This window comes from Ambystoma mexicanum, chromosome 13, assembly GCF_040938575.1.
Source record: "Ambystoma mexicanum isolate Mex_15411 chromosome 13, UKY_AmexF1_1, whole genome shotgun sequence".
NCBI lineage: Eukaryota > Metazoa > Chordata > Amphibia > Caudata > Ambystomatidae > Ambystoma > Ambystoma mexicanum.
The window spans coordinates 672,374,028-673,527,460 of NC_090938.1; the positions used below are offsets into that span (position 1 = coordinate 672,374,028).

The window sequence follows — 1,153,433 nt, forward strand, 5'->3', positions numbered from 1 at the left end:
TCATCGAGCACGGTTCCGGATGAAAACTTGTGGACATCTTCCTGAGACTGAAGAGACTCCATACTGATCCTAGAAGTCCCCTCAGAAGCATCGAGGACAGAGAGAAGGAAGGAAGTCTGCCAGGTGACAACCGTTGCTGCTGCAACGCCTGTGTCAAGCTTCCACAACCAAGTGCTGTGAAGATTGTCTGCTGGGCATCCCTGTGACTGAGTCTGACCATCTGCTCTTGCCAAAGTTTCTTCATCCAGCCACCAAGGCCAGATAGCCGAACTGGAGCTGCAGTCGTCTTACCTTGGGGACCCGGTGGTGACATCGCTCTTCATCATATAAAGTACTGTGTAACTCCTGGGTACGTCACTAGATCGTTTTGGTGTTGCTGTTCACTCCTCCTGAGCTTGAGTCACATTGGGTTGGACAACCCAACCGTGTTCTCCCATGCCCAAGGACGTCCTTCCTAGGGCCTGAAATGCTACCAGTTGTCTGCTTAGAACCCTTTGAATCCAATTCCATTCTGCTATTTGACAACTTTGACAGCATCTGCCTTTCTTTGTTCTGCTGTCCAAGGGTCACTGGTCCCCCAATGCCCCATATGAATTTTCAAGACACTTATTCCCCAGATAGGGTTGGACTTCTAAAGATAAGACTTTCCTAGAGTTGTTAACCTACCAGTATTGCTAATTCATTAACTATTGGTTAATGTATGATTCGCTAACCAGAAACTACTCTTGTTTGTTTTGTTTATTTATTTATATAGCGCACCAAACCGAGAGGTATCTGGGCGCATTACAGGTAACTTTCAAATATTCAGGTTGCACAAAGGAATGGTTACAGACATTCTATACAAAGAATACGGCAAGGCGCACACAATATAATACATATGGTGGGTACCTCGCAGCAGTTTATTTAGCAGAGGCCATTGTGTTGAAGTGTTGGGACATCCGTAACTATCCTAAAGAACATCATGGGTCCTTAATAAGTAGCCAGCTTTTAGTGTTTATCCTAAAGCTAGGGAATGACGGGTCTGTTCTCAGAGAAGTAGGGAGGGAGTTCCTTAACTGGGCGGCCATAACAGGAAAGCTGCTGCCACCTGCTTTTTTCAATTTAAATCTGGGCACTGTAAGGCAGAAAGAGTTGGCAATCCTCGTAGGACGTGTTTAGGATTTTTTGACTATTCTTTCCCTTAGGTATTGAGGGGCAGAGTTATTTAGGCATTTGTGAGTGTGGGAAACCGTGTTGAACTGAATTCTGTCCTTGATAGAGAGCCAGTTCTTTCGCCTAGCCTCTGAGATACGTTGTCTCCTGGGAATACTTGGGGCCGTTCTAAGTGTGTTATTTTGAAGTATTTGAAGTTTGTTGACAATGTATTTGCTAGCACCTAGGTAGAGGGCATTGTAATAATCAAGTTTTAAGAGAATTAAGGCTCTCGCTAAAGTGATGCAACACTCTGTGGAGAGGCAAGGTTTACAAGCCTGTATCAGTTTACAGGTGTAAGCTGTTGCTGAGGCAGTGGCGTCTACTTGTTTGCCTAGATGAAGAATTGAGTTCAAGTAGAAACCTAAGGTTTTTACCTCCTTTGTCACTTTAATGTCAATACCGTCGATGTTGAAGGAAGGTTGGCCGTTGCTCCTAGGATCAGGAGCTCTGTCTTATCATTCAGGCACAGGCCGTGTGAGGTCATCCACGCCTGAATTATTAGATAGATTTTGGTCACTAGGGCCAGGTCCGTATCATAGTCTTCAGTAAGTGGTATGAGGTTCTGGGTGTCATCTGCATTATATGTGTAGGTGACACCCAGATGGTCAAGTTGCTTCATGAAGACATTGTACATCGTGGGTGATACATAGGAGCCTTGTGGTACTCCGCATGTTATTGGTGTGGGGTCTGCTCAGGGTGAAGGAGAGAACTCTCATTGACCTGTTATTCAGAAATGATTGAATCCATGCTGTGGCTTCCTGGGAGAAATCAGCCGCAGTGGACGGGTGTTTACAGAGCACTTTATCCACTAGATCAAAAGCGACTGATAAGTCTAATAAGAGTAAGAGGGCAAGTTTCCTATTGTCTTTAAGTTCGTCGATTTGGTTCTTCAGATCTATCAGAGCCGTTTCTGTGCCATGATGTGGTCTAAAACTAGATTGCCAAAGCCCTAAAAGGTTATTGGTCTCCCAAGAACGCTTGTATCTGGAGGTAGGCTGCTTTGTCTATTATCTTAAGTAAAAACGGGACTGTTGTAATCGGTCTGTAGTTCGTTGGGATAGTCGGGTCCAAGGATGGTTTTTTAGGAGTGGTAAGACCCAAGCATCCTTAAGGTTGGTAGGGACACTGCAAGTTCGAAATGAGGCATTGATTAGTTTGGTAATGAAGGGAGCCAAGTATCTGGCTGCTTCTTTGATAATCTGGGCTGGGCAGGTATCTCCCTGACATCTTGAAGGTTTGAGCGAAGCAATGACGTTTTCCACCTCGTGGGTAGTGACTTGGGAAAATTTGAAGCGCTGAAGGGTTTTAGAAGTGTGATATTGGGCTCTGTGATAGGTGACGGTTTTTGGAAGGTTCAACTTTCTTTAATGATATTTTGTTTTGGAGGAGGGAGATTTTGTTGGACAGTGCATTTTGGATATTAGTGCACCATACTTTATCCTTTGTGCATGTGTCTACAAGAGGGATAGGAGCTTCGATTTTGCTCAGATTAACAGAGTTCCTTGGTGCTAGAACTATCATCTAATGGTCTACTGTTTGAAATGAGTATTGATACAGCAAATATCTAGTGTAAATGTATGAACTGTTTTTACTTGCCTGAATTATTTTGAATTTAACATTGGCTAGTATATATAATAAATACACATTTTTATTCAACTACAGTGTATGTGTCTGCTCAAAGGTCTTTGTACTCAACTGCAGCCCTTCTCCCTTTGAGATAATCCTGGCTGCTCAGCCATTGCTCCCAACATACTTGTGTAGTTCAGGCCTATACTAATAGTTGGGAGCCCTGTGCCACAAGTGTGAGTCTTCTACGGTCCTACCACAAGTGGACCTTCGTAAAACTCCCTAACAGCCAAAAGGCCAAAGACCTGGGGGGAGAGAAGCTTTTTAGATCCATCTTTGAGTCTTTCTATTAGATAATGGGATGAGGATTCATTTGAGGCAGACTAGGTCCTGATGGTGTTCACTTAGGATCTGTGGCCTTTGTCACTTTTAGATAGAGATACATGTGGTTGGTGTATTGATGTAGTATTTTCTTTGAAAAGTAACCTCTGCCCTCTCCACCACCAGGAGGTCCATGTAACGTTTGAATTTTTGCAACCGGTAGGATTGAACCCTGGGGAACACAGCAGTTAAAGGAATTTGGGGGCAGTGTAGACCAGGTGGCTTCTCTGTAGATATCTATGGGACCATGCATCTGAAAACTAACATGCAATAGCCCTGAATCGTGGCAGTGAATGCCTTTTTATAGGTGGGGGCTGAGGGGGTATTACATCCTGTGAGGTGTAACCCGTTATGATGAGAAATTGTTTTAAATGATATTTTGATGGTGGTTTCCTCTAATTTGGTGCACCAGATGGTTAAACATAATTGATAACATTGTTTCATCATCTGGCATTATTGTTTCATATTGGGCAATTGGGACCTCACTGGGAGAGACTCCCCCACTCTGCCCCTCCCCCCCCCTTGGTCCATTCCCCCCACCCTGTTAGGGGACAAGGACTCCCATTCCGCTGATGAACTCCCTCCATCATTCCCCATGATTGCATGCATGCGACTGTCCGATTTGCAAAAGCATGTTAAATTCCAAGACTTGGCAGAAGAGAAAGCTAACTTGTACCATTATAAGCAAGAAAGAGAAACTGTCCCTTTTATATAAATATAAAAAAAAACCTTTTACACACATTGGTCGATCACAAGGTCAATGACAGTATTGACATATTTTATTCTAATCGGAGAGCCATTTCATTATTACTAATGTTAATGGGTCTCTCACATGTGCTACTAACATATTTAAGCAAAAGACGGGTGACATCACAATTTGTTTCGAAAGTAACTTGCATATGTGTATGTTTGACACAACATTGAATCTGTGAATTTTTTCACTTTTTAGTGTTTTAAACTTGGTTTTTGAATAAAATATGTCAATACTGTCAATGACCTCGCGATCCTGCTTACCAACGCCAAGTAGTCTCACACACTCTACTGACTCTTAATGCCCACGACCATTGTGTGTAAAAGCGGGTTAGCTTTCTGTGGAATCTATTTATTCCCTTAAGTTCTTGTCCTCATCCACAAGCCCCCCACAATAAAATAGGACTGTTATGCTCTAATTATACTATACCCTTTAAACAAACCTCGAATGAACTGCGACAAGGAGGTTGAAGGAGTACACGCCGAACGAAGGTGAGAGAGGAATGCATACGCACGCAGGTGAGGCCTCCTGGAAGCGTAACACCTGAAGAAGGCGGAGCTAGAGACACACGCAGAACCTGCGATGTTCAGAACTGCTCAGTTTTTGGTTCTCGTGTTCAGAAGAGCGGGCAGGTGCAGATCCTGAGAAGCAGAGGGAACGGAAAGCCAATACCCGCTGGTGGCGTGACCACGATAAAGTTGTGGTGGGCAGGCTGCCTGCATAACGATACTGCAACGCTGACGAGTCAGCTAACAGTCCAGTTGGCAGAAGGGATACCGAGAGTTTGAGAGAGACTGGAAAGAAGAGGACGCTAATGAGAGAGAAACAAGAGAAACTGAACGGAAGAGGAGGTCCCAGGCAATTACAGGCCCCAGAGACATTCCCCTGCAATATTGGAGGAAACTGGGGAGGATATCGAGGGCTTGTTATATAATCCGAGAGACACATCCCAGCATAAAGGATAAAACCTTGAAAGAAAAGTTGATGAACTTGAACTGTAATGATTGCACAGAAGTCAAAGCAGATACCACAGCGAACATTGAGGGGGAGATTAGTAAAAGTTGGGTAACCCTCTCCTGGGAAGGGGGGAAGGCACCCTATTAGTCAAGAAGCACAGAGTGGAACATTTCAGAGAGAATACTATGAAACGAAGAAAAGAGGAGTCCATAAGATGAGAGACACACAAGACACCAAACCGGAAAAGGGTGAACTGGAATTACACAGGCAGCAAAGTACAAATAAGAAGTGGTACTTCACAAGACTACTGAAAGTACTCACAACCCACAATACCAATGAAATTCAGAATAAAGGACACATCCCAGTAGGGAATGAGACCACGAGAGATGATTGCGAGTTGTCAAAGATTTATATAAAATTCAGCATCCAGAGAACTCTGCTGCCTCGAAAGTGCTCTGGCAAACAATACAATATGCTTTTAAAATGTTACAGTGTCATCAGTGATGATTTCTATACAGCCAGCAAGTTACAATATCATTGGTTAGAAGGGAGGTGTACATATAGTTCTTTAGGGGCCGGCTCCACGGGATTGGCCGATGACTTGGCGGGAGGTTGGCCATCATGTGATTCAGCTGGGCCGGTCCGTGTAAGGTGAAGGTTAGGCCAGGTCGGAGAGGCGGATCTGTACACTTATTCTAGACATGCAATAAACATCGAGCATCAATATACCTTTGAATAAATCTTAGAGGCTTATAAGTTGTACATACATAACTTCATCATCTGACATTGGGTCATTCATAAGGTGAAGGGTGCGGGGGTCTTGCCTTCTGTGATAACCTGAGGACTAGGCAGGTCTGGCACATCAGGGCGAGGCGGGGAGTGGAGTGACATGTTAGTTTAGGACAGGATATACTGTGACAGGGGTCTGGGTTTATTGGGGGCACTCTGGGGTGGTCAACACAGTGGAGGCACACTTCTGTTACATAAAGAGAATACCTTAGGAGGGCACAGGGTTACACAAGCAGTCATTTTCCAACAGAGAGGGTGAGGGGTGCAGGAGCAGGTTTGTGGAGATGGATGAGCTACAAGTTATGGCTCAAAATGGTTCACACACAGGACAGTGATCTCAGAGGAAGAGTGATACGATACATCGTTTTAATTGTATCTGTTAGCTTCAGCGCATGCATGAGAAAGGGACTTGGGCCGCGCAGAAAAGGTGGGGGCGGTTAGTGCTCGCTGGGCGCAGTGCTGCAGAGGGATGAGGAGACTTCATATCATCGAATTGCGGCCTAGTCCAAAGATGGAGTCGAGGGCACACAAAATGGAGTCCAAGTGTGTCTTGCAATAGCCCCACCTCTGCTCCAGCCGAGGCCTTATTCCTCATGGCAGCAGAAGGGCGATGGAGGCGTCCCCCACTAGTGCAAGAGCAAGAGGTTCATTTCGCGTAGAATGCATGGGGAGGGCTAATTCGCCACTTACTTCCTTACACTACCCAGTACCCCTGTACCTGGATCGAAGGATGCAACAAAGGTCAAGAAAGGAAGTTTGGAAAGCAATCCCTAAAGAGGCGGGAAAAGCCAAAACCCTTGTAAGGGAGTTGGACGAATTGATCAAGAAGCTGACCAGAGACTATCTGAAAATTGTATATTAACAAGTAAGTGAAAGAAGACGAATACAAGAAACAACCATCAGGAGAAGGTAGCCATACTCCTGACCTTCGTTTTTTATAATAGTGGTAGTTTTGGACAGCAGACTTATTTATTTGAACATTTCCTGACCAGCTCCTTAGTTATTTACATAGTGATGGGGAAAGAGAGGCCTTATTATTCTTTAATACATTTTTGGAAATGTCTGTGTGTGTGTGTGTGTGTGTGTGTGTCCTGACCCGCCACAGCAGGTGAAAGTGGAGGAGACAATCCTAACATTTCTCTTCACTACCTAATTTATATTATGTTAACTACCTCCTGTATCAGAAACAAAGTTTCTTATTAAGTTCTTATAGTTGCATGCGAGTATACCTGGATGCCCTACTGAGCAAAAGAAGTCAATGACACAATCGCGTGAATAATTAATTGGTGTAGATTTCAGACCGTCGGACGCATTGATTACTGAGATTTCAGTGAGTGGAACCAAAGTGACCATGCTTGAGTATTCTACTGGGAAAACCAATATTGCGTAGAGGATTGATGCATGTTTCTACAGTGCAGAGGAACATCTTATTGAAGATTATATTATATAACTTCCAGCTTGAGAAATTTCTGGATCTCAAAGAATGTTAACATAGCATGTAGAAATGGTGTAGCATAATCCACCAAATAGTGTCGGGATAAGTAGAGATGCATACATGTAGTAGGTAGGTGTATGTGCTTTCACCGCCAACGTATGTGCAAGCAAGGCAACACCATGATGTAATGACCAACGATGCTCAGAATCACACTCGCAAACATGACGCATGTTGCTTGCATCAGAGGGCGGGATGTAGTCATACATACTTGTTTACAGGATTCCCAAAAGGCCACATCAAGATCAACAGAACAAGTCTCATTGTCCCAACATGCACTTTCACTAATACAGGAACCTCTTCCTGCCCCCACCTCCTCCAACATTCTTTTTTTACAAAGTCGTTAATGTTAACCAATTACATTTTCGGAAACCTGTACTTTTTTTTTTTAAAGGCAATTAAATAACGTCGACATTAAAAACACAGAATACCAGATAGAATGCAGTGCCCTTGCCATAATCGGCGTTGCTTTACCTCACTTTACTAGAAGGGTTATATATATATATATAGTGCTCTTCAGACCTGAATTGGGGCCAGGGTTCAGGATGTCAAGGGGTCTCGAATTCTGCCACAGTTGGGAGGGAATCCTTTCCACATATTTCAGGATCCTCCACCATTGTATATATTTGATGTTCAATGCTTTCCCCAGCCCTCCTGTGAGCTGTCACTGCTGACTGTGGCAAGCCTGCCTATTTTCCGTCTCATTGTAGGCCTCTCCACCTTCTTTCGGCTTCAGACTTGTGGTCTCCACTCTGTGTTGTTGCTGAAGTGCCTCTTTGTTCACGATCTGAGGATGGCATTAATTTTCAGAGGCCATGCCTACTTTCCTGTCCCAGTCGTAAGTTAATTATGTCCACTCCTCCTAATGCCTCATTCCATCCTACTTTATTCTGAGCTGATAAAATGGCGGAATACAATTGGAAGCCATGCCTTTCTTGTGGCTCTGCACCCGTCTCCAGTTACGTCAGCTTCAGTGTACTCACCATGTTTGGCATGGCAGAGGGGCATTACATGGGCACCCATGCCTAGGTGACTGCTGCCCAGTCTCCAGGCAAGCTCTTGAACTGAGCTTGCCTCTTTGCGGATGCGCGGTAGCACAGTTTCACCTTGATGCAACACTTACCTCAGAATTCGCCACAGCAAGGATGAATGATGGTGTGCTACTATGCAGCTTTGGGAGAGCAGGCTGCTTCCGCTTTCTTCCCCTCTTCACTCGCCTAAGGCTGTTTTTCCCTTGGGCACTATCTTTGGTTTCTTTATGGGACTAAGAACAATGCATCTAGGTTTTTAAAATGTATATAGCATTTTATGTTGTACGCTTGGCTGCCTTCCTGACTATGTCTTCATAGAAGTCCACCCTCCTGTCGACTGGCCTCTGTGATTATCCTATAGACCAGTGGTTACTTTTATCGAGTTTGACTAAAATCAACCAGCAGAGACTTGTGTTTGGTGTGGCCCAGTCCTTCGTTCAAAGCTTAGGGACAAACTATAGGTTCTCTTGTCAGCAAAAACTCGAACCACTTGAACATAAGATGATCGTCTATCCATGCAGGAAGACTATGTGGGGCCTTCCTACTTGTAACGACAATTACATTCACACAGAACCTCATTCAAGAAAGTTTGACAACCCACTTCCAAACGAGACTTGCACTTTTCATTATTTCAGGCTCCTGTTAGGGACATGGGTAACCTCACTCTAGAGGTCTGGCGCAACGATATCTCACGCTCTGAGGAGACGAGAAACAAGCTATTCATAAATAATAATAGCTGACAGACGACTTCTATTCTGAATGCAAATGCAATGCTCCTGAAACGCTATTGACACAGATGACCGGAATAAACCATATTTCCAATATGACTGCAGTACACATAATGTGTCTCCTTCTCTGCACTACAATACAGTTCCGTTTGCAATGCTTCAGTACAAGCACACACCCAGAATGTGTATCAATGGGTATTCAGACTAAGTCTGCTTAACATTACAGATTACAAAATCGCAGCATTATTTTTATGCTGGTTTACGTTTTGAAATGTTTTGAAAACAAATACATTTTTTTTTAATGTCATGTGATCACAAAATTAGGAAATAAAGATAGTAATGGGATCAACAAGTCGTTCGCTTTTGAATCAAAGGCGTTCACTTTGATCGCTGTGCTGTTCTGAATTGCAATGCTGTATGCATTGGTTTTAAAATTACTGTATTTTTGTAGGGAAAAGGAAGGGGCCAAGCCAACCCAGCCACAGGTTGTATGCAGCCCCATTAATGACATGTTTTATTGGGCATTTGCTAGGCACCTATAGAACCAATGGTGTTTCCAGGCACCACAAGGCAAAGTGGGGAGGGAACAAGGGGAGTAAATAACAATGGCAACAGTAAATATACAATCATGGTCCTACTAGGCCTTGTGGCATTTGAACGTGCAAGTGCAGTAAAGGAGTGCAGGAGATGGGGCAGGGGTGGGTGTGGGGGGGGAGAAGGTAGGGCAAGTGCTGGTGGGAGCCAAGGGGTGCCAGGGAGGAGGCCACTGGTTAAGAGCTAGGGCGGAGGAATCCCAAGGGTGGGGGATGCACACTGCCAGGCGGGGGGGGGGGGGCTCACAAGGGAAGCGCTGGGGTGGAGGGGTTGCTGGTGACGACTGGATAGGACCTGGTAACCTGTGAGATTCATAAAGGATCAGGCCGCCAGTCACAGTGGGGTGATTAGCAGGGAAGGGAAAGGGGGAAAGCAGTAGAGAAAAGCAGAGTTGAGACGTTTCTGGAATTTAAGGAGATCCAGCTCAAGTCTGAGAGCGGCAGGGAGGTTGTTCCAAAGAGGTACTGGCTGAAGAGAGACCTGCCCGCCACTCTCTGCTTAAGCGTTTGATGAGCAGAGAGTTTATTTTATGGAGCACTTATTAGGCACCTATGCAACCAAATGGGGTTTCCAAGTGCCACAAGACAAAGTGGGTAGGGAGCAAGCGAGTAAAATAGTGGCAACGAAACAGTATATATACAATCGTGGGCCAACTAGGCCATGTGACGTTCGGCCGTACAAGTGCATTGCAGATACGTGCAGGAGATGGGGAAGGTATGGACAAGTGCTGGTGGGAGCCCAGTGGTAAGTGCGAGGTGAACCAGGGTAGAGGCCAATGGCAAGTGCTAGGGCGGAGGAATCCTGCGGGTGGGATGCACGACTCCCAGGCAGGGGGCCCGTAAGGGCAGTGCTGGGGGGAGGGCACAGAGGTAGACTGGCTCAGAGGGCCTGATAATCTGGGAGATTCATGAGGGACCAGGCCACTAGTCTCAGCGGCAGTGGGGCGATTAGCAGGGAAGGAAAAGAGTTGGAGGAAAGCAGTTTTGAGAAGTTACCGGCACTTAAGGAGATCTGACTCAAGTATCAGGGAGGCTGTTCCAGAGGGAGGCACCAGCCGAGAAGAGAGACCTGCCCCCTACTGTCTGCATGGATAAGCTTTTGACAAGCAGAGTTCAAGGAGCAGAGGGCTCTAGCGGGGGAAGTATTTAGGGAGGGAAAGATGGAGATAGCGTGATCCCAGGCCCCAGTGGATGATGCAGAGGGTCTTGAATTTGATCCTTAAAGCGACCGGGAGCCAGTGAAGAGCTATTAGGGCAGGAGAGATACAGTCCCCGGGCTTGAGGCCACGGATAAGTCTTGCAGCTCTATTCTGGATTAGCTGAAGGAGGGTGTAGGGAGGAAAAGGGGAGATTAAGGAAGAGGCTGTTTGAGTAGTCCAGCATAGAAGGGAACAGAGCTCTGGAGACATTGAACTTCTAGGGAAAGGTGAGGAAAGGGAGGATGCCTCTAAGGAGGTAAAGCTGGAAGTGGCCCTTCTTGGCAAAGTACAAGATATGAGGGGTGAAGGAGAGAGCAGAGTCAAAGATGACCCCAAAGGTTTTTGGCCTTACAAGATGGTGGTAAGGGTAGAGGGCCCAAGGAGGGTGGCCAGAGGGTAGGCGGGAAGCAGGGCACAAGGGTTCCAATGAGAAAGATCTCCATCATACTGGCATTAAAACAGATTGTTATCTGCACACCATGCATGGATGGCGGTCAGAGAGTCGGGGATGAGAGAGGAGGAAGATTAGGAAAGTTCGAAGGAGAGCTGTGTCATCAGCATAACACAAAGGGAGGAGATGAGGTGAGCGAGATAGATATTGAAGAGCCACAGCGATAAAGCCCTGGAGGATGCCACAGGTAGAGAGTGAGGTGGTGGAGGAGAAAGGGCTCAGTTGCAGCTGGGAAGGGTGGTTAGTGAGGAAGGTGGTCAGCCGGTCCAGTGCCTGGTCCATGATGCCAAGGGTATCGCAGAGCTGTTTAATGAGGATAGAATGGTTGACTGTGTCAAAAGCAGAGGAGAGGTTGAGGAGGAGAACAGCAGGAGAGTTGGAGTCAAGATTTGCAAGCAAGTCTTCACAGGTGTACAGGAGAGCCGTTTCCGTGCCTCTGGAAGCTCAGAATGCAGATTGATGGTTGTGGAGGCAACCAACAAGTTCATTATGAAGGATCAGTTGGGAGAGGGCTAACTTCTCCAAGAGTTTACCCAAGAAGGGGGTCTTGGAGATAGGGCGATAGTTAGCCAGGCATGAGGGGTTTTAGGAGAGGGTGCACAAGGGATTGCTTGAGGGATAGAGGGAACGCGCCAGTGGCAAAGGAGTGGTTACAGAAGTCAGCAAGAGCAGGGATGAGAGAGGAGATGATGTCCTTAATGGTGCTAGAGGAGCCAGGGAGCACCTGTTTGGATGAGACGTTCATAGAGCGCACAACTTTACAAACCTCAACAGGTGCTATGGGCATGAGGGAAGACAATGTAGAGATGGAGGGAGAAGAGGCAAGGGAGGCAGGGGAGCAGGAGTCGAGAAGGTGGTGGCTGAGAATGAGGACAGGATGTCCTGAGTTTTAGAAGTGAAATGGGAGACCAAAGCAGTGTAGAGGGTCTGGGAAGGAAGGGGAGAGGTGGAGACTACAGTTGGATAGGCGAGTTCCGTGCAGATTTTGAAATGGTTCTGCCGTCGTGTTAGTGGATCCAGAGATGCAGCCTTGGATGTGGGCCCTCTTCTTGGAGCGGATGGGGAGACTATATTGTCTTTGGTGCAGGTGACAGGCCAGTTTGTCGGAGGGTGAACCTGAGGTTGGCCACTTCCATTCAGCAACTCTGCATTTGCATTTCAGAGACACTAGATGGGAGTCATACCAGCTGTTGCACTTGGAGGCAGGCTTCAGGTAAATCCTCATGATGGGCAAGGATGTTAAGGGTGGTGGAGATGGAGAGGTGAAGGTTGACGAGGACAGAGGGAGTGCCAGATGCAGGGGGTGGCGGAGTGATGAAAGTGGAGGCAAAGGCAGTGACTGACACTCGCTTCATTGGTAGAATGACAGTGAAGGAGGCTGGAAGTGTGGGAGGTGGCTCTGACAAAGGGCTGAGAGGCCCCAAAGGGGAGGAGAGGCAAGAATGGTCGGACCAGGAGTGAGGGGTGGTAACCAGGTTAGTGATAGGGATGTCACCAGAGATGAAGGCATCCAGATTGTGTCCGGCTGAGTGGGTCGCACCAGAAGGAAGGATAGTAAGAGACGGGGTCACAGAACTGTGAAGCAGCTTATTCAGGAGAGTCGAGGTGGATATTAAAGTTACCAAGGAGGAGGAGTTTAGAAGTGGTTTTCTGAGAGGGGTTGGGGCAGTGGGGGTTCTAGGGTGTTGTACTCCTATTGGGGTTGGAGAGGATAGGGAGGGGTAGGAGGATTTGCAAGAGAAGGGGGGTTAATAGAAAAGGGCAGGTGAAGGAGTAGAGTAGGTTGAGAACCTTGGGCCCTGATAGTGGCATTTTGATAGACATTACATTGGAGTTAGAGGAGCAGAGGGCTCTAGCAGGGAGATATTTATGGAGAGAAAGTTGGAGGAAGCATGGTCCCGGGCCCTAGAAAGCCTTTTGGATGATGCAGAGGGTCTTGAATTTGATCCTCACAGCCACCGGGAGCCAGTGGAGAGATTTTAGGGCTGGAGAGATATGGACCCTGGGCTTGAGGTCAAGGATAAGTCTTGCAGGCCTATTCTGGATAAGATGAAGGGGGCATAGGGAGGAAAGGGGGAAGATTGAGGATGAGGCTGTTGCAGTAGTCCAGTTTAGAGAGGACCAGAACCCCCGAGAGCTTCTGGGGAAAGGTGAGGAAAGGGAGAATGCCTCCAAGGAGGTGGAGCTGGAACTGGGCCTTCTTGTCAAGGTCCAAGATGTGAGGGGTGAAGGAGAAAGGAGTCGAAGATGACCCCAAGGTTTTTGGCCTCACAGGATGGTGAGGGTAGAGGGCCCAAGGAGGGCAGTTAGAGGGTAGGAGGGAAACAGGGCGCAGGTGTCCCAATGAGAAGGATCTGTCTTACTAGCATTAAGACAGAGGTCGTTGGCCGCACACCATGTCTGGGTGGCGGTCAAACAATCGGGGATCAGAGAGGAGGAAATGGAGGTAGTAGAAGTTTGAAGGAAAGGTGCGTCATCCACATCACACTGGAAGTGAGGAGAGAAGGAGGAGATCAGGTGAGCAAGAGCGGCGAGATGGATATTGAAGATAGGATAGAGGGATGAGAGTGAGGTGGTGGAGGAGAAAGGGCCCAGTTGCAACTGGGAGGGGCAGTATATTGAATATCTTTGTCATTGCTTCATATATTGGATGGAGTACCCAACCCTTTCTTGGTCATTGTTTGAGCATGGACATTTTTTTCAAGTGTACACTATTTTGATTTTCTAATCCAGTATCCCTTTGTTTTGTTTTCGTTCATTTTGAAGACTGACTTTTATTTTATTAATGGCGCCCAATGTCTGTGTGAGTTCCTCTTTGGTCATTCTGTTTTACATTTGTGATTTCAATTTTTCTAAATCTGAATCCAGTTTTCTTTTTATAATTCCTCAGTACAAGTTGAATTCTATCTAAAGAACATTTAAGTCTATTGTGGCATTTCCTTAAAGATTCTCTGCTGAAGAGTGTTTCAAATAGATCTAGAGATGGTGCAGAATCACCTGGGTATGGTAGTATTGAACCTTGCAATCTCTTGTTCTCGTCTCTTATTCAATTTTCAATTTGTTTGACAATCTGTTCCAGATGTAAGTTGCGCTCTGTATCCTTCGATAAACCAAGAATTGTATTAGCTTCCACAAAGAGGAGTTTCTGCTAACTGTGATGCTGTTTACCTTCAATAATCAGACATTTTGTAATAGTATTCAAGCATATTTCAGAGAAAAAGCAAACAATCATGTATGACCTTCTTTAGTATTGAAGCGCATGTTGCGAACAATTACGAGTCAAAAGCAGCACAAACGTATTCGTTGTTTTGCACACTGGGACAATATTTTTGCTAGCATGGATTACATGGCATTGAACATTTGTAGTGGGGGAATCCTTGAACCTTCTCAAAGTTGTTAAAGGTCACTTGATGAGTAGGGGACATGCAGGGATTAGAGTCCATAGTTACTGAAACTACAAGAAGAAATCAATAACCTAAATGAAAATGCTCACCAGAGCAGAATGAGCAGTAAATCAAGTCCTTAAAAAAACCACCATGGTGTCTGGTCCCAAATGGTGTGAACAGGCTTCAATGTGCACTTGCATGAATCTGTTATGCCTATAGTATGCGGGGTGTTGAGTGAGAGGGCATGAAGTCCATGATTTGCAATGTGTGCATTGGGGTGTTAAAAACATAGCAATTAGTTGTGAAATGGGTATCCAGCAAAACAGAGTCAGTAAAGAAATGGTTAAGAAAATATCTCCAAGGCGAAAGTTACCAAACGAAAAGTAGTAAAAAGTGCAATGCTGCTAGGGTAAGTGTTAAGTGGGCTTGTGATTGCTTGGGTTAGGATAGGGGTTAAAGATTTGGGTTAAGGTGGTTTAAGTGATGATCTTGGGGGTTGGTTAGTGCTTAGGGAAGATTAAGTGTTGGGGTACGTTTTAGGGTAGAGGTTATGGTAAGGTTAGAGTAATGGAACATTGGATCCACCAATGAGAAACTAGCATTACATACATATGTGCAGTTCGCTGGGCCGTGATACAAATTGATCATAGACACGTTTGAGACCTTAGTTGCTGCACAGGGCAGTGAAGATCATCTTTTTTTGTAAGTCTTTTCATGTTGTAGTCGTTTGTCATTTATATAGGACCATTAGTATGGCAATTGTATGGGGGAACGCCCTCAGGGGACCGAAGTACAATGTATGGGAAAGTTGTCAGAAGGGTTAGAATGTGTGCGCGCATTTGGCTAATAGGGAGTTGGGTGGGATGGGCGAGCCCCAGTAAGCTACCCATAATGGTTAGGTATGTTGATGGGTTCCGAGAGGTGGCCAGGAGTGTACGAGACTTGTTATGTGCTCAGCTAGGCTGAAGTTTCTATCATTGGACTTAGCACAATATTTCTGCCATCAGAATGTCGCTATGTGTTTTAGTCTGGTGTATGGAGGCGAGTTTGTGCGGGTGGGCTGCCGTACCTGCGGCTGGTGTCCACCAAAGTGGTGCGTAACTTTGTACCTTGAGCCTCAGTTTGAGCTTTGCTATTGATGTGGGCATGGAATCAGGTCTGCTCCAAAATTAAACTTTACCTTGTTCTGGAGAATATACTGGGGAAGCACTGACCGTGTCGAGGCCTAGACGTCATTGAGGTAAGCGTGAAATTGGGAAAGTTCATCCGGTTGCTGGAGGGAATAACCAGGGTTTGAGGGCCTTCCTGAAGGAGAGGTGGTCCTCATTGCGGCAGATGTAGAAAGGAGAGACAACTTTGATGCTATTGGGAGTCATCCAATGCCTCGTGTGGCGTATCTGGGAAATTCATCCCTTTTTCCCCGGGTGGGGCGGGGGGGGGCACCCCCTTTGAGGCTAGGGAGGTGAGCCAGCTAACTCTGCTCTAAAAGGACAGGTTAACGTTGGAGATACGGTCCTAGTAGGCAACTTTATTCGGAAGTGGGATGCACTCAGATTTACGGGCCCCTACACCATTGCAGCAGTGGCAGATAAGGCTGTCTGACTGGAAGGAAAGACAATATGGAATCACTTGTCTGACATCAAGCCCTACAAAGCAGCAGTCTCGCCTGGCAACAAGTTCAATCGGGCCAATGATCAACAGCAAGAAGAGCAACAAAATGATTCTGAACTTAAACTGCCGAGTGGAGGACACCCAATGGTTACTCGCTCAAGGACAGAAGAGTTAGGTACTGCACTATTGATCAATTTAGAGCGAGGATACATTGTTATTATTTTCTACATACATTCTTCATGAAGGCGGACTGCAATAATAAATGATTGTTCATGTTGCCTGCTGACTATAAACCTAGTACTTTCTCGAACCAATTTAGTGGGCCTTCTTACAGTGTCCACAGTTTCTGAGCACGATCACCTAGAGTGTATTATGCAATCACCAAGAGTGTATTATCTAGCCTTTGTAGAATATTTGGCCCAGGCTTACCCACAACTCAAACAAGGCGACCCTCCTATTCTAGCCACACTGAAAGACCCAGCCATAAGGGCAGTGTGGGAGCAAGTGATGAATCCCAAGTACACCTATGACCGATAAAGTACACTTAAAGATATTCTCTCAGCCAGCCATACAGACCGCATACAATGCAAGTCTTCCCATGTGTGGGGAAAGAGCCAATGATTGTGGACAGAGACACCTATATGGACAGCCTCTACTAAGCACCAAGAAGCCCTGGTATTGACGTCATAAGTGACACCACAACATAGCATCGTTCGACATGAAGAACATGTGCAGTCCGCACTGCACCACATAAACAAACACAAGTATACATGAAGAATATGAGCGCACAGTTCTAGTTAGAGGAGATACACATACATACTGTGAATGCTTTTATTTTTTTGTCATTAGCCAAATGCAGTACCGCAAGGCACTAGCAATCCAGAGCAAGCTTGCTGATGCTTTAAGCTAATGTTTGCGTGGACATACAGGAGTATATATGGAACCTGATCGTACCATGTATAGCTAACCCATAGGGAACGTAACATAGTATGGACAACATGGAAAGCACTTTATAAGGTTTAGGAAAAGTACAGCAGGCCTCAAGCCACTGAGCAGGAGATGAACAGGGCTAACTAAGGCTGCACAGAGAGCAAGGCGCGTGAGACAGGCCCACAGCCAAGGTCAGAGATATGAAGACACATTCCATTCCCCAGACAATAAAGGGACCAGCTGCAGAAAAGCAGGATAAATCCTCCTAATTCTGAGCTGCAGATCTCACATTTCTGGTCTCTAAACATGTGATGCAGCCAAGCAAGACAATGGACAGTCGCCCTTGGTGAGAAAGAGGAGCCGGTCTCAGCAACCAGACGCAGATCGCAACAAGTGTTGCTACTGTACAGAGAATATTCTCATAAGGCAAGGTGGTGTACACTAGTTACAATACAGACACATAATCGTTCACATCACCTCAAAGAGGTGCACAGAGAGCTGAGAACTTAATTGAGTCCCAGGCCTAGGGGCAGTCGCTCTAACCAATCACAGTTTATTATTCTAAGGGTGGATGGCAAAGGGCATGAACCAATGGTAAGCCCCCTACTCTGCAACATTGTAATAGAATCGTTTTTGGGGACAGGACAGGCCAGCCAACCGACATGTAAGAGCCAGTAGAATAACACATATAGGCGATCGAATAGGTTATGGCATGCTGGATACCCCATCCCTCGGCCCGATAGGTTTCTGGAGACAGGCCCAGACTGTGACATGGAATTCAAACAAAACTGGGCGGCGTGCCATGAACCGGTGAGAGGTACTGGAATCTTTGTGTTCTTGATTTGATCCCTGTTGGTTTTATTTGCAATAAACCGCAGTTTGTACTTGCCGTCTGACTGAGTCCTCGGTTTATTCTGCGGTGGGAGTTATGCCCTCCGAGTCTGCGGACCCCCAGCATCACTCTGGCATACCTTGGGAGTCCTACCTAACTAGTTTGAGGTCGCTATTAGTCTAATTCCCAAGCCCAGCAAAGATCCAGAGTTAGGTGATCTTACAGTCCCATTGCCTTAATGATCAAACATTCTTATGTTTTGCAGCCAGTGGAGCCGAGAACGAGTCAATGAAAGAGAAAGCTGTCACTGACCTTAAGACCTGACGTGAGCAAGTCCTGCTGAAACAAACCTGGCGTACATAATGGCACATACTTGCCCTGCAAAAGTTGTCCAAGGGCCTTACCACATTTTCAAATCAGTGGAGACTCTTGCTTCTTTCCTGGCCTCTGACCCATTTTCCTCACCACGTGCAAGCTATTAATCTATTTGATAATCAGGTATGGGGGGTTGCAGAGGGGGAGACCGTAGAGATGAGATAGCAGCTAAGTTGAGCATTAATTTGTCCATAATATTATCCCGTGAAAGGGTATGAGCCCTACAGAGGTTAATGCTGTAAAGTTGGTTTGTTGGCCGTTACTCAACATGGTTTTTCATTGAAGGTCTTATTTCTTTCTTGACAGAGTGGGGAGGGGTATACTCTGGACTGCTGGGGGGCTAGGGAGGGGTATACTCTGGACTGCTGGGGGGTTAGGGTGGGGGGCTTCCAGTTTTTCGTCAATGTTTGTTGGTATATATTATATGGTGTCTATGCCAGCCTATAGTCACTTGTACGTTTAAATTAAATAACATTTTGGACAAAAGTTGGCACCAGTATTAAAACAGCCCCCTCTCCTTCCTCACAAGAGGTCGTCTATGGTATAATGACCCAACGTTGTCGTTGACTTGAAAATGGTCCTGTTGGCTTAATTTAAAAAAGTCTAACTGCAGCTCAGACAGAGTGTTGTAGCAGAAACTGGGTTATCCGTATAACTGCTAAGAACGCTACATGCATCCCACTCCCCACAAGACTGCTAACAGGCCTACTGCTTTCAGCCATCATACCAGGGGCACCGATTTCAACAGAACCGCCTTGCATTTCCATTTCAAAAGGTACTTAGTCCCATCATTTTTCACTAAGAATCTTGATGTTCGTGGTGAGCGAGTTGAACGATGGAAGGGTTTACCCTTTCCTGGGTAATGTCTGAGCCCATAGTCATATATATATATATATAGATCTCTGTCCAATTGTGAGATCCTAAAAGACTCATTTCTAGTCCAGCTAATGCTAATATATTTGTCTAGACAATATTATCAAAAATGCCTTCAGTTTATAAGCTCATCCCACAAAAAGTATTTAATCCACCATGTGACTTAACAGTGTCTTTAAAGACATCACTGAAGCAGCAGTTCTGTGCGTAGTTTGCACTAACACGACCAAACATGACCAAATTGCAAGTCTTGCAAAATAATGCAGTTCATATTGTGTCTAATATCAGCCTTATGGTGCACATTACTGCAGCCCGCAGGGACCTTCATTAGCTTCCGGTGAGAGAGCACCAGACTTTTCATATTCTCTCCCTCACACACAAATGTGTTTATGGCAAGAATCCGGTGTACTTGAAAAATAGGATTCAGGAGAATTGTTACATTCGCTCTCTGTGATCATGGGTAACTTGCTAGCGATACCATATCCTAAACTGGAGTTTAATTTTCTTGCACCTACCCATTCGAACAAGTTGCCAGTTTCTCAGAGATTGGAAACTTCTTTAGTCTTTTAAGAAGGCACTGAAGACCTTTTTTATTGGATTTTTTTGCCTTCGCTTGGAGTTTTGCTTTAAATGATCATGATTTTGACTGCGTTTCTGTTTCATGTTTATTCTTCTGTTTTTATCTTGCTGATATTTTAATATTTGTTCCTCCTGTTTTTAACTATTTGATTTTTATTTCTTGTTGCATACTATTTTCACTGTTTTGTGGTTGTGTGTTGGTGATATTTGTGCACCCATTTGTTCCCGGGCCTAGGGCAACTTATACATTACTAAACAAACATGATCCATGAAGTTGAACGCGCGCGATAACATTCCTGAATAGATTATATCCAAAGTCAACTACATATACAGCAGTTTGATGAAGGCTAGATTACACATTATATATAGACACAGCAAGAACCATACTGCCATCTATTATGCTACCTAATGATATTAAAACAATTCACAAATGCATTAACTAGTATTTTGTTTCAACCAACATGTTTCAGTTCATTCCCTTCTACTGATGGGACTTTCTTGAAGGGCGTTAAATTGAATATTAAGACACTATCTTCTTGCTGGACCAGATTTACGATGTTCTCCTGTCTGTAGTATCAGACCATCTGCACATCACATATCAATTGAACTATTAATGTGTGTTGAGCTATTCGCTCAAATTACTTTCTTGCAAATCAGAGGCAATAAATGTACCTGTCTCTCGAGTAAGAAGACTTACAGTAGTTCTTTCTAATATTGACAAATTCTTTGGATGTAGTCCATTTCTAAGTAACAGAAACCTACAAATCAAACAGCAGGAGAAGGTTAAATCCAATCTGACCTATGAAATATTCTTGCAGGTGAAATGTGCACTTGGCAGAGCCATGCACAGATCCCTTTTCCTACCAGAGCTGGCACCAGGGACACAGATACCTAGGGTGAGGTTTGTAGTGGTCACATATGACTCTCTGCTTCTCAATATACAAATATGCAGTTTTCAATTAATGCTCAACTTAGCTGCTATCTCATCTCTACAGTTTCATATGTTTTGCAGCCAGTGGAGCTGAGAACGAATACATGAAAGAGAAAGCCGACACTGACCCTAAGACCTGAGGTAAGCAAGCCCTGCTGAAACAAACCTGGCAGCAAAGTTCTGCTGCAGTTACTCCATAAATTGCACTCTCACTCTCAGAAAGCGACCAGGTCAGGTTGGACTCTTCCCTTACTTGGCTGGACTAGTATCAACTGCTCAATCCCTTTAGCTTCAGGTATGCCTTGCTCGCCAACTTCCTGCACAGCTCCTCATCAAGCAATTATAAATAAGAAAAGCCCTGAGCAAGTATTACCAGCAGCCTAACCACACAATGATAGAGCAATGTGGTCCAAAGGCCTATTTGATCAACCAGCGCTATTGCTCAATATTAGAGATTTGAAAAGGCAGCGTTCAGCATGAAAGTGTGAGGGTGCCAGGACCAAGAACCCTCAGAAAGCAGTAAGTTAGATGTAATCAGTGAACTGCGCCAATTATCAGTGATACAGTAACAGTTGGGTTATATTTTTAATTCCCTTCCACAGCCTGACACGTGTTTCGAGCAAGGCTCTTTTTCAAAGGCTGTACAGAATAGCAAATATACAACCAACAATACATTCATAAATGAATTTACAACATACCAATGTAGCAAACATCAAGGGGTTACAAGGGGATTAGCCAAAAAAAGGAAAAAATTATAAATGTGTATTACATAATGCCATATCATTGGATTTAAAAGAACATTTCATGAAATAAAACATTTTCCATGCAACCAATTACCGTTCAATAAGAAGATCCATCCGTTTACAAACCCAGCAAAAAGGATGACAAAAATGTTCTACATGTTTGCTACATTGGTATGTTGTAAATTCATTTATGAATGTATTATTGGTTGTATATTTGCTATTCTGTACAGCCTTTGAAAGAGAGGCCATGGTCTCTCTATAAAACACTGATTCAAAACCTGTAGAGTCGATGTAACATTCTCTTGGATCCCTGCATGGGTTTTGCTGGTACATTTGTGCATATTATTTTGAAGGCTTTAGGTTAGACTTTGTGTTTTCACTTCACTTCATGGCCCAAAGGATAAACTACCACCAGGTAGTTCTACCATTGACATTCTTACACTATGCACTGCCCTTACAACACACAGTTGGTTCTACTGGTACAAAGGGTATGAAATCCACACTTTCCAGATGTTACACCCACTCAAGAGTCCTGAGAAGGGACAGCATTTAGCAGCGTGTAAATTCAATCAGTGCTAGGCAGCATGCCCACCTTTTACCACATGTGGTAGCCCCTGTGCTTTTTGCTAGCTTTTATGTGGCAGTAACTTCAATGGTTGTTCAGTAACCACTAGGCTTCAGATTTGTGATTTATTTTGTCCCATACAGGCTTAGTCTCAAGTTTAACAGAGAGTGTGCTCTGCCTGAACATCCCTTATGACGCTTAAGGTATTCTAAAAGTACCTCAGTGAGAGTACCATAAATCCATTAATCATATGGATAGGCGGGTGGTGTCTTTTCTTCACTTATGTAAAATGGTTCCACTGGGGGACACCACTTTATCTTGCTGTGTCCCTTTCGACTCCCTTCTATATTCATCCAGATGGCGGTTGTAGTTGCTGCCTTAAAGACCTGAGGGGTCACATGGGCATCCATTATCCCACGGTGTGCAAAGTGGCCATCTTTGGTCACAGGATGTGTTCCACTCTCAGGACTGGGGTTGTAGTCCACCAGAAATCAATTCTGAATGACATATGCAGATGCCTGCATGGGACCGTATGATTCATCCCTTTCCATGCAAGACCCTTTCAGAATGCATGGGTCTGCTTGGAGGGTGTGTCTGTCACTGGCTGACCACCCCCCTGTTTGAACGATGATGTGTGTGTGTGTGGTTCACTCCCTGATTCGCGAGGGGGATAATGGCACAAAACCTTGCTTGCTCACCTTGTCTGCAGCTAGATAGCTGAACCAACACTCCAAAAGGTATACTGCATGAAGGACCACCACCCTTTCATGCACCAAAGGATACAGTGATTAAACGCTGCCACTCCAAAGACGACCAGAAGGTACCCGCAGCTGCACTCCCTTCCCCAGATTTGATAGGGACAACGGGATCAGAGCTTCTGCTTGAAGGTCTCGTCCCGAGACCTGCTCACCATACATGCTTTGATGGAGCCAGAATTAGGCCCCACTTTGCTTTCAAGACCCCAAAGACTGAGGAGTATCGACCAAATAATCTTCATACCAGAACATGAGGCAAGCAGTCTGGTTCCATCTACCCTCATCTGAGAAGCACACCACTGAACTTGCCTTCTTGGTCCATCTCCCATGGCTGGCTTCTCTGAGGTGCAAGTTCTTAAACTTTTCTTCAATATCCACTGTTCCTTGGGGTCTCTTCAGCCCGACACCATCAAGAATAAGAAGACTACCGCCAACTGCAACTGTCCCTCCTGTCCGACACTCTGGCTGCAACCTAGGACTCACTCGATTGAGAAGAATTGCTCTTCCCAAGGGTTTAAGGGTCCCCATGCAGTGGTGTACTGATGCCGGAGCATACCATGGTCACTGAACAACTCTTGGAGTAACGGGCATTGAAAATCACCAACTGCATCCTGTAGAACCACTTCCTGAAGAACCGTTTATTCAGTCCCTTGATATTGCTCTTCTAATCCTCCAGTGCTGCTGCCGGGTCTTTTCTTAATTTCTTTCTTCATCCCCGTCTCCCTTCTTCATTTTCAAGTGACTTTATCACAAATGTAACTCTTCCCCACCAAAGACTGCCCCCTATTCACTCCACTGGTCCCTCTTGCCCATGCCAGCATAGAAAGAAAAGCACTTTGCTAACCTAGAACTGCTGTTTCCTTTTCAGGAAAGACTATGGATTCGAAAAGAAATCTTATTCACAATTAGTAATTACCTGATACATTGTGACCTCCGTTTTATAAAGTTTTACTTACCTGTTAGTGTAGGTCTTTCTCCAGCATGGGGTCTGGCATGGATTCACATGCTCATGAATATTCCCCGTCGTCAGGCTGGGAATCCTCGGTAAAGAAAAAACCAGTATCAGTTTCGTTTCTGATGTGTCTATCGTAGTAGTAACCAATCACTGATCTCTGCGTCATACTGACCACAGCCAATGACTGCCCTCTACCGAAGCCCCGCCTCTGGCAGCCATCTTCAGATTTTTACCACACGTTCAAGTGTTGGGATCCTCGAGCTATTGCTCTCGAGCGTTAGTGCTATTTTTTTCATGTTTTTTTTCTCAAAAACTTTTTTGGTCAAAAGAGCCTCAAGCTCCACCGTTTCTTCATCCGATCATCGGGGACCCGTGTCGGATTCGTCTACGCCCCTCAAGGGTGAAGATTTCGTCGAGCCACGCTTTTGGAGGACTCCAGAAGTTTCTCAGGCCCATCTCGGACATGGCCCAGGAGAAGGGAAGCTCGACGCCCGGAAAGCTGTTCAGGGTCTGCCCTGGATGCCAGCTTCAGAATGTCTTTAAGGAGGACGAACACTCCTTTTGTCTGTACTGCCTACATGAGGACAAGACGCACGTGGAGAAGGACTGTGCGTTTTGCGGCAATATGTCGGAGCGGACCATGAAGGACCGCCATCAACGTCTCGCCAACTGGCTGGAAGGGAAGAGCCCGTCCGGCGAGAAGAAGAAGAAATCCGAGCGATCTTCTAAGACCTTTGAGGACGCCCTGGCGACGGGGGTCCAACACAAGGCCAAGCACCGCGAGTCCGCTGGCACCGGGAGCGCCGAACGGTCGGGCTCTAGGGGCGCCAGGCAGGGCGCATCCTCCCCGGCACCATCAACCACAAGCCAACGCTCTGGTTCGGGTAAGAGGAAGGCCGAGCACCCGGCGAAGCTCCTGGAGAGGCCCCGGTCGAGCTCGAAGGCCCCATCGGAGGCAGTGACCCTCCCCCCAAGGAGAAGGCGGTGAGCGCACCTAAGGTGGTGAAAGCCTTAATCCATCCGGCCAAGGTCTCTATCGAGACAGTCGCGGCGGCCCTGACTCAGCCTGTGGAGGCTACACCAGTGGTGGCGACCTCGGGGCTCAGAGTCTCTCTGCCACCGCGGAGGGAGTCTTCTTTTATGCCCTTCGACAGGACCCCCGTGAAACTTCCGACGGAGAAGAAAAAGGGGGGGGGGGGCAGGAGGTCGTCGTGGATTCGACCTCAACCTCTGAGGAAGAGATGATCGAAGTCTTATGCCACGGCGTTGGCGTGGAAGAAGACCAGCCCGTCGGGAGGGACCCCGACGTGGGAGACGACGATAACGTCGAGGGTGCCGACGGGGCCCCTGACCGCCCGTCGGAATCCCCTCAACCAGTGCAGCAAGACAACTCGGCGGCCATTTTGTTGGCTATACAGTCCTTATGCTCGGAGATAAGGACGAGACTGCCGTTACCACCAGCGGAGGAACCGCTCCCGACGGGGGACCCGAGCCCTCCCCCTAAGAGAAGAAGGATTCATCCTCCACCTCCTTTTCAGCCATCGCGCCCTGTTCAGCCCTCCTCCCCGTCCACGACTCGTGGGGATGATACGGGGACTGACACGGCCGCGACGGGTACGGACGACGAGGTTTACGACGAGGATCTGCCGTCGTCACCTCCCACCCGGGCTTACCCGCCCGACGAGATTGGATCGTTTCACTCCATGATCGCCAGGGCATCCAAGCTTTTCCAGCTCTGCCCAGAAGAGAAGAAGAAGGAAGGTTTCCTTTATCAACGGCGCGAGGCCAAGAGGAAGACGGTCCTCTCCGTACCTCTACTGGATGATATTTGGGATGAGGGCCTCGCCCTCCTCAAGAGCCCATCCACGACGCTGGCTAGAAGGGATCGGTACGAGAAGAAGTACCGGGTCCCGGACGCGGCCCCCTTGTGCCTTCGGGCACAGCCGACCCCGGACTCGGTCGTCTCCGCGGCGGCCAGGAAGAAAGCAGGGGGGAGGGGTGCGGCCTCTACGTCGACCTCCCCGCCGGACGGCGAGGGAAATAAATTGGATACGATGGGACGCAGGGTCATCTCGTCTGCAGCAACGACGAGTCGTAGCCCGCTACGACAGGGAGTTGTGGTACAAACTGGCCCCCCCTGCTGGACTTCCTACCGGACGACAAGAGGGCGGATGCCCTAGAGATCTTGGCAGGAAGGAGAGGTGGCGTCGGACCACGCCATTATGATTGCGACGGACATCGCTGACACTGGATTTCGCCAGTTGGGCAACGGCGTGTGCCTTAGGCGGCGTGGATGGCTCAAGGCTACTGACTTCCGTCAGGACGTGCAGACCAGAGTCTTGGACATGCCGTTCGACGGAAACAACCTGTTTGGGAAAACAGTGGACGATTCCCTTCAAGCCATCAAGGCAGACACAGAGACGACCCGGGCTCTCGGGGTTCTCCAGCAACGGCGGCCGCCCTTTCGGAGCGGCGGAGGCAAACAGGGTGCCTCCAAAGGTTCCGGCGGCGGATTTTCCACCTACCGTCAAGCGGCCCGTTCGTCGTCGCAGGAAGTTTACAGGGGATGAGGCAAGTCAGGCGGTCCCCGCTGTCGTCGCCAAGGCGGCAAAGCTTCGTCGAAGCAGGACTGAACCGGCCGTGGGGTCGGGCCCCCACCGAAGCACCCTGGTGGGAGGCCGGCTGGCGAGCTTCGTCAGCGTGTGGGAGTCCATCTCCACCGACCGTTGGGTGCTGGACGCCCTAGCCCAGGGTCACGCGCTCGAGTTTCTAAAGAGGTGCCCGCGCGTCCCCCCTGTGGCCAGGAAAGAATATCACGTCCCTCAACTTCTCTTGGAGGTAAAGGCGATGCTCAGGAAGGGCGCCATCGAGCTCGTCCCAAAGAGGCTTCGGGGCTCTGGAGTTTACTCAAGATACTTCCTTGTGAAGAAGACGACGGGAGGATGGCGTCCCATCCTGGACCTACGACGGCTGAACAAGTTCATCAAGGCACAGAAGTTCTGGATGGTCACCCTCCAACACGTCCTGGGTCAGCTGGAGGAGGGCGATTTCCTGTCGTCGTTGGATTTGGAGGATGCCTACTTCCATATTCCCATCCTAAAGGGACACCGAAAGTTTCTCAGGTTCGTGGTCCAAGGGCGTCACTATCAGTTCAGAGCCCTTCCCTTCGGACTGAGGTCGGCACCCAGGGTGTTCACCAAGTGCCTCGCACCGGTGGCGGCGCAGCTGCGCCGAGAGGGGATCCAAGTCTACCCCTACCTCTCCATAAACTACGCCAAGCCCACCTGGTGCCCGCGCAAGACGCACTGTTTCTGGGAGCGAAGCTCGACACAGTGTCGCTTCTGGCCTATCCCTCGGAGGAAAGGACGAGGGCCATTTTGGGCAAGGTGCAGCGGATGCTGGTTGCGGGCGCGGCCAGAGTGAGGGCCATCAAGTCCCTCCTCGGAATGATGTCTTCTTGCATTTACCTCATCCCCCTGTGCAGGCTCCGGATGCGCCCGTTGCAGGAGTTCCTGGACGCGCGCTGGATCCAGACGACGGGCAGCTTCGAGGAGAGGATCACACTCGACGAGAGTTTCAAACGAGCGATCCGGTGGTGGGGCACCCGGGCGCATCTGACGGCAGGCATGGACTTCCAGACCCCCGGCCATCAGGAGACAGTGACCACGGATGCCTCCCTGGAAGGGTGGGGAGCGCACACTGAAAATCTGCACGCGAGAGGTCTTTGGATCCCGACAGAGTAGTCCCTCCATATCAACGTCCTGGAGCTCCGTGCAGTGTTTTGGGCCCTCAGGTCCTTCCTTCCGTCCCTCAAGGGCAAGGTGGTGAGGATCTTCACCGACAACACCACCACCATGTTCTACATCAGGAAACAGGGCGGAACCAGGTCCCCAGCCCTGTCCAGGGAGGCGCAGGATCTGTGGCATTGGGCCGTTGCCCAAGGGATGTTTCTGGTGCCGTTTCATCTGGCACACCACCGCCGACTCACTCAGCAGGGAGCTGCGCTCGTGCCACGAGTGGGAACTACGACAGGATCTAATGGACCGCCTCTTCCGACGGTGGGGCACACCCCAGATCGATCTGTTCGCGACGGCGACGAACTCCAAGTGCCGGAGGTTCGCCAGCAGGTTTCCCCAGCCGAGGAGCATGGGCGATGCTTTCTCGTTCCCTTGGGAGGGCCTGTTTCTATACGCGTTCCCTCCATTGCCATTGCTGATCCGGCTCATCAACCAGCTCAAGAGGTCACGGTGCAGGATGATCCTCGTCGCACCTGCGTGGCCGAGGCAGATATGGTTCCCGGACCTTCTGGACTTGTCAGCGTCCCCGTCAATCAAGCTGCCAGGGGACGCGGATCTTCTCTCCAGGGAAGGAGGCGCCATCCTCCATCACGACCCGAAGTCGCTGAACTTGCAGGCCTGGCTCCTGCAGCACTAGAGTTTGGAGGATACGACATACCGGCCGACTGCAGAGAGGTTCTTGCAAAGGCCAGGGCGTCCTCAACTCTTACATGCTACGGACACAAATGGAAGAGGTTCTCTGTCTGGTGCCACACACAGAAGATTAACCCTCTACGGATTACGGCTCCCCAAGTACTGCCGTACCTACTGACGCTGGCCAAGGCTGGACTGACGCACGCGTCCATCAAGATTCATCTTGCTGCGATCTCCCGATACACCCGAACCACGGGGCGGAACGTCTTTGTGGTCTCATCGTCTGGTGAAAGAGTTCATGAAGGGACTGTTCAGATCGTTCCCGCCGGTGAAGGCTCCGGCCCCGGCGTGGGAGCTCAATGTGGTGCTGACCAAGCTCATGGGACCTCCGTTCGAGCCTCTGCACTCGGCTCCGTTGAAGTTCTTGTCGTGGAAAACAGCATTTCTTGTGGCCATCATCTCCGCACGACGGGTGGGAGAGATCTAGGCCCTTTCCTGCAAGGTCCCGTACTTGACTTTTCACGACACGAGGGTAGTGCTCAGGACGCACCCCTCCTTCATGCCCTAGGTGCCGTCGGACTTCCACCTCAGCCTTTGTCGCCGGCTGAAAGGACTTTGCACTCGCTGGATGTGGCTAGAGCACTGAAGTACTACGTGGACCGCACAAAGTGTTTTCGGAAGACGTCGCAACTCTGTGAACTTTGGACCTGTCAATCAGGGGAAGGCTCTCTCGAAGGCTTCCATTTCCAGATGGCTCTCCGGCTGTATCATGTACTGTGATCGGTTGGCAAACCGACCGCTGCCTGGCCGTCCGAGAGCCCATTCCACCAGAGCGATCGCAGCTACCACGGCGTTCCTATCTGGTGTGCCCTTGCTGGACATCTGCAGGGCTGCTACGTGGAGGTCGACGCACACCTTCACGAAATTCTACTGCGTCGATCGGGATTCCGGGGAGGAGTCCAGGGTCGGCCAAGCAGTGCTGCGCAACCTGTGCGCCTAAAGTGAGCCTGGTGAGGAGGTAAGATTTGCTTAATGTTGAGCCTTTGCCACCTCCCGTGGTTGTGCATTTGTGTACTGATATGTATTCTTTATTCATGAGCATGTGAATCCATGCCAGACCCCATGCTGGAGAAGGAACAAGTTACTTACCTGTAACTGTTGTTCTCCAGCATGGGTCTGGCATGGATTCACATGCGAACCCTCCCGCCTACCCCTCTGCGGCTCTTCACTTGGTCATACTGCCACTTCATGTGCTACCAAATCTGAAGATGGCTGCCAGAGGTGGGGCTTAGGTAGAGGGCAGTCATTGGCTGTGGTCAGTATGACGCAGAGATCAGTGATTGGTTACTACTACGAAAGACAGATCAGAAACGAAACTGATACTGGTTTTTTCTTTACCGAGGATTCCCAGCCTGACGACGGGGAATATTCATGAGCATGTGAATCCATGGCAGACCCATGCTGGAGAACAACAGTTACAGGTAAGTAACTTGTTCCTTCTCTTTGCCTTTTCTGTAGATAAACATAATTTTATACAAATCTAGCATGTGGACATTCTCTCTCTTAGTGGTTATTAACAAAGTGTGTACAGTACTTGTGCTATACTGTCTCAAATGCCACTGGGAGCCAAGTGGGCTTGAGGGAATCAATATTAGTACCAGAGTCTGGAAGATATACCTGAAGGCCCGGACCACAGGGCCTTAAGGAAAATCTCTAGAAACCAGAAAAGGTTCTTTCACCTCCCATGATAGTTTCACTGGTTGAAGCAGACTGGCCCAGATCCTACTTCCAAAGAAGCACTTCTTAATTACATGTATTCATCCTCTCTGTACAGGCTCCAGGAAAACATGTAATCTGTAATGTTCAAGCCCCTGCCCCATTCTCTTTAGAAACTGCAAAGATTCTCTTTATTCTCCGTATTTGACACTCTGAATATCAAGGTTGGATCCCATGATCTGTTTGGCTAGTACCATCTATTGATACTTTAATATGACAACATACGAGGGGGGGCTCACCTTGAACAATGAAATACACCTGTGTTTGGAGCCACTGTTTGATGAAGTGGACTGAATCATCTGTCAATGTGCCACTTGGTAACCACAGGACCCTTAGGCCAGACACAATTTTACAAATATTCATGTTGATGGGCTACGGCCTTTCTTTTATTATGACATTCACTTTCTTGTCTAGCTTCTCTGCCATGTTAGTACATCCAAGTAAATTGACATTTGGATATATATCTACTGCAGTGGATTTCTCTTGAATACTCATTTATTTTCTTGCCTGGAAATAAAAGGTTTAATGCGCCATAGACCCCCCCACCCAACCCCCAAATCAATTGTTCCATCGGTTCTATGTAGTGCATAGGGTTAATGCTCCACTTGTCTTCCTGGGGGACGAACGGGGGAGAGAAGATTCACCATCCACCACCCTTGTGTTCTTTAGCAGTTTCATGCTCTTTGCAAACATGGCACCCTCCGACCCCCCACATCCCTCCTTGCGGATTTTAATATGTCCAACACAAACCTCCCAAACATACACTTTTGCTTTTCTCACTCTTTCTGGGGTTCACACGTGTGTTCACTGTCACTGAGACACTCTAACTAGACCATCTTCTTTCCCTTTCCTGTTGGTGCAGTTAGGACCACCGGCAGTGAAAAGGGACTCTTGCAAAGGCAGTATCCATTGCACAATGTTCTTAAACTCAACATCTGAGTGTCCCAGCAGCAGGTGCTTCTATGGTTCAGTTGCTGAGGGACAAATATTTTCGGGCCACACATCAGAGAAATGGCGTCCTTCGCTGAGCACCTGAGGAAAAGGACACCCCACCCTGCACTCTCCAGGTGAGTCGATCCAAGGGCGCGTCAGCGACACTGATGCTCCCCCCACTCCGACCGTAAGCTTAACAGGAAAGTTGGCATTTTCCAGGTAAGCCTGCAATGAAGCCCAGTATAAGTTTCCAGGGAAACAGTATTTTTTACAGGTATAAGCCAGTTGTAGGTGAGTGCTAGGGAAAGGGGCCCCCTTCCAGACAAAAAATGGTACCTGGAATGGGTAGGTGTTGCCAAAACACCAAAGGCCACCTCGAAGCAGGCAGAATATACAGCTATATTATATTGACAGGCCATGCCCCTCAGAATTCCTGGTTTTTATGTCAAAATGACATGAATTTTTTGTTCGCATTTTGTGACGATGTATCATTGAGCTGCTTTACAAACGTTTTAATAGAATTAAAGAGTTCAGTCTCTTGGCGTCCTACACGTCGACAAACCACAAAGCAGGGTAGTTTGAGCCGTCTCCATATACCCATTTCCTACACAGCTCAGCCCCCTCACATTCTTCCTTACAAGTAACCCTTTTGGTATGATCAACGTGCAAACTTTATATCTTATCTTGCAGTGATCAGTTAGACACAAATCACTAACTCATTCCATCTGCAGGTCGTTTTTGTTACACCTTAGGGAAGAGCACAAAACTAGTGTTTCTTGAACAAAAAAACAAGGGAATACCTTGCATTCAAATTGTAAGAGCCATTCACAAAGGACCGGATTAAAATGTTCTTAGATGGGGACGGGGACTGTGGCTGCTTCAGCAGCAAGATGAATGAGAGGTTGACTCTCTCATCCACATCTCAATCTGCAAACAAATCAGACATCGGGGAAAAGTCTGACGATGTTGATGTACGCGTGGCATTGTGGGCTTCCACTTTACATACGGAGTGCGACACCCTCCCACAATTCTCATTTTAAGAAAAAGAAGTTTCTGGTCATATTCACTGGATGGGAGTTTCAGGACCCATCCACGATGGGAATGTTACGGAAAGGGCTAAATCTATAACCGTGTAATGCAGTTAAACAAATCAGTGAAAGTAAAGGTCAGTCAAGTAGCACACATTCCGAATCATGCGCTGTTTGAGTGATTCCATCATAGGAAGAAGCATTCGAGGAGATCAACTTGAAACTCTAATGTAGTTTTATTTTGCAGGAGAGCCCAATTTTGCTCACCAGGGCCTTGCGCCGGTGTTTGACAAAGTAAGCTGGCATGGGTGGTGTACTAGCATCAAAGCACCGGGTTAAGAGCTTCACTGACGGTTGCCACGGAATAGTGGAGTACTACTGGCCTACGCTCACATTCCTGGGCGGGGTAATTCGGGGTGTTCTGAGGATGTGACAAGTATGCACGCCCTTTCCGATAGAAAAACCCCTCAAAAGAATTGCACTGCAAAAAAGGTGCTAGAAATTGCAGTTTCGTTTGGGATAAGTTTGCCAGAAAGTGAGAAGTGGTGTAATGAATGGTCTTTGCGGAGGAATTGGGAGACTGAGCCATATGAATATTTAAGTTTGACACAGAACATTGAAATTTGGGGAAACGGACTGTTGCTCAGAACACTATATACGGCCAGATGTAGTCCTGGTGCTGGGAAAGAAGATGACGAGGGGAGGATGCGTCTGGACCCCCACTGAAAGACCGAAACACAGCATGTGTGCTATATATGCTCAAAGATATCATTGTAGAACTTGTGATCTCGAGAGCTTGACCCTACCCACATATGCACTGTTTGGACTATAGGAATCGTAGCATACGCTGTTAGGTTGAGTTCATTGGGAGATGGAGTATGAAAGGGCGCCTGTATAGACGTGGTTTTCTTTTTAATGAAATGTTGAAAATGTTCTTGTTCAGGAACTATAACCCCACATTACAAAAAGATTGAATCGAGTTATATCTAATTTTATGTAATACAGTAATGTTTTGTAAGCTGCAATTCAGAGATCGAATAAAGTGATGGCCTTTTCTCCGAATTAATCAAATACACGAATATGGAGTGGTCTTCAGGGTGGTGAAATGGTTTCCTCACCAAATTCCCCTATGCTATTTCCAGCAAAAGGCTTCCGAAATTATAATTACGTTTTTTTAAGTTTTGAAGATATGCCAGCCTCACTTTGGTTGTCTTTCCCGTGCGCCTCGAGTCCAGGACGTGTGGGACACGAGGCACTCGTAACAACATCACGTTGACTAGCAACGGCGTCAAGAGAACCTTAAACATTGGATAGATGCTCGAGGCCCGAGCTTTCTCCTACCTGGTGGCATGCAACAAACCCAGGCCACGGCAGGTAAGACCACATGTCTTGCTAATCGCGCGACAGATGGATTTTTTTTACATGAGTGTTTTTTTTACACATTGGTGGGTTACTCCATCAGCGATTTCTTTTTGTTCCTTTGATTTAGCAACAGGTAGAGATGGACCATTCTAGATAGTCACTAGTATGGCTGTATATTCCCATGTAAAGATCAACTCACACGATATAGATATATTCTATTATTTCTTTTACTTTTTGAACATATATCCACACCACATTGTACATCTGTTACATGCCATTGTTTTGTTATGCTTTTGTTTCCCTATAGACGCTTAAAGGCTTTTACACAGTCAGGTAAATGATGGTTACATGTCTTTATAACGAAAAGAAAAATAGTGACACTTTCAATGACTAAAATAACAAACACATGTCAAATGTGTTTCTCTTTTATTTTGGGCCCCCGGTTTTACCTGCTTTACTTTACTAACGTCCTCCACCTCCAAGCCCCCCACCCTTTTTTAATCCTTAACACCCCCACATATACTTTTATTAAAAATTCAACATTTTTGTTATTTACGTTTCACTGAAAAAGTGTGTCACTATTTTAATTTCATTATACACACTGTATACCGTAAATGATTTGATCTTCAACTAGAGATCGGGCTGTAGAGCTCAAATAGATGAACTCCCTATGAATGATGACTTTGTATGTTTTCACTCTGGTATTCTTTCCCTCATTTTGTGTATCAACTGTATGGTGTTATTGACAATTGTGGGGTATGAATTTGTTTCTCACCATAATGGTATTTCTGATGCTTGTATCTGCTTGGATTCACATGCTATGCATAGGCTGACATCTAGTGGAAGCTGCAGAGTATTACAATTGTTTGTTCCCATTTTGCTGTAATGTCATGTTTATAGTGTCCAACCCTGATGACAACTCGGTCTGAAATGCATTGGCAATCACTTTTTGGACACACATTTTGGATGCACACTGCCTTTCACGAAATGAAAGTGATTGGGATATTTTTACATGGAGATTTATGGACTAACATTTCGGAAGCCTTGTGAATATTACTTGGACATTTAGCAAGCAGCTGCAACTTGTCTAAGGGGACAGTGCTAGTGTTTTACGAACTAGGAAATCTTTCCTAGCTCCTCTTATTTGGATACGATTTTTTTAACTACTGTTCAATTAACTAGTGGTGCCCACCCTTGCCTTCTTTCAGATCTCCTATCTACCTCAGCACAACAAATGTGCAGTGTGAAAAGACTTCACATCCCCCAAATACCAAATAATCAAAATATTTTAAAATGAATAAAGGAGACATACTTTGTATTACGTGCCATACACATGGGTAACTCCCAAAATACAGCATTGCAATTCTTTGTATGTCAACACGTTACAACGAAAGATGTAGTGGAGCGGCTAGGTCTTTCACCTAGAAGACTAAGCAAGAGTACAAATGGCTCAAGCCATCACTGGAACACCCAGGCTCGCGTGACACAAAGCATTGTGTGACAGTGCCATTATTGACTTGTGAAAATTGAACCTGTGTAAGAAACTGAAAGTTGAGTTGCTTGGTGGACCCTTTGTTGTCGCACGTCCAACACTTCTTTCTGGATGCCACTGTATGTATTAAACTGCTAATACTTTTTAAACAAATATTGTACGACCAATCATTTTCTACGTCAGTTTCGCTTGCATGAAGTCAATGCATTTTCTTGGAAGGGTTCTCATTTCCTCAGCCAAATCCCTTAATATGATTGGTTCTTCGCTACAGTGGAGTGAGGTGCACATAATGCAGTGGTATAACTGTGGCTGCAAATCAGGCGCGGCCTAGCAAGGCTTAAAGAAGCTTCACAAATCTGAATTAAACCCTAAAGCTTTCTCTTTGCTCTATCTCCCTCACCCCCAAATTACTTTTCTTGATAGTTTGCCCCCCAAACCTAGTCTCCTACGTGCTCTACTGCTCTGCCATTTCTGCTCTTCTCCCCAGTCAGATCCACAAGGCGAGGCCTAACAAGTGAAATGAAGGCTAGTGAGCACACACGGTAGGTTCTACTACCTTAAGGTTTTCTTCGTTGCTTTAACACTGGACGATGACACAGGTGTGCATAACGTAACCCAGAGGAAATAGCTTGTGCATGCTTGATCTTATTTCCCAACATTTTGTCCATCGCCCCACTTTTGTTGCGAAAGTAGAATTAATAGGACGTTGCCTGGCCCAGGCAGCAGAATCCTATTAAAATAAAGTCATATGTCAAGATCGGGGTCTTGCCCATTCTTTCAAGCAATATTTTTTTCCAGCATAAGGCGGATCCGGCCAAGGTCCGCTAAAAAGGAACCCCACTTTTAACACAGTTATCCTGAAAGTTATATGCCATATTTCCAGATGTAAAGAAAAAAAGGCTTACTGCCAAGAACAACAACAAAGCAACATTCGGAGCAGGTGATAGTTCAGCAAAACAACCAGGCTATCACGTCTCTCAACTATGTTATCCATTCCTGGGTGGAACAGAGCATTTAAGAGCAGTAACACGACTAATGCCACACATTCGGTTGGTTGTGTCTCAGTTTTATTTCGAAGGCAGCTTTAGCCTTTGCCTGCTATAAAGACTGACTGCAAGTATGCAACAGCGAGGGCAGTGTGCTTCCATTTTGGGCGACAAGGGGACATTGCTAAACCCAGTCTACTGTGCAGAGCTCTCCCCTCTACTCTACATGCCACAGAGAAGAGTCACTTTTCCACCAGAAGCCAGTTTTATTGCAAACGCTCCGTACTGTAAAGGTTCTTAGCAGGTCCTTCAGGGGTGGAAATACATCTACATCCAGACCAATAAGACGACGAGAACAACACAATCATTAATTTAAAAAAACAAAAAAAAATTCAAGTTCACAAACTGTATAAACCATGATTAATATTTCTTAAATATTTAAGAATAGGATGACCTAGTACAAGATTTTAACAAAACAAAAATATGCAGAATCCCTTTTTAAAACAAATCAAGTTTTCATTTTTTCTTTGTTATTTAACTGTAATAAAAAAAATACTGTCTAAGCAAAATGAGCATTTAAACATGCTACCTGTCAGAAATGTAAACAATATATAAAATGCTTTGTTAAACAAGTTTATACCTGGTAATACATTTTTTTCCTCCTTAGATGATAAAATTGCATTTCATTTTTTATTCTTTTTACACATATGGCAACACGACAACAAAAAACAGAAGTGCTAAAAAAAACAGTTTTTTAGGGCATAAATAATACCAGCAAAGAGGTACAGACAACCTAGGTTCTAATTAATTTCTTTCTTCAGGATTTTCCTCACATAGAAAGCAACATTTTACTTTAGAAATTGTAATCCTCCTGTATACACAGGCAGTGACCCAGATCCTGCTGTGGAAATTAACTGCAAGTTTACCAACAAATAAAAGGGCACATAATTAAGGTTCTGGCAACTTAATGCTTTGAAGTCACAAGTGAAAGCGTGCTTGCTTAAGGAATGAAGCTTGCACAGCAGCGCCAAAGTCTCATGACTATTCCTAATACCACGCAAGCTTCACCAAGGCTCTTTTTTTGTGCATGATTTTTGCATATTCATAAATCAAAATTCACCCCCAAGTATGGCTGACCTATTTCATAACATAAAAATGACCGGGCAGGGAAGTGGCGTGCTGATCACAAACAGAGTAAAGACTTTGCGCATGGCACCAGAGGAAAAAAGACCGTCATTCACTGTGGGAAGAGGACCACTTGGAATGCAGAGACTGGCAAAAACCTTCCTCTTTAGAATCGGCAACTAAGTAACAGGCGTGAACACTATGGTTACATGAATGCACAGCAGGTCCAGGCCACATAATGCTTGGCTCAAAAACTATCCTGTGACATTAATGCAAAGCAGACGCTGACGACTCAAGTCATCTCTGCCCATAAGATGGTTTCTGGGGCAGTAGACCACCTTAAATGACATCAAATGCCAAGGGTAACTGAATATTTCAATAAAGTCTTCATTTTACATTTAAAATTCTCAGAATCCAGAAATAGGCAAAGTGCCTGCACAGAGCCATCTAGAGTAGCTTCTGGGTGCAATGAGCATAATCGGTGACATCACAGCAAATATAGCCCTCACATCTCTCAACGTTAGAACATTGGGGAGTCATTACAATTATAATATTGACCATTTACATACATTAAATATTAGTTGCTTTCACTTTAACCACCTTGAAATGTTAAAAGGGTCAGTCCCATATCTTCCCTCTCCCCTTCCGAGGCTCGCAGGAGAGTTTTCCACAAGGTGTTTGCCTATACATGCACTCCCTGGATCACACTGCTTAATCATTAGAGACTTCATGGTAATGTAAAGTGGCCTTTGGCCATTCATATGCCAGGTCATTTACCTGGCCACTTACATTACCAGAATCTTGCTAAAACTGATACAATTACTCCTAATCAACTTAAAATTTTGAAAGCGAGTTAGAACTTTCAGCATTCTTGATTGAGGTAAATATTCCCCCAATCTGTTTAAAATGATCTATGCATATGCCGCTTAGTGCAGAGGTTCTTCCTGGAAGGAAGAAATGAGAGAATGCATTGCACGCGGTTGCATCACTCTGCATCACGCTTTGGAACTGGGGCTCTGATGAAAACACCTCAATAAACCGGCTTTAAGGCTAAGGCAGTTCCCATGTATCATGCAGGGGAACGACGCACAGCAAGCAGCTCTCCAACTCCTCGCCCCCAGCACATGAAAGGTAGATCAAATTCATGCCTTTCCAAAACAGCTGGATTGCATTTCTGAAGAAGCATTTTAACCTCCTTTACACAGTGCAGATTTTCACATAAACGAAGGCTTCTGGTTATCAATGTTCATTCAGAAGACTGGCAGCAGAAAACCACTAGAGCGTTGGTGTCCAGAAGCTTTCTTATAAGGGGATATCACATGGGCACAGTTCAGCAAACAAATTTGTCAAATCTGAAAACATGATTGGACAACAATTGACGTTAGACTCACAGCTAAAAAAAAATAATGATAGCCAAGAAACATGATCTTTTTTGTTTTTGTAAGATTGCTCGGTTTCAATTCCTGTGTGAATTAAGGGCCCAAGTGTGGCTCATATTAGCCATCCCTGTCAGACGACTCTAGAATTCTTCCTATTTTTGACATAATTCGTTTTTAAGAAGGGCCACGTGGCTTCTTCATTCACACCCTGCTCAGACAGAGCAGTACTTTTCAGAAACATTACAAAGTTCTTTTGTAGTGGTGACAGGGAGGGTACTAACCCTTTGTCCTGCAGTCACAGGCTACACTGAAAGTGATGCCTACTACAACGTTTCGCCATTCGAACTGCCATTCCTTCCTCAACCCTACCGTTATCAAAAATGCATGATACGATGAAGTAACCCCACCATGTCATGGGGAACGTTCCAAACCAGGAAAAAACAAGCAAGCAAATCACTGAAATCAGCAGCTACAGTCCCTGCCGACCCCCAAAGTACAGAGAGAACAGACTACATGTGGAGCATTGACCTGTGCAAACAATATTTACAAAACACTATTAAAAGCGGAGTGCACATGTAGGAGGGTCTCCAACACCCATGTTCAATACAACGCTCAATGGCACCCAACTTAAACTCTCGTAACACGGACTTCAAATCCTAATATGCCAAGCTGATAGGCCAGAGAGCAAGGCTAATGGGCAGATGATTCAAGGCAGGTAAGGACGAATCCAAGGCAGGAACCAAGAAAGCTCAAGAGTAACCAAGTCAGGAGTGAAAAGTGAATTTCATTGACCACCCCACCAGCACAGCATCTCCCGGATACAGGCAGCATGCCTCGGTATGGTTTCTTGGGACTGCATTTCACTGTCACACCACTGACTAAAGGCTTGTCCTGACCCATGCATCTTTAAAGAGGCTGGGTTGGGTGAAAAGGATGAGCAGCTCAAAAAGGAGCAGCAGGACATGGTTGGGTATGGCGTTTCTATTTGGAGTGAGAAAATGGGATAGCAGAGAAATCCCCTCCCACGGCATCTGCCTGGGTAAGGCCGCTGTCCTCAGCTCTACCATCTAGACACCGTATGAGCACTGCACCTAGGAGCCTAGCCGACTGCTGATGTGTTTGATTCTTTAACTACCGACTATCCCCTTTCACAACCTTGTACCCATATCGGGGACCAGAGGATTTGCACGGCACAACTGCCATCACCCCACTCTATACATTCTCCTAGTAGTAGGGTGATCTTGGAGGGCTAAAGGGTGGAGACGTCTGTGCTGGAACATTGCCTTTCCTTTTATAACAGCCGAGGTTGGCCTAAGACCAAAAATAGAATTACCATTCCGAGGCAAGATAAAAAAAAGTGTATAGTCCATCAGCCGTTTAAAGATTCAGTAACTAACTTCCTCTACTAGTGACTTTGAGAAGTGGGGAGGGAAAAGCAAGCTGACAACAAGAACGGCCATCACTGCATTAGGACTCCTGTTAAATGAGCCGGTGCTCGGATCTCAAGCTGCTTCAGTCCTCTGGCCTCCTTAGACTTCTGTTCACACTATTCATTTAATCCGCAGGTTTGAGAAGAGAATACTACCTGGATTAGAAAGAGCAGCGCTAGAAGCAATGAGATTAAAAAAACAACTGTTCTTCAATGCAGGCAGTGATCGTCCATAAGCAGAGAAGACAGCCTGCTGAGCAGGGGCAGCCGGAACCAACATCGCACAACTTAAAAAACAAGGGGGGCTTGTAGAGAGATGGTCGCAACTGAAACACTGCAGACACGTTCTCTGCTCCCCTGCAACGTCCCAACACACACACACACGCGCACGCACATCAACAGTCTCTGCTTTGCATCACAGATTGCACTGGGGGGGGGCTTGGAAGAAGTCTCTGGGGTTCTCTTGCAAAGGACTGGGAAGGTGACTATGTGACGATGTTGGACATGAACTCGATGAAGCGTTTGGAGTACTGCTCTGGATTCACGGTGGAAATCTCTGCACCTGCCTGAAACACACAAGAGAGAAAACTGTGAGAAACGCAGTATCAGCTGTAGACCACATGCACACCTGCTAAAGGTGTGGATCTAAAACTGCAAAAGGCAAGTTTCCTTACAACACAGACAATCATGTTTAGTGTTATGTAGCCACTGGTGTTATGGCCAAGACCCAGGGGTGCACAATTCTAAAACGTACCCCAGGCCACTAATGGGCCACCGGATCCCAGACCAGCTGTTCCAGTGAGGCGCTGAGTAACATGGGATTTCAAGATGTTAGTACACGAGATGGGCCACAATCCTGGCTACCTGATATTGAATAAGGCACAGTACACAGGAGGGGGGAGTTTACAGGCGTTTATATTAAAATAAACTCTTATTAAAAAGGTACATGTATAAACTTTATTCAGCCCCACGCATGCCCCATTTCAGATTCCTATTCAGTGTTTGTGGATACATTTTCTAAGAGTAGTAGATCCTCTTTGCACAAAGATCTCTTTGTGAGAGCTTCACACGGTCTTTGACCCATCTCCTCATTCCCAACCTCCCACGCCTTTCCTACTGTACATTAAATTTGCCTCAATACGTTTGGCAGCTGCAGTCTTGCCCTTAATATCAGCAGGGGTCTCCAAACTTTCTGTTAGCAAGAGCTACCTGTTAATGGCCAATATGCAGCAGCTACTGGTGAGAGCTACTGTGGTGGCGATGTCCACAAGTATGAGAAATTGTAACTAGATGTTTTTGCTCTTTATATAAAAAAGGATCATATGAATTTACTATGATATGAATAACTCCAAAAGCATCTGTATTTCATTAAATGTTATTAGCTGCTGTCTACTAAATATTGTCAAGCATATAAGAATGTAGGGAACCAATTAAGACATTCAATGTGATGTCTCACATGGCATGCTATCCACCACCAGTGCTCAGTAATCTGGTGTGTGGCTCGAAACAGCAACAGCCCTCATATGCCGTCAGATGGGATCAAAGTTAGGATTTAATTAAGTTCATATCTGAAACAGGCAGATAGTCAATCGCATTCAGAATTTCAACAATAGTAGTTTGTTTCTTTTGGTGCTGCATGTGTAAAATCAATCGTAGGCGTATTTCAATCAATGTGTTATACGGTTTTAAAAAAATGCAGCTATACCACATTCTGCTTTGTTAAAAATAAAATCCACAGCCTCTTTACATATCCCCAAATTTTGCAAATTGCTCACATTCCAACTCACAGAATTTAGCCAAGGAAAAGTAAGCCAAAGCCTACTTTGTTGACAACCCTTAAAAGTGTTTGTGTCAAAATAATTGGCAAGATTGAATAAAGGAACACGTGGAAACCTTGAGATCAAGTTACATGCAAAAAGTGTAAATCGGAGATAAAATAACATTTTATAGCGATGACTTGAAATATGCACAAATCATATAATAGCCCAACATGACAATAAATGAATCATATTAACATTTTGCATTTTGAGCAAAGAGTATGTTGTAGCGAGGGCCAACTTATCAGTAACGGTTGGCGACCTGCCACCCCATCTGCCCTTTATGACAGAGGCAGTATCACAGAGAACAGCTCACAAAATCGCTGCCTCTGCCTGCAGGAATCATGCAGGTCATTCTGGTGCATGACCAATGGGCCATGCCTGGCTTGCATGTACAGCTCTCCAACATATTGGGGGCTCCAGCATCACAAAATAATAAAGGCATATTGTTTGCAATGGCACCAACATGTTTCTTACAGTGGCAGTGCTGGCACATCCCGAGTACTGTTGGTGACCTGGAATCTATTGGAATTTTCACTAGAATGCAGCTGCAGCTAGTAGTTTTCCTCATTTACTTAAATGTAAAATTGCTGTCAACACTTGAATTCCTGTACTGGGACACGCATAGAGGCAGACTCCTCCATGTCACAGCAAATTCCATCTTAATTGTTAATACAATTGGGGTACTACTGCCTAAAAACAAAACTCCAAATAAAAATAATTCACAGTTGTACCATAAACAGCAACCCGTACTGGATGTACCTTCTTGTTGCAAGCAGGGACTCACATGGATGGTCTTATTTCTAAACACATGCATGAATGCATGCGCGCACTGAGCAAAACATGGTTACAGCTGTGGCTTTAGGTTCCCATTCTGATTGAAAGCCTACTATTACCAGCATGGAAAGTAATGCCAATATCATTTTGAAGGTTTGCTTTGCAAGAATAGGAGGGGGAGGGGGCTGGGGAAGGAGGCACAGGGACTTCAGGCACCACAATAAACACGCACTGCTCATTTTGAGGTCTTATTTGAGGAGCTCCTCGGAAGCCTCAGGCGAGCTACCAGTGGTTCGTGATCTACTGATTGGAGACCCTGGCCTTAATGGTTAATTCTCCCCAAAACACAGTACCTTATTGTCAGGTATCTATCTTCCCGTCAGCCCTAGTCCTTTTGAGCGTGGTATGTGCCCGCTCTGCCACGGTTGGCTGGCAAGGAATAGCAACTGCCATTTGGAGGGGCAGCCCATGCAGTGTGTTGACTGAAAGGGTTTATGGAGCCCTGTCCTTTTGAGGGCTTTAACAGCCATGTTTATTTCCTCTGTGGTGGTGCATGCGTTCTCTGGGCTTTCTGAACCCTCAACTTTTCCTCTGTGGTGGCGCTCCACTTTTGATTTAATCATTCAGAACTTTGGGAGCCCTTTTATCAATTTCCTCCGTGGCGAAGCTCGCTAGCAGGTGGGGAAGTCAGTGGAACACAGATTAAAGGTACGCAATAATGTTTTACACTATTTTAGGATTGCATAAAGCAGACCAAGTTAAGTAAAAAACCACAGTACACTTATTCAGAATGGCACACACCTATTCAATGTAGGTAAAACCCAAGGCAGACTTAGTCTAGAGAGGATATACAGTGGGTCAGGGGAAGCAAGACCCAGTTGGTAAACCTATACACTTATTTTCTGTAAGAAATAATTTGGTCAAGCCAACGGCATTACTTTTGGGAAGTGTTAAGAATGGCAAAACACATTCAAAGGATAGTAAGAACTTTTGTAACTGCTCATATTTCCGAGGGACAGTTATCAACTCTTTCACTAGTAACTAACTTTTTTAACACTTGTTACATTTCAGGGCAAAAGGCCCAAACCTTGTAAGTCTTTCCCTATTCTTGAAGCTTGAATGTTCTCAGTGGCAGGAGGGGTCACTAGTGCTCTAGAGGCCAATAGGCAAAGTCAGGCTAGGCCCGGATGTAGGAAAAGTCAGAGTTCCTGAGGAAACCTCTTCAAAACAAGTGGTTATTTCACTTTAGGGTTGTAGATTGGTTCCAGGGACTTCAGAGAAGACACCCTAGAGGGATTCCAGCATTGGGCCTGGGCGAACTTGAGAACTCCAAATCACATGAATCACCCCAAAAGCCTCACAGGAATCACATAAGGCTTAAGGCAGGTAATACCCCAGGCCAACACTACCTCAGCAGAGAAGAGGAGTTTGCAGCAGGACAACTTCAGGATCTGCAGCCGAAAACCCTGTCCTTTAATTCCTTGTCATGGTGACTGAAGAAAGGACACTGGAAGGGAATCAAAGGGGAAGGCTCCAGGCAAGAGTTTCCTGGAGGCTGGTTGCGGTTCTGTGGTTTTGGCGCCCTTTTCAGGAGCCAGGAGAAGACTGAATATCGGCAGTCGGATTCTCTTCGCTAATATGGTCCAACACTCTGGTGAGGGGGCTTCAAGAATTCAAATCAAGTCTCTGGAGGTCCAGCAGGATGCCACCAAAGTTTTGGCACGATTCGGAAGACTGTGCACCGCGTAATAGCTCGAGGTCCCAGGGTATTGGTGTATTGCAGCCCAGCAAGGTAGCAGCATGTCGTGGGATTGCTCAAAATGCAGGTCTTCTAGAGTTTAGTGGATCTCACCAGGCTCTTGGTCGTCGTTTTCAGGACCACCCGGCAGGTCGCCTGGAATGAAGGGTAACAGCAGGCTTTGGTTAATCAGCAGGCTCTCCAGTTGCTGGAAATCGTCTCAGCTGGCTTTTCTTCACCTTCCTATTCGGATTTGGTTCCAGTGGTTTACTACCTCTTGAGCTTCCAGGATCGACCTTTATACAGGAACCCAGCCAAACAAACAGGCCTGCACCATTCAACCTAAGGGGGGTGGTAGTCCTGCCAGGACAGCCAACTTGCCTGTTGGAACTGGATCCCCCGCAGCATCCTGGAAGACAAAGGGCTGCAGAGATTTGAACTCCCTTGCTTCATGCCTTCCGAGACACTCTGAAGCCTGGGCACGCTTGCCCGAGATCCCAACCTCTAGACTAGGGGAAGGACCAAGAAAGGACAAAAAAAGACAAATGGCAAAAAAATAAGACGGGGGCCATTTTTGGAAAAATGGGCACCCATGGGTGCCTTTACCGTAGCTGTGGAAACTGTCTGCGAGTAAGGTGCACCGAATTAGGATCACTGCCATCAGCCATTTAGGTTAAACTTGTCACTAACCGAAATGTTACAGCTGTATGGAGAAAAGGTGATACACTGCATCTCCCCAGCATCCCACATAAGGTGGGGGGTGCTGGTCTTGCCAAATAATGCGTAGAGAGGATATAAATACCCTTTCTACCCTTGGGAACAGTAGTTCTCACAAGTTAAGCCAGAGAAAATAAAAAGGAAAGCCCGAGGGCGAAACCCAGCAACACTGCACAGAAAGTGCTGCATGCTGCAACAATAAAATGTAGATGCCAAAAAGTTCTTGAAAAAGATAAAATCAACAATACACTATGGAGAGTCATAAAAATGACTAAAATGACATAAAAAGAGTAAAACAAAGGGTAAGTGAGGAAAAGGATGCCCACCCACTGGGTAACAAGGAAAGGAATTCTTAAGTCCAGCAAACGTTTCTGGGAGTCTCACAAGTGAGGGAGATTTCGCACTAAACTAAAAATCTTACCTAACAGTTGCTTTCAACCTTTGTACTGTCCTTGGTTCGTTTGCTGCTTTCATCCTTTGTCCATTGAAGCCCCGGAAACCGCATTCACAGGCTTGCACATCTTCCTGAATTCTCCCTCGCAGAATTTTCAATTTCTGGCTTGACGTAGGATACTGTGGGAACAGCCTTTCCCTTTCCTGGGTCACTGGCTCGGGGTGCAAATCCTTAGGAATCGAATCCTGGAAACCAGTCCCTGTAAAAAAGAAAATCTGTTTTCTTACTGGGCTGTTTCATGAGGCAGGGGCCATTTTCGACTAAACCTCCCGACAGGACAACCTACCTTTGGGTTCTGGGGTGGGCAATTATTTGTGATACTCCCACTCCGTTGTCCCTCTGGTCCATGGTCAAGATTCCTTAGAGGCGAGTCTTTACCATATTTCCCATGAACTTTTATCAGGGTGCCTCCTGCTCTGCTGCATCTTCCTGTGGGGCTCAGAGCCCACCCTTTGACATCTGGAACACTTATTTGGGGTCGGCTTACGCAGGCTAACTCACCGCCTATCCTCACATGTGGGGTTACACATACTCTTCTAAACTACTTACTAAAACAGATGGCTCACTGACTTCTCCCATTCATTGATATGAAACTTGACCTGCGCTGGAGAACTCTTTAAAAATGTACTCTGGGGTACCTACTGTGAGGAAAGTGTTCTCTTTGAGCAACCTTTTGCTTTTGTTTTTACACCTTCTCCTGACTTCAGCTTCACTCTACTGGCCTTTTGCTCACTTGTTATGGGGAAACTGAGTAGTCAGTTATGGAAACTATGTTTCCCTAAGTCTTTTGACTTTGTGTTTGGGTAACATTTTCATATTCAATGCAGTGCAATGGTTGATAGGTACGAATTGGTGCAGTCACACTGTGAGAGACTACACAACACGTAATTAGGTAACCCACATTTTGGTATAGGTCTGTGCTACATAAGTTGGCAGTGTGAATGAGCAGCCTCGCCTATCTCAGGAGTGTGAGCTGTAGAGCTGTACAAATGAAATTCGTAAATACAAGTAACCAAGTAATACTTACACTCAAGGTTTCAGTTATAAATAGTTGTTCATTTAATTAACATACATTTTTAAATAAGTGTTATTTAAAAAGGAAATTCATGTAACTATGTAAACATACTTTAAAATTACTTTTCAGAATTAGTTAGTGGATAATCTTTGGATATGCTTCTTACACAATGCCTACACCCCGAGGAAACCTCAATCCCAAGGACAGTAATGGCATTTATATATCACACTAGTTACACTTTGCAGATTATGAGGTTGCAGAAAGGTAAGGTTTAAGGAAGGAAAAGGTTAAACAGGTTCTCAGTATATGTGAGGACACTTAAATCTTCCAATGAAATCTAGACAATCTGTTCCCAGCAGTAACAGTATACAACAAGCTACCACCTATGAGGGACAAACAATATCAAATACAATGGGCTAGAAGAGTCTGCAGGGAGCCAGGACAACCAAAGTCAATGTGAAACAGTCTATGGAGATGAGGCACTTCTTAGAATCAAAGTCCTGCACAAAGTTAGAGAGTTTGTTAGAAAATCACTTGTAGTGTTTAAGCCTGTGAAAACAGTTGAAATGAACTCTAAAAGTAAGCCACTGCAATTCCCAACTAAGAAAAGCACAGCTAAAAGACAATGAGGTAAGTACCTCAAGTCTAAACAGTACCTCTGGTTTGAAGAAGAGTGGTCCAGCTGGATTCTGTCTTACAGCATTGCAGACCCCATGTTCCTGAGCCTCAATCTTGGGGACAAGAGGGAGGACGTCTGGAGGGCTCCTGCGACGATAGTTGGGAGGTTGTCGGCAGCTACAGGCTCTTTTCGGTTCAGCAGCACTTTGCGCTTAGCAAACAGCACCGTCCCGGATCTCGGAAACCGGTTGGGCTTTCTTCACTCCTTGGGTCCTGCACTCTGGTGAGGGGACTCGAGCTCTGGTCGTCCTGCTTCTGGAGGGTCCTTGGGAGACTCTTAAAGCTTCTAGCCGGATTTCAGGCGTTTCACTCGACTATGGATTATTCGCCCCCTGGACGCGGTTCTTGCCGCAATGAAAGAGTACACCCAGTCAGGGAAGATGGGTCCAGTGTAGTTCGTCTCGGGGTTAGTTGGTCCCACTAATCCAAGGGCAGAAGTTGTCTCTTCCGTAGCTTCTCTGTCGAATTGAAAAAGGAGTTTTAGCACAGCAGCAGGGCTTCACCGGGCAATACAAAGGTCCAGGAAGATGTAGCAAGCTTTGTTAGACGGTTTCTTTGTTGGGTGTTTCTGCCAGTGGTCAACTCTGCCTCTAGTCCCAAAACCTTTGCCTAGGCTATCACACAGCAGGATGGATTTCCTGAAAAGAGAGCCAACCAAGACTGGTTGCATTCAGGCATTCCTAGAGACAAAGCACAGGGGAGATGATTTTGGGACCCTCCCTCAATCCTGTCCTTACAGACACACTGGAGTTAGAGGCAGGCTTTAGGGCTGAAGCCCGCCAAAAGGCAAGACAAACAAAGGGCTTGAATCTGTTTCGACGCACAGAATAAAACCCAAGAAAGACCTGACAAACAGAAAATGTTGAAAAAATAAGGGTGTACTGCAGCTGAGGGTTCAGCCTGCGGTAGAAAAGCACAATGGTAGGAAAATTAAACCACTGCCACCAGCCACTTAAAGTAGGGAGGGTAATATACATTTTTTACATGAGAATGTAGGATAAGGGGCTATTAGGTAACACCCCAGCACTCAGCATAGGATGGTGTGTGCTGGACCTACAAAGAGAAAAGGTAAGTAAAGTCAATTTCACTTTACTATTCTTGGGAACTGTAGTTCACACAAGAAAAGGTGTTTAAACCTTATTTCACAGTGACACTGCACTGAAGGTGCTGTGTGTCAGCAAAAGTAAATGCCTATTGAGTTTGTCGCAAAAACAGTGAAAACACAAAATCCAAATTGGGTAAAAACACATGAAAGTGAGAAAAAGGTCTCACTCCCTCCAGGGTTAAAATGAAAAAGTCCTAAAGTCCAGCAAAAGAGTCGGGGGTCTCTAAGATGGGAGGAATTAAGCACTAAAATGAAAATTCTCCCTAACAATGGGGATACTTTTGTATCAGGCCTAGATCTACACTCAAAGGATTTTTGGTTACTTTTAAATGTGCCTAAATACAAACTGGTGTAGGCTGTTACATTTTTACAATTGTTGCTATATTTTTAGTTATCCTTCTCACGTTTACCACGTTTGGCTACCATATGTGGATACTGTTTTTTCGCTTGTTCTTTGGCCATTTTGTTCTTTGGCCTTCTTCCTACCGCTTTAGGTCAGGAAATTCCTTTTATGGTCATGCAGTGCTTTTCGCGGGCTAGTGCAGCCCATGTGCATTGGAAGCCAGGAAGAGGGTTGAAACTGGCTGGTCCCAATCGACATACTGGATTTGGTGTGTCTCGAGTGTATGCATGAGTTTGCGCCACAATGGTCCCCGATATGATATGATGACATACATTACTTACCGTAAAAGCATTTGAGGATTGTATCTGCTTAGATTTATATGCTGTGCATATAGTCCGAAATCCAGTGGTAACCGCGGAGTATAGCATCTTGTCTTTCGAGAATGGAAAGGGGACGTCGCCATGGGTGTGCCTTTAACACTATCCCTAACGTGACGTGTAGTGTACCGAAAATCCCTCACGCGTCGAAGTCCCTCTGATTGTATTATGCCGTGAGGGAGCCTTATGACTATCGTGAGTGAGTACAGAAAAGAGAAAAGCAGTACATGTCTATGTTCCTTCCATCCGAGCGGGGAGGAAGGGTGGGCGCATGTGAATCTAAGCAGATACAATCATCAGAAATGCTTTTACTGTAAGTAATGTATGTCTTCTGATGCTCGTTAATCTGCTTAGTATCACATGCTGTGCATAGACTAGTGAGCAGTACCCGGAGTTGGAGGTGGGTTTAGAGAAGGAACAGTGGTGAAAAGATGTCTTAGTACTGCCTGTCCCACCCGAGAGTCAGACCTAGAAGGAGTGTCTAGGCAATAGTGTTTGTGTATATAGAACTCCAGGTTGCCGCTTTGCAAATGGACTCTATGGGAACATTTGCAATGAATGCTATGGAAGCACCCGTGCTCTAGGCTTGAAGGGCAGTTCCCTCTTAGCAAGAGTGTAGCAGAGTGTGATGCATTTCACAATCCAACTAGAGATCGTAGATTTGGAGACAGGGTCTTCCTTCCTACCCGCTGCCACTGAAACAAAAAACTGGTTTGTCTTTCTTAGTGGTCGAGTTCTTTCCAGGTAAAACATGACTGCCCTGCGTACATCCAATGTATGCAAACTTCTTTCTACCACGTTTGAGGGGTTCTGAAGGAATGTTGGTAGTTCTATGGACTGGTTCACATGGAACTTTGAAATTAATTTATGCGCAAACCTAGGGTGAGTGAGCAGAACCACCTGATCTCTGTAAACTGTCACAAAGGTGTCTAGAACTGAGAGTGCCTGTAGTTGACTGACTCCTCTTATGGAAGTGATAGCTATTTAGAAGGCGGTCTTATAGGTACGATCCTTAAGATTTGCTTTATGCATGGGCTCGAAAGGAGACCCCATAAGTCTAGTCAAAACCACATTTAGGTCCCATCCGGGAGCCGGGTTAGAAATGGAGGGGTGAATTCTTTTTACTCCCACCATGAAAGCCTTAATAACTGGTATCTTCCACCACAACACCTTTTTTGACAGTGTAGGCTGAACGAGCAGCTAGGTGAACCTTTAGTGAGTTAAAAACCAGGCCAGAGTCTAGTAAGTGATTCCGGTACAATACAATGTGGGTAGGAGAGCAGGCAATGGGGTTGATGCTCTTGGAATGGTACCAGATGACAAAGCGCTTCCACTTACTGGAGTAGCAATATCGGGTGTTAGGTTTTCTTGTTTCGCTGATTATGTCCATGCATTACTGATGGAGTTTGTGGGCACGAGTGAAGCGTTTCCTCCTTGTCTTGATTATATATATATATATAGAGAGAGGGAGAGAGAGAGAGAGAGAGAGAGAGAGAGAGAGAGAGAGAGAGAGAGAGAGAGAGAGAGAGAGAGAGAGAGAGAGAGAGAGAGAGAGAGAGAGAGAGAGAGAGAGAGAGAGAGAGAGAGAGAGAGAGAGAGAGAGAGAGAGAGAGAGAGAGAGAGAGGAAGAGGGAGAGAGGAAGAGGGAGAGAGGGAGAGGGAGAGAGGGAGAGGGAGAGAGGGAGAGGGAGAGAGAGGGAGAGAGAGGGAGAGAGAGAGAGAGCTCCATAAGATGAGCAAACCAGGATTGGCGTGCCCACATGGGTGCCACCAATATCATGGTGAATGGTTCTTGTTGAGTAGGGGAGGCGGGGGTGGGGGGGATTGCTACGGGAAGCGTAAACCGTTCTACAGAGATGCAAACAGGTCGATCTCTGGGAAGCCCCATTCTGCGAAAACTTTGGAGACGATGTCTTTGTGTAATCGCCATTCGTACTCCATGGGTAGAGGGAAATCTCTGCTGAGTATGTCTGCCAGAAGATTGAGTTCCCCAGGAACAAGTTGGGACAGCCAGAACATGTGTTTGAGAGCCCATTTCCAAATGTTGTGGGACAGTTCGACAGCCCAGGAGAGAGAGTGCCCTCTTGTTTGTTCAGATAGTACATGGCTGTGGTGCTGTCTTCCAGGATCAGGACTGTCTTTCCCTGCAGCTGTGTCTTAAAGGCTTACAGAGCTTTGAATACTGCTAACAGCTCCAACAGGTTTATGTGGTTGGATGCTACTTCTGGGGACCAAATGCTGTGCGCCGTCTGCTGAAGCAGATGAGGCCACCCATCCCGTGAGAGATGCGCCTGTCGTGAGAGTGGCTTCTACTGCGGGGGTGGTGCAGGACTTTCCCTTCAAGAGGTTTTCCCTCGACCACCACTGCAGAGGAAGAATAAGGGCTGGCGAGTCAACCACTAGATCGTCCCATTGTCCGCTGGCCTGACACCACTGACTGTTGAGCCACTCTTGCATTGGACACATGCGCAACCGCTCGTGAGAAACCAAACAAATGCAGGACGCCATCATTCCTAACAGTCTCATGGTCTTGCATACCGTCACCTCCTGACTGGCTACATACTGAGGGATCTGAAACGTGTTTTGGAATCTCTCGTTGCAGGGGAAGACGAGGCCGTCCTTTGTTCGGATTAGTGCCCCTAGGAAGTGCTTGACTTGACTGGGGTCTAAGCTGGATTTCTTCTCGTTGATTGAGAATCCCAGGCTGAATAACATATCTATCGTCTTTTGAGTGTTTGTCAGGCATTTACTGTAGGAATCCCCTGTTATGAGCCAGTCGTCGAGGTAAGGATAAACTGCGATGGATAGCCTGCGCAGGTGTGCCACTGCCAGTACCTTTGTAAATATCCTCAGTGATGAGGCAATGCCGAAGGGTAGTACTTTGAACTGATAGTGTTTGTCTTCTATCATGAATCTGAGGTCTTTTCTGTGCGCTGGCAACATTGAAATATGAAAGTATGCATCTTTCATGTCCAATGTTGCCATGTAGTCTCCCTGTGTGAGCAGGGGGATTACTTCCTGCAAAGTCACCTTACGAAGTTTGAGGTTTTACAAATTTGTTCGCTGGGCACAGATCTAAAACGGGGCGCATGGTTAGATCCTTTTTGGGTACAAGGAAGTACACTGAATAAATACCCTCCTTTACCTGTGACAGAGGCACCACCCTCTATGGCTCCTTTTTCCAGCAGCGATTCTACTTCCTGAAGAAGGATGAGAAGATGATCTGATGTGAGAGGTCTTCCCTTTGGAGGTCTGAATGTCGGGAACCGGCTGAACTCAATGCAGTAACCGTGGGCTATTGTTGACAGTACCCAACGGTCTGTGGGTATCCCCTCCCATGCCTGGAGAAAAGATGTTAACCGACTCCCGACCGGGGAGGAATGGGAGGGGACCTGAATCTTCGGGTCATTTGGTGATGGCGGCCAGGGAGCCTCTAGGAGTAGGGCCCTGACCCCTTCCCTTGCCACAACGCTGGCCTCCTTGGGGGGGAGTGGGGGGGAATACGGTATGTTTTAACCACTGGTTCCTTGAGGGGAGGACGGACCAGTTGCTGCTTGAGGCATACTGCTGCCGAGGGAAACGTTGTCCACGAAAAAGGCGCCTAATGCTCAATCCGCGCCTGTTGGAGGGTTTTGTGATCTGGTGAAGGGTTTTCAAGGTGTCATGTTCCTTTTTTGCTGTTTCCAGGGTGTCATCAACCGCCTTTCCAAACAAGTTGGAATCCTCCAGGGGCTTGTTAATGAGGGACGCCTGAGTCTCTGGCTTGAATCCCAAATTCCTAAGCCATGCATGCCTTTTGAGGAGTACACCCTGGACTAAGGAAAAGCCGGCCGTTTCTGCAGCACCTAAAGTATTTTTAATGATGCTCTGATTCACTTGAGTGCCTTCGGTAACAGTGGCCAAGAGACAGGTGCGAAGAGGCTCAGGAAACTCCTGTAGGCCTTTGCGCAACAGGGCCCACTGGGCATCAGCATAACTAGCCAACAGGGTAGTAATGTTGGCAATACGCGTAGCGAAAGCTGTCGAGGCTGTAACCTGCTTTCCAAGTGCATAGAGCTTCTTCCCCTCCTTATCAGGGGGGTGCTTCGCTGGTGGACAGAGGAATACCCACCCTCTTCCTCGTGGTGGTCACCACCAGAGAATCTGGGATGGAATGACCTAATATATAGAGGATCCGAGAGGGAAGAGCTAAACAGCTTCTCAATCCGTGGGTTAACACCCTTGACTAAGGCTGGTGCAGACAAAGAGAGAGCGAGGCGCCTCTTGATGGAGGCAAGGAGAGGAATGGCCTGGCTAGCCGGTGGCTTTTCTTTGATGATTTTCTCCACAAAATCAACCTCGGGGGCAGTCTCCCCCGTATCAATCTGAAAATGTGCTGCCGCTTTGCGTAGCATGACATTAAACGTGGGCTGATCGTCCACAGGCAAATGCTCCCTAACAGGAGTAGTCTGTGGAGAGGCCAGATCTAAAGCATCAGGGTCAGTTGACGCCCCAGGAGACTGCCATGGCTGTGGGTCACATATGTCGGGGTCTGCCTGAAAGCCCCCTACAGGATCTTGTAAGTCCTCAGTATCCATGAATTCATCATCGTCCTGAGTGTCAACATGAAGGTCATCTTCAGTGAGGTCATATGCGTACAGTTCCCCTTCCTGGGGGTCAAAAAGTCTTGGAACCTTAACTTGAGGGTCCCGAGGGCTTTCATCTCTTGGCCTTTTAGGTGTAGTCTGCTCAGAAAGGGAAACAAACTTATCCAACCTGTTCATACAGGTCTCAAATCTCTCCCTGGTCCAATGGGAAGACCCAGAACGGTCAAGGGGCGGAAAGGTTTGTTTCTCCGCCTCCAGGCATCGAGATTTCTCTCACAAAGTGGAGGAAATCCCCCATGTCGCCCTCTGAGAAGCTGTCCCACGGGCCAGATGGCGGAGTAGTGCCTCCGAGTCTCTCCTTTGACCTAGGGGAGAGTTCCGGCACTCCTGTCGACCTTCGCTAGGTCTCGGCGTCTCCTTGACTTTTTCCACAGGCTTTGGCGAATCTTTCGTCAGCCGCTTCTGAGCATCTTTGGAGACAATCCTTGCGATGCTCTCGGCGACTAGTTTCCCAGACGGGAGTTGATTGTATGGAGCCGTCTTCGGCAGAGCCGAAACCCTGCCGTCGACGGACGCCTTCTTGCGATGCGCCTCGACGGATGATACTTTAGGGGTAGCACCCTTTGTAATCGACGGCCCGGTCACTAGGCGCAAATGCGGCTGTGGGGAGGGCTGCCGACCCTTATGGTCGGCGTCCCTGTTGGCGCAGAAGCCTTCTTCGAATTATTCGAGGAAGGGCCGGGGTTTGTGCGCTTTGCGACATGTAATTGTCCATCAGCGTCGCCGGGGTGTACATCCCCCAAAGCAGGGCCAGAGCCGTGCCTGTCGGGGCCGGGGACAGACACCACAGAGTGAGAGCACTCCGTCGAGGGGTCAACAACCTCTGCTACGGATGTAGTCATCACTATCACCCTCGTCACATTCAGCGGCGGGCGAGGAATCAACCTTCAACATCCCGTAGGCTGCCCACCTTTTAACCCTGCGTTCCTTCAGAGTTTTCGGACGAAGGATCTTGCAGGCCGCGCAACCAGCTTCATCGTGCTCAAGGGGAAAGCAGCGGTTACACCGCCTGTGCTTGTCCTTCCACGGGAATTTGCCTTTACAGATGGGGCAAAATCTATAAGGAGTCCTCTCCATAGCTGAGGACGTAACAAGTGACAACGACCCGAAAGGAAAGGGGGGAGAAAGGGAAAGGCATTCTAGTATGAGACAGAAATGTCCACCCCGACCCCACTCTCCCTACTGTGTAGGCCAGTGAAGGCCGGGCCACGTGGTCGGCAGTGCCGATAAAATCACCGTCCGTCGAGGGTCTGGTCTCAGCGGAGATGTGGAAGGGCCGTCGAAGCAGGGCTGGAGGTGATGTTAGTTAACAATTAAACAAATTGACCCAGGGTCAAGGGGACAATGGCAATGTCTCTTCACGAGCTCCGCTTAAGGCGACCAGTATTCCGGGCGGAAAAAAACAATCGGAGGGACTTCTATGCGTGAGGGATTTTAGGTACACTACACGTCACTATAGGGATACTGTTACAGACACGCCTATGTAGACGTCCCATTTTGACTCTCGAAAAATAAGATGCAATACTCAGCGGTGACCAGTGGATGTCGGACTATATGCACAGCATGCAATTCTAAGCAGATTAACAAAAATCAGAAATATAGTATTATTATACTTATTGTCCAAGTCTAATCATTGTGTGCTCACTGTGTGGACTCATTGTGGACCCCTGATCCCACCCACATCTCCCGAGACTTTACATTGACCACTCTGCGTGCTATCTTGATTGGTTTGGCTACACTCCCAGAGTTTCCCCAGTTCACTATAACAAGGGTGGCCTCCTAAACTGTCTCCCAGGCCAGAGTTTAGAAATCCATCTTAACAGCTACCTGCCCCTAGACATTTCCCTGGATCCCTTCAGGAGGCCAGTGAGCTCTGGACAAAGTTTTATAAATTTAGTACTTACCATTGATTTATTGATTTTTTATTCATTTTAAAAGTCATGCTCTGCAGTTCATATTTTTTTTACATTGTGACTTACTATGAGAAATTGTAATGAATTCTCATTGAAAGGTATGGACAAGGTAACTTTCTAAAATGTAATAATTCTTGAAAGCATTTAGCTGTGGTTTAAAATTGGATTCCGCCCTTTAATGCTTTGATGTATTATCAGGTGAGCATTAGTATTAATTTCAATATTATCCTATATGGGATCCAAATCCAAAAGAATGTGCAGTATTGTCATAGGCATTGGGGATTTTAAACATATTGTTTTTCTCTCTAGTAAAACTGTTGGTTTCCCTTTTCCTCCCATCCTCTACTATGTATGTTTTGTGTCGACAACCAGGCATAGGGCTTCCACATAAAACAGGGGTGGTTTGTGTTTTTAGGACACTGTACATAATTATGTAGGCCTGTAGGGGCTTACCTGCTAGTTAAATGTTTTGGTTCCCTTAGTCTAACCACCCCAGTGTTATTTTATGTTGGATGCCTACCTCAGTTAGTGGACCACATATAGAATGAAGTTAGGCGAGTCCTTTAATCAACAACATTGTTTTATATTGTACTGGGACTTAATACTGTGTACTTAATTACCGAATAAAGATATATGTGTGAATTAAAGTTTCAGAATAGCAGTGTGCTGCATTTTATAGAATTAAGTGTGTGGACTAAATACACCTTTGTGGTAACCTACTACTTCTACATGAGAGCTCAGCCTTGTTGCTCTGTCCACGTTACCCACACTGAGATGTTTGGCTTCCCTTTCTTGTTAGGAGCATTAGCCTCCCATACATGGTAATGGTTGTATCATCCTCAATAGAGGGTGCTACAGAAACTGCCTTAACACTTATTAGCATCTGGGGCAAGAGAGGCTACCAATCCGGTTGCTTGGATTGCGTGCTGAATCTACCGATGCAAGGCCGCGTTCCAAGCAGCCTAATGGCTGCTTCCCCCACCATGCTATCTTCCCTCCACCCTCCCATAATTTCTAATTTCCCGTCCATCCCACCCCCATCCCCACTTACCTTATTACTTCAGGGCCAGCAGGCTGCTGCCGTTCTGTGTCCCTCGTGGCTGCCATGGAAATGGAAGAGGGACTCTGTATGGAGCCCCGCCTTCCCATTCATTGAAACATAATACATTGCTCTTAGCACCCCTGGTTTCCGGATTGCAAACCCAGGGTGACAATAGCCATAACCACCCGTTCCATGGGCTGGAACGGGTGGTAACAGCATCAGAACCCTCGTTAAAGGCCTTTAAAAAACAGTAATGAACTTGGTCTAGAGACAGAGGACCTTCTCAACTCCAGCCCTGCGTTACGGCTTCCACATATGTGGTTGTGGGGGTCCCATCTGCCAGGGACCACTCCACAGGGCATGGATTAGCACGGTCACTGAAATGTTAGCCTTCTGATGGCACCCCTCAGCAATCCAGGATCTGCAGAACATCTCTTTCAGGGGAAGAAAAGTTCCACGTGCTGCTTCTGCCAACGGGGTTCACTGATACGGCAAACAGTATTTCAACATGCTACGCACATTTTGTGAAGAAAATGCATTATTTCCCAGAGCATTTGTTTCAACATTTATCTGACATCATCATTTCTTAATAAATGTTTTATGGGGATTTTATTCAAGTCCACCTGTGGCAGGGCTTCAGAAGACTCACTATTTGGAGTACAGGGCTCCAACTCTTAGGTTTGGCCTGAACTAACCAAAAGGTTTGGTAGCTATGGTCGAGCAGCCAGGCTTAATCTGGGAGGGGAGAAGGGCTGTAGTCGAGTACAAAGACCTTTGAGCACCATTATAGTTAAGGAACACTTACAAACTGTAGTTTTATTAAAAAAAATACTAGCTGTTCCCAGTGTAACATAAGCCGTTGTAGCATATCTTTAAGGTCAATATCGGTCGGTAATTCATAGGGCCACTTCTGTCTCCCTTCTTAAATATCGGAATTACCACTGATCGCTTCCAGGTAGAGGGCGAAGGTCCCTGTGACTTATTAATGGTCATTGAAAAGGCTAAATATATCAGATGGTATGCACGGCAATAGAATGGTATCTAGGTTCCATCGATCACACAGGCCTCTATGATGTGTCTTTTGTAGATGCTTAATTGTCAATCTTGTTCCATTGAGAGTCCCTGTGATGGCATAATTACAGCACCTACTTTCAGTTTTAGCCTGTGAGGAGGCATTCGTCCTACAGTGTTTCGCTCCGTTTGTTGAAATGGTAGCTGTTGTTAAAGTGGTTGCACTTTGCCATTTGGAAAGCAGAGGGCAGCCTAACACTGATAAATTGCATCAGCTGAATACGGAAACCCACATAGCGTTTTATATATAATGGGATACATTGCTCACCGTAATTGTATTTCTGATGCTTGTATCTGCTTAGATTCACATGCTGTGCATAGGTCAACATCTAGTGGAAGCTGCAGAGTATGACAGTTGTTTTCGAAACTCGAAAAAGGATGTCGACAGGGCATGTCTGTAATACTATCCCTAGTGTGAGGTCCACTGTACCCATGATCCCTCACACGTCTAGGTCCCTCAGATTGTTATTTTTCTGAGATGCGGTGTAGCGTGAGTAGTTGTATCCCAGCAAATACGTATCAGACAAGCTCATAAGCCTCCATGCACCTTCTCTCCGAGGGGAGGAAGGGTGGGTCGCATGTGAATCTAAGCAGATACAAGCATCAGAAATACAATTATGGTGAGTAATGTATCCCTTCTGAGGCTTGTGGAATTCTGCTTAGATCACATGCTGTGCATAGTTTAGAGAACAGTGGAAGAAGGAGGTGGGATGTGAGAATGTTTATGAGCGAATAAATGTCTTAAAACTGCTTGTCCCACTTGCATATCTGTTTTGGAATGAGTGTCAATGCAGTAGTGCTTAGTGAAAGTATGCACAGAGCTCCATGTAGCTGCCTTGCAAATACAGTCTAAGGGGACATTTGCAATGATGGCCAGAGTGGCTCTAGTGGAGTGAGCCCTGGGCGTAAAAGGCAGTGTTTTATCTGGTAGGGAATAGCACAGTTGGATACATCTGACTATCCACCTAGAGATGGCATTTTTAGAAATACGGTCACCTTCTCTGCCTGGCGCTATGGAGACAAACAAGTGATCTGTTTTTCTTAGCGGTCTGGTCTTGTCTACGTAGTAGAGGACCGCTCTCCTCACATCTAGTGTGGATTTTTACCTCAGCTGAGCTGTTGGGTTCCTGGAAGAAAGCCGGTAGCTCAATCGACTGGTTTACATGAAATTTGGAGATGAATTTAGGGGAGTACCTAGGGTGTGTAAGTAAAACCAGCTTGTCTTTGTGTACAACAAATAAAGGATCCTGCACTGACAATGCTTGAATTTCACTAACTCCTCTTATGGAGGAGATAGCCACTAAGAAGACAGTTTTATAAGTCTGGTGTTTGAGACTAGACTTGTGCATATGCTCGAAAGGGGGTCACATGAGCTTAGCGAGTACCACATTGAGGTCCCAACCTGGCGGCGGGTTCGAAATTAGGGGGTGGAGTCTCTTTACTCCTTCCATAAATGCCTTGATGACCGGTACTTTCCACCACGAGACCTTATTATGAGAGGTCGTGTAGGCTGAGACAGCCGCCAGGTGGACCTTTAGGGAGTTGAATACTAACCCTGCATCTAGCAAATGGAGCATATAAATTAGAATGTGGGATGGAGTACATTCTATGGGGTTGATGTGTTTAGACTGGCACCAAATTACGGATCTTCTCCATTTGTCAAAGTAACAGTGCCTAGTGTTTGGTTTTCTTGATTCTTTCAAGTTATCCATGCATCTCTGTGGCAGGTTGAGATGGCCTAACTATGACTTCAGGATTCATGCTGCCAAGTTCATCGAGTGCGGTTGCGGGTGCACGGTTAGTCCCTTGTGCTGGGTGAGTAGGTTGTACTGGCAAAGGAGTTTGATGAGATCGCACATCGCCAGTTTGCGCAGATGTGGATACCATGGTTGTCTTGCCCACATAGGAGCAACTAGGATAAGCGTCATCGGTTCCTTGTGTATCTTGTTCACCACTTACCTCATGAGAGGTGTTGGGGGGGGGGGGAAGCGTAACAAATTTCCCTGACCAGTTCATCCATAGGGCGTTCCCCTTGGAGCCTGGCTGGGGGACCTGGACGCGAAGTCTGGGCATTGACTCGCTTGTGGCGAATAAGTCTATAGTGGGGAAACCCCATTGAGAGAAGAGGTGGTCTACGATGCCTTCGTGTAGACACCACTTGTGTTCCCCTGGTAGGGGATCTCTGCTCAATAAGTCTGCCAGAGAGTAGGAACATGTGACGACAGCAACATCTTCCGTCTGAGCGCCCACTTCCAAATTTGCTGTGCAAGTTTGGATAGATTTGGAGAACGTGTACCCCCGTTTGTTGATATAAAACATCGCTGTAGTGCTGTCTGTTAGGATCTGCACAGATAGGTTTGTTAAATGGGGGTACAAATGCCTGAAGGGCTTTGAATACTGCCAGAAGTTCCAGCAGATTGATGTGGTTCTGAGCTATGGTGCAAGCCCCCCCCCCACCCCGCCAGTGAGGCATCCATCGTGACAACCACAGCACCTCTGGATCGTAGAAGGGTTTTCCTTTCGTTAGATTTTCCCTTGTCCACCAGTGAAGATTTTGTACAAGTGTTGGTGAAATGACCACTAGATAGTCCCACTGACCGCTTGCCTCAGACCACTGTTTCGCGGGACGCAGGCGCAGGCGCGCTCGGGGAACTAGTTAAATGCAAGATGCCATCATGCCTATTAAACGCATAGCTTTGCGCACCCTTATATGGCGACAGGGCTGATAATGTGGTATTTGCAGTAACACATTTAGGACTCTTTCCTCTGATGGGAACTGTTTTGAAGTGCCTGGCACTAGGCTTGACTTTTTCTCATTGATGGAGAAGCCCAAATGAAAGAGAAGGTTGATTGTTCTCTGAATGTTTTTTCTGCAAATTAGGGGGAGGGGGGATTCCCCTGTAATGAGCCAGTCATCAAGGTAAGGGTACACTGGGATTGCCTCCCTGCGCAGGTGCGCTTACACCACTGCCAGTACCTTTGTGAATACCCTTGGAGCCGACGCTATTCCGAAGGGCAGCACCTTGAATTGGTAGTGCTGGTTCGCCATCTTGAAACGCAAGAATCTTCTGTGCGCTGGGAACATTGAAATATGAAAATAGGCACCTTTCATATCCAATGTTGCCATGTAATCCCCCTTTTTTAGTAGAGGGATTACCTCTTGTAGCGTAGTCATGCAGAACTTTTGTGGCTTGACATACTTGTTTGCAGGGCGCAAATCTACTACTGGGCGCATTGTCAGATTTTTCTTTGGCACAAGGAAGTAAGTTGAGTAAATACCCCTGTTTACCTGGTTGGCCGGGACGATTCGATGGCATCCTTTGATAGAAGTGTGGCTATTGCTTCGAGAAGGATACGCTGATGTGCTTCTGAGTGGGTCTTCTGTCGTGGTGCGTGATCGTGGGGACGTTGGAGAAGTTCTATACAGTATCTGCCTGCTACTGTGGACAGCACCCATCTGTCTGAGGAGATTCCCTCCCATGCGTGAGTGAGCTGGAAATGCATCCTCCTACTGGAGAAGCATGGGAGGGCACCTGAAGCGTAATGTCACTGCATTGGAGGTTGTGTGCCACCCCGAGCAGGGCCTCTCCCCCGACCCCTGCATTGTCCTCTAGGATATCCCTGGGAGGATTGGCCTTGATTATCTCCCCAGGAGGAACCCTGGCCCTGACTGTAGTTGGATCATCGTTGGGTGTTTTGGCCTTGAAAACGGCGAAAATTGCCATTACCCCTCTGCCCGGAAGATTTGTTGGTAAGTTGACCCAAAGATTTAAGTGCGTCATACTCGTCTTTTGCAGTCTTAAGGGCGTCTTCTACGGCCATGCCGAAGAGCACATTTGGTTCAACAGGCATGTTTATTAGGGTGGCCTGTGTCTCTGGTCTGAACCCTGACTGATGCAGCCATGCATGCCTCTTAATAATATTCCGGTCCGCAATGACTTCTGGCATTGTCTGCCGCATCAAAGTTGGTCTTAGGAAGACAGGTAGAGACCACCCTCCCCTCTGCCGCCACTTGTGCTAGCTGGGACTTTAGTGGCTCTGGGGAAGATGAAAGTAAAGCCGACATTTCTTCCCACTTGTGGCAGTTGTAACTGGCGAAAAGTGTTGCATTGTTCACTATTCTTGTTTACTAAGCCGCAGAGGAGGCGACTTTCCTACCCATGGCATAGATCCTCTTGATCTCCTTGTCGGGTGGAGCCTCAGAGGAAGCAAGAGGTGTGCCCGCTCTTTTTCTAGTTGTAGTCACAACTAAAGAGTCTGGCTTCAGCTGCCCTCTAATATATCATGATTCTGAAGGTGCAGGTCTGAATAATTTCTCTACACGAGGGTTTACAGCCCGTGTGAGGTTAGGTGCTTCTAAAGATGGTTGAATTCTGCGCTGCACTGACTTCAGTAGCGGGATAAACTGTGCTACTGTGTTTTTGTCCCCCAGAATTTGTTCTGCAAAGTCTATCCTCCTGTACCTCCTAGGTGCCAATCTGAAAGTGCTCGGCCGCCTTGGCTAGCACCTCATTAAGGAGGGGTTGATTATCAATAGGAGACTCGACAACTGGAGTGTCTTGGTAGAGGGGAGTCTATAGAGTACATAATGGCTTCTTGGCCAGCCTTTTAGTCCTCGACATCCCCATAATAACAGTCTGCTGTATCCTCTATGACTGTACTCTGTAAAGGAACATTTGAACAAGACCTCTTAGAAGGGGGTTGAGTAGGTAAGGCAGAGGCTTGTGAACCAGATGGAGCTGTGGTGGGGGGAGTGGAGTGGAAACTCTGAAGGTAATCAGGATTCTTTTCGAAAAAAATTGGCTATAAAGGTCATTCTTTTCATCACTCCGTCAATGTCTTGTGAAGACCATTCTTTGGAATTTGGGATTACAACAGATTGAAGGGAAAGTCCTAAATCTTCATCTGTGGAAGGTACCACCTTAGGCCTAGATTTATTAGGTTTCTTTATGGGCCTGGATTCTCTAGGCTTTTCCTTCTGAGGTGTTTTTCCCTAAAAGGACTTTTGTCCCTATGAGGAGTTTTTGAGGTCTTCTTGTGATGTCCCCCCCACCCCCTGGGGCAAAGAGGAGTGTTTAACTGACTTTCTGGGGCCTTGCCATTGTTCGACGGTTGGGTCCTGTCGTGTGGCGATCTCAAGCGAGATTGCCCAGAGGACTGGGACTCGGCGGACCTTTCCCTGGGTGTTGAACGTTGTCGATCACTCAACCCATGTGTCGAGTCCCGAGCTGGGCTTATGTGCTTAGTGGTGTGTGTCTTTGTAGCGCTACCACCGCCGACTGCAGTCCCCACGACATGGCCGCCGGCCTGTCCTACGAGTAGTTGGAGCTACTTCGTCGCCCTTGCTGTTCAAAAGGATGGCGTCACTGCCATTGCTAAAGGCACCTTCTACCTCCATGGCCTCGAGCTGCCTGGCGTAGTGGGCCCAGCGCTTTGTGGAGCAGTCCTGGCTTGAAGAGCCTGCACGCTCGACAAGACATTTCGACGTGGTCTCTTGGGAGACACAAATTAGAAACTAAATGTTTGTCTACCCACGGGAATTTGCGATTACACTTGGGGCAGAATTTAAAAGGGGTATTTTCCATAATTACAAGTTATGGCAGCTGGGCAAAAAAAATGTAGGAAGGGGGGTATATACAAACCCTAACATGCCTTCTCCGCTCTCTCCCTACTGTCTGGGCTGAGGCCCGGGGCGGCCTTCCAAGGCCAAACGGTCTGTCGCGGTAGTCCTTTGACGGGCAGTTGTCTTCAACGGCGTGATGTTTCGGAGGTCGGTGAAAGGATAGAAAGAAATACTATTGATGATTTAAATAGTCAATGGCTTTACGCCGAAAGAGTAACTCCACTAAATGCGCCCGTCTAGAATGGCAGAAAAAAACTATCTGAGGGACCTAGACGCGCGAGGGATCATGGGAACAGTGGACGTCACACTAGGGGTAGTATTACTGGCACACCCTGTCAACGTCCCTTTTCGAGTTTCGAAAACAACAACTGTAATACTTTGCAGCTTCCTCTAGATGTCGGCCTATGGACAGCATGTGATCTAAGCAGATTCCACAAGCCTCAGAAATATATGGCATGCATTACTTACCGTAAAAGCATTTCTGATGATTGTATCTGCTTAGATTCACATGCTGTGCATATAGTCTGACATCCAGTGGTCACTGCAGAGTATTGCATCTTGTCTTTCGAGAATCGAAAGGGGACGTCGACCTGGGCATTCCTGTAACACTATCCCTAACGTGACGTGTAGTGTACCCAAAATCCGTCATGCTTCGAGGTCCCTCCGATTGTATTTTTTCGGCCGTGAGGGAGCCTATGACTATCATGAGTGAGTAAAGAAAAGAGAGAAGGTAGTAATACGTCTATGTTTTTTCCATCCGAGCGGGGGAGGAAGGCTGGGCGCATGTGAATCTAAGCAGATACAATCATCAGAAATGCTTTTACAGTAAGTAATGCATGTCTTCTGATGCTTGTTAATTTGCTTAGAATCACATGCTGTGTATAGACTGGCAAGCTGTACCCGGAGTTGGAGGTGGGTTGTGAGTAGGAACAGTAGTGAAAATATGTCTTAGTATTGCTTGTCCCACCTGAGAACCAGACTTGGAATGAGTGTCTAAGCAATAGTGTTTTGTAAGGTGTGTACAGAACTCCAGGTTGCCGCTTTGCAAATGGACTCTAGGGGAAGATTTGCAATGAATGCTATAGAAGCCCCAAAGCGTCCAGTAGAATACGCTCTAGGCTTGAAGAGCAGTTCTCTCTTAACAAGACTATAGCAGAGTGTGATGCATTTGACAATCCACCTAGAGATCGTACATTTGCAGACAGGGTCTCCTTCTCTACCTGCTGCCACTGAAACAAAAAACTGATTTGTCTTTCTTAGTGGTCGAGTTCGTTCCATGTAAAATATGACTGCTCTGCGTACATCCATTGTGTGCAGGATTTTTTCTACCATGTTTGAGGGGTTCTGAGAGAACGTTGGTAGTTCTATGGATTCGTTCACATGGAACTTTGAAATTAATTTAGGCGCAAACCTCGGGTGAGTGTGCAGAACCACCTTATCTCTGAACTGTAACAAAGGAGTCTAGAACTGAAAGTGCTTGTAGTTCACTGACTCTCCTAATGGAAGTAATGGCTATTAAAAATTCAGTTTTGTGGGTGAGATCTTTGAGACTTGCTTTACGCATGGGCTCGAAAGGAAACCCCTTTAAGTCTAGTCAACACCACGTTTAGGTCCCATCCGGGAGCTGGTTAGAAATGGGAGGGTGAATTCTCTTTACTCCCTCCATGAAAGCTTTAATAACTGGTATCTTCCACCACGGCACCTTTTGTTGTGGTGTAGTGTAGGCTGAAAGAGCAGCTAAGTGAACTTTTAGAGAGTTAAAGACCATGCCTGAGTCAAGTAAATGAGTCAGGTACAAATAGATATGTGTAGGAGAGCAGTCAATGGGGTTCATGCTCTTAGAGTTTCACCAGATGACAAAACGCTTCCACTTACTGCAATAGCAATACTGTGCGTTAGATTTTCTAGCCTCTCTGAGTATGTCCATACATCTCGGAGGGAGTAGCAGGTGCCCGAACTCTATGACCTCAGGAGCCAGGCCGCTAAATTCAGTGTTTGCGGGCATGGGTGAAGTGTCTCCCCTTTGACTTGCGACATGTTGTACGGGCAAGGCAGTTTCATTGGAGGAGTTTGGGACATCTCCATAAAATGAGCGAAACATGGTTGGAAGGGCCACCAATATCATTGCGACTAGTTCCTGGTGCTTCTTGCGCACTATTTTGTTGAGTAGGGGACTCAGGGGGGAGGGGAAGAATAAACAAATTTCCCTGACCATGCTATCCAGAGTCCATCCCCTTTGAACGGTTCTGGGGGTACCTGGAGGCGTAATCTTCGCATTGAGCGTTCTCCAGAGCTGCGAACAAGCCGGTCTTTGGGAAGCCCCATTCTGCGAAACCGTTGGAGACGATGTCTTCGTGTAATCACCATTCGTACTCCATGGGTAGTGGGAAATCTCTGCTGAGTACATCTGCCAGAAGATTGAATTCCCCTGGAACATGCTGTGACAACAGGAACATGTGTTTGAGAGCCCACTTTCAAATATTCTGGGACAGTTTGGACAGCCCTGGAGAGTGAATGCCCCCTTGCTTGTTCAGATAGTACATGGCTGTGGTGCTGTCTGTGAGGATCAGGATCGTCATTCCCTGCAGTTGTGTCTGAAAAGCTTTCAGTGCTTTGAGTACTGCTAACAGTTCCAACAGGTTTATGTGGTTGGATGCTATGTCTGACGACCAAACTGTGTGCTCTCTGTTGAAGCAGGTGAGCTCCCCACCCTGTGAGAGATGCGTCTGTAGGTAGAGTGGCCTCCACTGCGGGGGTGGTGAAGGATTTCCCCTTCAAGAGGTTCTCCCTCGACCACCACCGTAGAGAGTGAACGAGGACTGGCGATACAACCACTAGATCGTCCCATTGTCCGCTGGCTTGACACGACTGGCTGTTGAGCCACTACTGCATTGGACGCATGCGCAAGCGAGCGTGAGGAACTAAATAAATGCATGATGCCATCATTCCCAACAGTTGCATAGCCTTGCGTACCGTCACCTCTCGACTGGCTAGATATTGAGGGATTTGAAATGGCATGTTCTGGACCCTCTCGTTGGAGGGGAAGACGAGGCCGTCCTTTGTTCGAATTAGAGCCCTTAGGAACTGCTTGACCTGACTGGGGTCTAGGCTGGATTTCTTCTCGTTGATGGAGAATCCCAGACTGAATAGAAGATCTATAGTTCTTGGGGTATTTGACAGACATGTTTCGTAGGAGTCCCCTGTTAAGAGCCAGTCGTCGAGGTAAGTATAAAATGGAATGTATTGCCTACGCAGGTGTGCTGCTGCCACTACCTTTGTAAATACCCTTAGTGCAGAGGCTATATCGAAGGGTAGTACTTTGAACTGTTAGTGCTCGTCTTGTATAATGAATCTGAGGTATTTTCTGTGCGCCGGCAACATTGAAATATGAAAGTATGCATCTTCATGTCCAATGTTGCCATGTAATCCTCCTGTGTAAGCAGGGGAATTACCTCTTGCAGAGTGACCGTACAAAACATTTGGGGCTTCACAAATTTGTTCGCTGGGCGCAAATCTAGTACCAGGCGCATGGTGAGATCCTTTTTGAATATAAGGAAGTACACTGAATAAATAACCTAGTTTACCTGTAGAAGAGGTATGACCTCTATGGCGCCCTTTTCCTGCAGGGTCTCGACTTCTTGTAGCAGGATGCGCAGATGTTCTGGCGTCAGGCGTCTTGCTCGTAGCGGTCTGAACTGGGGGGTCCGGCAGAATTCTATACAGTACCCGTGGGCAACGGTCTTTAGCACCCACTGGTCTGTAGTTATTCCCTCCCATGCTTGAAGAAAAGATGTTAGCCAGCCCCAGACCGGAGGTGCATGGGAGGGGACCCGAATTTGAGGGTCATTTTTGGCCTGCGGCCAGGGAGGCTCGAGGTGTAGAATTCCATCCCCTTCCTTTACCACATTGTTGCCCCCTTGTGGGATATGGGGTGGTGTAGCTGCTGGTTCCTTTGGGAGAGGACCAGTCATTTCCTGAGCTGTACTGATTTTGAGGGAAACATTGCCCATGAAAGGAATGTCCATTCCCGCGCCCCCTTCTTTGTGAGGGTCTCTGGGTGATCTGATCCAGAGTCTGAAGGGTGTCATGCTCCTTCTTTGCAGTTTCGAGGGCTTCATTCACTGTCTTTCCAAATAAATTAGTCTCTTCCACTGGTTTATTTATAAGTGAAGCTTGTGTTTCTGGCTTGAAACCAGAGTTCCTTAGCCATGCGTGCGTTTTCAGAAGGGTACCTTGAGCCAAAGACCTTCCGGCCGTCTCTGCTGCATCCAAAGTATTTTTTAGCATACTTTGGTTAACTTGCCTGCCCTCTACCACTGTTGAGAGCAGGCGGGCTCGCAGCGGTTCCGGGACTTCTTGAAGGCCCTCCTCTAACTTGGCCCATTGCGCATCAGCATAGCTGGCCAGCAAAGTTGTACTGTGAGTGGAGTAAGCCGCTGCAGTGATCCCTTTCTCCAAAGCATAAAGCCTCTTACATTATTTGTCAGGGGGTGCCTCCCTGGTAGATAGGGGAACCCCTGCTCCTTTCCTTGTAGTTGTAAGAACCAGTGAATCTGGAGTAGAATGACCCCGGATGTAGAGGGGTAGGGTCGAAAGAGTTTCTCTACCCTCGGATTCACTGCTCTAGTAAGTGCAGGTGTTAACAAAGAGGGGGCTAACCGCTTCTTGATTGAATTTAGAAGAGGAATAGCTTGGCTGGCAGGTGGTTTTTCTTTCAAAATTTCCTCCCCAAAATCAGCTTCTGGAACGGCTTCCCGAGTAGCAATGTTGAAGTGTTCCACTTTCATCAATATGGCATTGAAAGCCATTTGATCGTCAATTGGGGAGGCCTGTCGAGTGGGGGTGGTTGGACTCCCAAGCACAAGGCATCAGGTTCCGGTGTTGGAGTAGGTGACTGCCAAGGGCCTGGATCAATGGGTTCAGGGTCCACTCCCCAACCCTCATTGAGGTCTCCTCGGCCAGCTACACAAAGGGTATCGATAAAGGCATCATCATTTTGAGCCTCCTCCTCAGTGAGATCATCAATATACTCCTCTTCTTCTCCATCTTGAGTAGGGTCAAAGACCCTCTGCAGTTTAGCCACAGGGAGAGGGGGATTTTCCTCCCTAGACCTCTTGGGTGTGGACTTCTCAGAGTTCCACAAACCTCTCTAGCCTGTCCATACATCCTTCACATTTTTCTCTGGTCCAAACCGCTGAACCAGAGCGGTCCAGGGGTGGAAAGGGCTCCTCTAGTGGATCACCCGTTTGCAAATGTCAAGATTTCGCCAAAGAAATCCCTTCAGGAGCTTCTGAAAAGTATTTTCGGGGTTCTGGCGGTTGACGCGTGTCCCTTTGTTTGTCTGTGGGCCTTTCCGTAGGCTCTGGTAAATTCTTCGGCCTATCCTTGGATCTCGACAAATCCTTGTGCTTGTCCGTGGGTTTCGATGAATCCTTGGTTTTGTTTCTGAGAATCCGCCGTAATGATCTTGGCGATGCTTTCAGCAATCACCTCAGAATCGGAAAGTTCGGATGTTCGGGCCTCTGGTTGCGCGACTACTTTCGGCAGAACCGGGGCCTTTTCGGCCATGGACGCCTTCTTCCGATGAGTCTTGACAGGTGGGTCGATATTGGGGGCAGCGCGCCCTTAATTTTAGACGGCCCAGTCGCAAGACGTGTCTGCAGTTGCAGGGAGGGCGGCCGACCTTGACTGTCGCAGGGCAAAGCCGAAGTTTTCGGGGTGCCCGTTAGCACTATGGACCGCTTTGACTGTTTCGTCGAAGACATCCCTGGGGTTGTGTGTTTAGCATGTGTAACGTGTGTCTATGTCACCAGGGTGTAGATTCCCCATAGCAGGGCAGGAGTCTTGTCGAGCGGGGCCAGGGACAGAATATGCGGAGCGAGAATGCTCCGCCGAGAGGTCAATCGCCTCCGAATCAGAGGCTTGTTCGTCACTCAGCCCCTCGTCACAATCGGTGGTTGTGGCAGCGGGAGAACTAGACTCGGCCTGCGACATTCCGTAGGCCGCCCACCGCTTAACACAGCGCTCCTTTAGATTTTTCGGGAGCAGGAGCTTGTAAGCCGCACAAACCGTTTCGTCGTGATTTCAGGGGTAAACACTGGTTACATTTTCAGTGTTTATCCTTCCAAGGGAATTTGGCCCTGCAAATAGGACAAAACCTAAATGGAGTCCTCTCCATAGCTGAGGACATACATGGTGACGAGGAGACCCAGGGAACAAAGAGGAAAGGGAAAGGCATTAGAGAAATGAAATGTCCACCCCGACCACGTGGTCGGCAGCATCCGACCGGAACACTGTCCGTCGGAGATCCGTGGAACCGTCACGTCACGTTAGGGATAGTGTTACAGGCATGCCCATACCCACGCCCCCGTTCTATTAGCGAAAGACAAGATGTAATACTCTGATGTCAGACTATATGCACAGCATGTGATTCTAAGCAGATTAACAAGCATCAGATTATATGGGATACATTACTCACCGTAATCGTATTTCTGATGCTTGTATCTGCTTAGATTCACATGCTGTGCATAGGCCGCCATCTAGTGGAAGCTGCGGAGTATTACAGTTTGTTTTTCGAAAGTCGAAAAAGGGCGTCGACACAGGGCATGCCAGTAATACTATCCCTAGTGTGACGTCCACTGTACCCATGATCCCTCACGCGTCTAGGATCCCCAGATTGTGTTTTTCCTGACATGAGGTAGCATGAGGAGTAGCGTGAGTACAGATAGTCCAAGCAGATAGACAGAAAGGTAAGACTACAAGCAACCATGCGCCTTCTCTCGGAGGGGAGGAAGGGTGGGTCGCATGTGAATCTAAGCAGATACAAGCATCAGAAATACGATTACGGTGAGTAATGTATCCCTTCTGAGGCTTGTGGAATCTGCTTAGATCACATGCTGTGCATAGATTAGCGAGCAGTACCAGAAGAAGGAGGTGGGATGTGAGAAGGGTCATGAGCACACAGGTGTCTTAGAACCGCTTGTCCCACTTGTGTATCTGTCTTGGAATGAGTGTCAATGCAGTAATGCTGAGTAAAAGTGTGAATAGAGCTCCAAGTAGCTGCTTTGCAAATGGTGTCGAGGGGAACATTTGCAATGAAAGCCAGAGTGGCCCCAATGCCTCTAGTAGAGTGGGCCCTTGGTGTAAACGGCAGAGTCTTTTCAGAAAGAGAGTAACACAGCTGTATACAGTTGATAATCCACTTAGAGATAGCGCCCTTAGAGACGCGATCCCCCTCTCTGCCTGTAGCTACGGAGACAAACAGTTGATCTGTTTTCCTTAGCGGTCTGGTTTTATTTACATAGTATAAGACCGCCCTACGCACATCTAGGGTGTGTAGTTTCACCTCAGCCGAGCTTTGTGGGTTTTGGAAGAAAGCCGGAAGCTCGATGGACTGGTTTACATGGAATTTGGATATGAATTTAGGTGAGAACCTAGGGTGTGTGCGTAAAACCAGTTTGTCCTTGTGGATAGTAAAGAAAGGATCTTGCACTGACAGAGCCTGAATTTCACTGACCCTTCTTATGGAGGTAATGGCTACTAAGAAGGCCGTTTTATAAGTCAGGTGTTTGAGACTACTTTTATGCATGGGTTCGAAGGGGGGCCCCATGAGCTTAGCTAGCACCACGTTGAGGTCCCATCCTGGCGGTGGGTTCGAAATAGGAGGGTGAAGTCTCTTTACTCCTTCCATGAAGGCTTTAACCACTGGTACTTTCCACCACGAGACCCTGTTATGGGATGTGGTGTAAGCCGAGAGGGCTGCCAGGTGTACTTTCAGAGAGTTAAAAACCAACCCTGCATCCAGCAGGTGGAGCATGTATGTTACAACGTTGGAAGGAGTGCAATCAACCGGGTTGATTTGTTTATTCTGGCACCAGATAACGAATCTTTTCCACTTGTCAAAGTAACAGTGCCTTGTATTTGGTTTCCTGGACTCTTTTAGAATGTCCATACACCTCTGTGGTAATTTGAGATGTCCAAACTCTATGACTTCAGGAGCCATGCTGCTAGGTTCATAGAGTTGGGTTTCTGATGCAGTGTTTGACCTTGTTGCTGGGACAGAAGGTTGTACCAGGCTGGGAGTCTGATGGGGTTGCACACCGCCATCCTGCGTAGGTGTGGAAACCATGGTTGTCTCGCCCACATGGGAGCAACTAGGATGAGCGTCATTGATTCCTTGTTCATCTTGCACACCACCTTCCTGATGAGGAGTTGGTGGAAAAGCGTACGCAAACTTCCCTGACCAGTTCATCCACAGGGCATTCCCCTGGGAGTCCGTTTGGGGGAACCTGGATGCAAATCCTGGGCATTGTTTGTTTTCGCTTGTGGCGAATAGGTCTATAGTGGGGAAACCCCACTGAGAGAAGAGATGTTCTACTACGTCTCTGTGAAGGACCCATTCGTGTTCTTCTGGGAGGGGGTCTCTGCTTAGAGCATCCGCTAGGGAATTGAGCTCCCCTGGAACATGTTGCGATGACAGGAAGATGTTCCGTCTGAGTGCCCATATCCATATTTTCTGGGCAAGCTTGGACAGATTTGGCGAACGAGTCCCTCCTTGCTTGTTCAGATAGAACATGGCTGTCGTGCTGTCCGTCCTGATTTGCACCGACAAGTTCAGTAGATGGGGCTCGAACGCCTGCAGCGCTCGGAATACTGCCAGAAGCTCTAGCAGATTGATGTGGTTCTTGGCTACTGAGTGAGACCAGAGACCCTGCGCTGTGTGGTGGAGATGGTGAGCTCCCCAACCAGTCAGGCATGCGTCTGTAGTAACCACTGCCTGTACTTCGGGATCGTAAAAGGGTTTCCCCTTTGCGATATTCTCTCTTGTCCACCAGTGTAGGCTCTGTACGAGTGTTGGCGAAACGACCACTAGATCGTCCCACTGACCACTTGCCTGAGACCACTGTTTCGCCAACCATTCCTGCATGGGACGCATGCGCAGACGCGCGTGGGGGACCAGGTAAATGCATGACGCCATCATGCCCAGTAACCGCATAGCTTTGCGTACCGTTATCTGTTGACCTGACTGATAATGCGGAATTTGCAGAAGTATATTCCGAATTCTTTCTTCCGAAGGGAAGGTCAATTCTCTCTGAGTATCTAGGATCGCTCCTAGAAACTGTTTTGAGGTGCTTGGCACCAGACTTGACTTCTTCTCGTTGATAGAGAAGCCTAATTCGTGGAGGAGGTCGATAGTCCTCTGAATGTTTGATCTGCAGATTCCTGGGGTTTCCCCCGTTATGAGCCAGTCGTCTAGATAAGGGTACACTGGGATTGCCTCCCTGCGTAGGTGTGCAGCTGCCACCGCCAGTACCTTGGTGAATACCCTTGGTGCTGAAGCTATCCCAAAGGGCAGTACCTTGAATTGGTAGTGGCGACTGTCCACCTTGAAGCGCAAGTATTTTCTGTGCGCCGGGAGCATGGAAATATGAAAATAGGCATCTTTCATATCCAAGGTTGCCATGTAATCCCCCTTTTTTAGGAGTGGGATTACCTCTTGTAGCGTGGTCATACGGAATTTTTGGGGTTTGACATACTTGTTGGCAGGCCGTAAGTCCAATACTGGGCGCATTGTTAAATCTTTCTTTGGCACAAGGAAGTAAGTTGAATAGATACCCTTGTTTACCTGGTGTCCTGGGACGAGTTCTATTGCGTCCTTTAGGAGCAGATTGTAGACTTCCTCGAGGAGGATCTTTTGATGTTCCAAAGAGTGGACCTTTTGTCTTGGAGGGTGGTTTCGGGGACGTTGCAGTAATTCTATACAGTACCCCTTGGATACTGTCGACAGCACCCATCTGTCGGATGTTATCCCTTCCCATGCCTGGGTGAAGCTGGATATTCGTCCCCCTACTGGGGTTGCATGGGAAGGGACCCTGAAATGAGCGTCACTGCTTCGGTGGAGGCGTGCCGCCTCCTTTACTGGGGCTGCCTCTGCCTCTACCACGTCCTCTTCTACTAGCCCTACCATACCCCTGGGTAGACTGTTGTGAGTTGGTGTTCCACTGTGTACCCTGGGTGTGGGAATAGCTATTACCTCTATTGGAATTTTGGCCGCGGGGGCGACGAAAATTGCCGTTCCCTCTTTGGTTAGGTGGTTTAGTAGTTAACTGGCCAAGGGATTTGAGGGTGTCGAATTCCTCCTTACGTTTTTTAGTGCGTCCTCGACTGCCTTTCCAAACAGGAGATCACTTTCCACTGGTTTGTCTAAGAGTGCAGCTTGTGTTTCTGCTCTGAATCCCGACTGCCTCAACCAAGCATGTCTTTTGATGACAGTCCCCTCTGCTATAATTCTACCCGCATTGTCTGCAGCGTCTAAAGTTGCTTTTAAAATGCAGCCTGAGACGTTTCTTCCCTCTGCACAAATGCGAGCTAGCTGGCCTTTAAGGGGTTCGGGAGCGGAATCTATTAGTGCTGCCACTTCTTCCCACTGATGGCAGTTGTAGCTGGCCAACAGTGTGGTGGAATTCGCGATTCTGGTTTGGTAGGCTGCCGTGGAAGCTACTTTTCTACCAAAACCATAGAGTTTCTTACTTTCCTTGTCGGGGGGAGCCTCCGAGGAAGATAATGGGGTTCCAGCTCTCTTGCGAGTGTTAGTTACGACTAGAGAGTCTGGCTTAAGTTGGCCTCTAATATATAGAGGGTCCGACTGGGCTGCTTTAAACAGCTTCTCTACTCTCGGGTTTACAGGTCTTGTCAAGTTTGGGTTGACAAGGGATGGTGCTATTCTGCGTTGAATAGATTTCAGGATGGGAATGGTCTGGGCTACTGTCTTCCTTTCCCCTATTAGTTCCTCCGCGAAGTCCCTCTCTTCTTGGACACCTTGTGTGTCTATGTGGAAGTGGTTAGCTGCCCGAGAGAGCAGTTCATTTAGGAGGGGCTGATTATCTATTGGGGAATCAGACACTGGGGCTTCCCTTTCGACTGGTGAGTCCATTCTGAAAATATCTGGGCTATTTTCTTGCTCATCCTCGTCTTCGTCCTCCCCGTAATAGTCTGACACTGCGAGATCTTCTGGTGTCTCAAAATCCTGGCCCTCTATAAGGGAAGAGTCTCCTTGGCCTGTAGGGAAAAGGCAAGAATAGGGTTGGACCTCGAAGGGTTCTGAAGCCTTTACTGGTGTCTCGACCCGGGGCCTTTTATTTGAAGGGATAGGGTCCCTTGAACCTGAGGGAGAAGATTCCTGAGGGTTTAAAGCTATTAGTTGGTCAGGGTGTCTTTCGAAGAAATTTGCTAAGGAGGACATCCTTGACATTACTCTGTCAATGTCCTCGCATGACCAGAGTTTAGAGCTTGGGGTGACCCTGCTGGAACTCTCTAAGGACTGTCCCTGAGAAGACTTGGACGGGGAAGTCAGTTCTATTGTTGTGGGGGATTGCAAGGGTTGTTTCCTTTGTTGCTTACCCCCTTCCCCGTGGGTGGAAGTGTGTTTACCCTTTCCCCTATTTTTCGACGCCTGGCGTCGAGGATCGGATGTGGAATCCCTGTGTTTCGAACTAGGCTTCGAAACTGGGCCCTCCTCACTCCCAAGAGATGTACCCTTTCCCTGGGGTGTGGGCTGGGGATGGAAGCCGTGTTCGTCTCCGGACGAGTGATCTTCCGTGATGTTAATGGGCGAGGCACTCTGTGCAAGTGTGGAGGCTTGCCTGACGTCGTGCGGCGACCTCGACCGGGACCGCCCAGAGGACGTCCTTTCGGACCGCTCCTTTTGTGCCTCTTTCCGAGGTTTCGACGACGTCGAATCTCGGGTGGGTTTTTTGTGTTTAGTGTGTGTATGTGTAACGCTCTTGTCGCCGGGGGACTTCCCCATAGTCGCCGGGACGGACGACCTTCCGAGGCCGGGGACGTGCGTTAGGCTGTCTTTCGACGCCTTGGTGCCCTCGCCGTCCGAAAGTCCGGCGTCGCTGCCGTCGCTGAAGGTACCCTCCGCCTCCATAGCTGCTAGCTTGGCGTGGTGGGCCCAACGCTTGGTGGAGCGGTCCTTAAGAGTTTTTGTCTTAAACCTGCTACAGGCCCTGCAACCCGCCTCGGGGTGGTCTCTGGGCAGGCAAAGGTTGCACGTAGCGTGCTTATCTACCCAAGGGTATTTTTTATTACACTTGGGGCAAAACTGAAAGGGCGTACCCTCCATACGCACCTGTGGGCAGCGGGCAAGTGTGTGTAGGTAAGAAGGTGTTTCTAACCGAGTGTGGAAGTGTACCACCCCCCACTCTCCCTACTGTAGGGCCGAGGCCAGCGGCCCAGGCCCGAGCCGAGGCGGAAGCCTCAAGGCCCAATCTGTCGGGTTTCGACGTTGATCTCCTCCCCGGTTCGGCGTCGAGATGCTGGTCGACGTAGGGGTGAGAAAATGGGGCAAATTAGAATTAGTTTAAGTGTAAATATGGCAAAGCCAGGGAACTCCGATGAAGTGCTTCCGACCAGAATGGCGGAAAAAAACAATCTGGGGATCCTAGACGCGTGAGGGATCATGGGTACAGTGGACGTCACACTAGGGATAGTATTACTGGCACGCCCTGTGTCGACGCCCTTTTTCGACTTTCGAAAAACAAACTAATACTCTGCAGCTTCCACTAGATGGCGGCCTATGCACAGCATGTGATCTAAGCAGATTCCACAAGCCTCAGAAATATATATATATATACATACATATATATATATATATATATATATATACACACACACACATATACACACACAGATACATATATATATGCACAAACTAAGGTAATGTTAAAATCCATATGCAATTCAGGTAAGTAGAAATAATTCACACAGATATTTACAGTAGGTATTTGCCGTTGCCGTACTCAATTTAATAGTAGACCTTTGGATGAATAATAGGCAAGTAGTAAGAGTAGCTTCAGGTTAGCAAATCATTTTATTAACCAACATTTACTGGCAGGTAAATAACTGTAGACCTCAACTGTAGAAGTCCAACCCTATCTGGGACATGAAAGTCTGAAATGTCAGATGGGGGCACTGGGGGACCAATGACCCATGGGTAGCAGAACAAAGGAAGGCAGACACTGTCAATGTTTTAAGTTCTCCGAAGATGCTTTTTGTAACAGGTAAGTAATGGAAATTGATTCAATGAATTCAGGGGGTCTAGTTGGGCCACCTGAAAGATTTCAACCCCTAGGACGGATGTCCGGAGGCCTGGGAGAACACAGTTGGGCCGTCCACCCTTAACATGACGACTCAAGAAGCCAACGAGGAGCACACAACGACTCAAGTAAGCACCTGAGAGGGAGACAGAAGCTTCTTTAGCAAAGAATAATAATGTCACCTGCGGGTCCCCAAGGTAAGATGTCAGCAGCTCTGGTTTCAGGTCTCTGGCCTTGGTGACTGGAGGAAGAACTTTTGGCGGGAGCAGATGGTCAGACTTGGTCACAGGGATGCCCAGCAGACAATCTTCAGGACATCAGGTCAGGTTGTGGGGGCTCGACACAAACTTCGTGGCAATGACGGTTGTCACCCGATGGACTTTCTTCCTTCACTCGGTCCACGGCTCAGCTGAGGTGACTTGTACGATCGGGATAGGGTCTCTGTAGACTCAGAGATGCCCACGAGTTTGCAGGTGGAACCATGCTTGGTGAGATGATGCACTGCAGCCGTACTCCCAGGGTATTCAGATATTGCGGGTCCAGAAGGTTGCAGCTCATCGTGGGATGGCTCAAACTGTAGCCAGCCTCGAGACAGATTATGCCCACCAGTCTAAGGGAGGAAGTTGCCCGGTCTGGATCTTCCCAATCACACAGAAGAGAGTGCTGGAACTGCAGCAGTCACTCAGTTGGCTCTGGCGGTCGCTGGAGGTGACTGCAGCCATCCTTCTTTCTTCTTCGAAATGGATCTTCCAGTGGCAGACTCTGGCTTCTGCATTAAGACCCTCGCCTTATATGATAGGTTATTGATGTCCTCGGTCTTACCGAGACGTGGTTCGCGGCCAGCTGTGTCACAACTTTTGACACTCTTCCCCGCGGACGGCTACAAGATCCTCTACGCCCTCAGATCCAACCGGCTCTGCAGGTGTAGCCCTGATCTTCCCTGAATGGATTCCTGCCCTATCATCCAGACTAAGACTTACTCCTCTTTTGAATGCCTCGTCTGCAAGCGCTCTCTCTCTCTCTTCTTGCCACTCTTTTACTGTTGCTACTCTCTACCGGCCCCCTGGTCAACTCATCTCTTTTCTCTCTGAGTGGGCAGACCTCTCCTCCTCCCTAGTTGCCTCAACCACTCACCTCCTCCTCCTTGGTGACCACCTCAACATCCATCTTGATTCCCCCTATTCCTCATCTGCCCTCTTTCGCGACCACTGCGATTCACTCTCCCTCTCTATTCTCCCCTTCCAGCCTGACTCACTCTGCTGGTCATAAACTTGATGCCTTGATCTCCTCCGGCCTCCCCCTCACCACTCCTCTCTCCTAGAGTGATCACTGCCTCCTCGCCTCATCTTTCCATCTTCTCCCCTCATGCTAAGCCTAGCCCAAGATTGCCACCCACCTTCTCGGACATCCGGCCCATGAAGCGTGTATCAGTCGAGGCGTTGTCACCTTCACTCCCCCTCCGCCACCTCAGGATGACTTGCACCCTGACACAGCCCTGTCCCAGCTCTGCTCTATTTCTGCTACTCTTGATGTTCTTGCCCCCGTCATGAGGATCTGTTTGAAGTCCAAAGCCAAGTGCAATTCTTGGTATGACTCTGACCAAGCTACACTTAAACACAAGTGTAGGGCGGAGGAGAGGAAATGGAGGGCTTCTTGCGCATCCTCTGACAAACTGGCCTGCCCCAAAGGCAATACCGACTCGTCGTCCGTACCAAGAAGAGAGTCTACATTCAAACCTGTGTCTCTGCGGCATCTAACAACTCTGCCGAACTCTTTAAAATCTGCAAGGAGCTGCCAACCCTGCTGCAGTCTCCACCCCTCCTCTCGCCTCCCAGGCTCTTTGCAATGCCCTTGCCTCTCCCTTTATTTCTAAAACCCAGGGAATCTTGTCCACCCTCTCCTCCTCTCCCCCTTGGCTTGCCGGCCCTTTCTCAGCTACCTCCCCTCCCTCTTTCTCCTCCTTTCCTCTTTTGTCCCCTGATGAGGTTGCTAGACAAGTCAGATATATGAAATCCTCATCAAAACAGGTCTTTCCCGGTTCCTCTAAAACCATTAAGGACCACATCGGCATTTGAGATAGTAGATCATAATAAACTGTGTTCAACTTTAGCAAACAATTTCCACTTCTCCAAGGAAGCCAATACTTGGATTAAATCATTTCTCTCTGACCGTACGTCCAGAGTAGCCATAGGCGATATAGCAGCAGACCCCGTCCCAGTCCCACTAGGCGTTCCTCAGGGATCCTGCCTCTCCCCAACGCTCTATAACGGTTACACCAAATTACTTTTTGCAGCATTAGATGTAATGGGAGTAATATATACCAACTTCGTGGACGACACACAAATACCTATCCCAATTTCAGGTAACCTTGAACAGGATACTATCTGTGTCAATAAAATGCACTCCATCATCCAGAACTGGATGGTGGCTAATAGCCTATGTTTAAATGGAGAAAAAAAATCTGAAATCCTCATAGTAGGCGCTTCCGCCCAACTAGCCAAACTTGATCCACAATACACAGCCATAACCATTGACGGTTCCCCCATTTCCATCTCTTACCAAGTAAATACCTTAGGAGACTATCTAGACTCAAGTCTCACTATGTGCAAACATCAGTGCCTTTACCTCTTCCACAGCATACACTGCCAAACTTATTGCATTGAGTCGACCCTTCCTTAAACAACAAAATGTTATCACCCTCGCGAGAGCCATCATTCTAGCCAAAATCGACTATTGTAACATACTGCTACTAGGCACCTCAAAAAAAATATAAACAAAATGCAACTTCTAAAGAATAAAGCTTTAAGAGCAGCTCTAGGAATGAAAAAAGGGATCATATATCTCAACATAGGAGAGAGGCACATTGGCTCCCCATCCAGCCAGGATACTCCACAACACGCTCACCCTCGCACATAAATGCATCTCATGCAATGCCCCACCTATCTCAACAAAAGCCTAAGATGTAAAACTACAACCATACCTCTTAGATTCAATGCCAACACACAGCTAGACATCCCTCGCTTCAAGACACGTCAAAGAAAGCAATCTATTCGAACAACTGGAATTAACAAAACCCTCAACTACAGAACTGGAACTAGCGGACCTAGATGGGAAAGCAGAGATTCTGCACAAATGGATCGTGGAAACAATCGACAAGATCGCCCCGGAAAAAACGTTCACCCCATCAAAAAAAAGAGCAACGGCAAAATGGTTCACCCCACTATTAAACGACATGAAAAAGGAAAACAAAAAGACGGAATCAGAATGGAGGAAAGAATACAACCCAAAAAAAAAAAAAACCCTGTACCAGAAACAAATCCGTGCATACAAAAAGAAAATTCAAAAGGCAAAGTGAAGACATTACGATGACAGAATCAACAATGCCACCAACACCTCAGAAAAACTATGCAACGACCTGGCGGACCACTTAAAAAAAAAAAAAAAAAAAATCAATGACATCCGTCAAACCATACAAAAGCCACCAACCAACCACAACATACAACCCAACGAACCTAACACAGAACCACAGCACAAACTCCAAAGCTTTCCTGAAATATCAGCAGAGGCATTCGCAATGCTGGTAAAACGAAGCAAGAAAGTGGTATCACCCATGGACCCATGTCCCCCAGACATCTACAAATCGATCCTCGCGCAAGGATCGCTAGTAGAACACTACAGAAACCTTCTAAATCTATCACTATCAACAGGGACTGTACCGAAGATCTTCAAATCAGCATACATCAAGCCACTCTTGAAAAACACAAGTGGTGATGTAGATGACCTTTCCAACTACAGGCCGATCTCTAACATCCCCTACCCAGTAAAACTTCAAGAAACCTACGTATATATAAACTAAACCAAGAACACGTAGAAAAACACCACCTCCAGGACCAAGCTCAAATCGGTTTCAGACCAGCGAGAGGAACGGAAACAGCACTACTATCCATCTGGGGCGACCTCAAAACTAACACAGACTTAACACTACCTCAGCCCTTATTCTGCTCGACCTCTCCGCAGCCTTTGACACAGTTAGCCACGACACCCTGACCAAAAGACTAGAAGACATAGGCATAACTGACACCGTACTACGCTGGACCAAATCATTCCTAGCAGACAGAATGGAAACCGTATGGATCAAACCTTTCAAATCCACTCCACAAGTTGACTGTGGAGTGCCACAAGGATCCTCACTATCCCCAATATATTTCAACATCTATCGGACTCCGGTCATCAGAATCTTCAAAAAACACAACATTACATGTTACAACTACGCGGACAACACTCAGATCATCTACAAAATCGAAGACACCGATGCCGACCATTCAACCCTAACTGACTGTCTAAAAGAAGTCTTCAACTGGTTGGATGCCAACAACCTGAAAATCAACCTAGGAAAGACAGAAATCATGATTGTATCCAAAGACCAAGAGAACGAAACCACCATCCCATGGCCTACGGAAATGGGAAACATACCAACACCATCAAAGGTAGTAAAAAATCTGGGAGTCCTAATGGACAACACCCTAACCCTGGAACCACAAATAAATGCAACAGTGAAGAAATGCTTTTTTCTCCTCCACACGGCAAGAAGAATTCTACCTTTCCTCTCCTTCACGCACAAAACACTCACTATTGCGCCCTAATCATGTCAAAAATCGACTATGCCAACAGCCTCTACCTCGGAATACCAGAATACCTCCTAAAGAAACTGCAACAGATCCAAAATGCGGCAGCAAGACTACTCCTCAAACTATCCAGAAGAGACCACATCACTCCAGCCCTAAAAACACTACACTGGCTCCCAGTAAAACAACGCATCACCTTCAAAACAATGTGCATAACGCACAGGGCAATCAGCGTACAAGGAGCGGAATTCCTACAAAGGAAAATAACAGTCTACAAACCAAAAGACCCCTCCGATCAAGCAACGAAATCCGCCTGTAACTCACACCATACCTTAAGAAAAAACTTGGAGGCACCTCCTTCTACCACTTAGCCGCAAAAACCTGGAACAACATCCCAAAAGAAATAAACACTGACGATCACCTAAAATTCAGGAAATCACTAAAAACCTGGCTCTTCAACACCACAGACTAAATCTGGAAACCAAAACCGGAAAAAGGACGAATAAGCCGGAAAGGACACGGACATCCCCGACCCGAGAGGGTAGCTCCCACGACACCTGGACTGGTGACTCCAGATATATTGGAACACAGGCGGCACGCACAGAGACTGAGTCAACTATCCCAGACAATCCCACCAACACTTTCGCCCGCCCCCTTAGTTACCGCCAGGTACCACAGTAGCGTGGAATTGTCGGATATTGGCTATCACCACACTACCGGAGAGGCTGACATAGGCAGGTGCACTGACCACAGGAGTTGGAAGGGAGGATAAGGGGAGCTATGAGAGAGCATGTTAGAGGTGTGGGCCAGAGGAGTAAGGAACCCTGTCTACCAATTGGACCCAGATCAGGACAGAGCCGCATCAGGGGAAGACTACGCAAGCCGAGCGCCTCAATTCAGGATAGAGACGCAAACTAACCAACCCTACTAACAATCTCCCTTTCTGCATACACCTCTCAAACTCCAAACCAAACACAACCAAAACCTACAGCACAACAAACAGCACAAACTTCACTACATTGCAACAACAAAACAAAAACACACATAATCTTGCAACAGTACACGACGACTGCTGGCCGCAAATACCCCAGGCCCAGCCAATGGACCCACCGGGCTGGGGCCTCCAACAGCACATCACTGCTCTCTTGCACTTTTCCTGCTTCCTTCCACTAACTCAACCTCCCCTCCTCTTTCAGAGCCGCCAGAGCGCCGGGGGACCACTCCGGTGGTGATAGTGCGAGGTACAAATGTCCTTTAACATTAACAATGCAAGAAGAGGTAGCTCCAATTTCCCTGTAGCAGCTCCCAGATTTTGGAACACACTACCTCCAAACCTTATTAACGAGCCCTTCTTGATCAAATTCAAGAAACTTCTCAAAACTTGGCTCTTTAACAAATACTAACTTCTAGCACATTCACAGCAAGACAACAGCCGAGCACTGCATAGCCCGGATAACTTTCTGCAAAAACCCCTTTGTTCGCATATTAGGATTGTATCTAATTTGAAATTCAAGATTTTAAATGTACTCATTAGAATGCCATTATATTTTTGTTTATCTCGTCTTAGTAAATATACTGCACCAATATAAATTATTTTTGATACATTTTCACACTGTACTACTGTAATCTGCTGTACATGCATCTATCAAGACCAAGTATACTTATAAACTATGCCGTGATGCCCCTAGGTTTGGGCGTAAAATAAATGCAATAAATAAAAATAAAAAAAATAAAATCGATACCCTCGCTCCGCCCTTTGCCCATTTCTGTAACCTCTCCTTTGTCTCTGGACCTTTCCCCTCCCCTCTGAAGCACTCCCTTGTGCATCCTCTCCTCAAGAGACCCTCGGCTGATCCCTCTTGTCTGGCTAACTATCGCCCAATTTCCATTACCCTCTTTTTGGGTAAACTCCTGGAAAAACTGGCCAACTCTCAGCTTAACCTTCATTCCGACTCCGTCGGCTCTCTCCATAATCACCAATCCAGTTTTAGAGCTGCCAGAAGCACGTTAACTGCTCTCCTGAACATCCGTGAAGACCTGCTCTCCAACCTCGATGCTAACATTCCTGCTGTCCTCATCTTACTTGATCTCTCCTCTGCTTTTGACACAGTCAACTATGCCATCCTGCTCAATCGTCTCTATGGCAACCTGGATATCACCGATCAGGCTCTGGCCTGGCTGACCACCTTCCTCTCTCATCGACCCTCCCCGGTACAACTTTGGTCCCTCCTATCTTCTATCTCCCTCTCTACCTGTGGTGTTCCCCAGTGGTCTAACCTCTCGCCCTGGCTTTTCAACCAATACCTAGCAACTCTGGCCTACTGCATTTCCATCTTCTGCTCAAACTTCCAGTGCTATGTTGACGACACCCAACTCATTTTCAGGCTTCCTTCAGCCACCTCCTCCCCTTCCCTCACCTCCGATTGCTTAATCGCTATTCAAAATTGGCGTGCTGCCAACGATCTATATCTAAATGCTAACAAGACAGAGATCCTCCCCATTGGTACACCCTCAATCTCTGGCCCGCCTCCCTTGGCCCTCCTCCTACTCCTATCTGCGAGGCTAAGAACCTCAGGGTCATCTTTGACTCCACACTTTCCTTCTCCACTCACATCTCTGAGGTCTCAAAAAAATTAACTTAACTGCACCTCCTTAGAGGCTCACTCTGCCTTTTCTCTCCTTCCCCCAGAAGCTCACTGTTTCCCATGCTCTGGTTCTCTCTAGGTTGGACTGCTGTAACAACCGCTTTCTAAATCTACCTTCCTCCACTCTCTGCTCTTTACAACTAATACAGAAAAGGAATGCAAGACTTGTCCTTGGCCTTAAGCCCTGGGATCGTTATCTCTCCAGCTCTGAAATCCCTTCATCGGCTCCCAATGGATGCAAGGATTACATTTCAAACTCTTTGCATTGTCCACAAGGTTTTCTGGGGGCATGGGTCCAAAATACCTTCAACTATCCCTCTGTAAATAACTCCCCTCCTGAGCCCTTCACTCCTCTACTCCGGGTCAGTCGTTTTTCAAAGAAACGAGCTGGGGGTAGATCTCTGTCCTCAGCTGGGGCCTCGCTTTGGAACAGCCTCCCGGCCACCTTGAAACTTGAGGAGAACCATCTCAAGACCTTACTCTTCGCTTCCGCCTTTGCCTCTCTCCTTCTCTGCTGATCTGTTTACTCTCTCGGCACCGTCCACCTGGCCACCCTCTGTTCTTTCGGGCCCAGGTACCTGCTCACCCAGCCACCCTCCTGCACTGCCTCTGGGCCACCCCTTGCACGGGGGTCTGTATTTGTACCCATACAGTCCCCATCCCACTTTCTTCTGCACTTATCAGTTATATCCTATCTGACAAATATAGCACTTGCCACTTGCTGGCTGCACTACCTACTACTGTCCATTGCCTTTATTTATTTATTGTACATATTTATTCTTGTATCTCCTCTGTTCCGCACTTTCCACCTTATCCCCCCTTCCATGCACTTTTCCCCCTTTTCCATGCACTTCCGCGTTCTTTAATGTCACTGGGCCTAGTAAGATGCTTGTTTTTGCTCTCCCTTGTTCTCCTCCCTTTGCCTGGTCACGCTCTGAAACACTTGTGTACGAGCGCAATATAAATAAAATATCATATCATGGAGGAAAGCAGGCTCCATCAAGGATAATCAAAAACGGTTTCCAGAGTCACAGAACAAGACTGAGTGAGGAAAAAGGTTCCCACTCACTCAGGAGAGTCAGAAAAAATCCAATTGTCCATCAAAAAGTGCTGGGGGACTCACCAAGAGGAGAGAATTACATGCAAGATGGAAATTCTACCTAACAAAGGCCCAACAATCATCCACCCGAGCGACGACTAGAAAGTCTGGCTACTGCTGCATACCCCTTAATGCCAGACCTACTAATTTGGACAGAGAAAACCATGCTGTCTTTCTCTTTTGCTCAGGGACGCCATTTCACCAAAATGCCAGGGGGAGCGGAAATGACATCGCATGCCCCTTGACCTCTGATGACATCACAGGAAGTGATGCCATTTGACTCCACCCTGAAGTGACATGTGAAGCGATGGAACATGACCTTTCACCCCTTGAAAAAACAGGAAGTGGCACCACACAGCATTGCTTCTAAGTACACTAAGAAAAATATGGTGATATCAGTGTAAAGTGGTATACATTTCATACAAGAATGGATCACCATATGTATCGTTAATATCTGTGCGTATAGGCCCATATGACCAAATTACTGTGAATGCAAGCAGACATCCAAGGCCAAACGATAATGATGTATTATTATATAGCACTTATGCTCATGCCCTTCATACAGAACAAGTATACATACAATATCACCTAACCTGTGTTAGTACTCATTTATCAACCTCAGCAGGATGAAAGGCTGCGTTGACCTTGCCAGGAGTCGAACCTGCAACCTGCAGTTCACACACACATTGTAGCAGCAAGCGCTCAACCCACTGAGCTATCTTACCGCTATAGGAAAACCAGCCACTCCGGAAACAAAAAGCCACATGCTGCTAGCCACAGCCCATGAGCCTCAATTTAAAAAGCAAATGTTTTTTTTTTAAAGTTTTTTTTAGAGTTAGCAAGGGAAATCTCAGGGGTAGCAAGGGAGCCCTTAGGTATCGCAGGTGCGACCCCTAAGTGACGCCCATGCTTCTGGTATGGTCAATACCCTGCAGTAAAAGAAGACTTTCCCCATGATATTGTCAGCACTAGCACACATGTTGGCTCCATCAGAATATAGAGTTCCTCATTGAAAGGTAGCATAAAGCACAATTAGGTACCTTGTTGGAGTATTTAAAGTCCTGTTAGCAATGGTTTGAACAAACCAAAGCGTAACTATGTTGATAACTCCTATTAAAAAAAAGTTATCTGCCCGTAACAGTACTTTTCAGCTTGTCCCATAGTTTAAACTTCACATGTTTTGTACATCCCATGATTTAATTGTTAGGTTGAGAATTTTTATTGTGCTTTCTTAAAAGTTGAAAATTGGGCATATGAACACTCTCTGCCATTTTCTTGGATCTCTTAACATCAGCTGTTGCAGCCCTGCACTTCCTTGAACCACCCTGGTTTAGCAATAGCACAAAGGATGCGAGAAACTCAAATGCAGTGTAACCCCTGTGGGCTACTGGTTGTGGTAACCCATGATGGTGCAGCTACTTCTGTTCAACTGAGGAGACATCCAAATGGTGCATGCTACCTTGTTTCTAGGGAGGATGTGCCTCCTACAATGCTGTGGAGTGGGTGCAGAGGAGGAGCATGTGATGCTTGACACAAGGGCAATTATTCAGAAGACAGCCGAGAACCTTGACCATCAGCACCAAATGGATGAAAAGCAGATGTCATAGTGATTTGCAACAGAGAATTGATCATGGAGTGCATCACTTGCAGGCAAAGTGAGCCTCTGATTCGCAAGTAGACCGGATTAAAGTCTCTGGGACCACATGGGGATTTTTCAGACCTTGACTGCATGCCCAAGAGTAAAAGGTTGCTCTTCACTGACCCCTCCCCCCCTTGCAGTCCACCCCCCGTGAGACCTCAACGATGTGAGAAGGGGACAGGGCCCCTAGAGGAAGTTCTAGAGTGTGGACCAAAGGACGGAAAGAAGGGAATGTAAACTGGAGGGGTATTCTTAGAGGGCTTCGGGAACATAAGTGGCAATCCCTAAGTTATGAGAAATGCACCTGCATACAGGAAGTACATTCATGAACTAGTCTGGACTTAAATCACAGTAAGGGCTAAGTGAAGTTCCAGCTGGTTTGAGCACAGTGGGGTACAACTGACTGTGGGGCATCTGCCAAAGCATCAGGAACGGCAAAGGCAAGATTCACATTTGTATCACTACTCCCCCTGTCAGGTTTTCTTGGAACAATTTGTGGTTAAAAGATCCACTTTGATGGCTCCAAACACGACTGGTGTTGGGGCAGCCGCTTCTTATCAATCGGTTTTGACTGTGGTGGTTGGTTTAGTGAGGTTATTTTGCTTCAAGCACTATGCCCTTGTCTGGATGAGGTAGGTTTTGTTTATTGCTCCGGGGCATGTCTAGTTTGAAAACATGGCATCCTCCCTTCAAATGTTATCTTAGGAAGGAGATGTGAGCTGTAGGTAAGTACAATATACTCTGCAAACGCATAAATTCCAAAGAAATTCTTATAAACTTGTAATAAAATAGGTATTTATTTTATATAAAAAAGGTAAGGTTATTCGGGTAAGTACGCACTATTTTAACTAATCAACAAAATAGAAAACAAATGCAATACTTCAGGTTAGTAAAACATAAGTAAAGAATTATACAATTCATGAACGCAGTTCAAAGTAAGTAAAATCACTTGTTATAACAACTCAGAAAATGTTCTGTTGCAGGAATAAAAAGGTTAAACCACACCAACGATAGCTGGGCAATACATTGAGAGAACTGTATTACCTTTCAGAGGCCTTTAGGCTCTAGCAGTCCATCCTTATCTAGGTATGAGTTCTTCAACGTCAGATTGGAGGTAAACCAGTTAAGGCACAGCAGCAGAAAGGGCAAAGTTTCAGAGGATTCTTCACTTACAAGTGCAATGCTTTTGTGGGCCAGGGACCTTGGAAAAGACTCACTAGCCCTGGGCAAACACCGGAATCAGCACTCCAGCAGCAAAGGAGAGACAGGATGACTTCAGGCATGTACTAACACGAATCCCACAATACCTAAGGAGTTGTGAAGAAGTTGCAGCTCGATGCTTTCACAGTGCAGCAGCGGTGGACCCGGTCTCCTGTTCCTTGGTCATGGTGATGTAAGGAGGGACGCTGGATTCTGGAAGGGCTGTCGCAGCAGCAGTCGGGAGAAAGGACTCGCAGCAAAGGATTCTTTGTGCTCCAATGTCGGTCTGCAGTTTTGGCGCCTTTTCACTGGCTCCAAGGATGAAGGTTTACCGCTCGGTCAATCGGACTCTCCTCTTCAGCACTCTACTCTGGTGAGGGGACTTTGAGAAGGGAATCTTGTCTCTGGAGGCCACCAAAGTTCTGGGAGGACTTGTTCATGGGAAGATGATGCACTGCAATATGGTCCTCGGGTATTGGCGGTTTTCAGCCCAGGAAGGTCACAGCATATTGGGGGATGGCTCGTCTTGCAAGCCATCTTATGGCTAGTTGGTCACACCAGCCAAAGGGAAGGAGTAATCCTCTTTGGAGCCCCTCTATCGATTTGAATACTGGGTCAGGACAGCAGTGGCCTAGTTGCAGTTGCTGGAAGGGACCGCAGGGGTCTCTAGTCATCGTCGTCTTCCGTCCTTCTCTTCCAGTGATCGACGTGTCTTCTGCCACAAGATCCTCACCTTTTATTAGGAATTCACACTCCTCCTCTGCAAACTCTCCCTGCAGTTTACAGAAAGGGGCGGGTGGCTCTCCAATCAGGACAGCCAGCCCCCCAGTGGGAACTGTTTTCTCTCAGGCACAAAAGAAGACAAAGCATAGTGGAGTTTCAGGATTCTCCCTTGCTTCCTGTCCTCACATACACACTGCAGCCTCGGCCGGCTACACAAAGGGTTCCTGTCGAAGACAAAACTCAAACCCCAACCTCCTCGACCCTGAATGGCAGAAAAAGGACCAATAAAGGACAAACACAACAAATGGCAATAAAAGAAAACAGCCCCCATAACCACAGCTCTGCAGACAGCCTGCGGGCTAACATTACACAAAAGTCAGTAGAACAAGTCCACTGCCACCATCCATAAATGTATGCTTGTCACTGTAACAGAAGTGTTACAGTAGCAGTGAGAAAGGGGATACTAGTTATCCCTTCAGCACTCCACATAGGGTGGTGTGTGCTGATCTCACAAAAGGAAAAGCTAAGAAGGATACAAAGTATGCCTCTATCCTTGAGAAGAACAAGTTACTTTCTTACCTGGTAACGTTCTTTTGATGGGATGGTCCGACTACGTATTCCATATCTATGACAGACTCCCAAAGCAGTACCAGAGCAAGGGGAAGAATTTAGAATCAAAATTTAGAATAGCCAATCAAATAGCAGAGCAAAGGACCGCCTTGCCAAAGGCCAGATCCTGTCCTCGGATGGAATCGAGGGAATAGTGACGTACAAATGTATGTACTGAAGCCCAGATGGCTGCATCACAGATGTTGCGAATAGGAACACCCCTCTGCAGGGCAGTAGATGCAGCCATACCCCTGGTAGAATGGGCCCGCAAGCCAGCCGGTGGGTCCTTACCCGCCAAGCGGTAACACTCAGAGATGGCCAAAATAATCCAGCGAGACAGTCTGTTTCGTCACAGCTTGCCCCAAACGCTTTCCAGCGTAACCAATAAAGAGTTGATCGTCCACTCTGACCCGGGACATGCGTGAAACATAAAAGCTTAAAGCTCTCCTAGGATCAAGCCTATGGAGCCTCTCCTCTTCCTTCCCAGGATGCGGAGGATGATAGAATGCCGGAAGAACAACCTTCTGGGCCAAATTAAATTCCGTCACTACCTTCGGAAGAAAAGAAGGACAAACTCTAAGGACAACCCTGTCCTTGTGAAATACAGTGAAGGGTGGCTTAACTGAAAGTGCCCGTAACTCACCCACTCTGCGAGCGGAAGTAACCGCAACTAAAAACACAGTTTTCAGAGTTAACAGCCTCAAAGGGCAATAATGTAAAGGCTCAAACGGAGCACCCATAAGAAACTTAACAAGGTTTAAATCCCAACCGGGCACCAGGAAAGGTGACGGAGGGAACACATTAGTGAGCCCTTTCAGAAACTGTGAAATGAAAGGGATTTTAAAGTAAGAACACTCTTCAGACGAGCGCTTAAAGATGGACAGCGCCGCCAGGTAACCTTTAATGGTACCCACTTGCAAGCCCCTGTGGGCCAAAGTAAGTAAAAAGGACAGAACCATGGGGATGTCACATGCAAAAGGATCCACATTCTGAACTCTGCACCAGTCGCAGAACTTATGCCAACGGCAACGGTACAGAGACTTTGTTGCTGGCCTTCGGGCCGAAAGCAACACCTCCATCACGTCTTCAGGGAGGTCCCAATCCTTATACCTCAACCTTTCAGAGATCTGACCTCTGGATGGAGAACCTGATCCCCCTCCCGTGAGAGCAGATCGTCTCGGTAGAGAAGACGACGTGGAGGGCAGATGGACATGTCGAGAAGGTTCGGGTACCACGTCCTCCGAGCCCACGCCGGGGCAATGAGGATCATCCGGGAACCGAACTTCCGTAACCTCGGCAGCACTTGCGGGATGACGGGGACTGGAGGAAACGCGTACAGCAGCGGGAATCGCCACTCCACCACAAACGCGTCTCCCAAGGCTCCTTTTGGAGGAAATTCCCGCGAGCCAAACCTTTCGCACTTCCGGTTGACACTGGAGGCGAAGAGATCCACTTGAGGGGTCCCCCAAAGGGCGAAGATCTCCAGGAGAATCTCCTGAGCCAACTCCCACTCGTAAGAGATCGCGCTCTGCCTGCTCAGAGCGTCCGCCGTCACGTTTTCGTCTCCGGCCAGATGAACTGCCGAGATCGAAACTTCCTGCTGGATGGCCCAGAACTCGAGCTGCATCGCCTCCCTGCACAGAGGAAGTGACCCTACCCCCCCTTTTTGTTGAGGTAGTGCATGGCCACTGTGTTGTCCATCAGGATCAGGACACTCTTTCCTCGCACAGTCGGCAGAAAAGCCTTCAGGGCTAGCCTGGCGGCCCTCAGCTCCAACAGATTGATATGGAGTCTTCAGCCATATCAATCTGTCAGCACGTTGGCATGAGCTCCCCATCTCGTGAGGGATGCATCCGTCACGATCGTCACCTCCGGCCAGGGAAGCCAAAATGGAACCCCCTTCATCAAGTTGCCTTCGACGGCCCACCACAGAAGGTCCCGGGAGACCGAGGGCAGCACCTGAACCGGGTCCGACATCCTGCCGGAGGACTGCGACCATTGTGTCTTGAGTGCCCACTGCAAAGATCTCATCCGCAGGCGAGCCTCTGGCACCAGAAGAATGCAGGATGCCATGAGGCCGAGCAACCTCAAGAACTCGAACGCTGGGAGCGTCTGGGCATGCTGAAACTTGTGCACCATCCGCTGAATGTGAAGAGCCCTCACCTGGGGAGAAAAACACTGCCCCAGGGAAGTGTCGAGCACTGCTCTGATGTACTGGAGCCGCTGTGTTGGCGTCAAATGGGACTTCTTTAAATTGAGGGAGAAGCCCACCCTGTGAAGGGAGTGGCAGGTGACAGACAGATGATCCAGGACTTGCTCGGGAGAGCTCCCCCTGATCAACCAATCGTCCAGGTAGGGGTAGACGTGAATCCCCCCTTGCCTGAGATGCGCTGCCACCACCACCATGAACTTGGTGAAAACCCTCGGGGCGGAGGTCAATCCGAACGGCAGGACCCGAAACTGAAAGTGCGAGTCGCCAACCGCGAACCTCAGATACTTCTTGTGCTTGGGATGGATCGGTACATGGAAGTAAGCATCCTTGAGGTCGAGTGACACCAACCAGTCCTGAAGCTGAAGGGCCTGGAGGACTTGAGAGAGAGTAACCATCTTGAACTTGTCCTTCCTGAGGAGTTTGTTCAAACCGCGCAAGTCCATGATGGGTCTCAATCCCCCGTCTTTCTTCGAAATCAAAAAATAAGGGTAATACCATCCCTTGTTCCTCTCCGCTACAGGCACCAGTTCTATGGCGCCTTTCTCCAGCAGGGCTTGAATTTCCTGCGCAAGGAGCGGATCCGGACTCTGCAAAGAGAGGTTCCCCGGTGGATTGTCGCGAGGCCTGTGCCGAAAAGGAAGACAGTAGCCGTGGGTTATGATCTCCAGAACCCACACATCTGAAGTAATGGCTTGCCACTCTACAAGATGCTGCGCCAGCCTTCTCCCAACCGGCGAACCATGGGACATGGCCTCATGACTGAGTGGGAGCGGCGTTATCTGAGGGCAGAGGCAACTGCCCGAGCGGCCTTGGCACCACGGGTACCCTGTCGTCCACTTCTGGTACCCCTGCGTTGGCCTCTTTGACTGCCAGCTCCTCTCGCTTTACTGAAGGACGAGTAATAGCGAAAGGAACCACCCCTCCACTGCTGTCCCCTAGGACGAAAAGGCGGAGGTTGGCAAACTGCAGCGCCCAACGACTTTGCTGCAGCTTTTGAGGTCTGCAACCTCTCAAGGCTCTCGTCAGCCTTGCTGCCAAAAAGGTGTTCACCGTCAAAGGGCATGTTGAGGAGCCGGGACTGCACATCAGGAGCAAACCCCGACTTCCGCAACCACGCAAACCTGCGTATCACGGTGCTCGCCGCCATGGACCTACTGACGCATTCAGCTAAGTCCAAACCCGACTGAACGGACTCACACATGGATCCTTACCATCCTGGACCATAGCAAGGAAACCATCCCGTTCGTCCCCTTCGGGAATATGTTCAGCCGCTAACGCAACACAGTTCCACAGAGTGTGTGTGAAACGAGACAAGGCACAAATGGAGTTGGCCGCCTGAAGCGCCATACCACCAGAAGAAAACACTTTCTTCGCCCAGCCATCAAAACGTTTGTCGTCCCCATCAGGAGGGATGGTAGGGTACGACGCCTGCTTTGCCGGGGCCGTGTCCGCTGCACCACCAAACTCTCCGGAGTGGGGTGCCTGGTCAAGTAGCAGGGGTCGCTACTGGCTGGACGGTATTTTCGCGACAAGGATATGCCCACCGCCGGGAGACTCTCCGGAGCAGTCCAAGCCGCCGCCACCCTTCTCTGTAAAGCCATATGGAACGGCAGTACCGGGTCAGTTGGGGGACCAACATCAAGGATGTCCGTTAGATCATCCTGCACAAACTCCTCTGGGGGAGCCGACCATCCCAAGTACTCAGAAACCCTAGCCATAAGGCGCCGGTACGAGGAATCGGCATGAGAGCCAGGCTCAGGCCTACAAAACTTCACCTCCGGAGAGGTGTCCAGTCCACTGGCATCATGCAGTGACTGCCTCAAATCATCAAACTGACTATGGCCCGAGACAATTTCATCTGGAACCTGACTAGGAACCAGGCCATCAGAATCCTCATCCGCCTCTGAAATATATTCCAGGTGGCGAAAAGAAGGCACCCGAGAGTGCTTGCTCTTAACCAGAGCCTTCCTAGGGGGTTCCCCCGTGCCACGGGGTACTTCCGACGCGAATCGGCGCCGGCGTCGAGAGAACAGGCATCGGCGCCGAGAAAATCGGCATCAACGTCAGATGCAGCGCCGCCAGCATCGGCGGCGTCGACACAGCCCTCGAAGCTGGAGCGTGTCCTTCGACGACTTCCTCGGAGCCTCGAGAAAGCCTGTCGACGCCCTCGACACCTCAGACGTCGATGTCCTCCTCGAAGACCTCACAGGTGCACACGGTCTCGAACGCGTCGAGGACCGGGACCTGGAACGGGCACGTTGAGAACGAGTCTCCTTGTCCGAACGGGACCTCTCCCGTGACTCGTGCCGACCACTCTTGCGAGCGGTGTCTCTCGACCTCTCACGACCGACCCCACTCGGGGGCGCTGACGGCTTAGTACCCTGCGACTCAAGAATCGCCAGCATTTTCTTCCCGAAGGAAGCCCATTCCTCCGGCGTCGCACGGCTGGTGGGGTAAGCGACGTGCTGGGCAGAGTCCTCCGAAGAGGACCTGGAAGACGACCGGTGTCGGCGCTTCCGAGAATGCCTCGAAGAGGCTGAGGAGTGGCGAGACCGACTCCTAGAAGGAGACCGAGACTTCCGACGATGACGCGGAGAGTCACCCCTCGAATCATCCGTCGAAAGCCCCGCAGACCTCGACTTCCGGGGCTTGGACACCCGACCTACCGATAACTTCTTCTTACGTTCGCGTAAGGCTTTGGACGTGAGCGACTGGCAGTCGATAGTCATCCGTGTCGTGGGCCTCCCCGAGGCACTAGGGGCAGGCGTCGTGCGAGTCCGTCACCAACATCTTGGACCCACACTCCCCGCACTTCTTGAAGCCCGGACACGGGGTCGAAGACGAAGTAGAAGACATCTTCACACGAAGGATTTTCACAAAAACTAACAGATTCGAAGAACCGAGAAGAACAGAACTCCAAAGAGTCGAGGCGTTAACCGAGATTCACAAAGCAACACGTTCGCGGAAAAAACCGAACTGAGGCTACGGGCGTCGTGCGTCCTACTTATCACATCGGATGACGTCGGACGAGGTCCTCGACGACAGCGCATCGACGTCATCGACGTAGGACGCAGAAAAAAGTTTCCGAAGCAGCACAGCTGTGGTGATTACATGTCATAGATATGGAATACGTCGGAGGACCCAATCCCCTCGAACAGTAGTTTCTCAAGACAAACAAAAGAATATAAAAAGGAGAGCCCATAGGGCTCCCTGCAACAAAAGGTGATTTGTATTTTATTTATTTGTAAAGCGCTCCCGGCCCTGGGGCAGCTGGGCGCATATCTTACAGCTATTACAGCTCTTAAGGCAGTACAGTTATGCAGGATTATTCAGTTACACATTACACTAGGTTGCGACAATAGTAGGCAGTACAAAGTATTGAGTGCAGACAAACACTGAAGGGTTGACCGCAGCCGCGGCCATGCTTGTGAGAGCCATAAGGAGCCTGGCGTCCAGTTAATGTAACCAGAGTGTGGATTTTCTTTTGAAGATATGGAAGGAGGGCTCAGATCTAATAGGCGTTGGAAGCGTATTCCAGAGCTTACCCGCCTGGACAGGAAAGCTGTAACCCCTGAGTTCTGCAGCTTGAATCTAGGAATGGCCATAGTGTGGGCTTGGGACGATTTTAGGGGCCTTGAAGAGGTGTCTGACAGGAGTCTGTTGGAGAGGTATACTGGGGCGAGGTTGGCTCTAGCTTTGGGTGTTAAGGCTAGTGTTTTGGGGGCGATTCTGTGTTTGACGGATAACCAGTTCAGGTTGCGTCTAGTGTCGGATATGTGTGACTTTTTCGGGATGTTAAGGGCCACTCTGAAAGCTTTATTCTGTGTCACTTGTAGTTTGTTCATGTTTCTAAGGCTAGTCCCAAGAAAGAGCGAGTTACAATAATCATTTTTGGACATAACTAACGTTCTGGCCAGGGTGATGCAGTTAGGTGTCGTAAGGAAGGGCCTGCAAGCAGTGATTAGCTTGCAAGTGTAGGCAGATGCTGCAACCACAGTGTTGGTTTGTCTGTTGAAGGATAAGGTGTCGTCTAGGTAAATACCAAGGGTTTTAGTGTTATTGGAGGCCGGAATGGTGTTGCCGTCAATAATGAAGAATTTGAATGATGGGTCTAGTTTGTTCGGTCTAGAGCGGGAGCCAAGTATTAGTATCTCAGTTTTCTCATCATTTAGACAGAGTCCATGGTGTGCCAACCAGGCTTGGATTACTGAGTAAATACCGTTAAGGACTTTAGTGTCTTCATAGTGGTTTCCAGAGATTGGGATCAGTATCTGGATGTCGTCGGCATAGTTAGTATACGAGACACCCATGTGGTCAAGAATATCGAATAGAGGCTTAGTGAAGACATTATAGAGCGTAGGGGAGACGCATGATCCTTGAGGGACCCCACAGAGTACAGGAGATGGTTCAGCAGAGGATGAAGATGAGAAGACTCATGGTTCTATTAGCAAGGAAAAACCTTATCCAAGAGGTAGCAGAGTCAGAGAAATGTGCGGCTGATTTTAGGTGTTGGCACAGTATTTGATGGTTAACAAGATCAAAGGTGGCCGATAGGACGAGTAGGAGTACCAATTTATCCTCGTCTTTCATATCATGTATTTGGGTTAGAAGGTCAATTAAGGCCGTTTCAGTACCATGTCTAGGGCGGAAAACCAGATTGCATAAGGCCGAGGATATTAGTTTATAGATATGCTTGAATTTGTAAGCAAGCGGCGCGGTCCAGTATTTTAAGTAGAAAAGGCACCGTCGTAATATGTCTGTAATTCGAGGGGTTACTAGGGTCAAGTGAAGCTTTTTTGAGGAGTGGAATGACCCGGCATCTTTTAAGTTGTCGGGTACCGTGCCTGTTTTGAAAGAGGCATTGATAAGGCTAGTGATGAAAGGGGCGAGGTCTTGCGCCGCGGCTTTAATGATTGGAGCGGGGCAGGAGTCACCTTGATAATTGGACAGTTTTCGTTTCCTGATGATGTTTACCACTTCCCAGGTGTCTAGTGGTGAGAAGCTAAATGGTTTAATGGAAGGTTCAGGGCTGGTGTTGTTAGTGGTGAGTATCTTATGATCAGGGTTGGTCAGCAAGAGTTGGTTTTTTTGGTTAATTTTAGTTTGGAGCATTGATATTTTATCTAGTAGAGCCTTCTGGATGGTCGTACACCACGCGGCATCTGTGCTACAATTGTTGATAGGGGCGATGGGCGATTCAAGTTCTTTAAGAATCTTGACCAATTCTTTTGTATTAGATTCAGCTAGCGTAATGCGTTCGTTGTAGTTATTTTTTTGGCTTGAATGATAGCTTCTTTGTAGTTAGGGGATGCTATGGTCAACATGGTTTTGTTGTTAAGTGAGTGGCAATTTTTTCAACGTGCTTCTGCATTTCTTTTAGTTTTGCGAAGTTCTTTCAAATTAGGTGTGTACCAGGAATTGAGAACCTGTGCTGCAAAAAGTGAAACACTGATGCCGGTAAAAATTATTGAGGAAAGCAAGACTTCATAAACCAAAGTAAAAACATAATGAACATGGTTCCCATGGTAGGAGCAAAAATAATTAATGAGGTGAAAAATGATCCCCCTCATTTAGCAGAACAAAAAAAAAAAAGGTACCAGAAGTCCAGCAGCAAGTGGTGGGGGTCTCACAGGTAGATGGGATTTGGCATAAAAATGATAAATGTTCCTAATGCTGGGTCTGTTCTACAGGGGTTAAAAGTTATCCTTTTTAAGTAATACCAAGACAAAGGTTTATTTAAAAATAAAAGGAAAATGTTGTGGGCGTAGTTTAGGACATTGACAGAAAATCCCAAAATGTCCTCAAGCCATAGCCACCCCACATGTGATCTTTGTTTGTTTATTTGACATGCGCACCAGAGCCGCGGGGTATCAGGGTGCAGAGGAACAGGAAAGGACATGGATACTTTCAGCTTAGAGTTACACAGTTACATCAAAGTAATACAACGTTTAAAGATATAGTTACACAGTTACATAAAGGAATACAACATTTACAGATATCATGCAGTAAGAAGGCCGTAAGCCAAGTATATACATACAATAGAAATAATAAGTGCGTAATTTGAAGTTCAGCATATAATAAACTTTGTAATATCTATTTACAGTAAAGATTAATAAGTAGTGTAGAGAAGTGTAGAGACGGTGGGTCAGTCATTGGAGTGGTCTTTTTCTCTCAGCCATTTAGTGATGTTATGTTTGAAGTTCAGAAAGGTTTGGTCCACCCAAGAGGGGTGGGGGAGGGAGGAGTTCCATAACTGAGCAGCTTTGACTGGGAAGCTGCTCCCTCCGGCTTTGGTCAATTTAAACCTAGGTACAACTAGACAGTTTGTATTAGCCATCCTGGTGGGACACCCAGAGATTTTTCTGTTGATTCTCTCCATAAGGTAGCGGGGTGCAACGTTGTTTAGGCATTTGTGGATTATCAAGACCGTTTTGAGCAGGATTTTGTCGCTAGTGGACAACCATTTATTCTCTCTCTTTACCTCTGAAATGTGCTCTTTTCTAGCAATGCCCTGTGCCGCTCTCAAGACATTGTTCTGGAGAATTTGAATCTTGTTAACAATGTACTTCCTAGCGCCCAGGTATAGGGAGTTGCAGTAGCCCAATTTGGACAAGATTAAGGCTCGGGCTAGAATGGTACAACTATTCTTGGATTGTTTATTAATACCCATACTTTCCATCTATTTACTAACTCTCAACTCTTGAGTGCAGCTGGTTGATATGAAGCTGCAAACAGACTGTTACAGGCAAGCAAAGTCATTTTTGCAAGGTGAAGCAGTTCTAATGTTTATGATTTTGAAATGATATCTGCAATGCACAACGGAGAAGGGTAAGAGAATTTCTAACACCTTGTAAAGAGGTGCTTGTGTCCTCTGGGCCTCAAATGTTTATGTTTATTAATTTTATATAGCGTTTTACAACAAACAAGATACAATAATGGAGAAGCAAGTTAACAAACATGAGACAAACCAGCCTAACAACATGTAGAACAATTTCCTTGGATATTGGAGATGAGGGAAAGTGAGAAGGAAGGGAGAGAAGGGAAGGGGATAAAGTTCAGTTATGTGATATAAAGTCGAGTGGCTGTGAGAAGAAGGGGAGGTATGGGTATGGGGAGAAGGGAGGAGAAAAGGTAGGAGGTCAAGGGCGGGGGGAGTGGAGAAGAAGGGCTTTCAAGGAGGTGCGGAAGGAGGTGTAAGTGGGGGTGGAGCGGATAGAGAGGTAGGGCGTTCCAATGTAGGGGGACCAGAAGCTGAAAGGAGCGGAATCGAGAAGCAGCACAAGGAGACGGGGGTAGAGTAAGTAGAAAGAGGTCAGTGGAGCGGAGAGAGCGAGAGGGAGTATAGAAGGAGAGGAGAGAAGAGAGATAGAGGGAGCAAGGTCATGTAGAGATTTGAAGACCAAGCAGAGAAATTGATATTTAAGGTGGGAGGGGAAGGGAAGGCAGCCGAGTTGAGAAAGTGAGGAGGAAACAGAGTCACGAGGGCTGAGGAGGCAGAGAGTACGAATAGAGGAGTGGGTAGATGGATTTGAGGGGGAGGCAGGGAGTCCAAAGAGGAGAGAGGAACAGTAGAAGAGTCGGGAGAAGATGAGTGAAGAGATTAAGAGTTTAGAAGCGTGGAAAGTGAGGGAGGTCCTGATCTTGCGTATGTTGTAGAGGTGGTGACGACATGAACGATGTGAGAGAAATGTGATGGGAGAAGGAAAGGGAGGAATCTAGGTGGATGCCAAGGTTGCGTGCAGAGGTGGAGATAGGAAGGGGGAAAGTGGATAGAGGGAGGAGGGGTAGGGGAAAGTGTTAGAAGGAAAGAAGAGGACTTCCGTTTTGTCTGTGTTGAGGGAGAGAAAATGGGATGACATCCAGTTTTTTTTATAGCTGTAAGGCAGGAAGATAGGGAATGATGAAGGTCAGAAGAGAAGGAGGAGAAGGAGATAGTTGTCATCAGCATAGAAGTGGTGGGAAATGCCGAAGGAAGAGATGACGGGAGCTAGCAGGGAGGTATAAAGAGAGAAAAGAAAAGGGCCTAGTACCGAGCCTTGGGCGACACCGAAGTCGAATGGGATGCTGCATGAGGTGCGGCCACCCCAGGCAACAGTGTAGGAGCGATTAGATAGGTAAGAAGAAAGCCAGGCGAGGACAGAGCCTTTGAAGCCAAAAGAGGAAAAGGTACTGAGGAGTAAGGGGTGATCAGCGGTATCAAAGGCAGCGGACAGGTCAAGGAGGATGAGGATAGAAGATTGCTTAGCGTAGCGAGCAGTAAGGAGGGAATTGAGCACAGAAGTAAGGGCTGTCTCTGTGGAGTGTTTAGGGCGGAATCCAGAGGGAAGTAGGAGAGAGTGAGTTGTTACGAAAGCTGTGAGTTGAGAATAGGCAAGGCAAGGCGCTCAAGGAGCTTAGATAGGAAGGGGAGAAGCGAGATTGGGCGAAAGTTAGAAGTGAGAAGAGGGTTAGCAGAGGGTTTCTTCAGAATGGGACTAATAGTGGCGTGTTTGAATGTAGAAGGAAAGGTGGCGGAGGAAAGGCAAGTGTTAAAGAAAGAGGTTAGGTAGGAGATGAGGTTGGGGTAGATTTTTAGGAATGAGAGAGCTGGGGAGGAGATTAGAGGGGGCAGCAGTAGGGTGGGATTTGGACAGGAGAAGGGAGACGCAAGATGGAGTGACAGGAGAGAAGTTGGACATGCAAGCAGAGTGGTTGAATGTGGAGGCAGGGAAGTTGGAAGTGCAAGTGGGGGTAGGGGAGGAAGAGGTGGGGGGAGGAGCGTAGGAGTGGAAAGGAGAATATTTTGGCATGGGGATTGAATTTTGGATGAGAAAAAGTTTGCAAAGTCAGAGGGAGAGAGAGAAGAGTTGGCAGAGGGATCAGGAGTTGGAGGGGAGAGGAGGCGAGAGAGGGTTTGAAACCATACATTCAAGACTCATTGTAAATTAAGGATAATTGCATCTTTTTTGGTAGATTATTAAAATAATCCTCTCTAGTCATAATTGTGCATGCAGGTAAACCTCGTCTTTACTTGTATGGCAAACATTACTTTTTTCTGCTTTTCTCCTTGTTAAATTTGTTAAATGTATTAGGTGTGCATGAGTCGAGCTGAAGTCGCCATCTGATTGGGGGCCAGAATATTTCAGTTTCTTTATATCAAGATTAAAAATAGGTAGACAAGGACTTATACGTAACCAGGTTATTCTATCACCAATGCTCCACTAGTTTCAGATTGCATTTACTTTACACCTAATAGAATAACACATCTAGAAAAATAAACTTGCATACATTATTTGAAAAAATATGCATACAGTATGCAATCCCAAGGTAAAATAAGTAGGTCAAATGTGAACGCAAAACAAAGATGCAAAAATAATATTGCATGCAATTTCTGTCTTTTCGTGTGAACCTTTTCAGATACAAATTCTGTGCAGAGATTACCAAGATGTCTCACACCCATTTGGGAAATCTGGGCAAGGTTGAGACGGCTTTAAATACTTAAATACTGTTAACAGTATTTGTCCCACCTGTGAATCTGTTTGTGTATCAATGCTATGTAACCATGCAAACCAAACTATATCGAAGTCTTACTAATGTTATATAAAGGCCCATTTGCAATAGTTGCTCTATTAGCCCTTGTGGATTATGCATTGATACAACAAAAATTACTCCTTTTCCTAATCATCAAAGTCCTATACAGTAGCACATGAATGTTTTTAATTATTCAAAGTGTGTTCACCATTTAACAGCAGTCCTTTAAAAAAGAACAGCAACTCAATACTTTCATTTACCTGAATTGTATAAATCACTGTGGAAATCAATCTAGGAAAGGTCCAAAAAAACAGTCTGTGAATTAATAAAAAAAGTTAACCCACAAATGTTGTTAAATTTCTAGTATTTTATACTGCACACATCACTAAAGTAGTGACCATGTAGAGGTGAATTGCGATCCCACCCAAAGGAAGAACCAGACTGTGGTTTGTGGAGTGAAACGGAAACTGGGCCAAGGTGAACAGGAAACGATAAGAGGGGGAAGTCATGAAACAAAACCTACTGACTTAACCAGCAACATACAGGGCAAGAGAACACAAGAGTGGGCGATAGTGATCATTGGGATGTATGTACAACTGTTGGTGTTTTGACCAGAAGAAAATGTGTTCAAGGGAAGAAATAAAGGCTGGCCATAATGGACAGCAAATGTTCATGAAGACTGTTACTAGAGTGGTAGTGATATTTAAGTCTCCTGGTTTTATGGTATTTGTTTTTCGCTCTGCATTTATCCATATTGCTTTTATCCATAAAAAGATCATTTGAAACCAGAGCATTTCTGTATTTATTAGAAGGGAAAAATTAATTCATTAAAACACACACGCAGCCATACAGCACACAAACCCTAACGGGCTCTGTCCACATCAGCTCAATTTTTTCCATAAAAACAAATGGTTGCTCCTGACCTAACATATGTGGTGAGCATTTTGAAGTACTTTAATACTATTTTTCTAACAACGTTTACACTCTCCATCATGCTGCCAATTTGCAATGAGGACAAGGGAAATTGGGCAAAGAGGCCAAAAGATACCAGCACTCGCAAGGTAATTCTAAGACGGCTGTGCGGCTACGGTCAATTGTTAGTATGTGAATGCCTCGCCCAGCATCCACAGTGTAAGCAAATTAGACCAAGTATAACAATCAAACTGCGCCACACACAAAAGATTTCTGCCACATATTCACTCAAGCCGAACGTGTAGTGTCAAGTATGAAGAGAGCTGATCTGCTAACACCTAAAAATAAATACAATTGTGCTCAAGGGCGCCCTCACAAAATAAGACTTATTACCCGTTACAACAGTGACAGCAACAGCATCTATGCGATTCTAAAACGTCACTGGCATTTACTGCAATTAGATCAAGATTTAGCTAAATTTCTTGAGCCCAACCCTGCTATTACTTTTAGCAGAGCACCGACCCTTAAGAATATCTTATGCCCATCCTTTCTGTCTCCACAATTAAGTGGGGGGACATGGCTTTCACAAGGCAGCGTCAAAGGATTCCACAAATGTGGGAGCTGCAATATGTGCATGTATACTTCGGAGACTGAGACTGTTGATTTTGGAATAACTGGCAAACATGTAATCATTGCATTTATAAATTGCAATTCGAAATTCGTAGTTTATTGTATTATTTGTGTTTGTGGTCAAATGTATATTGGCTGCACAATTAGGCCTCTCAGGATTCGTATTTGTGAGCACTTTTCTACCTTGTCTAAACAAGACTCTAAATATCCACTGGCCAATCATTGGCAGACCTGTCAACAAATGGATCATGCCAAGGATATAAGATTTACAGGATTAGATCAGGTCTCTTTGCCCAAGAGAGGGGGCAATATGGAATTTAAGCTTAGACAACTTGAAGCACGCCTCATTTGCAAACATAGAATGGACACCAGAGGCCTTAACTCAGATCATGAGTTTCATGTAATCTTGTGATAGACCTATATTTGATACATATGATGTTGCCTTCTTTCCTCTTTCCTTGACTTTTATGAAGTTTTGTTTGATGTAATAACTACAGTATATCTTTAGTTCTGACAAAATGAATAGTTGACATGTGTTTGCTATCCTTAATAATGTTGCCAGTGAGATTTCTGAATTGCGAGGGCTTTTTGCTGTACACTAAGCTTCTTGCTTTATGGAGCATATACTATTTACAGTTGAGTGGTTAGGCACTCGTGGCGAGTTCTGTGTAAATAACCATGGTCTTGTAATAAATATATCAATTCAAAGAATTGCTTACATTTACATAATAATTAGAAGTGCAGTGATTCCCCATGGCCGTGGTGACAAGTTGTTCTTTTTTCTTATTATTTGTATATATATATTTTACCCTTTTTTCTAATGGTTTTGGCCAATATTTTCTGCTAGCTTAGTATCCATAGCTCAATAATATTATGAAAAATATTTTCTTCATTTTTTCCAATTAGCTGGGCTCCATTGTTGTAATTTACTTTTAACATTGGATTGGGTGCATTATGACTGCACCCGACACTCCCAAGATGGCGGTGTGAGTGGTTCGCCATTAGTATTGCAGTAATAGGCTACAGCTTTTAGTTATAGCTGCTTGGAGACACGGCAGCGCGCTCTCCCTTCGATTCATTTTTCGCTGACCGGCAGGTAAGCAGGATGTGTGAACCTGCACACGATCCCTGAATTAATTTAGTGCCTTTAATGGCTAATTATACTATTTTTGAGCTAATTAGGCAATTGCCATTTATTTAATTTTGTCTTTACAATTGTTGCACGTTGGAATTACGGACGCACACAACTATGCCGGCTCTCCGGGATCGCTGCAGCCCGCAGATATTTATTTAGAATGACAACTACAAGTTAATCAAGGTAACATTACTTTGATTTATTACTTTTAAATACATGTCTCCGCATGGTGGAGAGGACGCTTATTAGCGTATATTGTTATTTCTCTTCTAGTTACGCTTTTCTGAGTTTGGTTTTGATTCATTCACTTATCTATTTGGTAAGTGATATTTATTTTCTATTCTTTGCTTGCAAATAGTGTCACATACCATCTCACATTGGAATTATTTCGGGTTTTGATCCACACTCATTTTTTATTTCTAATAACCAGTGTTTCAATTTGGGGCAGAATACGTGGTAAATATGCAATTTCCTTCTGGCATATGTTATTGAATTAATAACTAATGGTTATTGAACAAACTTATTCCACAACTGCCTACCTACCAACTTTGCTAACTGCAGGTTTTGTTCTATTTCTCTCTCCTTTGTTTTGGACTACCTTGGTGATATCCCTGACTGGGTAATATGAATATCGCGTATCTCTTTTTTTATGAATGGCACATGAAAACTCTTTGCTAAATGCATAATTGTTTTCTTTTAATCTGTATTATGAATGACAATTGATGCTTGTTAATTATGTATTTGCTGATTACAAACTATGCTGACAACTTGTTGCCCACCAATACCTGGCCCATGCTTTCTGAATGGATGTGCTTAACTATTGTGTACATCTCTACATATGCTTGACTGTATGTACTCTAACAGCCTCAGAGGAAGAGCTACGCTCGAAACACGCGTCAGGCTGTTCATGGCATTGATTAAATAACTGTACACTTGTATTTTGTGGCAGAAATCTTTTGTGCGTGGCGCAGTTCGATTGTTATACTTGGTCCAATTTGCAATGAGATTGGCCTGCAAAACATGGTTGACAGCATAGGGAATCAAGCAGAAAGACTGGCTTTTCCTTTTTTCCAATTTTTATAAATAAATACACGCAGAAAGCAGATTGATTTCTGTCTGTGTTGGTGTATAAAAAAAATCAGTAAAAACAGAAAACAAGGGGTTTTGGCGATATTATATTGTCTATTTGTGGATGCGTGATGGCCTTGATATGTGCTCAACAGTGCCTGTAGGGTTTCCGTCACATTGGCTTCCCTCCTGCTGAACGTCAGTGGGGATTTGATAATGCAGAGCCTACTGACTGAGTTGTCGGGCAAAAATTGGCTGTTTCCAAAACTGTATTTGGGGACAGAATACGTAGAGAAAGAATCTCACCCTCCAGGAGACACAACAGAATGGCCTTGGGCGGAGAAGAGAGGAAGTGTTGAATTGTATGTCATGAATTGGTATTTAATGATTCTACGATGCAAGAAGCAGGAGAAATGATCCCGAAACTGCAAGAATGTGTGGTGTTAGACCTACCCGATTTTGATCAAACAACGACAGGTGAACTTTTATTCTGAGGTATGGCCCACTTGCAAACTGGGACTACTCAGCAGCCATTGAGGGGGGCACAACTAAGAAAGGTAAGCAGTTCTGAGAGGAATAAAACTTTGGCAAATCTTGTACCAGAAACCGGTTTTGAGTAATCCCAAAACCAAAACGAGAAACCTGTAATTAATAAGGCACATGAAGGCTTATTTACAAGGAGAGGGTTTGGGCAGTGAACCTTTTGACAGCCTACCGGTGGGGGCCCAGAGGGTTTAGGCCAACAAGTTACTCACTGGAGTGACTAACGCACTCCTAGTCCATAGTCTCCTTTCCTCCTTCCTGTATGGGCGTCCCTCTGGGACAGCAACTGAACCTTTTTCACCAGAAGATATTGCCTTTCCCTTCCAGGCGCATGCACTCCTTTGACCCTGCCAACCAGCGAAACACCTCAGTCTCCTTTGACACGCCAGCTGTATTAAACAGCCTATGGACGATATTTATTTTAGGATGAAGGATGGTGGGACGTATGGAGGAAAGGGGACCAGAAGTACTTTAGTCATTCCGGTAAGCAACTTGTAATTACTCCTACGTCCGGTCCCCTTTCCTCCATCTTGTATGGGCGATTACCACAGATTGAAGCCCTGAGAAGGAGTGTTGTTGTCTAAGGCCGCGTCAGCCTGTGCACTGGCATCCAGGCAGTAATTCTTGCAGAAGGTTGATGGGGTGGCCCATTATACCACCTTTCTAATTGCTTGCCAAGGTACGCGACTTTGGAAAGCGACCACTGTTGCCTTGGCCCCAATGGCGTGAGCGTGTATGTGCTTGGGAAACTGTTAATGCTACACCTTTTATGCTTTGTGAATGGCTGATACCATCCATCTAGGTAGAATTTCAATGCTCTCCTGACATCAAGACAGTGATGGACTTTCTCTGCCTCATCTGTGGGATTAGGAAAGAAAGTGGGACGTAAGATTTCCTCGCTGAGACAGAAAGATGAGACCACCTTTGGGAGAAATTAAGGATGAGTGCAAGGCACTACCTTGTCTTGATGGAATGTAGTGTAGGGCTCTTTAGCCACTGGAGCCTGAATCTCTCTAATTCTGTGTGCCGAGGTAAGGCTCACCAGGAGCGCTGTCTTTATTGTGACTTATTTGATATCTATCACCGACTTGTGCTCGAAAGATTTATGCGCAAGGGCGCTGAGGACTACATTGAGGTCCCAGACTGGGTGCGGGAACCTGACAGTTGGGTACATCCTTGTCAATCCCACCAGATGTCTTTTCACCACTGGGTTGAAAGTAGATAAATAAATCCTGTCCAAGTTTCTGTAGGCAACTATTTCTGCCAGGTAGCTCTGGCATGTGTCTACCTGGACCCCTGACCTAGCTAGGTGCGCTGAAAATGATAACACATGGTCTAGAGTGCATAATAGGGGATCCACTCCTGCCTCCCTGGCCTAGAAGCAGAATCTGGTCCATTTGCTTTTGTATTGCCTGCACGTAGCATGGCTTCTGGCGCCTCAGATGATTTGTAGATTGTCCTGAGACAGCTTGAGGTGCTGTAGTGTTATCTGCTCAGGGACCAGGCTGCTAGGGCCAACTTCTCCGGGGAGGGATTAGCTACCACCGCCTCCTCCACAACCCCCCTCCTGCTGCACCAGAAGCAGGTCCATCCGATAGGGGTGGGAACCAGAGGCTGATCTGCCATTTGCAGGAGGGCGCTATTGGGATCAGTCGCAGTTGACTTACTTCTCCGATTTTAACTGCTGCCATCTTACCATCTTAAGCACCGGTCTCTTGGCTCCATGAGGCAGAAAAATAAAGCTGCAGCCTCCTCATTTTGAGCCTGGTGTGAGGAACCTCCAGGAGACACGCGGCCATTATCCCTAATAGGTGTTGATAGCATCAGGCCGTGGTTACTGCTCTGCTGAGGAAGTATTCCACCGTCACCTTGATTGCCGCTATTTTTTCCGCTTTATCGGGAATATCCTCTGCCTCTGTGTGTCCCACAAGAGTCCTAAGAACACTAGGGTTTGTGTAGGCTGAAGTTTTGACTTCCAGAAGTCAATTGAGAACCCCAGGTAGTATAGTGTGCACATGAGTTTGTAAGTTGTGCTTCTGACCTGCTCTGGCGACTACACTCCGAATAGTCAGTCGTCTAGGTACAGATTTATATGGTGGTCCTCTGCCCTGAGCAGCGCAGCCACCGCGTTCAAGAGCCTCCTGAAGACCCTTGGTGCCGAGTTGAGGCCAAATGGTAGTACCTTGTATTGAAAATGCAGTCCCATTACCTGAAATCTGAGGAACAATCGATGAGGCTGCCAAATCGGGACGTGTAGTATGCATCCTTCAAGGAGCACGCCCAGTCTCCCCTGCACAGACTACGCTATTAGAGCTGGCGTAACCATTTTGAACTTCTGCAAGGGCAGGTACATGTTTAAGAAGGATAGATCTAGGAACACTCACAGGCCTTCCTGGTTCTTCTTTTAAATAGCAAAGATGCAAGAGTAAAATCCCAACCCTTGTTACAGGATTGGGACTTCCTCAACTGCCACAATCACGATAAGCAAGGTATCTCTGCTAGGAGTGATGGTGTCCCGATCTGGGGAAGGGGGAGAGAACAGGAGTGGGGGTGTGGGGGAATACAGATACTGTTTGTTTATTAATTTGTATAGCGCACCAAACACAAGGGTAGCTGGGCGCAACAGAGAACAGAATACATGAATACTTAAGCTTAGTTACAAAGGAAAGAATGAAAGATGCATGGTACATGAGGAGGAAGAAGTTGTTCGCAAATAAATAGTAGCTCAAAACAGTCAATATACATATGTACAATCAAAGAGGTAGATGTTTGGGCAAGATTCGGGGCTGAGGGTAGGTCGCAATGAGTCTTAAGAGTCATTGGAGTGTAGCCATCTGATAATATTCCGTCTGAAATTACGATAGGATTGGTCTATTCTGATATCAAGTGGGAGAGGGTTCCAATACTGGGCTGCCTTAAGCGGGAAGCTACCACCACTTGTTTTTTGCAGCCTGAATCTTGGTGTCTGTAGGCAGTAGGAGTTGGAGGCTCTGGTAGGACTGGTAGACATTCTTCTCACTATTCTCTCTGTGAGGTAGGGGGAGCTGCATTATTAAGGCATTTATATGTAAGTGAGGCTATTGTTAGGGAAATCCTATCGCTAATTTTTAGCCACTGTTCTCTTCTTACCTTGGAGGTATGTTCTCTAGTAGGTAGGTTGAGGGCCGTTCTCAGGACGATATTTTGCAGGGTTTGAAGTTTGTCAATTATGTATTTGTTGGCTCCTGAATACAGAGCATTGCAGTTGTCGAGTTTAGAAAGTATGAGGGCGTTAGCGAGAATGATGCAGCTTGCTTGGGTGAGGAAAGCTCAGCAGGCCCTAATAAGCTTGCAGGTGTAGGAGGTGGAGGATGCTAGGGAATTTACCTGCTTTTTCAACGTGAGGGTGGAGTCGAGGTGAAAACCTAATGTTTTCACTGCTTCAGCGACTTTAATTATGTTGCCGTCAATGTTGAATGCAGAATAGTTGGGGTCGAGTTTCTTTAGGTTGGTGGCAGAACCGGTAAGTAAGATTTCAGTTTTGTCATCATTCAGGCAGAGGCCATGATTGGACACCCAGGCCTGAATGATGAGGTACATTTTGTTTACCAAGGCCGTATCAGAGACAAAATTGCCCGAAAGGGGAATGAAGATCTGGGTGTCATCTGCATAATTAGTGTAGGTGACTCCTAGTCTGTCCAATTTGTCAAATAGGGACTTGGTAAATATATTGTACATTGTCAGCGAGACGGACGAGCCTTGGGGTACACCGCAAGCTATTTTGATGGGGTCTGCAGATGCTGATGTGGAAAAGACTCATGGTGCGGTTGTCCAAAATGGATTGGACCCAAGCTATGGCCTCACTTGAGAAATGGGCTGCCGATGCCAGGTGTTTGCACAATACTGTGTGGTCCACCAGGTCAAAGGCCGCCGATAGGTCAAGTAGGAGCAGCATGGCTGTGTTTCCCTGGTCGTTGAGCTCGTCAATTTGGGTCTTGAGGTCAATCAAGGCTGTTTCAGTGCCATGTTGTGGTCTGAACCCAGACTGACAGACACCTAGGAGTTGGTTGGATTCGAGATAGCACTGGATTTGCAGGTAGGCTACTCTGTCTTTTATCTTGAGAAGGATCGGTACCGTGGTGATGGGCCTGTAATTAGTCGGGATGGAGGGGTCTAGGGTTTTTTTTTTTTTTTTTAAGGAGGGGTAAGACCCATGACTCTTTTAGGTTGCTTGGTATAGTGTTGGTGGAGAAGGAGGCGTTGATCAATTTAGTTATGAAGGGGGCTAAGACTCTTGCTGCATCCTTAATTAGTTGGGCTGGGCAGTTGTCACCTTTGCAATTTGAAGGCTTGAGGGATGCAATTAATTTTTCTGTTTTCTGGATGGAAACTTTAGTGAATTTTAAAGGAGCTAAGGTAGGGGTGTTAGTGGTGGGGCTGGTGGAGGATATCTCGTTGTTAGGCAGGTCAGCTTTTCTTTTGGATATTTTAGTTTGAAGTGTAGACATTTTATTAGTTAGTGTGTGTGTTGGATGCTGGTGCACCATTGTTTATCTTTAGGTGTATTGTCAGGCGGGGGTACTGGGGATTCCAATTCCCTTAAAGTAACAAATAGTTCTTTAGTGTTGAAACTTGAGTTAGATATTCTTTCATTGAAAAGGTTCTTTTTAGTGCATAGGATGTCTTTTTTGTAGTTATTAGTGAATTGTTTGAGTAGCAATTTGTTTTCTTCAGAAGGGGTATGTCGCCATTGGGTTTAAAGTTTCCTTTTTTGTAGTCTAAATTCTTTAAGATGAGGGGTGAATCAGGCATTTAGGTAGGCTTGTTATTTGCTTTTGCGTAGCTTTAGTGGTGCAATGACATCTAAGGCTTTATTCATAGCGTTATTGTATCACTCCACAAGGTGTTCTGGATCCAGGTTATCAGGAAGAGCTTTGATGGTGGGGAGTAGGAGTGGCAGGAGGTTCTCCGGGGTGATGTTTTATTGGGATCTGGTAGGAAGTGGGGGGGAGGGGATAGCTATGGCTTTGGTGATTTGTTTATCAAGGGCTAAGGAGAAGTCAATGAGGTAATGATCTGTCCACTGTTGAGGGGTAACTTTATTAATGGTGGTATCGCAGTTCAAGGTGGTAACCCAGTCAAGGGTCCTTCCTTTGTTGTGCGTTGGGTTTAGAACTTTCTGGGTTAGGCCATGTTCCTCTAGCATGGTAGCTATAGATAGTGCTGGTTTGTCTTCAGGATCATTAAAAGTTGAGGTCTCCTAGTAGTAGGAGTTGGGAGGATTATTTGGTATTGTTAACAATGAGGCTAGACAGGTCCTCTTCGAATGTGCCGATGGGGCCAGGTGGCCTGTATATTAGGTAAATAGTTAGAGTGCGACAGTTAGAAATGGGCAGTTTGGCTGTGAGTAGTTCGAATGATTGAAAGGAAGGTTGAGCGAGTGGTTTTAGATCCAGGTTAGTTTTGGCTATAATGGCTAGACCGCCTCCTCTATTGCTAGGTCTGTCCATTCTAATTAGTTGAGTTTTCTGGAATGGCTAGAGATAGTGCTGGGCCTTCAGCTTCGTGCAGCCAAGATTGCTTGACTGCCAAAAGGTCGAGGTTGTCTGAAGAAAGGATGTCTGCTATTTCTGTGGCATGTGCCACTAGGGATCTGGAGTTGATCAGGGCGCAAGATACTTTAGTTGGATTAGGTGTATTCTGGAGTTTTATAGGAATAAGTTTAGGATTAGGGGGTAGCTCATTGTATATTGAGTTAGTTTTGTCATAGGCATTAGGGACCTTGTGACTATAGACTACGGGCTCGTAGAAGCGAGTTAATCTAGCTCGGAGTCTAACATTTCTGTCCACAGTAGGGCATGGTACATGTTTAGAGAGGGACATGATTAAGCCGATTAGAGGTAAGGTGAGGCAGAACAGATGGTTCGCTTGAGTTTTTCTAAGGCACATGGTTGTAATAACAACTCAGAGCAGGGCAAATAGTCAGTTTCAACTACGAGCAGGGCACAATAGGCAGTTTCAACTACGAGCAGGGCACAATAGGCAGTTTCAACTCCGGCCAGGGTACAATAGGGAGTTTCAACTCCGAACAGGGCAAATAGGCAGTTTCAATTTAGTTGCAGGGCACAAATGGAAAGGGTACTTGTAATGGCGTGAGACTTGGTTATAGGTTGCATTGTATTCAAACAGTACATGCCAAGTAGGTTATGATGGTGCTTCCTAGATACAGTGCACAAACATAATATTGGTCCATGAGTGGCCAGCTTGGGAGACTAGGTAATGCCAGCATACAGTGCAGCTAACAGGAATGGTTATGGCCCGGTAGAGGGCATTTTGTTAGGCATGTTAAAAACTACACAATACTTGTTTACATAGGTAGGCAGTACACGTTAATAGGGGGGTCTGCTTACCAGCTTTCCAGGATCAACATGCATGCACTTCCTGGGGAGCAGGGTGCAGAAAAAAGGGGATGGGCACGGTCCTATACTGTCATACTACCCACAGGTCTGCAAACAGTGTCCACCAGGGCTGGTTGTGGAGGGCTAACCTGCCTCCTCACTGGGGTGCTATGGATCTGAAGCAACCGTCATTGTTTCTTTGCCTCTGAGGCTGGTGCTTGGAAGGGGGACTGGAAGAACCCTTTTATGGGATGATTTTTGTTGCTTCCGCCGATGCTGACTGGGAGATCGTCTGGCTGACTGGTCCTGCGGTCCTGGAAACCCCAGAAGCACCAAACGTTTGATCTCTATCTGTTCAAGCCTGTCTTCGCCCAAAGCTTTCAGCTGCTAAGTAAGGTAACTGCACTATCTGAGCTGCCAGTGAGCTGGTTTAAATTGTTTCTTTCAAATAGAATATATAGAGTCAAAGTGAGTGACTGCTTTTTGGATCCAGAGGTGCTAACCTGCGGAATTCAGCAGGGCTTATAACGTTTACATGACATGCTGATCGAACAGGGTGTAATTGTTCAGAAATATGCTGATGACACTCAGATAGTTTTTCAGCTATCTGGTCCATATGATGACGACAGGGCATTTATTAGAGAGACGAGTTGGGACATTTCAGGGTGGAGGTCAGCAAATTAGATGGTCCTTAATCATGCCAAAAATCTCCCTTTTTAGGCCACATGCAAAGAGCTCCCCAGATTTGTAGTTTTAGATGCTGAGTGTACAGTGCAGGTCCTTGGGCTAGCAAAGTCCCTAGGCATAATCTTCTACTCCTCATTGTCCTTTGCTCCTCACATTGACAAATTGCTGAGCTCTGTTTTAAAAAAAATGTAATTGGTGTATTTTAGTTAAAGGTAAACTTTGCACACCACAATATCACCTAATGATCCTCAGACAGATCAGGCTCTTAATTTCACAAAATAATGTGCCATCCTAGCCCAAGCCATAATAGGGGCATGGACTATTGCAATAGTCTCTTTGCAGGTTTAACAAAGCAGTCTATTAGATGTCTCATGTTGTTTAAGGAAGGTTTAGGTTTTCTAAAATGTTTGGATTCTTTGAAGCTATAGTTTACAATCGTTTGATAAGTGCTTGCGCATTAATACATATATAATGCCCTGGGAATCCAAATTATTCTGGAGTATCTTTATAGGCCTTAGAGATTTTTTTTTTATTTTTTTTTTTTTTAAAGGTTTTCCCTGTTGGAAATATTGAGTTTTTACCTTTTTATCATATACCCCATCATATGTGTTCGGGGCTGAACACCAGATCTAGGTCTTCCACAAACACTAGGGTTGGGGCGATAGGGCACTATACATTATTGCGCAGGCCTGGCTTATTGGGAACTTACTTGCTTGCTAGGGTTTATGGTTCCCCCACATTTTGTTATTTTATATTGGGTGTTCACCTCTGTTAGAGTACTGAAGAGTCCTTGTATAGCTATTCTTGTTTTTATAAATATGCTTGGTATATTGCAATGCGCTGTATACCTGAGCATGTATTTGACCCGATATGTTTTGTGTTAAAATATATATTTTTCAGTGTATGAGTGTGGTGTATTTTTGGGAGACAGGTGTGTGGACCAATCGTACCTTTGTGCCAGTCTATTACCCCCCCCCCCCACCGTTCTTCTGCCACCATTAAGGCTAGTGGTTGTAGTATCTGAGGGTGGTACAAAACCAGCCTTAACAGTAGTGCACCTAAAAATGTTTAACAGAGCAGTACCACTGAACAGCCGGTCAGTGTTGTACTGGCAAGAGTAAACACACAAAAGATAATGAAAGGGAATTTTTTTCCATGCAGTACTTTCTATAAAAGGGGTAATAATGCAACACAAAAAGGATTTGTGTTAGGGAGTTGTACACAAGTTACTGTCTGTGACACAACTTAGAAAAGCCCACCTTGGATGTACAGGGTTCCAACTCTTAGGTTTGACCTGAAACACACAAAGGTTTGGTAGAATGGCAGCCATTCGAGGGCCTCCACCTTGATGTCGACATCATTGTTATCACTGGTAGATATACAGCGCGTGCAGCGGCCGTTGAATTCAGTTCTGTTTTGATACGTTCTTTCAATACTATTTTTGGGTGTACATTGCACAAGACAGTGTTTTGCCCTGAAAGAACGTAAAATGTAAAAACAAGGATATTCTACCTCAGGGTCAGTTGGGAGGGGCGATGAGGAATACGTGGGAGGAACATCCAGTCAAAAGAACGTTACCAGCGGTAAGTAACTTATTCTTCATATGGATTGCATCCTCCCATGTATTCCTCATCTTTTGATAAACTCCCAAAGCAGCGTTGGTTTTGGATGGAGGCGGGGGTTCCTTATGGGTTTGAGTGAACAGAATATAACACCGCCTTCCCAAATCATCCTTCCAGGCCTGAGGAACAGTCCAGACAATTATGACATGTAAATGTATGAACAGAGGACCATGTGCCCGCCACACAAATATCTTATTTTTATTTATTTTATATTTATTTCAGCACACAAAACTCAGAGGCATCTAGACGCTAGTTACAGAAATTGCATGTTCGCATTGGTAGTTTGGTTTGGGACTCCTCTCTGTAAAGCAGAGGATGTAGCCATGAACCTTAGTTGAATGAGCCCTTAGACCTTCAGGCGGATCTTTTCCAGCTAGCCTATAACATTCAGAAATTCATAAAATAAGCCATCTAGACAGGGTTGGTTTCGTCACTGCCATCCCCAATTTATGGCCTGTATAGCCAACAAAAAGTTGATCATCCTGTCTCAACTTTGACATTCTTGAAATATAAAAACCAAGTGCACGCCTTGGGTCAAGCGTGTGCAATCTCTCCTCCTCCTTCCCAGGATGAGGTGGATAAAATGATGGTAGTTCAATGAAAATCAGATACAATCTTTGGCAAAAATGTAGGTTTACCCTTTTCTCTTGTTGAGGAACTGTATGGTCACTGTGTTGTCCGTCATTATTAGGACATTCTTTCCCCGTACGGGGGTAGAAAGGCCTTCAGCGTTAGTCTGACTGCCCTCAGCTCCAAAGGAATGTACTTTGGACTCCGACGGAGACCAACTGCCGCTGATTGTCAGCATGTGCTCCCCACCCCGTGAGAGAGGCGTCCGTCACTACTGTTATCTCTGGCCATGGCTGCCAAAAAGATTCCCCCTTCAGAATATTGTCCTCGCAGGCCCACCAGAGAAGATCTTGTGTGACTCTGCTTGGAACCTGAAGTAGGTCTGACATCTTGCACGTGAATTGAAAACACTGCGTCCTGAGAGCCCATTAGAGGGAGCTCATTCTCAGGCGAGCCTCTGGCATCAGGAAAATGCAGGATGCCATGCGGCCGAGCAAACTAATAAAGTAGAAGGCCGGAAGACACTGGGCACTCTGGAATTTGGTGACCATCTGCAGAATGTGTTGAGCTCTCACCTCGGGTGGCGAGGCTTTTTCAGAGGATGGATCCAGGACCGCTCCGATGAATTGGAGCCTTTGAGATGTGGGACTTCTTGAAATGAAGGGAGAAGCCCAGTATGAGGAGGGAATGATCGGTGATACAGAGATGTTCCAGGACCTGTTCGGGAGAACGAGCCTTGATCAGCCAATCGTCCAGGTAGGGGTAGACGTGAATCCTCCCTCTCCTGAGACTTGCTTCCACAACCGCCATCAACTTGGTGAAAACCCTCGGTACGGAGGTCAGCCCGAATGGCAGAACTCGAAAATTGATCATGAGAACCACCAACCGCGAACCTCAGGTACTTTCTGTGCTTGTGATGGATAGGCACATGAAAGTAAGCATCATGAAGGTCCAATTATACCATTTAGTCCTGAAGCTGGAGGGCCTGAAGGATCTGAGAAAGGATAACCATCTTGAACTTGTCCTTTCTGAAGAACTTGTTGAAGTCGCTTAAGTCGAAGATGGGTCTCAATCCTTCTTGGGGATTATGAAGTAAGGGTAGTATCAACCCTTGTTCCTCTCCGCTAAAAGTACTGGTTTGATAGCACCTTTCTCTAGCAGGGTCAAAATTCCCTGCACAAGGAGCTGATCTGGAATTTTGTAAGAGTTGCTCCCAGGTGGATGATCCGAGGCCTTTTTAGGAAGGGAAGGCAGTAACCCTGGGCTACTGTTTCCGATGCCCATGCATCTGAAGTAATATCCCGCCATTCTTGCAGATGCTGTGAGAGTCTGCCTCCCACTGGGGTCTTATGGACTAAGGCATCAGAGAGGTTTTGAGGCGGTTTATGCAGCAGCTAAGGGAAAAGTAGCCACTGCCTGGGCATCTCTCCCACGTCCACCACGGGGGAATCTTCTCTGACCTCTTTGACTCACCAGTCCCTCTCGCTTGTCCAGCTGAGGAATAAAAACCAACATGACCTGTCTATATAACACCCTCCCACCCCCAAGCCGTTCCACTGGGGCGAGTTTGCAGTTTTATGATCGCAGCACTAAGGGATTTGGCTGCCGCTTCAGAGGTTTTCATCAGCCTTGCTGCCAAATAAGCACTTGCCGTCAAAGGGCATGTTAAGAAGTCTTGATTAAACATCCGAAGCAAACCCATACTTTAACCACGCAAATCTGTGCATCATTGTGTTAGCCACCATCGATCTGCTAATACTGTCCGCAGAGTCAAGCCCAGTTTAAAGGGACTCGCACATATCTTCCTTCCCATGTTTAACAATGTTAAAAAAGTCTTTCTTTCCCTCAGGGAATATGATCAGCCGCCATTGCTATACATTCCCATAGGGTAAAGGAAAACTTGGCCAGTGCACATATGGCATTTGCCAATTGAAGGGCCATAATCCCAGCAGAGCAGATTTTCTTTGCCATGGCATCATAGCGGTTGTCATCCCTGTCTGGGGTAATTGTCGGGTAGGAAGTCTGTTTTGAAGTAAAAGTGGCTAAAGAAAGCAGAAAAGACAACACCATAGGAATGGAACACTGGAAAGGATCCACATTCTGACCCCTGCACCAAACGCAGAACTTCTGCCAATGGCAACGGTACAAGGATTTTGTTGCGGGCCGCCTCGCCGAGAGCAACACCTCCATGACGTCATCCGGGAGGTCCCAATCCTTGTATCTCAACCTTTCAGATACCAAGCATGAAGGTTGAGAGACCTGAACTCTGGATGGAGAACCTGACCCCCCCTCCAGTGAGAGCAGATTGTCTCGGTAGGGAAGACGGCGTGGATGGCAGATGGACATGTCGAGAAGGTCCGTGTACCACGCTCTCCTTGCCCAATCCGGATCAATGAGGATCATTCGGGAACCAAACCTCCGTAACCTCAGCAACACCTGAGGAATGACGGGGACTGGAGGAAACGTGTACAGCAGTGGGAAGGAGCACTCTACTACGAACGCGTCCACTAAGGCTCCTCTTGGGGTAAATTCCTGCAAGCTGAATCTCTCGCACTTCCGGTTGACACTGGTGGCGAAGAGATCCACTTGTGGGGTTCCCCAAAAGGCAAAGATCTCCAAAAGGATTTCCTGAGCCAACTCCCACTCGTGAGAAAGCGTGCTCTGCCTGCTCTGAGCGTCCGCCGCCGCCGCGTTTTCGTCTCCGGCCAGATGAACTTCGAGATCGAGATTTCCTGTTGGACGGCCCTAAACCAGAGCAGCATCGCCTCCCTGCACAACGGGAGTGACCCTGCCCCCCCTTTTTGTTGAGGTAATGCATGGCCACTGTGTTGTCCGTCATAATCGGGACAGTCTTCCCCCGCACAGACAGCAGAAAAGCCTCCAGGGCCAGCCCGATGGCTCTCAGCTCTAACAGATTGATGTGGAGTCCGGACTCCGACGGAGACCAATGGCTGCTGGCTGTCAACTCGTAGGCATGAGCGCCCCATCCTGTGAGGGAGGCATCCGTCACGATCGTCACCTCCGGCCAGGGTTGCCAAAACGGTGCCCCCTTCATCAGATTTTCTTCGTCGGCCCATCATAGAAGATCCTGGGCGACCGAGAGCGGAATCTGAACGGGATCCGACATCTTGCCAGAGAACTGTGACCACTGCATCTTGCGAGTCGACTGCAGAGATCTCATCCGCAGTCTGGCCTTTGGCACCAGAAAAATGCATGAGGCCGAGCAACCTTAAGAATTTGAAAGCCGGGAGACTCTAGGCACATTGAAACTTGTCCTCCATCTGCAGAATGTGATGAGCCCTCACCTGGGGAGGCGAACACTGCCCCAGGGATGTGTCGAGCACTGCTCCGATGTATTAGAGCCGCTGGGAAGGTGTCAAGTGCGACTTCTTTAAATTTAGGGAGAAGCCCAGCTTGTGAAGGGAATGGCAGGTGATGGAGAGATGATCCAAGGCTTGCTCGGGAGAACGCGCCCTGATCCGCCAATCGTCCAGGTAGGGGTAGAAGTGAATCACCCTCTCCTGAGGTACGCTGCCACAACCACCATCAGCTTGGTGAAGACTCTCGGGGCAGAGGTCAATCGGAATGGCAGGACCTGAAAGTGCGAGTCACCAGCCGCGAACCTCGGGTACTTCCTGTGCTTGGGATGAATCGGCACATGAAAGTAAGCATCCTTGAGGTCCAGTGAAACCAACCAATCCTGAAGTTGGAGGGCCTGGAGGACTTGAGAAAGAGTGACCATCTTGAACTTGTCCTTCCTGAGAAGCTTGTTCAACCAACGCAAGTCCATGATGGGTCTCAATCCCCAGCCTTACTTTGGGATAAAAAAAATAAGGGGAATACCATCCCTTGTTCCTCTCCGCTACCAGCACCAGTTCTATGGTGCCTTTCTCCAGCAGGGATAGGATTTCTTGCGCAAGGAGCAGACCCAGACTCTTCAAAGAGCTTCCCCGGTGGATTGTTGTGAGGCCGCTGAAGGAAGGGAAGGCAGTAGCTGTGGGCTATGATATCCAGAACCCACACATCTAAAGTAATGGAACGCCATTCTCCAAGATGCTGCGCAAGTCTGCCCCCAACCGGCGAACCATGGGACATGGCCTCATGACTGAGCTGGAGCGGCTGCGGCAGTGCCGGAGGGCAAAGAGTCAACTGCCCGAGCGGCTTTGGCACTCCGAGTACCTGGTCCACCACGGGTACCCTTATAGGGTGGCCCTTTTGACTGGCAGCTCCTCTCGATCTACCAAAAGAGGAGTAGAACCAAAAGGAACCTCCCCTCCATTGCTGTCCCCTAGGACGAAAAGGCGGAGGTTGACGTACTGCAGCGCTCAAAGACTTTGCTGCAGCTTTGTAGGTCTGCAACCTCAAGGCTCTAGTCGGCCTTGCTGCCAAATAAATGAATGCCATCAAAGGGCATGTTCAGAAGATGGGCTTGCACATCAGGAGCAAACCCCCACTTCCGCAAACACGAAACCTGCGTAGGACGGTGCTCGCAGCCATGGACCGGATGACATAGTCTGCCGTTTCCAACCCCGACTGAAGGGATTCACGCATAGCATCCTTGCTTGATGCAAAATGTCAGTAAGAGCATCCTGAATAAAATCCTCAGGAGGACTGGACCAACCCAGGTATTCGGAGACCCTAGACATGAGCCGCCTGTAGGAAGAGACTGCATGAGCCCCCGGCTCAGGCCTACCAAACTCAACTTCCAGGGAAGTATCCAGGCCACTGGCATCATGGACTGCCGCAACTCCTCCAATGGACTGTCACCCAACAATCCCAGAGCCTCATCCTGAGAAACAGGATCTTCAACATTTGACCTTTCCTCCTCTTCAGAAATGTCAGAAAAGGTCCGGAAAACCCAGCCATAGTGACAGAAGAGGGCCTGGGGCCCAATACCGTCCTCCCAGACGTAGAGGAAGCCCCAGGAAACTCCTCAGACATATTACGCCCAAAAAGTGCCGAGGGCAGTGAGTTTGCAGAAGGCCTAGACACCGAGGGCCTCAACGCTGAAGGAATCGAGAACATTGACGACAAGGGCATCGAGAACATAGACACCGAGGGCTTTGATGCCGGAATATGCGCACTGCGGGTGTCGATGCCGAGATCCTTTGCGTCGACATCGCCACTGGCGTGGGCTGATAGGACAGTAAAGCATTGTCTGAGACCGAATGGGCTGGCGCCGAACGAGTCGACGACGGCACCTCTAAAGGCTGAAACGGTCTTGCAGGGGACAAGGACCAAGACCTGGACACACGTCTCTTGCAACTGCTCTTGTCCGCATGGGATGTCAATGACTCCTGGTGCAAGTTGCGGCGCGATCCAAAGGCGTGCAAGCTGCGGATCGAGAGCATTCTCTGCCGGCTTCGTGAGAATGCCCGACAGAAATCGTGCTTTGCAACTGGAAAATTGCCAACATTTGTTCTTTAAATCCGCCCACTCCTCAAGGACTTAGTGGGACAGGCTACCTTACGCACGGCGCCATCCTCCGAAGAGGACGGGGAAGGCGACTGGTGCCAGCGCTTCCGAGAGTGCCGCGAGGACGAGGAATGGCGGGAACCACTCCAGGACCGAGAAACTCGGGCTTCCTCCCCATGCGAAAAGTCGCCACTCCAGTTGTCGGTGGAAACCCTAGACTTCGATCCGGACTTACGGGACTTCGAGGGCTTACCTGCCCAGAGCATCCCCTTCTTTTCATGCAAAGCCTTGGCTGTTAGGGACTGGCATTTGGCACCATAAGCAAATACGGTGCGGGTCGGTCTACGACATCTTGGATTTGCAGTCCCGGCAAGTCTTAAACCCGGACCTTGGAGTCGGAGGGGTCAAAGTAATGGACATCATAAGTGATCGATGAATCCACGAGGCTTGCTGAGTTTCACGAAGCTAAACATGTTCGCCGTCAGAAAAAAGGGAACTGAGGCAACGGGCGCCGTGCGTCCTATATATAACATCCGGTGACCCGCGAGGGACATCGGCTCGACGCCATCGAAGCAAGACGCCCTCTGCTGAAAAGTTTCCGAAGTTCACAGCTGTGGACATTACATGTCATAGATGTGGAATACGTCGGAGGACACAATCCCTTTGAAAAGATATTTACTAGACAATCTTTTATTCACCGCTGGAATTAACTCTGACGTTTCCCAGTTGGCACCGACCCACCTCTGTAAGGCCACATGAAAAGGTAAAATAGGATCCTCTTGAGGTACCTTGTCCAAAATACCAGTCTGATCATCCTGCTCATAAGGTGGTGCAGGCCTGCTCCATCCTAAATATTCAATGACTCTAGTCATTTGCTGTCTATATGACCCATCTGCGTGTTCTGAGGGGTCTGGTCTGCCAATTTCAAGCTATGGGGATGTATCTATCTCACTTGCTGTTTGCAGTGTCTCAAAGATCCTTCATCCTTGACTCTTCTAATATCAGAGCCTCTGGAACGCCTGGTGTTCCATACTCTAAGCCAAAAGGACATGCTTCATCCTCAGATGGTTCATGCTCTTCATATATTGAAGAGAGATTTGAAAAAATCTTTTCTTGGCATTGGAGTGAAGGTTTCCCTAGATTTTTCAACTTATTTGTCACGTTTGTCAATGATGTCAACATTTTCGACACCGTCGACGGTTTCGACGACCCTGGCGTCGAAGATCTTTTCAGCAAGGGGGTTGACTCTTGTCACGAATGTCAGAGCTTTTGCCTTTGCAGGCATAAGCTCTCGACTTGATGGTTCACAGGTAGTTTTTTTTATGGACACCGTGCTCGATGGCACACAGGGTTTGTCCTTTGCCCTTTCTTTGTTGGGTTTCTCCTCGACAGGGGAATGGCTGCTACTCTTCTGCTTCGAGAAGGTCAGGCTGCATTCTCAAAGACATGGAGCATTTTTTGGCGTAATCTCTCCCATTCAGCCGGAGAGGCTGATTTCGTCGGGCAGGTTATACGTTCAGTAGAGTAACTCGAGGAAGAAGACTGAGTCCTGCGATGACTTTTCTTCATATGTCATGAAATTGAGTGGTGAGATCGACTCCTGGCTCGAGATCATCTTTTAGCTTTCTTCAGATGAGGAAAGTCGTCCCTCGACTCGTTGGCAGATCGCTTTTTCGACAGTCGTCGAAGGGGATTTATGTCACCTACCTGTAGCCAATTTCCATCTATGTTCTTTTCAGCGCTTTCACGGTCATCGAAAGGCAGAATCCACACTCTGTCTTATGATCCGATCCCAAGCACCACAGACACACCGGATGGGGGTCCGCAAGGGTCATTTTTCGCCCAGCAGTCGTGGCAATTTTTAAAACCCGATTTTGCAGTCTATGATGCCGATGAAGATGCCATTTCTCAAAATTCAATAGGTTTCTGGAAGGAACCAAAGCGCGCCGATCTTCTGAAGCAATAGCTCTCACAGAAAAACAGAACTGAAGCCAACGGTCGCTGCACGCGCTATATGTACCAGTGATGACATCAAGACGGATGCCCTCGAGAGACATCTAGTCGACCGGCATTGACGTGCAGAGCCCCCAGCTGGAAACTTTATACAACGCAGCTAAAACTGAATATGGATATATCAAAACAACAAAAGAAGAGGAATACGTGGGAGGACACAATCCATTCGAAATTGCTTTACTTGGCTGGGCACTAGACTCTACTTATTTTCGTTTATGGAGAAGCCCAATTGGAACAGCAGATTAATCGTTTGCTGCGTGTTTTGAAAGCACCGCTGGGTGAGTCCCCGGTAATTAGCCAGTCATATATGTAAGGGTACACTGGAATGGACTGCCTTCGAAAGTGGGCAGCCACCACTGCTAGGACCTTTGTGAATACCCTGGGAGCTGATGCAATGCCGAATGGTAGCACCTTGAATTGGTTGTGCTAGTTTCCCGATTTAAATCGGAGGTATTTTTTGTGCGCTGGCAACATTGAAATATGAAAGTATGCATCTTTCATGTCCAATGTTGCCAAGTAATCCGCTATTTTCAATAGTGGGAAGACTTCTGCAGCGTGGTCGTCCTGAATTTTCTAGGTTTCACATACGTGTTTGCATGGCGCAGGGCCAGCACTGGGCGCATTGCTAGATCTTTCTTTGGAACAAGGAAGTACATTGAATAAGAGAATGCATTACTTACCATAAAAGCATTTCTGATGGTTGTATCTGCTTAGATTCACATGCTGTGCATAGGTCCGACATCCAGTGGTCACTGCGGAGTATTGCATTTTGTTTTTCGTAGTCGAAAAAGGGGACGTCGACAAGGCGTGTCTGAAACACTATCCCTATAGTGACGTGCGTTGTACCCACAATCCCTCACGCGTCGAGGTCCCTCTGTTTGTATTTTTCTGCCCTGAGGGAGCCTTCTAGACGTGAGTGAGTACAGAAAAGAGAGATATATAAAGGAAGTCTATGTTCCTTCCATCCGAGCGGGGAGGAAGGGTGGGCGCATGTGAATCTAAGCAGATACAACCATCAGAAATGCTTTTACGGTAAGTAATGCATTCTCTTCTGATGTTTGTTAATCTGCTTAGAATCACATGCTGTGCATAGACTAGCGAGCAGTACCCGGAGTTGGCGGTGGGTTATGAGAAGGAACAGTAGAGAAAAGGTGTCGTAATACTGCCTGTCCCACCTGGGAGTCAGATCTAGAGTGTGTATCTAGACAGTAGTGTTTTGTAAAGGTGTGCACAGAACTCCAGGTAGCCGCTTTGCAGATGGACTCAAGGGGAACATTTGCAATGAATGCTATGGATGCCCCCGTGCCTCGAGTAGAGTGTGCTCTTGGCCTAAAGGGCAGTTCTCTCTTAGCAAGAGTATAGCAGAGAGTGATGCATTGGACAATCCATCTAGAAATAGTGGATTTTGAAACCGCATCTCCTTCTCTTCCTGCTGCCACCGAGACGAAGAACTGATTAGTCTTCCTCAGTGGTCTGGTTCTTTCCATGTAGAACATGACCGCTCTGCGTACATCTAGTGTGTGCAGAGTCCTTTCTCCCAAATTGGAAGGATTTTGAAAGAACGCTGGTAGTTCTATAGATTGGTTTACGTGGAATTTAGAAATAAATTTCGGAGCAAACCTAGGGTGAGTGCGTAGAACCACTTTATCTTTGTGAACTGTAACGAAGGGGTCTAGAATAGAAAGAGCCTGAAGTTCACTTACTCTCCTGATGGAGGTGATAGCTATTAAAAAAGCAGTCTTAAGCGTGAGGTGTTTAAGAGATGCTTTGTGCATGGGTTCGAAAGGAGAGCCAATGAGTCTGGTAAGTACCACATTAAGGTCCCATCCGGGAGCTGGGTCAGCTATCGGGGGGTGTATTCTCTTTACTCCCTCCATGAAGGCCTTTATAACAGGGATCCTCCACCACGACACTTTGAGTTGGGAAGTGGTGTATGCAGAAAGTGCTGCTAGGTGTACTTTAATAGAGTTAAACACTAGACCTGAATCCAATAGGTGGGACAGGTATAGGACTACATGTGTGGGAGAGCAGTCAATAGGGTTGATGCTTTTACTCCTGCACCAGATGACAAATCTTTTCCACTTGCTAGAATAGCAGTGGCGAGTGTTCGGTTTTCTGGCTTCCCGGAGGATGTCCATGCATCTTTGCGGGAGTTGTAGATGTCCGAACTCTATGATCTCAGGAGCCAAGCTGCTAAGTTCATGTTCTGGGGGCATGGATGTAGAGTCCTGCCCTTGTCCTGAGACAGCATGTTGTACGGGCAGGGGAGTTTTACTGGGGGGGATAGAGACATCTCCATCGAGTGAGCGAACCATGTTTGTCGTGCCCACATTGGGGCCACTAGTATCATGGTCACTTGTTCCTGGTGCATCTTGTGCACCACTCTGTTGAGAAGGGGAGTCGGGGGGAAAAGCGTAAACAAATTTCCCTGACCATTGCATCGACAGACCGTTCCCCTTGGATTGGTTCTGGGGGTACCTGGAGGCGTAACTTAGGCATTGTGAGTTTTCCAGGGTTGCGAACAGGTCTATTTCTGGGAATCCCCATTGTGTGAAGACGTCGAAGACGATGTCTTCGTGCAGGCGCTATTCGTACTCTTTGGGCAGGGGGAAATCTCTGCTGAGACTGTCTGCCAGCCGATTGAGTTCCCCGGGTACATGTAGTGATAGTAGGAACATGTCCTGTTTGAGAGCCCACTTCCATATATTCTGGGCCAGCTTGGACAGGCCTGGAGAGTGGGTGCCCCCTTGCTTGTTGATGTAGTACATGGCTGTGGTGCTGTCTGTAAGGACCATTACTGTTTTGCCTTGTAGGTGTTTCTGGAAGGCTCTTAGCGCCTTGAACACAGCTAGTAGCTCCAGAAGACTTATGTGTTTGGATGCTACGTTCGGAGTCCACACTCCGTGAGCAGTCTGATGGGATAGGTGCGCCCCCCATCCTGTGAGGGATGCGTCTGTGGTTAGAGTGGCTTCCGCCGCGGGTGTGGCAAAGGGTTTCCCTTTTTCCATGTTTTCCTTTGTCCACCACCGTAGCGAGAGAACCAAGGCTTGCGAGACCACAACTAGATCCTCCCATAGTCCGCTGGCCTGACACCACTGGCTGTTGAGCCACTCTTGCATTGGGCGCATGCGCAGGCGCGCGTGAGGTACCAAATAAATACACAACGCCATCATTCCTAGCAGGCGCATTGCTTTGCGTACCGTCACCTCTCGACCGGTTACAGATTGAGGGATTTGAAACAGCATGTTTTGGACCCTCTCTTTGGAGGGGAAGACGAGGCCGTCCTTTGTTTGAATTAGAGCCCCTAGGAATTGCTTGATTTGACTGGGGTCTAAACTGGACTTCTTTTCGTTGATGGAGAAGCCCAACTTGAACAAAAGGTCTACCGTCTTTTGGGTATTGGAGAAGCATGTTTCGTAAGAATCCCCTGTTATGAGCCAGTCGTCGAGGTAAGGGTAAACTGGGATGGACAACTTGCGCAGGTGGGCCGCTGCCACTGCCAGCAATACCCTTGGTGCTGATGCTATGCCGAAGGGTAGCACTTTGAACTGGTAGTGTTTGCCCTCTATCATGAACCTGAGGTATTTTCTGTGCGCTGGCAACATTAAAATATGAAAGTATGCATCTTTCATGTCCAATGTTGTCATGTAATCTCCCTGAGAAAGCAGTGGGATCACTTCCTGTAAGGTTACCATACGAAACTTTTGGGGTTTGATAAACTTGTTCGCTGGGCGCAGATCTAATACAGGGTGCATGGTTAGATCCTTTTTGGGTACAAGGAAGTACACTGAATAAATACCTTCCGTTACCTGAGATAGAGGCACAACCTCTATGGCTCCTTTTTCCAGCAGTTGTTGTACTTCTTGGAGAAGGATGGCAAGATGTTCCGGTGTCATGCGACGTCCCCTCGGGGGTTTGTAGGATGGGGAACTGTTGAATTCGATACAGTATCCGTGGGCTACGGTGGAAAGTACCCAACGGTCTGACGTTATTTCCTCCCATGCAGGAAGAAAGGATGTTATCCGGCCCCCGATCGGTGTTGCATGGGAGGGGACGCGAATCTTCGCGTCACTTGGAGTTGTTGGGGGCTTGGGAGCCTCTGGGGGTGGATCCCCGACCTCTCCCTTTACCCCGGCGTTGGCCTCTTTGGCTGTACTGCCCACTATTGGTCTGGTAATTGGTGGCAGGGTATAGTTGATGCTGACTTTGTTGTTGTTGGCGTTGGCCACGAAAAAAGCGTTTGTTGCCATAGCTGCGTCTGGTAGTGGGCTTAGAGATTTGGTCAAGAGTCTTGATAGTATCAAACTCTTTTTTAGCCATCTCTAGAGCTTCATCCACCGCTTTTCCGAAGAGGTTAGAGTCTTCCACAGGTTTATTTATTAAAGACGCCTGTGTCTCCGGTTTAAACCCTGAGTTGCGTAGCCATACATGGCGTTTTAGGAGTATTCCCTGTACCAGGGAACGTCCCGCTGTTTCTGCCGCGTCTAGAGAGTTTTTTACAATGCTCTGGTTCACCTGGGTTCCCTCGCCAATAGTTGAAAGTAGGCGTGTACGTAAAGGCTCCGGTGCTTCCTCGGCGTCCTTGCGCAGTTTGGCCCACTGCGCGTCTGCATAGCTAGCAAGCAAAGAATTGTTGTTGGCAATTCTTGCTGAGAAGGCAGCCGAGGAAGTTACTCTTTTTGCAAGGGCATATAGCCTTTTGCCCTCCTTGTCAGGGGGTGCCTCACTGGTGGAAAGTGGTAACCCTGCCCTCTTTCTAGTATTAGATACTACTAGGGAATCCGGAATGGAATGTCCCCTAATGTAGAGCGGGTCTGAGGGAGAAGGAGAGAAAAGTTTTTCAATTCTCGGATTGACCCCTCTGATCAATGCGGGAGTGGCCAGCGAAGGGATGATTCTTCTCTTCACTGAAGCTAGGAGGGGAATGGTCTGGCTGACCGGGGGTTTCTCTTTAATTACTTTTTCCACAAAGTCTAATTCTGGAGAGAGCTCCCCAGTGTCCAGTTCGAAATGTGCTGCTGCTCTGCGCAACAGTGCATTGAAAGTGGGCTGATCGTCAATTGGAGACGTGTTCCTAACAGGTGAATTATCAGGAGGATTTAGGTTTAGGACATCAGTGTCGGAATATACTGATGGGGATTGCCAGGGGTGCGAAGGTCGTTCTTCAGTGTCTTCTCTGAAGCCTTCTTCTATAATGTCTGGCCTGTCTTCCAGACATTCCTCCTGGTTCTGTCCTCCTTCATCGTCCATGAAATCATCCTCCTCCAAGTATTGTTCCTCCCCAGTGAGGTCGTATATGTTATGGAAGTCTGAGGCTGTGTCCACCTGGGGATCGACTAGCCTCGGATTTCTGGCCCTGGGGTCCTCCTGAGGCCCTTCTCTAGTCCTCTTGGGAGTTTGAGAGGTCTGGGTATTCATAAACCTTTCCATCCTCTCCATACAGAGGTGGAGTCTTTCCATGGTTTCATGGGGTACCCCAGAGCGGTCTGGCGGGGGAAAAATAGAGTCATCTAGCTGGAAACGGCTCGACCTCTCCCAAAGCGTCGAGGAAAGTGTCCCGTCGCCCTCCGAAAAACCTTCAGGTGTGCTGGGTGACCCCCCGATTTGTGAAGGGGGTAGTCCCTGCCTTTCTTCGGGCTTTTTCGGCGTGTCCTTTGACTTATGCGTAGCGCTCGACGTGTTCTTCGGCGTACGCTTCTGGCCGTCGGCTACAGCGATCCTCGCCAAGCTTTCGGCGACTCGTTTGTCGGCGACTAGTTTGTCGGCGGAAGCTTGCGTTTTCGACGCTATGGGTGTCGAACGCTCTACGGCGGTATGCGCCTTCTGTTGATGCGCGCCGGCCGATGGTTTGGGGGCGGCGCCCTTATTTGCCGAAAGCCCAGTCGCTGGTCGCGGCTGCGAGAGGGGCTTCGAACCCGAACGGTCCGAGGAGGCCGCCGGTGGAACCTGCGTCTCCTTGGGCGCCGAAGCTCTTTTCGTCTTAGACGAAGAAGAGCCGTGGGTTGTGTGCTTATGTGATTCTTTGTGTGCGTCAGTGTCGCCGGGGTGTTCATCCCCATAAGCAGGGCGTGAGCCGAGCCCGTCGGGGCTGGGGACAGACGACGAAGCGCGCAAGCGCTCCTTAGAGGGGGTTTCGACTTCCGTAGCGGAGGTCGTGTTATCGCGTTCCTCGTCACTGTCGGTGGTAGCAGCGGCGGGTGAACCTTCGGCCTTCGAAATCGCGTAGGCCGCCCACCTTTTAACCCTACGGTCTTTTAGAGTTTTAGGCTTAAGAAGCCGACAAGCCGCGCAACCTTCCTCCTTGTGATCGAGGGGCAAGCAGCGGTTACACCGTGAATGCTTGTCCTTCCAAGTAAATTTGCCTTTACAAAGCGGGCAAAACCTAAAGGGTGTCCTCTCCATAGCCGAGGCAATAAATCGCGATAAGCACCCCAAGGGAAAGGGAAAGGCATTCTCAGAAAAGACCCAGAGATGTCCCACGACCCCACTCTCCCTACTGTATATGGCCTGCGAGGCCAGGCCACGTGTTCGGCAGCGCCGAAGGATTTCCTCCGCTCGACCCTCCGTCGAAGATCTTGCTCGGCGGAGAACAGCTTACACTGCGTCGAGGGAGGTATTTATTAATATTATGAGAAAAAACAACCAAAGGTCGAGGAGTTGCAATGTCTCTCGAGGAGCTCTGCGTGAAGGCGACCAGAAGTTGGGCGGAAAAAAACAATCTGAGGGACCTCGACGCGTGAGGGATTGTGGGTACAACGCACGTCACTATAGGGATAGTGTTTCAGACACGCCTTGTCGACGTCCCCTTTTTCGACTACGAAAAACAAAATGCAATACTCCGCAGTGACCACTGGATGTCGGACCTATGCACAGCATGTGATTCTAAGCAGATACAACCATCAGAAATACCTTTATTTTGTTCCATGAAAGGCACCAGCTAGATGGCTCCTTTCTATAACAGGATTTGGATCTCCTCCTTGAGGATGTGGAGGTTTTCGGAGGCTATTCGTCCTGTTTGCGGTGGATGGTGGCAAGGTGTTTTGAGGAACTCCACGAATATTCTTTGGCTACATTATCGAGGACCCAGTGGACTGACGTTATTCCCTCCCACTGCTGGGCAAAGAATGTTATGCGACCCCCAAATGGGGATGCATGGGAGGGAACGTGGATCGGCACGTCATTTGGAGGCAGTGGCTGCTGCGCCCCTCTAGACTGCAGCTCTGCCTCGTCCTTTCCCGCTGCGAAACCCACACTGCTGGTAGTGGTAGGATGTCTGAACATGCGGGCTGTAAAAGGAGGCACCAGACGTGCTTGCTCCGGCTTGGCATTATTTTCCAGAGCCTTGCGCCTGAGAGTTATGGCGTGTTAAACGCTTCTCTAGGAATGAAGGGCTTGTTGGAGATTTGACCAACAGTCTTTATTGTCTCATGCTCCTTTTTTGCTGTCGACAGCTTTGCCAAAGTGGAGACCCTCCTCAATGGGCATGTTGATTAAGGGTGCCCGTGTCTCTGATCCACAAATGTCTTTTGAAGAGGGTACCCTCTGCAACAACCCTTCCGGAGGTGTCTGCGGAATCCAAGACATTTTTGAGGATGTTTTGGGAAGCATGTTTGCCTTCGGTGGTGATCTTGAGAAGGTGGGAGCGAGCTGGTCCTGGTACGGAGTCCAGATGCCGAGAGACCTCATCCCACTGGGTGATGCTGTAGCTGGCAAACAGGGTGTGCTATCTTGGTCAGGTACACAGCGTAGGTCGTAATACGCTTCTCCATCAAATTAAGTCTATTGCAGTCATTGCTGGGGGGTGCCTCTGAGGTTGAGAGTGGAACACAAGCTCTCTTTCTGGTAGTGGTCACCACTAGAGAATCAGGCTTGATGTGACCCCTAATGTAGATGGGCTACGAAGGAGAGGGCAAAAAAGATTTCTCCACCCGTGGGCTAACTGCCCAGTAAGAGAGGGAGTAGACAGGGACTGTAGGAGCTTTTTCACGTTGAGAATATTTTTAACAAAGTCGGTGCATGCAGGACTGGATTCCTCAGTACGGATGCCAAAATAGTGAGCAGCCTTTTTAAGCAGCTCATTGTAGAGAGGTTGGTCTGCAATAGGAGACAAGTGACCACCCTCAACTACGGAAGGGTCGACAAATATGATGTCTGGGTTGTCCTGGCCTTGGAAGTAGGCGTCTTCATCCGCCTGGCAGGGGTCATCGTGGACATCCACCCACATATCCTGGTCAGCCTGTGTGGACAGCATGTCCTCCTGAAGAGATCCCTGTGAAGGCTGGCAGGGCTTGGCCCAGGAGAGAAGGCATAGAAGGCTGCTCAGCACGCCTTGAGTCCATAAAGAATGACATTTTGCCTATAGTGTCCTCAAACTGATTGTGTCTAAGGGGCAGTAGACAAGATGGATCGGGCAGCTCAGTTGTGACTTTAGGGGCCACAGGAGATGCTTCCACTGGACAAACTGCTCCAGGGGTGTCCTCGGGCTCCCGAGGGTGCTTCACGGAGGACAGAAGACAAAGGTGACGATGGCTCCTCATAACGTCCGGAGGCCGATTTGTCTTGAGCAGAACGCTCCTTGTGTTTATCTGGGCGGAAAGGTGATTTGTGTTTTTCTGTGGCTATTGCAGCATGTCCACCTCAAGCGTCGAGCAGCGTTTGTGCACGCCCTTTGCCGGAGTGTCTGTGTGATCACCTTGTGGTAAGCGCATAGGCAGAGCCACAGGGGCGCGGTCGGCGTCAAATCAGTGGGCCGGGAGGTGTCAACCAACGGCATGCATCCCTCTGTTGACGGATCTGTCGAGGGACGGTTAGGGGGTTATATTTTTATGGGAAGTGTTGGGGACATGCGTGCGGGAACTAGATTGTTCCACGTTGTGACTTCGAGCTCAGAATCGGAGTCTGGGCAGCCTCAGCCTTTGTGATCCAACTCAAAAATCCCAGCAGCTGTTCCGACTCGGCCGACATGCCGTATACTGCCCACCACTTGGTCCAGCGTTCTTTTAGGGTCTTGAGCCTAAAGAACTTGCACGCTGTGCAATGGGATTCGAGATGGTCACGTGGAAGGCAGTGGTTGCAATCTCTGTGTTTAACGACCCCCAGGAACTTTCTGTTGCACTTGGGAAAGAAATTAAAAGGGGGTGCGCTGCATAGTGGAAGGGAGAGGCAGCAGGACAAAGGTAGTAGGGGCAGGACATGGGGGTGTGCATTCTTTAAAAAAGAAGGATCAATCTCCCCCGCCCCACCAACTCACCCTACTGGTTGGGCCGAAGCCCGTTGTAGGCCAAAGCCAGTTGCCATAACAGAAGGTCTGTTTCTGAAGCTGGGGATCAGCCATCAAGATGTTTAAAGGGACAGCTGTCGAATTAGTGCATCGAGACGCAAACGACAGAAGAGGTTTTGGAGGACTTTTAACTCACAAAGTAGCTCAAACTATGGACTCCGCGAATGAACAAGTTGCCGCAATGGCGGCAAAAATTTATCTGATAGACCTCGACGCGTGAGGGGTCAGGGGCATAGGGTACGTCACACTAGGGATAGTCTTACAGTCACTTTGAAAACTTCATATGCAACTCCGCAACTACCACTAGATATCAGCCTATGCAAAGCATGTGATTCTAAGCAGATCCACAAGCCTCGGAAATATATGTTTATATACGGGATACATTACTCACCATAATCTTATTTTTGATGCTTGTATCTGCTTAGATTCACATGCTATGCATAGGCCGACATCTAGTGGAAGCTGCAGAATATTACAGTTGTTTTTGAAATTCAAAAAAAGACGCCGACAGGGCGTGCCAGTACTAGTATCCCTAGTTTGATGCCCACTGTACCCATGGTCCTTCACGAGTCGAGGTCCCTCAGATTGTTTTGTTCTGACATGAGGTTGCATGAAGTGTAATGTGAGTACAGTTGTATCTAAGCAGATAAAGACAGAAACCTCATATACCATCTAGGCACCTTCTCCCAAAGGAGGAAGGGTGGGCACATGTGAATCTAAGCAGATACAAACATCAGAAATACGATTCCGGTGAGTAATGTATCCCTTCTGAGGCTTGTGGCATCTGCTTAGATCACATGCTATGCATAGATTAGCAAGCAGTGTTATGAGAAGGTGGTGGGTCATGAGAAGGAGCAGAGGCAAATAGATGTTTTAGAACCGCTTGTCCCACCTGTGTATCTGCTTTGGAATGTGTGTCAATGCAGTAATGCTGAGTGACAGTATGTACTGAGCTCCATGTAGCTGCTTTGCAAATGCTGTCTAAGGGGACATTTGCGATACAGGCCAGAGTAGCTCCAGTGCTCCTTGTGGAGTGAGCTCTTGGTGTAAAAGGCAGGGTTTTGTTTGATAATGAATAGCACAATTGAGAACATCTTACTATCCCATCTGGAAATGGCATTTTTTTTAAATGCGGTCTCCTTCTCTGCCTGGTGCTATGGAGACAAATAGTTGATCTGTTTTCCTAAGCGGTCTGGTCTTGTTTACGTAGTAAAGGACCGCCCTCCTCACATCCAGTGTGTGGAGTTTTACCTCAGCTGAGCTAGTTGGTTTTTGAAAGAAAGCCGGAAGCTCAATAGATTGGTTCACGTGGAATTTGGAAATGAATTTAGGGGAAAACCTAGGATGAGTACGTAAAACCGATTTGTCTCCAACGTATTCCACATCTTTGGCATGTAATGTCCACAGCTGTGTATTTCGAAAACTTTTTCGGCAGAGGGCGTCCTGCGTCGATTTCCCTCGAAGGCCTCCGTCGAGGGTGACGTCACTGGATGTTATAAATAGGACGCAAAGCGTCCGTAGTCTCAGTTTATGTTTTTTCCTCCATAACGTGTGACATGAACATATGCAATGCCTGCTTGACTGCACATAGCCTTGCGGGAACGTAAGCTACAATAGCACAGGAAATTCTCCACAGGGGCAGGCTCAGAGGGGGATGTGGAATACGTTGGAGGAACATCCACTCGAAAGAACGTTGCCAGTTGGTAACTAACTTGTTCTTCAAATGGATTGTGTCCTCCAACTTATTCCACATCTTTGACAAACTCCCAAAGCAGTACCAGAAAATGGAGGGGATGAATTTTGAATACCCAATCATATGGCAGAATAAAGAACCGCTTTACCAAAGGCCATATCTTGACCATGGAGCGTATCCAAGGAGTAATGTTTGACTAAGGTGTGGTCAGAAGCCCATGTGGCTGCGACACAAATATTCCTAATAGGAACTCCCAGCTGCAGGGCTGTGGAGGTAGCCACGCCCCTAGTGGAATGAGCTTGCAACCTTTCCGGAGGGTTCTTGCCCGCCAATTGGTAACATTCAGTAATGGTGAGGATAATCCACCTGGACAAGGTCTGTTTGGTAACAGCCTGGCCCAATCGGTGTCCAGCATACCCCACAAAGAGTTGATCGTCCACTCTGACCCTGGACATCCTAGAAATATAACAGCTCAGAGCTCTCCTACAGTCCAACCTATGGAGTCGCTCCTCTTCCTTACCAGGAGGAGGATAGAAAGACGGAAGAACCACTTTCTGTCTTAAATGAAATTCAGATACAACCCTATCCTTGTGGAACACAGTAAAGGGCGGCTTAGATGAAAGTGCCTGCAATTCACTCTCTGCGAGCGGATGTAACCGCAACCAAGAACACCGTCTTGAAAGACAACAGTCTCAAATGGAGCACCCATTAAGAATTTCAAGACCAAATTCAGATCCCAAACTGGCACCTGGAACGGGGACGGCGGGAACACATTAGTGAGGCCCTTAAGAAATTGGGAAATCAAAGGAATCTTAAAATAAGAACATTCTTCAGACGAGTGCTTGAAGATAGACAGCGCCACCAGGTAACCTTTAATGGTACCTACTTGAAGGCCCCTGTGGGCCAAGGAACGGAAGAAAGAAAGAACCATGTGAATGGAACACTGAAAAGGATCAACATTTTGACCACTGCACCAGTGGCAAAACTTACAGCAACGGTACTGGAATTTGGTTGCTGGCCGCTTGGCTGAAAGCAACACCTCCATCATGTCATCTGGGAGGTCCCAATCCTTATACCTCAACCTTTCAGATACCGAGCGTGAAGGTTGAGAGTCTTGACCTCTGGATGGAGAACCCGACCCCCCGCACCCCATGCGCGAGAGCAGATCCTCTCGGTAGGGAAGACTGCGTGGAGGGCAGATGGACATTTCTAGATGGTCCGGGTACCACGCTCCCCTGGCCCAATCCGGAGCAATCAGGATCATGTGGGATCTGAACCTCCACAACCCCCTTAACACTTGAGGAATGACGGGGACCGGAGGAAACAGAAGTGGGAATCTAGTATGAAGGCGTCTCTTAAGACTCCTCTCGGAGGAAATTCCCTTGAGCAGAATCTCTTGCACTTCCGGTTTGCACTGGTCGCGTAGAGATCCACTTGCGGGGTTCCCCAAAAGGTGAAGATCTCCAGAAGGACTTCCTGAGCCAACTCCCACTCGTGAGAGACTGTGCTCTACCTGCTCAGAGTGTCCGCCGCCGCATTCTCCTCTCCAGCCAGATGAACTGCTGAGAGTGAGATTCCTTGCTGGATTGACCAGAACCAGAGCTGCATCGCCTCTCTGACCCCCCCCGCCTTTTTTGTTGAGGTAATGCATGACCACTGTATTGTCCATCATGATCAGGACACACTTCCCCCCGCACGTTCCCCCCACACAGACGGCAAAAAAAGCCTTCCGAGCCAGCCTGATGGCCATCAGCTCTAACAGGTTGATGTGGAGTTTGGACTTTGACGGAGACAAACGACCGCTGGTGGTCAAATCTTCAGCATGAGCCCCCCCATCCTGTGAGGGAAGCGTCCGTCACTACTGTCACCTCCGGCCACGGTTGCCAAAACAGCTCCTCCTTCATCAGGTTCCCCTCGTTGGCCCACCACAGCAGATCCTGTGGGACCGAGAGTGGAATCTGAACAGGAACCGACATCTTGCCTGAGAATTGTGACCACTGCATCTTGAGGACCCATTGCAGGGATCTCATCCTCAGTCTGGCCTCCAGAAAAATGCAGGATGCCATGATGCCGAGCAACCTTAAAAATTTCGAAAACCAGGAGACGCTGGGCATGTTGAAACTTGTCCACCATCTGCACAATGTGATGAGCCCTCACCTTGGGAGGTGAGTTTTAGGCAGAATCCTGTGCAGTTCCCTTGGGGGACACTGCAAGATGATTAAGACTACAGGAGTAAGCTATAAACCCAATTGGTAGCGGTCTGCACCACCCAGATTTACCTGGTAGCTGTGGCTGAGCAGTCAGTCACACTTCTCTCAAGATGAGTAGGGCAGTATACAGAGGTAACCCAATAGGGCTAAAAACACAGTAGAGCAAGCAAACACTGACCAGAGCTTGGTATCAAAAGTATATAATTATTTATTTAAAACACACTTTAGGAAATACACTAAGCACTATAGATCAAAGCAAGTTCAAACACAATCAGAAAAGTATACACACCTCCCTTAATTATTAGACAAGTCTAGGTCAAAACACCACTATTTGTAAAAACAGAAGTGAGCGCATAACTTAGATGGCACTCCAATAATTAAGTTAAAGGGAGAGAAAAAGGCAGGTCATGAAAATAAAACAGTTCCCAACACTTTTCTAAGTCCACAGCAAGTTAGTGAAGACAGAGTCTACTGTAGAGCCAAAGTTCATAGGCCAGGCCCACTTTAAATGGAGCAAGGCGGAATGTGCCCAAGATCACACAGTTTAAAATGCACTAAAGCCTTTGCAAAAATGTTCAAAAGAGGTTGGTTTGATGCGAAAGGTAAAGTTAGAAGGTCTGGGGGCCAGCCCAGTTGGAAAGCCAAGGATTTAAGGGTCACCTTTAGCAAACCGTGGAAAGGGAGGCCAGGTGGAACACAGTACCTTTAAAAGAAATGAAGCTCCAGCGGTGGCAGTTGTTCCTGGCAGCGGGTGCAGTTCGTGGTTTCGACCAGGGGAAGAGAAGATCTCGTCGAGGAGGAAACGTGGAGTCGTTGCACTGCCCAGGGAAGAGACCAGCCGTGGAGTTCGTTCAGTTAAAAGGTGCATTCCTTTTATTCGCGGTCACAGTGGTGAAGCTTGGCTATTTGGCCGCCGGGGTGCTTGGCATTGGCGATTCGACCAAGGGATGTCCTGGAAGGTGAATGGCGAACTGGTTGTTCCCACCAGCTCAAAGGGAGAAAACTCTTACAGCAGAAGATCTTCTCTTGTCGTCGGGAAAGTGGTGAGGTCGTTGCAGCAGGGCTCCACTGGTGGTGTCGTCGTTGCAGATGGCTCAGCTTCTCCCCTCTCCGGATTTCTTAGGTCCTGTGGCGACTTCTGAAGTTCCAGTTCCAAAAGCCCTGCTTTTATGCAGAAAAACCCCCATTCAACAGCCTAGCTGTCACTCATACATGCTAAGTGGTGAGCCGGGCGGCTCACCACTGGGCCAATCAGAACAGAGTGCGACTTGGGTTGCTAAGGCAACGCAGTCCAGGGTGCCAATTCCCCCACCCACACATCCTGTGGAACCCAGACAGCGTGGCGACAGTTGGAGGGCTTCTGTGGAGAAGCCCGCCAAAAAAGTGGAACAAAGGGCCCGACCTTGGTTGGAGTTAGAGACGGACACAAATGCTATTTTGGAAAAGAGTTCTGCCGAAAAGACCCAACCGGTGATTTTATATTAAATAAATAAACTGGCGGTATCTTTAACATTGCACCAAAAAAAGTGGTGCGTTTAAAATCAATGGGAAAATCCCATCGGAAATATTCCGGTGGAATATTTTGCGTGGTAACCACTGCCACCAGCCAGAAACTCAACAAGGGGAGACTGGACAGTGCCCCCTTGGAAACAGACCCAGGGGCAATCTAATTAACCCCTTCCAGTACTTCCACAGTATGATGGTTTGTGCTGGTTCTGTTCATAATTTTGGACTAATAAAGCCAATGGTGACTTTACATGCCCTAGGAGACAGTAGTCAGTCCCAGGGTATGGAGTCTATGTTTGGGGGTCACTATGACACCCCTGTGTTACTGCACTGAGGGTGCTGTGTAACATACACTAAAACAGATGATACCCTATGGAGTAAAAGACCCCATAGCCCATAAGCACACAATAAGTCAAAGACATACCTCAAATCATGCCTAAGAGTGGGAGGAAAAGAGTCTCGCTCTTAGCAGGAGAAAAAGAATAATCCCCAAAAATCCAGCAAAGCTGCTGGGGGACTCACTAGGTGTGGGAAATTAGCCTTATAAGAGAATTCTCCCTAACACTGAGCATTTCCCCAATGATGTCCCCAACACAGCCCAGATGTACTGGAGCTGTTGCGAAGGTGTCAGATGCGACTTCTTGAAATTGAGGGAGAAGCCCAGCTTGTGGAGGGAGCGGCAGGTGAGAATGAGATGATCCATCACTTGCTTGGGAGAACCACATGGATCAGCCAGTCGTCCAGGTAGGGGTAGACTTGAATCCCCCCTCACCTGAGAAACGCTGCCACCACCATTAGCTTGGTGAAGAACCTCGGGCGGAGGTCAATCCGAATGGCAGGACCCGAAACTAAAAGTGCGAATCGCCAGCTGCAAACCTCAGGTACTTTCTGTGCTTTGGATGAATCGGCACATGAAAGTAAGCATCCTGTAGGTCCAGAGACACCAACCAATCCTGAAGTCGAAGGGCCTGGAGGACCTGAGTAAGAGTGACCATCTTGAACTTGTCCTTCCTGAGAAGTTTGTTCAACCAACGCAAGTCCAAGATGGGTCTCAATCCCCCATCTTTCTTTGGAATCAAAACTATGGGGAATACCATCCTTTGTTCCTCTCAGGAACATGCACCAATTCTATAGCACCTTTCTCCAGGAGGGTCAAGAGGATCTGGAAGCTTAAAAGAGATTCCCTGGTGGATTGTTGTGAGGCCGGTTTAGGAAGGGAAGGCAGTAGGCATGTGCTATTGTATCCAGAACCCAGGCATCCCCATTCTTCGAGATGCTGAGACAGGCTGCCCCCAACCGGCAAACAATGGAACCTGGCCTCATGATTCTTTTGGAGTGGCTGCGGCAGCGCCTGAAGGCAAAGAGGCAGCTGCCTGAGCGGCTTTGGCATCCCTATTTCCCCAACCACCACAGGTACTTTTTCGCTGACGGCGGCTGGCGGCTCCTCTTGTCCTCCCAAAGGAGGAGTAGTACCAAAAAGAACCTCCCCTCCACTGCTGCCCCCTAGGATGAAAAGGCAGAGGTTGACGCACAGCTGCGCTCAAAGATTTTGCTGCAGCTTCTGAGGTCTGCAACCTCTCAAGGCTCTCGTCAGCCTTGCTGCCAAACAAATGTGTGCCATCAAAGGGCATGTTCAAAAGACGGGCTTGCACATCCGGAGCAAAACCAGACTTCCGCAACCCTGCAAATCTGCGTATAACGGTGCTGGCAGCCATGGACCGGCTAACACTGTCGGCCGTGTCCAAACCCGACTGAAGGGATTCACACATGGCATCCTTGAGGAATATGCTCAGCCGCAAGAGAAACACAATTCCACAGATTGTGTGAAAATCTTGCCAAGGCACAAGTGGAGTTGGCTTGGCTGACTTCAGCACCATACTCCCCGCAGAAAATACCTTGCATGCCCAACAGTCGAAAAGTTTGTTATCCCTATCAGGAGGGATGGTAGGGTACGCCGCCTGCCTCAAGGTGCCCGTAGCTGCCTGAACCACCAAACTCTCGGAAGTGGGGTGAGATGAAAAGGTAGCTGGGGTCGCTACCGGAAGGGCAGTATTTTTTAGTTAACGATTTGTAAACTGCCGGAAGAGATTCCAGTGTCTGCCAAGCAGCCACCACCCTTTTCTGCAACGTGAAATGAAAAGGTAACGCTGGGTCAGAAGATGGACCTTGATCCAAAATATCCGTTAAGTCCTCCTGAACAAAAGCTTCTGGAGGATTAGACCAACCAAGATACTCAGTGACCCTAGCTTTCAGTCGCCTGTAGGACGACTCAGCATGAGCCCCAGGCTCAGGCCTTCCTAACTCCACCTCCGGAGAAGTGTCCAAGCCACTGGCATCATGAAGATTGCTTTAACTCTTCCAACTGACTGTCCCTGGAAAAGACAGGAGCCACATCAGGCTCAACAGGGTCAAACCCTAAATCTGACCTCTCCTCATCCTCAGATGTCATCCAGAGGGATGAAAAACTCCTGCCTCGGGACAGAAGAGGGTCTGGAATCCTTAACAGGTCTCACAGACTTGGAAGTAGCCTTCCTTGGAGGATCCACAGTACCATGGACCTCCATGGGCAATTTTCGGCCAAAAGGCCCTGAAGGCGTCAAGGGCGCCGACGGCTTCGGCGTCAAGGGCACCGACGGCTTCGGCAATGGCGCCGACGGCTGGTGAGAAGGCAAAGCTTCAACATCCGTATCCGACGGACACAGCACCGACTGAGTCGACACCATGAGCCCTTACCAGGTTTCTGCGGTCTCGCTGGGGACGAGGACCGAGACCTGGAAGCACGTCTCTTGCGATCATCCTGAACCTTGTCCGAACGGGACCTTGAAGGTTCCCGATGAGAATCGTGCAGAGGACCCGAGCCCGAAGGCACGCGAGCCACGGATCGAGACTGTTCCTTGCCGGCTTCTACCAAATGCGCGGACGGAACTGTGCCCTGGGATTGGAAAATCGCCAGCATCTGCTCCCTGAAGGCTGCCCGTTCCTCCGGAGTCGAGGATTTAGTAGGACAAGCCACTTTCCCCACGGCTCCATCCTCCGAGGACGATGACAGCGCTTCCTGGAATGCCGAGACGAGGACGACGAATGGCAGGAACCACTCCGGGACTGAGATCCTCGAGACTCCTTCCGACGCGGAGGGTCGCCCCTCGAATCGTCAGTGGACGAGACTTACTGGGTTTAGAACCCCTACCTACCTGGAGCTTCCCCTTACGCTGCCACAAGACCTTAGCAGCCAGCGACTGGCATTTGGAACAGTCGTCGGTGTCATGACTCTAGCCCAGGCACCACAAACAAATGCGATGCGGGTCCGTAATCGACATTTTAGACTTGCAGTCCCGGCAAGTCTTAAAGCCAGACCGCGTTGTCGGAGGGGTTGAGGAAGAAGACCTTCACGAGGAATACACGAGCCACGCCGAGTCTCCGAAGCAAACACGTTTGTGGAAAATACGAACAGACTACGGGTGCCGTGGGTCCTATTTATAACATCTGGTGACGTCGCCTTCAACGGAGGCCTTCGAGGGACATCGACCCGACGCCATCGACGCAGGACGCCCTCTGCCGAAAAAGTTTCCGAAGTACACAGCTGTGGACATTACATGTCAAAGATGTGTAATACGTTGGAGGACACAATCCATTCAAAAGGGTCCTGCTTGCAATTCACTAACTCTTCTTCTGGAAGTAATAGCCACTAAGAAGGCAGTCTTCTATGTCAGGCGTTTAAAGCTTGACTTGTGCATAGGCTCGAATGGGGGCCCCATGAGCTTTGCTAGCACTACATTGAGATCCCATCCCGGTGGTGGGTTTGAAATAGGAGGGTGGAGTCTCTTGACTCCCTCCATGAATGCTTTAATGACTGGTAGTCTCCACCACAAGACTTTGCTCCGAGAGGTGGTATAGGCTGATAAGGCTGCCAGGTGGACTTTTATAGAGTTAAAGACTAACCCTGAGTCTAACAAGTGGAGCATATAATTTAGAATGTGTGATGGAGTACATTCCACTGGATTTGTTTGGTTTTGACTGGCACCAAATGACAAATCTTTTCCACTTGTCGAAATAGCAGTGCCTAGTGTTTGGTTTTCGTGCCTCTCCTTGAGGATATTCATACACCGGGGGGGCGGGGGTGGGGTGGGTGGGGGCTTCAGCATAAGAAAATTTCCCTGACCAGCTCATCCATAGAGCGTTCCCCTTGGAGTCTGGTTGGGGGAACCTGGACGAGAAGTCTGGGCATTGCTTGTTTTCTCTTGTAGCGAACAAGTCTATTTTAGGGTAACCCCACTGAGAGAAGATGTGGTCAACAACGTTTGAGTCTAGTTGCCACTCGTGTTCTTCTGGTAGTTGGTCTCTGCTCAGAGAGTCCGCTAAAGTGTTGAGTACCCCTGGAACGTGTTGGGAGGATAGGGACATCCCTCGTCTGAGTGCCCAATTCCAAATTTTCTGAGCCAACTTGGACAGATTTGGAGAGTGTGTGCCCCCCTGTTTGTTGATATAAAACATGGTAGTGGTGCTATCTGTTAGAATTTTAACTGACTGATCTGTCAGCTGTAATTCGAAAGCCTGGAGTGCTTTGAAGACTGCTAGTAGTTCCAGTAGGTTGATATAGTTCTGTGCCGTGACTTGTGTCTACAGACCGTGTGCTGTGTGGTGTAGGTAATGAGTGCCCCACCCGGAAAGTGACGCGTCTTTTGCGACAATCGCTTACGCTTCTGGTTCGTGGAAGGGTTTTCCCTTTAACAGATTTTCTCTCGACCACCAGCCTAGGTTTTGAACCAGTGTAGGCGAAACAACCACTAGATCATCCTACTGACCACTTGCCTCAGACCATTGTTTCGTCAACCATTCCTGCATTGGTCGCATGCGCAGACGTGCGTGTGGGACCAGATAAATGCACGATGCCATCATGCCTAGTAACCGCATTGCTTTGTGTACGCTTATCTGGAGACCGGCTTGATACTGGGGTATTTGCTGAAGCAGGTTTTGTACCCTTTCCATGGACGGAAAGGCTAAGCATGTCTTTGTGTCTAATACAGCTCCTAGGAACTGTTTTGAGTATTTGGTACAAGACTTGACTTTTTCTCATTTATTGAGAAACCCAATTGGAAAAGGAGATTAATGGTTCTTTGTGTTTTTTGTTTGCAAAGATGGGGAGTTTCTCCTGTGATCAGTCAGTCGTCCAGGTAGGGGTAGATTGGGATTGATTCCCTGCGCAGGTGTGCTGCCGCCACCACCGCCAGTACTTTGGTAAATACCCTTGGAGCTGAAGCAACTCCGAAGGGTAGGACCTTGAATTGGTAGTGCTGGTCTGCTACCTTGAATGGCAAGAGCCTTCTGTGCACTGGGAGCATTGAAATATGAAAATAAGCATCTTTCATATCCAATGTTGCCATGTAATCTCCCCGCTTTAGTAGGGGAATTACCTCTTTTAGCGTTGTCATGCGGAATTTTGGTGGCTTTACATAAGTGTTTGCAGGGCGCAAGTCTAACACTGGGCGCATGGTCAGATCTTTCTTTGGAACAAGGAAGTACTTTGAATAGATACCCTTGTTTACCTCATTGAACGGCACAATCTCGATGGCGTCTTTGGAGGAGTAGTGCATTTACCTCTTCCATAAAGATGAGCTGTTCTTCTATTGATGTCTTCCTTTGGCGCGGGGGAGGTTTGATGGTGTTCCCAGGAGCTCCACGCAATAACCTCCCACTACCGTTGAGAACACCCACTTGTCCGTTGTTATACCCTCCCATGCGTGGGTGAACTTTGTAATTCTTCCCCCCTACTGGGGAGGGGACCTGTAGCGGGGCGTCACTGTTTGGGAGGCGTGCCTTCACCTCTGGAAGTGGAGGGCCTACCCCGGCCGCGGCCTCTGCTCTGGGCTCTCGGATAACCCTGGGACGCTTGTCCCTGGTTGTTATTCCATGAATTATTTTGGTGTTGCCCGTATCCGGAGCCTCTTTGTGTATTTTGGATGCAAAGACAGCGAAAATTGATTCCACCTCTTTGTCCAGTCTGTGTGTTGGTAAATTGGCCAAGGGACTTGAGTGTATCATACTCCTCCTCGGCCGAATTCAGAGCTTCCTCCACTGATTTGCCAAATAAAACATTGGGTTCTACTGGCATATTGAGCAAGGTTGCTTGTGTCTCGTGTTTGAACTCGGACTGTCGAAGCCAGGCATGGCGTTTGAGAATAGTGCCCTCTGCGATCACGCGCCCGGCATTATCTTCTGCGTCAAGGTTATTTTTAAGCAGACTGCTGGCGGTGGCTCTGCCTTCGGCTGCTACAAGGGCATGTTTTGATTTAAGAGATTCAGGAGCAGTGTCAACCAGGGCCATAACCTTGTCCCATTTAGTGCAGTCGTACCTTGCCAACAGTGTGGAATTGTTGGCAATTCTAGCTTGGTCGGCTGCAGAAGTTGCTACCTTCCCCCCCATAGTGTAGAGCTTCTTGCTCTCCTTGTCTGGGGGAGCTTCAGAAGAGTGTAACAGCCCTTTTCCGGGTAGTTGTGACTACCAGTGAGTCCGGCTTAAGCTGTCCCCTTATGTATAAGGGATCAGATGGTGCTGGGCAGGATAGTTTCTCTATTCTTGGGTTGACTGCTCTAGTTTGATTGGGGGTTTCAAGTGAAGGTTGTATCCTCCCCTGAACGGAATTTAAAATTGGTATAAACTGGGTGGCAGCTATCTTGTCCCCCAGGATTTTCTCGACAAAATCTTTGTCTTGCTCAGTCTCATGAGTTTGAATGCTGAAAAACTTGTCTGCCTTGATTAGGATATCATTGAACAAGGGCTGATTATCCACAGGGGAATCAGGTAAAGAGGGGTCCTGTGGAACTGGAGAGTCCATAGCATAGACCTCTGACTCATCGTCATCATTTTTGTTATCATCCCCATCGTCATCCTCATCATAGTTTTGATCTTCTTGATATTCCTCAGCCACTTCATGTATATCATAAAGTTCAGTAGAGGTGCAAGACTTTTTTTGCCGATGGCATATCAGAGATCAGAAGAGATGAGAGATCGCTTACCCGATGGCTGGGATGACGGACGGGGCGGAGTAGTTGCAGGCAAAAGCTGAGAACTGGAAGCCTGACCAGTTTGGGGTGGGGGGGCGGGAGGGGAGTCTTTTGTAGGCTATCCAAAGCATGGGGATGGTCTTCAAAGAAGTTAGCAAAGAAAGACATCCTGGGCATTACTCTATGTCCTGTGCTGACCACTTGGCTGAACTGGGGATAAGCCCAGGGTGAGGTATAGCCGGTGTGGGCAACTCCTTATCACCCTCCTCATCCTCCTGTAGGATCTCTTCAGTCTCCTGTACAGTGTCTCTGTTAGGGGTAGGATCCTTACTATAAGGTTTCTTTTTATGGGACTTTTCCTTGTCCTTCTGCTTATCCTTGTGATTGGAGCTTTTAGAGGACGATTTATTTGAGCTAGAAGCTTTAATTAGGTCTTCTGGGACATGTTTCTTAATAAGTTGAGAAAGTCCTGACTCTTTCGGCCTCCCTGCAGGTTTAGACGAAACAGGTCGAGCTTCGGTACTGGGAAGGGCCCCCGGCGCGTCCTTCGACGTTCGGCGGTTGGTAGAAGGGGTTTTGTGGGCGGCGTCTTTAGTCTTATGGGGCCTAGCATGAGGTGATCAAGACTTCAATTGCCAGAGGACAGTGAATCCTCAGATCAGCCCCTAGATGCCGAATTTTGGCGTGTGTCGGACACATCGCCGTGGGGTATGTGCTTTGTGTGGGGAGATGGAGTGTTTTTGCCGCTGGGTGTAGTCCCCACAACAGAGCCGACGGCCTGTCTTCCAGGGTCGGGGGCTAGCATGGGGAACGCGGCTGTTCCCCGTTACACTCGCCGTCCGAAAAGACAATGTCGCTGCCAGCGCTGGAAGCTCCCTCTATGGCAATGGAGGCCTCGGCCTGCATGGCGTGATGGGCCCAACGTTTTGTCCTACTGTCTTTAAGGGTCTTAGGTCGAAAAAACTTGCAAGCTCGACAGTGCCCTTCGTCGTGGTCACGGTTAAGACAGAGGTTGCACACTCTGTGCTTATCAATCCACTGGAATTCTTTATTACAGGATGGTCAAAATTTAAACGGTGTCCTATCCATGTTTGGGACAGGCAGCTGGGCAACAAGGCAAAGGGGTGGAAAAATACATTGTGTAGTGACCACTCCCTACTGTAAGGGCCAAGGCACGTTGAGCCTTCCAAGGCCAAAAGGGATTAGTCAAAGTTGCTTCATCCGACGGTTCGTCTTGTCCTTCGGTGTGAATCTTCACCGCGTCGAGACACGGTGGTCGAAAAAGGATATGAAGAGTAAGGAACAAGTTACTTACCTGTAACTGTTGTTCTCCAGCATGGGTCTGGCATGGATTCACATGCTCATGAATATTCCCTGTCGTCAGGCTGGGAATCCTCGGTAAAGAAAAACCAGTATCAGTTTCGTTTCTGATCTGTCTTTCGTAGTAGTAACCAATCACTGATCTCTGCGTCATACTGACCACAGCCAATAACTGCCATCTCCCTAAGCCCCGCCTCTGGCAACCATCTTCAGATTTGGTAGCACGTGAAGTGGCAGTATGACCAAGTGAAGAGCCGCAGAGGGGTAGGCGGGAGGGTTCGCATGTGAATCCATACCAGACCCATGCTGGAGAACAACAGTTACAGGTAAGTAACTTGTTCCTTCTCCATCATGGGGTCTGGCATGGGTTCACATGCTCATGAATATAAGAATACATAGCAGTACACACATGCACAACCACGTGAGGTGGCAAAAGGCTCAAGATTAAGCAATACAACGACTCAACATTAAGCATCTCTTACCTCCTCACCAGGCTCACCTTAAGCGAACAGGTTGCGCAGCACTGCTTGGCTGACCCTGGACTCCTCCCTGGAATCCCGATCGACGCAGTAGAATCTCATGAAGGTGTGCGCCGACCTCCACGTAGCAGCCCTGCAGATGTCCAGCAGGGGCACACCAGATAGGAACGCCGTAGTAGCAGCGATCGCTCTGGTCGAATGGGCTCTCGGACGGCCTGGCAGCGGTCGGTTAGCCAACCGGTGGCAGTGCATGATGCAGCCGGAGAGCCATCTGGAAATAGAAGACTTCGAGAGAGCCTTCCCTTGATTCACAGGTCCAAAGTTCACAAACAGCTGTGATGTCCTCCGAAAACTCTGTGCGGTCCATGTAGAACTTCAGGGCTCTAGCCACATCGAGCGAGTGCAAAGTCCTCTCGGCCGGCGACGAAGGAGACGGGAAGAAAACAGGTAACACCAGGGGCTCGTTAAGATGGAAGTCCGACGGCACCTTGGGCATAAAGGAGGGGTACGTCCTAAGCACCACCCTCGAGGCATGGAAAGTCAAGTGCGGTGCTTTGCAGGATAGGGCCTAGATCTCTCCCACTCGTCATGCAGAGGTAATGGCCACCAGGAATGCAGTCTTCCACGACACAAACTTCATCGGTGCAGAGTGCATCGGCTCGAATGGGGGCCCCATGAGCCTAGTCAGCGCCACGTTAAGTTCCCACGCCGGGGCCGGGGCCTTCACCGGCGGGAACGACCGGAACAGTCCTTTCATAAACTCTTTTACCAGTCGTTGGGACGACGGGGACGTAAGTCCTGTGGTTCTAGTATATCTGGAGATCGCCGCCAGATGAATCTTAATGGAGGCATGGGCTAGCCCAGCCTTTGCCAGCGATGGCAGGTACGGCAGCACTTGAGGGGCCGTAATCCGTAGGGGGTTGATCTTCTGTGCTCGGCACCAGATAGAGAACCTCTTCCACTTGTGACCGTAGCATTTGAGAGTCGATGACGCCCTGGCCTTTGCAAGAACCTCTCTGCAGTCGGCAGGTATATCGTACCATCCAAACTCTAGCGCTGCAGGAGCCAAGCCTGCAGGTTCAGCGACGCCGGGTCGTGGTGGAAGATGGCACCTCCTTCTCTGGAGAGAAGGTCCGCGTCCGCCGACAGCCTGATGGATGGGGACGTTGACAAGTCCAGAAGGTCCGGGAACCAGATCTGCCTCGGCCACGCCGGTGCAACGAGGATCATCCTGCACCGGGACCTCTTGAACTGGTTGATGAGTCGAAGCAGCAATGGCAATGGAGGGAACGCATACAGGTATAGGCCGTCCCAGGGGAACGAGAACGCATCGCCATTGCTTCTCGGCTGGGGAAACCTGCTGGCGAACCTCGGGCACTTCGAGTTCGTCGCTGTTGCAAACAGGTCGATTTGGGGTTTGCCCCATCGTCGGAAGAGTTGATCCACCTGATCCTGGCGCAGCTCCCACTCGTGACACGCGCGCAGCTCCCTCCTGAGCGAGTCGGCGATGGTGTTTCTTTCTCCTGCCAGGTGGAAGGGAACCAGGAACATCCCCTGGGCGACCACCCAGTGCCACAGATCCTGTGCCTCCTTGGATAGGGCTGGGGATCTGGTGCCTCCCTGCTTCCGTATGTAAAACATTGTCGTGGTGTTGTCCGTGAAGATCCGCACCACCTTGCCCTTGAGCGACGGGAGGAACGATTTGAGAGCCCAGAACACGGCTCGGAGTTCCAGGATGTTGATGTGCAGGAGCTTCTCCTCCGGGAGCCAGATGCCTCTTGCGTGGAGGTCTCCGGTGTGGGTGCCCCAACCTTCCAGGGAAGCGTCCGTCGTCACCGTCTCCTGGTACACCGGCGTCTGAAAGTCCTTGCCCGCCGTGAGGTGCGCTCGAACGCCCCACCACTGAATCGCCCGCCGGAACACCTCGTTGAGGGGGACCCTGTCTTCGAAGGTGCCCGTCGCCTGCATCCAAAGGGCGTCGAGAAATTCTTGAAGAGGGTGTATCCGTAGTCTGCAGAGGCACACCAGGTAGATGCGAGAGGACATCATCCCCAGGAGGGACTTGATGGACCTCACCCTGGCTACGTCGTGGCTAGCAGGCGCCGCACTTTGCCCAGAATGGTCTTCGTCCGTTCTTCCGACGGTGCCGCCAGGCGCCTCACTGTATCGAGCTTCGCTCCCAGAAACAGGGCCACCTGCGACTGCACCAGGTGGGACTTTGGGTAATTTATGGCGAATCCCAGGTCTGTGAGTAGCTGGACGGTCCTCGCAGTGTGTTCGACGGCGAGTTCCCTCGTCCTTGAGCGGATGAGCCAGTCGTCCAGGTAGGGGTAGACGTGAATCCCCTGCAGGCGCAGCCGCACCGCCACAGGTGCTAGGCACTTGGTAAAGACCCTGGGGGCCGACTTCAATCCGAACGGCAGTGCTCTGAATTGGTAGTGGCGTCCCTGGACGAAGAACCGGAGGAACTTTCAGTGACTTTTGAGGATGGGAACGTGGAAGTATGCATCCTCCAGGTCCAGCGACGATAGAAAGTCGCCTTCCTCCAGCTGTCCCAGCACGTGCTGGAGGGTGACCATCCTGAACTTTTGTGACCTGATGTATTTGTTCAAACGACGAAGGTCCAGGATGGGGCGCCAGCCGCCCATCTTCTTCCTGACGAGGAAGTACATTGAGTACACCCCGGAGCCCCGGAGCCTCTTCGGACGGGCTCGATGGCGCCTTTCCTGAGCATCGTCCGTACTTCCAACAGCAGTTGCGGGACGTGATTTTCCGTCCTGGCCACAGGTGGAACGTGAGGGCACTTCTTCAGGAATTCAATAGAGTGTCCTCTTGCCAGGGTATCCAGCACCCAACGGTCGGTGGAGATGGACTTCCACACGCCGACGAACTTCGTCAGCCGGCCTCCCAAAGATGGCGGTGAGGCGCTCCCTGCTTGCCGCGACCCCTGTAGGCCTCCTGAGACGAGGAGCGTGCCGCCTGGCGGTAGGACGAGCCACCGCTGGATCCCTTGGAGGCCCCCTGTCTGCCTCCGGAGCTCCGAAAGGGCCGTCGTTGCTGAAGGGCTCCTAGGGCACAGGCCGTCTCCGTCTTTATGGCTTGGAGGGATTCATCCACCGCCTTCCCGAACAAGTTGCTGCCGTCGAACGGCATGTCCAACACCCTGGTCTGGACGTCCTGACGGAAGTCGGTCGCCCGGAGCCAACCCCGTCGTCGTAGGAAAACTCTGTTGCCCAGCTGGCGGAACCCGGTATCGGCAATATCGGTTGCCACCGTTATGGCGTGGTCCGACGCCACCTCGCCTTCTTGAAGTATTTCCAGGGCCTCGGACCTCTTGTCGTCCGGTAGGAAGTCCAATATGGGGGCCAGCTTAAACCAGAGCTCCCTGTCGTAACGGGCGACGATCGTCAGGGCGTTGGCCGCTTTGATCGTCGTCGCCGCCGACGAAATGACCCGTCGCCCCATGGCGTCCAACTTCTTTCCCTCGCTGTCCGGAGGGGAATTCGACGTTGAGGCGTCTGACCCCGCCGCTTTCTTCTTCGCCGTTGCCGAGACGACCGAGTCTGGCGTTGGCTGGGCCCTGAGGCACAGGGGAGCGGTCTCGGGGACCCGGTACTACTTCTCGTACCGGTCCCGTTTGGCTGGTGCCGTGGAGGGGTTCTTGAGTACCGACAGGCCCTCCTCCCAGATGTCATCGATTAGAGGCACCGCGATGACAGTCTTCCTCTTGGCCTCCCGGCGCTGATAGAGGAAACCTTCCTTATTCCGCTCCTCCGGGCAGAGCTGGAACAATTTGGACGCCCTGGCGATCATGGCGTGGAATGAGCCAATCTCGTCGGGCGGAGAGGCCCGTGCGACGGGAGACCCGTTTCGTCGTCGTCGCCCTCAGAACCCATCGTCGAGCCCACCGCACCGTCATCTCCCGACTCGTGGGAGGATGAGGAGGGAACTGCAGGCCTTACGGGGGCGAGCAGAGGAGAGGGTTGGGTCCTCCTTCGTTTGTTCTGAGGACTTCCCGACAGGCCAGGTTGCGGGTCCTCCGGCCTGGGCCGTGGTAATCTCATCCTTATCTCAGAGCATAAGGACTGGATCGCAAACAAAATGGCCACCGAGCTATCCTGAGGCCTAGGTTCCAGCTGCGCCGGAAGGGAAGGCTGCTCTTCCTCGCCATCGTCGTCTTCCTCGGTTATCTCCCGAGGATCTTCCTTGCGGGACCGAACCTTCTCGAATTGGACTTTGAGATTCCTCGTGACCTCGGTCAGTTCCCCCTCCGAGGCTGACTCCGAGCTCGAGGAGACTACCGTGCCCCCCCCCTTTTTCCATCACGGGGGCCATGAAGATAGGCTGAAAAGAGGATTCCCTCCTTGGCGGCAGGGAAACTAGTCCCGGAGGCAGTCTCCGCTGGCGGGGTCTCTGCCGGCTTGGCCAGAGTCGCCGCGATCGCCTCGATAGAGGCATTTGCCTGCTGGGTAGGGGCCTTCACCACCTTAGGTGCGTCCTGGGCCTTCTCCTCAGGGGGAGGGGCGATGCCTCGCTCCCCCTCTCCCGAGATCGGACGAGGCTTCTCCCGAAGCTTACCCGGGGTCTTGGACTTCCTCTTCCCCGAACCGGAGCGCTGGCTCGTGGTTGACGGTGCCGGGGAAGGTGCGCCCTGCCTGGCGACCGAAGAGCCCGACCTTTCCGCACTCCCGGAGTCAGCAGACTCGCGGCGCTTGGCCTGGTGTTGGGCCCCCATCGCCGGGGCGCCCGCACAGGACTTAGAAGCCCGCTCGGACCCTTTCTTCTTCTTCTCACCCGTTGAGCCCTTCTCCAACCAGCTGGCGAGACGGGATCAACGATCCCTCATGGTCCGCTCCGACAAGTTCTTGCAGAATGGCAGTCCTTCTCTACATGAGTCTTGTCCCCATGAAGACAGTAGAGGCATCGCGAATGTTCGTCCTCAAACACATTCTGCAGCCCGCATCCAGGGCAGCTGCGAAACAGCTTGGGTCCGGGTGACGAACTTGCGTCTTGGGCCATCTCGAAGTAGGCCGTGAATCTTCTGGAATCCTCCAAGAGGTTGATTCGACGAAATCTTCACCCTTGAGGGGCGTAGGAAAATCCCGCAACGGGTACCCGTTAACGGGAGTAGAAACGGTGGAGCTTGAGGCTCGATTAACTGAAAAAATTTGAAAATTCACCTGAAAAAACGCGAAACACGCAGCAAAAGCTCGAGAGCTAAGCACGAGGACTCCCAACACTTGAACATGCGGTAAAAATCTGAAGATGGCTGCCAGAGGCGGGGCTTAGGGAGATGGCAGTCATTGGCTGTGGTCAGTATGACGCAGAGATCAGTGATTGGTTACTACTACGAAAGACAGATCAGAAACGAAACTGATACTGATTTTTCTTTACCGAGGATTCCCAGCCTGACGACTGGGAATATTCATGAGCATGTGAATCCATGCCAGACCCCATGCTGGAGAACTATTATTAAACTTTGTCGAAGTAAATGGCGTGAGCCGAAATTGTACTCCGCGAGAAGCGACCGCTCACGATGGCGGAAAAAAAACAATCTGAGGGACCTCAACGCGTGAAGGACCATGGGTACAGTGGACGTCACACTAGGGATAGTATTACTGGCGTGATAAATTACTCATCGTAATAGTATTTCTGATGCTTGTATCTGCTTAGATTCACATGGTATGCATAGGCCAACATCTAGTGGAAGCTGCAGAGTATTCCAGATTTTGTTTTCAAAACTCGAAAAGGGACGTCGAGAGGGCGTGCCAGTAATACTATTACTAGTGTGACATCTACTGTACCCATATTGGTTCAAGTGTCGAGGTCCCTCAGATTGATTTATTTCTGACATGAGGTTGCATAAGTGTAGCATGAGTACAGGTGTAGTAAAGCAGATTACCTATCAGAAAGCCCAGAAAACATCTATGCACCTTCTACTCCAAGGGGAGGAAGGGTAGGCGCATGTAGATCTAAGTAGATACAAGCATCTGAAATACGATTACAGTGAGTAATGTATCCCTTATGAGGCTTGTGGAATCTGCATAGATCACGTGCTATGCATAGACTAGTGAGCAGTGTTTGGAAAAAGTGACGGGTTGTGAGAAGGTACAGCGGCAAATAGATGTTTTAGCACTGCTTGTCCCACTTGGGAATCTGCTTGAGTGTCAATGCAGAAGTGTGGATAGAGCTCCATGTAGCTGCTTTGCAAATGGGGTCCAACAGGACGTTTGCGATAAAAGCCAAGGTAGCTCCTGTACCCCTGGTGGAGTGAGCTCGGTGTGAAAGGCAGCATTTCATTTGACAGAGCATAGCAGAGCTGTATGCATCTATCCATCTGGAGATGGCGTTGTTGGAAACGTGGTCTCCTTCCCTGCCTGGAGCTATGGAGAAAAACGTTCTGTTTTTCTTAACGGTCTGGTCTTGTTTACATAGTAAAGGACCGCCTTCCTTACATCTAGTGTATGGAGTTTATCAGCCGAGCTGGATCGATTTTGGAAGAAAACTAGTAGTTCGATGGTCTGTTTGACATGGAACTTTCAACTGAACTTAGGTGAAAACTTAATATCAATTTCTATAGACCCTGCGCTGTGTGATGAAGGCAATGGGCTCCCCATCCAGTGAGTGATGCGTCTGTTATGACAACCGCTGCCACTGAAGTGTTGTGAAATGGTTTCACTTCAACAGGTTCACCTTTGTCCACCAGTGTAGAGCTAGTACTAGGGTTGGCGAAATGACCACTAGATCGTCCCACTGACCACTTGCCTGAGACCACTGTTTCGCCAACCAGTCTTGCATTGGGCGCATGCACAACCGTGTGTGTGTGTGTGGGACCAGGTAAATGCATGATGCCATCCTCCCGAGCAAGTGCATTGCTTTGTGTACGGTTATCTGGCGACCGGCTAGATACGGAGGCATTTGCAGCAGTATGCTTTGTACTCTTTCGTTTGACGGAAAGACTAGACCCTCTCCTATTTATATGACATCTCCTAGGAACTGTTTGGTCTTGTTTGGTACAAGGCTTGATTTTTTCTCGTGGATTGAGAAACCCAATTGAAAAAGTAGATTGATTATTTGGGTATTTTGCTTGCAAATCTGAGGGTTCGCCCCTGTGATCAGCCAGTCATCCGGGTAAGGGTACACTGGGATTGACTGCCTGTGTAGATGTGCTGCCACTACCACCAATACTTTGTTGAATACCCTTGGAGCGGAGGCTATGCCGAAGGGTAGCACTTTGGTTCACTATTTTGAAACGCAAGAATCTTCTGTTCGCTGGGAACATTGAAATATCAAAGTATGCATCTTTCATATCCAAGGTTGCCATGTAGTCCCACAGCTTCAGAAGTGGGATTACTTCCTGTAGCATTGTCATGCCGAATTTTTGTGGCTTGACATAGGTGTTTGCAGGGCGCAGATATAGGCCAGGATGCATTCTACGGTCTTTTTTTGGCACAAGGAAGTACATTGAATAAATACCCTTGTTTACCTGGTTTGCCGGGACGATTTCTACGGCATCCTTTAGTAGCAGCGCCTTCACCTCTTCCAACAGGATACGTTGTTCTTCCGGGGAGGTGTTCCTTTGTCTTGGTAGATGGTTGGCTGGTTGTTGGACTAGTTCTATGGAATAACCACCCACCATGGTGGAAGTACCCACTTGTCCGAGATGATTCCCTCCCATACGTGGCTAAAGTATGAAATGCAACCTCCTACTGGAATGGCATGGGAGGGAACTTGTAGCAGGTGGCCATTGCTTGGGGGGGGTGTTGAGCCGCCGCTGGAAGAGGATGATCTGCCTCTACTTCCAGACCTCCTTTGGCTGCTTTGAAACCCCTGTTGCGAGTCCCTGTGACGAACTGTCCACTGAGTTGAACTTGGAATAACAGGGGGAATAAGGGTAGGGGGAGTGGGTGTTGGTTCTGGTGCAGGGGTTCTTTTATGGTGCATATCCCCAGAAATAGTGCCCTCTCCTTGGGTCCTCGAAGACTTATGGTTTTTCGATGCCCAGCTTTTTAACAGTGTATCCAGGACGTGCTTTTTGATGAGCTCGCTCATCTTTGAGCTTGGCTTTTGAGGAGGCCTCCGATGCGTCCTTCGACGGTCAGCGTGTATGCAGGCCGTTGACACGTCTTTCGACGCCCGGTCGACGGCATGTGAGGATCTCGTGGCTTTAGACAGTGTCAGAAATTAACTTGTCTGTGTTTCGGGGGCCTGTCGTGTGGTGATGGCGACGGCCCAGACGACAGGGAAAATCTCGGACCTCCCCCTTGATGCCGTGTGTGGCTTTCCAGTCGGCTGCATGGTAGACTTTCGGCTGTGGGAGGTGGGCTTTGTGTGGTGAGACTTGGTCGTGCTAGTGCCGCCGGGTGTAGTACACGTAGCAGAACCGCCAGCCTGCCTGTTGGGCTCAGGGGCTTGCACACGAGTATACAATGGATTCCGATCGCCCTCGGTGTTACTGTAGACGTTGCCATTGCTGGAGGCTCCCTCAACGTCCCTGGTGGCCTCGGCCTGCATGGCGTGGTGGGCCCAGCGTTTGGTTTTGTGGTCCTTGAGTGTTTTAGGCCTGAACAGTTTGCAAGACTTGCACTGTCCTTTGGCGTGATCCCTGGGGAGATTCCGTGCACACTCGGTGCAAGTCTTTCCAGGGGAATTTTCTATTACAAAAGGGCAAAACTTAAAGGGTGTATTTTCCATTATGTATGGGGGAGGCAGCCTGGAGTAAAATATGGGAGGAAAGGGGAATATGCATTCTCTTAACGAGACTAAAGTATGAACCGCCCCCCACTCTCCCTACTGTGAGGGCCAAGGCCGTCTAGGCCTTCCGAGGCCGTGACAAAGGATTGTCGAGACGAGTTGTTGTAGCCATCGACTATAGTAATTCGTCCTCTATGCCATCACCGAAGATCCCGCGGTAGACGGATATCGAAAAGACAGAAAGAAATACTGTAGTTAACTTTTCTAAGGATTGGCGATAGCCAAGGAGGAACTTTGCGATATGCGTCCGACTATGATGGCGAAAATAAACGATCTGAGGGACCTCGACGCGTGAAGCACCATGGGTACAGTAGATGTCACACTAGGATGGTATTCCTGGCACACCCTGTCGATGCCCCTTTTCAGGTTTTGAAAACAAAAACTAATACTCTGCAGCCTCCACTAGATGTCGGCCTATGGATAGCATGTGATCTAAACAGATTCCACAAGCCTCAGAAATATATATGGGATACATTACTCACCGTAATCTTATTTCTGATGCTTTTATCTGCTTAGATTTGCATGCTGTGCATAGGCCAACTTGTAGTGGAAGCATTACAGTTGTTTTGGAAACTCGAAAAGGGACGTCAACAGGGCGTGCCAGTAATACTATCCCGAGTGTGACATCCACTGTACCCATGATCCCTCACGCGTCGAGGTCCCTCAGATTGTTATTTTTCTGACATGAGGTAGCATGAGTACAGTTGTATCCAAGCAGATTTTTATCAGACAAGCTCATAAGCATCCATGCACCTTCTCTCCGAGGGGAGGAAGGGTGGGTCGCATGTGAATCTAAGCAGATACAAGCCTCAGAAATACGATTACGGTGAGTAATGTATCCCTTCTGAGGCTTGTGGAATCTGCTTAGATCACATGCTGTGCATAGATTAGCAAGCAGTGTAAGAAGGAGGTGGGATGTGAGAAGGTTCATGAGCGAATAAATGTCTTAGAACCTCTTGTCCCACTTGCGTATCTGTCTTGGAATGAGTGTCAATGCAGTAGTGCTGAGTGAAAGTATGTATAGAGCTCCATGTAGCTGCTTTGCAAATACTGTCTAAAGGGACATTTGCAATGAAAGGCGGAATGGCTCCAGTACCTCTAGTGGAGTGGGCCCTTGGCATAAAAGGCAGTGTCTTATTTGATAGGGAATAGCACAGTTGGATACATCTGACTATCCACCTAGAGATGGCATTTTAGAGATGCGATCTCCTTCTCTGCCTGGCGCTATGGAGACAAACAGTTGATCTGTTTTTCTTAGCAGTCTGGTCTGGTCTACGTAGGACCGCCCTCCTCACATCCCTACTGCTGGGAAGCAGTGCCCAGGCTGCCTATTCAATCAAGGTAAGGCCGTGAGCACTGGCCTACATGACGCCGCCGACATCCGCGCTGCCATCCGCATCCTGCATCTATTGAAATATAACCTTGCCGCCACGCGCTACACGACGCAGCCCATTATATCTATGTGCTCGTAATTTCGGAGCATTTAATTAGTCTGCATCGACTTTGCCCCCTTATGCAACCCACGAGGGTGCACCACTCCAAGATGGCCGCCTTCACATTCAGCGTGGCTTTGTGAGCCTATCTTCACCCATTGCCCCGGATTGGCCAGCCTACTGCCCTTAAGCCAATCACGAACGCCGGAAGGCGTAGCCGGTGCAACTAAGGTGCCTGACTGAGCCTGACCGAGACGCTGTGCGCCTGCCAGGACCCCTGCTCAACTGTGCCTTTAATTTAGCTAGTACTTGAACTTATGCTGGTCCCTGCAACCAGACCCCGCTACATCACCTTGCCGCCACAGGACCTATAAACCCTGCTGTTAAGTGACACCCCAACACGATATGAACTTTTGCACTTTTACTGTGTCTGAACACAACCATACCGATCGCGTGCTGCTGACTGTGATATACTATTACATCGCTTCGTGCCTCTCTACCGTCGCTACTTTGATATCTGCCTGTCCCACTGAACTCTCTACCTTCGACCTTATCCTCTCCTAGCCTAGAGTCAAACTGCTATGTTGTACCATGATCATTGCGCTGTGTTGCTGCTTGTGAATACCGCTTTTAGACGAGCGTCATCTGCATGCATTTATACGAATTCGGCTATAACCACTACATCGCTGAGCGGTCACTAGCCAGTGTCGGGAACCCCTCTCACAACCTGTGCTTGGGTTTGCACCCCTCTGACTCCATCTTACGCCACTGCCACTCGATAGCGGCCTCAGCGAGTTAACTGCTACTTGACATTTGTACTTAGCTTGCCTATACTCTGCTATCAGATAATTGCACTTCGCATGCTGTTGTATACTGCCATTTGATAATTTGCCTTTGTTAACTAGCACACTGCCACCTAATACAGACACTACACTGCTTGTACACTGTTTGATAATTGCACTACCCCCCCTTCAAGAACTGCCTACCCACCCATTACTTGATTGTCATATTTAGCTACTATCTCTAGCTTAACTGCATTGTGACCCAACTGCCACTTGACCGATGCTATCTATGCCCTGCCTGTTGCCCTACGATAACTGCCACACGGCATTACTGTCACAGCCTTGCCTTGCATTGTGATCAGACTGCTACTTGCCTGTTGCTTCTTATGCTCTGCCCGCTGCATTACGATAGCTGCCTCGTGGCATTACTGTCAAAGCTGCGCCTTTGTCTTACCTTTGCCTGTCTACTAATCGCCTCATCATAGTCACTTAACCACATCATGTGTGCTCCACTCAACTTTTCCACAACTTTTTCGAAGTTTCAGATAGCTAGACAACAGACCACGTCATGTGGCCACTGCCTCTTGCCTGTCATCACATCTCTTACTTGGCCACCTTTGTGTACCTAATTGTCACTCACTGCATCTCCCCTATTAGCACTGCTAAGACACACCGCTACCACCCTTCCATACACTCCTGCATCATAATGAACAGTCCCAACATCTTAGCCAACCCATACCTCAACGACCCAGCCTTATGGCTTCAACATTTTGCCACCAAACCTACACCCAATCAACCTTGCACTCTCCAGTCTAGGAACCTCAAGACTCAGATCTAGGCTGCCCTGCGCCCCATGCGCCCAGCGCGGCAGCACCTATAACACAGTCCACCACACATGACACCTCACCTCCCTACCTCTATCAATGAACTGAAGGGCACCCTCATCAACGCCAGATCCATCACGGCCCATGCATTGGATATTACTGACCTAATTACCGTTCACAACCTTGACTTAATCGCCATTACTGAAACCTGGCTTCATGCAGCCTCTGGCCCACTCCTCGCCCTCGCCATCCGATTGGTTACACCATCAACAGAATAGAAAGACAGTCCTCCTCACCCAAAGGTGGTGGAGTTGCATTCATGCATAGAGACTTCATCACTATGAGAACCATCTCCAATACTCAATTTAGCTCTGCTGAATCGTTATCGGTGAACACCTCATTTACAGACCTCCAGGACAACTTGGCTCATTCACAGACGACATCACGTCCATCCTGACTGACAACACTAAACCCAACTCAGGTGATGCTACTAGTTGACCTTAACCTCGGCCTAACCGACATTAAGGACCACATCGCCACCGAGGTCGCTACCACATTGGCCAACCTAGGCTTCCAGCAGCGCATTCTTGAACCCACCCACAATAAGGGCAGAACGCTTGACTGGATTGCCAATCTCAATTGCAGCATCTCGATTAGTTCTAACCTTGCTTGTGCCTGGTCTGACCATCACATCATTATTTTCAAATTACCAGCCACCAACCCTCACTCCAAACCCACCATAGCCCCTGCTATCCCTACCAGGAACAAAAAAGACATTACCAAGGACAAACTACTCCCTCTCATCCTCAACAACTGTGCATCTCGGCATAAAGACCCCACTGTCCTAGTAGACACCTTTAACCAAACATTGCTTAGAGATATCGAAACTATTGCTCCGCTTAAACTTCGGAAAGCCAAACAACGAGCCCATCTGAACTCTTGGTTCACCCCACAGCTTAGAGTCCTGCGCAAAGAAAAGCGCAAAGCTGAAGCTCTCTGGAAAAGCCACCCATGTGAATCCAATAAAGACCGCCTTGTTATCACCTCCCTTAATTATAAGGAAGCGATCTTTTATGCCAAAAAAGAGACCTACAATCAGCGGATATCCCAAGTGGAATCCAACACGAAGGAGCTATTCACAATTCTCAAAGAATTGGAATCCCCTTCCCCTGCACCTGATACCTGTAGTAAGGATAGCACGTGGTGCAACAACATCCAAAGCGCTCTTCTCAACAAAATAACCACCCTTCAATCCAAAATCAATGCCAAACAAATTACTCTAACTCTCCCCTCTCCAAACTAGTGTCGCCCCCTACAGCTTCCTTTACCCACACTCCTTTCAGCTTCACCCCTCTCACCATTACCGAGTTGGAACTTATTATCTGCAACTTAAAACCATCCAACTGCCAAGGTGACGCCTGCCCAGCACCTATCATTAAAGAATCGGCACATGACCTGCCGCCCTTTATAACAACGTTCATCAACTCATCGTTCCAATCTGGAATGGTACCCAACAACCTGAAGGATGCCTGGGTTATCCCTCTCCTAAATAAAACGACTTTAGACCCTGAGATACCCACTAACTACAGACCCATCACTACTGTCCCATTCCTTCTAAAAAAATATTAGACAGAGCAGCATATCTACAGATACCGAACTATTTGGAAACTAACAACCTACTCGGCACAAGACAATGTGGTTTTAGACCAGAACACGGGACAGAAACAGCTCTTTTAGACCTTAAAACTCAAATTGAGGATCTAAAAGACAATGGCAAACTAGCCCGCTTACTCTTATTGGACTTATCCGCAGCTTTCGATCTGGTCAATCACCAAATTCTATGTCCGCATCTGAAATCTGCTGACCATTTCTCAGACAATGCTACTAATTGGATTAGGTAATTCCTAGACAATTAGGCATATGAGAGTTTTTTCACCTACCTCCGCTGCAGATCCTGCTTCAGTCCCTTGCGCAGTCCCTCAGGGGTCCTGCGTCTACCCTACCCTCCACAATGTATTTACCGAACCATTGTTCGATGTGCTTGACTATCTGGGTGTCACCCACACTAATTATGCGGATGACACCCAGATACTCATTCCCATCACCGGTGATTACATTGTTGACTCCAAAGCTCTGAACGACATTTACCAAGTCATCCAAGCTTGGATGGCCCATCACGAGTTGTGTCTCAATGATGATAAGACAGAGCTCCTCATTTTGGGTACACAACAGAGACTAAATAAACTGAACCCTTTGTTCAGCTCCTTCAATATTGACGGCAATTCCATCAAAGTATCTAAAGATACTAAAACCCTCGGAATCTACCTTGATTCCACACTCTCCCTTACCAGACAAACCAATGCAGTTGTAGCTGCCTCGGCTTACACTTGTAAGCTGATCACAGCCTGCCGACCATTCCTCACCACACAAAACTGCATCACAGTGACCAGGACACTGGTTATGTCCAAATTGGACTATTGCAATGCTATATACCAAGGTACCAATCAATGGAACCTTAAACTCCAGATCACCTAAAATAATGCCATCAGGGCGGCCCTCAACATCCCCAGATCAGCCCACAACTCAGAAACTAGGAAGAATCTTCACTGGCTTTCAGTCCCCCAAAGGATTTCCCTGAAAGCTCTGGCCCTTACCTACAAATGCGTAAATAACCAGGCCTCCACTTATCTAGCTTCCCGCTTCACCCAGTACATTCCAACGCGGTCGCTGAGATCTGCCCAAACTCAAGGTCTCACGATCCCCAGGTTTAAGCTGCAAACTGCCGAAGGTGTCAGCTTCCCAGTCCAGGAGGCTAAACTCTGGAACACCTTGCCACTCACCATCAGAAATCTACCCTCATTTAACTTATTCAAACACAAAGCTAAGCTCTGGCTTGCCTACTCACACAAATTTATGGGTACATCTTGACGCTTTGCATGACCGAGGGGACTACTTACTGCTTCTGTATGATACTGCTCCATTGTAAATAATTTGTTTGCAACGTTAAATGTAGTTCTGCCGTGATTGTAACCACTTGTCTGTCTATATGCCATCCTTGTAACTTACTATTGAAGATATGCGCCCGGTTGCCTTCGGGCCTGGCTGCGCTATACAAATAAAACAAATACAAATACATCCAGTGTGTGGAGTTTTACCTCAGCAGAGCTTTTGGGTTCTTGGAAGAAAGCCGGTAGCTCAATAGACTGGTTTACATGGAATTTGGAAAATAATTTAGGTGAGAACCTAGGGTGAGTGCGTAAAACCAGTTTGTCCTCATGTTTAGTAAAGAAAGGATCCTGCACTGAGAGCTTGGATTTCACTGACCCTTCTTATGGAGGTTATGGCTACTAAGAAGGAAGTCTTATTATTTAGGTGTTTGAGACTAGACTTGTGCATAGGCTCAAAGGGTGGTCCCATGAGCTTAGCTAGTACCACATTAAGGTCCCAACCTGGCAGTGGGTTAGAAATTGGAGGGTGGAGTCTCTTTACCCCTTCCATGAATCCTTTGATGACTGGTATCTTTCACCATGAGACCTTGTTATGGGAAGTGATATAGGCTGACCAAGCCGCCAGGTGTACTTTTATTGAGTTAAACACTAACCCGGCATCCAGTAAGTGGAGCATGTAGGTTAGAATGTTTGAAAGAGTACAATCAATGGGGTTGATTTGCTTATTCTCGCACCAAATTACAAATTGTTTCCATTTATCATAGTAACAGTACCTAGTGTTCGGTTTTCTTGACTCTCAAGATATCCATACATCTCTGTGGTAGATTGAGATGTTCGAACTCTATGACTTCAGGAGCCATGCTGCCAAGTTCATTGAGTGTGGGTTGGTTGTGGGTGCACTGTTAGTCCTCCGTGCTGGGTGAGTAGGTTGTACTGGCACCGGAGTTTGATTGGTTCGCACATCGCCAGTCTGTGCAGATGTGGATACCACTGTTGTCTTGCCCAGGAGCAACGAAGATCAGCGTCATTGGTTCTGTGTGTAACTTTTTCACCACTTTCCTCATGAGAGTAGTCAGGGGGGTGGGGGGGGGGGGCAGAGAACCCGAGCAAGCAAACTTACATACCAGTTCATCCATAGGGCGTTCCCCTTGGAGCCTGGCTGGGGGAACCTGGACGCGAAGTCTGGGCATTGACAATTTTCGCTTGTGGCGAATAAGTCTATAGTTGGAGAGAAGAGGTGTTCTACGACTTCTTCGTAAAGACGCCACTCGTGTTCCTCTGGTAGGAGATCTCTGCTCAATGAGTCTGCTAGAGCGTTGAGTTCCTCTGGAACATGTTGTGATGACAGGAAGATTTTCCGTCTGAGTGCCCACTTCCAGATTTTCTGTGCAAGTCTCGATAGATTTGGAGAGCATGTACCCCTGTTTGAGGATATAAAACATTGCTGTGGTGCTGTTGCGTCAGGATCTGCACAGACGGGTTTGTTAAATGGGGTTTGAACACCTGGAGGGCTTTCAATACTGACAGAAGTTCCAGCACATTGATGTGGTTCTGAGCTGCAGTGTGAGACCACAGACCCTGGGCTGTGTGGTGAAGGTAGTGAGCCTCCCACCCTGCCAATGAGGCGACTGTTGTGACCACTGCTTGCATCTGTGGGTCGTAGAAGGGTTTCCCCCTTCGTCAGGTTTTCTCTCGTCCACCAGCGAAGATTGTGTACCAGTGTTGGCTAAACGACCACTAGTTCGTCTCACTGACCGCTTGCCTGGGACCATTGTTTCGCCAACCACTCCTGAATGGGACGCAGGCGCGCGTGGGGAACCAGGTATATGCAAGATGCCATCATGCCTATTAAACGCATTGCTTTGCGCATCCTTATCTGGGGGCAGGCCTGATAATGTGGTATTTTCAGTAACAAAATTCTTATTCTCTCCTCTGAGGGAAAGACCAATCCTTCCTCTGTGTTTAGGATAGCTCCTATGAAGTGCTTGGCACTATGCTTGATTTTTTCGCGTTGATTGAGAAGCCCAATTCAAAGATGAGGTTGATAGTTGTTTGGATGTTTTGCCTGCAAATCAGAGGCAATTCCCCTGTTATGGGCCACTCGTCCAAGTAAGGGTACACTGGGATTGCCTCCCTGCGCAGGTGCGCTGCCACCACCGCCAGTACCTTGGTGAATACCCTTGGAACCGAGGCTATTCCGAAGGGCAGCACCTTGAATTGGTAGTGCTGGTTCGCTATCTTGAAAAGCAAGAATCTTCTGTTCGCTGGGAACACTGAAATATGAAAATAGGAATTTTTCATATCCATTGTTGCCATGTAATCTTTTTTAGAAGCACGATTACCTCTTGTAGCATAGTCATGCAGAACTTTTGTGGCTTGACATACTTGTTCACAGGCCTCAAATCTAATACTGGGCGCATAGTTAGATCTTTTTTTGGCAAAAGGAAGTAAGTTGAATAAATACCCCCGTTTACCTGGTCGGCTGGGACCACTTCTATGGCGTCCTTTAATAGAAGCGCTGTTATTTCTTCTAGAAGGATCCGCTGATGTCCTTCTGAGTGGACCTTTTGTCTCGGGGGGTGGTCGCGAGGACGTTGAAGTTCTATGCAGTAGCCCCCTGCTACCGTGGACAGCACCCACCTGTCTGAGGTGCTACCCTCTCTCTAATGCGTGGGTGAAGTTGGAAATGTGCCCTCCTACTGGAGATGCATGGGAGGGTACCTGGAGCGGAGTGTCACTTGCTCTGATGTGGGGTGCCACCTCGAGCTGGGCCTCTGCCTCGATTAACACAACCTCTACATTGTCCTCGTGGATAGCCCTGAAAGGCTTGTCCTTGGCTGTTGCCATAGGAACGTTGGCCTTGGTTGTATCCTGATCCCCTCTTACACTTTTGGCCCCGAAAGTGGCAAAAATTGCTGTTACCTCTTTGCGCCGTGGGCTTGATCGTGAGCTGACCCAAGGACTTTAGAGTGTCATACTCATCCTTTGCTGTGTTAAGTGCATCTTCTACAGCTTTGCTGAAGAGCATATCAAGTTCCACTGGCATATTTATTAGGGTGGCCTGTGTTTCTGTCCTGAAGTCTGATTGGCAAAGCCATGCATGTCTCTATAATAGTGCCCTGTGCGATGACTCTCCCTGCATTGTCAGCTGTGTCGCAATTTCCCTCGAGGAGACAAGTAGACACAGCTCTTCAGTCTGCGGATACCTGAGCTAGTTGAGATTTAAGTGGTTCCGGTGCGGATGAGAGTAACGCGGAAACCTCCTCCCCAATTATGGCAGTTGTAACTTGCCAAAAGTGTAGCATTATTCGCAATTCTTGTCTGGTAGGCTGCAGAAGAGGCGACATTTCTGCCCATTGCATAAATCTTCTTGCTCTCCTTATCCGGAGGAGCCTCGGAGGAAGCAAGGGGTGTGCCTGCTCTCTTTCGTGTGGTGGTAACCACCAAACAGTCCGGTTTTAATTGGCCTGTTATGTATAAGGGGTCTGAAGGTGCAGGTCTGAGCAGTTTTTCCACACGAGGGTTAACAGGCCGTGTGAGATTAGGTGCCTCCAAAGAAGGTTGGTTTCTGCATTGCAAAGATTTTAGCAGTGGGATAAACTGTCCTACTGTCTTTTTTTCTCACAATAATTGTTCAGCGAAGTCTCGGTCTTCCTGTAGTGCCTGTGTGTCAATGCGGAAGTGTTCTGCTGCCTTGGTTAAGACTTCGTTGAGGAGGGGTTGATTATCTACAGGGGAGTCTACCACTGGAGGGTCCTGATTAATAGGAGAATCTAAGAAATACATGTTCGCCTCCTGGTCTGGGTCCTCATTGTCCCCATAATACAGTTCCTCTGTGTCCTCATCAATAAGTTGAGGGTCAGATTTTTCTACAAATGAAAGATCGTCCTGGTCTTCTGGATCTATTTCAGGGTCATATAGATCTATATTTCTGCCCTGTGCGGGGACATCAGAGCGAGCCCTCTTAGTAGGGGGTAGAGAGGCAGAGGGTTGAGAGCCAGAAGGGGCTGAGGTGGGAGGGGTGGACTGAAAACTTTGAAGGTAATCTGGATTTTTTTCAAAGAAATTTGCCATAAAGGTCATTCTTCTCATAACTCTTCGATGTCCTGCGAAGACCATTCCTTTGGACTTGGTATTACAGTGTCGGGAATGCCCATATCTTCATTAGTAGGAGGAATAAGCTTTGACCTAGAGTCCTTTGGTTTCTCTATGGGCTTGGATAAAATTCCCTTTTGTGAAGACCTGTCCCTAGTAGGACTCTTGTCCCTATGAGGGGTCTTAGAGGATTTATTATGGTGTTTTTCCCCACCCTGGGGCCCAGAGAAGTATGTAACAGACTTTTTGGGGCCTGACGTTTTACTGGATGAAGAAGGTCGAACTTCGAGTGCGGGGCCGTGGCTTCGTCCGCGGATGAACGACCTTCGGAAGGTGTTTTTCGTGTGACACCCTTGCCGTCTTTTGACATCTTAGCCCTGTCATTTGGTGATCATTAACGAGATTGCCCAGAGGACTGGGACTCAGTGGACCTTTCACAGGGTGTCGAACGTTGTTGAGTAATTCGACTCATCTGTCGAATGTGGCTCGTGTGTTATGTGGTGTGTGCTTTTGAAGCACTGCAATGCAGGGTGCAGTCCCCACAACATGGCCGCCGGCCTGTGCTACGGAGTCGGGGGCTTGCGCTTGGGTAGCTGAAGCTACTTCGGTGCCCTAGCCGTCTGAAAGTGCAGCGTCGCTACCATCGCTGAAGGCTCCCTCTACCTCCGTGGCCTCAAGTTGCCTGGCGTAGTGAACCCAGCACTTAGTGGAACCGTCTTTCAACGTCTTAGGCTTGAAGAGGTTGCGCGCTCGACAAGATGTTTCGACGTGGTCTCTCGGGAGAGACAAGTTGCAAACTAAATGTTTGTCTACCCAGGGGAATTTACGGTTCCAGTTAGGGCAAAACCTAAATACTGTTTTCCATAATTTTGGGTTAAGGAGATGGCAGCTGGGTGAACAAAGTGTAGGAAGGGGAGAATATGCATTCTAAAATGGCCTAACAATAGCCTCCCCCTCTCTCCCTACTGTCTGGGCCAAGGCCCGGGGCGGCCTTCCAAGGCCGTACGGTCCATTGCTATGTTCACCGACAGCAGTAGTCTTTCTCCTTCCTTGGCGTGGTGTTACGGCAGTCGATGAAAGGATAGAAAGAGAAACTATCATAATTTTACAAAGTCAATGGCTTATCGCCGAAAGGAGCTCCGCTATAGGCGTCCGTCTAGCATGGCGGAAAAAAACAATCTGAGGGACCTCGACACGTGAAGGATCATGGGTACAGTGGACATCACACCAGGGAGAGTATTACTGGCACGCCCTGCCGACGTCCCTTTTCGAGTTTCAAAAACAACAACTGTAATACTCCGCAGCTTCCACTAGATGGTGGCCTATGCACAGCATGTGATCTAAGCAGATTCCACAAGCCTCAGAAATATATATATATAATAAACCAGTAGTGTATGTAGCCGAGTGCATAAGTGCTTCCTTGGACCATATGTATGCTACAAGTTCTTTGACATCTCTACAGCCCTCTCTCCCTTCTAAGATAAGCCTGCCCGCTCTGCCACTGCTACCTCTACCTTGAGTGGTACAGGCCTATACTAGAAATTGGAGTTCTGCATTGCCCAGGGAATAGTTTTATAAAGTCCTAAAGGGTGGACTTTAGAATAACTGCCCTAACAATGCTCACCATTTAAGTAGACAGGAAAGCTGCAAAAGAATGTCTACCGTTCTAGAGCTACAATAGACAGGGAAGGGAGCAGGTGCTGTTGATTTCCTCATGAAGGAATAATTTAAGGCAAATGAAGATGTGTGCCCCCTTCCACTACAGATGTATGAATGCTATTTTAGACTAAAAGCACGTTCCACCATCATGGAAGATGGCTTTGATTGTCCATGTGTAAACAAGGACCAATGGATTAAACAGTTGATTAAAGTCTATTTCATTATTTATCTCTTAAAAAAGGGAAGGGATTCACAGGCAACATTCAGCCAATTAGTTTTATATTAACATTTCAATCTTAAAACCACTAAAATGAAAACAGTGGTAATTGTCATAGAATCACAAATAAATTATGCATCAACAGCAGAGCAGCCACAATTAGTGTTATAATTATGTGCCCCAATTATTTTTACTTTTATAATTTATTGCATTTGTGTAACGCCCAGACCAGGAGTTAACACAGCGTTTGTACAGATGACATGAACAAGTAGGAGAGAGAAGTGAGATGGTAATTAGAAACAATTAGTCATATTTGTTAAAAAGCCATGGTTTCACAAGTTCTCTGAAGGTCAAGTAGGAGCGCTTGTTCCTGATGTTGGATGGAAGGGAGTTCCGGAGGGAGGGTGCTGTTACACATCGCCGCAAGTGGTCTCTATGGGCACGGACCCGCTTGTGCGGCGCTTTGATTCCTAACACCTCCAAGTTGGAAGCTTGTGATTCTCCCCGACCGGCTGGTAGCGGTCTAGTTGTTGCACGCTCCTTTGACGTGCGGCCGATCGATCACGTGATCCTTTATCCGGAAACAAAGCGGTCAGTGCTTCGCGTCGCTTCTGCCTTTGACGCTCCGTGAGTTCGCTTCTGAATCCTCCTCCCTCTCCATGCTTGCATTTCCCTCTGTGCTTGCGGTTCCGACTTACCCTGTGTTTACTTTCCCTCTTCAGATCCTTCCCTCAGCTTTCGCTAGCTTCGTTCTCAGTCAGCTTTGCGGATCAATCTCATTCGTTTCCCGTTCTGGCCAGTCTCCCATCTGAGTAAGTTCCTACCCTCTAATGTTCCCTTAAGTATTTCTACCTGGTTCTCATCTCCGGTTATCCTTCGAGATTCTCCCGAAGCTTTCCTACTCAGCCAGGTTCCAGATTCGAACTCTCATCCTCTTCCCTCAGTCCTTTTCGGGTAAGAGGATTTCTATTGATCTCTCTTTCCTTTTCTGTCCATGGGCTCTCCTCTAACCTGCTCCCTATTTCTTCCCTTCTCATAACTACAGACAATGTGTCTTATGTGATTCCCGGGGGTTCCTGTCGGAGACATCCAACTTTCTACCATCAGCCTGATCTGCACGAGCGGGATTTCGTCCAGGGTTTTCTTCCCATTGAGGGTTTCCCTGGGAGTCCTGCCCTCTCACCTGGGTCGCTTTACCCTGGGCTGAGTGGCCAGGGCTGTCACTGGGAAATCTTCCCATCTGCTTTGGTTCTCCCAGTTGGAGTCATCGATTGCCAAGGTGAGCTGTTTGTGGATTCTTACCTAAATTTGTACTACAACAGCTTTAATTACTGATATATACAGTGGAATAACAGGTGCTGCGACACAGAAGCTTACACCACCTGCTCTTTTATTGTTGAATGTAGGGGTGGAGAGGGAGAGGCTGGTGGAGGATCGTAGGGGGCGCATGTTAAGCCAGTTTTTCTCAAGTCCAACCAAGGGCTTAAGAAAACAGTCTCAGGTAATATCCCCACAAATGTCGCAATATATATGGTTGCTGGGAAAGACCATAGGCAACATTATTTGTGGGGATAATTTATGGGGTAAATGGGAACGGTGGTTCCAGGGGTATCCCCCGCAGGTTCCATGGGTTAATAATCCCACTCTTGTATGGCGATATTTTTGCGGGGATATTACCACATGGAACCAAAAAAACATACCTCTGAGGCAGTACAACACTGCACTCTTAGTATAAGTTTGTACCACCCGAGTACTTGGTAGCGTAGACTTATCTTAGGAGAGAGAGCTGTAGGAAAGCACAAAGCAAAGTACAAAGAACCTGTAGCAGAAACACTTCCACCCAGAGGCATTATAAAAAATAAAGGTGCGTAATAAATGCAACTAGTCCAGATAAATCCTGGGGGTAAGTACTTTGCACAGTATTAAAAAGCACAACACACAATGCTTAAGGTACACAGACCAAAGAATAGACCTTGTTTAGAATAACATTAATTCTAGGTAAGTCAGACCCAATTATACACATTTAGAATAGGACACACCTGGGAGGGGGGACCATAAGTTACTTTTAGCTTACTTTAAGTAATTCAAGGGTAGTAGACCATGGCAGTTACACAGTGATACTCCGTTATAGAAATCAAATAGTAAACCAACCCTGTTAAAACTATGCTTTTTTGAATAATGGAACACAAATTCATAGAACAGTATGAACTTACAACTACATTTAGGATATCCTTCAGTTAGACCGGATAAATAAGACTTAATGTTGTAAAACTATTACAGTTGCTGTTTAAGTCAGTGAACCACAGAATAAGGTAAGCAATACCACCTTACACTATTTTTGGATTGCACCAGGCAAACAAAGGTAAGAAAAACCCACAGTACACGTATGGCACAAAGCTATTCACGGTAGGTAAAACCCAAGGCAGACTTATTCTAGACCGGCTATACAGCAAGTCAGGGGAAGCAAAAAACCCAGTTGGTGAATGTATACACTCATTTTCTAAACAAAATAGTAAAGTGAAGTCAACAACACTACTTTTGGGAAGAGGAGGGTCCAACTCACAGGCAAGTCAAATAATCCTATATGCTTTTAAGAATGGCAGGACACATTCAAAGGAAAGTAAGAACTTTTGTAACTGCTCCTATTTCACAGGTACAGGTACTGAACCAACACTATCACAAACAATTAACTTTTCCACACTTGTTACATTTCAAGGCAAAGGCCCAAACCTTGCAAGTCCTTCCCTAATCCTGAAGCATGAGTTTTCTCAGTGGCAGGAGGGGATCACTAGCGCTCTAGTGGCCAACAGACAGGTCAACATAGACACAGATGCAGGGAAGATCAGAGTTCCTGAGGCAAGCTCAAACAAGTGCGTGCTTTACATCAGAGTTGCAAAAAGGTCCACAACACTTCCAGAGAAGACACCCTAGAGGGATTCCAGCATCAGGCCTGGGCAAACTGGATGAGAACTCCCAATCACATGAATCACCCCCAGGCGTAAGATAAGTAATACTCAAGCCAACGTAGTACCTCAGCAGAGAAGAGTTTGCCGATGTATGTCTTGAGGATACTGCAGCACAGAACCCGGTCCTTGGATTCTTGGTCATGGTGACCGAAGACAGGAACCGGATCGGAATTTGCAGCGGGGATCAACGGGGGAAGACTTCATGCAAGCGTTTCTTCGAGGCTGGTTGCAGCTCTTTGGTTTTGGTGCCCTTTTTCAGGAGCCTGAACATCGCCTGTCAGATTCTTGTTGCTAATTTGGCCCAGCATTCTAGTGAGGGGACTTCAAGGATTCAAATCAAATATCCGGAGATCCAGCAGGGTGCCACCAAAGTTTCTGCGAGATTCTGAAGTCCATGCACCGCACAATAGCTCGAGGACCAAGGGTATTTGAGCACAGCAAGGTCACAGCATGTTGTGGGATGGCTCAAAATGTAGGTCTTCTTGAGTCTAGTGGATCTTACCAGGCTCTGGATCGGGGGGTGGAGGGGATGTTTTCTTGACCCTAAAGGCTGCTTGGAAGGAAGGGTAACAGCAGTCTCTAGTTACACAGCAGGCTCTCCGGGCACTTAAAATCGCCTCAGCTGGATTTTCTTCATCTCTCTCTTCGGATTCGGTTCCAGTGGTCGACTACCTCCTCAGCTCCCAGGATCTGAACTTTATACAGGAACCCAGCCAATCACTCAGGCTTGAAACATTCAAACCTGGGGGGTAGCTGTCCAGAAATGTTACAGGAGCAGTGAGACAGGGGATCCGCTATCTCCCCAGCACGCCTCATAAGGGTGTGCTGGTCTCGCAAAATAGACTGTAGAGAGGATACAAATATGCTTTCTAAACTTGGGAGCAGTTCACACAAGGTAAGCCAGAGAAAATTAAAAGGGGAGCCCAAATGGCTACCCAGCAACACTGCACAGAAAGTGCTGTGCTCTGCAACAATAAAAAGTAGATGCGAAAAAGTTGTCCAAAAGGATCAAATCAAAAATACATTATGGGTAGTCAAAATAAATGACACCCTTAAAAAGAGAAAGAATGGGTGAGTGTTGAAAAAGGTTTCCACTCATTGAGGAACAAGGACAAATAATCCATAAATCCAGCAAAAAGTTCTGAGTGTCTCACAAGTGAGGGAGATTTAGCACTAAAATGAAATTCTTGCCTAACAGCGCACATGGTATTTCAGGGCGATACGGTTAAGGTAGAGTGAGGCCTCTTTGTAGATGCACCTGCGTGCTATGGTCAAAGTCTTGAATTCGATGCAGGCTTTGATGGAGTTTGGCGAGGTGTTTCGTGGAGATGCCCATAAGGAAAGCATTGCAGCAGTCCAGTTTGCTGTTTATAATGGCTCGTGCAAGTGTGAGGCAGTTCTCTTGAGAGAGGAATTGTTGCTCAGAGGAATTAGCTTGGCGGTGTAGGTTGTGGATGAGGCCTGGGCGTTGATATGTTTGGTCATTGAGAGCTCGGAGTCTAGATGGATTCCCATTGTTTTGACATGTTTCGAGAATGGTATGATGGTGCCAAGGGCGGTCCACAATTAACAGTTTTGTTTCGACGTTGTTGAGACAAAGGTTATGAGTGGCCAATATTGGATGATGCTGTAGACCCTATTCATGGTGACAGAAACATCAGAGTGGTTGCCTGAGATAGGGATAAGGATTTTGGTATTGTCCGCCAAGTTGGTATAGCTGATGCCAAGGAGCCAAGCAGGTCGAACAATGGCTTAGTGTACGTGTTGTAGAGGGCCGGTGAGAGACAGGAGCTTTGGGGGACTCCAATAGAGACAGCAAAGGGCTTGGCTGCTGAGTCCCCAAGGAAGACCCTAGATGTGCATTCACTGAGGAAGGATTTGACCCAATTGGTAGCTTTAGTTGAAAATTTGAAGTTCACGCCGAGGTGTCGGTAGAGTATGTCATGATCCACTAGGCCAAATGCTGCAGGGAGGTCTAGCAGAAGAGACTGGCCAAGTTATCCAAATCACGGATGGTGTCTAATTGGATTTTAAGGTCCGGCAGGCCTGTTTCTGTGCTATGTTTGGGACGGAAGCCTGATTGTCCAGCACCTAGAAGGTGGTGGTGTTCGAAGTAGTGTTGTACTTGATAGTAAGCCACGCAATCCAACATTTTGAGGAGGAAGGGTACAGAGGTGATGGGGCGGTAATTGGTGGAGAGTGTAGGGTCGAGTGCTGCTTTTCTGAGAAGAGAAGTAACCCAATCAGTTTTAAGGCTGAAGGGGACTGAGCTGGTCGAGAAGGAGGAGTTGATAAATTCAGTAACAACAGGAATCAGTGTAGTGGCACAGAGCTTGACGATATGGGCAGAGCAGGTGTCGCACTTACAATTTGACGGTTTGAGTGTTAGTATGGATTTGAGTGCATTTGCTTGGGAAACTTGAGTGAAGCTGAAGGGAGGGGGCAGGGGGTTAATGAGAGCGGGTGGATACACTGGAGCATCTGAGTGAGGGGGGTTCTGCGGCAAGTTGTATTTATTAGCAGTCGTTTTAGCTCTTAAAGTGTCAATTTTGTTGGCATGAGCGGATTGGATGGTGGAGCAACAATCTTTGTCTGAACGCATCTGGGGGCAGTTTGGGACTGGGTTTTCAAGCTCTTTTTTGTTTTTAAAAAAAATATTTGTATTGGTTTTACAACAATGAACTTCTAGTCCTCCCCTTTCACAACCTCCCCTCCCCCCTCCCCCATGGGATATTCCACCTGTCGGCTCAGATTTCCAGAATGTCTGCAACTGCATAACTGAACATGTCCAATATCATTATTTTGTGTGGGCACCACTGTTCCATATAGTCACTTTGAAGGTATTCCAGGGTTACAGCCCAATCGTCTCAAAATGTTTGCTAGTTCCCCTGCAGGTTGTAAGTGATGTTCTCCATTGTTATATGGGACTCTTCTTATCCAATTGATTGCCATAGGCGGGAGTTTCTGCTTCCATTTTTGGGCTATCTCCAACCATACTCCGATCAGTAGCCCCAATGAAGTTTCTTTTCTGCGCTTTGGTTAGTTTTTTGTCTTTCGGGTCCCATATCCCGCATAGCCATACTTCCTCCCCCAGGACTCCCATGTCTGGGAATATTAACTTCATGTGAGTCTTAACGTCACCCCAATATTGCTGTAGGTTTGGGCAATCCCACCATATATGTCGTCAGTTCCCTTCCCCTCCACATGCCCTCCAGCAATTGTTGGGGGCTCCCCGGAACATCATATGTAGTCCTTCTGGCATGTAATGCCATTGCAGGAGGACTTTCATCCACATTTCTTTATTTCGCTTTCATGAGTTTGGGTATCAACTCCCACGTGTATTCCCACCATTCCCTGGGGATCGTTCTTAATCGATGAATGAGGCAAAGATGCTGGTAATACATAAACAGGGAAAAGATCCAGAACTTCTGTCATCATACCACCCAATAGCGCTGATAAATCAGGACGCAAAGTTGTATACCAAAATCCTAGCCACCAGGTTCGCACAAGTCCTCCCGAAGTGGATCCATCAGGATCAGTTGGAATTTGTCCCCGGAAGACAAATGCACAATAACATCAGGAGGGCCCTCCACTTAGTGGGAAGAATAGGCATAACACAAATCCCAGCGATAATATTGGCCTTGAACGCAGAAAAGGCACTCGATCGAATTGAATAGTTGCTCCTGTTTCACACCTTGAGGAGAATGGGGGTTGGGGACTCCTTCATTAAGATGATTAGAGCCAACTACAACTCGCCTAACATTAGAGTTGCAGTGAATGGAGGCTTATCCAACAAAATTCAAATCGAGAGAGGGACGTAACAGGGCTGCCCCGTATCCCCCTTATTATACGCAATCTTCCTGGAGCCGCAATAAAGGGCATAGATATGGCCGGCACCATCCATAAAATAGCAGCTTACGCTGGCGACATGTTGGTGATATTGGGGGACCCCGAAAACTCCCTCCCACTCCTCATGCAAGAGATAGAAACATCTGGCTCCCTATCAGGGCTAAAGATCAACAGACAGAAATGAGAAATCCTGGTACTGGCGAGAAATAACATGCAGATACAAATAGTCGCAGATGAACTGCATCTAAAAGTTGCAAACACAGGGTCAAATATCTGGGAATCACCCTGACACATAGAATACACCACCTATACTCCCAGAACTACCCATTTCGACTAACAGAAATTAAACGTGACCTGGAGAGGTGGAACCCATTATCAATAACTTGGCAGGGCAGATAACGGTGATCAAGATGTCCATCCTACCTAAACTCATGTACCTATTTCAAGCGTTGCCAATAAGACTCCCAGCAGCTTTCTTTTAATCTCCAACAAAAGCAGTCACGGAATACATATGGCAGGGCAAAACCCCAAGGGTATCAAACTACACCCTCCATGGGCCTCACCAGACTTAAGACTCAGAACTAGAACCAGACCCAACCACCTTGTGCCCAGAACCACCAAAACTAGCGACATCTGTACAAAAACGAAACACACATTCTCCAATAGACATCTCATGGATCCCTCCACTGAACAAACCAAGCCAAGGAGAGGAACCAAAAATGAGACTCAGCCTCCCAATTTAACACCAAACTCTCCTCCAGCATCCACCCCGAGCATTAAAGGAGTACTCATCAATGCTCGTTCTCTTGTTGCACATGCCACAGAAATCCATGACCTCATTATAGACCAAGATCTTGACATTCTAGCAGTCACTGAAACCTGGCTTCACCCTGCCGCTGGCCCCCTCCTATCTATCACCATCCCTCCTGGGGACACTATCATTAGATCAGATGGGAACAACACCCAAGGAGGGGGAGTCGCCTTAATAGCTAGAACTACACTGCAACTTAGAGCTTGCCCACTGGAACAAATACAAGGCTATGAACTTTTGGTAGTCAAATTCTCCCCCAACCCTAAAACCACCAACCTCATAGTAGTCTACAGATCGCCAAACAAAACTAGCCACCCCAACCTGGACATCCCCTTATTAATCACTCCACTCCTCAAGCCAAAGACTAAATGTATCATTCTAGGGGACATCAACCTAGGCTTTTTTTTTTGTTTTTTTTGTTGTTATAGCTGGTAAACCAACTTTTCAAATATTAAATACATTTTCATAAAACAATTCATTCGGATTTGGTTTCAGGAAAAATTAAATTTAATAATTGTACAATTGCAATCTGTATAGTTATTCTTGGATTAGAGAATAGAAGATTCCATACTTGTGTGTAGTCTGTGGTGCTCTTCACAAGTAATTTTTCCCCAAAACATTTCACTCTTATATCATATAATGCAGTGCACTCAACCATAAGATGTTGTAACGTTTCTTTTTGCTCCTTAATTTGACAGTGTCGACAGAAATTCTGTTCCTTTGATATAACTTTTCTTCTAAACAAGATCTCATTTGTTTCGTATTGATTTAATCTAAATCTTAGATATTTCTGTCGGCATACATGTGATGGAAATTTCAACAGATATTCAAATATAACTCCATATCTTTTGGTACCAAATGCATCAGAGTTGAAGTCTTTGAGATTTGTACAAAGTTCCATATTCCTGATCCAATCTGCTTGATGAATTTTATTTTTTGCACGATCAGGATTTGTCAAAAGAAGCTCAATCGATACCGAGGCATCAGATGCTTCATTTAAAGTGTGATTTCTCCACTTTGTTGATATGCCATTTTTTGCTGTTAGTAAATTTTGGGCCAGTACATTTAAAAAGGTAGGTTTCTCTAACCCCTCCAGCATTTTTCGTAGAAAGGCACACTGCTTCCATAATGCATAAGCATACAGAGAAACCAATCCCAGTTGAAATCTTAACCTAGGCTAAATGACCCCCAGGATGTAGACACCTCTGCCGTCCACACAGTAATGGCAGACATGAACTTCACCCAGTTAGTAAATGAACCCACGCATTTGAAAGGTAGAACACTGGACTGGATCCTATCCCTCACCTTCCAAGTAACCATAAACTCCATCCTTCCCGTAGTATGGTCAGACCACTCCATCATCTCTTTCACCTTGGAATACAATAGGGACAATACCACCAGACCCAAGACACCTTCGATTCCAGAAGCATAAAAAAACTCACTCCAGATCTCCCATCCTAAAACAGGCTCTCGCCAATGTCACCCCTAACACAAACAACCCTAACTACTTAGCTGAATTCTATCAACAAAGTCTCACCAGTACCATTGACTCACTTGCCCCGATCATCACTAAAACTCGTAAACCAGACAAACGCTCATGTTTTTGGTTTGACGAAGAACTAGTCTCCCTTAGACGTACCAAAAGAGCACTCGAGCATCTACATAGGAAAACCAACCCCAGCAAATCAGCAAAGGCCTTCCAAACAGCTAACAAAAACTATAAATCTGGCATAATCTCCCATAAAGCCAACGCCCTTAACACACGCATAACCAATGCTAACTGACTGTAAAGAATTGTTCACCATCCTTAGAGAGCTTGAAAACCCTTGCCAAGTGACAGCACCCCACAATACGAGCAAAACTTGGTGTACCACAATACAAGACGCCTTAGCTTCTAAAATCATACTATGGCAAAAGAAAATCTAAAGTAAAAAAAATATCCTCGCAGATAAAGCATCTACCAATATAACCCCTAACCCCTCCACTACCTTCAACTGCCCCCCTTCTGCTTCACCCCAGTCTCTAACAAAGAAGTACTAGATACCATAATGAAACTAAAAGCCTCTAATTGCAAAGAAGACCAATTCCCCTTTCACCTAGTCAAACTCTGCACCCACACCCTAGCACCACTAATCGCTGAATTTGTTAACGCATCCTTCAACGCAAACAGTTTCCACTAGCATCAAAAAGGCATGGGTAACACACCTCCTCAAAAAAGCGTTGCTGGACCTCTCCATCCCCACTAATTACCGCCTCATAACCACCGTCCCTTTCCTACTGAAAATCATAGACAAAATAGCCTACTCCCAACTTCAAAACCACCTAGAACACCACCAACTAGCCCTCCTCCATCTAAAGATCCAAATGGACGCTATGAGAGAATCTGGCAAACTCTGCTAACTGATGCTACTAGACCTTTCCGCGGTGTTCGATTTGGTCGACCATGACAAACTCTGCGCCACCGTAAACAACAATTTCAATCTAGCTAACGACGCCACATCCTGGATCAAATCATTCCTCACAGACAGGACCTCGAGAGTGGCCATTGGGAAAGAATCAGCCGATCCCATACCAGGCTCCTGCCTATCCCCCACATTATACAACGCCTACACCAAACTGCTCTTCGCTGCCTTGGACGACATGGGTGTCATCTACACAAACTTCGCAGATGACACTCAGATCCTCATTCCACTTGCAGGTAACCATGAGCAAGATACTTTGCTCATCAATAAAATCTACTCACTAATCCAAAATTGGAAGGCCAATTATAGCCTATGCCTTAACGACGACAAAACTGAGCTACTTATACTAGACTCTTCATCCAAAATCGCTTCCCTTCAGCTGGTCTACGCATCGTTCATCATTGACGGCACCACAATCCCAGTTCTTAAACAAGTTAAAACACTTGGGGTTTACCTTGACGCAACGCTTACCATGTCTAAGCAAGTAAACACACTAGCCTCATCCACCTCCTACACAGCCAAGCTCATATCTCTCAGTCACAAATTCCTAACACCACAAAACTGCATCACACTAGCACGCGCACTTATCCTCTCAAAGCTTGATTAATGCAACATCCTTTTCCTAGGAACGTCCAACACCAACCTAGCCAAACTCCAACTCATGCAGAACAAAGCCCTCTGTGCCGCACTTGGCTTAAAAAAATCCGAGCACATCTCCGACATCAGAAGGCAAAATCACTGGCTGCCCATTAAAGCTAGGATACTTTTCAAAACCCTTAGCATCACCCATAAATGAGTTAACTACAAAGCCCCTAAATACCTCCTCAATACAATCACTAAGAAAACCCAGACCAGATTCCGTAGATCCAACAACAGCGACAACCTCGAAATCCCACGATACAAGAGAGAAAAAGCAGGGGGCAGCAGCTTTAAAGTACTCGCCCCCAAGCACTGGAACGCCCTACCTATCAACATCAAGAAGGAATCATCCTTTCCACACTTTAAAAAATTACTAAAAACTAGTTTATTCAACCAGTTTTAACACAGCTCAGTCACCCATTTCCCACATTACCTCTGTACCCCCATTGTATATAATTGTACATATTGTAGAAATGTAGAAATGTAACCAAAACTGTACTACCTATCTGTAAAAAGCATCACTAACACTGTACCCGACGACTAACTACGCCGTGATACCCTAGGGTCTGGGCGTATAACAAATGTAATAAATAAATAAACATGGTTCTCAATGCCTCAAGTAAGGACGGGGGAAGGGGGTTGTGCACTCCCGCAATTTAAAAGATATTATGAGGCTGCTCAATTATGGGTGTTGAAAGAACGGATACCAGATAACTCCCAGAAGCTGTGGGCAGCGCAAGATAGAGCGGTGGCAACTACACCCATGAGACACTTGTTATGGGCGGGGAGGAAACAGACACCCCAATTTACAAATAAGTGAAATCATGCAAGCAACACTAGAAATATGGGATAGGGCAACATAGAAAGGCACATTAACAAAAAACCGAGCTTTATGCCTCCGTTTAAAAATCCGGAATTCCCGCCAGGAATCGAGAAAAAGGCGTTTCAAAAGTAGGAGGAAGCAGGTTGCAAAATGGTTGGGGACATGTTTCAGGGACAACAGATTAGATTGTTCGAAGAATGTACTCCTCTGCTGAATCTGAATGCAAAGGATAGATATAATACGATCAATTCTTCCACTGGTTAGACTCGCCCAGAATAAGAGAAGCAGCCTCGAGAGAGCTAACTCCTCTTGAAAAATACATCATGACACACGATGGAACAAAAAAGTTTGTCTCAAACACATAAAGATGCATAAACACCCCTGTGGAGGAAGTAAAATGGCTATACATTAAGAGGTGGGAAAAGACCCTAAGAAGTTTTCAAGCTTTTTAAGGATGACAAAGAGTTCTTTAGCATTAGAGCTAGCGTTAGAGATACTTGAGTTGTAGGAACTTGCTTTGGAAGTAGGAATTGGCATTAGTAGTGATGAGGGCATGTTTTAAGTTTTAGCAGCATTAGAGAATTTTTCACAGTTGTCAGGGTTGGGATGTTTCCTCCAGAGGTGTTCTAAGGCTCTTTCGTCTGCAGAGGGTAACAAGCGCACCTGTAAACCAAGAGTTAGCCAAGTTATGTGGTTTCAGTATTTTGGGTTTGAGGGGGGGGCATGCTGATCCATGATAGAGCAGAGGCTCTGATGATAGAGGTCAGCAAAGATTTGGGGGTCTTTACAAGCCGGGTCCAAGGGAGTAAGTAGCGTCTGTAGGGTGGGCCCAAGTGTCGTTTTTTCAGAAAACGTACGGGGCTTATGCATCAGTGTAGACATAGTAGGGGGTGTCCGATTAGTCGCAGAGTGAGGGCGATGCTAACCTCTATCCGGGAGTGATCCGACCAGGTACAGGGTTGATGGCTGATATGTCTATGGGTGCATTGGTAGTGAGGATCCAGTCCAGGGTGCGCCCTTTGTCATGGGTGGGAGAGGCGACATGTTGAGTGATGTTCATTTCAGCCAGTCAATTTTGCAAGAGCAGGGCTTTAGAGTCGTATAGGTAACTGAAGCCCAGATCGAGGTCCCATAGTAGAATACATTTAGTGGTAGGTTTGATGAGGGGCGTGAGTAGCAGAAGTATGTCAAACTCTGGGTAACTTGGGAGTTAGATTGCCGGTAGAGGAACAGTAGGTTGTATGTGATCTAGGGGTTGATACCGAGTTTGGTGAGGAGTATTTCATAACCAGGTATGGGTGGAGTGGCGATCTGTCTAATGTTAAGGGACAATTTGAGGGCAACACCACCTCCAGGTGCGTTCGGTCGGTCAGCTCTAATGATGGTGTAGCTAGGGGGAATGGCAAGAGAGAGTAAGGGACCAGAGGCACTGTGAAGCCAGGATTCTGTAGCAGCAAAAATATTGAGGTGATGGTCTAAGATGAGGTATTGGAAAGCGATGGCATGGGCTACGAGGGATCAGACATTCAACAAGGTGCAGTTGATGGACATATCCTGTTTTAGGGGTGGTGAGGACTGTGAATTGGAGGGGCGATTGAAATGGGCAGGGGGTAGTGGATGGGGGGGCAGTGAGCGAGGGTGGTACGCGTGGAGAGCCTGGAGAGTCTGAATTCACTTTCAATGGGTAGTGTGAAACCAGTCAGTAGCGATGCTGAACTCCGGGTTCGGGCAGGAAGCTTGAGTCGTGTCCCAGAACATAGGTATGAGTGGCTAGTATTGTGTGGATTGGCGGGGGAAGGGTAAGAAGTTCTAGCCTGTGTTGTTGGGCTAGGATGCATGGCAGCACAGTGCAGCGCAAGGTTAAGCAGAGGCGGGCTCAAGGCAGAATGGTGGCAGGAATGGAGTAGGGGGTGATAGATCAGAGGGGATGAGGTGAGCTGGCAACATCTGCTAGCATAGATAGTGTAAGGTGGGCAGCAGCACAGTACAGGCTTGAGTAGTGAGGTGCTCAATGGAGCAAGATCAAGGCGTATTAGCGGCAAAAATGGGGTGGGTAGGTTAATTTCGGTGAACAGGGTACATCTACCAAAGCAGATGGGCTTAGTTGGGCCATAGTGATGGCAGCAATTAGCTCACAGGTTGTAATTACGGTACAATGGTTGTAAAAGTGGTGTGGAAGGGTAAGTGTCAATCCATATGGAAGGAGCATAAGGCGTGCGGCTGGAAGCAGCAGCACTCTCCTTACCCTTCAAAATGGTGTGTAACCCAGAAGCATCATCCGGTTTGGAGTTGATTTCCATTTTGTTGGAGGGAGCCTGATCATGGGTGGATGCATGTTTAAGCATGCAGGACTGGGGGTCAGGACAAACAAGGCCGCCGGCTGTGCCAGGCATGCCAGGACAGGCCAAGACAGGCGTGCTGGGCTTTGAAAGTGGGCCTTCAAATGTGTTTGCTTTGCCTTCCAGCTCCGATTTACATGCCCCTTTAGTGCACGTTGCATCCAATTGGTGCGCTGGTCCAATGAGGCAGCCTGCAATGTCGAGGCGGAGGGATGCGGGTATGGCGGTGGCCATCTTTCCATGGAGCGGCGGCTCCTCTGTAATCAATGGGATTGTGGCTTGCATAGAAGGATCTTCTGGCTTACTCTGCTGGCCAGAGCAGGGATCAGATGTTTGGCCCGAGAAAAGCATGCTGGGCCTTGAAAGTGGACCTTCAAATGAGACTGGCTTCACCTTCCAGATCGGGGATGACAATTATAACAATCATCTAATGGCAGAGATGTTTTCACAAGTTGTTAAAGCATAAAAGTGTTGACACGAGGTGTTTGTGCCCTTCTGGAGCTCCACCCTATTTCGCTTTGAGAATTTGTGGCCTTCATCAGGACATATTCATTTACAGAGATTAGCGTATGCTTGTTAACCATAAAAGGTATAGCCATTCACTGTTTGGTTGCTTCTTCTGTTCTTAATTGAATAGAAAATGTGCTACTAAGCTACCAGCCCATCCCCTAAAACGAAAGTGAAGGATATAATAAACATAGGGCACAAATAGGGTGCATACAAAGCACCCCCGGGCTTTGCTACAAAAACCACCAAAATAGGTCAGTGATCCAAAATGTTTGAAGGAAAAAATAAATCAGAAAGTCCAGGGGGAACCGAACAAGACCCTACAAAATTCCCATGAACGAAATTGTCTTTACATTAAGTCTGTATGCTTGCCATACCTTAACTAAACATCTTTTCGAACGATGCAGATTAGTTGTTACAAGGAATTAGAGCAGATGTATCCAAGTTGAGGAGTTCATACTCTTCTGCACTTTTCAGGAAATGCCATTATCCTTTCTCAAACTGAACTTGTAAGGATTAGATTAAGGGTGTCGATGTGTATGGTTCCCATAAGAACCTTAAATGAATGGGTCAAAAATGTAAATTATGAGAATGGGTTTACTGCAAATGTTTAGGCATAAAATATTGGTGGATTTGGTGGCACTACGTCTATTGACTTGCTAGGATAACGTGAGCATCCACTTACTGCATCAGCAGTTTAGACTCCTGCAGTGTTAAAAAGCACATAAGTGTTAAGCAGGTAGGGTGGCATAGGGGTGAGAACAATAATTGGAAACGTAGTAGTTACTCTACCAAGGACCCCCTTTGGTGATAATTGAACAAAAGCTGTACAAATTGCCTTTTATTGAGCAGATTTATGGGGACATTGCAGGGACTGGCTTCTAGTAGGTGCAGAAAATGAGTTTCTGTAACCTCCATTGGGTGTTCCAGGATCTACCTCAATAATTCTGTTGCATGAGGGGCGGGGACTGAATAATATAGAGCGGAAGTAAATCTCGGGCTGCTCTTGTTGTGGCCAAGAAGGTGGGCCAGACCTGGGCTCTCCAAATAACATGATCATCGCCAACATTTCAAGAATATGTAGAGGGCGACAAGTGATTTCCTCAAATCAGGTGTTTGCTCTCCTTCACTTTTGGGATCACCCAGGGTACAAAAACTGCAGCGATACTAGGCAAGTAAATAGTGCTTATTGGGACTTTAGGGAAATAAAGTTGACATGCAAAATGAAATTTAGGACAACAATCCTATTTTGAGGATAAAACTGTCACGAGTTTGAACCACATTTTGAAATAATGCTTAGCCGGGATACGTGCTCCCAATTTCCAGCTATTACTACCCTTCCTTTGGAGATACAGTAGGAAAATGGCAACACAAAGATCCCCAGGGGAGCTTCTGTGGCATACCAGGAATAAAACTTCAACCTTCATTGTGGCCGTCCAACTTCTTGCAGTTTGTAACAACCATCGCTTTGCTGGAACCGGTAAAGAAATTCAAAGTTCCCAAATGCAATTGTCCTTTGGTAACCGGAGGGGTATCTGGTATTTCCATCTAATGCTATTCCATCGAATTATTTCCATCTAAAAACTTTGCATCTAATGCATTTTTTGGGGGGTAAATGGTTAATTTTTGTTTCAGTGCTTTATAAAGGGTAAAATACGGGTTGTGGGAGGACATTAGAGGCAAAGCCTTTAGATGGAAACAATTCCATGGGATGGCATTAGATGCAATGACCATAAACCAACCAGAGGTTACCAAAAGGCCAGAAAAAAGAGATGCAAAGGGACAATAGGTTTTAACTACAAGGTTGTCGTAGGCTTACAGAGGCGTATGTTTAAATGTGAGCAACTGTAACATCAAGAACCTTCTCCCACACAACCAATCAGCTGCCAATTGTATTTCCCCTCAGAAAGAACAGTCACGGTTGAGATACTACAGGGCCTGATACTTGCAAAATGCCAAAAGCCCTGACTGCGCTAAACATTTACAGACACAAGCTGGTAACTCTACACTTAACCAGAGACTGCTCATCAGACTTAATTGTTACACATACCTGCTACAGCATAAAGGTTCTTACAGGCAACCGTATATATAGAACTGTAGTCTTGTGTATAGATTCCTTTATTTGAACGAATAGTTTTTATACTGTATTTCAATCACACAACATTGCCACTGGAGAAGTGTGCATTGGCTGGTCACCCATAGCTACCTAAGGTGGGCTAAGGACACTTGGAAAGTACACTAGAACCACAAGCTTGCTTGGATCAGGTTGGTGATCGGGTGTTTAAACATAAGCAAACTCTCCCTTAAGGCTGCGGTCTTCCCCTCTGTGGTTTCCTTTCTTTGCAATTACAAGCAAATTCAGGTCTCACCACACCCATATATACACTAAAAATATGCTTGTAAAACTATTGAAATACAGTTCAACTTGTAACCACGTTCTGCATGCTTTGAGGCACATTTCCAAAGTTTGGGGATTCCCGCCTTTACCGTTAACATACTTGAATCTGGCAAATCCCAATACCTACATCCCCTACTCCCAAGTGTCACCCAGTTCCTCAGTCTCATCCAGTCTCCTGCCACACCCCTTTAAACTATTTGCATTACCCTGCATCATGGCTGTGCCCGCCCTCTCCAAACGCTATATCTCTACCTTAAACTCTCCCCGCTGCCGATCAGTTTCGTCCTGCACCTTCTCACCTGGTTCTCAGCCAGTCCCCCCCACTCTCCTGCCTGGAGGCTATATCTAATCTGCATTACTGTCTCACAGTGTCTACTGACAATCCTTGTCGTTCCCTACATATCATTGCCACTTACCCCATGTTTCACGGTTTTGGCAGCATGTGCAGCTTTCTTCTTAGCATCATACGGTGTCAAAATGTCTATTATGGCCATGAAATAAACTTCCTTCTTTGGAGCATCTGTTAAAGAAAAAGTAAAAATTCTTCACATTACTGGACAGAAGCAGCATTAATATTTACAGAAATAAACCACCACACACTCAACACACTCTCAAGGGCATCTGCTTGGCAGACCAATATTTCTACCTTCCCACACCTCAGAAGGCTATCATACCCTTATATCTAATATGAAAGCTTGACTTAATGCCAAGTAGATTCAGCCTTACAAAGGCTTTCAGTAACACAAGTCACTGGCACACAAATATCATTCAGACGTTCAATGTCTTCAGTTGGTTAAGATACTATCTGCTTCTCGGCTGTTGCACGCCGGACTAGAAGTGACCTGGTCTAGCTCCGCTCCAACGCTGCTCACAACGGGCCTCGGAACCTCCAAATGGATCAAAAAGGAGCCTATTTTGGTTAAATAGGAGAATTAGCCAGGGAGAAGCCCAGGCGAAATCATTCCCCCGGGGTATATTGGATTGAAAATAATCCACCAACACGCGATCGGCCCTGACAGAGCCAAAAGTGGGGTGCGACATTAACCACCAAGGCCCGGAGACAGAGGAAACAACAGAGTGGTGTGGTAGGGATCAGGTCAGTGGGGAGCACTCAGACACTTGCCTGTGGCTCCGGTGCTTGTAGGACCGGGACCGCGCCGGAACACAGGAGGGAGATCTCCTCTGCGGCGCTTCTCGAGGCAGCGGAGCGCTTCAGCAGAAAGTAAGGAGAGGAGCATAGAATGACACCCCATCAGGGAAGGGGATAGGAATGAGTGATCGCCGAATACAGGGGACCTAAACTGATCGGGCACCCCCTCGCCCCTGTGGGAGAAGGCAGATGTCAGGCCGCCTGTGGCAGACTTTGTGTAGCTGCCCGGAGCATCGATATTAACAGGTGGTTATGGCTCAGGAAATGATGGGTGGAGGTCAGCAGCAAAGCATGTGTGATTGAAACTCCCTATGTGGGATAGTGCAACAAAGGACTCTTCCCTGTAAAGGGCTACATAGCATCTGCACCACAGGGGCAAAGCAGGCGGGGGCAGCTGATAGGGAGGCAGTAGACATCATGGCGAAGGGGAAGAAATCTCATTTGCAGGTGAAAATGTACTTCTTTGCAGTACCCCCAAGAGAACTAGTGAAATGCGGAGGGGGCAGAAATGAGGTTGATGTTGAGGCAAAACCCTTGTTGGGTGAATTACTCCTCGCAATCAAAGAATCCAAATCCTCTCTTGAAAGAAAAGTGGATGCAGTGGCGGTGGTGGCGAGCTTCCTACAACAAGACCTGCAGAAAATATCCACGAGAGTGGGAGAAGAAGAGCAATAGATCTCGGACGTAGAAGATGCGCTGCAGCCAATGAGAAAGGACATTCAAAAGCTCAAAAGTAAGATTGAAGGTCTTGAAGGAAAGGGTGGAAGAGAGGGCCCGTCGCAGCAACATCAGGATACTGGGCCTTCCGGAGAAAACAGAGGGGTCCCTCCATGGAGCTGTACCTTGAAAACTGGCCGACACACTGGATGAGATCTTAGGGGCTCTTTCAATTCTTCAGTGGAAAGGGCCCACAGTGTCCCATGTAGAGGGGCAGCCCCGGGGGCCTAACACAGACCGGTGTTAGCGGAACTTCTGCATTATAGGGATCGCAACGCGATATTGCAGGCATCAAAGAAAAAAGGGCCCATACAGGTAAACTGATTCTCCAAATGAACGATCTACCCAGACTTCACGAAACCGGTTCAGAAAGCCAGGCACTCGTATGAGGATGTCAAAAAAAGGATCAGAGAAGCAGAGATAATAGGTAATGCTCTTCCCAGCCACCCTCTGAGTGTCTGGCCCGGAGGGAGTGCAGTTTTTCCAAAGCCGGAGAGAAGCCTGGGTACTGGGTCGATGGAACCCCTCCCGAGAGGTTCATGAGAACACCCCAAATTGATTAGCGGGGCTGAAACAGGCAGAAACCATAACCAGGGCAACCGGCAAGGGAAATAACATTTCAGCAGGCCAGTATCAGTATGAGTTTCATAGTGCGAGCCGAAGAGGCATGACGAGCACACCCCCAGATCGCCTACCTGCCGGGGTGGGGAATCGCCATTTGTTTCATGGTTGGGGACTGGGGTGAGCATGAGGGGTGTCTTGATGTTTGTTAAGTTTACGGTTCAGTTGATGTTGTTCTCAGTACAATCATGTGGTGGAGGAAGAAGCCAATGCCAATGGTGAGGGTGCACCTACTGGCCCAGACAATCGGACAGGAATTGTGGGAATCGTTGAGGTGCAACACAGGACTTTTTGTTTTTCCTGGAATGTTAATGGCTTACTAGACAAAATCAAGAAAGGCGTAGTAGCAACGTTTCTTGCTTCCACCAAGCGGACATAGTACTGTTACAAGAGACTCATATGGTGGTGACGGTGTGTATATTCTTAGGAAGGACAAAGTACTCTGTGGTGGAGCATGCAGGTTTGCCAGAGGCAACATGCAAGAAAAGGTTAGTACAGGTCTGCTAGTACACACATTTCTAACAGGCTTTTAAAACAAAATATAGGTTGTATTTTGTATTCATTGCAATAGACAAAAATAACAAATAATTATCAAATGTTTGCAAAAATATGTATGAAAATGAACGTGTAATGCAAAATATAATCAAACAATACCCAACCCGGAAGAGCATAGCAAGTTGGAGAAGAGAAAGAACTCTCCACCACCAAAAAGTACCAAGAGCCTGTGCGCTAAAACAGCAGGCTGAAACAATTATGTGCAAGAGAAAAAGGAAATAGGGAAAGAATCATGAACCAATAAGCAAAACCTCAAGGAAAATGCACCTTAGGCCACACTTGTGTTTGGCCCAGCACCTAAACCAGGTGTCTAAACTGGAACATACAAAATAGTCCATCACCTAGAACACGCAGATTTACAGAAAACAAAATGCCAACCCAAGTTTCAGCTCAATCGGCAAAGCGTATTCCAAGGGCCGAGCCTTCCTCAGGGCAGCAGGAAAGAATAACGGGTGTTGTGCTCCCATCAAAAAAATACAGAAACATGAACAATGGTTGAAACGGACCTACTCTACTGCAGAACAACAATATTTACAACAATTCAAAATAAACCACACTTAGTTAAGTGCTGTATTCCAACGAGTAAGGCTTGGGTCCCCCAACTAGATTCATATATTATTTTTTTTAAACAATTTTTATACATTTTTATAACAACCAAACATACAAAAAAAATGTAGCGGTGCATTTTATACATTATTGAATATTACGTATCTTGTTAAGCTATAACCGCTACCTACCCTTTACCCCGACCCCCCTTAACTTCAGCCTACTCCATTTCGCCTTCTGCCGTTACATCCTCTTGGGATGATCTCTTTTCTGTCTTCTGGGAGGTGGTATCCTCGCTTAAACATACCTGGGTGGACCCAAGCAATGTAGCCACTAAATGCCTCCAATGTATCTGCCGCTTCCTCCCCACCCTCTACTGGCTGCTTTGGTCCATACCACCGTTTCTGTTTCAGCCCACCTCTTGAGGTCATTCCACCACACCCCTACCTTTGGCCCATTACATGCTTTCCAGCCCATGGCAATCCTGCGCTTGGCCAATATGTAAGTAAGGTCTTTAAGTTTGCTCACATGCTTTAGCTTGCCTGGTCTAGGGAATCCCCCAAAATATCCACACCGATTCCCCATCTAGCGTGATCCCCTTTTCTGTCAGGGGGTGGGCCACTTCTTTCCAGAATGTACTAATTTCCGGGCATGCCCAGAACATATGGGTCATTTCCGCATTCACTTCTCCACATTTGGGACAGGATTGTATTTCTGCGTTTTTAAAATCGGTCTATCCTCTGGGGGGGGGTCATGTATGCTCTATGAGTTACGTATAGCTGGATTTGTTGCAGCCTTGCATTTCTGGGCACCTTCTTATGATACCTTTGAGCTCTCTCCCACAGCCCGTCATTCATACATTCCCCCACCTCCTCTTCCCATTCCTGTTTTAGCTGGGTTGCCTCTTTCTCAACCCTGCTCATCAATAGTTCATAAATTCGGGAAACCCAGTGCCCTCCCTCTGTGAAGTGATAGATTGTTTCAATGGTTCTATCTGGCTGGTCTTCCAGCACTATTTCAGACCATGTTTCTTTCACTCGTCGCACCAGTCTGGTATATGTGATATGTTGCCCTTGATGTAGGCCCGTTTCCTATGCCAATGCGTTAAACTCCAATACCTTCCCATCTTGCCATATGTCTCCCATTGTTGCATTGCCCACCGATAACCAGTGCATGCGTATTGTTTTCCTCAGTTGCACGTCCCCTTTGGTTAGTGCTACTAGTGGTATCTGCGGGGAGCACAGGGTCGGGTTTTCCATAGCCTGGCAAGCTTTCCGCCACATTTGCCATCACAAATCCAACATTCTCGGACCTCCCTTTATCACCAGTTTGGGGAACCATATCCATTATTTCAAGAAGAATGGGGATCTCAGCAGTCTGGACTCCGCTGTTGGGTCTTCCAATAGCCATTTGGCCACATATTGTAGCTGACTGGGCCAGTGATAAATCTCAAAATTGGGACGTTTTATGCATCCTTTGTCAAATGTGTTTGTAGTTTCCACAGGGCTATCCTATTCCTAGTGTTGTGAAAGATGAAGCTTCTACATATGCTCTGGAGTTTGGCAAAAAAAACGTTTAGGTATCATGTATGGTATGTTTCCAAAAAAGTGTATCAGCCTTGGTAATACAACCATTTTCAACAGGGCCACCCTCCCCACCATGGCCAGAGGGAGTTTAGACCAGAATCTCATACTGTTCTCGATATTTGTTATAGCCTTCTCTGTGTTGTGTTTGTGTTCGTCCTCTACTGTGTGATAGATATCTATCCAGAGTTATCTAAAGGCTGTGGTCTCCCAGGGTATTTGTAGGATGGGTAATTGCTCCCGCGGGATCCCTTTATATCTGCCCAGAGGGAATATGCACTATTTTTTAGGGTTGACTGCAATGCCCGAGAGCAACAAAAATCACTCCATTACTTCTAGGATATATTGCAAGTTTTCCTATGGGTATCTTAAATATAACATATCATCCGCATACAACGATATTAGATGTGGTCCTCCTTGCGTGTGAATCCCCACCTCTTTGTACTTTTGTCTGAGGTATATCGCTAGGGGCTCTAATGCTAGGATATATAACATCGGGGACCAAGAGCACCCGTGTCTGGTACCTCTACTAAGTTGCCACCTCTCAAATAACCGCTCCAGTCTTTACTCTGGCTAGTGGTGAGCTATATAATAGTTTAACCCATTTTAGATACTCAGGCCCTATACCATATTCCTGTAAAGCTGCTATCAACCATGGCCATTTCACAGAATCGAAGGCCTTCACCGCGTCCAATGAGACTATTGCGACCTCTTGTGCTTCCCCCTCTCTCTGCTCTATGACCCGGTGAAGCCTTCTGAGATTGTCCGATATATTTCTATGTGGGACGTATCCAGCTTGATCAGGATGTATAAGTTTGCTTTATAACCCGTCTCAGTCTCCCGGCCAACATAGCCGTGAGTATTTTACTGTCCTGGTTCAGCATGGAAAGCGGTCTGTACGAACTGCACTCCATGCTCGGCTTGTCAGGTTTAAGAATCGGGAGTATTATCGCCTCCCTTAGGGATTCTGGCCGCATTCCGATTTTGAAAGCTTCATTTAACATGGCCAGTAGTGGGGGAAGCACTTCTGTCTTATATGTTTTATAGAACTCACTAGGGAGTCCATCCGAGCCTGGGACTTTGCAAGTGGGCAATTCTTTGATCACTGTTTCTAGTTCCTCTAGTGTGACAGGGGCGTCTAAATTCTCTCTCTTCAACACTCAATTTCGGTAGGCCGATGTCTTCTAGTGTTTCCACCATCTCGCTGTCTTTCCCTTCATCTATATCTCCATACAATAATTTATAAAACTATAAGAAGCCTTCATTCACTCCCCCCTGGGTACCAAGAATCTGTCCTCCTTCTCCTTGTATTGCTCTAACCATCGGTCTCGGTGTTTCGCTTTTGTACAGGGAGTCAACTCCACTGCGTATAGCTGCCTCAAGTTCTGTCATGATCTCTGCTTCCAAAAGATCAGGACTTGCCTGACTCCCTTGGAAGCAGACCCATAACCCCAGTTCCGAGTGCCAGCCAGTCCCAATTGGTACCTTTTGGACCCTGTCCTGGCGCCAGTGGCACCAGGCTCATAAAGATGCCCAGTCCCAGCGCTGGAAGCGCCGGGCTCATAATGCTTGGGTGGACTTACCTGCAGCAGACCATGCTGCTTACTTACCTGCCAGTTGAACCCCTGATCCTCTTCTGTTTGGGACTACTTTTCCTGTTGGGTGGGGCAGGAGCCACTCCCTAGGTTCAGAACACTGGAACTCTTCTGGAAAGCAGGAACTCTTTTCTTACCTAGGCGTGGCTGTGGAAGGAGACACCTAAGCACTACAGGAGGCTATTTAAACCACACCCGATGGATTAATCTTGCTTTGTGTTATTCTGCATTCTCTGCAGCAGAACGCTCATCGTGTCTTCTGCTTCTGATCCTGGGCCTAAGGGAACAAAGGCTTACCATCCTGGAATCCAGTCTTCAGCAGCACCTGTAAAGACAAAGAAAGAACAGGTTAGCACTACGGTCTTCAGTGGCAGCGCATCTCTTACCTGGTCCATTGGCTGTCACCAACGCCTCGCGCTGCATTCCGGCATCTGAAGACAAAGGCTTACCTACTCTTCGCATGCTCCGGAGGTCTTCGCACTGCATTCCGGCATCTGAAAGACAAAAGCTTACCAGCTCTTTGCACGCTCCGGAGGCCTTCGGCGCTGCATCCCGCATCTGAAAGACAAAAGAAGGTGCGTTTAAAGACATTGGGCAACTTTATTACTCACGTACCATTACTCCTTCCCACGCCGAATCCAGTGGGTATTCCAGCACCCTTCAGCTTCTCTAAAGCTCCGAACTTGTACCTGCAAGATAAAAGGGACAGTTAGTGCGCATCGTGTAGCAGGCTACAAGCGCTTACTTACGTGCTTCCAGGCGCTTCTATTCCTCACGCGGGTTCGATCCTCAACTCTCATCAGCCCGCCATCCGCCATCGCCGGAACCCTGCAAAACAAGAGATATCATTACAAAAGACTTTTAAGACATTTGAAGTGCCCAGAACTTACCGTTCGTGCAGTTAACGACGGACAGCAGTCCTCTGAGGTCAAGAGGCCTGCACCCTTATCCAGTGAAGAAACTGGTTACGGCACCCTGCCCCGAGGCAGATGGAGAGCTCGGCGTTCACTTACCTAAGGTGAGGGCGTTAACCTTTGGGGTTCTACAGGAGAAGAGAAAGGGAAGAGGAGAGAGGCACCCAATAACCCCAGTTCATTAATCCCATATTTTCTATCTGCAGACATCTTACTCTTCGAGTCAGACATACAGTGCACAGAGGTCCAGCCCAAAGAGCCAACCGTGTGTTACACATCACCTTTGAAGATACGGCATTCACCCAGTCAAGACCGGCGCCTCTGCGGGAATCAGGTGAGCGTTACAAGTTCCTCCTCTGCCTTCTGCAGGTCTTGCAATATGCCCCCTGCAGTCCTTTGGATTTAGCTATCGCTGATCCCCTTACCACCACTTTGAATGCCTCCCACAGGGTGCCTACGGATTTTACGCTTCCAGTATTGTTTTCAAAATATTCAACAATCTCCTTTCTCAGGTCCTCTCTGAACACTGTCTTTTAATGCTTCGGCTCTTTGCCGCCACATAGGAATTCTAGCTCGGGGGCTTGATGCTGCCATGTTAGACCAGTGGTGAGTGATCCGAGAGGATTCTCGCTCTATATTCGGTCTGCACTATCACTCCTATCATTTCCGGGGAGGCAAACATGTAATCTAACCGTGTGTACAAATTATGTGGGGCCGGGTAGTGCGAGTAATGTCTATCAACTGGGTGGTGTAGCCTCCACATGTCTTCTAGCTTAAAGTCTTTCAACAAGGTCTACAAGGTTCTGGCTGCCGGGGTGGGTTTGTCCAATTTCCCATCTGACCTGTCCACCCTGGGATTTAGCGTGCAGTTGAAATCGCCTCCCCATATAACCGCCCCACCACCCCAAAAGTATTTGGTTATTTTACTGTATAGGGTCTTGAAGTAGGCCACAGTAAATGGTTCGGGCGTATGTATTAAAAATCCACATCTCTCTGTTGTCTATTAGTCCCTGTACCGTCACCATCCTCCCATCTAGCTCCACCGCAGATTGTAGCAGCTGAAAAGGGACATGCGGTGCCACCCAGGTGATTACCCCTCTAGCATATGCAGAGTATGTTGCCCCCACTGTGGTCCCTTTCCATTTCTTCCCCATCACCTCTTGTTTTTCTTTTGTAAGATGGGTTTCTTGTAGTAAAGCAATATCTATTTTCTGCCTCCTCAGGTGCATCATAATTTTGTTTCTCTTGAGATAACTATTTAGCCCCCTGACATTCCAGTTAACTATCTTGAGGTCCTCCATCATTATCAGTACAAAGTTCCGCTCTTCTCCCTTTTTGTCCTCTGTACCTTGCGCTTTGGCGCATGGATGTAAGCTTGTTCTTTTGTTAAAACCACAGCACACCCTCCAACTCCCTCCCCACCCCCCACCTTTCCGGGTTCCCAACTGTTGCCCAGCTCCATCCCTGGATCTCAGGCCTTCCCGCATTTAGTACCTATTCGGCGGTGCTGATACTAGGGACACAGTAGGGGGTTACCACACTACCGGCAACCCAACTATCCTATCTATAGGGGTATAAGAGTGAGTCCATCGTGTCTCCTGTTATTATGCCACATTATGTTATGCTCATTCAATACTACATGCTCAGCCCATAGCCCATTACTTCCATGTCTACCCTGCGCTATCTTATATTCAAGTCCCAATGTCACAGTTTATACAGAACCTCGGCTTTGGGATAACGCCTCACTTATCCGTTCTGTCCTCTTTCTGGCTGTCTGTCTTCCGGGGTCTCAAAGAACAGGGCTTTGTTTTTATGAAACACTTTGTTTCGCCGGGTACATCAGCATATATCTGTAACCTGCTTCACGCAGTCTCTTCTTCACGGTCCCATAGTTCAATTGCCGTCCCTGCACCAGAAGTGTGTATTCTGGATATGCTGTGATGGTCACGGATGCTCTTTGTTTTGTGCCTCCTTTCCGGAAGTGTTCCAGGATCTTCTCTCTGTCTCAGTAATTCAGTATCTTGGCAATCATTGGCCTCGGGGGAGGGGGGGTGGAGGTTGAGGGGAGTGAATGGGGGTTGGTCTCCTTGTGAGAGCTCCGTGTGCTCCCTCCACCGCAAACTCTTGGGTGAGCGCCCATCCTCCTATTTCCTGAAGCAGCATGGTCTCAACGTAATCTGTTGGGTTAAGGCCTTCCTTGCCCTCCGGAAGACCCACTATGCGTATATTGTTCCTCCGGGCACGCCCTTCGGCTTCCTCTGCTCTACTTTCTAGGTGGCATACTTACTGTTTCAGTACGTGGATCTCTGAGGCATGGGATGCGCGAGCTGCCGTATTTGTGGTCACTTCTTTCTCCAGCTCGTCTGTGCGCTCTGCTATTGTTTGTACGTCTTGTCTGAGTAGGTTGACCTCCTCCTGGACTGCGCCCACTTTAAGTTCCAGTGCTACCTTGAGTTCGGCTGTGGCTCCCTCCAGTTTAGTCTCCCATGTTGCCTTCAGGTCCGTGATCGCGTCCAGGATTTGCTGGTCATTGGGCGTTGCGGTTGTGTCTATTTGTGGGTTCCTGTCTTTATTCCTGGCCCCCTCCGTTGGCTGTGGGGTCTTCATAAATTCCTCCAGAGTGGATTGCTTCCCTTTGGTCTTAGGAAATTTAGATGCCATTCCGTTACCTCAGTTTGTTCCAGTTCTAGATGGGTGGGGTCCAATTTCTGTCAAGTGCACAGTGGAGCCCCGCCTGTCTCCTGAACTATAGACTCAGACCGGGAGGGTTAGGATGTACTTCTCCGTGTTGTGGGCGCTCTGATGTTCTGATTAAGCCATGTCTCTCCCCTTCTTGACCCGTGGCACTTCTGGGCCCCTTTCTGGGGAGCAAGGGATTGCTTACTTCCTTTGGTCTACCTCAGGGGTAGCGCTGTAGTTCTTGAGCGCAGGGCACTTGGGGGCTACTCACGAGTTTTGTTTGGTGCGAGCAGTCTTGCCCCTATTCGACCTGGTTTTTGTGCATCTTCCCTGCGTGCTCTCGCTCCACGGCCGCGTTTGTTTAGGCGTGGGAGGCCCTTTTAATGCAATATTTCCTTGGCTAATAGTGCGGTGGATATGCATCTTTGTTGCAGGCGACTTGTCATGGGCTGGCATCTGCCAGTGGCCGTTCATTTACTGCATATAGTTGCTCAGGCTTTACCGCCGAGACTGGTTATTCTGTCACAAACTTGCTACTTAATACTTCCACCTTGTGTGTTTCTGTGGCTAACGGGTGCTTCCTCTTGAGGCCTGCATGACTGAGTAGTCTGTATCTCAGGATGCTGGTGCTCGTAGTAGAGTTCCCAAGCTCTGCAGCCCTTCCGGTATATTAGAGAATATCCATGTATGCCCACAGTCTATGGTTGCCAGTCCGGTTTAACAAACAAATGGCTCAGTCTCTCCTTCCACAGTCATGCCTACCCTGCCGGGAGGGAGTCCATATATCTCTCTTTCTTGCCGAAACAATTGACCTCTGTGTCCAGTCTTCAACAGCTTGCTCTGGCACTTGACAGGGCAGCACTTTCCCTTTCCCCCTCCAGGGTTCGTTTACGTCCGGTGGAGGCTGGTCATAACCGGTAATCCCCACTTCAGTCCCCTTCACTGAGTGCTCTTGCGGATGTTGCCCTTAGCCTCAGTTTTCCATGTTTATGTCCTTGCCCTTGTGTGCTGGCACCCACTCTGTGCTGGACCTCCGGTTGTCTTGCGTGGCAGTCTGTTGTTCCAGTATGCCTCGCCTCCTGGGTGTATTAAATTATGATGCTGGTAAATGGCTGGTGCGTGTGTACTTCATTCTTTTAATAGACTGATGCGTTTAACCGTTGTGGCACATATCACATGCCCAGATTACTTCCTCAGGCTGTGCTTATGTGAGCATCCACTGTGCGCTACTGCCGGGGCTGCAGTACTTGGGCCATTGATGTTTGTTGCCAGTGCGTGTCATGTGTATAGGCCAGCCTTTCACTCTGTCCATTCCCACATTGTAAACCGGAGCCTGTTCCTACTGAAGTCCGCCTCCAAATGCATGCTGTAATCTGTTTCCAATGCGGTCCACTTCTCTGTTGTGAGCAGGGCCAGTTTACTCTCTGGTCTGCCATGTCTGCACAGAAGCTCGTTTCCCCCGCAGTCCACCTTCATATATTTCCGAAGCCAACCTACTTTACAGTTCGCCTCCGTTATACTGTTGTTGCCTGCAGCTGCAACATGAGCGCACCCGGTGCGCTTAGGCTTTCTATGGGGTGACTGCAATCATCAGTCGTGGATGTTATAGAAAAAGCACACCGAATGAAGTCCTAAATACATGCCTTCATAGACCGGCTTTTAGTGACCAAGCATAGATGTAGGTTTCCAAAAAACGGCAATCATGAACCATGAATGTTATGGGGGAAGCACACCAAGCCGAGTTCAAAGTCCAAAACAGGACTAAATGCATACTGTGAAATCCACACTACAGTTTAGATCCTGCACACTCGACCCAATACCCGGGTATGAACTGCGACACCTCAAACTTACAACTGACCCTAGAACCACAACCTACTTCCTCATCATCTACAGAGCACCTAACAATGCCAACCACCCCAAAACTGATATTCCCTTACTCCTCACCCATCTCCTCAAGCCAAATACCAAATTTATAATTCTAGGGCACCTTAATCTTGGATTCAACGATAAACTAGACCACAAAGCCACAGCATTCCATGCAGCCCTTCAAGAAATGCAGTTCACCCAATGTGTTAACACACTCACGCATTCCAAAGGCAGAATCCTTGAGTGTATTCTCACCCTTAATACCGACATAACTATCGATTCCATCGCCAACATATTGTGGACGGACCACTACCTAATCAGCTTCAGCATTCTGATCCCGATCATTTAGGTTGCCCCAATACACCCACTGGCTCCCAAAATGGTAAGAAACACCTGCAAACTCACAATAGATAAACTCACCCCACTATTGTCTAACTCCCTCAAAACATGTCCCACACACTCGCCAAACCTGACACCATTGCCGATCTTTACCATGACTGCCTAACAGCCACGATCAATACAGTTGCCCCGCTCACCTACAAAACACCCCGCTACGCCAAGCGAACCAACTTTTGATTCAACGATGAGCTCATTGCCCTCCGCCGCCACAAAAGAGCACTGAAGCACTCGCACAAAAAGAACCAACCCCTGACTCAGCCAACCTACTTCCATTAGAAACCAAAGCCTATAAAGCAGTAGTCATACCACACAAAGCCAACTCCCTGAACTCCTACATAGATAATGCCTCCTCCAACACCAAGGAGCTATTCACCATACTGAGAGAATTGGAAGCCCCCATTGCCTCCACCACCCCTACCAACCCAAGCAAAGACTAGTGTACCACCATCCAAAATGCACTTGCCTCCAAAATCCTCAAGCTTCCAGACAAAATCCAAAACAAAAAGGAACCTCTTAGCCAACAAACACCTGCCCCCACTTGTACAGGACACATGCTCCTCTAAAAATACTACTACCCAATTCAGATTCACCAACGTCTCCCAAGACCTGGTGCTGAAAACCATCTCCACCCTGAAACCAACCAACTATAAAGGCGACAGATTCCCGGCTCGCCTTGTCAAACTTTGTGCCCCCAATCTAGCACCCATCATCACCCACTTCATTAATGCTTCGTTCAACACCAACACGGTGCCAGCCAGCATTAAAGAAGCTTGGGTCACCCCGCTGCTTAAAAAACCTAGATTGGACCCCACCTTACCCACCAATTACCGCCCCATTACAACTGTTCCTTTTCTACTGAAAATAGTGGACAAGATCGCCTACTCCCAAATCCAAGACTACCTTGAAAGTAACCTGCTTCTGGAGCCAAGCACAGTACTGAAACTGCCCCTTTAGACCTCAAAATTCAGATGGACAGCAAAAGAGACTCAAGGAAAATGTGCATCCTTCTCCTCCTTGACCTGTCTGCTGCTTTTGACTTGGTCGAACATAAGCTTTGCAACGCCCTTGCTGATCATTTTAACTTCTCCCCAGAAACCACTCTATGGGTAAAATCATTCTTAGCTTATCAATCTTCCAGAGTCTCCATCAGTGTTGAGGCTGCTGACCCCATCTTGATCCCCCTAGGTGTCCCCAAAGGTTTGTACCTTTCTCTCACCCTATAAATGGCTTCACAAAACTAGTGTTCGAAAGCACTGGATTCCATGGGTGTCATCTACACAAACTTCGTAGATGACACCCAGATCCTCATCCCCATCCCCATCTCGGGAGACTACGAACAGGACTCGGCCACTATCAACAAGATCTACACCATTATCCAAAATTGGATGGCCACCAACAGTCTTTGTCTTAACGACGAAAAGACTGAGATATTCATAGTAGGTCCCCCATCCCGATTAAAAACCCTCCATGCAAACAACCATCACCATCAACGGCACTCCCATCCCAGTACTTAAACATGTCAAAACCTTAGGCGTCCACATAGACTCCAACTTCACAATGAGCAAACACATCAGCAGCCTTGCTTCGATCACTGCATGCACTGCTAAACTCATTGTATTTTGCCGTCAATTTCTCACACATCAAAACCGCCTCACCCTAGCTCGAGCCCTAATCCTATCAAAACTGGACTATTGTAACATCTTTCTACTGGGAACCAGCAATACTAACATCGACAAAATGCAATTGTTACAAAATAAAGCACTAAGAGCAGCTTTTGGACTGAAAAGATATGATCATATTTCCCATATCAGGAGAGATGTTCATTGGCTCCACATCAAGGCCAGAATCCTATTCAGGACTCTCATTACCACCCACAAATGTATCACTAATGTGGCCCCACTATATCGGAACATCACAGTCTCTCAAAAAAGACCACTAGATCCCTCAGATAAGGCTCTAGCACCCACCTCTTCGTCCCAAGGTTCAAGTGCACCACAGCGGGAGGGAGCTTCCCAGTAGCTACACCTACAATTTGGAACTCCGTCCTCATGTACAAACAAGCCTTCCCACCAGCGAGTCAAGAGCATAATAAAAACTCTTCAATAAGTTCTAACCATGAGTCCGCCCATTGAGCCTCCGAGTTCCTCACTTCCCTGCCCTACACGTCCAACTGCCTTGTCTGTGCTGCACTGCCTCTATTGTACAATAACCATGCTATGCCTGGACATCTCATCTTTTCTTGTTGTAATCATTTGTTTAACTCTGTATTCCTCCCTGTAACCAGTTAAGCATTTCTCATGTATCTTACTCCGTGATGCCTATGGGTTTGGGTGTGTGAAAAATGTTATGAATAAAATAAATAGATACCGGCCCTAAACCCGGATAAGTGTTCAAAGAAAAGCAGGCAAATCTCAGTTCAAAACCCAAAGCCGGTGTCTGAAAGGCGAGTAGGGGGCAAATGCCACCCTGTAGGGGAATGAGATGAAACTTGAATGAACAATCACTCTCTACAATGAATACACTATCAGGGTCGGATGGCTGGCCTGGGTGAAGGAAAGCTGGATCAAACCGCAAAACCCACTCCAAGGGCATCTCCATATTTCTACGCACTACCAAGGCTTAGATTTACATAAGTGCACTCCACGTAACTCATTGTTGCGCCCATCTTGATGCGATTTCAACCGAAAAAATCAATTTTTATAATCTGGGATCTGTGTTCCCCAATTCTAGCAAACACTCGCCTGGTAAGTCATGCCTACATAGACTTGGGGGCAAGGACATTTCACGATGTAGATCACATTAGCAGTGTTACACTTAGTATGTGATTTTAATGTCCATGTCACATGTTTAAAACGGAACACTTGGCTCGTGTTGCATGGGGCACACGTCCCACATAAAGTGACACAAGACAGGTTGCTGTGATATGTTCCAACAGTCTTCCAAGGTGTTTGTGCAAGGTAAATCTAATGTTAGTCAAGATTGAACCAACTGGTCCCTAATATTCTGCCTCCTCGTTAAGGCAACAGTGGTTTGCCAGAGGCTGCAGGGCGTGTGGCTATTCTGGACAAGAAATCATTACCGCTGGAAGTGACGCACCTTGAGAGGGGGTAGGGCGATTTTAGTAAGTGGTACACTATGGAGGAAAACAATGTGTATAGGGACTGTGCATGCACCTCCAATATTACAAGAAGAAATGTTGAGGCAGGTACAAAACCTGTTAGCCAAACATGGGGAGGGGGTGTTCATAACACTGGGGGTTAGGGGGATTTCAAGGATACGGATACAGCACTACCAGAGGAAGATGGATCACCCTATACATTCCCCTACATTGCTACATACGTTCATCGAGGCCATGGGCATGTGACTTGTCTGGAGAGCCCTACACACTGGTGAACAGGTTTTTTTTTTTTTACTGTAATCTGCTCTCCCCTCCTCCTTGCAGATAAATTATGTACTTCTCCCGAACACAATGTTGGGTAGGGTGGAGATGGCCAAATTCCTCCCAAGAGGCATCTCAGACCACGGTCCAATCATTAACAGTTTGCGGGGAAAGGAAACTAAACAGACTGGGTACTGGAGGTTTAACCAGCTCTACCTGAAAAAAAGAGGGGATTGCGGAGGCCCTCTGCAACGAGTCCGAAATCTACTTTCAAATTAACTCTGGAACGTAGGGCAGTCGATCAATGTTGTGGGAATCCTACAAAACAGTTTTGAGGGAGAGGGCGATGCAAGTTATAAGGCAGCACCTTAAAGACTGCAGGAACTGGATGGAACAGCTAGAACAGGAAATGGAGGTAGCAGAAGCACACCGCATTAGTCAGAATTCGGATGAAAGCAAGAGGAAGCTAATCGGATGAAAGCAAGAGGAAGCTAAACAGGGAAACAGCCCAGTATGGCACAGTGGCCAAAGAAGAGGCCAGGGTGGCCCATTGGGATAAACAGGCGAGGATATTTGATGCTGAGGATAAATGTGGTAGACTTCTCGTATGGCTAGACAAAAGGGACGAGGGGGTCAGCTGAGTGAGGGTAAATCGGGGACATGAGGTGCAGAGTGAGGATATTGCAGAGGGGTTTGCGGAGCGGGATCCGGCTTTAGGGAACACTGCCATGATCGCTCAGTATCTGAATGATAGAGATTTACAAAAGGTGGGTGTGGAGCAGCAGGACAGGCTTGAAGTAGACCCGATCCCCGAGGCGATTCAGACAAGCCATAACCCAACTCCAGTCTGACAAATCTCTAGGGCCTAATGGGTTTTCCGGTAGACACCTGGAAATTGATGGGGGCATGCGCCGGCGGAAGAGACGAGGGCCATGTTTCTGGAAAGTCTGGAGGGAGGTGGTAGGTAAGATTTTCATATCAATGATAAATCTTCCTGACCTGTGTCAACCCCAAAACATTTCGCTTTGACCATGTAACAATTTTACCTTGTCCCCAGGTGAAGTGGAATCTCACCTAGTGACTCGGTTGTACCTCTTTCCAAAAAGCAATGCTTTTAGCTTCACTATTTCTTTCAGAGAATAGGTGTGTACGTTCCCCAACTGGGTCTTGCTTCCCCTAGCCTGCTGTATAGCCTGTTTAGAATAAGTCTGCCTTCGGTTTTACCTACCTAGAATAACATGGAGTCATTCATAAAGTGTAATGTTGGGTTTTGCTTTCCCTGGTCTGTTTTATACAGATACCTAAACAGTCTTTGGTATATACAAACCTTAAAGTTGGTGATAGCTCCTTTATAAAGTATATAGGTTTTACTCACCTTGAGTTAGCTGTGTGCATCCTAAAATAAGTTAACGAGTTATTGCTTACCACAGGCTGTGTTCCACTGAGCTAAAAAGCAAGTGTAATTGTGTATTACACCAAAATCACCTAGAATAACTGTTATCCTCAAAGTAGTTATAGGTATGACAATGCATTACTTACCGTAAAAGCATTTCTGATGGTTGTATCTGCTTAGATTCACATGCTGTGCATAGGTCCGACATCCAGTGGTCACTACGGAGTATTGCATTTTGTTTTTCGTAGTCGAAAAGGGGATGTCGACAAGGTGTGTCTGTAACACTATCCCTATAGTGACGTGCGTTGTACCCACAATCCCTCACGCGTCGAGGTCCCTGTTTGTATTTTTTTCTGCCCTGAGGGAGCCTTCTATAAGTGAGTGAGTACAGAAAAGAGATGTAGAAAGATGTCTATGTTCCTTCCATCCGAGCGGGGAGGAAGGGTGGGCGCATGTGAATCTAAGCAGATACAACCATCAGAAATGCTTTTACGGTAAGTAATGCATTGTCTTCTGATGTTTGTTAATCTGCTTAGAATCACATGCTGTGCATAGACTAGCGGGCAGTACCCGGAGTTGGCGGTGGGTTATGAGAAGGAACAGTAGAGAAAAGATGTCTTAATACTGCCTGTCCCACCTGGGAGTCAGATCTAGAGTGTGCATCTAGACAGTAGTGTTTTGTAAAGTTGTGCACAGAACTCCAGGTAGCCGCTTTGCAGATGGACTCAAGGGGAACATTTGCAATGAACGCTATGGAAGCCCCAGTGCCTCGAGTGGAATGTGCTCTTGGCTTGAAGGGTAGTTCTCTCTTAGCAAGAGTGTAACAGAGAGTGATGCATTGAACAATCCATCTAGATATAGTGGACTTTGAGACTGCATCTCCTTCTCTTCCTGCTGCCACCGAGACAAAGAACTGATTAGTCTTTCTCAGTGGTCTGGTTCTTTCCATGTAGAACATGACAGCTCTGCGTACATCGAGTGTATGCAGACTTTTTTTCTCCCAAGCTGGAAGGGTTTTGAAAGAACGTTGGTAGTTCTATTGACTGGTTTACATGGAATTTCAAGATGAATTTTGGTGCAAACCTTGGGTGTGTGCGTAGAACCACCTTATCCTTGTGAACTGTTACGAAGGGGTCTAGAACAGAAAGAGTCTGTAGTTCACTTACTCTCCTAATGGAGGTGATAGCTATTAGGAAAGCAGTCTTAAGAGTGAGGTCTTTAAGAGTTGCATTGTGCATGGGTTCAAAAGGAGGGCCCATGAGTCTAGAAAGTACCACATTTAAGTCCCATCCGGGAGCTGGGTTAGCTATCGGAGGGTGTATTCTCTTTACCCCCTCCATGAAGGCCTTGATAACTGGTATCTTCAACACGACACTTTAAGTTGGGAAGTGGTGTATGCACAAAGTGCCGCCAGGTGGACTTTAATGGAATTGAACACTAGACCTGAATCCAGTAAATGGGTCAAGTACAGAACAATGTTTGTGGGAGAGCAGTCAACCGGGTTGATGCTCTTACCTCTACACCAGATGACAAATCTTTTCCACTTGCTAGAATAGCAGTGGCGAGTATTAGGTTTTCTGGCTTCCCTGAGGATGTCCATACATCTCTGCGGGAGTTGTAGATGTCCAAATTCCATGATCTCAGGAGCCAGGCTGCTAAGTTCATGGTCTGAGGGCATGGATGCAGTGTCCTGCCCTTGTCCTGTGACAGCATGTTGTACGGGCAGGGAAGTTTCACTGGGGGAGATAGGGACATCTCCATCAGGTGAGCGAACCATGGCTGCCGGGCCCACATTGGAGCCACTAGTATCATGGTAACATGCTCCTGGTGCATCTTGTGCACCACTTTGTTGAGAAGGGGAGTCGGGGGAAAGGCGTAAACAAATTTCCCTGACCATTGAATCGACAGACCGTTCCCCTTGGACTGGTTTTGGGGGTACCTGGAGGCGTAACTTTGGCATTGTGAGTTCTCCAGAGTTGCGAACAGGTCTATTTCCGTGAATCCCCATTGCGTGAAGACGTCTAAGATGATGTCTTCGTGCAATTGCCATTCGTACTCTTCGGGCAGGGGGAAGTCTCTGCTGAGTTCGTCTGCTAGCAGATTGAGTTCCCCTGGTACGTGTTGTGACAGTAGGAACATGTTGTGTCAGAGAGCCCACTTCCATATATTCTGGGACAGCTTGGACAGTCCTGGAGAGTGGGTGCCCCCCTGCTTGTTGATGTAGTACATGGCTGTGGTGCTGTCTGTAAGGACCATCACCGTCTTCCCTTGTAGGTGTTCCTGGAAGGCTTTTAGTGCTTTGAACACCGCCAGTAGCTCCAGTAGGTTTATGTGCTTGGATGCTACATTCGGAGTCTACACTCCGTGAGCAGTCTGATGGGATAGGTGAGCCCCCCATCCTGTGAGGGATGCGTCCGTGGTTAGAGTGGCCTCCACCGCAGGTGTGGCAAAGGGTTTCCCTATTATCAGGTTTTCCTTTGTCCACCACCGTAGCGAGAGAACCAAGGCTTGCAAGACCACCACTAGATCGTCCCATTGTCCTTTCGCCTGACACCTCTGGCTGTTGAGCCACTCTTGCATTGGGCGCATGCGCAGGCGCGCGTGAGGTACCAAATAAATACACGACGCCATCATTCCTAGCAATCGCATCGCTTTGCGCACCGTCACCTCTCGACCTCCCACATATTGGGGGATCTGAAACAGCATGTTTTGGACTCTCTCGTTGGAGGGGAAGACGAGGTCGTCCTTTGTTCGAATTAGAGCCCCTAGGAATTGTTTGACTTGGCTGGGGTCTAAGCTGGACTTCTTCTCGCTGATGGAGAAGCCCAGTTGGAACAAAAGGTCTACAGTCTTTTGGGTGTTTGAAAAGCATGTCTCATAAGAATCCCCTGTTATGAGCCAGTCGTCGAGGTAAGGGTATACTGGGATGGATAACCTGCGCAGGTGGGCCGCTGCCACTGCCAGTACTTTTGTGAATACCCTTGGTGCAGATGCTATGCCGAAGGGTAGCACTCTGAACTGGTAGTGTTTGTCCTCTTATCATGAACCTGAGGTATTTTCTGTGCGCTGGCAACATTAAAATATGAAAGTATGCATCTTTCATGTCCAGTGTTGTCATGTAATCTCCCTGTGATAGCAGTCTGATCACTTCCTGTAAGGTCACCATACGAAACTTCTGGGGTTTGACAAACTTGTTCGCTGGGCGCAGATCTAATACAGGGTGCATGGTTAGATCCTTTTTGGGTACAAGGAAGTACACTGAATAAATACCTTCCATTACCTGAGATAGAGGCACGAACTCTATGGCTCCTTTTTCCAGCAGTTGGTCCACTTCTTGGAGAAGGATGGCTAGGTGTTCTGGTGTCATGCGGCGTTCCCTCGGGGTATGTATGTTGGGGAACTGTTGAACTCTATACAGTAGCCGCGGTCTACGGTGGAAAGTACCCAGCGGTCTGATGTTATTCCCTCCAATGCTGGAAGAAAGGATGTTAACCGTCCCCCGACCGGCGTTGCATGGGAGGGGACGTGAATCTTCGCGTCACTTGGTGGTGTTGTTGGCTTGGGAGCCTCTGGGGGTGGAACCCCGGCCTCTTCCCTTGCCACGGCGTTGACCCCTCTGATTGTACTGGCCGCTATTACTCTGGTAGTTGCTGGCAGAGTACTGTTGTTGTTGATTTTGTTGCTGGCGTTGACCACGAAAAAAGCGTTTATTACCAAATCCCCGCCTATTAGGGGGTTTAGAGATTTGGTCTAAGGTCTTTATTGTATCAATTCTTTCTTCGCGTTCTCCAGCGCCTCATCCACTGCTTTCCCAAAGAGGTTGGACTCCTCTATGGGTTTATTAATAAGGGACGCTTGCGTTTCCGCCTTAAATCCGGAATTGCGAAGCCAGACGTGACGCTTCAGTAAAATTCCTTGTACCAAAGTGCGGCCAGCCGTCTCTGCTGCATCGAGGGTATTCCTCTTTATCTGGGGGTGCCTCGCTAGTCGATAGTGGGACTCCTGCCCTTTTCCTGGTGTTGGTCACGACCAGGGAGTCTGGGATTGAGTGACCCTTAATATATAATGGGTCTGATTGAGAGGGAGAGAACAGTTTCTCAATCCTCGGATTGACCCCTCTCACCAATGCAGGAGTGGAAAGAGAAGGTGTAATACGTCTCTTAACTGAGGCGAGGATAGGTATAACCTGGCTAGTGGGGGGGGTTTCTTTGATAATCCTCTCCACAAAATCGGTGTCTGGGGTGACGTCCCCAGTTTCGATTTCGAAATGTGCTGCTGCCTTCTTCAGCAGTGCATTGAAGCTGGGTTGATCGACAGGCGAAGGGTTCCTGACTGGTGTAGTTTCAGTAGACCTGATGACTATACTGCTACTGCCTGTGTCAGTCGACCTAGCCGAGACTGCCAGGGATTTTGGTCGCCCTCGCCTGTGTCTTCCTGGAATCCTTCCTCACATAGGTTAGTTTCCTCGTGAAAACCTTCCTCTTCTTGTTGGTCCTCAACATAGGTGAACTCATCTTCCTCTTGGAAGAAGGGATCTTCCTCAGTGGGATTGTAAGTGTTTATGTCCTTCTGTATGGGGTTATAAAACTTCTGGTATTTAGCCCTTGGACTCTCAAGGGGTGCCTCCCTTGGTCTCTTGGGTGCCCTGTCTTCTGGGATGGACATGAACCTATCTAGTTTGTCCATACAGGTCTGGAACCTTTCAAAGGTCCACTGAGGTCGGCCAGGACGGTCTAGGAAAGAAAAGGGGGTTTCTTCCTCCTGTAATTGTCTGGTTCTGTCCCATAACGTCGAAGAGAGAGGGCCTTCGCCTTCTGAGTAGCCTTCTTGCTGGCTAGGGCCTTCTGTCGGCGTTAGGAACTGGCCTGATCTGTTTTCTGGCGCCATCGGCGTATCTTTGGCCTTGTGCGCGGTTTTCGGCGTTTCACTCGCCGTACGTCTTTGGCCGTCCTTAGATGCTATGCGCGCAAGGCTTTCGGCGATCATTCTCTCTTCCGAGGGATCGGTCGCTGTCGCACTATGGAGCGTCGAGCCTTTGCTCGTCGAGTCCTTGGTCGTCGAGTCCTTGTTGGCAACGTGAGCGCTCTTGCGATGCGCAGCGCCGGAAATTTTGGTGTTAGCGCCCTTATTTTTAGAGTGCCCAGTCGCCTGTCGTGGAAGCAGTGGCGGGGAGGGCTGACAACCCTTACAGTCGGTGGAAGATGTCGGTGGGCCCGGCGTCCCCGTTGGCGCTATGGCTGTCATTGTCTTCGACGAATGTGTGCCTGGGGGTATGTGCTTTGGTGTTTTTCTGTGTGCGTCCTTGTCGCCGGGGTGTTTATCCCCATAAGCTGGGCGTGAGCCGGGCTTGTCGGGGACGGACGACGAGGAGCGTGAACGCTCCTTTGAGAGGTCTACAGCCTCCGTTACGGGGGCCGTGTAGTCACTGTCCTCGTCACACTCGACAGCGGGCGAGGAGTCAGGCCTAGACATGGCGTAGGCCGCCCACCTTTTCACCCTGCGGTCCTTTAGAGTTTTGGGCTTTAGTAATTTACAGGCCGCACAGCCGTCGTCCTGGTGATCGAGGGGTAAGCAACGGTTGCACCGTTTGTGCTTATCATTCCAGGTATATTTACCCTTGCAAAGCGGGCAAAACCTAAATGGCGTCCTCTCCATAGCTGAGGGTAATAGGTGTGACTACGACCTCGAAAGAGAGGGAGGGGAAAGAGAAAGGCATTCTTAAAGAAAGAAAGAAAGACCACAAAGCCCCACTCTCCCTACTGTGTATGGCCGGCGAGGCCAGGCCACGTGTTCGGCAGCGCCGAAGGATCTCCTCCGCTCGTCCTTCCGTCGAAGATCTTGCTCGGCGGAGAAACGGCTCTGCGTCGAGGGAGGGATCTACGTTATTGATATCAATAACAAACGACCAAAGGTCGAAGAAACTATTTGGCAATGTCTCTCGAGGAGCTCCGCATAAAGGCGACCAGTAGCTGGGCGGAAAAAAACAATCTGAGGGACCTCGACGCGTGAGGGATTGTGGGTACAACGCACGTCACTATAGGGATAGTGTTACAGACACGCCTTGTCGACGTCCCCTTTTCGACTACGAAAAACAAAATGCAATACTCTGCAGTGACCACTGGATGTCGGACCTATGCACAGCATGTGATTCTAAGCAGATTAACAAACATCAGAAATACTGTTCCTTGAATCTGTGTTCCAGTATTCAGCAAAGTATCCTGGTAACAGGGTTGGTTTACTATGCAATTCCTTTGCTCAGCGTCACTGCATAACTGACAGGGTCTCAAACCCTTGTATTACAGAAAGTAATCCGAAAGTAACATTTTTTTTTAATAAAGTGTGGCCTATACTAATGTTTATGAAAAGGACTGACTTCTCTAGAATTACTGTTGGGTATTCTGAAGGTTTTTGGTATGTGTACCTTCAAGCATTTTGGTGTATTTTTTATAAATGTGTGTATGACCTTATGACCAGTACTTACCACAAGACTTAATTTGGCCTACTTGTATTTATAATAAACCTTTATTTTTTATAATACTTTCTATAGCCCTCTCTCCCTTCTAAGATAAGCCATGCTGCTCTTTCTACTCTATATATACTCAGGTGGTACAGTCTAATACTGAGAGTGGAGTCTTGTACTGTCTCAGTAGAATGGTTTTAATGGACTTTAGAAAAACTGTCCTAACAGGAGGAATTTTACCTGAGGATATTAGACAAGCAACGGTAGTAGTGATACATAAAAATGGAATAACCCCGGACCTTTGTAGCACATACCGTCCAATCTCTCTAACGGGAGACTAAGATTTTATCGAAGGCTTTGGCCAATAAACTGTTACCAGTGATCTGCCACTTAATTCATCAAGATCAGTGCAGGTTGTGCCAGAAGGCTGACCAGAATGAACATTTGAAGACTGCATAATGCTCTAGGTGTTAGGGAGAATTCTCTCTTTAGGCTGAATTTCCTAACCTAGTGAGTCCCCCAGCAGCTTTGCTGGATTTCTGGAGTTTGTTCTTTTCCTCCTGCCAAGAGTGAGACTCTTTTCCTCCCACTCTTGGACATGATTAATGGTATTCCTTTGACTGGTAATGTGTTTTATGGGCTCCTTTACACCATAGGGTCTCATGTGTTTTTCCTATGTGTGTTACACAGCACCCTCCGTGCAGTAACACAGGGGTGTCATAGTGACACCCCACCATAGACTCCATACCCTGGGACTGACTACTGTCTCCCAGGGCATGTTAAATCACCATTGGCTTTACTAGTCCCAAATTATTAACAGAAACCAGTACAAACCATCATATTGTGGACGTACTGGTCGGGGCAATTTGAGTGCCCCAGGGTCTGTTAGTCGAGGGGGCACGTCTCCATCCCCCCTGATCGAGTTTTGGCTGGTGGCAGTGGAAACTACTTTTTATATTCGACGGCGAATACTTTCCTATGGGATTTTCCCATTGTTCGAGGCTACCAACCAATTTAATTCTCATAGCCTCGAACATACCGCTGGTTTATTTAATTAATATTAATTCTCCGGTTGGTATTTTTTTACCAAGACTCGATTCTAAAATGGCGTTTGTGTTCTCTTCTGTGACTCCAACCCAAGTCGAGCCCTTTGTTCCACTTTTTTGGCGGGCTTCTCCACAGAAGCCTCCAAAAGTGGTGCCACTCTGTCTGGGTACCACAGGGGATGTGGGAGGGGTTTAGGCACCCTGGACCGAGTTATCTTGGTAACTCAGGTCGTACTCTTGTGTGATTGGCCCAAGTGGTGAGCCGGCCGACTCACCACTTAACATGTTTGAGTGACAGCTAGGCTGAGTGAATGGGGGTTTTCTGCATAAAAGCAGGGCTTTGGGGACTGGAACTTCAGAAGTCGCCACAGGACCTGAGAATCCGACGAGGGAGAAGCTGAGCCGACCTACCACGACGACACCACCGGTGGAACCCTGCAGAACCGACTCACCACTTCCCGACGACAGAGAAGATCTCCCGGCTGGAGAGGCTTCTTCCCCTGACTGGTGGGCACAACCAGTTTTCCTTTCTTTCTTCGCACGCCAGCCCGGTTTGTGGTCGAACTGCCTGTGCCAAGCACCCCGGCAGCCGGATAGCCACTCACCACTGAACCGCGAATCACCAGACCGCTCCTTGTACCTGAGAAACTCCACGGCTGGTTTCTTCCGTGGCAGTGCAACAGACTCCTGTCTTCCTCCACGACGAGATCCTCTCTTCCCCCCGACAAAGCACCGACTTGCACCAGCTGCCAGGAACAACTGCCCCCGCTGGAGCGTTCTCACCACTTTAAGGTACCGTGTCCGCCAGGCCTCCCTTTCTAAAGATTGCTACAAGGTAATAATAACTCCTTAACCTTCTGGACTGGGCTGGCCGCCTTGACCCTCTAACTGGTCCCTTTCTGTGGTCCAACTCCTTTTTGAACCTTTACAAGACCTTTGTGCACTGCAACCGTGTGACCTTGGACACATTTTGTTTGGATCCTCTGAAAGTGGATCCGGCCTCTTGAACTCTAACTTCACGGTTTTACTTTGCCTTCCTCCCTTGTTGTGTTCTTGAAAAAGTGTTGGGATCTGTTTCAATTTGTTCTCTGCTTTTTTCTCCCTTTTTAAAACCAACTATTAGAGTGCCATCTACGTTAAGCGCTCACCGCTGTCTGAAAATAAGTGGGGCTTTACTTAAGACTTGTCTAATATTCTTTTAAGGGAGTGTATATCTTTTAGTGACCGTGTTTTTGAATTGCTTACTATTAGTGCCTGTGTGTTTTTCTAGATGTGGTTTTAAATAAATAATTATATCTCTCTTACACCAAGCCCTGGTCAGTGTTTACTTGTTCTATTGTGTGCTCTTGACCTATTGTGAATACTCTTCTTGAGGGAAGTCTGACTGCTCAGCCACAACTACCAAGTGAATCTGTGTGGTACAGACTGCTACCAAGTGGGTTTACTGCCAAACACCTGTAGTCCTAAATCTTTTACAGTGGTCCCAGAGGGAACTGCACATGTTTCTGCCTAACACTAGGGGCGGCTTCCTCCCTAATGGGCCTGCATGCAGTGAATGTGATAGACTCAGGAGAGAGCTTTTGACTGTGGGATGGGAATGTCTCTCGGCAATTATGTCAAAGTTTGGCTTCGAGCCCAGATTTGTGAGATGGGTAGAGTTCCTGTATACCAACCCGGTTGCTAGATTGAGAGTTAACGTGTGTACCTCCGGCGCCTTTCTGCTCCAAAAGGGATGCCCTCTCTCACCACTTTTTGTTAGCGATGGAACCCCTGGCAGAAAAGGTAAGATCGGATCCCCAGCTGGCTGGCTTTGTGTGGCCACAGGGAGGGGAAGACCGCATATCGTATGACAACTAGGTCATTTATTTGGGGGACCCCAAACACACCGGCCTGAGAGTCATGGAGGTATTTCAGAGGTTTTGAGCGGTCGGAAGAATAAAATGGGATAAGTCCGGACTCTTGCTGATAAAGGATGGGGCGGAAGCGATACCGGAGGGTTTGTATGCTCAAGATAGTGAGCAATTTGATTAGATATATCTGGGTATCAGAGTGTGTGTGGAAGACGTTTCTCCAGGAGAATTTGGACCTGGTTTTGGACAGGTTTTAGGGCGATGCCAAACATTGGGCGACCCTTCCCATATACCTGGTGGGGAGGGCAAACCCATTTCATATGTTATCGTTACTGCATCTCCTCTAAGTGCTCCAGAACCCCCCAGTGCAGGTCCCACAGTGGGTCTTCTGGACTATTGAGAAATTGCAGAGGGACATTTTATGGGGGAATTCATGTTTTTCTCTTGTGCATACTATAATTCCCAAGAGTAGCAAGATAACTTTTCTTGATTACCTTTTTCCTTCTGGGTCCAGCACACCCCACCTTATGTGGGGTGCTGGGGGTTACATTGCAACTCCTTTTCCCACTACTCAGGTAACATTGTGTTACAGCGACTAACAACCCTGAATGGCTGGTGACAGTGGATACTTTTTCTACCTTTTTGTGCAAGTTACTAGCAGGCTGATTTCTCAGCTGCAGTACAGCACCCATGGGTGACCATCTTTTTTCACCATTTTCAGTTTGTAAATTCCTTCTAGGCACGCCTATCTTTTCATGTAGGATTGGGTCCTTTGTGAGTTTTGCCTTCAGTAGGCTTCACCCCCTGAAGCACGCCCAGGCTCCAGTGTGTCTGGCAAGGCAGGAAGTGTGGAGGGTCCCTAAACTTCACTGTCTTTTGTTTGTAGGTGTGCCTCGCTGAAACTGGATCTAACTGGGCGGCTGGCTGTCCTGCAAGACAGCCAACCCCCAGGTGATTGACAGCGCCATAAGAGTGAATGAATGGATACCAGCATAAAAGGCAAGGATGTTTGGACTACAGGCAGAGTCAACCACTGGAACAAGGAATCTGAAGCAAAATACGAAAAGAGACGCCAGCAGTACCTTTCACAGCCGTGGAAATACTGGTGAAGCCCTGAAGCTGTGCTGACCCTATTTTCATCTTGACAGGGAAGCTCCGCCAACGATGACTTCCACCCTTAGGCTGGTGGGACCAACTAGCCTCAAGTCCAACTTCAGTTTTGGGCCATCTGTGAGAAACCTGAAGGAGTCTCACCCGTTAATCCCCGGGGATCTGTCATCCAGATGGCCAGAACACAGCCATCCCTTTTGGATCCAGTTCCTGGGGTGAACCAGTGCAGGAGGATCACCTGGATGAAGTGTCTTCGGGGAGTAGCAGTGGGACACCAGACGGCGAGACGCAGTATCCCCTTCCCTGTAACACCTTTTCCCCATCCTACAGATAGGATACCTAGGAACTCAAAGCCCTTTCCCAACACAAACTCTCTCACAGACAGTTCACTGTGAGCGACAACGAACTAACACCAGAACCGTATACCTGACATGTCTCAACATCACCGTCAGGCAAGGTCAGGCAATTACGGATCATTATACACACCCGACTTCCTTCACACTTCACCACATGGATAAAAGGCGGAGCACGAAAGCACACTGAGTGGGGCAAAACACACAAGAAGATAGCAGTTCCAAGATACCAGTTTAATACAAGGAGAAAGACGACAAGACCAGAGAGAGTTGCAAGAAGGGAAGTACCCTTGAATTCTAAAGACTTACTTTCGTGAATGTTGGAAAGTAAGAAACCGAAGACCATGAACGAAGGCTGATCAAACCTGTACGGTGTGTTGGGGTACTAAAGGCTCTCCCGTGTCGATAACCCAGGCGGGGAGGAGCGGCTTACTGTCGTTGGCTACTACAACAAAGCGGCGTCAGAAAAGACAGCACAGCCAGTGAGTCGGAGGGACTGATATCAAACCAGCTTGTGTTTCGAACCAAGGTTGCAAGCGGCAACTGTGTATGAAGAGAACTGTGTGAGAGGCATTTGCGATGAGTGACGCGAAAATAATTGAAAGCTATCAAGACTGACTGAACTTTTGGAAGGTCAAGCAAAGATACCATATACAGAGTGTTCGGCAGCCACGTGGGTGCTCATTCGAAAGTCTCTGTTAGGCGTAGAACTAATGCTTTATGTTAAAAAGGAAGATTGATATCGAAGTGGTCATACAACGGGTCAAGATAAACCCTGTGTACATTTGAAAGTCTTTGACATTGGTCTGAGCTCAGCTGAGGGAGATGAATTGCTGTGAAAGGGATCTGAGCCCACAAGAGGGGATCCCGGATGAACACCCTACCAGTGGACCAGTGTAAGGAAAAGAACATTTGTTTTGTACAGAAGGCCCTTTGATTCAAGAGACTGGCAAGAGGTAAAGAGGTGCGGCCACTGAAGGCCCGGACTAGTGGAAAATTGAACTGTATCTTCTTGGCGCATAAGCCAGAGTGTGCGCTTTGCTCGAGTGAACCGCCTTGCCCCGTAATGAAAACGTGGGGAAGAGAGGCCAACTGGCCAATTATCCTGACTTATCATTTTGTGAAAACTTCTTTTTTCATGAACTCACACCACATTATTTTAACTCAGTAGTAAGGATTCGTGTTAGGGAGAATTCTCAGAAATGTGCCAATTCCCTCTACCTTAGAGACCCCCAGAAACTTTGCTGGATTTTGAGGACTTGATTTTTTTAATCAGGAGAGAGTGAGACCCCTTTTTTCCACTCTCTCGTGTGTTTTAATATGATTTTGTACACTGTTTCTTTTGGTTGTGGAGTCTGTCAAACTCCATAGGCATCATCGTTTACATTGTGATACACACCACATTCAGTGCAGTGACACAGGGAAGTCTTTCAGATTTCTCAAAGGTTTAAATACCTTCTCTGGTATAAACTACTGTTTCCCAGTGCAGTAAAGTGAAATTGACTTTACTTAAATTTTAACTTTCTAGATCCAGCACACACCATCTTACAATAGGGTGCTGGAGGGGTTACTTATCCCCTTTGTCTAGCTTCTCATGTAGCATTTTTATGTTACCCTTTCCTCGATGAATGGCTGGTGGCAGTGGTTTACTGTTAACTACCATGGTGTGCATTTACCGCGGCTGCGGTCGCAACTGCAGTAAAGCACCCAAGGGTGCCATTTTTGTCAAAATGGCCCCAGTCTTCCTTTTTCGCCATTTCTTTATGGAAAGGTAATTCTTGAGATTTACTTTGCCCGCCAAACCAGGTTTGGTTCCTTTGTTCATCTTTTTCTTTGGTGGGATTCACAAGTGAAGCCCGCCTGTGGCTCCAGGGTGTCTGGCGGGGGCAGGAAGCAAGGGAGGTGCCCGAAACTCCCTGTGCTTAGTCTCCTAGGAGGTAGGAATGCTCTCTTAGGTGATTGGCTGGCTGGCTGTCCGGCAAGGAAAGCCACCCTGCTGGGTGACTGACAGCTAGGCTCCGGACTCCCAGAAAGCAGGACTGACTGAGCCTGAGCCCCCTCAACAGAGTGCGCGACACCAGTTGCAAGGAAAGGCCATCTTGACAGCCAGGAACCGCAGTGTTGCTATTTGCGGTAGATGCGAGAAGCTGAAACACTGAACAGCTACTTGTTTTAAGTTTGCCAGTTGCGAGCGATTACCATCCCATTGCAGTGCAGGAGTCCCCTGAAGTCCTCCCTCTTGTCTCCACGGCTGAGTCCCAGGAACAGCGAGATGTGCAGAATTGCACAGGAACAGAAGTCATCTGTTGCACTTTTTCTTCAACCTAAAGGTATTGTAAAGTCTAAGAGAACTTTCCTCTTGTTGTGTAGCCACTTGTCCTCGTTGGAGACCTGCTTGGTTGCATGTGTAGAGTTGCTGTCAGCTTCTTTACTTCACAAGCCTAATCAGCTTGTGGCCCTACTTTGATTACTTCTATTCTACAAAGACTTTTTAAACATTGGAAAATACTTTCTACTTACCTGCAAGAAGGGTTTTAATTCACCTTGACTTTTGCTAACTTAAAATTGGCTGGTCTCGCTCCCTGAATGACTTCTCTTTTCTGCTTATGTGATTTGCCTTCCTTCCGGGAAAAGGTTAACTAACTTTGCATTGGGGGGTTGGTTTGAAAGAACTTGCCTACTTAAGAATAACTGTGAATACTTGTTTTATTCTGAACTCTCTTCTCTTTAACACTACTCCCAAGAATATTCTAAATGCAACAGTAATCTATTAATGTCAACAGCACCCTAGCTATTGAAGTCACCTGAGGGTGTAGGTAGTGCCTGTGTGTCATCCCAAATGGGTATTTGCTGATTTAGATAGCTAGGAGTGTGTATTTTCGGAATGTATTTGTGTGTTTTATATTGCTCCCTTCTGAAGAAGGCTTACTATAACTGACTGGTAAATAAATTAATAATAGTTTACTCAAGAAACCTTGTGTGTAAGAGTTTATTTGCATACTTGTCACTGTGAATCTCTGTAACTCCCCTACAGCTCACATTGGCCCCTATAGAGATAAGCCTGGCTGCTCTACACGCGTGTAGTGCAGACTTATACCAAAGATTGGGGTTCTATTGCCGGGTGTTCAGGGTTGTTGTAGTTCACCCAAAGGGCACTGCATACAATCTTGCCTAACAATCGCCAATAGTTTTTTTGTAGTATAGGCCCTTTTATGTTGACAAGACTCAACTAGGACTGCCTTCTTTAGTATTTGATTGTAGCCTTTTCCCATTTTTAGCTTTAGCTAGGCGTTTATCACACCATTGCTAAAGTTCAATAAACACCCTTGAACTGTGGTCACTTTTGTCCGTCTTACTATTGCCACCATGCCTTCCTTACACATCCCCCTTTCCTGGGCTGCAGGATACCAATACCCGGGGTACATTGACCATTGGCAAGTGCATCTTCTTGCGAACATCGAATCTCGCTGAAATTATGCAAGCATCCATGTAGACCTCCAGAGGCAGGAATTCTTCACAAAGTCCCCTCACCAGAGTTCAGGAGTGAGTAATCGAAGAGCATCCAACCATCGATATTCGTTTCTTCTTGGCGCTAGGAAAAGGGTGCCAAAACCACAAAGAGCAGCTGGAGTGAAGTGAATCCTTCACTGCCGACCCCTTCTCTCGAGTGCTGCCGCAGAAGCCCACCGAAGGACCCCCCCCCCATTCGTCACAACGACCAAGGAGCCAAAATCAGGGTCTTCATTAGGCAAGATTGTATGTAGTAACCCTGTGGGAGACTACACCAGCCTTGTCCTCTTCGCGATAGGTAACCCCAACCTTTGGTATAGGCATGTACTACACAAGTTGGTAGTGTGACTGAGCAGCCAGGCTTATCTCAGGAGGGGTCAGTGTGAGCGCTGTAGGGTTGCAACAGAGGTTCACAGTGACAGGTATTCAAATAACACTTCTACTCAAGGTTTATTGATTAAAATAATTATTAATTTAACAACAGTTTTAAAATAAGCCTTCTTTAGAAGGGAGCAATATGCAACACTTAAAATACACTTCAAAATACACTCCTTCAGTTCAATAAAGTAAGTAGATACCCTATTGGGAAGGCACACAGTTATTCCTACACCCTGAGGTGACTTCAATAGTTAGGGCACTGTTGACATTAATATATGCCTGAATGATGATAAACAGAACTCATCATCCTGGGTACCTCCACCAACCTAAAAAAAACTAGGACCCGACTATTCCTCATTCATAATTGACGGTAACCTTATCGAGGTAGCACAGGAGGTAAAAACATTAGGTTTTTATCTCGATTCTACTCTCTCCTTTTCCAAACAGGCCAACACGCTAGCGTTCTCTACGGCAACACGTGTTAACTCATTAGAACCGGTAAGCCATTTCTTTCCAATAACAGCTGCACCATCTTGGCCAGAGCCCTCATCCTGTCCCGTCTGGACTATTGCGATGCCCTATACATAGGATCTAACAAATCCATCATTAGAAGAATACAAACCCTACAAAACAATGTCCTTAGAGAGGCACTAGGTATCTCCAGAAGAGAGCACATTTCAGAGAGCAGACGACAGAATAACTACCTCCAGACCAATGACAAAATCCTCCTAAAAACTATCGCTTACCCATAAATCTCTTAATAACTCTGCCCCTATCTACCTCTCTGAGAGATTCCACAGACATCCCTAAGACCAACCAGATCAGCAAACAGGGATCGCTTGTCCATCCCTAGATTCAAACTATCCACGATTGGAGGTAACATTTTCCCCATTAAAGCGGCCAAACTTTGGAACTCCCTGCCTCCCACACTGAGAATAGACCAGTCTTACCAAAACTTTAGAACCAATACTATCTTGTGGCTGAAATCCAACTACCACTAACTCGCACAATGCATAATCCTGTGTAACTGAACTAACTAGTATGGTTGTAACTGTCATTTTTGTATACTATGCCCTTAATATTTGTAAAAATCTGTATATCCTGCTTTTGTAAGAAATGTAACTCACTTCATGATCCACTACCGGCTTACCCCCACGGTGGTAACTAATTTTGCACACAATGCCTTGTAAAATTTGTATACCCTACTTTTTAAGTAATTTATTTCACTTTATGATTCCCTGTAACTAAGCTTCGCATTTTCTTTTATCTGCTGTGCCCTGAAACCTTTGGGTCTGGTGCGCATTATAAATAATAAAACAAACAAACATATCACTTTTCACACTTAAATTGATAATACTGAATTTGTGGTAAGAAGGAAAAGGTTAGGGAAGGAAACAATGGCTAACAAGTTTCTCAAACAGGTAAGCACTTTAGAATCACCAATGCAATGTAGGTTAACCCTCCCAGCTATACAAGTAAGGTATGTATGACTTTTTGGTGGGACAGTTCAACACAAAGTCAGAGGGTAAGAAAAGTATTCAGGGAGCCAGGAGAGCCAATGTCAATTGAGCAAAGTCGAGGGGAGTTGAGGCACTCCTTGAAGATTAGCACAAAAGTCTTGCACAATGTTAACTCTTTAAGTGCCACCGACGAGCTGGCTCATCGGTGGAACCCGCTCCAGGTTGCCACCGACGAGCCGGCTCGTCGGTTTTAGCACTCTGTTTTGCTCGGTCCCTGCAACGCAGGGATCGAGCAAAATTGTAATCCAACCCCCGGGCTATGTGAGGGGGAGGGCTCCCCTCACTGCCAGGGGGCTGGATTACCTTCAGTTTCACATCGGCGTGCGTAAAGCACGTCGGCGTGAAACCGAAAATAATTTTCACTGCAGCAGCCATTTTGGGCTGCTGCAGTGAAAATACAAGGCGAATCTTCACCTTTCTCCGCATCGATCTCCAGATGTATTTCAAGCCGGAGATCGATGCGGGTATCGTTGGAAAGGGGAGATTCTCGCAGGTGTGCGATCCGTGTGCAGCAATGCCACCGAATCAATACAGATCCGTTTGTGACGTGGCGGAGGCCGCTTACTAGGTAAGCGGCCCCTTTCCCCCCGTGGCCCCTAAGTATGGGGCCACAGCGCCAGAGACCCCTGGGGGCAGATCACTGCCCCAGGGGTGAAAAAAAAGAAGAAAAAAAAGAGAAAAAAAAGGCGAGGGGAGGTGGGAGGGTGTTTGGGGCCCTGGGGCCCACTACGCCACCAGGGATAGAAGAAAAAGTGGTGTCCCTGGAAAGGGGAGGTTCTCCCCTTTCCAAGGACACCACTTACATGACGTATTGCTGGTCACGGATCCGTGACCAGCAACCACTGGACTACCATGGAAACGTTTGTGAGGTGGGAGGGGGGGGGGGAGCTGCTTCAAGTAAGCAGCCCTCTTCCCCCCACCTGGCCCCCAAAGCATGGGGGCACATATGTGCACAACCCTGGGGCAGATGGCTGATCAAAAAAAAATATAGAACGGGGGTGGGGGGTGTGGGTGGGAGGCCTGGGATTTTTTTGCCCCCAAGAAAATGTGGTGGCCCTCCCCCTCCCACACCAAGTGGAAAAGGGGGGGCCACCCCTTGTAGCCCTCCCTGGGGGCAGATTTGTGGCCCCCCATTAAAATGGTGGTTGGGGGAGGGCTACCAGGAATTAGTGTACAGGCCCCCCTAAGGATGGGGCCTGCAGATTAGGCCCCCCGGGGGCAGATGGCTGATCATCTGCCCCAGGGAAGGGGGCAAAACCAAAACAAAAAACGAACATTTCTAAAGGTTTTTTATTGTGGGATTGGGGGGGCCACTAGCCACCAGGGATAGATTTTACAGAAATGGGGGGTGGCCCTCTCCCCCTCACCTCCTAGGAAGGGGCATCTGCCCCCAGGGAGGGCTGAATGAGATGCCCCACCTGCATTTGGTGGGGGGGGGGGTAGAGGGTCACCCCCCATTATATTAGAAAATTACCTGGCGGTTTAGGGTGCCCCTCAGCCCGCCCTAAAGTGTAGTGTAGCATTTTTCATTTTTTTCTTTGTTTACGAAACTTGCCTTGGCGCAGAGGGTCACATTAGTGTGCCAATCTGCCGCCGGGGGGCCTAAACCTTACTGCCCCACCCACTGGGGGGCCTGTCCCACCATTTTTGGGGCCCCCCCACCCCAAATGGAGGAGGGGTGTACCTCACGCAGCCGTTTGTAGGAGGCCCAGCGAGGCCTGCATGAGGTGAGGGGGGAGAGGGCCCCCAAAAATGGTGGGACAGGCCCCCCAGTGGGTGGGGCACTAAGGTTTGGGCACCCCGAGGCCAGATTGGCACATCAATGTGCCTCTCTGCACCAAGGGGAGTTGGGTTACCAAAGGAAAAAAGGTGGAACGCTTTTTAGGGGGGGCTGTGGGGCACCCCAAAGGGTCGGGGAATTTTCCAATGGGATGGGGCGTTGACCCCTCCACCCCCCGCAATGGAGTGGGTGCCATGTCATGCAGCCCTCCCTGGGACCAGATATCTGCTACTAGGAACGGACGCCTGAGCCCAGGGAGGAGTGCAGGACAGCCCCCCCCTTATCTGCCCCTGGGGAGGGCTACATGAGATGGGCCGCCCCTCCAATTGGGGTGGGGGTGGATTCCCACGGGTGTCCTCTTTTGGGAAATGCATGGGGTTCCCGGTTTTCCTTGCTGGCTTCGGCACCCTAGGCCCAAATCTGTAGGTTGCCCACATGAACAAAATGGGCAGTAGCGAAAGGCTTGGGATTCCCAGTGGGTTACCGTTTTCCTTTTGCACCCCCGGTAGGTGCACCCACACATGTGAGGTACCGTTTTCATCGGGACACGTGTGGGGACGCGGGAAGGTAGGCCATGTGTTGTTGGCGGTGTGTTTCAGTGGGTGGCCAGAGCGAAATGTCTGAGAATTGTCTTCATTTCCAGCCAATTTCAGAGACATTTCCCTGTGTCCACTCACCGAAACACGTCACCAACAAATGTCATACCTTCTCGCGTTCCCACAGGCGTCCCGACGAAAAAGGTACCTCACATGTGTGGGTGCACCTATCGGGGGTGCAAAAGGAAAAGGGTAACCCGCTGGTAACCCCAAGCCTTTCGCCACAGCACAATTTGTTCATGTAGGCAACCTACAGATTTGGGCCTAGGGTGTGGAAGCCAGCAAGGAAAACAGGGAACCCCATGCATTTCCCAAAAGAGGATACCCGTGGGAATGCACAGAGGTCTGACTTGCGTGAAGCGGCCCAGAATCTACTACCCAGAAACCCTGGCAATCTCCAAATTTGGGGGTAAAAAACACAATTTCCAGACATTTCACTCTGCTCAACCACCAAAACATGGCGCCAACAACAGATGTCATACCTTACTGCGTTCCCACAGTTGTCGCAACGAAAACGGTACCTCACATGTAAGGGTTCACCCATCTAGCCGCAAAGGGAAAAGGTTAACCCACTGGTAACCACAAAAGGGTTTGGGGATATAACCTACAGATTTGGGCATAGGGTGTCCAAGCCACCAAGGAAACCTGGGAACCCCATGCATTTCTGAAAAGAGGGCACCAGTAGGAATCCACAGAGGTCCAACTTGCGCAAAGCGGACCAGAATGTTTTACCCAGAACCCCCGACAAAGTGAAAAATGTGGGTTTTTCCCCACATTTCGGACTTTGCGGGGGTGTCTGGGTAATTAAATTTTGGAGCGATTTGGGCAAATCATACCTCTGCGGAGTCCCACGGGTGTCCTCTTTTTGGAAATGCATGGGGTTCCCCGTTTTCCTTGGTGGCTTGGACACCCAAGGCCCATATCTGTATGGTGTGCCAGTCGGCAGAGCGTCTGAAATTCCGGTCTGAAAACAGACTTGGGGTACTTGCGTTTTAGGCTTTCCCCTTGGCGGCCAGGTAGGTGCACCCACACATGTGAGGTACCGTTTTCATCGGGACACCTGTGGGAACGCGGGACGGTACGCCATGTGTTGTGTTTGTGTGGTTTTCATAACGTTTTGACCCTTTTGCTGGTGCCCTTTGTCACACAACCCTTTAATTTCCCAAATGTGACCTACATTAAGTCGCTGCTTTAGGCACCATAGACTTTTGTAACCTGCACAAGTCACCTACCCTTGAAAAGGTCTGCCTGTGCTCTTTCAAAAAATGTATGCTTGCCGTTCCTCACCACATTGGTTTTCCAGATTTACACATGCTAAGTGCGTCTGTTCAGGACGTGAGCGTAAAACTCCTGTGTACCATGGCTCAGTGTTTGGCTTGTGGTATTGCTTGTTTTGTAAAACACTACAAAAATGTGTGCTTTCCTAACTGCAAGAGTCAGGGGAATGTAGCGGAGCATTGCTTTTCTCAAAATTCATAGAAGCCATTGCCGTACCAAGTCAACCATGTCCAACATACCCTTTTTTCGGTCATTTTCCCGCTTTTCCCCCAATCTATGGCATTTTCCCCTACCTAATGTTTGCCTGACCTACGCAAATCACCCCTTCCTAAACTTGGAATTTTGTCTACTTTTCAGAAATATATGCCTTTCCGTCCTCCAATTCGGCTTTCCTACCCTTTTCTCCCATTCCGTCCATGCATGTCCAATTGGCAAAAATGGCCAAAATCGCCTCTCACAAAACAGTTGATAACCACATCAAAATATTTTTTTTTCGTTTCCACTCAAACTGTTCTTGAAAGCCAGGAAATTGTGGAACTCAGCACAGCAAACCATTTGTTCCTAGCTCTTACAATGAAAAAAAACACAGGCTTCTTTGTACATCATTTTTTTGCCATTTTTTGAAAACCCCCAACATTTTCACCTTTTTGCTCATTTTCTCTCACCCCACTACAGCAACCTAGGATTCCTGGGTGGCGTTACGACCGCCTACATGTAGGAAAAGAACGAGCCAAATTTGGCCGAGATATCTCATGTAACAAAAAAGTTACAAGCCATTGAATGGCCACATACCGAAATCACCAAAAAAGGCCCTGGCACTGGGGAGAAATCCCCATGGCACTTAAAGGGTTAAAGAGAGTTTTGTGGTAAAAGAAACCACTGTGGGAGGCTTGTAAAGGGCAAAGCTGCAAGCAACTCTGCAAAGGGCAGCCAATGCAAGTCTCCAGTTAGAGCGAGCAAGCTACACACACGAGGTGAGTACCCCTTAGTTCACAGTACCTGAGAGTCTGAAGAAAAGTTTTCAGCTGGCTTCTGTTCCTGTTGTAGTCCTGCGGATCCTGTTGTTCCTGAGCCTCAGTCGTGGGGACAAGAGGGAGGATGTCTGGGGACTCCTGCACTACGGTCTGAAGGTCGGCGGCAGCAATGGGCACAATTCACATCAGCAGCACTTTGCGGTTTCAGCTACTTAAAGCAGAGAGAGGGGTGCCATTCAAGTTCGTCTTGGGGCTGATTGTTCCCACCGACCCAAGGGGAGAAGTCGTCTTTGCAGGACTTCTCTAGTTGATTAGAAAATCGGAGTTTCAGCAATGCAGCAGGGCTTCACTGGGCAAACCAACGGTCCAGGAGGTTACAGTAAGCTTCTACTTTGGTTCCTTCGTCGAGTGGTCGACTCCGTTTTCCTTGCAAAAGACCTCGCCTTTTATACAAGTTTCTCCCATTCATTCGCAGCCTAGCGGTCACTCACACAGCAGGGTGGCTGTGGTCCAAGGACAGCCCACCAGCCAATCACCTTTGGGTGCATTCCTGTAACCAAGGAGACGAAGCACAGAGTTTCGGGAACCTCCCTCGCTTCCTGCCCTGCCAGACATGCTGGAGCCAGAGGCGGGCTTCAGCAGTGAACCCCGCCAAATACGAAGCAAACAAAGGGACCAAACCTGGTTTGGCAAGCAGAGTAAGTCTCAAGAAGGACCTTTCCAGCAAGAAATGGCGAAAACAGAAGACCGGGAACATTTTGACAAAATGGGCACCCATGGGTGCGTTACTGCAGCTGCGAACGCAGTGCGTGGTAAAAACTGCCAATGGTAGTTAAAAGTAAACCACTGCCACCAGCCATTAATTGTAGAAAGGCTAACATAAAAATGTTACATGAGAAACTAGACAAAGGGGTTACTAAGTAACCCCTCCACCACCCTATGGTAAGATAGTGTGTGCTGGGTCTAGAAAGTTACAAATGCCAAGTAAAGTCAATTTCACTTTACTGCTCTTGGAAACAGTAGTTTATTCGAGAGAAGGTATTTAAAACTTTGGGAAATCTAAGAGACTCCCCTGTGCCACTGCACTGAAGGTTCTGTGTGTCACAATGCAAAGATGATGCCTATGGAGTTTGTCGGACTCCAAAATCAAAAAGAAAGTGTTAAATCACAGAAAATTACACGAGAGCGTGGGAAAAATGTCTCACTCTCTCCAGGTTGGAAATGAAAAAATCCTAGAGTCCAGCAACAGTGCTGGGGGGTCTCTAAGGTAGAGAGGAATCAGCACCTTTCTGAGAATTCTCCCTAACAAAAGCAATAAGTAAAAGTGCAGCCAGCTGGTGCCAAGGGTAAGAGTAAGTGCAGACATCAGGTGTCAAGTGCTGGTAGGGGGCTGTAGGGATACAGAGAACAGTCCACAAGTGCGGGGGAGGCCCTGGCGCTGTGCAGGGGTGCAACTGGTGGGGAAGGGGACCTGGGCCCGAGATCACAGGGTAGCCAGGTGACCAGAGCAGTTTCAGATTCAGCCAAGAGTTCTGCAGGTGAGCGGAAGAGAGAGAGCAGAAGCAAAGAGGAGGCTTTTGAGGCGGTCCCGGAATCTGAGATGGTTCCCCTCAAGTTTCAGGGAGGCTGTTCCAGAGGGAGGCCCCAGCCTAAAAAAATATCTACCACAAACGTGTTTCTTAGAGAAGCAACTGACCCTGAGGAAGGCGGAGGCGGATGAGCGAAGGGCTCGAGAAGGAAGATATTTAGGAAGAGAGAATTGAAGGTATGTATTAAGGCCCAAGGCCCGAGAAGGCCTTATGGACAATGCAGAGGGTTTTGAACTTAATCCCTGCAGACACTGGGCGCCAGTGCAGAGATTTCAGTCCTGGAGAGATACGATCCCTCGGCTTGAGGCAAAGGACAAGTCTCGCAGTCTGGTTCTGGATGAGTTGCAGAGGGTGGAAGCAGGCAGAGAGCTTCTGGGGGAAGGATAGAAAAGGAAGAATACCTCCAAGGAGATGCAGCTGGTAGTGTGACTTCTTAGAGATGTCAGAGATGTAAGGAGAGAAGGAGAGTGGAGTCGAAGATGACCCTGAAGTTTTTAGCCTCACAGATGGGTGCAGAAAGAGGGCCAAGAGAGGCCGGCCAGAGAGTGACGGGAAAGGCGGGAGCAGGTGTACCGATGGGGAGAATCTCGGTCTCTGGCACTGGCATTAAGGCAGAGATCATTGGCGGCACACCACTCCTGCCTGGACAGCAGACAGACAGAGATGAGAGAAGGAGAGGAAGCGGCCGAGGGGAGCCTGCAAATGAGTTGAGTGTCATCCGCATAGCACTGGAATTTGGGGCAGAGTGGCGCAATGCGGTGGGCAAAAATTGCCAGGTATAGGTTGAATAGCCAGGGAGAGAGGTTAGACCCCTGGAGAACACCAGAGGTAGAGTAGAGGAGAGGAGGGACCCAAGTTGGACCTGGGAGGGTCGATCAGAGATGAGAGTTCAGCAAAGCCAGGGCTTGATCGGTGGTAACCAGGTTATCACGGAGATGGTTGAGCAGAAGAGAGATCAAATAACATGAGGACACAGGGGGTGTTGGAATCAAGGTTGGAGAGCAGGTCTTCACGAATATTCAGGAGAGCAGTTTCCGTGCTTCTGGCAGCTCTGAAGCCAGACGGGTGGTCATGGAGACAACCAACAGATTCAGTGTGAAGATTAAGCTGGGAGATGGCCAGTTTTTCCAGGAGTTTGCCCAGAAAAGCAATGATGAAGATTGGGTGATAGTTAGCCAGGCAGGAGGGGTCGGCTGTGGGTTCCTTAAGAAGAGGGTGCACAAGGGAGTGCTTCAGGGGGGAGAAGGGAAGACGCCAATGGCGAAGGAGTGGTTGCAGAAGTCAGCCAGGGCAGGGGCCAAGGTGTCAATGTGGTCCTTAATAGTTTTGGAGGAACAGGGGTGAACCTTTTTTGACGAGAATTTCATAGATCGGGCTTGTCTAGAAACCTCATCTGGGGAGAACAGGGGAAAGGCAGAGGACGACGTTGGAGAGGTGGCCGAAGAAGGGCAAGAGGAAGAGCAGGGAGTAGAGGGGGTAGGAGGGAAAGAAGAGAGCGAGGGCAGGATGTCCTGAGTTTTAGAGATGAAATGAGAAGCCAGGGCCGTGCAGAGGGCCTGGGAGGTGACAGGAGAGATCGAGACTGCAGCAAGATTGGCCAGCTCCTTGCAGAATTTAAAGAGTTCAGCCGAGTTGTTAGATGCCACAGAGATGCAGACTTGGATGTGGGCTCTCTTCTTGGTGCGGAGAGAGGGCCGGTATTGCCTTTGGAGCAGGCGGCAGGCCAGTTTGACAGAGGATGTACATGAAGCAAGCCATTTCCTCTGAGCCACCCTGCACTTGCGTTTAAGGGTGGCGAGGTCTGAGTCGTACCAGGAGTTGCACTTGGCTTTGGGCTTCAAGCGGATCCTCATGACATCCTCCTCATAAGATATGCCTGGCTTCTCTGCAATTCTACCAATCATTTGGGTACTACAGACCTATACTACAAGTTGGGGATCTGTATACCAGGGGATAGTTTTATAGAGTTACCTCCAGGTGGACTTTAGGAAAACTCCCCTAATACTTAAGGCGCCAACTAGATGAGTATGGGATGGAGGGCTGGGGATCCCAAATGTACAACATTATTGGCCCTCCTTGTTAGGACAGTTTTTCTGAAGTCCAACTAAGGGCTAAAACCATTCAACTCGGCCAGTACAAGATTCCAATCTTAGTATAAGGCAGTTCAGGGTAGCGTAGACAGAGCAGCCAGGCTCATTTTAGGAGGGGGGAGGGGGAGGGGGCTGTAGGATCAGTACAAATGAAATTCTAATACAAAGGGTCCAAAGAAACACTGCAAAACAATGTATTGTAAAAAATAAATGGTTTATTTAAATACAAGTAGGCCCAAATAAAACATGGGGGAAATAAGTAATCACATTATATATATCACCACAATTCTAAAAACAACACTATGCTTGAAGGTGCACAGACGGAAGCATTTAACCTTATTTGGAACACCTAACCGGAGTTCTAGGAAAGTCCAAACCAATAGTTACTTTTAGATTACTTTCAGTAATACCAGGGTAGTAGACCTCATCAGTTGTACTGTGACACTCAGTAGGAAATCACATAGTAATATCAACAGGACGATATACTTTTCTTATCTAGTGAAACACAGATCTTAGGAACAGTATAAAACTAACTCTGATTCAGGATAACACAGTTATTCTAGAGGAGTTGGACCTTGTGGTGTAATATTCAATTACAGTTGCTTTTCAGTTCACAGACTAAGGGAACCAATATAACTTATATTAGGATAACACGTTATACACAAGGTAAGTAAACCCTATACACTTTTTACAGGAGCTATAAGTCAGCTAGAAATCTAAGACTCTTTTTGTGTTTGTCTAATACAGACCAGGGAAAGCAAACCCCAGTGCTACACTTTATGAATGACATGGTTATTCTAGGTAGGTAAAACCTAATGCAAACATATTATGGACAGGGGGAAGCAAGACCCAGTTGGGAAACCTACACACTTATTTTCTGAAAGAAATAGTTAAGTGAAGCCAACAGCATTACATTTGGCGACGAGGCACACCCAAATCACAGGTGAGTATAATAAGCTTATATCTACTTTTCAGAATGGCAGAACATTTCTAAGGTAATCACTTTTATAACTGTTCACTCTCAGAGATAGTTACCAACCAACTCTTTTACAAGTAAGTAACTTTTAAACACAGTCTTTTTTCTAGGCAAAAGGGCCCAATCCTTTAAAAGCCTTTCCCTTATTCTTGGAGCATAAGTGTTCTCAGTGGCAGAAGGGTGGTCACTAGGGTCTAGTGTTCAATAGGCAGTGTCAGGCTAGGTTCTTAAGTAGCATAAATCAGAGTTCCTAAGGAAGACTGTTCAAATAGGTGAGTATTTTACTTTAGAGTTAGTTCAGTGTCCAGGGGCTTCACAGAAGGCACCCTAGGAGGATTCCAGCAGTGTTCCTGGGTGAACTGGACGGGAAGCCTCCCAATCACAGAAAACACCCCATAACTACACAGGAATCACAACATACTTAAGGTTAGTAAATACCCAAGCCAGCACAGTACCTCAGCACATACACAAAGATTTTGCAGCAGAAGGAGGATCTGCAGCCAACAACCTGGTCATTGAATTCCTTCCTTAAGAAGACAGGTGACTGGAAGGACTTTTGCAGCAAGGATCACGGGCAGGCTCTAGGCAAGGTTTTCCTCACAGCTGGATGCGGCTCTGTGGATTTGGTGCCTTTTCAGGAGCACAGAAGAAGACAGAATACCGCTGGCCGGATTCTCGTTGTTTGCAAGGTCCAGCACTGTGTTGAGGGGACTTTTCGGACTGGAATTGTGCCTCTGGAGATCCAGCAGGATGACCACGAAGTTTCAGTGAGATTCAGAATTCGGAAGACCTTGCACGCACAATAGTATGGCAAAGTTTATTTGTAAAGCGCCTATACACAAGGAAAGGCACTCAAGGAGGGAGGGAACACGGGAGAGAAACAACAGTCATTCAGAGGCCTTGGTTTCTGAACGATAACCAGTCTGCTAAGGCAGAGTAAGTGCATATAATACAATTAACAGTGTAAAAAACAACAAATAGGTCTCACGATTATTCTGTAGTTTTTCCAAGAGCATAGAGGCGCCACCATGCAGGAAGGGAGACAGGGAGGAAAAGTTAGACCATCTTCAGGGCATGGTACGTTCAGATAGTGCAAGTGGCTCGAGGTCCCAGAGAATTAGGGATTTGCAGCCCCGCAAGGCCGCAGCACAGCGTGGGATGTCTCAAAATGCAAGACTTGGGTCTAGTGATTCTTACCAGACTGGGTCGGGGTCGCCGTTTTCGTAGTCCCCAGGTCGATTGGAAGGAAGGGCTACAGCAGGCTCCAGCTACACAGCAAGCTCTCCAGACGCTGGAAATCATCTCAGCCGCTTTTCCTTCATCATCCTCTTCGGTTTTGGTTCCAGTGGTCGACTACCTCTTCAGCTTCCAGGATCGGACTCTTACGCAGGAACCCAACCAAATACCCTTGCCACATTTAAACCTGGGGTTGGCAATCCTTTCAGGACAGCCAGCCTTCCAGTTTGAACTGGAATCTCACACTTAGGCTGGAAGACAAAGGGCTGCAGAGTTTTGGACTCCTCCCTCGCTTCCTGCCCTCTCAGACACTCTGAAGCCTGTGCGGGGAGTCCACAGAACTCTTGATGAAGATAAAAATCACACAAAGGAATTTCCCGCCCTGGTTGCCAGGGGAAGGAACAAGAAAGGACAAGGAACACTAAAATGGAGAAATAACAAGATGGGGTCCATTTTAGTAAAATGAGCAACCATGGGTGCCTTTATCAGGGCTGTGCAAACAGCCCGCGATAAAGGTGCACCAAATTAATAAAAAGGTTCACTGCCACCAATCATTAAAGGAAAGTTTGTCCTTGCAACATAAATGTTTCATTTAAAATGAGAAAGGGGAGACTCAGTATCTCCCAAGCACTGCACATAAGGTGGGGGGTGCGGGTCTCACGTAATAAAATGGAAAAGGGATCCAAAGATCCTTTCTAACCTTGGGAACTGTAGTTCTCATATGGTTAACCAGAGAAAGTTAAAAGGGGAGCCCCAAGGGCAACCCAGCAACAACAGGCACCTATTGCCAAAAAGATGTCAAAAAGGACACTATGGAGAGTCTTAAAAATGACACCCATAAAAAGAGTAAAAGATTCTGTGAGTGTGGAAAAAGTTTCCCACTCACAGAGATAGAAGGAATAAGAATCCACCAGTAAAAGCAAAATGTTCTGTGGCTGACACAGGTCAGAACGATTTATCATTAATATGATAATCTTACCCAACACTCCCAAATGATGGCAATAAATGAGTGGCTGTTTCATGGAAGGGGTTTGCCTCAAATCGCACTGAAAATGAGTCGAATGGGAACCCGTCCTCCCTTGCAGGTATTATACTGGAGCTGGCCGACACGGGATATGACACAACCCGGGGCCTGTACTATTGCTTCTTGTAAAGCGGCTCTTAAAGCAACGTGATTGAGGAGAGGGTGGAGTCATGACCCTGGAGGCAACCTTATGGGGGAACGCAGATCTTACTGAGGTACAAAAATTGGGTTTGCAGAGAATATTGTAGGGTAGGGACATCCGGAAAGTGAAGGATATCTTAGTGCAACATCAATTAGCCTCCTTTCAACACTTACAGGATGAATATGGCCTACACGAGCGGGATCGTTACACCTGTACTATATTGCAACATGCAGCCCTCCATCCCATACTGATCTAGTTGGAGTCCTGCGCGATACCCTCAGAACTTTTTCCCCATAACGTTTTCCTCTGCAGTTTCTCAGTAGTCCAGAAGAACCTCTGTGGGACCTGCACCAGGGGATGCAGGAGCACAGGAGAGGTACGGTACCAATACAATTTTAAATGGATTTGCCCTCACACCAGTGATACGGGAAGGGTCACCCAGTATTTGGCATCTCCCTTAAGCCTGTCCAAAACCAGGTCCAAATTCTCCCAGAGAAACATGAAGTCCTTCACACACACTCTGATACCCAAATATATAATCCTATCCCTCACAATCTTGAGCTTGTAAGCCTCAGCTATCGCTTCCTCTCCTTCCTTTATCACCATGACTTCAGACTTACCCCAATTTATCCTTGGGCCACTGACCGTGCCACACCTCTGAAATACCTCCATGACTCTCGGGCCGATGTGTTTGGGATTACCTATATAAATAAAGGACAATAAGTGCAACAAGATATGTGCAACCTACCTGGAGGGGGGGAAATCAAGGGTAAGACCATTACGTAATTTGATCAGGTGCTGAAGAGTTTCACCTCCAAACCCATGCAAAAGCTCACAGAGAAACGGGAGGAAGATTTGAGATCCCTGGAGGAGGAAGACTGGGTTGAAGCAGTGAGCTCACCAAGAGACGCAATCATAACTGCCCGATTGCGGCTAATACAATACAAGGTGCTGCATAGAGTATATTATAGTAGAGACCAACTATATCAGATGAGTAGGGCAGTAGATCCACTGTGTTTGAAATATAAGGTGCGCATGGGATCCTTCTTCCACATGATATGGGAGTGCCCCAAAGTGAAGTCCTTTTGGGATCTGGTCAGAACTAGGCTGCCGGGAATGTCAGAAGGTCGCTGCTGGACTCCCCGAAGTTGCTACTGTTACGCGTTTAGGGGAACTTGGGTTTCAACACCAAAGAGAAAAGTCTGATTAGAACTGCCATGATGGGTAAGGTGGTGTTGGCTGTGCAGGGGCGCTGTTATATCTCTATACATACACAGGTTGCAGGAAGGGATGGATTATAATGGAGGAATGGAAAGTAGGGTCGACAGGGGGTATCCCCATAAGTAAGAGAAAATATGGGCTTGATGATTGGAATTGGGTTAAACAGCAATCAGAGGTAGGACCACCGGGAGTGATGGGTGGTAAAACAGTCCGCTGAGAGGGGGCAGTTGGACATTAAGTGGGGACATTATGGGGCGAAGGGTGGCAGTGGCATTAATAGGAATGATGAACCAGGTTTGATTATGTATGATTTTGTACTGAAGTTTATTGGTAAAGTTTTCTTTGGTTTGACTGTTAATTGGAAAACATTAACATTTGTTTTAAAAAAAATAGACCGTCTGCTTCTCATATCTTGCCAAGCATTGTATGGGATACATTACTCATCGTAATCGTATTTCTGATGCTTGTATCTGCTTAGATTCACATGCTGTGCATAGGCCGACATCTAGTGGAAGCTGCAGAGTATTACAGTTTGTTTTTTGAAACTCGAAAAGGGGCGTCGAACTAGGGTGTGCCAGTAATACTATCCCTAGTGTGACATCCACTGTACCCATGATCCCTCACACTTGTAGGACCCTCAGATTGTATTTTTTCTGACATGAGGTAGCATGAGGAGTAGCGTCAGTAGAGTATCCAAGCAGATAGATGAGACTACAAGCATCCATGCGCCTTCTCTCAGAGGGAAGGAAGGGTGGGCGCATGTGAATCTAAACAGATACAAGCATCAGAAATACGATTACGGTGAGTGATGTATCCCTTCTGAGGCTTGTGGAATCTGCTTAGATCACATGCTGTGCATAGATTAGCAAGCAGTGTTAGAAGAAGGAGGTGGTGTGTGAGAAGGGTCATGAGCGAACAAATGTCTTAGAACCGCTTGTCCCACTTGAGTATCTGTCTTGGAATGAGTGTCAATGCAGTAGTGCTGAGTAAAAGTGTGAATAAAGCTCGATGTAGCCGCTTTGCAAATGGTGTCAAGGGGTACATTTGCAATGAAACCCAGAGTGGCCCCGGTACCTCTTGTAGAGTGGGCCCTTGGAGTAAAAGGCAGTGTTTTTTCTGAAAGAGAGTAACACAGCTGAATACATTTGACTATCCATTTAGAGATGGCACCTTTAGAGACGCGATCTCCTTCTCTGCCTGTAGCTACGGAGACAAACAGCTGATCTGTCTTTCTTAGCGTTCTGGTCTTGTCTACGTAGTAGAGGACCGCTCTTCTCACATCTAATGTGTGTAGTTTCACCTCAGCAGAGCTCTTGGGTTCTTGGAAGAAGGACAGTAACTCAATGGACTGGTTAACATGGAATTTAGAAATTAACTTAAGTGAGAACCTAGGGTGTTATCCGTAGAACCAGTTTATCCTTATGGACAGTAAAGAAAGGACCCTTCTTATGGATGTAATGCATGACCTATATGAATTGGTCTGATCCAATTGCTGATGTTTGTGTTTGGACTATTGAGGATATACGTATGGCTATTGTTAAATCCAATGGTTCAAGAGCAGCCAGTCCGGACGGTATTCCACCATGTTTAATCAAACTTAATCCAGAATTGTGGGCTTTGAATTTTAAAACCAAATTTGATGCTATTCATTATTTCGGTAGAATTCCAAATTCTTGGTGCTCCGCTATCATTATACCGGTTTACAAGAAGGGCCCCATGAATGAGCCAGCCAATTTTAGGCCTATTGCTCTTATGGAGACTGCTGCAAAAATGTTCACTGGGTTATTATTACAATCCATTCACCAACACATCAGTACTTATAATCGCCTGCCTAAATTCCAGATCGGTTTTCGCCGTTATATGGGCTGCCAATTAAATGCTACGATAATTGCTCATCTACACCAGCTGACTAGGTTATCTGGTTCTGGGCCAATTTATATGGCAGCCCTTGATCTTACGGCGGCCTTCGACTCAGTTATTAGAGTGTTACTGTGGGCGAAATTGATTAAATATGGTTTTTCTCCCCAATTGGTTGCAACGATTGTCGCCTTACATAAGCAAACTACTTACAGGATTCGACTGACAAAAGCTGGTGCCCTTACTGATTCCATACCTACGGCAATAGGTCTTAAGCAGGGCTGCAATCTTGCGGCAGTACTGTTTAATCTGTATCTATTGGATTTAGATGAAGAATGGAAAGAGGCTTGTATTTTTCCCGTAAAATTAGGAGTTTTATCACTAAATTGGATAAGCTTTGCTGATGACCTATTTTTTTGATCGAACACCCTTTGGGCTCCACATTAGGTTGGGTTTATTCTATTCTTTTGCTAACAAACATAATTTACAAATGAACCCTGAAAAGTCCTTTATCATTGTCTTTGCTGACGGACGCAAAAGATCGGCTAGATTTACATGGTGCCTTAATGGTATCGCGATTCCGAAGTCACCTTCCATTTGTTATCTGGGTTACCACCTATAAACTACATATTCACTCGCTGGCTGGAAGCCGATCATTGATACCAAAGTTCAATCACTGACTGTTCAAATGAAACTGATCTATAATTGATTGGGGAAATTTTCTTTGCTTCCAATTCTTAAATTTTATCTACAGAAAGTTGAGCCGATTCTACTTTATGCCTTGGATATATGCCTTTATGATATAGAGGGAATATTAGACATAATTCAGGGCAAAATGTGGAATAAAGTACTGGGTTTGGCCATGTCCACGCCAAATGTAATCATCTGCCAAGAGTTAGGTTTGTTGCTGTTATCTGTTAAATGGCATTGGAGATCACTAGTTCATTGTGCTAAAATGTTATCACCCCCTAAAGATTCATTATATGAAGATTTAGGGATGATGATTGTCCAAGGCTATCCGCCATCGCTTCTGAAATTTAGGAATAGGATGGAGGAAATACTAGCTTCTACTTTGATTACTCATGAGGATCTAATACTAGGACTCCCTTCATTTAAATTGAAATATTGTCGCTACTATTGGTGTCTTTTGATGGATAAAATAAATACTTATAAATCCTTCTCTGAATATGCAAAATTCTCCAAGCAGTGGGGTTATCGTCCACAGTACCACATAATTTTTCCATGCAGTCTAGCTCGGACACTATATCTGAGATTTCGTATGAATCAGTTACAAACAAATGAAAAATTGATGAATCGGAATCAGTACAAAGACAAGAGTATTACTGGTTACTGCAGATTCTGTAACAGTAACAATACTATAGAATCACTCAAACACTTAACTGTATATTGTATGAATTTTTAATCTGAAAGGAAAGTGATGTTTGGAGAGTATCTCTGCGCAGGATTCATGCTGAACAGGGAGAATCTATGGCAAAGGTGTATGTGGGGCAGGTCGCAAAGCCTTATTTTGAGTTTAACCAATTTTTTGACAATTTTAGAAAGAAAATTATCTGAAAAGTCAGCGTTTACTTCGGTTTCGCAATTGGTATGAAGTGAATAATGAGCACGAAGGGGTCTACTATAACTTGCCGGTGATGTAAAATATGTGTTACTTTTGTCTTTGTTTCGAACTGATCCGCTGCTATGCTTTTTAAATCAGGTGATAGAATATGGTTGTGTTTGTAAATAGGTTGTCTATTTATTAATGGCAAAATTAATTGTGATCTGTAAACTTGTGGTTTAAATCTTTTATATGAATTCAAGAAATGTGGGATTATGAATTATTGATGACCGCTATGTATTGAGATGGTTGTTATTAATTTGGTTTTTTATGATTTTCTTTTCCTTTTCTTTGATATGCTAATTGTTAGTCTATTTATATTGGCATTGCAAAGGTTTCTTTTAACCATAAACAATAAAAGAAAATGGCTACTAAGAAGGCTGTTTTATAATTCAGGTGTTTGAGACTAGCTTTATGCATGGGTTCAAAGGAAGGACCCATGAGTTTAGCAAGCACCACATTAAGGTCCCACCCTGAAATTGGAGGGTGGAGTCTCTTCACCCCTTCCATAAAGGCTTGGACAACAGGCACCTTCCACCATGACACCTTGGTATGGGAGGTGATGTAACCTGACAGCGCCGCCAGGTGTACCTTGAGTGAATTAAATATCAACCCTGCGTCCAGTAAGTGGAGAATGTTGGTAGCAATATTGGAAGGAGTGCAATCAACTTGGTTGATTTGTTTATTCTGGCACCAAATAACAAATCTTTTCCACTTATTAAAGTAACAGTGCCTTGTGTTAGGTTTTCTTGTTTCCTTTAAGATATCCATACATCTCTGCAGTAAATTGAGATGGCCGAAGCTGCCAAGTTCAACGAGTTCGGTTGAGGATGCACCGTTTGTCCTTCGTGCTGGGAGAGTAGGTTGTACCAGCACGGGAGTCTGATGGGGTTGCACGCTGCCAGTCTGCGTAGGAACCATGGTTGTCTCGCCCACATAGGAGCAACTAGGATGAGCGTCATCGATTCCCTGTGTATCTTGTTGACCACCTTCCTCATCAGAGGGTTTGGTGGAAAAGCGTAGGCAAACATCCCTGACCAGTTCATCCACAGCGCGTTCCCCTTGGAGCCTGGCTGGGGGAACCTGGATGCAAATTCTGAGCATTGTCTGTTTTCACTTGTGGCAAATAAGTCTATAGTGGGGAAACCCCACTGAGAGAAGAGATCTATGACTTCTTCGTGTAGACGCCATTCGTTTTCTTCTGGGAGGGGATCTCTGCTCAAAGTGTCCGCTAGAAAATTGAGACCCCCTGGAACATGTTGAGACGACAGGTAAATGTTCCGTCTGAGTGCCCATATCCAAATTTTCTGGGCACGCCTGGACAGATTTGGCGAACGAGTGCCCTCTTGTTTGTTTATGTAAAATATAGCCGTCGTGCTGTCTGTTAGGATTTGCCGGGTTTGAACACCCGAAGCGCTCTGAAGACTTCCAGAAGTTCTAGCAGGTTGATGTGATTCTGAGCCACTATGTGAGACCGTAGACCCTGAGCTGTGTGATGAAGGAGGTGTGCTCCCACCCTGACGGGTATGCATCCGTTATGACGAAGGCCTGTATTTCTGGGTCGTAAAAGGGTTTCCCCTTTGAAAGATTCTCTCTTGTCCAGCAGCGAAGACTTTGTACTAGTGTTGGCGAAACGACCACTAGATCGTTCCACTGACCACTTGCCTGAGACCACCGTTTCGCCAACCATTCCTGCATGGGTCGCATGCGCAGGCACGCGTGGGGAACCAGGTAAATGCATGATGCCATCATGCCTAGCAAAAACATTGCTTTGCGCACCCTTATCTGGTGACCGGACTGATATTGAGGAATTTGCAGTAACAGATTCGAATTCTTTCCTCTGATGGAAAAGCCAACCCCTCTTTGGTGTTTAGGACAGCTCCTACGAACTGGTTGGAGGTGCTTGGCACCAGGCTTGATTTTTTTTCTCGTTGATTGAGAAGCCCAATTGGAAGAGGAGGTTGATTGTTCTTTGAATGTTTGATCTGCAAATTACTGGGGTTTCCCCTGTGATGAGCCAGTCGTCCAGGTAAGGGTACACTGGGATTGCCTCCCTGCGTAGGTGCGCCGCCACCACCGCCAGTACCTTGGTGAATACCCTTGGAGCCGAGGCTATTCCGAAGGGCAGCACCTTGAACTGGTAGTGCTGGCTGTCTACTTTGAAGCGCAAGAATCTTCTGTGCGCTGGGAGCATGGAAATATGAAAATAAGCATCTTTCATATCCAATGTTGCCATGTAATCTCCTCTTTTTAGTAGGCGCATTACTTCCTGGAGTGTAGTCATGCAACATTTTTGTGGCTTGACATACTTCTTTGCAGGGCGTAAATCTAATACTGGGCGCATCGTTAGATCTTTTTTTGGAACAAGGAAGTAAGTTGAATAAATACCCCTGTTTACCTGGTTGCCCGGGACGAGTTCTATCGCATCCTTTGCAAGAAGAATGGCGATCTCTTCGAGGAGGATTCTTTGGTGCTCCAAGGAGTGTATCTTCTGTCTTGGAGGATGGTCGCGGGGGCGTTCCAATAGTTCGATACAGTATCCCACGGACATTGTGGACAGCACCCATCTGTCCGAAGTGACCCCTTCCCATGCGTGGGTGAAGATGGAAATTTGCCCCCCTACTGTGGATGCATGGGAAGGAACCCCTAAGCGGAACGTTACTGTTTGTTGGGAGGTGTAGCGCCTCTACCTGGGCTGCCTCTCCCCCTACCACGGCCCCTCTTTTGACCTCTGGCAAAACCCTGGGTAGCTTGTTGGTTGCCGCCCCACGATGTTCCTTGGTTCTGAAAGTAATGGGACCCTCTCTGGGAGTTTTGGCCGCAAGAGTGACGAAAATTATTATTTCCCTGCTGGTTTGTGGGTTTGTTAGTTGGCCAAGGGACTTTAAGGTGACATATTCGTCCTTAGCCGTTTTTAGCGCTTCCTCCACTGCTTTTCCAAACAGGACGTTTGGTTCCGCCGGCATGTCAATGAGGGTGGCTTGGGTCTCGGGTTTAAACCCTGACTGCCTCAGCCAAGAGTGTATTTTGATTACTGTGCTTTCTGCTATCAGCCTCCCTGCATTGTCTGCTGCATCGAAGGTAGCCTTGAGAATGCATCCGGACACTGATCTTCCTTCCGACACAATCTGGGCCAACTAGCTCTTTAGAGGTTCTGGTGCAGAGGCAATGAGGGCAGCTACCCGTTCCCATTGGTGGCAGTTGTAGCTTGCCAGCAAAGTGGTGGTGTTGGCAATACGTGCTTGGTATGCCAAAGTGGATGCACCTTCCTTCCTAGCCCATATATTCTCTTGCTCTCCTTGTCCGGGGGAGCTTCTGAAGATGCTAGTGGTGTTCCCGCCCTCTTCCTGGTGGTTGTAACCACTAATGAGTTGGGTTTTAGCTGACCCCTTATGTAAAGTGGGTCGTAGGGAGCGGCCCTGAATAACCTTTCTATTCCTGGGTTAACTGCCCGGGTAAGATTAGGGGTGAGCAGAGAAGGATCGATTCTGTGTTGAATAGACTTTAGAATGGGGATAGCCTGGGCAATGGATCTTTTATCCCCTAGAATTTGCTCTGCAAGATCTCTCTTTTCTTGGGCCCCCTGAGTGTCAATTTGGAAATGGGCTGCAGCCTTGGCTAAAACTTTGTTAAGCAAGGGCTGATTGTCAACAGGTGAGTCATTCAACGGGGGTCCTTGGGAATAGGGGAGTCGAGACTATAGGCCTCAGCCTAGTCTTCCTCCTCCTCTTCCTGGTCCTCATCATCTCCATAATAATTGACCCCGACCTGGTCGTCTAGTATTTGTACTTCTGAATCCTCACCATACTGCTGGTAAGGTTCAACACTGAAAGGGTCTGAAATCAGCCCCTGAACTGGAGTCTCAGTACGGAGTCTCTTAGGTTGAGGGTCTTTGGATCCAGAAGGGCCAGAGGTAGCAGGGGTATTGTGATAGCTCTGGAAGTAATTAGGGTCTTTTTCGTAAGTATTGTGATAGCTCTGGAAGTAATTAGGGTCTTTTTCGTAAAAATCTTCAAAAAATGACATTCTCCTCATTACTCTGTCAATATCTTCAGAGTTCCATTCTTTGCAACTGGGAATTACCCTTTCTTGCTGTGGTTCCTCCTCTAATCCCATATCCTGGGGAGTGGGAGCGACAATCTTTGGGCTAGGGACAGGGTCAGCGGCCTTGGACTTTTCTAAAGACTTGGGGTGTTTCTCCTTCTGAACCTGGTGTTCAGAGGCTTTTTTATGTTGTTTTCCCCCCTTCCCATGTGTAGAGGAATTTTTTTCCTGACCCCTTGGGTTCTCCTGAATCTTTCGACGCCTGGCGTCGAGAATCAGAGGAGGGATCACGAGATTCGGGAGTCTTGGCAGTGGGGCGTGGAATCTCGGAAGCAGACGTCGAACGAGCTACCGAAGTAGCCTTCGAACGTGCTGCATGGGGGTAGCGGTCGGATTCGTCTTCCGACCACCATACCTCCGTGACTTTAGATAGTGTGGCACTATTAGCAATCGTGGATGGTTGCTGTGTGTCATGTGGCGACCGTGACCTGGAACGCCCAGAGGACACTGATTCGGCGGACCACTCTCTATGTGCCTTCTTATTGCGATCACTCGACACACGTGTCGAATTTCGGGAGCGGTTAGTGTGTTTAGTGGAAGAGGTGTGGGTAGCGCTCTTGCCGCAGGGTGCTGTCCCCATAACTGACCCGCCGGTCAGTCCTCCGAGGTCGGGGGCTTGCACTTGGGTGCCTGCCGACACCCCTGTGCCCGCGCCGTCCGAAACAGCCGCGTTGCTGCCATCGCTGACGGAACTCATTGTGTCAATGGCCTCAAGTTACCTGGCGTAGTGGGCCCAACGCTTGGTGGAGCGGTCCTTAAGTGTCTTGGCTTTGAAGAGCTTACAAGCTCTACAATTTGCCTCAGGGTGGTCCCTTGGAAGACACCGGTTACAGGTGTTGTTTATCTACCCAGGGGAATTTACGGTTGCACTTCGGGCAGAATTTAAATGGAGTACTCTCCATATGTCAACATCTGGCGGGTAAATGTAGGAAAACAAGTGTGTGCGAGTATGTCCAACCCCCCACTCTCCCTACTTGCAGGGCCGAGGCTAGAGGCCTTCTGAGGCCTGGGCCGAGGCTAGAGGCCTTCCAAGGCCCAAAGTCTGTCGTGTAATCTCGACGGCTGTTCTTCCTTGGTCTCAAGTACCGGCGTCGATCTTCGACGTGGGGTTTGAGAACAGGGATTTTTTGATAATTCTATGATAAATGGATAAAAGCTAGGGAACTCCGCAACTATGCTTCCGATAAGTATGGCGGAAAAAAACAATCTGACGATCCTACACGCCTGAGGGATCATAGGTACAGTGGACGTCACACTAGGGTTAGCATTACTGGCACGCCCTAGTTCGACGCCCCTTTTCGAGTATAAAAAAAAACAAACTAATACTTCGCAGCTTCCACTAGATGTCGGCCTATGCACAGAATGTGATCTAAGCAGATTCCACAAGCATCAGAAATGTAATTACAGAGAAAGGGCATCTTCATAATGTATGTAGCCAGTTTAAAGCTCAGCTAAAAGATGCAGACATCCTCCTCACAGTCAGAATTAGGCACAGACACATTTCAAAGTGTTCATCATAAAAGATTCTTTACACTTCTCTTGTTTACAATTGATCACAGAGCTCTTGCTCAACAAGCCCCTGGAGCAACGTTCCCCAATAGATACTCACTGTCGTGGCTTCTCACAGCGTAGACATCGACTGATGGGTCGAACTCTCCCGGCCCAAAAAATCGAGGAAAGTTCAAGAGATTGCCAGGGCTATCGGGTGGAGTCCCATAAGAGCTTATGGGGTTTCCAGACATGCCGTCATTCTCACATTCTTCATCCTCTGCACGCTCCTCCACCTCCATTTCCTCTTGCTCGGCCCGGTCCACATCATGGATCCCCACCAACAGGCTATAGTCCATGATCTTCAGCTGTGATAAAAACTGAAGAGAAAGGGACAAGGTGAACGGGACTACAAAGTGACCAAACAAGACTATGTCAAATCCCACTGTGCTATTTATACTTTTTAAGCCACCCCATTTTGTTAGGTAAGATTTTCATAGCAAGGATATATTTTCCTGGCCAGTGTCAACCTCAGACCATTTTGCTTTACTGGTGGATTATGTGTCTCTAGACCTCATCAGTGAGTGCAAGCCTTTTTTCCAGGCTCAGAGTCTTTTACTCTTTTTATGGTTGCCATTTTTAAGACTCTCCCTAGTGCCTTTTTAATGTTATCCTCTGACAACTTTCGGCACATAGTGCCTATTGTTGCTGGGTTGCCCTTGGGGCTCCCCTTTTAACGTTCTCTGGCTAACCTTCTGAAAACTACAGTTCCCAAGGGTAGAAAGGATCTTTGGATCCTGTCTACATTGTATTAGGTGAAACCAGCACACCCCACACCTAGTGCTGTGGAGATACAATGTATCCCCTTTCTTTCAACATCTTTTTATTCACATTTTTAACCAGAATAATGGCACAACACAAAAGAAGATGAAGGTGTGACTCTACATTGTAAAGTTCAAATCAAATTGTATGTTTACAAGCCGAGCTCAGGGGGGCGTGGCTTGGAAGCCATGTGAAAGGACGTGCCTGTACGGGAGCTCCCGCTGATCCGTACATTATCCGACTGATACCGCGCAAGGACCGCTGTGATTTGGCAGAAAATGGGAAGACTGTGAACATGAAGTCCGGCTGCACCCGAGGACACATTTTTACACGGGTTCGTGGTGCGCACGTGTACTTAAGAGCCGAATGAAGCACTGGTGGCGAGATCACAATTGACGACAAAATGGCCGCCTGACGAGGGGACAAAGGAGCGGTAGATTGGGACCACAGCATACGTGCGCCCTCTCAGTGGAACGAAGGGGGCAGCGCAACCTGGCCCATCTGGAGGTGCGCCGTACAACAGCGGTGCCTGAGGCTGTGGGGCGAGCTGGGACTCTCAACTGAGTCGTGGTGTATGGGCACGGTGCCTCCATGGTCTGGACCGGAGCGCGGCCAGAAGGACGCTCCTGACTGGAGATATGTCGAGCAAACCTCTGAGGGCGAAGAATAAGCAGCCTACGCTCGACGAATACGCCAAGACGTCACCTGGCCTGGAAGGTGCCAGGAGCAAGGATAAAGCTCAGACCAAGGAGATGGCCGCCGGGGGTGCGAACCAAGAGGTCCTCGCTGCGATCGCGGACCTGAAGGCGACGTGGGAGACCAAACTCCAACTTGCTGTGGTCGAATTGAAAACTGCGTTGGAACTACAGGTCGGGGCGGTGCAGGAGGACGTGAACCTCCTGAGGCAGGATGTACGAGCCCTTGCTGAGCGCACGGAAACTCTGGAAAAGGAGATGGGCCCTACTGTGGTGGACTGCACTGCATATAAGAGCGATATCCATGCCCTGGTGCAGCGGGTGGGTAACTTGGAAAGTAGGGCCGAAGAGGCGGAAGGACGCGCTCGGAGAAATAACGTTCGCATCGTGGGCCTGCCGGAGGAGGGGGCTGAAGGCCAGAACCCCACGGAGTTTATCGAGAACTTGCTGCTGCAGGAGATCACTGGGGGAGCCCTGTCCCAGGGGTTTGCGGTGGAGAGGGCGCATAGGGCCTTGAACAGAAGACCACCGCCGGGGAACCCACCTAGGCCTGTGATCGCCAAGATCCTTAACTATCGGGATCGGGAAAGGATCCTTGAGCACTTTCGTAAGGGGGGTACCATACAGCGAGGAGAGGCGACCATCACTGCTTACCCCGACTACACTCTGCAAGTGCAGCGAAGTCGCATGAACTTTGGGGCGGTCAAGAGGCGATTGCGAGCAGCGGGGTATAAGTATATGTTGCTTTACCCGGCCAGATTGAAAATATTCTTTAAGAATAAGACACTGTTTTTTGACACTCCGGAGGAGGCCATGGAATGGCTCGATGCACAAAATTGTCCTCAAGAGCCAGATGAGCGGATGGCGGATGGAACTGGAAGAGATAAGTGACGCTGCGGGCCCGGTTGGGCGATGAATATTGGGACTGGAATATAGTCTGTGGGACTTTGTCATGATAGTGTATGCGTTAGGACTTCGAAACATGGTCCATGTGTGCGGATACGGTAGTGTGGGAGGGGAGCCTCCGGGGACTGTTCTTTGTACCCCAGTTTGAGTTTAGGTTAGTCACGGTGTGTGGGGTGACACCCTGTCGGGTTCTCTACTTGGGTTCCAGAGAGAACCGAACACAGGGATGCCTGAGATCCAGGGATGGAGCTGGGCAGTTGGTTGGGTTAGGGGGGTGGGGTGGCTCAGTTTATATGAGCCTGGGAGAGAAAGTGGGGATGGGGGCCCTTGCGGTAGGGGGGAGGCGAGTGGACCTGGGAGAGGGATGGGAGCTACTGATGCATCATGGGGGACCTTAGGATACTAACGTGGAACGTTAGAGGGCTTAACAGCTACCTTAAGCGTAACAAGGTCATGTTGTACTTAAAAAGACAAAAGATAGATATCGCCTTGTTACAGGAGACACATCTGACACGGGATAAACTGGAACTGGTGGGGAGAAAGTGGAGAGGGACTGTAGTTGGATCTACATATTCTGCCTATGCTAGAGGTGTGCTGATTTGGGTTGCACCACATGTCCCGTTTAAGCTACTTGGGGAGGTTGTGGAGTCTGATGGGAGGCTGGTCATGGTAAGGGGGCTTGTGGAACATAAAGTAGTGTGCGTCATAAATACCTATGCCCCCAACCGGGACACGGCGACATACTTCAGGACACTGACCACTAGACTGGGTGAGGGGATGGGGGGGTCCTGTGATTTGGGGAGGGGACTTTAATTGTGTACTGGACCCCAAGGAGGATAGGTCAGATGACAGGGTGGACAGGCCCAGCCCGGCGGCTAGGGTACTGCAGGCGTTGCTGGTAGACCTTGGCCTGGCAGACGTGTGGAGGACGAGACACCCTGGCGTGAGGCAATATTCACATTACTCGGCCCCGCACCAGTTAGACACAAGGCTGGATTACTTTTTCGCCACTCCGGACGTTGTCGCGGAGTGTGACCAGATAGACTACAGGGCGAGAGTCCTTTCGGACCACTCGCCCCTGGTCATGCGTTGGCAGCTTTGTCCCCCACGTGCGCGTATTCCAACATGGCGCCTAAGGGCGGAAGCGCTCAGGGATCCAGTCTTCAGGGAGGAAGTGAGGGAGGAGATTGTTGCTTATTTTGAAGCGAACACAGGCAGCGTCAAGTCGTCTGGCACTTTGTGGGTGGCCTTTAAGGTTGTAATGAGGGGGGTTGCCATTGCTAAATCCAAAGGATTAATGGGAGGAGTCCTGGCAGATCTGCGTAGAGCCGAGATTGAGTTGGAGAGAGAGCTGGGGGAGGGGGGGACGGACATGGAGGAAGTCATTAATCTGTAACAGAGGTGCGCAGAACATTGGGACAGGCTTTGTAATCTGAATTACAGGAAGTACATTGAGAGGTTGCATGCCGGGGGAGACAAGACGGGCAGGCTTCTTGCTTGGCTGTATAAGAGCGAGACCCCAAGATCCCCGATCCGATCAGTTATCACTGAAAAGGGAGTGGAGCAGGACACCCAGGAAGGGGTGAATGGAGCATTCGCAGAATATTATCAAGCATTATATGAGGATCGAGAGGGGGGAAGCCGGGAGGAGATAGAGGTAGTACTTGAAGACATAGGCCTGCCCAAGATAAGTGACGAAGAGTGAGAGGAGATGGATGCTCCGATCACTCTGGAGGAGCTGCAGGAGATTGTGCGGCAGCTGCCCACTTGTAAGCCCCCGGGTGCAGACGGGTTCCCCAGTGAATTCTATAAAGCGTATGGGGAGGAGGTGCTCCCGCCCATGCTAGAGATGTTTAATGAAGCGTTCGAGGTGGGGCGGCTGCCGGAATCACTTAGGGAGGCGATTATAGTACCGCTCCCCAAACCCAATAAACCGGGGCATGATTGTGGCTCCTACCGGCCCCTGTCGATGCTGAACCAGGACAGCAAGATCCTGACAGCGGTTCTGGCGGCCAGAATGCGGAGGGTAATAGGCAAGCTGATCCATCCTGACCAGATGGGCTATGTCCCGAACAGGAATATTACTCACAATCACAGGCGCCTTCACAGGGTGGTGGAATGGGGGGGCAGTGAGGACAGCGAAATGGCAATAGTGGCGCTGGATGCGGTTAAAGCGTTCGACTCCGTCCGATGGCCATGGCTGCTGGCGGCTATGGGGCAGTTCGGACTGGGACCATGCTACATGAGGTGGGCCGAGCTATTATATAGTGCGCCTCTGGCTAGGGTCCGTACGGGTGCAGTAGTGTCAGACAGATGGCAGTTAGGCAGAGGTACCAGGCAGGGATGTCCTTGGTCCCCAATGTTGTACATACTGGCCCTCGAACCCTTAGCGGTTTACCTCCGGCAGCAATATGATCCGGTGGGCATAGAGGTGGGAGGAGAGTGCCATCTCATATCCCTGTATGCAGACGATATGCTGTTATACTTGAAACATCCGGAAGAGAATTTGCAGTATAGCTTGGAGGTATTGGAGAGGTACGCCTGGTTGTCCGGCATAGCGGTTAACCCTCAGAAATCCGTATTATTCCCGCTGGGCAGTTATGTGGGGATACCGGCGGAGAGGTTGCCGGTGCTGCGGATTCCGTGGGCAACAAGCTCCTTCCGGTATTTGGGCATTGACGTGTATCACACGACCGAGGAAGAACACAAGTATAATACTGAACTAGCTGTGGGAAAGATTGAGAGGTGCATGAGGTTCTGGGAAAGATTGCCTTTAGCAATGATGGGTCGCGGAGCTATGCTTAAAATGGTGGTGCTGCCCAGGCTCCTGCATTACTTTAATAACATCCCGCATATGATACCTAGGAAGTTTTTCGCTAGGCTACATAGCGTGTGTAGGAATTTCCTGTGGCAAGGCACGCGCAACAGGGTCGCATTATGGAAATTGCAGAACTCTTACGAGAAAGGTGGCGTGAAGCTGCCGAACTTTGAGGCCTATTATATCGCGGCGCAACTGCAATATGTAGCCAGGTGGCTTTCAGATGAAGAGACCCCCGAAAATAGGCTGCTAGGGAAAGACTTTTCCCCCTTCTATCTGCGGGAGGTGATTTGGTTGACTGGCTCATGGATGAGGGAGCGTCCTAAGATGCTGGCCCTTGGCAGGAACATGTGGCGGCGCGCCTGTCGGATGATGGGTGACCCCTTGCCGTGTATGCCGCAGTTCCCTCTGATCGCCCTGGCAAAGGAGGACGGGCAGCTGAGAACTATTATCCGGACGTATTGGGAGTCAGTGGGATTGATTACAATGAGCGACATCTGGCAGGATGGGACCCTGATGGAGTTCGATGAACTGGAGGCAGGGTCGGGACTACACAGGGGTCAATATGTAACATATCACAGGATGGTCCGGGAGGTCCGGAGCATGTGGCCCGAAACTACTTTGGCCGATGAACCGGATGCCACACTGGAGACGATGTATGACGCATCAGAGGGCGGACACGAGGTCTCTAGGTTGTACGAGATGTTGATGACAAAGGTTGGGAAGGATTTAGGGCACCTGAGACTGGAGTGGGAAGCGGAGATGGGGGCCCCGATGTCAGATGGGATGTGGGAGCGTGCCCTGGGGTACCACAAAAAGGTATCGAGGAACGCCAGGTTTAAGCAGATACAGCTCTATATTACGCACAGGGCATATATGACCCCCCCTAGAATTTCCAAATTCCTAGGTAGTGGGCGCCAGGCGTGCCCCAAGTGTAACGAAGAGAATGCGGACATGATACATATGTTCTGGGCGTGCCCAGTGATTGCAGCTTACTGGGGTGAAGTGGCGCGGAAGCTGGCGGGGAGGGGTATCACGCTTAGGGTGGATTCGGCTTGGGCTTGTCTGCTGGGAGGGTATCCCAGAGCGCGTAAGCTTCGACATGTTGATAAACTTAAAGATCTGGCCTATGTGCTTGCCAAACGCAGGATAGCCATGGAGTGGAAGAAATGTCACAAGCCGCGAGTGGAGGTCTTGTGGAGGGATCTCCAAAAATGGGCGGATGCCGAAACGACAGCGTGGCAAGATGGCAGTATGGCAGGGGATGGGGAAGAAACAGGCTCCCTCACGGCATGGAAGTTGTTGTTAGCTGAGCTGTTTGGTGCGGGATCGGCCTCGACTGGACTTGAGAGCGATGAGGCCCCACCGCACGGAACGGACACTGATGGCGAACACTCTACAGGCTCATAGGGGGGAGGGATGGGGATTGCAGTGCCTTACTTTTTGTTCGTTTGGTTTTGTTGTTTGAAGTGTTTTATTTATGTTTCGTTGTAATGTTGTTTGGTTGAGATAAAATAAAAATATATTTAAAAAAAAAAAATACAAGCCGAGCTCAAATGTAACCAGAGTTCAAAGCATATGGGCCAAATTACCACCTTCACCCAAGAATTGTCCATTCATACCCTCGGTATATTCAACTGACAACCACAGCATTTACGGATATAAAGTGTAAACCTCCCAAAGAACATAAAACCGTACACCCCCCCCCCCAGGTAAGTCGCACAACAAACACAGTAACTGACAGGAATTAGTCGAGCAGGTAGATCATCAACAAGTTACTCAGGGGCTTTGCACATGTTACTTAACCATCAAATTCAGAAATGAACAAGCAGGAATGAGAGGCAGAATATTAAACAGACTCAGGAGTCTGACTCATCTCCGCTGTCTCGGCTGTCGTACAAGTATGCCCGTAATGGGGCCCAAATGTCTTTCGGTCTGCACACCGTCGGCACGGATCTAACATATAGCTCTTCAACCTATTGGACGTACACCAAGTCTTTCAGCCAGGCTTTATGAGTAGGGGCTGCTTTAGCTTTCCAACACCGCAGAATGTTGTTCTTGGCAACCGCACTTGCAATAGCTACAAGGCGAGGGATCCTGACAGATGTCTTGCCAATATCTCCCAGTAAGTGCTTTAGCGGAGTTGCTGGAATGGACAGCCCAACAATATCACTAACCGTTTCAGCAACTTCCTCCCAGAAAGCGCGGACTGGGGGGCAACTGCAGCACATGTGAATAGAATTTGCGTCGTTAGAGCTACACTTAGGACATTTAGACTGTTGGTCTGGGTTAAATTTGGAAGCTTTATGTGGTGTATATGCAGGTGTATCAGGATCTTGAATTGTATCAATCGAAAGTTGGCATTAAGCGATATGGATTTAGTGTGTTGACAGTATTTAGACCATTTAGCATCATCTATCGTAATACCCAGATCCCGCTCCCATTTTTGTTTCATACAGTTTTTGGAAGGGGAATGTGTCTGCGCTGCCTTGTAGAGGCTAGATATAGAACCCGTAAACCCGTCTGGAGTCATGGTGGCGGTGATAAATTGATGAGTTTCTGGGGCATCTGGGAATGTGGGACACTTTTTCTTGCATGCAGCTTTAAGCCAATAATATTGCAGAGTAATAAGGCCGGTCCCCAGTTTTTCCTGCACCAATCGCAGCGTGGCAAACTTTACCCCAGGGCTATAGATTGCCCAGTCTCATCTCCTTATCGGGGTCCCATCTCTTTTGGAGTGCCGTATCAAACGAAGGTACCAGCCCAGGGTAGTGCCACAAGGAAAGGAATGGCCAGAAAGGGGTTTCACATCCCACCCTAGCGAACAGGGACGACCAGGCTCTGACCGGGGAATCCACAGGATCAATATCTTATGTTCCTTTTGACCGAGCAGAACGGCATCGCCTGAATATTGGAAGGGGCTGCTACAAACTTTTCAGCCCGAACATGGGCATGCGGCTCAGCTGTGGTAGCCCAGTATCGAGCGTAGTGCGCCTGGGCTGCGTGATAGTATAGTAAGTAGTCTGGGGCCGCCAAACCGCCAGTTTCATATCTTTCGCACATTTTCGGGCAATTAAGTCAGACTACCCTCCCTCCCCACACAAATGCGGTGGAAAGTTATTGTAGTCTTTGAAAGAAGTCCCTTCCTGGCCAAACGGGGACCCCACAAAACAAGTAGAGGAGTTTAGGGACCACAACCATTTTAAGTATGGCAACTCTGCCATAAGTAGATATATCGTTAACGCCCCCTAAATTTTTAGTTTGTGTTCCAGGAAATTCAGGTACGCTTCATGATTATTTACGAGGAGTGTTGGTCTGTCTGTAGCCATTATTATAACCAAGTAACGTGCAATAGTCGGGGACCATTTAAACCCATTTAATGCTGGGAACTGCGTGATGACTGGAGTTAGCGGGATGACCTCAGACTTTGCCCGATTAATTTCATAGCCTGAGTAAGTAGAAAACGTGGACATCGCATTCATAATAGGGGATAGATGCACCTCAGGGTTCCCAACATAGACCATCGTATCATCAGCATATAATGAAAGGAGCTGTGGGGAGCCTCTGATACGGATGCCCCTCCAAGTGTGTTTGTGTCTAATCTTAGCAGCCATTCCCTCAATAGTGAGGGCAAAAATAAAAGGGGAAAGGGGGCAACCCTGACGCGTGCCTCGTTCCAGCGTAAAGGGGGATGACATGTTACTGTTTGTTCTTACCCTAGCTGTTGGTAGCTTGTACAGCATTTGGATATACCCTATAAAAACTGGACCAAACCCAAATTTGGCTAAAATCAAAAACATATAATTCCACGAAACAGAATCAAAAGCTTTTTCAGCGTCTAGGGTTATGGCAGCTACTTTAGCTTTGGGGTCTAATTGTGATGTAATGGCGAAGAACGTACGCAAATTAAGCGCCATGGAGCGTGATGGGAAGAAACCCGATTGGTCTGTATGAATCAGTTTATTCATATAAGGGATCAGGCGACTGGCTATAGCTTTGGCAATCATTTTCGTATCCGTGTTAATGAGAGATAAAGGGCGGTAGGACGAGTGATCCTGGGGAGGCTTATTTGGTTTAAGCAGTACTGAAATGACAGCTTTCCTCATTGTGGCTGGCAGCATACCTCTCTCAAGAGTCTTCCCAGACCGCAAGCAGCCTAGAGGCCAGCTCATCTTTGTACGTCTTGTAAAAGTCAACTGGGATCCTGTCCGATACCGGAGCTTTCCCAGCTCGCAAGTCGGCAATAGCCTGTTCAATTTCATCTATTGTCAGCGGGAGGTCCAACCTCGTCCTCTCCTCATCCTCCAGCTCAGGGAGCGGGATAGAATCAATATATCTTCTGAGGTCCTCCAGATCGACCAAGTCAGCGTTAGTATATAGTGAGGCGTAAAACTGCTTGAACACTTCATTGATTACTTCCAGGGATGTTTGTACCGACCCAGTAGAGTCTAAGATGCTAGTGATTTGCCTAGCCCCTGTTTCTGCTCCGATTAAATCTGCCATGGCCTTGCTGAATTTGTTCCCTTCTCCATATCGTGTGGGCTGTAAAATAAATGGAGTTCTCTGTCAGCTAGAGCTTTGAATGTTTCCATTTGGGCTTGAATTTTCAGAAGATATTCTCTTCCCTCGTTGGCAGGCTGATTGACCTCTAGTTTGCAGAGCTTTCCCTCGGCTTGCGCGAGTTCTCTCCTGATTTCTCTCCAGATGCCATAGGATGTTCCCATCAACTTACCCCTAAGCCATACTTTAAACGCCTCCCAGATCGATTGCAAGGAATCAACCGACCCTTTGTTGCGACGAAAGAACTCCCCAATTTCAACTGTGAGGGGTGCTGACACTGATTCATCCCTCAACATGTTAGGGGGCATACACCAGGATCTAACGGAATGAGCCACATTCCTCAATGACAACCGCATAAGCACCGGGGAGTGGTCCGACAATGTTCTGGGAAGAATTTCACAATGTTCCACGTTAGCAAGCAGCCCCGGCGAACACAACCAATAGTCAATTCTCGAACTGGAGCCATGAGCTCCGGAATAAAATGTATACTGTGCAGTGGGTGCAATTCACACCAAATGTCTACCAGTGGCAGATTAGCAATCGCCTGATGTAGAGTCAGCGCTGCTTTAGTGTACTGTTTGCAGTGCCCTGTAGACTGATCAAGCCTCAGATCGAGGTTTAGGTTCAGATCTCCTCCCCAAATCACTGCTGCAGAGCCGACGGGTGACAGAAGCTTCACAATCCGCAGGTAAAATGCTGGATTATCCAGATTCGGACCATAGGTATTAACAATAATAACCTCCCGACTGTTCAGATGCCCCCATAGGATCACATATCGCCCTTCTTCATCAATAATTTAGTCAAATGAAAGTTCAGGCGCTTGTGAACAATAATAGTCACACACCTAGCCATCGTGGAGTAGTTTGTGGTTACCGTTTGGGATCCCCAACTGTTCGCAAATGAATCCATCTTTTTGGTCGCATGAGTTTCTTGCAGGAGGAGAATATCCACCTTGTGCCGGTTTGCATATGCCAAAACCTTTCTGGCTTTGATGGGTGGGCTAGTCCCCTAATGTTCCATGTAAGCAAATTTACTGTTTGTCCTTTAGTTAGCATCCGACTTGACGTGATCGAACCTCCAGGGATTAAGTTCAATCGAATATTGCATTGTCTTAGCGATGTATCTTTTGTGCATGCCTATATTACAGGGTGTTAGTTCTTGATGCGAGATCATCTGCGCAAGACAGATCGCTGTGTCGCTCAGACCATCATGCCATGTCGTGTGTATTGCAACTCGCGGGCAACATGCCCTCCAGTGTTCCCTCCCCACTGCCTCACTATCCCCCCAACTGGACAGTGTAGACCCCAAACTAAAGTTCAACATTTGAAAAATATATTCGGGTGGCACTGGTTGGAGGGTACATCCTCGTTACCATACTGACCCGACCAACCTGACAACCACTGCGCCATTATCTTCTGAATTCAGGTGACCAGTCTTCAAGTGTTTAAGCCGGACTGTGCATTCTTATTTCGTTGTGATTGCTCGATATACTTCATAGCCTCTTCTGGGGATTCAAAGAACTGTGCCCTTCTTTCATGTAGAAGTCGCAACTTGGCAAGGAAAAGCATTGCATATGGGATGGAACGTGCCCTCAGCACCTTCTTGACGTGGTCAAAGGTACGGCGAGCGGCTTGCACACGGTTTGTAAAATCTGGATATATATGAATCTTGTTGGAATCATACAGCAATGTGCCCTTCTCTCTCGAGAGGCGAAGGGCTATGTCCCTGTCCCGGTAATTTAGGAACCGGGCAATAACCGTCCTCGGTGGAGCCCCAGGTTTAGGAGGAGCAGTCAGGGATTGATGAGCACGCACAATTAAGAATTGTTGCGAAAATTGGGCTTCCGGGAAAATGGAACGCATCACCTCCTCAAGATACACCTCCATTGAGGTGTTGATTTGCTATTCCGCAAGCCCGACACCCCTCACATTATTGCGGTGTCACCTCGATTCAAGGTCGTCACACTTCATTTGTACCTGAGTAAGGGCCTTTTTGATGGAGTCAATCTCCTTGCTTTGTGTCGCCGTTACATCCTCCAGCGTGCCAACACGGGTCTCTGCTTCAGTCATACGTGAGCTAACCTTGTGTAAGTCTGCCTTAATAAGTGCCATCGTGGACCCCATTTCATCCAATTTGGAGTTTACAGTTGCAAATCCAGCCTGTAGGGACGTCATGTATGGGTCTGGTGTACCTTCTGCCAGGCCCAAGGGCGTCGCGTGACTGTTGTGCGGGCTTTCCTCACACCTGCCCTCCTGCACAGTGTTAGTAAAAGCATCCATCGGGCCCTTTCTGTTAGCTCTACTGTCTCTGGTTATACCTTCTAACAAGAGGCTACGATGGTCAGAACGCAGGAGTCAGGAGGGGGCCAAGTGAAGGAGACTCTGATCTTCAATGAGGAAAAGTATTGTTGGTTCCACTGTAAAACTAGGGTTGATTTTGATAGTCTGCAGCTACAGGATATACACAGTGCGCTTGTTAGTAGCACCGTCGGCTCTCCACCTTCAGTACCTCCCTCCCCAGTGGTGCATACTGATGGGCGAACACCCCACCCGACTGATGGCCACTGCAGGATGTATACACAAGTAGGGCGCACCCCCAACCCCAATCAGCCAAGATTTCTCCTACCTGGCCATCCAACCGCGTCAGGAGTTGGGGGAAAGGGCACAACCAAAACCCAGCAGGCCTGTTGCTCGCACACAGTGCACACGGCGGCCACTGGGAAGGGAATGTTGACTCCAACCACAGCAAAGAGGGAGGCAGGAGATCAGCGATCTGGCCCACGTCGTCCAGCCCCCTACCCTATTCAATTGAAGCCACCAGCTGCTGCTCCCCAAGCTCATCCGCTGCGTAGCCTCCTACGGACGGCGTATGCCATATGACCGGGTAGATGCACAGGTGCCCCAGATCGCCTCCACAGACGGCGCGGGTCCCAGCAGCAAGACCAGCAAGCAGGAGGGGAGTCACGCATCCCCACCACAGGGGGGTCCCTCTGCGGCAGAAGCCCGGTAAGTACACGCCGCAGGGGCTCAGCGGCACCCCCAGACAGGTCTGGAGCGATCTCCTTCCCCGGCGGCCGCAGCCCGCAGGGGAGCCTCGCCTCCACCGCCCCGCAGGCGCTCAGCTGTCGTCCCACCGGGGGGCAGAAAGACCGGCACAAGCGCCGACCAAGTCAGAGGAGGCAGCTGCTCGGTGCACGAGGACCGCCCCCAGCAAGCTCCCGGCGGGCCGGAGCTCCGCAGACACACCACCAGGCCTCGGACGGGGTGGGAGGCACAGTATGTCCGCGGCTCCAAATCAGAGAGCCCGCGGCCGCCTCCGATCGCCACCTCTCCACAAAACTCCAGATCGGGGCAGCAACAGACAGTCCAAGCGGTGCCCAGGGGGGATAAGGCACACAGTCCACGCCGAAGATAGCGAACAGTCACTCTGAATTCACAGGATATAGGCTCGGATCTTCTATCGGTGGTGCAGCTGCTAAATCAGGCGGCCATGTCAGTCAGCGTCCAACAGCGCCCCCCTATGCCCTTTCTTTTTTTTTTTAACTAATTCGGTGCACCTTTTCAGCAGGCTGCTTCCACAGCCCTGGTAAGGCACCCATGGGTGTTTGTTTTACCAAATTGGCCCCAGTCATTTTTTATCACCATTTCAGTTTTCCTTGTCCTTTCTTGTTCCTTCCCCAGACCTCCAGGATGGAAACATCATTTGTGTCAATTTTGTCTTCGGCAGGAATCCTGTGGATCCCCCCACGTTCAGGCTCCATAGTGTCTGTGAAGGCAGGAAGTGAGGGAGAATACCAAAACGCTGCATCCCTTCCAGCCTGATGCAAGAATCCAGTTCAAACTGGGAAGCTGGCTGTCCTGAAAGCACTGACAACCCCCCAAAGTTTGGATGTTGCATGGCTGTTTGATTGGCAGGGCTCCTGAATAAAAGTCAGATCCTGGAAGCTGAAGAGGTAGTTGACCACTGGAACTGAAACCGAAGAGGAAGATTAAGAAAATGAGGCTGAGACAAATTCTAGCGACCGGAGAGCCTGCTGTGTACCCGGAGCCTGCGGTTACCCTTCCTCCAAAATTGACCTGGGGACTCCGAAAATGACAACACAGAGCTTAGCGAGACAAACTTGACTCAAGACCACCCTCATTTTGAGCCATCCCATGTCGTGCAGAGACCTTGCGGGCTGCAATACCATGGGGCCTCAAGCCATTGTGCAGTGCACGATTTTCCAAATTCTGAATCTTGCTGAAACTTTGTGGGCATCCTGCTGGACCTCCAGAGACATGAATCTAGTCCGAAAAAGTCCCCTCACCAAAGTGCTGGACCTTGCAAATGACAAGAATCTAAACCAGTGATATTGAGTCTTCTTCTGGCTCCTGAAAAGGGCGCCAAAAGCACAAAACCGCATCCAGCCGCAAAGAAACTCTTGCCTAGAGCCTTCCCCGTGATCCTTGCTGCAAAAGCCCTTCCAGTGTCCGGTCTTCTGTCTTCATGATAAAGGAATTCAACAACCAGGTTTTTGGCTCAAGATCCTGAAGTCGTCCTGCTGCAAACTCTGCTTCTACTGAGGTACTGTGTTGGCTTGGGTATTACTTACCTTAAGTCTCTTGTGATTCCAGTGTAGCCTTGGGGCGTTTCCTGTGATCGGGAGTCCTCTCGTCCAGTTCACCCAGGCCCATGATGGAATCCTCCTAGGCTGTCTTCACTGAAGTCCCTGGGCCCTCAATTAACTTTGAAAGCGGAATACTTACTTGTTTGAACAGTCTTCTTCTTGAACTCTTGACTTTCCCTGCAACTGAGCACCATCTCACCCTGCCTACCGCTGGCTCCTATACCACTAGGGTTCTCCTTCTTAATCTGAGAGAAATCATACAATAGATTAGGGAAGGGTTGGATATTTAAAGGGGTCTGCCTTGAAAAGTGAAACAGATTTTGAAAAGTTTACTTATTTGTAAAAGAGTTAGTTGGTAACTGTAGTTCTTAGAGTGGACAGTTACACGAGTTCTTATTTACCCAGAAAGTGTTCTGCCACTTGTAAAAGTATATGCAAGGTTATTTTACATACCTTATAAATGTTCTGCCATTCTGAAAAGTATATATAAAGTCTTCCTTTGCTTAGAAACTGTTTCGCCATTCTAACAGAAAGTAGATGTCAGGTTAAGTTACTCACCTGTGAATTGGTTGTGCCTCTTCCCCAAAAGTAGTGTTGTTGGTTCTACTTTGCGATTCCTGTTAGGATAAATCTAGGAGCGTACCCAATTGGGTCTTGCTTCCCCGGACTTGCTATTAGTCTGTCCAGAATAAGTCTTCCTTAAGTTATACTTCCCTCTTAAATTTCTGATAGCTCCTTTAAAAAGTATATAGGTTTTACTTACCTTGTGTTAGCTGTGCCATCCTAAAACCAGTTAAAGAGTTGTTGCTTTACTCTGTTTTCCACTGATCTAGAAAGCACCTGTAATTGTATATTACACCTAAAGGGGTTTACTCCCCTAGTCTGTGTGTTATCCTGAACAATAGTTGTAGGTCGTTATTGTCCCTTGAATAAGTGTCCCACTATTCAGAAAAGTATATCTGCAAGTTGGTTTACTATGTGATCTCTTTGCAGGGCGTCACTGTGCAACTGCTAGGGTCTACTACCCTGTATTACAGAATGTAATCTAAAAAGTAACTCATGGCTTTTTACTCCCCAAGAATAGGTGTGACCTAGACTGAATGTGAATGAACAGGTTTGACTTACCTAGACTACTGTTTTCTAAATAAGGTCTATGCTTTGGTCTGTGTACTTTAAAGCATAGTATTGTGTTTAATAATGTGTTTATATGATCTGTGATAGTACTTCTTTCCCTACAAGATGTATCTGGGCCTACTTGTATTTAAATACAAGATGTATCTGGGCCTACTTGTATTTAAATAAAGCCTATTTGTTTACAATACATGGTGTTTGTGTTTCTTTGGACCATATTTGTATAGCAATTTCTTTGTACCGATTCAACAGCCCTTTCACCCTCCTAAAATGAGCTTGGCTGCTCTGTTTATGCTCCCATACTCGGGTGGGAAAGCCTTATAGTAAGAGTGGAGTCTTGTACTGTCTAAGTTGAATGGTTTTACTAAGCCCTTAAAATTGTCCTAACACACTTGTAACGTTCCTATGTTCTATTGCCACCTGATTTTTTTTCGATGTCATTTTTTACAAAAACATCCCATCAAAAAAAAAACGCCCAAAATCTTTTTTATTAAAAAATATTGCTGTTCTCCCCAATCCCCCCACCCTATTGTATCCCCATTCCAACCCCCCATGCCTTTTACCGTTACCCCCGACTATATTTTTTGATGTGTTTTTGAATGTATTTTTTTGTAAAAGAAATTATATAGAAACAAAAACCTGGCAGCAAAACCACGGTATACCATTTGTAACCAAATCGGTGCAAGATTGGAAGAGTCAAAAGGTATGCCTCGTCCTTCATGCCATTTGTCCTTTATCCTGCACACAGCCAGATTAGTCTTAAAGCACCAAACCTTGATCATGTAGAGGCAAATTGTGACCTTGTCCAGAGCAACGCCAGACCATGATCTGTGTTTGGGAGGGGGTGGAAGTTAGGTCAAGGTGGACGAGTGGGAGGCAAAAAAACACAACATAACTCACAACATAATGATAAGTGATAGCGATCGGTGGGATGAATTGTCTTTTGACCAGAACCGAATTTAAGCAAAATAAGGGACGGCAGCTAACTTCCCTAATTGGCCAGCACAACTTTCATGGAGGTAGTTACTGGTGTGGTGGTAGTATTATATGGAGAAATACTTGGTGTGGCATCCAATGCGGACTGCCCAATCCTACTTGAATGTTGCTAGAGTACAAGGAACAATGCACCCCAGTTGGCAAGGTTTTGCCAACTTCTTTATAAAAGTTATGTTACTTATTGTAGTTCGATAAAAGTGCACCACTTTTTCCAATGATTTAGGTTTGTATTTTGTATGTGCGCTGTTTCTACATCGCCTTTATTGCTACCTTTTACCCCATTGCAGGTACAATGCTACTTGCGCACCTACACCAAGAATTCTGTAATTTTTATTAATGTATTTCAACTATTTTTGCATTGTGGAGTGGTTTTGCTATGATTTAATGCAGGAACATGTTTTCACAAATGTATTGTTCAGCTGCATTTTGTTTGTAGTTACCATCTTTTCACTATACTTCATACGTAAGAGGGAGAAGGTTTCGCTGTACACAAACAGCAGCAAATCACTGAAGCCTCGAAGCACATGTGGTGTATTGAAAAGAATGGGCTCTCCTAGATTGCTTTTGCAGGTATGTCGCTTGGCTTTTATGTGAACACTAAGCCTTGAACTGTACAACAAGAACAAGTTACTCTCTTACCTGGTAACGTTCTTTCGATGGGATGGTCCGACGATGTATTCCATATCTATGACAGTAATCACCACAGCTGTGCTGCTTCGGAAAATCTTTCGGCGTCTGTGTCCTGCGTCGATGACGTCGATACGCCGTCCTCGAGGGCCTCCGTCGAGCCGACATCACTGGATGTTATAAGTAGGACGCACAACACCCGTAGCCTCAGTTGTAGTTTTTTCCCCAGAACGTGTGGCACCAAACCACTGCCAGTATGACCACAGAAAGCCTTGCGGAAACGTAAGCTGCAATCGCATAAGAAATTCTGTAGCGGGGCAGGTAGAGAGGGAGTGATATGGAATACGTCGTCGGACCATCCCATTGAAAGAACGTTATCAGGTAAGAGAGTAACTTGTTCTTCGAGGGGATTGGGTCCTCTGACGTATTCCATATCTATGACAGACTCCCAAAGCAGTACCAGCGTATGGAGGAGGGAAAAGAATTTAGAATATAGGACCGCCTTGCCAAAGGCCAGATCCTGCCCATGGATAGAATCTAGGGAGTAGTGACGTACAAAAGTATGGACCAAAGCCCATGTGGCTGCTTCACAGATGTTACGAATAGGAACACCCCTCTGCAGGGCAGCAGAGGCAGCCATACCCCTAGTAGAATGGGCCCGTAAGCCTACCGGAGGGTCCTTAGCTGCCAGACGGTAACATTCAGAAATTACAAATATAATCCATCTAGACAAAGTCTGTTTAGTCGCAGCTTGTCCCAAACGCCTTCCAGCGTAACCAATAAAGAGCTGAACGTCCACTCTGACCCGAGACATGCGTGAAATGTAGAAACTCAAAGGTCTCTTAGGATCCAACCGAAGGAGCCTCTCCTCTTCCTTACCAGGATTTGGAGGAGGATAAAATGCCAGAAGAACAACCTTCTGGCTTAAATGAAATTCCGACACCACCTTCGGAAGAAAGGAAGGACGAACTCTAAGGACAAACCTGTCCTTATGAAACACAGTGAAGGGTGGCTTAACTGAAAGTGCTTGCAACTCACTCACTCTGCGAGCGGAAGTGAATGCAACTAAAAACACAGTTTTAAGGGCTAACAGCCTCAAAGGACAAGAATGTAAAGGCTCAAACGGAGCACCCATAAGGAATTTCAGAACAAGGTTCAAATCCCAACCAGGCACCTGGAAAGGTGACGGCGGAAACAAATTAGTGAGTCCTTTGAGAAACTGAGAAATGAAACGAATTTTGAAATAGGAACACTCCTGAGACGAGCGCTTAAATATAGACAGCGCCGCCAGGTAACTTTTAACAGTACCCACTTGCAGGCCCATGTGGGCCAACGAAGGCAAAAAAGACGGAACCACAGGAATGTCACATGAAAAAGGATCCACATTCTGAACCTTGCACCAGTCGCAGAACTTTCTCAAACGGCAACGGTACAGGGACTTAGTTGCCGGCCGTCTGGCCGAAAGCAACACCTCCATCACTTCTTCAGGGAGGTCCCAATCCTTGTACCTCAACCTTTCAGAAGCCAAGCGTGAAGGTTGAGGGACCTGACCTCTGGATGGAGAACCTGACCCCCCTCCCGTGAGAGCAGATCGTCTCGGTAGGGAAGACGACGTGGAGGACAGATGGCCAAGTCGAGAATGTCCGGGCACGTCCTCCGGGCCCATGCCGGATCAATGAGGATCATCCGGAACCGAACCTCCTTAGCCTCCGCAGCACTTGCGGGATGACGGGGACTGGAGGAAACGCGTATCGTAGTGGGAAGGACCATTCCACCACGAACACGTCTCCTAAGGCTCCTTTTGGAGGAAATTCCCGCAAACAGAACCTTTCGCACCCTCGGTTGACACTGGAGGCGAGCAGATCCACTTGAGGTGTCCCCCAAATGGCAAAGATCTCCAGGAGAATCTCCTGAGCCAGGTCCCACTCGTGAGAGATCGCGCTCTGCCTGCTCAGAGTGTCCGCCGTCTCGTTTTCGTCTCCGGCCAGATGAACTGCCAAGATCGAAACTTCCTGCTGGATGGCCCAGAACCCAAGCTGCATCGCCTCCCTGCACAGAGGCAGTGACCCTGCCCCCCCCCCTTTTTGTTGAGGTAGTGCATGGTCACTGTGTTGTCCGTCAGAATCAGGACATTCTTCCCTCGCACAGTCGGCAGAAAAGCCTTCAGGGCAAGCCTGACGGCCCGCAGCTCCAACAGATTGATATGGAGTCTGGACTCCGACGGAGACCAACGACCGCTGTCAACTGGTTGGCATGAGCTCCCCATCCCGTGAGGGATGCGTCTGTCACGATCGTCACCGTCGTCCGGCCAGGGCAGCCAAAATGGAGCCCCTCTCATCAGATTGCCTTCGACGGAACACCACAGAAGGTCCTTGGCGACAGAGGACGGCACCTGAACGTGGTCCGACATCCTGCCAGAGGACTGTGACCATTGGGGCTTGAGGGCCCATTGCAGAGATCTCATCCGCAACTTGGCCTCCGGCACCAGAAGAATGCAGGATGCCATGAGGCCGAGCAACCTCAAGAACTCGAACCCCGGGAGCGTCTGGTCAAGTTGAAACTTTGGCACCATCTGCTGAATGTGAAGAGCCCTCACCTGGGGAGGAAAACACAGCCCCAGGGATGTGTCGAGCACTGCTCCATTGTACTGGATCCGCTGGGTAGGTGTCAAGTGGGACTTCTTGAAGTTGAGGGAGAAGCCCAGCTTGGGAAGGGAGTGGCAAGTGACGGACAGATGATCCAGGACCTGCTCCGGTGACCGCGCCCTGATCAACCAATCATCCAGATAGGGGTAGACGTGAACCCTCCCCCCTTTCCTGAGATACGCTGCCACCACCACCATGGGTTTGGTGAAGACCCTCGGGGCGGAGGTCAATCCGAACGGCAGAACCCGAAACTGAAAGTGCGAGTCGCCAACCGCGAACCTCAGGTATTTCTTGTGCTTTGGATGGATCGGCACATGAAAATAAGTGTCCTTGAGGTCGAGAGACACCAACCAGTCCTGAAGTTGAAGGGCCTCTAGGACTTGAGAAACAGTAACCATCTTGAACATGTCCTTCCTGAGTAGTTTGTTCAAAAAGCGCAAGTCCATGATGGGTCTCAATCCCCCGTCTTTCTTCGAAATCAAAAAATAAGGGGAATACAATCCCTTGTTCCTCTCCGCTACATGCACCAGTTCTATGGCGCCTTTCTCCAGCAGGGATTGAATTTCCTGCGCAAGGAGCGGATTCGGACTCTTCAAAGAGAGATTCCCTGGTGGATTGTCGTGGGGCCTCTGCCGGAAAGGAAAACTGTGTGTACAAAAGGAGGTATTGTCCTGGCTGTGACAGTCTAAGCTAGTTGCAACTTATTCAAATGCAAATAAAATCTTATTGTGTGTTAACTACCTATTTGTGGCACTATTTATGTGTATCCATAGGTAGGTGTACATAGAAGACAATACTAATACACATGCGCTTACTTTTACCTCTTTATTTAGGGGAGGTACAGCTTTTATTAAGTTGCTGCCCTCATCTATTCAAGCATTTGTTTTATGCAAATACAATATAGAATGGTGCAGTCCTTGAACATATTTAGCAATCATAAATGAATAGGAACTAAAAAACAAACATTGCATAGAATCAAACAATCAAATACAAGAGTATGTTGCATAATACTACTCTGGAGGGAGACATGTATACAAACCGTTTCTAATGCCTTCTTTTCTCCTAATTAAACATGACAGGATTAAACACGTTTTCCTAACCCAAATTAGAGTTAATATCACTTTGTTATTCCTCTAAAAAGGGATAGAATATAGTTCCCCTTTTCCACACATGCGCACTTGCCATTTCGAGACACAGCTCCATTACGTGCTGTTTCCAGTTCCTGAACACACACGCTGACAAAGACTTGTGTATCCTACAGCTTGCAGGTATTCCATGCCCCCATGGCAGACCGCTTTTCGCTTTTCACTTTAACTAGTGACACAGGTACTTACACAGGGACTTCATTTTGTCATAGATTCTTCCAAGCAGCTTGCAGCGACACCGCACTAGACGCTTCCAGCACGAACTTTGAAAACTCCAATCTCCCTGAATAGAAAGGGCTTCACAGATCTCCATCTGAATTTCCCACAACACCAAGATACGGTTTGGTTTCCGAGTGTAATGCCCGACTTCAGAACTTGCTGATGTCTTCTCACAAGCTAGGTAACGTTCGCTTACTATAGCATTTCTTTGCTTTTCCTCTCTACCCTGCTTCACGAACCAAGGCTATTTCACCTTGATCCAGATGAGGATCATACCAGGCCCCATACGCTTTTAGCCATTGGGCCTCCACCTAGGACCCAGTCATGTGAAAGGTCAGTACGTGACCACCAATATGAGAAAACTAGAGTTTTTAAACTCATCGAGTCCTTTCCCTTTTTGCATACATTTGATATTGTAAAAGGCATTTTATCCACTGCGCCTTACTTCCCCTTTACCCTTTCCTTGTTTTTGCATTTTTTTTAAAGACATCAGGTTTAGTAACCTTAGTTCCCCTTCACTCTTTACAGGGGATACCGTACCTTGGCTCCATGAAGAAGGCTGTGACCCACCTGAAAGCCGAAACATCCTGGGACCCATCCATCCGCTCCCGGACGAGGTCGAGCGCGGCTCACGGCGGAGCATACGGCCGCTGGCTCCTGGCTGGAGAGCGCGGCTCGGAAGACCAGCTGAGGACACCAGAAGATGATGGTACACGGCTTCGTAAGGCACGTGGGTTGGAGGTTGAAGAAAGCCTCGTCGCCAGTGTAATAACGGAAGAATCTGGTAGGTTGTGCAACTCTTTTTATTCTTCAACCCGTACACCGTGACCATCAATCCCCTCCCAGCTCCTTCCAAGATCAACTGCCGCCACGAGTGTGGAACTCGGAGAGGTTCCACGCACATGGGACACAAGACAAAGGCACGCGAAAGCGCAAGCCACTTACAACAAACTTCAAGTTAAATCCATTTTCGAGTTCGCAAAAATGTATTCCATTACGTCTGCCAAGATAAATTTAACCTGCATACCGGCATCGTGGTCCGTAAGCCAAAGTGCTGTCTGTCTTCATGCACTGTCCACTGAAACTTCAATGAGCGCAGGACCCGATTTCCAAAATTCCAAAGCGGAGATGCCTTAACAAACAGCTGTGTACTCCCCGTATCGAAATTACTCTGTTCAACCATGTTTTTTTTATTTATTTCCAGCTGTGTGTTCCAAATTCCCATTTTCGACCGATACTTCTTGGCTTCATGTTTCATTTCACCTCTCTGCCATGAAAGATTAACCCTATCAGCTGCCGGCAACAGGAAACAACTTCTTAAAACACCAACGTTCGTCCTTACAATCGCTATGGATCACGCCATCACGCTGTCACGCTGCCAGCACCCTTACTCTAATCCTCCGTGAATGCTCCGGAGTTCCAAACAATAACAATGGTGAGGAAACTATGGCGCAGTGCATTTTCCGTGCGTTCCAGCCCAACTGCAGCGGCTGGGACGCAGGAGGACACCATTGAGCGCGCGCCACCCACGGTCCTCCAGGCTCCCTAATTGCCCAAAATATCACCCTTAAAACGGCCCAAATTTCATACGGCCATGTGTTTCTCACTCTGGATTCCCCACAGTACCTTGAATAAACGTGGCTGCAGATCTTAGCATGGATGCGTTTTCTCATTTTCTCAGCGCACTGTGCTCTCACGACTTTAACTGGTGCCCAAATCCTCCAGAGTACACCGATGCCAACATTGTATGCACGATTCTTCAGGCTGCCTGCACACTTACTTGTGCCCTGCAGGGCTTACACCTATAGAGAGCCACGCAGACTCCAGCTGCCACACGGCCTCCATCCAGCAAAGGCTCAATACTCCTCCTGCTGCTTTATGACTGACCACAGGCTTTTGCCCTAGCCTGACCGATGCTTCCAATGCTACAGTCAGTCACCTCCTTCGACGGCGCCAACTCCACATTTAATTCCAACAGCCCACTGACTTCAGAGATGTTTGGCGCTGGTAAATGGCCATTTCTCTCCCTCCAACCTTCACTCCAAGGTTCGCTTCTTTAAATCCTCGTCGCCAAAATGATGTATCCTGCCTCCTGCAGGATCTACCCAGGGCCAGTAACAACAAGGAGCAGGAACCAGGCTGACCCAGGTAGGTGAGAAAGGAAACACGCTTTATTCTCTTGGTTACAGGTTCAGTATAGAATATAGGAGAGAGAGATCATCAGTAGCTTCTTCCCTGGTTCCCTGCCCAGCTCCAAGTCCTTAACCGTCTCTCCTGGAATCCCCAGGTTCCCCAACACTCCAAGCTCCCCTAGCATTCCAACACAGCTCTTACACTGACTCAGACCTCATTCATACATATGCAGGATACAACAAATACGCATAAATAGTGCCACAAATAGGTAGTTAACACACAATAAGATTTTATTTGCATTTGAATAAGTTGCAACTAGCTTAGACTGTCACAGCCAGGACAATACCTCCTTTTGTACACATTTATTTATAGCTCTTAGTCCTGGATTTGTATTGGGCACTCCCTCCCGTGAAAATTGGAAAGGAAGGCAGTAGCTGTGGGCTATGATCTCCAGAACCCACACATCTGAAGTAATGGCACGCCACTCTACAAGATGCTGCGCCAGCCTTCCCCCAACCGGCGAACCATGAGACATGGCCACATGACTGAGCTGAAGCAGCTGCGGCAGTGCCTGAGGGCAAAGAGGCAACTGCCCGAGCGGCCTTGGCACCTCAAGTACCCTGTTTTCCTCCTCTGGCACTCCTACGGTGGCTCCTTTGACTAGCAGCTCCTCTCAATTTAATAAAGGACGAGCAATATCGAAAGGAGCCTCCCCTCCATTGTTATCCCGTAGGACGAAAAGGCAGAGGTTGGCGAACTGCAGCGCCCAACGACTTCGCTGCAGCTTTGGAAGTCTGCAACCTCTCAAGGCTCTCGTCAGCCTTGCTGCCAAAAAGATGTTCACCATCAAAGGGCATGTTGAGGAGCTGAGCGTGCACATCAAGAGCAAACCCTGACTTCCGCAAACCACGCAAACCTGCGCATTACGGTGCTCGCCGCCATGGACCGGCTGACGCAATCAACCAAGTCCAGACCCGACTGAACGGACTCACACATGGCGTCCTTGCCATCCTGCACAATAGCAAGAAAACCATCCCGTTCCTCCCCTTCGGGAATATGATCAGCCGCTAAGGAGATACAGTTCCACAGAGTGTGCGTGAAACGAGACAAGGCACAAACGGAGTTGGCAGCCTGAAGCGCCGTACCCCCAGAAGAAAACACCTTCGCCCAGCCGTCAAAACGTTTGTCGTCCCTATTAGAGGGATGGTAGGGTACGACGCCTGCTTTGCGGGGGCTGTAGCCGCCTGCACCACCAAACTCTCCGGAGTGGGGTGCGTGGTCAAGTAGCAGGGGTCATCACTGGCTGGGCGATATTTCTTCGGCAAGGACTTGCTCACTGCCGGGAGACTCTCCGGAGAAGTCCAAGCCTCAGCCGCCCTTCTCTGCAAGGCCATAGGGAATGGCAGTACCGGGTCAGTTGGTGGACCTTGGTCGAGGATATCAGTCAGATCATCCTGCTGAAAATCAGGGGGGGGCAGACCACCGCAGGTAATCCGTGACCCTCGACATCAGGCGCCGGTAAGAGTCAGCGGCATGCGTGTCAGGCTCGGGCCTACCAAACTCCACCTCCGGAGATGTGTCCAGCCCACTGGCGCCGTGCAACGACTGGCCCAGGTCCTCAAGTTGGCTATGACAAGAAAGGAGGCAATCAGGTACCTCACCTTCCTATGACCCCTCATCCACCTCAGAAATATAATCCAGAGGCTGGAAAGAGGGTACAGAAAAAGGAACAAAGACATGTTTAGCCTTGGCCATAGCCTTTCTGGGGGGTTCCACCGTGCCACGGGGTACCCCCGACAAAGCCGCCTCGAAAGGCGTTGACGGAATCGGCGTCGAGCGTGGCGCCGTCGACACAGGCCTCAAGGGCGGAGCCCAGAGCATGTCTCTCGACAGCCTGGGCGCCGATGGCATCGACGACTTCCTCAGAGGCGGAGCCTCGAGAGAAACCATAGATGACCTCTGCGCCGCCGGCGACGATGTCTTCTTCGAAGATTTCACAGGTTCTCGCGGTCTCGAGGGTGTCGAGGACCGGCAACCTGGAACGGGCATGCCTAGAGCGACCATCCTTGTCCGACCAGGACCTCGAAGGCGCCCGGTGTTCGCGGTGACTGCTCAAGCCTGAAGGCAGGCCAGCGGTGTCTCTAGCACGGCCACGCCCGGAGTCCTCAGACAGCGCGGACGGACCGGAGCCCTGCGATTGAAAAATCGCCAACATCTCCTTTCGGAAGGAATCCCATTCCTAAGGAGTGGAATGCTTGTTGGGACAAGCAACCCGCCGACGGGCGGAGTCCTCGGACAAGGAAGGCGACATGTGATGGCGCTTCCAGGAGTGCCTCGAAGAGGCAGATGAATGGCGGGACTGACTCCCAGACCGAGAACCCCCAGACTCACGACGACGATGCGGAGAGTCACCCCTTGAATCATCTGTCGAAAGACCAGTAGAACGCGACTTCCGGGGCTTGGCCACCTTACCGACCGACAGCTTCTTCTTACGCTCCCGCAAGGCCTTCGATGTGAGCGATTGGCAGTCGACACAGTCATCCGTATCATGGTCCTCCCCGAGGCACCAGAGGCAAGCGTTGTGCGTGTCCGTGAGCGACATCTTGGACCCGCACACCCGACACTTCTTAAACCCAGACCGCGGGGTGGACGAAGCCGAAGACGACATACAATATTCAATGAAGACCAGGATTCAGAAGAATCGAGGCGCGCCGGTATTTCCGAAGCGAACATATTCGCGGAAAAAACAGAACTGAGCCTACGGGCGTTATGCGTCCTACATTCGGTGACGTCGGCTCGACGGAGGCCCTCGAGGACGGCGTATCGACGCAGAAAGATTTTCCAAAGCAGCAGAGCTCTTGGCGATTACGGTCATAGATATGGAATACGTCGGAGGACCCAATCCCCTCGAAACAGCTTTACTGAAGACCGAGATCAGTAAAACAATGAGAATGTGTTTCAAGCACAGTATGTCAACATCAAAGTACATCTGGTAGTTCTTATCTGTGTATTAATATTATCACAATGCTACCCTGTAGTGGGGAGTTCTCCCTTGACAAGGATCAAGAAAGCCCTTTAATACAGCAGTCAAAAAGCAGGGTAAACCTCTTGACAATAATGACCAGGACTTGTGGCTCATCACTGAAAAAATATTAAGTGCAAATTATAGTGCTTTAAAATAATAAAGGTAATGACTAGTGTGAGCTGGAGTCCTTCAAGGGACAGTGTGATAGAAAGGCACAGATGCTGCCCTGCTGTGGTTCCGGTGCCAGCAATGTGCAGCAGTTAACTACCTCAGAGGTGGAGCAACATTACCCACCTCCACATCTCGCTTTAGCTTCTCTAAGAAGGCTTTCTTGTTCTCTTCTTCCACGTGCAGCTTCTGACCCTCATTAATGAAATCATTGTCCTTGAAGGTCGGCAATTCCTTTGCCTGTAAATAGAAAGTTGACAAGGTCAAACAAGACTCACACAGCTTTCAAACTGGGCTCAGATAGCTTGCTTTAACTCTGAGAATTCCTGTTTGGTCGTTTTTTTGCAAATAAGCCATTTTGACAAGACACCCACCTGACACTTGCAATCACACCGAACAGACATCCCAATGAGCAACACGTAGTGCGGCCCTTTTTTCTTTTTTTAAAGTGACCGAATGTTGCTTGCACACCCTCAGAGGTCATATTGGCGCTAATCTATCTAGTTAACTGGAGAGGGATACAAAGTCACCTGCAATTCAGACTCTAAACTAAAGATATAGTGCACTGATTTAACAGGCCAGTGAAATTGCAATTTACAGGGCAAATTACGTGCCTCTGCCTAGCAGTCGACATCAGAGCATATGGGGCTGGTTGGTGCCCTCTTGAATTCTCTTTCGGTACAGACCACAAAACAGTAATGCAAATATTCACTGAAGAGGAATGGAAATATTCAATAATGAGGAACACCAGATTGACTTGCAGTATTTAGATCAATTTTATTTAATAGCAATGCTGGCCCGATCTATCAGTAAACTTGTGCAGAAACCAAACTATAAACATAAGCAGATAGTTACTTTTGCTTCCCATGGATTACCATTAGTATTTTCCTTTGTTTTTACTGTGCAACACAAGCCACCTTCAGTGGAGTTTGACTGGGATACTTTGGGTCCCTTTTTATTTTTGTCTGGCAACATTTTGTATGCCTTTAAGGGCGTAGGATAGGCTAGTAGCAGTGAACTGTGTTGTACAACTTTTTGTGTGGTGCACTAACTTGAATAGTCTTTCTTTATGCAGTAATGTTATTTTGGGTACCATATACTCAACTGCTGATCATGTTTCAAGCACGACCTTCCCCGTGGCCATTTTGCTTTTTGGCCATCCTTCTGCCTTCCAAGGTAGGAACCCTCGCCCAACAAGGACATGCATTTTCACAGGCTCCCGGTCAGTGGTTTGCGTGACAAGAACTGGTTGGGACTGGGATTGTGTCCAAATTCACATTTCTCCCAAGGAATGTCTGTTGCTGAGCAGACAGCGGAGTGGGGGGAGACAGAGCTACTGGCTGGCTGTTCCTAACAGGACAGCCCCTTCTTGTATGAAGGGTGCAGATTATTCCATTTGGTGATCTAGCGCAGCCCCAGCCCCGATTTTGGAAAAGAGGAAGGGGGTCTGCAGTCATTCGCCCGCTAAAGCCAAGAACTGGAAGAGATAAGACCAAGAGAATTGCAGCAGAAGCAACCAGCATTGCCCAAGCCAACCAGCAGGAATCCTCTGCTTCATCTCCAGCGTCCAGGGTAGATCTTTGCTGGTGGCCTTGCTCCCCAAGTTGGTGGAGCCTTAACAGTCTTGTGTCCTGCCATTTTGTCCCATCTTCATTGGTCTTTGGGAATGTCCTTGCATATTCGTGGGGGCTTACTATCCACTGAAGAGGTACGGTCTCAGTAGTGGATACTGTCCAGAGTTAGAGCTTGGAAAACGGCCGACCTTTAGCTTGGGGTCCAGGAGCCTTCTTGCCTGCAGCCGCTGCCACTATTTGGAGGAGGGGCCAGTCCTGAGCCTGTGTTCCACCGCCAAGCTCAGAACATGCAGACACCCTGACCTTTGTCTCTTAGCCACCTCCCTGTGCCTGCAGTGTCATGGGAGTCCATCCTCATGGGAGAAGCAGTGGTCATCTTCCACAATCAGCTGTTCTGTTCAGCTGTGGAGTCTTCAGGAACTAAATCTGCTTCAGTGATGGAGTCGCTACCGAGCTGCACCCAAACCCGACACTTACTTCAACCCCCTGCACCTCCTGTCAATGGACCAAGGGTATGAGTGAAAGGCCCCAGTGATTCTGACTTACTTGGGGATAGTTATTTCTAGAATCACAGATCGGGGCTTGAGTCTATATACCACTCTTGGTACTCTATTTGTCCCATAGGGTTAGCATGGGTGTAAAGTCCACTCCCTCACAACACTCTTACCTGGCCATGGGAGGGAGCATCCAGACTCTCACTCTGGATAAATCAGACAGACACACTAAGGCAATGAGGATGGGGGGGGGGGGGGTTAGGCCGCTACCCGATAGTCCCCTTGGGGGTGGTACTCAGCGGGCATATCTCATGGGGAGGGAAGCCCTCCACGGGACCAGTGACTATCGCCTTGAGAGAACGTGGTATTCACCTCCTTTATTTCTGTCCCCTCTTTCCTCACAACCCACTCAGTCCCCTGTGGTCCCCCACACCTCTATGCATCTCTGTAGAAGACTTAATTCACACAAATCCTACTGGGACGAGAAAAGATGAGGCTTACCCAGGTGGCATGCATACAAGCATGGACACCAACAATATCAGGCAAGGAGGCAAAATCCCACCGATGAACCAACATATACAGTACAGTCTACTAGAGGCAGCCCTGTCAAAGCAAGGAAGGAATGTGTACCTTGTTCTGTAGCGAGAGAGACCAGAGGAGACTGAGATGCTGTCATGGAGGGACGAGTAACTCCAGTAGCTCCATGGAACAGGGACCTGTTCGATGATGGGGAAAGAGGAAACCCGACTGGCGAAGCCAAAGGAAGGAGAAGGTGCACAGCCGAGGACTCGAGATGGCGAGCCTAAGCTGCGGAGATGCTGAGGACAGGACACCGAACACAGAAGCAGTACAGAAGCACTGCTCTACTTCTAGGACAGACAGGAGACATGGGACAGTGACATTTCCCGAAGGTAGGAAAATGGTCATGCTGACTGGTGGAACACAGAGGGGGGCAAATAGATTAAAGAGACACTTACCAAAACCCCTAGAGACAAACGGACAGCGAAAGAACTTTAAGAACTGGAACAAACTTTACAAAATATCCTATCTGGAATAGTACCTGGCAGGGGAGTACATCCGGTGTGTTCAATTGGAAATTGAGTGAAGCAGGGGCAGAAGGCCCGCAAGAGCAGCACACCAGGGTCTGGGACCCATATGACGTCGGCTGAACCCACAAAAGCAGCACACAGGGGTCAAGGACCCATATGAAGTCGGCTGACCCCGCAAAAGCAGCACACAGGGGTCAAGGACCCACGCAAGCCCGAAGAAGCACACAGTCAAAGTGCTGTGGCCCAGAGTAAGTCAGGGAGATCCGGAGATAATATAAAGGGGTCTAAGACCCACAAAAAAGCGGAACAAGTTATAGAACAAGTCAGGGAGATCCTGAGACCGCTCATAGGGGTCTGGGACCCACGTTAAGAGAGAAAGAGAGGTGCAAGAAGCTAAAACAAGGGGCCGAGGACCCACTGCCAAAAGAAGAGACACTTCATAGAATTCTAAGATCTATAGTCAAGTCTGGCAGGATAGTGAACCAGACTTGACACTACACTTGTGGGCTGGAGAAATAACAGGAGACGAGTCTCCCCACTGATACTATTTTGTATACGTTTGGAAGAACATTGAAGATCAAGAAGTTAAAGAACCACTCGTGTTTTCTCATCAAGAACTAAACATTTGAAAACTGCATCTAGAGCGAGAGAAGCCTCTCTTCTGGATGAAGACACTGCACAGTTTTTCCTTAGTCTAGAGTGTAAAGGATGCAAATAGGTGTGGACACAGGACGGTGGACATTTTACTTTACTAGACATCCTGACAAGAGTCCTTAGCATTTTTGTTGAGGCAGGGCAACCCCTCATAGAAATAGGGGAAGATAGGTTTTTCCTTTTCTTTTACTTTTATATAAATAAAAGCCTTTGCCAACAAACATGCCACCACTGTGTCGGACTAATACTTCTGCACCCTTACAGTTACTTGTGATGAATCCAATGAAGTCATAACTAATTCCCCAGTGGTAACATGGCCGGGGGAGGGCAGCCACTATCTGATCCTGACCCTGGGGTCGGCAGTATGAGGGAGGATGATATGGGAGGAAATGGCCTCCAGTGGGATGTCATGACTTCATTTGATGAGACGTGGCATCCCCTATTTGCCCGTGAAGCTGTCCAGTTTATATCCAGTGCCCTTATGCATATTGAGATACCTCTATAACCCCAGTTAGGGAACTTGAGAAACCCTTTCCTGGTCTAAAATGTAGAAGATCCAAGATAACCTTGTCCAGCTCCAATTGTCCACCATATAGAACTGATACAACAGCCTACACGTGCAAATTGATTCATGCTTGCAAACCATATCTATCCACCAAGAGTTGTACTACCTTAGCTAAAGCCTTATTATTGTCGAGACTTGACTATTGCAACGCCCTCTACGCAGGAGCCAGCAAACAGACTACTAACAAGCTTCAAATCTTACAAAATAATGCTCCAAGAATCGCACTAAGCATTCCAAAGAGAGAACACATCTCTGAGGCCAGAAGAGTAACCAAATGGCTATCCATAAAGGATAGGATCCATCTTAAACTAGTCTCTATCACCCACAAATGCCTAAACAATGCTGCCCCACAGTATCTCCAAGAAGAAATCATCAGAAAAGCGTCATCTCACCCTACTAGAGCTGCCCAATCCGGCTGCATTGTAGTTCTCAGATTTAACCTGAAAAGAGCAGGGGGGAATAGCTTCCCAGTCCAAGCCACCCAACACTGGAATGCCCTCCTCGGGCACCTCAGAACAGACCAGACCTTCCTCAGCTTTAGGAAAAATATGAAAACCTGGCTCGTCTCAAACGACATCTAAATGTAACCATGTCACTCTGCAAGTGCACTTTGTTCTGAAAGTTCTCTTTGTACCATATTGTATTATACTGTACCTTAATTTCGGCTACTTCCTTGTACTGTTAATAGTAATAACTTATCTGTAACGACCCGTGTACTGTATATATAAACTGCATACCTTTGTCGCGCCCAGATAACTTCGGGTGAGGAGCGCATTACAAATAAACAAACATCATTTGGAACTGTTGACAATGACTTTCCAAGTAATCTGCGTCACCCGAAAATCATGGACTCCTTTTCCACAATCACCCAAGTATGGGTAGAAAGGAAAGAACAATACAGAATGAAGAAGCAATAAGCTCAACAAGCGTGCTGGTTGTTTTCAAAGTACAAGTTTCAATGTCTTGGGGGAGAGACGGCTGCAGCTGTTGAGGTTGCTTGGAAGAAGGCATGCCTCATCTGCAATGCTCGTGAAGCCCGGATACGTGAACCGGTGTGGCGGAGCCGAGCGGATCACCAGAAGGGGAGAAGAGAAGCACTGCAGATATGCTAGGAGGCAGAGAAAAGCTCCTGAGCATATGACAACCACGGAAGGCAACATTTTCCCTACCGTGAATGAGACGGGAGTGCTGAGGCGAGGCTGCGGGAAACACTGAAGAGAAGACATAGAAGGCAAGAGCAAGCAGTGCACATTTGCTGCTGTGGCGCAAATGGGGCAGGGAGAATGGAGCCGGGAACTCCAACAAGAGCCAGTGAGTGGGCCCAAACACTGGGGACCATCGGACATTTCGGCGGCCGCTTCAGATACAAACTGTCATTAAAACCACAGAAGGAGAGGAAATACAAACTCTGAACGAGAAACAAGAAAGTATATAATAAATAAGACCCCTAACAAGATGTGATTGTATAGAATACACATATGTGGGGAAACCAAAGCAAATGGTGTATCAAGGAGATTTAATATACTAAAGAGGGTACACACCACTGTTGAAGTAAAAGAAGAACAAAGTATAAAGATGAGAAGTCATGGCAGGAAAGTAAACAAGGCAGTGTCAATTGTTGTGGAAATAAGAAGCCCTGGCAAGAGAGCACACCAGGCTAACACAAGTGCATGAGAAGTCCTGGCAAGGGAGTATACCAGTGTTAAGGAGAATTCTCAGAAATGTGCTTCACCTTAGAGACCCCCAGAAACTTTGCTGGATTTTGAGGACTTCGATTGTTTAACCTGGGAAGTGTGTGAGCCTTTTTTCCCCACTCTTTCATATGTTTTGATGTGTGATTTACATTTGTGTTAACTGATTATGGAGTTTTAGATAACTCCATAGGCATCATCTTTTCATATATGTTACACAGCACCCTCCGTGCAGTGATACAGGGATGTCTTTCAGACTTCCCAAAGGTTTAAATACCTTCTCTGGGATAAACTACTGCTTCCCAGAGATTGTAAAGTGAAATTGACTTTACTAGTCTTTTCCAAATTCATAGACCCCGCACACACCATTTTACAATGGAGTGTAGGGCGATTACATAGTATCTCCTGTGTCTAAAAACTCATGTAGCAGTCAAATGCTACCCCTTCCTATTGAAAAGGGCTGGTGGAAGTGGTTTTACAACAAACTACCATGATTTCTTCCGATCGCGAACACCGGTAGCTAAAAATCACGGCGCCATGTTTTTCAAGATGGCGCCTTAAGCCCCTTTGTTTAAACCGGTCCTGATCGTCTTTTTTGGCCATTTCTTTTTGGAAAGGTCCTTCTAGTGTTTGTCTCTGCATGCCAAACCAGGTTTGGTCCCTTTGTTCGTGTGCCTTTGGCGGGCTTGTCCGCCCTTGGCGTCTTGCGTGTCTGGGGTGTGCAGGAAGTGAGGGAGGTGCCCGAAACTCCCTGTGCTTATTCTCCTAGGAGACCCAAATGCACTCTGGCGTGAATAGCTGGCTGACTGTCCGACAAGGATAGTCACCCTGCTGGGTGAGTTGACAGCTAGGCTGGAATGAAAGGGAGAAAACTGTTTAAAAGGAGAGTCTTGTGGAATGAAAAGGAGAGTCAACCACTGAGATGCAAGAACCAAAGACTAGCTGGAAGAGGACGGCTGCTGCGACCACTGGTCCGTTGGCTTGCCCAGTGAAGCCCTGCTGCATATCCAAATTGACAGACTCCAATCGACAGAGAAGCTCCTTCAATGACGGCTTCTTCCTTTGAGTTGGTGGGACCAATCAACTCAGAAGACACCTGGATACCATTCTCAAGGCTGGTTAGGTTTAACCAAGGAGAGAGAACAAAAGTTTGTGTTCTTGAATCTACGGCTACTGGAACTGAAGTGACTCCATTTTGTTTGCTTTCTTCAACGATCGCGTACAGTGCAGGAGTCCCGACATCCTCCCTCTTGTCCACACGACTGAGGCTCAGGAACAGCGAGATCTGCAGGAAATGCCAGGAACCACGACTTCAGCAACATTTGTTTCTTTCATACAAAGGTACTGTGCCAACCCGATGGAGAGAATGCCACTCTTACGGATAAAGTTTGTGAAACTTTCCCAACTTGCATGCCTAATCAGCTTGTGACCCCACAAATGATTCTTTTTTGCCTAAACTACTTTTGAGAACGTTTGCGAAGACTTTACCGTTTCAAATCAGAACTGCTCTTTCCTATCCAGAACACTAGCTCGTTGACTTTGGCCTAGCCTATTGACTTGAATTGACCTATTCTGGTGAACTGAAACTATTTGACTTCCTAGACAGTATATATAATCTATTCTACTTACATTTGCCCTTTTTACTCACTACTAAGTAACTGAACTGCCATTTGGCACCTTTTTCAGGGGAGCACAAACTGTCTCAAAAACATTTTGTATTGAAGTGTATTGGTCTATAATATTAAGTTGTCTTCTAGTAAAATGTGTTTTACCAAGAAAGCTTGAGTATAAGTGGCTACTTGAACCACTGTGATTGAAAGTCCGCTGTGTAACTACTTGTACTGCTCGCATTCACTCTTGAGATAAGCCTGACTGCTCAGCTCGCTACCAACAAACTGTGTGGTACAGACTTATACCAAAGGTTGGTCTTGCTTAGACCTGTAGTCCTAATTGTGAGTGGTGATCCCAGAGGGTACTGCATGCAATTCTGCCTAACAATCAAGCAGTTGCATATCTACTAGAAGAAACATAGAACTGTGTTTATCAGACAAAAGGAATTTGATCAAAGAAATGAAAACACCAAGCTAAACCGCTTTTTAAGGAACAAGTTACTTACCTGGAACTACTGTTCTCCAGCATGGGTCTGCCATGGATTCACATGCTCATGAATATTCCCCGTCAGGCCGGGCATTCGCGGTAAAAGAAAAAACTGCCACTTTCACTTACAAACTGTATTTCTCCTCTAAACCAATCACTGAACTCTATGTCATGCTGCCCCCAAGCCAATGACTGCCCTCTCCCTAAGCCCCTCCTCTGGCAGCCATCTTCAGATTTGGTAGCACGTACAGTGGCAGTATGACCGAGAAGGGCCCCAGAGGGCAGGAGGGATCGTATGTGAATTCATGCCAGACCCATGCTGGAGAACAACAAGTTACTCTCTTACCTGGTAACGTTCTTTCGATGGGATGGTCCGACAACGTATTCCATATCTATGACAGTAATCACCACAGCTGTGCTGCTTCGGAAAATCTTTCGACGTCCGAGTCCTGCGTGGATGACGTAGATACGCTGCCCTCGAGGACCTCATCCGACGGCACTGGATGTTATAAGTAGGGCGCACGACGCCCGTAGCCTCAGTTGTAGTTTTTTCCCAGAATGTGTGGCACCAGTCTTCTGCCCGTCTGACCACACAAAGCCTTGCGGAAACGTAAGCTGCAATCGCATAAGAAATTCTGTAGTGGGGAAGGCAACGATATGGAATACGTCGTCGGACCATCCCATCGAAAGAACGTTACCAGGTAAGAGTAACTTGTTCTTCGAGGGGATTGGGTCCTCCGACGTATTCTATATCTATGACAGACTCCCAAAGCAGTACCAATGCAAGGAGGTGGGAAAGGAATTTAGAATACAGAAATGTAGAATGCCCAATCAAATTGCGGAGCAACAGACCACCTTGCTAAATGCCAGATCCTGCCCACGGATGGAATCGAGGGAGTAGTGACGTACAAAAGTATGGACCGAAGCCCAGGTGGCTGCATCACAGATGTTACGAATAGGAACACCCCTCTGTAGGGCAGTAGAGGCAGCCATACCCCTGGTAGAATGGGCCCACAAGCCGACCGGTGGGTCCTTACCCGCCAATCGATAACATTCAGAAATGGTCAGAATAATCCAGCGAGACAAAGTCTGCTTAGTCACAGCTTGTCCCAAACGCTTTCCAGCGTAACCAATTAAATGAAATGATATTTTATTTATATCGCGCTCGCACACAAATGAAGAGTTGATAGTCCACTCTGACCCAGGACATGCGTGAAATATAAAAGCTTAAAGCTCTCCTAGGATCGAGCCTATGGAGCCTCTCCTATTCCTTACCAGGATGCGGAGGAGGATAAAATGCCGGAAGAATAACCTTCTGGCCTAAATGAAATTCCGACACCACCTTCGGAAGAAAGGAAGGACGAACTCCAAGGACAATCCTGTCCTTATGAAATACAGTGAAGGGTGGCTTAACTGAAAGTGCCTGTAACTCACTCTGCGAGCAGAAGTGACTGCAACCAAAAATACAGTTTTAAGAGTTAACAGTCTCAAAGGGCACAAATGCAAAGGATCAAACGGAGCACCCATCAGAAACTTGAGAACAAGATTCAAATCCCAACCGGGCACCTGGAAAGGTGACGGAGGGAACACATTAGTGAGCCCTTTTAGAAACTGAGAAATTAAAGGGATTTTAAAATAAGAACACTCTCCAGGCGAGCGCTTAAATATGGACAGCGCCTCCAGGTAACCTTTAACGCTACCCACTTGCAAGCCCCTGTGGGCTAAATAAAGCAAAAAAGTCAGAACCACAGGAATGTCACATGAAAACTGATCCACATTCTTAACAATGCACCAGCGCAGAACTTTCTCTAACGGCAACGGTACAGGGACTTTGTTGCAGGCCTTCTGGCCGAAAGCAACACCTCCATCACGTCTTCAGGGAGGTCCCAATCCTTATACCTCAACCTTTCAGAAACCAAGCTTGAAGGTTGAGGGATCCGACCTCTGGATGGAGAACCTAACCCCCCCCCTCCCGTGAGAGCAGATCGTCTCCGTAGGGAAGACGACGTGGCGGGCAGATGGACAAGTCGAGAAGGTCCGGGTACCAGTGTCCTCTGGGCCCATGCCGGAGCAATGGGGATCATCCGGGAACCGAACCTTCGTAACCTCCGCTGCACTTGCGGGATGACGGGGACTGGAGGAAACGCGTACAACAGCAGTGGGAATGACCACTCCACCACGAACGTGTCTCCTAAGGCTCCTCTTGGAGGAAATTTCCGCAAGCAGAACCTTTCGCACTTCCGGTCTACACTGGAGGCGAAGAGATCCACTTGAGGGGTCCCCCAAAGGGGGGAGATCTCCAGGAGAATCTCCTGAGCCAACTCTCACTCGTGAGAGATCGCACTCTGCCTGCTCAGGGCATCCGCCGTCTCGTTTTCATCTCCAGCCAGATGAACTGCCGAGATCGAAACTTCCTGCTGGATTGCCCAGAACCAGAGCTGCATCGCCTCCCTGCACAGAGGAAGTGACCCTGCCCCCCCCCCCTTTTTGTGGAGGTAGTGCATGGCCACTGTGTTGTCCGTCAGGATCAGGACATTCTTTCCTCGCACAGTCGTCAGAAAAGCCTTCAGGGCAAGCCTGACGGCCCTCAGCTCCAACAGATGGATATGGAGTCTGGACTCCAACGGAGACCAACGACTGCTGTCAACTCGTTGGCATGAGCTCCCCATCCCGTGAGGGATGCGTCCGTCACGATCGTCACCTCCGGCCAGGGTAGCCAAAATGGAGCCCCCTTCATCAGATTGCCTTCGACGGCCCACCACAGAAGGTCCTGGGCGACCGAGGACGGCACCTGAACAGGGTCCGACATCCTGCCGGAGGACTGAGACCACTGGAGCTTGAGTGCCCATTGCAAAGTTCTCATCCGCAACCTGGCCTCTGGCACCAGAAGAATGCAGGATGCCCTGAGGCCGAGCAATCTCAAGAACTCGAACACTGGAAGACTCTGGGGATGCTGAAACTTGTGCACCATCTGCTGAATGTGATGAGCCCTCACCTGGGGAGGAAAACACTGCTCCAGGGACGTATCGAGCACTGCTCCAATGCACTGGAGCCTTTGAGTTGGCGTCAAGTGGGACTTCTTTAAGTTGAGGGAGAAGCCCAGCTTGTGGAGGGAGTGGCAGATGACAGACAGATGATCCAGGACTTGCTCAGGAGAGCGTGCCCTGATCAACCAATCGTCCAGGTAGGGGTAGACGTGAATCCCCCCTTTCCTGAGATGGGCTGCCACCACTACCATGAGCTTGGTGAATACCCTCGGGGCGGAGGTCAATCCGAACGGCAGGACCCGAAACTGAAAGTGTGAGTCGCCAACCGCAAACCTCAGGTACTTCTTGTGCTTTGGATGGATCGGCACATGAAAATAAGCGTCCTTGAGGTCGAGAGACACCACCAGTCCTGAAGTTGAAGGGCCTGGAGGACTTGAGAAAGAGTAACCATCTTGAACTTGTCCTTCCTGAGGAGTTTGTTCAAACCGCGCAAGTCCATGATTGGTCTCAATCCCCTGTCCTTCTTGGAAATCAAAAAATAAGGGGAATACCATCCCTTGTTCCTGTCCGCTACAGGCACCAGTTCTATGGCGCCTTTCTCCAGCAGGGCTTGAACCTCCTGCACAAGGAGTGGATCCGGACTCTGCAACGAGAGATTCCCCGGTGGATTGTCGTGAGGCCTCTGCCGAAAGGGAAGACAGTAGCCGTGGGCTATGATCTCCAGAACCCACACATCTGAAGTAATGGCACGCCATTCGACAAGATGCTGCACCAGTCTTCCCCCAACCGGCGAACCATGGGACATGGCCTCATGACTGAGCTGAAGCGGCTGCGGCGTTGCCTGAGGGCAAAGAGGCAACTGCCCGAGCGGCCTTGGCACCTCGAGTACCCTGCTTTCCACCTCTGGCACTCCTACGGTGGGCCCTTTGACTGGCAGCTCCTCTCGCTTTACCAAAGGATGAGTAATAACGAAAGGAACCTCCACTCCATTGCTGTCCCCTAGGACGAAAAGGCGGAGGTTGGCGAACTGCAGCACCCAACGACTTCGCTGCAGCTTTGGAGGTCTGCAACCTCTCAAGGCTCTCGTCAGCCTTGCTGCCAAAAAGATGTTCCCCGTCAAAGGGCATGCTGAGGAGCCGGGCATGCACATCAGGAGCAAACCCCGACTTCCGCAACCACGCAAACCTGCGTATTACGGTGCTCGCTGCCATGGACCGGCTGACGCAATCACCCATGTCCAAACCCGACTGAACGGCCTCACACATGGCATCCTTGCCATCCTGGACCATAGCAAGAAAACCATCCCAATCGTCCCCTTCGGGAATATGTTCAGCCGCTAAGGAAACAGTTCCACAGAGTGTGAGTGAAAGGCACATACGGAGTTGGCCTCCTGAAGAGCCATACCCCCTGAAGAAAACACTTTCTTCGCCCAACCATCAAAACGCTAGGCATCCCTATCAGGAGGGATGGTAGGATACAACGCCTGCTTTGCTGGGGCCATTGCCACCTGCACCACCAAACTCTCCGGAGTGGGGTGCTTGGTCAAGTTCGAGGGGTCGCTACTGGTTGGGCGGTATTTTTGCGGCAAAGACTTGCCCACTGCCGGGAGACTTTCCGGAGCAGTCCAAGCCGCCGCCACCCTCCTCTGTAGAGCCATATGGAACGGCAGTAGCAGTAGCGGGTCAGTTGGTGGACCTTGGTCGAGGATATCCGTGAGGTCATCCTGAAGAAAATCCCCTGGGGGAGCAGACCACCCCAAGTACTCGGTGACCCTAGACATAAGGCGCCGGTATGAGGAGTCGGCCCGGGTGCCAGGCTCAGGCCTACAAAACACCACCTCCAGAGAGGTGTACAGATCACTGGTGTCGTGCAGGGACTGACGCCGGTCCTCAATCTGGCTATGCCCCGAGAGAATCTCATCTGGCACCATATCAGGAACCATGCCATCATCAGAGCCCTCATCCACCTCCGAAATGTACTCAAGATGGCGGTAAGAGGGCACAGAATGGGGAACAAAGCCATGCTTGACCTTGGCCAGAGCCTTTGTAGGGGGTTCCACCGTGCCCCGGGGTACCCCCGTCGAAACAGCCTCAAAAGGCGTCGATGCCATAGAGTGAACCAGCGTTGACGCCGAATGCGGCGCCGACAGCATCAACGGCGTCGACACAGGCCTCGAGGGCGGAGCCCCGAGCTTGTCCCTCGACATCCTGGGCGCCGATGGAGTCGACGACTTCCTCGGAGGCGGAGCCTCGAGAGTCCCTCGACGACCTTGGCACCATAGGCAGCAACTTCCTCAAAGACATCACAGGCTCACACGGTCTCGAGCGCGTCGAGGACCGGGACCTGGAACGGGCGTGACTAAAACTATTCCCCTTGTCCAAGCGGGACCGTTCCCGTGAATCGTGCCGACCACCTGAGCCCGAAGGCGTACGAGCAGTGTCTCTAGTCCAATCACGACCGACCCCACTCGGAGGCATGGACGGACCAGTGCCCTGCGATTCGAGAATCGCTAGCATTTTCTTACTGAAGGAAGCCCATTCCTCCGGCGTCGCATGCTTGGTGGGATAAGTGACCCGCCGACGGGCAAAGTCCTCGGATGAGGAGAGGCAGAGGAGTGGCGGGACCCACTCCCGGACCGAGACCCACTTGACTTCCGACGACGATGCGGAGAGTCGCCCCTCGAATCGTCCGTCGAAAGCCCCGCAGACCTCGACTTCCGGGGCTTGGACACCTTACCGACCGATAGTTTCTTCTTGCGCTCCTGCAAGGCTTTGGACGTAAGCGACTGGCAGTCGACACAATCATCCATGTCATGGGCCTCCCCGAGGCACCAGAGGCAGGCGTTGTGCGAGTCTGTCACCGACATCTTGGACCCGCAGTCCCTGCGCCTCTTGAAGCCAGGACGCGGGGTGGAAGAAGAGGTAGACATCACGAAGGACTTTAACTTCACAAACGAACAGGTTCGAAGAACCGAAAGAACAGAAACTCCAAAGGGTCAAGTAACGCGAGATCTGCGAAGCGAACACGTTTGCGGAAAAAACGGAACTGAGACTACGGGCGTTGTGCGTCCTACTTATAACATCCAGTGACGTCGGCCGTCGGAGGAGGTCCTCGAGGGAGGCGTATCGACGCAGGACGCAGACTCCGAAAGATTTACCGAAGCAGCACAGCTGTGGTGATTACTGTCATAGATATGGAATACGTCGGAGGACCCAATCCCCTCGAACTATAGTTACATGTAAGTAACTTGTTCCTTATCCAGCATGGGGTCTGGCATGGATTCACATGCTAATGAATAAAGAATACATAGCAGTACATACATACACAACCACAGGAGGTGGCAAGGCTCAACAGAAACAATTACTCTTACCTCCAGAACAGGCTCACCTTCAAGTGAACAGGTTGCGTAGCACTACTTGGCCAACCCTGGACTCCTCTCTGTAATCCCTGTCAGTGCAGTAGAATCTTGTGAAGGTGTGCGTTGACCTCCACGTATGTCCAGCATACCAGACAGGCCGTCGTCGCATCCATCACTCTGGTGGAATGGGCTCTCAGACGGCCAGGCAGCGGTCGGTTTGGCAACCGGTGACAGTGTGTGATACAGACAGAGCCACCTCGAGATGGAAGCCCTAGTCAAGGATTTTCCATGGTTCACAGGACCAAATTTCATGAACAGTTGAGACGTCTTCCAGAAACTCTTTGTGCGTGCCACGTAGAACGTTAGAGTACAAGCCACATCCAGTGAGTGCCTTTCCGCCGGCGACAAAGGTTTTGGAACAAACACAGGCAACACCAAAGACTCGTTGAGGTGGAATTGCAACAGAACCTTTGGCATGAAGGAGGGGTGCGGCCGCAGCACCACCTTTGTGTTGTGAAAAAGTCAGATAAGGTTGTTTGCAGGATAGGGCCTGGATCTCACCCGCCCTCATAGTGGAGGTGATGGCCACATGGAACACCATCTTCCATGAGAGGAACTTAAAAGGAGTCTGATGCATAGGCTCGAAGGTGGCCCCAAGGAGCCTTGTCAGCACCATGTAGAGTTCCCATGCCGGGGCAGGAGCCTTCACCAGCAGGAAAGATTAAAACAGTCCTTTGAGGAACTCCTTGACTAGACGGTGTGAACAAAGAGAAGATTGTCCTGGAGACCTGGTGTAGCGGGAGATAGCTGCCAGATGTACCTTGATAGAGGCGTGTGCAAGCCCTGCCTTGGCCCAAGGACAACAAGTACGGAAGAATCTGCGGGGCCGTGACCCTCAGAGGGTTGATCTTCTGCAACTGGCACAATGTAGCGAAACGCTTCCACTTGTGCCCGTAGCATTTAAGAGTCGATGACACTCTGGTCTTGGCAAGGACCTCCCTGCAGTCCACCGGCAACTCGTATCCTCCGAACTCTAGGGCTGCAGGAGCCAAGCCCTCAGGTTTTGCGATCCTAGGTCGTGGTGCAGGATTGCACCTCCTTCCATGGTGAGCAGATCCGTGACCACCAGAAGCTTGACTCGAGACGCTGAGAGGCTGAGAAGTTCCGGGTACCAAATCTACCTCGGCCACGCCAGGGCAATGAGTATCACCCTGCATTGGCACTGTTTGAGTTGATTGATGACTCGCAGCAGGAGCGGCAGGGGATGGAACGCTGACAGGAACAGGCCTCCACACAGGAAGAAGAATGCGTCTCCCCTGCTCTTCGGCTGATGGAACCTGCTGGCGAAGTCCTGGCATTTGGAATTCACCACCGTCGCAACCAGATCGATCTGGGATCTGCCTCACTTGAGGAAGATGCAGTCCAGCTGATCCTGCTGAGGTTCCCACTCGTGGAAGGAGCGCAGCTCCCTGCTGAGGGAGTACGCAATGGTGTTCTTGACTCCTGCCAGGTGAAAGGGGATGAGGAACATCTCTTGGTCGACGGCCCATTGCCACAAGTCCTGCGCCTCTCTGGAGAGCACTGGGGATCGGGTGCCCGCGTGCTTACAGATGTAGAACATCGTGGTGGAGTGGTCCGTGAAGATCCTCAACACTTTGCCCTTCAGGGACAGAAGGAATGACACGAGGGCTCCGAACACTGCCCAGGGCTCCAGGATATTGATGGGGAGATCTTTCTCTTCTGCCAGCCAAAGGCCTCTGGCGTGTAGACATCCAGTGTGGACCCCCACACTTCCAGGGGAGCATCAGTTGTGACCTTCTCCTGGTATGGGGGTTTCTGAAACCCTGTACCCCGGGCGACGGAGTGTACGCCCCACCACTATCGCTCGACGGAACTCCTCATCAAGGGATATCTTGTCTGCGAAACTTCCAGACACCTGTATACAGCGAGCGTCCAGGAACTTCTGAAGAGGTTGCATCTGTAGTCTGCAGAGCCGTATAAGGTAGATGCACAAAGACATCACGCAAAGCAGCGACTTGATGATCCGCACTGTGGCAGTCTTCAGTGACAGCAGCCGTTGTACCTTCCCCCAGTATGACCACTACCGTCTCCTCCTAGGGTGATGCTAGCCAGGAGACAGACCGTGTTGAGCCTGGCTCCCAGGAACATTGCGTTCTGCAGAATTTGGGATAATTCACGGAGAATCCCAGATCCGTCAGCAGCTGAATAGCCCTTTCCGTGTACCCAACGGCCACTTCCCTGGACTTCGCCCGGATGAGTCAGTCGTCGAAGTATGGGTACACGTGTACACCCCGTAGACATAGATGAGCCGCCACTGGTGCTAGGCACTTTGTAAACACCCTGGGTGACTACTTCAGGCCGAAGGGGAGGGCCTTGAATTGGTAGCGTCTTCCTTGCACCCGAAGCGCAGGAACTTCTGATGCTTTCTGTGGATGGGGACGATCCAAATCCAGCGACGTCAACAAGTCTCCTTTCTCCAGTTAGCTGAGCACATGCTGCAACATGACCATCCTGAATTTTTGGGACTTGAGGAATTCGTTGAGATCCCGCAGGTCTAGAATGGGCCTCCAGCCCCCTGTCTTTTCTTTACTAAGAAGTTTCTGGAGTAGACTCCGGAGCCCTAGAGTTGTCTTGGAACTAGCTCTATCGCCCCCTTTCGTAGCATGGCCCATACCACTTGCAGGAGCGGAGGGATGTGCTGTTCCTGCAGGGCCACCTGAGGGATTCGCGGGCAGCTGTGCTGAAACTCATGGGTATGTCCATGGGCAAGAGCATTCAGCACCCATCTGTCAGTGGAAATCTTCCACTCACCGCCGAAACTCGCCAGCCGGTCGCCCACCAGGGTGCATGGGCGGGGGCCGACGTCTTGGCCGGGTCAGTTCTGCTTCAACGCCTGCGTCACACCTTGGGAGCGGCGACGGCACTAGCCACCTCCATTGAAAGCCTTGGAACAGCCTCCTAGGTCGTGAACCGAGAGGGTTGATGGTAAGACGAGGAACCTCCATCGAAACCCTTAGTCGATCTACTGGACTTTCTGCCAGAGGCGCAAAAGGAAGGGTGGTGTTGCTGGAGAGGGCCCAGGGCACGAGCCGCCTCTGTCAGTCTTGATGGCCTGCAAAGACTTGTTGACGGTCTTCCCTAAGAGGTTGCCCCTGTTGAAGGGCATATCCAGTACTCTCGTCTGGACCTCCTGGCAGAAGTTGGTGGCCGTCAGCCAGCCTCGACCCCCGGAGACAGACACTGTTCACCATCTGTCTGAAACCTGTGTCCGCAATGTCCAGGGCCACCGTAATGGCATGGTCCAACACCACCTCCCCTTCCTGGAGGAGTGAGATCGGGTAGCAAGCCCAGAATAGGGGCCTGTTTGTACCAGAGTTCTCTGTTGTACCTGGCCACCACCGCCAGCGTGTTGGCCGCCTTGACTGTCGACGCTGCAAAGTAGATGATCCTTCTCCCCATAGAGTCCAACTTCTTTCCCTCGCTGTCCGGAAGGATGGAACACGAGGGGTTAGATCTCTTCCTCGCCGGCGCCGATACCACCGATTCCGGCGATGGTTGCGACCATAGGCATCTGTGTGCAGACTCCGGCACCCAGATGCTTGGCTGGGGCTGTGGCCGGGATAATCATCAGGGCCAGGTCCTGCTCCCAAATGTTGTCCAGGAAGGCTACTGCCATGATGGTCTTCCTCTGTGCCTCACACCTCTGTTAGAGGAAGCTTTCCTTTTTGGTCTCTTTGGGTGTCAGCTGGAAGAGTTTGGACGCTCTGGCGATCCTGGCATGAAATGACCCCACCTCGTCCGGAGGGGACACCCCCGGCTATGATGAGCCTTCCGCCGTGACAAAGTCTTCTGTTGTGTCCGTTCCAGTGTTCTGGTCCCTTAGGGGGGGGAGGAGCAGTGTGCAGAAGTTTATGAGGTGGTGCGGTATGGCACTTCCGCTGGAGTTTGAGCCAGAGTCGCCGGGGACACTGGTGCCGGCGGCATCCTCCTCTGAATTTCCGACACCGTGTGCAGGGTCGAGAGTATGTCCAGCGATACATCTCTTGGAGCCGGGTCGGCAGGCTTACTACGCCCGCGCCATTGGCATTTCCGTCATCGTTGTTGTCTCAGTCAGCGTTTCCGTCATCGGCGTCCCCCACATCCTCATGGTTTGTGTAAGTGGACTCCTGGTTTTCCTCTTCCAATGACGAAATATCAGTTCTTTGGAGTACAAGTCAATTTAAGGACTCTTTCACCACCCCCTTCTCCCTTTTTGCATCCCGAGGGGTCGGATTCGGGCCCAACTCTGCATCCTCTTTTCCGGTGTGTACTCTCCACGGCCCTAGTGGAGGACTCTAGCCTCAGGATCATGGACACTCTGGGTGCACCCATGGCTACCATGACCAGGTCAGCCTCTTTGGCCTTCGAGAGAGCGGCCACCACCAACGCGATCGTCGCCAATTTCTCTTGCGCCGCCTGGGCCTTTTTAGGCAAGTCGGTCACATTTTCTTGCATTTTATGCTTCTCCTGCAGCTTAGCCGGGTTAGCCGAGTTTCTTGTCGAGGAGGAGCTGGATCAATGGCTGGAGATGGAAGCCGGTGGTGAGGTTGAACGCGCCCTGCCCATGAAGGACACCCTTGCACGGCGACCGCAACTGAGACGGACTCGCAATGCTTTGCCTAGTCTTGGGCCCCCACGGATGGAGCACCCTCAAAGGACTTAGAAGCCCGCTCCTCTGACCGGCCGGCCCTGGATGAGGCATGCCCCTGCACGGGGCACGGGGCAGAGGCCTTGGCGCTGAGCCACACCGCAGGTCTACTGTGCAGATCTTTCATGGTTCTTTTGCTGAACCCGAGGCAGATCATCTTGCAATATCCTTCTTGGTGTTCCGGGTGGAGAAGGAGGCATTGAAGGGGTTTGTCCTCTACATACAGGCTCTGCAGTACACAGCTGGAACAGAGCTTGAAAAGGGAGATTCCCTCTTTCTTCTCTTCTGACATGGACCGAGTAGGCCTGATGGCCTTCTGGAACATTCGACGAACCTTGCCCTTGAGGGACCTGAAATTCACCGACAAACGGATCCCCGCTTGTCGGCCGATGTAGAGAAAGAGCACACAGGCCCCGTTTGACAAAAATAGGACTTTCTTGAAAAAGCGCGAAAAACGTAGAATAGCTCACAGTGAAAGAATTGGACTCCCAAAACTTGAACGTGCTCTAAAAATCTGAAGATGACTGCCAAGAGGGGGGCTTAGGGAGAGGGCAGTCATTGGCTGGGGGGGGTATGACCCAGAGTTCAGTGATTGGTTTAGAGGAGAAATATAGTTTATAAGTGAAAGTAAAACTGTTCTTTTACCAAGGATTCCCAGCCTGACGACGGGGAAAATTCATAAGCATGTGAATCCATGCCAAACCCCATGCTGGAGAAATAACACGTAAGTAAGAACAAGTAAGACACAAAGAACTGTTAAACCAAGCATTATTTGTGTTGAGGAGAAAGCCAGAGGAAGGTAATTACCGCCTGGAATCAAGGTTCTTTTCACCCTTAGAGAAATGTTATGTTGGAGCGGTTTATTCTTCGTTTACAAACTATTTTTGCAAGCACCAAAGGTTAAAGTCATTTCCCTTTTCACCTTCTAGTTTAGTTTATAGTGTGAGGGTCAGAATAGAACTTTGGACGCAAGTTTTGATTATGACATCCTGACACAGACTGACCCTGAGTTTTTGGTAAGGAAGATTTCTCTTAGAGCAGGATCAGAGAGGCCTTTTCCCAACCTTTTTTGCTTTCAATAAAAGTCTTTAACTAAAAACATGGCAACCTTGTTTCTGGCTTTCATTCCGGACTCAGCACATACTACATTTTAACATTAACTGCCTCAATGGGGGCAGGAACACTTTCATGCTTATGAAAACCTGAATATTAAAAGACATACAACAGACACAGGCCCACTGTAGAGTTCTACAAAGACCAGGGGCCACAGCAACTTTCTTTACAAAGTTGTTTTCAGACCAAATGTCTATTTTTGGGGATTCTTGGCCCACTTTTTAGGGCCCCTCGACGTTTTACACTTTATTTTTTCTGGAACAATGGCTTTTTCTTTGGAGGCAAGAGCAACTTATCCTGAAGTCCCCCTGCCATGAGACCATTTCTACCTTATTGAAGTTATATGCATTGGGATGCCCATTAAGTGCCTAGTGCCAGGGGAGCCGCTAAGGAACCCCATTCTTGCACTAGGGTGCTTTTATCACCCTAGATTGGTTTTAGGGAGTAGGTTGGTGACAGCTATACTTTAATTTTGGCGTCAACAGGGATGCAAGCCATTTTACTGCATTGGCACCCATGGTGCTTATTGTTAGCCATTGGGGCATCAGTGATTTTTTTCTTTAGGGCTCCCTTCATTCAGGGCAACCATGAGGTGGCCTTAAAATATATGTTTAAACTACATGAGCTTGTTGTGAGCCCACAGTGGTAGCCTACATATTGGTTTAAATTAGTTCTGGCCATGTTAGGCACCTATGCTGCCGCTCTCACTTCCTGTGAGGGAGGTCTAGGCTGAGTGGCAGCCCTATTAAACCCTGTGCCATCAAACTCCCTCTAGAGATTGGTGTGTTAGTCTTTGTCCAGCCCTTTTTTACAGTGGACTGAAGGTCAAGGCTGGTCCCTGCTTCCTGCTCTTCATTTCCTGTTCTGCTGCTTACAGGACGCAGGTCTTTTGACCTGCTTAAGGAGAGTGCCTGCTGATTATGCCATTTAAAGCCCTTTTTTTGGCCATACTCGTTAGGTACAGTAGCTTGGGCATAAGCCGGTTTTAGTTTTTTGCCTCTGGGAGGTCCAGTCCAGTCTGGGCATCCCGAAGTCTACCCACATTTAATCAGTCAAGCCCTCCATGCTGTAACCATTGTCATGGCCATTTATAGACCGGATTTTCAGCTTGGCTGTGGGGTTGCTGCCACTACCCAGAAAGAACAACCCATATCAGATCTTCTGCTTCGGACGTCCAAGGATGCTCCCAGCAGTTATCCCAGGATCGTTGGTGCTGTGTTGCCCTCATCTTTCATTCACCAAGCCACTGGTAGCCATATCTGCAGGTTCCCACGGCTTGCTGGAGTCTTCACTGCGGAGTTTTTCCACTTCAGGCCTGAAGGTGGACATCTTAGGAAGACCCCCTTTCACTGGCTCAGGGTGCAAAATCCCTTGGTACCAAATCTTGGAACCACATCCAAGGAAACGAAACCACCAACGTGAGTACTTCCCTCTGGGTCCTGGACTGGGTGATTATCCTCTGGTGCCCCTCTGGTCTGGGGTTCAGACTATGTGGGGGTGAGACTGTACCACATTTCCCATAGACTTCTACTAGAACGGCTCTTCCCCCCGATGCATCTTCCTTTAGGGCTGCTGGTTCGTTCATCAGCCCCTTGGATCTCTTCTTTGGGGTCTCTTCTGGCCTTTGCTAGGGTTCTTCGCAGGGTAACCAGCATCTTTGGGGGTAGAACTTACTTACCTTCACTAAAGCGGTTGGCCCATTGACTGTAATCCCATTAATTCCTATGGAACTTTCAACGTGTCCTGGAATTCTCCTTAATTGCTTCTTGGGGAACTGACCTCATGCCCCTGGACATTTTTCCTGTACCCACCATAAGGGGTTCAGTGGACCAAGAACTATCATTTTAAAACTTAGGGATTTTAATGCATTTTGGAAGTCATGCTCTGCATTTCACCAGTGAAAGAATTTGCCAAGTTAACTTTTTCTAAAAACATGTTAATTCTTGGAAGCCTTTCTATGTTGGTAAATGTTCCCTATGATCTTTGGCTAGATTTGCATATAATGTATGCATTTGTATTTTCTTTTATTTGAAGAATAGGGATGTCAATTCCGATCAGAAATGACTTGCAATAACACATTTACAGATGGTGCAAGCATTCTCACGAAGGGTACCTGTACAACAGCATAAAGATGAGACAAGCAGTTAGCTGATTTATAAAAATGGGGAAGGAGAGCAACCGTGTGATAGTTTGCTTGGACGTTTGGGTCAGCATAGAGTTTCTTCAATAGGGGTAAGACAATTGCAGATTCGAAAGAGGCTTGGAAGAGTTCAGTGGGGGGAGAGAGAGGTTAAAATTCTAAGAGATAAGGGCAAGTGATTGAGACAAGGTCTTATGATTATGGGGAGCAAAAGAGTCAATAGGAATGCAAGATGGATTGGTACTGAGAAGGATGGGGCTAATACAATAGGAGAGGTAGAATAAGTAGTCGAGCAGGGAAGTGGTAGGGAAGAGGTGTTGGACAGGAGGAAGGCTGCGAGTCATACATTTTGGATGAAAAGTAGTAAGCAAAGACATTAGCAGAACTTGATAACGCCATGGATATTGGCTTTGGATGCGTGAGCAAAGTTTGGAGGGTAGATTAAAGTCAGGTGGGGATTGCGAAGGGAGGAGATTTTTAGTACTCGTTAATACTTTGCCCTGGGGCAGCGGTCTTTAAATTGTAAGACTGGCCCCCTTAGGGGAGCCCAAAGGGTGTCTGGGGGGGAGGGGAGGGCATTTAGGTGTGAGGCTCCTCCAAAAGGGGTGTACAGTAACTGCTTTTAATAGACAATAGAAGCAGATATGGCTTCTGGGAGGTGGGGGGGGCACAGCAACTGGATTTCTACTCCAGGGCAGGGGAGGGGAGGATGGGCTCTCACACACTATACTCAAAGTGGGCCTCAGCATAGAAAGGTCTGAATAGCACTGCCCTAGGGGGTCCGAATTAATGGGCAGTGTTCAGGTAGGGCGTAGGGATGATTAGAATATTTTTCAGGTTGGCGAAAATGTCTTGGACCCGTTTCTGACTACCCCTCTGTTAGGCAAATTTTGTATGCAGTACCCTCTGGGAACACAACAAACAACTCTCACTACAGGTATATAAAACCCAACCTTTGGTATAAGCTTGTACTAGACAGTTTTCGTATCGTGTTGAGCAGCCAGGCTTATCTCAAGAGCGGTCAATGTGAGCTATACGGGAGTTACACAGAGATTCACAGTGACGACTATTCAAATAAACACTTACAATCAAGGTTTCTTGAATAAACAATTATTAATTTATTTAACAGTCAGTTAGAATAAGCCTTCTTCAGAAGGGGCAATATAATAGTAACACACAAATACACTTCAATATTGTACACTCTTAGTTTCTAAATCAGTAAAAGACCCTTTTGGGATGGCCCACAGACAACCTACACCCTCCGGTGACCTCAATAGCTAGTGTGCTGGGGACATTAATATCTTACTGTTGGCATTCAGAATTCTGTTATAAGTTGGTAAAAGGAAAAGGCTATTAGAACAACAAGAGACCACAAATATTCCTAAGCAGGCAAATATTTTTGGTTCCCTACAACAGAGTCATTCAGTATACCAGGCTAGGTCAAAGTCATTGGGCAAAAGTCTTATATAGGATAAAGCACTTCTGGTAGGTAAGTAGAAAAGTCTTTGCACAATGTTTTAGAAATCTTTGAAGAAATGAATAATCAAATGTAGGGCCACAAGCCGTTAGACTTGTGAGTAGTAGAAGATGCAAGCAACTCTCCAATGAGAGGCAAGTTCTCTCAGACTTTACACAGTACCTTTGAATTGAAGAAAAGATGCATCAGATGAATTCTGTTCCCATGCAGGTCTGCAGATCTCACTGTTCCTGGGCCTCAGTCGTGGGAACAAGAGGAAGGACTGCTGCACTGCAATGGGACGGTCACCGTTCCAACTGGTAATCTTCAAATCAGTGGCTGTTTAGTGTTTCAGCTCTTCGCGTCTACCGCAAATAGCAACACTGTTGTTCCTGGCTGTTGAGATGGACTTTCCTTGCTATTGGGGTCCCACACTCTGTTGAGGGTGCTCAGGCTCGGTCAGTCCTTCTTCCTAGGAGTCCGGAGGAACTTTCCGAAGCTCTAGACCAGCTTAAAAGCAACACATACAATCTGGTGTTCTTCTCCCAGGGTATAGGGTTTCCAGCAGCAACTCTGTGGAAATTCAACCAGCTCCGAGAAGGATGTCCAGGTGGCTTACTTTGGAGTCGGCTGGTCCCACCAACTCAAGGGGAGAAGTCATCCGTGCAGGGGCTTATCGGCCGATACAAATTTGGAGTTTCAGTACAGCAGCAGGGCTTCACCGGGCAAACCAATGGTCCAGGAGTTACAGCAGGTGTCCTCTTCAAGTTCTTCTTCGGTTCCTTCATCTAGGGGTCGACTCTGCCTTCGAAGCCAAAAGCCTAACCTTCTATTCAGTTCTCTCCCATTCATTCCAGCCGAGCTGTCACTCACCCAGCAGGGTAGGTGTCCTTGCCGGACAGTCAGCCGGCCAATCGCCACAGAGTGCATTTGGGTCTCCTAGGAGACTAAGCACAGGGAGTTTTGGGCACCTCCCTCACTTCCTTCCCACCCCAGACACCCTGGAGCCAGAGGCAGGCTTCATTCGTGAATCCCGCCAAAGGCAAAGCGAACCATGGGACCAAACCTGGTTTGGCGCGCAGAGTAAATCTCAAGAAGGACCTTTCCACAAAGAAATGGTGAAAAAAAAAAGACCGGGCCATCTTGACAAAAATGGCACCCTTGGGTGCTTTACTGCACCTGCGAACTCAGCCGGCCGTAAATGCACACCACAGTAGTTACAACGAAACCACTGTCACCAGCCATTGGGGGAGAAAAACATAGAAATGTTATATGAGAAGCTAGACAAAGGAGATACTAGGTAACCCCTTGAGCACCCTATTGTAAGATAGTGTGTGCTGGGTCTAGAAAGTTACAGATGTAAGTATTGTCAATTTCACTTTACTGCTCTGGTAAACAGCAGTTTATCCCAGATAAGTTATTTAAACCTTTGGGAAATCTGAAAGACTTCCCTGTGCCACTGCACTGAAGGTGCTGTGTGACACAATGTAAAAGATGATGCCTATGCAGTCTGTCAGGCTCCCTAACCAAAAGAGAAACAAAGCTCAGAAATCACATTAAAATACATGAGGAAGTGGGGAAAAAGGGTCTCGCTCTGTAAAAAAAATCAAGTCCTCAAAATCCAGATAAGTTGCTGGGGGTCTCTAAGGTAGAGGGAATTAGCACATTTCTGAGAATTCTCCCCAACACCTTCTACATGTATATGTTAGATGCTGACCACTAGGTCGAAGTCCTTCCACATGTACCATCGGTGGATTGTGTCTTTAGGACACTACATAAAATTGTGCAGGCGCATAGGGCGCTTCACAAGCTGGTTAAATTTTATAGTTCCCTTGCACGCCCCACTCCCTTTTAATAATACGTTGTGTTCCTACCCAAGGAAGTAGGCACACATACAGGTACTGGGGGGGGAGCTTTAAGGAGTGTCCTTTAAGACCTTTACTTTTTTTTATAATATATATTTTTTAATATACTGGGTATATATTTAATACTGCAGATTATGACTTAAGTACTTATGTGACCTGATCATTTCTATGTGCAAGTATATATTTTTCTGTATCTCGGTGTAGTCCATTTTCTAGAGATTCATTTAGTTTTTTATTTTATTAAGCATTTTGTTAGGGGCTTATTACAACTGAATAGTGTTTCAAAGCGCCACAAGGCTAAATGGGAAGGAAACCGGGGAAAAATAATAGCAAAAACAGTAAAATACAGCCATGGTCCAGCCGGGCCTTGTGGCATTCGGACGTGCAAGTGCAGTGAGGAGCAGTGCAGGCGATTGGGGGGTTTGCCGGGGGGGCCAGCAGTTGGTGAGGGATGGCAAGGTCTGGGCGAGGCCCCGGGAGGGAAGTGCTATGGGGAGCCAAGGGGAGAATCTCAGGCTAGGTGCTCGTGCAGGCAACTGAGTGGGATGCAGAGCCGCCAAGCAGGGTCCCGCAAGGGCAGTGTAGTGGGGGAATGGGGGGTGCTGGTGTCGACTGGGAAGGGGGGCCTGGAATCCTGTGAGATTCAGAAAGATCAGGCCACCAGTCACAGCAGCAGTGGGGTGATTAGCAGGGAAGGGAAAGAGGTAGAGAACAGCAGAGCTTTCAGCAGCTTCCGGAACTTGAGGAGGTCCGGCTCAAGTCTGAGAGGGGCAGGAAGGCTGTTCAAAAGGGAGGTGCCAACCGAGGAGAGAGACCTGCCCGCCACTCTCTGCTTGGAGAAGCGTTTGACAGTCATAGAGTTGCAGTTAGAGGTGCATAGGGCTCTAGCAGGGGAGTGTTTAGGGAGGGAAAGTTGGAGATAGCATGGTCGCAGGCCCCATAAGGTCTTGTGGATGATGCAGAGGGTCTTGAATTGGATCAGGAGCCAGTGGAGAGGTTTTAGGGCTGGAGAGATACAGCCCCTGGGCTTGAGGCCAAGGATACTTCTTGCAGCCCTATTCTCGATTAGCTGGAAGTGGAGTAGGGAGGAAAAGAGGGCGATTGAGAAAGAAGCTGTTGCAGTAGCACAAACTGGAGAGGACCAGAGCTCTGGAGACATTGAGCTTCTGGGTGATGGCGAGAAAAGAAGAATGCCTCTGAGGAGGTGGAGCTGGAAGTGGGACTTCTTAGTAAGATCCAAGGTGTGAGGGATGAAGGAGAGAGCGGACTCGAAGATGACCTCGAGGTTTTTGGCCCCAAAGGATGGTGGCGGTAGAGGGCCCAAAGAGGGTGGCCAGAGGGTAGGAGGAAAAGAGGGTGTAAAGGGGGAAAAGAGCGGGAAAAATGGGAGGACTAAACAGTACATATGGAGTCTAACAGTATGTCCCCAATAGGCACACAAACATGTCAGCTTGACTTCTGCTTCAAGGGTAAGATTGTGGATCACAGTCAGTGTCCTTGGATGTGAAAGGCAACCGGTGCGCCTCACGTCAAACAGAAAATAGTACAGAGCCTAAACAGAAGCAGAGTAAAGCATGCAAGGATCCTGGCTGGGAAAACCAAACTATTTCATTAACACCTTTCCCCTGGAGTGCAGGTTAGTTGCTGCAGGATGATTGAATGGCAAACCAGCTAGCTACTGAAGAAAGCTACTTGTTTGGAAAGTATTACACTTATTCTCTCCTCTTTGAAGGGTCAGTGAGCTAAAACGTGGTTGTAGACCTTCCAAAGTAGATCAATTCCATAGAACAAGTTATCTGAACCATGTTTGTTCTCAGTAGAGAGGCTCCCGTTCTCTCATTAAATAGGAAAGTATTACACAACACAAATTCTTGATTTTCTGTCATCTAACAGGAGCATGAACTGCGGCGGAATGGTGGGACAAGGCCACCAAAAGGTATGGCAAAGGTAATAGAACAGCAACTAACCAAATACAACCCAGAGACGGTGGGGACATTTGAAGGGCCACAGTGCTGTGCTCTAACATTTTCAGCTGATAATGAAAGGTTTCAATTTAATAAATGTGTAGTGCATGTTAGCCTCTGAGCGGATGTCAGAACTCTTAAGAAGGCAAGAGACGCAGAAAAGTGTGAGGATGTGCAACAAAAGGAAGCAACAAGTTAAGCAGATGAGAATCTGGAAATTGAATGTGGTGATGAGGCAAAGAAAGGAAATGACTCATTAAGAGCAATAGTTGCAAACAGAGTGCATCATGTGACAGCCCCCAAGCAGAACCAATCTCGAGCTTGGAGTAAATATTTCTCAAAGGTTACATAGAACCACCATCAGATGCAGAGTGGCTCAGGAACAGGTCTCAAATTTGGGGCGAGTGTTGCCGACTTGGACAAAATAAACAGGCAATTTCACATCTTCAAGTGGCAAAATTCCATTTTAAACGTCCAATTAAAGCATGGAGTTCTTAATTTTAAAGACAGTGATTATTTTCACTGCCACCATTGCCAACTGCCTGTAGATGACCTGGTTCCCATGAGCAGGAATTATCTATCCCGTACATTATGACATATTAAGAAGCAGATGAAACGCGGCAGTGAAAATCCATGTGTTCACTAACTCTGGTGCCTTCTGGGTGAATGTTTTGCTATATTCTGTGTAACCACCAAGATGCCTCTTGTTGGCTTTTACATTGTTGGCCTCTCACTTCATAACCAAAACTCAAAACAACCTGTCCTCACGCTCATCTACACCCCTCCCTTCACCCTCACCCGCTCTCCGGTCTCCCTTGGCCCGCTCTCCCTTCCCCCTCCTACTTTCCTCTTTCTCACCCATATCACCGGATGTGGTCTCTAGACAAGTCCTCTCTATGAGAGTCACTTCCAAACAGGTGCTCCGCTTCTCCTCCAGAATTATCAGACAACATTGCCGCCCTTGCTCCAGCCTTGGCTGATCTCTGCAATCACTCCTTTGCCACTGGATCCTTCCCGCTACTCCTCAAGCACTCCCATGTGCACCATCTCCTCAAAAAGCCTTCTGCCGTCCCCTTGTGCCCGGCTAACTACGCCCCATCTCCATGAGCCCCTTTCTGGACAAACTCTTGGAGAAGCTGCTCATCTCCCAGCTGATCCACCACAGTGAATCTGTTGGTTGTCTCTACGACCACCAGTCTGGCTTTGGAGCAGCCAGAGACACTCGAACTGCACTCCCGAACACACGTGAAGACTTGCTCTCAAATCTCAATTCCAACTCTCCTTCTGTTCTCATCCTCCTTGACCTGTTCTCAGCCTTTGATACTGTGAATCATGCCACCCTTATAAATCGGCTCTGTGATACCCTTGGTATTATGGACATAGCACTGGACTGGTTGACCTCTTTCCTCCCTGACCGACCATCCCAGGTTCAACTGGGCTCTTTGCTCTCCTCCATCACACACTCCACCTATGGCATCCCTCTGGGATCTTACCCTCTTGCTGTGGCACTTCAACATCTACCTTGTTCCTCTAGCCCATTTGATCTGCGCCTTCTCCCCTCACTTCCAGTGTTATGGAGCCGACAAGCAGTTCTCCTTCAAGCTTCCCTCCACTGCCGCCTCCTCTTCCTCTCTCACTCCCAACTGTCTGACTGCTACTCAGGCATAGTGTGCTGCCAAAGATCTCTGCCTTAATGCCAGTAAGACTGAGTTCCTTCTCATTTGGCCCCCAGCTCCCGCCTTCCTACTCTCTGGCTGCCCTCCATGGCCCCCCCCTCCCCTCACCATCTTGCGAGGCAAAAAGCTTTGGTGTCATCTTCGACTCCTCCCTCTCCTTCTCTCCTCACATCACATCACAGACCTTGCCAAGAAGGCACACTTTCAGCTGTACCTCCTCGGAGGCATTCTCCTTTTCCTCACCTTCCCCCAGAAACTCTGTCTTTCAGAGCTCTGGTCCTCTCTAGGCTGTACTACTGCAACAGCCTCTTCCTCAATCTGCCTAACTCCTCCCTTCGCCCCCTTCAACTAATCCAGAATAGGACTGCAAGACTTATCCTTCACCTCAAGCCCAGAGACAATCTCTCCACTGGCTCCCGGTTGCTGCAAGGATCAAGTTCAAGACCCTCTGCATCATCCACAAAAGTTTCTGGGGCTTGGGACCTGCTTCATCCAACTCTAACTAAATACCTCTCTGCTAGAGCCCAACTCTCTGCAGATCTGATGCTTTTCCAAGCAGATAGTGGGTGGGTAGATTTCTCTTCCACGGGAGCCTCCCTCTAGAATGGCCTCCCTGCCCTTCTCAGATTTGCGCCGGATTCTCCTTCAGTTTTGGAAGCTTCTCAAGGCCCCCTCTTCTCTACTTCCTTCTCCCTGCCCGCATTTTGACTGGTTGCCTGGTTCCTTCTGATTCATACAGGGCACCAGACTTCCTCACCCAGTCTACCCCAACACCTTGGTCTCCACTGACCCTGCGCACCCTACTTACACTTGCCCCACCGGGCTCCCTCCCCCTGCACTAGCCTGGCTGGGCCTGCACCTCTATTGAGACAATCCAGCCCTGTCCGCGCACTTAGCATGTGGACCTTCATTCCCCTGCACACACTGCATTCCCCTGGCATTTGTCCACCTGGCCTCCCCTTAGCACTCACATAGCCCAGGCTCCACCCCCTGCTCCTCACCCCCAGCACTTGAGCACTCTCCACTCTGGCCTGCACTTGCTTTCCCTCCTTAGCATTAGCGCACTCCTATCTGACCGGCACTTCCCCCGTCTTCCTCCCCCGCACTTCTTGTTACTGCACTTGCACGATCCAAATGACAAGGCCTAGTAGGTCAGTTTTGTTTTCTTCATCCCTGCCCCCCTTCGCCTTTGTCTTGTTGCGCCTTGAAACACTATTGGCGCATTATAAATACCCAATAAATAAAAAACAAGTAAATCGCTTTTCACTGACGAGTATGAAGATTATCAAGATGTGTTTTCTGTAAAATCTTATAAGACTGTGCGGAAAGACTGGAAATATATCTATGGGGAACATGTCTTGGTGGGAAGGGTAATTCGATTTGTCTGGTAAAATATCCTTGGAATCACTTTTTTTACAACCGGAATTCAGATAGTTTAAGCCTTTCCGACTTAAACATTATTTGCCCACAATAATACAATTTGGTCAGGTGGGAAAGCGGGAAGATGATGGCTTGACCAAGATCACACAATGTGGTCAATGTGGAAGCTAACAACGTAATCAACTGACCACATTTGGGGTGCGAGAGGAAGTGATCATGCAACTTGCGAAGTCAACACAAAATCCACTGGGTGGTGGTCCTGTCAGTTTTATACCGCTTACTGCCAATAGACTGCCTGTTTCTAAGAAATTCCTCAATTTTAGGAGATTGGGAATAGGCCCATTAAGAGATTGGAATTAACCCTGTTTAACACCATTTCGCCTAGTTGAGTATCCGGAAGACAATGGTTTGCGAAAAATCAAAATTCCTGCTGCCTCCGTTGGTCTCACTCAGGAGAGACAACTGCTGCTTCAAAATGCGCACACCAAGCAGTGCCATCGCAACAACCAGGGATCCACGCAAATATGTATTAGAATGTTATATACAAAATTCCCAACTAATACAATTGTATGCCTTTTGAAACAATTGTAAATAGGAACCTACAATCGAAATAAACATAGCTATAAAAAACATTCAAATATCGCACTATGGATAGTTGGGTAAACCCTGAAGTCAGGCTGCAGGTTTACTGCTGAGTTTGCAACCCTGGGCAAATAGTCAGAGGTCCCATATCCCTGCAAAAAAGAAAAAAGGCAAGTAGAAACTCCAACCCAAGTGCCCCCCACCCTCCAACCATGGCTTTCCTAGCATAACTGTCACATATGCTTTCTTCACTTAATGTACAATGTCTCGGCCCCCTAAGCCGCCTGTAATGTTGAGGGTAGGGATCCATATAAGCAAGAAAGCAGATGTATACAGGGTTCCTTGAAGCATGGTTTTCTCTCTAAGATGCTGGATTAAGCTACCTCTATATAGCTCGAAATAAAATGTGCCTAAAACTTACTTTATCAAACAGACATTATTAGCATTTATATAATTCAACTGTGTGGTGCTGTCACCAGACAGGCAACCTCAGCACTGCCAGTCACCCAATACGTTTTCCCTCACTAGTTCCCACTGCAACAGCACAAGCACAGAATTCCCTGCCCTGCTCGCAATGGGTTGCTTGCTTCATAAAAGTAGCCGCTGCTCAAGGCCCGCTCGACCAGGGCCCCCCCTCCACCACACCACTCTAGAATTTGGGCTCTGCCATCTTTTACCTTGTTATACTGGTTCACAAATATCATGTACTGGAATCAATGATGCTAGACACTGTGCTACTGTTCAAGCTGTCTCCATCCAATTCCTGATAATGTTTTTTTCACAGTGGCTGTGATGGACAAGACCTGTATGTACTAGCTGTCACAAGTGCAGAAGAGGAGCGGAGCAGGACAGTCCAGCAACATGCGTTTGGGGGGGCGTATGGTGGACGGTGAGGATGGATAAAGAGAAGCTGAAAGGTTCTCCTAAATCAAATATCTCGACTTCTGCAGACCTCTACAACAAAGGTGTCCCCGAACAGCAGTGCTCCACATGCATACTCAGTTCAGTGGCTTTTTGCAGATATAAATGTAAATGGCAAGTACCTGAAACCTAGCCATGTATTAAAAAGCCAAACAAAGATTATTAACTTGCAAATCGCTACTTGTCAGCCTTAAATTCATGTCTTGCTCAGGGATTACTTTTTTATGGTTGGCAAAGGATGTGCAACAACCCATATTCTCTAAACTGAGAATGGATAGCAAAAACAGACTGAGTTTTGGTGGAGTCGAATGCAAGCTGAGTAGTAGTTACACACAGCAGCTAGAGGGGGGCCTTCTTTAGAGATGAATGCCCTCTATGGAAAAATAATACAAAGTCAGGTCACACATTTCCAAATGGAAAATGGTACCTGTCCCTACAATTCTCAATGACTCCCATTCTATGAGGGCAAATATCACCCCAATATTCAACAGAAGAGACATTACAATTTCAATTTCTTTCATTCTTTGTCTCACAGATTTCAGCAGATGGGTGCGGCCAAACCAAGCAATCACCCCCTCCAGTATGAGTGTGAGAACAAAAGGTTTTGCTCCTCTTCTGTCCATGTGCTCAAACGTGTTAGGACAGATTTTCTGAAGTCAAACTAAGGGCTTCATGAAAGTATAATCAGAGGCAGTACAAAACTCCACTCTTAATATAAGGCTGTACCACCTGAAGACATTTGGTAGCATAGACGGAGCAGCAAAGCTTATCTTAGGAGGGAGAGAGGGCTGTAGATAGATACTAAGAAACACTATGTATTGTACAAATAATGGTTTATTTAAATACAAGTAGGCCAAGATAAATATTGGGAAAGAGAAGTACTATTACATATCATATAAACAATTATAAAACCAACTCAATACTTATGGTATACAAACCGAAGCATAACCTTATTAAGAACAGCAATATGCAGTTCAAGGTTAGTCAAACCTAAAGTAACACATTCAGAATGGCATTAAGCTTTTCTTGAGGAGTAAACCCAAAGTAGCTAGACATTTAGATCATAGCAAGTAATTCAAGGGAGGTAGACCCGAATGGTGGCAACCTACAGTGTTATTCAGTTTCAAGAATCACCTAGTTATACCACACTGTTACAAGTATACACTTTGCAAAATATGCAACCTTTCTTCTGTTAGGAATGGATACAGTTACACCCCTATTACTTTTTAGAAGACAGTTCAAAGCTAGTAAAATATTGCAGATACTTTTCAGAATAGTGGAACACAATTCTAAGATCAGCAATAACTTGTGAATTACTTTTCAGAGGGATATTGTGCATTCTTGGATCAGTAAGAGCTCTAGAAGAATATTTTAGAATTACATTACGTAATTGAAGGTAAGCGCAACCCAATGTTACACTTTAGAAGAGGAGCAGCTATTTAAGGTAATAAACTCAGAACTGTATTTCTAATACAAGAATGGACAGTTTACCAATGGCACTTTTCAGAATTGTATGATACAATTCTATGTTACGAAAGAACTCTAGCAGACTTAAGAAGGGCAATCAGCAGTTCAAATTATCTAAGACTCTATATTCTTTTCAGAGGGACAGTATCCAACTCTAAGTGAGAACTCCAAGACTTTTTTTAAAATTGTTATATGGTTTTAAAAAAAACTTAAGACAACAATGAGTTAAAATAGACTTTTATGAACTAAAGCCACACAATTCCTTAGATCCTTTTACTATTCAAAAATACAAAGCCCAAAAATCCATAATCAAAAATTCATTACAGTGTTACAATTAATAAACAGTCCATTCACACATGTAAAATGTACGGATCATTCCAAGTGTAGTGATTTGACAAAACCTGTGACTGCGATCACCACCAAAGTGGTTCTACCATCCAAACAGAATCGTATAAAAGAATCACATCATAGTAGTTAAAATAGGTCGATACCGTCTAAAATGCATCTCTCTTTGACCCGAGTTGCGGGCAAACAGTTGGTAAATGCCCCATGATTTCCATTGTGTTCTGCACTCCACAAAACAAACATACACCTTGATCAAACGTTATCATATGGGAACTTATTTAAATCTCCTTAGTCTAAATTTGATCAATACGGAATCTTAAGAACAAACGTCGCAGAGCTTTGTGTAGATAAGCAACAAGGTAGGGGGCAACCGTTCTTACAGTTTTAAAATTCGTCCTTAAATTTGACAATGACTCATATGAGTGCATAGTATCCATTGTATTTGCCCAATCATACCTATAAAGATGTTTTTTTTTTTTTTTAAACTCTTAGTGGATTTTCTTTAAGCTGGTCAACTGGGAGGCCACCAGGGGGCGCACAGGCAATGGCTGCCTGATCGCATCGCTCCCGCCGGATCCGGTCTGCCAGAGGGTATTGGGCCCCCCCCTGAGCCCCACCTGCGTTTTCCGGCCGGCTGACCCCCCGGGCACCCCCGCAGCGAAAGAACGGAGTCGGCAGACCCCGGGGGGCCCGAGATCGAGTCCCGCGTGAGCCGCGGGAAGGCGAGATACGCGGCCCGCCCCGCCGCAGAACCAGCAGGGCAGCGCAGCCTTCCGGCGTTTCTCCGGACGACACGCGGCGAGGGGCGGGCGGAGTCCAAGCCAGCCCCGACTGGAGCCGGTGACCAGCGCTGGGAACGAGGAGCGGAGAAGGGACAACGCGGTCCCAGAGCGAACCCCCGTCGGGGTGCACCGGAGTCCCTCTCGCGCCTTCAGGCCCGGCCGCAGCGGAGGACGGGCCCCTCCTCCCCCGTCGAGGCCGTGGATCCGCGGGCGGCGGGAGCGGGCCCCCAGGGGGAGTCCGTGGATTCGAGCCGGGGATCGAAGGTGAGGGGGCGCGCTCGAGCACCGGCCCCCCTCCTGCCTCAAGCACTATCCGGGTGAGTGGCCCCCGCTGAGGGACGGTGGGGCGAGTGCCCGCCCGGAAGGATCCCCCCCCACTGTGGGGATCAGTCCTAAGTGCAAGGGGGACAGGGGGACAGGAGCTGCAACCCCCCCGTCGAGGGCCCCAAGGATCGGCCGCTTCCACGACCCCCCCCCCGGAGGGAAAAAAAAAAATAAAAAAAAAAAAAAAAAAGACATTTCAAAAAAAAAGCAAGGGCGGGCCCCGGCTGGCCACAGTGACCTCGATATAGGGTGTGAGGCCCCCGCCGGGAGACGGTGGGGCGTGTGCCCGCCCTCAGTGAGGTGAAGCTTTCTCCCCGGTGCGGGGCCCATCTCACGGAAGCGCCTGCGGCCCGTGCCGAGGAGGCCTCCCCTCCCCCCCCCCGAAGGGGGTGCAAAAGGCGGACCCCCTGCCCTCGGGTCATACACCGGATGAGTTGGAGAGAGACTTTGCAGGGGTACCGCTTTCAGGAAGCCAATAGGGGCAACAACGGTTTGGGCCTCAAAAGAACCATGGCCCAGCCGGAGGATGCGGCCCCCCCCCCGTCAGCTATGGAGAGGGGCTTCGCCTCGATCCTACAAGAAATCAGGGACATGCGCTCTGACATAGCCCAGAAACTCGAGAAAATGGACCAGTGGGTGGAAAAGGTCGAGGACAGACTACTCCAGGTTGAGTCCAATCAATCCTCATCAGTGACCCAAGACATACAATTTAAGGTGAGGCTGGAGGCCCTGGAAAAAAGAGAAGAGGAGAGAGCCCGACAGATGGACGATTTTGAGAATAGGGAGAGAAGGAATAACCTCAGAATCTTCGGGGTGCCGGAGTTGGAAGGAGAGACAGAGAGGGACGTCATCAGAGCAGTGCGGGACATCATCACCCTCCTATTCGCCGAAGAGATGACCACAGAACCTACGTTCGACAGGGTGCATAGGGCGGGGGGCAGACCGGGGGGCCCCCGGTCGATACTGGTCCGGTTCCACTACTATTCGGAAAAAACGAAGGTGCTGGAGGAAGCCAGGAAGGCCAGAAATATCACCTACAACAATGCCCAGGTCTCAATATTCCAAGACCTTTCCGCCTACACGCTAGCCAAGCGGAGAATGTGCCGCCCGCTCACGCAGTTACTCAAGGAGAAGGGAGTGCGATACAGATGGGGCTACCCCTTCTCCCTGACTTTTGAATACATGGGCCAAAGAACTACCCTGGTCACGGAAGAGGACATCCGGGGAGCCCTGCTGGAATATGCGACGGACACGAATGACCGGAGGGGCCCGTCGGGGCCGGAGAGGGCAGGACCTAGTGGACCCGGCCCGTCGGGGGAAAGGAGGAGGCGAACCGGCGCACGAAAGTTCAGAAAAATGAATACGCCATCACCGGCTAAAGACGGGGAGGGGAGAGACCCGGATGACTAGGAAAGGGATCGCTGCACACAGGTTGGGACAGCACAGTTCGGTGCATGTGGTTGTACCGATTACTACGCCCCGACGAACAGCAAGTATATGGGATGTATTAAAGGGGTGGGGCCCTGGGGGGCCCGGGGGGCTCAGGAGGAACAGCTTCCAAAATGATCAGCCCGGCCAGGGGAGCGGGCTGGTGGTTCGGCCAAAAGCCAGATATGGCGGGACAATTTGGCTGGACGCCGGGGAGGGGGGAGGGGGTCAACGCGGGAGTTGGGGGGTTTCAGTTTGGGGGGGGACCGGGGGGCAGTTGGGGAATAGTTACAGGCCCTCCGGAAGGGGTGGGGAGGGGGGGGTGCAAAGGATTCAACCATGGGAGTATCCAAACAAGGGTGGTGTAGGTGAGCCGACACGGAGAGTGAAGCCGCTAGATGACGGCTGAGGGTCTGCCGGCCCTGGGGGTGGGCACTCTCAATGTACGGGGCCTGAACACCCCCACGAAGAGGTCCCTGGTCTCTAGAGAATTCAGAAGGGCTGGTCTTGATATCCTCTTCCTGCAAGAGACTCACTGGGCAAGAGGGAAGGAACCCACGATGAGGGGGGAGGTATAGGAGAGGTGTTCTGTGCGTCCCACAGGGCCAAGAAGAGGGGGGTGGCCATCCTACTGGGGAGAAACGTGGGCTTTGTAAAAGAGGAAATAGTGAAGGACCCGGAAGGCCGATACCTGCTGGTGCGAGGATCCCTGCAGGGCTCCCCGCTCACCTTGGCGGGGATTTACGGTCCAAATGAGGGCCAGGCCCAGTTTTGGGAGCGAGTGGCGGAGAAACTCAAGCTCTTTGTCCGGGGGGGGGGGTTGGTGGTGGGAGGCGATTTCAACATGGTAATCGACCCCGACTCAGACAGAAGGCGTGTTGGCCCTCAGCTCTCCAGGCCCACGGATGTCCACATGGCCCAGCCTTCCGGAAGGTTAACACAGAGCTGGGCTTGGTGGACACACTCCCCTCCCCCGGAAGGGGTACACCTTCCTACACATATTATTCGTCCACCCACTCGTCCTTTTCTAGAATTGACTACATCCTGGTGGACGAGTCCCTGCACCCATACGTCTCGGGCCACAAGGTCGACCCCGTCCCATGGTCGGACCACGACCTGGTTCGAACCACCATTGCAAGAGGCTGGCTAAGCGACCGCAGAGGGAGATGGAGATGTAACGATTCCCTGCTGAGGGATGAGGTCCGTGCCCAAGAGGTGCTAGAGGCTATTACGGAATTCTTTGAATTTAATGACAATGGCGAGGTGGGCCCTCACACCCTATGGGACGCCTTCAAGGCCACATTAAGGGGCTTTCTCATCAAAATGAGCGCTCAGGCCAAAAGAGGGAGGGAAGCCCAGGAGAAAGCCCTGAGGGGGAAAATTGCCCAACTCCAACCGGTGGGGCCCCGAGCGGCCCCCTCGGATCAAGGTCGGCTCGAATTGCTAACCGATTATCGGCTCCAGCTGCGAGACCTCCTCCTACACAAAACGGAGCGGAGCCTCCAACTGGTCAAGCAGAAGTATTACGAAAAGGGGGACAAAGCGGACAGAATCCTAGCCTGGAAACTGAGGGAGGTCCAGAGGGAAAGAATGGTAAAGGCAGTGAGGAGCGAGGAGGGGACCACGGGCTATGACACTCCCCACATAGGAGAGGCCTTCCGGAGATATTATGAAAAACTCTATACCTCGGAATATGACGGGCGGGACGAGGAGATAGAGGGGTTTCTCAACTCGGTCCGGATACCGGCCCTGTCCGGGGAGATGGCCGAGGGACTGGAGGGGCAGGTGACCGAGGAGGAGGTGGGTTACGCTATTAGTGGGATGAAGGCGGGGACCTCCCCCGGGGAAGATGGCTTCACAGTGTCCTTCTATAAACGGTACCGCTCTACTCTGGCCCCACACTTAGTAAAAGTTTTCAATGCAGTATTAGAGGGGGGGACCCTCCCGGACTCCATGATGGAGGCCATAATTGTCGTCCTTCCCAAGGAAGGTAAAGACCCCACTGAATGTTCCTCATATCGCCCTATATCCCTACTAAACATCGATGTCAAGGTCCTTGCCAAAATCATTGGGAAACGGATGGAGAAGATTCTGCCGGCACTGATCCATGGGGACCAGGTGGGGTTTGTAAGGGGCAGGCAGGGCTCGGACAACATCCGTAAAACTATAAACTTGATCCACCACGCCCAGAACTCCGACCTTGACGCGAGCCTCCTCTCTCTGGACTCGGAGAAAGCGTTCGACCGGGTCGAATGGCGATATATGGAGCTACTCCTCCAGAGAATGGGATTCGGTGCACACATCAGGGGTTGGGTGACGGCTCTTTATAGAGCTCCGAAGGCCAGGGTACAAGTGAATGGCAGGCTGTCTGACCCCTTCTTCCTCTCACGGGGCACGAGACAGGGTTGTCCACTGTCCCCCCTATTGTATATCCTTACGATGGAACCCCTGGCCATAGCGGTGAGGTCGCACCCGGGGATCAGAGGGATAATGAGGGGGGAGGTGGAATTCAAGCTCTCCCTGTTCGCCGATGACATCCTGGCGTACGTGGTGGACCCCGGCGCCTCCCTCCCCCCCCTCCTGTCCCTGGTGAACGCATTTGGGCACTTCTCTGGGCTAAAGATTAACGCTTCCAAATCGGTCCTTCTCCCCATGCGGGTAAACGACCCGGCTCTAGACCCCGTGGGAATATTTCATGGGATCACAGTGGGCAGGGTTTCCATACGCTACCTGGGAGTCCTCCTCACCAGAGACTTATCCCAATTGTCCCCCGCTAACTATGAACCGGCCCTGGCTAGCATTACTAGGGACCACAGGAGGTGGAGCTCTATGATCTTGTCTTGGTACGGCCGCATGACGGCAGTAAAGATGAACGTGCTACCGCGCCTACTGTATCTCTTTACCTCTCTCCCATCCAACATTCCCGACCACCTCATGAGGACACTACAGAAGGCGGTCCGAGAGTTTATCTGGCAGGGTAGGACCCCGAGGACTGCGAGGGCGGTCTTGACCCTGCCGAGGGAGGAGGGGGGGTTCGGCTTGCCTGACTTCCAGCTCTATTTCCGAGCCGCCCAGTTGCGAGTCCTCCTGGAGCACATGAGGGAGGGGATGGGCACCTACTGGTCTTACCTGGAGGACATGGACGCTCACCCCCTCAAGGTACGTGATCTTCTCTGGGCGCCACACAGGTTCATCCCGAACAGATTGAAATCCCATCCCACCTTGGGCGTCCTTTGGGCAGTCTGGAGGGAGGGGCCCCCAGACGGCGCACCTGACGACGTGGCCATCCCCAATGTCCTCTCTCTGGGGACACCCGTTCAGATTAGGAAACAGGGGTTTTTCCAAGGCACAGGCATGGTCTGATTCGGGTCTGGAATGGGTGGGACAGCTATTCCGGGAGGGGGAATTCCTGCCCTATGAGGACCTAAGGGACGCCATTGGGCGGGGGTCTCTTTCCGTGTTTGAGTATCTACGCTTGAAGGGAATCCTCGGCGACCAATCATGGGGAGAGAACTTGAGGAGGCAGTTGACCCCCTTTGAGAAGTTCCTTGATATGGCGACCTCTAGAAAGGGAGCCGTCTCCGGAATGTATAGAATCCTCAACACTGTGAATTTGGTAGAACGGAGGGGCTTTCGCTCATATTGGAACGATCTCGCAGGAGAGGTGATTTCGGAAGACGCTTGGGCAAGGATCTTCAAAATTGCTTTTCACGGTAATTTGTACACGGCAGATATGGAACATAACTTTAAGATTCTGCAGGGATGGCACAGGGACCCTGTGAAACTGTCTAAAATGTTTACGGCGGTGTCCCCCGACTGCCCGAGGGGCTGCGGCCAGAGGGGCTCACGAGGCCACATGTGGTGGCACTGCCCGAAGGTGCAGGCATACTGGGCAGAGGTGAGGGGCTGGATGGCTGAGGTCACAGAGGAACTGCTTCCCCAGGACCCCCTGACGGTGCTGTTGGGCCTCCCGCCAGAGACCTCGGACCTCTACAGGTACCCCAGAATGTGGGAAACGATGCTACGGGCGTGGAGAGTGGCATTGGCACAGAATTGGAAGAGCCCGGAGACCCCGTCCAAGGCTGACTGGCTAAAGAAATTGAAAAACTTGTTTCTAATGGACAAACTAACGGCCATGGTGAACAATGATTCTGGGTCATTCCTTGAAAATTGGCAGGGGGTAAGGGAGGCCTGGGGATGGGATGTGCACTGAAGCCTGAGGGGGGGCCGAGCGGGGCTCGGGGGGACTAAGCCGAAAGACTGTACCAAAAAGTACCAGGGACCTTATGGACGGAATGGGCGCCCACGGCCCGGGGACATTCGGCCGGCCATCGGCCACCAAAAAACGCCGACGCTCACACTCACTACCAAGTAATGGACGCAAAAGAAAAGTCCAAATCTCCCTATGTCATGGTTCGAGTTGGTAAAACGAGGGGTGGGGGGAGGGGGGTTTGAAGGGGGGGGCGGGAGGGTGGGTGGGGGGGGGAGTTTGCTGGGCAAGTGCATCGTGAACGATTGGTGATTACATATGTAGCCTGCTTGTTATATTCTTTAAAATGCCAATAAAACCAAAGTTTAAAAAAAAAAAAAAAAAAAAAAAAGCTGGTCAACTGTGAGATCGAGTTCCCCTAATCAGGTTGCATGAAGTCAAAAACTCTGTAAAATGTTTTCCTTTAACAGCACCCTATTAATGTCCTCATATAGTGAGGGGGTGCATGGTGGACACAGGAATTTATAGTACAAGAGGAGCCTCCACTGGGCGTGACCTTTTAATGAAATAATGCCAAGTTCATATAGAAGGGCTGCTAGAGGCGTTCCCTGTGCCACCTGAAGTATCCTTCTCCACAACTGACCTTCTAGAACAGGAAGCAGGCTTAATGCCCAAAACAGGAGTATTTCATATCCATATAACAACTTGGGAATGATTTTCCCTTCATAGAACAAGTGCGGGCAGAATTGAATACTTCGCATATTTAGCACCGATTTGTACCCGTTGGTTCCCTACTGCTTTTCCCAATGGAAACAACCAATCCTTACCCAAATTTACATTCTGTTTTGTAGATATCAGGAACGCCAAATAGACAATGCCTTTCACCTTTTCTAACTTTATATTATCAATTTGCCATATAAATTTAACAGCACTGCATTTCCCAGTAAAGTGCATTATTTGTGTTTAAGTAGGATTGATTTTTAACCTATGGACATCAGCAAATTTGGAAAAGGCTAACAAAAGATGCTGTAGTCCTATTGGTGTCTGGTCAAAAATAAAACAATCATCAGTATATGCTAACCAAAGTAATTCCAATTGATCAATTTTAGGAGCAGCCAGAGCAGCTGGGTCAATATATTCCCCAAAAGTGCTCAAATACAGTTTAAAAGGTGTTGGCACGAATACACACCCCTTTAGCATGCCTCAGGAAGTTGGTATATCCCTTGACAGATTACCTTCCTTGTCTAATATAACTTATCACGGTTCTGGAGTATGATGCAATATATTTTATTTCTATCGCACTCATACACATGTGTTTCAGAGCGCGGCAGGGGAGAAAATACAACGATCTTAATAAGCCCAGGGACATTGAGAACGCGCAAGTGCATGGGAGAGGGGAAAAGTGCATGGGGGGAGAATTGGTAAGTGCGGAGCAAAGGAGAAACAGATAATAAATAAATGAATAATGAAGCAACAAACGGTGGTAGTGCAGCCAGCAAGTGGCAAGTGCTGGATTTAGGCAGTGGACAGGGTATGTCAGATAAGTGCATGAGGAAGAGGGGGGGGGACTGTATGGGTACAGATACAGACCCCAATGCAAGGGTTGGCCACAGAGGCAGCGCGGGGAGAGCGGCAGGGTGAGCAGGTACCTGGCCCGGCAGACAGAGGGCAGGCCAGGTGCCCTGTGCCAAGAGAGAACAGATCAGCAGGGGAGAGGGGGGGCAAAGGCAGAAGCAAAGAGGAAGGTATTGAGGTACTTCCGGAACCGGAGATGGTTCTCCTCAAGTTTCAGAGTGGCAGGGAGGATGTTCCAGAGGGAGGCCCCAGCCGAAGACCGAGATCTACCCCCAGCTTATTTCTTTGAAAAACTACTGACCATGAGGGAGTTAGAGATAGAAGAGCAAAGGTATTTTGGACCCAGGAAGCCTTGTGGACAATGCAGAGGGTTTTGAATTTAATCCTTACATCCACCTTTGGACTCAGTCCTGGCGCCTTTGGTGCCAGGCTCATGTTGGACATCAGTCCTGGCACCATAGGCGCCAGGCTCATAAAGGGAGGTGTTTTGTGCACTTACCTGATGCAGACCATGCTGCACGCTTCAGGCCTCCCTGAGACCTGAGAGGGACTATTTTTTCATAGGGACTATTTTTCACTCGGGTGTGGCCAGGGAACACGCCCAGACAGCAGCTCATGCTTCGCGTTGTTCTGCTTCCTGCAGCTTAACGCTCACCGTGTCTGCTCCTGCTCCTGGACTCCAGCCACGCCCGCCTCGAACCTGGAAGACCTGCAAGGAAGGAAGAGAAGAGAAAGGTGAAAACCAAGGACTATTTCAAACTTCTTACCTGCAACCGGAATCTTCTCGCCAGCATCCCTGAAGAAAGACTTCCTTTTAAAAGCATTGCGTTGCTCGCTGCAGCGCCACGCTTCACTCACCTGTCCTCGAGACATCTCCCGGCTCCATCGCGGCTGTCAGCATCCAACGCCACATCTCTGCACCTAGGGGAGAGAGGAAGAAACAAAAGGTGAGCAGAAGGAACACAGAAGGAAAGCCTGATTGACAGCCATAATACTTACCGGCTTTTCTTCCACATTTCGGGTTGGCGCCGCCCCGTTTGCAGGTACCGTACCCCGGCCCCTATGGGGAAAGGACAAGAGAAATTTCTGGGGAATGATAAGGACATTTAGAGAGATCGCCCTCATCACTACTCACCTCAGCAGTTTAACCCCTCGACGCATCGCCTTCATTCTGCACCTGAAATAAAGGACAGATCACAGGTTAGAAAGACAACATAAAGGGGGCCTCACTTGAACTTTGAACTTTCATACTTACGGCGCATCGCTCAGGAAAGTCAAGTGGATTTTGCCAGCGCCATTCTGAAAACCAGTGAAGTAACTGGACGAACACGTGCCCCTGCACCAGAAGCAGGATGTTGAGTTCATCCTTCCAAACCATAAGATGAGCTTAAACCGGGGTTTGGAGGAAGTTAGAGAGGAACAAAGGGGGAAGGGGGAAAGAGGGGAGCTAGCACACTATTCTGCAGACTGTTAATCCCCTTTCTCATCTGCAGAAGGATATTCCTACGGGCCAGGCAAGCACGATTTGGAGGTCCTGTCCAATCGGTGTTCAGGGTCCTGCGCATCACGCAAGAAGAGGCCACAGCAATCCAGACTAGACCAGCGCCCCCGTGGGAACCAGGTGAGCGTTACAGAACGCGAAGCCTTCCTACAAATTCCCACCCAGGAGCTATGGAAACTTCTGAAACTGACCAGTTGGCCCAATTACTGGGGGAATTACGGGCCGAAGTACACGCCGCTCATCAAGAGACTAGTGCCCTCAGGAGGGAAGTGATTGTAATAAAGGATAGAGCTGATGACCTGGCTAGACAGCTTTTGCAAGGTCAAGCTGGACAAACTCCTTTACCCGGTTCCGGGGGGAACCCCGCTCCTGTGGTTTCCAGTAACCCGGTGCAGATTAATCTACCTGGAAACATGCCGCTGGCCCCACCTGAACGCTTTGCTGGGGACCCCAAACGATTCGCCGTATTCATGAATCAGTGTTGTTTGCACTTCCTATGCAGACCTGGGGCCTTTCCTAATGATCAGACCAAGGTAGCCTTTGTGTTGTCATATCTCAGCGGCTGTGCTGCCGATTGGTCAGTCCCACTGGTAACTCAAGATGACCCGATTCTTCGTGATTTTCAAGGATTTCAAACAAGCATGGAAAGGTTATTTGCTCAACACTCCCAGGAACAGGCTCTGGATGACGAACTTCTATCTCTGCGACAGGGCAATCAAGACCTTCTATCCTACATTGCAACCTTCAATAGACTAATTGTGGAAACTGGTTGGCCAGAGGATAAAAGAATCACGTTATTCTATCGAGGTCTGCGCGGAGAACTTAAAGATGTCCTGGCACAAGTTGTAAATCCGCCCCAAGAATGCACTGAATATATAGACTTAGTGGTCCAATTGGATCACAGGCTGCAAAACAGAAAAGCAGATCGGTCCAAGTTTGAAACCCGGGTGTTGGCCAAGACCCACGCTAACCCCAAGGGGGCTGATGCCTCGGAGCCTATGCAAATCAGAGGTGTTAAAGGACCCCTAACTCAAAAAGAACGGGAAAGAAGACAACAGATGCAATTATGCCTTTATTGTGGGTCCTCTGGACACTTTCTACAAGATTGCCCGGTTAAGCCGCCCAAGAAGGTGGTAGGAGCCGCTGATAAAATCCATGGAAACTCTGTATCGGGAAACGACCACGCCCGGCAAGCGTAGGGGTCCGCTTGCCGAGCTTAAAAACTAACTCTCAGACCTCGCATTTCATTGTGCCAATGGTCCTCGTAGATCCGGAACAGCCTAAACGGTTGCATGCTATAAAGGCATACATCGATAGCGGGGCTATAGGAAACTATGTGGATCGAGAATTGGTCTCTAGGATAAACCTCCCTCTGCGTCCTAAAACCAACAAAGATGTCATCACCACAGTAGATGGAACCGAAATTGCCTCTGGACCGGTAACACATTCCACAGCTGAGGTGACACTTGTAGGTCCGGATGGCCATCGGGAGGCAGTTGTGTTTGATGTAATCAAGGCTCCACAGTTTCAGCTTATTCTCGGAATCCCTTGGTTAGAGACACATAATCCTCGAATTGATTGGCGAGCGAAGAGAATAACCTTCCCGGATTGTGCACAAACCTGCTACCCAGAAAATCCAAAGATTAATCTAGCATCAGTAACCTCTGTCCCCGTGCAACTACCTCCAGAGTACCAAGACTTTCAGGACGTCTTCCAAAAGGAACAGGCCAACACGTTACCTCCCCACAGATCGTACGATTGCCAAATCGATTTAGTGCCCGGTGCACAACCCCCTTGTAGCAGGATTTACGCCCTTACTGAACCAGAGAATCTGCATTTGAGACAATATTTAGATCAATACCTCGCCAATGGTTTCATTCGCCCGTCAAAGTCCCCGGCATCCTCAGCTTTGTTCTTCGTGCCTAAAAAAGAAGGCGACCTTAGAACTTGTATCGATTACTGCGCATTGAACCAGATAACTGTTAAAAATTGTTACCCTCTGCCTCTGATCCCTGAACTCCTTGACCAGGTGAAGGACGCTTGCGTATAAACCAAGTTAGATCTCCGGGGGACTTATCATCTGGTACCAGTAAAAGAAGGCGACGAATGGAAAACGGCCTTCCGTACAAAATATGGACTATTCGAATACCAGGTGATGCCTTTCGGGTTGTGCAACGCGCCTGCAGCCTTCTAATTCTTCATGAACGATGTCCTTCGGGAACTCATCGATGTCTGTGTTGTCGTGTATATCGATGACATTCTTGTCTACTCCTCTTCGGAATCTGATCACAGAAAGCATGTCAGGGCCGTCCTAGAGAAACTGCGCCAGCACAAAATGTTTGCCAAGCTGGAAAAATGTGGTTTCCATACCACCGAGGTTGAGTTTCTCGGATTCATCCTGACACCTAAAGGGGTCCGAATGGATTCACGGAAAGTGGATGCCATCCTCAAATGGCCATCACCTAGTTCGGTGAAAGGTGTCCAAAGCATGCTTGGTTTTGCCAACTTTTATCACAGGTTTATCCCAGAGTTTTCACGTGTGGTGCAACCCATCACTGCACTCTTGCGAAAAAATAAACGTTTTGAATGGACCGAGGAAGCCGAACAGGCCTTTCAGGAGTTGAAAGCTAAGTTCACATCCGCACCTATTTTGAAGCACCCGCGTCCCGATCTCCCATATATAGTCGAAACCGACGAGGCCAGCTTAGCCATGGGAGCTGTCCTGTCTCAGAGAGACCCTGAAACCAACCAACTGCACCCCGTAGCATTTTGGTCCAGAAAGTTCTCGCCGCCGGAGATAAATTATGCGATCACCGATAAGGAACTATTAGCCATTAAGTCCGCCTTCAAGGCTTGGCGGCATTATCTCCTCGGCGCCTGGCATACCATCACCGTGATCACTGAAATTTACAATATTTAAAAACTGCCAAGGCTCAATCGTCTCGACAGCTCCGATGGGCTTTGTTCTTTGCTGAGTTCGATTTTGTAATCACCTACCGCCCCGGCTATAAGAATGGTAAGGCGGACGCTCTATCCCGAATTGGAATGGAAGTAATAGACACAAACTCAGAACCTGTGCCGATAATTCCCGAACAAAGAATTTTGGGGATAACCACTTTACAAACCCTTGAAGACATTCAAGCACGAGTGAAACAATTCCTGGACTCTTCAGCCTTGCAGGATTGGATCAAAAGGGGGTCTAACTTTTCAGTCAAGGATGGCTTACCTTACTTCCAAGGACGCTTATTTTTGCCAGAAAAGGAATTGCAAGAACTGGTTATTTCCCGTCACCATGATACCCTGATGGAAGGACATCCTGGCATTGCCAAAACAGAGGAAAAGGTTAAACGACAATTCTGGTGGCCTTCCTGGCGAAAGGATATTAAATCTTTTGTGATGTCCTGTGGAGTTTGTGCCCAAAACAAAGGTCAATAGACAAGACCCTCCGGTCTTCTTCAGCCCTTAGACATTCCACCAGCACCTTGGCACACCCTGTCACTAGATTTTATCACGGACCTGCCCTCTTGTAATGGTTACAATACTATTCTGGTCGTGGTGGATTTATTTTCCAAAATGGCCCACTTTATTCCGTTGAAAGCATTACCTTCAGCCTTTGTTCTTGCCAAAGAATTCCTCGAAAATATCATCCGTTTGCATGGATTCCCGTCCATACTAGTCTCCGATCGGGGAAGCCAGTTTATTTCTCATTTTTGGAAAAAGTGTTGTCAACTGGTACAAATTGACGTAAGACTCTCGACCAGCCACCACCCACAGACCGATGGTCAGACGGAGAGAACGAACCAGACCCTTGAACAATATCTACGATGTATGTTGCACCAATCGGAGGGTAATTGGAAGGACATTTTATGGGTGGCAGAATAAGCACACAATAACTCGATACACTCTGGAACTGGTCAGAGCCCCTTTTATACCCTATATGGACATCACCCTCGTACTTCAGACTTGGACTCACCTCTGAGCCTTGAAATGCCCACAGTGGACCATTTGCATTCTACGATTACTCAAGCCTTCAAGGATGCAACTGCACATTTGCAACATGCGAAAGGGAAATACAAAAAGAATGCAGATCTCCATCGAAGAGAGGCGCCTCCATACCAAATAGGGGATCAAGTATGGTTGGCTACCAAACACCTATCACTCAAGGGGCCTCGAACTTTTAATCCAAGGTATTTAGGCCCTTACTCGATCAAAGCTATAATCAAGCCAGTGGCAGTCAAGCTCGATCTACCAGCTAACATGCGGATTCACCCCGTTTTTCATGTGTCACTTTTGAAACCAGTGCACCCAGGAACCAGATTAACAAAGCCACCAGAAGCGATTCAGATAGATGGGGAGCCTGAATTCGAGGTGAAGAACATTTTGGATTCTAAGATCTCAAAATCAAAACTTTTCTATCTAATTGATTGGAAAGGGTACGGGCCTCAGGAAAGGTCTTGAGAACCCAGTGATCACGTACATGCACCTCGGCTGGTAAAAAGGTTCCATCGGAATTTCCCAAACAAACCGAAACCTCCAGAAGGAACGACCTTGGGAGGGGCCTTGGGAGGGGGGGGTGCTGTCATGATGCATACCCCCGGAGCACCAGGCCAGGCCCAGCACCCCCGGAAGCAAGCATCATGCCCTCGGGTAAAAGCCCAGCGGCCCCTTATAGGGGCTCTTTGGACTCAGTCCTGGCGCCTTTGGCGCCAGGCTCATGTTGGACATCAGTCCTGGCGCCATAGGCGCCAGGCTCATAAAGGGAGGTGTTTTGTGCACTTACCTGATGCAGACCATGCTGCACGCTTCAGGCCTCCCTGAGACCTGAAAGGGACTATTTTTTCATAGGGACTATTTTTCACTCGGGCGTGGCCAGGGAAGGATACATACCTAGTTGGGGAAGGATACATACCTGGGACTTCTTTGGAGGCTATTTAAGCCACGCCCAGACAGCAGCTCATGCTTCGCGTTGTTCTGCTTCCTGCAGCTTAACGCTCACCGTGTCTGCTCCTGCTCCTGGACTCCAGCCACGCCCGCCGCGAACCTGGAAGACCTGCAAGGAAGGAAGAGAAGAGAAATGTGAAAACCAAGGACTATTTCAAACTTCTTACCTGCAACCGGAATCTTCTCGCCAGCATCCCTGAAGAAAGACTTCCTTTTAAAAGCATCGCGTTGCTCGCTGCAGCGCCACGCTTCACTCACCTGTCCTCGAGACATCTCCCGGCTCCATCGCGGCTGTCAGCATCGGACGCCACATCTCTGCACCTAGGGGAGAGAGGAAGAAACAAAAGGTGAGCAGAAGGAACACAGAAGGAAAGCCTGATTGACAGCCATAATACTTACCGGCTTTTCTTCCACATTTCGGGTCGGCGCCGCCCCGTTGGCAGGTACCGTACCCCGGCCCCTATGGGGAAAGGACAAGAGACATTTCTGGGGAATGATAAGGACATTTAGAGAGATCGCCCTCATCACTACTCACCTCGGCAGTTTAACCCCTCGACGCATCGCCTTCATTCTGCACCTGAAATAAAGGACAGATCACAGGTTAGAAAGACAACATAAAGGGGGCCTCACTTGAACTTTGAACTTTCATACTTACGGCGCATCGCTCAGGAAAGTCAAGTGGATTTTGCCAGCGCCATTCTGAAAACCAGTGAAGTAACTGGACGAACACGCGCCCCTGCACCAGAAGCAGGATGGAGAGTTCATCCTTCCAAACCATAAGGTGAGCTTAAACCGGGGTTTGGAGGAAGTTAGAGAGGAACAAAGGGAGAAGGGGGAAAGGGGGGAGCTAGCACACTATTCTGCAGACTGTTAATCCCCTTTCTCATCTGCAGAAGGATATTCCTACGGGCCAGGCAAGCACGATTTGGAGGTCCTGTCCAATTGGTGTTCCGGGTCCTGCGCATCACGCAAGAAGAGGCCACAGCAATCCAGACTAGACCAGCGCCCCCGTGGGAACCAGGTGAGCATTACAGAGTGATGGAAATTGAGTGATAGTTGGCTGGACAAGAAGGATCAACTGTGGATTTCTTGAGAAGAGGATGCACAAGGGAATGCTTTAGAGGGGAGGGGTAGGAACCCGAGGCAAAGGAGAGGTTGCAGAAATCGGCAAGGGCCGGAGCAAGGGCATCAATGTGGTCCTTGATGGTTTTAGAGGAACAGGGATGAACTTGTTTCAACAAGGCTTTCATAGATCGGACTTGTCTAGCGACTTCGTCGGGAGAGAAAAGAGGAAATGACGAGAAGGAGGGCTGGGGGTGGGGGGGTGGCTGAAGAAGGATCAACATGCACTGACGGAGAGGGGGGAATGGAAGATGTCCTGGGTTTTTGAGATAAAGTGTGAGGCAAGGGCATTGCAAAGAGCCTGGGAGGCAACAGGGCAGGTAGAGACTGCAGCTGTGTCAGGATGTGAGTCACACTGACACACACTTCATGGACTGGATGTCTGAGAAGGTAGGTGGCAGTGTTGGGGTAGGCTTTGCCCGGGGAAAGAGAGGGAGAGAGGAGAGGAGGGAGTCATCGCTTCAGGAAAGAGGAGTGGTTAGAGGGATGGAGAGAGCAAGGTCAGAGGAGATCAGGACATCGAGTGTATGCCCTGCAGAGTGAGTCGGGCCAGAAGGGGATGGACAGGGAGAGGAAATCACAGAGGTCACAGAAGGGTAACTAGGAGGAACAGGGAGAGTCAAAATGGATATTGAGGTCACCAATGAGGAGAGGTTGAGTGGTGCAGGCCAGGAGGGGGGAGGAGGAGTGGTCCGCCCACTCCGAAAGAAATGAGGTGATTTGACCAGGAGGCCGGTAGATAGTAGCCACAGTGAGAGAATGGCTAGGAGAGAAAGCCTACAGACAAGGCATTCAAAAGAAGAGTAAGTCCGAGCGAGGAATCCACTCAGGAAAGATCAGGGCTACCCCCCCCCCACCAGACTGGGAGGATCTGGGTGCAGTGAGGATCTTGTAACCATCTGAAAGGAGAGTGTCAAAGCTTGTGACAGAGCTAGTCGTAAACCATGTCTCAGTAAGACCGAGGACATCAAGGTCTAGGTCTTCAAAGAGGTGGCAGATGTCAGAGTAGTGTTTGACATCAGAGCAAGAGTTGAGAGTGGCAAGATGAAGAAGGTTGTCAGCTTTAAAGACCTTCCGGGGAGGGGTAAAGATAAGAAGTACACCCTGCAGAGGTGAAGAAGGATCCCTAGGAGTTGAGGTGGAGGAGAGAGAGGGCAAGGTAGACAAGGGGGGAGAGGAAGGGACAGCAAGAGATGAGAGAAAATTGCTAAGGCGAGGGAAGTGCCTATCAAAGAGGAGGAGATTGGCCTTGGACCATGACCGTGCCATTAAGGTAGACATTTATGATGACTTTAGAGTATTCAAAGGAATCCATGAGAACTTCCCAGAGAGTGCCACCATTAATGGGAGATGAGGAGATAGGACAGAGCACAGAGATCATATGAAGAGTCCATAGATCATGCAAAGGAAAAGCAAATAGGATGTCAGTGAGGGTTTGTCTGGAGGAAGCATTGGAGTAGGTTTCGTTGATAGGAAGACCAGATTTGGAAGCCAGGATATGCTTTTTAAACTTCTTCCTGCCAGACTTGGAGAGAAGGGAAGGATAGTCAATGGAGAAGCAGCTGGAAAAGATAGGAGAAACAGAAAGCGCCATAAGAGTGGAAGCGAGGATAGGAGAACCAGGGGGGGCTAAGCAGGTAGGGGTGGAATGGAAGGGAGTGGCAAGGTCACTGGGCCAGCAAGTTACAGAGAAGCAGCAGTTTACAATCCGAGTTCAGAGAAATGATCAATGGGCAGCAAAATGTGACTTTCAAGCAAAAAGAGCAACATTTTACTTTCCAAATGGTGATATCAGATGTTAGCAAAGGGTTATTAGGAGCACTGGGAGTCCTAATTAAACATGGGAGAAACAAGCAGAGAGAAAGGTGATAGACAACAGAGGTAGGAGTGAGTCCAGTGGATGTGCACCAACCCAGCGTTCAGGAGGTAGCAATGTCAGGGCAGTCCAGATTTCTTCGAGGTGAGAGACTGCAGCATCTTTGTAGTCAAGGTGTTGGGTGTATGGAGGGCCCTGAAAAGCGTCCTGTAGCAGACAGGGGCCTTAGAAATGGGCCTCAGAAGTAGGCCTTAGAAAAACAGGACGGCTCCCGCCTCCTGGTCCAAGTGATCGGTATATCAACCAGAGGTAGCCAATGGTCAAGGAGAAAGGGCGGGCAACACAGGCTGCAGTAAAAGCAGGCAGCCATCTTAGAAAGGGTTTCAGGCTACCTCGAATGGTGGACAAAAGCTCACAAGTTGGGTAAATCAGGAGCACCCACAGCTAGATGCTGGGCGGAAAACACGTGCTTCTCACAAATGCTTTTCGAAACAAGCAGTTGCATTTTACGCGTGCAAAATCAAGAAATTGCACAAACGTATTATTTCTTCTGCCACAGATTAACGCAATTTCACTGCACTCAAAATTCAGATGGACCTGTGCCAGGGAATGATGGCCACAAAGCCCAATACGAAGTCTAAGCAGGCCCTGCAGAATTCCCCATTTAACAAGTTTACTCCACAATAGGCCATGATCTAAAGCATCAAAAGCGGCTGATAGATCAATGGATGCTGCAAATATTGCATCATTTTTTACAGTCTACTTGTTTGGAGACTAATTCCAACAGGAATCCATTGAGAGAAGTGGAATTGTACTTGCGAAATCCAGTCTGCCATACAGGAAATCTATTAATCGATTTTTGCCAATTTTTGAGGTGATCTAAAAAGCAGCGAGGCAACTAACTTGCTCTCAGCGTCAGCTATTGCTATTGGGCAGAAACTGTCTGTCCTGGGGCCCTTTTTTAAAAATCGGCAATATGTATTAACAGGACCATGATTTTGGAAATAGACATGTAGGCATGATGTCATTGAATAAAACGGACAATATGGATCGCCATATTTGTGGTCCACCCTTAAAATGCGCATTAGAAAAATTATTTGGGCCACTAACTCTTGAGGAGCTAATCTTGCCAATGGCTTCAACAATCTGTTCATTTGTTATTCTCAGTGCCCAAGCATCTAATCCGGGGTCCTGCAATGGTATATCATTCGACCCAATTTGTGGGGAACTGTCAAAAACCTTTGCATAGCGGGTCAGCCATTGATCTTCTGAGACTGAGAAGACTATGTTCAGGCTATGAGCAGGCAAGATTATTCCTAAATCCCCAAAATGCACTTACGTTTTTCTTTACCAATACTGAGAGCATTTTATTCGCATCTCTCTGATATCTCAAAAAACAAATTGCTCTTAGCCCAGTTCTTATAGGCTTGCTTTGTCTTTTTAATGTACAACATTTTTTGGATTTGTGAAAGATTGAAGTCTTTGTTAATAATCTTAATCTTGTGTGTTAAGGCCTTTTTGTAATTTGCCACATTTGGATCAAATTCATGTCTATGTGCTTTAAATGGGGCCACCCATTGTGCTTGCTTGCGCACACTATCTGAGAGAGGTTACTCTAGAAACTCCCCATATTTTTCTACTATAAACGTGGCATACAGCCATACGCCCTATCTCCATTGCTCCTTTTTTGGGCAAACTCCTGGAGAAGTTGGCCATCACTCAGATGACCCTACACACTGAGGGCCTGATTCATGGAAGCATTTTATAATGGCGCAATCCCATAGAAAAACGTTCCATGAATTAGGCCCAATATTTATTGGCTGCTTCCATGACCATCAGTCTGGATTTAGAGCATCCAGAGGCACGGAACCTGCTCTTCTGAACATCTGTGAAGACATGCTCTCAAATCTTGACACCAAAACTCCCTCTGTCCTCACTCTCCTTGACCTCTCCTCTGCCTTTGTCACGGTTAACCAGAACATCCTGATCGCACGTCTTCATGACACCCTGGGAATCACAGGTCAGGCTCTGGTGTGGTTAATCTCCTTTCTCCCCGACTGCCCATCCCAGGTGGATCTCGGAGCCTTTCTCCCGACTATCCGTCTCTCAACCTGTGGCGTTCCCCAGGGATCCAACCTCTTCCCCTGGTTTTTCAAAGTCTATATGGCTGCCTTGGCACGTGTGATTGCCACTTTCAGTGTTACGCAGAGGACATACAACTATCTTTCAGGCTACCCTCAGCCGCCTCCTCCTTCTCGCCGATATCTGACTGTCTGCTATCCAGTCATGATGTGCTGCAAACTACCTCTAACTGAACGCCAGTAAGACGGAGATCATTAGCATTGGGACCCCTGCGCCCGCACCTACCTGCGAGCCAAAAAAAAACCTTGGGGTCATCTTCGACTCCACACTCTCCTTCTCCTCGCACATCTGACATCTCTAAAAAATGTAACTATCAGCTACACCTCCTCAGAGGTACTCGTCCTTTCCTCACTTTCCCCCAGCGGCTCACTGTCTCCAGAGCCTTGGTTCTCTCTAAGCTGGACTATTGCAACAGCCTCTTGCTAAACTTCCCTTCTTCTGCCCTGCGCCCTCTGCAACTCTGAACCGCAAGACTTATCCTTGGACTCAAGCCCAGGGACCGCATCTCTCCGGCGCTGAAATCCCTTCATTGGATCCCCATGGCTGCAAGGATCAGGTTTAACACCATCTGCGTTATCCACAAGTCTTTCTGGGGCCTGGGAGCTACAATGGTTCCTTACCTAAATACTGTCCCTCACAATCCCTCTGCTCATCTACCTCCAACCGTCTGCAAGTGAGCCGGTTCTCAAAGCAGAGATTTGGAGGGAGAGTATTATCTTCAGCAGGTGCTTCCCTCTGGAATAGTCTCCCTGCCACCCTCAGTCTTGAGCCTGACCTTCTTAAGTCCCGGAAACCCCTCATGACCTTCCTCTTCTCTTTATTTTCTCTCCCACTACCCTGCTAACCTAGCGCTCTGCTTTCATCTCCTCGTCCTCCTGCTCTTCCTTACAGCTTGCTGACGGGCCGCCTGGTGTACCTCAAGAGTTTCACCGGTCCCGGGCAGCCCCGCCAGTCCTCTCTAGCACTTGCCTCAGCACCCTACAGCCACCCACCCTCGCTGCACTTAGAAATAACCCAAGAGAGTGGCTCTCTCTGCACTTACCCGTCTCTGCTGACTGGGTGCACTTGGACCTCCCCCCACCCCCCACCCATGACCGTCCATGCACTTACTCGATCTAAATGCAACATAATTGAAGATCGTCTGTCTGCCCTCCTTTGTCTGCTCCCCTTAATCACAATGGCAAAACAGCAGAATCGCCACCAGGCCTATTTTTCATGTCTCAACTGTTAAATGTATTTTACGCACTTAATCTGCCTGTGCAGACTATTATCATCTCAGAATTTCAAGGGCTCTGAGCGGCTTGTTTTTTTCCCCATTTTCCCACCCCCTCAAGCACTTTGAAACACTTCACAATGAATCTGTTGGTTGTCTCCATGACCATCAGTCTGGCTTCAGAGCTGCCAGAAGCATGGAAATTGCTCTCCTGAACATCCGTGAAGACCTGCTCTCCATCCTCGATTCCAACACCCCATGTGTCCTCATCTTACTTAATCTCTCTTCTGCCTTTGACACGGTCATCCTGCTCAACCGTCTCCATGATAACCTGGGTATCACAGATCAGGCCTTGGCTTGGCTGGCCGCTTTACTCTCCGATCGACCCTCCCAGGTCCAACTTGCGTCCTTCCTCTCCTCCATCTCTATCTCTACCTGTGGTGTTCCCCAGGGGTCTAACCTCTCTCCCTGGCTGTTCAACCAATACCTGGCACTTCTTGCCCATCGCATCGCTGCTCTCTGCCCTAACTTTCAGTGCTACGTGGATAACACCCAACTCATTTTCAGGCACCCCTCCATCACCTCTTCTTCTTCTCTCATTTATGTCTATCATCCAGGAGTGGTGTACCGCCAATGATCTCTGCCTTAATGCCAGCAAGACTGAGATTCTCCTCATCGGCACTCCTGCTCCCTCTTTTCCGGTCACTCTCTGGCCAGCCTCTCTTAGCTCTCTTCCTGCTCCCACCTGCGAGGCTAAAAACCTTGGGGCCATCTTCGACTCCACACTCTCCTTCTTTCCTCACATCTTGGACGTCTCTAAGAAGTCACACTACCAGCTGCACCTCCTCAGGAGGTATTCTTCCTTTCCTCTCTTTCCCCCAGAAGCGCACTGTATCCAGCGCTCTGGTTCTCTCCAGGCTGGACTATTGCAACAACCGCTTTCTAAATCTGCCTGTCTCTACTCTCTGCAACTCATCCAAAACAGGACTGCAAGACTTGTCCTTGGCCTGAAGCCCAGGGATTGCATCTCTCCAGGACTGAAATCTCTGCACTGGCTCCCACTGGCGGCGAGGATGAAGTTCAAAACCCTCAGCATTGTCCACAAGGCCTTCTGCGGCCTGGGACCTCAGTACCTTCAACTCTCTTCCTAAATATCTTCCTTCCCGAGCTCTTCGCTCATCCGCCTCCAACTACCTCTCTGTCAGTCGCTTCTCCAAGCAGCGAGTTGGTGGTAGATGCCTTTCCTCTGCTGGGGCATCTCTCTGGAACAGCCTCCCTGCCTCTCTGAAACTTGAGGAGAACCACCTCCGGTTCCGGAAGCACCTGAAGACCTTCCTCTTTGCTTCTGCTTTCTCTCCATCTCTCCTTCTCTCCCCTGCTGATCTCCTGGCTGAATCTGATACTGCACTGGTTACCTGGCTACCCTCTGATCTCAGGGTCAGGTCCCCTCCCCGCTATTTGCACCCCTGCATTGCCCTTCTGGCAATCCCTGCACTTCGGGACTTTCTGCATCCCTTCAGCCCCTACTAGCACTTGACACCTGATGTCTGCACTTACCCTTGCACTTGTCACCAGCTGGTCGCACTTCTAATTATTGTACTATTAATTTACTGTTATCCTATGTACTGCACTGCCCCTCCCCCTCTCCCCCTTCACTTTTCCCTTCCCCTGCACGATCTCAAGGTCACCTGTTCTAGTAGGATTTTTGTCTGTCTTCCCTCTGTCCCCCCCTACCTTGCCTCGTCACACCTTGAAACACTTGTGTATATGCACATTATAAATGCCATATCATATAGGCGCTATATAAATAATAACATTTCATTGAGGAATCTCGCAGGCACTCCAAAGACACCTCATTGATCCTACCAATAGTGGTTCCATTCCACCTTATTCGGGATCCTGAGGGGTCAATTCCTAAATTAGAACACACATAAATTGACCTCTTTTGGGGTAACGTATGGAACTGAAACTTAGCGGATAAATATCTGTGGTCACTATGATCATTTGGGACGTGTAGGCAATGTGTCGCTCCTCTGCCAGCGCCATGATGCCCATGGGTGAACGCGCGCTTAATAAATCTCCCTAACATAACGAGTGCATCTTTGATACAATCCACAACTGACAGATATATTCTATAGTTGACTCACATGTACCATTTGTTCAAGTGCATTTAGCCGGAATATCACCCTCCATGCATCCATTTAACATAAGCAGCACAAGACACTCCAAAGCAGACATCATATCTGGCCATGTCTAGTCTTTCCTAAACTAAGCAAGGGAAGAGACAAGTCCAGCTGAGCAGACAGGCAATCATCATTGAAGACCCTGTGCATTACAATTTCGCCTCCCAGTAACCTCAGTTGCCAATCAATGCATTTCAGTATTAGGTCGAGAAACGTGTCCAAAGGACCAATACCCTGGTGCCAATATATGTTCAACACCACCTCTATTTGCTTATTTAGATTAAGTATTAAATGTGTCGCCAGAGCCCCAAATGTTATGTTGATTATTGTGACTATACTTATAAACAGACAGGAGCGTACCAGCGTAATCAGTCCACCTGAGGGCTGTCCAACTGCACCCTTTTTGGCAGATTGAAAAAGCGTCATATAGCCATCAAAAGCTGGACAGGTCATCAACCATGTTTCTTGAAGGGTTATTAAATAATGCTTACTCAACAATTGGATTAGATTTGAGTGATGACCACGTGTATTCCAAGATTTCAGTGTTAACAATAAACAGTTTTCTGAGTGAATGTTAGGAATACTGTTCGGGGGTCTGGGTACTTTCAACACTCAATGCATCCTACAACCAAGAGCAGTCCTGACGCTGCACAGAAGCAGGGGCAGATCGTGTAGCAAAATCAGGATTCTGATATTTCGTGTCGCTCCGATGTGAGACTATGATCCTTGTAGGTGACTGAAAATTGTTGTCCTTATCAACCTTTTTAACATTAATTGATCTATGGATGTTATAATGTGAAAGATCAAAACCCAAAGATCTGATTGATTCCAATCCACTCATGAGAAGATCCAATATGATTTTTGACTTTATATACAGCATCAAATGATCAGATCTCTAGTGACTAATACAATCTACAAGTTCTATGTCCTCACTGGTGATAGCTTCCAGGATTGGCATTGAGCAAAAGAGTCACAATATATTAGTGTGGCAAAGATTAATATTGCGGTTCTACAGAAGGATACTTTCCAACAATAGTTGAAAACCATGTGTTAAAGCACATTTAGGAGCTAAGGGATGAGCATTCTGTACATCCAACCAGCCCCTCCCGATTTACCTGAGAACCTAACACATTAGTACCTCCCCGCCCAACATCAGACCCCTTTGATCCCCTCAATACACTAAAAACCGATTCATTTGTGGGCTTATTTTTGTTGTAGGCGAGAATAGAAGCGGGATGTCCCCCATTAGGGAACTTCATTTCTTCTCGAACTTGGCCTAACAAAGTGGAGACAAAGTCTTTTTGATAAACACCAGTGCAAGCCGAATCCTGTACAACCAGCTTATCTTTCAGTGCACAAGCAAAAAATACATTGGGTGCCAGGACATACCCCCACGAGAGTCTTTAGAAAAAGCAGTCCGACCCTGATCGCTCTGTGATTTTGAGTTCAAGGTTACGCAACAAGCCTCGAAAGGTTCACAGGGAATAAAAAAACTCATTTTGAGTCATTTTTGAGTCATTTATTTGCAGGGTATTTAAATGTACTAAAGTTGATTTGCCCACAGATCGATTACCCCATATAACCCATGGTGATTTCTATACATTTGACCCCACTTATTGTGGCAAGTCTTGAACAGAGTTCATAAGTGCCAACGGGCCTTGATGAATATTCGATCCGCTCACAGACACTTGATCTTTAGCAGCTGGCATTTGAGGTTATGTGTTCGCCGATCTTTTGGATATTAGGTCTGTGAGACTCACCACCCGAGGTGAAATGGTACTAGGTCATCAGAAGTGAGGGCAACTGTAATTACAGGTAGGGAACAAGACGTCAGGTATGTTATTCGAGGGGTCATTCCCATCATCTTAGGTTTAAATATCCAGCAGTCCACTGGATTCCCCTCTTTCACCGATGATCCCATGTTCTTTAGTTCCGATGCTACTGCTGGATGTGCTAACATTTTGGGGATATTTGCCACTGATCATTAAACCTTGGTGATTCTTTTTACCTTCTTCAGTTCTTTGTATCATCTTAATTTACCTTTCGGGGGTCTAGCTGTGACTCTTAATGGTGATGAGGGCTGGGTACAAATAGAAGTATCGACGAGTCATGAGGGTCCTGAAAAAGAATCAAGAGCTGTCTTGTCCTCATCACCAACCACTACAACTGCATCAATGTCATTCGTCATATCAGCCGCAGGTGCAAGTGGGTTGGAGGGCGAGGAATCAATCAGGTTATCAACCATAATATAATTTTGATTTTCAGGTGTACATGTCATAGCAGGAGGCCTCCTTCAACATTACATTCAGCCCTTACCGATAAAACAGAATAGCCATTTAAGTGTTCATTATAATCTGCCAACCCTGATGCACATAAGGCATCAGAGAGGCAAAACTCAATTTCCTGATTTTCTAAGGGATAGGTCTTTAACCAGCGTTAACGCCTTGTCAAAGACCTCTTTGACCAAAGCCACAGATGTCACCAGAGGGATAGACCCCTCTGTTCCCTGACCTTGCAAGAAATCACCCTTCAATTTGGTATTGTGAAGTCCATAATTCATTAAAAACAAAATTAGCAGCATCATGCAATTTAAGATTATCAAATTTAGACAAAAGGGACTCTAGCATTACTGAGTGTGATTTAGACTCTGATTTTAAGCCCTCGGAGAGCGTTACAAGCACACATAAAACTTGATTTATTTCCCATAATGCTTCACTTAGAGAGGAGTCTGAATTGTCTTAAGTTCTGAAATGCTGCTGATAACCTTCGAGGAGGAATAAATGGGGGTAGGGGCTGAGGGAAAAGCTGGAGAAATCAGAGACTTGCAAGGAGAAAGTGAAGTCTATGTATTTATCATATCGCCGAGTCCTCCAATGTCAATTGATCATCGTATTAACAGATACATTTTCATAAGACTGCACGGTTTTACATGGTTGTAAGTAGGTTTAAGTCGCAACAGAGAAAAATACTGTGATTTTGATTTTACCGGCCCTCGAGGGGGAGGAACCACCACCACGCTGGGAGTCCGCCAGTCCATGATTCTCCTTGGACATTTGCATAACATCAGCATTGACAACACTGTCCATCTCATCAGGATTAACCTGCAAGCTTTGAGTACTTATGGCACATTCATTCACAAAATGTGCTGTTGGAGACGGTGGTAAAGGAAGCAGCATTGCAGCCAACATTTCCAAGTCAGTAATGTGTGTTGAGGTTGAGTTGGTTAAGGGTTGCAATGTCACATGCATCGCAGCACTCCTAAATTGCATTAGCAAATAATACTTAGGCTAAACACGTTACCAAGAAAAGACGCAGGCAACCCAGAGAGGTAATTAAACCGAGGGCTATGGCAGGCTATGGTAAACCGCTACTCGAGTTTGCACTATTACCACACTCCCACAGCGATTAGGATGCCGCCACTAGAAACAGTCTCCGCTGCAACTGCCTTACAAATGTCTGTGATTTTGCTCATACACAATCTTATAGGAGCCGGACTCACAGGGAGGAGGGCAAGCCGTTTTCGGTCTTCCCAAAACATCTCTGCTGCTAGGCTGATTGCACTGGCCACAAGAGAACACACAACCTCACCAGGCCAAAAGGTTGCAGCCTGAGTCACCCAACTCCCGCCAGCGCCAAGCAGGTCCCAAATGCTACAAGCATCCAGACGGACCAACCCAGGAGGTCCCAAAGCCACTGCAGGGGTGCCATCAGCACTCATGGGACTTACCTCGGGTCCTACCTCCAACTGGTAGGGTGCAGGTTGTGACACACACACCCACATCACAACAGATTCGGGGATGCCCCGTCAAGGATATGGGGCCCAGCACACTCCACTCTGAACCTCAGCTCAACAGCACGGCACAGCCCGCTGCCTCGCTAGTTTCACTAGTCAACTTCTGGTTAGAGGAAAGGACCCGGTAAAACAAATGGCATTTGACCTGTAACTATTGTTCTCCAGCATAGCTCTGGCATGGAGTCACATGGTCATGAATATTCCCCGTCGCCAGGATGGGAATCCTAGGTAAAAGAATAAACAGTTTCACTTAAAAACTATTTCTCCGGCAAACCAATCACTATCCTTCGAGTCACACTGCCCCCATTCAATGACAGTCCTCTCCCTGAAGCCCCTCGTCGGGCAGTCATCTTCAGATTTGTTAAGCATGTAAAGTGGCAATATGACCAAGAAGAGCTGCAGAGGGGTTACAGGGAGGGTTCGCATGCGAATCCATGCCAGACTCATGGTGAAGAACAATAGTTACAGATGAGTAACTTAAACCTACCCCAGCATTGGGTCTGGCATGGATTCACATGCTCACGAATAACTAATACCGAATACATAGCAGTACAACATTGCACAACCACGAGAGGTGGCAAAGCGACAGAAGCAATTAACTTGAACCTCTGGAATAGACTCACCTCAAGCGAACAGGTTGCATAGCACTGCTTGGCCGACTCTGGACTCCTCCCTGCTAATCCCCGTCGATGCTGTAGAACTTTGTGAAGGTGTGTGTGGACCTCCACGTAGCAGCCCGGCAGATGTCCAGCAGGGGCACACCAGGAAGGAACACTGTCGTCGCAGCGATCGCTCTGATGCAGTGGGCTCTCAGACGGCCGGGCAGCTTTCGGTTCGCCAACCGATGAGTGTGTGATGCAGCTGGAGAGCCACAATAAAATGGAAGCCTTGGACAAGACCTTCCCATTGTTCACAGGACCATAGTTCACGAACAGTTATGAAGTCTTCCGAAAATCCTTCGTACGCTGCACCACCCCCGATTCGTGGAAAGTCAGGTACGGTTGCTTGCCGGATAGGGCCTGCATCTCACCCACCCTTCTGGCAGAGGTGATGGTCAGAAGGAAAGCCATTTTCCACGAGAGAAACTTGAGTTGGGCCCAATGCAGAGCCTCGTCAGAACCACGCTGAGTTCCCACGCCGGGGAAGAAGCCTTTACCAGCGGGAAAGATCTGAAACGTTCTTTGAGAAACTCATTTATGAGTGAGTGGGACCAAAGTGAAGATCCTCCTGGTGGGTGACCTGGTGTAGCGGCAGATAGCTGCCAGATGTACCATTGATGGAGGCGTGTGCCAGTCTAGCTTTGGCCAAGGATAGCAGGAATGGAAAGATCTGTGGGGCCAAGACCCTCACAGGGGTAAGCTTCTGTGACCGGCACCATGTAGTGAAACGCTTCCATTTGCGATCGTAGCACTTTAAGGTTGGCAACGTCCTGGCCTTAGCGAGGACCTCCCTGCAGTCCGCTTCCAACGCATACCCTTTAAACTCTAGGGCTGCATGAGCCAATCCCTCAGGTTCATCGATCCTGGGTTGTGATGAAGGATTGTGCCTCCTTCTCTGGTGAGAAGATCAGGACCCAGTGGCAGCTTGACCGGAGGCGACGCTGACAGGCTGAGTATCATCTTGCATTGGCCCTGTAAGTGTGTGGATGACTCGTAGCAGGAGAGGGAACAGAGTAAACTCGTAGAGAAACAGCCCTTCCCAGGGGAACAAGAACACGTCCCCCAGGCTCCTCGGTTGGTGCAATCTGCTGGTGAACTTTGATGTTGGAGCAAATGCCCCACCATACTATCACCCGTCGGAACTCGTCGTTGAGCGAGATCTTGTCCATGAAGCTTCCAGACACCTGTATCCAACAAGCGTCCAGAAATTCCTGAAGGGGACGCATTTGCAACCCGCAGAACCAGACAAGGTAGATGCAGGACGACATCATGCCCAGTAACGATTTGATGGGCCGCACTGAGGCTGTCTCCGTCGAAGACAGCCGTTGCACCTCCCCTAGAAGTGCCCTATCCTCTCCTCTGAGGGCGATGCCAGCCAAGACACTATTGAGTCTGGAGCCCATGACCAGCGCGTTCTGAGATGGCGTTAAGCAGGACTTTGGACATTTGACGGAGAATCATAGATCCGTAAGAAGCCAGGCGGTCGCCTCTGTGTGTCTGCTGACCAGCTCCCGCGAGTGGGTGCAAATATGCCAGTCGTCTAGGTATGGGGTATGCCTTGTAGATGTAGATGGGCCGCCACTGTTGTCAAAAACTATGGGGGCTGACTTCAAACCGAAAGGTAGGGCATTGAACTGGATGTGCTGTCCCTGCACCACAATTCGTAGAAACTTTCGATGTTTCTTGTGAATGGGGGATGTGGAAGTAGGCATCCTCCAGGTCCAATGACGTCAAGAAGTCTACCCTTTCCAGTTGGGCGAGCACATGTTGCAAAGTGACCATCCTGAATTTTTGGGACTTCAGTTATTTGTTTAGATGTCGTAGGTCTAGGATGGACCTCTAGCCCAGTCTTCTTTCTGACTATTGGGGAATTAGCTCTATCACCCCTTTTCGCAGCATGCCCCGTACCTCTTCTAGGAGCTGAGGGATGTGCTGCTCCTGACGGGTAACGAGAGGGATCTGTGGACACCTGTGTGGAAACTCCAGGGTGTGTCCTTGGGCGAGAGCGTCCAGCACCCATTTGTCGGTGGTGATCTTTCTCCACTCACCGTCGAACCTAGTCAGCCGGCTTTCTACCGGGGTGCATGAGTGGGGGCCTGACGTCCCGGCAATTTCAGGCTTGCTTTGGCGCCCGTGTCCTGCCCTGCGAGCGACGGCAACGCTGTCCTCTGCTACCATAGGGCTGGAATGGCCACTGTAGGCTTCCTTGGTTTTGGAAGACTGTCAGTACGATGTTGAGAAACCTTTGGAGGACCTGCTCAACTTTCCCCTGGAGGAGCGAAAAGAAGAGCGGTGCTGCTGGAGAGTGCCCAGGGAACGGGGCGTCTCTGTATCTGCTTTGATGGCCTGGAGGGACTCGTCAACGACTTTCCCAAACAAGTTCTCTCCGAAGGACATGTCCAGCACCTTCACCTGGACCTCCTGATGGAAATTTGTGGTTTTCATTCAACCTTGGTGATGAAGGCAGACACTGTTCCCCATTTGCCAGAACCCTGTATCTGCAATGTCCGATGCCACTGTGATGGCGTGATGAGATGCCACTTCCCCTCCTTCCTGGAACAGAGCGATTGCCTACATCTTATCGCCGGGGAGGAACTCCAGAATCGGTTGCAGCTTGTACCACAACTCCCTGTCGTACCTGGCCAGGATCGCCAGTGCGTTGGCTGCCTTGATAGTTGACGCTGCGGTGTAAATCACCTTCTTTCCCATGGTGTCCATCCTTTTGCCCTTGCTAACCGAAGACGATGGGTTAGCCGATCATTTCCTCGCAGCCACCGATGACCACCGAATCCAGTTATGGCTGTGACCTCAGGCACTTGGATGCAGAGTCCGGCACCCTATATTTCTTCTACAGCCTATCCCGTTTGGCTGGAGCTTTGCAAGGGTTCTTCAAAGATTGGGTGAGGGGGGGGAAGAGTGTTGCCATTCAGATAGGACAGTGCCAGCTATTGGCAGAGGCACATCCCACACTTGCATCTGGGAAATTATGGCACTAGTACACTTGTCAGATCTCTGCAGCAATATTCACTTTGCACAGATTCTAGTATTGGAGCAGTGAACAGATTAGCGTTGCTTGTAGTGCCAGTGAAGGGGTATGTGTCTTACCTGTAACTCCATTTCTCCAGCATTGGTACCTTTTATAGATTCACATGCTATGAACAATTCCCTGTTGTCAGGCTGGGAATCCTCGGTTAACTTTTTACAATAGCAAATAAAGAAAACCTTTAGGTGTTAATTGTGTATCCCATTGCCCTCCACTTGGGTGCTTTTGGTCCCCAAAAATGGGATGTCGAGTATGTAGCTCCTCCCCTGCAGCCTCCCTTCAGATTCTACCCAGAACATGCTGGATTTAGGTGTATCTGAGAGTTGCTTTTATCAAAGGGGAAGGCCGGAGGGCGCATGTGAATCTATGAAAGATCCCATGCTGGAGAAATGGAGTTACAGGTAATAAACATACGCCTTCTCCAGCTTTGGATCTTTCATAGATTCACATACTATGAACAGATTTCAAAGCAGTATGAAGTTAGATGGCGGTAGGACAACAGTGAAAAGCCTACCTTATCTGAATCGATGCAGCAGGACTGCCTTTCCTGTTTTTGCATCAGCACCGTGTTGTTCTGTAAGGCAGTAATGCCTAGTGAAGGTGTATGGCACGGCCCATGTGGCTGCTTGACAAATAGTGACACCCCTGACCACATTGCCGCCGATGCCGCTATGGCTCTTGTTGTATGAGCTTGGGCAGGCCCAGTCAGTGGCTTGTTAGCTTTAGTGTGACAGAAGGATATGGTAGGGGATATCCACCTTGCAATTCCTTGCTCTGAGATGGCCTTTGCTTTGTTTGGATGCCTGTAGGCAAGAATAAGCTGAGTGAAATTTCATGAGGACTGCATCTTATGCAGATAGTATTTTAGCACTCTTAACGTCTAACGAGTGCAGAGCAACCTCCGCCGGGGTCTTTGGTTCCTGGAAGAAAAAGGGCAGTGTAACTGATGTACGTTTATGGAATGCTGATGGTATTTTGGGTATAAACCGCAGGTTGGTTGTCAGGACCACTTTGTCTTTGTAAAAACGTAAGTATGGCTCTGTTACAGTCAGTGCTTCTAGTTCCGTTGCCCGCCTTTTCCTGGTGTATCTGGAGATGGTCGCCAGATGTACTTTTATCAAGGTGTGCAAGAGTCCCCCTTCAGCTAACGATAGGCGGTAAAGTAGGATAGTTTCCGGGTTTGTTGAAAGCGGTCGGATATTTTCCTGCCCTGCGCAACCAGGCACAGAATCTCTTCCATTTGCTTTGATGGGAACGATTTGTAGCCGGGGCCCATGCTGAGGTTAGGATGTCTGCACATTCCTGTGACAAATTTAGGTGCCCAAATTCCATTAAGTCAGGAGCCACGCAGTCAATTTTAGTGACCGCTGGTCGTGATGCAGTACTTTTACGTGGCTTTGCAATATTATGTCGGTTTGATTGCAGAGAGGAATTGGATAGCCCTTGGACATGTGAACCAGGTCGGAGTACCTTGTTTGCATTGGCCAGTTCGGGGCTATGAGCACCACCATGCACTGATATGTTTAAATCATTTGGATCACTTCGCAGATAATCGAAAAATGTGGCATAAACGGAGAGGACAGTCCACGGGAACGAAAAGGTGTTCCCCATCGACCCCCGTTGTGTTCTGCAGGTAAAGTGTGCACATGAGGTGTTCTGCTTTGTGGCGAATAGATCGACTTCTGGATGCCCCCATTGAGCGAATATGTGTTGGAGCTGGTTGTCGCATAGCTCCCACTCGTGGCACTGGCTGGTGGACCTGCTGAGGCTCTCTGCCACCTTGCTTACTCCCGGAAGGTGAAACGCTTGGGAGCGTTATACCCGTTGGCAATGGCCTAATGCCAAATCTTTTGCGCTTCCCGGGAGGGAATTGGGACCTTGTCCCCCCTTGCTGCCTGAGGTAGTACATGATTGTGGTGTTGTCGGTTAATACCCAAAACCGTAGAGTGTTGCAGCATTGGTTAAAACGATTTCAGGGCCCAGCCCACTGCCCTGAGTTCCAGTACATTTATGTGTAGTCCGACTTCCTCTGAGAGGCCACAAGCGCACTCCAGCCGCACAGCAAGGCACCCGTCACCACCGTGTTGTGCGGAATGGGGTCTTGAAACTGGCATCCAATGCCGATGTGGTCTGATGTTGTCCAACACTGTAGTTGGTAGTTAAGTTGTGGTGTAATCTGCAGCTTGTCGTCCCATGACCCTGTGACCATCGCTCGTGAGGAATTCTTGCAGCGGATGCATGTTCAGTCTGCAGTGCAGTATGAGGAGAATGCAGGAGGCCATAGTCCCTAAGAGACCCATGCACTTTCTGACTGATAACCACTTTCCTGGTTTGAACAGAGCAATCATTGCTTTCAGTGTTTCTATTCTGTCTCACGAGGGGCGAACTAGGGCTTCGTATGTTGCAAAGTGAACCCCCCGAAACACCAGACTCTTGGATGGCAATAGAGAGGATTTTCCGAAGTTTATCTTGAATCCAAATTGCTGCAGTAAGAGCTTCATTTCCGCAATGGACACGCCAATCTCCCCCATGGATTATGCCCACACTAGCCAGTCGTCTAGATATGGATAGACGCGATGGCCCTTTTTTCTGGGGGCTGCTGCGACTGGTGATAGCATTTGATAAATGTTTGTGGTGATGATTTTAGCCCAATAGGAGCTCTTTCAATTGATAGTGTTGACCTGCTACTACGAAGCGTAGATACCGTCGATGTTTACAGTGCACCAGGAGGTGGAAGTACACGTCTTTTTGTCTAAAGATGCCAGGAAGTCGTGCGGCTGCACAGCCCGTATGACTAGTCCATTTTGACGTGCTTTTTTATGAATTTGTCTAGTATTAGGCGCCACGTTTTGACCTGTATCTGCACTACGAAGTATCGAGAGTAAACACCCTTTTCCTGTTTATTGTTTTAGTACTTTTTCTATGACTTTTTTTCTTAGCTTTTGTTTTATTTCTTGTTTGAGCACCTTTCAATGTGCAGTGGCGGTTTCTAACGGCAGGATGTTTTGGTGGTTGTTTGGTGAACCTCAGCAGGTGGCCTGTTTCGACCACTTGGCAAAACCCACTTGTCTGGTATTTGTCGTCACCGATGTAAATGGTGTGCCACTCCCCCTCCCCTCCACAGGTACTCTTCAGGCTGTGCAGTAAGGCCTGAGGTTTTGCTCTACCCCTCTGGGAGCCTGAAGATCCTTGCCTCTGCTGTTGTTGCTGTATTCTCTTGTTATCTGGTAGCCTTGGGATGATTTTTTGTATTCCTGTGAATAATGGCTTTCCAGTACTGTCTGGAGCCTCTGACGTTTCCTGATGAGGTTGAGCTGCTCCTCGAAATGTACGAAAAGTACGTTTTGTTTGTAGGGTAGTGAGAGTGCGGACTGTGTCAGTTTTAATTGCCTTCAGTGCCTCATCAATTTTGGGCCCAACAGGCAATCGCCTTCGAAAGGCATGCCCAGCACCTTCTGCTGTACATCGGGTCTAAAATCTGCACAGCAGAGCCGTCCTTCCCATCTGTGAACTACCCAGTTATTAATTTGTTTAAAACCAGTCTCGGCTAGGTCAACTGCAATATTTATACTATGGTTCGCAACCTCCTCTCCTTCCTTCAAGATGTAGGCTGCTTTGCGTGCTTCTGTTCTGGCGAGTGTTACAGAATGCACGCCAATCTATGCCACATTTTGCGGTCATACCTGGACATGAAGGCCAGCGCGTTGGCCCCTTTTACTGTTGTGGATCCCGCCGTAAGTACCTTCTTTCCTCGATCTTTTGGCATTCGGTTTCTGGTGGCACATAAGATTTACGTGACAGTGTGCGACTTTCTGCTGTCTGCCGCTGAAACAACCGACTCCAGGGACGTCTGCTATGTGAGACACTTGGGAGTGGTGTCTGGTGCCGTGAACTTTTTCTCTAGCCTGCCGTTAACAGCTGGTTCTGTAAAAGAGTGTCTCATGGTACAGATCCCCTCCTCCCACACGTAGTCGAGAATTGAAATTGCCACCACTGATTTTCTTTTATTCATATGAAAGAACAAAACATTTTTTTCTCTCCTCGGAGGGGATGAGGCCAAACTCCTGCCAAGCTTTTGTAATGAGTGAGTGGAATGCCCTAATCTCGTCTGGCGGTGATGGTTATGGGGATTCCTCCGGCTGGTCATCCAACTGATCGTCGTCCATGTCCCACTGGTCATCATCCTGTGGTGGCGATGTTGCGTCTTTCGGGCCTTGATCTGTACCTGTATCCGTAAGCATCCCTTCCTCCTGTTTGGAGCAGCGTATTTCTGCTGTATTAGAGCCAGAACCCCTGGATGTCTTTTAGGGCAGCAATGATATGGGGAGAGCGATCTCTCTAGGTTTTCGTTTGTCTGTTTTTCGCAGGGGAGAGACGGTTATTTGTGGCTGGTGCCTTTGCAGTGCTACAGGTGGTTGTGTAGCCACTGGGGCCCTTAGTCCAGCCGGAAGTCTAGTGTCCAGTTGAGTGAGTAAATTCTGGAGTGTGGACAGAACCAGCAGCAAGAGGAGAGTGTGCAGATTTAACATGGGTTCTTGTGGTTGTGCCACAGGAATATACCTTGGTTCCCTGGGGCTATATGGGGGACGTTGCGGGAGATGTGGCAATCTTAATGGTGGAGGTGGTTGTAAGAGCCTTCCAATGGTTGTGGACTTGCAGAGATGCACCGTGTTGATCTTCAAACTCGGAATCTACGTCATAGTGCAAGAAGTCTTCAGACATGACCTGCAAGTATGTGTCTGGAGCCGTGATTGGATGGTGCTGGATTGTTTCTCACACCCCTGATTGGTCCAATTCTACCTGTGGAAATTGTGTGGGTTCAGCATTAACCAGCTCCTGCACACACTTTTATTTTCCCGCAGGTCGCCTTTTGCTGTTTCCGGTGCCATTTTTCCTGTAGACCGCTGTTTCTTGTCCACCGCCGGTGGATGGGATTTGTCCATTGACGAGCGGCCTCTTGTCCGTTGACTAGTGTTTGCTCATTGATGAGTGTTTTGTTGACAAGTGCTTTTCTGTCGTCGAACTAGTCAACGGGGGAGAGCCTTTTTTTTAATGGACGTGCACCCTTACGGAGTCATCGACAAGGACATTGACTGTTTTGCTGGCCTTTCCTCAGATTTTGCTCTTTTTGATCTACATTTTCTTTTGTCTGGGTGGCTTGGGACGGCCAGGCTTCTTGAGGTTTCTGCCTCTGAGGGGGGGGGGGGGGGGGGAGAGATGGCCTACATTCAACCAGCATCTCTTTATATCTTTTAGCGTTTTAGAGAAGGTCTTACATAATTAACACTCTTCAGCACATTCCTCATGCCTGTACCCCTCAAAAATGTTTTCTAGTCCAGTTACAGCAGGCTCTAAAGAGGGACTTCCTTCCCTCCATATTAACTGCCCCCTCCCCCTTTCACTTATCGGACAGAAAAAGGCAAAGTTCCTGAAGATAGAGTTTGATGGTTTAGAAAAGATGTGGAGATGTCTCTGGAGAAACACATGAGGACTTGCTCCAGCATGACATGTATTAAGAATCTGAGGGAGGCTGCAGGGGAGGCGCTACATACTCTAGGTCCCAGTGGTGGGGACCAAGAGCACCCAAAAGGAGGGCAATGGGATACAAAACAAACCCTCTGTTTTTCTTTATTTACTATTGTAAAAAGTTAACGGAGGATTCCCAGCCTGATGAGGGGGAATTGTTCAAAGCATGTGAATCTATGAAAGATGCAATGCTAGCGAAATCATTAAATATGGCTTAGAGTCACATTGGTGCAATGCCATGATTTGCATCATTGTAAACATTAACACAATTCTGCTCTTCACATCAGCATTAAGACAGCACAATCTGGGTTACCGCTAATTGCAGCCCTACCAAAAAAAAAAAGAAAAAATTGCTGCTCTTAGTCCTGATTACATCTCATTACAAATGTGGCCATTGCATTAAGTCTAACAAAAAATAGCCAGTCTTTCCAGGGGTCCTTGCTAAAAGACGTGCTTCAGAAATTTCCCCACAATGTCCCTGTGCCCCGCACTCATTTATAACACAGTAAGAAGAGAAAAACTGTTCCACTGTAAGATGGGTTACAGTGGCGCTGGGGAAGTACTTAAAGTGTAACCTGCCATAGAGGCCCCTGCTACATCTCACACATACAGGTTATCTTTTATAACAAAATATTTTGCCTTTCAATCTGAAGGCAGGAGAAGTTAAACAAATTTGAGAAATAAGCAGCGGAAATCGGCACAGAAACAAAACTATAACAAATAATACTTACCCGTAATCATCTTTCTGTGGTTTGGATCTGCTTAGATTCACATGCTATGCATAGGCCAACATCCAGTAGTACGGAGTATTACATCTTATGTTGTTTTGGAATACAATAAGGGCAATGACAAGGGGGTTCCTTTCACACTATGCCTATTCTACGTGTACCCTCGCCCATACTCATTCACATGTCGATGTCCTCCGATTGCTATTTTCCTGTCGTGGAGTTTGTGAACTGGTGAACCATGTTGATTCATTTTTTAAACTGTCGCCTTAGCTCGTTCAAAGGGATAACGGGTAGACGCATGCAGTTCTAAGCAGATCAAGCCACAAGAAGAATATGAGACAAGTAATATTTGTCATCTGTGACTTGCGAATCTGCTTAGATTCACGTGCTATGCATAGATTAGAAAGCAATACTTAAGGAAGGTGGTGTGAGAGCAGATTGAACAGCTGCAAATAAATGCAGTAAAACTGCTTGACCCATTTGTGAATCTGTTTGTGCCCTGGTTTCTACACAGTAGTGCTGTGTGAATGTGTGCATGGAGCTCCATGTTGTTGCTATACAAATGGCTTATAATGGAACATTCATAAGTGTTGCTCCTGTACTATATGTTAAATGTGCCTTACGTGTTAAGGTATGATTTTATTGGACAGCAGGGTAGCATTGTTGTATGCTATGCATTTGACAAGCCATCTTGCAATCGTTGTCGTAGTGACTGGATCTCGTTCCCTTCCTGTTGCGATTGAAACCAAAAAATATTTAGGTTTTTCTGACTTTTTTTGTTTTATTGAGGTTGTAGAGAACGTCCCTGTGTACGTCAAGAGTATGAAGCGCCCTTTCTTTTGAAAGAAAGATGGTAGTTCTATGGTCTGATTGACATGGCATTTCTAGATATATTTAGGTGAAAATCTGGTACGGGTCCCTAAAACCACTGTTTTTGTGAATGGACACAAATGGTCCACCATTGAGGGTCGATACTATTTTCTGCGAGACCTCTACCTGATCATTCCACTCTCCTGTAGCTTGAGACAGCTGGAATGCCAACCACAGCTGTAAAAGACACATATTGAGTCCTGCATGAGGGATTATCTAGATGCAAGGTGCCATCATAGTTGCATTACTTTCCTAATTGTTAACTGATGGTCTGCAAATTAACTTGGGACTTGAGCTAGAAATGCTTGAACCCTTTTTGGAGAGGAAAATGCAATGGCCAGATTTGTGCACATAATTGCCCCTCTGAACTTAATGTGTTGATTTGTGGCCAGGCTTGATTGTTTCTCAAAGGAAAACCCCAATTTATGCAAGAGATCGATTGTTACATGCTTGTGTGTTTTTGACATTGTTTTGCGCTACTCCCAGCAATCAGCCAGTCTTCTAGGAAGGGTAGACTGGCATTCCTTTGCGACGGAGGTGGGGTGCCAGTTCCTTGAGCACCTTGGTGAATACACAAGGTGCTGAGGCAATTCCAAAAGGAAGTTCCTTGACCTGGAAATGTTAAATCTATTTTAAATGGTAGGTACTTTCAATGACCTGTGAACATTTAAGTGTGAAATGTTGCATCTTTCATGTACTGACTCTTGTAGTGTGGTCATTCTTAATGTTTGCAGTGTGACATACTGGTTTGCTGGTCTCAAGTCTGGAAGGGGTCTTTCTTTGGTTGTGTTTGGGAACTAGAAAGCATGGAGAATACATTCCAAACCTGGTAAAGCAAGGAAGTACTCTCTACATAGCCCCATTTGTTAGTGAAGTTTGAACTTCCTGTAAGTAACAGGATGTGTTCTGGTGGTAGGTTTCTGTGTCTTGGAAGAGAAGAACAAGTTACTTTCTTACCTGGTAACGTTCTTTCGATGGGATGGTCCGACGACGTATTCCATATCTATGACATGTAATCACCACAGCTGTGCTGCTTCGGAAACTTTTTTCGGCGTCTGCGTCCTGCGTCGATGACGTCGATGCGCCGTCGTCGAGGACCTCCTCCGACGTCCGACGTCATCCGATGTGATAAGTAGGACGCACGACGCCCGTAGCCTCAGTTGTAGTTTTTTCCCCCCAGAACGTGTGACACTAGTCAACTGCCAGTCAGACACAAAGCCTTGCGGAACGTAAGCTGCAATCGCAAAGAAATTCTGCAGCGGGGAAGGCAGGGCGGGAGCGATATGGAATACGTCGTCGGACCATCCCATCGAAAGAACGTTACCAGGTAAGAAAGTAACTTGTTCTTCGAGGGAATTGGGTCCTCCGACGTATTCCACATCTATGACAGACTCCCAAAGCAGTACCAGAGCAAGGAGGAGGTAAAGAATTTAGAATCAAAATTTAGAAGAGCCAATCAAATAGCAGAGCAAAGGACCGCCTTGCCAAAGGCCAGATCCTGTGCTCGGATGGAATCGAGGGAATAGTGACGTACAAATGTATGTACTGAAGCCCAGGTGGCTGCATCACAGATGTTGCGAATAGGAACACCCCTCTGCAGGGCAATAGATGCAGCCATACCCCTGGTAGAATGGGCCCGCAAGCCAGCCGGTGGGTCCTTACCCGCCAAGCGGTAGCACTCCGAGATGGCTAAAATAATCCAGCGAGACAAAGTCTGTTTCGTCACAGCTTGCCCTAAACGTTTTCCAGCGTAACCAATAAAGAGTTGATCGTCCACTCTGACCCGGGACATGCGTGAAACATAAAAGCTTAAAGCTCTCCTAGGATCAAGCCTATGGAGCCTCTCCTCTTCCTTACCAGGATGCGGATGAGGATAGAATGCCGGAAGAACAACCTTCTGGGCCAAATGAAATTCCGTCACTACCTTCGGAAGAAAAGAAGGACGAACTCTAAGGACAACCCTGTCCTTGTGAAATACAGTGAAGGGTGGCTTAACTGAAAGTGCCTGTAACTCACTCACTCTGCGAGCGGAAGTAACCGCAACTAAAAACACAGTTTTCAGAGTTAACAGCCTCAAAGGGCAAGAATGTAAAGGCTCAAACGGAGCACCCATAAGAAACTTAAGAACAAGGTTTAAATCCCACCCGGGCACCAGGAAAGGTGACGGAGGGAACACATTAGTGAGCCCTTTCAGAAACTGTGAAATTAAAGGGATTTTAAAGTAAGAACACTCTTCAGACGAGCGCTTAAAGATGGACAGCGCCGCCAGCTAACCTTTAATGGTACCCACTTGCAAGCCCCTGTGGGCCAAAGAAAGTAAAAAGGACAGAACCATGGGGATGTCACATGCAAAAGGATCCACATTCTGAACTCGGCACCAGTCGCAGAACTTACGCCAACGGCAACGGTACAGAGACTTTGTTGCTGGCGTTCGGGTCGAAAGCAACACCTCCATCACGTCTTCAGGGAGGTCCCAATCCTTATACCTCAACCTTTCAGAAGCCAAGCGTGAAGGTTGAGGGATCTGACCTCTGGATGGAGAACCTGACCCCCCTCCCGTGAGAGCAGATCGTCTCGGTAGGGAAGACGACGTGGAGGGCAGATGGACAAGTCGAGAAGGTCCGGGTACCACGTCCTCCGAGCCCACGCCGGAGCAATGAGGATCATCCGGGAACCGAACTTCCGTAACCTCCGCAGCATTTGCGGGATGACGGGGACTGGAGGAAACGCGTACAGCAGCGGGAATGACCACTTCACCACGAACACGTCTCCTAAGCCTCCTTTTGGAGGAAATTCCCGCGAGCAAAACCTTTCGCACTTCCGGTTGACACTGGAGGCGAAGAGATCCACTTGAGGGGTCCCCCAAAGGGCGAAGATCTCCAGGAGAATCTCCTGAGCCAACTCCCACTCGTGAGAGATCGTGCTCTGCCTGCTCAGAGCGTCCGTCACGTTTTCGTCTCCGGCCAGATGAACTGCCGAGATCGAAACTTCCTGCTGGATGGCCCAGAACTCGGGCTGCATCGCCTCCCTGCACAGAGGAAGTGACCCTGCCCCCCCCTTTTTGTTGAGGTAGTGCATTGCCACTGTGTTGTCCGTCAGGATCAGGACACTCTTTCCTCGCACAGTCGGCAGAAAAGCCTTCAGGGCTAGCCTGACGGCCCTCAGCTCCAACAGATTGATATGGAGTCTGGACTCCGACGGAGACCAACGACCGCTGACTGTCAGCCCGTTGGCATGAGCTCCCCATCCCGTGAGGGATGCATCCGTCACGATCGTCACCTCCGGCCAGGGAAGCCAAAATGGAGCCCCCTTCATCAAGTTGCCTTCGACGGCCCACCACAGAAGATCCCGGGCGACCGAGGGAGGCACCTGAACCGGGTCCGACATCCTGCCGGAGGACTGCGACCATTGCGTCTTGAGTGCCCACTGCAAAGATCTCATCCGCAGGCGGGCCTCTGGCACCAGAAGAATGCAGGATGCCATGAGGCCGAGCAACCTCAAGAACTCGAACGCCGGGAGTGTCTGGGCATGCTGAAACTTGTGCACCATCTGCTGAACGTGAAGAGCCCTCACCTGGGGAGGAAAACACTGCCCCAGGGAAGTGTCGAGCACTGCTCTGATGTACTGGAGCCGCTGCGTTGGCGTCAAATGGGACTTCTTTAAATTGAGGGAGAAGCCCAGCCTGTGAAGGGAGTGGCAGGTGACGGACAGATGATCCAGGACTTGCTCGGGAGAGCTCCCCCTGATCAACCAATCGTTCAGGTAGGGGTAGACGTGAATCCCCCCTTGCCTGAGATGCGCTGCCACCACCACCATGAGCTTGGTGAAAACCCTCGGGGCGGAGGTCAATCCGAACGGCAGGACCCGAAACTGAAAGTGCGAGTCGCCAACCGCGAACCTCAGGTACTTCTTGTGCTTGGGATGGATCGGCACATGGAAGTAAGCATCCTTGAGGTCGAGTGACACCAACCAGTCCTGAAGCTGAAGGGCCTGGAGGACTTGAGAGAGAGTAACCATCTTGAACTTGTCCTTCCTGAGGAGTTTGTTCAAACCGCGCAAGTCCATGATGGGTCTCAATCCCCAGTCTTTCTTCAAAATCAAAAAAATAAGGGGAATACCATCCCTTGTTCCACTCCGCTACAGGCACCAGTTCTATGGCGCCTTTCTCCAGCAGGGCTTGAAGTTCCTGCGCAAGGAGCGGATCCGGACTCTGCAAAGAGAGGTTCCCCGGTGGATTGTCACGAGGCCTGTGCCGAAAGGGAAGACAGTAGCCGTGGGTTATGATCTCCAGAACCCACACATCTGAAGTAATGCCTTGCCACTCTACAAGATGCTGCGCCAGCCTTCGCCCAACCGGCGAACCATGGAACATGGCCTCATGACTGAATGGGAGCGGCCGCAGCGTTACCTGAGGGCAAAGAGGCAACTGCCCGAGCGGCCTTGGCACCACGGGTACCCCGTCGTCCACCTCTGGTACCCCTGCGTTGGCCTCTTTGACTGCCAGCTCCTCTCGATTTACTGAAGGAGTAATAGCGAAAGGAACCACCCCTCCACTGCTGTCCCCTAGGACGAAAAGGCGGAGGTTGGCGAACTGCAGCGCCCAACGACTTCGCTGCAGCTTTTGAGGTCTGCAACCTCTCAAGGCTCTCGTCAGCCTTGCTGCCAAAAAGGTGTTCACCGTCAAAGGGCATGTTGAGGAGCCGGGACTGCACATCAGGAGCAAACCCCGACTTCCGCAACCAGGCAAACCTGCGTATTACGGTGCTCGCCGCCATGGACCTACTGACGCATTCAGCTAAGTCCAAACCCGACTGAACGGACTCACACATGGTATCCTTACCATCCTGGACCATAGCAAGGAAACCATCCCGTTCGTCCCCTTCGGGAATATGTTCAGCCGCTAACGCAACACAGTTCCACAGAATGTGTGTGAAACGAGACAAGGCACAAATGGAGTTGGCCGCCTGAAGCGCCATACCACCAGAAGAAAACACTTTCTTCGCCCAGCCATCAAAACGTTTGTCGTCCCTATCAGGAGGGATGGTAGGGTACGACGCCTGCTTTGCCGGGGCCGCCTGCACCACCAAACTCTCCGGAGTGGGGTGCCTGGTCAAGTAGCAGGGGTCGGTACTGGCTGGACGGTATTTTCGCGACAAGGATCTGCCCACCACCGGGAGACTCTCCGGAGCAGTCCAAGCCGCCGCCACCCTTCTCTGTAAAGCCATATGGAACGGCAGTACCGGATCAGTTGGGGGACCAACATCAAGGATGTCCGTCAGATCATCCTGCACAAACTCCCCTGGGGGAGCAGACCATCCCAGGTACTCAGAAACCCTAGCCATAAGGCGCCGGTACGAGGAATCGGCATGAGAGCCAGGCTCAGGCCTACAAAACTCCACCTCCGGAGAGATGTCCAGTCCACTGGCATCATGCAGTGACTGTCTCAAATCGTCAAACTGACTATGGCCCGAGACCATTTCATCTGGAACCTGAATAGGAACCAGGCCATCAGAATCCTCACCCGCCTCTGAAATATAGGCCAGGTGGTGAAAAGAAGGCACCCGAGAGTGCTTGCTCTTAACCAGAGCCTTCCTAGGGGGTTCACCCGTGCCACGGGGTACCTCCGACACGAAAGGCGTCGATGGCGTCGAGCGAATCGGCGTCGATGGCGTCGAGCGAATCGGCGTCGACGTCGAGGAAATCGGCGTCGACGTCGAGGAAATCGGCGTCGACGTCGAGGAAATCGGCGTCGACGTCAGATGCAGCGCCTCCAGCATCGGCGGCGTCGACACAGCCCTTGAGGCCGGAGCCCCGAGCGTGTCCCTCGACGACCTGAGCGTCGACGGCTTCGACGACTTCCTCGGAGCCTCGAGAAAGCCCGTCGACGCCCTCGATGCCTCAGACGTCGATGTCTTCCTCGAAGACCTCACAGGTGCACACGGTCTCAAACGCGTCGAGGACCGGGACCTGGAACGGGTACGTCGAGAACGAGTCTCCTTGTCCGAACGGGACCTCTCCCGTGACTCGTGCCGACCACTCTTGCGAGCAGTGTCTCTCGACCTCACACGACCGACCCCACTCGGGGGCGCAGACGGCTTAGTACCCTGCGACTCAAGAATCGCCAGCATTTTCTTCCCGAAGGAAGCCCAATCCTCCGGCGTCGCACGGCTGGTGGGGTAAGCGACGTGCCGGGCAGAGTCCTCCGAAGAGGACCAGGAAGACGACCGGTGTCGGCGCTTCCGAGAATGCCTCGAAGAGGCTGAGGAGTGGCGAGACCGACTCCTAGAAGGAGACCCACGAGACTTCCGATGATGACGCGGAGAGTCACCCCTCGAATCATCCGTCGAAAGCCCCGCAGATTTCGACTTCCGGGGCTTGGACACCCGACCTACCGACAACTTCTTCTTACGTTCGCGTAAGGCTTTGGACGTGAGCGACTGGCAGTCGATACAGTCATCCGTGTCGTGGGCCTCCCCGAGGCACCAGAGGCAGGCGTTGTGCGAGTCCGTCACTGACATCTTGGACCCACACTCCCCGCACTTCTTGAAACCCGGACGCGGGGTCGAAGACGAAGTAGAAGACATCTTCACACGAAGGATTGTCACAAAACGAACAGGTTCAAAGAACCGAGAAGAACAGAACTCCAAAGAGTCGAGGCGTGAACCGAGAATCACGAAGCAACACGTTCGCGGAAAAAACGGAACTGAGGCTTCGGGCGTCGTGCGTCCTACTTATCACATCGGATGACGTCGGACGTCAGAGGAGGTCCTCGACGACGGCGCATCGACGCAGGACGCAGAAAAAAGTTTCCGAAGCAGCACAGCTGTGGTTATTACATGTCATAGATATGGAATACGTCGGAGGACCCAATCCCCTCGAATTGCACATTTTTTGCAGGAACTCCATGCAGTAACCCACGTGTCAAACTATACCCTCCTGTGAGTGGCTGAATTAGATGCGCACTCCTACTTGGGGGACAAGATACGGAAAGTCTACTGGTGAGTTGTGGTTTTTGTGGCCGAGGCAGCTCTTCTGGGAGCTTAGCCTCTACAGCAGCCTCTTCCATGTTTGAAAAGGAGTTTACCTCCAGACGTGGCTGTATACTGATAATTGGGCCTGCTATACCATGAGCTAGTAGTGGGCGTATATGTTGCTTGAGATGATCCTTGGCTAGACTATTAGGTATGAAAATTCTTTCGACCTGAAAAGTGTTTCCCGTCGAAAAGGTTTGTGCGACAGCTGAGACTTTTAATGGTCTGGTGTACTTTTTTTGCCATTTTCAAGCGTATTATCCAGCGCTTTGCCAAAGAGTTTAGTTTCCTCAGCGGGTATTATCTGGCAGTGTGGCATGATCTGCAGGTGTAAACCCCGCATGTAAAACTGTGGCTTCAGCAATAAGCCTGCCTGCTGTGTCGGCATCTAAGGAATTTGTTAAATAATGAATTGGAGGATTGTTCCCCTCATTTATAACTGTGCTAATTGCTTGTTATGAGTGTTGCAGTAAGGAAGTTGTCCATTTGGTCCCCCTGCGCCTGGATGTAGCTAGCCATAAGCGTGGTGCAATTTGCTATTCTGGCCTGGTATGCAGATGTGGACACTTTCTTTCGGAGGGCATATATTTTTGGATCTCTGTCATGTGGGAAGGTGCAGGTTGAAAGAGATGTACCACATAGTTTTTGAATGGTAGTAAGCACCAAGTAATCAGGGGATAGCTGACCCTAGATGTAACAGTGGGTCTGCAGGTGCTGGTTTATATTTTTTTCCAGCCCTTCGAATGATTGGTTTCGTTCACACCGGATTAAGTAATGAAGGGCTATTCCTCTTATTTACAGCTTTTAATAAATGGGCATACTGTGCTACTGGCTTTTTTTTCTTGTAGTCTATCGTCAATAAAGTCAGTGTCCTCTTCTCACTCGTGTATCAATACCAAATGTTTGTGCTTGGTGCTGCCCTATGTAAGATCATTACACAGGCACTGATTATCTGTGGGATAGAAACGGCTAGTCTTCAGGAAATAGATTATCATCATCGATAGTTCTTTCTCCCACTGCATAATCCCGCTGGTTTAGGATTTCTACCTCTCTTGCACCTGTGGTGAACCAGAAGAAGTAGTCAGACAAATTATGTGTTCACAAGAGTTTTTATATAAAATAAAAACTCCCAACTAGCCCCATCTCTATGAGGGAAGTTACCTACCTGACACAAGTAATGCTAAGAGCGCTGGTCAAGTCCAAATGGAGAACAAATTGTCTGAAACCCAAGCAACTAACTGGCCCTACCCACTTTGGAAAAACACCCAACTAAAAAGAAAGGCTTATATGATTGCCTCGGTATGGACTTCTGCCTGGCCTACTTGTAGATGACTGGTTCTCAGTCTTTCAGTTTCTTGTAGCTCGTCTTAACAGCTTTAATATCAAATCCTTTTGGAAAATAATTATCGGAATAGGCTTCTCTCTCCCGTTGTAAAGGAAACCGTTTGTTTTTCAATGTACCAATCCCTCCAGGACGACTTAAAAGATATACTTTTGGCTTTCACACCTTCCTAGAGTTGGGACTTCCCTTAGTCCACTAGGCTCTGTGTAAAAAGGTCTTACTTCCAGTGGCAAAATGTATCTTTATTGCTACCCGTGATTTCATACACTTAAAAAAAATATATATATATATATTTATTGGAATTAAAATAACAAGACAACAATATAACAATGCAGAGATCTAATCAGATAAAAGTGATACAGGGCCAGAATCAGCAAATTGAAATTAGATCATAATAAAACTAGGAATAAATGATTTACCATAAGCGATAATCAGATAAAATAAAAGCATATATCATATTCAATGAGGTCTGCAATAGTAGAATAGATAATTTAGCCAATAGAAAGATGGGCAAGGGCACAGGGAAATTTATGCACCGATATACATATTAATGCATTAAAAAATAAAACTTAAAATTAATGCAAGTGGCATGTATATGGAATATAAGAGGTTTTTATGAGCCATGTGATGTAACATTGAAACAGTTCAAGTAGTGAATGAAAAATAACCATTTTGCATTGTATTTTTGAATAGAATTTTGTGAGTTAGCCATGCATTGTTCCATTCTTTGTATATTGCCAATATTGTTCCAACCTCTAATACACAGTATGCGTGAGTTTTTCCAATTTGCCGTAATAGGTTTAAAGCAATAATAATGAATAGATCATATAGTTTACCTGAAACAAAAGCACTAAGGCCATCGATGGCGAGGCTGCCCAATACAATATTTAAAAAGGATACAGGAACATTAATCATAAAAATATGTTTATGGTATTTCCAAATATTTTGCCAGAACGTAAAAAAAAGGACAGCTAAAAAACATATGTTCATAGGAACCCGAGGCATGAGCGCAGGTCCAACAATTATTGCTTAAGCCGTTTTTAGATTTGGATAATTTAACAGAGGTAATAAATGCCCTATGAATGAAAAAAAGAAAGTGCTGCGTATTGTTAGCTGCTACTGAAATATTTTTGATTTTGGAGAAGATCAAAGACCAAGTATGATCATCAAGTATCACACCAAAGTTCATTTCCCATGACAAACAAACTGGTTGAACAACAGATTTCATGGTAAGGGTTTTGTAGAATTTTGAAACCTTGAAGTCAGAGGCTGTGATCAGCTGCAACAGTCTAAGAACATCAGGTGAGAGGACATTATTAGAGAAGTGATGCAGAGCATTGAGACAGGAGTTAACAGGCTTGTTGTAAAAGTTAAATTCAGTGTTAGGGTTAGAAAAGAAGTGTCTCAATTGCTGGAAAGGAAGAATATCAGGGCCATTAATGATTTGTTGAATACATCTAATACCTTTTTTAACCAAGATTTCCGGTTCAAGTTTCTGTTATTAATGACAATGTTTTTGTTATGCCAAAGCAGGGGGGATAGGTTTTTGTTAGGAGTTTTATTTTGTGAAAAAAAGAAAGACCTTTAGGGCTGCAACAGAGGCTTTAATAGGGTCAGACCGTGCAAAGGACGTGTGGTTAAAAAGATAAATTAGATCATCTGGGTCATATGGGTAAACCATGTTTTTTCTCTAACTTAAGCCATGAGGGAGTGTCTGACAAATGAGAGGAATTAAATCAACATCGGGATTGTTTAGGAGGAAAGCCGAATGATATAGTTTGAAATCTGATAAGGAGCTTTTAATTTGGTCAACGAAATTCTTTTACCTTTGCCAGGGCCCCAGAGGAAATCAAGCAGGATGGAGTAGATTGGTTTGAAAAAGGAGAGGCAAAGGAACAGGAAGGAGCCGAAGGTAACAAAGGATAATAGGTGAGAGCATCATTTTAATAGTATCAAGTCTTCCCCACCATGAAAGATAAAGGGGAGACCATTTGGAAATAAGATCTTTAGGTTCATCTAGCAAAATGTCATTATTAAGTTTAATAGTATGTATCGTGGAAGCAAAATTAATACCTTGATATTCAATGTAGTCATTACACCATTTAAAACCAAAAGGTTCCAACTCATGTTTAAAACAGAAGGGGTTAAGGGGTAGAATTTCAGATTTTTCTTTATTAAGTTTATAACCAGAAACAAGACTAAACTGATGAAGGGTGTCGAGTAGGTGGGTAATGTGGAATATGCTATTTTTAATAAAAATGAGGAAATCAACAGCATAAGCTGCAATTTTAAAATGTGATGTACCACCCGGGATTCCTGGTATCTTTCTGTTCGATCCAATAAAGGTTCCAATGAGAGAATGTAAAGAATAGGGGAAAGAGGACAGCCTTGTCGTGTACCTCTTAAAATAGGAAAGTAGGAGGAGGTTAGACTGTTGATACAGATGGATGATCTAAGGCATGAGTAATAACTAAAGAGATGCATTTTTCATTACAACCATGCCAGTGAAGGGAGTGAAACATGAATTCTCAGCTAACACGATCAAAAGCCTTTTGAGCTGCGAGAGCAATGGCTGCATATCCCTGTCTATCTTTTTTGTCTTTAGAAACAATATGAAGGGCATCTAAAAAAAAAGTCTGGTGTTGGAGGAGATGTTGCATCCTTTAACATATCAGACTTGATCAAATTTAATTAAAGTTGTTGGAAGGGATGATTCGATTTTATTAGGAAGAATTTTGGGAAATATTTTACGTTCTACGTTGATAAGGGATATAGGACGATAGTTATTTGGGCATGTAGGGTCTTTATCTGGCTTGGGGAATAATATAAGTAAGGCTTCAGAGAATGAAACAGAGGAGGATTTCTGTGAAACAAAGTATGAGAATAATGACTTGAGTTTCGGTGCAATAGAAAGTGCCAGAGAGTTGAAAAATTCTACCCAAAAAACCATCAGGGCCTGGAGCTCTGTTCCTACCCAAACCTTTGATAGCGTTGTTAATGTCCAAAAGTGTAATATCACTATCTAGATGAGAGAGGTCAACTTGTGGATAGGACGATCTGTTGATTTTGTTAAGGAAAGACTGAATGTCCTTAGTTGGAATAGGGGTGACAGGATTATATACATTTTCATAGAATTTTTTGAAACAGTTCAGGATATCCCTGGGGTGATTATGTATGGCGCTAGAGGCATCTTTAATGTGAGACACATAGAATCTTTCCTTCCTGGATTTCAAATAGAAGGCTAGTGACTTTCCGGCCCTGTTAGAAGTTTGATATATTTTAGATTTATATTTGAGTATGGTACCAGCAGCTAGATTGGTGAGTTCATTATTAATTTGGCATCGTAGTGCCAAAACCAGGTAGAGATTGGTGATGTTAGGGTGTTGATAGTATAGTTTCTCGACAGAAGCCAATCGAGAGTATAGCTAATCAAGGTGGTTCTTACGCATTTTCTTCTCCTACCAGAATATGCCATAATGTGACATCTGAGTGCAGCCTTAAATGCATCTCAATTATTTACAACTGAGGTATCATCATCTTGATTATTGTCATAAAACCGTTGCGGGAAAGATTGGACAGATAGAATGAACTGTTGATCTTTTAATAAGTAGTTATTAAATTTCCATCATGGGGAGGGCTTAATGATGTCATCAAAAATAAAATGTGTTTACAGGGGCATGATCACAGATAATATTGGAGATGGTAGAATCAACAATAGTGCCTGTGAATGTGTCATGATTATAGCACTTAGTCATAGTATTGGTATAAGTGAAAGGATACAGGTCAATGACCACCATAAAGGATACAATGATGAGGGCAGTATCTGGGTCTTGAGAACACCAAAAAAATGCTCGATGGAAGCGATCTCGCGAAAAGGCCTTCCAATTGATGACACTTTGGGCCTCATTACGAGGTTGGAGGCAGCCATGGCGGTATTAGCGCCATGGCTGCCTCCAAACTCGTTCCGACTCCGCCCTGGTGAATGGAACAATTACCGGTCCATTCCAAGGTTGGCGGGACCGGTAATTCCCCATTCACCAGGGCCCTTCCCCATTCCCATTTGAGCTCCCATAGGGCGCAATGGGAATGGGGAAGGCGCAAATTGCGGTACCGTTATTAGCTCTAGAGTCCCTTTGCGGGTCCCGTCCTTAACGCCTGAAAAAAACCAGGCGTTAAGGAAGGACCCGCAAAGAGAACTCCTAGTAGGGCGGTAAGGGATTACCGGCACCGGTGCCGGTAATCCCTTAGCGCCCACCTCCTAATGAGGCCCTATTACTGTATAATACCACAGTCAGAGGGAGTAATCAATGGAAAGGGCAGGATACACAAAATAATTACCAGGCTGTGAGAGCAAAGAATACATTTGTCAGTATTTTTTAGACTGTATGATTCTACCACTATGTAATAGCAATATAACCACTAACCTGTTGGCATACGTGAACTTCACAGCAAGTCTGTCATTGAACACCATATTACTCCAAAAGGAAACAACGGCAGGAAAGGGAAGTTAGTATAGGAAACTAATCCTGAAAGGCACGTGGGTCACGCTAGTACCAGGTTGGTGCACAACTGGATAGCATCCAAAAAGTCACGTGCACAATTAAACACAGACAAGTAGGAGAGTCAATTTGGTGTGTAGGAGTTCTAGACGGTAGCAAATATCAATGCCCTCGAAACAGAAATAAATAGTTCCCAGGAGTATCCAAGTAGAAGAAATAGGGATGCCCTTGAACAGGAAACAATCAGTTCCCAGGAGTCAATCTATTAGAAGGACAAAGAGTCTTGACACAATGAGGAAAGCACTTATCACGGGTAAATGAGGATAATGTTACCTTTAACAATTAATGCAGCTGCCCGTGTTAGTGTGCTTAGAACAACCGGTGTCAACACGGTTGTATGCTGGAAACGGAGCAGCCACTGTGTCTGCGTGGCTGTGAGCTGAGTAAAGCAGCCACTGTGTCAACGTGGCGGTATAGGCTGAGGGAAGCAGCCGCCGTGTCAGCGACTGCAATACGCTGAGAAAAGCAGTCAAGAGTGGGACTGCTATGAAACAGAAACCGGATGCGAAAGGAATCAAATTCTTCCTTTCGGGACGGTAGAGGAGAAAATACTGCTTGCAATCGAGCAGAGAAGTCCAAATAGAAATCCGGGGCAGCAGATGTAAGCAGAAACAAATCTGAAAGGTTCAGATGAAACAGAGCTTCCGGAAGCAGAGAAGCCGAAAGAACTCATTCAGAAGCAGCGAGCGAATTTCCAAACGCTGCTAAATAGTACATAGTAGATCACGTGATTAGGACCAAACACGTGATCTTAACGGCGAGAATATAGTAAACGGTGCATTCATGGCAAGGAAGACAATTTCCATTTTGTGTAGAATGGTCTAGACGTTCTATGAGCAAAATGATTCCCATGACGGTGGACAGTCTTGGGTGAAGGTGAAACAGGGTTGACCGGTGTGACAATATTTTAGAGGTGACGATATAGTCGAGGCGAGAGAGCGTATTGTGTGGAAGTGAGTGAAAGGTATAATCAAGTTGTGTGGGATGCGACAGCCTCCAAGTGTCAAGTAGACCTGTTTAAGAGAGACAACCCACTAAAGACAATCGTTTTAGAGGTTGTGTACAAAAATAGATTTTCTATCCAAAAACGGGTCGAGGACTTGATTGACATCCCCACACATAATTAGATTAGGACAGTTATTGTTGAGAATCATTTTTTTAACAGCTGTCCAAAAGTGAGGGTCAGGCATTGTAGGTCCATAAACATTCTGGATAGAGAAAAAAACAGAATCAATCTGGAGCTTGACCCAAACCCAAGGTCCCTCTGTATCAGCATCGCTATCCAGAATTTGAAAAGATACATTTTTGCTAAGCAGTATAGCCACAGCATTCCTCTTGGCAACCGCTGGGCTAGCAACAACTTCTTTAACCCACAAGGATTTCAATTTCATAGCCTCCTTCGAGGACAAATGTGTTTCTTGTAAGCATGTCACAGATGATTTTAGTTTGTTCAGATGAGATCCAACTTTACATCTTTTAATTGGGTTTTTGCAACCCTTAATGTTCCAAGTAACGCATTTAAAAGACATTTATATGAATGTAAGATGTTAAACCTTTGCATAATACTAAAGTATAGGGAGAACATTAATGAGCCAATAGAGGCAATATTTCAAGAAGGTAATCCATTTCACAAAACTCAAAGTGCATTCATATTTCTCGAAATCATGTGTAGGACACATGAGGAAAACACACAAGGAATCCAGGAAAGAGGAGGGAGGCCTGATAATAAACATATCAAACGGAGGTAACCAAAAACGAGGAAATGTTAGAAACAGATAAAGTACACACCTCAGCTTATGAGAAAAAATAAAAAGAGGAATCAGACCAGGAGGTATGCAAAAAGGAGAAGGAAAGAAAGATGTAATGGGAACCATTGATGCCGTCGGTCTGTCAGAAGGAAAAAGACAGCACATGGCAGAAGAAGGGCACCACACCAGCTATCGTCTCACTGATGTTAGGACAAGAGATGATGATAATGGCATTAAGAAAAGAGTGAATTTGTATTTATATAGCGCTTTAATCCAAGACGCTTTACAGTTTAACAAGAATACATCAAACATGGAACAGTAGAAGCAAACAATATACATGAGTCAAACTAAAAAAAAACAGAATTAACAAGTATATCAAAAAATTGAGAAACCAGGAAAAGCGAGAAATCATGTCTCCGCAGAGGTAGATGGAATCACCGGAGAGAATGTGTCATATTTTCAGTTTTGATGGTACGTATGAAAGCTTTTAAGTCAGTCAGATCATCAAACATAGCAGAACGACCATTGTGTGCAACCTTGAAGGGACAAGGATGATACAAGCCACATCGAATGTTGAGCCGTTTCAAAGCCGAACGTAGTGAAAGAAATTCCTTCCTGCGTAGAGCAGTGCTTTTAGCCACAACTTGTGTGATGTAAAGTTTACTGCCATGCCATGTTAGAGATCTTTTTCCTTGACTCAGGTCATAATGAGTTGAAGCAGAGTATATTCCAGTAAATAGAATACGAGTGTTCTTGAAGCAGGACGAGAAAAGGTGGAGGCTCTAGGTTGTCCGACATGATGTGCTCGTTGAATGTTGAGTGGAGTCCCCAGAGGCAAATGAAGAATAGCGGGTAGAAATTTTTGCAGAAAGGTGATGGGATCAGATCCCTCACAACCCTTTGGTAAACCCGAAACACGAAGATTATTGCGTCTATTCCTATTTTCCAAGTCCTCGCTGTGCTTCTGGAGGTCTTTAACAGATTTTTCAAACAGAGCCACTCTTGGGGATAAGTCTTCCACGAGTCCCACCATTTTCTCCACCTCCTCCATTCGACCCTCGAAACCTCTCCATCTGTCATCAAGTTGCTGAAGCTTTTGGTTTGTGGTTTCTATGAGGGGTTGAAGAGCTCTAATTTCAGATAGAATAGCTTCAATGGCATGGTCAGACAAAGCTAGCAGTGGTGGAGAGTCGCTTTTGGGTCTCTTCAATGTAGTGGATTGAAGAGTAGGATCTTTAACCCTTTAAGTGCCATGGGTATTTCTCCCCAGTGCCAGGGCCTTTTTTGGTGATTTCGGTATGTGGCCATTCAATGGCTTGTAACTTTTTTGTTACATGAATATGTCGGCCAAATTTGGCTCCTTTTTTCCCCACATGTAGGCGGTCGTAACGCCACCCAGGAATCCTAGGTTGCTGTAGGGGGGTGAGAGAAAATAAGCAAAAAGGGCGAAAATGTTGGGTTTTTTCAGAAAATGCCAATAGAACGATGTACAAAGAAGCCTGTGGTTTTCCTTGTAAGAGCTAGGAACAAATGGTTTGCTGTGCCGAGTTCCCCAATTTCCTGGCTTTCAAGAACAGGTTGAGTGGAAATGGAAATAAATTATTTTGATGTGGTTATCAACCGTTTTGTGAGAGGTAGGCGATTTTGGCCATTTTTGCCAATTGGACATGCATGGACGGACTGGAAGAAAAGGGTAGGAAAGCCGAATTGGAGGACAGAAAGGCATATATTTCTGAAAAGTAGACGAAATTCCAGTTTAGGAAGGGGTGTTTCTGTAGGTCAGGCAACAACTAGGTAGGGGAAACTGCCATAGATTGGGGAAAAGCGGGAAAATGACCGAAAAAAAAGTATGTGTTGGACATGGTTGGCTTGGTACGGTAATGGCTTCTATGAATTTTGAGAAAAGCAATGCTCCGCTACATTCCCCCGACTCTTGCAGTTAGGAGAGCACACATTTTTTGTAGTGTTTTACAAAAAAAGCATTACCACAAGCCAAACACTGAGCCATGGTAGACAGGAGTTTTAAGCTCACGGCCTGAACAGACGCATTTAGCATGTGTAAATCGGGAAAACCAAGCATACATTTTCTGAAAGAGCACAGGCAGACCTTTTCAAGGGTAGGTGACTTGTGCAGGTTACAAAAGTGTATGGTGCCTAAAGCAGCGACTAAATGTAGGTCACATTTGGGAAATGAAAGGGTTGTGTGACAAAGGCCACCAGCAAATGGGTCAAAACGTTATGAAAACCACACAAACACAACACATGGCCTACCGTCCCGCGTTCCCACAGGTGTTCCGATGAAAACAGTACTTCACATGTGTGGGTGCACCAGACACCCCCGCAAATTCCGAAATATGGGGGGGGGAAAAAAAAAAAAACATTTTCCGCACATTTCGCTCGACTCACCCATCGAAACACGCCCCCAACAACACATGGCCTACTGTCCCGCGTTCCCACAGGTGTCCCGATGAAAACGGTACTTCACATGTGTGGGTGCACCTACCTGGCCGCCAAGGGGAAAGCCTAAAACACAAGTAACCCCAAGTCTGTTTTCTGACCGGAATTTGAGACGCTCAGCCGACCAGCACAACATACAGACATGGGCCTCGGGTGTCCAAGTCACCAGGGAAAATAGGGAACCCCATGCATTTCCGAAAAGAGGACACCCGTGGGAATCCGCAGAGGTATGATATGCCCAAATCGCCCCAGAATTTATTACCCCGACACCCCCACAAAGTCCAAAATGTGGGGAAAAAAACGCATTTTCGGCTCACCCATCGAAACACGCCCCCAACAACACATGGCCTACCGTCCCGCGTTCCCACAGGTGTCCCGATGAAAACGGTACCTCACATGTGTGGGTGCACCTACCTGGGCGCGAAGGAATAAGGCTAAACCACTGCTATACCCCCCAAAGGGTTTGGGGAGCCAACCTACAGATTTAGGCATGGGGTGTTGCAGCCACCAAAAAAAACAGGGACCCCCATGCATTTCCGAAAAGAGGACACCCGTGGGAATCCAAAGAGGTATGATATGCCCAAATCGCCCCAGAATGTATCACCCAGACACCCCCGCAAAGTCCGAAATGTGGGAAAAAATGCATTTCCGCACATTTCGCTCTGGCCACTCACCGAAACACACCGCCAACAACACATGGCCTACCTTCTCGCGTTCCCACACGTGTCCCGATGAAAAGGGTTGCATGAGGTGGGGACCTCCATTTGGGGTGGGGGGGTGAGGGCCACCCCCCATTGCAGTACATCATTCGCTGCCAATTTAGGGTGCCCCTCAGCCCCCCCCCTAAAATGCAGCCTACGATTTTGTATTTTTTTTTTGTTTACCCAAGTTCGCTTGGCGCAGATGGCCCACCATTTGTGGTGGCCCTCTCCTCACCCACACCGAACGGAGGGGGGGGGAGGGGCACATCATGCAGCCCTTCCTAGGAGGCTCAGGGAGGGCTGCATGAGGTGTCCCCCCCAGCCATTTGGGGTGGGGGGGGCCACCACAAAAGGCGGGCAGGACCCCCAATAGATGGGGCAGTAGGGTTTGGGCACCCTGGGGGCAGATTGCCGATATCTGCTCCTAGGAAGGGGCATCTGACCCCAGGGAGGGATGCATGAGGTGGGGCCCCCCTATCTGCCCCCAGGGAGGGTTGCATGAGGTGGGGCCCTCCATTTGGGGTTGGGGGGGGTGAGGGCCACCCCCCGTTGCAGTACATCATTCTCTGCCAATTTAGGGTGCCCCTCAGCCCCCCTAAAATGCAGCCTACGATTTTGTTTTTTGTTTACCCAAGTTCGCTTGGTGCCGATGGCCACATTAATGTGCCAATCTGCCCCCAGGGTGCCCAAACCCTACTGCCCCATCTATTGGGGGGCCTGTCCCACCATTTGTGGTTGCCCTCTCCTCACCCACACCGAACGGTGGGGGGGGGCACATCTTGCAGCCCTTCCTAGGAGGCTCAGGGAGGGCTGCATGAGGTGTCCCCCCCCAGCCATTTGGGGTGGGGGGGAGAGAGCCACCACAAACGGTGGGGCAGGACCCCCAATAAATGGGGCAGTAGGGTTTGGCACCCTGGGGGCAGATTGCCACATTAATGTGGCCATCTGCACCAAGCGAATTTGGGTAAACAAAAAAAAATAATACAAATTCATAGGCTGCTTTTTAGGGGGGGGCTGAGGGGCACCCTAAATTGGCAGCGAATGATGTACTGCAACGGGGGATGGCCCTCACCCCCCCACCCCAAATGGAGGGCCCCACCTCATGCAACCCTCCCGGGAGGCAGATAGGGGGGCACCTCATGCATTCCTCCCTGGGGTCAGATGCCCCTTCCTATGAGCAGATATCTGCCCCCAGGGAGGGTTACAAGGGGTGCCCCCCTTTCTACTTCGGTTGGTGGGGCACCCCCCCTTTCATTCAGTAAAAAATCCATGGTGGCTAGTGGCCCCACACCCCTACCCCCTTTTCCCCATCATTTTTTTTTTTTTTTTACATTCCATTTGGACAGATGGTCAGCCATCTGCCCCAGGGTTCACATGCATTTGGGGGCCGGGAGGGGGGAAGAGGGCTGCTTACTTGAAGCAGCCCCCTCCCCCCCCCCCCAACTCCCAAACGGATCCATGGTGGTCTAGTGGATTGCTGGTCACGGATCAAGCGCTCTGCGCCGATCCGTGACCAGCAATGCCTCATATATGTGGTGTCCTTGGAAAGGGGAGAACCTCCCCTTTCCGAGGACACCACTTTTTGCCATATCCCTGGTGGTCTAGTGGGCCCCAAACCCCCTCCCACCTCCCCCTTCCCTCGATTTCTTTTTTTTTCTTTTCATTTTCACCCCTGGGGGCAGTGATCATCTGCCCACAGGGGTCTCTGGCGCTGTGGGCCCATGCTTTGGGGCCACTGGGGGAGGGGGGCCGCTTCCCTAGTAAGCAGCCCCCCTCCCCCCGCATCACAAACGGATCTGTATTGATCCGGTGGCATTGCTGCCCGCGGATCACGCGCCCTGCGCCCGATCCACGGGCAGCAAAGCCACACAATGGGTATCGTTGTAAAGGGGAGAATCTCCCCTTTCCAACGATACCAGCCTCGATCTCCGGCTTGAAATACAGCCGGAGATCGAGGCGGAACAAGAAGGTCTCTTACCTTCTCTCTTCCCCGCATCAGCCGAAAATGGCTGCTGCGGGGAATTTACTTTCAGTTTCACGTCGACGTGCGTTAAGCACGTCGACGTGAAACTGAAGGTAATTGAGCTCGCTTTGCAGGGATCGCTCAAAACAAGGTGCCGGAAAGGACGAGCTATCTCGTCCTTGGCACTGCGTGTGCACTGCCAAGGACGAGATACCTCGCCCTTGGCACTTAAAGGGTTAATTGCAGGTGTACCTTTTTGATTGTTTTTAGAGGCAACCATGCTTTGCCAAGTTGTCAAAAGAAAAACACAAATACACAGTAGGCAGAGGGTAGGACTATGAGCACAGCGAGTTGTCAATGCATTGCATGATGGTATACCGAGTTGCCAAAAGCTTGATATTAAAAGTAGAGAGCACAAATGACATCCAACATGAGCAGGACCGGCATATTACAACTCTACATGGAGGTGTCGTCCTGCCAGGCCGGAACGGAACCCGCCCGCAGTTTTTTCACGGAAGCACAAGCACCGTTATTAACAGTGCCGGTGTTTCCGTGGTCCACATTCCCATAGAGTCCCATAGGAATCTATGGTAATGGGGGATTACAATTTGCCGGCGCCTGACTTCCCGAACCGCCGGGGTAGTAATCCCCCAGTGTTACCGGGAAGTCAGGCGCTGGTAAATCACCTGCCTGTAGAACCGGCACGGTTACCGCCGGCCCCATAACAAGTATTTTCCACCATCTTATAGTGTTGGGCCGTGTGCCTGTCTCTTTTTTTTATACTGTCAGCTATTCCAGCCTTGCATCACAGTGTTCATATCCATTTGTTTCTGGATAAGTGGGGCCATGCGCCCGTTACGTTTTCTTAGCATTACAATCAATACTTTATTTCGACCAATAATAGGTCATAAAGGTCATACAAATTACAAAAAAATAAATGATAAAAATACAACATTGGGATAAAAACATGGATGAAATATAAAACTGCACTGTAATAAAAACCGTGCACATTAGAAGAACAAATAAAATAGCTCATTACGCTCACACTACTCATAGAACGGTCCCCGTTGCAGCAAGGTGCTTGAGGTGCTTCTTCCATGCCAGCAACAAAAAATGCCTCATGCCTTATAGCACACTAGGATCGCCAGCCGAACAGAAGGAACAAGTAACTTACCTGTAACTGTTGTTCTCCAGCATGGGACTGGCATGGATTCACATGCTCATGAATATTCCCTGTCGTCAGGCTGGGAATCTTCGGTAAAAGAAAAAATCAGTTTCAGTTTTGTTTCTTTGTTTCTGAACTGTCTTTCTCCTAATAACCAATCACTGGTCTCTGGGTCATACTGCCCCCAGCCAATGACTGCCCTATACCTAAGCGCCTCCTCAGGCAGCCATCTTCAGATTTGGTAGCACGTAAAGTGGCAGTAGGACCAAGAGAAAAGCCACACAGGGGTAGGCAGGAGGGTTCGCATTTGAATCTATGCCAGACCCATACTGGAGAACAAATACAGGTAAATACCTTGTTCCTTCTCCAGCTTGGGGTTTGGCATGGATTCACATGCCCATGAATACGAGAATACATAGCAGTACAAACATGCACAACCACGGGAGGTGGCAAGGCTCAACATTAAGCATTTCAACAATTCAACATTAAGCATCTCTTACCTCCTCACCAGGCTCACCTGTGACGTCTTCTGAAAACTCTTTGTGCGGTCCACGTAGAACTTCAGCGCTCTAGCCACATCCAGCGAGTGCAAAGTCCTCTCGGCCAGCGACGAGGGTGACGGGAAGAAAACCGGTAACACCAAGGGCTCGTTGAGATGGAAGTCCGAGGGCATCTTGGGCATGAAGGAGGGGTGCATCGGAAGCACGACCCTCGTTGCGTGGAAAGTCAAGTACGGAGGCTTACAGGAGAGGGCCTGGATCTCTCCCACTCGTCGTGCGGAGGTGATGGCCACCAGGAACGCCGTCTTTCACGACAGGAATTTCGGAGGTGCTGAATGCAGAGGCTCGAACGGGGGACCCATGAGCCTGGTCAGCAACACACGGCGGGAACGAGCAGAAAAGTCCTTTCATGAACTCCTTAACCAGGCAATGCTACCACAGCAACGATCGCCAGGGAGCTCTGGTGTAGCGGGAGATAGCCACCAGATGGTGAACCTCTTCCATTTATGTCCGTAGCACTTAAGAAGCGAAGAAGCCCTGGCCTTGGCAAGCACCTCCTTGTAGTACACCGGGATCTCGTATCCACCGAACTCTAGTGCTGCACGAGCCAGGCCTTCAGGTTCAGCCCCGACGGGTCGTGGTGCAGGATCGTGCCTCCTTCCCTGGCGAGAAGATCTGCGTCTGGCGGAAGCTTGACTGCAGGGGACGCTGACAAGTCCAGAATGTCCGGGTACCATATCTGCCTCGGCCACGCCGGTGCGACGAGGATCATCCTGCACAGGGACCATTTGAGTGGACTGATCGGTCGAAGAAGCAACGGTGGGAACGCATAGAGAAACAGGCCTTCCCAGGGGAATGAGAACACATCCCTCATCCTCCCTAGCTTGGGAAACCTGCTGGCGAACCTCCGGCACTGGGTGTTCGTCGCCCACAGATTGATCTGGGGATTGCCCCATCGTCGAAACAGTTTGTCCACCTGATCCTGACGAAGTTCCCACTCGTGGCAAGAGCGCCGCTCCCTGCCGAGTGAGTCGGTGACTGTGTTTTTCACTTCTGCCAGATAAAAGGGTACCAGCAACATCCTTTGAGTGACGGCCCAGTGCCATAGGTCCTACGCTTCCTTGGAGAAAGCAGGCGATCTGGTGACCCCCTGCTTCCGAATGTAGAACATCATCGTGGTAGTGTCGGTGAAGACCCACACCACCTTGCCCTTGAGGGACGGAAGGAATGACTTGAGGGCCGAGAACACGGCCCGGAGCTCCAGGACGTTTATGTGCAACGACTTCTCATCCAGGAGCCAAAGGCCTTTTGCGAGGATATTTTCGGTGTGTGCGCCCCATTCCTCCAGGGAGGCGTCCGTTGTCACCGTCTCCTGATGCGCCGGGATCTGGAAGTCCGTGACCACCGCTAGATGACCGTGGACCCCCCCCCACCATCGAATTGCCTGACGGAATGTCTCGTTGAGGGCGATCCTGTCTGCAAAGCTTCCCTTCGCCTGCATCCAACCGGCGTAGAGGAACTCCTGCAGCAGCCGCATTCGCAGTCTGAACAGCCGAACGAGGTAGATGCATGACGACTTCATGCCGAGCAGGGACTTGTTGGACCTCACCGTGGTAACCTTCATGGCCAACAGCCGTTGTACCTTGCCCAGGATGGCCTTTATCCTGTCCTCCGACAGCATGGCTAGGCTCGCCACCGTGTTGAGTCTGGCTCCCAGGAACTGGGCGTCCTGCGATGGCTTCAAGCAGGACTTTGCATAGTTTATCAAGAATCCCAGTTCCGTGAGCAGGCGGACGGTCCTCGCTGTGTGTTCGACGGCGAGTTCCTTTGACTTCGCTCGGATGAGCCAACCGTCCAGATAGGGGTAGATGTGGATCCCCGGCAGGCGCAGCGCGCCGCCACCGGTGCTAGGCACTTGGGGAAGACCCTTGGGGCTGACTTCAGACCGAAGGGGAGGGCCCTGAACTGGTAGTGCCGTCCTTGGACTACAAAGCGCAGAAACCTTCGGTGCCCCCTGTAGATGGGGATGTGGAAGTAGGCATCCTCCAGGTCCAGCGACGATATTAAGTCCCCTTCTTCCAGCTGTCCCAGCATGTGCTGAAGGGTTACCATCTGGAATTTCATGCATTTGTTGAGGCGGCAGAGATCTAGGATGGGCTGCCAGCCGCCGGTCTTTTATCGAACGAGGAAGTACCGCGAGTATACTCCAGAGCCTCTTCGGGACGAGCTCTATCGCGCCCTTTTTTAGCATTGCTCATACCTCTAGAAGTAGTTGAGGAATGTGGTTCTCTTTCCTGGTCACGGGTGGAAAACGGGAACACTTCCTTTTCCTTTGGAACTCCAGAGTGTGCCCGTTGGCCAGGGCATTCAGCACCCAACAGTCGGTGGAGATAGATTTCCACGCGCCAACGAAGTTCGCCAGCCGGCCTCCCACAGGGGTGTTCGGGTGGGTGCCGGACATCACAGCCGGTTCAGACATGCTTTGCCGAGGCCTTACCGCCTTGGGCCCATTGGTATGAGGAAGAGCTGACACCGAATCCTTTGCAGGTACCTTGTGACTTGCCTCCGGAGGGCCGAAAGGACGGCTGTTGTTGATGGAGCGTGCCTTAGGCGCGGGCCGTCTCAGTGTCTGCCTTGATGGCCTGCAGTGACTCGTCTACTGCCTTGCCGAACAAGTTGTTCCCGTCGAAGGGCATGTCCAGTACCCTTGTCTAAACGTCCTGACCGAAGTCGGTGGCCCTGAGCCAGCCACGCCGGCAAAGGCAAACGCTGTTTCTGGGCCTTCACAAACTTTGGCGCATCTGAGGCCTTCGCCGTGGGGGGGGGGTCACTGCCTCGCTCCGCCTTGGCTTTCTCTGGAGTCGACCGGGGCTTCTGTGGAAGCTTACTGGGGTTTTCCAACTTCCGCTTCGAACCGGAGCATTGGCTCGTGGTTGAATGCGTCGGCGATGCTGCGCCCGGCCTGGCAGCCGCGGAGCCCGTACCAACAGCGCTCCTGGTGCCTGCGGACTCGTGGTGCTTTGACTTATGTTGGGCCCCCGTCGCCAGAGCGCCCTCAAAGATCTTAGAAGACCGCTCAGACTTTTTCTTGGGCTCACGTGCCGCTGGGCTTTTCGCCTCCAGCCAGTCAGCGAGCCATTTGCGACGGTCCTTCATGGTACGGGCAGACATGTCCTTGCAGAACGCACAGTCCTCGTCCACATGCGACTTGTCGGAGTGCAGGCAGTAGAGGCACCGGGAGTGCTCATCCTCGAAGACGTTCTGTAGTCCACATCCTGGGCAGATCCTAAACAGCTTGGATCCAACGGGCGTCGAGTCTCCGTTGTGTTCAGCCATGTCCAGCGGGTTAGGCCTCAAAGATCTTCCAGAATCCTCCAAGAAGTGAAATCCGACGAAAATTTGCCCTTGAACGGCGTTGAGATTTCCAAAACGGGTCCCTGTTAATCGGAAGAAGAATCGATGGAGCTTGAGGCTCGATTTGACCAAAAAAGTACGAGTAAACTCTTTGAAAAAACGCAATACGCAGTAAAAGCTCGAGAGCTAAGCACGAGGACTCCCAACACTTGAACGTGCGGTAAAAATCTGAAGATGGCTGCCTGAGGAGGGGCTTAGGTAGAGGGCAGTCATTGGCTGGGGGCAGTATGACCCAGAGACCAGTGATTGGTTATTAGGAGAAAGACAGTTCGGAAACGAAACAAACTGATTTTTTCTTTTACCGATGATTCCCAGCCTGACGACGGGGAATATTCATGAGCATGTGAATCCATGCCAGACCCCATGCTGGAGAAATGCAGCACCAATGTTGTCTTAAAATTATAAAGCATAACTAAAATGATAGCAAATATTTCCTCCTAGCGGTTGCCAAAGGCAACATACCAATGCGCACCTTCATGTACAAAGCCCTCATTAGTTTAGATGGCATATTGTCGAGGTAACATTCAAATCCAGGGCTTGATTTCCTGGCCAAATAAGGCGCTGAGTTGGCTGAACGCACAAGATTCACTCCAGTGTCTCTCTCCCATTTGTCCCTTAGGGCCTTCGTAGATAATACTTTGAAGTTCCCTGGGATAGAATTGTGCTACAACTAGTAACCTTCCATCCCCACTGCGGACAGCTCCCTGCGTATGGCCCGGAACCAAGGCAGGCTTGGGCCACCTGATCAAGTTAAGACATCTCTGACCGCTCTCCTACAATGGGCCAGTTTACCACTGGGCCACAACTTAACCCAGAGGACACCAGCCTCATCTGAAAAATGAACCCAATGCTCTGCAAGCCCAAGTCCCACAGCACCGGGACGTTTGGTGCATTCACGGGAAGCCCCAACAACCTCAAGGAATTTCTGCTTCGCAGCCCGAAGGCCCACTATTTTGCAAATATCCCATAACTCTGCCCCTTACAGAGCTGCCTGCCTTGCCCGAGTCTTATTAATTTGGAAGGTTACACTAACTGGACATCCCCCATGAGCCTGTGTAAATCTAGATAAGGCAGCACTTTTCCTGGTCCACTTTAGCCATGCTAGCTTCACCTGGTCCGTCCAGGCACAACTGGCCATCAGGCAAACACCCAAATAGTCGGAACTTGAGACACCTGATCATTGGGACTGTGACTCAGAGCGACTTTCAGGCAGGGGGACTTCTTGGCCCGGGGTTCGCAAAACACCATGAACTTCGTTTTCTGTAAATTAATTTCAAGTCCATTATCCACACAAAACACCTTGAAAATGGCTCTGTAAACCACTTGGGGTCAGAGAGAGCAGAACTGCATTATTGGGATGGGGATTCTCTGCAGTGCCAAAAATGGCGCATCTGCCTTTTCGGCCAACAGTAGCTCAATCACTCTATTAATTAAAAAGAATAAAAAATCGGGGCAAAAACGCATCCCTGCCAAACACTGGCACCGATTTCTAGTCTAAAAGAAACTTGGACACCCGATGAGTACCTAATAACTGCTCCATTTTTGTTATACAATGATTGGATTGCACCCAAAATGCCTGAAGGCAAGCCCAAGTTTGACAATACGGCCCACAGGCCTGCCCTCGGTACACTGTCAAAAGCGGTCTTCAAATCCACGAAGACCGGATAGATCTTCATAGATTTTAACACAGCGCACTTCTTTAGTATCAGGGAGAGGCAGGACCTGGTCGGCTGTGCTGACACCAGGCTGGAAACCAGCCTAGAGGTGATGCACTGCCCCCTCCTCCTGGCACCAAGCCTAGGAGGTGGCTCAGCACTGCCTTTGTGAACAACCCCACCCCCGCTTCGAGGAGGGAAATGGGCCGTTAGTTAGCCGGGCAGCCCACATTACCCTTCTGAAATATGGGGTCGAGGATTGCTTGGGTCCAGGAATAAGGGGCCCTATTCGCAACCAACAGGGCATTAAAAAGCTTGTGTAGACAGGGAGCCAAATAATCAGCTCCTGTCTTGACTAATCAACTAAATCGGGCCCGGGGGCTTTCCCCGGCTTCTGGGTCAATAAGGCCATCTTAATGTCATGCATCAACAGCACCAATGGGGAAGCAGCCTTCTCACCTGGCCTATAAGGGGTGGCCTCCAGTCCTGGGCCGTTGCAAAATAGTCCCCACTATATAGGGTTCCAAAGTGCGAGACCCAAAGTTCCTCAGAGAGGGTATCCTGTGCTGGAACGTTCACCCTATGATTCCTTATGTCGACATGAAGCCAAAAACCTTCGGTATCCCCAGATTTGGCAGTCCGAAGAAGATTGTCCCAAAGTTGTGCAGAATGTTCCACCTTTTCCCCCCTTAAGTAATTTATGCTACTGTGCTCTTGCTTCCACAAGGGCCATCGTGCCCTGTTCCCTAGGGCACCTGGCACACACAATTAACACCCTTTTAGCTGCTCGATAGGCCCCATCGTACCAAGGTGTACTACTCGTAGCCCTTCGGCTGTTAACAGACCAAGGTTTGCTAAGACTAATTCCCAGGGAACTCGCAATGATTTCTTAGCTTGGAGCAGATAATCCACATTGGACCCTGTGCTAAAACAGACTCCAATAATGGCATAATGAATTGATACATGTCTGGTACTTTCAAATCAAGGCCCAGCGTTTGCCACTTGACAGGGCACATTGCTTCAACTCCTGACTCCATAAAGTGGGTTTATGACTATGAAACTCCCCTTTTGAACTAAAAAGTGACCCATTAACCAAAGCTACAATAGGATTGTGGTCACTTTCCAGCCTCTTCTGCACCCTTAAGTCCTGCAGATGGTCTCAGGCTTCTACATTTACCAAAATGTAGTCTGTAGATTACAATTAACATACATACCATAGGTCTTGACTGCTGGACGATCGCCTTGGAATCAGCAGGTGCATGCCCTAAGGCCAAGCGCCATAAACATATGTGCTGCAACACTTGCAAATCTACACATCCTCCCGGGATGAACCGCCACCAATTCTCCCACAACCCATCTAAGGTACTAGTCTTCCTGAAGCTCTGCCATGATGTCAAGCCGCTCAAATTGGAGGTTTAAGTCCCCACAAACAATTTTTGTTGGTCCCGGATGAGATTAGAAACGTTTACCACCCCATCAGAAGGAGGAACCCAGTCAAACTTGGCAAAGTGTTAATTTCTATACATCCTTTGGTACTCCAATCACCCCCGCACCACCTCTCCGTCCGATGGGACCATTGGCCCTGAAGTCATCAGTTGAGACAAACGTGCCCCCGGGCAACAGATCTGACCTAATGGGTACATGGCCAATAGCATGATTATAAGCTGGGGTTAACTGCCTCATGGGCCCTCGCAGATCGCACGCCGTCAGCCGAAATTCTTAGCAAGATAATATGTCCCTACACAAAAATAGTAAGGAAGGCACAATAGGAGAGATACACTCAATCAGTATCCAGTTTGTAACACTGGGCCAATTCGGGAGTTCGACACACAAAATGTCTGCAATGGAAATGGCAGAGAGGCCCGGAATCTGTTTTCAAAGGTCTAACAATAGAGATCTACTCAAAAACGGGCTCTCAACCTTTGGGCAAATTCCCTAGATTTTTACGAGATTCCCAAAAACCATCTTCTTTCTATAGTCACCAGATGTTGATTGCAGAGACAGAGTTGGAGGGGGGAAGCTCGGACAGGGAGTGTGGGATGGAAAAGCTCCTTCCATTGTGTCAAGCAAGCTGGCAACGCTATGATTTCGCAGGAACTCTCAGGCAGCTCGGCAGTTTGGGCCTGCATTGTGTTTATTGTAGACATATGATATGGCATTTATAACGCACCTATACACAAGTCTACATACACATACCATTCAACCCCTGCACTAAGGTGTCAACTATAATAGGAGGAGGGCAAGGGCATTTATCTAAGGGCCCGTGCAAACCCACCTGCCCGAAGGTTCTATTCCCCCTGGTCCGTGATGACAATAGTAAATTCAGGCGGAGCAGTATAAAATTGAGAAGCATTTACAATGGGCACAGCTGGAAGATCGGCCTTCAGATGATTGTTCACACTACAACGCTTGGAGCGCTGCTTCTTTTTTCACTTCTTTCGTGGGCTATTCATCAGTGACTGTTCTGTCCATACTGCGGCTAATGCGTGCTCCTCCGATTCTGCCATCACTGTCGCTAAATCGAAGTCTGCTACCAGACGAAAGTTGCTCTGCAAAAAACAATTACAAGATTGGGCTGTCGGAAGTCCCTGTGAGTGGCCTGGCTTGCTAAGATTTCAGTGGGGCGGTCCAGAGTCGCTAGTACTGGCACTTCCTCAGCCAAATGTTCCCGCCTTTTGTGGTACTCTGTGTTAGAAGCCAGGATCACATCGACAACTTTCGCTATAATATCTTTGAGTTGTAAAATTGCGTAATCCAAGAGGGTTGCGGGAGTTGTCCCCAAACTGATATGCAAGCTTTTGCTAGCCTCTTTGCCCTCCTGTATAGATTCTTCAGAGTTAACTTCTGTACTAGGTAAAGAGGCCTTCAGTTCTGGGCTTGGTATCGAAATTGGGCAAATTATATTGTCACAGTGGCATCAGGAAGTACCCAATGAATTTCGTTTGAGACTAAAATTTTTAATAACGAACCGTTAGTATCAATTAGAAAAGTGTGCACAGAATCGGTTAAATCCAGGTTAGTAAGCAGAGACCTTCAGTCGACAGACGCAGGAGGTAGGTCAATCACCAAAGGGGCGACCGGGCCCATTTCCAGAAATGTAATTTTGGGTTGTTTAGCATTTCATACATGCGTTGGTTTCGGTCCTCTTGGAAACCCTCAGTTGGGGATATCGCTCGCCTTCACACGGTTGTAGCATCTCTTTCCCCGTCCTTTCCTCTCATTGCGGGAAAGGTGCTTGTCGGTAGGAGCTGTGGATCAAAAGCTCCTCTCTGTCCTAGGGTCTCTGCATTTGCTGTTGAGTGCCAGGCCTATCACTGCTCTTCCATGGTCACGCCACCCAAGAAGACTGTTCTCTTCGTCCTCTCTTTCTCCTTGATCGGAGCCCCTTTGCTCGGTCAAGGTACCGGCCTTCCAGCCTCCAGGCTAGCAGGTGGCTTGCTCAACTCATCGCTGCTGTCTCTGCGGCTCAACATGGCTCTGCCCCTCCAGGACGTCAATGCTCCAGGGGCACGCCTCTGCATAGCATTTGCTCTACTTGCACTGTTGTACTTCCCTCTCCATTCATGGTGCGTTGTCTTTTTAAATGCATCAATAGAGTTCAGGAAAGGATATCCGTCTTCATATATCATAGCACTCAGGCGTGAATCACCATTACCTGATGCCAATAAGGTCAAAGAAGGATCTTTGCGAATAATAGTTGTACCAGGGGAAGTATCAGTATTTCTGACATCTCTATATGTAGAAAGGGGGGCTTGGACAGGGAGTTCCTTGCTGGAATAGGAGTCCTTGTCCCTAAGAGGGAAGTCACTCCCAGTAATGTCCCACTTGCCCGGCCAGACCCCTAGGGAGGGTCTTGTATAGCATGCTCACCTCCTTAGCCTCAAAGGAGGTGGCTCCTCTCTGGGGAGAAAGGCAGATTCATCGCACCTTAGATAATTTTATCTTTTAAAGGGTCAATTTCTGAAGGATGTATCCATATCATGGATTCTTAAAATCTTGGTTTTTCCCCATGTACTTGTAGAGGGTATATTTTGTTGCTCTTCTAGGTCTAAACCTAATAATCCTTTCTTTTGCATTGCCTTTGATCAATTGTCTTCCCCTACAGTATCTGTTTGGGGTGTTCTGTGATGTTTGTGTGAAGGTTGGCTGATTTCAAAAGGTGGCAAAGTTTTCGACTTTGATTCTTTTTAGGTGTGCGTTTTTGGCTCTCGCGCAAACACACACATGGTGTGTCCGTTTTTTGTTTCGGTGCCTAACAGACAAGCGTTCCAGCTTACCATTGACCATCTTTGATTTTGTAGTCGGAGCATGAACGCTCAACTTTGGTCGCACCTCTTACTTCACATGTTTAATGTTCAGCCATTGCTTAGCCAGGTGTGGTTTTCACAGGGAGACTGGACATCCGCCCTTCAGAGCTGGGGACTAGCTGCGGGCAAATGGCTGTTTTGTCAGTGTTGGCATCGATTTCAAAGCTGCTGCTTCCCCTCCTTGGCTTCACACTTTGATATTGTCAGTAAGCTCCATATTCCCTGTAACCCTGTAATTTGACATTGCAAGCTAGAAATTTGCATTTGGACATTCCTAATAAGCATGATATTCCAAGTGAGCTTGATTTTCCCACTAAGATACCAATGTGATACTCCTAGTGAGCTCTCAGTTTACACAAATGCAAGATGGTGAACAGCTAAATTCCAAATCGGGCTGAAATATCAAGGAAAGCAAACTACAGATGAAGGAATCATGCATGTGCACCTCAAAATGAAAGGACAACACACATCCCCCACACCATATAGAATAAAAAGGTCATCAGCGAGATGAGGCTCAGGACCCGAGGCAAGGCTTTACAAGGCTTTACAATTGTTTTGGACAAAAGAAGTACCACGATTCCATAAGGCGACAACGGCGGGAGGCAATCCATGGCAAGCATTTGTATGACTGCATCTAGAGTAGGAACAGCTAAAGCTCCAACAAAAGTGTCTCACACAGTGATCGTGATGGGCCAGGGACAAAAAAATGATATCCCAATATCTTTCAACCCATGAATGGCTCAGAAAATGTTTAACCATTACCAAATATCTTGGGTGATTTAAAGAAAACCTTTACTCAGAAGAAATGACGCACAGGCCATAAAACGCCAACACAATATTGTGTGACAATTTCCACACTAGCCACAACTCTCCCATTCCTAGTGGATGAAACAACAGCAATCTGCAGTAGGAACGACAGACAAACAATTTACTACAAAGGCTGCCCTAATCATGCAGAATTAAATGTAGCATATTACCACTAACCTTCACACCAGCCAATGTGATTTCAGAGCTACTGCCATGTATAAAACATGTGCCAAGATAGATGGCCACTACCACCAAATTCTGGTTTCAGGTTACCACCAGGTTAATGCCCTTTCCCAGGGCACCAAACCTTCCTACAAATGTATTACAGAGTGAATTCTGCTTGTGACTTGGTAGCAGGTCACATTTTCTTCTTACTACACTGTAGCAGGCAGAAGTTAAAGCAGCACTTTGTGCAAACATCAAAATCAGTTTTATTTTGTACCTTTTCCTTGTCGCTGGCTTCCCTCGAAACCGTTGAGCCCTAATTGGAAAAAATGAAAATGTAGTTATTGTAACAATATACACAACTTGCCGAAATAACAGTCTGCCATTAATTATTGTCAAACTGCAGGTTCTGGGGTACAATAGAGGTATACTGACAAGTCAAGGACAGAGTCTTTTTCAGGTAATACAACACACATCAAGCATGCTGGCCCACAGAGGGCAGTAGACACTGGAGGCAGCAGTTTCCTTAGGACAATGAGAGAATTGCATCCATAAGCATATATCTGCACCTTTGCAAAAATCCCCAATGGGAATTATTCTGGTTGCCGTTTCAAAGAGTATTTACATAGGTTGCAAACTGTATATTTTACATTTCAAGGGCAGTCTGCATATCACTCCTTTCAGCAGAAGCCGATTTTTCCACCTCCCCCACTGGCTTCATTCATCACTTATATGGGTCTAAATGTTATGTTTCTAGGATTTCTATCGTACACCACTGCCATTTGCATGGTCTCCAGGCACTCTGGTGTCTCTGAAAAAGTGTGTTTGCGTGTGTGCGGGGCATGGAGGTTTATGCTAATGGAGAAGGGGTGAATGCTAGATGACTTTGCTTTTGGGTTGATACATGTAGTCCTGTAGAATACTGAAATATACTGAGCCCTGCATGCATGTCCATTTCTAGATATTCTGTGTTGAAAGCATAGAGGAATGTGTTTCCAGAAGTGATGAGAGAGTGGGACTTATGTGCTCTTGGTGCTAGGTTGCATTTGCTAGGAGTGTGGTATGTAAGGGTGTAGTGTTCTGTTTAAAATCTATTGGAAAGGATTTTTAGATTGCTTTGTGTGGGCAGCTAGAGTGTAGTACGTTTGCTCCTTTAAGTTAAACATTTTAGTGTGGGGATTTTATGTGGAGGGCCTAGTAGACAATTTAATTTATCTATCCGATGGGTTTGTGGTGATCTCAGTGGTTTATAGTCAAAGACGAATTAAAAAATGTCAAAAGTCGAAAAAAAAATCGAATTTCTGTATTCGAAATGGGGGGGTTCCCCACCCCCCCCCCCCCCCGGCCTTTTTTTTTACATGCGGAATCCAAAAAAAAAAAAGCAATCAAATTTTTTTCGACATTATGACTGCACACCGATCTCAGTCAGGGTGCCACTTGGGTCGTGTCTCCGTAGCGGAGCCACTTGGTTTAGGTGCTTGCGAGGTGACCTCCTGAAGCACTCAGGAGTGGGCCAACATCCTTTGCAGTGTGCAGCGACTGGTTCCATGTGAGCGGAGAGGTAAGGCAAGGAGAACAAAGGTAGGCACCCTGTAGACAACGATTGAGAACTATATCAGAGGAGCATAAAGGGTAGAGGTCAAAGCGAGGCAAAGTCCAGACAGGGTTTCTAGGAATAGCTCCCAAAGCAACAAGGTAAAGATATAACATTTTGGCACAAAGTCTAAGAATTCTCTTTGGCGGTAAGGTAACCGTAGAGCCCTGGTCACATCTGGCATCAGGTGTTAAACACGAGGAAAATCTTACGCAGGGTACATGTCAGCAGACTCGCTGTGGCTCAATTATTATATAGGGAACCCAGGAGAAAAGCACAGGCAAAACTCCGCTGGGGGCTTTGCTGAGAAAGTAGTTTGTGAATGATATGGTGTCTTGGCTAGTTAGGGTCTGTGGAAAAGTGGGGCTTTTAGCATTTTTCAGCATAAGGTAATGAGGGAAATGTTCTTTAAAAGAGTGTCACAGTTTTTGGGTGATGTTATTGAAGGCTGATCAGGTTCCTTTTCCGACATCATATCAAGCGGAGTATGTTGTTGGATCACAGCATTCTTGCTTGGTATTGCATTAGCTTTCCTCGACACATTCTGTTCCCAGCCCTGAAGATCCTTGCGGTTGATGCACTGAGCTTTGAAATTGAATCTTCTTGTTGGACATCCAGTGGAGTGATCTTAGAGCTGGTGTAATATGCGCTGCAAAACGTAAGCAGCCTCTCTTCTGAAGCATGTAGAGGTGTGTGCATTTCATTACTGTGGAACGCCAGATTTAAGATACTTCAAAAGTATGCAGACCCAGATAGTAGGCTTCTGATCAATGGAAAACGGGACGAGTCTGAAAATTGACTTGCTACTTTGTATGCCTCAAATGTGTAAGTCCCCGGTTTCCTTCCTTATGTAGGCAAGGCAAATTAGACCTGAACTCCAAGAATGTTATACTTGCTGGGGATTTCAATCTGCCTCTGGGTGCACCCCAGGACAGGTCTTCAAAGGGAAGATAGTGCTCGTCTTCATGGCCAGCCATGCACAACATGATGCAGGACTTAACGTTGTGTGGTGACTGCAAACCCAACCAAAAGGGATTACTGCCAATTCTGTGCGGCTCACTAATCGTTTAAAAAGACATACCTCTTCCCACTGCCCATTGTGTTCACAACGAACATTACCATTGACTAACCATGTCCTAGTGTACCTGAATTTACCTCATTATGTGCAGACACCCTCACCACGCTGGACTTTAAGCAGTGCTCTGGAATCAGATCTTACATTCTTACAGATGGACATACATATGGAGATCTATCTTGAAACAAATACAGGAAATGTGACATTAGTGACCATTCTCTGGGATGTGATTAATGCTGTCTTGAGAAGGAGGATAATGTCCTACAATGCAGGGAAAGGAAGAATAACTGTGCAATTGCCAGAAGCAGAGGCACAGTTGACACAATTACCTGGGAGATCTCCGCATGATCCCCGAGAAGGAATTCGGAGGGAATTATTTGCAGCAAAACACCAGAAGGGCAGAATATTCAAAGCTCAGATGGAAGCACTCGTTCTGGGAGTCTGGCAAAGGGGCATCTTGTTTACTAAACTTTAGGTTTAAGGAACTACTACCAAGTAATCTAGAGTCCTCCAAGACAAGATTTGGCAACATCTCAACTGCATCTGAAGAGACTGGCGCATAATATCAAACTTTTTCATTATCTATATGGAGCTGAAAGAAAAGCAAGCAACCTAGAGGATCAAAGCCCCCCCCCCAACCCCCCCCAAAGTTATCATCTCTTGTTAAGCTATTGACACAAGCAACAGAGAATTTGGCAAGGCCATTTGAGCTGGAAGACGTGAACTGGTTGATCTCCAACATGCAAACGGTCAAGTAGGTGCCTGAATGGCTTAACTTGTCAATTCTTCAAATGCGTTCTGGCCCACCAGATCAAAACTCTGCTGAGTGTCAATAAGCAAAGTCGGGTATTTCCAGGTTTTGCTGGCTCTTCAAGGCAAGCCATGATATCTGTGTTAACCAAGCAGGGAACACCACCCAATGAAAGCTCAAGCTATTGGCCTATACTTGCTAATAAATGTGGCTGGAAAGATATATACTAAAATCATTACAAACAGACTGATAAAATATCTGGCCAACGCTTCATCCGGGTAAGAGTAACCTCAATATTAACCGCCTTCTCCTAGACATCGAACATCTAACAAAGACAATGGAGGGGCCCCTATTGGCGATTGTATTTGACCCTGAAAAAACATTGATCGTGTTAGCTGGGAATGTTTTGATCAAAACCCAGTTGGCCTTCAAAACGGGTAAAGACTTGCTTCTTCAGTATGGTGGGTGTTAGGAAAGGTTTTCTAAAGTCCTACCAAGACTTCATGAAGCCATACATCTAAGGCATGACATAAGCTCCACTCTTAGTATATGGCTGTACCATCTGAGAATGAGGTAGCATGGACAGAGCAGCCAGGCTTATCTTCGGAGGGAGAGAGGGCTGTAGGTACAAAGAGATTATAGCACACATATGGTCCAAAGAAATGCTGAAACACTATGCACTGTCAAAATAAAGTATTTAAATAAGTATTTAAATACAAGTAGGCCAAGATGAATCTTGAGTAAATAAGTAAATATATACATACATATATATATATATATATATATACACACAATTCTAAAAACCAACTCAATACTTAAGGGATAGAACCCAAACTATTAACTTGTTAAGAATGGCAGTCAGCAGTTCCAGGTTAGGGACACCTATAACACATTCAGAATGCAATTAGTTATTCTTGGGGAGTAAAACCAGGTTACATATACTTTTTGGATACAGTCAGTCATTCAAGGGTAGTAGACTCTGTCTGTCATGCAGTGACTCCCTCTCATTTAAGGAATCACTTTGTAAACCAACCGTGTTACCAGGATACTTTTCTGAATAGTGGAACACAAATTCATGGAACAGTTTAAACCTAGAACTACATTCTGGATAACCCTCAGTTATGCCAGGTTAGTAAGACCTAATGTTGTAATTAACAATAAATAGTCGCTTTTCAGATCAATGGCGCACAGACTAAGATGAGCAAGACCTCATTACACTATTTTAGGATTGCACCAGGCAGACCAAGGTCAGCTAAACCCACGGTACACTTTTTCGGAATGGCACACAGCTATTCAGGGTAAGTAATGAACCCTATAAACATTCTGAAAATGCTCTAGGCCGTTTCAGGGGAGGCACAACACAGAGTTACATGTTTAGATGAGCAGCAGCTAATCAAGGGGAGTAAGACCTAAATACTTTTTAAAGGAGCGACCATCAACTTGAAAAGGTATGTATAAACCTAACACTGTTTTAAAATCTGTAGAAAGCTGACCAAGGAAAGCAATACACTTTGTTACACTTTAAACATGACACACTGTTATTCCAGCTAGGTGAAAACCCAATGTAGAATATTCTAGATAGGCTATACAGCAGGTCGGGGGGAACAAGAAACAGTTGGTTAACTTACACACTTTTATTCTTCAAGAAATATGAGAAGCCAATATTACTTTTGGGAAGTGGGGGAAGCAATCCACAGGTGAGTAAAATAATCGTTTATATACACACTTTTTAGAAGGGCAAAACACATTCAAAGTAAGAACTTTTGTAACTGCTCATATTTCAGAGGGACAGTTACCAAACCACCTCTGTTAAAAGTAGCTTTTAATTGCATGAGTTCTCTCAGAGGCAGAAGTGGGACCTTAGTGGTGTAGGTACCAGCTGCAGGTAGGATGAGATAGGGTTCAGTTGCAGAAAAAGTCAAGGTTCCTGTGGAAGTCTCTTCAAAACCATTAAGTATTTCAGTTTAGAGTTATGGTGCAGGAAATTCAGAGAAGACACCCTAGAATGATTCCAGCAGTGAGCCTGGGTGAACTGGATGAGAGGACTCCCCCAATCACATGAAACACCCCAAAGCTACACAGGAATCACAAAAGGCCTAAGGTGAGTAATTCCTCAGCCAATACTGTATCTCAGCACAGACTAAGAGTTTGCAGCAGTGCGTCTTCAGGATCTGCAGCAAAAAACCCAGTCAATTAATTCCTTGTCGTGAAGAATGAACACCGGAAGAACATTTTCACCAAGGATCAACTGGGAAGATTCCAGGCAAGGGTTTCTTCAGGGCTGGATGTGGTTCTGTGGTTTAGGCAACCTTTGCAGCAGCCAGATGAAGAACGAATATTGCTGGTCGGATTCTCCTCACTCTCTCGGTCCTGCATTCTCAGACACTCTGCGGCCTGGGCAGGGAATCCAAATGATTCCTGCCGAAGACTTCTACTGAGGTTGTTCCCGCCTAGAATCAGGGGTCAAGTCCTAAAACTTAAAGTGGAGGGACTCCAACAAATGCAGTGGGATGAGAGGTGGGGTGGAAGGTCGCCAGAAATTAGCATATAAAGGTGAAATATGCACATTTCATCAAATTGGCTTTGTATAACCACCCAAATTACACAGGATGAATGGCATTTGCCTTTTACAAAATAAACACACACACAAAACCAAGAGGATATTTTCTTCTTATAGTGTTTTTGAAACATTAAAAGGTGTGTATGTTTTAAAATAAAAGAACCAATACCAATGTTTTCTCTGGAACTTGCAGTAGCGAAACGGGACATTTGACCTCAAGTTGTTTATTTTTCATTAGGTTATATAGTGCAGTGGTGAAGTGTCTGGCCTACAAACCTGATGACTATGGTTCAATCCCCGTGGTCGGCTTTAATGCATAAATTCTAAGAGGACATTCAATGTTTACCATTTTAGGAGAAGGGGGACTGAGTCCGCCCTCTCAAAAAAGTGGGTGGACTCTGCCCCCCCGCGTGTACTCTCCACTTGAGCCCTGCCTAGAATGGCAGGTGGAGGGGGGCGGAGACCTTAGAAACAGCAAGCACACAAGAAATGGAGAAAAAAAGAAGGAGCCCACATTTTAGAAAAATAGTGGCCCTTCTGTACATTACCGAGGCTGAATTAACAGCCTGCAAGTAATAGTGACTAAATGTCATAAAAGTTAGTGCACTGCCACCAGCCATTAATGTAAACTCGCAATTGTAACAATATTACCAGGTAAGTAAGAAAGGGGATACATTGTATCCCCAACACTCCATATAAGGTGGGGTGTGCTGGCTCACCTATACAAAAAGTAAAAGGGATGAAAATATCTTTACTACTTGGGAACAGTAGTTCACCCAAGTACATTAAAGAGAAATTAACAGGGGAGCCCAAGGGGGCAATCCAGCCTAAGCCCAAAAGTTATAGGAAACTATAACTCCAACCACACTATGGAGACACATAAAAAGGTCAACCCTAAAAAGAGTAAAAGACTAGGTGACAGGGGAAAAAGATTCCCCTTCACCTAGGGACAAGGTAAAATAGTTACGAAGTCCAAGCAAAACGTTCTGGGGTTGACACAGGTCAGGAAGATTTCTCATAAATGTGAATTCTGACAGGGGTGCCTCCTTTCTGCTTTATTTGCACTGGACCTGGAACCACTGGCCAAGGTCCTTCCAGTGAACATAAATGGAATAAAAATGGGCAGGGGGAGATCAAAACTCGCATGCAGAAGATACGCAGATTCTTGCTTCCCACCTCGAGTCCACAACACTTGCGCTGGCTGAAACACTGGAAGGACTGCATCATGGTGTCGGGTTATAAAATGTGAAGCAGGGAACATAATGAGTATACTCCCCCCCACCTGGGGACTGCTTCAGAAGGCATACAGAAAGCTAGCAGATGACGTGTTCAGAGGAACAGTTCACGCACCTCTTCTGGTGGAACATTTCACAGCTCATGTGCACATTTTCGTTCTTTGTCGGAGACAAAGTCAACTGATTTGGAAAAACGAAAACACCTGAAGCAATTCACTGCAACGTAAACTGAATAAAATCAATATCCCGAATTGGATTCTTTATAAACTACGTGGCCTGCCCTACCGGCCCGTTATTGTAAAGAAATTGATAAGCTAAAAAAATGACTTTGGGGAGCAAAAAAGAAACCCTGTGTATCCTCAGCCAAGCTCCAAAGGCTGCTGAGTGTAAAACAGGGAGGAGCCTCAGAAATCCACATCTACTTTTATGTCATTGTGGGATCATCATACAGAAGTCAAGCAACTGGGAAAGAGCATAAGATGTGGTATTGGGATCGCTCAAGCTGGACCATAGTGGTTGCACAACAAATGTTATATGGGACGTTAAAGTCATGGGAGGCAGAAGTGCCTCTTAACAGTTGCTCTAGAAAAGAAAAATCTCTTAACACACTTCTGAATCTTGAGCCATGAGTCGCCCCCTCCCGCTTGCTAACCTGAAATGGTTACAACTTTCTTGTGTATCACGAAATCCAACCACGTCTAGAGAGAAAAAGCAAATGGAGAGAGTTTTGTTAGAGCAAGAGAGAGACTTGAACAAAGTGGTAAAGAATGTGGCGGATCAGACTATTTCACCCTCTCCTGCCGACTAAACTGTGGCTGGGCACTTCCTACGCTTTGGTTGTGCAGCACATGCAAGTGCCCTGTGAGGGGATCCTAAGGGGGGGACTACCACTGCTTCTCAGATGAAGGACCCCTACAGCGTACGGCTGACAAGACCAGATGGATAACAAACCCCTCTTCATGGCTCGGCAGACTCCGGTCTTGGTAGCAGTGGAAATCTTGCTCCAGACAACCTCAAGTTAGAGAGCATTTGCTGCAGGCGATGAGGTTCCTGAGCCACAAGCTCATACGTCTCAAGCTCCAAATCAGGACAAGAAACACTTCAGTGGATGGTCAGCATAACAGGACACACAACTGGTTAGGCCCACCGTTCTAGGGAAGGAATGTACCAAGGAAAGCCTGGATATTACGAAGAGGATCCCAGGGATTGGCTTTGGCAATGCTGGATGCTTCTGCTGCTGTCCTCTGGGTCTTCTCAGCACGTTTTTCACTTTTATCATTCTTGGCTACAATGGGGAGGCTTCTAGAATGGCTCCAGACCCTCTCCTTTCATCCAGAATCTAGGCTGGAGGTTACGCCAGACCTCGAATTGGAAGGAGCTGCACCATTCAAGTGGGTAGTGGCTGTGCAATCATGGAGCGCCATCTACTCCACATTGGTCCAGTAACAGGCAAATCAACTGGGAGAAATGTGGAATGGGACCATCAGCGCCAAATCCAGTTTTAACCAATTGCAGTCACACAAAGAACTGACCATGACACTGAAGGTGCATGGCCTTATTCGAGGGCTAAAGAGTCTTAAAACACAAGGAGCGGCCATTTTGATTATATGGTAACTAAAATGACATTACGCATTAAAAAAGATGGTGTAAGATAGTACATCGGAAAAGTTTTAAAACACGGTTCACTGCCAACATCGAGTGGCAGGCATTTACAGGAAGCTTTAAATACGTTGCCAGACAAAAAAAAAATTGTCATGCATGCCATTGTACACTTTCCTCGCTATTGATTTTTCTTGACCTCCGTGCTACCTTTGATGCTGTTGATCAATCCACTCTGCTCTCCCCTGCTTTGGTCTCTCTGGCACGGTGTTCAACTGGTTCTCTTCCTACCTCTCTAAACGCTCTGTTTCTTGGAAAGGTTCCTCTTCCCCTTCCTTTTGTCTCTCACATGGTGTACCACAAGCGTCTGTTCTTGGTCCGATGCTTTTATCGCTTTACACTTCATCCTTCCCTGCTCTAATCACTAGGTTCGGGTTCAAAGCACATCTTTACATCGAGGATACCTACATTCTTCTCTCATTTCCTGTTTTCTGACTATTCATCATCGTCGTCTAGCCTCCAGTCTTTCTGCCATTTCTGCATGGATGTATTCCCGTTTCTTGGGCCACAACTCAAAGAAAACCAAAATCATCATCTTTCCTGCTTCTTCTAAGATTCTCCCCCCTCCATTTACTTTCTTCCGCTGCACCATCCTTTGTCTTCTCAAGCACAGAACCTGGAAGTTACCGTCGCCCCCACCTTCTCCTTTCAAATTCATATCTCGTTTGTACATCGTTCCTGTGATTTTCGTTTTTTTTTAACCATCAAGAAAATTCGAAATTTGCTCACTTTCTCTTCCATTAAAACTTTGCACCGATCGCTGTTTTATTCTCGACTCTACTACTGTTCTTCACTTAATGTTGGCCTACGCAACTATGCCCTTCTTCCTTTACGTTCCATCTTGCTTGCACTCTGCTGTTAGGACCCGATTTGGTCTTCATCCCGTCTGTGTACATTACACCTTACCCGCCTTAAATGGCTCCCTTCTCCCTGTCCACCGTCTTTGTGAATTTAATTTTCTTTGTCTTGTCTTTAAATGTATCCATTCTCTTGCCCCATCTACTACTTCTCCTTGATATCCCTTTATCAATCATACTTATAATCTCTGGTCTTCTCAATTCCTTCTTGCTGTTCCCCTTCCGCCCTGCCCTGCATCTCGCATTTGTTCATTCCAGCTTCTTGCCCCTAAAATGTAGAACCCCCTAGCCCCCTGCTCTCGCTCTTTCTCTTGAGAACTGTTCTTTGATCCTCGCCCCCTACTGTTATTGATTTTTTTATTGTACGATCTTATGTCAAAGCGCTTAGGGTAAAAGCGCTATATAAGCACAGCAAAAAAAAGATAACAAAAATATGGGTATTGCAGGATGAGCACTGTTGCTAATGGCATAGAGCAGATGTTGGAGAAATGACCCATTGATGTTTGAATATGAAATTGTGTACAAACTTTACATTTGGGTTTCTAACCTTTCCCGGTGGATTGCCTCGGTTTAAGTTGGTATACAAGTCCTCCACGGCAAGACGAGGGGGTACAAGGCAGGCAGGCGTTCAGAAGCGACAGACACGCCTTTTGTTAGTCCACTAGATTGCGATCTTGCCTAGTTTGAGAGACCCCATATTTCATCATAGGGTGCACAACCGAATGCATGCTGAAAGTGAATGAGAAAACCATGTGAATCCGTTCTTAATCATTAGCTATCAGTGATGAACGGAAAGTATTACTTTAACAAGGTCTCTTAAAAGTTTACACCACTGATAAATGTGTTGCAGAATTCAACCCAGACCACTTTCTTTCGACTTTGAAAGTCAGAACGTACTAGGAGGAGCCCACTGGCTGCAGCAGATAAGCACCCGCCACAGAGATTTGCAGGAAGTGTGCTTTTTGATTAATCTCTGAAAGCGCGGAGAGGTCAGCTGGGGGGGGGGGTGCGCATGCTGGAGCACCCCTTGTGATGTACACTAGAAACAGCACAGGGGCAGGACTCGAAGAAACGCACTCACGGACAGGATTGTAAGTAACCCAGGTCACACACGAGCATCGGGCCGGCAAGACAGAACGCAGACTTGCCTCCTCCCAGAAAGAAGGTAAACCTTGGGTCTACGCTGGGAAGAATCTTGCCCTTACAGAGTATTTTCCATTCGTGACTGTGCTTATTGAAATGGACTGCTTAGAAGTAGAAAACCACAACCAGATGTCTTGACAAAATGCAGTGTCCAAGTAGAAATGCAGGTAGATCCTCCTCTATACAGCCGCCTGTACACACGAGACATCTCACAACGGGGTTACTAGGATGTAAAGGCACACACTGAGCATTTACCATTGTCTGGGGAGCTCTGTCGATCCAGCAAGTCTGTGCAAGCAGGCACATCAGATAAAGACTGCCAAGGCCTGCCAAATGGAAACAGCAATGAGAAGCGTCCCCATAAGGATCAAGCCAGGCCCAGCTCAATGCTCACTGAGCATTTCCAGTTGAAAGAAGAATTCATGTTCGCAATGATATGAAAGGTTGAAGGGCAAGCATTGAGTACAGCTCTAGAGCCCACCAATATCGATTTGGGTTGGAGAGCGTTCCACTGCATTTTCAAAAGGTGGTTCGGGTCTTTGGGGAGTGTAATGCGCAAAAGCTTTCCATAAACGAGTGGCGCACTTGCATTTGTCCGGCTGCCTTACCATGCATAGTTTATTGCACACACTCTTCTCGAGGACCGTGTCTCTGCATTCCATCTTTCCTGTCTGTCCCAAATCTACTTCCTGGTACAGAGGTGGCATGAAGCAGGAGGCGATCCGCAGCTCCTCGTTTACCAGCCCATCTGCTGCCCTCCCTTCAATACCCACGTGGAGGCACCCACAACCCCTATCCATCCACCACGATTTCCCCTGCCACCCTCTCCGATTTCTGCTCACAGAGCAGCGGAGGGGATTGCAATGCTGTGAGCACCTGCGCATTGTAAAAACATGACCCGTTCCCAGCTTGACAGTTGGAATGTCCATTCCTGAACATGTCAACGGTTCTCCTGACCACGTCAGCTACCAGTCTATCAAAACAGCATTTCTCGAAAACTAGGCAATGTTGTAACCCAAGTCATACATGTGGCACACTGTTCCCTAAAATGGTATTTAAGAAATGAAAATCGGAAAGAAATTCAAAACATGCAACTGCCATCTGGGATGGCAGCACACTCTGAAGAGGAGACCTGGTCCAGGCTGCATAGCGGGAGGGCGCACTGTGCACCAGAGGACAATGTGAGGTCGTTTCTCTTGAATGGCTGGAACAGATGGGGGTTAACCCGCCCAACATACACCGTTTCACATTAGAAGTGGGGGAGTGGTGAAAGGGAGTTCCCTCCAAGATAACTGTCACATATGTGTTCTTGTAAATCGCTCGGCAGTTCACACACAAATGAATCTGGGTGTGTTGGAACATGCACTTACTTAATCTGGGCTACTACTTCTTCATAGTGGGTCAGTACCTCCCCCGCACCCCCACAGTGATGCGACATGCGGGAAGATGCACCTAGTCACACAGCTCCTCGGGCTTCACAGATGTCAGTGCTGCTCGGGCATTCCTGGTCGGGTGCGCTTTTAGTCGCCCCCTTTGTTTCAGACCAACCATCTTGCATTCTCACTGCCTTAGGGCTGAAAAGGTGGTACCTTGAAAGGGCAGCCTAAAATTATGCGCTAGACTTCAGGCAGTCCCATTAGCGGGTTCTCTCGCTGCTAAACCCTGCTGACACGTAGTTAACCATCACGATTAACCACTACTCCTCCTGTAGATACAGTCCAGGCATGAAATAGTTAAAGAGAACAAAGTTCTCCTAAAAATAGTTGCAACTTCCAATTTCTTCAGAATTCGGATTTTAGTCTTGGCCAACGGATACCCGACATAACTTTCCAAGACCGCTGAATAATGTGTATTTTAAACATCGTGTTTGTTAACAAACTTACTAACACCGAGTTGCTAACGTCACTACTTTCAAAAACAAAAAACAAAACCAGAGAGCACAACATCTTCAAGAACTAATCACAAACAAGCCCAGTTTGGAAAGTACGCAATCTGCACAACCTTTCCCCTCTCTGGCAAGATACACGAGAGCGGAGCCGTAGCCTAACTATATAGAGTTCCCCGGAGTGGCCGCCATTTCCCTTCCAGCCGTTGGGCTAGAACCAGCAGAAGCATACCCAGAAGGCAGAGTCTCTTTCACGCCCACGTTGCTGGTAACATGAGGATTTCCCACACTGAAGGCGACTGGGGGACAGGGGTCAGTATTTCATTGCAAAGGCACCATGGCAAGCATTATGAAGCCTGTGCAGAAAGAAAAGGAAGGGACTTGCATTCCCAGTTCATCATTCTAATCACAAACACTCTTCAAAAGTATCTCTGCTTATGAGCAGGGCCACGGGAAAGCGATGATAGAAAAGGTCCCAATAGTACACTAATATGAACCAATAACGGTCTAAAAATCTTATTTTAAAAAGATGTAGGTACAGATCTAAACTTTAAGCAGGTCATCATTTTCCCTCCTTTTAGTAAAGTTTAATAAAACAAAAAAGGAACAAGTTACTTAACTGCAACTATTGTTCTCCAGCATGGGCCTGGGAATATTCCCCATCATCAAGCTGGGAATTCTCGGTAAAAGAAAAACAGTTTCACTTTCACTTACAAAACTGTATTTCTCCCATAAACCAATCTCTGTCCTCTGCGTCATACTGCCCCCAGCCAATGACAGCCCTCTCCCTAAGCCCCTCCTCTGGCAGACATCTTCAGATTTGGTAAGCACGTAAAGTGGTAGTAGGACTAAGAAAAGCCGCAGAGGGGAAGGGGGGAGGGTCTGCATGTGAATCCATACCAGATCCATGCAGGAGAACAATAGTTACAGGCAAGTAACTTGTTCTTTCTCCAGCATGGTGTCTGGCATGGCTTCACATGCTCATGAATAACGAATACACAGCAGTACAACATTACACAACCATGGGAGGTGCCAATGCTCAACAGAAGCAATTCACTATTACCACTGGACAGACTCACCCTCGAGCAAACAGGTTGCTTAGCACTGCTTGGCGTCTCTGGACTCCTCCCTGGAATCCCTGCCGACGCAGTAGCACTTTGTGAAGGTATGTGTGGACCTCCACGTTGCAGCTCTGCAGATGTCCAACAGGGGCACACTAGCAAAGAATGCCATCTTCACATCGATCGCTCTGGTGGAATGGGCTCTCAGATAGCTGGGCAGTGGTTGGTTTGCCAACCGATCACAGTGCATGATTCAGCCTGGGAGCCACCTTGAAGCTTTGGCAAAGCCTTCCCATAGTTCACAGGACCAAACTTCATAACAGCTGTGAAGTCTTTCGAAAACTCTTTGTGCGTGCCACAAAGAACTTCAGGGCATGAGTAATGTCCAGCAAGTGCAAGGCCCTCTTAGCCGGAGAAGAAGGTTTCGTAAAAAAACAGGTAACATCAAATGTTTGTTGGTGGAATTCCGACAGAACCTTCGGCATTAAAGAGGTGTGCGTCCACAGCACCACCTTCGATTCATGGAAAGTCAGGTGTGGCTGTTTTCAGGACAGGGCCTGCATCTCACCCACCCTCCTGGCAGAGATGATGGTCACGAGAAAAGCCGTTTTCCACGAGAGGAACTTGAGAGGTGCCTGATGCATAGGCTCAAAGGGGGCTATGAGCCTTGTCAGAACCACGTTGAGTTCCCACGCCGGGGCAGGCACCAGGTGGGGGAAATAAATAAATCTGCAAAAAGTCCTTTAAGGAACTCCTTGATGAGCCGACGAGAAACAAGTGAAAACCTTTATAGAGACCTGGTGTAGCGGGAGATAGCCGCCAGATGTAATTTGAGCGCAGCATACGCCATTCCAGCCTTGCCCAAAGATAGCAAGTATGGAAGAATCTGCAGGGCCGTGAACCTCGGAGGGCTAATCTTACGCGACAGGCACCACATAGCGAAATGCTTCACTTGGACCGTAGCACTTTGGAGTCAACTATGCCCTGGCCTTGGCGAGAACCTCCCTGCACTTTGCCGGCAACTCATATCCTCCAAACTCTAGGGCTGCAGACGCCAAGCCCTCAGGTTGAGAGATCCTGGGTCGTGTTGCAGGATTGCTCCGCCTTCTCCAGTGAGAAGATACAGGACACCGTCTGAGAGTGTTGACTCTGTAGGGAAGGAGCCAAGTAACCACACCTCAATCACTTCGCCCATATAGCCTATCGGCTGAACACCAGAATGCGACACACGTACAAAGCCCTTTGAATTACAGATACCAAGGAGAATCCTGGAAGCAAGGTTCCCATTGAGACAACCATACCCGCATATGACAGTATGATGGCTGTCTGAGTGATAATCCGGAAGAAAGCAGGACAAAGTGAACTAAGAGAAATCATGACATCATACAAATGCAAAGCTGACGCATATAGAGAAGAGATGCAGAAACCAGAGGCTGTATATAAAAGTCATCAAGAAAGTATCGGGATGAATGACATCTTGGGACCAAGATGAAGAGACTCATGCTATAAAAGTAATGAAGATCTCGACAATTTCACACGTGTAAATGTGCAAAGAAACACAAGCAGATGAAGTATTCTTGAGGTGAGCTTCTTAGTAAATAGAGTGCGGCATGCACCAACATATGCATATATATATATTGGAGTCAGTAGAAGATGGATGTTCCCACTACGTGCGATAGCAGTGCTGAGCAAAAGGAAGGCCACTTTTTCATTTTTGTTGTGATCAGAAAACAAGTGAATTACAGGCGAAAACTCAGAAAGTCGAGGTTGGAGGAGCCAAGAAAACTAGGCCTTATCAGACTGGGGTGAGCTGACTGTTAGGGAGAATTCTCAAGAATGGCCTATTTCCCTTACCTACTGAGTCCCTCAGCAGCTTTGCTGGATTTCTAGGATTTATTTCTTTCACCTGGTAAGTGTGAGAGCCCTTTTTTCCCCACTCTTAAATGTGTTTTGCTGTGTGTGTAACATTTTTGTGTTCATAGACTGTGGAGCCTCATCTACTCCACAGGCATGATCTTTTTACTGTGTTACACAGCACCTTCAGTGTAGTGACCCAGGGTTGTCTTTTAGACTTGCTAACTCAGACTCCATTTTCTGGGACTGCCTACTGTCTCCCAGAACACAAAGTTGCCATTAACTTTATTAGCCCCTGTAAAACCACAGACCCAGTACAAACCATCTTACATGGAGTACTGGAAAGTGTTACTACTTATTCCATTTTGTCTGTTTCTCTTGGAGCATTGTTTCGCTCCCTTTTCATCAAGACTTGGCTGGTGGCAGTGGTAACTACCCTATTTTCTTAAATAACCTTGGTATTGTTTTAGACTAAGTAGCCTCGAACTTAAACCCGCTAGACCATATATGTTTTATTACGGTTCCGGCTGTGTTTATTCGCCATTTCTTTTTGTAAAAGTCTTTCTCGTGTTTTACTCTGCGCGCCAAACCAGGTTTGATTCCTTTGTTGACCGTCTTTTTGCGGGCTTCTACGCAGAAGCCCTCCTTAGGCGCCTATATGCCTGGGGGGGGGGCAGGATGCGAGGGAGGGGTTTAGGACTCCTAGCACATGGTCTCCTTGGAGACCCATTTCGCACTCTGAAATGATTGGCTGTCGTGACCCTCCCGGTGGGACAGCCACCCTGCTGTGTGATTGACAGCCAGGCTGTGTGAATGGGGGGAAAACTGCATAAAAAGCTGGTCTCTGGGTCTGGAAAGGCAGAGTCGCCACTGGAACAAAAGAACCGACGAGGAGCTGATGGAAGAAGACCCCCTACCACGACTGAACCGCCCGGAAAAGCCCTGCTGCAGGTCCGAATCCTCGAACTCCAACGACAGAGAAGATCCTCCAGGAATCTTCTTCCCCTGAGCTGGTGGGACCAACCCGTTTGCCCAAACTGCAAGCCAGAGCCCCCCCTCCTCTGGTCGAATTCGCTGTACAGAGCTACAGTGGGCCGGATAGCCAGGAAGGTCGGACCCTTCTAGGGTTTTAAGGAGCGCACCTTTTATTTGTTGCTTTGCTCTGGTGCTGTTTTCTTCCTTGGGTAGTGCAGGACCCTCCAGTCTTCCTACTTCGTGTCAGTCCGACAGTCCCTTCAGAAACTGTGAGCCTGCAGGAACTACCAGGACCATCAACCTCAGCTACAGCTTCTTCTCCATTTAAAGGTACTGTGTAAATCCGGTTGTGCGTTTCATTCAGCCGCGGCGAATGTGTGTGAAACCTTTCGCCAATTCGAGGGCTTGTCCTTTTCTTCTTTTTAAACTAACTTTTTCTGCAGACCAACTTCATCCGGAACTCTTGGCAAAGACGTAACCACAAACTACCCTCAACTGTGTGATCTTGAGCAAAAGACTTTTGTCCTATTGACTTTGACGCTAAGCCTATTTGATTTGATTCCATCACTGTAGTAGTTCTTTCTAAATTCCCGCTTACTTACCTGTTGGTGCTGCTCAATTTTAGCCTAACTTTGTTTTTCCCTCCCTTTTTAAATTGCTGGTGTACCATTTTGCTCACACTTCGTTTTGAGTTTAAACTTGTCCAGAAACTATTGGGAGTGGTGTGGTTTATTGATAACATGATTTTTCAACTGCTTTACTTTAGAGAAATGTTATACAACTGATGTGTAAATAAATGTATATTCTTTTACTCAGAAACCTTGAGTCAGTGTTTGTTTGAATCATAGTAATTGCTGTCCTTTGTGTAACTATTTGATACTGCTCACTTACTCTTAAGATAAGTCTGGCTGCTCAGACATCACTACCACTTTTACTGTGTAGTACAGGCTTGTACCAAAGCTGAATTTGTACTGTCACTTGTAGTCTTAAATGTGTGTGTGGTGTTCCCAAAGGGTACTGCATATCATTCTGCCTAACATTGACATTGGATATAAATCGTGTGAAAGAGAGAAACTTCCTGTTCATAAAGCATGGACAAGAACAAAAAGACGTCAGAGGTCTATTGGAAAATAGCATTTAAATACACTGAAAGCTCAATTACGTGGTCTTTAGTTAAGTGGGGAGACAAAGTCAGACGAGCATGATGGTCACACCTACGCACGAGGGCAGAGTGTGCCTTCACTCCCCTGAATTCCTCAGTAGCAAGGAACATTTGCAAGGACAAGTTCAAAGCCCTAATTGACAGCAGACCACGTAAGTGATGATGGATGGTCATGTTAATTAGTGGGAAGCTATGGTTAAGACTAGGTTATCTGCACCTGGACGCTCAGCCTGCATGCTGCTAACGTAGGTTGGGAGAGTACTGACAGAGGCTAGAAAGTAACCAATGGTTGGAGAACCGCATGATTAAGGGTCCTATAGTCGTGTAGCCAATTTGACGTTGTATATTTAGTGACGTACATAGGGACACATTTTTAGGGAAGGGCTTAGTTGCCCCACCTGATGTTAAGAATCCTATCACTATTTCACTGCCCAAACGAGTATGGATCGTATACCTAGATGATCCGTTTAGACCCTAACACATTCACCCATGCGTTTTTAATTTTTGCCACATAGGATGACGTGATACGCAGGTTAACGTCATCAATGAGGATTATTTGCTATAAAAGTGTGATTTTTTATGAGAGGCTTTGAGATCGTATTGAGAGCTGTCTGCGGATGTCCGCTGTACTCCCCGTTTTAAATAATCGATATTAAAACAGTTATCCTTTTGCCAACTACCCGAGTTTTTTAGTTTATTGATGATTGAATACAATTCTGCATCCCCATCTATCTCAAGGGTATTGCTATCTCATCTTAAAGGGCTGGAAAGGTCCAGTTCACGTGGTAGCAGAATATGGTTAGATAATCTGTCGAGATAAGTACGCTTTTGAGGTCCTAGAAATATCACACGACCTCTGCCATTCGGCTGAAACGATGCAAGGCTTCCTGTAGATAGCGTTTTTTAGAATAACGAAAGTCTTGCAAGCCAGGTTATACGGGTCCCCTTGTTTTCATGAAGAAACCCCTCCCGGCATCAACAGGAAGCTGAACGGACGGAAAGTTGAGGAGGCCACTGAGGAGGTGTGCGATTCAGAAGTTGAAAGATTCGAATGGCGAGTACAAAACTCAGCAAGGTGGCAAAAGAGTGAATAGGCACTGGGTGAAGAAAATGAATGGGAAAACGAGTAACGGAGGGAGGTAGTGTTAAATATTGGGTAAAATTGACTTGAGGGGAGGCCAAGCAATTTAAGGGAAAATCGTGAACAGGAGCCACGATAGAAAGTATGCCTGGTGCCTGCGTTTTAAAGACCATAACAGAAGGAACAGCGCCTAAAATCCCATAGGGGAAGCCGTAGGAGATGGGTTTGGTTAAAGATGAACCTAATGAGGTCTGTTCACACTCCGTAAGTGGTATTTTTAGGGGCAGAATTAGTCATATGAAAGAAGACGAGAAGTATTTGTGGCCGGCCGAGTGTGTCTGTTTTATGTGATTGTATAAAAAATGACAAAACGATGAAACGATAAAATGAAGTTGATGAAAAAAAGTGAGAGTTGTTAAGAACTAAGCATATATTTAACAACTTTGAGTTGATATTTTTAGCAGATTAAAGTAAAAAACAAAATTATAACAGGTTTTGGGCTTGCGATGATTGGTGCTCGGTCATATTGTTTGACTGTATTAAAAAGTATTAGCATAATTTGCAAAGAGTAAACGGTGAGTATTGACGGTCAAAGAGTGATGAGTCAAAATAGAGCATATTAATCTGCTTACACACCTTTACAAACAATTGCCAATACACGCACCCAAGCTTAGACAATATAGTGCGGAATGGGTTAAAGGAACCACAGAAAAGATGTTCATGCCGTGGCCACAAGGGGAAATCGCTATCGTAGGTAGTCCTGCAGCACATGACAACATATTTGCATACTGCATATTTGGGGGAAAAAGTTAGACAAACGACTACCGAGCTTAGAGCTCTGAAAGATGTACCAGGAGGAGAGAGAAGATCCGCCTCCTGTAGACTGGATAGTTAATGTGTGCACAGAGGGGGGCGAAGAGCCTTCTGCTCCACTCGCTGTGCCTGAAGCAGATGATGATAGTAAGAAAGATGAAGAGCTGTATCCATTAAGAGAGCTCAAGGCAGCAACAGGATATAGCAACCCGGCATATGACGAGGGCCCGGAGAAAACCACTTAGAGAGATGTAATCTCAAAGGTCCCGAGGGACAAGCAAAGACGCAATAAGGAAAGAAGTTATTGACCAAGTACATCTTTAGATATAGGACGAGAAATAAAGAGATGGAAAGGAGAAAAAGATAAAGCTGACGAGTTAGCGCTTACACAGCACTAATGGATAGGTTGTCAGATTTTGCTCAAACTCGATGGTAAGAGCATTGAGTATGTAAGGCAAAGGGAAGATCGAGGTGATCAGGATAAAAAGAATAAGGAAAGAGGAAAGATTAAAGGACGATAGAACAAAAAGAAAGGATAGACAGAGATGGGAAGAGTTGTACCAAGAGGAGCAACTGAAAAAACAGGGAAGAGCAGATGAAGAGAGAAAATATGATAACAGGCGGTGGGCGATCGAAAAGCGAAAAAGATTAGAAATAAAAAGAAGGGAAGAGGGACAGAAATTAAGGGATAAAAGAATGCAAAGATGAAGAAATACAAAGGGCAAATGAGAGAAGGGACATGAAAAGGAAATAAGATAGGGTAAGGGAAGAAGCAAAGAAGCGAAAGGAATTTGACGACGAAGTGGGACAAAAGAGAAGACAGAGAACACGATGTTGATCGCATGGAAAAGGAGGTAATGGATCCTAATCCAGTAGTGTCATGGGAGGATTTAGAAGAGTTCTTCCCTGAACATGAGCCAATAGCAGGTCCATCCAGAGCAAATCCTATAAGGATGAGTCTGACTCTAGAAGTATTGGAGAGGCAATCAAAGTTTATCATGACATGAAGTCCCAGAAAACATTGCAGGGTAAAGGTAAAAATGATCGACTTGAGAGTACGCAGTTGTACAATAAGGAAGGAGCCTCATGTAGTTTTGAACCAAAGGAGCTGTCTTTAGATAGATTGACTCTGAACAAAGATGACGAAGAGAGGTGTCGCGTAAGTTGGGGACAAGAGATGTCAGATGAAGATAGAGAATCCGCTTATGGAGAAGGCAATATATTTGGACCTGAAAGGCGTTTGTCAATGAAAAGGAAGAAAGATGGGCGGATTTAGACCTCCCTATATCTCGGGCGTCAGATTCTGTGACGTGGCTAAATCGACCTAAAGAGAGATCCCATGGTCAGCGGGGGGACTCACCACTATATGTGAGTAAGCTAAGATCACTACGAGGTAGAAGGCGATGTGGAACTATTGTTCCGGCTATGGATAGGCAAACGATGAGTGACAAATGCAAGTTTGGGGTTTCACAGATTCCTTTTTTGGAAAAGGGAGCAACACCACAGTATATACTGTGGCCGTAAATGGATAAGGATAATTTAAGGTGAAAACTCCCGAGTTTAATTTCTGGTGCTGGCAAGTGGATACATGAGCTAGAGAAAATGACAGGAGAAAATACATTAGCTATAGGGACATTAAGGGTCTCCGGATTGCTATTCTTGGGGAAAGAGCTGATGATGTCTGGTCCAGAGCAGGATATTCTAGTGTTACCACTGTTAACAATGCTCATGATGGAGCACCGTTCAATAATTGCAGAGCGGCAGTTTGGAAAGCGCTTAGAGTGCTGTATCCGGACACATGAGATATGGGAGCTATAATGAAAAAGATGCAAGAAGGGGATGATCCGCTTGTTTACATTCAGAATTTCCAAGAGCAATGGGCTTTGGAGACACGCGAGGCTTGGGGAAAATCTATACCTGTGTTCTATCATATATTATGCTAAAGGTTGCCAGACCCGGTACAGAAGCAGCTCAAGAAGTTAGTGGGCATGGAAGCCAAACCTTGGTCAGAGATTCAGCTGACCATCATGCATTATTGCAGGCTTCTGCAAGAAAAGATTCGAAAGAAAGAAGATACTAGGAAAGGCGAAGAAGCACAACTAGTGCAGAAAAACTTTCCATGTACGCAATTGAAGGGGCAATGCTGACAAGTGGAGATGGATCTGGTTCACAGCAATCAGCAAACATGCTACAAGAGAATAATCAAATACAGTTTGACCAAGGTAATAATGGGTTTATACTACGGGGAAGGGGAGGTTTTCGAGGAAGAGGCTTCCAGAATAATCAGAATGATAACCAAGGCATGCAGGGAGGACAGATTAGGAGACCTCCTGTATGTTGGACATGTGGAATGACAGGGCATATTGCCCGTATGTGTGGAAGTCAAGGATTTGTGCAGAACAATCAATTTTCAAGAGGAGGGATGTCAACCCCGCCTGCATATTTGCAGCAGAATGGAGATGTGTTTGCTCAAAATCAGATAGTACAACAGACTCAAGTACCGAGAGTACAGCAACATTTTCAAACACAGCAGCCACCAATGAATCCGCCGCAAGGGCAGTCGCAGCAGTCGCCTTTGCAAATACAGCAACGTACAAGTACAGGGGAGTTAATGACTCCTAGAATAGGAGGTACAGGAATGAGACTGTACCCGCAAATAGGACAGCTCACTGGCAGACTTGTTGTTCGATACCATCAATAACGCCTAATGCTCAAGAGGAACAGAGGGTTGATGTTAATATAGGAGGCACATTTTTTTTTTCATTTTTAGTAGGCACGAGTGGAATGCGCTCATGTATACGAGAGAGGACATTTTCCAGGTCTGGAAATGCCATGAATACTCAAGGTTTCACAGGAGCTACAAGTAGAGTTCCTTTTACTGATGCACTACCAGTCTCTGTAGGAGAGTGTCACATGTCTGTACCACTATTATTTACAAGATAGACGCCTGTCAATATATTGGGTCGAGATTTAATGACCAAGTCGAATATGACAATCTCGTTTACTAATGAAGGCATAGTGTGTTCGACACCGGAAATGTATCATTTAAATGTTAGCAGATTTGTTATGGCATTTGCAGGAAAGGTAGCCATACGAGGAGTGCCATTAGAACTAAAAGTGTTTTACTATGAGGTGCGCATTCTATAGACATGGCTACCAGGCTTAGTGGTAGAACTATGAGAATACCTGATGAGTTTCTATTCAGACCAAAGACCCCTATGGATGAAGAGGAAGGGCAAATCCTTCCTTTAGAATTACAAGCAGCCAGTGCAAGGAGACATGGCTTTGCTTGGTGAGAATGACCATGAAGGTAGATGGAGCACAGCGATTGCCACTGGAGGGTTCTAGATTGACTGACGTCACTGATGAGGCGATGTTTGGAGATAATCTATTTGATGATCTAGTGATTTTTGAGATAAGCATTAATTATTGGGTAAGAGCTATTAAACGAGAGGTTCCTCAGAAAATGATGTTAACACTAAAACGCCCAGAGTATTACGAGGAAGATATGGCAAAGATAACCATTTCCTTATGGACAAAAGGCCCCTATGATGTAGGCCTGTTGAAGGGGGCTAGGGAAGTAATGATTAATTGAAACGAGGAGTGATTTTACCTCAAGCACGACAGTATCCCATGTCTCGAGGCAGATGAAGGTATTTTCAAGACGATATCTACCATGATGGAACAGGGTATTTTAGTAACGTCAGAATCACTGTGCAATACCGCCATCTATCTGATCAAGAAAGGGAAAGGGGGTTCGTGGCATTTAATTCAAGATTTAAGAGGCACAATATTTCACTGTGATTGATTTGAAAAATGTGTTTTTCTCAATCCCATTGCACAAAGACTCGCAAGATCTGACGTCATTTACATTGAGACAAACCCCTCTGAAAAGGACTCGCCTGCCCCAGGAGTACTGTGAGTCTCCGTCGATTTTTGACAGGGTCCTACAGATGGACTTGAGCAATATTGATTTAGAAAGTATTGTATTACTGTACGTGGATGACATATTAGCCTGTAGCAGCACAGAGAAGTGCAGACGCAATTCAGTTCAGTCGACTATTCTTGCAGACAAATGATATAAAGTGGACAAGGAGAAGCTACAGTACTGTCAGAAGGAAGTGCTGTACATAGGATAGTTATTATCGCATGAAGGAAAGAAGGTTACTCCGGAGAGGGCTGAGGCTATATTAAAAAAACAGTAAAGCCAGTCCCAGTAAAGCACATGCAGAGATTTTTAGGACTATGTAATTATGTGAGAGCATGGGTCTTTCATTACAGTTAATAAATAAGGCCCTTGTTGCAAGCTCTGAAAAAAAGCACAGGTAAATCAGGAACAAATTGTTTGGAATGAGGCAATGGAAGAAGGGTTTGACGAACTGAAGAATGCAATTTGTACAACTCCAGTTTTATGAATTCCCAATTATGTAGAGGAATTCTTCCTGTTTTCGCACACAAATGGCACTGTTCTGACAGCTATACTTGCGCATAGAACGACATTGGGGTATAATCCCCTTGCGTATTACAGTGGGATTCTAGACCCAGTAATGAGGGGTCACTTACAGTGTAAACAATCTTTGGCAGCCGCCGCCTTCGCCATTGAGTAGGCTGCCAGCATAGTGATGGGATGTTCTATGATGTTATTCGTTGAGCATGCATTGTTTGCCCTTCTGGAAAAACCTAAAGGTACGTTGACTTCTCAAAGAGCTTCTGCCTACGAGGTGGTCAGATCAAATCCAGCGATCAAAATAGTCAGATGAAGAATAGTGAATCCGGCCATGTTTGTAGCTGACCCACTGGCAGAGGGTGAGCATGCGCATGATTTTTCGAACTATGACAAGTTGTTCAACTCTTGGTGGTTGTGCAGATTAGTACTACCTCCGTCCCCAAGCACCACACGGCCAGAAGTAAAAAACACTACCCGTGCGGCACTTGAGGTCACAGGTGAAGAATGTCGTTGATCAGGAACCAGAAACGCCAAAGGACCCCCTGACCACTGTAAGGCAATGGAGAGTTAATCAAAACAGGGAATGAACAACAATACCATGTGATAGAAGCTCAGAAAGGGCTTACCCAAAAGTGAGGGAGATGGCGGCCTGTGAGATATGGAGGAGTAGTGGGGGTACAGCATACACTGGTCGGTTGTTTCTCTGACAGTATTCGGGAAGATGGAAACACCTGAGAGAAATACGTAGGGCAATCCGTGAGCAGTCCAGAAAAGCAGTTCCGAGGTCGAGGGCCAAAGGTAACCATAAAGTTCAGCTAGAGGAGATCCGTGGGCAGTCCAGTGAACAAATCCGAGTCAAGAAACCAGTAAGAGGAAATGGAAACCAGGTTAACAATCCAGGGATGATTTCCAACAAGGCAGACAAAGCAACGTGATATCCGGGGCAGAGATGAGGCAATCCGTGTAACGTTCCGTGGTCGAGCAATCGTAGTAATCAAGAGTGTCCAAAACGCCAAAGCAGTCCGTGAAAGAAGCAGCTGTGAAGCGGTGCTTCCGTGTTCCCCTGCTTCTTTTAACTGTGTGGAGGGTCACCTGATTCACGTGGGGGACGTGAGGGTCCGTGTCACATGACCCGTGATGATGACGAAGGCCGTTGTGGATGCCTCGTCATGTGACGCGCGGTCCTGTGTGTGCCCAAGCGGCAGCGCCAGTCGTGCGAGAACCTCCATGGGAGGTGCCAGTGAAGAAAGGGGCGAAGAGCCCTCGGGCCGTAATGAACGGGTCTCCTTTGTTTGGCGGGATATCGCTGCCATTCGTGTGCGGGGACACGAAAGTCACGTGATCTCCGATGGTGGTGAATGACTGGTGGGTGATGCTGATGAACACTGGGAGACATGACACAAGTTCTATGACGAGCTCCCAAGGGTAAAGGAAAATGAATTGGCAGCTGGGGAGATTCTCTTTATTTATGGTTCGTCTAGAATTGATCAAAATGATGGACAGAGATATACAGGTGCTGCTGTCATAAAGCACACGGCCAACCGAGAGTTTGAAGTAGTGTCAAGTGCACGACTACAGACTCATTTTTCGGCACAAGCTGCAGAGTTAGTAGCGCGGATTGTCGCGCTTGAGAAACATGCAGGCCAGAAAGTAACAGTGCACAGCGGCTCCGCCTATGTGACATTAACAGTGCATGCAGGATTAGCACGTTGGAAAAGGGGGGGCTACCTCCGAGCGGACGGCACGCCAGTGCAGCACGCAGCCTTATTGGACAGACTCAGAGCACTACCACTCCCAGTAACTATTGCAGTCGTAAAATGACCAGCTCACACTAAAAGGGCAGATTTTATTTCATGTGGGAATTAAAAAGCAAATGAGGAAGCCAAATGCATTGCATATACAGAAGTAATCCTGTCTTTTGATACTCCTGATGTGAATTAAAGTATGGTGGTGATGAGGAGTGTGCCATATTGTTATAATAATCTGTCCAGAATTCAATAGGGGGAACTCCAAGGGGAAGCACCCCAAGACGAAAAAGACTTGTGGACGCGGAGAGGGTGTTCTATGAGGCACTGCAGCGACAAGACAGCACTGGTACCCCGGTAATGCCTGCAGCCTTATTAAGGGTGGCGTTTGAACAGCTACACTACCCTGCGCATACAACTTGAGAGAGCCTCGTTCCAACAATAGCGGAGTATTGGCTCATTCCAAATATAGTAGAACACGTTGCATTTTACGTAGTAAATTGTATCATATGCCATAAATTCACTGCTGGCCACACATAGCACACTATTAGGGGAGTCATTCTGAGACCCCAATGGTCCCTTTCAACATTTACAGATCGACTATGTCGACATGCTGCAAGTCTGTTATGGATACAGATATATGATAGTGGTAGTATGTTCCTTTTCAAGGTGGCTCGAGGCTGGACTGAGTACACACCCACGTGCCACCTGTGTAGCCACATTTCTAGTGCGAGAAGTTTTTCCTAGATGGGGAATATGTGAGGTCTTGAGATCAGATAATGGCCCTCATTTTGTCAATGCAGTCTTTGAACAAATCAGCTTGTTGCTTAGTATAAAGCACAAGTTTTCATTGTCATATCACCGAAAAGCAAATGGTGCCGGTGAGAGACTCAACAGCCTGCTTAAAGAGAGAATAGCTAAATTGAAGTTGACCCTGAAAAAGGGGTGGTTGCATGGTCTACAACTGGCATTATATGCATTAAGAAACCAGCCAGAGTCAGACCACCATCTTATCTTACACCCTCAGGAGACAGCAACAGGGAGGCGAATGAGGACACCCCTCACACCTCCATCTAGAACTAAAAGTGATGCCCAGCCACTGTTAGGAAAGCAGTTACGTGATTACTTTACATGTATGACTTCAAGTATCTCTCTCATTTCAACTCAGCTCAAGTGAAAGGGGTGTAGGGCAACGCAGAACACAGGAGATGCTACAGCAACAGGATCAGATCAATTGTGTCTTCCTAAACTGTTTCCTGGAGATGCGGTCCTAATTTGCAATTTCACTCGGAAGTGGCACAAACCACATTTCAACTGCACTTTCACTGTAGAAGATGTCACATTGCATGCAGTCAAAGTGCAGGGCATAACGAGTCTGGAATTTCCTCAGCGATGTAAAGATCTACATTGGAGAGCCTGCATCACCCTCACCCCAACCCGAAGAGAGCATCGGAGAAGAACCACAGCATGTGCATAACTAGGTCTAAGATGAAGAAGGACGAGAAGCTGCTGGCAAGTAAAAATATAGAGTTTTATTGGACTGTGGCTTATTTCAGGACACTTTTCAGTCACTAAGAGAGTAAAGGGAAAAATAATTGTTCTTGAGCAACAGAAGCTTGTTGACATTGGACTGAGGCACACTTAAGCTTGGATTGAAAAAAAGATATGCCAAAATCTGAGTTTCCTTTTCGCCATCGGGAAGAAGGAAGAAGTCCCCTATTCCTGCCTTGCTGAAAGTCCTTTCTAGGCTGCCTAACGACAATGCTTTAGGGATCATTTTTGCAATCTTTGTGTTCGTTTTACACACTTACCCTGCACTGGTGGGGAGAACTACCAATGATGTTCACTTGTTCTTGCAAGATCCCAAAAATTGCCCCATTGTGAGAAGGTTGCTCATAAATTGAGCAGATCCTTCAACTTCCTGAGTTCAGAGTGAAGAATACAAATGCCCCTGTCACCAGATAATGCTCAGACTGGCCAGTACAGCGTTTCATTATCTAATAGAGGAATGCTATTATCTTGTTGGAAGACAAGCCAATGTCTGAACCTTCCTGAGAGATCTGAGAAACGATGCAGCACTCCATGAAATATTGAAAGATTATTAACAAAGTGAATGGATATTTCGAGAAAACCTTGAGGACGGAGTGAAAATTCCAAGAAAAAAATAATCAAGAAAATGTTTCCAAATGATGAACTTTTGTTTCATGCTGAAAGAAAATCTTCATAGTATCTGGTCAGAGGCCAAGTCGTGGCATTTATTGAGATTTTTAGTACATTACTGTATAGTCAACCTGCTGAAACTGATCGAGGAACTCTGAGTCAATTCAGCAGATTTTAGAAAAGTGCATGCCATCACCCCATTAAAAATACTTTTTCCTTCCTTAAACATAAAATGGGCAGCATCAGTAGCAACTTCATCATGGAAGAGCATGACAGATGTCCACAATGTATTAAAGGTTGTTGCTTTAAGTGGTCATGTTTATGCACAATTTACAGCTGTATTCTGTTCATAGTAATACTGCTCTCACTCCCAGTACGAGCGTCACATTATGTAGACATAAGTAAAGTGAAAATTCCTGTGCATCTTCCTGTGTAAGAAATAACCAGGTCACCGTAGTGACCACCTTACTCCTAGTCCATAGTCCCCTTTCCTCCATACTTATGGGACATTCCTCCGTCCTGTGGGAGGGGACCGGAGCACTTTGTAAATCATCAAAAAATCTTTGCAAACATTTTTTGTCCCTCCTCTCTTTCTACACGGGGTACTGCACGCGGCCGTATCCCTGCCCATCTCTGCTCCGCCCAGCGGATCGCCCATCAGTCCTTTTCTATCGCCAGGTCAGAGACCTTTGAGCAATAACAGAGGAACCTTATTAGAAGGGACGGCGGGCGTATGGAGGAAAGGGGACTATGGACTAGGAGTAAGGTGGTCACTACGGTGAGTAACCTGGTTATACTCCTACGTCCCATCCACTTTCCTCCATACTTATGGGAGATTCCCAAGCACTCCTTAAAGCAACTACGGGTGGATGGAAAACCCCTTACTGAAAAAGGTTGTTCAACACAGCCTGGCCAAACAGAGCATCAGACCTGGAGCTCAAGTCGAGAGAATAATGCTTACAAAAAGCCGATGGGGAGGCCTATGTAGCCGCTTTTGCAATTGTCTCCCAGGGGACCTATTTCTGAAAGGCAACTGCAGCTTCCTTGCCCCGCCACCAGGTGTGCATGAATACCTTTGGGAGGCTGCAACCCTTGGACAGTGTAAGACTCTGTAATGCAAGCCCCGATCCATCTGGAGATAGTCGCCTTAGAAGCCTGTCTACCTTGTGGATTACCAAAGGTCACCAATAGTTGAGAAGAGCTCCTAAATTCCGATGTTCTGTCTAAATACAACTTAAGAGCCCTTCTAATAACTAAGCAATGCAGAACCCTTTCTGCGTCTGAAGCAGGGTTCGGAAAGAAGACCGGCAGGGAGATTGACTGATTCAGATGGAAATCAGAAACCACCTTTGGCAGGAAGGATGGATTTGTCCGTAGGACCACCTTATCCTTGTGGAAAACCAAAAAGGGACGCTCCACTGACAAAACCTGGAGCTCACTCACGCACCTCGCTGAAGTAACAGCAACCAAAAAAGACACCTTCCACGAAAGGTGCTTAAGGTCCACCGTGGCCATTGGTTCGAAAGGTTTGTGGCACAACGGGGTAAGGACCACGTTCAGATCCCACGTCGGATGCGGTTTGTGAACCGGGGGGAGTAAAAGCGCGTCAAACCCAAGAAATGCCTCCTAATCACTGGATTAGACGAAGAATAAGAGCATTGGTCCGTGGATAGATAGGCTGATACCGCCGAAAGATACGTTCTGCATGACAAAACGTCAACGCCCGACTCTGCTAGGTGGGGTACGAAGGACAGCACAGTGTCAATCGTAGCCACCCTTGAGGCTAGCAGCTTGTCTAAGCACCAATGACAGAACCTAAGCCATTTGCTCCTATACCAAGACCTGGTCAAGGGTTTCCTGGCTGCCTGGATAACGCGTAGGTTAATAGCAGGCAGGTTGAGATGTTCTAAGGACCTGAACTCAGGCACCATGCCGCCAAGCTGAACGATTGTGGGGAGGGGTGCCAAAGCTGCTGATCGCCCTGGTGAAGCAGATCGGGAGTCACCAGTAGCCTGATCAGTGCACACACCGACAGGTGTTGAAGTTCTGAGAACCAGAACCTGGCCGAACACCACGGGGCTATGAGCAGAAGCGAACAGTTCACTGTGTTCCTCAGCTTGCAAATCGTCCGATGAATTAGAGGCAGAGGCGGGAAAGCATAGGCCCTCATGTTGTGTCAAGGAATCTCGAGAGCATCCCCCAGAGAGGAGGCTCCCAGGCCGTTCCTGGAGGCATACAGAGGCAGTTTCGTGTTTGCCAACGTCGCGAAGAGGTCCACCTCTGGCGTGCCCCAACGCAGGAAGATCCATGAGAGGATCTCCGCCTTCAGCTCCCATTCATAGCTGACCATTGTCCTCCGACTGAGGGTGTCTGCCGTGACGTTCAGCTGGCCCGAGATGTGTACTGCTACCAGCCAGACACCATGACAAATCGCCCACTCCCAAATCTGGATGGACAGGTCCACGAGCGGGGGAGACTTGGTGCCCCCTTGCTTGTTGATGTAATACATTGACACCACATTGTCTGTGCAAATACGGACCACCTTGTTGGCAATAACCGGTCTGAACCCCTTGAGCGCTATGAAAATCGCCAGAAGCTCCAGATGATTTATGTGAAGGAACTTGTCCTCAGGCGACCAAAGGTCTGAGACCTGAAGATGATCCAATGTCGCACCCCAGCCCAGTAAGGAAGAGTCTGTCGTGACCGTCACCATCGGGGTTGGGTCCTAAAAGCCAGCACCCACCGACAGGTTGCTGAGAGACGACCACCACTCCAGGTCTGCTCTCATGGAAGCTGGAATCAATACCAACTTGGGGTCTGGATCCACCGCCTGACGCCAAGAACTCCAAAGAGCCATCTGAGTCCGCCTCATCTTGAGACGAGCGAGAGGTAAGGCCAAGACGCAGGAAGCCATAAGTCCCAGAAGCCCCTGGAACCACCAGCCCGACATGCTCTCTGACTGCACAAAAATCTGACACGTGGCCAACAGATCCCCCATTCTGTCCCCAGTCAAGTAAACTCTGCAGTCAATCGTGTTCCAGCAGAAACCCAGGAAAATCAAGTCCTGAGAGACCGTCATCGAAGATTTCCGCCAGTACACTGACAGCCTGAGATGGAACAGGAGCTGGCGGAGAGACTGTAGATTGCACGCGGCCTTCACCGGGCAAGGGCAGCGTAAGAGACAATCGTCTAAATACAGATACACATGGATACCCTGCAGACGAAGATAAGCTGCAATCACTGACATCTTCGTGAAGACACGCGGTGCCGAGCTGAGGCCAAAAGGAAGCCCTAGAAACTGGAAATGCTCCTAGAAACGGAGGTATCTCCTGTGTGGATTCCAGATCAGTATATGCATGTACGCAACCTGAAGGTCCACCACGCTGAGCCAATCGCCCATCTGTAAAGAGGACCGTATCTGGCCGGGTGTGATCATCTTGAATTTCTCTTGGGGTAGGAAAAGATTGAACTGGGAAAGGTCTAGAATGGTGCGCAGGTCAGTCTGGTTAGGTTTGGGCACCGTAAACAGTCGGGAGTAGAAGCCTTCCCTCGCTCCCCTAGGGGAACGGGTTCCACTGCTCTGAGGTCCAGCAACTTCTGAATGTTCGGCTCTGAGGGAGGGCGACCTCGACTGCTGGAAAAGAGGGTTAAAGGGTGGGGTAGAGGGTAGAGGTAAGCAGAAGCCCGTCCGAGCGACTGACAAGACCTACCGGTCTTCGGGGATGGTCTGCCACGCCTCCCAATGAGACGCAATGCGTCCTCCCACCGGGGTCTCGTGCGAGTGCGGAGAACCCTCATTTGGCAGGTTTTTCAGTGGTTTTAACACCTGAACCTGAGGAGGAGGCTGAGGAAAGGGAGAAAAACCGAGTCCGTTGCTGGCTCAGGCGGGAATTCCCTGAAAGGGTATCCACTCTGCGCGATCTAGAAACCCCCTGAAATCAGAGGAGGGCCGGCTTTGTGACAACGGTCTCCGAGTCCTAAAAGGGGTTTTAACCAGGACGGACAAAGACTTGGCTGTCTGGGTGCTGTCCTTCGTTTTGGTCAGCTCCACATCCGTTGAGGAATGAAAAAGCTCCTTACCGTCAAATGGCAGGTCCAACACTTTGTCCTGCACCTCCTTTGAAAACTTGGTGGCGTGCAACCCAGCCTGCCGAGAGGTATCAACTCTAAGCATAAGGGCCCGAGCCGAAGTGTCAACATGATGAGCCGCAGCCTCTAGCAAATCCTGGGCCAAGAACCTGGCATCCGACAATCCCGCCTTAAAGTCCTCCAGCTTTTCAACCGGAATTAACTCCTCAAACTCAGACAGACCATTCCACATCTTCATATTCGCCTCCACTAACACCAGTTCTGCATTGGCCTGCCGTAGCTGCAGGGCAAAGTTAGCTAAATCTTCCTCCCAAGGGAGTCGAGGAGCTTGTCCTCTTTCTCCAGGACCTGAGTAGCCATCTAAGAGGATGCTGCAGACCTGGACTGTAAAGTGGCCACAGCCACCACCGTGGAGGAGGGGGACGGACAAGATGCTAGGGCCACCTCTTCTGAAAAATGCAGCCTGTAGCGCACGTCTATTTTCTTATTGACGAAAAGCCCAGAGTGTGGTTTCTCCCAGACTCTACGGAACTCAGCCAAAACGTCCTTCTGCAAGAACAGGCCGGCACGTTCCGAAGGAGACAAGGTGAACGCCTCCGAAAGCACACCCTCCTGCGGAGCAGGTGTCTCGGGTACTGGGACATCCAGTAGACACATCATGTCCAGCACCCGGTCGTGAAAGGCTGGTCTTTGCTGTCCTGATCGCTCTGCTCATCATCCGACAGGTCAGGATCCTGCTGAACCATGTCGGGTACCGCCTTCTCCACCGGGGACAACGGAGGCAAGGGCGAAAGGGTAGGGGGAGGCCCCACAGGCAAAGGCGGCGGAACCACCGGAGACGCGGGTGGAACCGGTGGCGCAGGCGGGCATATCTCATGAAAAAGACCCTTGAAATACTCTCGCATGGGGTCGGTACGCACGAGTACCTGGAATTTGCTGAAAAAAGCATCCTCCGGAGAAAGCTTTGGAGCTGCCGGAGAAGGCCTCATGAGGGTATAATTCCAGAGACGCAGAGGGGAGAGTTGCCAAGTAGGCCCATCCCCAGAGGTGTCCACATAAATCAAGGGTGCCGAACCCACAGGCAGAGAGATGTTGTGCGGAAAAGGCATCCGAGCATTCCAGTCGTAAACCAGGCGAAACTGATGTGCACAAGGAACCTTGTGTTCACCCACAGAACCAATCCCTACACCTGAGGCTGATGGCGTAGTTGTAGGGGAAGCGCCCAAATGGCCACTGTGGTCTTGGCGGGAACGGCTGCCATTTTGCCGTCACCTGAGCGGAACTGCGGCACGTGTGGAAGTGAGGCAGGGGTCCCCACCGGTGGATCAGGGTCTTCATTTTAGCCTTTACGCAAGGAACCTCGGCCGAGCCGGTACTACGCGGCCTGGGATGTTTCTGTGACATACCAATAGCCAGACTAGCCTTCACAGGAAGGACCTCGGCACTGTTGGTAAAGGAGGAACTACGGTTCAAAAAAAAAAAAAAATCACTCCTTGCCCCCTCAACAGTTCTGCCGTCACTGCAAGAGCGGGAACAGTGAAAAACACCTTTCACCGATAAGGCCTTCTCAGGCCTCTCAGAACTGTTGGTTGCCTTAGCCTCTTCACGGCGGGCCTCAAACATACGTTCGGCAACACCAAGCCCAGCCGAAGCCTTAGGGCGCACCCCGTTACTTTCGAGGGAAGCTCCCAATAAGGAGGCCTCGGAGCGAGCTCCTGTACCGTACCCCACAATTCAGTGGAACTAGGTCTACAAGCAGCCCCCACAGGAGGGGCCTCTGATTGCACTTGGTGTCCACAGACCCCTTACGGATACCCTCAGAGAAAACTCTGGTATACTTTTTAGGCCCAGAAGGCACCTCAGGGCGAGCCCTGGTGACAGAGCGATCAACACTCCTCCCGGACCGCGAAGACCCCAGGCAGGAGTCACCCGGCCAGGGTGCCCTAAAAAGTAAAGAACTCACCAGGCGTTTCTTCTTTTCTTCAATGAACATAAGAAAATGCAATGGGGGAGCAAGTTGGAACACCTCCTCCCACCGCTCCAATTGACGTTGAAGCACCCGGACCGAAAGGGAGTCACAATAGATACAGGAGTCCCAACGGTGATCGGGACCCAAACACTCTAAACAAAGAGGGTGGGGATTCGCCCTCGCGAAGCACCACTGACACGAAGAACAATTCGGGAAGTCTAGCTTAAACGGCATAGACAGACTACAACATGATCGCTGGCGAGAGCCAGAGAGGAGGAAAAAAGGAGGAAATTCTTCCGCAGATGCAAGTGCGTCCAGTCCCGAACGAGCGGAGAAAAGGACAGATGGGCTATGCGGAGCCAAGATGGGCGGGGGTACGGCTGCGTGCAGTACCCCGCGTAGAAAGAGAGGGACAAAACATTTGTGCAGAGATTTTGATGATTTACAAAATGCTGGTCCCGTCCCACAGGAAGGAGGAATGTCCCATAAGTATGGAGGAAAGGCGACAGGACGTAGGAGTAAGAAGGATACAGACGTGGCAACTACAAGGCATCCAAGACCCTATGTGATTGTTCCTACCCTAGAGATACATACAAAGGCACCTGGTCCTGTGATAAGTGAATCAAGGTTAGTTTCAGAGATTCTGCAAGACAAGATCATGCTGAGAGGATGAAACTTTTAGAACTTTCTCCTACTCAGGTAGCACCTATAGATGCAACTGGTTCACCAACGAATGTTCTATGATTGGTCCAGTAAAAAGAACCTATGCTGACATACTTCATGAGATGATTTTAGAAGCTCATGTGAAAAAGAAGAGACCTAAGAGAAATACTAGGCAGGATGATCATGAGCTAAATGATTACCTCAATAGTACAGCCCATTTGGGGAATAACGTTTGGTACCAGCATATGAAAGAAGTGGGAAGGCAGACTTCGAAGGAGGAATGCTTTGTATGTGCACTCCTGCCTTATAGCATGGTTAAGTTTATATCTTCATAGCTGTTGAAATAGACGCCCAGACAGCACATTGTCTATCCCACATAGCACTTTGCCTGACAAGAGGCCAGTTCATGGGTCGAGATGCCCATCCCAAATGGGCAACTGAATGGACAGAGCCAGATGAAGATGATTATGTACAGGATACAAAGCCAAGAAACAGAGCTCACACTAAGAATCATGTGATTAGATATGAAAAACCTGGAGTGAAAGTAGCTGGAATCAGATGGGAAGTAAACAAAAGACTTGACAGTCCAGGAAAGACTGCAGACAACATCCGGCACTGGAAAAACAGAGGACAAATGCAGATTTGGGATCAGTGTTATCACCAGGTGGATGGGAAGAAGGAGTGGTTATCTGCAGAGCCTGGATGTTATATGATCGCCCTGAATCAACTGTTTGGAATGCCCAGGTGGGGTGCAAACCATTAGGGCTGAAGCTTGCTAAACTATTGACTTGGGTCGAAGACAGAAGGACCCTTACAGATAATACCGTTGGAGAAATCGAAGTTGTGCTTCAGAAATAATGGCACAAGAAAAGTCGGAGAGAATGGGAACTGCAGCCGGATCGTTGATGCACCATAGATTAATCTTGGAACAGAATGGTTATGCATCATTATTGGGGTTGTGGATCAAAAGAATATATGAGATTGCCATAAAGAATGGGGAGGAATATGCATACTGGTGAATGTACATGCTCCTGCGTTGGTGATTCCTAAAAGTGACCTGAATATTGACTGTTTTCCGAAAGCAGATGCTCATCTAAGAAAGAAGAGATCTTTGGAACTGGTTCATCGAATGCAGAGAGAATTACTTTTCTGCCAAATCGATAGAAGCCTTTGACTATCCCATATGAGCACAGATTATTTAGCCAGACGTCATCCGTATTAAAGTTAATTTTCACGCCGAGAATCCAGGTTGGAGCAAATCCTAAATGGTTACAGATAACCAGATGGCAATTACTGCAGACAATCAACACAACCATAAAGAGAGTCAATGCTATTAGGGAACAGATGAGAGCCATACGCCTAGTGACTCTTCAGAACAGATAAGTCTTGGACATGAACACAGTTATGGATGGAGGTGTTTGTACAAAAATCGGTGAATCATGTTGCACATTCATACCTTCTCACGATGAGAATGGAATCTTGATGATGCCATAGAAATGCTTATGAAGCTACACGTCCAGATGAAGTAGAAGACATTGCTGACGACAGCTGGTTTGGAGCATTTCTTTCTTGGGGTGTTACAATGGATAGCAGACATGTTCAGGTTCCTTGGAGCCCTGATCCTGTTAGTGTTGCTAGGATTCTGTGTGATCAAAATAATAATCACAATGCAAGAAGACAGCAAAGAAAGCTATAGGGATGAAAATTATGATCTATATTGAATCAGGATGGAAGGCTAGAGATCTAACCAATGAAGAGATCAGAGACTTTGTGAAGGCCAGTATCCATGCACCTGAGGGAACAATGTTCCTGTATCCAAAGAACCAGTTGAGTTCTTTGGAAAGTAGTATGAGGGAAGATGGAACTATTGTAGTCCATGCTCATGGCTTGGAACAAGGATGAACATGTGAAATCAGCTGGATGCCTGAAAGGAGTCAAAGATATGGATTCCAAACATTTTTATTTTCAGGCAAGGATGTCTAGATGTGAAGGATGCTGGAAGAGTGCTTGATGAATCAACCAGAGGGGGGAGTGTAGAGAATGAGCCAAGTACCCCCACCTCAATCACTTTGCCCATATTGCCTATCTGCTGGACACCAGAACGTGACACACGTACAAAGCCCTTTGAATTACAGAAACCAAGGAGAATCCTGCAAGCAAGGTTCCCATTGAGACAACCATACCCGCATATGAGACAGTGTGATGGCTACCCGAGTGATAATCCGGAAGAAAGCAGGACAAAGTGAAGAAACAAAGAAAAATAATGATGTCATACAAATGCAAAGCTGACGTATATAGAGAAGAAATGCAGAAACCAGAGGCTGTAGATAATTCTATAAGGCATCAAGAAAGTATCGGGATAAATGACATCTTGGGACCAAGATGAAGAGACTCATGCTACAAAAGTAATGAAGATATCAAGCAATTTCACACGTGTAAATATGCAAAGAAACGCGAGCAGATGCAGTATTCTTGAGGCTAGCTTTATAGTAGATAGAGTGCGGCATGCGCCAACATATGTGTGTGTGTAACTACAATCAATAGACCTTGAAGAACTAGATACAAGGATGGATTGGACAGTAAAGAGTAAATAAAAAAAATAAGAAATTCAATCCCATGATAAATATGCCCAATAATATCGAGGCATTTCAAACCTTGGTCATTGAAGACCTTAAGAAACTCAGAAGACAAAGGACATAAGGTGATAAACAATCTCACAATAAAGGACAGAATGGCCCTTAAAGAATTACGTGACCTGACCAACTGTGTAATTAAGCCATCGGATAAAGGACGCAATATAGTCCCAATGACACGTGAAAATTACATCAAAGAGGCATACAAACACCTAAATAATAAAAAATTCTACGAAAGAATAAAAAAAAACCCACAAAAGAAGTACAATGGAAGGTTAAGAACTTTGTAGCCAGTTGGGAACAAAAGGGCATTCTAACCGAAGAGAATTGTAAATTCTTACAAACAACAAACTCCCACACACCCACAATATACTTTCTCCCCAAGATACATAAGAACTGCAAACAACCACTGGGGAGACCTATCGTATCATTGGTAGGGTCAGTCTTGGAGAATATGTCCAAATTTATAGACGAAATACTTTCTCCATTTGTCTCTTCATTGCCTTCCTATCTCAAAGACACCAAGGATTTCCTATCCCATGTCAATGACATTCCTTGGGAATCTAACTACATGATGCGCACAATGGATGTTGTGTCATTATATACGTCAATAGGTCATGATTATGGAAAGAAGACACGGGAGAGATATTTGAATACAAGTTCTCTCAACTACTATGAACATACACACATGATCATAGAGATGATCGATCTTTGCTTGAACAACAATGTGTTTGTTTTTGATGAAGAATACTTTAGGCAAGCACAGGGCACTGCCATGGGCACGACATTCACCCCGTGTTACACAAACTTAACCATGGGCGCCTGGGTATCTACAGAGGTATGGTCGGAACAAAACCATGAATTAATGGAAAATGTCGTCATCTGGCTCAGATACATAGATGATTAATTCATAATTTGGAAAGGAAATGAACAAGGTTGGGTGGAATTTGTGAAATCACTAAATCAAAATGAGAACAATCTCAGGTTCACTGAAACCAATAGCTATTCCTTTATAACTTTTTTGGATGTGAATTTACGAACAGGCGATCAATCACTGACGTGTGAACTACACAGAAAACCAAGGGGCTCGAACATACCACTACACGCAAAGAGCGGACATCCGAAGAGCTTAATCTGGAGCGTACTTATGGTGAGTTCATAAGGATAAGACGAAACAGCTCCACTCTGGACACACATAATGACGAGAGCAAAATAGCAGCCAGAGGGTTCTTAAGACAATGTTATCCAAAAAAAAGTTATAGAAAGAGTGTACCTTAGAGCCAGAAGTCAAGACAGACAAGTTCTCTTGGCGGAAAAACGAACAATGAGTAAAACAGAGAATGAACCAATACGCCTCATACTAACCTTTGATAGTCAGACGGCAGAGGTGAAACGGGTATTACAAAGGCACTGGAAAGTACTAACTATGGACAAAGACATTGGAGGAATTTTGAAAAAAAACCCTGATATCAGTTTTAGAAGAAACACCTCTATCAAAGATATGTTGGTACGCAGATTTATGCAAAAAGAAGTTGGGGATGCTAATACCTGGCTAACGAGCTGAAGGAAGGGCTTTTACAAATGTTCAAAGTGTAATATCTACAAGTTTGCAAAGAACTGTGCCACTTTTGAGCACCCAATAACAGGAGTGACTGTGGGTATAGATGAGAAAAATCACGCGTGAGACAGAGTATATGGTATACATACTGTTATGCGCATACAAAAAGTGGTACGTCGGAAGCACCACATGCAAACTAAAAACAAGGGTGCAACGACATGTTAGAGCTATCCTAAACAAAGATGCAAATCACCCGATGGCAAAACATTTTACTGAGCATCATGAAAACATGAAAAGTTTTGCCTTCTTTGGAATTCACGGCATAGAGAGCGGTCCAAGAGGGGGAGATAGAGAGAGAAAGCTTTGACAACAAGAGACACGCTGCATCCTTGATTTTGAAACTAAACGGCCCAATGGACACAATATAGACAAAGAACTATATACCTTTTTAGCTTATTAGCAGAGAACTGAACAAGGATCCCAAGTTCAAAATAATGACTGATAATATGTTCTTTTAACGATTGTTTTTTAACGATTGTTTTTTTGTTTGTTGCTTGTTTTTTTAATTGTGTGATGAAAACCTTTATACACGGGTGTGTTTGTGAATATAAGGTGTCACAGGTGTGGGTGAGTTTTAAGTCCCTTAGACTGACACTTCCGAAGGCATTTGACTAGTAAAATGAGTTAGACATGTTGAATGTGATCTGATTGTGAAAGTACAAGGTATTCTCCGGATATATCAGTTATATATTAAATATTTGAAGTTGCAAGCACTATGCACTTTAAGGCAGATTGAAGGACGGTTAGCACTTTAGCACTTTGCACTTTATGAGCTGCTAGCACTATGCACTTTATAGTAAATGTTCAGTGATCAATGTTGATGCACAATGCACTTTATGCATTGAGTTAAGGCATGTTGCACTTTATATATAATGTATCTGGAGAGCAAACTGAAGGATTGTGGGATTGTCCAACATCCGTCGCATACACAAAATGTGGACAAGGAATAGTGAATTGAAATGACCATGTGCGCTGTGATTATATATTAAAAAACAGCCGATGTATGACATCATTTGGTATGATGAAAGTCCATTGTGATTACTTAATCAGGGACACTACACAGACTGTTTTGAAATATATAGCAGGTATTAAGCCCGTTATAAGATAGCCGTCCGCGTTGCAGGACACAAGTCCTTTTTTCATGTCCATTGCCATGTCCCTTTTTCATGTCTATTGTCATGCCTTCATGTATTTTAAGCAAGGTAGTGGTAGAACTAGGTGTTGTGAGCAAGCGTCAAGTTGTGCCGTGAAACACGTCAAATGTTGGGAGAGCCGGGATGAAAGGCGGTCGTAAGCTATGAAGCCATGATGTTAATCAATAAAGAAGATATGCAAAATATACTGGTGTCCTGAATCGAGTGAACACTATTGGAAGGAGAATGCTCCTCAATGACTGGCGACAAGTCAGGTCTTGGGAAAACACGTATGAGATACATTACTCAGCATAATGGCATTTCTGATGATTGTATCTGCTTAGATTCGTTTTTTTCTTTGTGACATGAGGTAGCATGAGGAGTAGCACGAGTACAGATAATCCAAGCAGATTGATAGAAGATAAGACTACAAGCATCCATGCGCCTTCTCTCAGAGGGGAGGAAGGGTGGGTCGCATGTGAATCCAAGCAGATACAAGCATCAGAAATACGATTACGGTGAGTAATGTATCTCTTCTGAGGCTTGTGGAATCTGCTTAGATCACATGCTGTGCATAGATTAGCGAGCAGTGTTAGAAGGAGGTGGGATATGAGGAGGCTCATGAGCAAATAAATGTCTTAGAACCGCTTGTCCCACTTGAGTATCTGTCTTGGAATGGGTGTCAATGCAATAGTGCTGAGTAAAAGTGTGAATAGAGCTCCAAGCTGCTTTGCAAATGGTGTCTAGGGGTACATTTGCAATGAAAATTGTAGAGTGGGCTCTTGGCGTGAAAGGCAGAGTTTTCTCAGAAAGGGAGTAACAGCTGGATAGTTAACAATTCACTTAGAGATGGCACCTTTAGAGACGCGATCCCCCTCTCTGCCTGTAGCTACGGAGACAAACAGCTGGTCTGTTTTCCTTAGCGGTCTGGTTTTGTTTACATAGTAGAGGACCGCCCTACGCACATCTAGGGTGTGTAGTTTCACCTCAGCCGAGCTTTGTGGGTTTTGGAAGAAATCCGGAAGCTCGATGGACTGGTTCACGTGGAATTTGGAAATAAACTTAGGTGAGAACCTAGGGTGTGTACGCAAAACCAGTTTATCCTTGTGGACTGTAAAGAAAGGATCCTGCATTGACAGAGCCTGAATTTCACTAACCCTTCTCATGGATGTCATAGCTACTAAGAAGGCTGTCTTATAAGTCAGGCGTTTGAGACTGCTTTTATGCATGGGTTCGAATGGGGGGCCCATGAGTTTAGATAGCACCACATTAAGGTCCCACCCTGGTGGTGGGTCTGAAATAAGAGGGTGAAGTCTCTTTACTCCTTCCATGAAGGCTTTAACCACTGGAACTTTCCACCACGACACCTTGTTGAGGCGAGGTGGTGTATGCTGACCGAGCTGCCAGATGCACCTTCAGTGAGCATGTTTGTGACAATAGTTGAAGGAGTGCAATCAACTGGGTTGATTTGTCTATTCTGGCACCAGATAACGAATCTCTTCCACTTGTCAAAGTAGCAGTGCCTCGTGTTAGGCTTCCTAGATTCTTTTAGGATGTCCATACATCTTTGAGGTAAATTGAGATGTCCAAACTCTATGACCTCAGGAGCCATGCTGCTAGGTTCATTGAGTTGGGTAGAGGATGTACTGTTTGACCTTGATGCTGGGACAGTAGGTTGTACCAGCCCGGGAGTTTGATGGGTTCGCACATTGCTAGTCTGCGTAAGTGTGGGAACCACGGTTGTCTCGCCCACATGGGAGCAACTAGGACGAGCGTCATCGATTCCCTTTTCATCTTGTTCACCACCTTCCTGATGAGGAGTTGGTGGAAAAGCGTATGCAAACATTCCTGACCAGTTCATCCACAGGCCGTTCCCCTGGGAGTCTGGTTGTGGGAATCTGGACGCGAATCTTGGGCATTGTCTGTTTTCACTTGTGGCGAATTGGTCTATGGTGGGGGAACCCCACTGAAAGAAGAGATCTTCTACGATTGCTCTGTGTAGACACCATTCGTGCTCCTTTGGGAGGGGATCTCTGCTTAGTGCATCTGCTAGAGAATTGAGATCCCCTGGAACATGTTGCGATGACAGGAAGATGTTCCGTTTGAGTGCCCATATCCAAATTCTCTGGGCAAGTTTGGACAGATTTGGCGAACGAGTCCCTCCCTGCTTGTTTATGTAAAACATGGCTGTAGTGCTGTCCGTCCGGATCTGCACTGACAGATTCAGCAGGTAGGGCTCGAACAATTGAAGCGCTCTGAATACTGCCAGAAGCTCTAGCAGGTTGATGTGATTCTTGGCCACTAAGTGAGACCAGAGACCCTGAGCTGTGTGGTGGAGGAGTTGAGCTCCCCACCCTGTCAGGCATGCATCGGTTGTGACTACCGCCTGTATCTCGGGATCGTAAAAGGGTTTCCCCGTGGACAGATTTTCTCTTGTCCACCAGTGAAGGCTTTGTACCAGTGTTGGCGAAACGACCACTAGATCGTCCCACTGACCACTTGCCTGAGACCACTGTTTCGCCAACCATTCCTGCATGGGACGCAAGCACGCGTGGGGGACCAGGTAAATACATGACGCCATCATGCCTAGCAAACGCATTGCTTTGCGTACCGTTATCTGACGACCGGCCTGATATTGAGGAATTTGCAGTAGTATATTCCGAATTCTCTCCTCTGATGGAAAGGTCAACCCCTCTTGTGTGTCTAGGATAGCTCCTAGGAACTGTTTAGAGGTGCTTGGGCACCAGACTTGACTTTTTCTCGTTTATTGAGAAACCCAATTCGAAGAGGTGGTCGATTGTTCTTTGAATGTTTGTTCTGCAAATCGCTGGGGTTTCCCCCGTGATGAGCCAGTCGTCCAGGTAAGGGTACACCGGGATTGCCTCCCTGCGTAGGTGTGCTGCCGCCACCACCTTGGTGAATACCCTTGGAGCTGAAGCTATCCCGAAGGGCAGTACTTTGAACTGGTAGTGCCGACTGTCCACCTTGAACTGCAAGTACTTTCTGTGCGCTGGGAACATGGAAATATGAAAATAGGCATCTTTCATGTCCAATGTTGCCGTGAAGTCCCCCTTTTTTAGTAGGGGGATTACCTCTTGGAGATTTGTCATGCGAAACATTTGGGGCTTGACATATTTGTTTGCAGGCCGTAAGTCTAATACTGGGCGCATTGTTAAATCTTTCTTTGGTACAAGGAAGTAGGTTGAATAAATACCCTTTGTTTACCTGGTGTCCCGGGACGAGTTCGTTCGCGTCCTTTGCCAGCAGATTGACTATCTCCTTGAGGAGGATTCTTTGGTGGTCCAAAGAATGTCTTCTTTGTTGTGAAGGGTGGTTTCGCGGACGCTCTAACAGTTCTATGCAGCATCCTGTGGGCACTGTGGACAGCACCCATCTGTCTGATGTGATTCCTTCCCAAGCTTGGGTGAAGTTGGAAATGCGTCCTCCTATTGGGGCTGCGTGAGAAGGGACCCTGAGCGGAGCATCACTGTTTTGGTGGAGGCGTGCCGCCGCCTATACTGGGGCTGGCTCTACCTTTACCCCGAGCTCTCTTATTCCCCCTGCTATAACCTTGGGTAGACTGTTGGCTATTGTTCCACTGCATACCCTGGCCTGGGAATAGCTTGACCCTCTTTGGGAATTTTGCCACGTGTGCGGCGAAAATTGCCATTACCCCTTTGATTTGGGGGCTTAGTGGTTAGTTGACCTAGGGATTTGAGTGTTTCATACTCGTCCTTGGCATTTTTCAGCACGTCCTCGACCGCCTTACTGAACAATAGATCTGGCTCCACCGGTTTGTCTAACAATGATGCTTGGGTTTCGGCCTTGAATCCAGACTGCCGTAACCAAGCAAGTCTCTTGATAACAGTACCCTCTGCTATCAATCTACCGGCGTTATCTGCGGCATCAAAGGTTGCCTTTAAAATGCAACCGGATACGGCTCTTCCTTCCGCTGAGACTCGTGCCAATTGGCTCTTTAGGGGTTCTGGGGCGGAATCTATGAGTGCCGCGACTTCCTCCCATTGGTGGCAGTTATAACTCGCCAGCAGGGTGGTGGAGTTGGCGATTCTTGCTTGATAGGCGGAAGTGGAGGCAACCTTTCTGCCGAACCCATACATTTTCTTACTCTCCTTGTTGGGAGGAGCTTCTGATGATGACAAGGGTGTTACTGCCCTCTTGTGGGTGTTTGTAACGACTAGGGAGTCCGGTTTCAGATGCCCTCTTATATACAGTGGGTCTGATTGGGGTGCCCTGAAAATCTTCTCAATCCTGGGGTTGACTGCCCTGGTGAGGTTGGAGTTTACCAGTGAAGGGTCTATTCTTCTTTGGATCGACCTAAGGATACGGATGGCCTGTGCAACAGGTCTCCTTTCTCCCACCAACTCTTCGGCAAAATCTCTTTCCTCTTGAACACTCTGGGTGTCAATGTGGAAGTGGTTTGGTGCTCGAGATAGGACTTCATTTAGGAGGGGCTGGTTGTCGACAGGGGAGTCGGTAACCGGTGGTTCCTTATCTACCGGGAAATCTACCCTGTATTTTTCTGGGTCGTCCTCTTCCTCCTCTTGTTCCCTCATTGTCCCCATAGTAGCCTGTCCCAGTCTGTTCTTCCAACATGCCCAAATCTGTATCCTCACAAAGGGATGGATCTTCTTGAGAATAAGGGTGAATGTGGAAGGGATCTGAAGACCGTGTTGTTTCGAACCAAGACTTTTTACTTGGGGGGGATTGGATCTTTGGAGCCTGAGGGTGCTGACCCGTCGGGGTTAGAAGTGTGAAAATTTTCAGGGTTTTTGGCATAGAAATCTGCCAATGATGACATTCTTGACATGACTATGTCCTCATTAGACCACTCTCTTGAACTGGGAATGACTCTGCCTGGGGGGGGAGTTTCCCCGTCTCATCTATAATAGAGATGTGAGACCTGTCTGTCTGTCTGAGTGGAGTGGAATGTTTCTGCGGTGTGGAAGTAAGATGAGACTGTTTCTTTTGTTGTTTCCCCCCTCCCCGTGGCTGGAAGAGTGTTTACCCTGCTTCTTTGGGCCTTCGGAGCTTTTCGACGCCTGGCGTCGAGCTTCGGAAGTGGTGGTACTATCCTTCGACCGTGTAGGTTGGGATTCGGGAATAGGCGTTACTTGGGCTGTAGACACCGACTCCTGGAGTGCGGTCTGGGGATAGAGGTCAGCTTCGTCTTCCGACGATCGAACCTCTGTTACCTTGGGGAGCGAGGCACTCTTGGCAATAGTGGATGATTGCCTGGAGTCATGCGGCGATCTAGATCGAGAACGCCCAGAGGACGCCGATTCGGACGGTTCCCTATGTGCCTCTTTCCGAGAGCTCGACGTGCGCGTCGAGTCTCGGTGGGACTTCATGTGTTTGGAAGTGCTGTGGGTTGCGCTTACGTCGCCGGGGGGTCTTCCCCATAGCCGCCCTGCCGGACGACCTTCCGAGGTCAGGGACCTGCGCCTGGCTGTCTTTCGACGCCGTGTTGCACTCGCCGTCCGAAAGTATGGCATCGCTGCCGTCGCTGAAGGCACCCTCCGCGACCATGGCCTCTTGACGCCTGGCGTGGTGGGCCTTAGGCTTTGTGGAACGGTCTTTTAGTGTTTTAGGTTTGAACCTACTACACGCTCTGCAATTTGCCTCGGGGTGATCCCTTGGCAAGCAGAGATTGCACGTGCCGGGTCTGTCAACCCAAGGATACTTGCGGTTGCACTTTGGGCAAAATTGGAAAGGGGTACCCTCCATATGCACCTTGAGGCAGCGGGCTGGTAAGTGTAGGAATATATAAGAAAATATATAAGAGTGTAGAGTATGTCCACCCACCACTCTCCCTACTTGTAGGGCCGAGGCCAGAGGCCTTCCGAGGCCCGGGTCTTGGGAAAACACACATATATATATATATATATACACACACACACACATATATATTTTACACAGCCACGGTAGTGGTTGTGTAGTTATGGTTAAGTTGCTGTTTCCGTAGGAAGAGCACTTTTTGGGCAGCTTATAACTCCGCCCCCCCTGGACGAATCGTCACCAAACTTTGCAAAAAAAAGTATATGGGCCACTCTGAATCTTTTTGCAAAGTTTGGAGATGTTTGGGCCGGTGAGGGGGGAGGGCAAAGTTATAGGTGGGGTCCCAAAACGTCTTTTTCCCATAGACTGAATGGGGGATAAACTTTGCGCACTGCTACAGGTGAAACCGCTGGACGAATGTTGACAAAGTCTGCGGCAGTTACAGGGGCTTGGTCCAGAAAGCGTGCTTTTGTAAATTTGGTCACCATCCGTGCAGTATGTTTCTTTATAATTATCAAAAAGAAGGTCTGAAATAATTAGTGATATATATGTTCGCTCCGCGGTCAAACTTCCCTGTTCGGTCGACAAACAAGATACCGATTGGCTAAGGGGCTGATGTCATGACCACGGACACGCAACATCTCTGCCCATTGGCTGCTTGGAGACGTGTTCTGCGTCAGATGGTTTGGATGCGCCAGACATCTTGGATCCGCAGAAAGTGGAGCAACAACCAGCGTACAAATGCTTTTTTCATGAAACTATTTTGCTGTGTCACAGAGCATTGGGAAAGGTTCAGACAGTAAGACATGGGTGATCAATGCATTTGTTCTTCGGTTGTCATGATGTAATTTCTATGGACACCTTGTACGCACAGTAAATGTGGGGTGTAATAACGATAGCACTTCAGTCCATGTAGTGGGCAGGAAATTTGTAACTGTTGAAAGCACACGCGTATTGGTAGGCAACATTGAAATTGACAACATGCCGTGAATGCAATATTTTTTTCCAATGGCTATTATTATATTCATTAATACGCTGCCATGGGTGGCACATGCTACAGTGGTTGTGGCCAGGGGCTAGAGTCTTAAGATATGGGTGATCAATGCATTTGTTCTGGGGGGGTCGATCGTCATAATGTAATTTCTATGGACATCTTGTATGCACAGTACACTTATACCTACTTAATGACGTATGTTCTATGTCCACCTTGTACGCACAGAAAATGAGGGGTCCAATAAGGCCAGTATTTCAGCCCGTGCAGTGCACGGGGGAGTTGTTACATTTGTAAGGACACATGTGGTGTTAGGGAACACTGAAATTGACAACATGCCGTGAATGCATTATTTTTTCCAATGGCTATTATTATATTTATTAGTATGCCGCCATGGATGGCACATGCTACGGTGGTTGTGGCCAGGGCCTAGAGTCTTGAATGCATGGCCGTCGGCCGAAGACCAAAGGCCTTACTTCCAAGACAGTAGGCCCTGGCCACAACCACCACAGCATGTGCCACCCATGCATACACCCGTAGTGTTGCATTTTGATTGGCAAGTTGTGGGGAGTGCGTGCAGTGTTGGGTGCATGGCCATGCACCCAAGAACAAAGAGTTAAGTATTAGACGTGGAAGACACTGCACACCCATCCCATGTAAGATCCACAGACATACAGCTAGGAGTGAAGCCTCTGGGCAGACGCACTGAAGGATAACACACCTACAGAATAAACCCCACTACCACACATCACTGAGGTGGTTGTTAGGAGACCCTGCACTCTTGGGTGCATGGCTAAAGCCCATGCACGCAAGACTGAAGTCATAAGCAGTGGAGTTAAAAGTCAATATGGGTGCGGTGGAATGTGCTAGTTGTGTTGTTGCCCTCGTGTCTTAACTTCATGGCTGCAGACAATGGTCCGAAAAGTAAATTTATAAGCAGCTAATTTATAAGGACCATGGTTTCCATATGCAGCAATGGTTGTGGATAGGAACTATACTCCTTGTACCTTTGTTGTAAGGCGTAGGTGGTAGGTTACTCACCGAAGATGTAAGGGCAGCCTACAGGCACTGCAGCATATTAGTACCATAGATTGGACGTGTAGATTCCCATGTGTAGAAAATGCCTGCCAATAAACTTACTCCTTACTTTGTTCAGAATCCACATACTTTTTTTTTAATTGGCTATCGTACTTGGCAGAAGTATCACTTTTTCCATTTCTGTGATGAAAGAAAAAGGTGCGTTAGTGGTTGCATTTTTAAAATTTACTACATTGCATTATAGACAGTGAACTTTTTTTTTTACCCTCATTTAGTTTACAAACCAGTGTACTGTGCATTGCGCTCAGTTTCTATGTTTGCTCTTCTAATCCTTGGGTCTGGGGAAAAACATCGTTGTTGGATTAAAAAAAAAAAAAAAAAACGTAATTTCCGATGGTACCAACTACTTCAATTTTTCCTTTCAGTGTTTTCTTCATCTTTCTGATCAATGTTATGTTTGTCTTCCTGCCCATTTTTAACAATAGTTAGATACCTGTGGGCGTATTCTAACTGTAGTCTTTCACATACTTGGTTGACAATTTTGAAGTACACATTATTTCGTAAATTTTGGCTTCTTGAACATTAAATACGCATTTGTTAGGTTAGCTGGCAACCTCTGCTTTAGAGTAATGTTGCTATCATTACATTCAAACCATCCAGAATGTTTTAATGTATGCAGTGTAGTGACCTACATTTGTTGTAGCTCCTACATGGTAGATTATTCCTACTGTTGTAAAGGTTTTCTTTCCAAGTGACACTTGACCGTGTGTGAATCCAGTCAGTTTGCAGTTGTTGTTTTGGTGCCATCTGCATTATAAAGTAGTAGCATAAGTATTATGTAGGCACTATGTGATTGTATCAGTAAGGTGGAGCGATTGTCTGAATTGCAAATACTGCATAATCTGCCATGGTTTGCATTTTGTACAAGTAGCTGAAAAGGAATGTTTTCACTATTTCGTATGGAAACATACACAAATCGCTCATTTGGGATTTCTTCCTGTATCACTTTGCTACAGAGTGCATGTATTTTTCCACATGTACGAAATTTGGAAGATTTCATTTACAGATATGTGGATCTTCTTGTGAGTTCATAGTGAATCTCACCATTCCAGCACAGTCGTCCAATTGTTGCCTTACTCCATAAATGGTGCGCTGATCGTTGTTAAGTTTTGCTTGTTGTACAGTTAAGTCTTCTATATCTTCTTGATACTGATACATGGTGTTTTCTACTTCTGCCATAGCTACTTCAGCCTCACTTGCTATTAGTGGTTGTCCTAATGGTTCTCGACTTCCTGTTATAGAAGGCTGACTACTGTCGGAAGAGTCTTTATCTAGTTGGGCCTGAAGTAGTTCTTCCTGTTGCTGCTCATTGTGTAACATTGTTTTGTACTGTGTAAAGTTCACATCGGTGATAGTGCTTTCATTTGCTTTGAAAGCATCTTCATAGCACTCACAATTATCTAGTATGTTTACCTCTTTTCTCCATGGTTTGAAAAGTTGTAACAGAGACATGTAATATAGTTCTTTCTGTTAAGGAGTTTTTAATGACAATTTCACATGATTAATTAAGCTTCGTTTGGTAAGTTTCACTAAGCTCCCTTCACAATCGGTCACTCTATATCTACGTTTGCTTTCATCAGGTTTTACATTATTTTTGTATGCAAGGTTTTGAGCTATGTGGTATAGACACATGCTTTCCAGAGTGGCACTCCTGTTCGGATAGTATGTGTCCAGTAAATTGTTTTTTAGCATGTCTTTGCTGTTGGGATAATTTCTGGCAATTGTTTCTATGTCCTCATATGATTTTAGCACTCTTTTTCTAGATTTTGCAGGACCAAGACTGAGCCATACTATGTTGTCTGATTTTCCATACAAAGCAGTGCTGGTTAAACGATCTGCTGCTTCATAGGCCCCACATTCTCTATGAGAGAGCATTTTTATGCCTAGGCTGTACTATTTCTGTGATAATGTTTTGTCTGATGCTAGATCATCCCAGAGGTCTTGAAGATCTGTTTTTTCTACTTTTGTTAAGTAGGCTGTAACATATCGTGCAACAGCAGTTGAATTGTCTGCAATGTACTGCACATCTATGTTTGCATTCCATAATAGGGCAATGATTGCATTGTAATCATTGATATATTTTGATTGTTCCCCTCTTTTTATGTAATACGTGTTTTTAGGTGATTTACCTTTAACACTATGTCGAACTGAAGACATGAAGTTGTTTACTTCACCTGTTTCTGTAACTGGTCTAGGGAAACCAAAGCGGCATTTGGTGTAGTATTTATCTTTGTTTTTGTATTTGCAGCGACAATATTTGCCTCATTTGTGTCTTTGAAATTGTAAAATCTGCCCATGCAGCTCACTATGTGTCTGTTCAGAAGGGATTTCACATGCAATATATTTTTGGATAAACTGCAAGAAAGTGCTGTCACTGTCGTGCCCACATTTCGGTGCATCTTTGATCCATAACAGCATGTGAATATGTGGTGCTCCTCTCGCTTGATATTCTTTTCTCCAAAAGGAGTGTTGCACTTCTCCAATGGGAGGAACAGTTTTATTGCAAATAAAGTGTAGCATTGCAATGAAACGATGATGGAAATATCTTGAGACATTAACTGGATCTAGGGAGCAAAGTTCTCCAGGTGTTAATATATCTATGTTGTTTTTGTTGCTGTTTGCTATGCGTAGGAACTCATGTAAATCTTCCAATGCATATTCTGCACAACTTAGCGTAACAAAACAAGTTGGTGGTCCAAGGTTTCGGATCATGCAACGCACGTCTCCGTGCCGTCTGAACCAGTATTCCTTTGTACCACGCATGTTTGCAAACAAATTTGTTATACTTGATTGTAAAACCTCATCTTTTTCTTGTACTTTTTGTATTAACTGCGTAGCTGACATGGAAACAATTCCAAATTATTTGTAATAGCACGTGAAGGAGTGTGATTGTTGTCTAATTTTGCAGTACAGTAACTGCAACATATTAGGCGTTCAGTTATTTCATATTTGTTTTCAGCTAAAAAGGTACAAAGCTAATTCAACCCATTTAGAGTCTTCATTGTTTTCTATTTTGTATGCCATGTCTACTTTTTTTGTGTTCCTTTTGTAAAACGTTATGCAGCAACACACACACATGGTTTGGTACTTCAGCCGATGACCTTTTAAATTTTACTATTTCTTTTCTGTATGTGTGTAATAGAAGGTTGCTACTTTGTTCTAAACTGTTGCATTTTCTACTTGGCTCTCACTTCCAAAATACTTTTTCTGAATACGGTTCATTTCTTCTTGTAAGTAGTTGGGTGTACCATGCAGAAGAGTGGTATTTAAATTGCCTAATTCTGAAGCTGGACCTTTTGCATAGTATATTTTATACACTAAATTTCTTACATTGGAATGATGTACTGATATTCTTTTGATATCATGGAAGGTACTTTTGCAAATAGGCCCAGAAATGTAGGCTAATGAATGTCCTTTTAGTCCTGTGTCTTTCCGCATTGCACAAATATCCATATTTTGCAGCACTTTCATTTTACTTTTGTCTTTACCTTTTACATATTGATTGAGGAACTGACGTAAAGATTTGAAAGCTTTGTTTGGAATGGCACACATTTATGTGCAAGGCCATTTGTATACTGGACGGTGTGGTTCTGCTGAATCAAGAGGTAATTCTGAGTTTTCAGGAGATAGTTTTGTAAGCAGTGTTTCTTGTTCCATGATGGTAGTACTGATTTTCTCATACCCTCGTCCACTGCTATGGATGGCAATTGTGTTTGTTTGATTTTGTTTGTATGCTTCTTCATTACAATATGGCTCTGTGGTTGTTGTGTGACTCCATTCACCACCACAAACATGCAAGAAATTATTTTTGTTCACATTCCGTTTATTGCTGAGTTTCTTTTGTAGTTTGGTACTTAGTTTTGTTAGTGCTTTCATTCGAAGGGATTGTGTCCTCCGACGTATTCCTTATCTTAGATATAAATCCTTCAGCTTTGCTGGCCTCGGAAAATTTTTTCGCCAGAGGGCGCTGCGCGTCGATGATCGCCGAGTCGATGACCCTCGACGGCCTCCGTGCCGACGTCGACGTCATCCTGCCTATAAAGGCCGCGCGCAGCGTCCGTTGCTCAGTTCCGTTTTTCCGCGCTTCGTTGTGCCTCGGAACACCGTTGCTCAGTTCTCGTCAAGATAACGTATATAATAACTACTATTTACCTCGATATCGATGGCATCCTCCTCCGACCCGACGACCCCTCGGTCCGGTTTCAAAAAGTGCCGAGACTGCGGGAAGAAAATGTCGTTGACGGACCCTCACAGGGTCTGTTTGTGGTGTCTGGGAATCACGCACCAGAGTTCGGAGTGTGAGGAATGCCTTTCCATGACGGCGAAAGCCTTGAAGGAGCGTAGGGGGAAGCTCGAGAGAGGTAGGTCAACTTTAACTTCCTCGAAAGCTTCTTCGGTAGAGTCGAGACGTTCGTCTCCTCACCATAAAAAACACTCTCGATCTAGATCACGAAGTGGCTCCCACCACTCGTCGACATCGAGACACTCGAAGAAGAGACGTAGGAGATCCCCTTCGTCATCTTCGTCGAGTTCTCCTGAGAGAGTTCATTGCCCCACAAAACGCAGCTCGCAAGCTGAGTGGGAGGAATTCAGGAAAAAGATGCTAAGCGTCTTCGAGAAAGCGGCCTCGTCCCCCTCGAAGACAGCTGAGGGTGATACCCCGGGTAAAAAACCCAAAAAATCTAAACGCCGCGAGTCGCAGTACCCGGCGGAAAAGTCAACCCGAAAGCGCCTCGAGCCATCGGGAGATAAAGCATCATCGACGCCATCGTCGAAAACTCCTTCGAAACAGAGGTCGGCGCCATCGACGCCGTTGTCGAAGGATTCATCGGCGCATCAGTCGATCGAGTCGACGCCGACGTCGACGCCGATATCGACGCCGGTGAAGGAAAGAACCACGGCTACTCCACAGCCAACGGTTAGACAAAAGACCTCCGACTCGACGCCGAGAACGTCGACGTCGTTCTCGAGCAGGACTCCGATCCTTTCGAGTTCTTCGAGGCCTAGTACACATTTCTCGACGCTTTTCACGGCGCCTTCGAGTACTTTCACGTCGGTGTCGACGACATCGACGTTTTCAAGGCCTGTGATGATGGCTCCTTCTGCATTGGAAATGGGGTTTATACCATTCCAAAAACCAATGTATCCCCCTTTAACCTCGATTTTTGAGGAAAGGGAGGATTCAGACCAAGATATTGATTTACAGAGGACCACATCACCAGAGCCAGAGACTTTCGCCTCTGAGGAAGGAAGATTAAAAAATCTTCAGGATGCACTTCAGGAAGCTAGTGGCTTGGACACTTCTCCTGAAGCAGAATTTATCAAACCAGACCCAGGAGAACATGCGGAGACTCCATATAGAGCTCTGATGTCTAGAATCATAGAATTTATGGGTTGGTCTGCACCTTCTCCTGCCTTTCAGCAGGATGACCTCACTGACATACTGGACAAGGGCCCACAGGAGGATCCTGTGGTTCCATTTCACTCTGCTCTACAGAGAAGGATTTTGACAAACTGGGAAACGCCAGAAATTATCCCGGCAGTAAATAAAAAACTGTCAACAAAATACAGGGTGGCTAGTTCTGACCCTGAATATTTGTCAAAACACCCTACTCCTGAGAGCTTGGTTGTACAGGCTGCAACCTCATCAGGCAGCACATCTGCATACCCCACTGCTCCGCAGGATAGGGATGACAAAAAGTATGATGCCATGGCTAAGAAGGTTTTTTCTGCCTGTAGCATGGCGTTAAAGTCTATTAACGCGACCTGTACGCTCGCTAGGTTCAGCCACACCCTTTGGGAGTGCGCTTCATCAGCGGCTGACTGCCTCCAAGAAGGAGAGGAAAGGGACGCATTTTTAAACATCATCAGGGATGGTAAAGATGCGATGTGCGAGACCCTACAAACTGGCCTAGATTCTGCTGACAGTATCAGCAGGGCCATGGCGGCAAGTACCACAATCCGCAGGCATGCGTGGTTGAGGAAGTCTGGTTTTGCCTCTGACGTGCAGACCAGGCTTTTGAATATGCCCTTTGACGGTTCTACCCTCTTTGGAAAGAAGGCGGATGACAGTTTGGAGAAACTGCAAACGTCCAAGGCAGCAGCCAAGTCATTGGGAGCTGCTATCCGTCAGAATACCTTTCGTCCTTCGGGATCATCGTGGAGAGGACGGTCCTTTCGTTACTATTCCTCATATGGAAGGGGCAGGGGACGACCGGCTCAAAGAGGCCAAGGAAGATTTACCCGTGGTGGACGGGGTAGGGGAAAGAAAGCCGCACCCGCAGGAGCAGGAGCCACTTTACCTTCGGCAACTGCATCAGCCGCTTCAAAACCACTCTGAGGTCTCCCCTCACAGAACACCAGTAGGGGGCAGGTTAACTCACCATCTGACGGAATGGCAGGCTATTACGTCAGATGCTTGGGCTCTGGAGACAGTGGCCCAAGGTTACTGCCTGCCCTTCCTACATATCCCTCAGAGTCATCCACCGGGGAACAACCCTTTGAAGCTTCCAGATCCGCTCCTCTTGCAGGAGGTTTTAGACCTGCTAGAGAAAGGTGCCATAGAACTGGTACCTGTAGCGGAAAGGAACAAGGGTTGGTACTCCCCCTACTTCATAATACCGAAGAAGGACGGAGGACTGAGACCCATCTTAGACTTACGGGAATTGAACAAATTCCTCCGAAAGGACAAGTTCAAGATGGTGACTCTCTCTCAGATCCTTCAGGCCCTCCAGCTTCAGGACTGGTTGGTATCTCTAGACCTCCAGGACGCTTATTTCCATGTGCCGATCCATCCCAGGCACAGGAGATACCTGAGGTTCGCAATTGGCAGCTCTCATTATCAATTTCGAGTTCTGCCATTTGGGCTAACCTCCGCCCCGAGGGTCTTTACCAAGCTAATGTCGGTTGTGGCTGCAAGTCTAAGGAGGGAAGGGATTCATGTCTACCCTTACCTAGACGATTGGTTGATCAGAGCTGTTTCTTCGGAACAGGCTCAGAGACAACTAGATTATGTTTGCCACTTCCTTCACAAGCTGGGCTTCTCCCTCAATTTAAAGAAGTCACAGATGATACCATCACAGAGACTCCAATTCATTGGAGCAGTCCTGGACACTTCCCTGGGAAAAGCCTTGCCACCAGAGGTGAGGGCTCGAGATATTCTGCAGATGGTCATCAGATTTCAGAATGCCCAATATCTCCCAGCCTACGACTTTCTGAGGTTGCTAGGCCTCATGGCATCCTGCATATTCCTCGTGCCGGAGGCTCGCCTGAGAATGAGATCCCTCCAGTGGGCACTGAGAACTCAGTGGTCACAGTTCTCAGGAAGGATGACAGATCTCCTTCGGATCCCGGTCAAAGTAGCCCGAGACCTTCAGTGGTGGGCCTGTCGGGAGAACATCCTGAAAGGAGAAATGTTTTGGCAACCATGGCCGGAGATAACAGTAGTCACGGATGCCTCACTCACGGGGTGGGGAGCTCACGCCAACGACTTGACCATCAGCGGTCGTTGGTCTCCATCGGAGTCCAGACTACATATCAACCTGTTGGAGCTGAGAGCCATCAGACTAGCGCTGAAGGCTTTTCTGCCGTCTGTACGGGGAAGAAACGTCCTAATAATGACGGACAATACAGTGGCCATGCACTACCTCAACAAAAGAGGAGGCGTAGGCTCACTACCACTGTGCAGAGAGGCGATGCAGCTCTGGTTTTGGGCAATTCAGGAAGGAATCTCTCTATCGGCAATTCACCTAGCCGGAGAGAAGAACTTGACAGCGGACGCTCTGAGCAGGCAGAGCACAGTCTCTCACGAGTGGGAGATAGCTCAGGAAGTCCTTCAAGAGATCTTCGCCCTTTGGGGAACCCCTCAAGTGGATCTGTTCGCCACCAGTATCAACAGGAAGTGCGACAGATTTTGCTCAAGGGAATTTCCCCCGAGAGGAGCTCTAGGAGATGCGTTCGTAGTGGACTGGGAGTTCCCACTTCTGTACGCGTTCCCTCCGGTCCCTGTCATTCCTCAAATGATCAGGAGGTTGAGAAGGTTTCGGAAGACCATGATCCTAATTGCCCCGGATTGGGCCAGGAGAACGTGGTACCCGGACCTTCTAGACATGTCCATCTGCCCTCCAATTCGACTGCCATACAGAGAGGATCTTCTCTCGCAGAAGGAAGGTCAGGTTCTCCATCCAGCCATCAAGACCCTCAACCTTCACGCTTGGTGTCTGAAAGGTTGAGGTACAAGGATTGGGACCTTCCGGATGATGTTATGGAGGTGTTGCTTTCGGCCAGAAGGCCGGCAACTAAAACTCTATACCGCTGCCGTTGGAACAAATTTTGCAGCTGGTGCAGAGAAAAGAATATTGAACCCTTTTCTTGTGGTACACCTATGGTGTTGTCATTCTTACTTTACCTGGCTAATTCAGGCCTACAGGTTGGCACAATTAAGGGCTATCTCGCAGCGCTATCAATCTTTAAGCGCACTGCAGAGGAGCCTTCATACTTCAAAATTCCATTGGTAATACAATACCTAAAAGGATTAACTAATGTTTATCCCCCGAAACCTTTTCAAGTTCCCTTATGGGATTTAAACCTAATTTTAAACTTCCTAAAGGGTGCCCCTTTTGAACCACTACACTCTTGTTCATTGAAGCTTCTCACCCTCAAAACTGTTTTGCTAATAGCATTGACATCTGCTAGAAGGGTTAGCGAGTTGCAAGCCTTATCGTGTAAACCTCCACATACAATCTTTTACAAGGACAAAGTTGTTCTTCAGGTGAAGCCTAACTTCCTCCCGAAGGTAGTCTCGGAGTTTCACATCACTCAGAAGATTATATTACCTTCTTTCTACCCTCCTCCTCATCCGGGGAAGGAGGAAGAGAGACTGCACAGGCTGGACCCTAAGCGAGCCTTGAGCTTCTATATCAGCAGATTGGCTAAGATCAGACAAGCAGACCAACTCTTTGTAGGTTATGCAGGACATAAGTTGGGCCTTCCAATAACAAAACAAACCATCTCCAGATGGATTATTTTAGCCATTCTGGAGTGCTACAAATTGGCAGGAAAGGAGCCTCCTCAAAATCTAAGGGCTCATTCTACCAGGGGTATCGCAACATCCTCAGCCCTTCAAAGAGGGGTGCCAATTCGAGATATATGTGCGGCTGCCACATGGTCGTCCGCACATACATTTACCAAATTCTATAGCCTGGATTCCTCCTCTAGTCAAGAAACTAGATTCGGCAAGGCTGTGTTACACTCTGTCCATTCTGGAAGGGTAACATAACTTTTATTACTCCCGCCTCCAGTCACAATACCACTGCTATGGGAGTCTATCTAAGATAAGGAATACGTCGGAGGACACAATCCCTTCGAAGAACTAGTTACTCTTACCTTGTAACGTTCTTTCGATGGGATGTTCCTCCGACGTATTCCTTATCGACCCTCCCATCCATCCCCGCAGTATGACTTCCTGTGGGTTTGCAGCCTATGCTCCTTCAAGGTGATTAGTCTAATCCAAAAACATTACTGGGGACTACAAAACGGAACTGAGCAACGGACGCTGCGCGCGGCCTTTATAGGCAGGATGACGTCGACGTCGGCACGGAGGCCGTCGAGGGTCATCGACTCGGCGATCATCGACGCGCAGCGCCCTCTGGCGAAAAAATTTTCCGAGGCCAGCAAAGCTGAAGGATTTATATCTAAGATAAGGAATACGTCGGAGGAACATCCCATCGAAAGAACGTTACAAGGTAAGAGTAACTAGTTCTTCTATTTAACACTAATATGAACTTCCTTTTGAGAAGGATTGCACTGTCCACGAGTGCTTGTATAATTAACTTTCTACGGTACGCTTTAAGGGGTGAGGATGATTTTGGTCCTACTGTAAGTAGATTCTGAAGGACTCTGACGAAACATTTTTGCTAAAATACTTTTTTTTACTATGGGTTCTTCTTACACCATCAGCATTATTAGGAACATTGTTAGCTGTACTGGCAGCCATTTTTTTTTACAACATTTCTGTGTTTTGTGACACTTTTTGATGGAGGAGGTACCGTTTCGGTAGTTGAGACTTCCTTTATTATGTTACCTAACTGCATTAGCTGGTTTGTACCAAGATTCTCTACAAACTCTACAACAGGTGGATGCTTACAATGGGCACCTTTATTTTTCTTTGCTCTAATTCTGCGTTCCTTTCTACGGAATTGCTTTTTGGTAGGCATTCTTTGGTGTCTGTTGTCCAATATATCTGTGCATGTGTGCATAAGTTTGATGGGGAAGCTCTTTGTCATGGTGTGTCAACGTACAGTGAACTCTAACAATCATTTGGTAAGGCTACTTTACTGTTTGTATACTACTACAATGTGATTCAGATGAGAGTACAAAGTGGCCTACTTGTGACGCGAACCATTATTAATAACCGAAATGCCAAAAACTTAATACAGCAACTTCTTTTCACAATCTTACCTTCAAAGGATTACCTATGTTGTTATTTCAGTACCAAACACATAGGGATTTGTCAGCCATTCTGCCTGTTATTCTTTGTTCAATAAATGGATATTTGTAGGTAGAACGGTTTACAAATCAATGCTTGCTTTGTTGCCCAAAATAAAAAAATAACCCACGCCGCCTCTTTAAGGAGTAGTTACAATATAAAGGTTGTACTGTACTCATTTTTTGTGCAAGATGACCAGGTTTCTTCGGATATGTCGTCTGCAGTGTAGATGCTGTTGATGCTCAGGAGAGTAGTCTTCACTGCGAATTAAAAAAACAAAATCAATTACTTTGTGTGTTTGCAGCAGTGATGATACTGCAGACATTACTTGTGCTTCTTTCGTCAGAGGATTGAACTTTCATATTTCAACCCAGTGCACGTGCACATTTCACTTCACTCTGTGCAGTCTTTGCATAGTACTTGCAATATGGTACTTGAAAGTCCTTCAAAATAACAATCTTTTAAGGGTATGGAAATGCCTTGTTCATTACAAAGTGTACTATGCATAGGAGAGAGGTTTGTAAGCGATAGGGCAAAGTACTAGATGGGGAAACATTTTGTACTTGTTAATGAAAAGCATGATGTCGAAAAATCGGGAGACCCTCAGAAGGAAATGTCAGCACTACAATCAGGAGCGCTTACTATTCTCATACGATCACAAAGCAAGTAGCATTACTGTAGGCTGTACAGAGTACAGGACTCTGACATTTTCACATACAAAATTGAGGTCTGCCCTAAATAGGCATGCTTGCAATGTATGTACAGATTATGCGTAAGACAGTAAGCAGTTGTGCGATTTGTGAATGACAAATCGGCAATCTTGCACTTCTCTGATCAAAATATACATACTTGTACTCTATACTGATGTACGTGGACATGTATGGAGCTGTACATAGGAATTCGCAATCCTTGCACAGTAGCTTGTGAAGTAGGTGCTTTGCAGTGGTAGGCAACTTCCATTCAGAATCCTCGACAGTAATTTTGAAGTGCGTAATGTTGATGACGGAGTTAAAAGTAGCAATGTTCTGTGTGATTGGTGGATGACTGTGCGACCGCTTAGTTGTATCCAATGAGGGACTCGCTTTGGTACCACTGTAGAAAGGGCGAAAGGATTGGGTAAGAGTTACGTGCTGCATGTAGGCAACGCTTGTCCGCTGGTAGGGCGTGTCACATATGTGTTTCTACAGCAAATCCTGCATGGAAAGGTGACTGTAGGCATCAGCCAATGAGATGATCACATTACTCTTGTGTGGAAAGACTGTGCGCACACTGCAGATGGCAGAGGTGGAGAGGGTCAGGGTTTTGATGCTTGGGAGACATTTTTGTGCAAGGCTTACAACACTATGCCAAGAGTAGGCATGTGGCACACCATTTCGATGTGCGAGTGGAGGTGGTGTAGTTTGCAGAGACATGCGTAGAATGACCACTCCTCATGCGGTAATTTTGCACTACGGTGCTTGCCATTTGGGATACCTGACTTCACATACTTTGTTGGCAGATTTGGCACAGGTGGTTGAAGCACTCATGACCATCTTCCCAACAACGAAAGTAATTTTTTCTGCTTTACTCCCGAGAGTACAATGGAACAACACTTCTGTTTTCTGTCCAGATCAAAGCATCGGGAGGTGTATCAATCGCGGAATGCGTGCATTCATGCTACGAGTTGGTATATTTTTTTTGCAGCCACGAAAACATTGCTCCAAGCAATGCGCATTACTTTGAAGGAGATGGTGTTGCGCTATCTTCTTTGGGAAATGTGATGTTCTTTTGGAACGTAAGGCTTGCTTTAGAGAAGGTTCTGTAATGTTTGCAAGAGTAAAGCAAGGACAAAAAAATAAAAAAAAAAATACATAACATACCAGATGTCTGTGTGGTATATGGCCAAAAAAAACAAAAAATGCTCTTTTCAGAGCCTACCTTAACCTTAAAGGGGAAAAAGGGGAATAGTACTTTAATGTACCGTCGTCACGCTCTGATCCTGTATATGTCCGCGAACATGGCGGTAGTTAGCAGCCAGCACATATCACCACTGGGGATTCAAGGGTGGAGCCGCATGTAAATGAGAATGAGCGGAGTTAGGGATTGGTCCATAAAGTTCAGTAGGTGTGTTCTGACCGACGTACCTTAGTAAGACCGTCTTCTCCCTCACAGGAGACCACACAGCCATGGCTTTCCATGCTCGAAAACAGATTATCTGGATTTTGGGAGACTCATGGATACATTGGTTGAAGGTGCATGCAGAAAGCTGCAGTTTGTCTAAAAATCTCAGATTTCCACATGCGGAAGTGCACTGGCATGGCATGCGTGGCATGAGATGGCTGGACTTGGTACCTCTTTGTGTTACTTTACTGACAGAGCGTCCTCCAGATATACTGATCATTCATTGTGGAGGAAACAGTTTAGGCCACGTATCTGGAATTTCTTTGGAATTTGCAATGAAGGAAGGACTCGCGAAGCTCATGGACATGTTTCCAAATTGTCAAATACTTTTTTCCCGTATTGCCCAAAGACAAATATGGCTGTGTTCTTCTGCATTTGGTCCACAAACGGAGAAAGCGAGACGCAATGTGAATAAGGCTGTGTGTGCATTTTTAGGAGATGTTGGCATGTCCTCTTTCCACAATGAAAACATTTTGTTTCACAGCTCTTTCATTTTCCGCAGAGATGGAGTCCACCTCACATATGCTGGCAATCAGATTTTTCTTCGCAATGTACAAAATGCATTGCAACCTCTTTTGCAATCACACTAACCTATCTGACAATCCGTTTTCCTCAATCCACTGTTTTTGACCCACACAACACACCACCGAAAGGCTCTTTTCAGAGCCGCCACTTACTCCCAATGTACACTTTATTGCGTTTGCTCCGCTTGCACTCTCCCTTTTTCAGAACTCCGCAGGGGTCTACGGCCGTCACTTCATAGTTCTATTGTTACACTGAGAAAGGCGGCTCTGAAAAGAGCCTTTTCTGTAATTTCTGTTGTTTTTACGTTCATTGCTTAACAGTACACTAGGAGAAGAGGCGAAAGGAGGGTAAGGAAGGGACACCAGCCACGGGGATAAAAAAAAGGGCAACTGAACAGAGAAAGATTTAGGGTAAGCTTTATTTAGGTAAGGAGCAGATCTTCTGGCGCTCGGTGACTGCAACCTAAAAAGCACTTTGAAAAGTCTCCCCCCTGCAGAGTACTGCATCACAATACGTGCACACTACTGTCACCTTTGAAAGGTAAGGGTCAACAGCATTGCAAATGGCTTGTGAGGCAGCTGGAGCGAGGCGCTCCCCCACAGGAGTGTTTCTTGTGGTGGGAGGATCGGATACCGAGGATGCTGTGGAGGAACTCAAACGACTATGCTCTTCACATGGCACCACCTTGCGAAGGTCCGCAGTGTGGAACGAAGTGAGGTGTCGCTTCATGGTTGTCGTACCGAAACTGTACGCTTCAAATCTCCCGTGACTCAACACCACCTCGCACTGGTTACACTTCACGAGGTTCACATGTGCTTTTGGTACTTTCCCATACACGGAAAACAACACCACACCCACTACTCCCGCCGAGTGCTCCTAGTGCGGAGTTCCTCCATTTCATTCTCTTCCTCCTCTTCTTCCTTGATCTCTACATCCTCACCCATATATCTCTCTACAGGTCCTTGGTGAGGAGGGGGTGGTGTTGGCGGGTTTGGGGGTGGTGCAGAGGCTAATGACCCAACAGCAGCCATGGAAGCCATACCGATTAGTTTCCTTTTGGTCACGACAGCAGTAAAGGCAACACACATCAATCTGCTATAGCTAGAAGGACAATGAAGATGCGCTCGGGGGTGTGGCCTTTTGTAGGGGTGCAGGGGTGCACCTCGTGACCGTCTTCATCCCTACAAAGCGGTACACAAATTTTACACAACAAGTCCTGAGGTGGCCTATTGTTTGGGATGTGTGAAATTACATTTTAACACTCTACAATACTTTGCCTTGTGTCTACAAGTTCATTTGTATTGTTGCGGAAGCACACCAACCGCAGAAATGAGTCCCGACGCTCAGCATTGGTGCGGTCACATGATGACGTCCTTAACACATCCGCCCCAGTAAGGAAAGTCCCCTGGACAGCAAATGCAAAGGATCAAATGTGCGCACAAGTGTCCTATGGACAGTGTTCAGATTCTCAAACTACTTCAAAGTGCGAAAGAAGTGAGATGGACAGTTAGGAACAGGCGCGATGTCCGCAATACTTCCGTTTCTAGTGCGCATGTGCACGCATGCTATGTTCACTGTACGGACAGTTCCAGTGTTCTTAGGACAACTCCATTTTGTTCGCCTACGAACTTGCCGGCCACCGTGCCTGTTCTACAGACGGCACCATTTTTGGCCGCGCCTGATACGGACCGCTATACTGTCCTTCACACACTCCCATTTTCCTCATTTACACCCATTCCGGACATCTGGTGTGTTCTACGAACATGTATTATCTTGTTTCCAAGCGGTAGGTGGAGGTAGTATATCCTTTGGACACCCCTTTCTGTTTATGTACGCACAATTTCAACAGATGGTGCAGTCACACATCACATCCGTTTAACTTGACATTAGACAGCACCCACATTCCATTCCTTGTGGATAGGTGGAACAGGCGTGCTGTTCGCAAACATTTTACATCTTTAAAAAAAAAATCTACACACAAACTCTTTCTCTACAACTACCGTACAAAAACATTTCTCACACACACACACACACACACACACACACACACACACACACACACACACACACACACACACACACACACACACACACACACACACCCCCTCCCCCCCCCCAATCTAAAGAAATAGCGGTGGATGCGGACACAAACAAATATGGGGGAATTAGGATTCAACACGGGCTGGTTGTGAGGGGAAGAAGGGATGGATATTTCGTCAACACGTCTATTTTCCTGTTCAAGGTTTGGGGATGGTTCACTAGGGAATGGAGAAGCAGGGCATGTGCAGGTGGGGCAATGATAAGCTTTTCCTCTCACACAGTCCTCCACAAACTCTCGTGAACTTTGAAAATTGTCGTTCAATATGTCCATTTTCTGCTCTATCCTTTTTATCCTGTCTTCTTCTGTCTCGTTTGTTGCCCTTTCTTCTTTTCTTTCCTGGTCCGTTAAAAAAAAATACATAAGTTGAATACCTCTAAAATACTGGTCACTATTTTGCATATGCAGAGCAATGTGTACCATTATTGTCGCTGTCTTCAGACATTTCCCCATGCGGGAAATACTCCTCCAGCGACTCCAAAGTACTAGCCATTTCTGAGTCAAAACAACAGAAATTATTTATGCACCAGATACCAAAAAAAAAACCTCACGCATATAGAAAAATGACCTGCACTCACTCTTTTCCTGTAATCTCCCTTCATCCTACTGCCTCCGTCCACTGTCGTTCCAGGCTGCCGAGTTTCTGTGAAGTGATTACGCTGGAGGCATTTTTTTTTTTTGTATAAATGGTACCATCCACTTCATTCTACATGCTTATTAAATTTGTTGTTTTCTTTTCCCAGCTTCAGGTTTCCGTATTTACTTATTACTACTTATAATATCTTTATGTCCTTCTTCTACATTGCACACTTTTTGTGTAAGACAATAGGTCATTTTCAGCTACCCCTACCTCTTTGGGTAATGTTGATCCTGTCCAACCCCGTCCGCAAACAGGCGTTCAGTCCGTCCCTTTCCAATATCAATAGGGAGGGGGTTCTGTATGTTCCATGTTAAATGTATGTCAAGTACGTAGATTACACTACATATCTCTCAAAATCACATTATTACAGTGTATATTCTGCTCAACAACTTCATTGCAACAATTTCATGCCAAGTTCCACCTTCCAAAAACCTATAGAATTCCCTACCAAAAAAACGTTGTTAAGGGGACGTTATGGTTAAGTTGCCCTAACAAAAACCTGTACATTTCACAAAAACTATATGTACAATCAGTAAAAGAAAATCAAAGATGACATCACAAATATCATTGATGACATCACGTGAAAATAATATTCCTAAAAAGTCCCTACCTACAAGGGGTTCTTTCTATTATGTTGGTAGCAAGATATGAGGGGTGACTGTGTAATGTTACACATGTAATAACTAGCTCACAAATCTAGACTTAACACACACTTGTGCTACAACAAACAATACATATAACGACCCAATGCATATAACTGAGCGGCACATACAGGGAAACTGAAGTAAGGTAGAAAGAACTAGCAGCATCCGACAGTTTATCTTCCTGTATACAAATTGTGTGTTTAAGGCCTGCTATTGCCCCATGCATGTGCATCATGAGCTGACACCAGACCCTAAGGAAAGTACTTTAAGAACACACGACAAGGGTAACGTTTTGCTATACAGAACCTTTTCAATTTTGATATTGTGCTGGTCAGTGAATAAAACCACCTAACCTACATTTTCCAATGCACCAAAATAAGTGAGGCAAACATGTGATGTCATCAGTGATGTCATCAACGATATTTGTGATGTCATCTTTGATGTCCTGGGTGTTAGTCTTAGCAATGCACGTAGATGGTGCGAGTTATGGTTGCTTAGTTTACTATAATGGGGAAATGTGCAGTGGTGTTTGGTTGCCCTGTGAAGTATAACATTCCTTTAGTGTAATTATTTTACTGATTGTACATATATATGTCTGGAAGGGAAGGAAAAGAAAGGGGCTAAACAAGTGATGTCGTCATTGAGGTCATCAATGACATTTGAGATGACATCTTTCATGGTCTGGGTGATAGTGTTAGCAGTGCACAGGGATGGTGGCAGGGTTGGGGGCTTAGTTTACCATAACTGTCGAATTTCAGGGTTTTTTTCGGTTTTAATTTAAAGCATAAAGGGGAGGTGGAAAATGGATGTTCCCACTACGTACGATAGCAGTGCTGAGCAAAAGAAGGAAGGCCACTTTTTCATTTTTGTTGTGATCAGAAGAAAAGTGAATTACAGACGAAAACTCAGAAAGGTGAGACTGGATGGGCCAAGAAACCAAGGCCGCATCAGACTGGGGTGAGCTGACATTGGATACAAATCGTGTGAAAGAGCGAAGTTTCCTGTTCAGAAGGCATGGATGAGAACAAGAAGACAGAGGTCTACTGGAAAATTGGAAAATAGCATTTTATTACACTGAAAGCTTAATTTATGTGGTGTTTAGTCACATGGGGAGAAGAAGTCGGATGAGCATGATGGTAACGCCTACGCACGAGGGCAGAGTGTGCCTTCACTCCCCTGAATTCTTCAGTAGCAAGGAACATTTCCAAGGACGAGTTCAAAGCCCTAATTGACAGCAGACCACTGAGGTGATGGATGGTCATGTTAATTGGTGGGAAGCTATGGTTATGACTCGCTTATCTGCACCTGGGCGCTCAGCCTGCGTGCTGCTAACGTAGGTTGGGAGGGTACTGACGGAGGTTAGAAAGTAACCAATGGTAGGGGACCGCATAATCAAGGGTCCTGTAGGTGTGTAGCCAATTAGATGTCATATATTTAGTGACGTTCATAGTGACACATTTTAGGGAGGGCTTAGTTGCCCCACCTGATGTTAAGAAGCCCATCACTTTATTTCAATGCCCAAACGAGTATGGATCGTATACCTAGATGATCCGTTTAGACCCTATCACATTTAGCCATAAGTTTTTAAGTTTTGCCACGTAGGATGACGTTAGTGATACGCAGGTTAACGTCATCACTGACGAATATTTGCTATAAAAGAATTTTTTTATGAGAGGCTTTAGTAATGAGAGACGTCTGCTGATGTCGGTTGTACTCCCTGTTTTAGATAATTGATATTAAAACAGTTATCCTTTTGCCAACTACCGTGTATTGATGTTTGAATAAATTCTGCATCCCCACCTATCTCAAGGGTATTGCTATCTCATCTTAAAGGGCTGGAGGGTCCAGTTCAACTCATAGCAAGAGCGGCAACAGAGGAAACGCGTACAGAAACATCCCTTCCCACGGGAAGGAGAAAGCGTCACCCAGGTTCCTCGGCTGATGGAATCTGCTGGCGAACCTGTGCCATTTGGAGTTCGCTGCCGACGTAAAGAGGTCGATCTGGGGCCTCCCCCACTTGGCGAAGATGTGGTCCACTTGGTCTTGCCCAAGTTCCCACTCATGGCAGGAGCACAAATCCCTGCGGAGGGAGTCTGCAATGGTGTTCTCAACTCCTGCTAGGTGAAGGAGGATGAGGAACATTTCTTGTCTGACGGCCCAGGGCCACAGTTCCTGCACTTCCTCTGACACGGCCAGGAGCGAGGGCCCCCTTGTTTCCCGCTGTAGAACATTGTGGTGGTGTTGTCCATGAAGATCTTCACCACCTTGTCCTTCAGAGACGGAAGGAATGACTTTAGGGCCCAGAACACCGCCCGCAGCTCCAGGATGTTGATATTTAGATCCTTCTCCTCCGGCAGTCACATGCCTCTGGGGCAAAGGCATCTAGTGTGGGCTCCCCAGCCTTCCAAGGAAGCGGCCGTTGTGACCGTCTCCTGGAATGGAGGGTTCTGAAACCCTGTGCCACAGGCGATGTTGGAATGGTCGCCCCACCACCTTAGCGCCCGACGGAACTCGTCCACAATCATCTTGTCCACAAAGTTGGCAGACACCTGCACCTGGCGAGCGTCCAGGAACTCCTGAATAGGTTGCATCTGTAACCTGCAAAGCCAGATGAGGTAGATGCAGGACATTGTGCCGAGCAACGACTTGATGGTCCGCACCGTGGCCATCTTCATCTGCAACAGCCACTGCACCTCCCGAGGACTGGCTGCTACCCTCTCCTCCAAGGGCGAAGCTAGGCAGGACACTATCGAGCCTGGCTCCCAGCAACAGCGCGTTCTGCGATGTATCAACCAGGACTTTGTATAATTGATGAAGAATCCCAGATCCGTCAGCAGCTTCATAGCTGCCTCTGTGAATATGATGGCCAAATCCAGCGGGCGGGCCCGGGTGAGCCAGTCGTCGAGATACGGGTATACGTGAATCCTTGTAGACACAAATGTGCTGCCACTGGTGCCAGGCACTTCGTGAACACTCTGGGGGCTGATTGTAAGCCGAAGGGTAGGCCCTTTAACTGGTTGTGCTGTCCTTGCCCTACGTAGCATAGAAACTTGAAGGGTTTCTTGTGAATGGGGACGTTGAAGTAGGTGTCCTTAAGGTCCAGTAAAGTCAATAAATCCCCTCTTGTCAGTTGGCAGAGCACATGCTGCATCCTGAATTACTGAGACTTGAGGTACTTTATGTCACAGGTCTAGAATGGGCCTCCCAACCCCTCCCTCTCCCCCCCATCTTCTTTCTTACCAAAAAGAATCTGGAGTATACTCCAGAGCCCCGGAGTCGCTGGGGAACCATCTCCATTGGCCCTTCTCGCCACATGGCCCGAACTTCCTCCAAGAGCTGAGGGACTTGCATTCCTGACGAGACACCGACGGGCTCCACGGACACCTGTGAAGAAACTCCAGGGTATGTCCTTGGGCGAGAGCGTCCAGGACCCATTTGTCAGTGGTGATCTTTTCACACTTGCTGATGAACCTCATTAGCCGGCCTCCCACCACGGTGCACGGGTGGGGGCCAGACGCCTTGGCCGGTTCAGGCTTGCTTTGGCGTCTGTCTCCTGCCTTGCTGGCGATGATGATGCGAACCTCCTCCTCTGTAGGCCTGCGAACAAACTCTGTGGGCTTCCTGAGTCGTGGATATGGAAGGCCGATGGTACAAGGAGAAGAAACCTTTTGACGACCTACTCTACTTTCCTCTGGAAGAATGAAAGGAAGAGCAGTGCTGTTGGAGTGTGCCCAGGGCACGTGCTGTCTCCGTATCCGCCCTGATGGCCTGTAGGGACTCGTCGATGGCCTTTCCGAAAAGGTTATCTCTGTCAAAAGGCATGTCCAGTACCTCCTGACAGACATTTGTGGCCTTCTTCCAGCCTTGGCGACGAAGGCAGGAACCATTCCCCATCTGGCAGAACCCCATGTCGGCAACATCCAGCACCACTGTGATGGAGCGATCCAATGCCATCTCTCCTTCCTGGAAGAGGGCGATCGCCTCCATCCACTTGTCGGGCAGGATCTCCAGAATAGGCCCCAGCTTGTACCAAAGCTCCCGGTCGTACCTGGCTAGGATCGCCAGTGCGTTGGCTGCCTTGATGGTGGACGCCACGGTGTGGATTACCTTACTCCCCACGGTGTCCAACTTCTTACCCTCACTGTCTGGAGGGACTGAAGACGAGGAGGACGGGTTAGATGACTGCTTCCTCTTGATCGCTGAAACCACGGAATCCAGCGATGATTGCGACCTCAGGCACTTTGGCAAGGATTCCGGTACCCAGTACTACTTCTCCAGCCTATCCCACTTGGCTGGAGCCGTGCAAGGGTTCTTCAAGAGGGCCAGACCCTCCTCCCGCACGTTGTCCAGAACAAGTTACCAACTGGTAACGTTCTTTCGATTGGATGTTCCTCCAACGTATTCTACATCATTGACATGTAATGTCCACAGCTGTGCACTTCGTAAACTTTTTTCGGCATAGGGCGTCCTGCGTTGAAGGCATCGGGTCGACGTCCCTCGAAGGCCTCCGTAAAGGGCGATGTCACCGGATGTTAAAAAAAATAGGATGCACGGCGCCCGTAGCCTCAGTTCATGTTTTTTCCCCCATAACGTGTGGCACCAATCCAATGCCTGCTTGACTGCACATAGCCTTGCGGAAACGTAAGCTGCAATCGCATAGGAAATTCTCCAGAAGGGCAGGTTGGGAGGCCGATGCAGAATACGTTGGAGGAACATCCAATCGAAAGAACGTTACCAGTTGTTAAGTAACTTTTTCTTCGAATGGATTGTGTCCTCCAATGTATTCCACATCTTTGACAGACTCCCAAAGCAGTACCATAAAATGGAGGAGGGAAAAGAATTTAGAGTACCCAATCAGATGGCGGAATTAAAAAAAAAATACCTTCAAAAAGGCCCTATCTTGACGATGGATAGAATCCAGGGAATAATGTTTAACAAAGGTGTTGATAGAAGCCCATGTGGCTACATCACAAATATTCCTAATAGGAATCCCCCCGTTGTAGGGCTGTGGAAGTAGCCACGCCCCTAGTGGAATGAGCTTGCAACCCTTTAGAAGGGTCTTTAACTGCCAATCAGTAGCATTCAGTAATGGTGCGGATAATCCACCTGGACAAGGTCTGCTTGGTAACAGCCTGGCCCAATCGGTGTCCAGCATATCCCACAAAGAGTTGATCGTCCGCTCTGACCCTGGTCATCCTAGAAATATAAAACCTCAGAGCTCTCCTAGGATCCAACCTATGGAGTCGCTCCTCTTCCTTACCAGGATGAGGAGGAGGATAGAAAGAAGGAAGAACCACCTTCTGGCTCAAATGAAATTCAGACACTACCTTAGGTAGAAAGCAAGAATGTACCCTTAGTACAACCGTGTCCTTGTGGAACACAGTGAAGGGCGGCTTAGATGAAAGTGCCTGCAATTCACTCACTCTGTAAGCGGAAGTAACCCCAACCAAGAACACGGTCTTGAAGGACAATAATCTCAAAGGACAAGAGTGCCAAGGTTCAAACAGAGCACCCATCAGAAATTTCAAAACCAAATTCAAATCCCAAACCGGCACCTGGAAAGGGGACGGCGGGAACACATTAGTCAGTCCTTTAAGAAATCGAGAAATCAAAGGAATCTTGAAGTAAGAACATTCTTCAGACAAGCGCTTAAATATAGACAGCGCCGCCAGGTAACCTTTAATGGTACCCACTTGAAGGCCCCTGTGGGCCAAAGAAAGCAAGAAAGACAAAACCATAGGAATGGAGCATTGAAAAGGATCAACATTGCGATCCCTGCACCAGTCGCAAAACTTACGCCAACGGTACAGGAATTTTGTTGCTGGCCTTGTGGCCGAAAGCAACACTTTCATCACATCATCCGGGAGGTCCCAATCCTTATATCTCAACCTTTCAGATACCAAGCGTGAAGGTTAAGAGTCCTGACCTCTGGATGGAGAACCTAAACCCCCTCTCGCAAGAGCAGATCCTCTCAGTAGGGAAGACGGCGTGGAGGGCAGATGGACTTTTCTAGAAGGTCCGTGTACCACGCTCTCCTGGCCCAATCTGTAGCAATGAGGATCATGTGGGATCTGAACCTCTGTAACCTCCACAACACTTGAGGAATGACGGGGACTGGAGGAAACGCATACAGCAGTGGGAATGACCAATCCACTAGGAATGCGTCTCCAAAGGCTCCTCTCGGAGGAAATTCCTGTGAACAGAATCTCTCGTACTTCCGGTTGGCACTGGTGGCGAAGAGATACACTTATGGGGTTCCCCAAAGGGTGAACATCTCCAGAAGGACTTCTTGAGCCAACTTCCACTCGTGAGAGACTGTGCTCTGCCTGCTCAGAGCGTCTGCCGCCGCATTTTCGTCTCGGGCCAGATGAAATGCCGAGAGCGAAATTCTCTGCAGGATGGCCCAGAATCAGAGCTGCATTGCCCCTCTGTACAATAGGAGTGACCCTACCCCCCACCTTTTTTGCTGAGATAATGAATGCCCAATGTGTTGTCCGTCACAATCAAGACACTCTCCCCCGCACAAACAGCAGAAAAGCTTTCAAGGCTAGCCTGATGGCCCTCAGCTGTAACAGGTTGATGTGGAGTTTGGACTCCGAAGAAGACCAACGTCCGCTGGCAGTCAAGTCGTCAGCATGAGCACCCCATCCTGTGAGGGAAGCATCCATCACTACAGTCACCTCCGGCCATGGTTGCCAAAACAGCTCCCCCTTCATCAAGTTCCCTTTGTTGCCCCACCATAGAAGATCTGTGGAGACCAAGAGTGGAATCTGAACGGGATCCATCATCTTGCCTGAGAACTGCAACCACCGCATCTTGAGGACCCATTGCAGGGATCTCATTCTCAGCCTGGCCTCTGCCACCAGAAAAATGCAGGATGCCATGAGGCCGAGCAACCTTAAGAACTTGAAAGCCGGGAGACTGGGCATGTTGAAACTTGTCCACCATCTGCACAATGGGATGAGCCCTCACCTTGGGAGGCGAACACCTCCCAAAGGACGTGTCCAACACAGCCCCGATGTACTGGAGTTGTTGGGAAGGTGTCAGATGCAACTTCTTGAAATTGAGGGAGAGGCCTAGCTTGTGGAAGGAGCGGCAGGTGAGACCAAGGTGAGCCAATGCTTGCTCAGAAGAGCGTGCACGGATCAGCCAGTCGTCCAGGTAGGGGTAGTCGTGAATCCCCCCCCCCTCGCCCGAGATATGCTGCCACCACCACCATTAGCTTGGTGAAGACCCTCGGGCGGAGGTCAACCCGAATGGCAGAACCCGAAGCTGAAAGTGCGAGTCGCCAGCCGCAAACCTCTGGTAGTTTCTGTGCTTGGGATGAATCAGCACATGAAAGTAAGCATCCTGCAGGTCCAGAGAGACCAACCAATCCTGAAGTTGAAGAGCCTGGAGGACTTGAGAAAGAGTAACCATCTTGAACTTGTCCTTCCTGAGAAATTTGTTCAACCAATGCAAGTCCAGGATGGGACTCAATCCCCGTCTTTCTTTGGGATAAAAAAATAAGGGGAATACCATCCCTTGTTCCTCTCCGCTACAGGCACCAGTTCTATAGCGCCTTTCTCTAGCAGGCTCAATATCTCCTGCACAAGGAGCAGATCCGGGAGCTTCAAAGAGATATTCCCTGGTGGATTGTCGTGAGGCCGCTTTAGGAAGGGAAGGCAGTAGCCGTGGAAAATTGTATCCAGAACCCACACATCCGAAGTAATGGCTCGCCACACTTCGAGATGCTGAGACAGTGTGCCCCGAACCGGCGAACCATGGGACATGGTCTCATGACTCTTCTGGAGCGGCTGAGGCACCGCCTGAAGGCAAAGAGGCAGCTGCATGAGCGGCTTTGGCACCTCTATTTCCCCAACCACCACGGCTACTTTTACGCTGACCCCTTTGACTGATGGTTCCTCTCGTTCTACCAAAGGAGGAGTGGTAAAGAAAAGAACCTCCCCTCCACTGCTGTGCCCTAGGACGAAAGGGCAGACGTTGATGCACGGCTGTGCTTAAAGATTTCACCGCAGTTTTTGAGGTCTGCAACCTCTTAAGGCTCTTGTAAGCCTTGCTGCCCAACAAATGCATGCCATCAAAGGGCATGTTTAAAAGACGGGCTTGCACATCTGGAGCAAAACCCGACTCCCGCAACCACGCAAACCTGCGTATAATGGTGCTCGCAGCCATGGACCAGCTAACACTGTTGGCCATGTCCAAACCTGATTGAAGGGATTCACACATGGCATCCTTGCCATCTTGCACGAGAGCAAGAAACCCATCGCTTTCTTCCCCCTTGGGAATATGCTCGGCAGCAAGAGAAACAGTTCCACACAGTGTGTGAAAATCTTGCCAAGGCACAAGTGGAGTTGGCCGACTTCAATGGCATCCTCCCCGCAGAAAACACCTTGCGTGCCCAACCGGCGAAGCGTTTGTCATCCCTATCAGGATGGTAGGGTACACCGCCTGCCTCAGGGTGGCCGTAGCCACCTGAACCACCAAACTCTCGGGAGTGGGGTGAGATGAAAGGAAGCTGGGGTCACTACCGGAAGGGAGATATTTTTTGGTCACTGATTTGTTAACAGCCGGAAGAGATTCCAGTGACTAGGAAGCTGCCGCCACCCGTTTTTGTAAAGTCAGATGAAAAGGTAACACTGGATCAGAGGACGGCCCTTGATCTAAAATGCCTGTTCTATCATCTTGCACAAAAAGCTTCAGGGAGACTAGACCAGCCCCGATACTCCGTGACCCTAGCCATGAGCTGCCTGTAGGACTCTGCATGAGCCCTAGGCTCAGGCCTGCCAAATGTTACTTCCAGAGAAGTGTCCAACCCACTGGCATCATGAAGAGTTTGCCTCAAATCTTCCAATTGACTATCTTCAGAAAAGACAGGAACCACATCAGGCTCAAGAGGGTCCATATCAAAGTATGACCTTTCCTCCTCCTCCTCATATATGTCATCCAGCAGGAGGTAAAAGCCCTGCCTCGGGACAGAAGAGGGTCTGGTGTCCATCACACAAAGCCCCAAAGGTGTCCAGAGCGCCGAAGGGTTCTGCGCCGAGGGCTGGAATGAAGGCGCAGCTTTGATGTCTGTATTCGACGGACACAGCGCCGACCGAGTCGACACCGCCCTTGAGCCCTTAGCGGGTTTCTGCGGTCTCGCTGGAGACTAAGGCCGAGGCTCGGAAGTACGTCTCTTGCGACTATCCGGAGCCTTGTCCGAACGGGACCTCGAAGGATCCCGATGAACGTTGCGTCAAGGACCAGAGCCCGTAGGGGTGCGAGCCACAGTACAAGACTGTTCCTGGCTGGCTTCATCAGAAGGCGCGGACGGTACTGTGCCCTGCGATTAGAAAATCGCTAACATCTGCTCCTTAAAGGCAGCCCATTCCTCCGGAGTCAAGGACTTTGTCGGGCAAGCCACTTTCCTCGCGGCTCCTTCATCCAAGGAGGACGGGAAAGGCGACCAGTGATGGCGCTTCCTAGAATGCCGAGACAAGGAGGATGAATGGCGAGAACCTCTCTGGGACTGAGACCCCGGGACTCCTCCCGATGTGAAGTCGCCCCTCGAATCATCGGTGGAAATCCCCCTTGGACTTGGATTTACGGGACTTACTGTGCTTCGAACTCATACCTACCTGAAGCTTTCCCTTACACTCCCGCAAGGCCATAGCAGTAAGCGACTGGCATTTGGAACAGTCGTCGGTGTCATGACTCTCACCCAAGCACCACAAACAAATGCGATGCGGGTCGGTAATCAACATTTTCGACTTGCAGTCCCGCCAAGTCTTGAAGACAGACTGCTGAGTCGGAGGGGTTGAAGAAGAAGACATTCACAAGGAATAGATGAGGCGTGCCGAGTCTCCGAAGCAAACACGTTTGCGGAAGAAACGAAACTGAGGCTACGGGCGCCGTGTGTCCTATTTATAACATCCGGTGACGTCAACCTCGACGCAGGCCTTCGAGGGACATCACCCCAACGCCATCGACACAGGACGCCCTCTGCTGAAAAAAGTTTCCGAAGTGCACAGCTGTGGACATTACATGTCAAAGATATGGAATATGTTGGGAGGACACAATCCATTCGAAGGGGTACTGCCATGATGGTCTTCCTCTTGGCCTCGCACTTCTGGTACAGAAAACCCTCCTTCCTGGTCTCCTCGGACACGAGCTGGAACAGCTTGGAGGCTTTGGCAATCATAGAATGGAACGATCCCACCTCGTCTGGTGGAGACGCCCTAGGCTGCGCGGACCTGCAGCCTGCGCGGATGATATCGTTGTCGTCGTCTGTCGGCCTGGCTGTCCCTGTGTCTGGGTATGCTGGGGAGGTGGGACCGAACGCGGGTGTGGAGGCAGAAAAGGGGGCGTCGGATGCCGCTTTCTTTTCTTCGTCTGCGATTGATCAGGGCCTGGGGGACCTTTGGAAAAGGAACTTGTGGCATCCTCTTCTGGATCTCAGACACCAAGGTGTGGAGAGTTGATAGGATGTCCAGATACACACCCCTCTGCGTTAACTGGCGTGATCACTGGGCCCTGCACCCTCGCCATCGTCCTCTTCCACGTTCTCGTGGACCGTGTGCATGGACGCCATATCCTCATCCTACGTGGACAAAATTTCCATGGCTTGAGCCCTGGCCTGGGACTGATCCGGGGTCTCCCTGCCCGCCCCCCCACCTTTTCCACACTGAGGGGCGTGAACCAGGTTCTGATGGGGTGCACCCTTCTCTGGAGTGCCGGCACACCTTGTCAGAGTCACCACGGCTGCTTCTCTTCTCGGAGCGAGGGATACCTTCAGCGCTGTGAGGGCTACCCTCTCAGGGTCAACCCCTTTAGCTTTTGAAAGAGCAGCCGCAACCAGTTCTATCGTCGACAAAGACTTTTCTTGTGCTGCTTAAGCCTCCTTGGGCAGCTCGGCCTGCTCCGTCCGTGGCTTCTCCCGCAGCTGAGCCGGTTTAGACTACTTTCTCTTTGAGGAGGAACTCGATTGCCGGCTGGCAATGGAGGCGGAGGGTGATGTCAATCGCGCCCTGACTGCCGTGGGACCCCTTCACCGGCGACCCTGGAGGACCCGGACTTGCAGTGCTTGGCCTTATCCTGGGCCCCCACAGATGAGGCACCCTCACAGGATTTAGAAGCCCACTACTCGGACCGACCGGCCTTGGGTGAGGCATGCCCCTTTTTGGGGCACAGGGCAGAGGCCTTGGCGTTCAACCACGCCGCCAGTCTACTGTACCTGTCCTTTGTCATCTTCTTGGAAGATCTGCTGCAAATCTCGCAATCCTCTTCCTTGTGATCGGGAAGCAGGCAGTAGAGGCATTGTAGGCGCTTGTCCTCCACAAACACGTTCCGGAGCCCGCACTTGGTGCAGGGCTTGAAGAGGGTTCTCCCTTCGTTCTTCTCCTCCGTCATGGTCTGAGGGCGCGAAGTAAGCCCGATGGCCTTATGGAAACTTCAACCATCGTCGCCCTTGAGGAGCACTGAACTTCACTGACAACGTATCCCTGTGGTTGGTAAATGGAGACCACCACACTGGCTCTTTTGGAACAAAAATAGAACCATTTTTCGCCAAAGAACACGAAAAAACCTAGAAGTAGCTAGCAGAGCAAAACTCAAGGACTCCCAACACTGAAGCGTGCAGTTAAAATCTGAAGATGGCTGCCAGAGGAGGGGCTAAGGGAGATGGCTGCCAGAGAGAGAGGAAAAGCGGGAGCGGGGTCCCAATGAGAAGGATCTCGGTCTTACTGGCAGTAAGGCAGTGATCGTCAGAGGCGCACCATTGCTGAATAGCGGATAGACAATCAGGGATGAGCAAGGAGGCAGCGGCCGAGGGTAGCCTGAAGGAGAGCTGCGTGTCATCCACAACCACTGAAAGTTAGAGAAAAGGTAGAAATCAGGAGGGCCAAAGGGGCAAGGTAGACATTCAAGAGCCGGAGGGAGAGGAGAGAGTTCTGGGGAACACTTAAGATGGATTTCTGAACTCTGACCTGGTGGGCAGAGGTTCAGAAGACCAGCCTAGTTTCCTGGAACAGGGTAACATTCTGGAAAAGCCATACCAATCAAGGTAGCATTGGAGGCCGTCAAGATTAGGTCTCAGGAGGGGTGAGGGTGATCAAAAGCCCACAATGAGCACACACAGTGAAGGGCACTACACATTACTCAGTCAGGTGTATATCAAAAATACATAGATATTTATTAAAGGCCTTTTAAATCAAAGAAAAGCAAAGATCAGCAGTAATACCTAAACCAACACAACACTACTATTAAACATTTATACAGATACCAATGGCCTAAAAGAACGGCATACAGTAAAGGTCCACAAACTGTAAGGAAAGGAAGCAAACCGTGTGAATATACTTCAGGCAATCCTTCTCTTTATCAACCCCATCTGAGGGGCAGTCCAATCCCTAAGAAGATTGGAACCTTGTCCTCAAAAGTACTTTTGGATGCAGATGCACGATTGTGCGGTTGGGAAAAAATGGGGTCTCTTGCAGGGGCTGTAGCAGCTCAGAAAGACAGGTGAGGCAGTGAAGGATAAGTACCCACTATTCAAGGGGAGTCTCCCTAAGAGGGCAGAACAGGTTCCAATAGTTGTGAATAGGACGATAGCAAAGGCTATCTCGATAAAGGCAAGTGGCCCTCAGGGGACACTCGTGTGTACAAATGGAAGGATGCCCAAGGGGCCACCAATAAGGGTTGCAATTTCTTACCGACCCAAAGTGCACTCCGGACCAAACTTCGGCAGTCGAGTCCACTTCGGTTGCGGGTTCAAATGCTACAATTGTGCGGCTCTCCGCAGCTGAGTTCCAGGGATGATTATGTGGGGGACAATTTCCCCTCTCCTGGTGAAAGGATCAGTTTGATTTCACTGCAGCTCGTCTCAGGGCAAATGGGGGCAACAGCAGCTTGGTCACCATGGCTGGGCAACACAGTGACTGTGTGCACTCAGGTTCAGGCGTACTCTCTTAATTCCAGACCTAGGGCGCCTAGGTGTACACAACTCGGCGGGAGAGTGCCTTATACCCAGTAATTACGATCTCCAAAGTCTCAAGAGTCAACTCGAGGCGGTGGTAGTTCCAGATCAAAAAGGTCCTGCGCAAGCGGGTCAGTTCACTGGTTGGCCCAGGGACACTTCTCAGAAGGATCGCTTGCTGATTAAGGTGGATGTGCCGTGAATAGTTATTCCCACTGTTCAAATGGGTCGAAGCACCTTTGCAGACCACCTAGTTCGAGCAGAGGCAGAGGGGTCCTGCAGGGCAACAGCGGGCTCAGTATGCCAAACCTTCCAGCGGGTAACCAACTGTTCCTCGACTCAGCTTCTTAGTTTCAGGATGAACCTATCCTAGGTTCAGTGAGAACTCAAGAGATCGACCTCGTATGGGTGTTTGGACCCTTCTCTTATCCAGAATCTCCTTCGCGCCAAAACGAAGAGGACCCAATGAGAAATCTGTTCACATACAGCCATGCCAGACGTGGACCAATCACGTACCACCGTGGTCCCAGTCATTCCCAGCACACCAGACTCTCTAGAACCCAGGATGTGTATTGGAACTAGGCAGTCCAATCCAGCCCAGCCCATATCCTGGAAGCACGCACACAAGGTATGCAAAAGCTTGGTGTTTGCCGGGAGACTGCATAACCAAATAAGAACTGTACCGGGTTTGCTCAACCTGGTGAAGGCAAAGGGACAAGATGGCTAAAGGACAGAACAAAGGACCTTGTGGAATGGCCATTGTGGGGCCAAGCCACTGTCCAGGGCCAAACACGGTAAACGCAATATGGACCGAAAGCAAGGGTTAAAAATATATGCAAAATAACAGCTGCCACCAGCTCTGTCCAAGGCACATTTGTACTTTTACCGAAAAATCCTTTAAGGGCGTCTGGGCCCTTAAAAACGAAAGGAAGACCCACTCACTGTACTATAAAGTACTTTGTGCACTGGTAAAATGTAACAAAGAACTTGCAACAAAGTGAATGGCTAAGGGAAACAAAGTGCCTCATTACGAGTCAGCCAGTCCGGAAAGAACGGTGGTGGTAAATCCGCCACCAGCGTTCTTTCCGTACCAGCTGATTTAAGAGTCCTGCAGGCGGGAGGCGTCACTCCCGCCAGGTCTGACCTGGCGGGTTTAACACCACCCTCCTGCAGGCGGACATGGAAACACCGGCACCATTACATCATGGTGCCAGTGTTTCCACTTCCCCATTCCCATGGAGTCCTATGGGACTCCATGGGAATAGGGATTAACAGAATTCCGCCTCCGGAATTACCGGGTCACCGGGGTTGTCGTTCCCTGGTGATTCCGGCAATCACAGAGGCAGAATGGTAATACGAGTCTGGCGGTAACCTGCCAGAATTTCCGGCACAGTTACTGCCGGACTCGTAATGTGGCCCAAAGTCTCCCAGTACCAACTGTCTTTAAGGACATGTCCGTTTCCCCATAAAGTGAGTGAAAACCCAGCAGAAAGCTGTGCTCCACTGGCAACGGTCAGGCTAGGATAGTCAGACAACAGCAAAAACTTGGGGGTTCACAACTGGAGGGAAAATGACACAAATGGAAATCTTTCCTAACACCACATGGTGAGAGAGAGGTGGCAGAGAGAAAGGACCCAAGTTGAATGGTCGGTTCAGGAGGAAGCTGCTCAGCCCCACCAGGGCCTGATTCGTGATGCCCAGGGTCTCCCAGAAACGAGCAATCAGGATTTGGTGGTTGACTGTGGCAGATGCAAAGGAACGGTCGAGGAGCATGAGGACAGAGTGAGAGCTAGAGTCATGATTAGAGAGCAGATCTTCACAGGTGCTCAGGAGTGCAGTTTCCATGCCGCTGGCTGATCTGATGTCAGACTGATGGCCATGGAGACAACCAACAGATTCAGTGTGGGAGGTTAGCTGGGAGATTGCCAACTTCTCCAGGAGTTTGCTCAGGGAAGGAGTGATAGAGATCGGGAGATAGTTTGCCAGAATGGAGGGGTCGGCAGAATGCTTTTTTAATAGGAGGTGCACAGGGGAGTGCTTGAGAAGAGGGGTTAAGATCCAGTGGCGAATGAGTGATTACAGAAATCGGGCAAGGCTCGAACAAGAGAACCAATGTTGTCCTTAATAGTTCTGGAGGAGCAAGCGCTCACCTGTTTGGATGAGTCTTTCATAGACCGGACTGGTCTAGAAACATCAGGTGTTGGAGGAAAGAATTTCACATGAAACCTCCCTTTGATGCCGTAAGATCTTGCAACAAGCGTGAAAGTCTGAGTTTTCGGAGTACTTCATAAGGCGTTCCCCTTTTATGGGAGACACGCGACCACTCCAGCAACATTTAAAAGTTTGACAATGGAAAATGAAATGTTTTTCTTCACACGCGAGCACTATATCTTGTACTAGAAGTGCACGAGATACATTTCCATTGTAAAGAATAGCTTTCACAACAACAGTTTATCCTTGCTTTTACTTTAATGCAAGACACTTTAGAGTCCCACACCCCTCTGCAGCATGTGTCTCTCCGGTCCGGCCACACCAACTGGGAGTTTCCTTCATTCCTTTATCCCTCGGCTTGCTTCTTACTGCAGGCCTTGGGGTTTCAGCAATGTCACGGCTCTGCAATTACAGCCACTAGGCGCACCTTGGAAGACCTGCAGTTTCAGCACGTCCCTCAGTGCAGCCACGGCAAGGCAGGGTTTGTGAACACAGGACGCTCTCAGAACTTGCAAATCAAATCTGCTCTCCACATGTCCTGGCGTCCCTTAAGTGGTGACACTTCCTCATGAACTGCCAGCCTCATGCTTTTCTCCTTCTGCTACTACCGCCAGCCTTCCAGCTCCTTCTTTCTTCCCTCTGCTGCTGCAGCCTTTTATGCCTCTTAGGTGGGGCAATTGATTTCAGGTGCAGGCCATTATTGTTAATTGCCTGACCCTGGCAAAGGCCGTTAGGTCCAATTGCCTATTCTCTACTTCTACATGCCTCTTAAGTCCTCTTCTTCATCTCAGTCCCTATGAGATTCTGGGGCGTGTAGTTCCCTAGCAAGGTTAGGTGTTCCTACTTCTTTAATTTGGAAAAAAGCCATCAAAAGGCAAGGATTACAGGGAAAGTTATAAAGGGGTACCTCACAGTTTACCCGGTCTGATTTCCACTTGCACCCCAGAAAGCGTCTGCCTTTCCCTGGCCACATGAGGAGGGCCCCAGACCAGGTTTCTCGGGAGAATCCCATCAGATTCTTCACTGAAGCCAGAGTAGCACAGAATGTCCAGCCGGTGATTGGCGATCGATTCCTAAACGTCCATCTGAATTGAGGATTTGCCAATAGGATGTCTAGCTTACTGGGTCCCTAGCTGGTCCCCCCAAGCTAGACATTACATCTAAAAAGTTTCATCACCCCAATCTCCACATTGTCCAATTTGATAACTTGGTAAAATCTCGGATGATTAAAGAACTGGGAATGCAAAGGGGGTGCACTTTAAAAAAAAAAAAACAAAAAAAAAACAAAAAAAAAACAAAACAAGGCTTGATAAATGTATGCCCTGTGTTCCTCCATATACATATTGAATGAAAAGTGAGAGGTGGTCCTATATAATGACTGAATTTTAATTGAAAACTAAATTCAAAACTAAAAGCACTTTGGCTGCCACCTTAAAGGAGGACTGCCTCTAACGATAAGTATTAAATGCAAATGTAGTTAATGGTTGATGCTAGTACTGAGTCATGGATCGGGGTTGAAAGCCAGCGATCCAAATGCTCGAAGGAGAAAAGACTGAAGATTATTTTTGCGAGATAATCTTCGGTCTTTTCTCCCCTGAACATTTGCAACTTGGCCCCCAACCACACCTCCGCCGCACCCACATCCGCACCATACCCCAACACCATTACTTACCTTGAGTCCCTGGGAACTGGCGCTGCAGGGTCCTTTTCTTTTTGGGGTGGTTGCAGGGGACACCCCTGCACCCCCCCTCACAATATAGTGAGCAAGAGTGCTGGCAAACCACACAGCCCCCAGCACCGAATGTGTGATTGGTTGAACTTTTCGGCTGCTCAGAATTTTTAAATGGCCGAACTTCGCCCAAATCACACATTCTGTCTTAAACTCGGTTATTTTGGCCAGTTCCCGGAGTCATATAGATCAAAGTGAAATCATGAGCAACTATAGTATAGGAGACACCATGCAGCTAATGCCACCCAGGGAGAACACAGCACATTCTGGGTGTTTGCATGATAAAATGTATGTTGAAATAAATGTATTAATTAAGAACTGTGCTCCTCCACCAACCTCTAAAACAGAGACCAATTTGTTCAGATGGGCCCTAAGAGATTTATAGCAAATTCTTAACATGGTGACATTCCGTTTAAGGATTCCGATAGAGCTTACTTTTCGCTATAAAGTGCCCAAATATGGATTCAATCGATTTTTTGATGAGCCACACAGCAACTTGCAGAGTTCTGCATGGTTCTGTTCTAGCACTTGCCACCTTCGACCACTAAAAGGAACCACTAGGGGAACTCCTCGAAAACAATGACAAAGAAACTTCGAAGCGCAGACAACATGCATCTTCAAGTGAAGAGCAATTGTACCAAGGACATCCATCGACTCAGGCCCTGTCTTTCTCTCACCTTAGACTGAACATCAAGTGTCCATCTGAAGCTTAACCAGACAAAGACCAGGTTTATTGTCCTAAGAAACCTCGACAATCATGCCCAAGTGCAGATTTGACTGAATGACATGAAGCTCGATGGATTCATCCTCAACTCTCATGCAGTGCAAAATGTTTTGGCTATATCATTGACTGTGACCGATCATTTAAAACACACATTGCCAAGAACACCCAACCAGAATGGTTCCAGTTTTCCCTCCTCCACAAAGTCAAGCCTTTCATCTCTTCTCTAAGTATCAAGACATTTGTTCAAGCCCTGGTCAACACCTACCTGGAAGGTGCAATGCCCTACTCGACGAATCCCAGATAGCAGATACCACCCTGGCTCCTCAAAGACATCTAGCATGCTGTAGCACATTTCATCTGAGGGCTAAGAAAATTCTCTCACAGCACATCACCTTCCTCAATGTGCTGCACTAGCTACCCCTTCAAGCCCAATCATGTCCAAGATCCCATCCATCAACCAAATCATCACTCTACCTGGCTGATAAAATCACCATCTTTTAAGCCCAGCGCATCGTTAGAAGCCATATCATCGCCAGAGTTGAAACGAAGACATGCAGGATGGCAAAAATCGTTAAAAAGGGCCTTTTTCTTCCACACACCACGTCTCTGGAATAAGTTACCAACACAGATAAGACTGGCCCTGTCCATCCTACACTCCAGGAAGGACACGACGGCCCAAACTCTAACATTTATTTCATCAATTGCTGATTGTTCCACTCAACCCAAATTATTCCCCTCTGTAGCACCCCCTTTCGACCCACATTTCATCTGCTCCTCTTAGCCATCTCGGCTCCTGTGCTGCACCCACACCCTATTCATGCCCAATGCTTCCCAGCTAGGTTCACGCTTTAAAGATCTCATACATATGAGAATATTAAGATGTAAAAATGTTGACCGTGCTCCGTGCACTTCTTTAAATATAGAATGCCCACATTGAGAACATCTCCCCTGACAGCACTGTGCAGTATATCTCTGGTCACTGGCTCCCTTCTTTAAGAAAGCAGACATTACTCCACTTCTCAAAAAGCAAAGTTGCAGCACTGCTATTCTAGCAAATTACTGCTCCATATTCACATTGCCATTTGAAGCCAAGCTGGTCACAAGTGCAGTCACAATATTGGTACAAGAATACAGTGAACTTCACAGCCTAGTTTAAACAAGGAAGAATTACAGAGCCCACCTTGCCGGACACCGACGATCTACTACAGGACTTAGATAAACACTATCTGGCTATCGTGTTAGTGGAACTCTGGGTGTCTAGTCAAAGGATCGAATCTAAAGTGTCGACAGGTCAAAGGATCGATTTTTTTTTTAATTATATTTTTTTTTTTAGGTTTTCCGTTTAGGGAAAAAAAATGGTTTTTAGCAACAAAAAAAAGGGGGGGGGGTTGGGGGGACCCCCAAAAAGAAAAAAAAAATATGTGGAAAAGAAAAAAAAGAATTTGATCCTTTGACCTGTCAACCCTTTGGTTTCGACCCTTTGACCTGTCGACCCTTTCACTGTCGATCCTTTGACTGGCAACCGAACTCTGAGCAGTTTACAGGGCTCGAGTCCTGAAACTCTGCCGAACACGGGGAAGTGATGTCACGGAACATCGTGAAATATGCACATTTCATTCAAGCTGGTCTCACGATGGGGAAAAAAACACATGACAAAAGCATTTACCAAGGGAACAGATTTTCATGTTACCTTGCTGCTCAAACATGGTTCGAAATTGAGGAGAGCTGGGAGATATTTAGCTCCTGCTTCAAGCATACAAAAGCCTAGTTAGCTTGAAACCAACAGCTACTTTTAGCTCCCCAGGCAATTAGCACCTTACAAACATGCCTAAGTGACATTAACCAAAGAAACATTTGTACACGTCTAGTACACATTTAAACATAACGAATCATACATAATAGACAAAGTTAAAGTGTGGCTCTCCTGTGGAAGTTAAACTTGCAGTGTGCTGGGTACTCGCTCCTGATTAGTCAGTGTTAGCTCCTGCCTACTGGATGATGCCCGACACCCAGGAGCTGGTCTTAGCGCCTGCTCATCGAATCTTAATATAGAACCCTGCCAAGTATAAAAGGTATGCACCTTTTAAATCAGAGAACCTGTACCAAACATGTCTGCATAGACTTGTGTCAATATGAGACATTTTACAGCTCTATAACCAATGATTGCTGTGGTCTTGCAAGTGTGTGGTTTCAGAGGCACAAGGCGATTCCAATCCCGAGTTCGAAACTCAACCACAGCACTCCATCTTCCTGTAATTCTTTGTTTTAATTTCTTAAAGCACACAGCGGGGACGGCGTCCGAACTCCCAAAAAAGTGGGCTGACGCCCGTCCACCCACGTGGTCCCTCAACTTGAGCCCTGGCAGTGTAGCAAACCATGAATCATATTATCCTTCTCCCGAGATTAGACTTCGACATGGTGATCAGTGGCTATACCCTAAATTGGATCGCATCCTTTCTTAATAACCAAGCTGTCACTGTTAAATAGATGCAATTCTCCCCCCACTCCATCAAGCTCCGTTTTGGGGTACCACAAGGTTCCTTTGGCTCCCTCCTGCTATTTAAAATCTAGACCAGACTGCTTGCTAATATATTGGACCATTTCAACATTGTGATCAACATTTACGCCCGTAATACACAGCCCAGAACCTAGCTACATTCAAATGCATCTGCAAAGCCAGTCGGTTTGCCCCATGTCTATTGGCCAAAGTCAACTTCGTCTCAAACCAGGTAAGACCAAAATTCAGTTATGTGGTGATGTCTGAGCAGTAATAAATCCAAGATCTGACTCAAAATTATTACCCCACCCTACACCAAGAAAAGAACCTCTTGGTAACATTTGACCAACACTGGTCCGTCTCACACAACATCTCATTACTTGTGAGCAGTTGGCACTTCACCCTAAGCGTCCTGCAGTCATCATTCCATGCCTAGAGAAAGTACAACTGAGGGAGGCGCTGGAAAAATACAGGCGACACTAGTGTAATATCCTCCTTCAAGGCCTCACTACGATCAAACAAAATCACCTGACTCCAGCTATTCAAAACAGAGCTGTGCAGCTAGCGTTTGCCAAAAAAAAAAAAAAGTAGATGTGTCAGGAGCCTTGAAAAACCTCCATGGGCTACCCATCCAGCTGAGGATATATTTCAAAGTTAACTGTCATCAAACGGGCAGTCCATAATATTGGGCCCAAATATCCACTTGCTGCCATGTTTCATTACAAAAGAAGTGACCCCTTCAGGATTTCCATGAACGTGGGCTCTGCCAGACACACCTCAGCCTACACAGACCTTCAAGGGAAAAAAAAGGAGTTCAAAGAATGGAACATTTGGGGTTGGAATGTATCGCAGGCTACGTGTCCCAGTGAATACGCCCCAAAAGAACAAGTTACTTACCAACTGCAACGTTCTTTCGTTTGGATGTTCCTCCCACGTATTCCTCATCTTAGATATATCCTTACCTTTAGGTTTCGCCTCGGAAATTTTTTTTCTCTCTCCAGCAGAGGGCACTCCACTCGAGGCCGCGACGTCGATGTCCCTCGGCGGCATCCGTCAAGCACCGACGTCATCCACTGTATAAGAGCCTCGAGTGCGCCCGTTGGCTTCAGTTCTGTTTTTTCGTATATTATAGTCCATGTATTTTAATTAGTTAATGGCGTGCCTCTTTTGACCCAAGCCTTAAAAGTGAAATTCACGTAAACTGTACTGTGGGGTTGGTTGGGAGTCGATGAGGAATACGTGGGAGGAACATCCAATCGAAAGAACGTTACAGTTGGTAAGTAACTTGTTCTTCGAATGTATTGTGTCCTCCCACATATTCCTCATCTTAGATAAACTCCCAATGCAGTTTTTGTATTGGAGGTGGGAGTATGATATCTTTTTTAATCGTGTACAGAATGGAGTACAGATTTAGCAAACAGACTTCCTTGAGAAGAAGTCGAGTCCAGTGCATAATGTTTTATAAAGGTGTGCATGGATGACCATGTGGCTGCTGCACAAATATCTTGTACAGGGACACTCCTTTTTAGTGCTGTTGAAGTTGCCATGCCCCTGGTTGAATGAGCTCTCAGTCCATCAGGTGGTTCTTTCCCAGCCAATCTGTAACATTCTGTTATGGCTAAAATTATCCATCTGGATAATGTTTGTTTAGTTACCGGAAGGCCCAGTTTGTGTCCAGTGTATCCCACGAAAAGTTGATCACACTGAAAATTTTTTGCCAATCTTGAGATGTAAAAACTAAGAGCTCTCCTGGGATCTAGTCTATGAAGCCGCTCCTCTTCCTTGCTTGCATGAGGAGGAGGGTAAAAAGTAGGTAAAGTTATTTTCTGTGACAGATGAAAATCCAAAACAATTTTTGGCAAAAAAGAAGGTTTAACCCTAAAAACTACTTTGTCCTTATAAAGGATGGTGTGAGGAGGACCGCTCAAAAGCGCCTGCAACTCACTTACTCTGCGGGCTGATGTCAATGCTACAAGGAGTATTGTTTTCAAAGTAAGGAGCCTTAGTGGTCAAGAATGTAAAGGCTCAAACAGAATACAAGTGAGAAATTTTAGAACCAAATTCAGATCCCACTCTGCAACCTGGAAAGGTATTGGAGGAAAAACATTATTTAAACCTTTTAGGAATTGAATTATCAAGGGTATTTTGAAGTAAGATTCTTCTTCAGAAGAGCGTTAAAGATGGATAGCGCTGCTAAGTATCCCTTTATCGTCCCAACCTAGAGCCCCAGATTGGCTAAATGTAACAGAAAAGATAAAATTGTGGGGATATTTCATTGAAATGGTTCCACATTCTTTTTTTTGCACCAGTTACTGGACTTGTTCCAACAACACCAATACAGAGATTTGGTTGCTGGCCTTCTGGCCGAAAGCAAAATCTCCATCACGTCATCCGGAAGATCCCAATCCTTGTATCTCAGCCTTTCAGAAGCCATGCGTGAAGGTTGAGTGTGTTGACCTCCGGATGGAGAACATGGCCTTCCTGTCGCAAGAGAAGATCCTCTCTTCTTGGAAGACGTATTGGAGGGCAGATGGACATGTCTAGAAGGTCCGGGTACCACGTTCTCCTGACCCAATCCTGGGCAATTAGGATCATGGTTTTGCCAAACTTTCTCAACCTCCTGATTACTTGAGGGATCACAGGGATTGGAGGAAACGCATACAGAAGTGGAAACTCCCATTCCACCACAAACGCGTCTCCTAGAGCTCCTCTCGGGGTAAATTACCTTGAGCAGTACAGTTCGCACTTCCGGTTGGCCCCGGTCACAAACAGGTCCACCTGAGGGGTTCCCCAAAGGGCAAAGATCTCTTAAATGACTTCCTGAGCTATCTCCCACTCGTGAGAGACTGTGCTATGCCTGCTCAGAGTGTCCACTGTTGTGTTTTGCTCTCCCGCTAGATTAATTGCCGATAGAGAGATCCCTTCTTGTATTGCCCAGAACCAGAGTTGCATCGCCTCTCTGCACAGCGGCAGTGACCCCACTCCTCCTGTCTTGTTGAGGTAGTACATGGCCACTGTGTTGTCCGTCATTATCAGAACATTCTTTCCCCGTACAGAGGGCAGGAAGGCCTTCAGCGCTAGTCTGATTGCCTTCAACTCCAAAAGATTGATATCTAGTTTGGACTCCGATGGAATTTTGTTACCATCTGCAGAATGTGGTGAGCGCTCTCTTCGGGAGGCGAGGCTTTGCCCGAGCAAGCATCCAGGACTGCTCTTAGAAACTGGAGTTTTTGTGATGGTATCATGTTTGACTTTAAGTTCAGAGAAAAACCTAGTTTGTGAAGGAAATGACAAGTCTTGGACAGATCTAGGGCTTGTTCTGGAGAACACGCCCTGATCATCCAATCGTCCAGATAGGGGTAGACATGAATCCCCCCTCTTCTGAGACTCGCTGTCACCACCGCCATCAACTTGGTGAAAACTCTTGGGGGAGAGGTTAACCCGAATGGCAGAACCCGAAACTGAAAATGAGAATTGCCAATTGCAAACCTCAGGTACTTTCTGTGCTTGAGATGGATTGGCACATGAAAGTAAGCATCCTGAAGGTCCAATGATACCAACCAATCCTGGAGTTGTAGAGCCTGAAAGATCTGAGAAAGTGTGACCATCTTGAATTTGTCCTTCTTTAGGAACTTGTTCAAGTTTCTCAAGTCCAAGATGGGTCTCAGGCCTCCGTCTTTCTTTGGAATAAGGAAATATGGGGAATACCAACCCTTGTTCCTCTCCGCTACAGGTACATGTACTTTTGCACCTTTCTGTAGCAGCGTCAAAACTTCCTGCAACAGGAGCGGATCCGGATGTTTGGCAGAGTTGTATTCCGGGGGGTGATTCTGAGGTTTCTTAGAAAAGGAAAGCAGCAACCTTGGGATACTGTTTCCAGTGCCCAAGCATCTGAAGTAATGCCCCGCCATTCTTCTAGATGCTGTGAGATCCTGCCTCCCATCTGGGTCTTGTGGGTCAAAATCCCAGAGTGGTTTTGCGGCAGCAGCTGAAAGTACAGATGCCGTTGCTGGGGCAGATCTAGCACCTTTTCCTCGCCCCGAGGGAATTTTCTTTGACCTCTCTGATTGGCCTGCCCTCTTCCTTTTCCAATTGGGGAATAATAGCGAAAAGGACGACCCCTCCAGGAAGATGAGCCTGTATAGGGGTGTTGCTGAGGTTGTCTTATAGCGGCACCGAGAGATTATGCCGCCGCTTTGGAGGTCTGTAGCTTTTCCAAACTTTCATCTGCTTTGCTACTGAACAACCTCGACCCATCAAAGGGCATATGAAGAAGCCTGGACTGCACATCAGGAGCAAACCCAGACTTTCTTAGCCACACAAATCTACGTAGCACTGTGCTAGTCGCCATGTACCAGCTGACACTGTCAGCTGTGTCCAAACCTGATTGAAGGCATTCTCCCGACGCCTCTTTTCCATCCCTTATAATAGCTAGAAAGCCATCACGTTCTTCACCTTCCGGGATGTGTTCAGCTGCCGCTGACATGCAGTCCCACAGGGAATATGTGAACCTTGCCAAGGTACAAGTTACATTAGTAGACTTCAAAGCCATACTGCCAGATGTAAAGATTTTTCTAGACCATGCATCCACTCTTTTATCGTCCCTATCTGGAGGGATTGTAGGGTATGCTGCATTCTTTGTGGAAGTGGCTGCCTGTACTACCAAACTTTCCGGAGTTGGGTGTTTGCTGAGGTATTCCGGATCAGATGTGCAGGGTCGATATTTTGCCACAAACTTTCTATTTGCTGCCCCTAATGTTTCAGGACGTTCCCATGGAGAATTAACCCTTCTCTGTAAGGCAATATGAAAGGGTAGAAATGGGGTCTTGTTGGGGTGTTCCAGATAATAGATCTGTCATGTCATCATCTTGACAGACTGGTGAACTCCTACCCCACCCCATAAATTCTGTAAGCCTGCTCATGAGTTTTCTATAACTCATATCAACCTGTTCTGATGGATCTGGTTTGTCAAATTCATACTCTGGAGAAGTGTCCAGGCCACTTGCTGTTTGCAAACATTCTTGCAGATCTTGAATTCTTGACTGAGGGTTAATTAACTCCTCTGGAACAGATCTTGTGCAAAATTTAACACCAGCATAGGTGACTTCTTCCTCTTCCGATGAATCTCCCTCATAGATGGATGACATGGTTCTGAAAAAATCATGTCGAATCTCAGGTTGAAAAACCTTTTCAGGCAATACAGGGTTTTCCCTTATTAAAGGCTTGGGCGTCAACGAAAACGTCGATGGCGCCGAAGTTTTAATCACATCCTTCGACGTCGTCGAGGGAGCTTTTGACAACCTCGATGCAATCGTCGAGGGAGCCGTGGAAATCGTCGTGGAAATCGTCGAAGGAGCTTTCCTGGTTTTCGAGCGTGAACTCGATATAGCTTCCTTCGAGGGAGTTGTCAGTTGTCGACTCGAGGACCTTCGAAGTCTTCGACGACAATGTCGACTTCAATGGCGTATGTTCTTTCGACGCCATTTTGTTTCCCTTTGCCTTCGATTTATGCACCGAAGGATCTGTTTTACGAGGTGATCGAAAAGAGTCGCTCGATGACGCTCTCAATGTCTTTTTATCAACCTTCCTTGTTTTGGACCTTCCTCTGTCACTTTTCTTGTAAATAGGAGCATGGTGGTATTTAGCTTTTTTTAAGGGGGTCTGCGCCGTGTTCTCAAACATTTTTAGCATGGAAACTCGAAAAGCTTCCCATTTACTCGGAGAGTCATGCTATGATGGACATGCTATAACCTCCGAAAAAAAAGAAGTCGAAGAGGATGAGGGAGATCGATGTCGTCTCTTCTTAGCCTTTTTAGATGACGAAGAAGACTTTCTCGATCTACTCGAACGATATTTTTTATGATACTTTTTTGAAGACTCGGCCGAGTCTTTCCTTTGTAATGTGGACTTCGATAAAACCCCCCCCCATCGCCAGTTTACCTCTATGCTCTTTTAAGGCTTTGTGGGTCATCGACTGGCATGAACCACAATCTTCAGTACGGTGGTCGGAACTGAGGCACCAAAGGCAATTTTTGTGTGGGTCTGTCATGGACATCTTCTTTCCACATTTTAGGTATTTTTTAAAGCCTGTCTTCGGTGTGGAAGGGTTCGAAGAAGACATTGCTTTTTTCACAGAAAAGACTGAAGCGCTGTTTAACTTGATCCAAAGCTAAGCTAAAGGAAAAACGGAACTGAAGCCAACGGGCGCGCTCGAGGCTCTTATACAGTGGATGATGTCAGTGCTTGACGGTTGCCGCCGAGGGACATAGACGTCGTGGCCTTGAGTGGTGCGCCCTCTGCTGGAGAGAGAAAAAAAATTTGAGGCAAAACCTAAAGGTAAGGATATATATAAGATGAGGAATACGTGGGAGGACACAATCCATTCAAAGTGCTTGACTGCACTGTTTTTTTGCCTGATTTTGATTTTATTTTACTTGTGCCATTCTCTGCGCTCTCCCTGCCTTCTCTGCCCTGCTTCCTGTATTACTTTCCGCCTCCTACACCACCCCACGACCCGATTGGGCCTGCTGGCCCCATCGAAACATCACTAGGGTCCAGCACGCAGCCTCCTCTGCACTTTTGCTAGGCTACCTGCCCCAGTGAGTGTGCGACAAAAGTGCTCTATTGCACCAGTGTTTTTTTAACGATTTCTTTTTAGGCACTCTCCTGCCTCCCACATAACACCGGACCCCTGATTGGGTCTCCTGGCCGATTTAAGATAGCCTATCAGGGCAGCCCTGGCCTGGCAGCCATCGGCTAAGGGCCACAAGGCAAAGGGCAACTCCTGAAGAAGCAATTCCACTCCATGTCTGCCCGTGTTGGCCTGCCGCAGTCCACCAGCATCGACTGAAAATGTAAGTGTGGTGTGTGCGGGAAGTACAGCCATTACTCTACTCCAGTAAAACCGCACCACTCTTAATACCCATTATCCAGCCTATTTGTGTAATGTAGCCAATTGGCACTCCGTCTGTGTAAGTTAGCTATGCACTAGATGGAGCCTCAATTACATACAGAAGCCATACTTCACATCCAAACTCACAGTATAGCATTGTTATATTCCACTGCTGCGCTCTGAGAAATAACTGTGCTGCACCCTGTAGTTAGCCATTGTGTTTAGCACCATAGTTAAGTTGCGTACAACGCTACCATGCCCTGTAACCAGCCAGACGATAAGACGATACGAGCGGGAAGCTAAACAGTACTATGGGAGCAGTTTCTTACCTGTAAATCCATTTCTCCAGCGTTGGTATCTTTCATGGATTCACATGTTTTGACTATTTCCCTGTCAGGCTGGGAAACCTTGGTAACTTTTATATAGTGGTTTTCCAATGGAAAACATCGACAGTGTGTCCCATCGACGCCTTTCTGGGTTCTTTGGGCTGCACCAATAGGACATGCAGTATAAATAGTCCGCCCCGCGGCTTTCTTTCATATTTTAACCCCTCCAAAATGAAGGAACCCGAAGCATGTGTTTGCCTGAAGGGGGGAGGCCAGAGGGCGCATGTGAATCCATGAAAGATACCAACGCTGGAGAAATGGAGTTACAGGTAAGAAACTACTCCCTTCTCCAGCATTGGATCTTTCATGGATTCACATGCTGTGAATAGACTACATAGCAGTAAGATAACCTTGAGGTGCATAACAGGCAAACAAAACCCATGCCCCAGGCATCCACAAACCAACCATAGAGAAACATGCATTTCCAGCAATTCAGACCGAAAGCACTAGTAAAACCAACCCTCGGAAGATGCATGGCTTACCTTATTGGAAGAGGTGTTAGAGGACTGCATGCCCCACCTGTACATCCCCTGAATGTTGTTGACCCAGACAGTGTCTGGTGAAGGTGTGCCGCACCGCCCACGTAGCTGCTTGCCAAATGTCACTAAGCAGTATGCCTGCCCACAGTGCCGCTGATGACGCCGTGGACCTCGTCGAATGGGCCCTGGGAGTCGACTACAAAGGGTTGCCAGCCTTTTCGTGGCAAAAGGAAATCGTAGATTATACCCAACGGGAAATGCCCTGCTTAGAAATCGGCTTCCCCTTATTGGAAGGGCCGAAAGCCACAAATAGCTGTCTCGAAGTCCTGAAGGAGTGAGCCCTGTCCAGGTAAAACTTCAAAGCCCTCTTGACATCCAAGGAATGTAGCGCTTTCTCCGCCCGAGTGGACGCCTTCAGAAAAAAGGTAGTCAAAGCCAACATAGCGTTCTTATGAAACTCTGACGGAATCCTAGGAATAAAGTGAGGATTTGTAGATATGAGAGCCTTGTCCCTCATGAGCCTCAGATATGGCGGGTCGATAACCAGAGCCTGAAGTTCAGAAACCAACCTGGCAGACGTAATGGCCACCAGAAAAGCAAACTTCCACGTGAGAAACTTAACCACCGTCGTGGACATGGGTTCAAACGGACATCTCATGAGGGCCGAGAGCACCAAGTTGAGACGCCAGACTGGAGAAAACTTCTTCGGGGGCAATGTCCTGAAAAAGGCCCGTGAGGAAATGCTTAATCAATCTGTCGCTGAACAGAGGTGTAGAGTTGCGCAGTCTCGTGAACCTGCAGATGGCAGCCAAGTGGACCTTGATAGATGACAACGCCAGACCCCCCTTTGCCAAATGCAGAAGATATGGCAGGAGTTGTGGGGGCGTAACCTGCAACGGCTGCAAGCCCGGTTGCTGCGAGCACCAGACACACAACCTTTTCCACTTCTGGCTGCAAGACACGTTGGTATATGGCGCCCTTGCGGCCGCCACGATGCGGAGACAGTCCTGGGGAATACTCGGGTGTCCATACCCGAAGAGGTCAGGAGCCACGCTGCAAGGCTGAGGGAGCCGGGTTGTGATGCCACAACTTTCCCTCGTTCTGCGACAGAAGATCCAGCTCTGACCCCAGATGAAGAGGGTTGTCCACGGTTCGTTGACGGCGGTCCGAGAACCAGGTGTGTCAGGGCCAAAAGGATCACTTTGCACGGGACCTTGCGCACCATCTGGATCGTTTTCCGGATCAGAGGAAACTGAAGGAACACGTATGCGAACAGGCCTGTCCATGGGAATGAGAATGAGTCCTACTTTTGGTCTGGATGAGCCACCCTGCTGGCAAAGAGCCTGCACTGCCCGTTTTCTGTACTGGCAAAAAGGTCCAGCGGGGGAGTCCTCCATTTCCTAAATATCCTCGCCACTTGGTCTACCTTTAGCCACCATTCGTACATTTGAACCGATTGTCTGTTGAGAGCATCCGCCTGCTCATTCTGAACCCCTGGCAAATATTAACTCACCAGGTGAATCTTTTGCGCTATGGCCCAGTGCCAAACCGCCTGAGCCTCTCTGGACAGGGGCTGAAAATGCGGGTCTCCCTGTTTACAGAGATAAAACATAGTTGTGGTGTTGTCCGTCAGAACCCATATCACCGAGCTCTGAATGAGGGGCAGGAAAGATTTCAGTGCCCAGTGTACTGCCCTCAACTCCAGAATGTTGATGTGCAACAAAACCTCCCTGCGGGACCATAGGCCTCTGAAACTGGTCGAGGTGGGCTTCCCCAACCCACCTGGGAAGCGTCTGTCACAATCGTGTACTGAAAATATGGCTACACCAGGGACATACCCCTCACAATGTTTTTGAAGTGTGTCCACCATTGCAGGGCGTCCGCTAGCACCTGGGATTTGAGAACCTTGTCGGACGTGGACCTGTGACCATCTTGAAGCGAGAAACTCCTGCACTGGCCGCATGAACAGCCGACAATTCGGGATGAGTGGGATGCAGGATGCCATGGTGCCGAGAAGAGACATGTATACCGGGACTGTGACCTATGTTCCCGGCAAAAAGGAACCCGCCATTGACAACAGCTTCTCCATCCTTTCCCCAGATGGCTTCACCAGATTGAGCTGCATATGAAAATGAGCCCACAGAAAAACCAAGCCCTTGTAGGGTATCATTTGGCGAAGTTAATTGAAAAGCCCAGACGCTGCAACAGCAGCATAGCCACCTCGAGGGACTCGGACGCCCGCTACAGAGTCGCTCCCCTGACCAACCAGTCATCCAGTTACAAAGAAACATGGGTGTCCTTTCCTGCAGAGGTAAGCTGCCATCGGAGCGAGGCACTTGGTAAACGTCCTGGGAGCCAGCTTGAGGCCAAAAGGGGAGAACCCAAAACTGGTAATGCTCGTTGCCGACCACAAACCGTAGAAACGTGCGATGCTTGGGGTGCATTGGAAAAAGCATCGTCTTGATCCAATGACGCCAGAAACTCCCCCAGCTGCACCATCCGAATAATGTCTTGCTATGTTAGCATCCTAAACTTTTGGCGTTTCACATTTTTGTTTAGCGGTCTTAGGTCCAGAATAGGACACCATTTTAAATTCAGCTTTTTGATGACGAAAAACCGGGAATAGGTTCCTTGCACTCTTTCCGATATCTGTACCTTTTCTATAGCCCCTTTCTTCAGCATTAGGCGCACCTCCTGCAGCAAGACCTGTAGATGCGGCTATGATACCTTCACCGGCGGAATAGGGATTGGCAGACGGAGGAACTCCGAGTGGCCGTATTGGACTGCATCTAGAACCCATCAGTATGTCGTAATGAAACGCCACTCATGTTGTGCAACTCTCCCTCCAAGTCAACTGCCCTTGTGGCAGTCATTGTTGAGGCTTGGACTGGCGGCCCCTAGTAGAGGAGGAGGCAGAACCCCTCTTTCGCTAACTTTGATGGTCCTTGTTCCGCTGAGCTGACTGGTAAGATCGACGAAACCCTTAAAAAGAATAGCTGGAGCAACTGGAGCCTTTGTCGCGGGATCCCACAAACCTGGCGTTCCCTGAGGCTCCCCGAAATGAGCGAAAGGGACAAATGAACGCCAAAACTGCAGTGTCGCCAGGGACCTCGCTGTATCCGAATCCTTCTTCATATTCTTCAGAGCCTCATCAATTTTCTCCCCAAACAGCTGCTCCCCATCGCAGGGCATGTCAACCACATTCGTGCTGGGCCTCAGGTCAATAAGAATCGGTAGAGCGCAACCATGCCTGCCGGCGAAGGATGACCCCCATTATTAATCTGTTTAAATCCAGATTCTGCCAGGGCCACCGCAATGTTAATGCTATGATTGGAGGCTTCCTCACGCTCACGAACCAGGAGCATCACCTCCTTCCGTCGCTGCTCAGGTAGATGGTCCAGCAGCGACGCCAATCTGTGCCACATTTCCCTGTCGTAACGCGCCATGATGGCCAATGAGTTGGCCACCTTCACCGTCGTCGCCCCCATCGTCAGCACCATCTTGCCAAAAGCATCCAGCTTACGGCCCTCATTGTCCGGGAGAGTCGCACACTTATGCTGGCTACGCGCCTTCCTACTGGCAGCTGCCGACACCACAGACTCCGGAGTGGGTTGCGACATGAGGCACTTTGGCCGCAGGCTCTGTGAACGGATGACGCTTTGTGTGAAGGCCTTCCTGCCTTGGGGGATGGGGGTTAAATCCACCTCTGGGTCTGTATCCCAGGTATCCGCCTGCCTGGTTGAGGACAAAACCGTCAAGAGCGTGTCTTGCAGAACGCTATCGGGTTCAGACTCCACCAGCTCCCCTTCTTCCTGATCCCTATGAGGAAGGGTGCATCCCCGATGCGATGGAACAGTCGGCCGTACCTGGGGAGACTTCCGTGGTTGACCCTGGCGAGGGGCATCCCCCACATCCTCCTGTCGGGGAACTGCCGGTAACTCCTGCTCCAAGGGCTCCACCGGGTTTTGGGGTACCCTGAGCCGGGCATCCAACTGTCTGAGGAGTGACTGCAGCATAGTCAGAGCTTGCATGGAGAGCAGGGAGTGTGGGTTGACCAACGGATACTGCGGTGGAACAGCCCCCAGGCTGCCCGACGTGGATGGAACCGCCAGCCGTAGGCCCAATGCCGAAGAGTCGAGGAACTGATGCGGCGACTCCTCCGGACTCTAGGCAAAATCGTAGGTCGAAGGATCTTGCTGTAGAAACTCTATGGGGAGAAAAGCTACAACGCCTGTCACAGACTGCCACAGCACCTCCCCGGAATCCAACTGACCGCCATCGGTCCCCATTGGAACCGCAAAACTCAAGGATCCCACTCCTGCCCAAACAGCCTTCGACGAGGCAGTCGTCGTAGTCACCGGCAAGGCCATAGCCAAAGTCGTCGGCAAGGCAGACAAAGGGATAGTCGGCATCAAAGTGGTCATCGACAGAGGCGTCTTTGACGAGCTAGTCGTCCTGGCAATTGAGGCCCCAGCCGGTGACCTGCATTTCGAAGGCGAAGATGACCGCTTGGGGGCGGAGCTGGAATGGTGTCTGGAAGGCTCCTTGCCAGATGGCGAATGATGCCGGCCCTTCGAAGACTACTTCTTCGTCGAGGACAACGAATGTGACCGCGACTTCTCCTTGTCCGAAGTCGAGGGCCTGAGCGATGGATCCGTAGGCTTCTCCGGCCGGCCACTCCAATCCTTTGACTTCTCAGCCCGCTGCGCAGGTGTGCTTGGAGCAGGCCAACGTACCCTGTACCCATCTGCACCGGCCAAATCCGAAGCCGGGCTTGCCCCCAGGCCTGTTTTATTTTTGGCACCAGCTCCACCGACTGCACCCTCTTCGCCGAAGAAGTAGAAGACTTGCGACCGTGGGCGGAACCAACCTCAGATCCCGGATAGGCCCCTTCATTCAACTAGCAAATGAGCCGCTGGTTACGGTCTTTGAGCGTCTTCTGGGAGAACCCCTGGCAAATCTCGCAGTTCTCCACAGAGTGATTGGGGTACAGGCAGTATAGACAGACTGCATGACCGTCCCCTTCATAAACGTTCTTGAGGGCGCAGGTCTCGCAAAGCCGGAACAACGATTTCTTCGGCCCCACAGATGGCATGATGGGCCTGGAACACACCAGAGTAGTGAAGCCGTAGAGAATGCAAAGAGCACAAATCTGTAAGAGAGAACACGAGGTGATCCCAACAGTTTGGAGACGGTTGAAATCTGAAGGGAAGCCACAGGGGCGGGGCTAATTATAATACTGGACGTCCTATTGGTGCAGCCCAAAGTACCCATAAAGACGTCAATAGGACACTCAAAAGTGTTGACGTGTTCCATAGGAAAACCGCTATATAAAAGTTAGAGGTTTTCCCAGCCTGACGACAAGAAATGTTCACAGCATGTGAATCCATGAAAGATCCAATGCTGGAGAAGCTCCATAAACCCAGCCACTCTTACAATAATAGGTAAACTGTGCTAACAGAGTTTGCCTCACAGTTGAATTGTGCTACCCTCCATAGTAAGCCACTGCGATAGGCTCCATCGTTAGCCATTGTACTGAATTGTGGAAGCAAATGTGTTGCAACTACATATATACTAGAGGGCAGACATCATGCAGGATTTAGATGCATTTTGTGAGAAACAAAATGTGTAGTGCCCAAATGTATTGCAGGAAATGTGTTGGAATAGACTTATTGGGAAGGTTAGTCGTGCATCAGTTAGATAGAATTGTGAAAACTAGGCTTCCACCACATTCAGTTAGAATTGTGAAAATTATCCAGGTGTCACATTTAGATATATTTGTGAAGTTTAGTCAAGCATCTCATTTAGATAGGACCTTGAAGATTAGGCTCCTAAAAGAACTTTGAGAATACCCAATATACTAACCAGCCCGCTCCTGCTCCCCTCCTACACACACCCATTTTACTATACACCCCCATGGGCCATCCAGACGACATACAAACACACACCCAACAGACTATTTTTATTTATTTGTAAAGCGCCTAGCAGCCCGGAGGCATCGAGGCGCTGTTTTAAGAAAGTGTCTAAATTACAGGGTGGGGTTAATGCAGGGTTACATTGGTCAGAACAGGTTAAATTGATTGCCTTGCATTGGTCCGTATAGGGTTACAGTAATCGAGTGCTTTACATAAGAGCAGTACATACATAGGGTAGGGCCCTATGTGTTGGTTACACGACTAGTTGCATACAACAATCCCAGGCACTGGACATCACCCCTACTGACACAACAAGCCAGTACGCACAGCCATGACCTAAACACCTGCCAATTTACACATAAAACACACCCAACATAACAGATTTCACTTACAATAAACAACCCAGGCACTGGACGTCACCCTTACGGATACAAGAAGCCAGTGCATGAAATCAACCCATCGGCAACCCAACATACACAGACGCCAGTATTCCCACTAACCAACCAGCCCTCTTTCTTGCAGAACCACGTGAGCGCCTGGAGTCTGCCCCTGGGTGGTAGCGGTGCATAGTATAAGTCAACATAACATGTGCATCGAAGGAAGCACATGAATGGTCCAGTCATGAAAAGGATCAGTTCGTTTTCAATTAATCCTGAAAACAATTTTTACGTAGAAATATACATAGTCCAATGTAAAAAATGAAAAAAAAATGAAGACAACTGAAATAAAGCCAAAGATATGGAGGATTGTTAAACAATTCTAACAGATGAATATCAATCTAAGAAAGATTCCATACCAGTATCATCCTGGCAGTCACATTTAGGCACTTCACTGTGTTAAATGCAAACAGCTCACAGGCAAAATGTGGATGAAAGGCATGCAGCATAAAAAAGGTACCTCATGCAGGCATAGCAACGAGAATACAATGTCAGAACCTCTCACCTTCAGATCATACTTTCGGTGCACAGCGAGCCTGTGACTGAAGACGTTCCTTGTGACCACCATGTAGGTCTCCATGCTGTCCACTGTGAGCCGGTACATGCCAAGAAACTGTGGCAGGAGCGTGTTCCCATGGCACTCCACGATAAACTTTAGGGCAAGAAACATATTTAGATAAACACGCCATGTGGCACTAACGTCGGAAGCTTCCCAGTGCCATTCCATGCAGACAATGAGAAATACTTTTTTTGTTGTAATACAATGCAGGCCGCAATTGGAGTGCATTATCAGAGCTATGAGTATGTTGCAGTAAATAGAAGGGAGTAGGCCTTAAAATGTTCACTGGCCGCTAGCAATTGGCGAGTACGAAATTGCGTGCTGTGTGCATGTGTAGAATTGAGGGTACGAGTGACTTTTATACTTGGTTGTCACTTCCTCTTGTCACTTGAGTGTTTATGTCTGGTAGGGAGTGCTGCAGTTGAGGTGTAAGCTACCCACGCAAGGCTGTGTATCGGTCTCAACATTGGAATAGGGGTGAGGTTTGAAGTGCAGGGCTGTGTTGAGTATTGCTGGGGAAATCTCAAACTGGAATATAGGACTGGTACAGTCAAGGCTGGGGTGAAGTGGCCAATACATCAAAGATACATTGGGAGAGTTGTGTCCGCATCGAGGAGTCTGCTTCAAAGGGGAAAATAGTTGCATGACGTGAATCTTTCACGAGCGAAAGGCTCCATTTTTGTAAATACAATTTTGCAGGACAGGCGTGTTGTCTCAAAGCACAGCTGCATGTGGCCAGGATTGTGGCTCATCAGGAGGACTATGCAGCAGAATGTGAAAAGTAGGGAGTATTGCAGGACAGGATCAAGACAGCCCGACAGAGATGCCCCATAGGTGTTCAGCAGGTAGGGATTGTGCTTTAGACGCAATAATAAAAAGAGGAAAAGCGTGAGCGGGGATGCTTAAAAATTAGAATCTTCTAGGCGATTAAAAAGGAACCCCTTTGCTTCCTCTCAAGATAGCATTAGGGGGTAAGGGGGGGAATAACTCCTGCACAACAAAGGACTCCACAGTGCAGTTACAGAGGTGAGATTGTGTGGCTATAGCTTCAATGGAAGCACTGCTGCAGATATACCTACGAATTAATGAATAATGGGGCTGCCGTTCCCTCAAGAACCTGCATTACCAGCATGTAACCTTCCGTTTCCACTCTCTACGTCCTTTTAAGTGTACTATTTACAGTCTATCCTACTGGTATCCATAATACTGTACACTTACTGTACATCCTTGTACATTGTTCCGGTTGTCTCCAAACAAGTGCTTTAAGTGGGAGGCAGATTGGTGAGAATGGGGGCTCCAGTTAGGGGCTAAGTATAGGTGGGTGTACTTAGGCCAGGCTTCTAGCTAGTGCCCCGCCTATGTGAGGCGGGGAGGCTGGTAATTGCTTGGCTCCAAGGCCGTGGGAACCAGGCAGGAGAGATGGGGCGCACTAGTATCCTACCTTTGGAGTGCCCAGCCCCTCCTATTTGTTTGAAATCATGGGCTCTGAGCAGAGCCGGCCTTGGGGGGGCGAGCCGGGCAACCGGCCGGGCCGCCACGCCCCCCAGGGCGCCTTTTGCCCTTGCCACGCCAGCTCGGGGAGTCTTTCAAGGGCTCCCCCGAGCTGGCGTTGTGGAACAAGAAGCAGCAGGCGGCCTTTTACTGTAAAAGGTGCCCGCGGCAGTGGGTGCATTTAAATGCGCCCCTCCGCCGTGGACACTTTTCACCAGAAAAGGCGCCATTAGCCCCCCACCACGCCAGCTCCGGGGAGTCTTTCAAGTGCTCCCCCGAGCTGGCGTGGTGGCAGAAGGTGTGGCAGGCGCCACAATGTCATTGAATGAACCCGCGATGGCGGGCTCATTCAATGACAATGGGGTGCTAACGGCACCAATTTAACTCCTCGCCGGAGCGAGGAGGTTAAAAAAATAAATAAAAGTTGCCCATCATGGCCCCGCCCCCTTCCGCCCCGCCCCCTGTTAACCAGGGGGGCGCGGTGGGCGAGGGGGCGCCAGTTCGCCCAGGGCGCTGCTGGCCTTAAGGCCGGCCCTGGCTCCGAGCCCTACCGGCATGCTGCCGGTCGGGGCTCCGACCATGTGATTAACAAAAGGAGAGGCCGGGAGCACCAAAAGGTATGATATCAGTGCTCCCCATTTTGTTTCTTAACAAGAGGAGCTAGCTCCCTGCAGACAGCCATTTCATTCAAGGGACCGTGTGGTTAAAGAGCTGCCTGAAGGGGCCACCGCCCCAGGTAGGCAGCCCATTAACCATGCAGTGCTTTGACTAAACAGGTTAGTTAGGGGTGAACCCTGGCAGGGCCCTGGCTCAAGAGCCCTTTTTGGAGACTGCCGGGGCTCTGCCCCGGATAGCCACAGCCCACACAAAGCCCTGCTCAGAACTAGGTGTGCACTATATAAAACCTAGAAGGGCTGTGGAATTGAAGACTAAGAGACCCAAGCGCTCGCACACAGGTTTGTAATAATCGGATGGCAGTAGGTGAGTATAGCGTGGGTATTTTGCCTAATACTCCACAAATAAAGTAATACACATATAGACAGATAGAGTCACACTGTGCCAATGTCAATCTATTCCATGCATAATTGCATGCGATTTATTCAAATTAAGATCAGCCTAAGATGTGTTTCGAGCCACCGCTCTTCTTCGGAGGATTCTATTCCTTTGCGATTGCGGCTATATTTATCTCCCAGCCTTTCGGCACACTCCTGCGTTGTCAGCCTGACAAAGCGGGAGTGTGCCGAAAGGCTGAGAGATAACTATGAAGCCGCAATCACGAAGGAATATATAAAGAAACTAGATCAATAAACTTTACCATAACGGCAAAGCGCCAATTGACACATCTGGGAACAGAAGAGTACTTAAGCCTCAGAAGAAGAGCGGTGGCTCGAAACACGTGTTAGGCTGATCTTCATTTCAATAAATCGTATGCAATTACGCATGGAATACATTGACATTGGCGCAGTGTGACTGTTTCTATCTATATAAAACCTAGCAAATCACATGTGCGCCATTTCTCCTGTGAATTCCTTCCAGAAGGTTGGTAAAAAATTAGGTGTCATCCCAAGATGTCTGATAAAGTTTCCAGACAGAACTTTTTGAGCATGCATCTGAACATTGTTCACACGGGGAAGGTTTTGTACAAAAGGGGGCAGGGTGTGTCTACTCTGCAAAACTCTGGCTAAGCAATCATTGCAACATCTTTTGATGGAGTGCGAAGGTACCTGGGCAGCAAGGTCGTCATTGTTTGCCCCGTTTGGAGTGAATAAAGGCAGGTTCTTGCCAGACATGTTCTGGGACAGACCGATATCTGGATACGACAGTGCCTTACAATAGCAATGGTTCAGGTTTTAGCAATAATTAACATCGCGTTCTGATCCATCGTAATTGTTGTTGCTCCCTTACATGAATGTCTTAGTCCTTCTCTGTCTCCCAATTTCCATTAATTGTTTTTTGTTTATTCCTGATTTTTTCCCCTCTTTCTCTGTTGAGGGTGGATCAGCCACATGGGAGTTCTTCTGGGTAGCTGCCATTTCATTTTTATTTTTCTTTACTATTCCGTTTTTTAATTGTTTTTTATTATTTTAAATGTTTTAATTGTAGGAAAACAATCTTTGGCTGATGTAGATTATGTAAATTACAGTAATTAAGAATCTAACACAATCAATGACAATTCTTTTTTGTACGAATCGTTTGACTGTGTTTTGTAAAGGTTTGAAACCAAATGCTGGTACAGTAGAGGGCCCTAATAAGGAGGTAGGCGAATTCGCAGAGCGGTGTGTGTTCCAAAACGGAAACTGGCTTTTCAGGCCAATGTCGCTTTGCCAGATTTGTGTGCAGCTTCCAACACTGGAATAGCAGGGGTGCTTTGGGTGAGATTTGACTTGCGTTGACAGAAAAGTGTGGGGTCCCTCTGCTGAAAGCGCAGAGGGCTGTGGGGAAGACTTCAGGTATATTGGCAGAGCAGAGGCGTGGGACCAATACTGGAAAACTACGGCTTAACGCCAGCGGATACTGATGTGCAGTACCAGAGCTTTACGTGGGTTCCAGTACTGAGTCTTAGGTGGTATGAAGACTGAGGTACGCACTAACCAACGCTATACCAAGTAACCACTAAGGGCAGAAAGTGCTTATACATTACACAATCACTCTGCAGGGAGCAATTGAGGGGCGGGGGGGGGGCTGCGGGGGTGATGCACATCACACAACCTTCTCATTTCTGGAGGAAGACTATTTAAACATTCCCACGGGGGACCTGAGGCGCGAACGACTGCGAAAATCAGGCAATCTTGCAGAAAAGCAAAGTTGTGCGAGGTGAAAGGTCGGAGAGCAGGGGCTAGGGAAGGGCTGCAGGGAGATGAGGCGTCTGACAGAATAAAAAAAAGCACAAATGCGCATTCAATGTAGGATTCGCACTCTCAACGTCTCATACCTGGTGGTACTTCTTTAAAATGTTGTGCATTTCTGCTATATCTTCACTTGATATTGTTTTGATAACAAAGCGCCGGTCGTAGGTTGTGAGGAAGCGGGCACCAAAGCGGCCTTGGGTGTCGCTGTTCACAGGCGCACTCCGGGTCAGAGAGTTCTAGGACAAGAGAAGGAAAAAGAAAAGGAAGTTTCCTAAGTCCTGGATCAAACCCACGGGAAATCCTACAGAAGCCTCGCTGCGGATTTTACCTCCGGAAGTTGCAGTGCAAAAACAATCAAGGATAAAGAACCGCTGAGAGAACTTTAAAAGGCGCATAATTCCATGAAAAGGCAAATGCACCCCACCACAGTAAGCCGCTCCACTGGTGTAGCGGAAACTCACCTACACACAACACATTAAACTCATGCATCGGAATTTAAAAACGTTTATAGGGGGTTCAGCCTTGAAGCTTTGCTCCTGGGAGCCCTTTCTAGCTCCTTGTGGGGGTCCTAAAATGGTGCGCTTCCTGAGCGAATGAAACGCTGCAGAAATGCTTCACAGTGGCTGGCTGCGTGGACAGTGTATTCTCCATGCATCCAAGCCACTTCGTGTAAATAACCGCAGAGCAAAAATAAACCACTCAAGTGCTGGAAAACGCTCCCGGATGCCTCCTCGGGGATCTGTCATGCATGCAGCAGGTGCCAGAGGCTGACACCACAGGACACAGCGGGAGATTAGGGGAAGGAGGCAGCTTGTCACCTGGGCTGGGCACAGCCGGTTGAGATGCTGAGGCACCATTGCTGGAGTGCCAACCGAGAGCGGTCCCTTATAAGTTTATAAATGTGAGACAAACGGGGTAGAATTTGTCAGCCCTTTCTGCAGAATTGCTGGAGAGAATTAACTCGATTGGCAGTTTACAGTAGGATCACTGTCAATTGGTGATGCATTCATATATATACACAGTATATGGCTGCTTAGCAAGCATTCTCAGCAGCCAGCTGAGGCTCTGAAATGAAAGCGGATGGCACCTTCGTTTATAGCGCATGTTTGCCAAACGTGTGGCCATGTCCGCGCGTTGAATGTCGGAGCCTGTGTGTTGTGCGTGGCTGTAGTATTGGATCCAAAGCAAAAGGGCGAGAGATGTGATGCGATTATGGCGCTGGGTTCTTGTCGTTTTATCTAGGCTTGTCAGGGAAATATCGAAAAGTGTTGGGCACCTGATTACATTTACTACTGCTGCCCAGTTATAGCAATGCCTTCTGCCACTTCACCCGTTAAGGTAACGAATGAACCAGGTTCCTCTACTCGCCAAAACACTCGCAACATCAACAGCTCGCACTACCCACCAAGCGCTCCACCTACCCAATCAGGGCCGGCCTTAGCCGCCGCAGCAAAGCAAAAATGCGTCAAAGCAAAGGCATCAGGGCCCTATTGTTATTAAGGGCACCCGGTCCCGAGAACGGGGCACATTTAATTTCAATAGAGCGCCAGCAGCGCCTTCTCCCACTGCCAGCACGGGGGAGACCATGAAAGACTGAGCTGGCATGGTGGTGGGGGTAATGGCGCCCCTGCCCCAAGGCGAGCCCTGCAACCAATCCATCCATCCATGCACCTTTCTGCCCCACCCACCCACCGCTCCATCCATCCCTCCAAAATCACAAACCCGCCCCTCCATCCATACACCCAACTACCTCTCCACCCAGCGCACCACCCACCTCTCCCTCCACCCAGCGGACCACCTATCTCTCCCTCCATCCAGCCACACCTCTCCCTCCATCCCACCCACGCATTCAACCACCCAGCTATAAGTCTCGTCTCTTGATTGAACCACCCAGCCACCTCGCCCATTCAGCCATCCAGACCACCATCCATCTCTCCACCCACCCAGATCTCCATCCATCCACCTCATCCATCCATCATCCACCCACCTCTCCATCTAGCCACCCACCTTTAAGTCTGTCTCTCCGACCAACCCAGCCAGCCAGCCAGCCAGCCATCCATACCGTGGCTAGTATGGCAGGTGGTCGGCCATTTTTTCATCAGGGTATTCGCATACTTGATCGCAAAGCAAATGGACCTTTTCAATTTGACCACTTTCGTTTTTTGGGGGAATTTCAGTCAGTTTAAATTAAATCGATATGTGGGGTAAGGGAATAGGTTAAAGCGGGGTAAAGTAGGGGGGTGTCTCCACCAGCATTTTCAAACAAAAAAAGTAACAAAAGAGATTCAGTGAAATTGAAAAAAGTCGATTTTTTTTGTCTAATCAGATAAACCATTCATCAGGACCAAGGTAACTTAGCAAGCCAGCTGGCCTGCCTACCATCCTACCATCCTCCAGTAGCAAGCCCCACCAGCAAGTCAATTACAGGGAGTAAGGTTGGCTGGCCAGTTATGTACAGCATGGCTAGTTCGCAGGCCAGCCAGAAAGTCAAAGGCAACACTGAAGAGAGATGGGTGGAGGGTATGGAATAAATCACAACCACACATTGCTACAGGGCAACATTCTAAAGCATCATGTTTCAGCCGAACATGCAATTACTGAAAGGGAAAGACTATATGCAAATCATGCTCGGTACAACCCCATTCAAGTGTGGTGCGAGTCTCTTGGCAGAGGTGGCTATGGACCCAAGTCTAGGCATTTTCGTGCCAGTCACACCGAGTAGAACAGGGAAGTCCAAAAAATGGGTCTTGGCCGTAGCATGCCTAGAAATCCAAGCTACATCTCACTATCTCACTCACTTTGCACAATGAGACCGAAACCACATGCCATAACAAGAGATTAGGGAGGACTTGGATGTCTGGGCCTGCTTGTGGTCTCTTGTAGTAGGTATGCAACCTCGTAGTTTGAGATGAACTACCCCCTTTGATGTGGGATTTACATAGGCTATTTCCTTTTTTCCTAACGGCATGGCAGACTGAAAAACAATGGTCCGGAGAATTGTCTATGTCAGAGGTTATGGTTCACTCAAAACCTTTCAGGCATCACCTTTTGCTACAGCCAACCATTTGGCCCAAAGCCAGCCAGCCAGTCAGCCAACCAATATAACCAATGCCGCCTGGCAAGCCAGCTTTCTAGCAGGATTAAGATCATCTGGCCGGTCAGCTGGCTTGCCAGTTAAGTGTCAGCAGACCATTCGGAGCAGAGCAGGCCAGGAAGCCAGCCAAAGGGCACAAGGGTAGATAGAAAGCCAACCAGCTAGCAGAAGCAAGGCAGGACAGGACAGGAAGCCAAAAAAATTGGCTAACAGAATTGAGGCAGGGCAGCAAGCCAACCAGTTAGCTAACAGAAACGAGGCCAGGCAGCAAGCCAACCAGCTAGCAAACAGAAACGAGGCCAGGCAGCAAGCCAACGAGCTAGCAAACAGAAACAATGCCAGGCAGCAAGACAGATAGCTGGCAGGAGCAAGGGGAGATGAGCAGGGCCCGCCAGCCGGCTGGAGCAAGGATTAATACCATCCACCATAAACCCTGCCCCCCCCTCAAGATGACACACCTACTGCAGGCCAGGCATCTCTCTCTTGCTACACATGGAAAAAGCATGTTCAGACCGTGTAATGCCTAGCCTACCACAAAAGAACTGCCAACATCAGAATAAAGCTCACCTTCCCTCACCAACCCCTTAGGGAAGAAATCCCCCTCCCACTCCCACCCCTCCCATCCCATCAAACGTCAGGGTCCCTATGTCATTGAAAAACAACCAATCACTGCCATAACAGACTGAGCAAGACACGTTAACTACCAAGTACAATGTGTGGTACCACAACCCCACCAAAGCAAGGAGTGATATTCAGGAGTCAATTTTAAATGGAGCGCTTGCAGCAACCCAAACTGTGGAGTTTGCCGAATAAAAGAAAGAAACTCACACTAGCACATGCCACCAATGTCCTTAAATGAATTGCTATAAACATTGTGGCTCACACTTGTTTAGAAGTTACATCCCTTCAAATTATACATTAGGATGAGGACACGTCTGAGCAATGACCTGTAATGCAAAGGGTACAAGACAGTCTGGGAGATACTGACAGAGAAACAATAGTACATATGTATGGGATTTATAAAGTGGAAACCTAACAGGGTAGCAGCAGATCACTGCAAAAAAGGTGCACACCATGGTGTTACAAGTAGGGCACCTAGTTGGCCGAGGTAAATTTGAGGAACATGGGGAATAGGGTTGAGTGGAGTGATGGGCGAGATGCTCTTTGAAGAATAGGGTCTTCAAGTCAACCCTGATGTGTAGGATGGAGGGGGACAGTTTGTTTTGTGTTGGTAATTTATCCAGAGATATAGTGCACAGCAGGAAAAGGCCCGTTTCCTGCCTCACCCTTGCAGTTCATTATTTCAAGCCTGGTGATGTTGTGGCTTGTGGTGGTGAGCTAGGTCAAACAGAGGGGAGTCTTGTTTGTGGCTTCTTTATAGGTATTGCAGGCAATCTTGAACATAATGCATGCTTGAAGCCGTAGCCAGTGCAGCTCCTTGAGTTTGGTGGTCATGTGGTTGAATATTCTTAGTCCTGTGATGAAGCATGCTGAACCGCTTTCAGAGGGGCCAATGTGGCAACTGGAACTCCTGCAAGCTGGGCGTTGCCACTGTCCAGGTGGGAGATGACTAGGCCTTTATCAGCTGTTCTGAAAGTCAGGGTAGGGATGTAGATTGGACTTTGTAGAAGATCGAAAGCAGATACCATGCTGCTTAGGTATTCTAGGAGATGTGCGTTTTAAATAAACTGACAGTAAAAAATAAAGCAGATATATTTTGAAGTAGTTGAAGCGTGGCTCCGTCAAGCTTTGTGTCAGTCAGCCAATTTAGGGCTAAGGCATGCTTGGTGGGGTTTCCTAGGAGAATTAATTCAGTCTTTGTAGGGTTGAGCTTCAGGTAGGTGCCTTACATCCAGGCTAAGAGGAGGGTGACAGACTGCTTGAGTTGACCTGAACAGATCTTTAAGTACAGCTGAGTGTCCTCTGCATATTGGTGTATCTTAATGTCAGTGAGGCGTATTTCCCAAAGTTTCCATGTAATGGTTGAAGAGGACTGGCGACAGGATGGAGACTTGTGTAACTGGAAGTTACTGGGCAGTGCTGGGATCTGTTTGGGCCCATATGGACGAGTTGGTCTGTTGGAGTCTGTTGGAGAGGCAAGAGGTGAACCACTGAAGGACTCTTCAGTCAAGGTGAATACTCATGGCAAGAATGTTCAGGAGAGCTTTGTGTTCAAAAGGTATCGAAGGCAGCAGAAAGTTTGAGGACGAGTAAGCATTGGTCTCCTTTGTCCATGATGTGTACAGCGTTATCGATACATTTGATGGTGGTTGTGGCCTCTGTGCTGCATCGTGGTCAGAAACTGTATTGGCAGTCCTGTAGTAGATTATGTGGAGTGCTCCTTTTGTGTAACTGGATAGCAATGGTATTCTCAAATCACTTTGCCAAAGAAGTAAACCCAGGATAGGAGTTTTAGAGGCGACAATCACATCAAGAAAGGAACAAAGCAACAGACTTGGAAAGCAACAAGTCGACTTTTTGTTTGTTTAGCACAGAAGACCAAAAATTACCCTCAGAATCCAGTGGGGCCCTAACACAAAAGAGGTATACTGCTACCTAACACCTGGATGGAGCAAAAATCCCCCCCCCCCCATTAAAGTTGATAATTTTTGATTGACAATGCTCTTGTATACCGTTTTTAGCAGCGTATACAAGAGCATTACACAAACCTCTTGTTCCCAAGTCCAAACGTGCAAGGTTAGGTAACAGAATAGGTTACAGTTGCATGTGAGGGCACAAAAGCCCCTTGCAAACTCTACTGGCTTTAATACAATGATCTGACCACGAGTGGGTTCTAATTTTCAAAGCCCTGCTACCCGCATCATTTCGGCATTGCTACTTCGGAGGTACCAGTGGCAAGAGGTGCAAAACTGCCACACTAGTGTCAAGAACTCCTTGCGTGCAATCCTAACTATGCCCGTTGATGAACAGCGTAACCAACTGCAAAGAGGATTACCATATTAGTGTCTAGGGCACCACCTAGTAGTACCAAACTCGCCCACAAAACAAACACTAAAGCACACTTTTAATATTCACATTTGTTTCCCTGGGCCGGTGGCAGAAGTCCCAACCAAGAAATGTTTTTTTAGGCTAAGTAAAGGTAATAGTAGTTGGTTTGTGATCAACAAGGCTAACTGTCTAAAGGCCCATTGGTTGGATAGACTTAGGATGAATCTTTCCAGCAGTATGTCCTAAAACCTTTTTTTAAAAATGGCCAGTAAAATGCACCAAGCTAGAACGGATGGGAACTCACAGCACGAACACATCTCAGGGACCCCCAGGAGAGACTGCACAATAAAGATGTGTAGCTGGCAGGAGCCATTTCCGCACCCAGCAATGGCATGCACCGGACAGCTGATAAAACAACCCGCCACAGAGCACTAGGCTCTCCCCTCTGAACTTTGCTGAATTCAGGACGAGTTACAAATGCTTTTTAGAAGGCGAACCATGGTTGCTTTGCACCAGTGCTCGTCACAGGGGAACTGACACGCACAGCTGTCGGAAGGCACAGACAGACGTGTCTGTTTTCTACCAATGGTTGAAGTGTCGAGGCATTCAACAGGTGGGGGTCCTGATCACCGTCTCCCCCTACCCCACAGCCCTTCCCTTACACACGCACGCACGAAGACAGAGTCAGCGCAGTCCCGTACCTGGTAATCCTGGTCATCGATTGCAAACCGCTCCCGTAGATTCCTGAAAACCATCGGGCAGTATTCTTTGAACTTGAAACGGCTCGGCAAATTCTCTCTGCAAAAGTAACGGCAAACGTGAAGGGCATTCACTACATTTATGAGTGAATCATCATAAAAACAGTACCCAATGGGAAATAAAGCACAACTGCCCCATACGCTTTAAGTAAAGGTTCAACAATAAACATTCAATAACGCTAGGATCCAACCCCTTCTTTGCCCTCACTGGATAGGAGTACACATTACTCATTGTTGCGACTCTTGTATATGCTTCGCTCCAATGCTACAGCCTTCTTGGAAGGATGCGCTTGGAAGTGGGCAGAGAAACCTTTTTATTTTTTTATTGTGCAATTAATTAGTTTAATTCATTAACACTTTAAATTTTATATTAAAAAAAATATATATGTATATCAAAATACACATTCTAACATTTCCTTCACGTCAAAATTTCACTGCGTTACAACAAAAGTATCAATCTAGGTACATAATCTTAGGTGTACATTTTGGGAATTCGTTCCCCGTTTTTCTGAATTTCCTTCCATATATCATACTACTGTAAATGCTACCACAGATGTTGCTCTGTAAATAAATGGCCAACATTGGTCACCTATACTATCCTCTGGTTTACTCAAAAATTTTCCATATCCCTTTGCGTACATTGTAATCAAGGCTTTATATTGAGACAAAATATGACTGGTTTCTACTTCTTCGTTACAGCATCTACATAATCCTTCCGCATAGTGAATTCTCAGCCATACTCCTGTAAATTCCTTTGTATAGAAAATGTTAATGCGCAGGTGCAGTATAAATCGCTTGAGATCTATACTGTTATCTTTGTCAGATAGAAGGACAGTATATATCTTTGCCATCCCTGTCGGACTAATTATTGATGTTGTGTGTAAAACATCCACATTATTAGCCATGTCCCAGTCTTTTGCTTTCTTTTTTATTTTACTCTCTGCATTCGGGTCCGGTAACATTTCCAGGTCAAGGTTCAGCTGAGCAATAAACCATTCTGCAGATTCTTTAAGAGATGTCAAAAAACTTTTTACAATGGTTGTTTAGGGTTTTACCCAACAGCCTACACAAGTAATTTGACTTGGGAGTGCTACATTTAAAAATTTACACATAACAGTGTTCTTTGCACACGCCTGGTAGTTCGTAAAGACATCACCCCATACTCTAGACATATTGTTACCACTGGTACTGATCTAATGACTTTTATAATGGATCGCAAGATTTTACATTTAAATGGCTCCAGCCAATTTATCTGGTCAGTATCCAGTAATGACAATCCGTACATTATAGTGGAAATTATGCTAACTCTGTATATTGCTAATATACCCTAAATGTTTTTGCCCCCACAGTGGCTTACATAATGCTTTTATCCCACATTGTGATTCAGATTATTTTTTTGCCGAAAAACCATTATTTGGAAATATGTTATTACCTTTTTGTCATGTATGACTGTCCTCCAAGTAAAAACGATTCGTAACCTTCAGTTTGCAGAAAGATGTTAAATCCTCAGTTTGGCGGATGTGGGGTGGGAGTGAGTTCCACAGGGTGGGGGCCAAGGCAGAGGAATGACTAGGAGGCCGGCTGAGCTTGATCTTAGGGTGCGAGGGGGGTGATAGGGTTTTAGTTTGTCTTGAAGATATTGAGGTCCGGTTTTATGCAGTGCTCGATGGGAGATGCATAAGGTTTTGAAAGTCACCCTTCGGGCTACTGAAAGCCAGTGCAGCGTCTTAAGGGCTGGGAAGATTTGGTCTCTTGGGCCGAGCGCAAGTAGTAATTTGGCTGCCGCGTTTTGTGCCCTTTGGAGTTTATACAGTTGGTACCCCTGGATTCCGAGGTATAGGGGGTTTGCATAATCCAGTCTTGACATAACGATTGATTGGACCGCGGAGAGTCTGTTAGGAAAGGAGAGATATGGAAAGATGTGTGGTAGTGGCAGGATTTTGAGACGCTGTTGACTTGGCGTGAGAGTGTTAGGTCAGAATCAAGGATGCACCCAAGATTTTTCACTGAGTTGCAGGGGTTCGGTGAGCTGCCCATGGCGGATGGCCAGGGTAGTGGTTGTGGAAGAAGCTCGGAGTTGCCACATACCATGATTTCCGTTTTGTAGGGGTTTAACAAGAGGTGGTTTTGGGTCATCCAGAGTTCTATGTCAAGGAGGCAGGAGGCCAGGTCGGGAGTTGGGATTGGAGTTCATTAGTTTTAGAATTAGTTGAGTGTCGTCGGCGTAGTTGTAACACAGGATGTTGTGCAAACAAACTATTGGAGGGAGGGGATCAAGTAGAGATTGAACAGGAGGGCAGATAGGCATGCTCCTTGTGGGAATCCCGTGTCGATTGGTCGGGCTTGGGAGGTATAGGAGGAGAGTATCGTTATTTGATACCTATCTTTGAGGAATGAAGCTCTCCATTTAAGAGCGGTTAGCAAATTCCTAGGCAGTGGAGGCGGTCTAGGAGGATTGAGTGATTGATTGTGTAAAAAGGCAGCAGATAGGTCAAGAAGGATTAGTGCAGCGCATCCCGCGGAGTCTGCCGTCATTTTAAGGTCATCCCAGATTGAGGTTAGGGTGGTTTAGGTTCCGTGGCGGGCTCTGAAACCTGATTGTGCGGGGTCTAGGAGATTGATGGTGTCGACAAAGGCATTTAGTTGGGAGTAGGCGGTTCGGTCAATGAGTTTGGCAAGGAATCTGGTGTTCGAGATGGGCGGTAGTTTTTGGGCTGTAGGGGGTCAAGGGAAGGTTTTTTAATTAGCGGTATGACATGAACCATTTTGAATGCTTCGGGAAAGATACCAGAGGAAAGGGAGGCATTTATGATGGATCTTGCGTGTTCCTCTGCGCAGGTTGAAGCGAAAATTTCGTTGAGGGTTGTGGCTGGGTAAGGGTCAGCGGAGAGGCAGATGGTTTGCGGGCGGATAGAAGTTTGAGAAATTGCTCTTGTGATAAGGCTTCGAACGTTGGTTGCCTAGTGGTTGCAGCTGGTGGGGGGGGGGGTGGTGAGTATTGCCTGGTGTATGTAAGAGCCAGTTTGGTGGCTAGAGTATTTGTTCTTTCGAGAGCCGTGGTGTAGAAGTGGAGGGAGAGTGAGTCGCAGAGTGATTGTGAAGGGGTTGGGACGGTCGTGGTGCAAGTCGGTTTGGTGAATTCAGGGATTTTGTTGAATTCCTTGCTTGGGTTTTTGCAATTTAGTATTCGGGAGTTGTAGTGGGCTTTTTTTGCTTTCCGGATTTCGGCCTTGTACTGATAGAGGTGTCGGGCTAAGGTGGCCCTGTTGTCCTTGGTTTTGTCTTTCTGCCATTTGCGTTCTAGGTATTTATATAGTTGTTTAGTGGTCTTCAACTCAGGAGTGAACCATCTGGGGAAAAGGCCACGGCGGGTTGATAGTTTGCAAGGGGGTGTGAGCCGCATCAGAGATGCGTTGAGCCATGAGTCAAAGGCATCAGGGGTTAGTTGTTTAATGAGTTGGCTGGTAGGTGGTGGAAATTGGAGGAGTGCGTTGGCTAGGTCCGGGACGATTATTAGTTTTTCCCAGCATTTGCGTAGATTAGGTGGTTCAGATTCGAGAACGGGAGTGGGGTCAGGTGAGCGAATGACGAAAAAGAGGATGAAGTGATCGGACCAGATGATGGGGGTGGAGGGGTTTAAATGAATCAGGGTGTTGGAGCTAAAGATAGCATCAAGAGTGTGTCCTTTATAGTGAGTCGGGCCATTTATGTGGGGTTGGAAGTTAATTGCGTCTAAACCGTCAACCAGAGAGTAAGTCATAGGGTTGGTGGGGATGTCGAGCCATATGTTGAAGTCTCCAAGAAGGGTGAGGTTGGGATGGTTTAGTTGAAGGGTGGTAATTGAGTCGCAGAGGTTGTTTGCCAATTCTCTATCGTAGCCTGGGGGCCTGTAGATTATTAGGAAGCTGTGTGAGAGCGACGGGGAGAGGGATAGTTTAATGAGGAGTGATTCGCAAGAAGGAATGGAAGGTTGGTTGTCGATAATTGAGCAGTGGAAGAGAGACTTGAAGACGAATGCTACTCCCTCCCTCCTCTAGAGGACGTGATCTAGTGCCAGCAGCACACAACAAGAAATAGTGCCAGAGACCAGACGCAGCGCCAGACATTAGGTGCCCATACGCCCAAGTGAATAGTCGAGAGCAATGCAAGGGCTATTATGTAGCATAAGGGCATCTAATGGCAGGCATCACAACTGGCACTAAAGATTTTACAACCAATTACCGTGTGTCTACTTTGCCAAAAAAGACAAAGTGAATGAAACTTGTGAGCAGGAGTGCAAAATAGGCCTGAATCTAGGAACCACAGTTATAGAAATATTGTGCAATTGTGAGAAAAATGCATAATTGTCCTCCTTAGAATGCATCATTTGGAGCATTTGGCAGATAAGCTAACTGCAGCACAGGAAGACCAATTTGCCAAAAATCAAAACGTTCAGTAACCTCAGGAAGCCCAGGTTTGGCTCAAGATATTTAGTTCCGAAAGTCAGCAAATTTGCACTTTATCATATCTCCCTCCTTGCTTTTCTTCATTTCATATAGCACTTCATACAAGTGTCAACTTTACGATCCCTGAGTTTCACCACAGTCGTCGGATATAAAGGGTGAGGCAGATGGGGGAAATATACGGGCAAGTAGGACACTGAGTTAAGAATCTCTGGCATAATTGTTCTAAAATCAAAATCACATAATGGACATTAGAGAACCCCCACCCATAAATATATGACATATATATAATGCTTTTGCAGTAGCGCCAGGCATTGTTAAGGTAAACACAAAGTCTCTAGGCAGGGGTGCACAAATGGTTTTGCCAACCTTACATACTGCCTATAGTGGGCCGAAAAGTAAATGTGAGTGAGGCAGTAGTCTTTTTCAAACCCCAATTTTTATTTAACACCTGGAATACGTTTTTTAAGGAGTACCTGTCTATTTGTATTTCAAACTTCAATTTTGTACTACACATTTTCTACTTTTATCATTTCTTTTTTACTGTTTTTATTATTATGATTTACACACAAAAGGCAAAAACAAAGCCCCAGCCGGGGGCACAGCGCCTTCCCATCCCTCCCACCTCACCACCCCAACACCTTCCAAACGTACATACACAACATCCAACTGAATCGTGAAGTCATTAAAATGCAACACAGCAGTACATAATGCAAAAGATCGAAACCAAATGAATTTCTGGATGTTCCTTTAATTGCTCAATCAGAATGTGATAGACCTGGGTGATCCCACACGCGGTGCGCCGGGCAGCTAGGCACTCCCTTCTTCAATGTTCGCTGGGGGGGGGGGGTTGGTGGGGCATTTGTGAGGTGTATGGTTAGAGGTTCATGGTGGACTAACAGCTTCCTGCGAGGCAGAGCTTGTGGGGCATTCCTCGGTCATATGATTCCTAAAGGCTTCCCAGTAGTCCTTGAGCCTACAGTGCGGTGGGGTTGTTAAATTAAACTGAGTTTCTCTCTGTTCACAGACCGTCATGACGTTGAGCCAGTGTTGGAAAGTGGGTCTAGTGGCTCCCCACACCCTTGCAATAAGCGATCTAGCTACAACCAATGCCATGCCCACCATTGCCTTCCTTCAAAAGGGCCAGCAGCGAAGTCTCAGGAGATAATGGTATGTTTAGGTCGACCATTTAAGACATGGTTTCGGCCATCCTTGCCCATAGGGGCTGAATCTGGGGACAGCTCCAAGTTACACGAAGAAAATCGGCATCAAACTGGTCGCATCGCTTACAATTCGAAGGTCTGTGTGGGTAGATCTTATTCAACTGGAGAGGGGAATATACCTGATGTAGGAATTTAAACTATCAGGCGGAATCTGTTGTTAACAGATATCGATTTGGACTGAGCACGAATACCGTTCCACTGCCTGTCTGTCAGCGCGTGTCCCCAGGCCACTTTCCCACCTCGCTCTATAAAGGGTTGCTCGAGGGGGCCTGAGGGACCCGGCCAAGCGGTAAAGTGTCGACACCAGTTTCCCTTTAGTCGTCGGTGTGGTGATATATGCCATGATCGGGGAGGTGGTTGGTGTGTTCGTGAAGTTGGGCCACCTAGCGCGACATACCTCTCGCAGGCGGTAATACAAGAACACTTATCGGGTTCTCCCATTAAATTAATCTGCCCTGGGCGCTTTATCTCCCAACGTCCCAATCTGCAAGAGGGAAAAATGTTGAATGAATGCGTCCAGTCAGGTTAGCTATACCATCCCAAGCCTTAAGGATGATTGCCATGGGCTGTACCTCAGTCCTATCGTAACACTCCTCTGGCGCTTCTATAAGTCGTCAGGACGGGCAAGAGCTTTCTCCAGGATCGTGTGGTGTATGTCGGGTGAGGGTGTCCACCACCACGCCGTATATTGGGCCTGAGAAAACAAGAAATACAAGAACATATCGGGAACCCCCAGCCCCCCAAAGAACTTAGAAAGCACAATGTCTCCAGCGATAGTCGGGGATGTCTACCAGCCCAGATCAGATTATTTATGAAACTTCAGTCTGACCCAGACGCACATTGGGGGCAAGATCGGAACATTATCATCAACATATAGCAATTTAGGTAAGACTACCATTTTTATGAGAGAAACCCTAGCAGACTTGGAGATAGGGAGCTGAGCCCAAGTGTCAGCTTTATGTTCCAAAGTTTGGAGGGCCATCAAATAATTCTCTTCGTAGAGCTTGGTAAGGGATGTGGACACCCGGATACCGAGGTAGCAAATCCCTTGTGGGCAATATGCAAAGTCACCACCGACGTCCTGCGGTGTTACACACGCAGTGAGAGGGAGGACTTCTGACTTAGACCAATTGATCAGCAATCCGGATACGACTCTGAATCTGGTGATTTCATCCACGATTGGACGCAAGTTATTTCGGGGGTGTTTAATATATATTAACATGTCATCCGCGTATAGAGACGATAGAAGTGTGTGAATGTATTCCTCTATGCGCATGGCATTCTCTCAGTGCGCACACCACCGGCTCGATTGCCAGGGCGAATAGGATGGGAGAAAAGGGGCAGCTCTGCCTGGTGCCGCCAGATGGTAAAATGGGTTCAGACTGTTTGCCGTTAGTGTACACCAGGGCCCTAGGGGTCGTGTAAAGCAGTCGCACCCAGTGTATGAACGTAGTACCCAGACCCGATCTACGGAAGACTTCAAACAGGAACGGCCATTCAACAGAGTCGAACGTCTTTTCAGCATCCATGGCGGCAATTGCCAGGGGGGCTGATTGGTTCACGTTGTGCATCAAAGAGAAAAGTCTCTGCAGGTTGTTCTGAGTGGAGCGCCCCCCCGCATTAAGCCTGCTTGGTCAGGGAGGACTAAATCAGGCATATGGGGTAAAACGTCTATCTGCCAGTAGCTTTGCTATAATCTTATTGTCGGTCGGTGTTCACCAGGCACAGAGTAGCAGGAACACTTACTGAGGTCTTTATCTGGTTTAAGGAGGACAGTGACTAGGGCAGTTTGGGTGGATTCCGGGAGGACACCCGTCGTGCAGGCCGCCTCAAACATTGACCGTAAGTGTGGGATAAGGTGGTCAGGGAAGGTTTTATATAATTCGGCCGTAATGCCATCTGTCCTGGGGGCTTTGCCATTTGGGAGGGAGCGGATCACTTTAAGGAATTCTTCATCAGAAGGGGGGTTATTCAGTAAGGTTCTGAGTTCTGGGTCTATCCACCCCAAGGCGACCCTATCCAAGTAATGTACAAGGTCGTCGTTTCCGGCCAATGATTGAGAAGAGTACAGTCTACCATAGCATTCCCAGAATGTGTCATTTATTTTCGCCGACTCCCTAACGAGCTCCCCGTCTGGCATCTCGATTTTTACTATGGGGTTGAAATGGCGCTCCTGCCAAATGGCCCATGCGAGGGTCCTACTGGGGCTGTCTCCCTCTCCATATCTAGCAGTTATTATTGTATCACCTAGGAACCATTCCTCACGGATCTTTACCCTCTTGAGCTCCAGCTCAGCTTGGATCTCCAGTTAGTCTCAGCGAGATTGGCGGGTTTCGAAGTCTAAGTTCCCCCCTCTTTGGATGAGATGGATCTACGGATGCACTTCAGGACCCCGCCCTCTTGGGAGATGCACCACCCCCGAATAGAAACTTTAAAAGCTTCCCAAACTACCCTCGAGTCTGGCACCGAGTCAGCATTTATTTGAAAAAAACAACGATTGAATTATGCACATCTCTTTGCGGAATGCTATGTCCCCCAGAGCGTGGGCCCTGAATCACGAACGAAGGTGTCTCGAAGAGGGTACCAGACCCGAGAAGCGCACAAGAACCGGGGAGTGGTCAGATAATGTCTGAGGTAATATCAGCACCTAATGTGTTACCTGGGCCAGCTCAGGAGTCATATGGATATAGTCTATCTTGGATGAGCTCCCATGGACGCCAGAGTGGAAAGTAAATTTGCGACTATTGGGATGGAGAAGTCACCATGCGTCAATAAGAGCATAATCTTTGGCAATGTATTTCCATTTGTGAGCCGCCTTGGGGAGGCGACCTGTGCAGTAGATGAACAAGTTACTTCTTACCTGGTAATGTTTTTTCGATGGGATGTTCCTCCGACGTATTCCTTATCTTTGATAATTCGTCTCGAGCTTGCTGGCCTCGGAAAATGTTTTCTCAGTAGAGGGCACTGCGCATCGACGTCCGTCGAGTTGGTGTCCCTCGACAGCCACCGTATCGGCGTCGACGTCACCATGCCCATAAATAGCCACGCGCAGCGTCCGTTGCTCAGTTCCGTTTTGTAGCATAAGATAAGTCATACATGAATTGGTTATTGACCTTGAAGGAGCGTAAACTGCAACCACAAGGGGAGTATTACTGCGGGGATGGATGGGAGGGGCGATAAGGAATACAACGGAGGAACATCCCATCGAAAGAACGTTACCAGGTAAAAAGTGACTTGTTCTTTGAAGGGATTGTGTCCTCCGACGTATTCCTTATCTTTGATAGACTCCCATAGCAATGGTGTGTAATAGGAGGTGGGAGTAAAAACGCCATGTTTCCCTTTAGGAATGAACAGAATGTAACACGGCTTTGCCAAACCTAGTCTCTTGACTAGAGGAGGAATCCAGGTTGTAAAATCTTGTGAAGGTATGTGAGGACGACCATGTGGCAGCCGCACGTCTCGAACCGGAACCCCTCTTTGGAGGGCCGAAGAGGCTGCGATACCCCTGGTTGAATGAGCCCTAAGATTTTGAGGATGCTCTTTCCCTGCTAGTTTGTAACATTCCAGAATGGCCAAAATAATCCATCTGGAAATGGTCTGTTTTGTGATCGGTAGTCCCAATTTGTGCCCTGAGTAACCTACGAACAGTTGGTCTGCTTGCCTAATCCTAGCAAGTCTGCTGATGTAAAAGCTTAAAGCCTGCCTTGGGTCCAGCCTGTGTAGCCTTTCTTCCTCTTTCCCCGGAGGAGGATAGAATGAAGGTAAGGTAATTTTCTGAGCGATGTGGAATTCAGAAACCACCTTTGGGAGGAAATTAGGCTTCACCTGTAGGACAACTTTGTCTGTATGAAAAATTGTACAAGGGGGTTTACAAGATAGAGCTTGTAATTCACTCACTCTTCTAGCAGATGTTAGTGCCACTAATAAGACAGTTTTAAGGGTGAGAAATCTTAACGAAGAGTGGAGTGGTTCGAAAGGAGTACCCATCAGGAAATCTAAGACTAAATTTAAGTCCCATAAAGGAACTTGGAATGGTCTTGGATGATAGACATTAGTTAATCCCTTTAGAAATTGTATTACTAAGGGTAATTTGAAATACGATGGCTCCTCTGCAGTGCGCTTGAAGATCGACAGCGCTGCGAGATAGCCCTTGATAGTGCCAACTTGAAGGCCTGAATTTGCCAAGTAGAGTAGAAAGGATAACACCGTTGGTGTACCACATGAAAAGGGGTCGATATTCTCTTCTCTACACCAGCTGCAAAATTTGTTCCAACGGCAGCAGTATAAAGACTTTGTTGCTGGCCTTCTGGCTGAAAGCAACACCTTCATGACATCATCAGGGAGGTCCCAATCCTTGTATCTCAACCTTTCAGAAGCCAAGCGTGAAGGTTGAAGGTTCTGATGTCTGGATGGAGAACCTGACCTCCCTTCTGTGAGAGAAGATTCTCCATGAGTGGAAGGCAAATTGGAGGGCAGATGGACATGTCCAGAAGGTCCGGGTACCACGTTCTCCTGGCCCAGTCTTGGGCAATTAGGATCATGGTCCTCCGGAATCTTCTCAACCTCCTGATCATTTGAGGAATGACGGGGATTGGTGGAAACACGTACAGGAGTGGAAACTCCCAGTCCACTACAAACGCGTCCCCTAAAGCTCCTCTCGGGGGAAATTCCCTTGAACAAAACAGATCGCACTTCCTGTTGGTACTGGTGGCGAACAGATCCACTTGTGGGGTTCCCCAAAAGGCAAAGATCTCCTGAAGGACTTCCTGAGCTAGTTCCCACTCGTGGGAGACTGTGCCCTGCCTGCTCAAAGCATCCGCCGTCAAGTTTTTCTCTCCAGCTAGGTGAACTGCCGATAGAGAGATTCCTTCTTGAATTGCCCAAAACCAATGCTACATTGCCTCTCTGCACAGTGGCAGTGATCCCACGCCTCCTCTTTTGTTGAGGTAGTGCATGGCCACTGTGTTGTCCGTCATTATCAGGACATTTTTTCCCTGTACTGATGGCAGGAAAGCTTTCAGCGCTAGTCTGATCGCTCTCAGCTCCAATAGGTTGATGTGTATTCTGGACTCCGATGGAGACCACCCTGTGAGTGAGGCATCCGCGACTACTGTTATCTCCGGCCATGTTGCCAAAACAGTTCTCCTTTCAAAATGTTCTCTCGATAAGCCCACCATTGAAGGTCTCGGGCTACCTTGTCTGGAATCCGATAGGAGACCAGTCATTTTTCCTGAGAACTGCGACCACTGGGTTCTTAGCGCCCACAGGAGAGATCTCATGCTCAGGCGAGCCTCTGGCTCAAGGAAGATGCAGGATGCCATGAGGCCTAGCAACCTCAAAAAGTCGAAGGCTGGGAGATGTTGGGCATTTTGAAACTTGGTGACCATCTGCAGAATATCTTGAGCCCTCACCTCTGGTGGCGAGGCTTTTCCCAGAGAAGTGTCCAGGACCGCTCCAATGAACTGGAGTCTCTGTGATGGTATCATCAGTGACTTCTTTAAATTGAGGGAGAAGGCCAGTTTGTGAAGGAAGTGGCAGACAATCTAGCTGGCTCTGAGCTTGTTTTCCGAAGATACAGCCCTGACCAGCCAATCCTCCAGGTAGGGGTAGACGTGAATCCCTCCCCTCCTTAGACTTGCCGCCACTACCGACATTAACTTGGTGAAGACTCTCGAGGTGGAGGTCAGCCCAAATGGCAGAACTCAAAATTGATAACGAGAGCCGCCAATTGTGAACCTCAGGTATTTCCTGTGTTTGAGATGGATTGGCACATGGAAATAAGCATCCTGGAGGTCCAGAGATACCAGCCAGTCTTGGAGCTGGAGGGCCTGAAGGATCTGAGAGAGAGTCACCATCTTGAACTTGTCCTTCCTGGGGAACTTGTTCAATTCTCGTAAGTCCAAGATAGGTCTCAGTCCTCCGTCTTTCTTCGGTATGAGAAAGTAGAGGGGGGGTGGCTAGTACCAGCCCTTGTTCCTCTCCGCTACAGGTACCAGTTCTATGGCACCTTCCTCTAGCAGGTCTACAATTTCCTGCAAGAGGAGCGGATCTGGAACTTTCAGAGGGCTGTTCCCCGGTGGATGACTCTGAGGGATGCGTAGAAAAGGCAGGCAGTAACCTTGGGCAACTGTCTCCAATGCCCAAGCATCTGATGTAATAGCCTGCCATTCCGTCAGATGTTGAGTTAACCTGCCCTCTACTGGTGTCTTGTGAGGAGAGTCCTCAGAGCGGTTTGGAGGCGGCTGATGCAGATGCCGAGGGTAAAGAGGCACCTGCTGCTGCTTTTGTATTTTTAATACAAATGAGTGTAATCATGTTGATTTAGTGTTTGCGCGCTGAGCGCGTTGTTGTGCCTGCTCCCCCCTCCCACTTCCTGGTCCTCCTCTCCCTTCCCGCCTGCCTGCCCGCCTACACCCCCCTCCCCTTCCTCTCCTCCCTCTGCCTTATAACTGCTCCCTCCTGGGCAGCCCCCCGGCTAAGGGCCCCTTAGGCAAAGGGCGGCTCCTACGGCTGCGGCCCCCTTTGTGTCTGCAGGTGTCCGCAGGGGACGCCACGCGCCTTCCGCCACTCCATCTTGTGAGCTCTACCTGCTCCCCCGCCCCCCCCTACCTGTTCACTCCTTCGCAAGGTGTCCACACACTTCATTGTGCTCTGAAACTGTGGTAAACTAGGGTTTTTCTCCCCTTGCAGGATTCTCAAACTTAGGTGGCCTCTCCACCGGTACCTTACACGCATTACTGTGTTCTGAAATTGTTGTAAACTAGGGTTTTTCCCCCCTCGCAGGATTCTCAAACTTAGGTGGCCTCTCCACCGGTACCTTACACGCATTACTGTGTTCTGAAATTGTGGTAAACTAGGGTTTTCTCCCCTTGCAGGATTCTCAAACTTAGGTGGCCTCTCCACCGGTACCTTACACGCATTACTGTGTTCTGAAATTGTTGTAAACTAGGGTTTTTCCCCCCTTGCAGGATTCTCAAACTTAGGTGGCCTCTCCACCAGTACCTTACACGCATTACTGTGTTCTGAAATTGTTGTAAACTAGGGTTTTTTTCCCCCCCTTGCAGGATTCTCAAACTTAGGTGGCCTCTCCACTGGTACCTTACACGCATCAGTGTGTTCACGGTGTTATGAAATTGTGGTTAACTAAGGCTGCCGCTCTCTTCCTGTCCGCTTGCGCTCATCCTGTCTCCCCCCCCACTCCCCTCCTATTCCATGGTGCTGTCTGTTTCTCCTATCTTTTCTAACTGCTTCTCCATTGACTATCCTGCTCTCCTCACTAAATCTGGTATGAAAAAGTTTTAAAAGGACATCCTGGTCTCCAACCCAGGCCTCCCTATCGCTGATACCTACACTAATGCCTCCTCCAAGGAAACTCTCACCGACATCCTCTTTTTCGTGCCTTCACCTGACCTATGGACCCTTCATATGGTCTCTGTGCGCTCTCATTTTTCCTCTTCTCCCATTAATGGTGGCACCCGTTGGGACGTCCTCTTGGCCTCCTTCCACTCCTCTAAGGCCATCATTAATGTCTACGCTAATGGGACTGTCTTGGTCCAAGGCCCTCAGGCCAACCTTCACCTCTTTGATAGACGCTTCCCGCGCCTCATCAACTTCCTTTCCTCTCCTGCTGTCCCCCCTCCTCTGTCCTCTACTACCTTGCCTCTACCCTCCCTTCCTGCCCCCTCACGTGCTCCTTCTTCACCTCCGCAGGGCGTACCTCTGATCTGTACCCCTCCCCGGAAGTCCTTCAAAGATGGCAAACTTCTCCACATTGCTACTCTTAACTCTCGCTCTGCAGTCAAACATTCCTCTGATATCTGCCACCTTCTTGAGGAACTGGACCTTGACGTACTTGGTCTCACTGAGACATGGTTCACGGCCAGCTCTGTCACCAGCTTTGACACACTCCTACCTGACGGTTACAAGATCCTCTCCGTGCCCAGGCCCAACCGTGCTGGGGGGGGGGGGGGGGGGGGGGGGGGTGGCCCTTATCTTCCCAGAGTGGATTCCTGCCACTGTTACTCCCACGCAGACCTACTCCTCTTTTGAATGTCTTGTCTGCCGACTCTCTCTCTCTCCTAGCCATTCCCTTACCGTGGCCACCATCTATCGGCCACCTGGTCAAATTTCCTCCTTCCTCTCCGAGTGGGCGGACCTCTCCTCCTCACTCCTGTCCTCAATCACTCAACTCCTCTTTCTTGGAGACTTCAACATCCACCTGGATGCCTCCTGTCCACCCTCTGGACTCTTTCACGACCTCTGCGACTCTCTCTCACTCTCTATTCTCTTGTCTGGGCTGACTCATTCTGCAGGGCACACTCTCGATGCTCTGATCTCTTCTGATCTTCGACTCTCTGTCCCTCTCTCCACTCCTCTCTCCTGGAGTGATCATTTTCTCCTCTCCTCCCACCTCACCCTCCCTACCCCACAGGCAAAGCCACCCTCATCACTGCCACCTTCCTTCTCGGTCATCCGACCCATGAAGCGCGTGTCAGTTGAGGCTTTCGCTGCCACCTTCTCACCCCCTCCTCTCCCTTCGGCTGACTCCCACCCTGACGCAGCCCTCTCCACTCTGCTATATCTGATACTCTTGATATCCTTGCCCCTGTCATGAGAATCCGCCTGAAGCCCAAAGCCAAATGTAACTCCTGGTATGACGCGGATCTCGTCGCCCTTAAACGCAAGTGCAGGGTGGCAGAGAGGAAATGGCGTGTTCATCCTCTGACAAACTGGCCTGTCGCCTGCTCCAAAGGCAATACTGGCTCTCCGTTCTCACCAAGAAGAGAGTCCTTATCCAATCCCGCATCTCTGCGGCATCTAATAATTTGGCCGAACTCTTTAAAATCTGCAAGGAGCTGGCAAACCCTGCTGCAGTCTCTACCTCTCCTGTCCCCTCCCAGTCCCTCTGCACGGCACTGGCCGCTCACTTCATCTCTAAAACTCAGGACATCCTGTCCTCACTCTCTTCCTCTCACCCCCCCCCTCTATTCCCTGCTCTACCTCTGGCCCATCTGCAGCCACCCCTCCTCTCTCCTTCTCTGCCTTTCCCCTGTTTTCTGCTGACGAGGTTGAGACAAGTCCGATCTATGAAAGTCTCCTCAAAACAGGTCCACCCCTGTTCCTTCAAAACTATCAAGGACCACATCGACTCCTTGGCTCCTGCCCTTGCTGACTTCTGCAATCACTCCTTCGCCTCTGGAGTCTTCCCATCCCCTCTCAAGCACTCCCTTGTGCACCCCCTTCTTAAGAAACCCTCCTCTGACCCCTCTTGCCCTGCTAACTATCGCCCAATCTCTATCACTCCCTTCCTGGGCAAGCTCCTGGAGAAACTGGCCATCTCCCAGCTTAATCTCCATGCTGAATCTGTTGGTAGTCTTCATGACCATCAGTCTGGCTTCAGAGCCGCCAGAAGCACGGACACTGCTCTCCTGAACATCCGTGAGGACCTGCTCTTGAATCTTGACTCTAACACTCCGTGTGTTCTCATTTTGCTTGATCTCTCTTCTGCCTTTGACACCGTCAACCATACCATCCTGCTCAACCGTCTCCGTGATAACCTGGGTATCACTGGTCAGGCTCTGGCGTGGCTGTCCTCTTTCCTCTCCAATCGACCCTCCCAGGTCCAACTGGGGTCCTTCCTCTCTGACACCTTTTTACCTACCTGTGGTGTCCCCCAGGGATCTAACCTCTCTCCTTGGCTGTTTAACCAGTATCTGACACTCCTCGCCCACCGCATCGCCGCTCTCTGGCCATACTTTCAGTGCTATGCGGATGATACCCAGCTCATTTTCAGGCTACCCTCGGCGTCCTCTTCTCCTTCCCTCATCTCCGACTGTCTTTCTGCTATCCAGGCATGGTGTGCCGCCAACGACCTCTGCCTTAATGCCCGTAAGACTGAGATTTTACTCATCACCACACCCACTCCCTCCTTCCCTGCAGCTCTCTGGCTGGCTTCTCTTGGCCCTCTTCCTGCTCCTACCTGCAAGGCAAAAAACCTCAGGGTCATCTTCGACTCCACACACTCCTTCTCTCCTCACATATCCGACGTCTCTAAGAAGTCACTACCAGCTCCAGCTCCTCTGAGGTAGCCTTCCTTTCCTCTCCTTCCCCCAGAAGCTCACTGTCTCTAGAGCCCTGGTTCTCTCTAAGCTGGACTACTGTAACAGCCTCTATCTAAATCTGCCCGCCTCTACTCTCCGCCCTTTGCAACTCATCCAGAACAGGACTGCGAGACTTGTCCTTGGCCTCAAGCCCAGGGACCGTATCTCTCCAGGAATGAAATCACTACACTGGCTCCCAGTGACTGCGAGGATCAAGTTCAAAACCCTCTGCATTGTCCACAAGGCCTTTTGGGGCCTTGGGGCAAAATACCTTCAACTCTCTCTTCCTAAATATGTTCCTTCTAAAGCTCTTCGCTCATCCGCCTCCAACTCCCTCAGGGTCAGCCGCTTCTCCAAACAACGAGTTGGGGACAGATCTCTCTCCGCTGCAGGGGCCTCCCTCTGGAACAGCCTTCCTGCCTCCCTGAAACTCGAGGAGAACCATCTCCGGTTCCGGAAGCACCTCAAAACCTTCCTCTTTGCCTCCGCCTTCTCGCCCCCTCTCCCCTGCTAAACTTACTGAAACTGCACTGAATCTGCAACTGGGCCACTTACCGCTCTCGGTCCTTGGCCCAGCCACTCTCCCCTGCACTGCCTCCCTGGCAACCCCCTGCACAGCGGGACTGTGTCTGTATCCCTACAGCCCCCCTTCCCAGCACTTTTCTGCAGTTACCTCGCACTTGCCACTAGCTGGCCCTTGATATTTATCCTGTGTGCTCTTAACCCTGTACTGCACTCTCCCCTTTCCACCTCCCCCTTTGCACTTTTCCCCTCCCCTCTACCCTTGCGCAATCTGAATGACACCTGGCCTAGTAGGATTGTTGTCCGTCTCCCCTTGTTCCCTCGTCGCGCATTAAAAAACTTGTGTATAGGCGCGTTACAAATGCCATATCATATCATAACCCGTTCACCTCGGTTGAATTTTTTCTGACCCCTTTGAACCGGCTGTCCTCTGCCTCTTCCGAATGCAGAATAGAAGCGAAAGGACTTACCTCTCCAAGAGGTTCCTCAGGGGCGATATGGTGTCTGATGGATTGCAGCTCCCAGGGATTTTGCTGCTGCCTTTGATTTTTGAAGCTTTTCTAAACTGTCATCCGCCTTCTTACCAAATAAGGAAGAGCAGTCAAAGGGCATATTCAAGAGTCTGCTTTGCACATCTGGAGCAAAACCAGACTTCCGCAACCAAGCAAATCTCCTGGTTGTTGTACTTGCCGCCATTGCCCTGCTGATGCTGTCAGCAGAATCGATGCCAGTTTGAAGGGATTCGCACATTGCGTCTTTACCATCCTTAATGATGTTTAGAAACGCTTCCCTTTCTTCTCCCTCCGGGAGGCAGTCAGCCGCTGATGAAGCACACTCCCAAAGTGTGTGGCTGAACCTTGCGAGCGTACAAGTAGCATTGATGGATTTCAACGCCATGCTGCATGCAGAAAAGACGTTTTTGGCCATAGAGTCATATCTCTTGTCATCCCGGTCCTGTGGAACAGTAGGGTAAGCCGATTTACTTCCATGATGAAGTTGCTGCCTGCACAACCAGACTCTCCGGAGTTGGGTGTCTGGATAAATATTCAGGGTCAGCAGTAGACACCCTATACTTGGCTGTTAATTTTTTCTTAACTGTCGGGATAACCTCAGGGGTTCCCAGTTTGCCAATATTTTCCTTTGTAATGCCGCATGAAATGGCACCACAGGATACTCCTGTGGACCTTTAACAAAAATGTCTGTGAGGTCGTCTTGCTGAAAAGCAGGTGAGGGTGTAGACCACCCCATAAACTCTATTATCCTTGCCATCAAGGTTCTGTAAGGGGTTTCGGCATGTTCCTCTGGGTCTGGTTTGGCAAATTCCACTTCTGGGGAAGTGTCCAACCCACTTGCTTCATGTAAGGATTCTTGGAGGTCCTTAAACCTACTTTCTCAGAGGTAAATTCCTCTGGTACAGGAGTTGCAGATCCCTGCAACTCTAAAGGTCTCTCCTGATCTGAATTCTCCCCTTCTTCATAAATAGATAAGGCCCTTGGAATGATCAGATCTTGGAAATGGTATAAATCCCATTTCCAGAGCAGAAGCGGCCAAATTCGTCATAATTGCCTGAGAAAACGACGTCGTCGACGCGGACGTTAAAGGCTTCGAAGCCATTGAAAAAGGCATCAAGAAAGTTGGTAGAGGCCTCGAGGAACTCGAGAGTATCGGAATTTTACTCGAGGTTGTCGGCTACATTCTCGTGATCGAGGCTCTGGGTATGGCCACTGGCTGTGGGGTGGCCGTGGGTTTGTCCTTTCTCGGCGTCGATGTCGGCGTCGAAGACGGTGTCAAATCGACTGACCTGTGCGTCAAAGAACCCTTCGATAATGGCGTCGAAGACGCAGATCTACACATCGAAGGGATTTTCGATGACGGCGTCAAAGACGCGACCTTGCCTTTACTCGAGGGTTCGTGACGCTCTCGAGTAGCTTCTTTCGCCGGGTGCTGCGACTCACGGCGTTATGATTTTTCGGGTCTTTCACCCAGGGTATCACCCTCAGCAGTCTTTGAGGGGGTCGAGGCTTCTTTCTCGAAGACGCTAAGCATCTTTTTCCTGAATTCCTCCCACTCAGCCTGAGAGCTATGTTTTGTCGGGCAGGAGACCCTTTTCGGGGAAACGGAAGACGACGACGACGAGGAAGGGGATCTTCAACGCCTCTTTTTTGAATACTTAGATCTCGAAGAGCGATGGGAACTGCTTCGAGACCTAGAACGAGAATGTCTTTTGTGATGGCGAGGAGACGAATGTCTCGACTCCGCCGAGGAAACTTTCGAAGAAGTTTTAACTGCCTTAACTCTCTCGAGCTTCCCCTTACGCTCCTTCAAGGCTTTCGCCGTCATGGACATGCAGTCCTCTCACTCCGAACAATGGTGCTCGACTACCAGGCACCACAAACAGATCCTGTGAGGATCCGTCAACGACATTTTCTTTCCACAGTCTCGACAATTTTTGAAGCCGGATTGTGGAGTCGTCGGTTCGGATGCGGAAGCCATCGAGTACGAGTCGGTATTCTTGAGGAATAATGAAGTATATTTGACTCAAGAACTGAGCAACGATATTCTGAGGCACCACGAAGCACGGAAAAATGGAACTGAGCAACGGACGCTGCGCGTGGCTATTTATGGGCATGGTGACGTCGACGCCGATACGGTGGCTGTCGAGGGACACCAACTCGACGGACGTCGATGCGCAGCGCCCTCTACTGAGAAATTTTTATCCGAGGCCAGCAAGCTGGAGACGAATTATCAAAGATAAGGAATACGTCGGAGGACACAATCCCTTCGAAGCGCAATGTTGTAATCCCCTGCCCATACCACCTCATAGTCCGGGAAGGAGCGTAGGTGTTTGAGCACACTTGGAAAAAAATCGGGCCGATCATAATTGGGGCCGTATATATTAATAAAAAGGACTGACCACCCTGCTATCTCTCCAGCCACCAGGATGAACCTGCCTTCCGTGTCGACCAGCTCAGAGTATGTAGTTTGAAATCCAATGAGCGGTGTATATATATCGCTACCCCACGGGAATGGGAGGTGAAAGGGGGAACCATATCTGTGGACTGCCCAGCCTGTCAAGGGGTGGGGAGGCTATGTTCCTTGCTCAAGTGGGTCTCTAGGAGGCGGAGGACATTCACATGGTGGTTCTTGGCATAGTTCGCGATCAGCCTGGTTTTCTTACAGTTAGTGAAGCCCCTAATGCTCCAGGACATCAGGGTTATATCTGTATTGGTATGCAAATCAGATCTAGATGGGGCTATCATGTCGAGTCCAGGCAAGTTGCGGGGCGGCAAAAGGATCGGCTCTACCGCCTACATTGAGAGCTTGTACCTCTGAGTGTGCTGGTGTATGTATTGTTGTGAGTACTTGGAAGGCTGTTCCCCCCCACCCCGCCTCCCCTTTAGGCACATCATTGCAACATTTCCAAAACCAACACCTTGAACTTCCCTCCAACCCTCCTCCTATGCCAGAAACTCCAATCTACTGGCCAGTATAACCCGTCCCATACCCAAACAACATTGTAGAACTGCCCCAACTAGGAGAACTTTGCCGCTGGGCATGTGGTGTGCCGGCAGCCGCTATGCCTCATATTGTCAAGAGGCATATTGCCAGATCCATTGCACCGAATTTGTGTTCCAAACGTTATAAATGGTTCAAGGAGTAGCCAGATGATGGACGTGAACTGGCTCTAGAAGGGGACCGTCGCTCAACAAAGGTGATGAACTGATCTCCCTCCGTCCTAGTTCAAGGGGAGCTGCGGGAGGCCTCCAGATCAGCAATTTCTGCTGCAAAATGCTCCGCTGCGTCCGAGGATACAAAGAAGAATGTCTTGCCATCATGGACCACTCAGTTTAGACGAATACAACATTGTATAGCGCACTCGCTTCTTCCTCAGTATATTTTTTACATTTTGAAACGGTTTCCTCTGGTCTTGTACCAGCTGACTAAAGTCTGGGAACAAGCATATTATTGCAGATCCCCCACCTCAGGGTCATTTCTCTATCTATTGGATAGTTGGATAGTTCACCTCTGTAACCAGGGACTTGAAAATAGCCCAATGATGAGCTGTGTAACAGCCGCCTTTACTCCAAATACTCTGAACATGAAAATAGGCAGAAGATTTTGACTATGCTTCCACCTACATAGCATCACAAACATAGCAATAGCTCATTAGTGGGTCACAAAGGCATATTATGGCATTAGAAGGCCCACAGTGGCAAAACCTGCCAAATGTGAGTGTTGGGCATGTGATGCCAATAAGCAGCAAACAGCGAGTGTGCCTTGCCATGCACTGGAAAACGGGCTGAGTACTTGGGAACAAGATAGCAAGCGATAGCTTGTAAATGCTGCAGGCATCTGGCTAGACATTGCTAAACCCATTTAAATGGTTTAAGTATCTGTCCATACGAGAGTAATACCCGGCATATGGTGTACCTGGGCATAGAATAGCAAGAGCTGGTAAATGAGGTGTGCATCTGGGCATATATTGGCAGAAAAAGCGCCACAGTCCTCATATATGAGCAAAAGAATTGGACATGGTTTAATGTCCTGGCAGTACCCTGCAGTGATGCGAGTACTTTGCCAAAGCATGGCAATATTCACGTAGTACCTGGGCACAGCATGGCAATATACTGCAAATGAAGGCAGTCTCTGGATATAGGCTGAGAAAAGTCAGAAACGGTTTGAATCCCAGTTCATACAATGCCCCTCACCTGACCACAGTACACAGGTCATCATTAAAATACATTCAAGAGTATTGGTTTTGCCAGAACGGGTGTCTTTTACCCATAATGCAGTGCTCGCATTAAACACATCACCCTGGTAAAATGGCTGTGGTTCGATTCAGGCATCAGCCGGTCGTTCGCAGGTATAAATGCTGATATAGGCGGCTCCACCTTTCATACTGGAGATTGCGATGTCAGGGGTAACCGGGAGGCTTTTCCCGCAGCAGCTGATCGTTTCGTGGGTTAAATTAATAAGCACAGTAGCGGAGAGTGGGAGGGGGAAAGCCAGCTACTGACACTGGAAATTGATTTCACGCCTTGATAGCTGTCCAGCAGAGACCATCACAGGCTCACCTCCCTTTCTTTGCTTGCAGAGGATCTGGAAGGTACCTGCGATTTCCAGACACTGTCAGGGCTGTTTACTAGAGCTAATGCAAGGAAGGGGCCGGGTAACGAAGAAGAAAGAGTTGAAAATAAAAAAAAAGGTGTAATTGACATACACTCAGTAGTCGAAGTGTAAGAAAATAAGTAGTGAAACTATGTTCCATGCTGGCCTGCACCCACTCCCCACAAACCCCATCATCGCGTCCCCTCCCACACACAATACACACACCCAGACACTTGCACCTGCTGTTTAAGGGAACGTTCAGTGCAGTGCACTGTAAGTGCAAGTTTCAACTTCTTCCTACACTTATTTTAAAACGAAACCATTCCGGAACGGTTTCTTTTTAAAATAAAAGTATAGGAGCTGTAAATGGTAATTTGGAAAAGTAGAGTAGCACCGCTCCCGTTCACTTCGACCACTGCATGCACTGTTATCCATCCACCACTTGCTATGAACACGGATTCAAAACACCTCAAGACTAGGAGTGCTTTATTGGTAAGGATAAGGGTGTTAACACAGCACTGCATGTCCCCACCAACCCCAAAAATACACTTACCTAGTAGGTGCGGAGGCAGGCAGAGGACCTCTCTGAAAACTTGTGCTGCGTATGGCGTGGCAAAGCTGAAATGACTTTCCGCCAACAAGCCACGTCGCGCCAGCCCAGTGCTGGCCCTCTATCGGAGGAGTACACACACTATGTGACTCTTTAAGAGCCACGTATTGAATGCACTGCATCAATAGAGGGTCAATATTTTTCCCGGCCTGGCAAGACAAACCAAGACTTTTCTAATGGATGGCGGGCATTGCTGCTTGCGGGCCACACTCCATTAGGAAAGTGTTTGATCCTGAATATGTACACCAGGCATACCATAGCCCCGCCAGGCTACACTCCCATCACCCCACCATACCACTGTCGTGTAACCGTTGCAACACCCCATTAGCAGACTTTCTCCACCTCGCATGGTCATGCCCGGCCATACACCAATTCTGGAAGACAGTGCTGGACAAGACAGCAGCAATCATTGATACCCCCCTCGAGCCAGACCCCAAGATTACACTGCTCGGATTAACTAAGCATCTACCACCCTCAGTGCGCAAACTATCCGGGCTGCTGCTGTTACTAGTCCGAAGAAGGATTGCAATGTCCTGGTGGAAAGGACCGATACCGACGCTACAACAAGGGCTGATGGACATAACATACTGCCAAGACACAGAAGCAAACTTCATCAGACTGTTACCTCTGCATGCACGCTCCCCCTCCCCCCGATATATGGGGCCCCTATATCACCTACCTAATGTCCATCCCGAACAATGACTCAACAAGACTCATCCCCAGGACCCAACATCGGTGGGTCAGCCCTCGATTTAATATGAGACTGCGACAGGTACAACCAATAAAGATAAAAGGCAGTAGATCCGGTGCATCACCAGGGGGGAAGGGGGGGTGGCGGAGGGAAGGCAGACACTGAGGCGGCTGTTATGACCTTGTTCTCCTTTCTGTTTGTTACTGGATGTGCAGTTGAAAACACCAAAAATAAAGTTTAAAAAAATTAAAAGTAAAGTGTTTGATCCTGGCATGCCGGGAGAAATAACATGCCGGGCCACACTTTGCCCGCGGGCCATAGGTTGTGCACCCAAGCTCTATGGCGTTTTGGAAAATGACATTTGTTACCGACTTTCGAACGCTTGTCAGAATATATTCCAAGGCAGCCGCCCATGCATGCAAAATTTAAGATTGCTACATTAACAACTTAATCGTTATTTGAACAGCTTTTAACATGAGGTTTTCCATAGGGAGAAACTTTTTGGCCCAAATATCTCAAAATATTGCGCTTTGATTTAGGTTTTTTGCAGGCACCTAGGTTCTATCTGGAATTAGTGCACTGAATAAAATGTTTGAAAATCGACTTGGCCAATTTCGAATTAACATTTGAAAGGTATATATATGCATGAGCAAAATTAATGCAACTTTTTCATATGAACTGTACACAGAGCAAATTAGTTTTATTACAGTATATACATTACACAATTAACCCCTCTTAAAAACTCACATTAAAGGCAAGTCATAGCTAACTTCAATGTGAGTTTTAAGGAGATTGTGATCAATGTACACTTTTCATACAAAACGTACACAGAGTGTGCACCTACAGCATGCTCCTACCATTACGACACACACACACTTCCCAAACACTCTTACAACACACACTGTAATAACATGCTCTTACAACAAGTGCTGTTATAACAAGCGCTCCTACAATACACTTGTATCATACATGTTCCTATGGTAGCAGCACCTACTGCACATAACATGTGGATATACAGCATATGCTCTCGACTGCACCTACCACACACTTATTACGCAATCCTACGACACATGGTCCTACGACACTTTCTTACAACACAACCTATCACAGACACCTACAACATGAGTTGCAATCACGTACACAGACCGCACGACCTTTACAGTTGGTACATTACAGAATAAACATCTTCTAGAAACTCACATTAAAGGCAAGTCACAGCTGACTTATGTAAGTCGGTTTTAAGCCGATGGAATAAATGTATACTTTTCATACAAACTGTGCACAGAGCGTGCTCATATGACACGTACTCCTACGACGCATTCTCCCTCGACACAAAATGAGCATCTCTTACAACACATGCACTTTTACAACACATACTTACACCACATGCTATTATAGAACATGCTCTTATACCACACACTCTAATACTATGTTCTCTTACAACACAGGCTTGTATTGAACAAACACTCGGCATCAACAATCATCGACCCTTAAAAAAAGAATTGAAATTTGATTAGAATTTTCTTTTTTACACACAACAGAGTGAAGGTTAAAGCCAACATTCAACAGACACCTGAAAAAAAGTTAAGGTAACATAATAAACTTGATTAATAAATGTACAAAATATATTTCAAATCAAATATCATGGTAAACTTAATCACCACAAACGTCAAAGCATACACTATTACCATAAAATTATAACAATTTCCCAAAATGTCAAATTAAAAAAGTACACCTGTAATAAATGTTAAAAGTATAAAAGTTTGCAATACAATATGACTATATAAACTTACATTGTAATATTTCCTTTTTAAACCTATACAAAAGCAATACAAAATTTAAATATACAGTAAAAGCATACTAACATGAACTTCTCCAAACATACACATCATGTATAGTCATACTATACATAAACAATGCAAACATTTAATGTGTGCTAAATTAAATTTAGTAAATAATGCAAACTGTAAATACTAACAAATTGCTAAATGAAATTTAGTAAATAATGCAAATACCAACAAAACAGCACAAATGTAACGCAAATTAAAAACAAATCAAAACTAACATTTTCATTAAAAACAAACCAATATTCACACAACACATTACATAACTGACTATAATGCATTTTAAAGCAAAACAAAAACAGGGTGGGCTAAGGTTACCATGATATTTGATTTAAATAAGATTTTACGTGTATTAATAAAGTTTATTACCTTAACTTTGTCATTTCTGTTGTTTGTAGACTATGTTTTTGTTGGTTTAAATGGTTTAAAAAATAAAAATGTTTTCAAATAATATAATACCTGCGGTGCCATGCTGACTCATCCCGATTTACCCATGCACTGATTCCCCCCGCGTCTGCCACCTGACAAATCCAACTCCTGAATCCATGTGTGCCAGTCTACTTAAAAAATGGGCATTTCACCCCCACACAAAAGTTGTTTGCTCAGCAAAACCCCAACTGCACCACAACCCCATCCCCATCCCCATCCCCCTTCCTTATCCACTGCCCTTGTGGCCCATACACAATCGAATACTCCCCCTTTTCACATTTGCCTCCCCTAATGAGGCCCCTTTGCTACCACACCCTACCGACATAGCCCACAACATAACCCTTACATGTTCTTGCATGCTCCCTTCCCAGTCTGGCTCCCAATCTGTTTCTTTAGAATTTGCAGTGAATGCTGGACCTAGAAGGTGGGCCATGTTTTCAAAGTCTGTTTGCCCGGCAGTGGATTTGGTGGACCGAATATCAGGTGAAAGTCATTAAGCTCTAAGGCGTTCAGTGTATCCCTCTTCAAACTCATTTAGTTAAGCCACATACTAAAACTACCAAAAGCTAAAGGCAGGTATGCTATTGGATTGTTAAATCAGCACAGGGGTTGCATAGGTTTTCATGTTTGCTAGAAGCAGCACAGGGGTAGAAACTGTAGGACCATGATGCCCAAGATCAAAATACAGATATTATTATTAGGGTATTTATTGAGCGCGGACCTGGCTTCAGGAAGCAACTGAAGACTTTACAATCATATGGGGAAAAACACAGTGAAGGAAGCGGAGAAAAAAAGCAGCAGGAGCTAACGGGAATGCAAGGGTAGGTAACTGGCAGCAAGGGATCTACAAGCAAGTTGCAAAGTGCATGATTTAACTACTAGATCATCACTTTAATCAAGTCATTTTAGTGTACTCTTTTGCCTATTACTGGTGCCAAGTGATTTGTCCATAGCCAAACTGATCAAATGGAGAAGACTGGATTAGAACTTCGATCTTCAGCTTCTAAAGTAGACAACATAGCTGTTTGGGTTTATCTGGAACTGACCTCTCCTCTCCAACTATTTTGATTTAATGTTGCAAATTATTTTGGTGTACACTTTGTTTCTAAGCACACTTTCTGTTTGGCAGATAAAAAACCGATGCAACATTTTGGTCAAGTGTGGAAACCCGGAAAACAATCCATATCATCTGGTTTTACAATCTGCAGATTAGTGACTAAAGCAAATTATAGCTACATCAATTCTGCTAGATGACCCTTATTGCCAATCCTCTGTGATGATCGTTCTAGCTAATCATGCCTATAGTCATTATTGTTCTGTTGTTAGGAGCAACATGGATATTATTGGCCAACGAGAAAAATTGTTTGACATGTAAATGCTGGTCTAAATTAAGTAGAGCACCCCATTTTAAACTATGCTTATGTTTGCTTTCTTAGGGACTATACTTTGCATGCAAATGGGAAATATTTCACTTTAATCCATGGTTTGTGGGAAATATTTAATTTGGAAGATATTTTAGTGCAGCGAGCAAGGCTGTGGCTGACCTGCAGCACAGGGTTGCTTAGGCAACCCGCCCACCCAGAGAGGGGACACAAGGAGAGTGCAAAGAAAAACAGGTAGACGTCAGTGTCCCAATAGCGGTACAGCGAGCTGGCAAGGGAGGATGAACTAGGCAGCTTCAAAACAAGTGCTTTGTGGGGTCTGGGGGTAAGCCCACAAAGGGGAGGAGAGGGAAGAGTGGCAAGGGTATGCTGGCAGGGATGAGCTGTGCAGGTACTGTGGGCCGTCTCCTTCACATAGAACAGCAGGAATTAAAACTACTGGCCGTTAGTCCCTGGAAATTGATATAATTCCTTATTCCTAATAAACCTAGGCGAGTGGAACGTTCCACAGAGGGTGCAAAGGAACAAGTTACTTACCTTGTTCTCCAGCATGTGTCATATGGATTCACATGCAAACCCTGCCTCCTCCCCCTCTTCTGGCCTTTGAGGAACTCTTTGACAAGTCTAAGCGACCATTGTGAGAGCTTGCCCGGAGTCAGAGTGTACCCTGAGATGGTGGCCAGGTGTACCTTGATTGATGGATGTGCTAGGCCAGGATTGGCAAGCAAGTGCAAATAAGGAAGCAGCTGTGGCACCGAACGCGGCATGCAGAGATCATCTTTGCCGGCACCATACTGTAAAACGCATCCACTTGTGCTTATAACAGTCAAGTGTAGATAGAGCCCTGGCCTTAGCCAGAATGTTTTCATTCTAATGGCAACCAGAGCCAAGCTGCTTAGGCTCAGAGGCGCTGGATCGTGGTGCAGGATGGATCCTCCTTCCCTAGAGAGCCGGTCTGGCAGAGGAGGCAGTCCGAATGTTGGTGCCACTGAAAGGCAGGGGAGATCTGGGATCCAGATCTTCCTGGGCCACACAGGTGCAAGGATCATCTTGCAGTGGGATAGCCCGAGTTTGTTGATCACATGTAGCAGTAACAGTATTGGCAGAATGTGTGCAGGAACCGGCCCTCACATGTGATCGAGAAGGTTGTCACTCAGACTTTACTTGACGGAACCTGCTGGAAAACCGTTGGCACTTGGTGTTGGTCGCTGCAGCGAACAGGTCGACCTGAGGCTGGTCCCATTTGCTGAAGATCCGAGATACCCGATCTTGTTGGAGCTGCCATGAGTGGGAGCTCACTACTGAGAGTCTGCAATGGTGTTTTAAACGCATGACAAGTGGAATGGGACTAGAAACTTCAGCTGAACGATGGCCCAGCACGACAGGCTCTGTGCCTCCATGGAGGGGACCGGCGATCTCGTTCCGCCCTGCTTCTTGATGCATTACACAGTGGTCTGTGAAGATCCTGACCACCTTTCCCACAAGCTGCTGCTTGAAGACTTGAGAGCCCCAAAAACTTCCCGCAGTTCCAGGACGTTCATATGCAATGTCTTTTCTTCTGGGCGCCATAGTCCGGTAGCATAGAGTTGGCCCATATGGGTGCCCCAACCCTCCAGAGAGGCGTCGGTATTAACAGTTTCCTGATGCGCCGGGGTCCTGAAGGGAGCCCCTTGCGAGATGTGAAGGCGAACGGACCACCACCTCAGGGCTTTCCTGAATGTTTGAGGACTATCTTGTTCCATGAGTCAGAGGTCTGCATCCACCTGGCGTCCAGGAACTCTTGAAAGAGGTCTCATGTGCAACCTGCAATGAGGGACCAAATGGATGCAGGAAGACATTATCCCTAACAGGGATTTGATGGACCGGACTGTCGCCATGACAGAGGATAGCCATTGGACCTTACCTAGGATGGCACATACCCTTTCATCAGATGGGGCCGCCAGCTACAAGGCTGTATTGCGTTGGGCCCACAGGAACAGAGCGTCTTGAGGCTGCACCATACAGGATTTGGGATAGTTCTTGGAGAATCCCAGAGTGGTTAGAGTCTGAATAATCTCTGAATAATGGTGCGCCACCTGGGTGTAAGAATGAGACCAGACTAGCCTATCGTCCAGGTAGGGGTAAACATACACTCCCTTCCGAAGGAATGCCACCACTGGGACTAGGAATTTAGTGGACACCCTAGGGGGTTATGATTTGGCGCCAAAGGGTAACGCCTTGAATTGGTAATGTCTTCCTTGGACGACAAACCTGAGGAACAATGTTTTGGGTAAATGGGGATGGTGAATGGGGATGTGGAAATATGCATCCCCCAGTGCCAGTGTCACCAGGAAATCTCTCTTCCAGTTGGCTGAGCAGGTGCTGTAACTTTAGGAATTTGTTGAGATGCAAGTATAGGATGGGCCTCCACCCACCTGACTTGCGAATCAGAAATTATTTGGAATACTCTCCAGAGCCCCTGAGGCGCAGGAGGACAGGTTCTTTTGCCCCTTTTAGCAACATCCCTGAACCTATTTGACAAGTTGGGCTCTGTGCTGTTCTTGCCTTATCACAGAGGGCATGCAGGGACACTTCTCTTGGAATTCCAGAGAGTGTCCCTGCTCGATGACGCTGAGCACCCATTTGTCCATGGAGATGATGTTGCATATGTCGAGAACCTGAGATAGCCGGCCTCCCACTGGGGTTGTTGAAGTGAGGGCTCGGGGACTGGGCCTGGTCAGGCTTCCTTATGCATCTGCGTTCTTGGTGGCTTGCTGATGACGACACTGGGTACCTCTCCCTTATAGGCCTGGCAACAGCCACTAAATGTCTCCTAGGTAGGGGAGCAAGAGGGCCAGCAGCAGGAAGGTCTGAGCACCTTGGAAGTTTGGGAAACATTTCCTTTCTGGGAACGACAGGTCTGCCTCCTTTGTTGGAGCATGCCGTCTCTGTGTCTGTCTTGATGGACTAGGTCTTGACCACTGCCTTGTCGAACCAATTATCCCCATTGAAAGGCATGCCCAACCCCTTGGCTTGGACAAACTGCCTGAAGTTTGTGGCCCGAGCCAACCATGATGGCGTAGGGCAACCCTGTTGCCCATCTGCCAAAAACCAGAGTCTGCAGTAACAAGGGCAACCATGATCGCATGGCCAGATGTCACTCTCCCCCTGAACCCCCTGAAAGACGGCCATGGCCTCTGCTTTCTTGTCCTCTGGCAGGAAATCGAAAATGGGTTCCAACTTGTACCAGAGTTCTCTGTCAGTGTGCAAGGATGGCTAGGGTGTTGGCGGCCTTGACTGTAGACGCCACAGTGGTGGTTATGGGCTTTCCAGCCACATCAAGCTTCCTTCTCTACTGGTCAGAAGGGATGGAGCAAGAAGATGATGGATTAGACTACATCTTCCTCACAGCAGCCGAGACAAGAGTCTGGCATCGGATGGCTTCCTAAGGCATTTAGGTGCCGTAGGCACAGAACAGGGTTTTTGCATCACCACAATCCCATCTTCCCAGACGTCATCCAGAAGTGGGACTGAGACCACTGCCTTCCTGGAGGATTCAAAGCAGCCCGCAAGATCATCACCAGGAAAGATCCCAATTCATCTGAGTGAGAATCCCAAGATGGTAGCTCTACATCTCGGGAGGATAGCTCAGTGGCAATGTGCTCACCTTGGAAGCTAGACAACACAAAGCAACAAAGGTCCGCGCTTAGAATTCTCTGGGGATTAAGCGCATTATAAATAACCAATCATATATCATATCTGGCGGCTCACCGGCTGCAGCTACGTAGCGCTCAAACACATTGGTACCCTTGGGGTCCGCATTAGTGTCCATTCCTGTCAGGACCAACTACTCTACGATAGAGGGCTGTGGAACAAGAGGTGGCAGCGGGATCACATGCACTGGAGGCAGTGGCACCAGTTGGGGCCGAGACGGTATTGGTGGACTGGCCACAGGAGCTGGACCCAGAACAACAGGAGGACAAGGAGCCACAGGAGGTAGGCACTGCTGATTCCGACCAGAGTGTGGCGAATTGACAAAATGTCCAAAGAAACATTTCGCAGGATGAAGCGGTTGAGCAGGCAAACTCCCCCCTCGATAGGGTGTGGGCCAAAGTCTTCAAAAACGTCTTCATCTTGTTTCTAATCTTTCTCATCCGACAGGATGGCAGGACCGGCGACAGGGGCCGGAGACACGACCCTGGGCGGCCTCACGGAGGATGTGGCAGACAGGTGGGGGGCCCTTGTGGGCTTTGGCCGAGACGAGATCTGGTGGTGCCTCCCTCTCTCTGATAGAACCACTTGGGAAGGTGACCAGCACAGGCGCACTTGGAGAAGGTAATGCTGATGGAGCAGACCCAGCCAGAACGGAAGCCTTGGAGGCAATGCGACCCTTGAGATAGCCGTCATTACCGTATAGATGTTGCCTGCAGTCGCAGATGTGCCTTTATAAGTGACAAAAAAACAGTACCGCCGGCCAGGCGGACAGTGTCGTAGACAATGTCGACAGAGCCTTCGTCGACGATGACAATCATTTAGCAGACAGCCTTGGGGTAGTCGATGAGTGTCTTTGGGTCGTCGACGATGATGCTGCCGATGACAATGAACAGAACTTAGTCGACGGTGCAGGCCCTCTGAAGATGGACTTCCCTTCATGGCAGTTGCCAATCCAGACGAACACTGCGGTGCTCAAAGAGGAAGCCAGACTGTGCAACTACTTTGCCTTTTTAGGTACCTTCCCCTTGAAGTGTCCACAAAGGATCTCAACCTCTTGCCAGAGGGAGTACGTTCTTTGGGCCTGCTATTCTTGGTAGAGGCATGACAGCGCACAGATGCCGGATCAGAGGCCTTACCTGCATCCAGCCATGAGACCAGCCTCCGATGGCAATCCGCTCTCGTCTTGGTGGAAACAGACGAGCAGATGGGGCATCCCTCCAAATCATGGTCTGGGAGCAGGCAGTAAATATATTTTTGGTGGCTGTCTTTCTTCGATTAAGACATTCTTCTGACCACATCTGCAGCATGCTTGAAGATGCTCGTCTTCTCGGCCTCTGACATGGCGTGTGGACTAGGTCCAAAATTCAGCTCACGGCCACACACAACGTAGCGATCCGACAGAAGGCTCCCCGCTGCCGACAAGTCACAATGGTGTGGGATTGAGAAAAAATGTTGATGAAAAACTATCAAGAATAGGCTAATAATCTAGTACGTTGATGAGCAAAACTCGAAGACTCCCAACATGAAAACGTGAGGTAAAAATCTGAAGATGGTCACCAGAGCTGGAGCAAAGGAGGGTGATTGTCACTGGTTGCGGCAGTAGGACCCAAAGTGGCAGCAATAGGCTATACAAGCGACAATGCCATTTTGTTTTGTTGCTTAAAGCTAAACTACTTTATTTTACAGAGGATTCCCAGCCTGATGACAGGGAATATTCATAGCATGTGAATCCATGTAATACCCCCATGCTGGAGAAGTAGTGTTTACAAAAGCATGTGGCATAATCATTTTGGCTGCTTTTTAGATGACACCCAGCAGAGCGACAGAGGTCAAACACAATATCTTGGCCCAGCTCTATGTGCAGGAATGCCACCCGACGGAGAAAGACCTCAAAATATGTAGCACTCCAGAATACAGGAAGCAATCGAACAAACAGGAGCCATAGAAGTCCGAAGTTGGAAAGAAGGTTATTTCCTCTCTTTATTCATAGAGTATTCAATTAAAAACTAAAAGTTTGTAAAGTCTAGGAACACGGTTTTCTCCTATGAAAAATGGTGCTGTGTTTATCTGGAGACAAGATAGCAAGCTTGCTGATCTCTACTGTAAAAGTAAGTTCAATGAGGAACCTATTCTTTCATGCCACCTGTTAAAATTACTGGTTGCTATGGATTGTGGTAGCTTTTTATCCAAAAACGATAAAACCATGGTTACATGTAATAATGTCCCCTCAAAAATAACGGCATGCAAACAAATTGCCGAAAAATTGCCGTTTTTTGTGAGGACATTATTACATGCGGGGGACCGCCCTGCAACCCCCAAACCCTTTTTTATGGGAAAGGGGGACACCCCCGCTGCGGCGCAAATATATATCAATGCATTACTTACCGTAAAAGCATTTCGGATGGTTGTATCTGCTTAGATTCACATGCTGTGCATAGTCCGACATCCAGTGGTCACTGCAGAGTATTGCATTTTGTTTTTCGTAGTCGAAAAGGGGACGTCGACAAGGCGTGTCTGTAACACTATCCCTATAGTGATGTGCAGTGTACCCACAATCCATCACGCGTCGAGGTCCCTCTGTATTTTCTCTGCCCTGAGGGAGCCTATTAGACGTGAGTGAGTACAGAAAAGAGAGATATAGAAGAAAGTCTGTGTTCCTTCCATCCGAGCGGGGAGGAAGGGTGGGCGCATGTGAATCTAAGCAGATACAACCATCAGAAATGCTTTTACGGTAAGTAATGCATTGTCTTCTGATGTTTGTTAATCTGCTTAGAATCACAGGCTGTGCATAGACTAGCGAGCAGTACCTGGAGTTGGAGGTGGGTTGTGAGAAGGAACAGTAGAAAAAAAGATGTCTTAATACTGCTGGTCCCACCTGGGAATCAGCTCTAGAGTGGGCATCTAGACAGTAGTGTTTTGTAAAGGTGTGAACAGAACTCCAGGTTGCCGCTTTGCAAATGGACTCAAGGGGGACATGAAAGCTATGGAAGCCCTGGTGCCTCGAGTGGAGTGGGCTCTTGGCTTGAAGGGTAGTTCTCTCTTAGCAAGAGTGTAACAGAGAGTGATGCATTGTACAATCCATCTAGAAATAGTGGATTTTGAAACTGCATCTCCTTCTCTTCCTGCTGCCACTGAGACAAAGAACTGATTAGTCTTTCTCAATGGTCTAGTTCTTTCCATATAAAACATCACGGCTCTGCGAACATTCAGTGTATGCAGGCTCTTCTCACCTAAGTTTGAAGGATTTTGAAAGAACGTTGGTAGTTCTATTGATTGGTTGACATGGAATTTAGAGATACATTTTGGCGCAAACCTAGGATGTGTGCGTAGAACCACCTTATCCTTGTGAACTGTTACATCGGTGTCTAGTACAGAGAGCGCTTGTAGTTCACTTACTCTCCTAATGGAGGTGATAGCTATTAGAAAAGCAGTCTTAAGAGTGAGGTCTTTAAGTGTTGCTTTGTCCATGGGTTGAAAGGGAGACCCCATGAGCCTGGTTAGTACCACATTTAGGTCCCATCCGGGAGCGGGATTAGCTATGGGAGGGTGGATCCTCTTAACTCCTTCCATGAAGGCTTTAATAACTGGGACTTTCCACCATGACACTTTAAGTTGGGAAGTGGTGTATGCGGAAAGAGCAGCTAAATGGACTTTAACAGAGTTAAAAACAAAGCCTGAGACTAGTAGGTGAGTCAGGTACAGAACAATTTGTGTGGGAGACCAGTCAACCGGGTTGATGCTCCTTCCCCTACCTACACCAGATGACAAATCATTTCCATTTGCTAGAATAACAGTGACGAGTGTTAGGCTTTCTAGCCTCCCTGAGAATGTACATGCATCTCTGCGGGAGTTGTAAATGTCCAAATTCTATGATCTCAGGAGCCAGGCTGCTAAGTCATGGTCTGAGGGCATGGATGCAGTGTCCTGCCCTTGTCCTGTGACAACATGTTGTACGGGCAGGGAAGTTTCACTTGAGGAGATATGGACATCGCCATCAAGTGAGCGAACCAAGGCTGTCGGGCCCACATCGGGGCCACCAGTATCATGGTAACTTGTTCCTGGTGCACCTTGTGCAATATCTTGTTGAGAAGGGGAGTCGGGGGGTGGGGGGGTGGACGTAAACAAATTTCCCTGACCATGGTATCGATAGACCATTACCCTTGGATTAGTTCTGGGGGTACCTGGAGGCGTAATCTTGGCATTGGAAGTTCTCCAGAGTTGCGAACAGATCTATTTCGGGGAATCCCATTGTGTGAAGACGTCGAAGACGATGTCTTTGTGTAACCGCCATTCGTACTCCGAGGGCAGAGGGAAGTCTCTGCTGAGTTCATCTGCTAGCAGATTGAGTTCCCCTGGTACATGTTGTGACAGTAGGAACATGTGTTTCAGAGCCCACTTCCAGATGTTCTGGGACAGCTTGGACAGTCCTGGAGAGTGAGTGCCCCCTTGCTTGTTGAGGTAGTATATGGCTGTGATGCTGTCCGTGAGGACCATCACTGTCTTCCCTTGCAGGTCTGCCTGGAAAGCTTTCAGTGCCTTGAACATAGCTAGTAGCTCCAGTAAGTTTATGTGCTTGGATGCTATGCTCGGAGTCCAAACTCTGTGAGCAGTCTGATGGGATAGGTGAGCCCCCCATCCCGTGAGGGATGCGTCTGTGGTTAGAGTGGCTTCCACTGCGGGGGTGGCAAATGGTTTCTCTATTACCAGGTTTTCCTTCGACCACCACCGTAGCGAGAGAACCAAGGCCTGGAAGACCACCACTAGATCGCCCCATTGTCCGCTGGCCTGACACCACTGGCTGTTGAGCCACTCTTGCATTGGGCGCATGCAGAGGCGCGCGTGAGGTACCAAATAAATACATGACGCTATCATTCCTAGTAAGCGCATTGCTATGCGTACTGTCACCTCTCGACCGGCCACATATTGAGGGATTTGAAACAGCATGTTTTGGACCCTCTCATTGGAGGGGAAGACGAGGCCGTCCTTTGTTCGAATTAGAGCCCCTAGGAATTGTTTGATCTGGCTGGGGTCTAAACTGGACTTCTTCTCGTTGATGGAGGAGCCCAGTTGAAACAAAAGGTCTACAGTCTTTTGGGTATTTGAGAAGCATGTTTCGTAAGAATCCCCTGTTATGAGCCAATCGTCGAGGTAAGGGTATACTGGGATGGACAACCTGCGCAGGTGAGCCGCTGCCACTGCCAGTACCTTCGTGAATACTCTCGGAGCTGATGCTATGCCGAAGGGTAGCACTCTGTACTGGTAGTGTTTGCTCTCTATCATGAACGTGAGGTATTTCCTGTGCGCTGGCAACATTAAAATATGAAAGTATGCATCTTTCATGTCCAGTGTTGTCATGTAATCTCCCTGTGAAAGCAGGGGGATTACCTCCTGTAGAGTCACCATACAAAACTTTTGAGGTTTGACAAATGTTTTCGCTGGGCGCAGCTCTAGTACAGGGCGCATGGTTAAGTCCTTTTTGGGTACAAGGAAGAACACTGAATAAATACCTTCCGATACCTGAGATAGAGGCACGACCTCCATATCTCCTTTGTCTAGTAGTTGGTCCACTTCTTGAAGAAGGATGGCGAGGTGTTCTGGTGACATGCGTCGTCCCCTTGGGGGTCTGTACGTAGGGGAACTGTTGAATTCTATACAGTAACCGTGGGCTCTGGTTGATAGTACCCAGCGGTCTGATGTTATATCCTCCCATGCTGGAAAAAAGTATGTTAACCGGCCCCCAACCAGCGAAGCATGGGAGGGGACCCGAATCTTTGAGTCATTTGGTGTTGGTGGCTTGGGAACCTCTAGGGGTGGGACCCCAACCTCTTCCCGTGCTACAACGTTGTCCTCTTTGGTTGTATTGTCCACTGGTGCCTTGGTTAGAGGACCAGTTACCTGCAGAGTATTGCTGCTGCTGTTGTTGCTGCTGGCGTTGGCCTCGAAAAAACCGTTTGTTGCCACCACGTTTGTTGGGAGACCTTGAAATTTGGTTTAGGGTTTTGATGGTGTAAAATTCCTTCTTTGCGGTCTCTAGTGCCTCATCCACTGCCTTACCAAAGAGGTTGGCATCTTCTATAGGTTTGTTAATTAGAGATGCTTGTGTTTCAGGTTTAAAGCCTGAATTACGTAGCCATACATGGCGTTTGAGGAGGATTCCTTGGACTAGGGAACGGCCAGCCGTTTCTGCAGCATCCAGAGTATTTTTAATGATGCTTTGGTTGACTAAGGTCCCTTCAGTCACTGTGGCTAGAAGCCGAGTACATAAGGGTTCTGGTACCTCCTCAATGTCCTTACGTAGTTTGCTCCATTGTGCATCTGCGTAACTTGCCAACAAAGAGTTGTTGCTGGCAATTCTTGTGGAAAAAGCAGCCGAGGCTGTAATCATCTTTCCAAGGGAAAGAGTTTTTTACCCTCATTATCTGGTGGTGCCTCGCTAGTTGACAGCGGGACGCCTCCTCTTTTCCATGTATTTGTCACCAGTAAGGAGTCTGGTACAGAGTGGCCCCTGATGTATAACGGGTCCGATGGGGAAGGACTAAATAATTTTTCTATCCTCAGGTTGAACCCTCTGATCAACGCGAGTGTAGATAGAGAAGGAATAATTCGTCTTTTACTGAGGCGAGAAGGGGAATGGTTTGGCTGACAGGGGGTTTCTCCTTAATGATCTTTTCTACAAAGTCGATGTCAGGAGAAGTTTCCCCGGTCTCGATTTCGAAATGCGCTGCTGCCTTGCGTAGTAGTGCATTAAAGGTAGGTTGATTGTCAATAGGTGACGTGTTCCTATTAGGTGAGTCCGCGGGGGTGGGAACAGGTTTAGTACATCAGGGTCTGAAAACGCTGATGGGGACTGCCAGGGCTGTGAAGTGCTCTCTTCTGGGCCTTCTCCGAAGCCCCCATCACCCATATGGAACAAGTTACTTACCTGTAACTGTTGTTCTCCAGCATGGGTCTGGCATGGATTCACATGCTCATGAATATTCCCAGTCGTCAGGCTGGGAATCCTCGGTAAAGAAAAAACCAGTATCAGTTTCGTTTCTGATCTGTCTTTCGTAGTAGTAACCAATCACTGGTCTCTGCGTCATACTGACCACAGCCAATGACTGCCCTCTACCTAAGCACCGCCTCTGGCAGCCATCTTCAGATTTGGAAGCACGTGAAGTGGCAGTATGACCAAGTGAAGAGCCGCAGAGGGGTAGGCGGGAGGGTTCGCATGTGAATCCATGCCAGACCCATGCTGGAGAACAACAGTTACAGGTACGTAACTTGTTCCTTCTCCAGCATGGGGTCTGGCATGGATTCACATGCTCATGAATAAAGAATACATAGCAGTACACACATACACAACCACGGGAGGTGGCAAAGGCTCAACATTAAGCATTGCATCAAACTCAACATTAAGCATCTTACCTCCCCACCAGGCTCACCTCAGGCGAACAGGTTGCGCAGCACTGCTTGGCCGACCCTGGACTCCTCCCTGGAATCCCGATCGACGCAGTAGAACTTCGTGAAGGTGTGCGTCGACCTCCACGTAGCAGCCCTGCATATGTCCAGCAGGGGCACACCAGAAAGGAACGCCGTGGTAGCTGCGATCGCTCTGGTGGAATGGGCTCTCAGACGGCCAGGCAGCGGTCGGTTTGCCAACCGATGACAGTACATGATACAGCCGGAGAGCCATCTGGAAATGGAAGCCTTCGAGAGAGCCTTCCCCTGATTGACAGGTCCAAAGTTCACAAAGAGTTGTGACGTCTTCCGAAAACACTTTGTGCGGTCCACGTAGAACTTCAGCGCTCTAGCCACATCCAGCGAGTGCAAAGTTCTCTCAGCCGGTGACGGGAAGAATACAGGCAACACCAAGGGTTCGTTGAGGTGGAAGTCCGACGGTACCTTGGGCATGAAGGAGGGGTGCGTCCTGAGCACTACCCTCGTGTCGTGAAAAGTCAAGTACGGGGCCTTGCAGGAAAGGGCCTGGATCTCTCCCACCCGTCGTGCGGAGGTGATGGTCACAAGAAACGCTGTTTTCCACGACAGAAACTTCAACGGGGCCGAGTGCAGAGGCTCGAACGGAGGTCCCATGAGCTTGGTCAGCACCACGTTGAGCTCCCACGCCGGGGCCGGAGCCTTCACCGGCGGGAACGATCTGAACAGTCCCTTCATGAACTCTTTCACCAGACGATGAGACCACAAGGACGTCCGCCCCGTGGTTCTGGTGTATCGGGAGATCGCAGCAAGATGAATCTTGATGGACGCGTGTGCCAGTCCAGCTTTGGCCAGCGTCAGCAGGTACGGCAGTACTTGGGGAGCCGTAATCCGTAGAGGGTTAATCTTCTGTGCGTGGCACCAGACAGAGAACCTCTTCCATTTGTGTCCGTAGCATTTAAGAGTCGAGGACGCCCTGGCCTTTGCAAGAACCTCTCTGCAGTCGGCCGGTATGTCGTATCCTCCAAACTCTAGCGCTGCAGGAGCCAGGCCTGCAAGTTCAGCGATTTCGGGTTGTGGTGGAGGATGGCGCCTCCTTCCCTGGAGAGCAGATCCGCGTCCACCGGCAGCTTGATTGGCGGGGAGGCTGACAAGTCCAGAAGGTCCGGGAACCATATCTGCCTCGGCCACGCAGGTGCGACGAGGATCATCCTGCACCGTGACCTCTTGAGCTGGTTGACAAGCCGGATTAGCAGTGGCAAAGGAGGGAACGCGTAGAGGAACAGGCCCTCCCAGGGGAACGAGAAAGCATCGCCCATGCTCCTCGCCTGGGGAAACCTGCTGGCGAACCTCCGGCACTTGGAGTTCGTCGCCGTCGCGAACAGGTCGATCTGGGGTGTGCCCCACCGTCGGAAGAGGCGATCCACTAGATCCTGCCGTAGTTCCCACTCGTGGCACGAGCGCAGCTCCCTGCTGAGTGAGTCGGCGATGGTGTTTTTTATCCCTGCCAGATGAAACGGCACCAGAAACATCCCTTGGGCGACTGCCCAATGCCACAGGTCCTGCGCCTCCTTGGACAGTGCTGGGGACCTGGTTCCGCCCTGTTTCCTGATGTAAAACATGGTGGTGGTGTTGTTGTCGGTGAAGATCCTCACCACCTTGCCCTTGAGGGACGGAAGGAAGGACCTGAGGGCCCAAAACACTGCACGGAGCTCCAGGACGTTGATATGTAGGGATTTCTCCGTCGGGAGCCAAAGGCCTCTTGCGTGCAGATTTTCGGTGTGCGCTCCCCACCCTTCCAGGGAGGCATCCGTGGTCACTGTCTCCTGGTGGGCTGGGGTCTGGAAGTCCATGCCCGCCGTCAGATGCGCGCGGGTGCCCCACCACCGGATTGCTCGTCGGAAACTCTCGTCGAGTGTGATCCTTTCCTTGGCCGCGTCGGCCACCAACATCCGCTGCACCTTGCCCAGGATGGTCCTGGTCCTCTCCTCCGACGGGGAGGCCAGAAGGGACACTGTGTTGAGCCTCGCTCCCAGAAACAGAGCGTCTTGCGCGGGCACCAGGTGGGATTTGGCCTAGTTCACGGAGAATCCCAGGTCCGTGAGAAGTTGGACGGTCCTTGCCGTGTGAACCACGGCGAGCTCCCTTGTCTTGGCTCGGATGAGCCAGTCGTCCAGGTAGGGGTAGACGTGGATCCCTTCGCAGCGCAGCTGAGCCGCCACCGGTGCGAGGCACTTGGTGAACACCCTGGGTGCCGACCGTAGACCGAAGGGGAGGGCTTTGAACTGGTAATGACGCCCTTGGACCACAAACCTGAGGAATTTTCGGTGCCCCTTCAAGATGGGAATATGGAAGTAGGCATCCTCCAAATCCAACGACGACAGGAAGTCTCCTTCCTCCAGCTGACCCAGGACGTGCTGGAGGGTGACCATCCGGAACTTTTGCGCCTTGATGAACTTGTTCAGACGTCGCAGGTCCAGGATGGGGCGCCATCCCCCCGTCTTCTTCTTCACGAGGAAGTATCTCGAGTAGACTCCGGAGCCCCGAAGCCTCTTTGGGACGAGTTCGATGGCGCCCTTCTTGAGCATCGCCTTCACCTCCAGGAGAAGTTGAGGGACGTGAAGTTCTTTCCTGGCCACGGGGGGGACGCGCGGACACTTTCTTTGAAACTCGAGCGCGTGGCCCCGGGCCAAGGCGTCCAGCACCCAACGGTCGGTGGAGATGGACTCCCACACGCTGACGAAGCTCGCCAGCCGGCCTCCCACCGGGGTGCTTCGGTGGGGGCCCGACCCCCCGGCCGGTTCAATCCTGCTTCGACGAGGCTTTAGCGCCTTGTCCTTGGCGACGACGGCGGGGTCCGCCAGACTTGCCTCGTCCTCTGTAGGCCTCCTGAGACGACGAGCGGGCTGCTTGACGGTAGGAGGAGAAACCGCCGCCGGAACCTTTGGAGGCGCCCTTGCCTCCGCTGCTCCGAAAGAGCGTCCGTCGTCGTTGCAGAACTCCAAGGGCCCGGGCCGTCTCGGTGTCCGCTTTAATGGCCTGAAGGGAATCGTCCACTGTTTTCCCAAACAGGTTGTTCCCATCGAAGGGCATGTCCAGGACTCTGGTCTGAACGTCTTGACGGAAGTCCGTAGCCTTGAGCCATCCACGCCGCCTAAGGCAAACGCCGTTGCCCAACTGGCGGAACCCAGTGTCAGCGATGTCCGTTGCAACGGTAATGGCGTGGTCCGAAGCCACCTCACCTTCCTGCAGGATCTCCAGGGCCTCTGCCCTCTTGTCGTCCGGCAAGAAGTCCAGCAGGGGAGCCAGTTTGTACCAGAGCTCCCTGTCGTATCGGGCCACGATAGCCAAGGCGTTGGCAGCTTTAATCGTCGTCGCTGCAGACGAGATGACTCTGCGTCCCATAGCGTCCAATTTCTTTCCCTAGCCGTCCGGTGGGGAAGTCGATGTGGAGGCCGCACCCCCCCCCGCTTTTTTCCTGGCCGCCGCGGAGACGACGGAGTCCGGGGTAGGCTGCGCCCGGAGGCACAGGGGGGCCGTGTCCGGGACCCGGTACTTTTTCTCGTACCGGTCTCTTCTAGCTGGCGTCGTGGAAGGGTTCTTGAAGAGGGTGAGGCCCTCATCCCAAATGTCGTCCAATAGAGGCACCGCGAGGACCGTCTTCCTCTTGGCCTCGCGCCGGTGATAAAGGAAACCTTCCTTCTTCTTCTCCTCAGGGCAGAGTTGGAAAAGCTCGGATGCCCTGGCGATCAGAGTGGAACGATCCAATCTCGTCGGGCGGAGAAGCCCTGGTGGGAGGCGACGACGGTACATCCTCGTCGTAAACCTCGTCGTCCGTACCCGTCGCTGCCGTGTCAGTCCCCGTATCATCCCCTCGGGTGGACGGGGAGGAGGGCTGGAAGGGGCGCGACGGCTGAAAAGGAGGTGGAGGGTGGATCCTTCTTTTCTTGGTAGGGGGAACACCAGAAGGTCCCGGTTCTGGGTCCCCCGACGGGAGAGGTTCCGTCGGCAACGGTAGTCTCGTCCTTATCTCTGAGCATAAGGACTGTATAGCCAACAAAATGGCCGCCGAGTTGTCTCGCGGCGCTGGCAGAGGGGAATCCGACGGGCGATCAGGGGCCCCGTCGGTACCCTCGACGATGTCGTCCCCTGCGTCGGGATCCATCCCGACGGGCCGGTCTTCTTCCACGACGAGGCCGTGGCTTAAGACCTCGACCAGCTCCTCCTCCGAGGTTGAGGCCGAATCTACGACGCCCTGCCCCCCCCTTTTTCTTCCCCACGGGGGATTTCACGGGGGTCCTATCGATGGGCACAAAAGAGGACTCCCTCCGAGGTGGCAGGGAGACTCTGAGCCCCGAGGTCGCCACCACTGGTGTAGCCTCCACAGGCTGAGCCAGGGCCGCCGCAACAGTTTCGATAGAGGGCTTGGCCGGATGGATTAAGGCCTTCACCACCTTAGGTGAGCTCACCGCCTTATCCTTGAGGGGGGGGACACTGCCTCGCTCCCCCTCCGCCTTCGAGCTCGACCGGGGCCTCTCCAGGAGCTTCGCCGGGTGCTCGGCCTTCCTCTTACCCGACCCAGAGCGTTGGCTCGTGGTTGATGGTGCCGGGGAGGGTGCGCCCTGCCTGGCGCCCGTAGAGCCCGACCGTTCGGCGCTCCCGGTGCCAGCGGACTCGCGGTGCTTGGCCTTATGTTGGACCCCCGTCGCCGGGGCGTCCTCAAAGGTCTTAGAAGACCGCTCAGATTTCTTCCTCTTCTTCTCGCCGGACGGGCTCTTCCCTTCTAGCCAGTTGGCGAGACGTTGATGGCGGTCCTTCATGGTCCGCTCCGACATGTTGCCGCAAAACGCACAGTCCTTTTCCACGTGCGTCTAGTCCTCATGTAGGCAGTAAAGACAAAAAGAGTGTTCGTCCTCCTTGAAGACGTTCTGCAGCTGGCATCCAGGGCAGACCCTGAACAGCTTTCCGGGCGTCGAGCTTCCCTTCTCCTGGGCCATGACCGGGCCTGAGAAACTTCTGGAGTCCTCCAAAAGCGTAGCTCGACGAAATATTCACCCTTGAGGGGCGCAGACGAATCCGAAACGGGTCCCCGTTGATCGGATGGAGAGTCGGTGGAGCTTGAGGCTCATTTGACCGAAAAAACGAAGTTTTTGAGAAAAAACGTGAAAAAAAATAGCACTAACGCTCGAGAGCAATAGCACGAGGATCCCAACACATGAACGTGCGGTAAAAATCTGAAGATGGCTGCCAGAGGCGGTGCTTAGGTAGAGGGCAGTCATTGACTGTGGTCAGTATGACGCAGAGACCAGTGATTGGTTACTACTACGAAAGACAGATCAGAAACGAAACTGATACTGGTTTTTTCTTTACCGAGGATTCCCAGCCTGACGACGGGGAATATTCATGAGCATGTGAATCCATGCCAGACCCCATGCTGGAGAACCGGGTTATCTTCAAAACCTTCCTCCTCTAGGTTTTGTTCCCCTTCATTGCCTAAGAATACATCATCCTCCTGAAAGTGGGGGTTCTCTCCAGTGAGGTCATATAAATCTACATCCTCTTGGGGGGATCAAACAGCCTAGGGTACTTGGCCCTGGGATCCTCCTGAGGTCCCTCTCTTGATCTCTTGGGTGTTGGAAGGTTCTGAGTCTCCATAAACCTCTCCATTTTGTCCAGACAGAACTGGAGTCTCTCTAGGGTTTCTTGGGGTACCCCAGAGAGGTCAGGGGGGGAAAAGGGAGGGCCTTCCATTAGAAAACGCTTCGACCTATCCCATAACGCGAAGAAAGGTTCCCCTCACCTTCTGAAAAGCCTTCTGGTAGGCTAGGAGTCCCTCTCGACGGACGGGGCAGTTCCTGCCTTCCTTCTGACCTTTTCAGCGTCTCCGGGGCCTTGTGAGCGGTGATCGATGTTTCTTTCGCTGTCCATCTCTGGCTATCGGTGGAAATAATCTGCATCAGGCTCTTGACAACTAAATTATGTCGAGGGTACTTCCGGCATCGACGTTACAGGCGTCGCTTGCTCTACGCCGACGGGTGCTCTCTGATGGTGCGCGTCGTCTGGCGGTTTAGTGATTGCGCCCTTATCTGGGGGTAGCCCAGTCGCTAGTCACGTTTGCGAGGTGGGCTTCTGAGGAGGCTGACGGTAGGACCTGCTTCTCCGTTGGCGCTAATGCTCTCTTCGTCTTCGACGAGGAACAGCCGTGGGTCGTGTGTTTATGGGCGTGTTTTTTGTGTGAGTCTTTGGGTGTTCATCCCCATAAGCAGGTCGTGAGCCGAGCTTGTCGGGGCCGGGGACAGACGAGGAGCGTGAACGCTCCTTAGAGAGGTCTACGACTTCCGAAACGGACGTCGGGTTGTCACATTCCTCATCACTTTCGGCGGCAGGTGATGAATGAGACCTAGACATGGTGTAGGCTGCCCACCTTTTGACCCTGCGGTCTTTTAAAGTCTTCGGCTTAAGAAGCTGACAGGCAGCACAGCCTTCGTCTTTGTGGTCGAGGGGCAAGCAACAGTTACACCGTTTATGCTCGTCTTTCCAGGTAAACTTGCCTTTGCAACGCAGGCAAAACCTAAAGGGTGTCCTCTCCATAGCTGAGGAACCGATTGCATGTGACAACAACCCCGAAGGAAAGGGAGGGGAAAGGGAAAGGGAAAGGCATTCTCAAAGAGAAACAATAAATGTCCCACGATCCCACTCTCCCTACTGTATTTGGCCGTCGAGGCCAGGCCACGTGTTCGGCGAACGCCGAACAACCTCCTCCGTCGAAGGCACCGCCATCGGAGATCTTGATCGGCAGTGAACAGCTTCGCAGATACGACGCCGAAGGAGGGATGTAAAGTAATAATATAAGTTAATAACGACCAAAGGTCGAATAAATGTTTTTGAAATGTCTCTCGAGGAGCTCCGCATAAAGGCGACCAATATCTGGGCGGAAAAAATAATCTGAGGGACCTCGACGCGTGAGGGATTGTGGGCACACTGCACGTCACTATAGGGATAGTGTTACAGACACGCCTTGTCAACGTCCCCTTTTCGACTACGAAAAACAAAATGCAATACTCTGCAGTGACCACTGGATGTTGGACTATGCACAGCATGTGATTCTAAGCAGATATATATAATACATTACTCACCGTAATCGTATTTCTGATCTTGTATCTGCTTAGATTCACATGCTGTGCATAGGCCGACATCTAGTGGAAGCTGCGGAGTATTACAGTTTGTTTTTCGAAACTCGAAAAAGGGCATCAACACAGGGCGTGCCAGTAATACTATCCCTAGTGTGACGTCCACTGTACCCATGATCCCTCACGCGTCTAGGACCCTCAGATTGTATTTTTCTGACATGAGGTAGCATGAGAAGTAGCGCGAGTACAGATAATCCAAGCAGATAGAAAGGTAAGACTACAAGCATCCATGCGCCTTCTCTTAGAGGGGAGGAAGGGCGGGCGCCTATGAATCTAAGCAGATACAAGCATCAGAAATACGATTACGGTGAGTAATGTATCCCTTCTGAGGCTTGAGGAATCTGCTTAGATCACATGCTGTGCATAGATCAGCAAGCAATGTTAGAAGAAGGAGGTGGGATGTGAGAAGGGTCATGAGCAAATAAATGTCTTAGAACCGCTTGTCCCACTTGAATATCTGTCTTGGAATGAGTGTCAATGCAGTAGTGCTGAGTAAAAGTGTGAATAGAGCTCCATGTAGCTGCTTTGCAAATGGTGTCAAGGGGTACATTTGCAATGAAAGCCAGAGTGGCCCCAGTGCCTCTAGTAGATTGGGCTCTTGGCATAAAAGGGAGAGTTCTTTCAGAAAGGGAGTAAAATAGCGGGATACAGTTGACTATCCACTTGGAGATGGTACCATTTAGAGACGCGATCTCCTTCTCTGCCTGTAGCTACGGAGACAAAAAGTTGGTCTGTTTTTCTTAGCGGCCTGGTCTTGTCTACGTAGTAGAGGACCGCTCTTCGCACATCTAGAGTGTGCAGTTTCACCTCAGCAGAGCTTTTGGAAGAAGGCCGGAAGCTCAATGGACTGGTTAACATGGAATTTTGAAATGAACTTAGGTGAAAACCTAGGGTGAGTGCGTAAAACCAGTTTATCCTTATGAACTGTAAAGAAAGGATACTGCACTAACAGAAACTGAATTTCACTGACTCTTCTTATGGATGTAATGGCTACTAAGAAGGCTGTTTTGTAAGTCAAGTGTTTTGAGACTTTATGCATGGGTTCAAAGGGAGGTCCCATGAGTTTAGCAAGCACCACATTAAGGTCCCACCCTGGTGGTGGGTTAGAAATTGGAGGGTGGAGACTCTTTACCCCTTCCATAAAGGGTTTGACCACTGGTGTTTTCCACTATGACACCTTGTTTTGCGAGGTAGTGTAGGCTGACAGCGCCGCCAGGTGTACCTTGAGTGAATTCAATACTAACCCTGCATCCAATAGGTGGAACATATAGGTCACAATATTGGAAGGAGTACAATCAATTGGGTTGATTTGTTTATTCTGGCACCAAATAATACATCTTTTCCACTTATCAAAGTAACAGCTTCTTGTGTTAGGTTTTCTAGACTCTTAAGATGTCCATGCATCTCTGGGGTAAATTGAGATGGCCGAACTCTGACTTCAGGAGCCATGCTGCCAAGTTCATCGAGTTTGGTTGAGGATGCACTGTTTGTCCTTCGTGCTGTGAGAGTAGATTATACCAGCACGGGAGTTTGATGGGGTCGCACACCGCCAGTTTGCATAGGCGTGGAAACCATGGTTGTTTCGCCCAGATAGGAGCAACTAGGATGAGCGTCATCGATTCCCTGTGTATCTTGTTGACCACCTTCCTCATCAGAGGGGTTTGTGGAAAAGCATAGGCAAACATCCCTGACCAATTCATCCATAGAACGTTCTCCTTGGAGCTTGGCTGGGGGAACCTGGATGCAAAGTCTGGGCATTGTCTGTTTTCGCTTGTGGCGAACAGGTCTATAGTGGGGAAACCCAACCGAGAGAAGAGATCTTCTACGACTTCTTTGTGTAGTCGCCATTAGTGTTCCTCTGGGAGGGGATCTCTGCTCAAAACGTCCGCTAGTGAATTGAGATCCCCTGGAACATGTTGGGATGACAGGTAAATGTTCAGTCACAGTGCCCATTTCCAAATTTTCTGGGAAATCTTGGACAGATTTGGCGAACGAGTGCCCCCTTGTTTGTTTAAGTAAAACGTGGCCGTCGTGCTGTCTGTTAGGATCTGCACTGACAGGTTGGATAGGAGGGGTTTGAATGCCCGAAGCGCTCTGAAGACTGCCAGATGTTCTAGCAGGTTGCTGTGATTCTGAGCCACTGTGTGAGACCAGAGACCCTGAGCTGTGTGGTGAAGGTGGTGAGCTCCCCACCCTGACAGGGATGCATCTGTTGTGACGACGGCTTGTATTTCTGGATCGTCAAAGGGTTTCCCCTTTGTAGGATTCTCTCTTGTCCACCAGCGAAGACTCTGTACTAGTGTTGGCGAAACAACCACTAGTCGTCCCACTGACCACTTGCCCGAGACCACTGTTTCGCCAACCATTCCTGCATGGGTCGCATGCGTGGGGAACCAGGTAAATGCATGATGCCATCATGCCTAGCAAACACATCGCTTTGCGCACCCTTATCTGGTGACCGGACTGATAAGAGGAATTTGCAGCAACAGATTCCGAAATCTTTCCTCTGACACAAAGGCCAACCCCTCTTTGGTGTCTAAGACAGCTCCTAGGAACTGTTTTGAGGTGCTTGGCACCAGGCTTGATTTATTCTCGTTGATAGAGAAGCCCAATTGGAAGAGGAGGTCGATTGTTCTTTGAATGTTGGATCTGCAAATTACGGGGGTTTCCCCTGTGATGAGCCAGTCGTCCAGGTAAGGGTACACCGGGATTGCCTCCCTGCGTAGGAGCGTCGCCACCACCGCCAGTACCATGGTGAATACCCTTGGAGCCGAGGCTATTCCGAAGGGCAGCACCTTGAACTGGTAGTGCTGGCTGTCTACTTTGAAGCGCAGGAATCTTCTGTGCACTGTGAACATGGAAAATATGAAAATAGGCATCTTTCATATCCAATGTTGCCATGTAATCTCCTTTTTAGTAGGGGGGATTACTTCCTGGAGTGTAGTCATGCAGAATTTTTGTGGCTTGACATACTTGTTTGCAGGACGCAAATCTAATACTGGGCGCATTGCATCGTTGGTTTTATTTTTGGCACAAGGAAGTAGGCTGAATAAATACCCTTGTTTACCTGGTTGCCCAGGACGAGTTCTATTCCGTCCTTTGCAAGAAGAATGACGATCTCCTCGAGGAGGATTCTTTGGTGCTCCAAGGAGTGTATCTTCTGTCTTGGAGGATGGTTGCAGGGGCGTTCCAGTAGCTCTATACAGTATCCCGCGGACACCGTGACAGCACCCATCTGTCCTACTGGGGATGCATGGGAAGGGACCCAGAGCAGACCGTCACCGTTTACTGGGTGTAGTGCCTCTACCTGGGCTGCCTCTCCCTCTACCGTGGCCCCTCTTTTGACCTCTGATGAAACCTTGGGTAGCCTGTTGATTGCCGCCCCATGAGGTTCCTTGACCTGGATAGTAATTGGACCCTCTTTGGGAGTTTTGGCAGTGAAAGCGATGAAAATTGTTATTCTGCCTTTGACCGAAGGGCTTATTTGTTAGTTGGCCGAGGGACTTTAAGGTTTCATATTCGTCCTTAGCCGTCTTCAGCGCTTCCTCCACTGCTTTCCCAAATAGATTGTTTGGTTCTACTGGCATGTCTATGAGGGTGGCTTGGGTCTCGGGTTTAAACCCCGATTGTCTTAGCCAAGCATGGCGTTTAATGACTGTGCTTTCTGCTATAAGTCTCCCTGCATTATCTGCTGCATCGAAGTTTGCCTTATGAATGCATCCAGACACTGATCTTCCGTCTTATGCAATTTGGGCCAACTGGCTCTTTAGAGGTTCGGGTGCAGAGGCAATGAGGGCAGCTACCTGTTCCCATTGGTGGGAGTTGTAGCTTGCTAACAGAGTGGTGGTGTTGGCAATGCATGCTTGGTATGCTGTCGTGGATGCCACCGTTCTCCCCTGAGCATATATTCTCTTGCTCTCTTTGTCCGGGGGTGCTTCAGAAGAAGCGAATGGTGTTCCCGCCCTCTTTCTGGTGGTAGTAATCACCAGTGAGTCAGGTTTTAATTGACCCCTTATGTATAGTGGATCTGAGGGAGGGACTCTAAATATTTTTTCTACTCTTGGATTGACCGTCCGAGTAAGATTAGGGGTTATCAGAGAAGGATCGATTCTGCGTTGAATTGATTTTCAAATGGGAATAGTTTGGGCAATGGATTTCCTGTCCCCTAGAATTTCCTCTGCAAAATCTCTCTTTTCTTGGACACCCTGTGTGTCAATTTGAAAATGGGCTGCAGCTTTAGCCAATACCTCATTAAGTAAAGGCTGATTGTCAACCTTCCTTGGGAATAGGGGAGTCAAGACTATAGGCTTCCGCCTAGTCTTCCTCTTCCAGGTCCTCATTGTCCCCATAGTAGTCGACCCATTGTCTGTTCTTCCAGCATTTGTACTTCTGACTCCTCACCATATGGCTGGTAAGGCTCATTTATGGAAGGGTCTGAAATCAAAACCTGAACTGGAGTCTCAGAACGGAGCCTCTTAGTAGGAGGTTGAGGGTCCTTGGATCCCAAAGGGGCAGAGGTAGCTGGAGTACTATGATAACTATGAAAGTAAGTAGGATCCTTTTTGTAGCAATCTACAGAAAAAGGACATCCTCCTCATTACTCTATCAATGTCCTCTGAGTTCCATTGCTTGGAACTGGGGATAACCCTCTCCTACTGTCTCTCTTCAATTATCTCTGTTTCCTGAGTAGTGGGAGGAACAGATCTTTCCCTGGTGGCAGGGTCAGGGACCTTGAGTTTTTTCTTGTGTTTCTCCTTCTGAACCTGATGTTCAGAGGCTTTCTTATGTTGTTTTTCCCCTTTCCCGTGTGTAGAGGAATGTTTACCTGATCCTTTGGGGTTTCCTGAATGTTTCGACGCCTGGCATCGAGATTCAGAGGTGCTATCACGAGATTCGGGAGTCTTGGAAGAAGGGCTTTGAATCTCGGAAGTAGACGTCGAACGTGCTACTTGGGGGAAGAGGTCGGATTCGTCTAACGACCGGGCTTCTGTGACTTTTGGTAGTGTGGCACCCTTAGCAACCGTGGACGGCTGATGTGTGTCATGAGGCGACCGTGACCTGGAACACCGAATCGGCGGACCGCTCTCTAGGTACCTTCTTCTGCCGGTCGCTCTTCATACGTGTCGAATCTCAGCTGTGTTTGGTGGAAGAGGTGTGTGTTGCGCTCTTGCCGCCGGGTGTTGTCCCCATAACTGAACCGCCGGTCAGTCCTCCGTGGTCGGGGGCTTGCACGTGGTTGTCCGATGACATCCTTGTGCCCTCGCCGTCTGATAAGGCGGCGTCGCTGCCATCACTGAAGGAACCCACTGCGTCCATGGCCTCTAGCTGCCTGGCGTAGTGGGCCCAGCACTTGGTCGAGCGGTCCTTGAGTGTCTTGGCTTTGAAGAGATTACACGCTCTACAATTAGCCTCGGGATGGTCCCGGGGAAGACACAAGTTACACGTATTGTGTTTGTCTACCCAGGGAAATTTATGGTTGCACTTTGGGCAGAATTTAAAGGAAGTACTCTACATATGTCACTATTTGGTAGCGGGCGGGTATATGTAGGAAACGAGTGTGTGTGCGTGTGCATGTCCACCACACACACTCCCTACTTGTACAGGGCCGTTGCCAGAGGCCTTCTTAGACCCGGGCCGAGGCCAGAGGCCTTCCGAGGCCCAAAGTCATTCGTGCAGTCCTGACGGCTCTTCTTCCTCTGTCTCGAGTATCGACGTCGATCTTCAGCGATCTTTCGACAGAGTCGGAGAACGGGAATATTTGTAATAATAAAGATAAATGGCTAAAGCCAAGGGAACTCTGCGATATGCTTCCGACAAGTATGGCGGAAAAACAAACTGAGGGTCCTACACGCGTGAGGGATCATGGGTACAGTGGACGTCACACTAGGGATAGTATTACTGGCACGCCCTAGTTTGACGCCCCTTTTCGAGTTTCGAAAAACAAATTGTAATACTCTGCAGCTTCTACTAGATGTCGGCCTATGCACAGCATGTGATAAGCAGATTCCACAAGCCTCAGAAATATATATATATATATATATATATATATTCTCTTCATAGCACTCAACCAAATGCTTTCAATATTCATATGGCAGAACAAAAAAAAACCCACGGGTAGCGTTAAGAACACTAACGGTCCCTGTGCACAAAGAGGGGCTGGGCCTTCCAAATTTCCAATATTACTATGGGGAAGCCCAATTGAGGATAGTCGGGGAAAGGCTACCAGGGTCATCTGACAAAATCTGGGCAAGAATGGGCAGGGCAGTGACGGGAGCACCCTTACAGTAGGTCCTCTGGTTAGATGAGGCTGACAGACCTCAAAATATGCATAGAAGCACAATAAACGGAATTGGTGGAAAATACTGGATACCACTGGAACAACTCACAGGATCACCCCTTTCCGCTCCCAGTTTACACCCCTGTTCCACAATCTACTCCAGGTTTGGAGGGAGGAATCTTCTCCCGATGGAAAGCGGCAGGGTGCCTGAAATTTGGATATATGCTTGTTGGGAAAGAGATAATAATGTTTGAATTATGCAAAGCTGAACTGGGACTCTGAAGGGGAAAGGCTGTAAGATCTACAGCCAAGACATTGGTTAGCTGAACCTACAAATAAACAGGCAGCCACTAGAATCTTGACACAGTTCGAGAAATACCTGGTCACTAATTCAGGGGATAGGCACATCATCTCAGCACCCGTCAGATTAAGGGAGCATACATGAAACAATGGGAAATCACAACGTGGGGACGGGGGGTATTTTGCAGGAAGATTGGTAAAGGCTTTGGAGAGACATCCCCAAACTCACATGGGCCATAAAGACAAAGGAAATTTGGTTCAAGGTCATGGCTCAGTGGCACTAGACTCCCGCGTGCCTACACAAAATCAGTGCAAACACATCTTAAAGTTGTTGGAGAGAGTGCTAGGGTATGGGCGATTGGGCCCATATCTGGTGGAGTTGCCCGGTCCCAACAGGGTTTTGGGGAACAGTGAATGACAATATGAATAAGATCTTCGGCACTTGAACTAAAAGACATCAGAGAATGCTTGCTAGGACTGTACGATCCAGAGTGCGGGGCATGGCCAAAGCCAAGGTGCAAGGCATACGCAATACTGAATCTGGCGGCTCTATTGGTCATAGCACATAAATGGAGATCCAAAGAACCGCAGAGCAAGCAGGACCGGATCGCGAAGGTCTGGAACTTTGTAGAGCTCGAATGGGTCACTTACTTGCTCCAAGGGCATCATGTTAAGTTCTTCACAGATTGAAAGTGGTTATAACCTTCCTACGTGACGACTTTAATTGGCCATATTGCCCACAGAGATTACGCATATTGGAAATTGATTGAACTTGATACACACAAGACTCAGGTTTATGTTGCTGCACATCTACAAGACAGTGGGGGTGTGTGGTGGGTAGAGGTCTAGGGGCGGGGGAGGGTCTGGGAACAGAGGGGATAAGGGCTGTTAAGCTTGTTGTTTCTATATGTAAAAACTCAATAAACATACATTTAAAAAAACGAGAAGGTTAAAAAGGAAATAGCACAAACCTATAAAACACCGGTCTGTAATAATGTGAAAGTTTACATAACTCCAAATTGGAATAACTTGTCAGTTGGGAAAACGCAAGTGAATGACACCAAGCACGATATGTATAAGACACCAATTCGTTGTGGCCGGGCTCCCTCTTAACACCACCCAGCTGCAGGCAGGTCATGAGCAGGGCAGAAGATTGAAATGCAAACCACGTGTGGCGCTGCGGGCCAGAGGGAGTTGCGTAGATAGGCGGCAACAAAAACAAAATGAAAAGGGCTTTCTAAAGTTAGTAAAGAAGCTTTCAAAGCACGTATTTCTTAAAAGCAGAACATGTTTTCCAGACGGCTTAGACCGATCAAGGACCACACAATAACGAGGCAACCACATTTGCAGACAGTGCAAAGCGCTTTCTGCTGAGTGAGAAGCGCCCACTCCCATCTACTGAGCTTTACATGCGCAATGCCAATCGATCGGAGCCAGATCCATGGCAGACGACAGCACCTGAGAAGATGGCCAAGTACATGGAACTCCAGGTCTGCGGACCAATAAACGCACACACCAGATCCACTGCTATAGAGCTCACTACCAGCACACCAAACAACGGTGCAGCTACAATCGGAGTGAAGCAAACTGTATAATAATAATGATCTGCGTTCTTTATATAGTGCTTCGGGTACGGCTACTGTCATAACTAGTGATAGGTTTCTCGCTCTTGATGGCTTCCAATTTCTCGACCTTGGAAAAATGCAAGGCTGGGTCAGACCTGCGGTGGGATTGGACTTGGTAAGTGAAGACTGGGCCAATGTGCAACTCAAACTATCACATAGGGTCTACACAAGCTGGGTAGTTTGGCAATTCAACCTGCAAGAGAACTTGATACAGTCAAGGGGACACCGTGATTTTCACGTTCTCCTTGTATAACTCCTTGAGGAGGGATTTGATCCTCTGGAGCTGGACGGTAGACCAGCAGGGACTAGTAAGTACAGGGAAGTTATGTGCCCCTGCAAATCCCTCGCCATTACACCATATAACCTGGTATTCCCCGTTGGAGTAGCCAGGCAAAGCTAACGGTGAGGAGCCGTGGCAGGGTGCTGCTCATCTTTAAATGGGGTGACTGGATCTCATGTCTCACCTGTCCTGACTGGGTCCAAGTAGAACTATAGAGGCGAAAAGAGGCTTTTTTGATTCCCGCCAGTTTCCCTTTCTCAACTTGCGGGGGAGGTTTAGAAGGTGGTTATGCACCCGTTTTCCAAATAGCTGTAGTCAGACATCGCTTCTTATATACCAGTAACATATGCAAATGTTTTTCCCATAATAAATACATGATGGGAAAAGATATGCAAGGTAAAGCATACCTCTCTGGGCCTTCCTGTTAAAACCAATGATGCGTTACCTTCATCCGTCTGCCTCCTAAGTTATCTGCCCCTTCTGGGGGAGCTATGAACTAAAAGCAAGGCTTTATACACTATGTGCACGCAAGCTTACCCTCACAGGTACTCGCATATACAGCCTGAATAGAGGAGGAGAAGGCACACCCCACCCCATCCACCGAGCGTTAGAAAAGGAGCAGGAACGCACACTACACCCACAGCGTGGGTGTGTTCGTTTGTACCTATCTCCAAGTTATTCATGGTGCAACAGCTATTTTTAAACAGCCTGCATGTGGAATTAATTCCGTTTTCCTGAAAAGAACAAAGGCTCTCCCGCATGACCCATCCACGTTAGATTAAAACACTCAATATTACCCCACCCAAACAAGTGACCTTTCTTACCCATTCACAACGTTGCAGGGAATCAAAAAACTACCGTTCCTCATGACGACGTGTTCTTTTAGATGCAGGTCACATGGATCGGGGAGCGCAGCGCTCCCTTCGAAGGATTTTATTCTTTGCCGGGCCTCCCATTAACACATATTTCAACATGTCTAACAACCGTGAAACAGCGAGCCACGTGATAGCAAGCTATGGGTACAAAAAAAATTGTTAGTGTAATGGAACCAGGAAGGGATGATACCTGGAGAAGAGCAAGTTACTTTCTTACCTGGTAACGTTCTTTCGATGGGATGGTCCGGCGACGTATTCCATATCTATGACAGGTAATGTCCACAGCTGTGCTGCTTCGGAAAATCTTTGGCGTCTGCGTCCTGCGTCGATGAGCCGTCCCCGAGGACCTCCTCCGACGGCCAACGTCAACCGATGTGATAAGGACGCACGACGCCCATAACCTCAGTTATAGTTTTTTCCCAGAACGTGTGCCACCAGTTTTCTGCCAGTCAGACACACAAGGCCTTGCGGAACGCAAGCTGCAATCGCAAAAGAAATTCTGCAGCGGGGAAGGCAGGGAGGGAGCGATATGGAATACGTTGTCTGACCATCCCATCGAAAGAACGTTACCAGGTAAGAAAGTAACTTGTTCTTCGAGAGGATTGGGTCCTCCGACGTATTCCATATCTATGACAGACTCCCAAAGCAGTACCAAGCAAGGTGGTGGGAAAGAATTTAGAATACAAATGTAGCATGCCCAATCAAATAGCGGAATAGAGAACTGCCTTGCCAAAGGCCAGATCTTGCCCCATGATGGAATCGAGGGAATAGTGACTTACAAAAGTATGTACTGAATCCCAGGTGGCTGCATCACAGATGTGACGAATAGGAACTCCCCTCTGCAGGGCAGTAGACGCAGCCACTCCTCTTGTAGAATGGGCCCGCAAGCCAGCCGGAGGGTCCTTACCCGCCAAGCGGTAACACTCGGAGATAGCTAAAATAATCCAACGAGACAAAGTCTGTTTCGTCTCAGCTTGTCCCAAACGCTTTCCAGCTTAACCAATGAAAAGTTGATCGTCCACTCTGACCCGGGACATGCGCGAGATATAAAAGCTCAACGCCCTCCTAGGATCAAGCCGATGCAGCCTCTCCTCTTCCTTACCAGGATGTGGAGGAGGATAGAACGCCGGAAGAACAACCTTCTGGCTCAAATGAAATTCCGAAACCACCTTCGGAAGAAAAGAAGGACGAACTCTAAGGACAACCCTGTCCTTGTGAAATACAGTGAAGGGTGGCTTAACTGAAAGTGCCTGTAACTCACTCACTCACTGCGAGCGGAAGTAACCGCAACTAAAAACACAGTTTTCAGAGTTAACAGCCTCAAAGGGCAAGAATGTAAAGGCTCAAACGGAGCACCCATAAGGAACTTAACAACAAGGTTCAAATCCCAACCGGCACCAAAAAAGGTGACGGAGGGAACACATTAGTGAGCCCTTTCAAAAACTGCGAAATTAAAGGAATCTTAAAATAGGAACACTCTTCAGACGAGCGCTTAAATATGGACAGCGCCGCCAGGTAACCTTTAATGGTCCCCACTTGCAAGCCCCTGCGGGCCAAAGAAAGCAAAAAAGACAAAACCATAGGAATGTCGCATTCAAAAGGATCCACATTCTGAACTCTGCACCAGTCGCAGAACTTTCTCCAACGGCAACGGTACAGAGACTTAGTTGCGGGCCGCCTGGCGGAGAGCAACACCTCCATCACGTCTTCAGGGAGGTCCCAATCGTTATACCTCAACCTTTCAGAAGCCAAGCGTGAAGATTGAGGGATCTGACCTCTGGGTGGAGAACCTGACCCCCCTCCCGTGAGAGCAGATCTTCTCGGTAGGGAAGACGACGTGGAGGGCAGATGGACAAGTCTAGAAGGTCCGGGTACCACATCCTCCGGGCCCACGCAGGAGCAATGAGGATCATCCGGGAACCGAACCTCCGTAACCTCCGCAACACTTGCGGGATGACGGGGACTGGAGGAAACGCGTACAGCAGTGGGAATGACCACTCCACCACGAACGCGTCTCCTAAGGCTCCTTTTGGAGGAAATTCCCGCAAGCAAAACCTTTCGCACTTCCGGTTGACACTGGAGACGAAGAGATCCACTTGAGGGGTCCCCCAAAGGGCAAAGATCTCCAGGAGAATCTCCTGGGCCAGCTCCCACTCGTGAGAGATTGTGCGCTGCCTGCTCAGAGCGTCCGCGGTCTCGTTGTCGTGTCCGGCCAGATGAACTGCCGAGATCGAAACTTCCTTCTGGATGGCCCAGAATTCGAGCTGCATCGCCTCCCTGCACAGCAGAAGTGACCCTGCCACCCCCCCTTTTTGTTGAGGTAGTGCATGGCCACCGTGTTGTCCGTCAGAATCAGGACACTCTTCCCGCGCAGTCGGCAGAAAAGCCTTCAGGGCTAGCCTGACGGCTCTCAGCTCCAACAGATTGATATGGAGTCTGGACTCCGACGGAGACCAACCACCGCTGACTGTCAGCTCGTTGGCATGAGCTCCCCATCCGGTGAGGGATGCGTCCGTCACGATCGTCACCTCCGGCCAGGGCAGCCAAAATGGGGCACCTTTCATCAGGTTGCCCTCGACGGCCCACCACAGAAGGTCCCGGAGGACTGAGACCACTGGAGCTTGAGTGCCCACTGCAAAGATCTCATCCACAGACGAGCTTCTGGCAACAGAAGAATGCAGGATGCCATGAGGCCAAGCAGTCTCAAGAACTCGGACACTGGGAGAGTCTGGGCAAACTGAAACTTGTGCACCATCTGCTGAATGTGAAGAGCCCTCACCTGAGGAGTAAAACACTGCCCCACGGACGTGTCGAGCACTGCTCCGATGTACTGGAACCGCTGCGTTGTTGTCAAATGGGACTTCTTTAAATTGAGGGAGAAGCCCAGCCTGTGAAGGGAGTGGCAGGTGACGGCAGATGATCCAGGACTTGCTCGGGAGAGCTCCCCCTGATCAACCAATCGTCCATGTAGGGGTAGACGTGAATCCCCCCTTTCCTGAGATAGGCTGCCACCACCACTATGAGCTTGGTGAAAACCCTCGGGGCGGAGGTCAATCCGAACGGCAGGACCCGAAACTGAAAGTGCGAGTCGCCAACCGCGAACCTCAGGTACTTCTTGTGCTTGGGATGGATCGGCACATGGAAGTAAGCATCCTTGAGGTCGAGAGACACCAACCAGTCCTGAAGTTGAAGGGCCTGGAGGACTTGAGAAAGAGTCACCATCTTGAACTTGTCCTTCCTGAGGAGTTTGTTCAAACCGCGCAAGTCCATGATGGGTCTCAATCCCCCGTCTTTCTTTGAAATAAAAAAATAAGGGCAATACCATCCCTTGTTCCTTTCCGCTACAGGCACCAGTTCTATGGCGCCTTTCTCCAGCAGGGCTTGAATTTCCTGCGCAAGGAGCGGATCCGGACTCTTCAAAGAAAGGTTCCCTGGTGGATTGTCGTGAGGCCTCTGCCGAAAAGGAAGACAGTAGCCGTGGGTTATGATCCCCAGAACCCACACATCCGAAGTAATGGCTTGCCACTCTACAAGATGCTGCGCCAGCCTTCCCCCAACTGGCGAACCATGGGACCCGGCCTCATGACTGAGTGGTAGCGGCTGCGGCGTTGCCTGAGGGCAAAGAGGCAACTGCCCGAGCGGCCTTGGCACCTCGAGTACCTTTGATTCCACCTCTGGCACTCTTACGATGGCCTCTTTGACTGCCAGATCCTCTCGCTTTACTGAAGGACGAGTAATAGCGAAAGGAACCTCCCCTCCATTGCTGTCCCCTAGGACGAAAAGGCGGAGGTTGGCGAACTGCAGCGCCCAACGACTTCGCTGCAGCTTTGGAGGTCTGCAACCTCTCAAGGCTCTCGTCAGCCTTGCTGCCAAAAAGGTGTTCACCGTCAAAGGGCATGTTGAGGAGCCGGGACTGCACATCAGGAGCGAACCCAGACTTCCTCAACCACGCAAACCTGCGCATTACGGTGCTCGCCGCCATGGACCGGCTGACACAATCCGCCAAGTCCAAACCCGACTGAACGGCCTCACACATAGCATCCTTGCCATCCTGAACCGTAGCAAGGAAACCATCCCGTTCGTCCCCTTCGGGAATATGATCAGCCGCTAATGCAACACAGTTCCACAGAGTGTGTGTGAAACGAGACAAGGCACATATGGAGTTGGCCGCCTGGAGCGCCATACCCCCAGAAGAAAACACTTTCTTCGCCCAGCCGTCAAAACGTTTGTCGTCCCTATCCGGAGGGATGGTAGGATACGACGCCTGCTTTGCCAGGGCCGTAGCCGCCTGCACCACCAAACTCTCCGGAGTGGGCTGCCTAGACAAGTAGCAGGGGTCGCTACTGGCTGGACGGTATTTTCGCGACACAGACTTGCCCACTGCCGGGAGACTCTCCGGAGCAGTCCAAGCCGCCGCCACCCTTCTCTGCAAAGCCATATGAAAAGGCAAAACCGGGTCAATGGGTGGAACGAGATCAAGGATGTCCGTGAGATCATCCTGAACGAACTCCCCTGGGGGAGCCAACCAACCCAAGTACTCGGTAACCCGAGACATAAGGCGCCGATATGACGAATTGACATGAGTGCCAGGCTCCAGCCGACAAAACTCCACCTCCGGAGAGGTGTCCAATCCACTGGCATCATGCAGTGACTGCCTCAGGTCATCAAACTGACTATGGCCCGAGATAAGTTCATCCGGAACCGTAACCGGAACCAGACCGCCATCAGAGCCTTCATCACCCTCTGAAATGTACTCCAGGAGGGGAGAGGAAGACCTCTGTGGACCAAAGCAGTGCCGGACCTTAGCCATAGCCTTTTTAGGGGCAAACCCCGTGCCTCGGGGCCCCTCCGACACCACCGCCTCGAAAGGCGTTGAGGGCGCCGAGCGAGTCGGCGTCGACAGAAAAGGCGTCGAGGGCGCCGAGCGAGTCGGCGTCGACAGAAAAGGTGTCGACGTCCAGCGAATCAGCGTCGACGTCAGCTGCAACACCTCCAGCATCGGCGCCATCAACCCAGTCCTCGAAGCCGGAGCTCCGAGCGTGTCTCGACAGCCTGGGCACCGAAGGCGTCGACGACCCTCTCGAAGACGGAACCTCGAGAGTAATCATCGACGACCTCGGCACCACAGGCGTCGACGTCTTCTTCGAAGAGGGCACAGGATCACTTGGTCTCGAGCGCGTCGAGGACCGGGACCTGGAACGGGCATGGCGAGAACGGCTACCCTTGTCAGAGCGGGACTTCTCCCGCGAGCCGTGCCGACCACCCGAGCCCGAAGGCGTACGGGCGGTGTCTCTCGACCGGTGCCAACCGACCCCACTCGGAGGCGCAGACGGACTGGTGCCCTGCGATTCCAGAATCGCTAACATCTGCCTCCCGAAGGAAGCCCATTCCTCCGGTGTCGCTTGCATGGAGGGATAAGCGACCCGCCGACGGGCGGAGTCCTCGGAAGAGGACGGGGAAGGCGACCTATGTGGCGAGACCGACTACTGGAAGGAGACCCACCGGACTTCCGACGACGACGCGGAGTCTCACCCCTCGAGTCATCAGTCGAAAGCCCCGCAGACCTCGACTTCCGGGGCTTAGACACCCGACCTACCGACAGTTTCTTCTTGCGTTCACGCAAGGCCTTCGCAGTGAGCGACTGGCAGTCGTCACAGTCGTCCGTATCGTGGGCCTCCCCGAGGCACCAGAGGCAGGCCTCGTGCGAGTCCGTGACCGACATGTTGGACCCACAGTCCCCGCAGTTCTTGAAGCCCGGACGCGGGGTCGAAGATGAGAAAGACATCGCCACAAACAAACCGAACAGGTTCAACGAACCGAGAAAGAAAACAGTAACTCCGAGTCGAGGCGTACCGAGATTCACGAGATTCCGGAAAAAACGGAACTGAGGCTATGGGCGTCGTGCGTCCTACTTATCACATAGGGTGACGTCGGCCGTCGGAGGAGGTCTTCGGGGACGGCACGTTGACATTATCGACGTAGACGCCAAAGATTTTCCGAAGCAGCACAGCTGTGGACATTACCTGTCATAGATATGGAATACGTCGGAGGACCCAATCCCCTCGAATATGACATTTTACACTGTGGAGTGTTGCCAACAAGAAAAACACACCCTACTAAAAAGACTAAAGCATGCCCCAGTTTACACCCACGCTCTGCTGCTTTTATAATTCAATCAATCAAAGTAGCACGATCCCTATAAAGCACGACATATTTTGATGACTCGAGATTATGCTGTCCATATATTTTGTACATATATTTGAACAAAACTAGCAGATTTTGGCAATTTACATTAAACCTAAAATGGCACATCATTACCAGTGTACCCCTCTAGTAAATTACATTATACCCACTTAGCAGATCATGGCACGTTTCTAGTATGCCCCGTTGTCCTAGCATGGCCAATTTAATCTATAAGCACACCATTCCTTATTTACATTATGCACACTTCGCACATTTTCAATTGCCATTTGCCAAAGCCCATCACGCCCGGTTAGGACACATGGACAGTTTCATAAGAACGCCACTGCCTCAAAAGGAGCATCTAACTACTGGCTGGCTGGGGAGCCTTTATCTGACAAGAAAAGACTGCCGAAGGGAGCCAGCAAACAAACAGCAGGCAGGACTCGATGGGGATTTCCCCCCCCCCCCATCTATTCACTGTATTGCTGTGGAACACATTGTGATGATCATGGGACTGCAGTATTGACCAGATCTGTGTGGGCCTACTGCAATTTCGCTGACATTTGGTTCGATTTCGTACTGAAACAATATCAAGATTTGCACAAGCAAGTTCTGATGTGAACAATGGTGCTAAAACAAACACAAATCTAGTCATTGCACTGGCCCCAGTCCTACAGATAAGGGGTGTATTGGCTACTTTTACTCACTAAAAATATGCAAACCCCACCCCCCCCATAAAATAGGGAGTAAAAATATTCCCAACACAAAACGGGAAACTGACACTTAGGGCCTTGTGCCCCTGCTTTAACTCACACAGCTCCATTGATAGGTTTGGACCAGCAGTGCGCATAGTACCACAGAAAAACATTTCTATTATTACAGCCTGATTGGAAGAAGTAATGAAGTAACCATGTATCTTTTAATGTGTATGATAACTAGGTGCAAAGAAATAATGATTACAAAAACATTTCCGTTTCCCAGTTAAATCATTTTTACTCGCCTATAACATACTCCCATTGGGAATTGGACTTACATTTTACTCCCTAAAAAACATTTTACTCACAACTTTAAAAATAGAGAGTAAAATAATCCCCCTTCAAAATATTATGTGGAGCACTGACTGGTCCCAACAATCACTGACATGCACCACCTCTAATACTTCACAAATCCTTACACCTGAATTGCTACTTGTAAGAGATAACAAAAAAACAATGGGGATGGGGGAAAGAGCAGCAACTTCCACCTGATGCTCAACGTTTTTAATACAACACAGACCGAAGTTATTCTTGAGATTCTATTCATAACTTCTATTAGGTAAGCGGCCTACAGCTTGCTAAATCTCCCTGACGGAAAGTCTATCCATCACTTCCCCAGGTGATATGCTATACCTAGCTGGTGCGGATGTGTCGCCTTTCTAGGAAAGAGGATAAATATGAGGGTGTCCCTAATATGGCTCGTGACCTTTCTCCTACTATTAACTTACTAAAAACCCAAACACTTGGGGGAATGCTCTATAATTGTATTCCTCCCTCTTCAGTGTATTCAAAATTGCAGATTTCTCTGCATTACTTTCAAATGTGATTTTTCTTTCCCTGGCTCTCAATAAATCCAAGTGTCCTGGGGGTTCAGGGAATCGGCCTGAACACTTACAGTCAATCTACCGGTTTCAGATGGTTATGCTAAAGTCTAGCCCCTTTCTTCTTGACCAAAAAACACTCTAAAGCTATTTTTCTCTAAAAACAGAAGGTTTGTCAATCTTTTTCTGTATATGTGCAAGTAAGTTAGTTCTCTTCTGTTTCAAACCTGCAGTGGAAGACATAAAACCTATCTGACATAACCATATCTACCCCCTGCTAGATTCTCACTGGGGACTTTATTCTTCTAGTTTTCTTACCCACCATCATGATTCTGTTCGTGTTCCAGGGGGCCTGTATTTTATTCTGCCAGACTATTCCTGTAATGAGAGAACCGCATGGGGAGATATACTCAGGCTTCATCTGAGTGCACGTGATCCGTAAAAAGATGGATGAACTAGAAGCTGAGAACAATGAACCCTTTTATAATTTGACTAAAGTAGAAAAGAAGGCCCACGCAAATTACAACAGAACCAAGAAATAATAATCAAACCATTGGACAAGGGTGGAGCAATTGTAATAATGCATGTTGCTGACTATCGAAAGAGGATACACACTCTTTTCAATGATAGGGTGACCTACAGAAGATTGGGGAGTGACTCAACAGACAGACATCTAATCACTCCGGTAATTGAGCAAGGCCTGAATGAAGGATATATAAGTCGCAAGGAGGGAGAAGCTCTATGTCCCAAGTTTCCTAGATGCTCAGCTTGTTACGCCTTACCTAAAATACATAAGAGGATTACACCACCACCAGGACACCCGATCGTCTCAGTAATTGGGGCTATTCTAGAACCACTGTTCCAATTTGTGAATCCTTTTCTAAAAAACAGTCACAAAAATGAAATCATATACAAAACATACGACAGCGGTATTTAGATTACTAGAAGGAATTGTGCTCCCGTATAATGACGTGTTAATAGTCACATGGGACAATGATTTGTTTTACTCAAAAATCCCCCAGGAGGAAACTCTTTAGAGTAATTGAGAGAGTGCCGCTACAAAAAATACCATCAATCAACATACCAGTTACATTCGTGATGCAATTGGCCAAAATTGCTCTATCCAAAAATTAATTAATCTTAGAAGATGAGTATTATAAGCAAATAGCAGGAACTGGCAAATGTATATGCTGCTGACTTCGAAGAAAACAGCATCTACAGTGATACGAATCCATTCCTGATGAATATAACGAAATGGACACGTTATATAGACTACATCCTCATGATTTTCAACTTAGACTTAAGGATCTCAAGAAAAGGAGAATCTCTGAAAAATACGGTACATCATAAGAAAACAGATAGAAACTCCCTACTGGAATTTTGTAGTTTTCATCCAAGGAGTCTCTTAGAGAATCTACCATTCGGGCAGTGAACAAGCAATCATTTTATAAGAGAAATTCGAGGAGAGCAATGACCCAAAAAAATTATACAGCATGCCGAAAATGGACCGAAATATCCCTAGCTAAATTACTCCGACACAATAACAAAAACACCCGGACCAATGACCAAATCACAGCAGTCCTGAGTCAATCATCTCTCGTCAATAAAATCAAACAGGAAATTAAAACACTCTGGCCCATCCTGAACATAGGGACCACCAAGCTAGCTGTCCCCCTTTTTGCAATAAATAGAAGACCTAACCTTTGAGATTCCCTCGTTAATGATCAAGAAAAGAAAAACGAAAATAGCATTGAGGGTCAGTCGCTGCTCCAAGCAACAAGGTGGGGGAAGATCCCTTTCTTCAGCTGGTGTCTCCCTTTGGAACAGCCTCCCTGAAACTTGAGCAGAACCATCTCAGGTTCCGGAAGCACCTCAAGACCTTCCCGTTTGCTTCTGCATTCTCTCTTCCTCTACTCTGCTGATCTCCTGTCTGATACTGCACCAGTCACCTGGCTACCCTCTGAACTCGGGCCCAGGTCCCTGTCGGCCCAGTTGCACACCCGCACTGGCCCCTGGCATCCCCTGCACTTGTGGTCTGTATCTGTAACTCTACAGTCCCCTTTATTGCACTTATTATACACCTTTGTCTGCACTTTTAACACTTGCACTTGCCACATGTTGGCTACACTACTTGTTGCATTAATTCCATGTCCTGCACTTGCTCACCCCTCTGACCCCCCCCCGGCACTTTTCCCCCTCGCCCCTGCACTTGCACGATTTCAATGTCACTAGGCCTACTAAGATCATCGTTTTTGTCTTCCCTCCGTTTCCCCTCCCATGCCTCATTGCACCTTGAAACACTTGTGTATAGGCGCGTTATAAATGCCATATCATTCAGACCATGCTATGGTCAATGGATAGACCGGGTGGGCATATACAATTCGGTCAATGATCCGTCTGCCCATTCAGTTCTCAGAAGGTGCAAATACCAAGGAGTCGGGGAGACATAGGAGCTATGATGCTAAAACAAGAACTATGGATTTTTCGTTTGGAAACCCATAGAGGGTATACATGAGGAAATCAACAGGCAAACCCTAACAACGCTAGTAATGTATGGAAAAGGGGAATGCGCAATAAACCCAATCACTATATCCAGCTGAGTGAGATAAATACTAAATAGATAAGACCGTGCATACATGCCGCTATAAATATATATTTCCACTGTAGTTGGGTCTTGCTGTGTAAAAATGTGTAAAGAATCAAATATATACGGCTGTGTTTCTTAAAATATACAGCAACATTAAACAATCCTAACGGAAAGACACACTGTCGGTATATAAAAAACAGATATTTTTGCATCCATATAATACCGAGCAGGTCCCACTCAAAGATGATGGTGAGAAATACAATGAAATAACGAAGCATGCACGCAGCACATGATCAAGAATCAGGTCCATAACAATGCGAGGATGCTGCGGTTACCAGGTAACATGAACACAGGGAGAATACAACACTCCTGCGTCCCCCGGCATCCGAAGAAGGATTAAACACCGGTAAGCATAAAATTGGTGTGAGCTCTGATTTCAGGGTATATGAAATGAGGGGAGGAAGCGGATAGCGCATGTCAGCACCCTTCTTGATACCTTTTATACACATGATCTCGTGGGCAACATTATAAAAACAGACACGAGCCGCCATACACGCTCAATATCCAACGCGGTATACAGTAAACAAGACCAAGGAGAAGACAGCAGCATCTTGGCAGGGGCACTCATTCCAAGACGAACACTATTTATGTTTGGAGTGTTAGCCCTAAAAAATGTTTTGACAATTGGTGTAACGAAGTTATAACCCACAGAAAAAGAGCCAACTCTATATTGTGATAAAATATCTCATCTAATGGGAAAATTTCAGGCTATACAATGACTGTGGGTGTTGTGCGTATAGGATTCAAAGACAAAAGAAAAACAAGACAGAAGAATAGTAGAAAAGGCTGTTGAACCAGCATGTAAGAGTGGCAATACAACAGTCCACGGATAAGAAATAATAAAAAGTAGAGTTTGATAATGTATATGTTTCACAAAATCATGGTGCACACTCTGGTGAAGTATATTTTCCATTGTTCTCTCATTACAGGGATAGTCTGGCAGAACAAAATACAGGCCCCCCCTGCAACACGACCAGAATCATGATGGTGGTTAAAATTAGAAAAATGAAAAGTCCCCAATGAGAATCCAGCAGGGGAATAGATATAGTGACGTCTAATACGTTTTATGTCTCCCACTGCAGGTTTGAAATGGCAGAAAAGGAACAACTTCTGGCACGTATACAGAAGATTGACTAATCTGTTTTTAGAGAGAAAACAGCTTTAGACAGTTTTTTGGTCCTGAAGAAAGCATCTATACTGTAGCATAACCCACTGAAATCTTCCATCAAAGCTTTGACGACTGGCACTTTCCACCATGACACCTTGCTATGGGAAGTGGTGTAGCCTGAAAAAGCTGCCAGGTGCACTTTTAGTGAGTTAAACACTAACCCTGCATCAAGTAGGTGGAGTTTATAGGTGGCAACATTAGAAGGAGTACAATCAATTGGGTCGATTTATTTATTCTGGCACCAAATTACGAATCCTTTCCATTTGTCATAGTAACAGTGCCTCGTATTAGGTTTTCTTGACTCTCTCAAGATATCCATACATCTCTGGGGTAAATTGAGATGTCCGAACTCTATGACTTCAGGAGCCATGCGGCCAAGTTCATTGAGTTGGGCTGAGGATGCACTGTTAACCCCCCGTGCTGGGAGAGTAGGTTGAGCGGGCACGCGTGTTTGATGGGGGTCGCACATCGCCAGTCTGCGTAGGTGTGGATACCATGGTTGTCTCGCCCACATAGGAGCAACCAGGATGAGCGTCGTCGATTCCCTGTGGATCTTGTTCACCACCTTCCTCAACAGAGGGATTGGTGGGAAAGCGTAGGCAAACATCCCTGACCAACTCATCAATAGGGTGTCCCCCTTGGATCCTGGCTGGGGGAAACTGGATGCAAAGTTTGGGCATTGCCTGTTTTCGCATGTGGCAACTAGGTCTGTATTGTGGAAACCCCACTGAGAGAAGAGGTCTCCTACGACTTCTTTGTGTAGTGTCCACTCGTGTTCTTCTGGAAGGGGATCCCTATTCAGAGCATCTGCTAGTGAGTTGAGATCCCCCAGAACATGTTGGGATGATAGGTAAAGACTCTGTTTGAGTGCCCATTTCCACATTTTCTAGGCAAGCTTGGACAGATTTGGCGAACGAGTGCTCCCTTGTTTGTTTAGGTAAAACATTGCAGTCGTGCTGTCTGTTAGGATATGCACTAACTGGTTGGATAGGAGGGGTTCGAATGCCTGAAGCGCTCTGAAGACTGCCAGAAGTTCTAGCAGACTGATGTGGTTCTGAGCCACTGTGTGAGACCAGAGACCCTGAGCTGTATGGTGAAAGTAGTGGGCTTCCCACTCTGTTAGGGAGGCGTCTGTTGTAACAAAGGCCTGTATCTCTGGATAGTAGAAGGGTTTCCCCTTTGTAAGATTCTCTCTTGTCCACCAGAGAAGACTCTGTACTAGTGTTGGCAAAACGGCCACTAGATCGTCCCACTGACCACTTGCTTGCGACCACTGTTTCGCCAAACATTCCTGCATGGGTCGCAAGCGCACGTGGGGAACCAGGTAAATGCAAGATGCCATCATGCCTAGCAAACGCATCGCTTTGCGCACCCTTATTTGACGACTGGCCTGATATTGAGGAATTTGCAGCAACAGATTTCAAATTCTTTCCTCTGATGGGAAGGTCAACCCCTCTTGGGTGTTTAAGACAGTTCCGCGTAACTCTTGAGGTGCTTGGCACTAGGCTTGATTTTTTCTTATTGATTGAGAAGCCCAATTGGAAGAGGAGGTTGATTGTTCTTTGGCTGTTTAGTCTGCAAATCAAGGGGGATTCCCCTGTAATGAGCCAGTTGTCCAGGTAAGGGTAAACTGGGATTACCTCCCTGCGTAGGTGTGCCGCCACCACCGTCAGTACCTTGGTAAATACCCTTGGAGCCAAGGCTATTCCGAAGGGCAGCACCTTGAACTGGTAGTGCTGGCTGTCTATTTTGAAACACAAGAATGTTCTGTGCACTGGGAACATTGGAATGTGAAAATAAGCATATTTCATATCCAATGTTGCCATGTAATCCCCCTTTTTTAGTAGAGGGATAACCCTCTTTTGGTATAGTCATGCAGAATTCTTGTGGCTTGACATACTTGTTTGCAGGGTGCAAATATAATACTGGGTGCATAGTTGAATCTTTTTTGGCACAATGAAGTAGGTTGAATAAATACCCCTGTTTACCTGGTTGGCCGGGACGAGCTCTATGGCGTCCTTTGCAAGCAGAATAGCGATCTCCTCAAGGAGGATTTTCTGGTGTTCCAATGAGTGTACCTTCTGTCTCGGAGGATGGTCGCGGGGGCGCACTAGTAGCTCTATAAAGTATCCTACGGACACTGTGGACAGCGCCCATCTGTCCGAAGTGATCCCCTCCCATGCGTGGGGGGAAGGTGGAAATGCACCCCCTACTGGGGATGCATGGGAGGGAACACGAAGCAGAATGTCACTGTTTACTGGGTGGCGTACCACCTCTGGCGGGGCTGCCTCTACCCCTGATGTGGCCTCTGCGCTGCCCTCTGGGGATGCCTTGAGATGACTGGTTGTTGCCCCATGAGGTTCTTTGATTTTGATAGTAGTTTGAACCCCTCTGGGAGCTTTGACCCCGAAAGCGACGTGAATTAGTGTTTCCCTCTGCCCTGAGGGTTTGTTCGTGAGTTGTCCGAGAGATTTTAGGGTCTCGTACTCGTCCTTAGCTGTCTTCAGGGCTTCCTCCACTGCCTTGCCGAATCGTATGTTCGATTCTACCGGCATGTCTATAAGGGTGGCTTGGGTTTCGGATTTGAACCCTGACTGTTAACCATGCGTGATGCTTTATTACAGTGCCATCTGTGATTAATGAACCAGCATTATCTGCTGCATCAAAGTTTGTTTTCAGTATGCATCCTGATACGGATCTTCCATCTGCTGCTGGCTCTTCAGTGGTTCAGGTGCGGATGATACTAAAGCAGCTACTACTTCCCACTGGTGGCAATTGTAGCTTGCGAAAAGAGTGGCACTGTTAGCAATTTGTGCCCGATAGGCGAAAGTGGAGGCAACTTTCCTACCCAAAGTATATAGTCTTTTGCTCTCTTTGTGCTTCAGAAGAAGCAAGTGGTGTACCTGCCCTCTTTCTGGTGGTTGTTACTACCAGGGAGTCGGGCTTTAACTGACCTCTAATGGACAGGGGATCGGAGGGTGCAGCACAGAAAAGCTTTTCAACTCGTGGATTAACCACACAAGTAAGATTTGGAGTTACCAGCGAGGGGTCAATTCTACGCTGGATAGATTTCAATATAGGGATAGCCTGAGTAATGGCTCTTCTGTCACCTAGGATCTCTTCCGCGAAATTCCTGTCCTCTTGGACACCTTGTGTGTCAATATGAAAATGGGCTGCTGCTTTAGCCAGTACCTCATTGAGGAGTGGTTGATTATCTACCGGTGAGTCATTCACCAGGGTGGGGGGAGGGGGGAGTTTTTAGGAATTAAGGAGTCAAGATTGTAGGCTTTGGCCTCATCCTCCTCCTACTCCTCCTCCTCCTCCTCGTCATCCCCATAATAAGAGACCCCTGTCTGGTCTTCCATCATTTGTGGTTCTGTTTCCTCACAATATGACTCTGGATGGTAAGATTCAATGACCAAAGGGCCTGTGACCAAACTCTGCACCGGGGCATCAGAGTAGAGCCTTTTAGCAGGGGGTTGAGAGGCCTTGGACCCCGAAGGGTCAGAGGTAGGTGGTGTGTTGGCATAGCTATGAAAATAATTAGGGTCTTTTTCATAAAAGTCTGCAAAAAAAGACATTCTTCTCATAACCCTACCGATGTCAGCTGAATTCCATTCTCTGGAGCTAGGGATAACCACAACCTCTTGTTTCTTCTTCCATGCCCATATCTTGAGCAGTGGGAGGGACGATTTTACCTTTAGTGGGAGGGTCTGGGACCTTGGGCTTTCCTAATGATTTAGGGGCCTTTTGCTTTTCCTTATGAACATGGTGTTCAGAAGGTTTTTTGTGTTGTTTGTCCCCATCCCCCCTTCCCATGACTAGAGGAATGTTTCCCAGAGTTTTAAGGGGCTTCCGAGGGATCTGACGCCTTGCATCGAGAATCGGAGGAGGTACGAGATTCCGGGGTGCTCTTGGAGGAAGGACGTCGAATCACTGGAGTAGACGCTAAGCGCCTTGCCTGAGGATAGAGGTCGGAATCGTCTTCTGACGATCAAGCCTCTGGGAGTATTGGGAGTGCAACACCTTTTCCAACCGCGGACGGTTGGTCTTTGTAATGAGGCGAACGGGAACGCCCAGAGCGGAGAGAATCGTTGGACCGCTCTCTCTGTGTCTTCCGTTGCCGATTGCTTGACACGCGTGTTGAGTCAAGGCCGGGGCTGATGTGTTTAGTGGAAGTGGTGTGCGTCGCGCTTATGCCGCAGAGTGTTGTCCCCATAACTGTGCCGCCGGTCAGTCCTCCGGGGTCAGGGGCTTGCACGTGGGTGTCTGAAGTCACCCCTCTGCCCTCGCCGTCCGATACGGCGGCGTTGCTGCCATTGCTAAATGACCCCTCGGCGTCCATGGCCTCTAGTTGTCTGGCGTAGTGGGCCCAGCATTTAGTGGAGCGGTCCTTGAGTGTTTTCAGCTTGAAGAGCTTGCAAGCTTGACAGGTAGCCCCGGGATGGTCTCGTGTGAGACACAGATTGCACATATTGTGCTGGTCTACCCAGGAAAACTTCCCATTATACTTAAGGCAGAATTTGAAAGGAGTACTCCCCATATGTCTGAAATTGGCAGCGGGCTGGTATATGTAGGAAATAAATGTGGGAAAGATATGACCACCCCCCACTCTCCCTACTTGTAGAGGGCCGAGGCCAGAGGCCTTCCAAGGCCCAAAGTCCATTGTGTAGTTTTCGACGGCTGGTTTCCTCGATCTTCAAGGGAACTCCGCAACATGCGTCCTACTAGTATGGCGGAAAAAAACAATCTGAGTTTCGAAAAACAAACTAATACTCTGCAGCTTCCACTAGATGTCGGCTTATGCACAGATGTGATATAAGCAGATTCCACAAGCCTCAGAAATATATATATATAAATATATATTCCCAGTTTACCCATAGTCTGAATAAGCTTCAGTTTCAAAATCACTGAGCATTCCCAGTTTTACAAACTAGCGTGGAAATCCAGGTACACTTCCATCGGAAAACCAAGGATTACCACCAGTCTGACCAAACCCAGCATATTGTCAGTTTGACAATCCTAGTATATTTTTAGTTAAAAAACCTAGATAACTCAGATTTAAACATTTGTGACAGGCACATTATATTCTCAGTTCGGACAGTTCATGTACACTTCCAGCATACTCTCAAAGTCACACTACATAATCCCATGTTTGTCACCTCTGTATGTTATTGGTTGGCCCAAATCGTGTATTCCCAGTTTGACATGACCAATGTATTCCCAGTTTAATGAGCCCAGAATATTCACAATTTGACAACGCTTTACTGATCCCAGTTCGACATTTCAAGTTTGCAAAATGACCATATATTCCCCAATTTGACAATTGCACTAATAAACATCAAGTTTGACAACACCATTACATACCCAGTGTGAGTGTATATCACAATAGACAATCCATAATATGTGTTTTCAAAGACTTATTTGAAAGTCTGCATTTTGTTCGTGCACTTTTAGTCGATTTGGCCAATAACATACATACCTATTATGTGCCTGTAGGTGGGTGTTGGGAGGGTGGGTTAGGAAGAGGGGAACGAGGAAATCCCCATAAAAATCGAAACCTCAAAAAAACAGGTCGAATTCAGTTTGACCATCAGTGCATGAATAAAAGTCTTTCCAAACACGTAGAACTGGACAATCACAAATTTGAGTAATCCAGCACATACTTCAAGTTTGACAACACGGGTATACCACCAGTGTGGACAACTAAGACCACCCCATATGCATTGAATATAATGTTAAAGCCATTTGTGATGCGAGGACCTCTATCCTACCTGCTCACCTATTCATGTCACTTTCACTGACAAGTGCATGCTGAAAGTCAGAAAAAGCACTATGGATCCCTTTTGACCAACGCTAGCTATCCTGCACACACGAACGCCACCCCTACCCATCAGAAATTCCCTCCACTGCACTGGATCAAACGTAATATCTTCCCTTCGTAATAACTCCCCAAACTTTCATCCACTCGCCAAGCTTTTTGGTCACACCTCTCAAGCCAATACCTACTGATCCCGATCGCTCGGTTAATGACTCTCAAACACTCAAAACCCGTCTCTTCCCTCTGCCACCCTCTTTCTATCCACCACATCACCCCCACTCCGGATCTTGACTAGTTTTCCCCTCATCTACCAAATGAGCACCTATTCTGCACAGCACCAACCAATCTTGCTCTTCAATCGACCTTTCTGCCCCTCAAACAGTCAAAGACTTAGAACCCATCACATGCCTTCAGTTGCATTAGCTCTTTAACCACTCTACCCCAGCTGGACTTTTCCCTGCCTTCTTCAAATCTGCAACTGTCCTGACCCTTTGGAAGAAACACCTTCCTACCCAAATATGCCACTGAACCATCAGCCAGATTGCCTCCTCCCCCATTATTCAACCGGATCACAAAGTACCTTGAGGACAATGGCCTTCGAGATCCATTTCAATATGGCTTGCGTAGTAAGCCACCAAGACTGCACTCCTGCGTATCTCAACTTTCATTCTCATGCTTACCATTCCAATATCTCATCCTTTAGGACCATTACGCTGATTTTGACACAGTGGGGGAAACATCTATTCTCCTCACTCTACAGGACAGTGGGTTTCGCAAATCTGCTCTAGCACAGATTGCCTCCTACCTGGAAGGTTGCCCCTTTGAAATCTCCTGGCACTAGAAAACCACTCAGCACCCCATCACTATACGTCATTATCTCCCTGCCTCTGCCTATATCCCTTCATTGCTACCAGCTTCTCTGCTGTTTTAATTAACGTTCTCAACATTTGGAAAATGTGTCAATTTCTTACTTACCACCCTACGAAAACTCCCATCACCGGCCTCATGCTCAATAACCTCTACTACTTCTGGTGCCTACTTCTTGGCCTTCCTCCCGCTAAACAACGACCTTAACTTCGTTAACCACACCTTCCACAACCTACTAACAACCATGCTGGATGGCTCTTCATCTACGACCACTCTTTTCAAGTTCCTTCTAGTCTAAAAACTATCAATGATCTTGCTATTTAGTACCTGGCTGACTGCATCTGTCTATTCACCATCTCATAATGCTCCCTCTATTCTTACTTTGCGTTCAACCTCACTGTCCTATGCTCCTCGGTCCTGCATCTTGTTTCTGCTCTCTCCCCAATTGCTCGCTCCACTGGAACCCATTGCCCAGAGGTACACACACAACATATATTTCCAATTTCGCATTCAATTTGCAGAATCATATTTGTAATACAATTCCAATATACTCCCAGCCTGCTAAAATCAAGTGTGGTGCAGTTTATACAATCCCAGTATACACCATTTTGCCCCGTTTGCACTACTTCAGTATGCTTCAAATTCAACAATGCCTTCAGTTTGCATTTCGTTCAGTGTCCTATTCACGATACACAACCACACACCAGTAATTTTCAGTTTACAATTACACAATTTCACTATACTCCTATCGGACTGTTACACAATTCCAGTACATTCCATGTATGTTAAATATCAATTTATTTCTAATTGTAAAGGCCCAACATGCTTCCAGTTACAAACACCCTACTATATTCGATTTTTGACAATCTCATAATATTTTCCCAGTTTGCATAATGCCAGTCTACTTCCAGTTTGACAGCCGCAATATCCTGCAGTGAAAACCCTCAAATCAGCCCTAAACCGCTGAGATAGCAAGCTGCCACTGGAGAATCTCTTCATGTAAAGCACCTATCAACATGGCCACTAGAATTGAATGGCAGGCAGTGTGAGGAGTCATTGGACCATCAAACCAAGACATGTCACTTCCATCGATAGAGGAGTACTGGAGGAATGCATAAAACCACCTAAGGTGATAACAGCTATGCTGTTTGGCAACAAGTAATAATAATGGCATTTCCATCAATGTAAAGTTAACAGGGCAGAGCTAGGGCATGAATGTCCACTGAAGTTGAAAGAACATGTCTTTAAAGTTACCCAGGCATTGTCCTGCGACCTTTAGTCTGGATACATGTACAATGAGTTTAAGCATTTGAGACTTTCTGCAACGGCAAAATGTAATGTCAATCTGTTCTCGACATAGCTCTCACTCATACCTATCAACTCCAACAGATGCTCAGATGTTAGTGAGAGGTAATCAAGCATGGTCTAACTCTAAAGGAAACGGAACATCCATGGACAGAGTGCCATGTCCTTCCGAATGTTTTGATTCACCAACAACAAAAAAAGAAATCAGGCAGCATCACGAAATGGGAATACGAACACACAAGGATATGGAGTCATTTGCCCTGAACATGCATGCACCACTATGAATGGTGCCCTCCAACAGAAATTCCTGTGCCAGACATGTGTAGCTTACTTAAGGCCTCAAGGCGCTGGGACTAAATCAGATTAGAGAAAATTAAGAAGCCTACTCTTTTTCTAGAAAACCAAGCTGGCAGAGAATACAGTCATCCAGGAGGTGGAGATGGTTCTCAAAGAAAGAATGTCCGTTGATTTTAGAATAAACCAAAGACTAACCTTAAACCAGCATCAAGCAAACACACGCGTGTCTTAGATTTCCTCTCAGTTAGGAATACACATCCGATACTGCGGCAGCCATTTCACTTTTTTTTATGGGGGGGTTAGGGGGTACCGCCCTCCCCATAATCCTGTCCTACCACTCCCCCACAATTCAAAGCCTCAAATTCCCACTTTACCTACTGCCTGACCCCACCATCCTCAAAAAAGTAAACAAATACGGTGGTAAAATGGCCCTTCACCAAATGTGGTGAAAGGGCCGGAGAGTTGGGTGGTTTACCAAAAATCTCTGTACCCACTAAGAAACCCAAAGGTGTTTCACTTACTAGTGCCCGGGGATCTGTCATCCAGGTGGTCAGGACACGGCCATCGCTATTGGATCCAGTTTCTGGGGGTGGACCAGTGTGGAGGATCACCCGGGTGAGGGGTCTTCGGGGAGTGGAAGTGGGAGACCAAGGGTTGAGACGTGGTATCCTCTTACACGTAAAACCTCCCCCCCCCCACCTACCCTGCAGAATATTCCAAAGGTCTACCCGACCACCCCTTTTCCAACACAAACCATTTCTTACACTGTTACAGACAATGTCCCAACACATGGGTCAAGCAGAGTCAGGCAATTGACACTAATCATGCACACCGGACGGCCACCTTCCCCCAGAGGGAAAGGCGGAGCACAAAAGCACACTTGGAGCAAGGCCGAATGCACGATGAAACAGCTACGCTAATCCAGCAGTTAAAAAGGGAGGAGAAAGGCGTTGAGACCTGGAAGGACAACTAAGGGGTAACTGCCCTTGCCCTTTTCAACTGAGACCCGCGATGCCTCACAGAGGGAAATCATAAGACCGGTAGTTACAGCTGGGGTGTTGTGGAACAGATGTCAACGGTGCATGGGGTCTCCCACATTGATAGTGTGGGCGGCGCGGCATGCTGGCTACTTTGGTACCGTCCTTGACTCCGGAGGCAAGATCAGCCATCGGATTCAACACAGCCGGTGAGTTGAAGGGAGCCGATAACAAACCGACATGAGTTGAGCCCAAGTTTGCAAGTGGCACCATTGGATGAATGCTGGAACCTGAAACAACAAACCTGTGTGTGTTTGAACTTTATGTGAATGCCCAGAGAAGGGCCAGCTGCAGTGGGGTCAGGCGCTGTAGGAGTGCTCAGTCGAAGGACTGGCGCCTTTTGTGTCGCTGGCCCCTTTTGTGTCGAAAAATACAAGTACCAGAAGGCCCTAGGAAAGGGCGAAGTGAGATGTCAGAGTGTTCCAATAAAGGTCACATCAAACTCTTTGTACAATTGAAATTCTCTGACCCATGGCGGAGAGAAAGTTAGGGGAAGGGAGCCCCGCTTTCTGATAACATTGTGAACTGTGAAATAAGGCAAGCTTGTACGTGACAGAGGTATACGAAAGAAAGCTAGGGGAAGGGAAAACACGCTTTCTGATGAGTTAGCAAATCATGAACTGGGTTGAAAAGTTACATAACCTGTGTTAAAGGCGGCCAGAGTGAACCTGATGGAGGGAAGCCCAAGTTCACAAATTGATACAAAGCAGAGTAAACTGAACAGTGTTTTAGAAAGGCTATATGAACCCGATGGAGGGATGGCAAGGGGAGAGCTAATGAACCCTAAACTGCGTATCTGACAAGAGAGGCAAGTTGAACAGAGTATCTGAAAAGAGTGAACCCGGCCGAGGGTTGTCCACAAGGAATTTTTTTTAAAAGGACATTAAGTCTCTAGAAAATGGCAAGCTGCAGTTGAAAGGCCTTAGTGAAACCAACGGAAGGCCCAAGTTACAAGGAAGGATCCGAGCGTGACGGAGGGAGATCCTAGGGGGTGAAGAGCAATCGCCCAAGTGCAAAACTACAGAAGGGCCTTTTGTTTGTTTGTCGTTGTGAATCAGCGGACCTTCTAAAGCAAGAGACTTTGCCTGAGAAGGTTTTGGATATCGTTGAACTGGAACTGGAAACCTCATACTATTGAGGTACTGTTGAGGCCCAGGAGTGTGGTGTGCTCAGAAGTCCAGGCTTGTCCCGTGCTTGAAACAAGGGGAATGGATACCCAGCCATACCATCCTGATTTATCATTTTTGTAAATACTTCCTTCTTTTCTGGTGAACATTATCCCACACTCTGTTTGCAACTAAGTTGAAAGTATTAGTAATCGTTTTTTTTTTAGTATAGGCCCTTTTCATTTGAGAAGACGCCACTAGGACTGCCTTATCATTTGATGGTCGTAGCTTGCTCTCATCTTAACTTTAGGTTTAGATTAGGCATTTCTATCAACCCTGCATACAGTTTAATTAACACCCTTGAACTGTGATCACTTGTGTATGTCTTTAGTGTTGTCATCGTGAGTTCATTCCACCACCTCCCCAAAAGTCTTTCTTATGGAGCTGTATGCTGGAGGGATGTTATTCTGTTATGCTATGTTATTTTGCATTTGTATAGCGCCTTATGTATCATTGGTATGATCTCAAGCCGCTGCAGGTTGAACGCCCTCGGGAACCGCAGTTCAAGGAAGGAAGGAAGGAAGGAAGGAGAGAAAGAAAGAGGGAAAGAAAGAGAGATATAAGGTGCGTGGGCGCACCAGGTATGTGTGCAGCTGGTGTGGTTGTTGCATGATAGCTGCTTCTTAACGGTAGGTGTGGTGCTGAAGAGATCAGGTGAATGTGTTCACTGGAGGATGGACATCCAGACTGTGTTCTGGCTGCGTTAGGCCTGAGGAGACTCCTAAAGCTAGCCGGTATGTGTTAGCTAGCTGTGTTTTAATAGGATGATGGGCAGTTTGGTGAGTCATGTTAGTATGAGAACAGCTTTACCTAATGTGTCATAGTACTGCGGTGTTCTAGTTAAATGGTGGTGTATAGAAGAGAGTAAGCATAGTAGTGTGCTATTGTGGTAATCAGTAAAGTGTATGCGACCAGTCACACTCAATGTTGGGAATACCTTCTAAATTCAACTTGTAGCACAGTGACGCTATTAGGGTACATTCAATGATGTTGGGAAAATAACAATTCAACTCTAATACAGTGACGCTATTAGGGCATACTTCTAAGTTCAGCTTTAACTCAGTGACGCTAATGGGGCACACTCAATGATGTTGGGAATACCGTCTAGATTCAACATTAGGACAGTGATGCTATTTAGGGCAAGCTTTCTAAGTTCAACTTTAACACAGTGACGATATTAGGGCATACTTTCTAGATTAAATTTTAACAGTGACGCTATTAGGGCACGCTCAATGATGTTGGGAATACGCTCTAAATTCAACATTAACACAGTGATGCTATTAGGGCACACTTTCTAAGTTCAACTTTAACTTAGTGATGCTATTAGGGTAGACTTTGTAGGTTCAACTTTAACACAGTGACGCTCATTAGGGCACACTTTCTAGATTCAACTTTAACACAGTGACACTATTAGGGCACATGCTATCTTTGGCAATTCGGTCTAAATGTGGGACATGCTATCATTCACGATGCACCTACGTGAGGGATATGCTACCAGTCATAATTCTATCTAGGAGAGGCATATGCTAACATTCTCAATTCCAACTGGGAGTGGAACATGCGATCATTCATAGTTCCAACTAGGTGTTGCACATGTTATTTTCCATAATTTAGTCTAAGTGTGATGCATGCTATTATTGACGATTCATTGCTAAGAGTGGGACATGTTAACATTGTTACACCCAATGTGAGGCTGGCTAATCTCGCTATTATTGTCTCTGGAAGTGGCACTAGATAGTAATGCAAGTATGTTGGAATGTTATGCAGGGCAATATTTACAGTCCAGCCTTGAATTAGGTTGGTGCTCGGATCTCTCTAGGTGTGCATGGTGTAAATCTTTGTCAGTTTACGTTATGGAAGGTAAGGTAGAGTGGTGGGAGCTTTCTGGAGTAGAGTAATTGCTCTACACCCCACCCATGCCACACTTACAGCTTTGTTGGTGTCTGTCCGCTGCTGGATTCACTGGCTTCCCCTGCTGACACCTGCAGACACTTTGTGGAGCCGCTAATGTAGGAGCCGTCCTTTGCCTTGGGCTCTTAGCCGAAGGGGCTGCAGGCAGAGGGATGCCTTTTGTGGGCGGTTTTGATGCTTAGGCTCGCGAATCAGGGCACAGTGGGCGGGTCGGGGCGAGGGAGGTGGATCAGGAAGCGGGCAGTGAGCAAGGGTCACAGGAGGGAAAAGCAGTGGCACGGGTTTGGACACAAGGTAGGGTTACATGGGCCGAAATTTCAGGCCAACTCACCCACAGGATCATGCAGACCGAAAGGGGCTGGAAGTGGCCTTCAGGTCGAGCTGCAGGGTCAGAGCTTCACCAGCACAAGACTTGGCAGCAGCCAATCGGGGCCGGGAGGGAGTCGGGCAGAGGAGGGGAAGGACGCAGCAATGGAAGGGAAACAAACTGGGGGTCGGAGGGCACCAAAAACAAACAAAATGGCGAAATTAGGCCCAGGAGGGTCTATCCACACCACAAACTCACCTGCCTGGCCCGGATTGAAGTGGCCTGTGTGGACAGAGTGGATAAGCTGGTGGTCGTGCTGTGGATACCCCTCTGTCATAACCTGGCACCCTTAGCCCTTGAGAACGATACTGCTGATCCAGAGTGGGCTGTGTTAAAGAATAGAGATATTTCACATCATGCTTACAAGGGCTATCAATTTCTATCTTTGTGATTTGCACCTCTTGATCAGACTACATTTTTCGAACAGAGATGCACTAGTACACTGTCCTGTTCTGCATTTCTGGATACAGTTCTGAGGGTCTTAGCCAACAGAACTGAGGATCTTTAGAAAAGAGCTGTAGTCAAGACCAGTACCATGAACCTTATTTTAAGTGATCTATAATGCCTGCAGATGTTCAAATCTTAAGAATGTCTACCAAGCGTCACCTCTTCTAGAAAAGGTAGAACCTCAAGAAAGTGCCCCTGAGGAAGATATCCACCTGTAAATCTTCTGACAGATAAGATGGTCATTCCTACCAGAATGGCTGTACACTGAGACTCTTAAAAGAAGAGCACTGACGGCACATACTTTCCAGAGCGGTCAAAGATATGGAGCCAAAGGTACATGTGCTAGGTTTGACAGTTTGATGATCAATTATAAGATGCCTCACGGTTGTTCCCCCAACGAGCTTTGACCGAAAATTGGGGGAGAAGGACCAGTCAGAAGAACCACCATGAACATATCTAAATCAAGGCCACAGGTCCTCAAACCTTACAGTCTTAATAAATATGCCAAAGTCCTAAGCTAAAGTTTCCCCGGAACGCTGGTGTTCTGGGTGGTAAACTAGTGACCCAGGGATTCCAGCATGTAATGGTCCGTCAAGGCCGCAATTTTCAGCTTCAAAGCGTAGTGGATCTTAAAGTCCTATATCGTGACTTGACTTTTCTTTATTAACCAATTGTCCGATCATCACAAAGGTCAACTAAATGGCATGTGGACCAGCAATCCTTTGGCAGGTGTCGTATATCATGACATTAAAACACCCAATGGTTTTGTTAAAGCTGGTTTGGAGGTTTCATTTCCGTCTTTTCCCCACAGAGCTTCATCATCTCTCCAGGACTACAACATTTTATTCACAGTAAAGCAATTTTTAAGAAAAGGGGATTAACAGAGAATTGTTTGGAACTTTAGAGAACTAGGACTCCGATAAAAACAGAAAATGAACAATCTGAGAGGAAAAGGACAAAAAACTGAAAAGTTGAGAAAGGAAAATTTGGCCAAGGGAAAACCTCACAATTCCAAGAAAAACTCTGGTGTGATGTGCGTTCAGAGCACTTCATGGTAACAGAGTGATGTAAACTACAATTGAGCTACAGAGTATTCTGGAATTAGTGCTACCCAGCATTGCTTAGAGGGTTCAGCGGCTGGGTAATCACATACATAACATGAACCATGAAAGGGGCGATGTCCTGCATACTTCAACAAAATCACAATCCACTCTCAGGATTCATTTTCATCATCAAATACCCTTCCTGTTGAAAACAAAACCTGACCTGAAGCCAATTCCCTGCAGGACCATTTTTCGGATGTAATGAAAAGTCTCTCTTCATCTTTTCCCTGTATGTAAACATAAAATACATGCGCTAGGGCTCATTCTATTCATTTAATAAGACATGGGGAAAATCCCTTGCATACAGTTGAGAGGTATGCAAGCACGTACAACTGAAGAAGATCTCATGCCCTAGAAACACAGGTTTAAGATTTTGCAGTGCATTACAAAAGATGTCCTCTAGCTAATAGGATCAGTGAATAGGTCACCATATATGAAAAGTGCAGCAACAAAGAAAATAGCCTACAATCAACATAACACCAAGGAGTGAAGCTTTGTCCGTCTGCAGTGAAAAGGAGGCTTAAGTGGAGGACTTACTTGTTAAAAAGATGATTGTCCACCTTAATTTTGCTGTAGGCCTTGAAGTCATCAGGCATCAACATGACTGGGACAGGAACATTACTCAATTCATTGATCTGTAAGAGATGGGAAATGGACGATTTAGAATCTTTAACAGAAAACAAAACACTACAAGCCTGAATTGAGAGCAGCATGGTGTAAACTGCAAACACAATGCATAGCGCCTTAAAGAGTAAACGCAGCAGAGCTTTAGACAGAAAACAGATGCCACAGTCCTTTAAAAAAGTAAAGCACAAGCTAATGCCTCACACCTCCTAAGAGACACTGGTAAACATTCGGAGGGAGAGCTTAGGACAGACACAGACGGACTCTACTTCTCTGTCCAAATAGCCCAGAGTTGCGTTGCCATGGGCCACGCCACTGATGCCTTAATAAAACAGGACCATGCACTACACTTAAGAGAAAGGCCACAACAAACAGGGCAAGACGCTTGCCAAATTCAGGTCAAACATCAAATCTAACAGAACTAGTCTTAATGGGGAAAGGCACATCTTAAAAGGACACAGGGCAACACCACAGTGCAAAACCAGCTAGTAATGTATTGGTTTTGAGGTTAGTGGGCAAAAGATCTGGGCAAAAAATCTAATCTACTATGCTGAATGCACACTAAACATGCATTCGGCATTTTAGATTAAATCTTTTTGTTTATTACCCTTTTTGACAGCTTTCAGATTCATCTCTGCCAAGGGTATCTTCTGCATTTGCAAGGTCTGTGTCATCGAGAGCCTGAAGACGGGGTGAGAGTGGAGGTGGCAGAGCCAATGGGTGGGAGGTGGAGGCCCTGTCAGCTATAGCAGAGAAGGACTTGCAGCGACCGTTGAGAAAAAGATCACTAGCAGAGGCAGACCCAGAACAGACCAAGATACCACCACCGGTGGGGTAACGGTCAGACCAACCTGGTCCACACAGGCAAATGAGCAGGAGCCACATGACTGACTGGGGTTACCGAAAAGGCTGTGGAAGTATTTAGCTGTTGATGTCCCAGAAGTACCCCTACAGAGTGGAAGATTGCACTGTCGCCTGAAATTTGACAAAGAACTGTCCACCTGCCGAAGGCTGTGGAGAGCCAAACCCACAAAGCTGAGCATCTCAGAAAGCCACCGGGTCGAAGTACAGCAATGGGCAAGTAAGTCTGCGTAGCAAGGACATACAGTTTGGGGCCGACCAAAGAAATGACTGTCCTAAAAGGGTGCCGACTCCATCACCAGGAAGCTCACATCCCTCACTGTTTCCAGTCCTGAAGGCCCCCCCGGAAGCTTCTGTCACCACAAAACAAATGGAATGAGTGCTTTCTCGCCCTGTTGTGACCATGTCTACTATTCTTGGTACTGGTTGCATGAAACTTGAACTGGGGGCGCCAACAGGCACAAGGAGCCCATAGGAGCCTCAAAGTTTGGTGCCTAGGGCCTAGACTCCTTGGTGGGACCCTTCTGCATCTCATTGCCTGGTTTATCCCCTTTGCGGGGAGCATCGTACTTCTGTCTGGTTTTAGCCCCCTTTTGGGTATACTCTGGCCTAGACCTGGATTTAGCCAAAGGAGAGCCTTGGAAATGTGTCCAGTCTCAGCCCCTCATCAGGGATCATCAGCTTAGCCCTTTGACAGGGAGCCAATGTTCGGACTTGGCCCCTTTGCAAGGACCCTCAGACTCACTTCCAGAATTAGCCATGAAATGAACAAGACGTGGATGAGCCACAGTGTCTCTCAGAAAGGCGCACAAGGACAAGAGAGCAAAATTGTGATTGGATTTGTAGATCCTATGGTAGTTTTGAAATGTTGCTGCTTTGATTTGAATAAAGGAGAGCAAAAATAAAATAGGAGCCATCCAGGAATGGCGCTCAGGGTTGAACAACCCAGAGTAGACAAAACCTGGTAGGATGCCACTGAATGTGCCAAATGCCTTGAGAATACAGGGGTGGTGATCTTCACTGCTCAGGCAGAAAAGGCCTGCTCTGGCTTGTGACGCAAAACCTGTTTGAGGAATATGCAGAGTCAAACCAATCCCCATAGACCTGTCCCTATCCAATAGCACATCGCTTCTCGTATAAATTTGCCCGCAGGAATATTTCATATTCTTATTTTTAGACAGTTTGCCACAGTAGATATAAAATGTTGCTATGACTTTCAAATGCGGACAAACCTTAGTTTTTGGATATAAATTACAGAACTAAAAAACGCTGGATTTACTCTTATAGAATGTTTTCAAAGGTGAATTTCTGTGAAAGGCAAATGAACAGGTCTTGGCTGGAACCTCACAGAACATGAAAACAGCGATACAGACTTATTATGGAAAGGTAGGATGCAGTACCAATTTGCCTATTAAGTGAAGAAGTATTTGGCATAGGAAAATGTTCTGACTCAAGTTGCAAATGTAGCTACTGCCAATTAGATTTCTTTTCATGATACTAATTTGGTTCATCTTTGTTTCCATAGACTACTTCCTCATTACCAACAGTGTTCCATTGTAGCTAAAGATACAAGTAGAATTCCAAAGCTAGAGGTGTGTGTGCAAAAATTCGCTGAAGCAGAAGCAGAAACGTTTGTGGGGAAATACCCTGCAATCCCCAGATTAGCCCTCAGTCCCACACCAAGCGAACAGCTATCCCCCATTTCCAAATATACAAGCTACAAAAAGTGATATTTAGAAAATGCGTGCAGTAAATATTCCAGAGGCAAACATTCCAAGGTTCAAGGTACCAACCAGGAATGAAAAGTAATTCTCCCCTCAGTTCCTCACATTCAGAAATCACAATTTCTTACTTCTGAAGATTCAATTGTCACTAGCCAACAGACCGTGTTGAGTGCACATTTTGAGGCCTGAATACTCTGCCGGGATATCTTTAGTAATCTATGATTTGAGATATTTTGGCATCAGTTCCATGAACATAATAAAATAAAAAGAAACACAAATTGGTTGATTATTCACAATAACCAAAGAGTATCTGTAAAATCACATTTAACAAAACTTGCTTTGTGACATACAAGAGCTCAGATGGGGCTGAAAAGCAGTATGTAGCCATACACACAAGTATCAGCTACTCAACACAGCGAATCGTGTACTCAAAGTATAGTTCCTTTCCGTGACACTTATGGGGTGTTCATCTAATCTCATGCACTAAAGAATTCAAAACAGATTAATTATGCAAATCATGTTTTTGGGGTGGGTTAAGTTGCCTGTACGGATGTTGCTCAATTAATATCTGACAGAACAGAAATGGCTGCCATTGTTGAAGCTGGTCCCAGGAGTTCACCAGGTGCAACTGTAATCAGTGCATCCGAAACCGAGAAAGGCACTGCCAGGGTGCAGGTGGACATAAGCCTAAATATTCTCTGTAAAGATCAAGCCTGCACGCTGTGACAGAAGGAAGCAGGTAATTAACGTTCTCAGTACCAGGACCCGCTGAGGTGGGAAATACCTTTTCCAAAATACTTTTGTCAATAAGTGACTGGGTTGCGACCAGAGTTGGATTACTATTACTGACCAATAGGCCAAGAAGGTTAACAGGTCCGACACGTTGTCTGGAGGGGTAAAGATGCTTCCTTTGGGGTCGAGGGCCAAAAGAGACAGTCATGCAGGTAATGACAGCTGTGAATCCTCAACAACCGGAGGGAACTCACCACAGCGTTGGTAACTATGGTAAAAATTCTGGTTTCTAAACCAAAGGAAAGGACCTTAAATCTGGGTTTTTATTGCCAAAAGCTGGAAGAACTGGTGAGATTTCTAGAGAGGGACGTGGCAGTAAATGTCCTCTAGTTCTACAGCACAGAGCCAATCTTTCTGGTAACAGAGGTATCAATCTGAGTTGGAGTATCATCAGTGAGAAGCGGTAGAATGAGTTAGGAATCGTTCTGAGAAGCACCTGGTCTTCCACCCATAGAAGAACCACTTTTTTTTTTTTTTAAAAAAGAACATGTTATTAAGCATTTTCAAATAAAATTTACAGTGGCATCGAATCAGCAATTTAAGAACAAATCGATGAAAACACGAGTTCATTAAAGGTGTACTTCCTACAGAGGTCCTTATTGGGGCTTTGCTGTGTCCATCCTCTGAGAATACCAAAACCGTGGCTTGCTCATTCCCTTTGGACAATTCCTCATTGGAGCCAGCAAGTTAGTGGGGGCCTTCTGGTAAGCTCTGGGTATTTCTCTGCATAGTCAATAAATGGTGCCCAAGTGTTCCGGAAGCGGTTCAAATTCCCAGAGCGTATTGCTGTTATCTTTTCCGCTACTATGATTTCCCAACATTTTGACCACCATATTGGGATTGAGGGGCCCTCTGCATTCTTCCATAGTCGGGCCATTGCAATTTTGGACAAGCGCGCTACCTGACCTGCGAGTGGGAATTCCCCACCCCCAGTTTCTCCCAGAAGTATTATTCCCGGAACCCATGGTATTGTCAGTCCAGTGATCGCTTTGATCTGCTCCAGGACCCCCCTTCCAGTAGGTCTCCGATTTTGGGCATGTCCACAGTAAATGGAACAGGGCACCCCCCGTTGCACAGCCCCTCCAGCATCCCGGTGGGATGTCGGGGTTGGGTTTATTTAGTTGTTCTGGGGTCATGTAGTATCTATAACATACTTTATATCCCCCCTCCCTGTTTGTGATGCATTGTGTGCTTTTATGTAATCTGGTCCAGACTCTACACCATTCCTCCATGTCTATAGTGCGTCCCAGGTCTCTCTCCCAACAGAGCATATACTCTTTTTTGGACTGGTCTGTTTTGTCCAGGAAGCAGTATAGCGTGGATATTTTCCCCCGTGGGGTTGCGGATGTTAGAGTCAGTTCCAATGCTGTCAGGTCCCTCGCTCCCTTTTCCCTGACTATTTTCTGTGACATCCAGTGTCGTAGCTGAATATAATGGAACCTCTCTCTGTCTCTGCAACCTTGAATTTATCTTTACGTTTTTCGAATGTAATTGGGGAGCCCTCCTCAGGAAATCTGAGATCTTCATCAAGCCTCCCTCCCTCCAAGTAGCAAAACTGTGGAGGGTCTCCTGGTGAAAACTCTGGGTTGTTCCAGATTGGCGAAAGTGGGCCTAGAGTATTACTACAGCCCCATTTGCGGGCTGCTATTTTCCAATTGTACACAGTGTTTTTTGTTGCTCTGAGGGGGGCCTTGGTTCGTCTGGGTTTTCGATGTCGGCATGTGTGGAAGATCTGACAGTGGAAGTGGGCACCATGCCTCCTATCCGTTTCCAGAACGACTGATCTGTGGTCTGGACCCATATGAATGCATGCGAAACTTGAGCTGCATGCATATACCTGATCACGTCGGGGACTCCCAGTCCTCCTAAATTCCTCCTGCGGCGCATAATCTTCCTCGCTATACAGGATTCCTCCCACCGCCTCCCCACCCCCCTAATATACATTTTAATATGTTTCTCTGCAGTGATGTTAGTTCATTTTCTGGGATGTTTACCGGGAGTGCAGCACATTCATAAATTAATCTAGGTATTAGATTCATCTTTACTGCAGCATTTCGCCCGAGCCAGGAGATCTCCCGTCTCTTCCAGTTCTCCAGGTCTTTCCGGAACTCACTGAACAGCTGCGGGAAGTTACTTTGGTAGATTCGCAAGATATCTCTAGGAATCTGAACCCCTAGGCATCCAATCGCAGAGTTTGCCCAAGTAACGGGGAGCAGGAGGCTAAGGTATTCCTGTTTCCTGGAGAGATTGACTGCTAGGGCTGATGATTTGTCCAGATTCACCGTGAACCCAGAGACCCTACCAAATTCCTCAATCTCCTCCCAGAGGGGGTCCAGCGATGTAATCGGTTTAGTTATAATCAGGAGCACATTGTCTGCGTATAGTGCAGCTTTGTACTCTTGTCCCCAAACTGTGAGTCCCTGTATCCTTGGGTTCAGTCGGATCTCATCTGCAAAAGGCTCCATGTATAAGGTGAATACCAATGGCGATAGAGGGCACCCCCTGCCTTGTTCCTCTGGTGATCTGTATTTTCTCGGATTTGATGCTGTTAGCCCACAGTTGTGTAGTGGGGTTTTGATAATTAGCCATTGTCCAGGTTACGAAGTTAGGGCCAAAACTTAGATGTACAAGAGCTTTCCTGATGTACCCCCAATCCACTAAGTCAAATGCCTTATGTGCGTCTAATGAGATGACCACCAGTTTTTCCCCTAATCTATCAGCACTTTCTATAAAATTAATAGTGCGCCTGATGTGTGTCCCCTCCCCGGTATGAATCCCGTCTGGTCTCTAGCAATTATATCTGGGAGATGTGCCTTCAGTCTATATGCCAGCACCTTCGAGAATATCTTCCCATCAATTTCATTAATGTTATTGGTCTATAGGAGTTAGTTTGCTCCGGGTCTTTCCCTGGCTTGTGGGAGAGGATTGTCAGTGACTCTGCCATTGACCTTGTGTTGCTGCCCGGAATTAAACAGGATTGTCAGTAGGGCTGATCTATGTGCGTAGCTTTTATAAAATGTTGCTGTTAGTCCATCAGGGCCTGGTGCTGTGTTTTTCAGGGACTTGATGGCATCACTTATTTCTTCCACCGTGATTGGGATTTCTAAGGATTCTAATTGTTTTCTATTGTTGGGGACATTGATAGATCGCAGGTACTGGGATTGTCGTCAGGTAGCGTAGGTGGCCCTGCCATTATTACCCTATGGTGGTTTACTAAGACTTGCAATTTATCCTTGTCGGTGTACCGGGCCTTGCCGTCTTCTCCTATAAGCCATGTTTGGGATTCCTCTTGTGTACCCTCTTAAGTTTATATGCGAGGATAGTTTGCTTTATTGCTTTTGCTGTGATAAAATTGTTTAGTGTACGCCAGGGATATAGCTGACCGGTCCGCCCAGTGCATTTCTAATGCTATCTTGACTTTTTTCAATTCTCTTTCAGATTTTCTAGTTCTGCGTTTTTTTACTTCTCTCTCTCCAGGGTGGTTACCTTCTCCTCCAGTTTGGATGCTAAAATTTTAGAGACTCGCCTTTATTCAGCACCTGCACTAATAAGTGCCCCCCTTACTACTGGCTTCATAGCATCCCAGACTATATCTATGGTGGTGGCCACTGTTGTGTTTTCCGCAAAGTAGTTTGTTACTGTTTCACCAGTTTCCATTTTAATACTTTCATGTAGGAAGAGGGCATTATAGAATTTCCAGAACCTCGGAGACAGGGGGGGGGGTGGGGAGACCCTTTATGTGCAGGTCTCCTGAGCCCGGGGCATGATCAGATATCATTGGAGTATGAATCTCCACTTTATCAAGACATGGGAATAGTGTGCTTGTGATGAGTAATAGGTCGATTTTCGAAAAACCTTTATGTGCATTTGAGTAATGGGTATAGTCATTGGATCCCATGTTAGCTAATCTCCATGAGTCCACTGTTTGTTTCTCTGAGGAACTTGGCTAGTGATAGAGCTTGTGCATAGTCTATCCTGGTTGGGGGAAGCGTTTTGTCCTTTACTGGATCTGGGACCACATTAAAGTCTGCGCCCATGAGGAGGTATCCTTCTGTGAATGCCAGCAAAATTGGGATTAAGTCTGTTAGGAATTTGTCTTGGGCGTTATTAGGGCTATATATGGCGGCAATGTTATCGGTTGTTCCAAGGGGTGCCCTTTCACTAGATTACCCCCCACCTCGGGTCTCTTTTTACTGAGATATCCGTCAAGGGGACCTTATTGCTCAGTAGTATAGCCACTCCCCTCTTTCTCCCCTGAAGTGGCAAAGAATTATTTTTTAAATCTTATGAATCTGTTGAGTCGCTCATCTCTTTGCAATAAATGAGTCTCTTGCAGGAGCACTATATCCCATGCCAGTACATTAAGTCTATGTTCTACCCATCTACCTTTCCCCGGGAAGTTGAGGCCCTGGACGTTCCATGTAAGAATTCGAATTTCACTTCCGTCATCCGCCCCCATGTAGTTCCCCATTGGCCTTCGCTGTGAGAAACCTCAAATTGTCCCCATTTTATGTGGGATGGATGCTATTGGTCTGCTTGTGTGTGATTGCTCAAGGTTACTTTTCCTTCCCCTCCCACCATCAACTCCTCCCACCCCACACTTGAACCGCTAGGGATGAGACCAGCCTCATCCAACGGGGTAACTGGCAGCAACCCACCACCGAGCAATCTGAGGCCAACAGGGCCTAACACGTCATCAGTGGGACATTGTAGAAACTCAGCCTTTTCGTTTCTTTCTAAGGCAAGGTGTTTCACTTCAGTCTCTCACTTGTATATTGCTAGGAATTCCCATATTTCTCTGTTTGCTCCCACAAGTCCCCCCCATTCTGTCCCAGCTCCCCGGGTCATCCAAAGTGACTGGCCTTTACCAATGGCAGATAGTTGGTGTCCCCGGGGGTGGGTTGACTGACTTTAGGTAGGAAGATGCTTCCACTTCATCTCAGTATGGGTTGGGGTTTCTCAGAGGCGGGCCTCGGATCTTGCCTCTTCTATCGACTCTCGTCCAGGTTGTTGCTGCTTGCTTCTTGGCTGGATCTTGCGTGGCAGCTTCAGTTTCCGATTCCTCGGTTGCTATTCCTGTGCCAATTAATTTTTCCACTTCTTTTAAAGGAGTGGATCTGCTTTTACAATACTTCCCAGGTGAATTTCACTGAGTCGGGAAGCCCCAGTGATATACCACCTTTCTTTCACGTAGCCACTCCGTGTATTGCTTAAGCGCTTTTCCCTTTTGAAGAGCGTAATTTGCAAGGTCTTGGTATACTAAGATAGTAGAGTCTCTGAACGAGATCTGCTGCATTGATCTAGCTTCTCTCATCATTTCTTCTTTAACTCTGTAAAAGTGAATTCTGGCTAGAACATCCGGGGGAAGATGAAGATGATCGTCTTTGGACCGTTCTGTGTACTCATTCCATTTCTAGTGGGGAGGTATCTGGAAGAGTAAATATAAACCTGAACAGGTCTGCTGCATCTCACTCCAGGTCCGAGTCCCGAATTGTAGTGGGGATGCCTCAGAGGCATATGTTGTTTCTCCTAGTGCGGTTTTCGGCATCCTCTTGTTTTGTTTCAAGAGCTTTGCATCTGGCTTCTAGGGCTGCCATCCTGTCCATACCTTTCTCCACCTCAAACGCCTGGTCACATAGGTTGTTTTAGATATCTGTCCGGATTTCCACAGCTTCCACCATCTTCTCCAGAGTGGTAATCTTCTTCATTACCTAATCTGTTCCCCTCTGGATCTCCTTTTTTAGGGCCGTCAGTAGATCTCTCAGGTCTGCTTTTGTGGCGGATTGGGCCATTTCTGGGAGATCGGGGGCTGGAGCTGGCTCTGAAGTCGGCACCCCCGATGAGTCACCTTTCTTTGATTTCTCCGGGTTGGCGCTATTCATTAGTGTAGCGATGTCCACCTGTTTGGTCACTTTCCCGCTCTATGCCATGATTCCATTCCGTCCTCTTTGGGGGTGGGCTGGGCCCAGTGGGGCTTTATTGTGTTACTCCACTGGTGTCTCCCCTCTCTGTTATTCCCCCACAGGGAGCTGCAGGGTGGGTGATCAGTGCTCTGTGGGGTCGACGTTTCACAAGCTCACAGTGTTAATGGCCCTTCTAGCGTATCTTTGTGACTGGAAATTGCCGCTTTCCAACAGTTGGTGTCCGGTAGTCACCTGTCTAGCGATGATACTCCTTGCTGTATTCCAGTTCCAAGTGCCGCTTACTGGGAGCGTGTCATTCTGCAAGCCGGGTCTGAGGTGTGTATGAGCACCCCTTTGGTGCAGGATGTGTGGGTCTGGCACCTGGCACCCTTATGGGTCGATTCAGCGTCCCCCGCTAGATGTGCAGTTTCTGCAGCTGTTCCCAATGCTGTGCAGACTCTGGCTTTTTGTGGATGTCTGCTATCTCCCTCGCCCCCCGGGCAGTTAATGTGCAAGGAGCTCCTCCCCAAAGTGCCAGTTGCTTTTAATTTGATTCTCCTGTAGAGGCTCGAGGTGGGGTTAAGTGGGATGTTGCAGGGGCTTCCAGCTTCTCCACTCTGATGGTTTACCCCCCCACTTGTTGAATCTCACTGCAGGAGCGTTTTTTTGTTGCAGGGGAATGGCTCACTTCGTAGTCATCCGGACAGCTGAGTAACTGACAGTGCTCATCAGGTGCCCACTGGCTGCCACTTGCCTGTGACGGCCGTGTTATTCACGGTCCTCAGCGGCCGTGTTATTCAGCTCAGGTGATTTCCACTGCAGGCATGCAGGTGTGTCTTTTCCCATGGACACTTTGCTCCCACTCTCAACGCTTCTCGGCCAAGCCCATGCCACCAGTTTATGGTGGAAAGGGTGAGGGAGGGTTTGCCTTACCCCTGATCCCGCTGCGGGATGATTCAATTGAAGGCGGTTCAGCCAGCGGAGCCCTCCACCCTTGATGGTGTTGTCAGGTATTCGCTTAGTGGCGCTCAGGGCAGCCTTGCGACTGGCACTAGGCAGAAAGGTAGCTGGAGACTCCAGCGGTCTCCGGTCCCGCTCAGTGCTAACTGCCAAGGAAATATCTTATTTTAGTACACGGTAGTCACTGCGTTACCGGCTGAGTCCTTGCCCGCTGGGACGGTGTCAGGCACTGGCACCTTTACTGTTGCTGTAGCTCGTCCTCTCCGTCATCTGCAAAGAGGTCCAGGACGGAGCAGCCGCCATTCTCTCCACACAGCCCGGATGCTCTTGGAAATGTATGCAGGCTTGTTTATCTTAGTGCTGACCCTCAACCATTTCTCTTCCCGGTCATTCCTCGCTCCATCCCTTTCTCGCTCCAATAGTTGATTTTTGTAGTTTAACGCAGCGTTGAGCCGGCGTAATATCGCTCAGTATCCAGGGCTCGCCAGGAGCTTCTACGGAACCATACCACTCGTGGCAGCTCCAAGCCACTCCCCCAGAAGAACAACTTTAATCTCTTATGAATCATAACACTCTTGATGGCCTGTGATTGGAGAGTTTGGATAATTCCTCCAGGAGAGGTGAAGACATCCTATGAAAGGGAGGTAGAAGGGTATGTGTATATCCTCTCCCCATCACTGATAGTTCATCCAGTAATATTCTTCTGTTTTATAACACCTCCAGCTGGAGAGTGATCTTGTCATCCAAACGTGGTTAAGTGAGGTACAACTGAAAGGCCATCAAATCTTTGTTTGGGGTCAAAGTAGTACTCAGCAGACTCCTGCTTCTTTCGACATAAAACAATGGACGGAATCAGTCTGCCTGTGGCTTGTCTCTTAGTCACTCACATATCATCCAATGGACAATTAATTACCGGTCAGTCTTTTGAGGGGCAAAGAATAAAGAATGATTAGCAGATTTATTTCGGGATGGACACCAGACACTTCAAGGTTTGGGTGTCTGTGTTGACTTTAGGCAGCTGATCATCTCTGGGGATTGGAAAAATTGAAGAAGGTTCAAAAGGCTGGTTTTTGGACCTTGTTCTGTGCTACCTGCACGAGCTTAGGGGCCTTAAGGCAGTACTGTTCACTCCCATCTAAACGTATGCACATGCCACAAGAGGCACTGCCTACATAAAGCAGCAAGCTCTCCTATGCGTGTACTGCCAACTGCATACCTTCTGCCAATCCGTTTGGAAGCACTCAAGTTTTCCCGAGGGAGAACACCTCAAAATGTTGTCATGTCCTTCCATAAGACGAGGACAAAGCCACCTAAAGTAGCACCACCATTCGCATACCTGAGGTAAAGCCACATTTAGATAAGCTTGTGACTACATGGCCCAGAAAGGTTTCTTCCTTGCCTTAGGTAGAAAGAGGGCAGATGAGGAGGGGTATCCTTTGCTCAAACCTAAAGCAGTGGATCCCAAAAAAGACAGAGTGAAAGAGCTTGAAGCCACAAAGCTTCTAAGCCTGAGGTGGCACATATCAGGCATCACATTTTTTATCAAGCTCTCGAAAGAGTGTTGGGCCCAAATTGCTTTAACCTGCTTATGGGGAGGCCTGCCTTGCTTTGGCCTGCTTACAGATATCTGCCTGAATACGAACAACTGTGAGCTAGCCAGCCCCATAGAAAGGAGAGGGGTGAATACTACCACCTCAACATCACATGGGCCTGGAAAACTGTGCTCAAAGTATGTCATAATACCGTCTAGGCACTCTAGGCGATCCCAGAAAGCATTCAGTGAATTTGTCTGGCATCCGTTCAAGAGCAATTGGGTCAGATGGTGTGGCCGTTCTCGTTCCTGATGCAGGTATGTTGCATGGGTACTCCACAGTGGTTGGAAGGGGTCCAAAGTGTAAGCGGCAGAACAGAGGTCAGAGCTCCTGGTGAAGAAGTGTTATTGAAGGTTACTTACAGTGAATGGGATGGCAGGTTTCGTCAAAGATCTTTCTCTTGTTACTTTAAAGCAGGTCTCGAACATTCTCTGTTTTTGGTCTCATGCAACAATGACATTTCCCAATCAAGTGTTTGTCTGAAGGGTGCTGTTGTTAAGCCACTGCAGGGAGGAATGTCAACAAGGTGGAAAAAAGGTCCACACACCAGATGCATAGCTATCAATGAGGAAAGGCGAAGAGCTCAGTGTCCAGTGACACACTAAGGTTGTTAAATGTACATGGAGGCTCTGTCCTACACATTGAAGACCTGCTCTGTGACATGAGGATGCAGACAAAGATACCTTTGCCTCTCAGAGGTTGTGATTTGCATCCGTTATAAGGGTGAATCCTCAATCCCATTTAGAATGTATTTCCTGACAACACTGCAGGAGGGTTGATCATCCTCATCCTTTTCATTCGAATCCGACAGAGGGCGAGACCCACACATGGAGATTAGCATGTGTCCATCCCCTAAAGTGCCTCATTTGGTGATTGGAAAATTACAGCAGAAAAACAGAAGAGGGCATGCAGAGATTGTCTTGGCCACCAGAGCCTCAGTGGACTGGACTGCCATTCTGAGAAGACATGCATGTGAAGTGGGCCAGCTTAGGGGGAGAAGAGGGTTATTGCAGAAAGGTAGAGGACCAACAGTGCTGCAAGGTCACTAATGACGGGCTTGAATCGGAGTAAGGGAAATCATTTGAAACTGCAAGAAAAGGCAAGGTAACCGGAGGGTACACGCCTCAATCCAAAGTTCAGCATGATGTGCAGAACCCTCGGGGCACATTCTGGAAACACAACTGGACAGTACACTTCGACCATGGAAGTGGTACCTCAGGACCACTGCTGACACAGGACTAATGTGGAAGACAACTTGCTCCCCAGGACAGTCTCTGGTGTTTGCCATTGACCAGAGGACCTAAAGAGGGGGCTGAGACCTAAGGAGGTTTACCAGCAGAGGCCAGCAATGGGCAAGGTGTAGCTCTAGTACTGAAGTTCCTCCCAAAGCAAATGATACGTAGAAATCTATCACCGGGATGGAGAGGTGAAGAAAAGAGGGTTTAGCTTAAACTATGATGTGTCTAACTGCAGCTGAGGGTAGTTAAAAGATCTTCCCGCCTCTTCAGCGTGTATCACAGAGCTCAGTTCTAGAGGTTAATGTTGGAGCCAGACAAATCCAGCTGCAAGACTCACATTTCGAGAGCCCTGGAGGCATATGCAAGAAAGAAATGCGTGAAGCTTAAGGGGAAGAAATGTTATGAAAAACAAAACAGATCGATGCACTTAAGGTGCCATCTAGACGGAAAAAGATTGGCTAGGAAGTGCCAAGGGCAAGCGATTTTGCAAATCTTTTAGAAACATAATTGCTGTGCAAAGCTCTGGTTCTATCCCCAGCAGACAAATATCCCAGAACTATGGCACAAAGAGAACAGGACAAAGGTGTACCCTAGACATGCCCTAAAAAGGCACCTTCTGAGCCTCAAAATACATGGTCAACAGATTACACTGGCATCATACGTTCCCATAATTGCTTACCACAGGCTTATAAGTAAGCAGTGTGCCAGACACATTTTACTCCCTCCAAAGATGCACAGATAATCAAAATATTACAAAAAATAGGGAGCAAAAATACTGCCAACAAAAAAATAGTAAACAGATACAGAGGGTGCTGCTTCTAGCCACACTGCTCATAACATTTGCTGGGATTAAATGTACAAGCAGAGTGGTGACACATGAACAGGATCTTGTATTATTACTTCCTGATATCAAGAGGAACTTGAAGGTAAAAATGCATTAGCTCATTCGCATGGCCTAGTGGGTGCAAAGAAGGGTGTATTGCAAAGGGATACAATTATTAGAGTTGAAATATCTTTTACTAACCTTAAAAACACACAATTGGGACTTGCATGTTTTACGCCCATCAAAATAAATGTATTCTGTTCTATTTATTTATATATTTCTTTCCTTCTATAGCGCTGGAGCCCGCAGGCATCAGAGCGCTATAACAAAACATATTATGACCAACAACACACAATCAAGGGAGCAGCGGGGCATACAACACAATCGTTGTTCATCCTAGAAAAAGAAAAGAAAAACAATAACATTCTCAACAAGGGGTGTTATTACCCAGGATCAGCCCAATACAAGATGTGGGTTAGGTTAGACGAACCCCTAGGTAAGTATTTACAATTGCTAAGGAAAACTGGGAGGTTGCTGGCCCCCCCAAACAACCAGAACACAGTCTCATTAATTGTGAGCATGCGTAGTATTTTTAGTTCTGAAAGTCTGACCACACCCGGCAACGTCCTTTTGACACAGCCAGGCCAGAAGTTTATTGTTTAGTGCATCTCTCGATTCTCTCCCAACTGGCTTCTCTATATTGGTGAGAACAAGGTTCCTGTCATCCATGACGTTTTTTAGAGTTTTGTCGCCAAGAACCGGCATACACAGTTTCCTTACACGTAAGGTTTTGGAGATGGATGATAGAGTACCTGCATTCATAGGTCAGCCCGAGTCAGGTCGGCATGGCTTAAACTTCCTTGCATCAACAAAAGCTGAAGAAGTAGAGCCTAGCAACTGTTTACCTCTAGGGGAGAAACAAGAGTGGGGGCCCATGACAGGGGTTATCTTCTGTTGTTGGCTGTATGGTTTGTGAGGCCCTATCCATTTTTGCCAGAGGAGGAGCCAACGGACTACCATTAATCAGTTGACTTACATGCTGTCGAGACATAGGAGGGAGTAAAGGATCCGTATGGCATGCTTCATCTATCTTGATGATATGATAGTTCCCTACACAGTTATCCAGGGAGTCCATCCATGGGCAGAAATCATCAAAACTGTTACACAGGTTTCATTCTTTAATTATGTTGGCCTTTACCAACACCCATTGTTCCAGAGTGGTCTGCTTCTGTAAATGATCTTCCCAAAGTGGGCTGTGATAATTCTGCAGGCAGAACTTGAGACTTGGGATTAGACAATCCTTTTTGCGTCAGGCAAAGATGTTATAGATGAGGAGGGCAGATAGGTACTCGTTACGTTTACTGGTAGACATATAGTAAGTTGAGACTTAGGATTAGACTCGGCCCTCATTACCTCAGACAAGGATACTGTAGGTGAAGAAAGCATAAAAGTACTCATATTTGGGGGGCACTGTTGGACGCAAACGGTAATGGCTGCCTGATAGTGTAGCTGCGCCGTCAAACATAAATCGAGCCAATATCCTGTGAATCCAGAGGTGTAGAGCAATTATAAAACGTCGGTCTGTGTAGCTGTAACCCCGGAGCACCTGCTGATTTAATTTGGGCCATCTAACCACACATATTCGCTAAGAAATACCGTGGTGAGAAACTTGCGGGTCCCCTGAGGTGAGACGCGGCCTTGTTGCGCTCCCCTCCCCCTCTGGTGCCGGTCGGGACGGCGTGTGTACCAGCGGATGCCTACTGGAGTGCCGGGGGTGCCCCCGAGGGACCCCAACAGCGAGGACTGACGGTGGACACTGGGCGGGGAAAAAAAGCCCCACCGGGACCGCAGAGGCCCCCCGCTGAAGAGGAGGACTGGTGCCTTAAAGCAAACACCGAACCGAGCGGGCTCCTTCTCCCCGGCAGCCGCGTGTGAGCTGAGCGTGCCTGCAGGATCGGGTGACAGCCCTCTCCGCACTACCATCTGCCCTCTGGCTGTGGGTGGGTACCGGAATCCTACGGCGATCGGGGGTAGAGGGGTGCATCCCCCACCCGGCGGCTGCTGTGTACGCACGGATCGGGTGCGTCGGCCCGCTGGGACGGGGGTGCGTCCCACCTACTACCATCCATACCCAGGCTCGGCATTGGAAACCACAGCCCGACAGCAAACAGCAGGTTGAGGGGGGAGCCCCCACCCCGGCGACCGCCATGTGTTCTGAGTTCGAGCGGCCCAGCCTGCTGGGTCAAGTGGGGGGCCCTCCCCCGTGACATCTGCCACATTACAATACAGTACTGGTAACCACTGGTGGGCAGGGGGAGGTGGGTTGAACGGGCTCCCCTCCCCGGCGACCGCCGTGTGCGCAAGCGGCTGGCCTGCTGAGTGGAGGGTGAGCCCCCTCCTCACCCATCATCCACACTCAAGCCACGAGGTAAGTGGATCACTCCGGGATTAGAGCTGCAGCCCACTACACTAAATTCTTGCAATTGGGGGCCACAACTAACTCCCCGACTACCACTCAGATTGGCCATAATTGTGGATAGCCGCTCGCCTGCCCAGCCACAGGGTGCAGCATAGACCCGACCCCAGTAGATAGTCCGGGTTTGTGCCCACTGGCCTGTGCTGCTGGAGTGTCGGGCACGGTGCAAAGTACACCTCACAAGACGAGAGACCAGCCACCACACACCGAAGCTAGTACCAGATAACACTGAAGCATAGAACACTGCCCGCACTAAAATAAACCTACAAGCCTGCCGACAGACTCCTGGAACTTTTCAACACTATCCACACTGAGCCCGGGGGTCCAGCCGTCGCATAACTACCGCACAAGATATGCCAAGAGGCAGCAAAGCAAACAAAAAAGGCCCCATGGATGCATACACAAATAATGCCGAGGAGGGTAGTGGCGAGGTGATGCCACAAGCCAGCCAATCAACACCCCAGCGCCTGACAGATGACTCAACGGACCCATATATGACAGCCCTCCAAGCTGGCTTCGCGGCAGTAAATTCCAAACTTGTCGACATGGGGACCACAATGGCATCCATTAAAGCGGACCTACACCAGGTGAAAACGTGCATGGCGGAAGCGGAGAGTCGCATCAGCACGGTAGAAGATGGTGTGGCTAACCATGGCAAGGATAATTGAATCCATCAACAAAAAAAAACCTGGCCCAGGTACAAGTAACGTGCGACCTTGAATCGAGGTCTCGTCGCAATAATATAAGAGTGCTGGGGCTGGCGGAAAAGCAACTCAACGTTGCTATACCTACACCATTTTTCCAGAGGCACAGTTTTCACAACAATTCTTAGTCGAAAGAGCCCACAGATCCCTACTGGCCCCTCCTAAACCGGGGGCACCACCGCGCACAATTATCGCCCGCATTCTTAATTACCGGGACAGGGACATGATCCTCCGCCTCTCTAGGGAAAAAGGCACTTTACTATTCGACTCCAACAGGATACACATATATCCTGACTTTTCAAACGGTGTACAGGCCGCATGCCGCACCTTCGACCAGGTCAAGAAAGCACTTAGGGCACGAACCATCCCATACGCAATGCTATTCCCCGCCAAGGTACGCCTCCAGCACGGAGGGAGGGCACAGTTCTTTGAATCCCCGGAAGAGGCCATGAGGTATATCGAACGCAATATCCCACAATCAAAGAAAGACAAGAAAGAACTCTCAACCCAATTCGAACACTTGAAGACAAGCCATCTGGATTCATACAATGACCGAACAGCGGCCATCAGACCAGTCTGGTCAGGAGAGGGAGAAGGTCAGACTACCTAAACAGAGCCGCCCGACAGTTGTCTCAAACGTTGAATTTTAAAAAGGGATTCACACTGTCCAGTTGGGGGGGATAGTGAGGGAAGGGGGAGTTGTAGGGCCTGTTGCCCGCAAGTTGGAAGGGACAATCCGCTTCACAACTGAAGAAGCAGGATGGAATACACCGACAAGGGAAACAAAGTCTACCAAAGAAGGTATGAAAACAACACAAACACTGACGGGAGAAACACAAGGAGTAAGACACCACAATCCATGAAACACAAACTATGGCAAGCCTACGACAACAAACGAAATTGCGATAAAGAGACAAGGAGTTAAGTTACTCACCTGGAACATTAGGGGCCTGGCAAACCCGATAAAGGCAAGGAAAATAATGGCGCACATGAATCCACACAAGGTGGACATCCTCCTACAAGAAACACGCCACAAAAAAAAAAAATCACTGATACATTTGCAAAAAACTGGGGCCCCGTGAAAGTGGCCCCAAATTACTCCTCGATGGCTAGAGGTGTACTCACGCTGGTGAATAAACGTCTAAACTTCCAAATGCTCAAATCCATAGCAGACGATGAGGGTCGGTATGTGATCATTTGGGGACAGCTACATAACAAATACATTATCCTGGTAAATGCATATGGCCCGAACCTGGACAACCCAGGATTCTCCTTCGAATCATATAACAGATGTCACCCGTAGGCTCTGCATCGGTTATCTGGGGAGGAGACCTCAATTTAATACTGGACCTGGGCCTAGACCGCTCAACAGGGAACTGCAGACAACACACCAGAGCGGCAATGACATTGAGGCAAGCAATGACCACACTACCCCTGGTGGATACATGGCGTGTATTACATCCTCAACTAAGGGAGTACACATTCTACTCCGGGGCACACGGGTCCAGCTCCAGGATCGATTACTGGCTATGCTTCCCGCAGCTGATCGCGGAAGTGGAGCAATGTGAGATCCTCCCGCATACTTTGTCAGACCACTCCCCAGTCCTCCTGCATCTGATGCAGAGGAGTTCGACACGCACAACCCGAAACTCGCACATGCCCCCAGACCTGCTGAGAGACGAATCAGTAATAGAACCCCTCCGAACCGAAATCGAAGGATTCTTCACTCGAAATGAAGGGTCAGTGCAGTCCCTGAAGGTGGTATGGGAATCGTTCAAAGTTTGGCTAACAGGCCAACTGATGGGGACATCCTATGGCATACTAAGGGATATAAGGAAGGAACTGTCCCAGACCGAACGAGAACTACGAGACCTCGAGATCCAACAACCCAGTAATGAAGGGAGAGAACACCTGATGAAAATACAGGCTCAAATGGACAAATACAAATGCCTGGCCGATAGAGAATTGTATCACATAACACAACCTATGCGGGCAAGGAGATACGGAGAGGGAAACAAGTCCAGCAAATGAATGGCGTCCCTTATCAAAACTGAACAGGGAGTAAGACAAATAACCAGCATCTGCGACTCCCCAGGATCGGTACAGACATCCCCAGAAGCAATTAACAAGGTATTTAAACATTTCTATTCCACACTATACACAAATGCTGACACCGTGGGCCAGGAAGAACTTAAAGAATACATAGACTCCATCCCGTTGACGTCTGAAGAAATTGAGCAAGCCATAGCAGATCTACAGGCAGGCAAGGCACTGGGATCTGACGGTATCCCTGTCGATTTTTATAAAGTATACAAGTCCGAGATGGCCCCTAGACTACTGGAAGTATGGGAGGAGGCACTTGAAGGAGGGATATTACCAAACACCATGAGAGAGGCAGTGATAACTGTGCTGCTTAAACCACACAACCCCCACCTTCCCCCCCTCAAGACCCGTCATCCTATTGTCCCCTATCTCTAATCAACACGGACACAAAAATATACGCCAAGGCGATAGCGAACCGCCTGATCCCATACATGAATAAACTAGTACACACGGACCATTCGGGATTTATCCCAACCCTATCAACTGGGCTGAACCTGCTGAGGTTTTTCGCCATTACATCACAATTGGACCCCAATGCCAAAGTTGCTGCAGTCACACTAGACGCCAAAAAAGCGTTTAACTCTGTCTCATGGAACTATATGTTTTCGATCCTGGTAAAAATGGGGTTTGGGCCGACATTTATAGGATACATCCGAGTGCTGTATAAGACACCAACTGCAGTGCTTAGGACAAACACTACATCATCCTCCTTCATACTAGGGAGAGGCACCCGACAGGGCTACCCATTATCCCTGTTCATATTCGCCCTTACGATAGAGGGGATGGCAGCCAAGGTAAGGCATGAACATACCTGGAGGGGCAGCCGCATCAGTGGTCCCCACAGCTCCTCTTGTTGTACGCCGATGATACAATGATATATGTCAGGCATCCTGAGACCCACCTTACTCCACCCCCCCCCCCCCATCATGCAGGAGATATCCACGTTCTCAACCTACTCTGGCTACAGGATAAACCAGACCAAGTCAGATCATTCCACTGACACCAACTACGACACAATCACAGGCGACAGAGAGTTTCAAGTGGGCCCCCCCACCTCTGCACCCTACCTGGGTATACTAATGGCCACAGATAGACAGACCCTCTACATAAAAAACCTCGAGGCATACCTACATACTTTGAAACAAAAACTCAAAATATGATATTGCATTGCCAATATCCCTATATGGACGGTTGGCCCTGCTCAAAATGGCTGTGGTCCCTAAACTGTTGTACTTGTTCTGTGGTATTCCCATATGGCCGGGAAGGGACTTCTTTCAAAAAACGCAACAACTACCTACCACCTTCGTGTGGGGAGGAAAATCAGTAATGCTCAACTGGCAAAAGATGTGCGAAAGGTATGAAACCAGACATGGAAAAGAAAATGCCCTACATTTCCCGACATCCACCGCCCCCCGAACCTCACCAATTTATAACGGCAACTATGACACAATATGGTTTTACAAGTACGATATCCAGTCTATACAGAGCAGCCCAAGAACATACTCCATCCAAAAACTGCATAAGACAAAAATGGGTGGTTGATCTTGGAATCACCATTGAGGATACCAACAGGTCCAAGTATTGTCTACATACCAAATCTATCTCACTCAACTCCAACTTTAGACTAATACAATTTAAAATCCTGAATCACTTACATATAACACCACACAAGGCAGCCAAGTTCGACCCAACCCGCGACACAACCTGTCCTAAATGCAAGTCAAGTACGGCAGACTCCATTCACATTTATTGGAACTGCCCCCCTCCCCCCCCTGTTAAAGCCTTCTGGGAAGAAGTGGCCAGAGTTGTAAGCGATGCCACTGGGATGAATATTCCGGCTACCTCTCCGAAGTACTTGTTGGGCGACATCGGCAAAGCATTCGTTAAGACCCGCCGCTTTGTAGCTGGAGCAGTCGCCAAAAGGAACATATTACAATCCTGGAAAGCTAAAACAGCCCCAAATCACAAGACTTGGCTACGCGACCTACTGTATGTCCAGGAGAGTGAGGAGCAATATGTAAGAGTTGACTGCAGTATGTAAACCAAAGGACGTATGGGCTCCATTGCGATCGTACCTTAACCGCACCCGAGACAGTGACAGCGAGACTACAGAATGAAAACTATAATGAAGTGATGTATATTCTGAGCTAAATAAGAGAATGAAAATGTTCTTTTGTTGTTATAGCCGGTTGACCACCCCGGTGGAGTAATGTACCTATGGTTAAGTACCTGACAGAATTAAAATAAAAGGTTTTAATAAATAAATAAAAACAAGAGTACTTGTATTTACCGGATGGTCTACACAATTAGTAACCTCAGCTGTAGTTACCTTAGCCATATTACAATCAGGTCAAAGTTTCCAATATACAAAGCAGAAACATCACTGACATCAAAGGACAAATCCACCCTCTCCGTACTCAACCTTGCCTCCTTTGTGAGTTCAGCGGTCCCCTTTAGAGGGCTGAGAATTAGTGTTAGGGGTAACCACTATAATTTCAGTCGTTCAAACACCGTTATGGAGAGACGGCTGTGGGAGTAGTTTTTGGAACTATATTTTCCAGAGCCGGCCTAGGGGGAGTCAGAGGGCATTGGTCTTTTACCAGGCATACCGCATATTTTTTCAGTACACTTTTAATTACCTTTTTCCTTGCCCCAGGCATCCTGGGTAAAGAATCGGTGTGGGCTGGGTCGCAGTACAGAAAAGCGGCCATAAGGAAAGAAAACAAAACGTCTGTTTGCTGGCCAGAGCACAGAAATGCCCTGCAACCGAAGCACTTGATAAGTTTTACATACACCATGTGTCAAGTGCCACGTGCTAATCAGATCAATGAAGCTGTAAAAAACCGCTGCTCAAAAAAGCAAACGATCTGAAAGGACTCGCAGCAGCCAGGCCGCATGAGAGGCTCAATAAGAGGCTCGAAACCTGTTCCCTTTATTCTCAGCTCCCCGAACACAGCAGCTAGAGGAACGGACCTAGGGATGTCTCGAGAGCATCAAGCCGCACCACTAGTGGCCGCCTGCAACACATACTCTCCCCACTCTGCCTGGGGTTTGCAGAACTTTAAAAAACCAAGGAAGTGCCCAGAAGTGCCTGTTAGCCTGCAGGAAACGCTACTCTGCATTGCTGTACTGTGGCTGGACTTTGCTTTTCTCTATCAAGGATATGCCCCGTCCCCAGCTCCCAGAATCCTACAAGCGGGCCAGGCCGCGCGCACCAAGGAAGTGCCCAGAAGTGCCGGTTAGCCTGCAGGAAACTGTGGCTGGACTTTACTTTTCTCTATCAAGGGTGAGCCTTTTTAGCTCACATGAATCATCGGGACTTAAAATTGCACTTTAAGTACTTTGTATATAGCTTATAAGCTTTTAAAAGCTTTTAAAAACTCATTTATTTCCCTTTTTCAGATAAGCCCCACTCCCAGCATCCTACAAGAGGGCCGGGCCACGCGCTCCTGCGCGCGCGCACCAAGGAAGTGCCCAGAAGTGCCTGTTAGCCGGGGGCTGGAGGCTGCGAGTTTAAAGATCTCCTTTGATCGTTTTAGCTTAAAAAGGATGTGATTTTACCTTTTTATTGTAAACAATACTCGCTGCTCGTAATCGTAATCGATGAAGACACACTCGAGAGGTATGAGAGTTCGGTGAGAAAGTATCTATTGTTTTCTCTGCAAAGGATTTCATATGATCTGTAACGTTCCAAAGCGCACGAAGGCATTTTACCGCCGGAAGCCGGCAGAGGGCTTAAAAGGAGAACTAACGCGGAATGATAGATGTGTTTGATTATTGTATTTTGCACATTTCTTGACAGATGTTGGAAGGCTATTTAAGCTTGCAATTGGTAATGGAGGAAAAAATACATAACTATAGTGACATTGTTTGTTACATGAAGAATCTGAGATAATGCAACCAACAATAATTCTCTCCTTGTGAAGTGTACATATATAAAAGGTCTTTCTGCTCCTTAGGCGCGAGGTATTGTAATAACATAGCGGCAGCTTTTTATCAAAATAGATCATTAGAAGCAAGTGCGTAATCTTGATTGTAAACACTAGTCTCTAGATACTCTTTAGATAACTACAGCCCTGCCTTTGATTATTATGCTGCTGAGTCGAAATGCAATCGTTTAACCGCCGCTTCCATAACGGTTGCACGTGGGCTGGTAGCCTCATTTTGAAGTCTTCTGAGCTGCCCCTAGCAAATGAATATAAGCTTCTGATAAAGTGGGAGTAGGTGACGGCTTACCTTGCTAACTGGTTAAAAATACGATTGCCTGACGTATATGCAATTTTCTGTATCTAACTGAATACCAAGTAAATTGTTTAGATTGCCGGCTAGGCTCTACATGCACTTTATATATTACCTACTCTTTTGAAATACGTATGTATATTACCTACTCTTTTGAAATACGTATGTAAATTACAACTATTCCTTGGGAATAGTACTGTTCTTTAGAAACAAAGCAGATATGAAGAAAAAGATAATATGCTCTAAAAAAGATTCAATATTAGGCCCCATAGTTTTTAACACACGGAGAAGTACCTTTTTAAAGGCTATGGCGATGCCCCTACCACCTTCCCCTAACCAAAGTACAAATATTCAAGAAGACTGTGTAGAGAGCGAACCTCCACAAAGCACTGACGTTGAATTTGTAAAAATTGCAGAGGAAATTGAGGGAGAGAAGTGCCAATGGGAGGAAGTAGTGCCTGCACAATCTCAGCTCCTCTTTGATGATGAAGTGGAGGGGGAGGACAGCTGAAGGAATCTTTTGAAGATCGGGGCGCAAGTTCTGAGAGTATAGACACACAAAATAGTCCCATGGCAGATACCCCATCAATATTCACCAAGGGAAGAATAACACAGCTCGCAATGACGGGTGAAGAAATAGAGAGCTCACAAGGTGATCGTGTGGGGAAAGTAATTTTTAAAGATGGTAATCTAAATAATGCAAGTAGGGAAAGGACTTTCATTATAGTCATACTTTGCGAACTAAAAGAGTGGCTCCAGACAGAAATCTCTAAACAAACAGTGGGAAATAAAATTGGAAAAACAAAAAAGAAGGGAAATGAAGGAGGACAAATGATTGATTTATCTAAATCCCCTATTCAGGCTAAGGAAGGAAGAGCTATGTATGACATCTTTAAACCACAGATACCTGCGCCCCCGAAACTACAACATATGACACCTCACAGTGATGGGAGGGAGAGTATATGGGAAATAAGTGGCGATATTGAAAAAGAAGAGGAATATAGATATCCCAAAGGTAGAGAAAGACAAATAGTAGCAATGAAAAACAGAAGGATGGAAACGTAAAACATACAAAAGAAGTGGACAAAACTACAGTTGAAGAAAGTGTTAGGAATATAATAAGGGAGATATTGAAAGAAAAGAACTGGAGTGAATCACAACCCATTACAGGAACTACAAGTGAAGAACCAAGGAATAAGAGAATAGAGACAGAGAGAATGAAGGGGGAAGAGTGAGGTCAGAAGAGAGTGAAGAATACCAAAATAATGGTAACCAGTGTAGCTTTAATGAACAAAAGAATGAGGGTGGGGAAGGAAATTATGGATTGAGAGCCTTGAAATTCCGCAAACCCAAATACTCAAATGCACCCGGGCTGATATTACAATATTTATTCGAGGAGGGAGGTCCAGTCTTTCTAAATAGGAGGAAAATCTTGGAATTATTTGATGAAATCCCTGAACTACGACTTATAACATCTGAGGACATACAACTTGTTGATTTTATGCATGGGTGGAGATATGATTATATAAGGCTGATGATCTACTCGCCATTGGTTAGGAACATTATAATGAAGGAGGCCGATAGCCTTCACAAATATGGTTATGATGTAGGTATATGGGAAAACAAAAAGGAAGTGATTGAAGAGAAAAACGACCTCCGGTGGAACCGTGACAAATGTGTAAGACAGGAGGCAAACCATATAGATAAAAGTGAAAACCTGAAATTGAGGAGAGTAGCAGAGGTCCTAGAGGACTCAATTGCGCCATTAAGAGCTTTAACCTAACCACTTTAGGCCTGACTCTATACTAAAAATTTTGAGTAGGAATTCTAGGGGAAACAAACATTTAACAAGTAATCGTGATATATGCGTGTCCCTTAAATTGTCAGACTTTCTCTTTATACAAGAAACTTGGCTCACAGAGAAGCTTTTATGGGATGGGTTCGTAACCGCCTCTATCCCGGCTATAAAAGGATTGTTGGGTAGACCAAAACGTGTAATAACTACTCTCGTTAAAAAAGCAATCGGAATGTTAAAGCAAAAAGAAGAGTGCAACATATATGGTGAAATTCTTGGAACAGTGTGGGCTAGAATAGTGGGGGATAATAAAGAAATGTTCTTCCTGTTGAATGTTTATAGAACCACGGATTCCAATCTCACAACAATTTTGGCTAAACTAGACACATATCTGTATGACTGGTTTAGCAAATATGGCGATGCAAGCATTATACTTGCTGGGGATTTCAATGCGAGTTGCAACCTGAATGATGTGGAAAAACTGGACTGTTTTCTGACCGATTACCATAATATGGAAAGGGCCAAAAGGAAGAAAGTGGAAGGTGGAATGTGGATGTGTTGGGCTCTAGGGTGGGGGCTACAACGGTTGGAAAATGAAAAAGTTACATGGGCTGCTAGGGGTGCATGCCCTGAGATTGATTTTATATTTCTTTCTGCTAATATCTTTGGAAAAGTAAAAAACTTTCAAGTGAAAGAAACCAGTATGAGTGACCATTCGATGTTAATGCTAGAACTAAAATGGCTACAGAATAATCTCAACAGAAGTGATACAAATCTAGGGAATCTAAGTGTGAGTAGTAGAGGGAACCATGTGCGATGGTCTGAAAAAAAAAAGAATGATTTCAATATGTGCATGATGACTGAATTTAATACTTGTAATTTAGAAGATAAGATTGAAAGATATTTGGACTTCCAGAATACTTGAACAGTGCTAGAGGCAAACCTTACACCCCAGACTAATCATGATAAAAAGCACAAGCATGTATATTCTATAGAAATTAGAATGAAAAAAAAACACACTTAGAAGGGAGATAAGGAAAATCACGAAGAGTGATAATTTTTGTATGAACGGTGTTGAAAAAATTAGGAAGCTAAAGCAGAGGTATACCAACTGGTTAAAATTAGAACGCATTCATATTACCCAGGTAGATGGGGAAAGGATGCTAGAAAGACTGCAGGGGAAAACACCAGGGCCTTCTGGGATCTTATAAATTATAAAGAAGAACTGAATTGGAAAAAGATGACAAATCCCATATCTGAAGATGTTTGGATCAATTATTTTGAGCATATGTATACATCTGAAACTGCTTTAGAGTACACGGAAAAAATAGAGAAATGGGACTTAGATATCACTATAGATATTATTGAGGAGAAGATAAAGAAGTCCAACTCCTCAAGAGCCCCTGGACCTAACAAACTAACAATGTCCTACGGCACTCCTCACACTTATGGGCCAAGATTCTTTACATCCAATTCCAAGATATAATGGAGTCACATACCATTCCTGATTCTTGGAAACTATCATATATGGTGACTATCTTTAAAAGGGGATCAAGGGAAGATCCACAGAATTACCGTACTCTCAGTATAATGGATGCAGATTCCAAAATATTTGCCGCTATCATACTGGAAAGAATTAATGATTGGATTGAAGAGATGAACATACGTGATCCTAGAATAATAGAATTTCGTAAAAATATGGGGACGGACTGTGGAGGACTCTTGATAAAGTGTCTCCAGACACTTGCCTGGAAATCTTTGGATGCACCAATTTATGTTGCATCCATGGATTTCAGTAAAGCTTTTGGTTGTGTAAACAGAAACCTTCTGTGGCAGAGGCTGGATAGTTATGGAATTCCAAAGGGGCTATTAAGCATTATAATATCATTGCATAATGTATCTAAAACGCAGATTAGACTGGATTCAGATGGCCATTTGTCAAGAGAGTGTTCTATTGCGAAGGGTATTAGAAAAGGATGTATTCTTGGACCCACTTTGTATAATCTTTATGTTGCAGGAGTAGGAATAGCATTGGATGCTTCAGTTTTGGTTTCTCCAAAGATTGGGAACTTGAAAATAAATTGGGTGAGTTATGCGGATGATTTTCTGCTTATAGACTCTACGCCTGTGGGTCTACAAAGACTCATAACAACTTTTGGCAAATATATGTTGGGAATGGAACTAAAGATCAATTCAGGTAAATCTGTCGTTTTTAAATTCGCAAAAGGAGGTGTAAAATGTGGAAAGACTAAGTTCATGTGGAACTGGGATAGTAATAAACTGACAGTTCAAGATAATTTCCAATTCCTGGGGTATTCTGTAGTAGCTAATTATAGCAAAACCTTCTTGATAAATGATCTCAACTCAAAAGTCAACAGTATGCTAATTCAAATGGAGAGTTAAATTCTCCCTTGAACCATGCAGAGAATTATTATAAAAGTAAGCTACTGCCTACAATTATGTATGGAACTGAATTCTGACCAAAACCAATGGATACAGAATATAAAGCTGTTGAAAGCAAAATCTGGAGATCTATACTATTCTTTCTGCCTATATGCATTCCTATAGAGGCTATAAGATATGAACTGGGTATACAATCTCTCGTGAGTTTGATTCAGTGGAAGAAACTTTGTCTTATGAATAAATGTGAATTTTCAAAGGAAAGAACTCTTTATTCCCAGCTCAGAGAGAATGATACCGATGGATTTATAGCAAAGTTAAGATCTGAATGCAAATCTCTACTTCAAGAAATAGGTGTGACTATGGAACTACTGGGGAAAAATCCTAACATGGTAAAGAAAAGACTTAAGTTGTATGATTGGGAAAAAACTTGTTTGAGAATCTGTGACAAAGCTATATACGCAAATATTAACAGCAGGGAAAGGAGTCAATGAAATGGAGCAATAGCTAAAGAAATTTCCTAGTACAAAAATGAAAATTGGTTTTATGAGATTCCGCATGAACGTGTTGTTGACTAATGAAATAAGTTCAAGAGCTAGACAATTGCTTGTTGATGATCGTGTAGATTCTGTAAAGACAAGGGTGAGCTAGAAACCCTACGTCATTTTATGTCTGAATGTTGTGAACTAGCAACTAAAAGGGAAATGTATTTTAAAGATTTTGTCTATAATGTATGGTTACTGAGGGACGTTTTATGGATGAAAATGCTACATGGAGAATCAATGACCTTGAGAATAAGTTTTGGCATTCATAGAACAGTTGTGCGAAACAGAATAAAATTCGCTCAAATTGTATCATGATTGTATTAATGAACTGATGTTGAAAATCTATTATGTATTGTATAATAATTAATTGTGAATTGTTAATTGCAAACTGTAAATTATGGATTCACGAGATTTTAAAGTAATTCATTGTTTATTTTAAAAAATTTTAAAAGTTTGAAAAAAACTAAAACAAATAAAGTATTACAAATTTGTTTTAAAAAAGTACAATACTCCCACCTGAAAATCTTAGTTCTGCCTTTCTGGGAAACAAGTCTGCAACCTCACAACCATGTTCTTGAAACCTCTTCATTAACCATGCATTAGGATTTTGTAGCGCCAAGCAATGGAACTGCTCTTTTTGCCTCATGTAAAGTGTTTGTCAAAGAATCAAATTCACAATCAAAGAAATACAAACAAAAAATGAATACAGCTCAGGTCCAATTTAGCTTGAAATCCATCCCACTAAAGAAAGGAAGTTCTTCCATTAGCATTAAGATACTGTCAGAAAACATGGAAATACCCTCATAACACCACACAACGCTTAATATTGGTAGGCGCCATTGAGCTTCTGCTTCTAACCTAGGAGAGCCTGGTTAGCTAGAAACTAACAGGTACTAGAAGCAACGTTTGCCTCCCAAGACCAACTGGCACTTAAACATGAATATGAGACATTAACTTTGGATTTTGCGAATTTTACTAAAGAAGAATTAGGAAACACCTAATACATCATACAGCATAAAAAAAAGGCCAGATGCAAGTTTGTCTGATGCAGTCATGCACAGTAGAGACTGCCCGCTTCACCTGTTGTGAACGCTAGAGGGAACTGTTGCCTTAGGAAACAAGCTGTTCCCTTAGGAATTATATCAGGCCAGCTGTACGTTTGTCTAATGCATATCACATAATATATTAACACTCTGGAAATGTCTCTCCTAACGTACTTTGGCCCGTGTACCCAGGCTTTCACAATATTTCGAACATAATGTTTCATACATTGGCTCTCTGTGGCTGAAAGGATCAAGTTCAAGTCCCTCTGCATAGTCCACAAGGCTTTCTGGGGCCGGGACCCCCACTATCTACAAAGCTCTCTACCTAAATACTCTCCTCCCAGAGCCCTCCTCTCGGCCTCCTCCAACTCTCTGCGGGTGAGCCGCTTTTCCAAAGAGACTTTGGGGTAGATCCTTACCCTCTGCAGGTGCCTCCCCCTCTGGAACAACCTACCTGCCGCTCTCCATCTTGAGCCGGACCTCCTTAAGATACGGAAACTCCTCAAGACATTCCTCTTCTCTTCCTCTTTCTCTCTCCCTCTCCCTCGCTAACCTCCTTTCTCTTCTCTCCTTCGTTCTTATCCCCAACCTGTTCAGTCAGATGACTGGTTGCCTTTTGCACCTCCAGAGCCTCACAGGTCCCAGCCTCCCCCCGCCAGTCCTGCACTTGCCCACGGGCCGCCGCACTTCTACATGCACTACTGCACTCGGAATACGTTCCTTCAGAGTGGCACCCACTCTACACTTAACCCTGGCCCCTGCTGGACCGGGCGCACTTGTCTCCCCACCCCCCCTCACGTCTGTCTGCTCACATGCAGAACCTTGAATGTATCTAGGCTTAGCATTTTGTCTGTCCAGTCTTCCTCCATCTACCATCCTGAGCTTCTGTGCCTGCATGCATAGGCGCATTGATGACCAACCTTTTAGTCTTATGTTCCTGTCCCTCCCCTCTCTTCCCCACTCCTCCCCCCACTCTTTGTCACGCACGTATACTAGTTGAAATGCCCTGTTCTAGTAGCTAGTTATTGCGGTTTGATCATTCGGAATCTTCAAGGCTTAAGAATGACGACAATATCCCCTTGTTACTTTCCCACTTTGAAGCACTTCACTTTTGAATAAGTGCTTTACAAAAAAACTATTACGGCCAAAAAGTTAAAGTGTGCATCTCAGGCAGTAGGTACATTTGCAGTGTGCTTCTCTCCTGGTTCCCCAGTGGCAGCTCCTGCCAACTGGGTGATGCCCGACACCCAGAGGCTGGTTTTAGCTTGGGCTCATCAAATCTTAAATTCGAACTTTGCCATACTACAAATGTACTTTATGTATACGACAGCAAGCCCATTCAAAAGATCATTAACTAGGAGCACACCCTACTTTTATGCTTCATCTATTTAGCCAATTAAAACTGCCCACGCTCACAATATGCAAGCAAAAAGTGTCACACCAAATGCTACCTACCAAGTATCCACCATAGAGCTCCACAACAACTTTTGAAAGCAGCACACCCCAAGCTTGCCCAAGAGCTGCATAGCAGACTACCACCTTGTCAACGAGAAACATTCCATTACTACCTGGTCCAAAATATACACTGTACTTATACCAGACCAAAAGAGGCAAACCAGACTGACTTGTCAAGAGAGGCACAGCTCATTAATCACCCCACCTCCAACCCAAGAGAAGCTCAACCCACTTCTCCCACCCTCAAGGTGAAGCACGTCACACTGATTATCTCTCCAAAAGACGCACATAAAATGTATAACGTACCAAGAGAAGCACATCCCACATATACCTCCACATGTACCAAGAAAAGTTAGAAGCCCATTTTCTAAGCTTGGAGTTACTTGCAGCCTCCCTTTCATTGATATTGATATTCTATTTCTATCTCGCTCGTACACAAGTGTTTCAGAGCGCGACAAGGCAAGGGAGGGGAACAGGGGAGAACAAAACAGCGATCTTACTAGGCCCAGTGACATTGAGAACGTGCTAGTGCATGGGGGAGGGGAAAAGTGCATGGAAGGGGGGAGAAGTGTAAAGTCCGATGCAGAGGTGAAACAGATAAATAAATAATAAAGGCAACAAACAGTGGTAGTGCAGCAGGCAATTTGCAAGTGCTAGGTTTAAGGCAGCAGACAGGGTAGGTCTGATAAGTGCAGGAAGAAAAAGGGGGGCTGTATGGGTACAGATACAGACCCCAGTGCAAGGGGTGGCCCGGAGGTAGTGTGGGAGGGTGGCAGGGTGAGCAGGTACCTGGGCCCGGAGGACAGAGGGTGGCCAGGTGCCAAGAGAGAACAGATCAGCAGGGGAGAGGGCGAGCGAAGGCAGAAGAAAAGAGTAAGGTCTTGGTCCTTCATGGTCTTCAGGTCGAGATTTACAGAGTTTGTGAAACTCAGCAAGCTCTGATCCCTAGAGTACAATTCTGATGTGCACCACCGAAAACATACATTTCTGCAGGAAGTATTAACTCCCCCATTGCCCTCCCTTGTCCTGAATATTCCTGCCTGAATGTGTGCAGAAGGAATGCCTGGTTGGTGACAGTTCCTAGGTTTTTCTGGGGGGGTTAGGGTGGGGGGGGGGAATCAGGTAGGAGTAGTGTAACAGATGTACTCACAAGAGATGCTTACCAATGACCTCTACAGGGAGACCAGGGTTCCCCCAAAGTAGAGTTGTCAAGTGCTAAAATGGCAGCTATTTTACAAAAAACAACTCATAAGCATACACAGCCGAGTTGTTCTCCATCTGTTCCCCCCCCCCCCGTTGAATACGCATACCCCTTTCTGCCAGGAAGGCCGAGTTTGCTTGCAAAGTGTCAAACAAGATGTGCTTTGCTCACATTGTGACAAATTTGAAGTTTTCGAACCCAAACCCATCCTAAAAAGTACTGAGACTCAGATGATGAACTTCAATCATCACTGGAGATCCACAAGGAACTCTTAGAAGTGACATTCCACAGCGTGGCGTGCCAAGGTTCTCATCACTTATCAGCGCAGATCGTGAAGGGAAGTAGTGAAGGCAGGTGGTCTCTTTGTGGTCTGCTTGAGGGCCGTACAACCCAGAGGAGGTATTTTATCTTTGGGAGCTGCTATATGTACCTCTGACATGGCGACATCACTAATCCACTTTTCTCAGATTCCTAAGGGGAGCCGAATGCAGGCATCTTGTTGGTAGAGTATTTTGAAAAGCTCTGAAAGCTCATAACTGCCGATTAGCGCTGCAACACAAATCTCTGTCGAACTTTCGCTAAGTACTACTCCCTCCCCACCACCCCCTAATTTTCCCCTTATCCTCCCCTTTCCTTTCCTCCCTCCTGCCCCCTTTTCCTTATCCTCCCCTGCGATACTGGGCAAAGTACAACATCGTCCCAAAGCCCTAACAAGTCACACAGAAAAAACATCAATTAACTCAACTGTTGCAGTGGGTGAGCAAGCAGTTATCGTGGAGAGAAGCCGCTTACCTCCTGTAACAGGGGCTATAGACCGTTGCAGAGGTACAATGGCAGCATAATTCTCTGTATAAATGAACTGTCCCGTCCAGCACGTACCATCAACTACAGTTGTAGAGGTTATTAACACATCACAGGGGAGCATGAGTACTTCTACCCACAATGTTGACAATGACTCGCTCCTGAAGATGTGCTATGCATTACCAAGCAGCACCCTGCAGGTCCTTAGAGCTCCAGAGAACCAAGCAATGGTTTTAGCTGCTGAGGGGCTGGACGTGGAAGGATGTCAAACGCCGCGAAATGTGGTGATAGACGGTTTGGCTGGGGACACCCCTCCTAATACTGCCAATCAACAGCAGACTGTCAGCAAGTCCCAACTTGCACTATGACCCGGAAAAATGACTCACATTATCTGACCTTACTGACAATTACAGCACGCACAAGACTTCTGACTGTGTATCTAGTAATGGAGTGCTGCAATTCACTACTGTTGAAACTCTAAGTAAATACATGAGGATTTAAAAAAAGCAGGGGGGTTCCTATCGCTCAACTACAGGAGAGGATGACTGAGCAAAAGGGTGTTGTTGCCCACGCCTGCCCCGCCCCCACTTTGACTTTCCTCATTAACACATCAACCAGTTCAACACCTTGACGATGTCCAGATCATTAATACGGATCCTCAAAACAGAATTCGGAACAGAATTGTTAACCTTTGCCTTACTACACATGTATGTACCTTTTAGATTTACGTGAAACACAACAGCGCCTAGATGCCTTGGGGTTTCAAGGCATACATTCGTTTTCAAAAATTGATTAGCAGAGTTTGCTAATTAGAATCTGTTTGCTGATCAAAAACGCCCATTTGATTAGCAATTCTGTACTAATATTGTTAATATCACCAGATCTTATTTGTACCCAAGACACGAAATGAGAAATGCAGCAGTTTTGCTTGCAGCTGAAATAAGAGGAGAGGAGTCAGGCCTTGTAAATTCTTTAATCTTCAGCTAGCCCTGCAGGTCGGGTACCTTTGTTTACCTATTCAACCTAAGAGAAATTCACTCGACCCATAGTAACAGAGGACAACAAATGTATTATGCGATTTCTGTAAAATGGTGCATGTCACTACAAACCCACTTTATGTTTGGCACACTGCTGCCACCCAGAGTCCAGCCATGCACAGTGACACTTTTGACATTTACTGCAAACAAAGTAATGTTAAATAAAAGTTACAAACATCTCTTGTAAATGCTACTCGCGCTTCGTTAAAATCTATTCGACTGAGTGGGCAAAACGACTTTGTGAGCCATAGATGAGTGTCTGTAAAATGTAAAAGGTTAGCTGCATGAATGGACGCCAATAAATAGTATGACAAAAAAGGCTCTGGAAACAGTGTGGCCAGCTGTCTCCTGCGGGTGGTACTATATAATACAATCCTAAAACAAAGAAAGGTCTAATGGCTAACTACAGTGTTTAGTATTGCAGTGGATCTGTAGATCTACAGACTGGATTGATCTATTGATCACTACTTTGCATAAGCATTTATTTCACTTTGTATATTCACTATGTAAGAGGAAAGAGTGGATTGCATGGCAGGCAGAGAACTGGCCAAACTAGGTGGAATATTGTAGTTTGTAGTCATCTCATTTTCAGGTTACCTGGTATAAAGCAACAGTGATAATATAGAACTTCAAGTAGTAAAGGTTCGATCATGGGTTCAGCACCAGTTGCAAGATGTATGCAACCTGCAGGTTACAGAACTAGGTTTGCCATCAAAAGCATTTGATCATGTGATAATGTACATTTTCAAAAGTTCACTAGTCAACATGATGCATCTTCCCCAACAAAATGATATATAGTAGACACTATGAAATTCAAATACACTAACCTAAACTTTACTATGAAGCATGGATTGATACAAGGTTTTAAAGTCTCAATACAGTAATTATGTATTACACAACTTACATTTTAGGAATGGAATTGCATGACCGTCTTTTTGAAAGATATAAAGTTGGCACATACTTGTCTTTGCCAGACAGGATATAAAAAGCTTAATAAAAGTATCATCCCGATTACTTCTGGTTTGCAATAATTTGGGAAAATAAGTTTTGCACTTCTACACATCCATTTGGCACATAAGAGTGGAGGAGAGGATTACTTCTGCACTTTCCCTCCATTAGCATTTGAAGTGAACAGAGAAAAGAGGGTAAAGAAAGCACCAACGGCATGAGAGGAATGCAGGGCGAGCTGTGCTTTCATTGAAGACGGCAACTTAAATAGCTAACTTTGCTACACAAGCATTCATTTGGTTAGCAAAACTACAGAATTGCATAGCAAATTGCTATACAACACTGCTTACTTTATGCCTTGGGGTTTGGTGCACTTTACAAGTGCCAACATAAATAAACGAGTTAGAAATTATTCTCCCACAAACTATGCTTCGAGGAAACAAAAGCTGGCCAAAAGGCTCCAGGTGTGGGCCCTCAAGTTAACAAAGATCATGCCCCCGCTGAGCCAGTTTCCCCTGAAAAACAGCCTCTCAATTCAACAGATCGGATACTAATATGAATATGCAATCCAAGAAAGAGCAGAAAAGAGCAGCACACCGAAAGAGGCGGTCCGCTCAGACCGTTGGCACTTTGTTGGCTAGCAAGGCAGGTTAACCCGAAACAAATCATTTCTATAGCGCAGCTAGTACCTCCAAGCAGTTAAAATTATAGGTTTACCAGTAATAAAAGACCACCTAACAAAGATGTAACCCTTAACACTTTGGTACCACCTGAAGCAGATCAACAACTGAACACAAGTAGCGTGGAATTGGCCCCTAAAGTTCTTACGATTGGTCCAGCACTAGAAGCATGGGGGGTTCCAAAATCTAAATCACTCTGCCCTTATGGCATTGTTCAACAAAATACCATTGCTGAGGATGCTAAACTCAGGAGACTGACTTCATAAAACCTTTCCGCTACCAACAGGGGAAGGTAACAAGGTCTGCCTGAGACTGCTTCATTAATCCGCTAGCAACAGGCATCCCTTGTCCACCTGGGATTTGTGCTGGACAAAAAAAACAACAAAGGTGGAGGTGTCCACATGATGTACTCCATGTAAAATACTGCAATATTGCAGCTAAGTTTCTAACATAAACACTATGGCAGATGCCGGAACAAAGTTTGACAATGCTAAGGGTTGGGAATGGCTGCAGAGAGTGATCCCAAACACAAGGTTTAACCGGTGAAGCTGTGCAGTCCTAAATTGGAACACCAGGGGCTTCAACCACTATTTCTATTTCTATGCACTTGTAATGAGCCGAAAGCCCGCAGGCATCAGGGCGCAGGGAACCTGAAGAATAAAATTTCCATTAAAGGGTGAACATTTTATATTCTAGATTGACCAGGGCTGAGTCTAGAAGGTGCCCTACAACCTAGGACTTTACTGAAATAAGAAGGTTTTCAATGATTTCCTAAAAGTGAGTTATTTTCCTTCCCGTCTCAGGCCAGCTTGGAGCCTGTACCAAAATGTGGCTGCCCTGATCGGAAAGGCTCTGCCTCGACCCGCTGCCCGTTTGGCATCTGGAACCTTCAGAAGACCTACATCTGCTGATCTGAGCCTTCTCTTAGGCACATAAAGTGAGACTTTCTTTGAAATAGGTTGAAGCCACTCCAAAGAGGCATCTGTGGACAATCGTCATGGCCTTAAAATTGACTATCTTCTATTCTAAGCCGGTGCAAATCCTTTCTTCCTGCCGATATGTGTTCACTGTATTTAGTTTTTTTAACTATACGAACAACATCATTTTGCAGGACCTGGCATCTTTGTAGCTCCGTCTTTGTGGCACCCGTTAACAAAGGATTGCCATAATCTAGGCGAGAGAGTGAGATCGCCCTTGCGATATTTGCAGTATTTGCTTTGTTAATGAAGGGTCTGATGGCTCTTAAGAGGCGCAAATAGTATGCATTGTTTTTAGCTAAGTAATTAACTTGGACTTCGGCACGGACTGACGCATCCACCATCATCCCCAGTGTTTTGACTTGTGATGATACTGAAATGGAGGCTTCTTTTATAGCGAAATCCTTATATTGTGCTCCTAATTTAGATCTTGCTTGACGGGATCCAAAGATCAGGAGTTCTGTCTTGTTGTTTAGACACATCCAGTGTCTCTGCATCCAGATGTCAATGACCTTGTAGACCTCCTCGATTTTGGCACATCTGTGGCGTAATCTCCTGTTAATTCAAAGACAAGCTGTGCATCATCGGCGTAGTTTGTGAAAAAAAACACTGGTTACACATGGGCAGTTCTCAGGACTGAACAGGTCACAAAATATTTGCGCTACAAGAGACATGGGTTACATTCAACATCGAGGTGGATGGATATATTATATACCAAACAGAGGCCATCAAGGGGAGAGTGGGTCGCCCAACGGGTGGGTTGATTGGTGTTAGAAATTATCTTAACCCCAAAGGTTTCTCACCCACTAGTTCCCGATCCGACATCCAAGTGGCCACAACACGGCCATCACTTTTGGATCCTGTTCCTAGGGGTGGAACAGTGCGGGAGGATCACCTGGATGGGGGTTCTTCGGGGAGTGGGACACCGGATGGTGAGACGTGGTATCCCCTTCCCTTTAACACCATTTAACCGTCCTACCAGATGGGATACTTGGGAACTCAAACCCCCCTTTTCCGACACAAACATTTTCTCATGGACAGCTCACTGTGAGAGAAAACTGACTAACACCAGAGCCGTAGACCTGACATGTCCCAACACAATGGGCAGGCAGAATCGGGCAACTACAGATCATTACACACCTGACTTCCATCACACTTCCGCACACAGATAAAAGGCAAAGCATGAAAGCACACTCTGAGCAAGGTAAAGCACACAATGAAGCAGCAGTTCCAAGACGGCAGTTTAATACAAGGAGAAAAACAGCAAAACCAGAGAGGGCTGCAAGAAGGGAAGTGCCCTTGACTGTTTCAGAGAAAAAACTACTTTCACAAGGCTTCGAGAAGAAACATAAAACCTGGAATTAAAGCTGAAAAAACCTGCATTGTGTGTCAGAGGTACCCGGGGCTTTCCTCTGTCGATAGCCAAGGCGGGAGGAGTGTTTGCCGCTGTGGTACTGTCCTACAACAAAGCAGGGCCAGTAAATTCAGCACAGCCGGTGAGTCAGGGAGATTGATAACAAACCGGTCTGTGTTAGAACCATGGTTGCTAGTGGCAACATTGTATGGAGACATCTGCAGAGAACTGCGTGTGACGCTTATGTGACGAGCAAAGCGAATATAATTGAACATCAAAACAGAGACTGAACTTTTGAAGCCAAGAGAGAGAGAGTATGCAGAGTGGTCCGGCGCCGCTTGGGTTCTCATTCGAAGGTCTCCGTTAGTTATCCAACTGAGAGGTGACAAACGTAAAAAGGAATTGTGAAATCAAAGTGGTCCTGCAATGGGTCAAGCTAAACCCTGTGCACATGCAAAAGTCTTTGATAGTTAATACAAACTAAAATTGGTCCGAGCCCGGCTGAGGGAGATCCGGGGTGAACCGTGAGTCACCCAAGAAAGAATATTCTCTGCCGAAATTGGTCCAAGCCTAGCTGAGGGAGACTAATTGTGTAAGAGGAAGGATCCGAAACCGGCTGAGGGCGATCCGGGGTGAACCATGAGTCACCTGAAAAAGAATATTCTTTGAACATGGAGGAAAGGGATCTGAGCACGGAAGGGGGGATCCAGGGTGAAGAGTGAATCACCTGAATTGAGTACTTGTAAAAGGGAAAGGAACTTTTCATTTGTTTTGGTACATCAAGCCCTCTGAATCAAGAGACTTTCATAAGAAAAGAGACTTGGGCACAGAAGGCCCTGTTGCTGGTAATGGAACTGTATCCTTGTGTCGAAGAAGCCAGAGTGTGCCTTGATCGAGTGAACTGCCTCGTCCCGTGCTGAAAACGTGGGGAAGGGAGGACAATGGCCTGAACATCTCGAAATATCATTTTTCTTAAAACTTCTTTATTTTTCATAAACACTATCCCACACTATTTGTATTCAGAAGTAAGGATTGGCAATCTTTTTTCAGTATAGGCCCTTTTGTTTTGAGGAGACACCACTAGAACGGCATCATTACTGTTTGATGGTCGTAGCTTGCTCCCATCTGTAGATTTAGGATTAAATAGGCATTTATCACAAGTTCAGTAAACACCGTGGAACTGTGGTCACTTGCGTCCATCTTACTGTTGATACAATGCCTTCCTTACAACCTTCCAGGCTTGCAAGTTTGCAAAAGGCCACGTTGGATACTCTATAGCTGGCATAAGCACGCTGTATAGGCAGTTTTTTTTTATTTTGCATTTTTAAAGCGCTCACACAGCCCGCGGGCATCAAGGCGCTGTTACAGGATTTTTGTTTTGTGTCTTGGTTGCAATTTATAACGTGCTTAAAAACCCAGAGGTTTCTAAGCACGGACCCGGGGATCAAACCTGTGTTGCTTCGTGTCGTCTTGCTTCCAAGGTGCGCACGTTGCCGCTGAGCCATCCTCCCGGGACCTGCAGTACTCTATGGCCTTGAGGCCCTCGCCATGCAGGATTACACTTGGTTGATTAAACTACAGGGCTCCTTCTGGCGTGCGGTCCTGGGATTGGGCCCTTCGTGCTCTATAGAATATACACACCTGGAAAGTGGGCCGACTTCACTAAGGGGAATGGCGCTTCGTGCCAGAGGCTGTTTGTACATACAATCTAGATCTTGCACTGCCTTTAAGCGATTGACAGGCTTGGGCCAAAGTTTTGATGCAGAAGCTTTATTTAGGGGTTCCATTATAATTTCTTGAAAAACGCTATCTTTACTGATATTAATTGGATCCCAGATTTCAGCAAAGGCACACCTTACATCCATATGAAAAAGTATTTTGAGAGGCAATCTAAAAAAATGAGACTGGTGCAATAACTATGCCCACTTTTCGAAATAAAAGGGATACGAGGCCGTGTCCCATGTGGTGCATAGTTATAGAAGGACTCGGCCATACTTGTTATTTTGTCCAGATCCTGAAATAAGGCAATTCATATTGCAGTTACGGTCAAACCAGTGACCAGTATTGGCTGTTCGTTGACCTCAGATGGCCATAGCTGTTCAGGACCACTTTGTCGCATTTATAGGTTACCAGATAAAGTCGAAACTGCTAGGCATGTGCCGAACTCGGGTTTGCAAATGGGCACTATACATGTGTAATCTTGGGAGCTTCGTTCACAGGTATGAGGCCATCCTACCTGAATCCTTTTGGGACTATTGCCTAAATTTGGACAAAATTTCCTCGCAAATTGCCTTATATCGAGTTTGGTTACAGGTGAAGAAATTATTTTTGTCATTGTTGCCCGATAAGGCAATTACTTCACAATGAAGTAGCCGTAAAGGAAGCCATCCTTAAAATATTTAAGGGCCAGTAATAAACTATGAGCGACCAGATAGCTGTGATATAGTTGAATTTAACCCAATCAAGTTGGATGTGTTTTAAATTAACCGTAACAAAAAATTCATCATTTGTATCTAAAGTTTCATTTAAAATCCTTTGAAATTACTTTTGATTTTAGGTATTAAGAATTCAAATTGTATACATTGTATGTATGATTAATTGAAAAGCAAATGAAGACGAATTGAATCCAAATGAATTAACTTGAATCAAATTAAACAGAATTGTTGGTGAATCGAAAGTTTTGAATGAATTTTATGGAACTTGTATGCAATGACAAATTAATTTTATGAAATGTTTTCTTTTTTGGGTAAAGTCCAATTTGAACTAATATACAATATATTAGCATTATTATCAGCAAGGATCAAAAGGGTGAAATAACACCATAGCAAGGAGTTACAAGATGCAGGGAAAACTCCCAGAATATTTATTCTACATAGGTTTTTGCAGCCAGGTACTAGGTAGATAAGGTAAAACTAGATATGTAACATCAGATCTAAATAACACTCCCCAGATCATTCAATCTCCCTAACACCAACTGTCAACCCTGGAGCCCTCACTCTCGACAGCTTGCATCACACAGGCCAAAATTCCACATTCGATCTACATTCAGGATACTGCAAGGGCACAAAGACCATCTGGAATACTGAAGCCTGCCTGTGCTAGCCTGACCAAAGAATTGGCAGCTCAGAGAAAGAGCCTGCTGCCAAAAAACTAGAACAGGCACATTCTGTCTGCTACGGTTGAGGATCCTGTAGCTAGTCCCCAGTTCATGCCAGAGAACACATCAGAGAAGAGTCCAACAGTTGGGACAAAACGTCAGGTTTTCTGCCTGAATGTTCATTTCTACTGTGCATTAACTATCCCATGTGGTATACCTTTGTTTCAAGCAACTGATTAACGGGACAGTCCTTTTTATAGGTGCTGTGTTACACTGGATCTAGTGCCATCTCCACATCCCTTCTACAGAGCTTGGGCCTTTGCTGCTCAACCACTTCCGCCATATGTGATCAATGGAGCTACGGTTCCCCAGTCTAAACTCCATTGTCAATGAGTGCCCAGCCCCTTTAACCAGAGATCTCTAGATGCACTGCACTGCTGGTGACACCCCGGTACCAGAACGTAGATACACACCTGACACTTCAGAGCAACAGAAGCACACCCCATTCCCATCACTCAAAGAAGCAGAAGAGAAGATAAACCTCTTTCAAATGAATGTACCCAGCATAGTAAAGCCCATAACAAGGGCAACAGCCCATGCCTACCCGTTCAAGCGATGCAAACACCAGTGTTTTTAACACAGAAAAACTCACAAATTCCCACCACCAAGAGAAGGACACTGCACGTCTACCCACTCATGTTCCTATCACAGTCGGACCCCCTTCCTCCCCTACATCAATCCCAATGGGGAAAAAGCACATTGTGTGTGTACCCAAGAATCCAACCAAGCAAGAACCTTACAACTGCAGCCTCCAAGAAGCACACGCCGCCACTTCCACTGTTCATGTATCAAACACAAGAACTGAAAACTGGCAATCTGGATGAGGGGAATCCAACTTTAAAACAGCGAGTCAAGGTTCGAAATGAATATTCTATGAGCAGAAGCTACAACCAGCTCATGGTTGACCAGGCATCGCGGAGTAAGCAGGAGCTACCACTGGGGAGCCGGGAGGGAGTACGCTGTGCACTGCAAATCCACATTAGATGCACTCTAACTTTTTAACCATTGTGTATGATCTACCCTATTTAAATGTGTCCTAGGTGTGTCCAAATTAGTCTTTATTTACATTCCAAAACACTCATGATTAATGTCACATATTCATGTTTGTAAGGCACCAAGTGGCCTATGGAGCCAAAAGTAGGTCCTAGTAACTGCTGGTATTAAGCTAATCAGGCTCTTCCAGGGTAGAAGCAGGAGCTAAATATCTCTCTGCTCCCAGTAATTTCACACCATGTGACAAGTACCAAACAATATTCTTTATTATTTGCCAAAGCACAGTTGTGCAAAACATGCTCAAATAAGTTTGTGGGAAATTTCACCCATAGTGGGAAATATTGTCCAAGTGTCGTCCTTGGAATATCAAAAGCATTTGGCAAAGTTAAATGCAGCAAAGGAAGCCTGATTTGCTCAAGATCAAACTTCACAGTTATTTAGAGAAGCCCAGATTTCCCACAAGAGCTTCTGGTTCCAAAGTCAGCAAACTTGCAGTTTATTAACACTTCATACAACTTTAATTATCTCTGAGAATTATCAGTCGGATACGAGCTGAAGCTTAAAAGATACGTGCCCAAGAGCACCTGGTTTTGGGCAAGTAGGGTTACGGAGATAAATTAATCTCTGGCATCATTTCACTAAAATCATAGGCATTGTTTAATGGCCATTTTACAACAACTCTTGACCCCTCAAGGACATCAGTGTAGGAACATGAAATGACCCACAACCATAAAATGTTATTTATTCTGATCTTATTTGCCCCACCAACTCCTCTTTTCCAGATTTGCTCACCCAATGAATCCCCATCTCCCCCAAACGCCTCTTCCATGGCCTTGCCTGCTGAATTCACTTCTCCTGAATCCCTACGTGCCCCTTTTCCCTGCCACCACCTCTACTACATGTTGGGGAGCTCAACCCTCCATACACCCTGCTGCGCACCAAAATTCATCCCCAATCCGCACCCATGCCCCTACGGCCCGTAAGCACATACTACTTGCTGCATTTTCATACGTGCCTCGCTCGATGGTGGCAACACCCTCATGCAAGGCTCACAACATAAACCCCAACTTCCTTAACTGTTCTGGAGTGCTACATTCCAGCGAAAGAAACTGGATGTGGACTATGCTTTCTACGTCTCAATGTTTGCCCTGAAGTGGATTCGGTGGGCCATAAAATCCAGTGAAGGGCATTCTGCTGGAAGGGATTTGGTGAATCCCGCTTTGTGCAATGTTGGTAAAACCATTGATTCAACTACTGAAATTACAGTGATTGTTTATGGCCACCCACAGCCACCTATTAAAACTAACAGAAGTTAAAAGCATGCTCACACTTTAAACCAATAAGTAACTGGATGGGGATGAAAGCGGTTAATATTTGCAAGCAGCAACACAGGGCTAGCAACTGTTATGCCAAAAGAATATGCACAACCATAATCCAGACATGCTGGTTGCAAGGCGTTTGATTTAACCACTATACCATACCTTTCGTCAAGTCATTAGTGTGTGCTATTTGACCATTTACTGGTGCTCAGTGAGGTGTGCATGATCAAGCAGTTGGTCAAAGGGAGAAGCCTGGATTTGAAGATGTATCTTCTGCTTCTAGAGGAGGCAACCTAGCAGCTTTGGTACATCTGGAACGTTTTTCTTCTCTGCAACCATTTCTGATTTAATGTAGCAGGTCATATTGATGTTCCTTTGTTTCTAATCACGAACCTGATTGGCAGATAAAGAAACAAGTGTACAGGGAACTAAAGGGTGATGTGCCCAAAATGGCACAACTTTGGTTAAGCGTGAACGTCGGGTTAAAAAAGAAAATAACAAATCTTCTGTTTTTAGTCTCTATATTAGGCAATAAACTCAATTATTGCTGAATGCTTGCCAGCTGGTAAAAAACGTAAATTCTGATTGAGGACCCTTATTCCCAATCCTCTCTGATGGTCGCTCTTGCGAATACTATCCCGAGTCATTATTGCCAATTATTAGAAACTGATGATGTTATTGGCCAATATACAGGAGTAAAATGGGTTTGAAATGCAAACTGTGGGTCTTAATTTAAAGGAAACGTATTTGATAAACCCATTAAGCTACCCTAAGAATGTCTATGCTCGCTGAAAGTGGGAAAAGGGTGACCGAAATATGGTTCAGAGAAAATATTTTTATTTTTTGGAAGATATTGCAGGGTTGCCAAAACAGAAATACCACATCAACCATTATCAAACACTGCAACCCGCCCTAAATTCCAGACATTCTAGAAAAGAGTCCTGTGCAGCCATCTAACCACCCGCAGAGTGCAAGACCATCACCCTAGTGAGCCCATCTCGGCTCCTAGAAGAGTAATGAGAGCACAGGCACTGAAGTTACCCTGCTTTCTTTGAAGATTTTGAAAAGAGCAATGAAGATACCAAACTTTGTGACAGTGGACAATCAAGGTAACTGGAGCTTGAGAAATGTTTCACTACTCTTCCACAAAGTACACCTGCAAACAAGCATTGGGGTTGGGGACCAGTCAGTCTATTCAGTTCGAAACCAAATGAGCAATAGGCATGTCTCAAGATAACTTTTTAAAAAGGAAGAAAAAAAGTTAGGAGTAAAAGCATGTTTAGGAAGTGGGGAAAAAGCTGTTTCGCAATATGGTTATTAAGGTTTGCACAAATATATTTCAAACTCGAAAACAGACTTTTCTTGCAATCCATAATTCATTGCCCCTGTAATACATGCATATTAAAAGATGCATTTTCCCTTGAAGTCCCTGTCAGCTCAATCAGTATTAACAGTAAAGCCAATTGCTATGGCATTTGCTTTGCTGCCACCAATGATCCAAACATATCCATGCAGCTGTGGCAGTACAAGGAGTGGGAGGAGGCAGCCTCTTTTTCCATGATTACCAGTTGCAAGTATTTTTAATCCCCATTTTTCTTTTGGGAGCGTTGGCTATTTTGAGGGAGAAACAGTGGCTGCTACGAAGTGCATCTTTAATTCTGGGAAGTAGCGTTTATACCAAGGCCATACTTACAAAAAGGAGGTGAGCAGAATGGTTCAGTTGTCGGTATAGTGACCTTTAATGCATTAATGAATAAGCCTGAAGGACAGTTATTGGTCAAGTATGCTTTTGGGAGATAATACAAAATAGGTTCCACAGATAGAGGCTGTACAAACATGCGAGATTTAGAAACATTGCAAGAGTGATGGCACCTTCAGGTTGAAGCAGGCAGGTGTAAAGTATACATTTAAAGGAGGTAACTCTTGTGAAGTTAAAAGTAAGGTGGTGAGGTCTTAAAATGCAATTTGTATTTGTAGACTTTCTAAACTCCAATATCTACGGATATAAGCTTATTTAAAAAAATATCTCATATAGAAAATTCAATACATTTTTGTCCATATTGAAGGTAAAGAAGCACAAAGAAGCTGTTTGAGCATGAAAGCTGAATAGGAACTGGAAACAGAAAAACTGAGTGCAGGGAACCCAAGCAGAAGCTGCCACTCGCATGCAATGCGAGATGGGCGCATACAGAGCCAGTGTGGCTTGCCATGCCGCATTCGCCATCATCACTGGGGCTTCTGTAGCAGAACTCATCAGAAACCGGAGTCTGCAGTGTGAACCCTCCACAGCCTGCACATTATCTTCCATAAATCCATCTTTGCTTACCTGTGCACCAAAACGCCCTAACCCGCCTCCCCTTGGTAAGAGACCATTCTGGAGAAGTATGCGCCATTCTTCATGCAAGTCCTGCATCTGATGCTCTCTCAAAGCTATTAAGAGATGGGGAGCCTCTGCACAATTGGGAGCAAGTTACGAGGTGCTGACTTTAGACACAGTGAATAATCCACTCCAATAAGAGGGCACGGGCTTAGAGGCAGTCACTAGAGGCGAAATGTTGTTAATTGGAAGAAAGTGGATCCTTCAGCGTGTGGCAAGTCGGATGAAGGACACAGACTCTGATTAGACATTCTACTCATGATTATATTGGAGAATATAGATAAGGCCTATCTTTCCATATTTTTTAAGGATTCCCTATCTAACAAAAATAAGATGCTCGTCAGTCAGTGAATATCTGAAATGAAGAACTGTCCAACTCTAACCTATCAGACATACTCCTTAGATTTCTTGACTTGTCTCTCGACCACTCTTCAATAGATCTTTAGATAGTCTCTAGTAAACACTTTCCTGAGTTCATTTAATGCTTCCTTGACTTAGGGTTTCTTCTCCCTGGGTTGTTTTTGCAACAATTAGTTTTCCCCACTGGGATATATGGAGTAAAAGTATACCATCTACATTTTTCAAATTGTATTATTTTTTTTTTTTAGCAGGTGGCAATGCTTAATCCTGCAATATGGCTGTATGCGCCGTAGGTCTGCTGTTCTACATAAACTTCAGCAGTTAATTGCTTCTAAACTTTGCACACTATCAGCATTCTAGCGGACATTAGCAGCACTCACTTTTGAAATCACGTGGATGACACAAAACTGTGCTTTTGTAGTAATTCGGGTTACAGGAAACCGAGCATGTCTCGTCAACAGTGTCTGCAATGACGTTGTCCTTCGCGACTTGGACGTGGCAAATCTCTCATGATAATTACAGGAACTTCATTTCCTACGGAAGTTGATGAATGCATGCCATCTCAACAGTACAAAGCTTACAGACTTCAGCCCTACACATACAGCACTTATGTTGAGGTTGCTGCTGCCTCAGCTGTAGATCAGGGCACCAATGAAGTTGCTGGGCAATCTCAACACTCCAACTCAAAGTAGCTGCATTCGTTTTGCGGGATTCATGCTTCTCGTCTTCAGCTTTATGTGGCTTGCTCCAGAGTTAGACTAGCAAAATTGTCTACAAAGAAGCATTGGTTTAGGGATAATAGTATACTGCTGACGGCAGTAGTCAAAGGGGGCCGGCCAGTACAAATGAAACTCCCCATACAATACAATTCTCAAACACAGTAGTTATCAGAAGGGCCTGTCGAGACAAACCAAACTTACCATATGGAACGACGCGTGGTCACCTCCACGCGTTATTTTTTGTAACAAATAACCATGCAACATCATCATCTATATTTGCTCAATGAATAAACTTCAAAGTAAGACTGAAGTAGGAATTACTGTGAGAAGCAAGCTTATTATATTTCTGAACAGTTCATTTTCCTTGAACCTTTCATTCTCAGCTTCCTGAGATATTGTCACAAAGTTTGAATCCTTGTTAAATTCCTTTTTTAGGTCTGACTTTTCTCTGTCCCTTGGACCTTCTTGATAAGCTTTACAATCAATTGGATAATTTCCAATCCATTCGTCTTGCAGGTTTCTTTTTACTATTCTTGTATTTTCTCTCTCTTTCTCTCTCCTCCTGACTATGTCGACCAGGAGTGTTACAATAAGGATTCTCAGCGTCTCTTATTGCATCTGGGTTCACGTTACTATGACAAGTATAAGCCTTCCAGAAATGATTCTCATTCACTCTTATTTTATCTTTGCAATCTGGACTGTGACAAATAGATGGGGTCCAGTATATTTTCCATTCATTCTTAAAATATCTTTGTCCTCCGAACTGTGACGAGGATGAGCCTTACAGTAATGATTCTAATTCACTCTTATATTCCTACTCATATCAGTGACGAGTATGAGCATTCCGGTAATGGTTCTCATTCACTCTTCTCCTTTCTTTACTCTCTTGACTGTGACAAACAGGAGTGTTCTAGTATTGATTCTCATATTATGTCTTTACTCTCTAGACTATGAGGAAAAGTATTCCGGCTTCATGGGATCAGGACAGGTTTCCTTTTTAGTTCTCCAGACTCTTACCCTTTCTGGGAGTATATAGCTGGACAGCTTCCCCTGCATAACATTAATTCCCTTTTCACTTTCTCAGCTTGGTTCTCTTTACCTCCATAGGGCCTCTTCTTTGTCCCAGTAGAAAGTGATTTTAAATGGATATTTTCTATGTCAGGTAGGCAGTAACACATTTTAACTTGTTCTTCAGAGGTTTGGTCATCAGGTAGATATACCAGTGTCATCTTGGAGGGTCCTCTAGGGAATTCCTCCCCGAGAACGAGTCCTTGTCCCCAAAGGGGCAGTCTCTCCCAACGATATCCAGCTTGCCTTAAACCCTCGAGAGGGTTGAGGAGCAGGCTCACCTACCTTGCCTCGGGAGGAGGGGACCATGGGGTGGGAGTTCGTCCCTTGGGGAGAAGGGACGAATACTTGCGATTCATCACAGCCTCCACAAGCAGAATGGCGTTTCATGGTCCAGACCACAGCTTTTGCTTCTGCATGTATAGTACCACTTTCATTGCACAGGACAAAAACATGCATTAGAGTAAGAGTGGTATTATCTGCATTACAGCTATAACTGCGTATGCCTTAAAATCTTGTGTTATTCACTATTCTGCAGTTGCTGTTCTCAGAGCTAAAAGAGCCTTTGACAACAGCTTAACTAGGAGCCAAGAGAAAGGAACATCACCCACCAAAATACCTAAACTGCCCTGCCACCAGAATCTAGAACCAAAGGCCAACATGCACTGGCAATGCCAACAGTTTGGGCTTTCTGTAGGCATGGAAAATGCATTTGTCAGGCACTGCCATAGTGATATTAAACACCCATCAATGGTAGCAGCTACAAAATTCTGAGTATATGGATAAACAGCGCTTGGCAAATGCCCAATACTTATACACCGGTCGGAACGGTTAGCTTTGCCAATGCTAGTTTAACCAGACTTCAGTGAAGGACTTGCATAGGACTTATAAATCGAGTGGCTGAAGGCAGACCTGGTCAAGACATTTTATTGCACTGGTGACACGTTTACAGCTGCAATTAAGCCATTAACTCTGAGAAGAATTTTAAAAAACCAGTGGTAGGCACTTTGAGCGCATGATAACCCTTTCACACACCACGACACTGGCGATACATCTAGTATATAGGGCTCTAGGCCCTCTTCTTTTATTCAAAGAGGACATCCTTCACGTTATCTCAACTAACTCTAAACCCTCATCAAAGACCACTCTCATGGGGGACTTTAACTTAGGCTTTAATGATGAAGCTGACAGTAACGCTCAATCCTTACCAAATTCCATGATGTCAGCATTAGGCTTTACTCAACGTATCCTCAGTCCTACGCACACCAAGGGCTGCATACTGGACTGGCTAGATGACATGAATTGTAACGTCACAGTGAATACACCCTGCCCCTGGCCGAAACATAACTGTTTCACACTACCAACGCCTACCTCAGCAGGCCTTAGGCTTTCCACTCTAACTCTATGCTACGGAACATAACCGCGACTAGCATCTTGGAACATAACCTCAACCAGCATCTTGCCTTTCCTGGACAAGATTATCTCCCTACAGGCAACTGTAGACGACCCTGCCGCTCTGGTCGATATTTATAATTCAACCAATTCTACGACTAACACAGTGGCTCTGCTTACCCAGAGAAAAGCAAAACCACTGTTTCATTGAAACTCTTGGTTCAGCCCTGACCTTAAAGCCCTACGCCTGATAAAACGAGAGGTAGAGACCAACTGGAGGAACGCCTCTTGGGAACCGATCAAAGCCCACTTTGCAGCTACAGCGAAGGCCTACAAAAATGCACTACTCTGACAATATATCCATCTGCAACTTAAAAATTTCAAACGCTAGCTCTAGTGGGCTCTTTGCTATTTTACAGGAGTTAGAAACCCTAAAGCTTCCCCAAAGTAACTGCAACAAAAACAGCACGTGGTGTTCCAACATCCAAAATACCCTTCTTGATAAATTGGCGTCGCTGCAAACGAAGATTCTAATGAAAAAAACACCCTTGTCTCCATCTCAATCGACAGGCTAGCCTCTGCCCCATTAGCCTCTATGCACGACTCACTTGTATTCAACTTTAAGCCCGTCTCGCAAATAGAGACTGTACAAATTATCAAAACCATTAAACCTTCCTAATACCAAGGGGACGTCTGCCCGGCTGCAGTGATCAGTCCCAACTAGCCTAAAGGATGCATTGGGTCTCCCCCCGTTAAAAAATAAATCTAGACCCGGCTATCCCCACTATTGACCAATCACCACTGTGCCTTTACGCCTCCACAGAGCAGCATACATCCAAATCCAGTCATTCCTGGAAGCGAACAACCTCCTGGGTCTACGGCAATCTTTCTGCAGGCCATGGCACGGAATCAGCCCTACCAGACTTAAAAAACCAAATAGATGAACTCAAATACTCTGGCAAGGTATCCCTGCTACTTTTACTGGACCCGTCAACAGATTTTAACCTCGTGGATCACCAACTCCTTGGTCAACACCATTCCTCAGCAGCCCCTTTTTCTGAACAAGCCACCGCCTGGATTTCCTTTCTTATCTAATAGATCCTTCAATCTCTTCTCACATACTGCATCACCCCTTCCAACTCCCATGTCCTCAGGCGTCCCTCAAGGCTCCTGTGTCTCACCCACACTGTACAATATCTTTACTAAACCCACATCGAAATCCTTGATGACCTTGGCACATCCTATACAAACTATGCAGATGACACGCAAATTCTATCCCTCAGGGGTAGCCACACCTCTGCCTAACACACTGCACTCTATTTATCAAACCATCCAAGCCTGGATGGCTACCAACCGGTTATGCCTCAACGATGACAAGAAGGATATCCTCTTGTCGGGTTCACTACTCTCAACAAGCTCGACCAAAGCTACAAATCCTTTACCATCAACAACATCAATTTACCTGTATCAAGCTCTGACAAAACCCTGGGCGTTTACCTAGACGGCGGGTCAACGCCATTGCATCTTCTGCTGCGCACACCACAAACTAATTAATGCTAGCAAACTCTTTGTCTCGGCGGACAGCTGCCGCTCTATTGCCTGCGAGCTCATATTGTCTGGACTGGACTACTGCACCACTTTATTTATAAACCTCAATAAACTGGTGATCATTCAGGATAATGCTCTTAGGTCTGCACTGAACATCCCAAGGAGGGAGCACATCAATGAAGCCAGAAGAAGTGTGCACTGACTCCCTATCCGAGAGCAGATTATCTCTCTTAAAACTCTTGCTATTATGCACAAATGCCTTGCAAACACTGCACCTAGGTACCGGTCGCAGATATTGCAAAAGGCCCAGAGAGCAAGGCCATGCAGTCTATACCAACTGATTGATTCCCCCGAAATTCAGAATTAAGAGATCTGGGGGACTGAGCTTCCGGGTCATTGCATCTAAGAACTGGAATTCCCTTCATTACAATCTCAGATCAGAAAATCATATTGGGTTTTTCAGAAACATCTTATTAAGACTCTGCCGTTTACCAAGGATATTCTATCTGTGGGGCCCCCTCCATAAGACTCTCGTTTGCAAACACTTTATCCCTGTGATGATGCGTTGCGACATTTGTATTCATATGACCAGCGCCTTGATGCCTACGGGTTTAGTGTGCTTCATAAGTCCTAAAATAAAACTAACGATGGTAAGGCTTGATAGAGGTAGCTCAAAGAGATCCCAGGAGGGTGCATTGTGAGCGGGGAGGGGCAAGAAGTTGGTCGGAATGGCCAGAGGGATCAGCATGGCCTTGGGCAGTCAGTGAGTGGGCTAATAACCAAACAATTAGCTACAAGCACTAATGCAATCGTTTTGGCGTATAGGTAGCACCACTTAATAGCCAAAACTAAAAACGACTTCTTTCAGGTCACCTTGTCTAAATCCCAACCTACACAGTTTATACCACACTTACACCAAAGCAAAAGGAGGATAATCGAGGGTGATAAGAGCAAACAAGTTAAATGGTTGAAGCAAAGTTACTATGGGTCCGTAGCCATTATCCACCAACGATCAATGTCAGTTAGCAGAGAGAATACTTTGCCCTCTGATGTCTTGCCCGCTACTGGAATCTCAAATGCAAACATTATTAAAAATGCTACCAGGAAAGAACTAAGATGTCTGAACTCCCGCAGCAAGGGTAATGTTTTCATCACTGCCTTCGCTACTCTTACAGAGAATGATTGATTGACGGGGTTTCTCCACAGCCCCAAGCAAAATCCGCAAACATTTGTATTCAAAGTTGTGTGAAAAGAAGGAGTCTGGAGGGTGAGCAATATTATGCGATAAAAATGTCATAAAAAGAAACAAATGAAGGGAAAGCCCATATCAAAGAGACAGCCCATTCAGAAAATGGGCTGGCGAATAAAAGTTGAGACTAAAGTTTACACAAAATACAGCAAAAAGTGCAAAAATAAACTGTGCAAAGGGGAACCTAGGATAAACTAGATACTCTCTTAAATCACCCCACCTACGACTAGAGGTAAAGCCAAGAGAAGGGGCCTAAGGGGACGCAGGTAATCAGAAAAGCCCCATCAACCCCCCCACTCCTCCCAACAAGCCTGACTCTTCAGATGGCTCAACCTCCAATTACACAGTCTACCTTCTAGCAGTCGCTCATCTCCCAGGAGAATAGGTTGAAAGCTTTTAGCAGTCTTTCACAGGACCTTCACATGGGGGTGGTAGGCGACCAGTGCAATACATAGGTTGTTTGGTTGGTATTGCAGTGCCTCTCTGGAGAAGCACCCACAATCGAGTAATTACAGCCACAACTAAGGAATGCCTTCTGGAAGACATGCACCTTATGGTTTCTACTTACATGCAGTAACGGAGCATATGCTGATGTACTAAATGCATTGGCTAAATAAGCGGGCATGCTTCGTGTGTTAAGGGTTTGCAGGATATTGCACTAGTAGGTTTGGTTCATCGTATTTATGTCACAAAAGGACGTACTTGGCCTCACAATCTAAACATTTTGCTCGAACACTGTTAATCTTAATTACTAGCTCGCTCTTAAAGTAGGATTTGTCTCTGGTATTTGCTCCCAACACGTGTTTTGTGGAATTAGTAGAGAAACAATAGGAATGGTTGAATTACTGTCCGGGTGGCTGTTCGGGTGCCCGTTTGAATACTGGAGTAGCTAACTCAGCCTTTTAGCTTTCCCAAGTCAATAAGTGAATTGCCCGTATAAATTAGGCAATACCTCCAGACATAATTACAGTGCTTGGAAGCAAGAAGAATGGAATAATACAGAATGAAGACCTATATATAAAAAAAAACGAATACCATTGCGGTCATTATTTTTTAAGATATGGCTGCTCCCCAATTGCTGAAGATCGATTGGGGTATGTGCATGTTTCAGGTAGTAATTAATTGTTCAACAAACTGAGCACCAACGTTAATGGCGTAACAATGAGTGAACATAATTGTGTTCCACGTAACACGCTATGCAAATTACGGATTAGTAGTAGAGCATCAATGCAGGAGACGCACCATTTACCCTTAATAAAAACCACTCGGGCAGCTGGTCGTGAATCTGCAAGAGCATCATTAACAATATTTGGAATGCAGAGTCACTGCAATCCTGCTCTGCGCAGTTAAGGCGATCTCAATCGGACGGCATCGAAAAAATGCATTATAGATGCGATGCAAGCAGTAGCCGACAGCCTGTTATTCTGCATCAATTTGCACTGTGGTGTTCCAGCGACAGATGGGCCTGTCACAGGCATAGCAGCAAAGCCCGAGATATGTACCTAGAAATGTTCTCAAAGGCCTTCTGGCAAGGACGCAGTTAGTTAAACTACAGAAAGTAAGGATAAAGCAGGAGAGCAGCTGCTGTTAATGTTAAGATGCAAGCTACAAGACAGGCGTAAATATCACTCACCTCCTACGACGAATGCCAGTTCTTTACATGCAAACAGCACACCATGTCTGATTCGCCAAGAGAAAATTTGTGGCGAGGTCAAACGTTGTGGCCTGGCCTAAGGTCTACAAGTGAAGATGCAAGAAGACAATGTGCCTTGTAGCCAAATCTGCTGTTACGGTCTCTTTCCATGTACTTTTACTAGGGTTCGAATAGTGGCTGCAAGGAGAAGGCCAAGTGCAGCTTCAAAGGCCTTGGAGCGATATTGAGTAGTTCGGACTAAATGGCTCAAGAGACACCATTGGACAGAAGTAGCATCTCTAAGAAAGCAGAAGACCTATTTTTGAACTATAACAGCAGACACTCCAAGCTTGATCCCCATAAGCAACATTCCAGGGTTTGAACAACCCATACGCACAACCACCAATAGCTCGTCAAACGCTAGACCTATTCAGCACACAAAACAATATGATGGAGAAGCTCGACACCCATACCTTGGTCCAAATAAAGACTAATGCAACCCATTATCAAATACCCCTGCAAACTCCATTATCTAATGGGCACCATTGATCACAAAGCAATGACTGGAAAGATTGGAACTAATAACCATTAGCATTTCTTTTTCTTCCATTCCATTGGTTTTTAGCTCGACATCACCAATACAGAAGGGAACCATCCACATACAAATTAGTCTTGGTGTTGCCGGGAGAGGTCCAGCATTTAACATCTAATACATGTTTCTGCATCATCTTTTGATGACAATTTCCAATGCATACGTACACAAACCAAAAGGAGAGACTACCAAGACTAGCTACTTGTTACACTTACAATATCTCTACAAATCTAAACGCGGCCTCCCCAAACATCTGTAAAAGAACAAATCCATAATCTGATCTAATAAGAGTTCCATTACCTTCTTGCAGTTCTGAAACAAACTACCAAACTAGAATGAAGATGGCAGAATCTAACTCAACGGAGGACCATATATCATGTAGAGTTGATGCAGACTTGGCTGGTAACGAGACAGAGCCTGAGCCGTGGTAGTAGAGCTTGGTCTCTATCAATTTGAAATGTAGTGAATCTCGTCCAAAGGAGATCCCTCCAGCTGCCATACCGAAATCATGTAGCAAACCTCCCATCATGTCTGAAGCCAACTTCCAGTTGCCACAAAGGCCTCAGTGGAAGGACGCCTGTGTTTGGCCACCACCGAGAGTGCATCTGCACTCATCGGAGATGCAGAGTGAAATGTTTGTAGGCAAACAATGATCTCCAGGTCATCACCCTCTTTACATAAGGTACTCTGGAAGATGAAAAATGTCAGGGAGGTCTTAGCCCACATAAAGGCAGTTGCCACCACAGAGGACAGAACCGTGGGTGGGAGAACAGCTCTATTGTTTTCAGAAGGGTTGAGATGGAATACGGCATCAAGCATCTTATTAGTGGCCAGCACATTGGAGGTTTTCTGCCAGGTCTTAGCAGCCCTACACCAGAACAGTCTTTTGCACGGGGTGCCCCGACTGCTTGGATCATGTGTTGCCTAACACACCTAAGACAACCACGTCCTCAGTCTTTCAGGGGAGGAGACTTCATTAACCACTGAAATTTGGAAAATAAGTGCTCTCTCCCGATCTCTGTTGCTGCTGGGGCAGGCTTCCCTAGGTTTATCAGCCCGTAGCAGATTGCTAAGGTTCACTGGGATGACCGCAACTACACTATATCTAGGTTCCAAAAGATTCATCAAGGAAGTGTGGCTTCAAAAGCACGCTGTCCATTCTGTATTTGGGTTACCTCTGACAGGGTGGCTCATGCCTGCAAAGGAGGTAAAAGGAAGCCAAAATCCAAGCATTTCGCAGTGCACTGCCAAAAGAGGTACTATATAGAAGATCCCTCCGGAGGGTCTTGCAGTGTGGAACCTTCTGAAGACTGACCTGTTTAGATCCAATCGGCAGATATCGGCATGTACCTAAATAGTTGCAAAGTTTCCTTTGAGATGCCATACTTGAAGGCAGTCTTGGGTACTAGCCTGATGTTCCGACCCAAAAGACTGAACAGAAGACTCATGCTTAATGCTGTGATGGCCTGGTTTATAGATCGGAACCACTCATGCAGGCACAAAGTCCTCAGAGAAACAATCTCTGGTACTACACTTTGGAAGCCAATCTGTTAATAGGTCCAGCTGGGCGCTTTGTTTGGGCATTGGTACTAGTTGCCTATAGTACGCCAGTTTTCAGTTGCCTTAGATCCCTGCAGGTCGTCTTCTGGGACCGGTAAGAAATGGCTACTCTAAAAAAGAAAAAAGAAAAAGCTGTCAATATGTTTTGGCTTGCCTCTTTTGCCTTAATGTAAGCTGCGACTTTAGCAGGTTTCTATGGAATCTCTCTTCCCAGCAACTGAAACGCTCCCAGTGCTTGCATCAAAAATGTGCCACATGATGCACACAATCCCATACGTGACAGGGTTCGAAATTGAGGGGAGATGAGTGTTATTAAGCTCCTGCTTGTGGCCCAAGGGAGCCTGACTAGCTTGGCACCAACATCTACCGGAAGCTCCTTTTGCCTCCCCAGGTCAGCTGATGCAGAAACACACACCTATGTGAATTTAACTCTGCATTTATGATAATCTCTAATTGCGCATTAGGAAATATCTGTGTGACATTTAAAGCATAAGGAACAAGTTACTTACCTGTAACTGTTGTTCTCCAGCATGGGTCTGGCATGGATTCACATGCTCATGAATATTCCCCGTCGTCAGGCTGGGAATCCTTGGTAAAGAAAAAATCAGTATCAGTTTCGTTTCTGATCTGTCTTTCTTAGTAGTAACCAATCACTGATCTCTGGGTCATACTGCCCCCAGCCAATGACTGCCCTCTCCCTAAGCCCCGCCTCTGGCAGCCATCCTCAGATTTGGTAGCACGCAAAGTGGCAGTATGACCAAGTGAAGAGCCGCAGAAGGGTAGGCGGGAGGGTTCGCATGTGAATACATGCCAGACCCATGCTGGAGAACAACAGTTACAGGTAAGTAACTTGTTCCTTCTCCAGCATGGGGTCTGGCATGGATTCACATTCTCATGAATAAAAGAATACATAGCAGTATACACATGCACAACCACAGGAGGTGGCAAAGGCTCAACATTAAACATTACATCCAAAACTCAACATTAAGCAATTCTTACCTCCTCAGCAGGCTCACCTTAGGCGAACAGGTTGCGCAGCACTGCTTGGCCGACTCTGGACTCCTCCCTGGAGTCCCGATCGATGCAGTAGAATCTTGTGAAGGTGTGCGTCGACCTCCAGGTAGCAGCCCTGCAGATGTCCAGCAGGGGCACACCAGACAGGAACACCGTGGTAGCAGCGATCGCTCTGGTCGAATGGGCTCTCGGATGGCCGGGCAGCGGTCGGTTTGCCAACTGGCGACAGTGCATGATGCAGCCGGAGAGCCATCTGGAAATGGAAGTCTTCGAGAGAGCCTTCCCTCGATTCACAGACCCTAAGTTTACAAACAGTTGTGACGTCTTCCGAAAACTCTTTGTGCGGTCCACGTAGAACTTCAGCGCTCTAGCTACATCCAGCGAGTGCAAAGTCCTCTCAGCCGGCGTCAAAGGCGATGGGAAGAAAACTGGTAACACCAAGGGCTTGTTGAGGTGGAAGTCCGACGGCACCTTGGGCATGAAGGTGGGATGCGTCCTCAGCACCACCCTCGTGTCATGAAAAGTCAAGTATGGAGGCTTGCAAGATAGGGCCTGGATCTCTCCCACTCGTCGTGCGGAGGTGATGGCCACGAGGAACGCTGTCTTCCATGACAGGAAGTTCAAAGGCGCTGAATGCATAGGCTCGAATGGGGCCCCCCCCATGAGCCTAGTCAGCACCACATTAAGCTCCCACGCCGGGGCAGGAGCCTTCACCGGCGGGAACTATCGGAATAGTCCCTTCATAAATTCCTTCACCAGGCGATGAGACCACAAGGACGCCCGTCCCGTAGTCCTGGTATATCGGGAGATGGCAGCCAGATCTATTTTGATGGAGGCGTGAGCCAGTCCAGCTTTGGCCAGCGACAGTAGGTACGGCAGTACTTGAGGGGCCATAATCCGCAGAGGGTTAATCTTCTGTGCACGGCACCAGACAGAGAACCTCTTCCATTTATGACCGTAACACTTGAGAGTTGAGGACGCCCTGGCTTTTGCAAGAACCTCTCTGCAGTCAGCCGGGATATCGTACCCTCCAAACTCTAGTGCTGCAGGAGCCAGACCTGCAAGTTCAGCGACTGTGGGTCGTGATGGAGAATGGAACCTCCTTCTCTGGAGAGAAGATCCGTGTCCGCCGGCAGCTTGACTGGTGGGGACGTTGACAAGTCCAGAAGGTCCGGGAACCAGATTTGCCTCGGCCACGCCGGTGCGACGTGGATCATTCTGCACCTGGACTTCTTGAGCTGGTTGATGAGGCGGAGCGGCAACGGAGGGAATGCATATAGAAACAGGCCGTACCAGGGGAACGAGAAATCATCGCCCATGCTCCTCGGCAGCGGGAACCTGCTGGCGAACTTCTGGCACTTGGAGTTCGTCGCCGTCGCGAAAAGGTCGATCCAGGGTTTGCCCCATCGTGGAAAGAGCTGATCCACCTGGTCCTGACGTAGTTCCCCACTCGTGGCACGAGCGCAGCTCCCTGCTGAGTGAGTCGGCGATGGTGTTTTTTATTCCTGCCAAGTGGAAGGGAACCAGAAACATCCCCCTGGGCGACGGCCCAGTGCCACAGATCCTGGGCCTCCTTGGATGGGGCTTGGGATCTGGTGCCCCCCTGCTTCCGCATGTAGAACATCGTGGTGGTGTTGTCGGTGAAGATCCTCACCACTTTGTCCTTGAGGGACGGAAGGAACGACTTGAGCACCCAGAACACTGCTCGGAGCTCCAGAATGTTGATGTGGAGAGACCTCTCCTCCAGGAGCCAAATGCCTCTTGCGTGGAGATCTCCGGTGTGGGCCCCCCAACCCTCTAGAGAGGCGTCCATTGTCACTGTCTCCTGAAACGCCGGGGTTTGAAAGTCTGTGCCTGTAGTGAGGTGACCACGGGTACCCCACCATAGGATCGCCTGACGGAACTCCTCTTCGAAGCAGCCCGTCACCTGAAACCAGCGGGCGTCGAGGAACTCCTGTAGCGGACGGATCCGAAGTCTGCAAAGGGGTATAAGATAGATGCATGAGGACATCATCCCGAGGAGGGACTTGATGGACCTCACCCTGGCCACGTCTGTGGCTAGCAGGCGCCGCACCTTGCCCAGAATGGTCTTCGTCCTCTCCTCTGACGGGGAGGCCAATTGCCCCACTGTATCGAGCTTCGCTCCCAGAAACAGTGCTACTTGCAACAGAACCAGGTGGGATTTGGGGTAGTTGATGGCAAACCCCAGATTCGTGAGAAGCCGGACGGTCCTTGCTGTGTGTTTGATGGCGAGTTCTCTTGTCCTTGCCCGGATTAGCCAGTCGTCCAGGTAGGGGTAGACGTGGAGCCCCTGCAGGCGCCGCCACTGGTGCAGAACACTTGGTGAATACCCTGGGTGCCGACTTTAATCTGAACGGTAGGGCTCTGAATTGGTAGTGGCGTCCCTGAACCACGAACCTGAGAAACTTTGTGTCCTTTTAGAATGGGGATGTGGAAGTAAGCATCCTCCAGGTCCAACGACGATAGGAAGTCGCCCTCCTCCAGCTGTCCCAGCACATGCTAGAGGGTGACCATCCTGAATTTCTGCGCCTTGATGTATTTGTTTAACCGACGCAGGTCCAGGACAGGGCGCCAACCGCCTGTCTTCTTTCTGACGAGGAAGTACCTTGAGTACATTCCGGAGCCTCCTGGGGACAAGCTCGATGGCCCCTTTCTTGAGCATCGCCCTTACCTCCAACAGCAGTTGAGGCACGTGACTCCTTCCTGGCCATGGGAGGAATGCGAGGGCACTTCTTTTGGAATTCCAGCGAGTGCCCGTTGGCCAGGGTGTCCAGCACCCAACGGTCGGTGGAGATGGACTCCCACACGCTGACTAACTTCATCAGCCGGCCTCCCACCGGGGTGCTTCGGTGGGGACCCGACGACACGGCCGGGTCAGTCTTGCCCCCTTGGTGACGACGGCAGGATTCCCCCTTGCTGGCTCGAACCTCTTGTTGAGGCCCTTCTCGGTTTCCACCAGATCCTCCTCAGAGGCTGATTCCGAGTCTGTAATGGCCACCGCCGCCCCCCCCTCTTTTTCTGCCGGGGACTTCACGGGGTTCTTAACGATGGGCTGGAAAGAGGATTCCCTCCGCGGTGGCAAGGATACTCTGGGCCCAGAGGCCGTTTCCACTGGCATAGTCTCAGCCGGCTTCGCCAGAGTCGCAGCGACCACTTCGATAGAGGCTTTTGCCGGCTGGATCAAAGCCCTCACCACCTTAGGTGCGTCCTGGGCCTTCACCTTGGGGGGAGGGTCAGCGCCTCGCTCCCCATTCGAGATCGACCGAGGCTGCTCCAGCAGCTTACCCGGGTTCTCGTACTTCCTCTTCCCCGAACCAGAGCGCTGGCTCGTGGTTGAAAGTGCCGGGGAAGTCGCGCCCTGCCTGGCAGCCGAAGAGCCCGACCTTTCGGCGCTCCCGGTGCCCGCGGAGCTTGGCATTCTGTTGGGCCCTCAAAGGACTTAGAAGCACGCTCAGACTTTTTCTTCGCCTTCTCACCTGCTGTGCCCTTCTCCAGCCAGGCGGCGAGGCGGGAATGACTTTCTTGTTTGGTCCATTCCGAAAGGTTTTTGCAGAACGCACAGTCCTTCTCCGCGTGCGTCTTGTCCTCATGAAGGCAGTAGAGACATCGCAAATGCTCGTCCCACTTGAAAACGTTTGTAATCCGCATCCAGGGCAGCACCTGAACAGCTTGGATCCGGGCGTCGAGCTTCCCTTATCCTGGGCCATGTCCGTTGAGGTAGGCTGCAGATCTTCCGGAATCCTCCAAGAAGCGTAAATTCGACGAAAACTTCACCCTTGCGGGGCCTAGAATTCCGAAACGGGTCCCCGTTAATCAGAAGTAGAAACGGTGAAGCTTGAGGCTCGATTCAACCGAAAAAAAAGAGAAAATCTCCTGATAAAGCGCGAAAACACAACAAAAACTCGAGAGCTGAAGCACGAGGACTCCAAACACTTGAGCGTGCGGTAAAAATCTGAGGATAGCTGCCAGAGGCGGGGCTTAGGGAGAGGGCAGTCATTGGCTGGGGGCAGTATGACCCAGAGATCAGTGATTGGTTACTAAGAAAGACAGATCAGAAACAAAACTGATACTGATTTTTTCTTTACCGAGGATTCCCAGCCTGACGACAGGGAATATTCATGAGCATGTGAATCCATGCCAGACCCCATGCTGGAGAAGGGGTCATAACAAAAATAAGAAAAATGTTGCAGAACATGTACTAGCTCTTGGTTCCCCAATGGCAGCTCTTGCTCACGCCGGATACCCAGGAGCTGCTTTTAGCTCCTGATGATCTAATCTTAATTTTGATCCATGGGTGATCTGAGCTAAGGCACTGCAAGCAGAGTGCAGGCAGGTCCAATGAGGACCAATCCCTGTTGCAGGAAGAGCAACCAGACTTCCGCCCCCTCCCCATTCACTACCCTTTCATGAAGCATACGCAGATCTTATACCAAAACAAGAGCATGAGGCAGCAAGGCAAAAGAAAAAGTGCATGAGAAAAGCATGCATGTAACTAGAAGCGCCAGCGCTGCATGTAAAAGGATCTATAGGTGAAAGTGGCTCGTGTGGGGCCATGTTTAAGAGGCTAGAACATGGTGCCTTGCTTCACTTTTTGTTGTGTGAAGGGCTTTGCCGCGTCAAAAACTTTGGACTCCGCCAGGCGAACATCCCTCAAGTATGGGGGAGGGGGAGAATATAACAGTACGCAGAGATCAAGAAGCACAACTCTAGAAGAAAGCGACTATCAATATTTCTGCAAAGATCTTAAAACCTGTCCCTTCAACAAACCTTTCTACTACTGTAATCCATTGAATGGAACCCAATTGCCCCCTTATTGATTAAAAGACACGGTCTCTGCTCCGGATATGGACACGGGTACACCTGCCTATTTTGTCCTGTATGATCAGGTGAGTTAGTATTCCAAACAAAGAAAAGTCAAGAATTAACTGGTATGTAGAGCTGCCGTTTGGCTCCTTCAAAGAGCCACCCAAGACACTGTTTGGTGGTAGTCCTGAAAGGGTCCATAAAGGCACTTTAGTATTCATGGGAACAGGAGTCATTAAATTGATGGACTGTTTAATTAGAAACCTGGGTCTGCCAGGACCCACTGGAAGGCGCTAGGGTGTAATTGCAAGGCATACATTAATTCTCAATAACTTATCAGCCGAGTTTGCCAATTCTGTGCAAACATTTTTAATGTCACAAGCAGTCATCTGTACCAAAGACATAAATGTCTAAAATGAGCAACAATACAGCACTTTTGTGTACAGCTGGACCCAAGACATTGGTGAGATGAGTGTCTGTAAAATGTAAAGGTTAGCTACATGGAGGAACACAAAAAAATAAACAGGATAAAAAGGCTCTGAAAACAGTTTTCAGTGCAAGGCTCTGTGGAGCTGGGTGCAGTTGGTGTTGAACAGGGCAGTGGTCCCTATATTGTAGGCTTGACCCATCATTGCTCTGCAGGGAGACATTCAGATGTTTCACAAATCAAAAAGTTAACAGTACATAGTATGGTGTTGCGGTAGGCAAGGTAAATGTAAACTTCAAGTAGACAAGATGGCCCTTGTCCGTCATTGAGATCAGTTGTTTTCAATTTACCATTAAACACCACTTTTGGAAAATGGCAGGGCTTCTAAGGGCCCTCAGGCCAGAGTCAGACAGACCCAAGAGCAGTCCTGTGCACCACAAAAGCAGTATTTATCACCATTAGCATTCCGAGCCGCCATCTGGGGTACCAATACTTAGTGTGTTTTTAAGGGAACAAGGCTTTGTGCAATTCATGCTTCCCTTAAAAAGAAATCTCACAAATGTCCGTAATTGGAAATAAGTAGCTCCAGGATCTGGAGGTGTGCAGGTGAGTGGGCAGGGGAGCTTAGACGTGGCAGTGGAGACTCTGCCTGGAGCATCGCCTCCAAGGACAGGGTGATGGGCTGAGCAGACGAGCGGTGGGCTGGCAGGAAATTCAGACAGCTATTTGCAGATTCCACTTCCATTCCTGGCCTTTGGATTGGCCTGCTCTCTCCCGCAGGTGCCAATATAAAATGCAATCATAAGAGCATAGAGGAAGGAAAGTAAGAGACTAAGCAAAGTGGATGGCGTAACAGGAAGCTAACTGGGAAAACTAGGTGGGCTATTGTAGTGTGCTACCATCTAACATACAGGCTAGCTATTATTAAGCAACAGCGTGATAAGTTAAAAAGTTACGTTTTTTGGGATCAGCTCGTGGGTTAATGTTGCACAGATGTATATATCCAGCAGGTCGCAGAACTAGATTGCCATCAAAAGCATATGGCCATGTGATCCTGTATTTTCAAAAGAGTTCACTCGTCAACATGATGAATCTTCCCCAACAACATGAAATATGGTTGACAATATGAGCTTTACATTCACTAACCTAAACTTTACTGAAAATCATGGAAGACAACGCAGTACTTTATAGTAGCAATACTGTAATTATTTATGTAACAACTTACTTTTTTGGAATGAAATTGCCAGACTGTTTAAAAAAAAATATTTTAAAAAATGAATACGTTCTGTACTTTGCCAAACAAAACCTAGTTATCTTTATAAAAGGTATCATCCTGATTGCAATTATTAGAAAAATTACTTCTTGCCCAGCACACCCACACAGGTGTTTGGCACCTTTAAGCGTGAAGGAGATGATTATCGCTGCACACACTCTCCATTAGCTCCTAAACGCAGTGAACAGAGAAAAGAGGGTAGGGAGCCCTGAGGGCAAGAGAGGAATGCTGGGCTTTCATTGAACAGGGGAATTTAAATAGCTAGCTGTGCTACACAAGTATCAATTTAATTAGCAAACCTACAGATTTACATAGCAAATTTCTATGCAACACTGTTTATGTTCTGCCTTGAATCGGATAGTGAAGAAATATACCAGTTCTGCTTTGCTCATGGCTCAACCTCAGAGATTCAAATGCGGGCAATTCTGATCAATTCAGCCAACAAGTTTACTTTGCCCCTCCTCTGTGATAAAGAGAGAATCTCCACCCGAGACGAGAAACACGGCTCACTGGAACCTGTCCCTTTACCCCATGTGATTTGGCAAACACTACGTAAATCCTCGAAGTGTAAACACAAGCTAGTATAACAGAAAGGCAACTACATAAGGACCTTACCGGACGATACGGCGTGTAATGCTGATTAAGAAGGTTTTCATTATAGTTCTAGTGTTAGCAGCCACATAGTTAAGAGGCATACCACCCACTTACAGGCAAATGCTCCAAACCAAAAAATAGATAAAAAATTCACTCACGACAGAAAATGTAAGACAGACACTCAGGAGCACGCCTCCCCTGCTTCCACCGACACACCCCAAAAGATAAGTTTGGATCAATGGTACCAGCGGAGCATTGTTAGGATATGGAGCGATAATATTCTTACTGCCCAATTTGATTAGGAATGTAGATAAAAATGCTTCTTTTAATTTGACTGTTACTATGGGCAATGGAGTATGTACTTCGAAAACAAAAAGATAGCGGTCAGAGAGTTACACTATATTTTACTCGCCTGATACCACAATTGGCACGATGAATGCCTATTTTACTCTAAAAATATAAACAAAGTTCTAATCATTTTGCACCTCAAAAATAGCAATTAAAATATCCCCACTTCAAAATCTTTTGTGGGGCCCCATCTGTGGGCATTTATGTGCTTACGCATGCGTCTCTTGTCTAGATCTGATTAAAGCAAACAAATTCTACAGTTACCATGACCAATTCTTTATTAAGGGGGGGGGGGGAATCTCTGCACATTGACTAACAGTTTTAATATGCCATGTCTGCACAAGATCGACAGGTGGAGGCACTACAGTGCATAAGACACACAGGAAAGCATTAGAAGAATCAGCACTAGGTTGGTGACTGATCAGGCATTGCACATTTCTATAGCAAACCTAAGATGCTCAGCAGAGCTTTATGGCTAACACCTAGAATATCAATAAGACAGGACTGCACGTGCCTGAACCTTAACATCACCTGCACTGCTCAGCTGTTTTCTGTTCAGACGAGTGGCATGAGCAGCAGCTTCCACAAAGAAGAGCTCTGCTCTATTGCTCCCTGGTACAGAGACAGCTCATATGATGACAATGCTTTTCTTTTGAAGGCATTGCTTCCTGCAAAAATCTTTCAAATTACAAGACCAATGTCTTATAAAATATATTTTAAGGTACTTAAAACTGCACCAGTCAAAAAAGAGCCGCATATTAATTCCCCAACACAGGCATTGGCAAAGCCAAACGTTTTTTGGCATTTGTGTGGGTATGGGATAGAAATGTGTCCAGCACTACCATAATACCATACCATAGATTTGCACTTGCCGCTAGCCAGTAGCTAGTGATAATTGACTCTTAGTGAATAAGAAACGGTGTGCTGTGTGCATATGGGGGGGTTAGTTTATCTTTGGCTTGTCACTTGCCACCTGAAATAATTACCCCCGATGGTGTTAGATGGCCATAGGATGCCAACTGCTGGAAAATGTGATTATCTGAACATATTATAGATAGGCAATTGCCAGGCACTGCTAATACCTATACATAGGTCAACAAAGGTTTAAGTTACTTACCTTTAACTATTGTTCTCCAGCATGGGTCTGGCATGGATTAACATGCTTATGAATATTTCCTATAGTCAGGCTGGGAATCCTCCTCAAAAGAAAAAACAGTTTTACTTAATTTTAAAACTGTATTTCTCCTCTAAACCAATCACTGTCATCTGGGTCATACTGCCCCCACCCAATGACAGTCCTTTCCCTAAGCTCCACCCCTGGTGACCATCTTCAGATTTGGGAAGCACGTAAAGTGGCAGTATGAACCAAGAAGAGCCACAGAGGGGAAGGTGCAAGGATTTGCATGGGAATCCATGCCAGATCCATGCTGGAAAACAGTAGTTACACGTAAGTAACTTAAACCTTCTCCAGCATGGGGTCTGGCATAGATCCACATGCTCATGGATAACGATTACACAGCAGTACACATACACAACCACAGGAGGTGGCAAGGCTCAACAGAAGCAATAAACACTCACCTCTGGAACAGACTTACCACAAACAAACAGGTTGCGTAGCACCGATTGGCCGACCAGGGACGACTCCTAGGAATCCCCGTCTAGGTAGTAGAACCTCATGAAAGTGTGCATGGACCTCCATGTAGCCGCCCTGCAGATGTCAAGCAGGGGTACACTAGAGAGAAATGCTGTCGTGGCTGCGGTGGCTCTAGTGGAATGGGCCCTCGGACAGCCTGGCACGGCCTGCCAGCCAGTCGAAGACCGTGCATGATACAGCCGGAGAGCCACCTGGAGATGGAAGCCTTCAACAAGGCCTTTCCCTGATTTACATGTCCAAAGTTGCCAAACAACTGAGAAGTCTTCTGAAAATCCTTCGTACGAGCCACATAGTACTTCAAGGCACAAGCAACATCCAGCGAATACAAGGCCCTCACCCTGCCCACGACGACTGATTTGGAAAGAAGACAGGTAACACCAAAGGCTTATTGAGGTGGTTTTCTGACGGTACCTTTGGCATAAAGGTGGGGTGTGTACGCAGTACCACCCTTCAAGCGTGTAAAGGCAAGTAAGGCTGCTTGCAAGACAAGGCATGACCAACTGATAGCAACAAGAAAAGTAGTCTTCCACAAGAGAAACTTGAGCGGATCCTGATGCATAGGTTTGAAGGGCGCTCCCATGAGCTTAGTTAGTGCAACATTGAACTCCCAATCCGGGGCAAGATCCTTCCCCAGCAGGAAAGTCCTGAGGAGCCCCTTGAGGAACTCCTTTGACAAGCCTGCGAGACCACAGCAAAGGTCTGTCCGGAGACCTGGTGTACCTTGATATGGTGGCGAGATTCACCTTGATAGAGGCATGAGCCAGTCCCCACCACTGTATCATCCGTCGGAACTCTTCGTTGAGGGTGATCGTGTCCATAAAGTTCCACGACACTGAATCCACCTCGCATCTAGGAACGCCTGCAGAGGATTCAAGCGCAATCTGCAGAGGCGAACGAGATTGATGCAGGAGGACAACATGCCCAGAAGCGACCTGATGGATCACACTGTCGCTGTCTGGCCGACAAGCACTGCACCTTGCCTTGTATGGCTTTCACCCTCTCCTCCGAGGGGGACACCGGGCATGTGACCTTGTTGAGTCGTGCGCCCATAAACAGAGCATCCTGAGATGGCTTCAAGCAACGCTTTGGATAGTTTATGGATAACCCCAGCTCCATCAGCAGACAAAGTTTTGGCTGTGTGCTCGTTTGCCAGAGATTGTGAGCAGGGACGCACCAGCAGTCATCCAGGTAGGGGGTATACGTGGTTGCCTTGCAGACGAAGATGTGCTGCCACCGGGGCCAGGCACTTTGTAAACTCCCCCGGGCCGACTTCAGGCCGAAAGGCAGAGCCTTGAATTGGTAGTGCTGACCCTGAACTACGAATCGCAGGAATTGGCAGTGCTTTTTGTGGATGGGGAAGTTGGCGTCCTCCAGGTCCAACGCCATCAGAAAATCTCCCTGTTCCAGCTGGCCGAGCACGTGCTGCAACTTGAAGATCCGGAATTTTTGGGACTTTGAAAAAAGACAGGGGGGGGGCTTGAAGGCCAATTCTGGATCTAACTAGAAAGTATCTGGAATATATTACAGAGCCCCAGAGCAACTGTTGGCCTGTGTAGTTCTTGACGCCGATTTATTACGGATAAAAGGACACTTGTGTTGGAATTCCAAGATGTGCCCCTGTCCGAGAGAGCGTCCAGCAACCATCTGATCGTGGTGATCTTTTCCCACGTGCTGATATAATTCGCCAGCTGGCCACCCACTGAGGTGGGTAAGTGGGGGCCCGGAGCCACAGCCGATTCAGGCCTGCTTGGGGGGCGAAGTGGGAGGGTTCTGCCTTGAGGGTGGCACTGTCACCTATGCTGCCTTGAGAGCGCCCCTGTATGCTTGAGTGGAAGAGCGTGAAGGCTACCTGTAAGGGGTACTATAACCCTTTCAAGATCTTTCTGGCTTTCCTCTGGAGGAGAGAAAGGACGAGGATTGATGCTGTTGCAAAGTTCTGAGGGTACGTGCTGTCTCAATGTCAGTCTTTATTGCCTGCAAAGACTTGCCGACCGCCTTTCCGAAGAGGTTCTCCACGTCGAAGGGCACATCTAGCATCTTAGTCGGAATGTCCTGGCAAAATGTGTAGCCTTCAACCAACCTTGACGGTGTAGACACATCCAGTTCCCCATCTGGCGAAAACCTGTGTCCGCAATGTCTACTGCCACCCTGAGGGCATTATTCCGAGGCCACTTCCCCTTCCTGAAATAGTTCCAGTGCCTTAACCTTCCAGTCTTCGGGCAGGAAGTCCAGGACAGGGCCCAGCTTGTACCAGAGTTCCCGATCATAACGGGACAAAATGGCTAGAGGGTTCGCTGCCTTGATGGTAGAGGCTGCTGTGTAAAGGACCCTCTTGCCCATCGTATCCATCTTCTTCCCCTCATGGTCCGAAGATACCATGGCTGCCGATGACTGGTTTGCCAAGTGTTTCCTAGCTGAGGCCGAGACCACCAAATCCGGCGATGGCTGAGACCTTAGGCACATGGGAGCCGAATTGGGCAACCTGTACTTTTCCAATCTGTCCTGCTTGGTCAGGTCATACTTGGATTTTTCATTAGGGCTATGCACTGCTCCCAGATGTCGTCCAGGAAGGGAATGGACAGGATGGTCTTTCCACTCGAATCGCGTCGTTGGTACAGGAAGCCCTCCTTCATCTCCCCAGGGACTAACAGTTCTGAAGCCCTCGAGATGACCGGATGAAAAGACCCAACTTCATCCAGAGGGGAGGCCCTAGGCGCTCATCCGCGTGCAGAGTTTCCCCGTCCGCCGCAATGAAATAGTCCTCATCAGTACCAGTAGCTGTATCCGTGCCTGTGTCTTTGTGTGGATCCGGAGCTCCGGTAGGAATCTTGTTGTGGCGAGGTGGTGGTGGCAGAGAGGTCAGATGATGCTGAGAACCTGTGCCCCTCTTGGAGTTTCTCTTCCACTGCGGAGAGTTTACCTTCAGAGGTTCTGGAGGTGCCAGCCCCGATGTTGGCATCCTTGGCTGGATTTCGGTGAGCAGTGTGTGCAGGGTGAATAGAATGTCCTAAGACATGTCCCTAGGGGTAAATGGAGCTAACGGAGTAGGATCCGGGCTAATGAGTCTCCTCTTACGCAAAGGGGACGGAAAACCTTCCCATCCGTGGTCGGAGTAGTACCAATCATGCAGATTATTGTCCTCGTTGGTACTAGAGTAGATCTGCTCCAGTCTATTCTCAGTAGCCTGCCAGGACACATACCTGGGAGGCGCCACAGGTGAGACCTGATCCCTCTCAGGAGGGCTTTTGGGTCGGAGCAGCCGCCTCGTCTCTCTGGCGCTGGTTCCTTCACTGCTGCTTCCGCACCCATATCTTGCCTTGGGGGCAAGGACACCCGCGGGGTGGCCGCCACTTCTTTCCTGGACCCGTTCTCTTTCAGAGCCACAGTGGACATCGTTGGTTTAGACGACAAAGTGCTTGTGGCTGCCTTCGTTGGCGGTGCAGCTATCGACTTGTTTGACTTGGCCTTCGTTGAAGCCTTAGCTGGCTTTGACGAGTCCTCCCCCCAGACTATTCCTTCGGACTATCCACGGGCACACAGTTTTGATGGGGATAGCAGCTTTCTCTTCGAAGCTTTCTCTTCGAAGACGCTCCTTTCGTCGGCAGGCTCACTGTGGAGGATGATGGTGATGACCAATGCCTTTTGTCCAAATCGGGAGCTACATCAGTGGTGAACCCAGCGGAGCTAGAGTTGCAGAGCAAGACCTTCTCTTGAACCCCCTGTCGCGGGGGTGTCCTCAAAGGATTTCGACCTCCTCCCGGAGGGAGAACGTTCCTCAGACCGGCCAGTTCTGGATGAGGCTTCACCCTGCTCCAAGGCTGCATCAGAGGCCTTGCTCGATTTGAGCCACCCCAACAGATGAAGCAAAAATCGGTCAAATTCTAACTAAAACACAAAATTACCTTGGAGAGCAACTTGGACTCCCAAAACTGAAGCGTGCAGAAAAAAATCTGAAGATGACCACCAGGGGTGGAGTTTAGAGAGAGGACTGCCATTGGATGGGGCAATATGACCCAGAGAACAGTGTTGGTTTAGAGGAGAAATACAGTTTTAAAGTGAACCTTTTTTCTTTTACGGAGGATTCCCAGCCTAACGAGAGGGAATATTCCAGAGTATGTGAATCCATGTCAGATCTCATGCTGGAGAAAAACAAGTTACTTACCAACGGTAACGTTCTTTCGCCTGGATGTTCCTCCCATGTATTCATCATCTTAGATAATCTGCCAGCTTGCTGCCTCTTTCTTCAGAAAAATGTTTCGCCAGAGGGTGCTGTGCTCGAAGCTGCGTAGCATTAGTCCCTCGAAAGCCGCTGTCGAGTGTCGATGTCATTGTCATATAAAGGGCTTGAGCTGCGCCCGTTGGTCTCAGTTCTGTTTTTTCTGTGTTAATGGTCCCATCCAGTTGTATCAGGCATCGAAGAATGTCAGGCTCTTGAGGAAGTACAAGTGCAAAAAGCGTAAAAACTGTATGGAGGTGTAGGTTGGGAGGGTCGATGAGGAATACGTGGGAGGAACATCCAGTCGAAAGAATGTTACAGTTGGTAAGTAACTTGTTCTTCAAATGGATTGTGTCCTCCCACGTATTCCACATCCTAGATAGACTCCCATAGTAGGTGTCATTTGGAAGGGGGGTACCAGAGTTTAATTATGCACTGAATGAAGGAACGGCTTTTGCAAAAAGGGCTCCTTGGTAAGAGGTGGAGTCTAAACAATAATGTTTTACAAATGTGTGCATAGATGACCAGGTGGCCACTGCACAAATGTCCTGCACAGAAACAACCCTCTGAAGAGCCATGGAAGTTGCTATGCCCCTGGTTGAATGAGCCCTTAATCCATCTGGAGGCTCTTTCCCAGCCAACCTGTAACATTCAGATATTGCTAGGATTATCCATCTGGATAAGGTTTGTTCGGACACACCAAGGCTCAATTTGTGTCCAGTGTAACCGACAAATAACTGATCAGTTTGTCTAAATCTTTCAAGTCTAGAGATGTAGAAGCTGAGAGCCCTTTTAGCGTCCAGCCTGTGGAAGCTTTCCTCCTCTTTACTAGCTTGCGGAGGATGGTAAAAGGAAGGTAAAGTAATCTTTTGTGACCAATGGAAATATGGAACTATTTTAGGGAAGAAAAAAGGTTTGACCTTCAAAATAACTTTATTCTTGTGGAAAATAGTGTGAGGAGGCTTACAAGAGAGCGCCTGTAGCTCACTCACCCTGCGGGCTGAAGTTAAAGCCAACAGTTTTAAAAGTTAGGAGCCTTAAAGAGCAAGAATGTAAAGGCTCAAAAGGGGCAAACATAAGAAATTTTAAAACTAAATTTAAATCCCAAATGGGAACCTGAAAAAGTGTAGGAGGGTACCTATTTGTTAACTTGAAATTGGCCAACTAAAGGCGTTTTAAAATACGAAACAACTTCTAAGGAGCGCTTGAAGATAGATAGCGCTGCTAAATATCCTTTAATAGAACAACTTGGAGCCCCGAGTTGGCCAAATGTAAAAGAAAGGAAAACACCGTGGGAGTGCTACATTGAAAAGGGTCCACATTCTTATCCCTGCACCAGTTACTGAATTTCTTCCAACGACACCGGTACAGGGATTTTTTTGCTGTCCTTCTAGCCAAAAGCAAAATTTCCATAACGTCGTCTGGAAGGTCCCAATCCTTATATCTCAGCCTCTCAAAAGCCAAGCGTGAAGGTTGAGAGCTTTGACCTCTGGATGGAGAACTTGACCTTCCCTTTGCGAGAGGAGATCCTCTCTTTATGAAAGACGTATTGGAGGGCAGATGGACATGTCCAGAAGGTCCGGGTACTAGGCTCTCCTAGCCCAATCCGGGGCAATTAGGATCATGGTTTTCCTGAACTTTTGCAACCTCCCGATTACTTGAGGAATCACGGGGACTGGAGGGAACGCGTATAGGAGTGGAAATATCCAGTCGACCACGAACGCATCCCCTAGAGCTCCTCTCGGGAGAAATTCCCTTGAGCAGTACAGTTTGCACTTTCGATTGGTACTGGTCGCCAACAGGTCCACTTGAGGGGTCCTCCAAAGGGTGAAGATCTCTTGAAGGACTTCCTGAGCTAGTTCCCATTCGTGGGAGACTGTGCTCTGCCGGCTCAGAGTATCTGCTGTGTTATTGCTGATAGAAAGATTCCTTCTTGCATTGCCCAGAACCAGAGCTGCATTGCTTCTCTGCACAGTGGGAGTGATCCTACGCCTCCTCTTTTGTTGAGGTAATACATGGCCACTGTGTTGTCCGTCATTATTAGGACATTATTTCCCTGTACAGAGGGCAGGAAGGCCTTCAGCGCTAAGATTGCCCTCAGCTCCAAAAGGTGGAGACCAACAACCGCTGATTGTCAAATCGTTGGTGTGGCATCCCCACCCTGTGAGGCGTCCGTCACTACTGTTTATCTCCGGCCATGGTTGCCAATACTGTTCCCCCTTGAGGATATTCTCCTTGCAAGCCCACCATAGAAGATCTTGAGCTACTTTGGCCGAGACTTGCAGAAGATCTGACATCTCCCCCGAAAACTGGGACCATTGAGTCATGAGGGCCCATTGAAGGGATCTCATCCGCAGTCGAGCCGCTGGCACCAGTAGGCCTAGCAACCTTAGAAAGTTGAAAGCCGGTAGATGTTGGGCATTTTGAAATGTCATTACCATCTGCAGAATGTGGTGAGCTCTTTCCTCGGTAGGCGAGGCTTTCCCTAAGGTAGTATCCAGGACTGCTCAGTTGAATTGGAGTATTTAGCATCATTTGTGATTTCTTGTAATTGAGGGAGAAGCCCAGACTGTGTAAGAAGTGGAAGGTCAAGGCTAGATGTTCCTGGACTCATTCGGGTGAACTTCGCCTGATAAGCCAATCGTCCAGATCAGGGTAGACGTGAAACCCCCTTCTTCTGACCCTCGCTGCCACCGCACTCAGTTTGGTGAAAACCATCGGGCGGAGGTCAGCCCAAATGGCAGAACTCGAAAATGATAGTGAGATCCGCCAATTGCAAACCTCAGGTACTTTCTGTGCTTGAGATGGATTGGCACATGAAAGTAAGCATCCTGGAGGTCCAATGAAAAGAGCCAGTCCTGAAGATGAAGAGCCTGAAGGATTTGGGAAAGGGTCACCATCTTGAACTTGTCCTTCCTGAGGAACTTGTTCAAGTTTAAGTCCAAGATGGGTCTCAACCCTCTGTCTTTTTTGGGGATGAGAAATAAAAGGGAGTACCAACCCTTGTTCCTATCCGCTACAGGTACATGTTCTATTGCACCTTTCTCTAGCAGGGTTAAAATCTCCTGAACAAGGAGCGGGTCTGGAATTTATACAGAATTGGCTCCCGGTGGAGGATCTTGAGGTCTTTGATGAAAAGGAAGGCAGTAACCATGGGTCACTATCTCTAGTGCCCAGGCATCTGACGTAATACCCCCCCCATTCATCCAGATACCGAGTGATTCTGCCTCCCACTGGGGTTTTGTGGGTTAAGACCTCAAAGTGGCTTAGCAGTGGCTGAGAAGGTTGTAGCCGCTGCTGTGGCTGATCTAGCTCCTCTTGCTTTCCCACCACGAAAGGGTTTTCTCCGTTGGCATCTCTGACTGGCCTGCCCCCTCCCTTTTCCAAAAGTGGAATAGAAGCGAAAGGGGCAACTCTTCCAGGAAGATGAGCGTGCATAGGAGTGTTGTTGAGGCTACCTTATAGCGGAGCTGAGTGATTTCGCTGCCGCTTTTGAGGTCTGCAGCTTTTCCAAGCTCTCGTCTTGCTGACGAACAGCCTTAAGCCGTCAAAGGGCATATTGAGTAACCTGGACCGTACATCAGATGCAAAACCAGATTTTCTCAGCCAAGCAAATCTGCGTAAAAATGTGCTAGCAGCCATGGACCTGCTCACACTATCAGCAGTGTCCAGTCCTGACTTGAGGCACACCTCCATAGCCTCCTTTCCATCTCTTACTATAGCCAGGAAACCATCCCGTTCCTCACCCTCTGGGATGTGATCAGCCGCTGCATTCAAGCAGTCCCACAGGGTGTATGTAAATCTAGCTAATGTACAAGTCACATTAGTAGATTTAAGGGCCTTACTGCCCGAAGTGAACACTTTCCACGCCCAAGCATCAATCTTTTTATCGTCCTTGTCAGGGGGCATGGAGGGATAAGCTGATTGCTTATTTGCAGTTGCAGCTTGAATCACCAAGCTCTCAGGTGAGGGATGCTTAGATAGATACTCTGGATCTGAAGGTGAAGGTCTGTACTTTCCCACAAATTTCATATTTACAGCTGGTAAAGATTCTGGGATTTCCCAATTTGCCATAACTCTCTTTTGTAGAGCTTTGTGGAAAGGAAGGATCGGATCCTTCTGAGGTCCTTCATCAATAATATCTGTCATGTCATCCTGGTCGTAACTCGGGGACACTGTCTTCCACCCCATGAAGTCGATGACTCTTGCCATGAGGTTCCTATACACAGATTCTGCGTGGTCTGTAGGGTCTGGTCTTTTGAATTCCACCTCAGGTGAGGTATCTAGGCCACTGGCCAATTGTAGGCAGTCATAAAGGTCTGCCATTTTGGTATTTGGGTCTATTAATTCTTCAGGAACTTCTCTTGTCCCAAATCTAACACCATCTGATGTAATTTCTTCATCGGAAGATTGTTCTTCAAAAATAGAAGACATGGATTAAAAGAATTCCTGCCTAGGCTGAGGATGGAAGATTTTTTCTGGTAAAGGTGGCGGCATTGACATAGGTTTAGCCATCAGTGTCGTTTTGGATACCGGTATTAAAGATTTCCCCGTCGAAGGCGTCGATGGAATAGACGCTGGCTTCGATATGCTCGAAGGTATCCTCGAGGTCATCGAGGAAGGCTTTGATGTCGAGAGAGGCTTCGACACTTTGGTCGAAGGTATCAACGCCATAGTCGAAGGATGTGTCGAGTCGATGCCTGACTTTGACGACGAGGACACCTTTTTATCCTGTGTTGACCTCGATTTTTGCACCAAAGGTTTTTGTCTTGTTTCATGAGGCGGTGGAGAATCATCCTCCGAGGACGCCTTCGATTTTGTCAGATTTTGCGTGTACAGTTTTAGATTTCCCTCTGTCACTCTTGGAGCGGACAGGGGCATGCTTTTCACACTACTTTTTTGAGGTGTTGGGGCCGCCTTTTCAAAAATCTTTAGCATTGAAGCCCTAAAGGCATCCCATGTTTTGGGGGAATCATGCTTAGAAGGACATGAAATGAACCTTCTGTCAGGCGAGGAGGAAGAAAAGGAAGAAGATATGTGATGTCGCTTCTTCGATTTTTTAGATGAAGAGGAGGAAGATTTCCTCGAGCGACTCTTCGACCGTCTCGACTCGTGACGAGATTTTATTCTCGACTCTCCCGAGTCTTTGTCTTTTTGCATACTTAAAAGACTCCTCTCCCACCGCTAGCTTACCGTGGCGTTCCTTAAGAGCCTTATTCGACATCGCCTGACACGAACTGCACTCCTCAACCCGATGGTCAGAGCTGAGGCACCAAAGGCAGTTGCGGTGAGGATCCGTAATGGACTTCAGACACTTTTTAAAACCCGTCTTGGGTGTGGTAGGAGTTGAGGATGAAGGTATTTTCAATGAAAGAACTGATGCGCCGTTTCGAAACACGAAGCAGCAGCTCGGAAAAACAGAACTGAGACCAACGGGCGCGGCTCGAGCCCTTTATAAAGCGAATGACATCGACATGCGACGGCGGCCCTCGAGGGAGTAATGCTATGCAGCTTCGAGCACAGCGCCTTCTGGCAAAAACATTTTCCGAAGAAAGAAGCAGCAAACTTGCAGATTATCTAAAATGAGGAATATGTGGGAGGACACAATCCATTCAAAGTTGGCTTTGTCAAAGCTTGTTTTAACAGGGCTTCCAGGCAAAAACAGATGAATCAGTGGCTGAAGGTACGCTTGGTTAAGACATTATATTACACCAGCAGCACATTTAAAACTGCAATGAAGCCAATAACGCTCAGCAGACTAATTTGAAAAAACTGGAAGGCCAAAGTTTGACGTTTACTTGATCGAGCTGGCTCAATGAGTTTACAGGAGGTGTTTTTGAATGGGGAGGGGCAGGTAGTGGGTTGGAATGGCCAGCGGGATTAGCAAGGCCCTATCAGTCAATCACTGCATGAACCTACGCATTGTGTGTTCCTCTTCATGTCATCGCTCTCCTAGCTGTGCTCTAAAGCAATAGTTTCATCTTATAGGTTGTGCTTAAGCAAAGTGTTAAGATGGGTTCCTGGCCAAAGATGACAGACACTGGTGTAGGAACGGGTAACATCTTTACTAAATAAAGTTCCAGCTCGAACTACAGGGTCAAGAGATACATTAAGCCACATCAGGTAAATTACAGGGACAGAACATCCACCGGCATCCTCTAAGTCAACCCATCTTCTCAACTGACATTCACAGAACCATTCAGAACATAACATTCTCACACACATTCCATGCATACAGGGCACGGTGCAGGGAAAGACAATATACAACACACTGCCTAGTAGCTAAAACTATTAATGATTTTAACAAAATTTTGAGTAAACCTACTCTTACCTCAAATTCTTATCAGGAGCTCTATCAGGAGCTCTGCTGGGCTCCTCTGGGCACGCTAAGATTCAATTGGATCATATGCTTCCCATCGTTAAAGCAGTAGACCAAATTCATGTCACACAATGCATCAGCGTCAATTAACTTACACTTCTCCCACATACAACATTCCTTCCGAGCTGCCCGTTTGTTGCCAACGTGCCCACGCAAAGAAAAAATATGAAATAAATACCCAGACGAGATGTGTGCAGTGTCAAACTGTATTTTGTCTAATTTGGCAAGAATCGGAATGAAAAGAAACCTCTCTGTCGAGGCTAATGAAACAAGGGCCTGTGAGAAGCAATCAGTCTTCGATAGGTTTACAGCACTAAATACTACAAGACACTTTCTCGCCCAAGAAACACGTAGGAAATGTGCCATTCATATCAAGCAAAAAAATGTAATTTTCAAAATACTCATAAGTATGTGTTAGTGTCGTGAAGCAATGTAATCGTGGCGAGACCAGCATTCGACAATTGTGCCATTTGAGCGAAAAGCTGCCCCTTACAATTCTGGGGGATGGAAAGCAACAGCGCAATGATATGATTTGGCCTTTTGTCAATTCTTCCCTCCGAGTACTATGCAAGTCTGAGGTAAGAGCACTGCTGAAGACTGTCAGTTTTGTGAAAACAGACTTCTGCCACGAGCAAAACACGGGTAGGATTCATTTTAAGAAGCCTATTTAAGCAACTGGTCACGTGAGACAACAGTCAGCATATCGAAGGCCTCAAACCTTGGGGCAGCTGCTGAACCCTGACCTGCATACGTCAAGTGCCGTGGCACAGCCAAAAACACTCCTTACTGTGAAAGGACAAAGCCAAGTTGCTAGAAATTAGACAATGCTAAATATAGGAGGAATAGTAACATGTCACCTTCTGTACTCTGCTCTGCTGACCTGACAGTTCACCCCCTAGAGTAACCTCTAATGGCTGAACAGGAAACATGCCCACCCTTATTCGTTTGAAAGGTAGAAAACGTAGTTTATCCATTCGGAAGACAGCCCAAATGGACTAACTACGGGTGTGCAGAAATACTCTGGAGTTTCGCATCATGCAAAAGACACAAGGATTGGAGTATGGGTGGGTGTCCCTCATGCGCTTTGCATAGGACTGGTTGGTAGGAAAGTTGATACATTTAACACAATGCCCATTAAGGACATCTATGGTAGACCAGAATTGGGAGCACCAATAGGCTGACTGATGCTCACCTTCAAACGACTGCTGACTGCATAGGCTACAGAGGCGCACAGCGATCGATGGCTTGTTTTCAACACGGCAGCCCGCCCCTTTGACTGTCACAATGTATAGCGGTTGTAAAGGTTACTTACTGGAGCACTAACAAAAATAACACTTTGCAAACAAAGTGAAAGATCACAAGTACGATAAAAATCACCCATTGCAGGAAAATGTATCTCAACATTAGTAACATGTACTCGATTGTTTTCTGGCATCCAAACACTCTGCTTATGGTCCCAAGCAGCAATCTGTTGACCGCACCCAATTACTAAAAGTTATACCTCATTGAGGTGACGTCAACATAGAATATTAAATCATAATCCTCTGCGTAAAAGGCATACCCTTTCAAGTAGCATGCATCTCGCTTTGCAGGGTATATATGTTATACTACTGGGAATGTTACAACACACTGCTGCCAAAATTTAGAATTGCTGAAAGGGGCAGGTTTAGCTATTTGCTTGTAACTGTATGGAAGCTTCCAGTTTTGTAGTACACTTATCCCAAAAGCAGGCTTCTTCCGCATCTGCAGAACCCTTGCCGTAAAATGTGTGGGGGCGGGAGGGCTCATTTATGCTAATAGCAACCATTCACATAAGAGGTGTATCGGCCAATTTTACTCACAAAAAATAGGCAAATACTCCCCAAGAATAAAAATAGGGAGTAGAAATACACCCAACAAATAGTAGGAAACAGACATGTAGGATCTTGTGCCCGTTTCACCCACAGAGCTCTGTGGATATTTTTAGACCAGTAGTGCACTTAGTTAGGGCCACAAGAAACAACTATTATAACTGCCTAATTAGAAGAGGTAAACTTGTATATTTTAATGTATATGAATAACTAGGTGCAAAGTCATTGTGAAAATATTTCCATTTTCCAGTGAAAACATTTTTACTCGTTCATAAAATACTCCCATTAGGAATTGGACTTACATTTTTACTCCCTAAAAAATCATTTTACTCCCAAATTTAAAAAAATAGGGAGTAAAATACTCACACTGCAAAATATTATCTGCAGCACTGGTTAATAGTATTAAATCAATGGGGTAGAGTCACAGCCTTCAGTACTCAGAACCCTTGATAATCGTTTTGCAAGACTGCCTTCCTTAACGTGCTCCGGTCTCTGGTGCAGCATTTACTTGTTCCCTCTCAATTCCTTAAACTGCTTTCAGGCAGTTCTAAATGTGGTCATGCCTGATGGACCAAATTCCTAACCTTTTTCAAAATATGCCACTAAGCGTGGATTTATAATCAGGGCCAAACCACATCTAATGAGTGGGAAGCTTTTGTGATGGATTTGGCTTAGGATTCAGGTGGTCATACATGTTCATTCAAATGTAGGGTAAACTTCGGGTACTGTGACGAGAGGCACTTGAATTAAACAACTGGGAAATTATCAACTCCGTACCTGCTCTACCCTTCTCAGATAATAATTTCTTTGAAATACCAACATGCACCAGAAGTCAGTTGCAAAGTGGCAACAGGAGATAACAAGGTATCAACTAATGTGTCATGGTCACCCTACAATCTCACACACACAATCTAGAGCGGTTTCAATAAAAGAGGCACTTAAACAAGGTGAACCATGGATGAGGCCAAACATCAAAAGATGTACAAGAAATGTTGGGTATTGGGCAGAGGAACTGCAAGAGAACAATGATCAATTAATCTTAATGAGATAGGATGAGCAGTAATGCTCTAAAACGGGTCCCCTCCAGCAGAGAGAGATATTTCCTGAAAATATGAAAGGGAAGAAAGCCACAGCAGAAAAAGGGAAGAAAGGCGAGAAAAGGAAGTGCCAGTGCTCAGACCGATTTTATGGATTATTTTAGCATTTACGCTGCAGGAAGTGTGCTTTAAGTGCAAAGGGTCCGTTTTAACAGTGAGCGTAAGGGTTTTATTTTGTTAGAGTGGCCCTTAAATATAAGTTTGTGTTGTAAAACACCACAAAGAAAAACAAAAGAAGCAGCGTTTTAAACGTGGAATCAGCGGTGCATTCAAGGTGCAGTGTGGTTAGAGCTGCTTTGGTTGGAGGAGTGCCAAAAAGAGCACTGCAGACAGTTGGCTGATTTGGCGATATATTTTTTTTAGCACATTTACCAATAGGGCCATGGCCACGTTGTACAGAGGGGAATGAAGAGCTAAAACTTGAACAAGCTTCTCATGCTATACGCAGGTGAAAAGAACAGTGCATGTAAAGGTAACCCCTCTGCCATTTGTGCTAGAATTAAACTTCAACATGGCTTCCTATTAGCCACAAGCTTGGGAGCTGTACTGGGCAGAAGATGAAGAGCCCAAGAGAGGGAGATGGAAGCCACGCTACATGCTCCTCTGAGCCCAAAATTCTACAAAGAATCAGTTTCCATGGACTGTCTCTAGTGGGGACAGGCCATCAGTCTGTGGGTTCTCAAAGTGGAATGACCAGAAACCTGTGCACACCAACCCACTGTCACAGGTTTCCCCCTTTGTCACCTGTTTTCATTGCCTGATGGCTTCCTTAGGAGGAGTCTTCTTTCGTATGGTTCGGGTCTTATACAAGCCCGCTCGGCTGTCCTCGGCTTCCAGTGTTTTTTCAGCTTCGATGCCCGGAATCAAGGGGAAACTCCAGGGGACTAAAGAAGGGGATAAGAAGCACGCGGAGGCGGTGCAAGGATTCCGAGATGGCTGAATAAGAAGGAGGAAGGTAGGTAGGAAGAAGGGTTTCCTGGAACCAGGGAACAACAGAATAATACAAGGAAGAGTACGGAGCACACGTCTGGTCACAGCTAGCAGCAGCGTTGAGATGCGCGGGGCCGCGGGGGAGTGGCCTCTTTATAGAGCACACTGTATAGAACGCAAAGACTGGTGAGCGGCGTTCTGGGCTTGCCGCCATGTTGGAAGTATTATGGAGTGTAGCCCCTGACGTGTCAGGGACCAGGAGGCCCAGAAAGGGCGAGTTTGATGGTTCATGACACCCACCAGAAAAGCTAGAATTCTCTGAGAAGCATTATGGAGATAGCGATCATGTCCTGCGAGAGGTATTGTGGAGATAGTGGTTGTATTATGGAGATGGAGGTTTTGTCCTGTGAGAAGAAATATGGAGATAGTGGATGTATCCTGCAAGAAGCATTATGGCGATAGTGTGTTCTGGAAGACTGGGTACTTCCCATGGTTGCTACAGAGTATTGTCTGCTGCCGATCGCAACTCTTTCCAACCCACGTCCTGTCATGCAATTGCCACTCTCTGCCAAAACAGTGTATCAGGTGAAGCTAGGATACATACGTGGCTTTTAATCAGTTAACTCGGATATCCACGCTTAATAGAACAAATACGAACTAAACAGGCATTTGCAATGCCAACAGTTTGGGCTTTTGTTTAGGCATGGCAAGGGCATTTTCCAGGCATTGCCGTAATGGTATTAACTGGAGATTGATGGTGAAGGTGCAAAATGGTGCGAGTACCTGGGCATCTAATAGTAGTCCCTAAAATATCCCTATACTTGTATTAAAAAACCAGCACTGGCAAAGCTAACAGTTTGGTCTTAACAGGATTTCAGTGAAGGATTATAAATCAAGTGGCTGAAGGCTGATCAGGCTTAGAAATGTGTATTCCACCAGTAGCGTGTTTACAGGTCCCATTAAGGCAATAGCTCACAGAAGACTGCTTGGAAAACAACACTAGCAGGCACTTCTGGGAACGGCCATAGGGATTAGCATGGCCATGAGAAGTCAATGGGTGGGAAAATAACATAACGCACCTCGTAGCTGTTGTGTCCATCCCAATATGCCATTTCTTCCTAGCTGTACACCAGTGCATTAGTTTTGTCTCATATGCGACTCTGTCACCTAATATCCCTAACTAAAAAGGGAATGTGTGTGCCGTTTTTGGAGCATACGAGTCAAGAGCAGGTAAAGTCTATGCAGAACCACTGCAGCTTAAAATGAAAGCCACAATTTACATACAAACGGTTAGCAGTGTATTTGTACAGACTAAAGGGTAATCAAGCTATGTGATTTGAAATGTAAAAAATACAACATTTTAAAGGGTAAATGCATCTAAGAGAGGAAAAGCGTGACATCTGAGCTGAAATGGAGAGGAGAATAGCAAACAGTAAAATGTAACCCCTTCTGGATCACCTGCATCCTGGTCATAGTTGTCCACTAACCTCCATTCTCTAAAGATCTTACTGTACGCACAATTATTTGATTAGCAAGGCCGGGAACAGGTGCGCATAATTAACAGGTAATACATTACAAAAAAATGCAAAATATTTTTTTAAAGGTGAGAAAAACATGGTACAGGATAAAAACCCAAACGTTATTTGCATAGCGATTATAGTCCCCAAAAGTCATTTTAAAGCACGTAGAATCAGCTTTAACAGAGTGCAATACGGACGTGAAACTGCGTCATTGTTTTATGTTGCGTCAGGATTTTAATAAGTAATTATGGCATCTATGTGCATTCAGATCTGTAGCAGAGTAGCCAAAACATGCGCGTTGCAAGAACGAACAAGAACCAGTAATTAGCAGTGAACTATTGTAGACCATATCCATCCGGCCCAATGATAACAGTCCCGGCAAAACGGGGACGTCTGGTCACCCTATAACGAGTGGAGTCTCCAGAATGACCCCTTGGATCTGCAATTACCAGACCCTTGTTACGCATGGGGTAGAATGTCACTATTTAAGAAGGCGCCCGCAGACATTTGGGGGTGCCAAGTGTGGGTGGTTGCAGGGAGCTGCTACTGGGAACAGTGGCCATTTCTAAAGGGGCACTGTATGAGACAGCAAAAATAATAACTACAAGGGAAGTTCAGGAAAGTAAAACTTTAACGAGAAAAGTCAAGTGTACAATTTAGAAAGCTAACTGGTGATCGGTCATGCAGCAAGCTGTGCCCGCTTTGTGCATACAGTGCAACTTTTAGCCTGGAAGAAGATTCACCCGCCCTGGACTTTTCTCCCTACACCAAGAGGGGTTTTGGGGGGATGAGGGGGGCGAAGAGGATAGCTCCAAGTGTTCATTTGGGTGCAGCTAAGGGGAGTATTACCAATGACATCAAGGAGGAACGCTTCAGGAACAGAAGGGTTGTACATTTTTAGCCATTTCCGCGAAGAGAAGGCGCAGAATAGGTATTGGGACACACTAGTGTCTCACAGTAAGCAGAGAACATTTTGCAAGAAAGACTAACATTATCCTCTAGATTTATATTTTTTATTCAAGTGCGCAATTGCAAGAAGATGCGAGTAACTATGGTACAGATTAACAGCCATAGTGGCCAGTGGGCTGAGTGGTGAAGCAGTCTGGCAGTCTATCCACTGTGTCTAAACTGCGGGCGGAGCTACAACAGTAGAGCATCCTGCACCTCGCGGAGGTGGTGCCGAGTTGTGAAAGCAGTCCGGGTAGCTAGGTTGCTAGACTGCCGGTGCCCTCCCAAGCCGTTCCTGCAATCTCTGTGACCTCCGGCAACTCCGGTTTCCAGGAAGTGTCTTGCTTTCTGCTTCCATTGCAACTGCTACAGGCTATCTACGAAGCGGGAGGATGGCTGAGTAGCTGGAGCTCCGGGCACCTACATCTCATACTTTCATTTTCCTACTCCTGGCAGACAGGAGCTGGATAAACTACTCACTTCTTGCTCCGACGACCTTGTTTACATTGCAGTCACCAACCTTGGGATCATTGTAAGAAATACCTTTGTGTTGATTATCATTGCTCGACTGGGGCTTACCTCCTATATTCCCGTCTGTGCTTTCAACAAGACCCTGCTTTTACTTCGGCAAATAACAATGAAGAAAACTACCTTGATGAAGGGTCCGTATACCCACAGAATGGGAAGATGGTGAGACGATACACAGGGAGGTGTTGACCCTGAATGTACTACCAATGGCTCTGGTGTTAGTTGTGAGCATATTATTATTGAGGCAGTCTCTGAGCTCATAAAACCATCTGCTGCTGATATTGTCCTTAGGTCGGGGGAGCCTGGCAGTCAGCCCGCTGACCTGCTCTCCTCGCCACCTATTGCCAATATTGATATAATTAAATCAATGCAAGAGAGGGAGACGAAACTATTAACCCTCTAATACACCCAATACCATCAATACCAAGATCAATTGGGAGAGAATCCGCTGTCCCAGCATTTTGCCTAAGTCTCCTCTGACGACGGAGCAGAACCCATCCCCTTATATTGAAGCCAGAGTCCCCCTACCCGTGGCTACCCTGGCTCACTTGTCAAAGTCCTCCAACAATGACATAAACCCCGAGTTGTCAAAGGCGAGGAAAGCAGCATATCCAAATGCTGTGGAACCAGTGGAGATGTCAAGGAGTATCTGCACCCCCAACTCCATGGCTGGACTGTTCAAGTTATGCAGATGAAAATGTGGACTTGGAGGATGTATTTGATCGTCCTGACTCCCCTGATTATATGCAGAACACCTCTGCCAAAAGTATGGAATCAGCGCAATGGCCTAATCCTTCGGTTGACTGTTTGGAAATAAAAAAAATGTAGCGATTGCTGCAAGACTAACGAAAGATATGGCAGAAATTAAAACAACTGTGGAAAGTCAGAGACGCTTAAGTGAGGTCTTTAAATTGCATACACCCCAAACACCTTAAGCCTGGCTAAAAAATCAAAATGAGACCTCACTGAGCCTACACGAGAATCTAACTCCTCAACCTAATATCAATTTGCCTACAGCAAGAAGCGAATTAACACACCCCCCACTCCAATTGGCAAATTCTAGGACTACAAATCAAGTAATAGAGACGGCCTCGTGGATATGTAATTCTATTATCCCAGTGGCAGCGCGGAATCAAGATATCTTGAGCAATTCCTCTTCATCTTCTCTAGAATCCGGAACATCAGGGCATTTCTCTGCATCTCCAACAGGACCCCTCAAGGATCCATCCTGTAAAGATTCTAGGGGCACAAAATCTTCAAGCAATGAGGTTTTCTCTTACGGTTTGCTCTTAATCCCTTCATTAAATTATACAAGTCACTAAACGATTTAATTAAAGAACAAGCCACCCTGCTTATAGCGTCGCAGTCTAAACTTACAGCCCTGGAATCTTATCAGAATCCCTGAAAGATCGGCTGAATAGAGGTTGAAGCCCCATCAGAATGGCAGGAAAGACCGTCTGATTTGGCAAGAGGTGAAGCTAATGAAAAAGCCACACTGATGTCAGCTATACTTGAGACCCTGAATTGGGCAAGAAGAACAAGTTACTTACTAACTGGTAACGTTCTTTCGACTGGATGTTCCTCCAGCGCATTCCACATCTTTGACATATAATGTCCACAGCTGTCACTTCGGAACCTTTTTTTGGCAGAGGGCGTCCTGCGTCAAGTCCCTGTCCCTCGAGGGCCTCCGTCGAGGACGACGTCACAGGATGATAAATAGGACGCACGGCGCCGGTAGCCTCAGTTTAAGTTTTTTCCCCCAGAACACGTGACACCAATCTGATGCCTGCTGGACTGCACTTAGCCTTGCGGAAACGGAAGCTGCAATCGCATAGGACATTCTCCTGAGGGGGAAGCTGGAGGGCTACCAAAGCAGTACCAGTAAATGGAGGAGGGAAAAGAATTTAGAATACCCAATTAGATTGCGGAATAAAGAACCGCCTTCCCAAAGGCCATATCCTGACTTTGGATCGTATCCAGGGAATAATGTTTTACCAATGTACGGATTGAAGCCCAAGTAGCGGCATCACAAATATTCCTAATAGGAACACCCCGCTGGAGGGCGGTGGAAGTAGCCACGCCCCTAGTGGAATGAGCTCTCAACCCTTCAGAATGGTCTTTACCTGCCAACCGGTAACACTCCGTTATGTAAGGATAACCCACCTGGACAACGTCTGTTTAGTAACAGCCTAGCCCTCCAGCATATCCTACAAAGAGTTGATCATCCACTCTGACCCTAGACATCCAAGAAACGTAAAAGCTAAGAGCTCTCCTAGGATCTAACCGATGGAGACGCTCCTCTTCCTTACCGGGATGAGGAGGGTAGAAGGATGGAAGAACCACCTTTTAACTCAAATGATATTCAGAGACTACCTTAGGTAGAAAAGAAGGACGTACCCGCAGTACAACCCTGTCCTTGTGAAACACAGTAAAGGGTGGCTTAGCTGAAAGTGCCTGCAATTCACTCACTCTGTGAGCGGAAGTAACCGCAACCAAGAACACGGTCTTGAAGGACAAGAATCTCAAAGGACAAGAGTGCAAAGGTTCAAACGGCGCACCCATAAGAAATCTCAAAACCAAATTCAAATCCCAAACCGGAACCTGGAAAGGGGACGGCGGGAAAACAGTCAGTCCTTTAAGAAAATGGGAAATCAAAGGAATCTTAACGTAAGAACATTCTTCAGACGAGCGCTTACAGATAGACAGCACCGCCAGGTAACCTTTAATGGTACCCACTTGAAGGCCCCTGTGGGCCAAAGAAAGCAAGAAAGACAAAGCCATAGGAATGGAGCACTGAAAAGGATCAACATTGCGATCCCTGCACCAGTTGCAGAACTTACTCCAACGGTACAGGGATTTTCTTGCAGGCCGCCTGGCGAAAGCAACACCTCCATCACGTCATCCGGGAGGTCCCGATCCTTATACCTGAACCTTTCAGATACCAAGCGTGAAGGCGGAGAGTCTTGACCTCTGGATGGAGATATCGCCCGCCCATCAACGCACCCCCCCCCTCGCAAGCAAGAGAGTAGATCCTCTCGGTGGGGAAGACAGCGTGGAGAGCAGATGGACATTTCCAGAAGGTCCGGATACCACGCTCTCCTGGTTCAATCCGGAGCAATGAGGATCAATGAGGGTCATGTGGGAACCGAACCTCCGTAACCTCTGCAACATTCGAGCAATAACTGGGACTGGAGGAAACGCATACAGCAGTGGGAATGACCAAACCACCACGAACGCGTTTTCCCGCCGTCCCCTTAATGGAAATTCCCTTGAGCAGAATCTCTCGCACTGGTGGCGAAGAGATCCACTTGCGGGGTTCCCCAAAGGGCAAAGTTCTCCTGCAGGGCTTCCTGAGCCAACTCCCACTCATGAGAGACTGTGCTCTGCCTGCTCAGAGCGTCCGCCGCTGCATTTTCGTCGCGGCCAGATAAAATGCCGAGATAGAAATTGCCTGCTGGATTGCCCAGAACCAGAGCTGCATTGCCTCTCTGCACAACGGGAGTGACCATGCCCCCCCCTTTTTTTGTTGAGGCAATGCATGGCCACTGTATTGTCCGTCATGACCAGGACAACTCTTCCCCTGTACAAAGGGCAGAAAAGCCTTCATGGGCTAGCCTGATAGCTCTCAGCTCCAACAGACTGATGTGGAGTCTGGACTCCGACGGAGACCAACAACCGCTGGCGGTCAAGGGGTTGGCATGAGTGTCCCATCCGGTGAGGGACGCGTCCATCACTACAGTCACCTCGGGCCACGGTTGCCAAAACGGTTCCCCCTTCATTAGGTTCCCTTTGTTCACCCACCACAGAAGGTCCTGGGAGACCGAGCGTGGGATCAGAACAGGATCCGTCATCTTGCTGGAGAACTGCGACCACTGCATCTTGAGGACCCATTTGCAGGGATCTCATCCGCAGCCTGGTCCCTGGCACCAGAAAAATGCAGGAGCCATGAGGCCAAGCAACCTTAAGAAGTTGAAAGCCGGGAGACTCTGGGCATGTTGAAACTTGTCCAACATCTGCACAATGTGATAATCCCTTACCTTGGGAGGCGAACACTTCCCAAAGGACGTATCCAGCACAGCCCCAATGTACTGAAGCTGTTGGGAAGGTGTCAGGTGCAACTTCTTGAAATTCAGGGAGAAGCCCAGCCCGTTGAGGGTGCAGCAGGTGACACTGAGATGATCCAAAGCTAGCTCGGGAGAGCGCGCCCGGATCAGCCAAGTCATCCAGGTAGGGGTAGACGTGAATCCCCCCCCCTCGCCTGAGGTACGCTGCCACCACCGTGAGCTTGGTGAAGACTCTCGGGCGGAGGTGAATCCGAACAGCAGGACCCGAAACTGAAAGTGCGAGGCGCCAGCCGCAAACCTCAGGTACTTCCTGTGCGCTGGATGAATCGGCACATGGAAGTAAGCATCGTTGAGCTCCAGAGACACCAACCAATCCTGAAGTTGAAGGGCCTGGAGGACTTGAGAAAGAGTGACCATCTTGAACTTGTCCTTCCTGAGAAGTTTGTTCAACCAACTTAGTCCATGATGGGTCTCAATCCCCCGTCTTTCTTTGGTATAAAAAAATAAGGGGAATACCATCCCTTGTTCCTCTCCGCTACAGGTGCCTTTCTTCAGCAGGGACAAGATGTCCTGCGCAAGGAGCGGATCCGGAAACTTCAAATAGAGCCTCCCCTGTGGATTGCCGCTGAAGGAAGGGAAGACAGTAGACGTGGGCTATGGTATCCAACACCCACGCATCTGAAGTAATGGCCCGCCATTCTTCGAGATGCTGAGACAGTCTGCCCCCAACTGGCGACCCATGGGGCATGGCCTCATGACTGCTTTGAAGTGGCTGCGGCACCACGATTTCTTTGTCCTCCACGGGTACCTTTCCGCTTCCCCCCTTTGACTGACGGCACCTCTCGTATTACCAAAGGAGGAGTGGTACCGAAAGGAACCTCCCCTCCACTGCTGTCCTCTAGGACGAAAAGGCCGAGGTTGACGCACTGCGGTGCTCAAAGACTTTGCCAAAGCTTTTGAGGTCTGCAACCTCCCAAGGCTCTAGTCAGCCTTGCTGCCAAATAAATGTGCACCATCAAAGGGCTCGTTGAGAAAACGGGCCTGCACATCCGGAGCAAACCCATAAGAAGACTCTGCATTAGCCCCAGGCTCAGGTCTACCAAACTCCACTTCCGGAGGAAGTGTCCAGTTCACTTGCATCATGGAGGGTCTGCCTCAACTCCTCCAACTGACTGTCCCCAGATAAAATTGGAGCATCATCAAGGTCACCAGGTTTCTCAACCGCAGACCTTTTCCTACTCTTCAAAAATATCATCCAGAGGGGGTTGAAACCCAGGTCTGGGGACAGAAGAGGGCCTGGAGGCCAAAACCGACTTCGATGTAGCCTTCCTTGGAGGATCCACGATGTCTGGGTACTCCAAATGCGAATTTCGAGAAAAAATTACCAAAGGCGCCAAAGGCTTTGATATCGAGAGCGTCGACAAACTCGATATCGTGATCGCTGAAGGCATCGACCTCGACAAAGGAGCCGACGGCGCCGTGGGCCAATATGACGGCAAAGCGTCGATGTCCAAATCAGACAGACATGGCGCCGAACGAGTTGACGCCAGCCCCGAGCCCTCAAGGTCACAAGAGACGTGTCTCTAGGTCTCGCTGGAGACGAGGACCGAGACCTAGAGACACGTCTCCTGCGACCTTTCGATTCCTTGTCCGTACAGGACTTCATCGGCTCCCAAAGAGTTGCGTCGAGAAACCGAGCCTGAAGGCGTGCGAGCCATGGAACAAGACCGTTCCTGGGCGACTTCTTCAGAAGGCGCAACCGGACCCATGTCCTGCGACTGAAATATCGCCATCATGGATTTTCAAAACGCTGCCCATTCTTCCAGAGTCGAGGATTTTGTAGGGCACAAAACCTTCCTCAAGGACCATCCTCCGAGGAGGAGGAGGACGGGGAAGGCGACCGGTGACAGCGCTTCCTGGAGTGCCAGGACGAGGAAGACGAGTGGCCGAGATCCCATGAATCCTTCCAACGCCGAGAGTCGCCCCTCGAGTCGTCAGTGGAAACCCCCTTGGACTTGGAAGTCTGGGACCTAACAGGCTTAGAGCCCCTACCTACCTGGAGCGTCCCCTTTCGCTCCCGCAAGGCCTTGGCAGTCAGTCCTGATACATGTCCACTTGTTCGCCTACCAGCGGACTCGCCCTACGTGGAGGAGGGGATCTGGGTGGGGATAGAGACCTGTGCACTGAGCATGGGCGTTTGGCATGGTCCCGGGACGAGGGCCCCTGATCCCTTCATTGAGCAGTTTGGGCATATTGAACTAGCGCTATTTGGTTGCCACACCATGGGGGCACCGCCTGAGGATGAGGCGGTGGTAGCCTGGTGTTGAGTTGTCCCAATAGACCTTCCAAAGTTGACAGTACTTGCAAGGAAAGAAGAGACTGTTGGTTTGGGTATGCTGGTGTCACTCCCCCACACCCCTGCTCTGATCCTAAGGGTGTTGCAGGAGGAACCCTGAGGCGTGCACCGGCTTGCTGTCTTACTGGTGTTCTTTACCCTCCCGCCTCCTTGGTTGGAGGGAAACAGAAGGTCTGTCCTGTGAGTGAGACTGGATAACTGTGCACTCTTCGGAGTCTGAATCTGTAACCCCTGGGCAATCCTCCCTTAGAGGTTCAAAATCTGACGTGATCGCATGTTGCAGAATTTTGTCAAGCATGATTTCCATGTTTTTTTATGGGTGATACTCCTAGAGAGAGTTCCCTTGGTTCCGTTGAGTCCTCTGTTGAAGTCCTAAGGATTCCTTTAGAACAGGAGGGAAGGCTTTCTCCCAGCAGGTGTGCGATAGGCTGATCAGGATGTCCCATGGTTGAAACCGCAGGAAGGGCCATTGCCAGGTAGGGGTGTACTGCTTTGGCATACTCGCCTCATGTTTTCTCGTTGCTTGGCGATTTTCATTTTTTCGTCTTCGAGTGGCTCGTCAATGAGTGATGCCCCGATTTCGTTGTCGAGGAGCAGGTTGTCGACGATGCTTTTCTGGAAGAGGACCTACGTCCCTCTCTGGGAGAATGGAACTCCGACAACTAGCTGTGTTTTTTCTTCATGGACAAAGGAGTTTTCATGGACGACCTGTCATTATGTTTTTCTTCTGTCGGCGAGGTTGCCCTCGATGACGAGTGGGAAGCCAACTCCGTTGGTCGCGAGCCCTCGCTTGTGTGAGACTTGGACAGCAATGATCCCATTTTGGTAGTCGTCACCATCAACAGTTTCTCCGCAGACAGCGAGCCGTCGTGGTTTACCTGTTTCTTCTGAGAGGGAGACCGGGGGACACTGGGCCGCACGGCCTTAGCTAGCCGATTTCTCCACTTGAGTAGACTCTGTTTTCTGTTTTTTCACAGGTCGTTCTTCTGACCTGGATATATGGCTGGACAGTGGCTGCTTTTCAGAGGGAGTGGTAGCTCTCCCACTCCTTGAAGAGCCCACCTCCAACGCAGGGTTAAGAGCCCTCGTTCAGCCAACAAATTAGGCAACACTTACTGTCACCTATGATATGATATATGACATTTATAACGTGCCAATACACAAGCGTTTCACTAGTTTGTTGAGAAAAACCCTGACAGATCTCGCAGTCCTGCGACAAGTGATTTTAGTACAGGCAGTATATATAGTCTATATTTACGTCACCTCCATAGACCATTTTTAGGCCGCACGGACCACTGGCTCTAAACAAGGATTTTTTGGATATTGGTTTCAATATTCATTGCCGACGAAGGGTCGTCGCCTGTTCCGTATTCACTTTTTTCTGAAAACTGTAAATTTTTAAGATTGAAGATTTCTCTGTGAAAAGAAGAACACGAGGAGTCCTACCACCTAAGAAGACGGTTGAAATCTGAGGGGAAGCTGCTGGGGCAGAGCTATATACTCAACGTCCTATTGGTAGGGACCAAAAGCATTGTAGGTAGGACACTGAAGGTGTCAAATGTTTTCCTTAGGAAAGGAATTAAAATATAAGTAACCGCAGATTCCCAGCCTGACAGGGAATATTCACAGCATGTGAATCTATGAAAGATGCAATGCTGGGGAATATTCTTAATGTGTGCATTTTCATGTCTTGCTGCTACGGTCTTGCTGCATTTTCATGTCTTGGAGCTTACCTGTACTCTATGGGGTCATTGTAATCCAATGCAGAACGTTTGGGGAACAACGTTTGTTGCAGACTACAAGGCTGGTAGGGTACTCTGTAATAAAGCTTTTACCTAGGCATGTAATGGGCTGCATACTTCAACTCGCTCTGAATTCTTGTGGCAATGGATTTTGCAATGAAGACATACTTTATGAGTATTAGCGACACAAACAGGTCCACAGAACTCAAGACGTACCAATATGCCAACTACTTCTGGCATTCAGCACTCCCAGTGGTGCTCATGGACAGGCAGATAATCCTATGAGACCTGTTACGTGTCTCCCTGTCTAAACCTCGAGGATCTGTCATGCAAGTGGCCAGGACACGGCCATTGCTATTGGATCCAGCCAGTTCCTGGGGGTGGACCAGTGAAGGGGGGGGGGGATCACCTGGATGGGAGGGGTCCACAGGGAATTGGACACCGACAGGTGAAACGCGGTATCCCCCTTCCTGTATTAATTCTTCCCATCCTCTCACCTAGGACATTCCAAACCACTACCCCCCTACCCGTTTACCAACGCTTTCGTACAACACAAAGGACAACGAACTAGCACCAAAACTGTTTACCTAACATGTCCCAATACCAGGGTCTGGCAAAGTCAGGCAATTGATCAGAATCACACACGCCTGACAGCCCTTTCCTTTCCCCACAAGGATAAAAAGTGGAGCCAGACAGCACGACGAGAAGGCTAACACACAGCAGTTCAAGAGAAGGAGAAAGGTGTCAGGAATCGAGAGGGTGGCAAGGAGAGAAGTGACCTTGCCCTTTTCGTCCCAGACCCGCAGAGCCTTCGTGGAGGAGAGCCTAAGACCACGAACAATAAGCACAAGTGTCCTGCAGCATATGTCAACGGTACACGGGTCAAACCTATGCAGATAAGCAGGAGCGAGGGAAACTCCCGTGCCCGTGGTACTGGCCTTGACTCGGCAACAGCCAAGCGTTTCATCGCATCCGATGAGTCGAGGGGAGAATCTATAAGAATCGGGCTGTGTTGAAAGGGAAGCGCAAAGTGGCAAGTTTGAAGCAAGTTTAACAAACTTGAATGAACTGTAAAAAGATGGAAGGGGAGACCAGCTACCAAGAGAAAGCAGCACCACGTGGGTGCTCATTCGAGAGTCACTGGTCGACCCCCCCCAAATGAGAGAAACTACAAGTACCAGAATGCCATAGGAGGGCTAGTGAAACAGGTGAAAGTGGCCATACATAGGGTCGAGCAAAGTCCCTGTACAATCGAAAGACTTTGATCTACAAGCACTTTGAAAGAAATGGAAGTGAATCCCACATTAAGAGAAAGCAAGGGAAGTGAATCCCGTAATGCATGAGAATAAAGTGAAAAGAAAGGCAAGAGGGGTCCGAGCCCAACCGAGCGAGATCCAGGGGTGAAGCCATCACTCAAAAATATAAAAGGGAAGTTACGCAATCACCCAAAGTTGATTGAAAAAGGAACTCGAATATATTTTTGGAATACAATAAAGGGTCAGCGCCCAAGAGGCAGACCCACTGGTGATCCTATCACCCAGGGAAAATTGGAAACAAACTTTCATTTCTTAAAGGAATGTTTGTTATTTGACCACATCAGGCCTCGAAGGCAAGAGACTTTCACAGGAAACTAGACTTGGCCATCAACTGTCCTGAGAACTGCCATTGGAACTGTGGTCTCGTGCTGGATAAGCCAGAACCTGTACTGTGCTCCAAGCTCCCATTATTACCCCATTTCAAAAACGTGGAGAAGACTTAGGCTACCGCATCGACATATTTTGAGAAAACTTGAAAACCATCCGACACCCCTTTTTGTATTAGTTGTGAGGATTGGCAAAAGGCTTCTTAGTATAGGCCCTTTTTTTTTTTTAAGGACTGCCTTATTTTTCATGTGATGATCGACGCTTGCTCCCATCTGAGATTTAGGTTTAGAATAGGTGTTTCCACCCTGCATACAGAATTCATTTTTAATAAAAACCCTTGAATTGTGAACACGTGTGTCTGTCTTGTTGTCACCATGTGTTCCTCACACCTGGTTTCATATAGAAATCCTTGCTTACCAAGAGAAGACAACCACTAAGCTCTTCCGGATCTACAAAACAATTGCCACCCCTCAGTGCCAAGCAGTTATGTGATAACTTCAAACATAACCAACACCACTATAAACGACTAGGAGCTAGTCACACTACACATAGACACACCGAAAACTAATCTAATCCTCGCACTCAACCAACTCTCTGAAACACTGGAAGTAACTTTAGAGGAGAACACAGTCTGTAAATCCACCAATACTACACTTATGAACACCAGCACAATACAATAAAACACCTAACAGTCATCCGCGACTCTGGACCACTTATGGATACAACTAACCAGTGTACTCTACTACAACCACACATGACCCACACATCCAAGGCACAGAGTCCTACCCATACGGTTACAAAAAGCAGAGCCTCTCGAATCTAACCAACTTGCACACGCAAGACAACGCATACAGACGCAAGCTCCTCCAGCTTCTGAACCCATCGTATCATCCTATCCTCTTCTCTTGCAGAGCCAAGTGAGCGCCTGGAGACTATCCTCGGGTGGTAGCTGTGCGCGGTATAAATCAACATATCTTAACATTGTGCCATATCGCCCATGGAAAGTATGGAGCAGATGGGCGATGTGGAAGAAGGACTAAGACTCAGAGTCACTGCAAGGTGCGGTCTAGTCTTTTTGTTGTTACACATACAAGTACCTGGGAAATGAGAACACCTGTGCGTTGCAACTTTCTTGATACCTACGTGAGTTCACAACGCTTGTTCTCTACCTCCCGTTGTTCCTCTGTGATCCCTTGCCTTCCGTCCTTGTTTTTCTGCCCGTCTTTTCCTTTTACCGCTTGCCGCGGTGTACCTCCCATTCTAATTGCTTACTTGTGTGTTCTGCTTTCTTTGTTGTGCCGCACCCCGGCGCTGCCTTCCTGCACGCGTTCCTCCCTCGGCGTCTCACCTGCCATCAGACGCTCTAGGCTGGAAACGCTACTTTGTTTCAGTACACCGGAGTCCTGTAATGCCTGTGCTGTTCCACACTGGATCTCTATTAATTAATCCATTACGAAGACTTACCAGTGCATGCTGGTTATTGTGGTCCCATACTCTCTGAACTCTAGCATGTCGGAGCTGGACATTGCGGCTCTGCTTGCCAGTGGCTTACTTTCTGAAACTGAGTACGTTGGAACTATACATTTCTACTAGTGTATGCTGGGTATTGGAGTCCGGATACCAGCGCACACCTACAACTGTCTATCTGGATAACTACAACCACCACTGCTTACTTCAGCTACAAGATCTTCCAGGGTTTTTCGGCAAAGCTTTTCCCTGGTTTGGGGTGGGCTCCCCAGAGTCCCCCGCTGCCAGGCTCCTAGCTTTATAGGCAAGGTGGCCTCCGGGGGAGCTCGCCCTTATTCCGTCAAACGAAAGAACAAGGCCATTAAGACCAAGACAACAACTGTCTGGAGGGAAAAGCTGGAAAGCTCGTCTGACATATCAGTAAAGAGCCACACAGAATCATCAGGTGAGAAGTGGGCTAGTGGTAAGAAAAGTGTGAGTGATAAACCTGCGGATTCTGAGACATTGTTCTTCCTACACCTTTGAATTTCTCTGGTTCAGATAATGCTCTGTGAATCATTGATGCCGATTTTCCATGCCACCTCTTTTTCTAAATTTGCATCAATTTGAGAATCAGATGTCAAAATCATAAACTTGAGTCAACAGTTCCAAACAATGTATTTAACGTAATATGCATTTATACTGTGCCAGTTATTACCATAGTGGTATTCCAGCACTGAGGCTTGTCAGGAGGAAAGAATGAAATGTGCCCAGTGCCTGGGTTTGTCAGATCTTGGTCCACAAGGTATAAAGAAGGGAGTAAGCGCAAATGGCGGGAGGAGGTGGAGGGGGGTGCAGGGGTACTAAAAGAATCAAGTTGGTGTGCGATGGTGTCACAAAGCTGCCTATGTGCCAACAATGGGCCTTGGGGTGCTCAGTATTTCATTCCCTTTCCCCCCCACAAACCCAGCCTAAACCCTGGTCTACAAAAACATGTGCCAAACTGCAACGTAATCCAGTTTTTCACGTTGCACTAGAAAGCATTCTGTCTCATAACTGCAGAACATGCACATACTGCACCTATGAGTAAGTCCTTGTGAGCAGCATGTGGTCATTTAATCCATCGGTGTATCGCCTGGAAGCTGCCTGAAACAGTATTTTCGCAATGTTGTTCTCTATGGAACATGTTGCTCTGAACCTGGGTTCCCAGCCAGATTTCGACTTTGTTATTGTGATTCAGTCCTGTTCTTGCTTGTTACCATTGGGTACAGTGCATGTGTATGCCCCCAGCTTGTTCTCTTGGCGCACAGCTCCCAATAACACCCAAAGCCAGTGCCAGTAGCTCCTTGTGTGATCCTGTGCAGTTTTTCCATGTGTCCTTGCAGTTACAGTCTATTTCCAGGATTTATAAAATGGTACAAATACCCTTCCTGGAGATCAATATAGCTTCATTAGCTATCATACAGTATGCCCGTTTGTTCTAGTAACTCTCATGGCTTATCGGTTTCCAGCTTGAGTTCCTTTTTTAAGAGGTATTCCCTTTATCTCAGTTCTACTAGTCAGGCTGCTCTCTTATGCCCCGCATTAGCAGTCCTCTATTTCCAAACCATGATTTTTAGAACCAGTTCAATTATCGAGCTTAGTTTTACTGACAAGCATAACTCGCCTCATTACTAAATGCTTCAATGCCTCATTGAAATATTGACAAATCACGGAAATTGGCAAATACAGCAAATGCTAAAACATTGTGTCCATTCCTTTCATGCTAAAAAAGAAACAATTAATGCAGACCAAAGAATCCTGGGAAACTTCAAGCCTATTTCCAGTTTCCAATGTATGACCAAGATCCTGCAACAGCACAACTATCTCCTTACCTGGGACAAAACACCTTCAGCTATATAAAAACTGCATACCAACATAGACCGTGGATGGCACGGCTCTTATGAAGAGCCGGAGGAATGACACATTTAGTAATGAGTGCCACTTTTACATACTAGTTCTCTTAAGCACAGTGGATCACAGCACTGTCTTCTGAAGACTGGGTGTGCCTACAATCTTTTAGAAAGTCATGTTTGTCCTGGCTTGAATCTTTCCCCACCCAAATCCTATCCACCAGGTTGAGTTTACATGCCTCATCTAAGCAACCAACGTTTCCTGTGGAGTATCTCGAGGCTCGTTTCTTTACCCAGATTATGTTTAACAAATGTATGGATCTGGACTGCCAAGTTCGACAGCCACATCGCTAAGGTTGGCCGATATGGATGAAAAGTCATAACTTGGGCTGAATGGCAATATACAATATATATCTCAATATAGTTTATGTGGGTTAAATGCTCAGTTGTAAGCTGCCAACTACATGTGAGATGTCACAAACGCTTTAATTTATAAGACATTGATAAAAAATAAAGTGCAAATACAGTGTTCCCCTTTCTGTTTGAGAATGCACACAGCTGTGTAAATAACAAATGTAAATACAAAATGGTATTATATGTAATGTATCTATATGTCTATACCTCTAGGTTAACAATATAGTCTCATCCTATATCGATTTTGAAACTATATATCTATATTTATTTAAAAATGTATTTTGACATTTGTAAAGCGCACCAAACCCAGAGGCATCTCCAGGACTCAATTGATCGGCCAGCCCTACAACATAGCTATCATATATAAACGCTGATGACACTCCGTTCCATATGAAATTCTCAAACGCTCCAGAAGACAGTCATCAAAACATGGAATGCCTTAATTTCCAAAATAGACATAACCAAACCAACTGCGTCACATTCCCTCCAACACTGAAATCATACTGTTTGGCCACAACGCTTCTCATTAGACAGCTGCTATTGGTCTTCATCAATGAGCCGACCCGCACACAAAAGGACTAATCTGGGTAGAAGGGTGTTATGCCGAATTTACATTCCGGCTACAGGTAAACAATGTAGTCAATAATGCCATCTTCCACATGCGTCTCTTTCAAGAAATGCTTCTGAAGCCACATCAATTGACGACTGAGGTCCTTACTGGGGCCATGGTATTTATAAGGCATTTGTATAGTGCCTACTGCCATTGGTATGGACTTGGAGCGCTATGGGGTGAACGCCCTTGGAGGACCAAGGTGTAAGATGTGAAGGAGGATTCTAGAATGTGTGTGCATTTTTAGCCAGAATGAAGGCAGGTAGCGGTGGCTAAGTCCTTGCTAGCGACCCATGGAGATCTGAATAGTGGATGGGTGCTGTGATAAACTGTCAGGAGAGTAGGCGATTCAAAGAAACCGATTATATGCACAGCTGGACTAAGTTTTTTGTGGGACTCAGCTGCATTCTATTGGCAGTGATGTGTGTTGTGAAGTTTAGTGATTATTGCAATGTATGCGGGTGGGTGGCTGTGCCCCGGGAGGGTTACAGATATTTACTATTGTGATAGAGTGCTATACATACCTGTGAACCAAGGCCGATATCTAGTTACCATGAGGTTCTGCAGATCATATCCGAAGGTTTGACTAGAATCCTTTCTGTGCGGGCTAAGGACCACATTGTTGTCTCATCAGGTGACTTAGCGGGTGCTAAGACCTTCCTGTCTGGGGGTGATGGTTTACCCAGGAGGTTGACTAGGTCAGTCGGCACGCAGAAGGGAAGAGCACAAAATCCAATATCAGACCAAGTGGACTACTAAACCGGGACCAAAAGCCTGTAGGCTGAATACACAAAAAAGTGCAGGTAATTCCATTTTCTTTTCTAGAGCTATATAATTTAGCTGCGCTTTCCCTCCAACCACCGCTAGATGTCCCTTGTGTGGAGACTAGCGCTAGTAGGAGCTGGTGTGCCGTCTGTCTAGGGTTAGGGACAGACAAGAGGGACTGGCCCTCACTAATTGCAGACCAGAGTCTCAGAGCTATTGTTTTTACACAGTATGTGCTTAACATTTCAGTGTTAAGAACTGAACATGGGGCATTTTTATCTAAATGGACGCACAAAGCATCGTTTAGCTAACAAAGCTACATATTCTTCCAAGAGAATTAACGTTGCCCAAATAAAAGGTTTTAAATTACGTTTTATATTTTCATGTCTTTTTATTTGAAACACCAAAACGTTTTTTGGTATATTTTTTGTTACAAATGGCGCATGCCTGAGAAGGTTAACTGTCATTTTTTGCTTATGCATTCTAGTGGCTGCTTAGACTAAATGGATCCCTTCAGCATCAAAGGTCTTCATTTTCTTAACAAATCAACCACTGCCTAGCGTACACCAGATGGCACCTCAATGTGACTTGGCACCTGGATTAGGAAAGCAGGGATCATTGTATGTCACCATGCATACAGTAGTCCATGGCAAATCAATGCAGTGATGTGTGCAGCAATGATTTGTGCGCTGCACACGGCAACACCCTGTTAGTTAATGGTGTCTATGTGGTGCTCCTCTATGTAAGAGCACATATACCCGTTTTTGCATAATGTGTCCCATGTCCATACGATAGCACACTGAAAAGTTTGTGTAAGTGGCTCTGACGAGTATGCCATACTGTGCCAACACGTAAAGCAATCAAAGAAGTTGACGCACATTGTACATCCACTTGGACAAACAACTTTTTTACACTGCCAGGCCAGGATTTTCACTAGCCGTAGGCCAGCATTAATAAGCGATGCTAATGCCAACTCTGTTAGATGATACGCGCTTAATACCCAGAGGTGTCTAAGCACGTTCCCGGGGATCGAATTTGTGTCGCTCTGTCATCTTGCTTCCAAGGCGAGCAAGCTGCCCCAGTGCTATCCTCCCGAGACAAAGCATGGGCCGCCTCTTTTTGCCGAAATAACCCCCGAGGCCAGCGTAATGGTGAGGAGGTAGTGGCTGAGGAACGGTGAACCCTTTACCATGCATTAGAAGCCAGTTTAGTTCAACAATCAGCTTATTAGTGGTGAGGTTAAAGTTTGTAGGAGGTGCAATCCTCTGTGTATCCTTTTTGTGCATCATTTATTGGGTGTCTCTTGTAGGGCATCCTTTCAGGTCTATAGATATAACTGCCTAAAGATGTTTCTGTATTGGGGGCTGGGCATGCTCACACGAGACCCAGACACTAGTCATCTAACATTCTTCTCAACAAAAACGCAAAAGAGCCCTTGTACCCCATTTGAGTGGCTGATGTTGCAGCCAGTTTATACTCGCATCGAAAAATGTAAACTGTCTGAATGAGTACATATGGTTCATTGTTACAAACATTTGAATGTTAGGTTGAGTGTTGTAAACAGTTATGTGAGCACTGTGCCATTTGTCTGCTCTGTAATTAGAGATTCACACATACAACCCTTTGATCACAGACTTGTTTCTCAAATATAGACATCTCTGACCATGGTTATATCTCTGAAATGCTGTGATTTAATGCAAAACTGACAGGAACACTCATATGTGCCATTTGTTCCCTTTCCCGCTCTTAGAGGTATTTTGAAAGCGTAAATTGGAGTGTACCAGACTGCCCATCTTGGAATGATAACCTATCAGAAAATAATTCATATGGCTAGACTAGTATTGCTCCTTTGCGAAATACAAGTGAGGTGGTACGAACAGAACGCCTGCAACACAGGGCCTGCGGTCAGTTGGCCTTCAGAACTCGGCAGGCTGGTCACACCGCAGTGTGCCAGTACGGACAGTTTGAACCTGCATTCAGGCAAGGCCTTCCCGAAGAGCCAGTCACAGATGAACCATTTACTTGGGCAACAACAGCTGTGTTTTCACATTAGATTTCTTCTCTAAAGTAATTACAATGTAATGAAACCAGCTTCATTTATATAGGAATGATTTATTGATATTGATTTGTCGCGTGACATAGGGTGGGAGGGTGCGCTCATTCTAGCGTTTTGCCCTGGGCACCAAGTTGGCTAAAAACTGCCCTGGTTATATGAACATGTTTTAGACTGCAACAAATCACCAGCTTGGGAGTTTCCGAGACCCTAGGCTTGTCCGTGGAGTGGCATAATGGGTCCTGAGTCAAACAATAGTTTTTAAAAAACCGAGTGAAAACAAGATTTATTTAGAAAGAGCGCTCTGTGACCGCACAGAGCGGTCTTTCTAAATCGATCTTTTGTCGCTTTCTGATGGCCGCTTAGAATCCATCGAAATAAAATCGGTCTTTATGTGCGACCTTCAGAAAGTGGAAAAATGAAATAGAACCGGCAGAATGAGCTATGGAACCGTGAGAATGTTTACCAACTGAACCCAGCGCGTCTGAGGTCAGCGTAAAAGTCCAAAGATGTCCATGTGTCCCCCACCCACCGAGCGGCGCATCCCGTGCTCCACTAACCAGTTTCCTGTTCTGCAGAAAGCACCGCAGAGAAAAAGCCGACTTCTCGTATTGTTCTGATGGTAGCATTACAAATGCGCGGTCTGTCTGCAGGCACGAGCTTCCAAAGCAAAGGGGGAGGAAGGGGGGGGACTAAAAATAGTCAGATGAACAAGCTTCGATGTTCTCCCCACTGCCCGTGCTGGCTTACGGTAGCGCCACATCTACAGCCTCTTCCTCTCGCAGCACTCGGGAGGGCCCACTTCTGAAAAACGCCAGCACACCCCAGAGAACCCGGCCGTGGCGGCCTATGAAATCTGAGGCGTGGGTAGTCGCATGCCTGGAAGACATTAACGCGCTGGCACAGAGATGTTCTGGAAACGTGAAAGACTTTATCACGCCCCCCACCCCGCATCCCCCAAAGCAATGAAGCAGCAGAACTTGTTTTTTCATCATCGCTGCACTACCTCCCGTCAAAAACGGAGATGCTGGACTGCTGGTGTTGAGGAGCATAATAAGAGAGAGAACGTGGCTGTACAAGTGAATCACAACTCCAGCCCTCTTAGAGAACAGCGCCATCTGAAACTTAGCAAGCCACCAAACTGCCACACTACCAGATGATGAGATGGCATGTTGGACGTATGCACAGCACCTACACTGCACTGTAGAGAGAAGGCATCAAGAATGCTGTCCGGTAGAGACTGGATGTAGCAATAGGACATTAAACTTACGGCAGTTACAGCACATATCTCTTATGATTACCACCACCGCCCTCCGCCCCACGGGCTGGGCTGCATTATCACAGGGGACTAGAAATCAATGCAACTTAAAATTCTGCTTCGCCAGCAGCGCCATATTACTGCCAACTTCACTGCTTCATGTGGTATGAATTTCTGTCGCCTTCCTTGCTATGGGCGCACAAATATGTGAGTCAATTAGGAAACAAAACCTTTTGCTCTCATAAATAAAGTGGTAGAAGGGAGGTGATGTCCATGCGATAGCAGGAGAGGCCATGTACCTGTGATGTTGAATGGTGCAAGCTGGTAGAACCTGGGGCCCTGAGTGGCGTTATGCTTGCATGCTTAGAGAACCTCGGGATATATTATCTGGAGAAAGAACCCACGACTGAGAGACTGAACGTGCTTTAGGAATGTTATCCAACGATGTGGGGAAGTGAAATGGGTCTAAAGATGGGGATTTAATCATAGCTGAATAGTGTTCTTGTGGTATCAGCTAGACCTGTGCCACAGTCTGTGGGGATGTGCAAGGAGGTGTGAGATTTAGAAGGGAGTTAGGTGGAGTAGACGAACGGGGATACGAGTAGCGACAGTGTGGGTGAGAAAGGTGGGCCAAAATAGCACGAGGTGTCCTCTGGATGGGAGGTAATGTGCGTCAGCTGGAGAAGTAAATATCACTTTTTTGCAAACTTTTGCAGGAATAATCAATGGAATCCTTTTCACCCATGCAGTCTCGGACTCAAGTAGGTCGGTTTTACGATGGGTTGGTCAGCTGGATGCATATGGCTCTATTGTAGCTTCTCTATATTGAAAAAAAAATAAGAAAAGAAATGCACCTTCCACAGGGTGACATTGAAGTGAGGTGTTGTGACGAATCCCAGGCTATAGTCACTGCTTCCAAACGGGGAGCCCAGGCCTGCGAGGCCACTAACGGATAGTCCCCTTGGGGGTGCTACTCAGCAGGGGGATCTCATGGGAAGGGAATGGCCCCCCTTGGGACCAGTGACTACCACATCGAAAGAAAGGGTTATTCCCACCAATAACATTACCCTAGATCCCCTTTCCCACAGTTACCCCACTTTTCGTTCACCTCACTCTTCAATCGCACCCTCATACCGCATGTACTTTTCTAAGGCAGTCAAGAAGAAAGTACAGAGAAGAGGAAGATTCCTACACCGGCACTCACTTAGTACTGAGACGAGGTGGTGTGGAGCAATACCGAATAACCATTGGAACCATGTTTAGCAGTCTAGTGGTTCGGGACATTTGATTAGAAGAAAGCAGATAAAAACTGAAGAGGGTCTTGACACGTGGTCATGCCCTCTCTGGAGGGACCGCGAGAGCCAGGAGGAACCCGAGGTGCAGGCGGGTGCTGACCAGTATGCCAGGAACAGGGAGAGAGTCCGATGCCGGTCCAGGAAGTGAGCACCGCAATGCTCGGAGGCAGACTCAGACTCTGGGCACCCCAGAGACCCAGGAAGCATGAGAGAGCAAGACCACGCTATCCCAGAAGGGAAGAGGACTGCAGAGCCACAGCAGAGCAGGGGAAGCTCCGGGAAGGCACCGGAGACCAGCAAATGAACCCAGCTGCTTCAAGGGAACAGGCAACCCACGCCACAAGGTACCCAGGTAGCCGCTGAAAGCTTGAGGAGCTGGTGGCACGAGTCCGAAGGCTGGGAAAGGAGGGTCTGAGACCCTAATGCTGTGGGAGAAAAGCAAAGAAGTACATGGAGTTGTGCGAAGGCTTGGCAGGAGAGTTAACCAAGCCCATGGAAAGGAAAAGCAAGATAGGAATTGCAAGTCTGGGCCTTGCACCCAAATAAAGAGAACTGGAACTTGATGGACAGTTCATAGTGCTTGGCAGGTTAGTGAACCAAGCCTGTGTGACCCACTACAACCTGGGAAGCACCCAGGCTACTCTTCTTCGTTGCAGTCCTGGGTGAGAGGGAACTAGTTCTGCCCCCCAGGGTTAGGCACCCATTACAGCTTGGGGAGTGCATCCAGGCTGTTCCTCAGTGCTGTATATGGAGAAAGGAAGCCAGAACTGCCATCCAGTGCCTGGGAACCCATGGAACTACATTGTAAACCTGAGGAGGCCTAGGGGAAGGGAGGCATTTCCTCCAAGAGGCATGAGTGGCTGAAACCACTTTGTGAAAGTCTTACTAAGACAGGAACTGCCTTTTGTCCAGTGAAAGGGAGACATTCCTCTGGACCAAGAAGACATTGCCTTTGATTTAGTTAGTTTAGCGTGTAAGTGACAGAGTGAGGAATTTTACACTGGACATTGGGTCTTTTGCTTTGGACATTCGGACACCAGTTATTTCAGCTGAGGCAGGGCACTCCCTCTTAAGAGTTAGGGTGCGAAGGTTTTCTTCTCCTTTTCACCTTTGAATAAAGTTGTATAACAAACCCTTCGACCCCTCCATGTTGGCATCTTACTTCTGCACCCTTACAGTGTATATTCAAGTGAGGTTCTACAGCTGGTCTTGTGATGAACCTAATTTAAAAGACAGTGTTTTAGTGGCTTTGTGATGGTTGGGTGGCCTTTATGTAAGATTTGGCTGGGTGGTCTTCTCTGTGCAAGCTTTGGCTAGGAAGTTTCAGAATTTCACTGCCAGGAATGAGGAGAACCCTTCAATGTCATTCCCGGTTGAATTTGGTTACCATAACTAGTATATCATTGCAGGAGCCGAGTGTTTGCGAAGGTGTGTAGTCTGAGAAGGTCCTTGTAACAAATTCCTGGTCTCTGCTGTAGTAGGTGCAGTGATCGATGAGGAGTTTCTTTTAAGTGGACCTTCTTTTTTGATTAGGAGCCTATGTATAGTATGTAGAGTTGGGTTGAGACTTCAGAGTACGTTGGCTTCTGTGTTTTGGACTTTTTGTTGCCTCTTATGTATTTATTCCAGGTCTCCAACATTAAAGCTGTTGGCATAGTCGAGTCTTGAGAATGCCTGCGAGTTAACCACCATGGTCCCGTCAGTGAAGGTCAGGAAGGGCATGATGCGTCAAAAGGTGTGGAACTGAAAAAGGCAGCTAATTTTGAAGGCTTTAACCTGTGGGTCTAATGTAAGGTCACTGTCCAAGACATTGCACAGTAGAAATTGGCAGTAGGCATGTGCCCATTACATCCGTCCAGGGGACTGCTGCAGGGTAGGGTGGCATCTCACCACAGATAATATGTTTTGCATGTATTGAGCTTAATTCTGTTAGGGGTCATCCGGGAGTCCACAAGTGCAAGGCATGTACTGAGGACGATCGTGTTCATTGTCAGGTTGTTGGTGTGTTTGTAAACAATTTGCGCGTCAGCTCCATAGTTTAAGAATCTGAAGCCCATGTTTCTGATATGGTCCATGAGGGAGCCATATATATGTTTAGCGGAGAGGAAAGAGGCTAGAATCTTGGGGTACTCCCCATGTCAGACTGGGGAGAAGATCTTTAAATAGTCTAAGTGGGTTTTTGTTCTCTCATTCAGGAAGGATGCTATTCATTAAATGCATGGAGGATTTTGCTTATGGAAGGTGCAAAAGAGATTGGGTGGTAATTTAGCTGGGTTCTTAGGGTTGGCAGAAGGTTCTTTAAGGAGAAGTTTGACAAAGGCGGTTATGAGGGCAAGCGGGACAGTCCCCGGTTTGAAGGAGGCATTGAGCAGAGCCAGGAAGGCAGGTGCTAGTTCCAGTTGCATATAGTTCTAGACACGCTGGTGGGCACAGTTCTTCTCGACAGCCTTCTGGGTTTCTGGAGTCAACCATAGAAAGCAGGTTGTTGGTGAAAAAAATACAGAAAGCAGATTAAGACAGCATAAGGGGATCTGTGATTACCACTTGACAAGATAGGAATAGTACTTTTAGTCCTTTGCCATCCAAATAGTCTTGAATTTGATTTTGTTTGTTGATGTGTGTTGCGATGGAGTCACAGAGTTCTTGTGTAGGAGTTGACATTGTGTTACAAGCTGAAAGGTTCTTAAATTCTTTGGTAATTAAAACAATTCCTTCTAACTATGATGTGCCGATTGAAGGATATGCGAGTAGTTCGAACTTTAGCTTTGATAATGTGTACTCGGTAAAATAATGGTAGGCAGACTTGTACGTTGTAAATTGGTTTCTTCTTCACTATTTGAGGTGAAGTGCACCCAGGTTTGCAGAAAGATTTTGTAGCTATATTATTTTCCTTCACAGGCTGGATATGGACACTTTCCCAGTATGGTAAGATGTTGGTGGTCTACAGATAGATTAGAAACCAAGTCATCAAGGTCATCTACGAAAATAGGGTTGTAGGAAGGTACTGTGAAGGAATAGAAGTATTGACGTGTAAGAAATTGTGAAGATTAAGAAGAAGGATTTGCAGTCTGGCATTTTATTAAACAGTGGGTTTGAAACACACAGTCTCTGGAATTAGTGCAATTCTGCCTCATCACCGGGCTGCCCTGTTGGCAAACAATTTTGTAACCGGTCGAGATTGTTTTGTGCACAACTGCTGAGTAATGCGCTCAGAGTCTGTTCTCTGTGATGGAGAGTAGGTCTATATTGTCATATTATAGTAGATCATAGATAGTGTTTGGGTTTTGAGCAGGCATGGAGGAGAGGTCTGGCAACAGCCATTCCTATGCGCTTCCCTCCTGTAGAAGGGAGTTCATCGATTTGGTCATCATTTGAGTCATAGTCATCCAATGAATCGTGGTTGTTGCCCTCATTTTCAAACTGAGCAAGTTCTTCGTGGGATCAAGTTGACTTCTCCGGTGGGGGCGTGGCATGGACGCCATGTGAAAGGACGTGCCTGAACGGGAGCTCCCGCTGATCCGAACATTATCCGGCTGAATCCGCGCAACGGCCGCTACGATGTGGCATAGACGGTGATGACTGTAAATGCGAGGCTCGGCTGCACATGTGGATGCATTCTCATACGGGATTGTGCAGCGCTTGGGTACTCAGGAGCCGCGTGAAGTTTTGGGGCCGGAGCTTCGCCGGCAGACAAAATGGCTGCCGTCGCTTGATGTTGGGACAAAGGATCGGGGACCGGGATTCTGGAGGCGATTCCCTCAGTTCACGTTCAGCGCGATCCAGCGAGAGCAAGCCTGACTGGAGGTAGCCGAAACTGTGTGGCGACGGGGGGACATAGTGCCCCCAGGCCTGGGGCCTAAGCGAGATCGAAGGGACGCTCCTGATCGAAGATATGTCGAGCAAGCTCCTGAGGGCGAAGAATAAACAGCCCACGCTCGACGAATTTGCCAAGACATCGCCTGGCACCGAGGGGACCAGGAGTAAAGAGAAGGCCCAGCCCAAGGAGATGGCCGCAGGAGGAACGAACCAGGAGGTCCTGGCAGCGATCGCTGATCTGAAGGCGACATGGGAGACCAAACTCCAACTTGCGGTGGCCGAACTGAAAACTGCGATGGAACTTCAGGTCGGGGCGGTACAGGAGGATGTGAACCTCCTGAGGCAAGATGTGCGAACCCTGGCCGAGCGCACAGAGACCCTGGAGAAGGAGATGGGCCCGACTGTGGCGGAATGCACCGCGCACAAACGAGAGATCCATGCCCTGGTGCAGAGGGTAGGCAACTTGGAAAGCAGGGCTGAAGAGGCAGAAGGTCGGGCCCACAGAAACAACATCCGGATTGTGGGCCTACCGGAGGGAGCTGAGGGCCAGAATCCCAGAGATTTTATCGAGACTTTGCTGCTGCAGGAGATCACCGGAGGTGCCCTAACGCAGGGATTTGCAGTGGAGAGGGCACATAGGGCCTTGATCAGAAGGCCACCGCCGGGTAATCCGCCCAGGCCCGTGATCGCCAAGATCCTCAACTACAAAGACCGGGAGAAGATTCTGGAACATTTTCGTAAAGGGGGCACCATACGGCGAGGGGAGGCAACCATCACTGCTTACCCCGACTACACTCTACAAGTGCAGCGCAGTCGGATGAACTTCGGGGCGGTCAAAAGGCGCCTGCGGACGGCCGGTTTTAAGTATATGTTACTCTACCCAGCCAAACTTAAGGTCTTCTTCAAGGCTAAGACGCTGTTTTTCGACACCCCTGAGGAGGCCATGGAATGGCTCGATGCGCAGAACTGCCCTCAGGAGCCTGATGAGCAGATGGCGGACGGAGTAGGGAGAGTTAAGTGAAACAGTGGGCCCAGCGGACTTTGAACATTAGAACTGGAATATAGTCTTTGCCACTTTGTGATGGGGATGCACTTTTTAACTGTTTCGAATATGGTCCGCGAGCGCGGATATAAATGTGTAGGGGGCATCCGAGGGACGTTTTATTCGTACCCCAGTGTGTGGTTAGGTTAGTCACTGTGTGGGGTGTGACACCCTGTCGGGTTCTCTACACGGGCTTCCGAAGAGAACCGAACACGGGGATGCCTGAGATCCAGGGATGGAGCTGGGCAGTTGGTTGGGTTAGGGGGGTGGGGGGTGTTAGTTGTTATGTGAGCCTGGGGAAGAAACTGAGAAGGGATGTAGTCGGGACTGGGGGGAGGCGATCAGACCAGAGGGGGAAGTGGGAGCTGCGGATAAATCATGGGAGACCTTAAGGTATTGACATGGAATGTTAGAGGGTTGAATAGCTACCTGAAGCGTAATAAGGTCATGTTGTATTTGAAGAGGCAGAGGATAGACGTGGCCTTGTTACAGGAGACGCATTTGACACGGGATAAACTTGAAATGGTGCGGAGAAAATGGAGGGGGACAGTGGTTGGATCCACATTCTCTGCGTATGCCAGAGGTGTGCTGGTTTGGGTTGCACCACATGTCCCGTTCAAGCTCTTGGGGGAGGTTGTGGAGTCGGACGGGCGGCTGGCCATGGTTCGGGGGATTGTGGAAGGTAGAGTTGTCTGTATCATAAACACTTATGCGCCCAACCAGGACACAGCGACTTACTTAAGGACACTGTGCGCGAGACTCGGTGAAGGGATGGGGAGCACAGTAATCTGGGGTGGAGACTTTAATTGTGTGCTTAACCCCAGGGAGGACAGGTCGGATGACAAAATGGTTAGGCCCAGCCCAGCGGCCAAGGTGTTGCAGTCGCTGCTAACGGATCTAGGCCTGGTAGATGTGTGGAGAGCGAGACACCCGGGTGAGAGGCAGTATTCGCACTATTCGGCTCCGCACCAACTGCACACGAGGCTCGACTACTTTTTTGCCACTCCAGACATTCTTACGGAGTGTGAACAGATTGACTACAGGGCGAGGGTCCTCTCGGACCACTCGCCCCTAATCATGCATTGGCGGCTGCGCCCCCCACGTGCACGGATCCCAACATGGCGCCTTCGGGCGGAGGCGCTACGGGATCCGGTATTCAAGGAGGACATGAGGGAGGAGATAGTCGCGTACTTTGAGTCGAATACAGGGAGTGTCAAGTCGGCTGGTACTTTGTGGGAGGCTTTTAAGGTGGTGATGAGGGGAGCTGCTATCGCGAAGTCCAAGGGATTAATGGGCGGAATCCTGACCGACCTGCGAGAGGCCGAGATCGAGCTGGAAAAAGAATTGGAGAAGGGTGGGACCGATATGGAAGTAGTTACTGAGCTGCAGCAGCGGTGCTCTGGGCATTGGGACAGACTTTGTAACCTGAATTATACGAAGTACATTGAGAGGTTGCATGCGGGTGGGGACAAGACAGGCAGGCTCCTCGCTTGGCTATATAAGAGCGAAACCCCTAGGGCTCCGATCCGATCGGTCATCACCGAAGGGGGTGCGGAGATCGATACGCAAGAAGGGGTAAATGGGGCATTCGCAGAATACTACCAAACACTGTATGAAGATCGGGAAGGGGGGAGCCGAGAGGAGATAGATGAAGTACTCGGGGATATAGGCCTGCCCAGAATCAGCGATGAAGAGCGAGAGGAGATGGATGCTCCGATCACTCTGGAAGAGCTCAGAGAGATAGTGCGACAGCTGCCCACTTGCAAGGCCCCGGGGGCGGACGGGTTCCCCAGCGAGTTTTATAAGGCGTATGGGGAGGAGGTACTCCCACCCATGCTGGACATGTTTAATGAGGCGTTTGAGCTGGGACAGCTACCAGAATCACTCAGGGAAGCGGTCATAGTGCCACTCCCCAAGCACAATACACCGGGACACGGTTGCGGCTCCTATCGACCCTTGTCGATGCTGAACCAGGACAGCAAGATCCTAACAGCTGTCTTGGCGGCTAGAATGAGGAGAGTGATAGGCAAGCTGATTCACCCTGACCAGACGGGCTATGTCCCAGACAGGAACATTACCCACAACCATAGACGCCTACACAGAGTGGTCGAATGGGGATGTAGCAAAGACGGCGAAATGGCGATAGTGGCGCTGGATGCGGTCAAGGCGTTCGACTGTTCGTTGGCCGTGGCTGTTGGCGGCATTGGATCACTTCGGAATGGGGCCAGGGTACAGGAGGTGGGCCGAATTATTATATAGCGCGCCTCTAGCCAGAGTTCGTACGGGGGCAGTAGTGTCGGATAGGTGGCAGTTAGGTAGAGGCACCAGGCAGGGATGTCCTTGGTCCCCTATGTTGTACATCCTGGCCCTTGAGCCCTTGGCAATTCACCTCCGGCAACAGTATGACCCGGTGGGCATAGAGGTGGGGGGGGAGAACCATCCGATATCCCTGTATGCCGACGATATGCTGTTGTACCTCCAATACCCTGAAGAGAACTTGCAATATGTCTTGGAGGTGATGGAGAGGTTTGCTTGGCTTTCTGGCATAGCGGTCAACCCTCGGAAATCCACTCTGTTCCCGCTGGGCGGCTATGTGGGGATACCGGCTGAGAGGTTGCCAGTATTGCGAATCCCATGGGCGACAAGCACCTTTCGGTACCTTGGCATAGACGTATACCACACGACCGGGGAGGAACACAGGCACAATACTGAACTGGCAGTGGGGAGGATCGAGAAGTGCATGAGGTTTTGGGAGAAACTACCCTTAGCGATGATGGGCCGGGGTGCTATGCTTAAGATGGTCGTGCTACCTAGGCTGCTGCATTATTTCAATAACATCCCATACATGATACCCAAGGGGTTTTTTGCTAGACTACATAGGGTATGTAGAGATTTCTTAAGGCAGGGCACGCGTAACAGGGTCGCATTGTGGAAATTGCAGAAGGCTTATGAGAAAGGCGGCGTGCGGCTGCCGAACTTTGAGGCCTACTACGTGGCAGCGCAGCTGCAGTACGTGGCCAAGTGGCTTTCGGACGACGAAACCCCGGAACATAGACTGTTGGGTAAGGACTGCTCCCCCTTCTACCTGCGAGAGATTATTTGGGTATCCAGCACATGGATGAGGGGGCGTCCTAAGATGCTAGCGTTGGGCAGGAACATGTGGCGAAGAGCCTGCCGGATGATGGGGGATCCTCTGCCGTGCATGCCGCAGCTGCCGCTGGTAGCCTTGGCAGGGGAAGACGGACAGCTTAGGGCCATCCTGCGAACATACTGGGAGACAGTGGGACTGGTCACTTTGGGTGACATTTGGCAGGATGGGGCCTTGGCGGAGTTCGCAGATCTAGAGGCGGGGGCGGGGCTGCATGCGGGGCAATACATGACGTTCCACAGAGTGGTCAGGGAGGTCCGGAGCACTTGGCCCGAGACCGTATTGGCTGACGAGCCGGATGCAACGCTGGAGATTATGTATGACGCATCTGAGGGCGGGCATGAGGTCTCCAGGCTGTACGAGATGCTGATGGCAAAGGTTGGGAAGGATTTGGGGTACCTGAGGTTGGAATGGGAAACAGAGATGGGGGCCCCGATGGCGGATGGGCAGTGGGAGCGCGCCCTGGGGTACCACAAAAAAGTATCGAGGAATGCCAGGTTTAAACAGATACAACTATATATTACGCATAGGGCATACATGACCCCCCTGAGAATTTCCAGATTTCGAGCCGCTGGGCGCCAGGCGTGTCCCAAGTGTAACACAGAGAACGCTGATATGATTCACATGTTCTGGGCCTGCCCTGTGATTGCAACCTACTGGAGTGAAGTGGCGCAGAAGCTGGCAGGGAGGGGCATTGTACTTAAGATAGATTCGGCCTGGGCCTGTTTGCTTGGAGGGTATCCCAGGGCGCGCAAGCTTCGGCACGTGGAGAAGCTTAAAGATTTGGCTTATGTACTTGCCAAACGCAGAATAGCCATGGGATGGAAGAATTGTCAGAGGCCACGGGTGGAGGTATGGTGGCGTGACCTCCAGAAATGGGCTGCCGCCGAGACGACAGCATGGTGGGAGGCCAGCAGGGCGGGAGGGGAGGAAGAGGTGAGCTCCCTCACGGCATGGAAGGTGCTATTGGCTGAACTGTTTAGTACGGGGTCGACCTCGGCTGGATCTGAGAGCGACGGAACCCCACCACACGGAACGGACAATGATGGTGGACACCCTACAGGCTCATAGGGGGGAGGGAAGGGGATTGTTAAGTTAATTCTGTTCTGTTTTTTCTTTTTTCTCTTTTTCATATCTGTTGTTTGGCCTTTGTTGTGGCTTGATGTGTTCTATTTATGTTCTGTTGCACTGTGTGGTTGTTATAAAATAAAATACATTTAAAAAAAAAAAAAAGTTGACTTCTCCGGTTACAGCGAGGGGTGGCTGCAACGTGATTATTCATGATGTAGAGAGTTGTCAACAGTGACTCCAGGAGTGATAGACTTCTGGAAGTAAACCACGTAGGTTTTGTAGCCCTACGAGTCAATGTGGAGTATACGTTAAGGTGAGTGTGGTTTCTATCATTTCCTGTAGGCTGCCCGTGCACTGGCTTGTTGGCATGGGGTGAGTGTTGGACATTTGTTTCCAGCGTGTGGAGTTGTTTGAGGGGGTACCTAGAGATGAAGGCTATCGTGAGTGTTTCGCGGGTGGAAATGGGGCCAATGTTGGTTGGTTTGTAGGTGTTGTGGGATGGGCCCTAAGCTTTCCTACGTCTTACTTCAACTAAGAGCCTTCTTTCTTTCCCTGGTCTAGGAATGATACGGTCTTGCTGTGTGAGGGTTACCGGCGGGTATGGGGTTCTCTAAAGCGAGCTATTCAGAATGTTACTGGGTACCAGATTTCACCTCCCTTCCAGTGATAGGAATTAGCAGCTCTTGGCCTTCTGATGCTTTGCGGGGGGGGGATCTAGTACGAGCCAATTTAGGTTGTTCTAGATGCGTATTGATTTAGTCTTAGGAGGTGGTTTTTGAGTCAGTGGCATGCAAGTCAGCGTGGCTAACTGATCGGATTCGGGCACAGGTAACTGGCTTTGCAGAATAAGTCTGGCTATGCAGCAAATGGCTAGTTAAGATAGCAGATAACGTGGCAGTGGGACAGTAGACTGAGAAAGCCAACACAACAGCCATGCAGTAATACATGTGCATTAGCAACAAAAGAAGTCTGGCTATACAATAGGTCAAGCATCTGCAACCTGCAGCTCTCCAGGTGTTCTGGGCTGCAACTACCATGATACCTCAACACTGACTAAGCTGAATAGGGCTGATGGGAGTTGCATAAGGGCAAAACATAAAGGGGCTATATTGGTTACTTTTATAGCACTTAAAAGGCCCTAATGCTTTCAAAGCACGGTGGGTGACAATCAATACTGAGACCCCACTATTAGAAGACTAGCAACTTGGAGCGTAACAGGAAGCAGATATTCCCATTTGTAAATGCTTCCTAATTTAATCAGCCCTGATAGTAGCCAAGGTATTCCTTTGCAACTAGGCACACACAACATATCTGGCACATGGCCCCCATGTCAAGTGTGGGGGTTGCCTTTTTAACCAGTAGAACTTTGCCTTTTGGAATAAACCCAAAACAAATTCCTGCAACTGCACAAAAACAAGATGGTAGCCATAATAGATAAAAGTTGAGAATTACCAGGTTTAATGCACAACGCAACAAAATTACGAGAATTACCAAAAATCCTTGAAGGCTAGTGATTGTGTATTTTGCATGGAAAATTCAAAGATTCCAGACATTCTGCATTAAAAATGCAAAAATTGCGCATAGTTGTAGAAAATCCCATGAGTTTTGAGTTTTCGGAACATATAAAATGGATGCAAGCAAGAATGAAACGGTCAATCAATCCCAACTTCTATCTTCTGGAAAGCTTATGCAAAGCAGTCCTTGTTCTCTTTGAGGGAGAATTCAAACCCTTTTACTCAGCTCAGTGTGAGAAATGCAAGGCATCAAGAGAAACACTAGTGCCAAATAAGGCTTTACAAAATCATTGTCGACCAGCCATCAAGGTCTTATTGTGCCATGTGTGCCTTTATAGAAGTACGCCTTCTAAACCATCTTGGACGGGTTCGTTTCTCCAGCAAGTCACACTGCTTACCCAACATGCTGAAGCAACCCCATTTCATGAGGAAAAGCTCCGATTTGAATCCATACAAACTAATCCCAGTCTAAGGAAGAAATCATTTAATTACTAAAAAAAGATCTGATGGAACACGAGAGGTGTGAGCCGGCATGTGCATGCAGTGGCCAAGGTTTGGTCTTCAAATCAGGCTCAATCGAACCAGCTGTGCAATGGACATAGCTTCGATAAAACAGGAGACCCTATGCGAGTTGGCAAGAGCAGCCATGGGCAAGTCTACCTTGGTTATATCCTAACTGAACAGATGACAATTGAATCTCATATGCCCGCTTGTGCAACCCCTGGCACTACCTTTTCAGCTGGCCCAAGCAGGATCAGATTGTGCTTAAAAACAGGCCGGGAGACCAAAACAAAAAACGGTTCTCATTCGTGATTGTGTTTTGTGACCAATCCTAGCAAACTGTTTCAGTAGTACTTTGGTTTACTTCAGGGGAACTGGTTCATTTAAAGGCACATCAAATATAATGTGCACAGTGCCCTAAGTAATCAAGCTGGCCTGCACTCGCCCACCAAAGTAGCTCACACTTGCCTTTCAGACTGGCCATTTCCCTACTGGTAAGTCCAAATCTGCCCAAAAAGGGCGAAAAAGAAGCTTTTTTTTGTGAACCAACATCACCTTCCCTGGCACTGATTAAAGAACTGGGTTACAAGCCTTCTGTGACTCCTATACTTCTGCAAGAATGGTGGGCTAATTCTCACACTACACCACAATAGGAATTGGAGGCTGTGTAAGCATCACATGAGTGCAAAGAGAACCCAATTGCTCTCAACCTACCGGGCACCTCCAGCCTCCAGAGGCAGCAGTGCCATTTAGTTCCTCAGGACAGCTATGCTTAATCCTCAAATTGATCAAGGAACTGGTGGCCCAAAAAGTCACTTAGAGAGCACCACGCTTGCAATGAAATAGGGCGTCACACTGGCTGCGGGTGACTGATGGGACTGGGTACTAGGCAAACACAGTCACACTGCGCTAATTTTGGCAATCTACTGGTGCTTGAGAGGCACCAATTAGTTTATTGTTCTGAAAATTATAATTGTACAGCCTAACACATGTTTCGAGCATCACCTAGCTCTTCATCAGGCTGTTCAGATGTGAAAATAAAATACATGAATAATGCAAATTATAATTGGATACAACAAGATTGGGTTGGCAATCAACCGACCAACCCGGAGGACAGGGAAACAAAAGTATGGTATATCACAGTACAAATTGTAATACATGTAGACCAATAGTGCAAAATGTTATACATTTGCCAATTGAAATACCATAGGAGCCAAAGTCGGTATGAATAATAGCATAATAATGAGACATCAAATGGAATTTTTTTGCTAATGTGGTACATACCCAATTCCATTGGTGGGTATGAGTTGGAGGCCAAATAGAAAAGGAGAGGAAAAGAGAACAATGTGTAACGAGGAATTAGTGAATGAAATATTTGGATCATTAAATTATGAATGCAATTATAACATAGGACTGTGCACAACCGGGCGCCAGCTCGTGCGATGCACTGATGGACTCATAACAATTGAGAAGTACCTTATAAGAGTTTTCCGTCTGATAAATAAGTCCAGACTGACGAAGTTTGCCAGCTGGTGTCCGGTAGGATGAACCATCAACTGGAATGCACCCAAGAAAAAAAAAATGGAAATATTTGGGAAGCTGTTTTTAAACTGCATTATCTAAATAAAGCTTTTTTTCTACTCCTGAAAGCTTCGTTTAGCAGTTTGTTTTGGGTGCTCCCCAATTGTTATTTTTTGGCAATTTTTGCCGTGAACTGGTGAAACCAATCTCTGCGATGGGAGTGCAGCTCTACAGGAAACAAAGGCTTCAGTGCCTCTGTAACTGGGAAATATATATAATACATTACTCATCGGAATCGTATTTTTTGATGCTTGTATCTGCTTAGATTCACATGCCGTGCATAGGCCAACATCTAGTGGAAGCTGCGGAGTATTACAGTTTGTTTTTCGAAACTCGAAAAAATGGGCGTCGACACAGGGAGTGCCAGCAATACTATCCCTAGTGTGATGTCCACTGTACCCATGATCCCTCACGCGTCTAGGACCCTCAGATTGTATTTTTTCTGACATGAGGTAGCATGAGGAGTAGCGCAAGTACAGATAATCCAAGCAGATAAGACTACAAGCATCCATGCACCTTCTCGCAGAGGGGAGGAAGGGTGGGTCGCATGTGAATCTAAGCAGATACAAGCATCAGAAATACGATTACGGTGAGTAATGTATCCCTTCTGAGGCTTGTGGAATCTGCTTAGATCACATGGTGTGCATAGATTAGCAAGCAGTGTTAGAAGAAGGAGGTGGGATGTGAGAAGGGTCATGAGCAAATAAATGTCTTAGAACTGCTTGTCTCACTTGAGTATCTGTCTTGGAATGGGTGTCAATGCAGTAGTGCTGAGTAAAAGTGTGAATAGAGCTCCAAGTAGCTGCTTTGCAAATGGTGTCAAGGGGTACATTTGCAATGAAAGCTAGAGTGGCCCCAATGTCTCTTGTAGAGTGGGCTTTTGGCGTGAAAGGCAGAGTTGTTTCAGAAAGGATGTAACACAGCTGGATACAGTAAACAATCCACTTGGAGATGGCACCTTTAGAGACGCGATCTCCCTCTTTGCCTGTAGCTACGAAGACAAACAGTTGGTCTGTTTTCCTTAGCGGTCTGGTTTTGTTTACATAGTATAGGACCGCCCTACGCACATCTAGGGTGTGTAGTTTCACCTCAGCCGAGCTTTGCGGGTCTTGGAAGAAAGCCGGAAGCACGATGGACTGGTTCACGTGGAATTTGGAAATAAACTTAGGTGAGAACCTAGGGTGTGTACGTAAAACCAGTTTATCTTTATGAACCTTAAAGAAAGGATCCTGCACTGACAGAGCCTGAATTTCACTGACCTTTCTTATAGATGTAATAGCTACTAAGAAGGCCGTCTTATAAGTCAGGTGTTTGAGACTGCTGTTATGCATGGGCTCGAATAGGGGGCCCATGAGTTTAGATAGCACCACATTAAGGTCCCAACCTGGTGGTGGGTTTGAAATGGGAGGGTGAAGTCTCTTTACTCCTTCCATGAAGGCTTTAACCACTGGTACTTTCCACCACGACACCTTGCTATGGGAGGTGGTGTATGCTGACAGAGCTGGCAGGTGTACCTTCAGTGAGTTAAAAACCAACCCTGCATCCAGCAGGTGGAGGATGTATGTGACAATTGTGGAAGGAGTGCAATCAACTGGGTTGATTTGCTTATTCTGGCACCAGATAACAGATCTTTTACATTTGTCAAAGTAGCAGTGCCTCGTATTTGGCTTCCTAGATTCTCTTAGGATGTCCATACATCTCTGCGGTAAATTGAGATGTCCAAACTATGACCTCAGGAGCCATGCTGCCAGGTTCATTGAGTTGGGTTGAGGATGCACTTTCTGACCTTGGTGCTGGGACAGTAGGTTGTACCAGCCCGGGAGTTTGATGGGTTTGCACACCGCTAGTCTGCGTAAGTGTGGGAACCACGGTTGTCTCGCCCACATGGGAGCAACTAGGATGAGCGTCATTGATTCTCTGTTCATCTTGTTGACCACCTTCCTGATGAGAGGTGTTGGTGGAAAAGCGTACGCAAACATCCCTGACCAGTTCATCCACAGGGCATTCCCCTGGAAGTCTGGTTGGGGGAGCCTGGATGCGAATCCTGGGCACTGTCTGTTTCCGTTTGTGGCGAATAGGTCTATAGTGGGGAAACCCCACTGTGAGAAGAGTTCTTCTATGATTTCTCTGTGTAGACACCATTCGTGTTCCTCTGGGAGGGGATCTCTGCTCAAAGCGTCCACCAGAGAATTGAGATCCCCTGGAACATGCTGAGGTGACAGGAAGATGTTCCGTTTGAGTGCCCATATCCAAATTTTCTGGGCAAGCTTGGCGAACAAGTCCTTCCTTGCTTGTTCAGGTAAAACATGGCTGTAGTGCTGTCCATCAGGATCTGCACTGACAGTTTCAACAGGTAGGGCTCGAACGCTTGAAGCGCTCCGAATACTGCGAGAAGCTCTAGCAGGTTGATATGATTCTTGGCCACTGAGTGAGACCAGAGACCCTGAGCTGTGTGGTGGAGATGGTGTGCTCCCCACCCTGACAGGCATGTGTCCGTTGTGACTACCGCCTGTATCTCAGGATCGTAAAAGGGTTTCCCCTTGGACAGATTTTCTCTTGTCCACTAGTGAAGGCTTTGTACAAGTGTTGGCAAAACGACCACTAGCTCGTCCCACTGACCACTTGCCTGAGACCACTGTTTCGCCAACCATTCTTACATGGGAGGCAGGCGCACATGGGGGACCAGGTAAATACATGACGCCATCATGCCTAGCAAACACATTGCTTTGCGTACCGTTAACTGGCGACCGGCCTGATATTGCGGAATTTGCAGTAGTATATTCCAAATTCATTCCTCTGATGGAAAGGCCAACCCCTCTTGTGTGTTACGAAATAGATCGATCGTTCTTTGAATGTTTGTTCTGCAAATTATTGGTGTCGTCCAGATTAGGGTACACTCGGATTGCCTCCCTGCGTAGGTGTGCCGCCGCCACCGCCAGTACCTTGGTGAATACCCTTGGAGCCGAGGCTATCCCGAAGGGCAGTACCTTGAACTGGTAGTGCGGACTGTCCACCTTGAAGCGTAAGTATCTTCTGTGCGCTGGGAACATGGAAATATGAAAATAGGCATCTTTCATGTCCAATGTTGCCATGTTATCCCCCTTTTTTAGGAGGGGGATTACCTCTTGGAGAGTAGTCATGCGAAATTATTGTGGCTTGACACACTTGTTTGCAGGCCTTAAATCAAATACTGGCCGCATTGTCAAATCTTTTTTTGGCACAAGGAATTAAGTTGAATAAATACCCTTGTTTACCTGGTGTCCCGGGACGAGTTCTATCGCGTCCTTTGCTAGAAGATTGGCGATCTCTTCGAGGAGGATCTTCTGGTGGTCTAATGAATGTACTTTCTGTCGTGGAGGGTGGTTTTGGGGAGGCTCTAACAGTTTTATGCAGTATCCTGCGGACACTGTGGACAGCACCCATCTGTCTGATGTGATCCCTTCCCAAGCTTGGGTGAAGTTGGAAATGCGTCCCCCTATTGGGGATGCGTGAGAAGGGACCTTGAACGGAATGTCACTGTATTGGGGGAGGCATGCCGCCGCCTTTACTGGGGCTGCCTCTACCCTTACCACGTCCTCTTGTTAACCCAGCCATAACCCTGGGTAGACTGCTGGTTGTTATTTTTCCATGGTGTACCCTGCCCCTGGGAATAGTTGGAGCCTCTCTGGGAATTTTGGCCACGGGGTGACGAAAATTGCCATTCCCTCTGATTTGGGGGCTTGTTGGTTAATTGGCCCAGGGATTTGAGAGTCTCGTACTCATCCTTGGCATTTTTTAGCGCGTCCTCTGCCGCCTTGCCAAACAGTAGATCAGGCTCCACCGGTTTGTCTATTAAAGATGCTTGGGTCTCGGCTTTGAACCCAGATTGTCGTAACCAAGCATGTCTTTTGATAAGTGCCCTCAGCTATCAGTCTGCCGGCGTTATCAGCTGCATCGAAGGTTGCTTTAAGGATGCAACCGGACACGGCTCTTCCCTCCGACGCAACCTGTGCCAACTGGCCTTTTAAAGGTTACGGGGCGGAGTCTATGAGTGCCGCGACTTTTTTCCACTGGTGGCAGTTGTAACTCGCCAGTAGGGTGGTGGAGTTGGCAATCCTCGCCTGGTAGGCGGAAGTGGAGGCTACCTTTCTACCCAAACCATAGATCTTTTTGCTCTCCTTGTCGGGGGAGCTTCAGATTATGATAGGGGTGTTCCAGCCCTCTTTCGGGTGTTTGTCACTACCAGGGAGTCCGGCTTCAGTTGCCCCCTTATGTACAGCGGGTCTGACTGGGCTGCTCTGAATAGTTTTTTGATCCTGGGGTTTACTGCCCTGGTGAGGTTGGGATTTAGAAGGGAAGGGTCAATTCTTCTCTGTATAGATTTGAGAATAGGGATGGCCTGGGCAACAGGTCTCCTTTCTCCCACTAGCTCCTCGGCAAAATCCCTCTCTTCCTGTGCTCCCTGGGTATCTATGCGAAAGTGTTCTGCTGCTCTGGACAACACCTCATTCAGGAGAGGTTGGTTGTTGATCGGGGAGTCGGTAACCAGAGGCTCTTTGCCTACTGGGGAGTCTACCCTGTAGGTTTCTGGGTCATCCTTGTCCTCCTCTTGGTCCTCGTCATCCCCATAGTAGTCCATCCCAGTTTGATCTTCCAACATGCCCAAATCTGGATCCTCAATCAAAAGTGGATTCTCATTATATTGAGAGTAAGGCTTATACAGAAGGGGTCCGAAGACCGACTGTGTTGGTGCTTCAACCCGGGATTTCTTACTTGAGGGTTGCGTGTCCCTAGACCCTGAGGGTGTAGCCCCGTCAGGGGTATAGGAGAGAAAGTGCTCAGGATTCTTGGCATAGAAGTCTGCCAGGGATGACATCCTAGACATAACTGTCTATATCCTCACTAGACCATTCCTTAGAGCTGGGGATTACTCTTTCCTGTGAGAGTTTACCTGTTCTATCCTGACTGGATCTATGGCCTTGTGCAGGGGTCCTGGGTAAGTTGATAGAAGACTGACCTGTCTGTCTGTTTATGTGGTGTAGAAGAAGGTTGAGAGTGCTTCTGCTGTTTTTCCCCCTCCCCGTGGGTGGAAGAGTGTTTCCCCGGTGTTTTCACTCCATCTGAGCTTTTCGACGTCTGGCATCGAGATTCCGGGGGTAGTGTCCATATCTCTAGAGTGTGGAGGTCGGACTCAGTAGCAGCCGTCATGCGGTCTGCTAAAGCCGACTCCTGGAGTGCGGCCTGGGGATAGAGGTCAGCTTCATCTTCCGACGATTGAACCTCCGTTACCTTAGGGAGCGAGGCACTTTTGGCAACAGTGGATGGTTGCCTGGTGTCATGCGGCAATCTTGATCGAGGACGCCCAGAGGACACGGATTCGGTGGACCGTTCTCTGTGTGCCTCTTTCCAAGAACTCGACGTCCGCGTCGAGTCTCGGTTGGACTTCGCGTGTTTAGTGGAAGTGCTGTGGGTAGAGCTCATGTCGCCGGGGGTTTTCCCCATAGCTGCCCTGCTGCACAACCTTCCGAGGTCGGGGACTTGTGCTTGGCTGTCTCTCGACTCCACGTTGCCCTCGCCGTCCGAAAGCACGGCGTCGCTGCCATCACTGAAGGTGCCCTCCGCTGCCATGGCCTCCTGTCGCGGTAGGCCCAACGTTTGATCGAACGGTCCTTTAGTGTCTTTGGTTTAAACCGACTAAACAGTCTGCAGTTCCCCTCGGGGTGGTCCCTCGGCAAGCAGAGGTTACACGTGGCGTGTCTGTTAACCCAAGGGTATTTGCGGTTGCACTTGGGGCAAAATTGGAAAGGGGTACCCTCCATACGCACCCTGTGGCAGCGGGCTAGTGTGTGTAGGAATATATGGGATACATTACTCACCGTAATCGTATTTCTGATGCTTGTATCTGCTTAGATTCACATGCTGTGCATAGGCCGACATCTAGTGGAAGCTGCGGAGTATTACAGTTTGTTTTTCGAAAGTCGAAAATGGGCGTCGACACAGGCGTGCCAGTAATACTATCCCTAGTGTGACGTCCACTGTACCCAAGATCCCTCACGCGTGTAGGATCCTCAGATTGTATTTTTTCTGACATGAGGAAGCATGAGGAGTAGCGTGAGTACAGATAATCCAAGCAGATAGACAGAAAAGGTAAGACTACAAGCAATCATGCGCCTTCTCTCGGAGGGGAGGAAGGGTGGGTCGCATGTGAATCTAAGCAGATACAAGCATCAGAAATACGATTACGGTGAGTAATGTATCCCTTCTGAGGCTTGTGGAATCTGCTTAGATCACATGCTGTGCATAGATTAGCGAGCAGTACCAGAAGAAGGAGGTGGGATGTGAGAAGGGTCATGAGCAAACAGGTGTCTTAGAACCGCTTGTCCCACTTGTGTATCTGTCTTGGAATGAGTGTCAATGCAGTAATGCTGAGTAAAAGTGTGAATAGAGCTCCAAGTAGCCGCTTTGCAAATGGTGTCGAGGGGAACATTTGCAATGAAAGCCAGAGTGGCACCAATGCCTCTAGTAGAGTGGGCCCTTGGCGTAAAAGGCAGAGTCTTGTCAGAAAGAGAGTAACACAGCTGTATACAGTTGATAATCCACTTCGAGATAGCGCCCTTAGAGACGCGATCCCCCTCTCTGCCTGTAGCTACGGAGACAAACAGTTGATCTGTTTTCCTTAGCGGTCTGGTTTTATTTACATAGTATAGGACCGCCCTACGCACATCTAGGGTGTGTAGTTTCACCTCAGCCGAGCTTTGCGGGTTCTGGAAGAAAGCCGGAAGCTCGATGGACTGGTTTACATGGAACTTGGATATGAATTTAGGTGAGAACCTAGGGTGTGTGCGTAAAACCAGTTTGTCCTTGTGGATAGTAAAGAAAGGATCCTGCACTGACAGAGCCTGAATTTCACTGACCCTTCTTATGGAGGTAATGGCTACTAAGAAGGCCGTTTTATAAGTCAGGTGTTTGAGACTACTTTTATGCATGGGTTCGAATGGGGGTCCCATGAGCTTAGCTAGCACCACGTTGAGGTCCCATCCTGGCGGTGGGTTCGAAATAGGAGGGTGAAGTCTCTTTACTCCTTCCATGAAGGCTTTAACCACTGGTACTTTCCACCACGAGACCTTGTTATGGGATGTGGTGTAAGCCGAGAGGGCTGCCAGGTGTACTTTCAGCGAGTTAAAAACCAACCCTGCATCCAGCAGGTGGAGCATGTAAGTCACAACGTTGGAAGGAGTGCAATCAACCGGGTTGATTTGTTTATTCTGGCACCAGATAACGAATCTTTTCCACTTATCAAAGTAACAGTGCCTTGTATTTGGTTTCCTGGACTCCTTTAGAATGTCCATACACCTCTGTGGTAATTTGAGATGTCCAAACTCTATGACTTCAGGAGCCATGCTGCTAGGTTCATAGAGTTGGGTTCCTGATGCACTGTTTGACCCTGTTGCTGGGACAGTAGGTTGTACCAGGCTGGGAGTCTGATGGGTTCGCACACCGCCATCCTGCGTAGGTGTGGAAACCATGGTTGTCTCGCCCACATGGGAGCAACTAGGATGAGCGTCATAGATTCCTTGTTCATCTTGTACACCACCTTCCTGATGAGAGGAGTTGGTGGAAAAGCGTACGCAAACATCCCTGACCAGTTCATCCACAGGGCATTCCCTTGGGAGTCCGGCTGGGGGAACCTGGATGCAAATCCTGGGCATTGTTTGTTTTCGCTTGTGGCGAATAGGTCTATAGTGGGGAAACCCCACTGAGAGAAGAGATCTTCTACTACGTCTCTGTGAAGGACCCATTCGTGTTCTTCTGGGAGGGAGTTTCTGCTTAGAGCATCCGCTAGGGAATTGAGCTCCCCTGGAACATGTTGCGATGACAGGAAGATGTTCCGTCTGAGTGCCCATATCCATATTTTCTGGGCAAGCTTGGACAGATTTGGCGAACGAGTCCCCCCTTGCTTGTTCAGATAGAACATGGCTGTCGTGCTGTCCGTCCTGATCTGCACCGACAAGTTCAGTAGATGGGGCTCGAACGCCCTTAGCGCTCGGAATACTGCCAGAAGCTCTAGCAGATTGATGTGGTTCTTGGCTACTGAGTGAGACCAGAGACCCTGAGCTGTGTGGTGGAGATGGTGAGCTCCCCACCCAGTCAGGCATGCATCTGTAGTCACCACGGCTTGTACTTCGGGATCGTAAAAGGGTTTCCCCTTTGCGAGATTCTCTCTTGTCCACCAGTGTAGGCTCTGTACGAGTGTTGGCGAAACGACCACTAGATCGTCCCAATGACCACTTGCCTGAGACCACTGTTTCGCCAACCATTCCTGCATGGGACGCATGCGCAGACGCGCGTGGGGGACCAGGTAAATGCATGACGCCATCATGCCCAGTAACCGCATAGCTTTGCGTACTGTTATCTGTTGACCTGACTGATAATGCGGAATTTGCAGAAGTATATTCCGAATTCTCTCTTCCGAAGGGAAGGTCAATCCTTTCTGAGTATCTAGGATAGCTCCTAGAAACTGTTTTGAGGTGCTTGGCACCAGACTTGACTTTTTCTCGTTGATGGAGAAGCCTAATTCGTGGAGGAGGTCGATAGTCCTCTGAATGTTTGACCTGCAAATTCCTGGGGTTTCCCCCGTTATGAGCCAGTCGTCCAGATAAGGGTACACCGGGATTGCTTCCCTGCGTAGGTGTGCAGCCGCCACCGCCAGTACCTTGGTGAATACCCTTGGTGCTGAAGCTATCCCGAAGGGCAGTACCTTGAATTGGTAGTGGCGACTGTCCACCTTGAAGCGCAAGTACTTTTTGTGCGCTGGGAGCATGGAAATATGAAAATAAGCATCTTTCATATCCAAGGTTGCCATGTAATCCCCCTTTTTTAGGAGGGGGATTACCTCTTGTAGCGTGGTCATACGGAATTTTTGGGGCTTGACATATTTGTTGGCAGGCCGTAAGTCCAATACTGGGCGCATTGTCAAATCTTTCTTTGGCACAAGGAAGTAAGTTGAATAGATACCCTTGTTTACCTGGTGTCCTGGGACGAGTTCTATCGCGTCCTTTTCTAGCAGAATGGCGATCTCCTCGAGAAGGATCCTTTGATGCTCTAGGGAGTGCACTCTTTGTCGTGGAGGATGATTCCGGGGACGCTGCAGTAGTTCTATACAATATCCTGCGGATACTGTTGACAGCACCCATCTGTCTGAGGTGATCCCTTCCCAAGCCTGGGTGAAGGTGGAAATGCGTCCCCCTACTGGGGTTGCGTGGCAAGGGACCCTGAACTGAGCGTCACTGTTTTGGTGGAGGCGTGCCCACGCCCTTGTTGGGGCTGCCTCTGCCTCTTCCACGACCTCTCTTGTTACCCCTGCCGTAACTCTGGGTAGACTGCTGGTTGTTATTCCATTGTGTACCTTGTCCCTGGGCATAGTTGCCTCTTTGTGAATTTTGGCCGCGTGGGCGACGAAAATTATTGTTCCCCCTCTGGTTAGGGGGTTTGTTGGTAAGCTGGCCAAGGGATTTGAGAGTCTCATATTCATCTTTGGCATTTTTAAGTGCGTCTTCGACCGCTTTCCCAAACAATAGGTCGGGTTCCACTGGCTTGTCTATTAAAGAAGCCTGGGTTTCTGTCTTGAATCCCGACTGCCGTAACCACGCATGTCTCTTGATAACAGTACCTTCTGCTATCAATCTCCCTGCGTTGTCAGCGGCGTCGAAAGTTGCTTTTAAAATGCAACCAGACACGGCTCTCCCCTCTGCCGAGATCCGAGCCAGCTGGCCCTTTAACGGTTCTGGAGCAGAGGCAATGAGCGCCGCGACTTCTTCCCATTGATGGCAATTGTAACTAGCCAACAGGGTGGTGGAATTCGCAATCCTTGCTTGGTAGGCGGACGTTGAGGCTACCTTTCTGCCAAACCCGTAAAGTTTTTTGCTCTCCTTGTCGGGAGGAGCTTCTGATGAAGATAAGGGCGTGCCAGCCCTCTTTCTAGTGTTGGTCACCACTAGGGAATCTGGTTTAAGATGTCCCTTTATATACAGAGGGTCAGACTGGGCTGCCCGGAAAATCTTTTCAATTCTGGGGTTGACAGCTCTGGTGAGGTTAGGATTCACCAGGGAAGGATCTATTCTTCGTTGGATGGATTTGAGGATAGGGATGGTCTGAGCGACCGGTCTTCTCTCTCCTACAAACTCCTCCGCGAAGTCCCTTTCCTCCTGTACACCGTGGGTGTCGATGTGGAAGTGTTCCGCTGCTCGAGCGAGAACCTCGTTAAGGAGGGGCTGGTTATCAACTGGAGAGTCAGTAACTGGGGCTTCGCTTTGTACTGGGGAATCTACTCTGTAAATTTCCTGCTCATCTTCTCCCTCCTCCAGGTCCTCATCCTCTGCATAGTAATCTGTCCCGGTTTGTTCTTCCATAAATGCAAACTCCTGGTCCTCTTCAGGGAAAACTTGTCCCTGATAACTGGGGAGTGGAGTAGAATATGGAGTGGAGTAAGGCTGAACCTTGAAGGGTTCAGGTCTTTCGACCCGGGGCTCTTTACTTAGCGGGATAGGATCGGAGGAGCCTGAGGGTGTGGCCCCTTGAGGGTTATATGAAAGAAAGTGTTCTGGGTTCTTATCATAAAAATCAGCCAAGGAAGACATCCTAGACATAACCCTGTCTATGTCTTCACTGGACCATTCCCTTGAACAGGGTATTACTTTAGCAGGTGATTTATTTTCAAGGGTAGACTTGTGTTTGCTTGTCTGCTTAGGCTTTACAGGGGTGGAAGGCTGTGCTTTCCGCTGTTTCCCCCCTTCTCCGTGCGTGGAAAAATGTTTTCCCTGTCCCTTGGGGGCCCCAGAGACTTTCGACGCCTGGCGTCGAGGGTCTGGAGAGGTATCTGTGTGCTTCGGGCGTGGGGCCTCACTGATGTTAACCGCGGTCTCGGTATCTTGGAGCGCGGCCTGGGGGTGGAAGTCGTCTTCGTCTCCCGACGATCGAACTTCCGTTAGTGTGTGTAGCGAGGCACTCTTGGCAAGAGTGGATGATTGCCTTGCGTCGTGAGGCGATCTCGATCGAGAGCGCCCAGAGGACACCGAGTCGGACCGTTCTTTTTGTGCCTCTTTCCGGGAAGTCGACGTCGTCGAGGTCCGGTTGGTCTTAGTGTGTTTAGTGTGTGTTAGGTGTGTAGCGCTTGCGTCGCCGGGGGTCTTCCCCATAGCCGCCTTGCCGGACGACCTTCCGAGGTCGGGGACCTGCGCTCGTCGGCTGTCTTTCGACGCCGTAATGCCCTCGCCGTCCGAAAGTACGGCGTCGCTGCCATCGCTGAAGGCGCCCTCCGCTGCCATGGCCTCCTGCCTGGCGTGGTGGGCCCAACGCTTTGTCGAACGGTCCTTAAGTGTCTTAGGTTTAAACCTACTACACGCTCTGCAGTTCGCTTCGGGGTGATCCCTCGGCAAGCAGAGATTGCACGTGGCGTGCCTGTCGACCCAAGGGTATTTGCGATTGCACTTGGGGCAGAATTGAAAAGGGGTACCCTCCATACGCACCTTAAGGCAGCGGGCTGCTAAGTGTAGGAATATATATAAATGTAACTATATATCAAGAGTGAAGAGTATGTACCACCCCCCACTCTCCCTACTTGTAAGGGCCGAGGCCAGCGGCCTACTAGGCCCGGGCCGAGGCCAGCGGCCTACCGAGGCCCAGATCCGTCGTGCAGCAGTCGACGGTCGATGACTTCTCCAGCCGTCGTCGAGGTTGAGGGTCGACGTTGGGGTGGGGAAGGGAATGAATAAGAATTAAAATTATAATAACAGCAAAAGTATGGCTAAGGCCAGGGAACTCCGCAAGATGCTTCCGACCAGTATGGCGGAAAAAAACAATCTGAGGATCCTACACGCGTGAGGGATCTTGGGTACAGTGGACGTCACACTAGGGATAGTATTACTGGCACGCCTGTGTCGACGCCCATTTTCGACTTTCGAAAAACAAACTGTAATACTCCGCAGCTTCCACTAGATGTCGGCCTATGCACAGCATGTGATCTAAGCAGATTCCACAAGCCTCAGAAATATATATATATGGCCCGGGCAAAGGCCAGAGGCCTTCCGAGGCCCAAGTCCGTCATGCAGCTCTGGACGGTTGATTTCTTCTCCGGTCCGGTGTCGAGTGTCCAAGTTCGGTGACTCGACGTTGGGGTGGAGAAAATGCGGAAATATTAAGATATTTTTGCAAAATTATGGCTAAGGGCAGGGAACTCCGCGGGATGCTTCTGACCAGTATGGCGGAAAAAATAAATCTGAGGGTCCTAGACGCGTGAGGGATCATGGGTACAGTGGACGTCACACTAGGGATAGTATTGCTGGCACGCTCTGTGTCAACGCCCATTTTCGAAAAACAAACTGTAATACTTCGCAGCTTCCACTAGATGTCGGCCTATGCACAGCATGTGATCTAAGCAGATTCCACAAGCCTCAGAAATTACACACACACACACACACACACACACACACACACACACTTAAACCTTCACAATTAATGGTTGTTGTAATTAACTGGAATATATCCCAAACATACATCTAATCCTTCGCAGTTGCGGCAATTAGCTATTGGATCATCACAAGAAATTAGAGTCAAAGTCCCAATTAGTCCAATGTGGTTGCATGAAGGTTTCATTTGCAAATACGTAGCGAAAGGAAGAACACAAATAATTCTCAATTAGCACAATTGTCCTTCTAGATAAAAATTTGAAGATTAAACAACTTGGTAGCAAGTCTAAATTTGCACCGACATTTCCAGAAGATAGCATAATAGATACTTTCCATCGGGCTGTTACCATGGATATACACAAACTAGCAGACACACCAAGTTCCAAACATTCTAGGATTAGGCCGAACCTTAAAAAAGGGGAACATTTAGCCTTACAAGGACTAGCCAATAACAGTGATCTAATCATCAAGGAAGCGGACAAAGGGGGTAATGTGGTTGTTATGGATCCGTCAGATTACATCAGTATGAGGCTATGCCATTTGAACACAGTAGGATGTTATCAGAAACTCACAACCAACCCACTGATTCAAAAAGGATCGGCACTCATTGAACTAAAACACTGGTATTCTAAGGGGGTACACTTCAGACACTGAAAAACAATATCCAATTGAAGATGAACAGACTATGCCGACAATATACTTCCTGCCCAAAATACACAAGTCCTTTGATAAGATTCCCTAAGGCAGGCCAATTGTGAGAGCCTGTGGCGGCATATTGGAACCCATCTCAATTTACATTGAGTGTGTTACCAGTGGTCTTTACCACACCGACCTATATCAGAGACACCATGCATGTTCTAGAAATCTTAGATAAATTGCCCGCTCAAGATAACCTGATATTGGTAACACTTGATGTTAAATCTCTATACATGTCTAATGACCATTCAAAAGCGATACAGAGTGTGGATTTTATATTCCGCCAATCATCAGCCTCCTACTACGAACACAAAAAATGCCTAAGGATTTTTTGATGTTTACATTACAAAACAATGTTTTTTGTTCAACTCTACCTATTATAAGCAACGGATTGGGACCGCAATGGGCGCCAGTTTTACCCCCGCCCTAGCGAACATTTTCATGCATCACTTTGAACAGAAATTTGCACTAATCAACACATCATTCAAATCATCTATCCATCTCTGGAGGAGATATATAGATGATGTGATTCTAATTTGGCCAGGGGATGAGACCAACCTATTGGAATTTGTTAACTACCTGAATTCCAACCATTGGGGGATCCAGTTTACTCACACATTCAGTCACATTAGTATTAACTTTCTAGATTTTACAATTCAACTTACTGAACAAGTATTCGTTACCAAAACCTTCTACAAAAGCATGTAAGTAAACACTCTATTACAAGTGAGAAATTGTCACAAAAAACAAGTGATTTCCAACATCCCCAAAGAGGAATTCATAAGAGCACGATGCAATTGCTCATCTACTGCAGATTTTAAGGCTGAAAGCAAACGTATTAAAAGAGAAGTTCTTAGAAAGAGGTTATGAAAATGGTAATTTACGACGACAGGAACAAGCATCTAGCTCAATCAAGAGAGTTGATCTACTGACACCCAAAATAAGCCGAGACAAAACTGCAGCCAGGAAAATCCAATCGATCACTCGCGATAATGCGGATAGTTATACGGTTCATTAAATTATCAAAAAACATTAGCATTTATTACACCTCGATACAGACGTTAAAAATTGGATAGATCAAGTACCAAGCTTTACTTTCAGCAAAGGGGTAACATTGAAAAACATCGTATGCCCATCATTTATGAGAAACACACAAGTAACTAAATCATGGTTACACTCAGCTCAAAGCAAGGCTTTTCATAAATGTGGCAAGTGTGCAATGTGGCAATATGCTCTGGAAACACAATCAGTCGAGTTTGACAAACTTGGGGTACATAGAATAGTGTCTTTCATTAATTGTAATTCTACGTTTGTGTATTGCATTATATGTGTTTGCGGTTTGAAATATATTGGAAGCGCGATCAGACCCTTCAAAATTAGGATCAGAGGGCATCTCTCCACCATTGCCAGTCAGGACTCGAAATACCACAAGGCTAACCATTGGCAGACCTGCCATCAAATGGACAATAAATCAGATATAAGGTTTGTGGGACTCATTAAGGCAACTTTAACACCATGAGGTGGTAACCTGATTAAGAAATTGCACAGATGAGAATATCCCACAGTGTATTCTGGCCTCAATTCAGATCATAAATTTGCTGTGTTCCTATGATTGAACTACACGAAAGGGCATCTATATATACACAGGACACTCCAAATTATTTGCCATGTACCACTTAATCGACATCTATGTGATTGACATGTTTGTTTATAATTGTTCTTTAATGCTGCAGATATGAGGTCTCTGAGGGTTATTCAACATATACAAGTAATTGCTTGGGATGCCTCTATTAGTAGTTCCTCGCTACATTAAGTAATGTTCATAGACACGACCGGGCAATTGGTGCAATGGGGCGCATAAGTAGAATAATACTAGCATGCTTCTATATATTAATCTGATACATCGGAGTTACATATCAATGTTTACAATTTGGTTTTCATGGGTACACACGTACGCATGCCTCCCGATCCTTGAGAATTGTGTGGAACACATTACGAGTTATTTTTTTTTAAAAGACGAGCGTAATCGTTTATAATAGAAGAAGCATGTTCACTATTACCATGTCACAAATGTTATCCACGCTACTGGTATAGTTGCTTTGATTGGCATCATATGGGTGAAGATGCCAGAATAATAGTTAATGGGTTTTAACATCACCCAAGATGGCGGGAGTTGATTACCAGCACTTGAATTCGGCCGCATGGTCTAGACGCTCCGGCTATATATGCGCTTGTACACCCGTGCAGCGTCTAGTCCCTGAATACAGAACGAATACAAGTTTTTCGAGGTAAGAGTTCAGGCATAGTCCCTTAGCTGGGAGAAAGAGTCAGATAGGCAATTGGGCACTTTCAAGGTTTGATCTAGTAGGACAGTTGCGCCAATTGAGATTTGTGTTCTTCCTTTCTCTACGTATTGGCAAATGAAACATTCATGCAACCACATTGGACTAATTGGGACCTTGACTCTAATTTCTTGTGATGATCCAATAGCTAATTTCCGCAACTGCGAAGGATTATAGGTATGTTCAAGATATCTTCCAGTTAATTAAAACACCCATTAATTGTGAAGGTTTAAGTCTGCGACTCTTAGTGTATACACATATATATATTTTTTTCTTGGGTCTATGTCCGGTTGATTATTCATCCTACCGGACACCAGCTGGCAAACTTCGTCAGTCTGGACTTATTTGCCAGACAGAACACACTTACTTAAAAGGTAAGTTTCAATTGTTATGAGTCCATCAGTACATCGCACGAGCTGGCGCCTGGTTGTGCACAGTCCTATGTTATAATTGCATTCATAATTTAATGATCCAAATATTTCATTCACTAATTCCTCGTTACACATTGTTCTCTTTTCCTCCCCTTTTCTATTTGGCCTCTAACTCATACCCACCAATGGAATTGGGTATGTACCACATTTGTAAAAAATGGCCATTTGATGTCTCATTATTATGCTATTGTTCATACCGACTTTGGCTCCTATGATTTTTCAATTGGCAAATGTATAACACGTTGGACTATTGGTCTACATGTATTACAATTTGTATTGTGATACCCCATACTTTTGGGTCCCTGTTCTCCGGGTTGGTCGGTGGGTTGCCAACCAATCTTGTTGTATCCAATTATAATTTGCATTATTCATGTATCGTATTTTCACATGTGAACAGCCTCCGTTGAAGAGCTAGGTGATGCTCGAAACACGCGTTAGGCTGTACAATTATAATTTTCAGAGCAATAAACTAATTGGTGCCTCTCAAGCACTAGTAAAATGACACAATTGGCGCAGTGTGACTGTTTGCATTAATTTCTAATCCTCAAATTGGGCTGCAGTGGACACACAGACAGATGTCATAGGCAGCCTACTGAGCCACTCCACAGCACACAAAGCTTCACCATTTACTGGCTCCCTGTGCAACATAGAGCACAAATCAGCACATACAGAAAGTTACCTGCATTTTATGGGATTTAAGCATCCAGACATTGGCCTTTTGGTAGGCCTTCCGGTGACTACCCTGGCACCCCTGAAATGTGTCCTGCATGCCGCAGCACGACTCATTAAAGGACTCTGCAAATTCAACCCCATCACCACGACCCTCATCTAACTGCACCGGCTCCCACTACAAGCCTGTGTCCTCTTCAAATCCTGTTGCATCATCTACAAGGCTGGCATCCTGAAGTCCCCAAGCTACCTCACTGAGCAACTCTGCATCTCCGGGCGCCACTATCCACCAGAAGGAAGGAAATATGCAAACTAATTACAACAGTGCAGGAAGGGAAGAAGGCCTTCTCTGTCTATGCTACACATCTCTGAAACCTCCTCCCCACCAACATCAGACTTGCCCCATCAAATCTACAGTTCAGGAAAGAGCTCAAGACCTTCCTCTTCCAGGAATGGCTCCTCAACACCTATGTCCACACACCCTGCACTGCCCAATCTACCGGAGACTCAGATCTGTTCATGACTGTCTTCCCACATGCTGCAAATTGCCCACCCTCGCTCGTTAGCTCCCAGCTTTTCTTCTCTGCTTCCCTCACTGTGTTCTTCGCCCTTATGATTTTAAAGAGCTCCGTTGCTTCCCGTATCTAGGTTCACGCTAAATAAATACCCCAATAATATTGTGGAACACAACCATACATTTTTGGCAATGCGCTGGAATAATGGAGCAGCAACCACGAATTGATGGTACCATGGCATGCAATGGCAACAATTCCTATGTAATCATGTAATGTCACAGAGCCACTGCGAGTTGGTGAACGAGCTGGTATAGTTTGTGCTGTGCATCGCAGTGAAAACCCAAACGGAAAAAGCCCAGGGCATCTAATGCTGCATTGATGGGGAAGCTCTCCATCCTACCATTCAGATTAGAGCAAATATGTGCATTTGCCCGTATACTTCAGTCTTGGCTCGTTGGAAAATCCGTGCAGACCTGTAATTCCGGACGCCTTGGTTCCTGGCAGGTGCATGAAAACCCAAAGGATGCAAAAACAGAACTCTGAAACGGCGGTCATTTTTTATAAATTACATGGGAACGCACACTGCAAAAACGGAGGATCCGATGGGGATTAATGAAAGGAGCGGATTGGACAACGAGTCAGGAATAACAATGAGGCAGAGGAGAGCCATCGCTCAGCCTGACCGCGCCAGCTGCCCAACTCAGAGCAGGGCCAGGGCGGGACTCTGTGGGGAGACGCACGCGCCTTCCCCGAGATGAAATGCAGCGGCTGCAGGAATAGCCTAGGAGTTCGGATCATGTGGCTCTGCCTCGCAGGAGGCGTAGGCACTCCGCACAGAAAAGGAAGCCGAAGCATGTGTTCAGGGCACGTTAAGACATTCTTTCCGTCAGAACCAAACATCAGCTCGTATGCTCACTATAAAGTAGGGCAGATATAGTCAAGAAAAACAACACACAGCCCCACGGAGCACAGAATCCCAGCACACGTATAAGCTAGGCAAAGGTCGCTGGAACACCCATTTCATCTTCAGCGATTCCAAGCAAAAGCTCTGATTCGGAAACAAAATCTATCACATAGGCTCAATCACAGACTGTGATGCAGGATCATTTTATAAATCAAGTACAAAGGAAATGGGGGGTTGGAGGGGTCACGGATGGCACCGTAAAGTGCAGTAGACGAGATGCTGTCTCCAAGACAACGCACGCCGCACTGTCCCTTACAGCCGCCCCTCACATGTCAACAGTCCTCTATGTAGTGCACTGGCCAATTTTACCCCATCGGCATTAAAATACTTAACATTAAATAGGAAATAAATGATACATACATGTCTGTTGTGCCCTACTTCCACCCACACAGCTCCAGGGATGTGACAAGCAGAGCAAGGCCGCGGGAAGGGTCTTTAATATCAGTCTGATCTGAAGAGGAGCTTTGGGAGGCGGGGGGGGGGGGGGTTCATTATTTGCATGAATTACAAGTTGCTAAGTAGAACGAATTACAACTTAAATAAATATCCTCCCTTTGGAAATCTGGAATTATTTTTTTACCCGAAAAATATAAATAAAACATTTAACTTTAAAAACAGGGAGAAAAATACTTCCATTTAAAAATCTTATCTGGAGCCTGCATGCCAATGTGACAAGATATGCTATACTCCTACAAATGGCCACCAAGGGGAAAGGATTGTGTTTTAACTCTAGAGGATTCATCATCCGGAGCCATGGGCCACAGGACATGGTGGAGGGGATGCACAATATGACTATGAAAAGCCCTGTGAGAGGGTGAAAGAGAGCAAGAGCAGCCCTCCTGAGAGAGAGAGAGCCCAAGAGAGCGAGCAAGAGCCCGAGAGCCCAAGAGAGCAAGCGAAAGCCCAAGAGCAAGCAAGAGCCCAAGAGAGCAAGCAAGAGCCCGAGAGCCCAAGAGAGCAAGCGAGAGCCCAAGAGAGCAAGCGAGAGCCCAAGAGAGCAAGCGAGAGCCCAAGAGAGCAAGCGAGAGCCCAAGAGAGCAAGCGAGAGCCCAAGAGAGCAAGCGAGAGCCCAAGAGAGCAAGCGAGAGCCCAAGAGAGCAAGCGAGAGCCCAAGAGAGCAAGCGAGAGCCCAAGAGAGCAAGCGAGAGCCCAAGCGGTCAAGGAGCAAGCGAGAGCCCAAGAGAGCAAGCGAGAGCCCAAGAGAGCAAGCGAGAGCCCAAGAGAGCAAGCGAGAGCCCAAGAGCCCAAGAGAGCAAGCGAGAGCCCAAGAGAGCAAGCGAGAGCCCAAGAGAGCAAGCGAGAGCCCAAGAGCCCAAGAGAGCAAGCGAGAGCCCAAGAGCCCAAGAGAGCAAGCGAGAGCCCAAGAGCCCAAGAGAGCAAGCGAGAGCCCAAGAGCCCAAGAGAGCAAGCGAGAGCCCAAGAGAGCAAGCGAGAGCCCGAGAGCCCAAGAGCCCAAGAGAGCAAGCGAGAGCCCAAGAGAGCAAGCGAGAGCCCGAGAGCCCAAGAGAGCAAGCGAGAGCCCAAGAGAGCCCGAGAGCCCGAGAGCCCAAGCGAGAGCCCGAGAGCCCAAGAGAGCAAGCGAGAGCCCGAGAGCCCAAAAGAGCAAGCGAGAGCCCGAGAGCCCAAAAGAGCAAGCGAGAGCCCAAGCAAGAGCCCGAGAGCCCGAGAGAGCAAGCGAGAGCCCGAGAGAGCAAGCGAGAGCCCGAGAGCCGGAGAGAGCAAGCGAGAGCCTGAGAGCCCGAGAGAGCAAGCGAGAGCAAGCGAGAGCCTGAGAGCCCGAGAGAGCAAGCGAGAGCCTGAGAGCCTGAGAGCCCGAGAGAGCAAGCGAGAGCAAGCGAGAGCCCGAGAGAGCAAGCGAGAGCAAGCGAGAGCCCGAGAGAGCAAGCGAGAGCCCGAGAGAGCAAGCGAGAGCAAGCGAGAGCCCGAGAGCCCGAGAGCCCAAGAGAGCAAGCGAGAGCCCGAGAGCCCAAGAGAGCAAGCGAAAGCCCAAGCGGCCAAGAGAGCAAGCGAGAGCCCAAGCGGCCAAGAGAGCAAGCGAGAGCCCAAGCGGCCAAGAGAGCAAGCGAGAGCCCAAGCGGCCAAGAGAGCAAGCGAGAGCCCAAGCGGCCAAGAGAGCAAGCGAGAGCCCAAGCGGCCAAGAGAGCAAGCGAGAGCCCAAGCGGCCAAGAGAGCAAGCGAGAGCCCAAGCGGCCAAGAGAGCAAGCGAGAGCCCAAGCGGCCAAGAGAGCAAGCGAGAGCCCAAGCGGCCAAGAGAGCAAGCGAGAGCCCAAGCGGCCAAGAGAGCAAGCGAGAGCCCAAGCGGCCAAGAGAGCAAGCGAGAGCCCAAGCGGCCAAGAGAGCAAGCGAGAGCCCAAGCGGCCAAGAGAGCAAGCGAGAGGCCAAGCGGCCAAGAGAGCAAGCGAGAGGCCAAGAGGCCAAGAGAGCAAGCGAGAGGCCAAGAGAGCAAGCGAGAGGCCAAGAGAGCAAGCGAGAGGCCAAGAGAGCAAGCAAGAGCCCAAGCGGCCAAGAGAACAAGCGAGAGCCCGAGAGAGACCGAGAGCCCAAGAGACAGAGCGAGAGAGCGAGAGCCCAAGACATGGGCGTAATTTTAGGGGGGGACTTTGTGCCCAACTTTCATGGCACACCATTTTGTCCCTATTCATTTGGCTGGGGCACCTTTTCTTCAGATGTCATGTCCCCCCCAACATTTTCAGCAAAGTTACTCCACTGGCCCAAGAGACAGAGCGAGAGCCCAGGAGACAGAGAAAGTGACCAAAACTGCCTAACAGATGTACTCTAGAATCGGCTTTGATTAGATGTGTTTAAGGGAAGGGTTTCAGAAAACATGAGCCTAAAGGTTTAGTGGATGAGCTGGATGAGCCGTGCTATTTGCCATACAAAGAGGCGAGAGACAGGCATAGTACCAAGAGAGACAGACTCAAAGGATACATTTTCAAAACCTCCATTCTATACCTTGTAGGGTTGGTGTAATGTCTAACTGCCCCAACACTAACGGGATGGTTCCCTTAACTGATGTGATGTTTCCAAGGGTTGTCGAATACTAGAAGTCCAAAATAAAAATCTGTCAGTGTCTAAACCTATGCTTGCCCTCACTTTTTGACAAAAACGTGTTAGGAAGGCTTTCAAAAGCAAAAGGTGGTGGTTCAACAAAACCAGGATGAGTTTCAAGTGGTCTTTTTTCGCCAATGGTAGGTTAGACAGCCTCAAAAGGATGGGTTCAATCAACCTGGACTGTTCATAGGACCATAGCCAGAGTCCAAACAATATCAATGTCTTTAATGCCTCAGGGTTCCCGTCCCCAAGCTTCAGTTCCTTGAATATCACAAAAACAGCCAATCTTCCACTTTGGTGGGCCTGTCTGGGTTCCCTTCCCCAAGCTTAGATCTCTCTTGAGCTTAAAAGAAAACATGAGTTTAGTTTGTCAGGATGTGCCTTGTTTTTCATATATTCAAAGGGTTAGCAGAGGTTTTAAAAAAAACATCAGGTTATTTTCTAAGCGCGACCACTCGGAGCCTGAACCCCTCTCTTGGATGTTCCTGCTCTTAGTTTCCTTCTTGTGCCCACTGGCACCTTTCTTTTCTTTGCCTGCACACTTGCACTGTCCTCTTCGTGCCCACTCGCAACTTCCTTCTTGCCACTCTGCTGGGTCGCTTGCACCTTTCTCGCTCTTTTCAGGTCGCTCACGCCCGCATTACTATAGTCATTTTCCTTCACATCTCTTGCGCACTCTGCTTTCCGACTTTCACTTTCCTCTCAATCTGCTTTCTTTACTAGTTTCTTTTTCCTTCCTCTTTTCTTTTTCTCTCTCTCACACACACACACACACACACACACACACAACCCCCCCCCACACCACCCCACCACCCCCCCCAAGCCTCTCCCCCCAACCCCCACCCGGCCAGCAGCGTGGTGACAAGCAGTTCCTCCTGGTTGTGCAGGCCTGAGGTCAGGGTCTCACCACCTGCCCCTCAGACACTGTTGGGGATGGCACAAGGTCCAAGGGAAAGAGCAATGTTGTATCCACAAGACACTTCGCTCGAGTTCTCTAGAGACACAGCTCCCTAGCCACGCTGCAGCCCCTCAGACACACTGGGCCACCGTCTCGGCACACCATTCTCCCCTGAACCATCGATCCTGCTGGTCTCTGCTCCGTGGCTTCTCTGGTCCAATACAACATCGCCAGCTCGCTCATTCAGCTGTGCAGAACCACCCCTTTTATAGTTGTAACAGCAGTCAAGTGTAGTCAGGTGTGTGAAAATTAGGGAATGTCCAACTATGGACAGTTAAGTCCTTTCTACGGCTGGTTTCCCTTACATTCCCCATGTTATTCCTAAAGGAAACCTTCACTACTCGTGCTTGCCTCTCCCTCATCCTAGTATTTGTTGGCAATGGGGAGGAGCTGGTGGCATGAGTTTGAAAATACTGTATAAAAGCTGAGGGAAGGGGGTTTGGAGAATGGGAAAGGGGGATACCACGTCTCGCCCTTGGATATTCTCCTCCCAATCCCCCGTGACCTTCCACTCAGGTGATCCTCCCTCGCTTGTCCACCCCCAAGGTCGGGATACAAAAGTGATGGCCTTTCCCTGGCCTCCTGACTAGAGGATCCTGGGGGAAGAGGTGTGAGAACACAGCCAGGGTTCACAGAGGCCATATTTAAAATGACCATTAAAGGAACACTGTTTGGGCCCATAAGGTGAACAGGGTGTTATATCAAAACTAGATATCAGGCAGAGTACACAGATGTTGCGGAAGAGGGCAAGATACAACATTTTTCAAAAACGCTCTAGGCATAAAACACCTTAAAGAGCTTAGTGCTGAGCAGACTCGGAAGCCAAGATATTGGCCATGCAGAGGTACTGAAGAATTGCTTCAAGGCACGGCCTGGCTAAGAGGCATCTAACACATCAAAGTCTACCCCCCGGATCCTCCTCCCCCTTGACGATTCACCAGTTAACACAGGGTACTGTCTGACAAATCCAGGCTCATGTGGATGGGTGCCCAGTTAGGGGGCATCCCACATGTAAAGTTTAAGGCTCAACCTTAAAAATCATTTGGATATTGTCAAAAACACTAAAGCTTGAGGCTAACTATCATGGACTCCAACATACAGTACATAGTAATGTATTGCCAAACGAGAACAACTTACGAACATTGGAACGGGTCAATGTCTCCTTAAGGTGCTAGGCTGCTTGCAGAAGGAATCTTGCAGCATCAGAAATCCACGCATGAACGTTGGAGTTACATGGTGAGCCATGTACTGAAAGCAGCCACCGGTGCTCGTGCAATAGACGAATAGCTGGTTATTCACACCATTACATCTCCGGTAATGGAGATGTAACCAATTGGGTGACAAGGAAATAAAACACTGGCACAGTAACATTTATTTTGAGGGGAAGCAATTTCCCGACCCAGCAGTAGTTCTGGGTCCTGCAATCCATGTTGGAATGGGTTTTAAAAAATAAACGATCGCCAGATAACAGGACTTAACATGTTCTGTGCAATTAAACTCTGCAACCTATTTATTGCCATAAACAAAGGGTGTGTTTGTAGTCATTCGAGACGAGGCCCAACTCGAATATTGGTACATGAAACTTCACTAGTCTGCTCAAAGCTGGTCAATTATCCCTTTAGCGTAACAACTCAGCTTCCGAGGCAGAATAGCATTAGTTCAGTAAACTAGACGATAAGTAGATTAACTGGGAAACATTTGTATTGCGATAATTGAATTGGTGAAATGGTGTGCTGCCTGCATGAGAATAATTGAGGGGGTTGAGTGGCCTTATTACGCCTAGCTAGCAGCTTACTATATGAAATGTTTACTGACTGCTACGTTAGGGACTGTCCTAGGATGAGCTACCCACAAGTGAGTGCTCCTTTCGGGAATTAGCGAATCAGGGGCTGGCATCCAGCGTCTCTTTGGTAGAGATGTGGAACCTCTAGTAACTTCTGTGATATGTCTAAAACAAGAATTGGCAATGCTACAGTTTGGTTTTTGTGTAGGCATGGGAAGGACAGTTGCCAGGCACTGCTGTTGTGCTATTACCTGGCCATCAATGGCAGCAGATGTAAAATGGTGCAAGTACCTGGGCATATAACTGCAGTGTCCGGGAAATGCCTAAACACACAAGCTGAAAATGCGTGCTTTGCCAATGCGTGCTTTTAACAGGACTTGAGTGAGGGATAGTCACAGTGCTTATAAATCGAGTGGCAAACTTGGTTAGGACATTTGTGGTACACCAGTAGCTTGTTTACATATCCAATTACGTTCTTAACTCTTACAAGGCTGCATTGACAAAACACTGGCAGGCACTTTGAGCACAATGTTTGATGGTATGGCTTAACAAAGCTACATGAAAGAGATCCCAGGAAAGTGTGTTTTGGGTGGAGAGCGCTAGAAAGTGGGTGGGAATGGCCATATGGATTAGCATGGCCAGTCAATGGGTGGGAAAATAACCAAACAGAAACCCCATACAAGCATTGTGTCCCTCCTCATATGCCATTCCTACCCTGGCTGTAATGCAATAGTTTTGACTGCGAGGTGGCCCTTTAGTGCCACCTAATAGCCAAAAGTAAAAGTATATTGCATATAAATTCTCTGATGTGGCCGCACACAAGCGCCAACATGGCTATGTATGCTACCACAAGGAATGGATAGTTAGCTTACACGGAGCAGCTGTGAAACAGGCCAACAAAGCATATCTCTGGAAATCCAATGGAGGACCTGGAAACACAAGCCGTTAACCTACAGGTAGAGGTTCTTTCATGAGTTTAAGGGTGAGTCAAAGGACTTTTGTATGCATCACAAATGCCTGCACTCCAACTTCCTTTTTATTTAAATGATATTGTGGCTTGTTTCATCACATAAACATAGCATACACAGAGCTCTCAAGTTTTCCGTGGCGATGTGTGAGAAGGCCATCCAGTCCTGTTGTTCCCTTTTGGATTTTGGGACTTCTTGTTTATATTTTCCTATTTGAAATTTAGAAAAAGTACAAATCCCAGGATTCCAAGCAAAAAACAGGACTGGGGCTCTCATATGCATGGCCAGGGGAAACTTGAGAATTCTACATATATACTATTTCAGTTAATATAGATTTCAAAATTCAAAGGGTATTGCAGTTTAATACCGTTTGGATCTGCGTCTGTACACTTTGAAAATTACTTTCGTTTGCGATTAGCCTGACATAAAATGTTATTCACCCCCTCAGTTGTCAACATGCACACAGTTCCCCATTTCCTACTTGCAAAGATTCAATCATCACTCGCCATTTGCTACCAGTGAGTGCACATTTTGAGCTCTTTCGAGTGTGATCATAAACTTAAATTTTATGGACAAGAATACATTAAAATAACCTACTAAGGATCGTTAGGCAGGTTAATGACCATTTTCAATAGCAGAGACAGCTCTTGGCCTAACCATGATATTGCTACATGGACAAAAACAAAACGCCCTAAAAAACTATTTTAGCAAGCACCAATGATGTAAATGGTTTATCACGAAGTTCAAATGAATTACATATGGGAAAAATTTCAACTCTAAACCTTCAGCCACATATATTAAAACTCTTGGCCTATGAAATGGGTTAACATCCGAGTAAAATACTTAAATCGGAAGTTTCCGGTATCATTTGTCAAGTGCTAGTGTCTCCAAGCCCTACATGATTCACATGTCCCATTCAGCCCCTCTCTGCCAGGGACCATACTAAATTTTGGGAATGTCCACCATCATCCGTGATGCCTATGAACATACCGTTGTCTCATCTCCTCTCATTCAGCTATTTCAGCTGGCATCTCTCTCTTCAATGCTCTTTAGACCAAAACATACCATTCCTCCTTGATATGTCTGGGTAGCTCACACAACCAATGTGTTATTCTTTCCATCCGGTATAGCGCCCCCATCCTTATTCAGCTATTTCACTTTGTCTAAAATGAAACATACATTGACGGTATGAAAAAAATCCACAGAATCAAAATACTGTTCCAATTGATTTTGTCGCCCAGCCCAAGCTCAAGACAGATAATTTGACACTGCATGAACAGAATCTTCCGAGGCTGTATTTAAGCAAGAGGGACACCTCAGCAGTGGAACGTTACTCAGAATTTCTTAAAAGGGTTTTCAACAGGTCCTTCACAAGTCAGCATCAAGCGGCCCAAGCAGAAAAAAGTGGGTGATGGGAGTCATCAACTACTGTATAAAATGGGCTCCTCTGAGACACTTAGTCCATCCTCTAGTGAACCTAGCCATTGACAGTCTATTGAGGCGATATTTGAAAAACAGCCTTCCTCACGGATTTGTCAGTGCCCAGATAGAAATCTACTGCAGGTACCAATTTGAGGACTGGGTATTCCCCAGTGTATGGGTGGCATCCCACCCTTGTGATAATGTCTTGCACGGCCCAGTGTTCAAGCAGCCCCTTGAGCCATAACCACATTTAAGCCCCAAACAATGGCTCTCTCAAGGAAAGGTGGTGCAGGCCAAATTTCCCCAAGATATTCTTCATATTGTCAAAAAATGTCCTGTCGGAATTTGACTGCTTATCACATTCCACGTGGCATTCGTGTGCAGAGCTAAGACTTTGCTACTGCATACTTTCAGCCAAAAACAAACTATAGATTGGGCTGCATATCTAAGCAGGCCCAACCCCATCTCAAAATATAGGGGGATGGAAAAGCATACAGTGTGGTAGCTGTGCAAGCTTTCATTAAAAAATGCTCTCAATTCTCAAAAGAGCTGGTAGAGTCAAGGGCCGAGAGTTCTGAACCAAACAATTATATAAACTGATACAGCCGGAAGAATTGCACTTGCTCGAAACGCTTGGCAAACAAAAGAGTGGCACATGGACAGTGTTTCAGACCAAGATCTTTGTCTCGATCCTGTGGTTCCCATAAGCCACTTTTGTGGAATTGAATACCCAGTACTATACCTCTTGAATAATACTACTGTCAAGCTCAAACCACACTTTCGGCGATTTAGAAAGATGGCATACCAAAAAAAACAGCCTTAGTATAACAGTGCTCCTACCCTGTCCCCACCAACCCTTCCGCTACTGCAGCATCTGCTTCTAAGTTACAAATCCGATCTGCTAGATGGCTTATGTATAGTATAGTAAAAAGAGCAAAGGAGCCAACAGACTTGTGCCCCCCCCCACCCCCCAACGCCTGCCGTTTCAACAGGAGAAGCAGTAGTCCTCTTTTCTCCCTGTCCCCACATAACCACAGCCATGTTTTTGTCATACAAGGATTTAACTGTGGTTAGGATTTCACTTGGGCCCTACATTTCATTAAGATTTTAATGAAAGGAGTTTAGCCACACTATCAAAGGCTATAGAGAAATCAAGACAAGCAATGCAAATGGCAATTCCAGTCATTGTGACAAACAGTCTGCAGCGTCTGTTAGGGAGATTGAACGATCATCTAGCTCGGTCCCATCTCCTTTTCTAAAATAAAGAAACAATTTCCAAATATTTCCAGTTGTGTGGCGCATAGTTAAGGGACACAATGGTGTTAAGGATGCTGGTCAAGAAAGGAACCCAAATGACCTCATCATCCTTAAAAAGCTCAACAGGTACCATATCAAGCCCTGGTGCTTTCTCCAACTTGTGAGATAGAAGGGCTCATTTAACATCCCCTCCAATGAAAATAGTATAACATGGAAAGTACCACCATTCCTCTTTCTATACAGCCCACTGCAATGTTCAAGCCCACAGGCTCTGGGATTGTCGTTTCTATTCCAGGACACTCAGCTCGGTTTGTCCCTTGAGCAATAGTTTTCCAGAAAGACTGTTGCTCACTGCAATGGCTGCATAAACTAGATGCCAGCTCTTCATGTCCTCCGTTTTAAAGGCCAAAGAGTACTTCTAAGACCACCTTAATTTAGCTGTGTCCACTGGATCATTTCACGTACATCTCTCAAGTCCAGAGATCAATTCCGTTTTTTTCTTTTCTGCAGCAGTTGTGAAAACAGGGGGGTTCTGCTCCTGGTCTCTTTGTGCGGTTTCAGGACAAATGCAACAAACAGACTCAAAAATTGAGCTTCAGCTGGACCTGTAGTTTGAAGTAAAAAATAAATTGAGAAAAGAAAATCGTTTTTGATACAAGTTTGGCAGGCAATCCTTTACATCTATGTTAGAGCATTTGATTCTGCATTTGTTGTTGGGCAGTCGACTGTCAATGCTCCTTGAGCTAACATTGACATTGTGACAAACAGAGGGACTAAGACCACCACCACCACTCGGTCATGGTCACTCTCCAAGCATGAGAAGACTTTTAGCTCAGATGGCAGGGGCATCCGCCTATCTATCAAAATATAAACAAGGTGGCTATGTACATTTCCTATTTCCTCTATATACAGGTGCTTTGCCACCTCCTCTTCTTGGTGTACATGGTCATCGTCCTCTTCCCTATATCTATGTTCCACCTCATACTCGCTCTCTGCATGCTTTCTCAATCCTCCCTTTTCCATTCCCCACCCTCCTCTCAAATACGCACATCACCCCTATTCCCGAACTCCCACAATATCCTCAGGATAAGGTTCCCTTGTATATACTACAAGGATTGTCATTGAGCTCATTAGTGGGGAATGTGCAGAAGCTGTGTGGAAATCAGGAGCAAGCCAGTTGATTGAAAGGTAGCATCTCAAATTCAATTTCTTTGTGTGTGTTGTGTGTGTGTTGCTAAGCTGCCCGTTGTCTGTACAACGAAGAGAAATAAAGGAAGTCAAACAATTGTAAAATAAGGCATGCCTGGCTCCATGTCAATCTAACGCCAGGATGCATTTGCCAGTGCATGTCCCTGCTGGTTTTCTAACCATTGGTTTGCTTCCTAGCTCCATTGGGTGGACCACAGGCATCAGTGTTCATCCTGGGATTCCTTGCAGGATGTCCCATTTATCATTCGTGCACACCCGTTACCTGCTTGTATTCAGTATCTGTTATGGACAACATGATGTTTGTGGTGTGCTGCAAATAAGGGTCCATGAGCCTTAGTCCCTTCTCTCTACATGCTTGTCTGTTCCTTTCTTTTTCATGCTGGATCTTAGCGATATCCAAGAATCCTGCAGTCACCACAGAGCCCCAGCCTAAAATCTCCTCCCATGTGGCCAGAGGAAGGCAGACGCTAACGGATCCTGACCTTGGGGGTGGGATCAGGAGGGAGGATCACATGGGAGGAGATGGTGGTCAGGGGGAAGTGGTTAATCCCTTGGGAGAGAAGCAGTATTCATCTTCTGAGGATGAGAATCCTATAATCCCCAAATATCTAATGGCATGCTGTCACTGCACAAGTCCCTCCCATGAGATGTTTTATACTTTGGGAATTCATTTATCAAATGTGACATCCTCTAATTATCATCAGTCTGTTAGGTAAAAAGTCCTAACCCCAAAACTAAATCACATATTCACATAACATTATTCAGTTCACAAATCAATCAGAACTAAAGAGACATGAAAGAGCCACAACCACTATGGACTTCAAGCTTCATTTTGCCTGTGGTACTGAGACGAGGAAGAGAGAGAAAGTTAGTGAGGATCAAAGGTGCTACTAACAGGAATGTGCAGTTTAGTTGTTGGAGTCAAGGCACCCGAGTGGGACATTTAAACCGGTGAATAAGCCACAGCTAGGGGAAGGAGGAGCAGAGGCAGAAACAGTCAGGAGAGAAACCGAAGATGTTGGAGCTGAAACAGGAGTACAAGCGCCAGCAGAAGCCAACGTGAGAAAAAGGGGCATGCGGTTTTGTAGAGTACGCGCAGCAGGAAGCAGAGGGATGGTCAGCAGCAGGGAGAGAAGCCCAGCCGTGTACGAGACGTGCTCCTGATGCGAGTTACTCAGAGGTACTGGAGGACACAGAGGCCCGATGCAGCAAGGGCCGTGCAGGCAGTGGCAGGTACAGGAGAGCTGTCAACGGGATAGCTGGTCTGCACAAGGTCTGCTCAGCAGCAAGGAGTGGCATGGAGATGCCGAAAGAAGCCGTAGATTTGGCCTGCGGGAAAAGAACCTCAGGGCGCTCCGAGCAGAACATTTACTAATGCAGACAATCTTTAATACCGAGCCAGCAGAAGTAAAAGGGCAATAAGGGCACAGTTCTTTTACGAGATGTCAACTTGATGAAATCTGTAACCCACATTGCCATCAGCCAAGAGACTATCACAAGGAGGGAAACAAAAGGGCTACACAGGCGCAATCCTCCTTTCTCGAGACATCAGTTGGGGAAATCTGTAACCCATATTGCCAACAGTCAAGCGACTCTAAAGATAGGCAACCATAGTTCAACCTCATCCCCCAGCCCCCCCCCCACATGGGGTCCTGGTGTGGAGAATCTTGCAACAAAGATTGCTACTAACAGAAGAGACTAATTGAAGTGGAAGTTTGTTCTTCCTGGCAGGCGAGTAAACCATGAAAAGGTCCAGTTGCTTTGAAGAAATGCAGTTGTGGTAAAAAGTGTTGGGGAAAGAAACTGTTTTCCTGACAGACCGTTGAATCACAAAAGACAGTTCCGGTGCTACCCCGACGAAAGTATTCCATTGGAAGAATAAGTTTGAGATTCTAATATCCGATTTACATCCTGGGAAGGATACTGTGTGGAGAAACAATTGCTTTGGTTTATGAACTAGTGATGTTTACCTTAGCAGGAAGGATACTGGGTGGAGGAAAACAATTGCTTTGGTTTTTGAACAAGTGTTTTCATCAATTTGCTCAAAGGTTGGATCATGGGTGTCATTAATAAACTTGCATATGCGGATATCTGTTGATATGCTACTAATGAATCCAGACAAAGCTAAAACGAAAATTTACCAACATGACTGGATCGCATTACATTACATTAGTTATGCGCACTATTGACCCTCGGGCATAAAGACGCAGACTACTGAAAAGGACAAAAACAAAACCGACAGAGTAAGTCAACAAAAAAGGAGAGGTCCAGGAGGCCTTAAGGATATTTTGTAAGATCCCCAGTCAGAAGACGGTACCATAGGGAGTATCCGAGTTTTTTAAAAATGTCAAGCGAATAAGAGGGTCTTCAATTCCTTCTTGAACTTGAGGAGAGAGGAGTGCCTCCTCAAGCTTATGGGAAGATTATTCCAAAGCGAGGGGGCCTTGACATTAAATGCTCCCTTTTCGGCTTTTGAGGTCTTGCATCTTGGCTGTATGATCTGGTTTAGGGAACCCGAATCTCAGAAGTCTTTGACTACACTTCTCCTTTATTTACTGTTGTAGATACGCTGGCATTATTTGAAGCCGGCATTTAAAGACTATAACTAGCACTCTAAAATGAATCCGGGATTCAACAGGGAGCCAGTGCAAGGAGCGTCTAGACTCGGTTACATGGCTGTGCCTGGGGAGTCCGAGTACTACTCTGACTGCCCAATTCTGGGCGACCTGAAGTCTATGCAATTCTCGTTGACTGATACCCAGCAGGAGACTGCAACAATAATCCAATTTAGCACAGATTATTGCCCTAGCTATTGTCTCGGCGCTTTCTTGGGAAATCATAGGCCTCAAGTGAGCCAGCAATTTAGTGTAATAAACTACCCCCACCACCACAGACGAAACATGTGCTTTCATTCTTAATGTCGGGTCCAGTATTACTCTTAAGATTTTTGTTTTTGATAATGGGGAGATCATATCATTTCCCAAGTAAAATGCACTATAGGCTTGATCTAAATTGGTGAGCGCCTTAGAACTGCCTTCAATCAGAAGCTCTGTCTTGCTGCGGTTCAGAGCTAGGAAGTTATAAAGCATCCACTTTTCAATCAGTGCAAATACTCTATTAACCTCCTCCTCATCATTTTCTTGATGACCCGTTAAAGAGATGACACATTGGGTGTCGTCTGTATAATTAGAAAACACAACCCCCTCCTCCTGAAGCATGAAGAAGAAAGGGGCCATTAACAGATTATACAGACATGGCGACAAGCTTGCCCCTTGTGGTACCCCATAAAGAACTGAAAGAGGGGTAGCTTCAGCCGTGGCTGAACAAACTCAGCTTGTTCTGTGCTCCAGAAATGAAGCAATCCACATAGCTGCCGAAACAGAGGGGTTTGCAACCTCCTGTATCCTTGGGATGAGGATATGTTATGTTAGCGGTACTTGTATAGCGCACTGTCACCAACGGAATTGGTCCCAGGCGCTCTGGCGGATCTGTAAACAGGAAGGGTGGGTAGGGTTAGTCGGGGAGAAGGAGAGTGGGAGAAGTGGTGTGCTGTTGGCAGCTTCAGCTCGGTATACGAGTGCTGGGCTTTGGTGCTAGTATCCAATCGGGCGAAGGACTCGAGTGCTGCTGGTGAAGTTCATGTGTTCTTGGTGCTGTGTGGTAAAGTGCGTGCGGATTGCTGGGAGAGAGATGGTTGTGTGGTTTTGTGTGGGTTTAAGTATGCAGAAGATTGAGGGTTGGGTTAGTGGGATCAGTATCCTGATTTAGGTACTTATGGTTCAGTTAGAGTTGTATACCTGTTGGTTGGGATGTTGCTGGTTCCTCGTTGGCCGACTCGCTTTGGTGGAGTTGCGCTGAACCAACTGTATCCTATTGAGTGTGGTTTGGATTGGTGGGTGCGTCTGAACCTGATCTTCAGGTGTGGGACCGGATGGGTGATATCTATTCTCAGGTGATCTAGTGTGACCTTGGTCGGTTGAGGCTTTGAATGGTTCACGGTCGGGGTTGTGTTGATGTGTTGTCCTAGTGGATCCGTCTTGGTGAGCTTGTGTATTCAGACATTCGTATCCTTCTGTCCTGACTGGTTCTTTGGTTTCCGTGGGGTGAACATCCACAGGACTGTTGTTCAGTTGTAGTTTGTGTGGTGGGGCATTGTTTCCTGCTTTGTATTGGTGGACCGTGTGTAGTGATAAAACATTCTGTTTCTCACCCATTGCATTGGGGTCCATGGTGCAGTGCTTCCTTTCCCTCTCTATGTTTCGTCCTTAGGGCTGTTGGGGAAGGTAATAGTTAAGGTCATGGTCCTCTTGATGATTCGTTCTAGTCTTTGTCTTAGTTTGCTGTGTTTGCTATCTTTGGTCGTATTGCGACTGTCTCCCGTTTGGTCCTTTGGTATGTCGTGGATAGTGTGTTCGATTAAATCAAATGCTGCTGATTGATCTAATGAGATAATCTTCTATCCATTTCCCCCCATTAATTTAGTTTTCAGCTACAAAAGGGCGGTTTCCGTCCCATATTTCTTCCTGAAGCCTGACTGATTCGGATGGAGAATGGGATGGAGATCCAAGTGCTCTGCAAGTTGACCATAAGCCACTCTTATCCAAGATCTTGAGTAAAAAGGGCGTATTGGCGATGGGTCGGAAATTAAGTGGATTGTCCATAGCAAATAGAGACAAATGCCTAATGTATAAACAGTCAAATTTAAGGTTTCCGCCTAAGAAAATTCGTAAAATTATTCACTAATTGAAGGTTTGTTAGAAGCGGTACAATGGATGCGTAAGAATGTCATTGTTGAGAAAATAAATGGGCGGAACCCTCTTTTTTGAAGGGGCTTGACTCAAGAGGGTAGGAAGTGAAGTATAAGAGATTGAGTCAAAAGCTACCCTAACCGAAGGCGTGACATAGGGTCACAGAATTGCAGCGGACCTAGGTGACTGCTAGCTCAAGAGACAAAACACCTTAAGAGACAGAAGTAACAGAAAAGGGGGCTTTTAATTTACACTAACAAAAAACGAGACATGTTTACAAACCGCGCCGTAGCGCTGAAGATATACAATATTGAGCACATTATGGTCTGCATATTTGTGAGTTAGTAGGCAAAGTGACAAATTATTTCATGTTTTGCTTTAGATGACAATACGTTAACATTGTCGACACACAAATTGGTGTTTCTGGTTCGATGTATTGTTGACAGGTGGCAGTGGCTGTATAAAGTGAAGCAGCGCTGCTGAGTGGTACCGAACGGTCTTCAGGACAGTTTGTTGTGGTCGGGTCGATGTTACAAGGAAATTAAGTCCACCTATAGATGACGGGGGGCGGGGTTAGTCAAGCGGAGGTTGTCTCAGGTTATTGAAGAAAAAGCTGCAAAAGGTTGGACCTACCATGTTCAGGTAAGTAGACGCCTGGGTTGTGGTCTTGGTTGTCCAGCGAATGATTTTGGCTGGGGAGCTAACTGTGAGAGTTAGAAGCTTGGAGCTAAGTAATAAGAGGAAATTAATCAGGTAAGTGGGTGGTGGCCTGAGTACATATCAAAAACTGGTCACCGGAGGAGGGCTGGACAAAATCTAGCAAGTGGTAGACGTGGTGAAACCTACGTGATGGTTTAATCTCTGTCAGAGCCAATAGTGCAGGAGTAGTGTTTGGCGTGACAACGATACTGCTCTGATTATTCACTGGTGAAGTGCTGGCCAAGTTGTCGTTGCCGTGCCTAAGTGGGTTTAAAACTCATCAAAACAAGGCATTTACAAGAAAGAGGCGATGGAGGGTGAAGCCTCGTGGAAAGCTGAGGCTGGAACTCTCAGTTTTCGAGGGCATGAGACCGGATGGGGGTGTGGTCTCAGCCCTTGGTACTATAATTAGTAAGCGAGCAAGGAGCAGAGCTAGTAAAATTAAACAGTTACTATTAGGCTCACCGTGGCGTTTTGCAAAAATAAAACTAAAGTACAGTGCAGTGAGATTGCTGATAATAATGCTGCAGCATCAAGTAAGGTCGAGGTGGCCTGGGATCGGTGCGCCCGACTACATAGAATAGGACCCGAGGGGGACGTGCAACGAAAAAATTACCTGCTCATTGGATGAGGAAGCTGTGCGGCGGGGCGGGAGCTCTTTCCGAAGTGTAATGAGCTGCATCACTAGAACCGCTAGTGCGCATGTGTGGAAATGGTGCGCTTTCAAGGGGTGTGGCTTGACGCCCATATCACGTTGCGCATGTCAAGGAGGGTAGTGTTTTAGGACGCTATGCATGTCAAGTAGGGTAGTGTCTCCTTAAAAAGGGATCGGTCACTGGATAGATGAATTGGGGCCATAGACACGGTTGACAACTCGTAGTCAAACCAATGTATGTAGTGGGCACTGATTTAGAAATGCAATCCTTCTTGGGGACTTTAACCTAGGTTTCCAGGACATTACAGATACTAATGCCTCAGTGATAGCCAATATGATTCACACACTAGGCCTAACTCAAAAAGTTGACAAGCCCACGCACTTGAAGGGGAGAATGCTAGATTGGATAGCAGACTAACTGCTCAGCCACTATTTCTTCCATAATGCCCTTACCCTGGACTGACCACTCATTGGTGTCCTTTAACTTAGCCACCTCCAGACCCACACCTATGGCCCCTCTACTAGCACCACCATTTTTAACTAGAAATAAAAAATGCATTACTGCAGAGAACGTTATCCCAGCTATATTACCCACCCTCAACGCACTATCTGAAAATCTAAATCCTAGTACCTTAGTGCATTAATTCAATAACATTATGCTCTCTACTCTAGATAAACTGGCACCTCTCAAACTTAGATCAAGCAAACCTAAAGCTCATCTAAACAAATGGTTTACACCACAGCTAAGAGACCTACGTATCCTGAAAAGAAAAAGCAAAACCACTTGGAGGCTCTGCCCTTCAGTTGATAACAAAGCTAAATTAACGTCTCTCTCTGCACTATACAAAAAAGAAGTTTGCCAGGCAAAACGCAACTCGTACGACGATCGTATAGCCAAATCCAATTCCAACATGAAAGAGCTCTTCTCCATTCTAAAAGAACTTGAGTCTCCAATCGCCACACAGGATACCTGAACCAAGGACAAATCCTGGTGCACAGATATCCAACAAGCCCTAGCAAATAAAATTATCACACTCCAAAATAAAATTCAGCAAAAAAAAGAAACACTGAAAATTCAGGATTTGCCTAAAATGCCCCACACTAATAATTTATTGGCGCACAGCAATACCCTCCACTTCTCTAAAATGACCACCCTGGAAGAAGAAAAAAATCATCCTTTCGCTCAAACCTTCCAACTGCAAAGGTGACATCTGCCCAGCACAACTAATAAAAGACGCTGCCAGAGAATTATCTTCCTTCATCACTAAACTGATTAACGCCTCCTTTGCCTCAGGCACCATCCCTGCCAACCTTAAACAGTCCTGGGTGCTCCCCCTCCTTAAAAAGCAGACCTTAGACCCCTCCTCATCCCCACTAATTACCGGCCCATTAATATGGTACCGTTTCTTTTCAAGATACTGGACAAAGCTGCATGTAACCAAATTCAAAAGCATCTACAACTACACATCCTCTTAGGAGAGACAAAATCTGGCTTCCGTCCTTTACATGGAACAGAAACTGCCCTAATTGATTTGAAATCCCAAATTGACGAGCTGAGAGACAAAGGGAGGACAGTACCCCTGCTACTTCTGGACCTCTCAGCTGCCTTTGATTTAGTGCATCATAAAGTCCTCTGTAGTCACCTGTACTCCGCCGCCCACTTCTCCCCGGAGGCTATCAGATGGATCGAGTCATTCCTGAGCGAGAGAACCAGGAGAGTCTTCTCTCCCTCAGCAGCGGCAGATCCCACCCCCATCTCGTGTGGTGTCCCCCAGGGCTCTTGTCTCCCTAACTCTATATAACATCTTCACCAAGCCCCTGTTTGATGATCTGGAGCCTCTAGGTATCACCTACACTAACTATGCAGATGATACACAGATCCTCCTCCCGCTTTCTGGGGATCACGTGAAGGATACAGAATTGGTGAACAAGGTATATCTTATCATCCAGGCATGGATGGCCACTCATGGCCTCTGTCTGAACGATGATAAGACCGAGTTGATAATCCTGGGCACCCCAGCCAATAATGAAAAACTAGGCCAGGAATTCTCCGCCTTCAATATAGATGGGAATATCATCCTGGATTCTATCTTGACTCCACCTTATCATTTGACAAACAGGTTAAATTCCTTGCCTCCTCTACGGCTTACACCTGCAAATTGATAAGAGCCGGTAAGCCATTCCTTTCTAATAACAGTTGCTTAATCCTGGCCAGAGCCTCAATACTCTCCAGAATTGATTACTGTAATGCACTATATTCCGGAGCCAATAAAACAATAACTCAAAGACTACAAACATTACAAAATAATGCCTTGAGAGCAGCACTAGGCATAAATAAAAGAACCCATATCTCCTCCGCCAGACGCCACCACAAATGGCTGAACACTGACAAAATACAACTCAAGATGGTATCTCTGACCCATAAAGCCCTCAATAACTCCGCCCCCAGATACTTGATAGACAAATTCCACAGGAGAACCTCTCTCAGACCGACCAGAGCTGTCAATTCTAACTGTCTAATAATACCTAACTTCAGACTCACCAAGATCGGTGGAAATAGCTTCCCTGTAAAGGCTGCAAAAACTTGGAATTCACTGCCACAAGACCTGAGAGTGGCCCTGCCCTTCCTTCGCTTCAGAAAAAATGTCATTCAACACCTAACCTTTACTGACCTTAGCTGACCTGTGTCACCTATCTCCCATTGTAATCATTTGCGTCAAACTTTACTGTATATTTATGTAACTCTGATACACCATACCTTGAACATTGTATATTTTGTAATTATCTGTGAGAGACCTTTATTGCACACTGCACATCATTCTATGTTGTAACCATGTAAGATTTGCATTTTCTTACTGTTGCGCCCTGCTACCCATGGGTCTGGCGCGCATAAAAAGTGAATAAAACAAACAAACAAACCAGTGCGTGTGCACAAAGTGGTTGGGACATGGTCAAACACTCTAGAGTAAAAACACTGTCAGTTACAGGGTCGACAATGAAAAAGTCTGATTTAGCATTTAAATGAACAACATATTTGACAATTTAGGTAGTTTGCACATGCGTGTATTATAAATCTGACAAATGAATGCATGGAAACAAAATTAACAGCATATGCAGAAGAATACTGTTCTTAGATCATGGCGGGATGGCATGCTGCAACTCAGAAAGTAACAAGACCTTCCCATCAAACCAGCCGACAAAGGCGGCGGCATAGTCCTTTGGAGTCACACCCTAAACGATACAGAAGTTACCAGACAACTCTCCAACACAAGATTCTACAAACAGATACCCACCAATCCCACTCCCAGGATACTGTCCGAAATTACAAGTCTCATGAGCCACGCATACGACGAGGGATGGATAGATGAGGATGAGAAAGCATTCCTTGTTAACCAACACCCAATCATCCCAGCATTTTATTTGCTTCCTAAAATCCACAAAAACCAAGAAAACCCGCTAGGAAGACCATTGTGGCCGGCATCGGATCTGCTCTAGAACCATTATCCATCTAAATTGACTACTTCCTAAGACCCCTCATCTGCAAGATGCCCTCCTATATCCAAGACACTACAGCCATGATGAAGAAGTTGGACACAGTACAAGTGGAACAAGAGGATCTACTAGTAACCCTCGACGTGGAATCGTTATACACAAGTATTCCCCAAATGGAGTGCCTACAAGTTCTTAAAACATACCTAGACGAAAGAACAAAAGCAGAACCACCCACAGCATTCCTGCTTGAATGCACAAGAATAGCCCTGATGGAAAACTACTTCATCTACAAACAGACCTTCTACCAGCAGTGCCATGGCACCAGTAGGAGGGCCACTTTTGCCCCTGATGTAGCTAATCTTTTCATGGATGCTTTCGAAAGAGACTCAATCTACAATGAACTCAACACTTTCAAACAATCAATTCGGGTGTTGGCTACGGTATATAGACTACGGATTCATGATTTGGAAAGGGACAGAAGAAGATCTCTCCTTTCTACAATGGTTAAACTCGCCGAACAACTGCATAAAATTCACCATGGATCACAGCAAAAACCATATACCTTTTCTGGACCTAGAAATTTACAAAAATCCACACAACTCTCTAGGCACCCCTCTATATTGGAAACCAACATCTAAAAACACCCTCCTAGAGTACTCAAGCTTTCACCCCTCAGGCCTCAAAATGAATCTCCCATATGGTCAATTTCTACGAATGAGAAGAAACTGCTCCACACTATGCGAATATGCTTCAAAAAGTAACAAACTAGCCACCCGGCTGAAAGAAAGAGGTTACCCTAAACACATAGTCCGCCAAGCCCGCAAGCGTGTGAAAAACACAAATCGAGAGTCTTGCTTAACACAAAGCAAAAGAGAACAACTGACCACTAAGATGACCTGTGTCACCACATTCACGCCACTAAGCAACTATCAAAAAAAGTGATCCTCAAACACTGGGACAAACTCCAGACTGATTCCTTCAAACCAGAGAAGCCTCGCTTTGCGTTCAAACAAGCCGTAACCTGAAAGATCACCTCGTGCATGCGTACACTGAAGTTGACACTTTAAGCCAACAACAAACCATGCTATGGAACCTTCCAGCAGTGAAAGGACATTTCAAATGCGGTACTTGCTCGGTCTGCTCTCTGACAACCAATCTCAAAACCATTGACCTGAAAGGAAATCTTTGGACCCTCAATTCTTTCACGAATTGCAGAACCAAATGGTCTGTATACATAATCAAAATGTCCCTATGACCTCATCTATGTAGGTAAATCTAAAAGAGAAATAAGGCAACGCATTTGCGAACACCGCTCCTGTGTACGCAACCAAGTTGAGGACCAACCCTTGGTAGCACATTTCAAGGCCAAAAACCATACCCACAATGACATTTTTGGGCAATACTACATACAGTGGGTAACCCCTTCCGCAGAGGCGATAGAGACCTGGCCCTGCGCAAACTCGAGCAGAAATGGATCTACCGTTTAGACTCCTTCAGACAAGACCTAAACATTTCAATAGAATGGAATCTCTTTTTCAACAAATAAGGCGATTAATTTGTCTGGAGCAGCCTGAACATCAAACTGTCAAGAGACTTGTGGGACAAACCATATCTGAAATTTTTTAATGCTGTTCACAATAATGTATGACCAATGTCTCAACATCTGCTCTTGCCGCCCAGAAAACTCCTACTGTCAGACCCTGAGTTGTAGCATGCCATCCCGCCATGACCTAAGAACAGTATTTTTCTGCATATGCTGTTAATTTTGTTTCTATGCATTAATTCGCCAGATTTATAATACACGCATGCGCTTTAAGTGTCAAATATGTTGTTCATTTAAACGCTAAATCAGACTTTTTCATTGTTGACCCTGCAACTGACAGTTTTTTTACTCTAGAGGTTGTGACCATGTCCCAACCACTTTGTGCACAAACACTGTTTTACATTTCTACATCAGTGCCCACTACCTACATTGGTTTGACTACGAGTTGTCTACCGTGTCTCCGGCCCCAATTTATCTATCCAGTGACCCAATCCCTTTTTAAGGAGACACTACCCTACTTGACATGCGCAGCGCGACATGGGCGTCACGCCACACCCCTTGAAAGCGCACCATTTTCACACATGCGCACTAGCAGTTCCAGTGACACAGCTCATTACACTTCGGAAAGAGCTCCCGCCGCCGCACAGCTCCCTCATCCAATGAACAGGTAATTTTTTCATTGCACATCCCTCTCGGGACCTATTCTATGTCGTCGGGCGCACCAAACCCAGGGCACCTCGACCTGACTTGATGCTGCAGCGTTATTATCAGCAATCTCACTGCACTGTCTTTTATTTTTGCAAAATGCCACGGTGAGCCTAATAGTAACTGTTTAATTTTACTAGCTCTGCTCCTTGCTCGCTTACTAATTATAGTACCAAGGGCTGAGACCACACCCCCATCCGGTCTCATGCCCTCGAAAACAGAGTTCAAGCCTCAGCTTTCCACGAGACTTCACCCTCCATCGCCTCTTTCTTTTAAATGCCTTGTTTTTATGAGTTTTAAACCCACTTAGGCACTGCAACCACAACTTGGCCAGAACTTCACCAGTGAATAATCAGAGCAGTTTGGTCATCACGCCAAACACTACTCCTGCACTATTAGCTCTGACAGAGATTAAACCATCACGTAGGTTTCACCACGTCTACCACTTGCTAGATTTTGTCCAGCCCTCCTCCGGTGACCAGTTTTTGATATGTACTCAGGCCACCACCCACTTACCTGATTAATTTCCTCTTATTACTTAGCTCCAAGCTACTGACTCTCGCAGTTCGCTCCCCAGCCAAAATCATTCGCTGCACAACCAAGACCACAACCCAGGCGTCTACTTACCTAAACATGGGAGGTCCAACCTTTTGCAGCTTTTTCTTCAATAACCTGAGACCACCTCCGGTTCACTAACCCAGTCCCCTGCCATCTATAGGTGGACTTAATTTCCTTGTAACATCGACCCGACCACAACAAACTGTCCTGAAGACCGTTCGGCACCATTCAGCAGCACTGCTTCACTTTATACAGCCACCTGTCAACAATACACCGAACCAGAAACACCAATTTGTGTGTCGACAATGTTAACGTATTGCCATCTAAACCAATACATGAAATAATTTGTCAATCTGCCTACTAACTCACAAATATGCAGACCATAATGTGCTCAATATTGTACATCTTCAGAGCTACGGCGCGGTTTGTAAACATGTCTCAGACGTTCACACAAATGGAGATCTCTCTTCAAACAGCTTGGTCCCTCTTGTTGGACCTCCCAATGCTAATGCTCCAGCTCTATTCCCCCTCACAAACGCAGCAGAAAGAGCTGAAGGTGATCGAAGTCGATTGAGCAATGATGCTCCCTTGGTACAAGAGACCCCTCTATTAGCACAACCTCCTTCTGTGCTTGATAAAGCATCTGACCAAGTTAGCACCTCAGCAAATACTTTTAACATTTTCAATGGTTCTGCCAAAACCATAACGACGAGTGATCACAAGAAAGTGTCACGTGGATGCAAAAAACGCAAAAAGAACAAAGCCAAAAAAACAAGCCACAAAAAAAATGTTTCACAGAATGTGAAATAATTCATAAGAAATATAACTACGCCTAAAAAAACAAGCCTCTATGAACGGAAATCCAACTCAAAACAACCTGCCACCCCTGCTGCTTTAATTCCAACACGAGACGCTGGAATTGTAATGCAGCCAACTAAGAAACCAGCTAAACGTCGGCGAGTGGACTCCAGCTCCAATAGTGCATTCAGCTCTACTCTCGACAACTTATGCAATCTGTCAACATATTCAATCAACACTGATGACTCCCTAGATGGGTCACTTGAGGCCAAAGAAGCTGACCCGTCTGAATCTTCCCAAGTGAGAAATATGTCTGCCAACGCCGACGTACGAAATATCCAATTTGGGAGTGCAGCAAAGCTGAAAGGCGTTAATGTCACAAAGGCAAAATTCTTGACACTAAATTCCAGGCTAAATCCCAAACAAACACTGAATCAGAGGAAATCTGGTGTCCACCACTCACCCAGAGTACATGGGAACTTAAATCCTCAAAGAAATCTGTCTTTGGAAACTTTGGCTACAAAATATTCATTCAGATGAGAATGAGGTCAATTTAAATCGAGGAAATGTCTTTAAACTATTTGTCTGTATCCCACAACTTCGATCAATATCAGACAATATCAAGATTGTGGAGTACATTACTGAATTGACCTCTGACCAAGTTTTACTCCATATATCCTCTGCGGCTGTGAAAAAGCTTTTACTACAGGCAACAGAAGATCTCCTGTTGTATGGATTTGACCTTACTGTGGAACCTGACACTGCGTCTCATGCTACAAATACATCGAAAAATCTCAAACCGTGATGAGTCCCGAAGTGTCGACCAGCGATCTGCCTTGCGAAAATCCTTCTCTTCCCCAAGTAAACAACCAGAACTCAAAACGTCAGGCCAGTAAAGGAAAAAGCGGACACGAGAGCAAAGTATCAAATGGTTCCCGAAAGTAACAATGAGTGACTATCCCACACTGTGAGCTCATGGAACACTCGAGGATTCACTCATCTGTTTAATAATTTCACTGAACCTCTTGAAGATGTATTTGCAATCTGTCTACAGGAAACATGGCTTCGAGATCCACCGACCCGTGATGGGTTTACTATTCTCATAAATCCAGCCAGAAAAAACACCAAGGGACGTCCATTTGCAGAATTAATAACGCTACTGAAAATTCAAAACTGGTGGACACTTCTGGCCTATACCAATCCAAATCCGTTTGTCCAGAGTACTCCGATACAAATAACATCGTCAAATAATAAGTCTAATTTACTTATAATTAACGGATATTGGAATCCTGCTTTGATTTCTGCAACGTCGTTCATACACACTGCAACAACTTTAATTGATGAAACTTTACAACAATCTGTTCTTGTATGCGGCAACTTCAACTGCAGCTGGTTTAAATATGATCCACACATGAAGATAAATACTCGGTATTTGGCCTTCTAATCGCAACCCTAAGTCATAGATTCTCTGTAACACAGAACGTGGAATACACACCCTTGTTGGCAGATTTTACCTTGAAAGCCTCAAACTTGAGAACAGTTGGGTTTACTCCAAAACATCTATATTGTCATGAAATACCTATGGCAAAAAAGAGACTAAGGAAAGATCTATGTAGGATTAAGAAAGGATTGACCGACCAAGGTGTCAAACTAAAGAAAATCAAAGAATAGCGACAGCTTTTCCGCAACTGGTTAAGATCTCACTCGACACTAATTGATCAAAATCGTGCAGAAATCATGCTAAAATTATTAATAACCAAAAACACACGCAAAATCTGGGCAATTTTGAATCAACTTAAACTTAACTTAAATGTATGTCCCCAGCGCCCTCAGTCACTGCCTTGGATATTACATCTTCGTCCCAAGATCTCGAATTCTCTATTGGAAAGCTCAAGAACTGGAGAGCTGCTGGCCCGGACCAAATTTCTAACCTAATGTTAAAAAAAACACAAAGTTCATTAGGCCAAATTTATTCAAGGGTTATTCCAGAGGATCTCGATTAGCAAGAAAATACCTACATCATGGTCCAAAGCAATTGTGGTTCCAATTTACAAGAAGGGCAGTAGAGCTGATCCTGCAAACTACCGGCCTATTGCCCTTCTTGATACAATTGGAAAAATATTTGGCTCCCTCTTGCGTCAAAGACTGGTTCGATGGGCACTCAAGGCCGGCAAAACTGACTGTCGTCAAGCTGGCTTCACGACTCTAGTAGGCGTGGCCGTAAACCTTATCCTACTAACAGTCCTGAAATTGACTGCCTTGGAGTCCAAGAAAAACGTTTTCTTTGCTTTTGTTGATCTGTGACAAGAGTTTGATGCAATCAATCGTCAGAAATTATGGGCCAAATTACGATCATGGAACTGCCCAGAGCTGCTTCTAGACCCAATTATCGCCTTAAATACCAATGCGACTGAATTCTCAAGGCAATCTTACTCCATCAATTAGGACACAAAGGGGTGAAGCAGGGCTGCCCTCTCGCAGCGGACCTTTTCAAATTATTCCTTGCTGACCTGCAATAGTGGTAGGATGTGGGCCATAGTTTTCCGCCAAAGATCAATGGAATTCCATTGAAATGCCTGGTCTACGTCGACGATATTGTGTTAATTGATCAAACACAGATTGGGCTACAACGTCTTGTGCACAGGGTAAATGAATACCTGATTGCATATGACCTGTCCTTAAACACTGAAAAAACGAAGATCATGTGTATTGGGCATAGCATTTCAAGGAAAGAAACAATTCAGATGGGTCATCGAAAACAAGTGTTTAAACACTGTGAAGTCAATTTGTTACCTGGGAGTACTGATAAACGACTCCATTTGTGAAGCCGGTTGGTCCTGCGACTTAATTGATAGAACAACCTAGGTTTACGGGGAGCTAAAATTAATAAAGAATATGGAAAATTCTCAATTGCTCCTGTAACAACGTTCTATCTTCATAAAGTAATCCCTACACTCACATTCGATGGAGAAGCAGGCTGGAATCTTGACCACAGCCTATGGCATAGACTCGAAGGAAAGTTCTGGAGGCGTGTCCTGGGCCTTCCTAATTACATCTCAATTACCGCCTTGCGATATGAACTGGCATTAAATTCATTATACATGACGCTTGTTTGGAAATCGCTATCCACCTTGCGAAAAATGTCTCTTGGATCCGAAATTCCTGCGTATAAAATCTTCACCAATGAAAATGAAGGCTCACATCCATCACTCTTAGCATCGTGGAAGAACAAATTAAAAGCAATAATGGTCGATGCAAACATCAGCGAGACTGAGCTTCTCATCCGTCCACAATATGCCAAAAAAAAGAGCTAGAGGCATGGGACTGGATCTCTACTTATAACCTTCGGTCATCTCTTATATCAACCTTGCCCACTTCTCGTGGCATAGTGAAATTGCATCATCAACCAAACTATCTCCCGAACTGCCCCTCACGCCATCATAGGAGCTAGTTCTTAAGATTTCGATTAAACGCTCTACACACCAAAGAAATGCAATGGATACGACAAAATAAGGAAATCGGACAACAAATGTCGGTTCTGTGATGCACTGGAGGTCGAGTCCTTCAAGCATCTTATAACTGCGTGTCCTATGCTGATTGCTCAACGAGAACTGCACTTGCGCAAATTCAAGCCGTATCTTTACGATGCGGACGATTGGTGGGAACTTGTCGTTGCTGGCAGACACATCAAACTATCATGTAGCTTAATTAATTTTCTTGACATGGTCTTGCAGGTTGATCCAACCTGAGTTGACTTAACTGTCTCCATGAAACTGGTGAATCTGGTTTTGCAATCTTATACGAAGAAACCAGATGAATTTTATGGAAGAAAGACATTTTTGAGATGACTAAGTTGTTTTGGAACTCAATATAGACTGAGGACGTTGAATTAATGTAACAAAAGTTTGATATTGTATATTGAACTGAAGTTTTATAATAAAATACATTTTTAAAAATGTACTTTAAACTGGTGGAAGGTCATATTGGATGGAAGAGCCATTTTGTGTTGAACTGAACAAAACTTAGTTGAACCAGACTTTTTCAAGGGTTTTCCTGAATTGATCCAGGAGACGAAGGGAGTGAACCCCTGACCACAAGGCGTACTTTTGTAAGAACTAGACGTTTGAACGTTTTCCTTGTTTTGTTGAACTGAAGTCAGATACGTTTACCTTGTGCACTTTGGTTATATGTATTAGTGCGACGGTCAGATACATTTGGACACTATGTCATCTTTGTTTAGGTTTAGTTTGTTAGGTAGGAACATCCAGGGCAGATAGGCGTTTATCTCACCCCTCTTTACATTGAGAAAACTACAACTTTGTGTCCTTATCTCATTTCTGACCCCTCGCAGTTCCCAAAAGCCTTCTGATGTACAGCGTACAGTGTGGAGGCCATTGGAGACACTTCCAGGGCCTGCATCGCAGGGAAGGCTCGATACCCAGCTCCCCAAAGAGCCCTCCCATAGCATTTCCAAAGTGACATGGTCACAGCTCCCAATCCACACATGTGTTAATGTTCAAGTCACTCGTGCTGCTTGTGATCAAGCCCTCACTTATGCTCATGCTTTCTGTTTTGATGCCATGGATCTTTCTGCCCATTTCTGTAAAGGTCTCATCTCCTTGGCAACTGCCCATCTGTGCTTATGAAACTGGCTTTGGAATTGTGACATTAATTGTAACCACACAGGGCACTGCTTTTCACAATGCCCCCAGTTACCACTTGTTCTAATACACTGCCAGCACACAAGTGTGCCTTTAGAATTAGTGGTCCAGAAAATGCCAACAAACAGTGCGGCTGACAATATACCAATTAAAATGATGCACCACAACGCAGCCAATGAAATTTCGGGGTTACGAAATATCCCCCTGAGAACTACTGTACAAGAAACCAAGCCCATGAAGATTACAGGAGAATAACGCTGCAGGATAATGGCCGGTACTAAGTACTCTAGAATACGTGCTTCCAAAAATGTGCTACAAGAGGGTGCCCATAAGAATTACTCGGCCATAAAATAGGTACCTTTCGAATTATTTGACCACATAATAAGACTGAAAATTAGCATGCCAATAAATATTCCCATCAAAATTACTTCACGCTAAAATCTTATGCGATTGCGACAGGATAACAGATTTAGGGGCACCATATGAAAATAACTTGATAGGTGGTGAGAAAAATGCAAACCTGAAAATTAAACAGAGAAGGGTAGAGCGAATGCAGAGGCAACCCTCCAGCTGTGCCCTCAGTAGGATATATAATCCTTCACCCAACAATGCCAAACGCCTAAGTACTAGCAGCACAAGATGGTCTGATACACCATTCATTTAGGGTTTATACCTGTGCATTCAGGATCATAGAGATCAATACATACAATAAAATAGTTCCAATTTAAGAGCAACAGATTCCCTTGGATCACGGGCACAATATACATTATTTACAAGCGCTTCCACACACACACTGTTCTGCTGTGCTTGCACCCCCTTGTAGTACTAAAGGACTATTTTCACCCAAATGCACTTAAAGTGTAAGCAGCAGCTACATCAGTGAATATGCTAAGACAGAAAATGTGAAAGCAACTGTAAAAGCATGGGAACAAAACAGCCGAACCACCAATGTGTTGTCGTCACACCTTCCTCTTTTATACTGTGCAGCTCCCCTGCACCCTTTCTACGTTCCCACTATAGAAAGCCCATGCACATACTTGAGATGGAGTTTACCGGATACGGTCACCCACGATGCCATTGGCAAACGTTGCTGCAATATTCACATTCATGTTAGATCGCATTACCCTCAGACTCAAATTATCGCAGGCTCCCATGTGCCTTTTGAAAGTGGCTTTGCAGTAGGACCTGGATGGTTCCTGCGCTTCCTTCACAGTAACTACGTTGCAGAGCGAAGGTACATTAACCAGAAGCACCATTTCTTCAAGAGCCCCAGGCGCTCCGGCCAGGATTGCACCTTTCAAAGGCACGCGGCCTTACCCTGGATAAGTGTAAACATTAAGTGCACAAATGTGGAGCAACAGCATTCACTTCAAGCCCTGTAATTACATCCCGCGGAAGTTAGCCCAACAATGTCTTTCGCAATGAACACTAACTTCACCGCATTGAAAACACCACAAACCCATCTGGATAATAACAATTATACCTTATGTGTATACGAGAGGCTCCCTCGGGCAGATTAGGCTGCCTGGAACTGAGTGGGCTGGCTTCCACAGTGCAGATCGTCGCTGGCTGCTCATGTACGAGAACACTGGGAAGGAGCAAACGAAAAGCCGGGTGTGCAATTTAAAGGCTACTGGCGATGCACAAATCCGGAGGTTTGAGCGGCCAACAACACATGCCGCATCCTTCCATCGTATGCTGCCTGGTGAGCAGGTTTGGGTCACTGTGCTGCGAGGGGCGACTGACTTTCCAGTCTAGGGAGCTTGCCAGGATATGGGACGCCCAAAGACTAGGACAGCGTGTTCGCCCACCCCTTCAGGACTGGCGGGAGGTTTTGTGCAAACTGGACTGAGGGAGTAACAATGGAAAGAGGTCATGGAAGGGTGAGGAGTAATAGTGCGCGTTTAAAGACACAGCCTATTTTTAAGCGCTCCAGTTCTGCAAATCGCAAAAATTAGTTCTAGTCACGCACCTTCCAATTTAGACTATCAAATAAACTACTAAAGATGTATCATTTTTAAACTAAATCCAATCTACCTGTGAGAGACCCCAGCCCTTTTTGCTGGGTTTCGGGACCTTTTTTATTCTCCTGAACGAGGGGAGTCTTTTCCCCCCCTCATTCATTCTTTTTGCTCCTACCATAGGAACCATGATCGTTGTGTTTTTACTTTGCATTATGGAGTCATGCTTTCCTCCATACTTTTTAAAAGGCATCTGTGTTTCATTTTGCATCACATTAGCAGTGTTGCTGGGAGCCCTTTGGACTCTCTTTATATTTTATTTTCCCCAAGAACTACTGTTCTCGCAGTTAGAGGGATACTTCTTATCCTTCTCAGCTTTTCCTTTTGAGTGATCAGAACACCACACTATGTGGAGTGGTTTTAACTAGTATCTCATTTCTCTCTGCTCTTGTAACATTTCAGATACAGTTTTGGCTGTTGGCAGTGGATGTGTTCTACCGACTACTCCTACATCCCCTTTCCTCCATCCTGTATTGGCGTCCCTCGCGCAGAACAGAAACGGAACCTCTTTTCCACCAATAAATTATATTTCCCCTTTATGTTTTCGGGGCACAGGTTCCCTTACCCCGCCGCCACACTTCAGTCCCCTTTATCACGTCAATGGGAAGAGACCGTTACCTCCAGTGCTCCAGGGTGTAGCCTCAAACCTCAAAATTCCATGCGTTTCCCCCCAAAATCTTTTCCTTTACTTTCCTTTTGCAGATTTAGGAACATCGTCCACCGGTGCCGTGGTAGGTCCCTGGCGCATGTCTAGCAGGTGCCCGTCGTGCAGCGGTTGCTTCCCCACAGCGGATCTGCACGCACTCTGTCTCCAGTGCCTCTGTGAAGACCACGGGTGCTCTGCGTGCGACACTCTCATGCCTAGGTTGCTTAAACAGTCTTGCGTGTTGGAGAGAGCTGTTCAACAGGATACCTCCACAGAATGTCAAGGACTTTATCCGGAGGAAGACAAAGAAGGTAGGTGCCTTATTTTTCAAAGCACCCCGCAGAGGCGACTCCTTCATGGGGAAGCCCTCTGGCGGAAGGGGTCAATCCGGCCCTTGCATCAGCTCAGGGAGTACTGAAGCTCACACAGCTACAGTCTTACCGCCGAGGGGTCCAAGCGCCCTACCGGTTCCACAGCCAAGGGGCCTATGAGCTCTACCACTACCGGGATTGTTCCCGTGGGGCCTTGCCTGATACTGGGTCCTTATTCAAGGGGGCACCGATACGCAGAGGTACAGGGCAGAGCGTGTGCAGACAGGCATGCAGACCGAGCCCGGGAACACTCCGGCTACAGGTCCACATGCTCAGGGCACAGACAAAATGGCAGCGGCACAAGACACGATGGCCACCACTCTCGATCCTGAAGGGTGGGAACCCACACAGGCGAGTGTGGAGGCCCGCCAGTCAGGCGATCAGCAGAGGAGAAGCTTTGCTCCCAGGGCAGACTTTGTACCAATGACACCTGGACCACGTCATACCAACATTGCGAGGTCCAGGTACAGAGACCCCATGTACGGACAAGGGATGGGGAGACAGCAGGCGTATTCACCAACGCCCCTATCCAGGATCGTGCCCAGGCAGCCTGTGAGGACAGGTTTATTGAAAAATTAATGTTGCTCATGCGCTCTCCACAAATAGACTCCATTCTCAGGGCCATTATCAGGGACATGTTGCCCCCGGCTTCCCCGTGCAGCCCACTGGAACACAGCCCATGCTCCCGCCTCCAGCTCCCCAGAAGCCAGTTTTAGAGGCTCCAGCAGTCCTGGTGCAGGTACAAACCCTGACAAAGGATGCTGGCTTCACCCCTTGCCCCCCCCGGGACAGATGACCAGCAGAACACAAACGAAGAGGAGCAGGACACACCCTCCTCGCCAAAAGCCTTCCATAACAGGATTGCTGGCCTGTCGGAATACCTGGGCATCTCCCAGCCCCAGAAGGAGGTTCCTGAGGCAGGAGTTCTGGCGGAGGTCCTAAGCATCAGGGCGGTGGCGAGGTCTGGCAGAAGGATATGCAGGCCTTGGCCAAGAAGGGGTGGGCTCAAGCCACACTCCACGTAACCCGTTAACCAAAAGCTGGATGCCAAATCTAGGCAGGCCAAGGGGGACAGCAGGCTGCTCTCTACACACCTGCAACCTCTCATCGGTTATTGCTGCAGCATCCATGTATGTCAAGCCCCAGGCGTCCTAGTCTAGTTCTGCCATGACAGCCCTCAAAGAAGGAAGAAAAGACTTGAATCAAACGGCAAGAAAGTCTACTCTAATGTTGGTCTACACCGCAGGCAGGCCAATGCAGATGCCATTTTAGCCGCGGCAAATCAACGCCTGTGTAGGGAAATCGTAGACTTTCTGCCCGACATCCCTAAGGTCAAGCAAGCCTCATTCAAAGCGGGAGTAACTGAGGCGAAACTCATGGCACAGGACATTATGTCCTTTCTGACCAACTGACTACCTCAGGTCCAACTGGGATCTTTCCTCTCTTCAATCCCTCTCTACTATTGGTGTTCCGCAGGGGTCTAACCTCTCTTCCTGGCTCTTCAACCACTACCTGGCACCTTTTACCCACTGCAACTACTTTCTGCTCCAATTTTCAATGTTATGCGGATAACAAAGCTCTCTTTCAGGCTCCCCTCAGCCACCTTTGCTTCTTCTCTCACACCAGACTGTCGAGCCACAATTCAGGAATGGTGTGCAGCCAAGACTGAGATCCTCCTCAGTGGTACACCCACTCCCTCCCTCCTTTCATCTCTCTCTGGCCGCCCACTCTGGCCACTCTTCCTGCTTCTTCCTGTGAGGCTAAGAACATTGGGGTCATCTTCAATTCCACCCTCTCCTCTCATCTCTGAAGGCTCTAAGAAGTCAAACTATCAGCTGCACCTCCTCAGAGGTATTCTTCCTTTTCTCACTTTCCCCCAGAAGCTCACTGTCTCCAGAGCTCTCGTCCTCTCTAGGCTGGACTATTGCAACAGCCTCTTTCTAAATCTTCCTGCCTCTACTCTTCAAACGTTTCAACTTTTCCAGAACACGACTGCAAGACTTGTCTTTGGCTTCAAGCCCAGGGATCGTATCTTTCCAGCTCTGCAATTTCTTCATTGGCTCCGTGTCTGCAAGGATAAACTTAAAGACCTCTTGCATTGTCCACAATGCTTTCTGTGGCCTGGGACCAGTCAAACTCCTACTTTCTCTTCCAAAATATCTTCCTTTTCGAGCTCTCCGCTCATCCACCTCCAACTCTCCAACGGTCAGATGCTTCTCCAAGCAGAGAGCTGGGCGCGGATCTATCTCCTCGGCTGGGGCCTCCCTATAGAACAGCCCTCCCTACCTCTCTCAAACTTGAGCAGGACCACCTCCGGTTCCGGAAGCAACTCAAGGCCTTCCTTTTCACATCCGCTTTCTTTCTTCCTCTCCCCTGCTAATGCATTTGACTGCTCTGCACACTAGTCACCTGGTCACACTCTGAACTCTGGCCCAGGATCCTGCATGTCCAGTTGCCCTTGCACTCGCCAGCACTTGGTCTGTATCTACAACCTTACAGTCCCTTCTCTCTGCACCTATGAGCCACCCACTGGCTGCACTTGTGAGTTAACTGCACTTCCCCCTTCTGATCCCCCCCTGCACTTCTCCCCTTCCCTCTTCCCTGTACTTGTATGATCTGAATGACACAAGGCCTAGTAAGATCGTTATTTTGTCCTCCCTTGTTTTCCCCTCCTTGTCTTGTCGCACCTAGAAAAACGTGTGTACAGGCGCATTATAAATACCACATCATAGCAACATGTAGTCCACGGTAGGCCACATTGACACAGCTAACAGAGTGATCTGTCTGGCAACAGACATGAGGAGCACAGCCTGGCTAAAGGCTATCAGGTTCAACCCGGATGTCCAGGATAGAATCCAGGACCTTCCCTTCAAAGAGGGTGATCTTTTCCACTCCACAACTGATGAAGAGCTGTACAAGAAGAGCAGCTATCAGACAGTCAAGTTGCTGGCGATTCTCACCTCACAGGCACATTCTTGCTCAAACAAGGGGCGATCCTTTGACGGTTTCCGCTAGTTCCATGACCGCAAAGCCAGGCAGCATGACAGGTCTCCCAGTCAGCACAGGCGAAAACAACACTAAGCCTCAAATAAGGGGTTCCTCCAGTCCCCCTCCCACCCATCAGCCTCTGACCAGAAGAAACAATGAATTCTTTTCAGGTCCACAGTAGCCCAGTTGGGGGCAGGCAGGCCCTGCAGTCAAGCTTGGCAGGTGAGGTTCGTGGACGCAAGGGTCATCTCAGTGGTGTCCTGGGGCTTCCGTTAACTCTTCCTTCTCTCCAGAGTTCGCCCCCTCTCCCACAGATCGGTACACCATCACTCCTAGTAGAGATTCGGTCTGTTGTAGAGAGCAAGGCGCTAGAGGAGGTGTCTGACCCCTCCCTCCCCCCCAGTAGGGGCAGGGTTTTTACTCCTGCATCGTTGCTATTCAAAAGAAAAAACAGGCAGGCCTGCGGGTGGTGTTGGATTTGTCATCTCTGAATCTTTACCTACCCCTGCAGAAGTTCAAGATGGTGATGCCAGCGCTCATAGGCGAGACACTGTGTGGGGGAGACTGGACGTGCTCCCTGGACGTGAAGGACTTGTATCTCCACATTCCTATTGTGCAGCCTCACTAGGCCTTACTCAGGTATTGTGCTATCGGCCTGCATTTCCAGTACAAGGTTCTGCCCTTTGGATTAAATACAGCCCAGAAAGAGGCTCATGAATGCAGTGGCAGCTCTCCTCAGGTCAGAGCGGTGACATGTCTATCCGTACCTCGGCGACTGGTTAGTCAGGGCCTCGTCTCCGGAGCATGTTCGAGCCTCAGCGGACAGGCTCATCTCCACCCTATTCGACCTGGGGTTTTCGATCAACTACCAGAAATCTCAGCTCACCCCTACTCAGATGCTAGTATTTATGGGCCTGTTGCGGGACACAGCAGCAGAGGGTATTCTCCACAGGGGACAAGGTTACAGTGATTCAGACTACCGTCTCTCATTTACGCAGCAGGCCAATCACCTCTTGGTATCCACAACTTCTGGGCATTCTGGCAGCATGTCTCCTGGCGGGCGATCCCGTACACCAGATGCCGCATGAGGAGGCTTCAGTTGCATTTTGCAGATTCCTGGGATCAGGAAAAGGGCCATCAGAGGGCCCAGATCTCAATCCCACAACATCTGGACCACAATCTGAAATGGTGGCAGCAGGAGAACATTTTGGTGAGCAGGCTGTTCTGTCCACCCCCAATAGAGTACACCATTACCACAGACTCCTCCCACCATGGGTGGTGAGCCATTCTGGGAACGCACTCGACCAGCAGGATCACATCAGCTGGCTGGAAATGATGGCAATTTGGTTGGCCCTCACATCCTTTCTCCCTACCATCAAGGGCAGATCAGTGTGCATTCAGACAGACAACCACACCTGCATGAAATATAGCAACATACAGGGGGGGCACCAAATACCTACAGCTGTGCTAGCTGGCCCTGGAGATCTGGAAATGAGCTATCAGTCAGTAGGTATGGATCTCGACGCGTCACCCTCTTGAAGAATCCAACCTGGAAGCAGATAGAGTCCGTCGCCTGGCCACCGATAATTACAAGTGCCAGCTGAATGGGAAAGTGCTCCAGGAAGTGTTCCACAGACGGGGCCACGCCACCAGAGACCCATTTGCAACAGTACACAACTGGACGTGTTAGTAATTTGCCTCCTGGGGAGGAAGGAGACGCCCCGGCACGGGATGTGGGCGTATGCATTCCCAACCACACTGCTGGTTCACAAGGTGGTCAGCAAGATCAGGAACTTGAATATAATCCTCATAGCGCCTTGCTGGCCGGCACACCCCTGGTTCCCGGACCTGCTGCAGCAGTCAACCCAGCCGGTGATGGTGCTTCCCCCTCGGAAAGGGCCCTCTACTAGCGAAGCAGGGGGGTGCAGTGCTACATTCCTTCCTGGAGAGTCTAGCTCTATCGGCCTGGTTCCTGAGCAGCCAACGCTCCAGCACCATCAGTTGTCCAGCGCAATCTGGACATCACTTTGATGAGGTCGGCTCAGTGAATGTCAACACCAGTGGAAATAGGCTCGGCCTAACTCGCCAGATTGAGTGACTCTCTTACCCTGTCTTTGTCCAATCCCGTAGTGAAGCAACACCCGACGGGTCTGACCAGGCTGTATCCCCAGGTCAAACGCCTGCATCCCACTTGGGACCTCTATGTGGTGCTAAGTTCTATAGCTCACAAATCATTCAAACCCATGGCCCCAGCAGACATTAAGTAGGTTATTCTGAAGACAGCCCTTCTGGTTGGTTTTACATCAGCTCGCAGAGGGAGGGAGTGAGATCCAGGCCTTAGTCGCCTCAGAGCCATACATTATATTTCACAAAGATAAGGTTGTGCTTTGCATGCACCTTCAATTCCTTCCAAGGTGGCGTCATCCTTTCATATCAACGAGAAGATTGTGCTCCCCACAATTATCCCAGACCCCAAGGAAGACGCAGAGAAAACTCTCCACTATCTGGATGTCCAGAGAGCGTTGAAATTCTATCTAGACAGAATGAAGGGCATCCGCAAGATGGACGCACTGTTTGTAACATTTGGAGGCTCCAGGCCTGGGCAGCAAGCCTCCAAGGCATCCATGGCTCAATGGATGCCAGCAGCGATCCAGGAGGCATAGAAGGTGCAACGTAAGCTTCCACCGCAGGGCATACATGCGCATGCATTAAGAGCCAAGGCAACCGCAGTCACGTTCCAGCGCCACGTTCCATGGCAGGTGATCAGCAGGACGGCAACATGTGCCACCCCTTTGGCCTTCTGCACACACTACTGTGGCGCTGCATAATCGATTTGCCTAGAGGGTCGGGTTCTCCTCCCCCAGGGCGTTGTCTCAGTTGCAAATGCACATAAAAGGATCGAGGCAAGGGGACGGGAGGTAGGAGTATTGAAGTGTTACTCACCGGAGTGACTAACATACTCCAGTCCATAATCCCCTTTCCTCCATACGTCCCACTGTCCATCCCTCTATAATAAGACGAGTGAGGTTGTTAAAGTGTAATACAGCCGATGCGTCAAAAGGAGACTGAGGTGTGGTGCCGGTGCGCGGGATAAGGGAGCCTGCGCTCCCGGGTCTGTGCGCCAATACATTTACAGAGGAAGTGGCTTTTTCTGGTGGAAAAGAGGTTCCGTTCTCGTCTCTTCCGAAGGACGCCCATACAGGATGGAGGAAAGGGGACAATGGACTAGAAGGACGTTAGTCACTCCAGTGGGTAACACAATTGTTGTGCGATTTATGATCGCAGGCTGTCTTCACAGCTACAGCTATGCACAGAACGGTCACCATTCACCCAAAATGGTGGCTTCTTTCAACCATATTGCAGTGCATCGTCTTCCCATGAACCAGTCCTCTCAGAACTTTGGTGAGCTCCAGTTGGACCTCCAGATACAAGATACCCACCCCACCACTACTCCCTCCTAAAAATCCTCTAACCAGAGTGCAGGACTGAAGAATTGAGGCCAATTGACCAGACAATAAATGCTCATCCTTGGAGACTGTGAAAAGGCAGCAAAACTGTAGACCGACATTGGACCACGAAGAATCCTTTGCTGGGAGCCCTTTCTCTCGAATGCTGCTGCAGCATCCTTTCCAGAGTCCCTCCTTTCGTCACCACGACCAAGGAACAGGAGATCAGGTCAACCGCTGCTGCACTGTGAAAGAATCCAGCTGCATCTTCTTCACAACTCCTCAGGTACTGTGGGACTCGTGGTAGTACATACCTCAAGTCATTCTGTCTCTCCTTTGCTGTTGGAGGGTTGATTCCGGGGTTTGGGTGTTCACCCATATCACTCGCCCATGCCTAGCGCATTTGCGCTTATATGGAGCCTTCCCAAGGTCCATGAAGCCTTTTTCACCCACCAAAGCAGTTTACTAACCTGTAATAGAAGAATCCTCAGGAACTTTACCTTTTCTCCTGCTGTGCCTTACCGGCTTTACTTCCAATCTGACTTTGAAAAACTCATACCTAGTTAGGGATGGGCGGCAGTGCGGCAGATAGTGCGGTTGATCTACTGTAATTTCTGGAGGTGGGCCGCAACATTTTCAACATCAAATCTGAACCTAGCGCAATAGCGCAGCACAGGAGTGCAGCAGGAGAGTGGTTTACCTTGAGAATACGGGGAAGCTGCAGCTCACTTGTATTTCTCCCGGCTATATGAACCCTGAACTGCTGGTTACGTAAGGCTCTCGTCAAAGGGATAAGCGGTTCGTTTAACTATTGATATGAACTAGTGATTGAACCTTATGTATAAACAATGTACGCATGTACAATATTTACTTTTTCCCCCTCTCTCATGCTCCTACGCATGCACCACATGATTCTAACTATTTGGACTTTCGTAAAAAGAATCTACGGCTGAACTATTATAATTGACAAAAGTGGGCCCTAATGGATTCCGAGTGGTCTGTGAAGTTTAGATAATACGAGCATCTAAAGTAGTGAATGTGGATTCTAGTGGCCTCTGAGCTGCATGAAAAGTCTCCACTATTTTTTTTAATTTAAAGCATTGACTGCGGGTCTGACTGGCCTTTGAGCGGCTTGAGAAGCTTTGGCTAATCATACATTTAAAGCAGTGACTGCAGGTCACAGTTGCCTTTGAGCTGCTTTTGAAGTTTTGTCTATTTTTGTCCTTAAAGCTTTGTTTGCAGATCCTAACGGCCTCTGTGCCGTTTGCTGAACTTTGTTAATAACACCATCTAGAGCAGCGATTGGGGGGGCTAAAGTATTTTTGGGTGCTTCAGCTGCAGAAGCATACTAGAAATACTTAAATATTTCTAGTGCCAGTGCAAAATGCCTGGAAAAATGAGCTTAATACATGGAAAACAAAAGACTTTTGCGAAAACTCTAAAGTCTAGTAAAACTCCAGCTTGTGCAGAGATAACAGCAACTACAAGTTAGGAAACTTCCTCAAAACCGGAATTGTCAAAGAGAGACAAAATAACAGATTTCTTCAAAGATCCAACCACAATAATTGATGTACATCCACTACCGGAGGTTTGCAAAAATCTTAATAGTGCTTCAGCATGTACTATGGCAGAATTTGATAATAGTTCTTTGTTGAACTTGTGCTATTCCCTTCAGGTGAGATTATGAACTCTGTAAATGAACGGGATGGCACTGATCTTGTTGTAAATGCCAATGAAAAAAAACCATGATTGAGTTTAACCAATCAACTACACCCCTCTGTGAGACTCTCGTTCTATTCGGCTCTCTGGGATTATTGACAAAAATCCTAAAACATCAAACGATTTGATGGATTTTACTGACATCAGTAGCCAAGTGAATGTAGATAGTATGGTTAATGAAAGATTCAAAGAGCAGGGGACACATAATGAAATTAACTCATAGCATTCTTGGCCATGTTCAAAAGAAGTTCTATTCCATCAAAAAAAGGCCTGTCCATATAGTGGAGTTAGTTTGCCTCAATCTCAAACCATCTATGCCTCTAATACTGTGCTACCCAGTGAAGTGCTAGCAGTAAATCATGATGAAGTAATGGAATCAAAGCTAAAGATTTTGGTGGGTAGTGATGAAGAAGATGGTCTACAATTATCAAGAAGGGAAAAACAAAGAATTAAGAATAAAAAGTCTAGAGCAGTAACTGTGGTGGCCGAACTGAGGTGGCCGAAAGTAATGCAGAGTTAACGGAAGAAGAGACAAATAAGAATTAGTCCACGTCTAGAAGAGCTAGGACAAGAGCGGTGACGAGAGCTAAAAGAGCAGTTAATAAAACCAGTAATTTAACAAAATTGGCTAATTTTCTCTAAGGCACCCAAAGGAAAAATAGGGTTAGTGTAAAAAGAAATAATAAATGATTTGGATCAAAGTGTTACGGATGCTGAGACATTGCTTGAAACATCTGTTGCAACTACTGTTGCTAGCGTCCACTTGAATAGAGCCAAGCAGAAACAGGAAAATTAAATTGTGACTCATAAATTTCAGAAAATAAATGAATGTGACAGACACTTGCCACAGACTGCGGTTGGTCTTCCCATTATGGAGTTCACTATTGTGAGCCTATTTGAGAGTACAAAGCAGATGATAAACAGAAGTTGACTACCCAAAATCCTTAGCAATCTTCTCCCCATAAGAGTTATAAAAAGTAGGGACTTCCGTTTTGTTGAGCAATTGGTTCCATGTCCGTGTTATGAAACTAAGGTGTACTGCTGCTCTACTGAAATAATTAGTTTAATAAGGGCAACTTTGAATCTCTCCTTAAATGGGTATATGAATTAGATTGAGAGTTGAATAGAAAATGCCTTGTGAATGATCAGAAAAACAAAAAAAGAATGTGGAAAGTAAAAAGTTGGGGATTCTTAAGAAAGCAGAGGAAATGAAAGCATCAGCAGAGGGCTGTGACCAGGTTACAAAATCTCACTGGACGTGGCTAAGCTCTTTTCTCAACACCAATTATGAGGAAACCTTGATTTAACATATTGATCTAACAGTGATTAAATCTTGGAACACCAGAGGACACGAACATTTATTTAGATCAGATGGCTCCTGTAAAGATCTATATAAGGATGATGATCTATCACTTTCAGGACACTTGGCTATTAGGTAAGGCACACTTTGATGAGTTCACAGTATATCTGCGGCATGCTATTATGGGAGAAAAAAGGTCACCGTTTTGGCGGCCTAGCTATTTTAGTAGCAAATAATTTGCGATCAACATAGTGCATGGACATCGAGAATGATAGGAATGTTATTGAAGTTGAAGTGCCAATTGAAACTAATCATACGCTGCTTTTGATATTCATATATGATCCTCCTGGTGGATCTTTTTCTATGGACATACAACTGAAAGTATTTAATTTGCTTATAATGAGGTTATCAATTGACATTAATATTACCTGCAGTGATCCCAATGCTAACTGTTTAATAATTAAGGCTAAAAACTCATGTATTGGTAGTCCTCCATAATTACACAGTAGAAGTGTCCAAAAAAAGAATGCCAAATGGTGGATTCATTTTTTTGGTGATCTGGACCTGCTTATCCTAAATGGTGCAGTCAAGGGGGATTTTCCCCTCTCCCACCATACACGGCATACTGGGAATAGATATTATAATTTAGATTTTATCCATGTATGTGAAAATCTGTTTTCAACTGGCTTTTGAGTTGCAAATATTATTTGTTCGCCATCCCATACTGACATTTCGATACCGGCTTCCAGTCGTTTTGCATACTCACTTTGACGAGGGTGGCTCAGTGAACGTCACCACCAGTGGAAATAGGCTTGGGTAGACCGATAGATATCTTGACAAAGTGAGAAAGTGGGCTAATGAGTTGCAGGGTGTGTATCACCACATGGGCAGTGCTAATGATATTGGTTCTTGGCTATCCCATCACATACACAGTTGTATGCCAATGGCGAATTGCTAATTCTTTAAGGAGGGACAAAAAGCAGGAAAGCCCCATGAACGTCATGTGTGGGGGAAAAAGAAAATGTGCCAAAAATGGCAAAGGATACATAAATCTGATTTTCCTTCAGATAATAAACAGCTGATGAAATGTAAAGTTAAAAACAGGTATATTAATTGGCAAAAAAGTTATAGGATGTGAGCCACAAATGTTTGTTTGGCAAACTATGGTCAAGGTACTGACCTCCAGAGATATCAAGAAGTTATGGGCCAACTTTAAGTTATCGGGTAATAATGAGGTTATCTGTTGTATTAATGAAACCTCATGGAAAGAATATCCGACTAGAAATGTGTGGGTAGTGCTTTGATCATAGAACTTGAAATTGACTTAGAAGATCTGGTTATTAGAATTAAAATTCTAAAATGTTTGCGAGTGCCAGGACCTGACTGTGTGCAATCTAATATTCAAATTCTCACTGTGCTTAGAGAGGCACAGCTCCACCTCACTGATGAGGCCCGACTAGGCCAAAACAAGTGTCTGGGGTTGCTGTTGGTACTCTTGTTCAGAGGAGAATTGCCTACCATTTCAGTGCTGGACTACCTATGGGTGGTATCAAAAAGGTGGGCAAAATCCCAATTTTTTGTTTACAGGGAAACAATTCTCAAATGGGACATTTCTCTTCTGTGGAATGCATAGTGAGCTAAAGCGTGGTTGAGACCCTCCCGGGTGCCATCCACCCAAGAACAGGTCAATGGGCCGTGTTCGTACCGGTAGAGGGGTTCCCAGACCTCTTTATACTAATATTAAAATAGAATCCGGGCAGACATCCTAAAGACCCTATTTAAAAAAAATAACTTGCCTTATCCCAGTGCATAAGAAAGGCCATTGATACTTACTAGCAAATTATTGACTGTTGGCACTTATGGATGTGTCCAGTAAGATTTCTTGCTCTGTATTACACAGAGATATTAAGAACCAGGCTGAGCCTGAAAATATTCTCTGTAGCTTTCAGACTGGCTTCATGAGGGGGTGTTTACAAATATGAATAATTGTGTTGTTAATACTCTCCTGGAGCGGAAGGCAAAATAGTCTTTACCTCTGTATATGTTGTTTGTGGACTTTATGTCCGCATTTGATACAGTGGACCGGTCTAAACTGTGGTTAAAGCGGAGATACTGGGTACACCGGTGTACCTACTCTATGCTTGTAAGCTTATATACGAGGCTAAATCAGCAAGACTAAGGCTGAGCAATTTGGGTGAATTGTCTGAACAGCTACCAGTTTGGAGGGGAGTCCGACAAGGATGCATTCTAGCTCCTCTCCTATTTAACTTGTATATTTCCGATATCAGCCATGCGTTCAAAGAGAAGAATGGTTTCCTGAGATTGGGAGGAAAGAAAGTTGATGGCTTGGATACGCCGAAAACCTGATTATTTTTGATAACACCTCCATGGGAATCTGTCAGTGTCCAAGCCACTATAAGATATGCTGAACTTAACGGTTCAAAAGTGAATTTCAAGAAAACCCAATTTATGTCAGCTGGTAAGATGTGCCAGAAGGTTCTCTATTAATAATAGTCTAGGTTTGGTTGAAAGGGTCGCAAATTACAGATACTTGGGTTATGATTTAACTACAGAGAACAGTAACAAAACTACTGAAAAATGAAAGAGCTAAAGCTTTATTCACCATGTCTGCAACAGCCTAGTTCTAAAAACGCAGGCTATACCATCATCAGAGTAATAAATACTTATAAGAAACTGACAGCAGCTTTTCCGTACGCCCTGGAAAACATCATGATCGTCTAACAGATCAGGCAGATCGATTGGATGGGCTAATTTGGAGGAAGATATTGGGCCTCACTAATTATACTGCGGTTGCGGCTACTCGTCTCGAATTAGGTCTTATTTTGCTGCCCACTTTAGTTGATATTAATAGAGGTAAACTGTAGATTAAGATCCAGTTGCCAAAAGAGAAATCATTGCTTGGAATCGTTAAATCTGCCTCACGAGATAAGTGCGCTCAGTGCTCCAGATAAGATGTTGGAGTAGGGAGTATTTCACTCTCCATTTTTAAACTTTGAGAGTAAATGTGATTTTAAGAGAGTAAAAATGACTTTTCTCCTTTGCAAGAGAGTAAAATATATGCGACATCCAGCCGACGTGTGCAAAAACTGTATGGAAATCATTACTATATGGCAGCTTTCTGCATTGCGACAGAATACACCTTTCATTGTTTCTGGCCATTTGATCTCTCCTGTATATATTTAAATGTTTAAAATCACAAAAACCTAGCCAATTATATAGTAAAGCAAACATGAGCTATTACTACCTAATGGTATGCAAGCGTTATGATACAACAGTGCAGAGAGGCAAGGACTCCATGCTAAATTCTATATCTAATCTAGTGGTCAAATGGTTATTTATATAGCTCTTTTGGCAAAGCGCTGTGCATAGAACATATTTATCTTAATTACTACCAAACCAAAGTTGGTACTCCATCAACCTCAAAAGGATGAAAGGCTGAGTTGGACGTGCCGGGATTCGAATCCGCAACCTACAGATCACGCACAGATTGCAGCAACAAAGTCCTCAACCGGCTGAGCTATCTTATTAGCTAACATCCTTCAGAGATTGGTTAACTGAATATCGAATGAGGTATAATAATCACAGTACCTAGATGTAGGACGACCCATTCATGAAGCGCTACGTAAAGTTAAATACCTATCTGGATTATCACAGGGACAGGTTTTGCTGAGTTTCTATTTCAATTACCAATGTAACTCATTTTTTTTTGTTTTTGAACAGCGCTTGCACTTCTTTGAGAGTCAGGTTTTGGATGTTTTAAATGTAATCCTGAAGATGTGAGAGGTGAGAACACGTGATCAGTGTAATGACAATCACTCACCCTTGAGCAAAGACTCTGCTGCCACTGACCATTTATAGTAATGTACCCCATTGACTGCAATGTTGAATGGATGTAAACTAGACTGTGCGTAGTCATCATTTTACACACTGTTTTTACAATTAGAGTGTAAATTAAATTATAAGTGTAAAAATGATCTGCCTCCGCATGATTACGCACACAACACCTGAACTTTGAAAAATACAATTGTGCAATACTGGTTTGCTTTCACTGGAAAAAAAAGCATAACTTGTTAAAAATATGAATTCTAAAAAGCAACTTAGTTTTCCATCTCATTAGTTATACAATCCTAAAATTCTAGGAAAACATTCACAGTGCTTCTGAAGCTGAATGGAAAGAACACATTCCTTTAATCAGAGTGTGCAGTTTATTTTTTTGAAAGGCTTCAGAGAAATACATTCGTTTCAGAGGTGGCTTGCAATTACATCCATGTAGATCAACATCAAAAGAAGCTTTCTGGTTTTTGTCAAGTAACCTGACCTTTGCACTGCCCTCTGCTCTAAACATGTGTGTAAATGTACCCAGGAAAATTATAAAGCTGTCGTATTTACAAGATTTTCATGCGAAAAAAGGCCTGGTACCCACCTTATCTGGAGGCCCGAGTGCGCCGCTTTACAGGTATATAGAAAGAAAATTAGGCCTTCTTTATGAAAATTGGCTGGAAGCCGCACTGGGACTATGGTGAATGTGCACTTTTGAAATCACTTAAGAAACGTGCTGAAAAATGGGATTGGTCAAATAGCCATGATAAAGTGGCTATAATGAAGTCTCTTAGCTCATTTGCAAAGATGCACTTTATGTTCAAAAGGCCACAATATAACATAAAGCTGGTTCCCTCAACTATAATTCGAAGAAACTTTAGGTCACTTTGACTTAATAGGGTTGGAGGTTCTAGATGTCAAAGGTGCATGGGCAATCTTTTCAAAAGAAAAACATACTTGCAGATTATGTAAAGACGAACAGCAAGCAAAAACTGTTCACCATGCTGTAACATCATGCCCTGAAATTCACTCCTTATATGTGCAGTATCCGAGTAGGTAGGTATGTGGAAAGCTTAGAGGAAAATCACAAGCGACCTATTCTGGCTGAGCTGTGTCTCAGGCTATAACTAGTGCCTCTTGATAGCAGTAGTCCTGATTTGGAGAGGGGTAGAAAGGAAATTGTTAAATATAGAATAAGTTGGATGACATTATGAATAAATCTACTGTGTCCTAAGTGCAATAAGCATTGATCACAATGCATGGAATTATTTGCTTTTGGATGATTATTTTAGGGTAATGAATTTATAATAGTATATTGTACTGTGAGGTGATTTTGTAATGCATTATTCTTTTGATGTTACACATTTATGTATTACACTGTATTAGTGTTTTGTAGAATTGATTTTTCTTTCTTTTGATAAATGTGTAAAGGTTTATATGAACTATATACACATTAAAAAAAGATAGGGATGGTCTGCTAAAGTCTAAAGGCCTCTGAAAAGTATTAGAAGTCTTTAAAGTATTAGACTGCTTTTGTTGTTGAACAACCCTTTTTATTCCTACAGCAGAACCTGTTCTGAGTTGCTATAGCAGGTGATAATACTTATCCTTGAACTGTGTTCATGAGCTGTATAATTCCCTACTATCGGTTTACTCACCTGAAGTATAACTTTACCATATGTATATAAAATATCTATTTTACTTTAACTACAAGTGTGCAAGAGTTTCTTTGGGCTTATGTATTCACAGTGCTTACCTACACAGCTCAAATCTCTCTCCTAAAATAAGCCTGGCTGCTCTGCTATTCTACCAATCCGTTTAGTACTAGAAGTTGGGGCCTGTATACCAAGGGATAGTTTTATTATATTATAAAGTCTTCCCTCGAGTGGACTTTAGGAAAACTACCTGAACAACGACCGACCCCACCAATCAGAAAACAGCAAGCTAGTCCCTCTTCTCCAAACTGCAAACACAATTAAGATACTTCTACTGCCCCAAACGTCACCTGGGGCATAAGTGCCCCGAGTGAGTGCAAGGTGACATGTAGCGTTTAATGAAACGACTACATAAAGGGGTGAATATAGTATTTATTCTCACAGACAGATGTCCAAAGCAGCAACATATTAAACTATTTCCAGATAGCAATCACGCTCTGTAGGTTTTATTTATTTATGGTGTGAAGACCCACGTGCAGCCCCGACTGTAGGAGCCACGAAGCCCGTCAGTCGAGCACAGAGGGGTGCAAGAGCCTGCTTCAGACTTCAATCATGACCTTTAAGTTAATCTTTTGAGGCAAAAGCGCTGATAAAAGGGTAATGAGGTGCCATAATAGGCTGGCTCCTGTAACACACTGCACCAGTTACCACCAATGGAAAAACTCTGGAGGCTGCTGTTGAAGAAGCACGGTTACAACAATCAACGAGCAATGTACATGTCCTGAAGAGTTATGCACACTGCAAGGAGGTCCTTGACGCAAGGCAGTCAGTGCGGAGGCCACAAACACCACGCACACTGTGCAGAGATGCTGACCAAAACCCAATGGACTCCAGTGGTCTAAGTTTAAAATTCTTTTTTTTTTTTTTAAAGAAAGAAGTGACACTGTTATCCTTTGCCCCGCCCCTTTCTACTCCCTCTCCACCCACCCTTGCTCCCCACTGACCCCGTACTCAGCCCCACACAATTCAAACACCGTACCTTCCCTTTCCCTATTCCACACTGCTGTGTTTACAACAGTACTAAAAATACAGTCGAGAACACATCGAAAGAAGATGCATTTAAATAACCAGCATTAGTTGGTAATTGTACCCTAAAGCATGTAGTTTTAAGCAGCCTCCACCTTCCAATCGCCCACCTCTTACGGGGGCTATAGGCACACGCCCCTCTCCATTATCTATACAGACATGGTGTCTGCAGTAATTCGTGATCAATTCCAGAAGACAAAGATAAGTGCCGAGCAGGGCTTTGTGACTGCTCAGCAATGAGCGATGTCCCAGGCAGACTATACGAATGACCAAGATAAACCCAGAACCTGCAAGATAGCGCACCATGGCGTCACACTGAAGTATTACCAGCAGGCCCCAGTATAAAATCCCCAGAAGGGGAGGAGTTAAAAAAATAAACAACAAGGTGTCCTTCATTACCGTCCTGGAACGGTGCTCCGGGTCACGTAAAGTAAGAGAACCATGACAGATTTCCCCAAAACATAAGGGGTCGTACCCTTCACTTCCCGCCCACTTGGACTTCTGATGCACTCACGCCCTTCTGAACTTCTACAAGTTCAGAGAGCTAGCAGCCTTACCTGGCTCAACCCGGCTGACCTGTCTGCCAGGGACTCACCATTGTCCCAGGGCTCCATTGTACCGGGGCATGTACTGCTGTCTAGTAGGACCCCCATATTACCTTTTATTGTTGACTTGGGGGCTTTGTGATAAATCTGCTCTATGGATCACTAGGTACAATCCATGCAGACAAACTTCAAATGAAGCTCTAATATTTAAAGTTAGTGTAAAACAATTTGACTATGTGACCGTGTAGTTCAAGATGGACTGCCCCTTTTGGGGTGGGACCAAGCCTAATTTGCATATGGTATTTCCGCTTTCTGTAATGGCGTGGCAGGCAATGAATGATGGTCTGGATGATTGCCCAGAGCGATGCCAAAAGTGAATATTAATTCTTAACCTTCCAGCCATCACCTGCTACTTTCAGGTATAAAAATGCGTACTCCTTTGAGAGGTTGATGGCATCATTTCAATAGCTCCAAACAGGATGCGTTATCAATATCACAGGACGAACCATACTAATAAGAGACAAGAATGAAGAGACTAGGGCTGAACGACCCTGAGACTTGAATTCATAGAAATTAAGGGATGGGGCAGAAGCGAGCAAATCACTTAACCCAAGAAATCACGTTCCCTAGAGCTTTATAACATATCTTCCAGACACTGAGTTAATTTGACCTCTGCTCCTCATTGCTGGATAACCAAGGATTCTGCAGCTCAGAGCGACACAAAGTAAGCAATGCTCTGGATATCTCACTCTTGCTGTCAGCAGTCAGGGCTCTTTTTTTTGTATGTAAGCAATTTTAGGAATGAGATCAGCTCCAGTAGGAAAGTACTGCTTTGTACAATGAAGCCAGCAAGATACCAGGAAACGCACGCAACATGACTAAAAGCAAAAGCGGTTGCTCAAAACCAAACAGAAGTTCTAAAATTACGAAACACACTAAGGGGCAGCCAGACGTCTTGCCATAAGGATGCCTCTCTCATGCACTTCGAACGCTGCACTGGCGTGTGGTCAATAATGTTTTACAGGTATGAATGACAGACCAGTGCTATATTAAAGCAATATTTAATATACAGCTTTTGCTGGCCACACCTTGCAGTTACATACATCTGACAGATTAACAGTGCAGTTTGCTGAGATTTAAAATTGTAATCTAAAGGATACATACGATCTCACAGAATTTAACTTGTGTCTTACTGAGATTCACGTGCCAGACTTTTACTCGTTTTTTGTTCAAAGAGGTGCAATCATTTTATCCCAGTGCAGAATGTGTAATTGCTATGAATTACAAGTAAATAAATCTTCAACGGTTGCATCTCTTTAGGCACGTTTATACAGGACGTTGCCGCTACAATAACCTGCAGGCCTGAAACACAATGCTTTCGACAACGGCGCACTACCAGTTTTCCAACCTACAGCAACAGGAACTCTTCTTATTTATCAAGAATAATCAGTAGTGATCTGATAAGGGATACAATGTGTCATTACAGGATTGAAAACATGGTTTTTAGCATCCAACTGTCTCAGTGGCAGGAACTTGAGCCCTTTTGAGAAGCTAAAGTTAACAAGCGTCATATGGAACTGGTAAATGGGTATGAATAAAGTGACAACATAGCACCATTCATTTATTGCCTGAACGGGTTCTCCAGTGAACTCTAGCGTTTTAGTAACAGCTGCCAGAAGGCACTAACCCACCCTCGATTTCCCTTCAAACACATACTACCTATTAAACCTCATCCTCTCCAGTTCCTCTTTCCCAGATCCGAATTTCTGACTTGTGTTTAAGTATTAGCTATGCATTTACCAGGCATTACTATCATATGCCCAGATACAGATGCAATTTTTCAGTTGTTACCATCTTATGGCCAGGTGGCACCAATATGGCAAATGCCTATACCATACCTATGCAAAATCCAAAACGGTTGTTTTGGACAATGCTCAAAAGTAATGCGTATGAGAACTTTGAGATGTCAAACTAAGGCTGACTCTTACTGAACAATGTCTGTACAGTGTCACAATGAAGCGGATACAATTACATCACGCAGCTTGCAGAGGAGGGGCTTTGGAAACTGTTTGGGTCTAGATCAGAGATCACTTCCCTGCATGCACTTAACAATGGAAAATAGAGGAAAGAAAAAGCAATTTAACATTTCACTGTCTGAAACCAAAAGAAAAGACGCGCAAGGCACTAGGGTTACCAAAACAAATGGCAGGTATGCAAGATGAATTCTGAAGAAAACTCGTTGACAGTACCAGTGACACTTGGAAGCATCAGTGACTAATGAAAAGCAAAGTCAGAGATAATGTCCTGTTAAAAAACATGGCTACACCATGCATCTGATATACTTTGCAAAAAGGAAAAAAAAAATATCTGCAAGAAATAGCAAGGGAGCGATTCAGCTATAAATGAAATTCTGGCTGCACTTCAACTCGTCCATTAAAGATTGGCAGAGGGGACAGTAGAGCTTAGCAGCAGATTCAGAGAAAGCCATCGGATCAGGAACACTTCAACAATCAACAGCAGGGTTCAAAATTGCATGGAACTGGGAGCTATTTAGCTCCTGGTTATAGCCAAGGGGAGACTGGTTAGCTTTAAACAAAGTTACCATGAGCCACTTGTGACTACCCAGGCATGTGGTGCCATACAAACATAGCTATGTAATATTAACTCTGTAGGTTTGGGAATGTGTATGAAAGAATACAAGACACGCCTAAAACACATTTAAAGCATGTCGGATAATATATAATGGACACAAAGTTAGTTTGCATCATACGCACACCTTAGATTTGCTTTATGTTCTAGCTCCTGTCAAACGGGTGATGCCGGATACCCAGGAGCTGATTTTTGCTCCTGGTCAACAAAGCCTTCATTTCGACCCCTGAACACAATCCAATGCCAAGAAGAGCAGCACAACAAAGAAAGCTTACTGTGTGCATGCTGCTGGTACACAAACATGGGACTACGCTAAAAGGGGTGTACCAACCACGACAAGATCATTAAGGAAAGGCTGAAAAGAGAAGGAATCCAAGTAGAATTTCCTATCTGCACACACCCTGCCATCATGCGTCCAATTTTCTACCTATATATAATCGAGGTTCAGCCCAAAGAAGTCCCCAAAATAAATAAAATTAACAAACAAGACAACAGAGTAGTATGTGTTTCGCTGGAGGAATTATGTAGAAGTTAAATCTTTTCTTTAATCATTCCAGATTGGGGGGGCGGGGGGGGGCTCTGTTGCGCGACAACGAAGATGGCCGCAGCATGAGATTGCTCCAGCTCGAGTCCACATATCCTCTCAAATATCCTCCCCTTCCAGGTCTGCACAACCCCGTTTACAACAAGATTGATTGTCTACATCCTCCGGGGCTGGTGTACTCAGAGCCGGGGGTCTATTGGTGCCGGTAACTGCATACTTGTGAGGAGACTGGCGGAACGGCCAGCACTGGAGCTCTGACTCTGCAAGCCTGACACTCAGTGGCTCAGGCGGCGCGAGCCACGGTAGTGTTGGGTGGGGGGGAATGGATGGGTTCAGGGGGAGACTTGGGAGTCCCAGCCCGGGTCCGCCAGAATTCTCAGCCCCTAAGTGGGGGTATCTGCTTTTGCGGTCACGGCCCAGGCACGGTTTGCGATCTCCCAGACCTTGCCAGAGTGCCGTGGGAGAGTCCTTTGGTCCCTGCAAGGTTGCTGCTCAGTGGACTTGGCTTCCCACATTGCGGGGGCGGAAAAGGTACTTTGGAGGGGCCCTTTGGATTCCGATGATACTTCAGTGACTGCTGGTTCGACCCACCGATCCCCACTGGCACATACATGCGTGGGGCCTTCTTTGTAATTTTTCACACGGGAGAGCCGATACAGCGGCCAGCAGCTGATCCTTGAAGTGCACATTTGTAAGACGTGGGCAGATTGGAGGAGCTAGCATCGGGGGAAACAGATAGGTACACAAAGTTTACATAAACAAAATAAGACCCCACTGGACAATCTGATTGGGTGAAGCTGACCCACTGACTGCACGTTGAGGGAGCTGTGTTTCGTGTGACCTCCCACCCATCCCTGGAGGTTTCCCCCTGGGGTGACAGTGTATCCAGCGGGGAATGCGGTTGGACCTCCACCGGCTCCAATTTGAGTGTCCATAGGGCGCTGAAGTGATAGCAAGGGAAGAGCAATATTCCCTGGCATGTTGATGGGGGGTTGCAGAGACTTCCCTAGACCCCACTCCCCCTGTGGCGTACACAGTACAACATAGTCTCTTGTACTATTCAGCACTGTGGTACCCGGCGCGGATAACACCTTGGATCTCCTTACACATTGAGGCGCCAACACTCTGTGCTGGGGTTTAACATGGGGAACCCCAAGAAATAAGCAAAGATGAACCAATATGCCAGAACGGATGCAGCAATGCCCTCTCAATCTGCAGAGCCGGCCCTCTCCCAGCTCGATGTGGCTGCTCTTAATCAGACCTTGCTGGCTCTCAGGAACAGCACAGATACTCGGCACAGAAATCGATGCCCTTACCAGTAAAGAGGATAGATCTGCTACACAGATTGATAACCTATACGCTATGTGGCGTATGACCGAGCCTGAAAATAGAATTAGGGAGGGCGATGATAAAGTGTCGGTCCTGCAGCGTCAGGTCTCTCTCCTGCAACAAACAATGAAGAAAATCTCGACTAAAAATGATGACCTGGAAGAGAGATCGAGGCGCAATAACATACGCATCCTGTGGGTACCTGAGTCGATCACATGATTAGTTAATTGAAAAATTGCTACTGGAGATCCTAGATGACTCCCCCCCCCCCCATATCAAAGATGTTCCTGGTCGCACATGCTCACCGGTCCCTTGCTCATAGGCCTCCACCTTGTTGTATTTTTAATTACAGTGGCAGACATGCTGCTCAGAGAGAAGGGCGATCTATGCTGGGGCTTAGCAACAATTTGCTCATTTCCAGACTGCAGCCGCCAAATCCAAGGGCAAAGTAAAACCTTCCAATCATCCAAGAACGCTTTAAGGCAAAGGGGCAAGACGTATGCGATGCTGTATCCGGCAAAACTGTGAGTGACTCACAAGGGAACGTTTTGCAATGGAACTTCCGGACTCGGACGGCTCTCAAGTCCACGCGTCCTAGTACTAACTTGCTGTTCGCTAACATGGACCCTATGGTCTGAATATTTGCATTGGATGCCCTACAGCACCCCCAGGGAGCAGGCTTTCCTTTATTTCTTTTACAATAGGGGTTGCGCCCCTTCACTAGAAGGATAAATGTTCTGTGGCATGGGCCTGTGGCCTTATGGAGCCTGTTGCCGCCCAAAGCGTCCCGTTTTCCGCAATCAATGAGAGTGTTTTGCGTTATTGTTGTTTATCGTTTTGAAATGGGTATGGGGGTAGTAGCGGTATGTTTTGGTTTCTGGCGTGGGTGGGAAGTTCTGGGGATGGGTTGGAGTTGGGAGTGGCAATATAGATGCAACAATCTGTGTAATCCCGATCTCGAAAATGCATATACTTGTTAGATTCTCAAGGTGAAATCACTTCCTGGGGTGGTGCAATGGCTGGACTTGTTGGTTATTCGATAAGGGGCGATGGCTGCACAAGGAGGGAAAGTGGGAGATAATATTTTTAATTATTGTCTTGGAATGTACAGGGATTCACGAATCATAAAAAACTTTATTAATTGCCAATTACGCTAAGAATCATGGGATAAATATTATTGGTCTAAAGGAAACACTTGGCACCAGATAGTGGGCTCCCCAATATGCCAGGCTGGGGTGTTCATAGATATTTAAATAAAAAAGGTAGCAGGCACCCCTCTCTAGAAAGAACATGGCATGATAACCTGTTCTGTGTTTTTTTCCAACTTTGAGAGTCTGTAGCCATCGCTTTTTGCTCACTGTACTTTTCACAAAGGTTTCACAGTATTTTTATTTTGTAACATGTACAAATAAAATAGTACAATAACCAGTCAAGTATCCAACAGTGAAACATAAATGGAGTATACCATACAACTGGACAATAATAATTGGCTAAAAAATCCAATCAACGAAATCAAGGGAAAGAGGAGAAGATCACAAAGGAAGAATATCCATTTGCATTTCAGTCTTTGTACCGCCCACAAGGGCAATCCAGCACCGAAATGCCAGGGGCCATCCACCCAAGAACATGTCAATGGGCCGTGTTTGTGCCGGTAGAGGGACTCCCAGAACCCCCCTTTGTTTTGCATATCAAGTAACTTTGGGTTTCACCCTAAGTTACCAGGGGAATAAAGACATGGACCCTTGCTCACTGTTCTTAGAGAGGCACAGCTCCACCTCACTGATGAGGCCCGACGACCAGGCCAAAACACATGTCTGGGGTTGCTGTTGGTACTCTTGTTCAGAGGAGAATTGCCTAGCATTTCGGTGCTAGGCTGCCCCTGAGCAGGACAAAGACTGACATACAGGGATATTTCTCCTCTGTGAAAGGGACAGTGAGCTAAAGGCCATCCACCCAAGAACAGGTCAATGGGCCGTGTTTGTGCCGTTTGAGGGACTCCAAGAACACCCCCTTGGTGTACATATATGGCTCAGCATTTACCACCCATTCGAGGGGTGGCCACATATAAACACTGCTCCTTAGCATTCAAACTGCGCAAACAGATTCATGATGATGAGGGATGTTTCTTACTTCTAGCAGGGAAGGCACTGGGTCTCCGGATTCTTGTAATAAACAATTATGCCCGAATACTGACTGTCAGTTTTTCCAGAATTGTGGCAGCCATCTGCACAAATTTACAGAATATCAAATTATATGGGCTCTGACTTGGCCCATCACTGAACCTAGACAGATCTTCAGCACAACAATCTATACTACCCAAGGCGGCAACAAAATGGCAGGACCCGACTGGATACTACCAGCTGTATGATGCCTGGAGGGTTCTGCATCCCACATCTAGGGAATACATATTTTATTCGGGGGTCCACGGTAGTTCGTCTAGCATAGACCATCATGGTAACATTGAAGGTGCTTCATGTCATCACGAACGCCCAAATTGTGTCACGCTCTCTCTCAGATCATTCCCCAGTGAAGATTAGGTTTTCATGCCGATCACAACCGCCAAGGCACTTGCGATGGCGCTTCAGGGCCCGAGCTCTGGAGGATGCCCTCTTTCGGGGGAATATTAGGCAAGATATACAAACCTTTGAAACAAAAGTGGGATCTGTCCTTGATAACAGAACAGTGTGGAAATCCATCAAAATGTATGGGCTGTTGCATGTCTAGGGAGGGTGGGGGTATTGAAGGCAATCCGTAGGTCGATTTCTAATAAAGAGCGGGACATTAAGAACCTGGAAACACAACAGGGGGCTCAAGACACCCCTGTGATACGCGAGTCCCTCGGGGCAAAACGGGAAGAAATGTGCCTCCTTATGGAACGGCAACAGAGATTCTTTTGTGACCCCATCAGAGCTGCCGCATAAGGGGAGGGAGACCGCCCTAGCCATACACTGTGTTGGGCCATTAAACGTGAACGTCTACAAGATATGGTTGAGATTGACAACCTGACAGGACCACCAGCAGGGACCCCCTAGTGATTAACAAAACATTCAGAGAATAATATGAACAATTGTACGAGTCAAAACTACAGGTGGGGCAGGATTCCAACACTACATACTTGGACCAGGTGGCCCTGGGGTGGCTAGATACAGTGCAGAGGAAAACCCATACATGTCAGCTCGGGTTCTGCCAGACCAGGCGTGCTTTATACCCGGAAGGTCAACACAGAACAACCCAAGACGCTTATTCACACTCATGCAGAATGTGACCCAGAAATTCCCATAGCTGTTGCCACCTTAGACTTGGTGGAGTGGCCCTTATTTGAAGTCCGTAGACGCTCTGGCCGTAGTCTCATTTATCTCTGATGGGTCCGCCTGTTATACACTGTCACTCGTGCTGCAATATATACAAATAAAATTATGTCAAAATACATTACACTGATCTTGGGCACAAGACAGGCCCGCCCATTCTCTTCAATCCTGTTTTTCCTTGCCATCAAGCCCCTCACATGTTACCTCAGGGAACACCACATACACCTGTGTGTCTGAGTGCACTCTAATGTATCACTATACGCCGATATGTTTCTGTACTTGAAACACCCACATGGAGCCAGTAGTGGCTGCCATACAGCAATATGGCAATATCCCTGGACTGAGGATCAATTGGTCTAAATCGGAGGGGTTACCCTTGACCCCAGTGGTTCATCAACAAATAATTGGGATGGATTTTAGATGGTGTCCATAGGGCATGCGCCACATGTCACCCTCCCTGACAGAGCTATTCGCCGCAAACTATTTGAAGGTGCTCACTTATCTGGAACACAGGGTGGAGACATGGATCCATTTACCTATCTCACAAGCGGCCCGCATTTCCTTAGCTAAAATGGTTAAACAAGAAAGATAAGGAAGCTATTACACTAGAAAAATCACTAAATAATCTCAACTTCCTTATTATAAATGAGGAGCCCACAACCCCACAAGGGAATCAATTGTATTGGATGTTCGCTTACAATGTATTGACCCAGGAATGCAACTCTACACCTTGCATCTGGAGTGATCACTATTTAGTTTCCCTGGATTTAAAATTGCAATCACCTCCCCCTCAACATAACTCCCATATTCAGGTGGGCTGCAGACATTTTTAAAACTTGAATAACGTACCACTTCAGCCATGCCTGGACAAAATTTTGCTCTCCCATTCTAGCACATTCAAGAGCTAGTGGAGATAGCGGCGCCATTCAAAACTAAGCTAGTTAGGAAAGATAACAATAACCAGAAATGGTTTACTGCCGAGCTTCAAACAACTAAAATGGAAAAAAGGGCGCTGGAAAGAAAGCGGATACAAGACAAATCCACTGAAAACAAGGCAAAATGGAAAAACGAGGATAAGTAGTATAAAGAAATGAAAAAAACAGCAAAGGCTAACTTTTTCTATGTTGAAATCGAAAATGCTGCCAATAAAACCAACACACTTTTTGATATTTTAAAGAGTATAGAGAAACCCAAGAACCCTACTCCTCCGTTTCTGCCTACAAGCGTAGACTGTGACATTGTACAGAAGGCTTTTATAGCTAAAACTGAGAAAGCTAAAACAAAATATTATCAAAGCTAGATTATCCTCAAATAAGATAACGATACCCAAGGAGGACAATCTCCGTCCTGGAGATGAGACCTTCAAGTTCGACCTCGTAACGTAAGTTGAGCTGTTAGAGGTGTTGAGTCATATGAAACCAACATCTTGTGCAAAAAATGTTCTACCCTCTAACATTATACTCCAACACAAGGAACTTTTTGCTCTTATTTTCTTGAAAATAGTGAACGCCTCCTTCAAGGAGGGTTTAGTTCCTAAGGAGTTCAAGAAGGTCACCATAACTCTGTTGATAAAAAAGGCTGGACCCTAAAGGACCCAGCTAATCTCCGCCACATTACTAACTCTAATTTTGTCTTTAAAATCCTGGACAAAATGGCTACACAGCAATTGCAAACCTATGTGGAAAAACACTCATCCCTACATCAGCAACAGTCCGGTTTTAGAGCAACACACAGCACTGAAACGGCCATGCTGGACCTCCAGAATCACATGTTGAGTCTGGTGAATAAGGGCAAAGTAGGGTTGTTAATGCTATTAGATTTAAGCGTGGCCTTTGATCTGGTTGATCACCAACTCCTAATCAAAGCACTTGGAGAATGTGGGTTGTTCCGAAAAGGCTATTAAGTGGCTGGTATCATTTTTATCCGACCGCCAAGCCAGAGTTCACTGGGGAAGTAGTTTCTCTGACCCTTGCTCCATTATGTTCGGTGTTCCTCAGGGCGCCAGTCTGTCGCCCATGCTCTTTAACATCTACATACGCACTCTGTGTAGTATTCTGGTGAAAGCTGGAGTTTTCTTTTTTTTTTTTTTAACGAACTACACGGATGATACCCAGCTTATTCTAGAGATAGAGCTTGAGGGCAATCGTAGTGCAGACAGTGCCGTGATCGGAAATGTCTATAGGATGATCAATGAATGGATGCAGTCTAATTGGATGTGTTTTAATGACACCAAAACTGAACTGATGCTCTTTTGTTCCAGTCGCCTAGTCTGCTAGTAAAAAGTCCTAAGAGAAGTGACCATGTAACCAGTAATAGAATATCCCTGCATCGGCTCAGAGTGGAGGAGAGAATAAAGTTTAAATCTGTCACTGGTGCACAGATGCTTTACGGTAAAGCCCCCAGTTACCTAAAGAATAGTTTAGTGCCGTATGCTCCTCATAGACAGCTCCAGTCGGAAGGGAAGAGCCTTCTGTCTGTTCCCAAATTTAAACTTAAATCTGGTATGGGAAGATCTTTTGTGGTGTTGGCAGCTCAGCTGTGGAACAATCTACCAGACTCACTGAGAACAGAAAACCGCTATTCGGCATTTAGAAAACGTCTCAAGACCCATCTATTCAGATAAGCAAAGGAGTTCTCAGCTACCTTGTGCAACCCGTTTAGTATTGATGTGGTGATGTCCTTCTCATGCAATAAGTGTTTGTCTTGTCCAAGCGCCTGGATGCCTGCGGGCTACCGGCGCTCTATAAGAAAATACAAACATATACTACCAAAATTCCTATATATATTTAACAATGTCCCTATTTGGCCCCCCATCTAGCTTCTGGTCCAGGGTGTGCACATTAATGATACGTCTCATATGGGCAGGTAAACAACCCAGGATATCATACAATGTTTTAACATTACCTTACGAACAAGGTGGCTTGGAATATCCAGATGTATACCTCTACTTTTTAGCAGCACAACTATGGCACTCCATTTGGTGGTGGATCCCCTCTTCCGATCACCCGCACGTTTCTTTAAAGACCTGAAGGGGTTTGCTATGGCTGAGTCCTGTTGCAGGGAACCAGGCAGAGGTATAGCCCAAAGAAGTCACATGAGGAGCATGGAGGAAACCAGGTGCTATCGCTGATCAAAATGTGCTCTACTCCCCAACGTTTGCAATATACAGTGTTAGAGGTGTTCCACTCACTCATGACAGATACACTTTGCAAACCTAGATGTACAGTCATTGGGTGACTTGGTGTTAGAAGGCAGCTTCATCACTTGGGATGTTCTGAAATCTGGAGGCAAATGGAATACAGTGACAATGTTTTTGTTCTTCCGTCTGTGGGAAGTTCTCAGGTCTATATGGCCCGATTACCCGTTGGCTCTAATGACCTCCGTTACAATTTATCACCACATCCACTCCTGCTAAATCACTAGTCTCCTCTATATATAGGTGCATCAGAGCACAGAGGCCCTCTCGCATCATCTCAGCCCGGATTTAACGGGAGTCCACTCTAGGACATGAACTAACAGACACCCAGTGGAAAGGGATCTGCTGACAAAGTCCCCATCCCCGAACAACCGGTTGCAGTTAATCCATTACAAATTCCAACATCAGGTGTACTATTCCCCTGCAAAGTTACACAAATGCTATCCAGACAGGTCGCCTAACTGTAACAGATGCACCCAAGACACAGCCGACTTACATGTAGCGTGGTCGTGCCCCAAGATACGCCCATTTTGGTTAGCGATTGAAGCTGTGTTGTCTGCGAAGCTGTATAACGGCAGGCAATGCCGCATGGATTTTAGGACGTTGGCAGCTACTGATAATGGCTCTAGAACTGAAAAGAAACTAGCTGGAATGACATCAGTTGTCGCCAGGGCTGTACTTGCCAAATCACAGGGGAAATGCAAAGTACCAACATCCCGGGAATGGTTGGCATATATGAATATGTGTGAATGGAAGGAGAAGCAGTCTGCAGCAACTTTACCTACCAGTGCAAGACTTTTGGACTACTGGTCTCCCTTCAGGTCCTATATGTCAACTGTAGTAAAAAATCAAGACCCCCCCGTCTTGATGTATCTGTAAAGGGCGGCACCCCTGCCACACATTGCCAGCCATGTGCAAACAGCGTTACGAATCCATCACTAGGAATATGTTATGCACACCATACCATATGTACTAACGAGGAAGTTTGTAATCCTTTTCATTTTTGCACTTTATTGCCTGTAAGCTTGTGTTCGGGTTGGGTGGGCGGGGAATTAGGGGTTCATGTTGTTTTGAAAGTTTTGTAAAATGTCAGAAATAAATATTAAGAAGAAAAATCATTCAAGACGTTCAGCAAGAAGTCGATAAGGCTACACCCGCACCAAAAACTGTTCATAGCGTGCTAACTAGCACAAAGAATTTACAACAGTTCCTTCATAGTGCAGTCAAACATTTACACGCACTGCTGCCTGCTCACAAGTGGTCACTAACATTTTATGCGTAGTACTGCCAGTTCATAACATTCAGTATGCCAACCACACGTGGTACTCTGTTCCTAATGCAGTCAGTAAGGTTACATGTGAACTACTGCCTGTTAATGAAAGTGTGCACTGCGTTATGCTCACATAGTACACTACATATGTAATGTGGTATGTTAATAACCAGTCAGAAATGTTACACATGTACTTTTTTTCATAAGGCAAGTATTTAAGGTTGCATGTGTACTGCTGCCTATAACAGTAAAGGTTCACTGCAGTATCCTCACATCCCAGCAACATCACATATCTAACTTGATTTATTCTAATGCTAAAATGTAGTACTTTGTTCATAAAAGGAGTCTGTACGGTTATGCATGTACTATTTACTGCCCATTTGGCAGTCCATAACATGAAGCGTTTTCTGCAGTATCTTCACCACGCATTAAAGTTTTATGAGTAAAATGGCTCTGCAATTGCTGCCTTTCCTGCAGAGCATCTCCCACAAGTCCCTGCGTTGTAAAATTCGGATCCTGACAGAAAATAAGCACCAGTATGGTCATTTCCAGTCAGGATGCCTGCCACGACTCGTCTCCTCTCACAATTACCGCCTTCACCTTCTTGGATCCTCACCACCACTGCTGCTGCCGCCACTGCCCCTCACCTGTCCACTGTACTGTCTCCTCTGTCGCCCCTATTCAATCTGAACGGCTCTGGAAAATTCAGCTTCTGCTAAGGTTACCATATTGATGAGAAGTAAATCTGGTACCAGTCTGTGTCACCGACCACAGTGCCAGAGCCACGCCTCTTTATTGGGGGATTGATCGAACAATATAATTATAAAGCATTTTTCCACGTTTATTGTTCAATGAATGTGTGCATTTTTGTGAGACAATGAATTCCACCAGTACCTCAGTATGCCTAATAATGCTTCCGGAAGCGACATCTGTGTCATTCAGCAAAGACATTTTCAAGATACTTATGGAAATGCATGGAAAGGATATCAACATTAAAGGCTTTTAGGTTACCCGTCATGAATAATATTGTCCTACAAAAACAAAGAACGAATAAAACATCATACTGAACGGCCTTCCTGAAGTAGTCCACGTGCTCTGCAGGAATTGAAATTCAGGTTCGATGAGCATAAGGTAAAACTAGCTCCTGGATGTCAGACATCACCCAAGTAAGCAGGAGCTACCACTGGGGATCCAGGAGCGAATACACAGAGCACTGAAAATCACACTTCAACATGAGATGCATACCTTAACTTTTGGGCTATTATGTATGATCCATTATGTTTAAATGTGTCCTAATTCTTATTTATTTACATTATCAAACAAAAGTTAATGCCACATAAGATATGTTACATGGCATTAGTATAGTGCCTACTGCCATTGCTATGGCCTTGAAGTGCTGCTAAGATGAACGCCCTTCGGAAGACTGTAGTTGGAGGGTTGACAGGTGAAGGAGTTATAAATGTGTTTGTGCGTTTGTTTTGCCAGTTTGAACGTAGGTAGGGAGTGGCTAGGCATATGCATGCTTGTAAGACACCAGCTGGCCCGGGGATTCAAAAGTAGCTCCTTTCAGCTGTTGGTTTCAAGCTAACCACCTCTAGTGGGGTAGAAGCAAGAGCTAAATAGCTCCCAGCAAATGATACAAGGCGAGAAAATAAAAGCTTCTAAAGGGGAAGTTTGCTCAGAGATGTTATTGTCCCAATCGATCAGGCATGTCTTTTTAAGCATACTGTAAACAATCTTTAAAAAAAATTCCAATGTCTCTTACCTTAGTTTTCCTCACACTTACACAGGCAAAAACAGGTTGGGTGCCGCCATCTTGCGCCAATCTTAACCGTTGATACATCGTCCTAAGTTCAAGTGCCCTCGCGGCAAGAATATAGATCGCCCGCCAATCAAACTGACATCACTAGACGCTTACGGCCCATTTCACAACGCCAATGCATGTTCCGTGTCAACGTCCTCTGTGAGCAAGCTATTGACGTGTTGCCATAGAAATGCCAAGACGCCCCTTTCCTCAACAAGTATAAACAAACCCTTTTCGATCATACAACATAGGAGTTTTTTTCCTTTGAGTCAAGCGTATTTCATTGCGAGCCTCCATGACTTGTTTCTGCTCTGTTCAGCTATCTTCCTAGTTCGACCACCTGCAAGCAGGTACTTACACTATCTGAACTGATTAAACTTAGTAGTTGCTTTTAATTTAAACATTTCTTATATTATGCTCAAACATCTTTGCCTAACCATAGTTAAATTGTACTTTTACAAGGCTTGTTTTTTAACATGTGTGAATACAAAATTTCATAGTTGATGCCTATTGTTCATGTTTTTGCACTACAGGTTTTTGTAACATAGCAGTGTGTTCTCTTCTTTAATGGTAGTTCTTGTATACAAAACACATTCTTATTTTTCAGATAGTTGATTTTCTACTTATTTAATATTCAGGAACTATGTCACCAATATAGCCATACCAGTAAGAGCTTGAATATTCAGAGGAGGAATTAATTGAAAGAAATTAAGCGGAAATGATAGAGAATCGGAGAGTCGTGATGATCAATCACCGGAGCCTGATCCCAGTCGCATGGGAGACGTTTCCACCTGGTGTACCTGCAATGGTTACGAGATTATGCCAACCGAGGTGGATAACTGCTGCTGCAGAGAAAACTCTGGATGCTTGGCCTACATAGCCGAAGAAGACACCATTGCTATGTGCTCCCGAGCTGCATTACTTCAGGGCAGCCTGCCTCACAAGATCTGTGATGCACAAACTTCGAGCACCCGTTTGCCCTCATAATCCAAGTCATGAGTACGATTACTCTAGATCTGATGTATGCTTGATAACTGAGACGGCTAACATTTGATGTTGTTCTCCTACATTATTTTAAACTTCCATCGATCACGGATGAATATTTTTTTTCTGTACATTGAATACCTTTTTCTTACTAATGTAAGACCAGAGTATTCATCACTAGATTTAGCGTCCTACCAATTGCATTTTTTTCAACTTAAACTTAAAAACAATATTGCCTTAGGTCCCAAACTGTCCTTACTTCAATTGGCGTTCACATTTGTAAATCGATACTTCATATCACAAGTACTTTATCTTGAAAGCTACTTTAACCCCTTAAGTGTCAAGGACGAGATATCTCTTCCTTTTTGGCACCTTGTTTTGAGCGATCCCTGCAGGGATCGCTCAAAACTGTAATCCAACCCCAGGCTATGTGAGGGGGAGGTCCCCCCCCTCACTGCCAGGGGGCTGGATTACCTTCAGTTTCACGTCAGTGTGCGTAAAGCATGTCGGCGTGAAACAAAGTAAATTCACTGCAGCAGCCATTTCGGGCTGCTGCAGTGAAAATAGTTGAGTGTTCACCTTTCTCCCCCTCGATCTCCGGCTGTATTGCCCCTTTCCAATGACACCCTGTGTGACAGCATTGCTGCCCGCGGATCGGGCGCAATGCCCACTGGACACCAGGGAAACGTTTGTGACGTGGGAGGTAAGGGGGGCTGCTTACAGTAAGAAGCCCCCTCTCCCTGTCCCCCAAAGCATGGGGGCACATATATAAAGACCCCTGGGGGCAGACAGGTGACCATCTGCCCCCCAGGGGTGGGGGCATAAAAAAAAACACCAACAAAAAAAAAACATGATGGGAAGGGGGAGGGGTTTGGGGGCCCTAGCCACCAGGGATTTGTTCGGAAATGGGGTCATTGGAAAGGGGAGATTCTCCCCTTTCCAATGACACCCTTTGTGACAGCATTACTGCCCACGGATTGGGCGCAGGGCGCTCGATGCGCCGACAGCAATGCCCACTAGACACCAGGGATGTCTTTGAATGCGCGGGGGCCGCTTACAGTAAGCAGCCCTCGCCCCTTGGGCCCCCAAAGCATGGGGCCACATGTGTACAACCCTGGGGGCAGATGGCTGACCATCTGCCCCCAGGGAAGGGGGCAAAATAAGAAAAATAAAAAAAAAATAAAAAGGGAATTTTGGGTGGGGGCCACTAGCCACCAGGGATATATTTTACAGAAAAGGGGGTGGCCCTCCCCCCCTCACCCCAAGGGGAAATGGGGGCACCCCTTGTAGCCCTCGCTGGGGGTAGATATCTGCTCCTAGGAAGGGGCATCTGACCCCAGGGAGGGCTGAATGAGATGCCCCCTGCATTTGGTGTGGGAGGGTAGAGGGTCACCCCCCCATTACATTAGAAATTTACCTGGCGGTTTAGGGTGCCCCTCCGCCCGCCCTAAAGTATAGTGTACCATTTTCCATTTTTTTCTTTGTTGCCCAACTCCCCTTGGTGCAGAGAGGCACATTGGTGTGCCAATCTGGCCCCGGGGTGCCCAAACCTTACTGCCCCACCCACTGGGGGGCTTGTACCACAATTTTTGGGGGCCCTCTCCCCCCTAAGCCCAAATTGATGGCAGAGGCAACTCATGCAGGCCTCCCTGTGCCTTCTACAAACAGCTGCGTGAGATACACCCCCCCTCCATTTGGGGGGGGGGACCCCCAAAAAATTGTGGGACAGGCCCCCCAGTGGGTGGAGCAGTAAGGTTTGGGCACCCTTTTTCCTTTTGCGCCCCCGGGAGGTGCACCCACACATGTGAGGTACCGTTTTCAACAGGACACGTGTGAGGACGTGGGAAGGTAGGCCATGTTTTGTTGGCGGTGTGTTTCGGTGGGTGGCCAGAGCGAAATGTCCGAGAATTGTCTTCATTTCCAGCCAATTTCAGAGACATTTCCCTGTGTCCACTCACCGAAACACGTCGCCAACAACAGATGTCATACCTTCCCGCGTTCCCACAGGTGTCCCAACGAAAACGGTACCTCACATGTGTGGGTATACCAATCTAGCCGCAAAGGGAAAAGGCTAACCCAATGGTAACCACAAAAGGGTTTGGGGAGATTATTTGGGCCTAGGGTGTCCAAGCCACCAAGGAAAACTGGGAACCCCATGCATTTCTGAAAAGAGAGCACCAGTGGGAATCCAGAGAGGTTCAACTGGCGCGAAGCGGACCAGAATATTTTACCCAGAACCCCTGAAAAAATGAAAAATGTCGTTTTTTTTTGGCACATTTCAGACTTTGCCGGGTCTTCTGGGTAATACATTCTGGCCCGATTTGCACAAGTCAGCCCTCTGCGGATTCCCATGTGTGTCCTCTTTTCGCAAATGCATGGGGTTCCCAGTTTTCCTTGGTGGCTTGGAATCCCTAGGCCCAAACGTGTATGGTGTGGGCTTGAGCGAAATTCAACATTTTCTGCCGTCAGAAACGACTTGGGGTTAAGCTGGGTTTTTGGCTTTCCCGTTTGCCCCCAGGTAGGTGCACACACACGCGAGGTAACGTTCGGGATACCCATGTTGGTCACGTATGATGATGGGAGACAAAACTACGTGGTTAGTGGCCACCTACAAAATTCTGCAACACAGAAAAGTCTCTCTCGTCAATAAACCAGCCAGTGGACACCTAAGGTGCACAGAAAACTAACTTCAGTGCCTGAACTTTTTCACTGTTTCCCCAAGATCTACTTTTTACGATGCTAAAGACTTCAGAGATTGAATTATCAACTTGCAAATTCTTTTGTAAAAATCTAATTTAATATACAAAAAAAGGACACTGCAGGTAATCAGGGATAAGATGCAGAAAACGGAATCCAAATCCGACCTTCCCTCACCAAATAAGAGTGGAAAACTAATTTTAAACCCCTTGCAATATTATGAAATGACACTCGGAAATTGACAAATAATTAATGTGCGGTTAAAACTTTAAGGTAAATACAATTTCTCACTAAAGCAATGGATTACCAAGAGCATATAATTTGAAAATGAGTGGAAAGTTTAAAACATGTTTCAGAAAAATAACGTGTAAAATTTGCATTTCCTTTAAATTCCCATGTAAATTCACCCTAAAAATATTTAATAAAAACGGGGTGGGTTTTGGGCTGGGGATAGATATATATCACAGGTACAACAAAGAGGTGAAAATAGGTCTCTAGCTGGTGAATTGAGAGAGATTTTGAAGGTAGAATGAGATTAAGAAAAATATAGCAGTGAAAAAGAAATCCGTTTTTAAAAGTGAAAGACACATTTAAACTAGATTTAATGGCTAAGAAAAGAGGAACGCCACCCATGAATATCAAAGTTACGCTGCAGTTGTAACCCTTCACGCAGTGTACCCCTTTTCTTGGAGGGAAAATTAATTTATTTAAACACCATATCGCTAATGATTTATGATCTATGCAAGGCAGGAATGAAAAGTGGCGCCAACATTTGGAGATCAAGGGAAAGAACACAGAGAATTCTGACAGTTTCAACAAGTTACCAGGAGAAGGATAGGATGGCTTATAGATTGTGATAAGGAAAACTTGCAATACAAAGCAAACTATGGATTTCTATGGGGTAGGGATAATACTTGCAGCCCACTTTTAGTTTGGGATTTTGGATAGTCAATGGTTCTGCTCACTGCACGCCAGCACGCCTGGCAAAGGACAGCTGGACAAAAGACAGCTGGGCAGGTCGGGTCACCGGATGGTTATTCTAGTCACTGGAGGGCACAGGTACCTCTGGATGCAGTTAGTGGGCAGCAAGCCAGGCTGGTTCAGGATGCTTCCCAAAAGAATACCACAGCTTTCCCCCTTTTTAATAGGAGATTAGTGGGTTGATTCTGGATCAATGGCCTTGCTGGGAATAGGATCAGCACTGCTTGGGTTTTGCAGTGGGCCCTGGAGTAGGGTCAGCAATGCTTTGGCCTTGTAGTTGGAATCTGGACTCAGCAGGATGAATGGAACAGGAACAGAACTCCGGCACAGGAAAATCAGGAAGAGTGTCTCTTGAGCAGGGGTCTCCAACCTTTACATTAGCTAGAGCTACTTGTAGTGGAAGCCAACAGTTGAGAGCTACTAGCGGGCGATATCAGGGTGGGGATATTTATAAACCTCAGAATTTGTACCAATTTTTTTGGCCCAATTATTTCCCCTTTATAAACAGATGGAATAACATATGCCTTCACGATTATATCAAGAACTTCAAAAACCTCTTTGTTGCATTATTATAAAGACAGATATTTGTTGGACTACGACACAAATATCCTGTACATTTTGTGCCCCTTCCTTTGCGTTTTATGCAGGCTTTCTACATACTAGGCACACTATTGTTTTCCAAATGTGCATTTCACACTTCCATAAAAAACACAAAAGTAATTTCCAAATTGAAAAACGCTGCTTGCGTTCACTAGTTTTGTCAGACACCACGTGTTATTTGTGTGCACCTCTGTGTTTTAGCCCAGGTTATATTTATAAAGATGTTATATGCTTGTCAAACTGGTTAATCACAAATAAAATCTTCCGTTGTGCTGACAGCAGTTTTTAGGAAATTAAACTGTGGGTTCATGGGTGCCAACGTTTGATTTTCACTATAAGGGCAGAAATATCCCCGCCTCCACCCTGAATATAAGCAACCAACCAGCCCAACCCATGCCTTGGCCAAACACATTTTATAGCACTTTTTTTATGAGGCATTGCAAAAAGTAATATGATTAACATGGAGTTTTAAATATATAACATCTCAGCGGTTTATAGTCATAATGTCGAAAAAAAAATGTCGAAAATAATAATGTCGACATCCTATACTTATAATGTAAAAAGTCATTTTTTCGAGAAAAAAAAATGTCGACATTTTTTTTTTTGACATTATGACTATAAACCCTTAAAACTATCAACACCTCACCCAACACCCCCCCTGCCACCCCCCCCCACACTCCCCAACCACCCTTTCACCCCTCATACTCAACACATACCAATTATTTATTTATTTATTTATTTATTCAATAAATAAATAACCTAAAAAAGGATCATTTAGTATGGGGGGGGGTCCCCCCCCAACCTCCCCTCACCCAACACCCCCCTGCCGCCCCCCCACACCCCCCCAACCACCCTTTCACCCCTCATACTCAACACATACCAATTATTTATTTATTTATTTATTCAATAATTAAATAAATAAAAATTGTATTTACTATGGGGGGGTCCCCCCCCCAATCCCCCCTCACCCAACACCCCCCTGCCACCCCCCCACACCCCCCCAACCACCCCTCATACTCAACACATCATATATATATTTATTTATTTATGCATACACTAAATTAATGTCGAAAAAATATCGAATAATGTCGACATTTTTGTTTGTCGACATTATTGTTTTTCGACATTAATTTGTCGACATTTTGACTGTCGACATTATTGATGTCGACATTATGACTGCACACCATCTCAGCATCGGTCCGTCAACCTGCTGAGCTATCCTGGTAGGCTTCAACTGTACAGCTCGTCTATGGATCGCTTAATGCACTAAAAGTGGGTGTACCTGTGTCATGGTAGTGATTTAAAGCGGAAATGTACAGTGTCTAGTTTGGAAAGAAGCCACATGAAAGAAATTACACCATTTTTAAAATATTATTTTGCACATTTTGAGCGGCAGTGCTACTGTGATATTTTCATTGCATGGTCACAATGATCCTGATCCTGCCCCAGCCCCTCCGACATCTCTGGCAAAGAGCAGCTTGCTTAAGCAAGACTGTGTCATGGGGGCGCACAAGGCCAACTGCGGTACTACAGGCGGCCTGCAGAAGCAGAACATGATACTGACATGTGTCAGTGAATCTACAAGCAGCTCCACGTGGCACTGCAGCCAAGCTCCCCGCCCGCAATTGGGACAACTAGGGTTCGGATCCTGAGCACAGAAAATTGCTGCACGTTAAATAATTTAAATTAAAAAAGTGTTTATTTTTCAGTATCTCCAGCGTGGGCGACTGAAGAGGCTTTGGCGACCTCTGCTCTAGTGTCTTGTCAGGGACTCTTATTTATAATGCACAGTGACATCATCCAAGTATATGGCTGTGCAGGCTTCGCTAAGCACACCTCTAACTAACGGGATTGGCCAGGGGTGCTAGTCTCCGCCTCACTCTCAACTGGTTGGATTTCAATGCAGGAGGGCAGATTTATGGTGCAAGTTTACAATGTTCAAAAACCTCCCACAGTTATTTTAGCCAAAATCCGATTTTGCCACAAACGGTACATTTATACAGTTGACATTTTAGTAGATTATATACACAGGTTACATATTTTGTGTAGGGCATAGCACTCCAACTCTGAAATCTGTGAGACATTGTTTCGCCCTTCTAATACTTTTTGGTAATTTTGAGTATGAACGCTTCGGCCTAAAATTCCAAAACTTTATACACATGTGTGGATTAACATAAGGGATGTAAGTATAAAAATGTGCACTGGCCTCACGGATACTTTCCTTGTAAACCCTGATTTTTTGCTGTTTCCATTCCCAAAGGGTCAGTAAATTCTACCATGCCTTAAATGAAAGCCCCCCAAAAAAATATAATAAATCACTTTTAAACTGCAAAATTCTTACATTAAGTCTTGCTGCAGAGATAAAAGTATTTACATTTTTATTCATAAATAGTCTTTGGAAGCATATGGCAGTCCTTTGACACTGGGCCATTTTTTTCTTTCTTCAGCTGCCACCAACTGTCATTTCCTCCAGAGCAAGGTGGGAGTTTCCCATTTGGATTGAAGGTTTATTGCCCGCCCACTTCACACTTCCTTGTCCTGGAAATCCCATAGTCAGTGGGTTCAGCCTAGACTAGATTCTGTTCAACCTAAAAATTATCACTAGGGTGTTAGTATCTGCTGAGGGAGGCCCTTTTGTTGGCATCATCACCCTCAAGCAGAAACCTATTTTTCTTTTGGAACTTGCAAAATCCAGCCAATATGGTTTAACAGTTTTACTTGCTTATATTTGGTCCTGAACAACAAGCCAGTTGAATAAAATAACCCATGCGTGTATTTTCCCCAGTAACAAACCCCTTCACATTGCTAGATAATGATAGGCTTTCATTCAACAGTTTACTTTTAAAACGGGCCCCTCTCTACTTGATTCTGCAAATCCCATTTTACAGGTGTGGTGAAAAGCTGGCATTTCTTTTTTGTAAATTCTGTTTTGCATCTCCCTCTGGATTCCCACACTGTCTTGCAACTATTGTTGTTTCCTTGTATGCAGGAGTTTTGTTTGAAGCACAGATGTATTGAAATTGACATGGCTCAGATAGCTGGAGTTTCTTTGAACTACGGAGCTTTGATACATTGTAAAGAAAAGGAACGCGTTTTCCCGTGTGAGTAAAAGTGAAGTTCCTTGTTGATTTTTCTCAGAGTTGATTTGACAGGACCCGTCACTCAGAAATCATGCCTGGTTTTGCTGAGGCACAATGAGATATACTGGGCATGGCAGGGCCTTATTAATCACAGTGGTTTAAGGAAAAACAGATGGAAATAGCATCAGAGCAGCATTTTTAAAGGTAAAAAGGTTTCCTTTTTAATGTGGATTTTGGACTTTCAGCAAAGCAGAGCTGCCTTTTCATTTTATTCCACCTGTATATGTGAGAACACACTGTCACGCTCCCTCAGTGTGTCCCCTAGTTCCATCGTGCCCAATGTATGCTTGGCAAGTTGGGGCAGGCATCTTTTTGTTGCTTCAAAACACAGTTTTAAGGCCATGGTGCTCACAGGAGCCATCGCAACCATTTTGCTGTTTCTGCGCAAATGCAGCTTGGTTTTGGTGACATTCTGTTCAGTGGGTCAATGTAGCCCACAGAATTGAAACACATTGAAGATTCTGTATAATATTAGTTATATGGACATTCGTCTGCACGTGAAGTTTCCTTTTTAATTTTGCTTTTAACATCTGTTTTAAAACAATTACGTTGTTATAGGAGGATGATGGAACTTCGAGGACAATCCTTTGAAATGGTCCAGAGTATGAGGTATGCGTAGTTAGAATGTGCGTTATATTGGTAGTTGTGGATCTACTTTATTTGGTTTGATATCAACATAAGCGTTGTATTTTTCAAACAATTAACAATACTGTTAGAAAAGTGCAAAAAATTCAAACAACCTTGCTGTATTTATCGCCCGTAGACATGCAGCAATGAAAGTAAAAACTTCCCAAAAACATTTTATTAAACTGAAATTCATGTAACCTTTCACTGTATGAAAGTTGTCTGTTTTTGTTAATAAAGTTTAACTTCCTACCCAAAGCAGAATACATTAAAAAGAAAATGTTACAGCGCAAACTAATTTAAGAGCCAACATTTTAATCACTATGTTTTGCAGGATATCACATCAACTCCATGTGACATCTCTTAAGGTTATCAGGAGAAATGTAAAATATATATGTTGAAAATGTCACATGTTATAAGTGTTTGACGTGATCTTGCTAAGAATTTTCTAATTTTTTTACGACTAACCTTATCATTTTAGGTCGACAATTCTTTAAACCAACTTTTTCTAGAAGTACTTTGTGAGTTCAAAGATTGCACAATGAAATGTGCTTGACAATTAACTTTTTTTTAAATTAATTTTTTGTCCGAGGAATGTACCAATGAAGCTGTCAAAAATGGAAGAGACACGTATACATAATCCGGAGTATCATTTATCATCACATCTGATTGACATAATTTTTAATATGTTACAATGTTTTACATACATAAAGTAGGTTTATTTGTAGATTAAGTACATATGTTTCTGAGTGGAAAGACATTTGCTGGGTTTATACACTGTACAAATGCTTTCTTTCAGTTTGGTCTTGTGGTCGGCACATTGAAGATCACTGTTTCAAAGAAAGTAAAGAAAACAAGACTAAAGAACACACCAGTTTTTAGGAGACTTTTCTAAGCAGATATTTAGCTGATATTAAGTTTAGTTTTTAATGTGCATCTTCTGTATGTGTGTTATAAATTGAGCATGTTTTTATTTCAATCTGTTAGAGGCCCAGGAGGAAGAGAAGCATAAAGACTCTGACAACATCAGAAACTATGATGCTGCTTGCCAAACTGAAGTTACTATGGAGCAACTACTTTTTGAGGCACAGCATGGTCCAGTCAAAGTTCAGAGTTGTGATGCAGATGTCCAGTAGCTGGGGGGGGGGGGGGGGATTATGAATGTGATGTCACCAGCGAGCCATTGTAAGTAACCACGGATCATTGCTACATTGCAAAACGTCACCTAGATGAAACTGAAGACACAGAAGATACATCGGACCTTTTTGCAGACCTGAGGACACAATCTAAACCCTCTGAAAAATGTCCACCCGATGAAACATTCAATTATCCCTGTTCCTCCAATTCATGCGGAAATATCACAGCCCGAAATAACTGAAGCATCTTCGCAATTCATCGACTAATCTGCTCATGATCTCGACTTCAGCATTCCTACTTGGGGGAGTTGTCCACCACCAACGAATTGCAAACCACAGTACTGCAGGACGATTGGCTTTTAAAGGACCAAAAATACATTGTATTTGACTGCTGCCTGCCGGAGATTAATCAAATGATTAAATGTAATCATAAATTACATAATAGGATATGTGGGGAGGCATTGGTGAATTTTACTTGTGTAGTCAAAGGCACCAACCTGAAAATCGAGGCCAGCAGTGTCCACCAACGTAACACCTTTTCGTGGTCAGCACAACCTATGCTTGCAAAAGTGCCTGCGGGAAATTTACTTTGTTCTTCTGCTTTGCTGATCGGTGGATCAACGCTCAGTAAAATATAAACTTTCGGTCAATTTGTGGGACTTGAGTTCCTTGCGAAAACACAGTACTACAAATATAAGAAGGATTTCTTCTTCCCCGCTATTAGCCAGGCCTGGAAACTCCTACAGATATGAATTGACAGTACACTCGCTGGCAAAAGGATCATGCTGCTGGTGAGAGACAGTGTGACGGTCCATGATTTTCCGCTAAATACTGCACTTACCACTTTCAAGACATGGAAAGATTTTTTTTAAAAAAAGAAAAATTGTGAGTTTGGTCATCGTGCAGGTGCCTGAATGTACATCTATTGCCATGGAGAAACATGCTTTCATTAAATCAATCGGACTTCTGGAATACAGGGGAATGCAAAAAGGCCGGATAGTCACTGACAGGCACGTTGGAATAGCAAAGACCAAGCGAGAGCAATTCCCACACAGAGAATCAATTTGAAGTATGTCATGTTGCTAAATAAATTTCTAAAGAAATTACAGCTGCTGGTATAAAAAGGGTTCAGAAAACATTTTAAAGTGGTCGCAGTTTATCAGCAACCATCTTTGGTGGAACGCAAAAACGTGTAATGGATCTGTAGAAATTCTACTTGAAAAGTGGCGTTCAGTGATGCACCATTGTTAAAACACACACTTTTGGAGAGAAAACAAACATTACCACGAATGTGGGCATGGACCCTTGACTAAGGAGCAGGAGCGTAAGAAGTGGTTGGTGTCGGGTTCCCATCATCACGCAGCACTGGACAAAACTCTTTCAAGAGACCTGAAGCGACTCACTGAATTCTGCCACACTGGAGATTTGGAGGTGTTCTATAATAGGTGCCTAAAGTACAGGCCAAAAAAGTTGCATTTCAGCATAGACCGTATATAGGCCAGAACAAGACTGCCTGTACTTGCGCACAACAAGAACGTTGGGAGGGAATAAGAAAACTGCAGGAACTATCAGGATGCTTCGTTACCACATGGTGTTTACAAAACGAAGCAAACAGTGGATGGTCAAGTCAATATTCCAAGAAATGGATTTTGAATTTGTGAAAAATCTGACATTGAATGTGCAGGCCATGCATATGCATGGAATGGATCCAGATTTTGTTTACAGGGCCGGACTATGCCACAGAACATGGCAAAAGAGGTTTTTCCTCCAAAACCCAAACTTGTTGAGAGGCTGACTTCGGATTTAAATGATTTGTAGTTGTCTTCACACATTTTTCACAAGCAAGTTTCAATACGTTATCCAATGTTTGGACACTATCGATTTAAAAAATAATGTAATGGTATAACACTTGCAATGTTAATGTTCAATAATGTATTTTTATTTATTTTTGGTGGTGTAATTGTGTTAAATATGCATAAATGGTTTCATTTTACCTTTCCTTTCTTTATATTGCTTTTCCTCTGGCATTGTATATATATTAAAACCTAAAATGTCAACGTGATTATTTGAAGAACTTGCCTTCATTTGAAAATCATGGAAATGTTTTTGGGGATTGAAATTGAGACATATGCTTTTCGATTCTTTAAATCTTTTTTAAAAGTATGTGTAAAATGTTCATTACAATAAAATCAAAAATCTTCTGTAAATAATGCGATCACATCTTTAAATATTTACAATCCAGCAGAAGCAAGATGCAATATTGACATTGTTCGAATTTATCGTGAATACAGAAGAATAGCTGCCCGGCCTGCACCTCACCGACCCCAGAGTCAATGCTGCTTCCAGGAAGACTGTCACAGCCATCTCTTTGTCGCTCCATCTCCAGACATATGGACTACCCACATGGTATCTCTGTCCTCTCCCCTTTCTCTTCGCCGCCCAGTAATAATAGTGCAAGATGGCAAGTACTCTTGTCTATCAGAATGGGCCCCTCTGGTTGACCCTCAGCATCTGCAATCCATGGAATTACTGGCATTCGCGCTTATGGCCTCCCCTCAGAAGTCCCCCTAGCCCCCGTTCCCGTCTACCCCACCCTGCAACACCATCCCACCCCTTTCACCTGCATACGCTCTTTACCCTGCACTTCCCTTACCACACTAGCACTCCGCATCAAGCCAACTGGCACTCAAACCCACACCTCTTCCTACCACTTCTTATTAATACACTTGCAGTATCCAAATTTCAAATGAACTAGTAGGTAGGACTGGTATTGTTATCTTTATCCATTGTCCCAAACCACCCCCCCCCACTCCCTTCTACCATCACACTTGTCTGTCTAGTGGTGCCTTGAAAAACTATGTGTTGCATAGGCGCATTACAACCATCCCAAAAAAGAAATTAAAATAAATCAAATTCAAACAAGGATCAATGGAACAATAACCATTTGTTGTATGGTTGATATTAATCAAGCAATCTTACCAAAAGTCGTAGGGGTGCTAATGTTTGTACGTATTAACATAACTGCATTAGCCCACATAGCTCGTTGACCATTTGCTTGCAACTCACCACCAGCCATTGCCCTGGTTTGGTTCACATGTACATGGTAGATCACATTTATTTGTCATTCATGCTACGCGATACACTAGAATAAGTTGTGGTCGAGCACTTGATAGTAATAGTAACTATGGGGACAACCCACAAACAATTGAGCTAAAGACACGCAGTGCACTTGACAATTATTGTACAGACATATGGCCCATTGTTCTAAATTTTGATGCGTATTTCCAATCATGGAAGCATAGGTAACCGCTTAGAATGTCATCCGTGGATATGGCGATGCAGAGGGAATAAGTATGGCCAATAAACTTTTTTTGTTGTATCTTTACAAAGTGGAAGTGCGTTCCTCAGAGAGGAAACTTTTTTGAAAGGGCCATGGAAAGTGGTGAAAAGGATGGCCTCCCAGATGCACACATTTAGATTGTAATCAATAGGAAATGGGTGCACCTGGGTCTCCCTCCCATTCAGTGATCCGACTACTTCTGTGCACTGTCCTACACATCGTGGTGTGACCTGCTCACCCATCTTGACATCTCTGTGTTCATTTTGTGTTGTGTGGGTGTTGTTGATTCGTTTTCGTCCGGTACTGAATTATAACATTATTAGTTAGCTGGCATATTTTAATGTGTATATTTGATTATAAAACAGCTACTGAAATATATTTTTATTACGTCATTTACATTGCTATATTCTACCGTTCTTCGCATGCCATAGATTCCACTCCAGTCTGATGGATTCTTAAATCAACATTGGCCGATAAAAATCAACAGTGCTTCCGTGATGATTATGTGGCACTATCGCTAGTGACCAATATCTCCTTTAGCGGTCATAGGAAAAAGGGGCAACCAGTCAGCTTTTCTGATGTGAAAATGAGCGGATGTGAAGGTGTTGCGTTTGAAAGTGAAACAACTCCTTATGTTCTGAATAATGGAACAGTTATCCACAACTAAAGTCTCTGGGTTGGCAATCCTGTCTTCACCCATACTCTTGTAACACAAAAAAGACAGAATATCTTTATTCAAAATTATTCCTAAAGCTCAGTTCCCTGCAGATAGCTAAATGTCCCTGTAAAGAGCTCTCTGTCCCTCAAGAAGTGTTCTTGCCCTAGTGGTGCGCTGCTGCATCGCCTACAAAGGTTAGGGGATAGAGGAGAGCTCGCCCAATCCTCTCTCATTACTTTCCTCAAATGCTAAAAACCAAGTGCACACTGATCATGGAAATGAATTAGAATAAATGTTTAATGTTGTTTCCATTTAGTGCGTCTTTATCACAGTGAATTAAAACAAAATGCTCATTAAACTCATATGGAAAATAATGTTTCTCTCAGTGTCCAATTCTTAATGCTTTAGGCACTGAAAGAATGATAAAATGACTTAGTCGTACTACAGGCCCATTTTATATTCTATATGGGGTCAGACGACAAGAAGAGGCTTGGCCTGACGCACCAATCCCCAGAACCCATATGCATGATGCAGGTGGCTGACCACCTGCATCATAGGGGTGGGTCACACCCCTGGCACCTTTAGTCAATCATAATCTTGTCTTGTTTTTAAAGCATGAAATAGCAGCCACTTGATTGCTAGATAGGCTTTATGTATGTTCCATATTCGGGCTATTTCGCAGGCTACTATCACTAACGAGCAGGAAATAATTTTAACCACATGCTTCACAATTGTTAGTGTGCTGAAATAGGTTGCAAAATCGCAGACGCAATCAGACATGGATCCCAAAAACAGATCATAATTAAATAAGCAAAAAAAGGGCTAAACACGAAAATCAGGATCTTAACCTCGAGTTTTTGATTTTGCCCACCCTATTCTGCCTCTTCAGTGTTGTCCTTCTGAGTTCTGCTTCTTTTCTGGCTCTGGGCTCATCTTCTAAATAAAAAGGGAAAAATGTACTTCTGCAGTCCCTCGTCGGCGGATCAAGTAGTCCACACAAACCTCTTTTAAAGGATATTTTAAAATACTTGTAACAAAAAAAAATGTCCAACCTTCACATCAATTGCATTGGGTTTGGATGGAAAACATTAACACAAATGATTAAACTCATCACCTTGCAAAGTGGCAGGGAGAAAATGGCGGCAATAACCTTTTCAACACCGGGAGCTCAGATCCAGTGGGCCTTCTCATCCACCCTCAACTTTATAAACCAGGAATTTGGGCTCATAACTACCAAGACTACACACAGCTGCGGGCATTAGCGCTTAGTTATATTGATCCTATTCAGTGGACCAGAGCTTTTAGAATAGGCATGCACTGCCGCCATCTTACACAAAAATTCCAAGTTGAGTAGGCACGAGATAGGAATCTGTCAAGTAACATAATGGTACACCTGGCCATAAAATGGCGACATCTGGCAAATGGTGCGAGTTCCTCTGGGTATGTGATAGCCGTGAATGGTAAATACCCAAGCCTATAATAACAGGGCCAAAATGGGTGGTTTCACCAATACTTGCCGTTTAACGGAAATGTATAGGACACATATTGCTTGAACATCAAGTGGCTGAAGGCACACATTGCTAAGACATTTTTATTACACCAAGAGCCGATTTACAGCCGTAATTAAGTCATTGCATTTCATAGGCATAGGAGTAACAATGGATGCAACATGAAATACCATAGTTTGATGCTACAGTGCAACAGAGCTTGATCAGAGATCCTAGGAGGGTGCATACTGGGTGGGAATGGCAAGAGGAGCATGGAAGGGCAGTCAATTGGTGGGTAAAAAAGCCAAACAAAGACAGGCTGCGTCCCCTTCCTGGCATCACATCACCCTTTACATGTGCACCTGTACCAATAGTTTTGGCTTTACAATTAGCCATAATTAACAGGAAATAATAAACTGTGCCTTCTCCGATTGTTGGTCTGCATGCCATTTACAGTTATGCCAGCATTCATGGGTGATCTCCAAATGCATACAACATGAGCCCCATGTTTGAAATATAATAGAGAATGCTTCTATATATCCATAGCTTCCAGTCCTTGCTTTCTGTTCCAAGGTTCGAAACTGAGATTTTATAAGCGGGAGCTAAAACCAGCTCCTGAGTAACGTGCAACACCTAGTAGGCAGGAGCTACCTTTGGGGTGCTAGGAGTTAGGACATAGTGCACTGCAAATATAACTTTCACACGAGCCACAAAAAGTGAACTTTGTGTCCATTATGTATGATATATTGTGCTTGAAATATGTTCTATATGTGCCCTAAAGATTCTTTATACACATTGCCAAATACACAGTTATACGTCACCAGTTGGCCTAGGGAGATAGAAGTAGCTCCTGGAAGCTGTTGGTGTCAAGGTAACCAGGCTCGCCTAGGCTAGAAGCAGAAGCCGAATAGCTCCTAGCTCCCAGCCATTTCAATCAAACCGTTTGTTCCCAAACTACTTTCACCTTTCAGTTTTTTCTAGACTGGGACACATCTGGCATCCCAGCTGTCATTGACTACTCTGGAGTTGAGTCTGGAATAGAGCATCCGGAGTCAAACCACCAAACAACCACTAAGCAGCTAGAGAAAAGCTTGAGCCCAACAGACAGCCAAACAAAAAAACGCCATTAACTACCTATTGCTGCTTAGACCTACTTTACATAAACAACCTGTTTGATGCTCAACACACTGAAAGCATACCATCCTTTCTACACTAGTGCGCTTTAGTCCACCTAATGGGTCCACACCAGTGTATTTTCTATAATTTGGCACATTTATACAATCTAACCCTAATAATTAAGGGCAAAATAAGGACAGTGAGGTATTAAAAATCGAAAATGTAAAGTAATAGTTATTTTCAGACAATTGTCTCTTCAGCTTTTCTCTAGAGCCCTCTACAATATGGTATGGGTAACAACATTTAAACCAAAATGAAACTTTACCTGCCTAAACAAATCTCACTTTTATAAATCCACTAAGGCATCCACTTTCAATCACAACAATCTCCAAATGAATCTGCTATATTCTAATAATATCGCTAAAGATACTAGCATTCTACTTAACATGGGTTTCTCTATAAACATTATTAACATTTCACATAAGGCTAAGAGGACTAGAGCATTTGATTTTCTTCAACATCAAGACCAGTATGGTACTGGAGAAATTGACACACTCACATTCAGAAATATCCGTGCGCCAACTCCCATGTGCATGGAAGATAGTGAATGCATTAGCTGTGTAGAGGCCACTTGACATATAGGCAAGAACCGGCTAACATAAAGCTATGTATGCGTTAAGTAATTTACATGCAAAAGGCAACTTGTTTGCATTGGCGCATATAAGTTTGCATTGAGAAAAAAACTGTCCTCCGGAATCTAATGTTCGGTTCTGAACCCACATATACACTATGTTTCCAGTAAGTGTGCGTTTGATTTTTCTTGCACATGAACGGATTCCTTTCTGTCCAGAAAAAGGCACAGTTTTAAAAGGTCCTGTGTGTGAAGCGTTCAGTCTCTTAAAATATCTGGCTGGAGACTTACTATTCACCAGTAACATTTAGCTGACAAATCTCTTCCCTTCCAGACTACACCAAACTCCGCTTAGGCACTGACAGACAGGGGCATGCAGAGGATTTGCACAGTTCTTAGTAAAGAATTAATTCTATCAACATGCATTTCATCACGCAAACATCCAGACTATGCTATGGCCTAGACTGCCTGCATCAAAGATCATCCCATACAATAGTACTAGCTTTGCAGTATGACCCACCATTGCTACACACCAGCTTTGACCACTAATTGTATTTGCAAATAATACTTATCTCTACAAAGGCAACCCCTGGGCCTGGTGCGCTATACAAATAAAATAAATACTAAATACCAAAAGTGGTAGCCAAAACGTTTTCAGTTTTGAATTTCGTTTTTCAATACAAGCCAATTCATGCCTTTAAAGCACCATCTCTCACTTTGCATTAAATATGTTTGTTTGTTTTATTTGCTTATACAGCGCGCTGAATCCTGAGGTAGCTAGGCACTTATCTTGTGGAGCTGGCTACATACAAGGTATAAATACAGTAGACGAGGAAACAGGGCATGCATTTACCAACACTGGTGTTCCTGTTTTTAAAATGTAGAAGAGGAAACGCACGGCATGCGTTTACCAATACTGGTGTTCCTGTTTTTAAAGTGCAAGCCCTTTGCATTCGCAGTCCACTGATCTTCCCAGATATTATCCAGTTTTCAAACTGGACAATGTGGGGGGGGGGGGGGGGGATTTACCTTTTTACATGTAAATTCTGCTTTTTAGGAACATCAACTAAAAAATCCAGTCAGGCTGGCGCCATCCTGTCAGCAAACCCTCAATTCAGGGGGCTTCTTGAAGCCATCACCAAGCGCCGGGTCGTCATCCCTCTATGGACTGCTCTGCCTTTCTTGGCTCAATGGACAGGTTCCATGAACTGGCCTGTCATCTGTCAAGAGTCGGTTCTCCTTCTCGTCAATCTCCAGTTGGTTACCTTCCGTCTCTTCATCGCCCAATATTTCATAATCCATTGTTCTGTCGTATGGGCATCCCATTATATTGCCCTCTAATCACACACATGGTTTTTCAGGGGAGAGGTCAGTTTTCCACATGACCAAAAAGGTAGGAGGGATCGTATTCCTTCTGAAGAGGAGCTATTTTTGTTTTTATGCTCCAATTCCTGACTCATCTATGCTACCTTGATAAAAACATGTATTTTTAGTTTCTGCACACCATGGTGAACATGTTGATATGAAGAAATTCATCATGTTTGACAATTGTACATGTTTTTAGCAAATTTGAAACATGGCAACATAATTCGGTTTCAATATTCTGATAAGGCTTACATTTATCAACAACGGACCAAATTTGAGGTCAATCAAATTTTAGATTATGATGCACCGCTAAATTTCATTTGTGCACCTTTAAAGTGAGGTTTTCTTCGGGTAAATGCATTGAGATTTCTTTGTTGTGCCATTGAAGCAGTTCTCCACAACAGGGTGCAGATGAGACATGGCTTAAATAATGCTTCTGTATGTTACCACTATTCAACGTAAATGGTGTGGTTTATGCATATCCTCAATGACCTTCAACCTTGACTAATCCAGAGAAGGTGGCTGGAGGTGTGCATCTGAACGTCAGCGACTCGTTAGGTTGATTTTCTACTGCTAAAGCATTCGGTTTATGAGTTGATATGAAATAGATTCTTTGAAGGCCAGGCCTGATGTCCCGAGTGAATGCGTTATGAAGATTTGTAGTGTTTAAAAGCTCTGAAAGTCTGTTGAATACAATCAAGAAGCATCTCAGGGTGGTCTTTAAAAGCCATCGAGCCTGGCTACAACCTGCAATTATCTTCTGACCGCCTTCAACTGAACTGCAGGTGCTGAAATCTTCATCTATTTGAATCTAAATTTCTGGGCTAAGCCATGCTGGGAAATTTAAAGACAAAGCGTCAGGCATGTCATTTCAAATCTCTATTGCAAGAACTCCAAAAATATGCATATGTGAAAAATGCATTGAACTTTAACATTGACTCTAGAATTTCCATTCACATTATTACTTTAGGTAAATGAAATCTTGCAGTTCTAGAAAATACAACTTTTTTGGTGTCTCACAATTTTAATGTTTGGTTTCCTGAACTGGATCTTTTAGGCTCAGGAAGTCACACATGGCAGAGATGTGCTTTGCCAGGAAGGTCTATGTATTACAAAACACATTCAAAATGGGCATTAACGGAAAAGTATTATAAATGCACAATGGCTAAAAAAAACTATGTCACTGTGCATTGGTATTATGAAGGCTGGCCTTGAAAAAGAATACTTCAACAGTTTATTTTCCAACATCTGGGTGTGCACCGTAATCTGACAGGTGTGCCTTTTTAAAGTGACAAGCAAAAGGAAGAAATCCCTGATAAGTGCCAAAGTCAGCACATCTTATTTTACTTGCTCTTGCCAGTGTAAAGAAGGCATGGTATCAACAGTAGACGCAGACACAATAGATGCACGTTTTGAAAACCTTTATTTAGTAGTATTCTGGGGTTGGTGAAATTCCTAACTGGCCCCAACTCTAAAATTCGGAGTAATCTCGACCATAAATAAAACAAACAAGTCCAAGCCAGTCTAGTCAACAACAAAAAAAGCCCATACTAAGAAAACCCAGCCTTGCCCAGTTGCCCTCCTTCTCAAGTGGCAAAAGTGTAAAGGGAATACAAGAAGGAAAAATAGTGTCTTAGGAGAAATGTCAGAATGGCTTGGTAACAACTCCATTCCCCACGTTCAGAAGCACAGGGCCTCGAGAGTTTCTTAAAAAGGATAGGTGGATGGCACAGTTCTATCAGTCTTGCACACTCTGACTTGCTGGTACAATTCAACAGTGCCGGTTTGGGCTTAAAGCTTTTGACAGTCTAATCAATTTTTTAGGGGTCGTCCGCCTTACCGCAAATACACAGTCATTCTCTTGGCTTTTACTTTACCACTATTCAGCACAGGCTTCCCTTCGTCGGGCTCAAGCCAGTCTTTCTCTTTGTGGGGGTTCACTTCCCCACATTCTATTCTCATCTCTTTTTACTGTCGAAGACTTTCAAAACTGCAAGGATTTTATATAGACCTCTGCATGACCGCTTCAACCTCCTTTTAAATAAATCTGACAAATCGACAATCTTCACATCACCAATGCTCGTTGGTACTGGTAGTTTCCTTATTCTCTTTCCTTGTGCCCTTTTTGCATCTTTCAAAATGTATGTCCTCTTTACTTTTGTCCTCTTGACAGTTTTCAAAGTTCATATAGATTGCTTTTCACTCCAACTCTCATTCGGAATCGCAGTTACTTTCTTGTCTTCGCTTTCCATAATTCAGAACATTTTACAGAGATTTTCGAATGTGCGATTCCACTTCGCTGGACCACTCTGTTACTTTTCTCAGCATTCAATCATTGCTCTCTTCATTACACGTATTATCAACACATGCGCAACCTTCACCTCTTGTTACATGCCTCTTTTGCTCTTAACACAAACCAGGCTTTTGTTTGTCTTTGCTAACTCACCAGTCGTGCTTATTGGGCATCTATCTTCAATGCTTTTCCAGGGCAGTCAAGGCTGTTACCAACGCCTCCTTGTTGTTCACCCGGGAGGATAGCAGGCTACCTGGAAGCACAATGAAGTTTCTCTTTCCCGCTCACTCGTTTTTGGTTGTGGAACGCTTACGGCTTCCTGAAAGGATGAAATTCTCACCTGGCTCGCTCTCGTTCTCCGCAGCAGCCTATCAGCCCCTTAGCCTTCCATCTTCCATAGCTTGGTTCGCATCAGCCCTGAAAGAGCTGTTCCTTCTCGCACCCAGCCTCACTCAGAGAGTGCCTGTGTGTGCCATCCACAAATGGCAGGTGTATGTAATTCGTATTACATGCCCGACTCGGCCTGATCTCATTAGAGGGACAGAAACATTGCAAGTCAGTAGAGGTACTCCTCCTGGCACCATTCATCTTCTTTGGCACAGAAGTGTTATCAATGTGAAGTGGGGAGGAATTATGGGAGTTGCAGTTTGCCATAAAATAAGCATGGATTGGGGTTAGATGGGTTAAGGAAAAAGGGGATACCATCGGTCACCATCAAGTGCTTCACTCCCACTAACCAGAGGACGCCCTACCCAGGTGATCCCGCCCTCATTTGTCCACCCACAGGGTCAGGATCCAAGAGCGATTGACTTTCCCTGGACACCAGAATATGGGATCCCCAGGGACTAGGTTGTGAAACACCCTCTGGTTTTTAACAAAGCCCTCGTATTTTATTCATTTCAGGCTTTGTGTTTTTCTAGAAAATATGCTACAACACACATGTAAGCCATCACAAAATATTCCCTCTGCCTTTCTACATCACCCCATCCAGAAGTCTGTTTTTTTACACACTTTCCCAGCTTCTTATATATGATATATTTTATTTATATCGCGCCCATACACAAGTGTTTCAGGGCGCGACGAGGCAAGGGAGGGTACAAGGGAGGAACAGAAAACAACAATCTTTCGAGGCCCAGTGACATTGAGCATGCACAAGTGCAGGGGTGGGGGGAAGTGAAAGGGGCAGCGGAGGAGTGGGAAGTGCTGAACATGTGATAAACAACAACAGGTAGTGCAGCCAGCAGGTGACAAGTGCAAGAATAAGGCACATACAACGGGTGTCTGATAAGTGCAGGAAAGGGACTGCAGGGTTACAGATACAGACCCAAGTGCAAGGGTTGACAGGAGGCAGTGCGGGTGTGCAGCTGGGTGGGCAGGGACCTGGGCCGGAAATCAGAGGGTAGCCAGGTACCCGTTGCCGAAACAGACCATTTGGTTTCCTCATTGGACTAACCTCTAGATACCCCAGGCAGAGGGCACAATATCCCATTTAGCAGATAAACCAGGCATTCCAAGACATCTACAGTAGTGAGAAGGATCAATAAAAAAAAGCCTTGTAAAATAACAAGACGATTAAACAGACCTCGAGCAGGGTATGGTGGCACTGATTTTTCTATTCTGCAACATGAAAACAGAACTGCAGCTTGAGCACCGTTTGTGCTTAATATAAATAGGAATAGTTCGCTTCAGTGGCCAATGGGTAAAATATGCGACTCAAAATCTCAAGGTTCAAACGTAATTTAGAAGTGCAAGGGGAGTGGGAAAAACTTTTATACAAATGTGACCTACTACACCAAAACAGTTTCCCACTGCTTGGGTTATTTCTAAATCAACAGTTTGTATGTGTTAGGATAGGTCCAAGAAACCTGGGACCAGGATAACCCTGCTTTGGGGAAACTGCCCTCAGTTATTTAGGGAGAACAAACAACAAAACCGGAGGTAGCAAGTGGTAGATGAAAAAATAGATGTTATTTTTATTATGAAGTTAAACACCCAAGAGACATGAGCAGATTTTGCCCTCGGGTCTTGCATCACATGCCTGTGCGATTACAAGTCCCTTTGGTACGGACATTAATAAGTCAGTGTGGAACCTCAACAGCACTGAGCGTACATTCAATTCTACAAAGTAATTTGTTTTAATGCTGGGTTTACAGAAGGCAGACTTTTTCGGCACCATTTTTTTTACTTGTCATTCTGGTGGTACAATGGAATTCCTGGTTTCAAGGAACTTACCGCACACAACTAAATATGGTAACCTTTCAGAGCACTTGTTGCAAAGCCTCTTGGATAGAGGCCAACGTCTCCCACTGCAATCTCTGTGCACATTAAGCAATTGTTCAAGATGCCTTGAATCAGTAAGAACGCACCCCAAACCGTTAATTACTCTTTACGGCATCTATTTGAATGACAGAAATAAAACAGAAATATTATCAATACAAATAGAGTACTATATGCAGCTCGGACGGCCACAATATTGCAACTTTATTGAGCTGTTAATAGAGGTTATCTATTGAGCTGTTAATAGAGGTTATCCATCACCTGTGGGCTTGGTGCAGTACATAGGGCAAGTGCAGTACATGCTGTGTGACTGGATAACGTGAGTGTGCAAATTTATATGGAGGCCAGGTTGTGCAACAAGTACAGTGTGTGGAAAGGGCATGGTGTGTGACTAGCACAGTATGAAGGAAGTCTACGAGGAGGGAGAGCAGCCCGAATGCTGTTGGGTTACTAGTGAAGTACATATGGAGCGAGTTCTAGAGAAAGAGGGTCCAGTGTGCACTGGTATTCCACCGGCAAGCTGCTTGGAAGAAGTAGGCTGTAGATTCTCGCACTCCTCCATACTCTCAAAACACTGAATTTCTCTGTGGCCACTTGTTGCTTTTTTAGATGTGTTTCACAGCTGCCATGTTCTGAATACATCTCTACAAAACACTGACTGCTACAGGAACATCTGGCATTCGAAGCAAGAAGCACCAGAGTTTTCAATATGAAGTGACTGGTTTAGTATGACCCTAAACTCAGCAAGCAGAGGTGGTGAATATGAAACCAAATGCCTGTGATTCAGAAGCTATCTTTTCAAGATGTGTAAATATGTGCCATGGGAAAGCCAACTCCAAGTTTCAGTGTGGTGGGCATTTAACCTTAAGAAGGGGGAAGAAAAAAAAATATATGCAAATCACCATCAATTCCAGGGCCTACCGTACTTCAGGATTTAAAAAAAAAAAATGTAATTTTGTATTACGTTTTCCACGATACAACTCAAAACAAGGCCACGGGTACAGTACAGTCTAAAAAATAAGCATTTAACACAGGCCATTATTCACGCGGTCTGTGTTCACCCAGCTCCCGCACCCCCTGCCCCTCCACAGTATAGATTTTCTTTTCTCTTTGGCTCAGACAAGTCCCAATAAACCTAAAGTAATTCCATCTACAACCTCCTGATCCCTGGTCACCCATTATCCATTCCCTCAAACCCTTTCCCAAACATTTGGAGAACCTTGAACACCTCTGGCACACATCTCTCCACTTTAATGCACCCCTTGCCCCAGCTACCTCACCTTCCATTGGCATGTACCTAGTCCGGAATTCACCCAACTCTGCTTCAAAACTAGCCACACCACCATGGATAGCCGTGGCCATTTGTTCCATTACATAGATATACTCCTACGTCCCGTCCCCTTTCCTCCATACTTGTGGGACATCTCTCCGTCCTGTGGGACGGGACCGGAGCACTTTGTAAACAGCATCCAAATTTTTCCAAAAATGTGTCCTTCCTCCCTTTCCTGTGCGGGGCCCGGCGCGCGGCCGTAACCCTGCCCACCTTGGCTCCGCCCCACGCATCGCCCCTCAATCCTTTTCTCCGCTCTATCGGGGCCGGACGCACTTGCATCCTCGGAAGATTTTCTTCCCCGTTTTCCTCTCTGGCTCTCGCTAGCGTTCGTCTTCTAGTCTGTCTATGTCTTTTAAATTAGACTTTCCAAACTGCTCTTCGGGACATCGTTGCTTCGCGAGGGCGGATCACCATCCTCTTTGTTTAGAGTGTTTGGGTCCGGAACACTGACTCCCTTTCGGTCCGGGCTCTTTAACGTCGGTTGGAACGGTGGGAGGAGGTGTTCCGACGCGCTCCTCCATCTCATTTTCAGGCGTTCATCGACGAGAAGAAGAAACGCCCGGTAAGTTCTTTAGTTTTCAGAGCACCCCGGCCGGGGGATACCTTCCCGGGTTCCTCTCGAGCCAGGAGGGGCGTTGATCGCTCTGTCACCGGGGTTCGCCCTGAGGTGCCTGTCGGGCCTAATAATTCTACCTGAGTTTTCTCTGAGGGTCTCCGTAAGGGGCCTGTGTACACCGGAGTAACTTCCGAGGCCCCTCCTGTGGGGGCCGTGTGTAGACCCAGTACTGCTGAGTCACAGGGTACCGGAGCTTGCTCCGAGGCCTCTCTTTCGGCTTCCCTTAAAAACAAGACCGGGGTGCGCCCCGAGGCCTTGGCTGGGCTTGTGTTTACCGAACGGATGTTCAAGGCTTGTGCCGATAAGGCCATTACCGGGCCTAGGCCCGAGGTCCCTCGTACAGAGGCTAAGGCTACCAGCAGTTCTGAGGGGCCGGTCAGGGCCCTGTCGGTGAAAGCAGTTTCCCACCGTTCCCGCTCTTGCGGTGATACCAGATCTGTTGAGGGGGCAAAGAAGCAAAGTTCTTCTTTTACCAGCAGTGCCAAGGTCCTTCCTTCGAAGGCTCAGTTGGCGGTTGTTATGTCGCAGAAACATTCCAGGCCTCATAGTACCGGCTCTGTCAAGGTTCCTTATGTTAAGGCTAAAATTAAGACCCCTGATCCATCGACGGGGACCCCTGCCTCACCTCCTCACGTGCCGCAGTTCCCCTCAGATGAAGACAAAATGGCGGCCGTTCCCGCCACGACCACGGCGGCCATTTTAGGTACTACCCCTACAACTACGCCATCGGCCTCTGGTGTAGGGTTCGGTCCCTTGGGTGAACATAAGGTCACTTGTGCGTATCCTTACCGGCCCGTTTATGATTGGAACGCCCGGATGCCTCTTCCGCACAATATTTCGTTGCCTGCAGGGGCGGCCCCTTTGATTTATGTGGATACGTCGGCGGAGGGCCCGGCGTGGCACCCTTAACCGTTACGTCCCTGGATTTGTCCACCTCATGAGAGGCCTCCTCAGGTTCCGAAGCAATCTCCTGAGGACGCTTTTTTCGGTAAATTTCAAGCGCTTATGCGCACCGACCCCATGAGGGAGTATTTCAAAGGGCTTTTTAAGGAAATTTGTCCACCAGCGCCTCCGGCTCCACCCGTTCCTCTGGTGGTTCCGCCGACGCCTCCTTTGCCCGTGGTGCCTGCCCCAGCTCTTCAGCCTTTGCCACCGATGTCCCCAGTGGACAAGGCAGTGCCTGACACGGTTCAGCAGGATCCGGACCTGTCAGATGACCCTCAAGGCGAGCAGGGCAACAAGGACCTTCCCCCCCTCTGTTAGAGCTTTTCATGACCGGGTACTGGACATGATGAATTTCTTAAGATGTCCCGGTTCCCGAGGCACCTGCTCCACAGGAGGGCGTGCTTTCTGGGGCGTTCACCCTGTCTCCTTTGGAGCATACCGGCCTTTTCCTGCAGAAGGATGTTTTGGCTGAGGTCCGAAGAGTCTGGAAGAAGCCACACTCAGGACTTTTCGTCAATAAAAAGATTGACGCGAGGTACAGGCTGCACTCTTCGGAGGAAGTGGCCTTGTCGAATTGTCCGCATCCCTCCTCCACAGTGGTGGCTGCGGCCATGTTGCAGTCCAGACCTGCAGCATCCTCTTCCGCGACGGCTACTCAGGTCTTGGGAAAGGAGGACAAGCTCCTGGACTCCCCAGGGAGGAAAGTCTTTGCCAATTCGGCCTTGCAGCTCAATGCCGAATTGATTTTGGCGGGAGCTAACATGCGGATGTGGAAAGGTCTGTCGGAGTTTGAGGAGCACATTCCGGTCGAGAAGTTGGAAGATTTCAGAGGTGGCCTTTCCGAAGCCAGGGTCTTGGCGCAGGATCTCCTGGAGACTGCGGCTCATCACGTAGACACCTCGGCTCGGGGCATGATGCTCGGGATTGATACCTCGAGGTAAGCGTGGTTGCATGCCACTAAGTTTTCGAAGGAAGTGCAAGACAAGGTTTTGGACCTTCCATTCGATGGTAAGGAGCTTTTTCATTCTTCTACTGATGTAGAGCTTACCAAAACCAAGGATAGCACTCAGACGGCTAAATCATTGTCTGTTCTGGTTAAAGCTCCTTTCAAACCTCAGAGACCGTTATCACAGTCTCGACCTTCTTCTGGTTTCAAGGGCTTCCTCGACCGCAAATCACGCAGAGTGGACACTCCTGCGGGAAATAACCGCCGTAGATGACAGCGTACGCGGTATTTCTCCCGCTCCTCAGCCTCCTCATCAGGTTCAGGTGGCACCGCCACCGATAAACCTGCCAAATGAGGTTTTTCCGTGTTCGCACGAGACCCCGGTGGGAGGACGCATCGCATCTCATTGGGAGGCGTGGCAGACCATCACAGAAGACAGATGGGTCTTGTCAGTCGCTCGGACGGGCTTCCGCTTATCTTTACCCCCTAACCCACCCCTCAACCCTCCTTTTCAGCTGTCGGGCTCACCCTCCCTCAAGGCCGAGGTTCAGAAACTTCTGCTCCTCAGAGCTGTGGAACCCGTTCCCCTTGGGGAGCGAGGGGAGGGCTTCTACTCCCGGCTGTTTACGGTGCCCAAACCCAACCAGGCTGGCCTGCGCACCATCCTAGACCTTTCCCAGTTCAATCTTTCCTTACCCCAAGAGAAATTCAAGATGATCACGCCGTCCAGATTCGCTCCTCGTTGCAGGCGGGCGATTGGCTCAGCGTGGTGGACCTTCAGGATGCGTACATGCATATCCTGATTTGGGCTCCACACAGGAGGTACCTCCGTTTCTCTTTAGGAGAGGAGCACTTCCAGTTTCGGGTGCTTCCTTTTGGCCTCAGCGCGGCACCGCGTGTCTTCACGAAGATGATGTTGGTGATTGCGGCCTATCTTCGTCTTCAGGGTATCCATGTGTATCCTTATTTGGACGATTGGCTTTCTACGCAGCCTTTGTCCGCTGGCAGCAGCGGGCAACCTCTAGTCTCTCCTTCAGCTCCTGTTCCATCTTGGGCTGTCGGTGAACTGGCGGAAATCCTCCATGACGGTCTCTCAGGGCCTGATTTTTCTTGGTTTTCGTTGTAACACGATTGACTGCAGAGTATACCTGACCGGGGACAGAATGGCGGATCTGTTGGCCACATGTCAGATGTTTGCGCAGTCGGAGAGTAGGTCGGCCTGGTGGTTCCAGAGGCTTCTGGGCCTCATGGCCTCGTGTGTGCTGGCTCTTCCTCGTCTCAAAATGACACGGACCCAGATGGCCCTTCGGAATTCATGGCGTCAGGCAGTGGACCCAGACTCCATGCGGATAATGATTCCGGATTCCATGAGAGTAGACCTGGACTGGTGGTCATCTCTCAGCAATCTGTCTGGGGGCGCAGGGTTTCAGGACCAGGTCCCTATGGTGACGATCACAACGTACTCCTCCCTCCTAGGGTGGGGTGCGACGTTAGATCTCCTTCAGGTCTGGGAACTCTGGTCGCCTCATGACAAACTCCTGCACATAAACCATTTGGAGCTTCTGGCGATTTTCTTGGCACTCAAGGCGTTCAGACCGGTCATTGTCAACAAAGTGGTCCGCATAAGAACGGACAATGTGGTGTCAATGTATTACATCAACAAGCAGGGGGGAACGAAGTCTCCCCCCCTCGTGGACCTGTCCATACAGATTTGGGAGTGGGCCGTGCTTCATGGTGTCTGGCTGCTTGCAGTGCACATCCCGGGCCAGCTGAATGTCACAGCAGATGCCCTCAGCCGGCGGACAGTGGTCAGCTACGAGTGGGAATTGAAGGCGGAGGTCCTCTCAGAGATTTTCTCGTGCTGGGGCACACCGCAGGTGGACCTCTTTGCGACGGTGACCAAGAAGCTTCCTCTGTACGCCTCCAGAGGGGGGCTGGGAGCCTCCTCTCTGGGGGATGCTCTAGAGATTCCATGGCACAACATGAGAGCTTACGCCTTACCGCCTCTGCCTCTAGTTCACCAGGCAATTTGGAAGTAGAAGAACTCGGTGAACTGTTCTCTTCTACTGATAGCCCCGTGGTGGCCGGCCAGGCTTTGGTTCTCAGAACTCCAACACGTGTCGGTTTATCAGCCGATCAGGTTACCGGTAACTCCCGATCTTCTCCACCAGGGGGAGCAGCAGTTGTGGCAGCCCTCCCCACAATCGCTCAGCTTGGCGGCTTGGTGCCTGAGTTCAGGTCTTTAGAGCATCTGAATTTGTCTGCGGATAACATGTGTTTTATCCAAGCAGCCAGAAAACCTCGACCAGATCTAAGTACAAGAGTAAATGGCTCAGGTTCTGTCATTGGTGTCTAGAGAAGAAATTGGATCCAAGGGGGGCCAAGGTTGACGCGGTGTTGTCCTTCGTGTCCTCCCTAGCAGAGTCAGGGGTTCATGTTCTGTCATGCAGGACTTACCTGTCAGCGGTCTCTGCTTATCTCTCTACGGATCAGTGTTCGTACTCTCTGGCTAACCCAGTGGTAAAGAGGCATTTTGCTGGTTTAACACGCCTTTACCCTCCAGTTCGTAATCCGCACCCGCCATGGGACCTGAATGTTGTCCTGACGGCGCTGTGCCATAAACCCTTTGAGCCGATGGCTACTGTGGACATCAAGTACTTGTCTTGGAAAGTGTCCTTTTTGCTCGCGTCACATCGGCAAGGAGAGTGAGTGAGCTCCAGGCATTGTCGGTGGAGCATCCTTTCTTGGTTTTTCACAAGGACAAGGTAGTCCTTCGAACTAATCCAGCTTTTCTGCCGAAGGTGGTGACCGAAATTCCATTTGAATCAATCGATCTCCCTACCGGTCTTTTTTCCGAACCCCGTCTCTGAGGCGGAGAGGGTTCTACACTGTCTTGATGTCCAAAGAGCTCTTAAGTTCTACCTGGATAGGACTTCCGAGCTTAGAAGTTCTTCTCAACTTTTTGTGACTTTCGGCAACCCTCAAGGCAAACAGGCGTCTAAGGCAACTACTTCTAGGTGGATTGCCGCCTGTATCATGTAGTCTTTCACTGTCCAAAAGCTGAAACCTCCTAAAGGTATTCATGCACACCTGGTGCGGGGCAAGGCAGCTGCGGTTGCTTTTCAGAAGTATGTTCCCTGGGAGTCCATCGCTAGGGCAGCTACTTGGGCCTCTCCATCTGCTTTCTGTAAGCATTACTGCCTCAATATGAGTTCTAGAGCTGATGCTCAGTTTGATCAGGCTGTGCTGAAGAACCTTTTTCAGTAAGGGGTATTTCCATCCACCCGTAGTTCCTGTAAGGAGTCCTTGGGAATCTCCCACAAGTATGGAGGAAAGGGGACGGGACATAGGAGTATTACCAGGTTACTCACCGTAGTGACCACCTTACTCCTAGACCATAGTCCCCTTTCCTCCATACGCCTGCCCACCGCCCCCTCTAATAAGGTTCCTCTGTATTGGTAATGGGTCTCTGACCTGGCAAAGAAAAGGACTGAGGGGCGATGCGCGGGGCGGAGCCAAGGTGGGCGGAGTTACGGCTGCGTGCCGGGCCCTGCGCAGGAAAGAAAGGAAGGACACATTTTTGGAAAATTTTGGATACTGTTTACAAAGTGCTCCGGTCCCGTCCCACAGGACGGAGAGATGTCCCACAAGTATGGAGGAAAGGGGACTATGGACTAGGAGTAAGGTGGTCACTACGGTGAGTAACCTGGTAATTCTTAGCGGTGTTAACACATTCCCTTCTTCCTGGGAGCGGCACCCTCTTCCAATGCATTGCCAAACACGCCCTTCCTGCCAACAACAGATAATGCACCAGATGTGGGAGATTGTTGTACCCCACCTCCAAACCAAATAATACCAGCAGTGGAGTCTTATCCCAAGGGACCCCATCCAGCTCCTCAATCCATCCTAGCACTTCATCCCAAAAGAACTGCACTCTCTCACAGCCCCAACACATGCCAAGTCTGCCCGCACTCCACACTCATGTCAACAAAGGGGGCTAGCCCCGGAAACATTTTTGAAGGTCGTACCGGGTCATATTGCCACCAATGCAATAGCTTAATCGCGTGAAGCTTGTACTGACACGCGATAGACACTTTGAAAGCCCTTCAGCACATTTTATACCATAGAGGCACTTCCACGCCCAAGCCCCTTTGCCATTGGTTACGCAAATTCTCAGCGATTCCCATCCCTGCTTCCACCAACACCCCATACAGGGAGGAAATCAGACCCTTCATCTCTGTTCTGTAGTCCAGGAGTCTCTGCCTCGGGGTGAGGTCCATCTGTATGTTTTCCCTCCAAGCTTCGACCTTAATCACTCCCTTCAACTGAAAAGGTACACTATGGGGATAAAGTCACTGTTTGTCCATAACTGGCTAATCCTTGTTAAACCAGCTTTGAAACCTTTCCGTTTTCGGGATATCATCCCTCACACCATAGGTGACTCAATGGGGAGGGCCATGTTGTTGCACCCTTCATGTCTGGGCCTTACTGCCAGATGTTCAAAAGGACCACTACTGTAGGATGTTCACTAATCCTCCTAGGGATCTGTTCCCTTGTCATCCACAGCCATTCTGCCACTGTTGCTGGCCTAAGGTAAAGGTTATCCAATGCTACCTGCTCCCTTAAATGGGGAATCAAAATTCAAAGTTGGGCGGCCTTGTAGTACAAGTACAGATTCGGAAAACTCACACCTCTGCTATCCTTTGGGAGCACAAGGACCTCATACGCCACTAGTTTTTTTCCCTGCCACAAAACTGCAGAAGGTGCCCCTTCACGTTATTTCCCAAAAAACATAATTTATCCACACTGATCTTCATCCCCTGGGGGCTAGGGGTGTCAGTCTTTGCACATTCCCCTCTCCCATTTCACCAACTGGAAATAGGATGGACTTCCCCTTAATGATTTTAAACCCTGATAACCTAATGTATTGTTTGATCACTTCCACCACAGCGGGGACAGGGGTTACAGGGTTCCGTACATGCAACAACATATCGTCTGCATATAATCCCAGTTTATATTCCACCCTGCCCACTGCTATTCCTTCCACTCGCTGGTCATCCCTCAATTTCTCGGCTAAAGGCTCAAAGGAGACAGCAAATGGAATTGGCGAAAGGGGGCAATCCTGCCTCGCCCCCCACCCCTATCCAAACCAATGGGAAAAGCAGCCATTTGCAGCCACGCACGCCCAATGGCCTGAGTATACTGCCATGATTCCCTCTAACAATTGGTCCACCAAACCAAACTTGAGAAGGACTGCTTTAAGAAAGCCGCACTGGACTTTGTTGAGTGCTTTTTCTGCGTCCAACGACAGGAGAGTGGGGTCTCCTACTCTTATTAGTGATTCCAGCCTCCAATTCAACCAGGATTGGAGGGTCCGCCCACTCAACCTTGGCCCCAACTCTGTGGAACTCACTCCCTCCTCATATTCGACACACCCAAAACTACATGGCCTTCCGTAAAACTATAAAACCTGGCTTTTTCCGTAAACCAGGATTAGGACCGGCCAAGGCTGCCAAAACTCACCAAAATTATAGAATCATGAGTTCAATGACATTAAATTAGAAAGTAATTACAGATGACCAACAAGTGTTCATAGGGATACAGAGGGAAGGGACCACAGAAACCAACCAATAAGACACAAAGGCGGATTTAGTAACAGTGAGACCACACTTGGCAGCCTTACGTATCCTGCAGGCTCCAGGATGTGCATCTGCTGACTCTCTGCTTCCCGATACTACTAGACAGGCCTAGCAGCCTCTCGTACCATCAAGTTGATCATAGCCATTCACTCCCTACCTGGCCCGACTACATACCCAAGATACAAACCCTCCCAAGGCACTAATACAACCAGGCTCTACAATGCATCTACCCAGCCTGTCCTTTAGCACCACTGCCTCAGTAGGACTACGTTGCTGCGAGATATGTCCTGACTAATAACCATTATCCTGCCAAGACGTACCTTGTAACCCACCATAAACCATGACGAGAGAACCAGAAAATGGGCTCCCTTACACATAGTGCTGAGCCTAAGAATAATGACCCTCTGACCATGCAAACCATAACTTACTCTGTTCCAACCTGGGAATCTACCTCAGAGTACCTGCCAGCTCATCCAGACCCAGAAGGTAACCAGGAACAATGGACTGCAAAGAATACCATCCACTCCAGACACTCACCTCTCCTACCACTATGCTCACTCTCCACTTTATACCAACAAAAGAGCGCAACTATAACCCTCGATCAATTTCGGCCTAGCTGCACACATACAAACAATTCTCCATGAACACCTCAACAACCTGTCAGAACGCAGTTATACACCACGAAAATAAATTGGCCTAGCTGCACACAAACGTCCTACACATGCCTAATGTCGCCAGAAGGCAGTCTCTGAGACCAACCACCCGACTGCACACATTCAACTGATCTCTCACTTCCACCGCACCTAGTGTTAGGATGCAGCCACTATCACGCAAATCACACTGGCTGCACACATATTAAGTGCAGCCAAGCACTGTATTCTATCCTACTCTCTCAACTGACCTGGACTACGGTCCCCAAGGGCGTTCACCCCACAGGCACTTTGAGATCATACCAACGATATATAGGGGGCTATACAAGTGTCACATAACATACCATAAGATCTCAAGCACCATTAATCAAATGTTAGGATTTCCTCATGGTATCCACTCCTTGGCGTCCTCTTATAAAGCCCACCTGGTCTGGGTGGACCAGCCGTGGCATATACACCTCCAACCTCGAGGTCAGGACTTGTTACACCTCGCCCTCGGCCGCGCCACGTTTCCCGGGTTCTGCCTCGTTGCTCTCGTATGAGCAAGAACAATTGGGGAAATCCAGGTAACACCAAAATAAGGGACAGGAAAGTGATCGCCCTTCATAAAGGGTTACGGCGCCGGCATGCGCCCTTCTTATCGCGCTGGCAGCTGCCATGGCAAATTTCTACACGAACTACAGTATCCAGAAAACCTGTTACGTTGTAGTTCTCGGCGTTGAGAGGGGAGCCTCATTTTCAAACATACGCCTCTTGTTGTTATTTATTCCACAGCGGCATACAGAACGCTGCTTCTGTTTAAAGTTACAACCGGCATACTTTCCGAAGTGCTCTCCTTGTATCTTGAATTGTGAAGCCCTTGTTTTTCCCGTGTACCGACCCTGCCTGCACACGGACTCCTTCTTCTGAATCCTCGATTGAACTGTTTTCTGACCACCCGTGTACCAGACCCCTTGCCTGCTTCCGGAACTCTTGGACACTGATTCTGCTGTGCTTCGTGACCGCCTGTGTACCAGACCCCTGCCTGCTTCCTGGACTCTGAGATAGTAACTACTCCGGTAAGAAAGACTCTAATTGGAATCCCATCTTCTGTGGAATTCGACTTCATTCCTAAGTGCATCTTTTGAACGCTTTGCTGTGGTGCACCATCCCGAAACCAGTGCGACCCTCGTTCCGTTCGGGGATAGCTACCTTACTAACCTCCCTATTTTTTATTTTATACTTTCGTTGTTTCCCAGGACTCTTTACGTCAATCCTATTTCCATCAGGGGTAAAGTATAGTTTTTCTTGGTTTTTCCATACTGCAGAATTATACATTAGCCATATACTAAGACCTCTCTACTTTATAGGTTACTCCGGTTCCTTTGGCTTAAGGGGAGATTAAACCAGGTACTACTAAAGGGGAATAGTCTTGGGAAAAAAACAGTTTCATTATTGGCAGATTGTTTAACTTGTTATCCTTTCCTTTACAGCCTGGGTTTGAGACGGTCTGTTCTCCCCGCTTTTTTGATCGATCGGTCCCCTTGTCTGTACAGTTCAGCAGGTGGTCATATCGGTTTAAAGAGTTCATTCCCTCACAGAGAGGAGGCTTGGGTAGGAGGCTCCAACCCTAGCTCCTTCAAGCAACTCCCCAGCAATAGAGGTCCGGCCTGTTTACGTACTCTCCATTCCGGTGAGTAACAGGACTCCAGTAAATATCTTTGCATCAACATTGATCAGCGAAATCAGGCGATACGGGCCACAAACCCGGGGTCTCTACCCTCTTTAGGTATTACAGAAATAAGTGCCCGGACAAAAGACTTGGGCGCCTGGCTGGGGTCCAGGATGCTAAACAATTTATAAAAACCGAAAGTGAACTCATCTTCACCCAGAGCTTTACCTAACTGTATCCCTCCGATCGCACCCAAGATCTCTTCCCCGGTAATAGGCGCGTCCAACCCCCTAACCTCCTCAGGGGTCAGTGGTGGTAATGGGACTTCCTTCAAATAACTTTCAATTCCCTCCATCTCTGGCTGTCCACCTCCTTCATATAAACCCTTGCAAAAGGAGGCAAAAGGTCTCCAGAATCCCTTCAGATGTCATTTTTAACTCGCTCTTGCCACTCACTTGCGATATCCACTCATCAGCCCGCTGTCCCCTGAGGCGTGCTGCAAGCAGTGCGTCCGCCTTGTCCCCCTTTTCATAATATTTTTGCTTCAGAGCGTACGGACTAGCCTGCCTTCCTCCACCAGCCTCACTTCTTCCTTCTTTCACCTCACCTCTTCTATCCATTCTCCTACCCCTCCCTTCAATACCTGTATCCGCCTCTCCAGGGCAGCAATCTTCATGTGCAAACTATTTTCCAGCAGAGTCCCCTCTCTCTTTTTCCGGGCCCCCCTCTCTGACCAATAAACCTCTCCAAGTCACATTAGCAGCATCACACACCATACCCGGGTCTACTTAGCCTGTATTATTAAGAAATAATTCCCTAATCACCCCCTCAAACTCCTCCCTAAACACCAGGTCCTTCAATAGGGATTAATTACATCTCCACATTGAGTTCCGAGGACTTAACCCTAGCCATTATAAGTCCAAAGAAAGCATGTCATGGTCTCACCAACTAATTGGGTGAATCTGATGGCTGCGCCGCCTCCCACAGATCTCTTGAAATACAAAGATAATCAATACGGGTAAAGGTCCCATGGAGGTGGGGAATAAAAGGTAAAGCTCCACTCCTGAGGGTGGAAAAAGCGTCATGCGTCCTGCAGCCCATGTACCTTTAAAGTGGCCTGGAGACCATCGTCCCCCCATCACAGAGTTCTTGTGCCTTGCTGGTCACATGGCTCTCCTATCCATACTGATGTCCACCAACATATTGAAGTCCCCTCCCACTATGAGATGTCCCGCTCCCTCACTCAGCACCTTTGCCAACATTATATTTAAGAATGTCATCTGGTCCCGATTAGGGGCATACATTGTCGCGAAGGTGAACTGTACTCCCTTTATCTGCGCTCTTCCACACATTCAGAACCGCCATCCGGAACTGTTTGTGAAACAAGATGCCTAGCCCCCCCACCTCTTCTTAGAGTCTCCCGATCCCGAATATCCCCCCCAAGAAGACCACAGGGAACCGTCCTTTCTTCTCCACAGAGAAACCTAGTTTCTTACAGGAAGAGAACATCTCCAAAAATTCTAAAATTGTTCCTCCTTTGTCGATTCTCAAAGTTGTCCATCTTTAGGGTGATTTCCGCTTCCCTCCTCTCCAACTCCGGCATTCGCATGTCCATCCGAGTTTCCAATGTGTCCAAGAACGACTGGTTATTCTCCATTTCTTTCAGTCTCTCATCCATCTGGTCAATTCTGGTATTAATTTTATCCAATTTTCCTCCAATGTCTGCTCTCATCCCCTTTATATCTCCTCCAGTAGCGAAGCAATGTCCCTTTTTCTTCATTGTAGTCGTCCTCTGGGGCTCTAGTCTTCATAAATATTCAAATGGCCCCAACCTTGCCTTCCAGTCTATATAGTATGGGTCGGTGTTCACTCAGGCCCAGTAAAGTCACTTCCCCATTTCGGGCCTTCGCAGGATCTCTGTTTTTCCTGTCATCTTTCTTCTGGTGGGTCCTTCAAGGCCTCTCCCCTGCGTCCTACGAGGAAAATCCTCCCCGCAGCCGACCTCCCAGGCCTCCAATGTCCAACAAAAAAACATCTTCCTGGTTGATCGTCCTTTTAGTGTCTCCCAAGCCCTCAAGGGCCCCTTCTGTGAGTACATCTCCCAGTCAGTAGCTCTTCTCAGGGGTCATAACTCCAGAGGCAACCCCTGGGTCTGCTGTGGTGCACCAGGCCCTCTCAGTCAACCGTCCTCAATATCCTGCCTTTCTTGGGTTTTTATTTAGTACATTTGTTGGAAGTGCGCAGAACCTATGGGTATCTAGGTGCTAGCTACAGAAAGAAAACGGTTTGGATGGGTCAGTGTCAGTTGAAGAGATGTCTTAAGCTTTTTCCTGAAAGACTGGTAGGACTCGCAGGGTGGGTGGGAGGTCATTCCAGAGGGATGGGGCACGGACTATGAAGCTAGCCCCTCCCACTTTCTTTCCGTTTAACCTGGGTGTCACGAGACAGTGCTGGTAAGCAGATTTTACTGGTCTGGTTGCAGCGTGTCGATTGATTTTTTCAGGCAGGTGGGGGATGGGGTAGGCGTCACGAGAAAGTCAACGGTGGGTAATGGATAGAACCTTGAACTTGATTCGGTCCTTGACTGGTAGCCAGTGAGCAAATTTTCTTGCCTCGAGATGTGGGCGAGTTTGCTGGTGTCCAGAGCAGCATGCAGGGCATTGTTTTGGAATGTTTGCAATTTATGTTGATTCTTTTCAGATGTGACACAAAGAAGGGCATTGCAGTAATTTTTCAATTTTGAGGCAGTTCTGGGAGGTGAAGAATGGGTTGCTAGCGTTGATGAGTGGTGGGATATCCTGAGGAGGTGGTGAAACGGTTAACGTGTCCCTCCATGCAAAGCAAGGAATCCAGGTACATGCCTGGGTCTCGACGGAAGAAGCAACAGGTATTGTGCGGCCATCCATAGTGAAGGCTTTGCGAGCCTTGGAGTTTGACAAGGCGGCCTGGGAGGCCAATGAGGAGGCATTCGGTTTTCTCGTCATTGAGGCATAAACTGTGAGCGGCCATCCAGGACTGGATGGTTTCGCAGATGGCATTGATTCGGAGTATGTGTGCAGGGTGGTCTCATGAGAGGGGGGAGGGATGAGGATTTGCGGGTCATCCGCATAGTTGGTATACAACGTCCCAGGGCGTCTAGGTCGTCAAAGAGGGGTTTGGTATACACGTTGTATAATGTGGGAGACAGGAGCCTTGTGGGACATAGCAGGTGGTGGATGTGGAGGCGGCGTCTCCGACAAAGACTCTGGAGGATCTGTCAGCCAAGAAGGAAGAGATCCATTTGGAGAAGTGGGCACACGAGGAGAGAGCTTGGCAGAGGAGGTTGTGGTTTACAAGGCCGATGTTACGCTCACCTGATATCCCTGGGGGGCATCTGGAAGGCTCTGAGATCTGGAACCCTGGATGCGTGGTTGCCCAGTGCTGAATAATGAATCTGCAATTACAGAAGGGAGGATTTGTAAAAACTGTCTCTAAGGGGTGAATCTCCCACCTCCCTCTGACCGATCCCCTTGCCACTGAGTCTTTCTCACCTTAGTTATTTGTAGGGTGAGCTATCCGTTCTGCATTTCTTGTGCAGGGGCGCTTGAGGTTTGTTGGCGAGTTGCCCGAGTTGCTTCACTGGTGCAGTGCGCCTTCCTGGGGCCCAGGCCTGCTGTCACCCCGATTCTGCTCATAGGCAGGTAGGTTTGTTAATTTTAAGTCTTTGGTCCGTTTATGGTGGGAATGAATTAAAGTCTTTATCTCCTTTTCAGGTGTGAAGGTCTTGATGCTGGCGTGCCGGATGGAGAGGCACGTTTTTTAGGTAAGAGAAAGCGCGGAGCGCGGCGCCTTCATTGTCTTTTAAAGCTAACCTGTGTTTTCTTCTTCTTCTCCTCACAGGCCGTTGTGAGTGGATGAGACCGCGATGAAAAAACTGGCCCCGGAATCCGTTAAGATAAGTAAATCGCTGTGCCGTTGTTCAATATTGAAAGAAAACCTGAATACGTCTCCCTTTCCTTTGCAGGATGTTGCTGTGGTGCTCCGGATGGGAGCACAGCATAGCGCGATGGAATTCAGGTGAGACTAATGGAATTCGATGTTTTGGAAGCCTGCGCGTTCTAATATTGTTCCATTCTAATATTGTTTTTCCTTTTCTCGTTAATGCAGGTCGCGATGTTCGAGTAGCAGCTGGGGTAGCGGTTCGCCAGAAGTCCTTAAGCTAGTACTCACAGGCGAGTGATGTTTCTTCTTCTCTCGGTTTCAACAGATTGCAGCCCGGTTGAGATGCTGAGTGCTGGATGGTGAATTCTCAGGTAAGGCAGAAAAACCTTGTTCTTGCAGGAAGTTGCTAAAGACCAGGAGCTGGACACGATGAGCGTCACGCTGCTAGATGCAGAATAACACGAAGCTTGTTGTGCAGCCTGGGTGTGGTTTATATAGCCCTTGTAAAATAGTACCAGGTAAAGTAATTCCAGGCCCCGGACACACCCAAGACATTAGACCGCATGGTTTGGTTCACAGGAACTGAGCCATGCGGTTGCTTCCATGTTAGATTTCAAGGCCCATGTACATAAATCAGACCTAGTTTGAACAGCCCTTCCTTCCTGCATATGAGCCTGGTGCCCAAAGGCGCCAGTACTGGCTCCGGGAGCCCTTTTGCAGTGGTTTTAAGGCCCTCAGGGTTGTGGTGGGAGCCTGCTTGTGGCACAACTTGTGCCCCCTAACAGTGGTCATGACAGCCGAAGGCGGTATATTTATTTGCATTTATGAAGTGCCTAGCGGCCCTGAGGCATTGTGCGCTCTTAGAGAAGGCTTAGTTGGTTACATAAGTGCTTAAAGTACATGATTAGGTAAGGTCAATCAGGTATGCACAACACATTACAGGCCACTCCTCATGTCATGGGGGGCTCAAGCAAAGGATGCAGGTAGACTCAGGAGCAGCATAGTAAGCCCCATAACAGAGCAGCCCACGCCCCTGTCAGATCCATGTCTACAAGGCAGAAATCCTGAAGGTCAAAAAAAAAAAAAAAACTTCTACTGGGACAGAATCTCCAGAAGATCATCTCGGAAATCCAAGGCCTTCCTTGCACTCTGCCCCCCTCACATCTCCCAAGCACTCTGTGACCCTCTCAGACCATTTCTACAACACTTGGGTAGAAAACTGCAGCACAATCACTGTGAAACTTGAGGCACTCCCACCCCTGCACCCCTGAAGGAGAGTGCGAGAAGAAGCGTTGCTGCAGAGGTTTGGCTCTGTTGGAGCTTTCCGAGTTAATATGCAGGTGCACCTAGGCTGTGGGAGTTCGAGTAGTCTCAGGCATGAGAGGATGATGACCATGATTGCAGAGACTCTATGGGTTTAAGAGAGGCATATAAAGATCTGCTTGAGGAGGTGGAGGTGCATGATCTGGAGACTGCATTGATGTGAGGGTCAAGTCCGAGCCGAGAGTGCAGCCTAGGCTTTTGACTGAGGGAATGTACCGGGTGCGCACCCAAATTAAGGCAGCCAAGGGGTAGCCTGTGAAAAGCGGCATCGCAAGATCAATTCTCAACTCCTCCTTGACCTCAGGCATATTCGCAGCAGCATTCAAGACATAACACCCCTCCTAAAAAAAAACTCCCTTGAACCCCTCCGAGTAGTGAACTGCAAATGCATTTCTAACAACCACTTCTTAGCCAAACTTACTGATCGAACGGTCTACTCCCAGCTTTGCCACTTCACTGATTCCAATCACCTTCTCACCCCACCCATTCTGGTTTCAGACACCTCTGTGGAACTGAATTATCCCTAATCTCCATCTGGGAGTACATAGGGAGTGAGAAGCATAAGGTTGTGCCGCACTTATACTCCTCGACCTCTCAGCAGCCTTCAACACAATTGAGCACATCCACACTGGCATAAGGCTCACATGACTAACATGGACTGCTTCATTCCTTGCCAACAGATAACAAATTACCCACCTCCCTCCCTTCACCTCGCCCCCCACCTAACTGAGCCCCACAAGGCGCTTCCCTACTCTTCAACCTTTACATGAGCCCTCTCCCTGCCGTTATTCTCTCATATAACCAGCTACAAATACACAGATGGCACCCAAATCATATTTAAGATCCAAGTCCGTCTCCACCTCCCTACCCCGCATCAAGAGATCCATCATTGGATGATGGCCAACCACCACCTCCTCAATCCTGGAAAAACAGAAATGCTGTCTTCCCCTAACCCACCCGCTTGGCCATCTTCCCTACCACCCCCTCCCCACATCTATCGCAGTAAAGAACATGGGATGCACCATGGGTGCTGACCCGACACCCTCACACCACATTTACACTTGTGTCTTCATCTGGCTACCTACACCACTGCATTCTCAGACCCATCTTCCCCTACCCTCACAGAGTCACTGCAATCTTGGCCATCGTCCTCTCCCGCCTAGACTAGGCCAATTCCCTTTACCTATGCGCCCCTGCACATCAACTCAGAAAACTCCAAAGGGTCCTGAACTCTGCAGTGAGACTCCTCCTTGCCCCCAGAGAGCACATCACACCCACCCTCTGTGTCCTCTACTGGCTCCCTGTCGGAAAACAGCCCACTTTCAAATCCATGTGCATCACTGACCGTGCCCTTCACAAGACCTGCCCAGAATACCTTCAACAGAAACTCACGCGTTACCAACCTAACAGAAACCTGCTGTCAAGCTCGGCACTACTCCTTGTGATCCCTCCCTTCAAATTGACAACAATAGGGTAATCCTCCTTTTCCGTCCAAGCCCCTTCTATCGGGACCTCAATTCCCCATAGCATCCGACGCACAGAAGAACACCTCACCTTCTGGCGGGCCCTCAAGACCTGGGACGTTTCCCCCCCAGCATCCCAACGGACCATGCCCTCTTCAGGTTTGTTAACCATCTTTCAGGTAGGCCAGAGCAGCAATGAACTTCCATGTAATTACAGAGTGACAGTGCAAATTATCTCCAGCAGACCACAGGACAGAATCCATGCCACATCTATGAAACCAAGAAGCCAGCCAGAACACACAGGTGTCTTTCACTCTCCATGCTTATGGAAGAGTGCCGAAGGCACGGCCACCTACCTGCACACATCTACCAACATACACTACTTTCAAGATACATTGCACAACAACTCTGCCATTAGAATGCAGCTATCCCCCCCAAGACACAAATTTGGTCTAGCTGGACACATAATGGGTCTCCTACTCTCGCAACCTCTCCAGACTACTTCAAAGCACCCATCCACATGCTAGCTCGATATGGGTAGCTAGTGGGGTCTTGCCCACACCTACCCACCTTGGCATTGCCTAAAATACTCACACGCATTATAAAATCCTCTGACCAAATTTCCCATGCCTTGGATTTCTGTCCTCCGAGAGTGTTCACCAACAGCTCTTGGAGACTATACCAATGGGAAAAGGTGCTATACAAAAGACAAATATTACATTAGTTTTTTTTTTTTTTTTAAGACTTCCAAATCTTGAGTATCTCTTTTTTCGACGCAGTCTGGGTTGGAAACATTCACTGCTCAGCTTCAATGGGAAATCAGCAAGATCATAGAAGGGGTTCTTGGGAGTTTACACCCAATAAGTTGGTCGAGGAGGGGCTATACTTTGACAGAACACAGCAATCCTATCCCATTCACTTAGCATATGCACAAAGGAATCCACAAACCTTCCCACACCCCCTTGTCATTTTACACCGGAACGCAACTGTGCATCCTTGAAGGCGACAAATACAGTCTAAACAAGGGCGTTTGTTGGATCAGCCTATGGTGAAGGTCAACGTTCATTTTAGCTTTGCTCTCGTAAGCCTTGGTCCTCATCTCCTCCCTTACGGGCATCTTTAATTCAGCCTTGCATTACTTCCTGTGTTAAGTGGTGAACAACAGAAGAGGTATTGTTCAACCATTGATCGAATGTTGAAGCAAAGCATGTAACCTGTATTATCAGAAGCAGAGACACTTAATGGTATAATCTCCCCACCCCTTGACTCCATCTCCTTGTCCAGATACTGTTTTGAGAACCAGGATTTGTAAATACTGTTGAATTGGAGAAAGAGGACCAAGATGGCCCGACGAGGTAGGTGGAAAGGGGCAAAGCAGAGTCAAAGGCAGCTTTGCTGATATTTTTGTGACATTGATTTAGCAGTTATGTGCAGGACCCTCTTGTAATATCACACCCTCTGATTTCTAAATTTGTACCTCTTGTTTTCTCTACAGTTTTCATGCATTTGCTCTAATGGTTTCACCATTAGGTCTGCGCCTAATGAGGATTCAAACTGAAGTCTGCATTACAAGTTAGCCACTTAAAACAACAGTATACACCAATTGGTTTAAAGACTACTATAATTAATTTGTAAGCACATACGCATCAATGTCAAAGCCAAAACATGGCACAGGGTGTTGTTTTCATAGATGAGATTTGGTTTGCTTTAAAGCCTTTAAGAGCAATGAGTACACATTTGGACTCATTGTACAGATACATTTAAAATATAAGAAACATGTTCTGAAAGTAGGTGTGCGGTTCACATGCAAGCAAGTATTCGCCCCCGCAGGACATGGGAAATGATGGAGTCCCCTTAACAAGCTCTCTTTCCACCAGTGATATTTGTATCCATATTGGCTAGTCCTGATCCTTGCCAACAGGGCTCTTTGTCTTGAAAATATATATATATCATTGAAGCTGCTTCGAAGTACCGCAGTCCAAGGCTTGGCCGTTTATGTAATAGACACCAATTCCAATGGAGACAGAAATCGCAAATCACAGTGGTGCGCTACTGTTAAAATATGCCAGCACAAACGATAGCTACATCCACACTGTAGAACGCTCTGCTGCTGTCGAGCTAGGTCTGCGCTTTAAACAATAAAATAGACATTGAAAACAGGCCACAATTTACCACCAGCACAGCCAAGAGAAGGAATTGGAAATTCTTAAAAAGTTTAGCAAGTACATGAAGATGGAGGGAAAAAAACGGTTTTCCATGCAGGAACACGGAGCATGGGTCTGCAATCTTTGGCTCTCCAGATGTTTTGGACTGCAATTCCCATGATAGCTGGCTAATGACTGTGCTGGTTAGGGATGAGAGGTGTAGCCCACCACATCTGGAGAGCCAAAGGTTGCAGACCCCTAACATAAAGGATGTCTGCAGTCTTCCACCAGTAGTGCAAGTGTGGTACTCCATCCAAGGATGTAGAAGGGTTGTGTGCTGCAAAAATGTAGATTACGATTCGAATTCAGGATTTGATAAGCAGGCGCTGAAAAAATGTCCTTAACATCAGGCATCGAAAAGTGAGGGGAGGGGGGTGAGACTTAATGAGCCATATTATTCCACAAATCAAATTTTCACCCGAGTGGCCAACTGTTACTCGTTCTATTACATATAAAATATGGTGCTTTAATGATCTTCTAGAGGTTTCCGAATGCATCTTTATATACACTCACCAGTGTAGATCACATGTAATGCAAGTGCATATAACACACACAAATAATAAAACCAATACACCAATGTATGTTTGCTCCCTCTGGAAACCCCTTGAGGGGAAAAAGGGTTCCGTATTTTTTAAATGCATTCCTCTGTTTTGCAGAGACCACAACTGCAATCAGCTGAACGGGGATAACTAGAAACAATCTGGACAGAACACACATGCATCATTTTGACTTGGACCGTGCTCATTCGGGACTCCTCATCCATAGTCTTGTTTTTTATGCATGGCCTGCGGGTGTGTCAGGGCGTTGTAAAGTAAAGCGCGCTTGACTGTCTAATGCAGGAGTCTGCAACATTTGGCTCTCCAGATGTGTTGCACAACTCCCATCATCCCTAACCAGCATAGTCAATAGAAAATTATATGGGAATGGTAGTCTGAAACATCTGGAAAGGCAGAGGTTGTAGACCCAACGATGGTCCAAACTGCCTCGGCACTTCAAAGCCACAGCAATGGCAGACAAGTGCTTTAAACATAATACCCATACTGTAGGCAGGGCCTTGCTCCAGTCACTCTTGGAAAAAACAGGTTTGTGTTCTGACAGTTTGAACGCAATTTGGATATCCAGGTGTTCCTAGTGCCCATATCACCATGTTTCTTACGTGTGAATTGCTTTGGAACAAAAATGCATTGGTGTCCATTCTATTTTCTCCACATTGGGCTTGAAAAAGGCCCTTCTCCCCAACTTCCAGCCTGCTTAGAAATTTGTCATAATGTGGGTTTGGGCTTACTTTGGGTAATGAGGGAGAAGTATCATGATCTGGGTCTGTGCGTATGGTCTGGGTATGTGCTTAGCTGGGTTCTGGGCTATGAGGTCATGTAGAACTTTGTAGCTCAAGCTCATGGAATGTTGGCAGGGAAAGGTTCTGAATTCTAGAGATGACCGTTTGCTGTTAATTGTATGGATCTGCATGTTCCAGTATTTTCTCTACAACTTTGATACTAATAAACCCACATTATAACTTCCCTTTGTGTAGTTATATCACTGGCGACGAGGATGGTTTAGCCTGCTGGGAAGGAGCAGCTGGTGAGGAGTACTGCCTTCCTTAGGGGACGTCCTTTCATCCCATCCAGGTCCGGACGGCCAGAAGGAGTTGGTGCTGTGGACCCTGTAGACGGGCGGTTGCAGGAGCAGCAGTGGTGCACGGTCAAGGTCCAGGAAGGGGCTCTGGTGAAGGGGGTGGTATCGCAAGGTCAAGTGATCCACTTGTGTGTCAGGCGGGCGGTCTGGTGGCTGAGGTGACCAGGAGGTTCGGCTGCCGTGCTGTGGGAGTTCGTGGTCAGGCGGGCTGTGGTGGCCAGGTGGAACGGCTGCCGTGCTGCAGAAGTTCATGGTCAAGCACGCTGACAGCAGGCTGAGGTGGCCACTGTCAGTGGGGTCGTCTGTGGAAGTTGCCCGGTGTTCCGGGCTAGAGGTTGGCTCGGTGTTGGAGCCAGATGTGAGTCGAGGAGCGGGCTAGCCGCGGCTGCTGTGTCGGAGATAAAGGAGCAGCTGTCGGTAGGTCCAAGGTAGAGTCCTTGTGTGCTGGACTGCCGGTCTCCGCAATGGATATTTTTGGAGCAATTTGGATGGCTAATGGACGGGCTGGGTGGGGGGGTTGTCCTACCCTCTAGAATTCAAATCTATGCAATAATTAGATGCAAGTTAATTCAAACCCTTGTGAAAAAACACATCAATGGGGCACTGAAGCATTTGTCCCATTGGCATATGTCACAGTCGGGCAAGGAGCGGATGTTGGCGTTTGCTCTCTGAAGTCAGCAGAAAGAATGATGACGTCGGTGGGGAGGGAGCATAAGGCCCGGCATGGACTGTTGGGAACGTGGCGTTCTGGCGGATGGCGACGTTCAGCTCGAACGCAGCGCGGGTGCCCAAGCTGGCAGAGTGTCTATGGTGGAGCTGAGGTCATCCGTTGTCGCTGCAGAGTCCATGGCTTGAGCTGCGAGCCTGGATAACTGTGTTCAGAGTGGTCACAGGGGGCAGCGATGTTGCTCTGGTCATGAGGAGAGTGGGCAGGACAGACAGGAGGAAAGCGAGGAGGACGGCCCGTTGCAGGGGACGAGGTGCTGTTACGGTTCAGAAGTGTCCGTGAGGAAAGCTGCATGCTTCATGTGTGCCAATGGGTGGCAGCAGCAAAAGGACTTTTGCAACACGTGGCGAGGCATAGAGTGCCTGAGGGAGCTGGATCCGGATTTGTGTGGTTTGGACTCCCGGATGAAGGCTCTCACGAGTCCTGAAGACTAATTGAGGTAGGCGTCGGGGGAGGCCATTGATGGTGGTGTTTTTATGTTGTGGCCTCGGGGGTTAGTGCTTGTGTTGGGCCCTGGGTTTATGTTAATGTCCAGTTAATGATATGCAGAGGTTTGGTGTGTTCATGCCGTGGCCTTTTTTTATTTATTTTTTGTTTTGTTTTTTTTGTTTAGGACACTTGGGTTGTGGTGAGGACTCATGGGTGTGGGGTCCAAGGTCATGTAGTGTATTTTCTTGAGACATTGTTTTCTTTTGCAGGGGAGGGGTGGGCTCCCTTCTGCGGGGTTGTTACTGTTTGTAACATTGTGGAATTCGCGCAGAGGCATTTGCTTGGTGTTTACCCGTGTGCGTCCCTTTTGGGATGTAATGGTCATCTTTTTTTTTTGTTCGTGTTGTGGTGTTTTGTGTTTGTTTGCAGGGGTGTTTCCCATGGTAATTTCCAGAGTGGCCGGGTGGGCTCTGGTGGGTATGGGCAGTGAGGGGCTGTCTAAATTGGTGGCGGAGTATAGGGCAGCAGGGTGCTGTGTCTAATGTTGTTACGGGCAGTTATGTGCTGACCACTTGTAACAGGGTTATTGTTGTTACAGGCAGCGTGGTGCTGTCTACTCCAGAGAGCCTGGGTGGGCTCTGCAGGGGCAGGGGGAGGTATGGGCAGTGAGGTGCTGACCATTCTGAAACAGGGTATGGGCAGTGAGGTCCTTACCACTTTTAACGGGGTTATTGTGGCTACGTGCAGTGAGGTGCTGTTCATTCGTAAACGGGTATGGTGCTGTTCATTCTTAAATGGGTATGGGCAGTGAGGTGCTGACCAGTATGAGCAGGGAGGTATTGATTGATTCAATAGGGTTATGGGCCGCTAGGTGCTCATCTAAATGAGATGGTTTGTGAGGTGCTGACCATCTATACAGTGTATGGGCAGTGGGGTGCCAATTCATCCAGTATGGGGTGTGGCCATGGTGGTGTTCACCATTTGAAATGGGGCATGGGCAGTTAGGTACTGACTCATCTTGAATTGGGGTATGGGTAGTTAGGGGCTGTCTAATACAGAGTGGCAGGCTGGGCTCTGGTGGGTATTGGGCAGTGAAGTATTGACCATTGTAATGGGATATGGCCAGTGGTGTGCTGACCATGTGAAACTAGGTATGGGTAGTAGGGTGCTAACCCATTCTAAATGGGGCCGTTTAGGAGCTGTTGTCGCCGTCATTGCAGCAAGTGAGGGGATATTGAAGGCCAGATTCTAGTGTGGGGCATGACTGTTGGGTACAGTCGGTCGGTTGCTGTTAGTTGCAGCGGGTTAAGGGCTGATGGTTCAGTCAGTGTGTAGTTGGTTTGGTGGGGCTGTTAGTTACAGCCTGGGTGGTGACTGTCTGGTACAGTTGTTTGGGTGCTGTTGGTTACAGCAAGTTAGGGGCTGTTGGTGGCCTGGATTCAAGTGGGGTGTACGGCTGTTTAAGTGCGTGATTGTTTGGAACAGTGGGTCGGTTGCTGTTAGGTACAGCAGTTTAGGGGTTGTTGGGTTCAGTCAGGATATGACTGTTGGTGCATTTGGTTTAGGGCTGTGTGAGATGCAGGGCGTTAGGTGCTTGCCATGAGTTTAGGACCGTGTGGGGTGCACGGTACCGGTTGATTGTTGGTCAGTGGTGGTCGCGATTGTATTGGGTAGTATGTATACCCCAGGTGTGTGAGCGGGATTCCGGCAAGTGTATGTCTTGAGAGGGTTCAGTGGGGGCTGTTTAGTTGCAGTTTGGGTGATGATTGTCGAGTACAGTCGGTTGGTGGCTGTTGGTTATAGCATTTTGGGACTGTCGGCGGCCTGGATTCAGTGGGGGCACGTTTAGGAGCTGACGGTTTGGTACAATTGGTCGGTTACTGTTGGGTGAAGTGTGTTGGGTACAGCTGTTTAGGGGCTGTTGGGTTCAGCCAGGCTATGACTGTTGGTGCATTTGGTTTAGGGCTGGGTGAGGTGCATGGCGTTAGGTGCTTGTCATGAGTGTAGGGCCATGTGGGGTGCACGGTAACGGTTTGTCAGTGGTGGTCACAATTGTGCTCGTGGTATGTATACCACAGGTGTGTGAGCGGGATTCCGGTGAGTGTATGACTTGAGTGTGTTGTGTTGTTGGTTCGGTGGGGGCTGTTGGTTTCAGCCAAGTGGGTGGAGTTGTTGATTTGGGGGGGTGTATGTTGTGTGTGTTGAGTGGGGGCTGTTTGGTTGCAGTTAGGCGCATGGGTGTGCATGGGGGTATGGTTGGTATGGGCCATGTGAGGTACATGGTACCGGTTGACTGTGGGTTATAGTCAGGATTTGGTTTTGGGCTGTGCGAGGTGCATGGCATCTGGTATAGGGCTTTGTGGGGTGCACAGTACCGGTTGACCGTAGGTTACGGTCGGGCACTGTTGGTCACAGCAGTTTAGGGGCTATGAGGTGCGTGGTAGTTTTGGGGTTTGGTTAGTGGTGGTAGCGGTTGTGTTGGTTTGTGCGTACATTAGGTGCGTGAGTGGGATTTCGGGTTATTTGCATTTTGCTGGTGTGCAGTTTGGTTATTTAGAATTCTGTGTTCTGGTTGTGCTTTCAGTGGTGTGTTGTCGTTGGGTATATTGTTTCTGCCAGTGTCCTGCTGCCTGGGCAGTCGGGGGCTGACTGTTTTTAAACAGTATGGGTAGGGGGGTGCCGACTCAAAACGGTTGTGGCCAGTATGGGTTGACCATTTCAAATGGGGTGTGGGCAGTGAGGTGCTCATCTATATGGGTGTGGCTAGTGAGGTGCCGACCCATTTTTTTTAGTTGGGGTATGGGTAGTTAGGTGCTGTCTGGTCCAGAGTGGCCGGGTGGGCTCTGGGGGGGGCAATATTTTTTTTTCTTTCAGGGTCATGCGTTGTAGTCTTGACTGGTTCTTGTGCATCAGCGGGTTGTAGCTGGTTTGGGGGTTTTATTCTGCGGTGGGTTCATTTGTGGCGTGATAGTTCAGTGGCGAGTTTTCCTTTGGACTTGGTGGGTCACAGTTTTACTTGTTGGTCCGGTGTTTGCCCGGTTTGGTGCAATGGTTGGGTCGATCCTCAAGCTATGTAAGGAGGGAGATGTGTCATAATGTGGGTTTGGGTTTACAGGGAGAAGTGTCATGATCTGGGTCTGTGCTTACCTGAGATCTGGGCTATGAGGTCATGTAGAAAATTGTAGCTCAAGCTCATGGAATGTTGCAGGGGAAGGTTCTGTATTCTAGAGATTACAGTTTGCTGTTAATTGGATGGATGTCGCAATATTTTCTGTACAACTTTGATACTTAATTAACCCGCATTACAACTTACCTTTGTGTAGTTTTATCAAAATGCTGCCACAAAGATCATTCACTTCCCAGTGATTCAATGGAATAACACCCAAAACTCTGAGTCAACAGCCTTTTTTCCGATGGCGGCCAAGTAAATTTGGCATGCAGCATTTGGGCCACCTCACTGTACTTTTCCTTCTCTCCCCTTGGTGCAAATATGCTGGTCCAGTTCAGTGTGTACAAAGAGCAGGTCGTCCAGTAAACTGAACTATTTTCCCAATGTTATACGTGTTCACCCCAATATTCCCCCCCCCTTTCACCCAACTGTAGCTCAGGAAAGATGTTGTATACATACCATTTCCAGCGAAGTCTAGCAAAATGCACAAGAGGGGCCCAGCCTAAATAATGCTCGAGTAATCCCATAGGTTTATTTGAAGGAGCCTATGACTGCTTTGGCACAGACCCCAGTATCAGGTGTTTACTCTCAGAAGAAAACATACATACTCAAGGACACCCTAACATGGCATTATCTGCAGGGTGACATATTTGGCCCTCCTTTTAAAATCCTCCGTTCATAAACTAACACTCGTCCCAAATTCCAACGGGCCAGAATACTATCTTGATGTTGCTTTCAGGAAGGGTCTTAAAATTCATCATATTGACTAGGGCGTGAGCGCTGGCGTTCTCAAGTTTACTACCCGCTGTTAGGTGGGTTTATTTGTCTGTGCCTTAAGACTCTTAGTTCTGTAATAGTCATCTCCTTATACTGTCACTCAGATGTGTGGTGTGCAGTGTACAATGCTTTATCGAAGGCCAATATGCCAAATGTAGGGCGTGTAAGTCTTTTTAAAGCCATTGTCCTGTTTTTGTAACCATAAACATTCCTGTGACAGAATATGTCAAATGCATTAAAAAGATTGCATTTTCAGGTTCAAGACATGCTCATGCAATCAGCTTTGTGCCAGAAGAGCCAACAGGCACAGTCTTCTTGGCTTACAATTCATGTATAGATTCCACACATAACGCTACAAATAATGGTACACACCATATCGTAAAGTACTGTGGAGGCCACAGTGCAAGGTTCAGATTAAATGCCTTACATCGCTTTCAGAAGTCACAGCAGTTGGATTGCTCGTGGAAAGCCATATTGCTGTTTCATGGCAACAAGGACAGATCTGACAAATCAATAGCAGATACAGAATTAAACAGCAGATCACAAGCATTAATGTCGTACACAGTGTGAACAGACTCAGGAAACGTGGCTTAATGCTGACCCTATAATATGCCACGTAGCCTCCTAAAAAGATATACAACCCAGAGTAAAATCAAATTGGGAGGACCCAAGGATATGACCATGCAGTGAAACACCAGAACAAGAATCCACAGCAAACAGATCAGCGCGGTATGGATACACTCCACATCAAAACAGTGGCAAGCAAAAGAGTAGTGTGATCCAATGGACAACAGGGGGGCATGTGCGAGCAAGGACAACTAAAAAAAACAGCTCTGGGAGGGTACAACAGACATCAAGTGGTGGTGATAACAGGCACCTATTTGGAGGTGGACGAGGGAAGAATGCAGACACGAAACGTGAGGGATAGTTTCTTGGGGTGTGACAACAGGTTCCCAGGAGGAGTGTTAACAGGCACTGGGAGGTTCTTTAATTATGGGAGATGAGGACAGGAGTGGGGAGTTTGACAGGCAAGCAGTGAGGATGACAGCTACCGGGGCAATGGAAGGGTCTTTAATTTGGGGGAAAACAGGACAGGAACCTGGGGAGTGGGAGTTTGACAGGCACAGGATGACGGCTACCGGGATGACGACACGCTCCAGCTTTGCGCCTTGTGTCTCATTTCCCTGGGTCTCCCCTCCCAGGATGACCCATGTCCACCCACCGGGCCAACTTACCGTGTGGTTGACACCCCACATTAGGACGCTGAGGAGGGGTTCGCTGGCTCTGAAAAGCTTCACCTTCTGACACACGAAGTGTTTCTTCTTAGTCTTAGTTTTACTGGCGCTGAGTGCGGCAGCTGCCGAAGAGCTGCAGTTAGCGGCCATGGCTGCCAGGGGTGGGTGTGCGGAGGGTGGCTGTGGTAGGAGAAGCAAGCCCTGAATGGGGGCACCCCAAATGGGGGGGAAGAGGGCGAAGGGACAGCAATCTGGGAAATGAGGAGTGTCAGCCCAAAACAGACAACGGAGAAGCCCGGAGTCGGGCTGTGGTTCAAGAGATGGAAATGCGCGTTTGCAGCCTCCAGGAGAACCTCTGGAAGGGGTCTGCAGCACCAAGGGTTGCAGTCCAGGTACGGGAGGCAATTTAGAGTAGGAACATCTGCAAGGGCTGCAGGCAATCTCTTCAGCTCTCTGGTGGTTATAGTGAGCGGCAATATCAGGGGGTGATTGCTGTTTCCGCTATGGGGGTGCCCCAGGGGCGGGGTTCGGGGTGGGTGCAGTTTCTAATAGGGGCGGGGTTCCTGGGGGGCTGCACTACCCGGGGACGGTGGTCTGTGGTGCCCGTCGCCTGTGGGAAGGGCGGAGCACTGAGAAACCCAAAGGGCGGAGGGCGGGGAGGGCACTCAGCGGTCCATGGCTTCCTTTAGCTTCAGCCACCTCCCCGTTCTCACCCCGCTCATGTTGCTGGCTCCACGGCCGCCTCCCTGCCTCACTGACACGCAAGATGGCGGCCGACCACTGCCGCCTACAAATAGAAGAGCGCTCAAATCCCATGGGCAAAGAAAGGGGACCAGGACTAGTGGGCTGTCCTTCTTAACATCCCATTCTCACCTGACACTACCATGGCCGTTTTCTCGATTCTTTTGGCACCTGGCGCACGGACAGTTTGCAAAGTCGTTCAAATAAAATGTCTTAATATACTTGTGAATAGCAGGGATTTTTAAACTTGGAATGTTTTGTTATTTTACATATGAACATACGTTTCTATTTAGTCAACCTATAATTAATTTCGACGTATTTAATTGCCATTTTGATAAGTACATATGAGCTAGTTGAGTCTAAGAAAGTGGTATGTGTGACATTTACAATTCTAACATGGACGACAAGTTTCTAGCGCCCATAGCAAATTGCTGCATGAACTTCGGAGCCTTCTTCTATTTCAAGGATTTTCAATTAATGGGTGGGGTTGCTACTAATGTATTATTTCCACGTCCCTCGTCCTCGTGAGGTACCAGCCTCAGGACAGGCACCGTTCCTTTTTGAGTACCAAAAGTTTTATTGTATTTTCAACAGAGATGACAGTAGACATTACATATTTAATACCAAGGCCCTCGCAAAGGCATACAATATGCTATTGCTAGCTAACATGAAATGACAAGGTAAGAAAAGTATATGCAGTGTCTTCATAGGGGGCGGGGGGATGCTTTCAGGACCTGTGGCGGCAGCCGCGCACTCTCACACAGAACACCCGCACACCAGGATGCAGGGGGGTAAACTGACTTTATTCACGCGCATCTTTTATTTATATCTGGTTTACAATAGAAACCTTTACAATTGAAATATCGGAGACATAAATCACAAGAATAGGTTAAAATACATACATTATTACGTGGTCTGACATATATAATGACTACATCCACATAATCACAAAGTTAAAAATTATCATAAACATAGCAATCATTCAAAGCCTTTTCATACATGTAAGGTTACTTAGTAAAATTGAGACTGTGGACCTTTTTATATAAACACATTTCCATACATATTATGAATTTTCATACAGTAAATTAAGGCTTTAGAACTTTTAGTTTAAAAACACAAAACAAAAAAGGAAAAAAAAGATAAGGGGGTGCTGATCAATTATTCTTCTATTACCCTTCAAATTCTTAATTCAAACCCCCAGTAACCGGGACTCAAATAATACTTAAACTCCATCCTGTCACTGCCTCAGAAATTTAGCCCTCTATTACTGTACAGACTATTGGATTACAGGTCTCAACTGACAAAGCATAAATTCAGGGATTTAATAAAGGATGCTACAGCCAGACCCTCTGTATTATTCTGGATCGAGATACATCGGGCCAGATACAAGCATCATCACCTCTAACTCCCCACTTTGCAAAGTTCTTTATGATAAATCATTCTTGTTACCTGTAACTCTGGGCATGAGTGTAATAGATGCATGCAGGTTTCTGTGTCCCCTAGTTTCCTACATTCCTACATCCACTACCTTTTCTTCCCCCCTTTTCCTTCTCTTGACGGGATCTCTGAAACTTTAGCCCTTCCCTCTTTTTCAACTCCTGCTCCTCTTCCCTTCCCCCTCTCTGCGACTTCTCTCTCGGCCAATGACGCCCTTTCCTTCCTGTCCTCTATCTCCTCCAGTCTTGACCAACTCTACCCCCTTACCTCCTTCCGCCCTTCTCACAAACCGTCCCAACCTTGGCTTTCCACTCACCTTTTGTCCATGCGTCGTCTTGTCCGTCGCCTTGAACGAAACTGCCTCAAATCCCGCTCTCTGGCGAACCAAACCTCCTACTTCTCATATCACTCTCTTTATGACTCTTGTCTCAACTCAGCCAAACCTTCCTACTACTCTAACCTCCTTCACTCACAAGCCTCACACCTTCGCCATATTTTCTAAACAATCTCTTGTCTTCTCTCTCCCCCTACTCCTGACCCCTCTGCTAACTCTCCTTCTCTCCTTCCGACTTTGCTGACTTCTTCACTTCTATAATCCTCTCCCTATGCCAAAATATCCTCCTCTCCCCTTCCTTTTCTCCTCCTCCCTCTTCTCTCCCCCCTTCTGCTTGCATGTCTAACTTCTCTGTTGTCACTCCGTCCAGTGTTTCCCTTCTCCTGTCCAAAACTCATCCTACTACTGCCCACTCCGACCCCCTTCCCACCCTCCTTATTCCTAAAATGTACCCGCTCCTCATCCCCTACTTAACCACCTTCTTGAACATTTGTCTCTCCTCTGCTACCTTTCCTTCAGCCTTCAAACACGCTACTATCATCCCTATCCTAAAGAAAGTTCTGCTAACCCTCTCCTTGCCTCCAACTTCCATTCTATCTCGCTCCTTCCATTCCTCTCTAAGCTTCTTGAACGACTAGTCTACTCTCAACTCTCAGCTTTTGTATCCACTCATTCTCCCCCCCCCTCTCAATCTGGATTCCGCCCTAAACACTCCACTGAGACTGCTCTCACTCATGTTCTCAACTCCCTCCTTACTGCTCGCTACGCCAAGCAATCCTCTGTCCTTATCCTCCTCGACCTTTCTGCTGCCTTTGATACCGTTGATCACCCCTTACTCCTCAACATTCTTTCTTCCTTTGGCTTCAACGGCTCTGTCCTCAATTAGCTCTCCTCTTACCTCTCCAATCGTTCTTTTGCTGTCTCCTGGGGAGCCGCACCTCCTCCAAGTTCCCCTTGGACTATGCTGTCCCCCAAGGCTCTGTACTTGGCCCTTTTCTCTTCTCACTTTACACCTCTCTTCTTGGCTGTTATCGCCTCATTCGGTATCTCTCACCATTTCTACGCAGATGACACCCAGCTTTTCCTCTCCTCTTCTTTCACTCCTGACCTCCATCTCAATTTATCTTCCTGCATTACAGCTATCAAAAACTGGATGGGGCTCCCTCAACACTGACAACACAGAAGTCCTTTTCTTTCCTTCTTACACATTTCGCCCCCCCCCATCCACTTTCCCCCTTCCAATCTCCCCATCTCTGCTCATGCTCACAATCTAGGTCTCCACTTTGACTCCTCCCTCTCCTTTTCCCCACCATATTGCTCTCACCTCTCGCACCTGTTGCTACGATCTCTTCAATATTCGCAAGATCCACTCCTCCCTCACCTTTCATGCCTCTAAACTCTTAATCTCTTCTCTCGTCTGTTCTACTGCTCTTCCCTTCTCTCTGGTCTCCCTGCCTCTCATCTAGCCCCCCTCAAATACCTCTACCACTCCTCTATCCGTACACTTTGCCTCCTTGCTCCTTGCAACTCCTTTTCCTCCTTGCTCTCTTACCTCGCTGGCTTCCCTTTCACTCCCAACTTAAATTCCAATTCCTGTGTCTTGTTTACAAATCTCTCCACGACCTTGCCCCCCTATATTTCTTCTCTCCTCTCATTCTACACTCTCTCCTGCTCTCTCGGCTCAGCTGATCTCTTCATACTCACTGTTCCCCCGTCCCCATGCGCCTTGTCATGTTCTGTTCCTTTCAGCTCTTGGCCCCCCTACACTGGAACTCTTCACCTCTATCCGCTCCATTCCCACCTACTCCTCCTTTTGCACCTCCCTGAAATCTCTTCTTCTCCATTCCCCCCTGACCTCCCTCCCTCCTCTCTTATTTCCCTACTTCCCCCAGCCACCTGCCTACCCTCCCCTTTCCCTTATCCATACTCCTATTCCCCTTGAAACTTCATCTTTCACCTGACTACCTCCTCCTTTCCCTTACTCCTAACCCCTTCCCTCACCTTCTTCCACCTAGGTAAATTGTTCTACATATTGTTTCGCTGGTCTGTTTCATGATTGTAAATATGCTTCTTTCATTATTCTTGTATCCTGTTATATTGTAAAGCGCTTTGGATTAAAGCACTATATAAGCCTAATAAATACAAATGGAATTCTCGCTATCTACATTTTTTCTTCTCATAAGCTCTCTTGTTGGAAGAATATTCCATCTTAGTCTGAGGAGAAGTGAGCGATAATATCGATTTGGAAACTGGGTCATTATAAAGGAGATTGTCCCTCTCTTTTTATGCTCATTCTTTAAATCACTGAGAGTGGGATTTGAATGGAATTTGTTTATCGTGTCAATCCAATCCCTTTTTATATAATAATTTTTTAACTCTCTCGGGATTTATTACCAAGATCTGCCTATCTGTGTCTAATTCAACAAGAAACAAATCGCAGATATTTCAAATCCAAGCCAAATATTTGTTCGGACTAATGCCCGCTCCCATCAGAGGCACCAATTTACCCAGGTCCTCATATAAGGTGTTACAGACAGGGTCTATCAGGCTACGAACAGGGCCAACAGACGCCATTGGGAACTCACTTTCAGTGATAAAAGACCTAATTCGTAGTGGATAGCCGCCATTGGGATGTTATTGGGCAATTTCAGTGTTTTCCTCCAAATACACCCCTCAAGAGTTTCCCATAAAGTCTGCAATTGAAGATAGTGAAGTTCCACCCCATATATTAATTTTGGGACTACTTTAACCTCATAAAAGGAGACTGCAGGTTTTGCAGAGAATCAACCACATTGTTTCTCTACTTTCAGCATTTGGGTTGCTAAAGGCAGGGATTTCTGTTTAAAAAAAAAAGCGCAAGTCCAGATGTTGATGGCTGGGCCGTTATCAGGAAGCCTAGGTATAGAAGTTTTGGGGTAATCTCTATGGGTCTACCCCCAAGTTCCAACCCACCATTTTCCTTCTCTTCTCTTGTGCCACAACCCAAGACTCAAATCTTCCTTGGATTAACCGTCTACCCATTTTTGACTGCATATTCTGTAAATTAATTAGCCGCTGCAGACCCACCCTGGTTTTATCTAGGAGCAAAAGATTGTCCGCATAGGCCAACCATGGAATCCACAGGTCCCCCAATTTTGAAACCAGTAAACCCACTTCTTCCAAGAACTCACCAATATCCAACACATAGTGATTAGACAGGGAGCCAAAGAGCAGCTCTATCTTAATCCCACGTGAGTTTCGATTCGACAAGTCAGATTTCCTTCTACATTCAGTCGAGCACAGATACGTTGGAAACTCACATGCCGGTCTCCCAATACGATTAATATAAGTTCTCTTCTTTGAGCCATTCATGGGAGTTTCTCGAGGTAAATCACCTAATATACATTCATTATGCATCTTTCTCCTTTTAAAGGCTTTCTCATGTATTACACAAGTAACCTATTGGGTCTTCCCCTATCTGTTTTCATCCACAGAAGGATATATACCTTCGACTTGGGTTGCATTCTTTTTTGACCCTTGCATGCAGCTTCTTTGTACAATTGAAAGATGCAGTGTTAAAATATAGTGCAAAGAACGCTGGTGATTAAACTATCTGTAAGTCCCTATCTAGCTTATTTTGGAACATTAGTAGCTAATCCGTCATTTTCCAATTCATTTTATGGAAACCCCCTTAACACCTAAATTATGTGAAACAATTCTGGATATGTATAGACTGTTGCCTACATTAAATGATCACAAACTTTTGCCATTTAATAAAACATGTGAACATAACCTTATATGTTCTTCTAAAAAACAGGATGTGGTGCACCTTGCCATAGTCCCTACGATTTGTGCCGCCAGTGTGCCGCCAAACGTACACAAAATAACTCTGAGACGGATGAACGTTTGCATCTACTCCAGCACACTTGACCCTGTGGAATTAAGAAAGAGATTGCTCTGATTTGTTTGTCACTTAACTATGAGTTATCTGTATGTTTTATGTCGTCTTATTTTTGAAGTGTACAACACCTGTTTTACTTTGTGTAGGCTACAGACTAGATGTACTGTTTTTTAAAAACCTTTTTTATACATTGCAAACTATGTGAACATTACCAATAGAAGACAACTGTAATCTCTAAAAATCATGCATCCTGTCCAATGAATTAATTATGCATACATTCTTTTAGATCACGATGTCTCATCTAAACTACACATCAGCTTCACCATAAAGAAATTTGTTATCCTGAAGATGGCCATTTTACTTACTCCTAAATGGATACCTGAGAACGTATCTAATCTGACTTCTGGCCGAAACATGTCGACACTCTCTTTCTCTAATAGCGTTTAAGTACAACCGCTATAGTCCAATTTCTCAAATGCGAAAAGAGGACTGATAAAATCTCCACTTTCCCTATTGTATAGACAGTCGTCTTTTGTGTTCTTCGTGATGCACTATTGTATGAATATATATTGTTTTTAATATTTATCAATAAAATAAGATTTATACATATTTTTCCTACTTAGATTGCTCTATTTTTACTCTAGTCCTAATGAGTTTCATTGCAATGTGTATTTGTGTGACATATTTATGGTGTTGTTAAGTTGTATGTGATGACAATCGGTCAATCTCTACTTCCCCTTGGGTTCTAGTAGTGAGGGGTTTTTCAATTCTCTGTGCTTTACGCACCAATTTCTGTCTCCTGATTAACGTTCCTTCTTGAGAATTGGTTTCCCGAAAACAAAAAACTTTGGGATTTTGCCCTTTATCTACATATCCAAGTCACATGTAGACAGGAGGGACAACTTCAGTATTTCTGGAAAAAATGTCAATATATTCCCTTGTTTGCAGCACAATGGGTAATTTTGCCCCCAAAGACTCCTTATCTGCAGTATTTCGGATTGTTTATCTTCACCAATAGGATTTTGTATTATATCTCTAAACCTGCCTCCGGGAGTATCTTTTACATCGAACATGGTTGATCTTGAACTTCATTTCCCCTGGCGCCTCTAAGAATACTATTTACACCTATATTCCTCAGGCCTAGCGGTCTTCTTTCTTCACAACTAAAAGAGTTGATTAGACCATCTAGGCCCCAGTTTCTCAATGTAATTAGAGACACACATATCGGCCATAGCTTTTGGCTGCATTCAGGGATCCCCAGTACGGGGTATAATTTCTTGCGGAACCACAGCAGCCGGTTGACTTAATTTAGATTGAAGATTTTCAAATAAATGCCTAGCTGATATAATATTAATTAGTGTTGGGCACTTTGTTTCAGATACAGAGTGTTTTATAGGGACAGACATCCCAAACACCAGTACAACCAAATCTGATGGTTTCCAACTTTTGGCAGCAGTATTTACTGGCCTTCTTTCCTCCTCAGATGGAATGGATCCCATAACAGAAACATTATTTGCGCCATGCTTAACCAATTCTTCAGCACTCATGGTTTCCTCTACCCTCCTAGGAGCCTTGACAGACATAGTGAGTTGTACCGAAGTCTGGATACCTATATCAACCCTTAAGGGGATGGAGCCCATACCTACATCTGTTTTCTCCGGTAGGACAACCAATGCTCCCTTTCTGGCCCCTGCACTTCTTTCTTGTACTAGTGACACATTTTCCTTAAGACCCTTGCCTCCTTCACCGTTCACAGTTTGCCGCAGGGTCTCAGGGATACTAAGGTTATGCAAATATTTGTGTGTCAAGAAGTTCTTTTTCTTTGTGTTTTTTTCATTTTTCGATATCCTAAACTGGGGGGCCTTTCTTACATAAGTAAAGGCGAAAGCTGCAGGTATATTGAAGGAGCCACAAAATACTAACAAAATGTATAGAATGTTAGAAAAAAGAACACATTAACTATAATCAGTTAAACAGTGACCGACTCTATTACTTAGTGTCGGTAAGGTCAATCAAAATACATTATTTAATACAGAGAAGTGTATTGTTTATTACAAAAACATTCAAGATATTGTTTATATATGCAGGTGTGTGCTCCAGTGCAAACCAAAAATGGAAGGTATGTTGACAACTCTGACTTTAATGTTACTACTGAAAAGAGGCTTGGAGAAAGAGAAAGATGAAAAAAGAGACAGAAAATGAACAAAATACGAGTGGAAAGGACAGAAAAGGGAGCCCAACCTATGTGAACTACATTACGGTTCAGCTCTTCTGAGGTGGTGAATGTTATGTGTGACCTTCCCGTGTCTCCCTCCCAAGTGTATTGCACTTTTAAGATTGGCCATGACTGTGTCATGGCCGGAGCTAATAAAAGGAGCAACTGGCACGTGCAACAGAATGGCAATAAACTCCAGCAATGCAAGCCCTGTTGTCTCCATCTCTCACTTTGGCCTGGCAGGCCTACACTGTGTGATCCTGGTCCTGCAGCCCTGCCCTGCAGGCCCACCACCGTGTGATCACGGTCTGGCATGTCCCTGCTGGTCTGAACCCCCCAGACCAGCCTGATGCCCTGGGTCCAGCCCAGGCACCTACCATCCAAGATGCTGCCGGCATCCAAGGTGCCCCTGGCACCCAGGCCGTATACCCATGGCCTCACAGGGTCCTACCCTGCAACACAAGTAAGTATGGCTGACCCCGGCAATCCTAACATGGTGCTGAGCCCCCCAGCACCTGTGAGGCCAGCCGCGTGACAGCCGGCCTCACAATAATGGCAACAAGGAAACAGGCCCCGCAGTGTAGTCGATCACCCGCTGTGGTAAAAGGAGGAGGAGCAGCATCCATCGCTGTGGAGAAGGTGAGGGGATGCCTTTGCAATTTGCCGGCTACATCGCCCCTGCCGTAGCCCTCATTCAAGAGGGTGCTCGTGCGGCTGGGATCGGAGTGAGCCCGCAGCCCCCCATGCGGCATCCGGCACCAAATCGTTTATTAGATCCCCGCCTGGTGAAGAAAGGGTGATGTCCCCCGCTGGGGAAGGAAGCACAGCCTCAGACGTAGCCGTAATGGTGTCCCCGCTGAGGAAGGGACGAAGAACATGGCAGAACCGCTGCTGCTGAACACCTCCCACCCGGGGAGGTGAGTGACAAGCTCAACTCTGCCCGACAGCCAGTGGCAGCGTTGCCTGCGCGGCCTCCCACGCTCTGCTAGGCAGCAACCCACCATGCAGGAGACTCGCTGCCACCGCATGGCTAGGATGCCTCACCCGGCATTTGAGAGGGTGAGCGCCCCCCCACAAGTGGCACCATCAGCGGGTGTCCTGCAGTGCTGCCAGGCCCCCAGGGCGTTCCTGGGCCCACCAGCAGTGAGTACATAAAATGCTCCAAAGATTTAAAGAGCCCCAGTGAGATCCCGGACCTCCAGCAGTGAACATTATAAGTGCTCTAACGTCAGTGCTGCAAAAATAAACCAGAACCCCAGCAATGTACCATGACAGGAGACTGTGACTGAAGTGCTCCAAGTCGAAGCAGGCATTATGAAAGGGACCTAAGGATCGAAAGATCCCGGGCCCACTAGGTGTTACAGAACACACTAGTGCGTATCACCAACATCCAGTTCAGGGCGATTAATACCCTAATGAGAGAGATGGTGTGGGGGAACAAGACCCCACGCATAGCATTGACCGTCCTAACAAGATCGTTATAGGAGGGAGGAGTGGGCCTCCCGGATATGTGAAAATACTATTGGGCAGCCCACTTAATAGTGGCGAACAAATGGATATTTGGTGGGAGGAACCTATCCCATACGAGGCTTGAATTACATTGAATGGATGGGGTGGACCCTCTACAGATGCTCTGCAGGAGCAAGGAATGGAAGTGACTTCCCCCTGCAGGGCAGAGAGCGGTACAGATGAGAGCAGAAACCACACAGGCAATGGGCTGGAAAGGCAAGACCACTTCAGCACAGCCGCTATGGAATAACCCCCATCTGGGGGAGATCCAGAAACTTGGGGACCGGCCACGGTGGACACGGGTGGGGATCACCAGGTTCGGGGATTTGATTGAACACCAGGCCCTGTTGCCCTTCCGGACCTGCGAGATAGATAAGGCCTGGGCCAGGGAGAGGAATACACATACCTGCATTTGAGACCTGCAATAACGACACGGTTTGTGGGGGATTTGGACTTACCGGAACATAGTCCCCAAGAAATTAATCTGCTCACTGAGGCCCTCCAGCAGAAAGGGATATGAACTTTATATCAGGCCATAAACAATCCCCCCCCATTAGCGCAGTCAGTTAAATGAAAAATGGGAACGAGACCGTCGGAATCTAGAAAGTGAGGAGTGGGTAGAAGCTGTGGTGGCGGTGAGGGAAGTGAACGTATCCTCGAGGATGAGATTGATTCAATAGAAAATTGGACAGGCTTCACAGGATGTGCAGAGCCGAGGCAGACACATGTCTCAAATGGTGTGGGGGTGGGGGAGTGGGCCCTTTCTATCACCTAATCTGAGAATGCCCGCAAGTCTCATGCTTGTAGGATCGAGTCCTGGGAGGTTGAGCGGAATACTGGAGGTATCGATCCCCAAAAACCCCCAAATGCTCCTGCTGCACACTAGTGGGGAAGTGGAAGGATCAAGATGGGACAACACACTGATAGCAATAGCAGCAATGGTGGTCGAGTGAGACCTGGCAGTGAAATGGAGGTCCAAAGACATGCCTACGATTGGCAATTGGGAGATGGGCATGGAACACTGCCGCAGTTTGGAAAAAAGAGTATATCAGACAAGATGGATGCTGGGGAAATACCAGAAAATTTGTGGTAAATGGGAGGACGCAGATGAGTAATGGGGAGTAGGAAGAAGTTGACCCACAAATGCGATATAGAACGATGGAGTGGGTAGGGGGCAGTTTCGAAAGGAAGGTGGGCAGGGCAGAGGGGCTGCTCGCATTGTGCAACTTGCAAATGTTATATGTGTTTATTTTCATGCACAAATGCGAAAAGTGGTCCCAGTTAAATGGATGTATAGCTGTGCTCCCGTAGTTTGTAGACATGCTCTAAACGTACCAGCGCTAAAGGCGCCATTCAGTGGTTGAAGTTCCACTTATCACAGGTTAATAAAGGGTCTTGTAAAATGTGGTAGAACTGCCAACATTCCACCAGCAGTTCGCCAACCACCACTGTCACCCGCTGAATATGTTTAGAGTATTTTGATACGTGTTATATGTCAACAACTACCTGAGTGCCTATTAATGTATTAGTGGTCTATCCTACTATTGGTCTACCCTACAACTCCCAAGTGGTAAAAGTATTGTTCTGTAATGGGGGAAATCATTTATGCTTCAGTAACATTTGTTTTGTTGTTATGAAAAGGGAGGAATGTTATGTGTGACCCTCCCATCTGTATTGCCCTCTTCAGAAGTGTGTCCCTCCCAAGTGTATTGCGTTTTTAAGATGAGCTAATAAAAGGAGCAACTGCAGGCACGTGCAACAGAACGGCTGCAGATTCCAACAATAGAAGTCCTGTTGTCTCAATTTCTCACTTTGGGCCTCTAGGTCCAAACCGTGTGATCACGGTCCTGCAAGACCCCCAGACCAGCCTTGTGCCCTGGGTCCATCCCAGGCACCCACCATCCAGGATGCTGCCGACATCCAAGGTGCCCCTGGCACCCAGGCCGTGCCCCATTGGCTCACAGGGTCCTGCCCTGCAACACAAGTAAATCTAGGTGACCCTGGCAATCCTAACATGGTGCTGGCCCCCCCAGCACCTGTGAAGCTGGCCGCATGACTGCCACCGGCCCCACAACAGTGAAGGTGTGTGTTATATTGATAGGGTTAATATAGTGCATTAAGCCAGAGGAGAGTAGCTCAAAGATCTACGTGGCTGATGTGTCAAGGGATGCAGCATAGGGAGAGTGGTGGGGGTTGGAGGGAGGCAGGCCAGGATTGGTTGCAGAATGATGTGGCTTATTCAGAGGAATCAAGGTGGTTGTTAAAGTCTCTGATGAGGAGTTTGGAGAAGGTCAGGAGACTAGAGGTGAGGTCAGCCCATTCAGAGATGAAGAGAGAGAGAAAGTGGGCCAAGGGGCCTCTAGATAGTAGCAATGGTAAGAGAGAGAGGAACACAGAGTCTAAGGACTAGGCATTCAAAGGAGAAGTAGGATTGAGTAGGTATGATAGAAGCTGGGACCCACTCAGGGAAGATTAGGGCCACTCCACCACCAGACCGGTTGGGCCTGGGTTTAGAGCGGAATTTTTATCCCCATGAAGGAGAGTGTCAAAAGCAGTGACAGAGCTGACATTGAACCACGTCTCGGTAAGGGCGGGGACATCGAGGTCAAAGTCTTCAAGAAGGAGACAGATGTCAGAGGAGTGTTTGACATCAGAGCAAACATTCATAGTGGCAATGTGGAGCTGATTGCCACCCTTGAAAGTTTTCAGAGGAGCGTTACAGGGGTGTGGTACTCCCATCAGAGGTGGTGAAGAGGTAAGAGGGGAGGAGGAAGGAGGAATAGCAGGAGAAGGGAGGAAGTGAATGAGAGACAGGCGGCAGTCAAGAAGGAGAAGATTGGGTTGAGAACCCTGGGCCATGACAGTGCCATTGTAAAAGACATTGATGATGCACCTAGAGGATGAGAAATGCGCCAAGAGTACTTCCCATCTGGTGCCACCATCAATGGGTGAAGAGGAGAAAGGGCAAAGGGATGAAACCAAATACGAGCTCCAAAGGTCCGGGGAGGGGACAGAACAGTGAATAACAGTAATAGTCTGCCTGGAGGAAGCACTGATGTAGGGGTCAGCGATAGGTAGCGCGGGCTAGAGACCAGGAGCGCTTTCTAAAGCTTTTTTTCTCACAAGCTTCGAAAGAGTGCTATGATAGGTGATCGAATAGCAATTAGAGTAGATAGGAGAGCTGGAGAGTATCATAGGGGTAGCAGGGAGAGGGACAACAGATGAGCTGCACTGTGCACAAGTAAACTCACCAGGTGACCTAGTTATGTTATGTTATCTGAATTTGTTAAGTGCACGTACGCCCAAAGGCATCATGGCGCTGGTCGCGTGATTAGGAGATTTTTATAAATGATCATACTCGAGAATAATAAAGTGTTCAATAACCGACGGAAGGTAAGATGGCCAAAAGCAGCTGAAGGGCAGGCAGGTGGAAATTCAACAAAAGGTCATCAAGCCTAAACAAATGCAACAGGTGCAGTATATTTTATATCTACCTGATGTGTAATTCCTAGAGGAAGGAGAATGCAGCGAAATCAATGAGGGTCACTGAGTATGCATATGCCTCGATTTGAAGTCCCCCGGGGGCCTCGATTTGAAGCCCCCCAGCACCCCAGCCCAGCAGAGAAGCCACGAGACCACGAGCAACACGGACAGGGCCTGCCTGACCCTGTCCCCACACGCCGCCTGACCCACGCATGCCGGGCGCAGCGCGGGCTGAAACCGAGGCTGAGCCTCGTGAAAATCAGCTGTAACCGCCGGCAGGCGGATCACGCCGGCGGCCAGCGCAAAGGCCACTCTAAGGCCTGTTGAGAGCCTGTTAGGAGCATCAGGAGCCAGGGGCCACGGACCCTGCCCTCACCATTCCGGCCGCAACAGCACACAACGGACTAGCCCCTGAACCGAGGAGCATCTTCTGCTACACACGGTTCGGCCGTGCTTAGATCACCCTGCCTCATCGAACTCCCTCAAAGGCGAGGGTTGACATCTTCTCACAGCCAGGTATGCCCATCGTGCACACTCATTATTGCCAGCTGTACGGCGAGTTCTGAGGCGTAACGCTTCTTGAGTCTCGCCCGACCTCGTCAGATTCTTCCGCCTGGCCCAGCAATGGCGGGCGCATAGCGGCACCAGAGCGAGGCTCTGGCGCCCAGAGACCACCGTATTATTGCGTAGTGCCTTTTGGTCGCCCAGAGACCACTGTATTATTGCGTAGTGCCTTATGGTCGCCCAGAGACCACTGTAGTATTGTGTAGTGCCTTATGGTCGCCCAGAGACCACTGTATTATTGCGTAGTGCCTTATGGTCGCCCAGAGACCACTGTAGTATTGTGTAGTGCCTTATGGTCGCCCAGAGACCACTGTATTATTGCGTAGTGCCTTATGGTCGCCCATAGACCACTGTATTATTGCGTAGTGCCTTATGGTCGCCCAGAGACCACTGTATTATTGCGTAGTGCCTTATGGTCGCCCATAGACCACTGTATTATTGCGTAGTGCCTTTATGGTCGCCCAGAGACCACTATATTCTGACATCCTCTAGGCAACTAGCGCCTTGCACTACTAGAACCATCGCTGCTCAGTCTCGCCTCCCTCCACGTGCACTACAGAGTATTCCAGCATGCTACCAGGGCTGCACCACCAGATTAGCACACTACTACTCATAGGCGCACTCCTCGCCAATGCAATATATGAACGACACTATCTACACTCGTGCTTACCTAGCCCCAGCATCATGATGCAGTCCAACACAAATTCGACACCTCACCCCAGCCCCAACACCGCGCATCCTCACACCTCTACACCTAATAGCTGCACCAGACTGTGCAGACTGAGGACACGCACACTACCTAGGTCCTTCTCATCGCAACACATCCCAGCATCACTCAGAAACTATAGATTAGGTTCTCGCACATCTGTCTCTCACAACTTTGTGGGTAGGATTCCCCACATCCCCACACCGTGTTCCAACCTCACACCCACCACTATACCATCCACCCCACCCAACTTCAAGCTGAAAAAACAAACGAAACAGCGGCCTCCCAACAGAAGTCAGGTAGCACCTACACTCAAATGCGCATTACTTAACACTCGATCGCTCACTGCCCATGCCTTAGAAATCAACGAGCTCATCTCCAGCTTCGACCTAGATCTGCTAGCCATCACAGAGACTTGGCTGCATGAAGCCTCAGGCCCCGCCATTACCCTAGCTGTACCAGTAGGCTACTCCATCCTTAGACAAGACAGACCTACAAAATCAGGGGGAGGGGTTGCCATAATCTATAAAGACATCCACCATATCAGGCCCACACCCCACACATGGGAAGGGAATGCAGACATACTATCGGCCAAGCTATCCCTCTCTCACAACAACACCATTAACATTCACGTCATCTACCGGCCTCCAGGACTCCCAACCGATTTTCAAGGGCAAATCACGCATATTCTCAGCGATAACCTAAAAAAATCCACCAAAACCTTACTCCTAGGTGACCTTAACCTAGGCTATAATGACCCAAAGGACAAAACAGCAACCTCCTTCCTCAAGGACCTCTCCAACCTAGACTTCACACAAAAAATCCTGTCACCCACCCACTCCAAAGGCAGAACTCTTGACTGGCTGGCCGACCATAACTGTAACTCCTCTATCACATCCAACACATTCCTCCCTTGGACAGATCACAGCTGCATACAATTCTCTATCCCTACGTTACCTACCAGAAAAACACCAGTACATAAATCCGCCACCCTAGCCAGAAGCTCCAAAAAGTTAACTGCAGACAATCTACTCCCCCTTCTCAACACCCCATGCCTCGCCCCTCCTTTCCCTCAAGATCCTAACATCCTAGCAGACATACTCAAGGATACGCTCACCAATGCTATAAACTCCATCGCTCCTCTAGAAGAGAAAAAAGAAAAAAAATCCTTCCACTCAAACGCATGGTTCACAGAGGACCTCCAAGCTCTGCGTGACAAAAAGCGCCAAGCACTTAAAAACTGGCAGGCCAACCCATGCGACATCACCAAAGACTTATTCAAAGTCACTGCAAAAAAATACAAAACCGCCATCTTCAATGCCAAATCTGAATCATACAACCGTCGAATACTAGACTCAAAGTGCCACTCAAGAGAACTCTTCTCTATCTTTAAAGAGCTCACAGTGCCTCCCACTTCCTCTGACGAGATCATCAAGGATGAAGGCTGGTGCAACAGTATCCAAGCCGCCATGCTCAACAAAATAGACCTCTTACAAAACAAAATCCGCGACCACTACAATACCTTGCCAAAACAGAGTCGACACTTAGATTCCCAATCCCATAGCAAAACCACTAACATTCCCAAATTTGCCTTTAAAGAAGTTTCAGAACTAGAAGTCCTGGACATACTGAAACATCTGAAACCATCGACTTGCAAAGCCGATACATGCCCCCCTAAATTAATCAAGGACTGCGCTGAACCACTTGCCCCAATCATTACCGCATTCATTAATGCCTCATTCAAGTCCTGCTCTGTCCCAGACAGTCTTAAAGAAGCTTGGGTGCGCCCACTTCTAAAAAAGCCCACTCTCGACCCCACGATGCCTAACAATTACAGACCTATAACAACTGTCCCCTTCCTTCTCAAGATTCTAGATAAAGTGGCACACAGCCAAATCCAACTATACCTCGAATCTAACTCCATCCTAGGCACCAGACAGTCAGGCTTCCGCAAAGGTCATGGAACAGAGACTGCTTTGCTGGACCTAAAAAACCAAATAACCAAGATATTGGACAAAGGTAAACCCGCCCTTTTACTTCTCCTCGACCTCTCTGCGGCATTCGACCTAGTGGACCACAAGACCCTCACCTCACACCTCTCCCACTCCGCACATTTCTCTGACCAAGCCACCTCCTGGATAACCTCATTTCTTGAAGGGAGGGCCATGAAAGTCTTTTCAAACATTTCGAGCGCAACACCATCCATAATACACTGCGGTGTCCCTCAAGGCTCCTGTACAGCACCTACGCTTTACAATCTATTCACTAAGCCACTATTCGAGAAACTTGATGCACTTGGGATTGCCTACACCAACTACGCCGACGACACCCAAGTGCTCCTCCCTCTATCAGGCTCATACCACAAAGACGCCCTAGCTCTAAAACTCATATATGCCACCATTCAAGCCTGGATGGCCACTAACGGCCTATGTCTTAACGGGGATAAGACTGAAATCCTTATCCTCGGCCAAAAATCCACACTGGCCAGGCTAGACAGCTGCTATGCCAATTTCAACATCGACAACTGCACTATCCCAGTCCTATCCTCTGTGAAAACGCTAGGGGTCTACATTGATGCAACCCTGTCCATGGACAAACAAGTTAGTGCCATTGTCTCCGCATCTGCACTAAGCACTAAACTCATCAACGCCATTAAACCATTCCTTTCCAAAGAAAACTGCCTTTCAATAGCAAGAGCTACCATAGGCGCTAAACTTGACTATTGCAATGCACTTCTAGCCGGCACCTCTGAAAAAAACCTAAACAAACTCCAGGTCACCCAAAATAACGCTCTAAGAGCAGCATTAAACATCTCCAAAAGGGACCACATCTCACTGGCAAGGCAATCAGTTCACTGGCTCCCTGTCAAAGAACGCATCACCTTCAAGGTACTGACTACTACCCACAAATGTATCCACCACACTGCACCATCATATCTCTCAGACACCATTCTCAGACAGACCTCATCCAGACCTACCAGACTCTGCTACACTAACCAACTCACTGTACCACGCATCCACAAGATTACAGCCGGGGGGCTGGGTTTCCCCTACATAGCACCAAAACTTTGGAATAATCTCCCCCACGCTCTAAGAGCAGAAGGCTCCCTCACAGCGTTTAGAAAAAAACTCAAAACCTCTCTCTTTAACTAAAATTCCTCTACCTACTGCCATTCAGGCACACACTGCTAACTATTGCTACTGCCCAAACTGTATGCATGTATGCCTCTGTATGCTGTAACTAAGACGCGCTTTCCCTGTAACCAGCGCTATTCTGTAACCAGCGCCACGATGCCTCAGGGCTGATTCTGTGCGCTTAACAAATGCGAATAAATAAATAAATAAATAAATAAGTACAAGCAACATGAGGAATAGCAGCAAATTGAGCAGGACAGCAGAGTTTCAAAAGGCCTAGAAATTGATGCTCATAGAACAACATCCAGGTAGGACTTTCAAAGATACAGCCGCAGAAAAGTATCTATTAAGTAAGACACCTCATGTCATAGATATAACAGGATGCCTCATTTGTGTAGAACTCGCAGGATTCAAGAAACAATTAGCTTCATATTACAGGAGAGGCTATCAGAATACAGCACAATACAGACAAAAGTGCGAGTTCAAAAATACATCTACATTCAACTTTCCTGCAAAGCACTCGGATGACAGCACAATACAGCAAAAAGTGTGTTCAAAAGTCCATTTAGATTCAATTTTCTCGCATTCAGATGCAGCAGAACGCAGAGTGCAGGTTTAATAAAGTCACACCCACAGTTGAGTTTCAACCATACATTAAATGCAGGAAGGGCCCAGAGAAAGAGTAGCAGGACCAAAGCGGATTGTCAGATAGTGAGACGAAAGCTTAGCAGTGTAGTACACAGAGGACCCTCAACAGGGTGAATATCTCAGGTATGTGCAGGAAAGGAGAGGAGACTGCTGACCTGCAGTGAGTGAATCCGTTCAGTTTGGGTTGATGACTGAAGAGGCAGCACTAGGGAAAGGCAGTAAGCATGGAGGAACGGGTCCGCAGAAGGCCATGTCAAGATATGAGACCCAGGTTGTGAGCAGGGGGGATGGGGTGGTGCAGCTGGTGTCCATAAGGCGGAATAAGGATGTAAACCCAGGAATCAGAATGCTGAGGAACTGGTTGGGTGGGCAAGGAGGAGGGCGTCTGGCAATTCTTCTTACCATCAGTTAGCAGACGGAGGGCACCTGGTGCCGGACAGGCCAGACAGAGGCCTTACTGTGGCCTTTGGCGGCCAGCTCCTTCGCCTGCCGGCTCCCTCAATTGAATATTTAGCAAAAAGTAGGGCCAATCAGAGCACTGGAAACTCGGGCTCAGAGGTAACACAAAGGCAGTCCCCTGCCTAGAGTGGCAGCGGCCATCTTCGAATGGTAGGCACACAGCAAAGCCCAACTGAGCCTAACCTGGTGCTGGGAGATGGCCGAGATGATTTTCCACACTGATTCCATTGCAGCATCCTCAGGGGCAGGTTCAAAGAGAACAAACATGCAGTTCCCTGCCTTGAACGGTGGTGGCCATCTTCAAATGGTAGGCACATGCAATGAACAAAGCAAAGCCCAACTGAGCCTAACCTGGTGCTGGGAGATCGCTGAGAAGACTGAGATGATTTTCCACACCGATTTTGTCAGAGCATCCACAGCCTCTGTGCTGAAGGGAACAAGTGAGGGCCAGACAGGTGCCTTGGTGTGGGCCTTTGGGGAGGGCCGGCTCCTTCACCTTTCCGGCTCCCTCAATTGGATATTTAACAAAAAGGTGGGCCAATCAGAGCACTGGAAAAGATGGACAATGCTATGTTATCTGTACTACAAAGAGAGTGTCATCTGAGTATTTGTTTCATATTTTGAGATTATTTTACAAAGCCTCATGTAGTTCCTAAATTCAGTCAGAGGGAGACCATATTTGTCTTGAAGTTCTTCGAAACTGAGAGGAGATTAATCGTCCCATACTTGGTGCACAAGAAAGATTTTCCTGTCTATCCAAGAGTCCCATTGTAAGTTTTTTTTTTATTGTTAGTGAAGGATTGTTGCAGAGTGAGGCCAAATGGGAGTGTGCATGTGTTCTCTCAGACGCTACGTTGGTCCCTCTAAATATTTTGAAAGCGGAGGCCAAGCTAGGGATCAAATTGTGCTTTTGCAAGATATTCATGCCGAATCTGCATATTCATGGGAATGGATGTGATAAGGCTTCTTCAAATTCTGCCCTTTGGGGGAATCCCAGCTGTCTTGTGGTGGATGGTACACATTTTGATTTATTTGTGTCAGTAGGAAAGTGTGATGGCAATCCAAGAAATTTAGAAATTTGATCCCCGACTTGATCCTTATCTGCTTGAAGTTCCTTCAAGGAAATTTTGGGCAGTTTACCTTCCATAGAAATTTGGAGAGGATAGAATTAACCTCTTTATAGAATGTATTACTAAATGGAATTGGAATCATTGCAAGAGGATATAGTAGTACTAGTACGATCATCATTTTAATTGTCTCCTCTTCCCCACCAGGAAAGTGTGAGATACCTGAAGGTGTCTCACCCGCTAGTCCTCAGGGGTTTGTCATCCAGTTGGCCAGGACACGTCCATCGCTTTTGGATCCAGTTCCTTGGGGGTGGACCAGTGCGGGAGGATCACCTGGATGAGGGGCCTTCGGGGAGTGGAAGTGGGACACCGTGGCAAGACACAGTGTCCCCTTCTCTGTAAAACATTTTCCCCATCCTACCAGGAACTCAAGAGGGGTATCCAAAGTAACGATGGTTGTATTAAAGGGATCTGAGGCCGGCTGAGGGGGATCCAGGGTAAAGAGTGAATCACCTTAATTGAGTACTTGTAAGGGAAAAATAACTTTTTGTTCGTTTTGGTACATCATGCTCTCTGAATCAAGAGACTTTGATAAGTAAAGAGACTTGGGCAAGGAGGCCCTGATGCTAGTGATTGAACTGTATCCTTGTGCCGAAGAAGCCAGAGATTGTGCTATGCTCGAGTGAACCGCCTTGTCCCGTGTTAAAAATGTGGGGAAGGGAGGCCAATGGCCTGAACATCCTGACATTTACAGGCCGATTCATGGAATTCTTGTGTGCCGAAAATCTCTGCGAAAGCGTGCGAATTGCAGAGCAAGTGCGAAAATCATAGTGCAAGCGTGTGAAAGCCGCGCACATCGATTCATGGAAGTCCGTGCGCATGTAAATTCTGGGATGTGCGCTAAAATCCTGCGTGGTGCACGCGGGCGCACACGTCATCAAACGGCGTGCGCTACGCGCACAGCGAAAGAACACACAACAAAAGTAGGCGGAACACAGGGCGTAACACGCGGAATGGGGAACAATGCGTGAAAATGTGGGCGTTACGGGGGTTGTACAGGAGGCAAATGCGCGGAATGCCCACACACGCGCCTACAACACGTATTCATGGAATCGAACAGGGCAAACGCGTGCGGCAAAAAAGACACGCTAATCTGGAAACACGTACGCCAGCAGGAAGCAGGCGTACGCGGACCCGCGCAGCATAAAAGTGCACGCAAACAACAAACAAGCTCAGACGCTACAATGAATATACCGTTGCTTGCAGCAGTGGTCGTCTGACACCGCAGGTGGAGGAGGATAGTCAGGGCCAGAATTTATACACCCAGGACCAGCCTTTTTGGGATGCCTGATGACCAGGTGTATGGGAGGTACAGGTTTCCACCTCACATAATACTCAACCTGGTGAGTGAGTGGGAGGATGACCTCACATCACCCACCCTGTGCTCCCAAGCACTGAGCCCCTTGGAAAAGGTGCTCAATGTACTGCACTTCTTGGCCACTGGTTCATTTCAGCGGACAAGTGCCATAGTCGGGGGGGGGTGTCACAGGCCACGCAGTCACGCTGCCTACACCAGGTGGTGGCCGTCATGACTGCACGCCCATCAGTCCGCAGGCACATATACCTGCCCAGAACACCTGCAGAAAGGCAGGCTGACGTCCAGGATTTTTACCTAGCACTTCCCCAAAATGCTAGGTCCCATTGATTGCACCCATGTGGCTCTACGTCCTCCCAGGGCAACTGAGCACATCTATAGAAACCGCAAGCACTGGCATTCCATCAACGTGCAGGTAGTATGTGATGCCAAGGGAATCATCACCTCAGTATATGCCAACTATCCAGGGTCCACCCATGACAGTTTCATTTACAGAATGTCAACCCTAAAGCGGGACCTAGAAGCTGGGCGGCATGGCGATACATGGCTGCTTGGTGAGTATAAATGCCTCTGCACATGCATGCATGTCAGATACTGAGTAATGTCACAACCCCACTAATGATACCCATCATCACCTACCCTCTGAGCACCCACATGATGACGCCAATTCGGAACCCCACCACACCACCCGAGGTAAGATACAACACAGCCCATATTGCAACCCGGGGCATAGTGGAGCGCACATTCGGAGTGCTCAAGTCACGCTTTCGCTCCCTTGACTGTTCTGGTGGGCAGCTGCTATACGCGCCCACAGTAGTGTGCAGGATCATAGTGGCAGCATGTGTCCTGCACAACGTTGCAACCCGCCGGGGCCTGCCAGTGGACATGGTGGTGCCCCCACATCCCCAACCACATGCACGGCCGCTGCGCATGGGAGGGGAAAGGGCAAGTGGTGAGACAGCCCGTACGCAGCTGGTGGCTAATTACTTCATCTAAAATCACACCCCTGTGGAGTGCACACAGCCCTGGCACATACCAGCTGACAATCAATGATGAAGACATAAGGGACAGTCAACTGTCAGAACCATACCATCCTGAGATTGGTCACCTGGAAGTGTTATATTGTGTGCATCCCTACCTACCGAAAGACCACCAATGCTGTATCACAAAAACACATTTATGCTGCATGAATGACTACCCCCTTGCAAAATACAACATGAAAACAGCGCCATGTCACCCAACCCCTCCCCATCTCCGCTACCCAACACACCATGGCATGTCAAGCAATGTGAAAGCAAACAAAGGAATGCACAACACATGACACAAGTATCACAAAGTGCACTGTCCAAAATGGAAACAGGCCACAGACAATATGCTCCCAGTAATCAATAACAAACGGCACATATGACCAAATACTTACCAGCAACACAATACAGCAACACAGGATGAAACATTGCCAAAATATGACTGCACCAAATCAAAGTAGTGCACGTTTTACAACCCGAATAAGTCAGCACATCCACCCTTCCAACTGCAGAGTGTTGACGTCAGGCAAATGTGTCAGTGTACTGCATACAACATGAACATAAGGAGGAAGACATGGATGCACAAGCACATATCAATACACCATGCAGTGTCCAATACAACAACAATCCCCACTAGGGATGTACACACAGTTTTGACTACAGACTGCCCACACAGCTCATGGGAGCCCAATGTCGCTGTGTAAGCCACTGTCACTTGGTCACACCCTTTGCAAGCCCATGGAAAAAGAAGCAGGAGGGGTGTGTGTGTGTCAGGAACCCAAGCATCTAACCCAAAGACAGGACAAGCCTGTATGTGCCCAACTGGAATACACAGTGGATGCCCACGGGAGCCACACAAGGCAACACACTGTAAAAAATAAATAAATAAATAAAATTAAATAATCAAAAATGGCCATGTGGGGGCCAGGAGGGGGAGGCCACCCAGGAGGTTCGAGGACAGGGTGTACACCAACACCCACCTGCGTGGATGTTGCAAAAAAAAAAAAAGACCTCCATGGGCTCATGGCCTGCACGGCTACGCTATTGTGGGAGAACTGCTGCTGTCGCTCTCTTCACCCTCTGCTTCTGCACCACGAGGTGGTGGTGCTATGGGAGGCAGCCCACGCAAAGCCCTGGTATGGTCCTCCATGGCAGCAAGCATGCGGGTGTTGAAGGTCTGATTCTGGAGGATGATAGTGCGGAGATCCCCATGCAGCATGGCCTCGCGTGATGCCCAGATCTCCTCCCGAGTTGCCTGCAGCTCAGCTGAGAGCGAACATGTGAGCTGCTCCAGCTGCTGTTCTGACCTTAAATTTCGGGAAGCCTCAAGTTCACTTAGAGTCTGCCTGAGGAACTGGAGTTCTAACCTCAGGGCTTCCCTGTGGCCCTGTGACTCTACAGAAATGGCTTCCCGCAGAGTCTCCAGTGCCGCCCGTCGGTCCTTGTTGGACGCCAACATGTCTTCCCTGTGTGATTGGCAAATGGAGTCTGTTGCCTGCTGTTGTTGCTCCATCTGCCTCTCAGGGGGGAGAATGGAAGTGGCCACCCTCTCCATTGCCTGAGCCATCATTTCAACTGATGCTCCCTGTTGTGCTGCTATACCGTACATGGAGTTTTCCCATACAGTATTGCCTGGTGGCGTACGGCCACCGCGTCGGCGGGCACCACACCTGTTTGGGGCAAGGCGATCTGCACCTTGCTGTGCCGGCACTGCCTGAGGCTGCAGGACTGCATTCCCCCTCTGATCTGCTGGCCCAGGAACAGGATCAGATGTTGTGGAGTGTGACCCTGCATCCGTAACCGCCAAAGGCGGACTTACCAACACTGACATCCCCATAGAGGGTTCTACCCCTGGTGCAGGTGGGTTAGACAGAACAGAATCTTTGCTAGAAACACTCACCTGCGACAGCACATAAGTCTCATCATCCGATTCAGCACCTGAATCATAGAGGTCTGGGGAGGTGCAACCAGAGACACCCCTGGACAGTATGGTCTGCAATAAGATTGGGTTTTCATCCACCACCACACCACGTCCTCCACTGGTGCCCGGTCGTGCCTGAGATTCCTCCTGGGTCTGCACCATCTCCTCAACCTCAACAGCATCCAGTGTGTCATCACCTGCAAAAACATGAAAGACAACAAATGGAAACAGGCATGAGCACCATAGCACACGCATAGGCCTCACAAGCCAGAGATCCAGTACATGAATTACACATGTCCCACATGACAATAACCCTGGCATGCATGCACTGTCAATGAGTTGGAAGGGGAGTCAAAAAGCAGACACTGAGGACACCAAAATGGAAAAGCAACACATTTGCTGCATGCTGGGTAGCACTGGCATCACACATTAGCCTGTGACTGGCATGCCCAATACACATACATGACACATGCCAGCACACAGATGGCATGTAGCCTAGCCATGGTACATTTGACAAGTACAGCCATATGTCAGTGAATGAGTACTGTCACCCATCCATGGACATGATGAGATGAAAAATGCTAAATAGTGTGACAAAATATGCATGTGCCACACACTGCAACACATCCACTGTACAATAATACAGTGATCGCAGGCAGATGTACACATCAATGGTTGGTCACTTCAACATGACAGGAAACAACTATCATGTTCCACATTCAAACAGGCCCCAAAAATTAATGTGAGCAGGCCAATACTCAATCAGCCTGAATGGTCTAATCATTCACATAACAAGGTAACAAATGTGGGGTGTAATCAATGACAGAAGCATGTCACATATGTGGCATTAGGGCTGAAAAATGCGTTGCAAAAATGGGAGAATTGAAACAATCAGCCTGAATGAACACTGAAAAATTCAGAACAATGTTGTTGCAAGAATACAGTTCAAGGGCAACTGCAGTAATGTGGTGCTAATTGGCTACTGTGGGCAGAAGGGATACTGTCATACCCAAATCCAAGGCCGGTGAATGTTTTGGAGGAAGCACATGGGTGACCCATACCACTCAGGAGTACACACCCTCACCTGGCACTCAATCAGAACCCGTCACCCAAACAACATACACATGGATTACACACACATGCATGGGCACTCACCGGACAATGCGTCGTAATCTGGTAGGTCTCCCACGCCTTGGATCTGTTCCTCTGTGACAAAGGTTCCAGCAACAGACTCATGTTCAGTGAGTTGGTTGTCCTCTGGTGGAGACCCACTGCCAGTCACCAGAGTAGAGGCATGATTTGAGGCCAGAGATTCTTTGCTCTGCACTTCAGGTCATTCCACCGCTTGTAGCAATCATCAGCTGTGCGCCTCACAAATCCAAGGGCACTAATGTGGTCCGCGATGGTCTGCCAGTGTGCCCTACGTTGACCAGGTGTGGTCTTGCACCCTGCAGTCACCACCATTTCGCAGCTATGTGCCGACACATAGGCCACAAGTGCATCAAGTTCGGCGTCATTAAAGCTAGGCTTCCTTGACGTGCCGGAGTGTGTAGCCGTGTCTGGGGTCTCAGACTGTAGTGCCAGAGCACCCTTCTTCTTCTTTTTCAAAGGTGGTGCGGATCTTGAGTGGCTTACGCCGCTCTGGTCAGTAGGGGCAGAAGCGCAGGTGGACTGGGTACTAGAAGTGTGCGAATGCACAATGACCATATGTCTTGGTGCAGGCATTGGCTGCAGGGTGATGTTGGCAGGGCCAAATTCGGTTTGATGGACCTGGACCGACACTGTCTCGCTGCAGATGCCCCTGCAGCCTCCCCACCCTGCCTACTTGGGGCAGCAGATGACATTGCTGCCCCAGATCCACGTGGCCTGGTGACAGCAACTTGCACCGCCACACATGGCTTAGGCTTGCTGACCTGGAAGTCAACCTGGAAGTCAGCCTGGGAGTAATCATGTGCCGGTTCAGGTGCCAAAATGGGCCGGTCCAACAAGGGCTGAGCTGGGATGGTGTCAGCTACGTTTCCCACAACCATGGGCGGGGGGGCATGGGTGTCCCTGATTGGTCCTCCACACACGGGGGTCTAGAGGCACCCTGCAAATCCTGGCCACGTCCCCTACCGCGCCCACCACGCCCACCTTTTGGAGGTCGGCCACCTTTGCCTCCCTTACTGCTTGGTCACCTCCCAACCACGGCACTGATGTTGTGCGTATGGGAGTTGCAGTAAACAATTGTCATGGGCAATTGGGGTGAAAGGGTTAGGGTACTAGATGGAATTCGTACCCTAGTGCTCTAGCAAGGCTGTATGTGACCCCTGGGGGAAGATGACTGGTCACGCAATGCACAGGCACCCCAAAAACAAACGTACATGTGCACGCAACCCCTGGTAGACCACGTGCGTGGAAAAATACACCCGCACTATGCTGTGGCACCCAGAAAAACAAAAATAAGCGTACGCGTGTTACACGCAGCCCACAATGACCTCTGAAACAGTACGCGACACACGGGGGTAACCACAGTTGGAAAATACGTGCGCGACTCACCGTCTGCGTTGAAAAAGAACGTGAAAAAGACGCACGTGTGCGAGTAGGCAACACCCCCGCAAAAAGAAGAAAAGAACGCAGTCTGAGGAAACGGGGAGTACGAACTGGAAACCTTGTGAAGTAATCGCGTGTGAACCGACAAGAAGTACAAGATACACCCGCTCGCTCTCCACAAAAAGCATGTACAAGGAAATAGCGTGATACGCGTACCTTTTAAGCCAGCCCACACGCTAAGGCCCTTTCCTCCAATAGCACAGTGACGTGCAGTTTTCTCACGTGCTGATTCACTATGCACCCGTGTTGTGGGCAACGCCTGCGCACCTAATGTCACTGACGCGCTTACGCGCTAAGGGCCTTTCCTCAAATTACACGCGGATGTGCAATTTTTTCACGTGCCAAATCACTCCGTATCAAGCTGGCCACGCGAATACACACGGAAGACCACGCTCCTGCCCAAAAGGCCATTTTCCTGCCCCGCAGAGCCCTGAGCATGCTCCCACCTACCATCTGCTACTGCCTGACTGCCTGCTGCCCACGTGCCCTGCTATTTGCTGCCTGCACGTCAGCCAGGGGTGCAGTTGCTGTGACCACCCCCGCTGAAACTGAAGACTCCCGACTGGGATACCATTGCTCCACAGCCCAGCCCCAGGACCCAGTTGCCCACCCACACCTGCCTCTGGGGATGCCATGTCGGGCACAACCACATCTGACACCACTGGCAACCCCCAGCCAGAGAGGCAGAGGGCCACCAGCTTCAGTGCCAGGGAAGTTGGTGTCCTGGTGGAGCAAGTCCTGGGGCAGTATGATGCCCTCTTTGGAAGTTTGCGCGCCGACAATGAAGGACGGATCAGGATCTGGATGGACATCGTGACTGCCATCAACGAGGAGGGGGTGGTAGTCCGCGACATCAAACATGTCCGGAAGCGCTGGGAGGACTTCAGGTCCAGGACCCTCGACAAGGCCCAGCGCCTCTTGAAGGCAGCGGATGCCAAGGGGCGCCGGGGCCACCTGTCAGACCGCCAAATGAGGGTCCTGGAATGCACATGCCCAGCGCTCCACGTCCAGGTCCTTGAGAGGCAGACCCGTCTGGAGTCGAGCGGTAATTGTACATGCATACTGATTGGACACTGTGCGTGTTGTGGTGTGCCAGTAGTGTGCAGGTTGCACATGTGTTTTTGTAGGGCCATGTATGGATGTGTATGTACAGGGGCGTGAGGCTGACACATGTGAGTCTTCTCATGTGTGAGACACATGGATGGTGTATGTGTTGGTAAGCATGCAGGCCAAATGCAGGTGTGGGAGCACACATGTTTGAATTACTGTGTATGTACGTTGGCATGATTGTGGTGTCACACATGGATGGTGGTTCCAGCTGCATGTATCTGCACTGTGTACATGTGCATGTGTGTGTATTTGACAAGTGTGCAACTGTGATGCAACATGGATGCATGTGACACTGACATTTAGAAGGCTGAATGGCAGATGTGACATGGATGGCGATCTCATCACTGCGACAGTTGGTGGAGATGTACACATGCATGTAAGTGTGGTGCCCTGTGTGCATGTGTTGTGCACCCCCGTGTTTCATGTGACATCAGGCTCACCTTCGGCTGCTCGTGCTGTTGTTTGTGTATGGATGGTGCTGCCTGGTGCAATAATGCTGTTGAATTGCTCATGTGTGTGAGTTGAAATGACATGTGTGTTGGGGGAGTGTGATGCCATGTCTGAAGTTTGACACTGACACTCATGTACAACTGTCATGTGTGTATCAGTCCATTGTCCAGTGCCCTGATGCCTGTGTTCTATCTCTCCCTGTCTGCAGCGTCAACTGATGAAGAGAGCGGAGAGGGTGCTGTGGAGCAAAGCGGCAAGGATCGCACCACCAGCCGGAGACGCAAAGCCCGGCTCCCCTCCCAGGTTGCCATCTTGTCGGGGAGTGAGGAGTCTGGTGCCACGTCCCAGGCCGCAGCTGCCGAGGGTAGGTCCAAGAGGCGGAGGTTGGAGGTGGACTCTTCGGCAGCAGAAGGGGCAGCTGAGACCCCACAGTGTCCGACGGAAGAAGATGGAACGGAGTCATCCAGGTTGGTGGGGGTTTGATGGAGGAGGAGGCAGTGGAAGGGACACACACGGGGTCTGGAGGTGGGGATTCCACTGGTGCTAGTGGTGCAGTGCAGGGACAGGAGGCAGCACAGGCCGCCGCGGAGGTGCCTGTGTGTAATCCTGTCCCCGATCCTGTGACTGCATCATCCCGCACCAGCAGGGATGCCTACGTCCAGACCCGTTTTCAGGGAGGGGATCCGCTTACAACAACTGGCCTTCCTCTCCTTGCGGACGTGACTATCCGGGACTGGGTTGAGCCTGTCCTGAGTGGGATGGCGTTGCGTCAACGGGGCATGCAAGGTGACCTGCAGTGTTTTCGTGAAGACACTGCACGTCATCTCGAGTGCCTCATTGACCGCGTTGACCTACTGGGGCTGGATTCCTCCGTTTGCTGGACCCTGTTCCTACCCCCTCCTCACCTGAACAGCCTACGCGCCAGTCGTCCTCCATGCCACCTTCCCACCCATGTATCACCTGGGTACCCTGTGGAACTGCCTCTGAGCCAGCGGCCAGGCTGGTGGGGGACACATCCCTGCCACAGTCGGGAGTCGGACGTCCAGCAGGGGTGGCCACCACGACAACTGCACCCCAGCCAGAGGAGGACATGCAGGCAGCAAGAGCAGGGGCACAGGCACAGCAGTAGCAGCAACAAGGTGGGAGCCATGATGGCTCTGGGCCATCGACATCGGAGGTGCAGGCATCGGCCAGAGGGCAGGAGGACCCAGGATTACAAGTGTCTTCCGTGTGGCAGCGGTTGGGCCACGCCATAGATGCGGAGCGGCGGCGGGCGGAAGAGGCACGGCTTCCAATGGTCAGGGCGGAGAACTCCATGCGGAGGGCACTGAGGCGGGCCGAGTGCCTCGAGGCAATTCGCAGGGAGTTGGAGGTCAACATGTCATCATCCCTGCGAACCCTCGGGGCCATAGAAGAGGACCGCCTCCAGGACATCGAGCAGGAGTTCGATGATGCCCTGGCCCGGGAAATCGGGAAGTGAGCCGTTGGACTATCCCGCCGCCATTGTATATAGTTTGTAGTTTTAGGTTTCCTTTATCTTTTTCATTCATTTGGGGCGCTTTGACTATGCCCCGCCTTTTTGTATATAGTCCTTTATTAGGTCGTTTTTTGGCTAGGTTTCATTTCATTTGTTGGGCTCATGGACCCTGGATTACTTCTTTGTACATAGTTGAACAGTGGATTTATCTATTATTATTTTTCTCACCATGGATCAATGGATTTTACTGTTTCAGTTTCCTTTGGATTTGATTTGTTGGCCAGAGACTTTGGACACATTTTCATTTGATTTCGATTTAGACTTCATGATTTTCATTTAATCTTTTTTTGATACATTTTTTTCATGTTTTCATTGGATTTCCTTATTTTTCTGTACAATACATTTTGTTTTATTACTTTGATGTGTGGTATTCTCTCATTGGTTTCATGCATGTCACAGTGTAGGTTTTCACAATCACCAGCACCCATTGTGGGTTTGTGACAGACAGGTGTTGATGTACATTCTTGCCATTTGGGTTGTATCATGTAATGGGCATTTCAATGTGGGGTGGATGGGATACTTGGTTGGGTCTTTGCACAGGGGTGGCGTGCAGTGGGATTTGGGAGGCCATGAGGCACATGATTGTGGATCATGATGACGTGTTGGGGGGACATGAGTCCAGGCCTGAGCCTCACTGCTGGGTGGGTGGGGGTCCTGGGACACATGAGTTGGGGCCTGCTGGCAGGTGCCCGTCAATGCTGGGTGGATGGGGGTCCTGGGGGACATGAGTCGGGCCTGCTGGCAGGTGCCCGTCAATGCTGGGTGGGGATCCTGGGGGACATGAGTCGGGGCCTGCTGGCAGGTGCCAGTCAATGCTGGGTGGGTGGGGGTTCTGGGGGACATGAGTTGGTCATCACTAATGCAAGGTGACATGTGGGCTGGCTGGGGGGCCTGCCCATGGTGGATGGGCTGCATGTGGAACATGACCAGGGGTGCAGCGTAGTCCCCTGTGGTGTGGGCTGCCTGCAGGGGCCGTGGAGGGGGTAGAGGGCACACCTGGGAGGACCCACACTGCCAATTCACATGTGGGACTCCCCGCACACCCCACTGGATACACGTACCGCATTCTGACAGCGAAATGGCATATGAAATTCCCCCGAAACGCAGTAATACACGTACCCCGCTCGCACAGGCCCAATCGCGTGTGAAACTCCCCGCGAACCCCAGTGATACACATACCCCGCTCGCATAGGCCCATTCGCGTGTGAAACTCCCTGCAACCTCAGTAATACACGTACCCCGCTCGCACAGGGCCAATCGCGTGTGAAACTCCCTGCGAACCCCAGTAATACATGTACCCTGCTCGCACAGGCCCAATCGCGTGTGAAACTCCCCGTGAACCCCAGTGATACACGTACCCTGCTTGCACAAGGCCAATCACGAGTGAAACTCCCTGCGAACACCAGTGATACACGTACCCCGCTCGCACAGGCCCAATCGCGTGTGAAACTCCCCGCGAACCCCAGTGATACACGTACTCCGCTCGCACAGGCCCAATCACGTGTGAAACTCCCCGCGAACCCCAGTAATACACGTACCCCGCTCGCACAAGGCCAATCGCGTGTGAAACTCCCCGCGCAGGGGTGTACATGTATTCGGAGGGGTGCGCGGGGAGTTTTACAGGCGTTTGTGGTTTGGGGGCTGTATGCTGGTCCACTGGCCTCTGCGCCATGTACGGGATTTGTGCGCTGTGCATGGCGCACAGGGAGGGGTTGGGGCGTAACTGGCGCTGCTCCAGGGTCGCTGCGCCACTCTGCGCCACGGCTGGTAATGGATGTTGAAATCCATGAATACGCTGTGCGCGAAAATGGATTTTGGCACACGCGGCTGGCGCAGACTGCCGCACGCGCACACTGTGCGCCAGCCGCATGCGCCACTTGTGCGCTGAATTCTATGAATTACCCCCATATTTTTTGTGAACACTTCTTTCATTTTCATAAACACTACCCCCACACTATTTGTATTTAGAGGTAAGGATTGGCAATAGGCTTTTAAGTATAGGCCCTTTTATTTTTACAGGACACCACAAGGACTACATTATTATGTGATGGTCGTAGCTTGCTCCCATCTGTAGATTTAGGATTAGATAGGTGTTTATCATACCCTTTTTGAAGTTCAATAAACACCCTTGAACTGTGGTGACTTGTGCCCGTCTTACTATTGATACCATACCTTCCTTATAATACATACAGGGATGACCAGGTATCTGCTGTATTTCCGTAACGTATCGAATATGAAGTTCTGGGTCTTAGTAATTGTTGAGTCGATATTAGGAGAAAGTTCTATCCCAAGATATTTAATGTGATTTTTTTTCTCCAGCATAATCCTAGATCATCATGGTCGCTTTTAATACAAGAAACAGATAATGGGAGGAGCTTGATTTTCTCTTAATTTTGTACCCTGAGACTTTCCTATAGTTTTCAATATGATCCATAATTTTCCTAACTGTGATATTTGGGTTGGAGATCAATAACATAATATCATCTGCATACGCTGCTGGCTTGATTATGGTGCTATGGACTTGAATTCCCATGATAGTTGTGTCATTTCTGATTAGTTCTAGTAAAGGTTCAAGAGCAAGGACATAGAGAAGCGGGGATAACGGACAGCCTGTCTGGTGTCTCTGCTTAGGGGAAATGAAGGGGAAATTCTGTTGTGGTCTGTTATGGAGGATTTAGGAGAATGGTATAGGCAAGTGATAAGTGGGGACTGCGGGGAGCTGACCCCTAAAACAGGGAAAAGGCCTTAAAGCAAAAAAAAAATCTGATATGATGTAGTTGTCCAAGAGTAATATAGGCAGGCTGAAGAATCTTGATCGAATTGCGAATTCCTTTGACACACAACACAGAAGACACTGGAAGCACCAGCAGACTGCCGGGATAGCACGCATGCGATACAGAACTACCAATCCTAGAATGCAGTTTAAGCAATCCTTGAACCCCATTAGGGCCCAAAAAGGCAGGGGATAAGGCTGCAGATATCATTGCCTTTCCTTTTATTAATGTTCAAAGAAGAGATCTATTTCTGCTTGGATGTTGGGGTTTGTAGAATTTTCAGAAGAGTAGAGTGTATAGTAGTAGTCTGCGAAAACCTGAGCAATTTCCGAGTCTGCGGTGCATGTTTTGTCACTCCAATTCCTAATGGAATTACATTTTTTATTGGATTTTTTTAACCTTTCAAGTAACTCGCCAATGAGTCGGCCTGCTTTATTTGAGCCACCATGCTATTTTGCCTTTATATTAAGTAGCGTTATATTAGCCGCTGCTGTAGATTCTTTTATTGAAATAGGATTTTGGTTTCATCAGATCTTTTAGGGTAGTGTCTGAATTGTCCAGCTGGAACTGTTTTCTAGCTGTTTGATGATTGGGAGGGAATCCTGTGGCTCTTTTTCATATATATTTTTTTCAAAGCTACTCTACCGATAATTTTTTCTCTCAAGGTCGATTTGAAGGTGTCCCAAGTTATTTTCATTTTCGTTAGATCAAGTCGGTTAAGTAAGAAAAATTCTTTGCAGAATGTGGCTATTTCTTTGGTGAAAGTTGTATCTTTAAGAAGTGCTGTGTTTAGACGACAGGTACCTTTCGAAAAACAATCCAGTGTTCTCCCCATCCCTCCAGGAAGTACCTACAATAAAATACAAAGTACTTTATTGGCATGACAAATTAGACAAATACAGCAGGAGGGAAATAAATAGTGTATACATAAGTGTGTAAGGATGCAGAGAAGCATGCAGTGCAGAATGACACAGCAACCATATCAGCGACAAACGGGAACCACGAGCCTGTGCAGCCGAGTGACGCAGAACCGCCTGTGTTGGGAGCCGACTGATGGGATCTGGACTTAACCTGCTGGACATTGGGGAAGATGGACGACGTCAAGGCTGCTGGCTATAGGCACGCTGACAACCACCAAAACCACGGAGACCCACTTACTTTGTCCGCCCACGTGGAGTCCGTAATTACGGCCGAAGTGAACACCCATGCGAAGGAGCGGCTAACCATGCCCGTTCCGCTCCAAAGGCACACGCAAAGCACAACTCACTCACCCGACCCCATGTACTTAACGAGTGCTCCCAGGATACACCTCTGGCTCGGATGGGGGATACCGGGCTCCACGCCGGAGCCGCATAGTGAGACATCATGGCAAGCCGGGGAGAAAGGAGCGGGACCTGGGAGGGTCTAAGTAGACATTTATCGATCTCAAGGCTTGGATTGGCTGAGGCCTCACCAGCCCCTATATAACTCCGACAGGAATGAAGGACTAAGTGGAGTTTTTTTCTATTCCTTGCAGAACAGACGTGCCACCGACGAGGGAACATCGACAGAGGTACTCTGCATATGAGAGCCGACCCACGGGTCCTCCCTGTTCATCCTTCTTGCAGAACCCGAAGGAAGAAAGGGTTGCTAAAAGACTGAGACAAGTCTAAGAGTCCCTGAGTCAAGGGAAATCTTTCATTTCTTTATGTGACTAAAGCCCTCATTTTGTTCAGGCAACTGGCGTCTCCCTCTTCATTGTTACAAAAGTGGTGGCAGCGGTGGGACCAAGTAGCATGCCATGGAGAGGATCATCAAAGCACTGGCAGAAGGCCAGCAACAGCTCCAGCAATTAATAAAGGTCCAGGGTAATCAGGCACAAACTGACCCAGCAGGCCTTCCAATAGGCTATGCAAATCCAGACAGCCAACCAGGGCGCTTTGAAGCAGGTTGCAGAGGCTATGGTGGCCTCTCGAGGGCAAACCATAGCCCCTACCTCTGTTCTACAAAAGTTCCAACCCGGGGAGGACCCGGGTTACTTCTTTACAAATGTTGAACGAGTCGCCCACAATGAGAGGTGGTGACATTACATTGCCCCTCTGTTGACAGGTGCTATGCCGGTGAGCATGCCAAGCTACTAGCCCGACTGGTGACACTTCATATCCAGACATCAAAAGAACAATCCTCGAGCGAATGGGGATGGATGACGAGGCATATAGGATCCGACTAAGAGATACCAAATTATGTGCTGGGGAAACTCCAAGGCAGCTTTACTAAAGGATCCAAGATCTGACGGACAAGTGGTTGAAACCCTCGAACAACAGTATCCCGGAAATATTAGACTCAAGCTGGAACAGTTCATCAAAGCTCTTCCGGGACCCATGCAACAATGGGTACGGCAGCATCACCGGCCATCTTTGGCCGAAGCCATCGATATTGGGTCCACTTTCTAGAAGACTGGTACTGCCAGAACACCTATTGTGGAGGTACCTAAGACTGGAGTCATACATGGTCAGGTAGCGGTCGACCAAAACCAGGCCGCCCTGAAGCCAGGGGGGCTCCCTGGCCAAATGTGCCCCAGCAACCACAGTGCTTCGACTGCAGAGAGTGGGGGCACATCACCAGGTTCTGCACACGTAAACCCAAGCACGAACCAATGGAGATTGGTTACCTGCAGGAATATCGGGCTGAGAGGTCCTGTGTCCGCGGAAGTTGCTGAACCCCCGACAATCCCCCTGAAATGTAATTCCCAGAACTAGATATTAATTCAGCTCTGTAAACTACACCCCAAAGGGAAAGGGGGAAGTGGATAACATAACAACACCAGGCTGACTGCGTCAAGGCTAACCAAAGCTGAACCTGCAGAGGATACAAGAAAAGCAGATACAAATCCTTTTATTACTTAACCTTTAGGGTTGGAAAGACTTTAAATCCTTAACTAATAAGTAAGAATCATACCTGGTTATTCTCTTTAAATTTCTTAGCGAAGCTTGTAAAGAAGCTGAAAATCTCTCTTACTTGAGTCTCTTGAAATTCACAGCAACTTCTTATTTTGGGCAAACCTGGAAAGTTTTGCTCTTTGCCTTTTTCCAAAGTTAACTAATTGTCCAGTTAAATTGTCTTTTATATTTTCTTTTTTCTTTCAACTTTTCTTTAGTTTCCAAAACCTTTTTACAATTCAATAGAGTTAGAGAATTCTTGAAGAAACACGTGCAAAAGCACAAGCGCAGATGATCTCAATGCTGAAGATTCGCACGTTGAAAACTTCCCGCGCTGAAGAACACGCACACTGTAAGAAGAGTCCATGCGCAGAAAACACACGCGCTAGTATTCACACGCGCTGTTGAACTCCCGCGCCTATTCACACGCGCCTTATAACCCCCGCGCCAAAGAGTTCACACGCGGACTGAATCTCGCGTAAGAAAGCACACGCGCTGGAAATCACACGCGCTAATGAGTTTTCACGTAGAAGCACACGCGCTGGAAATCACACGCGCTATTGAGTTCTCGCGTAGAAGCACACGCGCAGGAAATCACACGCGCTATTGAGTTCTCGCGTAGAAGCACATGCGCTGGAAATCACACGCGCTAATGAGTTTTCACGTAGAAGCACACGCGCTTGAAATCAAACGTGCAACAGAGTTCACACGTGGTCGGACAGATTCTCGCGCTAGGAAGCACACACGCTGGAACTCACACGCGCAGTTGAATTCACTCGCCAGGAAGCACACGCGCTGAAATTCACACGTGCAATTGAATTCTCACGCCGAAACAACGCGCTTGAAAACACGCGTGCTATTTTCACTCGCGAGGAATCAAAAACGTTAAATAATTTTTGCACGCGCAAAGGTTCAACGGTTAATTTCAGATTACACGTAGTATGTGTTTAACAAATAGTGTTCACCCGTTAACCTCGCGCTAAATTTCAAGCGCACTCAAACAGTTCAAAACATAAATTCAAAGAAAACATTTTACGAGTTCTCACTTAAATGTCTTTAAGATAAACAGAGCGGCAGTCTAACAATCTCAAAACAAAGTCACTTATCTCCAGAACGATTTCCTAAAGATCTTCAGAGTTTCCTGTCTTCAAATTGCATTCCTGATAGCTGAGAACTTCTCCTGAAACCCCCAAGAAAGTAGCCGCTCAACTGCTAGCGCCTGAAGGATAAAATCCACCAGGCCAAAGTCTTAAGCAGGAGCAGCCACTACACACGTCCTCTCAGCTGGGGCTTAGATGATGAAAGGCAAAGAGTGACAGTTTAGAATGTTCATTGTTGTTCTGCAGTGTTTTCTAACCAATCAGAGCTGTCACTGTGAAACTCCATTTTGCCTTGGGTCAGAACCAGGATTCTGAATCAGGAAGTTAAGGCCTAACCAACTACAATAGAAAACTTCCCACCCACACAAGGCTAATCTAAAAAAGGATAATAAAAGAGAAATAAAGGGAAAGAAACTTGAATAAGGGAAAATAGCCTGAATAGGGAAAGGAAACCTGACATTCGACTGCAGAGAGTGGGGGCACATCACCAGGTTCTGCACACGTAAACCCAAGCATGAACCAATGGAGATTGGTTACCTGCAGGGGCAGGAAGATCGAAGAAGCAGAGATTCATATCTGGTGGAGGTCCGGGTCGATGGAACACCTATTCCAGGACTATTGGACAGCGGGAGCCAGCAAACAGCCATCAGACCTGAAGTAAGTGGGACGGGGAAGGTGGGTGAGCCTTTTATACCTGTCAAATGTGTGCATGGGGACACCAAAGCACATCCGTCAAAAGAGGTAACAGTGGAAATGAAGGGGATCAGTTCCAAGTTAAGGGTTGCCATCATGCCTCACTTGACCTCCCCGCCTTTCAAGAATGTGTTGAGGACGCCAGGGGGTACTTGAGTGCCCCCTTCTCCCAAATCGAAGTAGCCAGTCCCCTTACAAAATACCGGAAGAAGAGCTGGGGAAGTAAGAAAAGAAAAAAGATAGTGGGCAGAGGTCAAACGATTTAGTGGTATCATAGACTGGTTACCAGAGGACAAGAAGCCTACCTTTAGGAACAAAACCCTGACAGATCCTACTCTAAAGGGAGCAAGGGAACAGGTGTTCACTGACCCAGACAGAGAATCAAGCTTTCCCTGGTTCAAATCACAGAGGGGACACCTGGATCGCATAACGATGGACCAGTCAAACCAAGAAATCAAACAACTGCTGGTACCCTTAGGCCTCAGTCAAGCTGTCCTTAAACTGGCCCATGACGAGGGTACCGTATGACATCAAGCCTGGGAGAAGACCCAGGATAAGGTTTTGAAAAGGTTCTACTGGCCAGGGGTATACAGAGAAGTTACAAAGTACTGTGAGGAGTGTCCCGTGTGTCAAAAAACCAACCCACGGCTACCGCCACGTGCTCCACTGCACTCAATGCCCCTTACCAACGAGCTGTTTCACAGAATCAGGATTGATGTTGGAGGCCCTCTGGAACCCTATAGTCATGGACACCAGTATCTTCTTGTGTTGTGTGTTATGCAACCAGATATCCAGAGGCCTTCCGAATGCGGGTAACCAGCGCCACCTAAGTGTGCAACCAACTAGTGCCCTACTTCACCAGAGTGGGTCTACCAAGGGAGATCGTCACTGATCAAGGGAGGAACTTCGTATGCAATGTCATGAAAAGAGTATGCCAACCACTACGGATCAAGCAAATCCGAACGTCCGTTTATCACCCCAGACTGATGGCTTAGTCGAGTGCTATAACAAGACAATAAAGCAGATGATTAAAAAAGTCACGGCTCCAACTGGGGCAAACTGGTACCAAGTAGTCCCTTTGGTGCTTATGGTGTTCAGAGACACACCACAATCTTCAACCGGTTTCTCCCTTTTTGAACTACTTTTCGGTCACAAACCCAGAACTGTGCTTGACATAGCCCGAAGTGAATGGGAGGACCAGGAAGAAGAAGGCACCCTGACTAATTAAGTCTCAGATTCTGAAACTGTCTCTGTTGCACTACAGGCGGTCTCTTCCTCTGTCTCCTCACCTGCGTCTCCGGTGGATTCCTCGGGTGACTCTTCTTTCTTCTTCCTTTCTCGCACTGCAGTCTTCTGGCTCTTGCTCTTCTTTTGGAAGAGATAAGGGCGAGCTCCCCCGGAGGCAACTTTGCCGATATGGCAACTTGCCCAGCAGTGGGGACTCAGGGGAGCTGACCCCCAAAACAGACAAAAAGCCCTAAGGCTAAAAAAAACCTGATATGATGTAGTTGTCCAAGAGTGATATAGGCAGGCTGAAGGATCTTGCTCTGATTGCGAATTCCTTTTACACACAACACAGAAGACACTGGAAGCACCAGCAGACTGCCGGGATAGCATAGAGGCGATACGGAACTACCAATCCAAGAATGCAGTTGAAGGAATCCTCGAAACCCAGTAGGGCCCGAAAAGGCAGTGGATAAGGCTGCAGATACTGTTGCGTAGAAGGAAGTCCACACAGAAAATGGGGAAGAAGCAACAGCACATGAAGGCAACCAGAAGAGGAGGAAAACAAGGAGGCAGCGAAGGAGCGCTGAAGGTGAGAGAAAGAGAGCCAAGCCTGCCCACGAGATGCGGTCAGAATGACCAAGGTTGGAGGAAGCAAGAACGTAGAAAGGCAGAGCAGGAACTAGATACCGGAGGAGCCGGAATATAGCAAGGCACGGCGCACCCGAAGGCCAGGAGGGACAGCGAGAGTACGGAGTGTTGGCACTCGAAACAAGCAACGTTGCAACGCATGTTGGGAGAAGCCTGGACCTCTGAAGCTGGTTCTGATGTGCTCAATGAAGCCTTCACTGCTTCCACAGCAGCCACGGTTGATTTGTGAGAGTTTAACCCCTCTTCCAGGGGGACCTCCTTGCCTGTCCCAAGTTGTACCTGTGAAATAGACAGATAAGTCTGGGGACTTTTATATTGCTTACTGGTTCCCAGGATCTTTCTGAAGCTGGCTAGCCTTTCCAGTGGACTAGGTATTGCAAACTACCCTTCCTGTACCGAGAATCGATCAAACGTGACACTCGTACTCATTGGTAACACCATCAGAATTACCCTTGAGTCATCTTAGTCTCCTCGAATAAGGATCGGGCAGGTAAGCCTTGAGGAGGGACATATGGAACACAGGATGCACTTTCTTCAGACGAGGAGGGAGTCGTAAGCGGAAAGCCACTGGGTTGATTCTGTCTTCGATGGTGTATGGTCCAATAAAATGAGGAGAGTATTTACCTGTATGGACCCACCAGGTAAGAAACTTTGTGGAAAGCCAGACCGTAGTACCTTTCTCCCATAACGGATTGGACCGTCTTCCTTTGTCAACCCATCTTTTATAGTCTTGTCTGCTGGCCTGAAGTTTCCTTGATGCCTCCCTGTGCGAGTCCCTCAGAATCCCTACTAGTTGATCCACTGTGGGCACACTTGATGTAGGAAGATGGCGAGGGTGATAACCATAGGTACAATAGAAAGGAGATCTCCCAGTAGCCGTGTGTTTGGCATTATTGTAAGCAAATTCGGCAAGCGGAAGGAGACTAACCCTGTTGTCCTGTTCATGGTTACAAAAACACCTGAGATATTGCTCCAATGTGGAGTTTAGTCTTTCCATCTGTCCGTTGCTCTCTGGGTGGTATCCTGAGGAGAGAGCCCTTTGTATGTTCAGGTCGACAGAGTGTAGTCCAGAATTTGGATGTAAACCGAGAGCCCCTGTCTGAGACTATGGTGAGCGGAAGTCATGCAATCTGGCTACGTCCCTGATGAAGACTACAGCAGTGTGAGAAGCAGCCGGAAGACCTTTGAGTGGAGAGAAGTGAGCAAGCTTGCTAAAGGTGTCAATCGTCACCATGCTGGCAGTGAAACCTTGAGAAAGAGGGAGGTCTACAATGAAATCTGTGGAGATGTGTTGCCACAGAGTATATGGTGGTGGTTCTTGCTGCAAGAGACCCAAGGGTTTGGCTGTGGAATATTTGTTCTGTGCACAAGTGGTACAGGTAGCAGGTGCCTGACGTCCTTAGTTAACGTAGGCCACCAAAAATGGCAAGATGTCAGTTCCAAGGTGGAGGCCTGGCCCTTATGGCCAGCCATCGAAAGGTCGTGGCACCATAACATGGCCTGGGACCGCAGATGTTGGTTTGGTAGGTACAGGGCTGTCTCCCGGAACAGCAGACCTTTTTTTGTTATGCAGAGAAAGGTTGTTACTGACAGTGTGGGCTATGAGGGCTTGTTCGACTTGCTGGAGGAATGTGTCTACCATCCTGATGAACCTTTTTCCTGTTAAGATCTTCTCATGGCCAATATATTGGGCCTCATTACAAGTTTGGCGGTAGACTTGCCGGTAAAACAGGCAGGGTGCCGGCACACTTGTGATTTTTTCCGGCACCCGTAAATGGGCAATTACCGGGTCATTACGGCCCCGCCGGACCCGGTAATTGCCCATTCACGGGCGATGGAAAAAAGGATCCCCATTCCCATTTGAGCCCCATAGGACTCAATGGAAATGGGGAGGTTGGATGCACCGGCACCATTCATGAATGGTGCCGGTGCATCCGACATGCTCAGCTCGCGGGTGCCGGTACGCCAGCCAGGTCAGACCTGGCGGCGGCAAGGCACCCGCGAGCAGAACTTGTAGTTTGCCAGACCGGTAACGGTACCGGCAAGCTTATCGGTACCGTTGTAACCAGACCAGCAAACTTATAATGAGGCCCATTGTCCTGATTCTTCTCCAAAGCTGCATGATAGTGCGTCCACCAAGACGTTTTCACGACCAGGTAAGTATATAATCTCAAAGTCATATTGAGAGAAGTAGTAGGCCCACCTTGCGTGCCTAGCATTGGAGCACTCCATCTGTTGCAGAACCTTTAGGTTGCAATGGTCTGTGCGCACCTGAAAAGAATGGGAATCTCCTTGGAGTAAGTGTCTCCATTCCTCGCATGCTTGACGAATCGCGAGAAGTTAATTTTCCAGCACTGAATAATTCAGTTCGCTGGGATTGAGGGTCCTTGAATAGTAGGCGATAGGGTGTTCCAGGCCATCTTCCTCTTTCTGCAGTAGCGCAGACCCCAGAGCACCTCCTGAGGCATCTGTTTCCACTATAAAGGGGATTGACTGGTCTTGCTGCCTTACTATAGGAGCAGAGATGAAAGACCTCTTGAGACCTTATCGTTGCCTAGAAGGAGGTCCACACAGAAAATGGGAAAGAAGCAACAGCACAGGAAGGCAACCAGAAGAGGAGGAAAACAAGGAGGCAGCGAAGGAGTGCTGAAGGTGAAAGAGAGAGCCAATACAAAAACAAGAAATCCAAAAAGCTGTATAAAGTAAATTCTAACCTAAATCCTGAATTTAATTCTCATTCACATTTGGTATCTAAGGTATCCAAGTTTAGTTGCCCTTGAAGACCCAAGTATAATCTAAAGAAGTAAGTGAGAGAAAGTAAAACCTATGTTTGAAATTAATTCTATATTTTATTAAATAGAAAACATGCATTATTTGAAATCATAATGGTTTGAAATTAAGAAGACATCTAACACAGTAGCTCAAAATCAAGAAGACTTCTAATACAATAGCTCAAAGAGATTCAGCATTCATTAAACTCACAGAATGCATAAACAGAAAATCGACAATAAATGAACAATCCTGATAGTAAAACACATAATCAAACAAATCACACAAGTTTAACAAGCAATGAAAAAACAATGAGAATACAAAATAATGAATAAGTACCTTTTCACAATAATGTGAATTGACAGGTCTGCCTAAGTAAAATCTCACATTTACTGATGTCAAAAGCGGTCTAAAATGCTGTCACTTCGAGGAGCATAAAGTTCCATCAAGCAAAGACCTGATTACGTTTCGGCGGGCCACCTGTAAGACCATCAATGTCAGAGAACACCTTCCTCGGGGCAAAGTGTGAAGTAATAATCCCTACGGGGAAGCAGACAAACATGACATTCTAAAAAAATCTATAAGGGAATAAACATTACTATATACTTCTATATAGATTGTGTTCAGTTAACAGGGTAATCTAACATGTTATTTGGTAAATCAACATGACTACTAATTTAAATTGTCCAGAAAGAGCCTTACCCAAACCGATTCTGGGGGGATTTCACGTGCAAAATTTCATGACACGAACCCACGTCGTGACGAGTAAGTGTGTCGCAGCATGGTGAAAGATCAGAACCAGTACTCATCTATGACATCTGTGGATTAACAAATTAGTCCACTTCTGACTCTTCCAAAGAGGAATCAAATTATTGCTTAATGAATGAAGGAAGAGGTATAGACAGACGCGTACCTGGTTATCCACACTGTCATGCACCCATAGCATGGTGAACTCCTAAATTGATGGAATCGCCATCTGGTGCCTGGTGTGTGGGAGAAGTTCCTTGACAGTATTCAATCTGGTAATGATCAATTAATCTGGTGTTAATTATTGTGCTGCAATGTTTCAATTATTTAGAAATTGCAGAATAAAGTGGCAATATTGTAATGCTTACTTGTCAGGAGGTAGTCCTGAGTGGATTCACTAATGAGTCAAATTCATTTCAGTTGTTAAACACATGCGAAACTCGCCATTGCGTTGTCTTTGAATCAGTTGAGGCTGGCAGGTCGTATGTAAAAATGAGAAACCTGTGGGGAAAAGTAATAAAGTCACGTTTGTCTCGTTGGTTGCTGTGACTGAAAGCGTCAAAAAATCAATCTATGCAGCAAGCCTAGTTTAAACACCCAATAGCGTCCAACATTCAGGACGTTGTGAGTGAAATGCAAGGTAACAAATCATAAACTTATACATGCTCATACTTCCAAAATGCCAAGTGCGTCAGGGCGAAAAAGTGGAGGATGTTAGGAAAAGTATTCCTTAATAGTGCAGTGCCGTAGAAGTTGGCTGCATGTAGCTGAATTAAAACAAGCAGGTGCAAGGAATAGATCATGTAAACGTACCCGCGGTGCTGCAGGAGAAGCTCCGGAGTGAAGCCGTACAGCCGTAAAGAACTGGCTGGTAAGGAAACTTGCTTGGCTAGGTTGCCGTGGAAAATGTTTCCTGTTCAGTGACATTACTATACGTGATTGGCCAAAAGTAGCACACCCTCCTCTCGATCATGGACGCCGAGGCTGACGTGCTGTCCAAGGGTAGTGAAATGTGATAGGCCCGCGGAGGCAAACCCTCCCAAGTACACACACAGTTACCAAGGTAACAGGGATCATGACGCGGTCGAATGATTCTTGCAGAGCCCGCATATGGCTTACAGGCTCCCAGACTTGAGTGGCTATTGCGTATTGGCCTCGATGTGCAGAGACAACAGACCCGGTAGAAATTGTATGTTGCACATCATAAAGCGGCTTGAACGCAGTGAGTCAAGGTCTCATATGTCCACAAAACATTTCTAAATTGAGTTTAGAAATTAACGCGAGAAAATGTTCCATATTCAATAAAGTTTGTGGCAGAGGTGGAACCTATCTGCCTAATTCATGATGAATGTTATGAAAAACATTCATCGAGATATGCGCAACACTCACTGAATGATTGAAATAGGGCGCTAACTTAAAGAATACTATGCCCATATTCCAAACAGGAGGAAAATGTGAGCCCAACCTGGATACAATAGTGAAAATCAGGTATGGCAACCGCTGGAGCTAGCACATACAGATGATGACGAAACTTTAATATGTAAACTTAGAAATATACCCATATATCTTACAAGGGTGGGATGAATTCTTCATTTAACCCTTGAGTATGAGATTCCATCTGGAAAATCCAACATGCTTCTTTTTCAAGTAAGCTTTTTGATGTGTTGGTGGAGTCCTTTACTACATCCAATACCCACCACAATATTTAATTTGGTGAATGTTTCAATGTCATGTAATGATTCACAAGAGGTACCGTAGTTGTTTTACAACTAATGCGGGAACCGTGTTCTGATATTCTAATGTGTACCACTCTACTAGTTTGTCCCACGTACCTCAGTCCTCAAGGACATTCAATACAATAAACGACATGTTTCATTTCACAGTTTGTGAGGTGTGGTAGGACCCATACCCGATCCCCAATTTGGAATTCTTTCATCTTCTTGGTAAAGGTGCATGCTGTGCATGTACCACAAAGATAGTGTCCTTTCACAGATAGCTTGTCTCGAATATTGGGTGCTCTTTTAAGAGCAAAACGAGGAAAAGGTTCCTCAAGCAAATTTAATCTAACGATGCCCCAATGTTTGAGAATTATTTTCTTTATCTGGAAGGATTTTAAACCATAGGCCAAAACACAGGTCATCTTGCTGTTGTCGGGTGACTGAGTTCTTATGGTCAACAGAGAGTCCCGGTCTGTGAATTAGTTTCTTCGGGTAGCCTCTTTCTTTCAATCTGATGTCCAACTCATCTGCTTTCTTGTAAAAATCCTGTATATCAGTGTAGGATCTCCTTATGCGCAAATATTTCCCATATGGAAGGTTGTCCCTAAGGTGGCAAGGATGGTCGCTGGTGTAGTGCAGTAATGTATTTCTGGCACTTTCTTTGTGGTGGAGACAACATTTAAGTCTACCTTCATCGTGCTTAATTTCAAGATTCAAGAAGATTACTTTTTTTTTTGGAATGTTCTAGGGTGAATTGGATGTTGGTGTCAACATGGTTCAACCACACCAAGAAAGTTTGTAGTTCAACTTCCAGTCCTTCCCATATGAAAATAATGTCGTCAATATAGCGCTTCCAGGGGGCGCTAGAGAGCCTGACAAAGATGGCCGCAGGCTGTGAAGCTCTCCAGCACCACATAAATCCGGTCCGCTATACGGCCGTCTCCGAGATGTAATTTGTGATCACGCTGTGTGATTAGCTGTCTGACTGCATCGGGCCCCTGGGGACTTCATTTTGGACCAACTCGGTGCAGAAATCGCAGTGGGCCGGTGCAGCGGAGCTGCAGTCGCGGGCCGAGCCGAAGAGTGGTGGAGGTGTGGCCCTGCCATAGGCCTGGTGAAGTGAAGCGCCACAAATTTTCCATCTGGAGCGGTACACAGACTGGGCGGGCGGAGAACGTCTGGCGCCCCGGGGGCACGGCCGCCGTAGGGGTGTGCGCCCTAGGTCTGAGTCTGTCAGAGGCACTGCCACGCCTGGTGTCTGGTGGTGTGCCTTGCTGAGGGTGGATCGTGAGGCGGCGGAGCCGGACTGTGGAGTGTGCCGGGGGGAGCACTGGACTGACCCGGATGGCAGTGGGAGGTGCGCCTTGCACTCTGGTGGCGCCACAGGGACTGGGCACCCCCCACGGCTGGAACGAAGCAGCGGACAATTGCCTCGCGCCCGCCGGGGATGCTCCGGGCAGCAAACAGGTGCCATTGTGGTCTGTTCCCCTCTGGCGGGGCGACTCAGTGGGACACGTGAGGCTGCGCTGAATCCCCCGGGCTCGTCTGGCACTTACGGCAGTGGCCCTCTGTGTGCAGCTGGCTGGGGCGAGCGGGGCTGTGCCACTGAGGCCCCAAGGTGGAAGCGGCTACGGGTGAGGACACTAAAGGAAGGGGGCTAGTGAGCAGCCCGGGTTCTGCTGCAGGCTTCCAGGAGCGGAGAGCAGCTGTTAGGTGAAGCACTGGAGAAGACTGGGTTGCGGATTGTGGAGGCTGGTGATTTGTGGAAGGAAGGGGTGCTGAGCCAGCACTGGGGGGGGTCCCCTGCTGGAGCCAGTTACTTGAGTGGCCCTGCCACGAATCTGGGCTGTAAAGGACACTGTCCAGCCATCATAAGGACTGTGTGTGACTTGAAACGGCCACCAAGGCGGTCATCTGATACTCCTGCAACCTGGGAGCATAGTTGGGTTTTGGCTGGGTGGGTTGGAGGAACTGACCTTAGGTGGAATGGTCGTATCTAGGGCATTTGAAATTACGGACATTCCGCTTCTGTGGGCATAAGGACGCCTGGGTCTGGCGTGCTGCAGGTGGGGTGTGACAGCCATTGCAGACTGGAGGGCCACTTCTCCTTTGTACGCGTCAGCGGCACCAGAATTTGTGATTGGCCGCAAGGTTGGGCCTGGACCCCTGAGGGGAGAGTGGTGGCGATTATAGGGGAAACCAGCAGCCCTAGCCATTACATACTGCAGATTGCTTTGGTGGCCCGTCTGTCCCATGTATCGAAGCTGCACTTTGAGACGGCCACTCCAGCCAAAAATAGTGGAACAATGGATAGCGCGGTAGTGTCTGAGCTGGATCCTGCAACTGCTTTCCAGGACATAAGGCCATGTTTACACAGTTGCAGTCCGGAATACAATCCCTGGACGGCAAACTTGATACACTAACCTGCAAAGTGGACCACATGCAGGTCCATCTGGACAAGCATGGGGAAAGACTGGACGAGGTGGAGAGATGAATATCCGGAGTGGAGGATGTGGCAACCTCAGTCTCAGGAGAAATGTCCATGGTCAGGAAGGCTTTGCAGGAACTCAAGGAGAAGCAAGAAGACCTTGAATCGAGATCCCGTAGGAATAGCATCAGGATTGTAGGTTTGCCCAAGTCGGAGGGCCAGGGGAACATGGAGACTCTGGTGGAGGACATACTATGAGAAGCACTGGGGTCTGAAGGCTTCTCCCCTTTGTGCATCGTGGAGAGGGCACTTAGGATCCCGAGTGGAAGGAGACCAATCCCAGGAGCTCATCCATGTCCACTGTTTGCCCGGCTACTGAATTACCGGGATAGGGATACAGCACTCCGAAAGGCTAGGGAGAAGGGAACGGTATCCTATAAAGGCGATGTGATCAAGTTCTTCCCGGACTTAAAGTGCAAGTGGCTAGGAACATTTTCCTGGATGTGAAGAGGAGGCTATGGGACAGGGACATAAAATATGCTTTGCTATTTCCGGCCAAGTTGCGGATTGTACATGAGGGAAAGGCTCTGTTTTTCCAAACCCCGGAGGAAGCTGCCTCCTTCCTTGATATGTTGCCAAATTCCCCCGGGTCAAGAAATAATAATGATTGAGGCTGGTTAACTATGGATGAAACATAGGTAGCGTGTTGTCACTGAGTAGTTGGAGTTACACATGTTGGGAGACACTGCTCCTGTAATGGTGCACGGAAGGGTCGGGCTCGTAGCTGCCCCTTGAGCGACAGCAGTATGCTAAGGGCAGTAAAGGTGCTGGAATGTTGGGGGATCCAGCGTGGGGGTGGGGGTTTATGTTGGGGTTAAGCGGGGGGGTGGGACAGCATGTGGGGGGGCATCACCGACAAGTTGGGGGGGTTGCTGGTAGAGGGAAGGGGTGGTAGGGGAGGAGGAGGGATTAAGCAGTACTGAAGGTGTGGGTACGTGGGATGACATGAGGTGATTGGTCGGCATACACCAAGATATTTCCTGATGGCGACGCTGAACCTTATGACGTGGAACGTCAGGGGCCTTAATGGCCAACCTAAGGCCCAGAAGGTTTTACAATACCTGAGACGACATCGGGTAGAGGTGGCTTTCCTCCAGGAGACACACTTGACAGCGGCCACTGAGTCTAAATTCGGCAAGAGCTGGGGGTGCCATAGGTTTTTTTCTTCCTATTTTTCCTACTCATGGGGTGTTTGTATTTTGGTGCATAGCTCGGTGGGATTCAGACTGACGAAAGTTGTGAAGGACCAAGAGGTCAGGGCCATGGTGATGCAGGGGATTATTCAAGGGAAGCTCTATACGCTGATTTGTTATTATGGTCCCAACCTAGATACGACAGACTTGTTGGATTGGGTGGAGAGGCAGCTGGGGGGACTTCCCGACGGGGAAATTGTTTGAGCAGGGGATTTCAACTCTGTGTCACGGCTCGCTCCCTTCGCTCCCGTTCCCGTTACTTGGGGGCATGTTTTCGGGTTTTTTTCCCTACTGGACATTTCCTCCGAACCTTATGATACAGTGCTGTGATGAATTGGGAGCGCTAAAACCTTATTTTCCAAGTTACTTCCCTTCCAGATCCATTCTAGGTTTTTGGCAGCCAGCATGCTACGTTAATCTAATGACTATGCTTCCCAGAATGCCTGGCTCACTGCCTCACCTCCTCCCTTGCAGGACAAGGTTGGGTGGAGGATAGGCAACACCTGTGGCTGCAGGTGCAGCAGGCGGCACACCTGAGGGGTGTGCTCGTTAAGGAGCTTTAAAAGCCTCAGTTTACTTCAGTCCAACGCTGGTCATTGTTGCAGTGTTTCTGTTGTGACTGGTCCCTTGTTCTTGGTTCCTAGTTTTTGTGCCTGGTTCCTAGTTCCTGCTTCTTGTTCCTCTGCCCTGGATTTCGAATTTATGTGCTTAATTGATTTCTGCTTTCTGGATTTCCCTTTCTGTCTTCCTCTGTCTGCAGGCAGCCTTTCTCTGTGCTTTACCCTTTGATGCTGCCCAATTTGCCTGTGTTCTCTGTTTCTTTGAAGCTGTCCTTTGCTACTGAAAAACTTGATGCATTAGTCTTTCCCTTTATAGATTTAGCTTCCTGCTTTTTCTCCTTGGATGGGTGGGAAAGGTTTCCTTTTGTGATATAATTTTCCCTGCTCCCGATCCTTACTTTCTATTGGGATCCATTCCATGTTTTCCATTGCACTTCTGCATTTATTTCCCATTGATTATTAGGTGTGGGGTGCTGTTGTAACTAGTCCCAGTGTGAATGCCCTTTGTTTTCCTCACTATTCTATAATCACTATTCCTACTTGCCCCTTGACTAGGGTCTTATGTATTTAGTTTCCTCCACCCGTTGCTGTTATAGCCTTCAGGGTCCCTGTTTGATCAACTGGGTTTGTGGGTTTACTGACATTCAAGTGGTCTTTCCGGTCCTCGTGAGTACTGTTTCTAAGTTCCTTATTCAGTATCATACAGAGTGTCAGCTCACAGATCCTGTCCTTGCTTGCCCTCTATGTGGGCTTAGCGCTGTCACTATCTGTAATAGCATAGTGGGTAAGGAGTTTGCCGACTTTCCTTTCAGTCATAAGGAGGTACTAAGTGCTTACCCCACATCCCTTTTCATATATTGGTATTATTGTTTCACTCTATTTGCACTCCTGGGTTTTAGTATACACGAGTCTTGGGTATTGTATGCACGTTGTTAGATTCAAAGTTGTTCACTGTGTGATTCCGTGCACATTTCCCTTGCCATATTCATTGCCTTCTTCCTTTCTTAACAGAATGACCAGCCCTTATTCCCATTTGAATATGGCCAGTTTAAGAAAGAAAGGCAGCAAGGTCACTAACAAGTTTGTACAGAAAGCTTCCCTTAAGTTTACCTGTGACAATCAAATCACTGATCCTGACTTAAATGAACTCCTTGTTACAAATGGGTATTTACATGCAAAGTATTTTTCCCACAGGATGGCCCATCGTACATTGCCTGATCCTAGTTCTGTCTTTAATTTTGATCCAGATTCTATGTCCGCAAAAGCCTTAGCAGCGGAAAACAACACACTGCAAGATTTACTACACACGAGTACGTCTGTTGTTGAACCCCATGATTCCAGTTGTGCTTTACCTCAGATTGAACAGTTTCATGATTCAAACATAAAGAATGGAGGGGTTAATTGCATATCTTCTGTTTTCAGCCCTCAGTCTACTGCTTACTCCTCTGCACAAGTACTTACTGTAGTCCCTAATGCAAGAGGTCTGATGTCAGTAGTCTGCTTAAGGGAAACACAGACCAAGTCGGTAAGAGAGACTATAGATCACAAAACCTGCAAGCAGTAAATGACAACGTACAATCAGTGCACATCCGGATGGCTAGGGCAGGGTCCAGCCCTGATGCCACCATGCCTTCCCCCTGTGCCTACTGATGGGGATGTACAGTTAAGGCGGGGCATGCTAAAGGCTGAACTTGAGGAGTTAAAACAAGAATACATTACTTTACAAGAGGAGAATAAAACCTTACAGTCTTTTCTGAATACACCTCAAACTTTATCCGTTGATGAAGTGAATACTATTCAGTCCCTGAGTGCGGAGGGTTTTGTAGGTCATGATACTTGTCAATATGTAAAATCTATTGGGAGTGAAAGTCCTTTTTCTAGCACAGCACTTATTCAGGGCACAGGTTCTGACAATTGTTCTACCGTTTGCCAGGAATTGCTGTTAGCTGAAGATTTACAAGCCACTCCTTTACCTAAGATTTCCTGTGTAGCAGTTTGTCATAATTCTGAACTTGAACACATACATGCTTCTGATTTCCAAACACAATCCACAATGGTGGCATACACAGAATCAGTCACTACTGCAGGCTTAGGTTCCGCCCTTGATCTAGCTGCTGAGACTGAAGTAGACATTCAAGCTGATGTGGAAAACGATGCTACCTCTGTGTTCGCTCCTCCTTCTGCCAATTTTTGTCACAACGAACAGTCAAAGACAGTACAGAATTCATGTTTTGATGGACTCATTCCACAGTATACTGAACCAAAGACCTGGCAGGCAATTCCTGAACTGTTGATTGTTAATATGCCACTTTCAGAAGCTAAGACAGAGGAATGGACATTTGACGAAATCCTGATTAACAGAGACTTTACTATGGTGATTCCTCTGGTTGATTTTGACTTCTACAAAGGAAGAGACTCTGTGTCATCCACTAAGGAGAGGGACAGCAGGGGTACAGCTCAGTCTTTGGTTACTGGTGCCAAGGAGCCAGCCGCCCTAAAGGTGCTTTCCATTCCTGAGTCACAAATGTGTCTGTCGACTTCTGGGACTTCAGTCTGTCCTCCTACAACTATTGACTCTTCGATTATCCAGTCCACGGCTCTGCAGTCATCATTGTCAAACGTGTCTTCAATCAATGAACAATTGCTATGTCTGCCAGTCACTCAAGAGCCTTCACCATGTACGTGGTCAGAGCCAAAGACCTTGACAAGTTTGTCTTCAGCCTCAGAATTTCCTCTGGCATGCCTGTTTTCGGCTACAGTGACTCATCCAGCGGATTATCCTTCAGCCATGGAGCCTCCGGTAGCACATCCTGAGTGCCTGTCTTCGGTCACAGAGCCTACTGCTAGTTTGGCTTCAGTTCATGAGAGACCTGTATCCTGCTCAGCCTCGCTGCCAATATCGGAGGTGCACCGGTCTACTCTGTCTGATCATGTTGCATATTCTTCTACTACAGAGTTACCTCCTGAATCACAACCATTTATTACGGATGAACGTCCAGCCTGCCCTTCTTATGCTTCAGGAGGATCACCCGAAAGCCTGCCTTTTACACAAGTTGATTCTCCCAACTGCTTGACTGAAGAATCAGCGCCTCCCGAATATGCAACATCTGAGTCTGAGACTTCTGCCAGCTCTCTCTTCAGAAACATCAAGCTGGATCACGACTCGGGAGGGCCTTACATGCAAGGCCGTTGGACTTGCCTGGAGTGTTACGAGAGGGAGACGGATACCATCCGCCATGGCCCAGACACCGAACAAGTAGCCGACAGGATAACGGGCTGGACGGTTCGCATTTGGGGGCCGGTTTGGATCAGCCGCTTGACAACTTTTTTGTTGCCGGATCCCACATGAGCCTGAGGGAGGGGACGGGCACGGCCCCCCAGCTGCTGCACCATCTGGGTGCTAGTAGCCAAAGGAATGGTATGACTGCTGCAGTTCAAGATGTGCCTGTTATTGCTCCTGCTGCGAGTGTGCCTGATGTACCAAGTACTGCGTCTATCACTCCTATCGGTATGCCAAACGTCCCTGCGGTTGTATCCCACGTGCAACAAGGTGGCTACATGACTGACACCAGGAGTGCCAGCCTCGTACAACCCATTGGACTTCCAGGCCCCCAAGGCGTGGAACAGATGCAGTCGAACCTTGGTCACCCTCAACCACAGGCCTTTAACCAGATGGATGATGGGAGAAGATCCGAACCTCTACCTCGGCCGCCACCTTCTTTTTCTGAACATGAACATTTCCTGAAACCTGCTATTTTATCACCTCCTGTGTGTCCGCTCTCAGCAGGGAGGCTACCAGAGCATCTACCATTGTCTAAAGCATGTTGCACCAGCCTGCCTCCCTCCTCAATGATGTATGAGTGTTCGCTCCCAGAGACTGAGCATCCTGGACCTTCCAACTCTGCTTCGGGTCCTGCAAGCCCTTCATGCCTTTCTTCGACCCATGAGTCTCTTCCTCACCGAAAACCCGCCTATGGCACTTCTAGACTGCGGCCTGATTCTATTCATTCCAGTCCCTCTGCTTTTGCCCACGGGTCATCGTTTCCGTCAGTGCCACCTCCGAAGACAAAGCGATCCTGTCATGGAAGGAAGTTGTTTTGTGCGGGTGACGGCCGCCTCGAGTCGGCTGTGGGAGGGGGTATAGTGTCACGGCTCGCTCCCTTCGCTCCCGTTCCCGTCACTTGGGGGCATGTTTTCGGGTTTTTCCCCTACTGGGCATTTCCTCCGAACCTTATGCTACAGTGCTGTGATGAATTGGGAGCGCTAAAACCTTATTTTCCAAGTTACTTCCCTTCCAGATCCATTCCAGGTTTTTGGCAGCCAGCATGCTACGTTAATCTAATGACTATGCTTCCCAGAATGCCTGGCTCACTGTCTCACCTCCTCCCTTGCGGGACAAGGTTGGGTGGAGGATAGGCAACACCTGTGGCTGCAGGTGCAGCAGGCGGCACACCTGAGGGGTGTGGTCGTTAAAGAGCTTTAAAAGCCTCAGTTTACTTCAGTCCAGCGCTGGTCATTGTTGCAGTGTTTCTGTTGTGACTGGTCCCTTGTTCTTGGTTCCTAGTTTTTGTGCCTGGTTCCTAGTTCCTGCTTCTTGTTCCTCTGCCCTGGATTTCGAATTGATGTGCTTAATTGATTTCTGCTTTCTGGATTTCCCTTTCTGTCTTCCTCTGTCTGCAGGCAGCCTTTCTCTGTGCTTTACCCTTTGATGCTGCCCAATTTGCCTGTGTTCTCTGTTTCTTTGAAGCTGTCCTTTGCTACTGAAAAACCTGATGCATTAGTCTTTCCCTTTATAGATTTAGCTTCCTGCCTTTTCTCCTTGGATGGGTGGGAAAGGTTTCCTTTTGTGATATCGTTTTCCCTGCTCCCGATCCTTACTTTCTATTGGGATCCATTCCATGTTTTCCATTGCACTTCTGCATTTATTTCCCATTGATTATTAGGTGTGGGGTGCTGTTGTAACTAGTCCCAGTGTGAATGCCCTTTGTTTTCCTCACTATTCTATAATCACTATTCCTACTTGCCCCTTGACTAGGGTCTTATGTATTTAGTTTCCTCCACCCGTTGCTGTTATAGCCTTCAGGGTCCCTGTTTGATCAACTGGGTTTGTGGGTTTACTGACATTCAAGTGGTCTTTCCGGTCCTCGTGAGTACTGTTTCTAAGTTCCTTATTCAGTATCATCCAGAGTGTCAGCTCACAGATCCTGTCCTTGCTTGCCCTCTACGTGGGCTTAGCGCTGTCAGTATCTGTAATAGCAAAGTGGGTAAGGAGTTTGCCGACTTTCCTTTCAGTCATAAGGAGGTACGTAGTGCTTACCCCACATCCCTTTTCATATATTGGTATTATTGTTTCACTCTATTTGCACTCCTGGGTTTTAGTATACACGAGTCTTGGGTATTGTATGCACGTTGTTAGATTCAAAGTTGTTCACTGTGTGATTCCATGCACATTTCCCTTGCCATATTCATTGCCTTCTTCCTTTCTTAACACTCTGTTCTGGACCCGACTTGGAATCGGGTGGGTAACACTACATGTTTGAGTAGTAAAAACTCTGTGAGAGTTCGGGGCATTCTCACAGTGTGGGGTATTGAGGACATATGGAGGGTGAGAAATCCGGGGGTGAGCCACTTCACACATTACTCTGCACCGCATGGCTCTGCCGCTCGGTTAGATTATTTTCTGGTGTCTCATGCGATTATGGGCCGGTCTGCGGGGGTGGATGTTCTGGCCCGGACTCTTCCGGATAATGCCCTGTTCTTTTGTCTATCCGGTTGGGGGGTTAGGAGAGGGCAAGACCCCCGTGGTGATTTAAGAATGATGAGCTCATGGATGTGGTCTTCAGGGAGGAATTGACGAGGGCCATAGATGTATATTTCGAGGTGAATGATGGGTCAGCGGCATCGGCTGGCATTTTATGGGAAGGATTTAAATGCGCGATAAGGGGGGAGTGAATAGCTAAGGAGTTGGGGATCTTGAAGAAGATACAAAGGGACCTGGCCGCTGTAGAAGGGGAGTTACGTGTCTTACAGTGGGGGGGGGTGCTCGCCCCGTCAAAAACCCAGCAGGGGAACTTTATGCGGAAATTACAGGAATTTCATGCTTTGGCCCAGCGAGAGGTGAAGTATATGTGGGATAGGGCAGCCCCCTGCAAGTATGAAGAAGGTCAAGCCCTGGGGCTGTCGCTTGCTAAGGCCACCCGGATACGCTGTCAAGAGAACAGGGTAGCAGTGATCACAGATGAGTGGGTGGTAGATCACTTTGAAGACGAGGGGATAATTCAGGAATTCTATAGTCACCTGTATGCATCCCATTTGCAGACCGCGCAGGCCGATATTGGGGCATATCTGGACTAGGTGGGCCTGTATTGGTGCTCAGAGGAGCAAAGAGAGTGGCTGAACAGGCCGGTGACACTAGAGGAGGTGGTGGGGGCCATTAAATCGTTGCTGGGAAATCGCCAGGCTCAGACGGCTTTACTGGCAAATTTTATAAATGCTTTGCCGACAAATTATCGCCATATCTACTGCGAGTGTATCAGGTGGCAGTGTCTGTGGGTCGGCCGACAGACTCTCTTAAGGAGGCGGTAGTGGTTGTATTGTTAAAGCCAGGGAAGCCGGGGGGGGAGATTGCTCCTCGTATCTCCCGATATCACTTATCAATCTTGATAATAAGAACTTGGCGAAAATCATAGCGGCACGGCTGGCATCGTTGATGCCAATAATGGTGAGGGTAGATCAAGAGGGATTCATACCTGGTCGATCAACCTCGTTTGGGCTGTGGAGGATGTTTGGTCTGATGGCAGCACTACCGAGGGATGACCCAGTGGTAGCGGTTTTGTTGGATGTCACCAAGGCCTTCGATTCTATTGAATGGTCGTTCTTATTCACGGTTTTGCACAGGATGGGTCTAGGTGGGTTCTTCATCTCCTTGGTGGAGCTATTGTATACAAAACCGGTAGCCAGGGTGAGGGTGAATGGGCTGACCACTGGGCTAATACCACTTGAACGGGGGACGCGCCAGGGCTGTCCATTGTCTCCTTTACTGTTTGCCCTGGCGATAGAGCCTTGGGCTGAGAGGGTTAGGGAGCTACACCTGCACCGGGGAGTCCAGTTGCATACTCATAAAGTGGTGATTTCGTTGTATGCAGACGATATGGTCCTATTCGTTCGTTATCCGGAGGGCAACCTGGATCTGATCATGGTAGATGTTCAACAATTCGTGCGCTTTCGGGGCTTAAGGTAAATACCAGTAAGTCGGTCATATATCCGTTGGCGGGTGGGTCGTTGTCAATTCCAGGATGCTTGGGGATTTCAATGGGACCTGATTAGTACTCGCAATCTGGCAATCACAGTAGCTAGGGAGGAGGAGGAGGTGGTGTATCCTAGGAATTATGGGGAAGCTCTTGAGTCGGCCAAATTGGCGATGATGAGATGGGACTCTCTCCCGATCAACTTATATTGTAGGATCGCTGTCATCAAAATGACCATTTTACCCAAGCTCCTGTATGTGTTTCTTAACATGCCTATAAAGGTACCCAAAAAATATTTTCGAGATCTCCGCTCGCTGGTGTTAAAATTTATTTGGGCCGTTAAGAAAGCTTGTGTCTCTTGGGATAAGCTCATTGCGCCGGTTCGGGAGGGAAGTCTAGCATTGCCAGATCTGGAACTATACTTTATGGTAGCGCGGGCTAGTTTTCTCCGTTATTGGTATGGGAAGGCGGCGGAGCGTCTGCATGTGGAGATGGAGAGGGCAATTGCTTCACCAGCGCTGTTGCGGTCGGTCATTCTGACTGCTCCGAGCCACTCGCAGATACCGTGAAATTTGGTGGAACTGACATGCAGGGCCTGGCCTCTCCTGGAAAATGTGCCCGTAGGTGGCATCCTCTAGTCGCCAGAGCTCCCAACTATATTTATCCCTGGCGTTCCCCTGACTAGTGAGGCATGGTATGTGGCGATGGTGAAGAGGTTGGGTGTTACTAAATTTGGGGATTTGTTCCCGAGTGGAAGGTTTATTTCTATTGAGCAATTGAGGGGAAAAGGGGCCCTCTCAGGATTAGATATGTTTTTGTACTATAGGCTATGGGTGTCGCTACAGCGGCTGTTCCCATCCTTTCCCGACCCACCCCCAGTGGCTGTGATGCTTGATAAAATGATAGGGGGAGGTATGGGGCAGCATGTCCTCTCGGAATTATATGCGATGGCCCCGAGGAGCAGATCTGGTGCTGTGACGTCGTTCCGAGAATTGTGGGAGAAGACATTGGGTACGGAAATATCAGCAGCTACTTGGGATTATTGTTGTGAAATGACCAGGGGGGGGCTGTCAATACAAATTTCAAGCTGATTCACTTTAGGTTTTTGCATCAATGCTACTACACCACAGCTCAGCTGAAGGAGTACTTCCCTCAAAGGTTGGGGGCCTGTATTAGATGTGGGTGAGAGGCGGCGGGATTTCTTCATGTGGCTTGGGAATGTGGGGAGCTGGAGCACTTCTGGGGGCAGGTGTTTGTGGTGATTGGTGACATTGTGGGGCAACAGCTCACACCGGATCCCGTAATGGCTCTATTGGGGTATACCAAGCAAATACCTAGAGAGGCCAGGAAGTTGATAGGCCTCCTTTGGTTCCTGGCTAAACGCCGAGTGGCCATGGGGTGGTGTAGGAAACGAAGCCTGACAATCGCCCAATGAACTGAAGACATTTTATATTGTAATGATATGGAGACTAGGTGGGGGGCAATGAAGGGGACGGGCTGGGGAGAAAGGCAGATGTGGGACGCATATACGTTATATCTCCTCAAGCAGCCAAGTGGGGGAGGTTCCGGACCCCTATCACCGCAGGAATGTCTGCCTCAGCGTGTCTAGTAGGGAGGCACTCGCCTATTGACCAGTGTTCCACTTACGGACCAAGGCAAACATGGCTGTGGGATAACACTGGCGGCTTGATTTGGGACAAAGTGGATGCTATGTCGTTGCTTGATTCTCCCAAGAGTGTTAATTCTGGGTCATTGGGCTTGCCACCCATATTGCGTCAGACTTCTACTGATGGCTGCTATAGTATACCTATCAACATTTGCTATTTTTTTCCTCCTTTTTTCGCTTTTCCGGAATGTCCTGTCATGAAATGACTCCATACCTTCATGAATGTACCGGGGGAGGAGGGGGTAGGGGGAATCTGTTGGTTGTTTGTATTAAGTAAAATGCCAATATAGAATGGTTCAAAATAAATATATAGCGCTTCCAATTTGTGATGGATTTAAAGAAAGTATTGGCCGCGCAAAGGATATGTTCAGTCTCAAATTTAGCCATGAATAGAATAACCAAACTGGGCGCAAAGGCACCTCCCATCGCTGTTCCCTTGCTTTGGAGAAAGAAGGTCCCGTTGAACTCGAAAAAGTTCTTACAGAGAGCCAATTCCATCAGCTCCATAGTTAAATTGATTGGTACCCTCTGTTGGGAATCAAATTCCGTCAACTATTCCCAGTTATACCGAAGAACAAATCTCAGAAGTTATGAGTGGTCCTTCTATCTTTGATCCAGCTGGTACTAACCGCAACATAGCCCATTCCACGGGCAGTGAAGACTTATTAAAACTTAAACAGAAGGGGGCATGGCCTGGAGCGCCAACGATGTGGCTGTTCCTGTGATAGCCTCCGTGGAAAGCCTGCAGCATATATAAAAAATTTAAAGATTCCTGCCACAATAAGACTGGAGGCTGATGGCTCCTATCACCGGAACGCTCAAGCTGCCTGGGGCATTCATTCCAGCTCATAACACGCAACGAGGGTCAAGTTCAGAGCGGACGAAGTTGGGCTGTGCCAGCTCCCGCGTCTCCCAAGATGGTGACCAGGCCGAGGTAGCGCTGATCCGACGCCACACAGGGAGGACCCGACGGAGAGGGGGCGTGGGGGTGCTCGGGCGGAGGGCCCCTGCCGGCTGGAGCCCGTGGATTCCTGGCTGAACGACACTAGACGCGCCCCGTGGTGGGCGAGCCCGCGGCTGTCTTGGCACTCCAACCGCCCAACAACTTGTGCACCAGCTTCCCGGCGGAGGCCTCGACTGATCACCATCCAGGGCCCGCTTCCGGAGCCTCCGGGCTGTGCCGACGGGGAGCGCCATCGGCTCCGACCCGCAGCCCCAGGGAGACACAGACGCGGGTGCGTAGGGCTCCCAGGGCCCGCCACCAACCCTCCCCCAGTAGGCGCCTCCTGGTGCCCATGGAGCCCCGGGCATGCACCCTCGCTGCTCGGACAGGAGGGAAGTGCGGGGGGGTCCACGGCTGCCCAGGCCCCCACCAAGCGGCAAAGATAGCCTGGATCTGCAAAAGGGGACTAAGGTCCTTCCTATAGTTATACGCAGCACACTGTAGCGGGCTACAGCATCATGGAACTGCGTGGCTGGTAGGACATCTGCCCCCAGCATCCCAATGACACGGTACCTGGGAGGAACTGCGACTCCCCGCTCCACTGACCCTCCCCCAGCAAGCACCACCTGTCGCCCATGTAGCCCCTGACAGCACCCTGTGCCCTTGCTGCCCGGACGGTGGGGGAGCGCAGAAGAGACCCCCCCTCCTCACAATTGCCTAGGCCCCCACCACGGGCCACTGAGGACATACCTGACTCCCGGGGTAGGTCCGTGTCTCTGCAGTGGTCTGGGGCTCATAGAGGCACGATTTCACAAGATCCACGCCTGCAGCCCGGAGTCTTCTGGAGCTACAGCTACATCCTGGGGCGCCCCAGCCCACGAATACCCCCGACAGGTAGGACCCTGCCACTGTGCCTGGGGCACCCTCGGTCCCCCTCACATCCTGAGAGGAACAGCCACTTAGCACCCAGAGGTGGCCTGCCAAAACCCCCCACTGCGCGAACCTCACACCCGGAGGCTGGATTTCGGAGAGACTGGTGTTGGGTGGGAGTCCTGATTGCTTTCCCTTGGAGGACGCCTCGGTGGCAAGAGAGACTGTGCATCTGACCCTTCCTGGGGCGCCTTTGCCCGCTCCCCGGACTCTGCTCCCTGCACCCCCAATCCAGATCTACTTACCTGCAATGGCAAAACAATCAAAAATCCAGACATCGCCACTATGTTTACACCATCTGACAAGGGGAAGAAACCCGACCCCCCCCCAAGTTCACTCCACAGAAAACTCAGGAGAACAGAGAAGCGCTTGCCACTAAAGAGGACATACAGGCTTTTATGGCCGACATCATTAAATCTGAATTTAGATCTTGCATGACGGATGTCAATGCAAGCAAAGGGATAAGGGTCTCGACCCTCTCTCCCGAACCACAGAAGCCGAATAGATTCGACCCTCCCACCTTGGTTAGCACGGGCGCTTGAACTAGTCACACAAGGAGCCACGTGGCAGCCAATGGGGGGAAGAAGGAGTTAGGGAAAGGGGGTGGAATGACAAAGGGAAAGAGGGGAAACACAACATACAACACTATAATAAATCCTGCACCTGACCTGTCCTTCAAACTGTATATTCATATTCATATTATCTTTCCAAGCAAGAACACCTAACCTGACTTTTGAACACACGTAAGTGAGTTTAGAACTCAAACGTAATGAACACAACATAAAGGAACACTTTGCGCAACACGGACTTAGCACATAAAGCATGTAACATACATTGGAATGAAGCACATTGTACTCATGGCCCCAATTAGCCCAATGAAAGAACGAACAAATGGTGCACAGAAAACTACATGCAACAAACAAACACAATGTCCTTATGTCATATGCTTGTACATAAATTCCTGAGTTTGAATGAAACACTTGAGTGATCTGAGATAAGTAATTCGGCCCGCTTTGTATCAACGTGGTCGTGTGTTTCCTTACACGCACACATAACTAATGACTTCAAGAGTTTCGTAACCATTAAACAGAACACCATGGAAAATGCACTTAGCTGATGGCCCGGGCGCCTCACGAGGCCACCCGAGCCCTGAAGATCGTTGCTTCCAAAACACGTCCAAGCCGCTTGTAAATCACCACTGCTGCCCGGAATGCATGCTTATCTGGATCTGGAATTCGTGCTGACGCCCAACAGTCCTTCGGCGTCCGAGACAATAACCTGGTTCACCAACTCTCCAACCTGCCGCCCGTGCACATAATCATTAATTATCTGCACCGAGTCACGGGCGGTTGGAGATTTATTCCTTCCTTAATTACCAGCTGCTGCATCGCGCGAAAAACCCGGACTACTGAATTCCCCAGACATGCTGGGAAACGTAGTTTAATCCCAGAACAGCCTATTTTCTAACTGTAACGCGCTGTTTCTTGCCCCAAACAAATGTTTTCCTGACAACGGAGCTGTCCACCAAGCTAGAACAAACCGACCAAAGAGTGGCAGAAGTGGAGCAGAGGCTGGGGGAGATTGAAGACCGCTCCCAAGACCATACAACCACCCTAGGGGATGTCCAACATTCAATCAGATCTTTACAAGATAAATGTGAAATCCTCAAATACAAAGAAGAAGATTTAGAATATAGGGCCCGACGCAACAATCTTCGAATCCGAGGGATTGCTCCCGCAGCTGGACAAACACCAGCTCCTTCTGGATCGCACCCATAGGTTGCGCCCACGCCGGGGATTGGACTCGGACCTCCTCCCAGACGTCATAAGCAGAGTGAATTTTTTCACCACCAAAGAGGCAATTTCGGCAATTAGCCTGTCACGAGACAAACTCTCCTTACAGGGTTCACCCCTCCAGATTTACCAAGACCTCTCTCTTCTTACCCTCCATAAGAGGAAAGCTCTCCGACCCTTGGCTCTATTTCTCCAAGAGCAGCAAATCCGCTACCGTTGGCTATTTCCAACCGCTCTACAATTCTCATACAAGGGCACTCTACGCAGAATCACCCACATTGAGGATGCTAACAAAATCATGCGTCCTTCCTCGCCCGAGGAGGCCGCGTTACCAAATTCAGAGGTCACAGTGGACCCAGGAGCTGTCTCCCCCCCACCCTCGAAACCCAGATGTGCCTCATGGTCGAAAATATTGCGGAGTAGCAGACGACTGAAGCTAGGCGCCGGTTCGCAACCAACGGAATTCTGTCTAATGCTTTCGCCAACCTCCAGAAACCATCTTAAAGGAATCTTCCAGCCTTAGTCCACGAACAAATTGACCATTGCTGTGGGCCCCACCCATGGCCCATGCCCATTTCCAAGGCACATTCCATCTACAAGTCCTTGGAATCCTACAAAACTTCCATTATTTGCTTGGCCATGTTGGCCTGGGGAACTGCCGACCCCACAATGTCGGCACCCCGACCAGTTAAAGTTACTACCCCCCGTTGGGGGCACGTGTTAAAATCCCATGAGCAGAGTGACACATTCCCAGTCTTTCATCGAGATGGCAGTTAACCTTTGCCCCCCCCGACATATCCCCCCAAACGAGACAGCAGAGGGAGCCCCGGCCCAGGAGCATCAAACCCTGAAATTTCTTACCCTTAACGTCAATGGACTGAACTCTCCTGCTAAGAGAAAATCGATCCTACAAAAGCTCCAGGACGAGGAGGCGGCAGTGGCTCTGATTCAGGAGACCCACCTAATACCAGCAGACTTTGGGCGCCTCTGCTCCAAGTCCTAGCCTCTCCAGTTTTTTGCTTCAGGGGGCTCAAAAAAGGGAGCCCAGGCGATTCTTTTCAGAAAAGGACTAAACCCCCAGGTGATGGAAACAAAAATATGCCCGGAAGGGCGATTTGTAGCGGTCAAATGCCTATTGTTGGGAGACTTATACACTTTTGCCTCGGGGTATGCCCCCAACTCGGGCAAGCAGCATTTTACGACGCACTAGTTTCCTCCCTCTCTCCCTTTATAGAAGGCCAAGTTATAATTGGGGGTGATTTCAATGGCGTTCCGGCCCACACAGTGGATAAATCTCCCCCCCCACCACTCCCGGAGACTTCACGCAGGCGCTCAGCCTCCTATGCCTGTTCAGATCCCTAGAAGTAGTGGACTCATGGCAGGTGCTTCACCCCTCCGAAAAAGACTATTCCTTCTACTCCTATGTCCTCCAAACTTTCTCAAGAATTTACCTCCTCCTGACATCCTCCCAGCTGCTCGCCGACACTAACGAGGTATCTATTGGCCCGCGGATCCTGTCTGACCACTCCCCAGTAATTATTGAAATCCGGGCTTATATGCCAAAGCCTAACTCCCCGCCCAGATGGACACTATATGACCCTATCCTTAACGACATGCCGCTGAGGGACAAGGTTGCGACAGCGATTAAAAACTTTCTTGGAGAAAATCCAGTCGAAGACACCTCCCCTGCAAACACATGGGATGCCCTGAAAGCAGTGATCAGGGGAGAGCTGATCGCACAAGGGGTGGCATTCCACCATAACAGAAGGCAAATTCGCCAGGCCCTGGAGGAAGAACTTAAAACAGCAGAGGAAACCCACGAAAGAAAAGGTTGGTCTCCCAAGACTCAGCGAGCGATCCGCACCGCCAGGAAAAAGGTAGAGGCGCATTACGCAGAACACACTGCGCAACTCGTGGTCAAAGCTAAACAGTTCTGCTATGCGAGGAATAACAAGGCAAAAAAGCTGATCGTAGCTAACTTGGCCAAAATAAGAATCATTGGCCTCCGAGATCCACAAGGGGTGATCCAATACGCAGAGAAAAAACAGCTGGCGGCAGACCACTTGACCCAGGTCATGACAGCGCCCCCGCGGGACCAGAGTAAACAAAAAGAATACTTGCGTAAAGCAGCCCTCCCCGATTACCCAATGCAACCAGAGAGAGCCTGGAGGCTCCAATCACAAGTGAGGAGATTGAAGAAGCCATCAAGTCCCTCAAATCCCAAGCCTCGATGGATTCTCTCCCAGGTTCTACAAAATCTTCAAACCTCAGCTGATCCCCCCCCCTTCCCCTGATGGTGCTCTTTAACTCCTTTCGGGAGACAGGGTTGGTAACCCCCTCAATGCAGGAATCCACCACCACCCTTCTACCCAAACCAGGGAAGGACCCGAGAGACCCGGCCTCCTATAGGCCGATAGCGCTGCTTAATATATAAGATCTTCGCAACCTGCCTGGCATGCATCCTACCCAATATTATCCACCTGGATCAGGCAGGCTTTATTCTGAACAGAGCAGCAGGCAACAACATTTGTAGAGCCCTGAACCTGGTCGACCTTGCCTCTCGAAGTTCCCTGGGGCTGGCCCTGATGGCCTTATAAGCCACCAAGGCGTTCTATACGGTGGACTGGTCCTTCATGAGCCTGACCCTGGAGGCCTTTGGATTTGGTCCGGCATTTCGGGCTATGGTCCTAGCAAACTATAAATCCCCAAGGACGGTCCTCAGGATCAATGGCTCATTTTCCACTGCAATCCCCCTGTCCTGTGGAACCAGGCAGGGCTGTCCGCTGTCCCCACTCCTCTTTGCGCTCACTATGGAACCGTTCGCCCAAAGGATCAGACTGAACAACGCCATCAAGGGCCCCCGGGTTAGCCTATCTCAACACAAAATTGCACTATATGCAGATGATGTCCTACTCACAATTATGGAGGCCCACTCTTCATTACGGCACACCCTAGCTGAAATAGCTAGCTACGGGGAGGTCACTGGCTTCTCCATCAACTTCAACAAATCGGTGGCCCTGGGCGTGAGTCTCTCCCTGGGGGAACGAGAAGGACTAATCCCGATGTGTCCAATCGCATAGGAGAAGAAGGCCATCCCCTATTTACGGGTACAGGTTCCCACAAACCCAAAGAACACGTCAAGTCAACTTTCCCCAGCTCTTCAAGGAAATGGAGGGCGACCTGAAACGTTGGGCCACCCAAGAAATCTTGCTGATGGGATGAATAACAGCCTGTAAAATGAACTGCTCCCATGGTTCGTCTATTCCTGCTTATCCTTCCCAGTGGCAATCCCGGCACCTGCGCTTCGTGACTTGCAGAGGAAAATGCTTACATTTATTTGGAAGAGCAAGAAGGCCAGGATCCCTCAAAAGTCAATGCTAGGCGATGCAAGGCAGGGCGGCCTATGGGTCCCCGACTTACAAGCATACAGGGTGGCAGCGAAACTAGCGCACATTCGTGCTTGGCAAATAATCACTGACCGCCCCAGATGGGTGGAACTGGAACAATCATGGCTCCCCCTTCCCCTGCGGTTTCTCCCACATATTCCGCCTCTTAGGGAGGGATGGCAAGACCTCCTGCTGGCAACGGAACACACTATGAGCTCCTGGGACTGGGTGCTGAATCAGAAGAGAATCCCGAGAGGACTGAGCCCTCTATTCCCGATCTTCCATAACCCGACCTTCTCTCCCGGGGTAAATCACCAAAACTTCCAGAATTGGATAGCGGGAGGCCTCGAAACATTGGACCAGTTATACGAGGGAAACCGACCCTGCACCTTTGAACGATGCAAGGAAATGTTTTGACTCCTAGAAAGTGACAGATTCACGTACATTCAGCTGCGCCACTGGTGCTCCCACCCCCAAACTCTCCAAGCAGCTACATGCCCTCTTACTGCCCTTGAACTTACCCTTAAAGATCTCCCAGTTCGCGGCAGGATTTCCACCCTATACAGGCGATTCCTGGGGGATTTTCTAGCTTCAAAAACCTGCTGCATGGCCCAATGGGAGGCCGACCTAGGACACCCGATTGAGGATCAGAACTGGGTGGACATTTGGTCTTGAACACACACGTCATCCGTCTGTGTCACTAACAGGGAATGTACATATAAAATCTTGCTGCAGTGGTACTACTCCCCCCTCAGGCTTCACCACATGAATCACTCCCTCGACCATGCCTGCTGGAGAGGGTGTGGCCAGCCGGGCTCCTTTTTCCACATGTGGTGGGCATGCCCGAAGATCCAACAGTTCTGGAAACTATGTTTAGCCACTATTGAACAAATCACCCAGGCAGCTCTCGCCCTGGAGCCTGAGCCCATCCTCTTGGGGGCCCCGGTCCCTGGGGTTTACCCACGCTCCGGAAGCAGAGCCAAACTCCTGACTCAATGTCTTTTGACTGGAAAAATAGTGGTCGCCCGCTTCTGGAAAGCCTCGGAAGGCCCTGTCATGGCCCATTGGTGGGGAAAGGTATGGGATATACTAATTGCGGAAAAGGTCACAGCGGCAAGGACCGGAATTCTCCACTGTTTCCCGAACACTTGGGCCCCCGTGCTGGAGTATGACCAAAGGTTCCCTGCACTGACTTACAAATCTACAAATATCCGGCAGGCCTTGAGAGACCAGAACGCTTCCCCCCAGACTGATGACTGTGAGGGGTGATGGAGGAGGGAGCAGAGGGGATTCATGATCTTGTTTAATATTTCTTGCTGTCCTAATTGTTTTCTACCTTGTTGTCACTCTGCCTTGTTTTAAAATAAACATATTTAAAAAAAATAAAAAACTTAAAAAGAATTATTTCGGACCGAATTACATGGCCACTTTTTACGTGAATACTTAAGAGCCAATACCATTCCGGCTGGCCTGATTGTAGGCAACAAACCCTCTCTTTTTGTCTGATGAACAGTACACAACCACTTTCAGCCAAATTGTTATCAAGTGCAGCTGGGAACTTATGGTCCTAACAATGACCACGGCTCAAAGAATCAGCTTCGAAATTCAAAAGACACTGCAGTCAGAGGAGGCTAAATTTCTATCCAATACCCTCATCTCTGATGCCAAAGATCAACTACATTCCACTAACAAACTCTTTGAGGAATTCAAAGCTTCAACTATTGGCAAAAAAACTAAGAAACTTGCGAAGGATATCCGCGAGTTCAAAGTGGAGAAAGTCTTCCAATATACAACTGATGCATATGTGGAAGCCATTAACAAACAATCGGCATCCAAACGTGGACAGAGTAATAAGAATATAGGTGTTTCTTTCTGTAGCACAAGTAGTAGGGGATCAGACGATCAAACTACACAAAACCAGCAACAACAATTTGGCAATTTCCAACATAATACCCCTTTTTTAGGCAGAGGAGGTTTTGGAATGCCACAATGGGGCCCTCCATGATTCCAACCCTATGTACCAATGCGGAGACCTTGGGGCAGGAGACGCCGAACTCGCTAAATCAATCAGCACCACAAATTCCAATTTTCAGCTTGGCTAATTTGAATATGAACGAATCACAAATATCTGTTCTGCCAAAGGGTCTTTCATTTGTCCCAATAACTGGGACTGACTGGTATTCCTTAGAAATGCAAGTTTGTAGATTTTTACGGACTGTGAGACTTAAAGCATTCTTTCAGGATTCTCCGGATAGAATACTGGAATAAGACTCTGGACTCCGTTGCCCATTAACATTCACACCTCAGGGTAATCAGGTGTCAAAAAGAAATTTCGACCCTTGAGAAGAGCGTCCTTAGGGATTTGCACAATTTAAAAATAGAATGTCTGGTGCTTTTGATCAAATACAATTTATCGACTGAGGAAAACCGAGCTCTCAAAGAACTGGCTTCAAATACGACCATAGTTATAAAACCGGCTGACAAGGGGGGTGGTATAGTCGTCATGAGTACCACCCAATACCTCGAGATGGTGAACAATTTAATAGAGGACACCGGTAGTTATAAAAAATTGAAAAGGGATCCAACCAGAGAAATTAAAGCAGAAATCGACCAGGCAGTCAAATATGCCTTTGATTGAAATTGGGTGTCTGATAACGAGTTTCTGACTACTAGCCAAGGCCGCACCCCTACTTTGTATGCGTTACCCAAGATTCATAAAAACCCTACTAGCCCGCCCGGTAGACCAATAGTCTCGGGGTGTGGTACCATATTGGAACCACTTTGCAAATTCATTGACACTTTCCTCAAGCCTTTGAATATTCAAACAAGCACCTATTTGATGGACATGTTGAATACAATCCAAATTGTTTAAAATTTAAGCTTTGACCCTACTAAACAAATTTTAGTGACAATGGATATAACACCTCTTTACAAGAGTATCCCTCAGGCACAAGTTCTTGACTGCATGTAGGAATACTTGACGGAATTTGATTCCCAAAAGAGGGTAACAATCAATTTCATTATGGAGCTGATGGAATTGGCGCTCTGTAAGAACTATTTGGAGTTCAACGAGACCTTCTTTCTCCAGACCAAGGGAACAGCGATGGGAGCTGCCTTCTATCCTATTCATGGCCAAATTTGAGACAGAACATATCCTTTGCGAGGCCAATCCTTTCTTTAAATCCATCACAAATTTGAAGCGCTATATTGACAACATTATTTTCATATGGGAAGGACTGGAAGTTCAACTACAAACTTTCTTGGTGTGGTTGAACCATATTGACACCAACATCCAATTCACCCTAGAACATTCCAAAAAACATGTCATCTTCTCGGACCTTGAAATTAAACACGATGAAGGTAGACTTAAATGTTGTCTCCACTGCAAAGAAAGTGCCAGAAATACATTACTGCACTACACCAGCGACCATCCTCGCCACCTTAGGGACAACCTTCCGTATGGGCAATATTTGCCCATAAGGAGAAACTGCACTGATATACATGATTTTTACAAGAAAGCAGATGAGTTGGACATCAGATTGAAAGAAAGAGGCTACCCGAAGAAACTAATTAACCGGTCGCGTAAGCATGCACGCTTCATGGACCGGGACTCTCTGTTGACCATAAGAACTCAGTCACCCGACAACAGCAAGATGACCTCTGCCACAAACTTTATTGAAATGGAAAATTTTCTTGCGTTAATTTCTAAACTCAATTTAGAAATGTTTTGTGGACATATGAGCCCTTGACTCACTGCGTTCAAGCCGCTTTATGATGTGCAACATACAATTTCTACCGGGTCTGTTGTCTCTGCACATCGAGGCCAATACGCAATAGCCACCCAAGTCTGGAAGCCTGTAAGCCACATGCAGGCTCTGCAAGAATCATTCGACTGCGTCATGATCCCCGTTACCTTGGTAACCGTGTGTGTACTTGGGAGGGTTTGCCTCCGCGGGCCTATCACATTTCACTACCCTTAGGGCAGCATGTCAGCCTCGGCGTCCATGATCGAGGGGAGGGTGTGCCGCTTTTGGCCAATCACGTATAGTAATGTCACTGAACAGGAAACATTTTGCACGGCAACCTAGCCAATGCAAGTTTCCTTACCAGCTGTTTTTTTTTAGCGCTCCGGGTAAGTTTACATGATCTACTCCTTGCACTTGCTTGTTTTAATTCAGTTACATATAGCCAACTTTTACGGCAGTGCACCATTAAACTCGGAGCAGCATGCTAGCCTCGGCGATCACGATTGAGGGGAGGGTGTGCCGCTTTTGGCCATTCACGTATTGTAACATCACTGAACAGGAAACACTTTGCACGGCAACCCAGCCAAGCAAGTTTCCCTACCAGCCAGTTCTTTTCGGCTGTACGGCTTCACTCTGGAGCTTCTCCTGCAGCGCCTCGGGTAAGTTTACATGATCTATTCCTTGCACTTGCTTGTTTTAATTCAGTTACATATAGCCAACTTTTACAGCAGGGCACTATTAAGGAATACTTTTCCTAACATCCTCCACTTTTTCGCCCTCACGCAATTGGCATTTTGGAAGTATGAGCATGTATAAGTTTATGATTTGTTACCTTGCATTTCACTCAGAACGTCCTTAATGCTGGACGCTTTTGGGTCTTTAAACTAGGCTTGCTGCATAGATTGATTTTTTGACGCTTTCAGTCACAGCAACCAACGAGACAAATGTGACTTTATTACTTTTCCCCACAGGTTTTGAATTTTTACATGCGACCTGCTAGCTTCAATCGATTCAAAGGCAACGCAATGGCGAGTTTCGCATGTGTTTAACAACTGAAATTCATTTGACTCATTAGTGAATCCGCTCAGGACTACCTCCTGACAAGTAAGCATTACAATATTGCCACTTTATTCTGCAATTTCTGAATAATTGAGATATTGCAGCACAATAATTAACACCAGATTAATTGATCATTACCAGATTGAATACTGTCAAGGAACTTCACCCACACACGAGCCAATAGATGGCGATTCCATCAATTTAGGAGTTCATCATGCTATGGGTGTATGACAGTGTGGGTAACCAGGAAGGCGTCTGTCTATACCTCTTCCTTCATTCACTAAGCAATAATTTGATTCCTCTTTGGAAGAGTCAGAAGTGGACTAATTTGTTAATCCACAGATGTCATAGATGAGTACTGGTCCCGATCTTTCACCGTGCTGCAACACACTTGCTCGTCACGACGTGGGTTCGTGTCATGAAAGTTTGCCCATGAAATCCCCCCAGCATCAGTTTGGGTAAGGCTCTTTCTGGACAATTTAAATTAGTAGTCATGTTGATTTACCAAATAACATATTAGATTACCCTGTTAACTGAACACAATCTATATAGAAGTATATAGTAATTTTTATTGCCTTTATAGATTTTTTAGAATTTCATGTTTGTCTGCTTCCCCGTAGGGATTATTACTTCACACTCTGCCCCGAGGAAGGCGTTTTCTGACATTGATGGTCTTACAGGTGGCCTGCCGAAACATAATCAGGTCTTTGCTTGATGGAACTTTATGCTCCTCGAAGTGACAGCATTTTAGACCGCTTTTGACATCAGTAAATGTGCAATTGTACGTAGACCTGTCAATTCACATTATTGTGAAAATGTACTTATTCATTATTTTGTATTCTCATTGTTTTTTCATTGCTTGTTAAACTTGTGTGATTTGTTTGATTACATGTGTTTTACTATCAGGATTGTTCATTTATTGTCTGTTTTCTGTTTATGCATTCTCTGAGTTTAATGAATGCTGAATCTCTTTGAGCTATTGTATTAGACGTTTTCTTGATTTTGAGCTACTGTGTTAGATGTCTTCTTAATTTCAAACCATTATGATTTTGAAAAAAAATAATGTTTTCTATTTAATAAAATATAGAATTCATTTCAAACATAAGTTTTACTTTCTCTCACTTACTTCTTTAGATTATAATTTGGTTTCCAAGGACAACTAAACTTGAATATCTTAGATACCAAATGTGAATGAGAATTAAATTCAGGATTTAGGTTAGAATTGACTTCATACAGCTTTTTGGATTTCTTGTTTTTATATTATAGACCCCCACCATAGCTGTGCCACTTTTGGGGCAATCGCCTTCTTTAGTATTCGAGAGAGAGAGCCAAGCCTGCCTGCGAGACGCCGTCAGAATGACCATGGTCAGAGGAAGCAAGAATGTAGAAAGGCAGAGCAGGAGCTAGATACCGGAGGAGCCGGAATATAGCAAGGCACGGAGCACCCAAAGGCTAGGAGGGAAAGCAAGACTGCGGAGCGTTGGCACTCAAAACGAGCAAAGTTGCAACGCATCTGCGCGTTGCTTCGTTCCGGTGAAAAGCACTGCAGCGGCCATGTTGGGAGAAGGCTGGACCACTGAAGACGGTTCCGATGTGCTCAATGAAGTCTCCACCACTTCCACAGCCACCACAGCTGATTTGTGACATTATGTCATGGAACTAAGGTTTCACCTCACGAAATTACAGGAGCTGGCACAGGAAAACCTAGGGAGGTGCCAAACCACCCAAGAGAAATACTACAACCGGAACACTAGGGTTCGTACCTTTCAGGTGGGGGATAAGGTGTTGGTTCTGTTACCCACTTTCCCACAACAAAATGCTGGCCCAGTGGAGGGAGCCATATACCATGTCCGCGGTGTTGGGACCAGTTAATAACATGATACACCAACCAGACAGAAGAGGCAAAGAGAAAAACAACCATGTCAATCTCCTAAAGGGCAGGAAGGGACCGTGGCACCTACCCCCGGTATGAACTTCGCCATTCGAGAAGACCCCAGCCCAAGGGAGGATCAGACTGGTATTCAGTCAGTACAGTGGGGAACCAACCTCTGAGAAGCTGAGCGGGAGGAGCTAAGGACATATCTCAAACCACTAGGACCTGTCTTCTCGCAATATCCTGGGCAGACCTCGCTGATCGAACACTCCATCGAGACATTACCCAATCGCACTGTACGGATACGTCCATACCAACTTCCAGAGGCTAAACTGGCAGCCGTCCAAGAAGAGGTGGAGGAGATGCTTTGACTATGTATTATCGAACCTTCTGCCAGTCATTGGTTATCTCCGATAGTCCTTGTGCCAAAGCTATATGGGTCGACAAGGTTTTGCATTGACTTCCGGCAACTGAATTCAATATCTACATACCAAGCATATTTTATGCCACGTGTTGACCTTCTGGAAAGGTTGGGGTCAGCGGCATACCTAAGCACTATTGGTCTTACAAAGGGGCACTGACAGATACCCTTGCATAAGGAAGACAGAATAAAAACAACATTTTCTACCCTTTCTGGCTTGTATCAGTTCACTGTTTTCCCGTTCGGCCTGCACAGAGCTCCGGCTACATTTCAGTCACTCATTAACATAGTTTTGGCACCACACCACTCGTACTGCTCCGCTTATCTCAACAACATCATTGTATTCAGCAACAGCTGAAACAAACACCTCGAACATCTCGGAATGGTGGTGAAGGCCCTTGATTGTGCCGGTCTGAAAATGTATCCTAAGAAGACCACGTTGGGAGCAGAACAGACAGTGAGTTAAGGGAAATCTTTAATTTCTTTATGTGAATAAAACCATCATTTTGTTCAGGCAACTGGCGTCTCCCTCTTCATCGTTACAAAGGCCCTCATTACGACCCTGGCGGTAAGTACCGGTCATTACCGGCATGGCGCAATTACTGTGTTCGTGCTGGCAATAGACCGCTAAAAGCGGCCCATTACGAGTTCGCGGGCACAAGCTTTGCGCCATGCCGGTAATTAACTCACCGCCATGCCGCAAAAGCCAGAAAAATCCCCCTTTCCAGCATCATCTGCAGTGAAAATAGCACCTCCGGCATCCTAGCCATCGGCATTAGCGGACACCGCTAATAGCGGTCACCTCAAATAGCGGAAATCGCTATTAGCGGTGACCGTAAATAAGCGGAACCGGAAGTAGCGTCATCGCACAGGAACGGGAAAGAGCACGGCGGCCATCTTTAAAAACACAATCCATTGCCATCCACCACAACCAGGAGCCATCTGACCCCCAGAACTCCCGCACACCTCAACCACCACCTGTCTGAATTTAGGATGCCAAAAGCTGTCAAAAAAACTGGAGATCGGCTGCGCCAGGAGCGCTTCTCCAGAGAGGAGCTCACCATGTTGGCTGAGACACTTCAGGAGCATGCAGACGTGGTGTTTGCAACTGACATGTCCCGACCAGCGCTGCGGCGTAAAAAGCAGATTTGGGCATTGGTCACCCAGAGGGTCAGTGCTGTCGCCACCACACCCCGCACACCAAAACAATGCCACAAGCGATGGGACGACCTACGTCTACATGTGCGAAGCATACTGTCGGCCAACCGAAACCTTGGGATGGCGACAGGTGGAGGTGCAGAGTCGCCGATAAAACTCCAAACATGGGAGGAGATATGTGCCTCCACCATAGGCACAGAGTCAATAGAGGGAGTCGGGGACATGGAGAGAGGAGCCCCATCATCAGCCGATGCAGGTAGGTGTCTCTAATCAAACAATGCCAATACCACCACGATGATGTCAACATGAACTGACAGTGCAATTATGTATATCAGGGTCCACCAGACACATAAGCACAAGACTGCCTACAGGCAGTGCAGAGCATCACCTTGTCCACATGCATGAGGCACCCCATTTGTGTTGCAACCCAAATGCCTCCATGCATCACCCACCCAAGAGTGAGGCAACCTGAATGTCACTCCCCCCAATGTGACTCATCTACCAATCCATATCAATGCAGCCACCCCAATGCATGCTCAATGCCCGTAAACCCATCATTAACCCTCTCCCTCCTTTGGTCCCCCACATGCACACAATCTGACAGCTCTGATGAGGACACCAGTGCCACACCACGGAAGAAGGCCAGGGCCGAGGAGGGACAACACCGCCCCTCCACTTCAAGGGGCATCGGCCAACCGGCACAACATCAGAAGGCCAAGACCACTCCACGGGCCACAGCACCAATGTGCTCTACGTCCCCCACTATGGCGCCCACACCAGCCACCATCACCCAAGTGTCGGCGGCAGAAAGGACTGCATCGGCAGCAAGCAGCACAGTTGGCGAAACAGCTGCCACAGCAGCAATCTCTGATGAAGGGGATGTGCTGCATGTTGCAACCCCCCCCCCACTGGCCCCCTGCATTCCCCACTCCTGTCCCCATGCAGCCTGCCCGACACCAGCATGCACGGGCTGTCTCCGGCTAACTCATGGCCAGCAACTCCCAGCCCCATCCCAACTGTGCCCGAGGAACACAGTATTTTGGGAACCCCTCAAACATCCACCCCAGCCCCAAACACCCAAGAGGGGATCCAGGACATTGTAAGGCGCCAGCAGCAGCTCACTGACCTCTTGACGCAGCACATTACTGAATGTGGTAGTGTAAGGGACGACATCCGTGAATGTGCTGCTTCCCTGAAGTCAGCAATAGAGTCATCCTCAAAGGACATATGTGCAGAACTGGCCGCAGGGCGGCACGTACTGTCTGAGATGGTGGCAGCAATGCGGGACATGCGTCCACCACAGTCATCCGAGCAACCAAGTCCATCTTCAGCTGCTAGTTCCACCAGGACAAGCCCCGTGCGCAGGTCTGGCAGGAACCTGTGCCGATCAGACAGGGGGGCACCTGGTGCTGGAAGAGGGGGATGCCAGTAGGCACAGCCCTGCATACTGGTGCCTTGTGGTCCACTGATGGACAGTACTGCACACCATGTGTTGGGGAGTTGAGGGGGGAGTGGGTGTGTTGGGGAGTTGAGGGGGGAGGGGGGAGTGGGTGTGTGGGGGAGTTGAGGGGGTAGGGGGGAGTGGGTGTGTGGGGGAGTTGAGTGTTGAGGGGGGAGGGGTGTGTTGGGGAGTTGAGGGGGAGGGGGTGTGGGGTGGAGGGCTTGTTCACTTAGTTATGCTTCTTCAATACACATTTTGGTTACTCATAATTCACATGTGTGGACATTGCTTATTGCGTACGTGTGCTTTATTGGTTAACAGTACAGTGTCCATGTCCCTGACACACCCAGTGCCCCGAGTGCCATCTCCATGTAACACCCCCCGTCCATGTGTGCTAGAAACATTGGTTGATCAGAGTCTGACGCATGTCACGTCCCTCCTGTGCATCGCTGCCTCCCTGAGGTGCTGCCCCATCCCCACCCTCCTCATCCTCTTCGTCAGGTGGTTGCAGTTCAGCGTCAGGGGGCAGGAGATGCACGATGTGACTGCTATGTGTGTATTCCTCTTATGGACTGGTTTGCATGCCATCAACTAGTGGGCACAGGGGTGTCCAGTTCCTTGTGAGTGCTAATGCACTGTGTAAGTTCACAGCGGTTGTTTCTGTGATCTGGCAGATGTCCAGTAATTTGTATGCTTTCATCCTGGCACCATTGATGTCAGCCTCATGATGATCTCACTACGCACAACAAATGGTGTCATGCAATTCAGTTGGGCCTCTGTGTCAGTGTAGTGGTGTATTGATGTATTTGACCCTCATGTGACTCCTTTGGGCGCAGTAATGGGGGACTGTCCTTTCAGTTGATGGTGTTTGGTGCTGTGTATTGGCTATAGTCATTGCTTGTAGCTGCATTTTGTTGAGGGGGATGCGGTCTGATTTGGTACAGTGCACATGCAGATGGCTGTGGAATGGTTGTGACACTGCTTCATTTACATGGTAGGGCCGCTTACATCTTGCATTATGTGGTCAGGTGTCAGCTCCAGTCTGGGCTGCTTTGGGGTATGAGCATGCTCCATTCCCTCTGGCACTCGCAGCCAGGTGAAGTATGCATCTCTCCCCCCCCCCCATTTCAGCCAGGTGAAGTAAGCATCTATACCTCAATTACCTACCCTAAATCACATTTGCATGGGCATAACATGCGACTCACCGAGAAGCCAGGATCTCTGCCCTGCATGTTGCTCCATGTAGCGTGGTATCGTGGAGTTCCGCAGGACCATTGAATCATGGGTTGATCCGGGGAATCGGGCACAACAATGTGTGATGATCCTGGCGAGTTACATACCATTTGCACGTTGATTGAGTGGTATAGCTTACGGTTGCGGTAGGCTACCTCCATGCCATGTGGGACCACCAATTCCACATGGGTGCAGTCAATGGCGCCAATGCAACCAGGTATGCCGGCCAGTGAATGGAAACCTACTTTGGTGTTTGAGATCTCCTGGGCAGACCGTGGTAAGGAAATGTGGTCGTCTGTGTGCTTGAGGAGAGCAACAAGCACTTGGTCCAGCATACGTGAGAATGATGGTTGTGAAATGCCATGCAAGTGCCCCACTGTGTGCTGGTAGGTGCCTGTGGCCAGGAAGTGGAGCACAGACACTACCTTCAGTAGGGGTGGGATTGCGGTGCGTGTTTCAATCGGGCTGACAATGTCGTCATGTATCATGTCCACAATGGTGGTGATGGTGTCCCGGTCCAGACGGTACAGGGTGTGGATCTGCTCAGCGCTTAGGTTGATTGGACTGGCTCTGATGCGTGGTATTGGGGGCTGGCTGCTTGGTGCCACTGGCTGTGCTGGTGGGGCATGCTGGCCCTGCCTTGCCCTCCTTCTCCTCCTGCGTCTCGTCTGTGCTGCCTGTTGTTGTTGTTGTTGTAGTAGCACTACCACTGCAATAAGGTCCTCCAGCCCCAGCATTGCTAGTAGTATTGGAATCATTGTGAAGTGTGACTGGGTGTGGGAAGGGGTGGGTGTGCTCCTTTTGTGCTTGCCCAGTCTGTATTGCCTCCACCTGTGCTGATTGTGTGCACCTGTGGCAGTTGGGAACACTGCACATGGCAGTTTACGGGTGGTCCGCGATGGCGGTATTTGCACCATGGCGGTAAGGTACTTTACGGCCTTCACTAGGGCGTTAATTGCATGTCCGCGCGACTCGTAATGTTCCCCACTTTGCACCATGCCGGTATTTGCGGCATGGGTGGTCGGGTGCCCGTGCCCTTGGCGCTTTTAGCGGCACCGTTAATTACGGTGCCGCTAATAGCGCTTTATGAGGTCATAATCGGCCGGAGCGGTAAGCGATGCCGGAAATCCTTTACCGGCATAGTTTTTCACTTACCACCAGGGTTGTAATGAGGGCCAAAATGTTATACACTTCAGTAGTGGTAATTTATTTCTAAACGTCCATATTGCTTTATGCATATTCATTTCTCTGGAGGCATGCATAAACATGTTTTGCTGTTCTCTCTGCTAATTCTGGTTATTGTCTAAGGATGCAGCAGAGCTGTTCTTGTCCTGGTTTACTCCCAAAGACTTCCTTGTTTGTTTTGTTTGTTTTTTTATTTGCTTATATAGCACGCTGAACCCCAAGGTAGCTAGGCGCTTCACTTGTGGATCTGGTTACATACATGATATAAATACAAAAAGCAAGGAGGGAGTGGGGATAATATACAAGCATATAGAAGATTACAGTGTGCATAGGAAGGGAAGTAACAAAAAATGCATTACGAGAGTACAAAAATATACAGAAGTATACAGAAATGTACAAGTTGAAGGCAGCGAAAAACTGAGGTGGACATTTTACAAAATATACAGGCAGTGTCTGGTTGCACAGAAGTCATTAGGTGGGAGGGGTTGTGGAGAAGAGCCAGGATTTGACTTTGAAGCAGAAGGCTTGGATGGATGGTTCACCTCTCAGTGTGCCGGGCATGGAATTCCAAGTTTTTGCAGCTGGGAGTGGGAAGCTGGTTCCGCCTGATTTTTGGAGTCTGTATTTGGGAATGCTAAGGCAGTGGGCATAGTTGGCTCTGGTGGGTCTAGATGTGGTCTTTACACAGAATTTGTCGACCAGCTATTTAGGGACGGAGTTGTTAAGGCATTAGTGAGTGATCATGAGAGTTCTGAAAGTGATTCTGTCTTTTATGGGAAGCCATTTGGCAGTTTGTCGGGCTTGGGATATGTGGTCAGAGCAGGGGTTCTCTGAGAGCGTTATTTTGCAGGATTTGGAGTTTGTGGATGTTTTGTTTGCTGGTACCTAGATAGAGGGAGTTGCAGTAATCAAGTTTTGATAGTGTCAGTGCTCTCGCTAGTATGATAAAGCTTTGTGAGGATAAGAAACGTCTACAGGCAGTTATTAGTTTAGTGGTGTAGGCCGAGGAGACGGCTGTGGCGTTAACCTGTCTTGAGTGACAAGGAGGAGTCGAGCTAGACCTCTAACGTTTTGGCATTTTTGGAGACCTTGATGTTTCTGTCTATATTGAAAGAGTTGTACTGTGGGTTGAGTTTATTGAGGCGTTGTTTGGTGCCAATAAGTAGTAGCTCGGTTTTATCGTCATTTAGGCAAAGCCCATGCTTGGCCATCCAGTCTTGAATTTTGCTATAGATTTTGTTTAGGCGGGAGGAGTCCGTCTCTTAGGAACCTGTGAGCGTGATGAGGATCTGAGTATCAGCAGTGTAGTTTGTGTATGGGACTTTCGTGTCATCAAGGAGGTCGAATAACATCTTGGTAAAGATGTTATACAGGGTGTGGGTGACGCAGGAGCCTTGGGATACTCCACAAGAGATAGGCGATGGGTCTGCTGAGGCAGTATCTGAAAAGACCCTAATGGATCTTTCGGCTAGAAAGGATTGGATTTATTTGACTGCGTTGGGGGAGAAGGAGGCTGATGTGGTTAGGTGCGAAGTTAGGATGCTGTGGTCGACTAAATCGTAGGTCGCGGAGAGATCAAGGAGTAGGAGGAGGGAGGGGTGTCCTTTATCTTTGGCCTCATCCATTTGGATCTTCAGATCTAGAAGGGCTGTCTTGGTGCTGTGTCTAGGTCTTAAGCCTGATTGGCGGAGACCTAAGAGATTGTGAGTTTCGAGCTGGTTCTGAAATCGGGCATATGCTGCTTTATCCAGGATTTTTAGCAGGAATGGGACGGTGGTGATGGGGCTGTAATTTGTGGGACTGCTTGGGTCTAGTGTAGATTTCTTGATGAGAAGTTTGACCCAAGCGTCTTTGAGTTTCTTGGGTACAGAGCAGGAGGCGAGGGAGGAGTTGATGAGTGTTGTGATGAATGGGGCAAAGTCTTTGGCTCATTCTTTGATAATGGAGGCTGGACAAATGTCTCCTTGACATTTGGAGGGTTTGAGGCCAGCAATTGTGGATTCTACTTGAGTAATGGTTACAGGGGAGAAGTCGAATAGATCTGTTTTGTTAGGACTTGGTGTGTAGGTTTGGTTGGAGTTGGTTGTGCCTTTCACGGCTAGGATGATTCTTTTGATTTCTATTTTGGACTGGAGTAGAGCTATTTTGTTTAGTAGTGCCTTCTGGATGTTGGCACACAATGTGGCGTCTTTTGTCACAGGTGGATGGGGGAGAGATGGGCGATTCCAATTCCCTGAGGATGGTGAAAAGTTCTTTCACATTCCAGTTGGCATTCTGTATTCTACTGTTGAAAGTGTCGCTTTTGCTTTTGATGATGTTTTTTTGTAGGTGGCAGCGGCTGTCTTGAAGAGAGCTTTATTTTGAGGAGATCTTTTTTTTTGCCAGTTTGCTTCGGCGGGTCTTTTAGATTTCCTCAAAGCTTTTTATTCGGGGGTGAACCATTTGTTTAGGTGACTGGGCTGTTTTGCTTTTCTGGTTTTGATGGGGGCTATATGGTCTGGTGCTAGCAGAAGGTTCTTGTTAAAAGTGTTGACTAGGATTTCTAGGTCTGATTTAGTGGAGGGAGAGGGGTTGATGATGGGCAGGAGGGACTCTAGAGTGATCGATTTGTGTTCCTGGTTGATGTTGGGGGTGCTTGTGCAGTCGCGGGAGGGATGATATGGGAGGAGTCTAACTCAAAGTGGATGATGTGGTGGTCAGACTAAGCACATGATGTGTTAGAAAGTATATTTACGTTGCAATTTAGGTTAGCCACCCAGTCGGGGGTTCTGCCTTTGCAATGAGTCTGTCCTGATATGCAATTTATAAAGCCTAGTTCGAGGAGGGATTGTTCTACGGTTAAGGCGTGTGAGTCTAGGGGATCTTTGTATCTTAGGTTTAGGTCTGCTAGGAGTAGGATTTTTGATGTGTGTTTAGTATGGTGGGAGAGTAGGTTGGAGATGTCTTCTTCAAAGGTTGATGTTGGGCCTGGCGGTCTGTAGATAAGGTGTTTCAGTAATGTACTTTGGGCAGAGAGGGGTAGTTTGACAGACATGAGTTCTCCTTATGGGAACGGCAAAGAAGTGAATTCTCTTAAGAAGAGGTGGGGTTTATAAATGATAGCAATTACTCCCCCTTTGCTTGTTGTCCTGTCTGTTCTAGTAATGGTGTATTTGTCTGGAACAGCAAGCATGAGGGATGGGCCTGCTGCCGGATGTAGCCATGTTTCAGTGACTGCCAGAAGGTCTAGAGTATTGCTTAGTATGAGGTCTGCTATTTCAAGTGAGTGCGCTATGAGGGATTTTGCATTTATTAGTGCACATTTAAGTTTGGTAATGGCAGGTTGAGGAGTGCCTTGAGGATGGTTAGGCTTGTCCGGAGCTTATGCTGATGTGCGTGTTTAGAGGCGGGTTAGTGTGTGATGTGGTTTGTGTGTTGGTGCTAGTCTTGCAGGGGCAGTGATGGGGTGTGGAAGGAAGGAGTTTCTGCGATTGGTCTTGCGGGAGTGGTTGAGAAGTGGTAGGTAGGGAGATGGGGTGAATTAGAGGCGATGTGAAGAGTGATGGCGATAGGTTTGCTTGAAGGGTGCTGCATCATTGTCATTCGGAAGGCTACAGACGTGTTGTGGATAATAAGGAGGAGCAAAGCCACAGTAAGAATAGTATGCTGTAGACTTGCCATGAATAGACTGGGCTGTGATGGCGGATGCATGAGCTGGTGGCAGCGTCGATCACAACCTCTGAGTGGGGTAGAAGATGCTTTGCCCTAGAGTGGATGCACAGGGAGTGGCTATGTTTCTGGTGCCACAGCATGGAGGTCTAGTTCGAGGAGGGCCTAGGGAGGTCCTGTTGTGATCGGGGGAAACTTGGCAGATATTCAGGTCAAAAATGCTAAGTTCAATATCTGTGTCTCTCTCCGGTGAAATACATGGATGCATGTGTCTAGACTAGAGTAGGCTATTTCGATATACTGGCAAACAGGAGCGATACATAAATACAGATATCCGGGTAGAAATAGGCTATTTCACAGTAATGGCACTAGGGTGAAGTACATACATGCAGAGATCCAAGTTAAAAATAGGCTATTCCGACATGCTAGCAATCATGAGAAATATATATATATATATATATATACAGATATCAGAGTGAGAAATAGGCTAATTTGATATGGATGCACTCTGTAGGAGAATAGGCAGATGACAACACATTAAAGAAGGGGTAGGTTGTTCGGTTAGCAGCATGAATGGATAGGCAGAGGGGAGTAGATAGGCGGGGTTAGCCTATCTCAAAGTTTCTATGTGCTATTTCAAATGTATGACAGTTGGGTGAGATACATACAGTTATCTACGTTGAAATGGGATATTATGAGAGTGTGGCACTTAGGAACAAATAAAGATAACCCTAGGTAACAGTGCAGATAACAAACGTTAGCAGAAGTAGTTAACAGTAGGCTTTCGGTAGGCTAAAAGTACTGAGAGTGTCACTCGGTTAGTAGAAGGTAGCTGATACGTCGATTGGCTTGGTTGGGGCTGTTGTAGCTTAGGGCAGGTAACGGGCAGTGGTTCATAGGGGATTAGGTGCTACACGACTTGGTGTGAAACCGCTACCATTAGCGTGAAAGATCAGTGATCAGGCGCATATGCTCATAAGAAGATGAGCAGATGATTTCAGATTGAGCGTAGCGAAGAGGAGGTTGATCTTCAATAGTGTTGTTGCTTACCCACAGCAGGCTCCGATGCGGCTGTGGACAGGAAGGAGACAGGCACGCTTGCCTTATTAGGAGGGCCTTAGGCAGGCTTGTTGAGTTATGAACCTGACGCACGCTTGGTCATATATTTATTAATAAGAAAGCAGACCGCAAGACACAGCAGGCGCCCTCCTGAGAGGCCGGCTCCAACTGCCCTTTGGTACAAAAGAAAACATCGCAAACATTCTGATTAGAACAAACACATACATAAACTCCAGATGGAATCAGGTTACATCATAATGTTATTACATTGTACTTTGTTAACCTAAAATAAATAAGACACTTTCCACGGTCATAAGAAACCAATCCCAACACATCTCCTTCCTTTAGTAAGAAGCATTTAACCCAAGTAATAATCATTAAACTTGGTTGGTCTGTTCCTGACTCTGCTTGCTTTCAGACCACTATCAATGTTACTATTGCGGTCACCCTCAGCATTCGCTACTCTATCCGCATGTGGTCCAAACACTGGAGCTTCTTCTGTCTCATGAGACAAATCCTGGTCCCACTCCTCACTTCCTTCAGCAGCAACCTTGTTGCTTTTGGCAAGTCTAGACATTGCCCAACATTCACCACCCTCCATTATAACAACATTTCCCCTTATGACTGCAATTCTTTTGGGACCAATGAATTTACTAGTGATGCATTTAGGAGACACTCTAGGATTTTTGATGTAAGCCCAGTCCCCAACAGACCAAATCACTCCTCCAACAGACTTTTTTTTATCAAAGCGAACTTTGTACTCATTCTGAGTCTCCCTAACTAGGTCCATGACTTTTTTTCTGTCAATATGCACACTCCTCGCTAGATTCAACCAACCCGGACATAGTCTTGTCCCCGGGTGTCTACCCTTGAGAGATGAGAAAGGTGAAATACCAGTAATGGAGTGTGGAGTTACACAGTAGCTCCAGACCATTTCTCTAAGAACCATCTGCCACTTCAATCCCGATGCCATGGCCAACTGCAAACCACCCTTAAGAAACCTATTCATTCTTTCCACTAAGCCATTCACTCTGGGTTGGTACAACGCTGTTCTGTAATGTTTGATACCGTATCTATTAAAAAATTCCACCATTCTGTCCGAACAAAATTGGACTCCATTGTCTGAGATAAGCTCAGAGGGAAACCCCTCCCTGTAAAACACTTCCTCAAAGAAAGTGATCATTTGAGAAGTGGTTGCCTCCCTTATAGGTTTCCACTCGACCCATTTTGAGTGATAATCTACTAGAACAATGAGGTATTTGAAATCTTCACCCAACTCCTGAATGGGTCCCATCAAATCTACTGCTAACTTCCTCCAAGGTTCTGCTGGGACACTAACCGGCCTTAAAGGTGTATCTCTAACAACTTTAGTTTTATCACTCCTTTCACATTCCTTGCAATTCCTGACACATCTCTCCACTTCACTATCTATTCCTGGCCACCAAAATGATTGCCTTATGTGTCTTCTGGTGCCCCCCGTCCCCAGATGACCCTGGTGAGCTATATCCACTAGTTTGGATCTAACTTCATAGGGAGGTATAATCCTCATCCCCTTTCTGAGTTGAGACCCGTTCTCTGACAAATTTAATTCCTCCTTGATATTATGGAACGCATCAAACTTCCTCTCCACCAGATCCTTTCTAGGCCAACCTGTTTTGACCCAAACTTTTACTTGGCCCAAAACTTCATCAAGATTGTCAGCAGACACCCATTCTTCTTCACTTATTGCATTCTGCGCCATTTCACAAATACTGACAGAAGACTCCACATTCACATTCTTGAAATCTTTGGTCTGAATAGGTAGCCTGGAAAGGCAATCAGCAATGACATTCTCATCACCAGGAACATACACCATCCTGAAATCGTATGCCAACAAATCAATCATCCACCGGGATATCCTGGGCGAACCCTTAGTCCAGTTGGCACTGCCCAACAACTGAACCAAAGGTTTGTGATCAGTTTTTACAATGAACGATTGGCCCCATAGGAAAAATTTAAAATGGCTTACCGCCCACGAGACAGCTAACGCTTCTCTCTCCACCACAGAGTAGTTGTTCTCCGCCCCCCTCAGTGGCCGGGAGGCAAAAGCTATGACATGTTCAATGCTTCCTTCATACTGAAAAAGGCGGCTCCAAGCCCTAACATGCTCGCATCCACAGCAAGCACCATTTTCCTTCCAGATACAAACCCACCCAATGAAGGAGCTTCAACTATGCCCTCTTTAATTTTAACAAAGGCTTTCTGGCATTCATCCGACCACACATATCTGGAGCCCTTCTTCAATAAATCTCTCAATGGAGACGAAATATTAGAGAACCCATCAACAAATTTGTGATAATATTCCGCCAACCCCATGAAAGATCGTAATTGTTCCTTATCAAGGGCTTGTGGAGCACTCACAATGCTGTCCACCAAGGACTTTCTAGGAGAGATACCATTGCAAGAAATCTTGTGCCCCAAATAATCAACCTCTGTCATGGCAATTCTGCATTTTTCTCTTTGTACCGTTAAACCAGCATCCTTAAGCCTAATCAAAACAGATCTTAAAGCATTGTCATGTTCAACATCGTTCTTGGCAAAGATAAGAATGTCATCTTGAAATACAGTTACGTTGCTAAGACCTTTAAGAACTGTTTCCATCACTCTTTGAAAAACAGATGCCGCTGAGGCCAAACCAGAGGGCATATGCTTATACATAAAAACACCTTCCGGAGTAATAAATGCTGTTAATTGTTGACATTCCTCAGACAACGGCACCTGATGGTACGCAGAAGAAAGATCAATAATGGAAAATAGTTTAGGCTCTCCTAGAGTGGACAGAATTTCCGAAATATTCGGCAAGGGATGTCTTTCAACCACAATGTTCCTATTAAAACTGCGTAAGTCTACACACAACCTCATTTTACCATTGGCCTTGGTAACTAAAACGATGGGGGACAGCCATTCTGTAGCTACTACCGGTTCAATAACCCCTTTGACCATCAGACTGTCAAGTTCTTCCTTGAGTTTCGCCCTCATCTTCAATGGAACTTGACGAACCTTATGCACAACAGGTTGAGCATTATTTCTCAGTCTAATGTGATGCTCAAAGTCTTTAAGTTTGCCACGTCCCTCAGAAAACACTTCAGGAAATTCCTTCATCCAGAAATCCCCCACTTCGGCAATTGAAACTGGAACAGGTGCACTAGCTTGTACTATTATCCCCAATTTCTTCTGTTCCTCCCAACCCAGTAAGGAGGCTCCCTTCTCTGCCACCAGGAACGTGGCTTGACAGTTTCTTCCCTTGTAGCACACTTCTGCAGAGAATTGGCCGACAATATCTATGTCAGAGTTGGCATATCCACATACTCTAATACTGGTGGGAAGGATAACAGCATCATCCTTTTTGAGGACATTTCTCAAAGTGTCTCTGGATATGATAGACCAGGGTGAGCAAGAGTCTACCTTCATTGAGCGTTCAACACCATCAATCCGGAAGGTGTCGACAGGGCCTTTAGTATTAGTGGACACTTCCGAAATCTGAAACACATGTTTAGGGGTCATCTCTTGAATGGCAGAAGTTTGATGAACATAGTATCCTGTCTTGAAGTCAAGCTCCTCATTATTCACCATTTTGGGTTCCACACAGTTGATCGACTTATTTTTGCAAACATTTGCAAAATGGCCCTTGCCTTTACATTTGAAACAGTCTGCATTCTTGGCAGGGCATGAGGGAAAATTCATTCCATGTCTGGAGCTACCACAACTAGAACACATCCCTTTTACATTCCAAGCTCCTCTCTTAATTGTGGAGTAATTACCCCTCTTCTTTTGATCCACCACACACACCGAGGCTTGATCAGCATTTGATTTGTCATTCTTGAGTTCCTTCACGTACTCAGAAGTTTGTTCAATACTTCTCGCCATTTCAATTGCCTCTTGAAGAACCATATCTTTTGCAAGTAGCTTCTCCTGAATTCTGGGATTGTTTGTGCATCTGACCAGCTGGTCTCTGATGAGCGAATCTGCTAATTGCTCAAACTCACACGTATAACTTAATGATCTGAGACAAGCAACATATGATTCAACAGATTCTGATTTCTCTTGAACTCTCTGAAAGAACTTGTGCCGCTCGAAACTGACATTCTTCTTTGGCTCAAAATGGTCTCCAAGTTGTTTAAGGGCAAATGAGTATTCATCCATATCACCAGCTCCAAGGTCACGATTTCTAGGAAGTCCATCATAAATCCTGCGCCCTTCGGTGCCGAGATTATGAAGAAGGAGAGCTTTCTTCCGTGCAGCGGGAAATCTGTCCCCACCCATGGCCACCAAGTAATTCTCAAATATATCTTTCCACCGATCCCATGGAATGACAGGACGGCCTGGTTCGCTGACAAATGGAAGAGGAGGTGGAATAGAGGTCATGTTTTGTTCAGGAGACAGAAACGCTCTGTTCCCAAATAAGATCCGGCGGCTGGGATGTGTGTGGTTGGCTGTGGTGCCACAAACAATTGAAATCAGAAGAGGTGGAATGACCAGTGTGAACACGAAAAGTGTTTTTTCCTTTCACTTTTCCAAAACCCTTTGAATTGCCTTCAAAACTGCTCGTATTCCCTTGGTTAGCAGTGATATGCGGATTTGGAGATCATCAGTATTATGTGGGTGCTAGGGAAAACAAAAGAAACAGCTCGGTGAACGTGATCCCTTTGAAAAGGCTTTGATAAATTTTATGAATACAGAATGTCACAAGGGAGATCCGGAGTACACAATGTGCCGAGTCCAGCCAATGGCAGCACTCTGTCAGGCGTGACGCAACAATAGAGGGCTGGCGAGTTGATACGCAGAGCGGTGGGCGTGTTGAAGAGTACGCGGTCGTAGCGAACTCTCTTTGTGACTCTGGCGAGGTGCGCGTCGCACCAGCGCGAGCCTCCGTGAGCGAGGAAGCCTCGAGCCTTGTAGCGGTGGCGTTGCAATGTCCCTCCAAAACCACCCCAAATACAGCCAAAGGAAACGCGGGCACAGTACTCACTCGGACTTTCTCCAGATAAGCCGCTCCCTCCGCCTGCCTCTCGCCTGCTGTGTCGGGGGAGGGAAGCGTCGGAAGGCTAGGACTGGCACTGCGGGAACAACGAGAACGAATCAAATAAGCGCGGGTCCTGAGAGTGCCCTAGTCTCGTCGCCAATGTTGAGTTATGAACCTGACGCACGCTTGGTCATATATTTATTAATAAGAAAGCAGACCGCAAGACACAGCAGGCGCCCTCCTGAGAGGCCGGCTCCAACTGCCCTTTGGTACAAAAGAAAACATCGCAAACATTCTGATTAGAACAAACACATACATAAACTCCAGATGGAATCAGGTTACATCATAATGTTATTACATTGTACTTTGTTAACCTAAAATAAATATGACACTTTCCACGGTCATAAGAAACCAATCCCAACAAGGCTCTCGCTATCCGGTGATGACGCCTTATGGAAATAATCGTGTAGGGCCAATCAGGGTCGTGGCAACTTGAGTAGGTTGCTAGGCAACCGGAATAATAAAAATAGAGGCGGCCATTTGTAAAGCAGAAACTCGTGTGTGGTAATGGCAGTCTTATTACCACAAAATTTGGGAGAATAAGTGCTCTGAATGTCTTTGTGGGCAAAAAGGTCCAAGAGGAAGTGTTTCTCATGTTCTACTTCTTCTAAGTGCACTTGTTGACAGATTCTGTCCTCATTAAGCTTCTTGTTTGAGATTTGTCAGACCGTCTTTTTTCCAGCTTGGCCTCACTTAGTCAGTATTTGGTGAGTGTTTACCTGTGCATTGTTTTTTAACCAAAATGTGATGCTCTACAAGTTTAAAATCTTGCCTGAATGGCCAGTAGCATTCTAGCTTATTGTGCTGTCCCAATTCTGTTCTGCAGTACATTGTTTATTGCACGTTTAGGGCAGTTCTAAGTCGCTAGGCAATTTATCCTCCTGTCTTTGGTTTATTATGCCTTCAAACTGGGGGGGGGGCACTACTTCTGAACAGGTACCTTTTTTGTAATATATTGTCTAAAGGACTGTTTAAGGGTTTTACTGTTTGGTTTTGCAGAGCGCGGTAAGAGAGGATGTTTAGCTTACTGCTCTGGATGTTGAGCAACAGGGGGAATGACCCTAGTTCTGCTGAGGGCCCAGGGTTCAGGCAGCTTCTATCTACACAAAGTACCTGTTTGTAGAATTGGAGGTGTAGAATTTCAATATATGTGCATTCTTTAGAAATTACTTTGGTATAAAGACATGTAGCCCCTCTCATTTTGAATGCTCTTTTTATTTGGTGTTGAACGCCCACACCTTCTGTCTCACTCAGCCTCCCCCAATGGAGAAGCCAATATCTCGTTCACCTGCACCAGCACCTTTGCCATGGGATCCTTATCTCAATATTTGCCCCTGCGGTCACTGTCATCCTGTGGGGTACCGGAATCACTGGATGAAAATTAGCCAGATGATGAGCAAGGTCATGCTAAAGATGAGAATTTCACCCTCGTCTCACTCTTTTTCTTGTGAGCCAATGCAGCCTCCAGGGCCTGTTTCACTACTTCCTGCACCTGTATCTCAGAATAGCCATCCATTTTCTCTGATTCCTATGGCCTTTTTTCCTCTTACTAGCAGAGTGCAAGTAAGATTAATCAGAATCCTCCATAGAAGCAGTCTCATATACTTACGTTTTTTCGTCTTCTCCTCCAACCCCGAGAGAAGCTCAATCTCATAAGCAGACTGCTTCTCACAACATGCAGTCTCTTGCCACAGTGAAGTCTCACAGAGGTCTTATCAGGACTCCAGGAAAACACTGAAAGCCACTCACAACAGAGCATAAGAAAACTGGTACATGCAAATTCCTCCTGCGATACACCAACCACCACTTGATAGGCGGTAGAAGCCCAGCGTGATAAATCGGGCATTGGCTTCACATGCTGCTTGCATGCCACCATTCAACCAGAAGCCTTTGCTGAACTATATGCAGGTCACATGACCCATATGCCTACGGTTGGCATGTTACTTGCCCCGGGCTTATCAAGTCCTTTCCTATGTTCCCCCAAAATTCATCAACCCATTCACAAAAGTATCTATGTACCTTCTTGTGTCTTGCTTCTCTGTTGCTGACAGGGTCATACTGGATGTATATAATTCTCTCGGGCACCAGTTAAAATGTGTCCCACAGTTGCAAATGGCAAGTAATTCCTTTAGTGACAAACTATTTGAGTAGTTCCCAAGGGGGAGGTTTTTGATAAAATATTATGCAAATTGTGCATTTTAAACAATATATATTCAGTAACACTCGTCAAAACTACTACCTGTATGGTAAAGTAACTTATCAAACTGGCCCACATTGGCCAAAATAATAGCGCCCTTTTACCAAAGAAACTGGCACGCACCACCATTTTGTGTTTTTGGTTCGGGCATTGCCCTATTGCCCGATAGGCCAGTCCGACCTTGTTGCTGAACCTTCTATTTGCCTACTGGACTGCTTTGGATTGGAACCCGGCTGCTTGTTGATAATCACCTGACTTCTGCCTTACACACAGACTGCTTTGCATCATCCTTCTGGCTTCTGGGCTTTGGCTTCCCTGCCCCACTACTCTCTCTCCCACCAATTATTTTTCTGCCCTGGATTCTCTCCTCCATGATCTTTCTTGAGTAGCTAGACCAAGCTCCTAAGCCTTCCACCGAATCTATCGCCAGCACTTGTTTCGATTCTTACTGACTGCCTTGAACACTCCCCTTGCAATGCCTTCACAGAAGGCTGGTGACACTTCTCTTCAGGACATTTTTAATCTGTGTTCCAGTGAGACCTCCTTCCATCCCATTCCTTACACCCATGGGCATCTGGTAAAGAGGTTCTTCCCCATCCACATAGGTGCTCCAGTCATGCCAGGTACAGTCGTCCTCCAAAGGTGGGGAGTGGGATTATTCTTCTATGCCATGACTTTTGTGATCAATTGGTACTGTATTCTTATGCAGCTTTAAAGGGCACCTGGCAAGGCCTCCGCAGGAGCCTACATATTCTTCTCACACTGTTACTTGTTCCCTGCTACCTTCCCAGCGAGTGTGGGGAAACCCTATCTGCAGGGGCTCAGGAGGATTGCGCATCTCGGTTCCTGACAGTTTATGGGGTGCTGCCTAGTTGGTCCTCATGGAATCCGCTACAGACCGCATCACTGCTATAATGGTGGCATTGGCAACCCAACAAATGTATTTCAATGCCTTGACTGCCAGTTTGAACTTGCATGTGAAACAGCATTTGTTACACAACATTGCCCTGGAGCTACCCCTTCCCAGTAGCGCAACTGCTTGTACCTTCCTCATACATTCCTGAACCACTGCAGCTGCACCTTCTGTGTAGGCCAGCCGTTTTTCCAGATTACACCTCCAAGGCTGCCGTATCTAGGTGGGGCTGTGATAAAATGACTACTGTTCTGAAGGGGTAGAGGGATTGGTAGTGGCTAAATCTTCTACACAGGCTTACACCACTACTAAATTAGCAGTGTTCTCAATCATAAAAGTGAAACAGGCACTGCCGAACAGGTATACCTCCTTCACATCTTTTGGTAACGTGGGCCAACGGCTATTTTATTTGATTTATTTGCATTTTTAAGGTGCTCACACAGCCTGGAGGCATGATGCGCTGTTACAGAATTTTTTGTTTTGTTGTTGCCTTAGTTGCATATTTATAACGTGCTTAAATACCAAGAGGTTTCTAAGTGCAGACCCGAATCGAACCTGTGTTGCTTCGTGTCGTCTTGCTTCCAAGGCGAGCATACTCTTCATGAGGGCAGTGAGCTGGTAAAGAAGCAATCCAACCAACAATTGTACTGTGGTACCAAAATAAAAGAATGTCCAAACAAGGGTCTACAAAAATAGGATCTTTATTTAAAATAACAAAAAGGCGCAGAGCTAATTATACACTACTGGCCAAATCCTATAGAGGAAAACACAGAGAATGCAGATGGAGTTGAGTTAGGGAGATGGCTTCAATGTCGCAGAAACTGGGAACGGTAGGTGATTTCAGGTCAACAATGCTAGAAGACTCAGAAGCCTCCGTTGCGGAGAAGCAAAGACTTTCCTTTGGCAGTGAGCGGGCTCAACTGACTCAATGCAGCATCATAGTATTGCAGCAGTGACAGCTTGGAGCTTGAAGAAGCTTGTAACCAGGAAGGCGGTTTTGAGTTGGAGACACTAGAAGACTCTGCAGGTTTCAGATGTTGAGACGATGGATCTTCAGCGCAACCAAAAGTCAGAGCTGCGGACGTGATTGAGCATCAAGGTCATCAGTGGTTCCCATGTAGTAGCTTGGACTGCCACAGTTTTATTTCATGGCACACTCCAGCCAGTGACGACTTCCCTGACAACGAATGTGACGTACAATGAAGCGCTTTTTTATTTTTAATAAACCACAGATTCCTTTTTTGAGTAGGCCTTCAACCCATCTTGTACCCAACCTCCAAGATATATTTGTGAATGTATTATTTAATGAAAAAGATAAATGGTCAACAAACAGCAGCCACCACAATTGTTTCAACACAAATGCAATATCCCATCTAGAGCAGCCAAGTGGAAATGGGCTGTTACACTCACTTTTGTTATAATGACAAACAGGAAAATACAATCAGGTTGAAATGGACCGTACACTCGCTTTTGTTTTAATGACAAAACAGGAAAATGCCATCAGGTTGAAAATGATAGCACCACAGTTTTAGCACTTCCCTCTACCCCCTGCAACGTTCACCCCCAAACATCAATTAAACTGGATTCCTTTGAATGGAAGGCAGTGACGAGGAGTAGGAATTGAGAGAGAAAATCGGATTTGCGGTAAAGCCTACCAACCCCAGATGGGAAGCCAGCAAAGAAAGTGAAAACCAGTTTTTGGCACAAAATGGCAGAATGGGATTTTTATTCTTACAACTGCTAGGGGACAGAATAGTAGGAAATTCGGATTGCTTACACATAAGAGATAGGGAAAGTTTAAGGAATACTAATCAGCACCCCAGGGCAAAAATAGAAATGAAATGGGAAACTCTGTTTTGGGAGAAAGCAAATGCAAAGGAAAAATACAGTGGCAAATGGAAATTCGTTTACACTCGGTTTACAATGACAGGCAGCCCAGGGAAGGGGTTTAGCTCACAATAGGAAATTCGGTTTTCAATTCCAAGGACAGAGGCACATACAGGTAGACTTCTAGGCAAAAGGGATTGCTCACAATGGAACAAAAGTTTAGGTTTTAATAGGACAGAGGCAACTAGGAATTTGTTGAGTAATGCACACAATACACTGACAAATTTGGTTTTCAGTTACAAGGAGACTTCTTATGATTCAACACTTTAATGACTATAACAATTAAGTACAACACAAGGTACAAGATGGTTAATTTAGAATTTCAACAATCTTGTACTGTAAATTTCAATAGGAGAATTAATTGATTTACTGAGAGGTTTTTAAAAGAGAGATGCTAACATACAGAGGCTAACAATAGATTCTTCTATGGGAAGGTGATTGAATTACACTGGCAATTTGGGGTTTTCAATGGGGAAATATTGGATGCAATGCTACAAAAATGAAAGGCTTATGCAATTTAGGGCTGGGGTATATGCTACTTACAAAGCAAGCCTTGGTTTAGGATTCAGAACAGCCAGCAGGATCTCATGACATTCTGAACAGCTAGGGCAAGGGGTCTGGTCACTGCACTCTCAAAGATGGTAAGGTACAGCCCCCTTCTCTCCGTCCGCCTTCTCCTGTCTCCCCAGATTTTTTGTCTGTCTCTCTGACCTAGTGCAGCCCCCTCAAATAGCACAAATGACATCACTACCTTTACAATCTAGGGGGAGTACCCTGTAATTATCCCTGCCGCCAGGATTGGACAGTTTCTCTCTGTCTCGCCTCCCCCAGTCATGATTGGTTCAAGGGAAGAGAGCACCATCTGTCATTTTGCATTTATTACACTTCTTTGTTCTCATGACCACTTTTTGGCAAAAACCCAGTTATGTATCATAACTTCATACGGATACTAGCCCTGGCCATATGAAATAGATATGTGGTTTCAGTTGCTCATAGGGAATTAGGTAAGCCGATCGTCAACTCCATACGAGGTAGGATGGCCCTTTAGCACATTTTTGTCATTTTCATAACATGTATAACAGTTATGACTCTGCAAATGATCCAGCATGTTCCTAATGTCATCTTCCATCTTTTCATCAACTGTCATATTTGTCACCTGTTCAGATCAGCCAGAAACTAATCTTAACTGGCCATTTCAGTCCCCAAAATCCTAGGGAAATGCAATTAGTCTCTTTAAAACCGCCTGGAAATTACATGAAAACATAGCCTAAAACAAAATAGATTCTTATTCCGATAGCTGCGAAAATGCCTAAAATGAAACCAGTCTTTTAATGTAACTTGGGAGTGTCTTGATCCACCTAGGGAGGGCCGCTTCCTCCCCACACAGCAATCTCTTCCCCTGGATAAGCTTGTGTCCAGAGGGCTTTTATGAGTCCCTTTGAAATTGGTAGTTTGCTCTTTGAAGTAGTTACAGGGATGGCTCACACCTCCTGGTCATGCTTTAGCCACAGTTTGCTTCCTTTGAAATCTCTGGGCCCCTGCCTTCATGTCTGGCAGAGCAGGGAATTATGACGCCCTCTCCATCATCACATATTATTGCGGGATAGTTATAGGATATGTGTGATATCCAGTGGGGGTGGGGCTTTGTCATCATGAGTTCCTGCCTTCATGCCAGAACCGGTTTTTGCTGTTTGTCGGGGTTCTCTCCCTGTCATTGTTCCGGGGTGCCAGACCCAGGGTTAGAGCTGTTCTGGGCAGCCATGTTCTGGTCCTGGCCCTCCCATTTGTGACACCCTCTTGGGCTGATACGGGGGTCTTGGGTCAAATCTTTGTTTCTCTCGGGAAGGGTAACTGTCCCTTCTCCCAGAGTAACCTGGGTATTGAGGGTTTCCCTTGTAACCCTCCATCCTTGGCCTTCCCTCTCCCTGATTTAGTAGTCTAGACTCCTGAAAGCAGGGAGAGTAAGGAGGGTTGTTCTGAATGTTGGGGTTTTGAGGGTACCTGGGGAAGAAACCTAAACTAGAGGGTGGAAGATTACTGCACCCCTGAGGGAAGTTTGGAGGGAAGTTAGGAGGGAAGTTTCCTGGGGCCGCACTCACCTGATTGGGTCCCCCTTGAGCCGGGAGAGTCCATAAATACCCACAAATGGGTCTGTTCCCCTTGTACCTCGGGCTGATGTAGGTGGCAGAGTCAGGTGACACATTTGTGGGGTACCTTGCCTGGCTACCACCTGCTTGGGACGGGTCAGAGGGTCTTCTCTGCCTCTGCTTTGGTTGGTTAGTGGGAGGTGTATTTTTTGCCCCCCCCCCATTTCTAGGTCCAAAATGGGGGCAATCTTCACATCCGCCACCTTGGCAGCAGCGGGGGTATTGGTTTGTTTGGGATTTTTGAGGGGAATTCTTATTTTATACTGGCATTTGAACCTCATAAATCTGGGTAGCTTGATCTATTACCCAGTCCAGGGTCCTTTCATCGTGGAAGTCCCTAACCAGCTGCGTAATAATGTACTTAGGGAGTGCATGGAAATAGGTATTGATGAACTCCCTACTGTTTGTGCGCACTCGCCTAGTGATTTGTGCAAATGCCTGCTTCAATTCTTGGACAAATTCTCTTGGGCCTGATCCTCTCCGCACTGCAGGTTGTAAGCCACCTTGCAAGCCTGCTGGGGGTTCCGGTGCACATAGAAGTGCTTCAAGATGGCCGCCTTGTAGGTAGACCACCTTGAATGGGTCTGATCCCTCCAGTCCAGCAAAGAAGCTAGAGTTTTCTGGGGAGAATGTCCATTTGGCAAACTCCATAGAATTCTGATCATTTTTGATGCCAAATGAAGTCATCATCTGGTCATGCAGCTCCAGATGCTTCCAGACGACTGGGTACTTGGCATTTTTCTGGTAAAGGGTCATGACATTTCTAATGGCTTGTATTTGTCTAATTTACTTTCTAATTCATGGAATTATTTGCGTGAAAAACGCAGATTTGCGCGCCTTTCTGCCCAAAAATCCCCATACTTAAAACAGGGATTTTCTGGCAGAAAGGCACGCAAATCTGCGATTTTCGCGCAAATAATTCCATGAATCAGGCTGTTGGTCTTTTACCAAAGTTCTCTTTTGTTTGGCAGCTTTCATTTTCTGCTGCAGCTGAGTCCATTCGCCCTCAGACTCGGAGCTGCTGCTATTTGAGGTCCCATCCCTATCCTCTAGGCACCCTCTGATTCTTGGAGAAGAAAGTCTCTCCCAGAATGACGGGCCTAGCCTCTTTTCCCCTGTTGTATTGTAGGCTCTCTGGGTCACTTCCCTTGGACTCCCTCTTTCGCACAGGGGAGTACTCACCCGACTCCTCCCTTCTTCCAGGGTTGGTGGAGAACTCCCCCCCCCCCCTTCACCCCCATGAACGGGTGGAGGTTTTCAGGATGCTCTTCTGGGGCCTAAACTCAGACTCCTTTTTATTTGCAAAGTGGACACGGTGGTCCATTTGTAGCTGATGCTTCTGCCAGTCTAACTCCCCGATTTTCTCTTCATAGGAGTCCTCCTGGTCAGATACATTTGCCAAACTATTTTTGAACATAATCAGTGATGCACGTCCATAAATCTCTGATGGACGCTGGCCAGCCGGCTCAATCATGCTAGGCCTAATTGAGTCTGGCTGCCTCATGGTTCCTGGTTCTTGTGAACTGGTAGACATGAAGTTAGCAGCGCCTTGCGCATATAGGGTGCTAATTTGGCTTGAGGCCCCTGGTACAAAGGGCCCTACATCATGATTAGAGGTTGCCCTCCAATTCCCCAACAGTTCTGGGTTCCTCAAGTCCTTATTAAACCTAGCACACTCATTCTCTAATCTCTGATTTCTCCCCCCTATTTCTTGATAGTAGGCAAAGGCCTGAGATTTGTGCTCTGCTGTTAGGTCTTGACAGACTTCTACGACCTTACCTTGTGCTACTACTTGGCCATAGAGTCCCCTGTTCTCATCACAAAGGGCCTCATTTTATTGTGTGCTTCCTGTATTGTCTGGGAGTCCTCTGACTATTTCTGTTGCAGGAGATCAATCTCCTCACACTGCGCATTGTTGGCCTGTATTGTTTGCTCTAGATCACATTCTATATGTTTTATATGCCCCATTAATTTTTCATTCTCTAATTTTAGGTTAGTCAGTTCATGAAAACACAACTCACTTTTCTCCAGGTCTGTCTTTAATTTGCACACTTCCTTGCATAGGGCATCTTTTTCCTGATACAGTGCCCCATTCTATTCAGTCAAGTTATCGCTCTGCTGCTTCATAGCGCTTAGCTTCTGGCGCTCCTGGTCAAATTCTTCTTGGAAATGGACCTCCTTAATAATCAACTGGTTATTTTTCTCTTCTAATTGCTTCATCTGATTTTGCAAAGTGCACATATTGTCTAAGCAGGCTCTATTGTATGTCACTTGTTGACTCAATTTTATTTGACTCTCAGGGAGTCAATCCTTTATTGGCACTTCTCTTTTAGTGCAGATAATTGGGACTCCTGCTCTGAATTATTCTGTTGCTGTACTGCCAACTCTTCCTTTAGCTGCTGGATGAGGTTTCCTAATTCTAACTCACAATTGTGGCTCTCTCGCATTTTCTCCTCTACCTGCCTTAACTCACTCTGTGTATGATTTGAAAAGCTCAGACTGATTTTGCACAGAGGTTACACTCTCCTGGTACCCTTCTTTCATGACTATCATGTGAAAGTACATGTATGTAGTGAATTGGACCATTTAATTTTGCGAATCTTTAACGTTCTGCGTCATACAGAAGTCAGTCAGCGCTTGATGCAACACACCACTGTCCTGCCACACATCCATATGTATAGGGGTCACCTCTTGCATCATTCTAGATATCCAGGCTTCATGTTTTTGTTCTGTCCATTCCCCTCTGATGAACAATTCGGATAGTAGGTGCTGTCTAGCCATATTAATTTCCACTCTGCTCATTATGAAGCGTGTTCTACTGCTGATGTGTTATCTATGCAAGGACAAAATCTCCACCCTGCTCCTGCCTAAATTATGCTTACACTACTGTGTTTATGAGACATAGCCCTGATGCCTAGAGTACATGTTTTTGGATGGCGTCTTTACAATGCAACCCAGCTTTATAGCTGATAAAAGTAACATTACCTACAATGGGTTAGTCTGCTGTGTTGCACTGTCACAGGTTAAAACTCTTTTCTCAATCACTGCACGAGCCCCCACTTTGCCACCGTTTTATTACACGGCACACTCCAGCCAGGGACTCCTTCCTCGATAATGAATGTGGCATACAATAAAGCGCTTTTTATTTTTAATGAACCACAGATTCTTTATTTGAGTAGGCCTCCAACCCGTCTCGCACCCAACCTCTACAAACACCCCATGTCACAATGTACTAGGAACCAGGTCGGTGTGAATCAATAAGATATTTATTAATTCATTATTTAATGAAAAAGGAAAATAGTCAACAAACAGCAGCCACCACAATTGTTGCAACACAAACGCAATATCCTATCTAGAGCGGCCAAGTGGAAATGGGCTTTTACACTCTTTTGCTTTAATGACAAAACAGGAAAATACCATCAGGTTGAAAGTGATAGCGCCACAGTTTTAGTACTCCCCCCGCAACACGCAACCCAAACATCAATTAAACCCGATTCCTTTGAATGGAAGGCAGTGGCAAGGAGTAGGAATAGAAAAAGAAAATCGTATTTGGGGTAAAGCCCACCACCCCCAGATGGGAAGCCAGCAAAGAAAGGGAAAACCTGTTTTTGGAGCAAAATGGCAGAATGGGATTTTGATTCTTACTCACAACTGCTAGGGGACAGAATAGAAGGAAATTCGGATTGCTTACACTTAGGAGATAAGGAAAGTTTAGGGAATACTAATCAGCACCCCAGGGCAAAAGTAGAAATGAAATGGGAAACTCGGTTTTGGGAGAAAGCAAATGCAAAGGGAAAATACAATGGCAAATGGAAATTTGTTTTCACTGGGTTTACAATGACGGGCAGCTCAGGGGTTTAGCTCCCAATAGGAAAATCAGTTTTCAATGACAGAGGCACATACAGGTAGACTTCTAGGCAAAAGGGATTGCTCACAATGGAACAACGTTTTAAGTTTTAATAGGACTGATGCAACTAGGAATTAGTTGGGTAATGCACACAATACACTGACAAATTCGGTTTTCAGCTACAAGGAGACTACGTATTTTTATTCAACACTTTAATGACTATAACAATTAAATACAACACAAGGTACAAGATGGTTAATTTCGAATTTCAACAATCTTGTACTGTGAATTTCAATGGGGGAATTCATTGATTTACTTAAAAAATATTAATGATTTACACAGACACTGAGAAGTTTTTAAAAGAGAGATGGTAACATACACAGGCTAACAATAGATTATTCTATGGGAAGGTGACTGAATTGCACTGGCAATTTGGGGGTTTCAATGGGGTTTTTAATGGGGAAATATTGGATGCAATGATACAAAAATGAAGGGCTTATGCTATTTAGGGTTGGGGTATATGCTACCTACAAAGCAATCCTTGGTTTAGGATTCAGGACAGCCAGCTGGATTTCAGGACACTCTGGACAGCTAGTGCAATGGGTCTGGTTACTGCACTCTCAAAGATGGTAAGGTTCAGCCGCCTTCTCTCCGTCGTCCTTCTCTTGTCTCCCCAGATTTTTTGTCTGTCTCTCTGACCTAGTACAGCCCCCCCTCATGTAGCACAAATGACATTAGTAACTTTACAATCTACAGGGAGTACCCTGTAATTATCCCTGCCACCAGGAGTGGGCAGTTTCTCTCTGTCTCTCCGCCCCCAGTCATGATTGGTTCAAGGGAAGAGGGCATCATCTGTCTTTTTGCATTTATTACACTTCTTTGTTCTCATGACCACTTTTTGGCAAAAACCCAGTTATGTCTCATAACTTCATACTGATACTAGCCCCGGCCATATGAAATAAATATGCAATTTCAGTTGCTCATAGGCAATTAGGTAAGTGGTCGCCAACTCCGTACGAGGTAGCATGGTCCTTTAGCACATTTTTGTCATTCTCATAAAATGTATAACAGTTATGACTTTGCAAATGATCCAGCATTTTCCTAATTTCATCATCCATCTTTTCATCAACTGTCATATTTGTCACCTGTTCAGATCCGCCAGAAACTAATCTTAACTGGCAATTTCAGCCCCCAAAGTACTAAGGAAATGCAATTAGTCTCTTTAAAACCACCTGGAAATTACATGAAAAAATTGCATAAAACAAAATTGATTCTTATTCCGATTGCTGCGAAAATGCCTAAAATGAAATCAGTCTTTTAATGTAACTTGGAAGTGTCTTGTTCCACCTGGGGGAGGGCCGCTTCCTCCTCCCACAGCCATCTGTTCCCCTGGGTCAGCTTGTGACCAGAGGGTTTTAATGAGTCCCTTTGAAATTGGCAGTTTGCTCTTTGAAGTGGTTGCAGGGAGGGCTCACACCTCCTGGTTATGCTTCAGCCACACTTTGCTTCCTTTGAAATCTCTGGGCCGCTGCCTTCATGTTTGGCAAAGCAGGGAATTATGGCGCCCTCTCCAGCATCACATTTTATTGCGGTATGGTTATAGGATATGTGGGATATCCAGTTGGAGTGGGGCTTTGTACGAGTTCCTGCCTTCATGCCAGAACTGTTTTTTTCCTGTAGTAAGGGTCTATTCAAAGGTGACTGGAGTTTGTGGGTTGGAACATAATCTGAATTCACTTTGGTCAACCCCCACATGATATTTCCCTGACATATTCTGCTTGAGCAATGCTATCTTTCAGCTGTGGCTTTTAAAGCTGTTTTCTTTCACACGTGTGCAGGCTTTTTGCTTTTAATGTTTAATCCTCTCTTGCAGTTCTCCTTCTTGGGTGAATTGACATTCGCTGTTAGTCCCCTGATAATGATGGGTAAGCCCCCTTTCGCCATGGTGCTTTAATTTGACATGAACACAAAGAAAAAGCCAAGCCGTTTTTCGTTTACAGTGTTTAAAGGGCTGCTGTTCATGTGAAAGGGAAAACCAAAGCCGTTTTTCTTTGTAGTGTTGAAATTCTTGCCCCTCACGTGAAATAAGAGTAAAGCAGGGCTGATTTTGGTTGCAGTGTATAACTTCTTGTCATTCAGTTGAAGAGAAAGTAAAGCAAGGCCGTTTTTGGTTGCAATGTATAACTTCTTGTCATTCAGGGGAAATAAAAGGAAAACAAGACCGTTTTTGGTGGCTGTGTTTAAATGCTGCTGTTCAGGTGAGGGGGGCTTCTGTCTAGAGCCTTTAAATGTACCCCACAGGACAGAGTCGAAGGTGCCCAGGTTTTTCAGAGATTCAGTGAGAGCCAGGGTTCGCTTCTTTAGTTCTGTGGTTGCTGAGAGACCCAGTCCAAGTTCTCAGGGGAAGATGACTCCTTTCTTCTGCCCTTCCCAACCACAAAGATTTATAGAGAGCTTTTGTGGGGTTCTACCACCTCCAGTGAGCAGGGTCCTAAGTACCAGTGCTTCTGTTGTAGTAAGACTTTTCCAGCCAGCTGGTCATCCAAAATAGGCCCCTGGGATGGTTAGGGAGAAGAGCTTTCCTCTGCCTTGTCTTTGCCTCTATGGCATAGGCTGTTGGAGTAGACTGTATCCAATCAGGTTCCAGTGAATCCTTCTTTAAAAGTGCTCCAAAGATTAATCAACTAAGGTGAAGTTCCTCTGCCCCGCCTTATATATGCAATATTCTACTGTGGATTGGTCCAGAGCAAGCCTGTTGTCAAAAGTCCAAACCAGGCTGCTGTAACAAGTGTCCTCTTGCCTGCTGATGTCATACTGAGAGTGCCTTACTTCTTGAAGAGGGTGGGTGGCAGACAGGAGGTTTAGGAGCCTGTGGGCGATAAAGACTCAGACACAGGTGTGTAGTTGCATGTAACTACTGGTTTATTCTTTGTATCAAGTATTACTTTGTATCCAAATTTAAAACCAAACGGAACAAAACCAGTAAATAAGGAATTCAAAACAGCCTCTCCAGGCTGATAATAGTGTAGGGACATCCCTGCAGTCTTTAACACTCCTTGCCCATTTTCCTGTGTGTGCAATAAGCCCAGCAGAAATTGGAGGTTTTGCCGTCACTGTCTTCTTCCTAGAGTGGAGAAATGTCCAATGACACAATGTATCAGTTTGGCCGTCTTTTATGCCACTTGTTGGGGCAGACAACCAATCACCACTGTTCTCTTTCCCTGGCCCAATCTGGTTGTCTATCCGTTAAGCCTCACCCGCTGTTTTGGATCCCTTGCATGGCAGCCGCCATGATGCCTCCATCAACCCTGGTTGCATGCTTGTTCGTCTCTCATCTGCAGTAGCAGGAGCACTACCCTGTTCGTGGTGGTAAGTCAGTTCTCACGTCCCGATGTATTGGAGATGCTGTCTCTCGGCACCTCGCTGCATTTTCCCTTATCTCTGCATACGGTGCCAGCACAGATTGCCCGTCCTTTGCTGCTCCCACATGTCCGTGTGGCAGAGATGTGACCTTCGTGTACCAGGTTGGAGCTCTCCTTCTCTCTCCCTGATACGAGAGGCTGACTCCCCGTCAGCCGGAGACTCCAACCTTCAGTCTGGCGCAGCGTCCTTCCCCAAACCCAGTATTGTCAATGAGCCTGATGTCGGCTCACAAAGCCCTTCACCAGGATCATGCCATTTGGGCAGATCAGATGTTTGCGACAAATAGTCTGCCACCGTCTGGAAGACAGCAGGCTTATAAATGGTCCGAAACATAAAGGACTGGAGGGTGAGAAACCATGGCAGTAGCCGTTGGTTAGAGTCCTTTTGAACTGCCAGGCATTGCAGAGGAGCTGTGAAGGCACCATGAAGTAGACACAGACAACTGAAGTAAAAGTTTGGGATATCACATTTTATTAAATAAAAATGAGTTTGGAAAAGCCCTATCTTGCCCTATGCTAAGGTGAGATTTCCCAATTAAATGAAACTAATGATAGGCTGTGTCAGGAAGTGCAAAGCAAATGTCTGCCTGTGTCCAAAACCTATACTTGCCCTAACATCTAATTCTTTACAACGTGTAGGGATGTCAGCATCAAATGAAATGTGTTCCAGCTCTAAGGTGGAAAAATGGATGCCCCATCCCCAAGTTTCAAATAGTTCACCTTGCAAAAGAGGGGTTACTTTCCCCAATCCTTCAATTCTTCCAATGTCTCAGAATAACACAATTCCTTGAGATGATCAATGTTCGAAAATAACACAGTTAGATATTCAATGTTCCAAAATAACACGGTTCCTTGGACCCCTCTCTCTCGCTGCACCAGATCAAGCTGGTGAGGGGTCAGCACCCAGAAGAGGAGGATCCAGGGGTGAACCTATCGCCCAACGTGTTCGTGGACCAAGAGGTTTTGTGTTTGTTTGCTGATTGAGATTTGTGAAAGCAAGAAGCATTACAAGACAAGGGGAGGTGAACTGTTCCCCTTGTTATTTGGGGACCGAGCCCGGCCGAGGGAGATCCCCGGGTGGAAAGTCACTGCCCAAAGTTCATTCAGAAAAGAGGTATTTGATAGGTTTTTGAACAAGACTTGCGAGGGGTCAGCACCCAGAAGAGGGGGACCCAGGGATGAAATCATCAACCAACGTGTTCATAGAACAAGACCTTTGTGTTTGTTTGTTAAGAGCATCAGGCTTTGAAGGCAAGAGACCTATATTTGAACTGACGAAAACCCTGATAGCTGCTACAGAACTGTTAGCTCCTGCTGAGAAGGCTCGAGCTGTGCTGTGCTCCAAAGTCGCACCTTGTGCCATGCTAAAAACATGGGGAAGGGAGACCTCGAGGCAATCACATCATGACCTATTATTTGTGAACACTTCTCCTTTATTTGAATACCCTATCCCGCACTCTTGTATTTAGCGTAAGGAATTGGCAATAGGTTTTTATTAGTATTGGCACCCTTTATTTTGACACAACGCCACAAGGACTGCCTTATTTTCATTTGATGGTCAACGCTTGCTCCCTTATTAGATTTGGGTTTAGTTTAGGTGTTTTTCCACCCTGCATTAACAGTTTAATAAAAACCCTTGAACTGTGATCACTTGTCTGTATTTACTGTTGCCACCATGAGTTACAGTGAATACAGGTGTGTGGTGTTCCTAGTTAAGAAGGGACACAGTAAGGGCCTCATCACGAGTTGTGCAGAATCTGGTTGTTATTAAGAGTTATCAAGCGTTATTAGCGTTAACATCAGTATTATTCGGAGCCCCTGACAGACATCCAGAGCAACTGAAGCAAACACATGTCACAGGAGCGTGCAAGGGCCAAGTCAGCCCAGGATCGGATCCACAAACCCAAATCTAGTGAGTCTGAGCTCAATGTCCTTGTGGAGTAGGTGATAGCCCATTATGAGGAGCTGTATGGGGCACAACAAAAATAAACAACCTCAAAGCGCTGCAACAACATCTGGATGGACATCAGCAAGAAGGTGTCTGCAATTGGCCGTGTCCCCAAGCATGGGGAAGACTGCAGAAAGTGCTACAACGACCTGCGGGACCGGGTCAGCGGCATCCTAGCCCAGCACCGGACTGACAGCATGGCAACTGGAGGAGGATCACCACTAACACCGGAGCTCATGCCATGGGAGGAGCGGTGCAGCTCCATCATCGACATGGCAGGGATTTAGGGAGCTGGAGGAATGGAGGCATGTGCTGACACCCAGGAGGCCGAAGGTGAGTGAACCGGAATTGTACCATCAGACTGAGAAAAAAGGTCAGACTGTACAAAAAGTCACAAAATGCATACCACCAAAGGTCCAAACACCAAAAATTCTAGCTTTTGGTGGCATGCATTGTAGGTAAGTAAAAAAAAAGAAAACGGGGGCTGCGGGGGTGTCCCCCGCAACACCCCACTCACTATACTTTACATACTTTAGTATAGTGAGCCGGGGTTGTGGGGGAAACCCCTGCAGCTGCCCGTAAAAATAAAAAATAAGAAAAGGACCCTGCGGTGCCGGTTCCCGATCACGGAAGTGAAAGGGAACTGGCACCGCGGTGACACTGCGTGAAGAAAAGGTAAGTAGGGTTTGTTTATGTTGGGGGTGTGAGTGGGGGTGTGTTGAGGGTGTGGGTGGGGGGGTGTCGTGGGTGTGTTGTGGGTGGGGGTGTGGGTATGTAGTGATTTGCAGTGTTTGTTTGCATGGGAAATGTACAAACCTTTGGTGGTGCGTACATTTCCCATGCAAACTTTTCCGTCACAGACTTTTCCTTGACGGAAATAATCACGCAGATCTGAGTGAACCCCCGATACCAAATATAATGTGAGCAGCCCGCCACATCATACCCCAGTGTGTATATCCATGAGCCGGGCATTATGACTGAGGGCAGTGGGGGAGCCACCACAGGCACCCACAGCAGCACCCATGTGCCAGTGCACCTAGGCCACCCATGTGAGCCAGAGCTGTGGGCAGGGCAGCGAAGGGACACATCCAAGTGCCATGCAACACACAGCCATGGCGTGGGCACAACAGGGCACCATTGCCAGCTGGCCGTGCAAACCAGATGCTTACCAGACAAATGCCCATGCCAAAAATGAACCCCTGCCATGCGACCACCGGGAAGCCACATTCGCAAGTGTGTCCCCCGCCCCCGCACCATGCCCCATATATATCCCAATCCACTGCAAAATGCGTACATGAGTCCAACTGCCCGGTGCAACCGCTCCTGTGAGTACTGCAATGCATGTAAAAACACATTAGCGAATGTGATCTCTATGTCCCCTACAGGCGCGCAGGCATCACCTGAGGGTCCAAGGAGGATGAGGTAGCGGGGCCACCCCATCGAGCACCCACTTACACCTCCACCAGCAACCCATGAAGGGGCCAACAGGACACACCAGGGTGGAAAACCCACCCCACAAATCCACACCGCAGTAATGCCAAGCCACCACCAAAGGCCAAACATTCCAGGGTCATGCCAACAGCAACGGTCCAACCCTCCAGGGCCATGCCAACAGCAATGGACCAGCCCTCCCGGACCACACCCACACCGAGGTCACAACCCACCAGGCCCGACCAAGAGAAGGCTGTTGAAGCGGCCCCAATATCAACAGCAGTGACGACCAGCAGGCCGCTGCAGCACCCACACTTGAACACATGAAAGTGCCTGAAATCAGCACACCACAAGAGAGCCATGACTGTGTGGAGGTGCAGAGCCCAAGGCCACAGTCCCGGCAACATCCACATTGCACCTACACCCAGGTGGCTGACGAGGACACACCCTCTAATGCCTCATCATCAAGCAGCCCCACCAGGCGCTCAGCGCCCCTCAGGTGCTGCAGCCCCACCAAGCGCTACGGCCACCTCAGGCAGGGCAGCCCCTCCAGGCATTGTAGCCCCACCCCAAACAGCCCTACCGGTCACGTGGCTGCAGTGATGACGTGACTTGACGTCATAGAGACACCTCAGTTGAGGATTGAGGGCCTTACCAGAGGACACAGTTGGCGCGAAGGCCATCATCCGTGACTTTAGGTGAGCTACAAAAACCATAGCCAGGGACAATGCTCGCATGAGGATGGTGGTGGAGGCATGTAGAGCATCCCTCGCAGTGTTCGGGCAGAAGGTAAGGGATCTATGCAGTGGTCTATCGGAATTCACAGAACAAATGCAGGAAACAAACAACCTCCTCCGGCAGCAAATACCATCCCATCTAGCTCCATCACCTCCACCGAGGAGTGCCAAGAGAGAACCCCACAACGCAGGTCACAGTGCAGGCTGCTACAGTGTTCTTTATAATTCAGTGCACATGGGAAGCGACCACATAGCCAGTGATTGGATTGCACTGGCTATGTGGTTGCACTGTCGGCATGAGGGGCCATCCTATAGGCACATGGTTGGGTGTGCAGAGTGGGGGGACTGTGTTCAGGGGAGTTGGTGGTGGATGGGCATGGGGCAACTGTGTGCAGGGGAGTTGGTGTTGGTTGGGTGGTGTGGAACTGTGTGCAGGTGAGTTGGTGGTGGGTGGGGGGTAGAGGGACTTTTTACAGGGGAGTTGGTGGTGGGTGGGGGGACTGTGCAGGGGAGTTGGTGGGATGGGGGGACAGTGTGCAGGGGAGTTGGTGGGGTTTGGGGGGACTGTGTGGAGGGGAGTTGGTGGGGTTAGGGGATGGGTTTAGTTTCACATACATTAAAGCCTGTTGAAAACAGTCACAATGCAACGGCAATTATGATTCATGATGTTCTTTATTCAAAATGCGAAGGTTGTGTTATGTGTCAAGTCACTGTGTTAAAAATAATTGTCAATCAGTGCATGTCTGGCCAGCCTCTCCTCCCTGTGTGCATCTGGCTTGGCTCCGGCCACATGGTCCTCATCATCATCAGCCCCTGGGTGTTGCCTGTCTGCGTCAGGGGATAGAGGCACATTCCGCCTGAGGCAGATGTTGTGTAGCATTGCACATGCCAAGGCTATTTTGCCTACTTTGTCCGGGGCATACATGAGGGTCCCTCCAGTGCGATCCAGGCACCTGAATCGTGCCTTCAAAAGTCCAAAAGCACATTCAATGCAGATGCGTGTCCGGCTGTGGGTATGGTTGTAGGCGAGGTCCTGTGGTGTTCTAGGGACACGCACAGGGGTCATCAGCCACAGGTCCTACTATGTTGACTCAAATTCTCTAAAAGGGTTCTTTAATGAGTGGCCTTCGTTGTAGGGGTGCTTTTGGAAATATATATGCACTGGTGAGTTTGACAATTAGGACAGCCTTTACAGTATCTTATGACTTCTCCTTGTATACTGTGAGGAACCTGAGGTTCTTCTAACTCCCAAGACCTCTGGATCCTCTTCTCAGGTGGCCAGGGAAAGGCCATCACTCTTGGATCCCAACCCTGAGGGTGGGAAAGCGAGGGAGGGTCTCCTGGGTAGAGGGTATTTGGGGACTGGGAGTTGGGTACCCTTAGGAGAGATATGGTATCTTCCTTATCTGGGTGAGACTCATCCAAAACCCTCCCGATCTTTATGGGTTATTGTAAAGCTGTTCCCCTAATTTCCCCACATATGACACCTGATTTTACTGAGATGAAGAAGAAGAAACTAAGAGTAATGAGGAACATACCCTTTCAACACTTTAGTACTGGGACGAGGAAGATGCCTAAAGGGAGCTATGAGGATCAGACATGTCCCTTTCACTATGGTCAGGCAGGTCTCATTAGAGATCCACACCTGCAGCCTGTCAAGGGGCTGCAGGTGTATAAAAAGAGACCAGTGCAGCAAAGCAGGGAGCAAGAAGGAGGCCTGTGTGGAGGAAGCCAACAGGGGGCCGTTATCAGAGGAGGCAGCTATGGTGGGACCTGATGAGGAGTCAGGACACCGGCAAATTTCCTAGAGGACTTATACAGCCCCTAGCCAGGGGGCTGTGTAAGTATTTGCAGTCTGGGAGCCTCCATGATCCATGCTCATCAGCAGGAGCTGCAGGAGAGCACCAGGAAGAAGGGACGCTGTTCGCGTCCAGAGAGCGGCATGCCGGGAGCCGGCGTGCGGAGGAGGACACACGGCGGGCAAGCGGGTCACAACAGTCTGGGAGCCGGCGTGCAGAGAAAGACACGTGGCAGGCAAGCAGCGCCTGACAGAAGGAGACGCTGAGTATCAGGGGAAGACGCATGAACGCTGGGGCGCTCCTACAATGGTTTTGAATATCAAACTAAATGGAACTTTAAAATGTACACGAAACAATACTTATTGAATACTGAAACAAATGGATCTTTAAAATACAGTGAAATCAATGCATATTGAATACGGGCAAACGGGAACTTTATAATTAAGCAGCATGAATGTTTATCAGACCCTGAATTGAACGAAACATTGAAATTAAGCGTTCTAAGCGTGGACTAGAATAAACCCAGGCAATTAAAGTGAATAACCCAAAGGCCCAGGTGAAAACAGTTACAGAAGAGTGCATAAGGGTGACAGAGAAGCCTAAGAAGGCGATGTGAGTAAAACACCCTCAACTGAACTTTTATGAATGAATGCAGAGCAACCAGGCGTAAAAGATTGGAAGGGCGGTGTGACAAGTGATGGCAGAGCCAAGAGGCTGAGAAGGAAAAGCCAAAAGATTGTAAAGCTACACATCAAAGCCAAGGGGCTGAAAGTCAGGGATCCTAGTCGCTTGACCTGTGATGGGTGGACCGTTTGTTCTGACAACTGCAACTAGGCCAGTGAGCCCTACATGTTGAAAATCGAAAGATATTTTGGTGATGAAGTGAAAGTCTTGAGGAAGGGACCCCTGAGACTTGAGGAGTTGCATTGTGTGGTCTTGAGAATGAAGCCCCAAGACCTTTTTATATCTTTTTGAACTGTATTGCTTGGAACCTAGGAAAGGGAACCAAGAGGATTGGATTTGAACTATATTGAACTGTATTACCATGAACTGGAGAAAGGTAATCTTAAGACTTTTTCATTGAACTTTCTCATACTTGGGCAAGGGGAGCTGAAAGGAAGCTGCAAGCTGGAAGAAGCTCAGAACTTTGAGTTGAACACTGTTTTGATTTTGACATCCCTACACTTTGGGTAGCTTTAGTTGTGAGGGCAAGGCTAACTTTTAAGTTAAACTCTTTGACACAGACCATCCTTAGATTAAGGTAGGATTTCCCTATCTGAATGAAACTAAGGCAAGATAGACCTTTTACCATCATGACATTTGATATAAAACAATATTTTACTTTGACCTTTAAGTCTGTTTTCTGTGTCTTGCTTCATGATACCCTCACAAATGGTGTCGGGGGGGGGGGATGCGGATACAAGTTGTGTGACCCTAAAAATTGAAAAACTAAGTCCCAGAGCATCAGATCCCTCAGTAGCCACTAAGGACACTATCGGGTTTCATATCTGTTGTAGTAGGGATGAGACGATTCCTCCAGGAGAAAGAAGGTTAATACACAATGAACTAATACTGATTCTACCCACTGATACATACATTAAACTAGCACCCAAAACAGGGTTGGCAAGGAAATTTGGAGTTGATGTATGGGCGGGAGTGATGGGCCCAGACTTTAGAGGTGATGTTAAGGAGTTGCTACAAAACCATGGAAGGGACCCATTCCAAATTCACCAGGGGGATCAGGTTGCTTAGGCGGTACTGGAGAAAGCCGTGATCCCTAAGCTTAAGGGAAAGTCTGAGATGGAAAATACAGAGGGACTCAAGTTTTTGGGAAGGCTGATAAGACAACAAATGGCCCTCCCAACCCTGAACCCAGAGAAACTGTAGAGGAAGAACCCAAGATCCTTCTAGACTTAGTCTTTGCCCAAAGAAACGACTCCTTTTTGGCAGAAGCATTTTTGAAAGTGGTATCAGAACCTGAGGGCTGTGAGGAGAAAGGGGGCCCCTTTTTCTTTCTGAAATATGGGTTTCTGCATAGAGGAGATACCACTGCAGAAGGGCGGGTAAACACTGAAGTGGTGGTTCCAAAGAAACACAAACCGATGGCCTTGGAGATAACACACTTACATCTAGGCCAGTCCAAAACTCAGAACCATATAACAGAAACCTTTGTTTGGCCTAGAACTGCTGGTGATATTGAAGCCATTAGGCGGGCATGTATAATCTGCCAGAAAACTAGCACTCAAACATCATCCACCTTTCCTACCAATAGACTAGATTCCAAGAGGTAAAATCCTGCACAGACCCCTTTACCAGATCAAATATACAAAGTAAGAGTCAGTGGGGAAACATCAATTTCCCCGACTTGGTAAACCATCATTTAGTAATCTCTTTTCAATTTTTGAACTCGCAAGCTATTCTTCCCATTAGAAAGACCGTAGAGGGGAATGACTTCAATCTCTTTTGTCCACACGATTGTCGAGTACCGGGGAGCGACAAGCTGATGATTTCTTTAGGGTTACAACTCAGTTTTCCTTATGGCATAGGCATCTATGTACTACCCCTTAGAGAAAGAGGATTAAATATACTACCACACTCTCCTGGGGAGAGGAACTGACTTTAGTCCTTTTTAATTTTTCTGAAGACCCCCTTGAGATCAAATGGGGCCCATTGGTGGGAAGTTTAAGGTATGAAATCTTATGGGAACCTCTTGCCTCTCCATTTTTGAAAGAATGTTATCAGGAGAAAATATCCGGCAAAGAGGGGAGCCAAAATTCTGTGTTCAGTCCCTGTAGAAACAGAAAGGTGATTCTCTCTTAAGAAACATGTTTTCCAAAAGTATCCTTTTCCCCAGAAAATGTGAGAACTGAAGATATTATGGGAACTGTAGGTGGAAAGGGAGCGAAAGTCTCTCTTCTACTCCAATATCCTCAGAGGTTGAAAGCTCCTGTTATTCATGTGAAAGAGTTAGTCGCCCAGATAAATTCGGTCCTCTAAACCTCCTAATTCCTTTTTAATGTCAGGAGTTAGAAGTTGTGGAAAGAACAGATTCTGATAATCTCATGATAGGAGCTGGGGACGGAAAACTTCCTTTTTCTTTACCCCTTTCTTCTATCCAAGATCAGACATGTTTCTCTTGTAGGGGATTTGGACATGTCGCAAGATATTGTCCGTTAAACATAATCAAGCTCCCCAACATGTCATCAATAAAAAAACTTGGCCAAAACCTAGACAACCAGCACAAAAGAATGGCATAATCATACAGTAACCTGTTATACACCAAATCTCAAGATATGATGTTAGAAGAGGGGAAAATCAAAAAGTCTGGTAGAAAGGGGAAGAATTATCGACACCAAAGAAAATCCAAGGTCTTTTTATATACAGGAAACAAAACCATGTATAACATCCCTGTTACCCTAGAAGACAACATTGTCTGGGCGAATTTGGATATAGGAAGTAAAGAAAGTGCCATAAGAACAGAATTACATCCCCAAGAATGGTGGTAAATGGGAAAAAGAAAAGAGAGGGCCAACTGTGTGCATGGCCATACAGAAGATTGTCAGTTAACCCAGATCTCCATTACCATTTTGGGATAGAAAATAAATCTAACAGTAGCAGTGATTTCCAACTTATCAGCAAAGCTAGTTCTGGGAACTGATTTACCCCAATTCGACCAATGGGTTTCACAGGCAATCCAAGACAAAGCTAAGACTACTAGAGAAAGGTTTCCTCACCCAAGGAAACTAGAGCATTCCAGGTTTGAAAAGAGAAGAGAATCTAGCCAAAGTGATATGCAGGGTTTCTGAAAAACGGAACGGCCGAGAGCAAGGTAACGTAGACTTCCTCTCCTGGTTCTCCTATGAAGCACCCCGGTCCAAGCCGCATTGGGGAGGGGTATGTGAGAAACCTGAGGTTCTTCTCACTCCCAAAACCTCTCGATCCTCTTCTCAGGTAGCCAGGGAAAGGCCATCACTCTTGGATCCTCACCCTGAAGGTGGCGAAGTGAGGGAGGATCACCTGTGTAGAGGGTCCATGCGGACTAGGTCTGGGGTACCCTTAGGAGAGACATGGTATCCCCCTTATCCTATTGAGAGTCATACAAAACCCTCCCCACCTTTATGGGTCATTGTAAAGCTGTGCTGTCCCCTCATTTCCCCATGTATGACACCTGATTGTACTGAGATAAAGAAGAAGCAACTAAGAGTAATGAGGACCATACCCGTTCACCACTTTAGTACTGGGACGAGGAAGATGCCTGCAGGGAACTATGAGGGTCAGGCATCTCCCTTTTAACTATGGTCAAGCAGGTCTCATTAGAGATCCACACCTGTAGCCTGTCAAGGGGCAGCAGGTTTATAAAAAGAGACCGGTGCAGCAAAGCGGTGAGCAAGAATGTGGCCTGTGTGGAGAAAGCCAGCAGGGGACTATGCTTCGAAGGAGACAGCCGTGGTGGGACCGGACAAGGAGCCAAGATGCAGGAGCTGCAGGAAGAAGGGACGGTGTCCACATCCAGAAAGCGGGATACTGGGAGCCGGCATGCAGAGGACATGCAGCAGGCAAGCAGAGTACGACAGACAAGAAGCCGGTGTACAGAGAAAGACACACGGCAGGCAAGTGCAGATCGACAGTAGGAGATGCCACAAGCCGGTGAGTGTCAGGTGAACACTGGTTTTGAATACCGAACTAAATGGAATTTTAAAATGTACACAAAACAATGCTTATTGAATACCCAACTAATTGGAACTTTAATAATTACACAAAACATTGCGTATTGAATACCAAACTAAATGGAACTTTGAAAAATAAGCAAAGCAATGCTTATTGAATATTGCATTGAATGGAACTTTAAAACTAAAACTAAGTGAAGCGAATGCTTATTGAATACCAAAACGAATGGAGATTTAAAATACAGTGAAATCAATGTATGTTGAATACGGCCAGAGGGTGTTGCAATTCAGCCGCAATCCTTGCAGAGTAACAATCTACTAAACAAGGAACGACTCACCAGAGACAGGGAATGGACCCTCAGTATGGAAAGAGTACAGTTGAATCGAATTATGAAAGTATCTGCCTCAGATACACATACTCTATTCGTTGAAGAAGAGACCTTCCTAGTGATGCACCTCATTAGCTATTGCAATTGCAGGCTATAGAAATTAATCACTTGAAAGGGGTGAGGAAATCCACAACACAGAAAAACACCAGGCTGTAACAAGAGAACAGTATTCAGTACCCAGCCTTCAGAAACGTAGCTATACTATCTGAGAGACCTCAAGACTAACCAGAATAAATGAAGTCCTGGACCTTCTTTGAACCAGTTGGAGAAGCACTTCCAGAATTCTCCTAGAAAAGCAAGTGAAAATATTTAAGTAAAGGTCACCTACCTGTCCCCTCTAGAGCCCTTGAAATCCCTGCAGGTGTTCTTCTTACCGTAGAAGAGGTAGTTGGTCTTCCGGTGTGTTTGTCCAGAGAGGAGAGGATCACTCAAAAATGATGCAAAATGGGAAGGAATGTTCGTAGAAGAAATAACCTGTACGGCACAAGGGACTCACTAGAGCCGGGTTGGTGCACTGGATAAAAAGATCAGTAAAGTGTCCATAGTTTGGTGCACTTTATTCCACGGAATGAGGTGTGGATGAGGTAGTGAATCCTCGTAGTCAATGGGAGGTAATATTTATATATAGCCTGAATATGGTATCTGTAGAAGCAATGTGGATAGTTCAAAATCACCTCTGGGAGAGAGCGAGGCTAACGTGCATAATAGAATATGAACAGTAGGCCAACTAACAACCTGCGTTGCCGCACTGTCAATAGCCGGAATCAGTGAACCTCGGTAAAGGTAGCGAGACTGAAATGCTGGCAAAGGTATGGAACACTCACTGAAAGGGAATAGCGGGATGCCGGAGGTGCCCCAACTAGTGTGCGAGGCTAAGAAAACGCTGAACTCGGAATTGCGAGTGCGGGGAGAGGACAGCATAACAAGGAAGCCGTGGGCAGAGCCCAATGCGTTCCGTAAGTAATACAAATAAGTTCACAAAGTGCTGGAAACTGGAATGTGAATGAAGGTTTGCGATAGCTGCTAACCAATCCGAAGCACCTGTTTGCTCAGCAGGCTTTGTTTAAATAGAATGCGGCAGTTCGGAGACAGAGCCGGTGTACGGAACGACATCTGATGTCACATGACATCGGGAAGGCGAGTATCTCGGATTGGCCAATCGATGTCCCTGAAGCATACAACGTCGCTACGGCAACCGTGCCAACAACCTTCATTGAGTGAAGAATGGCTTAGCAGCTGTTCTGAATGCATATGCCGTGCTATTGTTACGGTAACGAGAATAACACCATACACCAGCGAAGAGACAATCAGCAGGCATGACAGTACCATCCTCCAAAGGCCGACACCCCCCTGGAGGCATGGAAACACCGAAGGAGGAGAGGAGCATGGATGTTGAAAACAGGTTCCCAAGTGCGATCTTCAGGACCATATTCCTTCCAATCGAGCAGGTATTGCGGAACCCCCGCGCGCCGCTGCATGGCCAAAATAGCATTCACCTCATACTCTTTGGAACCATGTACCATGACCAAAAGAGGACGAATGGGCAGACAGGCGGAATCAAGACAAGACTTAATAAGCAAGACATGAAAAACAGGGTGATCCCGGCACCGGCCGGAAGCTTCAGCCGCACAGCCACCGGTTTGACAAGACCAGAAACAGTGTACGGGCCAACAAAGTGCGGCAGCAAAGACTTTTTGCCAGGAATTTTCAGGTTCCTGGTAGAACACCACACGCGCATGCCAGCACAAACCTGCGCCTTCATGAGCTGGGTGAGTACGTTCGCGTGTACTGATACGACATCTAGAGCGCATGCAGAGGCAGCAGGAGTGGACATAGCCAAAGCTCGATTAAACGGAATAGACCTGGGATGCTGCCCATACAATGCAAAAAAATGTGACGTAGCAATGGACGAATGCAAGGAGTTGTCGTAAGCAAATTCTGCTGAAGGCAACACCGATAGCCATGATGACTGGTACTGTAAGCACAGACACTGTTCCAACATACTGTTAGAGCGCTTAGTCTGGCCATCTGTCTGAGGATGATACGAAGTGGAAAACCTGCCATCAATGTGAAAAACAGGACAAAGCGCCATCCAAAAGTGCAAGGTGAACTGTGAACCTCGATGATGATGAAGGGTATGCCAAAGAAGTGGAAGACGTTCTGTATGAACAGACCTGCAAGCATAGGAGCCGATAGAACACCATTGCTAGGGACAAACATGGCTACCTTAGAGAAATAATCTACTACAACCCAAATGGTGTTAAACGTTGATCCATGGGTAGTTCCACAATGAAATCCATGGACAACATGTACCACGGTTTGTGGGGCACAGGCATTGGCCGTAACAAACCCATAGATTTACCCGGCATAGTCTTACATTGTGTAGATATGGAGGATGATGAGACATAGTCCGCCACATCACCATGCATAGTAGGCCACCAGCACCATCGATGTAGCAACTCCAGCATCTTTTTCCTGCCCGGATGGGCAGCGATCAAGGAATCATGACCCCACTGTAATGCTTGCTTGCAGGTTTCTTCTGTTGGAAGGTACAGCATTCCCTGAATAAATGGAATCCCGTTCTGAACGTCTAGATTGAGGTCTTGCAGCTCTCTTGGCTTTGTAGCCACCCATTTTTGTAAAAGTTCTCTTAATAACGGTTGCACAGTGGAACTACAAACCACCTGATCCTATAGCACCCGAAGTTGATCAGAACAGAGCGGTGACGTGCCGTCATTAAGACGTGAAAGCGTGTCAGCCTTAGCAATTTGACGAGCAGGACGGTAGGTGATGTGGAACTCAAACTGAGTAAAGACCGCGTGCCACCGGGCCCGTCGTGCTGTTAAGCACTTCATAGTTCTGAAAGCAAGCAGGTTGTGGTGATCAGAAAACACTGTGACTGGATGTTTTGCCCCCAAGAGATGATGACGCCATTCAGTGAAAGTATCTTTGACAGCTAACAGTTCTCTCTCAGTGACAGTATAGTTCTGTTCGTATGATGTCAGGTTTTGGGAGAAGAAATCCACTGGGTGTACCTCACCGGTAGTAGGACATTCTTGGAAAGAATAGCCCCGAACATGATACTCGAGGCATCAGCTTCAACAATAAAAGGCAGTTCCAGTTGAAGGATAGGAGCCGTAGTGAAGGCCTTCTTGAGATAATCAAAAGGAGATTGAGCGGCAGTGTTCTAAGTGAAGGGAACCTCAGAACTGGTCAAAGCATGGCTGAAAAAAAAACAAATGAAGAGGCGGTAGAAATTTGCGAAACCGAGAAACGACTGGAGAGCTTTAGTCATCTTCGGCGTCAGCCATTCTAAAATGGCTTTTACTTTTGAATGGTTCATCCGGACTCCATGGTTAGTAATGTAATGTCATAACCCAGGAATTCAACCTCTGATGTGTTAAACACATTTCTCGGCCTTCAATTATAAGTGATGGTCACGCAATCACTGCAACACTGAAGTGATGTACCGTACATGTTCTTGATATGAGGTGGAGTAGATCAAAATATCATCCAAGTGGATGATTACGTATTGGTCCAAAGTTTCACTGAAGATGTCGTTCATGAAGAACTGGAACATTGCAGTGGCATTACATAGCCCAAATTGCATCACCGAGGATTTGAAGAGTCCACACCGCGTCTTGAAGGCAGTCTTCCATTTGTCGCCTTCTCTGATGCGTACGAGATTGTAAGCTCCCCGCAGGTCTAATTTGGTGAAATTCTCAGAGGAACCCAATTGGTCCAAAAGCACAGACATCAAAGGTAGGGGCCACTGATTTTTTACGGTGATCGAATTAAGTGCTCTGTAATCAATACAGGACCTCAAGACCCCTTCCTTTTTAGGCACAGAAAACAAAGGCGAGGCCGCTGATGATCTGGACGGATGTATAAACCCCAACTGCAATGCCTTGTCGATGTATTTCTTGAATACAATGGGTCTCATTATAAGATTGCCGGTCTGGGAACTACGGTACCGGTAAGCATGCTGGTACTGTAGTTCCCGGACCGGCAAACTATGAGTTCTGGTTGCGGGTGACATTGCGGCCGCCAGGACTGGTCTGGCAGCCGTACCGGTACCCGCGAGCAGAGCATGTCGGATGCACCAGCACTGTTCATAATGGTGCCGGTGCATCTGCCTTCCCCATTCCCATTGAGCCCTATAGGGCTCAAATGAGAATGGGGCAGAATATTTTCCGGCGCCCAGGAATGGACAAATACTGGGTCTGGCAGGGCTATAATGACCCGGTAATTGGCCATTCCTGGGCTTCAGAAAAAATAAAATACCGGCGGCAGCCGTGCCTGTATTACAGGCACGGCTACCGCCAGCCTCGTAATGAGGCCCCATGTCTTCTTGGCGGTTTAGGGAATAAGCCCTACCAGAAGGTATCTTCGACCCTGGAAGTTCAGTGAAGAATGGCCTAGCAGCTGTTCTGAATGCACATGCTGTGCTATCGCTACGGTAACCAGAATAACGCCATACACCAGCGAAGATACGATCAGCAGGCATGACAAAGGGGACTTTATAATTAAGCAGCATGAATGTTTATCAGACCCTGAATTAAATGAAACGCTGAAATTAAGCATTCTAAGCGTGGAATGGAATAACCCAAAGTCCCAGGTGAAAACAGTTACAGAAGAGTTCATAAGGGTGACAGAGAAGCCTAAGAAGGTGGGTGTGAGTAAAATACCCTCAACTGAACTCTCTTGAATGAATGCAGAGCGACAAGGCCTACATGATTGGAAGGGAAGTGTGATAAGTGATGGCAGAGCCAAGAGGCTGAGAAAGAAAAGCCAAAAGATTGTAAAGCTACACATGAAAGCCAAGAGGCCGAAAGTCAGGGATCCTGGTTGCTTGACCTGTGATGGGTGGAACATTTAATCTGACAACTGCACTTAGGCCGGTGAGTCCTACATGTTGAAAATCCAAAGATATTTTGTTGATGAAGTGAAAGTCTTGGGGAAAGGAACCCTGAGACAAGAGGAGCTACATTGTGTGGTCTTGAGAATGAAGCCCCAAGACCGTTTTATTTCTTTGTGACCTTTATTGCTTGGAACCTAGGGAAGGGAACACTGAGAAATGGTTTTGAACTATATTGAAATGTATTACCATGAACTGGAGAAAGGTAATATTAAGACTTTTTCATTGAACTTTCTCATACTTGTGCAAAAGAAGCTGAAATGAAGCTGCGAGCTGGAATAAGCTCAGAACTTTGAGTTGAACATTGTTTCTTTTGATTTTGGCATCCCTACACTTTGGTTAGCTTTAGTTGTGAGAGCAAGGATAGGTTTTGGACATAGACTTTTAAGTTGAACTCTTTCACGCAGATTTTCCTTCGTTTCATTCAGGTTGGGAAATCCTACCTTAGTAAAGGGCAAGTTAGGCCTTCTACCATCCTGACATTTGATTTTAAAAAGTATTTTACTTTGAACTTTAAGTCTGTTATCTGTATCTTGCTTCATGATACCCTCACAATAGCGGGTCAATGAAATTGTCTTAATAGGTTATTTATGGGTTTTCTCTGCTGCTAGATGTTCTCCTGGAGCATGGTTGTGGGCTATTCTGATCAAGGTTTCTCATTATGATGTGGGAACCAAGAGTTGCTCTCTCTCCTGTCCTGTTAGTTTCATCTGTTAGGGACTCGCTTCAGCATGATGGGTGGTGGGGGTTTCCATTCCAGTCAACTATACAGGACTGTAGAATATTCAGATTCTCCATGTGCTTCCCCTCCCTGACCTTGTTTCGGGTTTTCTTGGGGCGTTCAGTATGGCAGGTAACCTCTTTGTCATGGAATGCTGTTTCCTGTACTCATTCATTTTCTCTGATAGGTACCTTGAAATTTGGTAAGTCCGAACTAAAAAGCACCAGGGTGGGTAGTGTAGGCATAATAGCGGCCCTGATATTTACAGAGGTATTCTTAAAACCCAGGTGACGATTATATATTGATACGCTTTTACATCCACATTAATACATTTAATGTAAATTTGTTTACTAGTATGAGGATTGTTTCTATTTACTTGGAGTGTTATGGCTGTCTGTTGGCTTCGCTGTCCAGCATGGCCTCGGTGGGTATTCCATCCACACTGATATCCAGGGTGTATGGATAACTTCTTCCTCCATAGGTTTGGGTCCGGATCATCCCAATCTCCATCGGCTCCACCTTATTTTTCCTGGGACAAAACCTTGCAGTGTGGCCCAACTTCCCACAGTTGAAACATTTGGCTGTCTTGGCATAGCCGGTGTGACGTTTCTCTTCTGTTACGGTTTGGCTGGTTTCTGTTCTCCTGATAACCAACGTGAAACAGGTATTTTTAAGTTGGAATCATCCATCGTTATCTTGGGTGGGACCCTGTTGCTCCACATTCTCGGGGCTCTTGCCTTCTGGTAGGCCGTCCTGATATTGATGGCCTCGGATATAGTCGGCCCATGATGTTGCCGACCCACCTCTCAATCAGAAGTGGCAAGGAGTCCAGGAACTGCTTTAACATGACTTTCTCTGTTATTTGTGCTACAGTTGATCATGCTGGCTGTAACCACTTGTCGTTTAGGTCTTGTACCCGGCAGAATAGCTGTCATGGCATTTTGCCTGCCTTCAAACAGGTTTCCCTTAACTTGATTTGGTAGGCTTCCTCGTCTATTCCCAGACGTTAGTGTCCCCAACGCTCTTGTGTTTTGGGCTGTTCTTTCAAAATCTGTTCTAAAAAACATGGTACTTCACCCACTTGGTTCTTCCGTAGGATGGATGGAGGCACTACTAGATGTGCTTGAGTGGCTGTTATGACATCAGTGGTCTGTCACAGTGCTTCATGATTCTTGTCTTGGGTTTTGGCTCATCTATCATTCTGTAACTGCATCGCTTGTTGACAGGCTTGTCGGTCCGCTTGGGCCTAGTGGCTTTGGACCTGTAGCATTTGCTGTAGCTGCTGTTGCCCCTCTAACAGTGTTTTAATGAGGGCTTCAATGGTGCTCTGAATCCCACCGCTGCCACCACTTATGGGTAATATAGAGTCGTACACAGGTGAAGTTGCTTGTAACTACTGGTTTATTCTTTTTCTCAAATATTCCTTTGGATCCAAATTCAAAACCAAATAGAACAAAAACAGTAAATAACAAATTCAAAACAGCCTCTCAGGGCTGATATTAGGATAGGGATATCACTGCAGTCTTCTAACACCCCTTGCTCGTTTTCTTGCGTGTTCAATAAGCCCAGCAGAAAATGGAGGGTTTGACGTCTTCTTCCTAGAGTGGAGAAACCTCCCATCACATAATGTATCAGTTTGGCCATTTTTTATGTCACTTGTTAGGGCAGGCAACCAATCAGCAGGCAACCAATCACCCCTGTTTTCATTCCCCGCCCCATTTTGGATTCCTTACCTGGCGGCCACCATGATGCCTCCCTCTACCCTGGTTGCATGCTTGTTGGTGTCTCTTCTGTGGTACTGGGACGACTGTCCTGTTCATGGATCACTCTTGTTGGTGGTAAGTCAATTCTCACATCCCCATGCATTGGAGATGCTGTCTCTTGGCACCTCGCTGCGTTTTCCCTTATCTCCACGTATGCCACCACTTATGGGTAATAGAGAGTCGTACACAGGTGAAGTTGCTTGTAACTACTGGTTTATTCTTTTTCTCAAATATTCCCTTGGATCCAAATTCAAAACCAAATGGAACAAAAACAGTAAATAACAAATTCAAAACAGCCTCTCAGGTCTGATATTAGGATAGGGATATCACTGCAGTCTTCTAACACCCCTTGCTCGTTTTCTTGCATGTTCAATAAGCTCAGCAGAAAATGGAGGGTTTGACGTCTTCTTCCTAGAGAGGAGAAACGTCCAATCACATAATATATCAGTTTGGCCATCTTTTATGTCACTTGTTAGGGCAGGCAACCAATCAGCAGGCAACCAATCACCCCTGTTTTCTTTCCCTGCCCCGTTTTGGATTCCTCACCTGGCGGCCACCATGATGCCTCCCTCTACCCTGGTTGCATGCTTGTTGGTGTCTCTTCTGTGGTACTGGGACGACTGTTCTGTTTATGGATCACTCTTGTTGGTGGTAAGTCAATTCTCACATCCCCATGCATTGGAGATGCTGTCTCTTGGCACCTCGCTACCTTTTCCCTTATCTCCACGTATGGTAGTGGCACACATTCCCCATCCTGTGATGCTCCTGTGTCTTTGTGTGGCAGCGACGTGACCTTCGTGTACTGGGCTGGGTCTCCCCTTCTCTCTACATGAGACCGAGGCACTGACTCTCCGTCGGCCGGAGATGCCAACCTCCAGTTTGGTGCTGCATCCTTCCCCAAACCCAATATCATCCATGAGCCCGAAGTCGGCTCACACAGCATTATTAAAAAACAAGATGGTGAGACCCCTCTCTGGCCTGAACCACTCCACTGGGCTACTCTAACTCAACCCCTGTCCCCATCTGCCTATATCAAAAATAATCAGCACACCGTTGTGAGATGGCCTTTGTCATTATAGGCCTGTCTTTGAAGCTTCGGTTCCCAGAGGACCTTCCGGGGAGGGCTGATTTTCACTGGAGGAAGCTACCGACCCTCCTCAAGGGGATCAAAGAGAAGGCGCATAAGCATGACCATTAATGTTTTTGTGGGTAGTGTGAGGAGTAAGAAATGAAAATCGGGCAAAAAGTCACCATGTTTTTGGTTAAAGACGGTTATTAAAACAAATACGTTTGGGAAAAGGCCTCTCTGACCCTGCTCTAAGAGGTATTTCCTTACCTAAAACCAAAAACTAAGGATCTGTCTGTGCCAGGATGTCAAAATCAAAATTGTCCTTGTGTCCAAACATTCTATCCTGACCCTCACACTACAAATCAAAACGGTAAGGTGAAAAGGTAAATGTCTTTAACCAGGTGAGTGCAAAAAGAGTTAATAAGGGAAAATAGAACAGTACCAACATAAATGTTCTCCAAGGTAAAAGAACTTTGGTTCCAGAGGTTGATTCCCTTCCCACGGGATCTTTCCTCAATGTCAACAGTGCTTGGTCTAACAGTTCTTCATGTGTTTCTTGCCCCACAACAATCCTGTTAGTTACAGAGCTACTTATGCTTTCAGCTCCTCTTTTCAAAGGTTCCTCCTTTTTCAACAAACACAGTTTTGTATCCTTTCTTAGGAATTGTTGTAGATTTACAACTGCCGGTTATACTTCCTTGCCTGGTCTTCTTATGTACTTGTAATTGCCTGGTATACTTCCCTACCAGGACTTCTCATGCATTTGCATCTGCCTGGTTTACTCACCTGCCAGGACTACTTGTATTCACGGATAACAGTTCCTCTTTTACTATCACAATTGCATATATCTTCTTGAGTATTGCACATATGATTGATTCAACATTCGCTCTTGGTTCCCACATATTTGCATTCCATGCAGTCCTATATGGCTGGGGTCTTTAATTTCAATATGCCTTCTTGATTTGCACTCAGTAGCCTTAGTGTCTCTCTTTCTGCAGCTTCAATGTTTACAGTTTATCTTTAGCGCAGTCACCATAATGCCCCTGGGTCCCCACTCTACTTAGGCTGACTTACTGGCTCGCTGTGTCGTTTTTTGTCCCTTTCACACTTCCGCAGCAAGGCTATGTCGCCTGCTTTACACTCTGGACTGCCTTCATGTTGTTACGGTTTCTCACGCAGCTTTATTTCAGCAAGCCTGTCTTGCTTCAAGTCCCAGTAGGTGAAACGCTGCTTTCTATAGTTGCCAAACACCCAGGAATCTTCCCTTGGTTCCTGGAGTCTCTGGGGCACATCCTGCTCGTACAGCGTTGCTCTGCTTTACTGCTGGCGAGCCCCTTGGCTCTGCCATACCGGTTCGTGCTTCCCTATTTCACAGGCCTCACAGGGAGGTGTGACAACTTCTCCCAGACAGCAGCAGCCCCTGAGAAGACCAGTCCTCTCACATCTCACACCAGCAAAGTCCTACAGACTTCTTCCCAAAAACCTCAATAGGATTCAGCCTCGTTGGGCAAAGAAACAGACTTTCTGGTGTTTTCCCCTCAGTGAGAGAGATTGCAGTCTTTTTTGGGCTGGGGCACTCTGCTGATGCCCAGGGGTTCCAAGTATCCCTTGAGCGGGTAGACTTGCTTGCTTGACACCTTCAGTGCTTTCCAGTTCCCCATAGGTAGTTGGGATGTAAGGGTTCCCCCTTGCTCCTTTTAGCACAGCAGTATACATCCCTTCCTTCTCCAGCACAGGATTCCTGCAGCAAGGTCTTTCATAGAGGACCTCTCTCACACTTCCTGAATATTTCCTTACTTTCATATTGGCTCTGGTCAATAGGATTTGGGGAAGGACTAGAGTGCTGATAGTGTGAAGTGATCATCATTACTGTTCGCATGGGGATTGTGGGAATAGTAGTCCCTTCCTGAGGATACTGTATAAATGTTTGCAGTAGGTTTTAAAGACAAACTAGGTTTGGAAGAAGAATATGTGGAACTGGGAAAAGTGTCTTTCTTAATTTTACAAGGCCGGTTAGTTGAGAGTTGCCTTTGGGATATAACCAAAACTTTCCACTCACTACTCTCCATGGGTGGAAGAGGGAAAGCACCACTATGGGCCATTGGATTGTTGCAAATGGGGGGGGTTCATCCTTAAAGAGGAAAGGGGGATACTGCGTCTTGATATAGCCAGGATATCGCCCCAGAGGTTGTCTTCCCCATGTGATCCTCCCTCATACAGCCACCCCCAGGGTCAGGATCAGGTAATGGCTACCGTCCCCTGTCCACATGGGAGAAGTTTGCCGTCCTGAAAACAGTGATGACTCCATTGGATTGATCACAGTTGACCCAGACAAGTCTGCCAATAAACATCAAGCTAACAATAGTATGACCTCCAATGCTCATGGCTGCATAATTGTGTAATCTCAATAGCTACCATGCCATAACTACACCTGGCTTATATTTAGATATTAATAACTGTGACAAAGCGGACAGGCTACACAATTTTAATATTTTGAACCATATTTGCAGATGGTTAACAAGCCACATCTACCTCTTGGAACTTTTGAGTTCCAGCTGCTGTCTTCTGGAATTCACGTGACCATTGAAACTTTGTTACTACCACTACAGGGTAGCTGTTGGGGATGTCAGGAAACAGGTAAATCCAGATAAATGTGTGTATTATGCTTTTTGGCATGGAGCATTATGAAAGTCCAATCTGATTAGCAGATCTCACTTTCAGTAACAGAATTAGCCACATTATTTTATTATTCAAAATTAAAAAAGCTCAGGCCATCCTTTCCTCACCAGTTGGCATTGTAGCCCCTATTTTCCAGCCCTGGTCGAGACAAGGGTGTACACCTCTCTAACCCCAGAGCAGGAACAGCCCCCATTGGAACCACCACTCCAACCCCCGGGCTAGCTGGATAGGGAGGGGCGTTGCACCTGTAAAATAAAAAGGCTGTTAACTAGAGTCGGACTATACCCTGAGATCTGACCTTATTAAGCTGGACAATCGTGAGAGTACTGAGATTGAGTGCTTTTTGGCTTCTGGCTCCTGCTCTTGCCGTTACGCTGTCCGGATTGTGATTAACCTGTGGATCCTCCTGTGCACACGTGGATCTCTTGTAAAAGGACTTGAACAGTGCTAAGCCAGGCCCCTTTTTCATGTGCATACATTAACAGGCGTGTGCGCGCAATCGTGAGAATGCTGAGATTGAGTGCTGTTTGGCTCTGGCTACTGCTCTTGTCGTTACACTGTCCAGATTGTGATTAACCCGTGGATCGTCCTGTGCACACGTGGATCTCTTGTAAAAGGACTTGGTACGTTAAGGCATTATCAGAAAGGACAATCATTCTTTATGAAACACTATAAGCGTTTTTATTTTTGTTGAAAATTTAGTTTTATTGAAACATTTAGGTTATAACATTGGAAAAGCAATCATACATCTGCTAGAGTAAATTCAAAATGCATACACAGCCTTTATTCCCTAGAATCCCCCCCTCCCTCTCCCACGCCATGGGTCATAGAGCAATGAACATAGTAAGGGTCCGACACAGTAAGACAAAATGTAGTACAGGTAGTAGGCAGTTCTTATGTGAACGCTCTGAACGCAGGGCCCAAGCCCTCGGGCCATAACGCCCTCCTCGTGGGGCTCGCCCGGTCCTCGAGGGCGGCACTCAACGGGGCCGGTCCTCAACCCCAGGCTGTAGCTCCAGAATGATCCCCCAGGCTCAATTTACTGACCCATATTTGTCGAAGAAGGGTAGCCACAGCCCTCGATGTTGGTCTTGGATTCATCAATCAAGTGGGTAAGGAACTCCATATCAGATATGGCGCGCAATTTGGTGACCCAATCCTTCTCCCCTGGTGGTTGGGAGGCCTTCCACATCTGTGCCCAGCAGCACCTGGCCGCCACCAGCATGACCTGTAAAATTTGGTTGTGTGCCACTTTCGGGCCTCCTTCCACCTCAATACCAAACAAAACCAACCATGGAGACAGAGTTCTATCAATGCCATCTACTTCCTTTATCCAGGATAGGACCTCATTCCAATAGGTTTGTGCCACCCGACATTTCCACCACATGTGTGCATAGTCGCCCCGTTCGGTGTGACACTTCCAACAATGTGGGTCATACCCCTTCCGCATTCTGGCTATTCTCTGGGGTGGGTAGGGCCATCTATGGATTACTTTCAGGGCCTGATGACGATACTGGGGCGCAGCCGTGGAGCGGTTGGCCTGCCTACACATCTTGGTCCACCTTCTATCAGTGATGGGTGTACCTAGGTCTTTTCCCCACTGGACATGGGCGGGGGGGGATACCTCAGGGTGGACAACAACAGGAGGCCGTAGAGTCTGGATATTACCCCTTTAGTACCCTTGTACGTGACCAAAAGTTTTTCGAACTCTGTTAGGTCCCTCCCAAGGGTGTCTCCCCACTTACTTTCGGTGAGGGCCCCTTTAATTTGCAAGAATCCGAATGGAGAGAGGTCACCCAGGCCCAGGAGGTCCCCAAGGGAGATGAATGCACCGTCCACCCAAAGCTGTCCCGCTCTGCTCAAGCCCGCCTCATACCATTTCTGAAAGGCTAGTGGTTCATTAATCCCGTCCATCAATGGAGGGGCCCAGATGCAGCTCAGGGGCGAAGGCCAGGTCGTGAGCCATCTAAGGTAACCCCCCTCTTTCCATATGGACCACACTACTCCCAGGACCAGATGGTTCAAGATACTCCTTGGAATGCGCCTCTTGGGGACCCACAGCCATTCATCCAGTGTAACCGGGGAGAAGAGTTTGTTATCCAAAGCTACCAACTGTTTTTTAGTACCCTGTGCGAAGTGGTCAACCAGGATTCTCAGTTGAGCCGCCTTATAGTATGTGTCTAGGTCTGGGAAGTTGACCCCCCCTTCGTCTCTAGGCCTTGTGACTTGTGTGTACATCATAGGCAATTCTGTGGGACTTTCCTGCCCAAAGGTAGCGCAAAAGGGTGCGTCTAATCTCCAGGAGGAATGGCCTCGGTATCTGGGTCGGAAGCATTTGAAACAAGTAAAGGAATTTGGGGAGGATCACCATTTTAATTGAGTTAAGTTGGGCCATCCAGGATAGGCCTGATTTCGACCATCTCTCCATGTCGCGTTTGATTGTGGACCACAAAGGTGGATAGTTGGCTATAAAAAGGTCTGCTAAATCAGGTGGTATATGGATCCCCAGGTGACAAAAGCCCTCCTCCCGGCTACAAAATGGGAGATCCACCACATACTGTCTAGCCGCTTCGTTGAGGTGTCCTGCCACGAATGCGACTGACTTCCCCAGGTTAACCTTGTAGCCCGCTAGAGTCCTGTATTGTTCTAAACTGTTCAAGAGTTCAGGAACCGACTGGGTCAGAGAGGTAGAGCAGGACATCACCTACAAATAAACTCACTTTGCAGTGCATAACCCCCATCTCGATGCCTTTAATCTTCTCATTCCCCCTAATCCCTATGGCCCAGGGTTCCATCACCAGTGCATAGATGAGAGGAGACAGTGGACACCCCTGCCTGGTGCCCCTCTCTAGTCGGAATACCTCTGATTCCCCCCCGTTGACCACCACCCTTGCTGAGGGAGTATAGGGCCGAAAGCCACCCCCGCCACCTTGGTCCCATCCCCAAAGACGACGTGACCCCTCCCATGAAAGACCAGCTCACCCTGTGGAACGCCTTCTCCGCATCCAGGGATAGGAGAAGAGCACCTTCCCTTCTGACCTCCCTCGAGCCCAGGATGTGTAAGGTCTTGCGCATACTATCCGCGCCATGCCTATTAAGTATGAAACCCACTTGGTCTGGGTGAACCAGTCGGGGAAGGTACCGCTCCAGACGTGTGGCTAGGATTCTGGTAAATAATTTTACGTCCACATTTAAAAATGAAATGGGTCTATATGATCCACAGTCTGTAGGGTCCCTGTCCGGCTTTGGTATGACCGTAATCAGGGCTTGTAGGAACGTTGGTGGGATGGTCTCTGGGTTTCTAATCTGGTTAAAGAGCTTAGTCAACGGCTGTATCAGGACCGCTTGAAAGAAGTCAGCAGTATATCCGTCTCCCCCTGGGGCCTTACCCACTTTCAGTCGCTTGATGGCCTGCTCTACCTCCTCCTCTGTTATGTCCACTTCCAAGACCTCCCTCTCTAGTTCAGTTAGCCGGGGGAGAGGATGATCTTCTAAATATTTCTAACTCTGTCTCCCTTTTCATAGTATCTCTGCTTAGTATATCTCAGCTTTTTAACCACTTCACCAATTAGGACTGTGTGTAGGGTTGCCTCTTTTCTCTCATTTCCCCCAGGAGGGTCGCCCGATCTATGTCACCCTTAGTAAGCTGTGTCCTCAGGGCTTGCAATTCTCTCCGTAGCTTGGATTCAATCAGAACCCCTTTCCCTCTTTCTCCTAGAGCCCTCAGCTATGAGAAGGCCCCTAAATGTGGCCTTGGCTGCCTCCCAGACCATGGCCATCAACGTTTCCCCCATGTCGTTTGTTATAAAATAGGCTTCGATTTCCTTATGGAGGAATTCTCTGAATACCTGGTCTCTCAGGAGGGTGTTATTGCATCGCCATCTATAAGACCGCGTTGTCTCCTGTAGCCGCCAGTCCATGACCAAAAGATCGTGGTCTGACCAAGTGACGGACTCCACTGATGGGCCACTTATCACCCCTCCTCCCTCCTCGGAGACCAGCAATAGGTCAATTCTGGTATACGTCTGGTGTGGGGGGGGAGAAGAATGTATATCCCCCGGGTGCTTGGTGGCACTTTCGCCAGACGTCAACCCAGTAATATTCCTGCAGGAGGTCCCTCAGTGCAAGGTTTTCCTTCGTGGGTTCCTTTGTCCCCGTCCCCGTCCCCTTAGCCAACCACCAATCTAGGCGAGGGTCCTTGATGAGATTAAAGTCACCGCCCAGGATCATTGCCCCTTCTGCCCATTCGTCCATAACCTAAAGTAGCTTGTGGATGAACCTGACCTGGCCAGGGTTGGGCGCATATATGGTGGCCAAGGTGACCCGCCGCCCCTGAGAAAACCCCTTTATACAGAGAAATCTGCCCCCAAAGCCCTTTTTCGTCTCCACCTCTGTAAAATGCATGGATTTGCCCAAGAGAATGCCCACCCCCTCTTTCTTAGAAGACTTATATGAGGCCCAAAAATTCCTGCCAATTTCCTTCCCCCTGATCGTCGACTCTGTTCCCCTCCTATAGTGTGTTTCCTGCAGAAAGAGGACAAGCAGCTTCTGCTTGCGGAACATATTGCTTGTGAGGGAGTGTTTATTTTGTGAGTTCAGGCCTTTTACGTTGAGCGTACCTTCTCGCCCTTTAACCATGGTCGTCGTTGCCCATGCTCGTTAATATGACTGTGTGGTCCTTCAAGTCCATGTCTTCCTGTTGCTCCCGACCCCATGACGTGTTGTACCCCTCAACTTTTACACTCCCTCCTCCCCCCTCGCTCCTATCCCTCCCCCCCTTTCCCATCTAACAAGGCGTTCGTCTCCTTTACCCAACTCGTGTCGTAGTTAGTCGACGAACCACCAGGGTTGCTACCCTGGCCCCGGGAGTATCTCTGAGAACCATGCTTGTGTACCCTTCCTTGTCCCCAGATAGTCCCTTAATCCCAGTTGCATTCTGGGTATCCGGGGAGCCCCACCCGCTTCACAACCCACCAAGGCAAACCACCGCAGTTCAACCCCCACCTTTTGGGCCCCCAGCCGGGGCTGCATTTTCCCGTTAACCCCATAGTGTTCTTTGAACTTGGAGTGAGGCCTGTGAGCTACCAACCGCAGTGCCCCTATCTTTCCTCTTCCTATGACTTTACGCTTTACCCTCCCCTCCCCTCTCCAAGCAAAGGACCCAGGCCAACCTGTGTCGACCTGCAAAACCCCCTCAATTTCATATCTCTCCTCCTGTGACTTTACGCTTTTCCCTCTTCCCCCCACATCAAACAAAACCATTGGCCAACCGTGGCAACATGTGAAACACCTTCAATTTCAATTGCAATTGCAATGTCAATTCCTTCCCCCCGCCCCCTGCGATCACCCGGACCTCAGGGTAACCGCTGGGACGGCTTTTGTTGCAGTTCTGCTTTTCATGGCTATCTGAGTGAACTCATGTAGGCTACCCGCGGCCTGCGGGGGGATGTTGAGTTTTCCGAAATTTCCGTGCGCCCTTAACCTTGAGATTGAGATAGATCAGGTCCCCCTGGGGCCCGGCTGCGATCTCCCCCGTCTCCACCTCGGTCCTATGATGTGCTTGGGGCTCCCACCAAGTCCTCAGTGGCTCTCAGAATGTCCTCCTCCGTTACGAGATGAAATCTCTCACCCTGCCACTCAAAAGCTAGATAGAATGGGTCTCCCCAGCGGCAGCTGACTCCCTTACCCTGCAGCCATCTAGTGATGGGCCCGCATTTTTTCCTCAGCTGGAGTGTGAGTGCTGAGAGGTCCTGAAAGATTGACACTCTTGAGTTCCCGTATTGGATGCCCTTTAGAGTCTTTGCTCTTTCCAGGATCTTGGCCTTGTCCCTGTAATAGTGGAACCTCGCAAGTACAGAGCGCGAGCCTCTACCTCCCCCGCCTGCTCGGTGGGTCCTATCAATCAGGACCGTCTTCCCCCGAATCAATTCCGAGGACGATCCGGATGATGTCCTGCACCTTTCCGTTCGAGTCCTTCTTGAGTCTCCCCCTCCGCCTCCACCAGGCTGAAGATCCGTAGGTTATTTCTCCTCTCGCAATTTTCCATATCGTCGACCCCCAAGCAGAGGTCCTCCTCGCGGTACTGCATCTCCTTAAATCTAGCCTCTGTTTGTGCCTCGAGGAGGTCGGTGGAGACCTGGTTGTTTTCGACCCCCTCGATTCGGTCCTCTAATGTGGAAACCTTTGTGGTGAGGTCGGCCAGTTTGGCCCCCATGTCGGACCGCATGCCTCTTATTTCATCCAGAATTGTTTGGATACTGCCCTGGATGGCGTGCAAGTCTGGGGCGGTTGGGGTGGGGGGGATTAGTCTCCATGTCTGGGTGAGTTGGGGTAAATTGATATTTGGCTAAAGTTTCCCTCCAAGTCATGTGGTGCTGTTCACCCCAAGCGTATCTGGCGTCTCCGGGTGTGTCGTGGATTCTGCCCACCACCAAATTCTATTCCCCCCCCCCGCTGCGGGCTATGTCTCCCACAATATGGCTGAGTAACCACCACGTATATCCCCGGGGGAATAAGATCAGCGCCCCCTTCCGATCACCGTTGTGATCCTGGGGCTGCTCACAGTCTTTTCGGTGCTCTACGGGTCTTCACTGACAGTGCCCTGGGCTCTGATTGGTTCTCCGGCATAGATTAAGAGCTTCTACTGGAGCTCCGCCATGGAGTACTGAGGGGCCCCCAGGCAAAGACGGCAGGGGATCACCGCCTTGATGGGGGCCTTGTTGCCCTTTATTTCCCCTGAGCCTGCCCCCTGTAGTGAGAGGGGGGTGGTAGTATCCGGTGGCTGCCTACAGTCTGTCTTTCAAGCCTGAAGCTGCTCTTGTAGCAGGCCTCAGTCCATGTGGGAGGAGCTGGGTGTCCCCCGGGGGTCCTCGCAATCACTGTGGTGAGCTTGAGGGGTCCAGAGCACGGCCCGATAGATTCAGTGTGCCCAGGGGCCAATCTGACATTGTCCGAGGTGTCAGGGAGGGCAGTGCGGTGTCCGCGGCACAAATAAATGATGTGGATAGTAGGAGGGGCGGGGGGGCCCAGGCGCGTTCCCGCGTCGGCCCGAGGTGGTGGCAGGGCCCGCTCAGGTGTTGCTGGTCAGCAGGCGGAGAGCGCGGGCCGTGCGCTCCAACGCCTCACTGACCTGGAGTGGAGTGGAGCTCCGTGGGATGTTGTCCCCCGCCGGCGTTGCTGCAGAGGGCCCGGGCGCGCTCCCGCGTCGTCCCAGGCGGGTGTCTTAGAGACCCCAGGAGGGGCGGGTGAGCGTGAAGGATCGATGCCTCACCCTTCAGCCGGGGAGCCACGCTGCACCTCTCGGTGATGTCCCACGGAGCGGCGCGTAGCCAACAAAGCTCCCCGTTCGCTTGTGGCGTAAGCGGCTCCGGCGAGGGGCTGGATTCTTCCCCACTCGAGCCGACGCAAGGCATGCTGCTGTGTGCGCCGCCGATGCCGGGAAGCCGTCCAGGAGGGGGAGGGGAAGCCTCTCTAAACGGGACGGCGTGTCTCGGGCCTGATGTGGCCTCCGTGCTCGAGGAAAGGACCGGTGGGCTCCTTACAGGTTCCGACACCCGAATCACATGGTCAGCTGGGGTCCGAGTGGCATTTTCGGGCAGTTTTTGCTGTTTTCCCAGGGCTACGCAGGGAGCTGTGAGATCAGGCTGCCATCATGCCTGTGCCCCCTGGTGGCCTCCCTATAAGCGTTTTTAACCCTATTTTTCTATCTTTTTCTTTTAGAGCGGCGCTAAGCCATGTCCCTTTTTTCGCATGCATACATTAACAGGCACACGCGCGCAAAAGCCTGCACAATTGTAAGAGTGCTGAGATTGAGTGCTGTTTGGCTGTTTTCTGGCTTGATGGCTAGCTAGTTTACAACTGATATGATATGATAGTTTATTTATATAGCGCCTATACACAATGTGTTTCAAAGCGCTTCAAGGCAAGGGAGGCAACAAGGGAAAAACAATGACATTCTTACAGGCCATGAATAGTAAGGATGTGAAATTAACTATCGTTCTCGGCCTGACGACATTTCAGATAGTGCAAGAGCTAAAACATAGATAAGGGAGGGGGAGAGTGGGAAGGAAATGGAAACAGACAGGCAACTACCGTACTAGGCCTGACGACATTTCTGGTAGAGCCGGAAAAAAAACAAGAGGTGAGGGAGAGGGGTGCAGAAAGGTAGGGGAGGAAGAAAACAAGCGACTATCATATTAGGCCTGACAACATTTCAGATAGTGCTGGAGGGGCTTGGGGAGGAAAAAACCAGTAAGGGGAGGGAAGAGGAGACAGACGAGGTTGCTATCATACTAGGTCCAGGGACAATTCTGATAGAGTAAGTTCATAGGAGAAAGTAAGGGGAGGAGATAGGAAAAGGGAGAAGGGAAAGGAGGAGAGAACAGAGAGTTAGCAGTCAAAAGAGTGGAGAAGCAAGAGGGGAGAGTGAATACAATTGCAGAAGTCAGTAGTAACACATAATGTTGCAAGCCAGGATACATGATGAAGATGGGAACAGCATGATTCAGGGCCACCACGAGTACAAGATGCAAAAGAAGTTCAGCATGAGAGTTGAGAAAGGGTGACGCACCATGAATGAATAAAGTCCATGAAAGTCAAATCCAGCATTGTCCACAAGACGGTGATGGTGAAACCAGAATGTATCAGGACAGACTCCTGCAGAAGTAGGCTTGAGTGGGCTGAGAGGCGAGCAGGGTAGAAGAATCGAGCAAAACAGGCAACACCTGTGTGCGAGAATGGGGGGGCACAAGGGAACATCACGGGGGGACCAGAGGGAGTAACACATGTTGGTGCATGCCTACCTGCGTTCTGAGCAAGGGGTCGGGCCCTGGGTCCTCCTGGTCCGAACAGGTCCAAACAGGAATTCCCCTTTTCATCGTCTGCCCTTTGCTTAGGACGCCCGGGCGAGAGACGCCCTTGATCTAATAGTTAGGAGCAGGAAGGAAGAGGCAAGGCTAAGAAGGTGGGTGGTGCTTGCTAAGTGGTGAAAAAGAGCGTAAAACAGGAAGGCACCAGGTGGGCGGGGCTTGCGAAGTTGTGGAAAAGAGCAGCAAACAGGAAGGCACCAGGTGGGCTGGGGTTTAGGCCAGGTGACCTAGATCCACTTGCACCTGCTTCCCATCTGCAAAGGAAAAGAGGCTGGAGGGCTCCTTAAGTAAGGAAAAAGAGCGGCAAACAGGAAGGTACCAGGTGGGCAGGACTTGCTAAGTGGTGAAAAAGAGCGGCAGGCAGGAAGGTACCAGGTGGGCGGGGCTTAGGCCAGGTGACCTAGATCCACTTGCACTTTTTCCCCATCTGCAAAGGAAAAGAGGCTGGAGGGCTCCTTAAGTAGGAAAAAGGAGCGGCAAACAGGAAGGCACCAGGTGGGCGGGGATTGCTAAGTGACAGCAACACCTTGTGACACTACACTCCTTCTGTATTAGTACGCATGTTTTGCTTTTATATGGTATAGAATATAAATCCTATCCTGCCAAAAATGTTGTAAAATATGTATAAACTAACGACAACGATGCTGCTCCAAGAAAGTTTAACTGCTTTGGATAAACAGAATGTAAATAATTTGCAAAGTGCTATGAAACATAGTAAAAAGCGCTCAAAGACACTAACGATGGACGTTAGGCGTTTATGGAGTATGAATGCTTCCAAAAGGCATCAGAATCTTGATAATGTTGTTATGCTTAAGAACGAGCACCCAGAGTTGCTTAGAAACGAGAATGCTGGAGTTGTAACTGCTATTATTCCTGATGAAGAATTATTGGCCGTAAATACACAAAATAGCTTGAATAATGAAATTATTGAAATAAAGGTAAATGAGAATTGCCCACCAATTTTAAAGAGGCAAACAGGTAACTCAGGGGCCAATAACCTGATTAGGCCTTTTCCTTCAAGAAAGTCCCTATTCCATGCTGCACAGACTGCAGAACAACCTATGTTATACTCGCAGGTACTATCTCAAACCCTGAGCCAGAACTATGATAGTGGAAATCATCTATCATTAGTAGAGCAAACTGAGGGATTTGATAATCCAAAAAATATATATCAAACCCAGCAGGCTATCAGTCAAGCGATCGAAGAGAGCATAGTGTTTGACACCCAAATCGAGAGACAGCCTATAGGAAGCGAGCTAAATATATCACAATCACCAATTCTTGTCCCAAATTGGGCAAATTCGACCATAGACACGTCAACATCCTCGCCTGAGTCTTTTGCTAGGCCCACACCCAGACAGTCTTTCGGATTAAGACCTGCTACCTTGATTTCACAGGAAGTCCCCCTGAACGCCATAAATAATGGCCTATTTGCAGTGACAAAACTTTAGGAAATACTTGATGGTAAAATGTCAGCTCAAGAAGATCTAGGCAAATTACTATGCGCAAAGACCGACTGGTTAGCGCATGAAATCATTTCAGAAAGAAATCTACCAAAAATAAATGTCAAAAGTTTATCAGCCGACATTCGAGACAACAAGCCTAATTCGGAACTTTTAAGGGATGTTGGTTTGCAAACTGATGAAGCAAAGATGTTGATTCTATGTAAAGACCGGAGGCTCGGATTACGCTTCTCTTCCAACTTTACTGATCAGCAGCAAAGAACAACCAATAAAGCTTGAAACACAAAACTCAAAACTACAATAACCATGGTTTCAGAGTCTTTGTAGTTCTGTTCTTATTGGTCCTCAAACTGACCATGTGACATTTTTAACCAATGAATATGTTCCTAGTCCATGAATCTTCCTGTCCTTCTACTATTCCTCCTCTTTCTTTGCTGCTCGGCAGCGAGTTAAGTGACCTTTTTTATTACTATATTGTATGTGCGTTTACTTGAGTGTTTTGATAATAGTGCATGCATGTGCGTGCAAGTATGCCTATCAGGAGTGTTTTGGCGGAGCATATCCGCATCAATTAATAATCTTTGAAGTTGCGGTCACGACGGGGCTGGTGCTCCGGCGACTGCAACTTCAAAGAACAAAGAAAGAGGGCACTGCGGTCACGGAAGGGAGAGCGCGACGGGACCACGTAGTTCCATGACCGTTACAGGAATACTTCAGGCACATATTAAGAGTGCTGATATTCCTTATACTTGACCAGCTTGACAAATACATTACATTTCGTTCCGCTTACAAAGCGAAACGTTCCATCAGGATCATGTTACGCAATCAAGGAGCGCAGCGCCCCTGCAGGCCACAATAAGGTACCGCAATAATAATACGTAGTATTAAAAATAGTAAAATCTGTTATATTACATATATATATATAAACACTACAAAAAAAATGTTGTTGAGGGGACGTTATGGTTAAGTTGCCCTACCAAAAACTGCCAGCGCCCCTGTGCACTGCTACCACTAACACCCAGACCATGAAAGATGTCCTCTCAAATGTCACTGATGACATTACTGACGACGTCACATGTTTAGTCCCTTTGTTTTCTTTCCCTGCTATATATATATATATATGTACATTCAGTAAAAAAACTTTGTTAAAGGAATGTTATACTTCACAGTGAACCAAAAAACACTGCTCATTCCCCCATTATGGTAAGCTAAGCAACCATAACTCGCACCATCTACGCGCATTGCTAAGACTAACTCCCAGGACATCAAAGATGACATCACAAACATTACCCAAAGAGGCGGGGGGTATCTGAAAATGTACTATTGTCTTACACAAAAAGTGTACAATGTAGAATTTTGAGCAGCTCCAAACACCGGATAGAATCCGTCGTAATCGTAGCATCAGAGAAATCAAGGGACTGCCCAACAACAAACACGAATTTACAACTACAACAATACAAGACGCACAGACCTAAATGTAACAGGATATCTTCTCCAAACAAGTAACTGCATCAATCATTTGAGTAAGATCATAGATCATTAAATATTTATGTATACCTCCTGAAGAGCCACTGAATTTAAAGTGGTGAAACACGTGTAGAGGGCACCAACTTTTTCTTTTCCTTTTTGATATTGCACAAAAACATAGACTTCCTGCAACAACAAGACAAAATAAAATAATTACTGTGGAGCGCCTGTCTAACAGTGTTTTTGGATTCTTTCTTTGGTTCAACGTAGAAAAAGGAGATAAAGATATTGGAAGTAGTAATAAGTAAATATGGAAACCTGGAGAAGTGAAAAGAAAAGGACACATTTAATAAGCATGTAGAATGAAATGGATGGTACCATTAAAAAAAAAAAAAAAAAAGGATGCTTCCATCTTAATCACTTCACAGAAAGTCGGCAGCCTTGAACGACAGTGGACGGACGCAGTAGGAAGAAGGGACATTACATCAAAAGAGTGAGTGGTGGCCATTTTTTTGTATGTGTGTGTTTTTTTTTGGTATGTGCTGCAGAAATAATTTCTTTCTGTTCTTTTAACTCAGAAATGGCTAGTACTTTGGAGTGGCTGGAGGAGTATTTTCCGCATGGGGAAAATGTCTGAAGACAGCGACAATAATGGTACGCATTGCACTGCATATGCAAGAAAATGACCAGTATTTTATAGGCATTTAACATATGTATATTTTTTTTAACAGACCAGGAAAGAAAAGCAGAAAGGGCAACAAACGAAATAGAAGAAGATAGGATAAAAAGGATTGAGCAGAAAATGGACCTATTGAACGAGAATTTTAAAAGTTTACAGGAGTTTGTGGAGGACTGTGTGAGAGGAAAAGTTTGTTACCATTGCCCCACCTGTACCTGCCCCGCTTCTCCATTCCCTAGTGAACCATCCCCAAACCTTGAAGATGAAAATAGACGTTTTGATGAAAATATCTATCCCTTCTTCCCCTCACAAATCTTCTCCTCATAACCAGCCCGTGTTGAATCCTAATTTCCCCATATTTGTGTCAGTGTCCGCTTCCCCCGCTATTTCTTTGGACTGAAGTGTGTGTGTTTGGAAGGTTTTTGTACAGTAGTTGTAGTGAAAGAGAGTGAGGAAAAGAATATTTTTTAAAGGGGTAAAATATTCGCGAACAGCGCGCCTGTTCGACCTATCCGTAAGGAATGGAATGTGGGTGCTGTAAAGGCAGTACACCTACCCATACTAATGTCAAGTAAGATGGACTTGAAGTTTGACCGCACCATCTGTTGAAGTTGTGCGTACATAAACAGAAAGGGGCGTCCTAAGAACATTATACCTCGCCGTACCACTTGTAAACAAGATGAAGCATGTTCGTAGAACACACCAGATGTCCGGGATGGCTGTAAATAAGCATAATGGGAGTGTGTGAAGGACAGTATACCTGTAATTATCGGTTGCAGCCAAAATGGTGCCGTCCGTAGAACAGGTGCGGTGGCCGGCAAGTTCGTAGGAAAACAAAATGGAGTTGTCCTAAGGACACTGGAACTGTCCGTATAGTGAACATATCATGTATGCACATGCGCAGTACAACCGTAAGTATAGCGAACATTGTGCCTGTCCCTAACTGACTGTCTCGCTTGTGTCGCACTTTGAAATTGTTTGAGAACCCGAACACTGTCCGTAAAACACTTGCGCGCATGCGCACGTTTGGTACTCTGCATTTGCTATCCAGCGGACTATCATTTCTGGTGTAGATGTGTTCAGGACGTCATCATGTGACCGCTCCCACGCTGAGCGTGTGGACTCATTTGCGCAGTTTGTGTGCTTCCGCAACAGTCCAAAAGAAATTGTAGACGCAAGGCAAAGTATTGTAGAGTGTAAAAATATAATTTCACATATCCCAGACAATAGTTGACCTGAGGCCTTAATGTGTACAATTTTTGTACCGCTTTGCAGTGATGAAGACGGTCACGAGGCACACTCCTCCACCCCTACAACGGGCCACATCCCCGAGCGCATCTTCATTCTCTTTCTAGCTATAGCAGATTGAGGTGTAGTGCCTTTACTGCTGTAGTGAACAAAAGGAAACTAATCGGTATGGCTTCCATGGCTGCTGTTGGTTCATTAGCCTCTGCACCACCCCCAAACCCGCATCCACCATCACCTCCCCAAGAGCCTGCAGAGAGATATATGGGTGAGGATGTATAGAGTGAGGAAGAAGAAGAGGAACAGAATGAAGTGGAGGAACTCAGCAGTAGGAGCACTCGCCAGGAGTCGTGGGTGTGGCAGTTGTTTTCCGTTTATGGGAACGTACCAAAAGCATGTGTGAACCTGGTGAAGTGTAACCAGTGCGAGGTTGGGCTGAGTCACGGGAGATTTGGTTCGTACAGCTTTGGTACGACAACCATGAAGCGACACCTCACTTCGTTCCACTCTGCAGACATTCGCAAGGTGGTGCCATGTGAAGAGCGTAGTCACTTGAGTTCCTCCACAGCATCCTCCGTGTCCGATCCTCCCACCACAAGAGACACTCCTGTGGGGGAGCGCCTCCCTCCAGCTGCCTCACAAGCCATTCGCAATGCTGTTGACCCTTACCTTTCAAAGTTGACAATAGTGTTTAATTATTGTGACGCAGTACTCTGCAGGGGGGAGAGTTTTCAAAGTGCTTTTGAGGCTACGGTCGCAGAGCACCAGAAGATCCGCTCCTTACCTAAATAAAGCTCACCCTATATCTTTCTCTGTTCACTTGCCCTTTCTTATCCCCGTGGCTGGTGTCCCTTCCTTACCCTCTTTGGCCTCTTCTCCTAGTGTGTCGTGTGCTGTGAAGCAATAAACGTGAAAACAACAAAAAATACTGCAAAGGTTCTTTTCAGAGCTGCCTTTTTCAGTTTAAAGATATAACTATGAAGTGACGGTCGTAAACCCACGCGGAGTGGTGGAAAAGTTTGTGGACAGTCGTAGAGGGAAAAAGGGAGGGTGCAAGCGGAGCAAACACAATGAAGTGGACTCTGGGAGTAAGTGGTGGCTCTGAAAAGAGCCTTTCGGTGGTGTGTTGTGTGGGTTGAAAACTGTGGATTGAAGAAAACGGATTGTCAGGTAGGTTAGTGTGAATTCAGAAGAGGTCGCAATGCCTTTTGTACATTGCGAAGAAAACTCTGATTGCCAGCATATGTGAGGTGGACTCCATCTCTGCGGAAAATGAAAGAGCTGCGAAACAAAATGTTTTCATTGTGGAAGGAGGACATGCCAACATCTCTTAAAAAGGCACAAACAGCCTTATTCACATTGCGTCTGGCTTTCTCCATTTGTGGACCAAAAGCAGAAGAACACAGCCATATTTGTCTTTGTGCAATACAGGAAAAAAGTATGTGACAATTTGGAAACATGTCCATGAGCTTCGCAAGTCCTTCCTTCATTGCAAATTGCAAAGAAATTCCCGAGGCATGGACCAAACTGTTTCCTCTGCATTGAATGATAAGTATATCTGGAGGACCCTCTGTCAGTAAAGTAACACAGAGAGGTACCAAGTCCAGCATGCAATGCCAGTGCACCTCCACATGAGGAAATCCGAGATCTGCAAATAAACTGCAGCTTTCTGTATGCACCTTCAACCAATGTATCCATGAGTCTCCCAAAATCCAGATAATTTGTTTTCGAGCATGGAAAGCCATGACTGTGTGGTGTCCTGTCAGGAAGAAGACGGTCTTACTAAAGTGCGCAGTTCAGAACACACCTACTGGACTTTATGAATCCCCGTTGGTGATACGCGCTGGCTGCGAAGTTCTGACATGTTCGTGGACATGTATAGGATCAGGGCGTGACGACGGTACATTAAAGTGTCATTCCCCTTTTTCCCCTTTGAGATGGGCTCTGAAAAGAGCCGTTTTATTTTTATTTTTGCGCAGATACTGTACAGACATCTGTTATTTTATTAATTTTTTGGTATTTTTTGTCCTTACTTTACTCCTACAACCATTACAGAACCTTCTCTAAAGCAAGCCTTACGTTCCAAAAGAACATTGCATTTCCAAAAGAAGATATCGCAACACCATCTGCTTCAAAATAATCGCATTGCTTGAAGCAATGTTATCGTGGCTGCATAAAAACATACCAGCCCGTATCATGAATGCATGCATGCTGCAATTGATGATACACATCCCAATACTTTGGTCTGGACAGAAAACAGAATTGTTGTCCCATTTTATTCTGGGCAGCAAAGCAGAAAAAATTACTTTTGTTGTTGGGAAGATGGTCATGAGTGCTTCAACCAACTGTGCCAAATCGGCCAACAAAGTACGTGAACTCGCGTATCCCAAATGGGAACCACCGTAGTGCAAAATTACCAAATGAGGAGTGGTCATTGTACGCATGTCTCTGCAAACTTGCAGAATTCCACAGCATTGCCATCAGTGTCGGCGCTCCACACCACCTCTTCTCCTCTGTATTTGAAATGGTGTGCCACATGCCTACTCTCGGCATAGTGTTGTAATCCATGCACAAAAATGTCTCCAATCACCAAAACCCTGACCCTCTGCACCTCCGCCATCTTCACTGTACGCACCGTCTTTCCACACAAAAGAGTAATGTGAACATCAGATTGGCTGATGCCTACAGTACCCTTTCCATGCAGGACTTGCTGTAGAAACCCGTATGTGACAAGCCCTACCTGCGGACAAGCGTTGCTTACGTGCGGCGCATAACTTTTACCCAGTCCTTCCACCCTTTCCACAACAGTAGCAAGTCGAGTCCCTCATTGGACACAACTAAGCAGTCACACAACCATCCACCAATCACATGGAACATCGCTAATTCTAACTCCGTCATCAACATTGCGCACTTCAAAATTACTGTAGCTGATTGTGAATGGAAGCCGCATTTCATTGCAAAGCACCTACTTCATAAACTAATGTGCAAGTATTGCGAATTTCTACGTACAGCTCCATGCATGCGCACATGCATGAGTATATAATACAGGTATGTATACTGTAATCCGAGAACATGGGCAACCCTTATGATTTAATTTAGCATATTAATGGCGCTAAATGTGCACAGGCAATACATACCAACATTCCCCCTTTTAAGTGCAAGATGTCCGATTTATGATTGACAAACCGCACGACTGCTTACCGTCTTCTGCATAACCTATACGTACGTGGCAAGCATGCCTATTTAGGGTGGAACTCAATTTTGTATGTGAAAATGTCGGAGTTGTGTACTGTGTACGTGCTACAGTAATGCTACTTGCAACGTAATTGTATGAGAAAAGTAAGCGCTCCCGATTGCTGTGGTGACATCGCCCTCTGAGGGTCTCCCGATTTTTCGCCATTGTGCTTTTAATTTGCAAGTAGAACATTTTTCCCCATCTACTACTGTGACCTATCACTTACAAACCTCTCATCTATGCATAGTATACTGTGTAAAAAACAAGGCTTTTCCATAAACTTCAAATTGTTAGCAATTTTGAAGGACTTTCAAGTACCATATTGCAAATGCCATGAAAAGACTGCACAGCGTGAAGTGAAATGCACAAGTAGAATGTTGTGACGAAAGAAGCACAATTAATGTGTGCAGTATCATCACTGCTGTAAACACACTAAGTCATTGATTTTGTTTTTTTGCACCGCAGTGAAGACTACTCTCCTGAGAATCAACACATCTACACTGCAGACGACATACCCAAAGAAACCTGGTTATTTTGCGAAAAAAAACGTAAGTACAGTACTACCTTTATATTGTACCTACTCCTCAAAGAGGCTGTGTGGGTTATTTGTTTATTTTGGACGCCAAAGCAAACATTGATTTCTAAACCATTCTACCTACAAATATCCATTTATTGAACAAAGAATAACAGGCAGAATGGCTCACAAATCCTTGTGTGTTTGGAACTCAAATAACATATGTAATCCTTAGAAGGTTAGATTTAGAAAAGAAGTTGCTGTTGCAAGTTTATGGCATTTTGTTCATTAATAATGGTTTTCGTCACAAGTAGGCCACTTTGTACTCTCATCTGAAGCACTTTGTAGTAGTATAGAAACAATAAAGTAGCCTTACCAAATCATTGCACGAGTCCAATGCACATCGACACACCATGACAAAGACCTTCCCCATCAGACTCATGCGCACATGCACACAGCATACAGACATTGGACAACAGACCAAAGTATACCTTTTTTTTCAACAGATACCAAAGAATGCCTACCAAAAAGCAACTCCGTAGAAAGGAACGCAAAAGTAGAGCAAATAAAAATAAAAGTGCCCAATGTAAGCATCCACCTGTTGTAGAGTTTGTAGAGAATGTTAGAACAAACCAGCTAATGCAGTTGGTAAGCAAAACAAGGGAAGTCTCAACTACTGAAACTTTACCTCCTCCATCAAAATGTGTCACAAAACACAAAAATGTTTTCAAACAAACGACTACCAGTACAGCTAACAATGCTCCTAATAATCCTGATGTAGTAACAAGAACCCATAGTAAAAAAAGTATTTTATCAAAAATGTTTCATTACAGAGTCCTTCAGAATCTACTAAGAAGAGGACCGAAGTCATCCTTACCCCTTAAAACCTACCGTAGAAAATTAATCCTACAATGTCTCGTGGACAGTGCAATCCTTCACAAAAGGAAGTTGTTTATATTAGTGTTAAATAGGATGAAAGCACTAACAAAACTAAGTACTAAACTACAAAAGAAACTGAGCAATACACGGAATGTGAACAAAAATAATTTCTTACATGTTTGTGGTGATGAAAGGAGTCACCCAACAACCACAGAACCACATTTTAATGAAGAAGCATGCAAACAAAATCAAACAAACACAATTGCCATCCATAGCAGTGTACAAGGGTATGAGAAAATCAATAATACCATCATGGAACAAGAAACACTGTTTACAAATGTATTCCCTGAAAACTCAGAATTACCTCTCGATTCAGCAGAACCACACCGTGCAGTATACAAATGGCCGTGCACATCAATGTGTACCATTCCAAACAAAGCGTTCAAATCTTTACGTCAGTTCCTTAATCAATATGTAAAAGGTAAAGAGAAAAGTAAAATGAAAGTGCTGCAAAATATGGATATTTGTCCAGTGCGGAAATACACAGGACTAAAAGGACATTCATTAGCCTGCATTTCTGGGCTTATTGCAAAAGAACCTTCCATGCTATCATGTGGATATCAATACATCATTCCAATGTAAGAAATCCAGTGTATAAAATATACTATGCAAAAAGTCCAGCTTCAGAATTAGGCAACTTAAATATTACTCTTCTGCATGGTACACCCAAATACTTACAAGAAGAAATTGATAGTATTCAGAGAAAGTATTTTGGAAGTGAGAGCCACTTACAAAATGCAACAGTTTTAGAACATAGTAGCAACAATTCTGAACCTAGCAACCTTCTACTACACACATAAAGAAAAGAAATAGTAACATTTGAAAGGTCATCGGCTGAAGTACCAAACCATGTGTGTGTGTTGCCGCAGAACGTTTTACAAAATGAACACAAAAAATGTAGACATAGCATACAAAATAGAAGACAATGAAGATTCTAAATGGTTTGAATTAGCTCTCCACCTTTTTAGCAGAAAACAAATATGAACTAGCTGAACGCCTAATATGTTGCAGTTACTGTACTACAAAATTAGACAATAACCACAGTGCTATTACAAATAATTTGGAATTGTTTCCATTACCAAAAATCCTGCAGCAGCTCAATTTGTATGAGAGCATAATAATTCAAACAGTTCACCCATTTCAAGCAATTATAGGCCTTCATCCAAAAACAGCAAAATTACCTTCCTCTGAATTGGTGAAAGGCATTTGTGGCAAAGTAGTTTATCTGCCATTAGATCTACCGGAAAATGTACGCACTCTAGGAGTGGAACGTTCAATAGAGCATTCTTTAATAGTATTGGTAAATATGGAGTACCAACATAGGACAAAAAAATTTGGCAACAATTAGTGGACTTGCACAAAGTTAGACAAGCATTGCAATATCTGAAAGACAATGAGTACTACAAGGAAATATTGATGAAAGCTTAAGGGAAACAACTGAAATAATAACTGAGCCATCAGAAACTGGACAATTCAAACTTTCGGATCCTGCTACAGTATCCACTCTTTTGGACCATTACACAATTCATCCAGTGCATTCCAATGAAAGCATAGATGTTGCACTAGAAACTTACCAAATGCGACAAACCAAAGGGTCACCAATGAGTTTATGGGAAAAAAGTATAGAAGCACGTGCTTTTCCACTGCTATTTCCTACTGGCAAAGGTGCAAGATACGATGATAGACCCACTCAGATCGGGGCATCAGAATACCGTTCATTACAAATGTATTTGCAAGATCCCAGATTTAGACAAAATGTGGAATACATCTTCCACCTACTCTATGAAAGTGAATTAGCAACACTATGTTACGGAGTTGCACACATTCTTAAATCTGGTACCCACTTTCAAAATATGTCAGCTATGCAGTTAATACAAATAGTACAGGAAAAAGATGAGGTTCTACAATCGAGTATAACAAATTTGTTTGCAAACATGCATGGTACAAAGGAATACTGGTTCCAAGGGCATGGAGACATGTGTTGCATGATCAGAAACCTAGGACCACCGACTTGGATTGTTACGCTAAGTTGTGCCGAATATGCATGGGAAGATTTACATGAGTTCCTACGCATAGCAAACAGCAACAAAAACAACATAGATATATTAATACCTGGAGAACTTTGCTCTCTAGATCCAGTTAATGTGTCAAGATATTTCCATCATCGTTTCATTGCCATGCTACACTTTATTTGCAATAAAACTGTTCCTCTCCTTGGAGATGTGTAGCACTTCTTTTGGAGAAAAGAATTTCAAGTGAGAGGAGCACCACATATTCACATGCTGTTATGGATCAAAGGTGCACCGAATTTTGGTCACAACAGTGACAGCACTGTTTTCCAGATTATCCAAAAATATGTCACTTATGAAATCCCTTCTGAACAGACACATAGTGAGCTGCATGGGCAGATTTTACAATTTCAAAGACACAAATGTGGCAAATATTGTCACCGCAAATACAAAATGCCGCTTTGGTTTCCCTAGACCAGTTACAGAAACAGGTGAAGTAAACAAATTCTTGTCTTCAGTTCGACATAGTGTTAAAGGTAAATCACCTAAGAACACGTATGTCATGCCCCGACCCCTTGTGCGGTGAAAGCAGCATAGGGGCATTCCTTGTGCTGCCTGGAAAATCCCCTGGCGTCTTGGTCAACTCCGAAAGTATGACGGTCCGGTTCGGACTACTACTACCAGCATTCCGCGATAGTAGTTGAATCAGACACTTCGGTCACGTGAGGAGCACGGAACGTCTTCCCAAGTCCGTTCGCGAGTAGCTTATTTATTGGGAACTCGAATGCGGCTCGGGTGCTCCTTAACTGTCTTTTGTGGCCAGTTTCATAGTGCCTTGTATCCTGACTAACCCGTTCTTTGATATCCAGTTTTGTTGAACCTTTGGCCTGTTATCACGGACTATTCTCTTGGATTATCCTTTGGCTCTTGGTGCCCGGCTCCCGTGGATTGATTCCCCGGTTTCCTCGACGCTGCACCGCTTACCTGGATTGTCCTCTTGCTTCCTGTTCTGGTTACGTCGTTGGATTCCCGTACCTTGGTATTGCAACTCCTGAATCCTTGCCAAGCGCTACCTGACTTCTGACTCAGTCATTTTGCTTTACCTGTTATTTTCCCCTTTCTGCAGTTTTCTGCCACTTACCTTTTCTTTCTTACATGTTCCCTTTTTGTTTCCTACCCCTTACTAAGGCCCACTTACCTTCAAATCTGTATTACCTCATTGGGACGCTTTGCTGAATTTTGAAGGACATTTTTTCCTGGACATATTAGTGACCACCCTGGACGCTCTCCTGATTTCTTCACTGGTCACTCCTTCATCTAACTCTGGGACGCTTTGCAGAAATGTAAAGGATCATGGAAATATCAGTGACTTTTGCCCTCATTCAATACTTCATTTTCTACTCTTCTATTGGGATCTTGGGACTTCGTTTGGAGGATAGGTCACCTGGTTTTCTCCTGGCTGTATCCTGTGGGGCCAAGTAGGTTTCGGGTCTTTTCCTACACGGAGCAGGTAAGAGTGGGAAGCAGGGGGTGGTGGCTGTCAAGGCTGGTATCCCTGGACATCGTACTGTACTGCTGTTGTTGTTTTTTCCTCTAGCTCTGTTGCTGCTGCTCCTGCCTTTTCCCTCAAGCCCCTGGTCCGTCAGGTATATTATATTCCTGCGGACCGCGCTCTTGTGAGGAAAGTCTGGTTGCACTTAAGCTCCAGACTAAGAGGGGATTGTATGCTAGAACTGCCTAGTTTGTGACAACGTATTACATAAAAAGGGAAGAATCAAAATATATCAATGATTACAATGCAATCATTGCCCTCTTATGGAATGCAAACATAGATGTGCAGTACAATGCAGACAATTCCACTGCTGTTGCACAATATGTTACATCCTGTTTAACAAAAGCAGAAAAAACAGAGCTTCAAGACCTCTGGGATGACCTAGCATCAGACAAAACATTATCACAGAAATTGTACAGCCTAGGCATAAAAATGCTCTCTCATAGAGAATGTGGTGCTTATGAAGCAGCAGATTGTTTAACCGGTACTGCTTTGTATGGAAAATCAGACAACATAGTATGGCTCAGTCTTGGTCCTGCAAAATCTAGAAAAAGAGTGCTAAAATCATATGAGGACATAGAAACAATTGCCAGAAATGGTCCCAACAGACATTCTGAAAAACAATTTACTGGACACATAGTATCCAAACAGGAGTAGCACTCTGGAAAGCATGTGTCTTTACCACATTGCTCAAAACTTTGCACACAAAAATAATGTAAAACCCGATGAAAGTAAACGTAGATATAGAGTGACCGATTGTGAAGGGAGCTTAGTGAAACTAACCAAACAAAGCTTAATTATTCATGTAAAATTGTCATTAAAAAGTCTTCAACAGAAAGAACTATATTACATGTCTCTGTTACAACTTTTCAAACCATGGAGAAAAGAGGAAGACATACTAGATAACTATAACTGCTATGAAGATGCTTTCAAAGCAAATGAAAGCGCTATCACCAATGTGAACTTTACGCAGTGCAAAACAATGTTACACAATGAGCAACAACAGGAAGAAGAACTTCAGGCCCAACTAGATAAGGACTCTTCCGACAGTAGTCAACCTTCTGTAACAGGAAGTCAAGAACCACTAGGACAACCAGTAATAGCAAATGAGACTGAAGTAGCTATGGCAGAAGTAGAAAACACCATGTATCAGTATCAAGAAGATACAGAAGACTTACCTGTACAACAAGCAAAACTTAACAACGATCAGCGCACCATTTTTTTTTTAACTTTGTTTATTTTAAATCAAGGCAGAATGATAAGTACAGACATTATATGCAGTGGTTATATCGGCAAGTTGACCCCCAGTCCTTTATCCCCCCTGCGTCCTCTCCCTCCATCCTCCCCCTGGTCCATCCGTCCCATAGGCTCTGTGAGCGGGCTCCTCCCTCCCGGGCAGTCCGGATTGAGCCTCAGCGACTATGTGTCTTCCTCCGGGCTCTCCTGGTTTTTTAAGATCCAGTGGGCCCTGGTGGGTTTGTAGGTCAGCGCGGGGAAGCGTTGGTCGAATTCCAGCACTGCAGCACTGGAGCCCAGATGTTCTGGAAGCGATGTAGAGTTCCCACTTGTGCTGCCGTCACCTTCTCCGCTATCAGAATGTCCCATAGTTTGGTCCACCATTGGGCAATGTGGGGGCCTTCCGGGGTTTTCCAGGTTCTGGCCACCACCGTTTTCCCTGCTAGTAGGCAGTGAGTTAGTAGTTTCGCTCTGTGTCCGAAGCGCGGGTAGATCCCGGGGATTGGAGCTTCCAGCAAGATCGGTTCTGGTTTCAAGGGAATCATTGTTCCGGTAATTTGTGAGATGGACCCTAGGCAAGCTTTCCAGAACGGTTGGATCTTTGGGCAGTCCCACCACATGTGGAAGAAAGAGCCTGGCTGGCCGCATCCTCACCAGCAAGAGTGGTCCACCTGGGGGTTCATATGGTGAAGTCTGAGGGGCGAATAGTACCACCGCAGCGTGATCTTATACGCACATTCCCTGTTGGTGATGCAGGTGGACGAGGTATGTGTTCTGGTCCATATGTCAACCCAGGTTTGACCCTCTATCGGGTGACCCAGGTCCGGTTCCCATTGGGCCATGCATCGGGTTCTTGTGGTCAGGAAGTTGCTTAGAAAGCGTCTGTACAGGGTGGATACACTGCCGCGGGTTGGAAGGTCTCCTAGGGAGAGTTCTAGGGCAGTGGGAGGGCGTGTTGCTGCTTGCAAGGTTTGGGGATGCGAGCACCAGTGGCGTAGTTGGATATATGTGAATCTATCCCGTTCCTGGAGTTGGAACTTCTTGCATTGGGCGAATGTGAGAGGTCTCTCCCCCATACACATCTGGTCTATGGTCTCCAGCCACCTTTGATCCAATTACGAAAATTGCGAGGATTCGTACCCGGTGTGAACATTGGGTTATGAAAGACCGGGGAATGTGGGCTCAGTCCTCTTGGCACTCACTTTCGTTTTAGCGCCCAGTCCCAAGTGCTAAGGGTGTGTTTAGTTGATAGCAGGAGCTCTCCCCAATGGGTCCTGAGGGGGGGGCGGGATGTGTGGTAGAAATCGCAGGGGTAGGGGTGCCCGTGATTGTTCCAGCTCCACCCATCTGGGGCGGTTTGTCGTATTTTGCCAGGCCTGGACCCGGGCCAGTTGGGCTGCCACTCTGTAGGCCTGTAGGTCTGGGACCCCCAGCCCTCCCAATTTGGGACTCCCCAACATAGTTCTGAGAGGGATTCTCGCTTTCTTACCTCTCCAGATAAAGTTCAGCATTTTCCTCTGGATCCCTCGGAGAGTTGGCGTGGGGATTGCCACCGGTAATGAGGCGCATGTGTATAGGAATCTCGGAAGGAGGTTCATCTTGCATGCAGTGATGCGCCCGAGCAGTGAGATTTCTTGGGTCTCCCATCACTTCAAGTCGCCTTCCAGTTCCTTGAAGAGTCGTGGAAAGTTGGCTTTGTATGTCTCCCTTGGGTCAGCCGAGATGTAGACCCCCAAATAGGGGATGGCGCTCCTCTCCCATGTTATCGGGCACATCTTAGTCAACGGTTCTCGTTCTGCTGGGGTGAGGCCAATACCCAAGGCGGATGATTTATCGAAATTTATGGTGAGGCCTGAGACTTCGCCTCAGCGCACCATTTTTGAAGACGTAACAAAACAAATTGTACATGATGTACAACACGAAAGCAAAGAATGTACCTGCCAAAATTATGAACACTCCTTGCCCACCGTATCTCCGCTCTCTGCCCCAACTTTCAGTGCTATGCGGATGATACCCAGCTCATTTTCAGGCTACCCTCAGCCTCCTCCTCTCCTTCCCTTATCTCTGACTGTCTGTCTGCTATCCAGGAATGGTGTGCCACCAATGACCTCTGCCTTAATGCCAGCAAGACTGAGATTCTACTCATCGGCACCCCCACTCCCTCCTTCCCTGCAGCTCTCTGGCCGGCCTCTCTTGGCCCTCTTCCTGCTCCTACCTGCAAGGCAAAAAACCTCGGGGTCATCTTCGACTCCACACTCTCCTTCTCTCCTCACATATCTGACATCTCTAAGAAGTCTCACTACCAGCTGCACCTCCTCAGAGGTATTCTTCCTTTCCTCTCCTTTCCCCAGAAGCTCACCGTCTCCAGAGCCCTGGTTCTCTCTAAGCTGGACTACTGTAACAGCCCCTATCTAAATCTGCCTGCCTCTACTCTCCGCCCTCTGCAACTCATCCAGAACAGGACTGCAAGACTTGTCCTTGGCCTCAAGCCCAGGGATCGTATCTCTCCAGGTCTGAAATCCCTACACTGGCTCGCAGTGCCTGTGAGGATTAAGTTCAAAACCCTCTGCATTGTACACAAGGCCTTCTGGGGCCTGGGGCCAAAATAGCTTCAACTCTCTCTTCCTAAATATCTGCCCTCTCGTGCTCTTCGCTCATCCGCCTCCAACTCCCTCAGGGTCAGCCGCTTCTCCAAGCAACGAGTTGGGGGTAGATCTCTCTCCTCGGCGGGGGCCTCCCTCTGGAACAACCTTCCTGCCTCCCTGAAACTTGAGGAGAACTATCTCCAGTTCCGGAAGCACCTCAAAACCTTCCTCTTTGCTTCTGCTTTCTCTCCCCCTCTCCCCTGCTACATTCCTGACTGAAATTGCACTGAATCTGCAACTGGGCCACTCTCACCGATCTCGGCCCTTGGCCCAGCCACTCTCCCCTTGCACTGCCTCCCTGGCAACCCCTGCACTGCGGGACTGTCTCTGTATCCCTACAGCCCCCCTTCCCAGCACTTACCTTGCACTTGCCACCAGTTGGCCCTTATTATTATTTATCTTGTTATTCTACTTCCCCTGTACTGCACTTTTCCCCTCTCCCTTTCCCTTGCACTTTTCCCCTTCCCCTCTACCCTTGCACTTTTGCAATCTGAATGACATTTGGCCTAGTAGGATCGTTGTCTGTCTTCCCTTGTTCCCTCCCCCTGCCTCGTCGCGCCTTGAAACACTTGTGTATAGGCGTGTTACAAATAACATATCATATCATATCATATCATATACTGCTGTACGTCAGTGGTGAAGCTGGATCAGGGAAAACATTCTTAATCAAAATCATCAGCAAATTCCTTCAACAATTGACAAAAAACAAACTGTCAGCTGTTGTTACAGCCCCCACAGGTCTAGCTGCCTACAACATAGGCAGTGTCACTTTACACCGATTACTACTGCTTCCAGTAGAGCATCAAAATAAATGAGACTACTACAAACGTTCTGCAGAAGCTGCAATGGAATTACGCAGAGTATTGAAACAAATGAAAATGCTACTAATAGATGAAGTGAGCATGGTCTCCAACCTAATGTTGGCTTTGATTCATCTCAGATTGCAAGAAGTACTTAAAAGTAACAACGAAGAACTCTCTGCAGGGAAACACATTATCGTTTTTGGAGATCTTCTACAATTGACACCAGTGAAAGGTGAACCGATTATTAAAACCTTAGGCCACAAACTCTGCCGGAAAACTGTTGGTAGCATAGGTAATCTTAACCTTTGTCAACATTTCCAATATAGAGAATTAACTGAGAACATGCGGCAATCTGCAGATCTCACTTATGCCAACATTTTAAAAAGTATTAGAGTTTGTGTATTATCACAAGAAGCACAAGTTGTATTGAAAAACCGGCACATACATGCACTTTATGGCGACAATGCATGTGCAACTGATGTTATGGAACAAATAGCGCACAAAAATGTCAATTGTATGGCCTTAATGCCAACTCTTGCAAGCTGTTTCAAATTCAATGAAACAATGTTAAGTAAAGAAATGCAACCAATACTGGAAATTAGCGCCACAGACAAACTAGACGTACATGGTATGACAGTACCCATGTGTGAGCAACCCACAACAAGACTAAATAGTTTAGAAAATTGAATCTCCAACACAGCTGGGTAGGAAAAACTATTAAAATTATCCTTAAATTGTAGGGTAATGCTTAAACGTAAACTTGACGTGGAGCAAGGACTAGTTAATGGAGCACTGGGCACAGTTGTTGGCTTTCAATCATACCCACGTGATAGCAACTTTCAGTTTGTCAATATTTGCTTTGATAAACTTTCAGAAGTGAAAAGAATAGGGCGCTCAATTGCTCGATTCCTTCTCTTCGAAGACATGTATGTACGTAGAGAGAAATTTTCTCTAACTCTTGCATATGCAGTTACCATTCATAAATCCCAAGGTCTTACCCTAGACAAAGCATTGATAGATATAGGAAACACAGGGCCTCATTACACGGTAGGCGTTAACCATGGCGCTATTAGCGCCATGGTTGCCGCCGGTATTTTACCGTGTCCGCCTTGGTGGATGGCGGAATTACCGCCCTACTCCAAGCTGAGCGGGGGCGGTAATTCCCCATTCACCAAGGCCCTTCCCCATTCCCATTTTTGCCCCCATAGGGCATAATGGGGATGGGGAAGGCACCAATTACGGTACCGCAAATTGCGGTACCGTAATTAGCACCAAGGTCCCTTTGCGGGTTCGTTTTTCAACGCCTGCTAAAAGCAGACGTTAAAGTACCAACCCGCAAAGGGACCTCGTAATAAGGCAGTAAGGGTCACCAGTAGCATTACTGGTGACAGTTAATCCTTACCGCCTTCCGTGTAATGAGGCCCATAGTCTTTAAGGAAGGCATGAGCTACGTAGCATTATCACGCTTACGTACACTTGACGCTCTATTGCTAATTAACTTTGATGCAAGTAAAGTGAAAGCTGATATTCCTTCCATTCTAGAATACAATAGATTGCGTTCACTGTACACTCCTCATCTGAAACAATACCCTGTTCCAGATAAAGTAAAACGTGGTAAAAGAAAACTAAATGAAACAGAAATGATACAGAATCCAACAGCAAATTCCGGAAAGAAAAGAAAAGAAGCTAAAGTTTCATCAATTACCGCAAACATAGAAGAACCTACTAGGGAATGTAAACCAGGGACGTCGGCAAAGAAGCGACAGAAATTCTGAAAAATGCACTCAGATACAGAACTTGCTGGACCGTTCAAATCTGCAAATGAATGTGGGTTAAGTTGCTATGCCAATTGTTAAGAATATTTACCTACACAGTACAGACCAATTGTGTTTGCAAATGTTAGTGCTGCATAGAAATGCAGCAAGCAAATTCTGACAACACATACAGTGTTCATGGAGTAAGGCAACAATTGTACGACTGTGCTGGAATGGTGAGATTCACTATGAACTCACAAGAAGATCCACAAGAATTTCTAATGTACATACTATTGGTATTGGAAAACAAAAGCATACCTGTAAATGAAATATTCCAGATTTCGTACATGTGGAAACATACATGCACTCTCTGTAGCAAAGTGATACAGGAAGAAATCCAAAATGAGCGATTTGTGTATGTTTCCATACCAAATTGTGAGAGCATTCCATTTCAGCAAATTGTACAAAATGCAAACCATGGCAGATTATGTACTATTTGCAATTCAGGCAATCGCTCCACCTTACTGATACAATCACATAGTGCCTACATAATACTTATGCTTCTATGTTATATTGCATATGGCACCAAAAACAACTGCAAACTGACTGGATTCACACACGGTCAAGTGTCACTTGGAAAGAAAACCTTTACAACAGTAGGTATAATCTACCATGCAGGAGCTACAACCAATGCAGGTCACTACACTGCATACATTAAAAAGAATTGTGGATGGTTTGAATGTAATGATAGCACCATTACTCTAAAGCAGGGATTGCCAGCTAATCTTACAAATGTGTATTTAATGTTCTTAAAGCCAAAATTTACGAAATAATGTGTACTTCAAGATTAAAAAAAAAATTATGTGAAAGACTACAAACAGTTAGAATACGCCAACAGGTATCTAACTACCCAAGACGATGTAAGAATGACACAAAGATATGAATATCACAATTCGTTGGGAACAAATGCACAGGTAGAATACGCCTACAGGTATCTAACTGTTATTAAAAATCGGCAGGAAGGCAACAAACATAATATTCATGGAAAAGATGAAGTAAACAGGATATAACAACGACAGAAATGAATGAATATCACAAAGCTGTAGGAACAAATGCACAGTTAGAATACGCCTACAGGTATCTAACTGTTGGTAAAAATCAGCAGGAAGGCAACAAACATAACATTAATCGGAAAGATGAAGGAAACACTCAAAGGAAACAAGGAAGTAGTTAGTACCATAGTAAATGAATTTTTTTTTTTTTATCCGACAAGTATTTTTTTTCCCCAGACCCAAGGATTAGAAAAGCAGACACAGAAACTGAGCGCAATGCACAGTACACTGGTTTGTAAACTAAATATGAGGGTAAAAAAAGGTAAACTATCTATTAAGCAATGTAGTAAATTTTCAAAAAATGCAAAGACTAACATACCTGTTTCTTTTATCACAGAAATTGAAAAAGGGATGCTTCTGCCAAGTACGATAACCATTTAAAAATTGTATGTGGATTACGATAACCTTTTAAAAATTGTATGTGGATTCTGAAAAAATTAAGGAGTAAGTATATTGGCAGTAATATGCTGCAGTGCCTGTAGGCTGGCCCTTGCATCTTCGGTGTGTAACCTACCATGTACGCCTTACGACCAAGGTACAAGGAGTATAGGTCCTAGCCACAACCATCGCTGCATATCAAAACCATGGTCCTTGTAAATTAGCTACTTATAAATTTACTTTTCGGACCATCGTCTGTAGCCATGCAGGCAAGACACTAGGGCGTCCACACAACACGCGCATTACACCACACCCATATTCACTTGTAATTGCACTGCTTATGACTTCAGTCTTGGGTGCATGGTTAGAAACACCACAGCATATCGGAACCATTGTGCCTTGTCATTGTACTATGTACAAACTTGGTTTTGGGAGCATGGCCTTTGACCATGCTCCCAAAACGCTACGCCCTCCCCACAACCATCTTAATGATGTTGCATAGTACAAGTGTACCAATAGCTGTGATATGATGCAGTAGTTTGTAGCCACAGGCTACAGAGGTGGGTTTGAGGCCTTAGCATTATGAATGTATGGGTATACAGTATTTAAAATGCATAGTTACTTACAACTGCAGTGCTTATTACTTTGTTCAAATACGCTGCATCCTGGCCACTACTACCACACCATATGACATCCATTCTGGCATATAAGTACACTACGAACAAATGTACTTTTGGAGGCATGGCCTTTGGCCATGCACCCATGATTGCAGCCCCTCCTAACAGCCACCAGAGTGATGCACTACCACACCATGTCGTACCCATTGTGCCTTGTAATTACACTACATATAACTGTGCTGTTGGGTGTATGGCCTGTGCCCATGCACTCATCACTGCAGACTCTCCCCACAGCCACCTGACTGATTTTCAATACTAGGGGTGTCTCTGTAGCTCTGAAATGCTGCACTGTTTGTGCGCAGGGCCTAACCTTGTAGGTGTATGGCCAAACATTTCAATATATGGTTGTGAAGTGTCTTATAACTGCAGTGCTTACAAGTTTCCTGTTGGGTGCATGCTTGGGTCTATGGCATACAGCCAGCAACCATGCACCCAAAAGTACACATCTTGTCCACAACCACCGCACTACATGAAACCCATATGGACTTGTAAGTGAAGAGGTTATAGCTTTGTTGTTGGGGGCATGGCCTTCAGCCTTGCACCCAAGAATACACACACTCCCCAAAACCAGGCAATTGATACACATTAGTAAGGGGGTATCCATGGGTGTGACATGCTGAAGTATTGGTGGCCAGGGCCTAGAGTTTTGGAAGTAAGGCCTTTGGCCTTCGGCCGACGGCCATGCATCCAAGACTCTAGGCCCTGGCCTCAAACACCGTAGCACGTGCCACCCATGGCGGCGTCCTGATGAATACAATAACCATAGGAAATAGTATTGCAATTACGGCATGGTGTCAATTTCAATGTTCCCTAACACCACACGTGGCCTTAGAACTGTTACAAGTTCCCCGTGCACTGCACGGACTGAAATACTCCCCTTATTGGACCCCTCATTTCATTTTCTGTGCGTACAAGGAAGCCATAGAAAATACATCATGAAGAAGGTATGCACCCAACACTACAGATTCTCCTCACAACCACCTCAGTGATGTGTGGTAGTGGGGTTTTTTCTATAGGTGTGGTATCCTTCAGTGCTTCTAGCCAGAGGCTTCACTCCTAGCTGTATGCCCATAGATCTTACATGTGATGGGTGTGCAGTGGCTTCCACGTCTACTACTTATAACTTTGTTCTTGGGTGCATCTACTTATAACTTCATGATTGCACGCACTCCCCACAACTTGCCAATCGAAACGCAATACTACGGGTGTATCCATGGGTGTAACATGCTGCGGTGGTTGTGGCCAGGACCTACAGTCTTGGAAGTAAGGCCTTTGGCCGACGGCCATGCATCCAAGACTCTAGGCCCTGGCCACAACCACTGTTGCATGTGACACCCATGGCAGCGCACTAATGAATATAATAATAGGCATTGGGAAAAGTAATGCAATCACGGCATGTTGTCAATTTCAATGTTGGCTACCACTACGCGTGTGCTTTCAACAGTTAGAAGTTTCCTGTCCACTGCATGGACTGAAATGCTATCGTTCTTACACCCGTCATTTTCTGTGTGTACAAGCTGTCCATGGAAAGTACATCATGAAGACCGACCCCCAGAACAAATGCATTGATCACCCGTGTCTTACTGTCTGAACCTTTCCCAACGGTCTGTGACACAGCAAAACAGTTTTATAAATAGAGCATATGTACGCTGGTTCTTGCTCCGCTTTCGGCGGATCCAAGATGCCGGCCGCATCCAAACAATCTGATGCAGAACACGTCTCGCAGCAGCCAATGGGCAGAGACGTCGCGTATCCGCGGTCATGATGCCAGCCCCTTAGCCAATCGGTAACTTGTCCGTGGACCGAACAGGGAAGTGTGACCACGAAGCGGACATAGATATAACTAATTTTTTCAGACCTACTTTTTGTTAATTTTAAAGAAAAGTACTGCACGGCAGGTCACCAAATTTACAAAAGCACGCTTTCTGGACCAAGCCCCTGTACCTGCCGCAGATTCCGTGAAAATCCATCCAGCGGTTTGAACTGTAGCCATGCACAAACTTTTTCCCCCATTCAGTCTATGGGAAAAAAAGACGTTTTGTGAGCCCCCTATTACTTTTGCCCCCCTAGACCAAACATCTCCAAACTTTGCAAAATAATTCAGAGTGACCCACATACTTCTTTTGCAAAGTTTGGTGAGGATTTGTCTAGGGGGAGCGAAGTTATAACAGCAACTTAACCATACCTACGCGGCCACTACCGTTGCCATGTAATATATATCATATATACTTATATCAGACCAGGTAATCATTATATATATATATATATATATATATGATCATAAAAAATTCCTGGTATATATACTTGAAAACCCCAGTGTACTGTGCAGACGTGCGCTCCTCTAGTGATGAGGGAAAGGCTAGCATTAGCCAGAAGAGGAGCCATGCGGAGATGACCCAGGTCCTCCAAAAAGCCCTGGGAGCCTCGTTGGGACAAGGAACACAGCAGATAGCCCTGATGGAGGACTTGCTCAAGTTCTCTCATGGCCTGGAGGAATTCAAAGGGCGGAAAGCACAGGAGAAATCAGAAGGGGGCAGAAAAGCAGCCCGTAGGGCAGAAGAAGCCCACATCCCCCGGACACACCACCAAAGAAGAAGGGTGGTAAGAGAAGGCGAATAAGAGCAAAGGTGGGGCCTAGCAGGGGACGGGAGAAATCCTCAGACACCTCTGATGAAGGTGAGGAGGACTGGGAGGAAGAAGAGGTATATTCTAGATCTTCCTCAGAAGAAGAAGGCCACAAAGCGCCAAAGAAAAAGAGGAAGGAGGAGACAGAGGAGGATGGTGCAGGTGATGATGACTTTGATCCTGAAGCACTAATCCACCCAAGGTTGTCCGATTGGGAGCCACCAAAAAGAATAGCGGCCTACTTTAAAAAAGTGCCTGAGGTCACCCCTAGCTAAAGAAGCTAGGAGTAAAATGAGGGCGGAATGCCCTAGACCTCACCTCCCAGAGGGTGCAGCTGATAAACCCGAAATAGATGATAAAATGATCATGTTCATGAGTAAATACACAAAGGACATGCAGAAAGGTCTAGATAGGTCGTGGCGTTCATGCCAAGACAAATTGCTGGACATGACAGGGCCCCTCACTAAAATTCTTCAGATTGGCGAAGAGGCTAGAGAAAAGGGGGAGCCAGTGGACCCGACGAACCTGATCGGGTGGACCCAGAGGGCAATATGTATGTTGGGAAATGCCAACCACTCTATCACCACATAGAGAAGGAGATCTCTGTTGGTTAAGATAGACCCGAAGTTAACCGAGTTTGCTTCTTTGGAATTAGCGTCAACTGCGAAAGGAAAATTATTTGGAGATTCCTTCATTAAGGAGTTGACTAATTTTCAAACTTCTATGCATCGCTGGACAAGGCACAGACCTCTCTCAAAACAGTGTTTTGGAGACACATTTTAGGACGGGCCAGCAGAGACAGTGGTTGCTCAGCTGGCCGATTCCACTTCTACAGATCCTACCAGGACAGAACACAGTGGCGAGACCAAGGGGTAGAGGAAGGGGCAGAAGCTGGCGACATGGGGAGCGTCAACAAAATAACCCAGGTGAGAGCAAGCAACCCACATTTAATTACCCCAGAAGTGGGGGGAGGGGAAAATAGCAGAATTTATGATAAATCGGCTCATTATATCAGGGGATACCTGGATTATAGAAACCGTACAAGGTTTTCACATAGACTTCTTAGAAACACCCCATCAAGAGAACCCGCCAAGGGGTTTAGAACTAAACAGGGAAGACACATTATTGCTGGAGACAGAGCTGAAAGCACTAGAAAGCAAAAAGGCTATAAGACCAGTAACAGATTACTCAAAGGGGTATATAAGCAATATGTTTCTCGTGAAAGGGAAACACAAAGTAAGACCAATTATAAACTTAAAAGGCTTAAACAAATACGTGGTGTACAGACACTTCAAGATGGAAGGGATACACCTGTTAAGAGACACCTTAATTCAAGGGGATTGGCTAGCCAGGATAGATTTAAAGGATGTATATCTGACCATACCCATAGCAGAGGAACACCGCAGATTCCTGAGGTTCATATGGGGAGAATCGACATGGGAGTTTCGATGTCTGCCCTTCGGCCTGGCATCAGCACCATGGTGTTTTCACCAAGATGATGAAACCAGTAGTGACGCACCTCAGGAGTCAGGGGATAAGACTTATAATTTACCTAGACGACATATGTCTGATAGGTCAAGAGAAGGAAACATTAATAGTACAAATGCAGACAACAATAAAATTGTTACAGGACCTGGGGTTCCTAATAAACTGGGAAAAATCCAAAATAGTACCGGAACAGTCATTAGAATTTCTGGGATTCATAGTGGACTCGGTTCAGGGATCTCTCAGTCTACCCATTCCCAAGGTGAACGATATCAAGAAGTGATTAAGACACACTTTATCGAAGAGAGAACTGTCACTGAGGGACATTGAAAGATTAGTGGGCCGCCTAGCGTCATCAATCCAAGCGATATTTCCAGGACCACTACATTACAGTGCACTCCAGAGGTTAAAGATCAGACACCTCAGGAGGGGCGCTTCTTACAAAACAAATGTTGTCATCTCCCAAGAAGTGAGGGAAGAGTTGGAATGGTGGCTACACCACATGGATGCATGGAAAGGGAGGGCCATATTTGGCTCTTCCCCGGACCTGATCATCGAATCCGACGCCAGCAGATGGGGCTGTTGAGTCCGATGCGGGAACCTGTCAACAGGTGGTCGGATCAGGAGACAACTCTCCATATCAACTGCCTGGGGCTGCTAGCAGGGTCCTTCGCAGTGAAATGCTGGACTCAAGAGAGGGCACAATGTTGTGTCCTGCTAAAGATGGACAACGTCTCGGCAGTCAGGTACATAAACAGACTGGGCAGGACAAGATCCAGACTACTGGCAACACTGGCAAAAGGTTTCTGGGAACTCTGTCTTCAGAAGGAAGTATCAGCGATGGCGGAGTACCTGCCGGACCATCAGAACGAGGTGGCCGATTGGAACTCCAGATACCTCAGAGATGCCAGCGATTGGAAGCTGGACGAGGACATGTTCAAAAATCTAATGATGCGATGGGGACCATGTCAGGTTAACTTATTTGTATCAAGACTAAATAAACAGTTAACCCAGTTCTTCAGCTTGAGAACGGACCGAGAGGCCGAAGCGGCAGATGCCTTCCTACAGCCATGGGGTCATCAAACAAACTAGGACGCTAGCCCAGGTGAAATGCCAGAAAGCATCCCTAGTACTAGTTACGCCGGATTGGAGGGGGCAAGTGTGGTTTCCCAGTTTACTGGAGTTTTCACACTACAACCCAGTGGGGCTACCCAGCGACTAATTCATTGTGCGAGACCCCAGGCATCTCAGTCATCCACTAGTGGAGTCAGGCAGACTCAACCTAATCGCATGGGCAATTTCAGGCGATCTTGAGTTAGGCCAGGACTATCGAATGAGGCTGAAAACATCATTAACGAATCCTGGGCACCATGAACACACAGAGCCTATAAATCTGCATGGGCCAGATGGAGTAGCTGGTGTTTCGAGAGGAATATTCATTCCGATGGAACGGATGTAGTACACATAGCCAATTTCTTGGCGCAGTTGGCAGCCCAGGGGAAGGCATACAGAACTATCAACACAGCCAGGTCTGCGATATCGGCAGGACAACCTAGGATAGAAGGTATAGCAATAGGTGAACATCCCCTGATCTGTAGATTAGTGAAAGGGGTAAAAATGACTAGACCTCCTAGTGAAAAATACTCTCATTTGTGGGATGTAGACACGGTGTTGAGATAATTTCTATCATGGCCAGATAATCGGGATCTATCCAGAAAGGCTATTTCAGGGAAACTAGCCATGTTACTATGTCTTTTTTTTTTAAAACATGTTTTTATTGATTTTCACATATCAACTCATAACAAAAAACATTTATTTCCTCCCCCCCTCTCCACCAACTCTCCCCTTCCTCCCCTTTGGGCAAGCATGATCTTCTTTCAGGGTTACATTTGCATTGAAGATGTCCGTTACTTTAATGTTGTGTGGGCACCATTGTTCCATAAAGTCTGATTGGAGATACTCTAAGACACCTCCCCACTCCTCTGCAAACCTATCCCTCGTTCCTTGGATTAGGTGGGTAACTTTTTCCATCGCCAAATGTGCCCATACTTTTTGTAGCCGTGTAAATGTCAGTGGGGTGTCCTTCTTTTTCCAGCGTTGGGCTATTGTGGAACATGCCGCTATAAGTAGTCCCATGAAGCTTCTCCATTGGGCTTTTTTGTACTTCCTCACCCTTTCGTCCCTTATACCACACATCCATACCCCATCTCGCAGTTGACCCACATCCCGAAACATTTTCCCCATCTCTCCCTTCACTTCCTCCCAGAACGGCACAATCTCTTTACAGTTCCACCAAATGTGCTTCCACGTTCCCACCTCCCCACAATCCCTCCAGCATCTGTTTGACGTTCTGGGGAACATTGAATGCAGTCTCTCCGGGGTGTAGTGCCATTGTGTAACAACTTTGATCCACATTTCTCTAGTCTGGGCTGATCTGGTCAACTTGGGAATCAGTGACCATAATTCCACCCATTGATCTCTTGTTGGTTCCTCCCCCAGTGTTCTACTCCATTTAATCATATAGGTCCACTTAACCTCTTCCTCTTGGGTGTTTATGAAGGAGTATAAAGTCGACACCTATCTCTTTGCCCCTGTGTTGGTTATAACATATTTCTCGAACTGAGTAAGGGTTCTCGTTGCTGCCCTTGTTATTTCAGGGGTTTTTAGCCAATGCTTAAGTTGCTCATATCTGTATTTGTCCCGTTTGGAGAGTACTGCCCGGGGGGAAGCACAAATCAAGTGGTCTGATTTCATCATCAATTAACATTTCTCCGATATTTGTTATTCCTGCCTCCTCCCATTTTTCGTATGCCCCCTGCTCCGTACCCGGTAGGAACTGCGGATTCCGCCATAAGGGTGGTGAACGGGCCTAGTGTGGTGGTCATTATACCTCTCCGTGTTTGACTGTCCCACGCTTCCATTGTGGTTCTCAGTATTTCGCTAATCCCTATGTTGGGGTGCCTATATTGTTTCTGCTTCCAGAGAAGCTCCACCAGTGGGGTTCTTGCTACCGCCTTGTTTTGAGTTTTTTTTTTTTTTTTATTTGCATTTGGTTCAAAATTCATGACAATTCATGTAGAACCTTTACAAAGTTTAAAATCTTACAGATAATCATTTAATCAATCATTACAGTTTAGAAAATAACTCTAATTCATTTTCAATGTGCTTACAAAAATTTGCCACTTCATATATTAGGGGTTTATACGATCCCTGCATCATTCTGGACCACAAAACTTCAAGGCAGTCCTCAAATTCAATTTCCACAAATTTCCTCAATTTAAGTGTCCTTAAGTTCTTAAAATGCGGACAATACAATATAAGATGTTTCAATGTTTCATAAGATTCATTACATTCAGCAAATCAACATCCCACATAATTATTTGATTTATTCATTTCCCAGTTCTTAGTTCTTTCCCTAGTATGGTATAGGTTTAGTCTAAAACGGATATATGCCTTTCGGATATTTTCACAGGGGAATAACAAGACATGATCGTAACGTGGAATGCGCTGTTTTACATGTGTACCATATTCTTTATATAGCCCATAGGTCTTAATTGAATCAATTGTTATACACCAATCCATTTCAATGAGTTTTTTCTTAGCAAAACCAGGACGATATTGAATATCCTCAACAGTAATATTTGCATTGTCCAAAATTTGTTGCATTTTCAATTGATAGTTAGAAAAAGATTTTGGAGTTTGAGAACCCAATATTTTGTTTAGATCAATGTACAATGAGTTAATTGGAGGATAATGAATCTTGACATAGTTGGACAGCTGTCTCCATTTCCAACGAGATGATAGTGCAACCAGCCCCAATTCATGCCGAATAATGGCATTTGGAATTGACATAGGGAGAAACATTGCAGATTTCAAAAGAGAGCCCTGTAAGCTGTCCAGCGCGCTTGCCATGTCACATAGACAAATATCTAATGTATACAATATAACACTCTCAATTTTTAATGTCATAAAATCTATTAGCGGGATTAAAGAGAATTTGCAATATTGGCTATAGATCCTTTTCATTTGGGACAATAGTGGTCGTGTTTTGTTTCTAATTATAATTGACCAAGCGTTAATGGGGTTGAGGGCTGATAAATGATACCCTAAGTAGAGAGCATTGTTCACACGACAAATTTGTGTGTTCAACATTTGCCATCTAAAATTCCCTCCTTTTGATTTAACTCTGGGTTAGGTGTCAAATTATTAGCTTTTGCAAAAGTCTCACATAATGAGAGTTTAGTTTGAAGTCCTACTGGAGTAAGGTCAAACAAGATGATATCATCAGCGAATGCAATCCATTTCAGATGAATACTCCCCACTTTAACAGAAAACAAATTCCCTTTTTCCCAATTTTCACCCATATCAGAAAGATATAAATTAAATAAGGTAGCCGCCAGATTACAACCCTGTTTTACACCAATTGTTGTACATATGGGGGGAGTGGTCCCACCTTCCGGAGCGATTCTTATTCTATACGAAGTATTCGTGTGCAACTTAATGATCCAGTACATCAGCACAGTTGGAATCCCTATTTTCAACATTTTCTTCCACAATAAATTGCGGACCACCGTATCAAAAGCTGAACTCATATCAATCATTGCTATATAAACAGGATTGGAGTTTTTTTCTTTTACTCCCGAGATGACATGCGACATGATAAAAGCATTTAAGGTTGTACTCATGCTCTTCCTAAATCCATTTTGATATTTCGAGTACATGTCATTCGCCTCAATTACTTTCTCCAATTCGTTTAAGAGAAGGATAGCGAAAATCTTAGCCTCAGTATCAATTAAAGATATTGGACGATAATTTTCCGGGAGAGATGGATCACCCTTTTTAAATATGGGTACTATATTAGCAGTTAGCCATGAGGGTGGAATCTCCCCAGACCTAATGATAGAGTTGAATTTATGGTTTATAAAGCCAGACCACAGCACTGGATCCGCCTTATAAAGACATGGGGGGAGACCATCTGGTCCTGCAGCTTTTGAGTATGTCATCCTGGAGATTGCCCACATAATATCAATACAGTCCCACTTCAGCCTTGGGATTTCAGAATATTCAAGAGAAACATCTGGGACAAAGCGAAAACTGCAAGGCAGTTGGTATTTAGCCTTTATAAATGTTTGCCAAGTCTGCTCAGGAATACAGTTAAGCGAATACAATGCCACACATTTATTATTAGCTTTCAAGGTGCGCCAAATTACTCGTGTGTCATGAGCCAGAATGGCTCGAATTAATGTGCAATTTACGTCATTGTATCTTGAAATAGGAGCAGATTTCAAATTATGTTTGTAGGCTGATAATATTCTATTCCTCCTTGCCTTGCTGTCTTTCCCCCTTTCCCCCTGCACGTCTGATCCTCTCAATCACCGAGGAAATTTGATTAACGACAAAATTGCAGATCCCTCGATTCCATCTAATGGAATGCAGAGGACGATCAATTTCGACCACTGCCAAGGTAATATTTGGCATGAGCGAATGACATTTCAGTTGACAGAAGGTAGAAAGTTGAGCGTGATCTCCTATCTCAATCTGTCCTATTACTAGGGGAGCCATATGCATGATAAGATTGTGAGATACAAATATATAATCTATCATTGAGTGCAACGTTCCTCTTGCCCATGTATTTCGTAGATTCATGCCATTTCTTACCATTAAATCCATATCCCACTCTGTGAGGAGTTCTCTAAATTTAGCTCCTCTACTATAAGAAAGAGTGGATGATTTAAATGTGTGGGTTTCAGTGAAATCTCTACAATCACAATTAAAGTCACCGCCTATAATGATTTCACAAGTCTGGTATCTACCAGATATATATAATAAGCATGCGTCCAATTCGTCCAACATCTCGTCGACTGGTAAGACAGCTGGATTCCAATATAGGGTAATTATCATAAGTGAGGAATAACTAAATGAGGGTATGGTAAGATGAATCCCCAGAATACTGGCAGATACCCAAGCTAATTCCGCTTGAGCCTGCAAGGATATCTTAACTCCAACCAACAGACCCCCAGATGGACATCCTAGCAAAGATCTTCTTGCAGGTGAGGTAAAAGTTAAATACCCAGGAATTACGAATGGCTCAGTTTTCATCGTTTCTTGTATCATTATTATTGTAGGTTGATCTACGGGAGTTAAAGCAGAGTGCCACTTCATTAAGTTTACATGTCCGCAAGAATTCCAAGATATAATTTGCATATTCGTATCATTGCATAGCTATTTAGCAGGGGAGGGTAATTTTGGACATAAAATTGCCGAAAGCATAGGTTCCAGCCATGGTAGCCCTTTTGTATTGGCTGCAAATTTCAAAATTTCCAACATGCCCCCATCCAGCCCTGCTACAAATTGCGAATGAGGCCTACCTGCTTCTTCTATCTTTTCAATGCCCTTAGCCGGTGTTTCCAGAAATATTAAAGCCTCCGACTCAGAGTCAAACATAAACAGCGTCAAACCCTCCTTTTTTATTTCCTCATGATTGGACAAGATAAATTTCATAATAGCCTCAGAGGTAAGATAACATATTGCCCTGTGATTATTTACACTTGCCAAGGAAACCCTTGTAATATCTTCGGATTTGATTATTCTCAATTGAGGTATTTTTGAGAATACGGAGAATATAAAGGATCGATTAATGCGATTATCCGCCAATATCCTTTCATCCCCCTCAAATCCAATAATGCACTGTGTTTCCAATCCCCTATCTTGATGCCTAGTTAGAGGTGTATTTTTTCCTGTATTTATTAATGTTGTAACCAGTGGAGATGCCCTAGTAGCCACGTGGGGATTCTACTCAAGTGAAAATGCGCTCTTGCTATCGGAGAGATCGTATTCTTTATTCATGTTAGTTTGTTTCTCAGATAAGGACCTTCTTAAAGGAGGACCGTGAATAGATATGTAACTCGGTGCAAAGGGGGCATCCACATTATTTACTTCATTAATTGATAAATTCCCAGGCTGGGTCCTGAGAGGTGTCTCAACAATTTCCGCTTTTTTGCCTGGGCCATTTAGCATCACTACATTTTTCTTTTTATCGAATAAACAATTTTCACACCTTATTGAATCATCACGTGTTACATTCATTTTATTACTATTTCTATTTGCTACTTCTAATTGTATTTCATTACTCACTGTGCACATATTGTTTACATGTGTACGATCATTCGGGACATTACTACATATCTCGCTATAGGATTTCCTCATAGGAGTTTTTGGGGAGGCGCAGATTGCTTCATCTTGATGTTTTGTTTGATTTTTTGAGGTACAGCATCTGCCTACTATAGGGAAATATTCACTTAAAGTGGCTTTTGCCGAGTTTTGAGTAATGAAATCTGTGTTAGACTTTACTGTTTCATTTTGCTGAGTTAAGTGGTCTTTTGTAATAATCATAGGTATTTTTTGATGTAACACAGTTTTGGAAATTGAGGTTTTTTGAGATTTTGATTTTGCCAATTGTGAGGTACTAGTTTTTATGATTCCCGTGTTGGTGTGCACGTCATCCTTCAGTAGTGAAGGGGTGCCTAAATCTCCTCCTCCTTTTTCCACTTCTACTTCAGTAGCAGATGCGAGGGCATACTGGCTCTCTTTCGACAACTCCTCCAAGTTGATATGCTCCTCATCTGCAATTTCTAGGATGGAAGTTGATTTAATGATCTTCGCTTCCCTCCTTCTTTTAGTAAGTCTTTTCACAGCACGCATATGCATCCTTTTTGCCAGGCGAGACATAAAGGTTGGAGTTGCTTCGGTGTGAGTATTTTCAGTTTCCGTCTTTTTTTGTTTTTCAATTTCATCCAATAAGACAGAAGGGCTATCGGGCGGATCTAGAATCGGAACTTCAGTAATAGGACTTCGCAGCATATCAGAAGGGTGTGCTTTGTTAAATAGATGAGAAACTATAGTATCGTTTAATGCAGTTATCAATGATTTAATCTCACTCAGATCGTTCTCGCAATTGCACTTCAATAGCTGAGATGATACCCCATGTGATTGTCCGGAATTGTTACATTCTAGGTTAGCAGGTAGCAAACATTGCGTGCTTTTCTCATGACACTCATTCGTAACTACCCTTGATCTTTGGCCACCTGTTTCATATTGCAAAGATCTCAGGGTATCAATTGCAGTTATGAAGCCCTCAATTTTATCCATCTTGGAACAGAAATAATGCATAATTGCCTTTAGTTCTTTTAATTCCAAGAGGGTAAGTTCATGGCCCTTGTCAAGAAGATCTAGTATTTTTGTGATCACTGGAAGGGGGCTAGGAGATTGATGTTCAACACTACACCTCTCTGATATATTACCCTCAGGATCTTCATTTATAAACCTTCTTTGATCTTTGAGTTGCTCGGGAGAGTACAATAGAGCATGCGAGCTCCCTTCAGAGCTTCCTTCACGTGTTATTTCATTATCAGTTTTTGTAGTGCCCTTGCTATAGGTTGATTTAAAAATAGCACTGTTAGATGATCTGTAAACCAGTGGGGTCATCATTTCAATAGATTGATTGACCTGTTCATCTAATTCAGCCATTTTCTTCAAAGTTATTCTAAACGGGTCTTCATTAAAAGTGCAAGGTAGCAGTGGGGTTATGCAACTCCCCAAACTCACCCTAGGATCAATATTTACTTCGTCTTTTATGGAATTGGACGAAGTAGGAGTTGGATTGGCATGAATATGGGCCACATAAGTAGTATGTGTTGGAGTATCAGTATGATTCAAATTATCGTCGTTAGCTACCACAACTGGAGTGTCATTATCGAGTAGCTCATTGTCAGAAATAGTTCCTTTGTGGTCTAAAAGATCAGTATTAGTTTCAGTACCAGCTTTCAATATTGCCCCCATACACCGCCCACTACGCAATCCATTAGCCATAGTAAAAATAGTAAAAATAGCACTGGTGCAATATATTAATGAAGAGACAGGGTTTTCAGCTTTGTTGGAATAAGACAAAGATCAATAAAGACTAATCTAGCTTTACACTCAAATTTTGATAAAATACCAATTAGCCCGGTGTGTGGTGACCGACACCTAACACTTTATAATAAAATGTCAACAATTTACAAAAATGGAACCTCACCCACGCTCACCAGCGCTAGTTATAAAATCATGTAATCTAGCAGTATATGATATATTACAGTATTTTCAGAACTAACCGGAACGTTACAAGTGTTAAAACGATTGTTGGAATGGAGCCTCAGGGATCAAAGTGACTATACACTGCAGTCTCCCTTCTGATTGTGCCGCCAAACAGCCGCACAACAGCCAATGGGCTTTTCGCCGTCGGGCTTAACGCCGCAAGGGTGGTTCCCTCTGTGCTTTGTAGTGGAGAATAGTCACGTGATAAATCACGTGTCAAGAGCGAGCTCCGCCTCCTCCAGGAAGCGGGCGTATGCCAGCAAGAGCCCCTAGATAGCTCGCAATGCTGGAAGGATGTGATTCACCAAACAAATGTTCAGGCACAGGTAATTCCAGTAAAAACAGCAGGGCACGCCACTCGGGAGGTTTCCTCTGCGCTTTGTAGTGGAGAATAGTCACGTGATAAATCACGTGTCAAGAGCGAGCTCCGCCTCCTCCAGGAAGCGGGCGTATGCCAGCAAGAGCCCCTAGACAGCTCGCAATGCTGGAAGGATGTGATTCACCAAACGAATGTTCAGGCACAGGTAATTCCAGTAAAAACAGCAGCGCACGCCACTCGGGAGGTTTCCTCTGTGCTTTGTAGTGGAGAATAGTCATGTGATAAATCACGTGTCAAGAGCGAGCTCCGCCTCCTCCAGGAAGCGGGCGTATGCCAGCAAGAGCCCCTAGACAGCTCGCAATGCTGGAAGGATGTGATTCACCAAACAAATGTTCAGGCACAGGTAATTCCAGTAAAAACAGCAGCGCACGCCACTCGGGAGGTTTCCTCTGTGCTTTGTAGTGGAGAATAGTCACGTGATAAATCACGTGTCAAGAGCGAGCTCCGCCTCCTCCAGGAAGCGGGCGTATGCCAGCAAGAGCCCCTAGACAGCTCGCAATGCTGGAAGGATGTGTTTCACCAAACGAATGTTCAGGCACAGGTAATTCCAGTAAAAACAGCAGCGCACGCCACTCGGGAGGTTTCCTCTGTGCTTTGTAGTGGAGAATAGTCACGTGATAAATCACGGGTCAAGAGCGAGCTCTGCCTCCTCCAGGAAGCGGGCGTATGCCAGCAAGAGCCCCTAGACAGCTCGCAATGCTGGAAGGATGTGATTCACCAAACGAATGTTCAGGCACAGGTAATTCCAGTAAAAACAGCAGCGCACAGGAGTTGTTGTTTTGAGTTTCCCAAATCTGTTGCGGGTTATCCCCCAGCCATTTCCGGGGTACTTTTAACTGCGCTGCTTGGTAGTACCTCTGGAAGTGGGGTAGTGCAAGACCACCCTCCTTAGTTGGTGCGGTTAGGGTCGCTCTGGCTAGTCTCAGGGTTTTCCCTTTCCACACGTAGGAAGAGATCACTTTTGCCAATGACTTGAAAAAGGTTCTAGGGACCCCCACCAGAATAGCCTGAAAGAGGTAGAGAAGCTTTGGGAGGATGGTCATCTTGACCGTTTGAATTCTGCCCCACCAAGAAATCATCAAGGGATTCCATCTTTCTAGATCTCTACGAATGCTTGCGAGCATGTGCGGATATTTCTTCCCAAATAGTTGCCCCACCTTACTTGTTAGAGTAATTCCCAGATATTTGATGCCTTCTTCTGCAATTTTAATGTCCATTGTTTTGGCTTCCCTCTCTATTTTGTCCCAGTCCCCCACCAATATTAAAATTTCTGATTTGCTCCTATTCATTTTTAGGCCAGAGATGGCCCCAAAGTCCTCTAGCGCACCCACTACCACTGCCAGAGTTCTGTCCGGGTCTTCTAATGCAATTAACATATCATCTGCGTACGCAATCGCCTTGTGTTGCGACCCTGCCATGTCAATCATTTAATGTGCGTGGATTCTCTAATCTTCATTAATAGGGGTTCTAAGAAGATTGCATACAGAAGTGGGGAAAGTGGGCAGCCTTGTTTTGTTCCTCTTGTAATCAGTTTCTTTTCTGTTACTTCCCCGTTAATGGCCACTCTACTGCTAGGGGAATTGTAATTCTCTTTAATTCTCGCAATAAATTGCTCCCCAAACCCCATGTATTCCAAGGTTCTAAACAGCATGGACCATTCAACCCGGACGAAAGCTTTCTCAGCGTCTAGTGCAAGCAGGATCGCCGGGGAGTGCGTTATGCCTATTTTCTCCACTAAGTGGATGATCCTTCTAATGTTGTCATGGGTTTGCCTTCCCGGGATGAAGCCTGATTGATCTAAGTTTATTATTTTTGGAAGTAGCCGGGAGAGTCTTGCTGCCAGGATCTTGGTGTATATTTTGGCGTCTATATTTATTAGAGAGATTGGTCTATAAGATGCGGGGAGAGCCGGGTCCTTCCCTGGTTTGTGAAAAACTAGGACCTTCGCTTCATTCATTATAGGTGTGACGTTTCCGCTGTCTTTAAATGCATTTAGGAGATTAGTTAGGGCCGGGATCAGTATGTCCACATATTTTTTATAAAAAGGGGCCGTGATGCCATCTGGGCCTGGAGCTTTATTTGTCGGAGATCTTTTATTGCCTTTCTAACTTCCTCCTCTCTTATTGGTTCTTCCAGGGCCTGTTTGTTTTCTTCTGAGATTTGTGGGAAGTGGAGGGTTCTAAGATATCTGTCCTGTGCCTCTTCATCCTGGTAGTCTGTGGAATACAGTTTTTGGTAATATTCCTAAATACCTCCCCTAAATCTTGTGTGTTATGTCTTTTAGCATGTAAGAGCTCATCAGACTTTAGAGCACTAGAAATCAACAGGAAGAGTATTTCAGCTAACAGAGTGACCTTTCTCATAACGAGAAGGACCAAGACAGGTTTGAGATCCATATCCTACAAATCTTTTCCGGGACAACCAAAATTATGCCCAGTCAGATGCTTAGCAGTATATGAGGACATGACAAGGGAAGTAAGACCTCCAGGAGTATCTCAATTACTGATAGCAATTTGTAAACCCTTCAAAGCCATAACTCCGGCTACCATAGCCAGGTGGCTTAGATGGGTAATGGGACAGGCAGGCATTAATCTAGTAAAATATGGCGCTCACTCAGCTAGAGGAGTGATGGCTACCAAGGCTTTGAACATAGGTGCCAGAGTAGAGGACATTATGAGGTTGGCAGGTTGGTCGAATGAATTGACTTTTAAAACCTTCTATTTTAAACCAACGGAAGGTGTGGCATTGTTAGGGGTAAGTAAGCTTCAAACAAGCATGATCCGAGCCTCCGGTCTTGACATAGACTTCAGATTTTCAAGACATTTGTTCCAGAAAGTCATAATTCTATTAAAGACACAGAGGCGAAGGATTATCCCACCCTATCAGTCGTAAGAATAGGGTGTCATTATGACCCCGGCGGTAAGGGATTACTGGTACCGGTAAGGGCACCGGTACAGGTAATCCCTTACCGCCCTATTACGAGGTCCCTTTGCGGGTCCTCCCTTAAGGCTTGGTTTCACCAGGCGTTAAGGATGGGACCCGCAAATGGACTTTGGAGGCAATAACGGTACCGCAATTTGCGGTACCGTTATTACTGCCTTCCCCATTCCCATTGAGCCCTATGGGGGCTCAAATGGGGATGGGGAAGGGCCCTGGTGAATGGGGAATTACCGCCCCCGCCAACCTTGGAATGGGTCGGTAATACCTCCATTCACCAGGGCGGAGTCGGTATGGGTTTGGAGGCAGCCATGGCGCTAATAGCGCCATGGTTACCTCCAAACTCGTAGTGACCCCCAATGTAATGTAATAAAAAGTAATGAAATGTTTTACATGTTTTTCTATAATTAAGGAAATGATGCATGATGAATACAATAAGATGGTACAGTTTTGTGAAATGCACAAGAGGAGAATATTGATAAATTGTGGTTGGATTTACGACTGTCCCACCCTCTTTCGGTTTATAGTTACCATTTTACTTTGTTTTCTATAGATACGGTGGTGGACAACAAACAATCTGGAAATTAAACCCTTATTGGCATGGATCGGACGGAATTACAAAAGTTCACTGGACTCATCCTCGACTGGACAAAGAAAGAAGAGGAATAGCAGAAGGACAGGATGATTCATGGACTAGGAACATATTCATTGGTTAAAAATGTCACATGGTCAGTTTGAGGACCAATAACAACAGAACTGCAAAGACTCTAAAACCATGGTTATTGTAGTTTTATTGAGTTTTGTGTTTCAAGTTTTATTGGTTGTTCTTTGCTGCTGATCAGTAAAGTTGGAGGAGAAGCGTAATCCTTCGCCTCTGTGTCTTTAATAGAATTATGACTTTCTGGAACGAATGTGTTGAAAATCTGAATTGATGTTTCAAACTCGCCTGTGATAGTGCTAGAAAATGACCTGAGTCAGGGTTTGAAACAAAGCGAAACTTCACACAGATTAATGCTTGAGTCTGAAGTGGTTATTTCGGATACAAGCATTGTAAATATGAGTGAGGCCGCACAAGGTGATGGACCTCTGTTTGAAGTTTTCAAAGCTCGGAAAGGGCGCAAAAGAAAACCAAACGTGCTTGAAATGAAAAATATGCAAAAGAAAACAAAAAAATAAGCGGTGACTAAGCAGAATAGATCAAATAATGCTAAAAAATATACAGACCAATTATCAACCCCTGTACATGATCAAAATAAGAAATCCATACAAAAAATAAAGAAAGTTCAGAAGCAGCCAGAAACTGGAATAGAAAGTGACGTAAACAACAAAGAGAGAAGAAAAGAAATTGATAATATTGAACCATCGGATGATGAAGCATTAATGAATCTCTCTACATAGTGAATATCGTCCCTCCCCCCACAATATGATCATGAGGAAAGTCTTGTGGAGTGTGAACAAATAAGAACTAATTCATATGCCTTGGACAATCTTAAGATCAGTGGCCATTGTGAGTATGATGAAACCCAGTTCCTCACTTTAGCAGAGAAATGTAGATTGTCAAATGCCAATGTGGCCAACAAAAAACTAGCGAAAAAACCCAAAAAAAACATATTGAACCCTGATTTATCTATTGAAACAACCCTGAGTAACAGCTCTTTAAAATCCTCTGATGCTTTGATCTTGACATGGATTTGCCGGCTTAGAGTCGACCCCTTTCCAAATAGAACCACACTGATGACAGTATTTAAATCCTTTCCGAAGCTGCAGTTAATTAGATCGTGCAATATTGAGATCATAAGATTCCCAAAAAATGGAGCCATGGACTCGGTTACGGGTTCTCCATTGGGCCTCTCGTGAATTTCCCATTGGGCCCAATGGGGAATGTTCAGCGCTATTACCACCGGCGGTATTACTGCTGAAAATCAGCAAAATTGCGGCGGATTTTCCCCCAGCTCAGAGCTATAGGTATGACGTTAATAGTAGGGGATTTATAATTGAAAAGTATTGGAGTAAATAGCAATACCCCATCACTACGAGCAAAATCATAGTTGGACTTCATGAAGGTGAGCCGATTTAAAATGTTTTATGGTTCCTCGGAAAAAGATACCCCGCCTAAATCCACATGGTCTAGAGTATCTTTGAAAGCCACACTGGATTATGCGTTTGTCTCAGACAATGCATTAATTAGAGTAAAAGACTTTGTTTTCCTACCTAAAATAGCTAGTGACCATGATATGCTTGAGATTTCATGGCGTATATCCTCTGAAAGAAAGAATGACTTCTATAGAACCCCATTAGAACATCATGGGAGTGTCATGGCCACAGGCCCCAGAACACAAAAACCACACCATCTAGTGATGGGTGCAATGGGTCACTAGACTCACTTCTGTCCCTTTGGGATCCATAAACACAGGGACCCTGGCTGGACTCAGTCTTGGCACCTTTGGAGCCAGGCTCATATAGAGATGTGAGCAGTAACACTTTATTTTGAGTCCAAGAGTGCTTTTATTTTACAAGAACTTTCCAGGAGCTGAAAGCCTTTATTCCAGAAAACATCCTCATGTGCTGACTCATCGGGTGTGGCTCCCTAGGCCTGGTCTTCATGTGCTGACTCATCGGGTGTGGCAGGGTGTGGCAGGCAGGCTGAACCTGGTGGGCGTGGCTTCAGAAGCTCAGCTATATAAGCTGCTCCATTCATAAGGCAGGTGCTTCGCGTTACTGTGCACTCTCGTGCAACGTGACGCTCACCGCCGCTTGGACCAGTTTACTTAACTTTGAATTCAGGCGTTCTCCTGCATACTCACCTCCAGGAAACCGGTGCTTCATCGCTTCATCTGTAGACTCATCTCCTGACATCCAGTGATCTTGATCCCAACGCCACAGCACTGCAATCTGCATCCACAAACTCGGACCCTGTGAAGAAGAAGAAAGACAAGGTTAGAACATCCGTCCTAGGGCCACGATGCATTTGAACACTGCGTGCCCCTTAATTAACAATTTACCAGCTACTGTACCGCTGCAGCTTCGGTTCTCATTCCCTCCGGCTGCCGCCTCGGGCTCCGCAGCTTCTGCCGGGCCAGCAACATCACCTGCAAGGGAAGAAAGCAAAAGAGCAAACATCAAAAGTGAAACGGACAGCAATACAAGACAACGGAATTTACAATACAACAAAAACAGACAAAGGCAAACAGAAACACTTATAGTGGCTTATTCGCAGCAGGACTGGACTAGCATGTGCAAGGGACCAGTGAAGAAACTCGGTCCAGATCATACAAGAGCCCCTGCCAGAAGCAGCAGGACGGAGTGCTCACCAAAACTAATCAGCAGGAGCAGTCCCGAGCAGCATCACCTATTACAACCAGTCACCACATAAGCGCAGAGGGTGAAGTCGAACCCGAGTGACCTCACCCCCGGGAGGGCTGCAACCGTGCCCCAATGCCTCAGCAGAGACCAGGTGAGCGTAACAGGGAACAATCGAATTAGATGGAATCCCTTTAATCTAAGGAAATTGGAAAAATCCTTATTTAGGGATTTGGAAATAAGTATTCAGACCCACCAGCTGACATATAGATTTGCTGCAAATAATTTGTCAAGTCTATAGGACTGGAAGTCAGGTCCAAATAACACATAAATCTGTTTATGATCCTGCTGTCCAAAATGTAAAAAACAAAAGAAGAAAGTTGATAAGGAAGGTTATCCGTGCCAAATATGATAATCTTCCTGAGTTGTTAAGAAATCTTCACACTAAGTATAAACATCATGTATGTCATCACAGGGAAAGAGCAAAACAGGTTCAAGGAGAGAAAATGTTGAAGGCTTTAACTTCAAAATCAAGTTCTGAAATATGGAGGCTATCAAATTCTACTCCAATGGATGCCATGGCCACTACTATTTTAAATACTATTAATGAGAAATCTTGGGTAACTCATTTCATGAGACTGTTTGCAAAAAAATATGATGTTTGCCTGTTGAAGAACGAAAATGCAAATTTGAATTTAATTTTGATCGATTATGATGCCATTGTAATTTTAGTCAAGAGATTGAGTTCATCTAGGGCTCCAGGGCTGGATGGGTCGACAAATGTTATTTTAAAAGCTAACCCCGAGGACTGGGCAAGGATTCTGCTTTTGATCTTTTGGAAAATACTTTTGACCGGGTAATTCCTATGTCATGGCTGACTTCGGGTATCATACCCTTATTCAAGAAGGGCAATAGAAACGATCCAACGAACTATGGGCCTATTGCCCTTCTTGATATTCCCGGCAAAATCTTTGCACGTTTGATCTTGATAAGGTTGACAGAATGGCTAAAGAATGAGGGCATAATGGACTTTTGCCAGTCAGGTTTTATAGCAGGCCTATATACAGGTGTGAACCTGATAACTATTTCACCGTTAAAACAGCAAGCCTTGAAATGTCATCAGTATATCTACTTGCCATTTGTCGATTTTAGACAGGCTTTTCACCTAATTTCAAGTAACATACTGAGGAAAAAATTAGAGAATGCGAAATGCCCCACTCCCCTTTTATATTTGATCCAACAGTTGTATTCAAAGACCTCAGTAATTAAACCAGGATGGACTTTTAATTGAAGAAATACCAACCTTCCGAGGCCTGAGACAGGGATGTGCTTTAGCGGCCACGCTTTTCAATTTCTATATACATGAGATAGGCAAAGCCTTGGATATTCCATGCTCATTTGCTCCAAAAATGGGAGACACAAGGACTTCACGTTTACTCTTTGCTGATGACTTAGTTGTTATCGATCAGACTCAGATAGGTCTGCAAAGGCAGTTAGAAGCTTTAAAAATATGTGCGGTTGAAAACCAACTTATAATTAATTCTTTGGAATTTAATATTTTGGTGTTTTCATCTACTAAAAGACCGCAATCAACAAAATATCAATGGAAAATTGGAAAGGAGAAGCTTGAAGTAGTCAAAGCATATAAGTATCTGGGACTGAACGTCAGTAGCAGTATAGGCGAACCACCGTATAAGAAAGACATACAAAATAAGATACTTAATTTAATGTCAGAAGCAAAGGTCTTAATGTATCAATATGGGAAGATCTCATGTAAACCTATTGTAATCTTCTATGAACAGAAGGTAATACCAGTGTTTCCTTAAGGAGCCCAGTCTAAAATGCCACAAGATCATCCCAATTGGGAGTATCTCGAGGGAAGGTTTGGAAAACCATCCTGGGTGTCCTGCAAAGTACACCAATGCAAAGGATTAGATTCGACCTGGGGCTAACCTCACTGCAAACTATAGTTGAATGGCAAACGCTGCCATTATACAGGAAATGTCTCTTGTATGAAAATAAAAAAAATGAAAATAAAAAAAAACTTGATTCAAATACTAGCGCCAGCATTTTCTGTGAATCGTGATAACGTTTATAAAGTTCGGAGGATTTACTGTTTGTCAATTTTAGATAAAGCAGATATTGAGGAAAAGCTATTGATAGAAAATCCAGTTCAGGCAAATCTAAAATTATATCAACAAGAATGGATAAACCTGTTGGAGTCATGCCACAAATATAAGATTATGAAAAATGGATGCTTTACTCCTAAATTGAGGAAACAACTTCCAAAATACCTACTGACGTTTCCTGAACCTGACTATCGAAATGCTCTACTACGTATTCGGTTTGATTTATGCCCTACGAAAAGAGTGTTGGCAATAAGGGTAAAGGAGCACCAAAATAGTGTATGTCGCTTTTGCAGTGATGGGTCTATCGTTGAAACCTTACAGCGTTTGTTTACAGAATGTGTGGCTCTAACAAAACTGAGGAAGGTCTTTTTTTTTATAAATTCTTTGTTGATTTTAGAATGTTGACATGATCTGAAATGTGGGCAAACATATTTAATGCAGACCATATATCGTTGAATATTGCCTCTATATGTTGTTTTAAAGAAGTTACAATTTGAGTAATGGATGTGCAACAGCTTAAGACTTTTAGAATTTTTATGAAGCCCACTTGTTTTGAGAGTATTTAAAAAAAATGGTCTGATTTAAATATGTTGAAATTGGTATGAAATGAATGTATTTATTGTCAAAAGAAAAGGTTACATTTGAGATTTTGAAATGTTTTTGTATTTTTAAAAGTTTGAAATGTTTTAACCAAAACATTAAAACATTAATATTAATAATAATGAAGCTGGACACAGGCACCACGGTGGATATTATAGGGATGCAAACAGGGGCCTCTCTTTATTTATAAAAAAAGTATTATCTTATTTAACATTTCAAACCCCTTATTCCTAATTCCCTTCCTAAAATTCCCCTAGTGCAAGTTCCCCCTAAATGGGGAAATCTGCTCCATCAGCCCCCCCTTCCTGACATGGGTCACAGGGAGACCCATATGGTGGGACTAACGCAACAGACCCCCTGCTTAATTCCTGGTACCACCTACTGAAGTGTGAGGCCAGAGAATAACCTCTGTCGATGGTCCCAATCTCCAAGGCCAGCTCAGGCAGGCCGCCACATTCTTCCCCTCTCACACAAGGGTGATTCCCATTAGTCTTTCACATAACCTTAAATTCCTACCACTACTTAACATTTTCTACATAACATCTCCCCATATCCACGGCCTCCCTACTCCAGCATTTAACCTACTTAGCATTTACTATACAATTAAATATATATACATAAATAAGCAATGACATACACTATGTTATGTCACAAAGGGGTGACTGCTGCAGTCAGCCACCTCTTTCACAGTACCCTATGGGTTGTCTCTCTGGTGGCTTATTCCCCTTGATGAGCGGGGGACTGGATGGGGCCCTACCCCTGATGGAATTGGGGTTTGGTCCCCACAGTTTCATTCTTCTAGGTGACCCCATCCACCACGTTTGGCCCACCTTCACCGCCCCATCCACAGCCATCCTTCAGTCTTCAATAGTCCAATAATCTAGTTCCAGGGGGAAGCGAGTTCCTGTACGATGATTCTCGGTGTTCACAGATTTTCAGCAAGTGGATCCACTCCTGCAGAGAGGGAGGTCTAGCCCTCTTCCACATTTTAGCTATCAATGTCCCTACAACCACTGAGGTCATGGCAAGAGGTTTCCTCTCTGCTTTTCTGGAGACATCAAAAAAAGCAAGCAGCCAAGCTGTTTGGGTATCACATGGACAATCTGGCACCATCCTGCCCATGGTATCATACACCTCCTCCCAGAACGTTTGTATATAACGACATTTCGACACCATGTGTATATAATCAGCAGGATCTAAATGGCATATGGGACAGGTCGAGGGTCTTTCAGGGTAGTATCTATGAAGTCTGGCGGGGGAGTAAGAGGATTGGTCTAGGAATTTAAAATGTATCAAACGGAACCTGGATTTAAGAGACATCTTTTGGTCATCTCACAAATCACCTGCACTGGAGCTCGTGGGGGGTGTATCCAATACCTTGTTACCACCTAGCCTTAAACTGTCCGGGAGATGTAGGTCGCATGGATTTTACGAGTGTATATAAAGCACATTGCAGGGGTGTTGGTCACAAACTGGGCCAGCGGTGAGGGGGGAGGTGCCCGGCAGAACCTGTCCCAGATGCCACGAAGGGTCTCTCGTAATCTAAAGGATAGCAGCATTGTGACAGAGGTCAAGGGGCCATGATCTTTGAGCTCTTCCCATTGAATAAACTCCCCACGAACTAAATCGCCCAGGGAGTGAACCCCCAATTTCTCAATGTGCGTACCTAATATTTGCTCATGGGTAGGTGGGAGCCCATGAACCACATACAAAGCAAAGTCAGCATGATACCCCGCTCCCTTATTGGTGCTGGAGGTGACCTGATCCCATGCCCATTGGGTGATGTCAATAGGTTGGATCTCATTCCTCGGGATGTTTTCCAGGAGTCCCCATAGCATACCCTTTTAGTCATCTGTACGGGCAGTAACCCTCTCCAGTGTAGTGTGCGCTAGGTCAGCCGTAGGGTCCCACCACCATGTAGCGTATTGTATCTGAGAGGCAAGATGTCCCCTGGCCCAAATTAACTTAGTTAGTAGAGATCAGGTACATTTCCAGAACCAGGCAGGGGGGACCAGTGAACATTATTAAAAATATATAACATCTTGGGGACCACTATCATGTTGGCCAATCCTAGACCTGTGGCTTGCGAAAGGGGAAGCGGATCCAAATGGCGACCCTGCACTCGAGATGTTCGAGGGCCGCAAGATAATTATCCTTAAAAAGTATAGATGGAGAAGTGGAGACTCTTATGCCCAAATACCTCATTCCCCCCGGGCACCACCAGAAATCTGTGCCCACATCAGTCAGGAGTGCCGTAGATATTATGTGTAGGATTTCTGATTTGGACCAGTTAATTCGCAGTCCCGAGAACACCCCGAACAATGCTACATCCTGCACTATGGGTTGCACATTTTGTTTTGGTATTTTATATATAATAGGATGTCATCTGTGTAGAGGGAAATAATTGTTATAATTGAGAAAATATGCACCGTTCTATGTGCATGCAACTCTCTGATGGCCCACGCCAGCAGTTCGACCGTCAGAGCGAAGAGGATGGGGGACAGTGGGCCCCCTTGTCTTGTACCTCTAGTGTTAAAGGTGTTTTTGAAGACCAGCTGGCTCGTCAGTATCGCAGCCTGAGGGGCCATATAAAGAAATCGGATCCACTGTATATACTGGAGCCCCAGATCAGACCTATGAAAGATTTCAAATAAGAAAAGCCACTTGACGGAGTAGAAGGCCTTTTCTGCATCTAAGGCCGCAGCTACTATCTGTATGTCATCATTGACGTTATGCATCAGTGAGAACAGCCGCCTCAGATTGTTTTGTGTGGACCTCCCTGGGATGAGCCCTGCCTGATAGGGGAGTACTGGGCGCTCATATGAGGGAGGAGTCTGTCAGGTAGTACTTTTGCCAGAATTTTATTATCCGTGTTTATAAGTGACAGGGGTCTATAGGATGGGCAGCTGGTGGCACCTTTGTCTGGCTTTAGCAGAAGAGTAACCACTGCTGTTCTGGTGGATTCAGGGAGTAGGCCCATAGCCAAAGAGGCTTCATACATCCGGTAGAGGAGTGGGGCAAGGACAGCGGCATACTCCTTGTAGAATTCAGTAGAGATGCCTGACGCCAAGAACTCTGAAGAGCCATCTGAGTTCGCCTCATCTTGAGACGAGCAAGAGGAAGAGCCAACACGCACGAGGACATGAGGCCCAGAAGCTTCTGGAACCACCAGGCCGACATGCTCTCTGACTGCGCAAACTTCTGACACGTGGCTAACGGATCTGCCATTCTGTCCCCGGTCAGGTACACTCTGCAGTCGATCGTGTTGCAGCGACAACCCAGGAAAATCAAGTCCTGCGAGACCGTCATGGAAGGTTTCCGCCAGTTCACCGACAGCCCAAGATGTAACAGGAGCTGTAGGAGAGACTGAAGATTGCTTGCGGCTCTCAACGGGCAAGGACTGCGTAAGAGCCAGTCGTCCAAATACAGATACACATGGATACCCTGCAGACGGAGATAGTACGCAATCACCGACATCATCTCCGTGAAGACACGCGGCGCCGAGCAGAGGCCAAAAGGAAGCACTCGAAACTGGAAGTGCTCCTCTCCCAGAGAAAAACGGAAATATCTCCTGTGTGGATTCCAAATCAGAATATGCATGTTCGCATCCTGAGGATCCACCACGCTGAGCCAATCGCTCATCTGCAAGGAAGACCGTATCTGGCTGGGCATGATCATTTTGAATTTCTCTTGGGGTAGGAAAAGATTGAACTGGGAAAGGTCTAGGATGGTGCGCGGGCCAGCCTGGTTGGGTTTGGGCACCGTAAACAGCCAGGAGTATAAGCCCTCCCCTCATTCCCCGAGAGGAACGGGTTACACCGCTCTGAGGCCCAGAAGCTTCTGTACCTCGGCATTCAGGGAGGGCGCTCCCAACAGCTGGAAAGGAGGGTTGAGGGGTGGGGTAGGGGGTAGGGGGTAGGGGTTAGGGGTTAGCGGAAGCCTGCACGAGCAACTGACAAGACCCATCTGTCTTCGGTGATGGTCTGCCATGCCTCCCAATGAGACGCAATGCGTCCTCCCACCGGGGTCTCGTGCAAGCGCCCTCATTTTGTAGGTTTTTCAGTGGTATTTCCACCTGAACCTGAGGAGGAGGCTGAGGAGCGGGAGAAAAACAGAGTCCGTTGTTGCCTCCGGCAGTTATTCCCCAAAGGGGTATCCACTCTACGAGATTTCCGGTCAAGGAAGCCCCTGAAACCAGAGGAGCGTTGACTTTGCGAAGCGGTCTTTGGGTTTTAAAGGGGTTTTTTACCAGGACTGACAAAGACTGCTATCCTTCGTCTTGGTCAGCTCTACATCCGTCGTAGAATGAAACAGCTCCTTGCCGTCAAACGGAAGGTCCAACACCTTGTCCTGCACCTCCTTCGAAAACTTGGTGGCATGTAGCCACGCATGTCGTGGGGTATCAACCCCCAGCATAAGGCCCCGAGCCGAGGTGTCTACGTGGTGAGCCGCAGCCTCCAGGAGATCCTGGGCCAAGACCCTGGCGTCAGATAAGCCCGTCTTACAATCCTCCAGCTTTTCGACCGGAATGAACTCCTCAAACTCCATCAGACCTTTCCACACCCACATATTAGCTCTCGCTAACACTAGTTTGGCATTGGCCTGCCAGAGCTGCAAGGCCAAGTTAGCGAAAATCTTCCTCCCAAGGGAGTCAAGAAGCTTGTCCTCCTTTCCCAGAACCTGAATAGCGCTCGTGGAAGAGGATGCTGCAGGCCTGGACTGTAAGGTAGCCACAGCCACCACTGTGGAGGAGGGGGGAGGAAAAGACGACAAAGCCACCTCTTCCGAAGAATGCAGCCTGCATCATTTTCTTATTGACAAAAAGTCCAGAGTGTGGCTTTTCCCAAACCCTACGGACCTCGGCCAGACGTCCTTCTGCAAGAACAGACCGGTACGCTCCAAAGGAGACAGGGTGAATGCCCCAGAAAGCACGCCCTCCTGCGGAGCGGGTGCCTCGGGCACCGGAATATCCAAGAAGCACATCATGTCCAGTACCCTGTCATGGAAAGCTCCAATAGAGCGGGGCAGATCCTCGTCGTCCTGATCACCCTGCACGTCATCCGACAGGTCAGGATCATGCTGAGCTGTGTCGGGTGCTTCCTTGTCCACGGGAGACAATGGGGGCAAAGGTGGAAGAGTCGGGGAAGGCACCGCAGGCAAGGGAGGTGCCGGCTGGACCACCGGAGGAACGGGTGGAGCCGGAGGCGTGAGCAGACATATCTCCCTAAAAGCCCTTTGAAATATTCCCTCATGGGATCGGTGTCAGGGAGAATTCTCTGTATAGGCTAATTTCCCAAACCTAGTGAGTCCCCCACCAGCTTTGCTGGATTTTTGGGGTTTATTTTTTTCTCCTGCTAAGAGTGAGACTCTTTTTTCTCCCACTCTTAGACATGATTTGAGATATCCTTTGACTTTGTAATGTGTTTTATGGGCTATGGGGTCTTTTACTCCATAGGGCTTCATGTGTTTTTGGTATGTGTGTTACACAGCACCCTCCGTGCAGTAACACAGGGGTGTCATAGTGACCCCCAAACATAGACTCAGCACCCTCGGACAGACTACTATCTCCCAGGGCATGTAAAGTCACCATTGGCTTTACTAGTCCTAAATTGTGAACAGAACCAGTACAAACCATCATATTGTGGATGTACTGGTAGGGGCAATTAGATTGCCCCTGGGTCTGTTGTTCAAGGGGGCACTGTCCAGTCCCCCCTGATCGAGTTTTGGCTGGTGGCAGTGGATACTACTTTTTATATTCGACCGCGAATATATTCCTATGGGATTTTCCCATTGTTCGAGGCTACCACTTTTTAGCATAGCCTCAAACATACCGCCGGTTTATTAAATTAATATAAATTCACCGGTTGGGATTTTTTGCCAGAACTCGGTGCCAAAATGGCGTCTGTGTGTGCTTTTGTAACTCTAACCCAAATCGAGCCCTTTGTTCCACTTTTTGGCGGGCTTCTGCACAGAAGCCTCCAAAAGTGGTGCCACTCTGTCTGGGTCTACAGGATGTGTGGGAGGGGGATTTAGGCACCCTGGACTGAGTTGCCTCGGCAACTCAAGTTGCACTCTTGTGTGATTGGCCCAGTGGTGAGCCGCCCGGCTCACCACTTAGCATGTTTGAGTGACAGCTAGGACAGATGAAAGGGGGTTTTCTGCATAAAAGCAGGGCTTTGGCGACTGGAACTTCAGAAGTCGCCACAGGACCAAAGAATCCGAAGAGGGAGAAGCTGAGCCAACCTGCAATGACGACACCACCGGTGGAGCCCTGCTGAACCGCCTCACCACTTCCCGACGACAGAGAAGATCTTCATCCCGGAGAGTCTTCTTCCTCTGAACTGGTGGGGATAACCAGTTCGCCCTCTTTTTGCCTTCCTGGATCGTCTCGTGGTTGAATCGCCCGTGCCAAGAACCCCGGCAACTGGATAGCCACGCTTCACCACTACAGCTAATAAAATGGTAGTACCTTTTAACCAGGAAACTCTGCGGCTGGTTTCTTCCCTGGCAGTGCAACGACTCCAACTTTCCTCCACGTCGAGATCTTCTCTTCCCCTGGACAAAGCACCGACTTGCACCCGCTGCCAGGAACAACTGCCCCCGCTGGAGCTTTCTCACCATTTCAGGTATTGTGTCCCGCCTGGTCTCCCTTGCAACAGACTGTTCAAGGTGTCTCGTAAATCCTTGACTCTCTATCCTGGGGTGACCTGGGACCTGTTAACTAACTTTCTCTAAAGTGATCCAACTCTTTTTGAACTATCGGCAAAGACTTTTTCAACTGTGTGATCTTGGACACATTCCGCCTTGCTCTCTCCAAGAGTGGGCCTGGCCTATGAACTTTCTTGCTCTACAGTAGACTCTGCCTTTCCGGACTTGCTGTGGTTCTATTAAAAGTGTTGGTATTGGGCCTCATTACGACCCAGGTGCTAAGTGTTTAACGGCACCGTAAAAGGCTGCAGCACCGTTAAACACTTAGCGCCTAATTACGAGGTCCCTTTGCGGGACCCTACCTTAACGGCTGGTTTTACCAGCCGTTAAAGTAGGGTGCCGCAAAGGGACCTTGGTGCTAAGTACGGTGCTACAATTTGCGGCACCGTACTTAGCGCCTTCCCCATTCCCATTGAGTCCTATGGGGCAAAAATGGGAATGGGGAAGGGCCCATGGTGAATGGGGAATTACTGCCCCGCCAACCTTGGAATGGGGCGGTAATTCCGCCATTCACCATGGCGGACCCCGGCATGGACCATGGTGCTAATAGCACCATGGTTTAGCGCCGGGGTCGTAATGAGGCTCATTGTGTGCTTTCCTAACTCTGCCTTTTCCCTCCCTTTTTAACTAACTTATTGGAGTGCCATCTTAGGTTAAGCACTCACCTCTGTCTGAAAAAAAGTGGTGTTTTAACTAAGACTTGTTCAATAATTAATCAGGGATGTATATATATTGATAGTGACTGTATTTGAACTTGCTTGCCATATTAGTGTTAGTGTATTTTACAAGTGTGTTTTTAAATAAATAATTATATACTTTTATACCAAATCTCTGGTCAGTGTTTGCTTGTACTACTGTATCTTTGTACCTATTTTGTATACTCTATATACTGTCTAACTCTTCTTGAGAGAAGTCTGGCTGCTCAGCCACAGCTACCAGGTAAATCTGGGTGGTACAGACTGCTACCAACTGGGTTTACTGCCAACACCTGTAGTCCTAAGCCTTTTGCAGTGGTCCTTAAGGGAACTGCACAGGTTTCTGCCTAACAATCGGTACGCATGAGCGTCTGAAATTTGCCGAAATAAGCGTCCTCCGGGAACTGTTTTGGAGCTACCGGAGGAGGCCTCTCATGAGGAGGATAATTCCAGGGACGCAATGGGGAGGGTTGCCACACAGGCCCATCCCCTGAAGTGTCCACAAAAATCAAAGGTGCCGACCCCACAGGCAACGAAACATTGTGCAGAAGGGGCATCCGAGCGTTCCAGTCGTAAACTGGGCAAAAAGGATGTGCACAAAAGAAATTTATGTTCACCCACAGAACCAAGCCCTACACCTGAGGCCGATTGGCGTAGTTGTAGAGGAAGCGCCCAAAATGGCTGCCGTGGTCTTGGCGGGAACGGCCGCCATTTTGCCATCCCTGAGGGGAACTGCGGCACGTGAGGAAGTGAGGCAGGGGTCCCAGTCGATGGATCAGGGGTCTTAACTTTAGCCTTTACGTAAGGAACCTCGGCAGAGCCTGTACTATGAGGCCTGGAATATTTCTGCGACATACCAATAGCCAAATTAGCCTTCTCAGGAAGGACCGTGGCGCTGCCGGTAAAGGAAGAACTTTCCTTCTTTGCCCCCTCAACAGTTCTGGCGTCGCCACAAGAGCAGAAACGGTGAGAAACAACTTTCACCGATAATTTCTCAGAAATGTTGGTAACCTTAGCCTCTGTACGAGGGACCTCGGACCCAGGTCCGGTAACAGCCTTACAAGCGCGGGCCTCGAACATCCGTTCGGTAACACCAAGCCCAAACAAGGCCTCGGAGCGCACCCCGGTTTTATTTTTGTGGGAAGCCGATAAAGAGGCCTCAGAGCTAGCTCTGGTACCCCACGACTCAGTAGAACTGGGTCTGCAAGCCGCCCCCACAGGAGGGGCCTTGGAGTGCACTCCAGTATCCACAGGCCCCTTACGGAGACCCTCAGAGAAAACTCTGGTACAATTTTTAGGCCCAGAAGGCACCTCAGGGCAATCCCAGGTGACAGAGCGACTAACGCTGCTCCCGGCTTGGGAAGAGCCCGGAAAGTTATCTCCCGGCCGGGGTGCTCTAAAAAGTAAAGAACTTAACGGGTGTTTCTTCTTTTTGTCGATAACAGCTTGAAAATGCAAGGGAGGGGCACGTCGAAGCATCTCCTCCCAGCGCTCCAACCGACGTTGAAGTGCCCAGACCAAAAGGGAATCACAGTAAAAACAGGAGTCTCAATGGTGGTCCGGACCCAAACACTCGAGACAAACAGGATGGGGGTCCGCCCTCGCTTAGCGTCAGTGACACGATGAACAATCTGGAAGCCTAGTTTGAACGACATAGACAGACTAGTACACGATCGCTAGCGAGAGCCAGAGAGGAAAAAAGGGAAGAAAAACTTCTGTGGATGCAAGTGCGTCCAGTCATGAACGAGTGGAGAAAAGGACTGATGGGCGATTCGCGGGGCGGAGCCAAGGTGGGTGGGGTTGCGGCCGCGTGCCGTGCCCCGCGCAAGAAAGAGAGGAAGGACACATTTTTGCAAAAATGTTGATGCTTTTTACAAAGTGCTCCGGTCTTGTCCCACAGGACGGAGAGATGTCCCATAAGTATGGAGGAAAGGGGACGGGACGTAGGCGTATGATCTTCACCTGGGCTGCTCAGTCATCACGGTCCAGGTGAAGCCAAGCCCCAGGCGCCACTCAGTCAGTGCAGTCCGGATTAAAACTGCGTGGACTTTTTGTCTTCACGTAGGCTGCTCCGGCAGTCCAGGGCATCTCTTCTTCTGGGCTGCTCCAGCAGACCATGATTTTCTTTAAGCGGGGCAGTCTTCCCTGGCAAACGCGGCCCGGGAGGACTTCTCAGCAGGGCCCACATCACACGCCATGAGGTAGGCCGACATGGAGGTATGGCCGGGCTGCTTAGTTCAGGCCGCCCCTACGTGGCCCGGACTGGGAACCTCCATCTTTGACACAGGCAGTCCAGTGCACATTGCCGTGGCCATTTGATGTTCATAGCCCCTTTTGCTCTGGTCCCGGGTTACATGCCACCTCAGCCCACGGTCATCAAGCCGGGTCAGCCTCCTCATGCAGCCCAGCGTTAAAGTTCTGTGGGTGAGGGGGGGTCTGCATCCCCCGCCGGTAGTTGTTTCTTTTTTCCTCTCCCTGCTGGTTCAGCTTCTTTCTTCTTTTCTCTCTTTTCTTCTGAACTGTCCCCTGTCTTTTTTTTCAAAATCCCCTGTAGATTTTTTCTCCCCTGCTTAGCCCATTCTTGGCCATGATATGCCTATTCATTTGGTTCTTTTCTTCATTTTTATTTTCAACATTCCATCCAGCCCCATTGTGGAAACTTTTTTTTGATGCTACTGAACTTCTCAGATCCAGTACTAATGAGACCATTGTCCCGGGAGGATAGCTCAGCGGCAACGTGCTCGCCTTGGAAACAAGACGACAGGAAGCAACACAGGTTTGATCCCTGGGTCTGCGCTTAGAAACCTCTGGGTATTAAGCGTGTTAGAAATACACAACTAAGTCATACTCCTGTAACAGCGCCTCGATGCCCCGGGCTGTGTGAGCGCTTTAAAAATGCAAATAAACCATCCTGGAACCTATGCAGATCAGGGGTGCTTTTGGCCCCCTTAACACTGCTAACAGGGAGCACAGATGCTCTTCCAGTTGTGTATATACTGTGGTAAACCAGGGCATGTCCTTCGGTAATGCTCCAGCCAACCATCCAAGTAATAGCAGCAAGGTAAGATCCAGTCATGAAGGGGATACAGGACATGGACCTGTGTCTGTATGTTCCACAGATATTGTATAATACCATGCAACCTGAGTTACACATATCAACCTGGCAGTCATGTTGCAGTGGGCAAGAGAAACACCTGTCCATGCAGATGCTCTCATCGATTCTGGGGCCACTGAACCCACACAGACCTCCAATATACTGCTAGTCCGCATATTCCCACTTTACAGACAAACAAACTACTGGAACCTGTTATGACGAAGTCCCCTGCCTAACCTTGTGTGCCAACAGAGGTGGTTAAAGGCCCCTACAGCCGCCCCAAGCTAGTTGCTGTTGGACCTGAACTCAACTGGGACCCTGCACTTAGGCAGGATGCAGTCACAGGAGCATTTAAAATCCTGCTACTCCTATAGACCCCCTTCACTACCAAAGGGGCAGCGACTGGAAATGAATACCCCTACAGACACAAGTGGCCACAAAAGGGAAGGAGGGAGCAACAGACCCTTAACGATACCTCTCAGCATAAGGTTGACCCACTTAAAGAGCCATTCCATCTCCATTCCAAACACTTGGGCCTCATCACGAGTTGGGCGGTAACGCCAGCGCTAATAGCGCTGGCGTTTTCAGCCCTACCGCCAAACCCGCCGGCGCTATTAGCGCCGGATCACGTGTTTGGCGGAACAGGAAATCCCCATTCGCTATTGAGCCCATTCGGGAATGCCCCATTCCCCATTGGGCTCAATGGGGAAATTTTGCACTTTTACCACTGGTGGATTTCCCGCCGGTTGTAAACGCACCGAAAATCGGCAAAATCTCTGCGGATTTCCCCCCAGCTCCGAGCTGGGGGAAAATCAGCCAAAGCCGTGATTTGGCGGACCCTTAAATCCGGCCGTAACAGTGCTACCGCTGGATTTAAGGGCTACCGCCAAACTCGTGATGAGGCTGTGTGCAGAAAATAAAGACCTTCCCTTTAAGAGAACCAAATTGCTACATTTCAAGGTCGCACGCAAGCAAAGAAATGCCTTGCTCTCTGTAGCACTAATGCCGCACAAAACCCTTCCTTTTGTGACTCATATGCCGTCTAGTCTGGGGAAGTTTTGTGGTTACAAACTTGTTTATAAAGCAAAACTGACTTGTGTTATGCTATATGTGAGGAGAAAAGTAAAAAAAAGTCCTTTACAAATTGCAACATCCCTTTGCCGAAGGAGCTCCAGGCATACTAGTCTGCTTCACAGGCTTGCCGGAGGGGATTCTGACTAGTAACTCACACGCTAAGGAGCCAGAAGGACACACGATAAAGCAGCAATGGAAACGGAAGTCCAATAAGGAGGGAAGGAGACGTCACACATGTCCAGAGCAATTCTAAAATACAAGATGGAGGAAGCCCTTAATGTAAGCATAGGCCAAAGACCTTGGAGCCCACCAGACCCTATTAACATTACCCAATCACAGAACAGCTCATCCCCCACTGCCCATGTGCAACCAATATTCCCAAGCACCACCAAGGGGGAGGGCATACCACCCTCTAAAAGGCAGCCATTTCAGTCTGTTAGTGTGGGGTGTTTGAGAAGGAGCTGGAGGAAGGTGTTTGGAGGAGGTTGGCAAGCAAGAGGACTGTTGAGAGGGGACGTTGGAGTGGAGAGTAGTGAGAAGGTTAAGGGAGACATGGAGATGGGAGGAATATAAGACGTGAGCAAGCTAGAGTGGGGGATCAACCTATTCACACTGGGAAGGTGGGTGAAAGTTAAGTGTACCCTTAGATAAAAATCATGGAGATTTCTGGAGGACCAGGTCAGTCCAAGGCAGATTTAGGAGGCAGGAGATGATGAATTTGTGTAGCCTCACTTAGGTGCAAGGAGCTTACAACAGGAACCTTCAGGAGTGGAGTGTCCCGTGGACCAGGACACTAGAGCAGGGAGGTAGTCAGGCATGACCTGAGCATCTGAGCCTATTCCACTAACCCCTGGAGAGCAGTACCATACAGAGGAAGATCCAACGATACCTTGAACTGCTGGATGAGAGGTACAGAGAGCCGCCAGGGCTGTTCGGTTTGGATGTCCTGTACTTTGGATACTGAGCAAGAGTGTTCGTGAGCCCCCAAAACCTGCAATCCAAAGACAAGGGCAAAATAGTTGTCTTAAGATCAGAGCAAAGATGTTTCTGGGCTTTCTTTTCTTTTGATCAACATATTGGAACATTATCCTGAATTTTCTCTTTTGTGAATACATCCTTGTTGCTTAACAAACCATCCTAGTGTCAGCTTCTTTGCACTCCCAGACATGCTAGAGTGTGACGACAGCACAGCACTTTCTTTGGGACCCGTTACCAAGTAAACGGCTCTGATCGCCCCTGACATGGGCAAGCGCTACACCGAAGTGTTGAGTGAACATCATGGAAGTACTATAAGCAGGATTAAAAACATCCCTAAAAGCGCCAATCTAGACTTACCAACACAGCAATGTGACACATGTTTGTCCTTCGCTCTCAGGGTTATCAAGAATAGCCTTCTGATATCTGTTCTCACCTCCAGTATGTTATTTCTTGTTGGGGTGCTCTTCCCACCTGGTTCATCTTCCTTTCTTCTGTTTAGACCTAATTCGCTTCTTGAAGATAAATGGTCAATCCCTCACTGATACCACTATGTCTGCCCGAGGGTACAGGCAGAACAAAGGGACGACCGGGGAGGGGTGACTCTAAGGGGAAAAAACCCTGGTTGATAACTTGCTGGCAGTGACAGGATGGAAAGCACTATTATAGCCAGTAGCTGATGAGAATAGTAACTTGAAGGTAGGAAGTTTGTGGAGGAGGAAAGCAGGTCGAGCAGCAGGGGTGACAGCACTGCAGTAGGAAAAGGGCAGAGCAAAACACAGGGGTTTAAGAAGCAGAAACAGTCAGAATACATAGGAAGGACAGGTGAGATACATGTAACAGCGTCAGAATGACAGGGTTACAACACAAAGACTGTGGCGTCCTCAGAAAGGAAAAAGGAAGCAGTCAGGGGGATGTTTGAAAAGACTAGACCGAAACCGAAGCTGAAGAAATTATGTGACGGCACTCAGGCGTGCAAATGTTTCCAGCAGTGCCACAGCGACCATTGTGTCACTGTGACATTTGCTCCCATAGTCCTCCTAGATCATTGGTCTTCAAACTGTGGGGCTAGGGGGGCCCCCTAGCGGGGCCTAAAGGATGTCTGGCAGGTGGTGGTAGCAATCCTCTCCAAAAGGGAGTACGATGACTGCTTTTAATAGAAAATATAAGCAAAAATGGTATCTGGGAGGCCCAGCCCACTCGGGGGGAGGGGAGTTTGGGGGACAGGAGGGGTAACTCGGCAACCACATTTATACTCCAGGGGGTGCTGTGAGGGGTCAGAATTGTGAGGCGGACAACTTTGTGAAAGTTTTTCAAAAGATGCAATTTTATTAAACTCAAAAGGGTTTGATAAACACCTCACTATCCCTACCATAACAATGATTTCCCTACCTATAAAATAAACTAAAGAAAGCACTCTAACAAAAGAAATCTGTCCCTCACACTTGTACATACAACAAACTCAACAAGGTACTGCGTAGCAATTCAGATGTAACCAAATTAACAATTATCTTCAAGGCCTGGTAACTTTTCTTCCTTGTAACCTGGGGAGTCCCCTACCCCAGATTTAATCAGGATTTCAATCAACAATTGAAAAGAATAAGGAAATTCTGTCTTGCAACAATGTTCTAATAAAATCCCTCTTCTGCCATTAAGTCTCTCACTTGGGCTTAAACAACAGTTCAAAATGTTCAGAAAGTATTTTGTCTCTCCACTGGTGGTAGAGAGTTCCACACAGTCAATTCTTAGTTACATAAATGTGTACTTCCACAGTGCGTCAATATCAAAAAAACTACTTTTGTCAGGATGATTCTTCAATTGTTCACAATGAGCATTTGTGATCTTGCCACTTCTTATTTTACACTTTGAACCCCACCACAGTGCTTCAATGATTTCCACCTGGTCCATTCAACTGCCAGGCCTACACTACCAAGTACCTTGCCCTTCTTCTAGGAGAACATGAGACACATTGGTGTTGTTTGTTCCACACTTTTGATTGCCACATGCAATACAGGTTATGCTTCTCTCCTCCTGAACACCTTCTGTCATAAGGGCAGGCCTCCTGCTACTCTTGTTCGCCCACTCTTGTTTTGATCAAGTGCTGGTAATGGTTTGCTCTCACTCCTGGTCTTCTTTGGCCTGGCAATGCTTATTCAGGTCAGTTTTCCCTATTGCTTCTTTGTCCATCTGACAAAATGGGCCCTTCTTGGCTTTGGCAATTTTGGTTCTCTTTAACGGGATTCGGTTTTGCCCTCTTTTGGCTTTGGCAAATAGTTGGCAATAGTTGTTTGTATTATTGCTGTTGCGTATTGTTGGCCATTATTCTGACCTTTAAATATACAATAACACTGGCCCTTTCTCCACTTCGTACCAGCTTGGTATTCAGAATAATTATCTTTCTACTTCACATCAGTTCAATGCACATAATATTTATGTTTCTGCCACTTTGCTTGTTTCTCATTAGTTCGGTATTCAAAATACACGGACTTGCCCAGTGGGCGGGCACGGTGCGCCCAGGATCACAGTACTTTAGTGAACTCACCAGGTTTGGCTTGCAGGTCTGCTCGCTCTACTGCCGCTGGGTTGTCTGCTTCTTCTGCTTCAGACGGCATGGAAAACTGCTTCGATTGGTTTTCTTCAGCTCCCGCCGATCAGAACAGGAGCTTTTCTTGCTTCAAAGGCTTGCTGGTGCTCGTCTACAACCAGAGCCTGCCTCGTTGTGGGGAAAGCGTCCCATCTTCACACTTCCACCATGTGACCTCTCAATCACGATCTTCAGGGGGAAAGCTTTTACAGATAATGCTTCTGGCTGTGCAATCTCTGCAAACAAGGTCTCTGACGGAAGAGACCCTCTCCGAACCGGCATCTGTACGGCAAACGTCAGTGTTTCCAGCATTTCTGCTCTCCTTCAGCTGCAACTTCAGTGTGGAGCCACGATAATCACTACACCTTCCACTACTGCTGCTACTTCTGCTACTACACTCTATGGCCTGCACCTGAGAGGGCCTTGTATGCCTCTCAGTCTGCCTCAGGTGTGGGTCATCAATCTTAATAGTCTGCAACTTGCAGTTCAGGGCCTCCACATCACCCTTCTTTGTCCCAGTACTTTTGCCATTGTGGAACTTGAAATCCCCAATGTTCAATTCATTATTTTTAAGGGGATACTTGTTACCAAATGTGTTTCTGTCCTTAATCACCTTAAAATGAGTATTATAAGGTTTTACTGAATAGTTTTGCTCTCTAGGTAAATTAGGACTTTCAGAGTCTACTATGTTAATATTCAAAGATTGATTTTTAACATTCCCCTGTTGAACATGGGAGTTTTCACCTCTACAACTTGCCTGCCTTGGAGGGGGGGGGATTCTTTCTCCTAATACAGGATTGGTTAGAACAGTTTTTCTACCATCAGGATAATTAGCTTTGGGAAAGAACAGCTACCAGCTGCACCTCCTCAGAGGTATTCTTCCTTTTCTCTCCTTCCCCCAGAAGCCCACTGTCTCCAGAGCTCTGGTTCCCCCCTAGACTACAAAAATAGCCTCGTTCTAAATCTGCCTGCCTCTACTCTCCGCCCTCTGCAACTCATCCAAAACAGCACTGTAAGACTTGTCCTTGGCCTCAAACCCAGGGATCGTATCTCTGCAGGTCTGAAATCTCTGAACTGGTTCCCTGTGGCGGTGAGGATTAGGTTCAAAACCCTCTGCATTGTCCACAGGGCCTTCGTGGGCCTGGGGCCTCAATTCCTTCAACTCCCCCTTCCTAAATATGTCCCTTCTTGAGCTCTTCACTCATCCGCCTCCAACTCCCTCAGGGTCAGTCGCTTCTCCAAGCAACAAGGTAGATCTCTTTCTTCGGCTGGGGCATCCCTCTGGCACAGCCTCACTGCCTCTCTGAAAATTGAGGAGAACCATCTCCGGTTCCGGCAGCACCTGAAGACCTTCCTCTTTGCTTCTGCTTTCTCTCCTCCTCTCCCCTGCTAAACTCTTGACTGAAACCAAAACTGCACTGGTCACCCGGCTACCCTCTGCTCTCGAGCCCAGGTCCCTCCCCGCCAGTTGCACACCTGCACTGTCCCCCTTGGCAACCCTGGCACTCTGGGACTATTTCTGTATCCCTACAGCCCCCTACCAGCACTCGACACCTGATGTCTGCACTTACCTTTGCACCTGCCACCAGCTGGCCGCACTTCTTATTTATTGTTTGTTTTTATTTATTCTCTGTTTATCCTATGTACTGAACTTCCCTTTCCCCTTTCCCCTCCCACTTTTCCCCTTCCCCCCTACTATGCACTTGCACAATCTCAATGTTAACTGGTCTAATAAGATTGTTGTCTCTGTCTTCCCTCTGTTCCCCTCCCTTGCCATGTTGTGCCTTGAAACACTTGTATATAGGTGCGTTATAAATGCCATATCATATCATAACAGCTCTCTCTGACAGCAAGCCATTACATATTCCGGCATTCATGATTCTTCTTCCTCTGAGGAAATACTGCAACCGAGTCCTCCTGTTCCTTTGGGGACCTTCTCCTCTGAGGTGATCCTCCTGGCTAATACCACCCGCAGGGTCGGGTTCAGGTAGCGGCTGCCTTCCCCTGGCCACCTGGGAGGAGACTTTAGGCAGGGTTTTTGTGAGGACTCCTAAAGACCTGACCTCCCGGTCCGGGTTCTTTCCCCTCTTCTACACCCTCAGCCTTCCCCGGATTCATAGAAGGTTCATTTATTTTTCTATCCCAGGTTGGACCCTCTGAGAATGTCTTTTCGTGTTCCGAGGAATTGTGGGGAGAATAAAAAGAAGGAATGTTCTCTGTTGGTTTATCAACATGTTTGACAGATTTCAATTTGATCTGTGTCCCCCAAAAAATCCATTCATCCAAATAGGGGACCTTGCTACCCAGAATCATTAGGGTGGCAAGGTTAGTATTACTGCCACTAATATCGATATGGCCTTCCCCAAAATGGTAATGTTATTTTCAGTTAAGGGATGCCCTTCTGCCTGTCCATGAACACAGCCTATGCTTCGTTGTCCTATAGTTTCCCAATTTGAAGGGAGAATGTCAGGTAGGTTCGCTGAACCTTTGCTCCCCGTGTCTAACTGGGCCCGGATGGATTTGCCATGAAATACTATGGGTACTCGAAAACTATTCTTTTCTCTGCTTCAAAACATTAATTCCGGTTTGGCCTTCGATCTTGTCTTGGTAGAATGGTAAGAGTTGGTATTTTCACTAGAATGGGTGCACATAATGTTGGCATAGGAATTCCCGAGGCTTGGTTTGTCTCTCTGCTCTAACTCCGGCCCTGATTTTAGGGTACAGCTATCCAGTTTATTGAATGGACAATGTTTTGTGGGATGACCCAGATTCCCACAAGAAAAACACTCCTGTTCTGGGAGACGATATCCGAAAGGGAACCCAAATTCCTGCCATGAGGGATCCAGTTCATCTTCACTTTCCTCTTCTGTCAAAGGAGTCTCATCTTTGTCAGGCGAAGTATTGCCCAAAGTGATGTCTATAATATTTTGGGATTGGGAGACCTTGCAGTTCTCTGTTCTAATTTACAGGAAACTTTCCTACATGATGGGGAGTCGGGAAGGCTGATATCTTCCTTGTTGGGCATCCCGCCCAAAAAGGCCTCTACTGGTCGTTTAGATATTCTGTCATTCTCTGAAGAATATGATGGAGCGATCGTAGTCTCAAGAGTATTACAATTTCCTGTTTTCTTGGAAAGAGGGACCTTCTGTGTTATTGGGGTATCTGGAGCTTTGCTCTCTTCCCTTTTTGTCCCTGACAACTGACGTAGCAGAGGCCCCCGCAGCTCCCAGGGTGAGGGGGGCCCACACATGTCCTGGGAGGGGGCCCCTCTGACAAAAAAAGACGTTTTTAATAATTAAAAAACAGAAAAAAAGAAATTGTTTCTTTTTGCAGTCACTCTGCCTTCATAAAAAAAATATAAATCATTTCTTTATGAAGACAGATTGACTAGAAAAAGATACTAAGTATGAGGGCTCCCCCACCCCATGACATGGAAGCCTACAGGCTGGAGGCATCCATGACATGGGGCGGGGGAGTCCTATTACTTCAAAAAGAAATAGTTTCTGCTTGGAGTCACTCTGCCTTCATAAAGAAATTCTTTCTGTTCCAGTTCAGTCCTGTAACTGAAATAATTTCTTTATGAAGTCAGAGTGACTTCAAAAAGAAACCATTTTCTTTTGAAGTAATGGGGCTCCCCACCACCCCATGGCACGGAGGCCTCCAGATCCTCTGCAGATGACTGGAACAAACAGTCCTGGCTGCTGTAGGGAGGTGAGGTCTCGTTCCCTCGACAATGGATTAAAGGTAAGAAAATGTGTTTTCTTTAAATGTGTGTGCGTGCATGTAAGTGTGTGTTTATATATGTATATTGTGTAATGTGAATTAATGAGTGAGCGCACGATGCGGCCTGGGCATGCCTGTGTGAGTGCATGGTGAAAGGGTACACATTCAAATGTATGGGTGGCTGCCTGGGCGTGCCTGTATGGTGAACGGGTACACACTTAAATGTATGGGTGGCTGCCTGGGCGTGCCTGTATGGTGAAAGGGTGCACACTTAAATGTACAGGTGGCTGCCTGGGTGTGCCTGTATGGTGAACGGGTATACACTTAAATGTATGGGTGGCTTGGTGTGCGTTTGTGTGCGTGTATGTGTATGGTGTATGGTGCGTGTGCTTGTATTCAGGGGCTCAACACAACCTACATTTCGGGGGGCGGGGCTAACCCTTCAAATGTTCAGAGAGGCGCTAACTTCATGGGCGGTGGAGGAGGGGCAAACCTATTTGCCTGAGGTTATGTAACTTCTTTATGCATTCTAATGAGCCTATTCTAGTGCAGCTTCAATGTTACAAGCAGTTAACGCTCTCCTTTAAGTCTGAAAGCATCCACGTATGGACAGCTGTGAGAATTAGCTGCCTCCTGTCCCCTCTATACCCTTCCAATCACTCCCCTGGCATGCAGGACTAAACCCACATCACGATTTCAACTGCTTGAAAACTAACAGTGAAATGATTTACGTTTGTAATGGCCGGGCCTTTGTTAACGACGAAACACATCTGTGTCCTATTCTGCCCAGCAACGGCTTTGTAGGTCAGCCAGGTTGAGTCAACGTAGCCCAGAATTTCAGGCGGTGGGGGACATGACTGAAGCACAGTCAGATCAATGGTGTTGTGCCACTGCTTGTGTTTGATGCCATGATTACTTATTGGTAAACTTCATTACTCATATCCCCATTCTTCCTCTTCCCAGTACTTGTTTATGAGGCACTTTGGCTCATACACAAGTACTGGGACGAGGTAGCGGGACAGGGAGGTAATGCCTGGTTTAGTTACCTGTAACCTTCATAACTCCTAGCCCCACTCTTCTACGTCCTAGTACTTACCTATGAGGCAAGGTGCCTCATATGCCAGCACTGGGACACGGAAGAGGGACTTGGAGGTCATTCTGGGCCGATGTGCAGATTTTGGTGTTTGGGGCAAGGGGTTGGAGGAAGAGGGGGGGTGGGGAGGCAGGGATTGTGTGATAAATCGTAATGGTAATGCATCTCCAGGCTAAGCAGGCATGACATGTGGTATTAGTGGCAACGTAGGCATTTTGGTGCAGCCAGTCTAGTCATTTCTTAGTTTGGCTTGACCTTTTTTTAACTGGGCATCTCTGATAAAGCAGTCCTACTAAGTGTAATTACCTTGCTAGACCGGCATTTGGGTGCTGCCAGTCTAGCCGTTTCTGTGGAACTGTATATTTTTCTGGGCATCTGTGATAAAACAACCATGACAAGTGTTACTGCTTTGACTGGCATTTTGATGCAACCAGTATAGGTATGTCTAAATGTGGCCTGGCAGGCTTTTAAGCATTACATTAATTAAAGCATTAATGGTCCTGTGCACTGTTGGTGACTTGCATGTTTTGGATTTTTGGTCTGGTGTTACCCTACAAAACAATTGCAAATGCTCTGGCTTTTTAGCCAATTTCTCACAGAAAGTGTGCTGTATAGTGCATTAAAACAAACACACAAATATATATATATATATATATATATATTTCAAATGAGAACGGCATCAAAAGACACTGTTCAGGCGAGCAACACTCCACACACAAAAGTATTCCAAATGGCAGATGGTAATCACGGGCAGCCAACAGCAAACACTGGAACACCGAACACCGGTTGTATGTTATAAAACAACCTTTATTTTTCATTTGCAGCAGTTAAAAAATCCATTAAATTCGCCCAGTGAGAGTTTCTTGCCAGACGGCAGCCTGACGCGTTTCGCCACTACCTAGTGGCTTGTTCACAGTCACTCATCACCCACAGGAAGTTCGTTTTTATAAAAAAAACACACCTCAGTGAAAACAGAGAAAAGGTGACTTGCAAAATCAACATGGTGGCTGTAAGCCATTTTGGCTTGGGCTACTAGGTCTCATTACTAATCACGTAAAGTAACGCCCAATAAACCTGATTAGTTTGTATTGCACAAGTAAAACATGACTTTTAAAAAAGATGAATGAAAACACAATTTCTGGCCTTTAGATGTTAGTATTTACAAACTGGACAATTGCATATTGCTCGGTCCGTGGTAAGAAGGCGGAGCCTGGTTGTGCATACTACAATGTTGTTAGTATGGTGTTATGGACATACTTTTTAAAAAAATGACACATTTCTCCAAATTAGACGGCAGGGATATGTTCACAAAATCACTTTGAAATTGGTGAATTCATAATCATAAATGATTTTTAAGAAAAAATATTTGCCAAGTGCATAGACTTGGAACTATCGCTACCCTGAGCCATGACAGAAATGATATAATGCATTAAAATCTGCAAAAAATGTTTGCAGACCAAGGTAGTCATTCCTATGATAGGGATAATTTCACATTACAAAGAACAACATTGTCATAGTATAAAGTGCATAGTGCAAACTACTGACATTCTCTAAACTGCTTTGATACATTCAAAATTACATAATACAACACTAAAAACCAAATTTATCACAGAATCACATACATATATATATATTATTTCAAGCACTAAGCACTTTATAATGTTGCTTTTTGCACATATCCAATGTATCTAGCACTATGTTGAGATTTGCATACCTTGCACTTTATTGCGTATTTGCACATGCATTACATATTTTGTTTTGAACCCTTAACTGTAGCTGAATTTTCAGTGTAATTATTTACATACAGTTTTGAAATATTCTGAATTGCAAACATGGCATGACTGGATGAGAGAGCATTACGCACTTTATATGACTGCTGATTTGCACATAATCGATTACATTTGAGACCTGTATTTGTATACATGAGGAATTGTTTGGTATATTTTGTTATATTTCCTCTGCTTATTTGCAGTTGCCATGTTTTCCACATCTTGTGAGCGGCTGTACAGTCACGTAGAAAGGCACTGAGTATACTTATACTAACCTTGTATATTGATGACGGTTTTATCTTTTCAGCCATTTCTGCACATGGTTCATCTGTTTTCACTGTCCGATGGCATGTCGATAATCTGCCGCTAGTGCAGGATTAGCTTTGTATACAATTGAGCGCATATATAGTCAACGCACAGCTATTAACCAATTATGAGAGACATTGACCATGTAGTCATGCACTTATTATGCTCTCTGCCACATATGCGCATTATTATTTTTTCCAAATGGCTGTGGATTAAGTCTGTAGATTGTTCTAATACGGGAGTGCCTTTCATGTGACTGTTATTTCTGATCATTAGATCAATGAGGGACCTGTATTATGTTAAATGTTAAATGTATTTGTACCGCGCACCGTCACCAACAGAGGTGGTCCCCAGGCGCTCTGGCGGATCTGTAAATGAGAAGGTGGGATGGGTTAGTAGGTGAAGCGGGAGTAGGATAGTGAGAGGAGTGGTGTTCTGTTGGCAGCTTTAACCGGGTGCTGAGCTTTGGTGCGAGTATTGGGTCGATGCCAGTCCTCGTGTGCTGTTGGTGTTACTTATGTGTTGTTGCAGTGTTGTGAAGTGCGTGCAGGTTGTTGTGCAAGAGATGGTTGTGTGAGATTTTTGAATGAGATAAGTTTGCAGAAATGCTGAGTTTTTTTGTTAGTCGGTTGTATGAAGGTTAGCAGAAGTTCAGGAATCTGTCTGAATGTGGCACTTGCCAGTCCTCCCAATTTCATCAGGGTGGGCAAAAGGGCCCCTTTTTTCTGCCACTACAAGATGTCTGTGTCTTGCAATACTTTCACATTAGTGAGGCTGTTGACAATCGTCATGATCCTTTAATGTGAACAAGCAGTTTATTAATAGCGAAACGCATAGTTGCCTGCTTTTCTTACTTTCCACTGCACAAATAATAAAGGACACTGTGTTGCTGTGGACATCGTGGTTGTTTCTTTTCCTGCAGTTTGGAAACTTTTCTGCGCTGCTTCTCTTGGAGTGCTGTCCTTTTTCGTACATTTGTATGTGTTTTTCAATGTTTTATACGCCGAGGGAGAAGGCGTTGGACGCTGCTCCCGCTCATTAAGTGAAGCGCAGACAGGCGTCTCTATCTTTCCTTGGAGAGCTTTTTTCTGTGCTCCGGTATGCACCGACTAATTAAACGCTGAAAAGTGGCAGAAACTGAGTGGAGAGTCGGACGAGCCATGAATGGGTGGTTTCTCAGTATCGGAGGGTGAGGGTAAACGCTGCTGCCACGGTAAGTCTGACCCACCCAGTTTCTGACTTTCATACTTTTTCTGGTTTTCATGCTCATCCGTTACAGCTTTACATCAATCCGTTATATAACGGATATTGATACACAACGAGCGAACACTGTTTCATGTAGGGAAGTTACCACCTTCCACAAAACTCTGTGCACACGTCAGATGATGTCACAAGTGGGTCGCGAGAATGCTCGCAGAAAACAGGTGTTAGGAAAGATTTCTTAATTGTAGGTAATTTTCCTTCCATGTTGCAACCCCTAAACTTTTTGCTGTTGTTTTCACCCTGATCTAGAATTTGCCAGAGAAGCGCAGCCTTCTGCCGCACTCCTCTGGGCTTTCGCTCCATTCTTACGGGGAGACTGACATGCCCTTAAGACAGTCAGTACCGGGGAAACGTTGTTTTCCGTAGTTCTTTTATCATGTTGCAGCTTTCACGCAACATGACACAAGAGGGCACTGTAAGCTAAATTACTGCTCTCTTGGGTCTCTAGTCACTCTACAGGCCCTAGACACTCTCTTTGGATTGTTAACAAACGGTGCAAGTGAATCACGGATGGGAGTGGTGGCAGCGATCGTTTCTTTGTGTTTTGAGCTCGTTTTGGCTGTTTAAGCGCGTTTCTCGCGCTTAGCCCAAAATGGTGGCCTAGCTCACAAAATGGCCAGACCACGAGGCTCTTTGTCCTGCCTGCTGATTGTCTTGCCCCCTTCACCTTCCCCAGGTCGAGCCGACCCGGGGCCTTCTTTATTTGGGCATGTACTTTCCCGCGAAACACAGATGCTTTCACGGGCTTCTACAGGCCTTGTGTGTGCCTCCCAGATGTGGGCTGAGATGTCTGGTCCCAATAAACATCCTGGGTGCCAGAGAGTCTAGTGTGTCTTGAATGCCTGGGACCACCGTGGTCCGTGATAGGTCCACGTATGGTGTGAATGTTTTGTGAGCAGATCTCTCATTGGGTCCCCTCCGTTTTGGCACAAAGGGAACTTTGGATAAGAGGAGGCTGGAAACACCACTACCATGTCGATCTCCTGAGTTCTCACGAACAAGGGATACAGGAGCCAAGTATCCTGCAACTACGAGGCTGAACCGAGGAATCTCTGGTGACCCACTGAAGGACTGCTCCTCTGCACTGCTGTCGCTCTGTGAAACCATTCTGCCTCTGATCGAACGAGAAGGCCTGTACTGGTACTTCGACCCTTTGGAATAGTGGGAACAACTATTCTCGGCATCTTCATCCTCTCCTGCACGTAAGCCTTCGGAAGCGTCTCTGGGCCATCCAGTGGACTGACCAGCTTACCCAGGAGTCTTGCTCTGTAACCGCCATCAGGTTGCTGCTGTATTCCGAGTCCTTGACACTCTCACACGATTTGTGCACTTGGCATTCCCAGGTCTGAAGCGAGAAGTGTACATTGGGCTGAAATACACACAGCCGCTTCGTTGCCCTGCTGTGCTAACAATCTGTGCGGGTTCACTGCGTTTGGGACATCCTCAACTCTAACTTCTGCTGCCGCGGAATGTACACAACGCCGAGATGTCCCCTGCTCGTATCTGAACCTGCCAGCACTGAAACTGACACGCAGAAGCCTGGGTCTGCCTGCATCGGGGACCGGTGAGTAGCAACGCTAGGAACTGGTCGCCCTCCTGCAGTAGCCCGTAGCATTTCCTCGCTGTGTTAAACAGCACACCTTTTTCGCACTTGCGCTCTGCTTCTGCCCGCAAGTGGAGACCGCGCTTGAGTAGCAGAGATCTGTTCGCCCTCCTTTGTTTACCACTCTGAACTGCCTGACTTCCTTGAAAAGACTCCCCTTGGCCCATCGGCACCAGCGTGTGCAGGTACTTTTGAGCACAAGGCTCCACTCTTCGTAGGGCTCAGACTTCCTTCTAGTTAGGTGGCCTCTGAAGGCGAACTGGGTCCAAACGATTACTTGCACTGCCTGTTTTCCTCCCCATCTAGGTGGTCTGCATATTTCGTGCTTCTAACTCTTTAGACCCTTCGGTAATTGTATATATATTGTATTTGATTGTGATGTGTTGGTTTACTTGAGTTTTTTCGTGATTCTTTACTATGGTCAATATTACAAAGGCCTTGTAATAAATGTGTCTATATTTTTAATATAACACCTGCTTGGAGTAATTTGTAAGCGTCCTTGCTTTGTGTGCTCATTGCGGGCTTTCAGTCACCCTCACCCCTCTTGAGACCTAGTCTTGACCGCCGCAATCGCTACCTTGATTGGTCTGGCTTGTCCAGAGGTTACCCTGTTTCAAGAAACTAGGCTGGCCTTCTGAACCTCTGCCCCTCCAGGACAGAGTTCAGAAATCCATCTTCACAACAGGCTATTTCCTTGTTCAGTGAAACACAGTCTGTTATCAGTACTACCAAACAAAAAGGAGCCGTTCAAGAGGTTCCAGCCAATAATGAAGTCAAATTGTTGAGAGAGCTGGAGAAACTACCAAGAAGGGAAATCAGCAAGTGGTGAGAAGAACACTCACTTCAGAACTGCGTTGATGTGGGCAGAATTCTCAGAGGCTTATGTATTCTCACTACACCATCGTTTGAAGAGCAGGATCCTGCTATGATGCAAGAATGGTGCGAATCTAGCAATACTTGTTCAGTCACCTTTTTGAACATCCTGATAAAATATGCATGTATAGACAGGCACAAGATACTGTCTAAAATTCAGGAAATTGAAGATCACAATCGCCTCTAGCGAAGAAAGCAAAATAATTCGCAGAAACATGGAAAAGGGATACAAGACTTTTGAAGACGATGTCAAACTATGGAAACAATGGGAATTCATCTGTGACAAAGAGGATTACGAGAAGGGAAGGGTGTCTACGTTTGCCAAACGTTTTGACGCTCTTCGACAAATATTTCCCATTAACCTGCCAATACCAGCAAATTCAGTGCAGATAGATAGATGGTATACCATGGCAATCTACTTTCTCACTGGCCACATTGGACGTGTTCTCTCTTTAGACGTTCATCAAACACTTTTAAAAAATACAAGTGGTGACGTAGAAGACCTCTCCAACTACAGAACGATTTCAAACATTTCCTACCCAGCAAAACTCCTAGAAACCTACGTATACAAACTAACCCAAGAACTTGTAGAAAAAAACACCACCTGCTAGACCAAGCTCAAGTCGGCTTCAGACCCGCAAGAGGAACAGAAACAGCACTACTATCCATCTGGGACGACCTCAAAACTAACACAGACTCAAACACTACCTCAGCCCTTATTCTGCTCGACCTCTCCGCAGCCTTCGACACAGTTAGCCATGACATCCTAACCAAAAGACTAGAAGACATAGGCATAACAGACACAGCACTACTATGGACTAAATCATTCCTAGCAGACAGAACAGAAACCGTATGGAGTAAACCCTTCAAATCCACCCCACGAGTTAATGACTGTGGAGTGCCACAAGAATCCTCACTATCACCACTGTACTTCAACATCTACCAGACTCTAGTTATCAGAATCTTCAAAAAATACACCATTACAGACTACAACTATGTAGATGTTACTCAAATCATCTACAAAATTGAAGACACCCAAGCCGATCACTCAACCCTAATCGAGTGTCTAAAAGAAGTGTTCAACTGGATGAACGCCAACAACGTTGGCGCCTCCTTCTACCCCTTAGCTGCAAAAACCTGGAACAACATCCCAAAAGAAATAAGAAACACCAAAGATCACCTAAAATTATTCCAGAAATTACTAAAAACCTGGCTCTTCAACACCACAGACCCAAACTGAAAACCGAAACAACAGAAAGGAAAAAGAATGACTAAATTTAAGAGGGCACTGACAATACCCAGAACCGACTAAGAAACTCCCACCACAACTAGACAGGTAACCCCAAGTCAAATAGAACACAAGCGGCACCCATTAAGACAGAAACAACAACCCCAGCCAATTCCAGCCAACATCCTCACTCGCCTTATAAGTGCTACCAGGTATCACACTGTTATAGAGTTTTCTATATGTTAGCAATCACCACACTCGAATTGAGCTGTGGACCTTAGCAGGTACACTGACCGTATGAGTGGAAAAGGAAGGCAAGTAAGGTTATGAAGGAAGTTCATAGAAGTGGAGGACAGATGAGAAAGGGACTGTGAATACCAGACAAGCCCAGATCAGGACAGAAATGTCCCCACACCCCTTCTGGGGAAATCACGCTAACCCAGCGCCTCACTTCGAGACAGAAATGCCAATTAACCAATTCACTAACAATTTCCCCCTCTGCACACACCTCTCAAACTCCAAACCAAACACAACCACAAACCTACAGCACAACAAACCGCACAAACTTCACTACACTGCAACACCAAAACAAAAACACACATAGGGCCTCATTACGACCCAGGCGGTAAGTTACCGCCTGGGCCGTGACTTTACCACCATGGCGTAAACTACGTTTACGCCATGGTGGTTGGCGGACTTACCGCCCCATTCCGACCTTGGCGGGGCGGTAAGTCCCCAATCCCCATTTACCCTTCCCCATTCCCATCTTTGCCCCATAGGGCATAATGGGAGTGGGGAAGGCGTTAATTACGCCACCGTAAATTACGGTGGCGTAATTAACTCCATGGTCCCTTAGCGCCATGGATTTTAACACCTGCTAAAAGCAGGTGTTAAAAGCGCCATGGCGCTAAGGGACCTCGTAATTGGCGGTAAGGGGTCGGCGCAGCTAACGCTGCCGTAAACCCCTTACCGCCAGGGTCGTAATGAGGCCCATAGACTCACACGACGACTACCGGCCGCAAACACTCCAGGCCCCGCCAACGGACCCACCGGGCTGAGGCTGCCAACAGCACATCACTGCTTTCTTGCACTTTTCCAGCTTCCTCCCACTAACTCACCCTCCCTTTCCCCTTTTCAGAGCTGCCAGAGCGCCAGGGACCATTCCGGTGGTGATAATGCGCGGTAAAAATGTCCTTTAACATTAACATATGAGCATTAGTATTTTTTCCAAATGGCTGTGGTTTAAGTCTGTAAGTATACAATCTACATTTGTTCTAATACGAGAGTGCCTTTCATGTGACTGTTCTTTCTGATCATTCGATCAGTGGGGGACCAGTATTATAATGATCTTAATCCTCCCTTTTTCTGCCACTACACAATGTCTGTGTCTTGCAATACTTTCACATTATTGAGGCTGTTGACAATCCCACTGTGCAATCATAGAGACAAGGTACCATTTATTGGTCCTTCATTTGTGTCATGATCCTTTAATGTGAACAATCGGTTTGTTAACCGCGAAACTCGTCGTTGCCTGCTTTTCTTACTTTCCACTGCACAAATAATAAAGTACACTGTGTTGCTGTAGACATCTTGGCTGTTTCTCTTCCTGCAGTTTGGAAACTTTACCGCGCAGATCCTCTTGGAGTGCTGTCTTTTTTCGTACCTTGGTACGTGTGTTTTATATATATATATTCAGTAAAAAAACATTGTTAAAAGGATGTTATGGTTACAAGTTCAATCGAAAACCCCCTGAAATTCGCCAGTTATGGTAAGCTAAGCAACCCTAACTTGCGTAAACACTGTGCACTGCTAAGACTAACACTCAGGACAACAAAGATGACATCACAAATATCATTGATACATAGTACATACTTTTCGCAAAACTACTATTTATCTTAAAATGACATCAGCTATTGCCATCCCTCCTCCCTAAGAGCCACCACCACTGCTGTAATCAAGGAGCATAAGAAACACTGCCCCCTACCTTAGAAATAATACACGCGCAACGTTTTCCCCTGTCCACCTGCCCCTCCATATTAGTGTTTTGTGCCTCTTCCCTCATTTCCCTCCCCACCTTTCGTTCTTAGCTCTCCTGCCAAAAAATAAATACACCCAAAAACAACAAAAAAATGTTCCTTTAGGAACCACCGTTCAAAAAAAAAAATAGAACAAGAAAAACGTATAGACTCCATCTACTTTACATTTCTCAGTAAAGTACATAGGGCCTCATTACGACTCCGGCGCTGGACCATGGTGCTATTAGCACCATGGTCCAGGATGGCGGAATTAGCGCCACATTCCAAGGTGTGTGGTGGCGCTAATTCCGCCCTCCACCATTGCCCCTTCACCATTGCCATGTTGCCCCATAGGGCTCCATCTTAATGGTGAAGGCGCTAAGTACGATGGCGCAAATTGCGGCACCGTACTTAGCACCAAGGTCCCTTTGCGGGTCCCGTACTTAACGCCTGGAAAAACCAGGCGTTAAAGTCGGGTCCCGCAAAGGGACCTCGTAATTAGGCGCTAAGTGTTTAACAGCGCCGCAGCCTTTTACGGCGCCGTTAAACACTTAGCGCCTGGGTCCTAATGAGGCCCATAGACTCAATAAGATTTTCCAACATTTCCATTTGCATTTTGTGTTATGCTAATGGGGATATTGTGGCGTTCACAGGGCCATTTTAAGCACTTTTGGGGCCCTGGGCACGGACTTCTTTGGTGCCCCCCTCCAACAAACCAAAGGAATTAAGTGATCAAGCATATCTGACCCGCCCCGCACCCCTCCCCCGCCGCAATCACAACCCATAGGTTGATATGCTGCCTCGCAGCATTAAAAATAAGGATGTTTACTCCCTTTAAGTCTCTAATCAGACTGATAATGTTGGCCTTCAAATGCTACTTGTTTATCAGTCTACGAAGAGGTTACTTCTGTTCTAACAGAGATACAGGAGACTTTATATCAATAAAATCCAGGAAGGTATGCAGCATGTAGTATTAATGCAGGACTGTATGTAAAAGGTACATGTAATCCAGAATAGACAGAGATCTCACATTTGCTGCCTCACAGAATGCAAACGTGCTCAAGCATGGATAGAGCAGACCAATTGGTAGGAAGGAGAAAGCTACACATACCATAGCATGGATAGTGGATGCAGATTAGAAGCTAGGAAGGTGTATGTATCCAGACAGAGATTATAAGTGGGACATCATTTTCAAATACTGTTGCCATTAGAGATCAAAAGAATAAAGTGCCTGTGGTGTGCAATATATCAATGCTCACTATTATAGTGGAAGCAACACTATAGCCAGTGAAACCATGAGTGAGGCTGTTTTGAAGATCATACCCTGAGAAGGAAATCACTCTGAAGGGCTGACAATTTTGAAAGGTTTAGGGACTGGCAATTTCAAGAGGCTAGGCAATACAAGATTACATTAGATGCCCAGCATTACACAAACTGGTTAAGGGTTGAATCTGGGATTTGTGCCAACTCTGCAATTTCTGCATTTGAACACTTTCATTACCAGTTCTTACCATGAACTAAAATAATCAAATTTTTATAAAACTGACTTGGAAAGTACACACAGCACATTACCAAACATGACACTTTTTAAAAACAAAATATTATAGAAGGGTGTAACACAGAATGATTCTAGCTTCATTCTCTCCATCATCAAGAGACGTATATTAGTCAACATCGAGAGACGTATGTAAGTACCCGCATACCAAACAGTGTGATTCAACAGATTTAATCTGGGTTGGTATTTTGTATTTTAAAGCTTTATATACTTCCAAAACACTGGCTTGTCAAATTGTCATTTATAAATGTGCAGAAAAACCTTTGGCTTTTACAACAATGCAAAGCGTTTTTTGTGTCAAACGAGCAGACTTTAAAATATGCTTGCCCGAGCCATTCACCATGTGGTCTGCTCCGTTCTGTCTACCACACCTTCCACTCAAATAGCCAACATAAGAAGAAAGATCAAGTAATGGGCTTAACAATGCCACCAGCATGAGAGGAGGCAAACCTCACAGAAGACAATACAGTAATGTACGCGATATTAGATGATTGCCCAGCATCAGTGTATTGTCTGTTGGAAAAGCCAGGATACAAGCATGAATGCTTTGGTTCCAAATTCTGATAATTCTTCATCTCTGGGACTAACAGTTTATGCTCATCGTTGGAGGCAATTGCCTAGGTTTTACAACACCCCATCTGTGCAATCCAATTTCTAGACCTTCACCATAAGGATGACATGTTCGTTTTTATAGCAACCCCTATCTGGTGCAGGTATATTGCTGATAATAGCACCTGTTGGGCTGCAAGACCAAGTACATATGCAGGCAAGTTAATAAACTTTAGACATAGGAAAGGCTCAGCCAGCCTTACAGGAATGTGCTATTCTAATCTTGCATAGGAACATATAGATTTAAAAAAAGATAGCAGGCGCTCCTCTCCAGAAAGAACATGGAATGATAACCTGTTCTGAGATGAGAGTTTGCAGCACACACTTTTTGCTCACTGTACCTTTCACAGATAGGAAATATCCATTTGCATATCAGTCTTTGTCCCGCCCACATGGGCAGTCCAGCACCGAAATGCTATGGCAATTCCTCTCTGGAATGAGGGATGAAGGCCATTAGCACCCTAGGTTCCCAAAGCGGGAACCCAGGGTGCCAAAAAAGGATTTCCTTTCCTTCCTTTTCCTTCCTAGGATTTTCCTGTGTGCGAATCCAAGATGGCGGGCGCATCGATAAAATGTGACGCACCTCACGCTTCACTCCAACCAATCAGCGAGCATATTGCATGTCCGCGGAGTGAACATAGATATCACACATTTTTTGCCTTACATTTTGGTAGTTGAAAAAAAAACTACTGGTCGGATTTACACCAAATTAACAAAAGCACGCTTTCGGGACCAAGCCGCCACTTCTGCCACAATTCTGGTGAAAATCCATCCAGCAGTTTGGTCTGTAGGCATGAGCAAAGTTTTTTTCCCATTATGCCTATGGGAAAAATATAAATGTTTGGACCCCCCTATAACTTTGCCCCCTCTTGAAGGAATCCAACCAAACTTTGCAAAAACATTTAAACCTAGATATATAATCTATTTACAAACCTTTGTGTAGATTCGTCAAATGGCACCACATTTATATGCCTTTAAAATAATTTGTAACCCCCCCTCTAATTTTGCCCCCTCTTTACAAAATCCCACCAAACTTCACAAAAGCATTTATACCTATATTAATTATCAGTTCCCCAACTTAAGTTTAGATTCGTCAAATGGCACCTCATTTATAAGCCTTTATTTTATTTTGGGGCCCCCTCTCTAATTCCGCCCCCTCTTGACAGAATCCCACCAAACTTTGCAGACTGCAGACTCATTTGGAATCAGATCAAGAATATAAATGCAAAGTTTCATGCAGTTTAATTAAGTAGCTCCAAAGTTATAAGCCATCCAAGAACTGCTTTTCACCAACCCTGTAATGCAGAGGTGTCCACGAACCTCGCAGGACTGTTTGCGAACATCCAAACTGTTTGCGGACTTCAGCGGCAAATAACACCAGTTTTTTTGCCTCTTGCAGCCAGATCCCATCCCATCCTCATCACCCCTCATCTCCCCAGAGATTATTTGATAAGTTTGACAAGTGCAAAGTTGTTTTTTTTATGTTTTTACCGCGATGTCCGTGGATAGCGGCCACTGTGCGCGAATCCAAGATGGTGGCCGCATCGAGAAAATGTGACGCACCTCACGCTTCACTCCAACCAATCAGTGAGCACGTCGCATGTCTGCGGACATGACGTAAGCCAATTGGTGTCCTGTCCGTGGTCGTTAAAAAGTAAACTACTTGACGAATCTACACTAAATTAACAAAAGCACTTCGGGACCAAGCCGCCGCTCCTGCTGCAAATTTGGTGAAAATCCATCCAGCGGTTTGGGCTGTAGGCGTGAGCAAAGTTTTTTCCCCATTATGTCTATTTGAAAAAAAGAAATTTTGGGACCCCCCCTATAACTTTGTCCCCCCTTGACCAAAGCTCACCAAACTTGGCAAAGATATTCAGAGTGGGCCATATACTTTTTTTTGCAGAGTTTGGTGAGGATTCGTCCAGGGGGGAGCGAAGTTATAAGCCGCCTAAAAAGTGCTCCTCCTATGGGTTTAGCAACTTAACCATAACTACATGGCCATGTAATATATATATATATATATATATATATATATATATATATATATATATATATATATATATATATATAATGAAAAAACTTTGTTAAAGGGACGTTATGGTTAAGTTGCACTTCCAAACACCTATGAAATTCAATGGAAAAGTGTTGTTACAGGGATGTTATGGTTACAGGTAAAACCAAACAACCCGAGAAATTCACCAGGTATAGTAAGGTAAGCAACCATAACTTGTGCCAACAGTGTGCACTGCAAGAACTCACACCCATGACATCAAATATGTCATCATAAATCGCAGTGATAACATCACTGAATGCCATGGATACCAATAATATCATACCATCAAGTGAGGGAGCCTTTGCCTGGATGCACAGATTGCTATATTAGAAGACGTACAAATAGCTGTTTTGTGGCATAATATATGGCATAGAATATGCTGCACATCAATAAGTAAGCGAACAAATTACCGGTGTTGAGACATTCACACATATGGCAGCGCCACTGCACAAGCTGTGTAGGAGTAGTGCATGAGACGTTGGATATATACATTCGCTGTTCTAGTGTACTGTTGATCGCAACCTGTACAGTGGCCCTTTGTTCATAGGCAAGACAAAAGGAACACAGTGCGTATTGGGACCTAGTTGCAGTCGACGTCTTTCATTTGCAATGCATGTCCAAGTCCCTGCCCACCCTTTGCAGTAGCTATTCCAATTACCTGCTAACAACATCATATGCAGTACCGTAATACTCTGTTGGTGACTAATTTACAAATGTTACGCTTCCAACATATTCTTGCTCACACCACACCCAGAAGCTTCCACAGACCCATTTCCATGCGTGCCATTCTGCAAATGGCCCGGATGTGCATGTGGAATCCCGGAAATAACAGGGTTTACATGTACTTTTTCATGCTGTGTGCAGACGTGGCGGAATATATTTCAACCAGGACAGCGGATTTTATATGTAGTGGTGGCTCTAAAAAGAGGCGGTCGCAGTTTTGTTTGTGTAGATGCTTTTAAAGGAAAACTCTTCTGTAGTTTCTATAGAGATTTTTATATTTGTACACTCTGCCCATTCTTACAACAACCTCCTCATCGCATCCTGTACATGCAACTACAAAACACCATTACCAATATTGCACAAAGAAATGCCACTGTCATGGAATAAATCCACATTTTTGAAGCAATGTGTTGTAAAATGATGTAGCAGAAGCTCTTGTGTTACAAGTTTAACTCTTTGTTACTGCAGCAAAATCAGCAGTGCAAAATAGACAACAAGTGCAGCATTTAGTCCAAAGGTAGCTGGCCTTCAACAGTGCAGGGTGATCCAATGAAATGCAGACTCTGGAGTCGTTTTCCAGTTCATTTGAGAGGAGGGCCGGAAGCTCGACTGCTCGGTGTCCTCTGCCGGCTTAGTCTGAGTCGGACACGGCTTTGCGCTCTTTATTCCCGGTTCTTCAGGGTTCGCGCCCGAGGTCTGGCGAGACTTCGGCGTCACGTGAGATCCCAACAGAATGATGTCAATCTTGCAGAAAAACATTGCAGCATCATAGAAAAATATAGACATGCTCCATTGCTGATACATCTTCCGCCCTCTTGCTGGGAACAAAATGCATTAGAACAGGTGCATAGTCTTGTTAGTGGTATGGATAATACAAAGGATTTTCGCTTTTTATACAGATTTTTCTTTTCCTGACTCCGCACATTCTTAAAGTAAGGTTTTCAATGCATCTTGTAAATGCTGCAACAAAATACCATTGCCAATGTTCGACAAAGACATAGATCATTGTCATGGAAGAAAACCGCATTTCTACACCCAATGATGTCATTGTTGCAGAAGAACATTCCATCTTTGCTAAAAAAAAGTTTCAATTTTTCCATTGATGGTACACCTTTCGCCCTCTGGGTGGGAAGAAACTCCATTCCAATAGGCCCACATTCTTCTTGGCGGTATAGATGAGAATAGAATTTTCACAGTGGGAAAAAAACGCCTCGCTGCTTTCAACAATCTCTTTAGTTAATGCATCACATATTAAGAAGAGGCACGACCCACATGCTGTGCTCCATAGTGTAGCACAACAACATGAAAAGGCCCAAAAGTGACCACTTCTTTGCAAAGGTCAATGACAATGCCGAAATTGCAGACGTCAACAGCGTCTCCACTCCTTCCAACCCGAAATTGCCATCCAAGTCTTTTTGCTGGGCATACTGCAAATCTACCACAAAGCCATCACCCAGTAAGAGCACTCTGCGTCTCTCCAGTCTGAGTGCACGAAGTACAGTAACAATTTGTTACCGCCCCTTCCTGTGAGGCGGAACCTAAGAAGCCAATTGGATAATCCTGACAGGCACATTCCCATTGCCCAGCATGCTTACAAGGGCACAAAGTGGCACGTGCGCTTTCCGAACTAGCGCAAGGGCCGCGCCCCAGTGAAGCAGGAGGAGTCCTTCTCCCAATTGGTGCTCTTTCCTGCCACGTACACCCTGAACACCTGTTTGGCCAAATTCCATAGTCCCATTTCGATTGGCCAGCATGGTGAGAAGGGCAGAATGTGGCACATGCCTTTCTCCAAGTAGCGCGGTGGCCACGCCCCAGTAAAGCAGGAGGAGTCCTTCTTCCCTTTGCACTATCTTCTCTGCAGCACTACCTCATTGGCTTATGCATTAATAGGCACACACGCATCCACCAAGCGCATCGAAGCCGCCATCATCCAACACTGTCACTCCTGTACAACACTTAAATGTACCGTTACACATTTATAGTACAAGTGTCATACCATTCCAAAGCATGTCCACTACAAAGTTCTGTAAAACTATGTATGCTTTCTTCATCGGCATATATCCGCATGGCCACCCAGGATGTGGCACGTGTAATCCTAAAAGTACAGCACAATCCGCTACCTTTTCGTGATAGTGAGGGAGGGGGTGGGTGGTTTCGGGGGGTTGCGGGGTAAGTAATATGAACCTCACAATGTGATTGGATCTTCCGTCGTAGATGTATAAAGGTTTTTTTTTGTTTTTGTTTTTTTGTTTTTAACGGGTGTGTGAGCAACTTTTTTTGTTTTTCCTCTTTATATGCATTTTTGTTTGCCTCTCCTCACTTTTTTACCACATTCTGACCAATGTTTCTTGCACAGTGTAAAAGAAAATAGCATTGTCAATGGCGCTCAAACAAATGCCATTTCTACGGAACCACTGCATATTGTGCAACCTCATCACTTCATAATGGGTGGAGAACATGCAAGCAGTCTGCATAAAATCACACATAATTCTGTTTATAACAAGCCTTCCGACCTCTGGCTGAGGACAAATTACACCGTCATGGGCCCATACTCCTCTTGGTGTTATGCATGAGAAAATGACTTTAGCAGTAGGAAAAATCTGCATCACTACATTCAGCAACCGCTTCAGGTGGCGGATTAAACCTCCACACACCATATAACCCAAATGTAGACTTACATAGTGCACAACGACAAAGTCAACATTTGTGAGGGAGGCCACATATCTGCAAAGTCGAACCATTCCACCGAAACTGCAGTCACCCTGTCAGCCCCAGAAAGCGTCCACTCCTTCCAACCCGAAATTACCAGCAACACCTCTTTGCATGCAACACTTTTGCAGATAAGCACTGTGCGTCTCTCCATCTCCACCAACCTCACGAGACAGTATTGGGACGATTTGGTACCGTCCCTTCCTGGCAACCACATCAGAAACACCTAATTGCCTATTTTCCACAATTCCATTTCCATTTCCACCATGCTCATAATGGCAGAATGTGGCACGTGCGCTTTCCGATCTACAGTTAGGGCCACGGCCCAGTAACACACACACAATACTTCTTCCCTTTGCACAAGCATTTTTGCTCCACTCCCCCATTGGGTGCTGGCAAATTTTCAAACATGCATGAAGCAATTACATACAAAACCTCTGCACACCACTCCTTATTTACCGTTACACACTCTCAGTACACGTTCAGTTTCATTCCAAAGCCCCTCCACCAGAAACCGCTGCTAAAGAATGCATGATTGCAGCATCCACAATTATCCAGAGGTGCACCCACCACACCTTTGGCCATGCACACAACAGTGCACCCTTTTCCACACCCACGACAACACTATGGATCCATGCATACCACCATTTCGTCACCTAACATAATGCAGAAACATAACATACGTAGCGCCACTTCTACCCAACTCCCCCACACCAAAGAACACCCATTCACGGAAAAGTGTCCCAATTAGCAAAATCCACAAACATACCACAGCCCGCACCACTCCTACCCAATGCCATTCACAAAGTATTGTGTCACTGGCAACCTTTTCACAACAGCTGCACAACATTGGGCCTACTTCAATAAATGTGCACACATGACAGTAACCAAGCACAGGTAAGCTGCACTTCAACCATACCATCTTCTATACTTACATTACATAAACACTGCACCCTGTGGCCACACTACACAACTTCGCACTGCACCATCTCCTACCTTACATGCACCCAGTAGTCCAATCCGTCAACACACCCACTGCAAAGAAATCTACACACAGCACAGTAACAAAGCACATGTAAGCGGCACTTCAACCATACCCTCTTCCATACGCACATTACATAAACACTGCACCCTGTGGCCACACTGCACCATCTCCTGCCATACACCAAATACTGTACCATGTTGCAACTTTCACCACATCCATGGAACACACAATACACCCTTTGGAACTCACTTGTGCTGCTATAGCATGTGTACAGTGTGCTCCACACCCATTCTGCACACACCCACCCCAACGTAATGCAACCATACATGTCACCAACTAACGCAATCCACATACACAACGCAATCCAGCACTCTTACCCAACCTCTGCACCGCCATTTAGCAGTACAAAATTGCAACATTTACCATATTGCAAAAATAAAACACTGTCTCCTGCACCCCTGTGCACTGTCATTCACATATAACGGACGTGCCGACTTCCATTCACTAGGTATTGTCACTAACCACCTACCCACCTACTGTTCGCAACAGTAACCCTACTCCAGACAATCTGTACACACCACACTATGCACGCACCCCCCTCTACCGGATACAGGACATGCATTGCTATGGTGGGTGCACTCAAGCCCTAGGCTCTTCAGTGCATGGCCGCCAGCCTACGGCCTTCGGCCATGTACCCAATAGTCTAATCCTTCAACAGACCCACCGATACTCCAATGGTCCAATCCTTCAAGACACCCAATGCAAAGAAATCTACACACAGCACAGTAACCAAGCTCATGTTAGCGGCACTTCAACCATACCCTCTTCCATACTCACTTACATAAATACTGCACCCTGTGGCCACACTACACAACTTCTCACTGCACCATCTCCTGCCGTACACCAAATAGTGTACCATGGTGCAACTATCATCACAACCATGGAACGCGCAATACACCCTTTGGAACTCACTTGTGCTGCTATAGCATGTGTACAGTGTGCTCCACACCCATTCTGCAAACATCACCACCCTGTGCCTAATGCGCTGTGAAACCTGCAAGGCTGCATTGGGTGTGCTCGTTTGCACACATTCCCTGCACCGTAACTCTACCAATCATGTCAGCATTTCACCACGTACCACTATGCACATATGCACCACTGGCACCAACACTCCTACCCAACGTCCATACCGCAATGCATATGCACAGCGTTAAATGCAACAGTCACCATAATGTACTCACATTACACTGTCTCCGGCACACCTACGCCCTTTCATTCACATACTATTGTCTTACCCACTTCCAGCCAGAAAGTATTGTGTCACTGCCAACCTAACCACAAACTACTTACAACAGTGCCCATACTACCAGCAATCTGCACATAGCACACTAACCAACCACATATTAGCTACCCTTCAACCATACCCTCTACCATACTGACAGGATGCAGAGTCAACAATACATTAGTGCCATCGTTCTGCTCAACGCCTAGGCTCTTGGGTGCATGCACCCAATAGTCTAGGCCTTGCACACACCCACCCCAACGTAATGCCACCATGTCACCAACTAACACAATCCACATACACAACACTCTCACCAGCACTCCTACCAAACCTCCGCACTGCCATTTCGCTATCCAGTACAAAATTACAACATTTACCATATTGTAACCCCTGTGCACTGCCATTCGCATACTACGGACGTACCGACTTAGATTCACTAGGTATTGTGTCACTGCCAACCTACCCACATACTGTTCGGCCATGCACCCAGTAGTCTAGGCCTTTCACACAACCACCCCAACACAATGCCACCATACATGTCACCATGTCACCAACTAACACAATCCACATACACAACACTCCCACCAGCACTCCTACCCAACCTCTGCACTGCACTGCCATTGAGCTATCCAGTACTAAATTGCAGCATTTACCATATTGTAAAAATAAAACACTGTCTCCTGCACCCCTGCGCACTGTCATTCACATACTACAGACGTACCAGCTTCCATTCACTAAGTATTGTGTCACTGCCAACCTACCCACATACTGTTTGCAACAGTAAACCTACTCCAAACAATCTGCACGCACCTCCCTCTACCAGATACAGAGCCTGACATGCATTTCTACGGTGGGTGAGCTCAAGCCATAGGCTCTTCAGTGCATGGCCGCCAGCCTACGGCCTTCGGCCATGCACCCAATATTGTAATCCTTCAACAGACCCACTGATACATCATGTACCCATGCATGCCACCATGTGCCCAACTACCGCTATCCATCCACATAGCACAGGCATCTTCGCTCCCACCCAGCCTATGCCATGTGCAATTCACTCCCCTTCTGAAATTCACCTGCCACCCCTCACCACGGAAAGTGGTCACCGCAAACAGGTTGCGGCACAAGCTATCGGACCGTTACGACAGCTGTCTACAATCACCACATAAAGTAGTCGGCTGTCTACGTACCCGCAAATTGATGCAATACGCACTAATACTGCAGCCACTCCTCTGTCTTCTTCCCCCATTTACATATGTCAAATTAACCACTTCTCACTCCCCCACCCTTTCCCTCCCTTCTTGCAGCCAAGACATGGCGTACGGTATATCTTGTAGACCCTTCCACCGGCACACTGTCCTCCAATACACCATGACGGCGTTTCCTAAAAACTTTGACACACAGCACACTACCCTTCAGCCAACCACCAGCCGTGTCCAACGTTCGCTGACATCACGGAGTGCCGCAGGCCAATGAGATTCAGTCTGCGGAGCGAACAGGGAAATGGGTCAGTGGAGCGGACCCAGATATCACAAATTATTTGGGATGTACATTTCAGTAATTTGCAGCAAAAGTACTGGATGGATTTACACCAAATTAACAAAAGCATACTTTCGGGACCAAGCCGTAGCTCCTGCCACAAATTTGGTGAAAATCTGTCCAGCGGTTTGGGCTGTAGGCGTGAGCAAGGTTTTTCCCTATTCAGTCTATGGGGAAAATGTTGGGACCCCCCCTATAACTTTGCCCCCCCCTGCACGAAACCTCACCCAACTTGGCGAAAGAATTCAGAGCCGGCCATATACTTTTTTTTGCAAAGTTTGGTGAGGATTCCTCGAGGGGGAGCGAAGTTATAAGCATGAGTAATATATTACATGGCCACTAACGTGGCCGTGTAATATATATATATATTACACGGCCACGGTAGTGGCCGTGTAGTTATGGTTAAGTTGCTGTTTCTATAGGAAGAGCACTTTTTGGGCGGCTTATAACTTCGCTCCCCCTGGAAAGTTTGGTGAGGCGTCCAGGGGGACGAAGTTATAGGGGGGGGTCCCAAAACTTCTGTTTTTCCCATAGACTGAATGGGGGAAAACGTTTGCGCACGGCTAGAGGTCAAACCGCTGGACGGATTTTCACGAAATTGTGGCAGGGGCTTGGTCCCGAAAGCGTGCTTTTGTAAATTTGGTGACCTTCCGTGTAGTACTTTTCTTTAAAACGACCAAAAAGTAGGTCTAAAAAAATTAGTGATATCTATGTCCGCTACCGCGGTCACACTTCCCTGTTCGCTCCACAGACAAGACACCGATTGGCTAAGGGGCTGGCGTCATGACCACACGCGTGCTGTTAGCGAACATTGAAATTGAGTACATGTCGTATTTACATTACTTTTTCTTATGGGTATGCCATTCATTCCTACGCCGCCATGGGTGCGACATGCTGCGGTGGTTGTGGCCAGGGCCTAGAGTCTTGGATGCATGGCCGTAGGATAGGTCTGTAGTATTGATTATCGATTAGGTCTTTGTGGGGAGTGTGTACAGTTTTGGGTGCATGGCCGAACCAAGAATAAAGTTGTAAGCACTGGAGATCTAAGCCACTGCACACCCATACCTTCTAATATCTGTGGATATCAGGTAGGAGTCCAGCCTCTGACCAGAAGCACTGAAGCATACCACATCCATAGATACACCCGTACTACGGCACATCACTGAGGTGGTTGTGTGGAGGACCTGCAGTCTTCGGCCATGCACCCAAGAACAAACTTATAAGCTCTAAATTTACAAGCCAACGTGGATTTTACATAGTGCAGTGGTTGTGGGCAGGACGTAGCCTTTTGGGTGCATGGCTAAAGGCTGTAGGCCACACCGAAGAGTCTACACCCTGCCTACAAACACTGCAGGACATCACATTCATACATCACAGCCATAAATTCGATTATGTATCTGGTAGGTGTGGCCAGGCCCTGGAGTCCTGAGTGTGAATTGAGTACATGGACCAGTTACAATGTTTCATTGTATGGGTGTGTTAATGATGTATAAGCAACCATGGATGTAATATGCTCTGCTGGTTGTGGCCAGGGTCTACAGTCTTGGGTGCATGGTTGTAGGCCGTAGGCCATACTTCCAAGACTCTAGGCCCTAGCCACAACCACCGCTGCATGTCACAGCAATGGATACACCTGTAGTATTGCTTATGGATCAGGTGGTTGTGGAGAGTGTGTAGAGACATGGGTGCATGGCCAAATGCCATGCACTCAACAAATTTCTAAGCACTAGAGCTATAAGCTACTGCACACCCACGCATTGCAATATCTACGGACAAACAAATAAGAGTCTATACTATGGCCTCATCCACTGCAACACACCACAACTACACATACACCTGTAGTATCGCCCATCACTCAGGTGGCTTTGGGGAGTGCCTGCAGTCATGGGTGAATGGCTGAAGGCCATGCACCCAACAGCACATGTATACGTAGTGTAGTTACACGCCCCAATGGGTGTGATAGGGTGTGGTAGTACATTACTCAGGTGGCTGTGGGGAGGGGCTGCAGTCATGGGTGCATGACCGAAGGCCATGCACCCAACAGCACATTTGTACGTAGTGTAGTTACGCGCCCCAATGGGTGTCATATGGTGTGGTAGTTGTGGCTAAGACGTAGAGTTTTTGGTGCATGGCCAAGGCCATGCATTGAAGAACAAAGTTATAAGCACTGCAGATGTAAGCCACTATGGATTTTATATACTGCACACCCATACATTGAAAAATCTATGGCCTCACACCCAAGACTGTAGCCTGTGGCCACAACTACTGCAGAATATCACAGGTATAGGTACACTCGTACTATGAAACATCATTCAGGTGGTTGTGGGGAGGGGGTAGCGTTTAGGGAGCATGGCCCAAGCCCATGCTCCCAAAGCCGACTTTATACGTAGTGAAATTAGAAGCCACAATGGGTGCGATATGCTGTGGTGGTTCTGGCCAGGACCCAAAGTCTTGGGTGCATGGCCAAAGCCCATGCACCCAAGACTGAAATCATAAGCAGTGAGGTTATAAGTGAACATGGGTGTGGTGGGGTGGGGTGGCGTAGTTGTGCGCACGTCCTAGCGTTTTGCGTGCATGGCTGCAGACCATGCACCCAAGAGTAAACGTATAAGTAGTCAAATTACAAGCACCATGGTTTTGATATGCAGCGATGGTTGTGGGTAGGACCTATAGTCTTGGTTGCTTGGCCATAGGATGTAGGTGGTAGGTTATACAACGAAGATGCTAGGGCCAGGCTACAGCCGCTGCAGCATATTAGTGCCATAGATCACACGTGCAGATTTGCATATGTATGAGATGACTTTAATATACTTACTGTTTACTTTGTTCAGCATCCATATATGTCTTACATGACTTTAGTACTTGGCGGAACTATCCAATTTCTGTGATAAAAAAAGCATGTTAGTGTTTGCATTTTATGAAGACTTATTCCATTGTATAATAGACAGTTTAGCTTTTTTTTACCCTCATATTTAGTTTACAAACCAGTGTACTGTCCATTTTGCTCAGTTTCTGTGTTTGTTTTTGAAATCCTTGGGTCGGGGGGAAAAAAAATCCTTGTCGGATTAAAAAAAATATATATTTGCTATGCTACACACCATTTCTTTGTTTTCTTTGAGTGTTTCCTTCTTCTTTCTGATTAATGTTATGTTTGTTGCCTTGCTGCTGATTTTTAACAACAGTTAGATACCTGTTGGCATATTCTAACTGTGCATTTGTGGTTACGGATCTGTGATATTCATTTATCTGTGTCGTTGTTATACACTCTTCGGCAGTTAGATACCTGTTGGCGTATTCTGTTTGTAGTCTTTCTCTTAATTTTTTTGGTAATGTTGACGTACACATTAGTTATTAAATTTTGGCTTTAAGAAGATTAAATATGCATTTGTAAGATTAGCTGGCAATCTCTGCTTTAGAGTAATGGTGCTATCATTACATTCCAACCATCCACATTTCTTTTTAATGTATGCAGTGTAGTGACCTGCATTGGTTGTAGCTCCTGCATGGTATGTTATACCTATTGTTGTAAAGGTTTTCTTTCGAAGTGACACTTGACCGTGTGTGAATCCAGTCAGTTTGCAGTTGTTTTTGGTACCATCTGCATTATAATGTAGAAGCATAAGTATTATGTAGTTACTATGTGTTTGTATCAGTAAGGTGGAGCGATTGTCTGAATTGCACATAGTACATAATCTGCCATGATTTGCACTCTGTACAAGTTGCTGAAATGGATTGGATTCACAATTAGGTATGGATACGTACACAAATCGCTCATTTGGGATTTGTTCCTGTATCACATTGCTACAGAGAGAGCATGTATGTTTCCACATGTATGAAATCTGGAAGATTTCATGTATAGGTATACTTTTGTGTTCCAGTACTTGAAGCACGTACATTAGAAATTATTATGGATCTTCTTGTGTGTATATAGTGAATCTCACCATTCCAGCACAGTAGTCCAATGCTTGTCTTATTCCGTGAACACTGTACGTGTTGTCAGGGTTGTTTGTTGCGTTTCTATGCAGGACTAACATTTGCAAACACAATTGGTCTGTACTGTGTAAGTAAATATTGTTAACAATTGGTGTCAATTGAAATAGAATATTCATTTCTACATTTGCATAGCAACTTACACCAGTTTCATTTGAAAATTTGGACCAGCTAGATCTGTTTCTCAGTGCATTTTTCGGCCTTTCTGTTCCTTCTTTGAAGAAGTACCTGGTTTACTTTCCCTAATAGGTTCTTCTTTGCTTGTGGTAATTGATGAAGCTTTAGCTTCTTTTGTTTTCTTTGAAGGATTTGCTGTCAGATTCTATTGCATTTCTGTTTGATTTAGTTTTCTTTTACCACATTTTACTTTTTCTGGAACAGGATATTGTTTCAGATGCGGGGTGTACAGTGAACGCAGTCTATTGTATTCTAAAATGCAAGGAATATCAGCGTTCACTTTACTTGCATCAAAGTTCATTAGAAATAGACCATCAAGTGTACGTAAGCGTGATAGTGCTACGTAGCTCATGCCTTCTTTAAAGACTGTGTTTCCTATATCTAGCAATGCTTTGTCTAGGGTAAGACCTTGGGATTTATGAATGGTGACCGCATATGCAAGAGTTAGAGAAAATTGTTCTCTATGTACATACATGTCTCTGAAGAGAAGGAATCGAGCAGTTGAGCGCCCTATCCTTTTCACTTCTGAAAGTTTGTCGAAGCGAATATTGACAAACTGAATGTTGTCGTCACTTGGGTATGATTGAAAGCCAACAACTGTACCCAGTGCCCCATTAACTAGCCCTTGCTCCAGGTCAAGTTTACGTTTAAGCATTACTCTACAATTTAAGGATAATTTTAATATTTTATCCAACCCAGCTGTGTTGGAGATTGAATTTTCTAAGCTATTTAGTCTTGTTGTGGCTTGCTCACACATGGGTAGTGTCATACCATGTACGTCTAGTTTGTCTGTGGCGCTAATTCTTATTATTGGTTGCATTTCTTTATTTAACATTGTTTCATTGAATTTGAAACAGCTTGCAAGAGTTAGCATTAAGGCCATACAATTGACATTTTTGTGCGCTAATTGTTCCATAACATCAGTAGCACATGCATTATCGCCATAAAGTGCATGAATGTGCTGGTTTTTCAATATTGCCTGTGCTTCTTGCGATAGTACACCAACTCTAATACTTTTTAAGATGTCGGCATAAGCGAGATCTGCAGATTGCTGCATGTTTTCTGTTAATTCTCTGTATTGGAAATGTTGCCAAAGGTTGACATTTCCTATGCTGCCAACAGTTTTACGGCAGAGTTTGTGTCCTAAGGTTTTAAAAATAGGTTCACCTTTCACTGGTGTCAATTGTAGAAGATCCCCGAAAACGATAATGTGTTTTCCTGCAAGAGTTCTTCGTAGTTTGTTTTAAGTACTTTTTGCAATTTGAGGTGAATCAAAGCCAACATTAGGTTGGAGACCATGCTCACTTCATCTATTAGTAGCATTTTCATTTGTTTTAATACTCTGTGTAGTTCCATTGCAGCTTCTGCAGAAAGTTTGTTATAGTCTAATTCGTTTTGGTGCTCTACTGGAAGGAGTTGTAATCGGTGTAAAGTGACACCGCCTATGTTGTAGGCAGCTAAACCTGTGGGGGCAGTTACAACAGCTGACAGTTTGATGTTTGTCAATTGTTGAAGAAACTTGCTGATGATTTTGATTAAGAATATTTTTCCTGACCCAGCTTCACCACTGACATACAGCAGTATAGGTTTTTAATTTTGGCAGGTACATTCTTTATTTTTGTGTTGCACACCATGTACAATTTGTTTTGTTACGTCTTCAAAAATGGTGCGCTGATCTTTGTTAAGTTTTGCTTGTTGTACAGTTAAGTCTTCTATATCTTCTTGATAGTGACGCATGGTGTTTTCCACTTCTGTCATAGCTAATTCTGCCTCATTTGCTATTAGTGGCTGTCCTAGTGGTTCTTGGCTTCCTATTACAGAAGGTTGACTACTGTCGGAAGAGTCCTTATCTAGTTGGGCCTGAAGTTCTTCTTCGTGTTGCTACTCATTGTGTAACATTGTTTTGTACTGCGTAAAGTTCACATCGGTGATAGCGCTTTCATTTGCTTTGAAAGCATTTTCATAGAAGTCATAGGGCCTCATTACATGGATGGAGGAGAACTATGGCGCTATTAGCGCCATGGTTCATGCCGGTAAAATACCGGAACCGCCTTGGCGGAAAGGGGAATTACCGCCCCATTCCAAGGTTGGCGGGGTGGTAATTCCCCCTTCCACCATTGTCCTTCCCCATTCCCATTTTTGGCCCATAGGGCTCAATGGGAATGGGGAAGGCGCTAATTACGGTATCGCAAATTGCGGTACCGTAATTAGCTCCCTGGGTCCCTTTGCGGGTTGGTTTTTAACGCCTGCAAAGGGACCTCGTAGTAAGGCGGTAAGGATTTACGGTATTTTACGGGTACCAGTAAATCCTTACCTCCATCCGTGTAATGAGGCCCATAGTTATCTAGTATCTCCCTCTTTTCTCCAGGGTTTGAAAAGTTGTAGCAGAGACATGTAATATAGTTATTTTTGTTGAGGAGTTTTTAATGACAATTTAACATGATTAATTAAGCTTCGTTTGGTAAGTTTCATTAAGCTGACTTCACTATCGGTCACTCCATATCTACCTTTGCGTTCATCGGGCTTTACACTATTTTTGTATGCAACGTTTTGAGCTATGTGGTAAAGACACATGCTTTCCAAAGTGCTACTCCTGTTCGGATAGTATGTCTCCAGTAAATTGTTTTTTAAAATGTCTTGGCTGTTGGGATCATTTCTGGCAATTGTTTGTATGGCCTCATATGATTTCAGAACCCTTTTTCTAGATTTAGCAGGACCAAGACTTAGCCATACTATGTTGTCTGATTTTCCATACAAAGCAGTACCGGTTAAACGATCTGCTGCTTCATAGGCGCCACATTCCTATGAGAGAGCATCTTTATGCCTAGGCTGTACAATTTCTGAGATAGTGTTTTGTCTGATGTTAGGTCATCCCAGAGGTCTTGAAGCTCTGTTTTGTCCGCTTTTGTTAAGCAGGCTGTAACATATCGTGCAACAGCAGTAGAATTGTCTGCAATGTACTGCACATTTATGTTTTCATTCCATAAGAGGGCAATGATTGCATTGTAATCATTGATATATTTTGATTCTTCTGTTCTTTTTATGTAGTATGTGTTCTTAGTTGATTTACCTTTAACACTATGTCAAACTGAAGACAGGAATTTGTTCACTTCACCTGTTTCTGAAACTGGTCTAGGGAAACCAAAGCGGCATTTGGTGTAGTATTTACCTTTGTTTTTGTATTTGCGACGACAATATTTGCCACATTTGTGTCTTTGAAATTGTAAAATCTGCCCATGCAGGTCACTATGTATCCGTTGTGACGGGATTTCACAAGTGACATATTTTTGGATGAACTGCAAAACAGTGGCATCACTGTTGTGACCAAATGTAGGTGCACCTTTGATCCATAAAAGCATGTGAATATGTGGTGCTCCTCTTGCCTGATATTCTTTTCTCCAAAAGAAGTGTTGCACTTCTCCGAGGGGAGGAACAGTTTTATTGCAAATAAAGTGTAGCATAGCAATGAAACAATGATGGAAATATCTTGACACATTAACTGGATCTAGAGAGCAAAGTTCTCCAGGTGTGAATATATCTATGTTGGTTTTGTTGTTGTTTGCTATGCATAGGAACTCATGTAAATCTTCGCATGCATATTCTGCACAACTTAGTGTCACAAACCAAGTCGGTGTCCAAGGTTTCTGATCTTACAATGTACGTCTCTGTGCCGTCGGAACCAGTATTCTTTTGTACTACGCATGTTTGCAAACAAATTTGTTATACTTGATTGTAAAACCTCATCTTTTTCATGTACTTTTTGTATTAATTGCATAGCTGACATATTTTGAAAGTGGGTTCCAGATTTCAAAATGTGTGCAACTTCGTAGCATAGCGTTGCTAGTTCACTTTCAGAGAGTAGGTGGAATATGTACTCCACATTTTGTCTAAATCTGGGATCTTGCGAAGACATTCGTAATGAGCGGTATTCTGATGCCGTAATCTGAGTGGGTCGATCATCGTATCTTGCACCTTTGCCAGTAGGAAATAGCAGTGGAAAAGGACGTGCTTCTATACTTTTTTCTCATATACTCATTGGTGAACCTTTGGTTTGTCGCATTTGGTAAGTTTCTAGTGCATCATCTATGCTTTCATTGGAATGCAATGGATTAATTGTGTACTGGTCCAAAAGAGTGCATACTGCAGCAGGATCCAGAAGTTCAAATTGTGTAGTTTCTGATGGCTCTTGAATTATTTCAGTTGTTTCCCTTAAGCTTTCTTCAATATTTATTTCCTTGTAGTACTCGTTATTGTCTTTCAGATATTTTAAGGCTTGTATAACTGTATGTAAGTCCACCAGTTGTTGCCAAATTCTTTTGTCTTTTGTTGGTACACCATTTACCAAGACAATTAAAGAATGCTCTATTGAACGTTGCACTCCTAGAGTGTGTACATTTTCGGTTAGATCTAATGGCAAATAAACTACTTTGCCACAAATGCCTTTCACCAATTCAGAGGGAGGTAATTTTGCTGGTTTTGGGTGAAGGCGTATAATTACTTGAAATGGGTGAACTGTTTGAATTATGATGCTCTCATACAAATTGAGTTGTTGCAGGATTTTTGGTAGTGGGAACAATTCCAAATTATTTGTGATAGCATGTGCAGGAGTTTGGTTGTTGTCTAGTTTTGTAGTGCAGTAACTGCAACATATTAGGGGTTCACTTATTTCATATTTGTTTTCTGCTAAAAGGTAGAGAGCTAATTCAAACCATTTGGAATCTTCATTTTCTTCTATTTTGTATGCTATGTCTACATTTTTTATGTTCCTTTTGTAAAACGTTCTGCGGCAACACACACACACGGTTTGGTACTTCAGCCGATGCACTTTTAAATTTTAGTATTTCTTCTTTGTATGTGTGTAATAGAAGGTTGCTATGTGCAGAATTGTTGCTACTCTGTTCTAAAACTATTGCATTTTGTAAGTGGCTTTCACTTCCAAAATATTTTCTCTGTATACGGTCAATTTCTTCTTGTAGGTATTTGGGTGTACCATGCAGAAAAGTGTTATTGAAATTGGCTAATTCTGAAGCTGGACATTTAGCATAGTATATTTTATACACTAGATTTCTTACATTTGAATGATGTATTGATATCCTTTTGATATCATGGAAGGTGCCTTTACAAATAGGTGCAGAAATGCAGGCTAATGAACGTCCTTGTAGTCCTGTGTATTTGCGCACTGGACAGATATCCACATTTTGCAGCACTTTCATTTTAATTTTGTCTTTACCTTTACATACTGATTGAGGAACTGATGTAAAGATTTGAAAGATTTGTTAGGAATGGCACGCATTGATTTATACAGCCATTTGTATACTGGACGGTCTGCTTCAGTCGAATCGAGAGGTAATTCTGGGTTTTCAGGGGATACTTTTCTAAGTAGTGTTTCTTGTTCCATGATGGTATTATTGATTTTTTCATCGTCCACTGCTATGGATGGCAATTGTGTTTGTTTGATTTTGTTTGTATGCTTCTTCATTAAAATATGGTTCTGTGGTTGTCGTGAGAGTCCATTCACCTCCACAAATATGTACGAAGTTATTTTTGTTCACATTCCATTTATTGATAAGTTTCTTTTGTAGTTTGGTACTTAGTTTTGTTAGTGGTTTCATCCTATTTAACACTAATATAAACAACTTCCTTTTGAGAAGGATTGCACTGTCCACGAGAGCTTGTAGGATTAATTTTCTACGGTAGGTTTTAAGGGTTGAGGATGATTTCGGTCCTCTTCTTATTAGATTCTAAAGGACCCTGTGGTGAAACATTTTTGCTAAAATACTTTTTTTTACTATGGGTTCTTGTTAGTATATCAGGATTAATAGGAGCATTGTTAGCAGTACTGGTAGCCGATATTTTGTGAGGAGTTTTGTGTTTCATGCTACATTTTGATGGATGAGGTAAAGTTTTGGTCGTTGAAGCTTGCTTTGTTTTCCTAAGCGACTGTATTAGCTGTTTCGTTCCAACGTTCTCTACAAACTCTGCTACAGATGCATGCTTAGGTTGGACACTTATTTTTATTTGCTCTACTTCTGCGTTCCTTTCTACGGACTTGCTTTTTGGTAGGCATTCTTTGGGGTCTGTTGAAAAAAAGAAGCTAAGGTTTGGTCTGTTGTACAATGTATGAGTGCATGCATGCATGCGTTTGATGGGGAAACTCTTTGTGGTGGTGTGTCAATGTGCATTGGCCTCTTACAATGATTTGGGAAGGCTATTTTTCTGTTTGTATAGTACTACAATGTGCTTCAGATGAGAGTACAAAGTGGGCTAGTGGTGAGGAGAACCATTGACAGTAAACGTAATGGGATAAAATTGAAACAGCTATTTGTTTTCTATTACTAACATAATAAGGATTTTGTATGTTATTTGCGTTCCAAACACACAAGTATTTGTGAGCCATTCTGCCTATTATTCTTTATTTAATAAATGGGGATTTGTGTGAAGAATGGTTCAGAAATCAATGTTTGCTTTGGTGCGTAAATTAAATAAACAACCCACACAGTCTATTTGCATAATAGTTAGAATATAAAGGTAGTACTGTACTTACTTTTTTTGCAGAATGACCAGGTTTCTTCAGATATGTCGTTTGCAGTGATGATGCTGTTGATTTTCAGGAGAGTAGTTTTCACTGCGGTTGTAAAAAAGGAAATTAGCAACTTTGTGTGCTTGAAGCAGTGATGTTACTGTACACGTTACTTTTGTATCTTGCATCGGAGTATTCTGCTTTCATATTTCAACACAGTGCATCTATGCATTTCACTTCACTATGTGCTACTTCTGTATGTTATTTGCAGTATGTTAGTTGCACATGCTTCAGAAATGAGTAACATTTTTAGGCTATGAAAATGCCTTGTTTTTTTAAAGCTGTATTATCTATAGGAGAGAGGTTTGCAAGCGAAAGGTCATTATAGTAGATGGGAAGAATTCCTCTACTTTCATATTATAAGTATGCTTCCGAAAAATCGGGAGACCCTCAGAGGGAGATGTCACCACAGCAATCGGGAGCGTTTATTTTTCTCATACGATCGGATTGCAAGTAGCATTAATGTAGGCGGTAAACGTTACAACATTCAGACATTTTCTAATGGACAATAGAGTTTCGCACTCAATAGGGATGGTTGTGACGTATGTATAGGTTATGCGGGAGACAGTAAGAAGTAGTGCGGTTTGTCAATGAAAAATCAGATATCTTGCACTTAAAGGGGGAGTGTTGGTATGTATTGCCTATGCAGATTTATTGACATTAATTTGTTTAAATAAAATGACATGTTCTCTGACTAAAATATGCATACCTGTACTTTATACTCCTGCATGTGCGCATGCATGGAGATGTACGTAGAAATCCACGACACTTGCACAGTAGTTTTTGAAGTAGGTGCTTTGCAATGATATGCGACTTCCCTTCAGAGTCATCGATAGTACATTTGAAGTGCGAAATTTTGATGACGGAGTTAGATTTAGCGATGTTGATTGTGATTGGTGGATGGTTGTGTGACTCCTTAGTTCTGTCCAATGAAGGAATGGATTCGCGACTGATTTAGAAAAGGTAGGACTGCCTAAGAGTTACATCCTGCGCGTAGACAATGCTTGTCAGCGGCTAGAGCGTGTCACATATGGGTTTCTACAGCAAATCCAGCAAGGAAAGGGGACTGTAGGCATCAGCCAATCAGATGTTCACATTGTTCTTTTGTCTCGAAAGATGGTGCGTATACTGAAGATGGCAGAGGTGGAGACGGTCAGGGTTTTGGTGCATGGAGATATTTTTATCCATTGTTTACAGCAATATACCGAGAGTAGGCTTGTGGCACACCATTTCGATGTGAGAGGAGTGGAGGTGGTGTGGAGCGCTGAGAGCGATCGCAATGTTGAGGCAATTCTACAAGTTTGCAGAGACATGCGTACGATGACCACTCCTCATGTGGTACTTTTGCACTACGGTGCTTGCCATTTGGGCTACGTGACTTCACGTACTTTGTTGGAAGATTTGGAACAGTTGGTTCAAGCTGTCATGAACATCTTTCCAACTGCGAAAATAAGTTTTTCTGGTTTACTCCCTAGAAGAAAATGGGACAACAGTTCTGTTTTCTGTCCTGATCAAAGTATTGGGAGGTGTAACATCAATCGCGGCATGCGTGCTTTCATGTTACGAGCTGGTATGTTTTTCTGCAGCCACGATAACATTGTTCCCAGTAATGCAGATTATTTTGAAGCAGATGGTGTTGAGTTATCTTCTTTGGGAAATGCCATGTTCTTTTGGAATGTAAGGCTTGCTTTAGAGAAGGTTCTGTAATGGTTGCAGGAGTAAAGTAAGAACAAAAAATATTTTTTAAAAAAACACAAAATAACAGGTGTCTCTAAGGCATCTGCCCAAAAACAAAAAAAGGTTCTTTCCAGAGCCCACCTTAAAGGGGAAAAGGGGAATAATACTTAAATGTACAGTCGTCACACTCTGATCCTGTACGTGTCCGCGGACATGGCAGTGGTTTGCAGGCAGCGCATGTTAACAAGGGGGATTCTGGGGTGGAGACACATGCAAATGAGAATGAGCGGAGCTAGGGATTGGTCAGTAAAGTTCAGTGGGTGTGTTCTGAATGGAGAGATTTAGTGAGACCGTCTGCTCCCTGACAGGAGACAAGACAGCCATGGCTCTGTGTGCTCGAAACAGATTATCTGGATTTTGGGAGACTCCTGGATACATTGGTTGAAGGTGCATGCAGAAAGTTGCGGTCTATCTGCAGATCTTGGATTTCCTCATGTGGAAGTGCACTGGCATGGCGTGCGTGGAATGAGGTGGCTGGACTTGGTACCTCTCTGTGCTACTTTACAAACAAAGCGTCATCCTGATATAATTATCATTAATTGTGGAGGAAACTGTTACGCTCTCCTGGTATCCACAGTTATGCCACCCAGCCGGGTTACTCGCTGGTATGCTTCTCAGCTTTGCCCTGATGTGGTCTGCAGGGAAGGTTCTGCCTGGAAATACAGGAGGACTGTGTTCAAGACTGACCGACTGGGGTAAGTATCCTCCCTCCACCCCCGTATGATTTCAGTCCCTCTGGCGCCCTCTCCTCACCTTGTGGTAGAATTAGGCATGCTCTCCGTCCTGCCTTCTTTGCAGGGGCGCGTTGTCTTTCATGGGCGAGTGCGGTCCAGTTACTTCACTGACGCCGGCCCGTTTGATTTTGTTCAGGTAGGTCTTATTGCTGTTCTTTAGTTTTGTTGCTATCCTGCATGCCTTTCTTTGTTTAAAATGTCTCTTTTTTTCTCCCTTAGGTATGCAGAGCTTCACTGCAGCAAACTGGCTTGGTTGAGCCCCGCTGGTAAATGATGGCTCATTAAGAGCGCTATGATGCAGTAAGTAAGCGCTATGCGGAGTTCTGCGAAGTCTTGCCTTTGCTAACCTGTGTATTCCTTCCTTGTAGGTCGCCGTGTTTTTAAGCGCGAGTGGAATGTCCGGAGTGGTGCTAGCCGAGAGGCAGCCTTTTGAGCAGTTCGTAATTTGTAAATGTCTCTACTGCTTTCTTTAATTGTGCCTCTTTCTTCCTCTTTCAGGTCGTTATGTCCGGGAGGCGTGCAGATTCGAGGAAGCTGTTCTCAGTTACTGCGAGTGTTTAAAGATGAAGACTGCAGGTAAGATGTTGCTGCTAATGATGTTCCTTTTGTCTCCTTGCAGGTTCTGCTTCTCCGAGGTTCGAGGGAATAGCTGGACACAGTGAGCGTCACGTTGCAAGCTGCAAAGTAACGTGAAGCGTGTTGTCTTGCTCGGGTGTGGTTTAAATAGCTCCAACAAAATAGTCCAGGTAAAGTAGTCCCTAGGCTACCACACCCAAAACACTAGACCCCATAGCTTGGTTCTTAGGAACCAAGCTATGTGGATGCCTCCATGTTGGCTGACAATACAATAAAGTAGTTCCCAAGCACATTGTTTTTCATGGTGTATGAGCCTGGCCCCATAGGCGCCAGGACTGGCCCCATGAGGGCTTTTGAAGAGAATGCCAGGCTCCAGAGGCCCGAGTCCTGACTCCACCTGGCGAATGGGTTTGCCAGAGGGGGTTTTGGGCGAGGGTCGTGACAGCACTCCACCCTAAGGCCCCTCCCATGGGCCCTTCTGTCTAGCCCAGGTTTGGTTGGGAAGTTCCGATGGAATTTCCTGATTAGACGTGGTGCGTGGATATTCTCACTGGGCTCGGAGGATATATCTTGTGGTCCAAATCTTTTCCAATCGACGAGATAATATAGCTTGGTCCTAGAGTATTTAGAGTCAAAGATATCTTTGACTTCAAATTCTGGTTCTCCGTCAACAAGTATGGGCTTAGGTGGTGTCCCAATCCGTGTGCCGGGTTGCATTGGTTTCAGGAGGGACACATTCAATACCGAGTGGATGTGTAGATTAGGTGGTAAATCCAGTTTCATTGCTGCTGGGTTGATAATTGCCTTAATGGTATAGGGTCCTAAGAATCTGGGATGAAAGGTCCGGGTTCCCTTGATGGGTACGAATTTAGCGGAAACCAAACTTTGTCTCCTACTTGATAATCAGGGGCCTTTTGCCGGTGTTGGTCGGCGAATCTCTTTTGTTTTTCTTTGGCATGGATAAGGTGTACCTTTGCTGTTTTGAAAACCTGAGTGATGGTTGTGTGTAGAGTCTTTACCGCTGGCATTTCCAAGCTGGCTGGAAGGTCTAGTTCAGAGGTACATGGATGTCTGCCATAAAGGGTATAGAAAGGCGTTTGTCCCGTGCTTGAATGCAAAGAATTGTTATATGCATATTCAGCTATCCATTGTAGGTCTTTCCAATTCTATTGTTTGTGGTGCAGCGTGCACCGTAAATATTGCTCGAGTGTCTGATTGGTTCTCTCGGTTTGGCCATCCGTTTGGGGATGATGACTGGTAGATAGCCGAACGTCTATCTGCGCCATTGCACAACATTTTTTCCAGAAGTTTGAAACAAACTGGCTGCCTCGATCAGAGACCAGAACAGAAGGAAAGCCATGTAGCTTAACCACGCCCTCCAGGAACACTTTTGCTAAAATGGCTGCGTCTGGGAGGCCTTTGAGAGGAATAAAATGGGCCATCTTCGAGAATAAGTCCACAACTACAAGGATGGTGTTGAACCCTTGGCTTGGAGGTAGATCAGGGATGAAGTCAAGGGAAAGAGTGTGCCATGGAACTGGAGGAATGTCCAATGGTTGTAGGAGACCAGATGGTTTTTGTTTCTGTGATTTATTTTGTGCGCAGACACCGCAGGACTGAATATACTGAATGAGGTCCTTACGCTAGGTAGGCCACCAAATGTTCTCTTTCACCTTAGCTAGAGTTTTGGCGATCCCAGGAGCCCTTCCATCAGTGAATCGTGATAGTTTGAAATAATATGCTGTTGTAATTCCTTCTTGGGTACATATAGGCGATCCCTAAAAAAGGGTAGATGGTCCTTGATGGTATATTGTTCTCCTTGAGTTTGCCATGCGAAGTAGGCATCAGGATTCATTGTCCGTTGGATTTCTTTTCATAGTTCTGCTTGTGTTAAGGTCAACGTGATACCCAAGAGTTTGTCTTCATGTATAATAGGTACTGGGTCTGGAGTTGTATATACTATTTCATCTATGCCCATGCGAGATGAGGCATCCGCCTTTCCGTTTCTGACTCCTGGTTGAAATGTGATTACATAATCATATTCGGCGAAGTAAAGGGCCCACTGTAATTGGCGCGAGGACTGGCCTTGGCTGTTTTGAGATATTGCAGGTTTTGGTGGTCTGTGATGACTGTAATGGTGTGTCTGGCCACCAGAAGGTGGTGCCTCCAGGCTTTAAAGGCGGATTTGATAGCCAGGAGTTCCTTGTCCGTGATGGCATAATTAATCTCTGGAGGTGAGAACTTTTTCGAACAGAAGGCCACAGGATGTAGCTGGCCGGTTTCCGGGTCTCTCTCTGAAAGGACAGCCCCCATTGCGAGACTGGATGCATCAGTTTCAACGACATAAGGGAGGCCTGGACGAGGATGTCGCAGGATTGGAGCAGAGGTGAACCTTCGTTTAAGTTCCTGAAAGGCTTCTTCTGCTTCTTCGGTCCAAGCAAACTTTTTATTGTTTTTTTGTAATATTACTGTGATTGGGTGCACAACCTGAGAGAAGTCTGGGATGAACCGGCGGTAGATGTTTGCAAAGCCCAGCATGCTTTGTACCCCTTTCAGAGACGTCGGTGAAGGCCATTTCAGAATGGCATCTACCTTGTGCACGTCCATTCTGATGCCTCCTGAAGTAAGGTAAAACCAAGAAATTCTACTTCGGTGACGTGAAAAAAGCATTTTTCAAGCTTTGCAAACAAGCAATGTTGACGGAGCTTGGTGAGGACTGAACGAACGTGCCTGACATGATCTTGTTCCGAGGCTGAGTATACTAAGATGTCGTCTATGTACACTAAGGAGCACACATCAATTAACTCCCTTAAGACTTCATTCATGAAATACTGGAATGCCGCAGGAGCGTTGCATAACCCGAAGGGCATGATTTGATATTCAAACAAGCCGTACTTAGTACGGAAGGCGGTTTTCCATTCATCTCCTTTTCTGACTTGGACCAGGTGGTACGCTCCTCGAAGGTCCAATTTGGTATAAATCTGGGCATCTTTAACTTGGTCTAGCATCTCAGGGATAAGTGGCAAGGGGTAGCGGTTCTTCACGGTGATCTGGTTCAATGCGCGTAGCCAATACAGGTTCTCAAGTCTCCTTCCTTTTTCGGTACGAAGAACAAATGACTGGCTGTGGGGGACTTCGAAGGACGGATAAATCCATTTGCAAGGTACTGGTCTAAATAGGATTTCAAATGAAGGTTTTCTGGTTCTGTGAGAGCGTAGATCCTGCCGCAAGGGATTTGTGCACCAGGAACAAGGTCGATCTGACAGTCGTAGGGCCTGTGTGGCGGCAATGTATTGGCTTGGTCCTTTCGGAAAAAACATCCTGGAAATCATGATATTTACTTGGCAAGGTATTAGTTGCTCCCAGGGTTGATACTGTCGCTCCGGGAGTCATGGGGATACAGACGTCAGGTTTCTCCTCTTGGTAATAGCAGGCAGGGGAGCAGTCACCGGGGAAGGTTAATTATTCGTGCCCGCCAGTCTATCAAAGGGGATGTGAGCAACCAACCATGGCATCCTTAGTATTAGCCTGAACTGAGGTGCCTTGATGAGATCGAATGAAATAGACCCCCGATGTCTGTCCTGGCACAGCAAGGTTACCCTGGCTGTGTACTGGGTTACTGGTCCGGAAGCGATTTCTGTCCCATCCACGGTGGTTACCTTGTCTATAGTTGGCTTAGAACACAAAGGAAGCCCCATCTCTGCTGCCAGTTCTTGATCAATATAATTTCCAACTGCTCCGCTATCGATGTATGCTTCAACGGCATGCATTCTTGACGACTGTTGGTGGTTAATCAAGATCACTGGTATTGCAAAGTGCGAGGTGAGCAACTCTTTCTTCTCACTCGACAAACTGACCTTTGTTGAGCTTGGTAGTGTTCCGATTCCTTAGCTTCATCCTTTTCTGTGGCGCTACTGTTCTTCTTGGGGGTTTTACTGGACAGTCCTTCAGATAATGTCCTGGTTTCCCACAATACAAACAAATCTGTTGTTGTCTTCTTTTCTCCCACTCTTGTTTTGTTAATGGAGGCCGTATCCCTCCAATCTGCATGGGTTCTACAGCATTTCCAGGTATACGGGGTGTGTTTTCCCTTGGTCGAACATACACGGTCCGAGGGTCCGTCTTAGACGAGTCTGCCTTTCGGTCCTGCAACCGGTGGTCTAGCTGCACAACCAGATTTATGAATTCTGCACAGTCTCTGGGTGGATCAACCACCTGGGCTAAGACGTCCTTTAATTCGCCTCGTAAGCCTCGATGGAATAACGTGGTTCTTTTGTTTTCTGGCCACCTAGCTTCGGCCACCAGTCTGTTGAAGGTAGCAATGTACGTTAACAAGTCCTGATTCCCCTGTCAGAGGGACAAGAGTTCATTGTCTACTGCTTGTTCCTGGGTATGGCGAGCAAAATGTTTTTCCATTTCTCTCTGGAACCCCCCCAAAGTCACGTAATAGAGGATTGTCATGGGTTACCAACGGCACCGACCAATCTTCTGCACTACCACTCAGGTATGATAAGATAAAAGCTACCCGAGCTTGGTCGTTTGTAAATGCTCCAGGCCTACAAAGAAAATGAAGGCGGCACTGATTGATGAATGCTGCATACTTCCGTGGGTCGCCTGAGAACCTTTCTGGTGGTGCCAGGGGCACTGTTCCAGGTAACATGATCTGTACCAGAGTGGGTGGTATGGCAGGGTTTTGCACCGTTAGATTGCTTCCAGGTAGAGGCGTCTGTCCTGCCTGTGATTGCAAGTATTGCCTGCTAATCTCTTCAGTGCGTTCTTTGGTCACTATTAGGTCTCTCCGGAGGGCATTAGTCTCTTGTCGGGCAGAATGAACCTCAGCACAAAGTTCTCCTAGTAATTGGGCCAATTGGTCCATTTCTGATGTCTCCATGGCGCCCAGGTGGATTTGTTATGGTAGGCTTTGTGGTAGAATTAGGCATGCTCTCCATCCTGCCTTCTTTGCAGGGGCGCGTTGTTTTTCATGGGTGAGTGCGGTCCACTTACTTCACTGACACCGGCCCGTTTGATATTGTTCAGGTAGGTCTTATTGCTGTTTTTTAGTTTTGTTGCTATTCTGCATGCCTTTCTTTGTTTAAAATGTCTCTTTTCTCTCCCTTAGGTAAGCGGAGCTTCAGCGCGGCGAACTGGCTTGGTTGAGCCTGCTGGTAAATGATGGCGCATTAAGAGCGCTATGATGCGGTAAGTAAGCGATATGCGCAGCGCTGCAAAGTCTTGCCTTTGCTAACCTGTGTTTTCCTTCCTTGTAGGTCGCGGTGTTCTTCAGCATGAGTGGAATGTCCGCAGTGGTGCCAGCCGAGAGGCAACCAGCCAGGTAAGCCTTTTGAGTAGTTCTTAATTTGTAAATGTCTCTACTGCTTTCTTTAATGTTGCCTCTATATTCCTCTTTCAGGTCGTTCATTCCGGGAGGCATGCAGATTCGAGGAAGCTGTTCTCAGTAGCTGCGAGTGTTTAAAGATGAAGACTGCAGGTAAGATGCTGCTGCTAATGATGTTCCTTTTGGCTCCTTGCAGGTTCTGCTTCTCCGAGGTTCGAGGGAATAGCTGGACACGGTGAGCGTCACCTTGCAAGCTGCAAAGTAACGCGAAGCGTGTTGTCTTGCTTGGGTGTGGTTTAAATAGCTCCAACAAAATAGTCCAGGTAAAGTAGTCCCTAGGCTACCACACCCAAAACACTAGACCCCATAGCTTGGTTCTTAAGAACCAAGCTATGTGGATGCCTCCATGTTGGCTGACAATACAATAAAGTAGTTCCCAAGCACATTGTTTTTCATGGTGTATGAGCCTGGTGCCATGGGCGCCAGGACTGGCCCCATGAGGGCTTTTGAAGAGGATGCCAGGCTCTAGAGGCCCGAGTCCTGACTCCACCTGGCCAATGGGTTTGCCAGAGGGGGTTTTGGACGAGGGTCTTGACAGAAACAGTTTAGGGCATGTCTCTGGAATTTCTTTGTAATTTGCAATGAAGGAAGGACTTGCGAAGGTCATGGACATGTTTCCAAATTACCAAATAGTTTTTTCCCGTAATGCACAAAGACAAATATGGCTATGTTCTTCTGCATTTGGTCCACAAATTGAGAAAGCGAGGCGCAATGTGAATAAGGCTGTTTGTGACTTTGTAAGAGATGTTGGCATGTCCTCATTCCACAAGGAAAACATTTTGTTTCGCAGCTCTTTCATTTTTCGCAGATGTGGAGTCCATCTCACATATGCGGCAATCAGATTTTTCTTCGCAATGTAGAAACCGCATTGCGCCCTTTTTTGGATTCACTGTAACCTATTTGACAATCAGTTTTTTCAAATCTACAGTTTTTGACGCACACAAAACACCACCCAAAGGCTCTTTTCAGAGCCACCACTTACTCCCAGTGTAAAGTCCATTGGTTTTGCTCCGCTTGCACCCTCCATTTTTGTGTGTCCTACGACTGTCCGCGGACTTTTTCAAAAATGCACGGAGGCCTACAACGCTCACTTGATAGTTGTATTGTTTTTTTTAAACATATTTCTATTGTTTTTCATGTCATTAACAATCAACACTTTTAAACCACAAAGCTCCCTTCCAACCACCCCACCCTCCCCCCCGGAAGATTCAGGCCTCATTCAGTTCTGCATCTGGAAAGTTTACGTGCTGTATATGTCCGATATTTTGATGTTGTGTGGGCACCATTGTTCCATATAGTCCGACTTCAAGTAGTCCAAAACCACCCACCATTCCTTCATGAAGGAGTTCTTATGATCCTGAAGGTGGTGCGTAATCTTTTCCATGGTCATTTGCGACCACACCTTCTGCAGCCAGGTGAATGCTAATGGCGGGTCTTGTTTTTTTCCAGTTTTGGGCAATCGTTGCCCATACCGCAATGACTAGGCCCATGAAGCTTCTCCATTATGCTTTGCGTAGTCCATTGATTTTGCTCCGCTTTCACCCTCCATTTTTGTGTGTCCTACGACTGTCCGCGGACTTTTTCAAAAATGCACGGAGGCCTACAACGCTCACTTGATAGTTGTATTGTTTTTTTTAAACATATTTCTACTGTTTTTCATCAACACTTTTAAACCACAAAGCTCCCTCCCAACCACCCCACCCTCCCCCCCGGAAGATTCAGGCCTCATTCAGTTCTGCATCTGGAAAGTTTACGTGCTGTATATGTCCGATATTTTGATGTTGTGTGGGCACCATAGTTCCATATAGTCCGACTTCAAGTAGTCCAAAACCACCCACCATTCCTTCATGAAGGAGTTCTTATGATCCTGAAGGTGGTGCGTAATCTTTTCCATGGTCATTTGCGACCACACCTTCTGCAGCCAGGTGAATGCTAATGGCGGGTCTTGTTTTTTCCAGTTTTGGGCAATCGTTGCCCATGCCGCGATGACTAAGCCCATGAAGCTTCTCCATTATGCTTTGCGTAGTTTCTTGGCCTGTGGATCCTTAAATCCACACATCGATACCCGCTCCCCCATTTGGTTGGCCTCTGGGAACATTTTTGTTATTTCTGTTTGCACTTCCCTCCAGAAGCCCTTGACCCCCTGACAGTCCCACCATATATGCCTCCATGAGCCAGGTACGGGTCATCCCCACCAACAGCGGTCCGACGTTGCCGGGTACATTATTTTGAGTCTCTCTGGAGTGTAGTGCCATTGAGTAATTATTTTAAGCCACATTTCTCTGGTTTGGACTGCCCGGGTGAGTTTTGGGATTCCCTCCCACAGCTCTGTCCATTGCTGTCTGGATATCTCTTCCCCCAGCGTGCTTTCCCATCTTTTCATGTATGTCCATTTGATTTCTTATTCTTATGTGTTGATAAATTGGTATAATGTGGACACCAGTTTCTTGTCTCCTGGATTGGTAATTAGGGTTTTTCTCAAATGGTGTTAGGTCCCTGGTGGCACCCTCTAAGACCTCTGGTGTGGTAATCCAGTGTTTGATTTGCTCATATTTGTACCTATCCGCTTCTGTGAGGTTCCACATTTTTTTGCATTCCGCAAATGTTCTTATTTCTTTGTCTTGGATCATTTCCCCGATTTTCCTACACCCTGCGGCTTCCCATTTTTCGAAGGCCCCCGGATCTTGACCCGGTGGGAATTGTGGATTTCGGTTTATGGGCTTGAAGGGGGCCAGTGGGGTGGTCATTATTCTCCTCTTGGTTTGTTCGTCCCAGGCATCTAAGGTGGTTTTCATGACCTCGCTTATGCGAAGATTCGGATGTCTATGTTGTTCGTGCTTCCACAGTAGGTCCTCCAGGGGGGTCCTGATGACCACCTTATCTTGTGTCACCCAAATTGTTCTTTGGCCATCCCCCAGCCATTCTTTCAGGACCCAGAGTTGTGCTGCTTGATAGTATCTCCTGAAGTGTGGAAGTGACATTCCGCCTGCCTTGGTTGGTGCTGTGAGGATGGCTCTGGCCAACCTTGGGGGTTTCCTGTTCCACACATAGGTCGAGATAGCCTTTGACAGTGCTTTAAAGAAGGAGTTTGGGACCGTTATTGTGAGGGCATGGAAATAATATAGCACGGATTGTATTCTGCCCCACCAGGAGACCCTTAGCGGATTCCACCTATCTAGATCCTTCTTTACTTTGGCCAACAGCTGTGGGTAGTTACTCGCATATAGCCCTTGCACCTTATGTGTGAGTGTCCCCCCTAGGTACTTGATACCCTCCTCTGCTGTTTTTAGTCCTAGGAAACCCGCCTCTTCTATCAGTGTCCCCTTATCCGCCGCTAAAAAAAGTATCTCGGATTTCTTCTTGTTTATTTTTAATCCTGATCTCTCTTCAAAGGCCTCCAGTTCTTTTAGGGTTTGTGGTAGGGATCTCACAGGGTCCTCCAGGGCCAGGAGCATATCATCTGCGTATGCTATGACTTTGTGTTGTCTGCCCGCCATCTCTATCCACCTAACCCCTGCCGAATCCCTTATTTTAATTAGGAGGGGTTCCAAGAATATGGCATGTAGGAGAGGGGGGAGGGGGCAACCCTGTTTAGTTCCTCTTGATATCTCCACCCTGTCTGTGACTTCTCCCCATTTATTGCTATTCTAATGGATGGGGATTTGTAGTTGGCTTTGACCATGTTTATAAATTGTTCTCCAAATCCCATGTGACGCAGTGTCTTAAAGAGAATGGACCACTCTACCCGGTCGAATGCCTTCTCGGCGTCTAATGAAAGCAGTATTGCCGGTGTATGGGTAATGCCTGTTTTTTCTACCAGGTGTATTATTCTTCTTAAGTTGTCATGTGTTTGCCTGCCGGGTATGAAGTCCGATTGGTCTATGTTTATTAGGGTCGGGAGGAGGGGAGATAGTCTGGCGGCCAGTATCTTGATGTAGATCTTTGCGTCCAAATTTATCAGGGCGATGGGACGATATGAGCTGGGGAGGGTGGGGTCTTTACCTGATTTATGGAACACTAGGACTTTTGCCTCGTTCATGGAGAGGGTTACATTTCCGCTGTCCTTGAATGTGTTCAGTAGCCTTGTCAGGACTGGAGTAAGAATGTCTGCATATTTTTTATAGAAGGGGGCCGTAAAGCCATCTGGGCCTGGTGCCTTATCATTTGGAAGGTCTGCTATTGCCCTCCGGACTTCTTCTTCTGTTATCCGTGATTCCAGCACTGATTTGTCTTCCTCTGATATTGTCGGAATGGGGAGTGATTGTAGGAATCTGTCTTGTTCCTCTTCATCCGGGACGCATAGAGCTCTTTATAGAATGCCTTGAAGGCCTCCCCTATGTCCTTAGTGCGTGTTTGTGTTTTTCCATGTGCATCTTTGACGTTCAAGATTGTCATTGAATTTTGTTTTTCTCTGAGTTGTCTTGCTAGGTATTTGTCCGCCTTGTTGGCCTTGATGTAGTATCTTTGTTTTAGGTAGAGGAGGGATCTTTCTGCCTTTTTATTATGAAGCATATCAAGTTGACCTTGTACGTGTTTCAGTGCCTTTTTGAGGCTTCTGGTGGGGTGGATTGCCAGCTCCCCTTGGATGTCTGTTATTTTCTTTTCCAGTGTTCGTTCCCGGATCACTGCCTTGAAGGTTTCCCATACGGTCCCTAGAGGTACTTCTCCAGTGTCATTCATTTCAAAGAACTCTTTGATTTTGTCCCCTACTGCTTGTCCCATCACTTGGTCCGTGAGAATATCCGATGGCAGCCTCCACCTCCAGAGGCCTCTTTCCCTTTCGTGAGTCTGGATGTCCAACTCAGCAGGGCATGGTCTGATAATGCTATAGAGCCCGTTTCCATTCCTTGTATTTTCCCTATCAGTCCCACCGACACAAAGAAATAATCTATTCTCGACATCGTGTTGTGCACATGCAAGTAGTACGTAAACCCACTAGCCTGACCCTTCAGTTCCCTCCAGGTGTCACGTAGTGCAAACTGTTCCATCTTTTGTTTGAGTTGTTTGGATGGGGCCCCCTGACCTTGAGAACCTCCCGCACTCCTATCCACTCTAGGTTGCCAGGTCATGTTCAGGTCTCCTCCCAATATTACCTCACCTTTCGCAAACCCCTCTAGTTTCTCCAGGGTATCTCGGAGGAAGCCGTCTTGCCCTGATTTTGGTGCATATATTGTCGCTAGGGTTAGCCGGAGACCCCTTATTATGACATTTGCAAATGCGTAACTCCCTTCCCTGTCTACCTGTGTATCTATGGGAGTTGCCGCCAGTCCCTTTTTTACGGCTATCATCACTCCCGCTCTCTTTTCCCCGGCGTTCGCCTGCGCCCAGACCGTGTACCCTCTGAGGTTAACCTTCTGTCTATCCTAGGCTTCTATATGTGTCTCCTGGAGGAACAGTATGTCTGCCTTCTCCCTCCTTAGCCGGCGAATTCAACCCTCTCACATTTAGTGAAAAGAATCTGAACTTCCCCATCTTATTTAGTCTCTCGTTGCTGCTGACTTTCCCGCTTGTTGTGATCCCGTCTCTCTTCCAGAGTCCCCCCTCCCAGTTTCCCCCCCAAAACTCCCCAACAACCCCAGAACAGTTAACATTAACTCAACTTTAATCCTGAGGAGGGCCCAGGCACCTAAGGTTGCTAGGGCGTTGCGCCTATCGCTCCTTGCCCTCACTTGACTCGGGATAAACTTTGCAGGGGGTCCTAAACCCCACTTCATCCACAGACCTGGATAGCGTCCTTTCCTGGACACCCGCCAGGCCGCGGTACATCTGGTATTCCAAGATTTCTCATCTTAGTCTACTCCCGCCTTTTCCCAACTTGGGTTGAGCTGACTATTTTTGTCAGTGTTTTTCTTCTACTCCCCTGCGGGTTTCCCTGTGAACCCACCCCGATTCTGTTTCTTTTTGTTTCCGCACAATGTCCCATCCTCTCAGCCTCTTATGCGGTTCTGGCTCCACTTGGGTCTACCTCCTCCATTTGCAGACCCATTATATAGAGTCCTTCCTCACTGGTGGTCACTCTTCTCTGTTTGCCTTCCCACTCGAACAGAAGGCCAAAAGGGAATGTCCACTTGTATCTTATCTCTTTCGCCACCAGCTCCCTCACCAGTGGGGCCATCTCCCTCCTTTTTAAGAGTGTCGCCGATGCCAGATCCTGATATAACAGAATTTCCACCCCGTTCATCCTAATGTGGTCTATTTGCCTCGCTCTTCTTAGGATCTGCTCATTCTGTGGGTATGATGAGAGAGCCGCCAATACATCCCTTGGTCTTTCCCCTGGGGCGCCCGTTCGTCTCGGCCCACCCTGTGTAATCTGTCAATTCCAATGCTCACCGCTTCTTGCGCCTCTAATATATCTCTGAATACTTCTTGAACCGCAGTCTTGAGGTCCTTATATGGCACTGACTCAGACATGCATTTAATGCGGGTATTGGATCTGCGAGAGCGGTTTTCCAAGTCTTCACACTGGATTTCTAGATTATGGGTTAACTGAACTAGGTGTTCCTGCGTTTTGCTGTTTTGTCTGGCTTCATCTTCACCATTTTGCACTATTCTCTCTATGGTGTCTGTCCTTTCCTCCAGCTTGGATACATCTATTTTCAATTCCTGGACTGCCTGCTTCATATCGCTCCTCATTGAAGTAAATTGGTCCTGCACTGTTGACATGAACTTGTCTTGCAGCTCCACGAACCAGGCATGCATGTCATCTTTTGATGGGGGGAGATTGCACTGGTTTGGGGGGGTGGTAGCCATTGTGGATTCTTCCACTGATCTGTCCCTTGAGAATGCCGTGGCCTCCGATGACCACATATGCAGTAAATTTGAGTCTTGTCTGGGTGGCTGTGTCGCAGCTTGAGATGCGCCCCCCTTCCCCCTTTGCCCTGGACATTGTCCCCTGGTTATGGGAGACCTGTATTGACTCCGGATGACTCTTGAGGGGGTTGTGGTGGGGCACCTGCGGTGTCTCCCCGAGGTGTCTCTGGTTATAGGATTGATCTGGGATGGTTTACTCCTTCCGCCGATTGCGTGTGGTGGGGGGCCGCTGGGCAGCTGTTTGTGGTGTTGATTTACTGTGGGGAGAGTAATATGTCTCTCACTCTTCGTCTGTGCTGCTTGCTCGTCGTTGCTTTGGGGTCCGTTTCCACCCCCCCTTGGAGCCGCGCCCCCCTTCCGTGCTTTGTTATTTGGCTGATGCTGGTGGGGTGGGGGAGAGTGCTGTCGCACCTATGTCGTGCCTATGTCCGGGGATGGGTGTCCAGGGAGAGGTGCTCTTATGTGGGGTTGGTAGAGGAAGGGATGCCTTGCTTGCGCTCTCACCACTGTCTCTGTTGCTCCTTTCCTCCACGGCTAGTGCCCATCCTTCTCGCCGGTCTCCTGGGTGCGCTGAGTCCCTGTGTGTCGTGCGTGGCCTGCCGTAGGCCACTCCAGTGGGATCTTCTGTCCGTTTTACGGGCGCTGGGGTCCCCGTTGGGGATCCGGTTGGGCCTGCCTGGCCGCCTTTCCCACTCTGTTTGTCCGTGTGCAGTATTTCGCTTCAGTGCCCCTTATGCGGGGTGGGGCCTCTCACGCCCGACCTCTGCGTTGCATTGGTGCCCCCTCCGCACCCACTGTTGTGTTGCCGATGTTGGTGCGAGGTGCCCTTGGGCGTCGGAGTGTTTTTCCCCTTTGTGCTTCTCCCGAGGGAGAGAGTCCGATGGCCATGCGCGCACCTCATGGCCCTCTGGCCGGTCCACCGGATTTGTATCCCGGCAGCCTCTCCTGGGAGTCTGCTGTGATCTCCCTCGATGGGGGAGGGGCACTTGCTTCTCTCGGCGGCGGTGTCTGCCCAGGGAGGTCTTGTTGAGGGATTTCACGCCACTCCTGTACCCGCAGCTTATGGGGAGTTGCAGCTGAAGTTCCGGTGCTGAAACGCTCGGATTTCAATATTTACGGTGCTTTATTGTTGGCAGCCCGGCGGGAGCACGGTTCAGATGCGACTTCCACTGCCGGCGGCCATCTTGGAATCGATAGTTCTAATGTTAAACTGAGAAAGGCGGCTCTGAGAAGAGCCATTTTTTAAAATGTTTTGTAGTTTTCCACTTTACTGCTTTTGGGCACACGATACAGTAGGAGAGGAGGGCAAAGGAGGGTAAGGAAGGGACACCAACCACGGGGATAAGAAGGGGCAGGTGGAGAAAGATATAGGGTAAGCTTTACTTAGGTAGGAGGCAGTTCTTCTGGTGCTCCGTGACCGTAGTCTCAAAAGTACTTCAAAAACTCTCCCCCCTGCAGAGTACTGCGTCACAATACATGCACACTATTGTCACCTTTGAAAGGTAAGGGTCAACAGCATTGCGAATGGCTTGTGAGGCAGCTGGAGGGATGCGCTCCCCCACAGGAGTGTCTCTTGTGGTGAGAGGATCGGACACAGAGGATGCTGTGGAGGAACTCAATCTACTACGTTCTTCACATGGCACCAGCTTGCGAATGTCCGCACTGTGGAACAAAGTTAGGTGTCGCTTCATGGTTGTCTTACCAAAGCTGTACACACCAGGTCTTCCGCGACTCAGTACCAACTGCCACTGCTTACACCTAACCAGGTTCGCACGTGCTTTTGGTACGTTCCCACAAACGGAAAACAACCGGCACACCCACGACTCCCGGCGAGTGCTTGTAGTGCGGAATTCCTCCACCTCATTATCTTCTACCTCTTCTTCCTCGATCTCTACATCCTCACCCATATATTCCTCTGCAGGCCCTTGGGGAGGTGGTGGCGGTGGAGGATTTGGGGGTGGTGCTGAGGCTAATGAAGCAACAGTAGCCATGGATGCCATAACCATTAGTTTCCTATTGGTCAGTACATCAGTAAAGGCATCATGCCTCAATCTGCTATAGCCAGAAACACAATGAAGATGCGCTCGGGGGTGTGGCCATTTATAGGGGTGGAGGGGTGCGGCTCATGACCATCTTAATCACTGAAAAGCGTTCCAAAAATGTAAAACAATACGTCCACAGGTACAGCTATTGTATGGGACATGTGAAATGATGATTTTAAACTGTGAAATGATTTCCCTTGTGTGTATAAGTTCTTTTGTAATGTTGCGGAAGCACACAAACTGCGCAAATTAGTCCTCACACTCAGCGTGGGTGCGGTACATGATGACGTCCGGACCACATCCACGAGGGAAATGGGTGTCCGCTGGACAGCAAATGCAGACTAATAAACGTGCGCATGCACGCAAGTGTCCTACGGACAGTGCTCGGGTCCTCAAACTAATTAAAAGTGCGACACAAGTGAGACGGACAGTTAGGGACAGGCGCGATGTTCGCTGTACTTATGGGTGTACTGCGCATGTGCATACATGATCTCCTGACTGTACGGACAGGTCCAGTGTCCTTAGGAAACCTCCATTTTGTTTAACTACGAACATGCCGGCCACTGCGCCTGTTCTACTAATGGTTCCATTTTGGCTGCGGACGATAAGGACAGGTATAGTGTCCTTAAGACAGTCCCATTTTGCTTATTTACAGACATCCCGGACACTTGGTGTGTTCTAAGAACATGTTTTACCTCGTTTGTGAGCGGTACGGAGAGGAATAATGTCCTTAGGACGCCCCATTCTGTTTACTTACGCACAACTTCCACAGATGGTGCATTCTAAGATCAGACCCATCTTGGTTGGCATTGGTATGGGTAGGTGTATTGCCGTAAGAACATCCATATTCTATCGCTTACGGATAGCTCGAACAGGCGTGCAGTTCGTGAACATTTTAAGTCTTTTTTAAAAGAAAATATTTCCTCAAACTCTTCAACTACAACTAATATACAATAACTATCCAAAAAGACACACACACTTCAATCAACAGAAATAGAGGGGGAAGCAGATACTGACACGAATATAGGGGAATTAGGATTCAACACGGGTGGTTATGAGGGGATGATTTATGAGGGGAAGAAGGGATGGATGTTTCATCAAAACGTCTTTCTCCTTGAAAGTTTGGGGATGGTTCAGTAGGGAATGGAGAAGGGGGGCAGCTACAGATGGGAAAGTGATAACATATTTTTCCTCTCACAAACTCCTCCACAAACAGTCTTAAACTGTTAAAATGTTCATTTAGTACATCCATTTTCAGTTCTATTCTTTTCATCCTGTCTTCCTCTGTGTCGTTTGTTGGCCTTTCTTCTTTTTTTCCTGGTCTGCTGAAAATAAATATATATATGTTAAATGCCCATAAAATACTGACCATTACTTTGCTTATGCAGCACAGTGTATACCATTATCGCTATATTCTGATATTTCCCCATGCGTAAAATTCTCCTCCAGCCACTCCAAAGTACTGCACATTTCTGTGTCAAAACAAGAGAAAGAAATTATTTTTTGTAACCCCCATACCAAAAAAAGTACACACATATATAAGAAAAATGAAGTCCACTTACTATTTCCTTAATGCCTTCCTTGTACTGCGTGCGTCCACTGTCGGTCCTGGCTGCAGAGTTTCTGTGACGTACTTACATTGGAGGCATACCTTTTTTTGGTTATGGTATAGTCCATTTCATTCTACATGATTATTAAAGGCATGGTTTTCATTTCACACGTTTAGGTTTCCATATTAATTTATTAGTACTTATCATGTCTTTATGTGTCCTTTTTGAAAGTTGAGAATTTTTTGTGTAAAACAATAGTACAATTTCAGATACCCCCTGATTGTTTGGTTACTGTTGACCTCGTCCGCAAACAGGCGTTCAGTCCGTGCCTTACAAATATCAATAGCGAGGGGGTTCTGTATGTTCTATGTTACATGTATATAAAGTCAGTACATTATACTACACATCTCCCAAGATCACATGATATATATATGATATATATATATATTCGGTCAATTGTGAAAAGGTCAATTGTGACCCTTTAAATTCGGTCAATTGTTCATTCGAACAATTGTAAATGACCAATTTGGGTAATACCTACATATATATATGCACACAATCAGTCCGGACCATTACAGCCTCTCTCATTCATACACACGCACGGGAACACTTAATTCATGCAAATACACTGTCACTCATGCACGCACACTTAAAAAATACAATACCTCTCTCACACACACCCATACAAACATACACATTTATTTTATTTTAAAAACTTAACTGCGGGTCGCAGTGATAATCTTCGCTCTTTGGGATTTCTGCCTCTTCCTCCATCGTCTTCACATTGGAGGAAGAGGGTCAGGGGTCCGGAGATGGCCTTCTCCCCTCCTCCTGCCTATTCTTCTATCAGGCAGAGGGCAGGGTCAGCATTCTGACCCTGGCCTGAGACAGACAGGCAGGGGGGGGAAGGGGCGAAGAGCCCTTCAGGATGCCTCCTGTCCTGTACTGGAATTTACAGCGCCCTTGAGGAATCTTGAAGGGTGTGACATCTCCCGTGGTCTCCCTAATGCTTTTCACAAAGCTGCACATGAGTGAAGGCATGGGTGTTTTGTATGCCAGCTTTCACCCATGTAAAGTGCTGTGTAGGGCATTAGGGATACCACCAGGCTTTGCATTTGCAAAAAATTTAAATGTTTTTAGATTCTTTGAAAATGCAAATACAACATTTGTATTATTATGGAACGAGTTAAAATCACTCGCTCCATAATGCAAATGCATTTTCCCTTCTCTTTGGGGGGACCTGGAGGATCCCAAAAAATGTGGGGGTGGGTGGGAGGGTGTGGGGATGCATCCCTAGCTCCCCCTATGGGCAAGCCTGCACTGGATCTGGATGTGGTATCCCCAGGTCCACAAGAGCAGCGGTCTTCAGTAAAAGCATATCCCTGGTCATAGATCAATCCCTTTGGGATAAACAAACCAGGAAAAACGACATATCCCATAGTTCTTCTCCTGAACAAAATCAAAACATGAACTGAATTCAGAGACTGGAATTTAAGATCTAGGAGGGCATGGACCATACCGACGACCCCATCAAGTCACCTGGGCCGGGAAGAAGGCTGGAAAACAGGTTCCTGGGCAAGACGGCCTAAACCATGTTTACACAGCAACAAGAATGGGACTACATATCCCATAATCCCTGTTCCCAACTGAGGAAGACCCAGAATAAACCACCAAAACATACAGATTTGCAATCAGGAAGATTATGTGCAAGACTGTGGTAACCCACAGATGTGTTTTCCTCCCCCAAAGGAGTAGTTTTTGGGAACAGACAGTGCTCCAGATAGGATTTTGGAATGAGAGTATTTTACTCCCAATTTTTAGAATTAGAGAGTAAATTCAATTTCAAGAGAGTAAAAATTAGTTTCCTCCTTCTCCAGATACTAAAAAGTGTCTGACAACTATCCAATTTGTGCGTAACATTAAAGGTTTGTTCGAAAACATTAGTAAGAAAACAGCTGTTTTTCAAAGTGGCACTATATAATGTATTGCACCTGTGGAAAACATTTTCCCCACACAAGAACCTTGTAGATGCATACTACCCAGCTTCATCCTCATTATATTTGGGCACAGACTCTGTTAAGAGCTACTACAGATGCCATCTAGTTACATTGGTGATTCATAAATCAAGTCCCTCACTCTAACAGCATCACTTCTTTGCCTCTCAGGCCTACTGTTGCTGCCTGCCACTACCTGCTTGACAGCCACTCCATGTTTTTGCTCCACCTCTCCTTCCCTTTGCTACTCTGTTTCCCCTGCGTCTCACTTTTCAACACTCTGCCTCTCACCCTTAAGTGTTGCGATGCCACGTTTTTCTGTTTGTTTCTCTGTCACTCGGCCTCTCCCATTTCTGCATTCTATTGTTCCTGTTTCCCTCCTATAGCTCGCTGTATCGGTTGATATAACTCCTCTTCTTCTCATTACTCTGGCTATATCTGTTTTTTTGTTTTCTCGGTTGTGGTTACTACTCCTTTTGATTATCTGTCTTGCACTGTCTCTTATGTTATTGGCCTGCCCTTCTCTAGTCTTGCTTTTCTATTTCCATCTCTCCCCACCTGCTGTTGATCCTTGTTTTATTTTACTGTCTCTAAATGTCTCTTTTGCTCTGCTTCTTTCCCTCACTCCTATTGCGTGTTTGTACTATTATTAACTGCGTTTCCCTTCTCACTTCCTTTGTTGCCCTATCATGTAGGTCATTGCTCTCTCATCCTGTTGCTCGAATTCCTGTTTTGGATTGTCTAGTATGTTCCGTCTCTTTGCACCCCTCCACCCCCGCCACACCTGTGTTGTCCTGTATTGCTTAAGTTCAGAGTTTCTCTTCCTCTCCTGTTTTTCTGTTTGTCTTTTAACATAGCACCAATAAATATCCAAAAAGCTGAAAATGAATTTTCTATTTAAAAATCTAGTGCAGCGTTAACATTGGGTGCTCCTTTTTAGATATGTACAAACCTTCTTTTGACCATTAGGCTGGGAATTATAGAGTTAGAGGTTTGTCTGACCAAATGCAGCATTTTCTTGAATGCAGATGCTTTACCAACACTGTATGCCATTACAAGTATAAGAGCCCATATGAGATATGTGTTCTGAGCTATTACAAGTATAGCAGCCCAAATGAGATGCGTCTGTTCTTAGCCATTACAAGTATAGTGGTCCTAATGGGATGTGCGTGTTCTACTCCTGAGCCATTACAGGTATAGCAGCCCTGAAGAGTTGTGTGTTCCGAGCCATCACAGGTATAGCAGCCCTAATGAGGTGTGTGTTCTGAGCCGTTACAAGTATAGCAGCCCTAGTGAGATGTGTCTGTTCTGAGCCATTACAAGTATAGCAGTCATCATAGGATGTGATTCTTCTGAGCCATCACAGATATAGCAGCCCTGATGACGTGTGTTCTCTCAGCCATTACAAGCATATTAACCCTGAAGAGTTGTGTTCTGAGCCATTACACGTATAACAACCCTGAAGAGCTGTGTGTTCTGTGCTATTACAGGTATAGCAGCCCTGATGAAGTGTGTGTTCTGAGCAATCACAGGTATAGTAGCCCTGATGAGTTTTGTGTTGAGTCATTACAAATAAAGTGTCCCGGATGAAATGTGTATGTTCTGAATCACTGAATATTTAGTAGTCCTTTTGATAAGTCGAAGGTTAAGTCAACTCTGTTAAAAGTGAATGTTACCTGCATCTTAAATGCATATCTCTGATACAGACTCATTAACTCCCCCATCAACAAGATTTTAACTAACATGTTACACAATAATCTCTGCAGCAGGGTTATTGACCTACTGAGCGGCCTTTCCCAACAGGCTGTTGACACTGAAAGGCACATTGGGTAGGGGCACTGACAGTTCCATGTGAGGCTTGCCTGACATAAATGGCTTGTCAAAAGCTTTGAGCCTGTTTGGACTCTTCTGAATTAGTCAGGAGATTCATAACAAGGCTTTGAAATGTGCTAGATTTCTGGCAGTGGGACTCAGTAATCGGACATGGGAGAAGCAGATGTTTTGAAAAGTGCAAGACCAAGTAGAAGGGATTTAAATATATGACAGCAATGCCATCTTCTCACACTGTCGGAGGTTGGTGGGAAGAGCTCAGACACCATTCTTGCTTGGTACTTTAGCTCACTGCAGAAAATGCTCACGTTCGTGCTTCCTTAACAGCAGCTTGGTTAAGAAATTCAGGTACTGTCTCAAATCATAGCAATCCTGCTAAGAAATGTGGGAATGATGCAATCAACATTGCTGTGAATATTTGGCATTGTGCCATGACATGCGTATAGCAGCTCTATTAATAAATTAGGCTACTTTGAATATGTAGCAGTCCTGTTGAGAGGTAACGGTACAATCTGTGCCACTGAAAAAAGATACTGCACTGCTTCTACCTGTATCCATTATGCCTGCTTTCGGTGGGTGGTCAGAAAGGGGGTTAAAGTTCAGACCACATGCCTAGCTATGCAATTGGTGTGCTTCGGTGATGAAAAGAAAACAAATAATGAAATGCCCATGCTGCTGAAACTGCGCTGCCTCTTTTAAAGCGGAGTAAGACCGAGGAAAATGGAGCAGAAATGCAGCTCTTGTTTAAGACAATTTTCATTTTACACAATACTACCTGTGTCCTACAGCAAAGTGAAAAGCATGTTCATAGTTCAAGATGCTTTAATAACACTGTAATCTATAAAATGCAGGCAGTTGAACAAAGTGAACAAAACACAAATTCCCTTTTACATTACCCAGAAAGTATTATCTTGATAGAATCATTAACAGCGGAGAGTGTTAAAAAAATTAAACAGACCAGGACTCATCCCAGTGGCTTCTGTCAAGGAACTGTGTGGATTACTAAATTAAAGAGTGGATTTGCAAGCTGCTTGCCTGACTGTCACCAATGAGCTCCATGATTTATGGGGGCCCTGCCATAAATAGCCTGTGTAAGTGGTACACAAGGAAAAGTTAAAAGGGCCGTATTGACAAGATTTCTGTGTGTAAAAAGGCCTAAATATGCACGTTATCTGGAGGGCTGGGAATAGACATACCATGTACTTATATCCAGCAAAGGTATTGTTGCTTTTCTTGTGGGGGCGAGCAATGGATGTTTAATTAACCAAGCGTATCGAAGAGACAGCTAAAATATTTTGGGGGAGATCAACAAGGAAACCCCATGTATGACCATCATTGGGTCACAAGAGTTTGTGATCTGCCTTCACGTACAATATAGTCTGTCTTCAGAGATGGACATTTTCTGTACTTACACTAGTACACCACTGAGCAGCCATTCCTTCTACTCAATTTGAATCTATGTGGCGTTCTGCGCAATTCTGTCTCGTCATCAGCCATCACCAATCCCCTCCAACGCTACCAAAGTTGGAGTATTCATTGAGCCACTCAGATTGGAACTTTCAGACCCCTTTGCATCCTCAATCCTTTCTAGAGAGGATTGTTTATATGCCTTCTCATATGCCATGTATTCTCTAAATTTGTCTTCGCCTTGCATGCCCACACCACCAGCCAATATGTATAAACATTGGTAACTAGAAGGGCATTATGCATGTCTATGAATGGAACAGAGTGCCTGGTCAAGTAAGTCATCAATGTGATGCCTGAACAGAAAACCAAACGATGGTCCTCTCTTTGTACCAAGAATTCCATCTGCTCAATACGTTGAGGTCTCAGCAACAATGGCTAAAGGCAATGTCCCAGTATTCACTACTTCTGCTTTTAACTGACAAAAGAGCCAAAAAGGTGACATCCACAGGGCCAACAGTCAAATAAATAAGCATTGGGAATGCCAACATTTTGGGCTTTTGTGTAGGCATGGGAAAGGGACTTGTTAAGCACTGCTCTAGTGGTATTAACTGGCCATTGATGGTAGCAAGTGCAAAATGGTGCAAGTACCTGGGCATCTAATAGCAGTTCCTGTCAAATGCCTAATATTTATACACAAGCCAAAACCGTTGGCTATGCCAATGCTTGTTTTTAACAGGACTTCAGTGAAGGACACACATAATGCTTATAAATTGGGTGGCTGAAGGCAGACCTGGTTATGACATTTTGATTACACTAGTAGTTTGTTTACAACTCCAACCAAGTCATTAACTCTCAGAAGACTGCATTGAGAAAACACTGACAGGCACTTTGGGTGCAAAGTTTGATGGTAAGGATGTATTAAAGTGAGCTGAAAGAGTTCCCATGAGAAGGTCTTTTGGGCAGGGAGGGGAAGGAACTAGATGAGAATGGCCATAGGAATTAGCTTAGCCATTGGCAGTCAATGGGTGGTGTAAGCAAGGCATGGCATCAATAGTAGACACAGACAGAATGGATACAAGTTTCAAAAACCTTTATTTGGTATTTGGGTTGGGTTGGTAGAATTCCTAACTGGCCCTAACTCTAGAATGCGAGTAGTCTCGACCATTAAACAAATAACAAACAAGTCCAAGCCAGTCTAGTCAAAATAAAAAGGCCTATACTAAAAAATAACTAACCTTGCCCTCCTTCTCAAAATGACAAATGTGTTAAGGGAATACAAAAGGAAAATAGTGTCTCAAAAGAAATGTCAGAATGGCTTAAGTCACAACTACCTTCTCCACGTTCAGCACCACAGGGTCTAGACAGTTTCTCAAAAAGGACAGGTGGATGGCACAGTTCTATCAGTCTTGCACACTGGTACAATTCAACAATTCAGGCTTGGGCTTCAAGCTTCCGGTAGTTCAATCACTTCATTAGGCTGCATCTGCCTTGTTATAAATACACAGTTCTAGTTTTGATATTCACTTTCCCACTATTCAACACAGACTTTCCTCCGCCGGGCTCAAGCCTGTCTATTCACCTTTTCACTTTATCACACAGTTCGGCACAGGCTTCTCTCTGCTGGGCTCGAGCCTGTCTTTCACCTTTCACTTTGTCATACAGTTCTGTACAGGCTTTCCTCTGCTGGGCTCAAACCTGTCTTCCTCTTTGTGGGGGTTCCTCTCCTCACGTTTTGTCTTAGGTTTCTTTTCAATGGCAAGGACTTTCGAAACTGTAAGGATTTACGTTAACCTCTGCATTACTACTTCGACCTCTCTTTAAACCATTCTAATATCCACAATCTTACTGCAACATCAATGTCTCTTGATACTTGTAGTTCTTATTCTCTTTAGTTTGCCCTCTTGGCCTTTTTCAAAGTTTATATACTTGGCTTTTCACTTATTCAGCTTTCTTTCGGGATTGCAGTTACTTTATTTCCTTTGCTTCCCGTTGTAATAGACTTCAACTCAGAACATTTCACAGAGACTTTCGAATGTGCGATTTCGCCCTCGCTGGACCACTGTTACTTTGTATCCTTTCCTTTTACAATTCAGCAATTGTCCTTTTCATTACGTGTTTTATCAGCATACGCACAACCTTCAACTTTTGGGTTACAGTTACTTTTATTTTTAACACAAACCAGACTTTTCTTGCTTTCGATAACTCACCAATCGTGTTAATTGGTATTCTTTCATCGATGCACTTCATGCAGCAGTCAAGCCCATTATCAGTGCCTCCTCTGCTCCTCCCCAAATCCACCCTTCACCTGGGAGGGTCGCTGGTCCCTTCCAAGCACCTTAAAGGTTCCTCTCTTCCGCTCACTCGGTTTCAGTCTTAGAACGCTTACAGCTTCCAGAAAGTGTGGAATTCTCGTCTGGCTCTCTCTCGATCTTTGCCACTGCCGATCAGCCCAGTGGCCTTCCAACCTCCATTGCCTGGTTCACCTCAACCCCCGAAAGAGCTGTTCCTTCTTGTACACAGCCTTGCTCAGAGTGAGCCTGGGCGTGCCACCTTTTATCCTGACAGGGAGTGTTAACAAGTGGCAGGTGTGTATAGTTAAGATTACCTGCCTGACTCTGCCTGGCCTCATTACAGGGACAGAGCCATTGCAAGTCAGTAGAGGTAATATTTCTGGCCTCATTACTCATCTTCCTTAGCTCAGTAGTGTTGTCAATGTAAAGTGGTGAGGAATTATGGGAGCTGTTTTTATTATTTTTTATTATTTTTTTATTTTATTAGGTTCCCATAAAATAAGCAGGGATAGGGGTTAGATGAGTTGTGGAAAAAGGGGATAACATGTCTCACCATCAGGTGCTTCTCCCCCACTCCCCAAGGACCCCCTGTGATGCTGGAAATGCATTGGACGGACAGGGCCTCCATGTCCTGTACTCCTTTATCATGTGTGTTCTGTGTTGTATTCTGCACAGGAGTCCATGTGGAACTCCTGACAGTGCAGCTCTTCCTCTTTTTGGTTTGGTGAACAGACCCTTGGCATACCCTTATGGCACTGATGGGTAGGGGTACAACCCTGTATCCCTAGTGTATGTTTTTGGGCACCTGTGCGTGGCCCACGGAGCAGGGCATTGGCTGGTGGCAGCTCAATGCTGAATTTGACAGGTGCTCTGAGTATCCTCCATTTTGGGATACCTAGGCCCTGCCATTGGAATCAGTTGATTCCTGATAGGAGACAAGATGGCCCCTGTGGCCTCTTGCTTTCTATTGCCTGTTACCCTGTTTTCCCAAAGTCCAAAGTCCTGGGAAGCCCTGACTCTGTCCCTTCCCCTAACTGGCTGTTGGGTGGAAGTTCCATATATGGTATTGTGGGGAAGTCCAGACCAGACTGGCTGGAGCCTTCCCAGTGACTGTATGTTGTGGGTACACCCTTGGAGTGGGACCAGAGTGAATGGAGTGTGTGACCAATATACATTTCATGTTATTAGTGTCTGGTTTCTGGTGTGGGACACAATGACTGAGACAGCCCTGCCAGTAACTGGTATGAATGCCGTGTAGAGTGCTGAATGGCTGGGTGCTTATCCCAATCCGTATTCGTTGTTGTTAGTGTCTGGATGGAGAAGAATTGCCTGAATGCACTGTGAGCCTGATTGGCTGCCTGCATGAATGCCCCACTGAATGATTGGCTGCTGAGAGACAGAACAGTATATCTGGGGACCTCTCACTTACTGTTATTGTTCAGAAGCTGAAGTCGAAACTTGATGCTTACCTTGAAGCCCAGCTGGAAGAAGAAGGCTTTGCTGCTGCTTTCCTTTGACACAATCCAAAAGCTGTTGTGTCCCAAGAACTGATCCAAGAGAGGACTTGCTATGAGGGAACATTGTGCACCAGCTAACATTCAATAAGGGTTCCTGGAAGTCAGTCCTCGAAAGGCTGCCAACTGGAGACTGGTACCGCCGAGGAATCTGAAGTGAAGCGACAGGACGTCGAGGCCCTTGACGACCGCCACAGTCAACCGAGGTTCAGAGGACCACTCTAATCTCGTTGTCATGGCGCGTGCGCCATGAAAGCTATGGAGACAATGGAAGAAGGGCTAATTCCACCGGCGGTCTAGACACCCACTCACCTTGCACGTCATGATACATTTAAATAGGCGTCACACGCGGAAGTCTTCACGTTGCAACCTTGCTTTTCCGGCTAGGTCCTTACGCTTTGAACTCTGCTCCTGTCCCGCCTGAGTTTATCCACTGGCTTTTCCTCCTTGTCGGCCCTCTGTGGCTGCCTCCTCTCCTTTCATTCCGCCCGCTGTGGCTGCTCGTTCTGCTCCGCCTCCTCTCCTTTCTTTCCGCTCGAGCAGCCCGCTTCATCCCTGGCTTGTCTCATGTGTTTCCTTGGTATCCCCCTGCTGTGTGCACAGCTGTCACTATACGCTCCTTCCACTTCAGCGACCTTCAGTCCTCTTCCTCTTTTCTCATCTGTAGTATCCATCCAAGCTGCAGCTCCAGATAGCCACGCTGGAATCTCTTCCACCTGCCAACCGTAGTGTCTTCTTGGAATTGGAGTCCATTCTTCTTACTCCAACGGAAAGCCTTCCTGTCTTCGTGTCCGTAGTGCTATCACATCTCAGCACACCAGGGTTTTTCAGCCACGCTTTTCCCTGGTTTTGGGGGCAGGCTCCCTGAGGGTCCCCTTTGCCTTGCTGTCTGCCGGCAGGCAAGGTGGCCTCCGGTGGAGCTCGTCCTAAACTCACTAAGAAAGGACTGGATCTCTGGAGAGAAAGAAGAGCCATTTCCACGGACAGTTCTTCGGAAGGACCCAGTACAGATGAGGAGGAGGAGGAGGTAACTAAAGAGGGTATTAGTCAAGCACACAATACTCCATCGCATGGCACTCGTCGACTGGAGCTGCAACACTCCATTGCCTAAGACATTTGAATCAAGGACTTCCTTTGCTCATCACCGTCGACCGCTTTTGTCCTGCCGGAGAATGTCAAGGTCGCTGACGAACCGAGGAGAATCCACCAGGGGGTTTCCTGCCACCCGAAGTCCTCAAAGATGCCGACGAAGATCTGAAAGCCAGCCATGGTCGAGTCCCGATCGCCGACGCCAACCGCCTTGCTGGGCCTACATTCTTCATTGATCTGCTTTGCAGCAACCAAATATCATCGCTGTGGTGCACCGCACGCCTCATCTTCACAGGATGTCCACGACTTATGGTCGACGAGCACTGCAAGGACTGAAGCTAATGCCTCGCCAACATTGTTCACCCCTTTAATTGAGGAATCTCGACGATCCGTGGCTCCTGCCTTAAAGGGAGTTCACTCAAGAAGGATCCGTCGACGAACCGTCGTAACTAAACCCGGTACATTGGGGTAGTAGAGCCTTTTTAGAAGGAGTCAAGACTATATTAAACAATATATAGGCTGGGCTTGTCAATATACTTTATTTACAGGTTGCCCAGGTTGGGGGGATCCTCACACAGAACGGAGCCTAGTGGTAGGGGCCCAGTATTCTGCCAATTGTTCAACCAACTTGTTTTCCTCCCAAGTCTATTGTTGATACCTTTTGCTATTGATTTGTATGCTATTTCAAACTGTCAGCAGTTGGTGAATTGTTTTATTTTTTTAAAAACTTTTATTTATTGAGCTTGGCAGCACAGGAACAGGTGAGCAACATATAAGGCAGATACAATACAAAGGCAGTGTAAGTAATGCAGGTACACAGAGTCAGCTCACAACTTTATTATGCCAATGGGGGGTATATGCAGAGTGGGTGCAGGACTGCAGAAACAGCAATTCAGGGGGGGAACGGGAAAGGATGGGGGGAGGGAGCTGGAGATGTAATGTCTGACGCAGAGTCCATAGAAGACATGTAGGATCGAAACTTGAGCCAAATATCCCTAGGTCTTGAGTGAGTTGGTTGTAGCAAAGCCCAGGATTCTTCGGTGTCTGAGGCCCAAGTGACCGCTCTGAGCCACTTCGCATGAGTGGGTGGTGTAGGCCTAAGCCAGCAAAGTAAAATGGACCACACTGCGAGTAGCATACAGAGACCGGCCAGTTTTTTGGAGACTCGGCAGAGTTCGGGGAAGTCATGGAAAAGATATCTCATTGGGGACGGAGTGATAGGTTGTGCAAGAATAGTTGACATAGTAGAGCATACCAAATTCCAGAACTGGGCGAGGCGGGGGCAGGACCAGATCATGTGAAAATAGCATTGTCATACGCACACCTGGGACATCTTGGGGAGTGGTCCTTAAACATGTGATGAAGTCTGTTCGGGGTATAGTGATATCTATGGAGTACCTTAAACGGAATTAGTTTGAAGCGGGAGTTGAAGGATACCCCGTGTATGCGAGCACACATACGGGCCCAACGTTCGTCAGTCATCTCCACCCCAAGATCGTCCTCCCACGCGTGCTTCAGTTTGGTGAATAGGGTAGTAGATCTGGTTTGAACCATGGTATAGAGTCTAGATACTTTACCACTCGTGGGCGTGGGGGAGGTAAGCTCCGCAATTGCAGGGTCGTCTGGTGGTATTGCTGGAAAAGTGGGGTAATTACTTTTAATGGTTTTCCGGAGGGACGAATACTGGAGCCATATAGATGGTTTCCATCTCAGGGACAATGGGAGGTCTGGCCATTCAATGAAGTTGCCCTGTTCAAAGACGTCTCGGATCAGCTCATATCCTGCCTCAGCCCAACGACACTCTATGAGTGGTGGTACATGTGGGACCTCCGGGAGGAAGTTCCAAAGTGGGAGGTTACCATGGAAGGGGTGGGCGGTACCTAGTAATTTCCATGTCTTAGTTAGGGCCAGGGACGTGCAAGCCACCGGGTCAAGTGAATCCAGTATTGTCGGCATGGGTTTAATAACTAAGGAGTGAATGTCCCGGTCGCTAACCATCATATTTGCGAGCCTGACATGTGGGGTGTCGGGGGGTCCAATGTGTTGAACCAATGTGAGGTGAATTGTACTTGTACTACCAGCCAGTATCTGTAGAAATCAGGAGCACCAAAGCCACCACCCTCCATTGGGGTGGCCAAAGTCCTAAGTTTAAGACGGACCGCACCCGAGTGCCACAAAAAGGTGTTAATCGTATGAGTCAGTGTTCGGAAGAACCCTTCACCTGGCCACTGGGGGATGTTGGTGAACCTGTACAGAAGTTGGGGCAGTACTATCATCTTTAGTATCTCTATTCTGCCTGCAAAAGAAATCGATAATCTACTCCAGCCTAGTGCCTTTGTTGCGAGGCTTGTAAGGTATTTTTGGTAGTTCTCTTCAAAGACCAATTCAAAGTGGCGAGCTACTTCTATTCCCAGATAGGTGAATTTTGACTGAGCCCATGCAAATCCCAGGGTGACGGGGGGGTGCGTGTCATCTGTGAGCGGAAAGCGGGTGGATTTAGAACAATTCACTTTGAGACCGGAGATGTGTCCAAAATGTATAACGTCTTCCAGTATCAGAGCCAAATTGGTGGAAGGAGAGCGAATGAAGAGAAGTGCATCATCGGCATACAGGGACACTATATCCGACTGGCCTGCAGTGTGCAAGCCTCTGTGTGCATGGGATTGGCGTAGCATATCCGCAACTGGTTCCATCGCTATGGCAAAGATCAGGGGAGAGAATGGGCAACCCTGCCTCGTCCCTCTAGCAATTCGGAACAGGGGAGAGCATCGGTCCTCAGTACGGACCCTGGCAACTGGGTCGGAGTATAGTAGTCTAACCCAGGAGAGAAAACAGGGGCCGAATTTGCACTTTTCGAGAACCCTCCAGAGTTGAATGCTTTTTGCATATCGAGCGTGGCGGCTACTGCATGAACATTCAGGTTTATCCTACTCATTATGTTGAAGAGGCGCCTCAGGTTCAGGGAGGTGGAGCGTCCCAGAATAAAGCCTGCTTGGTCAGGATGAATGATGTTCAGCATGTAGGGGGCCAGGCGTAGAGCTAATAGTTTAGCGTAGATTTTAGCATCGCAGTTGATTAGTGAAAGTGGGAAGTTTGAGCCGCATTGTGTGGGGGGGTTTGCCAGGTTTACGTAAGACGGTTATTGTGGCTTCACAGAGAGAAGGGGGAAATTTGCCCGTCTGAACAGATTCTTCCCAAAGGGCTATTAGGCGGGGAAGTAGAAGCGATTTGTATCGTTTATAGAATTCTATTGGGATGCCATCTGAGCCTGGGGGATTTCCTTGAAGAGAGTGAATCAATGGCATCTGAGTAAATGGGGACTCGAGAGAGCCGATGGTTTCGGGGGGAAAAAATTGAGAGGGGGAGGCTATCTAGGTAGGAGTCAATCTCCGGTGTCGGGGCAGTGTCTGCGTTGGCATATAGGGATTCGTAAAAGGAAAGGAATTTGGAGTTAATATCTTGCGGAGAGATGGCCAGGGAGCCGTCGGGTCTTTCCACCCCATCGATGTGTGGGGAAGCGAGCTCACGACAGAGAAGCCTAGCCAGGAAATGGTCTGGACATTCACCCTCCCCATATTTCCTAGCAAGGCCAGGGGTGTCCAAGAATTTCAGCTCGCGATCCGCCAGAGAGCGGAACGTGTCGAGTTCCAAGCCTATGGATGCTAGGGCTTCAGGGGTTTGATGTAGCGAACATTGGGCTTCCAGGGTCGACAGTGTGGCCTCACTCTCTGCAATATCCCTTCAAATTGTTTTGAGGATGCCATTTTCCTTGGAGAGTGCTATGCCCCTAATGTATGATTCCCAGAGGGTGGCCTGCGAATATACAGAGTTGGTGTTTATTTCAAAGAACTCTTCAATGGCCGTCTCCAATTCAGAGCTAAAGGCAGGGTCAAGGAGAGAATGAGGTTTCATTCTCCAGTGTCTAATCCAATCACGGTCTGGGCCCCAGCAAAGGGTAATAGTCACTGGTGAATGGTCAGAGAGGGTTCTGGGAAGGATCATTAGTCGGATCATGTTCCTTATCAGTATATCAGATACAAGCCATCTGTCGATTGGGGAATAGGAGTCATGCACTGATGAGTAAAAGGAGTAGGAGCGGGAGTCGGGATAGAGAAGCCTCCATGCATCTACAAGTGCAAGTTGGGGAAGGGATGACAGCGTAGTATAGGCTGCTTTGGAGAGTTGGCGGCGTCTGGATCCGGATCTATCTAGGTCTACGTTGAATATTGCATTAAAGTCACCCCCCCAGAGGATTGGTATTAGAGGGAAGCTGTCGAGGAGGGATGTGAGATGTAAATAAAATTCTGGGTCATCAATGTTGGGGTTGTAGACATTTAGTAGAACCACCTCCTTGTTCTGCAGGGTACCATGGAGTAACACATATCTGCCCTGGGGGTCGATCTGTGAGGATAAGGAGTCAAACTTAAGGATCTTGTGAATTAGGGTCATAACCCCGCGGCTTTGGGTAGAGTAAGTAGTGAAGTATCTTTGGGGACCCCACATTTTGGCAAACTTTTCACAGTGATCAGTGCAAGCATGTGTCTCTTGTAGAAAAAGGATTTTGACCCGTGACGCTCAGACTGAAGCTGTAGTTGCCTCATCTTCTTGCAGTTACCCAGTCCATGCACATTCCAACTCATAAAAGTCAAGTTATCCTCAGTTAACATTGTAGCAGTATTTGTTGAGGATCAGTGTTTGTCGGAGTGATGCCCCCGGTGGCCGATGGATCGGTCGAGCAGCACTGCAATACCATCGGTTCAATACTGCCTCGCACTCAATCTCACCCGTGAAGGCTAAGCCTTTTTTAACATAACCCCCAACCCCACCCACATCCCTCCCCCAAGCAGAGGAATGATAACCCCGTACCCTTCTAACCAAATCCAAACCAATGGCATCAACGCCGGGGGGCCTGCAAACTGGCCTGGCGGCTATGCTTCGAGCTTCGGGCAATTTGAGGATAGACATGGTGTCTGACAATAAGATCATATGTAACTTAGGTAGGATCCTATGTAGTTGGGCCCAATGTGGCCACCTGATAGGTAAACAATCCACTCAAGGTTGGGAGGAACGACCTCCTAGGCTACAAGAACATGAGGGTATCTTGAACTGGCAGCATCCAGCAAGCAGTGTAACAGAAGTAGATAGGCGCTACAGGAGAGGGTCAGCCGGGGAAATGTTCGTCAATGAACCTGGAGGCCTCCTCTGGGATCGTGAAAAAATACACCTGGTTGGATTGTTTGATCCTTAGCTTGGCGGGGTATAGCATGCAGTATTTGGCTCCCAGGTCTCCCAGTCTCTTTTTCACTGTCGGAAAGGTTGTGCGCTCCCTCTGAACATCCACCGAAAAGTCGGGGTATAGATGAATTCTGGCGTTTCCCAGTAGCAGTTCGCCTTTGGCTCTTACTGCCCTGATGAGGGCATCTCGGACGTGGAAATTCAGAACCCTGGCTATGATAGGGCGTGGAGGGGCGCCAGGCTTGGGTTTGGCCATTAGGGCACAGTGGGCTCTCTCTATCGCAAACTGGGAAGAGAGCTTTGGAGAGTCGAGGAGCGCCAGTAGTATACATTCAACATAGTCCTCCATAGGTTCCTCGAACTGTCCTCGGGAACTCCGATAATGTGAGGGTTATTTCGCCTCGAGTGGGATTCAAGGTCCTCATTCTTTTTCTCGACTTCGATGACCCGGTTGGAGAGCGAGGAGATCTCCGCGCAAAGGGATCCCAGGTCATCCTCGGTGGCGCTCACCCTCGTCTCGATCTCCGCCACCCGGCCGTCAGTCTTCTCAATATGGGCTTTAATGGAGGATATAGTACCATTCATGTCATCTAGTTTCGAGTGAAGTGCGGTGAAGCCCTTGCGGATGTATTCCATCATTCTATGGGAATTAGTAGGGTCAGAGGGTGTTGAGTTGGTCAGCGCCTGTTCCGCTGTCTCCTCGGCTGATCTCGACGGTGTTTTCGCAAACATATTGATGGAGCACTGTTTTTTCCCCCGCTCCCATGGTCATGGTACCGACAGGTGGTGAGCCTACAGATCCGGGCTCACAGGAGGGGGATCTAGAAGGGCCGAAAGAATGGCGCAGCACTGATGAGGAGCCCAAGGTGTCCGCGGAACCAGCTGTGTCATAGGAGTTCACTACGCCGGTTGTTTAGCAGGCGAGGGATTTTCAGTGGGCAGTCTCCAATCAGAGTTGGATAGGTAAACCAAGCAGGTGGCTAAGTGAATGTATTAGGTGCTTTTCAAGTGAGCGCCTCAGAAGGAGCTGTTTTCAATGTTTCTGCTCAGTGGCCTGAGAGAGGCGGGCAATGAATGGTCAGGGGAGCGTGTGATTGGCGGTGATATTTGTCCAGGAGTGGTTGAGCGAAACCAGGGGCAGGCTTGTGATGCCCCAGCACAGGGCGCAAAGTGGTCCGGTGGAATAGAGAGGATTTTGTAGCTGGTGCCCTGTGCAGGGACGGGGAGATGATCACCAGGGATGGCACTGTGCCACGGCAGACGCGGTGAAGGGCGATATTGGATACCCCCTGCGTCACAAGGACCTGAAGGCTGCGATGTATGAGGTGTAACAGGCGCATAGGGGTCCAGGAAGTCCAGTCACAGGGCGCCGGGGCCCACTTATCCACCGCAGCGTGGGCCCGTGTGGCCAGCTGTCCCGAAGTAGTCGGCCCCAATGTTTGGGGTAGGCCCACGATTTTATTGGCGGCAGGCAATCCTGGTCCCGCGTGTCCCCCCCCCCCGGTGTGCTCAAAATAAAATTGCGCCCAAGGTCAGATCACCACCAGTCCCGGTACCCGGGGGCCCGGAAGGAGGTGGCAGTGATGGCCGTGTCCCCGGATGGGGGGGCGGACTAGCCCAAGGGGGGGGATAGCCCAGGGACCTACCGCAATGTAAGAGGAGTTGTGTGGCGCCTGAAGGCAAGTGTCACAGCGGGACGGCCGGAGGTCCAAGCGCAGGTGAGGTCCCCTCTCACAGCACGCCTCCCCGGAGGGGCGGCGGAGCAGAAGCTCTATGTTCAGATTTCATTGCAATAGGCATGAGTGGGGGCCGGCAGAGACGCAGGCACGGTGAGTGGCGTCTCTCCCCAGACCTCGATGGATGCCGGTGGGAAAACAGAGGAGCCCCATTGGAGCGGGAGCGGCGCCCCTCCCCCACGCCAGGCCCAGTATCCACGGGCTCTCAGGACGGCACCGCCAGAGAGGAGGAGCGGATTGGGCGGTGCGGTCTCTCGGTCAGAGCTTCGGCGGGTTGTATTTCAGTCCGGGGGATGATCTCCACCCCCACACTAGGCCAGGATCTGGGGTTGTGCCCCGTCAGCAGATACCGAAGAGGGGAACCAGAACAGTCAGCAACCCAGGGCAGGATGAGAGGATGCATGTGCCGTCAGCGCGGAGCTCCCAATTAGGTGGCCAATTTCAGCCAGCGCAACAGCGCCCCCAGCATTTTAAAGGTGTCAAGAGTAATTGTGGTACCATAGAGATTGTACATTTATCATTATAGTATTGCCTGAGCACAAAGTATGTTATTATGTGTGTATACATTCTAAACCTTATTTATATAAAGAACTGTGTTATCACTAACATAGTGTGTGGACATTCCTTTGTGGGGGCTTGGACTGTACTTAAGAACCAGCCTGCAACACCTCCTGAGAGCTTAAGCCTTGATTGCTCGTCCAACTTAACCATATAGAGAATCTTGGCAGGGGTGCCCTGTGCTTCTCCTCTGCCATATAGAGAGCAGGAGTAAAGCTACCCCCCTCTAGTCTTTACACACCCTACCCAGGTGATCCTCCCTCACTTATCCACCCCGAGGGTCGGGATCCAAAAGCAATGGTCTTTCCCTGGCCACCCGAGTACGGGATCCCCGGGGACTAGGTTGTGAAACAACCTCTGGTTTTTCACAGTGGGAAAATTACCAAACAATACCTATATGCTTTGTGTCCCTCCTCACATGCCATTTCTCCCTAGCTATACTCTAATGCAATAGTTTCGGTTTATAGATGGCACAAGCGCCACCTACGAACTCAAGCTAAAAATAGAGGTCTAGCCACGAATTAAACCAGCTCTGACACGCTCCTGTTTACTTATATCAGATGTATAGGAAGATGTGTGTCATTCTTCCTGAGCAGGCCAAGAGAAATAACAGGTTGAAAGAGGGCAAGAGGTAGCGAACAACATTTTTTAACCAATGAGCAAAACACTTACCGGTGTGGCAACCAGGCCCATGGCTACTAACTTGGGCTTGAGTTGCCTTGAATTATTTAATTTCATTTCATTTTTATTAATATACATTCAGCCATAAAAAGTTTAAAAACAATCTATCACATTTCATAGCATAAAACTCTTGAGAACAATCTATCACATTACATTAATTATTTATTTGGATTTGTAGAGCGCGCTACAGCCTGCAGGCATCGAGGCGCAATTAATTATTTTCTTTCGCGTCTAAACTACGTTGTCAATGAACCAGCTGATGAAAGGTTTTTTTTAATTTTTTATAGGCGACATACTTTATCAACACATGTCTGGTATCATTACATTGGGCTTCATTATAAGGTTGCTGGTATGTTGGCGTTAGATCCACCAGCATAACAGCAAATGTTATTGCCGTTTCTGGCACTTAGTCCTGCGGCCTTGCCGCTGGATTATGAGTGCTGGAGTGACGGAGTTAATCCCCATTCATGGAGTCCAGTAGAACTCCATGAAGGGACTTGCCATCATTACCAGCACTGCCAATAGTGGTGCCGGTAATGACAGCTTTTCTTGGCGGTAGAGCGCCTGCCTTACACTGAGGTGCCACACTGACAAACCTGTAGTCAGCCGGTCCAGTAAAGTGTCGGTATCCATGAACACTGGCACTTTAATAACGGACTGGCTGACTTGGCATGAGGCCGGTAGTCTTTACATGGCCCTTCAATTCTAGGCTGGTTCCTGCTCCAGATTCTGCTGGTTTACAAATCAGTCCATGCTTTTGCAGCTTATACCACAAAATGAAGAGCATGGTCAAAATGCACCACGTCTCTTGTAAAAGATGTCCTCCTTCCTGTGCCCCAGGCCAATATTCCAAGAAATCCTGCTGACTGAGATGAAACTATTCCAAGCGTACTAGAGATCAAGGAGGTGGCATCCCATGTGGCTGGGAGAGGGCGCACATTTTGCAATTGCTGGGCATCCATAGACTAGGACTCTTGGGTTCTTTGCAACAAAAAGAAATCTATGCTTTCATTGCATTGCCAATTGGTGGCTCAAATCAGCTTGCTTGGCCCAGGGTTTTAACTCTGTTTATTTTGCTGTAGAGAAAAAATCCAGAGGGCTCTGATCCCTAGATCCTCAAGCAAGAACTGACTGTGTTCCAGTAGTTATTCTTAGTTCATATACCAGTTGTAGTGGTACAACCAGAGGATTGCTGGTTCTCAATGAACCTGTGAGATGGATACTTGCATTTCCTCATTCAGGAAGCCCAAGAAAGGCCATCAACATCACGACTACAGGACCATGCCCTTCAGTCTCAATATGGCACCAATAATCCCCCACAAAGTACTAGTCACAGTGGCAACTTTACTGTACCGTCTGTGTGTCCAATTCTCAGCAGTTTTGACCACTGTGCGACATGGGGAACAACAAAGCCCCTTTAAGAACTGAACACATTACCCAGGAAGAGAACGGGAGAGGGGGGCGGAAGGGGAGGGAAAAGGAAAAGTAAAGTTTCAGTTTTGGAGGAGGAGGAAATAAAGTGAAGTCGCGCATAACGTCGGCTCCGTGACATTCATAGTTACGTGGGAGCATGAACCATAACAACTAGCAACAAACAGTGAGGCTTCAGAAGACTCTGAAGCCAGCAGAAAAAGAACACCAGTAGGAGGATGGTGCGGAAAGGCCGCATGACGGCAGGGACACACGCCAACTGGTAAGGAGAACTGGAACCACCACAAGGAGGGCAACCATAACAGAGTCAGTGTTCAAAGGCTGTTCTCACTGTCCATCCATATGTGACTGGGACCTGCAGAGTTGTGGCCCTTTAAGAATGCAGGCTTATGAAGAAGAAGGGGCGTACGCGCAGAGGAACATTATGGGGAGGAATGTTAAGGATGACAGACTTAGACATTTCGCAGAAGAGTCTTTGTGATAAACCCATGTGCTTTTAAGTCACTATTTGGCAAAGCATGCTTCTTCTTGTTATATATAGCACGCATAAAATCATGTGCACAACAAACAATCCTCACTATCACTTAACCCGAACGGAAACGTTTCAGTCCGAAGAGACACCCTGGTGTTTGCTGCAGATATTAGTTCAACTGCTGCCTATTAGTGGAAGGTTGATAAAGAATTATGTCATGGTTACTGGCATGTTTAAAAATAGAAATATATGTTACTGTAGTAAAAACTGCACAGTGCCCAAAGGTCACTCCTAAGTGTTATTACATGGCCAGGCTGTCCTCCATTGGTGCAGCCAATCTGGACATGTTTTCTTATTGTCAAATGGTATTTTCACTGGCAAAGCTAATATGACCAGTAGGGATACTGCAGCCAGAATGGACAGGTATCGGCACGACCAGCGTGACTTTTATTTGTACTAAATGTAATATTGTGGGACTAGCCTCATGAAAATGCTCCGACGTACTGTGGATGACTTGCATCTATTGGAGCTTTTTATGGGTTACCCTACAAAACCGATTGCAAACTATGTTCTTCAGAAAGTGTTGTATAAAATGTACCATTTTAACCTATTTTAAAAATAAATGGTGGGAACCTCCTCCCTAAACCCACCTTCCCTTGGTCGGGCTCCCTTGCTACTCTCTGACACTCCCTGCATATTTGTGGGAAACATTTACTCCCCTCTAATTAAAAAAATCACCGGCCACTACTGCTCATTTAGTAGCTGGATTGACTTAGAGGATATATGATAGACCACCTTAGGCAGTCCTTTGCTGTAATCTGTTCAGGACCATATGCCAGGTGATGTTATTTCCTGTGAATTCATCAAGTTAAAGGTCATGTGATGTAATTTCCTTTGATGTCATTATTATACTAATGACTGTTTTTGAAACTTCAAGAACCCCACTGCTTTTTTGTGACAGAATATTGGCAAGTATGGGATGTGAGGATGAGGAGACTGCTGAGGTGAGCCATATTCATGGCAAGAGATGATGTTTGATGCATAGGATGTGCCATTACTGCAGTGGCAGATGATGTTTGATGCATAGGATGTGCCATTACTGCAGAGCAAATCGCTCAGTGCCGGAAGTACAAGAAGCCAGCTGCTATGAAAACAAACCTAATTTAAGACCGCACTTAATAGCTCATGCGGCCTGTAGCCAGTGAAACAATGACAAATGTAGATGACAGCTGTTAAATGTTCATGGTCGTCAAACATACAGCATACGTTTTTAGACAGAAAGCTAGTGTGGGTGCTAGCTGATCGAATATGAAAGTCCAGGATGTGGTGCTTTTATGTTCTGGCAGATGAGCAAACCGCAAATGGTAGCTGCCTGTTTTAACTGCACACTAGTAGGTGCGAGCGTTGACTTCACAATATTGAGAGTTATATCTGATAAGGATTCAAGGATAGGAAATAGGCATACATGAATAGAAGCATGGTGCACGTCTGCAAGGCTATGAAATAAGTGACAGAACTGTCTCTTCGCTAAGCCAAGGCCCAATGAAAACAGTGGAAGCAGTCACTGAACGAATATAAAACTCTCACTTAGAGGTACTAAACCCACTTAATGGAGTTGTACATAGGAGACGATACTCAACGAGCACAGTGTCAAGCTGACCTCTATGCCTTACACTTCCAGATAGCGGATATGATATGACACACGCACACGGGTAGGAGAACAATGTTCATTCACACATATAAGGCCCAAGCAAAAAGAGGAACACGAGGTCAGCAGACTTGCCTGTCCATCGAGGCCAGGGGAAGAGTACAGAGCAGAGCATCAGCAGGAACGAGACAGCTAAACCCAGCTAAACAGAACTCGTAAACCCCAGAAGGCGCTGTTTCATTTGAAGCACATTCTGCTCTAGAGTGGGTGGGAACTTGCTGAGTGCATTTAGAATGATGGCGTGTAGTATATTGTGGCATAGCTCCAAGGTTACACATGCTGTTAAACTGAAACTACCAACTTGTTCTATTATTTATCTATTCAAACATGCTCTTTACCCACATGGCAGTCTTGTTCATTGGTGTGATGTTATGTTATAGTACATCTGTTTTTGCTTTAGCTTGTGCAACGAGAATAAGAGCCTTCAAAAGATAGGGTGTCATATTAAATACATTAACATACTGTGTCAAGTGTATAATTCAGAGTAGTGTGTCAGATGGGAATCTCTTTGAGTCGAAGAACTTTACAATTCCTGGCTGTATATGTTTAATCATGTTGATAAGCAGTAAGCACACAAACCTAGGCAGGCCTGACTTTTAGCGCTGAGACAGTCTAGTGTGAATGTCAGCATGAAAAGACTGAAGATCACGTGTCTATTTTCACAGCCTCAAATGAGGTGGAGATAAGAGGCTTATGGTCACGCCAAAATTGTAGGCAATTAAGTCAAGCAAGATCCAAGAGGTGAAAACAAGGAAGGGATTTGCTGGCCCATTAGAGGCTCAGCATTGGGGTGAGACACAGACCACAGTGGGAAGCTTTACAGTGAGACCCTAGCTGATGCTGAAGTTAAGCAGAGCCAATACCGAGGGAGAGAGTGGTACCTGCGAAAAGTACCCGAAGTTCTAAGGAGCTGAAGAGCAACCAAAGCATATTTCTAAGGAGACTAGAGCCACGTGTTTAGGAACAGTAGTCGGCGAAGTGGAAGAAGGGCGAGGGGGAGTGAGTGTACCAGAAGGAGTACTTAGAACTGGAGAAACAGAAACCAATCCAGCACACAAAGAAAACAGCAACTGCTTGTGAGAGAGAGAATGACCGAAGCATGTTAAGGCCCTCATTCCCTAGTTTTTCCAATAGAGACTTGAATCCATTTAAGAGTGAAATAGCTCAAATTATGCCACAGAATCATTGTGAGATACAGAGAGGGAAAGACCTGAATCATTGAAATGTTAGGAACATGCACGCCAAGTTATAAGCTACTGAGTGAACACAGTGAATGTTGCATGTTGGGACACTGGTCTAAGGTACTGCTAAGAGACACATGAGACACTGAAATGCTGGGCAAGCCAGAGTTACAAGAAGAAAGAAAAGTAAATGAATATTGGAATATAAAGCCCATGAAGTGAAATGGTGTCTACAACTCAAATTAATTACAAAGATTCCAACCAAAGTCTATGATGTGCACTGATGGCTAAGTCTAAGAATCATTGTTGATTCTGAAATATAGTAAGTGCTCAGTTGTATAGGTCAAAGAATCATTGAAGTCTAAAAACAACACAGTTGTCAAAGCCTAACAAGCATTGAAAGTGCTCAAGAGAGTGAGACACTGAAGACAAACGGTGTCCGTTGCTCAAGAGAAAGATAGGCCACACGACTGAGGTGAATGAGAACTAAAACAGAGTCTAAATGATCAGGAGCAGAAGTCGGTGCACATTCTCAAAAAGCAGCAAAAGAAAGGAGCACAAGTAATGCGCTTGTTTCATTTGTGCTGCTTTTAGAAATGCCCAGTTCAACTTATTCTCAAATGTGACCTGAGCACTTCTGAGGGGCTTAACAGTGGCTCAAAGATGCGCTGTTCAGCCCATTTCCATGCATTAGCGTGGAGGCGCGCTTCCGGCACTAATGTATGGCAGTGTGATGAATCCTGTGGAGTCATCACCAAACCCTAGCCTAAAGTCTTTTCCCATGTGGCCTGGGGAAAGCAGCCGCCACCTGATCCTAAACTTGGCGATGGTATCAGAGGGAAGGATCACATGGAAGTAGACGGCTATTCAGCGGTAGTGGTGACTCCACTAGGAGGGACGCAGTATTTATCTTCTGAAGATGAGGAGAAAATAATTCCTAGATATTTAATGGCATATTATCAATGCTCCAATTCTTCTAACATCAAGGTTCCAGAAACCTATTATGAAGAACCGGTTAAACAGAGTCAAATTGCTACCTTTAGAAGCTCAGGAATGAAAGAGAAAACCATTTGATTATTGTGATGCTAGCCTAAAGAGAACCTGTCCCTCTAATGTTAAATTGCAGTCTCTTCATCCTGAACCCCCTTTCTCTGGTAACACTCAATCTATAGAATAATCGAATGTAATTGAAAATAAAAGAGAACAAATTAATATCACTCATTCGCTTAAGAACTCCAATTTCCGGAATACCAAAAGTACTGGGATGAATTAGAGGAACTCAGAGGTCATGGGGACTCAGAAGTGTGAATATCCAGAGGTGTGGTCTAGTCATGACCAATTAGAGCACCTGAGTGGGATATTTAAAGCCCAGTATAAGAGCCAGATGGAGAGGTCATGGCCATGTTGTGATTAAGTTGAAGCAGATGAAGAAGCAGTTTGGATCCGCATGGGAGGTGTAGCAGAGGAAGTTCAAGCCATCCACAGTGCAGGTGCAGCCAAGGAGAGAAGCCCGCCAGCAGAAGTCACCCCAGTGAGTGAAAATCTGAATAACTCCAGAGTATGCGCAGTGGAAGGCAGCATATTAAAGAAGAGGAGATCGGCAAGGAAAACGCAAAGCAGTCTTGGGAAGCTACGGAAGATCAACAGAGCTTCTATTGCTCCCGGAGACCGCCGCGCTGCTTACCTGAGGTTAGCTGAGACAGGAGAAGGAACAGAGTGACGCCTGAAGCACTGCCGTGAGAATTGACAACTGAAGGGAGCCGCTGCGAACAACGGTGAGTGTTTAGCGAGAGAGTTCTGACACCAAGGTGCTCAGTGAAAGAAAGTTGTCACAATTCAATGTTTTTGAATTCCGAACATTGAATGAATCCAAGCAGAATATATTTAATGAATGTCAATTAATGAATTAAACAAAGCTACCTATTAAAGAAGAAAGTCTTTGGCCCCAAACCCCCAGAGAGGAACGGTTGGAACCAGTATTGCCTACAGCCAGGAGGCTGTCAAGAGACTTTGGGCATAGTACAATTCGGGGGAAGTTTCTAAACAGCATTGTCTATCACCAAGAAATTAGAGGTCTAGCAAATTAAGACAACCCCCGTGAAACATTTATATCCAGCATTACCAACAGCCAAGATGTTACGAAAGACTCTTACAACACTGAGGCATACGTTCCCTTCCAAGAGATCTAGTTCTGGAAAAGCTTGTATCTCACATTGCCCGCAGTCAAGAAGTTATGAGACCACATCATAATACTGGTGTGAGAATACTGCAGTCAAACCAACAAGTTGGAAGTTAGTGGTAGGAGTTTTCTTCATGGCAGGCCAGGAAAGAGCTTAGAGTAGTTAGTCCTGGTAGGTGAGTGGACCAGGAAAGAAGTTGGTGATGTGATAACCTTGTGGCAGCAGGAGTTGCAGAATTAACTTTTGTTTAATAAAATAGTAGATAGTCCTGGCAGGAGAGTGGACCAGGAAAGAATTTGGCAACTCTGTAATCTTTTGCCAGAAAGAGTTGCTGAAAGAACCTTTGTTGAATGAAAAACAAGTTGTTGTTTGCTATCCTGACAAAATAATGTTATTTTGACAAGAAAAAGTTTTCTATGAAAACAGAACAATTGCATTTAGGTTTTGAACTTGTGAAAGTGAAGCATCTTTGAAATTGTGTGTTGGAAGAAAGTGAAGCATCCTTGAATAGGGATATTGTGCAAGACATTGGTCCTCATTTCGAGTCTGACGGTAAGCCTGCTGGTGATACTGGTGGCTTGCCACCAGACTCGTAAAAAATGACTGGCGCCTGACTTCCCGGTAACAGCAGTGTATTACAACACCGGTGGCCGGGAAGTCAGAGGTCAGGCGCCGGTAATTGTGTAAGTCCCCATTCCCATAGACTACCATGGGAATGGGGACCACGGAAGCACTGGCAACATGTACAAAGGTGCTGGTGCTTCCATGAAAGTCTGCGGGCTGATGCCGTTCTGCCGCCAGGTCTGACGCTGGTGGATGGGATGGCACCTGCCCACAGACTTGTAGTGTGCCGGGCCGGTAACGACGGTCCCGGTAGGCTTACCAGCACTGTTGTTACCGGACCGGCAGACTTGTAATGAGGCCCATTGTGTTATTTGAACTATTAGCCAGCTGTGGTAGGACATTTGTTATTTCTTCAAGAAAGACTCTGTGGTTGGAAAATACTTTTCTATTTCTCTCAACAGAACTTTGTTGGAACAGATTATAATTTGAGTATTCCAGAGGAAGGAAATGCAACCCTCATCGCAAGGAGTGCTTCCAAGTTATATTTGAGTTTGAATTACAAAACTGTCTTATTTTTGTTGAACCAAAATTCAGCCATATTTTCCTTGTATACTTTCATTTTATGTATTAGTGTGAGGGGCAGAAGGATATTGGACACTAGGTCGGTTTTCTTTAGCTTTAGTTTGCTAGGCAGGAACCTCTCTGTTAGGTTAGGGAAAGTGAGGCGTTTATCAGAACCCTTTTTACTTTGAATAAATGACAAAACCTTTAGAAATCGTTACCTTTGTGTCCGTCTCGCATTTCTGACCCCCCTCACAGACAGGCTCCCGGCAACCAAATGTTTGAGACAGGCCGTTAAAGAGCCTGTCTTGGTGAAATGACTAAAAAGAAAAAAGCATTTCCATCCCCATTTGGGGGATGGAAATGAAAATGTTTAACCCACGGCTGTCACATCAGGGCCATTTTAAGCACTTTTGGGGCCCTGGGCACGGACACCTTTGGGGCCCTCCTCCACCAAACCAAAGGAATTAAGTGATCAAGAATATCTGCCCCGCCAACCTCCGCCCCCAGATCCCCAGACGCAATCACAACCCACAGGTTGATATGCTGCCTCACAGCATTACAAATAAGGGTGTTTATTCCCTTTAAGTCCCCTTACCCTCTTCATTCTTGCTCTAATCAGAATGATACACAAGTACCATTTGAAGGCCAACATTATCCGTCTATGAAGAGGTTTACTTCTGTTCTAGCATAGATACAGGAGACTTTTTATCAATAGAATCCAGGAAGGTATGCAGCCTGTAGTATTAATGCAGGCCTGTATGTAAAAGGTACATTTAACCCAAAACAGACAGAGAATTCACATTTGCTGCTTCACAGAACGACACGTGGTCAAGCATGGATAGAGGAGATCAATTGGTAGGAAGGAGAAAGCTACACATACCATAGCATAGATAGTGGATGCAGATTAGAAGCTACCAGGAAGGTGTCTGTATTCAGACAGACTGAAATTATAAGTGGGACATGGTTTTCAAATAGTGTTGCCATTAGAGATCAAAAGAATAAAGTGCCTGTGGTGTGCAATATATCAATGCTCACTATTATAGTGGAAGCAACACTATAGCCAGTGAAACCGTGAGTGAGGCTGTTTTGAAGATCATACCCTGAGAAGGAAATCTCTCGGAAGGGCTGATACATTTTGAAAGGTTTAGGGACTGGCAATTTCGAGAGGCTAGGCAATACAAGATTACATTAGATGCCCAGCATTTCACAAACTGGTTAAGGGTTGAATCTGGGATTTGTGCCAACTCTGCAATTTCTGCATTTGAACACTTTCATTACCAGTTTTTACCATGAACTAAAATAATCTAATTTTATAAAACTGACTTGGAAAGTACACCAATCACATTACCAAACATGACAATTTTTTAAAACAAGATATTATAGAAGGGTGTAACACAGAATGATTCTAGCTTCATTCTCTCCATCATCAAGAGAATATATAAGTACAAGCATACCAAATAGTGTGATTTAACAGATTTAATCTGGGTTGGTCTTTTGTATTTTAAAGCTTTACATACTTCCAAAACACTGGCTTGTGAAATTGTCATTTATAAACGTGCAGAAAAACCTTTGACTTTTGCAAAAATGCAAAGCTTTTTTGTGTCAAACGAGTAGACTTTTAAATATGCTTGCTCGAGTCCTTCACCATCTGGTCCACTCCCTTCTGTCTACCACCCCTTCCACTCAAATGGCCTACATAAGAAGAAATATCAAGTCATGGGCTAAACGATACCACCAGCATGCAAGTAGGCAAACTTCACAGAAGACAGTACATTAATATACGAGATATTAGATGATTGACCAGGATCACTGTATTGTCTGCTGGCAAAGCCAGGATACAAGCATGAATGCTTTGGTTCCAAATTTGGATACGTATTCATCTCTTAGACTAACAGTTTATGCTCATCTTTGGAGGGGATTGCCTAGGTTTTAGAACGCCCCATCTGAACAAACCAATGTCTAGACCTTCACCATAAGAATGACATGTTTGTTTTTATAGCAACCCCTATCTGGTGCAGGTAAATTGCTGATAATAGCACCTGTTGTGCTGCAAGACCAAGTACATATGCAAGCAAGTTTATAAACTTCTGACATAGGAAAGGCTCAGCCAGCCTTACAGGAATGTGCTCTTCTAATCTTGCATAGGAACACATATCTCTGCAATGAGTGCTTAACACACTGAACTAACTTCTGAACCATTGTGGCACTCAATTTACCAATATGCATTTCAAATTTAGCTATTGCACATGATCAACATAATGTAACGCTCACCTGATTCCCGCAGAGGCGCCGGTCTTGACTGGGTGAATGCCGTATCTTCAAAGGTGATGTGTAACACACGGTTGGCTCTTTGGGCTGGACCTCTGTGCACTGTATGTCTGACTCGAAGAGTAAGATGTCTGCAGATAGAAAATATGGGATTAATGAACTGGGGTTATTGGGTGCCTCTCTCCTCTTCCCTTTCTCTTCTCCTGTAGAACCCCAAAGGTTAACGCCCTCACCTTAGGTAAGTGAACGCCGAGCTCTCCATCTGCCTCGGGGCAGGGTGCCGTAACCAGTTTCTTCACTGGATAAGGGTGCAGGCCTCTTGACCTCAGAGGACTGCTGTCAGTCGTTAACTGCACGAACGGTAAGTTCTGGGCACTTCAAATGTCTTAAAAGTCTTTTGTAATGATATCTCTTGTTTTGCAGGGTTCCGGCGATGGCGGATGGCGGGCTGATGAGAGTTGAGGATCGAACCCGCATGAGGAATAGAAGCGCCTGGAAGCACGTAAGTAAGCGCTTGTAGCCTGCTTCACAATGCGCACTAACTGTCCCTTTTATCTTGCAGGTACAAGTTCGGAGCTTTAGAGAAGCTGAAGGGTGCTGGAATACCCACTGGATTCGGCGTGGGAAGGAGTAATGGCACGTGAGTAATAAAGTTGCCCAATGTCTTTAAACGCACCTTCTTTTGTCTTTCAGATGCGGGATGCTGAGCCGAAGGCCTCCGGAGCATGCGAAGAGCTGGTAAGCTTTTTTCTTTCAGATGCTGGAATGCAGTGCGAAGACCTCCGGAGCATGTGAAGAGTAGGTAAGCCTTTGTCTTTCAGATGCCGGAATGCAGCGCGAGGCGTTGGTGACAGCCGATGGACCAGGTAAGAGATGCGCTGCCACTGAAGACCGTACTGCTAACCTGTTCTTTCTTTGTCTTTACAGGTGCTGCTGAAGACTGGATTCCAGGATGGTAAGCCTTTGTTCCCTTAGGCCCAGGATCAGAAGCAGAAGACACAATGAGCGTTCTGCTGCAGAGAATGCAGAATAACGCAAAGCAAGATTCATCCATCGGGTTTGGTTTAAATAGCCTCCTGTAGTGCTTAGGTGTCTCCTTCCACAGCCACGCCTAGGTAAGAAAAGAGTTCCTGCTTTCCAGGAGAGTTCCAGTGTTCTGAACCTAGGGAGTGGCTCCTGCCCCACCCAACAGGAAAAGTAGTCCCAAACAGAAGAGGATCAGGGGTTCAACTGGCAGGTAAGTAAGCAGCATGGTCTGCTGCAGGTAAGTCCACCCAAGCATTATGAGCCCGGCGCTTCCAGCGCTGGGACTGGGCATCTTTATGAGCCTGGTGCCACTGGCGCCAGGACAGGGTCCAAAAGGTCCCAATTGGGACTGGCTGGCACTCGGAACCGGGGTTATGGGTCTGCTTCCAAGGGAGTCGGGCAAGTCCTGATCTTTTGGAAGCAGAGATCATGACACATAATTCCCACAGTAAGGAAAGAATGCTACAGGAGTTGTGCCGCAAGGAACACACAAACTATATATACCACAGTGAACACAGAAAGCTTTACATGATGAATTGATCGAGCCAGAATGTACTTGCCAAAACAGACAGGCAATAGATTTAGAGCCTCTGCATCATGCAAAAAAATATCCTGATGTGTGCTATTTAAGTCTGGTAAACAAAGGAATCTTACTTCTTTAGATCAGGCAGCCTTGTGGGGCCCCCTCTAAGGTGGGTGCCCTGGGTTAGTGCCCCTTTTGCCCTCCCATAAAAACGTCTCTGTGTCACATTTCAAAAACAAATCATGACAGTGTCAGAAAGAACCCTGGCATGATTTGCACCTGCCCCAGTGCCTATTCTGAACAGGTGCACAGGAGAAAAATCCTTGTTTCTGGCATTTTAAAGCGCATTTCATTTGTGAATTTAGCATGCACTTTAAAATGCCCAGAACCACCACCTCATTTGCACAAAAGGGACTGGGGGGCAACTGAATGAGCGCATCTAAAATTAGCTCCTTCAACTGCCCTTTTTGAATTGGGTTGCTACTTTTTTTGGTGCAAGTGAGGAGCTGAGCTACACGTTTTGAGAATCTGGCCCATAAACTTCACCCGGAAGGTGACCCAAAGATTCAGATTGTGAAAGAGAGGTAACAGGCCAGGCACCATCTAGGAAACAAAGACGGTTCCTAGTGATAGCATCGAATGCAAAAGCATTGAATGCCAAAGCCTCGAAATACAAAATGCATTTTTTTTCCATTATGTTTTTTAGGGGGGTGGCCCCCGAACCCCTGTGTTTTTACCCCTTAAAACCCATTTTAATTTAAAAAAACTTTACCTACAAAAAAAATTCATTTTTTCAAGGCTTTTGCATTCAATGCTATGTTTTAGATGCAATGACGGGATACCAATAAAGACCAGAAAGGGGAAGCAAGGAATCTTCTTAGATCCCAGAAGGAAGGACTGCAAAGAGTCAAACGCCAAACTAAACCTATGTTTTATTTAATCATACTTAACATTTTTTTGTGTTTGGAGAGAAATAGGACGTCACAATCCATATACCCCTATGCTTTTCTGGGCAACAGGCTTCTGAGCTACACCATATGGCCTTGCAAGAATTCTTCTAATGATAGACACAATGCTTGGATATTCTGTAAACCTGGCAGAAAGCGGTCTGCAGCACCCTCAAAGACCCTGTATTCCTAGGCAGAATTCTGTGACTACCATAACAGCCCAGCCTTTCTTCTTCTAGGATCTTGGCCTGGAAATCTGAGACAACTGAGGAACAAGATCTCGGCGTGAGACTCTCATGGCAACCCAAGCCTTGAGGTTTAGTTCATCCCTCTCACACTACAGTGCTCAGAGTATCAGGGAACTCTCTGCATTGGGATCAGTTAAAGGCACAATCAGAGGACCTCTCCTTGCCCCCTTCTCTTCTATTAGTTCTGCCCTAGCGGACTATGGACTCCAACCTTCACAAAATAGTTTCCTTCCAGAGCCTGCTCCCTCACACGTCCACCTGCACAGTGATCAGATGGAGTGGTAGTAGTTTGAGGAGATTTACCAGATAATAAAACTCTCATATACGCATAGGGAAAGCAGTCCCTAATGACACACATGTGAATTGCAGGAATCTTTAGTGCACTTCAGGTGGCAAAAGCCATGCACTGTCCCAAGGTCCAGGCACTACAGCACAAAGCTGGTGCACAGCTAACAATTCTGACCAGTGTGCACAGTTTCCTCACAATGAGCACTGTTCCTCACCCTTATTTTATCCCCTCTGATCCCCATGTCTATTGATGGGGGGGCAGAATACTTTACTGGTCTGTCAAGGTTATCCAAAAACTGTACAATTTTGGAGGGTCAGAACAGGCGTCTATCTACCAAAGGAAATTGTTAGCTTACATTTGACCAGTTATAATAAAGCATGCCATTGCTTGGAACGCAGACTGACCAGAGGCACAGGAGATAAAAGACCAACAGTGTTCCTTCCCACATTGAGGGGTGTCTACAAAGGTACCGTTAACAAAGAAGAGTTCTATCCAGCTTGATTCCTCTTGGAAGGTAGGGAGACAAGCGCGTCACTTCCCTCTCGGACACCCAGCATCTGGAAACTCAAATGCAAACACATGAGAGTACATTTGCCTAAACAACAGAGTTTGTTTATCCGTGCAATGCATGTAACCTCAGGAGTACTGTGTGCATTCTAGGCAGGGCCGCTTTTGCAGTAAAATAACTGAACGAGGACAGAATTTGCATCTCTGGCCAAGGACAGCACAGCAACCACATGGACAGAGAAATGACGCAAAGCTACGGTACTGCACACCATACTGCCGTAGAAAGAAATGTTAGGGACACTTGTGGGACCCTACACTACAGACACCCCTCTGCTAAAGTACAAGATAGAATCTATGTTTCGTGTCACAAAACAAAGTAATAACTAAGCTTTGCATACACTTGTGGATATGTGGACACAGCAGTGACCACTGTAAGGCTGCCGAAGGAGAAGACTGACACACAGGTGGCATGTTTCTTGGCATAAACCCTTATTTAGTAAGATTCATAGGATGCCTAACTCTCTCTAACTGAGGGTTTCCCTGCCTCAACGAAGGAACTAAGGATTTGGTCAGAATATCCAAGTGAATGAAAAGAGTCCACTGGCGTGTGTCAAAGTACCTACTTCTGCCCCTCACACTTGTAACTAATACTAAAAGAGGAAATGGATCTTCTTGGTCCAGAGGAATGGCTTCCTTCTTCTGAGCAATGGTCTATAGTTTCAATTGCAGGTAGGAACTTCACCTGAGAGAATGACTCCCTTCCACAGGTCTCAGTTCCTTTCCAAGATAAACAAACCAAGTTCCAGCTTGTAGTGCTATAAAGTTCTCAGTTCAAAAAAAGGTAACGTTCCAACTCAAACATCATTCCTTATTGCCCATAGTTCACTCCACTATTGGGTCCCTGGAAAATGCCTCCCTTCTCCAGTTCTCTTGTTCTCAACACTTTCACAGTGCCCAGACTGACCAGCGCCACTCCTACTTGCTCCCGATTGATGGAAGGGCTAGATTTAAGACAATCTGCACGGTGGCAAAAGCTTTTTTTGGGAACTGGTCAAGGCAACTGGAAGAACAGATGAATTGATATCGCCGGGGGCATCACCTCCATTAAACCCAACCAGGATTGGCCATCAGCCCCACAGATGACAGGACTCCCTTTAGTAAAGGAAGGTTCATTTACAGACACTGTATTTGAAATGCTATTCCTCAGACTAAACCCAAGCAATGCCTTGTTCCTAAAAAAGCCTGGCTGATCTGGCTTGACATCCCCACCAACCCTGTGACCCACTCTCTGGTCGACTGCCTAGACGCAATTAACCTACATACCCACATAAATGGGCCAACTCACTATAAAGGACACACCCTTGATGCCATCTTCAGCTCCCACGACCTGATACATCTAAACCCCGCCACCTCTATCATCTGGTCCGACCATTTCACTGTCTCTTTCACCATTCGCTCACCCGCACCCCTCCCCGTACCCGAACCAGAACCTCCAAATCTACACAAATGCTGGAAGAAACTAAAAATCCTTCCCGACCTAGCTGATGCACTCCTTCAGTCTCCTCCCCCTACCTGCCCACCCAATGAACACTTAACCTCTGATGCCTTTGACTCATGGCTCAATACCGCATTAATCCCGCTCATCCCCACTTGCAAACCATCTGCTCACCATGGCCCTTTTCCTAGATGGTTTACACCAGAACTGAAGACCGCAAAACAAATATCTAAATCCCTCGAATGCAAATGGCGGAAAGACAAACCCCCCTGAGCAGATCCACCTTGGCCCATCACCATCGCCACTACAAAACCAAAAATCCAGAAAGCAAAAAAAGCCCATTATAACTCCCGAATCCTGAACTGTGAAAACCTCAGCTAAGAACTCCAGAAAATCATCTCCGAATTCACCAAACCATCATGTACCACCACCCAATCGTCCCCCTCACAATCACTCTGCGACTCACTCTCTCTCCACTTCCACACCACTGCTCACGAATGAACAAATTCTCTAACCAACAAACTGGCCCTCCTGCACCCATCACACAATCAACCCACCTACCCCCATCCCACCACCTACAACCGCCATCCAAACTGACCTTTGACTCTTTCACTCTACTATCAACTGACCAATTTCTCAAACTTCTCTTCGCCCGCAATTCATCCGGCTCCCCGCTAGACCCCTGCCCAGTCACAACCCTCAAAGAAATATTTGCAACTACCTGCGCAGTCGAACACGCAAGAACCATCATAAACGGCTCCCTCTCCTCGGGAATTTTTCCCGACGCGTTCAAAACCGCTCATGTCAAGCCTCTTCTAAATAAACATTCCCTCAACCCTCTCGACCCCAAAAACTACCGCCCCCCATCTCAAACACCAGGTTCCTTGCTAAACTCATTGAGGTTTCAGACCCCGACATGATACCGAAACTACCCTAACCTCAATCTGGGATGACCTTAAAAACACTGCAGATTCTGCTGGATGCGCTGCACTAATCCTCCTTGACCTATCCGCCGCCTTTGACACAATCAGCCAATCAATCCTCCTCGACCGCCTCCACTCCCTAGGAATCCGTGGAAATGTCCTCAAATGGATAGCATCCTTCTTCAACAATAGGAACCAAATAACCCTACTCTCCTCCTATGCTTCAGCCGCCTGACCAGTCAATACCGGAGGTCCACAAGAAGCCCTCCTGTTCAACCTCTATATGTCTACCCTCCCACGGATAATCTGCTCGCACAGTATCCTGTGCTACAACTACGCCGATGACACCCAACTAATCCTAAAACTCCTTAATTCAAAACCCAACTACAAACCCAACCTCGCTGTCTGCCTCCTTGACGTTGATCACTGGATGACCACAAACCACCTCCTGTTAAATCCCTCCAAAACTGAAATCATGGTATGTGGCAACACTGAACTTCTTCCACACCCCTTACCCTGGCCATTTGCCATGGGCAATTCCCCGACAACCTCAACCTCAGTCAAAAACCTTGGATGCACTCTCGACTCTGACCTAACCCTCTCGCACCAAGTCAACAATGTCTCGAAGTCCTGCCACTACCACCTCAAAATTCTTAGGCGCATTTTTCCATATCTCTCCTTTCCCAACAGACTCTCTGCGGTAAATTGTAATGTCAAGACTGGACTATGCTAACCCCCTCTACCTTGGAGCCCATGCATACCACCTGGCTAAACTACAAAGAGCACAAAATGCTGCAGCCAAACTGCTACTAGCACTTGGCCCAAGAGATCACACCTCCCCAGCTCTCAAAACTTTGCACTGGCTTCCGGGTGCACGAAGGGTGACCTTCAATACCTTATGCATCTCTCACTGAGCAATGCATAATAAAACCGGACCTCAATATCTTCAGGACAAACTAAAACCCTACCATCCACCACACACTCTAAGATCAAGCTCTGCCCGCCTCCTAGTGATACCAAAAACCAACTCAGTCAGGTTAGGTGCATCATCATTCTCAGCCCTGGCCCCCACTCTGTGGAACTCACTTCCACCCCACATCTGACTCACCGAAGACCTCATGTCTTTCCGCAAATTACTGAAAACGTGTCTCTTCCCCTACAAAATCGACTCCTAACACAATCAGTATAACAGCAACAATAAACAGTAGCCCCTGGCTGCTGAAAATGAAGAAAAATAAATAAATAAATAAGAAAAATAAAAAATAAATAATCCAGCATCCAGACCGCGCTGAGAAAAATGGAAAACTAAAACGGCTAGTGTAAATTAAAACGGATAAACTGAATAGAACGAATGAAATGGATGAAATGAACGAAGTGGATGAAAGAAATGATGTAGATGCAGTGGGTGAAACGAATACAGTGGATGAAATGGATGCAGTGGATAAAACGGATGAAGCAGATGATTCAGACGCAGTAGATGTAACAGGTGAAGCGGATAAAAAGGATGAGGCAGATGGAACGGATGAAGTGTATGGATCCGATGAAGTGTATGGATCCGATGAGGTGGATGGATCGGATAAAATGGATGGATCGGATGAAGAGGATGGATTGGGTGAAGAGGATGGATCGGGTGAAGTGGATGGATCGGGTGAAGTGGATGGATCGGCTGACGTGGATGGATCGGGTGAAGTGGATGGATTGGGTGAAGTGGATGGATCGGCTGAAGTGGATGGAACGGCTGAAGAGGATGGAACTGATGATGTGTTTGGAACGATGAAGTAGAAGGAACGAATGAAGTGTGTGGAACAGAACATAACAAGTGGATGGAACGTAACAAGAACGTAACAAGTGGATGGAACGTAACAAGTGGATGGAACGGAACAAATGGATGGAACGGAACAAGTGGATGGAACGGAACAAGTGGATGGAACGGAACAAAATGGAGTGGAGGGAACAGATGGATTGGATCGATCTGATTGAGTAGATGGAATAGATGAAGTGAATGGAACAGGCAGAATGTATGGAACAGATGAAATGGACAGGACAGAACAGAACGAATCAATGGAACTGAAGGAGCGGATGGAACAGAAGGAGTGGATGGAACTGATGGAGTTGAACAAAAAGCTGCAAAGGATGGAACCGATAGAGCAGATGGAACGAACAGAGGGCTTGGTGTGGATGAAAAGTAGATGAAGTAGATGGAACAGGTGAAGTGGATAGAACAGATGGAGTGGATAGAACGAGTAGACCAGATGGAACGAATAGAGCGGATGGAACAAACCGAGCGGAGAGAACAAATGGAGTGGATAGAACAGATGGAGTGGATAGAACAGATAAAGTGGAGGGAACGGATGGAGTGGAGGGAACGGATGGAGTGGAGGGAACAGACGGAGTGGAGGGAACAGACGGAGTGGATGGAACGGATGGAGTGGATGGAAAAGATGAAATGGAGGGAACGGATGGAGTGGATGGAACGGATGGAGCGGATGGAACAAACTGAGCGGAGAGAACAGATGGAGTGGATAGAACAGATGGAGTGGAGGGAACGGATGGAGTTGATGGAATGGATGGAGTGGATGGAACAGAGGGAGTGCATGGAACGGAGGGAGTGCATGGAACCGATGGAGTGGATGGAACGGATGTAGCGGAGAGAACAGATGGAGCGGATGAGCCGAAGTTAATGATAAAGCGAGTAAAACACATGGAACAGTTCAAATGAATAAAAGGATAGAACACATGGAACAAACTAAACAGATGAGAAGGATAAAATGGATCAACAGATTGGATGGTGTAGTCTACCTAGATGAAAGATTGAATGTTTGAATGGATGAAAAGACTAGTAAACTAAATGATGAACCAGACGAAATGTATGAACAGACGAAACTGAGTGAATGGACAGAGTGAATAAAACGGATAGAATAGATGGTACAGATGAGCGCTCGATCTATTGCGCCATACTGAAAACCACCATATCGCACTACCACACTCACTCTCTCCTATACACCACCACTCAATTAGAACACAGCAATACTATGACACATTTGGTATAGCTGTTGTCATACTAACACCTGCCACATACTCCACATCATCCTGATTAAACACAGCTAGCTGAGCACACACTGCTAGCCTAAGCGTCTCCTCAGGCCTAACGCAGACAGAAATCAGTCTAGATATCAACCCGCCAGAATGAACACATATTCCTGACCTCCCAACCACCACACCTACCGCTAATAAGCAGCTATCATGCAAATGCCACACCAGATGCACACATATCCGGTGCTCTCACGCACCTTATGACTCCCTCTCTCTCTACTGACTTGAACTACAGTTCCCGAGGGCATTCTACCTACCAGCAACTTGAGATCATACCAATGATACATAAGGCGCTATACACATGCAAAGTAACATAGCATAACATTAACATTTTATGTTTGACTGGTAGTATGCACCCCCAGCCCTGTATACCCCACAAGTGACGTTGTGACCAGAACCTTGAAACTGTTCAAACAGTAGTTATTGGCATTTTTAAGCAAACCCAGTCTCTTACAATGGAGATCCAAGTTCCCAGGGTGGATAATAATAATTGGTCATTTATAACATGCTTCATGCCCAGAGGTTTCTAAGCGCGGACCCGGGGATCGAACCTGTGTTGCTGCGCGGAACAATGGAGAACCACGTTCCTAGTGTCCCCAGTGGAGACTTTGTGCTCCCCCAAGCGCTCAGGGATCCACTTCCCAGAGCTAATTAGCTATTATTTAACACCCAAGCTCGTAATGCATCCCAATAAAGACTCAAGTAAAACATTTAAAAAAATTACGAAAAGAGCAGAGATGCTTAGTTCCGCGCTCTGGCCGGCCCACAAGAGAGCAAGTTAGAAGATTAAGACCAGCAGCTAAACTCCCAGAAACTGCTAAACCCAAAACAAACACCTGAGGATACACGTATCTACACAACAGAGTTTGTTTACTGAAAACTCGCCAAACCTCAGGATTAGTGTGCGTCCTGAAGGCTGCGCAGAATAGCCAAGTGTTGGTGTTTCCTTTGCAGGCAAAACGCAGGGAAGGAAGGGAGAGGGTGACATGTCCTGACAGGGAGTTGGCGTGCCAAATGTATTTGTAACAGAGGAGGCCGTTGTGTGCCCACTGGCATACCTGGCAATACACAAACACACCCAAAGGCATAACAGCACCCGACCTACCCGAGGGTTCTTTGGAATACACAAATCCCACAAAACCTTAACATGTCAAATACATCAAAAGAAACTGAAGACACGATAAAAAGCATGACAATATAAAGATAATAAGTATGCAGTCATTTTTTTTTATTTATGTTTGCATTTGTTGCAGCGCACTTGGGTATCTAGGCGCTAGTTACATTGTGAGACATAGAAAAATAGAAATACTGAGTGGGGAGACAGAAAATACAGAATATACAGAATAGAGAGAATACAGGAAACAAACCGCGAACACAATAGGGTAGGAGGGGAGTTATGGCGGCTTAGAGTCTTGGTTGGAAGAGCGGGGGGGAGGGAGGGAGACGGGTATCCCCGATTGTCTTAGTCTGTTAGTTCGGGGAGCTTTTAGGTGAAAAGCCTGTTTTTTAAGTTTTTTTCGGAATGTCCAGTAGTAGATGGCCCTCACACAGCCTAGACATCCCAGACACACGATAACCACAAACTTAAGGCCACATTGGATGGCACGTGACAAGAGCGCACACTCGCACCTCTATACGCATTAAGCACAAGCAGATTCCAGATTCTAGGCTGGCCAACAAAGTTTCAGTACTCAACCCATCTCTGTCTTTATAGGAATCCTTCCCTGGGAAAATCTACTGCTGTCAGAGTTCAATCAGCTACATACCAGATGGTACACCACCAGTGTCCTTCTACACAGCCATCAGCACACTAGCAGGATGACGAAGACTCCCAAAAAGCACTAGCTACCAAAGGTTCACCAGAGCACTTCCACACACCTCTAGGTACACTTTGCACAAAACATCCATACATGCAACCTAACACAGTCTGCTGTACAGGTCCCTTTCTATAACCCATAGGTCAGTTCAGGGAGGCCTGACTGTAACCCACGTGTATGCATTCTCTCCCTCTTATAACAGATGTTAAGTGTTCATTATATGCTTCCATGTTATATTCTGCTAAATTATGTTAACGTATGTGTAAGCATTAAGCTATGTTATTAGGTCATGATATGCTGTCCTATATGGTTGTGCTATGTTACTTATTGCAATACTGTTTTGCTATATTGCTATGTCAAGTTAGATTATGTTGCAATGATATTCCATGTAACGTTATGGTGTGTTATGCTATGTTATTTACAGAGTGTAGGACCACAGCCTTTGTGCTCTGATAGCACTAACCCTTCCTGTCATCCTCTAGCGTATGTGACAACTCCGATGGTGTCATCACTCCTTTCCCAGCAGGGACTTCTCCCATGTGGCCCGGGGGACAATGGCCGCTACCTGATTCTGATCCTGATTCTGGCAGCGGCTATTTGAGTGAGGATAACATGGGGGGAGGCAACCCTCAGGTGAGAGAAATTACATCATCGGATGAGACGGTATCCCCATTATTCCTTTAAGGATATCCCCTTCATTCCCCATGCCTTAATGCCATATTGTCATAACTCCCATCACCCACCTATGAAGGTTACTGAGAATACCTTTCCGTACTCTATATACATGCCATCAAAAACAGACTTACCTTCCAAGACTACTGAGAATATTTTCCCAGGCTCTACATACAAATCATCTAGAACTGACTTCCCTTGCCCTAAATACAAAACTACTGTAATGAGGAAGCCGAGCCGAGTAATGAAGATCAATGGAGGCCAAGAACACAAGCTGCACTCTAGTTGTTGCAAGCGCATACTTGATGCAGGGACATTTAAATCGCTAAACCAGCTGACAGAAAGACGCTAGCTGGAGAAATCTTGTCCTCTCAGTGCCGACTGAGGGACTGCTGGGCTGGTGCAAGGTCCGTGGAGCCAATCGGCTCACAGGAGAGGTTTTTGAGAGCAGACGGCAAGAGATGGCATGCTGTGAGGACACGAGAAGAGGAAGAAAGGCTTCCTGGAATATATAGGTACCGAAAGGCAGCCTCCATGCTGCTCGAGCACAGAGAAACCCAGAGCAGGCAAGTGGGATCCGCAAGGGGTACAGAAGCCACGGGGCAGAGGTGGTAAACCTGGACCGAGGGAGCGGAATGCCGAAGAGCCGCTGCAGGCGTGCCGCGGGAGAACCAACGCACGCCACAGAGTCCACCCGAGGGAAGCAGAGACACTGAGGCATTTTGACAATTCTACCAAAGCCAAATACAAGTAAATCAAGCAGGAAATAGCCAAAGCCTGTGTTGAAATATATTAAATAGGAACCAAAATCTGCTAGGAGAGTACACCAGGTATCCTACCAAGATTCAGACCAACAGGCAAGTTCTTTTACATACCAATAGTTTTGTTGATCAAAATAAACTCAAGGAACGGATATCCTTAATTGTATAAAGCAGAGTGAAGAGAAATCCAGGGGAAGGGAACCATCATCTGTATCTGTGAACTTTATCCACATGGAACTTTTGTGCTGGAGTTAGCATTTCCTTTTTTAATATTTGTACACTTTTCAAGGCCAAAGACATTTTCGTTTTCACCTTAGAGTTGATTTTTAGAATGTGAGGGCCAGAATAGTACTTTGGACACAGGACACGTTGCTTTGGACATCTTGGCATCGGACAGATCCATAGTTTTGTGTTAGGTAGGGAAATACCTCTTGAGTAGGGACAGAGAGGCATTTTCCAACCCCCTTTTTGTTTCAATAAACTTATGACAAAAGGCATAAGTCCCTTTGTCCGTGTCTCATTCCTGGTTCTTTACAGTTATATCTTATGTTATAGATCAGCAGTCTGCAATCTGTGGCTCTCCAGAAGTTTTATACTACGACTCCCATGATTCCTCTTCATTGGTTATGCTACATAGGGTTGGTAGGAGTTGTTGTTCAAAACATCTAGAGATACAAAGGTTGCAGACCTCTCTTATAGATGCTGAGTTTAAAGCCCTGATTAAATATGGGTCTGCATATACAAGCCCACAGATGAAGCTCTTGCATAGCAGAGTAGCTCCAGCTCCTTATTAAATTACTTGCCTCTGCTTTCACAGCTGCTAGAGAAGTGAGGGGTCTGTACCATGATTTGAGGCCCATTACAAGGGATATCTGTTGATATTAACACAAACTTGATGAGCAAAAGGGAGATGCAAATACAGATTTTCCATCCTAAAGCTAAGGAAAGTCATGATTCTATTAAAGACACAGAGGCAAAGTATTATGCTTCACTTTATTTACTATTTTCTCTAGCAGAACACATGATACCAATAAATTAACTGAAAACAACTACATTTCCCAAGAACTCTAGGAGAAACTGTAGTCCCACTTTGTTGCCCAATGGGGCTAAACATGTGTGAAAAGGTCCTCCCATCATGACATGGCCTGCCTCAAAAGTTTCTTCTCCTGGCACTTCACTTCCTCTTTCTTTCTCTGCTGTAGCAAAACATGATAAACTGGAACCATCTCGAACTAAAGAACCACATCCCTCTTCCTTTCTGCCAAGCGTCTGCAGGAAACCGCTGGCTTGACTTCTGTCCCTACAGATAATGGGAACACAGCAAAATAGACTTCCTATTATTTTATGAGCGGGTCTTCTATGTATACTCGTGCCACACTAATTCAATATACACAAAGCCTTTGCAAAACATTTACAAAGCAGCATTTGCCTGGCCTTTCTGTTTGCGCTTGTCGGCTGATGCCTAGCTCACTATACTAGTGTGCAAATCTCCTGTGGGATCATATTTGACCTCAGTGTCCTTAATAGAATCATGACTTCCCTTAACATTAATTGGGAAAATCTGTATGCCATGTTAAGACCAGACGCTCCTATTATGCTTGTTTAAAGCTTACTCACTTCAAACGAGGCAATCTGGTTGATCTGCTTAAAATGAAAACGTTTGTTGAACACTGATTCGCTTCAACCAGTCTGCAACTTTCAGAATATCTTCCAGGGGAGGTAATCTGCAACCTTCTGCGTAAATTCCCATTAGGAGAAGCGAGGATGGACTAGGGCGTCCGGATCAAACTGGTAATCCTCTCCGGTCTCATTAGCCGTCTCCTCTGTAACTCTGTGTCTCTCTGGTTCAAAGCTTTGGTCTATGCTACTGAATTCTGAGACTGACCGATTGCCCGTGTCACTGTCTTACTACGCCTTGTCTGTGGTTGAACAGCCCTGCAGCACTTCCTCCATGATATAGAGTTCTTCCTCCTACTCCTCCATTTGTCTGGCTAGGAGGGCTCTCCGAGTTACTCCAAAGAGCTTGGCCTCATGTTAGAGTGTTTTCAGGCTTCCTGTGCTGGACCCAGGAACTAGAAGAACATTTCTTCTTACGGGTCTGTGATCTTTGCCTTGTACTTATAGCATCTTTAGAGGTGCTGGGGTGTCGTACAGCCTCAACCGCTTTTTGGTGCTTGAGCTGATGCCCTGAGAAAAGGTGATCCAGTCTTGCACAGAGCTTCATTTCTGACAGAGCGGCCCAAGCCCAGCAGATACAACTTTTCACACCATATTGTCGACTGAGGGCCCCAGAACTGTTTTAACGCGTTGGTCCATCTAAGTGTCGATATCTCTATTTGCGCCCTCTTCCCGAGAGCTGCTCCTTTGCATCTTTAACTGTGTAGTATCAGGTATGAGACTGCTAAATAAGCTCTTTCAAAGGCACTCTGGTGGGATGATGCTTGGGCCCCCAAGCCCAAAATATTTCATATAGACACCTTAGCTGTGTGGCGCTTGGGCACCTGGGCCTGTAATAGTTTCTGAAGGTAGTCCTGCGATCTTAGTGGATGGGCAGAGTGTATATCTTTAAATCATGGCCAAGCTGTGCAGATTGGTTAATAATAATTAAAGTTGAAAGTCATTTGATGAATTCTATTTCTTTAATCAGGCTACGTTCCTGCAATGCACAAGGTTGGAGTGTGACAAATTGACTTCTGCTTGGCAGGAGTACAAGGGTAAGTAGAGGCTAAATCGCCCACTCAGCCCTCACACTTCTACAAACTGTGGCAAGTCAGAAGGAGGACGTGGACACTTTGTGGACATGGTTCACACATTTGTATTCAAATAATATATAAGTGTCATCATTCAACCTCCCTGGAAGTTGTGGGAACAATGGAGGAAGAGATGAGCCAGCTAAGTTTCCTGTGAAGTCAGTGTAGCATTCTAGTGTTTTGTTCTGACTTCGCAATGACGTGTTTAAATATGCGTCGGAACTTGCACTCGGCGTGTTGCAACCCTGCTCATTCCTACGGGTTAACACGCTGCTCGAGTGTTCCACATTCTGCTTACTTTCGCTTTCCCTCCATTCTTACTCTGCTTTCCCTCTTTCGTCCCTCCTGGGCATTTTGCTTCCGAGCCTCTCCTCCCGCGTTACTCGTAACGCTTCTCCCGGCTCAGCGGCTGCAGTATTTACGGTAGTTCGGTGCCGTCCTCCTTGTTTCCTTTTCCTACCTCTGTCACTCCACTTGCCTTCGGATTTCCTTCCTTCAGTCACAGCGACTCTTGTTCCGTCTTGTTGGATCCTCTGCATCCGGTCTGCCAAGCTACCTGTTCCAGTGGATTCTGGGAATTGTAGTTTCTATGCTCATAAAGGCAACCAACAGAGAGGGAAGAACATATTTACCTGAGGATTTCGGAATTCAACAACCATTATAAGGTCTACATCAGATTTTTTCACCAAAGCTTTTCCCTGAAGTGGGGTGAGACTCACTGGGAGCCCCTACTGCCGGCTTATTGCCAATAGGCAGTGTGGCCTCCAGAGGAGTTTATCCTAAAACCTGCAAAGAAAAGCCTAACAACTCCTGGCGTGAACGAAGACATATACCGTCAGAGAGCTCATCCAACGAAGTATCCACAGGTGAGGAGGCGGAGGAGGTGGAAGACTTAGAAGGTGAAGCTCTATAAGCTGTCAAGCCTGAGAATAAGACCTCAATTGCCCTATCTCTACGGGGGTCCCTGACTATGTTTCTAACTAACGTGCTCGTCAGTCGGTCGTGAATATTCAAAAGGATAAAGTCTGCTGTCCACAACTACCCGAACTAGCCTTACCACTATGAAAACTAACTTATATATGGGGAATGACTCCCTTCTCCTGAGGGTACTTCTAGAAGCAGTGGTATAGGATTCTTTCTCAATATGTGATCCTCTAATAGTCTCTTCTGATTTATTGGATCAGTCTTTTAGTTCCTCCGATGCGGCCTGGAGTTTTCCCTTTGCCTTGGGGTTCGCTTTTGGGAATCTTTTACAAGCTGTAGATTCATGGTTGCTCTTTCGAATAGTCTTTCTCTCCTGGCCAATTATAACTCAGCTTGCTTTGGCCTACTTGATTCTTTACTGGATTCAATTGTATAGTTCCTCTCAACTCTTGGTCAAAATATTCTCTCCTTTTAATAGTCTCTTCTTGTACAAAATGTCTTGTGGCTTTCCCCTTTTCCCAGGGTATTGTGGTCCACTGTACTTGTCTCTTAATATTACTTCTTTCTCTTGTATCCCACCAATTTAGGTGTATTTGCTTCCATGGTAACTTCATTTTATGATTTCCACTGAGACAAGTGGTTTCCTGGATGATCCTTCCTCTACCTGCCGTTATTCCCGCTCTACCCCGCTAACTTCTATTGTGAAGGAGAAGGCCTTCGGGAGCCTTGTTCCTCGATGGCCAGCTCTCAGATCTCTGCGTGTTGTCAACTTACCTTCGTTGGCGTCTACCTCCTTGTGGTTGCTCTCTGTCAGTGCTGGTTGGTGAATTATTTAAGTGGAGGGACGTAAATATTTCCCCCAAATGTGTCGTGGCGACTGAGCGTAGCGAGGGAGCCGAACCAATTAAGAGGGGTTCGGAAGGGATCTCCCCACAAGACATTTTTGAAAATAATGAGTTAAAATTATGCATTTTACAGCATTTTTTTCAAAACTTGTGTAAAAAGACAAACAGTTTGCAATTGGTTTTGTACAGTAACTCCTGAAAGAAATCCAATGGGTGCAAGTTACCAACATGCGCAGACGTATTTCTCCAACATATTTTCATGATGTGTTTTCCCACAATATGTGCAAGTATAATCGCTGGCTGTGCCCATACCTTTCCATACTGGCTGCATCAATATATGTCAGCATTCGCAATTTAAGAACGTACTGATGTTTGCTTTGTACATAATCCAAGTATTGATACTATAAGAAAAAATGTCCAATCTGGTTCAGCCAACTAATGCCAATAGCCGCACAAAATACTCCTATTGGCTTTACCAAAACGTATACCACAGTGTGAAAATATATCCAAACTGGCTGCACCAAAATGCCAGTCTAGCTCAATAATAGCACTTACCATGCTTGCTTTATTAAAGATGCCCAATCCAAAATGTCATACCACAGAAAGAAATTACTAGGTTGCATGCACCAGAATGCCAGTCCAGCCACATAATAACACTGATCATGCTTGCTTTATCACAGATGGCCAGGAAAAGATACCATGGGCGCCCCTGGTGCGTCAGCGCCTCTTACACATAATCACAGTCACTATGAATGTGATTACGTGTCTGTGTGAGGCACTGGGATCCATGGGGACAGGCATGGCATTTTTTACTGGGCATGTATGCCCGCCCCTTGGTGCCCTCAGCACCTCACAGGCACACAATTAATTGTGTGCGTGCGAGGCGCTGGGGGACCCAGGTATGACATTTTTTACTGGGCATCTATCATGGCTATGCAGTAAAGAAATGACATGCTTGCCCTCTGGTCCCCCAGCTCCTCCCAGATGCACACATTCAACATGATTATGTGTATGTGAGGTGCTGGTGGGGGGATAGGGGTCAGGCATGGTATTTTTTACTAGACATCTGTCATAGATGTACATTAAAAAAATACCCTCCCGATTCCAAGATGGCAGTGGCAGAGCGGGTCATGTATGAAACTGCTACGTCCCCACCAGGCCTCTTCACATTGCATACAATGAAGCCAGCGTGACTCCAGGATGGGGGAGAATCTAAGTGAGGAGCTGTTGTAACAACCAGGAATTGCAGCCTGATGGAGACCTGTGCAGCGGAGAAACGCAGATGAAAATGGAGAAAGGGTGTGGCAAAGAGAGATGCCCTGGAAGCTACAGAGGTGATCCCATCCAGCGACAAACAAAATAAAAAAGAAAAAGGGTCCGGATAGCAATTCCCAAACTATCCGAGGTGGAAACACCCCGTTGACTGCAGCGGAGATCCGAAGCAGTGTTGGAAATCGTAACGGGGAATAGGAGTCTTCCTGTTCTCGAGATGGCGGTAACCCGGATCTGGTGACAGCTATCCTGAAGTTGGGCAGTGGGAAGAACAGCAGGACACGTCATCAGGGCTGAAAGGAAAACCATTGAGGGAGGAGCAGAATACTCAGACATGAGAAGGGACTCAGTGGGAACCTCTAGATAATACAAGCGCTCAATTCCCAGGTGTGAGAACTAGAGAGGAGACATTGCAGTTGCTCCGGGGAGTCCATCAATGAACCCCCCACTCCATAACACAAAGGTAGGGGAGTTCTGTTAGATCGCCGCGTCTGCCGCCACTTTTTGCTCTTTCTTTTTTTGCAAAGGGTCCCCAGAAGGGGGACAGGTTGTCACCAGTAACATATCAGCCACCTTGCAAAAACACCTCGGGCCTGGGGGAAGCCAGCATCGAATAAGGGCTGACAGAGGTGGTTGCTCCCTGAACTGCTCACGTCCCGCCTAACGCAGAACTCACTATTCGAAGAGATACTGGGGCAAATAGCAGACAAGGTGCTGCCTGCAAAAGACAGAAAACCATACTCATGTCCAAGTCTAGGGGGAAAACAGCAGCGCAGGCCCAGAAAACCCTGCAGAAAGGTTCTGACAATTGCATCAAAAAACAGTGGGCCACTGAGACGCCAATGTCAGGACTTGGAGAACCTCTCTCACAGGTCCTTTATATATCCCTATACAACACCCCCACAGTCACTATGGGACAATATAATCTAAACCCCATTCCCATTCAACCACACATCTGCCCCCTTCACTCTGACAAACACTTACAGAAGTTTCCCTCCATCATTAGGGAAAACTACAACTTCCATACTTCCTCCCCATTACCTTCTGTCAAAACCATTGGGACGAAGAAGAAGAGGAATAGAGCTATGAAGATTGCTCATGGGAACCAATGTACAATAGATTCGTATGGGCAGTCTCCATCTTGTCCTATTAACGAGAACAGGCAGTCAGGCCGCCCTTTTCAACCACCCACACCTGACTCCAATTAACACTCCCTGTCAGTATAAAAGGCAGAGCACTGAGGCAAACTTTGAGCGAGCTGGGGATGCAGTGTGGACCAGAGGAGCTGAAGAGCAGAGGAGAGTGCTTAAAAAACCTTAAAGAGTCTGGAAGGGAGCTGAGGGCCAAGACACGGATCCTGTGTTGTTGAAGGGCTGCAGCAGGGCTGAGGAGCTGTGCCTTCCAAGAGCCAGAGAGGGCAGATCAAATCCTGCTGACTCTGTCCCCAGAGATACTTATTTCCTGTGGGCATATGAAGGGAAGCCCAGGTACCTGAGGGGCATGTGGGAAGACCCTGACCTTGACCCAGAAAGCTCCAAAGAAGTTGCTCGCCAGAGCTGCGCTAACCGGGTTAGTCTGATGACAAGAGAGAGGAAATCCTGGTGAGCATGTGTGTGACTGGAGTGGGAACTTGACCATTGAATTTGAGAAAGAAAGCAGGAAATAAAAAGGCCCTTGAAAGGCATTTTGGGACTTGAGGTTCTTTTTGACATGAAGTGAAATTGAACTGTAAAATAAAGTAACAGAGTGGTCCAGCGGAAAACAAAAGTATGCCCATTTAAAAGACACTGTGCATTGTGTTTAGGCTGGAGCCCGACAGAGGGAAGCCTAAAGGAATTGAACTGTGATCATCTTTTGTGAACCAAACAGGCTCGAGCCTGACAGAGGGAAGCCTACATAAGAATTGCATTTGAAGGAGTTATATGAAAACTGTGTTTGATTCTGACAAAAATTTAGAGACTTTGGCCCTCATTACGATACTGGCGCTAAACCATGGCGCTATTAGCACCATGGTTGGTGCCGGTATCGTAACGAGTCCGCCAATGTTCAATGGGGAATTACCACCCCATTCCAAGCTTGGAGGGGTGGTAATTCCCCATTGAACATTGGCCCTTACCCATTCCCATTTTTGCCCCATAGGGCTCAATGGGACTGGGGAAGGCGCTAAGTACGGTACCGCAAATTGAGGTACCGTACTTAGCACCAAGGTCCCTGTGCGGGTCCCTACTTTAACGGCTGGTCTAGACCAGCCGTTCAGGTCGGGTCCCGCAAAGGGACCTCGTAGTAAGGCACTAATGGGTTAATGGCGCCGCAGCCTTTTACGGCGCCATTAACCCATTAGCGCCATGGTCGTAATGAGGCCCTTTGTAATCTCTGCGAGGCCCGGATTTGGGTACGGAAAACCTGAGGAGTTGGGTGTGAAGAAGGGTACAGAAACTGTGGATAAAGTATTGAGGCAAAGCAAGGCTGAAGAGAGCCTGAGAAGATTGTGCGAACTGTTGAATCTGGTCTAATATTGGGAACTGTGTGAAAAAAATACGAGTACCATAAGGCATAGCAAACGCTAAAGAATAAAGCTAGGAGAAGGGAACCCCGAGAAAGTAAATTGAAACAGTTTGAGACCGAGAGAGGGGAACCAAGAAAGAAGTTGAAAGTAAGAGGCTGGGGCCCAGTTGAGTGGGCCTACAGTGACTTTAAAATACACTTTTCTTTGGAACTTTTGTTTTCATGCTGAAAAGACTGGAACTTTTGTGTTGGTGCTGTAAAGTGCAGGGGATTGACCTGGACTTTGGGGTGGGGGGGGGGGGAGACCAGAGAGGTCAAAACCACGAACTTTGAGACGCAGTACGTGAATGCCAAGCAGGCTCTGGAGGGCTGAGCCAGCTACCCCAGGTGTACTCGCATAGCAGAGTGTGCCCATACGTCAAGTGTTCCACCCCACCCACGTACTATACAACGTGGGTAAGAATCTTGATATGCCATTCTGACATCCTTTTGTTTCCCACTGATTTTCTGTTTGCATTACATTTCCCTATTTCACTTGCATGTTATTAGAATGAGGAAAGTCAATAGGTGTTTCTAGTTTAATTGTTATTGTTTTGGACTTATGACGGCCTATGGACTGTTTTTTTTTTATTTAGATGGTAGAGTGTGCTCCCATCTTTAGTGTTTGGGCAAGACTTGAGTTCTTCCAACCCCCTTTTGAAGTAAATAAAACTGGTGATTTGTATCTTTTGTGTCCTTGTCCTCCTTGTGATACCATGCCTTCCTCACATGTGGTGTCGTTTGTGGGATGCGATCCAATTGAAACAAATTGGGACCCCGCCATAATAGAGAAGCAAGCTACCTGACAAACCCGAACCAGACACATGAGCACTTAAGTCATAGGATGGGGATCACCTTTCATCCCTTGAATCCAAGAGCTATCCTCCCGGAAAGGAAGTGGGTAGAAGGGAACATCTATCACCTTATATGTCTCCAAGACCAATTAGTGCCAAGGAGAGATAAAATCCTGATATTGTTCAAACTACAAATTAGTTTCCCAAGCAGTATGATGGTCTATATGATGCCCTCCAGTAAGAAATATTTAAACATAGTACCTCTCCTTGCTAGTCGAAATGAGTTGCGATTAGTTCTACTTAATTTTTCCACTAATCCCATGAAAATCAATAGGGGTAAGCTTCTGGGAAGGCTCATATATGAGAACCTGGGAGAACCTTTGTATGAGAAAACTATTGAGAACACACATCTATTAGACCTCTCCTCGAGCAGCCATCCTGGCTTATTCAGAGGAGAAGGGGAACAGGTAATTTGTCCTAAGAAAGATAAAACCCGGGGAATAACATTTTCCTGACAATAGGATACCATCTAAACATCCACTCATTTCCTTGGAGGACTCTGAACCCCTAGAGGAAGAATTAATATTTCCCTTCAGCCATTACCCTCTTGAATTTAGGGAACAGGAATCAGTCTCCCCAGATACATCTCTCAAGTTCAAACCCCAAACTTTACATTACAGTGAGATAGAGGAGGGAGCACTCCTCTGTCCCGTGGTCTCGGAACCCTCAATTTTCTTTACCAAAATCCCTGTATGCAATGCAGGGTTGGAGAGAAAGCAAAAAGCAAGCGAGACCCTCCTGGTTAAAATACCTCCCCAGGATTTAGGAAACCCCACTATTCCATCTGTTGGGGATGAATATATTTGTGAGCTCATGCTATCCCCTATTGCATCAACTTTGGAGAATTAGAGAGATGAGGCACCAGAAGAGACGACCCTGGAAAAAGTTAGGAAACTGAATGACAGTCCCCCTGAGAATTCTTTTTTTCACCTGAAAAAAGAAAGGTGAAACTTATTATCTGTAGCTTCCATCACGCCTCTAACTGAATCAGAATCTTCCCAAATAAAACAATGCTATTTCTGTAGGGATTGTAACCATAACTTAAAAGATTGTCCCATAAATATGGAGGAAGGAACTCATGGAGGGGACAGTTATAGATGGTCCTTGTGTGGAAGCCCAAGTTGTGAGGGGAAAGGTATGTGAGAAACCTGAGGGCTTTCTGGACCCTAGGGATTCTTTGTTCAGGTGGCCAGGGCACTGCCATTGCCTTTGGAACCAGGCCTTGGGGGTGGACCATTGCGGGAGGATCACCTGAGCAGGGGGTCCTTGGCGACAGTTGGTGGAATGCCCTCTGGAGAGACGTCATATTCCCCCCTTTCTGATAAACTCCTACCCAACACTTCCTCCACCTTTATAGGTTGTTATGAGTCCGGTCCCGTTGCCCCTCCCCAATTCCAACAGGTACTAACATTAAAGGGAGGCATAGGAGAAGAAATATATCCCTATCCGACATAACCATAGCCATTATGGGACATTATCATCTAAAACTCATTCACCCACAACCACACATCTTCCCCCTTTCATCCTGACAAACACTTACAGAAGTTTCCCTCCATCATTAGGGAAAACTACAACTACCATATTTCCTCTCCACTGCCTTCTGTCAAAACCACTGGTACGAAGAAGAAGAGGAATATAGCTATGACGATTGCCCATAGTAACCAATGTACCACAGATTCCTATGGGCAGTGTCCATCTTGTCCCATTAACGGGGACAGGCAGAGTGAAGCCTCCCTCCTCAACCACTCACACCTGCCTCCAATTAGCACTCCCTGTCAGTATAAAAGGTGGAGCACGCAAGACACAATTTGAAGGAGCGGGGGATGCAGTGTGGACCAGAGGAGCTGAAGAGAAGAGTGCTTAAAGAACCCCTGAGAGTCTGGAAGGGAGCCAGGGCCAAGACGCTGATCCTGTGTTGTTAAAGGGCTGCAACAGGGCTGATGAGCTGTGCCTTCCAAGAGCCAGAGATGGCAGATCATATCCTGCTGACTCTGTCCACAGAGATACTTGTTTCCCTTGGGCATATGAAGGGAAGCCCAGGTACCCGAGTGGCATATGGGAAGACCCTGACCTTGACCCAGAAAGCTCCAAAGAAGTTGCTCGCCAGAGCTGCGCTAACCGCGTGAGTCTCATGACAAGAGAGAGGTAATCCTGGTGAGCGTGTGTGTGACTGGAGCGGTAACCTGAACATTGAATTTGAGAAAGAAAGCAGGAAATAAAACGACCTATGAAAGGCATTAAGGGACTTGAAGTTCTTTTTGAAATAAAGTGAAATTGAACTGTAAAATAAAGTAACAGAGTGGTCTGGCGGAAAACAAAAGTACGTCCATTCGAAGGACTCTGCTTTGTGTTTAGGCTCAAGCCTGACAGAGGGAAGCTTAAAGAAGTTGAACTATTATAATCTTTTGCACGGCAAACCGGCTCGATCCCGACAGAAGGAAGCCTACATAAGAATTGCATTTGAAGAAGTTATATGAAACTGTGTTTCATTATGACAAATTGAGAGACTTTGCAATCTCTGTGAGGCACGGAATTGGGTATGGAAAACCTGAGGGGTCAGGTTTGAAGAAGGGCACCGAAACTGTGGATAAAGTATTGAGGCAAAGCAAGGCTGACGAGAACCTGAAAAGTTTGTGTGAACTGTTGAATCTGGTCAAATATTTGGAACTGCGTGAAAAGCATACGAGTACCATAAGGCATAGCAAACGCTAAATAATAAAGTTAGGGGAAGGGAACCCCGAGTAAGTAAATTGAAACGGTTTGAGCCAGAGAGAGTGGAACCAAGAAAGAAGTTGAAAATAATAGCTTGGGGCCAGATTGAGAGGCCCTATAGAGACTTTAAAATATACTTTTCTCTGGAACTTTTGTGTTTGTGCTGAAAAGCTTGGAATTTTTGTGTTGGTGCTGAAAAGCTTGGAACCCTTGTGTTCATGCTGTGAAACGCAGGGGCTTGACCTGGACTTGGGGGGGAAAGGGAGACCCGAGAGGTGAAAGCCCCAAACTTTGAAACGGAGTACATGAATGCCAAGCAGGCTCTGAAGGGCCGAGCCAGCTACCCCAAGTGTACTCGCATAGCAAAGTGTGCCCATACGTCAAGTGCTCCACCCCACCCACGTGCTATACAACGTGGGCAAGAATCTTGATGTGTCATTTTGTTTCCCACTGATTTTCCGTTTGTATTACATTTCCCTATTTAACTTGTATGGTATTAGAGTGAGGGCAGGCAATATGTTTTTCTAGTTTAATTGTTATTGTTTTGTACTTATGACGGACTAGGAATGTTTTGTTTTTATTTTGATGGTAGCGTGTGCTCCCATCTTTAGTGTTAGAGCAAGACAGGAGTTCTTCCAACCCCCTTTTGAAGTAAATAAAACTGGTGATTTCTATCTTTTGTGCCCTCATTGTGATACCATGCCTTCCTCACAATACCCACACAGTGGTAACTCTTTGGATCTCTTATTCATCTCCACCACTCTTGATCCTCAGCTAGTCAAGCATATTGCCTCTATAGTGGCCTCTTTCCTCGCTGAACTCTTCAACCTGTCCTTTGACTCTGCTTTCTTTTCCTCTGTTTTCAAAACAGCCACGGTCATCCCTCTCCTAAAAAAGCAAAGGGCTGACCCGAACCTACCGGCTAACGTTCAACCTGTGCCTCTCCTTCCGCACTACTCTAAAGGGCTCAAAAGGGTTGTGTTCAACCACCTTACCAATTTCTTAGACATCCACAACCTTCGAGACTTCCTACAAGCAGGTTTGCACTCCTGTCACACCACAGAAACTGCCCTCATGAATGTGTCCAACTTCATCGCCTCTGCTAAGCACTCAAACCTATTCTCTATCCTAATTCTCCTTGACCTGTCTGCTGCCTTTGACACTGTCGATCACTCTGATATCCTTAATACTCTTTCTTCTTGGGATTTGTAATGAAGCCTTTGCCTGGATTGTATCCTACCTTGATCCTTGCACTTCGCCAATTCTCTGTCTCCTGGAGCAACAACACCTTTCAACTCACTCCTCTAATGTCAGTGCTCCTCTTTACAGTCTACACTTCTGCTCTTGGGGCAGTAATCTCCTCCTTCGGGTTTTCATACCAACTCTTCGCAGATGACACCCAAATCTTTTTCGCTTTTCCGGAACTCTCCTGTGATCTCTCTATCAAAATCTCCAACTGTCTCTCTGCCATTAAATACTGGATGGCTTCACACTCTCTGATGTTAAACTCTACCAAAACAGAGGCACTATTCTTCCCTGCCAAATTCTCTCTCTCTTCTCTTCCTCTGCCTATCCAGTTCCCACCTGACATTCTCCCCTACTCTTCTTCAGCTACAAACCTCGGTGTCATCTATGACCGTTCTCACACTTCTCTGGAACAGCAGCTCACCTCAACCTCATCAATATTAGAAAAGTCAGGCACCTCCTTCCTTTCAACACCGCCAAACATCTCTTAACCAATCTTGTCTTCTCTAAACTAGACTACTGTGCCAGCATCCTCTTTGGTCATTCCATCTATGCTTTCTGTCCTCTCGACAAGATCATTAACTTTGTTACCAAGACTCTCTTTGAACTACCTCACTTCACACCTACTTCCTCGTACTGTCATCAGGCTGGATGGCTGATGATGCAAAACAGGGCCAGATTTAAATGTCTTCTCCTGGTTCACAAATCTATCCACAGTAAGGCACCACTGTCTCTTGTCTATCCTCCTCTATCCAACTCTATAAGCCTTCGCGTAATCTCTGCTCTGCCTCCTCGACTACCCTTGTGGCTCCTCACGCTCCATCTGCTTCCTCTCACTCCCACTCTTTCTCTCTTCTTGCTCCACTTGCATGGAATTCTCTCCCCCCAGACATCCGAGAAACAGTCCACGTGAATTTGTTCAAAACCAAACTAAAAGCCTACCTCCTCACCTCTGAGTTACTGTTATGCTTACCTTGTCTCTGCGGGGGCGTTGGGGAATGGTTGGATCCCTCCCAGGGGTGAAATGCATCCTTGGATGCACTAGCCGTAAACAACAGTGGCCGCAGCAGGATTGTCTCAAGGTCGCGCACCTGCGTGAATACAAGAGGAACATTGAGTGCTGCTGGCTGTGACCTGCGCCCCTTTCCGTCCCTTCCCCAGTACCGTACTCCGATAAGTGCGCTGTGCTGGTTGGCTCACCTTTTAGTAGAGTCAGTGGGCACTCTGTCCTGCTACTTCTGGCAGGAGCACTTGATTCCCAAGGACTGAGTTCCTTCACTGGTCCTTTGCGGGCAGAGGTCCAGCCCTGATGTGACTACCTGGTTCTTTTGGTAAGTAGTGCTCTGAATCTTGTCTATCTTTTTTGCGCGTTGGTTTTCAGCCTTTCTTGACTGGCTTTAGTAGGGTTATGGTAAGTAATGTTTTTATTCTTGTCTGTTTTCTTTGCGTGTTAATTTCCAGCTTTTCCTTGCTCGGTGCTGTATTATTCGTCTTTCGCTATGTTTCACTTGCTTGGTTCCCTAACAAGTGTCCGTTCTATTGTCCTTACCTTTAGTAATGCTGTTCTTGCTTTCTTCCCCCCGTGTAGGTGATGAAAGCGGGTCCGTGGAGCTGTGAGGACAGATGCGATGTCCAGAGCGATGGAGAAGCGTATCCGCGGTTGCTGGTAACAGGAGCGATGAAGGATTGGATCAGCGATTGCAAGTAACAGGTGAGTTGCATTATGGAGCTGCACGTGTGCTTTTAACTGCCGTGCACTCCCAGCTGCAGCAATGCGCTAACCTTCTCTTGTCTTCTTCTTTTGTTACAGCGACCAGACCTGCTGAAGAAGAAGAACAAGAAGAGATGATGGAGCGGAGCGTCGGAAGCAGGGTGAGTATTTCTCTGCAGCTTCGAACGTCAGTAAGCATCACATTGCTTGAAAGCAAGTTAACGTGAATCGCTGGCTCCACGGATGGGGCAGCTTATATAGCTGAGCTCCTTAGTCACGCCCATTAGCTTGCTCAGCCTGCCACGCCCGGCCTTGCCTTTGTCCCTGGCACGTGAAACTGGTCCAAGAAGGCCATACCCAGTACCTTGCAAATAGAGGCCTGGAAAATAAGGGCCCAATGATGTTATTGCAATCCAACATCAATTCCCCCATGAGCTTCGTGCCAGAGGCGCCAAGGCAATGTCCAGCTGGACCCCCTGTGTCTGTGTGTCCCAAAGGAACACAGATAAGTCACGCCTCGGTCTCGTCCCATGGCACCCATTATCTGGGATATCTGTGCATATGCCCCAGGGTGTGTGGTCGTGACAGTTACCCTCTTAACCTACCTCTCATCTGCTTGCCATCTAACATTTTTCCTTCGCCTCTAAATAGCCTCTGTCCCTCACTTCCTCTGCCTTCATTCTAGCACTTCACGCATCATGGCCACATCCCAAGCACAGCTGGCTGTACCGCCTACCTGCACTTAAGAATGTCCAATGTTGGTTGTCCTTAATCTTTTTTTTATGTCCACTTACGTATTGTCCCCGATGACTGTTCCGTTTACTCCCCACTACAAACCGGTCAGAATGTCCCTCAAACTCACCCCATTGCAAGAAGCTCACTGCTTCACGTCTAATCTGATTTCTTATCTATTGTATGTTCTTTTGTGATAAAAAGAGCATTGTTCCTCCTCTATATAAATACATAAACAGTAAGCAAAATACCATCCCTGCCCCCTGGGCCCCACAGCACCTCAGAAGGAGAGCTCATTTTGACTGGTTGGGAGGAGGATTGTGCAACAAAGCCATGTTTAAAATGCCATTGTTGTACAACCCTCTTCCCCCCCCCCACTTTTCAAAATCAACTACACAGAGCAGCACAAACACTCACACACACAAATATATTCACACAGCATGCACTCTCTCATTCACACAAACTCCCATCATGATACACTCACTCATAACACAAGCATAGATGCATACATCCACATATTTAAATAATGCATTAACATAAACGTACCTTCTGCCCCGGTCCTGTAATTTCCTCCTAGCTTTCCAGCTCCTGCATAGCATGAACAGGAATCAGGAAGCAAGGGTGATGAAATGCCCTGCTTCAGCCTGCTCTTTCTATGTACGGGGAGGCATAGGAGCGCCCCCTCGCACATACAGACATTTCCAATGGGCTATGCAAGGCTCTGGAAACAAAACGCCCCCGGCTTTGCATGGCCCATTGAGCATGTATGGCTGGGGAACAGAATTGTCAAAGCAAAATCTTGTTTCCCTTTGACAGTTTAGCCCAGGAGCACTCCCTCAGCTGGAAAAAGCAGCTGAGGGCGTGTCTAGTACTTCATTGGGTTGGCTCCTTAGCTCCTTCATAATGGGTGAGGGGACTGGTGGCCGCCCCTGTTCTCTCTTCTCTCCGGTGTCCCGGTCTTCCGATAATGGGCTTTCTATGCATGGTGGGATCGGCGACGGCCGTACAGCATGGGTCTTCTGAGGTCTCACCACCACCTTCCTCCAGGCTCCTGCTCTGCTGCTTTCTCGTGCTGGGATCACGGCATGGCTCCAGTGTCCCAGACTCTTTAGTTGGGGCTGCTGGCCTGCTGGTTTCTCGTGCTAGAAAAGAAAGGCATGGTATCAACAGTAAGACAGACACACGTGACCACAGTTCAAGGGTGTTTATTGAACTTCATTGATGGTGTGATAAACGCCTATCTAATCCAAAATCTACAGATGGAGCAAGCTATGACCATCAAATAATAATAATGCAGTCCTGGTGGAGTCTTGTCAAAATAAACAAAATATGTCGGGATATTCAGGCTGTTGGCCTCTCCACCCCATGTTTTCAGCACGAGACAAGACGGTTCACTCAAACAAAGCACACACTGGCTTCTTCGGCATGAGGATACAGTTCGGTTACCAGCATCAGAGCCTTCTGTGCCCAAGTCTCTTTATTTATCAAAGTCTCTTGATTCAGAGGGCCTGATGTACCAAAACAAAACACAAAGTTCCTCTATCTTATAAGTACTCAATTCAGGCGACTCACCATGGGTCCCCCTCAGTCGGGCTCAGATCCCTTTTATTACAATGATCGTTACTGTGAATCCCCCTCTTCCGGGCTCAGATCCTCCTTTTACAATGTTCAGAGAATAGTCGTTCCCGGGTGATTCATGGTTCACCCCGGATCCTCCTCAGCCGGGCTCAGATCCTTCCTCTCACACAATTAGTCTCCCTCAGCTGGGCTTGGACCAATTTCAGTTTGCATGAAACTATCGATGACTGTCGATTGTGCACAGGATTTAGCTTGACCCGTTGTAGGACCACTGCAATCTCAAAATCCTTTTCCACATTTGCCAACCAGTTGGATACCTAACAGAGACCTTCGAGTGAGCACTCACGTGGCGCCGGACCACTCTGTCTATGATATCTTTCTTGGCCTTAAAGGTTCAGTTACTCCTCTGGTTTTTAATTATATTTGCGTCGCTCGTCACATACACTTCATTCAATGTTCTCGTTAGATTTCTTCATACAATGTTGCTGCTTGCAACCTTGGTTCTAACACAGGCTGGTCTGATATCAGTCTCTCCGACTCACCGGCTGTGCTGTCTTTACTGGTGCTGTTCTGTTGTAGGAGCCAAGGACAGTACCACAGCGGCAAACGCTCCTCCCCGCCTTGGTTATCGATGCAGGACACCCCCGGGTACCTCCGACACACAATGCAGGTTTCTTCAGCTTTAGTCCCTCATCTTAGGTTTCTTATTTTCCAAGGTTCACGAAAGTAACGGTCTGAAAACGTCAAGGGCACTTGCCTCCCTGCAACCCTGTCTGGTCTCGCCGTCTTTCTCCTCGTATTAAACTGCCATCTTTGAACTACTGCTTCCTCGTGTGCTTTGCCTTGCTCAGAGTTTGCTTTCGTGCTCTGCCTTTTATCTGTGTGGGGAAGTAGGATGGAAGTCAGGTGTGTGTAATGATCAGTAATTGCCTGACCTTGCCTGACCATTGTATTAGGACATGTCAGGTATATGGCTCTGGTGTTAGTCCGTTTCCGCTCACGGTGAGCTGTCCGTGAGAAAGTGTTTGTGTCGAGAAAGGGAGGGCATTGAGTTTCTAAGTATCCTACCTGGTAGGATGGGGAAAAAGTGTTACAGGGAAGGGGATACTGCGTCTCACCATCCGGTGTCCCACTCCCCGAAGACCCTCATCCAGGTGATCCTCCTGCACTGGTCCACCCCAGGAACTGGATCCAAAAGCGATGGCCGTGTCCTGGCCACCTGGAGGACAGATCCCCAGGGACTAGCAGGTGAGACACCGTCAGGTTTCTCACACATCCCAGTCTCTTACTTACGGAGGACTGCTGATTTTTCGTGCCGGGGTCACGCTGTGGTCCGGCGCCCAAGTCTGTAGTCTCGAGCAAGTTAGAACTCGTAGGTTTCCTGGTTTGTACTTGCTCTGCCTCTTCCAGGTGTTACACAGCACAGGGCCTTCCCGGCACTGCGTATGCAAGTCTCTCACTCTCTTATATCACTGTGGTTTGTTAATTGCATGCTATTTAATGTACTTGTCCCAGTGTATTGGGCATTTGGCTTTAAAGGGACATTTTACTTTTCTGTAAGATATTGGCATCTATTAAGAGTTTTTGTCCCAGTCATGATATTTAAAGGTTTCTGGTATTGTAGAGCATGCCATGTAGGCCACAGTGTGTAGAGCTTTAAGGTGTTCCACATGGTAACGGAAGTCCTTGTCCCCTATGGGTGAGTCCCTCCCAGTGAGGTCCCACTTGCCTCAACCCACAGGGAGGGTGTTGTGGAGCGGGCTCTCCCTAACCTTAAAGGGGGCTGGGGGCGGGCTCTGCCTTGGGGAGAAGGGATAAATTCCCTCGATTTGTCACAATACTAAGAGCCAACACAATCATAAATATAAAACAGGCACAGGTAACAGATAAAGATCCTTCACCTTTTGTGGTAACCTGGGCCGAGGGACGGCTAAGCTCTGAAGAGTGGTGTGAATGTGGTTCAGTAGCAACCCAACAGCGAAGTAAAATAGTCAAAAATAAAGGAATGTCCAATCAAGGTTCTATGCAAAATATATGAACAAACACACCATGTACAATAATAACTAACTATAGAACACTGTAAAAACCCACCCCTGCAGAAAGGAAACAGAATATGCAAAGATAGAACAGATGCAGCACCCTGGGTAATGAGACAGGGGGAGAAAAGGCCATTAAGACCACATTGTTCAAAGGAAATGTTCTTGAGGTTGCAAAGGGGATTCAAATGACCCATCCAGTCAAGTATGGAAAAGGGGGCACATACTAGTCAATAATACCTTTTGCAAAGGTCTTGGTGGTTTGACGGCATCAAACCAGGCTTCTCTGCATCAATTGCGGGTTATTTTACATTTCAAAGATGCAGCAGGCATGGGTTCTTTTACAGTTCGAAAGATGAAGCAGGTGCAGGTACTTTTACAGTTCGAAAGATATGGCTGGCGAGGTAAGCTTGCGTCGAGTCAGAGTCGAATGGAAGGTCGCTGCAGTCTCAAATCACCTACGTGCTCTGTGCGGGTTGAGCGGTCACCAGGTTCAGTCAACGGTCAAGGTTCGACAGTGGTGAGCTGGTAACAGGATATGCAGGCGTGTTGATTCTATGAGGAGGCTCGGAGGACATTGACACCAGGGTTGGGTCGATAGACTTACAGGCATGGCGAGGACGAGGCTGGTCCTTCGGATGGAGACTCGGTCAGTGCAAGGCAGTGGTGCTTCATTGGTTCAAGACGAGGCAACAACCCGCTTCAGCTGGCACGGCGCAGCAGTGAATGGAGTCAAACAGGCAAACAGCAGTTTGAAGAACAATCAACACCCAAAAGCAGCGTTGAAGGGACCTGATAGTTCACGCGGTATTGAAAAAACTCGATGCAAGGCTTGCAGTGGGTGGAATTTGAAAACAGTGATCTCGACTGTTCTGGCTTCCAGGTGCTGTGAGTCCCACTGCAGGGAGTCAAGGGCCAAGGTTAGTCCTTTCTCTGGCTCCCAAACATGGGGTAGGCGGGCACACACCTTCAGGGGTCCGGCAACAGGGTGAGGTCCCAGGCAACAGGGTGGCTGGCAGAGATATGATCTTGGTCCAGCAGCAGAGGTCACTCCCAATGGAGTCTGGGGATGGTTAGGGGACCTCTGCCTTGGAACGATTGCCTTCATCTAACAACTGGAGGACTCTGGAAAGGACTGCTCTCCCAGCAGGGTCCAACAAAATCTTCATTCAGGATTGGAGTCCAAAGGATGATTCAACGAAGTGGTACAGGACCCCTTCTTTTAAAGGGAAATGTCCATACGTGATTGAACTAAAGACAGCCTGCTGTAGGGGTCTAATTTCTGCTCTTGAAATGAATGGATATTGCCCCTCTGGCATCATAGCCAAAGTGCTTTGTGCTACAGGAAGTGGAGGGGACAGGAAAGAGAAAGAGAGGCAGAGAGAATCAAGATGGCAGAACCCTCCTGAAACAATATGGTTCACTCTCTGGCTACTCTAAACCTTCCCCCACCCTTTCCCATCTCGATGGAAACAAAGGCCTTTAGATATGGAGCACCTTGATGTGAGGCCTAGCCCTTGGTGAATGGGTGTTCCCTTTGATTCCTGTTCCCAGGCCAGCTTCCTGTGAAGGAGATGTCTCTGGGGAAGGGGCGTTACCTGACCTTACAAAGGATCAAACACAGTTATTTTGTGCGGTGATTCTAAGGGGCTATATGTGGAAAAAAAAGGCATGGATGGGCAGACACTCTGGCAGGCTGTACGGGAGGAGGATGAGGCCAATAGTAGGCTCTTCCAATTAGAACTGAAAGTCTGTGAGGCAATTAACAACCAGAAATGGGATGAGGCCTCTGGATCTGACCTCATCCCTACAGATTTATTTAAGGATGAGGCTACTATATGGGGCCCCCTGCTATGGCTCCTCTTTAACACTTGTCAAAGATTGAATTGGGTCCCTGCATCATAATGCTTGGCAATAATAATTCCAATCTCTAAAAGGGAGGTAGGAACGACCCATTCAATTTCAGGCCCATATTGTTATTGGATGGGGCGGAAAAGTTTTTGTAAGTCAATCTGTGTTCACTTTCAGGAATGGGTAATGCATAATCACATTATCGGTGACCTGCAAGCAGGATTCCAACCCAGAAGGAGTACCCTAGACCAGCCTTTCTGACTGCATCATATAACTCAGAAGTATGCAGGGCTTAGGAAGATGGAGGTATATTCTGCCTTCGTTGACCCGAGGACCGCATTTGACTCTGTGTCAAGGGCAGTTCTCTGGAAAATCCTGGTTAAAAGGGGAATGCCCCCGGGCTACTCAAGATAATGATACAGCTATACACAGACAACCAGGCGGTTGTTAGGTGAGGTGTGTGGGGGTGAATTGACTGAGCAGTTTGCCGTTCAATATACCCCCAAGATACTCCCGGGCTTAGCCCGCTATATAAATGTCAAACTAAATAAATAAATAAATAAATAAAGAGGGGTTAGGCAGGGCTGTATGCTGGCCCGTTTACCTTTCCTGATATACATGGATGAGGTGGTGATTCATGTTAGGGGGAATTTTTCAGACTCCCCCAAACTGGGAGCAGAGAAATGCCTGCTGCTCTTGTTTGCCGATGACGCTGTTGTACTGGCCACTTCCCCAAAAGCGCTTAGGACCACCAAGGATGCGTTTGAGGCCAAGAGATGACTATGTCTAAGAGTAAGATTCTGGTATTCCACCCCAAGTTCAGCAAATACACCAAACTGACGTTGCTGATTAAGAACATGACGCTAGAACAAGGAACATGATTATGTGGGCATACACTTTAAGGATCAAGGTAATTGGCCCCCGCAAGTGAGTAAAGCTAGCTTGCAAATGGAAAAATATGGAGGGGGCATAACAAGATTTTTTACTTGCACGGTCAAGGTTCGATAGCACCGGCAATCCAAATGCTCTATACTCAGGCGAAGGCAGCGGCAACCTATGGAGCTTAACTATGGGGACACGTGGACTGCAATAATTTGGGCCTAGCAGAAGGAGCAATCATAAAGAAATTATTGGGCCTACTTAAATCAGCGCCTACTAATCAAACTTATTTCGAATTGGGGCTTAGGCCGATACAGCGAGAGGTCAGCTTTAGACAAGCACTTTTTTGGCAGAGGACCTGGTCAGCCCCAGAGCTCCATATCTACCAAAAAGCTATAATTCATATCCTCGAACTAGAGGGAGGCAGATCTCTTGTATGGGCCCTGCAAGTAAAACAATCTTGGGGCAGCTTGGGCCTGTTGGACTTATGGTATACGCTGCAGTGTACCACCCAGGGAGATAACACCGCTGCAAAGAGAAAAGCACGATCCCTTATTGAAGCAGAATTATTTGTTGACTGTAGTAGTACAGTAGGGGGTATCTCATATTTGGAAAGTAAGACGGGATGGGGTTTTGAAACATATCTGGATATGGTAAGGCCTCTAGTGTTGTGTAATTTATATGTCAGGTTTATAGTTTCTAACCTGCACCTGGCGTGTGTTACCAAGAAGTGGTCCCCAAATAGTAATGGCTCCTGCCCAGTGTGCCTGATAGCAGAAGAGTCGTTGATACACTTTTTGTTTTTCTGCAAAAGCTATTGGGTGGCCCGGCGCACATTATTAGCCCCACTGTAGAACACTAATGGAATAATAACAATAGATGAGGCACTCAGGTTTCTCAAAAAATGTGATGCGATTAAAGTGGTTTTCTGTGTATCCACATTCCTCACTCGTGCGGGGTGGATTAGAGCCAAAAAATCAAAGAGAGCACACAAATGTCATGAAATCTATTTGTGAACGTAGCTGAATTAATTGCACTAATAAAGCCAATGGGTATTGTATACTGGAATTTTTAATGAACCTCTTTTTTAATGTTATATTTTATGTATGTTGATTGATTTTCCTGTCTATGTATTCTTTAAGTCTGTTAAGGCAAGATGACTACATCGAACAAAAGCCTATTGAACTGAACTGGATCAAAGAGAGGCAATCCCCCAAGGCTATAATCCAGCGGGTGGGCAGGGGGGATCATAGTCTGGAATGAACACACATAACCCTTCCACAGCTGAACTGGGCCTAAAGGGTTGACACATGTAAATATAAATTTTATGTGGTGGGGATAACTATGAGAAATGCTGGCCACCATACCCTACTGGGTATGGCTTATATTTACAGTTTACTGTGCCACCAGGCCAGGATCATCAGAGTTATGCAGTTTTTGGAACAGGGATGCATATGTTAAATGTAGTCCGTGCATGGCAGAGACTTGGCTGTCACTGCTGCTGTTAAGAGGGCACCTGTGATCTCTGAACTTGCCCTGTGCCACTGGTAGTGTAGGTGCTATGAATCAGGATACTGATGCAGCAGGGTACAAGTACTGTGAGAAACCTGAAGGTGTATCGCTGGCTAGCCCCCGGGTTTCTGTCATCCCGGTGGCCAGGACACAGGCATTGTCATTGGATCCAGGTCCTGGGGGTGGACCAGTGAGGGAGGATCACCTGGATGGGGTGTCCTTGGGTAGATGGAGTAGGACACCGACGTGTGAGACGCTGTATACCCCTTCTTTCAACACCTTTTCACCATTCTACCATGTAGGATATTCCAAAATACTGCCCCCCCTTTTCCGCCACGAACGCTTTCACACACACAAAAAACAACAGACTAACACCAGAGCCGTTTACCTGGCATGTCCCAATACAAGGGTCAGGCAATTGACCAGAACCACACAGACCTGATGGCGGTGGTCAGTCAAAATGTCGAAAAAAAAAGTCGAATGACAAAAATGTCCAAAGAAAAATATCAAAAAAAATAAAGTTGAATGTATTATTTTTTTATTTGTATGTATTTTTTGGGTTCGGTAAGTAAAAAAAAAAGGAGTAAAATAAAAATAAATAGAAAAAAGGGGGGTTTGGGGGGGAACCCCCCCCATTTCGAAAATAAAACGTATTGAAAAAGAAATTCGACTTTTTTTTTTTTCGACATTTTTTTTTCTACATTTTGACTTTCGACATTTTTGTTTTCGACCAAATGACTATAAACCCCTGATGGCCCTTTCCCATCCCACAGGGATACAAGGTGGAGCACGAGAGCACAGGACGAGCAACGTGAGGGCTAACTCAGCACGGCAGTTAAAGAGGAGGCGAAAGACAGCGAATATCGAGAGGGTGACAAGGAGAGAAGTGACCTTTCCCTTTTCAAAGCGAGGCCTGTAAAACCTCTGCAAACAGAAACATAAGACTGCAAAAAAAGGGCAACGTGTGTTACAGCAGATGTCTATGGGACGTGAGATCCTCCTCCGCTGATAACCAAGCTGGGGAAAGATGTCGGTCTCAGTGGTCCCAACCTTGACTACAAGGATAAAGAAAAGCAAGCGGTTCATCACAGCTGGGGAGTCGAGAATCGATAAGAAACTGAACTGTGTTAAACGGAAAGTAGCCAACCGCTAATTTGAACTATGAGAAGATAAAGAGGGGGAAAACCAGTAACACAGGAGGCCGGCACGATGTGGGTGCTTAAGCAGAAAACTCTGGGCGATTACCCGATGGTAGAAAGACTACCATAACCACAAGGCCTTGGGAAGAGACGAAGAAAGGTAAAAGTGGTCATGCAGGTGTCTTGTCTGATCCTCTGTACCGTTGAAAGTCTTTGACTGGCACATGATTCAGAAAGTTAAGGGAAGTGTATCCTGCACGGTGAAGATTAATATTTGAACTGTATTTTGAAAAGATCAGCGAGAGGGAAACCGGCAACCAAAAGGTGACGAGAGTAAACCCGGCAGAGGGAAACCAGTAACAAGGGGCAAAGTCAGAAAACCTGTTTAAAAAGGCATTAAGATTTGTGAAAGCAAGAATATTGCAAGACAAGGGGAAGGAAAGTGTCCCCCTTGTCATTTGGGATCCGAGCCAGGTCGAGGGAGATTCAGGGGGGGGAAGGCTATCACACAAAGTTCACTGAGAAGGGAACTGTTTTATGATTTTGTTGAATACAATTACTGAGGGGGTTGCGCCCAGAAGAGGGGGACCCAGGGGTGAAGCCGTCGCCCAAAGTATATGTGAAGCAGAACTTTGTGTTTGTTTGTTGTGGAATGCATCAGGCCCTCAGGGGCAAGAGACATTTATTGAAAAGAGACTTTCCCATCAACAAACCTGATAGCTGGAATGGAATTATTGGCTTGTGCTGAGAAAGCTCAAGAGTATACTGTGCTAGCTGGGACGGAACTGTCAGCTCCTGCTGAGAAAGCGTGTGCTGTGCTCCAAGATCCCACCTTGTCCCGTGCTGAAAACGTGGGGTAGGGAGACCCGGGGCAATCACATCCTGACTCAGTATTTGTGAACATTTCTTTGTTTATTTCAACCCTTATCCCACACTCTTTTTGTAATTAGTTGTAAGGAATTGGCAATAGGTTTTTCTTAGTATAGGCCCTTTTATTTTGACACGACGCCACAAGGACTGCCTTATTTTTCATTTGATGGTCGATGCTTGCTCCCATCTTAGATGTAGGTTTATATTAAGCGTTTTTCCACTCTGCATTTATAGTTCGAAAAACACCTTTAAACTGTGATCACTTGTGTGTGTCTTTTCTGTTGACACCATGAGTTTGTTACAGTACACAGTATGCTTTTGGCATGGAGCTTATGAAAGGGGAATCTGATCAGCAGATTTCCCTTTCAGAGATGGAATTACTTGCATCATTTTATTATGTAATAAATATTCAAAAAGCCAGTACTCCTACACCCTTGCCAGAAGGCAATTTCTCACATGGAGCAGGATCAAACCCAGAGCTCACTCACGCATTGAAATCTCCTCCTCAACCTCTTTACTGCTGGGCCTCATCACGACCTTGGCGGTAAGCCTTTAAAGTGGCTTTAACAGATTTACTGCCACAAATACCTCTCTGTCGGATCATGAGCTGGCACAAATACCGCCAACTGTTTAATAGCCGACACTTTTACACCCAGCGAAAACCTGCGCCAATACAAAGATCACATCACAAGTTCCAAACCGGCGGCATTAGCGCAGCAATACTGTGCAGATACCACTGAAAACAGCGCAATTACCTCCAGCCTCCAGGTGGAGGTAAATGCATACAGGTGGCACAAATGAAGGCACAGGTGAACCCAATCCACTCAAGAGGGCTACATAAGGCACACGCATTCCCCAAACACAGTTTCCAACACCATGCTGCCAGTACACATTGCGAGATGGGACATGCAGCTGCTCATGCTGCACCTGGAAGTACAGAGGCAGGACAACCAGCCCAGCGCACAGGGTGCAGAGGAGGAGGAGGACAAGAGTCCAAGCAAGGCGTGCACCAATACCCAGTGTCAGGCCCTCACCATGGACCCTCACTGACAGTCAATTGGTTACCTTGTACTGCCTCAACAGGGAAACCATAAGGGAGCTGCTCACCACAATCCAGGGTGACATAGAGAGCAGGATCAACAGGAGGACAGCTCTGTGCCCACTGCTAAAGCTAGTGTCCATCCTGCAATTCCTAGGTACAGGCACTTTCTAGTACTCCGTGGCCATGCTGCACGGCATGGCACAGCCAACATGTTGTGCAGTGTTAGTGCAGGTGCTGGATGCCCTCCTGTGGCATGCCTCACGCTACATCTCACTGCTTACCACCCCAGCACAGGTATACGCCATGAAAGGACAGTTCCATGCCGTTAAATGATAAATGTCATTGCCGCCTTGGACTGCACCCATGTGGTGTTGGTGGCCCCCCAGGCGCACAAAGTGGTGTACTGCAACAGGAAGCACTACCACTCACTGAACATGCAGGTGACCTGCAATCCCAACCTGTACATCACCCACTGTTGTACCCTCTACCCTGGTTCCACCCACATCGCCATGTGTCCCACACACATTAATGAATTAACACAATTACCCAATGAGGAATGTCCTTGCATTGATGAAGTTTAACAATGTTTTTTTTTGTAGTGCACAAACTATCCCCACTCCCCTATCCCCAACATCACCCTACCACACTCTCCCCTCCAAACCCCCCCACACCACCTCAACACACTATCCCATCCCCTCTCCTCCATCCCCCAGCACCACCCCAACACACTAATCCCCCTCAGCCACCCCTAAACACTGCCACCCCCCCCCCCCAACACGCCCATTGTGGGCAACAAATGGGACACTGTCACTTGCGTGGCCTCTTCTCCCTCTCAAGTGACTTTGGGGACAAATTGCGTTCAGACCGGTGCCTTGCTGTGCTGGGCAACGACCCCTCAGTAGGTGTGGCAGAACTTGAGGGTATGGACCCTGGTCCCCGGATGTGCCACAAAGTCAATTTCAAACTCTCCTGCATGGACTCTGCAAAGGCAGAGATGCACACGGTCAGCTCTCTGACATGGTGGCCATACACTGTCAGTGCAGCAGTTGTTGCAGCCATCTGTGCCCGGTTGCGCTCCATGGATCGGATGATCCTGTGGGTGGCTCCCTGCATACAGTCACGTATGGCCTGGAGTGTTAGCAATGGCCTCCATCTGAAGTTGCCACCTCTCCATGTCATCCAGATTCTGAAGGATGGAGTGGCTCTGTGTTGGGGGGGAATGGTTTGGGGGCTCCGCAGTGAGCCAGGACTGTAGCACGGAGAGCAATATGAGGGGTGTCCATGTCACCCTAAGGTGTCTGGGCCCACTGGTGGTGATGTATGCTGTCAGGGCTGTGTGGGCCTAGGTCGCCCTGTGGCTGTTGTCTGGTTCCCTCCTGGGAGCCATCGGCACTCCTGCCAGCATGTGTGTCCTCGGTCACAGCTACTGCAGCTGGCTGTGTGGATGCATTTGCTGTGGTGGTGCTCCCGGTGGCACGTGGGGTTGGTGCAGGGCTTGTGCTGCCACCAGCAGGCTTGGTCTTGCTGGAGCTAGAGGTGACTTGCTGGGACTTGCGCTTTGGCGTCATATGTTTGACCTTCACCGGTGGTAGTGGACGCTGAAGCCCTGGAGGCACCGGTCGCCAATGGGCCTTCCCCCTCATCCTCCTCAGCCTCTTCCTGAGGTGCCCGAGTGCCTGTTGGGGACAAATGACATGCTGTCAGGTATGGTGCTTTCACGTGGGTTGGCATGGAAGTCACACATGCTATTGATCAAAGTGACACCCCACCCATGTGGCCATATGGGCATGGTTGTTCAGGGGCCGTTGCACGTGGCCACAGCATTGTGGGAATGGTCGCAGCTATGTGTGTGTGGCCCATGGCCAGGTGGCCTTTGGCCCATATGCGGTCAAGGTGGCCTGTCCATGCAGGGGCTGCTGTCTGGGTATACCATGCATGCATGGCGACCTGCAGGGTCATGCATATAGTGGCATGCTCTGGTGGTCATGGGCTTCCATACAGGCCCATCCTTTGTTTTTGCAGCAGATGGGACGGTCGTATGTGTTCATGCCCTCACAGTCCCTCACCTGGCGACTCGCGCCTTGTGGGAGTGGGTTTAGTGGTTTTGTCTATGGCACGGCCATGGCTCAATGGGACACTGCTGTGCAGCCAGCAGCAGTGCTCTGTCTTGTTTTGTGTTTGGCTTGCTGCACCCATTAGGTGCAGTGACTCATATACTGCCATGGGGCTCGTCTGCCATGCCAGCATGGGGCTAGCCAACTGGACCTGCCACATTTTGGTTTGACAAATGTGCAGTGTAGTGGATACTCACACGCCACACTCCTGCTGACACAGAGAGCGCCAGGAGGGGAGTAGGGTGCATTGCACTTGGATGGGCTGCTTGCCACACCTTCACATTCCACAACCGCTGAGGGGTGCACTTGGTGCCCTCCCCCCAGGCTGCTGTGGAGGGGGGCTGATGTGGCACCCCATCAGTTCACCCCGATTGCCCAGGCCAACTGCTGTGTCCCTGTCCATTACTGCATGTTATGCTAAGGCTAACATTTATGGTTGGTCATTTGCTGTGTGAATTGGGGGGGTGACTCACCTCCTGCCTACTGGTTGCTAGGACCCACCTCCGCTCCGCCGACTCCCTCAATATCCTCCATGTCTAGGATGCTGCTGCACTTCTCCCATGGTGTGAGTACAAGGGGCTTGGTGGTTCTGCCTCCTGTCACCATGCCCACCCGCTGGTGTTGGGAGAGGAGTCCCCGCACCCTGACCCTTAGGTCATTCCATCTTTTGCAGCAATCGTCTGCTTCCTAGGGGCCTGGCCAACTGCTGTTACCTTCTGACTTATTTCCAGCCAGATAGTGGTTTTACGCTGGCCCGAGGTCTTCCTCTGCCTGCTCCTGTATAGCTCATTGCAGTGTCCAACCACCTGCCTGTGAGGACTATTAACTCACCCTCACTAAATTTCGGCTTCCAGAGCCGGTTTTCAGGCACTTTCCCTCTGGTCCGCTCCTCTGTCATGTTGCCAGTGCCTTTTAGGGTCAGATATCTGCCGGAAATGGATTCAGGGTGGATTCCACCACCTTGCAACCCATTCCGGCGATGCAATGCCGTTATTTCCACCGGCGCTAATTTTGCCGGTGCTATTAGTGCCGAAGGAGAGCCAGCGGTAGCGTTATTTGCACCAGGGTTTTGGCAGAGTGCCTTGTTACAGCGCTAATTCTGCAAGGCTGACTTAGCATTATTACCTAAGTGGTGCGTGCATTCACGCTAGATTGTGATGCAGCGCTTATTGGGCCACAGGTCCCTGTGGTAACGCTAATTTCACTCTGCAGCTTTTCTGCCGGGATTCTGCCAGACTCCTGTTGAGGCCCTTGGTATCCCGGCATCAGTGGGATGCTTCCTCTTGAACGCTGCATGGAGTTGGAGGAGCGAAGTGTGAGCCACAGGGCTGTGGTGTTGCAATGCTGGAACTCTGAGCTACACTACTCTGGTTCCGGCATGACTTGGTGCTAGGGCAGCCACTTACGTGGTCCTCAACCCGTTCAGAAGACAGAGGAGGGAAAATAGGGCATGTGGAAGCTCCTCCCATCTGCACCACCCAGAAAGGCATGCTTTGGGAGTGGAATGCAGGAAAGTGCTTACCTGCTTTGCTCTGGCCTTACTGGCTCAACCTCGACTGGGCCGAACCACGCATCACTCACCCTGGTGCCTAATTGCCTGTTAAGCCCCGGCACATCTGTGCCTTATACCGACCATAGAAGGCCTACGCGGATTTGAGTGCATCACAAAAGAATCAGTGACAATACTGCAACAGCAATACAATAATAAAGACAAATTCACAACTAAGCATTTCTGCTCTATTTTCGAATAAGTGCTGAGAGAATTACTGTAGGGGCAGGCCAACTCATAGCGGCCCCCACATTTAACGAACGAGTTTACATTTACACGTAGAGCAAGGTTATTGTACAATCGTCCGGGGAGCAGCTACACGACTCTGTTGAGCCAAACTAACCCAAGTCTCACTGAACCACATAGGTTGACACATTATATACATTTTTGCAACAGTTAAAACACTCCCATATATTTTATTCCAATCGACCCCCCACTTGTGGTTGGACCTCTACAAAGAAATTCCATAATTCTCCAATTCTTCCATTCTCATTTACCATTTGTTATCTTAACTACCATCTTCAGATCCTTTTCATAGCACACACCTTCTTGGGATTCATCTGTAGTAGGTTGTGATATCATGAAACAGTTAAACATTTGTGTGCAAACATAATTCATTACTAGTAACAACTGGCCTGAGCCCTTTAACCTTAAACATAATTGCACATGGTTCGCATAGGGTAAATAGGTTCTCTTTGAACTGACGATAGCAATCTCATCCGCTCTGCCTCCATTGAAACATTCTAATCTAAATGGCTACCATTTCTACACGCACGGCACATCTGGGAATACAATTAAAACTTCTAGGTATCGATCACTTTAGACTCGGGCACTACTTCACCCCATATTTATTATTGGTCAGAACAAATGGCTGCGTCCCTCTGCAAACTTCAAGGCACTTAACCCCTTAAGTGCCAAGGACAAGCTATCTCGTCCTTAGCATTACGTTAGTTTTGCCAAGGACGAGATAGCTCGTCCTTTGTGGCACTTCACTTTGTGCGATCCCTGCAAAGTGTAATCCAACCCCCGGGCTATGCGAGGGGACGGTTCCTCCTCATAGCCTGGGGGTTGGATTTCCTTCATAATGTGTGCTGACATGAAACCATTTATGCGGCTGTGAAATGAGAAGGTGAGTCTCCACATTCCTCTCCCTCGATCTGCGGCATTGTTGTGCTGTTCAGATCGAGGGAGGTGTCGTTGGAAAGGGGAGACTCTCCCCTTTCCAACCACACCTTATTTCAAGCATTGCTGGGCATGGATCGGGCACGGAGCGCTCGATACGTGCCCAGCAATGCCACTAGACCACCAGGGATCTGTTTTTGAAGTGGGGGGTTGAAGAGCAGTGGTCAAAGTGAGCGGGAGCGGTTGGGAGCAGTGCTCCACTACTTTTTTAAATTACGTTTTACAGCTCCTATACTTTTATTTTAAAAAGAAACCGTTCCGGAACAGTTTCATTTTAAAATAACACTCTAGGAAGAAGTTGAAACTTTCACGTTCAGTGCACTACACTGAACGTTCCCTTAAACAGCAGGCAAATGTGTTTGGGGGTTTGTATTGTGTGTCGGAGGGGGCAGGGCAATGGGGTTTGTGTGGAGCGTGGCAGGCTAGCATGGAACATAGTTCCACTACTTCTTTTCTTACACTTCGACCACTGCCGAAGAGGGTTGCATATTGGGAGCTGGCAAACAATGGGTGAAACAGAATTTGGAGCAGAAGTGTAATGTATTCTCCTTCCAGTCAAAGTGAGGGTTATGTCCTCTTAGCAATGGTACTCCTACAATGATCAGAAAGTGAGCTGCTCTGATGAGTTCAAAGGAAGGGGTATCCTGGCGATCATATATGGACAAAAGAAGAGGAGCTAAGGGGTTTGCCGTCCACGACTTCGACTGCTTGTGTCTCGGCGCGTTCTTGTAGGGGAATGTCTTCATTCTTTGCCCAACTAACGTCCATAAATTTGCCGGCTGCTCTGCTGTCTACTAGTGCCAAGGCTTCTACAGTTCTCTCAGAGACTTGCAGAATTACTCGAACAACCATGAGCCGAGCGTTCCGCTGAGGTTGAACAGGCTAAGGTGGGAACAATGGGACCGTTGGTGGTACCCCGGCCTGAGGTCCACTCTAGGGCCGGGGTCTCTCGTTTCCCGATCTCCTCTGTGGGACTTCCGGGCATTCACGCAGCAAATGGCTGCTGGAACCACAGTATACACAAAGTCTGAGATCTCATCTCCATTTTCTTTCAGAGAGTGTCAATGGACCGCTGGCAGACCCAATTTACATGGGTTCTTCCTTAGGTACAAATCCGGATGCCTGGGGGGGCAGTACTTAGGGGTGAGGAAACATACCTTTTGCCTGGCAGTTTCTTCCATTCGGTTTTCCTCTCCTGTAGACAATAGTCGATTTGGAGAACCAAGGAAAGTAAATCAGCCAGAGAAGATGGACGGGCAAGTTCATCCTTCAAGTCCTCATGTAAGCCTCACCTGAATATGGTATACTGGGTCTCTTCGGTCCACCCAGCTTCCACTGCTGTTCTCTTGAAAGTTCTGATACAGGTCATGAGATCTGCCAAACCCTGCCTCAGGTCCAACAAGGTTTCACCTGCGGTAAACACCACTTCTGGCCTCTCGAACGTTTGCTTGAAAAGATTGATAAAGGAGGGATAATCTCACAAGACAGGATTGGCCGATGTTCCCAGTGGTGTGGCCCAGGCTAGGGCATTACCCACCATGTTCGAAACCATAAATCCCACTTGGACTTGATCTGTAGCATATGTGGCTGGTCTGATTGTAAAATGCACAATACATGCATCAATAAATTCCCAGATCTTTTTAGGGGAGCCATCAAATTTGCCTGACGCAAGGCTCATAGAAGGGAGGTCAGCAAGACGTTGTTCTCTGTTAGATATCATCTGTCTGAGTACAGGGTTTTCTGACTTTAATCCCTGTACTTCCAGGGAAAGCCCTTGAAATGCTGCAAGGAGTTCCTGTACTTGTTCTGCCGATGCCATCCTGGTTGTAGTTGTTTGGCATTGCAAACTGTCACTGCTGGGTAGGTCTTCCTCACCTGAGTCTTCGTCGCTGGAGAAGGGTGATGACTCATCTGGTGGTGGGGATGATCTCTTCTTCCGGGATGAACGTCTGTCAGTTTAGAGGTATGGTCTACCTCAAAGGGAAGCCACTATATCTGCTGTTGTTGACAGGTAAGGCAGGAGGTCCCCGCCCGAACACAACCAGGCAAAAAGGTAAAATGCTTAGATGGCATGAATAACCCTTTTATCCAGATGGATACGATGGCAAGATGAAATAATGGAGAAGGCAAGTGTCCAATGAACAGAGTCAGTGGTGGAATGATGGAGCTAAGACAACCTCAAGCACACAAAAGGCTGACTAGTGGAACACACACCAATGTAGGGGTAAGTGTAAAACAGAGCGGAGCAGAAAGAAGAAAGCTGCCGGGAGACAGCGAAGCAATGAGAGCAGGGTGCGAAGGAGAGAAAGAAACAAAAGAGGAGCACAAGAAAATGGCAAGCAAGGGCAAGAAAGCAGGTAGGCAGAAAGGAGTGAAGCAAACAGGGGGGAAAACAGCATCTTCAGTCATCAGACCAAGGAATCCGGAGGTCGGATCCAGAGCTGCAACATCACGGAGCATCCAGCACGAACATTTTATTCTAACCTATTCCCAGGAATGGAGATCAACATTTCACCGGCGTCTGACTTACCAGACTGCCGGGGCTGCAATGACCCAGTGATTCTGGCAAGTCAGGCGGCCGTAAATCCTTATGCGTCTGGCGGCTACCTGCCGGTTTTACCGTCACGGTTTCCGCCAGACCCGCAATGAGGGCCATTGGCTTTTCCCTTTCTAACGTTGCTACAAATGTAACCGTGAACAAACACAAAAGTAAAAGTGTTTTTTGAAGTATATCCTCAAGTATTCCAAAGTGTTCTAGTGTAAATGTCTACAATTTAAAGTGATTCTGGTGTATATATAATAAATATATAAATTATAAGTGTAAGTGTTTCTTTGATGTGCATGTCTAACTAAGGTTCAGTGTACTTACCTACAGCTCACATCTTTCTCTTAAGAGAAGCCTGACTGCTCTACCACTCTACCAAGGTCCTGAGTCAGTACAAACTGATACTAAGAGTTGGAGATCTACAAAGCACTGGGCTAGCTTACTGAAGTCTTACTACCAGTAGGAGTCTAGGGAAGGTAGGTTACAGACACGGATGGACGGGCCCATCCTGTGGGACTATGCATCATGGGCCACTTTTGAGCGGTTACTGATTTTATTCAAAAAATGTTCTCATGGGAACGGGGTTGGGTTTGATCACAACGGAATTCAGACGGCAGAAGCCTCTTTACACTTCTCCATTCGCACTCTGCAGTGTAAATAGAGTAAATGCTGCCTACCATGGGCATCATCGCGAGTTGGGCGGTAGCCCTAAAATGTGACGGTAACGTATTACTGCTGCATTTAAGGGCTGGCCCTATCACAAGTCTGTCTTATTTACAGGGGGTAAATTCGCTGAAAAAAATCTCATTTTCAGTGCAATTACCGCCAGCGGTATTACCGCACAGTAATTGTGCCGAAAATGACCCATTGGGTTCAGTGGACCCACTGTGGAATGGGGATTAACAGTTAGCGCCCAACCTGTGTTCCAGCAGTAACACCGCCGGACCGGTGGGTGCTAACCCTAATAAAGTTGGGCGGTATCAGAGCCGGGATACCGCCCAGCTCGTGATCAGGCTCCATGTACACATGGCACGCAGCGTTTACAATGATTTCCCATGGAAACCGCCTACTTTTTGTAAAAAGCAGGCGGTTTCCATGGGAAGTAATTGGTTTCACGCCAGCATGAAAATCTCATGTTTGCCTGAACCCAAGTTGTTTATGAAGGTGGAAGCCAAACGAGAGGAGGAAAGTAACTCCTGTTGTGGCGCAGTCCTCCATCTTCAAAATCAATGAAAATCCACGCCATAGCGTGAGTGCCGGCATTAAGTTTAGCCCATTCATTTATACTGCAGGGCTTGGAAAATGAGTTACAATGTGTAATATGGGCCTACTTTGAAAAACATTTTCAGGGCCTCTTTTGGCTCCTTTCCACCCCTGAGTGCGGGCCCAACCTTAGAACACTATGAGAATCCATCCATAGGGACGAGAGACCGTGTGCGCGCGCATAATGAAGACAGCCATCGGTGCCACGTGGTCGTGCAAATAAAGAGGGTAGTGCTTAAAAAAATACATTGGGCCTCATTCCGAGTATGGCGGTAAGGGATAGCGGCCACCGCTAACGAGAGCGGTGGCGGTAATCCCTTACCGCCATACTCCGAGTTCCCTTTGCGCCATGGTGGTTTTAACACCTGCTTTTAGCAGGTGTTAAAAACCATGGCGCTAAGGGACCTTGATGTTAATTACGCCACCGTAATTTACGGTGGCGTAATTGACGCCTTCCCCACTCCCATTATGCCCTATGGGGCAAGAATGGGAATGGGGAAGGGTAAATGGGGATTGGGGAATTACCGCCCCGCCAACCTTGGAATGGGGCGGTAATTCCGCCATCCACCAAGGCGCTGCCGGTCCGGGTACGGCGTCAACCAAGGCGTTAATAGCGCCATTGGTTAGCGCCGTACTCGGAATGAGGCCCATTGTAAGATAGATAGTGCCATATGGCCATCTAGCATGGAGGGCGGGCAAGTCATGTGTGCCTCCATTTTAGCAGAAAAGGTGTCAAAGGTGGGGGGAAGAATCTCCGACAAAATGGCCAACCAACGCTAATAGCGCTACTGCAACTCGGTCCGGCGCAATTTGCGCCAATCACGGTTTGAGGGGAGCGGGAAATACCCATTTCCCATTGGGACCGGTAATTGCACTGGCGGTAATAGCTCCAAAAACGGTCTTGAAATTGTCATTTTTACCTCAAGCAAAAAGCTGGAGGTAAAAATGCCATTTTCCGGCCAACTCGTGATATGGCCAGCCCTTAAATGCAGCGGTAATACCGTTGCCGCCACATTTAAGGGCTCAGGCCAAACTCGTGATGAGGCCCAATGTGCTTGAGTGGGGCAGCTTGGAATCTGCTGATCTCCGAGTGGTGCAAACGGCGGCACAGCCCTTGGACACATCTGCTCCCGCCTCCATCACACACCACAAGAGGAAGACAGCCACTGCCCATACGGCTTCAGAATTCAAAAATATGGGGAAATTAAAAAAAATACAGCTGAAAGGCTGCTTTGTCGCAGCTAGAATGCAGGCAACACACAGTTCTGAAGAATTCACCCCAACGACCGGGGTTAGCAACTCACATGTTTACATGTGTTTTTGTTCTTAGTGAGATAAGGCGATGGGCCTGCGTGACCCGCATTTCCTTTGTGGTGCATTTGCAGAAATGTGACTACAGTGACGTCCCCAGTGTGCCAGGCAAACTCCACGCGAGCAACTCGGAAAATTCAAGTATTGTTACACAGCGCTGCCCCCTTGTGGCTAATGCCCAAACCTCTGCCAATCGTGCGCTGGAAACAAATGAACGAGAAAAGCTCAGCCATGTCAACTCGGGAGACTTTTAAAGTCGCCTCCAGTCTTATGCTATCGCTGGGGCGAGAGATTAAATGGACAGGCATTGGCCAATGCTATGCGAAGAGTTTGGGCTTTTGTGTAGGCATGGCAGCTGCAAAAGGGTGTGAGTATCTGGCCATATAATAGCAGTGGCTGGCAGTGCTGAAAATAGAAAACATTCCCTCTGTGAACCCTCTTCTGCCAGGTGGTGGGGTCATGGGCAGAGGACGTGGCCCCAGGTCATGGAGCATCCATCTCTTATTGGGACTTGCCTGGCGATTTGCATAAAAGCAAAAAGCATTTTGGGAACATAAGAATGCGCACGGTTTTAAACTTGAAACATGTCTGATAGTGATTCAGCAAGAACAAGAAACCCCTTTGAGGAAGTAATGGATGTTGGACTCTTCTCTTTTTATTGGTCATAAAACTCGCCCTAAAAAAATAAGTCTGTAAATTGCAAGACACATATACCCATTTGGAAAGCTAATGAGCAGGGTGTGAGGCTTTGGCTGCCTCTGCATTCAGTTTCCCATGCCTAGTCTCCCCCTGGTCCTCGCAGACACACTGCTAGTTCTGGCTCATTTCTTGCTGCTGGTGCCATATACACAAGCACAAACTATTGCATCCGGCTTACAACTCGAGTGGCTGAAAGCAGACCTGGTTAAGGCATATTACACCTGTAACATGTTTACTGCTCCAATTTAGTTATTAACTCTCTGAAGACTACTATGAAAAAACACTGGGAGGCACTTCCAGGGTAAAGCTGATGGTTAGGCTTGATAAAGCTGGCTCAAAGAGATCCCAGGAGAATGCTTTAGACAGGAAGTGGCTGGAAATGGCGATGAGGATTAGCATGGCCAGTCAAACGCCGGCAACTAACCACACAGGATCCACAAGCTGTGTGTCCCTCCTCATACACCATATCTCCCTGGCTGTACTCTAATGCAATAGTTTCGGCTTAAAGGTGGCTCTTTATCACAACCTAACAGCAAGAACTAAAAATGACGTGTAGACGAACCATCTGCACTGCTGTGTCCCCCGAAAATTGCCAATTGACTGCACTGTTTTCGCGTCCTAGGCTGTTGGCTCCTGTATTTGGGGGTTTGCAGTCGTCACTTGTTCAAAATTTAACATAAACCAACATTCCACAGCAGCTGCTCCAAAAATGGATCAATGGTTTGGCTGCCTCTGAGCCCTGCTGCAGGACAAAATGGATTGAGGGGCACGTCTGTCCATCGAACGTTCCACGGCTTCTGAGGGGGTATCCCCCCTGCTCTGCCAGGCTGTGACCGTGATAATCAAGAGAGGTGCACGGGCGCACTGTGACCTAAGAACAGCATCTTTGCCGCCGTGAAACCACAGCACCGGGGCCGAATAGGCTGCCAGCCACAACTACCCGTACCTTGCTACCAATGTACAACGGGCGGAGGCAGCGACTAGCCAATCAAACGAACGAACCGGCGAATGAACTCCATTGGGCATTTATAAACTTCATCAGCAAAATAAGGCACGTGCCAACATATACTTCAAGTCAGCCTTCAGTGTGCCATCACAGAAAAAGAGGCCATGGCTCGTGATCTAGTTTGGCACAAAAGCTATATGTCCAAGTCAGGGCTGGAAATATAATGAGATAATCCACTGGGATGCTTTCACCTGCACGAGGACTGCTACACTCCGGAGAAGTCCTACCTGTTGAAGTTGCCAGCATGCCCCTTAGCGCGGCTCCGTTAGAAAAGAACACTCTGCTTCAGGATTGAAATCAAGTTGCTATGGAAACGGCCCTGCGCCGCAGCGAGGGTTGTAGCGAGGGTTGTTGCCCATCAACTCAGTGAAGGAGAAAGGGTATATGGTTCTGCATAGCCCACCCTCGCCGCCAGAGGCGATATGGGAAATATGTAAACATGGTTTCCTAGAACATTGCAGGTGTGGCGAAGAGTGTGCCTGTTTTATAAGTCATTTGGCTCATTCTGCCATTCCCTCTGGCCAATTGTAATGTGTTTTTATAGGAAAGAAACTGTCAATTAGAAAGGGGAGACAAGAGCAACTCTTGCATGACCGACTACTTGTATTATATCTGCTTGTACACATGCGGTGATACCCGCGGGTCTGCGCTACATAAATATAATACAGACAACTAAATCTCAAGGGCCCTTGTGTTTCTACATCCTTACCAACCCTTTTTAGAAGTTGGCATCATTATAGGAAAATAGGTTCGCTGCCAATCAATGAATTTCTACAAGTCCGATCATGCGCCCGGTCAACTATGAAATGATGGGTTATTTATAACACACTTAATACCCAGAGGTCTCTAAGCACGGACCCGGGGCTCGAACCTGTGTTGTTCGTGTAGTCTTGCTTCCAAGGCCAGCGCCTTGCCCCTGAGCTATCCTCCCGGGCACACCTATCGTGCGCATAGATGTCATAAGGTCTCATAAGAGCCTTCAAACCAGTTTTGCTAATTTAATGCATTTCATCAGAGGAAATTCTAAATTGCAATCGTGCAATTGCCCAGTACTGCTAGGTGTGCCACTAAACATGGCCGAGAGGGCGCATTCTGCGAACTTGCCTGCGCTGGGCATTGGCCCTGTAAATGGCAGATTCCCTCAAGGATTGCCAGGGAAGCTCTTTTTGTACTGCAGGGAAGCCTTCGATCATTATTTCCCGATTGACTTGGATAACTGGAACTGGGTCCTCGATTTGAAGGTGTTGCCTATCGTTGAGAGCCATCGTGACCTTTTGATTCTAACTGCTCAAAGGGCACGGAAAGTATTAGATAATGATGCTATAGATCCCTCTAAAGCAGGGTTGTCCAACTCCAGACCTCTATGGCCAGATCCATGTCGGATTTTCAGGATACCCCTCATTAATATTCATGAGATCATTTTGCATACAATGATTTTAAATGTGTGCAAGTTTGTGTTCATGAATATTAATGAGGGATATCCTGAAAACCTGTCAGGTTTCTGGCCCTTGAGGCCAGGAGTTGGACAACCCTGCTCTAAAGAGTCAATGGCTGTTCATGAGGTGTTGAACTCGGCGTTTATTCATCATTATCTAAAGTCAACACAAAATATATCTCTTTCTCTTCCAGGCATCAAAATGTGCTAATGTTCTGGTTGCTCATCTCTTTCTCTTCCAGGCATCGACACTTGTTTATGTTCTGGTTGCCCATCTCTTTCTCTTCCAGGCATCAACACGTGTTTATGCTCTGGTTGCCCATCTCTTTCTCTTCCAGGCCTCAACACTTGTTTATGCTCTGGTTGCCCATCTCTTTCTCTTCCAGGCCTCAACATTTGTTTATGTTCTGGTTGCCCATCTCTTTCTCTTCCAGGCCTCAACACTTGTTTATGTTCTGGTTGCCCATCTCTTTCTCTTCCAGGCCTGAACACGTGTTTATGTTCTGGTTGCCCATCTCTTTCTCTTCCAGGCATCAACATGTGCTTATGCTTTGGTTGCCCCCCTGACCCGAAGCACGAGTAGAGCCACTCATGCTTGCAATAGTCGAAGGAGGAAGGCTGGGAGTAAACCAAGTGAGGGGTCTGCAGGGAAGCACAGCATATACTTTTGAAAGCCCCCCATGGCAAGAGACCCTGGGCAAGACATAATTATAAGCAAGTGATCAGGGAAAGGGAAAAAATTGATCAAAGGGGCATGAGTGAATTTAGAACAGGCAGCCCTCCCCAGAAAACCCAAAGAGTTTTGGAGCTTGTTTGCTGATGGCCTCAGTGGCTTCAGATAACGTTGACATGGTGAGATGTGAAGAACATTTTGAGTCCTTGTATAATCTGAAGGATCCTTTGGACACACACTCTGATAAAAGTTTGCAAAAGATGATAGCAGGGAAGATTGGAGTAAACTAAGAAGAGTGCGCAGTGTTTACTGTGGAGGAGGGGAAAATGCTTTGTTCACACTAACAAACAGGATGGTGGCTGGGCCTGACTCAGTTCCCAGGGATCTGCTTAAATATGTGGCCAGGGGTCCAGACACAGGTTTTCACCTCAGCATTTAATGGAATTATGATATGTGATAGCGTAGTTCCTAAGAGTTGGAAGCAGACCATCGTTGTCTCCCCAATGTGAACAGTGCTTCCCTATAGATACCATGGCCAAATGGTTTGGCAATGTGTCTTATGGAAAAATAATGGACTGGGTCAGAGATAATAACATACTTGTAAACTGTCAGTATGGATTTTGTAAGTGCACAGGGACAGTGGATCAGATCCTACTCCAAAGATCAACCATTCATAAGCACATGGAGGGATAGAAGAGTGTTTTTTTTGGGGGGGGGGTTATGGATTTTTCTGTTGCATTGGTTTGAGTAAATCACTCAGAATTTTGGATTATCCTCAGGGAACTGAGAAGGCCCTACTCGTTGCTTTCAATTCTGGAGGAAATGGCACCTGGGTTTGTAAGCCAGAATACAATGGCCCAGAGATGTACAGCTTATCCATTTCACTGTAAATGCAGCGTGAATTATGACTTTACAAAACAGTAAACAAATCCTCCTGAAGATCCACCAAAGGGTGGTAACACGTGTAGAGGCGATTATAAGATTCAACAATAAACATACTATCGAACAGGCATGGATTATTCAGATGCTGCCGGTCTACGTAGCATTTATAGACTTCAGTGCGGCTTTTGATACTGTCGATAGGAACAGGTTGTGGAAGAAATTGAACAACTGGAACATACCCAGAGGGTTGCATAATATGATTATTGCCCTGCACCCAGACACCAATGTTAGAGTGAGGATGAAACATCTTGGAGGGATGAGCAAATGGATCGGGACTTGCTCTGGACACCAACAGGGATGCATTTTAGCACCTACATTGCTTAATGTATTCCTGGATGACTTGGGGAATGGCATTGTTCATTATAACTCAATACCACCCAAGGTGGGCAGGGAAGAGATACAATGGCCTGCATACGCTGACGACTTGGCGTTGTTCGACTTAAAACCAAGGGGAGTGCAGGCCTTATTGGATTGATGGCATCAGTATGCAGTGCTTAATTCTCTATTAGTACCCGGCCGGAAAAAAAAGAGAAAAAACACACCTGTGCTTGGCTACATTCCGAGCCTTACTACACAGTAATCCCAAGCACTCAACGGCATGGAGCTCGCTCCGGTCTAGACAGCATTTTCATTCCAGAATGGCCACCATGGAAAGGGAGAAGGGAGAAGGGACTATCTGTAGTCCCTTCTCTCTTTCCATGGCGGCCATTTTTTTTGTTTGCTTCTTTTTTCAATGTAGTTCAATGGCAGCCATGGAGGGGGAGAGGGACTAAGTGTAGTCCCTTCTACCCTTCAATGGCAGCCATTTTCTTTGTTTACTATGCCCAAAACGCGGCTATCATTTGTTTAACTTTTATTTTCCCACCGCGACACGCAACGCGTCTCGCAGCCGGAAAGAAAAAACTCATTAGTAGCCTGGTCCAACGGGCTGGGGTACTAATGGCAATAAGCACTAAGACTGTGGGCCATTATCACATAAGGTAATGCCCCTGGGCCACGGAGGCATTACCTAATGCAGTAATGGCCTGAAGTCTCAGGGCTTATTGCCAAAATAATGAATACTAATAAGACAAATAATGGTGTTTGCTACAATTCTCATATTTTGTCTGGTTGAAAATCCCGATCCTGGACATTAAATGGTGACAAAATTGAGAATGTCATTACCTATAAATATCTGGGTGTAACAATTGATAGCAGATTAAATGGAACATCCAACTCAATATCACTCAGGTCTCAGGTTCTGTCAAAGCACTAATTAAGCTATACAAGACTAAATTCTGGCCCATATTAACATATGGCATTGAAATCTGGAACTTAAAGGATAGTTCCGGGACTTTTTTTTTATTGTTCCTATGGTTCGGCCATGTGTTTTTAAGCATAAATCGGTAGATCGTAGAAAACTTTCCTATGGACCTTACCCGAGTTTTCGTCCATTAACGCACTCGAAAACATCCGCCATTTTATGATAATCCTATCATTTCCCCCCATCGCCCTGGCTCACCTGCTTTTGCGGCACTAAATCAAATCCCCCGCCCCTGAAACAGACTTGATCAAAACATTCATATTCCCCGCCTCTATCCGTGACGTGACTGAGCTGCGTAGGCAAACGCGCCCAGGCGTCTTCTACGCGACTCCACACAGAACCAGGAAATCAACACAGATGAGCTCACACAACACAGCGCGCCACAATTGGGAATATGAAACTGTACTTTTAAATTAAACCGCAAGATTGTAAATTTGGTAAAGTACATTTATTTGACATCAAATGTTTTGAGAATATTCAGCGATTAGCATTTTTATTTGCTCACGTTCCAAAAAGTTCGTTTCGAGGCACACGATGTTCCTTTGCTGTACACAGGGTCTTAGATCATCTCACAATACAGCGCCACAATTCGGAATATGAAACAGTGGTTTAAAAGCAAACGGCAAGATTGTACATTTGGCAAAGTACATTTATTTGACATCAAATGTTTTGCGAATATTCAGCGATTTGCATTTTTATTTGCTCACGTTCCGAAAAGTTCGTTTCGAGGCACACGATGTTCCTTTGCTGTACACAGGGTCTTAGATCAATGAATTTTTATTTGCTCTCGATCCAAAATATTTCGTCTTGAGGCAAGCGATGTTCGTGTGCAGTAGACAGGGTGTTGGTTTACGATAAAATAAGCTCTTCGGTCGCACTGATAATCGCATGGCTGTTCCAACAACGAGGCACTAGGCCACCACAACGGTCTGTATGTTGCATCTAGCCGTTAGTACCGCGTAAGGGCATACTTGTACTTGGCGATCGTCCCACAAAATGGTCAGGGTGCTAACGTTGTTCACGCGGAGAAGCAACTGGCGGTTAAAAAACCCATCCGCCGGTGTCTGGTACTCGTGACACAGACAATAATGGACGATGTATCTATTTGAAAAACATAAAAAAAGGAAATTAGTCTCACCATCAGATCTTTATTAAAATTATTCATTTTATATATTAGGTCTGGAAATTATTTCATAGCTAGGACAGTGCAACTGGGTTTTATACGTCAAGGGGGTCTGTAGGATACTGAGACAGTCCCCCAGTGCAGGGGTTGACAGGGAGTGCAGGTGGAGAGTGGAAGGGCCCAGGACCGAGGTCGCAGACAGTGGACAAGTTGTAGCAGGGGAGAGGGAGAGAGAAAGCAGAAGCAAAGAGGAAGGTTTGGAGGTGCTTCCGTAAAAGGAGACGGTTCTCCCCAAGATAGTGCACGGTACAAAACAATATGCCACATAGAATGAACAAGTACAACTTAACCCGTCTTTAAAGCTACTGTATAGTAATTAAATTGCGGTATAAACTCATCTAAAGAGTTACTTACATTATATTTGCATTTTCCATTGTGTCTGTGCGTAGGGCAGCCCCGAAATACCACTCCTTCTATGCCGACGTTTTATTTCTTCTAATGAACGAACATGAAATGGCTTTCGTTTCTGAAATTATATTCATTATCGTTTCTTACGTGGTCCCGGCCTGTCAAGGTCAAATAACAATAGAACCTTATACTGAGTCGTGGGCCATTCTGGCACCCGAGAAAAAATCAAAGCAGCTGACCTTCACTTTGAACGAACACACATTCCTAGTTAGCTACATTCAGTGTAAGGCCGTCTTACAGGACTTGAAATTTACACTCCATCTTTGCATTTTGTCTGCGTGCTTTGCTGCCCCACAGAACCATAAATACGGAGACATTCTATATTTTTGGAAAAATCATTTATATTACTGTTTGGTTTAATTTAATGCGCAAATTAACAAGGTTGGATAGATAAACATATTCAATGGGCCTGCGACATGAGGAGACTCGAGAGAACAGACAATCAAATTACAATCATTTAAACCGTGATGTGTATTTCTCAATGAGCTCTTCTTTAGGTGGACATGGAACAGAGGCAATGTTGGGTGGCAATGCAGTTGTCACCTGCACAGGTTCGTTCACAACTCCATTTATGTGCCTATCTAGGACGTCAACAATAAGTCTCTCAATAAACTCATATTGCATATCCTCAAACACTGGTTTGATCACCCATTGTTTACTTCTTTTAGTGAAGGCCTTATTGTAGCGAAGCGTCCCTAAAGTTCCGGTCGTCCTACTTTGTTGACGGCCGACATTATGGTTATGTGCCAAGACCGCTAAAAGAGTCCGATTTATCATGCCCTCCATGCCAAAATGCAATCGTTTTGGCCTGTACTTTAGGCACATATTGTGGAACACCTCCAAATCTCCTGTGTGGCAGAATTCCGTGAGTCCCCTCAAAGCTTTTGTTATAGTTTTATCAAATACAATCTTTTCAATGGCTTTGTGAGTGGGTGATGAAGGAATCAACCACTTCTTCTTCCGTGCCTCCTCTGTGGACAAATGGCCATGTTCACAATTGTGGAAATGTTGGTTCGTGTTCCAGCTGTGCACGTTTGTACAGTGTAGCATTACTGACCGCCATTTTTCCAGTAGAATTTCCAACGACCCTCCACATGTTTTTGAGCTCCACCAAAGATGGTTGCTGATTGACTTGGACCACTGTGAAATACCTTGCATATCTTTTTTTTTACCTGCAGCCGACAATTTTTTATTGATTGTTTTTGCAAGATGCCAAACGTCAAATTGGTGATTTATATTTTTGTACTCTTCTCTCATTGTCTTCCCCGCGATTGTACTTCTTGCAATGATGCTACAAAGCCAACTTTCTCCATGGCCACTGAGGATGTACTTTGTGACACCTGCACGACCACTGAACTCACAATTTTCTTACTTTCCATGTCCTGAAAGTGGTAGGTGCAGTACTTGGCTGAAAATCCTGGGCTGTCGCACTGTCCATCACCGGCTAGCCTGAACCGTTTGCCCGCGAATGTACTATCAATAGACATTTTTTCCATTCTCCAAGCTTCGCTAATGGCTGGAAATAGATAATCGGTTTGGTATTTGTAGAACTGAGTTTTCGCAATGAAACGGATTCCCACAAACTGAAAGAAAGACTCTAATTTTTTAAAACTTGAACCACTAAAAAGTGCAGCCGCTGCACAAAGTAGATTGCCTGCTGGCAGTTGTCCCAGCATGGGTTGTGCAGACCATGAGAAAGGATGATATTTTGTACAGGTGGCATGTATTTTAAGGTTAGTGCCTCGAATTGCACGAGTCACATTAATCAATGGCTCCCCACATACTTCCCCACCTACCGAATGCCCACATTTCAACCGAATAATAATATCAATCAAACAACTATCGAATACAATGAATTTGGCCTCTTTCCTTATACTGTCACTCTGCATCCCAGCTGGTTCGGCCTGTAACGTTGAGGACATGTCACTCACATGAAAGGTAGAATCTCTGATATCGTCTTCCGCTATGTTCAGTGATATTGAAGGTGTTTCATTGTAGTCCACTTCATTCTCTTCCATTGCAACATCTGTTCCTTCTCCGGCAATGGGTGAATAGGACAATTTCTTCAACTTTCTCGCGGTCTTAGTTTTTGCGGGTGTGGATTCTGTGAATTTATCTCCAACTGCATCCGAACTACCAGGAGGACATTCACTATCAATGGCTGGTGGTGGTATAGCTCCGTTGTCAATCACTTCATATTCTTCCCATTGGCACGATGCATCTCCAGTCTCAAGTCCCTGCCAAAAGGTTTGACAAGCAACATCTCTCGTTCGCTTCACTGTCTGTGTAGATCTAGTTCGTACACCCACTCGCAACTAGAGGACAGATTGGAAAAGGGATGTTCAGTTTAAACACAACTTACAGTATTGAACTATTAACAGTGAAAAACAACATAATATAGTGACCAGGACACTAACCTTCTTTTGCTTTCTTTTCTTTGAAACTTTCTTGCCTCGAACTTCAACATCAGGACGCTGTTGCTCCGACTCGTGTGTGCATGTCTCCACTTCCTCTTGCGCTGCAACGACTACATTTTCATGATAAGCACATCCATCACGCACTGACACTCCATCGACTCCCTGAAACATAGAACTTTCATTAGTATGTATAATAATATCGAAAACACAAAATGTACTTGGGGACCAATACCCACGTACATCTCAATAGCAAAACACGAATGAACGCTTTGTGTAGAACATTCAAACGACAATTATTCACGCATTGTTGATCTAGTTAGATGGAACTGTCAAGATCCATACCTCGGGCTCCTCATAGACTTCCATTGATGATATTATTGAAGATGATGCTTCAGTGACTCCCTGAAACACAGTAATTGCATTAGTATGGTTTTCTATTTTGATAAAAAGAACAGAAACTTTGTGCAGGCGTGAACGGCTCATCTAAATAGACCTGCACAAATGATCAGTTGTCTAAAATAAATAATGGATATGTAAATATGATTCGATTTGCTTGATCGTTGGAAGTGTCACCACCCAGAGATCTGCATCAACTACTAGGGGTGATGTTCTTGTAGAAGAAGCTCCGTCATCTCCCTGAAACATAGTACTTGCGTTAATAAAGAAGGAAGTATAGCGGATGTAATCACGTCATATGATTTCGCTTGATCGAACTGTCAGTATCCATACCTCGAAATGCATAAGAACATCAAGGGACGATGTAACTGCGGTGCACACTTCTGCAAGCTGTTGCGCCGACCCGTAACTGCATGCTCCCCCTTCTTCTTGGACTAATGCTCCATCGACTCCCTGAAACATAGGACTTTCATTAGTAATGAACACAAAATTGAAAAAAGAAGACACATAGGAGGGCGACGGAACTGTCCTGAAACGTACCTCGAGCATCTGAGTGACATCAACGGTAGTCGTCAATACGTTGGACTCCTCAGCATCTCCCTGAAAGACAGTACTTGCATTATTTTGGATAACAATAATTATAACTGAAAACAAAGACTAGAGGACGAGTACAAGGGTGTACCATTAGGTAACATAATTACACGATAAATTAAAACTATTGATTTACATGCCTAAAACAAGTCAGTGGCAGAATAGCCAAGTAAGATTACCCGATAGGCGCTTGAAGTGGCTGATGACTGCAATAACGACACGGATGGAGAATCTTCCGCCTTCATATTGAGTGGATACATAAATGGGGAAATTATTGTTAGCTAATGCTACACACTACCGCAAGGCCAAGAGATAAATACGTAAACTTGACTCACCAGTGGAGGGATGTGGACGAATAGAGTGGGAATAGCGGTTGAGAGCAATTTTCGCCTCGCTCGCGGTGTGTTCTTCTTTATTAGCAATGATGTGGAGTACATGTCAGAGGTAAAGTGCCTGCTGCAGATGCGGTATCGATCACCCCTCTTGTCCGCAAAGACCTCTAGGACTCTACTTTCAAGCTCAGACGGTGGATATCCGCAATATCGGACCCATTCTCTTATCTAATCTATTGTCTTAGGGAAAACATGCATTATAGTACCTTCAGATTTATTATGGGTCTTCGAAGGGCAACCGCCAATGGAACAGGCAGGCATTGTGGAAAGTTCTGAAAAGTAAAGATCAACAATTCTCTATGAATACCAATGTAAACTCAGAACATGTGACTAGTTCCTTGCATGTACTGTCTAGAACGAAAAGAAATTGGACGCAAAATGATTATGGTACATGGCCTTACCTTGACTGACAAACAGTTAGATGCAGGGATCAGAGTAGTTTCTTGTCGTAGAACAGGGAGCAGTTCACAGGTTGCAAACTGACGAGTTTCCTCGAAGTGGTCACGGAAGTTCACAGAGACGAAGAGCAGATAACCAGCACCTTCACGGGTTGACTAGCAAAGCGCAAAGAAGTGCTCATTAGAAATATGAAGTGGGTTATAAAGAATTCGAAACAGGGGTGTGTTTGTGAATGAATGACGTGTATATGTCGTGGCATTATGTGGATTGCAGGGGGCCGTCCAGCGTGAGGGGGGATGCTTGGCAGGAGACACGGGGTCTGGAGGTAGACATGGGAACAACAACCCATGCTCTATAGACCACTTTGAAGTGTACATGGTCTTTGGCACCTCTTGGCCTTTATTGCTCCCTGACTGCTCCAGTTGCCAGCACAATTACCCCGGTGCGAACTGCCTTTGATAGGGCGGGGGGTGGATTGGGGCGGTGGTCGTGCAGACAAGACACAGGAAGACTCGTGAATGGAGACACACTTATGTGGATTGCAGGGGGCCGTCCAGCGTGAGGGGGGATGCTTGGCAGGAGACACGGGGTCTGGAGGTAGACATGGGAACAACAACCCATGCTCTATAGACCACTTTGAAGTGTACATGGTCTTTGGCACCTCTTGGCCTTTATCGCTCCCTGACTGCTCCAGTTGCCAGCACAATTACCCCGGTGCGAACTGCCTTTGATAGGGCGGGGTGTGGATTGGGGCGGTGGTCGTGCAGACAAGACACAGGAAGACTCGTGAATGGAGACACACTTATGTGGATTTCAGGGGGCCGTCCAGCGTGAGGGGGGATGCTTGGCAGGAGACACGGGGTCTGGAGGTAGACATGGGAACAACAACCCATGCTCTATAGACCACCTTGAAGTGTACATGGTCTTTGGCACCTCTTGGCCTTTATCGCTCCCTGACTGCTCCAGTTGCCAGCACAATTACCCCGGTGCCAACTGCCTTTGATAGGGTGGGGGGTGGATTGGGGCGGTGGTCGTGCAGACAAGACTCGTTTGCCGCAGGGCCTCACCAAGGAGAGGCCATCTAACTGCATGTAAGAGGCTGGCTGCAGGATCTAGTACATGGAAGGCAGGGGGGTGAGTTTATAAATACCTCACCCTCCCAGGAGAATATATGGGTGCAGTTCACCCTGGAGACCCTGGATGCCTAGGCAGTTAGTCAGCAGCAGGCTGGCCTGTGGTGGCAAGGCGGCACGGGCCAGAGGTGGTCATCTCTGTACCCGGTGCCCAAAAGGATGATTTATTATGATCAACCATATTTACCTATAACCATGTTTTGTATCAATAAAATACAACGGCCTTCCTTTTATTGCCAACGCTTGAACAAATCAAAACAACCATTGTTAAAATATATATTGGGTTTTATTTTGGATCTTAATTTCAATTGAACATAAATAATAAACATTACACATTGTAAATTTGCGGTTGCAGCACATCCAGGGAAAATCCGCGGTATTGTCCACTGTCGCTGGGGAAATGTTGTCTAATGGCAAGTACCGCACAGGCAGGTATTACTCTCCGAACGCGGTGTCCGAGCCTCCCGTGAAGCCACCAAGTGAAGCAACGATAGGCCACCAGCCTGTACCACCTGTGAAAATGAAAGATGCAAACTGTATTAAAATGACAAAACTTTCTTATCACTGTCGATTCAGGTAAAAAATGTCATTCTGCTTTGAAAAAAATTCTATCTAGAAAATGCACAATATGGAACCAATTTACATGCATTCGAATGATATGTAGATGTAATTTTATATGTGGGAGACGACCATGACATAGTAGTGGCATCACTGACATCACAACCATAGTATACTTACTCGTTACTCGGATTACGCGGACGAACAGTGCCGCGAAGTTCGTGCATAAGCACCATCATCATCCTCAACACGGTCCGTGAGAGGCAGGCTTCCCTGAACTCTGGCAGCTCGGTGATGCATTGCGGACTTGGCTCGCCTTCCGAAATGTAGGCCAAGCACCCAGAATTTTCACGGCAGCAGCAGTTCTCCTCCTCAGTTGGCATTAGCTCGCACCGATTGCACGTGCACCAGGTGGAGACGCCGTCCATGCGACATGGTCCAGGCTCTTCATCCGTTGACTGGTCCTCCCAACTGCCGTCCGAATCCCCATCGTTTTCGCGTGCTTGCCTTTCCAGTAGTTCTTCCTCGGTGTACTCGGGCTCGTACATATACGGCATTATTGTAGCCATTATGTGGTAAAGAAAGTAAAATAATTTATAGTGGTGGTACTGGTATCTGTTCACACGGGCTACAATCAACGAAGGTAGCTGACCAGAGCACAGAAACGAGTCACAGAATACTCAAAGTAACACAGAGAGAGGAATGGATTCGAAAATCTGCTGCTGTGTGTTGTGAAACGGTCTGTTTATACTTATTGAGGAAAGAGGCGTCCTGCCATTTCCATGGCGACACTTCATTAGCTGAGGCGCAGCGATTGTTGACACGAAACGGGAAATGGGCGGTACGCGTCTGCTGATGTCAGGCTCAGGGGCGGGGGATTTGATTTAGTGCCGCAAAAGCAGGTGAGCCAGGGCGATGGGGGGAAATGATAGGATTATCATAAAATGGCGGATGTTTTCGAGTGCGTTAATGGACGAAAAGTCGGGTAAGGTCCATAGGAAAGTTTTCTACGATCTACCGATTTATGCTTAAAAACACATGGCCGAACCATAGGAACAATAAAAAAAAAGTCCCGGAACTATCCTTTAAAGTTAATTGCTAAATTATCACTGATGGAAAGATCTACATTGCGGAGGCAACTGAGGCTAAATAAGCATACTCTGGCAGAATAGATCGGCATTCAGTGATTTTAGTGAATAAAAAATAAAGAATGCATTTTTAACGAATACAAAATACCAACAAAAATACTGAATCTTTTATTAAAAATATATGTGGGGGTGGGTTAAGGAGTTAAATATGGTGTAGAGGGAGTTGGGTGGGGTTTTTAACAAGGGGAAAAGGGGGGTTTGGAGGGTCCCATCCCATTTTCTTTAAACTATATTTTTTTTCATTGTTTTTGTTTTGGTAAAAATACATTCGTTATTTTTTTTATTCGTTAAAATCACATAGATCCGAATACATCTATTTGGAATTTGACATGGTGAGTATCACCACAAAAATGGACCAATATATTTTACATGTGTTCTGGAGGATAACAAATGCGGCACCTAGCACTTTACTATGGTACTTTGGGGATGCTTACCATTGCAAAAATTTGCATATGAAATCAAGTACTAATGTCAAACTAGTGGACCAAGCTCAGCCATGGCTCAATAGAACCACTGTAGATGTAAGCATTCTCCCATACCCAGGATTTAGGAACAAGGTGCGCCACATCCTTGAAACACACTTTAGAGATCAACACTTGGTGGAGTTAGCGGGGGAATCTAGTGTTGGCCTATTTGTCAAATATTATCAGGGGAGGGAGTGTACACCTTCATATGTTAACTGTTTCCTTGGGAATCACTTAATATGGCCGTGTATTACCATGAGGTTTATTGATGTTATGGACCATGAAAAATTGGGAGTGCGCCTGGGGATATCAGGAGACGCTAGGCTGTGTCGTTTATGTGGTGCACACTTGACTGAGATGGCAAAACATCTACTACTAGACTGTGTAGCCCTTCAGGGTATTGGGGGTAGAGACATGCAGTCTTGGAGTAGATGGTAAAAATTAACAAGAGAATGACATGTGGGAAACATTTATGTCTGGTAATGACGATACATGTATATTTTATTTGACAAATTGGGGATTATCATTGAAAACATTCTTAGTATTATTAACCTTTGATATTGTAACATTGTGAATGACTAAATACCAATTTCATTCACCTCATATAAAAAATAAAAAAAATAGGTAAAGTTCTCTTTTATTGTTAAACTGTGTAATACTTATGAATAAAAAAAAGTGATTTTGAACTATGAAGAGTGTAACAGAAAAAGTTGTTATAAATAAACAATAACTAACTTTGGACCATGAAGAAATCAATATATAAACACTCAATAAATAAAGGTTTTTCTTTGAAAAAGGAATACTTTTGTTTTATTAGAAGTCGCCAAGTGATTTTAAAAAGATGGTTTATTAGTCGCTTTGTCATATAATAACTACATATTTCTTGAGCGGCAAGAATTATATTGAGGATGAAACTGACCAAACCCTCTATTATACTGGGTCCGCCTCGGGAAACATAGAAACCTTACCCTAACGCAACTCTTAGTCCATGATATCATGAACTCAGAGGCCCATTCCAGTTCTGCATGGCTTACTTAAACCAAAGTAGAGTTAACACAATTGGGCCATGCACAGCTATACTGGAAACCAAACGGAGTCAGTAAAGTTAATTGTAGTGCAATCTTACAAAGGTGTTTTTCGTCTGGGGTATCCCACGTACAGTCTGAAAAGACGAGGAAGCCGACTGCACAGCATTATCTCCCCCAAAAAAACACTGCCAGGTCTGAAAAATGATCTCCGGCAGACAGTGCACCACCAGAAGCCAGGACACACGCAGACTTGACATCCACTACTGCAAAAAGGAAAGGACGAGAAAACAAGCCTTCTCTGCTTACACCCCAAAACAATGGAACCTCCTCCATGTCAGCATCAGACGCGCCTGCGCGCTCCTACAAATCAGAAAAGAACTAAAGACCCACCATTTCAAGGAGTCTCCCCTTCTCAACACCTAGGCCATCACGTCGCCCCTCGCATCACCTGGTTCACAAGGTGCCACCCACTCCTCTCCTCCCCACCACCCAGAACAGCTGTACCCTTCCTCTGTGCACCTCTTTATAATACCCCCCCTATATGTCTGTTCTGTTGTTACCTCTGAAAAGCACTCAGATATGAATCTGCACTGTTGTACACCTCTGTAAAGAGCACCGTTGCTTCTCGAAGCTAGGTCCGCGCTCACTAAATACCGTGATAATAATGTGGACTGGGTTACTAATCCCAGAGAAGGCCATTTCACGGCACATGAGGATGAACACGCTTCTCCCTTCCGAATTGAAGCCGACGCGCAGGGACAGGAGAAGAATATCTTCAGGTGGGATTTAACCCGCAAATCTATGCAGAGAGTAAACTAAGAAATGAAAATACGCATTTATGCAAAGAATGTTTGAGACCAAATAATTTGCCCAAATTTGGAAAAAGGTACATGGTGTGCCGAAATACGTGTCATCATAGGGGCTCTCCCATGGGAGGATGATTATGATTAAAATAATCACTACTTTTGAATTAATTCTGTGGTGCAGTCTTTTTGTGAGAGACTTTGTTTACTTCATACATCAGGGGTGGGGAACTGGTGCTCCGTTTTTTCTCACACGTGACACAAGGTATACCCAAAACTGCACGCTAAGTGGTCCCAGGGCCTCCGAAGTTGATATCAACACATCCCTATCCTCACTAAACATAATTGCATCACTTCCAATGTATTGTTTTTATTGAGCGTTCTTTATTAATTAGAAGTAGTTCTATAGGATATATTTAATGCTTGGATGAGTTTATTTGCTCATTGAAGTACTGTTGTGACGTGAATAAAGATGTTTTAAGCTGTGGTGCTTGCTAAACTTATGTATGTAAGCATTTGTAGGAGCGCACTTAACCCACGGGCGTCTAGGTGCTAGTTTCAGGCAGTCAGAAGGTAAGAGGTAGAGGGAAGCAGACAGTTAGTGAGCGGTCAGACTGCTAGTGAAACAGGAAGTGTAGACTAATTACTTGTTTTGGTTGTTTTTTTCAATTTCTTTTTTCAGATACCCCCTGCATTGTAAAGATGCACCGAGTTTTATGCTTGTGAAAGTTTTTTTTTATTTTTGCAGAACAATGTGATACGGATATGGTGTGATGTTTTAATCTTTTGTGAACATTCTTTTTTCTTTCGAAATAAACAAGCCCCGGAAATGGGCTGATGTGGGGGTATCCCCCCCTGCTCTGTCACACTGTAACCCTGACAATGAACTAGAGGGGGAACATAGAAACGTCCATCTAAGAACTGCGGGTTTGTTGCTGTGAAACCACAGCACCAGGGCAGCCTAAGATGGACCCGCACCACAATTGCCCATAGCTAGCTACCAGTGTAAAATGGCGGCAACAACTAGCCAATCTAACTAATGGACCAGCGAATGAACTCAGTTGGACACTTGTACATTTTATCAGCAAAATAGCTCATGTGCCAAGCCAAATATATACTTTTATTTCAGCCTTCAGTGTGTGAAAAGACCCTGACAAAGAAGTTCCATGATCCGAGAACTGCAGACCCAAACCTCTCGTTCATTGTCATGCACTAGTAGGCAGGGGTGGACTGGGAACCAAAAGAGGCCCTGGAAACATTGTTCAAACTGGACCCATATTACACATTCTCAGCAAGCCCAACCCTTTTCCTATGAGAAAAATTGGAAATAAAAATAGGTTAACGCACAAATGAGGCCCAGGGTGCAGAGGCCTACCGCGAAATCTCCTGAGTTCTATATAGGTAAGTCCACCCTTGCTAGTAGGGTTGCCAGATGGCTCCAAGTCAGGAGGGGCAGCATGCGCCAGTCACTTCTCCGTCAATTACTTGCTAGGATGTGTATGGTTGAGCCATTTTAATTGAATAAAATAGACTAAAACTAAAGTAAAAGCACAACCCTGGAGTGGAGTATGCTGTCCCTCATGGCATGGAGCCATCTTGCAACCCTACTGGAGTGAACTCGGGTGCAATCCGAAGGCAATGGGCCTCATTACGACCCTGGCGCTAAGTGAAAAACGATGGCGGTAAATGGTTACCGCCATCGTTTTCCGCCAGGTCCGATCATGACCCGTGACCGTTAACTACGATGCCATTAGCGGCATCGTAGTTAACGCTGCCGCTAACTGCGCTAAGGGTGCGCGCACGCGACCGGCCACACCGTACTTAGCGCCATGGCGGAAAGGTACGCAAATGCTGACCCAAGCGGACATGCACCTAACGCCATCACCCAGCCCGTTAAGTACCTTTCCGCCATGGTGCTAATTACGCCATCGCGAACCAACCGTAAAGGGCCATGTAAAGTGAATGCAGCTGCCACAGGTGCACAGAAACAGCACAGGTGAAGGCAATACAGACTCAGGAAGTACAAAAAGAGCACACCCCACCCGTTCCCACACCCAGTCACACTCCACAATGATACCAATACGACTAGCAATGTTGGGGCTGGAGGACTTGATAGCAATGCATGTGCTACAACAGCAACAACAACAACAGGCAGCACAGAGGAGACGCAGGAGGAGAAGGAGGGAAAGGCAGGCCCAGCAAGCCCCACCAGCACAGCCAGTGCCACCACGCAGGCAGCCCCCAATCCCACGCATCAGAGCCTATCCATTCAACCTCACTGCTGAGCAGATCCACACCCTGTACCGTTTGGACCGGGACACCATCACCGCCATCGTAGACATGATACACAACAACATCGTCAGCATGATAGAAACTCCAACCGCCATCCCCCCCTACTGAAGGTAGTGTCTGTACTCCACTTCCTGGCCACAGGCACCTACCAGCACACAGTGGGGCACTTGCATGGCATTTCACAACCATTATTCTCACAAACACTCATCCAAGTGCTCCATGCCCTCCTCAAGCACAGGGACGACCACATCTCATTACCACGGACTGGCTAGGACATTGCAAACACCAAAGTGGGTTTCCATGCACTAGCCGGCATACCCGGTTGCATTGGTGCCATCGACTGCACCCATGTGGAATTGGTGGTTCCACGTGCCATGGAGGTACCGTACCGCAACCGGAAACAGTTCCACTCAATCAACGTGCAAATGGTCTGTGACTCCAACAAGATCATCACACATTGTTGTGCCCGATTCCCCGGATCAACCCATGATTCTATGGTCCTGAGGAACTCCACAATACCACGCTACATGGAGCGACATGCAGGCCCAAGATCCTGGCTACTCGGTGAGTCCAATGTCATGGAAGTGGGCAGGTGAATGACGTATCGATGCACACTCCACCTGGCTGAAAGGGGGGGGGGAATGATGCATACTCCACCTGGCTGAAAGGGGGGGGGAATGATGCATACTCCACCTGGCTGAAAGGGGGGGGGATGATGCATACTCCACCTGGCTGTGAGCAACACAGAGAACGGAGACAGAGGATGGGCACTCACAATGCACTCAACCCCTCTGCATACATTGGGTGATGGCATGCAAAACAGGCCATGGGAGCCATGAGCATATACTGGTTGCATTCTGTGAATCAATTAGTGCATGTAGAAGTGAGCCGAAGTAACAGTTGGATGCAAGCCATGGTGGCACATCATGTTCTTGATCAGACGACATGACTGACACATACATTCTCGCCTACATACAGGTGATGCAGGCCATCCCCTGAAGAGGTGGCTCCTTACACCAGTCCGGAACCCGCAGAACCAGCACGAGGAGGACTTCAACCGTGCACATACACGTACTCGTGTGGTCATAGAGCAGACATTCGGCCTATTGAAGGCACGGTTCCGAAGCCTCAGCAGGTCTGGTGGGGCACTCCTGTACCACCATGAGAAGGTGGCAAAGATCGTCATGGCATGTGTCATGCTACACAATATGTGCGTCAGACGGAATGTGCCCCTGCCCCCTGACGCAGAACTGCAACCACCTGACGATGAGGATGAGGCGGGTGCAGATGGGGCGGCACCCCATGGAGGAGGCGACGCACAGGAGGGGCGTGCAATGCGCCAAAGTATCATCGACCACTGCTTCTAGCACACACGGCTGGTGTGAATCACATGGAGACTGCACTTGGGGCACTGTGTGTCTCTGGGACATGCACACTGTGGATTGTACACCAATAAAGCACACATATGCAATGAAAATGTCCACACATTTCATTTTGGGAAAGAAAAAAGTGTATTTAAACTATGAAATGTCGTGACACACCCCTCCTCCCTCCCCCCTGCACACCCCAACACACCCCCTCCCCCCTCCCCCCTGAACACCCCAACACACTCCCCCCTGAACACCCCAACACACCCCCTCCCCCCTCAACACCCCAACACACCCCCTCCCCCCTCCACCCTGGAATCCCTACGAAGGTGCGGTAGTGTCTGTGCAGCAGGGTGTGCAGTAGTCCTGCTCGACTGTCAAGCCACTAATGTGAATCCCCTCCCCTGGCCCCGGGGGAACCCCTGCCCGTGCTGCGTAGATTGCGCCCTGATCTGCGGATGGGGCTGCTCTGTGCCGAGCTGGTTGATGAGGAGGGTCCGGCCTGCACATCTGTACGCATGTCCCTGATGGTCTGAGCAAGTTCTGTGAGGACATTGCGCACAGCCGCGAGTTCCGTGCATATGTCCTTTGTGGAGGACTCTATGGCAGCTGTGACTCGGTCTGCCAACCTTTCCATGCCATCCCTTGCCACCCCACACTGTGCAACATGTTCGTTGAGGAGGGCGGATAGCTGCTGCTGGCGGGTAACTATATCTTCAAGTGTCTGCTGGTTCCGTTGGCCCATGCCCAGTGGCATTTGCATGTCCATTGGGCTGCTCACCTCAGGCTGGGGGGATGGGGTGGCTGGCCAGTCCTCGGCCTCCGACTGCCCCTGTGTGGCATCCGCCTGCAGGGGGCTTAGGGATGTGTAGGGGGAATGTGGCTGGGCAGTGGGCCTTTCCTCATCGATGACCTCGATGCTGCCTGCCTCACTGTCGGAGGTTGCCGCTATGGCAGCGATTTCACCCAGGGTGCTGCTTGCAGCAGAGCCTGTCCCTTCAGTGGGCATGACTAGTGACATGTGCGGTGCTGCTGCTGGGTCTGTGTTTGCTGTTGTGGGGGCTGGCACTTGCCTGTCCTCTTCCCCAGGCAGGGTTTGTGGCTGCTGGTGTGTTTCCTTCAGGACGGCTGAGGTGGATGCCTGTGGCCTGGCCCTCTTGGTGGATCTGGATGCAGTGTTGTCCTCTTCCTGGAGGTCTGTGTCAGATCCTGTGGTGGAGCAAAGGGGGGATAGTGTTATTGATGGGTCCGCGGACATTGGCCGTGCATTGTGAGGGATGACATCTATACAGTGGGTACATGCAGCACATTTCAGGCAGGGGCATACAGGTTTTGTGCCTTTTGTGTGGAGGTAGCATGGTGGTATGTGTGTGCCAGCAGTTAGGTTGTGCATGCTGCATGTGTACAGGGTGGAGTCTGGATGTGTCTGTGGACATTCACCTGCCGATGTGTTGCATATGCACTATGGGGCTACATGGTACTTCACATGATAGGACTTTGTTGAGTTTAGCATGGCTTGCTCTGGCCACCTACCTGCATCTCCTGAGGTCGGCACTCCTCTCTCCATCCCTCCGACACCTTGGATGCTCTCCATCCCGATGGTGGATGCACATATTTCCTCCCATGCTTGCAGCTTTATGGGCGATTCGGATCCACCCCCAGTTGACGTGCCTAGGTTCCGGTTAGCTGAGAGGATGCTTCGGACACGGAGCCTCAACTCGTCCCAGCGCTTTCTGCACTGCTGGGCAGTGCGGGGTAAGGCCCCCACTGCACTCACACGCTGTGCCACTAGGGCCCATATGGCCTTCTTTTTCGCTATTGCCGGCCTTGTCATCTGCGCGGAGAATACGGCTGCAG

General features: G+C 47.1%; 1 protein-coding gene across 1 annotated transcript; it reads right to left on the minus strand.

Moving 5' to 3' along the window:
* Nucleotides 1–35,916: 35,916 nt before the first annotated feature.
* PIP4K2B (phosphatidylinositol-5-phosphate 4-kinase type 2 beta) lies at nucleotides 35,917–807,379 on the minus strand. Its single transcript, XM_069634696.1, has 10 exons — nucleotides 806,865–807,379; nucleotides 559,071–559,168; nucleotides 478,574–478,670; nucleotides 471,913–472,065; nucleotides 467,436–467,582; nucleotides 368,383–368,421; nucleotides 264,476–264,589; nucleotides 237,975–238,233; nucleotides 182,670–182,773; nucleotides 35,917–40,173 (listed from the first exon to the last, which is right to left on the minus strand). The coding sequence occupies exons 1-10, from the start codon at nucleotides 807,012–807,014 to the stop codon at nucleotides 40,093–40,095; spliced, it is 1,242 nt and encodes a 413-aa protein (XP_069490797.1). The 5' UTR covers nucleotides 807,015–807,379; the 3' UTR covers nucleotides 35,917–40,092.
* Nucleotides 807,380–1,153,433: the final 346,054 nt, after the last annotated feature.

What these genes read in the sequence shown, in the direction of transcription:
- PIP4K2B (XM_069634696.1), bottom strand. Translation starts at nt 807,014, where the DNA reads ATGGCCGCTAACTGCAGCTCTTCGGCAGCTGCCGCACTCAGCGCCAGT. An exon ending in TGTGGGGTGTCAACCACACG is followed by an intron (nt 559,169 to 806,864) that starts GTAAGTTGGCCC and finishes CATCTCTTACAG; the next exon opens with ATCAATGAATTGAGTAATGT. An exon ending in GACAATCATCTTTTTAACAA is followed by an intron (nt 478,671 to 559,070) that starts GTAAGTCCTCCA and finishes TTACTTTTGCAG; the next exon opens with AGAGAATTTGCCGAGCCGTT.